The 957,444-nt window shown below is 34.9% G+C and overlaps 1 protein-coding gene and 4 pseudogenes across 1 annotated transcript; 4 read left to right on the forward strand and 1 right to left on the reverse strand.

The window, feature by feature from the left end:
* Positions 1 to 15,507: 15,507 nt before the first annotated feature.
* Positions 15,508 to 940,555, forward strand: LOC143675538 (CUB and sushi domain-containing protein 1-like). The gene is made up of 10 exons (XM_077151715.1): positions 15,508 to 15,596; positions 301,016 to 301,210; positions 327,993 to 328,200; positions 574,865 to 574,977; positions 645,329 to 645,406; positions 745,557 to 745,644; positions 778,399 to 778,523; positions 787,120 to 787,241; positions 912,725 to 912,828; positions 940,330 to 940,555. The coding sequence occupies exons 1-10, from the start codon at positions 15,539 to 15,541 to the stop codon at positions 940,553 to 940,555; spliced, it is 1,317 nt and encodes a 438-aa protein (XP_077007830.1). The 5' UTR covers positions 15,508 to 15,538.
* Positions 537,695 to 539,235, forward strand: LOC143676031 (SWI/SNF-related matrix-associated actin-dependent regulator of chromatin subfamily E member 1 pseudogene; annotated as a pseudogene).
* On the forward strand, positions 627,124 to 635,306 carry LOC143676712 (C-terminal-binding protein 2 pseudogene; annotated as a pseudogene).
* LOC143676713 (small ribosomal subunit protein eS7 pseudogene) lies at positions 675,600 to 678,672 on the forward strand (annotated as a pseudogene).
* Positions 744,200 to 745,268, reverse strand: LOC143676714 (transcription factor Dp-1 pseudogene; annotated as a pseudogene).
* Positions 940,556 to 957,444: the final 16,889 nt, after the last annotated feature.

Consider the following 957,444-nt stretch of genomic DNA (forward strand, 5'->3'; position numbering starts at 1 on the left):
TTTCTTTAAAGGGCCAGATAGTAAATATGTTAAGAGTTTTTGCCAAAAGGTCTCTGTTGCAGCTACTCATTTCTGCCCTTCTAGCATGAGATGGACCAGCACATAAACAAATGGGTATGGCTGTGTTCCAGTAAAACTGTATATGGACAGTAAAATCCAAATTTCATATTTTTCACATCACAAAATCCCTGTCTTCTTTTTCTTTTTTCTCCCCAACCATTAAAAAATGTAAAAATGCTCTTAGTTCATGAGCCATACAAAATTAGGCAGTGAGGCCTGCTGGCAGCTGTTTGGATGTAACCCAGGGCTGCACTTTGCCAACAAATGGCTTCCAGCAAAGGAGATATATTTTCAAAAGTTACATATGATCCACAGTGATATTCATTTGGTACTTAAAATTGCATGATAATTCCTCAGAAGAAATAAATCATCCTTGAATTTGGTAAAGGCCTTCATCATTTCAAATGTCCATAATTCAAAATTTCTCAATATATCTTACATCTATCTGAGTAGACATAGTCTTACGTGTTTAAGGAGAAGGTGGTGAGTGGTGAGTCATGATGGAGACGAGCATCTATGTTTATATGCTAATAGAGTCACCAGTTGTATTTTTTTCAGTAACATTCACTGATTAAATATTCATGACTCTGATTTCCTCTCTGAATTCAAAGCCATATATTATAATTTTAGCTAAGGCAGATGTTTGGTTTCTTTTGTTTCATGCCATTTTGGTTGTTCCACCAGGGAAAAAAATGTCTATTTTAATAGGTCTGAAATAAGCACTTTAATGATTATTAGAATGGTTTTCCAACCCCCCAAAAGGGATTAAACTGTTGAAATGCTCCATCTCCTTATTATTCACTAGTTGGCTGCCTTTGCATATAAAAATCCCATGTCCTATCAGGTAGTTGGTAGAAACATCAGTGACTTCATTATGATAAGCTTTGAAGATCTGCTTGTGGCGAATCTTATAGGGGAGTTAATATTATAGAAACAATGTCATCATGTAGATCACAGAAATAATATACAGATGCATATGGACTGGTAATAAGAGGAGAAAACCTAAGCAATATGGTGAACAGCCATGCAGGTGTTATGGAAAAAAGAGGTAATATATCATCATAGAAGGCTGATGAAGTTCCATAATATACCTCAAATGAACATTGTGTAAAAACAGCTTGCTGAACATGCCTTTTTTCCCTGGCACTGTGGCTGTAAACCAGATGAGCCATAATTAAGCGCAGGTCACTGAGGAGAGAAACAGTGGTTTTAATGATCAAGCCATTTATATACCAACAAATAAAGAAATCAAATGTTCTATGAAGGGCAAAAAACTAAAATAAAAGTAGAAGAAAAACCCTATGAGCTCCTATAAAAAAACATGACTCACATAGAAAATCTTTTCTTTTGCCTTTTTTTGAATATGAATAATTTAAGTCCCTTTTAAAATTAATATTTTATCCAAAAGCAGATTATAGCAAACCTTTCCAAGACTTTGTTATCCTTAACAAGGACTTAACATGCTCCAGTAGAACTTTTAAAAATTTTTACTAGTTCAGCCAAGTTTTCCACTTCTTTTATTTGTTATTTCTGGATTTGAGATCAAGTTTTAACATGTACATCTCTGTAACTCATGAAACATTACATAATGCAGGAGGAAAAAATGCTCAAGACAAATTTTTAAAAACACTCATGTGGGATGATTTTGCATTGACCAAATACTCAGACACCCAGATCCAGCACATCTAACATTTTCCCACATTTACCATACTAGAGTCTATCCATTTATCAGTCCATCTATTTATGTATCAATCCTTCTGTCTGTCTGTCTGTCTGTCTATCTGTCTGTCTATCTATCTATCTATCTATCTATCTATCTATCTATCTATCTATCTATCTATCTATCTATCTATCTATCTATCTATCTATCTATCTATCTATCCATCCATCCATCCATCCATCCATCCATCCATCCATCCATCCATCCATCCATCCATCCATCCATCCATCCATCCATCCATCCATCCATCTATCCATCTTTATTGTATTCATGATGGCCCTTGCTTTCTCCTTGGCCAATTTACATGCTTCAGATTATTCTAATACTTATGATCTGTAATATATCATGGAAAGGTCATATTTTACACCAAGACTTCATAAGCAATAAGTGCATTTGCTCATTGTCAATTAGAGAACCTACAGCAATTAATGCAATATTACTTCCCATAAAAATTAAGTGAAGTTGATGGTACCTGTACTTCAGATGGTTGTATAATCTATTGCTTGAGGTACAATGGCCTTGAAATTCAATTAGTTTCCTTAACTTTGTATTTAAAAAGTTGCTGGTATTCCCCATAGTTTACTCTATGAACATGACAATACAATAAATGTGTGGCCTATTTCTTACTTGGTCCATCTTCTGAAGAATTTATAGTTGACAACCAACCAAAAACAAAAAGAAACAGATACAATATCATTTAAGTCAACCTCATTTGAAACCTTTTTGAAATTGCATGTCTTAACATTTCAGTAAAGTAGATCTGAAATTTTGAAACTAATATTACTTTTACTTCACGCTTCTCATTGAAGTAACTGCTGAATAAGTCCCAGAATTGAAGTATTTTACTTTCATTCTTGAATGTAAAACTTGAAATTTATAAATTGTTGCATATGACTTTTATAGAAAAATGTGTAACTTCCTATCAGTGTCTCTCTGGACAAACAGCATTTCTAAACCTTTATTACTTATATACAAAATGAGGGGATTGGATAGGTGACTTCTGCATTTCTTTTCATGTGGCAAATTATGTTTCTTGAAATTTGAAATTGAAAACAATAAGAAATATATATATATATATAAAAAGAATAGGATATATATATATATATAATTTTTTTATTTTGAAATTATTTTAACCTTACAGGACAGTCGCAAAAATATTATAAACCCCTTGCAAGAACTTGAACATATTCCTACCCACTCAGACACCCAGATCCAGCACATCTAACATTCTCCCACATTTGCCAGACTAGAGTCTATCCATTTATCAGTCCATCTATTCATGCATCAACCCATCTATCTGTCTGTCTTTCCGTCCATCCATCCATCTTTATTGTATTCATGATGGCCCTTGAACACATAATACTTCCATGTACTTTTCCTAAGAACAAAGATATTCTTTTAAGTAATCACGTTAAGTGCAGTCTAGTTCAAGTAGTTTAAAACTGACACAGAGTTAAAGTCTACCTTCCATACTTTCAAATATCTCAGTAATGTCCTTTTGAGTCTTTTCTCCTCTGTTATTAGATTCTGTCAAGGCACATGCATTGTATTTAAGTGTCATTGTGTCTTCAGTTGATTTTTTTGTTTTTAGTGAGGAAACTCATACAACATAATCTTTCCCATCTCCATCACTCCCAAGTGTGCCATTCAGTGGGGTTAATCACATTCACAATGTTGCAATCCCAACACCCCTACCAGAATTTTTCCACCACCCCGAACATAAATCCTACACCCATTAGGCATTGACTCCCTATTCTGCTGGCCACTTGTCTCTGGTAGCCTGTACTACTTTCTGTCTCTAAGAGTTTGCATATTATCCAATATTTTCTTTGTGGTTACATTGGGGGTTAAATTTAACATATTAAATCTATTACAATTTAATATAAACTTAATTTCAAAAGCACATGCTACCAATGTTCCTGTACCACTCAATCCCCTACCTTTCTGTAGTCCTTGTCACAAATTACCTGTTTATGTGAATCCAAAACCCTTTATCAATACTTTTTATACATTTAGATCTCATAGGAAGTAAAGAGTAGAATTACAAACCAACAACACAACAACATTGGTATTTCTATTTATCAATGTCATTATTTTTACAAATAGCTTTATTTTTTTCATGCAGTTTTGCTCTATGGTCTACTATCCTTTCCCTTCAACCTGCAGAATCCTATTTAGCATTTCTTATACAGTCCTTTTGGAGGTGATGAACTCCCTCAGCTTTTGTTTAACTAGGAATGTCAATCTCTCCTTTTTTATGCTGGATATAGAATTCTTGATGGCAGTTTTTGCTTTTAGCACTGTAAATATGGCAACACACTGCCTTCTTGCCTCCATAGTTTCTCATGAGAAAAAGGCACTTTATCTTATTGAGGCTCCCTTGTACATGACCTGTTACTTCTCTTTTGTGGCTTTCAGAATTCTCTCTCTATCTTTGGCATTCAGCAGTTCAATTTTAAAATGCCACGGTGTGGATCTATTTTGGTTTATCATATTTGGAGTTCATTGAGATTCCTGGATGTGTTATATTCAGATCTTTTGGTGAATTTGGGAAGTTTTTATCTATTATTTCTATGGATATGCTTTTTTCACTACTTTCTCTCTCTCTTCTTCTGGGACTCCCACAATGCATGTGTTACCATGGATGATGGTGAACCAGGGTTTCTTCAGGCTCTGTTCAATTTTCTTCATTCTTTCTTTTTTCTGATCCTCAGAATGATGATTTTAATTGCCACATTTGCAAGCTTATTCTTTCTTTTGCCAGATCCAATCTGTATTTAATCCCTGTAGGGAATTTTAACACAATTTAACTGAGATATATTCACATACCATACAAGCCATCCAAGTATACAATCAGTGGCTCACTGTAACATCACATAGTTGTGCATTCATCACTATGATCAATTTAGAATATTACCATTACACCAAAAAAAGGTAAAAATGAAACCAGGTCTCTGGCATGGCAGGTGAGAACTCCACCACTGCACCACCATTGCCCGCCCTTCATTAAATAACTTTTAAAATATTTGTACAATTAATCACAGTCATCATTCATCACAAAATTCATTCTGTTAACACTCCCATGTTTTAACCTCCAGCTTTCCTTCCTGTCGTATACATGACTCTGAACTTCCCCTTTCCATCACATTCACCCACAATTCAGCACCATTTGCTATACTCACAATAATGTGCTACCTTCACCCCTATCCATTCCCAAATGTTTAAGTTCAAACTAGTTAAAAATTATGTACATACTAAGCAACTGTTCCCCATTCTCTAGCCTCATTCTATCTCCTGGTAACCTATATTCTAGACTTTATGTCTATAAGCTTACATATTATAATTAGTTCACCTTAGTGAGATAATATGATATTTCTCCTTTTTTGTCTTAGTTCAACATGATGTCTCTCAAGGTTGTAATTTTTGTTACTGCAGTCTTCAAATCTGTTTGATTCCTTTTCATAATTTCTGTTCTTATTGATATTCTTTTTGTGTTCATCTATCATTTTCCAATGTCCTTTAGTTCTTTGTCCATGAATTCCTCCAGCTCTTTGAGCAAATTTCAACCATTTTTTAAAGACTTTGTCTCAGTTGTGGTCCACTTTTTGATGGTTTCTAATGCTTTAGCTACGATCTTCTATACATGAACCATCAGTCCTGTTTCTTTGTATGCTTGCAATCTTTTGTCGCAACCCAGACATTTTGATATTTTAGTATTTTTATCATTGGAATTTGAATTCTGAGGCTTCTGTTCCTTAAACATGTATCCAGCTAGTATTATGACAGATATCCTTTAATGCCAGGAGCTAACAAAAATGAAAGCAAAAAGGAAAACCTCTATCCCAGACTTTCTGTATTGTCTTGTACAATTATTCTATTTCATAGCTTAGCCATACAATAAGATTATAGAGCATCCCGAGGTAAAAGCTTAAGGGCTCCCCTGTCTCTCTTGTGTTTTTGTCTTGTCCTGAGTGTAGAGTGTGTCCCTAAGAATTCCCCCATTTTACATGTATATGAATGCCCTCATTCCCCTAGGAAACAGGTGTGGCTTTCAGAATTCTTAGTGTTAACCTGATTGTCTCATAGCTGGTACTCTTTTTTTCCAGGCACTTGCAATTTGACTGTTCTCCTATAGTGTTTTGCAGGAGTGCTCTGTGAGCAACCTATTGATGCTGGGCAAGTTCTGGGATGACAGGTCTGCTACATATTTCCTGCTTTGGTCTTTCATGCTTCCTCCACATACATCCTGTACCCTAGTATGTAGACACTCGGCTTCTTCTGGAGCCAAGGCCAGGGACTCACACTGGGAATGCAAACTGTCTCAGTGCCAGACACTGAGGGGATGGGGGAGAAGCCAGCGAGGGTACAAGTGAAATCTTCCTTTTTAAGATGCCTTCTTCAGGGTGATTCAGTGCTCACCCTGCTACTGCAATCCTTAAACAGTTTCCTGGAGCATTGAGACAGGTATTTCCGCCAGTTTTTTGCTGGTTGTCTTCTGTAGGTGGATGGACCCCTGGGACATCTCACTTTGCCCTCTTGATTAGTGTGGGGCTATTTCTTGTTCTTTTAATATATTTTTTAATCGAAAATGTGGCATCCATAGCAGTGTCACTCATGTCCTATGGATCTAGATATATTTGTTGGTATTTATAGATTAACTGTGATAACATTTAAATGACTGAATTCTAATTTTGACTATAGTCTAAAAAAAAATCATTTTCCAAATCATCTGGAAGAGCCCTCATAAGCATGTGAAATGATTTGATTTCCCTGGTTTTGGTGTTCACAATTGCATTAGCTACAGGGGGTGTTGATTTATTTTAACTGTACCATTTTCCTTAAAGTCTTAGAATTAGAGATGGATTTGATAGATAAATGATATCTTTATACCAAATGAAGGACAAATCCCACCTCAATCAGCTGTAAAAAGAAATATATCACAGTATGCAAGAGAGAAGGCTAAGTAAAATTGAGTCATTATGGACCTCGCTGAATCTATATTCTATTAGTCTGTTTCATATTCTTGTATCAATTCATTGACTTCATTTTTGGAAAAATGATCTTTCGTGACATAAAACCATGAAAAAGTATTTTTATGTCGTTGCTTTTATTTTGTGTTTGCATATTACATAGTTTAGGGACTAACTCTGTCAAATGCAAAAACACAGATTCTGGCTGCCTCACTGACCTCAGACTTTTCTCTGCTCCTCCTCAGATCCTGGATTCCAGGCATATCAAATGAGTCACTATTTCATGATTTCTCAAGCTGTCTCACATGGATCTACTCTCCCTGGAATGCCTTTTTTTCTCCCAGGTGTAACTCATTCCTCCCACATTTTCAAAGCTCTTCCTAGGAGACTATCACCCTGGGAAAACTTCCCTATTAATCCCACCCCATCACTGATGGAAAGGGTCTCCATCAGAATTTTCCCACAAAGATATGCATTTAAAGTCAAAGTGACCTGACACCTTCTAATTCTGTGAATTTTGCAATTTATTCAAAATTTCAAAATTTCTTTCCTAATCTCTAAATTAGGAATAGCAGAATCTATGGAGCAGTGTTCTTGAAAGTTGTAGATCACTTCCTAATGCATTTGGTATAACTGGCATATAACAAAGATTATTAAAATGACCTGTGCAGAAGAGAAGGAAGAAACAAGGATAAGAGGATGAGGAGATACATAAATGCTCCATTTAGCATTTAACACTGCTGAGGAAACATTTGCATTGAAAAATACTACCTTACTAGGAAAGGGAATTGTTTCCTTACTGGAAAAAGGTAGGTTGAGAATGAGTGCAGGGTGTCAGGAACTTTTTGGTAAATTTTATTAACTCCTTTTAGATGAAATCATTCATTTGTAGGAAGTAGCCAATACCAAACTTTTGTATCTACTGACTAGTGAGGTGAAAAAGTAAATTTTGAAAGGATGAAGCATAAAATAGATAGCCTAGACAAAGCAAGTATATTACATAAGGGACAGTCTTTTAGCACTACAAATGGAAATTTAGATAGATAAAATCTCCTATTCTGAAGAATTAAAGCTCTGCTAAAATAATTGGATGTTGGAAAATTAGGTATATAACACCTACCAGAAATCAGTACACTATCAATGGATTTTGAGAAGGACAAATGGGAGCCTGGGACAGAAGACATTCCAGGAGAAGAAGATAACCCTGACATTTGCTAATAAATGAGACTACACGTCTGTTATAATAATTAGGAATTATTAGCATAATGATTATATAAATTGCGCTAGATTTAGGGTTCCTTAAAGGCAGTTTAATTTGTCTCTCAATTCTCAGTGCTTAGGTCTGTTTTTTTCCATTAGTACATGCTGAAATATTTGTTGAATAAATGTGGGCTGAAGACATACATTCACATTTCCCCCTACAAGGCTGCGAACTCAAAGTTGCAGAAATCTTACTGTGTAATCTCAGCACAATATCTGGCATATAGTAGCCAATGAGTGCAGAATTATTTTTTGAATCAAGGCTAGAGGAATAAAGTAATTTTAATGTGTTCCATGCTTTATATTTCATTCATAATATTATTTTGATTATTCTTGATGTTTTGCTTTCAAAATTCATGTGCCTTTCATGCGTTTTAAGGTCATTATATCTAAACTGGTCTGACTGCACTGTCATCCATGGCAGGCATCACCTTGAATGAGGTTTCCAGACAATTGATTAATAGACATGTTTTAAGCCGTTTCTTCATCGGGGCTTAATCCAGTATTGCCAATTAGCAGAGGTCTGCCATAGTGCAATAATAATGGGAAGGAGCTTACAGCAAGAAGGAAATGCATTGAATTTGATAAGTGCTAAAATTTAGAATGCATCAAACTGAACATCAAATAGCTGCTCAAATGTTTCGACTCTCAGAGATTCTTATTTGAAATAAGCTAAAAGTAAGCTTCTGTGGTGAAGGAAAAGGCAAGATTCCAGAGCCAAGGGACCAAAGCTATTACTTTAGATCCCTTAAGTCTACAGCATACATTTGTTTTGCTAAAGTTTGTTATGATAAAGGTCATATCTTAACCTTTTCTCTATGTGAGTATTTTGGTTCCCTGACTTCTCTTAAAGGTAACACTCCCTATTTTAAAAATCAACTTAAATACAAAAATAAAATATTACGTCATATAATACTCTAATTTTAAGAAAACGTAGAGAAATGAAATCTTAACATATGAAAGTTGCTTTTGGGTATTTGAGGAATATAAATTATCTTGCAATTAATCAGTTTATTTACAGGTATGCTAGATATTGGGCCTATTTTAAAATTCATTTTTCTTCTCAGTATTATGAGCCTGTGAAACTGTGAAGTTTCAGGGATAAATAATAGTTTGCTAAAACTTTCCATGTCATTTATTAGAGAAAAAGGCTGGGTGCAGTGGAAAGTCTATGAATAGGAAAAAGAAGTAGGTTCTAGTTTTAGCTCACATACTATTTAATCATGTAGTCTTTGGGGATTCACAATTTCTGAATTTGATTTTTCCTTATCAATGAAAAAGTATTCCCACTGTTACTATGAAAAGGTGCTTTAAATATATAAAATAATAACATGCTAAAATCACATCTTATCAAACTGAAGACACTATTTATTCTATGGGGTGCTTAGACTTCTGCCTAAGGGGGTGGGGAAATTAAAAAAAAAAATAAATAAAAAACCAGCTTTCTGCTGCTTGAAATATTGTTTTTGAAAACCATTGGCCTGTAACAAAAATCGTCAAGATGATTAGTAAACAACAACCCTTCATATTGTCTTTCTGATGAAAGTCCTCAATCAGTTCTTTTAGGATGACTTGGTTATCTACAGAAATTACACCAAACAACATATTTGGAAGCTCTCCCCATTTTGCTCCAAAGTGCATTTCACTTATCTTCAAACTCAGTTCATTTCCAGATTTATACAAAATATGAGCATTTCATGATTAATATTAACAGTTCCTAAGGGAATTACCAACAATGTAAGATTTTAGCTGTATAGACGGTTGTTATTTGGCTCTTTCATTTTGTCACATTCTCTGCATTTGGTGTAATCCCACAGTTTTCCGAGGTCACCATCTGGCTAAGGAATGATGACTGTGATATCACATGGAGAAAGGTTTAGGACTTAATTAGAGGAACAGGCGTGTAGATGAGCTAAGGGATCATGTTTTTTCATTAAAAATTGTATTGATTTGACAGTGTCTTGGAAGAATAATTGGGTAGAGGGATGGGAGGAAAATCAAATTAGTAGTGATATCTTTGGTATACTTTTAGTTTATCATGTTACTTAAAATAAAGGTTTATTTGATTTTCCAGATGTGTATTTCACTTGAGGATGTGCATATCACAGATTTATTATCACACACATTTATACTTATTATGAAACTTTATAAATCGTTGCGGATAGGATTGAGGTACTTTTCAGTGGAAAGTTACAACTTGCGATATTTTACCCAGCAAATTATTTAAATAAAGGTCTAATTTCATGATTTTTAATATAGATTCCCTTCAATTTCTGTGATCCAAAGTTTGTTTCATATATTTCTGGACTTGGTGTTTCATTTAAAAATTAAGGTTATAAATAATATCATATATGTGACCAAAAAAATGTGAAGCATAAAATCTCTAGAATTTTATAAAATACTAATAATGAATGCTAAAACTTATAAAATCAAAATTGGAATGGACTTTATTTATAAAATATAAGAATTTTCTTATTTATAAAAATATGACATGCACATTTTTATATCACTCTATAAAACTTCATATCTTGTAGCTTTTGGCAAATTCTTACATGCCTTACAAGGCCCAAATGTATTACTGAACCTTTCCTGAAGCCTTCCTGGCTCTCTCCAAGCTGACCTAATTCTCTTCTTTCGTCACTGTCCTCATAGATAATACATCTCATCATGTAATTATCTACAGTGGATTGAATGGGCTCCTATGTATGACTGTGGCCCCCTCATGAACAGTGAGATACAGCTGCAAAGGCAATTTCTGCTTTCCATTTTTCACATACTGGTTTCTTAACACATATCTAATATAGAGGGTTTCATCAGTAAAACTTTGTGGAATAAAGTTAAGAATTCTCTCTTTTTAATACTTTTAATAGGAAATTAGGCTAAAATTGGCTTTTCTTGAGCTACTGGCTTGTTTTTACAGCATGAACACCAAAACATCTTATGGCTGGTGATTTTTACCTATTTGTGTTAGCTTATAGAAAACTTATAGTAGAATAAGTGGTCCACATTAGCATTGTGTACAGTATTTCAGGTGTATAAATTCATTTGTGCCTCTGTTTTATTAGCGTGCCCTTATTTGATCATTCCTTGATTGTTTTACCTATTTTTATTTTATTTTATCTTCTTATCATACATTAATTTTGGAAATTGACAAATCTGGTTTTTGAACAATTGGGGGTATAACATCCTTCAAAGGTGCTAGCTTCCATTTAAAGTTACTAAAATTCATTTCAATAAGATTGGCAGTAGGTACTCATTAGGCACTCAGAATTGGGGTATGCACTATCAGAAATATGAGGTAAGTTTACTTTAATGAAAGATATTGCATACTGACATGAAAATATACCTGGACACTTTAAACCAGAGGATTAATGTAAATGATTGACCTTTGTGTTCTCTTTATTCTGCTTTAACTATAAAATAAAACTCATGACTGTCCGAATTCCAAAATCATTCATCTTTTTTGAACTGAAGGAAAAGTAACCAAAAAAAACCAAAGAATAATGAGAAAAATTCCCTAAAGTACCCTCTAGTCTAGAAACACAGACATAAATCAAAGTTGATGTACCTGGAGATGGAGTGAGTGTCCTGGACCCCTTGCCTCAACCTCACAATATCCTCCATTCAAATGCAGTTAAATGTCACTTAAGTAAAAATTAAGTAGGTTAATTTTTAAATTTGTACATGAGATAAAGTGAGTTCCAATCAGATTTAATGATTCAGTTAGGATGATATAACTTTTGGAGATATGAAAAAGAATCTGGATCTGTTAACTTAAATACTCTTTGACTCTGTGGGCCACAATTTTCCGACAAAGAGATGCTATCACTGGACAGAGACTGAAAAACTTTTTAGGTTCATTCTAACACTGAAGATGTCAATCGTAATATTTGAAAGGCATTCATACATTATAGCACACAGAGAATTATATAGGCTTTCAGGCATTGCCAAGAATAATCTAGATATGATTATCATATAGAAATAGTATTCTTTCATTGCGAACTAATGGCAATTACATGGATTCTAAGCGGTATCTAATTGATATGAAACACATGTTTTAAAAACACTGAGGCAGAAAAGCTGTTCTGTGTCTTACTCTCTTTTACATACTTTTAATTACCTGTCCTCCATCCATCAATATAAGTAACCTCAGAATACTCATATGTATGCTACTGCTCAGAGTTACTGCCCAGCAAAAGCAGAGACCAATTTTGTGGAAGATTGATCACATATGACCCGTTAGGATTTTCAAGTATCCTCAAATCTTCCCAGAAAAGCATACCCAATTTTCAATACCCATTTCACCTCCAAATATTATAATTCTAGTTATCAATATAGTTTCTTATGTGTGTGTAGCATGTTGGGCTGTTGTTTTCCATTTTTCTACCTCTCAAATCACTAACCAGTTTACTCCTTTAGACTGTTCACCATTTTCTTGTTTTCTTAAGCAAATAATGACTCACCTCACACACTGGCTATGCTTAATCAGAGTGCTGAATCAGCATAGCATCAGACTATGTTAGATGCTACCTAGAAAAAAAAAATAAAATATTGCTAGTGAATTTTTTCTTTACAGTTCATATCTTGCTTTTTGATGTTGGACAGCCAAATAGAGCCATGCAACAACAGTATACCCCATAGTGCATATTCTTTTGCATAAAATTTGCAAATTGTCCTTATCCCTAGGTAAATACTTTAAAAATAGTCACAAAATGTCTTAAAAGATCAGCTAACATATAGCATATGCTATTATATATCTCTGGCTTATAGACATTGTTTCTAAAATCATTAAACATAAATGGTAAATTATTTTAATAATTAATTGTTAGTTTTTCAGTATGATGGAATATATACATTATATTTCATTAAAATATATCTATATATCTTTACATATAACACTTTAATTATTGCTTTCTTAATAAATTTATTTTAATAAATAAAAAATTGCTTTTTTAACAAATTTATTAAATGTATTAAATATTTAGAGGGCCAAGGAATAGTGTAATCAATGCCTTAGTAAGACATTTTTATCTGTGTATACTTCTGGCAATCATTTTGAGAAGAAAAAGTGAAGTATATTGAGAAAAATAGATGAAACGTTGAAAAAGTACAAGACCTTGAGTAGTTCACAATTTAAAAATAAGTTTCCTTCTTTTGTCCAAGAGAAGATAATACTCTTTCAGCTTGAATTCATTGAACTGTTGAGAAATAATGCACCAAATCTGGGAGATTAAAGATTTAAAATTGACTTGGAAACAATGCCTTACATTTTTGTTCAACTGGAACACATGAATGAAAAAAGTGAAGCATATGATCATGGCCAGAGGCGTTCAGAAAACAAAAAGAAGTGCAAAATCTCCATGTAGACAGGGAAACAAAAGTAAATCTGAGAAGATATGAAAAACAGATAAAGGAGATAACTCTCAAATACTGACCTGTGAGTTTTTAATAGACAATTTCTTCAATTACTGCTTTAGCTTGAAAAACCAGGAAGTGTGCATGTATGTATGTGTGTATTTTTTCTTGATTTCGCAATTCTGGTGCTTGCTCTGTTAGCCACAGTTTTAGCATCATCTATTATTATGCATATGAAAAGTACTTGTGAGTTTCTGAACACTTTTTTTGGTGATGTTAAAAAGTAAATGTGCAAAATCAGTTATTGAACTCAACTAGATGCTACAGAAGAAATAGAAGAAAAATAAATTGAAATGGAAAGCTGTTTCCCCTTTTAAAAAACACCTTTATCAGAGTCAACCTTCATAGTCTAAATGTCTCAAACAGTGTTCAGAAAATGTATAATGGAAGAGATTAACCCAAATGTAAACATGTGATTAGAATGATGTTTACTCTACTTTTTTTGCTGGTTTTTGTTTGTTTGTTTGTTTCCTTGTTATTGCCCATTTAAATGGGTAAGGCAAGGGGAAAAGATATTCATTGATTGAGAGTTCAACTTAGAGAAACAAAGTCTAGATCATAGTTTGCAAACAGTGATGCCAATTTATTTATAGGAGATGACTTTTCTTACGTCTTGAATTCATCACGTGTGTTTTCATCTAATTGTGCTCAATCACATTTCTGCAATACAGGAGAGCACTATAACTTCCTTCAGACAGGAAAGCAGATATTGATTATGGGCCTTTCCCTTTTCTGTAAGGTAAACTGATTGAAATTTCACTGGAAGGTTCCACAAGAAATGAAGACAGACAGGCATTTCTCACAGTTGTCCCTGGAGAATAGAAATGGTACTCAAAAAAATATAAAGCAAAATTAAACTTCCATTTTCTCTACTGCCTTCTCTTTAACATACTTGGGAATGTTTTAGTTTAGTATCACATGGATACTTGGACACTGGTACAGTATAGCAACATAGGGAGGGGAATGAGGGAGCAGTGCATGTTTAGGAAACCTGAGAAGAGTCGTGGATAACAACTTTGGAAATACCTCTAATGCTTGTTGTCCACCTATCTGTCCATTTACTCAGAGAGGCTGCTTCTTCAAAGCCACTGTCTCTTGGCATACAATGAACTAGTAAAGTGGTGCAATTGATACATTTGAAGGCACTGCCCCAATAAAACAATATTCTATAGTGGTATAGTGATTGAGTGACATCCGGTACCATACCCATACTTAAACCCAATTTCCGCTTTATACCAAGCGTTTGTATAATTATCAATTATTCAATGATACTAATAATTTAATAATTTAATAAAGGCTTTATGAGAGCAAATTAGGAAGGTAAACTAATTTTTTTCCTGAACACTGGAATAATAATTTATGAAATTTTATAGTGACCTAAAATAATTATAGTTTCTCCAAATGCCAGAAGTACTTCTGAATTAAAAAAAAATTCTTAATGACTTCATTGTATCTTATAACACAGAATAATATATAAGATAAGTCTTCTTGAATCTATTGTATCTTTCTTTTTTTCATGAGTGTTATTTTCACACATTTTTGATAAAGAATTTAAAAAACAATACTTTTCTCCTGTTTCATATATTAGCTAAAGCAAAATCACTACATGAGGTTTTCCTGACTCGAGTTTTTGCATTTAATAAAGTAATTTAGCTATTTATATAAGAATTTTCTTCACTAAAATTGGACATTAGATCTAAAAATTTCTCTATTGAAGAATATTGCAAATACATATTTTAGTGATACTGTCTTATGTCTTCCCCACATAAAAATATTTCAACCATCTTCCTGTATTTGTCAGAAAAGTATAGCTGTGCTGTTTTCTCTATACCAAGTAATATATTTACATGGTTCTGATGGAGCATCATTCCAACACTTATTATTCAAAAGCCTAGTAGGCATTTCAAAAAGCATAGTATTAGTGGAAACAATCACACATGTAGTTGAAGAGAGATTGGTAATATACTTAATAACTATCTCTCAAATAGTTTGGTGAGTCAACCCCTCTATTGACATTAGTGTAAATGCACACAGTCACATTTTTACCTGTACAAACATTTAAGTACTTAGCTGTTCATCACACTGTAGGCTGTCAGGCAGTGGAATAAAGATAATGATCCATCTTTCTAATCCTATAAATTTAAAGCAGTTGGAAAAGTTCTTAAAACATGGTAAGTGCCCTATTTTAACTATTATTGTCATTAGGAAGTAAGCATTAATTGAAGATTATTGATTTTTGTGTGTGTAAAGGAAAACCCAGCAATCATTTTTCCACAGAGATGAGGAAAAGGAGAAAAGTTATTTAATTTCACCTAACCTTAGAACGTTAGAATTAAAATGTACTTAAGGCTCCATCCAGTTCAAGCTTCTCACTGTTTCACAGATGGGAAAATGAGGCCCGCAGTCTCAAAGCAATCTAGCTTTTCTTTTCTATATCCCATATTACTCAGCTACCTTTTGTTACCCTTTCCAATGACTTTATTTTTTTAAAACCTCATTACCGAAATGTTTCTTAAAGGTAAAAAGATTAGGCCGGTGTGATGGTGGCTCAATGACAGAATTCTCGCCTGCCGTGCTGGAGACCCAGGTTCAATTTCCCGGGTTCAATTTGCCTGCCCATGTAAAAAAAAAAAAAAAAAAAATTGGTAGAAAGATTAGCTGTGTGGATATAATATCTGCTTAATGAAAGGGGGTAGACTTCACCTCATCTGCCTTTTTTATCTCGAACATTACCTTTGAAGAAATGAGACTAAGTCTATTCAATACCTATTCTCATTTTTTAAATTGGATTGTCTATCTTTTTGTTGCTGAGTTTCAGGTTTTCTTTAGGTTTAATATTATGGATAGTAAAGCTTTATCATATATCTGTGGTTTCCAAATATTTTCTTCCATTGTGTGTATTGTTTTTTCATGGTTTTGATAATGTAAACTTTAAATGCACACAAGCTTTAAATTTTGACGAAGTCCCATTTACCTGCTTTTTTATTGTTCATGCTTTTCATGTAAAGCCTATGAAACCATTATCTAATTCAAGGTCCTAGAGATGTTTCCCTGTTTTTGTCAAGGAGTTATATAATTTTAGTTCCTAATTTAGGTATTGATTCATTTTAAGTTAACTTTTGAATATGACATGGGATAGGAGACAGCTTTCATTGGAGTAAAAAAACAGGAGATCCAGTTTTATCAGCACCATTTATTGAAGACAAAATTGTTTCCTCATTGGGTTAACATGGAACCTTAGTTAAAAATTAATTGACCAAAGATATGAGAGTTTACTTCCAAACTTTCAATTCTATTCCATTTAGCCTGTCTGCCTTGTACTAGTACTTCACTGTTTTAACTACTATACCTTTGTAATAATGTTAAAATCAGGAGGTGTGAGTCCTCCAAATTCATTCTCAATTTTCCAAGATGGTTTCAGCTATTTGGGGCCCTTTGCTCCTCCATAAGAATTTAATGACTTGCTTTTTCATTTCTTCAAAAAGCTGTTGGAATTTTTATTGGGATTGCATTGAATCTGTAAATCAATTTGGATAGAATTGACACCTTGATAGTCTTCAGTCTTCCAATTCATAAACATGGAATGTCCTTCCATTGATTTGGGCCTTTAGTTTCTTTGAGTAATGTTTTGTAGTATTTCTGTGTACAAGCCTTTTACATCTTTGGTTAAATGTATCCCTAGATACCTGATTCTGTTAACTACAATTGTAAAATAATTTTTTTCTTGATTTCCTCTTCAGATTGTTCATTACCGATATATAGAAACATTGCCAAATTTTGCGTGTTGTTGTTTTAACCTACCACGATGCTGAATTTGTTTATCAACATTTTAGTAGTATTGCTGTAGTTTTTTTTTTGGATTTTATACATGCATGCCATCCACAAATAGGGGAAATTTTACTTCTTCCTTTCCAAATTGGATGCTTTTTATTTCTTAGCCTTGTTTAATTGTACTGACAAGAACTTGAGGACAGGGTACATAACAGTGGTGATAGTGGCCATCCTTCTCTGATTCCTGACTTTGAAGGAGATTTTTCAGTCTTTCATGATTGACTATGTGGATTTCTCGTATATGCCCTTTTCGTGTTGGATAATTAGCTTTCTGTTCCTCGTCATCTGAGTGTTTTCATCAAGATAGGATGTTGGCTTTTGTCAAATGCCTTTTCTGTGTCAATTGAGATAATTATGCTCATTTTTCCCCCTTCATTCTACTGTGCTTGCTACACTACATTGATTCATTTTCTTTTCGAACCATCCTTATATTCCTGGAATAAATCCTACCTGATCATGGCATGGAGCATATTAATGAGCTTTTAGATTTGTTACTGTTTTGTTGATGGCTTTTGCATCTGTATTCATGAAGGATATTGGTTTGTGATTTTCGAGCATATTAATGAGCTTTTGGATTTGTTACCATTTTGTTGATGGCTTTTGCATCTGTATTCATGAAGGATATTGGTTTGTGATTTTTGAGTATATTAATGAGCTTTTGGATTTGTTACCATTTTGTAGATGGCTTTTGCATCTGTATTCATAAGGGATAATGGTTTGTGATTTTCTTTTCTTGTACCTTTATTTCCCATTGTTCTTAGGGTGATGGTGGCCTCATAAAATGAGATTTTCAGAAGAGTTTAAGTAGGGATGGTGTTACTTTCTTTGAATGTTTGTTAAAATTCACTGGTGAACGCAATTTGTCTTAAGCTTTCCTTTGTTGAGAAATTTGTTTATACACAATCTCTTTTTTTGTTGGTCTGTTGATATCTTCTGTTTCTTTTTAATATCTTCTGTTTCTTTCTCAAGTCAGTGTAAGTAATTTGTGTGTGTCTAGAAATTTTACTGTTAAATCTAGGTTATGTAATTGGTTGTAACACAATTATTCATAGTGTCTTCTTACAATGCATTTTATTTCTATGTGTTTGGAAGTAAATCATCCCTTTCAATTCAATGATTTATTTCATTTTATTTTGGGTTCTTTTTTTCCGTAAATCTATTTAGAGTGTTTCAATTTTCTCAGTCTTTTCATAGAAACAATTATTGATTTTGTCGATTCTCTCTATTTTTTTAATTCTTTAATTCATTTATCTCCATTCTAATCTTTGTTATATCCTTCTTTCTACTCACTTTTGGCTTAGTTTGCTACTATTTTTCCTATTCTGACAGGTGTGAGAATTTTCTTCTTTTTTTATATAAGTATCTAGAGGAATAGATTTCCCTCTCTGTGTTGCTTTTACCGCACCCCATAAGTTTTGTTATGTTGTATTTTCATTTTCATTTGCCTTGAGATATTTCCTAATTTTCTTTCTGATTTCTCCATTGATTCATTTTTTTCTGAAGAAAGTATTGTTAATTTTCCACATGTTTATGTATTTTGCAGTTCTCCCTCTCTTATTGATTTATATCTTAATTCACTTGTGGTTGTAGTGTTTACACTGTATGATCTCAATATTTTAAAATTTATTGAGATGTGCTTTTTGACATAACATATGCTCTATCCTAGAGAATGACTCGTATACACTAGAAAAGAATATATATACTGCTGCTGGTGGTAAGGCGTCTCTATATGTTTGTAAGGCATCTCTATAAGACCTAGTTTGTTTATAGTTTGCTCAAGTCCTCTATTTGCTTATTGATCTTCTCTCTAGATGTTCTGTCTGTTATAGAAAATGGTATATTGAAGTTTCCTACTATTGCCATAAAACCGTCTGTTTCTTCCTTCAAATCTGCCAATATTTTCTTCATATATTTTGGAGCTCTGCTGTTATGAACATAAATATTTATTATTGTTATATATTCTTGTTGAATTGACCATATATCAGTATATGTTATCCTTCTTTGTCACTTGTAACAGTTTTTAACTTAAAATCGACATTATCTGTTTATGGTATAGCTACCCCAGCTCTCTCTTGGTTACTATTTGCATGGATTATATTACTATTTGCATGGCAAATACCCTCAGCTTTTGTTTATCTGGGAATGATTTCATCGCTCCCTTATTTTTGAAAGAAAGTTTCACTACATATACAATAATTGGCTGGCAATTATTTTTCAGTACTTTGAATATTTTGTTCATATGCACCTTCATGGTTCTGTTGAGAAATTGTCATTTACCCTTTATCTTCTTGGGACACACTTGTTAATGATATGTTGCTTCTGTCTTCCAGCTTTCAGGATTCTCACTTTGTTTTTGGCATTTAGCAGTTTAGTTTTAACGGGTCTCATATGACTGTCTTCGAGTATAGAGTCTTTGGGGTTTATTGTGGTTCTTGAATATCCATGTTCAAATATTTTGTTAATTTTTTTTATGTTTTCTGACATTATTTATTTTTGTATTACTTCTGCCCCTATTTTTCTGATATTGCTTAGTTCTTTTTCCTTGTTTACTTTAGTTCTTTCAGCTTACTTGTGATTTTAAAAAAAAAAATCTTCATTGTATCTAAAGTCCGATGTTCTTCTTTGATTGCTTATGATATGATGTTTTATCTTGTTTTTATACTTTCTTGGATGAGCCATCATTTCCCTGTTTCTTTGTTTGTCTTGAAATCTTTTATTGCATACTGTACATTTTAGTATTTTAATGTGATATTTCTGGAATTTAGTCCCTGAATCTCTGTTCCTTAAGTTTGTATATAGTTATTGGCATGAAAGATCTTTTTCTTGAATGCCAGTTGGTAACATAAACAAACAAAACATTGTAAAGAATACCATTTGCAGTATTTGCAAATTGCTTCTGTGTTGGCTGATGCTCTCCTTCAAAGTTTCAACCCTCCTACCAAAAATAGCAGCTCAAGGTGAAAGTGCAGGCTCTTCTCTAGAGTTTATTTTTTAAATTGTTGTTCATTTGTTATTGGAGAAGTAATTGGTTAACAGAACAAATCAGCACAAAATACAGAGTTCCCATTTACCCATCCCTATTATTAACATTTTTCTTGGCTTGGTACCTTTGTAGTAATAGATAAGAGAATATTATTGCAATTGTACTATCAACTATAGTCCGTGTTTTCATTTAGGTTAACTGTTTGTGCTGTATAGTCCTATGTTTTGTTTTGTTTTTAGATTTTGTTTAAAATTTAACAAACACTCAGTCCATGGACACTGGGAGGCCTTATGATGTTGGAGGCAAGTTAAAATTGATACAGTCTTAAATATTATGATATGGGTATTTCAATATACCCTACAGCTTGGAAAGCTCTACCTGACATCTGTCTGTCATAGATTCTGTGACCTGCAGATCACATGCTAAATATAAGAACAAACAAACAAACAAAAGTTTATAACACAAAAGAAATCCAAGCCTTTGTTTTGATCTCTATCTATATTACTGTAACATGTACCTAGTTGGCCTCCAATATATTTACAGTGCTTGACTATCTCCTCTTCCTATGCTGTTTTGAGAGGAAAAGAGTCACTTCTATTTCCTTTGCAATTATATCTTCTCTACCAATGTGAAAATATTTCCACAAATGAAACTTTCTCATTGTGCTAATTTTACTTCCATGAAAAGCATTTGCTTCACTGCCAGCTGGCTTGTTCGTTTTTGGTTTCACATGCAGTACAAATAAATAGTGCCTTTATGTTCATAATATTTTAAATCTTTATTTTTTCAATAGATTTATGAGAATGTTGCCATCCAAGAAGATAACCGACTTGCTTAATATCAAATAGCAGGAAATCACCTGAACTAGAATTTGAGCCTAAACTTTTTGTTTAAGTCCCATGCTTTATGCTTTTTCTATAATACCTTGTTTTCTGCCAGTATCTGCTATTTTGATTGCCAGTTTTTAACATTTCAAAAAGTCACTACCACTTTTTATACATGAATAGCAGAATACATTCTTGTCTGAAAGTTATAAAATATATGAGCATATTTTCCTGTGTGTATAATAAATGCATTATACATGTAATTTACACATTTTTCTGAAACTTGACTTATAGCTCAAATGTTGCTTTGCACACAGGCCATCACCCCATGTTTGGAAACAGGTAAGTAAGAATAGGCACAGTTTACCGTTTTAGTTTAGATCTCTAGTCTGTTGTAATTCTCTGGAGTTACCATAGAAACAGGGAGAGATGAGCTTGTGCTACTCAAGTTCTCAGAATCTCCAGGATTTTTAGAATATGTTTATTTCCTGAACAATTCATAAAATTACTATGTTGGAAATGCACCAATTCTATCTGCTAAGACATGGTGATCTGTGTTAGTCCATCAAGGAAACACTGTGTACTAATACCATTTAAAGATAATGAGTATATAGAAAGTTGGAAATTGGGGACACCTAAGGTTAGTTAGGTAGTTAGCAACTATTTCAGTTGGATAAGACATTTCTTTGTGCATATTAAGCCAGGTTAACAGATATGTGAGCACAGCATCAGTCATTCTCCAGAATATTCTCGAATATTAGTAGTCTACCCTTACTGTCTGATCCTAATTTGTTTAAACACCATGTTCACTAGTCCTTATCTGTGCATACTTGTCCTGAAAACATTGCACTCCTTCATTGAAAGATACTTCAAGAACACATTACAGAATTCCCACATACACTATTAGTTTTCTATGATTTTAGGATTTCTTCTCAAAATCATACTGTGGTAAGAAATTATCTCCAGATTTACTTCCCATACACAGACACATTCATGATGTACAGATTATTGCAAAGTTTGATTATAGATGATGTTACTTTCTAAACTTAGTGGTATGTTCTTTTATTTAATCATTTCTCCCTACATTTTGAGTACAAGGTCTTCAGCACCAAATAATTTCCTGCAGTAAGGGCATATGCATCTCAGAATTGAATGTGAAAGACTTTCATCTAGTGATCTGATTGGTTAATGTAATTGAGTCTGAAATATGTCCATATGACATGCAACTTTATTCTAAAAAAACTGGAAAACAGTTATGTAATTGCTAGCACCATGGAAACTTGCCTTCATTGCAGATTTGAATCCCCAAATATAGATGATCAACGCCTACCAATTCAAAATGCTTAGATAGGCCTCGTTACCTAGGCAACAATGTATTAGAAATGAGATGTCTGCATTCTCCCACATTTCTTTCCCAAATTTTAGCTTTTACGTTGCTTTAGGGTATTGATTTTAAAGTTGAATATATAATTTTCTGCAAAATAGGACGATTATGACAATTTTGAAATCCATCAGCTTCAAATAAACCCACAAAATATAGACTAGACCCTTCTAGACCTAAAAAATCACTCCTCTTCAGTTTCCCTTTGAATTGTAGAAAATAGTTAATACCAAATGTGATACAGTCTAATTATGATGTGTTCTCAAGGCTTTAGAAGATAGGATAGAGAATTCTAGTAGGTAGGCAGAATAATGAAATTCCTATCGATAAGCAACTATTATTGTATGTGTAATTTTCCATAGATAAAATGACTTTGGGTAACATAGACAAGTATTGTAATAAGTAGAGCTTATTGTTAAGTCTTTGGTTAATTCTTTCCTAGGACCCATCTCTGATGCTCCAGTTCCTTTATACCACCTAACTTAAATGTTTATAGCTGCTATAACAAATTACCATACATTAGATGGCTTAAAGCACCCCAAATTTAGAAATTCATTGAATTGCAGTTTTAGAAGCTAAAAGTTTAAATCAAACTATCACCAGAGCGCAATTGTCTAGAGACTGCAGGGTTCTGATGGTGGCTTGCTAACAATCCATGCTTTACTCTGCTTCTTTCACATAGTCACCCTCAAGCTCTCTCTATTTCTCTCTGTCTCTGCGTCTGTCTGTCTCTCTCTCTCTCTCACTATGTGTGTGTGTGTGTACATGTCCAATTTTCTTCTCATCAGGACACCAGGCTTACTGGATTAAGGCCCAGCCTAACCTACTTTGCTCTCATCTTAAATAATAACATTTTCAAAGGTCCTACTTCCAAACTGGATGACATGCACAAGACCAGGAATTAAGGCATGAATATATATTTTGGGGTGCACAACTCAAACTATAACTTCACCTTTTTGATGCAACAACAACAGCAAAACAACATAGTGCTCCTAATAAGGAGAATTTGCATGCTCTCTCTTCTTTTCCTCTCAATCAAACATGACAGTCATGCCACTTCTTGAGGCTAGCTGTCTCTGTTCTCAGGCCATTTTCTGCAAAACTCTCATGATTGGCTGTTCCACTAGAATGAGGTATACTGTGCTCTACCACGAAGATCTGGAAAAAAATATTCTTTAATTCACTTTTTTGTTGAACATTGACTAAACAACAAACTCTTCAAATAAGCTGTAAATTACTTGATAGAAAAAATTATGGGTTTCTCTAAGGATCATGAATATTTCATAGTTGAGTCCCTAATGTCATGGCTGAAAGTTCTTAAATTTATGTTGACTTAGTCAATGGAAAAATTGTGCAGGAGTGATTCAAGGGCAAAACTAGCCATGGTGAGTTCTTCGGTTTACTCCTGCTTGGCAGTTCCTATGCTGGCAATGAGGAAAGTGGAGTATGATAATGAATTATTTTAATCTAAAGAGCGGACCGGAAGTATACTTAGAGTTACATTATTAACAAAATTTCAGCATGTTGCAACAAAGTGAGAAATTTTTTCTTTATAAAGCTGGCAGTCACTAAGATGAAATGAGAATGTTAAGAGCATTTTCAATGCAACTCTTAGATTTCTGTATTAAATACTCCTGAAACATATGTGCCCTTACTAAGAATTTAGAAAAATGTCTTCTCCTGTGTATAACTGGTACATTTTTCTCTTCTGGGATCATAAAAATTATATCAGTGATCATGCTTCCCATTTGATTTTGGCCATCTTGAAGGTCAGGTCATATTTGTTGTAAAGTATCTGAAAGTCCTGACCAGAAAATTAGTGTCTTAATTATACTTACCACATTGATTCTCTCCTGGTTCTCTCCATTTTTTCTATGTCATACCTTCATATCTCATTTTATTCTCTCACTTGCTAAAACATAGAAACAGTTTTACCGTCCAAGCATAACATATTGAAGAATCTGATGAATGTTTCCTTATGTGGGCCAAGAAACTGAAGAATGTTTTCTTGTGTGGCCGAGATTTCCCACCTGTCCTCAGTGTTATAAAGTAAACAACCTAAAGTTATTTATGAAATAGCCTTTATTCTTTAAAAAATGTGGGACTAAAACTGAAGTCATATAAATTTAAACCTTTTGTCCCTCAGCTCTAGCATCTCATTTCACTGCAAATTTGTACAGCTGATTCAAGCACCAGGCTCTCATTTACATGAAAGAGAGGCTGGGCTTAGATTGGCACAGGGCATGACAAGATAAAAAATAGATTCATTCTTTGACCAGCTGATGAAGCTGCCAGGATAACTTTCTGAATTTAAATCACACAATGGTAAGAACTGACAAGATTTGAAGTAGTTATCAACTCTCTACTTCTGTGTGTAGGCAAGACTATAACTAAATTATTTTCTATAGGCTATTACCTGTGGAATTCTTGCAGATTTCCTTTATAGGAGACCACAAAGCTAGCTCAGAATTTCACATCTGTGGCTGGTAACATTTACAGCTAGAATGCTTCCATCCTGATAGATGAGCTCTTTAAGCCTTTGGTCTAAAACCTGATAGGTTTGAAATGCTCTGTTTGTAAGTTTAAGTAAGTTTCTTTTACACTTAAATACTGTTTTGAGTATTTTTGTGACCATATCTACATTCTGATATGCGGTCACTGTTACTTGAACTTTATTTCTCATATCACAGTTTTCAATTCAAGAAACCTTTCCACTGGTCTCTTCTAAAACGTCTATAATTTTTCCTTTCAAAAGTATAAAGAAAATTTAGAAGTTCAATGCAATGTAAAACTGCAATAGCATAAACATGGATACAATTTGATGTATTTTGATTTTAAGAGATTTCATAACTGATTATAGATTAGTGTTTTAATTTGCTAAAGCTACATGCAGTATAATGTACCAGAAAAGGATCGGCTTTTGTAAAGGTGATTTATTAAGCTAAAAGTTTACAATCTAAACTAAGGCCTCCAGAGAATGATACCTTGACTCCAAACAAAGGCTGAATGGCCTCCAGGATTTCTTTGTCAGCTGCAAAGGCACATGGCTGGCATCTGAGGTCCTTGCTCCTGGTTCATTGCTTTATGCTTCTGATTCCAGTGGCTTCCTCTCAAAGCTTCTATTTTCAAGCATCTGAGCTCTCACGGATCTTTTCAGTTCCTTCAAGTCTTTCTAGCTTCCCCTGGGGTGTCCTCTCTTTGCATCTTCAAATGTCTGTGTCTGGTTCCCTCTCTCTGGTCTTTGTGTAAGACATCCAGCATATTCAAATGTCTGTGTCTATGTCTGTTCTTTTAAGGACTCCAGTGAACTAATCAAGAGATACCTTAAATGGGTGGGGTCTACACCTCCACAGACATGAACTAATCAAAAGTTCACACCCATAATTGGATGTGTCACAGCTCCATAGAAACAACCAAATCAAGAGGTCCCACCCTAAAGTAGGTCTGTTCCCACAAGATTGGATTAGGATTTAAAGAACATGGTTTTTCTGGGGTGCCTAACAGTTTCAACCCAGCACAAAGAAAGAAATCTATGTTACGAAATATATTGGAACCTACAAGTATCAAATTATGGTTTTAATTCTGCATCTAACACCTATGCATTTATGACATTAGCCAAATTGATTTACCTCATTTAACTTTTATTTAGTTGCTGATCTTCAATCATCAATAGAGCAGATGCCTTATCAATTATTTCTGAGCACAAAATAAATGGAAGTCACAAAATAACTTTGAAGATATAAAAATGGTATACCTAGAGGTATATTATAATGATAATGAAGTTAAGCTTCAAGGCCCCTCACTTGGCCTTGGGAGAGATCTTAACAACGTATACACAAAGTTGCATATTTTGTAATATTTGCAAAATCATGATTTTTTATCATCCTTTTTTAAGAGGCCCCTGAATATACCAAATTTTATAATAAAGTTATAAATAATTTTATTCCATTATTGTATTCCTTTTCTGCAAGGTAAATGTGACTCAATATTGGAAGCCTACAAGAACTATAGAACATATTTAAATTTCTATATTAAGTATTCTGACTTAACCTCTAGCCCTAGAACCTATGTTCTTATGATCATCTAGTGCCATACCTTGGAGTGAAAATTACAGTAACTCTCAAAATTAATTGTATATCCAAATTGCAGCTAGAAATGTATATACTGAAGAAATACACACCCTAGCTAGTTTTTGAAGGTATCGCTTTGGCTGAATTCTCTCATTTAATCGTCAGCATAATTCAGTTTGTATTATGGCATTTTGCAGTTGAGAAAATTGAGATTTAAAGAAGTTAAGAAACAAGAGACAGATGATCAAAAAGCAAATTAATGATAGGATTGTTTTAAGATCAGAGCATGCAACTGCCCTTTATTGCATTTTAAGGTATTTTCTAAAGAGCAGTAAGTTTTGTGATCACCATTCTTCTTTTTCTGATTAAAAATGTATCAGGGTTGTGCCTGGTCTCCAAGAACCTCAGCCTAATGTAAAACCTGTGCTACTCGTCCATTTCTAATTTAGTGTCATATACTTGGATACAGCCTTTCAAAAACAAAAAAGGCCACTGTGCTTGCTTTGGCAGCACACATGTAATAAAAATAAACAAAGGGCATGCCTAAGGAAAAGGTCTCTAAGAATAATTTGCTGTAAGTCATCTGAGTAGTTCACGATTGTACATCTAAAATACTCTATTTACTTTTCATTGTGATTTTAAGTTTGAAGAACTGGCATGCCTCATGTATACCTCATAGCTGAATTTGTTATTTAAAAATTATGTTTGGTTCTGAATATCAAATAAAATTTTCAGTGTACATAAAGATAAAGAAAACCTTAGGCTCTGTTACAGTTGCTGTCAGCAAGAGAATCTAGATTTGAAACAGAAGGCTAAAATAGAAAATCATCCTAAAACCAAATGATCTATTGATCCAAGGAGAGGGGTAAAAATGATTTAGTGAGAATCATGCAGCAATTGTCAGTTGCTGTAGTAGCTGAGATAAAGTTTGATCTTGATGGCAGAGAAAAATGTCAAGGAGAAAATAAGCATTTAGTTGCCATGATTGTTAAGTTTTATCAGCCACTGGAGTTTTCTGCCCTTGTGGGTAAAGGTGATCTAAGTCACCTCTTCTGAGGGGAAGTTGCTCAAGGCAGAGGTATAGTTAGAGTTACAATAAAAGAGATAGATGATAGGTACTCAGTTACAGGCTTAGTTCTACTGCACATGTCCGTGACCCTTGATGGCACTTTGGGATAGTGTGAAACAGGTTTGGAATGCTATAAGTAGATAAAATTTTATTTATAACTGTAGCTTTAGTAAACAGGATAGGTAGTCATGAAAACATGCTAAATTTTAGCAGGGACTTTGTTCAATTTAACCACTAGACATCCTATAGCATGTCTCTATTGTTGTATTTATTATAGAAATCAAGTAATTACATTCACATATATTCTTACTTAATTTGTTGTTAGAAATCCTTCTTAATGTCATTCTAATCCCAACATTCAATTACTCATTTTGCAGAGGCTGCCTTTTTTCAGCCTAGGAATGACACTACCTTAGCAAGGTTCTACCATTGTGGTTCCAGCCACAAAGTTCTTTAAGGAATAATTGTTCCCAAGAAAGAATAAATAGCCTCATTTGGTACTCTGTCTTATGGTGGCATAATTTATATATAGATTCAAGACTGAAATAAAGCATGTGCATACATTTATTCCTTTGTGCTACATAGATTATATATTCTCTATGTGTGTTTAGTCTCTAACTAAAATGAATTTTTTTTTGTTTGATTATTTTTTGCTGTGGCATTTAAAGCCTTCTGGAAAGCTACACATAATGATAATGCTAATTGGTTCATTCAATACATTTATTAAATTTCTATCAGAACATTTGCTAGGTACCATATAATCGTATCAGTGCTTCCACAATTTATAATGCTGATACTATAACTAACAAAAATACTATAAATGACCAATGAGTTTCTTTAGAGCTGCTTCATTAGAGCTGGTCATAGATCATACTTAGGCATAGTTTTCTTGTTATTGTTCAGTTCCTTCTTCTTTGGCCAGTATGGATCCTTCCACAGCCGCTAATTGCAATTAAAAATAAGGTCCCTGCCACAAAGCAACTTCTTTTGTAATTTAAGCAAGATCTTCAGGGATCCTAAACCTTTCCTTCAGAAACACTCATATAATTTGCAGAATTTTAGTTCCATTACTCATTAACTGGTATATTATTTTGTGGGGTTATTAGGACATACTAAGTTATTTAAATGAAGAAATGGAGAGAGGTTGGAGATCTGGGGAGATGTATTCAAGTTAAACCTAGGAGAAAGAATGGGCTGAACGAACAAATTGGGCACTGAATAGGTCAGTCATCTTCAACAAGACAAGACTTCCTTTCCTTCTTTAGTCCCCTCCCTCCTCTCCTAGGCTCAATTTCCTTTCAGTATTTGACTTTTTCATATTTTTTTCTCCAAACAACTGCCATCAATCATATAGTTTCTTCTAGCCTCACTGTTCTTGCTGTTTACATAAGACTGTGTTGCCACATTTAATCATCTAGCAGGAAGTCAAGTGCATGTTGTTTCTTCCCTCACTCACCCCCCAGATTTTCCCAGGGCTTAGATTTCCCAATCTATCCAATTGAAAAGAATGTTGCACCTGCCACATGATATGCTGATATTACTATAATTCTATCTTATGGTAGTGACTTGATCATGATACCATGAGTTTTGACAGGCAATTTATGTTTTTCATCATTTTTGGGTCACAGGTAACACTATAAATGATATATTGTATGTTCCAAACAATTTTTAATTTTCCTAAATGTGTGCATAAATAAACGTAGTAAAGACAAATATGTAGGATTTTAAGAGAAAAGTGGGAACTGATAAATACAGCTAAGGTAGAAGTGTGATAGATGATTATTATTATTACTATTTTGTTTTTTGCACTAAACTAGGTGCTAGGTTTTGATGCTTCCATATGACAGGTACTGCAAGTTATTTTTGCATCTCAGAATACAACTAAATTAATTGATTTCAAGAAGTGAGTTCATTAAGCAGTTTCTGCCATCTTTGCTATGGAGATAGTACTGTGCTTGTGTCATCCGATCACTGTCATCACACTACCTGTGGATGGTCGTCCACGTTGTTGACATTTCTATATAAACAAAAGGTGTGTACAAGGTAGGAATGGACGCTGTAGGCTTTTGGCACTGATTATTCCCCTCATCACGAAAGTATAAAGATGATTAAGTACTGTGAAAGGTTCTTGCTCACTGTCAAATAGAAAAAATATATAATTCAATAGGAAGTTATACTATAATATTATATAAATGCAAATGAAAGAACTATATACTCACTAACAAGGAAGCCCACAGATAGGTGGAGTGACCAGGAAGAAGTGCCTCAGATAAGTAGGAGTTAGGCAGACAAGAGAGTGGGAATAACATCTAGAGAATAACATATAAATATGAAAATATTATTGAAATCAATACTAGTAATAACCACAATTCTATCAATAGAATCTAAAACTTCCCCAGCTCTAAGTATAAGGCCCAGTTCTAAAAGCTCTAAGCATATAGATTATGCCATTTGAGGATATGAACAAAATTCTATTAGAATTCCAGTTTTTCAGGTGGAGAAATTTAGGACTAGCAAGGTATAGGATAATGTTTAAATTTAGTTAGTGTGATGCCAGAGGCTGTCCTCAGAATGAGAGTACCTACACGTGTCCAGCCAGTGGACTAGAGCTTAGAATCTTCGATATGAAGCAGTCTGTACTATAATTTGTTTCTAATTAAATAATACCATTGAATAGCACTCAGAAATTGGTATGTCCTTACTGCGTTCAGATTTAAATCAATAGCCTTAAACCTCTTTGTAACAATCACTACAGCAACGACAGTGACAAAAATAGTAGCTAATGTGCATTGAGTACTCACTATCTGCTGGAAATTGCTTTAATTATTTCACCATTTTTTAGCACATCGTATAATTAAAGTAGTTCCTAACACAGAGTAGTAGCGCCCTGATTTCCCAGATAACAAATCTGAGGTCCAGTGAGATTAAGTAAATTATACGAGCTTAGACAACAAATAAGTGGGGAAGCCAATGTTCAAACCCAGGTAGACTGGACCTGGAGCCTGTGCTCGTTACCTTTTACCATTATTCTTTTCTGTATCTTTTCTCTTCAAACTATATAGCCAACAAAAATGGAGAGATTTCTTTCAGACAGGAACTTAGCTCTGGACTTGGCTTTGACAGAAATGTTGTTGGTGTCACCCGTTAGGGCTTGACTTCTGCTGTGTTCCGAATCATGGTTGAAATGGCACCCTGCCTTGCAAAAGCATTTCTGAAGGAGTTCTTATTTTCAATCACGTGTTATTGGATTTCACCTGCTATTTTCAAGTCTTCTAAACACACTTCTCGCCTGAAAATAGTAATCTTTTTTTTTTTAAGACACTCTATGACATTTAAAGTGGTCGCTGTGTGTGGGATGAGAAATGCATTGTTGTTGCTAGGTTTTTTTCAGTCAAATTCACCTTGAAACCATAGGCATAAAACTTATAGGGTTGTGGGATTTTTGTTCTTTATTTTTTGTTTCAGTACCCAGAAAAATGTGATCAAGTCCTTTTGTCAAGTCACTCTCATGTATTCATCAAAAATATTTTTGTAGGCCTGTTTATGGTTTGGCAAACATCATTTTATCATATAAGTAAGATGTTTCTGAAAATTTCATCTTTCTACACACGTAATTTTGAACTTGAACATTCATCACATCCGTAAACCACATATGCATCTAAGAGGAATAGCTTTCACTAAAACAGTTCTCAATACGTTTACTTCTTTTTCATGCTCAGGCAAATCAAAATTCTTTCAGAGTTACCCCAATAGCAAAAACAATGAGAAACGCTATTTGTGGCTGTGTGGGTCTGAATGTATCTGCATGGGGTCGGATGCATGTGTGCGTTGAATCATGGAAGAAGGATGTTTCTGAGGGTTGGGAGTAGAGGCAGAAAACAAGCACGTATTTTTCCCCAGCCCGGTTGCAGTGACAGTAGGCACTCTGTTTTTAGCTGCTTGATTCTCAACTCACTGGTGCCTGAGAAGAATCCATAATATACACCTGCAGCATGGTAGGAATAATTAATTTGGGTGCAATGCTATTATCTTGCTTCGGTCATTGAGTTATCCTAATATGGAAAAGAACTGAAACGGGGCCTCAGAGAGAGCCTTGGAAGAGAGCCCTTTGGCTCTTCGGTAGTGAGCCATGATTGTGATGGCCAATACCAGGTTTCACACCTGGTCAAAAACAAAACTCCTGATTATTTCTGTCCACTGTTGTATGTGCATCGCTACCCACGCAAAATGCCATTTTCATGACAACTTTGGGGTCGCACGTATTTTGGCAATATTAAAGTCAGATAATCCCGTCCAGCCAAATACTTTTTGTGGGTTTGAATAAATCATTTAACACTTTCATTTTGGATTTGCTATATATAAAAATGAAACAGTGCATTCCAGGGTCATGTCTGTGAAGACTTTCAAAGGTAATTACTACATGGACTTCTAAATAGTTAAAATTTTAAGCCATGTATTTATTTTTAACAAAATGATTCTTATGGAGAGCAAATAATAATTCTCAGCTTGGAAGGAAAATACTGTGAATCAAATTTTAAAGCATCTTCTGGGAAGATTTGCCACATGACTGGAGCTGGATAATATTTAGAAAGGTCATTTTGAAGGCCTTAGGAAAACAACAAGCATTGAAATGACCTAACCTAAGGGATCTGGGGGACAGCTAACTTTCAACTTTATTGATTATGACAGGAGCTTTAATGGCAAGAAAAAGACACACTAACTATTGCAGTTTCCCTTTCCCAATCTAACACCTTCCAGCTTAATTTGAATCTTACCCCAGATTTCCACCACTGGCAGTGAGATGTACCTACACTAAAAATTCCTTGAAACACAGAACACAAAACACAATTGGCATAGCAAATTTCTCCTCACCAGAAACTATGGTGGCTTTACAGGTGTCTGATCGGAAACTACCCCCAATAAAAAGTTGAAGGTATCTTGCAACATTATAATATAAATTATAATAAGTCTCTGGAAAAAAATTCTCAGTCTTAAAAACCATACATCTGCAGGGTGATTTATTTTGCCAGAGCTGCTGTGACAAACAACCCACAATGGGTTGGCTTAAATAAGAATTTATTGGTGCACAGTTTGGAGGCTAGAAGGCCATGATCAAGAAGTGGCAGGTCCTGCTTTCTCCTTGAGTCAGTAGTTCTCTGGTGATGGCAGTCCTCTGTCACATGGTAAACTGCTGGTCTACTCCTGTGGCTTTTTCTGACATCTGGTTTCTCTGCATCCAGATTTCCTTTCTTAGTAATACCTTCAGTCATAGGAATTACGCCCCACCCTCATTTGGTTTGAACACACATAAATGGTATCTGCTAACATCCTGTTCACGACTGAATCCACAGGCTGATTTACCATAACATATTCAAGATGTTTTTTACCAATGGGTTCACACCTGCAGAACAGTAGAATAAGATTAGGAGCAGGTATTTTGGGGAGCTCCATAACTGTCTCTGAGAGTGGTGGCCACAGGTTATTCAAGGTTATCATTAAATCTTAGGACCCATCTCACTGCAGTAATCTTATAAAACTTATAAATGCTTTTGCAGAATGTTTTCTGGTATTGTATTTTCTTAGGGGGTATGGGTTTTCGTGTCATAATAACTTAGTTGGGAAAATGTTAATTTTTGTGTCATCATTATTACACAATTGCATAGTGAATAAAAAAAAAAAACGAGCATGCAGAGCATATGATAAAATAAACCAAGGACCATGCCTCCAAACAATAAATGCAAGGTAACTGCATGTACTATGTGCCTTGCTTCTAGTTATAGAGCTCGCATCTAGTTACAAAGATAAACACATACCTAAGTAAATTTAAGGCAAGGCATTGGGCATTCATAAAGAAAGCTTTATGAGGGAATTTGATGCTCATGTTGACAGGTAGAATCTAGGAAGGTGGGATATAAGGTATGCCTGGAAAGATGAATAGCCCTTCAAATGATGTGTATGGAAGGAAAATAATACTAAGCATAAAGAACTGCCTAATAAAAGTCATGCAAATAGATAAGGCAAAAATTTGGTGTGTTTTCAATCTGTAGCAAATTGAGTGAAATGGTAGGAGTGTAAAGCTTGTAAACAAATAGAAAGTTGAAAAAACAAACAAAATAGTATAAGTTTTATGAATTAGAAAATAATGTCTTACAAAGTTCAAGATTATAACAGAAGCATTATTTAAATTCACGTTATAATGGCCCTTGAAATGGCAGATTTAATGCATTTTATAATATTTTAAATGGCATGTTAGTTTGTAAATGAATGCAACACAAGGTGTTGGATCTTGCTGAATTTTGTTAGGGAGAAATTGTTGATCAGATGACTGCATTCTAACATTTTTATTTCATTTGAAGGAATTTTTTAGATACTATTCTTTGTAAAGTTGTAAAATTTAGCAGCATGATGACTTCAGAGATATTGACTAAAGGTTTTCTGCCTATAAGAATTTAATAAAGAAAGTATTTTCTTTCAAAGCTCTGGTCATGTGAATTTCTCTTTGTGTTACATGCATCTTTCAAATGATAAGGCAAAAATAATTTGTTTCAGAGTCTCAACAATTCTTATCCACCATTAAGCACTTGATGGCAATGCTGCTTTCAAATGTAAGAAATATTTGACAAGCAGGTAGTCTGTAGGCTTGCACCTGACTCGGACTTCCATGCACTGTAATTTTTATCTATTATGTGGTAATTCTTCAGGGACCTGATCAGCAGTCTTCACTTACAAAGGAAGACAGATATCTGAAGCCGAAGAGGAGCAGTAAATATGAAGATAAATACCAGAGCGATACTTGGCTGAATTTGAGAATCTATTTTTTTAAAAAAGGAAACTAAGTATCCCAGAACATTCACAAAGTAAAATAATAAGAGTATATTATGAACTTTAGTTTCATTTATAGTTGTTCTTTCAAAACATGTTTAATCTTTGAAAACCACAGTGGTATTTTAAAAGATGCTTTAAAAGACAGAGAATGCTTTTTTCAGATTTCTCTCTTAAAAGACATTAAATAACTCTGACAAAACAGCATTAGCAAAAGTTGAGCTTCAATATTGCTTATAAAGGAATATCAAATAGAGTAAGCGCATAGAAGGGCCATTCAAACAGGAAATATGATTTTAATCTCAGCCAATGATCTATAGATATTTCTAAACACAGCAACTTTACTTGGAGAAAAAAAGAACCGGAACAACATTTTACTATTTTGTAAGTTTATTAACTTATACTTTATATATGACAACAGAATTTGGCAAAAATTAAGAAATTGTAAGGTTCAAAACTTGTAAAATAGAAAAGTAAAAAGAAATCCTGCTGTTAAGTGGTTTTGAACCCTGAGAAAGAGACAAATCTATGACCTCACTGTTGCCTTTATTGAGGTGTGAGCAAGGGATATTTTATAGATAGGAAGAGAATGTTGTTTCCTGAGAAAAGGCAGTTTTGTTGTAAGCCAGTGTGACATGATAGAAAGTGCAAAGAATTTGGAATCAAATACCAAGTTAGTCACTGTTTTGCAATGTGACCTTTTAAGATCTCTGAGTATTGACATCTTCTTGCATAAAAGCACATGATAACATCCCTTGTGCAGAGTTACTGCTGTATGTTGCAATTGTAGTATAGAGTCTGGCACACAGAGGTTGTTCAGTAATTGCTGGGAAGCAGTTGCTGTTCTCACAGAAGAGGGCAGAGCTTACCAATAAATGTTACAACAATGGTTCTGTTCAGAATCTAGATCACAGCGAGAAAGGATCTGGGTAGATAGAGGGGAGGGAAAAAGTAGAAATACAGAATGAAAAGCAAAGACTCAGAAACACGGTCTTTATAAACTTTTTATTTCAAATAAAATCTAACTGTACTTTGTACTTACAGAAGACATTTTAGTAAGAAGAGAAGTTAAAGTTGGTCTTAAATAATGCATTTAACACTTTCTTTTCTCCTATAGAATTCTTGCCACAAAACTTTCATTTTATACTTTTATTATCTATGTCTAAACCAAAAATACCTTCTGTTTTCTTTTCTTTCTGATTTCATAATGACTCTGCAGTGTGAATGACAGTGATGAGCACTCAATGGTAAAGTTAAACTCATGAAAAGCCTGACACATCACAGAGCAATAAATGCAGACAGCTAAGAAAATCGTTCATTACTAGATACCAACAGGCAGCAACCTGGAGGTTTCAAACAATCTAACTGATTTTGCAAGTGTTCTGTAATTTGCACAATGGAATACGTCAGCAGAGTTATTCCATTTTCATTAACCTTTATTTTAACATCTTCTTAAAAGACAGAAGGAGACAAGACTGTAAAAAAATCTAAAGAATGAATGACTATAAAATGAGAATTTCTATTAAAGCCACTGAAGACTAAGTTTTATATCATTTATTTTGAAGTATATAAATGTGTAATATATAGATTACACATGAAGGAATAATTATGAAATTTTCATAGTACAGCAATGCTGACTGTCAATAACAAGATGTTACAGCTGGATTCTGCCCTCTTTCTGTATAGAAATATCCAGTCTCTTACTTGAATTTTTCGTTTCAATTGATATCCATTGACCTCCTTGTATCTCTCACTTTCTGTCTCAGGTGGATTCACTGGCTCCTTTTTGTCTGCCTGTACTTCAAAAGTAGACTTCCTTAAGGTGTGGCTCATAACTGCCCCCATTTGCAGAGTAAATCTCTCCTGAAGATTCAACTATTGATTTTTTGTAGAGGATTCCCAAAGCCAAACTCTGCCTGTGACTTCTTTTCTGAATCCCATCCCTATATGCTTACCCTTTCATTAAATACTTAGATGCTCATCACCCAATTTGGATCACCCAAACTGAATGTTTCATCTTCTTGGGTCAGTTACATTCTTCTCCTTCAGTCGTCATGCCAAGGTTTAGAAAATTCTTGTTATTTGGTATGCTTTATGGTTTTTTACTGTCTTTTCAGTAAGTGAGACAGACAACTTTAGTGTTGCTTCTAGCCTTTTTTTCGTGCCAATACCCAATTTCTTAATAGAAATTGTCTTTCATATTTTTGTCCTCCTTTCTGTCTCTACTTGCAACTTCCCTGTGAAAGGCATTTATACATTCTTTATCTCTCAAGTCGTAGCATCGTAATTGGTTTTCCTAACTCTATATCTGCCCAGTAAATTCACTTCACTGCCACCTTGGTTATCCTTTCCAGATACAACTCTGATTATGGCACCCACTGAAAATAACAAGTACCTGTATTTTCAAAGGATATTTTTTTGTTCTTTTCCTTTATATCTGTGTCTCCTATGATGCTGTGCTGTTTGCTAGCTGCCAGAATGCAATATACCAGAAATGGAATGGCTTTTAAAAAGGAGAATTTAGTAAGTTTCAAGTTTACAGTTTTTAGGCTGTGGACATTCCCAATTAAGACAAGTCTATAAAAATGTCCTATCTAAGGCATCCATGAAAAAACACCTTGGTTCAAGAAAGCTGATGATGTTCAGTGTTTCTCTCTCAGCTGGAAGGGCACATGTGAAACATGGCAGCATCTACTAGCTTTCTCTCCAGACCTCTTGCTTCAGCAGGCTCCCTGGGAGGCATTTTCCTTCTTCATTTCCATAGGTCGCTAGCTGGTGGCTCTGTGATTTTCTCATCCTTCTGCTGTGGTTCTGTGGCTCTTTTCTTGTTGTCAAAAGGCACTCTCCCCAAAACGTCTCCTTTTTTATAGGATTCCAGTAAACTAAACAAGACTCACATAGAATGGGTAGAGACACATCTCCATCTAGTCAAGTTTAATACCCACAGTTGATTCAGTCACATCTCTGTGGAGATAACCTTATCAAGTTTCCAACCTATAGTACTGAATAGAAATTAAAAGAAACCGTTGCTTCCACAAGATTGATTAGGATTAAAGCATGGCTTTTCTAGGGTACATAAATCCTTTCAACCCTGCACAGATACATTGAGGTTATTTGCAATTTTTTGCGTTCTTAGTCTGGTGGTTGGCAAAGGGTTGTTCCCATCCCAGCAGAATTAGCATCCTCAGGGGGAACTTATTAGAAATGCAAGCTCTCTGGACCAACTCCAAAACCTACTGTATCAGGAACTATAAGGGTGGAGCCCAGAACTCTGGGTTTCAAATGCTCTTCTGGTGATTCTGATGTTTACTAGAGTTTGAGAATCCTAACTTAGATCAGCAAGCTTTGTTCTAAAGCATAGTAGATCAACGATTATATTATTTTATTGTTCTTGCCGGATGAAAGAGATTTCTGTATGATGAATTCAGGTGATCAGGAAAGAAAATGTTTATCTAGGTAAAGCATGTTTGCAAATCTTCTGCATCATATCCAGACTGTATAGGGGCCATATGGCATGCTCTATTACAGCCCCCACCAAATGGACTATTCTTTGCAATGTATGTTCCATCTCCACTTCCTCTGAGTGTTAAATTGACCAAACTCAGTAGTTACGAGGGGTGCAATACGATGAACCTTCAAGTCTTCCTGGTAAAGGATTCTGTCTGTAATAATTGAGATCCATACTGTACCCACTCTTTGGCTTTACAGATTTACATGCTTATTGTTTTGTAATTTTAATTTTATTTGGGAAAACTTCAGTGGTTTCACCTGGCCATTCCTACTATAATAATTCTTTCTTTATGAGAAAAGGTAACAAGAAAGCTTTCTCTCAGATACTAAATATATCCATCCAAGTAACATATAAAAGTAAAAAAAGTGACCTTAATCCCAGGAAAAAAACTAAGGACCTACTATTTCTCATTTGTTATTTATCTTCCTTAATGCCCCTTATAAAACAGATAATAGGGGCATTTTATGTACCTGCAGACTGGTGTTACCTTAGACTAAGTGTCTGAGCTCTTTTGCATAATAACAGAAAAAATCAAAATGTGCTCCGATGATGTTTTATAATCCTTTCCTTTTTTAATAATCTCCTTTCATTTAAGAGACCCTAGAGTTAAAAATTAACTCTGGACTGAGAAGTTCTTGAAGAGCCTGGACTCTGTAACATGTGGGTGTGAGAAGTACACAACTCCTTTTTGTCAAACTTGTGTTCTCTAATGAGATATATTAAGGAAAGTCTTAGTGAACAACCACTCAGTTTTCATTTCTGGTGATAAACTAAAATAAACTGAAACATTTTCACCTATATATTGCTACCTTTTAGGGATATTAGTGAAGGCTGGATTTCCTTTAAATCTCTGCATAATCCAGGCATAGTGCTTTTCTGTTTTTTTTTTTTGTTTTTTTTTTCTTCTACATGTTTCTTAAAGTATGAGACAACTAGCCAGTTTTCCTCTTCTTATGTTCATTAGATCTTGCAAATTGCTCCACAACCATGGGACTCAAGAGCCTGTTCTTGGAGACAGAGGATGAAGACAAAACATAAGTCTTCTTTTCTGGATTATCATCTGTTTCCAAAGACATTCCAAAAAGGAACTTGATTAGTGGTTTGCATTTACAATGATGGACTTTTAGCTTCTCTCTCAGGATAAGGAGTTTCTCTTTGCTTCCCACCCTGCCATGATGCCCCAATCTATGTGGTATTTGCTACTTCCAGTGCCTCCTCATAATGATTCCTATGATGGTATCTAGGTGGTGGAATGTATAGTTAGTAGGGAAGAAGAGAGTATGTTTTCAAATGTCACACTTTCTTGGTTCTAGGAAATCCCTGAAAACTCATCACTCCCATTCTTATGACAGTTCCCTTTGCTATGCTTTTTTCTTCTACTCTCTCCATTTGCCCTCCATATTGTTCAGGATTCTCAGGTGCAGTCTAGTAGTTTAGACAGAATGAGATTTTTTAGGAGATAGTGTTGGGAATCTGTGAGGTATAAAATCTAAGTTGAGCTTCTAGGAAAACTTCATAAAACCATATAGTGGAACTAGTCTCTTAAGGGAATGTTAGAGCTCCCAGAACCGTCATTGAAGGAAGCCACTGCCAACCCAATGAGAGTCAAATGCCTGTTGCTGAAAGATGTGTTTTCTCCAAGTGCATTGCTCATATCTACCCTTCAAGACTCAAATGGTGCTCCTTCTTGAGAGAAGCTAAATCACAAGCAAAACTCTCAGCACATGGTTGTCTTGGAAATGTTGGTTTTAGCTGTCCGTCCTCTGTAGTCTAGAAAGTGAAGTTAGAAGAGGTTAGAGTGGTGGAACAGGTGAGAATTTGAGTGAGCCAATCTGAAATATGTGTATCACTCTTTCTCTATTCCCTTCACCCATACATTTTTGCTTCTTCTTGCTCATACATTCTTTTGCCTTCTATCTTCTGTTTACTGCCTTTCACCTTGTATATTATGGTTTATCCTGTACTTGTAACTCACTCACTATGTATCATGTACTCAAATTCCCTTGAAAGAACATATGGTGGTCCAATATAGATCAATCTGTTGGACAAAATTCTCTAGCTAGGCATCTTCTCAAGCTTTATGTATTGAAAATCCCTGGTCCAATATTTTTCCTATGCTGACTTTTTCATCCATCAAAATCCTGTCCACTCTACTAACTCTAATTAGATGCGGTTCATATAGCCTTCTCTGAACCCTATAACTACAAACATTTTTTCCTAATATAATCCCCAGGAGTAGCTTTTTTGTTTATTTGTTCTTGTTTTTGTTTTTTGTTTGTTTGTTAGGTGCATGGTCTTGGAATCAAATCCATGAGTCCAACATGAAAAGCAAGCATTCTAACCACTGAACCACCTGTACACCCAATAGCTTGTTTTTAACACTATTATGACACTTAAGATATCTTGCTATCTTTTTGCTTTTGGAGGATAAATTATTGGGTACCTGGAGATAAGAGGGACTGAGGGGGAGGGCATAGAGAGAGAACGCTAATTCCTCTTCAAGCTTTGTCAGCAATTAGTGGCAAAACAAGCACTTAGTTAATATAATGGCATGCAATAGAATTTGTCTTACTTTAAATACAATGTGTTTTAAAAGAAAATTACATAGGGATGTACTATCTATATGGAGCCTTATACTGAAAGGAATTTACGCAAGAAAAGAAGAGATGAAAATTTCAGCTTTATGTTGTTAAGAATGTAAATAATATAAAAGAGATGGATCAGAAAATAATTCAATATGCTGTCTTCAGCCTTTATAAATTTTAAGTTGGATGATTCATTGCAGTCCACGATAAAAATAAACTGTTAATTAGGCATATTTTTAAAAGATGTACTAAAGCAATAAGATAATTTTCTGTCCTTCCTTTAGAGGATGATTAAAATTGACAATTTTAATTTTTTTTCATAATGCAATGTGGATAGTATGGGTAAATGTGGAAATAATTTACTTATAATATGTTAAAAGGAAAAGTCCAATAAATCACAAGTAACAAATATAATCTATTCACTATTTCTGAAATAAATTATGCATGAAGACATATAATTGCACTACTGAAAAATATATTCAACAGACTGTAAATATGTTTTGTAAATTGGTTAAGTAAACTTCATGAAAATACTCTTTTCAAAGAGACTTTTTTTGAAAATGTTTTTGTCTGCAAAGGCATTGATTTATTTCAATCATAAGGATTATAGAGACATTGATTTATTGATTTATTTCACTATCTTAAAAAGGATGTTGAACCCCTCTTTCATCTTTATCATGATAAACTATGCAAAGGAAAGAGGAAGGTAAAGAATTTATACCATGTTCATCATATGGCAGGTACATAACATAAAACTGCTTTAAAAGTTAAAACATCTCTTTGGTTTAGATATGTTTATTGTATAGTAAGAAATTAAGAAAGAAAAAGTAAAATTGTCAAGACCACCCAGTCATTCAGTGGTAGAACCTGATTTTGGATAAAAATATTTTTTAATTGCTAAGCCCATGAGCTTTTATTAACGGGCTAAGATGGGAGAGGAACTATATAGCTATTTCAGGAGCTAAAAATAGAGAAGAGACTTAGAAAGCTATGAGTGTATCAACACATGGGGTATGAATAATAAGCAATGAGAAGTTTATAGGAGCATCTTTCATTAATTTATCATGCATTTGACAAACATTTGGAAAATTATGTGCTGATCACTGTACTAAGTGACAGGATACTAAGATGAATATGACATTACTCTTGACTTTGAATGCTTTACACTCAAGTAAGACAAACTTGATATAATGTAAGGGAATATGAAAAACGTTAGTAGAGTTGTATATAAAACAAAATTTAACACATAAAAAATAAATATAGGAAAACAAAAATAAGGAGATTGTATTTCAACTGTACTTTGAAGAATGGCTAGAACCTTGCACTGAGGAGAAGGTAAATGTGAAAGAAAAGGCTTTTTAAACCAAAAATTAGAAAATTGTTAATGCTTTGTAAGGAAAACCAAATATCCTGAAGTTTTCTGACAGAAACTTGTTTATTCTCCTACTCACCATGAGACATATTTTCCTGCTTCTTTGCATGCCTGGTAATTTTTGTTTAAATACCAGGCATTGCTAATTTGCCCAGTAGACATTTGGATAACTTTGGATTTCTTTAAATGTTTAAAGCATTGAACTTTCTTCTGGTGTGCTGTAGTCACTTGTGAGCAGTTTGATCCTTTTGTAACTGCTTTTAAATTTTTTAAATTGGGATCAGAGCAGTCTTTAGTTTAGAAATGATTTTTCTCACTATGGAAACACTGACTTTACAATTGCTTACCCAGTGCTCATGTATTATGAGATTTTTCCCTTTTGTCTGTTAGAACCAAAACACTTGGCCATGAATGAGTAGTGATGACTGTCTTCCTTGTTCCTTTCTTGTACATCATTCTCTATCCCCAGCCTCACTCTTGAGTAGTTTTCTCGGGTACATGCACTGAACAGTTCTCAGTTTCAAGGGATCCTCTATAGGTCTCTCACTGTGTAGTGTTCTCCTTTATTTGCAGGTTTCTTTTTTCTGATACTTTGTCCTGGGTATTTTGGCATACTTGGCCTCCTACAAGTCTCCACTTACCTATTCTAATCAAGAAGTTTGCTGTTCTCTGTTTGGTTTCCCCTTTCTTGCTCTGTTCCCTGTAAACTCTCAACAGGTAACAAATTGGCGGACAATAGTAGAGTCATTTGTTTTTCTTCTCTCAAGAATAAAAGACCTATCTTACCTGTTATTTAGTTGTTTCCTACAGTTTTCGGTGCTTTTTTTTTTTACAGTTGTTTCAGGTGGGAGAGCACACTGCTCCCTGCTATGCCATTAGGCCAGAAACAGATATATATACATATATTTCAGTTTTGGAAAGATGGATTCATTGGTTGGGATTCATAAGGATTGTAGAGACCACAAGGCACAATATTAAAAAAAAGAAAAAAAAAAAACCAACAGATTTAGCAAAGGGTAAAGTGAGACATTTTCATAGGTTAAGACTTTTAGTACATTTATAAGGATTATGGAGACTTCATGAAAATAAATTTAAAGAAAGCAAAATGGAATTAAGGTTGTCATGGTTTTATATAACTTTTTAATCTAAGTCTGTTAATCATCTCACCTTGGAAACTTAACAAACATGTCAATGTAGATCCCATTTCCAGTTATTTTGATTTAATTGATCCTGGGATCTTGTCTAAGCATTAGTAATTTTTAAAACCTCTCCAGTTTATTATCATGTGTAACCCATTATGAGGAACACTTCTCAAACTAAAAGGGGTTTATTCAACCAAACATGCCAGGCCAGGCACTATCATGAACTTAAGTCAAATGTCATCTATGTACTCAAGACACTTACTGTATGGAAAATATAGATGTTATAATTATCATTAGGGTATTATTTTGTTTTAATACACAGAATAATATTCAAATCTCCTTCTGATTATGCCTTACTTTGGTTGAAGAAGTTTCAGAGTTTATACTCACTTTTAACAGAACTCTAACAATATCTTTTCTGTAAATTGTACTTGGATAAGGGTAAATATTGGCTTTTTAGCTGTACTAGTAAGCAAAGTTTCAAAGTACATTGACAATTGACCTGCGTATACAACCAGTACAGGAAAAGCTTTATTTGAGATTTTAAAATACTAATATAAAAAAAATTGAATACATATGTTAAATAGTTAAAATATTAAATCTTTGAGATGAAAAATGGTGGAATAAAGACAGCAGAAGTGAAATTGTCAAATTTAAAATATGTGCCATTTTATTTACTGTATTCAAGAAGGATAATCATTTCAGATCAACTTTTTTTCCTAATTTTTTTTCCTTAAAAGCTCTTGTAAATAACTTTATATCTAATAAGTACTTATCCGAGCTTTCTCTAAATGTAAGTAGGTCCTAAACGTGAAATTTTTATTAATTGAAAATGACTCAATACATGCACCTTTAACATATACATGAAAACTGAAAATGAATGGATGCACAGATAGAAAGATCGGTGTGTGTGTGAGTATAAGTATGTGTGTGTATATAGAAATGGAGAGAGGAACTGACAAGTAATGGCAAAATCTTTGATTTTGTCTCTGGAGATTAGAAGTTTAAATTTTTCTTAGGGTAAAATTTTAAAATCAAAAGTCATTTCCTTCTATATTGAAAAACACCATTCCAAAAGTTGTAAAAATAATCATTGGCATTCAGACTCATACAGGATAATAACAATACCTAGTTGTTTATAGATACAGACATGTAAAATCACCATCAATATAACTGTACAGAAAATTGAAATTGATTATTCTTTATTGATAGGCACCAATAGATTGCATAGTATTCAAAGAAAATTGCCCCCTAATTGTATATATTGGTAAATGAATGAATTCGGCATCCTGATTATAAATCCAAAATATGTATTGAATAACTGTTATAGAATATCAAATATATTAAATCTTGAACAACTAATTATCATTAATTTTCAACCTTTATTTTCCTCTCCAACACTACTGAAGAATAAGGCATAGTTTCATCCCCTAAAATGTTTAATGACATGACCAAAAGTATATTAAACAAATTCAGACATTTTTGCTGTATGAAAGAACACCTCTGGGGAAGTCTGTGGCAGGAATAGAAGTGTGAAAGCATCCTGTCATACAGACATGTCCCCAATGGATATCTCACTTCTTTTACTTTGTCTTTCCTCATCTACAAAGAATGAATTTTCTAAACTTTGGTCTTTAGCAAACAAAATAATCTAACCATCTCCTCCCTCCCTCTCTCTCTCTCTCTCTTTCTCTCTCTCAATTTTCTCTCTCTTTCTTAAGACTCGCCACATAGAAAAAACAGAGAAACAGTCAAGAAAAGCCACTTATGTCAGTAATTGTAATGATTTTACATACATTACTGGGACACCTTATGGAAATGATCTGTTACATTATATGATAGCAGAAATATACTTTCAGATGCTTTTGTTATCTTTTAAATTTTACAGCAGGGTAGAATGGAAAATAAGTTCAGAAAACAAAGATGAGTGTCTATTTCCCTTCACATACCCACACTACCACACTAGTCAAGACAAATGACATAATCCTCTACAGTTCCGTTTTTAAACTATGTATTGTAGAGAAAACATTCTCCTCTATATCTCATTGGATAGCTATGAAAATAAAACATGACACACTCTGAGAGTATTTTATGAAGTGTAAAGTGTCAAATAAATGTAATAAATTTGAGAATTATCATTCAATATTGGATTATTAAAATTTATTTGGTTAATAGGAAATCTGCTCCTTATAATAAATTCTAGCTGATCGATTCCACAGAGTTTTGTACATTTTCAGAGCAAGTCTCTTCGTAGTCTCTCGACTCAAAAGTTTATCGTCGTGCTTGATGAGAGTAAGTGTTATTTAGAAATTTTTCTTTTAATTAACTTAAGAATTTTAGTCTTAATGTGTTTCTTTTAGTTGTAAAATATAATATATATATATATATACAAAGAAAAGAAAGAAAAAAGCAGTAATTTGATGTGCTTTATTTTTTCTGTGTTCAGTCTTTCATATTCTAGATCTTGTTTTTTATTATTTTCTTTGAGAAGAGAGAATCCTCCCCCAACCCTACCCCTACAACCAAGATTTGGTATACAACACAACAATGCCAGTATAGTGATTAATAATTATTTCATAATACTGACTTCTGGGAAAATGAAATATATACATTTATTTCAGGATTTGAAAAAAATATATGACTTTTGGGGACACCTTTATGTTTTCCTCCTCAAAGATGCCATGCAGTGAAACACATTAGAGGGGATCTCCCTTAGTGAAATCTGCAGTAGGGACCTGCATCATGGCATATCCCACCCCTTTTTTCCTTATCATGGCATATCCCACTATGATCATTTCTGGTTCATCTCTATGAAACCTTGGGCTTCCATGGACCATTACTGGAAAAATCACTGCTTTATATCACTCATAATTCAACTACAATCCTATTATGGAAGTATCTTTATTTATAGATGAGGACGCTGACTTAGACAATTAATGTGATTTACTCAGTGTTACACATGATTTAAGTTGTAAGGGTAAGGCTAAGAATTGAGCCTGTGTCTTAACCCAGAATCTCTGGTCATAACACAAGAAACCAGGTGGAGTAAATTACGCAGATGTGTTTATTCTAAAATTTTCCCATGGCAAAACAAAAGATTCAAAGGTAAGAAAAGTGTTGCACGTGGAAGACCAAGCTAATCAAGAAAATATCAGGTTTTTTTGGTCTTGCTATCCCGGAGTCTGAATAACCTCTATAGTTTAGAGGTGCTGTTTGGATTACGCAGGGCTCCTGAATAGTTAATAAAAGGATAAATGGCAGTAAGTGTTCGCTTTCTAAAAAAACATTTTAATATATATTCAAGGATTAACATATTTCTCAGTGTGACATTTCCAAATTTCAAGAATGCTTGAAATTTTAAAGGAGAGATTTTAGGGACAAAATAACCATGCAATTTCCCTTTTGTGTTTTTTAGTTAGGAGGAGGTCGTATTTGATTTTATATATTCTATCATTCTATAGCATTACAAAAATCGTTGGGGTTTTTAACTGCAAATACAGAGTGAGAATAAAATGTGAAATGGATTATTGAAAAATAAAGAAAACAGTCATATTAGTCTATGTAAAATATATTTTAACCCAAAATAACCGATTAATGGCTTCAATTCAATTTTATATACCTACTTTTAATTTATACAATCAATGCGGGCCCCAAGGACCTCATACTAAAATCATCATATATATGTTAGTGTAAATTTGACTCTAAAACAAAATGCTATGCTTGTCTTTGGTAACCAAGATCACCTTTTATTTTTCAAAATATCTGTTGAAGTTTTCTGCATGAATTTGGTGCACATAAAATAATCTATGATTTTTAGTTAATTTCTAAAAGACTAATTTTAAAAGGTATTAATCCACTTTTTTTCTCTTTCATTAATGTGTAGGACATTGTGTTTTTGCTGGTAATAAAATAAAAGAAAATATGGGTCAAATGCATAAATGAAAAAACTCAAAATCTCATTCATATGCATGTTTATATATGTATACTCATATACCCAATTTTCTGTACGGAGTTTTTGACATAACATTTAAGCAGTCGCAGATACTACAAATAATTTGTAGTTTTTTTAGAGAATATATAATGCAATGGATAACACCTGTAAAACGATAATGTCCTTGAGGCTTAGAATCAGCTTTAGTTTCTTGGGAGAATTCCCAAGGCAAATTCAGACCTCTGAGATTCAAGGGATGGATTGAATTGAAATCAACTTCTCTTTTAAGACATTTCTCCCTGTTTCTTAATGTAAAATTTTTATTTCTAATAGTTTGCCTGTAAACTCTAACCCTGCCAAGAAAATATTGGAAAACCTTAGATGGTATCTTAGGTTTTGGTCATTTGCCTGGTGACAATATTTCCTTCATCTGTAAACATACACCTGGTAAACTCACTAAGAGAGTTAGTCTATGCTGTATCCTGTTACATGTGATGCTATGACCACTGTTGCATCACTCACTATTGAGTAATTTTATTGTCGGTCACCATATTTATCTTCTTCCTCTTCTTTCCTAACATGGAGAGGTCACATCAAGAGAGGAAGCAAAGATACCGTATTCATGAATTTCCTTGTTAAGGAAAAATATTTTTTTTTAAAATTTGTTTGCCCTTTGAAGAGAGGGAAACAGGTCTCAACTCTGCTTAGAATTTTTTAAATGGTCAAGGAGAAAGACCTCAGAGGGTTGATAAATTAGTGGAGGATAGACAAATTATTGTATCGATTTACTTTAAGCAGAAATTTAAAATACATTTATTGAACATTTCCTATGACAACGTTGGTTTTAAGAAGTTCTGAATCTTTCATTTGTTAATTAATAAATGCCATGCATTTTTTGTATTATAAAAAGAAAGAGAGAGTCTTTCTGTATCTTTGACCAAAAATTCTGTCAATATAGCAGCGAAAATCCAGCCTCTCTATAACACTTGCAAATGAGTACTTTGCAATTCTCTTTTATTCCAGCACATAGAGGGGCAGGGAGAAGAGGAGAGGAAGAGGTCTGTACTTTTCATTTCAAAGTTCAATTAGTACTCATCTTTCAAGATCCACTTCAAATACTCTCATATGACATCTTATTACTGTGGGCAACTAAAGTCTATCAAACAGCTTGACATTCGAGCATATACTATATTACATTTTACTGCATGGAGTTCATATATGAAAGCTTTATCTACCCAACGAGACAGTAAATTTCTTAAGGAATCCTTTTTTTTTTTAAATTCTCCCACAAATTCACAGTCTGTTGAAGTAGGAAGAATTGACTGACTTTGGCTCAGAAAACTGTTGGAAATCCCAGCTCTAACACTTATATCATATAATTAACCTTGAGTTCCGTTTCTGAAACCGTCTGAGCGCCAGACATTTTCTCTAAATGAAACTTATATCTCACTTCATAGGGGTTGAGGAAGACTGCGATAATGTTTGCAAGGCATCTGCCAGCATATGGCAAATGTCTGAAAGATAATTACAACATTCTTCTCTCCTTCTCATAATAAATATTTACACATTTGTCTGGTACATTATTCTATTATTTTGATCATTCCTCACATATAAGACATTGGAAAGTTCCTTGGGGAGCCAGGGGTTCCTGCATTGCTAAGTTTTTCTGAGTTTATTTAATTATCATCTGGTTCTTATTAGGCATGATCGGTCAAGATGCACTTCTCAAAAGGGCTTGCAAGTGGATTTACAGTGACGGGAGGATTGCTGCAGACATTAGGTGAAGTCTCATCTTGCCTCTACTGAGACTGTTCTTGAATGTCCCATTAGAGATATTTAATGGACCTCATCTCAGTCCCGCTCTAGTGTACCAGAAGAAAAATACTTGAAAAATTGACAAAATATTTTGTTGCAAGATTGTTAAACTTTTCCTTTTATTGCTCTCTCGGTGAAAGGAAATCCATCCAGTAGGAGAAAAATTAATAAACAGTTCCATCTTGTACAGTATCTAAAGGATCGTGAGGATGTTGCATTTCTCCATTACTTACATTGCTATCCTTGGATTATATTCCTTTGTAGTTTCTTCCCTAAAAATTTATGTGAAGTAGACTATGAGAAGTCTCTTCACTGTGGTAGAGTTCATGTCCTGTGATTTCAGCAGAACTAGTCCCTGTCCCAAGAGAGCTGAGCTAAAAAGGGAATACTGTCAGGCAATTTCATAGTAACTCAGACTATGTATGATGGATGTGAGCATGATTTTACTTTGTGTTTGAACCTATGATTTATATTTTACCTTAGAAATTAGACAACAGAAAAATTTATATTTCTTCCCATCTGCTAAACTTGAATTTAAATAGTATTTATATTTTTATTATTGTCTGCGCTATTATATGTAGCTGTCCATGTTTTAGCATTACAATGAAAGCACCGGACTGGCTTCCTTTTATATTTTCAAGCCATTTGTGTCTCTTTTCTAAACAATCAAAACACAATAATAATATTTTTAAGTTTTCCTAAAGACTTTACCATCTCACTAGATAAAATATCATGATAAATAAAAACAGTTATTGCAGCTTAAGAAACTGAATAATTAGTATATGTGTGAAGGAGATACAATGATGGGTCTTGCATTTAACAATAGTATTAAATTGACTTTGAGAACTAAATTTAACCCTTTGAACCCACCCCCACCCCACCAAACACACATATCTCCTCAAAGGATTTTTATTAATTGTTTCATGCAAATATTCCCTGACATAAATTAAAATACTCTTAAAAGGATAAGTCCTCGCAAAAAATGACATAGATAAAAGGATAATATAGGTTTTAGAATGATATAACATGAATAATTGTTTGCTGTTACGCATTTACCTTTTAAATTTTAGGATTTAGTTCAACTCTATGATAGAAGATCACAGATGTATGGCTATAAATGACAGTAAATGGCATTCTTTATAAAACTCAAAGAGGGGTAAAGCAAATCTATGATATTTTCTCATTGTTTTTGGAGATGTTGCTTTCTTCAGATGTACAGTAGTCATAATATGAATTTACAGTGCCATGTCTTTGCTTTCTAAATGAAAGGGACTTAAAAATTTAAAAACTCATTTAAGAAGCACAGTAATATGAATACTCTGCCGTCATCATATTCAAGGAACCGGTCTCAGATTCTATCTTATTTTATATGGGGGCATCTTCAAATAAATTATCCTAATATGTGCACGTGAAATGTGATACATGGCATCAGAAGTTCATGATAGTGTCTCAACCTGGTGTGACATGAGAATCTGGTGGGGAAGAGTGGAGGGGGTATTTTGTTACCTCGTCTAAGCGGATTAGTGTTTATTTGGGGTTATGCAGGGAGTGAGCCTCGAGCTGAATTGTTAATAGTGATAGTAAATAGGAAGGGGGATTAAGCATGAGAGAAAACAGGATCTGCTACAGATTAGGACTAGAAATGAGGAGAATTCTTTGAGTTAAGCTAGTTCTCTAGCTTAACTCTTTCCTGTTGGCCGGAGAGGGAGCTGTAGTGTGAGGGTGGTCACACCCACTGTTCTCATGGGACAGGTGAGAGATAACAAAGGTCTGATCCAAGACTGTGCAAGTAATGGAAAAAAAGAGAATAGATCTGAGAAACACCTGGGGGTAGAATCAAAAGATACTGTATCCTTGGGGTGCGAGGGTAGTTCAGTGTTGAAATTCTCGCTGCCATGAAGGAAACCCGGTTCGATTCCCAGACCATGGACTTCCCGGACAAACAAACAAACAAAAATTCAGCAAATGGTGCTACAGTAAACGAAGGGGATACTCACATGGAAAAAGAATGAAATGAGATCCCTGCAACACAGAATAAAAAAACAAAAAAGATACTGAATCTTAGACTGAAGACTTGAAAGTAAGTTTCAAGGCGATGTAGGAATCAGAGCAGGTTTTGGGAAAGAAGAGCGAAAAATTATGAAATGAGTTTTTATCTGAAGATTAAGGGGATTGATTGTGGGAGTATGAAGAACAGAAGAAAGAAATAAAAAAAGAAGGTCCAATGAAGGAACACTTTCTGGATTTATTCTGAGATTTTCGAGGTCTCTTTAGATTTGCTGCCGATTAAGTAGGGAAGGAATTTTAGAAAGGAAGAACATATTAAATGTGCTATCAGCCACATGTGATCAGTATCTGTGATGCATGAATGAGACTGAAGAGTTTTGGTATCTAGCTAATATGGAAAGAGGTAGGATGACTACTATACAATAAGGCAGAGAGATGGTATTTTGCATAAAGATGACAAATCTAGTTTTGGAGGTGAAAGTTGGACACTATCCTTAAGAGAATTGGGACCGCATACAGAGCCAACCTAATCACACCATGAAGATAATAAAAAATTCTCCATCCTCCAACTTTTTCCAATGAGCTTGTTCAAATTTCTATTCTATTCATTTTTTAAAAGCTTAAGTATTTTAACAGTATTGGTTAAGGGACTAGAAATACAGCGAAAATAAAATAAATCAAAGATTGACAATAAAATAATAGAGATCACACTCTTTTTCTTTCAGAGATCTTCTCTAACTTTCAAAATTGAGAACATCTAATGTTCAAAGTCAGATAGAACACAGGCCCCACCCTGCATTGCTCAGGGCATGGTAGGTAGACCCAACTCTTTTGGAGAAGACTTAAGTATTTTATAACAGATGACCTTTGGGTGGCTGTATATTTGGCCAAATAATGTTATTTCTAGGAATTTACCCTCAAGTATGTAATCAAAAATATCTGTGCAAAGTCATAAGGAATTATAAACAATCTAAATGTTGTGGAATATAAATGATTACGATTATTATAAATATGCTGTATATAATATTTTGAAATAATTAAATTAATATCTATGGACAATATTTAGCAGTAGAAATTGTTATGAAGTGATATATACTTTTAAAAAACCTATAAAATTTTAAGCATTCTGACCATGTTTTAAAACATATGTATACATATGCACATGAAAAAAATGGAAGGGAATTCACAAAATAAGATGGCCATGCAGATATGAGTAGCTATTTCTCAGAATCTGGAACCCTGTATATTATTTTCTTGATGAAATGTTTAAATACAGATCAATATCATTTTCAAGGAGGCTTTTCTCTCTTTCCAGGAGTACTTATTTTCAGTAAATGCATATTCTCTGTGGTTTTAAGATGTCAGTTCATATCTTCATGAGTCCTTCAAATAAAATGGTCTTAAGTGGATTCTGACTTGAAAGGTTAGTTTTTCACTCCTGCCTATTCATTCTTTCCATTCCTCACAGAGAGAATGCCAATATTATGAAGTGTTCTTCAAAACTGTGCTATCCTCAGGGAAACCACTGCCTATAAAAGCACATTAATTTTACAGTGATTACAGATGCCCAGTGGCTTACCTTACTTCAAGTTTAATAAATTATGCCTTTCATTTAATTTGATGAAGTAGCCTGCTAATCTCATACTGTGATTACTGCAGCCGTCTTTAAAGTCGAGCTCTAGTCACACTTCTGTCATGACTTGCTTTGTGCCTGAGAAACCTGTCAGCTGGGCAATAGTTTCAGCTCGGTTCCCAGATATAGGAAATAACCAATTTCACTCAATTCCAATGTTTAGAGGCTCTTTTCCTTCCATTTTTGGAAGAACACTTTATGAAAGTACTTAAAGTTGTTGGATTAAAAACTCTTTTTTGAGATTGATTCAAATGTGTGTGTGCAGGATATTACTTTTCATTTTATCCAGGAGCCACAGAAACCACTGTACCATTTCCATCCTTTAAAACTGCTATGTGCCTGTGTTAGAAATTGGACCTAATATAGGGACGTGTGTATAAACCACGGTTCCTATAAGGACATGAATTGGCAATTTTATTCTGAGTAATTAAAAAATACTGCCACGTGCTAGAAAATATGGTTTCTTGTAATCTTATCATTAAACAAAAATATAATAAAGACTTATGATGTATTTGATGCATTCCATCATGAATGATGGTATAAGGTGAAATAGAGTCTCAAGGCAAAAATTTAAATCGTTTCCTGAATAATAATCAGAACTAGTTGTGATTAGGAGTAAAGTTATTAATCTAATATATACATTTATTGGTGTTTTGTTTCACATACCTTATTTGGGTATAAAAGGCAATTAGTGGGATCTCAATTCTAAGTATAATAAGGAAATTTTATAGTGAGGGAATGTGATATGTATGCAAAATGACTGGAATTAAATGAATAAAATGCAAATTTGAATCAAGACTTAACCACCTACTAACTGAGTGACTTCAAGCCAAGTCATATAACTTTTTGGAACTTATATTCACTACCTATACAATGTAGGCTGCGATGATTAAGTGGGATGTATCTGACAAATCAGATTAATATATAAAATCTGTATCTTACATAATAAACGGTATATTCTACATAGAATATGATATCCATCAATGAAGTATAAAATCCTTGGCCTGCAGAGCCCATGATAATTAGAAGCATTGGCTTTAAATCTAATTTTCACCCGAACCAAACTATTCTCCAAAATTTATATCGATTTATTCCCTGCTTATATAAACTATAAAATTCAAACATTGGCTTTAGCAATAGTGGTTTCCTTTAGGACAAAAGAAGTTGTTGGTCTAAGCATTTCAATGGTGTCAGACTGTTCCCTTGTGATTTTACAGTTCTCTCTCTTCACTCCTCATTTGTACAGGTCCAGACATCACGTCCAAGATTTAGGCAAGAGGAATAGGACAAAGGGAGAGAAAATGCCAGCTAGGGTAACCTTTTCATTAGAAAAGCAAAATATTCCTATTACACTTTAGGAAACTCCTCATATAACATTGTCTAGAACATGCCATACGGTGACCCTTTCTTGCAAGAAAGGCTGAGAAAGAATTTTCCTTTTACAGCCTCCTTAGTGAAATATAAAGTTGTATGAATGTTAAAAATGTTGAGAACCAATCAGACCTATCATGCCGATTGCCTTATTTATCTACATCTACCACAAAATATATTAAAATTATTTATATCATTTAAATGCAAGTATAAATGGAAGATTTATTTGATCTTCCTTCAAAATTTTTACCAAATTATATATAAAATGTGTGTGTCTGTACATAATATGTGTGTGTGTGCACATTTATAATTTTTTATCTCTTCCCTGATATATGTAGATATACTTGTATACACCTATTGATCCATCCATTATAGTATCTATGGTATTGTATCTTGGTTGTTTTCACGTTCATATGAAACCATATAACAACTAAATGAATGTTTAGCCGATGACAGATAAATACTGCAATTATAAACTTAAGATCATTTTTTGTGATTATATATTTGCCTTCTCTACTAAACCATTAGCTCTCTGAGCAAGAAGTGTACTTAATTTTTTAATAACTTTTTTACTGTATAATATCACATATATACAAAACAAAGAAAGAAAAAAGCAATAGTTTTCAAAGCACCCTTCAACAAATAGTTACAGGACAGATCCCAGAGTTTGTCATGGGCTACCATCCGATCCTCTCAGATTTTTCCTTCGAGTTGCTCTAGAATACAGGACACTAGAGGGCTTAAATACTTTTTTATCATCACAATAAGATATTATTCCCTTCTTTTTTTGTAAACAATAACATATATACCAACAAGCAATAAATTTAAAAGCACACCACCACAATTAGTCATAAAACATATTTCTGTATTTATCTTTAAATCCATGAATCTCTTTTCCCACTCACCTTTCAAAAACCAGCTTAGTGCCTCTCCCATAAAAGACGCACTTCAAAATTAGATGAGTATTGTCTACATAAATTCATAAAAAGGGTGACTATTTGCTGCCCCAGCTATGTTTCAGTTTGGAAAATATTAGGGAGAGGAGGTAGTAACTGTTGGAACAAGCTCTGCAATACAGGCTAACTTTGAAGACTTTATCAGGGAAGTAATAGAAAATTTACTACATTTGAACAGCCTTAGCAAACAAGCTTATATAAGGCAATGCAGTAGCATTGAAGAAAGCCCAATGTTCATAAGGCACAGATGTATTATATCAAGTTGATTCTGTTTAAGAAGACAGGTTCTAGTCAAGGCATTTTAGAAAGTTTTCTACCAAAGAAGTAAATAAAGTTATGACTTATTTTTGCAAAAAATGTACAAGGTAGCTCCTTGTGATAGCTACCATAGAATCTGGTAGCTCTGGTCCCAGGCACTATAATTATATCATTTGATGTGATTATTTGTAAAAGTATTATGAGGAATTTAGTCCTTTGCTTTTACAGATACTGATGGGACTCGTGGAGGTAACTTTTTGGTGCAGGTTCTCTTTGCTAGACAGGTATGGAAGAAGAGGGAAACCCAAATTTGACTGGGATACATCCTCACAGCCAGACTCAGGCACTGCATAAAGACCAAAACAAATAGATGAGAGACTTTAAAAATTAAAAAATGAATGCTTTGAAGACTTTCATCGTAGTAAGTTTCTAATTCTTACTGCTTTTTCAAAAAAGTAGGTTAAATACCTCAGTACGACTAAGAAAATGGAGTAATTATTTGAGTTATTTTCCTTTATATTTTAATAGCGTAGAGAATAGAAATCTGAAAGAAGTCATGTCGCTAATCATAGAGGTTATGTTCATTTCTAAGGTAACAATATATATGTCCTATATATTTGTGAGAAAAAGTTTTAAATCCTAGAGAGAAAGAGAATGTCCTACTTTTCTATTTCATTTAAAGAATTCTCATTTTTCAAATGAAATAATCTTTCACACCTACTTCCATTTATGTATTTTTTCTTAAAAATAAAACCACATCTCTTTTTTAAATGTTATTCTTGAATTTTGAATTTATTTGGCATATATAGTGCTGAGCTTCTGGCCGTTTTGCACATGTCAAGAGAAGCAGCTTCTTCTAGAAAGAAATCTGTCTAAAAGGGTTGAATGATGAATCTGTCTGGGACCCAAGTATGGAGCAGGTTACTACAAGAGTGCATCATGGAAACACGAGTTCAGGGAAGAGAAACTTCCAGCAAATGATCCCTCTGTTATACAGAATAAAGAATCCAGAAAAAGCAAATCTCCTGGTTACTTAGTCCACAAAGGCGGTAGAGAAAGTCCCCTCATGTTAGGTCTGGGTCAACCTCTGCAAACCTCACTTCTCCCTGGAGACGAGAGACAAGTCTTTACTGTCTGAGAGTGGTTTTTACCCACCTCAGCAAGAGAGAAGGCTGGCACATGGAATTCCCATTCCTGTGAGGATCTGGAGCTGCTTGTTCCTGGATTCTGTGTTAAGGTCTGACTGAAACTTTTCATCACACTTAAACATCACCACCAGGTGTGGAAAGACATACACGGGAAAAGGAGATGGGGGTACTGGAATGGCCACATAGTGTGCGTTTGTGACTTCCCAGAGAAGGAGGTGGGGTAGGTAAAGTCTGGATGATAGCTACTTGGCAGGTATCTGTGATTTCCCTAACACCAATAATTTAACCACTGAATCTACCATGCCTCCCCGCCCCCCGAAAGCAAAGTATCAAAACAACTGAACCAATTTCTCTTTCTAGCTTGTTATAGATAAGCTGATGATGTCAACTAGGTGTGCAATCAAGATTGTATTTGGTGCTCAACAGGAAACTGCATGGTTTAATAAGAGAAGAGTTTTTAAAAATCTTTTTAAAAATAAGAACATGAACTATCCCAGTAGAGATGGTTCTCAAACATTATAGTATTTACTTTTGACTTTTATGTTTAACAAAACGTAACTGTTACAGACATAATATGACTGACATAGGCAAAAGACTCCTGATGCAATATGATTAAGAGTTTAAAAAAGATAGAGAGAGAGAGGGTATTTGGAGACAGATGGACCTGGATTTAAATCAGACTTCTCAATTACAAACACGCCACACAAATCAACTGACTTTCATTTTCACAGACTCCTATTTTTATCTGCAAAATATGGTTAATAATACCAACTTTATTAGTTATTAAGGTAGTCACTGAAATAAAGCTATTAAAATACTACCAGGAAATAGTAGCTTTTGAATATTTTACCACTATTAATTATTATTATCGTAATTATTATTTCAGTTATCTAAGGAGTGAAGTGAAATAGTTCCAACCAACTCTTTCTTGTATGTGTTTCCCCAAACTGTAACCCACAACACCAATAGGTTTGGGTTTTATTTTTGTTGTTTTCAGCCTTCACTGCTTTCATTCAGAGCTTTTTGGTCAGGTACCACTTGAATTCCACCTGGTGATTGATCCTAAGTACATAAAAAGCTATTTTAGCAACCCAATAGCTTTTTCTATATAATGTACATGATGGACTGTATTCGCCTGTCTGTGTCCATGTATAGCAATGTGTCAGATACAGAAATCCCTGTGGTTAAAAATCACCTTAATATCATTGTCTTTATTGAACATTACAATGCTTCTGTGAGTTAGACAAAAAAGAATTTGCTTTCTGTATTTGTATAAGGCAAACTAGGAGGTCAAGAGCACTTCAGTGATATCATATAATCAATCAGAAAGTACACAAATCAGTATGAAAGCCCTTTATCCCAGCCTGCATCATCTCCAATGCACAGACTTGCGGAAGTATGCTCTGTACAAAAGAAAGCGATTATGTTGGTAATTATCAACAATCAGGTATTTAAGATTTTGGAGAAAGCATATGGAATGTGATATCACGTGAAGATTTTGACCAACATGGGGCATATTTCAAGATGTAGAATTAAGTTCTGTAGGAAGACAGACTTCTTATTTTTCATTGTACTTACATAGGTGCCTGGCACATGGTAGGCACTGTATAAATATCTGTTGAATAAAGGTACCAATACATTTTTTAAAATATAGGAATTCGGGTGGGCCATGGGGGCTCAGCAGGCTGAGTTTTCGCCTGCCATGCCAGAGACCCAGGTTTGATTCCCGGTGCCTGCCCATGCAGAAAAATAAAATAAAATAAAATATAGGAATCCTGCAATCACTTAGTCACAAGTTATTGGTTAAAAAAAAACATTTTTGGGTTTTAAAATATTCCAGGTAGAAACCTCTTTTTGAAAATAATTATTTTTAAAGTGCTTTCTCCTATAGGAAAAAGTACTTTATCTTAGTTAAATGTTGTAAATATAAATATTTTCAATGCTTTTTAAAAATGATGATTCTTATATAACTGGCACTGGCAAAATTTACGTTTTCTATAGATATTCTACAACTTTCATTCTTTTAGATAAGCATGATCTCTTTGGCAAGTTTTAAAAATATCTTACTGTATTCTGTCCCATTCTTCACTTCTTAAATTATCATAAGATAGGAGAACATTGGTGTCTCCAAGGTTTATTCCCTATTATTTTCCTAATCTTTTTTATAAAAGGCAAATTTAGTATCTTTAGATTTGCCTAATATATGGAATTCAAGTCCAATTTGCCCATTACCCCAGTGTTTCTCAAAATATAATAAATTGTGCTATAAACACAGCTTTAAAAATACATTTAATTATTCCAAGACTAGAATATCTTCTTAATATTAATTTCTTAACAGAAAGCAAATACTCAATTTAATTTCCAATAGGCTATGCAATTTATAGGAATGAAATAACTTTTTAGAACTAAATTAAAGTTAAATTTTATTGTTCTCTGACATTACTGTTATGGTTGAGGAGATTAAATGTATGTATGGGGACTGATCTTAATCCCTGCCTAATGATTCTGTCTGTGGCTGATACATATTCCAGTAGCCAAAAGCAGTTCACATGTAATAAATACAAACCGTAAAAGCAAACTTATGTTGTGACATTTATAGAATGAAGAACACAAAGGCTCAAATTTAAGGTATCAAAGATCAATTAGTGTAACTCCTTGCTTTTTAATTTTGGGTATAATTGCAAAATAGGACTCAGATTGGCATTATTCTTGCAGCTTCATTTGATTAAGGTAGATTCCTCAAAATTATGTTTCTTAAGACTTTTTTTTTATACCATTTTATTTTTTATGAGTCCCCAGAGTGTGAATGTGTTCTCTAGTTCTTTGTTTATGGGTTTTTCACAACGGAGAGACTGGATTTATTTTACTAATGCTCTAAAATGTTCTCCATAAAAGCTATTCATTGAAGAGAAGATGGTATTTGATAGATTTCAGCAACTCTTTAATTTCCACAGTCATTCTTCAGGTCCCTAATTGTGTGATTTCTTAATTTCCTTTGCTAATAAATTATTTCAGATTAGATACATATATTTGATACTAAGTAAATGTACATAATATAGATGTAAGACCATTAATAATAATAATTAATCATACAGTGATACATTCAGATGCCAACTTTAGTTAAACATAATTCACGCAAGATTTTTCTGAAACTTAATAGCTCTCACAGCTTGTTGGTTCTTAATAAGACTCATATAATTCAGTGATGTCCTAATACAGAAGGAGCAAGTAAAGTCTTAGTATATCACTAAAACAATAGTAGAAAATGTTCAAATTCTGAAATTTTAGTATGAACTCAGGATAGAACAAGTTAATTCTCGGGCTATCAAAATTCACAAAAATGTGCGTCATCCAAAATTAAAGCGTATCTTTTCCTTCACCATTATGAATTGATTGTTTATGAGTTTTAACTGTTCGGATTGTAAAAAAGTGTCCAAGTATAGTTTTCATTCACTCTGATAAAAAAAAAGTGTGTGAATACTATATAACCTTCTAATCAAGCTTCTCTCAATAACTTAACTAAGTTGCAGAGCTTTTCTTTCATGAGATCTTGATAAATTAAAAAATATATATTTAATAATTATTATTTTTAACATTTTCATAAATTTTACATATTTTAACTTTTTATCTCAAAATAAAAACTAAAGTTCTTATAGTAGCCTCTAATACCCGAGATTTCCCCAAACCCCTTGATTCCTACCCCTTCAACCCTTATTAAATGCACAATTGCTCCTCCCCAGTATTTCTTATCTCTTACTTTCTTTGCAATACTGCTTTATGAACTACCAAATATTTTGATGTCTTATTTATTTAATGTTGGCCATTATCCTGAGCTAGAATATGAGCTCCATGATACCAGAATTTTTCAAAATATGAGGATACAAACTATTCTGGATTTTGGTACATGGTTGGTCCTCAGCAAATATTTTGATTGAATAATTTATGATAATTTTATGCATTTTTACTAGCCTAAAGGTATTTCATAGCATTAAACAAATTCCCACTAGAGCATCTTATCTCCCTTGAGATAGAAACCAACCCTTGTTTGTCTACTGTACTGATTTAAAAAGTGGTAGACAAGAGGTGGACACTGGTTAAAGATGGCTTAGGAATACCTGTTTATATTGCTTATAATTTCTACTTTTTATATGTATAAATTGATATATGATAAAAATGTATTTCTAAATGAGTCTAAAATACATCTTTTAAACTACAGAATCTTGCAATAAAAATCCTTGGGTCAAAATTTGATTTATATATAAACGATCTCTTTCTAAATACATATATGTATGTTCAAACTTCTCTCTATAAATAGTTCTGTTCTAGTTTCAAAGTATTATACACCCTAGAAAAAAAACGTTTTAATCCTGATCCAGTGTTGTGAGGACAGCTGTTTCTTTTAATCTTAATTCAATACTGTAGGTGATAGGCTTTTGAATAGATTATCTCCACAGAGATATGGCATGCCCAATTGTGGGTATCATTTTTTGAGTAGATGGAGACGTGACTCCACCCATTCCAGGTGGGTCTTGTTTAGTTTTCTGAAATCCCTTTAAAGCGGAAACATTTTAGAAATGACAGAAACCTCAGAACTGACAGAAACTTCATAGAAGAGTTGACACAAATGTGAACATGTGGAGAACAGAGACACAGGTGTTTGGAGATGCTTGGAGCCCAGCAGACTTTGCCATGAGTTAAGCAGAGCAGCATCTGGAAAGAGCCAAGGGAATCCAAGAGATGAAAAGCCAGTCCCAGGCAAGCAAAGTGAGGTTCCTCCACAGGAGCAGAATCTGAAAGAAAGGGAGCCCAGGAGCCAGGGACCAGCAGCTGCCAGCCATGTAACTTTCCAGCTGGTAGAGCTATTCTTGAACCATCAGCCCTTTTAAGTGAAGGTAACCACTTGTTGGTGTCTTAATTTGGCTACTTTCATTTCCTTAAAACCGTAAATGTGTTGCTTATTAAATTCCTCTTTTTAAAAGCCATTCCTGTTCTGGTATATCATGTTCTGGCAGCTTGCAAACTAATATAGTTTCTTTGGGATATATAAAATAGTGATGTATCTTACAATAAAAATAAAGTAATCCCTTATTGTCATCCTTCATGGTTAGTGTAAAAAAGAATATTGAAAAAAGAAAAAAGAATATTGAGCTAGACATACAAAGACTAATTTTAGCATGTCTGTAAAATCAATTCATTTTAAACTCTTTTTGACTCTGGTCTTGGTTAATAATAAAGGAGCTAACAGTTTCCCGATATATTTAGATTCTGTTATTAATATGAAATTTCAGCATATTGTGGCCATCATTGTGCTATTTCAATTTCCTGCTCCAAATCTTTTCTTTCTTTTTCTACACTACTCAGTGCCTTTTGAGTACGACCTTTAAGACTGCATCAGTGGACTCTCTTACCCTCTGGTTTCCAGGCGTTTAAACCACTGGGAAAAAAGACAGTATATAGGAGGAAATTTGGGCTGGGGTATTAATCCTCCTAGCAACTTCCCTATTGGGTTGTGCAAATTGAATGCATCCTTCTCCTGGAGTCACAGCACAGTCTTGTCTACTCTCTTCCTCCTTTTCCCCTTCATACCTGACTAAAGAAGCCAGCCCATCTCTTTTAGCTCTGGAGTGCTTTACAGTTCTCTAGCTGTATTTTTGTAAAATTAATTAACTAATTATCTCTTTTTTAAAATTAACTTTTGTAGTGGTTTGAAGCTGAATGTCCCCCCACCCAAAAAACTGATCATAGATTTAATTCAGTCCTGTGACTGACACCCCCCCCCCCCCCTTGGGACTTTTTGATGAGGTTTCTTCAGTTAAGGTATGGACTAAGATAGATCTTAATTACTGGAGCCCTTTATAAGAGAATGAAATTCAGGCAGAAAGAAAGAAAAGCTACAGAGGATGGAGCCAGAAGCTGAAATAAATGGAAGCTGGAAGACAAGGGAGAGACTAGAACATACCACTTTGCCATGTGACAAACTAAGAGGCAAGAACTGGCTGCCAGCCCCAGAGTTCTACTGTCTTCAGGAAGAAAACATTGCCTTGCTGACATATTGATTTGGACTTCTTTTAGCATCAAAACTGTGAGTTAATAGAGTCTCATTGCTTAAGTGGAAACATTTCATGCTATTTACTAATGTAGGCTAGGTAACTAAAATAGATTTTGGTACCAGGAGTGGAGTGCTGCTACTGCAAATACCAAAACTATGGAAATGGCTTTGGATATGGGTAATAGGTAGAGGCTGGAAGATTTGTGAGACGCTTGAAAGAAAATGTCTTGATTGCATTAAATAGACTTTAGAAATACAGATGTTTAAAGTATTTCTGATGAGGTCTTAGAAGGAAATAAAGTACTTTAGTTGAAGTTGTGAGATACTAGAACTATAGAGCAATGAAGTTTGAAGACTACCAGTTCCAAGGGATGATGTGTTTTTCACTTTGCTATACATTTTTCTGTTTTTTAAATTACAAACTATGATTTCCTAGTCCATGTCAAATTGAATTTACAGTATAGAAAGCTTAGACTAAATTAGATATATACAGTTAATAAGCATTTGTCTACATCATGTGCACATTATTTTGTAATTGAAGTTGCTATTTAAACATGGGTTATAAATGTGAATGTTACTCTCTCTAGGAAAACTTTGTAATATATTGTTTGTATCTATTTTTGGCAAGCTGTCTAATCAGTGGGATGCTGTAGAGCTAATAGCAACCGTCTTTAACCTTTTTTTTAAAAAATTTTTCTAAAGCTATGAAATGCATCATTTTACCCCTTTTACATTTGTTACGAGGATGCATTCTTTCCTTCCCACAAATGTATTTGTTTTTATTATGCCTATCATAAGACATCCAAGCTCAAATCTCAAGACAGAGACCTTTATAATCTGGACTCTGTAGATCTTTAGACACATCTCCCCATCTTCAGATGTCATATGTTTCACTGTATAGTGATTCAAACATGCCCAACACTGACCCTTTGATTTGTAATTCTGAGAGCTGAAGTCCAACTTTTCTTTTCACAAACATCATCCACAAGCATGAACGTGGACATTTTTGTGCCCGTGCACAAAATATATTTGCCTAATTCTTCTAAGACTCGATTCTATACCACTTTTCCTGGGAATCCTTTCCCCACCTGATTGTGTTAGATCCTTTTTCTCCAAGTTCCCATTGCAGATTTTCATGCCTCTCTAAGTGCACACTTAAACACTTTAAGTGTTGTATTATGCATATATTGTCCTGATTAAACCATAGCAATGCCAGTGAGTAGAATTCTTTGTACAAAATGTATCCTTTAATAATAGAAGTTGAATGAAAGAATGGAGCCACGTCTTAAGAAGAGGTCATAAAATAATTTACCTATTTACTTATTTAGACTCTGAGTCATTGTTTGATTAATTCATATTTTCAATTCCTTTTTGTAGGAAATAGTGTTTGCACACATATTCTTGGGCAAGCATTAGGTTAGTCGAATGACACGTGATGAACAAATTTAGAAATGTCCTCTTCCCTGTGGAGGTGTTTTAGTCACAGTATAGTAAAGGCTACGGCAAAATGGACTCATAAAGCAAAGCTGAATATTTTGCTCCTGTAATAGGGCATGCAAGTTGGGGAAAGGGAGAAAGGGCTACTCTGTTCTTTTCCTGGCAGGCTTTAAGAGATCTAGACCCCTTGATTTTTGTGGCTATCCCTTCCTTCAATCATGGCATCCATGGTCACTGGATGGGAACAGAGTATGAAGGATCTTGCAAGGGAAACTACAACATCTCAGATCTGGAAGAGTTGCTTGTTGACGTGGACATTACAATGGCCAGAACTCAGTTCCATAGCCCCAACATGACTATTAGGAGCTTTTAAGTGTAATTAACAGAATTCACAGGCAGAAGTGGAGGAAACAGATATTAGCGAATACTAGTGCCATTTGCTTTAGGCAAGCTAGGCATTAATCAGTTGAATGACTTGAGTGTATTTAACATATACGGGAAGATGATACATTTTAAAATGTGAGAGAGTTACATGATAATGTAAGAATGTATAATGAGTGGAATAATGGGGACAAATTGATCTGGGTAGGCTTTTTGAGGAAATGATAGTTAAGTTTCAGTGTGAAGAATGAGTGGGAGTTATCTAGAGAAAGGGAAGGAGGAATATTTGTCCCACAAAGTAATATACAATTGGGCAGTATAAATTTCCCTAGAATGTGTATTAGGAAAATCAGAACTAATTTATTCAATTTGTACTACAAAAAAAAAATTTTGCTGTTATACTAAATATAATTTCACCCCATGTGGAATATTTACATTGTAAGGATAGAAGTTAATTCATAAATGAATACTTGAAAGATAAACTATATTTTAAATTCATTTTTATACATAGTTTGTGCATATTTCTTTATCTGCATACAATCTGTGTTGTTTAATATTATACATGGAGTAGGGGCTCTAAAAATACTTGTTAAAGAGCTAATATTTATATTTAAAATAATTCAGAGCATACTACTGTCCTGATCTGGTACGTCCATGACATAACAGGACTTAACCTTACTCAATGTTGGCTGGAGTGTGAAGCCAACGGTTATAACACTCTGAACTGTATTATAAGACTAAGCATCTGCGGAGATCTCACAACCATAGATTTGACTGAAAACTAGATAGAAAACTTTCTACATCAAGGCTACAGATGGTGGCAGGTGATCCAACTGTATATGCACACAGAACTTATGTTCCATCAGTGAGAAGATATTTGCACTGGTATTTGCTCCTACCTGGAAAACTTAATAGTCATAGTTGGAGTAGCATGTGTCCCCACATCAGCAGAGCAGGACACCGGATTATTTCACAAGATTTCCCGAGCTTGCATATACAAAGCTTGGTCTTTGATAGAAAACTGGCAAGTAATCATTTAGGTCTGCTCAAGAGTAGTGAAAGGGTGAAGGGAGCCCAAAACATAAGTTTTTTTGATGTGAAGTTTGGATGGGAGGCATGAGCAGCAGAGAAAAATGCATTATCCGCATCACAGTACCTTAATGTTCCCAAAGGGTAAGAAATGGTCAGTAGAAAATACCTCATTTGATCATCAAAGTCCATATAATCTTTTTCTGTTGCCTTATTCTTCAGGACTGTATGTGTTTCCATAAAAGATTTCAATAAAATAACTTCTTCAAATGTACTTGACTTGAAAACCCACAAGTTACCTCACACCTGTAAGCTCAGGGTGGACAAACCTATCTAGTGACAGTACCTGTCAGAGAGGAAATTTTTTGCTCCCTAGTCCTTCCTTTCTCACTCGCATCTCCATCCTGGGGGATCCAGAAAGCATCATTAGCAAAATGGGGTGAAATTATGGTACAGTAAAAGAAAAGAAGGACCATATCTCCTTTACTACAGCTTTTAACCTTCATTTGACTCTACTAGGAAAAGAGAGAAGTTTTAACTTTAAATCGAGTCCTAAGTATGATTACAATATGAGCTGGGCACTCTAATATCTGGAGAAAGATGATGTTTGCAACTAAAAATGACCATAGGACATTTAAGGATATTTATCATTTAAGACTGAGCCCCAAATTCCTGAGCCTGTCCTAATTTTCATCAAGACCTGGGAAAGAACACCCCTTACCCCTTGCTCAGTGAATACAATTAGTAAATATTAGAATACATGTCCACAGTCAGTGAAAAGAAGTCATGAGTTGTGCTTGCTCAGCTGACTCATTATACTTCCAGTGACCCTTTATGTGACCCTCACTGACATTCAATTACTTCACTGGCATAAAGGTGTGTGACCCTGCATAATAGTACCTACCTTTCCTGTGATTGAGGAATTAATTAAGTTTATATAAAGTACTTATCCTGGTCCCTGGAAAGTAATGGGAGCTAAAACTTTACTGACCTTCTCTTGATTAGCTAAAACAATAATGTGGAAACTATAGCAAGATTGGTCTAAATATTTAGTGTTGGTTCTAAATGCCTGTAGGTTTGTTAGGAATGCCATTTCTAGTATTACTCATTCAATATTCAGGGTAAGGAATGGTTGTTAGAAAATACCTCATTTGGTCATCGAAGACCATAGAATTGTTTTCTATTGTCTTGTTTTTCAGGACTGTATGTGTTTCCATAACGGGTTTCAGTAAAATAACTTCTTCAAATGTATTTAACTAATTTGAAAATGACGAAATATATAGAAACATTAATTGTTTTCAGGAAAAGTGAAGGAAGAATTTGGTAACTTTCCATGAGATAGACTTAAAATTGAACAATGTAACTAAAACTGTACTTTTCTTTTTCCAAATTATAGAAAACTAGCCTACCAAATTTGCAGACTAGGTGTTGAGTAAATCTGGTCATCTTAATTTATGTGTTAAGGTAGATTGGATTTTTTTTATAAAATTTTTAAACCTTAGTGTATAGCCATTCCCTTACATTTTAAATTTTCAAGTGAGATTCAGTTGTTCATCTTTATTTGGAACTAATGTTAGGGTCAAATAGCAGCCTCTAAGGGACTTTTTGGGGCCCTTAGCAAATAATAAAACTAATCTATTAAATTCTCCTTCTCAACAATGAAATTAAGCATTTCAAGTGTATTCAGTTATATGGTAAGCAACCGGAAAATTAACTTTTGGTTTTCTAGGAAACTTTTCCGGCCTAATAGATTATGGGTAAGAAGACATTTATTGTGTCATATACCAGAGTCTGCACTGTAGGTTTTACATGCATTCTATCATTCATTCCTAACAATAGTCCTATGAAATATGTTTTTTGTTATCCCCATTTCTTAGAGAAGAAGATAACTCAGAGAGGTTAGGTTATTTTCTCAAAGTCACAAAGCTAATAAATGAAGACATCAGGATCTTATCTCAAGTTTACTGATTATAAAGTCCACGCTCTTAATGGTTATCCTACACTGACCTGTAAGGGCATTTTTCTGCCTATGTCACAACTGCCCTATTCAAATAAAGAGACAAAATGAGTAATAAATGCTACAATCAAATAAGTGTAATATCCAATATATTTCTTCGTCACATAATAATTGAAGCTCTTGGTAGAGAATTACTCTTTTGAACTTGTACAAATGGAAAAACATTGTTTCATTGAACATTAGGATTTTTGAAATCACAAAAGCTCTGGGCTGGAAAGACAAACTGCTATTCTCAATGGCAGCAGCCTAGAGGTTGAACACTTAGCAGAGAGGTGTAACAGAGTTTGGGAAGAGAGAAACAGAGAAGGTGAAATCAGGAAAAAAAATCTGACCCCTGCTGATCTGAGTTCATGGGACAGGAAAAACTTAAGAATCTTATGCACTCACTCCAATTATATAGAAAATATCAAGTATTTTCCCAGCAGTCTTTTGGCCTTAAGGACATAACTATGAATTTCCCATCAGCCAAGGTAAAGACTGCCTGATCAAAAACCTACTCCAGGTCAGAGATAAGGATAACCCATTGCACCCGTGCAACTACAGTGTTGTGGATATAGCATAGTCAGTTACGGTGAGGAAAGTCATATACCATTATTTGTGATGATGGTATTTAAATTATTTCAGTTGGATTACTTTTTAGGCTGGAAGAGAGAACAATTAGATTGTTTCTGATTAAAATAGCCAGGTGTATTTTTTCCTTTATGAAACAGACACACTGAGAGCGAGCAGACGTGGCAGATTTTGGCACAACTATTTTGTCCTTCAGAGTCTCCAACAAGAACAAGGAGAATCAGCGGCCTTGACTGTCTTACTAGATCTGGAAACTCAATTCTTCCCATGCCACTGGCATTCAAGAAAACATGGACACTTACCATCTGTGCTGCTCCATTTAGGGAAAAGTTTCAGAAATCAGGCTCTCCAGTTCGTTGATCCAAAATCGGTGTTAAATTATGCCTCATACTCTTCTGATGAGAGAAAGCAAAGTCAGTGCCTAGATAACTGCACAGTAGCTTTGCTTTAATTTTTCGTTTGTTTGGAAAGCCTATTTTCCTATATCAACTTTAACTCTGAATTAATGCCTTTATCAAAGTTGTGCTGATGCTATTTGCTTCATGAACTGTGGTCACAAATCCCCCTGAATTCTATGAGACTGCAAACAGAGACACATGCATTATACATTAAAAGAATGCACAATACTTCAAAGATTGATTTGGCTATTTAAAGAAGAATGAAACTTCATTTAATGTTGCAGTTATCTGCTGTGTAAGGAACTGGATTGGATATAAGTATTCTGGATTTTCTCACAGCCATCCCTTTATGCAGAAGGAAAAAAATTGCACCACCTAAATATGTATAAGTAAAAAGCATATTTCTCATAAGCTGTCATAAGGATAGCTAGTGCTTATTATATTAGACATCATTCTATTATCCCTTTTAATTCTTATAACAATAGTGAGAAGTAGGCACTATTATTATTTCCATTTTATGCTGAGGGAACTGAAGTACAGGGAAGCTAGGTAACTTACCTAAGGTGGATAATTAATTGGTAGAAAACTGGATACAGAAAACTGAAGATTAAAAATCTGAGAGGATCGTATCATAGCCCATGACAAACTATGGGATCTGTCCTGTAACTATTTGTGGTAGAGTGCTTTGAAAACTATTGCTTTTTTATTTCTTTGCTTTGTATATATGTTATACTATACAATAAAAAAGTTAAAAATGAAAAAAAGAAGTATATTTTTAACTAGCATATTCAATACTGTTTCATACATTGAAGTGTATAAAATGTGTGCAGCTAGGAGAAAGAAATAGAAAAGTGGCTGGAGAAGGGAATTTCATATGTAACATTGCAGTTCTCCAAATTTTCAGTCTTGGGAGTCTTTTACACCCTTAAATGTTACTGATTAATAAATGTAGTGTGCTAGCCAAGATTTGATCCTGGGATAGAAAAAAGATATTTGTGAAAAAATGGTGAAATAGAAATAAAATCTGGAGTTTAGTTCATAGTAGCATATCAATGTTGGGCTCTTAGGTTTGAGAAATGTACTATGGTAATGTAAGATGCTAACATCAGGGAAAATTGCTTGAGGGGTATATAGGGAGTTATCTCTGTAACTTTTTTATGGACTTAAAATTATTTCAAAATCAATTTTATTTAAAAATTAATGATGACTTTATATATGGACTGTATCACCATATTATCATATTCTAATTTAAAGGTAAAAATTTAAAAATATCATTTATTTACCTAGAATAAAATAATAAACCAATTACATATTAACACAAATAATATACTTTATTATAAATAACCAAATTTTCTAAAGCACCAATATAACTTGTGAGAACAGTGGCATTGTTTTATATTTTTCCACAGCCCTCACATTTGACTTAATAGAAAAAAACTGTACTCTTATTTATACTTCTATAGTCAGTCTGTTGTGATATAAGAAACCGTATCAGTAAACATTTCATACTCTATTACATTACTCTTTATTGGTGTACTTGTTCTTTGGATTAGTATTTTACTTATGCATGGTTTTTTAATATCACACATTGTTTTTTTGAGACATATTTGTTCCATGAGTTATAGAGTGCCTCCAAAGTTGTAACATTTCACTTTCCAATACCAAATGAAAAATCGCATTCAGTACTATCATTACCAGCCTCATCCAGTGAGTCTTTCACTTTGGGGAATTTATCAAGCTCCTGGTTGTAAATGCAAAGTAAAGCAAATATTATTTTTTTCCTTCAATTCTCAACTTTTATCACTAGGAATAATCACTTGTTTTCCCTGAAGGCATATGTTTATTTTCAAGAAAATGTCTGCCAAATACTCAAATCTTCATGTACTTTCGAGTGAAAATGATGTAATACTACATAAAGCTGTTAGTTCAGATTGCAACTCAAGCAATTACATAAGTGCCCTTTATATATTTTCTATTTCATTACAGCAAAAATGAAAAAAGACGTGAACTAAAGGGTCATCGTTAAGTTCTCTTTAAAAAATGAAACCAGCCCCAACACCACCACCACCTGCCACAAGTAAACAATGAAGCATCTAGTGAATGCTAGAACATTCGTTTACACTGTCCTGATTTTAGCTAAGGAACCAATAATGTCCACAGCTACTTTTGCAGTATCCGTCTAAATGTTCACCAGTGAAAAATGCAAATGCCCTCTTAGCATTATTTTGAAGAAGGTTTTGACCTCCCAGACTTACCAAGTGTCTTGGAGTCCACAGGTCACACTTTAAGAACTGTTCCTGTAGATTTTTCCCTCTTCGCCTAAACTGAGAATGTCAAAGCCTTGGTTAAGGCTGCCAATTGCATGTTGGTTTTGCATGCAAATTATGACTATGGTTACTGGGAATCTTTGTGCTGTGGATGGTCACAATGTACAAAAGCAACCTATGAGAAAGGGACAATAACAAGGTGGCTGCTGGGGAACACTGGGAGTTTCTTTGCAGAAAGACCATGTCTCTCATTAAAGAGGAAGGTATTCTTAAGAATCGTCTCTCTAAACATGCAAAAAATTTAAAAAAATATGTGTAGATTCATTGAGAAAGATCTGGAAGTTAGTACACCAAACTGTTAGTGGTGATTCTGGAGAGGAGTGGAATTTTTAGGGGCGTAAGAATCGAGACTTTCTTTTTATTTTCCTTTTTTTGGTTTATATGTGAAATTTTAACATGATTAAACATTCCCATATTCCTTTTGTAATTAAACAAAATGCGTGTGTCTCAAAAACCTAAGATGACTGCATAAAAATTGGGATGTCCCATATGGTTTCGCAAATTAGTTAGCTATGGGTAAAATACTTGTCCTCCCTAAGCCACAGTTCCCTAACCTATATGTTGAAGATTTTGAACTAGATAGTATGCCTATAGTTTTACAAAATAGTTATCCTTAGGTATGGAAACTGGACAGAAATCCAGGAAAATATTTTTATATAAAATGGGAGGAAAGTGAAAAAATGATTTGCATATGGAAAGCTTGTATCCAAATGAAAGGAATCGGGCTTGATAATTAATTCAGTACATAATATTATCTATACTTTTAGATCACAAAGATGTTTGCTTTTGAAAATGACAAGAATAAAGGATGATTTAACCTTCAAAGGAATCAACAAAATCAGTTTTCGGTCAGATGTGGAGAATTTGCATTACTATTCTCTAAACTGTTTGTAAAGAATAGTGGCACCCTTAAAACTAAATTTAGGAAAAAATTATTTTCAGAAATAATTTAAGTTATTAAATGGCATTTTTAACTTTTAAAAGACTGTCAACATTCTTGCACTAACAATTTAACATTTTCACCCATAATTATTGGTAGCAATTTTAAAAGTCTGCTACAAACAATATATTTCCATTTTTAAAGTTTGTTATTAGTTATCAAGCATCTTGAAAATGTTGATATGGTAAAAAAAAAAAAGGGAATATAGGGAAAAAATGACTACTTTGCAGTAGAAATAGTATGAATGTAAGAGTTTTTGAAACCTGCAAGGCCATATTTGAAATTAAAGTGATTAGACAGCAAACAATGAACTATAGTAAGTAAAATATGATTATGATCTTTAGAAAATGCGAATGCTTCTCAGGTTCTGAGTAATGTTTCTATGAATCTGATACATATCTGACTCCACTATGAAGTGTAATTATGACAAAAAGCTCTCAAAATATTACCATTTAAGCAAATTATCTCTGTAAGTAATTAAAAGTGCTTTCTTGCACGAATTATTAAATGAGTTGTTATGATGCTGTCATATCCAACTCAGTTCCCACAGGGTATTTAAATAAGGGAAACAGAAAAGATGAATACCTATGATACATCGACGTTGCTGCTCAGATTATAATCATTTTTGGTTAATTCATTTAATATAATTTTTTATGGTCCTATACAGTCATAGGCACTAGTTTCTTTACAAAATTCAAAGCAGAGGGATTATTGTATCAAACTAAATAACATTAATTTTGCCTGTACTTTTTAGTTTTTAATATGTCTGCTAGAAAATTATGAGTACATATGGCTCGCACTGCATTTCTGTATGACAGTGATGGTTTACAAAGTTTCAGCTTTTTTGACCTGTTTGCTTCAGATAAAACAGTCTCCCAATTAATCTACAAAGTGGTTACCCATACTCTTAACCTCCAACAGTACCCACTTTTCTAGAGTAATTTACCTGTGCATTTTTATTCCCCCCCCCAAGACATGTAGTGCATAATAAAGAATTGATCTATATATAAGAAATGCGAGTGCTCAAATCAGTGTGTACTTTCAGCTACATTTCCACATGAAAGTTTGATTTCATTTTCAGGTACTTGGGTGCTGCAGAAAAATTGTGTGAGCCACGAATATTCAGTTGGTATCAACTGAAAGCTATTTGCATAGGGTGCAATAATATATTGTATCCACTATCTTAAAGGAATTGTTATTATATTTTAAAATAGTGAAAAATGATGTAATAGTATCAAACATTGTAACATACAAACTAAATACATGCCAAATAGAGAATTGGTCTACTTGTGTTTAAGAGATATCAGCCTATCATCAATTTTTCCTTTAAGCATATTTCTAAATAATGAGGGAAAGTATTAGAGATTAAGTTTTTGGTAAAATAAGGAGAGCATACAGAACAAAGTAATTGATTTTTTAATGCAAACTAATATTCTGCTTTCTAGCTTAGTGGTCATAGTGTTCTAGATGGGATGAGACACATGTGATCGGTCCATATGTGTTGGAATGTAATAATGACATTCTTTGATGTCTTGTGCATCTATATTTTTTTTCTCCCGATTTGTGTCTTTGCTTAATAAAAAATGTACAGGCCTCAAGCTGTTGACGCACTTGGCATCTGTTTCAAATTCATTTTTACTGACAGCAAGCTGCTGCTGGCAAACAGTCAGGTCTTTTTATCCTCAAAAAACGCAGCCTGGCACTCCTGGCCTCTTCTACCTTGAGCTGGAGTTTTTGCTGTTGTTTGTTTGTTTGTTTGTTTCCCAATAGAAAAGCTGCATTGAAATCTGTGATGAATGACAAATAGAATAGAATGCATATTCAAAGTTGCTTAATTGTAATATAAACAGCTTTAAGGTACTTGAACAAATTAGCATGTCCAAAGCTATCCATTTAAGCTTTCAGTTAATTTATTTGTGAGGAGAGTAGAACACTGTGGAATAAGCTTGTGAGAGTATAGCTAGCTAAAATCTCAATTCTTATACCATATTTATACTGAGTAATAAGCCCAACATTCCTGCTTGTGAAGAACTGTTATTAAAAGGACTCTTTAACATTGTAATTCTAGTCAAAAAGAACAATTCTAGTAAGAATTCTGGAGTTTTCCATTTAAAAGTTAAAAGAAAAAAAAAAGAAAACACAGAATAAAATTTGACATTGAGTTAAAATATGTTTGGCCTTTGTATCTTTCTAGTGCCCCATGTCTCTGCACATATTTATTTATGATATGTTTGCAGCAATAGTCTTTTTAGACTAAATTTAAGGAAGTGATTAAAAGTGTGGTTTGTGTGTTTATCGCATTGTGTGCTTAATTTGCGTGCAAGTGTGTGCATATGTGTTGGGAAGGCAGACACAGAGATCTTGGTCATGCCAAATAACTTCTTTTTAATGTCTAAACTGAGCCATTCAAAAGTGTGCTGATGTTTGTTTTTAAAATAATTTATTATGAAAATGTTCAAACATCAAAACGTAGAGAGATATATAAGGAATATGCCCATAAATCAGCCTAAATAACTATAAGTATATTGTGATTTCAATATATAAACCTTATTTATAAACTGGCAGAATTTTAATATGAACTAGAAAATGTGCTTTCAAATTAGTGCTGTCACTTTCAGAGTAGTTGTACATGGGACACTCTTCCAGTTATACTTCAGCTGGGACTTGATCTAAAGTATTTTATCTTATAAATATCTTTAGGGCCAATTTATGAATGAAAAAGAAAATTATTTACCTAATTATTGCACTTTGTCTTTTTGTCCAGTGTCTCATAGCAAATCAATCTGAGATAATAATGCCACAAACTTACTATTTTATTATGAGTTAAGCAGTTTTAAAAGTCTCTTGGGTGTTAAACTGTTCAATAACTTAATAGAAAGCTACCCTAGTCATCTTTGAAGTCATAACTAATTGTTTATTCTCATTTGTGAAAACATTCAGTCTTTTTCTAAAAATAGCCATATGTTTCTGATACAAACTCTTACTGCATGTTTATCGCCAAAATAATGCTGTCATTTCCCTAAAACTTGAATGTTTCATATTCATAGGCTTGTATCTGTTTTAATTCCATTTTATGAGCAAAGATGTATTCTTATTTTATATGCTTTTTAATTTTATAGGTCAATTTATTTATTAATTATGGGTCACATATAAACCATGTTGTAGATAATTAGACAATTATTACTGTCTTTTTAACCTTGAAACTTTGAGCATCATCCATTTAAAATAAAAACAAATTTTAATTTTGTGCATCTAGTGAACACTCTCTAAGCTTAGATTATATTAATAACTGGAACGATACATTAATTATAAAATGCAGCCTGAATTTCAAGAGTAGGTTTAGTCCTTTGGGGAAACCACATTGACATAAAGACAAATCAGAATCCTCAAGGATTACATAAATGTAATATTTTAATTGCAATAAATTAGTAATAGCTGTGGCATAACTAATTATGTTAGCACTTTTAAGAATAGCTTTATTTTTAGCATGTGTTTCAGTTTGCTAAAGCTGCTGAATGCAACATTCCAGAAATGTATTGGCTTTTTAATATTAGGTCTAAGGCCATGAAAATGTCTAAATTAAAGCATCCAGAGAAAGATATGTTGACCCTAAAGAAAGGTCAATGACACCTAGGGTTCCTCTGTCCCCTGGAAAGGCACACGATATCGTCTGTTGGCTTTTCTCTCTTGGTTGGTTTCAAAATGGCTCTCGTCCTGTGGGCCCTTCTGACTTCTCCAAGGGCATTTGATGTCTGAGCTCTCTCTCTTCGCGAGCTCTCTCAAAGGATTTCAGTAAAAGATTAAGACCTACATTGAATTGGGTGGGTCACATCTCTATGGAAACAACCTAATCAAAGGTCCCACTCACAATAAGTCTCCACTCAAAAGAATGAATTAGAAGAACATGGCTTTTCTGGGGTGCATAATAGTTCCAAACCAGCACAGCATGTATACATGTGACAAACTCTTCCAGAGGAAACTTGCAATTCTAAGGTATGAACATATGAAAAAACAGTATGTTTTAACAAATATTGATATGACATTCCCAGTATATAATGTCAAGTGAATTATCTGGCTATAAGAGTAAAGTTTGGCACAAGGAAGAATGGCATAAATATACTTGCTTGTTGAAATCAGGGCATTTAAGCTGGTGATGGAGAAGGTGATTGAAAGCAATGGAAAGTCATTTTTAGGTATGGAGAACAAAACAGGAGAGTATTGACCAAGTCAGACAAGCTCAGATGGAGGGAGTGGAAGCAAGAAAAGAGGAGAAGAATGAAATTCTAAAAACCCAAGGAAAGTCTAAATTCTTTGCAAGATCAAAGTATTTATGTTTACAGTTTGCTCTTTTTCACAATCACTTTTCCCCCTTGGGTTATATATTTATCCAGGACAAAGTCTAATTTCTGAGAAATTCTTGAAAAGTGATATCATTGTATCTATATGTGATATTTATATCTATAAGGATTATAGATATAAGGATTATATCTATAAGAATTATAACCTTATATATATGTATATAAATAATAAAGCTTATAAGCATTTTTTGAGAAGTGCCAATTTACTACAAACAATATTCTAAAATTAGCATTGGTAATTTTTTAAACTTTCTTTGACTTTTAAATTATTTGTAATTTGTTTGCTTTTTAAAAACAGTTTATTCTTCATTTGTTATATGAAAACATCAATGGGTTGCTTTGAAATGAATTTTCTCACCTGATTACCTATTTTTAATTAACCATAGGTTTTAAGGGTTTTAAGTTATTTTCTGATTAGGAAAATAAAACATATTTATGACATTTTTGTAAAAAATGAATTTTAATATTCAGAGAATACCACTGTTCTTTCTTTCTAATAATAATTTTCTTCTGAATTGTTCCCGTACACACAGACAGAAAAATACACATACATTCTTTAAAATTTTTGTCCTACTATTTTTACTTAAAATTATATCAAGAACATGCTCTCATTTTATTTCAAATTTAAAAATCATTTCAGCACACTACTGAAAATTCCGTTTTACTTGAATTGTTTAAATAAGCCTCTAATTGTGTTATTGAATTAATTTGCATTTCCCATTGTAATTTATGCATTGTGGAACAAAATATACAAAATTGTTAGGATCTTAAAAGTGTCAATTGTTATTAAAATTTTAGGGTTCTTGTTTTGCAGTTATTTTCCACAGAGTATGTACAAACATCTACTCTCACTGACGGTGAATGAAATTTTACTGAATATTGCCTTTTGAAAAACCTTTGCAAAGTTAGGCCAAATCATTTATAATTTTGATTCTTAATTTACAGTTTTGGAAAGTCTTGCACATGGTTTTATGCACATTGAGGTTGAAATACAATATTGCTTTCTCATTTAGGCACATTTTAGGAACCTTAAGAAGTTCTGGAAGTTAACTACCATGTAATAATTACTATATTAGTGTAGCTGTTTCTTTTTTCAATATATTCTTCTACAGGATGTACTGTCTGTGACTGTCACTTTAAATGTTAAATAACAGACATTTTATTATACACATAAATCAATATATGCATGCTCTATTATCCTTTCATTTAAAACTTTAAAGAAGATTCCTTTAATCTGGCATATAATTTCTTTAATTTATACTTTAATTTCTCCTATAGTACTTAACAGTTGCATCAATAAAAATTAAAATTGACCATAACTGAATTTTAAACTATAGGAAAAAAATCCAAGAAACACAGCTATGCCATAAAACCTACTCGTTTACTGAATATGATCTGTTGTCTTTCTAAAGCAAAGAAATTTTTCCACTGACTTATGTCTTATGTCACTAATCTCACTGTTTTAGGAAGTGCTGAAGACAGGTATTTTTATGTAACACTATGGTAAAACCTATTTACCAACTATTTACAACTGGCATTCTATACCGCATACACTATTGTTTAACCACAGGCACATTTTCTGATGTTATCAAGAAAATGTGTCTGTAGCCAACATACTAAAATCAGTTTGGGAAATCTGTGATGACACACTTTGTTTACTTTAGTTTGTTAAAGATAAAGGGAGTATGAGAGCTTCAAAATAAGAGAGATATAGACTTTTTTTGTGGCAATATTTTTCAATTGATAAGTTTGAACAAACTTAAACATATTGTTAAGAAGGCAGTTCAGAAGCACAAGCAAGCCATTATGTTATGTGATAACTTCACGTTTCGTGTGCCTCCAAGAAAAATTAATTTAGATTTCAGGTGGATTCAGAGGCAGAAGAGATATTAACATGTGTTCCAGATTAAAGAAAGAGGTGACAATGACAGAAGACCTTCCCCATAAACGCAAAATTGTTAATAGAATTTGGAACTAAACAGACAATGGCTTAGTGACCAGATATTTTCTGGGATGTTTTAGTTAATATTATTAGCATTGCACTCAGAATTGGTCAATAATGAGTGCAATTTGCAGTTCTTGGGCACCACAACAGCTCTGAATATATGAAGAGTTTTAAAAATCCTAACTGTTGCAGTTTGCTAAAACTGCCAGGATACAATTGTCCTGGCCACAAGAGCCTGTCCAGCTGAAAGACCAAAGAAAACACCAGGCACAGACTGGGATATGAATTTTATTGGGGGAATTATGTACAGGAGAAGATATTAAGCAGCTCCAGAGGCAGCCATCTGGGGGTTGAAAGTAGTGTCCCACACTGATTAGAGGGAAAAGCAGGGTTTTATAGTGGGCATAGACAAAGAAGACAAGAGCTAAGAGAGTGCGTGCATGTATAGCTAACAAAGGTTATTGTGAATGTTTGTCTCTCTTGGTGAACTTCCCATGGATTTAACCTTGGGGAAAGATAAGGAAGGCACAGATCTTAGACAGTACGTGAAGGAACGTGCATCATTTTTGACAAAGTTGGAAGAGTTGGGGGATATTGGAAAATGCAAAAACATTATGTTATAATCCACCCCATCCCACAACTCTTACAATCTTTCCAACACCTGTTTCACATAAGTCCTGCGCATGAGAATGCGAGGTTACAGGTTTACTGCCTGCAATGTTGAGAAATGAGGACATAACTACAATATAAACAGCAACAAAATCGGCAAATAATTAATACTGTCAATATGCCAATAAGAAGAGTGTAACTCCAGTTCAAGGGTAGGTGAGCCAAGCAGAAAAGGAGTCTACAAATCCTAACTTGTGTGTGTGTGTGTGTGAAAGCAAGTTGTTTACTTGGAAGGAGATTCCCATAAGGAGTGGCAGTGGAGTAAGGAAGCGAGGCAGAAAAGGGAAGGAAATCAGTAAAGGGTGCATTCATTATTGATAGGTTATTGCTGTGAGCAAGTCTGACTCAATCCCAATAGGGATTTCTAGGAGACAAGATGGAACATATCTCAAACTAATCCCAACTGAGTGATGAGGGACCTCGAGTATTTATCCACCAATTCCAGTTGTCGTCAGTTGGATGCCTTTGGAGGAGACGCATTTAACTCCCTGGCACTTCACATCTGCTCCAAGCACTGACTTGGCCAGGGAAATCCCTCAGGCATAAAAACAAACCCTACCTTTTGGATATGGTTTTCAGACCTTTGTAAGTGTGCTAAGGCATTGGTAATGTTTGTGTGCTCATCAGGTTCATATGAGCAGCAATTGGTAACAGTCAGAGCACAAGTAACAACTTGAACAGCAATAAGCATATCTAAGGACATATGATTTTGTAACACTTTTTTTATTATTCAGTGTCACTGTATAAAAGACATATTCTATTTAGTGTTTTAAGAACATGAGCAGTGAAATGAGTTAAAGCTGTTACTTGTTTTAGGGCATTTAAAACCCCAGCACTAGGGAAAACAATGCTAAGGGCTATTCCCACCATGCTAAGGAGCACTTTACTTTTATATCAAAGCAATTCTGTAAAGCTGGGAAATTCTGTGGTGCACTGGAAAAAACTTTATGAATGCTCTCTGTCAGGAAGGCGCATCCTGGAGAATATCTATTTGTCCAGTAGCAGGGGAGGTATGGCCAAAAGTGTTTTCCATATAAATAGATAGCACCTGGGGAAGGCAAATATGATCTGGCTCGTTCAGAGCTGCTTTGTTTTCCTGTCCATTCAGTCTTACACACTATTATGTCTTGAACACATTCCAATGGGGACCGCCATCCTATCTGTCAGTGTGTAGCTAAGTCAGAAATGTTATGTCTTTCAATACAGAGAGGAGATCGGGTGCTTAGTATGTCATACCCAGCCACCATCCAGATTAAATTGTCCCTGACAGATGCCCCACATGGGCAGGTCGTGTTCAGCTGTTCTCTAACAGTCAGTCTGGTTATGGAACGCTGCGACAGCCACGGCTTAGTGGAGGAAGACAGGATGAATTTACATGAATCAGGACAGAAGCTTAGCGTACTAGAATAGGAAGGTCTTTTCCTGTGAGCAATAGGACTGTAAAACCAGACCCATAGGGTCTAGGATATTTGACACTAACGGACATTAGGAGCAGGTCTTATTGCCTGTTATGCTCCATTAGTTTCTAACTACATCACTCTGGCAATCATTTCCCCAATGAACATCACTTCTGGGCATCCTTCATACTGTAGCACTGTTGGTCCTCTCAAGAATGGAAAGATGGGCTCCAGCCTGCCACCAACCTGTCCCATAGCATCCTCTGGTACAATGCAACAGAACTAGTCGGGAGGCAGTGTCCACTGAAGAACCAAGGTGACAAACCCTTTTACAGCAAGAAGAGCTCCAGGTGTCCATAGTAGTAAGGTGGCCTCATCTACCCTGGGGCCAGATCAGAAGATGTGGCTGATACCTTTATAGTTTGGGTGGGTGGGTGGGGTGGGGCATAGAAACTGGCCATGCCAATAACTCAAATGGCGAGACACAGTACTAGGAGCCTGGTTTAAACATGTAAGCACTTTAGTAAAAACAGAGCTCCCATTTCTTCTTTACAGTTTTACTAGGGTTATGTTAGTTAATGGGCAGAATATAATTTATATACTTGCCTTCCCTTCCTTTAAAGGTCTCTTTCTTTGTTGAAGATGAAGTGCTGATCTGTAGCTGACTACAAGCACTTTCACAAAGTATTAGCATAAATCAATGTAACTGACTAGGAAATTAAGATGCTTTTGTTACATATAACATCTTTAAAATAACTAAAACCATGACTAGCAGTACTATATTTTGTCTAATATTCTGCAGTTGAGTAACCAAAAGAAGATTAGAAGATTTCTTTTAATTTTTATAACATTGTTTAAACATTTCTTATGCAATTTATATCAAATGAACTTAATTATTGTAGCACTTCCTTTTTTACAAGTTGAAAGAACAAATCTGCAATTGTTTGGAATAAGAAGATATCCTTTAGGGTGTGACTTTGAGAAAGCAAAATGTTAAAAGTTGTCAGGTTGGACACAGTATTTGGTTCCATATTTAACTAAAGTTAAGGAAAAGAGTTCTTTTTACAAGTGAGAAAACTTGATATTCTGTTCAGTAACTAGGGACATGATAAAATCAACATAAAGTACAAGAAGTTATTCTGATAGAACACAGACTTTCTGCCTTTTACAGTGAATATTCAGAAAAACTTTTATAACTTTTTACTGAAAACAGACCAATAATCAAAGAAAATTTTCACAAGAGAAAAGCAAATTTTGTATCAGAATATCATTTGACACTAAAGCTTTAAAAAGATTTTATAGAGACTTATTAAATTTTTCCCAACTATGACCACAAGAAATAAATTTCCTTTTCTGTGAAACTTCTGCAAACTACTGTATCTATTCAGTATTATTATATATTTTTTCTTTCTTACTTTGTAACAGCTAATTATTTAGAACAAAATTACTTTCTTTTTTTAAATAAAAAAAACATCCTGTATGTTTTTCTAACTTGTTACCAAAATAACTTTGGAAACTGTCTTCAAACAAACGTTTCATAACATACACTTCCCTCTAACTCCAACCTGTAAGAATAACGCTAAATTCTTAAAATAATATAGTCAATCAATTTTTGAAACAGTAATATAAAATCTTTGGGGCTAGGATTAATGGAACATGTAGATTTTATATTGCTCCCCAACAAAAAAATAACAACTTGATTTTGTTTGACTTTTGAAATCCATGAAAGTATTTTGTCTTCACAGTTTTATTTAATCTTTTAGGGCTCATTAGCTTTATGTATGTCTGTTACTATAGGGGTCCAAATGAGGGCAAGGCTGGGAGCAAATTTCACAATCTTGTATAACAGTTATTGAATCAGAGTATTTTTGAGAGATTTTTAATGCTTTTCCCATTTGCCACCCTGTGGCTGCTTCTTTATGCCCATCCTTTATATATTAATATAATCATAAGGCAGTTTCCTCAGCAGGTGTGGGACCTATTAGGCAGACACAGGCTAAAGCATCATTTTTTAGTTGTTAGGAGAAGAGGATTTTCCCAATTTAATTAATTCCCCAGCAGAACATTTCCTCATAACTATAGTTTTACTTACTGACCAAACAGGACTGTTAAAGAGACTGTGAGGTGTGACAATTTGTACTTTTGCTGTTTTTAAAATTCTGTTAGTTATTTCTTCATGTTCTCCCAAGGATTCTAGGTTTTTGAATCCCAGTTCTTTTCAGATAAGTTCACTTTCATTTTTGGCCATTTATTTTTCCCCTAAGCCTCCTAATTTTAAAAACTGACAAGTCAGTACTTCCATATCATTATTTCTTTTATGTACTTGCTTTGAAAGGCCCTGTTACTACAGCAGAAGTACAACAGAGGTTTGCGTATTTCTTTCCAACTGCCACTCTTCTTTTACCTTGCAGATTTCTCTGTCTTTTTCTAGACAGGCTGCTGTAGCTGGCCATACCACACATAACAACGGCCAACTGACTGCACCAGCGGTGCATTTACCATCACTGTAGTTAAGTAAGGTGACCCCTCCCCACACGAAGGAAGCAGCCCACCCTAGGATGACCCCCACAGATGTGCAGAGTTTAGCTTTAGTGATCAAGTCCTCTTCCGCAGTTGAGTGCCTGGCTCCCAAAAGAGGTCAGGACATAGCTGCCAAGGCCTCTTGGCTTTCTCTTTTCTTAGGAAGCTTCAGTTTTCCTGTGGCCTGCTGCAGGACCACTGTCTATCCAGCCGAGAAGTTATGGATGTCCCCATATTCCCTCAGTGGTCCCCACTCATCCAGGAGGGCAGCTATCAAAGAAAACATCAGGCACAGAGTGAGACATGAGTTATGTTAGGGGAATTATGTACAGGAGAAGAAACTGAGCAGCTCCACAGGTGGCCTTTCAGAGACTGAAAGTAGTGTCCCACATTGATTAGAGGGGAAGGCAGAGTTTTATAGTGGGCATAGACAAAGAAGGCAGAGAGCTGAGACAGTGCAAACATGTGTTGCTAACAAAGTTAATTGTTTCCTAATGTTTGTTTCTCTGGGCACAACTTACCATGGCATAATCTTGGGGGAAGATAAGAAAGGTACAGAGCTGAGATAGCATGTGCAGGAAGGTGCATAATTATTGACAAAGTTGGAAGAGTTGGGGGATATTGAAAAATGCAAAAATATTATTATGTTACAGCGATATATCAGAAATGAATTGGCTTTTACAAAGGGTTACAAGTTATTTAGGTTGCAAATTACAGTTTGAAAGCCATGAAAATGCCCGAATTTCAGGCATCAACAAGAGGATATCTGGACTCTGAAGAAAGGCTGCTGGCACCTGGAATACCTCTGTCAGCTGTGAAGGCGTGTGGCTGGCATCTGCTGGTCCTTGCTCCCAGTTTAGGGCTTTCAACTTCTGATTCCAGTGGCTTTCTATTTGTGTCCAGCAGGTCTTCTCCTCTGCTCTCTCTCTAAGTGTCTGTGGGTCCTCTCTTAGTTCTCCAGGACAAACTTTGGATTTCATCCCTGAATTTCTCTCAGCTCTCTCCAGGTTCTGGGCCCTTCAGGTTCTATGGATCCCTGCTTAGCATCTCCCAAGGTGTTTCTGGCTCCAGGCCTCTGAGCTTTCTCCAAAATGTCTCCCTCTTAAAGGACTCCAGTAAGTGGATTAAGACTCACCTTGAATGGGTGTGGTCACATCTCCATGTAAGCAACCTAATCAAATGTTCCACCCAACAATAGATCTGCCCCCACAAGACTGCTTTAAAAAACATGGTTTTTCTGGGGCACATAATAGTTTCAAATCAGCACACTAACTTTATGTTCAGTCTTCAGAAAACTCAACCATATGAAATCATGTACCACAAATGCTTGTTAGGGACAGTTTTATGATGGATGTTTGACATTAGCAGGTAGATGAATTATGGTACTAATATAATACAGGTTATTTTGGGGCTGTCAGTTTGGAAATCCTCCTAGAATATTTTTTTCTTTGGTTCTCTATTGGCATCAGATATCATGTTCAGAAAAATCTCTAGAAATTTTGAGTAACTCTAGTGCAAAGATGAACTAAGGACTATTTAAAGTTTTTCTGTATGGTAAATAAAGTATATATTAGGATAAAGTTACAGTTTTATATGCAGTTTTCCATTCTACAATTTTTAAATGACATATGAAGTATAATGGCAAAATGCGTTCAGTTATCCCTAACAGGGTTTTATCATTCTAAATATCCCAAGTGTAATTGAAGAACCCTTATATAAAAGCATAACGATGATAAGGACAATAGGCCAACACTTACTGAACACATATGCTGCCAACACCCTACGTGAATTCTGTCAGTTCGTCTAAATGACAACCTTTTGGAGAAGGTACCAATCTTATTTCCATCTGACATGTGAGCAAACAGAAGATAAAGAGAACAGATCCCTCAGCCAAGGTAATTACAGCAGGTGGAGGCAGGATTTGGCCCCAGAAGTCTGGCCCCAGATCTTGCCTCGTAACTGAAATTGTTTTAGCATGTTCTGATGATAAACAATTTCAACGGAATTATCACTCTTTCACCAGGTTGTCAGATAAGTACAGGCTGCCCAGTTTAATTTGAATTAAATTAACAAATTAACAGCAGATAGAACATATTTCTATTAAAAATGTATTCATAGTTCTGAAATTTGAGGTTAGCTGGGTATCCTCTGTTTTTATTTGCTACTTAATTCTTGAAATAACCCATCAGGGAAATATTATTAACTCCCATTTTAGGTCAAGAAATTGAAGATGAAAATGGATAATTGATCTGCCCAGGGTATACAGCTCATCAGTTGGGAAATCTAGAAATTTATCCAGTGCTCGTTTCCCTATTAAGCAATGAAACAGTGCTATTTCTTGACTTTTGATCAAAAAGGGAAAAAAGAACATTTATGTATATATGTATATGATCTCAAGCATTTGTAGAATAACATACAAATATTCTCAGTGCATGATTTTGAACTATCAATTTTTGAGAAAGATTTTTTCAATATTACATCCTTCTTACAAAATGTGTTATTAACATAATTTGTCTTAGATAAAAGTAATTTTTCCTTTAACATTTTCCTGGCAAAATAAAATGATGACCACCATAAGATCACTAATTTTAAAAAAACAATTGATGGTATTTAGAAATTGTAGGGCCAGTCTACTATACAGTAGCTTTGATGGCCTTCTCTTGTTTCTTGCTTTGGAATGAAAAATATCATTGTGCCGTATTTTCATTTTTTACAATATATTTATTTTCATTTGGTCTCCTTTAAGACCTGAGGCCACAATTCCTTAAAAATTTTATATATGCATTTTTGCGTGTGTGTGTGATTCACCATTAACACTGAGGTGAAAAGAAATATGCAATATTATATTTGGGTTAAGCCTATCATATGAATTTAATTTCCTCTACTGAGAATTTATTGGAAAATTTTGAATTGAAAATTTAATTTCACCGGAGTAAATTTTATATGAATCTACGATAGGTATTAATGTACAAGGTGTATATTTGTTCTTACCTGATTTAGTTAAAATACAATAAAGCACTCTGCACCAAAATTATATGCTGTAAGTAAATAATCATAATTAATATTTTGAAACAAATTATTTGTGATGCATATGAATTCTATGTATTATTTAAAAATATAATTGTGATTAGTTAGATCTATGCTTATCTGCTCATAGAAGTCTGCTTTTAGTTATGTGGGTTTCTTCTGGTATATAATATAATATAATATACTACTAGGAGTGGGGTTGGATAAAGGAAGATTCAGAGTATTTAATTATCCCCCACTCACAGAGGAGTACAGATATGTATTGCCTTTGAATTTCAGCTCAGACATTCTATGAAATTTAATCCCCTGCATTGTAAAATTGAATCATACTTTTATTGTACTAGCATTTGATTCTCCTAAACTTGTCCACCTCCTGTAGAAAATAAATAACTTTAGGGCAGAATCCAGCTCTTTTAATTTTTTGTGTATGTCACAAGTATAGCATGATACATTTATTAAAGATTAAATACATTGATAAATTATTTCTTTGTCAAAGATTTTCAAGCAACTTACATTATTTTACCCGTTGATTAATGCTGTATCTTACCTGTATCTATTTTGCTAGGTCATTTGTGCTCATTTTACTTTTATAAGAAGGGCCCAAAGGTGCACGTGCAGTTTAGTGGTTAGAATGGCCACCTTCCATGCGGGATACCTGGGTTCGAATCCTGGACCATGCACCAACCCCCAGCCCCCACCCCCCAATAAAAGAATGGCCCAGTGCCTGAGCTCTGAGAAGCCACACCTGAGACATGCCCTACAGTCTTTGCCCTTCAACTTTGCCATGAAATACCATTAATATATTAATGTCTGTGTACTGTGGTATATAACTTATAATTGAATTATTTTATCGTTTCTTTCTTCCTTTCCTTCCTTCCTCCCTCCCTCCCTTACTTTCTTCTCTTCTTCCTTCCTTTATTGTTCTGAACCTCTGCAAAATACCTAAATTCTTTTTCTTTTTTATGGATTTTTCCCCTTCCTTTTGACACTTTGAGAATGTTTGTATTCATATTTGGAATAAAAATGTGATTCCATTTCTCATAAGCCCATAATTGTGTATATCTTTCTTGAAAGACCTTGGAACATTTCCCCAAGACATTTTTGTTCATCTTTCTCTAAAATGAATGAAGAATGTGAACGGATAGTTTTACAGTGGGGAAATTCAGTCCTAAGTAACTTGCCTGATGCTATCAAGCAAACCAGTTACAGAAATAGGAAAAGAACCCAGGCATTCAACTTTCCACTTTCTATTGACCAGCTCATATTTCCACGGAGAAAATTTCAGAGAAGTTCAATCAAGCAGATGCTGAGCCCACATTCTATTCCGAAAGATTCAGGTAGACCATGTTCACCAAGGTGTGCAAAGCTTTCAGAAAGCAAGGAATGAGTCTGGTCGGGGCATAAAAGGCAATTTTAGATCAAAATACCTAAATTCTGAAGCAGGTGATATTTTCTGCAATTTTTTTCTCTCTTCAAAATGTTAATGTAGTAGTAACATCTTTTTGCTGGTGCTCATTTTGGCTTTCCTGATTTCTATTCAGATTTTTCTATGAAAATTTATTTCATTATACTGATTTTTTTCTCTAATAAAATATAAAAGTATTTTATTTTTATAAATAGTATTTATAAAATACTATTTTATAGTATTTTAAGCATTTTATCATTAATATATCTGAGCAGTTTTTTATTTTTATTCATTTTTTGACATTTTCCAAGCTAGTCTAGTATTTCTTACCAATGTACTGTATCACATCTTTATGGATGGTTTTCCTGAAAAGTCTGGAAAGAGCATATGCCATTTTGTGGTTACCAAACAAATGATACTAGCTGGCTGTCTCCACACAGTGTTGAGAAAGAGCTAAGGGAAGGAGCCAGCAATGGCACCATGACTTTCTCCTAAATTTTTTTATTTGGCATTTGCAACAGATGTTGCAATCCTTGAACTGTTTTCCTATAGTTCTGAGGAAGATGGTTCTGCCAGGTTTTTCTGATTTCTTCAAATATTCTCTGAAGGAACAGCACCCTAGAGTGTCTTAAACAGCTGTCTTGGTTGACCAGCTGACAGAAGTTAGTATGGTTAGAAAGAGTAATGGAAAAAGATTCAAGTTAGCTGATAAACTGACAGTTGTCCTCAAATGTGGAACAGGTTTAATTCTATCAGAGTCAAAACAAGGTTGAAAAGGAAATAGGGTTTAAAAATGTGCAGTGATCAGAGGCAATGTGATACAAGCTGCAATAGTCACAGCTTATATCAAAATAGAGCAGCAAAACTCAGGTAAGCCTGACGATATGTCAAACGGAGGGGGAAAAAAAAAGCTCTGAAGATTCCTTGGATATATTTTACCAGCACCATGAATGTGTATGAGAAGTAAGAAGAGGGTTCAGATAGTAGATAACCAAATGAAAATAGGTTTAGAGAAGATAAGTAGGTGTAGAAGAATTGACACAGAAGATAAAACTGAAACCAAATCTCAAATTATGGTTTAATAATGGGCTTCAGTTGAAGAATGGCAACTACTGATAAATTAAAAATGGGAAAATATTCATAAGAGAAATGGTCAAGAAATGTATGGTTGGCAAGGGTGATAGAAAACAATTTAATTAGTTATGCAACAGGTCAGTTTTCCCTGGTCTCCCTTCATTCTTTTTCCGCACCCCACCTTCTACAATTCAAAGATAGATTTCTGAAACATTGATCTGATCATATGATCTTCCTGCATAGAATTTGTAATAGTTTCTTATTGACAAAATAACCATATCCAAACATATTCTGGAATTTAATGTCAACCAATATTTATTTGGCTCCCAAATCCTTTCCCAGATTTTTCTGTGGTTACCTTTCTCCCTATTTGCTTGAACTTACCTTCTGACATTTAGGCCGTTTGTTGTTCCCTAAATAGGTCAATATACGCGTTCAACAATTTGGTTTATAATGTTTCCATTTCTTGGAATGACCTTTGTCTGCCTCCAACTATAATATAATTTTGTGATATGAACTCCAGTAATGGTGCTTTAATTTTGATGAATTAAAGTATGGATTGACATTACTTACAATTTTAGAGACAGGATTGGACATCATCCACTAATTTTTATTATGACAAACTTTGCAATATCTTAATTAGAATATAAATATTATAGTTTAAAAATCTCCTGGTTAATTGATAAATTCAAAAGAAGCACTTTTGCAAAAGCATCTGATATCATAGCAGGCATTCTGCATTGACAAACAAGTAGACTTCTACTTGTATGATAAGGCCATAAGCATTATTTAGAATGCATTAAGGAAAAAAATAAGGTCAACTATTGTATATGGAACATACTTAACATAGAAGAAAAGAATGAAAAATGCCAGATGACTGAGATATAATTAGATGGGTTTTATCAAAATAGATAAAGCATATTCAAAAATGTCATAGATAAACAAAGGTCATGATACTAATAAACATGCACTATTAAACTTGAAAGTGCAAAGTGAGTATCAAAAGAAACATAATCTAAGGGCTGAATATGAAGAGGACACTTGAGAAGAATATATCTAATTGTATATTTTACATCAATACAGGAAACGCATTAAGAAACTATTTCCTTCCTATACTGAAGGAATTAATGAAGTGAAACTGTAGAATGAGAAATTAAATCTAATTCTCACAAATAGCAAGAATCAAGCTGAAAATATGACATTATGAATTAATATTCTATATGTAAAAGGGTTTTTTATATGTGCATAGCGTTTTTTACAATATTAGAATTGTGATGAGGTTGCTATAAGGTGTTAAACGCTGTTTTTCTATCTACATACTTATACTAGTTTACTAATGCTGCCAGAATGCAATATACCAGAAATGGAATGGCTTTTAAAAAGGGAATTTATTAAGTTGCAAGTTTCAATCCTAAGACCATAAAATGTCAAGCTAAGTCATCCAGAGAAAAATACTTTGACTCAAGAAAGGCAGAAGCTGTTGGGGGCTTCTCTGTCACGTGGGAATGCACATGGCTGTGTCTGCTGGCTTTCTCCCCAGGCTTCTGGTTTCCAATGGCTTCCCCAGGGACATTTTCTTTCTTCATCTCCAAAGGTCTCTGTCTATGTTGACTCTGAGCTCTTTCCAAAATGGTTTAATCTTAAAGGACTCCAGTAAGTGACCCACCTTGAGTGGGTAGAAATACATCGTCATGGAAACCACCCAATCAAAAGGTATCATCCACAATTGGGTGGGCCACATCTCCATGGAAACAACCCACTCCATAAGATCTCCCCAAAACAAAAGTTCTGCCCACACAGGATTAGCATTAAAAGAACATGGCTTTTCTGGGTTATATGATGTTTTCAAACCAGCACAATACTATATAATTTGCAAGCATTTGCTTGTTGGAAACTGAACTGAATAAAGTGTGATCATATGATTATATGACTTGATGATTTATTCAACATCACTTGCGTACCTGACACTAGTTAAGAGAAATCTCTTTGGGCTGTGAGGATAGTTTAAGGTTTTCTGTAAACTTGATGGGCTTGCAGACAGCTACCTTTCAAAACAGAATTAGACTTTTCAATGAGGATAATTTTCTTCAGTCTTTGAAGTAAATTATATACTATTTCAAAAATTATTTTCATAGCACATTTCCCCAAATACTATAAAATATTTACAAACATAAGCATCAATGCAACTTCGGACTACTTCATACCCAATGTGTGGGCTTTGAATCATCATTAGTCATTATTAACAATAATTACTTTCTCTTGAGAAAATTAACAAAGTGTATTGACCTGAGAGGAAAACATTAGCCAGAGAGAATTTAATTAATATTTACTTCAGGTCATAATTGTTTTACACATAGCTGTAGTCATCAAATTGTTCAAACATAGAAACTCAATTAGAAATTCAATGGCATGTTTTGCTCACCCTGTTCTTTATTCTCTTTTAATATAATGCTAATTCCTTTATGATCATTTGATGGGATGCACCCACATTGTTTTGTTGTAGAAAGATATGGTAGAAATGAATATATTTAAATAAGGAAGACATATTTTTTGGATTTGAATATTTTTTTTGATAACAATATTTTCCACTTTTGCATGGACACTGAAATTACATAGTTTTTAAGAATGTGCTCATATCTGTAGTTCATTTCTTTGTTTCTCTCTATTATTTCAAACTTGAAGCTATTCTAGAAGATACGTGAAGAATGTAACTTTAGTATATAGCATGCATGAATAAGTAAATCCTTTTAAATTTAAAACTCTTAAATATTATGTTTTAATATTTAATTTTGAAATTTATAATAACCATAATTATTATCTACTGAAAAAAAGAACAATATATTTTGATAATTTGTTAATGTGAGGTTAAAATCAAGTTCATATCACGTGTTTAATATAATTACAGGGTAAAATCTGTTTATAAACCACTACTTAATAAAAAAGAAATATATATCATGACACTGAGTGACCTCTAACAATCTAAGGTGTCTTCAGAATCTAGGATGATATCATAATGTCAGGTAAGGCAATAAGAAAGGGTAGGGTCTATGATTGAAATTAAAATCTACATACTTAAACATGGAAAGACACATCTTAAATTTTAATATTCAAGCTAAAAATTCATTATGTTGGAATTAACAACGACACTGTTCCTTCCTGTTGCATGATTGTGATTGCTATTTTTGTCACATCTGCAAACCAAGTCACCGGCACCAATATATATATAGGATTTAGAATATGGAAACTCTTTGTAATCCATTAAGATATATTTTCTTTATTTAAATCAGCTATAATTTCAGTTAGAGATTTGTAATATTCTTCACGTAAGTCTTTCAAAAGTTTTGAATTTATTCCTAAATCTTTGATTTAAATCCTTATTGCTATTGAATAAGATTTATTTATCCCTTGTATTTTCTAAATGTTCATTGCTTATAAATGGTAAGTATGATTTATTTTCTGACTAGCAATATTACTTAACTCTCTTCTGTGTAGTAGTTATTTATTCTTCTGGTGAATTTTCTTTGAGGGGGAGTGCTTGTTTTTGAATCATTGGAAATTACTGATTATTTTGTTTTCTCTTTCAAATAACTGTGCTTCTTATTTCATTTCTTTTTTTGTTTGTTTGTTTACATGGGTAGGCACCGGGAATCGAACTAGATCTCCTGCATGGCAGGCAAGAACTCTGCGACTGAGCCACCATTGCCTGCCCCTTATTTTATTTTTTAAATCTAATTGCTTTAAAGAGATCTTTCAGAAAAACAAAAAAACTAAATAATATTAGCAAATGTAGGCAATCTGTTCTTGAGCCTTTAATAAGAATGCTTTCTGTGTTTCAGTATTAAATTCAATGGTAACTTTATTTTGTAAAAATAAAATAAAATATTCTTATGTTCACCAAATTGTTGATTTTAATCAATAATAGATATTACATATATTAGATGTCTTATAACTACTATGTAGTTAATCATTTTGACTTTCCCCTTTGCCATATTAACATCGATTAGAATCAATATGTTTTCAAATATTGAATCAGATTTTCATTTTTGGGTTAAATGTAACTTGATCATGATTTATCATTTTTTCAATTTTATTCTTTGCTAATATTTGAATAATTGAGGAATTTCCATATATTCATAAGAAAAATAGTGTTTTAAGATTTATTTGATATTTTTTGTTATAATACCAATGTCCATTCATAAAAATGATAAAAGTAGACAAATCAAAGCTGGTCAGGTCGTTTTGGGACGCTTAATGGGAGGATGTGTGTCACCATATGTTTGTTCAAAATTTATTTCTTAAGGAAGAATATGAAGCTGAAAATTTTCTACTTTTTACAATTCAGTAGGAATTTATTAAAGTTTTAAATTCCTAATTTTGACTTCTACCTTAACCAATCTTCAATGTAGCGTCTATATATAGAAAAAGTAAAATATAGAGCATAAAGTGAATTATATTGTTATTTAATATTGACTACTTATACTAAATAACAATAGGATGTTAAATTTCTTTCTTTCATTGTCTCCATTTTCCCCAAATATTTCTTTTTTTTTTTTGGAGCTATTTTTGTATTTCAAGGATGAAAAAATACCATGAACATGTCATGTTTACCTTACATGTATGAACAATAAAATTTTCTAGAAAAAATTTACTCTTTTGGTCAGCATTACATTTTAATGTCTATTTTGTGGGCATCTGCTCCCCCTCTATTCATGAAATCTGATTCATGAGCCTTCAATTTGTTGAGTAATACTCTGGATTTTCAGTGCTTTAAGTAACTTACATGAAAGACTGATTCTTTAAATCAGGTATGAATAATTAGTATCAACACACATTGAACAGTTCCAAGGGTGACTTTGGGATAGATACCCACGTGCATACCCAAAATAGATACCATACATAATATAGGTATTAGTACCACACTCTTCCCATCTCACAAGACTGTGGTGAGGGATCTACTACTGCAAATTTTACTTTGAATTTGCATGGGGATCTTTACTTGTGTGGGATTTATGGGTGCAAATGAATAGCTGGCTTTTAAGGGAACCAATGTGGTACATAAAGGGCATGAATTTATACAAATCAATATTTTGCATTAGGAAAACTTTTGAGCATGGACTTACTCTAATGAAAACTTTTAGCCAAATTGCATGGTCCATTAGCTGTTTCCTACTTCTAACATGTCTATACATAATTTCAAGGAGATGGGTATGGGTCAGCTGCTGAAATGCTGACAGAAGCCTTTTTTTTTCTGATAATGTTCAATTTTATCTTCTTATTTCTAATAATTGTTATTATGTATGTTTTATATATTATAATACAGAAGTACATAAAGAAAATGATCCCTAAATAAATGCACATAATTTTTGGATTTGCTATTTTTTACTGATAATAGTGGTGTTAACATTTATTTGGAGACCACTTTCCAGTTTGCACAGAGTTCTCAATGCTGTAATGCTATGATTCTAGATGTCAGCAGTTTTTGATTCAAGCCAAGTTTGTAAAAATACTCTTTGCTTCTGTAATGCAATAAAATGACCTCACTGACATTAAGTTCGTATTTTATTCATCATTGTGCTCTTGACACATAGATAAGCGATAATTGAAAATTAGGTATTGTTTTTAAGTGTTGTCAATTACAATTGTGGGGTTTGTTTTTTTGCTGATTCAGCTTTTTTTTTTTTTTTTTTTTTTTTTGCCATTTCTCAAATTTCTGGTTTAACTAGAGGTTTGAAAATGGGATATATACCCTATTTTGGTATGCATTTGATGTTCTTCATCTTATATGTCACATCGCTTATCCTTTCAAGTTGGAGTTATCCATAATTTATATGAAAGGCTCAGAACAGACAATTAACTTACCCAAGTATATAGAGCAAATGTTGGCCAAAGAAAGTTCTAACTATGACTGAAAATGTTTCCTAATCCTGGGCTACTAGTTGTTGTAAGACATAAGACTCAGGCCACCTTATTTTGGGGGAGTGGCCATGTTGGCAACAATGGCTATCGAGTGTTATGGTGCAAAAGCAGGGAATATAAAATCTTCATTGCCATTTACCCAAGTACTTGAGAGAACCAGTCTTCCAGAGTAAAATTATTGCTAGTCTTTTTAAAGCATAGTATTTTTAAATATTAGAAATGATTGGATTCAGGAGACCCATTAATTTAAGAACTAGTCCAATGGGCATAAAATATCATCCACAAATTCTTGGGCCAATAGTCTGCTGGTTTTTTTTAAAAGACATCAAAAATTTTATGAAAATATAATTACTACTTATGCCAGGGTTTGTCTGTTTAAATTTCACATTAAAGGGGTACTTCAATTGTTTGTAAAATGGATCTTTATAATGGATTATATTTGCTATTTTCCCATGCTTTTTGCCATTACACTGCAAGTCCTTTAGAGCAGAGACCAGGCTTTGCCTTCAGTGGGATTTCCTGATTTTTTAGTGGGTCTAATGATTTTTGAACAGTTTTTAGAAAACATAGGTATTCAGTAAATTACTTTCAAATAATATTTTTTTGAAATAAGAAGATTAGGATAAATAAAACCTGAATGAATGAATATTTTAAATGAAATTTGATATCTCTAGCACTAAAATTAATGTACTCATGAAGAGTAAAAATCTGTTTTAATATTTTGTTACACTTTGTGGCCAAATCAGAATTAGTACTGAGCCAAGAGCCGAGAGACTATGCTTTTAGTTGGAGGACATGTTTTTTTGAATGAGTAGTTCTTCCTCTTGTCCATTATTATTTTTTATGACTACTTCTGTAATTTTAGTTTTAGTGTTTCAAATGTTGTTTGCATTGGATTAAATATAGTCTTGACTAAAACTAAGACTCGGAATATAATGACAGTTTGGTTTCTAGGAATCTGGAAGAATGACTATCCAGTCCTTCTCTGAATTTGCAAGAAAGTAAAAAATTAAAAGCCCTCAGACCCCAAAATGAAGAGGAAGGTAGAAACCGGAGTGGTCAGTTGATCCTAAGTATGGCTGTTCCAGCAGATTTTATCATCTTAGTTTCAAGGAGTTGTATTGTAATTGCTGTTTGGGGATTAAGGTTTTGGGCTATGAAAGTAGTGAGTTGGACTTGAGTTCCCCCCATATGAATTAAGAATCCTCCAAGTACATCAACTTCATGCAAAGGCTGAATTAATTTTTTGGAAAGAAATATGCCTGCAACTGACAACATATAGTAAGGGAAATATGTTGCCTTTCCCTGTACTCTAAATAGGAAAAAATAATGATAATCACCTTATAGCCACAGACTTGCCTACCTTCTGGTTTGGTATTCCTCATATTCTATCTGTGTGTTCTGAGAATCCCAAAATAGAGAAATGAAAAGAAGGAACACCCAGGGCATTAGTACCCTGGAGTATCTGGTAGAAACAAGCAAATAAAATTCTCTCCAGTGTGAAAGAATTATTGCTATGCTTTGTAATTGTATTATAAGTTCATGGCCAAATATGAATCCACATGTCAGAATTCACCCAAGACATTAAATACCACATATGCCTGAACAAGTATCTGCACAAACAAAAACAGTTGAATTAGAACTCCAAATATTCTCTGCATATGAGAGAAATAACACTTAAAATAACTAATGTTGAAGGCTTAAAAAAAACAAGGTAAATCTAAAATATGCACCAATAATTTATATAATAGGAAGGGGATCTCAAGCATTAAGTGTTCTAAGAACTTAACACATTTGGAGAAAATAATGTCAACTTTAAGTTATTTATGCATATTAATTTATAATGTAAGTAGACTGTGACTTCCAAGCCAATAGAGGGTAAAAATGAATTTAAAAAAATCAATCCTAACAAAGACAGACAAGAAAATTATAAAAGACATCATATAGAAGATGTACGATAACTAGAACTGAAAAAAGATTTCAGAAATCCTAAATTCATCATTACAACAGAGGGATTATTATTCCAGACTTTAAAAAAAGAACCAAAAATCTTTATTTCATGAGAGATAAAGGATATTGAACAATTTAAAGCCGAAGAATAGAAAAAAAATTACCAGGTAAATATTAGTATAATATAAAGAAGATTTCCTACAGTAATATCAAACAATACAGATTTTAAAACATGCTTTTTAGAAGAAAACAGTTATTAGGGGCAAAGTCATTATGTAGTTAATAGGTACAATTCTCCAATAAGAGACAACATTTTCAACTTGTATGCCCCTTATAAAGCTATCCTCAATTATTTACATCAAAATTGATAAAATTACAAGACGATATTATACAACTAATGTTAATGCAACAAACTTTAATACACCTCTTTGAAAAACTGATTGAGAACACAGAAAACAATTACAAGTGGATTAAAATCTAAATTTAAGAAAGCAAACATCTAAGATTTGAGAAAAACACAAATGGGTAAATTAATTTCTTCTAGATATGGCAAGATTTCTTAAAGAAAGCACAATCATGCAAACTGTATACAGAAAGATTCATAAATGCCGTATGGGAAAATTTTTAAAAAATGTACATCGAAGAGTTTACAAACACAATTTATCAACAATAGATTACTATTCAAAACATAAAATTATATGCCACTTAGGGACAGGTGAGGAAGGAGTTTGTGGGGTTCTGAGGCTCACTTATTCCCTTCTGCATACCCAGATGTCTACCCTGAATTACAAGGTCAGGCTTCACCAACTGATCCTCATCTTTAACAACTTCAAGAATTAGGGTTCCCAAGTTTTACCAGTTCTGTGAGGAGAACCCAATAGCAAATCATCATGGGGAGTTGGGTCCAAAAAAGAAGAACGTGTTTCTGATTTTCTAGAAGGAGATTAATAAAAAGATAGTCTTTTATATTTTTATATATACTGAGGAGAGGTAGTAGGGGCTTTAGAGTTGAACTTTAGTACAAGAGGGGAGTCTTCCAAACAGCGTAGGGTATAGTAAGATGTAAGACATCGATGAAAAAAGCTGTAATATATTACATTCCTGATGTAATCTTGCTGCCATGCTATGTTATCAATAGCTCAATAATAATAATAAAGACTACCACAAAAAAAAAAAGATAGTCTGATGGCAAAGTGACTTATGGTGTACTGCATTTGATCATATTTAGTGAATCTCTTGGAAACTGAGGTTGCCATTTTGGACCTAATTCAAATGTTCTGGGACTGATAGTGTTCTGAAGAAGACTGTGGATTGGTTTAAATTTATACTGTAGAAAGGCGCATTATAATTTGCAAATTTTATGCTCAAGGGATAATGGAATTAGATATTTATGTGAATGAAATTGTTACACAAATAGACAAAAGTGTACGATCAGCTGTAAGGGATATCTATCTGTCAAAGACCCCAAAGAATATAATGTTGGGGCAGGAACATAAAAGAATTAACCTGTCCTCTTTGAAAAGAAATGAGGAGAGCTATAGTGAAATATAATGGGGGCGAAAAGGGAGCAATATGGTCTCAACTTTTAATTTGAGGTGATGTTGGAAATTTTACTGTATGTGAAACTGAATGTTAATTTTGCTTACCCAATGGCTTTTAATAAAATAGGTAATTAGGGTTGATCTTTTACAAATTATATCCCTGTGATCTCCTAAGTTATGCCTTTATATGGCTAGGTAATTTTGAAAAGCATTTGTTATTTTTTTATTGTATAGAACCCAAAATGTTTGGTATTTTATATATTCCTTGAATATAATATGCCTTTTTTCTGTTGCATGTGCTAATTACTATTTAAAAAATAAAATACATGTTGTCATAAACAATGTGATAACATTTTCTCATTGTTAAAAAAAAACTGCAAGTTATTTGGCTGGTGGGATTTAAAATTGGGCTAGAATGGTTTAGCACTAAGGTTTCTTAGTGTTTTGTTTAGCATTACACTCCCCCTTTCCCAATTAGTAATCTACATAAAACATATTGTATCAGTATATTTCTTCATGTTGGAAAAAATCCAAAATATATCAACAATCCTCAGAAATTGATAATGACTCAATGGAAAATTAAATGATAATATAAATAGGCAAGTCATAGATAAGAAAACAATGCGCAGTGACCAAATTAAAACACTTTAATTTGGCATAATAAAAAGTAATATAATGGACATTCGAGAATAAACTTGAAATATGTCATTGGTAACAGAGTCCAGCAGAAGTTAGAAACAGGGTAAGATAATGGGTAATTGAAGCTGAAGGGATACAGACTGTGCAACAGGACTAGATACAAAAACTCAAAAATGGACAGCACAATAATACCTAATTGTAAAGTAATCATGTTAAAACACTGAATGAAGCTGCATCTGAGCTATAGGGTTTTTTTTTTTTTTTTTTTTACTATTATTACTACTTTTATTTCTTTTCTCTATATTAACATTTTATATCTTTTTCTGTTGTGTTGCTAGTTCTTCTAAACCGATGCAAATGTACTAAGAAACGATGATCATGTATCTATGTGATGATGTTAAGAATTACTGAGTGCATATGTAGAATGGTATGATTTCTAAATGTTGTGTTAATTTCTTTTTTTTTTTTTCTTTCCGTTAATAAAAAAAAAGAGGTACTATCCAACACCAATTCGTTGGGTAAAAGATCAAAAAGTCTAATATTATCAGCTACTTTAAGGAACATAATCCCATAGGAATTTTTATCCACTTCTGGTAGGAGGATGAATTGATGCAAGCAGATTGTTAACATATCTGGTAATATTTAATAATATTGATAATGTGCTTCCGTACAACTCAGCAATTCTGTCTCAAATATGGGTGTCAAGTTTGAATGATGTATGGAAAATTCAGGACAAGTGTATTTTCTGTGGAGGGAATGGCATTGTTTTGCGTGAAGACTTTTAAAACATTTATAAGGTTTGAAGCTTATTTTTAAACAATTCTTGGTTAGTGCTTAAAGTATTCTTTTGTAAAATCCAGTAAAATTCAATGAAAACATTTTTTACTTGGATTTATATTAAAGAAAGGACACATGGAAGACAAACTTTGAAAGGTTAATCTGTAAGCAAAAAGCTTTAGACAATTATGTACATCTGCTAGCATCAGGATGATAGCTGGTAAAATGATCAAATCGTTCTTGCTTGGGGGCTTCTGGTGTCTCCTTTCTTTCATATTCAGTAGAATCTCACTGAGGTGATCTCTTTCCTCATGCATGGATGAAAAACGTTCTTAAATAACTGTACATTTAAAATGTTACCCAGGAATTACAGTTCCAGGTTTAGTTCCAACTAGGGTGCGTTCATAGTTCTCTCTGTACTCTGAAATCTGTCGGTGTCTAACACGTAACTTCAAGGAATGATCATGCTTCACTCCATGGATCGGGCGTATACCTAACTAGCCCTGATAATTTCAATATTAAGTTTCTGAGGAAAAGTGCTCTGCAAGAAACATCAATGTTGGCAAAATTTTTGCACATGCTCCTCTTTAAAGAGAAATGCTTATAATAAATCTATGTTTACCTGGGGAATCTCTTTACAGCTTTGATTAAAGTTTTTATAAACCTTAACATATTAAATATATAAATTATTTTTGTCTTTAACTTAGTGCTAGAGCAAAACAAAGTTTGAAGCACATGGTGAACCAAGAAATTAGAACTTTTTTCAGTCCCTGTCTGTAAAGGTTGATGTTCTTTGTTTTTCTGTTCCCTCTGCTATTAGAGATATCTTTAAATTTTCAGTGGGGTAAAAAAAAAAAAAAAAAAAAAAACTATTATTTTCAAAGTGACTGTTGGTGGTGTTATCCTAGACTCAATAAAGGCAGCAAAAGGATTACTATGTTATAGCTAAATAATATTTATAAATAATATTTATTTCATGCCTACTATGTGCCTGGAATGTCATGTACACTTAATACCAATGAAAATTCCATGAGGTAGACATTATTTTTATCCTCAGTTTAAGAAATGAGAAAGCTGAGGCACAGAGATATACAGCACCTAGTAATGGTGAAATTAAGATTCATTTCTAAGGCTGCTTGGCTCCTTAGCCAATGCTTTAAACTACAGAGCTATATATCCTAAACAATGCAGCAAACTATTATCACCTAATCTTCTTATCCAGCAGGAGCAAGTTTTTATAATTCTTAATTTAGAAAAATATAATTGAAAATAACTTACACATAATTATAGTTAAAAAAGAGAAAGAAATATTATGCATTCCTAATCAATTTAACGAGTGAGAAAGGTCCAAATCCATGAATATACATGAAATGAAGAAAAATAGCATTATTCAATTTTCTAAAGAAGAAAATTATTCAACCCTTTAATGGATGGTTAAAAATAGTTATCATTTAAAATTGTATTGTAAAATAATAAGCCATAACAGAAAGGGTACAGTAGAACCAGTACAATAAAATTAAAATACATGGCAGAATGATATTAGTCCCTTTCAATAAAACTTCTCATGCTTAAAATGGTAGTACCATAATTTATAGCTCAAGGTCAAACTTTTAGTAATTTGCCCTAAGTTGCTAAAGTGTGGGATATGATTCACATATAATATGGGGAACATGGTATTAGAAAAGTTCTAAGAAGAGATGATCAATTTTAAAATGATGACATGGGCAAATTTCCTAGATGGCTTCATACCAATAGCTTACATCATTTAAAAATTACGTACCTCTTCCAGATTGAACACCTATAGCCTGTGATTAGAGATCAGCAGACCAGGGAGGGGAAATGAAAGGCAAATAATTTTCACAAATTCTTTCCTTACTGTTTCATCAAGCAGTGATTGCTCTCTAGTTAGATAACTATGATCCTTATCGTTGTAGATTCCAGTTTTTATAAATACGCTTTATGTAAAGGTCCTAACTTCTCAGCTATATTTTAAGTTCCTTGAGTGCAGAAGCACTTCTCTTTTCTTTGTATATATCCATGTTGGCACCTTATCCTGCATAGAGCCTGGGGTTTTGTCTTACAGGCCCTCCATTTCCTCTGGGGCATAGGACATTCTTCACACTCGGCGTATTAATCCTCAGTGTTGTTTACTCTAAAGTGGGGGTAACATCCTTCCCACAGGATCTTGAAGTTTGAAATAAATGTTTTTCTCATAGTCAACTTATATGTGTACTCCTATTTATATATTTTATAAAAATGAGCACCTGCTATGTGCTGGTACCTGGTTAAGCTGTTTCACTTGTCATCTCCTTTAACCCTAATAATTCCATGTTATTTTCAGGGGAGGAAATGGAGACACAGAGAGGTTAAGCAACTCAAACAAGATCATACAATTAAGGCCTAAAATAGGAGCTAAGATCGGAGGCCAGGCTTTCTGTAAAATGTTGCATATTTCATTCTACAATATCAGTATAGATAAATACTGAACATAAGGCTCAAAGTATAAAGTTGAAGATTGATTTTAGCAATGATGCATTTAATTGGAAAAATGAAATATCAGAAATAAATGAAGTGAAATTTTGCATAAGAAACCCCATGGCCTGTATGTTACTTGTGTTAAATACTGCTGCATAAAAAAATAGCTTTGTAGAAGAGTGATATTGTCCAGAAATCTACTTTGCGTGCCTAAAATCAATGGTAAATATATAATCTTTACACTCAAAAATTAATGTTTTCCCATGCTACATTTATAAAGTATGGCTTCTTACATTGCGTGCATTTCTATATTCAATAAGGCATTATCAGATGTCGTGCTAGGCTGTAGGGATATCGTGATGGAAAAATAACACTGTGACCTCATGAGTGTACATTTAGTGGGGTGGTTAGAAAAGATCTATAAACTGAGCTTGGAGAGATGGTGAAGGGTGAGATTACACAGCACCTTGGGGGCCATGAAAAAGAGTTTGAATTTAATTTAACTAAATGTTTACGTCTAAGTTTATGCTCAGAATTTGTACAAATGACTTACAGTATCCAATACAATTCAACTATCTTACTCTTACTGTCTTTGTTCATGATAATTGCCAAGTGCAAGATAGATGATTCATTGTGATTTTGCTGTTGATAAAATAAAATTAATTTCATAGAAGGGATTCTAAGTGACTCAGAGAGTGAGAATCCTAGAATATAAAAACAGTAGAGACTGATATTTCTAAACAAAATTTAAATTAAAAAAGTGGTATCTTCTGTGATGAGCAAATCTGCATGGAGTAATTTTAATATTACTTCAGATTAAGTGGGAAATGGCCAATTTTCATTTTCTTTCTATTGTGCCCTGTTTAATGCTCTTCCTCACATATGCACTACCCCAAGCTTTTACTAATGAACAATGAACAAGCCAACAGCTCCCTCTTCCTGAGGTTTACCCAAGGAGAGGCCATTGATAAATTAAGAGGATGGTAAGGAGCATATTCAGTGGAATAAAAATTGAGATAATGACTATCCTGAATAAATGTGCTGTCTGTATAAATTAATTGAGCTCTATAGTTCCCCTGCACAGTGAAGAACTGCCTCGGTCAACTCATCTTGGAGAGAGTGGATTAGATAAAGTGACCTGTAAGCACCTTCCAGTGCTGGGGATTTGTTGAAGTTAATGCTTACAGAGGCCAGGACTTAATACACAATATAGAGGCTTAGTTGAGTGTATTTTACCACAAATCTACCTCCCCTTTACATGTTCCTAGGGAAGTAACTTTTGCACAAATATCAGCTGAATTTATTAGACCAGGAAAGGAGAGAAGGCTGAAGAGGTTCTAGGGTGAAATAATATGGCTTAGGGCAGTCTCAGTTTGGATGTCTTCTTATTCACAAGACCAGCAACATACCTATTTTTTACTAATTTAGCAGTAGGATTATTATTATTATTCCAATTACTATTATTATTATTTTGGTGTAGCACATATATGGAATAAAAATTTCCATTTGGTTCTTGTTTGACCTTCAAGCAGATAATTTCATGAACCAGAAAACTGATGCAATTATCCAACAATTGGATGGTAAGTATTACATTGCAGAACCAAAGAATGTTTCAAATAATTTTGTGCCTACTTTGTGGATCTGCCTTGACCCTGTCTACTACGTCATTTTTCTTTTATACCTCACAGTTATAATTCTGATTCTAATTCCAAATTCTATTTCTGTTCTCTTTGCTCCATCTCCACTCAAACTCCACTGAAATGTATTATCTCTTCCACAGAATTTTACAGCCATCTTCCTCTTAAGCTCCCGTTTCCCTGCAAGCATTTCTGATCATGTCATTCGGCTGCTTTGAATGATCCCAAATCAAATGTTTTAAGAGTTTAAATAGCATCACTCTTGCCGTCTTTCCTCTATATGGCACAATTTAGGCTAGCGATTGGTACAAAGTAAGAACTCTTATTCATTCAACAAGTGTTTATTCGGTACTGAATATGGTATGAACACTTTGGCTAGGTAAACTTTGGGAATACAAAGAAACATAAATCTTCATTTATGATTCAAGGAACTAACAAAGGAGACATACATGCAAATGCATAATTATAACATAGAATGGCAAATTCTATAGTAAGAAACCTAGGAGACATAATATGAATACTGAAGAGAGAATGACTAATGCTGCCTGGTGGCACTGAAGACACAAGGTTTTTTAGAGATGTCACTTTATCTGGGTCTTGCAGAATAAGTAGAAATATGCTAGGGAAGACATGCCTAGCAGATGGCACTTTTCCAAATTAGTTTGTTCTTTTAGAAAATATTTATTCACATCTATTAAATTCCAGGCAGGATGCTAGGTTGTCACAAGAATGCCTTTCCTCCCAGGGCTTTCAGTCTCACCATAAGACATGATTGCATGAAAAATAGCATTAACCTGCTGGTGCAAAGGTCTGACCATGGTGACTTAAACGCACGAGGACTTAATTTACTGTAATTGAGAGTGAAGTGTAAGAGTTAGTAGTTGCTGCCATTTGTTCAGCAATTCCAGGAGGTCAGGCCCAAGGTACAAGCAATTTTCTCTGCCTTTCCATTCTTGTCCAAAGATGTCTGGCTGCTTCATCGCTAGTCTTCCTTGATCCATTCTTGGCATGAAGGATGTATAAAGAAAAAAAAGATGTAACTGTAAGATGATGTAGCACTTAAAGCTTTTCCAGAAGTCCCACCAACCAGTGAGATATTCATTAGTATCTCATTGGCTAACACATATACCATGGAAATCTGTTCAATTTTTAAAGTGGGTAGTGCTTCCATATTATGTATGGGTCCTGCTATTTATGAAGACTTTGTGACTGCTATATGGTCAAATTATAAGTGGTATCTTATAGTGTTTGACCAAACAGAGCATACTTCAGGCTTGTCAAAAGCATTGGAATAGTATTAGTGTCTTCTACATTTTCTCATTCTGGTCCCCTAGAGTTTTATGTTCTTTAGTCTCAGCTTTTTTTTTTTTTATATATATATAACTTGGAAGGAAAAAATATAACAAGATTCTATAGAACAAGAGGACCAACATCTGGAATACTCCGTGACAGAAATCCTGTACTGCATAAATGTTTGAGTGTGCATATAGATGCACAACTCAGAAGTAAGATTTATGGATGTCTGAAAGCAAGAAAGAAAAGGGAAAAAATCAGTGTTTGTTTACCTTTGCCCTGTTTTAAGCTTTTTATATCCTCTTCTTTCTATGTAGGCTGAAGGAACAGAATAAAACTAACAGTATAATTTTTGGTTGCCCTCTATTCTCTGGATTGTTCTTATATCCATCCTCTTTACTTTCTCATGATGTTCCTCTAGTTCTTAACACATTTAAAATGCATCTTTTAAATGAATAATTTCTCTGTGACTGCAATCTATTTTCATCTCCATTAAAACTCTCTTTTCCCTTCCTACCTAATACACACACACACACACATACACACAAACACACACACACACACACACGTCAACTCCAAGTCCCAGTAGGACAAGGCATACATATATTTAAACATGCAAATTCTTCTCTCCCTGCAGATTAGATCATTAAATAAGAAAAGTATCATGATTTGCCTACCGATTTCTGATATCTAAACGTTAAAAAAAAAAAAAAAACCTGAATTGATTGCTTTGGAGTTGGATAAAGAATCAATTTTGGATAGTACTCTGAAAAAACAAACAAACAAAAAAGACTTTTATATATCCAGGCAGATGAAGAGGAAAAAATCCCATTTAGATGTTAGATTTCTCATTTCTTTAAACTCATTGACTCTTTTTTCTATTCAATTTCCTTCTCTGTTGGTCTTTTAAACCATTATTCTTCTCTTTCATTTTTTTTCTTAATTGATTTATAGGTGGCCTTCAGAAAATTGGCAGGGAAATTGAGAGTGCAGCTTCTCATAAGCACCTGCATATTACAGGCTTGAATTTGTTTCCAATAGCTAAAAATATGCCTGTCATTAGCTGTCATTTAAGAACTATCAGTGTTTAATCGATTCAGTCACAAACATTTGGGCAAAGATGTCATCTAAAGAAAAAAAGCTGAGCTGTGATTCAGCCCTCATTGTTTAAGAGGCGATCTTTTCATCGGGGTAGTGAGGACAGCCTGTAAATAGTGACAACGTGTTGGCATATTCTAAAAATTTTTCCACCCAGTACAATAAATCATTTTTACGGACAAGAAGAATCTTTCAAACACTGACAAATTTCTATGCATTCACAGTTTTATCTTTTCTTTAGATATTCTCAAGGGAGGGACTTTTGTGGGGAGGGAAATATTTACTGAGCTACAAAATAATAAATGATAAGAATAGTGTAATTAATTTCATACCTCAAATTGGCTAGGTTAGGGCATCCAGGATTAATACTAATACATGATTATTTTTGTGGTTTTATAGATTATAAATCCATATTACATTATTTAAAAAAAATTGGTACTGTAGTCTAAATTCTTATAAGTTTACCTAATACAGGGTAGACGTAATTCACGAAGTAGCCATTGCCTCATACAAAATACTCGGCCATATTGCACCCAAATATAATCTATATATTAACCCTATTTCCTAGGAGATGGCTTCAGTCTTGATCCTCATTCAGCTTCCTTTTATGGGGATTGTATATATGAGGTTATGTTAAGTAAATGTGCATTCTTTCTTGATAGTTTGAACAGGCATCCGAAATTCCATCTGAAGAGCTAAGCTGGATCAGCCCATTTATGTCACTTTAAGAGCCTTTTTGGTCATTTCCCCCTAAAACCTGAACCAAAGCTATTCTACGTTGACACTACATTCTTTATTTCCCTTAATCTCACTATTAATAGACTCCCTACCAAAATCAAGTCTGCCTTCAGGCAGGCTGAGTCCTTGGGCTTCCCCTTGCCTCACCTGCAGGAAGGGAAGAGAACCTAGAGTCCCCAGGCCTAGAGCAGCATTCCCCAAGTGTGTTCAGCAGAGCAATAATCCTTAATACCTTAAAATATGTGTTCAAGATCAAATGGCTATATTGACTAGTTTAGGTCCAATATTACTCTTGGAGTGTCACAGCGCACACAGTATATTGGATATTCATATTAAAGGAAATATTTAACTTTGTTTAGCCCAGCATTTTCCAGAGAGATTTGCTCATTTAAGACCCTTTTTATTAATACATATTATGCATTGTATAAATTGCATTCAAATAATATGCTACAGGAAACTCTTATAGAGCAAGGACAGCTTTATTTCTTTTCCCTTGGCGACAAGTAGATGTTGCAGGCCATCTCATGCATACTATTCACACCATTAGAAATAAAAGGCAGGGACATAAACAGGAAAGTTTGATCTTTTCCAAATCTCTACCAAACCTTCTACCAACTCCTGTGGTGGCCCATCAAGTCTTTGACAGCTCCATCTCTTTCTTGATCCTTTAAAATTCTTTCCTTCCCTCTAAAGTTGGCAGTAACTAAGGTTGATTGAGAACCCTCTAGCAGTTACATTTTGTGCCACACTTCATTATTAATGAAGGTTAATAATAAATCCATTAAGCATTTAGCATATGCCAGACACTGTTTTTAACAACATTGTTTTATGTACAGTATACTAGTAAGGGAATGTAAACAATAAGCAAAGATTCAATAAGTAAATTATATAGTTTATTAGCATCAATAAATGATGCAAAAAAGAAAAACAGAAGAATAAGGGAGCTAGGAGTGCCTAGGATTGAGTTGGGGGGGCAAGTATAGATGGTAGTTGTTGATATAAAATTATATGGTCAGAGTAGGCCTTCGGAAGGAGGTGCTATTTGAGCAATGATTTGAAGGATATGAGGAAGTTTGTCAGAAGGCAAAGAGAATGTATTTATTGAAAAATATGCATGAATAATATCTTATTTTTAACTTGAAAAGTATAGCCAAACTGATTAAATATCATTCTTCTTTAACCATGACATGGATTCATGGGCCAGTCAACACTGAGAGGTGATGATCAATGTATGGATGCTATACATATTCTACTGGGAGGAACTCGTACAAATAGATTGCTTAGTGGTATAAATTCAGTCAATTCCATACAAGGACATTGGGCTAGGGAAAAAGACACATATGTTCTTCTAGTTCTATAACTTATTTCCTATAGGAAATTGGGCACATTGTTTAAGATCCTGGACTTCAATGTCTAAAGCAATATTTTTTCTTGTCTACAAAAATTGTCTTTTATTGTAGAAAATTAAGCAAATACATGAAAATATAGCAACCTTTAAAAAACAAAAGCTTATCATTCTATGATTAACCTCTTCTATTTATTCAACTGATCATTACTGAACCATTTGAGTTACATATCTATACACCAATCCAAAGAATCAGCTAAAACCAAAGATTGATTAAATCAATTTTCAAAGGGAGATTCAAATTTCATGAATATTTTATTAATGTGTATCTGTAGTAAAAACTATGCCAATCAGTATGAAGAATGATGGAGTGGTGTAGTAGCAAGAAAAGTGGACTGTGAATCAGTTATCTATGGGTTTTTATTTTTAGTCTTTGCCACTAATTAGCTTTTTGAGAGCCCTTTCCTCACTTTTCCCAGAATTTTTCCAAGAGATTAGCATTCAAACTCTGTGCTGAGACATAAAATAGTGTGGATGGGAAAGTAGTATTGACTAGCTGATTTATTTATTTTCTCTTTGTTGTTGTTTTTCTCACCAGGTTGTAAGGTCTAGGGGGAAATCAGTCCTTGTCTTCCTTCTGTCTTGTTCACTTCAGTATTCCTAGGCTTAGAATAAGATTTGGCTTATAATTAGCACTCAGGCAATATTTGTTGAATATCATATTAATAATTCTCCATGTAACCAAAGCATTTCTATCTTTTTCAATACTACTTAATGTTTTGACCCATGAGGGTATTTGAAGAACAATTTGTATACTAAAAGGCATTTGAAAATCAGTTTTCTAGATGATTTCTAAAATAGTCCTTAGCTCTAAATTAAACTAATTTTTGTTTAAAAGTCAAATATCGGGTGCACGGGTAGTTCAGTGGTTCACACGCCCGCCTTCCATGCGGGGGACCCGGGTTCGATTTCCGGGCCATGTGTCCCCCCCAAAAAATAAAAGTCAAATATCCTACCTCATGTTTCCTTTACATTGCTGAATTTCTTGACTATTCTTGTTGACCTTATTTCTTTAAGGAAAAATCAGTAATTTTTCCATCAAAAGTATCTTCTTGATTCACATTTAATGTATTGCTAGACTATAACCCTACTCTAATTTCCTGGTTCCCTGTGGTCCATATTAGCGAATTCAGTAACATTTCATATTAAAATCCCTATTCATTTGCTTTACCACATTGTTCATTATTTCCATTCTCCTTTTAAAAACTGGATTATGTTGCTTTTTCTTGTCTCAGCTTTTGTAGGAATTAGTTCCCACTAAAAAAAACTAGATCTGTCATATTCTAAAAGCCAATTCTAAAGAAAGATTTTGAAAAAAAGTCCAAAGACACATTTTATGTGAAAGATGCAGGTTTCAAAATAGTATTTCAATTTTCTTTTAAAAAATTATTTCCATAAACAGTACCAGCTACATAATTTTGAGGCCCTGTGCAAAATGAAAATATAGAGCCTCTTGTTTAAAGCAATTAAGAATTTCAACACCTCAACAGAACAAGCACAGGGCTCTTATAAAACAAGCCTAGCTTATATGCCCTGTCCATAACCATGATGGAGAATATTGTCCAGAAAAAACATTTATTTTAATGGATTGGGAAAAGGCATTCACTAAAGTAGCATGCATGAAAAATATATCTTGTAGCATGCCTTATGTTCAAAGGTCTAATTATACAATTGTAAACACTTAATATTTTGTAAACCCTAATTTTTAAAGAGCCATTGAAGGTATGAAAACAGCAGAAATAAACAACAGAAACTTACTTGATCACTAAGATTAATGTGTTGCAGCAGAATATTTGAAGATATAGTCTCATCATGAAGGATTTGTTGTTCAAAGTAGATGGAATTTGCCTGCACGTTCAAAACTTCTTGAACATGACACTTGCACATTGTTTCTCCCATTGTTAGGGTTTTGACCCAAAGACAAGAGCTAAAGGCTTGTAACACCATAAAACCTCTACCTTCTCACCCTGTAACATTACAACATGGAACGGTCATGAATTGGAAATGGCCCATCTTAATCACTTAATCTCTTTGCAAAGAGCTTCTGTTAGTTTACTAGGGTTTCTGGTGATTGTGGTGGTTACATGTAATTTTCCCTGCCTTTAATCTTGCCAAAGAGGATCAAACCAGAAAAGGTTGACAGTGCCATTTAACAGTCTCTCTCTCTGCATCCCTCCCTTTCCTTCTTTCTCAAGTACACACAAACACACACATCACAATCATCACATTCTTATGTAGTGTTTATTATGCTGACATATGTAGAATTATATTAATTTATTTAACAATGGTGGTACTATGATTAAATCCAATTTAGAGATAATGAACCCAAATTTAAGTAAATTGCTTGAGAGCACACTACTAGCAAGTGGTGGAGTCAGAATTTGAACCCAGGCACTCAAATTTTTGGTTTCATGTGGTGTGTATTTTGGAAAATTGGATTACCTAATATAAAGTATGGTGATACATTTTAACTCTAGATTTGATTTTTTTTAAATCAATTTGTTTTCACTACAGTTTTTTTTTTATTATCTTAAAGCTTGTCTGGTCTTATAAATATTGGCTATGATTTGAAAGTGTTGAATTTTCATATGTGTATCACATCAGCCAGTATTTAGGCAATTTAAGGAACCTACTTAATGATGAACTGAAAAGGAAGTATTGAAACTTCGGTCCAGAACTTTGCATTCCTTGGGAGTGAGTTATAAGTAGAAAAATATGTCTACCTTTATCATTGCCTTTAACTAATAAAGCTTTTCCATTTTAGAAAGGTGTCATTGCGGTAACTGAAAGAAAGAGGTAACAATTGAAAATAAAAAATACAAATTAAACTTGTGATTTTAAAAATCTTAATTCTTAAGGCACATGAGATTTTTAGTAAAGTATTCTAGAAGGGCAATCTATAAATATGTATCGCATTTTCCTGTTAAACCTGAAATGAAAAGAATTATCCTGATTTAGCTTAATTATAAACTATTTTTAGAAATCCAAATCCATATACCCACAAATTTTTCGTTTCTATTTAACAACAATTAGAGGGCCCACTTTTCTACTAGCATCACATATTTGTTAAATGAGTACCTCCCTTCCTAATTGCTTTTAATCTCCTTTGATTTTTTTAATTTATAATTATTTATTTATTTTTGCATGGGCACACACCGGGAATCAAACCCAGGTCTCCAGCATGGGAGGTGAGAACTCTACCTGCTGAGCCACCGTGGCCTTTTTACCCTTCGTAATTCCTATTTTACCTATTGGAATTTCAATTCTTGGAGGCTCCAGTCACCTTGTGCAGCATGATTAATCATTCTTTATACAACCGTTCCCAGAGATGCTGAAGACAATGGTGTTTTCAATGCCTTTGTTCTAGGTTGAACATGTAATACTTACTTGTTAATGTTGTAATCTTTTGGAATATCAAGGCTAAAGTTTAATACCAAATATACTTTGCAAAGAGTAAAATGCTCATCCACGTGACGCCTGGAAGTCATCCCCAGATGTACTGCACAACTACTCCAACTCTTCTTAATCTTTAATGTATATTCAAATAACCTGGGTATCTTGTTAAAATGCAGGTCCTCATTCAGTGGCTCTGGAATGGGACCTGAAATTCTGTATTTCTAAGTTACCAAGGGATACTGATACTGCTAATTAGAAGAAACAACACAGCAAAACCCGCCATGACCATTACGTGTATATGGAGAGAAAACAGGGACCACAAATCAAAACAGTGGCAGAAATCCTATTCTCTTCTTTTATACATCTTTACTAGATTGAAAAAATTATCTTGTTTCGATTTGTTTTGTTTCTTTCCTCCTGAATATGGAATAGAATGATGTGATGGGAAGGACAGATGAGTCATAACATGAGATGAGACTTTAAACAGTTTGTAATGAGGTTGCAATATTACATGAGTGTGTGTTTCAAGGAACTATAATTTACCAGGTTTCCTGTGGTTAAAGAATAACTCTTGGTGTGAGAGAGATATTCAATCCTGAGTATATGTTCCCTTTGTTTTCTCTTATTTCTCTTGTTAAATTGAGTTTGTACATGATACAAACTCAATTTAAAATTCAGAAATTACAGAATTAAGTAGACAGTACTGATTAGCAAGTAAATTTGGAGAAAAATTCTAATGTACAGAGGAGGTCATTGAAATAATATGGTTTAGTAGAACGACTTGCTCTCTGAGTCCCACTTTGTTCCTTGGGCTCCCTCCTAAACAGTACTGTAAAAGGCCAGGGTTTTAAAAGATCTCATTCAGCTGTTTCAATTTCAGCCAATAGTCATCTATACATTGTATTCTTACCTCTTTCATGAGGTCATGTGAGAAAGGGACTTCAATTCGTTCCTATCTCTTTCTCATTTTATTATGGAAGTTGTGATTTTACAAAATAATAATGCATAAAATAGAGTTGGGTTGTTTGTCATGTTATTGTTGAGTTGTAGGATTTTTTTTTATATATTCTGGTTATTAAGTCCTTATAAGATAAGTGGTTTCTAAATCTTTTGTCTTTCTACTTTTTTGACAAAGTCCCTTGAAGGGCAAAAGCTTTTAAGTTTGAAGAGATCCCATTCATCTATTTTTTTTATTTCCTTACTTGTACTTTGGGTGTAAATTCTGCCATAGTGTGCCAGTTTGAAAATACTATATACTCTAGAAAAGCTATGTTTTAAGCCTAATCCAATATTTGGGGGATTCAACACAGTAGTGTGGAACTTTTGGTTGGATTATCTCCACAGAGCTGTGACACGCCCAATTGTGGATGTGACCATTTGGTTAGGAAAATATGTGATTCCTCCCATTCCAGGTGGGTCTTGATTAGTTTAGTGAAATCCTTTAAAAGAGGAAACATTTTGGAGAGAGACAGAAACAACAGAAGCCTCAAAAATGACAGGAACCTCAGAAGTGACAGAATTTTCACAGAAGAGCTGACACAGATGTGGACACATGGAGAACAGAGACATGGATGTTTGGAGATGCTTGGAGCCCAGCTAATATTGCCATGAGATGTTAAGCAAGACAGAATCTGGAGAGAGCCAAAGGAAGTCAAGAGATGAAAACAAGTCCTAGAGAAGTAAAGTGAGGAACCCCTCAGGAACAGAGGCTGAGTGCGATGGAGCCCAAAAGCAAGGGACCAGCAGGTGTCAGCCACGTGACTACCCAGCTGACAGAGGTGTTTCTGATTGTTCCGCCTTTCATAAATGAAGGTTACCTCTTGTAGGTGCCTTAATATAAACATTTGCATTTCCTTAAAACTGTGAACTTGTAATTTATTAAATTCTCTTTTTAAAAAGCTGCTCCTGTTCTTATATTGCATTCCAGCAGCTTGCAAACTAACATGCCCAAGATCTTGAAGATGCTTCTGTACAATTTCTTCAAGGAGTTTTATGGTCCTGCTTCTCATATTAAAGTCTTTCATCCATTTTGATTTAATATTTGCATATGGCGTGAGATAAGAATTCTCTTTCATTCTTTTTGCATATGGATATCCAATTCTCTCAGCACCATTTGTTGAAAGGATATTCTGTCCCATTTGAGTGTACTGGACAGCACCGTCATGTATCAATTGACATAGATTTGAGGGTCTATTTCAGAACTCCAATTCAATTCCACTAGTCGGTATATCAATTTTAATGACAGTTTCATATAGTTTTGAACACAGGAGCTCTGCATATGCTTTAAAGTTAGGAAGTGTGAATCCTCCAACTTCATTCTTACTTTTAAAGATTTTTTTGAATAACTAGGACTCCTTACCCTTCCAAGTAAATTTGATAATTAGTTTTTCCTTTCTACAAAGTAAGCTGTTGGAATTTTGATTGGGATCTGACATTGAATCTGTTAATCATGTTGGGTAGACTTGACATCATAACTATATTTAATCTACCAGCCCAGGAGTACAGAATGTCCTTCAGTTGATTTAGGTTTTCTTTGATTTTCAAGCAATGTTTTATAGTTTTCTAAGTATAAGTCCTTTACGTCCTTGGTTAAATTTTTTCCTGAATATATGATTCTTTTGTTCAGATTGTATTTTTTTTTCTTGATTCCTCCTCAGATTGCTCTTTACTAGTGTATAGAAACACTACTGATTTTTGTGTATTGATCTTGTATCCCACTACTCTGCTGCAAGTAGTGAAAATGTATGTCTTCCATCTGAATTTGGGTGCCTTTTATTTCTTTTTCTTGCCTAACTACTTCAATTCGAGATTCTAACACAATTTTGAATAACAGAAATTCTAACACAATTTTGAATAACAGAGACAATGGGCATCTTTGTCTTGCTCCAAATTTTAAAGGGAAAGATTCATTCTTTCACTATTTATTATAATGCTAGCTGTGGGTTTTTCATATACACCCTTTGTCATATTGGGGAAGTTTCCTTCTATTCCTATTTTCAAATGGTTTTATAAAGACCGCATGCTGGATTTTATCATATGCCTTTTCTACATCAATTAAAATGATCATGCGTTTTTCTTCTGTATTTGTTCAAATAGTACACTATATTATTTTTTTATGTTGTATCACCCTTGCATATCAAGTATAAAATCCACTTGATCATGTCGCATGACTTCTTAAAATCTGTAATTGGATTATTTTTGCAATTATTTTGTTGAAAGTGTTTGTATCTATATTTATTAGATAGATTGGTCTGTAACTTTCCTTTCTTCTAGTATCTTTATCTGGCTTTAGTTATGGGTTATGTTGACCTCATAGAATAATATAGGTTGGGTTCCCTCCTCTTGAATTTTTTGAAAGAGTTTGGACAGAATTGGTATTAATTCTTCTTGGAATGATTGGTAGAATTCACGTGTAAAGCAATCTGGTCCTGGGCTTGACTTTGTTAGGAGGTTTTTGATGACCAATTCAATCTCTTTACTTGTAATTGACTTGCTGAGGCCGTCTAATTCTTCTGTAGACAGTGTAGGTCGTTCATGTTTTACTAGGAAATTGTCTGTATCATCTTGGCTGTCAAATTTGTTGGCATGCAGATATTCATAGTATCCTATAATTATCATTCTTTTTTATTTCTGTAATTGGTAGTAATGCCCCCTCTCATATCTCATTTTCTTTACTTGCATCTTCTTTTCTTTTTCAGTCTACAGTCTAGATAATGGTATGTTTATTTTATTTTTCTTCTCAGAGAACCAACTCTTGGTTTTGCTGCTTTACTCTATTTTATCCTCAATTTAATTTATTTCTACTCTAATGTTTGTTATTTCTTCACTTCTGCTTGTTTTGGGTTTAGTTTTCAGTTCTTTTTTTTCTTTTATTTCCTGTTAGGTCTTTCATTTGAACTCTTTCTTCTTTTTTTTTTTTTTTTGTGTGTGCTGGATGGCAGGGGTCACATTTCATTCTTTTTCCATGTATCACCTTATTGCAGTACTATTTGTTGATTTTTTTTTTGGTTGGTTTTTCATTTATTTGCTTGCTTTGTTTGTTTGTTTGGAAAATGCATGGGCTGGGAATTGAACCCAGGTCTCCCCATAGCAGGCAAGAATTCTACCACTGAACTATCCTTGTGCCCTTTCTTTTTTTTTAATGTAGGTCTTTAGGGCTATAAATTCCATCTCAACACTTCTTCCCTGCATCCCATAAGTTTTGAAATGTTGTGTTCTCATTTTTATTCTTTCCATGATACTTACTGATATAACTTACAGTTATTTTCTTTGACCCATTGATTGTTTAAACATGTGCTGTTTCACATCTATATATTTGTAAATTTTTGAGTTCTCCACCTGTTATTGGTTTCCATCTTCATTCCATTATGGTCAGAAAAAGAAATTTATATAATTCCCATCTCTTTAGATTTATTGGGACTGTTTTGTTGCCTAATATGTAGCCTTTCCTGGAGAATTATCCATGAGCCCTTCAGAAGAATGTACACCCAGCTGCTTGTGGTTGCAGTGTACTGTATATGTCTTTTAGGTCTAGTTCATTTATCATGTTATTCAAGTTCTCTATTTCCATATTGATCCTCTTTCTAGATATTCTATCTATTGATGAGAGTCGTGTATTGTAGCCTCTAATTATTATTGCAGAGATGTCTATTTCTTCTTCCTTCAGCTTGACAGTGTTCACCAGATGTATTTTGGGGTACCAGGGTTAGATGTATATGTATATATGATTGCTATTTCTTCTTGGTGGATTGTCCCTTCTATTAATATATAGTGTCCTTCTTTGCCTTTTATAACAGTTTTGCATTTAAAGTCTATTTTGTCCAAAATTATTGTAGCTACCCCAGTTATTTTTTTGGTTAATGCTTGCATAGAATAACTTTCTCCAACCTTTCAGTTTCAACCTATTTGTGTCCATGGGTGTAAGGTGAATCTCTTGTAGACTGCATATAGATAAATCATGCATTTTTATCCATTCTACCAATCTGAGTCTTTTGGTTGGGAATGTAATCCATCAACATTTAATGTTATATTGGAAAGTATTACTTACTTTGATCATTTTATCATTTGGCTTTTATATGTCATCTCTTTTTTTTTTGGTCTCTCTTTTCCCCCATCATTACCTTTACTGATAATCTTCATTTGTATACTCTCCTCCAAATCTTTCTCCTGTTTTCTTGTTCCAGTTTACATAACTACCTTTTAAGTATTTCTTATACAGCAAATCTCTTGTTGATGAATTCTCTCAGTTTCCATTTATCTGTGAATATTTTAAATGCTCCCTCATTTTTTGAAGGACAGTTTTGCCAGATAAAGAATTCTTTGCTGGTCCCCCTAAGATCAGGAACAAGACAAGGATGTCCATTATCACCACTATTATTCAACATCGTGTTGGAGGTTCTAGCCGGAGCAATTAGACAAGAAAAAGAAATACAAGGCATCAAAACTGGAAAGGAAGAAGTAAAACTATCACTGTTTGCAGATGATATGATACTATACGTCAAAAACCCGGAAAAATCCACAACAAAACTACTAGAACTAATAAATGAGTACAGCAAAGTAGCAGGTTACAAGATCAACATTCAAAAATCTGTAGCATTTCTATACACTAGCAATGAACAAGCTGAGGGGGAAATCAAGAAACGAATTCCATTTACAATTGCAACTAAAAGAATAAAATACTTAGGAATAGATTTAACTAAAGAGACAAAAGACCTATACAAAGAAAACTACAAAAAACTGTTAAAAGAAATCACAGAAGACCTAAATAGATGGAAGGGCATACCGTGTTCATGGATTGGAAGACTAAATATAGTTAAGATATCAATTCTACCTAAATTGATTTACACATTCAATGCAATACCAATCAAAATCCCAAGAACTTATTTTTCAGAAATAGAAAAACCAATAAGCAAATTTATCTGGAAGGGCAGGGTGCCCCGAATTGCTAAAAGTATCTTGAGGAAAAAAAACGAAGCTGTCGTCTCACGCTGCCAGACTTTAAGGCATATTATGAAGCCACAGTGATCAAAACAGCATGGTACTGGCATAAAGATAGATATATCAAGCAATGGAATCGAATAGAGTGCTCAGATATAGACCCTCTCATCTGTGGACATTTGATCTTTGATAAGGCAGTCAAGCCAACTCACCTGGGACAGAACAGTCTCTTCAATAAATGGTGCCTAGAGAACTGGATATCCATATGCAAAAGAATGAAAGGGGACCCGTATCTCACACCCTATACAAAAGTTAACTCAAAGTGGATCAAAGATCTAAACATTAGGTCTAAGACCATAAAACAGTTAGAGGAAAATGTAGGGAGATATCTTATGAAACTTACAATTGGAGGTGGTTTTATGGACCTTAAACCTAAAGCAAGAGCACTGAAGAAGGAAATAAATAAATGGGAGCTCCTCAAAATTAAACACTTTTGTGCATCAAAGAACTTCATCAAGAAAGTAGAGAGACAGCCTACACAATGGGAGACAATATTTGGAAATGACATATCAGATAAAGGTCTAGTATCCAGAATTTATAAAGAGATTGTTCAACTCAACAACAAAAAGACAGCCAACCCAATTACAAAATGGGAAAAAGACTTGAACAGACACCTCTCAGTAGAGGAAATACAAATGGCCAAAAGGCACATTAAGAGATGCTCAATGTCCCTGGCCATTAGAGAAATGCAAATCAAAACCACAATGAGATATCATCTCACACCACCAGAATGGCCATTATCAACAAAACAAAAAATGACAAGTGCTGGAGAGGATGTGGAGAAAGAGGCACACTTATCCACTGCTGGTGGGAATGTCAAATGGTGCAACCACTGTGGAAGGCAGTTTGGCGGTTCCTCAAAAAGCTGAATATAGGATTGCCATACGACCCAGCAATACCATTGCTAGGTATCTACCCAGAGGACTTACGGGCAAAGACACAAACGGACATTTGCACACCAATGTTTATAGCAGCATTATTTACAATTGCAAAGAGATGGAAACAGCCAAAATGTCCATCAACAGATGAGTGGCTAAACAAACTGTGGTATATACATACGATGGAATATTATCCAGCTTTAAGGCAGAATAAACTTATGAAGCATGTAATAACATGGATGGACCTAGAGAACATTATGCTGAGTGAGACTAGCCAAAAACTAAAGGACAAATACTGTATGGTCCCAATGATGTGAACCGACATTAGAGAATAAACTTGGGATATGTCATTGGTAACAGAGACCATCAGGAGTTAGAAGTAGGGTAAGATAATGGGTAATTGGAGCTGAAGGGATACAGACTGTGCAACAGGATTGAATACAAAAACTCAAAAATGGACAGCACAATACTACCTAATTGTAATGTAATTATGTTAAAACACTGAATGAAGCTGCATCTGAGCTATAGTTTTTTTTGTTGTTTGTTTGTTTGTTTTTGTTTTTTGTTTTTTATATATTTTTTATTTTTTAATTTTTTTCTCTATATTATCATTTTATTTCTTTTTCTGTTGTCTTGCTATTTCTTTTTCTAAATCGATGAAAATGTACTAAGAAATGATAATCATACATCTATGTGATGATATTAAGGTCACTGATTGCATATATATAATGGAATGATTTCTAAATGTTGTGTTAGTTAATTTTTTTTAATAAAAAAAAAAAGAATTCTTTGCTGGGAGTTTTTCTCTCTCATTACCTTAAATTTATCACACCACTGCCTTCTTGTCCCATGATTTCTGATGAAAAATTTGCACTTAGTCTTATTGCAGTTCCTTTGTATGTGGAAATCCTGTTTCCCTTGGTTCATTCAGGATTCTCTCTTTATCGCTGACATTTGATGTTCTGATAGGTATGTGTCTCAGGGTGTGTCTATTAGGATTTAATCTGTTTGGAGTATGATGTGCTTCTTGAATATGTAGATTTATGTCTTCCTCAGAATTGGGAAATTTGGGGCCATTTCCTCAAATATTCTTTCTGCCCCTTTTCCCTTCTCTTCTCCTCCTGGGACACTCATAGCTCAACAGTTTTTCATGCGTCATACTATCATTCATAGCCCTGAAACCCTGTTCAATTTTCTTCCATTCTTTCCTCTAAGTGTTCTTCTGTCTGTAAGATTTCAAATTCCCTGTCTTCTAGTTCACTGATCTTTATTGTTCCTATTGAAATATGCTGTTGTATGCCTCTAGTATATTTTTAATATCTTTTTAGTGCCTTTCATTCCCATAATTTATGTTATGTTTCTTTTTATACTTTCAAGTCTCCTTTACACTCACACAGTGTCTTCTTAATGTCCTTTATCTCTTTAGCCAAAAGATTTTCCTTCATTTCCTTGAATTGATTTAGAAGATTTGTTTAAACATCTTTGTTTAGTTCCATATTCTATGTCTCCTCTGAAGTTTTAATTCATGCCTCTTACTGGGCCATATCTTCTTGTTTCTTAATATAGCTTGCAATTTTTTTTACTGATGTTTAGGATGTGGTAATCTTTATAAGTTTACTCTGAAGGTCAGTTTCTTTCTCCTGCCTATAGTCTTATTGTTAATTGTCTTTGTGTTAAGTCTATTTTTTGCCACTTGATTCAACTTAATCTTGAACTTTAGAATAGATTGTGTTTAACTGATCAGATCATATTAACTCTTCATCATCTGATTCTTGCACTGGATATGTGGTACAATTTTGAAGATTACATTATTTGTACAATTGTTTCTCTCAAGAAGAAAGCTTCCTTTATCTTTATTCCTAACGGAATCTTGATCTGTTCCTTTTGTTTTTGTTTTGCTTGCATAGTTCTTCTTCTTCTTCTTCTTTTTTTTTTTTTTTGGCAATTGCAGGGTTTGAATCAAACCCATGTCTGCCACATGGCAGGTGTGCCTCTATAGTTCTTTTTACATTTCTTTCATTGTCTGTAGCTGCTTTTACCTGGAGGGAAAATTCTAGAAGGAGGGTAACTCCAGAGGACTTTCTCAAGTCAGTATTTCCCAATAATACAAGGTCAGGGACAGGGAAATGAGGTACTGATTGGCATGTTTTTAACAATGCCTGATGCAGCTTTTGTCCAGGATGGGTTGGAACAGTAGCTCAGAGCTGGGACCCAGAGATCCAAATTCACTTATCAAACACCTTGTTCAATGTTTGGCCCCCTCTTCCCCACTTTCTTGGGGAATAGGAGTTTTATATTCCTTTCTGACAGCAGTGCTAGTCAGGAACTGGACCCTGAGGTTCACTGGGTGAGTAGAGGATAGGTTTCAGTTCCTGAAACTCCATATTTCTCTATCTTTCCCTGCAAGCCCTGTTATCTCCCTTAATGGTTAAAAAGTTGGGTGTTTCTCATTCAGCCCTGAGAAAAAGCCCCCATGTAAACCCTCTCATTCCTGTTTCATTTCAAATTGCCCAATTTGTCTGTCCCTCACAGTTAACCTATCATGGATCCAATCCTAAAACCTCATTATAAAAGAGAAGAAGTACCCCTGTTCTTTTCACCCAGAGAAAATCTCTTCTATTTTGTTCTTTTTTCCGTATGCATTTTAATGTTATTGATCGTATTGTGTAAACATACATACATATGTATTCTTGTGTGTGTGTGTGTGTGTGTGTGTGTGTGTGTATAATCTTGTATTCTGGCTCAAAAGTACATATTGATCAGTTGTCTGCGCTTTTAGAAATTCTTTAAAATATCATTGTAATGAATCTATAACATTTTATCATAAAGCTATGATTTATATAACGTCTTCACTAATCAAATTTAGATTGTAACTAAAATTTTTGCTTTTATTTCTGATAAAGGTACATATTATCTTCTTTATGGTCAGGGCTGATGCATATGGTTGTACAGACTGGGCTCTGCAGCAGGCAGCATTGACTTCACTCCCCGAGTGGTGAGCCTAGGCTAGAGTCTGTCCACCTGGAGGACAAAGTGTCTATTTCCACTCACACAAAGATGCCATATGGACTAGCAGCAACCTGGTTTACATGGCTTTGCTCACATTTCTGGGAAAGAAGGAGCAATAATTGGCTAAAAATCATTTTTAAAATGTTTGATAAATATTGGAAAGTTGTTCTCCAGAAATCTGTCCTAATTTATTCTCACTACAATTGCCCTATTATAGCCTGAAGCATTATGATAGATTCTATTCTTTGCTCACTTAATAGGGGGATAGGAGTTTTGTTTAATTTACAGCTCTTTAATTACTAGAGAGGTTGCATATTTTTACATTTACTAATTATTTACAATTAAACTATTTGATTTTTCTAATCTGTTCTTCATCCTAAAGCATTCACACATTATGGCATTTATAGGGACTGGCAGCCTTCTCACCTAATTTCCTTGAAAAAAAATCAAAATTCTTTGACAAATATTTTTTAAAATCTATCATATTGACAAGTGGATCTAATGTGGTAGCCATGTTAATAAACATCAATATAATTCTTAAAGCATTCTGAGAATTCACTCAGATGCAAAATTTGGGGTGGTTATGTAAGGTAATTTTCCCTCTTTCATTTCAGATAGAGAGACAGAAGGTATATAAAGAAAGGGCAAATGAATATTCCTTATTTGTTTTAAAGGCCTGTTGTGTGTATCAATCCCTATGACAATGTTAATTGTGTCTAGTCAATAGGTAGGTCAGTGTAATTTAGGGCTGACAAATCTGTTTCATGTATTTTCCTTCTTTCCCTTTTGGAAGAATCACAAATACCACTATTTTAAATCTGGATGTGGAAGAAACACCATTCATTGTAGAATTTGTAGCATTGAATCCTTTCTTTTCTGCGCAACAATTCTCTAAACTTCTGCTTCAAGTATTTATTTAGTGATTGCTATATGCCAACATTTAGGTTAAGCACTAACTGAGACGCTGGTGAGAAAGAGATCCTTACCCATCTGAAGGAGATGTACCTTCAACAGAGAGATCACGATAATGTGAAGATAGCCTTACAGATGGAATTGCCCTGGCCTAAAAGTACAATGTACAATAAGAATGTATAACAAGAAGCATAATTAATTAAAGGTTGCGGGAGAGTTTCTCTGAGGACATAATTTCCAAAGATGAGAACAAAAGAAAAATAAGTTAGGCAAAAGTATGAGCGTAAAGTTTCAAGGTTTAGCTACAGCTAATGGGAAAAACATTGAGATGAGATTATTTAGGGCCCTGCAGTCTCTAACAAAGGTCTTTGAATATAATTTAAAATGCATTGAAAAACCTTAGATCATTTTTCAATAGAGAGTCTGTATCAGGATTTTATTTGTTAAGGAAGACTAGCTTCAGTGCAGGCAGTGAATTCTAGGGGATAAATTGATTAAAAGATCAGTTAGGGGACAGTGATAATCAGCAGATGAGTTTTTTCTTAAATGCTTATGTTAGAAAAATACATAGGCTTAAGATATATGTATAGGGTATAATTGACAAAACCTGGTGATTCTTAAATGATACTATTTGTCATTTTCCTTAACTGTACCACAAACTTGAATGAATAAGTCATTCCATACAAAGCAATGGCTGCAACTTCCCACACTCTGCACATTGATCAAAAGATAACAATATATGAAGATTTTATATTCTAGGAAAAATAAAAAAAAAGTGGTGGGGGTGCAATGATAGCTCAGTGGTAGAATTCTTGCTTGCTGTAGGGGAGACTCAGTTTCAATCCCCAGTCCATGCACTTCCCAACAAACAAACACGCAAAAACAAGCAAAAATTCAACAAATGGTGCTGCAATTATGGGATACTCACATGGAGAAATAATGAAATGTGACCCTGCCATACAGCATACAAAAAAAAGCAGTTCTTACTTTTATAAGATAAAAATTAAATATAAAGTGTGCAGAGAGAAAAAGAAGGGTAAAGTTGGAATAAACATTGTGTTGGTAAATCAGGAATACGTTAAGAGTTGTAAGACAGATGTATAAAGTTAGTAGTTGTTAAAAAGTGCTGAGATTTAATGGCCATTCTCAGTGTTAAGGTAGTTCCATTTTGAGCTAAAAGAAAAAGAACAAAACTAAAAGGAAGCTGAAACTTCTTAAAAAATGCTATAAGTTAGCTGCCCAGATCCTTGTTTCAGGCTTTGTGTCCTTTCTTCTCATTTTAGAATGTCTTCTAAGAGACTGAAGTAAGTCGATAATTTAGTCTTGAAGTCTAAAGGGAAAGGAGTTGGGTAAGGTGCTAAATTTTGATAAATATTTGTTGAGGAACAGGCAAAATGTAGACTTTTTTTTTTTTTTAGCAGAGTTACAGTAATACCGGAGTATACATTGTCCAAGATGTTAAGTGTCAAAACAATTGGAGACTTTCAATGAAAAAAGCTGACAGTACATTATGGAACAATTTTCACAGACTATGTCCCAGAGAAGATTTTTGAGAATCTGGGTACTTCAAACTAACTCCTAATTAATCCTGGGTCGTTACAAAAAGTTAAGTTAAAAAAAAAAAGCATAAATGACAGTTAACTGGATCTAAGTAATTTCATTATATTCTTAGAAATCTTGATTCAAATGGTATTTGTCATAATTTTAACAAGGGAATTAAATAATTGATAAAGCCATATTCTCATAATTATTTAAATAAAATATTTCTTTAATGCTTTATCAAACGGTAAAAGCATTTGATTTTTTTGTTGAAATTTAGTGTTTTATGAAGATTTAGAATATTTAGTTTTCTGAAAAATATTACTACTGGATTAGTAGTTCTTATTAAGAAATCACCATAAAGTTTCTTAGAATTTAAAATATGCATTTTAAGGTTCTTTTTTACTAGCTCAACCCTATTTTACTAATGCAAACAGCGGCTACTGAAAAAGCATAATGTTACATTTTCTTTATTTACTAACAAAGGATAAATAAAACAAATTTAGCAGCAATTCTGTAAATATTGTTACCCTTCCTGTGAATCAAGGACTAATTTAAATACTACAGAATTGTCCTTACTCAGTAGCCATTCTCACTCCCTTAATGCAACAAGTTTTCCAGAAGTAACATAAAGAAATGCTTATGCCACCAATAGACACAACAAGATTCTCCAGGTATGAGCAAAAGTAACTCATTGTAGCTTATGGAAATAGAGGAGAATTACTGGAAAGGTGTGTGCTGGCACCTAATATGCTGAAACAGTGAAGAGTTGGATTTAGAAAGGAATAACCAGCTCTGAGTACCCAAGTGGTAAGTGCAGCTGCTAAGATGAATACATTACAGTCCTCTTCGCACTGTTTTCATAGCTCAAAGTCCTGGGAGAGAAAGTGGGATTGTCCAGAAATGGGTAAATACCCAATCCTTAGGATAGAAAACAGCTTCATTGACAGTTCCACCAAGATAGCATGACAGAGGAAACATTTCATGCATTATCACTGGTACTGTTTCCAAAGGAGAATAGGTGCTGGACAGCTTAAAAAACCAAACCAGTATCCACTGAGTTCAGCAATACATGTTATTCCTGAAAGTAAATTCTATCTCTAAATTTAGAAAATGCTTCACAAACTTTTTCTTGTGAAACTAATTATTTTAATTAGGTAATAATTTTTTGATCCAAATAAAATCCCAGAAGAAATATTACGTGACATAAGCTTAAGTTTTTAACTAATTAAAGTTAATTTATTTAGGGATTTGTGGTCCTTCAGCAAAATCAGATTTCAGAGCCAGTGATCTGCAATATTATCTAATCTTGTTAGCCGTAGGTGTGAGAGGCAGGGAAATGGCACACATGACTGTCTCCATTCTGCAGGGGCAGTTCATAGAGTCAACTATATTTAGGACATTTAATAAATTCAACCTAGAAGCTAAAAAGTGAAAGTGCACTTGTTTGTTATTTGTCTTATTTACTCATCAGTATGACTTTGACTATGGCTTGAAGGATTCATGTCATCTATCGCCTAAGCCTTTACAAAACTGCGAATATAATGAAAATCAGAACGTGGTTGGGACAGAAGAAGAATGCTATTTCATTGCCCAAAACCGTTAACATTTATTGGGGGCTAACAATATTCCAAGCGCTTTTGCATTTATGATATACAAATCCTCTCATTCATGTAATCTTCACCTTCTTAAAAATGGGAAGGCTAACTTCCTTAGGGAGGTCAAATGACATGGTAACAAGCACTTATCTAATGACTGTTACAGCCAGAGAGAAACCAACATTTGGTCGACACTGGTATACATGTTCTTAATGACTAACAAGTACTCCCTAATATCTTAAAACACATGGAAATCATAATCTTTATGTGCCAGATGTGGGCAAGCTGAGAAGCTGCTCATGGTGATTGTTACAGGTCTGTGCCTTAGGCTGCCCCAGGCCTCGCCAGTGCCCTGGGAGACGAGGTAACCATCTCAGCACATCTCACGAATGTCTGTGGCATGCCCCTGTGCCCAGGCACAGTTTGGGAAAGCTGTGATCAGTGCACAGTATAATGTTCTAGAGTATAGGAAGCATAGACCCATCAATTTGGTATTCTCTTAGAAAAAAGCACAGGGTCTGGCACCTAGAAGATACTCAATAGAATTTCTCCGCTAAGAGTGTATTAATATCTCCATGCTTTGTATACTATGAGATCCTTTGAGGTCCGCACTGCTTTTTTTTAGATAACTGCCTTTATTTATTTATTTATGTTTTGCATAGGCAGGCACTGGGAAACAAACCCGGGTCTTGGGAACTGCAAGCGAGAACTCTACCTGCTACTTTGATGATGCAACATAGTGAAAAATAAAATATGTGGTTCCTGACCTGTAACCAGGTTGTAATTTCATCAAGGCAACACACATATCTATGAAGCAGTTGAATAACAATTTAGGACAGTATATTGTATGAGAAAATAATTGCTCTATAGTGTAACTGCTTCATGAGGAAATGGAAATGAACTTGTTTCTGAATTAGTGGCCTAAAATTTTAACTTATATCTTTGAAAATTAGAGGCATTTGAAGTTTAGTTTCACTTATATACAGTGAATTATATATTTGGAAAGCAATACAGACTAAATACTTAAAACTGCCTCTTAGTAAATATCCACCTTAGTAAATATCCACCATAAAAAGTATTATGTTAAATACTTTCAATCCAAAAGGCAAAGAGGGAACAATTATTATTAAAACCTCTCAGATGAGGAAATTAAGCTTGAAGAGTTGTAATAAGCTTATCTAATACATTCACTTATAAATTTTGGTGAATTCTTTATTTAATTAGTCTTAACTCCTAAAATTAAATTTAAAAGGACATTTAGTTTTAGAAATTATCTCTCACATTGAGTTTTAGAAATTATATGTTCACCTTAACTTATTCACCAAATTTTCTCAGACATTTACTCTAGCTCATAAATAGAGCCGATTTTATTTTGCTTTTAAATATCACTAAGATTGCATGGGTGTTAGAGAGGAATTCTTTGGTGGCTATGCAGAGGTAGTTAGTCTATTTCCCCCGACTCTGATCCGTTTAGTTTTCCTGAATAAGGATTTGAACCTAAAATTGTCTGACTTATTTATTAAATTACCATACTCTATTTTAGCCATTCTTGTTTCTATAAGAATTCAGATCATTGTGCCAATTACAATAAAACTCCCAAGGAGAAAAGGTAATGGAATGAATTGTAGAAATATGAATAGCAACACATGTACATCATGTTTTGACCCTGGTGTTGTAGCTCCTGGTGGAATAGCTTACTGCTAACATATGGTGTTTATCATCAATTCACGCCATTTTGGGCTACGTGCTGGTCCTACAAGATACCTGCAAAAAAGAAAAAGGAATTAAAGAAAAAACAATATCCATTAACCTCTTTGCTCAGAGTCATTATCACCAATCAGTTGCTAGGTTGCTTTTCATTTTGCTTTGTATTTGGCAAGCAGGTCAATGCCACTGTAAACACAAATGGCTTGTTGGATGAAAGGTACCGCTGAGCATCTCCGTCTGTCAGGCTGTTTAGCTGGTTGTCAGTTAGAATAACAGGATAGCGGAATTTATTTCCTCTGATTCCTATGGGAGTTTTTATTACAAAAACAAATGCTTCAAGTAAAGGGGGGGGGGTGCATTTTTGTCCCCTATCTTATATGCATCTGAGAATTTAAGTATCACATGAATGATTAAAGTACTTCTTAGGAGAATATTGGAAATAAACATGGTCTAATTTTAAAAGGACATGTCTATGTCATGTCTATTGATTCCAAATGTCCAAAAAAGCTGAGTCTAAATCCATCTAGGAAAGGCTGGATGAACTGTCTTTTTAAAAAATATAAGAAAAATATTATTCTGGGAATTTTGAGTGGATTGGTTTAATTCTCTAAATTACCTTTTCCAGATTTATGTGGAACTGGGCATATTGTATAGGTCTTAGGTGAATTAAGAGTGGTAAGCACACAAAGTACAAAGTGAGTCACATTTTTGAAAATGAGAACCTAAGGCATCAATGAAACTGAATGATTACATAAATAATAATGCATTTTTTAATTTATTACATAAATAAGAATATATTGTTTCCAATAGATTTTTTAGCAGGACAGTTTTATAAAATTGCTATGGGATTTGACAGATAACACAAAAGTTATGTTTTTAGTCCATGGGTTGATTCTAGAACTTGTGCAAGACAATATATGCACTTAAAAGATGAGTCAAACATTTGAAGACAGGAGATAGAATGAGTCAGGCTGGGAATAGAGCAAACTAAATTTTCTGCTCTCATAATACCCCAGATAGAAACAATTCTCAGCCCGGCATGTGAATGAGGTTGTGAGTTTCTAACTCAGCTTACTGTTTAGGTGAGCCTTTGGAAACATGTCCATGGATTTCAACTAAAAGCTGATATGTAAGAGCTTTTCATATTAGGATGCTGGGACGGAGATACTCTCCCTTTATTCCTTTGCAGCACCTGAGCAGTGATATGTAGTGTGTTCCGAGGTCACGAAAGGACATCTCCCAGAGCGCATGGGCTGCCCTTGGCTACTCAACCACTAGGTCTCGATGATTATCTTTGCCCTTTTTAGCACAGATCTTCTGCAGTGATGAGAAGCAGCTCTGAGGCTATTTTAGCAGCAGCAACTCTGCATGGAAGTATAATTAAGCCATTCATTCATTGAACAATTATTGATTTAACACCAGCCAGTATCGAGGACTGCCTTATATCTTATAGAATAAAATGGTGAGATCAAAATGAAAGTCATCAATGTAATACACAAGTCAATAAAAAATCCAATACAGAATTGTTAAAGGTACCCAAAGAATAGCATAGGAATGCTTGCAAGTGGCATTGAGACAGACTGTTGGTGTCAGGGAAGGCTTACATGGGAGATGCAATCTCAGTTTAGACCTCAAGGAAAAGTAGGGCTTACCAGCAGTGCAAAGAGGTTAGTGTCTATGAAAGCTTAGAGTAAAGAACTGAACAAAACAGTTCAGGAACTTTAGCAGCCATAGCAGAGTCTGTGGGTAGCAGACAGAAGCTCCCTCCCTCCTCAGCAGAAGGTGAGTTTTCTGAATTTCTGTGTAAGGTCCCCACTCCCTACAAATCAGTCACATCAGAACACTCCCTCTTCCTTGAAGTCTTGCTGGCTCACATTCTCAGGCTTCAGTACTGCTCCTGCCTCTACTTGGTGGTGTTCTTTCCACTCACTCTTCTTGTCCTAATTCAAGTGTCACCTCCATGGAATCCATGTTCAAACTGATGGAGAATAATCATTGCTTTCATCCAACTCCTAATATGCTCCTTTAGCTTAGTACTTATCTAAGTTGTCTACTAAATTGTCGACATATCTGTTTCTCTGACTAATGCTAAACTCTATCTAGATACTGCAATGTCTCAGAAACAGAGATCATAACTTTTTCAACTCTGGGTCACTATGGGCCTGCAGTGTAATAGATGTTCAGTTTGTTGAATTGGTTCAAATCTGTTCCCATTTGAGACAAAATTAACATTAGGCAAAATTTATGTTTGACAACTTCCCCCTTAAACCTCTTTCCCCTTTAGAGCCCGTTTATTGCCTCCATGGTCTTCTATGAATTAATCTTGTTAAATTAAGTTATTCTAAATTGACAATAGGTTCCTGCCATAATAGGAATGAATATTAAAATATCTTTTTCAACTATTTAAGGACTTTAATAGTAGAACCTCTGGGCTATATAGAAAAGATATAAAAGAGATGCTTTTTAGATTCATATTCAAGATTTGGCTCTTGAGAAATTGGCAGTTCTATCTCTACATAGGCTTATCTTCTCTGTCACAACAGTGTTAACTTTGAAAAGAAAGAGAAAAGATTTGGGGAAAACATTTTGTTTTCCATATGAATGTTACTTTTCCTCTGCAAATGCATGCCATTGTTCTTGAGGATGGAAAATTGTTGATCAGCTATAACATTTTCCAACTGGGTAGTCAAATGCCAGTTCATAAAACAATGAGCTTTAATAAACCTAGTATGACATATTCATATTGTTTTGATCTGCAGGTGCACATAGACATCACACTACTATTCTCCTCTTCCTGATCACACTACTATTCTCCTCTTCCTGCTTCTTTCTTTCTTCTGAATAACTAAATTATGCTTAAGTATAGAAAACTTGGAAAATAAGAATTATTGTGAACTTGAATATCCTCTTCCTCCTTTCATCCTCATGCAAGAATTCTTCACCTTTAAGCAAAAGAAAAAGAATGAAAAATGTTTCTCACTTAGATTTCAAGGCAATGGGTGTTTGATTCAGCCTCAGCCTCAAACAGGGCTTTTTACCTGATAGTGTTAGGTAAGACGATCTTGTTGTAACTATCAACTAATGCTTAAAAGAGCACTCCTCCAATACTTATATGTGTTGATTTTGAACTTAGAACACACTATTACATAATGTCTACTTCAGTTTTAGGTCAGAATTGCAGATAAGGAAGTAAGATTTGGTCAGTAAATATCCTCCAACTCATTTCCATCAAGATATAACTATGGTCAGAAGAATCATTCGGATTTTTTCATTTTCAGATAGAGAAAAGTCAAATCAGTGATCTTTTGTAGATAGTGTATTATTTAGAGGACAAGCATTTCTCATTGTGATCAGATTTGGAAGTGCAGGAAATATGAAGAAAGCAGAGATTAAAACAAAAACCACATGTAAAATAGAAACACTGAATGTATCATAAGTGTGAGTATGATAATGAGAATAATCACCACCACCACCCCTTCCCCAAACATGCACTTTCTTCTACTTCTATATCTTCAAACAACAGGCCAAAATAATATTTCATACCAAGGCATATGTGCATGGCTTTGCTCTATGAAGTCACTACCCTTTGATCATTTATTAAATATATCTATAGATGTACCATGTACTTTTCCTGAACAATCAGTTCCATCAGGTAGAACCCTGTTTATTTGGACTGAGGTTGTTGTCGGGGACCGACAGAGATCAGCTCATTTTGCTAGGATCCTTCGCCACCAGTCGCATTCCCAAGGTTGCACTTGGAATACTATTAGTCAGGGAATGGAGACACCTGGATCCACTCTTACCGGCTGGTTGTGTTCAAATGGACCAGCATGAGATAGACAGGCTGTTAGCCTTCTTCAGTCTTGATTGGGAAGTACAGATGTTTCTCCTGGCTCCTAGTAATTAAAGGGCAAGAGACAGAACTGATACTGTCTAAAATAATACTGTCTCTACACTAGCTCTTGTATGATAATCTTTTTACAATTTTGTAAGTCAAATATTATCTCCTTTGCTGAGATGAAGAAAATCGCCCCGAAGAGTTAAGTGCTTTTCTCATGCTAAATGTGAGGTTGGATTTGGGATTCTGAGTCTCAGGCTCTTTTCCCAACATCATTGCCTCTTGTAAGAAATATCTATTTTTCCCATTATGGTGGGAATATTTTCCATGAGAGGAAAGACAATTTAGTTTGAATTAGATTGCAATGGAAAATTAATAATTATTTGAAACATTTAATGCAAATATACGAATGTCCTGTCAGATTTTGGAACATTTTTCCACAGTTAAAAATATCCTCTTAACAGGGAAATGTTTAATTTAATAGAGGCCTTCACTCAAGGCTTTCCTTTTATTCTTTCATTTCCAGATAATGGATTAGATAGCTGGTGATACTGCATATTGAAACCCAGGCTGCCACATGGCTGAGTGTGTGTGTGTGTGTGTGTGTGTGTGTGTGTGTGTGTATGTGTGTGGTGTATGTGTGAACATGAGAGAGAGAGAGAGAGAGAAGGAGAGAGAGAAATGGATGCTAATAAGGATGTTGAAATTAAAAGATCTAGGCAAGTATAAAATCTAGGCGAGTGCAGTAGTAGGAAATAGAAGATTGATACAATTGTATAATATAATATTAAATTTGGTGGTGGCTTAAATTTATGTCATTAACATTTATAAAATATATTTTTACTAAAAACTGAGAAGAGTAATTGTAAAATAATTTCTGAAAATGCAAAAGTTGCTCAGAGTGAAAATCAAGTGAAAACTGAAAGTGCTAAAATGTATTTTATACTGGCATTTATTTTTTTTGGAGGTGTCATTGAAGTTTTTCAGTATTACTTTATGGATCAAATTATGAACTGTGTGACAATCACAAATTTGGGGATTTAAGAATATCTTGGGACATATACCTTGTGAATGATGTTAAAGACCTTATTATAGTATACACTTAATTATCCAATATGATTGAGCAAAGAGTCTAATCAAATATCTGAAAAGCACACCAACAATTATACCCACTTTGAGCATATTTTAATAATTGTTCTATTAGGAGATAAGATTTAATTAGGAGACAATAAGATTTTAAGTCATAGGTACTAAAATGAGTAAAAGCATGGATTTTAGGCAAGATTTTTTATTTATTAATTATCCATCCATGTGCAGGTGACCTAAATTTACTTAGCTATGCAAGGAGGAGATAAATATCTGTCTGTAGTATGACTTTGAATATTATATGTATTAATAAATATAAACCATTTGTCTAGCAATCAATACATTTATTAGAATCAGAAGGAATTTCTGGATTATAAAATGCTTTTAATACGAATATCAATTCAAAACTACCTAGCATTACAGTTTGTAGTCACTGTCTTAAATATAGGATCTGATTTAAAAAAAAATACACGGGCTCTGCTTTTTTGATTTATTGTTTACTAGAAGAAAAAAATATATATACACACACGAGCACACATATGAGTGCACACACACACACACACACATATATATAATGTTCTAAGGTATGAAATGGTGAATGGCATTAAGGGAATTATATGGACACATCATAGGCTTCAATGTTATTATAATATAGATTTGTGAGATTGGAAAGTTGTTTCCTATGAAAATGTAAAATAGTCATTCAATCAACAAATATTTATTAAGTGCTACTATAAGCTATATACCATTTTAAGTTCTGAGGATATAACACAGAATAAAGAAACACAGTCTTTGCCGACTTGGTATTGGTATTCTGGTGAGGAAAGGAAGAGGAAAATGTATGCAAATACTTAGTAGGTCATAATTTAGTGAGTGCTATATAGAAACAATACAGCAGAGTACAGGATTGGCAGAGCCAGGGGATGTTGTTTGTATTTTATATGAGTTGTAAGAAAATATGTCATGTATAGTTAATGTTTTAGAAGAGAACTGAAAGAGGTGAGGACGTGATCTATTTGGATTTCCAGAGTATGAGCACTCCAGCACAGGGAATGGCATGGGAAATCCTCAGGATACGAGAGTGCTTCACAAGCATGAAACAAAGGAAAGAAAGAAAGAAAGAAACCCCTAGCAGAATGCATAAGATGATGAGGCTTAGGACATGAGGTCAGACAGATTTTTTTCCCATAGTGTGTGCTATTGATCAAAATGAGGAGTCTCTTTGAAATAAGAGACAAGATAATAGAAGTTTCTGAATAGATATGACCTTGTTTATGATTGAAGAGGATCATCTGGCTGCTGTATTGATTATAGAATATAACGGGACAAGGGAGAAACAGAGAGATCAGGCACTAGGCTATTGTACTAATTCAGGTAAAAGATGAGGGTAGAAATGCGGGAGGTGATGAGAAGTAGTCAGACTCGGAATACATTTTGAACACAATGAGCAGAATTTGCTAATACATTGGATTTAGTTTTTAGAGAAAAAGAGGAATAAAAGCTAACTCGAGGCTTTTTTAGCTTATACAATTGAGAAGAGGGAGTTTTGCTTAGTGAGCTTGGAGAGTCTATAGGAAGAAGCAGATCTGAGGAGAGATGAGAAGTTAGGTTTTGGAGATGTTCAATTGGCGATATCTATTAGATACCCAAGAGGTGTTGAGAATGTAATTAGGTACCTGTGAATTCCATTCATGAAATCCAGGTTGGACCTCTATGTTTAGGAGTTACTGACATATCAATGTGACTGCATAATTTTACATAGGAATTGAGTGTATAGAAGAAAGAGATGAGATCCGATGACTGAGTCTTTGAAAAAACAGGACAATAAAAAGTAAAACAGCAAAAGATAATGAAAAGGAGCAGCCATTAAGGTATAGGAGAATGAAGACAGAATGTTTTCTGGAAGACAAGTGAAGTGTTTCAAGAACTTGTGCTCAGCTTTGTTAAGTGCTGCTTATAGATGCAAATAAGATAAGAGAACTGCTCCAAAGGATTTAGTGACATATAGGCATTTGCTGACCTTGATAAGAGCAGGTTCAGGGGAGTGGTGGAGATGAAAATCTGATTGAAATGGGTTGGAAAGAAAAATAGGTGGGCAGAGGGAATTAGAGGCAGAGAATAAAACACCTATTTCCAGGAGTCTCTGCAGGACCATGGACCTGTCATTGGAGTGAGATTTGTAGTGAAAGGATTTGTTTGCTTTGTTTTGTAAGATAGATGAGATGACAGCCTTTTTTTTTTTTTTTTTTTAACAATAATGGGAATGATTCAGTGAGAAGCAAACATTGATGTGCCATTGGTGCACTATGGAAAGTGTGTCCATAGATATGAGTGGCAGAAAATATGACTATGCAGGTATTGATGTTACAAGCCATGAAACTTTTCTTCTGAATACTTGTGTTAGTGAAATAGACAGCAAGGTCATTAACTCAAATTGAGTAGGAAAGGAGGAACTGTCAGCAATTTGGGGATAGTGGGAATTTGAAAGGAATAGGATAATATTGCAAAATGCATTGGCATAACTAATAGCCCACTTGAGTTTTCATGGATGTTAATATAGATTTACATGAGATGGATTAGATGGATTGACGAATGGAAGGATAATCATATTTCTAAGCACATAACAGCCTGGCAATAAAAGCAGAATCGATGTAATATTATAACATTTCTGACAAATTCTCAGACTCCTCCAGGGTTTTTAATCAACACAATATTCCTTGTTCCTAGCAGAATATTTAATCATTGACACTTCTGCTCTGACACTTTGTGGTATTCTGCTGCTGGACTCTAACATCTGTGAAGCCATTATGTGGCTTCAGTAAAGCTCATGTAAAATCATCCCCTAGAAATGCCAACTTGGTCGGCGCTGAACTGAGCTAATGCTCTCGCTCTGTCAAATCCAGTGGTACTACTGAAGCTATAGTCTACGTATACCTCAATGGGCCAAAATTATATGAGTCTCTCCAGAGTTCATAGGGCCTTAATCCATCAAAACTAAATTGTTACTTTTACGGACACAAGAAAATCCCTTTTCCTGAGCTTTGTATCTCACCAAAGCCTCTGAGACCCAAAGTTGTTGACTTATGTTCCCAATATATTTGTAAACTTTATTGAAACAGCCTTAAACTCTTTGAAGCTTCGATTTAGATAGTTCAGTCTGAGCAGCCAAAATAAAATCAAGAACACATTTGTTCATTATTTGAGCCTCTTAAAAGACAATACTGTTGTGTTTCCTTTTTCCTCCTTACTTTTCCCTTTTTAATTCATACTCCCTGGGGTATCCCATATGCTAGCATTTTCTGACTTAACACTCTGTTTTCAACCTCCAGAAGCCCCCACCCAATAACTTTGAAGCCCTCTCATATTACAGGGTCTCATTTATTTCTTCAGTTTATGGATTTACCTTACTCTGAAAACATTACGACATTTTGGCAGAAACAAAGCAAGTAGAGCGAGAAGAGAGGGGGGTGAATGGTGGGAGAGAAACTGAATCATCCACTAGAAAGCCTCAAAGACAGACTGAGAGGGATTGCTAATCAGTACCTCCGCCACCCCACATATCTGTCCTGCTAACACAGTAATTTTTTTCTGGTCACTTCACTCAGCTCTTTCGCTGTGACTTGGGCCTCACTCAGAAACCATAAGGATGGGCAAAGAGACAAACTGAGTGGCAGATATGTTCTGTTTCCTGTGCTTGGGTCAGCCTTGTGTGCCAAGACTCTTTTTAGCTTGGGCTGATTTCTTTCACAGGAGAGATCTCAGTCTCACCAAAATGAATTATTTTACCTGCAGCTACTGTGGGGCAGACGTCTGGTCATACTCAGTCTTAGGGTAAACCAAGATATGTCTTCCTGTGGGGACAATAATATCATCTATACCATATAGTTTTCAGAACTGTTCTACAAACCAAAGTACAACCTCTAAGCCCTATTAAAAAAAAACAAGAAACAAAAAAACAGAACAAAATAATACACAAATTTTAAATTCAAAAAGCTTTTATTTCTTTTCCTCAAAATAGAGTTAGGTGAAGACCTCGTGGATTCCGTATTCCAACAACCCAACATTATTGTTAACACTAGAATACAGAGACTTTTCTAATTCAAATTTTTTATCTCCCATTAAAGCTTAATGCTGTGATAGACGCTCAAAAATTAGTTAAGCCACAAATTTTCTGATTTCCAGGATTATAGCATTATTCTTTTATTTAAGAAGGCAATGGATATAAATGCAGAAAATGAAGCCGTTATTATTACTTTTTCTTTCAATTTATAAGATCAATGATAAAGCAAATATTTTGACCCTATGTAGCTTCTGTTCCTGCAATGCCCTGTAAAATTTCTAGTGACGCATTTAAATTTTCTACTGTGATTGTGTCCTGAATTGATTCTGTATAGTTTTATTTTTCATTCCTGCATATTTTTAGAACAAGATGAGCCATAATCAGCATGACTGTGTTGATGATTCAGAAAAAAAAATTAAACAATTAAATGAGTTACTACTATTTCAAATAAAATTATGGTATGCCTTTGGTTTTCTTCTCTAATATTGGCTCACTTATCTTACAGTGGCTCACCCTGAAATACTATATATCATTTACTAGAAGAATGTGGTTTCTCCGAAATGAACAAATAAAAGTGTTAGGAGGAGATTTTTTTAATCAATAAATATATACTCCTACAGTTTGGAACTTAATTTTCATGCATTTTAAAATTCCAAGTACTTTTGAGTACGATGGGATAATTTTATACATAGAATACACAAATAGCTGGGGAAAAAAGAAGTCATATTAGTAATTCATCCCCATGCATTTGGGAGTGAGCAGTAGGGAATTATATCTAATTATATCCCTATTCACTATGGATGAGTATTCAGTCTAAAGTAATCACCCTTCCAAAATGACGGAGCTACTAAAGTAACAAGAGGGCTTCATTTTTCTCTTGACTATTTAACACAATGACTTGGCCTTCGTAGGCATTCCATGAAACTGATATATAAAGTTTAAAGTGGTTTTACAAAGTAATACCTCAACATGTTCCTTGAAAACAACCTTATAGAGATTAGCTGGGTTTAAGTAAAACTTTCTGAAATTGAATTTGCATTAAAATGTGTGCTAGCATTTACATGAGAGCCTTCATGCAAGGGGTTATGTATGTACCTTTTGTAAAGAGAATCCACTTGGAATTAAAATTGGGGTTTAAAGAATTTTCCTAGAAAGGATCTCAAAGGTGGTTTGATTGGTGTCCTCTGAAACAGTGAGTTAAACATTAATAAGTCTGTTGAGGGAAATAAAAAAATATCTTTATTATATACATTTGTGAAATAATGATTAACATTTTTTTGTCCATACAGGACTCTTAGGGTCCTTTAAAAGTACATTATTAATCTCAACAAGGAGAGAAAGTGAATGGACTTTTACTGACTTTCTTGGCGAAAGAGCCCTTTAATTTGCTTCATACCTAGTAACCTCTGCCAGGAGTGTTCTGTGGAGCTAATCCAATTTTCTAATTTTCTAGAGAAGAAAAATGAGGGCATTTGAAGTTAAGTGACTTGTCAAAGAGCATGCACAGAATGGGAGTTTGTATCAGTGTGGTTGGCATCCTATCAAATGTCCTTCTTATAATCCGTCAATAATATGTCATTGCATTAGTGAATGTTCAAATGACACAAATCCTGCCTCGTAGTTTGCATTTCCTTGATGGTTATTAATTAGCAGTTGTGTCATGGAATGTGTACTATGCAATTATTTTTACCAATTATCTTTCACAGTTCTGCTATGATCTAGGTTAACAATAGGCCTATTTGTCATGTTTCCTTGGCAGTGACCTCTTTTCCCGTTCACCTTCCCAGCGGCTGAATTCACTTCACTGATGGACTACAGATAGGCATTTAAATTATTCTCAAGCACTAGTATTTGTTCAGAGGTCTCATCAATTTGTAAGTGAATTTCAGTATGAACAGCATGGGTACCCAGAGTGTCATTAGATAGAGGAAGGTAAATGTCTGAGGCAAAAATTTCATTTGTGGTTTTTCCTGGGATAAATAGGTGACTTATTGACTCACTGACTCTCCTCTGGCTGGGGTAACTGGGTTCCTTACTGAACGCCTTCACAAACCTGCATGCTACTGGAGATTCTCCTGCCCATGCAGGCAGTTACTGGGGCCAGATGGATGATGTTGTATGTCCAACGAATGGAGGCTGCTGAGAGTGGCTTGTTTATTTCCTTATTTGCTTTCAATTAACTTCAACTCCACAGAGCCAATTGCTTTTCTTGAAAAAAAGGTTTTTTAGAACTGAAATCACAAAACCTTTAAATTTGATTTGTCCATAGTTTTATGACCCTGTCTACTAATCAGAAGGAAGGAAAAATGTCTTCATTATATTATAATACTGTCAGCCTGGCAAAAACATTGTGCCAGTTCAACCAGCCCTTAATTGTGACATGGTAGAGTAAATTACAAACTCCGTTGAGACAAAAAGAATGTCTTGATCTTTTTTTTTAACATGGGCAGGCACAGGGAATCGAATTGATCATCTTTTACAACCTATAGAACTAAGCACAATAGGTGCACAGCCACTAAATAGTTGAGTTGTTGAATTTGGCATCTGCTGTTGCAGTTATTAGGAATTAAAATATCAGATCTTTTTGACTTGTTGAACCAATAGTTATCAGGCACTGGGCAAGAAGATTTTAACTAATGGTCTTTAACTTTTTTCTACATCTCTGTAACTTAAAACTCTTTCTTAGTAATGAAAATATTATTTATTTATTGAGACCTTATTATGGACCAGGTACTAGACAAGGCACAATGAGCATTTTGTTGTTGTGTTTTGTTTTTGCAGAATAAGACTGAGGCTTCCTAAGAGGGAAACAGCAATGCTGGTATTTCTCCCCCAAATTTTGCAAATTGCTTAGAAATTAAAAGCAATACATCTGAAAATCATAACTGGAAAAAGACCAACTAAGTCAACCCATTTTTACTTTCTGTAGTGTTACAGAAATCTTGACCTAATTATCGAATAGTTTGTGAGTATAGACAATGGAGGTTATTTCTTATGATCCAGGAGTCTGGAGAGGTGGTTTTTTAATTGTTGTTGTTTTCTGATTGCTTCTTTGTGTTTGTTTAGTGCCTTGGTCTTTCTCAGTCTTATAGTTTTTCTAATTGATAGCTGATCCTTGGATGACTCATCATTTTTATGAGAGTCTAAAATGTAAGTAGGACTCTGGATATTTATTTCGTGTGGAGATGGGTTGTTGACTAGACAGATTTACCCTAAGAGGCTGTGGTTGAGTACTTTCTTTGGATGTTCTCCAACTATCAGCATCTATAGGCATTTTCTTCACCTGGAGAATTTCCTCAGCAAAGAATTCTCAAATATTCTATGCCCAAGCATATGGTATAAGACTTTCTATAAAAATTCTTAGTGCCAAGGAAGGGAAGAAGATTTAGAGTCTCACCTTTCAGAATGTAGGTATTCTCTACATGTCCTTGTTTTCAGTATTATTTCCAATTCCCAGACTAGATATGCCCAATCCCAGAGTCTAATTCAGTCTGAAGAGAAAGCCTTCTACCTTCTGTGCAATGAGAGTGCGACAGTAGCCTCTCCAGGCAGATAGGGGGTGGTATCTGGGGATGCGTCCTTATTTAGTATTCCCAGACTATGTCCTGGTTTTGGCCCTACTTTCACACTACTTTCAAAGATGTGTAAGCTCTTTCTACCCCCTCCTGAGACCTGCTGGTGCTCTGTGTTACAGATGGGATTGCTTCTGGAATTCCCAAATTGCTTTGGATTTTCATCTTTTTCAAATCCAGTAAGTCAGTTTCACTTGTATGCTAACTTTGTGGCTTTGATATTGTATTGCTTTCAACTCATCACCTTTCCTTTTTGTCCTGTGGAGATTATATATTTTTTACCCCTTTGTAAGCATTTGTGAACAAGAAGCAGTAAAGGAGTATATATATAGTCCATATGCCATGTGTAAATGAAAAATCTGTGGAAATAGTTTCAATAAATTTTGTATATATTGTATTTGGGATATTTATGTAAAATAGAAGTCAACTTGGAATCCAGAAGAATGGGCTGAGCTGCCCTATTACAACTCTGGTCTATGGGTTTCTTTCTGTCCTCTATATTTAAATTGCATTCATTAGTTCTTTAGTTGATTTATGACCTGCCCCAGATTGAAGATTAAATTTCCCCAGTGTGAGGCAATCCTGAACCACAACTGAACAGCCTTCTGGCATGATCCTTGTTAGTATGTGGCATGAAGGAACTGAGGATCATAGAAACTTCTCTAGTAGGAGACTCCCACGATGGAGTCTCCACAATGTTTAAGTAGTAAATACATATATTGCCTAAAGAGTGTTGCATATTGTTTCCCCAGGATTCAGTCTTGAACTTTCTTTCTTTTCATCCCAAACTACATTCTCCTTTTCGTTCTCATATAGCTCCATGGTCTCTTCCTTGAGCTCCACATTCATATAGTCACCCATCCACCCATGCAGCCTCTCCAGTTGAGTATAAAATAGGATCTCTCTAGGGTGGCCCTCTAGTTTCCAATTTGTTTCCAGGTCCTTCTGTCTCATCCCAGTAAATGAGTCACCAGCGACTCAGTAGCTTAGCCAGGAACCTGGGAACCATTCTTGATTTCTTCGTTTCCTTCCCTCTTTAATCCATTTCCACATCCTATTGATTCCATCTCCCCAAACCCCTTCTTTTTTCTCTTCACATTTACTCTCATTAACCTAAGGAAAGCCACTGTGGTTGTTCAGGAATATTAAAATTGCATTATAACTTGTCTCTATGCTTCCATTCTCACCCTGGTACCAGCCAGTTTTTTACATTAAGTAATGCTAAAAATATAAATTAGATTTTGTTACTTTCTTATATTTTAAAGTTTCCCTATTGAGTTGTGACAATCTTAACCTCTTACAATAGTCCAAAATACCTATATGAATTGACTCCTTTTAGCACACTTTACTTCTCACTACACTCTTCCAATTCTCAAACACAGTTAACTCTTTACCATCCCGGGGTCTTGTAGTTCCCAGCCCATGGGGCATTCTTCCTTCCTGCCCTTTTATATGCCAATCTACTTCTCATCCTTCAAAAATCTGCAAACATAATCTTTACATAGAGGCATACTTCAAAAGAGTCTTTCTAAATTATCCTATGAGATATACACTCCATCAGATCTTAATTATATCATTTCTACATGGCAATTATTTGATTTTTTTAAGTTTTAATGTCCTTTTCTCCATTAAAATAAAACTAACTGAAACAGACTTGAATTTCAGTAACTACGTGATAATAAACAAATAAATTTATGAATAGATAATAACTGTCTGGTGACATTAAAGATATAAAATTAGGAAAATGAGTCCCAAAAGGAATCATGATAAATTGCAAAGGCAGTAGCGAGAAAAATTGGTAAATTCTTGACTGTGTGTAGCAGTATTTTCCAAGTGACCTTACTCTTTGGTAGTAAGCAAAGAATTATGTAAAACTATGGAGTATGCTATGACTTCTAGCCAACCATAGCAAGAGAGACCAATATATTTAATTTCAGACTTGACAGAGGCATATACGTTTATGTCAAATTTCCAGTTCTGTTTCCCTAGGATTCAGTCTGGGACTTTCTTTCTTGTCATTCCAAACTGCATTCTCCTTTTAGCTCTCATATAGCTCCATGGTCTCTTCCCTGAGAGAGAAATATCAGGGAAATCCTGATATAAATGTCCAAGAAGCTGATGGAAATACAGGTCTAGAAGTCAGAAGAGAGGTTTGGGCATGACTTGTGCTCAAAGAACCATTATTATACAAGTTCTTGAAATCATTTTACTGAACACCTATTACGTGCCAGACCCTGTGCCAACTTAGAGTTGAAGCCATTAAACTCAGTGAAATTACTGAAATAGAAAATATATTACACAAGGAAAAAAAAGTTACAATTTTGGAACTGAAAGAAATAGTCACATTTAAAAAAAGGGGGGGGGGGGGGTAACAAGTCAGAGAAGGAGTAATGACAAAAGAGAATGAAAAAAATGTCCACAACAGAAATATGTTGAAAATGTCCAATTATTCATTGGATAATATAATTTCCCCTGGGTTTTAAAGGAATAGAAAAAAATCAAGGGATGGAGAATTCCTCTGTAAATTAAGACCCTCAAATGGGAAATTATCCAATAAAATATTGATTGAGGATAATTTATCTAATATCTGTGCATAAGAATTATTTTAAATAAGAATACAGGAGGAAACAGGATCAGCTAAGATAATCATCACACACACAACCACATCCACACACAATTATTCAATTGTTTCTATGAAAATAGAAAGGAAGTGGCATCTCAGGAAAATTTGTAGGGGAAATAAATTCCCAGAGGACTTTTTTAACACTAAGAAGGAAGGAGTTCAGCATGTGTATTATTGTTTTAGAACCAAATCAAGAAACAGATCAAAACAAATCTACCAGTATTGGAACTAGCTGCCACCCTTGTAATGGATGTTATTGTTGAAGGAGTATAGATTCAATTACTAAGCCAGGAAGCCACACTGCTGTCCCACCAAACTTGAGTGTTAAAAATGCTAAGCAGGGAATAAGTTTTTCTATATTAATATGAGCTAAACATTCAATAAGCATAGATAAAGTTATTACGGAAAACATAGTCAACCCTCCTTAACATAAAAGGTGAACAAATTTGTATGTCAATTTAGAGAAATAACAAAATTGAGAAAAGTTCTAAAAAGTGGATATTCAGACTTTCATAGAAAAAATAAAATATTGCACTCTAAAAGCACATATGATATAAATTCCACTTTAGAGTTGAGATAAAGGAAATTATTACAAATGACCAAAAGAACTCTAGAGTTTCGACATTCTGACTTAATTAATAGGTAAGCAATTCAAAGTATACCATGCTTCTAATTTCATATGAAATTCAGGGAACTTGCATGTATTCTGATATTTTCTTTGTGGTTACCATGGGGCTTAAATGTAGCATTTTAAATCGATAACAAACTCATTTGCTTCAATACGAATTTAATTTCAATAGTATATCCACAGGGTATTTCTATGCCCTTCTGTCCTCTCACCTTTAGGTAGTTCTTGTCACAAATTACATTATGAGTCTAAAACCACTGATGTATCATTATATTTTTTTTTTTTTTTTTTTTTTTAGAGAAGGAAGGAAGGAAGGAAGAAAGGGAAACATAGACAGATAGAAGGAAGGAAGGATGGAAGAAAGGGAAACATCTTTAAACATTTTCTTGTTTTATTGTATTTTGTTTTTCCGTTTTTTGTTACATGGGCTGGGGCCGGGAATCGAACCGAGGTCCTCCGGCATAGCAGGCAAGCACTTTGCCCGCTGAGCCACCGCGGCCCATCATTATATTTTGTGCCTTTTCCTCTAAGGTCCTGAAGGAGGAAAATGTGGATTTACAAATCAAATTACAATAGTACTGCCATGATATTTACCCAGGCTATTGTCTTTAATGGAGATATTTATTTCTTCATGTGGCCTCAGTCAATTGTCTGGTGTCCTTTCCTTTCAACTTGCAGAGTTCCCTTTAACATTTCTTATAGAGCTGATCTAGTGGTGACAAAGTGCCTCAGCTTTCGGATATCTGGGAATGTTTTAATTCCTTCCTCATTTTTGAAAGACAGGGTGGTCAGATATAGAACTCTTGGTTGGCAATTGTTTGTTTTGAACACTATAAATATGTCATCCCACTGCCTTCCTGCTCCATGGTTTCTGATGAGCAACTGGCACTTAATCTTATTGAGGGTCCCTTGTATGCAACACATTGCATGTCTTCAGTGGCTTTCAGAATTCCTTATTTTTGGCAACTGACAGTTGGAATATAATGTGGCATAGTGTGAAACTATTTGGGTTTATCTTGTTTGGAGTTTGTTATGCATCTTAGATGTATATATTCATGTCTTTTGTTAAATTTGGGACATTGTCAGTGATTGTTTCTTTAAATAGTTTCTCTGTTCCTTTTCTCTTTCTTTTTATGGGATTCCCACGATGCATACGTTGGGACACTTGAAGGTGTCCAACAGGTTCACTAGGCACTATTCACTTTTCTTTATTTTTATTTCCTCTACTCCTCAGATTGGATGGTTTCAATTTTCTTATCTTCAAGTTCACTGAATCTTTCTTCTGCCAGCTCCAATCTTGTGTTGAAGCCCTCTAGGGAACTGTTAATTTGTGTTACTGCAGTCTTTAGTTCCGTTTGGTTCCTTTCCATAATTTCTACTTTTAAACTGATGTTCTTTTTGTGTTCATCTATCATTTTCCTGATGTTTTACTATTTTGTCCATGTTTTTCTTTTGCTCAGTGAGCATATTTGAGACCTTTTTCCTTTTAAGGCTTTGTCTGGTATATCCCATGTGTGGTGTCCCTCTTGATCCTTTCTAATGCTTTAATCTTTTTCTTTACATGGACCATTATCTGCTATTTGTGTGTGTGTGTGTGTGTATGTTTTATAATCTTTTGTTGAAACCTCAACATTTTGGTATTTTAACATGATATTGCTAAAGATTGGATTTTCTATCACATGGCAATGTACATGGTGGCCTCTCCTGTCTTCTCTCTCCATCTGACTTTCACTTTACCTGTAAACTACTCCAGCAATCTGGATTAAAGCCCAGACTTTATACAGTGGGGACACGCCTTAGCTGAAGTAACATTTTGAAGAGATCTTCTTCAAAATAGGTCCACAGCCACCAAAATGTAGACCATGAACACATTCAAACTGGGATAAACAATTGGATCCAACATAGCTATAGAGACTTTTCATATGACAGTGTTTTTGAACAAAAGATTCCTTGGAGCCTTGTGGTGTTGCAAAGAAGACTCAATCATAAGTGTGGGAGGAATGAAAATGAGATAGTGTCCAAGCTAGTGCTTGTTTTTACCATAAAATTTTTGTTTGCATTGAAATTCCACATATGATTTCCTCTGAAAAGTTTAATTAATTAATTTCTTTTATTGTAAATAATGTTTTCAAAATGTTCTTCAATCAGTCATGACTCTCTGGGATGACTGGGGCTTGTCAGTAAAAGCAAATTTAAGTGGCATTTTCCTTATCTAGTTAACTAATACACAAACTGCAACTCTTAGATCTGTCATTCATTTATTCATCCATTCATTTAATAGTTTGTCACACATAATATATGAAAGACCTCTGTCCATTGCAGGAGTTCCAAGATATGGTCTCTTGTTCTTGGGAGACTTTTTGTTCAAATAGGTAAATAAATTCAGGCTATTCTAAAGATATGTGCATGGAATTCAAAGTGGTAAGCTCAAGGAAGGCCATGTGACATTTGAGATAAACTCTGAAAGATGGGGCTAATCAAGGAAGGCCACGTGACATTTGAGATAAACCCTGAAAGATGGGGCTAATTTACTAGACAAATTGGGGGAAAAGTAGAGGAGATAGGGTAGAAGCATCACTAGTAAATGAGAGAGCATATTCAAGGATAGAGAGGAAAGTAATGACTGAAGTATCTGAGGAAAGAATAAGTGTTACAACCTGTTTGTGTCCGACAAAAAAAAAAAAAAAAAAAAAAAAAATCAGAATTAAGCCGAGAAGGCAGGTGGTGCATAGATTTCAAAGAACCTGGCATGTCAAGGAAGGCCATACATATCTCTCTTCCTTCCTATAGAATATCACTGGTTTATAGCTGAAATAAATTCAGAAAAATAGCTTTACATCCAAAACTGGGCAACACTCTCTGAATCCAGGACTGGATATAAGCCCCCACAAAAGAAACTGGCATGGGTCTACCCTGTACACTTCCTTCAAATTCCCTTCTCTAGCTTCTCTTATTTTTAACTTCAAGGTATTAAATGCCGACACTCCAACATTTTACCCACCTATGCTCCTTGAAACACAAGTCTCCAAAACCAACATAGGTGTGCCAACCAAAAATAAAAAAGAAAGGAAAAAAATGAAAGGAAAAAGGTTTCAGGGAAAAAGAAACAGGCCCTGTTATACCTGAAGATTCGCAAAGTATGTGAACATGCTAAAGACTCTGAAGAGTGCTGTATCAAATCAATTAAAAGTTTGATATTTAAAATTTTGTTTTCAGGGGGGCGGGCCGCGGTGGCTCAGCGGGCAAGAGTGCTTGCCTGCCGTGCCGGAGGACCCCGGTTCGATTCCCGGCCCCAGCCCATGTAAAAAACAAACAAACAAACAAAATATAATAAAACAAGAAAATGTTTAAAAATGTTTCCCTTCCTTCCATCTTTCCTTCCTTTAAAAAAAAAAAAAAAAAAAAAAATTTGTTTTCAGTCCCCAGCATGACCCAAACTCTCTTAAATGCCAAACAGTTCAAAACAAATAGTCAATACAGAAGTTGAAGGGGGGAGGGGCAGCAGGATAGACAATTATAGAAAACTTTGAACTACTTGAAAGAAAATTCTCTTTATATTCATGGAAACTTGCAAACCCTCAAATCCTTTTGTCAGTGCAGAATATTCAAGAAGCATTGATATTTTTTGCTAATAAAAATACCGACCTGTGCCTCTTCCTGAGTTCATCAGTCACATTTAACTATAAAGGTTCAAGAATAATGCCAGCAGTGGATGAAAGAAAGCCAAATGTAAATAGCGGGTGGTAGTGAGGGGTGGAGGATGGGATTATTAAAAGTGTATGATTTGGCCTGTGAGCACTATAAAAATAAATTCTGTGAGAAAGGGGTTCCACCTAGAGGTCACAGCTTGTTAAACCATTATGCTATTGACACAGGGTCCCTGTTAGCTCCTATTTGGAATGCTAGACATCGGCTTAGGTTGGCACCCTGAGAACTGAGCATCTATTCACATGTTAGGAATAGAAGTAGTGTTGTTATTTTGCAGGCTTTATGGCTTTCCCTGAGCAAGCTTGGAAGCAATCCTTAAAAGTGAACCAGAATTGTGCTTGACTTTCTCACTAATCCTGACAGAGTAGATCCCATACACAGTGTCTCATGTAAAATGTTGCTCATTTTTGTTATCTACAAGCAGGCCAAAAATGTTTGTAAAAATTAAAAGCATATTTTAAGAAAATGTAACTTAACCTGGTAGTCATAATTTCTCTTCAAGCATTGCTTGCATTTTTATGCTTCTGTAAAGATTTTGCTACATTTGAAATATATACACATTCATTAATGAAAATGTGGTATGGTTGTGAATATACATATATAACTGTGTCTGTGTCCGATTTTGCATATATATATATATATATATATATGTATATATATAACCCCCTACACACACATGTATGTACTCAAGATGGTAATAAGTTAAAAAATAAGGCTTATTTAATTTTTAGTCCATTCTTTTAATTATCATCTCTTGAGCCACTACCACCTGCAAAATTGAGTTATATATTCAATGAAGTAGAGTACAGGTCTAAGAAGTAGGGACAGATCTTAGAATGAAATGCAGTGTCTACACACTGGATTTGGTGAGCCAGGCATTTTTAGTGAATTTATGATCTTTAGTTTTTTTAATTCATGGGTGTTCATAACAGAATTTTTCCTTTTCCGTCTATATGGTTTATGTGACCCTCTCTGTTGAATATACTTGTGGTTGCATAATCACTTGATACTGTCTAAGTATCATTCATTAATTCATTTGGCAAATACTGAAAGATACATCCTGGAATTTTCTGAAGATATATTGCCTAGTCTATACTCTAAAGGTGCCAAACTGATCGACAAGTATATTAAAAATAAATAGCAGGAAAAAAAAAGTGACACAAAATACCTTTGCTCATTCTAAGAATAGGCAGTTAATTTATTTACTTAGTATATGCTCTTTTAATACTGTCACCTTACTCTTCTCTCTATTCACTCATCTCTCAAATCTTAGACTGGGTAATTCTACACCCTGAAAATCTTCAAACCCCATGACCCAATGTCAGAGCTGCCTATTTAAAATGTGTCCCCGCTAACTCTAGGAAAACAGGTATCAGGTCTATAATGTTGACACTTTCACAGAGCACCTGATTCAGCATTTTGTACATAGTAGATGTGAAAGATAGAATCACTATATAAGACATTGAATACAAGTTTTTTAAAGTTCATGTACAAATAATTAGAGGATAGATAAGCCTTTAGGTTTCTGAATGCAGATGGTTGTTGCTTGTGGATTCATAAGCAAAAGCCTGAAAATTTCAGGGAAGAAAGTTTTGAATAAAAGGTCTACGTCATTAATTTAAGAAATATTAATGAAAATGCTATGAAATGTGATATTGCTCTAAGTATATGATGCTCATAATTTTCGGACTGCATCTACTCATTTAACACACAACTTTTCTGTTCCAAGGATAGCATTTCTGTATTAGATGATTTGTATTGCATATCCATCTAATATGTGGAATATTTTGCAAAAAATGATCAAGTTCAATTGGAATCTAGTGATGGGAGAGCCAGAAAGCTCTGAAGGTAGAAAAGTGATTCCCAGAAAAGCTGGTATTTATTAAGGAGATAAAGGGGAAAAAGAGTAAGTTAGCAGTACCTTATTTCCAGAGTTATGTTTTCTAAATGAAAGCTGAATAAGGCACTATCATGCTTAAAAATATGTCAATGAACCCCATCAACTGCAGGATAATAACGCTCTCCACAAGGTGGCTCCAAACTTACTCATCTTCAATGACAACGTATGCCATGGTGATTCTCAGCTGTCAGTCAGGAACTGAATGCACCATATTCTTTTACAGTCTCTTGGCTGATGCTGTTCCAACCACCTGGCCGGGCTTTCCCCACCCTTTTATATCCTGTTCTCTTCAGTGAACAATAATCTTACAGGAATATAAGCTTTCATATCTCTGATGCTGTCAGAGATAAAAAATGACCTCTTCTGTGCCCTTTCATTTTGTATCTCTAATAATTGACACATAGCAAGTTTATTTTTAACCCAAAACCCTGATGTGGAAGAACAGACATAATCCTTTATTTTCCTCAATCAAATTTAATCTGCAACCGTCTGTCTCCCACTGCCCTGGCTGGAAATTCAATCTCAGCCATTCTGGGGCTTCCACCACTAACTACCCTCCTGAATCGCACAGAAACCTGGGGCTTACGGCTGCCTGGCACGGTCCCATTTCTGTGTTCATCTCCGTTGCTGAGCAACCGTCCTACACGGTATTTCAAAATTCATTAAAAATAGAGAAAGCTGGCATTTGATTTTTCTTCTGAATTGTAAATGGGGAGGCAAAGGTAGTTTTGTTTCTAGATACTGTGTGTACATTGTTCTTACATTAATGGCACAGCAAATTTTATTCAACATGTGCTCTCAGCTAGTAATTAGGCAGTGTCCAGACGTTCATTGTGATATAGGAATCATCATTACCTTAGACCTTTAAACAGCCTAGGAGATGGGTTTGAGCATTTAAGCTCCAGATGAAGAGCTGTGTTACACGTGGTCCTTGAGAAATTGTAAAATCACACCTTGAACTGTAAAACACAGTGTGAGGAGATCTGATGGAGAGACCTGACTGAAATCTGAGTCAATTTGCTGATGGAATTGAGCAACCCATCTGGTTCATAGATACAATATACCCATTAGTAAAATATGATTCACTTTCTAAACTCTGTTCCTTCCCATTTGGCTTATATGCTAGTGAGAGATTTTCCAGATGTTGTTTTTGCGTCTATGCATACCCAACTGAGAGAAGAACTTATATTCTTCCATTGTAGTCATTAGAGAGCTGAAAGTGACCTTAGATTGGGTCTTAAATCAGCAACTTAAGAATAAGAAAACAAAGACTCTGACAAGCAATGTGACTTGGATGTCAACACTAGGTCTTCGGCTGGTTGTAAAGGAAATAACAGAATGCTAGAATAGGAATCAGGAATAAATATATCCTGCTCCTGACTCAGCTAAGCTATGCCCTCAATTATCTGTAATATGAGAGAGTAGGAGAGTAGGAAAAAATGGTGTTTCTCAAACTATAGTCTGTGAGAAATATGAATTAAATGGAGTAAAAATTCCATGATTTTAATAAAGAGTCATATTTTTATTTAAAATCAAGTACTTTGGGTTTTAGGTTTCTTTTCGTTGTTGTTGATTTTTCTTTTCATGGGCAGGCACCGGGAATCGAAGCCAGGTGTCTGGCATGGCAGGTGAATACTCTGCCACTGAGCCACCATGGCCCGCCCCAAGTTGTTGATCTTTTTTGATGAAATGAAATGATGGTGGTAACAGAAGGGATTGCTGTTTAGATAACTACTATCTTCTGACAATGTCAGGCCCTTGTTGATTTTTATATTTTAGTAAAAAATTGCATTCTGAGAGCACCAAATTCTCTAGAATCTTTAATCCAAATGAACTCTAAAAGCCTTCCATCTCCCGTTCTGAAAGGAGTTGAAACCTTCTAATTGTACAAGAAATGCCATGATTTTGTGCATTGATGGCTCATTAATTCAGTGACTTGGAATCAGGTAAAATGATTTTAGACCTATTGTACTACTTCAAAGAAAATCAGGGAGTAAAGGAAAATGAAATGAATTTGAGGTTTTGAGAGGTAAAGAATAAGATTAGCAGAATGACAGATTTAATGATAGTTAAGGAAGGGGACAAAAAAAGAGTGAATCTTTTGAAATTTTGCTTTCAGGTTTATATATAAATCTGATGTGCCTAATTTATGTCAACTAAGAAAGGTGCAACAGTTTTCGTACAACTGATTCAGTGGTTAAGACATAATTCATTAATATACAACAGACAGCAGAGTTTCAGGGTATAATTAAGAATCACATGTGTATAGGTTTTGTTTGCATGTTTGTAGTCTTTATTTCCTATAGAAATTCTCGTTTGGGGAAGGCCAAAATAGGCCTCGACCAATCTATTTATTGCTGTGTCAATCATTCCTTGAACAAAGTATCATCTGGGCTGCAAAGAATGCAATACTATTGATAATAGAGAGGACTGCTGTTTAGATAACTACTCTCTCATTAAATGTATGTGCCTTTGCAAATCTGATAGCAATGATGTTCTTCTTGCCTTTTAATATAAATGGAATTTGAAAAATCTCTAATAATTCATGATGTCAAAGATTCACTGATTTTTAACTGCTTTAAATTGCCCAAATAAATTAAGTTACAAGCAAACAAAATGAAGTACAAATTTGATTTTATGCAAATCAGCTTTTGTCTAGAATACTCAATTGCTAATGGGATAGTATTTAATTATTGATTTGCTGTAGCTCCGTCTTTTAGAATATTGTTCAGGTACTTAGCTTCTTATTTATGGGTACATCAAATTCAAAGGTGAAACTGTATTTACATTAGTAAATACAAAAGAAAAATCTCACTAATTAATTCTTACAGATCAAAGTTAGCATTTTCCTCTTTTCTGTTTAAAATAACTGAGATTCATAAAAGTCGCCTGTGCCCACAATAAAATAATAAGAAGAAAATGAATTTTAATGCCTAAAAGTTGATTTCACACATATTCTTTTATAGTAGAAATCCAAACTTAACATGTAATATGAAAATAAAAAGTTGAGAATAAAACCATTAAACAAATAAACCAACAGGATACCCCAGTCCATCCCATGATAAAGCTCTACTCAGCTTGCTTATTTGGGGAGGATGGTAAAGGAAGAAAATATGGTTGTGGCAGGGCAGCATTGAGTGTTGTAGGAAATAACAGAGGAGATGCTTTCCTAAAGAAGTATAAAAATAACCCAGAATCATGCTGAGATACATACAGTATTGATAATCATGGGATAGGAAATGCAAATGGAAGACTATATATATATGGGCAAAAAGGTGACACCAAGAAAGCTCAAGTTAATTATGTATATAGAGATGGAGCAAGTGAGTAAGGGGAAAGAAAAGAGATTGTAAAAACAGATCAGGGACATTTTAGGAAAGTCCTTGCATGGCTTACTGAGAAGTTTACACTGTACCATGAAACCATAGAGAAACATAAAAAGAAAGCATTAAAAGAAAGGAACCATATTTGCTTTTTAGAATTCTTTCTTGTTGGCAAATTTAAGGGAGGATATCTTGTAGGAGGAAAGAACTGAAGATCAGGGCAAAAGAGTGATGAAAGAGGACTGTCTTAGTTTTCTACAGCTGCTATGACATAACACACAATGGGTTGACTTAACAGGAAAATTATTGACTCAAAGTTTTGGAAGCTGGAAGTCCAAAGTCAAGGTTTTGACAGGCCATGCTACTTCTGGAGTCTAGCATTTTGGTGTAGACTTGCCACAATTCCTGGGGTTCTTTGTTTGCATCTCTGCCCCTGTTCTGTGGCTTCACTTCTGGTCCTACTTTTCCCATCTGGATTTCCTCTCCTCTGAGGAGTTTAGCTGTGTGGGTTGAGGTGCTCCCTGATTGAGTTTGGCATCATCTGAATAAGATCTTTGAAGATCCTATTCACAAATGAATTCACATCTTAATTTATAACACCTTCAAAGGTCCCATTTACAAATGGTCTCACATCCACAGGAATGTGGATTAAAGCTTGAATATATATTTTTTGTGGGGTACATTATGCAGCCCCAAACAGAGATCAATTGAAAAGCCCTTTTAAAATTTTCACTAATTTATCTAACTACTTTTAAAAGTGTTGTATATGTTAGGAAGGTAACAGGTGAAACAGTATCTGGAAGGAAACTTGGCATTAAAGGAAGATTCTTTTGAGATTGAAACCTTGAACATGTAATTTTTCTTTAAGCCATTAGAGGACAAGGTTAGAGAAAGGAGAAAAAAGAAATACTTGAAGAAGTAAGGAGCCAAAGGAGATGGGAGATAGGTTTCGTTTCATCATAGTTCATGATAAAAGTATAAAAATTCTAATCAGAGTTGTTTTTGCTCTCATTGTGTACTGGAGAAGGTAGAATTTTCATCCCTCATATTTCAAATGCATATATGCAAAGAAATTTAAGAAAATTTCAGTCCCTCCCCTCCCATTATTTAAAAGGGATAATTATTAATTATTTCATATTTTTTAGTTATTTCATATTCCTTTTCAAAATTGGTTTTATGCCATTTTACTACATATTTTAGTCTCGATTTTATTGCTGTATTTTCACACTGTTTTTAGTAAGAAAAAGAAAACAGGATACGTTACGCTAATCTTATACTGAAGTTAAAAATGTAGCCTGCTCAAATGAAAATTGTCTAAAATTGAGAGTGATGATTGTATAACCAAGTGAGGAAGCAGTGAAACACTGTTTATTTTGAAAAGATTATGTGCTATCTGAATATATCTCAATGAAATCCTCAGATTCATGATAAATAAATAAGCAGAAAGATTTACAAGCTAGAGAAGATGCGGAGAGGTGTATCTATTGAATGTTGGCAGAGTAGTAGGATGGGGCAGCCCCTCCAGAGAAAAATGTAGTGATTCATAGGAGGCTAAATACAGGGTTGCCGTATGATTAGGAAATCCCATTGCTGGGAGTATACTTGAAAGAACGGAAAGCAGGGGCTCAAATAGACATTTTCACACGTGTTTTTAGCGATATTATTGATACCAATGGATGGCGGTGGCCGAAGGGTATACTAAGGGTACACAGATGATGGAATATTGCATGGCTACAGAAAGGAATGAAGTCATGAGGTATGGAATGAGGTGAATTAACCATGAGGACATTATGCTGAGGAAAATAAGATAGAAACACGAAGACAAATATTGGATGGTCTCTTCTAGAAAATAGTTATAAAGAAATTGGGGCCTTGAATATAGGTTTTTTACAGAAGTCACATTAACTGAGATGCTGTGCTGTACGTGTATCATCTGGTATTCACCTGGAACTTGGGCATCTGTCTGAAACCTAAGACTCAAAGTTGGAGTTCTGCAACTCTGAAAGTCAGCACTACTACATACAGCAACTGTTAAGGAAGCCAAAAAAGAGATCAGGCTTCAGTTAGAGATAAGAATGAAGCCAATCTGGTTGGGATTAAGGTAAATCAGAATACAGGGTAAAGGATGGTATTGTCTGTAGTTTAGAACTTTACCTACTGTATAAGATCAAAGGAAGAGAGCTTTATTTTGTCCGCAACCTAAACTTTCAGTAGCACATGATCTAACTTAGCCTGTCCAGCCAGTTCAGTTAAAAAACCTAAACACATGAGGCCTAGAATTGGGAACAAGGTCTTGTAATTCTGTATACTTTAAATGCAATACCCAATATATATTCCAGAGTGTGTTGGGCAGATAATTAAAAAGTGTTGATGAAGTCCTTGAGGGACTGAAGGAAAAATATGGAACTATTATGGATACTCTCAAACATTAGGACTCCCAAATTAATGGGCCAAGCCCGTGATCTTGAGGCTTGCTCTTATGAAATTTATATCTACTATGAAAAGCTAAACCTACTTATAAATCTTAAGAGTTATTTCCAGAGAACCCCTTTTATTGCTTAGATGTGGCCTCTCTTTCTCTCTAAGTCGAACTCTGCGTATAAAATCATCACCCTCCATTCTATGCAGGACATGATGTCCATGGTTTTAAGTCTCCCTTGCAACATAGGGCATGCCTCCCAGGGATGAGCCTGGCCCTGATAACATGGGAACAACAATGCCTACCTTACCAAAAGGGGGAAAAGAAATATAACAAAATAAAATATCAGTGACTAAGAGATTTCAACAGAGTTGGAAACTATTTTGGAAGTTACCCTTATGCAAGCTTCAGCTAGATATTGTTAATTTTCATGGTATGCCAAGCCCAACCAACAGTATTACTGTAAACCCTAAAGAATACCCAGGGTTCTATCTGAGACTCTATAAATGTTTATTTTTCACTCATTAAGTGTGTTTTTCAAAACCCTATAACCTCCAGATGGTTCCTAGGGCAGAGAAGGCTGAGAAACGCAGTTACCAGTCTCTCTAAGAGTATCAGCAAGTTGCATCTCCCTACCCTATAGGGTAACATGAAGACGTTAGAATGATCAATGCCCAAATATCCCTAATGATTAAGAGAGAATGATTAAACGAGAAGGAGGAGGTGTAACAGAGAAGATAGGGTTTAACAAATAAGGTTAACTACCAAATCATTACGTTGATATTTCTTTTCAGTCTTTGGTGACTTAGAATAGCTAGAAGGAAATATCTGAAATGATGGAAACTGTAACCCATACCCTATTGAAATTTGTTCTAAAACAACTTATTAAAATGCACTTTGAAATGTATCTCTTTTTGGTATATATGTTATATTTCACAAGAAAAATATATATAATCTGCTCAAATAATTCATCTTAGATTAAAAAATTGCAGAAGGCAATTAAATAGAAACATCAATTATCAGCTTTCATATCAATTTCTAAAAGCTATAATAGAGTTTTAATAACTAGGTAATTATAATAGGCCAGCAACTCAATTCCCTGGGGAAACATTTATCTGTTACTTCTGAAAAGAATTCAAGTAGAACCTGATTAACTCTAACTTCCTTCCCTCTCTTTCTTTTCTCCTCCTCTTCTTTCTCTCCCTCTTCTTTGTACATTTGACTGCAAAAGCAATATAATGAAAGCATTTGTCATTAAGAGGAATAGAAAGTATCTACCTTACTGCTGTATCTATTTTCGTTTTTATTGCCTTAAATTCTCCATCCACATGTTTACTAATTTTACATCAATGAAATTATAATATCCATTGTTTTGTGTTCTCACCTTACACTCAGTGGATAATAAACAGGTGCTTATGTTTCTAAGTCTCAACAAAATTCAGTTGCCTTGATGTACTGTGATCTGTCTAGCCATTCCCCTGTTGTTGAGCGTTTAGATATTATGCTTTTCATGCCTAAATCTTCTATGCTACAATAAATGTAATATAATAAATTACTAAGAGTAGAAAATTACACTAATTAAAATGATTGTAGCTATGGTTCTATGCTGAACTATATCAATGTTATATTATCTGATTGATTTTTATATTCATTATGAATATTTTTATTTAAAACTAGCATGTGAATGCTGAAGACTTATGTAGCAGCACATGAACAATCCTCTATTCATAATGAATATGGTGCCAAACCTTTAATTATTTTCAGTTTAAGAAATTCTAATATTTGGTCAACAGTTTTAAATGAATAAGAAAAATCTATTTAACTTTTAGATGCAGCCAGGTTTCCAAAATAACAACAAAATAGTCAGTCAAATAGAAAATACAATTTCCGCTTTAAGATTGTCTTTGAATGTAGAAAAAATCTCTAAGCTTGTAATCTACTTTACTGGCTAACTAGATAGTTGCTGGTTCTAGTCACTGAAATTTAATGTTAACATGGTTTATATGACATAATTTTGTCAGTTTAATTTGTTCATTTGAAATAATTGTAATGCTAGTTATGTTTGTTCATCACATAATTTTTCATATTCATTTTTCCCCTATTTAATTATTAACCAGATTTAATAACTATATAAAAATTATTTTATTTTTACCAATTCCAGGAGTTTAGGATCTTTTCAAAAAATAAAAAAATGCTTCAGTGATCTCAGATTAATAGTGATCTGGAGTTAATAATATATCTCTTCCAAATGTGAAGAAACAGTAATATCTTTATATACTGTAAAAAAGGTATACATGATTATTACCATAAAGCTTTTTTAAAGGAAACTATCTTTATAAATTTGTGATTTGACCAATATTCATATAATAGTGTCATTTATCTTTTCAAAAGATAAGACTAATTAGTTTGACTATAAGACTGTAAAATATTTACGTTTTGAAACATAAGAAAATAATATTGTAAGAAAGCAATTTACTCCTAGAATCACATAGGAAATCACTCAAACTCATAAAAATTGGGAAAAAAATCTAAAAATGTTCAACTATTCTTTTTTTAAAAAATGGCATTTTTCCTTGGAAATATTTTGAAATCCTCATATTTCTGAATATAATCAACTGTCTTATGAATAATAGCAGGGATTAGAAGCTAGTACCATTCCTTCCTTTAGATCAGCATTTCCTTTTAGACCTACTTTCTCACCTTTTTCTGCATCTAATTGGGCAGACTAAGCATGATTCCAGAGAATATGTATGACTGGGTAAGAGAGCATGCTGGTTTGAAGCTGTTATGTACCCATAAGAGGCCATGTTCTCTTAATCCATCCTTGTGGCCCATGCCTACTGTTGAGTGGACCTTATAATTAGATTGCTTTCATAGAGATGTGACTCAGCCCATTCAAGGTGGGTCTTAATCCTTTGTTGGAGGCCATTAAGAGTGCTCATGGAGAGAGAGAGTTCAGGAAGAAAATGCCCTGGGAGAAGCTAAGAAAGAAAGAAATGCCTAGAGACATTTAGTAGAGAAGCAGCAACAGATGTCACCCTGTGCCTTCCCATGTGACAGAGAAACCCCAGATGCCAGCAGTCTTTCCTCCAAGAAGCTATCTTCCTCTTGATTTAATCCTTAATTTGGATATTTTCATACACTTAGGTTAAATTTGTTACCTAATAAATCCCCATTGAAAAACCGAACTATTTCTGGTATATTGTATTCCAGCAGCATTAGCAGACAAACAGAATAGACATTTTTTGAAAATAGAGGGAAAAAAACTAAAAGGAGATGGATCTTCAGAAGGGAAACTTGGAAAAAAGGAAGCAGTACCCAAATTAGGAGTCTTAAAAAGTGGTCTAAAAAAAAATAATTGAACACAAAAAAGTGTTCTGCAAGAAGATTCAGGACTGATTGATTACTTGAAAAGTTGGTCATATTAAGCCTAATTTAGTTTTTGTCTTTGGTCTATTTGTTCATTTGTTTTTATGGGAATGTGGTCTCAGTAAAATTCGTGGATCATATTCCAGAAATGTCTAATGCAGACATTTATTTCTTCCAGGGTCAGAATATGTGGACATATCATAACAATTAATGAATTGAGCTGAAATAAACAATTATTATTTGGGAAAAAGAAGTTTTGTAATAGCTCCCAGGCATGATAGACATTCCACAAGAGACCTTAGTAAGGCGCATAGGTTTTAAATGGGAATTGCCCCAGTTTGAATCATATCTCCATGATTTATTTGCTGTGTTAATTCAATACTCAAACTCTCGAGTCACTTTCTTCATTCATAAAATGGGGATTTTAATAGTTATCTCTATTGGATTCTTCAGAGAGCTATATTTCATTCATGAGTAAATAACCTGGCACATAATAACTGTTTAGTAAATATTAGTTTGACAATGTTGCAAAGATATTAGCTACATGTAGAATTAAAATAATTTTTAACAGAATTTGTCTAATAAAGTGTCTTAATCATTTTATCCTAATTTTAAAATATTTTAGTATATAAAAATAAGACTTGTTCCTATCAAGGAGCTAGCTTAAAAATAAATGAGCACCCAAAAATATTAAATATGGTTGATATTTGACTTTAGATTTGGCCAAATAGAAATGTGAAATGCAATTATTTAAATCAAGCATTTCTTTATCAAATATGTAAGTATGATTTCACTCAGGAGGATTGAGACAAAAAGTCTATATATCACACACGTACCTGTTTTTTAAGGTATATTTCAAGATGTTTGCTAATAAGCTGCATGTATTTTTATGAAAAATTGCTGTTAGAATAAATGGAAAAAGAAATTTTATAAAATAATTGAGTTTAATTTTTGCATTATATCTTTATATTTTATTTTATAAAATAATTTAAGGTTTTTGTGACCTACTTTCCCCATATACAAGTTTATCAAATTTTTAGCATATAAGATTACATTTCTTAGTCTTTTTAAAAATGTCTTCTGCATCATGGAAATAGTATTGGAACATTGAATCTGTTCTATTTTACAATCTAAAATGTACTGACAAACTCAAGTATTCTTGAAAGAATGGTTTTAGAAAGTGATTATAGGAAAGATTCCTATCCTTTCCTATTAATTTCTTTCTTTTTTTTTTTTTTTTTTTTTGGCATGGACAGGCACCGGGAATCGAACCTGGGTCTCCGGCGTGGTAGGCGAGAACTCAAGCCACCATGGCCTGCCGGTCACAATTTATTTTTAGCCCTACTTTATTTTTATTTTTAGCCCTACTTTACAAATGACCAATAAGGAAACTCAACTCCAATGTGTGTAAATGGTCACTCCAAACCACATAAATTATGATTGCCACAACTGCTATTTGATTTCAAGCTCTCTGCTCCCTGCTATACTGACTTTCAGGTTCAGACAGAGCTGTTTAATAACACAGGATACTTTAACTCAGAGAGAATAGGCTAGTCTTCCCTTTGCTCGCTAGAATAGGTATTCTTCATTGTGGAAAAAAGAAAAGTTTTCTATTGCTTCTGTAATAAATTTCCATAAGCTTAAGTTTGAACAACACATTTATTATCTTACTATTCTGAAGATTAGAAATCTGATGCCAACAGGGCTAAAATCAAGGTGTTGGCAGAGCTCCGTCCTTTTCTGAAGGTTACAGGGGGAAACCTGTTTCCTTATTTGCTTGTTTTTGTCTGTTCAGTTTCTAGAGGTAGCTCACATTCCTTTGCTCAGGGTCTCCTTTCTCCATCTCTAAAGCCAGCGAAGTTGCATTTTAATGACCATTTTTCCCTAATCATATCTCTCTGAACACAGCTGGGGAAACATTCTCGGTTTTTAAGGATGCATATGTTTACTTTGGATCCACCTGGATAACCCAGTACTATATCCCTATTTCAAAATCCTTAACATGTACAAAGTTCCATTGCCTATGTATGATCATATATTCAAAGGATCTTGGAATTAGGATATGGACTTAGGTGGAGAATTTGTATGTGTATGATTATTCTGCCTTACACAAGTCCCAAAAGATATACAATGCCTAGCTAGCTCCTACCTCTAAGGCCCCACATAGGCTGTGTTCATTTCCTGGAATATTCTTTCTTCATTCTTTTCCTACCTCTGTTTTATGTTTCAGGTCTCAGCTTAACTGTCACTTTGCCATAGGTATTTCCTGACCCATTGGATCTTCACTTTTGTTCTCTTTTTTAGCATCAATTATTATCTTTGTAGCAGTTATCACAATTATTAACCAAAGGTTTGAGTACGTGTTTGTTTGATACAGCTCTGCCTCACTATTCTGTGAATTACATGAGGGTTGAGGCAAGACCATATCCACTTTATTAAACAAGGCCCTTATAGCACCTCCCATGGTCCTTGATAATAAGTAAATAAAAATATTTTTGAAAGAATGCATAAGTGATTTGCTAAAGACAGTGTTCTAGTTTGCTAGCTGCCAGAAATGGAATGGCTTTTAAAGAGGGGAATTTAATAAGTTACAATTTTAACTTATTAAAACTGTATATTCTATGGCCATGAAAATGATCCAATTAAAGCAAGTCTCTAAAAATATCCAAATTAAGGCACCGATAAGATGTTATCGATAAGATGTAAGGTGAATGAAATTCAGGGTTTCTCTCTTAACTGGAAAAGCACATGGTGAATATGGTGGTGTCTGCTAGCTTTCTCTCCAGGCTTCTTGTTTCATGAAGCTCCCCTGGGATGTTTTCCTTCTTCATCTCCAGAGGTCTCTTGCTGTGTGGGCTCTCCTCATTCTGGTCGCTCTCTCATCATTCTAAAAGGGACTTTCTCCAAAATGCTACCGCCTTTAAGTGATTCCAGTAAACTAATCAAGACCCACCTGAAATGGGTAGAGTCACAACTCCATGGAAGCCATCTATTCAAAAGTTACCAACCACAGTTGGATGGGTCACATTTTCATGGGAACACTCAAAAAGGCGCCTGTCAGCAATATTGAATAAGGATTAAAGGATATGGCTTTTTTGGGGTCCACCACAGATTCAGACCAGCACAATGTGCTAGATAAAACTAGTTTTAAATGTCTTTAAATATAAGAGCAGAAATTTGACTTTGAAAATCTAGCTATGCATATTATATAGATTTCCAAGACCCCTAAACTCCTCCATTCTAGTAAGAACACCTAAGAATGAAATACTATATATACATATGTGTGTGTGTGTGTGTGTATACAGAAAGATAGAGAAAGACATTAAAATTCTGTATTGTAACTGAGCTCTTGAAAAGCAAATAGACAGATACTTCATTTTCCAAAGCATATTCACTAAGATGATTACAGACTTAACTATATTGTGAAGAAAAGACATAATTTATGGTACAGCCACATCCCATTTGGTTGTGTCATTATAAGAATAATAATGCTAAGACATCTGGTCAGCCTACCAGTCTTAGAAATATCTAATTGAAAATGTTTTTTCTAGAGAAAAAAAAGGTGCTTTACACTTAAATTGAAAGAAAAACTTTAAGTGCCATTCAATAGCAGGAGTTGGACATTCATATACCCTCATTACTTCTTTTGCAAATTAAAATCACTGAAATGTAAATACAGGTTTATTCTGTCTCAGGATTTTTATGGTTGGCTTAAATAAATCCTATTGAGCAAGGCAAATGAATGTAGTGTTCTCCCCATAATTTCCATGTATAATGGTCATCACTGACAATTGGGCACAATTGAGAGTCTTTTGTAGGAAACACTCAAAATTTTGAATAACAGCCATGGTGGAGTTTAGGTACATAAATTATCCTGTGGACAAATTGGATAGTTTAGGTGTACAATGATGTTCTACAAATGATTTTTCTTAGAACTTCAATTTTTACATATATATTTTGTTATCATTTGAGAAAATTTTGGAAATAAAATGGATGATCAAGGAGTAATAAAGGATATTTTGTATTTCACTTTCACACTGTAGTCCTTACTTGTTGAAGTTTACATTTATTTGAACACATGGGAAAAAGGGAAACACTAACCAACATTTATTTTGTGCCAGATATTGAGACACATATTCTGTGCATAGAGATTTGATTTAATCCTTAGCCCTGTAATTTCTATTGTGAAAGATGTTAATTTATAGGTAAAATCACTGATGCTCAGAAAGGTTAGGCACTGGCCCGGTGTTAACTAGATAGAAAGCGACAGAGGACTTTGAACTGAATCTCACTTTGTAGTTTATCTTAATTCGTATACACTTAGATATGAAAGGTACAAGGGGAGAAAAATAAGTTAATAAAATCACATCTAAAATTTAGTCATGGGGATTAGAGAAGATATGAATGGAGATATTTCTAATCTAACCTTGCTTTTCTTAGTTATGCCACTATATAATGATAGCACAAGGGAAACTACCTATTAATACAAATTATTATTATTTTTATTTTTACAATTTTTACATGACTGATTTCACTTCTGAGTGAAATGTGCCTCATTCGAAAAATAAGGACACTGGATAGAGGGCTAGGGAGCTAATTTTTATTTCTATTCTGTTTTAACATTTCTGTGCTTCCTTTTTATTATGTGTTTTTAAAATTTAGTGATTTCCTTGTGTGGTACTCTAAGCAAAATGAACAAAAATGATTCAGTGTGATTAGAAGGGAATTGCTATCAATAATGGAGGAGTTACTTTAGAAATCTTGCTAGCATATTGTCATAATCATTATAGTATTAAATTTCATTTTATTCAGGTGGTGAAAGACAGGGATTTGCAATTTCAGACTACAGTAAACAAAAAGCAAATTTCATTGAGATTTTGGGGTCTCAAAATAAATTTTATTAGAACAATTATAAAAGGAACGGTTTTTGGGTGCACAATGTTAATGATTTTTCAGGATTTCATGACAACTCAACACAATTTTCAAGATATCCAGGGCACTTAGCTTTTATTAGTCGCATTTCTCATTTAGCTCATTTTTTTTTCCCATACTGGTAAATATAGGTTGAGAAAATATAGTTTAAAATAGCAATCAGACTTTGTTTCCCAAACATGTCTTACATTGTACTGTGTGCCTAAAATGTTGCCACACTAAATCCATGTATAAGGAGGAAATTATATTTGTATGCCAGTGCAAACCTAGAAGAATCATCCAATTTTCGTTTAATGTGTCATGTATGAGTCTTGAATTTTGGAAAATATTTCAAATGTCTCAAAGTGTTTGATCTACAAGAAATAACGAGCTAACAACATTGGATCTGGGCTACAAAGTGTCTCCAGTGCACTGAGCATGAATTAAACTTTTGACTTATCCAAAGCACAAAACAAGGCTTTCTGGAAGAACAGAAAATGGATTGGATTGCCTGTCCTCCAGTAGGGTGTTATATAGTACAGAATAATATAAGCTATAAGACTTAAGTGCCATGCTTGGAAGCTGCACTTTGTCCTCCTGAGTGATAGGGAGCCACGAGAATTTTAAGATCTGTGTGGTCAGCTTGCAGAGAAACCGTGTTTATGGCTCAGAGAAAAATGGATTTATGCAATAAGAAACACAATTTTTCCCTGCTTTGAAAGATGAAACTTTCAGAAAAGTATGTAAGGAATTTCTCAGCTGCTTAAATTTTAGCATAATGAGTCTCCAAGCTTATGGCTGAATGGAGATAGTCCATGTTATCAATATAGCTTGCCTTTCCCAGGTGGGGTTCAAAGATATCAGTATATTTCAATGTAATTCGTTTTCTTTGCTATCTATCTACCTACCTACCTACCTACCTACATACCTACTTACCTATCCATCAATTATTGTTTATTTCATTCAGAAACATTCTGGGAAAGAGTTCATAGATTTGTTAAAATACCAAAGTTTAAGGTCCACAAAAGTTAAGCAATATGTCTAAATAGATAGCAACAACAATTTCACTTGTTTCCCCTCTTTTTTTTTAATTAAAAGTGTTTTCAGGATGGTGCAACAGTGGCTCAGTGGCAGAATTATCCCCTGCCATGCTGGAGACCCAGGTTCGATTCCCAATGCCTGACCATGTTAAAAAAAAAAAAAAAATACTGAGGTAAAAATCTGTGTTAATTGGCAATTTATCTTGAACAAAGATCCAAAGGCAATTTATCTTATACAGACATTTTGAAGACAAGTGAGACACATATCAGTAACTCAACAATTTATTTCAAGTAAGATAATTATAAATCACATTAATATAATCATATATTTAAGTTCAATTCTAAAGTCAGTCTTGGTTTTCAAAGGTGATTGCATTTGATTTGTAAGGTACATAAAATCAGTAGTATGAAAGCAGGAGAGAAAACATTATGGATAGAACATATGTTTATATTACGTAAGGTTGTTCTCCTCAAAACATGGCCTTCAGGATAAATTTCCTAGACTTAGGCAACATAGGAACACGAGTGTCATTAGCTTAACTGTTCCTACCATTAGGAATAAGTCAATAATTCACTTTTGAGGCTGAAAACAAATGAAAGTCCCTTGAAACTTCAAACAGCAGAAACCATTAAGATGGAAATAAATAAATGATCCCTTATATCCTAGTCATTGGGAAACGATAGGCTTGGCTAGTTTGGTTATGGGATATGAATCTGGTATTGAAATAGCAAACAGATTTAATTCTCTCACTTGGAGCCCTGTGAAAATATTCTCTCGAGTATGGCCCTGCCATGTGCTCATCACAGAGTAAAGTTGCATTCCAGGGGAAGTCATCTCAATGCACAATCACTTTGTGCAGTGCTACCAAAGTTGCTCATACTCACCTACAATCTCAGGGTTCGTAGGGAGCTGTGATTCGGAGGGTGGCCCTCTGATATCCCAGGGATGATGCAGTAAAAACAGTAAGGAAAGATTCCCTAAAAACAGTACCTGGAACTGCCACTATAGCTCCTCTTAAAACTTGATGGGGCAATTTGAGTATAATACACAACCATTTATTAACATTACTATCCAAATAATCATTATTACAATGTATAATAATAACTAGCCACATTTTGTTTACATTCGGCCATCTTTGTTATTTAACTATTATTTTAATGTCTGTTGAGCCTTCAAAATGTATCTACAGATGTACTGGAATAAATCCTTACGGAATTTGAATAGCAAATGATCCTTGTCCCACCAAATCTTTTGTGTGTGTTTTGTTGTTGTTGTTGTTTGTATTGTATTGTTGTATGTCTATGGAGACGAAATTGCAAGTGCTTTTGTTGTAAGAGAACTGGAAACAATTGAAAGGTTGTATATTTTCACCCAAGTCCCTAGGGACATGACCCCGTATGGGTGTTTGGGCTGTTGGTGTATATGATTTAAGGAAGTTGAATTGTGCTAATGTTCCTTTTCTTTGCCCTTCTTTGAATAGCTGCCCAATTTTGATGTTGCTGAGGTCTGGAAACTCACTGTTCATTTTGCTGATTCACATCCCAAATCACTTGATAGAACATGTAATTCAATTCAACCTTAAACACAAAGTGAACTAAACCGGTATTAAAAAAAAATGCCCTTTCCATTTTTTAAGTAGAAGGAGATTATATGTTTTGCCAAGGGACACAGAACTGAATCAACCTGATGAATTTTTCATATAGCTTTTCATTTTCTTTCAATTTACCTTGTAGTTTTCTTCTAACATTATAAAGCTTAAACAGGCAAGGCACATTGATTCATGAATAAAGTACAAGCATTTTCCATTGTAGCTTAGGCCAGAAACATACTTTAGTAAACATTCCCCCAGTGTAACCCAGTTTATTGCAAGCAATAACTACGATATTCTTATTTTTGTCTTGTTAAAGTAGCCAACTCCATTTATTTACTTTTGGAGGTTTTTCTTTAAATGTTTGTTAAAGTTGTAATGACAAAACTTCTTTAATTATAAATTCAAGGCTTTTAGGCTGATTTAGTCACTAATCCATGCCAGTTATTTAACCTCTTTGAGCTTTGGTTCTGAATCAGTAGAAAATACAGGATTATCATTGTGTCCTTTCCAGTTGAAAGCATTTATATCTTTATTTGAGTGATCTTTTAAAATTTTTTTTATAATTGTTTTATTTTACTCAATTCATAAAGTGCTCTATTTCTGTCAGGCACTATTCTAAACAACACACATTAGTGTATAACATATTAAATGTCACAGCCACTTTAGGTGCTGATATTATCCCCATTTTGTAGATGAGGAAAATGAGATCCAGTTAGTTAAATTGTTCAAGGCCAAATAACCACTAAAAATGATGGAACCTAATGCTAGACCAGCCCCACATTCCTTGATTTGAATCACTACACTATGCTTTGTCTTTCTTAGACAAAAAAAATGCAAATATTTCTTGATTGTAGGATTTCAAGACTTTTGAACAAATGTAAGGTTATTTATCATATATCTGGTAAAGTATACTATGTTTAAAATTATGGCAAGTTTTTCTTTATGTGCCCATTTACCTCTTGTACTGGTTTGAAAGGATATATGTCCCCTAGAACAGCCATGTTTTAATCCTAATCCCATTTAGTAAAAGCAGTCATTTCTTCTAATCCCTATTCAGCATTGTATGTTTGACACTGTAATTAGATCATCTCCCTGGAGATGTGATGTAATCAAGAATGGTTGTTAAACTGGATTAGGTGATGACATGTCTCCACCCATTCGGATGGGTCTTGATAAATTCTGGAGTCCTGTAAAAGAAGAAACATTTTGGAGAATGAAAGAGATTCAGAGAGAGCAAAGCAGAACAACATAGCCATGAGAAGCAGAGTCCACCAGCCAGCGACCTTTGGAGATGAAGAAGGAAAATGCCTCTCAGAAAGCTTCATGAAGCAGGAACCCAGGAGAAGAAGCTAGCAGCTGACACTGTGCTCGCCATGTACCCTTCCAGATGAGAGAGAAGCCCTGACTGTGTCTGCCATGTGCCATTCGACTTGAGAGAGAAACCCTGAACTTCATCAGCCTTCTTGAACCAAGGTATCTTTCCCTGGATGCCTTAGATTGGACATTTCTATAGACGTGTTTTAATTGGGACATTTTCTCAGCTTTAGAACTGTAAACTAGCAACTTATTAAATTCCCCTCATTAAAAGCCATTCTGTTTCTGGTATATTGCATTCTGGCAGCTAGCAAACTAGAATACCTCTCAAAATTTATCAATTTTTTTCTTTAATGTGGAAAGTATAAATTAGAGTACAGATGAAAAAATGTTTTAGATACTCCATTATAGTAGACTTGATTATAATTAAGGCTTAAAAACATGAGTAAAATGGTCTTTGCTGGGGGAATACATCAGTTTGCCCCATTAAAAGCATGTTGAAGTCTAATCATGAGCAAATGGACCTTGCTATTTTTCAAAAGTTCTTAACACAGCACTGTGAATAATCAGTTACTTGCTAGAGAATTAATAGCAAACACAATGCGTCCTTAATATAAATCTATATAATCAATACTACTCTCAGAAATACTGTGATTTTCATTTATTTTAAATTATAGAAATATGGCTAGCTAGATCTGCATATTTCCCCTGAGTGTTTTTGGTTTAGTGATTTAGCTAAAGTTAGAGGTAATATTTTTGTTATTATTTTTGTGATTATTATGATTATTATTTCTAACAAACACTTGACAGAGGCTTCATCTTGAGTAATCCAACAATTATTTCTTGAGGTAAAGAGCTACAAAGAGATTCTCTGCAGATAGTCAGAAGTTGTGTCATATTTATATCCCATGCTGGGACATAACCACACCTGTGTCTGAAAGAGTACAGGTACATGTCTGTGTGTATTTCTCTGATCACAGAAAAATGACTTGGAAATTAGAGTTTCAAGGGATTATTCTAGCAAAGTGAAATATTAATACCTTATGAGTTTTCTGTATTAGGCAATTAACACTAACTGATTTAACTAACAAAACTTGAAGTGTCAGAGACTTAACCCAGTAAGAGTTTATATCTATGCATATTATAGTCTCTGGGTTTGGTAGCCTGGCTTCATCATATAGCTATAACAGCTGGGTAAACTATAGGGAAATTTAAGAGTTGCACATTACTCTCGGTTCATCAAATATTATATCAGTAGACAGAGTCTCTGACCTCACTCAGAACTAACAGCAAATGCACAGACATTTCATGTTTCCTGATCTCTCTCTACATTTGCCCCTTCACCCTTTCACTCCAACCCTCATACATGCATCCTGGGGTCCATGCTTTTTCTTTCTAATGGAAATGCATGTTTTTTTTTTTTTTCTCTTTTAGACATTTTTTAGAATCCATTGACTAATTATGTTATTATTCAATTTACCTCTTGTTTCAAAAAGCCAAAAAGTGAAAAAAAAAAAAAAAAAAAACAGAAAACAGACTTTAAAAACTTTTCTTTTCTCTAGTAGATAGTATATACATATGTATTCATCATGCCAGCAATCCTACTCATAGGAATTTAAACTCCCAATGAGCTGTAGAGGAAATTGACTGAGAGCTTCTAATTGCATTACTAAAGTTAGCCTCAAATAAGCTATTTGCAAGTAAACTTTCTGACAGTGTTTAAAATATTTCAAGTACCTCTTACACAATAAAGTCCCTCGAGCTTTATTTCAAAACTCTATTTGCAAAAATTAAGGCCAATACTAATGGTGTACATATTATTGTCCATCATGCACCTGATTTAAGGCTGCTCAATAGGTATCCCTTTTCATTTGCATACAGAAATTATTTGAGGGATAGGAGAATTTTAAGGGATCAACAGAAGTCTAGAGCAATAAGTAGCCCCTCAATGTTTGACTGCCTTTATTCTGTGTCGATAGTGTCAAACATCATATAATTAAAAAGTGTCTCTTACTGCCAAAATCATCTTTAAAAGAATTATGTGTAATTTAAATACTTTAGGATTTACATGGTAATGTTTTAAAACTTAGTTTTAATTAAATGTTGTTCATCCTGCCAGCAATCACATTTCAATATGCTTTAAATCGCCTATGTGACTAGAGAAAGTTTGAACGATTTCATGCAATTTTAAAAATGTTTTGGCTTGAGAGGAGATAATGATATGCACGTGTTGCGTTAGATACCACTTGTAATATAAACTATTTTGCAAACTAATATAAACCAATGAGCAAGAGTAAAATAACATTTCCACTGTGTTGCCATGCACTGAGAGAATAAAAATATATAATTGTCTGTGGAATAGTTTCAACAAATTTTCTAAGACTGTTATTTTGGGGAAAAAAAGTGCCATGCCTACTTATTTGACTTTTTAGTAACTGAATTGTATTTGTCTAAGTGCTAACTGATGATTCCTTAATTTACATTGACTAGAACAAACTTCCTTAAATCTACTTAATGTTAACATATCATATTTATCTCTTAAAAGATATTGCTTCCTAATATTTCCTCCAATAGTTGTAACTGGAGGAATGCAAATATTCCCTAAAAATGACTTTTAAATCTCTAACATAAGCACACATTTGATTAAAGCACAGTAGTAAATTTTCTCTGAGCAATTTTCAAAAACATACCAGAGTTTGTAAACTAACTTATTTTAATGCTACCAGAAGTAAACACATTTAAAATATAAAGGATTATCAGAGTCATCTCTGAGTTTGAAGGGATTTTTGAGATAATTTCATTCAGTTGTGAGCAAACAGTTGCATGAGTGTCAAAAGAGTTATGTTGAGAACTATGGAAGAAAAATATTTATTCTTAGAAAAACGAAAGTTACTTTACTGATTATATTAAATAGTACCATGGTAATGAGTAACTGAAAGGGCAACTTCTTTATCATCAAAAGATTAAGATACTGGCATATTTGAGATTAGCAAACTCATGACCCTCTATAATTTTTCATAATTTGTTATTTTTATTCTGCTGTAGAGTTACCAAACAGATTTCACAATGCATTGCTGTATTTCATCTTCAAACTGTTTCTTCTAGCATACCTAGTTTACAAATGGGAAGCCTGGGCACCACAGAACATAAAGTTCTCCAGAGGCCAATAGCAGTGCCTTAACACTCACTGCCCACTGCATTCAGTGCAGTACTAGAATTAGGCAATGGGTTAGGCTTTGACGATCTGAGATGGATAATCGACCTCTTCACCCAACCTTGAACATGGGTCTCCCTCTCTTTTTCTTTTACAATTTCCTTCCTGTTTTGGCTCAGCTTGATGATCCTGGGCTTCCGGAGTCCCAGATGGCTCTGCCCTGAGGATATCTTGGCTGCTTCTCAAATGCTTTGGTACCTTCTGGAAGCCAAGGCATTAATGAAAGTATTGCACCACCCCTTCGAAGAGGGTGCCACCTCTTAATCACTACCCATCGTATCCCAAACTCCCCATGGCTCCAATATGTGGCTAAGAACTTTTATTTTAAACAAACAGTATCAAATATATAGCTGCAAATTTTCAGTCATTTTTGTATATTCCTTTTTACGCCTAAAGTTAGAAGTGCTGAGGGGCTGCTAATCCAATTTAATTACTTAATATTTTACAAATTTTAAAGCCATGAACTTTAAACTCAAGTCACTTGGCTCACTGGTGGTTATTGGGGACACCCTTGCTTTCTGCCTCCTAGGACTGCACCTCCCATTAATAAGGGAAAAGACGCCAGTTCTTAGATTTCACTGGTGAGGCCAACTTGTCTTCAAATGGCAGCCAAACCAAAGCCATGAGTTCATTTTGCAGACAGGTTTAAGTATACTCTTTCAAATGCGTCATTCATTGGGCCCTTACATTAATGATTATATAACTTTTAACTTTTATGTTGTTAAGTAAATAAAGTAATAAATATTGCAGAATTATAAGCCAGCCATTGACTTATTAAATATTGTACTATTAACTCATTGGTAGAAAGAGTAATTAGCATAGGTGATTCTCTTTATTCCAATTTGAATTAACAAAATGATTGTTTTCTGATTCCCTAATTAATCTTGGGTCCTGAAACTCTATAAGTGTATGATATTTTTAAAAATATTATTTATCAAATGTACAATTTTATAATGCTTACTACTTTAAGGCAACATTCTATGTACTTTAAAAATATAGTGTCATTGATCTTCCATAAACTGTGGCCTTTTATTTACCATTTAAGACCAAAACACAGTTTAAATCATTTTAAAAAATATCCCATAGATTACAAATGTCAGGGCTATGTTGTAGAGTCAAGGAAACTGGTTCCCTAGTCCACGCTTTAAACCATAATGCCATGTGATTTTCATAACTATTATACTGAAATTGTATCTAAATGGCACCTTGGGTTGAGAATATTTTTTAGTCTCTAGTCCACTACCTCCAGATTATTGAGAGTATGGAGAGGTAGATTTTAGTGAGCAGATATTCAAGTTTTATAATTAACTAGTTGGCTAAACTTTACATTTAGAAATCAAACATTATTCTTAAATCACATGGAGCCAACTTGAAATGGGCATTTTAGCTGTGGTGAATACTAAATGAATAGAGTATTTTTGGTTATAATTATAATCTAATGTTCATACTGATAGAGATATAATATCATATAACATTCTTTATGTTTCTATGTTCCTTTTTAATTTTTTTTTTATATTTTAACTTAATGTTAAGATATTCCAGTTACTTAATATTTCCAAAATGTAGTTTTTAGTGGCAAGTTGGCTACTATTACAGTGTGGATAATTATTGAGTCTGCCATCGTTATCATAAACAAACATTAGCTACATGCCCCCCCGTGGGCAAAACACTGTTCTAGGCTCTAGGGATTTTCTTTCCATATCCTCACCTGTGGTTTGTAAAGTTTCACAGGGATCATCCTAAAATTGCCACTCCAAGCTTGTGGACGTATTCTTCATATGACTCATATAAAAAAATAGTTTTTTTAATAATTAATTACTTTTGTTGCTTTAATAATCCTTTAAAATGCATTTAATAGTCCTTTAAAATGCATAATAAGAAGGCTATTCTCAATAATTCAAATTTCTATCCTCACTATTAAATTATTACTTTTGTAATACTGAAAAGGAAATTTAAAAATGTGCTTACTATGCATAATGGAATCTTAGGTTCTAGTGTATATCTATCTTGTAACAAATAAACCACGGCTGCCTACACATGAGAGACCCTGAAAATATTTCTGCCACCAGTTGAAGAACAGGTCTGATCTTTTTTGGACTAAAGGACATTGATGAGCCCTAACACTCAGCATGTCACAGATGTGGGTGTATTTATATGCAATGGATCCATTTTTTTTCCAGTTAATTTACATTAAATTGCTCATTGAAAGAAGAACAATGTAGGCATTTAGATTATTTTATTAACCCTGAATAAATCATTTTAAATCTCTTTATTCTTGATTAACTATTGTAGTATTATTTTCCTTAGATTCATTTCAGGTCTCTATTGCATTTATGTATTCATAAAGAAATTTGAAATGAAATAAAATTATGTTTGCATTTTTAAAGATGAATGTCCGCTGAATATACAGTTGACTGTGATAGGAGGGTGATATAGGTCATACTAGTTTCCTGTAGACACTGTAACAAAGTAGCACAACCTTGGTGACTTATTCTCTGACAGTTCTAGAAGTCCAAAGTTCAACTGTGTCACTGGGGTGAAAGCAGGTGTTAGCAGGGCCAGCTGCCTCTGTTCCCTCCAAGGGCTCTAGGAAGAATCCGTTCCTTGCCTCTTCTAGATTCTAGTGGCTGTCAACATTTGTTTTTGGCCATATCCCGCAAATCTCTTTCTCTGCTTTCAAACCTCCTTTTCTTCATTTGTATCAGTTCCCCCTGCTTCTCTCTGGTAAGGACACATGATGGGATTTAGAACCCACCCAGATAAACCAGTGTAATCTCATATCAAATAGGCACTTTTGATTTATAAGATAACCTTCACAGGATACAGAGATTATGACCTCATGTCTTTGAGCTGCCGTTATTCAGCCTCCCATCCTTGGCAAAGGTTTCCACACGGTTGTAAACCATACCACATAGGAATGGTGCTTTCTGTCTGAAGAAGTTACTGTTCATTTGCTTGCAGTGCTTTGAGCTTTACTTTGCTTGCCCTTTTTTTAATTAGCCATTATCTTCATTTATTAATGAAGATTCTATTAGGTGTCTTCAATTACATGTGCCCATTTTGAACTTATAGTTCAGGACTCTGAATTTGATGCTATTAATTTCTATTTGTTAGGATTCTCTCCACATTTTTGTTCTTTATCTTGATTGTGTTTGTCTCACTTAGTCAAATTTGAGATCATCTTACTGAGGAGATATATCTTGATTTTGTGTTATTAGTATAAATGTTTGGTTTCATTCTAATAGATAACTTCATAGTGATAAGGTATTGACAATTTGAATATTTCAACCATCTATTTAATGTTCACTTCTGAAGAGGGGATAGTTGTGGGAATCACTTTTAACTATGACATTCCATTGGAGTGGAGTGCTTCTTTTTGTAGTCACAAGTGATTAAGTTTAAAATAAGCAAGCAGTTTTGACCATATATCACATGCTAGGCATTGTGCTAATAATTTTATATATTGTTTTAAATTATTACTCTCTTGAGATGCATGCTTTATTAATTCATTATACAGTGAGCGGAGAAGGGGCTCAGCATTTTTTAATTCCTTCAAAAATACATAAAAGTTTATGCTATGGGCCTGGCACTATGTTAGGTGCTTCAGGTATTACAGGAAAGAAAACTTTATAAATTGAGTTCAAGCAAACTACTTTAAGTCTCTTTTTGACAGAAAATGGTAAAAATTCATTATGCTCCTTTTGAATTTTTCTTAGTTATAAACCAGTTTAAAAGTAAATTGAAGGGTGGTGTGGTAGTTAGATTCAGTTTGTCAACTTGGCTGGGTGAAGGCACCTAGTTCTGTTGCTGCAGACATGAGCCAATGGTACGTGAGCAGCTCATCTACTGCTGATTACTTCTGCAGTTGGCTAGGAGGCGTGCCTGCTGCAATGAATGACCTTTGATTTAATTGACTGGTGCTTAAATGAGAGAACTCAACGTAGCACAGCCCAAGTAGCTCAGCAGACCTCATCTCAGCACTCACAGCTCAGCCCAGACCTTTGGAGATGTAGAAAGGAATCACCCCGGGGAAAGTTGTTGAAAACCAGAGGCCTAGAGAGAAGGCCAGCAGAGATCACCCTGTGCCTTCCCACATAAGAAAGAACTTCAGCGGAAAGTGAGCTGCCTTTCCTCTGAAGAACTAATGAAATAAATCCCCTTTTATTATAAGCCAATTCATCTCTGGTGTGTTGCATTCTGGCAGCTAGCAAACTAGAACTGGTGGTACCACAGTGGCTCAGTGGCAGAATTCTTGCCTGCCATGCCAGAGACCTGGCTTGGATTCCCAGAGCATGCCCATGGAAAAAAAAAAAAAAAAATGTAAAATGAAGTTGATATGCATTTCTTATAGATAACTGTATTTCTCTTTCTTTTAATTTTAGTTCTGTCTTGGTTGCATTTCTTGGTGTATTTGAGCTTTAGAATTTTAAAATGATTCAGGCAAGTTGAAATATCTAAGAATTCTATGTCTGTGATTTTATGCATCTCTCTAATTAAATGTGTGTATGAGTGCACATGTACTTATAAATATAAACACCAAAACAAAAGTGAAAACACATACTAAAATACTTATCCTGTGTTTGCGGTTCTATCTTATAAAGCACGACATAAACAGTTGAGGAAAAGGAAAATTGATAATTTTATTTGTACCAATGCAGAGTAAATACTGGACTTTCAGTTGGTTAAATGCTTAACACTCATTATTTCAATGAAGATCACATGATTTACATTGTTTTATGTTTAGAATTATTTTGGAGGAGATTATATTGAAAAGGACTGCGGATGAATTGAGTTGATTTTATTCAAATAATATGCATCTTTTCTTATAGTCATGCTGTATATAGAAATAAACTATAAGCACCCCTTTTAAGTGCTCCAAGTAACAATAAACCATATCATTGCATGAAATTCAACTGCATTTATATATAGCATATAGTTATTATTATTGATTTATAATGAATATCAAATTTGAAGCAGCAGTGGTTCTATTTTATGGTTAATGCATTCTCGTTTATTTTTAATGCAGACATTCCAAAATGAATGTCTTTGTTTTCCAATACTTTGAAATAGCTCGTCCATATGTATTATCGTATTTAATGTGTCTAATATTCTATTTTAGTATTTGGATACTGTCTATGTCTCAGTTTTCTGCTGGTTCTTTTGGTTTTCATTTCATCACAAGAGCTATGGTAAACCATTATCATTGCATTATGTCTTGTTTAATAAAGAATATAGGTTACTTCTAGCAGCTTGAGAACTTAAAAGTAAATGTACAGTGATCACAATAGAAGTCTTATGTCTTTCAAATATTGTAAGAGTGGCTTTTTGTTGTTATTGGTTGGCTGAGGACTTGAAGTCCCTTACCAAAGTCATACAGCAATTAGAATCATATAATTGCACATATAGAAGAGATCCGACTTAGTGCAATAGTTCTCTTTTAATAAGACAGACTACCATGGAAGTCTCATATATTACACAAGGCTATTTCTGTAAGTTGCCGGACTAGAAGTTCTTATTCCCGTGTTCGTTGTACCATAGCACACTGCTCTTACCTGAATGTTGGAGAAATTAATAGGAATCAGAATAGTGATGGAGACATTAAAGGGAAGGTACAGTAAACTAGCAGGTAAGGAATTAAATACTGTGATAAATGTTAAGAATAAAAATGATCATAAATGAAAGAAAGCATATGAGGTCAAAATAATGGTAGCTAAAAGAGAAATACAAATTAGAAAAAGAGGACTACCTAAGTTTGAAAATTGTATTCTTCCCAGTTCAAAAATGTGGTCAGCAAACAATACAGTTAAATGGACTGATATTTGCTAAGAATATAATTATATAAGCTGTATACATTTAGTATAACAGACTGCAAAAACTAAACAAAACAAAACAATAAATGACAACACATTACTCCTCATATTTTGAACATGCCCCTTTGAATATGACTTTGCAGCTTTTCTCATCAAGAAAAAAGTGTTTGTCTTAGTTTGCCAGGGCTTTTAGGACAAATAACACACAATGGGTTGGCTTGGTTTATGCAATATAAATACACTGCCCCATAGTTTTCGAGGTTGGAACTCCAGCATCTTGGAATTGGTAGGATTTGCTTTCTCCAGGATTCTGAGGCTTCCAGCAATCCTCCAGTTTATAGCTCCCTCTCTCTCCTCCTGTCTGTTTCTCTGATTTGGGCTAATCTCTGGTTTCTACTGCCAGATGGTGCTGAATTTCCTCCCTTTATAAATCATACAGATTATGGACTCACCCTCATTCGATTTGACCTTATCTAAATAGGATCTTTGAAGTCAATATTCACAAATGAATAAACTTTAACTGATAACATCATCAAAAGCCCCATTTAAAAATAGGTTCATACCCAAAAGAAGGCAAAGTAAGACTTGGAACCTGTCTTTTGTGAGGTAAGTGATTCAATTTCCAAAGTTTCTCTTGCCCCCTTCTTGAATTTGAGTTGACCCTGTGACTTGGTTTGCTTGAAAGGAGGTGGCAGAAATTTTTCAGTGGGAGTTCTAAACTATACCTGTCTGCTTTTGCTTTCTTGGAACCCTAATATGGCCACATGAAGAAACCTGGGCTAGATTTCTTGAAGATGAGACTACCTGGAGAGGGAAGCCTAGCCAATTTGCAGCACCAAACTCAATACTTCTTGTGGAGTTTATTTGAGATCAGTGGTTCTTGGATGTGAGCATGTGTCAGAATCAAGTGGAGGGCTTGTTGAGACATAATGGGCCATATTCAGGAAGTTTGATGTGGGTTTAGAAATTTTCATTTGTAACAAGTTCCCAGGTGATTCTATTGTTGCTGGTTCAGGAATTACATTTTAAGAACCAGTGGCTTAGACCATTAAGCCCTTGGCGTCACGACAGGTATAAAGTAACCACAAAGAAAAATGGAAATGAATGAAAACAAAACTAACCGGTAGACCCATTACCTTTAGTTAACACTGCCATCTTTCTTTCCAGATGTTTTTTTATTCCCTACACATGTATTTTTTTAACCCAGTTCCATTATCATAATAATCATGGTATAAGTGATTTTACATCCTTCTTCTCTACTTAAAATTATTTCATAATTATTTTTCCATATTATATCATAATTGCTAATAAAATTTTCCCTTGAATACGTGTACTGTGTATTTGAATTACTTTATTTTAAATTTTTATTTCAAATTTTGTCACATAAAATGCTATGATTATCTAATCATTTTATAATATTTATCCTTCTAATACAACTTCCAAACAAATCTGAGCATTTTTGATATAGTACTCATATTTATCTCTAGGGTTTCTATAAGTTGTCTCTTTCTCATAATGTTTTAAACTCTGCATGTATTTACAATTTTGGATACCTTTTGTTCAGTTAAGGTAGGTGTCAATTAATAAAACATATGCCATTGCATAATAAAGACATATTGCAAGTAAGGAAGAAGAAATAAAATTCAAGCTTTAGAATGCTAAAAATAATTAGGAAAAAGAGACTATAACTTTAACACAAACAATAGAAAACCCATTCCCCAAAGGATATAACCGCACTGTGAAGGTAATTAAATATAAATGGCTTTATTTAATTGCCTGACACTGTAATATCACCTTAGTGATTTGCGCTCAATTTTCTTTAGTAAGAAGTAATTAAAAATCACTTTTCAACAGTGATCTTTCTTGATGGTCAAAGTCTTACACTATTCCTCAGATATTATTATTCTTGGCAGAGTTTTGTCTGTGAAAGTGCAAAGCAAAAGTCAGCGAAAGACGTCCAAAGTTCATTCAAAAAGTAATATAATGTACATAAAGAGTTGAAGAGTGAGATAAGTGGTCCCTATTCAATAAATATCTCAAAGAGTCATCAATAATGATTTAGAGGACTTCAATATTAAATTAAGGAATTGACATAAGATCTGTAAAAATGTCACGTGTGACTGAGACATCTAGAGTTCGTTAATATTAGTATTTTATCTGAATTTTTTTCGTGTGGGTAAGATTTGTCAGGCATACAAACTATCCTGCAAAATCCCTGTCTCTCTCTCTTTCTCATAAATGCACCCTTAAACCATGAGCATATTTTATCTGTCTTCAATTTTTCCCTGACATTGATCTGTTCACTGTTCTGGTTTACCCAGTCCATTGATTACATTTACATCGGAATGTTTTCTACCCTTCTTGTATTCTCACTCTTTAGAACTAGTCTTTATTATAAAAGGGACTTCAGAAGTTGTGCTATCCAGCCAGACTGCATGCAATTATTATAAGATTATCTGCATTATTTGTAATTTATTTTATATCAATATCTGTATCTGATAAATACTCTATAGTTTCTTAAGATTTAATGGATAAACTTTTCAAACTACTGCATATGCAATATAGAGAGCATGGTCTTCTGATTTTGAACAAATTTGGTGAAATTTCTGCCCCAAATTTTGAAACTGTGAGACAGACTTTGGACAAGTAACTTAATCTTTCAGAAACTTCATTTCAATCTGCAAAATGGAAATATTAACATATTTAGCACACAGTTGATGAAGTTAAAAAATGACAAACTGTTTACAAACGCTTAATATACATCTGGAATTGCTGAGATTCTTGACTAAGATTTGTTTCAATTCCTTCTGAGCACTATGCTTTCAAGATAGTCTCAGCATAAGCATGATGGCTATATATAGTTGTTTTAGTTTACTAAAGCTGACAGAATGTAATATACCAGAAATATATTGGCTTTTATAAAGGGGGGTTATTAAATTAAAAGTTTATGGATCTGAGGCCATGAAAGTGTCCAAATTAAGGTGTCAACAACAGTATACCTTCACTCTAGAAAGGCTGATCACTTCTGTGGTTTCTCTGTCACATAGAAAGTCACTTGGTGATGTCTGCTAGCCTTTTGCTCCCAGGTTTCACTGCTTTTAGTTCCTGGTTCCAGTGGCCTCCTCTCTGAGCTTTTACACGTCCTCACATAGCTTCTCCAGGGCAAAATCTGAATTTTATCTCTTAGTTTATCATTTACAAACATCTATGTCTTGGTTTCATTTCTCTGCTCTCCATGTCAGTTCTCCAAGCATCTCTAAATATCTGTATCTGAGCTTTCTCCAAAATATCACCTTCTTAAAGGACTCCAATAAACTAATTAAGACCCCCCTTGAATGGGTGGGGACACCCCCACAGAAATAATCTAATCAAAAGGTCACACCCACAATTGGGTGTGTCACATCTCCATGAAAACAACCTAATTAAAAGCTCCCATCCTCCAATAGGTCTTCCTCTACACAATTGAATTAGGATGAAAAGAAAATGACTTTTTTGGGGGTACATAAAAGTTTGAAACCAGCACAATAGTTGTGACCTCTGTAAATGCTATTTTTGCCTGCTTTTCTCACATTGGTTCTCCTACCCTCCCACTGTGTAGCAGCCTTGTCCTTTTGATGGGGTTGGTCTCCAGTCACAGTTTGGCTCCACCCTCATCCTAAACCAAGCGGTATGATCCTGTCTTTCCTAACACTGCCTGGTTCGGTGTTCAGCAGGTGGCCCAGGCCTAAGTCAGTCATCACAGTATTCCCATGGACACAGCGACTGGTTTGGAAATGGACATATAAGTTTCAATGCCTCCACTCAGTATAAAGTTTATATATATTTTTTCATGGTTGAAATAAACTAAGCTCTAATGTGATCTGAACCATGTTCTTTGAGGCCAAGAACTGCAGCTGCCATATCCTCTTGAGAGGAGAGTCCTCATAAAAAAAGAAGAACCAAGAAATCCCATCAGATGGTGCCTGAAACCAATCCTACCAATGAATACTTCAGTTATATTAATGAATGAATTTCACTTTAATGTTTAAGCCCTGTTGGTTTTTTAATTACTCATGTTGAAAAAAAATTCTGATACAACGCTGAGTTATTTGAGTAATTCAAATACAGTTGTCATAGTTTTGAGTCTCAGAAGTGGCATTCCCTTTATCTAACCTACTAGAAAGCAGTGTATTTAATAAGCATTTGGCACGGATTCTCATATTATATAACCTTGTAATAATTTGCTTTTCACCACTTTTGTAAACCACAACAGGATAACATTTCTCTTTATGCATCAAGAACCCTTTCTTAGGCTAATAAATTCAGCTTAGTATCCCTCCTTTTAATAACATCCTCTGCACCTCTGTATCTCAGAACTCACCACATAAATGTATCTCTTTATGCATCTGTCTGTACTTCTGTTAAGACATTCCTCAAGGTCAGAGACTTTGCTTCAAGTACTGAATATTTGCTTAGGTTTGCAGATAAAATATAGTACCCCCAGTTAAATAGTTAAGTACAAATTTCAGATAAGCAGCAAGCACTTTTTTAGTGGAAGAATGCCCCAAATATTGCATGGCATATACTTATGCTTAAAAAGTTATTTACTGTTTATTAGAAATTCAAATGTTCATTAACTGGGCATCCTGTATTTTTGTTTGCTAAACCTAGAGACTCTAGACTTGTAGCACTGAATAGTTACTTCCTTGGCTTCTCTGGATCAGGGTATATTAATGGATTATAATCAAATTATTTACCAGGACCATGATCTAAATTTGTGGCATGGGTTCTTCCACGTTCAAGCAGGTAGTTGCTGGCAGACCTCAGTCCCTTACTACATGGGTCTCTCCAAAGAGTACCTCATGATATGGCAATTCACTTATAATCAGCTCTTGAAAGTGGTATCCTGTCACTTTAGCCATGCTCTATTTAGTAGAAGTGAGTCATTGAGTCCAACTTCAAGGGAGGTTATTATCGAAAGTTATGAATTATCAGGATGATGGGATGATGGCAGACATCTTAGATGCTGTATCCCACAGGTGGAGCTGTGGTTCTGCAGCTCTTCACTTTCCCCTGCAACCACAACAGAAATAAGTTAGAGACTATTGCTGACTGTTAAGACTTTTTATCATATTAATGAGATAGTGTAAAATGTCACAAGGGTGATCTAGACTGTGCTGTCCCATGCAGAAGCCACTAGACATATCTGCTATTTAGATTTATGTTTAAAATAATTAAAATTAAATAAAAATTAAAATCCATTTGCTCAATCACACTAGCCCCATTTCAAGTGCTTAATAGCCACATATGTCTAGTGACTACTGTATCGCACAGTGCAGGCATAGAACATTCCCAGCGTTCTTTTGGGTAGCGCTAATATAAGCCCTGAAAGTTTGATTCAGTGATTTATCCAAGATGGTGCAACATTTTTCTTATAGGAAGCTGTGCTGGTTTGAAAGGATTATGTGCCTTAGAAAAGCCATGTTTTAATCCTGATCCAATCTTGTAGGAGCAACCGTTTATATTAATACCTATTCAGTACTATAGGTTGGAAACTTGCTTAGATTATCTCCACAGATAGGTGACTCACCCATTTATGGGTATTAACCTTTCATTAGAGGGAGATGTGACTCCACCCATTCCAGGTAGGTCTTGATTTGTTTATTAGAGTCTTTTGAAAGAGGAAGCATTTTGGAGAGAGCTACAGAGCCACAGGAGAGCCACATGATCCATGAGAGCTGAGGCAGTCAGAGACCTTTGGAGATGGAGAAGGAAAATGTCCCCGGGAAACAGTAATCCTGGAGAGAAAGCTAGCAGATGTCACTATGTTCACGATGTACCTTTCCAGTTGAGAGAGAAACCCTGAACTTCATTGGTCTTTCTTGAGTGAAGGTAACCTCTTCTTGGTACCTTAATTTGGGCATTTTTATAGACTTATTTTCATTTGGACATTTTCATGGCCTTGTAAACTTGCAGCTTAATAAATTCCCCCTTTGAAAAGCTGTTCTGGGGTAGGCAACGGTGGCTCAGTGGCAGAGTTCTCACCTGCCATGCTGGAAACCCGGGTTTGGTTCCTGGTGCCTGCCCATGTCAAAAAAAAAAAAAAAAAAAGAAAGCCATTCTGTTTCTGGTATATTGCATTCTGACAGCTAGCAAACTAGAACAGAGACACATGCACGTAAATGTGTCCATCTTCTCAAATCTTTAGTAGTCTCTCACTTACTACAATTATTTTGCATAATAAACTATCACTTGATAAACCTGCTCCTAAGTAGAGGTATTTTGAACAATGCACATTGTTTTTCTTTTATTTGAAAATATTATCTACTTCTTTGGTGGTATTAAACTATGATATTTAAATGAAGGATGCTGATTATCACAATACGCAGACAAGAACACAAAATCTAGTGTACTGCAAGAAATATAATTTATGTAAAAACAAGCAGACAATAGCATTCTAGTATTTGATGTAAGCAATGAGAGAATCACACATAATGGGCATTTTTTATTAAACTGAGATTTAGTTCATTTGTTTTATGAATGAAGTTACTCAAACAAATTGGATTGTGAGCCAAAAAAAGAGAAAAGGATAAAATAAAGAGATGGAAATCTCAGAAGCTTGGCTCATAAATATCAGGCTAAACAAATAAACCTAGCTGCAAACATTCTACCAATTTCTCTGCATAGATAAGAATAGGCAGGGTTGATGTTTGGTTTGGTGAAATCAAGCGAGAATCTCCAGTATAGTTAGACATGTAACTATTGGAACTCTATTACTCCATCCCCAATATTTAAGTAATATTTGTTATAGATAAGCTATAGTGACTGTGAGGTGCAAAGGTTGACCAGACATGGATCTGTTCTTATTGATCTCCCAGTTCAAAAGTGCAGCTAAGCCATGCATAAAATTATTATAATACAAAGTAGGTAGGGACTCATATGGTGAAAACCTTTATGTGATATACTGTAGGACATGGGAGGCTATACGAGTTCCAGGAGGACAAGGAGTCCATCTTTTTCACTGCTGTAATCCCTACATCTGCAAAAGAGCTTGTGTTCTAGTTTGCTAGCTGCCAGAATGCAATATACCAGGAACAGAATGGCTTTTAACAGGGGGAATTTAATGAGTTGCTAGTTTACAGTTCTAAGGCCGAGAAAATGTCCCAATTACAAGTCTATAGAAATATCCAATCAAAGGCATCTGGGGAAAGATACCTTGGTTCAAGAAGACTGATGAAGTTCAGGGTTTCTCTCTCATATGGAAAGGCTCATGGCAAATATGGCATCATCATCTGCTAGTTTTCTCTCCTGGCTTTTGGTTTCATGAAGCTTCCTAGGAGGCATTTTCCTTCTTCATCTCCAAAGGTTGCTGGCTCGTGGACTCTCTGCATCTCACGGCTATTTCGTTCTGCTCTCTCTGAATCGCTCATTCTTCAAAATATTTCCTCTTTTATAGGACTCCAGTAAATCAATCAAGACCCACTCAAATGGGTGGAGACATGTCATCCCCTAATTCAGTTTAACATCCATTCTTGACTAAATCACATCAACCAGGGAAATGATCTCATTACAGTTTCAAACATACAGTATTGAATAGAGATTATTCTACCTTTATGAAATGGGATTTATATTAAAACATGGCTTTTCCTAGGGGGCATGTTCCTTTCAAACCAGCACAGCTTGGCATATAATAATACGTTTCCAATAAATGCTGATTGAATGAATGAATTATGAAACCCACATAGAGAAGAGTATTCTTGAGCTGGGCCTTAAAGGGTAGATTTGCCATGTCTGTATGAAAATGAAGGAAATGTGATCCAAGTGGAACCAGCAGCATGAACAAGAGCAAGAAGAGGTAGAGGGTCCTGGCCCTGTATGTTGTCCAACTAGATGTGGCACAGTTGGACTCTAGTTGACAAAGTGCAAAGCAGTGTTATGAAATAAGGATAGAAAAGTGAATGATACGCAAAGACACTTATGTCATGCAACAGAGCCTAACTTAGAAATCTCAGCTCCTCATCTGCAACATTAGAATAATGACGCTGGCTTAAAATAGCTTCTAAATGTACTGAAATGTGGGAATGAGAAAAATGATCTGAAAAAACTTTGGAAAATAGATAAAAATGTTGCAAGAATCCAAACTGATGTTATAAATGAGAAAACATTACAAAGAATCTATGTCATTCTAAAACAGAGTCAAATTCTCAAGTTCCATGGCTACTCTAACTAGAAATTATTAATTTAGAAAAAAACTGTAAACTTGATATATTTATCTACTTTTCCTGAACTCCAGATCCTCTTTGTTATACTACTTTCCTCAACTGGATATGTTAAAACAAATATTTTCCATCAAGAATGTGTGTTTGTGGAAATATCATTGAGAATAGACTCAAGTTTACTATGTAGTATTATTGACCCTATTCCTGTATTCTGAGATTGTGAAGCTCCCTAGATTCAGTGACATTTCTTATTCAAGTAACAACAATGTGGAACTGTCTATAGATTGAGGAAAGAAGGGATTTTTTCAAACTAATTTTTTAATGTGAAGTATGGAAGGATACTGTTTTCTCAGGTTGCATTTGAATTGCATTTATCATAAATTAGCTGGATATACTGAACTGCATGAGTTAAACCTGAGTCTGTTTTTTTTTTTTTGCCTTTCAATAATTGAAATGCAAATTGTGTGGACCCTAGCCAAGGCCAGAGAGTGTTTCAAGACAAAGCAAAGATGATATCTAATACTGCAAAGAGAAGTATTAGTAAAGACTATGAAAGATCATTTTCTTTTAACAATACAGGAATTTTGGTAATAGTGGCAAGAAAAATTTCTTGAGAATGAAACACGTTGGTAAATTTTTCTTAATCTTTAACTCATCTGCAATACCTTGCGTAGATGTTTTCAAAAAACCCAATAATTATGCATGTATCTATTCATTCTACATTCTTAAGGGCACTGACACTCTTCTCAGCACTGAAGATCCAATATGCAGCAACATATACACACACACTTAAACAAAAATCCCATAAAAGTACACATGCCATGAGGAGGAAAAATATGATAATGATTATCACATTATAACTACACTGATAATAATAAATTACATAATATCCTAAATGATGATGTGTGCTATGAAAATAGTCCAGGGAAGGTAGCTAGAAAGTACCTAAGATAGGTTTTCAATTTTAACAGATTTATCATGAAAGTCCTCACTAAGAAGGCATCATCGGGCAGAAATCTTAATGGTGTGAAGGAACAAGCCAACCACAGGGCAGTGAGTGTCCTGAGCAGAGGTATAAGCTATTGCATATGTACTCAGGCAGTACAAATACATGCTTCGAAGTTTATCCTGAGCAAGGGAAGCCTGCTTGCCTGGAGCTGAGTGGGAGTGATGTAAATAAGGTCAAAGGAGTAACAGGGGTCACATGTTTTAGGGTTTTTTTAGTTTTTACTTAGTGGATTAGGAAGAACTGGAGGGTTACAAGTCGAAGGGTGACATAATGTGTCATAATGAAACTACTACGTTTAAATAGTTTCCCTCTAATGGATAGAGAATAGTGGAGTATGAGCAAAAGCAAAAGCTGAGTCAGAAACTACCACTCAGCTAGATGAGAGATAACCGAGAATTGGACCAGGGTGGGGGTGGTAAAGGTAGTGAGATATGAGAGCTGGGATATTTTGAAGGAAGGCAATGGAGTTTGTGGAGGGATTGAAGGTAGGAAGTGAGAAAAAGTATTAATAATGACCCATGATTTCTCAAGTGAGCAACTGAAAATTTATCTAAATGAGAGAAGAGTAAGAGGAAAAGATTTGAAAGAGGAGATCAGGAATTTCACTTTGAGCATAAAAAGTTTGAGGTGCCTCAAGGAGACCCAATACAGATGTTGAGTGTGCAGCTGGAGTCTATGTCGTGGTCAGACATTGTAATATTAGGATTCTACAATGTGTAGATGGTATCATGTCTTGAGACTGAACAAGTTCATCAGGTGGGTTTAAGTCAAAAAGATAAGAAGTTCAAGGACTAAGTCAAGAGCACTCCAACAGTACCAGGCTGGAGAGAAAAGAACTAGCAAAGAAAATTTAGATTCAAGGGCCAATGATGTAGAAAGAAAATGATAGAATATCATAACCTATATCAGAGATGATCATTTGTCCTTGGCATTGGACAATAAAAACTGAAAGAGATCATTGGATAAGCAATAATGAGGACATTGGTTACTTTGACAAAAGAAGTTTTAATGGAATGTTGAAATGAAGAGAGCATAGATGAAGTAAATTTAACTGCAAATGAAAAAAGAGGATTAAAGTTTTGTAAAGGGAAGAACAGAAATGGAGCTTATATGGAGGAGGAAGTAAGGTCAAAATGTATTTTTGTTTGCTTAAATTTTGTTTGAAATGTGATCAATAGAACATTTAAAAAATGATGTAATAATGCACTATGGAGGGGACGGCTAATGATGCAAGATGTGCTTCTTACCCTCAATATTTTGCTTTTTTATATGTCTACCATTCTTCTCTTTTCTCTTTACTGTTCACATTTGCCCATTGTTCTGTTGTGTATCAATAGCTTATTTTCAGTTGGTTTTGCCCATTAAAACCCATTTTATTGCAAATCTAACCATATGACTTAAAAAGCATTATACTTCATTACTGAAATATAAAAATTAGAAAAATAATATAAACTTGATCCATAGAATCAAGATTATTCATTTTAATCCATTTTTAATCTAATGTATATTTTTTCTTTCTTTTGTTTTTTTAAATATATTTTTAACTTGTTTACATTTTCCAAACTGGTTGTTTTTTCTATCTATCCCCATATAGCCCTTTCTCTTCCATTCTCATATCTTCACATAGTGAATATTAGCTGTTAGTTTCTGTTTTAAACAGGCTCATATAAATCTGAGTCATCTAAATACATCTTAGAAAAATGTATATGCTTTGTTACCTACCACAGCTCCTCAAGCAACATTGTTTTTCAATTCCGTATTTCCCTTCTTTCCTACCAGCATTTCCTTAACATTAACCCTTTGGCTTGTGAAGATTTAAGGCAGTTTCTTATTTAAATTGAAGTTACCTGGCAAGCATTACTAAGATTCATTTAGATACTTCTTATTTATGTAAAAGCCTGTTTTCTATAGAAACTAAAGGAGGCATTAAATAGGGATATAGTGACTTAGTGATACTGTGTTTCCAACTGTGATACAAAACCAACTTTATCCCACTCAAAGAAAATCTGTTTCTAAAATCAGCAATTTATATAATCTAAAGCACAAGTATGCTGGAAAATTTTCCCTCTGCCTCTAATTCAGGATTTGGTAAAATACAAAAAGTTACATAAGCAAATGTTTTCTAACAGTTTCCTACTTCCTACCCATGAATAGAAAATGTTGCATAAACACCTATATATAGGGGTAAATGAATGGATACTTCTTCCAGAGCAATGCAATTCAATATAGTAGCCTCTAGTTATATGTGATTATTGAGAACTTGAAATGAGGTTAGTATTAATGGGAAACTAAATTTTAATTAAATTGAATTAAATTTAAAAAGAGGAGAATAAAATATTTTGTCACTAAGCACAACTTCATCACTTTGATAGGACTACAATCCAATTTAATCATTGAAACCATAGCATTCAAATATGATGTACTGTAGGTCCACAATACATATAATATGTCCAAGACAAATTTTTGAAAAATATTATTTTAAATATCTCATTAGCTGTATATTGACTACATGTTGAAATAATATTATTTTGGATATATTGGGTTAAATAAAGTGTCAAATTTTACTTCTTTTATTTTTTGCATTTTCTTTTCAAATTGTAGCCACTATAAATAGAAAATTAAGTATGGAGCTCATATTATATTACGATTAGACAGTGCTGATCTTTGACCTCATCATTAGGAGTTTAACTAATAAAAGATATGAAATACAGTTACCAAAGTATGAATAAATGAATAAGTTAGAGGTATGGTAAAAAGAGATTTGTAGTCATGAAATTGAAAACTTTGCCTCATTTAGTAGTACTAAAATGATAACTTTGTCATAGAAATTATGGTTCATTCATTCAGTAAATACTTGAGTGCCTACCTCTGCATTACATTAGAGACTGTGCTAGGTTCAGGGGCTAAAATTATGAGAACAGTCAGTTGGTCTCTAAACCAAAGGGAACATAGATTTCACAGGCACATATTCTCAGTAAGCTAGCAGGAATGATGAAATGCATCATGATTAAACCTGATAAAGATGACATTCATGTTTTGTACAAATCCAGTTTCTTTTAGTGAAATTTATTTTAATGTTTAAGGGATTTTATGGACACTACATATCTACCTCTCTAAAGCTGGGATAATTGGCATAATGGACTTAAACTAGGCAGATTAACAGGCATGACTTTGGAATCCCAATAGTCTTCTCTGTTCTTTGGAAAGTGGAACTAAAACTGAAAGAGCAAAACTCTTAATCTGTAAAACTCTGCAAACAAGAGGAAGGTGAAGCTTTATGAAATTGAGGCTGAAATGTTGTTGATATCTAAGTGGCTGACTCGCACACCAATTTATGCCCAGGTATTTTTGAACTCAGATAAACTTTCCAGTGCAAAAACTATGCAGACTACATTAATAAGGAAACCTCAAGAGTTGTGACCAAAACTTACAAACATTTTAGAGAGGTCTGTTCATAGCACAGACTACATTATTTACTTTTTGGACCTACTCCATTTTCGCAGCATGATATTTCAACCGCTGTAACTTAATTTTTAAAAAATATTTTCTTACTCAGTTCAAAATTTTTAATGGACTCTCTTTTGCACAAATATTATCATAATGTATTTTTAAAATATCATATTTCCCAAATAATTTTAACATTTGAATCTTTTCTCTGCCTCACCCAAAATTTTAAATTTATGACTAAGAATCAAATTTATAAAAGATGGAAATTGTTACAAATATATAAATCAAAAACAACCTAAAGAAATGACCATTCCAAAAATCTCCAAGATGATTTTCTTTAAGGCTTGGTTGGTTATACACCAGTTTATATATAGTTTTTAGCTTAGGGCTACAGCAAAGATTGGTAGGGTTTCCAGAACCTCAGGTTAGAAGGTCATACTTTGGAAATATTCTTGCCCAGATAGCACCCATTTCACATGCCACCTTCAAATACCTAAGACTAAGGAGCAACCTAAATATGTATGTGTTCTCGTCCGGCATGTGTGATGTGGTTCTATGACAACATATTCAGATTTTCTTCTAACCTTATTATTCATTTTAGATTCTAAAAATGTAGCTTATGTGTAGAATGAATTTTAAATTTTTTCTTTATACCATGTATTTATTGGATGGATATAAACTCTACAACAGGAAAAAAAAAGGGCTATATACATTTATTAACGACTACTATACTTACTTAATTTTACTATTTTCACAATTATTCTTCAATCTTTCATTTGTACCTTAAAAAAAAGCCTAGGAAACTTAAATAACTGCAAGTCCCACATCAATTAAGTAACTGAATCTTGATTCAAATCCAATGTTTCTATTTTCACTGCACCATATTTGGAATAGTGCTTTTTAAATCAATGGAAAACAGGTATAGATACAGAACATTAAAATATAACTACAGTATAGAATAAATCATTACATCCCCAAGACTGATGAGTTTACCATAATTAATTATGCTGCTCATATCTTCCTTAAAATATTTTTAAGTTTTCATTATACTATATGCAGCTTACAATATATAGATATTCACTATCAGGCTTACAAGAAAGCTCATTTTTGAAAAGGCAATTTATCTTGATTTAATTGATGTCAAAACCATGGAAGCTTTAAATAATATTGCACAAAATCTGTATGTGTACCATGATTTGGAAGGAAAACAATCAAACAGAGAGAATAAATTTAAAATAGCCAAATTAAAGGTATGGCAATTTTGTTAATTTTTAAGGATCAAAGCTATTCATCAAACTGAGCAAAATATTTTGTAAAGCTTAAGTTCACTTTAAACTCCATTTATTAATGTCTATTAATGTCTTATCAGTTATGCCAGATCTTGAAAAATTGACCCCCATGATAGCATTGAATACATTTGTGAGTCAAAATGTATTCATTGAAAATAAATAAAATTTTTCTAGCAATGTAAATCCATTAAAATCTTCAGAATTTAATTTCACAAGCTTTATTATGTTAAAAATATGCTACATTTAATCATGGAATGTTTCTTAGATGAATACTGGTAAAAGAAACAATTTAAAAACATGGAATTTTGGAAAGAAAGTTTACTCAAAGCTGGCACTGAGACTAATTATGATGTTCTCACTGGCTTAGTTTATTTAGGTCAATTTAACCATGTATTACTTTAGAGTTAAAATGTTGCCTTAATGTTTACTTGTTTATGAAGGTTGACATTAAAGGAAATTGCTTAGTTGAGCTAAGTTGTATACAAATATATAATGGTTAGTCAAAATGCACAATGCTGTCATAATGAAATTACTTTATGGGCATGTTGGATACTACATTTTGCTCAATATTTAAACAGAAGAGAATAAACTGACAAAGCCTTGACTTTCTGATATAAAATAAAGATCAGAAGATTTTACAGAATTCTACAATAGGGAAAAAGTGCATGCAATGATACATCCCAAAAGAAATATGTAAAAATAAATAAAACATCTCTGCTTAACACAGCTCAAAATGTCTAATTCTATTTCTTGGAACTAATTTCAGAATCAGGAAAAATGCCAACAGTTTTTTTTTTTAAGGTCCTCTGCAGATTTCTCTGCTAAATTGTAATAATTTGTATTGCTATTCATTCCGTTGGAAGAAATATGTTAAACTTTAAGGTTTTAAAGTTGAGTTTCTAAGAGGTACAAATCAAAATGTACTATTTAATGATCCCTACAAGAGACAATCCAAAACACTGGATGAAGGTTATTCAGTTTGAATTTTAGTCATTTTTCTTTTACCTCACCAACTACATGCCTTTTTACAGGCCATTTAACTCTGCTTTCTTTTAAATTTTTTTTTTTGAAAAAATTAAGGAAGAATGACAACATTGCCACTAACATTCCTTCCAATTTTGTGGCTAAAAGTATATGCTTTTATAGTTAAAGAGATCTGGATTTAAGTTCTAATTCTATCACTTATCAATAAGGTGCACTTGGCAGGTTTTAGGTAGCCCTCATCTCTAAATGCAGATAAATAGTGCCTACCTGGTAGGGTTGTTGACAGAGTTAAATGAAATATGTGAAGTAGCACATTGCAAGCCATCTGTTGATTTGAATTTTATAGTTATCTGGTTCAAAAGGTTACCTTCTAAATTATTTACATTACCTTGGAACCTGGAACTATTTGCTTTCCAAAAAGGATGATAATGTGATATAAATGGGAAAATAAAGACAGGATATCGCTTTTTAAAAATGGCAAATACTTTCATTTTCATCATATTTGCAAATAATGATTTATAATATCTTATCAATGCTTTGAGAGTGTAAGTCATAAGATCAATTAATATTAATTTTCTTTTTCAGCAAATTAAACAACTGCAGTATGAACTGTTTTTGAAACTCTATTTTAAGGCAGGATTTGAAATTAAGAGTTCCTGTTTTTCTTCATTTCCACTCTTGCGGTTATACCAAGATCAGAGGGAAAGTTATGCTTACATCAAAAATGACTAATTTGATTCTTTATCATATGGTAGAATATAATTAAAACTCCCAACAAATGGAGGATTAAAAGTTGTGTAGGTGGGGTTGTTTGTACATGTATCTGTGCACGCATGAGCAGAAATACTTTCAGGGAGGCAAAAGCTAAGCTGAAATATGTACAACATAGACCAAGAGTTAATGCTCTTTTCAAAAAAAGAGAAATATATATATTCTCAATATATTGTTTTACTCCTTTAAATATATATATATAAAACAATCCTGTAAACTTGCATAAGCCAACTGCTTTTCTTACTGAAGGGGGCTGTCAGTAATATGGGGTAGGGAGATGGAACTAGCTGATATTCTGGAGAAACTCCTCTAAGTTTCAGGATTTATCTAGTCCAGGGACCCATCTGGAGGTTCTTGGTTTCTGGAAAGTTACCGTAGTGTATGGAAGCTTTATAGAATCTTATATATTGCCCTAGGTGTTCTTTAGGATTTGCTGGAATGATTTGGGTTGGGTTTTGTCAAACTATGGTAGGTAGTAATATGTAACTGAGGCTTGCCTAAGAGTGACCTCCAAGTAGCCTCTCGACTCTATTTGAACTCTCTCAGCCACTGATACCTAATTTGTTACACTTCTTTTCCCCCTTTTGGTTAGGAAGGCATTGTTGATCCTACCGTGCTGGGGTCAGACTCATCTCTGGGAGTCATCTCCCACATCACCAGGTGGACTTTCACCCCTGGATGAATGGTAGAGAATTTGTATTATTACACCTTGAGAAAATGAAAAATTACATTTTTTTTAAATCAGACATCCCAAGTAAAGTGGAGATTCATTCATGAGGTTTTATGCCTCCTGGAGGCAGACTGTCACTGCATCACTTGTTTATCCATCACGATATTTAGTATAATGCCTATGTATAGGAAAATTCTCATAAAAGTTAGTATACATATTATTTCATTTCTTTCTTTCCCAAGAAGTGGGTATAGAAATTTTATGTACTTTCTATTAGTTTTTGTGAATAATTAAGTTTTATTTAGTGGAGAGAGAAGAAATGTTGCAATGCCATTTTGAAGCTTTCATTTGAAAGGAGAAAACATTTTCAAAGCTCATCATACATTTAGTTATAATTTAAGTGTTAGTAAAAAGAAAGGTTTGCTTTCTTATTAGGGTTATAATAGTATACCTAGAAGAGATATGAAACAGGCTGTGCTCCATCCTTGTCACTTCCCCAACAAGTAAATTACCTCTAGTTGGTTTGAGCCAGGGGATATCTTAATATTCAAGTTCATGTGATTATTACACTCTAATAAATTTGAGCCATTCTTGTTTCAGTTCCTTTTGCATAGGATACTCTGAACTCATCCAAGTAACTGGACTACTGAGTCTTTGATGGCATTAGGCTTCTTTGATGAACACAAACAGAATTTGAGGGTTCAATGAATAAACCATTCAATTCCAGAACACCTAGGATGTGCCTTCCTCAAAAGCTCATTCCTGCAGTTGTTGGAAACGAGAGAATTGTAGATCACACTTATTTAGGGGGGTGGTGGTGGCTCATTTTAAGAGGATTCTGTTTACTTTGCAGCCTTACATTTTATCCTTTGTGCCTTTTAATGTACAATTTATTAGAAATATCTGTGTTGGTCATTGGCAAAACCTGACACAAAGGAATATTTTTGTTGTGATATGATAAAGTACCATTTTCTTGATTAGAGATTAGCTTAAGATTCCTCTTTTTAGATTGGATGTATGTTATTAAATTGTCTAGCCAGGAGTGTCTAAAAGTCAAATCTCATCTTTATCTGCAACATGCTTGATATTACAAAGATAAGACCATCTATCATTGCTTAAGATTTAATTTATTTTTCTCCACTGAAGTTTTGCATTTAAAACTGGTAATTTTTTTCCTATTAACTAGAAGAAAATGGATATTAATCATGTTTTCATTCCCTAGCCAGGTTTCCTGACAGTTAGAGGCAAGTTGTAATTAAAAAAATATAAAAGGAGAAAACTCATACTAGATAGAAGATTAGAGGCATTGTGGCTGTTGAATAATGTGGAATCAAATGCAAGATTTAAGCACTGTTCTGGCTATTTGGATCCATAAGCAACACACCACTTTGTCTCTGCTTTTTATCTCTTGCTTGACCCAATCATCAAAGTCCACTATATATTGAACAAGGGAGAACATCTGGCAAATTGTTTAAACACTCAGTGCCTCTGTTTCCTCATTGGTAACTGGGGGTAATAGTAAATTTACTTCATGCAGTCGTTGTGAAGATTAAATGAGCTAATACATGCAAAGCTTATTTGCCTAGGACATAACATTATGGACATAAGCTCTTATTATTATAATTATTTTCACAGAAACTTTCATTAACATTAGTACATTCCTTTTAATTTCCAATATAAAAATATGCATCATCTTAAGTTGACTTTGGAAGTTGGAAAAATATATCATTTCAAATAATGTTTATGAAACATGATAGACCTGACCAGATATCAGTAAATCAGAAACGTTTCACCTGGTAATAATTGTGCCTCTTTGTCCATATTTCAAACTTCTTCTTTTTTCTGTGAAAACAATGATATTGATGTGTTATATTTGTATTATTCTTAGAGTTTCATAAGGTAGATCGATATAGATTCCCTCTTTTACATAGGGAACACTTAGGTTATCAATTATTAAGGATAGCGACAAGATTCAATTACAAGTTTTTTTCTGACTTATTGACAAATGTGGTTATATTTTTCCCTAGATTTCTTATGCCTACCAGAGTGGTTGCCCCTAAAACTAAAACATGAAAAATAAGAAGTATATTGAAATAAATATTTTTCTATTAGGTGGTATCTTTTTTCAACAAATTCCCCTGGTAGTGAGAAAGTGACTAACACTTATCCTTAACTTAAATAGGTCATTGGCAATAAACTTAATTTTTAAGAATACAGAGACTCACAGAAGTTTAAAAATGGGGCTTAAGACATGTTGCAAATGGATGCAAGTGTCAGGAACAGAAAGAGTCCAAGCCAGCAGGTGTTTTTATGTAACATATTTGCCTGCCTGAGAAATAATATAGATATTATTATTATCTAATAATTTAATATTTATTAGCCCTGATACTCAAACAGAGCTGAAAATTTACTGTGGGAAGGAATTCTGTTTTGTTCCTACCATAGCACTTAAATCAGTATAAGACCAGACCGAGCATAAATATTCAGTAAGTACTTAAAATTTTATTATGATGACATCAAAAAGAAAACAACTTTATCTTTGTTCACAAAGTGTTGGGAGTGACAAATTGTAATTTCACTGTCCTGTACAACAAAATTTTCTCTTTAATTATCAGTTTAATCAGTTCAACTCAACAAAAATAAGCATTTGACATTATCAGAAATTCAGAGGATAGTTAACATGTGTCTCAAATATTTCATATATATGCATCAGGTAAAATAAAATATATGGACTTTCTCAGCCCTGGAATGCTATGATGATGTCACATAATATTTGCCAAGACTTTTCCTGCATTACACAGCTAGCAACTTAGATACTTTGTGTTTTACTTTCTTTCAGAAGTAAGTTGAGAGTGTATTCATCAGCAACAAAAACTACGGAGGTCCTTTTGGGCATGTTTTTAACTACTAGTAACTGATTCCCCTTTGATCTGTTTTTCTTTATTTAAGTGCCTTTGAGGCAATAAGCCAGCAGCTGCCAAATGTTTTTTTTTTTTTTTTTTGGCAAAGTTTATACAGTAGACTAGAAAAAAATGCCATTAAGGTAAACCAAACCCAGCATTCTAGCCTTTCAACTTAAATATGAAGTTGAGAGTCGTTAGCAGTCTATATTTTGCTGAGATTCATTACTTTCCAGAGTATTTTATCACTTAATATTTCATTTTGAGCTTATAAGAGCCTTGATATTATTCCCCTAAAGACCCCAATGTCTTGTACCACCAGTGTTAACTTATACATCTCACTCTCAGCAGTAGCAAAATTGAAAGTCAGACTTCTGATTCTTTTTTTATATTTCCAGTGTTACTTCCAATTTAATTATTTTCTGCTTAGGGGGAAAAATCTATAGAAAAGCTGAAAATGTACTTGATATTCAGAAAGGAAAGTCACTATACTCTACTTTCTCAGAAATTTTCTATCAAACGATGCACAGAACCCTCAGAAAACAGTATCAACAGTGTTTCCTCTGCTAGGTTAGAAGATGGAGTTTGAGATGACAGTGTGCTACGATGAGCCAGGAAATCTATATTCCTGTGCTTCATAACTTCTTTCTTATGTTCTGTCATTTCTGGCATCAGAGAGAAGAAGGTAAAAAACAGAGTTTCCCTCCATGAAGGCTTTAATAGTGCAGGGTCGTCAAACTATGCTCAGTACGTAGTTTCTTATGTCGGTGAGACTATTGGACTGATGGGAACTGGAACACCAGGCAATAGCTTTGTGACAAAATAAAGGATGGCAACTGCCTTGCAAGGTGAAGAGAGGAAACAGAACAAGGACGTGCCGGGCACACTGTGAAGCGATGCAGCATGAGCCATGATCGCTTAGAGGCAGATGCTGAAGAGAGGCCAGCTGGTGCTTTGCAATTCAACTATTTTGAGAAAAATGTTACGGAGAACGGGAAGCAGATTTGCAAACCCATAACGACTGGCTCGTCTTGCAAGCACCAGTCACAGCTGACAGGTTGGATGAGTGTAAAGGACCTAAAGCCATGCAGCACCCACAGAATGTTTACTTCCAGAATGAAGAGACAGGTTTATAGAAAAGAGCAATGTTAGGGGTGAGGACAGCCCAGAGATCAACTGCACCAAAGCGTTCACTTCTATTTATGATGAAACCGAAAACCTGGAAACCCATATTGCTTGCCTTAGGGTGAGTTCCCAGCAAAAACAGGAACTGCCGTCAACATACTGAGATTCCAACACTGATTCTCACCTTTGGAATTGAATACAATATATTGCCATCCTTTTCTAGGGCTGTTGATTTTAAATTAAAAATTGGCTTAGAGAGAATCATAAGTTCTCCAGAAAATAACTGTCAGATGTTGATGTCATTCCAAGTGTACTAGGTGTTGCGACTTTTCTAGAGACATGTTTCATTAATTTTATCATATCACTAAAACTGGGAGGCTGTCATTTCTGGAATTGTGAGCATAGGATAAGAAAAGGTTAAGGAGGGTTTTTGAGAACAATTTGAAGTCTAATTTGATGCTAATTATTCTCTTTCTCTCTCTCTACACACATACATGCACACTCTATAGATGGATAATTATATGTAAACAGATGTACAAATATGTTTATATATATATATATATACGAAGTCTTTAAAATTATGAGTGAGGAAGTATTTTTATTTATATGTCTATATGAGTCCTGTGAATAAAGTAAAAATAAAAGCTCATTTATAACTAGACGTAACCTTTTATCCTGACTGTACTATTCATTCATTAATTTCATGTATTCTTTATAAAGGAGTCATAGTAAGTATATGGTGTATCTTATTCCAAAAGAGATAAAAACTCTTTTAGCTGTCACTTTTATAAAGTAACCAATTACAAACAATTATTGCTGAAATTTCTCTAGGAAATTTTCATTTATTCACCATATCATCAATCTGGACCCCTAGACAAGGTGCCCGTAAAGACAAATTTCAAGTAAAGTCTAATGGAGTTACTAAAATGTATCCATTGATTACTTTAAGATGGATACCTGGAAAACTGCAATCACACTGATTCTGATGCTTATATCTGCAATCAGTTTTACTTAGGCAAAACCTATGGTAACCAACAGAAGGATGGGCTTTCCCGATTTATTTTTTTCCTGATTTTTAAATTTTACTGTGTACCTAGGATAAAATAGACATTTGGTGTTATAAAATTGAGTGGTGTTGTATTAAAATAGATATTACCATTTACAATGTTTTTCCTGTATGGAAAGGGGAATATTTGGGGAAAAAGTGAGGTATGATGAACTAGGACACAAAAACCGGGTTTTCAATACAGTTTTGCCACTAATTTAATTACATAAACTTGGACAAATAACTTAGACTTTCTTCACCTGTTAAATACTGGTGATAATAAAAGTGTCACAGTGTCGTGGTAACCATGAAGTGAAACTAAATGTCAGGCTGCATGGGAAACTGAGAAATATATCATACAAGTATAAGGTCATATAATCATTTTCCCCATTAATTTAGTACATGGTGGAACTACAAAATAAATTTCATCTAGCAAGATCTCCCATTTGGCAATACTATGAATAGTAACGTATTTGCTAATCTAGATATAAGAAATTCAATATCTTCTTTCTATTATAAAGGTCTTAAAAATTCTATCTATAGCTTTCAGACTTTCCATTTTGGGCCACAAAATGTAGCAAACTAATAGCACTTAATTTCTCACCATAAATAAGTGATTTGACTCTTCTAGCAACAATTATAGGGTCTCTATAAAGTTAATCGTTTAAAGTATGGTCCAAAATAGTCTGGATATTTAACCTTCTTAGTATTTATATTGAGCATGGTAGGAAAAGGTTAAGATAACAAAGGGGATTTTGAATATAACATTTTTTGCTTTCAAAGGCTAAACTCCTCCATTAGATTTGGGCAAATGGAGGTGCTCATTTGTGCTGTTGAGGCCATTTTCTGTGCTTCCACGTCCTTTTGCCCTTAGCTGTTGGCTCCTTTATCAATTTATTGTTCCCCATGTGGATACAAATTTCTCATCCATCATTTCTTCAAAATAACCTCTTTAATATAGGCCTTTGAGTCTAGAAGACTTTGACCGAAAGTTTGCAGATAGCAAAGCATAATTAAAGCAAAGAAGAGCAAACCATATTAAACAATGTTCTTACTTGAAATTTATTAGGCATTTCTCACCACAGGAAAATTTTCACCCCTTATAAGATATGTTGCTCCAGTTAATTTTATTTTTCTCCTTCACATCTTCTAAACCTCTTCCATGTACATTCCATGGAAATTCGAGTTAATATTCTATATGGAGCAGTTTGGCTTTCCAATCTTCTCCTTAATGCTGGTTTTGAACCTAAATTTACATATACTAACATTGCTAAGTCAAAGGCCAGCCTCTCCATAACTTCATCAGAGCAATTTGAAACATTGAAAAAAGATCGATAGAGCAGTTAATGTTTGTTGGTTTGCTTGCATGCTGGTTTTTACTGTACCCAGGGTACAAATTCTTCAGAAAGATGATGTTTTTCCTTTACCCTTAGGAACAAAAGGAGAAATTCTACCTTCAAAAAAATCCCTTTGTTATGAACGAATTATGTTTGCTGGGTTTCTAAGCCCTGGTAAAAGTCACTCAATTTGTCCAAAGCCTCACATGCAAAGATGAGTGTTCACTTTAATTCCAAAAGCAGATGGGTAGGGAAATCTGCCCAAGGACAGTGACAGAAATGGTCAGAAAGTTGCCAGCTGGAATTTGTAGAGATGTTCTTCCTAACATGACAACTAGGAACCTGGTGACCTCCAGCAAGGGCACACAGTCTGGGTGGAAATGCGAGATGAGGTGGAGAGTGAGGATAGAAACGGTCCTGTATTTCAGGGGGCTGTTTCTGTTACAAAAAGTCAGAGGCCTCAGGACATCCCTGGCTCATCACCCATCCTTATGATAACCATCACAATCTTTTCTTCCTAAGGATACATAATCTCAAATTTATACTCCGTTAAGACAAAACAAACAAACAAACAAAAATGTTACGGTCGTTTACCTTAACTTCTTCACCCACAGCAAAACATGCCTTTTAAATACAGCATTTAAGCATTTTAAACAAATTATTAGGCTCTCTGACTTTTCCTCTCCAATGGAGGTAATACTTTTGTTTACCAGACAGCAGATTTTCCTGTTATGTGCAATTGAGAGTCTTAAAACACCAAGAGATAGATTTCTGATAATTAGAGTAGTCCTAGGTCAACCAAAACAACAACAACAAAAAACAAAAACAAAACAAAACAATGATTACTCTCTTAATTTATAAAGGGAATGAATCAATTAGCATTTTAATATCAAATTCCCAGTTGGTCTTCCCTTAACTAGTTACAAAGCATTCAGCAAGGTCTGGCTGGCGCCATGGGGTCCTCTATCCCTAGGCAATTTGGAGGATATTTTGGTTAAAACTCAGCATCACTGAATGTTGTTTCTACCTTTAGTGTATTGCCTTGTTGCCTCGATTTTCTGGGTCATTATCTGAGATAGTTCTATAGTCTGAAGGACCAATTGCTCATTTTCTCTTGACAAATACCTAATTCAGATTTTGATTCGGTTCTAGAGAGGGTTAAAGAAGGATTTTTGCTACTATTAAAACTGATGCTACCAGAGCATTTTCAGCCAGTATTCCAGGTAGAGTAACCATTTCAAATAGACAATGAAGTTTTTTTCTTTGCACTTTTATAGAAAACCATCTTAACTTTTGCCCAGAGATGTTGAATTCATTACTTAAGTTACATCATTTTTAGTAGATAAAACTGAATGTTTATATGAATGCAAAATGCATTGAAGTTTTTAAAATTCTCAATTAATTTATGAAAGTTTATCTTTCAATTTCCTTTTAAGGGTATTGAAGGCTCATGTTAATACTGCTTTTTCACAAAGGGCAACAACTTAGGTGGTATAAAAAGTTCAAATAACTTTCAATTATATTTAGAAATAGAATAAATTCAAGTTCTTCATACGACCTGACATTTCCCCATGATACAGGCTATAGGTACTATAATTTATTTTAACTTTTTAATCATCCAGTGCATGATTTGAAATGCGAAAATGCTATCAAGGCTACCCTCGCTCTGGTGTCTCCCACTGCTCTGATGGTTCACAAAAAAGTAATGGAAATTTTCACAGAATTTGTGGTTTCAAGACCAATTTCCTATGTATGACTCCATCACATCCTCCACGTATTCATTCCTTCATGCGGTGCACTCTTTTCTTCCCTGAGGAGTAGGGTCAAGACTCAAGGAGCTTCTGAGGCCATAAGAATAGACTGAGCTTCTGATTTTGAGGAGCTGAGTCAAATCTACCACATAGGATAGAAGTTGTTTCATCTTGCATGTAAGTGCTTAGCTTTGGTGTTACCACATTTAAGTTTAGGCCCCAGTTATCATTTAATAAATCCATGACTTGTCCAAGTTATTAACCTGTATGACCTTCAGTTTCCTCATCTGTAAAAGGACAATGTCAATGCTAAATATCTCATAAGATATTGGAGTTTTGAATAAGTTAGAAGCTAGGATAAATTTTATACCCTGCCTGCCATAGAATGCACTGAATTAATTAATTACTATTAGTTGTTGTTGTTGCTCTTATAATTAGTGTAATAATTACTACTGTTTAGTAATAGATTTCGAAAAATTAAAGTTCATGGAGATGAGCACTATAATGGTAATAGTCACAGATTACTATAAAGCACAGGCTCTTTCTAGAAAGAAATGTTCTAGACAGAGAACAGCACAAGAGAAGAGTGCAACGTGAAGAGAGGGCAGAGGGCAGGGCAAAGGCAGAGGTGAGGAGAGAGCATGGATTATTGAGGAATGATGAATGTTTCTCATGGCCAGAGAGGGTGGCAGAAGAGAGGGTGGAAAGAGCCAACTTGATATCATTAATTTATAAAAGGCGCAAAAGTGTTTTAAAATGGTACAATGTGAAGAAAAAAATAGTATATAAAATATAAGCATATCTTTCAGTGGGGCTGAAGCCCAGTGTGGTAAATAGTGTTGAGAGCTACTTTATGGCCATAAAATTTGAACTTAATGTAAACATATCATCATCTTCTTGACTATCTTAAACAGCCTTTTACTATGATCCATCGCCAATCTCCTATGATAAGGCAAATTTACAAAAGATATCTTAGATTTTAGCCAGGCTTCCAGCCAACTCTGCTCTGTAGCAGAAAGAGAAGAGACCATTTATTTTCAACAACCCATGAAGCTCATTTGAAGACCGAGAAATCATAACCAGTACTATAAAGTGAAGCTGCTGCCATGACCCAAAGGAAAAAATTCTAAGGCCAAGTGGAGAAAGGAGACCTAGCCACATATTAGTGGCTTCACTCCCAGCACCAGTATTTTTGAACATACACATTTTCATAATGCATCTATTTCTATATAAAGTGTCCTTTTTTTCTACTCACGTTTACCCAGTTGATGGATGAAGATATTAGAGAACTAAATTTGCTTCAATGTATTCATTTCATTTGTAATTGGGCTGGAATTTAATATTAGTTCCTGATTTGAGAACTCTTTTCAATCTCTTTTTAAATGTTAAAGCATCTGATTTTCCTCTATGATTAAAATGCTTCAATATATGGCCTCAAAATCATTTCTCTTATTACTTTTTATGCTCCATCAGCTGCTAATCATATTAGCAGATGATCAAATAAAAACTATGTCAATTAAAAAATAATTCATTATCCTAACTTAGACATTTTATGATAAATATAAAGCTTTGCTTAAACCTTTTTGGCATCAATCAAGTGATTGACATCCTCAGTGTAATCTTACACAATGCCAGGTCTGACAACTGGGAAAATTTAAACTTCAGCCATCCAATTAAATGTAACAGAGCCATAGCTAGAATCAACTACCATTGCTTCCCTCTCATTTAGATTTAACTGTACTGCCCATGCCTCTAAGATAGCTATTTGCAAAAACATGCTTTTCTACTTTATAATAAAAATAGTAATTTTACTATCTGGAGATGTTGTTAAACTTGAAATCCATATAGAACCACTTTTTTTGCACAAGCTTATTAATTTAGCAAATAACAAGGTAGATTAATCTCAGAGGAAAATGAGAAACTTAGTTCTGTCATGGTAGCAGACAGAAATATTGACCCAAAGAAAACTGTTCTCTCTCTGAGGCTTCTGATATTTGCCTGTAGATGAATACCATAACCTCAGAGAATCAAATTTCAAGATGATTATAAACAGTAAATGCTTCAAAGTCACAAGGCATTGCCTTATATCAAAGGTGGAAGGAAGCCCGTTTCATTAGTTAATTAAATATCACTGTTAAATGACTAATTATGAAAAAACATTTTATTTGATGATTATCTTCATTATTATGATGCCATCAATCACTATCCTTCTTTTACATTTTCTTAACTATCTGATTCTTTGCTAACAAATGTTGCTTCTCCTTAGGGGATGTTCCAAATTGGAGCTATTTTTGTTTTCTGCACCATAAATCTTCGGATATATCACTTGAGATAAGTTTAATGCCCTAATTTGTGAATGAAACACAAAGCTATCATTTTGGATAGTGTACCAAATATCACCCTCTAAAAAGTTCTCATTACCTCTTCTTTCCTATTTGTATGATTGTAATAGTATATATGTGTATATGTGTGTGTGTGTGTGTGTGTGTGTGTGTGCATGAATGATGCTTTTAAATCATGGTAATTCCTGGCATATTTTAAGTTAATCATGGTAAAATAGAGTTCATAATACATTTCATTCATATGTACTGTCAACAAAAGGGTTAAATTGGTTTATCTGTTTTATTTGGAAGATTGAAAATCAGAAATGCCTGCTAGCTAAAGTTTACTTTTAAGTAATTTTTGAAGAAGTTTGGAGATGTGGGAGATTTAAAAGAACTTGTGAAAAAAAGGTAAAAATACAATGGAGAGATAATTTATGCTCTATTCCTCATCTTCTTCGAACACCTGCAAAATATAAACAGTAGCTCACAGGATTATTTTGAAGAGCAAATGGCATGTTGTATACTAAATCACTTTTTAAACTGAAATGTTATGTAAATGAAGGCTATCATCGTACTTTCTTAGTTTTGCCAAATCTTTTCTTATATTCTTAATATTTTTGGAGAATGAGCTTTGTAAGCTTACTACCCCATAAAACAATAATTTTATTTTCTCCCTAAATTTGCACATTCTAAATGGTGGGTTGCCCATTGCCTAGAGACCTGTAGGATTTGGGGATCAAGATTATCTTTCAGTGTCTTATAAACTTGAAGCTTCCCAGTTCTGTTTGACAGGATTACATATGTTTCTGGAGTTAATTTTTAAAACTGTAAGAGACACATCGTATCCCAAAGAGAACTATATTAAAAGAAACATGACTAAGTGATATCTATGTAATCTGTAAATGATGTTTCTCAATTACTGGAGACGTGTCCATTTTTAAGAAATAAATATATGAAAAGGCAATATTTGTAAGGAATATCACATGAATTTCCTTCTGTCTAAATCTTTCCACTTTTATCCAATTTATTGAGATATCAGCATTTTTCATTTCTTTGGTTACACTCAGTCCTACTGAGTATATGTATCAGCCCATTTAGCAAGCCCCCAAATATCCCCTCATATATTATTTGTCAAATGAATTAATAAATAATTACCAAAACCTTACATTTAGTATTCAAAAATGAGAATATTTTAGTTTTGTTAATTTTACAATAGGAAGAATAAGATAATTTCAGATAGTGAAATATAATATGAAATGAAACTCTTTCCAGTAGCCCTCAGAAATTGTACCATCACTTATAGTTGGTGTTAAAACAAGGCCTCTTCCTTCCATATCTAAGATTTTTTGAATCCTGGATTCATAATAGACTTAGCTCAGTCTTAAAAGTTCATGGCAGATGTTTGGGAAGGAAGGGAGAAGGATAGGAAGAAAGGAAAGAAAGAAAGGAAAGGAAGGAAGGAGGGAGGGAAGGACAGACGGATGAGAGGAAGGAAGGGAGATAAGATAAAGGAAGGGAGGAAGGTAGGAGCAACTGAAGGAATGAAAGCAGGAAGAGAAAGGAAAAGAAAGTAAACAAAGGAAAGCAAGAAGGAAGGAGGGAGAGGGAAAGGTTATATGAACTATGCTGAAATCCCAAGTTTAGAGGCAGGACGAAAGGAAGGATATTTAAGGTTTTATATATATATAAAGAATAAAGAAGAATGTGCAATTATACAGGGTCTATACTGCCTTCTGGTTTGATGATTCCTCAGAGGGAGGTTTCTAAGCCTAGAACCCTTCCCCTTGGCCTAGTCATTAGCTAAGTATCAGAGCAGGCAAGATTTGTGAGATGTGAAAAGAAGGTTTTTGGATAGTTTCTACTACTATTCCCATATATTGTAATAGGTTATGAAGAATTGGTATTGGCACCACCAATATAAGTTATATCAAATTTGACCTTCACTGAACTTCTAAGATAGAGCTTTGTGCTTCTTTCTTGTTTTTTTTTTATTTTTTTCCCACAGCATGTTGTTCCTGTCATCATTTTTGTGCACATTTCAATGTGTAGTGCAGTTGTTTTTTTTTTTTTTTTGGCTGCTTACCTCCAATAATAAAATGTCCTATTCACTGCTCTGTCCCATTTCTAATATTGTGCCAGGATCCCAAAGATATGCAAAGCATGAAGTCTGTGAATGAATGTGTGCCTCTCCTAATGTGTTAGGCTGAAGCATGGTCTCACAAAGATGTCCATTCCCTAATCCTTGGAACATGTTGATGTTAATTTAGATAGTCAAAGGGATTTTACAGATGTCATGGGGTTAAGAATCTTGAGATGGAGATGGGGAGATAATCCTGGGTTATCTGAATGGCACCGAGGAAATCACAAGGTCCTTGTAAGAGGAAGCAGGGGGAGATTTGACTACAGAAGTGAAATGTGACAGTGATGCAAAATGAAAAATATTTGACCAGCTATTGCTGATTTTGATGAGGAGGGAAGGGAAGATAAGTCAAGGGGGAAGGTAGAAAAGGAAAGGAAATGATTGTCTCCTGAAGCCTCCAGAAGGAAGGCAGCCCCCACCCAGGCCTTGATTTTAGACTTTTGATATCCAGTCCATAAGCAAATGAATTTGAGTTGTTTAAAGCCACTAAATTTGTAGTAATTTATAACAGCAGCAATAGGAAACTAATGCATCTATTTAGCTTATTATAGAAAGTAGTCTATTTAGTCTGAAGTCTTTCAAATAAAAATCTTTGCTGTGTCTTTTCAAAGCAGCAGTCTTCCCAGGTTGGACACACCTTGAGAGTTTGGGTGAACACATGAGGCTATGGGGAAAAAAGTAATTGCTCTGGGCTTCTGTTTCCCAACTGAAAAGTGGTAGGAGTTTTACCAATTGGTCCTTTTCTGTCTGAACAGTCTATTAATCACTATGCTTCTTAATGTACTCCTAAATGATTTTAAAGACTTTCATGGAAATGTGCTAAAAAATGTTGATAAATCATCATGCTAAAGAAGCATGAATTTTAAACATATTTTATAGCCACTGTTATGTACACATGAAAAGTGGATATAAGAATTACAGATAGAAATGATTAAATTGGGAGAATTTTAAAAGATAATTGGCTTTCAGTTGTACTAACTTACCCAATTCCTGTTTTGACAAATAGACATTTTAAGGCTCTGGTGAAAGAAAGCAGGTGAAATAGAAATAAATATAGTATCAAATACATTGTCCAAACAAATCACTCAATCCTATGATTTTCTCATGTGACGATCTTCGACTTCACTCTTCCACCACCATCACCCTGACCCTGATATTTCTTACCAGATCAGATCATTTTATTTCAGACATGGCAAACTCCAGAACCCTGATCTCTGAGCACAGTCTCCAGCCTTCCCAGCTTTCCCACATTTTCACACCCTTCATCCCTAAGCTTTGACCTCACATAGACCTTACGTGCCTGAGTCCCTCTATTTTCTCCCAGTGATGAGTCCTTCTTGGCCTCACTTTATTCTCTTCCCAGAAGTTGCTCACTTGAACTTGGTGCAGGCATCTCTGTCATTCCTTGCATGCATTTGAGAAACTTCAAACTCTATGTCAACTCTACGGTTTGCTTCTTCTGCTCCAAAGCTGTCTACTGCTGAAAAGTAGGGGAAAATATGTGAAATTGTGCAGTTTTTTATCATTATCAATTCATTGTCCCTAACTTCTATTAATCTGCCATGAGGCCAGATATTTTTAGCTTTTCCTCAACCAGCAATTTATCCCGTTCGGTACCCCCTCCCCCCAAAAAAATCCAGATATTGATATTTGTCTTCAGTTCTCTTAAAGAAACCCCATTCTCCCATTCTTGTTAGTTAACCTTGTTTTCTTTTCTTCCAGGCAAACTGAGGTCAAGGAGAACTACTCTAACTCCTTCCCTTCACCCCTGCCCTCATAACTATATCATCACCTACATGTGCCATTAGCTTCACCTTCTTTCTTCCACCCTCAAATGACATGTTTCTTAGTGTAAAAATGCTTTTCCAACTATATATTTGATGAAGGCAGCCAACAACCTGTCTGAAATTCAATTCTGACCTCATCATCCCTCCACTTAACTTGCTTTTGGATATTTCTCTATTTGTTGGTCCCACGACTTCAAATGCTCTTTCACTGTTTTTTACCTGCTTTGTACCCACTCATGCTTAATACTAAACTCAGTAAGCCATTTGTGACTCCTTATGTAGGATAAGTGTCATTCCTCTGCGATTCCAGAATATCAACTGCAGAAATTATCTATCTATGCCACCACCCCACTAGTCTAGCAAGTCCTAAAATGTAGGCCTCAGGTTTTTAATTTGCTATCTCCAATCTTTAGCACCATAACTTTAACTTAGAAGGCACTCAAAAGTCATTGCAACATTTCCCTACCTACTCAACAAATTACTGTTGCACATAATTATAAAATATAATAGCTAAGAAATATGGTGCTTCAGATGTACCAGACACTATATATATTATAATGGTGCTATTGTTTTCCACCAGGAAATTGAAACAGAGAAGTTAAGTAACTTTCACTATGTCACAGCACGTGTAGGCAATGGGCCCAGTATTATATTCCAGCTATTTTTTTTCATTTGTTGTGTCTTTTGTTTGTTTAATGTCTACCTCATTCACTAGGCTATATGTGTCATGTGTTTCTGGTTCACTACAGTAAAGTCAACAGATACAAAGTGAAAATTACATGATAGACATTAAAATGTATTGGTTGACATTTTAAATAATTGAGGGCTTGTTGGGCTGAATTAAATTGTCTTTATTTATAGTGTGTTCTATTAATTGAATAGAACACATTCCTTTATTAATTTTCCCTCTATCTTACTTGATTCTTGAAAAGAAGAAATAGGGAGTACTTTAGAATTTAGGTTTGGAAGAACACAATATTTAAAAAATTCAACCCTAAAGATTGTTTCTCTTTAATTCCTTAGGAGTCTGGGATCTGTTCCAGGGAAATTCTTACTTAGATAAAATAACCATTGATTTCTTCAAAAGATAGCTCTTAAAATTTCATACATTTTCATAGAATTGAGTGGAAGTGCATGAAGACGTGTTCCTTTAATACTAGTTGATTTAATATAATGCATTTAAAAGACTCAGATAGGAAACTGGATGTGATAAAATGAAAGATCAGGGATCAGGACACTGGTTCTCCACATTACGGTCCGCATTCTGGTCCATATGACTCTCAGCCGTTTACGGCTCCAAAGTCTGCTTGTTGTCATGTGGCTTATAGGAAAGCCAGGAATAGAACACGGGTCCATCCTTCAGGGTTTTAAAAAAATCCATAAGTAACACAAAACGTCCATAAAGGTAGAATTGAAAAGGGAGTTGGTGTCACAGTAAAGGATAATGGAATCTTAATTACAGGGCTTAGACTATCATTGTGAAATTTAGAAATGAAAGTTTTTACATATAATAAAAAGGCATGCAAAATGGGGGAAAAGAAGTGTGATTAATAAAGTGTCAGTAGAAGAGAGAGTTCAAATAGAGTCGAGAGGTTACTCTGGAGGTTGCTCTTAAGCAAGATTCAAGTAGGCCTATCATAATCAGCCAACCTCCTACCAGGACCATTCCAGCCAATCCTAAAGAACACCTAGGGCACTTTATAAGATCCCGCAAGGGTTCCAGGCACTAGTGTAACTTGCCAGAAACCTACAACCTCCAGATGGGTCCCTGGTCCAGATAAGCCCTGAAACCTAGCCCAGCCTCTCCAGAACATCAGATAGTTCCATTTCCCTACCCCATATTAGTGGAAGACCCTTCTAATATGAAAAATTTAGAATTGCCACAGCCCAAACAACCCCAATGAGAGGTATGGAAAGGTCAAAGGTGATGGTGGAATTATACATAGAAGATAGAACTTATGAAACGAATGTGAATGCTGAATCATTAAATTGGTATCTTTTAGTCTCCAGTATTTTAGAGCAGCTAAAAGTAAAAATCTTAAATTTTGAAACTGTAGCCCATGTAAAAGTCTGAAATATGTTTTACAACTTATTATGGTGCTGTGCTTGGAAATTTATAGCTTTTTTGTATATATGTTACTGTTCACACACACACACACAAAAGGTGATTTTGATGATAAAGTATTTAAGCCCTCTAGCCTCCTATATTCTGGAGCAGCTTGAAGGAAAAATATGAAAGAATCATATGGTAACCTAGGACAAACTCTGGGATCTATCCTGTAGACACTTTTTGAAGAGTGCCTTGAAAACGTGCTTTTTTTATTTTTTTGTTTTGTATATATGTTATACTATACAATTAAAAAAGTTTTTTTAAAAATCCCTGCATGTAATATCTTTATCACTGTGATTGATAATCTTACTGATCTACAAGGAGTTACTTTATCCTTTATATGAACCTAAATTGAGGCAACTTAGAAAATGTGTTTTCTTAGTATTTGCCTCCATTCATTTTTATTCTTTACAATCTAACTAGTTCCATGGCCATCCATCCACACATCAAAGTGAAACTAACACAAGTAGAATATGAAACACTACAATAAAACATTTTAAAGGGAAAAAAGTTATATAATTTCCTGATAGTTATCTTTTTACAAATCTGTATTTTGACAATATATTTAATTCTACCATTAAACACAACGGATAACTTCTGATCTCTTTTCTATTCCTCATATTTCTATTTAGCATAAGAACCCTGTCATTTTCTTTTCAACATGCCTGAATTAGCTTGAAAGGTTGGCCCAAGTGTCATTAGCTTGTCTTACTTGCATTAGAATTAGACTATGTATCTTTTACAGTTTCTGATAGCTGGCTTGAATAGGGGCATCACTAAGAATTACTTAAAGAGTGCTCCATCCAGACAAGATTAGACTAACACTATTAGGAAGGAAGAAATGTATAACCTATTTTGTCATCAGTTATGAGCAGTACTATTTTATGTTCCACATTTTCAAAATTCTCTCAAAATAGGTCTTTGGACAACCAAGGGGAATAGCATAACAAATTGAAACCATAAAAGATAGCTGATTATAGTCATAGCATGGTTCAAAAATAATATGGCTGTTTTTCTTGTAATTATAGTTACATAAATTCTTGGCTTATGAAGGTAGTCTTAATGCTGGTTTTGAACCATATTTTTTCCCTAATTCTTAAGGAGAAGGAATGCCTTTGATGATTCTCTCTAACTTTCTCTCTCACCAAATCAATAAATAACCACAAATCTAGGCCAGAGTTTATCAAACTTTTTGATGTCAGGATCTGTTTATATTTTTTAAAATATTGAGAATTGCAAAGAACTTTTGTTTACATGGGCTATATTTATTGATATGTATTGTATTAAGAGTAATTTATGTAAGACAAAACTTCAAAAGCATACAACCCAACAGCCATCAGAGTGATGATCTCACATGCAATGTGGCCTCTGAAAACTCTACTGTACACTTGTAAGAGAATAAGCGTGAAAAGAGCTAATACTGCCTTGACGATTATTATGGAAAAGCATTTGACTTCACAGACGTTTTGACCTTGACATTTTCTGAAACACTAGAAGTTAAAAGTATTGTAAGACTTTTTTATTAGGAATCAGTTTAACACATATTTAATGTTACTGAAATGGATATTACCTTGATATCTATTTATTTGGGTTTCTACTATATTGAAGCACTTTTTAAAGAGGATGCTTGCTGGGAAGCAATTTTATGTGACTGATTTCAAGCAACTGGCTAGTGAATTTATAGTTAGGCAGTTTCATTCCTTCTTGACTGAAAATTCTGTGATCACTAACGGATCAATATTCTGGAAAAATTTGGAAGCTAAGAAATGATCTCTGAGTCTCTGAATTTTATTTTTATATTACAATTTCACAAGTTCTGTTTAATAACTCATTTCTCTTTTTTTTGCCCAATTCATGAATTAACAGCAAAGATTCTATTTATGAATTTCTCATAAGAAAACAGTAGAAATATGATATTTCTTCTTGAGACTTTGGGAAAGTTTCTATTGTGCCTTTGCTAAGGTCGCTCAATGTTTCTACAAAATGCAGCTTAAGATTCTTCTTTGATTTTGATGAAGATTTAAAAGATATGTATTGAAAATGAGTACAATGAAATGGAAATGAAAATGATTATATTCTTCACAATCTTTGATTTAGAAACACTCACTATCAAATCTTGATGCATGGAGAGAAATATGCTTTAAAGTTTTGTTTCAGAACAGTTGAAATAGTTTCAGTTTTGATGAATACCTTCCTTAATAAAAAATAAAAGGATAAGCTAATCTCTGGTTATGAGTATATTGTATAAATTTGGTTATTGACTCTATTTTGATCACTACCATTAGTCAATGTTCTTAATATTGTTCAAATAACAGTCTGATGGGTAGAGGATATTATTATTCTATCCAATAAGCAAAATATTTTTTATTTATTTATTACCAAAAAGATCTCCAAATCATTGCCATCAAAAACTAAATTTATCCCTCAACATTTCAATAGCCCAAACTCATTTCTTCATACTTAACATTTATTTTCAATCTTCAAAATATGGTTAACAAATATTCTTTGGCTTTCCTAAAGTTTAAGTTATAAGATTTGAAAATTTTGTTTCATATATGCCTGTTTTGCTCTTGATAACTTCTCTGCCCCCCCATGCCTGTTTTCCTTCCTCCCTTCCTTCCTTTTCTTTCTCTTTAATCTATTTATTTTGATGATTATTAAGTAAGACATTGAGTATGAAGATAAATATCCCCATGGGAACAGCATTATTTTTGAAAATATTGGCTCAGAAATGATCAACAAGAGCATGTATTCTAAGCATGCATTTCCCTCTAATTATCGTCAATTTTTAGTAGACTTGTGCTAGGGTATGGCAATGGATGTATTTTTGTGTTGCTCTTGCAGCCAAACAAGTTATGCAATGGTTCATTCCACAGTCAAATTCTGGGGTGCACAGTTAGTAAAGTCATTATGATAGGAGTTTAGGAAATGCCCTGTCCTCACAGAAGTTAGCCCCAATAAATTCTAGAATTAAGAGATAACACGGTCATGATGCATTTGTAGAATCTTTAGTATGTGTAGACTAGAATACAAGATATTTGTATTGAAGAATAGATGAAGAAGCAGAAGCCATATCATAAAAGTCTTACATCTTATTTGAGTAACATTGCACTTTATCCTAGGATCAATTGGAAACTATCAAGGAATTTTAAATATTGAGGTATAAGGGTAAAACATACATTTAAAAACTCATTCTGCCATCATGCTCAGAAAGTCTCCGAATGGGTATATTAGAGACATGAGGATCAATAAGGAGTGTCTTATACCAGTATAGGTAAGATACCTTAGTAGCCCAGAAAACCTGGGGTCAAATTGGATGAAAACATAGACTGCTTTTAGATTTATCTTAAAGATAAAATCAGAGAATCAAGTAGCAAATATGTGGGCTTAGCTATTGGAAAGTGATTTTCTTTCAACAATAGAGAAAAATGGAAAGTAATGTATATATATATATATATATAATATATAATATACACACACAATGGGTATGTAAATTTTCTTTAACCATAATGCAGATTGGATAATCTTATATGAGTAATGATGCTAATAATAAACAATAATAATAACCCTTGTTACAATAGTAGTAATTGTCACTTGTTAACAGCTAATCTCTTTAAAATATGTTTAAAAAAACACCCATAAAACTTTATGCTTAGAAATTATTTATTTTATAAAGAAGGAAACTGAAGCTTAGAAAAGTTGGATTCATTTAAATGTATTTAAATTGAATAGATTCTATTCTATTTTTTTGGAGAACTAGTTTGAAAAGATTTCTTACACAATTTTAGCTATTCTTATATATGTTAATCATAAGGGTGATAAATATTTCAACCAATTTTTTAAAAATGTCTTCTAGCAAGTCCTAAAAATGAGCTATGATATTAAACATTATTTAAATATTATACTTAAAATATTGTGATATAACTATCTTTTCACATATTTGCCTCTCTACCACAACTACATATTTTTAAATTTTCGTCTTTACACCCCTAGCACAGTAACTGGTACAATTAATAAATTTATTACATGTATTCTAACTATTTTTTTGCTTCACTGTCAGATTATTCTTTTCTTTTTTTTTTTTTTCCAGAGAGGATAAAGTTCATTGCCATACATGAAGCAGGAGATCAACTGGTCTATCAGCCTAAAAATTTTTTTCCCTAAGTCTAAAGAGTTGAAGGTTTTTATGGATTCATACAAGGGGAGATGGAGTTGTTACCATCTCAATAACAAGTATAAGCAGAAAAACTTCATAAATGTAAAGAAGTGGAGCTATGCTAGAACTAGATTAGCCTTACAAAAAAAACTCTGGTTAGTTTTGAACTGACTAAAGTTCCTCTAGTAACATTAGGGAGTACCTTTCTGATTTTAAGACTCTAAAGTTGAAAAAAAAAGTGAAAAGATTTTTACAACCACAAGTTCACAAGGTCAAGGCTATATGCTTAAACAGTCAGTATTAAAGATTAAGGTAATTGCATTACAGTTCAGCAGTTTAAGGCATTTCCTTCCAGCTATTCTAATACACTAGAAAGTAAAAAGAAATATCTATAAATTGATTCAGTAATCATGATCATTTCCTAAATCCTTAATTCTTGGTTACAACTCCACCCTCTCATGTGACTATTCTCTCAACTTGAAGGCACTCTGGGCTATGACTGTTCTAAGCTCTTCGTGCTGAAAAGGGGCTTCGTCATTATAATATAGAGGAATCAAATTGGCTTTGACCAATTTCAGAGACCAGTAACTCTGGGCTTCAGGGCTTATCTGACATGGGGACAATCTAGAGGCCTTATGTCTCTAAAAACTAAACTAAATACAACTTTTAGAGAGCCCAGGGTATTCTTTAGAATTCTCAGGACAGTGTTGGTTGGGGCTTAGCATACTGTGGCAGTTTGCGATATCTGGTCAAAACTTGCATGAGTAATCTCCAGAACGAACTTTCAACTCAATCTGAATCTCTTAGCCTAAAACTTCTCTTTGTTTTATTTATTTTCCCCCTTTCGGTCAAGAAAGTATTGCCAATCCCATGATGCTGAGACTCATCTCTGGGAGTCTTATTCCACATTGCCCAGGAGACTTCCACTCCTGGAAGTCATGTCCCATGTACGGAGGAAGGTAATGAGTTTATTTTCAGAGTCTATCTTAGAAAGAGAGACTACATTTGAGCAACAAAAGAGGTTCTCTGAGGGTTACTGTTTGGCATTAATTATAAGTAGGTTTAGCTTTGCCATTACAGTAATAAGTTTCATGAGGGAAAGCCTTAAGATTGAGGGCTTGGTTTATTAAATTGGGAGCCCCTATTGCTGAGGAGAATGACAGGAATTCCCCAGATTGGGAAGTTTAATAATTCCATGTTTTTCTTCAGTCCCTCAAGGGACTTTGCAAATGCTTTTTCATTTTCTGCTCAAAATACTCTGGAATGCACCAGAGTATTACATTAACCTGTACAGAATATCAAGATTTCATTCTTTATTCTAGGTCCCATGTCAAATCCAGCTGAATTAGTTTGTTTAAGTAAACTGACCAGATATGTTAAATTAGATAGTGTGCTACAGAAAATTTTAATTTTGGACAAAAATAAGCACTGTTTCCTTTATTCTCACACAGATGTTAAAATCTTAAAATACAGATAATATAATCTTTTACCCGGTTTTCTGATTTACCTTAGTTCTAACCAGATCATCTTCATTCATATCTCTAATTTTTGCTTTCTGATGCTGAATTGTTCTTATAGTAATAATTAATAGGAAGAGGAGATGCTGAATTTTACTAATAGGCCAGGGCAGTTCTTCTGCACCAGCTCATTTTGGGCAAGTAGCTAAGTTGATTGTTCTATAACATTTACATATAATTCATGTTAGGAAAATGTCACAAAGGTGAACATTATATATGCCATAGCATGTTACTTTATTGAATTATATGGAGTGCTTACCATGCTGGCAAGCCTGCCATTATTTGTTCTTATTTCAGTATGAGTTTCCTACTTTGAAGTGAAGTGATTTCTGTAAGAATCTTTTCTTAATAGTGCTCTTTGACATTTACCATGTCCTATGGTTTTAGTGCCCAGAATGTAATATTTCCAGAAATATAATTAGAATATATATTCAGACTTTTATCTATAGATGTAGGTATATACATGTATTTTTATATCACTTCTTTATATTCATACTCAGATTATTTCTGTATCTTTCTGAAACAACTGTTAATAGCATCACAGTTATCTCTGTTAACATTTTAATTCAAAAATGACAGCAGATGCGTATGGAAAGTGCAAGTCTAGTTGGAATGCTCATCTGGTTGTCATGAGTTATAAAAATGAAATATTTATTTGGTTGAACATTGAGTGCCAGCAACTTTGCTAGAATGAATTATGATCCATGAATGATACATTCTACACAGAAAGGCCCTTATTCAGTACACATTTGCATTTGCAAACTACATCTCAAAATGGAAGAATACATAACAAAATGTACTGTACACACATTTCTGTTAAAAGTGAAAAAGAATCATTGGCATTATGCTTATTTAAATAATAGTTTCCATAGATAAACAGCATTTTCAGACACCATACATTAAAATAGGTAAGACTAGAATTATTTTTTAAAAAAATGCAAAAAATGTCATTTATATTCTTTGTGTTTTGTGTACATATGTGTGTGTGTATAATATATACATAGATACATACACATGTATATATATTTTATATGCATATACATACAAATTCGATTATAAAGAAAATAAATAGCTATATAGAAAACCACTGGTTTAAATCGGCTTAAACACTCCCATTTATCTCAACTCCCCCAATCTTACTAAAAAGACGAAGGATTATTTTTAAATCACAAATCTACAAGGACAAATAAAATGGTAGAGGAGAGGAGCAAAATCCAATTTTACAAATTAGATAACAAGGGCAATTTCGATTTAGAAAACATAGGAAATCTTAATCCTAATCTAATAGTTAAGAAAGGCAAGAAGCAAATTAATTTACCCAACAAGAACTCTAAAAAAGGCTTAGGAATTGGCAGAATCAGGAACTCCTGAAAACGAAGATGAGGAGAGGTTTAAAGAAAGTGTTGATTAGTAAACTATTTCAAAAGTAATTCAAACCCAATTCCATTCCCACTCTAAGCAACCATTTCAGAAGAAGGCTGGAGTTTAATTATTGGAGAGGGTAAAAGAGAGAGTTCCTGAACGACATGGCACTAGTCACATTTGGGGGATTATATCTGAATAAAGCTGGGGGAATTAGATGAAAGTTTACATAAACATAGATAGCCCTATGTTCAAACCTTAGACTTTTAAGCAGAATATAAGAGGTTCTGTCCAACTCAAGGAAGAGAACTAAGGGTGTGATGCTGGGCCTTCTCCAATGAAAAGGACTGACTACATCATACAACACTGAATCCCTAGTGATCCCCTTTCCCAGTGCACGCACACATTCAAAAGTTCTGGTCTTCTTTTTAATCTCCCACACTCTCAGCTTTGAGCAGAACGTTAAGGAAATCCACTGATGAGAAAGACAAAAGCAATGGCAAAACAAGCAGAGTAAAGAGACTAGGAAGAAATAAAAACTTGGCAAGAAAAGCACTTAAAATATCATTGTTAATATTTTACTCGAAATAATGGGATATATATCATCCATAAAACAAGAACAGAATTCTATTAGAAAAGGGAAGTGCTTTGAGAACAGAAAAAAATATGTTGGGCATCAAAAACATGATAAATACAAGGATAAGCTCATCAATAAAAAACTTAGAAAATAAAATTGAGAAAAGTGTGAAAATTGACAAAGTAAATAGTTTAGTAGACTTTTCAAAATTGTAAACCAAAGTTTCCAGATAGAGAGATTCCACTGAGTGCTCTAGGAAATGGATGAAAAAGGGCCATAATACAATATATTATTAGAAGATTTCAAAACACTGCTGGTAAAAGAGGATATCTTATAAATTTCCACAGAGAAGGCTAGTCAAAATGAATCAGAAATTAGAAAGGAAGGTAAAATAAAAGAAATGCCTTACCAATTTAGAGAATGATTTCTAAATCAAATTTTTATACCAGACAAATATATATATCTCAAGACTATTTCACCAAAGTTTCAAATAGTATATTTCAGTATACCTTTTTCCAGAAGTCACTGGAAGAATTTAGTTACCAAGAAGACAGAGTAAGCTAAGGAAGAGGTATACTTGGTGTCCGGGAAATATGAAGTTCATCAAGAAAAGTAAAAAACTAGAATTTCCAAGCTCACAGTAAAGGGAGAGCCAAGCTAATAATGCATACCAGTCCTGTTTGGAGCAGATCAGGATGCTGCAGGATAAATCAATCCAACAAGATGAAATTGAGAGAACATATTAAGAGGAGACCTAGAAGATTGGAGAACAGTTTGGGGATGAATTATGGATAAATATGGATAAAAACACAAGAAAAAATATTTGTAGTATATTACATGACTCATACATGCGCATCCATTACATTTGTAGTATGAGTAATAGTTATGTAGTAGTAATAATAGGATCCATATAACAGATTCAATGGAAACTATGAATTTTCCATTGAAGTGGGATGAGTTGCCAGGGAGTGTCCATGTATGAGTACGCGGAGGTAATATGAAAGAATGGAATCATCATTTTCCACAGTGGGAAACTAATGGCGCAATTGGAAAAATCAAGTGGTGGCTCGGTAGCGATGGTCTGGGAGCTTTGGAGGTAAATACTAAAAGAATAAGCTGAAAGAGATGACATTTGTTATCTATGAGAATGGAAAATGGAAGGGATAGTATTTAATTGTGCAAGTTCTGGAGCCAAATTACCTGAATTAAAATCATTTTTCTGCCATTTCCTGAAGGTGCCTCAGCTTCCTCATCTTTTAAGTGAAAATAATAAAATGGTAACCACCACAATAATGATTAGACCTATTTTATAGGGTTGTATGTGGATTAAGTAAGATAATACATGTTACGGCTTGTAGCTCACCCAGAGAAAACACTTACTAAATTTTATTTATTATAACTACCAGCAAAGATTATAGTACTTGTATAGAAATTTATAATACTAAATGTGGGGTTGAAAACTGGAGAAGGTTTGAAATACCTAATGTGGGGAAGTGGAGAAAGCCGAAGAGAAGAATAGAAGGTTTCTAGGCAGAGGTAAGGCTGCAATTTAGTTTAGATATCATTAAATTATAGTGAAACACTGTACTAAGGTTATGCCTTTCTCCAGCAATGCTTGGAAAATTAGGTATAGTTTCAGAAAGGCCTCTGGGATAGTGAATTATTTGATTGATGATAAACAGACACTAAAAATCTAATAAGGAGAGAGAAGAAAATAAAATACAAAATGCCCCAAAGGAACAGTGCAATGTAAGTTGATGCATTATTATAGAAGAAATGAACCCGTTTACCATTCTCGATTCCACACACCTGAAGGACAGGGCACACTTCCTTCAACCGCTCTGATAGTGACCATCCTCAAGTGACCTCATCCTACCAGGGCGGGGAGATCAGAGATGCCTGAGATGGGAGGGGTGCAGGCAGGAGCAGCTGTACAAGTCAAGCTGGCAAAGTCTGTATTTTAGCGCCATCGTCTGTGCCGGAGCTCCACTTCCAAGTACCATTCTGTGAGTTGTAGAATGATACCGGCCCCGTGTGCCATGGCCCCGGGTGGGGTGCGCTCCGTGGAGCCTCTGTATGCCATGACGTTGCACAGGTATCCACGAGGTCCTTCAGCATTCTAGCAGATTTTCTATTTGCAGAGAAGCTTGGGAGCTCTCAGTAATCGTCATCAAGTATTTAACTGCATATTCGCCATTAGAAACAGATTTGATTGTCTTGTGTCTTCTCTACGTAATTCCTCTTTTTTAACATGGGAGAAATATATTTCTATATTCGTATGAAACAAATATTTGTTCTGAATGCAGTTGAATGGAAGATGTACGTGGAATTATTTTCTTAAATCAATAAAATGCGTAATTTGCCAGTCATAGTCCATTGCTTATGAACTCTCTAGCCTCACACTGACCTACTCTGTGAGCACTGCAGCTTCATTCCCAATTGCACTGCTCATTTCTGTTAGTCCGCTGGTGACTTCTTAGAACATCCAGCACTCCACACCTTGCAGGAAATAGTTTTCAAATCTTTTCCCTTTTTTCCTTAGTTGTTCTGTGTATGTAAGTGAATGTGTGTGATATATTGTGCTGACACTAAAGAGAAGAAAAACTGTTAATAATATGTTCATTATTTTAAAAATATTTTTTCTCTAAATAAGAAATTTTAAGAAATCATAAATTATATTTTATTTTCAGGGTTCACATACCATCCACTTATATCTTTAAATGATAAATATGTCTTTGATGATCAGTTGTTTCCAGTTATATTTCATTTCCAGTCCTGACATGTTGAACACCAATATATAAATTAAGAATATAACAGCATAATCATATTTAATTCTCATTATGAAACTCTTACCTTTTTCTAATGAAATTAAAGCAGATAATTTAAGATTGGATTTTCCCAATTTGAAAGTGCTGAAGGTTCTCATTTTAAATGTTAATCACCAAAGTTACAAAAATCCTGAATCTTCTAAAACAGTCAAGTTGCACCAATTCACCAAAAGCAATGATTTCTAGAAAGAAAAGACAAAATATTTTTGGAAAGGTATGAAATATAACAAAATATATAGCACACCCAGAGAATAATAAACAGTAGAGGGATTATAGGTGATGCTTACCATGTCTATACATAGATTTTTGAATCAGAGTTTTACTGAGGCTATTAATTAGGACACCTCAGTTCCAGGTATTTACCTGTACTTACATCTGCAAAATGTTGCCAACTCAGTATCTTCCAAAACCTGCATACATAAAGTAACTTACTACATGTTTTTGTTGTTAAATTTGAACTAATCTCTAAGGAATTTGCAAAACCTTTCTATATGTAGTAGAGTAAGTAATATGTATCAGCCTGTTCTGCTTGAATGTTTTTTTAAGCTATCTATTTTTATTTTGTATACTGACTCATTATTTTCTATTTTCTATTCTTATTGGAATTATCAATATATCAAGGTTATTAATAAACATAGAAAAATATCACTCTCTGATTGTAACCTCTCAAACCTCATACTTCAATGGCAAATCTGGCAATTTTAATTCTATAGTTCTAGCCACAGAGAAGATTTATGCAATACTGGAATGTATTATAGATTTATTTGTTTTTTTGTTTGTTTGTTTTTTGCATAATTAGGCACCAGGAATCGAACCCAGGTCTCCAGCATGGCAGGTGAGAATTCTGCCACTGAGCCACTGTCCCACTTCCTTAGATTTATCTTTTTAAACAGTTTACAGCTATGCCATGTAAACAGTTTACAGCTATGCCATGTAAACAGTAATTGCCTTTGTTTTTGGACCATGTTTCTATTCATTATGAACCTTGTAGTAGAGGTGGGAGGAGCTCTACTTTAAATTATTTGGCTTTTCATAGGAGGGCGCCACCATCACTTAGTCACTTACACCAGCCGGGAACCCTCCCATTTTATGCCAAGTCCCTGGATTGCATAATCGGACAATGCACAGCTGTGGTCGTTCATGCCCCGCCGTGTACACCTCACACGTGTCAGGTTTGGTGGCAGAAGGTCCATTATCCCCAGATATAATGAGGGCCCTGCTTGTGGGAAATGTTAGGTCACTGCAACGCTTGGAAGCAGTACTGCTGACGACATTTGAATCCTGATTCTGCCATTTTCTAGCTTTGTTCTTTAAGAAATTGTTTAATTGACCTGCGTCACAATGTCTTCCTCTATAAATTGGAACTAAGTATGTTATAGAGTTGTTGTGAAAGTTTTACAGGATAATTTATGTAAGAGCCTAGCAAATTGTAAGTACTCAATAAACAGCTATCTCTACTTGCTCTTCCTCCCACTTCTTTTTGGTTTTAAAAATTGCATAAGGCGTGATTATAGAAGTTGTCCTAGGATCAGTAATCTGTAATTAACCAGTTCTCAGCCAATATAAAAAGCCAAAGAAAAACACAGTCCCTTATAAAATAGATATGATTAGATCATTTAAGACAAGATAGTCACACTCATTTGATCCCGCCGATTTTTCAGGAAAATGAGTAAAGTAGCAGTTATTTAACAGAAATCCCTGATATCCTACATTACAAATAATTATATCCATTTCTATATGATATTCATAAAATTATTTTAAAGAGCAAATTAGATCCACAATGAAGTTGACAATCATACATTTTAGATTGTTGTTAAGGATTTAAAAGTATTTCTACAGATGGATAGACATGGACATTATTAAATGACTTTTTAGGGGAACTAACCTTTTTTATTTTTTTTAATGGGGGGCTGCATGGTCTGGGACTTGAACCTGGGCCTCTCACATGAAAGGCGAACCTTCAACCACTGACGACTTTGCACCCCACTCACTAATCTTTTAATGTAAAATTGGCTAGTGTGATTCACGATTTTGAAATTCAGAGCCCACTAATAATCTATATTCCTTAGGCACCAGAAGTATTTCAGGGATATTATATTTTGCTTGCTTGTTTGTTTTCAAATCAATAGAATTAAAGAAGAAGATAATAAATTAAGCATAATATTATCATCTTAATTGTATCCAAACTAATACTGCCGTATCTTTGTCATTTAATTCTAGACCAAAGTATGTCAGAATGGTCAAAATATGTCAGAAATATTCTCCAGCCTCAAACACTGAAAACCATGGCTTAGATTCCTTTAGAATTCTCATTTCTATTAGCTTTTTACATTTTTTTTTACCAAATATTTATGCATGTTATTTAATTCTTTTTGGAAGAAGAATAGGAGATTGATTACATTTTGGGTGTTTGCTTCATTTCTATTAACAAATCTGCCATGGTTGTAATTTTATTTAATATATACTGATAACTAGAAGAGTAACTAATATAGACAAATATAGACAACTGACTCTTGTCCAGTATAGTAGAAGTGTAAATTTTGTAACTAAAACAAATGACACAAAGGCCCAAGTAAAGAATGAAACTCTACTGTGTAATTGGACTGTTACACAAGGGCATTTCAGAAACAGAAAAGTTCACATTTCACAGAAATAACCTCTCATAGAAAATATTATTAATATATATATTTTTGGACAAAGAAGAATGAAGTACTTAATTAAATCCAAATGCCATTTGAAATCTTCATTTTCACCAGTAGTTTGGATCCTCTTTGACCAGAGTGACACTAAATTTGGTAATTTAAAGACTTTCTCTCATTTTTCTTACCTTACCATTTATGGTAATATAATGGGCAGTGAGTGATGAGACTTGAAGAGAGGAATGAGTAAGGGCAAAAAACATGGACAAACCAATGAACTAGCATAAAGTCAACATAGGATAGTTGTATAGAGATATGTTTAATTTTCCAATAGCTAAGTGTTTTATAATAAGTAGTAATTAATACTCAACTATAAAAGGGCATAAAGAACAAAAACGAACATCTCCCTTTCCTCCAAATCCTTTCCCTTCCCCAGAAGTAATCATTATCATCACTTTTTATGGATCCTTCTAAACAGGTGTCTATATGCACAAACAGAACACAGACAGGATTTTTTTAAGTTATAAACTGGATTATATGATGTATGTTATCCCATGATGTACTTTAACTGAAACTATAGGGCATGGAATTTTCATGTTTTATTTTATAGTAAACCAATCTCTTAAAAAATTGGTTACTTAGTTGTTCCTGTTGTGGGTATACCAACATTTTATTAACAGTTTCCCTTCTGGCGTCTATATTTACATGGTTTCCAGTTTTGTATTGTTTTTTTGTTCTATTATTCAGAATGCCCCAGTAAATATCCTTATGCATACACACACACACACATATATATTTCTTCATCTGTGAGCACAGTAATTGCTGGAACAAAATTATGTGTTGCAATTTTGATTTTAAACTAATTATCAATTGTCAGCTTAGATGTACCAGAGTACTACTCAATAGCCCACCAATAGTCTCTAAAGGGTCTGTTACCCCACAATTTTACACGCTCACAGACACAACAGTTCTGTAATATGGCCAATCATAGGGCTATTTCTGTATTGGTGTTTTAACTAGTTTTTCCCTAATTAGTAGTGGAATTGAGCACATTTTAAAAAATGTTCACCACTCTCCTGTGCTATTCTGATCCTTTGCGCATTTCTGTTCACATTGGATTTTGTTGACTTGTTAGTAGCAAAGTTTGTCTTTAATTTTAAATCATCTGTCCCGAATTTATTTGTGATTTTTGGCATGTCTTTGTTCCTGTCATTTTATCTGGAATGTGAGATGTTTAAACTTGTTCTCTAAGATGCTTTCATTTTTTTTTAAAATATATTTTTATCAACAAATCTTCACACACATATAGGCCATACGAGGTGTGCAATCAGTGGCTCACAATACCATCACATAGTTGTGTATTCATTACCATGATCATTTTTGAACATTTGCATCACTCCAGAAGAAGAAATAAAAAGAAAAATAATACTCATACATCACATACCCCTCAACCCTCCCTCTCATTGACCAGCAGTATTTCAATCTACCCAATTAATTTTACCTCTCATGCCCACTATTTATTTTTTTTTAATCCATATTTTTTTACTAATCTGTCCATGCCCTGGATAAAAGGAGCATCAGATACAAGGTTTTCACAATCACACAGTCACATTGTAAAGGCTATACCGTTACATAATCGCGTTCAAGACTTAAGGTTACTGGAACATAGCTCAACAGTGTCAGGTGCTTCCCTCCAGCCACTCCAAGACACCATAAACTAAAAAAGGGATATCTATGTAATGCATGAGAATAACCTCCAGGATAACCTCTCGACTCTGTTTGAAATTTCTCAGCCGCTGAAACTTTATTTTGTTTCATTTTTCTCTTCCATCTTTTGGTCAAATGGGCTTTCTCAATCCCATGATGCTGGGTCAGGGCTCATTCTGGGTGTTCTGTCCCATTTTTCCAGGGAGATTTACATCCCTGGAAGTCATGTTCCTTGTATGACAGAGGGCAGTGAGTTTACTGGCTGTGCTGGTTTAGAGTCAGAGGCCACATCTGAGCAACAAAAGAGCTTTTCTGAGTGTGATTCTTAGGCATAACTATAAGCAGGCTTAGCCTCTCCTTTTCAGGAATAAGTTTCATAGGTGCTAAACCCAAGATTTAGGGCTCAGTCTATTGATTTGGTCATCCCCACTGCTTGTGAGAATATCAGGAATTCTTCAGATGGGGAAGTTGAATATTTGCTTTTTTTCTCCCTAGTCCCCTAGGGACTTTGCCAATAATTCTTTATGCGCTGCCCAAATTACTCTGAGATGTATAGTGGTATCACACTAGACTGAGCAAACCAACAATATCTCATGCCCTATTCAAGATCCCATGTACTTATGGTGTTCAACTAAACTGACCATACAAGTTAAATTAGGTAATGCACTACCCCAAATATAAGTTTTGCACCAAATAGACATCTCTCCATTTGGTCTCACAAAGAGGTTGAAATTTTAAAATATGGACAATATTATCCTTTACCCTGTATTCTGATCTACCCCAGTCCTGTCCAGATCATCTTCATCCATCTCTCTGGTCAATGTCTGATCACTTTTTCAACTTTTTAATCAGTTCCTATATGGGGTACTGCTGACTTTCATAGCTTCAGAGCTCTAACTCTGAGTCTCAGGTGTCACATATATACACGAAGTTTCTGGGAATGACCAGGTTATATACAAACAGCTCAGTATCTCACTATTTAGAAGTAACAGTTTCAACTCTTGAATATATTGACTGCAGTAAGAATTTACAATCTAGGACCCTTTACAATAGGCCCCGATCTGATAATCCATGCTTTTGCCTTCAGTTCAGTGAATTTTTATATTATGGTTAGTTCATATAAGTACATTTGTCTTTTTGTTTCTGACACTTCATTCAACCCACAGTTCTTAAGATTCATTCATCTGGTTGCATGCCTCACAACTTCATTCCTTCTTGTGGCTGCTCATTAGTCTATTGTACCTTTACCCCACAATTCCCCCTTCCAGTCTTCAGTCACTGTACCCTTAGGCCACTCCCATCTATTGTGAATCAGGAATACTGCTACCATAAACACCAGTGTGCAAATGTCCATTTGTGTCCCCACACTCAGTTCCTCCAGGTATATGCTGAGTAATGGGGGTTGCAGGATCATATGGCATCCCCACCCCTAGCCTTTTGTGGAACCACCACACTGCCCTCCAAGGGGACGCACCTCTCAGCTTCCCTACCAATGGTGAATAGGTTTATTTCTTTTTCCACATTTTCTCTAGCACTTGTTTCTCTCTGTTCATTTTTAAACAGTTTTACAATCCACCTGAAGTGTATAGACATGCCTTTACCACCGTAATCTACATGAAGACATTTCCTTTTCTTCTCAGGTGCTTTCTGAGACTCATGTTCTATATATGGGCCTTATCTGTTCCTAAATAAGTATTTGGCATCTGTATTTCATTCTTCAAGAATATATTTTTACAGTTAACTGACTAGATGAGACCCTTGACAAGAAGCATAGGCTGTCTGTTTTGCACAAAGAAATGCAAGGCCTTCAGTACTTTAACACACCTATCCTCTAATGGGAAGTCCTGTGTAAAAAATCATCAACATCATCATTTATTGTGACTGCTATTAGCTGTCACCATCACTGAGTATTATAATAGGCTGCCAAGAGAGTTGGTCAGAGGGAGATGATTTATGACACATCTAGTGCATCATTTATTAAGACTATCATAACACTGAAATTACACCACGCCGTCCCTGCTTTTATTTACCTTGTGGCAGACAGAGGTTCAGTTAGCAAGCTTCTTTGTTTAGTTTCTTAGTGCTATGAAACATGAGAAGGTGACAGTGTGGTTATGGCAGACAATGATTTATAAGGAAGGGTTGTGCTAGGCAACAAAGCATACCATCTAGAATGTTTTCCTTTGGATTACAGAAGTGAAAGGAAGCCATGGAAAACTCTGTGAGGCTGAAGGAGTCCTTTGAAACAACTCTTGAAATAATTTAAATTAATGATACTGAGATATTCAGAGGAAGTTTCTATCTTTTCTTCTCAACTTGAACTTGGTAACAGGAGAAATGAGTTATGATGGGAGGAAGGTGTTAGGAGAGAGCTCAAATTTTATTTCAGATGACTACTGACAATTTCCAAATTGCAGAAGGATGCTGTTTAAGCTCCGTATGCTTTACTAAATGCAGTTACTAAGATAAATTATACTGTCAACCCGATTCATAGATTGCCTTATTCCTAGATTGCCCAAATTGCCATAGTGAGTCTCCTACTCTCCAGCCCACAGTCAGTCCAATGGTAGGAAGGCTGAAGCAATCTGGGAAGGATGGAGAGGAAACACGTTCTCTTTCCCTTATTAACTATTCACCAGCAAGTGTGCACAGAGGGCAAGGAGTGACCAGCCCTTTCAGAATATTTTCTTTGGGGAGAGAACTCTCTAAAAATGTGCAAGAGGAGGCCAAAGGAAGCACTTCAGTCCTTTGTAGACGTTCATAAAAATTATGGAGATTAGAAGTGACTACTAGCATTTCTAAATTTCCAAGTCCCATCATTGGAGGAAAAATCTACATTTGTCACTGTACTTATTGGTGAATTCGGATACTGTGGGAAGGCAATGTCTGTCCCACTGAGGGACCTACTACTGGTTCTTGATAATTATGGCTAAACATTTAAATGATGCTGGCTGTATGATTTTTTTTTTCAAGATACACAGGTTTTCATGGGCCCAAACAATTCCTTTTGTTTTCTTTTCTTTTAAGTGTAGCACTTGAACAAAGTTGTGACTCTTTTCGTTAATGAAAGTAGGCTTTTATTAATTTCTTATTAAGTCAAAAGACTTGTTATAAATGAAATAATGCTACAAAACTACACATACACTATTAAAGAGTTTGAGTTTTGCCTTATCTCAATTCTAATACTAAGTTTCTGTTGATAAACTATCCTCAAAGTCTTTTGCCTTTCCTCTAGAATTAAATGCTTCCTGCAGCCATCAGAGAGATTCTTCTGTTCCAAAACTTTCAACAATCCATACTAAAAGCAAACCAATAAATAAATAAATGAAACAAAACCCTACAGTAAACATCAGCAACAGCAAAATATATCTGTCTGGCTTAAAATAAGTGAACAAAAGAAATCCGAGCAAAGCAAATGTGTAGAAAGAACCACCGAAAACTTTTACCCTAATTAGTCATCTATCATAAAACTAGAGTGGTAGAGATTCTAGAATCCTGCCAATTTGCTCTAAGAGGAGTGAATGTCACTGAGTATGAGTTATCCCATTTTGCAATGAGGCCTGGATTGAGAAATTCTTTTAATGAGCTTGTACCAACTCTATACTCCATTTTTGAAATGAACTATGTAATTCTGAATAATCTGTCAACTGAGTACTTTTACAAGTGTATTGCCTCATTTGTTGTATCTCTTTAACATATTACACAAATATCAATATGCTCTAAGAATATAAAGTTGTCTCTGGTGTCTTTAATAAAGTAAAACTAACCAAGAAGAAGAATTAAAAAAAATATTTTTTAAAGTACTTCATAGATCAGTGTTTCTAAGTACTGAATTCATAGACTGAGGATTAAGGGAGGGAAAAAAAACAGTAACCCTGTAAGTAAAATTTGTGTGTAACTTTATATATATAGTTTTTTAGGGAAAGGTACAAAGCTTACATATAATTCACAAACAATTTTTTCTGCCTAAAAAATAATTTAAAAATAAATACAAATCCAAGGCTTAAAATTGCAAAAGCTGGAGAAAAATGACAGATCTTTGAAAAGCAAACATTTCTTGGGGTAAAAGTTTATGAGAAGACTCAGAATTAGAGAAGTGATCAGAATTTAAATCTCCAAAGTATTTCTGTTATATAGATAAGTTCTCCTATAGATTAAAATAGGTTTTCTATGGACTGAAATTAGGAAATAGAAAAGTTCACAACATCTCTGGAAGTGATGGGTAAAAAAAAAAAAGAAATTGAGAAGTGTTTATGGGATACAGATTATCTAATGATAAAATTTACCATGAGGTGACCTTTCTGTTGTTTCATAGCCCAAATGTTAACCTTGTTTTATTTTATGCTTATTTTCCCTGGATTCTGAATTTCATTCTTTAGCTAAGTGATCCAGAAAAACAAAACAAAACAAAACAAAAAACCCTCAAAACCTCAGCTCTGCATATTTAAACTTTAGTATTCTAAAATAGTTTTCCAACTCCATCATCATTGGTTCACTGTAGCAAACTATATAATTCCATGTGGCCATTGGGTAACATGGGCACCTTTTAACTTAATACAACACAGGCATGATTTTATTTATTCCTTGCTGAGGTTTTCTATTGGGTGTTTTCTTTATTTCTTTTAATTTTCTGTATGGACAGATTAAATGGAAAGGAGTTTTGCAATGGTGATGATGAGGTTGGCAACAAAAATACGATTTTTTTTGCCCTCTCTTTCTTCTTTTCAGTCTACTCTCTTTTTAATATTTACATTAAAACCTGTTTGGTTTAGTCTATCAGACCATGAGCACAAAAATCTACTTGTCATCTGTTACATGATACTTTAAAGATAAAAGGCAGACAATAGCTTTACATTTTTTCATAACACCCTATGCTTGGGAATATCTTGAAAAAAATATCTGATGATAATGGAAATGCAGACACTTAATAATTTGCTAGCAATGCTGTCTAGAGATTTTAATCCTAATAATCTTCAAGTACATATGTCTCCATATAGACATTAATATTGACTAAAGAAACTCTGGTGAACATTGGGTCATCATTGGGTAAAGGGACCACTGTTGACATTTTCACTTAGTCGCATGTATCATGTATAGGATTAGAAGGAAGAGTTGGTGCAGTTAGTTGTACAAGAATAAATTCTCAAATAGATTAAACATTGATCCTGCTATATCTTATTCCTAAATCACAATATAATCTACACAGTAAAACTCAGAAGCAACATTTCATTCATGAAAATTATAGCTCAATCTGTGGAATTTATATAAAAGGGTAAATTATACATAAATGGACAATTTCTAAAGTTGATTCAATCGCTTTAGTCACATTTTTATATGATTTTAGGCTATTTCCATGGAAGCGACAAATTCTTACCAAAGGCTACGGTTCTGTAGAAATAACTTCCTACAGGTCTTTTCTATGCCACTTAGGAGCTCTGTGCTTTGGAAGGCAGACATCCCCAGGCTTAATTAGCTGGCTATTAATAGAAGGTAGCAAAAGTTGCATCATTTCTTTTTTGTGTTCCCTACTTAACTGTTCCAGAGGGAGAAAACTAAATTTGGCAAAAAAAAAAAAAAAAAAAAAAATGTCAGAGGACATTTCAAAGAGCTCCCAAGACTCCAGGTTGAATTTCTGGGCTTTTCCCAGGTAGAAATTTAAAGGAGGGACTCACAAGCAAATGACTAAGTGTGGGAAAACAACTGGATTCTAAATGGATTATCAAATTAAAATTGGATGTATAATAGCAGTTAATTGCTGGTAATTCAGATATTTCTAAAGAAGAATCCTTTCTGTTTAAAGTCACTTTGTCATTATACTTTGAGAAATGGTAAGTTGTTCTAGATAAGAATATCTGAAAGAAAATTTACATATTAAATTATCAAACAAAATCTAATTTTTATAAGCATGAATTCACAGATTTCACAGAGATAATTTAGTGGTATTGAAACAACTGAATATACAAATTTCTATACCGAGAATTTTTAAATGAGTTTAAGTTTTTACCCTAGGATCTCATATAGCCTAATTAAAAACAAAACTTCAGGGCAGGCCACAGTGGCTCAGCAGGCAAGAATGCTTGCCTGCCATGCCAGAGGACCCGAGTTCAATTCCTGGTGCCTGCTCATGTAAAAAATAAAAAAAATAATAAGAAATAAAAATAAAACTTCAATCTCTCTCTCTCTCCATATTTATATATCATCTATATACCTATCTAATCTCATTCTTCCTCCCTTCCTCCTTTTCTCTCTCTACCTCCCTCTCACCCTCCTTTCCTCTTTTACTCCTCTTTTCCTGCCTAAATTCCTCCTTTACCCCTTTCCCCACTCTTTTTTCCCTGATTTTCCTGGCCAATTTTCTTTTGCTACAATTTTCAGTTCCTATGATTGATGAAAACGTTGTACTTTTAAGTTCATCTTTACAAAGACAAAACAGTGAATAATCACTTTCATTTCCATTTGAGAGCATGTGCTCATTGTCTCCTTATTCTTACAAAACATTATCAGATTGCATGTCATTTAGTAACAGCAGGTGGTGGAGAGAGATGTGTAGTCATGTGATAAGGCGACAATGTCCTATCAGTTTAATCGGCAGTGTCTGACGCGGCGTTTGTTTGCTGCATGATTTCGCTGTCGTGTTGGACACATGATGGATTGTTACTTCAAATGAGCTTTTGGTGGGTGATCACTGTACATGCAGTTTGAATCTGTGATCTTAACTATTTTTAAAATCGTTTATAATTCGCAGTCGGCAGGTGCTACTTTGTAGCTTAAAAATGAGCCCAGATATTGGTCAGTTCTGTACACAGGGATTTTTAGGTGTCTGAAATATCTATTTCAATTGTAATCATTATCTGGAGCTTTAAGCAAAATCTTAAAAATAGGTTTTGTATCAAGGCATTTTCCACTGCCTGATGAGTGGTTTTTGTACAGAGAGGCCTTTTTACTCCAAAAGTTGTTTATTTTAGCAAGAAGTATTATTTTGGAAGGGAGGTCATCTTGATTTTAGGAAGTTTTAAGTAAAGTAGTGCAGTATATTGAAAGAATAAGTACCAGATCAGGGTTCTCCTGTTGGTACCAGATATTTTGCAGTTTCAAAACACTGCACAAGATATTTACACTTTTTGTTACATTTGTTGTTGTTTCTTTTTTAATAGGGATAATAATAGGACACTTGTGACAGTTCAATGAGATACTTAGACTTATGCTTGTTTATTAATTCTTTATTTTTATTACCATTATCACTATATTTATATTGTAATCTACATGGACGTTCCCTTTAGAGATGTGTGGATGGTATATTGCAACAGCTATCACAGTTGCTATTTTTGTCATTGTTATATACAAACCATCTGTTGAAACTCTGACCTAGAGTGTTCCATTTACAAGCTGAAAAGCACAACTCAGTTTTATTTTCTGTATTGTTGTAAATTTTGTGAATATTTGAACTGAGGAAATTAAGGATCCCCTTCTAGTCCCCCTCACTTTTCATGGCACATGTTGTTCTAGAACTGAGCTCTCCAATAAGGGAGATCAATACCTGCAGCTATTGATCATCTGACAAGTGGACCGAAGGCTGCTGTCAGCATAAAATGCACAGCAGATTTCAAAGACAGTGTGGAATAAAGACTGTAAAATATCTCAGTAATTCTTATATTGAATTCTTAATAAAATAATAATATCTGGCTATATCGGGGTACATAAAATAAATTTCACCTGTTTGTTTCTACTTTCTTTAATGTGGCTTTTAGAAAATTTGAAATTTCAAATGTGGCCTGCCCTATATTTCTATTGAAACAGGCAAGTTTAGAACACAGTGGAAGACTAAGTAATTGCATTGTTTCTTTGCTAATTCCATTCATTTAAAATTCCCTGGAAATTACTTGTATAATATTCACCAGAGTAATTCTGCTACAACCTAATGTGATTTTTGATTTTTATTCTAAAAATTTTTTGGTGTCATAGATGCCTTCTTTTATAATCCTAGGGATGCTCTAAGACCCTTTTTTTTCCACCGGAAGAAATACATACATTCAGCACCTGTCTTATCATTTTAGGAAATTCATAGATCACTACTCTGAAGCCAGGGCCCCACCTATGGACCCTAAGTGTCCAGGAAGCAAAGGCTAATAATCTCTGCCATAACCTGAGATATAAGTAATGTTACAGGATTCTCACTCTTCCTCAATCCCACAGACAAAGGACTCTGTAAATACCACCTGGTTGCCCTGCAGTTAAGTTGGGCCTTGTGACTACCTAGAATCAGTGGGCCGAAGGCAGAAGTGACGTGTGTCACTTCTGGACCAAAGTATACGGGAAAGCTCAGTCCATGCAGCTGTCTCTTAGCTTGCGATGGTGTGCTTCAGGAGGCTTGCTTTCAAGAAGGCTTATGTTCCACAGAGCCCTTCTCCAAGAAATGGTAGCCTTATCAGACTGCAAGCCTTGTTAACTCTGTGGATGGAGATGCTCGTCAGTGTTTTAATGATGTACCTTGAGTGGGAAGTAAACTTTGGCTTTACCAAGACACTGTGCAGTTTTGGTTGTTTGCTCTCACGTGATAGCCTAACCTAGACTAGCTTGAGAGGTGCACCTGCCATCTAAGTGGAGTTTCCCCTTCCATCTGCGGTCCCAATTGCCCCTGGACTGTTTTATTTCATTGCACTCATTGCTAATATGCAATAAAATGTTCTTATCTTTTTGCATTTCTTTATTATCTGTCAACATCCACTGGAAGTAAACTTCATGAGGGCTAGGACCAGTCGTGGCACAAAGTAATATTCAATAAATGTCTATTGAATGAATGAATAAATAAGTAATGAATTTAAGCAATGCCCATTTCTCTTTTAGAATGATGTTTTGCTATAAAATAGTTTCCATACAAAATTTTAGTTGTGACATGAACATAAAGTCACTATGAGAAAGTATTTTGAAAGTATTGCAGGATTAAAGTCACTAAAGCAATGAAATCAAGTGAAAATTAAAATTCCAACCTTAAAATGGAATATAGACCTTGATGGATACTTATGTTTTCCCTTGACATTAATGTGAGAGTTTTTTGCCTCTGGCATATGACTCAGGATATATATCTTAACCACTGTGATGGACATCTGATTTGTAGTCATGCATTATTAGTGACTGTGCACTATATCTAGGGAGCTAGGAACATATTAAACACTCCCTTGCTGCTTTTGCTTAAGATTTCATTGCCATCCTGAATTGAAATTAGACCCTTAGCATTTCTATAATGTAGTTTTTAATTGAATGGCTTTTTTTTTAAGTGAAAGTGTTCTATTATGATGAAATTGGCAGGATCACAGCAGCTCTGAGCAAACATGTTTAAACTACTGTTCTATAATTCTCACTCAATGGAGACTTGATCTTAATGAATGCAAAAACAAACAAACAAACAGAAAAAAAAATGCTAAAATGTAAGGCTAAGCACTCAGAGGCTCTGATCTAAAGGAAACATTTAAAGACATTCTTTGTAAAGGTCATCAAAAAAGCCAACAGTTCCCAGAAATCTGAAAGCCAGAATTGGGCTTTTCCTGAGGCTCTGACCCAGTTACTCATTGGGATTGCTATTGTGTAAAAAATCACTATAAATGATACTTATTATCCTTTTGCTCATCTCTTTCCTTTACATGGAAACCAGTCAAGTGCCATATACTGTAATACAAAATGCCCTCACGCAATTATCTGATTGATCCATATGTTAACAACTCAAAAGAGAATTGGCTTTTTTTAGAAAAAATGTAAATTCAGGGTAGGGGTGGTAGGAGCAGAAGCCATGAAAGTAACTAGAATTGATTAAAACCAAATACATTCAATCATCATATGATCCGTGTCTGTGTGTGTACAGGCACACGTGTGAGAGTCGGGATCATCCTATAGATGCAGGATGGATTATTACCTAAAATTTGGTTTGAATGTTGAAACTGATGGTCACACACATACACACATACACACACACACACACACACAGACACACATACTAACATATAAGCACACTCGTTGTGAAGAGTTGTGAACATATTTATTATTCACGTAATGATGCTTTCTGCAGAGAGGACAAGCCTCTCCAGTTGGTCTGAAAATAGCTTGAGGGACTCAGAAGAGGAGACTGGCATGAAGTTTTATCATGGTTGGGAGGTAGGACTGAGTGAGGGGGTCTCCTTGAAGGCAAGCACCTGCCTGGGTTGAACCTTCTGAAGAAGCCAAAAGAAGAACTTAGGTTTTGGTTTTGTTTTCTTTTTTTTAAAATAAGCTTGCCCAGTTGTGGGGCAGAAGAAGAAATAGGAAGGATGAAGCTAAAAGCTTTAAAAAAAAAGGTGTAAAAAGGTATTTTGATGTCCTTTTTTACAGAAGAAAGTGAAACTTAGAAAAAATAAAGAATTTGGCTACCAGTTCCTTGATAGTAATTGGGGAACAGGAATTAAAAGCTGAGTCTGTCCTACTATAGAGAGTGTAGGTGCTCAATATAGGTATATAGTTTTTTGAAAAATGTTGTTCTTGATTCTATGTTGACCTAAAAACATATTCTTACCCAGTTTTCAAAAGTATTTGCTATCTGGTATTCTGAGACAAAGGCTACTTTATACCTATATGGAGCTCCGTCCCATTGACATAACCATATATCAGCTGAATTGATTGATAATGCCAAAGGGTAAAAATGTTTAAATATAAATATTTTACAGTTGACCATACACCTGTTGAAACTGTCAGAGAATACTCTTAAAATACTGAGTTAAGGACAGTGGACTTTGAGCTAGGTTCTTTCCTAATGCCAAGTAATAATTCTCAGGGAGAGGGCATGCAGATGTTGAAGGAGAAAAAACCTCCTGTTGTGGGATCATTGGAATTAAAAAATATCTATTTTGCAATATCCTGTTTAAAACCTTTAAGATGCATTTCAGAATAATATATTCAGCAAATGTCTGAATACTTTGCTGTTTAAATTTTTATATCAAGAAGAAAATGGAGAAGATTGGGAGGCGTTTGAGTGAATATGATTTAAGTTGGATTGAATTATTTTAGACCATGAAGTCAGCCTTTCCTGATAAACTGACATTTCAGTGGTCTAAGTCACCCTGCTATCACTGAGTCTTCACAGAATTCTGCCCCTCGACTGATATATTTTATATCTGCCTGCCTGAAATTGACCAAAGAGTTTCTTAAGTGTTTTAAGACAAATATCAGGGAAGGCATTCTCCAGAGGGGGTTACTTCAATGCCAAGTTTTCGTTGGAGGAAAAAGAAAAGAAAAATAAGAAGCATCTTATTTCTATATTTTTGCTTAAAATAAATAGGAAACGCTAAGGCTATAGTGTTGCTGATCTTAATTATAATATGCAAATTATAATGCATCTAAAAATAAAAGATTGTGGGACAAGGAGCATTAGTCCTAAATTAAAAAGAGAGAAATCAGTGATTGAAGATAGACTAAGAAAACCAAGAGACCATGCACGTGATACAAGCTTTTATTTTTTTTTTTTAAGAGTGTTGCTTTAGGAGAATAAAATGCTGTGTGAGTGAAACTTTCTAAGAGATCAGAAGGCTAACTCAGAATTTCTGCTTATTTGGAAAACAGTTATCACCAAGCAAGTGCCAGGGAGACTGATGTCAAAGCCTGATCTTAAGTACCCTATTTGATGAGAAGCAGGGGCCCTCCCACCTATGTTAGAACTGCTAATAGCAGGTTCACTGTGAAAGTGCTGTATATTATTAATAAAGATAGTGACTGTTCACAAGATGATGTGCAATACCAATTGTAATTTTCAGACTGAATTCAAAATATGTGCAGAGAGAGTCATTCTTCCCACACTTCAAACTTACAGACTGCTGTGCTGAGCAATTACTGTCCTTAGCAAAAGCTCTCATTTATCATTAGCCCATGTTGCCTTTCTCCTCTGGATTGCAATTTGATGACTCAGTCATTAGGTTTCCATCGCTTTAAAATATTCAAAGTGGTATTCTGAAAGATTTTTTAAATGATTCAATGTGCTTTAGAAATTCTTCCTGTTTACTGGGCTTGAATATTTTTAAATGTACTTTCATAAAATTAGTAAACTCTAAATTAAGGAAAAAACAGTTGTTTCTTAGTCTGTGTATTTGTTGTTGCAGAACAAGAATTTGAAACGTTATTTCAATGGTGTTGAATGCATTAGAAAGATAACTTTTTGCAGGTAGGAAGTATGCACACACCTAAGAAATCCAAGTAAAATTGTTCTCAGGGAAACAGACTAATTACAGTTTAGGGTAGGTTCCCTGGTTTAGCTGTTCCTTCTTAATTATACAAGTTCCTTTTACGTGGAACTCTGGGGCATGAACAAATGGACAAGTTGAGTAAACCTAAAAAAAAGAAAAGAAAAAGATAAGACTATAAGTATGCAGATGTATAAAGGATGAAATACAAATGAAAGTAGAGTGGTTCTTATATTAACCATCAAGCCATTTAAAATAGAGTATTTCTTGGTAAATAGGACAGGAATAGGCAATTGTTTTGCCTTTACTCCACTCCAGATCTGGGTTCTCATCTCTTATTTATCTACTTCTGCATCATTCTACATTGATAACCTTTTTACTATAAAGAAAACTTCTAGAGTCTTTAAGCTGTTCAGATTTTCATATTGTAGTGATATGGTAATTGCAGAGAATTCATTGAGCTCTTAGACATTTTGTCTTCAGTTATACTAATTTCTATTCTTAATTTGCAAAATTTCTGATAAAAGGGCAAGATTTCTAAATTTCTCTTGCTTTTACTTTAGCAACAAAACACTTGCTCTTAAACAGTTTATATTTGTTGCTGCTCTCTTTGTTTTGCTTTTCGCATCCTACTCTAAATACAAAATCTTAATGACTGTGTCCCAACCGTTCCCTACCCAGGGCAGCAATGGGAGGATTTTGTTTAGGGTAGGAAAGGGTGAAATAGAAGAAAAAATTGTATGCAGGCTGTTGCAGCATTCCAAGTATCCTTGTTCCATCATCATCAAAATAAATAATCACACTTATCACCATCACATTTGTGTTTGTTGAGCATTTACTCTCTGCCAGATACTATGCTACTGTCTTTATATTCTCTCATTTAATTCTTCATCGTTTTTTTTTTTTTTAAAAAAAAGCATTTAAATCTATTTTACAGCTGGTGAAATGAGGCACAGCTAAGTTGCGTAGCGTTCTAATGGTCAAATAACTAGTGATTTTACTGTGTCTACAAAACACAGTATAGCTGACTGTGTGGCAGCATGGAAAGGTAAAATGTGATGGATGGTGAAAGAATGATGCCAAAATATAGAAGTCATTAGGCTTTCCTTCAGCAAATGCTTCCTTTGATAAATAATGCTAAGAAACTACAATCTGCCATATGCCCTCCAAGTTTTGTTAGTATGTTAGGTAATATATATAATTGCATTTAGTCCTCACTATTGGCCCGGGCAATGGTTAATATGACTTATTTTTTACACATAAAAGGACCAAGAGTTGGAAATAATAAGTCATTTTTCCACTGAAAAATCCAGAATGTGGCAGAATCTAGATTAATTCAAATCTCTCTGATTCTGAAGTATAGGCTCATTCTATTACATCCTATCCTATGAAGTCATGAGTTGAAGTGTGATGCCAGAGTTTAAGGAGTGAACACGTGATAAAGGAGGTATGAATAGAGCTCACTTTGGTAGAGATCATAAGAAAGGAGTTGAATATAACATCAGAAAGATGGAAGCAGGAAGAAGGAAGGAATTTTGAGTTGGTACATAGGTGGGCCTGTGTGTGTGTGCATTTAGGTAAATAAGATGAGCAAGTTTGGGGGCTAAAAGAAGGGAGCCAGGGGTGTCAGAAACTGAAGACAAAGAAAGCCCAATGAAATACTATCTAAGAGGAATCAGATGAGCATAAGTCTGTTACATGCGTCATTCTTTGTGTGTGCTATTTCATTTGAGAAGACTGTCTTTCATTCCACTTTGATAACTTGGAAAACTTTACTCATGTTTTGGGTTCTCCTTTTAAGAAATATTCTTTATAGTTGAATTCATAGCTCGGCAACTTCCCTAAAAGCTCAAGCATGGAAACTAGACAACTTTCAAAGCATAGCAAAATCGTGATGCATATGGCATAGTTTATATTATATCACCCTGATTAAATGATAAACCAGTTTATGAAAAATTAAATTTTGTAGAAAAAGAAGTTAATATTGACAATATTGTGAGATAGATTGTCTCTCTGGATGATTCTTTATAAAGAACTTTGTTAATTCACAATTTCTTGCATTTTGTTCTGAAAATGTCATTATATCTGAAACACATTGTATTTATTTTAATATAATTAGTTTCCATTCAAAGGATGTGTATGGAATTGTCTTGAAATTAGTTTCATTCTGAAGCTGTGTAAATTCTTTATTCTAATTTGTAAGGGTTTTATACACAATCTGATTAGTAAGAAAGAATCTTAATTCAGTCTTTGTTATTCAGATCTTTTATGGAACAAGAACTTTCGGTGGGCATTATGTGTGCCTGGAAAAAAATTATATGGCCACATAAGAATCACTGTAGTCCCATGTGATTTACAGGGTGTTAAAAAAATAACTGTGAATGCTCAAATGGCAATTAAATTTTACCTTTAACTTGTGCTTTTGTTTCAAACTTTCAATTGTTGAACTCTCACAGAGTGGGACAAAATTACATTCCAATGTAATAACATATAGTTTGTAAAAAATAATATACAATGTAGATGTGTCCTGACCTCAAGAGTTTTGGTTACTCTGAAACTAAATACTTGTATTTATTCAAAATTTGACAACTACTGTGAATTAAAAATATATCAATCTTAGATTGAATGTGCTTGATTCCCTCCAATGGCCCAAATCCCCTATATTAGATAGAGAGGATATCCTTTAAAATTTCTGGCAGTTGGGTTCTAATATACATGTTACTCTTCCTTAAGAGAAGTTTATCAATCCAGGAGTTACCTTGATAGTATATATCTGTTTTTTCTCTGCATGGGCAGACACCAGGAATTGAACCCGGGTCTCTGGCATGGCAGATGAGAACTCTGCCACTGAGTCAGCATTGACTGCCCACTTGGATAGTATTTTGACTGGATATACTTGTCCAAGTTCCAGTCTTTAAGTCTGAATTTGAGCCCACCAGGAGTGATAAGGAGTCCAAAAGGAATCAATGTTTCTTAATCAGCATAAACTATTAAAAATTGAATCTAATGCTAGTGCTCTATCTAGCCTTTGTACATCTTTCCATGTGTGATATAACTAATTCCTGTAGCAACACTGTGAGGTAAATATTATTCCTTGATAAGCAGATCAACTGAGGCAAATATAAATAAGTGTTCTAGCACAGCATTCTTTAAAAAGGTAGAGCCCTGACTATAGTCCAATTTTATATTGGAATTACTTAGGAATTGTATTTAGGGGGGCCCAAATTCAAGAATTATGCTTCACCAAATTAATTAAGGAAAAAATGGTTGGTGGAACAATAATTGCCTAATATCTCATCTCTGCCCATCCCTATGACTTGATGCCTTGACTCATACATCCAAATTATTTTCTGTGTTGAGACGTTTACACTGCAGTTATTGATAAAATGAGATAACTGAGAAATTTAGAAACTGCAGGTGTTAATATGACTTTGGATGCAACCTGTACGTGAGACACATGCTGATGCTGAATATGTCAAAATATCTGATCACAAGATAATGTCAGATGGAAACCTAGAACTGACTTCTAAATTGGAGAGAGAAACTCTGCCCAATTTTTTCATTATTTCTTTAGAAGATTAAATGGGGGGTAATGAATGACTATTTTTTTCAGAACCTCCTATAGCAAAGTTATATACTTGGCTAAATAAATATCTTGGTGATGATTTTTAAAATCTGTAAAATAAAATTATCAATTTAAACAGTGTAAACCAAAGAGAAGTTATCCTTTCATGGTGTAAATTATCAGCCCTTTAACATAGAATTTTAAAATTCTAGATTTTTTTTTTGATTGAGTTTTCTCAATTTAGGAGCCTACCTGTATTGCTGCAAAGATTCTTACATTTTAAATCGAGGACTTCTGAGATGCTATTTGCGACCTTTTCATTGTGTGTTTGGTCTAGAGCCCACAAGCCCCCCATAGACCAGTCTGGAAACTCCACAAGGGATAGCCAGGCCTTTTTTGTTCCCGGGCTGACCTATTCTGAAGGTGAATGTGTGACTCAGATACAAGGTAATGCTCAAGGGCCTGCTCTGTTGCTCCTCCTATCAGGGAAAGCCTGGGGCTACGTTTTTAGGGTTTCATTTTATTGGTTCAATGTTGATGAGAAAAATTGGTCTCTGAGCCAGCCAGTCTTTACCTATTGCAGCAGAGGCTAAGACCCGAGACATATCTGAGGACCTTCTCAATTATTTTATCATCATTCATTTAATACCTAACAGCCTTCCATTTTTGGTTGAGAAATGTTTTGTTTTTATTTTTTTTGTGCATGACAGTCCAGCAACTACAAATTTTATATTCTTGAAACAAAGAACGTGTTCTTAAAATTTCTAGTCCTATGACAATGCTTTAGATTTTGACACTGTTTCTGAATAGTATCCATTGCAAAACATATACATGTATATACACATGAACACAAATCATGTAATTAAATTCAAATTATAGGACTTGCTCTTCAGGAGTATTTTAAGGAAAAGTCAAAGTTTGAGTATACACTTCATTATAGGTTAGATTACAGTTTAATTTTCAAAGACTGCTTTAATGTTGAATTTAGACTTTATCCCATTCTTAACGTATACATTTTAGTGCATTAATTATTTTTGTTTCTTAGCTTTTCTTTGATTCTCTCTTATTAGTTTCTTCTCAGAATTTTAAAAGATACATTTTTTTCTGATACCTTTACCAAGAAATGAAGCCATTTCTTCATTTTCAAATTTCATAAAAATAAAATATAAATTAAAAAATTTGTAGACTGAGAAAGAGGACAATAATCATTAGCCGTGCTATTGCTTTTTTTTAGCTGTGTTATTTTGATTTTTGTTTTGTTTCATTTTGTTTTACTTTCACCTATGGGGCCACACACAGCCAGACAGTGCATGAGGTATATGCTGTATCATCTTATAACAGAATTGATATAGAAAAATGATATTAATATTACAGGACTAAACTCTGAGGAAGTATAAAAGATAACCATGATTCAAGGGACAAGAAATAGTATGTGACCATATTATCACTTTTCTAGGCACATGTTTGTGTTGAGTGTGGGTCCTTCCCATGTTTATGGTATCATCACATCCTCTCATTCTTCTTTTCTAATACCTTTCACATCTGCCACCATCATCACGTTTCCCCTGCAATTACATAAATCCACAATCTTACTAACTCAAAGTTGAACTATTATAACTTTCTAAAACTTTTTTTTCCTATAGCCACTCTTCTTCCAGTTCATCTCTACACTGCAACATTAACCTTTAAATTTTTATTAATCTCCTCCATACACAGTTTAAAACCTTAGCAATATTTTTGACATTGACAATGCATAATAAAGATTCCATTGAAAAAAATGAATCAATCTGTCAGCCTCTGAATCAGGCCTCATCACTCTTAAAATACATTTATTTCAATAGCATGTGGAAGGTACATGCCTGTGCACACATACGTGGACACACATACACTGAAGTAACTGTAAATAAAAATGATGGACAAACTTGAGGTAGCCAGCCCTGAACACCTTAGAAATAGAAAAAAAAACAGCCACCTGGGAAATAGACAGAAAAATCTGGCTCTAGGTATCTGCTGTGATCAGCTCACAGGGCAACAAGGGGTCTCTCTAAGAAACAAAAAGGAGAAGCCTTTACATGGATACAGTCCTAGAAATTGGCAGGTTCTTGTTTGTGCTTCCTAAGCCAGGCCCTCAATATCAGTTGTACTATTTTTCTATTTTTTCAACTTATTCATATTTTATTTAGGTTGACATATTTTTATTTGTTCCCCCGTTTCTTTTTACATAAAGCACAACCATTTAGTTTATTGATATATAATTTGTATACAATTAAATTTATAGATCTTGAGTTGGAAGCATTTTGACAATTGCAAACACCTGTTGCCTAACCCAAGCAAGATCTAGAACATTTCCATCACCGGAGAAAGTGTCTTCACATCCCTTTCCACTCAATTCTCTGGAACTCCCAGAGGCAACCACGTTGTCACTTTATCACCAGTGACTATCTGTCTGTCCTGGAATGGAATGGATTCTATAAATGGAATCATACAGTAGGCACTCTTTCTACCTAACTTCTTTTGTCCAACTTACTGATTTTTAGATGCAATCATTTTGCACAGATATCAGTAATCAATTCCTTTTTATTGACAACCAGTAGTCCGTAGTATGAATACACAGTCTGTTTATTCATTGACCTGTTGATTGACATATGGGTTGTTTCCAGGTGAGGGCTCATGAGGTAGGCTGCTATGAGCATTTGATACAAGTCCTTCTTACTTTATAATATGAGCTTTGAGATTGTGACTCCCAGGAAAGAGCACGACTGAGTGGAGGATATAGCAACAAAAGCTCCTTTAGAGAAAAGCAGAGCCCCGAGAGTGCTTTCACTTATTCCATCTACAGAAACTTATGGGAAAGTAGGCAATGGGGATAGGAAAGATTTCTCCTCATCCACAGGAGCCATATTAGGTGTGTGCCCCAGAGGCAGACTGAAATTGGGCCAAGGATTGGGCTCTTATCCTTCCTGACAGCTGTGGCCAGGAGAGGAAGAAGTATTGGTACAGTCATGCACTATGATGGGATTCAAGGCCCACCCACACAACAACGAGTTACTATGATACAGACACAGAGATAGACACATTAACATATACACCCTGGAACCTAGAGGCCAAGGATTTGGTACATAAATCAAGAGTATGTCTGTCTGTGAATGGAAAGATGCAAGAAATGCTAAAATATCTCCTGCATAATGGGGAATTTAAAAAAACCACTTCATTATTAATTGAAAATAACCCCATATCTATTCAGTATACTCTTTAATGTGTTATGGCACTTCCTAAAGTATTTCTAAGTATTTATCCCATTTCCAAGTATTCTTCACATTGTGTCCCTACACACATTTGCAAAATATAAGAGCCTCGTTTATCTGGTGTTCATTTTGCATTTCTAGTCAGCGGCTCCCTCATACCATACTCTTGTTGGAAAAAGTAATCTTAGCCCTGTGTTGTCTTTCTAGCCACTAGATTCCTTCTTGTGTGTGTGTATGTGTGTTTTTATGTACATTTATATGTGTTACAGTAAATAATACCAACTACATGACTCGTCATAGAACTCTTCTCTGAAATTCACTCGCCCATCATACTGCTTAGTTGATATTTTCATTTCGACATCTCACAAGGTTCTTCATTTTAAGATATTTAAACTTGAAATTTTGGTCCCTGACCTTCCACTGTTGCTGCAGCCATAATCCAGACATCATCTTGGATACCTTTCTTTGCTTCACTCCCCGGAACAAATCATCAACCCCTTTATACTTTCTTCATAGGTCTCAAACCCACCTACAATCTTCTTGTATTATTTAGGGTTCCCTAGAGAAACAGGATCAACAGGAAATCTCCTTAGACATAAAATTTATAAAAGTGTCTCACATAACCATGGGACCACAGAGTCCAAAATCTGAAGGGCAGGCAGTAAAGCTGACAACTCAGATGGAGGGTCTGGACGAACTCACAGGAGAAGTTCACCGACTGAAACAGGAAGAAAGCCTGTCTCTCCTGAATCCTCCTTAAAAGGCTTCCAGTGATTAGATTAAACATCACTCATTGCAGAAGCCACTCCCCATGGCTGATTACAAATGCAGTCAGCTGCGGATGTAGCTGACGTGATCATGATTTAATCCTGTGAAATGTCCTCATAGCAACAGACAAGCCAGCCCTTGCCCAACCAAACACACAGGTACCACCCACATGAACCTGCCCATGACACTTCTACTTCCCTGGTTCTGAGACTAGTCCAAATACAGTAGTTTCGTGCATAGGTTGTTAGAGTAGGATCTTACATGGTCTCCTTCTTTCACTATTGCCACATACAATGCAGATCTGTTTCATGAAGAGTTGACTTGTCCATTAGTAGTGCAACAGGGATTCAAACCCAAATTTGCCTTGAAAGTTTATATCTATGTCAGGAATTCTTTGCCTACAATCCTTCACACTAGAGGTCTCATTTGTCTTGTTTGTTGCTTTTCTTATAATCTTTCACCATCTCTTTTCAATCATAATTGACTTAGATTTTTTTTATGTAGAAAATTATCCTGCCATATATTTTTTCAATTTGCCTTTCTTATATGCAAAATAAAGCTCTAAGAAAAAATATTAGGAGAAATATTATACTGTATAATCTTATGAATCATAAATTAACATATAAATTTGTGGAGCTTCTAAACAATATCTCAGTTTCAGATTCAAGTGGTGTGCATAAAAATTTTATGCATCTGTCTGCCTTAAATAATGAATCTTTCTAAATGTTGTGTTAAGTATAAAACATAAATTTCATTATCTTTTATATTTGTAATTACTTCATGGAAATTAAAAGCTAGTTCATTTAAATTGTGTAGGATAAATAATGCTTTTTTTCTATGTAAATGTGATTTTAGTTTGATTAGCAAAATGGCATGTAAATATATGCAAATTATGTGTTAAATACTTGCATAATGTAAAATGTTTAATTTTCTGTTTACTTGTTAATATAAACCTGGAAACAGTTAATACAGCTCACATTATTTATGGATGGGGATTTTAGGAACAAGGACATTTGAGTTAATACAGTGGTTAAAATATTCAAGCTAAAATTTGTTCAAAGTATGTAACATCTAGCAAGTTTACATAAATGTGAAATTGCTTGTAGCAACTATATGAATAAAGCTTGCTTTTTCTCTGCAGTTCAACCTACAAAGTGAAGGAAATAAGAGGGAGGGAGTAAAAAGCATGAAAGAAAAATATTTATAAAGAAAACATGTTTTTGAAAGTCCAGAAATAATTACTTAAAGTCCACTTAGAATGTACTTTCCAACCTTCAAACTGCTTTGATCAACAACAAAAAATTGAAAGATGCATTCTACAAGAAATAATAATTTCATGTTAATATAATAATAAGAAAAATAAATTTTTCTTAAGAAACATATGGATGTTTTAAAAACATTGACTATTTTCAAAAATAAGATTAGGAGAAAACATTCTTTTAAAAAGGTATTTGCTAAATTGTTTTGGCCTTTGAAAATTATTTAATATAGTCTATATTATCCAATTCATTCTTGGTTAATGTGTTATGTTAACTACTAATAGTATTAAATAATTCAAAACAATGAATGCATTGTTTTAAAATGATTTTCCAAAATCCCTCTATTTATATATTTAATAGAGTTTCTAAAACCTAAATAAATACTGCTTGTTATTATACCGAAGAGAAGTGTTGACAAAAATCATGAGATTAATTTTTGCTGTGTAATAATCTGGTAAAGCAAATAGTGAATTAAATGAGGGTGGTTAAAACATTGTCTAGCATTGTCTTCGTGATTTCTCCAGGACATCTCAAACTTGATAGGGGGAAACTAAGGCTGGAGCTTTTACCTTAGACTTACCATGTTTAGTTAATTGTAACACATTCATTCCAATTTTACATCTTTTTCCCCTTTTTCTAGAATGACCTTGAATAGTTATCATAAAATGTCTACTAATTTGTAATGGATTTTGAAATTGACCACCTGGTAGAATTTACATAGTGCTCTCCTAAGGAAAAAGTTTTCCTTCTGGGATAACCGGCATCATGTCAATCTTAAGTTTCTAAATACAGCAAGCAGTGAAAGAAAACCGTCCACTGCCTTGAGAAATATGCTGAATTTTATTATGTAATATAGCTTTTTTTAGATGCATGAAATGTCTACCAGAGTTTATATGCATCCTTTTTTCTTGGGTGGCATATTAAATGGAGAACTGGGTTTATTTTAATATCAATACAGCTCTTGCAATGCAGAGTCTAATTTTATTAAAATTCCATTATTTATTTCTCCATTGCCAAATACTCCAATTTGAGAATAAAACTTTTCCAATATTTATGCCCACCTTGTAACTGCAAGTAAAAGCCTCAATAATTAAAAAGAATACATTTATACACATCAGCATACCAGGAGAGGTCCAAACCTTTCTCAGCTATTTAAGTATTTACAGATGTCTATGTGGAAGTAGAGAATTTTAAAGAACTTATCATCAGGCTCATTACTGTGCTTGTCCTCTTACTACTTTAAGTGTAATTTGTACACTGTACAATTATGCTATCAGTTGATAGGGGCCTGTGTTTGCCCATATTGGGAAGATTTAATTCCAGTTTCAGTACATAAACTTCTTTAAATGCCACAGAATATGACCAAATGCTTTTTAAAATCCCTCTTTATTTGCTTTTTTTTTTTTTTTTTTTTTTTTTGTCTCTCTTGTTTTGCTTTGGCAACACGGAGCAAAATTGCAAGTGACTGGAATGAAAATAAAAATTCAAAAGTGCATTTAAATAAATGTATTTAATATTTATTAATTCTGCCTCCTTGAATGCTTTTCAGAAATCAATGGTGGAATTCTTCTAATGAAATACTTATTGAATCAGAAGTTAATTGCAACCTTTCTTAAAACGAATTCCTTTTTTTGCTTTTGTTGTAATTTGCATCTCATGATCTATTCTCCATATTTTCCTCATTATGCTGGGAAATAATGTAGTTAGTATGTTTTAGCATAATAATTATGGCCTGAGTAATAATATAGTTAGTACCTGTTCGCATAATAATTATGGCATCCCACTCCCAAATATTTCTGTTTTATTCTACTTACAGAATATGCACTTTTAACTAATGTTCACCAGGGAATAGTATTGAATTCTAATCTAAAACTTAATGCTTTTTCACATATGTTGGTTTAATTTTTAAAGAAAAATCAATTTAAAATTCTACTAGAAGCCATCAGAGATAAAATAAAGAAATTAATCCACTCTCTTTTTACTCCAGTTCTTAATAGTAACCGTCAAGCTCAGAGACCTTCTTTAAGAGTCTGAGACTCAGTGTATCAGACTTGAAGCTCAACTCTGCAGCCCTAGAGCTTCTAAGATTTATTATAAAGTAAATGTAATCTGAACCCTGAAGAACCTTATGTGACTTTCCATATAGCAATGAATTATTTCTGAGTCTGTTTTCTTTTATATTTTGAAGGCTTATTGTTTTTCCTTAAAAATTAAACACGTACAATCAAAATCTAAGTGTTAATTAAGCAGGAGAAAGGGTGGGAAATCTGACACTTTGCAATTTATTCTTAATGCATAATAGATAATGACTCATGTTTTATGTTCTTCTGTATAAACACGAACCAGTTGTTTTAAGCTTCCCTAATTAAAAGTGAACTGCTTGACAACAGGTTGAAATGATAACTTTTCAAAACAGTTTCTAAAATCTTTTTCAAGGGAGCCAGTCAAATGTGGAGGTTAAACTCAGAATGTATCAATTCTATTATAAATATGCTCTATTAGTAATGAGGTTCCAGAGTTAAACAAATAAAAATGCAGCAAATACATATAAACTTAAATTTCTCTTTGATGATTTAAATTCTCCATTTTCTGCTGTATATCAATACCAAAAGGCATTTCTTCTCAAATGAGGCTAATAGAGTAGGTTAATGTTATAGACCTCATTCATCTTAAATTCAGCAAAGCATTAAATGGTAACTCATGATATTCCTCTAATAAAAGCACAGAAAGTACAGACTGGGTGGCATCACTGAATTTAATAACAATACTCCCAAAATCAATGATTGCTGCAGTGTCCATGGTAATTACTTTAATTATTGAGGTAGCTTCCCTGCTTGAGGGCTTTGCATGTACTAAACCCTTTGTAAACCATTTCTCACTTAATCCTCATGACAAATGAGTAAAGAATTTTTATTTACTTAGATTGCAGTGAAGAAGATGTGGAAATGAATGACAAGAAAATAGTGATCATTGAATGCTTACTATGGGCCACCTATCAATTTAATTTTCACAGATGCTCTGATAAAAAGCATCTCATTAAGCGTTCATGATCTCCATCCATGTTGTACTATCTTCCTTTTTATACATTCAACAAACTTATGAGGAGCATCTACAATTTGCCAGATACCCTACTAATTCCTAGGGGAAATCTACTGCACAGGGGAAGCATGACCCATATCCTTGTTCAGCTGATAGTTAATTGAAAAAGCAAGGAATCAAACAAATTATTACAATAAAGATTGAGGAATGTTATGCAAACCAATTTTGCTTCAAATGAGTTCTGATGACCTGCTGAATTGGAATCATCTGGGAGACTTGTATTAAAATTACATTTCCTGGACCTCACCTCATACCATTTGATCAGAATGTCTGATGGGAAGGGCAGATCATTTTCATTTTTTAGGAAAAATTCCAGTACATCCCGATTCCATTAACGTTTGAGAACCCTATATACAGGGACTCGATTATGCCAAGTGAGCATACAGCTGGGATGCACAACACCATCATAGAAGTCAGGAAAGTCCTTTGGGGGAAAATGATATTTAAGTGACTATAAGGAGGAGTAGAAGAGAGGTTGCTGGCAGAATAGAAGAGTCTCATGGAAGTTTAGGGAACAGCAATTCTAGGAGGGATGAGTCGAGTCTATCAAGAGTTGTTAAGTGTGTGAGGTCTTAGAAGGTAAGAGCTGAAAACTATTTATTGGATTTAATGGCATTGCAAGTTCACTTTGGAGAATGTAGTTTCAATATCATTTTGGGTTGGTAAATTGCAGTGGATTGAGGGATAAGATGAAAGTGAGAAAAAGGACATGCATTTAGGTATTCCTTTCAACATGTTTGACTATAGAGAGTAGAAGAGAGTTAAAGCAGTAGCTATAGAAGATATGATATTAGAGAATTTTATTTTACCTGACAGGTTTAATTCCACTTTTTAGGAAGTAGACATAGGTTGGAGATGTTGGTTAAAGAGAAGGTAGATAATCAGTAGAGAGAAATAATGCCTGAGAAGATAGAGTGAGGGAAGTAAGAGAGGAAAAGAGAAGAATGGCACAGGAAATGAAGATGAGAAAGGCAAATATGAGACTAGGGAAGAGAATATTAAATGAAATATGAGAGAAAATAAGTATCAGAATATAAGAGAATGAAAGGAATTATAATAGAGACAAATGAGAAAATAAGATTGAGAGGATGAGTGGTGGAATATCAGAGAACGTGAAAGAATGAGTCAAGAAATAACAAGGAGAGAAGATGAGAACTAGAGTGATAGAATATGAGAAAGAGCAAGAATTTGAGACTCTTGAAGAATAAGAATGAAAGAATAAGAAAAAAAAAATGCTGAGAAAATGAGGGAGAGAATGGAATCCAGTGTAGAACTACAGAAATTATAGCCAGAGAAAGACACCATGCTTTTTGACAGTAGAGGGAAAGATAATGAGTTTGAATGTAGGTAGGTAAGAAATTAAAGGGTTTGTATTTGACAGTTTCTGCTTTCTTTTCAGTTAAGAGGGCAAGGGCATCTGCTTTAAATGACAAAGAAGCCATATTTCTTGAGTTGTGTTCTTTGAGAAACAGGTTTGAATTGGAGTTGTCTAACAGATAGTGTATTGTGGAGTATGGGTGTTGTCCAGGAAATGCCTATCAGAAAAGAGAAGGAAGGAGAATCAGGAAAAGAGAAGTAAAACTGTGATGCATTTGCAAAGAATGTCTTAGTCAGTTTCACATGGAGCCTGGAGCTAAAGCAAGCTGCCAGGTAGGATGTGCCAAGATGGCCTGAATGGAGAGAAAGATTTGGGCCTTGGTATAATCTCCCATATCATCCAACAATTGGAGGCAGGCTGCCCCAGGAAGGAGGTTGTTCTAGTTTTCAAACTGCCAAAATGTCATATGCTAGAAACAGAACAGCTCTTTAAAAGGGGAATTTATTAAGTTGCATGTTAACAGTTCTACGGCCATGAAAATGTCCAAATTAAGGCACCAACAAGAGGTTACCTTCACTCAAGAAAGGCTAATTCTTGAGTGATTTCTTTCTCAGCCAGGAGGATGCATGGCGACTTCTGCTAATTTTCTCTCACAGCTTCTTGTTTCATGATGCTCCCCCAGGGCCATTTTCCTTCTTCATCTTCAGAGGTCTCTGGTTGTGTGCATTCTGTTGGTTCTGATTGCTTTAAAGCTTTCATGACTCTGTGCTTTTTCCAAAATGGTTCCCTCTTAAAGGCCTCCATTAACAATCCCACCTTGAATGGGTGGAGACACATCTCCGTGGAAAGAATCTTGGCAAGCCAAGGGCCTTTCCTGAGGAGGTCTTGATGAAATACATATCAATATCTCCATTTTATTAATGAAGAATCAGAGTCTCAGATTTATCTGGTTATTTACCCCCAACTACACAGCTAGGAGGTGACTTATAGCTTGAATTCCAATTCTGATTGCTAAGATTCACTTTCATTTTATTTTCTTATGCTATGGGTAGTATGATGGAATTTGGCAAGGATAAATATAAAGTTTTAATAAAATTAATTTGTCACGTAAGTTCAGCAATTCAGCTGAATAAAAAGATCATAGGAATTAATTGGTTACAAGGTCAATATCAGTTAACAATGTGATATAGCTACATGGGTTGAAGAATTTCAGGTTGCTGTTGGCTATGTGTACTCAGTAAATATTTGACGAATGGAAGAGGAAGGTAGTATAATTTCTTGTTGCATTAAGAAAAGAAAAAAAGTTCTATCTTGAAGAACTCCATACTTTTGTGATCTAGTGTGGTACTTTACTCAGGATTATGCTTCACTGATTGAGTATATTGGATTTGACTCTGAAAACCATAGCAGGACAAATTTGAAGATGACCAAGAAGATTGTTGATGAGTCTTAATTCTATGCCAATGCACAGCCAGAAGGAATCAGAGTTTAGTAGTGGTAGCTTCCAGAGAAAGTATTTTTTCCAAAGCGATTGAGAGGTGTTGTTTATATGAAATTTCATTTGCTTTCAAATTTCTAAGCCTTAGGAAAGAATGACTTAATTAATGGAACACTGAAATCCAGCTGTATGACTCTTTCTTTGTGACCTGGTACAAGGTACATCCTATAGGGGGTCTTTGTTAGAGCATCGGTACATAAAAATGCACCAGATAATTGGTATAATACTTAGCAAGTCTAAGGTTTTGTTACTTGGATAAATTACTTAACCTTTTACAGTGATTTCTTCATCTGCTACTTCAAAATGCTAATAATTATAAAATAATAATAATCAGAGGATAATTATTAAGAATAAGTACGATTAAATCTTGAAAGCATTATATGCATTCCCTGGCAGTTGTTTACAATGCATGCTAGCTGCTATTTTTGCTTATTACTGCATAAAAGGTTTATTGGCCTTCGTTTATTTTTTTCTTCTTTAAACTTTTTATTTTGAAATTATTCCAAACTCACCAGAGATTTGCAAAAATAATACAAATCCTATACAGAGAACTCCAACATACACGCAAATGCTTTCTAACCCTAAATACCCAAATCCACCAATTTTAATATTTTGCCATATTTTGAAACAGATTCACTTGCAATTGTAAGGAATAATACAGGCCGGTCCAGTGCACCCTTTACTCAATACTGCAAAACTACAGTACAATATCACAACCAGTATACTAACCAATGTAGTCAAGTTACAGAGCATTACTGTCCCCACAAGGATATCTCATATCCTTTTATAGCCACACCACTTCCTTCCTGCTCCGCTCATACCACTTGATCCTTGTAAACTAAAAATCTGTCCTCCATTTCTATAATTTTGTCATTTTAAAAATGTTATATAAGTGAAATCTGATAGATTGCAAACTGTTTGGGGTTGGATTTTTCTACTCAGTAGAATACCTTTGAGATTCATCTAAGTTCTTCCAGCTGCCAATAGTTCATTTCTTTCCGAGCTTTTTCAGCTTATTAAAAGGCTGCAAAGAATTAATTGGAAAACATTCTATTAAGACAGAACTGGAGTGTCCAAGCAGTTTCAAATGTATCACCAAATATGAGTTAAACAATTCAAAATCTCAAGTTCAGCCTTTTCTTTTTCAGGCACTGAGACTTCATTCAGTTTGCCTTATTCCCAGAAGCTTCATTAAAATTCCTAACTAGCTGAGGAGTTTCTTATTCAACACCGTCACTGTTAGGAATTATTATCTGCCTATACATAGGTTACTTGGGCAGAATTTCTACCAGTTTCCTTAAGCTAACCATTCACTTCAGGCTGGGATAACATTTCCATGAATTGCAACCTCTCAGTGTGTAATGGTGAACTATTCAGTGCAGGCGATATCACAGCTTTAGAATTATTAAGGTAGTTTGATCACTGTTTCCTGGCTTGTAGATATTTTATTTCAATCTGAAATTGATTGCTTATGAAAGATAAATTATATGCACACTTTCCTTAAAGAGAATCTACGTTCCCTATCATTTCTCTGCTGTTGTTCTTCTGTGTTCCAGCTTCTTTTGGCAGATGGTTCATTTCCTTATACTACCAAGTTGTACCTTATTTTATTTTACTATTGAGTTTTTCTTAGGTCATTTTCTTTCTTTTTTTTTTTTTTTTTGTCTTTTTTTTTCTTTCTTTTTTAAAGCTGAAACAAAGCTGTCTTGGGAACAGGGATTCTTGTTCAGCATTGGTTAGAAAAGGTCCAATTACAGCACATACTTAGGAAGGAAGTTGTTTTGGTTATTGTTAATTAACATTTCCTTTACTAGTGCTGGTATTACTGGTTCAGTATTTTTCAGGATTCAAATAATCAAATAATCAGAATTATTGCTGATTCAATAATTACATCAGGAAACGAAGAATTAGCAAACCTTGTAAGTTCACTGTAACTTCAATCTCTCCTGCACTGCATGCCCCCAGGCCCTCCCTGCAAAGGAAGGGAAAATGACAGGAATAAAATGGTTCGGGTTTGGTGTTCTAAACTGATTTAGTGTAAAAGAAAAAATAATTTAAAGGATTGACGTGAAAATTTTTAAACTAGAAACCTAAACATATTTTAATCTTATTTTGTTTAAAAGTTATTGATTCTATCGATGGTAATTTTGTTCTACCAAAGCAGTGATGCTTTGTACATGTGCACACACACACACACACACACACTCAATCCTCAAATTATTTTTTGTTTATTTTTCCCATAAAATTTTAACATATTTAATTTATTCTGCTGGGCAGCCCAAAGCAATATACCAGAAATGGGTTGTCTTCTACAACAGGGATTTATTAGCTTGCAAGCTTACGGTTCTGAGGCTGTGAACGTGTCCAAATCAAGGGATCATCAGGTGAAGGTCTCTCCCTGACTGATTTCTGGTGATCCTGGACTCTTCTGTCACATGGCAGGGCACAGGGTAGTGTAGCTGGTCTCTCCCTTCTCTCCTGAGTTTCCTTATTTTCAGTTTATGACTTCAGTGGTGCTCTCATGGGCGCTCTCTCTCTCACTCTCGCTCTCCCTTTCTCTGTCTTTACCCCTTTTATTAGGGACTCTGATAAAAGGATTAAGACCCATTCTGGGCCTTGTCTTAATTGACGTTACCCAATCAAAAGGTCCCACCCACAACAGCTTCACAGCCACAGGAATGGACAAGCCTTAAAATCATGATTTTCTAGCCTCCATACAGTATCAGACTACTACAGTATTCCAGGTCTTTCGGTTTTTTGCTCTCATTTACTTTGTCTCCAGGGATTGCTGTTTCAGACTGTAAAAGTGGAGAGTTAGGGAAGAGAACAAAATAAAATTTAAAATTTTTTTCCTTTATAAATGTATTTCTCTCTTAAAAATAGAGGTGGTAAAAATAAAAGCAGAAATATAAAGCATAATTATAGTTCTACCCTTTCAGAGTCAAATAATGCTAACGATTTTTTTATGTGGTTGAATTGGATTTGGCAATCTTTAAGGTGTTTCCTTGTATGTTCACAAGGGATATTGACTGTAGTTATGTTTTTTGTTCTTTCTTTTTAAAAATAGTTTTGCAATATCTTTATCAGATTTTGTTGTCAAAGTTATGCAGACCTCAAACACTAGTTGACAGACCTTTTCTCCTATATTTTCTAAAAGTTTTTGAATAAGATTAGTGTTATTTCTTTCTTAAATGTAGATGTAAAACCATATGGCCCTGGCAGTTTCTTTATAAGAAGGATTTTGAATAATGAAATTCATGGATATAGATCTGCTGAGATATTCAGATATTCTATTTCATTTTATATCAGATTTAGTATATTGTATTTTCAATGATACTGGCCAAAATGTTGTTTATGATATATCTTAAAATCATATTATTGTTTGAAAGATCTGTAAAAATGTCCCATTTTATCCCTAATATTGTTAACTTGTATCTCTCTTAGTTATCTTGACCAATCTAGTCAGTCTCACAATTTTATCCATCTTCTCAAAGATATAAACTTATTTTTTTATAATTTTCTCTATTTTTTGCCTGTTGCCTACTTATTTTATTTCTGAACTTATTTCCTAACTTCTCAAGGTAGAATCTTAAATAACTGATTTTTTATACCTTTATTTTCTTAATAAAGTTATTGAAAGCTATGCATTTCCCTCTTAACACTGCTTTAGCTGAATCCCATACATTTTGATATATCTTAATTTTATGATCAATCAGTTTTAAATATTATTGCATTTTCTTTTCTTTTTTTTTTTTTTTTTTTTTTTGCATGGGCAGGCACCAAGAATCAAACCTGGGTCTCCGGCACAGCAGGCGAGAGCTCTGCCACTGTGCCACCATTGTCCACCCCTCTCATTTTCTTCTAATTGCTTCTTTGATCTATGATTTATTTAGTAGTATTCTGCCTAATTTCCAAACTTTGGATCTTTCTCAATATACTGTTTTTGATTCTTAATTGTGGTCAGAGAACATACACTTCAGAATTGTAATTTTTTTTCAGGGGGCGGGGGGGGGGGGACATGATCCGGAAATCAGATCTGGGTCTCCTGCATGGAAGGCAAGCATACTACCTCTAAACCACCTGTGCACCCAAGAATTGTAATGTTCGAAATCACATTGAGTCTTGTTTTATGGCCTGGCATATTGTCCATCTTAGTGGGCATCTCCATTTGCCCTCAAAAAGAATATGAGTTCTGGGCGGGCCGCGGTGGCTCAGCGGGCAAAGTGCTTGCCTGCTATGCCGGAGGACCTCGGTTCGATTCCCGGCCCCAGCCCATGTAACAAAAACAAAGAAACAAAATACAATAAAACAAGAAAATGTTTAAAAATGTTTCCCTTTCTTCCTTCCTTCCTTCCTTCTATCCTTCCTTCCTTCTCTCTGTCTTTCCTTTAAAAAAAAAAAAAAAAAAAAGAATATGAGTTCTGCAGCTAATGGATGTAATGTTCTATAAATGTCAATTAGGTCCATAAAATCAGGCATTGTTCAGAACTTTTAAGCCTATATTAATTATCTGATGCTGCATAAAAACTTAACAGCCTTAAAATAACAATAAATATTTCTCATCTCATGTAGTTTTGAACTCAGGAATGGTTTAATTGGGTGGTTCAGTCTTAGTCTCTTATGAAGTTGCTTGAAAAGGGTTGGCTAGGGCTCTTGTCTTCTAAACCTGAAATGGGTCCCTGAGGATTCACTTACAAGGTGGCTAATTGTTAATATGGTTATTGACAGTAATATTTGATTCCTTGCTTGCTGTTAGCAAGAACAAATCGGGTCCCTTGTCCTATGGATCACCCCATAGGGCTACTTGAGTATCTTCATTACCTGGTGTTCAGGGTGAGGTGGGGTGGGAGCTGGGAATCTGGGTTCCTCAGAAAGAGTGAGAAAGCTGCATTGTCTTTTTTTTTTTTGGCATGGCCAGCCTCCAGGAATAGAACCCAGGTCTCTGGTATAGCAGATGAGAATTCTGCCACTGAGTCATCATCAACTTTTATTGTCTTTTATAATCCAACCTCAGAAATCACACTTATACTCATGCAGTAGCCTGTTATTTTCATGGGTCAGAATACCTGTTGTGGAAAATAAGTATGCAGGAATCACTGGAAATATACTAGAGACTAACTATGACAATGTCCTGACTGGATTTCTGTTTAGTTGTTTTATCAATTATTTAGCAATGGTTGTGGTAACCTACTTTTCAAAGTTGTATTGTGTGATAGCTTGATATCATATATTTTGCATGAAAATGAATCATTTTTTTCCTCTCCCATGGCAGAAATGGAACAGTAGTCTTCATCATGGCAATATCTATTTTTATAGAATCTTTCACTTCTAGTACTTTAGAGTCACTAAAACAGACTCAATAAAACTGAGAAAAGGTAATTCCTAAGCCCTAAGAAGGAATAAAATAATAATGGCATCGTAGAAATGTATGACTTACTATTCATGGTTTACAATTTCTATTTTATCTTCATGAGAAATTTATGAATTAGAACAGGCAAGATTTTATCATGATGTTTTCTATAAGTAAGATAATTGCAGGCTGGAAAGCATAAAGCACTTGATTAAAGTCAAGGAATTAATAAGCCACGGTACGAGATCTAGAGATTGAGATTTCAGACACTCAACTACATCTATTTTATAATACATACCTAAATAAACAGAAGGATATAAACATGGAGGGTAAATATAAGTCAGAAAATGTTTGAAAAGTTTGCCAATTGGGATTGAGGTGTATCATTTCATGAAATAGTTATGATTATTTCTGTCTTTTACCTATTTGTTGATGCCTTTTTATTTAGGAATAAATTCATTGGGGATCTGGGACCTAATAAACAAAACAGGTATCTGTGAGTCATAAACTATATTTAATTGTTAGAGAGAATATATATGGCCTTTTCCTATATATTTTTGTATTCAGAAATTTGAAATTGTCTTTGCAATGAACACACAGAAATTGTGAATTTATCCATTCTGGGTTGTGTCTGTTGATGGGCAGGTCTTTTTTTTTTTTTTCATTTTGAGAAAATAAGAGGTCAGTAGTGTCACACAATTATTAATTCAGGATGGAAAGAACAAATTAATAGACTGCCATGGATTTCATTTTGGAGTTGTAGATTCACTGTACTGAAAACCTTATTTTGCACCTGTCACAAATCATCCCCAAATAGGATAAAGAAATACTCTCTGGAGAAGTTAAAGTAGCATACATCAAGGTTTGAAATGTAGTATTGCTAGCCTACAAGAGGCAAACCTATGACATCCTCTAGCATTTTCTCCCATTACCTATCTGACCTCACAACTCTTTTGAATGTCTGTTGAATAATGAATTCCCAGTGTTTGCCTCTCTGAAGATGATTCCTTTCACCTAGATGAGCTCTTCTATATATAAAAAGCCTATGTTGCGATAAACAGCTGCTGTGATTACCACAGCATACAAACTCTCTTGTCTGTCATGTAACTATGAAGAGAATGAGGCTTACCCATTGCTGATTTCTTTATTTTATTTTATTTTATTTTTATTTTCTTAGACCGTTAGCTTTCTCATATAGATGTGATAAAAAGTGCTTCAGTAAGAGAGGACTTGCAACAAATTAGCTTGTTTGTTGTGAATATGAGACACCATGCTTATTCTGTGAAAGATTCATCTGGAAGTTAAGAACAAGTGTCAAAGTAGATCACATGTGCAGGGTGTATTGTGATTTGAGGTTATGAAATAAAGTCAATTTCTTGTACTTTTATCCAGGACTTGGTGCATTGCCATATATTTGGCACACATTTAAATAGAATTAAACTGATTTTGGCTTTTTTTTATATGAAAACTTTTAAGAACTAATCAAATATCTACTCATTAAAAATACTACAGCTACATGGATTTTAAGGAGAAGTTGCTCAGATTAGTGGCATACAGCCTGGAATTTAAATCACACAGACTCTGTTTTATGAGTGTCAGACCCGACAAATCACTGCTTCATTCTAACTTGCTGTGCCAACATAAGCCAGACATTTAACTAAGCAAAAACTAAACTTTGGCTTAAGAACCATCACATCACTGCTGTTATTAATAAAATACACAAGAGTTTACAGAATATTGAGGTGATTAGCAAATATTATTTAAGTGGTACATTGCAGATCCAGGAAATGTATCCCAAGATTCTCTGGGTTTAAATACTGTACATACTGCCACAGTTTTGTTTATTACTATTTTTATTATTCCCACAAGACATTCCTCACTGTCCTTCCCCAACTTCTGTCATATAAGCATCCGATTCCTTATGGTTCTATTAGAAAATTAGAACAGCTCAAATTTACCTTTGTAATTAACATGTAATTACACATGGAAAGATTATTGTCAAATGGGGACACAAAGGTAGCAAATAAATGTAACAGAGTAAGATAATTCACTAGACTAATTGTACAACAATGTAGAAGATGTTTCATGTTAGTAGAAATGTTAGTTAGTAAAAATAGTTAGTTCCCCATTTTAGAGGAACCTACGCAAACAATTTTTAAGTCGATTTTTGAATTTTCATAGAACTATTACTTCTGGGGGAACAAAAGGTGGGAGCAAAGAAATATTTTGTCAAGATTTCACATATCACTTTCTTTATGGCAAATGTAACATGCTATGGCTTCCTTCTTACCATACCTTTCCAACCTTTCTAAACAGGTGAAAACAGTACCTAATTTCAGCCAATTTCAGCAGAAGACAAAGCTGCAGGGAACATAAAATCTAACATATAAAACCACCAAAGACCAAGGGTCCCCTTGGGAACCAATATTCTGTTGTGCCCTAAACTAGCAGGTGTTCAGCAATAAAACATTGCCTAAGTGAGACAAGTTCACAAGGGAGAGAAGGGTAATAACCATAAGGTTCCTTTTGTTTCTCTTCCTGCAGACAAACTGTTAATATAAGCATTATAAATGATATACAAAATAGAATTGAAAAGTCTATATTTTTCTTTTAATAATGCCAATCGTTTGCAATATTGTTAAAAGTTTAATGATATCTTGCCATTTTGAAAGATAGACATGGATATCTAGTTTTATGGTAGAAGTCAATGTGGGAAATGCAATGAGAATAGAATTTCTTTTGATTGGAAAAATTGTAGACTGCAAATTAAAATTTACATTTTCATGGGTAATGGAAGAAAAAGTTTTCTAATCTATTATAGGTAAATTGCTATTCCCTTTCAACCAATAATGAACCTGAGATACTCTGTAGTTGTAACATTCCAAGGGGGGTACAACAAGAAAATACTATAGCTGGAACTTGATCTTTGGCCTTCCAACTTCGTAGGCAGTGTCATTTCTACTACATGAAGGCAAACAACATATTGGGTAACTGACTTATTAACCATATTGGGTATTATTTAAATTTTGGAATGAAAAAACTCATTATATGTACCATCTCCTTTGTAAAGAATAAAAGCAGGTAGTGGTAAACTTTGGATTTCATAGTATAGAAGTACAGCTGATGTTCAAAATGCTTAGTGAACTGAACTGAACTCATCCAAGGTCAGTTTCAGAGCTCCTTCCTAAACCAAGCTCCTTTATAACAATTTCAAAATAGAGAATGTCTATTCTTGGAGAATAAAAGTGTCAGTCCCTTTGCTTAATATTTGCTGAGAATAATAAGTTTCTGGCCCATCATTCAAGTTGCCTGTAAAATAATTGGAGCACTAAATTTAAAAATAACTAACTTTGGTAAAGAAATAATGTGAAATAAATCCCACAGTATCTGGTTAAGCAAATACTGAAGAAACACAGAGAAATGAGAACTATGTACTGAGTGGCAAACAAGTGACTTGATGAAAGAGACTGAAAGACAAATATAATCATAATTAACTCGATAAAGTCCTGTGATGATAAGTAATCCACAGGGGAAAATGCAAACCTTAGACGTGCTGTGAGGGATCCATCATGAGATGAGAAGACCTTGTCCTAGCTCTGTCATTCACTGATTCTGCCATGGAAACTAAATTACATATACTTGCTATTATATTGGACAGACCCATAATCAACTCAACTCTTCCAATTAAACTTTTGAAGGGACCTGGTCAGTGCAGCACCAAGACCAAAGAACATGCCGGGCATGACTTACACATGAGTTTTATTCGGACTTACAAAAAGGGGAAGATTCTTCCTGATGATGGGGCCATTTGGGAAATGGAGGTCAGCTCTCCACAAAGGTGGTGGCTGCAAGAGCAGCTTATAAGGGCTTAGGACAAGGACATTCCATAGGGTATGAAAACAGAGTTTCAGCAGGGTCTCATGACAGAGGGGTTTGGAGATTCATTATCAACATGTCAGGGGAGAGGAGCTTCAAAGCTTTACAAAATAAGTGGTTTGTGATTCTTTTCACTCTGAGGAGCCCTGTTGACTTTAGACTTCTGTCCAGGTCATGTAGATGGCTATGTGCAGTTCATTAGTTTTAATATGGAGGGGGATCCGGGCACTGTGTCTCCATATGCACCTTTAAACAAATACTGTTTTCTGTGCTTTAAATGTTCTTTCTTCCTTTTTCTTTATTGTAAGTGCTTATTTCTTCCTCAACATACTATTCAAATATCACCTATCCTTAAAAGTTTCCTTTAGACTCCCCCCCCCCAAAAAAAATTGGTTGTTTCCTCCTCTGCATTTTATCAATCTGCAAATAAACTTAACTGCAATTTCTTTGCATTCTTTTGAACAAAAATCTCAGGTGGAAAACACAAGTTTTGAAACAGACTTTGACTTGAATTTGAGGTAATCTACACCCTGACCACATGATCAAAATGAATGCTTCCTAGCCTCTCTCTACTTCTAATACCTTATTTACAAAATTGGGTTCATAAGAAAGCCATATTGAGTCTGTGTGTATGGGTGTTAATATACATTCTGCCGTGATAACTTTCTGATAAAGTTTAGGCATTCATTATAGAGAATGCTGACATTTATTTAGGTATCTCTTCATTTTTAGTTTGTGAAATATTCAAAGGTCTATTCATATTTACATTCTGACATGGAAAAACAAAATTTGTCAAATAGTAGTAGTTGCTTAAAAGTGGAAAGTCATTATGGGTATAGAAAGATTAAGACAGCAATTATTACTGACAGACTAGAGTAAATCAAAGCACAGATACAGGAAAGTTCATAATTTGCAAGATAGTGATTAAACATGTGTGACTAGAGTGCATGGGAAAAGTAAATGTGGAGATATAAAATGAAAGTACATTAGTAGTAAACTCTTAGCAAAGTCTCTGCCACTGACCAGCCTTGTGACATTTGGAAAAACCACAAATGTGTAAACCTAATTTCTTTTTCACCTTTAAATGATTTTTAGTCTATAAAACTCCATAAGCAAAAACCTAGCAAAGGGGTAGCAGCTGGGGAAAACATCTTTCTGTGGAGGTTCTGCTTAGATGGCAACTAAAAAGCTCCATGCTGTGCCTGGCCACCATTTTCCTTCATTGTGTTATTGCTCGCGACTGAATTAGTAGAAGAACATGAGTCATTCACTGCATTAGCTACTTTTCATCATTAAAATAATCCTGTTGGGCTATTAGTACAATGAAAAGCAAGTAAGTTTGTTATAGCAATGCACTAACGCAAACCCATAAGAAAACTGGAACAATTGCCTCTGGGTATCAATTAGCTAATTCCCAATGGCAGAGTGGGGGGGAGCTTTCATGACTTTTCTAATAAAGGGTGTTTAATTTAAAGTAAAATACATCAATAAGCATCTTCAGTGTTTTGCTATCAGTCTTGCAGATGGCTTCATTGTTTAGAGAGCCACAATAATAATTTGCCTATAATTATGGTGATGGAACTCAGAAAATGGAAATGCCTCATGGTTTTCTGCAATCAGTTTTGAGCTGGAGTTAAAATAGACATCACAAAACCAAATAGAATGCTTGGTTACAAAATATAATCATGGAAAAATATATTTAATTCAAGTGATGCTTATTCACATTTCATTTAAAAATTCCTGCATTTTACTCCCTACCGCCCAGACATATACATTCAGTTGTTTTCCACCAATAGTTGAACACATTTCTATAACTTAAATCATCAGCTTAGGTCAAATTAATACTCTACCTTTTGCTATATATATATATGTATATACGTATATGTAATTAATTACATTAGCAATTATCTATAAATACGGTGCTGAATGCAAATTACTTCAACTTCACACTGTTTAAAGTAACCCTGGAAATGAAGTATACACTAGGCTGGATTCTGAATGATTTGCCCAAAGTTATTTACAAAAATGAGTTACATGATGAAAATGGATATAATACTGTCAGTACTATATTTTATGAGAAACTCACATCAAGGTAATGAGGTTTACAACTTATTGCTACAAAGAAATCTAGCAAGTATAAGTAATTTAAAAATATTATCTCTAACCAGGAAGTGTTTCAGTTAATTTCTCAAAAGTATAGTAAGAAGTACATGTGAAATTAAAAAAATACTATATTTCACACAAGATTTTATGTCAAAAATTTAGTATCAAATTCATTATGACAGCATTAGATCTAGATTATCACGTCATGGATCAATTATACAATAAATTGAAATGTGTAAAAGGAAATTAAAAGAAAAATTGAAATATGAATTCAGTTAAATGAGGGTCGAAAATATTACACTGAACTGCCATTGAAAATGTATAAACTGACTTTAAAATCATTATAGTATTTTCTATACAAGTTATTTGAGGATTTCTCTCTTTGCATACAGGCGTTTTTGCACTTTTTTCTTTTTACTCCCTATTGGTGGATACCATTTCTTGAAATAGCACTATTTTTTCCAGCTGAGAGATGAAAGAGGAATCAATAGCCTAGGGACACATATGCAGGGTGACAAATGCTGTGTAAAGATTTTATAAAGATAGCAAGTTCTTGTGAAAAGACATGCTATACTGGGAGGCAATTACCAATCAGAAATGGGCAAGAGGCATACTTAGGCACAATTTAGTTTATGTCTCTGAAAACTCCCATGGAACAAAGGGAGGATACTTTTTTGGAATGAGCTGAAAAGAGTTTTTAGCAAGGTTGCAACCTAGCGAATGGAAAATAAAGGCAAATTTGAAAATCGTAAGAAGCAAGAATTAACTTTGTGAACCTTTTTAGAAAATGAAGGAATGAAAAGATCAAATATTATTCTGTTGTTTCAACAAGTTATCCTGAAGGACTGGCAGTCTGATAAAGATAAGGAGTTTGAGAAGTTTTGTCCAGTTTAGATAGGAAATATTGTTATTTCAACCATGTTGAGTTTGATGTAATGGTGAGAAACCATAATCTAGTGGGAAAGTGAAACTGTAAAATTAACCATATGTTTGTTTGGTATATATATGTTTTGTTAATGTGGGGTATGTATAAATAAAAATAATTTTACAAAAGTAAGTTATTGGTATGATGTGAAGTCTCTCTCCCTCTCTACATATATATGAAAGTAATATTTGAAAATTATAAGTGTAGATTACAAAAAGAGACATGAATTAGATATGTTTACCTATTACTAAACATCAGAAAAAATAAAAGGAAATGGATCGAGATAACATAAAATATAGTGAGAAATATGGGAGGTACAGTATAAGATTTATCAATAGAAAGTTTTATCAGAGAACTGGAATGAGTAGATGAAACCATTAAGGCTATAGTATAAATTTAGAGACTTTTCTCCAGGTGCCAGTTTGTTACCCACAGCATACAATTGAATACATCATTCAGTTTTTCTGGATTTCATTATATTCATTGTTAAAATGAAGTGGTGGCTGAAAAATTGTGTAATTGTAAAATTTTTCTTCTCTTCGAGAAACTTATATTGAGAATAAAAGCTAGAGATCATCTTGAAAAGAGTTATCTTGAGCACCAATATATACTAGTATCAGCTTGGATTGATCCCCTTTTATAATTTTATATTTCAGGTGATACTATAATCCTTGTTTGAGCTTTTTCACTGAATATAGCTAAAAAATAAGGTAACTCTTCAAAATTTTTCATATGCCATGTATTTCAAAATTCGTTAGGTGACAGTTGAGTGGATCTTCAGTCTTGATAAGATAATGGCATAGGAGAGGGGAAAACATTAGTCCATCTTGTATTAGCAAGGGTATGGCATATTTTGTACAACAATGAACATACTGATGTGTATGGAGTTCAGTGTGAGATATATAAAGCCATTCCCTGGGTGGTAGGGCCTTGCAGAAGTAGGATATGGCAAGAGACAGATTAGGGCTAAGTATTTTCAAGGGGTAGTATGAAATAAGCCTTGTGTGGAAATCCAGTCTGTATAATACAGCAAAAGGAAAAATCACATTATTTTAAGAAGAGGAAGGACATGAAGAGATGTTGCATCTTTTCTTTTGAAATTTGTTTTTAGGGGGCTCATTTTAAAACATTAATTCATATATACATGTATTTCTAAGACTCAATTCACTTTGTCACTATTAGAATCACAGTCTTCAACAAGCCAGAGAAAGATCTTTGCCTGTATTTTCATAATGTTTTGGAAATTAAAATAGCCTCAACCCACCCCCCAAAAGGAGAAAACAATGACACATTTTAGAGTGAAAGAACACTAATTTATTTTCTTAGAATACTATATATTGGAAAATAAATAATCCAATTTTAAATTTAAGAATAAGAAAATATAATAACTGGATAATTCACTGAGGTTTACTGGGAATAGCCTTCTTGGTTATTTGTCCTGGTGACAACAAAGGGCCCCTAATGATCACCAAAGTGTACTAAGAAAACTGGACATACCGGAAACGTTCAGAGATTCATACAAAAACTGAGAAAATTCAAAGTATTTCTCCACTGAAGATTTTATACCTCTAAAATAACCTTTAAAATGTCTCACAAGTCAAAGCAATTTCCCTAACACTGTGATTTTTCTATAAAAATATATCAACTTCACTATGTAGAATAAGTAAAAATGAAGTACTGTTTATAATTTTAATAAATACACACACATACACATACTCCAGGGGGTCATGTGAAATTTTTAGTTATCACAGAAATTTCTGTAAGATTTCTGAGTCCATGCATTTTGCATATATGTGATATTTTTGCATGGATCATTTACATTAATAAAAGTTAGTAGTTATAAAACTCATTTTGTTATAAGAAATAATAGAGGATTTTCCTTATTTCAGCATTCATCTATTAAAAAAACCCTGGGGTAAATATTTTATTCGTATATTTATATATACACATGTGTATTAGCAATTTAGCATTATTTTGGGTTGTTATTGTTACACGTATTCATTGTCTTAGATTTGTCTAGATCTTTAAGTTATAAGACCTACAATTAAATATCATTTACATTTCTTTAATATGCTGCAGTGCATGATTTTCAGCTTAGAAAAATTTTATCCCTGCTTATATTCTCATACTTTTGCTATATTTAGAATATACAATTTAGTTGTACGTCAAATAATTCTAGAAGCATTTTGAATTTCTGTAACAGCATTATTCATTCAGCACTCATGCTGGGATTATTATGGTGAGTAAAAGCAGACAATGTTCCCTCTCTCACGGTGTTTGCAGATTAAATTGCCACACAAATAAAAATATAATTAAAAAGTGGATTGTCTTAAAAAGAGAAACTATTGTTGTCATGAGAGCATTTAAAAGGAAAAATGAAAGATCAGAAAATTCTACCTGGAAAAAGAGTAGGGTAGATGATCATATACCATAATAACTAATAGAGAGCTTTCTTGCAAGCAAAGTTCCTTTTTTTTAAATCAATGTAGTTAAATGATCTGGAATCTCATATCTCATTTCACTACAGAATTTTAACCAACCATTAGCAATGAAAAGGATGTTATTATCATATTGAAATTGATTTCTGCTCATAGGTAGAACAGCAATTTGAAATGATCCTTTCAGTTTCTCAGGGGTATATTTATAATGTATATATAATATTACATTTTATAAAGTTACAAATTGCAGTTCTGTATGGTGGGTCATAAACAGATTTGTGGACAAATGTCTTTCAAAAAGGTAAAAGTCATGCACAAAATATGTTCAATCTTTTTGCAATGACCATTGAAAAATTTGCCATGGTCTGCTTGCTAATATCACATTTTATATTCAGATGCTGAATTTTCCTCATCTGTAGTCTCGATTATCTTTTATAGTTTGGAAGACTTAGTTCTATGGCTTTCTTTATAAAATCATTTGTTGTTGCTTTCAGTGATCACAAAAAAGAATGGAAGATTTTCTTAAAGTTGGCATGATTAAATAAATGAATAGGACTTTATATATATATGAACACATATGATATATGTGTATATACAAATATTATCTATGCATGTACATACTACATACATATGATACAAATATATGTATGCCGGATGTAATTTCGGCCCCGTTCCTCTAGCTCTCTGCCTAGCAACATATTCAAGCTATTCCATTGGACCTTTCTGCTCTCAGCTCACCCAATCCCTCGCTGCCACCCCTTAGCCTCCTCACCAATCACGCAGCGCGCCTCCCCTGGCCCCCCCCATTTCCGCCTCGCCACTATATAAAGCTCTGTACTTCCGCTAATAAACGTTCTGGTGTGCACGCCTTGCCAGCTCCTCCAGTTCCTGCGAGTCGTTCTTGGTCTCGCGCGCACTCCAGACCTTCGAGCCCCCGGGACTGGTCGGCTACCGAGTTCCCCCGTCTCGCTGTGAGGAAGACACCAGGTGGGAGCTAGGGAAAGCTCCTGCATATGTACATAATACACATAGTTTAGGAATACATTATATTCCTATATGTATATTGTGGACATGAAAAATTTATGATTCTTTTAAACTGATTTTAGGTATTATAGAATTGTACTAGTACATAATGCTATATACCGTGCCATACTATATTATACCTTAACAATGCTAAATACACAAATTAGAACCTATGAACAAAATTAGAACCTATGAATGTATCTTCCTTTAATGTCTTTAAAGTTTTAAAAGCTAACAGCAAACAATTTACTGTAGTTAGCTACCAAAGGAGACAATCATCAAAAATGTTTCTTATGTGTTGAGGCTTCAAACATTTGTATATGTGCAGATATCATGTTAATATATTATGAATGTGAACTTATTTTAAATACAACTAGTTACAAAATATTTTAAACCAATTCATTCTGAGATAAATAAATTAACAAGTTTTTTTTAACTTGAGATCATTTTAAAATGTATAAATTACTGAAGTGGAAAATAGGTAAGTTGCATAGGCAAATCAATATTCAAGTGTTACCAAGTTACTTACAAATCATTTTGATCTGACTATACTTCAAAGTCTTATTCAGAATAAATTCATTAAATTTCAATTCATTTCACTGAAAAGCAAATATCTACAATGCTCATACTATGTGATGCATAGTGTAGTTATTTTTATGCCAGAAGACATCAGCCAGGACGTCTGAAAGAATATTGGTCAAGGACAACCAAAAAATCAGAATAAAATAGAATCTAAGTAAAAAAGTCACACAGAATAGCAAATAGTTCCCAAAACTTCCCTCAGCTTCTTCTAAATTTCCTTTTTTAGCTTCATTAAGAATGACCTTGCTCTTACATGACTAAGAACTGTCAATTTTCACAACACTCCAGTTTGTATTACTTCAGCCAAATTTCCTGTCTTCTTTCAAGTCTAATTTTGGCCCCCTTTTTTTTTTTTTACATTCTCATTATTGAATATAACTATTCCTTCTATTAAAAATAAACTAACTATATGAGTTTTCATTGAAGTGTTCAATCTCAACTTATTTTTTCTAGAATTGAAAAGACCTTAATATTCACATTTTAACAATTTCCAAAATAATGATCATAAAGGAAATAACAGTTGATACTAAGTGAAAACAAGAGTGAATATTGACTTTACTTTTGTATTACACTTACAGATGCAATTAGCTTAGTATTTGTCTAATGTCACAAATAAAATTGACATGATTCTTCAAGGAATATACCAAGTAACAATGCAGCTGAGTTGGGTTGGTTTGATTTCGTCTCACTATTAATGCATTTGGATTTATTTTCAACTTTCTAAATTGCTGTAATGGAAAATAGGGTTTTCTAAATGTAACTCTATGAGTTGCATACTTGGAGAATTTTCAGGACTGCAGGACTCCATGTCCAGAGAAAGTTCACCAGGAATTGCAGGCAAGGTGAAAGTTTCTAACCCCTGGATTCCATATTCAAGGTATTGAGGTCATTCTAGGAAATCCAGAGGCATGAAAGAAGCCATCTGTAATCATACAGATCATAATCATACAGATTTAATCATGAGAATGTTAAGTTTTCAAAACACGAACACATAAGCCATGAACATATAAATCCACAATACACTTCTTATATTTAAGAAAATATGCATGTGTGAAATAAATCAATTTGAATACTGTTTATAGTTCTCACCAGTTGTCTGGATTACAGTCTCAACTTTCCTGACAATAAATTTGAAATAATAAAACCCACATCCCAAACTTATGAAAATTTAAGTGATACAGTTGCATTTCTTTTCTAGTATACCATATGCAAAACAGGTCGGACACAGTGCACACAGGTACATGCTGAGGGAAAAGCAAAATACTTGTCCTAAAAATGCTGCTTGGAATCACCAAGTAGATCCCTATTGGGCCTGATCCTCTTGCAGATTGTCTGGTAGATGAAATATAAATATAAATAAATAAAAATTGAAAACCTGATGGGACTGGAGATGGACTTAGACAAACTCTGAGAGGGTTAGAATTGGAAAATGAAGAAAAGAAGAGCAAATTGGGAGTTAGTAATTTTTGATGGCTTTTACTGCAAGTATATGGGCGCTCAGTGTTGTGTGAGATTGCCAATGCCCTGACCTAATACCCATGTCTTTCTGCATAAAAGAACCAGAAAGCAGATTTGGTAGGAGGGCCACGGCAGCAACTGGAAGGTGAAAGGGGAATCCCAGAAAGATCGGCCCATAATCGGGAGCCCTAGATTGTTCTTCTAGATTCTGCCTGAGACTTTGACTGACTCCTGAAATATGAACATGTGGATTCAAAACACGCCAACTTAAGTTATAATAACTGAATTGAGATTTGCTCTGCTACAGAAGAGGCTGAGTTTGCAACCTGAGCCCCATCAAGTTGATTGCTTGCAACAATCTAACAAACCAACGAACATCAAAACTCTTTGGAAGTATATAATAGAATTCAGAATCTCCAGAAATTGCCATTCACTATTCCAGATAAAAATGGAAAATCAGCTGACAGTTTTTAGGAATTAAGAAAAGGTGAAATAGTCTTCAGAAATATAAGAAGATCTAAACCAAGTTTGGGATGACCTAGATGTTAGAATAATCACCATTATAACTATCTATACAGAAGTAAAGAAAGCACTTCTCCCAATGGATAACAGTTCAAAATCTCAGCCAAGAAATAGGAACTGTAAAATTAGAATCAAATGAAAATTCCAGAATTGAAAAATGCAGTATCTGAAATAAAAGAAATGAATAAATTCACTTATAGAACTTAACAGCAGAGCGGAGCTCACAGAAGAGTCTGCGAACTTGAAGTTAGACCAACAGAAATGAGCTCAGCAGAAAAACAGAAAGCAAGACTGAAAGATAAAAGCTTGAAGAAGTATCACAATAGTGTGAGGTACTGTCATAACTTCCAACACAAGCTTAATAAAAGTCCCACAAGCAGAGGAGTGAGAGAATGCAGCAGAAAGTTCACCTGAAGGTATATAAGCTGAAATGTTCCAAATTTGGTGAAAGACAAAAATTTAGAGATTAAAGATGGCCAGTGAATTCAAGCAGGAAAACTATGAAGAAACCATACAGGGTGTTTCACAATCAAACAGCTAAAAAAAAAAAAAAAAAAAGAGAGAGAGAGAGAGAAAATCTTGAAAGCAGTCAGAAATTTTCAAACAAATAAATGCCAAATTCCATACAAAACAACAATTTGAATTATCGCTGACTTTACATCAAAACACATGGTTGCCATATATTTGGAACAACATAAACAATGTAGGTGGAATGACATCTGTAAAGTGCCGAAAGCATAATAAACAAAGCAAAACAAAACAGAAATTAATGGTCAATCCAGAGATTTATATCCAGTGAAAACATTCTTCAAGAATGAAGGCAGAACAAAAACATGTTCAGGTATGAAAACATTAAGAGGATTTGTCGCTGACAGGCCTGCCAGTATGTGGAATATTAAAATAAGTTTTTTAGACTTAAAGGAAATGATACGAGGTGGAAATGTGGATCTTCAGGAAAAGGGAAAGATGTTTTTCTTCTTAATTCCTTTATTGCCCCTAAGATTTTTTTGAAGCAAAAATTGTAACATTGCTGTTTGGAATTTGAAATACATGTTGTTGTAATATACATATCATAACCATAGCCAAAAAAAAAAAAAAAGAAAAGAAAAAAAAACCTAGGTAGGGAAATGGGTCTAGATAGTGCATTCTTTACACATTTTAAATATAGTAATTCAATATTACCTACAAGAAGACTGAAAAGTCAAGGATATTTATTGAAACCCCTAGAGTAGATACTAAACAAATAATGCAGTGAAATATAACTAAAAGTCCAATAAATTAATTAAATGGAATTCTAAATACAACATTCAAATAGTCCTGAAGTATTCAGGAAAAGGGAAACCAAAATGGATGGGACAAAAAGAGAACAGATAATATTGCAATGCTATAAGTGGTGGTAGAAAAACTTCACTATTGAAATAGAGGTTGGAAGTTTTTCACAGGCATCTTCATCTCCATACTCATTCAACAAATATTTGTTGAGCACTTAGTCATATAGACAATAGGAACTGAGACTATGAAGATTAATTATTTGGTGTCTCTAACCTCAAGGAATTTATAGTTTAATGATTAGAAACAAAAATAAATATGATTTGACAAAACAATATAAATAAAGTATAAAAGTGCTATGCAGGATGCTGTAGAATCAAATTGGGGGAACAATTAGTCAGGGAATGTTAATTAGACTAGAGCTACTTAAACAAGATAATAACCCAGATGTTTCCTAAGAATGGAAATTGGTAAGAGGTGGACATTCAGAACTAATCAACAACTAGCAGGTGTCAGGCTATGTATACATTTACTTACTTAGGAATTGTTATCAAGTATGGCAGGCTGTCTAAACATTTACTTAATTAGAAATAAGTTTTTGTGAAAAAGAAAACGTTATTTTATAAATTCCATGCAAACACATTATAGAAAATTGGAAAATGTAAAAGTATAAAGTAAAAAATTTCCTGTGGCCCTCCCATCCAGAAGAAAGGATTGACATTTTGTTTGCTTCTTTTCAGTGTTTACAAGTAGTCAGAGAAAAATGACCTACTAAAAGGACATTCAGGTCTGGTTATTTCAGACTCTCCTTCACTTATTTCCATTTTTTTGTTTGTTTTGTTTGTTTGTTTGTTTGTTTGTTTTTTGTATGGGCAAGCACCAGGAATAGAACCCGTTCTCTGGCATGGCACGTGAGAATTCTGCCACTGAGCCACCGTCGTACCACCCTTTTTTTATTTTACCTTGTTTTTTATATCTATTTTTTAAGAGTCTATGTTAACCTTAATTTACCAACATTTTATTTTTTTCTCTTCTATGAGAGATTTTATATTTATTTTTAGTCACAATATTGTTTTTATTCCTACCGATCATAGTATATAATATTTGCACACAGTCTCCTATGTATGATAATGTAATATTCTCCTTGAGCAAGCCAAAATGGAATCCATTACAAACTCTAATGAGATCATGTTTCTAGAAAAACTAAATTGTCCATAAAAGGGAAAAATAAAAATAAGAAAAAATAGGAATCAATATTATCTTTTCAAAGTCATTGAATTATTTGAACAAAGGAGAAAATTATTGTGTAAATCTTGCAACAACAGTTTGTTGGTTTATTGTACATATTTTAGTATACATGAAAATTCAGCACATAAATTTTAGCACAGCATTATGTGAATATTTGTTACAATGAATTTATACCACCATTATTTATCATGTGATATTCTCAAATTTGTACAGGAAACTATTATTTTATAATGAAGATTTATGCAGTGCAGAAATATGTATCTATTTTCACACCAGCTAATTTTAAATAATATTTTGAGATGGGAATATTTCTTCTTTTCTCTCTTTTTTATCTTTATAAACTTAAAATTCCTCTGAACTTATTTCAATTGTACAGAAACGTTTATTCATATGTAAGTCTACATGAACTACTAATGTTTACTAAAATCATTGCAAGTGCCTCCTTTGAGAACTTAAATAACTTTTGGAGGACACATTTTTAAGTCCTATGTTTTTCAAAAAATAAACCTGTTTTACTTCTGTAATAGCATTTGGTGCTGTAATATACCATTCTCCCTAAAATAGAAATCTAATTTTTATAGTCAATACTTTTCATTTCTTTCCTGCCCTGAATCTCCTGTGTGAATAAAAATCAAACTCCATCGACTGACGAATAAGGTCTCCTCATAATAGAACTCTTGCTTTGTTATGGCCCCATAACATTCTCCCTATATCCACTTCCTCAAACTACATGAAGGTATTCCTTACCACTCTCCAAATAAGTCAATTTTTTGCAGCGCTCCATTCATTTCTCCATTTTTGTCTGTTTGGAAGCTTCTTCTGCACTCCTGTCAAGCTTTTCCTAACAAAACCCTATACAAACTTCCATGAATCCACTCTAGATCTCCAAGAAGAGTCAATTCTACATACATTATTAGTAACTCTTCTTTCAGCAAAATGGTCATACAATTAATTGTCAAAACTTTAAGATGAAATGTTTATCAAAATTATAGTCTATGAAATACAGAATTTTTAATATCCCACAAAAATAAATAGTGGTTTTACATTTTATTCCTGCAGAAGACTGCTTTTTGAATAAAAGAATGAATTGTTTAATATATGATGATCTTGTTGAAAAAAAATTCACATGACCTTAGTTGTATATAAAGTACCTGAATAAAAAATAGTTTAAAGTATATTCAATAAATTCACATATTTAAATGAAAAAAAATCATGTTTGCCTATTTTAACAAAGACTAACATAAAACTTTTATACCAGTAAGTTCTCCATGAAATATTAATTTAAAAAACATTTTTTCTACCCCAAATCTACTTTAGTTCAATAATTGATTTCAAATGTCCTAAATTGTATCTAATTTGAAAATCTTAACAAAATTTAATACATACTATGACTTGAAAAAATTCTGTTTCAACAAGAATTCCTAGTTTTTATAACTTTCTTTCCTGTGCATTTTAACTTATGTCACAAAAAATAATAAAAAAGCTAATGCAACATCTAAGGATGGCAGTTCACCCAGACCCCAAGATCCTTGCTTTATCTTCAGCCTCACCTTGGATGATATGACTCTACGGACACATATAAAGGAAAAAGCACCGTCCATAGCTTCATCTATTATTCTAAATCTGGACTCCTAAAACCTAATCCCATGATACTATTTGCATTTTGTCAAGCATGAAATTAAGGCTCATGCTGTCTTACTTTCACAAATGCAGTATAGGCTTGTTTTATTTGGTACTTGAGGTTTCATTCATGAAATATAAATGAAATTTATCACTTGTTTTAAAATACGGTGCTATTATTGTCATTTTTGTTCTTTGAAGCTGCATGTTAAATGAGTAAAAGTTCTATCATGGTGCGTGTGTGTGCGTGTGTGCACGCATGCTTCTCTCTTGAAGCATAGAGATTTAGTAAAGCCTCTGTCTTTTTCTGCAATTTCTTGGATTCTGTGCCACATCATCATTCTCATCCTTCCCCCAATCTAAATATACTATCATCTAATTTCACATTGGAAAGAATGGAAATGTCCTACATTTTATAAGCAATAAATAAATGCACTTGGTTTACTACTGTGGTACCTTTCCCTTCAGGGCAGAATTACATTAAAAAGAAAAAAAGACAATTACTGCCTCATATAGTGACACTTTAGTGCTAGACTTTCAGGAAGCTAAATTAATGAATACATCCAAGATGTTGCCTGTCAAGTCAATGGATTAATTAATGTTTAAATTATTTATTTGACAAATATTATTGGGAATTTACTGTGTTTAAGGTGTAGTCTGTGAAGTTCCGTGGACAGTTCAAGCACTCCCTTCCAAAGTGAGATTTCAAAATAAACATAGAAAATAATAAAATTGGATCGAAACTAGAAAACCATCCGGACAGTATAATACAGTTCAGCAATATACATTAGAATGGACTGTTGAAACACACAAGAACATGGTTGAATCACAAATCAATAAGCTTGAGTTAAAGAAGCTGGACAAAAAAGAGTGCACATTGTATGATTCCATTTTTATAAAATTCTAGACAATGCAAACTAATCTAGTGTGCTGGAAAGCAGATCTGCGGTTGCTTAGGGATGGGTGGTAGGGAGGAAGAAAGTACAAATAAGTGAGATATGGTGGATTTGTCCAGTACATCTATAGTGGTGATAGTTTTATGGCTGTATACATACATTAAAAATCGTTAGGTGTGACACTTTAAATATGTGCAGTTTATTATTCCTAATTATGCCTCAGTGAAGCAGTAAAAAAATTAAAATGTTAAATTGTTTTCTTTAAATATGTGCAGTTAATTGTATGTCAATTGTATTTCAATAAAGCTACAACAAATTTTTTAAAACTCATTGAGAATTGTGCATTTGGTCATATGTCAGTTCATATGACAGCAAATAAAAGTAAAAGAAAAGAAAAAAAAAAAGTCACTGATAATCTGCTCTGGTGGTTCAGAGCCAATGCAATAACTCTCAGGTGCTTTGGGAGGAGCAGACAAGTGAGAAAGAAGGTTTTCTCATGTTTGGCAACTGAGCCAGTTTTTAAGGAGAGATAAGATACAAATGTGCAACAGTACAGGGTTAGCATTCCAGATAGAGAAAATTTGCTTGGGCAAAGACTTGGAAGATGAAAAGCATGGGACGATTTCAGCAGTGTTTTTGTAAATGTGTCAGCTGTTCTGTTTTTCCCGTTGCTTTGTTAAGAATCTTTCTGTCTAGATCCAAAGATATGCCAGAGAAATCATTGAGCAGGAAAGAAGCACACCCTGCCATCTGAACCACCAACACCATGGGAAGGAAATATAATCTGCTTCCCCTATTTTCTTATTTACCTAATTGAAGGACAGAAAATAATGGACTATTCCGTCTGGTTCTTTGGCATTTTGTTTTTCTCTATCTATGTAGTAACATACCATTGAAGACAATGAAGGAAAAACAAATGTTTCTATAATTGAAATAGAGAAGAGAAATCTTCAAGCAATTCAGTTATTTTCTGGGCTATCTATTTATTTTACTTTCTCAGACCTTTAGTGATTCTGTTTTTGTAGAGTACATCTTCTCTCTCAACTTGGAATATGGTTAATCTCAGAGTAGTAAGTGGAACTCTGTTTCCATATTAACTAAATGGACGTTTTTAGGACTTTCATTCTCTGACGGTTCTCTTTCCTGTTATATTTGTAGCTATTTTTTTGCTATAATTGCAGGTGTGCAATAATATATTTATATAAACACAGGATGAAAGTGGTCGTTGTCCTGAAATTCAGCATGCAAAAGCAAGGAGCCCCAGTTAGGTTTCTTCTGTAACGATGTTACAATGAAGTTACAATGATACAAAGATTAACCACCTCTGCACTTGAATTTACATGTGTTTAATTTACCCAGGTTTTCTGGGTGGTCCTGAACACCATCATATGGAAATGCTTCCATTTATAGAATCACGATTTAAAGGAATTATATATCACTTCATGCCCTTCATTGATTATTCCTACCTCACATAGCATTTAAACAAAGTGCATGTTTTGGCAGTGGAAAAAATTGCTGCTATCCTGTATACATTTAGTAGACGTTTAGTATAACTGCACTTTGAAGCAATGCTATGATCTTTGTGTAGATAGTGCACATCTGATACAATTAAAGTGGATTTATTATATTTATTCAATCATTTCCAATGCTTTGCCAAATGAATTTTTTTAACAGTTTAGTAGCATCAGCTCCTTCTAACAGTCTGTGACTTTAATGAACCCTGGCCATATTCTACTTAAGTGTAAAAGCACAATCAACTATTAAGAAGCATGAAGAAATATTTCCAAACAGAGTCAATAGTTCTTGAAATGCTAACTGCACTCTAGTGTATGTGTTTTGGACTATTGCCTTTCATAAGATGTTTTGAATGGTTCATATTGAAATGTTGCATATAAAGAGTCAGTAAAATGTAGCTTTAACAAGAAAAAATGGGAAATAAACTAGGGAATCGCATTTTAAAATATTGAATGTTTTTCTACTTTGGAATAAGATAACTACTAGTTTTCTAATATATTTGAAATGTATTCTTTTTTTTTTTAACTGAGCAAAGTATGTGGATTTGAGGCAAACTGAGCAAATGCATGTGAGTGCATTGCCTGAAGTCTGAAAGCCCAAAATAGGGTGGGGTGAGGTAGGGCAGAAGAGAATGCCTGGGTCCTACTGTCATGGGATTAGCAATTACATGAAAAAACCCACATACTAATATATAGTTACAATACAGTTTTACCTGAATATTAACACTAAAGGCAACTGAAAATAAAGTAAGCCAAATCATAAGATTGCTGGAATTTTTCCCACTAGTGATACTACTTGATTTGAGTCTTCAAAGGCAAATAAGAGCATGCTATATGATAGTGAATTAAAGATGGGGTAGTGCTGGGGTGGAGAATATAGAGAGTATAGGAGGTAGTAGGTACAAAAGCACAGGGTCCTAAAAGACTTCATCATGTTCAGAAATAGCAATTAATAGCAATTACACAATGGTTTAGTAATGGTACATTGAACTGGTTGGGAAGATGGTCTGGACAGATAAACAGGGATGAAACGTTGAAGGTCTTTGCCACGCTAAGTAAATTTATATTTAATTCTGCAGGTACAGTTTCTTCCATTATAGTGAAAAAAAAAAGAGTTTCAGGTATTTACATTAAAAAAGATTCCTTCTGGTGCATGGGTGGTTCAGCGGTAGAATGCTCGCCATTCATGCGGGAGACTCGGGTTCAATTCCCAGACCATGCAGAAAAATAAGATTCTCTCTGAAGTGTACCTATAAAGAGGCTAAATAGCCAAAGAGATTTATTTCAGCATTCCTAATTTTAACTAGGTGAAATTACCAAAAACTTATTTTGTGTTTACATATAATAATATATGATTTGGTATAATATGCAGTCTAATTTTCTTTTACCTTTATTATTTCTCATATGTAGATAGATAGAAATCCTTTCTCATAAAAGACCTTGAGAAATTGGAACTTCCATCACAAACGGAATTTGTTATAGACAATTTAATCCATTATTTGACTTATTAAATGAACTTATTAACCCTTGAGTTAACTGAACGGAATAAATAAAACTGTACCAAGGAAATCATTTCTGCTATTGTTTACTGTCTTTTAGTGTTAATTCAGGTAAGTTCCCTTTCTCTAAGTTTCTTAAGTATCTAAAGGTGAATTTATTTGAAATCAGCGATGACTTAAAGCCTTGAGAACTTTAGTACTTTACAAGGTGGTTATGCTTCCTTTGTCCTGAGCCCCCATACTTTAAAAGTCGATGGTGCTTTCTTTGGCCATGGGCCCCCTACCTACAGGTAGCTCTGTGTGGTCCTAGGTAGGGAGAGTTATGATAAGAGAGCTGTGATGCTGTGATCCACCTTATGGGAAGCTTCACTCTGATGCTATCACTGGCTCACGTTTATACAGACAATTGTCTCTAGCCAACTGCTATTGTGACATGACACATTTTAAAACTTGGGTCAACTTCAGAAATGTATGTTTCATTTTAATTTCCAAATACAAATGAGGACAATAATGATTGCCCTTTCTTACTCCAGCTCCTGAGCTTGTTAGCCATTTTATGAAGTGGTAGATCATGATGAAGACGTTTCTTTTCTTTCTCTTTAATATTTTAAGTATTAGATGATGTTCTAGGGAAATTAATGCACCAATAAATTGGTAAAAAAAAAAAGAGCAGGGGGTCAGCAAGCATCATGGGGGAGCTCAGGAATACCCTCAGTGGAGACTTTTTTTTTTTTTTATTAATTAACGGAAAAAAAGAAATTAACCCAACATTTAGAAATCATACCATTCTACATATGCAATCAGTAATTCTTAACATCATCACATAGATGCATGATCATCGTTTCTTAGTACATTTGCATTGGTTCAGAAGAACTAACAACACAACAGAAAAAGATATAGAATGTTAATATAGAGAAAAAAATAAAAGTAATAATAATAGTAAAAAAAAAAAACAAAAAACCTATAGCTCAGATGCAGCTTCATTCAGTGTTTTAACATAATTACATTACAATTAGGTATTATTGTGCTGTCCAGTTTTGAGTTTTTGTATCTAGTCCTGTTGCACAGTCTGTATCCCTTCAGCTCCAATTACCCATTATCTTACCCTGTTTCTAACTCCTGCTGGACTCTGTTACCAATGACATATTCCAAGTTTATTCTCTAATGTCGGTTCACATCAGTGGGACCATACAGTATTTGTCCTTTAGTTTTTGGCTAGACTCACTCAGCATAATGTTCATTAGGTCCATCCATGTTATTACATGCTTCATAAGTTTAACCTGTCTTAAAGCTGCATAATATTCCATCATATGTATATACCACAGTTTGTTTAGCCACTCATTTGTTGATGGACATTTTGGCTGTTTCCATCTCTTTGCAATTGTAAATAACGTTGCTATAAACATTGGTGTGCAAACGTCCGTTTGTGTCTTTGCCCTTAAGTCCTTTGAGTAGATACCCAGCAATGGTATTGCTGGGTCATATGGCAATTCTATATTCAGCTTTTTGAGGAACCGCCAAACTGCTTTCCATAGTGGTTGCACCATTTGACATTCCCACCAACAGTGGATAAGTGTGCCTCTTTCTCTGCATCCTCTCCAGCACTTGTCATTTTCTGTTTTGTTGATAATGGCCATTCTGGTGGGTGTGAGATGATATCTCATTGTGGTTTTGATTTGCATTTCTCTAATGGCCAGGGACATTGAGCATCTCTTCATGTGCCTTTTGGCCATTTGTATTTCCTCTTCTGGTAGGTGTCTGTTCAAGTCTTTTTCCCATTTTGTAATTGGGTTGGCTGTCTTTTTGTTGTTGAGTTGAACAATCTCTTTATAAATTCTGAATACTAGACCTTTATCTGATATGTCATTTCCCAATATTGTCTCCCATTGTGTAGGCTGTCTTTCTACTTTCTTGATGAAGTTCTTTGATGCACAAAAGTGTTTAATTTTGAGGAGCTCCCATTTATTTATTTTCTTCTTCAGTGCTCTTGCTTTAGGTTTAAGGTCCATAAAACCGCCTCCAATTGTAAGTTTCATAAGATATCTCCCTATATTTTCCTCTAACTGTTTTATGGTCTTAGATCTAATGTTTAGATCTTTGATCCATTTTGAGTTAACTTTTGTATAGGGTGTGAGATATGGGTCTTCTTTCATTCTTTTGCATATGGATATCCAGTTCTCTAGGCACCATTTATTGAAGAGACTGTTCTGTCCCAGGTGAGTTGGCTTGACTGCCTTATCAAAGATCAAATATCCATAGATGATAGGGTCTATATCTGAGCACTCTATTCTATTCCATTGGTCGATATATCTATCTTTATGCCAATACCATGCTGTTTTGACCACTGTGGCTTCATAATATGCCTTAAAGTCAGGCAGCGTGAGACCTCCAGCTTCGTTTTTTTTCCTCAAGATGTTTTTAGCAATTCGGGGCACCCTGCCCTTCCAGATAAATTTGCTTATTGTTTTTTCTATTTCTGAAAAATAAGTTGTTGGGATTTTGATTGGTATTGCATTGAATCTGTAAATCAATTTAGGTAGGACTGACATCTTAACTATATTTAGTCTTCCAATCCATGAACACGGTATGCCCTTCCATCTATTTAGGTCTTCTGTGATTTCTTTTAACAGTTTTTTGTAGTTTTCTTTATATAGGTTTTTTATCTCTTTAGTTAAATTTATTCCTAGGTATTTTATTCTTTTAGTTGCAAGAAATGGGATTCGTTTCTTGATTTCCCCCTCAGCTTGTTCATTACTAGTGTATAGAAATGCTACAGATTTTTGAATGTTGATCTTGTAACCTGCTACTTTGCTGTACTCATTTATTAGCTCTAGCAGTTTTGTTGTGGATTTTTCCGGGTTTTTGACGTATAGTATCATATCGTCTGCAAACAGTGATAGTTTTACTTCTTTCTTTCCAATTTTGATGCCTTATATTTCTTTTTCTTGTCTAATTGCTCTGGCTAGAACCTCCAACACAATGTTGAATAATAGTGGTGATAGTGGACATCCTTTTCTTGTTCCTGATCTTAGGGGGAAAGTTTTCAATATTTCCCCCTCAGTGGAGACTTTGATAGTAAGATTTAAAAGACAGAGCTGAGGTCATTTATCACCATCATAGAATATGCTTCTTGAATATTCTTTAGTACAATAATAAATCTGATTTATTATTGAAACTTTTATCCACTTATTTTTAAATTTTAGCAGTCAAGTTGCTGAACGTCGTAGCAAATGCAGAATGATAATTTCCCATTAGCTGTCAGAGAGCTTCTGAGTATTATGCTTCACATCTGTGATGCTTAACAGAGCTCATTCTCAGCTTATAACAGTGGAGAAAACAGACTTTTTTTTAGGCATCTCATTTTTTTCCAACCATGCTCTTTTTTTGTTTAATACTTTGTGTTTTAATTAAGTCTGGGTCAAAAATGATTGATCACATTTGTGATTGTACTTGTTTGATGTTTCCCTACTTGTGAAATGCTGAGATGAGAAAGTTATATTCTACTTTAGATACATCCTGATAGGATATGAAGTGGTCTTAGATAAGGGTTTTCTCAAAAGATGTATAAGTGGCATGAAATAAATAATTAGCAAATATAGTTTTAAAAAGCACAACTGGATAATTTAGCCTATTTATGATGCCTCCTTTTATATCTGCCTTTCCCTGGCAGAATGTAAGCTCTAGGAAGGCAGGACCTTTTTTGTTCACTGATATAACACTAGAACCAATAAAAGTATGTGGCACTCTGTAAATTCCAGTACACGTTTATTAAATGAGTGGCTAATGCTCTTAAAGTGTATTTAGTTTGGTATTTATGTTGTTACATACAACAGTTTTAATTTGTTTTTATTTAATGAATACTTATTGGTACACAATTTATGCCAGGCTTTGTTCTAAGTACTTTATAAATTTTAACTCTTTTAATTACCATATTTGAATTATGATATGCTATAAGCTATATTGTTCCATGTTTTGGTATTATTTACATTTTAATTAACATTTACTGGCTTAACATAAAACTCCTAAAATTAGCTAGTGCAATCTCTCTTAATGTGTGTACGGAGTTCCCAGTCACCTAGTTCTTCATCGATTTGAATATTCTGTGTATCCTTACAAAAGTCTTTCTAGAGCTTTAATATCAGATCCAGCTTGTGTGATATAAAACTTATAGAGAAACACTCACTAATATTTATGTCAATGCAACAAAGTGATTTACGATACATTTCCCCTTTCAGAATTTCTTCCTGTTGTTCATTTATATGTAGTGTATGTTTCACTGTGGCAAATGACTCTTTTGGACTTCTATAATATTTATTCACAACTAGTTGGCATCCCTGCCCTCTTGTTCTTTAAGAAAATAATTGTCAAATAAATAATTTTCTGCTCTTCCTCACAGTGGAGCACATATTGCAGGGATGTGGCACGTGAGGTTTTGATCACGCCAATTGTGGTTTTGTTGCAGTGTGTATCATTTAGTTACTCTGAGAAATTTAGGCTGCTGTAAACCGCTCCCACAGTGTGGAATGTCTTTCCCTACCCCTATTATTCAGCGAACCCCCTCACATCCTTCTGGTCCTAGCTAACCAGTCTTCCCTGATTTTTTAGGCAGTCTTAGTGCTTCTTCTGCTAGATTGCTGTTCTCCTAGCACATGCCTCTATTATAAGAGTAACTCTTCTGTATTTTAATTATGCTCAGGCTTTCCTCCCCACTAGACCTTGAGCTCCAAGACAAGGCAGCAGGGAGTTTTTGCATGTTCTAAGATGATTAATGATGGAGGAATAATCTTTAGTAATAATCAATGAATAATTAATTTCTTCATTAACTTTATCACACATTAGGAAGTTGTCAAGCAATAGAAAATATGACCTACTAGTATGTATATGCATAATGGCACAAATTGTTACTATATGTAAATATAACTTAAGCACTATTCACAATAAATTTGGCAAGCAGATAATCACCTGCAAAGCAGATAACTCCTTTTCAGGTGTTGGACACTCCTAAGGATAAGTTAATCATCAGCACATTTAGATATCATTAATGTATTAATATATAATTTACTAATGATTAAATAATTAGGTTTCTAATAGCTAATCATTAGAAAATTCATTTGGTTGGGGCCAAAGACTAAGATGATTGAAAATCTCAAAAAGTATTTCACAGTCCAGGAAATAACCTACCGATACTAGTCCCCCATCCAAGAATCTGTTTGGTAAAGAGGTACTAGTTTTCAAAAACAGAACTTTACCAGAGTCTGGAGAACAAAGGTCCTTAGTCTGTATCTGTTTTTTACTCTATTTTATGATACATATTCCCTACATTTCATTTTTCCATTTAATTTACAACCCTTTTTTGATTTATTACACATTTTTAACAAGCTATGTAAACCTTACCAGTTGGAAGAGTGTGGTATAACTGATTAGATTTAATCATGTGTCTACCTCCCCTTCTTCCTTTGCTTTTTGTCCCTTTGGATTTTCAGTGCTTCTCGGTTGAACAATTCCTCATATTTTAAAGGTATGCCTATCGATGAAGTTTATATAATATACTTGTGCATAACTTAAAATCACTGCTCTGTATTCAGCAGTGCTTGGTTCCTAAAAGTGCTTGTAGAGGGAGAATTGCGATTGAGGGATTTTTCATCACATGAGGAAACATTAGGATTGAGAAGATAAAGGCTGTAAATGAGCCTGCACAAGCCCGTCTTCTGTATTTATATTCTCAATAATAAAACAACAAAGAGAATACGGTAAACAAGTAATCTGTAAATAACATTTTGCACATAATAAATTTATCACAATGGGTATGGTGAAAGTAATTTCCGTTTTTACTTCTGCTACTCACTAGAAGCTCATCTTCCCTCTTTCCTCCACACTTCCCAGGAGAAGCTGATATACTGTTTAACTCTATTGCAGATATTAAAAATGCTATGAGAGACTTTTTCTTTCTTTCTCTTTCATCCTCTAACTAAATGATCAATGATCAGTGTGGTTCCGCTGCCCCCACACTGCCTTCTTTATCTCAGGTTTCTGTGTGCTCCCAAAGAAATTTAGAACAATGTGAATGGATGTGATACTTCCTGTAACTTGCGTTTACACTTCCATATGAAGTAGTAGGTATTTCCCAAATTCTCTCGGTACTAAACCCCATTACAAGGGCTTAGTTATAGCTATATCTACTTCATGTACAAGTCCCTGTTTTTCTTTTATCAACTTTCCATGCTATATCCCTACCTCTAAAATATTTATTTAGGGCTGTCTTAAAATCCAGAGTGACATTCTCCTATGTCTATCCCTCTCTCTCAATATACCACTGCAAACACCCTTATACCTCAGCCATCCTCTTGTCGTTTTATTTTAAAGTGTCAGTACTTTCCTTTTCAAATAACCAAAAACAGTAGTGTTCAGCAATTTTGTTACTAAAGATCCTGCATTAGAATTAAACTTTCCTAAAAAGAAATTTGTATAGTCTAGAATTGTGTCTAACACACCCACCCAGCAGGGGAAAATCCAGGTAGAATGAGTATATGTGTTAGGTGTTATTTGCATATTTTTAAAAGTTCAGCTATGAAGGATTTATTCTTCAACTGAATCTAAATGAATAAGTGATTATGTTTATATAAGCTGGCATAGTAATTATATTTAAAAAGTAACACCCTTTTAAAAAAAGTCCTACTGTTTTTCCACTGTGAGTCATTTGAGGTACAAATAACATTTCTTTCCCGTGCTGAAGAGTCTTCTTTATTTAGACATTAAATACATAAGCCAATCTGTTATGCATGACGGTGCATTTTCATCTCCAATTAATAATGGTGATTTTTAAAAATGCAAGTTCATTCTTTTGGTAGCACTATATTCATATTACATTGTGTCTGTTTTAATATTTAATATCATATAGCCACTAAAATTAATGAGATCATTAAATGTGACCTGATTTTAAATTTTGTTTATAAGAATGCCTTATATTTATAATAATTTATTAATAACATTTCTCCTTATAAAGCTAAGTCTATTTTGAAATATTTATTGAGTTTAAAGTATGTCTTGAACCCATTATTTTGCAGGGTTGTAAACCTCATAATTATAAAGTACATTTTAAAAAATCTAGGTAATATTATTGGAGAGAATAATTTGGGGATAATTTTAGAGAACAACAATATTATGAAATATCTTTTACATATTCATTTGAATGAAATAATTCTATTTTCCAAGGGTGTTCTTTTTAAACAACAGAATGATAAAATTGCAGAGCTTTTGCTTCTTGAGGATACATGGAAAATTCATTTTCAAATCATGTTTTTAAAGAAAGTGGGCTACTTTAAAAACTAAACTAAAAAACTAAATCAAAATATATTATTCATATCCTTAAAATTCTTTCATGTTTAGATGTAGTATATTCATTTATATTTGTAAAATAGATGCACACATGCACAATTATAGGCACACATTTATATGACATTCCTTACATGTGGTTAAAAGCATTTCTGAGAGGAAACTTTTGAAATCTCTCTGTACTTTTATTGATATAAAAAAGATATTTCAAAGCTCTGGGTACAGATATACATGTAATTTATATTACAAAATGAATTAAAGTCCTCAATTTCAAACCGTAGCCTGCTAGTAAAGCAAAATAGATGCCATGGCACTTTTATTTACAATATCGTTTTCTGTTTAAAGATAGTTGTCACCTTAAATCTTCAGAGAATGACACATTACAAAACTTCCAAATATTTATTATGCTCTCTGCATATGCCTGAATTAAAGATTTACTAAGACTATTTTGTGCAAAGCACCATGCTAGAATCCATTTGCTACATAATTAATTAGATAAGTAACCTGATCTGTGCTTTGTAGTCTAGTAGGAAAATAAGTTTATGCATTCCAAATTATAGTACATGATGAAAAGAGATGAATATTAGATAATTGCATTAGATAGATTTTAGACTAAGCTAATGTAACAAAAATATTCCAAAATACAGTGGTTCAAGCTAGAAAGAAGCTTACTTTTCCCCAGCACAATTGCATAAGGATAGTAAGTCGTCCCATTTGTGCAGATGGCTCTGTAGATATGGGATATAAATATATATTCCTATCTGTAAATAAAATATATATATATTTATATAAAATAAATTGGCCTTTGCCACTATGAAAAAATTAACTTGCTCATCTACTAACAGCCTTTCATAAATCTGCATACATTCACGCAAAAGTCACTTTGCACTTAGCATTTCTGAGAAAATTTAGAATCTCTGGATGCAGTAACAGATTATCATTTGAATCACTCTTCTCGGTTCATTCAGAATTATATTTTGTGCTATGTCACACAGATACAGAATAACAACTGTGGCACATCCACTTCATATTTCTAGAGGCTTTTGATTCTGCAAAAAAATTTTCAACATTGCAGTCTCATTTAACAAAATTATGCTATGGGATTTGATCAGCCTTCAGATATCATGCCAAAATTTAAAGAAACTGCCTAGTCTGGTGTCATCTTTACCAAGTTTTTTTTTTGAGTCTTCGAAATTTAGATGAGTTTCTTTCTGTTATGCTTTTTAAAACTGTTGAAGAAATCCATGAAGTTTGGCATTATTCCATACAGGCTTTGGTGTCAGGAGGGCTGCTGCTTGCAGCATAAATTCTCAGCAAGCGTTCCGTTGCCCTTTCTTTCTGTTCCTTGTCTTTCATACCCTCCCCTCAAAGACCTATTCTCTCTTTCAGTAAGCAAGCTGTAACTCAGGGCACTGCACTTCAAAACAAAGGAAGAGAGCACTTCTAACATCATATGGGGCAAGGTTTGTGGGTCCAACATACTTTCAAGCTTAGACCAAGTTATCCCTAATATAAGACCTTATCACCGATACAAAGTAAAAGCCACTTTTAATGACATCTATCAATTCAAGATTTATGTAAAGGTAGGTTTATGCTTATTCCTGGAATATTAGACATTCTCTCTGAGATTCAGAATATTTCTTTAAAAATTAAAGAATCAACATTTGAATTAAAGACTTTGAATTCTATTTCTTGGGAATTCAGAAAGCCACCCCCCACCCCCTGCCCATGGCCAGTGAATGCATTCACTCATTCATGAATTAATTAATTTCTTCAACAAATATATGATCAGCACTTCACTATATATTAAGAACTATAATGGGGTTGTCCACAAAGTGGTGAAATGGAGAAATAATCTTTCTTTTTTTCCTTCATTCAGCTTGATTACTGTGAGAGTAGACAGGCATAAACAAGGAAACAGACAAAATAATTTCAAGTAGTTGCAGGGCCATGAAGGAACTAAACAGTGATGTGATAGAGAGTGCTAGAATGCAAGAGTGGAGTTATCTTAGATAAGCCAATCCGGGGAGATCTGTGCAAAATGGTTACTATGGAGCTGAGACAAAAATGGTAAAAAAAAAAAAAAAAAAAAAAAAAAAACATGCAAAGAGCTGGTGGACGGGGGGATATTAGAGGGAGAGGAGTACTCCATGTGCAGGTAAGAGAGCTTACAGAGGCCCTGAGAAGCAAACAGCATTTCTGTGGTCTAGGACCATAAATGTGACCTACATGACTGAAGCATGGTGAATCGTTTTGGAATTAAAGTCAGAGAAGTTGTTAGAGGCTGCCTTAGACCAGAACTTGCAATCCCTGGGATGGATTTGGGTTTTACTCCAAATGCAATAGAACAACACTGGAGGGTTATAAGCAGTGAACTGCCATGTCTTATTTGTGTTCTGTAAAGTTTTCTCCATGCTATGTGGAAAATGGATGGTAAGAAACACAGGAATAGGGGCAGTGCGAAGATCATTTAAGATACTGCTTCAGTGGATTAGGGAAAAATAAGGAATGAAAGAATGTATCCGAAGAGTTGGAAAAAAGGAGATGGCAAGGGTGGGGGGGCAGCCTAGGTAATTTTGGAAATGAATGAAATCTATAAGACTAAAGACAAAAGGAACTGTATATAAGTAATGTGATCTAGCTGATAAAGGTAAATTCCATAGAACTCTCAGTTAATTCTGAAAACAATATACATATATAAAGGAAATGGCAGTTAAATAAGTGGGTGGCTGATAATAGGACCAGGTTTCTCACTGTTGCAGTAGGAGGTTACAGACAGGCAAGGGAAGAAGATTAGAATGATCCGTGTTGTGAAAGACTGCAGCTGAAGATGTCAACGTGAACTTATGTTTAACTTAATGTAGTCACAGATGTGGACCTACATAAATAATTGTGTATATACACATGTCGGTGTGCACCTATTTTTGTGCTTGTTCTGCCAACTGTGAGACCCTAGAAACAGTGACGCCCCAGCAACAATGGGTACCTCTAGCAATAAGATCTAGGTTTCTAATTTTATTCTTCCATAAAAGGCACGAGGGCTCCTGAGAGAAACGGCTGTTTCTAGGATGGGGCAGAAAATATACAACATGAGCCAGGATCCTTTTGTAGGTCAGAAAGGGCTCAGGGAAAAAAACAGAAAACAGCAATAGCAAAAAACAAACAAACAAAAAAGGATGTCGAAGGGACAAATATGCCAACAAAAAGAGCACCCAATGGCCAGATTTAGAACAAATTTAATAACAAAATGAACACAGTAATAGTGGACTATAATCTGAAGTATAATAGAAATATCCATAAATTCATACTGATATAAGTGAACAGTTGGATAAATAAATACATGAGCAAATAGACAAATCCCCTGTACAGAAGAATCCAAACAATTTTTGAAGATACTCTGCTTTCAAGGAGGTGAAGCGTAACTCCCCATTCCTTAAGAGGGGAGCGTACATAGTGATTTCCTTTTAAAAGGTGTAGAAGGAAAAGGGGGAAAAGAGAGTAACTTTACAGTGGAGAAATCTGACAAACGCTGCCTTGATGGTAATCAAGGTTACCGTCAACCGTGATAGGTTATGTTGATAGTATGCACTCTTGCTAAGGTATGAGACAATGGAAATTTACCTCTCTGGCTTTCATGCCCAAAACCCATACAGTTCATCTAAGCATTAGAAAAACATCCATCAAATCCTAATAGAGAATCATTCTATAAACTACTGATCAATAATCTTAAAACTATCAAGGTCATTAAAAGCAAGAGAAGTCTGGAAAACTGTAACAGCCAAGAGGAATCTCAGGAGACTTGACAACTAAATGTGCTATGCTGGATACAATGCTGGAACAGAAGAAGGATATTAGGGAAAGATGAAGGAAACTAAATAAATTATGGACTTGCGTTAATAATGTAGCAATATTTTGTTTATTAATTGTGGTAAATACCATATTAATGTAAGATGTTAATAATGGGGAAATTGGATGGAGAGTACACACGGACATTGTGCTATTTTCACCAACATTTCTGTAGATCTACAACTATTCTAAATTTAAAAGTTTATAAAAAAAGGAAAGATAGATAAAAATTTCTAACTCACATTTGTTCTTAAATAAATACAATCTTATTTCGTATAATTCATAGACTAATAAAATATGATTCCTCTTACTACATCAACTAGTAAGTGAAAATAAAATCTGGAATTCAGGAAAGAGTTTAGGGCTGGAAATAAATATTAAGTAACTCTCAGCCTATGTGTGGTATTTAAAGCAGAGGGGCTGGATTAGATATCCTGGTGCAGTATTTCTTAGCCGATTTTGTACCTGAAAGGACATTTGGCTGTGTGTGGAGTGATTTTTGATTGTCACAACTCAAAGTGACTATATGTTATTGACACCTAATGGGTGAAGGAAAGTGATGTTGCCAAACATCCTTCAATACACAGGGCAGGGCTTCACAAAATAAAATTATCCAGCCCAAAATGTCAATGGTACCAAAGTTGGGAGACCTGTCCTGAGGTAAGGATATATAGAAAAGCAAGAGCTAAGGCAGAATCCATGAATAAGAGACCCATAGACGAAAAAGAAAGAGAAGCTAGTAAGGTAAGGGGGAAAATTATGGTAGTATAGAGTAGAAAAGAAAATGGAACCAGTAACTTCAAGGAATCACAACTTTGACTGTGGTTTGGATGGTTAGTAAGCCTATAGAAAATCAACAAATAATATCTCTTCCCTATATGTACTCTATAAAAACACTAACACATGTATATGGAGATGCATTTATAATTATATTATCTGCATCATTGTTTGAAATTGTGAAAAATTGGGAAATAGAGTATTTTTATATGCAGTGGTCACAAAAAATTAACTTTATCTGTACTGATATAAAAAGATTTCTGAGATGTATTGTTGAGTGAATAAATCTTGTGACTGATATATGCTGCATAACTAATTTTTTCATTGCACAATTGTATATTTTATATAGTTTGATGAGTATACATACATATGTATATATATGCACCACCAACCCCCCCCCCAAAAAATCTGGAGGTATGCATACCAAGCTGATCACACTCTTCTGTGTGAAGTGGAATCACCCTGGAAGTGGTATGCACAAACAAATTAAGATTTACTTTATAATGTGTTTATTTATGAAGACTTTGGTTCCAGACTTCCTTGGTTTAAATCCTGGCCCCACCATTTACTAGGTTTATAACTTGTGGGCTGTCACTTACCCTGTCTACCTCTGCTCACTCATCTAAAAAATGGGGAGAACATTAGTTAATTAAAGCAAAGTATTTGGGGGAGAATAGAGGAATTGTGTAAAACATTTATTCAGTGGTCACTTTACATAAAATTACAATGCCCACAAGACCCAGAGAAATAAAATAATATCATTATTCCTTGCTTTATTTTTTTCCATAGCAATTAAAATAATTTGATCTGTTATTATTATTATTATTTGCATAGACAGGCACCAGGAATCAAGCCTGGGTCTCATGGCAGGTGAGAACTCTGCCTGCTGAGGCACCGTGCCCCACCCTGTTTTATTTATTTTTTATTATTTATCTTCTCTACTTCAACTCCCAATGTAAGCTCCATGAGGACAACTTTGCATTCCCAGGGCCTGGAAAAATGTTGATGAATGACAGGAACCCAAAAAATATATGTTGAATGAATGAACAAAAGTATGAAATGTCTGTTGAATAAATGAATTAAAGAATGAATGGCCATGTCACTATGGTACCTTTACATATTTCAATACTACTATCAATCTGAATCACTATAATTGTTCCTGAGAGTAATTTTCACTTGACTTACATCTATATCTTTTTCAGAATGTTTCTTGAACTTCCAATAATGTCATCCCAACGTCTTTGATAGTTAACTCTTTTTGTATTCAAATCATACTTTTCTTTTGCCTCTCTCATTCCTTCTTTCCCACAACTACTTCCAAATGCACCTATCCACTGTTTGGGTTGCTTTTGATGAGCATTATAAGGAGATTGAAATATAAATAAATTACTACTGAGCAGCAGGCAAGCATGCATAAAATATATTACTGAAATGTGATAATAATATTTATGGGCACAGGCTGCTGTGAATTCAGTAGGGAATTCCCACTGTGATCCAAAGTCATATAATCCATTTTAATACAGTTATTTTTATTCAAAAGCCATATTAAATCCTCTGATTACCTAGGTCCATTGTACAGGATACAACCAACAACTTTTTTTTGTATTTAACATAACTAGAGAGGCAAGTAAAGCCAGTCAGGGAGGTTCTTGGAATAAAGCAAGCATGGGATCTGGAATTAGATAAAGCTGAAGTTAAAGCTCAGTTGCCAAATAAATAAACAAATAAAAGAAAACACTCAGTTGTCATCTTTTCCATAACCTCCTATTTCCTCACCTTTAAAATGGATATGGTATTATCTGATCTGTAGATTCCTGCAAACATTTGGTGAAATAATGCATTAAATGCCTCATACTTAGATATAACAATTTTATTCCACTCCCTTACCCAGACTAAAATAATTGATTATTAAAAAATCATATGAAGAGACTAATGTAATCATTTAAAACCAAGTAAAAATAACTTTTGAAGTATATATTAATTTTATCCATGTAGTGGTTCCTTATTAGCATGAAATTATTGAAAAGCAAGTGTACATCTTCAAAAATTAGAAATATTTGAAGACCTCAAAAAAATATATATGTGATAGTACATGATGAAGAAGTATGCAATACCTCTTCCAAAAGATTCTCTTTTTAATAAAGCTTGAGCTATTTATGTTAGCTCAATAATGGAAAAAGCTTTTAGATCCAAATGGATATGAAAATAATAAATTAGTAATATGCCAACGCCTGGTAAACTGAAAATGCTTATGTCCATAACTTTAATTTGAAATTATTTTTAGAAGATCACTGCTAGCACATTGAAGAAAAAGTAAATCAGTTTAGACTGAGTGACAGCAAAATGTTCATTAATAAGAAATAAAAGGCGATGCTGTACAGTTTTTATAAATCATTAAACTTACTTTATTTTCTATACATATAGGTCACAAAATCAGAATAACTGATTTTAATACCCCCGTGTAAATCTAAATCATATGGCTATATGAAATTATAGAAAGATTGTTTTTAATAATACCCATTTTCCTATATAGGAAACTAATATATTTGGTTTGAATTATCTGAATGTGGGTGGTGTGTCCATGTGGATGAGTATAGACAGTCTAATTTTTAAAAAATCAGTTCAATAATCCCCAGAGCTTTAGGGAAAAGATACTTGCTGAACATGTTATGAAGCCATCTCTTATAATGAACATGCTATGAAACCATCTCTTATAATATATTTGATATTATAAGATCTGCCTAACTTGTATTTAATTTAGTCTTTGTATTTTATAGGCTACTTGTATTCGTGTTTTATTTTAGTCTTTAGAGTTTATGGTTATTACTTTGAGTGCTGGATTATCTATTCAAAATTATTTCTGCTATAATATGCTTCCTACAGGTAATTTACCCATTTCCAAGTTACCAATTACAGCATGAATATTCTTGAGTTAGTTTCATTCTAAAAAAAGTTGGACAGCCTAATGCTTTAGCTGCTAATGGCAGCTGCTTCTTACAGGGTCTCTTGCTGTCACTCAGGCTCAGTGCTTCAGCACAGCATTTTGGCTCAAGAAGCAGTCGTTTGTCAGATCGCTGCAAGCCATTTTTCTTCTACTGGCTGTTACCACTTCCCGTTGATTAGCACTAGTGTAGCACTGTCTTAAATTATAATGTCCTTAAAGCATTTAATCTGCTTATATAATGCACAGTAGATAGTCTTTGCATATGCCTACCTCTTCAAGGATTATTTTCCCTTAGAATATTTGTGAAAGAAAAAAGGGGGGTTATCTGTCTTCTTTCTTGACGTTAGTACAACAAATGTTTACCCACATTCTCTGCTCCTCTGAAACTGGGTGCCCCATCATGCCCCACCATACTACACTGTCAGTGGCCAGGATGGCACTTCTGAACGGGGTATCAGGTAGAGAGGGTCACGTTTCCTTTCTTCTTCTACTTCCTTGTCTGCTTTATCCACACAATACCCTGAACTCGAAGTTTTTTGTTGTAGCATCGTATTTTGTACACCTGAAGATTTAGATTGAGGCATAACTACATGTACTTACAATATAGTAAATAAAAACACTTAAATGAACTAGATGTGAAATATGACTATTCTCAGATTCAAGTATGAAACCTTTCATGGGAAGACGCTGGCACTGGCAGCTCTCAGCTGAGACCCTTTCTGGGAACTAGACCTTGACAGGGAAAGAAGCTGCCTTGTCCTTGGCAATGCTTTCTCCAGACCGTACCCCACCTCCAGTGATTGCGCTATGCTGGGTTGATAAGGCTTTGCCTCTCTCTTTGATGTGGGGCAACTCTGAAGGGCCAACTCGGAACCAGAACTCACTGACTCACTGCATGAAGGCCAGAGGTCTTTGGATAAATGCACTGCTGTTCAAGTTCGTGCTCTGCCCACTTCTTCCCACTCCCTTCCTGGCGATGATGATCCAAAAAACACTCCCCAATAGAATTTCTGCCTACAAGTCTGTGAGAGTCTGCTTTCCGGGCAACACACTATACAGCACTGCTTGTTACACAGAAGACTAAATTGCAACTTAGCTAAATTTATATTTTCAAGTCACTTATCTAGCCAATGGTTAGAATCATGCATGACTTAAATCAAATCCCCTAATCCTATGCAACTTTCTTCCTCCCTCCAGAGTCACTGCCTCAGAGATATGACTGTGCAGTTAGATCAAGTTAGGGCTTTTTTCTGTCAAGAATCTTAAAGTTTGGAACACATGTGAGATTTATTTTAGCTTATATTAAGACAGTGTCCTATTAAGGAATGATACCCTGGAACTGTACTCTGTTTAATTTTAAAATTTTGAATTATTTTTATAGATATTTTCTCTGATTTGCCTTTGCCAATTGTATTTTTCAATTTGGAAGAAAAAAGACACCAGATGTTTAAAAAAAAATCATATGGCAGTTGGTGTGCAAAATCCCAAAATTTTATAATGAATGAATCCACTCTGTCTCTACCCTGGCTCACAAAATTAATAAGGTTGAGTCCAGAAAATATAATATCACATAGAAAGATAAGTGATGGGTAAGTAAAGACAGCTTCTAGGCATCCTAATTCTCCTGTCCTTTTTTTTTCCTATTAAATTATACTCAAGTTATTTCTTTTTAAATTACATCTTGCATTTGAAATATTTTCAATTATATCACACAATTATGGCTGCATACCATGGTGGAAACATCCTGTATTTATACGGTATAAGTTCATCTGAATTACCTTAACCAAGCTACTTAACCTCTCTGATTTCGTTTTCTTTTTATATAAAATTGGAATAATCATGACTCAGTTTGGAGGCTTCTTGTGAGAATTATAGATAACATATATACATTTTTTTATTGTTTGACATCAATGCTAAACAAGTGGTAGATGTTACTTTTAAGATAATTAATTTTGTGATTTGGAACACTGAAATAAATGCATACTGCCACCAGTCGCCGGCCACTGGTAAAATTATGAAACGCATTTGTCCTTTTGTAACTACAGTTTTCCAATTCTGCATTAATTTCACATTTTCAAGATGGGCACCCAACTCCTTTAAAGGCAATTGGCACTTATGTGGCTTTCTCCAAAACACTTTCTTCCAAAGCATTTCATGTCCCCAAGCTTTTGAACATGCTACTTTGTCTGCCCATAGGTTCCTTCCAGTGGTATGTTTGATAATTTTCCCCCTAAAAGACACTTTTTTTGTTCAGGCCTTCACAACTTCTCCTTACTTTCATAGCTCTTTGCACAAGTTTCTGCAACACTTTTTAGCTAGTGTGTTTATAATTACTCATTTATAGTCTATTGCATCTCACACTGTGAGCTATCTACGGGGTAAGATTTGCGGCATCTTCATGTTTTCAGTCCCCAAGTATTGATACCTTGGAATATGGTGAGAATTTGGGGAGCATAAGGGACATGAAAATTATGTGACATTGTTTTTTCAAAAGCCTGAATAGGGAATTCTTTCTTTCTTTGGGCTTCTTTTGATATTCTTTGCTAGTTTCTTACTGTAGAAGCTCAAATGATTTTATTGAGACATTTCTTCTTTTATAAAATAAGCATTATATGTCATACATTTACCGCTTAGCATGGCTTTAGGTATATCCCACAATTTTGACATTTTGTTTTATCATTTTCATCCAGTTCAAAATATTTTTTCTTTTAATTCTTCTTTAATCCTGAATGAATTAGACTTTGTTTGATGAAGTTGTTCAACTCTTCTTTGTTTTTACTGATTTTCTGTATACTTCTATCTCCCACATGAAAAGCTATCTTTCCATTCAAATTTGGCCAAATCTTGTCCCCTTCCATCTTCAAATATATTTACAACTCATTTCCTTTTTTATTTCTTCTCGCCTAGCCCCTGTTACTTTTCAAAATAATGATATTTATGTGGCACTTCTTCCACTGTTACTCCTCACACTGAAATATGGTACTTTGTTAGTGGAAGGTACTAAATAACTACTGCCTACTGAGAAATCCTCACTGCTTTTGACATGTATTTACTATCTCAGCATCTTCTTGTTTTTATCAAATGAACATGATTCAGAGAGTCCATAAAAAGAATAAAGAGTCAGGTGTCAAGAATTAGAAATCTGATTTTTAAGGTTTCCCTGAAAATTATGTAACCAGATTTTTAAAATCTCTCCCAAAGGAGTGGGAAGGAGTGTGGCAGGGGGTGGACTTTTAGCAATCAACAGTTCATAGACGGACATGTCCAGTATTGTTGAGTTGCATTTTTAATGGTTTATGCCAATGGCTGTTTGAAGTTTTATTTCCTTATAGTGTAATGAGCCTACTGGAAAGACAAAGTATAACCCAATAGTCTGACATAAACCTTCTGGGAGCAATTTTGAAATGAATGCACCTAATAAAATTTCATTGATTGCACATATGCTATTAAAAATGCTGCTGCTTCTCTGATGAATTCCACAAATTTCTGTTCACTGGCCTTTTGTCACATTTAGTAATGAATATTAATGCTGTATTTATTTTAGCTTTGTGTTTTTCACTTTCCTTTTTGGAAAGAAGTTTAATATGACATCTATTAATTCATTTAAACAGTTGGGTTAAAGGTTTGATGTGATAGCCTAATTAAGTCACTCAATTGTGACCATGTGCACTTGCCAAATCAAAGTGTTATGGAGAGAATTTCCATGAGCATAATTAGAATGACAGCCTATTTTCAAGCACAGGGTTTACAAACTTGGCTTCTTTAGATCTGATGGAAATCTGCCATCAGAGGAAAGAACAGTGTCCAAAGTTTCTTTCAAGAAATCCTTTCCCATTACCAAATGTCTGCAGTGGGTACAGAATGCCCACTGCAAATTAAGAGTTTATCTCTTGAAGTATCGATGGGAAAAAAGTGCAAATTACTTTGAGGAAGACTTGAAGGGAATTAAAACTAGAATTCAAGTCAATTCAATAAGTATTTACTAAATGCTTAATGTATGCTCATTACTGTGGGAGACAAAAAGGGTTATTCACTATCTTCAGGGAAAGTGCTATAAAAATTGGTTAAAATGAAATAAGATCAAATTGGCAGAATGAGATATTTAAGGGCGCCATGCCCCTACAAAAGCTTTGAGCAACTGCCAGAACCAACAAAAAACATCCTTCTAAAATCTCCAGAAATCAGTTAAAGGATTGCAGTAAACAAGCAAGCACTGAATCAAGAAAAAGGACTGAAAAGTAGAAGTCTTGCATGACACCTGGCTGGCCCCTCCCCATCCCTTCATGGCTGGGTGCAGATCTGGCCCATACTTCCAGTACAGATTCCTGTTCCTGGTTCCAGAGGGAGCAGAGTAACTCTTGCACACAAACTGGGAGCACATATGTCTAGCCCAGTATGTCTGGTGGTGGCCTGAGGAATCACTGTCTCTGAACTTGCCCTGTGTAGAAGGCAGCACACAGCACCCACCCACAGAACATGGTGGGAGAGCAGTTAAGTCATGCTGACTGGGGCAAGAGACTGCTCTCTAAGATATCAGTAGTGTCCTGGACTGTAAGGAAACATTTTTCTAGGGAAGGAGGCACATCCCTATCCATGGAAATGGGGGAATTCCTAGGGCCATAGATGTGTACTCCAAACAATATACATGCACAAAAAGGTTCAGGGGTGCCCCTACACTTTGGCGTGGATCTATTCTCTAAATTCATTGCATGTATAATCCCTGAAGGAGAACATTCATACAAATTGATTTACCGAGGTGCTTTATTTTATCCCTCCTCCTCCTCTTCCTGCTCCTTTATTTTCTTTTCTCTTCTTCTTCTCCTTCTCCTTCTCCTTCTTTGTTAGCTTGTGTCATTCAAGACACACTGCCTAAACACTAGCTGGTTACAAGCTTAAGAATCATGCACCTCCGAGTTTAACTTCCAGTGCTAACACATTGAAATATCACAGTGCCCTTGTTTCAACAAATATTGTAAAACATATGAAAAAACAGAAGCAATGAACCTGGCAAAAGAGAAAATTAAGCCATTATAAACCATCAATAAGGAGTATCCAAACTTGAACATTCCTTTAAACTTTAAAAAATGGTCCCAGATCTGCTAAAAAATTAAAGGAAAACACGGACATATGTCTTAAATCTTTGTGTGTATCTGAAATAACTCCCAGGTACAAGGAAGATGATAAAGGAAAACAAAGGGTATATCAATAAATAGATGGAATTATGAAAAGGAAGAAAACAGAGCAGAAAACCACAGTAACTGAAACAAAAATTTCCCTAGAAGGGTTCAACAGCTGATTGGAATTGACAGAAGAAAGAAGAAGTGAACTTGGAGATAATACAATTAAGATCTTCCAGTCTGAAGAACAGAAAGAGGAAAGAATGAAGATAAAGTGAACAAAGCCTGAGAAAACTATAGCATCAAGCATATGAATTATGAATATATGCATTGTGAAAGACCTAGAAGAAGAAAGAAAGAACTGAGAGGCTACGCAAAGAAATAATGGCTGAAAGCTTCCCAAATGTAATAAAAGACATGAATATATGCATTCAAGATGCCAAGCGAGCTCCAAAAAGGAGAAACCCAATTAGATCCATACCATGCTATGCTATGCTATAATCAAGCTGTCAAATGCCAAAGATAGAGAATCCTGAAAGCCACAAGAGAGAAGCAATGTGTCAGAAGCAAGGGAGCCTCAATAGGAGTAAATGGTGATTTTTCATCAGAACCATGGAGGAAAACAGGCAGTGGAAAGACATATTTGAAGTGCTGAAAGCAAAAAATTGTCAACCAAGAATTCTATATCCATCAAAAGTGACTTTCAAAAGGGAGGGAGGAATTAAGATATCCCCAGATAAAGAAAAGTCAAGGAATTTCATTACCAATAGAATGGCCCTACAAGAAAAGCTAAAGGAGTGCTGCAGGATGAGGGAAGGATAATAGGCAATAGATTGAAGCCACATGAAGAAATAAAGATCTTCAGTACAGATAATGACATGGGTAAATATAATACCAGTACTATCATGGTATTGATTTGAAACACTGCTTTTTAGTTCATATATGATTGAAAAGACAAATGCACAAAATATAATTATAAATCAGTGATTTTGGATGCATAATGTATAATTATGAAGTTTATGATAGAACTACATAAAGGTAGGGGGTACAGAGGAGTAATGAAACATAGTTTATGTATGTTATTGAGGTTGTTACATTTATATGAAAGCAAATGAGTTTTACCGATTTAGGATGTAATATTTAAGCACCATTGTAACCTCGAAGAAAGTATCAGAGAATGTAAACTCACAGAGAAAAATAGAGAGTACAGGTTACAATGGGTAGGAAGCAGGGGGAATGGGAAGTTAATGCAAAATGAGTGTAGAATTTCTGTTGGAGGTGAAGGGAGAGTATAGAAATGAATGTTGATAAGGTTACTTCTACATTGTGAATGTGATTAATTGCACTCAATGGTGTGCTTAGGAGAGGTTGCGATGGGAAGATTTATGTTGTATATGTTTCTATAATGAGTGGGGGGTGTGGGAAGAAGTGAGGGAGAAAGATAAGCTAAAAATATAATGGCAAATGCAACATATGGTATTGGATAGGATTTTAGAATGGAAGTGAAGAGGCTCAAATGTACATTATTGGGCATAAAAATAGAATATAAAATGTAAGCATTATATCGATGTTAATTTTTTAAACTTGATAACTGTATTTAAAATGATTACGTAAATGAATATCAGAAATTAGATGCTAAATAGATAGATGATAGAAAGAAAGAAAAAGAAAGAAAGAAAGAAAGAAAGAAAGAAAGAAAGAAAGAAAGAAAGAAAGAAAGAAAGAAAGAAAGAAAGAAAGAAAGAGTTGGCAAAGTTTTAAAATTGGTAGATTTGGGTACTGGGGGTAGGGTGGGAGTATGGTCGAGTTCTGTGTATGGGTTTTTTTTGTTTTTACAACTAGACTGTAAGTTTGAAATCATTTTTAAAGGAAAATAAATAGGCAAAAATAATAATTGGGTTAAATATCCTTTAAATATCCTTGATTATAAATTAATTTCCCCATTCACTGGATCGTCAGAGTTTTTTTTTTTTTTTTTTTTTTTTTTAACGTATGTCTTTTTTCCAGCATGGTAGGCAATAATTCTGCCACTGCGTCACCGTGGCCTGCCTTACATATGTTTTAAATCTTTGTGTGTATCTGAAATAACTCCCAGCCATTTTTTAATATTTATGGGTATTTTGACATTTTGGAAAATTAAATTTTCAATGATTTTATAAGTATTTTATAGTATCTTTGTTATTTTTTACAACTTGAAGTAAATATTGTAAATCTCAATTATTTTATTTTCTTGTTGACATTGTTCCTATGATAATTTTAACAAAAAAAAATTTCTAACAGAAAATTACTGGAAAATAGAAATACTCGTTTCCTAAATCATAAATTGAAAACATTTTGCCTTTGAACTTTCATCCTTATTTAATCAGTCTTTCACATCTGCTAAGTTATTTTGCTTTAAATTTCTTAAATTCATTTATGCCCCTGAGTCATATTTACATATTCAGTTAAATGCCAAAAACAAAGAGTTAAAGGTATAACTTATGTTCTGATTTACTTTTTTCCAAAATGATATTTTGTCCAATTGACTTTTGAAAAAATCATTTGCTTTTTCCTAGTCTCACAAACCTTATAAGCTATGTACACCTTAGTTATTATATATATAATGTATATATGTGATATATTGTATCTGGAAAGAAAATATATATTTTATATTACTATTAATATTTATCATTTTAATTGAGCACATATTTATTTAGCAAACATGTACCAAAATTAAGCACTATACTAGAAACTGTTGACAAAGATATATAAGATACAAGTCCCAACTCAAGGAAATGAAGGTTTAAAGTAGAGGCAGAATTGCTAACAGCTTTTTACAATGCAATCTGAAAATAAAGTCCTCAAAAGGTATATTTGGAGACTTAGATTAGCTCATTCAATCTTCACACCTTTCCCAGTGAAATAAAAACTAATGAGGAAACATTTTCAGCAAATAAACAGAACCAATAAATGTAAAGTAAGAAACTTAAATCCAGTTCTCCTTCCCATTAAATTACATTGTGAATAGAGAATAGGACCTTGTGAGGAGTCCTTGATATGTGTGCATTTTCTGAATAATGATATTCTTGCATCAAAATATTAAGGTAAGAAAAAAATCCATAGACAATCAAAGGAAGCCGTTAAAGTGGTCTAAGATATTGGGAAGGATTTATGGCAGAAGGGGAGTGTCCATTGCAATGTGCACTGGTTCCACTGCACAAGCCAATATTACATTTTGCTTTTGCTTCACTTTTGTTTAAATATATTAAACAGGCTACAGATATAATTGTTTGAAGTTTATCCATGCAGTGCCAACATCTGTGATCTATTTCATATGTTATTGTACAATTATGTTGATTTTTCTATAAAACAGTCATTTGTATTACTTATGCTAGTTAATTTGTAAAACTAATTTCTTGCTGATTTCACCAGAAAAATATATTAAAAAGTTATGCAGTGTATGTTCAATTTTCAGAATGGCTCATTTGATTTTCCTTCCATATATGAAAGTTGATACCTGTTGCAGTTATCTTTAAAGAGTTTTAAAGTATTTGCTAGATTTAAAGAGATAATGCTTTTCTTTTGGAAACAATTTATTGGGACACATTCTATTAATGAATGCATACCTTATGATAAATTGGATTACTAACCGCTAATGAAAATAATGTAGAAAGATCATAAAAGAAATGAGAAGGAATTGTTAATCCTAAAGATTCTTGAATAAGAAAGAAAAATGTCGAAAAGCATTCTCATTTACATGTTTTCTCTCTCTCTCTCCCTCTCAATGATTCTTCTCTCATCTCCACCCCCTGCAATTTCATGACTGAAATTTTGCTTGTGAGTCTCTGACTGTATGATTCATTAGCTCATAGGAACTGACTAGCAAGCATCCTGAGTCATAAACTCAGGTGTTTCCCCATGCTAGAATTGAAACTTTTTCTAGTTATAAAATTATGCACAGTAATATGCAAATTCTAATCGAATATAAAGCAACATTTTTTTAGCAGACATATTGCCTTGGGGATAGTAAAGGTGGAATTAAATACAGATTTCCTCTCTAAAAAAGATGACAGAAAAGATTGTGGACTGCACTGAACTATTTGCTGTTACGTTGTCAAACGCTTATATTTTGCAGACCAAGTTAACATCTTTTTAAAAGATAGAACTGAAAAAAATTTGACTATGTAAATAAATTGTTCATAACATAGAAGTAATATAAATATATGTGCTAGTTTTTGTTTTCTAAGTGTTTCTACATAGCTTAGTTTGTGCATATTTACATGATATAATAAAAATAATTTGGAAATCTCTGAGATTCTTTCAACTTTCACTATGAAAGTTCTGTACATATTTCAGGCTGATAATGTAAACCAAACAAAAATATTGTACTTTATTATAGCTGCACATAACATACACTCCCTATACTTATACAAAAAAAGGCTACAGACATAAAATAATTTAACCTTGTTCATTCAGAAATCACTTTTTTTAATGTGAAAATCATTTTCTTACAATGGTAAGCACTTGGGTTTAATGAAGACCATAATCGTGACCTTCATTCATTCAATTAATTAAGTTCAAAATTGTGTTCTATAAGTATAAAATCACAACATATTAATTTTCAGGGCCGTTGAATATGATATTGAAGACAGAAAATGGAATCAAAGTGAAAAGTGGTATGGTCAAGATAGAACAGAATCAAAGTCATATTATTGAAGTAGAAATGAGGGCAGGCCAGGTGGCTCAGCTGGGAGAGTTCTTGTCTGCCATGCCGGAGACCCAGGTTCGATTACCGGTACCTGCCCATGCAAAAAAAAAAAAATAGGAAAAATGAATCGAGTTGCTGCATTATGACAGTTAAAACTTCATTCTGATTCAGACACTACAAATATACAGAGTCCAATATAAGGTCTGGAATATGATAATGGTAATTTTTTTTAAGAAATCCTTTTGATTAATGAATGAAATTCTAGATTATTCTTTAATTCATTTATCCAAACATTCATTGAACGTTGATTAGTGATGTGTATCAGGCACAGCCCTGTTCCTGGAGGAAAAAAGGATAATCATGGTATAACTATTCACTCATACTGTTTTTCTCATATGACTTGTTAGAGCTCGATAACCTACTATATTATCTTGTTGTTAACTATATAAGAACATAGACTCTCATAATTAGAAAAATAATCTAGCTATGATCTAGAACACTGAAGGCAAGCAGAACTGTATTTTTCTTTCTTAACAAAATTGCATTTATTTACAACTTTAAAATGATCTGTATAAAAGTATTATATTGCAAGTATTTCTAAAATATGAAGACATTTTCTCAGTTTACTTTCTGTGCATAGCTGGAATAGTTTTATGCTAGAGATCTGCTGATTTTAATAGTTCAAATGCTGTGTCTATTTGAGATATAAGTTGATCTCAGAACATTTTTCTTTAAGTTTTAGTTTTATTTTGTCTCCTTTCTTTTCTCTTTCCCACAGTTTTACCTAGCCACACATGTGGTAATCCTGGGGAAATACTGAAAGGAGTTCTTCACGGAACAAGGTTCAACATAGGAGACAAAATCCGATACAGCTGTCTCTCTGGATATATCTTGGAAGGTCATGCGATTCTCACATGCATAGTTAGCCCTGGGAATGGTGCATCATGGGATTTTCCAGCTCCGTTTTGCAGAGGTACTGTACCATGAATACCTGTGTGGGAACTGACAGCTGTCCTGAGTCCAGGGCTTTGGAGCTATTATTATGAAAGTTTCAATTTAAATGAAAAAAGGACATAACATGTTGGGTGATATCATGCCAGCTTATTCTGTTTCCTGAAGTTATGTTACATAAAAAATCTTGGTTAGAGTCCATAAAGTCAATAATGGGTTTTGATATTTCCCTCAAATTCCAAAATTTGTATTTTACTCCATTTCTCAAACTTCATGGACTTCTTCATATTTTCTCACCTTTTGTCATAGTATTGTAAGATTTGATACAGATGTTTATGTCCTTCTTAATTTGACTTCCCAATTTGAGTTCTTTTATCCTTTTCTCATTTAAAAAATTAAAACATGCTTTGATAATTTAAAATATGAATTTAAATTCTTTCAATTCTTTTAGCTCTTTGAAATAAGATGATTATCAAAGAATGCAGTATTCTAAGTACTCATTTTCATGATTTGCGGCAAGGTTAGATGAACTTTTCCTGAAGACCTGCAATTTTTAGCCTTTCTGATAACATTATTTTACTGATCTAATTAACCGCTTTAGGAAAAGGCACACTTTACCTCTGAGATTTTGACTTTCCCAAGGAAACCTCATCTTATGCATCCAAAACTAAATGTACAGCTAACATTTATTGAGGTTTTAAGTTAATGCCATGAAATATGCCAAATACTTTACTTGGATCATATTCTTTAATTTTCACAATAACTCACTGAAATAGGAATGTACAGTTATTTAAGACATAAAGAAACAAAAGTTTAATTTACAAAAGGCACCAGAAGTAGCATTTGATAAGTTAAGGCTCAAACCCTCATCTGTTTTTTAATCCATGCTCCTAAATACATGCCAATCACAGACTCAATTGCAAATCATTAATATGACATTGCACTGTTTTCAACAATGTGCTTTTAATTTAACCTATACTATTTAATGAATATTTCCCTATTTTTATCACTATTCTTTTAAATGTTGTAGTCTCGTGAGATCTTCCAGATGACAGTAGCTTTAATAATGGAATATTACTACTCGTACTACTACAAATATTGCCAAATAGCACATATCGATGTCTTATTATGAGCCCGACACTACTTTATCATATTTACGCTTTACAAGTAGGTATTTTAGTAGAGATTAATTTTATAGGTAAAGAATATGATGGTTAGATAGGAAAAGTGACTTGCCCAAGATACTCCAGCTAGTAAATGCCAGAATGGGATTTATCATACTCAAATTAACTTCTGTTCTAGAAATTTTCATATTATGAATATTTTCTATTTCAAATTTCCATCACTTTTCCTGAAATGCTCCTTTCCTCTGCATGTTCCTGAGGTTTACTCTATTCTTTTCCTTTTTCTCTAAGTTTTTATAATTAATTATTTTTCCTCTTTACTGTGTTGAGAGGGTGCTAGCCTCAAAATCTAGATCCATGTCCCCTTTTGTTTGCTTTTCTACAGATTTCCTTCAACTAATTGATTCCTCATACAATTAGTCATCCTGAATTAGTTTTGTTTATCCTAAATATAGTCTTCTTATGTTTCCCTATTCCATATTCTATCTTGTTCTAACTTAATATTCCTTATTATATCTTAGGTTCCATTATTTTCCCATTCATTCTGGATCAAAAATTTAAGTTACTTTGGCTTTATTCTCTCCATTATTCTCTGTGTGCCACCTTTTTTTCTTTCAAAATATCTTTCACTTCTTTCCATTCTCACTCTCCCTGTACTATTCCAGATTATTATCCTTTTATCAAGACACTCTTCAAGATTACTAAATGGGCTCCATGTCTAGAATCTCAGCATCCAATCCACATTCTACTCTCAAATTGTTCTCCTCCAAATAAAAATCTTTATCATAACATTTTCCTCTCTCAGCCAAGTTATTTCAGTGAACCCACAAGAAATAATTACAAACTCTTCAATATGACTCCCAATGTAGTCCATAACATGAGTTTACCTCAATAATATAATTTCATATATCTATGTACCCAAACACAAGTTTTATGCTTTGTCAACAACTTTTCTCTCCATCAGTGTTATTCATTGAATTGTATCTCCCAAAAATATATGTTTAAGTCCTTATTCCCAGTCCTATGAATATGAACTCATTTGTAAATGAAATCTTTGAAGATGTTATTTAGTTAAAATTGGGCCGAACTGAATTAGGATGGACCCTTATCTAATACGACCAGTGTCCTTTTAAGGAGAGGAAATTGGGGCACTCTATGGGACAGAAAGACAGAGGGGTGGCCATGTGACAAAGGCAGGGGTTGAGTTACGCCAAAAAACAAAAAATATCATGGATAGCCACTGGCACCCTGCAGACTTCATATAAAGCATGACCTTGCTGACAACTTGATATAGACATTTAGCCTCAGAACTGTGAGACAGTAACTAGTTGTTACAGCTGTCCTGGAAAAGTTAGACAAGTATGCTGTGTTTTGCTGAGGCTGAATATATACCGACTTTCCTGAGAGATGATCATATCATTTCCTGCATTCTATAACTACCATGTTGTTTGCATTACCTGGTTAGCTTGAAATGGTGGAAGTATTTATGCCATGGAAATCAGCACATGGTACAAAGCAGGCCTTTTTTTTTCTTGGCTGTTTTACAAAGAGTTATCCTACTAGCGTACCATCTATGCATAATTCCAAACTTCTGCTCATTTTTATCCTATTTTGCAGTCTACTCTTTCATCTCTCTTCTAACCATAAATCTTACTTATTCAGCAATTCAAACTCAAGCCCAAATTCCAGTCCTTTTTACTATTACAATTCCTTTTATAATTGCTTTCTAAAAAGTCATTTTGTCTATTGTATTTATTTTGTTGCTATATGTTTCAACTTAATGTCCTAACAGTGTTTTCCTAATTAGCTTGCAACTTTCCAGAAGACAATATATAGTTCTTAAAACTTCGTGAATGACTGTATCCTCAGTTCCTCTCTATTTTAAAACTTAGCCTAATCTATAGCTATTCCCCTTAGTGTTGTGCCAAGTTCTCCATTTGCAAACTTAATAGAGGTATAGGAGTCTGCTGATGATCAAATAAGAAGTTATTATAAATTTGAAATGCTACCTCTATATTCAAACGTAAATATTAATAACTATGACAACCTCTTTTTCTTTTTGCTCAAACCTTCCTCAGAAGTTTTCTTCTTAATTGAAGGGTCTCTTGTAATTCCACAATTACATACCTTATAAAACAGTTTTTACAGTAGTCAATAATGTTCCCTATTTTGCCATCATTATATTAAGTCTTAACTAAATTAAGATGCATTTGTTATAATATTTTTTACTGTATTACAGATTATTAAATTTAAACTTAAATTTTGCTTTTTCCAAAATTTGAGGCTAGAAATGTTTCAAAGGGCATTAAGTTTGATATCATATAATGATTTTATGAAACAAATTTCAAAGATGCAACCCAGTTTGTCATTGATTTGGATAGCTGGATCATAAGAAATTAAAGCAAAAATAAACATTGATTTAATTCTCATAAATGTATAGATAAGCATTTAGGACAGACATAAATGAATTTATTTTCTGCTTACCAAAAGTTCTAGTTATTTATTCCCAGGATTTGCATGAGGAGTCTTCTTAACAGTGCTCCTAATAGTAGCACCACCCTTTATTTTCAAGGGCTATTTGCCAGTGTTGGAAAAATTTACATCTCACTCAAAGGAGCAGTATTTAACCTGAACAAAGACACTTAAATTTGTGTATCCTATAGAGCCACGTGAGTCTCTTTAGAGAAAAAAATATATAATTCTATATTAAATATAGACAGTACATGATAAAATGGAAGGTCAGTCACCTTTACTTAAAACTGTATCCCTTAAACAGGAAACCAGCCTCAAAATGATTTCTCCTCAAGGATGAGAATTCAGATTTTCTTTTGCTGGCAGTATAACATTTCACCTCTTCCTCATTTATCTATTCCAACTTAATTTCTTTATCTTCCTTATTTTCATTTCATTTATTTTTCCCATTGTCTCTTCTAGTCTTTAAAAAGATTTAACTCTTTCTCAGTTTGTGGGTATGATGTGTATCTAGAGGAGAGATGTAAAGGAGGGAAAGAAAGAAACAAGATTGATTAAATGAAATCTGCTCCCAGCACAGGACTTAACAACCTTGTTAATTTGCTTTATGATCCTACTACTACATTATCAAGTAAAAAAGAAAAACCCTACAATATCATGTTCTAGACATATCAAAATTTACATTGATTTCCAGGATATTGGAGGGGGGAAGAGTATCAAATTAAAAAGGTAAAGGTATTCTCTTTAAATGGAAAGCATAAAAGGCAGGTCTTAGTGGCCCAATATATGACAAGGTCAGGGAAGAAGGTAGAAAAGAAATAGGAAAGAATCTGTAGTCAGCAAATTCTCCTTCATAAGAAAACCTATACTTGATTAAAAAAAAAAATCCCAAGTAAGAAGCAGTAATTTTTTCATATTAGCTCACAATACTGTTGGAAATTTGCTCTTTAATATGTCCTTTGTATTCTCTTAAATGATTTATTCCATTCTAAATCCCATTACTGGATCTCATTTTGGTTAAGTTATAGTCTGATTTCACATCAGTTGCCTTATTGTACATATATAAAAACAGTGGGAGATACTTGGAGAGACTTGAGGTAATACTGAGGCTGGAAAAGGACCAGGATAGGTCAGGCTTCTGAGAAGGTGATAGGACATCTGACTTAGGCACATGCCATGGGAAACAAACCAGGCTTAACCAAATACCAGCCTGTTCCATCCAGAGACTCATGGAATCTATTACATGAAAAGTACCTTTTTTTACATACCTTTATCTTTTTAATGATTGAGCACTTTGTATTTGCAAATTATGGTTTGGGCGAAATAATTCTAGGCAGCTACTGCAGAGCTGAGATCCCTAAAGTCATAGCTGTGGACATTCCCAATTATAAGCTGTCATAAATAACTTCTTTTTATATAATTTGCACTTCATAGAACAGCTTATTTTAGCATTATATAAATGACTTAGATGATATAATAGAAGGACATCTAAAATCATATTTCTGCAATGTTGGTTTGAAATTATGCTGAAGCACAGAAATGCATTATACCTTTAGTACCTCAAATCATGTTGAGAAGTAGGCAGGAAAAGTATTATTATTTCTGTAATAAAGACAAGGAAATAAACTTTCAAATTGACTTGACATCTGATTAACATTTCTGATTTAGGCATTACAACAATCCCGTTGTATTTTCCTGTATCATCTTAATTTTATTAAAAATAAAATAACTAACTTGTGAATACGCTTCAAAATTTTTTATAATATAGAAGGATTTACTGTGGAAAGCTGCATTCCATTGAAACATCTGTACTATATGCCACAGACTCAGATATCTTTACCCATTTCTGTTTCTGTGTTTTTTGGTCATTTTTTTATATCTAATATATTTATACTATTTTTTTTTTTTGCTTTATCAATGTTAAACTTTTTCAGTTGACATCGTGCTTTGAATATTAATTTATATGCATCATGCCCACTTCCCATTTCTCTTTTTCTCCCAATATAATTTAGATTTCTGCACATGGCTATACAAATTAAAACAATATACCAATTTTATGCCTTATTTCTAAAATGAAAGGCAGCATCTCTTGCTTCTACAATTAAAATATAAATATTATTGTCTCTACCCTCTCCGATATATAGTTTTGCCCTTTCCTTTCTCTATATTTTCTCAACTGTAATAGAATATTTACAGAATCAAATCTGGTAATATTTTATTTCAAAATTATAATTAAGGCCATCTTACGTTGTCTAAAGGCTACTTGCAGAAGCCTGAAATTAATAAATATTTATGTTATCATAACTTATTAATATATGCCACAGTAGTCTGCATATAATTGGACTTCCTGCTCTATGATTCCAGCATTACAATCCCTGTACCGCTCAAAGTAGAGAGTTCAGAGGTCTTTCTTAGTCTCAAACAATTATTCATGATGATGCCATAATCACTTTTCTTCACATATGGAATAAGGCTTTCTTGTTCTTTTTGTTTGGCTAAAGTAACAATAGTGAGTTCAAGTGGAAATATTTTTTGCTCATGTGAAAATCAAAAGGGAGTATACCTGACTGGCAGTTTTCTCTATATTAGTGATGATTTGTGAACTGTCATCTTCTACAACTTACTTTTAAGGTCGTCATCCTTGTCTTTATCCACTTGGCAGAGTGGAAGGAAAGAGCGCAGGAGTTGTTAGGGGCAGCTGCGCATAACCACATATGTATATATATGTAGGCATGCTCAACTGCAAGGGAAACTAAGAATTGGAATCTGTTGAAACCACAGGTAGAGGAAAAAACATATTTGGTAAACAGTTGGTCTACCTATGCCACAAATACTTTTTATTTGTACTAAAACTTTGAGTTATCTCTATTTTTCCCTTGTTGATTAACAAAGCATGCCTTCCTCGCAATAATCCAAATATCTTTTTCATTCTTTTTATTGCAGTGAATGAACTGTTTTCTTCCCCTTTAATTTAAATTTGGTTGCTTAATATTTGGAAATCAATTGCTTTCCATTTTTCCTAATTTTTTAGTTGCTGTATCCCTTCCCCATAATACCATATCGTCATCACCTTTTTAGTATCACTCTTACAGTCTTTTTACCCCAAGCCCACTACTTCAGCTCTAAGAACTCTCTCCAGAGTATTCTAAGTTGGCTTCTAGTCTTGTTACATAGCAGAATTTTTAGGCTTCTTGTTACTGTGCTATTCAATTTGGTCATTCTTTCCTAAATCCTATGTCTTCCTTTCTCTTATTTTCATCATTGAGTATAATCTCAAATAACTTCCTAAGAAAGATTGCTTCAGAAGAAAGCTTTTAGAGTTAGTGTATATTCAGATGACCTTGATCTGTATCCTAACTTGATGGATATTTGGGTTGAGTAAGGAATTCTAGGTGACAAATATTTTTCTTGGAATTTTTAAAGCATTACTTCATTAATTTATGCATTTTATAGGCATCTGCTGCGTTTGTTCTGTTCAGTACATATCCCCTCACTTCCTTGTCTAAGAGCTGAAGCAAGTAAGAAATAATAAAGAAAATAATAAGGCATAGAGTAAACTAATAACTAGTAGACATATAGTAAACTAATATTACTTTCATTACCAATGAATATGCTATTGAAATACATATGTATGTTTATATTCATAAATGGCCTATATAAGCAAGAGGACTTCCTAATATGGGTTTTTAGAATTAGACAGACAAGTCCCAGACAGTACTGGTCTGAAGAGTTTTGCCCAAGGCAATTTAGAGCTTTGAGTAGCATTGATATCATCTGATATCAATCAACCTAAATAAATAAAGACCACGAGAGGAAGCTTTGTCAGTATTCTGAATGAGCATTTGGGTCACCTCGAAGTCAGAGCAGAGAATAAAACTTCCATTGATATCTCAGACCTCAGGGTCATCCATTTCTTTGATTTAGTGCTATCACTAACTTACCCTTACATTTGACATCCATGATTAAAATTATTTGGGTGGTGAGGGATATGGATTTGTGAAATTTCCATGTTACATAGAGAGAAACTATAATAATTAGAGAGAAGTTTTCCAGCCATCTTTTAAAAGAAGAAAGGAACAGATATAGAGGCTTTAAGGAAGCAATTAAAAGTGAAAAATTAAGGGAGGGAAGATATTATATCCATAATCTTCTGGAGTAGGAGGAAAGCACATGGCATTGGAAAATATCTTGTATCAGTCATGTGACCAAAGATGCACGTGTTCAAGATGACCGAGGTTGTACATCAGAATGCCCTCAGTCTACCCAGAGGTGGGGTGGTGGTGGGGGGAGAGAAAAATAACCACCTGCAAGGCAGCAACTCAAGGATCTTGCAGCTTCCACATGCCTAACCAACAAAAGCTATTTTCTTAGCATTTAGAAGAGTGCTGTCCACTAGAAATACAATGTAATCCACGAATGTAAGCCAAAGATGTAATTCAAAATCTTCTAGTATCCATGTTAAAAAAAGGCAGGTGGAATCAATTTTAATTCAGTATTTTCTTAACCTAATATATACAAATTACAATTCCAGCACATAATCTATATAGAAATGTTAGTGGAAATATTTTGCATCCATTTGTTTACACTAGTGTTCAAAATCTGGCACATATTTTACATTTACAGTATATCTCAATCTGCAAGAGCCACATTTCAAAGGTTCAGTAGCTGCATAGTCTAGTGGCTACCATTTTGGAGAGATAGAGTCAGAGGGCAGAAGAATTTTAGGTTCTTTTTTTTTTCTTCCATACTGGTTGTTAATGCAGAAAGCATTTTGATGCTGCTCATGATGACTTTCTCATTCTATTAGTGGGTTTCATTTTCACTTAGGATGTAGGGTTCAAAATCCAGATATAGTTTTTCTTATAAGGACTGATAGGAAAATGAATCTGTAATATATAAACCAATGGCATAGTCTGATTGGAATTCTTCCCTTTAGCTTCTCAGCAATTGCTGAAACATACTTGAGCTGAATAGTATCAGAGAGGAAAGTCTATTTTAAAATCAGTTTAGACACAACATAAGAGTGAGATAGCTCTTGATTAATCCAGCCTGTCTTCTCAAAGTGAATCTCATTTTAGACACTATCTTACTTTTGGAGGGAATAATGTTGAGATCTAAAGAATGAAAATTATGGAAAACTTTGAAGAAAATGCCGATTAGGTAGTGGAGTAAGCAAAGAGATGGAAACAGCTTTCTGTATGTGTGCCTGAAGAAGTATGAAAGAATAAGAATGAGTGACTCTAGGACTCAATATAATTGGAAGGAACTCAGTTTAATTCTGGGATCTAACAGTTATAATCTGTACACATTAGACAGCTTTCTCAGCAGACTTCTTCACTATCTGTAACCTATTACGGTTACTACAGACCTAAGTTGGTCACACAGACTGAAAATGGTAGAGAGGTGTTGTGGACTAAAGTAGCCTGAATTCAGAGACTACACTCTACACTATACTGTCCATAGAAAAGGCAAATTTTTTAAAGAGTTTTAATTTTCAATGCCAGCATGAGGGTTAAATGGAATAAATATACTAAGCATCCTGAGAGTCTTTCATTTATAAAGAAGGCAAAGCACAGATGTTACATGGGCAAGTTTAAGGTGTAAGTTTCTGCAATATTGCCTATGATCTAATACTGGCTCTTCCAATTACATTTTTCTGCATCTTTGGTCAACATATTTAGCCTCAATTTTCTAATCTGCCTATTTCATAGGTCTGTTATAAAGATTAAATTAGATAATCTAGGTAAAATGTCTAGCAAAGCTGGACACAGTAAAATTCCATACATATGAGTAAAACAGTAATTACCATTCCTAGCTCCTCTCCCTTCTAATTTTGAAAACAACTTCATATGTCAGCACTAAGTGAATGGAGACAAATGGCAAACAATTTGCAAGGAAATTCCGGTAAACTGTAGGATCTCAATTGATATTGATAGTTCTAAAACCAAAGGCTTTTTTTTTTTGCATGGGCAGGCACCGGAAATTGAACCCGGGTCTCCGGCATGGCAAGTGAGAACTCTGCCTGCTGAGCCACTGTGGCCCACCCAAAGAAAAGGGTTTTAATGCATTATTGGTATGCTTTGGAATAAAAGAACAATCAGTCTGACTTCTTTCCTAAGGAAAGAAGTTGAATGAAAAGAGGATTTGGTAAAAGATAAAATATATGCCTACCGAAAGATAGGTCTATGTAGGAATTAATAATTTTATTCTACACTCCACTACTTGAACTATGTTAATGAAATAAAAATTACACATGCATACACACACATACACATATATGTTAAAATATGCATATAATTCTCATGACATGTTATAAAAATGCAGATGCAATTTAGCAACAGGCCAGATGTAGATTGTTTCTAAATTCCATTTACTTAAGAGATAATCATTGAACTTCGAAGTATTCTAATGAGTAGCAAATAGAATACCAACTTAAGTGATAAAAATTTCAGTTTAGTCTCTCAAATTTAAGATTTTAAGAATAGAGCATTATGATACTAAAACATTTAGTAATTTCTAAGTCTCGGTCACTATGCTTTGCATATATTCTTGTATTTAATTTTCACAATAACCCTTTATGATATATACATGTCTATATATATGTAATCAGCATTCCTGTTCTATTTTAGAAGAAAACACAAAGGCACAGAGATACTGCCTTTTCCAAAGTCACAAGTTGGAGAGATAGGATGTGAATCCCAGTATTCTGGCTGCAGAGTCCATCTATACCACTGGCCTCTATAATATACTATCAATTTATTTATGAGGAAAACAAATAAATTTAAATGACCTGAATTTTGAATTTGGAAGTAAATATTACATCTTTAATTAAAAAAAATCATTTCTTCTTGACAAATTAAAGTTTGAATGCTGGTATGTCTGGAGAAGATGGCCATCTGATCATCAAGTGTCCAGAAAACTGCTTTTGTGTATAAAGCAGGTGAATTGGTTTTGTCCTAGAGAGGTGATAGAGGCTGTGTTTGAGTTTTCTCCCCTTATCCATGTGCTTTTTATATAGAATACAGGTTAAAATGTGTTGATCGACTTGCAGGATGTGTGCCCAGAATGGAGAAGAATAAAGGCAGCTAGATAACAGAAAGGAAACCGCTGTTCGGCAGCATTTTCTGTGGATGCAAATGGTTTAAACTAAGCACTGGCAAAAATTGCTTTCTGGAGCCTTAGAAATGACTACCAGCAGTTTCACGTTTTCCAAATGAAAAACTATATTTATAAACCTAGCTCTGGAGAGCCTTTCGACCGAAGAGGGCCATTTGACTGTAGGGCCTCTGTATCTTTTATTTAAAGGCAAATGTGTTTTGTTGAAGCTATTTCTTAAGGGAGTAAGTCAATCTTGGAGAAAGCAAAACAAACAAATAGTTTATTTTTCCGGTCATAAAGAATTTTTGCTCCTCTAAGGAAACACTTATTTGGTTTGAGTTAACCCTCAAGCCTCTTTTCTCTTTATCTCTCACAGCCTTAGATCCTTTACTAAATCCTCTGACTTCCTTCTTTGTCCACCAAAGCAACTCTTGTTCCCTGCAGGAGAATGAGATTTGGAGGGTGCCACCAGGGATTGTGCTTAGAGCTGCTACAAGGAGAGCAAATTCCCAGGACCTGGGCCAAGATACTTTGGGAAACCAATTTGAACAAGAGGGGCTTATAACACTTCAGAGAAGTGATGGGCCAATAATTGGTTATTCTCCACTTATCTATTTTCAGCAAATGAAATGTCGGTCAAGTGGAAATCAATATGGGTGTAGAGAAATCATGACTAAACACTGTATTGAGGGCTTGCTCTGTGGCAAGTGTCTTGTTATATACTTTATATATATTATTTCATTTTATCTTATCCCCCCAAAATACATGGTTAACATTAGTACTTAGAGTATGCAGAAAAGAAATCCAATCCTCTTAGAGGCTAAGTATCATATCCAAAACTACAAAGATAATAGGTGGTAAAACCAGTACTGACTTTGCAATTTTCATATTAACCTCAAAAGGTCCCCTTCTGTGGGGAAGTTGGAAGAGGTTGTTTTATTTGTTGGTTTGGTCTTGTGTTTTGCTTGGAAACATGATGTAAAAATCATAGCTAAAATGTCAGCATATGAATCATAATTAGCACTAATTTCACATACTCAGTAAAGTTCTAATATTGTGTGATGGTTAATTTCATTTATACACTTGACTAAGTTATGGTGTCCAGTTGTTTCATCAAGCAAGCCATATCCTGATTGTTACTGTAAAAGCATTTCATGGATTTAAATCATTAGTCAATTGATTGCATCTATGGCTTATAACATCTACAGTCAACAAAAGAGATTGCCTTCAGTGATGAGAGAAATCTCATCCAATCAGCTAAAGTACTTAAAAGGAGACCTGAGGATTTGAGCAGGCAGAAAGAAGAACTTCTGTCTCTGCTGCAGATAGCCAGTTTCTCATGAGGAATTCATCATCATCTTCATTGGAGCTCTCAATTTGTCACTTCTCCTGGGGAATTCAATGTCACCTTATCAAGTTTCCAACTTGTGGTCTGCCTTACAGATTTTGGACTTGCTAAGTTCCATAATCAAATGGAACAGTTCCTAATAGATGTCTTTCCTGTCTAAACACAGGCTTTTATGATAAATATTTACCTAGATGTGGTAAAATACATACATCAAATACATTATTTGATGGTTTTAGAGAATATAGTATGTGGCAGCTGTTTTGATTTTGTTTTAGTTTTGAATGATGTTATCATTTTATGACAGTTGAATTTCCTAGGAAATATGCATGATAGTTAGCAACCAAAGAGACTACTAAATAAAGAACCAGGAGTTATTGCAATAATACCTTTAATAAGGCATAGTAAATATTATATGCACATGGTTCGTTTAGAGCTAACTGTGATTTTTTTAATTGATAAGTATTATATAAAGTGACTGGGAATGATAATATGTCACATGCCAATGTTTTATGAAATGTCAGTCAAGTTTTTTTAATTGCACATGTTCTACTGCTGGTGATGAAGGAGCAGAACAGACTTAGAAAGATATAGCAGGAGGGGAATGAGAAGGGAGAGAGAAATTTTGCTTTTTATGGATGCCTATAAATTTTGTAATATTTAAAACACAGCTGTGTTTTTATCAGTTATGTTACAGAAGTAATATTGTAAAATGAATCTTAAATGATCTGTCAAGATTAAGTAATGTAAATTAAGATAGAATGGAATACCATTCTTAATAAGTAACCTGGCTTTAAATTAAGTTTGAATGCTTTTAAATGATCTAAATTTAAGATTTTTTTTGCATACTGTACAATAAAAAAGTCTAATATAAATCTTACCAACATTTGAAAAACAGTAATATCCGATTATATAAATCCTGACTATATGTGTTGCACCTTCATTATGCTACAGGCATTCTGCTAAGCATATTGTTAAATACAGTTTTGTAGTACATTTTTAAAGTAATTCCAAGTGTCTCTAAGCCAATTATTAGCATTTTTGTGGAATACTTCACAGTATTTTACATAATTATATTCCATGCAGGTATCATGCTCGTTTACAAAACTGTAAAGATAAATATATTATTGGCAAATAAATGCATGAGCAAGTATACGCTATGTTTGTGATAGGCACATATGTGAAGGACTTTGTCATTCAAGTTTCAGCTTTATGACTTACTAGCTATAACACCTTGGGCAAGCTATTTACTTGCAAAGCCTCGGGTTCCAAATCTTTTAAAGTGTTCTAGTACGACTTTTAATCTCACGGAATTGGTAAAGATTAAATGAGATTCTCGAAGTGGTCAATATCAATCCTTGCAATAATTACTGTAATAATTATCAGTGAAGAGCTAGCACAGAGGTAGAATACAAATCAGAGGAAGACAGCCTCTGAAAAGTTTCTCAGACATTAGGACTAGCAGAATTTACAGAGCACATAACATTTGTATTTGACTTTATAAAATTATCGTTATATCAGAAACATTTCAAATTTGATTAAAAGCATTTTGTTCTCTAAAATTAATATTTCTTGCTTTCTCTATAGTTGAACATAGTGAGTGTTTCCAATGTTTTCTTCTATAAATAGTGCTAAATGAGTGTCCCTGTGCTTATAGGTTTGCTTTTGATCTTCTGTTGAATTATTTTCTAGGAATGTTATCACTTAATGCTTTGCAAACTTGCCAAACAAATATTCAATGCCACAAGCAGAATATGCATAAACCAGTGTCACCGCAAATTTTCTCATTTTTGCTGTTAACATAGTTTGTAATTTGTTGAATGTTTATTAGTATTAAAATAATGACCCAACGTTCCTTTAGCCGCCTTTCTATTTCTAATAGAAGTCAATATTTCTCTGTATTTTGGATCACTATTTGTGTTCACTCAATTATTCTTTCAGGAAATATTTGTCAAAGGTCTACATGGTGTGGAATCTAATTATTTATCAGGGATCATTAAACTTTTTCTGTAAAGGGCCAGGTAGGAAATATTTTAGGTTTTTCATGTCATGCAGTCTCTGTTTCTGCTATGCTAGTCTGTATTGTACAGTAAAAGTCTCCATTTATACTACATAAACAAATAAGCCTGGCCTTGTTCTGTTAATATTTTATTTTCAAAAGCAGATATTAGAACATATGAGGCTCATGAGCTCTACTTAGCAGACTTTAATTTCAGGTACTCAGACAATAGAGGAGATTAAACAACAAAAAATGCGATTTTTTTAAAGTAATACTCTAGCGATGGAGATAGACAACAAAAACTAATAAACAAAAACACAAACAAGTAAACAAAAACAAATTTAAAAAATAAAACATATATGCCCAATTGTAATAAGTGCTCAGGAATGCCTTCATTAAAAAATGACATTTGGTTAAGAGCTAGGATGATAAAATGTCCAGTGTGCCCAGAACTATTCCAGATTTATCCACTAAAATTTAAAGTAAATTCCTAGGTTCTTGGCAAACCAGGTTAATCAATCACCCTAATGGAGGTAAGGAATAAGCCGTATGAAAAGACTTGGGAAGAGTGGTTCAGATGGAATAAATAGCCATGGCATATAGGTCCTGAGGCAAAATAATAAAGTGTATGTTTGAAAAATAGTGCAATAACCTATATAGCTGGAGCAGATTAGATGGTAGCAAGTATAGATGAGGAAATAAGAAGATAATATAGGCCATGATGTGGCCTTCAGCTTCTATTTTGAGCAATATAGACTTTAGCTTCAATTCAGCGATATAAGAAGACACAACAGGGCTTGAGAAGAGACGCAGCATCAGCTACCTTCTATTATAAGAGAATTAATCGACAGCTATGGAGCAAGGCAGAAGTAGGAACGCCAGTCAAGAAGTTATTGTAATAGAGGTAGGAGAAGAAGTGGTCTTAGGGATGGTGATTACAGTGGAAGTTGTGGTATGAAATAAGATTCAGAATCCAGATTGAAGAAAGGGCCAATAGAATTTGCTGCCTTCTAGATTGTTAAATATGAATAAAATTGAAGGCTCATGTATGACCCCATTGGTTTTATCCAAAGCAACTGGAAGAATGGAGTTATCATTTATGGAGATGGAGAAGACTGTGACAATTGCAGATTTAGAAGGGGATGGATCAAGGATGTGATTTTTTAATTACACACATTTTAAAATTATTAAAATTATTAAAAATTTAATAATTTTAATTATTAAGGCTGGAATGCTATTTAGGCAATATATATATGTCATGTAACAACTAAATATGTAAAACTAGAATTCAGGAGAAAGCGAGCAAAAATTGAACTAAAATTTTGAGAATTTTTAGGATACTGATGAATTTAAATCTGTGCAGCTGAAATGGCATGAGGTCAGATCACCAAGGAAATGACTGCATCTACAGAAGAAAAGAGGTTCAAAGACTGAGACTTGGACACTCTAGTATGGATTGGGAGGTAAAAAGAAACAAATGAGGGAACTCAGAATAGTTGACCAATAAGAGAAAGCCAAGAGAGTAGTGTATAAAAATACTAGTGAATAAAATGCCACAGAATTTTATATGCACATTGTACCATGTCATTTGTTTTTTGGTCTTAATATTTTGCTGTATTTGTGTAAGATGTAACCATGTGCAGAGGTACACAGGACTGCTCTTTACTATGTTTGATTTTTCATGTGAATTGATAATTATTTGAAAATATAACAGGTCAAAATGTCTAATGAGAAAAGTATTTCAGGGAGAAGGAAATGAATAACTGACAAGTGTTTAGAGCTTGAGTAAAGTGAATGGCAAAAATTGATCATGGGATTTAATAACACTGGTAACTTGATAACAGCAGTTGCCTTGAACCAGTGAGGATAAAACTCTGACTTAAGAAAGGAATCCTGTCTTCAAGAGAGGATGGGAAAAAGGAATTGAAGATTGCAAATATAGACACATTTTTTTGAGGTATATTGATGTGAAAGAGATTTTTTTTTAAATGAAGCTAAAAGTGGATATGGAATTTGAAAGCAAATGCGGAGTTAAGTGAGATATGGTTTTGGTTTTCGTTTTTGAATGAGGAACATGAGAGTATGTTTGCTGAGGGCAAACATAAAGGGAAAATGATCATTTTGAAAGAGATGTGTACTAAGCATTAGCTAAGGAATATGAGCAGGAATAAAAACTAGAAAATAAATGTAGGTGTTAACTTTAGATAATAGCCTGTGCATGCAGTTCATACAGGAAGGAAATATTATGGGCAGAAGTACGGATCTGGTGGTGATAGATTGTAGAATTTGTCTTTTAATTGTGTCTATTTTCTTAGTGAAGTAAGAAAGAACATCATTACATGTGAGTAAGAATGTGGGAGGAGACCCTTGTGGGTTAAGAAAGAACACAATACGAAATGCCTTACCCAAGAAAGGAGGCTACAAAGACATAAGGGAATTAAGTATTACTAAATTCTAAAGTAATACTTAATTACTTTACATTACTAAAGACCACTTTAAGATGATGGTCATAAATTTAAAGTAGGATCTATCAGAATTTTTGCGTTTTCATTTTTTTATTCAGCCACATTTGCTTGCATGGATGAAAATACAGACTAGGACCAGGCTTGAATTTAAACATTTTGTCCTTCTGAAGAATGGGGGACAATGGAGTCATGACATATGCAAGGGAGTTATTTAAATAATGACCATGAATTCTAAGAATGGTAAAGTTAGAAATGAGGACATGAGAAGGCTAAGGGAAGAAAAGTGTAAAGGTAGTAGGACTAGGAGACTCTCAGATTTATGTTGTAAAAGAACATTAAATTGAAGGTATTTAAAAATGGAGGTGATGGCAATGAGGTAATGAGTGACTGTGTTAGAGTGGGAATGTTGGAAGGGAGGGTTGAATGAGCTATGAGTCCAAATGTGAAGGATTACCTACATTAATATTTAAATCCTGAAGGACTAAAACAAAAGTAGAGTTGAAGAGAGTGATGTGAGCCAGAAGTTAAATTGTCAAAGAACAATGGAGAAGTACCCAGGAGTTTGCAGATCACTGCAAAGAATGACAGCCAGTGTTAGATTCTTCAGCCAACCAGCTTTTCCTGGGGAATTCTTCAAAAACCTTCATTGAAGTTCCTAGCTTGCAGCCTGCCCTACGGAATTTGGATTTGCCAATCCCCATAGTCACATGAAACACTTCTAATCAAAATCTCAGATAGATAGGTAGCTAGCTAGCTAGCTAGATTTCCTGTCATTTGTTTCCCTGGAGAATCCTGACTAATACAGCTTTGGTACTGAGAGCCTTTGACAAGAGCTGGAGTATTTTAGTGAAGAAAGAAAATACATGGTCTGAAAGTGTTAGCGAGATGAAGGATATGCAGTCCATTTCTAGACCAGTGGGATATGGCTGTAAAAGAAAAGCATTGTTTATTTGAAGGGACTTCAAGGGATGCAGCATCCTCAGAAGACATCAAGATTTCTATCAGAGAAAGGAGAATGGAGCTACTTCATAAGTAGTTAGGAATTTGCTGATAGTTCACCATGAATTCCAGAGGATCTGATAGAAGGGTTTTGAGAGTGTTGGAGGAGTGTTGTTAATGGGTGAGAAAAATGAGACGTTTGGATCTTTAAGGTGACAAGAATCTGGAAGGATGAGGGATTATTCAGGAGACAGGGCATTTTGTGCTGACTGTCATAAGGATTGACAATAGTCATTCACTTGATGGTCTCAGGTATACAGTAAGTTATGATGAGTCTATAAGAGAGGAGGGATGGGATTCAGGTCACGGTGATGCATGTCTCTGGGATTCATCTCATTTTAGCTTTTGGAGAAGTGGAAGCCAAGGGTAGGGTGGGTGCATCGTGAACACCTAGTTCTTTGGAATTCCCTCCACTGTGCCAGAGCAGTTGTTTCTCTCCTGATAAAAGCAGAGTGGACATTTGAGAAGAAATGTCAAACCCAAAGCAGTAAAACTTTTAGAAGTTATGATAAAAAGCTCAAAATAAAAACAAAAACTCAAAATAATTTAATTCAATAAACCATTCTTGAGTGTCCACTGTTGACAATGTTAGAGAAAATAATAACTAATATTATTGAGGGGTTCATATTTTTCAACCAATGTTCTAATTAGTATACTGTATATCCTAATAATGTTGATTAAAGAAAAATAAGGAGGAAACTATTTAAATTATCAGTTAGATCAGGGTTTCCCAACCTCAAGCACTTCATAATAATTCATTTGTTTAACTTTCACAGCAAGCCTATGAACAGATGTTATTTTATCTCTGTTTTATAAAGAACTAAACTAAGGCACAGAAAAGGTGACAGCTTACAAAAATAAGTGGCAGAATTAGGATTCAAACATAGTCTGACTTCAGAGTCTTCACTGGATCCAATATTCTATACAGTTTTAGGGAAGGTATATTAAATAACATTCATTATTATAGATTTAATATAATATCACAAATGCATGAAATAATGTTGACATTTTGTTGTAGTTATTTCCTAGAAATTATTTTCAAGAATTTTTTTTTAAATAAAATGAGAATATGCATACAGTTATATACTCTGCTTCTTATGAACTTTGCATTATATCTTAGGAATTCACTGAAGCATTATTATTAACTCAAATATGTTGGATGGTTACATGGTATGGATGCGTCTACTTTAATAATTTATCTGGCATTGAACATTTAGGTGGTTTCAGTTTTTCTTTATGATAAATATAGCAAAATGTGTCTCTAAATAATGTTTTAATCTATATTTTGAGTTATGCCCTTAAGACAGATTCCTAGCAATATTTATGCCCAGGCAAGGATATAATAATTTTAGAGTTGAGAATAAAACTTTGAAAAGTTTTGAAATTCCTTGGGAAAATAGTGCACTCTGATTTCTACTTGCATTTAGAATTATTTTCCTCATTCAAAAATCAGTAAATTCAGCAACATCTTTTACGAAAACATCATCTTCATTTTGGAATAACTCAGTAACATTCACATTTCTTTTAGCTGTAGATACTTTTCTTCTAATGCGAGGTTTCATGAAAGTCAAACTATAAAATCCATGTAGAAATAATTGCTTTGATAGAAATTCGCTGTGCAACCCCAAAGCCCACCCATTTGACTTTATCTTCCTACTCGCAATCTGACTCCTTTTTCATTTAAAAATTATTTGTTGTCTGCTAACTTTTACACTCAAATATTTACCTTGGGGTCAATAATGTAACTTCATTTTCTGTTTTGCTTAATGTGCAAAAAGAAAAGGAGAAGGGGAATTTTAAATAAAATTTGCTTAAGCAGATGCTCCTCTTTTTCAGTTGCCAAATAAAAAATTCTTCCAAATAGAGAAAAATTGTGTGCACATTTTGATACATTTTTATTGTTAATAAATATATATGAATTAACAGAAGCCAAAATCATTTAATTGAAACCAAGTAGCTATTTGTTTTACTATATTATCCTTTTAATATGTGGTTTACAACTTTATATCAATTGTTTAAATATGGCACCTGAGATAATTCTTTCAGTAGCCATGAAGTGTGTTTTTGGTTTCCTTTTCTTGTTTACTTTAAGTACTAATCCTCTTTCCATCTGCTTTGACTTGATTTCAACAGGAAATTTTCCTTCTCGTTCTGTTGGATATAAAAAGAATACTCCAGGCTTTTTAATTTAGCTACTTATTGAAGACAAGCATAACAAACCAACAAGCAAACAAAAACTCCTTTAATAGTTTTCATATAATTTTAAAAGTTTCTTCTTGGTAATTAATTTTCTCTAAAATGTCTCTCTATTAATATTGAAGAAATTCTTATAGAATGCTTTTAAAATCTCACATTTGACAAAGCCATGTGTTTCTAAAACTACATTAGATTTCCTACATCTACTCCTAAAAATGGTTTAATGATATGCAGGTCCACAGATAATATGTTTTATTAGAGTTCCAAGCTTTCTAGATTATAACTGATACAATTACAGAAATTTCAGGAATTGGTCATTCGATGAAAAACAGAAGTAGAAGAAGAAAAAGAAAAGAATGTTTACTAAGTGCTAGGCTGCCTTTTAGGAAGAAGGGATACAGCAACGAAAAGACAGTCTCATGAAGCTTGCATTCCAATGTTTTGTACCAAGAAAAGTGCTAAAAGGAAGCTTCGAATAGAGAGACAGGGGATTGATGCTAGGGTAATCTATTTTACATAGGGTGATCAAAGAAGGTTGCATTCAGGAAAGCAACTTATGAAGACACCAGGGAGGCACAGTGCATGCAAGAGGAATGAGTATCCCCAAGATCCTTACTCCTTCACCTTTCTCCTTGGCTTGTTTCTATTTCCTCCGATCTCACCTCAAATGTCCTCTCTTCAGAGAAGCCTTCTATGCACATCCAATTTAAGGAACACGTGTTAAGGTATACTATTTAATAGTTTACTATTTGTTGAATGAATAAATGAATGGACATAAATACAGGGATCCACAAAGTTCAAATGTAAGCAAAGTCCTGTCAAGCTGTACGTTTCAAGGCAGTCATTTAGGACAATGAGCCAAATCGATAGGAACAGTCAAGACTTGATTCATTTAATGTGGCAATGTAGTTAGTTAAGAGACATAAAAGAAAGGTGCTCTCCAAGTGTTACATTTTCCCCATTGAACACTATGGGGTGAGGGTCAGAGGAGATAGAAGGGGAATAATGGGGGAAGATGGTATCACCACCAAGAAGCCCCAAACAAAATCTCCTGCCTTTTTATTGACCTAGGGGACGGGAAGAGGGAGAAGGGAAAGGACTAGGAGAGGAAAAGTACTGTCAGGTTGGAGAAGAGTGCATTAACGACATCCCCTCAATAAGGAGACCATTGACTAGAGGTGCCAGGTTAGGAATGCAGATATGGCATATGCAAATGGCTGGCTGGGGTAAGAGAAGCTGGGGAATAGGAGATTGTAAAGCACTGTTTGTACTCCAAGACTGGGGTGGTGAGGGCAGCTTTTCCCTATGACGCCCCCGGCCAAAAGCCTAGTAATTCCCTTTGATTAAATCTGCAAGATCATATGTGGAATTATGGCCTGGAGCTGGACGTCTCGATCCCCAATGTTTTTTGACAGCCTGCTACTATTCAGAGGATCAGTGAATTAAGAAAAAGTAACTATGCTGACCGCACCATTTCTATCTAATGATTTACAGAAGGTAATTTCCACCTAATGATTTACAGAAGGTAAATAAACATTTCAAGACTTTATTACAAGGTTAATGTTACTTTATATATTTACTTTATATTACATTTGCAGTTAATTTACATTAATTTGCTTTTGTGTATTTAGTTGAAACAAGTCAAATAAGGGATCCCGGGCAGTTTTGATGTTGTTTGAAGCAGGAACACTGAAGCATATAATGATAGCAGCATGAGACACTCATATTCTCTAAGTTAAGAGTGAATTTATGACTTTGGAAAACCCACTAATTCCATTTGGAATGGACTCATATTTTTTTAAAAAAACAACTAGGTCTCATCAATCAAGTGATCTATTCATTCAGAAAGGCAAGTCTTTTACTACGTGATTTACAGCCAAAAATAATTAAATATCCTTTGCCAGATACCATCACGTTGGCACGATAGACTAATCCTTCATAAATCCTCTGTGTCATATATAAATGATAGTAGAGGGCATGTGTACCATCAACTCTTGCTTTTCATTTTCTACAATTAAAATATATGCCTATTGGCTTGAAACTTTGATTAATCAGCTTCCTATTTTTAACAAGGTAATTACATAGAATTTATTGGAACCTAAAATATATTGTAGAACCATATGTTGTGTTTGTTAAAGACGGAAAACCCAAACAAACATGTTTTGTTGTAAGAATGATGGTCACATTGAAATTTCTTGTTGCTATAAATACTATTTCATTTTTCTCTCCTGCATTTTACAAAATATGACAAAAATCCAGGTAGGTCAAAGATAAATTAGGTGATTTATTTTTCCAATACATAATAACTTTCCTTTCCAAAAAGATTCATGGTATAATTTATTTTAAACAACAGCAACAACTCTGGTACATTTAAAATATTTATTTCATTTATCAACATTTTACAAATAAATAAGAAACACTTTAATGCAGTAAAATTGGGTAACTTGCCAAAGCATAAGACAATTTTTATTATCTCACATGTATATTGCTAGATTAGTTGCTAATGATTTATACCAAAATACAGTGATATCAAGAGTATATAATTGTGTCAGTTTTACTGTTGATTATCTTGCATTGTTTTTTACGTTATTTTCAAACTTCTGCTTTTTAATGAATGCTAAATGGCATTCTACTATTATTTTAATCCGAATGCCTCTGATAAAAAAGGCTATACTTTTACTTGTGCTTGTTAATATTAGAATTAATTCTTGTTTCAATTTTATTTTTTATATGTATGTATTTCCACCTTTATCTTAAAAATATAAATCAGGGGGAGTGTGAGGGTAGTTTAGAATTCTCACCTGCCATGCGGGAGACCCGGGTTTGAGTCCAGCCCATGCACTTCCCAAACAAGCAAACAAAGAAACCAACAACAGCCAAAAACAAATCAGCAAATGGTGCTGCAATAACGGGATACTCACATGGAAAAAAGAATGAAATGTGACCCCGCCATACAGCGTACTATCTATATCTATATCTATATCTGTTTATCTATCTATCTATCTATCTATCTATCTATCTATCTATCTATCTAATCTATCTACCTACCTACCTACCTATCTATCTATCTATCTATCTCCCTATCTATATATATACATAATAGGTATAGATAATATCCCTTTGCATATGATTGAAAATACTTGTGCTTGTTTTCTTGCTGTTTTAAATTTTAGTTTTGATCAATTTATTTCAAAAAAAGTAATATTATGTAAGTTGGTATTGCAATTGTTTTGCTGCAATGGCAGTTATAATTTCTCTTTAGTTGAGAAAATATATTATCTGAGATAATACATTGTAGTATGTTTTCTTAATTTGCCCATTATTTTATATTTTTAAGCACTTTAATTCATGTAAATGTATTTTGGGGGGATTTTGTTTGGAGCTTAAAGAATGCATTTAAGTTATTTATCAGCTTTTATTCCGGTCCACTTTTTGAAAGACACTTCTCCCATCATTTGATATGCTTAACTGCCATATACTGAATATTGCTATGCATTTAGATCTTAATAACACCCTCCCTTAGGTGGAGAAGGACCCCCATTTCTGCTCAGCACGGGCTTCATCGTTAAGTGCAGTGTTGGAGGAATATCGTCAGCAGCCCCACTCGAAGTTTTTTTTCCCCTCAAAAGACTAAATCAACCAATAACCAACCAATCAATCAATTATGCATACCAAGGGAAATTTTTTTAATAATACATATTAGTTTTAAAGCACCTTTAGGATTACAGAAAAATTACAAAGAAAGAGAGTTCTCATATACCCCCCCCACATACACATGATTTCTCCTTTTATTAACATCTTACATTTGCTAAGGTACATTTGTTATAATTGATAAATCAATATTCATAAATTATTAGTAACTAAAGTCCATGATTTACATTAGGGTTCATTCTTGCTGTATGTGTTTTTCTTGAGCTTTGACAAATGTGTGATATCATGTATCCGCCATATGATATCATGCCGAATAATTTCACCATCTTAAAATGCCCCATGCTCTACCTGTTGATCACTTTATTTCATCTCACCTTCAACCCATGGCAACCATGAAACTTTTTACTGTCTCTGTGGTAAAAATGTCATTCAGTTGGTATCAAACAATCTGTAGCCCTTTCAGGATGACTTCTTTCACTTAGCAATATGTATTTAAGGTTTCCCATGTTTTTTATTTAAGATTCTTGCACGTTTTCAGGACTTGACAGTTAATTTCTTTTAGCATCGAGTAATAATCCATTTGGTATATGTGCCACTGTTTTTTTTTTTTTAATCCATTTACCTATGAAAGGGAATCTTGATTACTCCCAATTTGGAAAACTGCTATAAACATTCATACACATATTTGTGTGTGGATATATTTTTAACTCCTTTGGGTAATTACCTAGTAGCACAACTGCTGGATCATATTAGGGTAAGCCTATGTTTAGCTTTGGAAGGAGCTGACAAATCATCTTCCAAATTGTCTATACCATATTGTTTTCCCACCCATAGTGAATGAGAGGTCTGGTTGCTGCACATCCTCATTAGCATTTGGTGGTGTCCGTGTTTTGGAATTTAGACTACAAATTTTAATAGGTCTGTGGCAGTATCTCACTGTTACTGTAATTTGCAGTTCCTCAATGAAAAGTAATGAGGAGCATCTTTTCAATGCTTATTTTCCCCAGGAATATATTCTTTTTTGTGAGATGTCTGTTCAACTCTTTTACCCATTTTAAATGGGTTGTTTGTTTTCTTCTTATTACGTTTAAGAATTGTTTTTATATTTTGGATTCAAGTATTTTGTCAGATATATGGTTTGCAAATATTTGCTCCCAGTCTATGGTTTGTCTTTTCATTTTGTTGACAGTCCTTGGCAGAACAGAAGCTTTACTTTAAATGAATCTTTTGCTTTCTTCTTCAGTATTTTGTTGGCTGTTCTAGGATTTTGCATCTTTATAAGCTTTAGAATCAATTTAAGATTCCTCCAGTAGGGTTGCCAAGTCCCCAGATAAGGGAACATTCTAGGTCTAGGGCCTTGATTGTGCAAACCAATCAGGGAGGCAAGTTGCTCATTGAGTGCTTCCCCAACAGTCCCATCCAACCCTCAACCAGCTGCCAGAAAGTTGTAATAGCATGTCACATTTGGCAGCACCCACAACCTCCTCAAATTTGAAGTCAAAGATGGGTCTGATTTGGTTCCAGAATAACATGGATGGCAGTGATTCATTTGTAGAGACTTCCTGCCAGATTGGCACATTTAACCAGGGCGTTTAGGATAGCCACCACAGGAGTATGACCTGGACTCCTTGCAGCAGCCTTCTCAACCAAGAGTCCTAGATGCCTGGGTTAAGCCAGCTAAAAAAGTCAAATGAGTTCAAGGGAGGACTGTCACTATACAACCAACAGTCACCCTGCTTGATCATATATCTTCTCCAGTTTGGTTTCAGCCTTTTCTGAATTGTTTATATAGACACAGAGTGATAGTCTGGCATAACACAGACACTCCCAGTAGGTAATTAAGGGTTATCCAGTTATTCACTGCCACTTTGGCTAGAGAATTTAATGATTCCTCTTATTTGCTCAAGTAGTAGTGTTAGCTGTTTTTGCTGTGGTCAGAGATGATTTGGTTACCATCTGTCGTAGGGCATGCACACCTATGCCTGGTATGAACAGATGGACTGCAGAATGGAACCAGCTGTTCATCTGTCCTGCCAGTAGGGTATCTTAGGCCACAGTATGTTGGGCAAGTACTGTGTGGCCCTTCCAATCCTCTATATAATTGTCCACATGGGCCACGGGTCCTAATATTTCAAGAACACAGGAGCCCTCTCCCGCTTGGAGACACTCCATTGCTCAGTAAGGGCCACGGAGGAAAATATATCCTAGTGGGGCACAGATGACACCTTTAGAAATGTGTTATTATAATATATACTAGTCCAATGTTAAATCTTCTCAGCCTTTGTTTGCCACAAAGTGGCCTTGAGCAAGGGATTAAAAGCACATTGTCTGAAATGCCAATATGAATCAGTGACTCCAGTTCTCATTTGAAAGTCCCTTCCACTCATGTTGTAAGTGATATTAAAGCATGGAATACTGGGGTGAGTCTGCAATGGGACATGCATCAGTAGGGTAAATTGGTGAGTTAACCCATTGATTGTTTGGTGTAAGCCAATGGCATGCATTGGCCAGGTCATGTGATGAATGCTTCCACAATCATCAATATCAGTAATTGTTAAATATATTATCTAGATTTAAAATATCTGATAAAAGAGAGAGGAAAAAAGAGAGTGAGAGAGAAGGAAAGAAATTTTGAGACTTCTCTTAAAACAGATTTATTTGAAATTATTTATCTTGTTTATGCAGTTTACTATGTACATCACAATTTCTAATAGATTTTAAGCTCAAAACTTTTCTGCTTAATATTCTATAGCAAAACTTTTCAAGATCTATTTCTCTTCAGACCAATATTTTATTAAAATGCTGCGGTTTATCTCAAATATATTTTAGTTTTACTTTGATGATTTTATTTGCCACTTTTCTAAAGTGTTCCATTTTACATTTTCATCCAATTATTTTCTTTTCAGAACCTTTTTTTTAATCAATCTGTTTGTTTACAATAGTCAAGAACTTCTCTGAAATTCAGAACCAAATACACATTCTAAATCCTATGGAAAATAAAGTAAGTTCAGTTTGACAGCTTATTTTTAAAATTGCAGTACTTTTCAAAGTCGGTATCAGTGAATTGAGAAAATATAGCTACGCATTTCCAAGGTTCAAAATGTTGCTGACATATTTCTATCTTCCAAGTTTCAGAGGAAAACTTTGAAATGTTAATTAAGCTGTACAAATATCAGATACATGACAACTACACATTCCAGATTTTAGAAAAGCCATGATTTCATTGTTTTCAATAATGGCAATTCAGTTAATAATATAATTTAAATTGTAGAGTTTTGTAAGCTTTTCATAGAACTAAATTATTAAATCAGGATTAATCAATTGTCAGATTGTCTCAGTTTTTGGTTTCAGGAAATATTTGTCAGAGATCAAAACTGACACTTTATAGATATATTTATTATGTGAAAAAGATTCCAAAAAATGATTTTTTTTCCTTTCGCTTCTGTTCTTACTAGCTGAGGGAGCTTGTGGAGGAACTTTGCGTGGAACAAGCAGTACCATTTCCAGCCCTCACTTCCCTTCAGAATATGAAAACAATGCTGACTGTACCTGGACCGTTCTTGCAGAGCCAGGGGACACCATTGCATTAGTCTTCACTGACTTTCAGCTTGAAGAAGGATATGATTTCTTAGAGATCAGTGGAACCGAAGCACCATCCATATGGTAAGTACCTGGAAAGGGATATCATCACATATATACTACTGGGGTTTACCGCTCTTCCCCCAATAGTCTTAATAAAACTTCTTTCATTGAACATTCATTGGAAAACATTGATATTCATTTAGGTCCTGTTATTTTGGCTGCCAAAAGTCATAATATTGTGACTAATTTCATAGTTTCTAAGATATCTTTGTGCTGGCCTTTGGAGTTGGGGAAATTTTGTGGGTCCTGAGGAAGGCACTTGAATATACTGTTGCTTTATTTGAATTTCTTCAAAACTACATAGAAGGTGGACGCTAACTAAGTTAAATTAGCTTTACATTTCGTCTGGAGCTGTCTCAGTGTGAACACATATCTTTGGATGATTGCAGATTTGCTTTTATTCCATGTGGCTTAAGCAGTTAAAGACTCTGCTGCAGTTGAATGATTTTATTTTTCTTCTCCTCCTTGAAGATGGTACACCAAATCATATAGCCACCTATAAAGTTGTGGCTCTGGATAGGTGAATGTCAATTGCATACTAAAGTAACACAAACACTAATCCAATATATCTATAAAGTGAATTAATTGATGATCAATTCTCTGGTGTGTATACTAATGTAGACAGAATCTAATTAATTATATTCTATGTTTGAGTGTTGATTTCAACAGCAGCTTAGCTATTTGCAATTTAAATTATACATGCTTAAATTATAACTAAATTCTATGTATACATATATATAGGTGCACATATATGCATAGGTACACATATATACATATATATATGTGTGTGTATACTTTTCAAGAATCAAACTAAGTTGAGTAGAGAAAAAATTTTGGCCATTTATCCAAGTGAAGAGGAGAATTTAAAATAAGTGATTATTAATATTTATAGGTTTAAGTTTGCATTTCACTACACAAGCTAAACTATTAAAATAAGAAATGCTATCTATATAACCACTTGTTTTAAAACAATTATTGAAATTGAAATTTATTTTGTTTTCCAAAATTCTAGGTTTCAAGTGATGGATTTGTTTTCATGAATAAATGCCTTCCATCTTTAGTTTTCAGTATTTATGCTAAATATTGCCTCAATTAAGAAAAAATATATAGTGTGCTTCTATTATCTTTGCTATAAATTTTATGCATATTGAACAATAACTTTATATTGAGCAAGTTTATCCATTTGCTTATGACATGTTATGCAATTTTAGCTTTAAGCACTGAAGAAATGTGTCGAAATTATTATCAATCTCATATTATGTAACTTGAGAGGTATTGGAAACAAATACTGAACTAAGAGTTGGATGATCCAGATTACACTCCAAGTTCTGCCACTGAAAATTCTTATGACCTTAAGCAAATCACTTGGTTATTTGTAAGTAATAGGGGCCAAACTAAATGATTCATTTTTTTTATTAATTCAATGAACATCTCTTAAGTATATACTTCTGCTAAACATTAGAAGATCTGCATGTCATCCAATGCCTTCCTAGTTTTTAAATTACATTAATTTGGTTTTCAGGAAATCATTTCAATATAAAATATATGGCAGCTGATTCTCAAAAAATATGTGATTAATGTTAAATCACTAATTATGAAAAATTCTATATGTAATGGACATTGATGACTTCGCTGGTAAGGTATAAGATGGGGAGAAAAATGTGAGGTACATTTGTCAGTCACTCTGTAATTGATGATCATGGTCAGTTTTTTCCAAATAAATTTAATTATTTTATAAAGGAAATTTTAAAATGCAGATATCAGTATCAAAACTTGAAATAACAATAGAAGATGATAAAGAGATGCCAATCAAAATGAAAGACATGCATTTGCAAAAAACACAAGAATGGTGTGCCCACACATCATGATTTACTATTGAGAAGATGAAAACTCTTTCATTTATAGTTATTAAAAGTGGGAATCAGGGCTTAGGGTAGTTGGTTTGTTATAGCTTTGTCCATTTCTTCTTTCCTTATCCCTGTTGAATCATCTCATGTCTTCTCCTCTCTATTTAACCTCTATCAGTACCTTCCCCTTAACACATTCCTAAATTTAATGTTGGATTTAGAAAGCTATGTGTGGATGGAAGTCATGAGTTTGTTGAAGAATTTCTTGTGACTAAGATAACAACTGGAACCAATGCAACCTACAGGACCTGATGGCCCCAATTCATAATCATTATTGTATAGAGAGAATTGGCTTAGTTAGCCAGAGAAACTGACCTCTATCTTCTTAGCACCTGGAATCGTACTGGCAGATTTTTCCCAGCATCCTGAAATTTCTGCAAGTGTCTGGTAGGGTTCCAAGACTGAGGACCTTGGAGCAAAGTAGACAAAATGGCGCAAAGTTTCACCTTGTATACCTCCTAATCCAGTAGGATTGTTGCTTGTTAGTTCAATGCGTTCTCTTTTAATAGCCATTATTAGACAGATGTAGAGTTGTATTAAAGTTATATCCTTGTGATGATTTATATCATCCTATTTGCTTGGAACAAAAGTGTAGTTATTTTTATTATCTGCCCTTCATAGATGAAGAATCTGATATATACAAGGGGTAAGAGATGGCAAAACTCATATAGAATTCTTGATATAGCTTGAAATCACCATCACAGTCTCTGACTCCAAATTAATCTTCTTTTCACTATCCTACAGTCCCCTTTAAAGATATAGTCCATGTCTGTGGTTTAGTGTTCTATCATGTATTACCTTTACTCTATTTCAGAATTGCAGGTTGGATCTAAACCCTTGAACAAGTAACTAGCATAGAAGAGATGGGCCAATCAAAGCATAATTTAGCATACATGCAGCATCAATAGAGTGTCAGAAAAGACAGCTTTATTGGGTGACATTTAATGTTTATAATAATTACAAAACTAAATATATTGACATGACAATGAGACTAATTTTAAATGGAACTCCCATCTTTCAATTACTTTTCATTGAAGGTTAAAAAGGGAAAGATAGCTTTCCTAAATAACTATTGAAACATACATGAGCATGTTTAAAATACATACCAGAATCACTTTAAGAACTCTTTTATGATTTATACAATTGCACATATGGCTTCTCTGGAAAAAAAGATTATTATTTTACAGTAATTTTAGAGTGACAGCCTAAAATGCTTAATGGTACAAATTGGTACATTTAAAAGATTTACCCATCCCTGAATTGCAAGAAAAATACGACGTAGCATTGTAGGTGGGTTTGACCTATTCTGAAGCACGAGGCTATGCAACAGACAGAAGTGCAGTGTTAATGGCTGTGAGTAGAACGAATGCACAAACACATATAATTTTCCAATGATCTATTTTTAAAAGACAGATTATACAAGCAAGGGCACTTGAAGATGAAGCTACTTGGAAAATTGTTAAGAACAATAATAGGATTAGCCTTATTTTCATTTAATTTGGAATGAAATTACCAACTCAGCTATGTTTTATGTAAGAGTTGCCATGGTTACACTAGAGGCTGACTAAATGCAGTGAACAATGTAATGTTTCAAAATTATCTGTATATTAAACGTATGGTAGGTTAATAATTTAAACCTGATTGACATATGTATATGAGGTGAGACCGATTTTTTTTTACTAGTTAGATTCTAATTTTATACAGGTGACCTCCCATCAATACCCTACTTTAACATAAAGTGGCCATTTCTAGTTCATTTGGCAACATGGTCTAGTGATTATGATATTTCTTGCAATTAAATAACTGTTTTGCATGAAGTTGGCCATGTGTTTTTCTTTCTGAAATGATTTGAGGATATGATATATAGCTCATAATTCTAGATATCTCAAAGAGAAAGAAAGTAGATGCTATTTCAGAGCTAATCTACTATGGTTTTTAAATTAACACATGAAGCTTGAAAGGATTAGGAATTTACAGTTTTGGCAGGAAACCCTGAGGTAGGATTTACCATCCTTAAGATACCCACACATATAATGAGAATAATGTATCCATCTCTCTAAGACAGGGTATATGTAGGATTGAGAAGGAAAGGAAATGATGAACAATAAATGTATCCTAATAATACATTAAATGTTTAAAATAATACAATAAATATTTACAATGTATCCTAAAAACACACTTGAACATATAAATTCTTTAACTGTCTTCAATAACTGAGCCTCTAGCCATCTGAATAAAATAAAAATGTCTTAACATACCATTCAAGGCTTTCTTAGCATGGCCTCAACATGCTTTTCCATCCAGTCTTCCCGCCCTGCCAGCATCCTTTTCTTTTGTCACACTGAATGCAGCCCTGTCTTCACTCTAGAACATGTTTGCATCACCTTGACTTCAGGTCATATGCTTTTATGTGGAAATCCCATGATTCCCACCTCAACAGCATTGCTGGAAATTAAAACAATGGTTCTAGGGCAGTTTAGTGGTGGCTCAGTGGCAGAATTCTCAGCTGCCATGCTAGAGACCTGGGCTTCATTCCCTGTGCCTGCCCATGCAAAAAAAAAAGAAAGAAAGAGAAACGAAGAATACATTCAGGAAGTAAGTAATAAGAGTAGAATAAACATACATATTATCTGGGAACTCTTCATGATACTGAGGGCTAATAGTCTTCTCGGCTGATTTGAATTAGGCTTGCTTTATTATATCAAAAAAATCTGTTACTTTGTGATTTCTTAGAGCTTAAATTCTATTTTTCACTAATCAGCATAAACTCCACCCCTCTAATTTACCTGGATTATGCAAAATTATACATTAGGGGAAAAATTTTTGTAACTGCGCTTTATTTTGTCCCCATCAAATTGGCACAATTTTACAATTAAGTCAATTTAAGCAATGACTTGCTAAAGTCAAAACAAAACCTCAAAGACACAAGAGGAGCTGAATGAGCCTTAATGAACCCTGGGGGTCAATTAACCCTGACAATGTTTATTCAACTTGTCACTTAATTGATAATTGACTTGGCATGTATTTAATTTCTAATGAGGAGGACTTATAGAGTCATACAGAGAATAATAGTGAAATCAATCCTTCTACTCACCTTCCCAAAGGTGCAAGATAATTATTTTTTGCTGTGAAGTCCATCCCCTCTCTACTCATTTTATTTTTTCTCTATTTATTTTTAAATAATTTTAGAGTTAGAGACAAATTAGAGAAGTCATACAGAGAATTGCTGTATACCCATAGCATAATTATTGAGACCAAGGGATTACTATTGATTCAATGCGATTAAGTAATTTACAGATACTATTTGAATTTCTCTAGCTGTTGCACTAATAACTTTTTTTTTACCCTAGGAGTCAACCTAAGAACACACATTGTATTTAGTTGTCATATATCTTTAGCCTCCTCCTATCTGAGATTGTTTTCATTCTTTCTCTGTTTCCCACAGGAAGGGATCATCTAATCTACCTAAGTGAAAACAAATGTTAGTTGGATGATACATGCTAAAGAAGGTCAGAGATCAGGTTAGAAATTCTCTACTCTGTAGAATTAGTCATTATTGGGGAAATTTCCCTTTACTTCCTTGTTGACTTTTGGGGTGGAAGTAAGAAGGGTCTGAAATAAGCTGGGGCTGGCCGTTATTTTCTCTGACTACCTACAATTAAACCGGTTCAGAGTCGCTCAGACAAGTTTTGCTGTTCACTTTGTTAGGCAATATTTTCGTAATAGGCAGTAAAGTGATCACGGTGTACGATGCGACTGCCCTACGTGCTGAACGAGGCAGATAGACTGTTTTTAAAAGGCTTCAGTTGGGTGTAATTTTACGAGGCACTTACTTCCCTCCCATTTTCTCTGAAACGTACCATTTTTAGAAGGTACAGAAAAAAGGGTCTTTCATGGTGGGTTTATCTGGAGGAGAAAAGAAGAAGGGCTATCTTTGAAGAGGCCAGGAGGAAGCTGCTTCTTTGATTTGACTACCCCCACTTCCCTGCAGATATGGTATGCTCAGTAGAGCTCTGTTGTACAATCCAAACTCCTTTATGATGAGATTGATAAGCTTATCAGCAGGGGCCATGGGAGTTTGATAATCCATTTTACCACTTTATTGCCTGGAATGAAAGCTAGCTTTCATATTTCTTCACAAGTATCTGAAATACTTTCTAGTAGTTCATCTTAGGTAGTTTTCATTTTGAGTAAAATCTATATCCAATATGTCAAATGAATGAGACTGATGAAATTTGAAAAAAAAACCTATTTGAAATAATATATAATTCAATATAGGAAATTCATATAGCTACAGATAAAATGTAATATTTTAATATGGAATTGAAAAATGCCCACACTAAGGGATAACAAGGGACAGAAAACTAAAATCAAGTGTACAATACAATATGCAGAATATTCCTGGTCTCTAAAGATGAGACCAATAGGGGAAATCATTACCCAGGGAGGAAATTCCACATTCATGTCTCTCAGACATGTTTGGGACAGAGATCACATCCCAGAAACTGCAGTTCTGTAGAATCCCTGCTTCTTAAAGTCATTTTATTGAAAAATAAATTTCCTGTAAATTATTTAAGTTGCAGGCAATGGGGATAAATTTGCTATTAGGGATTGGAATTTAACACTGTTAAAGATATTTGCCTTTTAAAAACACACTACCTCAAAAGGAAGCATTATATCAATTCTATTTTAGTGGTTCTCAGATAATGGTTGCTATCTTCCACTTATTCCTGAAATCATCTAATTTGTATGGGGTGTTCCAATTGTACATTTTGACATCTTCATTTAAAGTTTCTCTCGAAAACTGGGATATCTAATTTTTCTCTTTCTTCTAAAAGTTTGCACAATTTCATGGAGGACTGGTTAAGAGAATCAGGTAATTTTGCACAATCCAATACTCTTCCAACAAATGTGATTTTTTTTTTCTTTTTTGCTTGGATTCCTTCCTATCGGTACCTACCATGCCAGCTTGATAAATCCTTTAAATGAGCAGTGGCCCTGAACATTAGCATTTCCCATCTTTTTACTTTAATAACTCAAAGTACCAAAGGCATTCTTATCGGAAACTCTTTAGAAATTCATACTATCATTTCTTAATGCACAATATAACTTGAAGACATTGATTTTCCTGAATTATAAATTTTAGAGTAGTTGGAACCTGAGAATTTTCCTAACCCAGGTCCTTTATTGTTTGTTAGAGAAAAACCATCCTAAAATATTAATCAACTTGCTGTAATGTACAGTGTTAATTTGCTAGGAGACAAGCCTGGTTGGCTGGCTCTGTTGTCAGAGCTGGTTCCCACTGCTATGAAACCTTTCTCATCAACTTGGGCGGTGTCCTCTTTCCTCTTCCTCATTTGCCACCGTAAACAAGCAGTATGGAAAAATAGCTAACCTAATACTACCGATTGAGAGCTCATTGTTAGATTTGGACTCTAATCTTGGTTTTGTGACTTGAGTAAGCTTAATGACCTTGGCCAGGTTACTTTCAGTCCTGGATCCCTGGGTGCAAAATGGAAGAGATAATGAGAGCCTACCTCTGAGGATTGTTAAATGGAGTAACGAGGAAATGCCAGCAAAGCCCTTAAAACAGTGTCTGCAACAGACAGCTATTTCTATAACTACTTGCACTTAATTGCTGTAAGAAATAGTGCCATGAGGGTTCAGATTTCTACCTTAGACCACAGAAGTAATCTTTTGAAATAAAAACATTGTGTTTTTTAAAACACAATTTTGATTTTAACTTGTATTTAGATATAAAAGCCTATTTTCAACAAATAAACTTCTAATTTTTTTTTAAATTATAGAAGCATTGTTTCTTCCATGCTGGGCTTTTGATCTTATCTTTGCTATGAATATATGTATAATTAAAGACAATGGTCCCGGTGCCTGCCCATGCAAAAAAAAAAAAAAAACAAGAATAAAACAATGTTAATGATATTACTTAGAAAGAAAAGTTAGGACCAAGCTGCTGACTTTTATTAGTTTTTGGCAATGTTTAAGTGAACATAATTGTTCTTGTTTGCTAGCTGCCAGAATGCAATATACCAGAAATGGAATGGCTTTTAAAAGGGGGAATTTAATAGGTTGCTAGTGTGCAGTTCTAAGACTGAGAAAATGTCCCAGTTAAACCAAGTCTTTAGAAATGTCCAATCTAAGGCATCCAGGGAAAGATACCTTAATTCAAGAAGGCTGATTGAAGTTCAGGCTTTCTCTTGCAAGTGGAAGGGCACATGCAAACACTGTCAGAGTTTCTCATCTGTAAAAGCACATGGTGAACACAGGGTTCCTCTCTCATCTGGAAGAGCACATGGCGAACATGGAGTCATCTGCTAGCTTCTTCTCCTGGCTTCCTGTTTCATGAAGCTCCCCAGGAGGCATTTTCCTTCTTCATCTCCAAGGGTCGCTGGCTGGTAGACTCTGCTTCTCATGGCTGTGTCGTTCTGTTTCTGCTCTCTCTGAATCTCTCGTTCTCCAAAATGTTTCCTCTTTTATAGGACTTCAGAAACTAATCAAGACCTTCCTGAATGGGTGGAAACATATCATCACCTAATCCAGTTTAACAACCACTCTCGATTACATCACATCTCCAGGGAGATGATCTAATTATAGTTTCAAACATACAATGCTGAATGGGATTAGAAGAAATGGCTGCCTTTACAAAATGGGATTAGGATTAACACATGGCTTTTCTAGGGGACATACATCCTTTCAAACCAGCATAATAAATAATTTTTGGTATTCGGGGATATTATCCACTTAATTTCTTGAATGCAAATCCAAGTGCTATACATGTACAGAACATTAAATAATAAAAAGTATACAATTTAATAAAAAGAAAATATGAGAAAAATATAATTTCTATTGAAGCACATATTAATCCACTTATCAAACATTTTTTAATGTATAAAGTATGTCAATAACTGTGCTCAGTGCTAGTCCAGTGCTTTTCAAACTTTAACATGCATAGGAATCACCTAGATGCCCTTGTTGAAATGCAGAGTCTAATTCAGTAGGTCTGTTGTAGGGCATTTCTGCATTTCTCACAGGCTCCTGATACCTGTGCTGCTACTCTGTGGACCAAACTTTGATCAGTGTTAATAGGTGATATAAATATGTGATGATGAAAATATTAAAATACTTTGATATAACATTATTAGTTATTGTTAATTATATTTTATTTAAATTAATTTATATAACTAATTATTAATTATTATTTTCTTGAGAAGTGAACATCTTACATGAGTTTTCAAAGTTGCCTCAAGCTCTCTAGTATTTGTAAAAAGTATACCATTTTACACTGAGTTGCTGAGGCAAAGGACATGAGCTAAATCTTGCAGATCGTGTTCCTTGCTGAGTATCAAATCTTGGCTTTACATCAGAATCATCTGGGTCTCACTCTTCAGAGATTATGATTAATTACATGAATCTGCTCAGCTGTAGAGCCAACCCCTATTGATAAGAGGTAGGAACCAAAGGGAAAGACAAATGCTGTCTGTGTTTCAATAACTTCTTGGCATTTTCAGGGCTTTTTACCTTTTTGCAGTATGTTAATAATTGTGCGTTGAAAACGAAATTTGTTTGAGCCCTTTTGTGAGGTTAAATATTTAAACAGGTTCCTTTACTGAAGGATTTATCTTTGGCTTTAGCATTTTACTATATAATGTGACTCTAAGATCAGATGGAGGATGTTAGATTGTGCCCGATATATTGGACCATGATATTTTGGGGGGCAGAATGTAGATTAACCTCTGGGATGTGGCTTTGATCAGACTGTGCTCCGTGACACACCACAAAGACTGACAAGACCTGAACCTGGCCAATATTTACATTCCATCTTGCACTTTATGCTGCCAGTGACCCGATCCCAACTTGCTGTTTCTTCCTACCAGACTTTCCGTCCATTGGATCTGGTTGGAAAGTCCTCTCCCCCGCTTCGTCAGCAAAGCCTTTGTCATCCTTTCCAGTTCAGATCAGGGTATTATAAAGCAATCTGCCTTGAAGAAAGAAAGATTAGTTAAAAATTGTGTTCCTCCCCTCTGTAACAGTTAGTTATTCAAACTTCCAGAGTTTTATATTCTTGACTATAAAATGAGATTAATGATATTTACCTTGCTGGAACAAGATTAAAATATAGATGAGAAACCTATCAATCAGCCTGGCAAGGATAGTCAATAAAGTGTACGTGTTAGTGATTATCATGTCCTGTGTGAAAACTAACAAAGTAAAGGTACAGGTAATAGATATTTTCAGAGTTTATAGGAAGGAGAGATAATTTCCCAATAAAGTTACTACAAAAAATTTCCTAGAAAAGTTAGGATTTTACATAGACCATGAGAATGAAAATGATCTAGATCGGGAAAATATGTGTGGGTATTCTAGGCATGTGATACGTAGAAGTAAAAGGACAGATGTGAGAAACACAAGCAATATTTCAGTGATAAGAGAGAAAGCAATCCATTGTTTTCACTGAGCAATAAGAAATAACTAAAATTTTTTGAAAGTAGGCTTTTATGCAAACTCAAATATTTATTTTTCTTGAAAAAAATATTCATTTTGTTCTTAATATTTGTTGCTATAATAAAAATAGTGCTTCAGAGAAATAAAACTAACTTGGGTATCAGATGGGAAAAGAAGAAGTGAGAAATAATAAACAGCTACAAATTTTTATGAGAACACATATAATTTACCAGGACTCTAAGATCATGGAAATAGAAAGGTAAAATGAAAGTGCTACTGATAGCTTGAATCATCTACTGCAAGGTTTATAAGTGACTATGTGGTAATATTTCAACTTTCATCTTAAACTGTGAGTGTGTTAAAACTTCAAATGTCCAGGACCTGTTACTGTGAAGTTTGATTTGGGATGTCTGGACTATGCCCAAGAATCTACATTTTAATCAGCTCTCAAGAGTTTTAACCAGACTTTGAGAAATATCAAGAAGATTTACAAAGAACACATTGATGCTCTTAGCAGGAACAGGGGAAGTTGCAAAGTTCTTTATTGCCTTCCTTTGCTCTGTACCTTCTTTTTACTATAGAAAGAAGTATGGAGACCTTTTAGGCCAGTGGGTCTCAACTGAGCCAATGGATCCTGTTTATTTGAACTTATAGTTTCCAACCATGTGATCCTTGTTTTGGGGTGGAGTCTTTTGTCAGGAAAGAGGGAAAGAAACAGAGCTTTGAAAAATAGTAAAGAGCTAGTTGGTCTGGCTTAATTGGGAGGAAGACTATAACAAGGGAAATATGTATAGGTTAGTTAGTAAATTGAAACAAAAAAATCTAATTTATACAAAATTGTTTGAAATATCCAAACCAACAGAGCTTGATAAATTGGAAAATAAATAATTATCTGAAGGGGTGCAAGGATAGTTCAGTGGTAGAATTCTTGCCTTCATGCGGGAGACCTGGGTTCGATTCCAGGTCCATGCACTTACCAAAAAACAAGCAAACAAGCAAAACACAAAATTTTTTTTCAACAAATAGTGTTGCAATAATGGGGTACTCATGTGGAAAAATAATGAAATGTGACCCTGCCATACAGCATCCAAAAAAAATAAATAAATAAGTTATTTGAAGTCCAGACAGACCCAGGATAAGATCTCAGCATCGAGGAAGTAATTTAACTCTCAGAGGCCATGAAAGGAATCCTATTGTAAAACTACAGATTAGTTATGTAAAGAGTTTTGAATACTACAAGTTGGCCACTGCACAATAAAGGGAAACTGTTATCCAATAGGAGAGCAGTCAGGTAAGTGGATTTATGTGCACATTTTCTGTAAATTTTGAATATTTGTAGTGGAGGGTGTTTAAGCAGTGATTCTATGTGCACATTTTCTTTAAATTTTGGAACATTTGTAGTAGAAGTTTTTTAAGCAGTGACTCAGAAGGAGTGGATGTGTGGTAGGGTAGATGCACTTATCATCAGGATATTTTTTATTAAAACAACAAAAGAGTTTAATATGTAAACCTAATTAATGGAAACCAAAATGGCTACTCAATCATTTATTCTCAGCAAATTTGCCTTGTACATGATGGAGAAATATCCAGAAGCATAAAATGGGGTCTTTATTTATAATATATTATTATTTCATTGGTACCTTTTAATTTATCATAAACTGTGAGAAGGAACAAGGAGGGCCCCATTTACTTACACCATGCTGTATCATGAGGTTTGGAGTGAATGAACCTGAGTGAGCGCAGGTTCTCAGGTTTAATTTTTTCATGACAAATAACTCCTAAGTAACCTAAAAGCTACACAGCTTTTAAAGCCAAGAGCATGAAGATAGTAATAAAATGCTGCTGGGATCCATCCAATGGGATCAGTTTTTATTTTTTCTTTCTCTGACTAAGTCATCTTTCCATTTTCTTTAACAATTTAATCATATTATTTAAAAAGGAATAAATTGATCTAAGTCTGAAATAAAGTATTGATTTTCTAAACGTTTATTGAAGTTTGCACTTCCTTTTGGACCTGCTTCTTGCTCTTCTCTCCCTGTTCTTCCCTTTTGTTCTTTTTTATTGTCATGCTCCATATACTCACAAACACGGCCTCACACACATGCGCATAGATGTGTATATAGAAATGTGTATAATGTAGACTCAGCCCTGGAGCCAAGAAAATATGTATACTTTTTAATCTTAGAATTTTTTTCAATTCAAATCTTTAGCTATACATTTTTTTTCTTAATTTACCTAGCTGAAAAATCAAAATATTGTTGTGCTGGTTTGGAGCTGTTATGTATCCCAGAAAAGGCCACGTTCTTTTAATCCATTCCTGTGGATGCCGATCTAATGTGGGTGGGACCTTTTGATTGGGTTGTTTCCATGGAGATGTGGCCCAACCCATTCCAGGGGGGACGGGGGGGGCGGGTCTTAATACATTATTGGAGTCCTTTATGAGGATAAAAGAGAGAAACTCCCAGAAAGAGAGTTCAGAGAGAGAAACAACCAGAGAGCTTGGAGGAAGGTCCTAGAGGTGCTAACAAAGGACCTACAGAAGCTCAGAGAGGAGACCACTGGAACCAGAAGCCGAAAGCTACCAGTCCGGGAGCAAAGGACCAGCGGACAGCAGCCGTGTGCCTCTGTCATGTTCCTCTGACAGAGCAACCCCAGGTGCCAGCGGTCTTTCTTCAGAGAAGCTTTCTTCTTGTTGATGCTTTAATTGGGATATCTTCATGGCCTTAGAACTATAAAATTGTAAGCTAATAAACCCCCTTTGTAAAAGCCAACCCCTTTCTGGTATATTAGTTTCTAGCAGCTTTAGTAAACTGAAGCAATTGTCTTATTAATGCTGTGATTCAAAATGACCTAATCATTATTTAATGCCAAAGTACCTTATATAAACCATCTATTAATATGTCGCTTTATCTAGGCTGCATCATTTCATAACCAAAGTTATCCCTGCTTTGAAATTACAGATTCTAAATAGGAAAATAACTCTTCATTTGCAGTCTGTATTTTCAGATTGGCAACGAACAGGAATTTGGCTCAGTAAACTGACTACTTTTGTGAACTTTCAGTAAGGACATACATGTGAAATTTGGAGTTAAGCTTGGCACTGATTTTGTTCTGTAGTTCTGTATAAGTCATGTTTCGTAATGTGCAGTTTGATAGCTTCCTCACCAGAATTTTCTATGACTGCTCTGTCCTCTAGAGCTGCAACTGACTATCTCATCAAATGATGCATGGGTTCCCTAAGGGGAAATCTAACAGTATATACACTCTCCATGCTATATACCAGGGCTCAATATGGACTGCTGTTTGAAAAAATACAGTTTCTTGAAAGGAGTGATATGAAATAAAAGAAAAGAGAAGTATTTTTTTATCAATACAAAAATACCCAAAATAGGAATTCATCATTGACAAGATAACGGTATGACATCTATGGGCAGTTTTGTGTTTCAAGGTTTGGGCTTATGATTCTGTAGGTCAGTTTTCAGGGATGGCTTCATACACACACAGGCAAAGGTGTGATGACAAGTATAGAGCATTTTAAATGTGAGAGGAAACAGGAAGATTATCTGAGACCATTTAAATTGCTGGAAATTTCAGAGGAAAGGAGACAGCAGCCCTTGGTTTGAATTCTAGCTCTGCCATTTTCTAAGCTATATTGTCTTGGGCTATTAAGTCCCTGAACCCCTTTTTTTTTTATCTGTGAAGTAGACAAAACTGTACCTATTTTTCTGGGTTGTTGTGAGGATAAGGGAGGAAATGCCTTGACTCTGTACCAATGGCACTGCAAGAGTTGCAGTCATTATAATTATTGACATTATCACTGTCGTAATCATCCAACTGCTTCTTCTTGTTTCTCTTTCCATTTTTCTGTCATCAGCTTTGTGCTGGTTTGAAAGGATATATGCCCCCTAAGAAAGCCATGTTTTAATATAAATCCCATTTCGTAAAGGTAGAATAATCTCTATTCAATACTGTATGTTTGAAACTGTAATGAGATCATCTCCCTGGTTGATGTGATTTAGTTAAGAATGGTTGTTAAACTGAATAAGGGGATGACATGTCTCCACCCATCTGAGTGGGTCTTGATTAGTTTCTGAAGTCCTATAAAAGAGGAAACATTTTGGAGAATGAGAGACTCAGAGAGGGCAGAGAATGCTGCAGCACCACGAAGCAGAGAGTCCACCAGCCAGTGACATTTGGAGATGAAGAAGAAAAATGCCTCCCGGGGAGCTTCATGAAATAGGAAGCCAGGAGAGAAAGCTAGCAGATGACGCTGTATTTGCCATGTGCCCTTCCAGGTGAGAGAGAAGCCCTGACTGTGTTTGCCATGTGCCATCTCACTTGAGAGAGAAACCCTGAACTTCATCGGCCTTCCTGAACCAAGGTATCTTTCCCTGGATGCCTTTGATTGAACATTACTATAGCCTTGTTGTAATTGGGACATTTTCTCGGACTTAGAACTGTAAACTAGCAACTCATTGAATCACCCCTTTTAAAAGCCATTCCGTTTCTGGTATATTGCATTCCGGCAGCTAACAAACTAGAACAAGTTTCTCCTTCATTCAACTTCCTCCGGATGTCTATTGCCTTCCCTCTTGTTTTAGTTTCCTAGCTTTTAAAACAAATAACATACACTCGGTTGACTTAAAAACAGGAATTTATTGGCTCATGGTTTCAGAGCCTAGAAGGCTTACTTCATCTGGGGTCGCTGTCTTCTGGCTGGCCAGCAGTCCTGGGGTTCCTTGACTTCTTGTCGCATAGCAATGCGCACGGTGGCATTTTCTTTCTTCTCTGGTTCTATTGATGCTGAGCTTCTGACTGCCCCCCCCGGCTTCTCTTTCTCTTTCATATTCACTGTGCTTACAAAGGACTTCTGCAATATTGATTAAAGCAAAAACTGATTCAGCTGGGCCACACCTTAACTGAAGTAACATTTTGAAGGGATGTTATTTATAATGGGTCCACAACACCAGAATGTGGACCAAGCCTGAGAAAATGTCCCAACTGGAGTGCCCAGTTCAATGGACCACACCTCTGTTTCCTGATTTCCCGAGACATCCCAATATCCTGTTCCAGTAACTGGCCTCTGGATAGCACCCTGCCCCATATAATTTGAAGTAGTGTTTCTTCTGTAGTATTTCTTAATGATACAGTGAATTTCTAAATGGATATATCATTTCTAAATAATATATGGATAATTGATGATGAATCAGTACTTTCCTCCTTAGGGGATATTTAATGAAAGTAATAGTAATAATAATAATAGAAGCAGCAGCTACAATCTGTATATTGTCTATATGTACCAAGTCCTAATGTAGGTGCTTTACATTTATCAGGTCATTTTATTCCAGCATCAACCCTTGAAATATGTGCAACTATGCCTATTTTACAGATAAGGAAACTAAAGCACAGATGTAAATTGATTAACATCACCCAGTTCATAAAAGCAGAGTCAGGATTTAACTTCACATGCTCCAATTTTAGTATTTAGATGTGATGTAGTTTGTGCTTTATAGAAAAGGATAAAATTAAAGTATCCTTTCCAGTGAGTGCACACAATCCTGCTGACCTACTGAAAAACAAAACTCTAACGACTCCCTCTGTCCTTGACTTTGCAGAGTGCACTATGTGTAGGATTAGAAACACTGCATGTTTATTGAGTGTATGACTGAATGAACTAAGAAATGCTTTTCTTCAGGGTACTGTTAAATTCAAAAAAGAAAATACAACAAAATGCATAACTAAAAAGCAAATGAAAGAAGACATTACTGACCTAATTTAGCAACAGTCATATTTTATGGAAAATGTTTTGAAAGACTTAGGTAATTGTATATTTTTTCCTAAGCGTTCTGTTTTTTTTTTTTTTTTTTTATTCGTGCAGTACATTCTGTGTCCAGCATAACTTCCACAACAGTTGTTTATTTGGTGGTCTCTTGATAGTTCAGCTTGTGTTATACAAACTGTGAGTAACTGGAATAAACCAATAGTCAGCAAGGAAATTTTTGATTATAGGAAAGTCATAGCTCCCCTCTGATAGTTTAAGATGAAAAGGGGCCTGGGTTAGGTAGCCTCGTGGTGCAAGATGAAGGGAGCTAATCTTTTATGGCAATCCCAGTAGGAATTTCAGGGACACTTTAGAGCAGTTGTGGGAATTTAAGCCTGAATAAAAAAGCTTCTCTGCCTTCATCCTAAAGCGTGAAAGGATTTGCAGAGAAGTTACCCACTGAGCAGTTTAGCCATGGGGTAAGTCAGCTAGGAAGCAGTGTCATGGGTTGAAGTATGTCCTCCCCAAAAACTATGTTGAAGTCCTAATTCCCAGGATTTCCAAATGTGAATTTATTTAGAAATAGGGTCATTTTTGGATGGAATTACCTAACTTAAAATGAGCTCATACTGGGGTAAACTGGGCTTTAATCCACTGGGAGTGTTGTCCTTTATGAAAGAGAGAAAAGAGACAGAACAGGGAAGAATGCGATGTGATCTCTGAAACAGAGATTGGAGTTATATTGCCGCAAGCCAAAGAATGTTAGCAATTGCTGAAAAAGCACCCAAAACTTTGATGAGGCAAGGACGGATTCTTTCCTAGAGACTTCAGAGGAATTGTGGCCCTGCTGCCACCTTGATTTCAGCCATCCAGCCTCCAGAACTGAGACAGTAAATTTCTGTTGTTTTAATGCTCCCCCCCCCACCCTGGTTTGTGACAATCTGTAGCCCTAGCAAACTGAGACAACCAACCTGGTCATGTAGCATGTTTCCTTAATCTCCAAGGGAAGCTTACCTGCAGAATAAAGAAGGATTCAAAAACTTACCTGGGTCCCTCACTTCTTGTCATATTACCCTTTTGGGGAAAACTCTAGAGACTGCAGAAGATACAAAACATAATATAAACTCTTGAGATTTTGCTGTACCTGTATCTTTGTGTCCTTTAATATGACTGATGCCATACAATCTGCTGAGGAATCAAGGCATCATATCTAAAGATACAAAGTAAAGCTATTTAATATCACTAGCTGTTGCTCAAATACTGCTCTATACATCTGGAGAGGACCTCTTGTGACCCAGGTGTTACGTGACATTTTTTTTCTTCCTTTTTCCCCCTCATTTTCTAATTGTTGTCAAATGCCAGCTTCTAGGAAGTAGTTTAAAAACAGAGAAACCTGTGACTAGCAATCAAATGCATATTATGACATTAATTCCTTCTGCAGTCACTGTTCCTGTATGGTGTTCCTTTCATTTAAGCTAATGGGAGCACAGGGAAGGAATCAAGAAGATCTCAGACCTCAGTAAATAATAGATGTCTCCAAAAAGGAAAGCAGCTTTGCCTTAAAAGCATTAGCATTGTAATGCACTCATGTAATATACTTGGACAACATCTTTTATACCAATATCAGAGTGTTCAATTAGTGATAATTAGAGCCCAGCGAGGCAAGAGCAATTTCAACACCACTGTGAAAAGTGTGTGATGCAGAGAACACTTCATTCAAATTATTTCTCCAGTTATATGCCTAAATCTATTTATTAGAAATAGGGTGGATCTACAGTTTTTTTTATCTCCTTTGCCAAATTCACGTGTATGTTCCATACTGTATTTTAGAATATATTGAACTATTTAATATTATGTATGCTCTCATGGGTTTCTTATAATGATACCTTTATGGGTTGGTACGTTCCAAGAATATGGATACAGAGAATATGAGTTCAATAAATCTATGTATTTTAAATATTTTATAAATGAGATGTAAAATTTGTGTGCACAGGAAAAAGACTGAAATAATCAGGGGAATGTGGAAATAGTTTTACCCACGGAAAATGGCGTTCACAGGAGATGTAAGATGATGATGTATGAGACAGGCTTTCTGTGCTCAGTGATCACCTGCATTTGTGATTATAACACTGATAATAACATTTATGTTTTAGATGGGCTGTTTTCTACTGGAGAAAAAGGTCTTCTTGAGAGCAGAGTTTACCATTCATTTGTTTTCTCAATTGGGGGTTCTCTATAAATGCTCAGTTATTTGAAGATAGAGCTGGGGTTAGAGATGGAACTGGAGTTAAAACTCAAAATTATAGCCACCTACTTTACCACTTGTTTCAGTACAACTGGCTGTCTGAAATATAAGATAAAGAAATAAGAAGCAATAATACCATATAAGGATGAAATGAAACCAGAGTTCATTTACCATTTTTTCATTTATTCATTTTATTCTTAACCTTTTCTTACAAATTATTTGCAGTGACTTGTTGAAAAAAAAACACATAAGAGATAGTATATTAAAAGACAGAATGAAAATCACGAGGAACAAATTAATTAAATATAAATGGATGCTAAATCGTGGAGACTAAAATTAATATTTAATTTTTAATTCCCATTCGTGGCAAAAGGAAAAAAGTGACAATTTACCTCTCTCAATAGCAGAAATTGGAAAATCCAAATTTCTCAAGAATGGCAAAGATTTTTTTCACACAAAACTTGAAAATAAAATTTAAACTGGGTTATTATGTCAGGGTCACAGTAGATTAGACAAGTTTGATGATTTGAAAAATGGAATGTGAAAACGTGGAGGAAAATTACCTGTGTGTTCTTCTCAAGGTAATTTTCTGTTCAAATCAATCCCATCCCTTTCAAATAAATTCAGAGAAGATATAAAAATATTTTCATATACACTTCTTTCATCAGGAATGTCTATTGGCATCAGGTTGCTATGCTGGGTTTGCATGCTGTCCACAAAATTATGAGTTATGATTCAGGGAACCTGCAGTCTGATTAGAACATGTTGTGGGAAATATCTATAATAGTAGTTAGAATGTGATAAACATCACATGAAATTTAATGAATATTAACTGATTGTAATCTCAGAGGAATTGAGTTCACTTCAGTTTAAGGCATCAGGAAAATTTAATCACCAAAATTTCATTTGAGGATTTTGAAATAAAGAAACTAGGAGAAAGAAAAGAAACAAAATTACAAGAAGAAGAAAAAAAAAATAGAAACGATTGCTGTAACTCCTTGTGCTAGTTTGAAAGGATATATGACCCCTAGAAAAGCCATGTTTTAATCTAAATCCCATTTCATAAAGGCAGATAATCCCTAATCAATACTGTATGTTTGAACTGTAATCAGATCATCTACCTGGAGATGTGATTTAATTAAGTGTGGTTGTTAAACTGGATTAGGTAATGACATGTTTCCACCCATTTGGGTGGGTCTTGATAAGTTTCTGGAGTCCTATAAAAGAGGAAACATTTTGGAGAATGAAAGAGATTCAGAGAAAGCAGAGCAGAACGATATCGCCACGAGAAGCAGAGTCCACCAGCCAGCGACTTTTGGAGATGAAGAAGGAAAATGCCTCCTGGGGAGCTTCATGAAACAGGAAGCCAGGAGAAGAAGCTAGCAGGTGATGCTGTGTTCACCATCTGCCCTTCCAGATGCGAGAGGAACCCTGACGATGTTCACCATGTGCTTTCCGGATGAGAGAGAAACTCTGACCATGTTTGCCATGTACTCTTCTACTTGAGAGAGAAACTCTGAGCTTCATTGTCCTTCCTGAACCAAGGTATCTTTCCCTGGATGCCTGTGATTGGACATTTCTATAGACTTGCTTTAACTGGGTCATTTTCTCAGCCTTAGAACTATGAACTAGCAACCCATTAAATTCCCCTTTTTAAAGGCCATTCTGTTTCTGGTATATTGCATTCTGGCAGCTAGCAGACTAGAACACTCCCTATAATTCTGCCCCCACCCACAGAAACACACACAAACACTCTCAGGCACACATGTATATATGTGTGTATATATAGTCTGGTTCAAACATTGAGGTTTACTTTGCAAAATAACTAAAATATTGGGGCAATGAATACTATAATAGTCTTGCTAAAATGTGAACAATTTTCATACCAATATTGTATTATATTAATCCATATTAAGGAGCTGTATTAAATCTAGTTATGACAGGAATTGCCTATTTAGGGTATCAGGAGGTTTTTATAGTATATAAAGCTATGATATTAAGAGTTACCATTATCTGCTCCCTTCCCTAATGAGAAAGTGCTCTCTTGATTAAGATGATCATTTGTTTAAACAATTTGGAAATGAATGTGCTTTTGTTTGTCTGTTTGCTTGGAAGGATGGGGTTTTAAAGTGTTTTGCACTGATTTCTTGTAAGGCCAAAATCAACTTTCCAGTAAGTCTTACTTTTTTAAGTAAAGTTGATACAGAGGGTATTAAATGCCTTATGAAGATGCAATCGCATAATAAAATATTAATATTGGTTATATAAGTATAACTGGAAACATAATTCATATACATTGACAATTGATCTTTTGCATTTATATTTGACTTTAATTAGTCCAGACTCTTAAAGTAAAACCATTTTCAAACAGTGGTATAAAAATACAAAATCTTTATTTTATGAAACAAAATATAAGGACTGTGGATTCAGAAAAACCCAGGACCAATCCCTAGTTCAACTACTTAGGCAAGATATTATATTTATTTTTTTTCTCTATATTAACATTCTATATCTTTTTCTGTTGTTTTGCTAGTTCTTCTTCTAAATCGATGCAAATGTACTAAGAAATGATGATCATGCATCTATGTGATTATATTAAGAATTACTGATTGCATATGTAGAATGGAATGATTTCTAAATGTTGGGTTAATTTCTTTTTTTTTCTTTAATAAAAAAAAAAAACCTGAAATTAATTCTGTTTTATTTTCTGTCTAGGGAGATCATATACTTCTACCAACTTCATTTAGTAATGCATTTCATTTTTTATATTTACCTACTTTTCTATTATCTTTTCCTTTGCACTGTTTCATGCAGGGATTTTACCGTAATTTATAATGATTGCTTTTTTATGTGTTTAGCCCTTCCCTCTGCCAATAAATTATAAGCTTATGACAACATAACCAGAGTTTAAAATGTTGCAAGTTTATCATCCTCTAAGCTAGAGAAAGAAGATAGAATATCAATTTTTTAGAAAATTAGGAATAAGTATTTACATCATTAGATGATCTACAATATTGATTCTGAGAACTGGTGTTAACATCATATGATCCCATGTTGAAGTGCTCACTCTTCTGGTTACTAGTTGTATAACCCTATCAATTTATTGAATATTTCCTCATCCCAATTTTTCTTAGCTTTAAATGAGGTAGATGATGTACTCATGTACTCACCTGTACCGAACACTGTATTGGGATATAAGCCCCGTTCACACTCTCACCTTTTCTGAGGTCTGAAATCTCCTCACATTGAAGGTGAACAGTGATGCAGTTCCCAACACTAGATATGAGGGCTGAATATAATTTAATATCCCAAAACTATACAATTAACCTAAAATACATGCATGTAAAATAGAGGGGGGAAATTCTCACAGAGGTTCTATAAGATAAATGACCAAGGGTTTAAACACATAAACCCCACAATGTGGTGTGCAAAAATATGTACATAAATATAACCTCATTAGTTACCACACATATTTCAATGAAATTCTAAATTTTTAAGTTCTATATTACCTAATTAGAGTCACCTTTTTCTTTAAAAAAAAAGAGCGAGAGATACTGAAGGCTCAAAAAGATATGATGAGCTAGGAAATCCCCTTTACTGCTGGGAATTAAATTGTTCTACTTAGAGAATAATTGGGTTAGTCAATGACAATTGCTTATGCTCAGTAGACCTAAATATTAGTCTTAGAAATCATCATAAAGTATTAGTTGAAAACACTGAAAAATGCTTTATGGTCAAAACAATGACAATAGTTATAAAATGCAAATGTAAGGAAACAGAAAATATATTTTAAAGGAGTTAAAATTTGGATGTCTTAGTAACAGCTTCTCTTCTGCCAGGAACACTGAGATTTGATGTCTTAGTACCTTCTGCTAGAGAGGGTGTTTCCTGAGACTTTAAAATGACTTGCTGATATAGAGCAGTGCCTCCATTATCTCACATGCAAAGCATTTAATTTCTACAGGACCCTTGGAAGGGGAATGTAGTAGAGTGGGTAAAAGCACAAGTACCAATTACTAGTCATGTGAATTGACCAAGATCTTAAACCTTTTGGGGTTTATTTTATTTAGCCATAATGATGATGATACTTGGGATTACTTCACAGAGTACTTGCAGAGATTAAATTAATGGATAGATTAAATTAATTGATAAAAACTTGAACAGTGGATTCTCAAGAAAGAACGAAGTCACATTTAAAGAAAGCAGTCAGGATAGTAGTAGTAGTAGTACATTATGATGACCTAATTACTGCATGTTCAAATACTTATTTTACTTTCAATAGATTATACTCTACTTAACAGGAGCTTGTTTGTAAAATGTAAAATTTTGGATTTTAACTTCACTCAACAAATGTTTCTTCACTATCATGAGTTAGGCACTCTTCTAAACAACAAAGATAGATGTATGAATAAACAAAGGAAAAAAAGATATTTTTCTCATCCTAATGCTGCTTCATGCTGGTGAAATATTTATGACTTGAAAATACCTTAAGCAGCCTCACCAGCATTGTAACCTATCAATTAAAGTCCTTAAAGCAGCATGATTGCACAGGAAAAATTTAAAAGTTCACTCTGATAGGTAAAAGTAGACTAAAATATATTTCATCTAATGTTAAAAAGCCATATTTAAGGTATTTATCAAACAAATAAATAAGGATTTCTGTCAGTACATTTTTAATAAATCTTCCCCTTTCATTCTCATGGTATTTTTATATTTTAAAAAAACTGGTAAAGCATGCTGGAAAATAACTTTAGGAAACACTTAAGTAGAAATTATATATGGACATTAAATTTTGTGAAAAATTTAAATATATAAGAAGTTTTTAAAATAAACTATCAGAGAATACTTTTGACTACTATTCTAGTTTGCTGGCTGCCGGAATGCAATATACCAGAAACAGAATGGCTTTTAAAAAGGGGAATTTAATAAGTTGCTAGTTTACAGTTCTAAGGCCGAGAAAATGTCCCAATTAAAGCAAATCTATAGAAATGTCCAATCACAGGCATCCAGGTAAAGACACCTTGGTTCAAGAAGGCCTATGAAGTTCAGGTTTTCCCTCTCAAGTGGAAGGGCATGTGGTGAACACAGTCAAGAGTTTCTCTCTCATCTGGAAAGGCACACGGTAAACATGGTCAGGGTTCCTCTCTCAGCTGGAAGGGGACATGGTGAACATGGCGTCATCTGCGAGCTTCTTCTCCTGGCTTCCTGTTTCATGAAGCCCCAGGAGGCATTTTCCTTCTTCATCTCCAAAGGTCGCTGGCTGGTGAACTCTGCTTCTCGTGGCGATATCGTTCTGCTCTGCTTTCTCTGAATCTCTTTCATTCTCCAAAATGTTTCCTCTTTTATAGGACTCTAGAAACTTATCAAGACCCACTCAAAGGGTGGAAACATGTCGTTACCTAATCCAGTTTAACAACCACACTTAATTAAATCACATCTCCAGGGAGATGATCTGATTACAGTTTCAAACATACAATACTGAATAGGGATTAGAAGAAATGGCTGTCTTTACAAAATGGGATTAGGATTAAAACATGGCTTTTCTAGGGTACATGCATCATTTCAAACCAGCACAACTACTTACCCATGATTTCTCCCCTTTTTCTTTAAAGATTGCATGTAATGAAATCGCTGCCAACCGAGGCCTTTAAATCAATCATTTCAGGGACATTTCCTGACTCGGTACTATTAAATACCACTGTGTCACCACAGGCTTTATATTCATAGGAGCCCTCTTTTTAAGTCACATGAGGTTTGCAGACCCTAGCTAACAAATAACATTGCCTATCACCCAACTGGTGGTAGAGCTAATCACAGCAGCGAACTATGGATGAAGTTTTGATGCTACTTTATGGAGTGAGAGTCTTTCTACTGTGATTTATTAGTATGTTTTGTGATTGAATGCTTAGAGAGGGAGTGAACTGGTTCTTTCTACCGGTTAAAAAAATAATACCGAATGCAGCTCATCTCACAAAAAGGCACACAGATCATTGCTGCCTTGCAATTGGTCTCCACAAACATCTAAAACTGACCCCAAATTATATTCTGTAATACACAAAAGGGAAAACAAAGCAAAATAAAATTGCAAGAACCCTTGTCAGTCATACATCTGTTTCTATATGACAGTATTAATAAACAACAAAGAAATTATGGCATTTTAGTTGTATATAAACAAAATTATAACTAGAAGCTGTATGATGCCGTGGGGAGAGGTGCTGAGCAGTGATTGTGCTCGACATGGTGCCTAGTTGCAGGAGAGCCATCCACGTCAACACCCAGACAGGCATCTGCGTAACATTCAGTTTTGGGAGGAAAAAGACATAGTGCAAGACCAGATTTGAATGTACAGACCACTGGACAGCCCTCTCAGATATGTCACTGTTCGTGTTCAGTTGGGTGGTTGGTGCATTTTGCCTGCCTTCTGCCCACCACATGCCCAAAATATATTTCCATCCTGCATTTCATAAGGAACATTGTATGTCCATTATAATATATATATATATATATAAAGACATATAATATATTATTTACTCTTCATAAACACTTTATTAGGCAGGCATTATTCTACAAATAAAATTTTCTGAAGATTTAAACAAACTACTAGATTTTCAAATTTGTAGACGGTCACCTGTCTCCAAGTCCAGGGTTTTTACAAATACAAGATATACTGCACTTTCACTAGAATTTGGAAAATACTCTCTTTGGAAACATGAAAATAATTTAATGAATCAATCATTCCCTGATCTTATGCTACTTTAATTTGGGTCATTTCCTGCTAAATAAGTTTACTTTTATTAATCAATATATTACTGCAAACAATTCTATAATTCAGGGTTTATTGCATAGGCCATGTTTATTGCATATAAATTTACATGATAATTTTCACATCATTAAAACTAATTATTTAAGGTTATGAATAAACCTCAGGGAAAACTAATATTTTCCAATAGCTCTAAAATAATTTAAAAAATTCACTGAATTTTAAAAATCACACAAAAGTCTAGTGAACATCTTTTAGGTGGATAAACTCTTGAGACCTTGACAAATATGGGTGGAGATGTGTGCTAGCCAGTCAAAATAATTTCACTGTAATAGCTAATAAATCTTAATACTATTTTAAACAATCAACTATAATATAATATCTGGTCAATTTTTACATCTGTACCTGGTAATATATGTTCATTATCTCATCAGATATGCTCAATAAATATTTGTTGGTGGATGTCTGAATCACCAACACATTTATAGATATGTCTCATTATTTAAGTAGTTTAAACAGCTGTTTCAGCAAATATCTACTGAAGGTTTACTATGTTCAGGGATCTACTAAGTGTAGAAGTATAGTATATGACATTTTCATTCTTGTGAAGGTAAATATATAATCATTTTGAGGGGCTGAAATTACTAATCATTAATCATTATAAATTCCAGTTTTCCACTTTGTAGTAAGTGGATATGTACCACTATTTGAACATACAACTTTGTTCTGGTCTGAATGAAAATAAAAATATATATTTAATTATCCTCTTTTCTTTGAAAATCTACCCATTTGATTACATTTCTTTCAACTAATCATAAAAATTGCTGCTTGATGAACAAGCCAAATGGAGGACTCAGAGGCTAGTGCTTTGTAATTTGAAATAATGATATATATTTTTATATATTATATATTCCAAATTGCATATTATATGTTTCATGTTATATATTATGTATTATAAATTTTATGAAAGGAAGATTTTCTGACTTTGGACTTTAAGCTAACAAATTTTGTGTTTATATATATATATATATATATATATATATGTACACATGCACAAACATACATGCACAACTATATATAAAATCAAGACTGATTTCTAAGAACTAGCTAATATTTATCAAAGTAGGGCAAACTGAGTATATGAACATAGTATTCACTGATCTTGAAAATACTAAGTACTTCCTATAATCCTCTTGGCTCCAGTGCTAATTATATTTTGGTGTCCTCTCCTTAAGAAACAAACAGAATAAGTAAAGCAGGATATATAATAATGTTTGAAAATTTTCTGTTCTCTTTTTATATTTAAAAGAAAAATTCGGGGGGGGGGGCACAGTGGGTCAACAGGCAGAATTCTCCCCTGCCATGCCAAAGACCCGGGGTTTGATTCCCAGTGTCTGCCCATGCAAACAAACAAACAAATCTGGAATGATGAGAATTCTATAGTTTTGAGAAATACATTATTACTTAAACAGGAATGGCTTTTTGGGGGAATGCACTATTTATTTTTTTAAATATGATAAACCACTCCACGAATATCACAGCTTTGTCAGAGAATTTCTGTATTATGTATACACTTCACTAATAGTGTATGACATTTCACAATTATAGGTAAATATATAAAAGGTACTATTCTTCTATCTAACACCAGAGTATGGACATTCAGCTGATATTCAAATCGTTACACAAATAGGAATGTTTCTTGTTAGGGTTCATAGTTGAGACTCAGACCTCACTCCCACCCTCCTGTGAGCTTCAGTTTTTGCTCAGGGCACAACAATATACAACAACTTTCACTTCAGTAATAGTTTTTGTACGTTTTCAAAATGTGGAAATTTATCAGAATTTTATTTCCATAAGTTCACCCTTGCCAATTCAGACAGTTTGCCAGAATTAGAGCTCCTGTAAAACAAGCAAAACATCCCATTTACCTTTGAAAATGCTGATAAAAAAGACAAATAAATTTAAACCTTGACCACACAGTTAAAAATATTTTAGCCCACTTTTGCCACTTAAGTGTTGCTATTTTTTTTATCATATTTATTTATTTTTATCATAGACTTTTTATTTTATTTCACGAAGTCCTGCTTTTGGTCATTTGGTTTTGCTTCTTTGTATTTTGGTGGTTTTCTCTTTAGTATTATACATAATACTGAAATAAATGTCAAAGGTTATTTGTGAATATCCAAAATTATTTCCATGACATAGATTCATAAAATGTACTGAAGCATTGGATTTATATACATCTTTAAAATATGTTAGTTATCACTGGGTGCGTGTTCCCACAAGTGAGAACCTATGAACCTTTTTTGCAATACCTGTGCCACCATTGCTTATAATCAGTTACTATTTTTACTATCACATGTGAAAAATTTACTATGCTTTAATAATAGATTAAAATGACTTCTTAGCTGCAAGAGTGGTTCAGTGGTAATATGCTTAACTTTTGTGTGGGAGACCCAGGTTCAATTCTTAGCCCATGCAGCTCCCCCTACAAAAAAAAATAAATAAATAGTCCTCTCATAAATATGAATAATGTAAGATAGCCCCTTGTGGGCAATGTGTGATCACACATACTTAGTTTGAGAGCCATATCCCCAAAGAATGACAGAATACAAGATATCATTTCAGTGAGAAAAAGACCGAAGAAGCCAAGAAAGCATTGGATACCAATATATAAAGTTACATTTAAAGTGAAATGTACAATTTGTACTTGTATTTTCAGAAAAACGCTGTAGCAAATATTAAATGAGATTTGAAGAAGAAAGCAAAAGTTTGGGAAATTGGAATTCAAAAGTTGGAAACCCATGCAACCAGTACTTTTGAAAAATATTTGACTGAGACCATTGAAATGAAGTTTGTTTTTTTTCTTCAATGAAAGGATAGAAAAAGACATCTATGAAAATTCAGACAGGGGATGTACAAGTAAGCTAAAAGTTTTGAAGAATTCATACACCCCCCAGGCAACATAATTTGATATTTAATTCAGCTTTAACTTTAATAATTCATATCATTGAATATAAGAAAATTGGAAAACTCAGTAATGTACTTGTTTTTGAGAATTTCATCTCAAGGGTATAAAAGTAGCCTCACTTCTTGCCCTTTCCCTTTCTTTGGGCCTCAGTTTTATTATCTTTAACATGGAATAGGAATTGCCTTAAGACTTACATAAGAAAAAAATAAGCAAAATGTCCTAAAACTCAGAAATGTCATGTAAATTATGGTACCATTTTGTGCTGCCATGGAGTTTGATTGCTTCATATTTAAAATTCAATCATAAAATCGGGGACTCTGATTTACTTAATAGTTTAAAATACTTAACTTGCAACTTGACTAGTCAAATCCCCAATCACATAAAGGAGGGAAACAAAATATTGAAAAGGAGTTGCTGAAAAATTAATGGGCAAACTAATCATTTGTGTTTTCGGCGTGTTACCAGAAACAGAGCCCATCTGAACTGGCAGCTGCTGCATGTAGAAATTCATGAGAGTCCTTCTGGAGGTGAGGAGAATATAAATCACAACTTGAAAGATAGAAGTACAGGCAGAAGCATGAATACTCTAAAGGCTCTTGCGATGTCTCACAACATGAGCAGGCAATTTAGTGTTGTTTCTCTCCATTGTTCCAGGAGGCAGCCTAACTAGAGTGGTTACTATTTTGTGATTTTAGAAACACTTTTGAGTACACAGTTCAAGACCATCAAATGATAGCTGGCTTATTTGCACTAAGATGCAACTTGCTGAGCTGAGATGTACCTCACAGTCATATGTATATAGAAATATATATTTTATTAGGGGTTCCAGATGATGGTTGAGACACTTAAACTAGGAGAATGCTGTTTAATATTAATGTGATTCATAATGCCTTAGAGATCACCCTTGCATTTTGCCCTCCCTCCTTTGCTAGTAGTTCAGTTGTGACTATAGCAACATTTCAATTGCAAAACACTAAAATCTCCCTTCAGGGTCCTTAATTGTGCTTCTGAAGTCCTTACTATCAAAGACTATGCACTTTCTTCTAGCTGCTTCTTGAGTAAGCACAGAGACAAGTGTTTCTCCTTGCCACATCCTTGTGACAGTGAAATCCATTAAAGTGCTGTGCTCCTCCTAATCACCTTTGGCTCGGGTTTCCAATTTGGTTTTAGATGCAAAATGAGCTGCTTGTTAAATTTTGTGTGGATCCTGGATTCTGCCTTATCTACAGTGCCTCCTTACTTAGAAAGAGCATTTCAATGATTTAAGATTTTCTTTATTTCTCTGGTCTTTTTAATTAATTAAATTAGGAGGTGCTTCAGGTCATTTATTTGTGTAAAGAAAACTCACAACTTAGACTCCTAATCAACTATTAAATGTCATGTGAAAGTCATTATTTTAGAGCAGATTCTATCCTTCTAAGACATTTCATGTAAGCACGTATTTAAGTTCAAAGCTGCATCTAACACAGACTGCTTGGTAGTTTAGTAACACAAGATGCTTTGAATGGTAAAATTAAAAAAAGAATTCATTGTCAATTCAATCAAATATCAACTAACAAATATTTTCACAGAGTGACAAAAATGCCGGGTGAGACTGTTTAAGTAAAATGTGCTTTTCGAAAATTACCCAAGGCTCTGCATTCTAATTTGACAGCTTTCCAGAGACTCTTTTGTAGATGAATACTTCATTTCAAGATCCACCCCTCTTCCTCCCAGGGGGATGTTGGATTTCTTCTTCAGTGAATTAAAATGGTAATATATATGTTTCCTCTGCAGCAACTGCAGATGGTTATTTTATTGTCAAAATCATCATCTGATATCTCAACAAGGCCCACCAGTGTCATCATAGCAGAGAATGTTTCAGACTTCTATGATCTGTAGCATTTACCTAAATTTTTATTTAATTTTAGGCCAAGTTAGGTTGGAATGCAGGTTTACTTACTCCATCACTTGTTTTCTGACAAGAATATTTGTCTGATCTGTTCTCAGAACTTTTTCAAAAATAGTTATCTTTTGAATCCATTTTGAGTAATGAGCTGTCATATAACTATTAGCACATCACAGTGCTAGAACCAGCAGTGACCCAAAGAAGCTTATTATGCACTATAGACTTTGTCCATTATAAACGTCATAAGGAGGTAAAATGTAGAGAAGCCTGAGATGTGACTTTATATTTGAGGAAGAGACAAGCAGTTGTCCTCAACCTCATCAGGTTTGTTAAAGAAAAAATATTCTGAGGTCAGAAATGCTTTATCCTGCACCACCAGAAGAAAAAAAATATGTGGGGGTGGGGAGCAGGTATTTGGCTACAAGAGAGAGGGCAGTTAAAAGACAGTGGTAACCAGCAAGGAGTACTGAAAACTTTATTTTATAAATGATGAAATATAAACTTCACTTGGTTTGCTTCTAGGTTCATTGTCTGAAATAAAAATCCTGGACATATTTTGAACCTCAGTTCTAAGCATTGGACTATGCCTGGTTCTAAATGTGATGCAAAAGAGGATTTGTTGCTTAAAGGGATTTGAGATGAGAAAGCATCAACACAAATCTAATTAGATTATTAGGGCAGATTTAAAGGACCTTCAATTATTTAAATAAATTCTTTAAAGATTAAAATAAATTAATTAGGAGCACAGAAATCCCTACATTCTGTTAATGGTGAGAGTAAAAGCTTATGTTTATGGTTCTCTGTTATTTTCAATTGCTACTTTTTCCCTCCTGTGCGTACTAGTATATGCAGCTTCTCAGCCTCAGCGCACATGAGGGAGAGAAGTCCAACCCAGGCCTCGTATATATTTTGAAGGATACATTTAGGTTTCCTCAAGGCTGCAAAACTACTGGACATGCTGAAGTGATATGTGATTTTGTGAGTCTAAATGTGTCTGAATTGAATCAACTTATTAATAGTGATTTAAATTTGACTTCACCCCTCTGGCTTCCATTGATTTACAGTTATTTCCCCATTTTGGAGCTTTTCCCTCTATTGCTACTACCTAAGAAATAATCATAAGGTTCTCAAGGACACTCCCCTCCCAGCACAGAGAAAGCATCTTACAAAAGTATTGTGTTCTCAGATATTCACTCCTCTTATTGTAATAATTACATTTCAAAAGAGAACCTCAGGGCTCTCAATATTATAAGCCATGCCCTTGATCTTGGGGCTTGCTTTTATGAAACTTATTCCCGCCAAGGAGCAGCTCAGCCTGCCTATAATTATACCTACGAGTCATCCCCAGAGAACATCTTTCGTTCCAACTCTGCAAACAAAATCACTGCCCTTCCCCCTACATGGGACATGGCTCCCAGGGGTGTAAATCTCCCTGGAAATGTAGGACATGACTCTTAGGAATGAGCCTGACACTGGCATCATGGGTTTGAGATGCCTTTTTGACCAAAAGGTGGGAAAGAAATGAAACAAAATAAAGTTTCAGTAGCTAAGGGATTTCAAATAAAGGTAAGAGTTCATTCTGGAGGTTATTCTTATGCATTCTGTAGACATTCCTTTATATTTTATAGTGTATTAAAATAGCTAGAAGGAAATACCTGGAAATGTTGAATGGTAATCCATTAGCTTTTTCTTGGTAACTACTTAACTTTTATGGTATGTCTGAGTGATTGTGAAAGCCTTGTGACTGCCATTCTTTTATCCATTACATGGATCCCTGAATAATAAAATAAAGACAAATAAATGAATGAATAAATAATATGCTAAGGGGTGTGGGAGGTTTCGCATGTTCATTTCTATTTTGATTTTTATTTTTTGAGTAATCAAAATGTTCTAAAATTGATTGTGGTGATGAATGGACATGAGCCACTGGTATAGTTTGGGTAATTATATGGTATGTGAATATATCTCAATAAAATTGCTTAGTAAAGAGAACATCAGGAGCAGGGCAGATCTTTGCTAAGAAGAAATGATCTCTAATATATGTGCTCTAAAGCTTTAATAAGAAAGTGAACTGGAAAAAGAGAATATTCGGGGACAGAGTTTCCTGGTATCGCTCCAACCACTCATTTAAGATTTATCCTCTCCCTGGAGCTATCCCAATCTATAAATGTAGGATTGGAATTCATCTAGAAGAGTAGTTTTGCACTGTTCCTCAGAAGTGGCCTGAAACTTTTGCGTGATAATCCATTAGCGTGATTCTTGATAACTACATAGCTTTTTTTATGGTATATCTGAGTGATTGTGAAAGCCTTGTGACGGCCATTCTTTTATTCATTATATGGATCCCTAAATAATAATCTTCACTGATCTTACATGCAATGAATTCTTATTTCCTAATCTCCATGAGTGTAGTTTATTAATATTATCTCTGTCCTATAATTTGGAAACACTGAAATACTGTGGCCAGCAGCATTCACACAATGTGTTCCATGAAGGACTGATGCTTTTTATCTTAAGGTCTCTTATCTCTACCTACATTTCCATTCTTTCAATAGTTTCTGCATTAGTCAGGGTTCTCTAGGGAAACAGAACCAAAAGGAGATAACTGTAAATATGAGATTTTATACAGGTTTCTCATGCAACTGTGGGGATGCATGAGTCTAAATTCCTTAGGGCAGGCCACAAGCTGGCAACAACGATGAAGGTTCATGAATTCCCAGGAGAGGCAGGCTGGCTAAAAAAGAAATAAAAGTTCTCTGTTATGACTGCTGAAATCATCAGCTCTCCCTTAAAAACCTTCAAGGATTTGGATTAGACCTGACTGATTGGATTATCTCCTTCCAGAAGATACTCCCCTTAGTTGATCTTAGATGTAATCAACCACAGATGCAAACTGATTGATGATTTAATAAACCAACCTTCTGGCTTATCAACCAGCCAAGAAATATCCTTGCAGTAATGATTAGGGCAGTGTTTGCCCGACCTGACAACTGGGCATTAGCACCTGGCCAAGTTGACACAAGAATCTAATCCCAGTTTTGTTCATCTTCTTTGAAGTGGTATTTTTCCTTATAATTTCCAAGGTATAGCGTAATAAAAACAATTTCCTTTCATATCTGTAACCACTATTTTATGGCAGAATAATAGATTATCATGACTACTTTGAAACTCCCTGCATGGGAGTATGCAAATTTTTAGAATTTTGTGACTTAGTTTCCCAATTGCATGGGTCATCTTCACCTTCACGATTCTGACTGCATTGCACAAATACAACTTATGAAGTTCTTTGTTTTGCTTATTTTTATTTTCCATGTTTCTTCCACTCATGATTTAGTAGAGTATATCATTGACCCTGGATACAATGTCTAGAAAAATCCTCTTAAATGAGGTTGAGAGAGAATTTGGGGGATGAAGAAATAAGCGATTGATACTTGTCTGTATCTGCATTGTTGCCTTATAAGTTTGGGCAGTCATTCCCAAGTACATTATGTTCAACATACTATGTAGTTATATTGATGATGCTAATGTTTTTCATAAAAATAGATGCATTAAGTTCTCTGAAAAAAAATGCTACCTTTGAATAGCAAATAAATAATTATCTGGGGGTGCCTGCCCATGCTAAAAACAAAAAAGAAATAGTTATCTGGGGGGTGCAAGGGTAGTTCAGTGGTAGAATTCTCACCTGCCATGTGGGAGACCCAGGTTCAAATCCTGGCCCATACACTTCTCAAAAAACAAAGCAAGCAAAACCAAGAAACAAAAGTTCGACAAATGATACTGCATTAACAGGATACTCACATGGAAAACTCTTGAAATGTGACCCTGCCATACAGCATACAAACAAACAATCAAACAAAAAATTACCGGATAAAAATATATAGTTCCTTGAACTGGAAAGTAAACGCTAGCTGTACTGACATGATTTGAGTGTTCTTTTCTATTTTCTTTCCTTTGGTAGTGCATGGTTTAAATACCCTAGTTTGTTTAAGCTTCACAACATCACAGTGAGGCAAGTACCAGTGTTATTCACATTTTACTGAGATTTCCACAGCTTAGATAAATTGTACAAGATTTAAGACAAAGGAAAACTCTAGCTCAAATGCTAGGCTGTTGAACACCACTGGCTGCACTGCCACCGTTTTGTTGCAGGAAAGAGATGATGTGAACTATGGCTAACAGCAATGGTTTTCAATTTCTATGTTAACTGTGCAGTTGTAACTGCGCATTTACATAGAGACCATGAGACTGTGGGGAGACCAGGAGACCAAGAGGGTGGTTTGTCTTTTTCAATCTTATCATCTTCAACCAGAGCAACTTTATTCCTCTCTTTAGTTTTTATAATATTGGTTGGATTTTGAGTAAAGAATAATGGTACAATATTCAAAGCCCTGAAATTTTTAGATAAAATGTCATACGATAAAGTATAACATTTTATAATGCAAATTGCATGCATTCTTACTTGAAAGAAATGATGCTGTTGTGTGACCAAATATAATTAGAAGCTAAATATTGACATGGATCATATCAGTGCATTTCTTTTTCATTTTCCTTGTAATTCCAAACCTTCTACCCATCATCACCCTTTAAGTTGCTGAGAATGTATAAGTTCTATTTACCATTGGGTCACAGACCTGTAATAATAACAGCAAGCATAATCATTAACACTTACTAAGCATTTATTTCCTGAGAATGAATATATAAAAGGTTGCAGTTAAAGTGGTTAAAAAAAAACTGTATTCTACGTAGCTAAGGAAAACTTCTTTAGCAAATATTCCTACTGCAAATGCCTGCTTCCCCTGCAGTTGATAAAACTTTCCTGTGATCAGAAAAAAATGTTCTTAGCAATATGTTTGTTAATTAAGTATGTTGAGTGTATAAGATATACTGAAGAAAAAAAAATTCTTCTAGAAAAAGCACTTTATGGCTCATAAATGTATGTACTTACTGATAGTTAATGGAAAAAGAATGGCGACATTTGGTTTTCACAGTAACAGTTGCTGTGATCAGTACCTTCTGCCAGGGATGGGATATTTAACCTTCTTTCCAGGTAATAACTCTGAAACCTAAAGGGAATAAAATAAATTTAGAAATATTTTCATGTGTTTTTTGAGCAAAGAAAAGGGAGTGATTTTATGATGAATAATTATCTCATATCTAATACCAAAGACAGTATTAATGGAAGTCAGCAACAAATCTATTTCAACAGTTTTCTGCTTGTCCTTTTCTTCCAACAGATGAAAATCTGCAATGAGGAAGTTGGAAACTTAAGTAATGGCAGAATGTATGGGAGTCCAACTTGAGAACAATGAGGTTAAAGTCTAAATTGAGCAGCTGTACAGCCATGGCCAATCATGTGCAAGGGACTGGAACAAAGAGAAAAAGAGTAGTGCAGGGAGAAATAAAAGCAGATAGAATTAGTTTAGAATAAGAAAATGCTTGATTGGAAAAGGCCAAAGACATACAGAGACTCAAGTTAGAAGCTAAAAAGAGAAAAAAAGTTTTAAATAATAGAAAAATGCAAGTAGACAAAAATATTTTGTATTTCTCTATGAATATTATAGTCTTTTATCCTCCCTATAATGATTTACTCATTTCTGACTTTGTACTCTGATGCCTAGTCTAAAACTGTCATTAATAATATTTAATCAATTCACTAGATGACTCTATTCTAAATTTTTGTAGTCTAAGACTTATTCTAAACAAAGATTTATTCTCAACTTTTGGGAGGAAGAACTTGAATTATTTCTTCATCATTAGCGACCAAACCAGCAATCTCTTATGTCCATTGGCATTTACTTCAAGTTAAATAAATAAGATACATTTTGTATGTTCTTTGCAACATGATACAGCTTAAGTCAGTGTCTTGTAGTCTTGATGAAAATAGAAAAATAATGATGTCTTGAGATTCATCCAGATCTATGAGTTAAATTGGGTCTGTACGTGTTTGTGTGTGGCATGTGTGAATTTCTGCAGCCTGCCAGGCACTGTATAAGCTGTGACAGAGAACAAGAAACACAACACATGGTCTTTGCCTTCAAGGACCTTTTGGGCTAATTGGAAAAAAATAATGAATATGAGTAGTGCATGTTAAAAATCTCAAACCAGTGCTCACTGAAGCGAAATCTGCGACACAATAAATCTGACAATAACCAAACCCATTCATTTTCCTTTGGAATTAGCTCCTTCTATTCCAATGCCAATAACAGAAATGGAAAACAGTCAAAATTGTTTCAAAATTTCAACACTTACAGGTTAATACATTTTAGGGGAAAAATGACAGAGAGACCATTTCATTCTCTTTTCTCCATTATTCACAACACTAAAGTTTCTCTACATTTGTTTATATCTTGACAATCTTGATTAAATATAGCACAGTAATTCAGCCAAAGAGCTGACAATCTGGCCTACATTATATTGTGATCTTAGGGTTTTTTTCTTTGCCATCCTATTAACTGAAATAATATAAGCATGTAGGTACCCTTCAACAAGTGGCACAATTGTGCTCTCCCTTTCATTGTACTTATTCACACCTTCATTGAGTTTTATTCTGGAATTATTCTCTGCCCAGTGTCCCCTTTTCTGTCTAACCTTGAATTCCCCCTTCATATTAACATTTTAGTCTCTCCTAAATCCTGCCTCCTCAAAAAAACTCTAACAACTCCTTATTTCTTAGGAAAATAATGATTAACTATAAAACCTGGAATTGAATACTCTGCTCCATGACTTTTTTTATCATGCTCTGTTATTGAACCCAACTGCAATTTTAAAACCTTACTGTTGTCTTGTTATATTCTCTAATTGAATATTAGATAATTCTTCCCTGAAGCATTGTACCTGCTCTTCCAGCACCATCTTAAAAAATCAATTTCTTAAAGGAATATATTTGCATTAAGCTTGTTTACAAAATTCTTAGAAGTATAATCTTATTTAATCTCCAAGTACCTTATCTTCATTTTAGGGTCAAGGAAAGAGAAGTTTAGAGATGCAAGTGGATTTTTCAAGGTAGTAAATCAGGCACTAAGTCTAAAGCTTAGGCCTTTTCTGCTCAGTTTAGGCAACCATGAGTTCTCCCTCTTTTTTCTCCCTTTATAGCTTTTTGTTTAGGATTCTATTACAATTTTTTTTAAATCTACTAAAATAATAATTGTAAGGCTACAACAGTAATAACAGCAAGTTATTTATTCAGCCAGGTACTCTGTAATAAGTGTTTGATGTATTTTGTATCAATTATTACAAGCATGTTAGGTATAAATTATACCATTTTATAAATAGGAAAAGTGACGGTTTAGTGAGTCTGTGATGCCTTACCAAGGGTGATATTATAAAAGCAAATCAAGAAGCAGTTTTAAAATTTTACTTAACTGATTAAAAGAATCAGGTTTTAGTTTCCTTGGTTGCTCGAGCAAATGCTTTGCAACAGGTTGGCCTAAACAATGGTAATTTATTAGTACACAGTTTTCAGTTTTGAGATCAGAAATGTTGAAATCAAGCCTTCATCAGGAAAATGCTTTTTTCCCATAGACTGGCTTTCTGGGACAGGTTGCCAGTGATCCTAGGCCTTGCTCCTCTGTCACATGGCAGCCTGTCCCGGTCTCTCCTGGGCTCTGTTCGTGTTCACCCTCTGGCTGCTTCTTCTTTGTGTGTCTGAATTTCGTTCTGCATAGAAAGGACCCCAGAAATGGGATTAAGATCCATCCTGATTGAGATGGGATCACACCCTAAATGAAGGAACCTCATCAGAATATCCTACTTGCAAGTAGGTTCACACCTGGATTACATTTGGGACATGTTTTTCTGGGGGGCATCACTCCAAACCACCACAGATGGAAAATTCACAATCACATTTTTTTTTTCCTAAAGTAGAAATCCTACTAGAGAATAGCGATGGACTGCTGAATTTGTGAGTTTCAACGTCTCTACAAATATTTGTTGACTATAGTAGTTCTTTCTGAAAAAGCCTGAGTATTTTTCGAGTATACTAACATAAACAGCTTTCTTAAAATGCAACTTCTTTTAAAATGATGGTTGGTTTTTAAATAAAACTATAGGAAAATCACAAATTTGATAATTCAATTTTAATAATAATTATCTTACAACTACGTCAAAAATTACCTTTGGGATTTGAATGGATGGGAAAGTAACTTGGGTGGTTTCTTCATTGTGCTGCTCTCTTTTGGTAGTGCTCATTTCTTTCTAGCTAAGTACTAAGAGCTAAAGAGTGAATGCTCACATGAGCTAAAGCATAACAGCATTTCCCTCTCTTTTTTACTTACTAACAAAACTCTAGTCATAATGAAGGTCCTAATCTAAATAATATGTTGGAATTAAAGCAAATGCATGCAAATTAATTTAGGCAATTAGCCAAATAAGTCACTGTAAGATTTGTTGCTGTGGACTTTCTGCTAAAGCCACTACTGTGCAGCATGGAGCTCTAAGTCTCAAAGAGGGAATATTAGCAAAAGGTCGAGTTTAGGAAATTACTCTGATGGACATAGTTTAAAAAAACATAAACCACTTTAATATTCATTGAATAAGATGAGAATTAGTTGTCCCACTCTTCTTTTCTGAAAGTATATTCTTTTTGCTATTGACAAAAAAGTTATTCAAGCAAGTACCCCATGCTGTGTGTGCTATTGATGAAAATAATTTATGCAAAGCGTGAAGGTTCTTTGTAAGTTCCGGTAATGTTTCAAGTCATTCTGTCTGACTAACTTCCTTTTAAATTCAACAGACTTCTTTCTAAGAGGAAGAAAATTTGGGCAAGAGAGAGTTACAGATTCTTACAGGAGTAAATTAAAACATACACCTTCAGTTTTTAAATTGAAGTTTTAAAATTCTATATAAGTTTATTTAAAACCTAAGTTTGATACAGTTTTGTTTCAAAAACATTCAGTCTGACTTAGGTTTCTAAGCGTATAATAAACTCTTGTAATATGCACACATTTTGTATGCATGTTGTCTTGCAGTATAATTATTGCATTTTGTCTAGTAAGGAAACTAGATATATTCACCTCTGCACACAGAGACACACTCACATGCACACATACATACACACACTCATAAATATAGCTTGTGAATTTTGAAATGAAACAATTACTTATACCATATATCTTACTAAATTTAAATTTCAAATTATTCTTTATTTTTCAATGTATTTAACATACTTAAATTGAGTTTGTGAATTTTATGTCCTAAAATAGGAAACACTAAATTTTCATAGGTGAATCCAAAATATTTCCATTGAACAATTTTAAGTTATGAAGCATTCACCTCATTTTGGGTTATGAGATTAGTTAGATAGTTTCAAGTGAATTAGGAATAGTGGAGTACAGGACATCACAATATTGTTTAAATCAAAAGTAAATATGAAATATTCACTCAAAAATATTTAATTAATTTATCTGTGTGAGAGCCATCTAAGTGGCACATTTGTCCTTCTGTCTTTCCTTCCTTTTTTCCTTCCTTCCTTCCTTCCTTCCTTCCTTCCTTCCTTCCCTCCGTCCATCCATCCATCCATCCTTCTTTCCTTCCTTCCTTCCTTCTTCTCTGCCTTCCTCCCTTCTTTCAATTAAAAATTGTACATAGCTCAAAGTACTATTCAAAATGTTTTGGGAAAAATAAACAAATTTTAGAAACAATCAGTGACTTCAAAAAGTTTGCAGCTGGTACATCTTAAATTCCTAAAATAAGGAACATCGCCTCTGTTTCCACAGCACGTGAAATGGAAAAGAAAATGTATTGCCCTCAAAATGGATATGTAAATTTATCCATAACTTATATAATTATGGATATTGTTGTAATGCAGGTGCCAGTAACTTGAAGTTCCCCAAACCTTTAACTAAATCAGAAGAGAACTTGCTTGGACTTTCATCTGCATCTCTGCCCCTTTCTGTACCCACATATTCTGGTTGACCACCTGTTATTGAAATTGAAAGTCCATGCCCCTTTTCTAAGCCAGTTCCTTCACTTTCACTTTAAATCCTCACTCCCTGTATCATCTACCACAACGTTTTTCTGCTCCCTTTTGATGTAAAATTCTTTTAACAAGTTGCTCAAACTCACAATCTCCAACTCTTTTCCCATTTTCTTTTAAATCCTATCCAATAATCTTTCTCTTTATAGCACTCCACTGAAATTAATCACACCAAAGTACAAGGGATGGCCTTACTACAAAACTCAGTGGTCATTTTAGTTCTCAACTTACTAGAGCAATCAGCAGTATTTGAGACAGCTGATCACTCTCTGCTCCTTTGCATTCTTTCTTCAATTAATTTCCATAAAAAAAAATCTTGGTTTTTTTCCCAGCTCGCTGGCTTTTCAGTGAACAAACATGAGTTCTAATTTAAACTCCATCGCCATGAGCTCTGTGACTTTGTTGAGTTCTTTGTCACTTGCTCTATGTAAATTCCCTATTTGTAATAAAAAGGATAATAATTATACCTATATCAAAGGGTGATATTATATCAATTCAAATTATTACTGTAAAATGATAAACACACTCTGTATATGTATTTAATGTCAGCAAAATCACTGATAATTTAAATTTGTGAATGATACTTTAGATGTCATATGTAACACTGATTTCAGCTCAGCATGTCTATTGAGTTTCTGTTATGTCCTAGGCACTCTTCTAAGGCATTGGGATACATGAGTTGGGCAAAAGAAACAAAAGATACTTATTTCATGACCATCTCCTCAAAATTTATCTTACAGTTCTGAAATAGGTCGGTTATTGTCCAATGTTTCAAGGCCCCAATTCTGGACATTGTTTTCATAGCCATTCATACTTAATTGTATGAATTGTATATGAATACAATTATATATTGTATTTCTTAATGTTACTGAGAAGTTAGACTATATTTTTATCTTTTATTGTTTATGGTTTAGGCTACAATGCTTGGTAAATGTTTTCTAGTTTGCGTTTCCCTAATGCAGACTAGTGGTTTTTCTTTGAGTAAACCTCTAAAAGATCTTCATTATTTCTCATCTGTTATTAGTTTCTACTGAGTTGTAAGTCATTCTACTGTTCCTACCTACCATTTCTAAATAGTTTCAGAAATTGAGCCCAAATTGTTGCCATATTTATTAATCTTTTTGACCACTCTCACTCATTGATTTCTCCATTTTTTGTAGGGGTTTTTGGTCATTATTTTCATTTATCATAGGTGTGATAAAATTGAGCACTACAACATCATTGATTTTTTTTTGGGGGGGGAGCATAGGCCAGTTCTACCTCCTAGCTAGAGTGTATAAGCTCTGAGATTAAAAGTGCCTACAGTAAAATAAATATTCAGTAAACTCTTCTCAATTACTACCAAAAAAAATGTTGATTTTCTTGTACAAACATGATTTATTTTAATTGTTGGAGAATAACTTCAATAAAACCAATTTTGATATGGGTGGTCAAATATTATCAAGCAGCTTTAGAAATAAGCAAGCTTTTAATGCAATTTGGTTGGAATAAAAGTCTTTTTTAAAGATTGGCTATTAAATTATGATCCTTACTCAACTCCCATAAAAATCAGACTCTTACTGCTTGAAGTGCTATTATTATACTTGATATTACAAACAGGAAGCTAACATACTATGATATTAAGTTTTTCACCCCATGTCACATATCTAATGGTGGAGCTACATCTTGAATTCATGTCTGTTTGAGAACAAAGCCTGCAGTGTTAAATATTCTATGCTATGGCAGAGTGAACATGGAATCATCATCTGTGAAGCCTTGAATATTCATGGGAACTACAAAACAGAATAATCTAATAATGACCAGATATGGAGTCAAAAGAGGATTTAAGAAAAATGTGCATGTTCTCATGATGCTGATTTATTTATTTAATAAGTGACTCTAGGAGAAAATACTAAAACCCCCATTCACCATCACTGATATAGATGCCTATATAGTGAAATACAGTGAACCAGATGATTGACCCAAAACATAGGAAATGCTCACACATTTTTATGAAGGTTGGTTGAATTTTATTTATTTATTCTTATTAAGAGATTATTGAAAACAGATTTTTATATTATACGGTTTGAGTGAATTAGTATTACAAAATATTTTTATCAACATCTTTAGTGGAAATTATTTGCTAGAAAAGATCTATTAGGTGTTCTCCCAAAGCAAGAATGCTGTCATCAAAATTAGGGCATATGTGGTTCATCTAGTTTGCTAGCTGCCGGAATGCAATATGCCAGAAATGGAATGGCTTTTAAAAAGGGGAATTTAAAAAGTTGCTAGTTTATAGTTCTAAGGCAGTGAAAATCTCCAAATTAAAGCATGTGTATAAAAAATATCCAAATTAAGTCACTGTCAGAAAGTTGTCTTCACTCAAGAAAGGCTGATGAAGTTCAGTGTTTAACTGGAAAGGTACATGGCAAACATGGTAACATCCGTTAGCTTTCTCTCCAGGTATCTTCTTTAATGAAGCTCCCTCATGGGCATTTTCCTTCTTCATCTCTAAAGGTCTTTGGCTGGGTGGGCTCCTGTGGTCCTCATGCTCTGTCACACTCTCATCCTGAAACGTTCTCCAAAATCCTTCCTCTTTTAAAGGATTCCAGTAAAGTAATCAAGACCCACTTGAAATGGGTAGAGTCATATCACCTTCTAATCTAAGGTTAATACCCACAACTGGGTGAGTGATGTCTCCATGGAGATAACGCAATCAAGTTCTCATCATACAGTACAATAGGGATTAAAAGAAAGGGCTGCTCCCATAAAAGTGGATTAGGATTAAGGCATGGTTTTCCAAGGTACATAAATCCTTTCAAACCAGCTCATTAGAGCATTTAGTATTAGAGCATTATTATTTAATATTATTAGAGCATTTGAGATTAGTTGATAAAAACAAAACATTTTTATCAACATCTTTAGTGAAAATTACTTGCTAGAAGAGATCTATTACATGTTCTCCCAAAGCAAGAGCATTGTCATCAAAATAAGGGTATATGTGGCTAAACTTTTTAAGCGGTAATTTTGATTTGTAGAAAAGTTGACTGTCTAGAAAAATTTGCTATCTGGGGGGAAATATTCTGAATCTATAATGCTGAGGAAGCTAAATATTGTGGAATTAGTTTAGTTCAGCGATTTACCAGGTTAAGTGTTTAGTTTGTTTTGTCTCTGTTTTTTTCTCAGAGGTTGGTTATTACATGTCTAAGCAGAGAGAATGATATGTTGTATTAACAAAGTGTCAAAAATGTTCTCATATGGGTGAGAAGCGTTCAATAAATTAATGAAATCTTTGTAGTTTTTGAATTTATGTTCAGTTTTGCTTAAATTCTAAATTCTATTTTCCTTTTTTGTAAAAGTGAGATTTATACAAAATGTGTAATTGTCATATGGATTAAATACATTTTTTTAAAGAATTTGAATCGTCCGTACCACATCATACAGTTGGCATTATTACTCCTCTGTTACCTACAGAGAATCTAGGGCTGGAGGAGTATTTAAATACTTTGTAATTTGTGCTCTATGCAAACATTAATTATACATTTCTCTTGTATTATTATGATGTTATTATTATGAAGTAGTTATAATCCTGCAAGAAAAGTACGTGATAATTTGGGAGTTTCTATATAGACTGTTATCATAACCTCTTTTTAAAACATATTTTTATTGGGGAATCTTGACACACACACAGTCCATCCATAGTGTTCAGCAATGGCTCATAATATCATCACATAGCTGTGTATTCATCACCATGATCATTTTTACAACATTTGCATCATTCCAGAAAAAGATACAAAAAGAAAAAAACTCATACATCCCACACCCCTTACCCCTCCCTCTCACTGACCAATCACACTTCAGTCTGCCCATTTTTTAAATCTCTTATCCCCTTCTTTTATTTATTTTTTATCCTTATTTTTTATTCATCTGTCCAAACCCTGGATAAATGGAACATCGGATACAATGTTTTCAAAATCACATGGTCACACTGTAAAAGCTTTATAGTTATACAGTCTTCTTCAAGAATCAAGGCTACTGGAACACAGTTCAGTAGTTTCAGGTACTTCCCTCTAACCACTCCAATAATACCATAAACTAAAAAAAGAATATCTATATAATGCATAAGAATAACCTCCAGGTTAAACTCTTGATTCTACTTGTTATCATAACCTCTTGATTTTAAAGCATAATATAATTCAATACATATTATGAACTAGATATAAAATATTTCTTTGCTTTATCAAGAATAAAATCCTTCAAGACAGCAAGCACTTTTAAACTGTGTGGTTAAATGTTAATCTTTAACCTCTCCCCATACTTTACAGGAATTAAAGTCCATAAAGAAACCATTTAAAGTTGCTCCAGATGTTGAAAATTACATTTCTCACTATTATGAAAGCAATGCCTAATGCTGTTTCTGGTGCACATTAGTCCCCCTCTCACTACAGTTGCATGTTGTAGAAAGATCAGAGGAGGGAATGAATTTCATTTTGACAGTCTAACATATTTTCTGGGTTTGAAGAATATCATTTGCTAAACCCCTTAGTCTATTGATGTTCCATGATTCTGAGGAAAGAAAAAAAAAGGTTTGTCTTAGTAATTACATCCTATGACTGAAATAATTCATAAGTAAAGGAAACATGATAAAAGACACTGTGAAAATAAAAATAACCAATAACTGTCAGTTCTTGCAAGGTGTTTCTGTCATTATCATTTTGAGCAGCCAGTACATTTCCCACTATGCTCCAGCACAGTTGTTTAATGAGGTGATATTAGTAAGATGTATTATTGACTGAAGTGCCCACAAGGCACAGTGCATGGGGGTTGGAATATCTTTAAAAACACATTGTCATTAGCAGAGCATTTTACATTTTATAATTGTGCCAATGCCATATGATCAAATGCCTAGCAAAGACTTCGAGGCACACTAGGACATTTAATGACTGATGATAGGAATAAAGACAGAGCATGCATTATACAGATCATAATATAAGAAGTATTTCTTTGCTTTACTTAGTCTGTAGAGAAACTAAGAAGTTTCCTGCAGGCTTTCCTAGAACAAAATCAATCTAAACATGATTCTACCAAAATGTGAATACATTTCCATAATAGAATAAAGCATTCTCTTTTCACCTATGCAATATAAGGAAACTTACTTGTTGCACCTGCATTTAAGTCTAATATGGGAATATTCATCAATAAGAATAATACATAAAAAACACATATTTACTAATTCAGAGTATTTGATCAAATTGTTTTCTAACTGCAAAAAGTAATACTACAGGAAATTTTTTTAACTGTTTGAAGACCATTCACTGCTGTTTCTTAGATTCAAAAAATAGTTTAAAAATTTTTAAAAGGTAATGTATTATAAAATGTAAAACATGACATAACATTTCTTATGAGTTGAATTTGAGAAATAAATGCTAGGTAAATAACTGGGAATTGAAAAACATGGGTTAAACAACCCCAAAGTGAAGGAGGTAAAAGGTACTTTAGAGAACCTGGAACAATAGATTACAAGGAGTTTGTGATTCCTAAAATGTGGTTAGGTGGGAATATAGGTTTGTTGGATGAATGATTATTATAATTTTTATGTTTAGTGGTTATCTGTTGCCTTTGCTATCTACCATCAAATTATCCTTTATCTATTATAACAATTCCATCTGTAAATTCTGCAGGTCTTTCTATTATATACCGTATATAATGCCATAATCACATGACCTACTTGCAATGAGTAAGTTTTTTCTGTGCTTTATAAGCCTAACGATGTTGCTCTTTTTGATAAGGAATATAAAAAATATTTCAGTATCGTCTCTTTGACAAATCACAAATAATTCAGTCATTAGAATTTAAGTGGAATAAAACACCATGATAAACTGTGCTTAAAATATCTAATTTTGTGAAAATCTTACCAACAGTCTGAATGGTAGGTTGTAGGTTCATCGTTTGGAACTCAAGAGCTGCCATGGACAAGCATGTTCAGATTTTCAGTCCTGAGATCATGATAAATCTTTGTGTGCCCATCACATGACACAGTGCCACCAATGTGGCTGACAGTCGCAATAAATATTTCAATAAAAGAAATGATTGAAAAAACTGTTCCTGAAAGGGGAAAACAGTACATTTGCTTCAACTGCAAATATGAGACATATATTTAATTGTCTTTGTCTCATATTTCTTTCTTTCATCCCCTTGTTGGAAATTTTCTGGCTCCTGGGACTAGAGCAGAGGATCTAATAGGACAGAGCATGGACTCAAGGGACAAACAATAGGCAGCTATGCAGGAAGTTAAGAATAAAGAACGTAAAGGGATAGTTTCATGAAAGAACAAATCCCTGAGGGCATATATCAATTCCTCACCAGCATCTCTGTTCCTATTTTTAGTTTGTCCATCCAAAATGAGCCCAACTATTTTCTTTTGTACTTATGCACATACTGCTTTTGACTGGACTTCCATTCCCTTTGCAGCCCGTGGGAAAACAAGATCAGTCTTCTCGTTTCCTTTCCAAACAGAAAAAGCATAGCTCTTTGTAATTTTGGAAGGAATTTTTAGTGCTAACGACAAGCATAGAAATAATCACCTGAACATTTACGTAATTCCAAGAAATGTTTAGTCTGGTGAAACTGCTAAAACTTTCCCTTCCTTTGATAAAAGCCTACTTTCCCTTCCTTTGATAAAGGTGTAGTCTCTCTTCCTTTGATAAAGGCACTTAGTTTTCTGGGGGTTAATTTCCCAGACTTTGGAGTTGGACTGAACCAGTTTCAACAATAGGTTCTACCATATTATTCAGTTACTCAAACTAATGTTTCAATTTTCCAATCCAAAAAATAGGCATAATGATAACATCTCTTAGTTTTGGTATTAGAATTTAATATTTTTTATTTATGTAACACATAAAACACAGTATACCATACATATTAAGAACTTGATAAAAAGTCACCATTATTTTTTTTTAAATTCTCTGTAACCTCTTTATTTTGTCTATATTTCCTTTAGGGATTGGCATCAAATTGGGGCTAGTATTGAATCTCAAGACAGTCAAAGATTTAAAACTATGTAACAGCACAGTGGTTAAAGGGTTGGACTTGGAGCTAAACTTTGGGAGTTCCAATCCTATCCACCATTTCTAGGTGTGACATAAACAAGGGATTAACCTCCCTGTAACTCAGGTTACTCATCTATAAAATGAGTTAACTTCCACCCCTTGCCTATTGTTTTCTGAGGATTAAATTAATCAATAGTGTAAACTGCTTAGGATCGTGACTAGCACATTGTATATTATATATATTTACCTATTATTCATACCCCAAAGCTTGTGCAACCTTCTTAAATTTAAGATGACTATGTTTTGGTCCATGCCTAAAGAATTCAAAACCTTTGAAGTTATTTGGACCCTTAACTGATGATTTGCCAAGAAATCCAATCATTAAGTGTCAAAAAAAATCTCAATAAAAATGTATACTTCTCATCTGTTTTCTTTTTGCTTGTGCTTCCAAGTAAGGGGTGGTGGGGGGTGCAAACTGTAAGTATCTCTCCTTTTTCCCACATAGCTCAAGATATCTAGACATTGTTCTCTACAAAGGATCTCTCCTGGGGACTTTTTTTGTTTTGGCATGGGCAGGCACCGGAAATTGAACCTGGGGTCTCCAGCATGGCAGGTGAGAATTCTCCTGATACTTTTAATTCTCCACTCCCGTAAAAAGGAAGTTCATGAATTATCTGACAAATTTTCCCCAAAATTTAAGCATCCAAACTCGTCACAATAGTCAGGAAAACCAAGGACCCCCAGTGAACAAGACCTGCCTCCCTAGACATTCAGTTTTGGCTGAAACCACAACCTCTTACATGTCCCTCAGTTCCCAACATTAATAAGAGGCTATCTTATTAGTAGCATCTTAATAAGACATGTCCATCCATTGCTCTCTTCAGAAAAAAACCCTAGTGACTATTTTTTTCTCTATTCATAACCACAGACACCTACTTTAGTAGGAAACCATGCTATTTCTCAAATAGTCACACTTCATTAAAGAAATGTATTCCCATTCTTAAGTCAGAGAAACAGAGACCCCTCTGGGTCACACCAGTGGGGGAAGACAGGGTCCAGGACACTGGGGCACAACCAGGGGTGTGTGCACACAGGAGATGGAGGAGCGGCTCATCCTGCCTTTCTTCTCCTCTTCCTTTAGGATGAGAAATGATGACCAAGGTTAGAAGGAACTGTGTAGGGAAGAGGCACTTTTGCTGCCAATGGATCTCCCACCAAGAGGAGGAACAGGGACACAAGGGAGGAAATCCTAAAACCAAAGCAGGACAGGATAATTTTCACAGACAACCAGAGAGACTATTCATTGGTAGGGGACCTGGATGAGCCAAATCTGTGTGTGTGTTTTTGATACTCTGTTCTCATTTTGGGGCGGTTCTTAAAGAGTTGTGCTGCCCATACCCTCCTTGTCTCTCCTCACTCTCTGTGATACCTGTTGACATCAGAGGGAAAGGAGGCTGTAAAGTGTTCATTGGTAAGATATTCAGACTGCCCAGAAGGTAGTAATACAGGTAGCATAGAGGCCATGTGTAATGTCCCTAGCATTTTGTTCAAGCCCCATATCTTCTATTGATTTAGTAAATGTTTGCTGACAGGCTGTCAAAGTAAATAGAGAGAATGACACACTAAGAAAAGATTGAAGTTTATGACTAAGTTTTGGTGTTTTTTGTTTGTTTGCCTGCTTTTGACATGTGTCTCAATTAGAACCTAAACATCAACTTTAGAAAATCTATGAACTGAGACGATGGGACTTTATTGTCTGTATTTCAGTGGATTACAATAGAGGATGGTTTAATAAGCTCAGGTCATTAGTGCAAAGGCTCCTCTCAGACAATTGATTCAATTTAGTAAATTCTTTCTTGCAGTATCTTGACTGAATACTCAATAGACTTTAAATGATAAGCAACTACCTTCACTCTGGGAAATATTTTACTTAAATAATTCTTATGTGATCTCTAAAAATAGAAGTTGTGCTAAAATTACATCTCCCAGATGGCAAAATTGAGACATATGGAGGTGCTATGACCAGCTTGACTCAGTGCATGAGGTTTAGAGATTAATAGCTAAATCCTGTGTTAATGTACATCTAGTGCTGTTTTTATTTTTATTTTTATTTATCTAAAAAGATCTCAGCATGTAATTGATGCTTACTTTATGCAAGGGAATATTTAAATGTTTTTCTCATCTAATCTAATCCTAACCACAATTTCTAGAGTTGGGCGATATGTTTATTCCCATGTTACAGAAAGAGGAAACTGAGAAACAGATATTAAGCCACTTGCTCAAAGTCACACAGCTAGAAAGCAGGGGCTGGGGCAAGGATCCAGAAGACTTGATTCAATAGATGAGATTCTTAATCACCATATTACGTACAGAACAGGCAATTTTCATTCTATCCATCTCTCAACCACTTCTAATTGGTATCAGATGCAAATATCTTTCAACCAGTCTGTTATGGACATTTACTTTGTTTCCAAAGTTTTGTCACTATAACTAATATCACAGCAAATGTACCTCTGTACACTCCCTATGAGAGACAGCCCCACAACTGGGACTGCTTTGCCTCAATGTTTGTATATTTTCAATTTTAATAGTTGACATTGTTTCTGAAAAGTCCTATAGAAATTCACATTTTTCAAGTAATATTTTTCCCCTAAATTTTAACTAGCAATAGATGTTAACATTCTTTTAAAAACTGTTTGTCATTCTGATACACTAAAAAACATACTTCTTTGCTATTTTCTTTTTTGTTTCTTTGTTTTGTTGTCCTTGCATTAATCAAAATTTGAATTTAGTATTTTATTTTTTGTGGATCTTTTAAAATAAACTGATTTTTATTTTTTCTCTTTTTACTATTTTTTTGTCAATTTTTTTATTATTTTATTATTCTTTTTCACTAACTGCTTAATCAATTATTAAGGAAGGTTTGTTTGTTTTTGCATTTCTTTTTCATTAATGTAGTGATTTAAGGCAGTAGCTTTCCCTCTGAATATAGTTTTACTGTCAGAGTGGGCCAGGGATGATTGCATTTTGTTCTTCTTTTTATTGCAATCTAAATAATTTTCAATTAGTCAGATATGAAATATCCTCTCGATTATTCTCCTCACATGTATACAAAGGTGATATGTTTTCTGAATCCTGCTGCTTTGGTTTGCTAAAGCTGCCAGAATGCAAAATACCGAAATGAATTGGCTTTTACAAGGGGATTTATTAAGTTACAGTTTTACACTTTTAAGGACATGAAAATGTCGAAATTAAGGTATCAACAAGATGATACCTGAACTATGAAAAAGGCCGCCAGCATCTGGACCACCTCTTTTCAGCTTTGAAGGCACGTGACTGGCATCCGCTGGTCCTTGCTCCTGGTTTCATGCTCTCAGCTTCCGATTCTCCTGCCTTTCTCTTTGTATCTTAAGGGTCTTCTCTTAGCATCTCTAGGGCATTTTTCTCTGAGTGTCTGGGTGTCCTCTCAGCTTCTCCGGGGCAAACTCTGGTTTTGAGTTCTTAGCTTATCATCTCCTGGGGTATTTTCTGTCTCCAAGCACCTGTGCTTTCTCCAAAATGACTCTTTCTTAAAGGACTACTAGGCATATTAAGGCTCAACTTGAATGGCAGGGTCACATCTCCATGGAAACAACCTAATCAATGGGCCCCACCCAATAATAGGTCTACCCCCACCAGACTGAATTAAAAAAACATGGCTATTCTGGGGTACATAAAAGATTCAAACCAGTACATATTTACTAACATTTTGCTTTCCTTCTAACGTAGATTTTGTCTCAGATCACAGTCTTTTCCTTCAGCAATCTATAAATTAAACCACTGTCTTCTGGGTCCCAATACTGCAACGAATACTGCTGACAGTTTGATTTGTTTTTTTGTTTTTGTTTTTGTTTTTGTCTCACAGAAATCCTCAAACACTTTGCCTCAGGATCCATTTATACTCAGTTTTATTTTTTGAGAGCTCCAAAACGCTTTTGTTTATGAAGATTTTAAAATACTACTGGCTTTAGAAAGTAAAACTGAATTAAAATATATATTTATGAATTCATTTATTAAAATAATAAAAACCATTGCATGTCAGCATAAATAATGCATTTTATTAAAAGTTACTATATTTACGAAAAATTAATAAGATTAGCATAAATCTCTCATATCTAAATCAATAGAAAATAGTTGAAGAATCATATTTGCTTTGGTATTCAATCCATTGCTACAGCATGTTAGGCAACTTCTGGAAAACTTAAATGCATACTTATAAGACAATAGGAGTGGGGAGAAAAAAGCATATATTGTATTAGTAGTATTATTATATAAATTGTTTTGACTTTGTGGGCTCCCTGAAAAGTTTCTCACCTTTCAAGGTTTCCTGAACCATACTTAGAAGACTGTTATGCAAGTAATCTGTTTTTTCTGTCTCAAAATTTGTACTTCTTTTAATTCCAGAAATTCAGGAATTTTCCCATGATGTGCCTCCTATATGGATATCTTTTCATTGATCCTGCCCATAAATGGGTGATCTTTTTCATATGCTATCAGGAAAAGTTTCTTCTTTTTCTTTATAATTATCTCTTCCTGTCAATTCCTTTTTTTTTTCTGGAAAACTTATTGTCTCCTAGACCTTTCATATTTTTAAAATGTACAATTTATAAATTTTTATTTGTGCTCTGAATTTTGAATTTTTTTTTATTTCACTTTATTTTCTAGTCTACTAATTTCTTCTCAATGGGTACCATCCTCATGTTCTATTCATCTGCTACATTTTAAAATCTTAACCCCACAATGTTAATATCAGAAAGTATCACTTAAAGTTTTAATCAAATGACTGTAAAAGTTTTTTTTTAATTTTAATTTTTTACTCAAATATTTTTGTCAACTGTATCCTAGAATAGTTGTAATTACATGGATGTTTTGTGTGATTATTTCTATTTGGGGGCATAAATTTCATTTAGATATATTGTTGTCTTTATATGCTTATCCACTTATTGGTGTTAAAGTGATTATAATCCCACCAGTAGAGAAAAGTATAGCACGCTATCTCCCTATAGAGGTTGGAGTTTAAGCTGCCATCTAAATTTCCCTTCCCATTTATTTACTTAGCACCTATTTGTTGAATTCTGGCCATGTGCACCTCATGAACCTGGGACTGGTGTGAAAGAGAATTAAAGGAGCCAGGTAAGGTGTAAATGACAAGGCAGCCTGAGAATGAGATTCAACACAGTCTTAGTCAATTTTAGAACTGTCCCCACCACCCTTGGAATTCCTCATCAATCATCTCCCAACTTCTTGTTTCAAACAGCTGGGTTTTAGCTTAAGATTTTTCTCTTTTTAGGCAAACAACTTTGAGATTTTGCCTCCTTCCTATAGATTTAGAAATATGCTTTCACATAAATATATGAGATTTCAAGTGTTATTTTCAAATAATTGAAAAAGGTTTAAATAGAAAAAGAATTTCCGTATTTAGTAAACTAGCTTCTGTAGGCCAACCCAAAAGCTTAATTGAATTATATTCTTGCTGTATTTATTATGCAATCATAAAAATATGTATTTTCAGGGGGGCATGATTTCTGTACCTATTGAAAATATTAGATTTCCTTGAGTTTTATTGTTATTATGAAAAACATGTAATGAAAATTAATCTTTATTAAGAAATGTTCTACTTAGCAGAGTATTTTAATAGTATTAACATTATTATGATTGAAAAATGTCTTTATACAGTGCATTGCTTATTAGTAAAGAGTGAAAAATAAAAATATTAAAAACTTTAATTACATTTTGAGAAATAAATTTTATGTAGTGCTCAATAATACAATATTAAAGTGATTAGTAAAAATATAAACTCCTTAACCATAAAGAAAAAAAAGATCAAACATTTTCCTGCTGAGCCACAAGTTAATAGTAGTTCAATATTTTATGTAATATTGCTATAGTCAAGCAAAATGCTTGTGCTGAGCTATGTTCATGACTGAGAAATGCTCAGTCATGCTGAGAAGACTGACATTAAGTGGATGGAGAGTACAGAACTAAAGGCACATGCCATATTTATACATCAGCAGCCAAATCATTAACATCTCAGAAACAGAGAACACCCCCTACTTTTTTTTTTTTTTTGCTACTTACATTGCCTCTTTGGCTGCTTGGAGCTGTGCCAGAGAGCTCTTTGTCCTTTACTGGATTTACTGGCCTTTATTTATAGAGACTCGCTAGAACCAGTTTGCTTTTCTAATTGGAAACCATAGAATGGGAGAAGCAATTCTGTTGTTTGTATAATTGTGTTTAAGCCTCAAGCTGATGCTTTATCAACCTCATTTTTCCACTACATTATGAGTGACTGTACAGTCAATATTTGATTGAGGACCTCTAGGAACTTGCAGAGTTCCTTTCTCTCTTTTTTTTAAAGCAAGCATCAGTTTAAATAAGGGTTAATATTATTTAACCCTTAAATAATATTAAGGGTTATTAACCCTATTAAACTGGGTTAATTATTTATTAACCCAGTTTAATAGGGTGTCTATTATTATTACTACTCTTTAGGAAGATTCCCTTTCATTTCCTAGCAACTCAGCTCTGTCTATGGCTTGACAGCAGATGCCTGTGGTGTCCGTGCTCATGTCCAGCACTCTTGCAGCTATGGTGGGCAGTTTCATGCAAGCTCAGAGTCACCCTCCTCCGCCTGTATCCCATTGGAAGCTGTGTGCCTTGAATGTTTTCTTCACATTCCACCCCATGACCCTGGAGCTAACTATGGGTCTATATGGAAATGCAGGTCCCAAGTTTGGGGAAGTTTATGCCCATAGAGAAACTCTAAGCAATAGAGGATGAATGCCAAAAGATAAATAATTGCCTACAGCTTTTCCATCTGTCAAGGGTACAGTTCTGGTAGCCATTTTGTGCGTTTCCCAGATGGCCTGGTAAAATCAAGCCCAGGTGGAAACATAGCTTTATATTACCTTCCCTGCCTATTTTCCCTTCACTCTCTCACTGTCCCTGATCCCTCAAATTTTTTCCTGAAATCATCTCCCAAATAAACTATCACCTTCATTTTCTTACAAGTGAAACCAAAAAAATGGCAGGCATACTAACATATTGTTAGCTTCTCTCTTTCCTCATGTAAAGTAATATCAGTATTGTAATTTGCATAATAATGCTTAATATTTATTCTTGTCAGAATTTTTAAAGTTTTTATATATGTTAAACATGTAATAATCTAAAAATAGTATTATGCTTATTCAAAAAATTAAGATATTTTAGTTTAGAAGGTTTAATTAATTTTAATCATTAACACACAGAATTTCTTACCCTGGTGATAAATAGTTTCTAATAGTTCAAAATCAAGTATCCTACTACTTCTTTTTATGCCAATCAATTCTCTGAGGAAATCACTCTTTGTGTTAGTTTCTAAATAATGAAACACTGATTGAAATTTGCAGCATTCTTTGATGAAAAAGAGGTATATTTCATCAAAATGACAACTGGAAACTAAAACCTGCTTTGGATTGTCCAAGTCACATTGAAAAAAAATACTAAAGATGCCCCACTGAATTATGTATCTGGAATATTTGCTCACTATTTTTATTCATCATCAGGTTGTTAGGATGATCCCATAAGTCCTTGTGCCATTTCTATAGAAAAGCTGTCCTTTTAAAAAATACGTAACAATCAATGTGTGAAAACAATAAACCAGAGGTGCTACATCATTGATCCAACTAAGAATGGATATAAAGTGGAATTTTTAAAAAATTCAATTAATTCAAAGCAAGGCAGGAAAGGAGGGAAATATGAAAAAAGAATAGAATGAAAATTGGAAACAAAGCACAAAATGTTCTATTTAAATCTAATAATTCAATAAATATATTAATAGTAAATAGTCTAAACTCTCCGATTAAATGGCAGAAACAATCAACGATAAGCCATCTATGTGCCTTCTAGTCAGAAAGCTACGTTAATATAAACGCATCGATAAGATAAAATTGAAAGGATAGAAAAAAGATATGCCATTCAAACACTAAAAAAAAAAATCTAGAATGATTGTATTAAGATCAGATAAAATAATTTTAGCACAAGGAATATTTCAGAAGTGAAGAAGGACATTAGATAATGACAAGGCAACTCATCAAGGGCATTAAATTAGTAAATGTGTATGTATTTAATAATAGAGCTTCAAGATAAATGAAGCAAAAACTAATAGAGTTGAAAGGTGAACTAGACATCCTCCTCCAATAGAATTAGAGATTTTATTTTTTTTTTACCACTAGTATTTCCATCTACCAAATATACTTTAACCTTTGTACCTCCTATTTCCTTCCTATACCCCTCACCACTCCCTTTCATTGATCACTATTATTTCAATCTACTCAAATTATTTTAACATCTGTTCCCCCTATTATTTACTGATTTTTATCCATATTTTTTACTCATCTCCCCATATCACTGATTAAAGGAGCATCAGACACAGATTTTTACACTCACACAGTAACATTGTGAAAGCAATTAGAGATTAGAGAATTAGAGATTTCAACAATCCTCTCTCAATGGTTGATAGGACAATTAGAATAAATTCATAAGGGATATAGAAATTTGAATGAACCTATTAACTAACTTGAGCTAACTGACACTTATTAAACTCTCTACCTTCAACAGCCGAATACACATTCTTTTCAAGTGCACCTGCAACATTGACCATATTCTGAGGCATAAAAGAAGTCTTAGTAATTTAAAAATGTTTGAATTTATACAAATGTATTTTCTAAGCACAAGAGATTTAAACTTGTAATTTATAACAGAATATCTAGGAAAACCTCAAATATTTGGAAAATTAAATAACACATCTAAATTGCATATGAGACAGAATATATCATTAGGAGCATTAGAAAATATTTTGAATTAGATAAAAATGAAAACACAAAATACTTAACAAAATTTTAGATAATCATATTTAGCAATTTGTAAACAGAATGGTATATCACAATCGATTATAGTCCATCCCAGGTTAATATTTGAAAGTCAATCAATCTAATTCATGATATCAAAAGGCTGTAAAAGAAAAGCCATGTGATTATATCATTGGATGCAGAAAAGGCATTAGAAAAATTAAATAAACTCTCAGCTAACTAGGAACTGAAGGAAACTTCCTCAACCCAGTAAAGGACATATATGAAAAAACTATAGCTGATTTTAATATAGCAGGGAAAGATTGAATACATCCTCTGTAAGACCAGACACAAAGCAAAAATGCCTACTTTCCTATTCTAGCTCAGCATTGTAGTAGAGGACCAAACTCTTGCATTAAGGCAAAAACTAAAACAAAACAAAACAAAACTTAAAGGCATAGAGGTTAGAAAGATCAGAAAGAAAGAAATAAACTGTCTTTATTCAGATGATGTGATGACCTTATGGAATTTTGTTCTAGAAATCTAGAAATGCTATTAGAACTAAAAAGTAAGTTAAACAAATATTGCATAGTAGAAGGCAAATCCAAATCAATACCAGAAATAAAGTTACTAAGTGAAATAAAATACCACTTGTAAAAGAGTCAAAATATGAAATACTTAGGAATAAATTTAACAAATATGTTATATCTCAGATACTAGTGAAGATATATTATAAAATACCTAAACAGAAGGAGCTCTAAAGTAGATTATGGATCAGAAGACTCAATATTTTTTAAATGTGAAATTATCCATCTATAAATGGTCTATAGAGTCAACACAATTTCAATCAGGAGCCTGAGAGGCTTTTTGGTAGGTATTAACAATCTAATTTTACAAAATTATATGGAAACAGAAAAGATTTTAAATTGCCAAAGCAATTTTGAAAAAGAAGAACAAATTTGGACGACTTATGACATAATTTGAAGAATTGCTATTGTGATAAAGTAATCGAGGCAGTGTGGATTTGGCCAAAGCATAAACATGTAGCTCAAATGAATGGAAGAGTGGTTCCAGAGGTGGATCAACACAAGTATGGTAAAGTAATTTTTGACAAAAATGCCAAAGTAATTCCAAAAGAAAACGATTGTCTTTTCAGCACCCGCACTAGCAAGATGAAACTATTTCATTGTGTGCTTTAGTGTGGGTTATAGAATAAAAAGATATAGATTCAATCTCAAATGCTATAACTTGTAAGGTAAATTAATTCAGAAAAGTTGCTGAACAGCTCAGATTTACTTTCTGTATTTCGTTGGGTTACCTTGGTATCAAAAAAGATACTGTGGTAAAAAAAAAAAAAAAAAAAAAAAAAAAAAGATACTGTGGGTTGCAAGAGTAATTCAGTAGTAGAATTCTTGCCTGCCACACGGGAGACCCAGGTTTGATTCCCAGCCCATGCAAACAAACGAATGAACAACAACAAAAAAACCCCAGCAAGTGTTGCTGCAATAATGGGATATTCACATGGAAAAAAAATGAAATGTGACCCCACCATACAGCATACAAAAAAAAAAAAAAAGAAAAAGATACTGTGCATGTAAGTACTTAGCATCCAATTATAGGGACTTCTATAGACCTTAATTATTGTTTGTAGTAGTATAGAATTAAATAAACAGCACATCCATTATAAGATTTTGTTAATGTAATTGATATAAAGTGTTTTGAACAATATCTGGAACATTGTAACCCTTCAATTAATCTGAGCTCTTGCCATTAGTGGTTATCATAGTCATGGTAGCAGCTATAACTTGTGTGAATAGTCAGGAAATTCTTATGTTTAGCAACAATTATTTCTGGGATAATTATTGACTAAAATCAATATTTACCTTTAATACTATTTCATATATGAGTTGGTCAGTGAAGTTTAAAATTGCTCCTCATCTACTTTCATATCTCCTGTTCCAGCCCATTTCTTGTTTTTCCATCCCTGAGTCCCCTCCAGGAAAGTTTATTAGCAATAAACGCTGATGAGAGATATAGGCTCTAGCATTTCACCTAAATAAGATAATATATTAGGCCTAGCTAATACTGTGGATTAACTGGTACATTAGTTTGCCTAATGGTGATAATTAACATTGAAATATTTTAATAGATGTTTTTTACCCTGCTGTGTCTCTTAAAGTGCTCTGCAGCACTGGACTTCACTAGTATCAATAAGAGTTTGAAATGTAAGAAATGCTCAGAGAAAGTTGGGTAACTATATGAGTGATTTAAAAGATTCAGCGTTTTAAAATCATTCATATATACTATTTTGCGGCAAAAAATATTTTCATTTTTATGGAATGAATTTGTTATCTTTGGAAAAGTGTTATGGGCGTTACTATATACATATTATTTTTAAATGTAGTTCATTTTATATTAAGCAAGTGATCATTTACCTACGTGATACAGAAGTTAGCTTTCCGATTTTATTCAGCTATAAACACAGCTTTCTAAAGCCAGTAGTTTATGTATGGTCTTTTATCAGAGTCAAATTATTGAAGATTATTATCCAAATTGAGTATCACTTTTAAGGTTGTGTTAAGACTATATTGGGCAAGCCACTTCCTTTTTCTTAGTTGCCAGTTTGTCACTTATAAATTGAGTTATTTTGGACCTCTATGAGCTCCTCCAAATTGAGCCCTTCATATCTGATGTAGTAGTGAACCACAGTAGACCACTGATTTAATGGATCTTTGTTATTACTGGGATGAAAGTGAAAAATCAGGTTATAGGAAAAACTGATTTTGGGTTATAAACTAGAAAAGTACTTCCAGAGAGTCTACTGTCAAAGATGGTTAAATTGTAGAACTAATTGTCTTTGATGAACTTTATAATATAAAAAACAGAACAGATCATCTGAATATTTGCAAGAAGAAGTTTTACAATGTTAAGGCACAAATGCCATGAAGCATCTCCAACAAAAAAAAAACTTTATTTTTCACTCCTTCTGCAGGAAAAAAAAAGAAAAGAACACACCACTTTTAAAAGAGAATTCTGCTAGATGATTTATTGGCATACCTGGTAATTCACAAAAATGTGCTTTCAACAATTTTAACAAATACACTACACCAATGGAAACTGTTAATACTAGGGTAGTTAGGGGTACTTTGTTTTTTTCCCATGATTTTCCAGTCAACCTAATACCTTATCTAGTAAAAAACATTGTAGACATTTTCTATTTGTCTGAATATATGTTTTATGATTAAAATCCAGATTTTCTCTAATGTGAATGTTAACGTGATCTGACAACATCATAAATTACAGGGGGGAATCACATAACATAAATGCTTTCTTCATTAGTTGAATATAAGGAAGAGTCGCCTCTTTTCTAAATTATCAATATTCAGGTGTAGACAGGAAGATGTTTAATTCTGTTATGGAAGCTATGCTTCAATCAATAAGGTATTATGTAAAAAGTTAATTATCCAGAACATGAAAAAATAGTTTTGATAGTTCTCTTTTGCTTTCCCTTTGAAAGGGACTATTAGTTTTTAATGTATGATATAAAGATTTTTATAAACTTCATATTTCAAAATAATTCCAGACTTACAAGAGTTAATAGAACAGTAATACTGTGTACACCTCACCAAGATTCCCACAAATGTTAATATCTTATCATACTTCCTTTATTCTTTCTCTCCATGTATTTTTTTCCTTTGACATTGGAAAGCATGTATTAAGTGAAAATAGGGAGATTTGATAGACTGTTCCTCAATTTTTAAAAATCTTTCATATGATTAAATTCAGACGATATGCTTTTCTATCTCTTTTTTTTTTCTTTTAAGAAATACCCAGAATTAGCATTGTATCCTTCTCAGTTCACCAAATCAGGAGGCACATGATGTTGATTTTTGTCCAATACTGATAAAATTTAATTTGATCACTTCATTAAGTGGTGTTTGCCAAGTATTTCTACTGCAAAGACACTTTTTGTTTTTAGAATGAGCAAGTATTTTATTAGGAGATTCTTTGAATTTATATAAATATCCTATTCCCATAATATTTTTACCCATTTACTTTAGCACCCAGTGATGACTTCTGTCTGGGACAACTATTGAGACATTCTTTAAACAATTTCTAAGACATACTCTCATATAACTTAGTCAAATAGCTGACATTTTCTCTCAACAAAATGGAATTTATTGAATTTCTGAATACCTCTCCCACTTTTAGTTGTGCAGTTTTCTTCCATGTACTTTATTTAGTAAAGCAGAAAAGAAAGCTAAAATCTTCAAATGTTTTAAGTAAAAAGTTAAACAAAATACAAATGTGAAGTTGGTATTTTTATACATATAGCACTAGTTTTTTTAGTATAAATGCATGCACAAATCCCAAAGGTCAAGGGGTGAGTAGGCAGAGGTCAATAGAATATGGCAAGGCAGCAAAGGAATCTTTGCCTACCTTTAGGCAACTGAAACTAAAGCTCCTTTAGTTTAATTTTGAAAAGTACATCTCAAAGACAAGCAGTACATAAAATAAAATAGGGCGGTGTAACAGTGGCTCAGTGGCAGAATTTTCGCCTGCAATGCCAGAGACCTGGGTTCAAATCCTGGTGCCTGCCCATTCAAAAATAATAAAAATAAAATAAAATAGACTTTGTTGTTAGATGCCTAGAATAGTTCAGTTGCCCAGTTGATTAAAGTTTCATATTCTAAATACACCCTATCATGTACTCTACCTTTACACTTTAGTAGCAATTTGTTCTCCTAATCTGAGGGATGTTAGGGTGTGTAGACTTCGAATGGGGCTCAGTTCCTACAAAACATGATATAGAAGTGTGCTATGTGGCCAAATACAGCACTGATCTGACCAGTCTTGCTTATCTATTACCCTCAATTTAACTTTAACCGCTGGATATTACTTCCAGGACTTCTTTACTCAAATACCTTTTTAATTCCTGTGTTCTTAATAAAATGCATATTTTAAATGCCACTGCATATGTGGCACCTTATTTTGGTTTTGGTCTGAATATTTTTCTAAATCAAATAATCAGACATTTATCAATAAATAGATTCCTTCATCATGTTACAAAAAAAGTTGGTTGAGAGAAACATTTAGGGAATACATGATAACAAGGACCTAATTCTGATAAAATAATTTCCCACAAATGAATGTGGTTGTCCAATAAAATCAAATGAAGATGTCATTACAATACATTCTTAATCGCTTAGAAATGCCACTAGCAGGATATTCAGTAATGAATTGAATATATTATGGTAGCTGCACTGATATTTTACTAAGACTAGATCAAAATTATTGTTTTATTTTGGTATATAACAAAATTATGATTTTGAGAGGCTGGAATAAGAGAAATGTAATAAAATTCCTTTTTCACTCCAAATTATGAATGATTTCACTTTGAATTTTATATATCTCATTAAGTAATTTCAATACTTTGTTTAGTATAGTTTGTGATAAATACTAAAAAATGGTAAATAAATGAGAAAACATCTTTGAGGATGTTTGGTGACATTCTCTTACCAACACTCATTGGTCCTTCTTTGTATTAGCAATATAACTCTTTTTGAAAAGCACTTCACTAAATGCATAATGTTAAATTTGCATTCTATTCTTGTTTAAGAGGGGAAAGAGGAGATCCGAATCAGAGTCACATTATGTCCAAACTACTGTAGGCAAGGTTTAGCTATGTATATATTATATGTATGTATGAAAAATAAAAAGTGCTATAAATCACATTCAGAAAATGTATTACATTCTAGTCAAAAATTTGTGTGGGATTGCATTTGAAGGGTGTCTTTTTTTCATTGTCTTATCTTTATGAATTACCATATATTTCTTATCCATAGAAATGTGTAGGTAGTAAACTATCCATGCGAACATACTGCTCAGAGTGAAGGACATTAAAATCCTATACATTTAAATCGAAACACCTTTCAATCAGATACCTCAATTATGCATTTGATAGGAATTATCAGTTCCTTCAGTGTTCAAGGAAATAAAAGATAATTGCAGTTAGATGAACAGAAGTATTTAGAAATTTCAAAAATTTGGTGAATCATAAAATTACCTCCAAAACAGTTATAAATATTCATTGCACAATATGGAAGATGAACTGTCATTGAAATACATTTTCATGACATGGGTAAAATAATAATTTTTGGTCTCAATTGAGGTAATATTTAGTTAAAATGTATGCTACTCTTAAAATGCATGCTATTATGATATTTTAATTATAAAAGGAACATGGCAATGTTGTAAAAATTCCTAAAAATGTAGAAAACAAAAAGAAGAAAATTATATATTGCATTATATGTATATATTATATATAATTATATATTGATTTGCAGTATGGTGATGTATGTTTTTATTATTCATCTTTGTGTGTGTGTATGTATATATGTGTGTGTGTGTGTGTGTATATACATATACACACAAACATACATGCAATCTCCCTTCCCCTATACACATACACTACTGGATGCAAAATTAATATTTTGTAGAATATACTAAAAATTTTGTTTTAAAATGTGCTGTTTCCTCCCTCCTAACCATATACACATTACAAACATTTTTTGTCATTATTTTTCAATGTGACTTTTCAAAATATCTTTATATATTTTCTCATACAAAAAGCATAATGGCTATCATAGAAAAATAGACTTTCAAAAAATATTTAGATTAAATATAATATTAAGCAGAGATGATTATCAATATTTTGAAATCTTTTTGTAATGTTTTCTTCCATATGCAATATTACATTAATATTTTTATTTCTCTATTAAATCATGTGGTAGTACTTCACCAAAATCATGCTCATAAGAGTTTACATGTTTAAAATACAATAAAAATTTTAAAATAAGCTGCAAAGTATCTTATTTTATAAAACAAATGTTGGTATGGCTTATCTTCATTTATGTGATGTTATTTTTATTTTATTCATAAACCGCACATCTCCAGCTTTTATGTTTAAGGCATATTTTAGGAGTCTTTGTTCAAGATGAGTTATTTAAAATCAATGAACATTGTTATATTGGGTTCTATTGCACCATCTATCATACCAAATGAAATCACATTGGTTTATTCTCTAAATTATAAGAACTACTCTTCAGTAAATCAATAAACACTCAATAAATTTATGCATCTGCATTGCATCTTAATCTTACAAGACTGATTTTCTCAGACTGTCAGCTCAATATTAATTGTATTACAATACAAATTATTTCATGATTAATGCAAAGTTCCAGCTCTACCCATTCTACACCCCAGGCCTGATGGCAATCTATTATTTTTAGAAAGGAATAAAAATGTACTGGGCTAAAACTTTGTAGATTGAATATGTAGCTGTACAGTTGTCATATTTAATGATTTACTTGCCCTATGTCTAATTTTATCTTGTTTAACAGTGAAAATACATTAGCTAAATACCCTACAAATGAAAATATTTTAATTTATTTGAAGTGTCATATAAATAGCAAAGAATTCAATTTTGATGCTCTGTTTTCCATAGAGATTACTGAAATGAAAAAATATATATTTTTAGGTTTGTGGTTGTTATAGGGTAACATTTTTGTTGACTACAAAGAAAAACTCTTTAGCTCCTGACATTCCAAATAATCAAAGTAAGCAGGTTGCAAAGAAACCTATTGTGACAACTACGGAGTCCCAGCTTTTGCTGTCCAAGTGGCCACAATATGATTTCCATGCAAAGATTTCAAGAGTAGCCGCACCTTGGTAAAATCAATCATCTCTAATAACTCTCCAACGAGACCGCTCCATTCTGACCAAAAGAATCTGCTTACTCTGCAAATGTACAGGCCACTGAAGCTTCTCTGTTCTTTCAAAACTCAAATCAAAACTAGGCTCCTATTGTTCTTGTTTAACATATTCAATTTTGTCTTTATACTTCATATTGAGTTACATGCTCTTTTTTTCCTCAAAACTGAATGATTTAAGGAACTTTAATATGAGCTGTTTATTTTATTTCTTTGAGCTAGGTAGGGAAGTCCTGTAACTTTAATTTTCACATATAGTACAGCTATATTAAACAGACTCACCATTGATTACAAAAAATTATATCATCTGAAAGTGAAAGGCAATTTCAGTGCCTTACTTTTAGTATTCCAGAGTTAACCAGAAATTAGTTAAATATTTGTCTTCATTTAACATTTTATATGTTTTATATTTCCAAAAAGTTGTATATACATGATCTTATGTAATCCTCAGAATAACATATTAATGAGTTTATTGCTTATTATGATAAGCAGCAACAGTTTAAAGTAATTTTTAGCAACGGCTCTTTTTTTTTTTGCATGCTGTACAGCAGGGTCACATTTCATTATTTCTTCTATGTGAGTATCCTGTTATTGCAGAATAATTTGTTGATTTTTTGTTTGGTTGGCTTTTGTTTGTTTGGTTTGCTTGTTTGTTTGTGTTTTGGGGGTGGGGGAAGTGCACGGACCGGGAATCGAACCCAGGTCTCAAGCATGGCAGGCAAGAATTCTACCACAGAACTTCCCTGGCACCCCCAGCAACTGTTTTAAAGTTAAGGTTTGGGTTTTACTGTTGATAGTTTTAGAGTCTAGTTAGTGTAGCTATAGACTGGAACTGCAATTTAATACAATTCCACAATGCTTTAAACCATACATCATAAAGCTTCCTGTACAAGCGGTAAAACAAGGAATATTCTATGTTAGGTTTTCACATGAACAGAAAATCACATCTTAATTAGCAGCATTTTAATTTGCTTCTGTGAATAAAATATAAGAGAATATAGGTAAAATATCTTCAATTATCAGTATATATTAAATCTATCAAATTTAATAGGATAACATTCTTGTTTCTCAAATTCTTAATTCTGATAGAGAAAAATGCATGAATAGTGACATTATTTTAAGTGCTCATATAGGCATATTACAATTATCAAGTCAGTGCAGTGGAAGATAAATGAGGCTTGTTTTAGAGTTCAAAGCCTGGTTCTAGTTGATAATGTATATCATTGAACTTAGATTTCAGTGCATGGTAAATTTTTAGTAAATAGTACATCCACCTGTCTTCCACTTTCCTAATTATAATGTTTTTCTTGGCAAACCCAATCAAATTAACTCACAGTATCACACCGTCAGTTGTTGCGTATCAAGTATGAAAATGCACATCCGGTGGTTTAGCTCTGTTCCTGTCACAACATAGCAACCCAATATCTGCTACTTTTATAATCATCACTCAGGACTAAAATGCTTTCAAGACTCACTGGTGATGAAGAACTTTCTGCTACAATAATAATTATGCTATGATGACAGAATTGATCTAAACCTGGTTTTATTTATTTCCTTCTGTTTTAAATTGAGGGAAGAGATAACCAGGCATTTTGAAAATTGTGGGGATTATCCTTCTCTAACCACTATATAAGTCCCTAAGTGATTTCAATAAATAGTGAAAATTAGTTGCAAGATTTAATTACATATCTGTTTTATCAACTTTATTTTTATGCTAACCGTTGTTGCAATTATGCACAGCCATGTATGGATAGGAATACTTGGTATGTGTTAAATCAATGAACGCCACTTGATTGACTGTTACAAGCAGTTAAATCAGGAATATATTCAATTACCTCTGTAAAATCATGAAGTCATCTTCATTACGAAGTCTGCAATCCTTTTAAATCTAGACTTAAACTCTCCAAAATATTCTTTAAAAAATAAAGCTAATTTTGTTGATACAGTGCCAGTTAATTATTTATTGAGCAAATAGTAGCCTCCTCTCCTGGTGAATGGAGGTGGGCATTTGTTCATGTAGTGTGGTTTTTGTCTGCAGGTTTTCCCATACAGTAGCCTGTGAGCTCCTTGTAAAAACAGACCAGGCCTAATTTTTCTTGGCATTTTTCACCTGTGCTTGCCAGGTGGCCTACCAAAGGTGTGAGCTAAAGCATGGCTGAATGTAACAAATTGGTTCATAACGCAGCAGTCTGTCCATTTTGGACTAATTGCTTTTAAGTGCAGATCTAAGTTGCAAAAATAAAACCAACATAATAAGGAAATGTATAAAACATGAATAAATCTGGCCACTATCACCTTGCTTTAGGAGTTGTTCAGTATAACAATGCATATAGTAGAAAAACAAATGTGATGCAAAACACTTTGAAAAAATAATTTGTTGCTTAAAATCTCTGAATACAGGAAATTGCAGTATCTTGCAAATAGCAAAATTTTCTAAAAACATCATATAATCATATATTTTCCCAAATCATCACATGGCATGCCAGAACTTCCATCTTTTCTCTTCTCAAAGGACTCCAAAATCTTTTCTACTTCCCCAGGCTTTTTATTCTTTGCTCATAAAAGATAGCAGGTGGAGTGAGGGGTTACAGGGATGCAAGGTGAAAAATACTTGTTTTTCTTTCTCCCACACACATACACAAATCCTGACACACTACTTTTGTTTATTTTAGTAAGAACTAATTTAAATGCCTCCAGAACAGCTTAAACAGTGCAAGTGAATTAATAATACCTTTATTTTTCCGATAGATATTACATTCTAAAAGTTAATAGCACAAAGTCCTTCAGATTAATTAATTTAACAGGTACTCTAAATCTTGTTCCCTCTCTTGCTTTGCTTAACAAGTTTTTTATGGGGTAGGGAAGACAGAGATTAATGAGGTTTTACCATAGAGATATATTTTAGATAAATGTATTAATATACTATGTAAAAATAAAAAAGATGAACCAGATGCATTAGGAGAAAAATAATGCTTTTTTTAACTAGACACTTCACCACAAATTTTCTTTAAATAAAACAATGTTCTTTTTTTAAGCAAACACTTCACAAGTTTTTGTTTGTTTGTTTACTGAAATACTTCTGCTCGATGCATGTCATGCATTTGAAATTTTCAGCATGTGAGAAAGCAAAAAAGTGAAAAAAATGCATATCAAAATTTAAAGATTTGGTTTCTTTGCAAGATGGGGGTGGCTTTTTTAAGGAATTCAGAAGTGTTTTCAACTTCAAAAAATAGTGAATACTAACAAATTAGTGTAAAAGAGAAAATACATGAAATACATACTATCTGCACTTAAAAATAAGATCAAGCATTCCTAACTGCTTGTAATAACAAGTGGTTTATTACATTTCCCTGTTTTGGCACTTAACATTAAAGCCCACCAGAAATGAGTATATTCTCACAAGTTTATTGGACAGACTTTTCGAGGATTCCTTAACAACATGCAAAATGTCAACATAAAAATGTTTTGTGAAATATGATATTGTTTGCAGGCTTTTAACTAGCCACAGTACTGATTAATCTGCAATAAATTGAACTTTAATTGTGCAGTTTGATTGATTTAATAAGGTTAACATCTGCCACTTTCCCTAGACTTAGCATTAAGACTCTACATATCAAGGTCTTATTACACAGCTTGGGCTGGGTTATGAGAACCAAATATCATTAGAAATGTCAATGCAAATGGCATATGTTTCAGGAATAGCAAAATACCTGTGTCTATATTTATTCCGCTAGTAGTAAAATGACTGAGGAAAATTCCATCATAAAGACCACTAGCACATGCTTAGCTGAAGAACAAAACCTCAGAATTCTAAGTATGTTATTAATTTGGGAGGATTTTTTGGTCCCAATTTTAATCCTTTGCATTAAGACAACACGGACCAAGCTAGCTAAAAAAATATGGTTATTGTTGTCTATATTAGTTTCACTCTAATGCTGTACTCAGTCTACATTTCAAAAATGTCACTGTGAATTTGAGTAATCCAATATAAAATTGTTTATATTCCATCACACTCTGATGAAATTAAGGATGAAATAATGCATTTATAATATTCTCATTGCCCTCACTTCTAGATCTAGAATGACACGATCCTAATTCTTAAAAAAGACAAAAAAATAAAACTTCTTTCTAGATCTTACAGCTAGAGTTGGATTCTCTGGTTTGCTTTTTTCTTTTCTTCCTTTAAGAGCTTTGTAAACCAAAAGCACATCTTCCTTTGAACCTCTGCATTAAAGATAATGCAGTCTTCCACTTGAATCACATCAGAGCATTGTCCATTTAATATAATCGACTGATCTTATCCTTTTCTTTCCTATCTTGTTCTTCTCTGTCTTGTGGGTCCAGATTAAAATATTCAAATATCTTTGCTTTCCCGTGTGGCACTTCTTAGTTAAAGAAAAATATCAGCTATACAAGGTGAAAACATATTCTGCAGCACCTTTATCACTAGCCATTTCTTAAATTTGGGGAAAATGTACTATGCCCCTTCATAGCACTCACTTGCTTCTTGACCTCCCTCAAAAAGATGCTGTTAAACAAGGAACTTCTGATTCAATAAAAATAGAATTGAGCATGGTCATCCATAAGTTTTAAAAGAGCCACATCTGATGAATTGCCAGGCTTAAAAACCACAGATTTAAGCAAACATTATATTTCTAGTATACTAGGTGTTCTAGTTTGCTAGCTGCCGGAATGCAATATACCAGAAACAGAACGGCTTTTAAAAAAGAGGAATTTAATAAGTTGCTAGCTCACAATTCTAAGGCTGAGAAAATGTCCCAATTAAAATAAATCTATAGAAATGTCCAATATAAGGCATCCAGGGAAAGATACCTTGGTTCAAGAAGACTGATGAAGTTCAGGGTTTCTCTCTCAAGTGGAAGGGCACATGGCAAACATGGCATCATCTGCTAGCTTCTTCTCCTGGCTTCCTGCTTCATGAAGCTCCCCGGGAGGCATTTTCCTTCTTGGTCTCCAAAGGTCGCTGGCTGGTGGACTTGGCTTCTCGTGGCTATGTCGGTCTGCTTTGCTCTCTCTGAATCTCTTTCTTTCTCCAAAATGTTTTCTCTTTTATAGGACTCCAGAAACTTATCAAGACCCACCCAATTGGGTGGAGACATATCCCCACCTAATCCAGTTTAACAACCACTCTTGATCAAATCACATCTCTAAGGAGATGATCTAATTACAGTTTCAAACATACAGTATTGAATAGGGATTATTATGCCATTGTGAAATGAGATTTAGATTAAAACATGGCTTTTCTAGGGGACATACATCTTTTCAAACCAGCACATCAAGTAAAGCAAATAGGTAAGATAACATCTGATACTCTGAGACAAAGAAATGAAGGGGAGGCTCATCTCGTCTTTACTCCTTCTTCTCAAATCTTTTATTTTTAACACTAAAGAAAATAATTTATTTACAACCCTAAATGCCGAAAATAGCCAAAGCTTAAAAAAAATTATTACTATACTGCCAGTTTTGTAGTGTCTTCTTAAATGCGCGTAGATAAGGTTATGATAGATCCAAAAGAAAATGCCTAAAAATGTTTAGATAAAATTACCTATGGTAAACCTGCAAAAATTTTCTACGCTTTAATAACAAAAAAGAAAATGTGACAAAATATTAAAAACTTTATTCTAGAAACACAAATCACAGATCAGATCAAAGTTAAGATCTTCCCTGTCGTTAGTTAGCATCTATAAATCATAAATTTCACAGTACATTTTTGCCGATATATTTTAGGTTATTAAGTAACTTACCAAGAAATGATTCATTTTATCCATAGGCATTATAACATTCTTCTGTGAAAATTGTTTGTTTTATAAAAGAGAATGTAAATAGGTTTAGCTTTATAAATACTTACTGTTTCTCTTTTAAGTATAAATTGATATTAAATCTTGGCCTTTTGTCTAGAATCTAATACAGTATTTATGACTGGTATTCTCACCCAAAGGGAGCCAAGTCTCTCTCTTTTGGTACTGCTTTTGTAGGTATTTCTAGCACCAAGGAAGGACAATGAACCCAAGAAGACAGACATCTCTAAGTCACACATATTCCACTTGCAGAGACTATTTTCTATAAATCATTGCTTTAATTGTAAATATATATAAATATATATCTTTAATAGAAGAATTTTTATAGTTTTTCACTCACAAATATGCTTTAAAATCTGGCACTTTTCCTTTTAACAACAAAATAATGCATTCAAGTTCTTCTTTCATCTTTTAAAGTAAACTGATCCATCAGAATGGACAGGCAAACCGTTTACAAGTCAACTGATAGTAACATGAAATTTCAACACTTAAATTACAGGGTTCTGTACAGGCAAGGCAACTTTAGCTGATCTTTTAATTCTGTCACCTTAAACTAACTATTGCATCTGCCTCTCACAGCAGGGTGGTTAAAATGATGTGTCAGCCCTGGTTCTGGTTGCAAGGATTTTGAAACTTTTCTAAACAGTATCTAGAATTCAAATGTACTATTTCACCTTTCTTCTCTCTAAATCTTCCTTGCCTGCTTTGTTTTCTCTTTCTTACAGTTTCTCACATCTATAGAAGAAGAATGTTAATTGCCTTATGATTTACAGGAAAACCAAAATCTAATGAATTTTACTATTTAATCACAACAATTACTTTAGTGTACAAAGCCGCACAATGGTGTATGGAAGGAAAGAATATCTTAAATTATTAATGAACAGCTCTGGGGCTTTTTTTTAATGGCATTTCATTTTCAGAGAAGATAGTAATAAATATATTTAGAATTATAGAAGCCATGGAACAAAGTGATGTAAATCGGAACATCAGGAATTTATATGACTGGGGGTAAAATGAGGACATGTTTAGTTCCAAGACAGTTCAAAAATATACAATTTTATTAAAGCCAACATTATAAAATACAAAGAATGCATTTGTTTTAATCCATAGCTTCTTTCAAGCCATTTTATTGCCATTTTTATTCATGTTATTTCCTTTTCCTTCTTACTACTGTAATGAAATTTGTGGATAGCATTTCTGATACAGGTGGACTTAGCACAATATCTGTGCCTATGAATGAACATATGCAAACATATGCAAATCTTTTGATGCAAATGATCATGGTATCCTGTTGCATGTAACTACATTTTTTTATTTTTTTATTTTTAGAAATATGTTTAATTAATTCAGGAGTTCTTGGTTTTTACAGAAGTTAAGACTGCTTTGGCTAATGCCTATTACCACCTATGATTTCTTTTCCTACACTTAAAAAGGGGAAGAAATAATTTGTTTACAATTTAAGTTTGAGGATTAAGAGAAAAAAGAATACACATAAAAGAGGTACAGAAATAAATGTGGCATTTGCTTTACAGTGTATATAATTATCATGCTGATTTATTTCTATCTAGTATTTTGATTTTCCTTTCCGTTTCAGTAACAATTGACTTTGCTCTCAAATGCTTTGCTCAGTACCTTAATTGAAATGTAAATTTATAATCAAGGCAATTAAACCTACAGATGATTTATTTACCTATCTTTTTATTTCTGTTATACTTTCTGTTCTAGTTTGCTAGCTGCCGGAATGCAACACACCAGAGACAGATTGGCTTTTGATAAAAGGGGATTTATTTCATTACTTCTTCAGAGGAAAGGCAGCTAACTTTCAACTGAGGTTCTTTCTTACAGGAAGGCACAGGGTGATCTCTGCTGGCCTTCTCTCCAGGCCTCTGGGTTCCAACAACTTTCTCTGGGGTGATTCCTTTCAGCATCTTTAAAGACCTGGGCTGAGCTGCGAGTGCTGAGATGAGGTATGCTGAGCTGCTTAGGCTGAGCTATGTTGAGCTCTCTCATTTAAGCACCAGCCAATTAAATCAAACATCATTCATTGCAGCAGGCACACCTCCTAGCTGACCGCAGATGTAATGAGCAACAGATGAGGTACACATATCATTAGCTCATGTTCACAGCAACATAACTAGGCACCTTCACCTGGCCAAGTTGACAACTGAATCTAACTACCACACTTTCCTAACCTCAAACCTCCACCAATGAATTAGGATATATTTAAGAAATGTTGGATGCTTTAATTGTTCATCAACCATAAAAAATAGCCTTAAAAAAATCTGATCAGAAATTTGGAAATTGAAATTATCTTAAATAAGTTAAAAATTTGAGCATATAGTGTTACAAATCTGACAGATACAATGTAAGTTTTTGAGTTAAGCTGTAAATGTTATATTATTTAAAATGTTTGTGCTTATGAAAAATTTTCTAATTTTTTTTACTTTTAACTACTCTGTTACTTATCATTCAGAGTAAGTTAGTTAATTGGCAGCCACATTAATATAAATGCATGTGTATATATATGCATATATATGTTTATATATGGATATAATGCACATATGTAAATATATCATTTCTTTTTATATATAATACATGCAATACATTTATGCTGGTTTTGAATAAAATATTTCTTTCTAATAAGTGTGCTTTTTTACCTCTTAAAATTTAAACCTAAAATATTTGGCAGTTTTGGTATTCTCTGTAATACAGTGATGTCCTTCCATTTGTTATATAGTATCTGGATTAGTTTGCACTGAATATTGCCAGGACAATTTTGCTTACTCTCTGATAATTTAATTGGCAGTAGCCTGCTGCTCCAGCTTATTTGCATTTTGCTGGATTATTACAATGAAGTTTCAGTCACCAATTAGAGGTTGATGGAAATGAAGTCCCCAAGGAATGATAATTTCATTATTTTGTGATAAGCTTACTTCTATTTAGAATGATCTCATTGTTCTCAAACAATTTCAAAAGTATAGGAAATCTGAAATATAATGGAAACAAAATCTAAATTATCTCTTACAAAAACAAAACCAAATGAAAACAATTTGAAAAAGAATTTAAAAGACAACTTCGGTTCTCCTTAATTGCATTTATTTTTTCTTTAATATTTTTAGATAAAGATGTCATTCAATTATTTCCAATAATTTATATCTTTGAATTGTTTTCAATAATTGATTTTCAAAATCAATTGCTTTATGTAGGTGATCAAGTTACCCATAAATTAATATGTAACAATATGTATAAAATATTAAATTGAAAGGAAAACATCTGTTTTTAATAAATGACAAAAACAATATTTAATATATAAAATAATGAATATAAACCAGCGTAATGTCTATTCATTCATTCAACAGATATATTTTTAGTAACTACTTTAGACCAGGCACTAAAATGGGTGCTGGGAATATAACAGGGAATAGAACAGAAAAAAAACTCTACCCTAATGGAGTTTCATTCTTTCAAGGTGACAAGAATAAGATAAATAGGTAAAATACATGCATATTAGAGATGGTAAGTGATAAGGAAAAATACTAATCAAGAAAGAAGATCAGAAGCATTGGACAGAAGGGAGGTGTGCTGGTGTGAAAGGAAGCATGCCCCTTAAGAAAAGCCATGTTTTAATCAAAATATCATTTCATAAAGGTAGAATAATCTCTGTTCAATACTGTATGTTTGAAACTGTAATCAGATCATCTCCCTGGATGATGGGATTCAGTCAAGAGTGGTTGTTAAGCTGGATCTTGATTGGTTTATTGGAGTCCTATAAAAGAGGAAACATTTTGGAGAATAAGAGATTCAGAGAGAGCAGAACGATGTAGCCATTAGATGCAGAGAGTCCACTAGCCAGCAACTTTTGGAGATGAAGAAGGAAAATGCCTCCCAGGGAGCTTCATAAAACCAGAAGCCAGGAGAGAAAGCTAGCAGATGACGCCATGTTCACCATGTGCCCTTCCAGCTGAGAGAGAAGCCCTGACTGTGTTTGCCACATGCCTTCTCACTTGAGAGAGAAACCCTGAACTTCATCGGCCTTCTTGAGTCAAGGTATGGTTCCCTGGATGCCTGTGACTGGACATTTCTATAGACTTGTTGTAATTGGGACATTTTTTAGGCCTTAGAACTGTAAACTTGCAACTCATTAAATTCTCCCTTTTAAAAGCCGTTCCGTTTCTGGTATATTGCATTCTGGCAGCTAGCAAACTAGAACAGGAGGGACTGCTGAATTTTACTTTAGGTGGTCAGGGAAGTCTCACTGAGAAAGTAACACAGGACTAGAGGCATGAGGAAGTAAGCCTATTAGATTCCTGGGAGTGGAGCAACAGGAAGAAGTAACAAGAAGCAAGTCCCTAAGGGAGGAGGATTTATGTCATTTAAGGAACAAAAGGAGGTGAATGAAGCAGAATAGGAGGGGATAAGATCAGTGAGGGCAGGGCCACCTAAGGCCTCAAAAGTGACCATGAGGATTTTGGTTTTATTTGAGTCAGATGGGAACTATTAGAGAGTTTTGAAAAAAGTACCATGATCTCACATAGATGACTGGCTCACTCTGCATCACTCTGGTTTCTCTGTGGTAAATAAACTTCAAGCAAATAATAGTTGAACTTGGAGACAAATTAGTAGGCTATTACAATAATCCGTCTGGTAGTTGTGAATAAACACTAATGGTAGTTGTGAATAAACAACACTAATGGTAGTTGTGAATAAACAAGCAGCAGTGGAGTTGGTGAGAACCTGTCTGATTTTGAATCCAGTTAGCCAACAGAGCTAACAAGTCATGCTAATGGAGTTCCATGTGCTCTTAGAAAATGTAGGCAAGTTATAAGCAAAGGTTTTTGACTGAGCAACTAGAAGAAAGAAGCTTTCTTCTAAGCAGAAGATTTTATAGGACTATCAGTTTTTGACCTGCCAAGTTTCACTACATGTTCTAGTGGAGATGTGAGATAGGCAGTTGAATACATTATCTTGACTTAGACTAGATATTAATTTTTGAATCTTCAAACTAAGACAATGAATAACACTATAAGAGAAGAGGTCTAAGCTGAACCTTGTAAAAGTCAGGGAGATGAGGAGGAACCACTAAATAGGACTTAAAAATTACTAGACAGATGGGGAGAAGAATATGGAAGCCAAATAAGGAATGATTCAAGAAGATGAGAGGGATTGTGTCAGATGCCACTGATAGGTCAAATAAATTAAGAGCTGAGAATTTGGTTATCAGATTGAACAATATTGAAGTCATCGGTGACTTAGATAATAAAGTATAAATTTTAGTGGATATTATTTCACCTTTTCATAATCTTTTAAAGGCCCATATCAATAAAGATTTATATTGGTATACATATATGTTTCAAAAGATTGCCATGACATATATTGCCATATAAAAGAGTAAGGATCAGAAGAGATTACATAGTACATTAATCTTTTGCATTGAAACAAAGAAGGAAATAATTCAGTTTATGTAACTTGTGGGGTTTTTTTTGTGTGTGTGTGTGGAGGTGCATGGTTCAGGAATCCAACCCAGGTCTCCCTCATGAAAGGTGAGCATTCTACCACTGAACCACCTGTGCACTCTGTAACTTGTGTTTAAAGGTACAGGTGCGTAAAATATAACTCAAGAAGAAGATACACATGCATACACACAAATAGAAATCTTTGTTGCATGGGAAAGGAAATTGTGTGATGTAGAGTCAAAGTTTTGGAGGGAGGAAAAGCTTTCACTGTATAACCCTTTGTACATTTTACATACTGCAGGTTTTGAAGACAACACATATTTTAAAAATGAATAATGTTTAAAATTAAAATAAAGCAATCAGTATGGTAAATATTTTTCAGGGCCTCTGTACCCTATTTTGAATAGTATCATTGAACAACATTACAGGTTTAAATGAATAGTTTAAATAGTTTTTTTATAGTTTTTGAATATATACTTTATATATATATATATATTCAAAGGAAAAAGTCAAGGTTTTTGATTGAGCAACTAGAAGAAAGCAGTTGACAATTACATGGAGAAAGAAGACACCGTGGATTGCCTATCTTTGAGCTTTTCTAATTAAAATAAGTTAGTGTATAATGCACATGTACTTGGTTTATGACATCGCTTTTACTTCTTTGGTCAAAGAAGCAAAGACTCCAGTATACAATGAAAGAGAGAGAGAGAGATGGAAGCCAAAACTTATTAATATTAATTTAAATTTTATAACTTATTAATATTATTACTTAATAAGTTATTATTTATTAATAACAGTGTTGTGATTAATATTATATTGCTATTATTATTAATATACTCTGCATAATATCTTGTGTAGAACTCTGTTTCCTCCATTAATGTAGTTAACAGTTCAAATTATGAACTCTCTCAATTTCCATTAAATCTGTTCCTAAGAGTTTAACATCAATTTTACTATCTTTAGAGGTTTGAAATTTTAGATATCACCCCAATTAGAAACTTTTTATTCATTTGGAATTAAAGTAGAATTAAACATCAAGTAAATTGTCTGAGTTATTTGAAGCAGAAATACATGAATTTCCTCCAAAATTTAGGTGAGTGAAAAAAAAGCATTTTAATGAGGTTTGTGAGATTGATAAAATGCTTGGGGAATGTCCCTGAAGACAGTAGAAAAATGAGCAACATAATCCTTTTCAAAATATCTGCTCAGGATATGTCTTTGACTCAATGATGTTGCCAAACAAGGTAACATGCCAGTAAATTTCAATGAAGCAAAAAATACTAAATGCTTTATTACTACAAATAACAAAGACAACCACACAATCGTGAAATAGTAGCTTCCAGATGTTGCCAATAAACTTATTTATGCAGGGCAAGAAAACCACATATAACAGGAGTCCTAAAGAATTTCTGTTGAAAAGATCATGATATATACATGGTTTTCAGAATAGCCCTGGGTATTTTTATTGGGAAGATTGTCTTGGATGTCACTCCTTTACTGACACTAGTTAATTCCATGATCAAATAACTATTTCTATAATTGTTTCAGCAAAAAGATACTGATATTAACTATGACCCTTGCATGTAAGAAGTTGTTTGCCCTAGATTTCCTGTTAACGTGGATTAAATTCCCATTTAGGGAACTCAGGTTAAAACGTTGAATAACCAATCATGTGAAATGTCTATTGTGAATATTCACATCATCAGTTTTAGTAGATGAGTGAAATATTGGTTAACTTACAGGCACTCATACAAGGAAACCTGAAACATTCATTACCTGATATAAGCACTGTAGTTTTATTCTGGAATCATCAGAAGGGTAAAAAAAAAAAAGCATAGATAATGACTTGAGCTTCTTCAGTTTCAAAGTGGGGTCAAGGATAGCAGTGGAAGGGTTAAAAGCTATTGGAGATTGGTCAGATGCAGAAGACTTGTGCTGAAGAAAAGTTCCAGCTATTCCTAAATTAAAACTGAAGCATATAATAATGCAGATTAAGCATGGGTCCTCCTTCTCTGATTTTTCTTTTCTGAGCCAAATTGTGAAACACCTCTTTCCTCTGGACTAAACATTTTAAAATATTTTTCTACCAGTTTTTAATGTTGTTTGATCTATTTCCTAAGAAGCCAGGCAGTTACTCAGAAAATCAAAGCTTTCTTCAGAAAAGATTTCTTAAAAAAATGTTCATTTACCTTATAGTTGCAGATAATGATTTGCAAATATTTATTACACACTTCCTGCCTAATAGGTGCTGCTCTGTTTTGGTCCTCGCAAACATCCTGTAAGATCCTGTTGTATTCATGAAGAAACTGAAGTTTTGGGAATAGAAATAATAAACGGTAGAGTCAGGATTTTAAACCCAGGCTGTGTGAGGACAGGGCCCATGGCATTTAACACCACTTCACTGCTTCCCTCCACAGGACTTTGATTTTTAAGGTAACATAAAACACATACATTTTACTGTTACACAACTGATGACTTTTTAAAATAAAAAGATAAAATGTTAAAAGAGAAACAGTGCAAAATAACATCTATTTCCTCAAATGCCTTGTTTTCACAGCGGAAAAAAATTGAAAGTATTTAATATGAAGTTCTGTTTGGTTTTACTTGTAAATAAGTAGTGTGTCTAATTTAATCGACAAACAGTGAGGAGGATAAAATAATGTAAAAATACCAGGTCCAAAGTTGAATGATAAGGAATATAATTACAGTGAAAGATAGGAAATAATAATTTCAGAGAAGAGGGAAAAGTGAGTTGATGTGGTGGGCAGCCTCTAAAATAAGCTCCAAAGTTCCCACCTGTTGCTGTTCATGGGCTTGTGAGATATTTTCCCTGTGAGTGTGCGCTGAACTTGCTGACTCACAAAGAAGAGAACACAGCAGAAGTGAAAGGATGTCACTTATGAGATTAGAGATTAGTTTATTAAAATATTTTGGGTTCCATCTCTTTCTTTTATAATCTCCTGTTTGTGTCTTCTCTGCTAGATTGCAAGCAGCAATCACAACTGTCCAGTTTCTTATTGTAACCCCAGTACCTTGAAGAATGCTTTGAAACTAGTAAAGATCCTCTATTTTTTTTTTTTTGCTGAAGTGCAAATGAATTAGTAAACCCATTATAATTTATTGGAATTTGAAATCTTAATTCTAAATATATTGGCTTTTCCATAATTAGCCACTTTTCCCAATAAATTTGGACCTCTGTAGAAGTGTGTCACGTCAGGCGGTTAAAATAAGATTTCTCTGAAGTTATTGCCAATTCATTAGAAATGTAAAGTTCACATTTCTTCTGATTAAGTAAGAATATAATTCACAACCAAACTACTAATGTACACGCTATTATTTTTATTAACTTAGGCTATGGAAATTCTCAATAAAGTAGGAAAGTTGGTGAAGTAAAATATGCTGTACGTTTCTATAAAGGTGTAGATATATAGATATATGTAGGTAAGTACATGTGAATATATAATGCATAAATGTGTATATGTGATATTACATATATAATATATACAAAGGATAGTGAATGATCCTTTTAACAATTTTGATCAAATTATTAAACGTATATAACTATAAGATAAGATATAGATAGACATATAAGGAAACTTCCTAAAGGAGAATTATTTCAAAAGTAATGATGAAAAAATGGTGATGGAGATAAGAAAATGGGACTTAAATCTATTTCGGTAAACAGCAGAGAAAAAAATCAAAGGTGAGAAAAGTGTTTTGTTTTGGTTGCAACCAAAGTAAATGAGTTTAACTGAACAGAAGTTGCCAGTCACAGAATATTGAGAAATGAGCCTGGTGATGTGTAGTGTATTTGATGGAAGAACCATTAAGATGAAAGGCAAGGATATGGGGTTGAATATAGAAGGCCTTAGCAAGTGCTTGTGGTTACCCAGACAAGCAGACAAGCAATGCAATGCTGAAATGGTAATTGTGAAACACTCTCATTATTTATTCGATTGGGTAAGAGACAACATGGAAATAGAAGGACCAACTGCCATTATGTGGCCCTTTAGAAAACAGAAAGGAGAAAACGAAATCTATGGTGTTAATAGAGACTTCAATTGAACATAAGGAAAATAACCTTAAGAATAATGCAACTTAATTCTGGAATAAGCTTTCAAGAGGAACTTTGACTTCTCATCCCCAGAGACACACTAGAAGCTGACACCTGAAATCATGTGATTTTCTGGGTGCCCCTTGAGTTCTGTGATTGGCATCTTGTCCGGTAAGCCACAGTTGCCAAAGTAATTTGACAGAATGTCCTGGTCATCTCAAATTTCGAGAGCACTAAATGTTCCCAAAGGGCTGGCTAGGCAGCCCCTGAAAATGTAAGACCTGACAGTGTGCCTTGAAATACCCACAAAAACATTTCCAAGAAAATATTATCTATCAAGCTAACAATGGTTTTGTGGAAATATGTGTGGGAAATTCCTATGTTTTCTATTTCTATTGAAGTTCATTTTATTCAAGAAAGGTTGAAATTAGATAGAAATTTAGCTTGTTTTATAACCTCACCAATTGCAACTTAAATGCATAATAGTGTACTCTGGGGGGGAGGGCAGGCACTACACTTACTAAAGCAGGATCATATTTGTCTTGGTGCTTTTATATACCTAATGGGTTGAAAAAACACATCCAAATAACAAAAGATAAAATAAATGATATAATTAGCAATATTTGTCTGTTTTCCTATTAACCATAATAGCTTTATATTAAAATCATCTGTCTTCTGCTGCATTAGAACCCCAACGATAATGCATACAAAATAATATCTGCTCAAATTATTTTGAATGCATCATTTTAATCCTACCTCTTGGTTAGGATCATGTTTCCTGGGTTCACATTTAAAATATATGTATTTTTAAAATCTGTAAACATAAATGTCATGACTTTCTATAGATGTTTATAGGCCTCATGGAAAGAGAGGAAATATCTCAGAAATATAGTTTAATAGTGTACCCTGCGATCACAGTGCTTCTGGTACCACTGCAGTCATTTTGCAGAAAAAGGCAAGGTCTTGATTCTAAAATCTTTTTAAATGTAGTACTAGTGAGATGACTAAGCATCCAGGCATCAGGATGATCTCTGAACTGTTCTGACATTCTCACAAAAATTGTGCTGGACTTCATGAAAATGGTTTTGGATGCATTTTCAAACTCATTTCCTCCTAATGTAACTAATGTATCCAAAATAATTTTCAAAACTCACACACTCTCATTGTCCTTATTTTATGGTTAGTTCTTTTTTTTTCTTTCAGTTTTTTTCAATTAGGCACTTGACTTTTGCTTCAGAGATTTTCTTTTTAAGAGTAAAATGGAGGTAATTATTGGAAAACCATTCCAGTCATTGCCCAGCCTGGTGTTCAGTCAACTCAAAAAGTCATTTTTTCTTTTCCTATCTAATTAGACTGCAAACAGCTCTAATACAGGGATTAGTTCTTTAATTCCTTGCTACTTATCACATCAACTGTTCCCTAACAGGATAAATAGGGCACCTTTATGACAAATACTTTAATAATGTTGATGAAAACTAGTAACTATTTTTCAAATTCGTAGTGTTCATATCAACTCGAGTCCAGAGCCCTTTCCCTGAGTCTGACCTTGTGGTAAAATTAACTTAGTACTGCTTGCCCCCTACTCCCCCAAAATTAGAAAAGGACATTCTGAAGTCGGAATATGGAGATACCCGGATGAACCTCCATCTGTTCCTGTGGTTATAGACGTGCACCTAAGCATGAGAGGACATTCGAACTTGACCCTTTAAGCCATTAAAAGGCCAGTGTCATTGAAGTGCAAACCGTCTGCGGAAGAGGGCAGGGGCGAGCACGCTGCAGCAACGTTCCTGCCCGTGTAACAAAACGCACTGGGGTCGCCTCAGTGCTGCCCAGATGTGGGCTGTAGGGTCGTCCCTTCTACTGTCCCACACTGATCACCTCCTACCTCGCTCTACCTCTGGATTTAGTCTTGATTCCTGTTTTGAGACCATAACTCAGTGCAGGCAATAGTTTTTTACAAAGATCTTTTACAAAGATCTGCATGCAATACCTGATAGGGACGGGGTTGAGAAAATAACATCTTGTCCTGTCATATCAACTAATAGGGACAGGGTTGAAAAAATAATGTTCTGTCTTGTCATATCAACTAATCTTAGCTACAGCCTGACCCAATCTCTGATGATTCAATCAGGATCTACTTTAAGCCTCTCCAAGTATATTTATATATTGCTTTATATGTAGCTATAGATACATATGACTTTAGTTTTTCTAGCCCAGAATTGTGGCCAGAATTCTCTTAAGTCTTTCTCAGATGCTTCCCTTGTTTCACCTTACAACCCAAAGAAGGAAGGACAATCCTACAGAAGTAAAGTTAGCTAAGAACATTTCTCCCTACCAGTCTGGCAGAGCAATATAAATGTAGTAAGAATGATCTTTTTCTTAGGGGAGATATGCTACTGCTTTCATGAGTGATGTTGAGAGGTTTAAATGTTGCTGTTCCTCACATAAGGATCCGTTCTTCAAATAATAGCTAAGAACCAGAATTTTGCCTACTGCCTCTAAATACATTTAGACATTTAGAAGTTATATTAATAACATCTTGGAGGTCTCTGGGCTGCTATTAAATAACTTCCTCAGCTCAGTTGTTTCATGCTGCTATAGTAAGCCCTGCACGGCAGTTTAAAACAAAACAAAACAAAAAAACAATTTTTTAAGGAAATTTTTTATTTTTATTTATTTGTTTTTGCATGAGAGTAATCCATGCTAATCTATACCTGATATCTCCAAGAACACATAGAAGTTCCTTTCTGGCCACAGCAAATTACACTACCACCACCCCTCCCCCCCAGACATAAGGTAAGAATACCTGCAATATTCTCAGTAAGTGATCAGGTTATTTACCTGAACCCCAGACTCAGAGTAGATGATGAGAGGGACTATGGAAGATCTGAGGATGCCTGCTTATTTACAGTGACATAGGATTTGCAGTGGCATAGGATTCTGAGTCTGGGTCAGAGGTCTTTCACATAATCCCTCATGGCAGGTAGCTACAGATATTAATGCTTCTCATGATGTGCTTCTCATCCCCTGAGACTTCCCTAATACAAATTAAAGGGTGGCATTTTGGCTACTTAGCTTTGCTCATGATGTTGGACTAGGTACCAATCGCAGCCATTTGTACCTTGCACTTAGCTGGGGCCTGTCTTTCAAATAAAGCAAAGACCTTACTTAAATGTATTATCTAACAATTTATCATAGAATTAATTTAGAGTATAATATCATGGTATTATCTCTAATAGTCTGTCAGGAGATAAAGGGAATAAAGAGAAATCTAAATGACCATATTTAAATCATTTACCTAAGAAAAAAATTTTTGACATTTTTCTATTATATTTTTTATTGAACACTAAATATGTATTTTATAACATTTACTATTTTAAGGTCTGGAAACATGTATAAGATATGTTGACTTAAAGAATTTATTGATTTTAATGCAATTTTATTGAGATATATTTATACACCATATAATCCATCCAGAGTATAGAATCAGTGGCTCACAGAATTATCATATAGTTGTACATCCATCACCACAATTAATCTTAGAACATTTTCATTACTCAAATAAATAGATAAAGAAAGAAAGAAAGAAAGAAATACCCAAAACAGCCTATTACCTTTATTCCCCCCATAATATATTTATTTTTGCTTATATTTTTTTTACTCATGTGCCTGTGCACTGGATAAAAGGAGTGTCAGTCACAAGGTTTTCACAATCACATGGTCACAAAGTAAAAGCTATATCATTATATAATCATCTTCAAGGATGAAGGCTACTGGATTACAGTTCAATGGTTTCTGGCATTTCCCTCTAGCTATGCCAATATACCAAAAACTGAAAAGAATATCTGCATAATACATAGGAATAACCTCTTGAATGACTTCGTGACTCTACTAAAAATCTCTCAACTGCTGAAACTTAATTTTGTTTCATTTCTCTTCCCCCTTTTGGTCAAGAGGGCTTTCTCAGTCCCACAATGCCAGGGTCAGACTCATCCCCAGGAGTCACGACCCATATTGCCAGAAAGATTTATACCCCTGGGAGTCATGTCCCACATGGTGGGGAGGTAAGTGAGTTTATTTGCAGAGTTGGCTTAGAGAGAGAGGCTACATCTGGGCAATAAAAGAGATTCTCTGGGGTGACTCTTAGGCATAACTATAAATAGGATTTAGCTTCTTCTTTGCAGCAATAAGTTTTATAAGGGTAAGTGCTGATCAAGGGTTTGGCTTATTAAATTGGGAGTACCTAATGCTTGAGAGAATATCAGAAATTCCCCAGGTAGATAAGTTTAACGTTTCAGCCTTTCCCCCAGTCCCTCAAGGGGGTTTTGTGAGTTCTTTCATATTTTCTTTCTAAATTACCTTGGGATGTATCGGAGAATTACCTTACAAATAACTAGGTTCCATGTAAATATGTTGTTTAAATAAACTGACCATGTAGGTTAAATTAGATAGTGTGCTACAGAAAATATTAATTTTATATCAAATAAACATGTCTTCCTTTGTTCTCACAAAGAAGTTGATATTCTCACACAGAAATTGAAGTTTTAAAATACAATGAATATAGGCAAGCCATGGTGGCTCAGCAAGCAAAGTTCTTGCCTGCCATGCTGGATACCTGGGTTCAACTCCCGATGCCTGTCCATGTAAAAAAAAAACAGTGAATATTATCCTTCACCCTGTATTCTGGTTTACCTTAGCCCTTACTGAGTCCATTTCATTCATATCTCCACTTGAAGTCTAATGTCATTTTTAAGATTCCTTAACAGTTGCTGAATGGAATAATGTTGAGTTTCTGAGCTACAGAACTCTAAATCTGAGTCTCAGGTGTCAGGGATCTACCAGGTTTTATACAAGGAGCTCAGCATTTTAGAATTTAGAAATAACAATTAAAACTCAGGAATAGATGTAACTGCTATAAGAGCTAACAACCTGTAAACATTTACAGCAAGCATTCCTGAACATTCTGTTCTCTACTTAATCATCAGTTACCTTATCTCTGTCCATGTTCTGTCCCTGGATAACCTATGCTCTCTAAGTCAATCATCATATTTGTTTCTGGCTTATTTCACTCAGCAGAATGCCCTCAAGGTTCACTCACCTAGTCGCTCGCCTCACAACTTATCCATTCCTGCAACCGCTCAATATTCCATTTTATGTATACACTGCAGTTCACCCTTCCATTCATCAATCAGTTCATTAGGCCGCCTCCATCCATGGAAAATTGTGACAATTTCATGATAAACACCAGTGTGCAAATGTCCATTTGTGTCCCTGATTTCAGTTCTTACAAGACTATACCTAATAGCGGGTTGCAGGATCATATGACAACCCCACCCCTAGCCTCCTGTGGAAACATCATATTGCTTCTCTGCTAACAGTGACTAGGTCCATCACTCTCTGTGTTTTCTACAGCACTTATATCTTTCTGTTTATTTTTTAAACAGTTATTCATATACCATATAATCCATCCTGAGTAAACAATCAGTGGCTCTCTGTATAATCACATAGTTATGCATTCACCACCACAAACCATATGAGAATATTTAAATTTATTCTGCAAAGAAAGAAGAGGAAAATCAATAAGAAAATAAGGAATAAAAAAAATTAAAGGGGAAACAGCAACAATTTAAGAATTCCATACCCTTTCTCTCATATCCTCTTCTTATTGACATTTAGCTTGGCATATTGCTTTTGTTACAATTAGTGGAAGATATTACAATGTTACTGTTAACTGTAGATCCTCATTTACATTGACTGCATTTTTTTCAATATGCCATCCCATTTTCAACACCTTGCAATGATGACATTCATTTGTTCTTCCTCATGTAAAAGTTTTCTTATATTTGTGTGTTTAATCACCACCATCATTGTCCTCTCTAGGTTTTGCTAAATTATGCAGTCCCAGTTTATCCTGTATCTTTCCTTCTGGTGTCACACATGCCCCTAGCCTTCCTCTGTTATGCCAACTCACAATCAGCTTTGTTCATTATACTTACAATGTCATGCTACCATCAAATGGTCTTGTATTATCCATTTCTGGATCTTTACAATTAGTCCTGTTGAACATTCTCTACTCCTTCAGCATCAGATCCCTAATCTCTACCCTCTTTCCATCTCCCAATAATGTGTTTTCTCAATTTTAACTCTCAGAGTTTGCTCATTATAGTTAGCTCATATTAGACAATATAGTATTTGTCCTTTTGTTTCTGGCTTATTTTGCTCAACATAATGCCCTCAAATTTCATCCACATTGTTGCATGCATCATGACTTTATTCCATTTTACAGCTGCCTAATAGTCTGTCATATGTATATCAACAATTTGTTTATCCACTCCTCCTTTGGTGGACCATTTGAATTGTTTCCATCTCTAGACAATCAAGAATAATTCTGCTATAAATATTGGTGTACAAATGTCCATTCATAACCCTGCTTTCAGTTCCTCTGAATATATACCTAATAATGGGAATGCTGGGTCATACTGTAATTCTACACTTAACTTCCTGAGGAACTGCCCAACTGCCTTCCAAATCTCTTGAACCTTTCTACAATCCCACCAACAGTGTTTACATTTGAACCCTAAGTTGTCTGCTATGAGTATAGGTACCCCTAGTCTTTTCTAGTAGTTGTTTGTGTTAAATATCTTTTTCTAACCTTTCATTTTCAACCTATTTTTGTCCTTGGGTCTAAAGGAGCCTCTTGTAGATTGCATATAGATGGGTCCTATTTTTTAATCTGTTCTGCAAGTCTTTGTCTTTTGATTGGGGTGTTTAATCCATTAACATTTAGCATTACTCCTGTAAAGCCAATACTTTCTTCTATCATTTTGTTTTTTGAATTTTATATATCTTATTTTTTTCTCTCTTTTTTACCCCTATCGATAATGTTCATTCCTACACTCTTCTCCAAGCTTCTCTTTCCTGTCTTTTTCTGTCTGCCTTTTGTGCTCCCTTTAATATTTCTTGTAAAGCAGGTCTCTTGTTCACAAATTCTCTCAGTGTCTGTCTGAAAATATTTTAAGCTCTCACTCATTTTTTTGTGTGTAATTTTTTTTTTTTTTTTAACATGGGTAGGCACTTGGAACTGAATCTCACTCATTTTTGAAGGGCAGTTTTGCTGAGAATTAAACTCTTGGTTGGAAGTTTTTCTCTCTCAGTGTCTTAAATATATCATACTATTGCCTTCATGCCTCCATGGTTTCTGCTGAGAAATCTGCATACAGTCTTATCAAGAGTCCCGTGTGTATAATCGATCACTTTTCTCTTGCTACCTTCAAAACTCTCTCTTTGTCTTTGACATCTGACAATCTGATTAGTAAGTGTCTTGGAGTAGATCTGTTCAGTTCTATTCTGTTTGGGTTACAACATGTTTCTTAGATATATAATTTTATGTCATTCATAAGAGTTGGAAAACTTTCAGTGATTATTTCTTCCATTATTCTTTCTGCCCCTTCTCTCTTCTCTTCTTATTTTGGGACACCCATAACATGTATGTTCATGTTTTTCATACTTGTGTTCATTTCCCTGAGACCGTGCTCATATTTTTCTCATTCATCTTCCTATCTTCTTTTGTGTGTAAGATTTCATATGTCCTGTCCCCTAGTTCACTAATCCTTTCTTCTGCCACTTCAAATCTGCTGCTTTTGTCTCCACTGTTTTTCATCTCTTCTATTGTGCCTTTCATTCCAATAAGTTCTGCCATTTTTTTTTAAGTTTTCAAATTCTTTTTATGTTCACCCAGTGTCTTATTTATGTCTTTCATCTCCTTTATCATATTTTCCTTCAACATATTGATTTGATTTAGAAGATATGTATACATTTCTTTAACTAGTTAATTCAATTCTTGTACCTCATTAGAAATGTTAGTTGGTTCATTTGGTTGGTCCATATCTTCATGCTTCCTAGTATGACAGGAACTTTTTGCTGATGTCTAGGCATCTGATTTCCCTGTTTAATTTATTCTGGAGGTCATTTTCTCTCTTTTACCTAGGGTTTTCTTGTTGGTTGGCTTTGTTCTCCATCTGTTCTTTGACATTCATTTCAACTTATTCTAGACCTCCAGCAAAGTAACTGATCAGGATTTTTCAGCTCTTGTTTTTCTGATTCTTACTCTGCCTATACAGAAGATTTTTTGAGGAAGGTCTCCCCAGATAAGATCGACCCTAACTGAGTTATTCCATACAAGACAGGCCCAGGTCTCAGGAAGAGGCAGTAAACAGTACCAAGTTTCCCTGAGAATGAGACCCAGCAGGGTGCCAGTCTTTCCTATAAAGCCTTTTGATTCTTTGCATTTCCAATCCCACCTAGCAGGTGGCAGTAACAGCCTACAGCTCTCCACCATCATAACCTGGTATGATGTCCTAATTCTCAGCAGACCCTGTCCCTGCTAGGGGTGTCGTTGAGACGGTGGTTGAGGAAGAAGTTGGGCTTCAGCTTTTTCTATTTTCAGCCCCAAAGGTCTGAATTCTCTGAATGAGATCTGCCACTTGTGCTGGGTCCTGCCCCACCTTTTCTTTGAGAAGATATGCCCTTCAGGGAATTTTTTCTTCTCCTTGTCTCACTAGTTACCTTGTCTCTAAGACATACCTTAACTCTGCCCTTGCCTGGGGCAGTGATGGCAATTGAAAATGCTTGTGGCTTTCTTTAATGAGCTATTACAGAGTTGAAAAGAAAAGAAAAGCGTGCAAAAAAATCCTTTTCAGAGCTGGTCTCCATTCCCCCCAGGTTTGCCAGTGAAGAGCCAAAATTTGTACCCTGCTCCATGTGTCCCTTTTCTTTGGACATATCCTTTCCCCATATTCTGAGCTCAGCTGGCTCTAAAGTCCCTGTTTCTGTTTGTTTGATTTTATCAGCCTGTACCTCCTCTCTGCCAGGAGAGAGCTCTAGCTTCCTTTCATGCTTGGTTGGGGTTTATTTATCCTCAGAGCTTGTATTCAGCAGCCTTAATTGTTAATTAAATCTACAATTGCTTGAACTTTTCTTCTCTTGCTCCTAATAGAGACTGCTTTTATTTCCTACAGGGATGTAACCCCAAAACAGCCTGCTTTGCCAGTGGAGGAGGGGCTCCACAGTTTGGGAGACTCGACTTACAGTTCTGTGCTCTGATCTTGGTTCTTTTCTCTTGATCCACACTGTTGTGTGTTGTGTGTCTGTTCATGGAAGTCCCAAAACAGTTGTTCCAGACAGCTTCTGGTTGTTTACTAGCTACTCTACGGGATGAACTAACTTCCACATCTCCCAATGCCTCCATCTTGCCCCACTTCCTAGTAAAGCATTTACTTTTTAAAGATTTACAATCAAATTTAATCATTTCCTTTTTCTTTTTTTTTTTTTTTAAACACAAATGCTCAACCTTGCATTTGCTATATAAGAACAGAGCTCCAGTTTCAGATAGCATGCCTTTCTGCTATATAAGGAGGTCATAGAGACAGCATAGCCTGGTGCATAGGAACAAAGGACTTAGATCTAGATTTGAGAATTATTTTGGCTAGTTACTAGCTGATGACATTCAAGAGCTTTTCTTCACCTTTGAAACCAGTTTCTTCATCAGCAAAATGGAAATATTAAGATCTATTTACAAAGAGTTTCAGTAGTTCAGATTGTCTAACACGTATGGCATCTAGTACCACAACTAATATACCACAATGCTCTGATGGGCAGTAATAGTTGAGCATATGTTAAAGCTGTGTATGAGGAATTGAACCTAATATTTACTTACATAATACATAAGCCATCCCTGTCTCCCCCGCTCCCTCTCTCTCTCCTTTTCTTCCTTTCCATCTCCCACTCGATTTCTCCCTCTCCCTCTGGGAACTCTTAATAGTACCAGAGATGGGGAAGATCTACTAGACACTGAGTTAACTGACATTGCTTTCTAAATAAAACAAATTAACTCATACTTTGCTATGGAAACTGTACTTCATAAAAGTAATTTCGCTTCATTTTGATACTGGATTACATAATGAGAACACCTTGTATTTCTGCCTAAATGCCATTTTCCTCAACAGGTGCCAGTAGAAATTCTTGTTTAAGGATAGTCTTTATACAACTCAATGCTCTTCATCATTGACTTTAAAGATAAGATATTTAAAAATATTTTGAGATGGATTTATTTCCTTGCTCTCCAAAGCATACTCCACAAACAGCTTCGGCTTCAGCTGGGAGCTTATTAGAACTGCAGAATTTCAGACCTGACCTCAGGACTTCTGTTTAAAAAGCTGCATTTTAATTAAATTCCATGGAGATTCCTAAGCAGATTCAAGTTTGTTAAGCACTAATTTAGGTCACTGTAATCAAATAATTAGTATGTATTCATCAAACCTTTTCTATCCCTAGGACTAGGCTTGATGATATTGGACTACAGGGGAAAAGAGATCCCTTCCCTAAAGAACTTAAAATCTGATTGGAAAGAGAACACAATATTAATCTACTTTGTAATTTAGCTCCTATTCTGTAAAAGGCAATTCAAAGGAGACACATTTCTGTTTCTCAAGAGGCATATATTAGAGCAAAGTGAACAAAGTATTTATATTAATATAATAAAAGGTAGAGTAAGATTTTGGAATAAAGATAATACATGTATAGAGAAATCTGGGCAGTAAGAAATGACATTTAGGCTCAGCCTTAAAAAACAGGTAGGATGTCAATAAATGGAGAAGTAGCACATCTATATTAATATCAGGTTCATACTAAATGAAAAACTATTTGTAAACTGCAGAGTTATATGATAATGTGCAAATTGTCCTGTGTAGGTGAAAAATGTCAGTGTCCAAGCAATAAACAAGACTGCAGAGCAATTCTAATAGCTTTCAGAAATTACAATTCAGAAATGTAAAAGGGAAGATGAACAAAGAGTCTCAATTATTGACTTAACTGGGGGGTGACAAACTCTATAAACTGAAAGATGACTATTTCTTGTTGACTCACTTTCAGGATCTTGCAACTGATTTAAATTTCTCATCAGCTAGACAGTCAAGGTTAAATTCTATGTAGAAGAACTTCATTTCATGACATATTATTCAAACTTGCTTAACACAGCAGTGAGCCATGCACAGAGAAAAAAAGGCACTCGAACAGAAAATAATTTATCCATCCTAATCTGCAAGTTAAAGTCAGAAATAGGATAAAATGTCAGCAACATCGTATCTTTATGTGAAAAGCACACTTCTCTCTTACCTAAAATATCACTTCAGGCACCCTTGATACTCATATTTTTCATGATTTACATTGAAATATCTCATTAATATTAATAACCTGGCATAAGGAAACTTATAATAACAATACAGTATGATTGTTTTGTTAAACTCTGTGCCCCTCCAGTTTGAGCAGTGTTTCTTAACTTGAGAGGGTTATTTTTATCCTGAATGTTCTAGAAACATAGGGGCTGGAAAAAAGGCAGGGGAAAAACCTTTACTGACCAGACATGATGGGGAACTGGGAGGGAATCACAGAGACTCATAAGGTCATGTTCACAAAGAAGACCCAATGCTCAATATCCAGAGATCCATAGATCTCATATCTTTCTCCTAAAATATCTGTAAAAAGATCTCAATCCAGTTAAACAGACAAGCAGCTGAAAGGAACTAGTGGCATACCATTCTAATAAAAATCATAGAAAGAGCATGCATTGTAGGACTAGAGAGAATAAAATGAGTTTTCAGACTGTCTAATGAAGGGTCTTATAAGTGAAAAGCATATTGTTAGAACACCAGTGAAATCTGTTGGGGTTCATCTTAAGGTTTGGGCCCCAGCTGGATACTCAAGAAAATGGTAGCTGGTTTGAGATAGAGATGATAAATAGATGGTGGATGAACGAATGAAAAGTTGCATAGAGCTACTATTCATTCACTATCCAAAATGGGACAGGCAGTGCATTTGTGTAATGTTAACACTAATAAATTTTGGAAAGTAGATATCCCTACTTTACTGATACGAAAATTAAGTATTAGAGAGATCCAGTAACTTGCCCCAGATCCACATTTGCAAATGAAAAAGTCAAGATTCCAATCTGAACCACCTTTCTGGGTAGTGATTTGAGTGAAGAAAAGTTGACAGTAAGGTGATTAAATTAGCCATCAACTTTGAACTCTGCTTGATGGTCCAGGAGTGTCAGTGACCTGAAAAGCATAGTGAAGAAGATATGAATACTGGAATTGCGATTCTTACCTTATTAGTTATCATGCGGTTACAGTAACTCAGGGTTGTTAAATAACCTCTGTCATATTAAGGTCCTGGCAATGTGATATGCTGGGTTTAGAAATGTAAACAAGTGGATGACAATATGATAAATTTTATAAATAATTGAAGAAATAAAAGAACTAAATATAATAAAAGACATAAAGTAGAAAGTAAAAGAGGTAAAGAATAAGAGAAATAGTCATCCAAAACCATTGCTGGTATTAAAATAAATATATTGTGCTACTGTTTATAGTCATAAATTATCACATAATATCTAAAATAATCCAGAAAAGCATTACAGAATAATTTAAGTATGACATGTAATATTAGGATAAAAACAGTGAATATTTGTGAAGCCCTTGAGAGATTAGGAAATTATAATTTGATGCTGGATAATAATGTTGATTTGCCCACATCATAAGACATTCAGCCTAAGTAAATAAGTAAATTGTAGTTCAAATTATTTGCAATATCAAAACTAATAAAGCTGTTGAACACCAGCATATTCTGTTCCTAAATTAGAGGCACCAGATTATTTTTGTGTGTGCGGCTTTCAGTGAAACTATCAACAGATCTCTGGTACAATGCTCATTAAAAAGGGCATGATATTTTTATGAGCAAATGCAATTGACAAGATCATGTATATTTTCCAAAGGCTGAGTTTCTTGGTTTACAGTTGGCAATATGCTAAATGAGATGTAACCAGTAAAAAACAATTATGTCTTCATAGTAAGACCAAAAATATGCCTTATCATATCTAGAAATGGTGGAGGATTGGGGAAGGATGCTCCTTCACAATTAATTAACAAATTTCGAGAGAAGCTTGAGATTTGGTTGAAACTGACAAGGGAGTTAAATAACAAATTGAGTTACTGATGCAGATTAAAAAAAGAGGGACTCTATTTCGAATGCTGGAAAGTCAAAGAAATCTTACTAACTGTAAAATAACAGTACCAAACATTTGAAATCAGGAAGTTACTGGGCAAGAAGTGACTTCTGCATTGTAAGGATGGAATTTTCTCAAGAATTATCAGCATATTCATGACTCTCCACAAAACTGTTTGCTTTAAGCTTGGACTCCAAATAAGAAATTATATTTTCCCTTAAGTGGTTCTTAAAACTCCTTTCATTATGGAAGTTGTAACTATAAAGAAGACAATGTTAACAAAAGATACCAATAATGAAAAATCGCCGTGCTTCAGGCACCATGCTCTGTACTTCACAGACATTATCCATTTATTCCTCCAATAGTTTTGTAGATGCAAAAGGAGGCTAACACCAGAGAAAGAAAAGAGACACCAGAGCAGACCTTGTGACTTGCGGCAAAGATGAAAATATGAGCAAGGAGATCAAGGACAGAGAGCTGTGGTATAGTGCAGGTACAGGCAACAATTTGACCCGCCAGTGGAGGAAAGCTAATCCACTCTTGGGAATCAAATTATAAAGATTTTTAACTTTAAAACTGTATTTTAAGCAAGTGCATAAGCACAGATTTCATAATAAGGGCACCTAAATAAGAAATGGGCATTCCAACCTAGAAGGCATGGGACAGGATCATCCCGAAATATATAAAATAATTCCATGAGCTACACTGCTGTGTCTTTTTTGTCCTTCACAGAAGAGGAAGAGGAGAGAAATTCACTTTCACGTTCAGATCAGTTCAAGACTGTGCTCCCTTAAAAATTCTTAACACAAAACCTCCATTCTCAGACCCCTCTGCCCACATGTACTGCCACCACAATTGTTTAGAATTCTTTTTAGCCTGATGATCATAAAAGCTACCTTCCCATCTGGTTTCTCAGCCTCCAAAACCTCTTCCTTACAACACACACTTATGTTGGAACTATATTAATCCTAACAAAGCACAAATCTCACTATGTCATCACTGTTACTTCCATTTATCTCCATTCCCTTCATACAGTGTCCTAATGCCTTTACATGGTGTTTAGCCTGACAAGATTTAGCTTCTGCCCACTCCTGTGATCTGATCAAGGGCATACAGTTCTACCACAACATAACTGTTGTTGACATGCTGAGCAAATTGTTATTTTCCGTACAGGTCATGCTCTGTCGCTCTTTGTGCCAGTTCACATGCTATTCTTTGCATTTGCACAGCAGACTGCCACTCTCTCTGAAGCAGCATTTTTTCTGGAAATCCTGCACTGAAGCTCCCCATTTTATAGTGGAGTCAGTCTCCCCTTCTCTGAGCTGCCTCATTTCCCAGTGCAAGCTTTCATTCTGTTTTTCTGCTTTGTCTTCTAGTCATTCATCTGTCTCCCACACGAGGCTGGAAACGCCTTTGTATTTCCATGACTGGTTGCCCCTCTTTGTATCTCCATTACCTAACACTGTGCCCAGTAGTAAATGGTATTTTTTTTTCCTGATGATTAATCTCTATTTATTCTAGGTTTAACTGACCTCATTACTTATCGCTTTCTTTCCCTGGAATTCTCAAGCATTTATAATTTCTAGCACATAGGTTAGTACTGAAATACATACAATTTGGTCCTATTTTTTTTTCTTTTTGTTTTTGTTCCTGTTTTTACAGGAACATTTTGAGTATTAAGATTCTTGAATAGGGTCACCATAGCTTAATGTTACTTTATCGCCATAGTGACCAACATGGTATTGCATACACACTCTATGTTTTGACTAATCAGTAAACACTTGATGATTTATTGATTAGATTTATGGAGGGTTCTAAATATATTAGGGAAAGGCTGCTTGAGATTTTGATATGACAGTTCAATTTGTAGAAAAGTGTTAGGTTATTCTGTCCGTTTTGACTCTGTGAGATAGACAAACTGACAATTTTTGTCACATGATTCATTGGTGCACTTATAAACATTCAGCCTAATTCCAATTTTTTATATCTTCATATTTTAGTGTAATGAAAATTTATGCTTATTATGATAACCTGGTATAGGGTTCCAGAGTACTTTCTGGACCATCAACAATTAAAATATGCTTCATACAGCTCCAATGCTGTCTAAATATTATTCAAAGTAGTTGATGGCGTGTTACACATATTAACTCTTCATAATGATACTTGATAAGTGACATTCCTTCTTCTAAATAATATACTATGCCACATAACGGATAATTTACAACACACATACTAAATCATATATATTGGTTGCATTTGTATTGTTCAAATGATGGGCCATCATTTGTAGTCATTCCTTTTGGCACAGTTTCATCTAAATTCTCAAATTTTTCAATATATAGGCGGCATTTATCCCTGTTTATAAGCTTGTAGCTTGATGGCTTGGGGATATTTATGACTTATAGCTATGCCCCAGCTAATAGAAACTTTGTTATGTTGTGAGAAATAGGGCATTGGGGTGATTGCACCATTTTAACTGGTAAGAAGAGCATTCTCAAACTAGCAATCTGCATACTTATATGTGTTCTTCAGTTTTCTGTGATGAGATTTTTATTTTGCATTTTCATTTTATGATTATGTAACAATATAAAGCCATATGCTCTAGAACCAGCATAACTACCTTATTTGTACTGTGTTTAAGGTTCCGTAGGCTATAAGTAGCATTAATTTAATATCCTCAGGCAAATGAGAAGTAGATGGAAGTGAATGTAGGGTATAAATGACACATTAGGGCTAAAGGAAGGCAAATGATATCACAGGGTGTGTCAAGAAAGATTTTTGCAGCAATGTTAATAAAACTTCATCACAGTAATATTGGTATGATGAATAATATTTATAATGAGATTATGATTATTATTAATGATTACAATAATTTGTGCCACAACAGCCAGTTTTGATAAGCTGTCACTTAAAACTCATTGCAAAAGTAATGTTTTTCTTATTATTGATTTATAGCTTTGTATTTAATTTGTTTATGTATTTTATGGTTGTACACAAGCTAAGATATTACTAGGTGTGTATTTGTATGCTTTAAAGATCACAAATTGAACAAAAAAATATTAATCAGCACAGAGATCCTTGGGAAACTTTGTCTTATGAAAGAGGCCCATACATTATTCAAATATAAGTAGCATTTATTTAGTCTACTGCTGTACTTTATAGTTTTTGTACTTTCAGTGCTACTGCAAATACATTAAACAATGAAAAGTACATTGCAAAACAACCAGTTCAATAATTTAATTTAACTAATAAGGAAAATTAGATCTAGGGAAAGATTTAATTATACAAAATCAGTGGCAAAATAAAATTGTTATCCAGGATTTGATGTTAGGCAGATTTCATTAGTAATATTGATGAAGTTATTTGTGAGATACAGGTTAAATTCTTAGAGAATGAAATATCAAAATGAATTAGACAATAAGCAAGAAAAATTTTCTTTGTTTACACTTGATGACACAATAATCATCCCATCTCATCCTGTATCATCCTACTCTGAAATTACATACTTCCTGCTCCTATCTTATTTCTCTATTTCAAAAAAAGATTCAACACATAAATTGATAGCATGTTATTTAAGTTATTTTCTCACCTTTGTATCCAATGTATCAGAACCATTATCTGTAGGAGTTCCTATGTATAGAGAAATTATTATCTTCAGCCATTTATTGGACAATTAACGTATTGCTCATTCTTAAAAGGCAGTATGTAGACATCTGGAAATTGATTTATACACTTATTCCCAGGGTATGATCATTATGGACAAATGAATGTGACTTTGTCATGGAATTAGTTCTGGAACCAAATATTGTACTTTTTTAATTTTTTCTAAAATGTAGCACACTGACTAAATCAAATTGGGCTTTTTACAAAACACAGCTTCTACTTTATTAATGGTGGTTCATCAGGAAGCCATTAACTGTAACATGCCAAATTATAAAGTAGTTTTTAGCCCACCCTCCTCTTCCAGTAATTTTTCCTTTCTTTTTTTTTTCAGAAAAGAACTGTACTGAATTAAATATTACATACAAGTACAAGAACATGCAATGCAATGTGTCTTATAGGTGTGACCTAAAGTATTTAATTTAGAGCAGTGCTTCTCAAACTTCAGTACGTCTGAGGGAAAGACTTCGATTCTGCATTTCTATAAAGTTCCTGGGTAGTTGCTAAAACTACCTGTCTCAGAATATAATTTGAGTTTTGAAATTTAGGACTTAGTAAATATTTGTTGATGGGATAAATAACGGATGAATAAATAAATGAAAGAAGAAATTGATAAATGGCAAGTTGGGAATTAATACACAGCCCTAAACTATAAATATATGTGTGTGTGTATAAAATATAATGATTTTTTTACTTAACATGGGATTGCTCACCGTTTGAGAATTTACCAGGACAATACCTAAAATTGAGAAATACTTAGGTATTGGAAATATCTTTCCCTGTATATGTCCTTTTATGTCCTTTTTATGTACATTTAGGAACATATTTATTTCACAACTATAGGTACACTTAAATTGATAATGTTCTAATAACGTCGATCTGTTTTCTGTCTGCTATGAGTTAAAACTTGTGAACCATAGTAGTGTCTTAAAAGGGACAAAAATAAACACAACCTCACAATATTCCATTTAATATATTAAGTAAAATATACTTTTAGCATATCTTAAAAAACAGTCTGTTAATAAAATGATACATAAGTTTACTTCATAAACCATAACTTTAATGGCATGAAGCATGCATCCTAACTGTATTGTGGTGAGCCAAATTATCATTAAAAATTCAGTTATTTTAATTAAAGCCCATTTTCATAATATATAGAAACCATGTATTAGTGTCTCTGAATTTTCGTTTTGAGATGAAGCCAATATCTAGGTAATTTGTGTATTAAATTTAAGCAATATGTTGAGAAAACGGTTGAGTAATTATGTTAGCCATTGGTCACATTCCACCTGATCACTATTCAAACTAGTAAAACCTCACAAACGCCCATCAAGCTAGTTTCAAGCCAAATGGGAATTTCATGATAGACTTTGCTAATTACTCTCTTCATCATATTAGAAATTAAATCATCTATACAGAAGAGGTTTGAATACTTCTATCTCACTGTAATTTCTTAGGATTTTGAAGACAGGTGCAAAAGTAATTTTCTCTTTAACATAACCAAAGTAAAACAAATCAGTAAATCTACATCAGGGCACCTAAATATTTTACAGCCATGTACACTTCTAATTGACACACGGAAGTAAGAGACACTTCCTCAGTAATTCTAGTTAATCAAGGAAGTAATTCATATAGTTTGAGGCAGGAATGAATCAATGTACTTTTCTTTTCAATTAGACTCTCTTGTTAACATTAACACTGAACATGTATTTCAGCCTTTCCACTGAACATTTATTTTCCTGTAAAAACACAATGCAGACAACAAATCAGTAGGAAGTAGAAAAACTATTTGCATCGTTTTTTGGGGGGGATGCTGTATGGCAGAGGTCACGTTTCATTCCTTTTCCATGTGAGTACCCTGTTATTACAGTGCCATTTGTTGAAGTTTTTGTTTGTTGTTTTTCTGGAAAGTGCATGGGCTAGGGATTGAACCCGTGTCTCCTGCTTGGCAGGCAGAATTCTACCACTGAACTACCCCTGCACCCCTTAAGTGTACTTTTGAAGACAGTGTCTTAGTATTTTTTTATTCAAGTAAATAAATGCAGTTCTGCATTTGAAGGATTCAGGTAATGCAAATTTGTTTTCTTATTTTTTAATTGGACAGATTTAAATTTATGCTACTGTTTAGGAATGCCAAAGCCATGAGGGATCAACCTAGTATTATAATGTAATATCCAGGTGCTGCCAGGAATAGATGGAAGCCAGGTCAAAGCCTAGAGCAGGAAGGGAAAAGATGGAAGGAAGCCAGAATAGAATGTAGAAGAAGATTGTTTTTCTTAAGCTGTATATTTTTAAATTCAATTTGTAATGAGCGAATTTTTAATAAATGTACTGGCTTTGTTTTTTCTTTATTCTCTGAAACAATATATAAAACTATCAATGAGAGGTTGATCTGGGTTTTCCGAAGGCATCCTCTAAAAACAACAATGCAAAATTTTAAATATCATATTAGGTTTATAAATGAATATTTCCTTAGACTAAGATGAGGAATCACAACAAAATATAAATGTTTAAAAAGATGAAAAATACTATAGCATTATATAATCAGCAAAAGATTTCCTAGTCTCTTTTTCATCTGAATACCTCTGTAGCATATTTTAATTCCCATAACTTTGGCTGAATACTCTCTGATCACCTCTTCAGGTGAGGATGATGCATTCTGGCTTTTCTCCATCATAATAGATCAAACTAAAATAGCATTATTATGCTATTATTGACAGGCTATTTTCAGTGTGACAATTCATTTTTGTAGCACCACGTACATTCTGTATATTCTGTATCTCTTCAGCTTTATGTTCAAATTTGAGAAAACTTCCAATCAATTAATTTCACAGAATAGCATCTGGCTCTGTGCATATCACCCCTTTTTATTCCTCCACTGCCCATGTTCTTTCTATATCTGGTACTTAGAACACATTCCCAGCACATACCAGGTCTGACTGCAGTAAGCATCATAACCCCACCTTAGTCCGCTTAACAGACCACAGGGATTCTCCTGGGATAACCAGAGATAACAGAATAATAGGCAGAAACCATACACACAGACACACAGACACACACACACGCACACACACACACAATCACACTGCACTATGTATGTCATTAACACATGCCTATGGTCATGCCAGTGAAAACCAACAGTTCTGAAGTTTACCAGATTGAAATTTAGAGTAGAGGAAGAAAAGCTTTAACCAATTAGAGATTTTGCAGATTTTCCAGAACATTAATTTATGTGCATACCCTGCTAGGGAGTCTTGCACGGCCTTAGAAAGGGCCCATACAAATGAGGGATCCTGAAGCTTGAGTTTCGTTAGTTTTGAGGGAAATCTACCTCTGAAGAGTTTTGTAGGTGAATGCTAAAATATAAAAAACATAAAATCTTCCCACATACATCTTTTTGTATGAGGTTGAAATCAGTTTTCTTTTTTAGCAACTGGGGATGAGTGATGTGTAGTTTATATGCCAGATTATTGAATATTCAAGCATTTCGGTAAATGCTTGATCTCAACTATTTAGTTTAACCTTATAAAATATAGGTGTACATTTGAAGCAGTCAAAATACACCATAGATTTTGAACTGTTATCTTTTTTTGCTTGCTAATACTGTCTTAGTACCTATATATCTATATTGCTGTAACGTGAAGAAGGGTCGTTTAGCAGAGTCACAGTAAAACCTAATCGAAATGTGACCTAACTAATATATTTTGCTTTCTATATGTCAGTCACATTACCATTAAAATTATAACGGTGATATGCTTTTGAAAAGTAATGGGGAAGTGTTCAAACCTTTAGAGTTTGCCTTTAGGATAGTTTTGTAAATCATATTTAGAAATAACAATAACCAGGATTTACTGAGCACCTTCTAATAAATTTTATAGAGGAGGGAATTAAGGCTTTTAGAAATACTTGTCAGGCTCAATCATATGGTTATAAAATTATACAGCTAAGATCCAAACTCAAGATAGTATTGTGCTCGTTTGAAAGCCAGTATTGAAAGACTGGTATTGTGGAAAGCACACGGTTTTAGACTCAGATGGAACAAGTTTCAAACATCTTCTTACATATGGAGTAGTCTTTATTTCCTTACCTAGAAAATGTTTATGACATCTATTTCATACATTGTCCTTAATTATATGATAGCATCATCCAGACCATATCAGACTCTTAAAAATGTTGCTTTTCCCTCTTCTGAACATACACACTTAGTAGATATGAGCATTTTACCATAAACATCTTTACACTAAATATGACTGCATTTTAGTTCCTGGAAACATCCAAGAACCAAAATTTACATTGGCACGGGCGTCAGACACTCCTGTTAATTTGTATAATGTATTCCAAACATATTCTTTTAAATTCTGCCTCTCCAAGGCCCATCATGCACATAGCAGATTTGAGTGGGGCAAGAATTATTTTGAGTATCAGTTTTTGTTAGTCTTTGGAGCTGGAGACATACTACATTTCTCCAGGACGGGAAAATATGTCACATGCTCTATTTCACGTACTCTTTATGAAAGCCTCATATTAGGTATTATTTTTCCTTTATGAGATAAAAGTTATTTTATACTCACAGGGATTAAGTATCTTTTCACAATTTAATAACTGGATTAATGGATCCAGGAATCAGTTATTCAAATCTAGTCAGACCTAAACTCTAAAGGAATGAGAATTCTTCAACATTGACTAGTCCTGTTGAGTTTAGTGCAATCTGAATGCTGTGTGGAGAGTGAAGTTCAAACTAATGTTTGAGAATAAAAGCAACTGGAATTCTCAACATTCCCAGTTTCTTGTGACAATAGGAGTTCCTTGAGGGTGAGAATAATGTTCCATTTTTATTTGTTTTCCAGAATCTAGCAAAGTATCTGCCATATAGTAAATGCTCAATAGGTGTCTGTTGAATTAATGTGGGCAATTCTTCTCTATTATTAAGAATTTTCAAGTAGATTATATTTGATACATAATAAAATGCCTATTTCTTTATAAATTGAACCAATAATATATCTCATCTTTTTAAAAAATAATATTGTACTATTCTTAGGGAAAGTGATGCTCTAGTTATCAAAAAATTGTGATCCACATAGCCAGTAATAAATTACAAATGGAATATTACCAAATTATCTAATTTGCCCTAAAATCAATCCACCCCACACAATGCAATAATAATTTAGTGATGCAAAAACTATTTTTGGAGTTTCAGTGTTTGTTATAGTCAATAATATTTTTACTTCATGAGTACAAAATAATCAACAGAGAAATAAAGATTTGACAGTAAAAGATCATCAAATAACCTTATGTTTGTTTAGAGCCTTCATATGTTTAAAATATTATAAATTAATGAGACTATTTTCCATAATCCATAACATTGGTTTTTAGATGATAACAATTCATTTTATGGATGATAGGAGGTGAGATTTTCCAACAATTATGCAACCAGGTAGTGACACATTCCAGCCCCCCTCCATCAGCCTATCAGCTGTGCTGATTTATTGTTTAAATTATCATTTATATAGTAACATAAGATTATAATCATATAATTTAATGGATATCTTCTGGGATATGCTATTTAATTTTTCACAGAAATAAAAACAAAAGCATATTTTTCTTAATATCATTAAAGTTGACAGATTATCTTCCCCCCCACCACCCCTTCCTGAAACTAAAGACAGTGGCTTTCTGGAAAACCAATACTTACAGTAGTCTTTCTTCAATTCAATTCATTACTGTTATTTTTCCTTATAAATAAGTTTTGGAAAAATCTGTAGCTTAAATAACAATCTTCATTTTATTATCTAAACTATAATTTTGATTTTTGAATGATTTCAAGTGAAACTTCTAACTTTCAGTCAGGTGAATTAGTGATCAAGCACATAAAGCATAAAGTTAGAATATTAAGCTCCTTTTTTGAATTATTGCATGAAATTGCATTAATTATGTCGGATGGAAAAGGTTTTCTAAACACTTTTAGTCATTAGGAATACAATTTTTATTTAAGTATATTGCAATTAATAATTAAATGTAAATATGTGCTTTTAATTACAGTGATAAAAATCATCATTCGTATTGGATAATATTGAAATAATATGTACTTATAAACATATTCTAGAATAATACGTTACTCAACTTCTAAAAGAGCTATTCATTTTGACACAGAAAGGTCTGCTTACTGTCCCATAGCCTGCTATTTGATATGGTCTCCAGCTAGCAATGCCTTGTCTGTCACAGCAGCTTCTCTCTTTCTCTCTCAGTGAACAATGAGATTAATACTATACATGATGGAGCATTTGACCTTGCTTGTATCACAAAGATCTTGTTAGATTATGCAGCTGGGCCATTATTAGCTCAGCTTTCTCCAGCTGGGTACTTGAAACAAGAGTCATGACAAGGTCGGCATGAGGGAGCTAGCAAAGCACTTTGTGTTTCATTTGAACTAACAGATAATCATCTCCTAAGTGACACTCCTTTTTAATTATGCATTTTGCACATGAACCTCTAGGTAAGACAGAAAAAGGCTTTAGTTTGGAACAAAATAAGCTGCTCTATCAAGCTGGTTTACAATTGAATGGTTACTCATCCAACTGAGTAACCACTATCCCTTGAACATGGATACAAAGTATTGCCTTGAAGATCAAATTAGAAGGCGTGTGTTAACTGGGCTTTGCATTTGGCTGTATTTAACCGATCATCACATTTTCCTTATTACACTAACTTAAATTTTAGGTTTTAATTAGACATTTCCAGATTATATACACATGATTTTTTATAGTTGGCAAATACTTTATGAAAATAATATTAGTTAAAGGTATTATTCCCAATTATTCAAAGAACCATTTGTTTATTTATGTATTTATTTATTTATTTATTGCTTGGGCAGGCACCAGGAATCAAACCCAGGTCTCTGGCTGGCATGGCAGGCAGGAACTCGGCCTGCGAAGCCACCATGGCCTGCCCAAGAACCATTTATTTTTATTTGCATGATATTGCAGAATAATGAGAACTGTAAAGTTTTACTTCTAATCTCTTTTGTGTGCTCAATTAATTCCTCTGCCAAAAGTTAGACTCTTTAGTTAAAGAGATTATAATCCTGATTCTCCTGCCTTTTTACTTTCGGTTTCTTTTAAGAATATCCAACCATTAAAAGCTCCATTTTCATAAATGCAATTTTTGTAAGTATGCTGTCATGCTGTCATTATTTCATTGCTTCCACATAGAAACTAACCAAAAAAGTCTTTAGACATCTAATTGCCTCTTTGTAAACATGAAGGAACTGAGTCTCATAGAAACCATATATCTTGCCTGCTATCACATAGCTATTGTTTTTAATGAGCTATAAGTATAATTTGTCTTCTGACCTGTGGGTCAAACTTCATTCCTCAAAAAAATTGTAACTCCTATCCATTTCAGTTACACAGATATTATCATCTTAACTCTGAGTATAGAATAATATTCTTAGTTCCGTATTCATGATAGAATTACCTGAGGAACTTTAAATATAAAATCTCCTTGGCTCCATTCCCAGAAATTCTGATTGAATTGGCTTGGGAATAAGTTCTGAACATTGATTTTTTAAAAAAACTACCCCAGGTGATTCTAATATATAACCAAGGTTGAGAACTAGGGGTCTAGAACAAAATGAATTCTTACTTTATGGATGTAATACTAAATATATATGCAGATTACAGACAGAATAGGAGATAACTTATACTGGAATACATATAAAAAGAACTGTTGGTCTCTCTTTCTTCTCTTGTTATCTCCAAAGGGCTTAGCAAAGTATCACAAGGGTAGTGGGGCAATGTGCCCTTCTGACCCTCTAGATAGCCTTATTATCATGTGAAATATGATGACATTTATTCCCCATTGTCAAACTATCCCTTTTGGTGCTAAGTACCTTTGGGAGCTTGCATCCTTTCAATGGCTAGAATTCTCTTTACTAAGACCATCAACTTCACTCACTCAGGATAGTTTTGGTAAATGCCCAATCTCAACCTCAGATGCTAAGCTTCAATGGACGTATGTCTCAAAGTGGAGGTAAGAAATTGTATAGGGTTTACTTTGAAATTTTACTAAAGTTAATGCCTGTCTCTAATATCCAAATTTTTCTAAGAATTTCTAAGATTATTGGCTGTGCTTATGCATAGAGAAACAGCATAGTGTACTCACTGAGGCCAGAGAGCTTGAGGTTAGAAATGACTGGATTCATATCTCAGTTATACTCTTAATTTTTACATAAGCTTTGGCATTGTATCTTTACTTTTCTAAATTTCAGACTTCTGAAGAGTTTGGCAAATGTCCAACATACAGTAGCTTTTAATGAGTCAGCAGTCGTAAGAAGACATAGTTCAGGAGTCAGCAAACCACATCTTGTGGGTCAAATTTGGCCTCCACTAGTTTTGTAAATAAAGTTTTATTGGAAGATGGGCACGCTCAATTGTTAATAGATTGTCTATGATTGCTCTTGTGCTTTAGCAGCAGAGTTGAGTAGCTGCGACCCATATCGGATGGCTGGCAGAGCTGAAAATATTTACTGTCTGACCCTGAAAAGAAAAAGGTTGCTGAATAGATAACATTCTAAGTCACTGTTACTACAAAAAGCAGAGAAACATACAAATAATAATAGTTTTCCATTTAAAAAAAGGTAATTTGAATCATATTAATGTAGCCATGTTATGATTTCAGTACATAGCTTGTTCTGTTTTTATACTTTTATACTCAATCACAGTAGCAATGAACAGCAATTACATTTAGAAAAACTCAGGCAAAAGAGAAAATTTTTTCTGTTCATAGTGATTTTGGCCAGGTTAGAAACATTCCAAATCTATGGTTCATAATTTGAGAAAGTCAGTCTTTAGTTCTCATACAACCTTGAATGAGTTTTTCTTCAGTGCAAGAGAGAGAAGCTTTTGTGTATATGTATGCAGGCCAGCTCACAAACTCACATGTGAATTTCTGTGAATTTGAGAAAAATAAAGGGGGATGAGGAAGAATTGACAACAGAAAACAAGAAATGAAAATATAGTTAGTGGACCGTTTGATAAATGACTATGGAGCAGCTGTTCACCATTATAAATCCAGATGCAGGATAATAGTCTATGTAATTACGTTAATAGGTAGAGTAACAATCTTTGTCTTCCTGTGTCCTGTGATGAGAGAACATACCATCTAGAGATATTTTTCAGGAATTTATTTTCATCTTTCGGAGCACTAGAAATTTGTAATTCAGCTCTGTTCAAAAAATGTATAACATCCTATGATCAGATATTGCCCTTGTAACTACTTCATTGGCAACTTCAAGCTTTTATATTTTCATTTAATAACATAAATGTCACTAAGTGTGCCAATAAATACTGACAAACCCCTGAAAAGATCAGATTGGTTCTGTAACTCAAATACTTATTTGATTCTATTGGCTTTCCAGGATTTTCTGTGGACACTATAAAATAAACAACCTCCATTATGGACCCTTCCGTTTTCTTACATGCGTGTGCTTCTGGAAGAAAAGCTAATGCTTCTGCAGTAATTTAATGGGATCTCACTGACACAAGTGCAAAGTCTTGATATATAAATATCACCAACAGGCATATAATGAGGTTTCCTTTAGGAACATGATACAATCATGGGCACACACATATTTTAGAGCTCTGTTAATGTTATATTTTATTTAGAACATTAATATAAATATCTATGGACACTGGTTATAGTCTCTTTCCTAAATCACTATCAAAGACTTTATCTCTTTTCCCAAAGATACTGTTCATACCATTACTGTCTACTTCCACTGCCTTAATTAGAAGTCCAATTTTCTACATCTTCCTGTATTTACAATGTTTTTGCCCTATTTCTATATTCTGAAAAGCATATTCTAGTATATCCATATGTCTGCTCCTTGCTTTCCAAAACTTCTCAGGCTTGAGTTTGAGCTCTCTTCAGTTCCTTCCTGGACTGTGGCAGTTTCTGAAATCATCTTCCTGCCTCCATTCTCTCCACTTCTCCATGGTAGCATTCTATGACCAGATAAATAATCCTAAATGACAGCTCTGATCACATTGCCCCTTGCTCTAATGACATCAATGGCTTCCACTTTCCTAGTTATTAAAGTTCATATTCTGCTGTCTGGCCTTGAAACCATCCTAAATCTAGTTATTTGTTTCCTCTTTTCCAAGTTTATCTTTTGTTATTTATCTTTATGAAAAGTATCCTACATCCAAACTGAACTACCATTTCCTATCAACAGCACACTTTCCCATTTCAGTGTTTCTCCTCACAAAATTCTTTTCATATTTTAGTCCTAGCTCAAATTTATTTCACGTACAAAACCTCTTTGGGGAACTTCCCCTCATATACTGGAAGTATTTTCTTTTTCCTCTGATCTGTAATAGAATGTATTACACTGAACCATAATTGTCTGCTTTCTTGCCTTTACCTTTTATTGAAAGGATGAGAATGATTTCTGTATTGTTCATCTGTTTATTCTCAAAATCTGCATGGTATGTGATACATATTTGATGCCCAATGGAACAGCAAGATAGACAGGGACTCTGTATGACCAATCCCACAGACTACACCCACCATTCAACCTCTAGCTCCCAGAGTATAATATATACCCTATGATTTAAATATTATTCAACATGTTCTTGTGTAGCTAAACACGCACTGCAAGTTTTCAACCTCTTTCATTAAACTCCCAGTAAATTCAAAGACATAAAAGACTATTCTCAAGATCAGTATTTGCTCTTGATGACAAATAATACTGTAAAGTTAAAGCATCCCACAGTTCGTAATGTCAGTTATCAAAAATGGTCATCTATCTATCTATATATATACACACGCACGCGTATATTCATAAGGCGTTTAACAATCAACATTGTTTTCATGGTAGCCATATTCTCAGCTCAAAATTTTGATACACACAAGTGAAGATTAGATAGGGATAAATTTTATTTATAGTCTACACAGATAGAGGGTGGGATGTTGATGGGCTGGAACCATTATTTCCTTAGCGATATTATAAGTCAATCATGGGAGACTTTTTCCCAGTTGAGTTGCTACCTAAATTTTAATCTAAAGGAATATACACAATGTTCTATTCAAAATTAAAGAACACTGTGTATTTGACTCAAACATGAACCAATTAATTCTTAATGTCTTTTTATGTGTATATGTATGTGTGCCCATGTGTGCATGTGGCTGTGCACATACACACACACACAGAGCAGCACACATTTCTAGAATCATGTATATCAAAAAATGGTGAAAGATACCGCTTTATAACCTGTGAATAATAAAATACGGCCAAATGTGAATTCATGCTAATGTGTCAGCCTTCCTCAGTCCTGGTCATTTTGCTTTATATTTTCTGGTATCCTTCCGTGCCCCTTAAACAAAAGTTCAATTGCAGAATATGCTACCTTTGGCAACAACAGTGTCTTTCTCACAGTTCTACTGGGAATGAATTTATAACTTTCTTTATTAATGCAAATTAACATAAGTTCCATCTAGTCTTCTACGTAATGAATGCAACTGTTGGTATTATATATTAAACAGATGAGAGTTTAGACCTCCCATCAGAGGCATATAAAAGGAAAATATGGAGCTTGCTAAATAAATTTACCAATCAAAAAAGCAAATTTTAAGCTGGCTGAGTTTACTGCTCCATAAATACTTTCTTAAAAATATGATAAAATTGGCAAGAAAATTAAATTGACGTTTGTGGATTTCTTTCCTTCTGCTGTTTGCATTTATTGGAAAATAAATGCTTTTGAAAACCTTACATAGAAACTAGTTTTATCTTTGGTATGGGGCCACAAATATTAGTAAATTCTGACTTTCTAACAATGTATGTGTTTATTTCATATGCTAAATTGTTCATATATATGTGTGTGTATGTATAACCAATTATTTCCCTTTTACTGCCACAGATGTTGCATGCATTTATTACATTTCGACAATACCTGTTAAATAGAATTGTATATCTCTCAATTCCCTCTATTAAATATTTTATCAGCAGGCAGTGCGTAAAATGGCAGGAATCACCAGAAAAGAAAAACAGGAAGATTTAAATCTGATGCAAAATATATCATCAGAATTGCAAAATAGATGGCAAAACACCTATCTGTCTTTACTCCCCAATTACTCTGTGGCAATTGAGGATACTAAATAAGGTAATGCCTTTTCTAGGGTACTACAGCTTTTTTTAAGGCTGTAGCTGCCTTAATGAGGCTATAGCTGGAACTTCCAAGGAAGGTGGCAGAGTAGGGAGCTCCAGGGCTCAATCCTCCCCCCACATGGCTGCTGAACAAGCAGGATCAATCTGAAACTGTTCTGGGGTTCCAGAGGACAGAAGAACAGCATCCAGGGGAGAGAAAAGGAAGAGGCTGATGAACTACTGTGGAAAACAGTGACTTGCTCTTTCCATGTAATGACTGCCAACACCCATCACTTACTCTTGAGGCAGGCCACCTTGAGGTCTTTCCATGGCTAGCTTGCTGGGGCCGGGAATGGACATATAAATCCTCTTACCCTAGAACCGGGATGGGCACAGCCAATCTGATCACAGCTTTTGATTAGCAAAGTCAAATTACTGGGCCCTGGCTCTGAGCTACTCTTTCGACCTACACTGACAAATGTGCAGGCAGCCCTTGTTTCAACCCCACCCCAGATAGGGGCCAAGGTGTTCATTATATTTAAAGTTGTTGTACTTCTCTCAAGGCTACAGGGAATAGTTAAAGATCTGCATTTGATGGGAAGGCCAGGAAAGCATATCTCAAGAGCTGTCAAAAGGGCTTCTGCTGTCCTTCCTGATCCCCTTCCCAGGACACCTTGGAGGTGCTCTCTGCCCCTGGCCCTGTTATGACCGTGAAATACTGACTTGGAAAAATCCTCACTCCAGAGCGTAAATTCCTCCCAGAGTTCACGCCCTAGGCAAAAGTAGCTACAGACAATGAAAGGGGTGTAAAAAACTTCAAAGGTAAAACAAAACATTAACAACAGGAACAATGGAGAAGCAGATCAACATTCCAGGAGACAGAAAAGAGGAATGGAAGCTTTCTCCTAGAGGAGAAACAATTTGCACAAAAATTGAAATCTTAGAAATTGTATTGCATGTCTAGGGTAAGAAGCAGAAAACTGAAAAATCTGATCAATGAAACACAGGCTATTCTAAGTGTCTAGAATAAGTTGAACCAAGCATCAAAGAAGAACCTTAATACAAAGCCAATTAGCCATAAAACCATAGGCATAGCTGATCTTCAGAGTAAATGCATCAAGATAATCAGATGCCTAGATATCGGCAAAAAAATTCAAGCCATAATAAGAAAGATATGGCCCAGTCAAGGGAACAAATTAAACTTTAGAGGAGACGCAGAATTTGGAATAACTAATCAAAGATGTTAAAAAAAAATCTCCTAAATCAATTCAAGGAGATGAAGGGAAATGGGGCTAAAGAAATAAATGATATTAAGAAGACAATCTGCAAGCATAAAGGAAAATTTGAAAGAATTTAAAGAAACAAAATAGAAATAATGGGGATGACGGGCACAATAAAGGATATTAAAAATACACTAGAGGCATATAACAGTAGATTTGAATGGGCAGAAGAAACAATTAGTGGACTAGGTGACAGGACAATCAAAATCTTACAGACATAAAAACAGATGGAAAAAATTGAGCAGGGTCTCAGGGATTTAAATGACAGCATAAAGCACACAGACACATCATATGTGTCCCAGAAGAAGAGAAGGGGAAAGGTGCAGAAAGAATATTTGAGGAAATAATGCCCAAAAATTTACCAAATATTTTGAAAAACATAGATATGCTTTTGTAAGACATGCTACAGACTCCAAATAGAATAAATCCTAGTAAACCTACTCCAAGACACATACTAATCAGAATATCAAAGGCCAAAGATAAAGAGAGAATTCTGAAAGCAGCAAGAAAGTTGAATGTCACATACTAGGGTTCTGCAACACAAATAAATACCTATTTCTCATAAAAAAAATATGGAGGCAAAAAGGACATAGTTTGATATATCTAAGGTATGGAAAGAGAAAAACTGCCAGGCAAAAAATTCTTTATCCAACGAAATAGTACCTCAAAAAATGAGGGTTAATTTAGGATACTCACAGATAAACAGAAACTGAGATTTTATCAACAAGAGACCTGCCTTAGAAGAAATAACAAAGGGAATTCTGTGGACAGAAAGGATATGACAGGAGAGAGTAGCTTGAAATAGTGTAAAGAAGTTAAGATTCTTTGTAAAGGGAATGAAAAATATAAAAAGAGAAGCATAAAAATATAACACAAGTTGGGTGGGCCATGGTGGCTCAGCAGGCAGAATTCTCACCTGCCATGCTGGAGACCCAGGTTCATTTCCTGGTGCCTGCCCATGAAAAAAAAAAAAAATACACAACTACTAAAGGATAAAATAGTTGAAGCAAGCCCTGTGTTTACAATAATAACATTGAAAGCCAATGGATTAAACAGTCCAGTTAAAGACACAGATTGGCAGAATGAATTTAAAAAAATCATTATCCAACTAAATACTGTTTATAAGAGACACACCTGAGACACAAAAACACAAATAGGTTGAAAATGAAAGAGTGGAGAAAGATATTCCATGCAAAGAGTAACCAAAAAAGAACTGGGTTAGCTATACTAATATAGACAAGATAGACTTTAAATGCAAAATTGTTATAAGAGACAAGGAAGGACACTATATATTAATAAAAGGGCCAATCCACCAAGAAGAAATAACAATCATAATTACTTATGCATCTAAACAGGGGGCCCCACAATACATGAGGTAAACACTAGCAAAAGTGAAGGGAGAAACAGATATCTCTTGCAATAAGAGTTGGAACCATCAATCCACCACTTTCATCAATAGATAGAACATCTAGACAGAGGATCAATGAAAAAAAAATAGAAATTGAATAATATGATAAATGAGCTAGAACTAACAGATATATACAGAATTTTACACCCCCAAACAGCAAGATATAGATTATTCTCAAGTGTGCAAGGATCATTGTCCAGGATAGACAAATGTTGGGTATCTTGATGAATTTAAAAATATTGAATTATAGAATTTTTTTTTGCCAGTTTGAAAGGATGTATGTACCCTAGAAAAGCCATGTTTTAATGCTAACCCCATTTTGTAAATGGGGCAGCTGTTTCTTCTGATCCCTATTCAGCACTGTGTGTTTGAAACTGTAACTAGATCATGTCCCTGGAGATGTGACTGAATCAAGAATGGTTGTTAAGCTGGTTAAGGTGAAGACCATTCAGGTGGGTCTTGATTAGTTTACAGGAATCCTATAAAAGGAAACATTTTAAAGAATGGGGGAGAATCTGAGAGAGCAGAGGATGCCACAGCACCATGAAGAGAGTCGACCAGCCAGCAACTTTCAGAGATGAAGAAGGAAAATGCCTCCCAAGGAGCTGGAGAGGAAGCTAGCAGATGACGCCGTGTTCGCCATGTGCCCTTCCAGCCGGGAGAGAAACCCTGACTGTGTCCACCATGTGCCTTTCCACTTGAGAGAGAAACCCTGAACTTCGGTGGCCTTCTTGAACCAAGATATCTTTCCCTGGATGCCTTAGGTGAGACATTTATATAGACTTGTTTTAATTGGGGCATTTTCTCGGACTTAGAACTGTAAACTAGCAATTTATTAAATTCCCCTTTTTAAAAGCCATTCCATTTCTGGTATATTGCATTCCGACATCTAGCAAACTAGAACAGTTCTTGATAAAAATTTTAAAAGATTGAAATTAAACAAAGTTCTTTCTCTGATCATAATGGGATGAAACTGGAAATCAATAACACACAGAGAACTGGGAAATTCACAATATATGGAAGTTGAAACAATCTGTGGGGCAAATAAGACCCAATCAATGAGTCAAAGAAGAAATTATAAGGGAAATTAGGAAATATTTTGAGACAAATGAAAACAAGAACATAACACATTAAACTTTTGGGGTTGTAGTGAATGCAGAGCTGAGAGGGAAATTTATAGCTCTAAATGTTTACAATAAAACAGAAGAAATAGCTAAAATCCAAAAACTGCACACCAGGAAGAACTTGTAAAAAGTACAGCTTAAACTAATCCCAAAGCAAGCAGAAGGGAAGAAATAAGAAAGATTAGAGAAGAAACAGATGAAATTTAGAGAAAAAACAACAATAGAGAGAATTTACAAAACCAAAAGTTGGTTCTTTAAGAAGATCAGTAAAATTGGCAAACCTTTAGTTAGACTGATAAAGAAATAAGAGAAAACTTACAAATAAATAAAATCAGAAATAATAAGGCACTAATGCTGACCTCATAGAAATCAAAGAGATCATAAGAGGATACTATGAACAACTGTATGCCAACAAATTAATGAACTTAGATGAAATGGACAATTTCTAGAAACGCCCAAATGACCTGCACTGACTCTAGATGAAATACAAGACCTCGACAGAACAATTAAAACTGAAGGGATTAAATCAGTCATCATGAATGTCCCAACACAGTACATCTCAGGGCTCGTGCAAGTTCTCCAAGAGTTCCTTCGCCATGCTATGATGCTCATGGAAGTTCAAGTTTTTACAAAGAGCTGTGAGTTCAAAGCAGAGGTGACTGAGCCTGAAGTGAAATTTACTTGAGGGGAAGTAAATATTTTTGTGCTATGCCATTGAAATTTTTTTTCCCACCTGGTTTTACCATTGTTATCACAGGAACTAATGTTTACTAGCTGTCAAGTATTTTACATATTTAAGGGTGATATTCCCAACAGTCCTATGAAGAATTGTTATACTCCCCATTTATCAAGTGAAAAAAATGCAGTCAGAATAGTTGAGTGTTCTATCCAAATTCAATCTCAATTCCTTCTTACTCCAGAGTTTGTAATTTTGGGAAGACAACTGAGCATGAATTTTTAAAAGCCTTTAAAAAATGTGACTTCTCTGATTGCCTATGAGTGTTCTCCTTGAGGAGCAAGGAGTTTTATTATAGTACCTAGAAAGAAGACGTTATCTATGATAAAAATATTTTTAAAGAGATAGGGTTCCTGAACACTCACAATTTCATATGCAACATATTGGGAGAAAGTATTGTGATTTCATAAGGGAAAACCTTGTGTAACTGATTCAATGCATTTATTTGCAGGGGAAAGAAGTCTATGGATATGAAAAAAACGAATGTAATTTGTTTCCAGCGGGAAAAATTGGAGGACATTTTATATGATGAAAAAGCACTGGTTTAAATATAGGTAAAAATGGGAGAGAGATTATAGGCTCGTATTGAAAGGGAGAAGCGTAATAAAGTAAATCCAATAATAGATAATGGACAATATTCAACACTAGTATAAGAGATATAAGTATAAGATAAACTGCCCCAGAATCTCATAAACCAAGGTAACTCAGAAAAATAATAGCAGGTGTGTTTCAGTGTTGGCAAGTGTAACATGACTTGAAAACTAGCACTTCCCTGTGGGTTCATTATGATGGGTTTCATTTGATCACTTCCAAACCATAAAACAGATCAACTGAAACATGATACATGGAACTTTATTGGTAAAACTCAATGGGTTGGAGTTTTTTCAGACTGTCCTTGAGGGCATTGGTTTAATACATTTAGTGATTAAAAGGAGTATTAAATATCAGGATCCCATTAGAAGAGCAGTGGCAACAAAACAAAATTCTCTTGAAATAAAACTATGATATATATGTACTTGGAATATGTTATGTTTATTGATTTCTGAAATATTTGAGCATTATGTGTCTTCTATTACTTTATTTGGTGCTCCCAATAAATATAATGAGGTTGGATTTTTTTCCCATTATTTATATGAGGAAAGTGAGGCAGAGAGAATTTGAATGTTACTAAAGGACACATTTAGTAAGTAGCAATTCCTGAATTTGAAGCCAATAATTTGTCTCCAAGGTCTGTGTTTTAACCATGATGCTATATTATTTTCAATTCTTAATATTATTTATTTTAAGGATTTTCATAGAAGATGTACAGTGCATTATACAGAAAGTCACCAGAGTAATTTAATCAGTGGTTCTCAGATAATTTTGGACTTTATATCAATTCAGCAGAATCATGAGCAGAAAATTGTACTAGTATATGTTTCGAGTTCTTTGAATTTTTACAAGAGGAAAGTTTAGGAAACTTCAGTTCTCGGTTGAGAAATAGAATTTTACCAAATATAGAATATTCAAGTACTGTCACTAGGAATATTCTAGTGCATGCCTTTGGTGTATAAATATATACATATCTATTGAGTACATACCTAGGAATGGTATTGTTGAGTGATAGGGTCTGCATGTGTTCAACTTAGACAAAAGTCTAAGTAATTTTTTCCCATATAGTTATACTAATTTACGGTTTCACTAGCAGTCTATGACATTCATTCCACATCCTCACAGACACTTGGAATTTTCAATCCTTTACTTTAAAGCCATTCTGGTGCAGAAAACTGTATCTCATTATCGAAGTTTCTTATGTTTATTGGATTGGCTATTTTAATATCTTCTCTATCAAGTGGCTCCTCAAACTATTGTTGATTTTTTTCATATAGGCTGCTTGATTTTTCTTACTGATTTATGAGAGTACTTCATATATTCTGCATACAAATCTTTCATTGCATGGATCATGCACAATGATCTTTTCTCACTGTTGTTATCTTTTTATTTATTTATTTATTTTACATGAGCAGGCACTAGGAATTGAACCCGGGTCTCCAGCATGGTAGGCGAGAACTCTGCCACTGTGCCACCATTGTCCTGTGTCATATCTTTTGATAAACACAGTTTACTAAATTTGATAAGTCCAAATTATTGATTTTTCCCTTTTATGGTTAATCCTCTTATGTTTGTTTACTCAAGCATCATGAAGATGTTCTCTTCTGTTTTGCTGTAGGAAATTAGTTATTTTAACTTTAAATTTAAGATTTGCAATCTATAAGGAATTGCAATGGATCCAGATATTTTTTTTCATATGGATAGGCAAATGATGCAGCATCATTGATTGAGAAGACTATCCTTTCCCCTCTTCACTAAACTGGGTAGGTTTGTTTCTGAATTCTATCCTATCCATTGGTGGTTTGTATTGTATATATCACTTGCTCTCACAGTAACTTTCTCTTTGTTACATTCCATATAAACCAAAGTCAGGAAATTTTCCTCAACCATCCAAGTGATTAATTTCTTCCACATTTATTGGCTTTTGCTAAATGAGTGGATGTTTTATAGATTATTTTAGATTATTCCAATAAACTTTACAAACTTTTACAAACTTTGAAAAGGGCATGCACATTTTATTTCTTAAAGTTTCAAAGTCCCTGTACCCCAGGCTGTTATAGGTGTTAGTGAAGAAGCCCTGTGTGTTGCAACTTTAGATCACAAATTCTTATCAAAAGCAGAGTTTGGAGAAATCATATGCATGGGAAACTCTTTGAAGAGCTGTCCTTCATTACTTCCTATGACCATTATAGGTTTTATCCTTGGAGCAAGCAGAGTATCCAGAAACCTGAAAACTCAGATTTCATTGCTTGATCTCCCAAAAGTTTCTTTTATAAAATGGCATTGGAGCATGCACACTCAACTTTCATTGAGGATATCCGGCAGCATCGCATGAAATTGTTGCCATGTGAGATAAAGTAGGTCAGGAGGGAAAAAGATATGGGAAGATATGGGAAGGTAAGAGTCATCTCTATGAATATGGGGCACTGGATGGAAGACAGAGGTAAAGGCAGAGTGTCCTGGAGAGAAGGGATAGGTGTCGTTGAGAGGAGGCAGTGAAGGGCAACACAGGAAGCCTACCTATGGCAAGGAGAGGTGGAAAAGCTGCTTAGATGGCAATGCAAAAGAAACCTGTTTCAGCCACCGAGTGCCTATGAAAGAACATAATATACCATTATAGTCCCTGAAACTATAAATTTTCTCTTGACAGAAACCAAACTCAGGTCTATTTGTTTCCAATATCACTGACCATTCCAATCTGCTGCAAGAACTGGCCAACCTCTCTCACCCCCAGCCAAAGCTTTTCTACTAAGCCAGTCTGACATAAAAGACTTCCTGTGTCTTCCTAACATTTAGAACCCACAAATCTCTATAACAGCACTGTTGACACTTTGTGTCCACTGGAAGGAGGAGGCAACTACTGTTGTATTTCTTTAATCTCACTTTTTAACAAATTCCACCCACATTGACGCTGCTTTGCTTGAGATTGCCCTCTTAGTTTTTGTATCCCCAATGACAGCTATACGGTCCAATATATTGTAAGAGGATCTGAAGGTAAAAGGACTGTAGGAATAATCCAAGCAAATAAATGAAGAACAACTGAATAGATGAGGAAATTGAATTATGAAAAGAATGTGTGCTCTCCCACAGCTTATCAGGAAACTCTGAAATAGAAAACTTGATTCTTAAAAGTAAACTTCTGACTAAGTGACCTGGCAAGATATTACCTAGTTAAGGCACCAGAGAACACATTTTACTTGTCTTTTCCCATAACTTTTTTCATTTACAAAGTGGGTTTGGGATCATGCGTTAACCAGGCAATTCGGGGAATGCTGCGATGAATAGTGTGGGAGTAACTGAAGCAGAAACATTTGCCAACAGAGTCTGGCTTTCAGCCAGCAGGAATGTTGGTAGAATTGAAAATGAACACAAAAGCAGTTACTGAGCGACCTGAGATATAACACATTCAATTCACAGCTGGACTCTTTTACTAAAAAAAAAAAAAAAAAAATTGCAGAAAAAAATATAGGACTTCAGAATTACATTAAACATTCTAATTAGCTGAGCATCCATCATGGACAGGAGCACATGCAATGAGGAAGGGCACACCTAAGACTAGAAAGATAAAGGAGACAAAAAAGAATGTGACCTTCAACAAGTTTTATCCTATACAGCAGGATAATCTATTCCAGGATAATGTATTTATACCACCCCAGTGACTGCATGTCACAATGCATAGAAAATAGCTGTTATATAGATTTATAAATAGAAGGGGATAAACTTTAGATTGCGTCTTTTAGAAGATGGCCATATGGCAATTAATTTCATCCATATTTCACAAAGTATATTTGTTGTTTTCTTTGTAAAGGGAGGTTTTGGCTCAACATATTTTACACAAGCTAATGGTAAAATAGGCATCAGAAGCTTCTGAGGACACTTCATATCAACAACTCTTATTTTTAATCTCTACACAATCTTCAAGTAGACCAAAAATCCCAGATCTTTTGGGAAGATTTCAGAAGCAATAACATAAAACAAATTTGTCTACATAAAGATGATTGATTTCTCCATGAAAAAAGATACACAGTTAAAATGACAATCTGAGGGAAATATTTGCATCGTATATATGAATTATAAGATTAATATTCACCGTATATAGAGAGCTTCTACAAATCAATAAAAATAAGCTAATAATCCAAAGAAAATTAAAATCAAGTACTACCAGTAGTGGAATTGTAAATGATTGTTAAGCATATCATAGACATTCAATGTCACTAGGAGTTTTGGGAAATGTAAATTTAAACAAAGCCAAGATGATGTTTTGAACTACTATTTCCAAAAGACATAAATTTGATTAAATCAATTAGAAGGGTTATTTCTCAGACACTTAGAGATATATAAATTGATACAGTGACTTTGGAGGAAATTTGGTATTACCTATTAAATTTAAAATATTTAGAAAAGTTTTTGCACACTCACAGTAGAAAGCAAATAAAAGGATGTTCACTGAAGCATTATTGGTTATAATAAAAAATTGGAAACATTCTAAATTTTTATTAAAAGGACAATTGTGAAATAATCCTGTATATGCCCACACCATAGACTACTACACAGAACAAAGAAAAATATAGATGTATATGTATTGGAATGGAAAAATTCATAAGATATGTTGAATGGAAAAACAAATTTATGTTTAAATATGCAGAACAATATGTTATATGTTATAAATGCAAGCATGGATAAAAAGACCTGGCTAATGAAATTCCGAACTCCTTCTGATTGGGTTTTCTCTACAAAGGATTCTAGAACTTAGAAGGGTGATAATATTGGCAATGTTTTGTTTTCCCCTTCTTGATTTTAGCAATAAGAAATCATTCATACATTACTTGAGTGATTTAAATTAACATATCTTCAAGAATGGTGAAGTAAAAGAAATAGGATAACAGGGAAGGAAATAAAAATAACTGAATTCTTACATAATACTTAACACCTCTAATGATTGAAATAGGCAAATAGATCTAGATACAATTTTAACCAATAAAATTCAAAAAAACAAGAAAAAAATATGTATGTGTATCTGTACCAAAATTTGAAATACGTTTGGGGAAACAGACATTCTCTTACAAGGTGTCAGAAAGAAATTGATGGAACTTTCCTGTAGGGAAATTTGACAGTGCCTATCAAAATTAAAATTCTCCTTAGACATTAACTCAACATTTACAACTCTAAGAATTTATCTTAGATTCAAGATGCCAGGGGGAAAAAAAAGTCAATAATAAGGGACTGGTTATTTTTTGTACATACTGTGGGTTACTACACAACAAATTATAAGATTGACATTGTACTAACAAGGAAGGGCTGATATGTAATGAGTTTAAAAAACTTACTGTATCTTTTGCGTTTCCTATTACTTTTCATGAGAGATGTGTTAGAGAATTTTTATTGATATTCTGGAGGAGAATTGTGCAAAAACATGTCAAGAATAGTCCTATACATATAATCTGTTTATCGAGTATGCACTATTTGGAAGGATAGCAACAGACTGCTGATAGCTATTATACCTCAGAAGTATGCTTACATTTGAGCAATAAAGAAACTCAGACTTGTTAGTTTATAGGCTTCTGAACATTTTTCCCAGTTATGCATTAATATTACAATTTAAAGATATTTGATGTCATATTATGAATAGTCCACTTTCTTTGGCTCATGTTTTATCTGAGATCACCTATTACCTTAAACTAGTGATGAACTTAATGTCTTTCACATCCTACTGATACAGAATTATATTAGTAAATTTAATCCAACTGTAAAAGATAATAATAAACAAGCAGTGGACACAGAAATTTGGCAGATCATCATTTTCTCTTCCCCATGTCAAAAACTTCTGGCCTAATGTTTTGTATTAGTGTTCTGTTTTGTGTTAGCGCTTAGGCAACAATGGAATTCACTTGTCCATTCTTGGCTATCTTTGGCTGCACCTTTCAGCAACTGCCAAACCGAATGCAAAACCTTTCCCCTGTTAGTTTAGTGTTGATAAAGCAGTTTCCTTCTCTCACCATTTAATCTGATATCAGTTTATATCTGATACCTCAGTGAAAAACAACAAGCCAATCATTTCTCCCACTAGGAGAGCAGAAAGGAGAGAGAAACATAAGCAAAATAAGGCTATTATACTGTATATATGTCTAAAAATACTACATAAGTCTACTACATAGTATATAGAATAATGAGAAGATAAATGCTACAGAAAGAAATGAAGTAGCAGAGGAGATTATATGTGTCGTAATTTGAAAAAAAATAACAATTAAGTAAAGAGTTGTAGCATGAAGTAGATCCTCAGAAGGCTAGTAGAGGCAGATCAACACAAGCATAGGAAAAAGCAAGTGTAAAAGTCCTGAGATGGAGGGTATATGGTGTCTTTTGAGAAAACAGAAAGGAGGCAAATGTGGCTGGAGCCCAGAGAGGGCTCATTGTCAGTGAGGCAGTGTGAGGATGTCAGATTAAGAAGGGAAGGCCCTTGTAAATGCTGTTTTGATTTTGAGAGAGATGGGAAAACACTGGAAGGTTCCAAGTAGAAGAGTGATATAACCTGACTTGAGTTTTATCAGGATTCCTATGCTACCATGTTGATAGAAGATGGAGAATGGCACAAGATGGAAGCAGGGACGCAATTAAGATGCTATTGTATTTAGTAGAGTAGAGAGAGAGATCATGGTAGCTTGGAGAAAATGTTATTAAGGAAAGGGTAGAGAATAATCAGAATCCTGAAACAAGTTGAAGGTAGAGAAAATGGGAAATGCTGATGGAATGGATGTGAGTTGTGAGAGAAAAAGGAGAGTCAAAGACGACTCCAAGCCTTTTATCCTGAGATATAGGAGGGGTCTGATTGCATTGATAAGATAAGGAAGACCGCAGAAGTATAGGTTTGGGGAGGAGTATTAGGAATATTTTTTTAATGCACAGGAAGTCTGAGCTCCACATTACATACTTAGAAAGACAAATTTCTGTTAAATATATGAATCTATATTTCAGAAGAATGTTTCAGGATGGAGATACAAATTTAGGAATTGTTAGTGGTATACAAGTAGTCTTTATGCACATTGGTAAAGAATTTCCATTCCTCATGGCTGGCACAGATGACACTTGACAGGTTCATAGTCACCCTTAAGCTTTCTTTCTTCAGAGAAAAATCTGCACAACAGTAACCAGTGACCCTGCACATGGCAGAATTGGAGATTTGAGGAGGGAAAGGAAAGTGTACAATAATTTTCCACGGGTGAAAAGTAGAAGGCAGGGAAACGTAGTGTGATTGTGGGGCGGCAACAAGGGAGCACCTCAGAACAGTAGCCATGAATTGAAATTGAACCACTCACTCTCATTTTGTGTTTTTCTCCAGGCACGTGCAGGTGTAACTGGGAAGGGAGGAGTTAGTTAAAAAGTGGAATTCAACCAGAGTTGTGATTCTGCCAAGTGAGAAAGTGTTAAGAGAACTGAAGAACTATATATACGTATATATCAGGGGATGACGATAGTGATAGACATAGAAATGGACAATAGGGACAGAAAGGTGTACTGTGCCAAATCCAGGTTAGAGTGGGGAGGATGAGGTATGCTCTGAGGACCTTTGCCACTCTATAGTGACATAAACAGTGATAAAAGTCATGAAAAAAATATGTGCCCAGGAGTCTCCAGGCAAAAAGTGGTGCTGATGGAGTTGGGTTGTCGGATGAGATTGGACCCATGTCGCCTCCTGGAAATGAAACCTAGAACCTGGGAGAGTTAGTTATGTTCCACAAATACAGGCTCCCTCTCGACCCTTCCTAGAGGAGGGTTCCTTTTTTCTATATGTATATGCAACTATTGTTATTCACAACTGTGTAAGATAAGTATGTAGTTGCTGAAAGATAAACCAAGACAATGTATCTAAAATACTTTGTGTAGGCCTCAAGTACTTACAAATCTCATTAGTAATATCTCACCAGCCTTACATTTTCTTGGACACATTAAAACATATCTGTTCTAGTCCATCACCATCGAAACATCTTCAGCAGACCCTTGGTATTCTTTGGTTAATTATTTGAACTAGAGCTCAAGAAATGCGCAGAAACACACATACACACATATATCTTATATAAGAACCTTTCAAAGATAGACACTTAGGGAACACAGAATATTACAAAATTCACTGAAAGAAATATCCAATCTACACTCTATGGCTGCCTACCGTCTATGGTAGTTATTATGCCCATCACGGTTTCCCTTACACTCAAGGTATGACTTTGTTGTTTTAAGGGCATCGTCTCCGTTTTCAAGCTACTTAGCTACTTATTAAGCTATGCATTGATTCCTTTCATCTATTTGTCCAACTGGCAGGACATAAGACCACCCAGCAATCCTACCTATTCAGTGAGGTTTGGGGAGGGGAAGGATATATTGATAATAAAGAATTTTAAAGACCAAACTTTAAAAGATTATAATAATTAACTAGAAAACTAGATTGGCAAGTGGAAATGAGTCAACAATTCTACAAATGTATTACTAGAACTGGAAAGCTTGGTTGACAATTCAACTATGAAAACAAAGATTTTCATGAAAAAATTTCCAAGTCTGCATGTGTGCCTAGAGCCCTAATAAGAGCACTATGGCATTACCACGTATTGCATGACAGCCAAACTTTTCCAAGAATCAGAATTAGAGTCCTATCAGACATTTCTGATAACATGGTCATTTTAATTCATGGATACCAAATTGGAGTAATTTTAATTTCAGATGCAATTAGCAGCCATCAAGAAGAGCTGCCCTGTGACTTAACCAGGACCAATGATCAGACCTTGAGAAACGTAAATGTAGGGCTGGCAACTTTCTTTGTCCCCGAGTCCCATTCTAAAATCTGATTTCTGGGTCAAAGGACAAAAAGGAGAGACTACTTGATTTTGTCAATGGCTTGTGCTTTCCCCAGATCTAAAATGGCCATTTACAGATAGAAATATACTCATGAGCACATGTTGCCCGGCCACACCAGGGTACCCAAAAGGAAACTTGGAAAATATTAATATCACACGCACAGTTTAAACAAGTCAGTTAAATCAAATTGAAAATGCGCCCCGTTACTGAGGAACCCTACCAGCTAAACAGTAAAGTGAAATACATGTGTAATTTTGTATTCCATTAAAGGGACAGAAATGTCAATCCCTAGGGTGCAGCCAGCCTTTTCCAACAGTTTCCTTTTAAGATGTTGTTCTAGTTTGCTAGCTGCCAGAATGCAACACACCAGAGATGGATTGGCTTTTAATAAAAGGGGATTTATTTTGTTGGTTCTTCAGAGGAAAGGCAGCTAACTTTCCACTGAGGTTCTTTCTTATGTGGAAGGCAAAGGATGGTCTCTGCTGGTCTTCTCTCCAGGCCCCTGGGTTCCAACAACTTTTCCCGGGGTGACTTCTTTCTGCATCTCCAAGGGCCTGGGCTGAGCTGCGAGTGCTGAGATGAGGAATGCCGAGCTGCTTAGCTGTGCTACATTGCGATCTCTCATTTAAGCACCAGTCAATTAAGTCAAAGGTCACTCATTGCAGCAGACATGCCTCCTAGCTGACTGCAGATGTAATTAGCAACAGATGAGATTCACGTACCATTGGCTTGTGTCCGCAGCAACAGAACTAGGTATGCTCACCTGGCCAAGTTGACAACTGAATCTAACTAACACAGATGTATTCATCAAATATGTTATGTGTAGGTAATTGCAAATTATGTTCAAAAACTGTGGTAAGAGATTTGAATTAGGACTAATGTTTTACTCATTTATGTCTACATTTGCATGCAGTTGTGAGAAAATTGTTAATGTAATATCTTCAGTATATTCATAAATATTTATATGTAGAGTTGCATAACCATTACATGGAGGAAAACTCATGATTTGAAAATTTTTGCTTGTTTTTTGAAAGTATTTCTTGTTATATGAAGGAGATGTGTCTCACTAATGAGACTACAGATTATTTCATTTTTTAACCTTTTAATTATATTTCCAGACTAAGTTAAAATGGGGGCAAACTGAGGAAATAATTAATGTGGTTCTGACATTACTTGTAAATATTGCTATTTACAGTTCAATTATATTGCAATATATTTCTGGCTCAAATCTACAGCTAAGAAAACAGAAGTTACATAAAAAAGGGACTAACATTTTAGGGAAATATGAGGGAGCCCTATTAAAAAGCATCAGTCCATCAGCATGTACACTCCATGAATACAGATTTTTGTCTGTATTATTTGCTGATCTCTCAGTACCTAGAAAAGCGAAGTGGTGCTGGCACACAGTAGTCACTCTTAAATGCTGTTATGAAACATTAACTCACTGTGCCAATGAGTGGCATCAAATTTTTTCCATTTTATGAACCACATTATTCCGTTGTCTCTCCTTTTCTCTTTGCTTTCTTTACATCATTGCCACTCTTTTCTGATTTCCTACATCATCCCTCAAATCTTTGCTAACAAGCATTTATAATTGTGTGTCAGGCGTCACAGTGTCATTCACACTCAGAGCTCAAGTGTGGCACCGACTCCTCTGATATATTTCTATGTTCAGTGTTATACTTGTAAGAATATTTCAGAGTTCATAGAGTTAAAAAAAATTGTGTTCATACGTTATTTTCATGACCACCCTCTGAGTTATGTGTGTCAAGGATTATTAATTGTTCCTATTTGATTAATAAAGAAATTAAGGATGAGTGGTTTTATTTTATTGTATTTCAAGACAAAAAATAGCAGAGGTGCTTCTTGAACCCAAACAACTTAGCTCTTGGAGTGAATAAAAGTGTAATGAATGGCAGGAATATGCAATAGGAATATGTAAAATATATTTACCGAAATATTAATCTTTGATTCCTCCTTTTGTTTATCCATTTAAAAATTGTATCATTAAAAGAAGGGAATCATAGTTCTAATGTACCTGGATTTTTTATTGTGAGTAATTTAGGAGTATAGAAAATAATAAATAACTCATAACCATTAACCCACTTCTGTGTGAAATGTGAGCATTTTTACTAAAAATGGTAACTAAAGTGGACATCCCACCTACAAATTGTGTTGCCAAAAACTGGGCATGGGGAGGTACCACAGCTTCTTGTTCAACCAGAACAAAAGTCCAGACACTGGTATGGTAATTAATTTTCTTGTTTTACTGAGTATACTAAGTAAACCACCTCTTTAATTCTGACAGGCAAAACTAGCATAATTTGTAGTTTAATTTCTGCATAGCACAGACCTTCATAGAAACAGAAGAGATATAAGAGCATCTATTTAGCCACAATAGTGCCGATGCTTTTCTTTCTTAGGAGGGGAGATAGATCTGGAACTGTGAAGATGTTCTTGTCCCGAAACGATATACCTAAACTTAAGGGTAGTTTGTCTCTTTCTTCCCTCTTTGTTCTTCCCTTCCTTGTCCCTTCCCCCTTCCCACTGCTTCCCTCTCCTACCTTCATCTCTTGTGCTTTTGCAGTGGAAATTCATTTAGCTTTCCAGTTGTAGAGTGTTTATGCATTGTCTTTGTTCAACTTCGATTTCCCCTTCCAGAGTAAGTGCTCACCAAATATTTGTTGAGTTATTAAATTATGATTCTCACGAAGTTTGATTTTAAAAGAGCGAGCTATGAACGCTTCAAAAGGAAAACTATTTCCGAATCATCATTTGGCAACATTTCCAAAATAGAAGACATACTCCATAAATGCTAGTAAGATAAGCCAATCAATAGCTTTGAAAAGAAGGAAAAAGTTATATGTGATGATTAATTTAAAAAGGGAGGGGATAACATATGGGCAATTTTCATATTTTCTTACATTGGGTACTTCTAAGACTGGAAACCTATTTTTTTTTTCTGCCGTATGAATGTACTACCAGCCTAAAACAATTGCAGAAAAAAAAGATCAAATTTCTGAAACTCAAGAGGTTATTCTTTCATAAAGGTCAAAATAATATGTCAGTTTTTAAATCATTACATTAATCTCTTAAACTAAAGTTGTGAGGAGAATTAAACTGTGTTTTCCTGATTGAGCTTCTGCTTTCATTTTTTAAAATAGTAAACATCTTTATTAAATATACATGGGTTATGAGAATTTTTAATTTAAAAAATTCTAAGAAACTCTTCTGTGAGAGTTTGACATATCAAACGAGAGATTTCTTCATCTGAGACTAGGCATATCATTCATTTGCTCATTCAGCATATATGAAGTTTCGTGTATGTGGTGTGTGTATGTGTAGTTTGTGGTACGAAAATATGAAAAATAAATACAAGGCTTGATGTCAACCTTAGAGAGCTTGTAAGAGAATGCAGCAGTAATAAAAGTGCAAAATTTATGTCCAAATGTCTTTGATACTAGTGACTTACAGGAAATGCTTTTATAATAGGAGTTAACTTTTCTGGGCCTTATCTAACTAATTTAAAAAAAGGAAACAATATTCTCTCAACATCAGCCTTACTCAGTTGTCTTGAACTCCAGCATGTGAAAGCATTGTAAATGTAAACAAGGTAAGAAACATTACATGGTTTGGCTTATATTTTGAAAACATGTATAGGACCATCTAGAGAATGATTGTAAGTCAATATGCAAGCAAATTCTGGATTAAATAAAGCACACTGCAAATACAGGTGCAGAAAATTTCAAGAGTAAGGCAAATATTATGATGGCAAAAGTTTTGAGCTCCGGAAAGGTGAGATTTGAGATCTGAAGAAAGGCTAACATTTGAATTATGAGAAGCAATGTTTATTCCAGAAGAGAATAATGAATGACAAGTGAGGAAAAATTCAGGGAAAGAAAACTGAAGGACCATGTAAAAGGATAAATTTGAAGCTGCAAAGTGAGGCCAATTGATGGAGGACCTTGAATGGAAGTCATAAGAGTACAAATCGGTTGAGACAGGCATAATAAGTCATCAAAGTTTCTTCAATGGAAGCTGAGTATTAGGTAGGTTAAAGCAGTGACAAGTCATAATTTGGAAAAGACGGCAAAAAACAGCTATCGTATATTATAGGTAAAATGCAATGATAATTAAATTCATATCAGGAGGATTAAAAAATTGAAAAACTAATAGTAAACTTTGATGGCAATGAGAAGGATTAGTGGGAAAGAAATCCTAGTTTTAGGAAGTGGGAGTGGGACATGATTGTATTGATTTTAGATGATGTACCATATTATATAAACACATGCATCACATACATAAAAGTTCCTAACTCAGAATACAGAAGTCAGGAGATTCTTTTCAGTGGGAATCCCTGCAGTAGACAAGAGACCATTCCTTGGACCTCTGAGTGACAGAAACAAGGGAATGAGGTTCATAGGGGTGAATAGGAGGTCACTTCAATTTAGAAATCAGTGCTTGGCACAAACCATTCTCTTGTAACAACCACAAAATAACAATTTTAAATTTCAGAGTCCTCATAAGACACATGCCCAGTTATAAAAGGCACAGAATCATCGTTGTCCAAAGTTCTGACTCCCTGCTAGGTATTTATTATTTATTTACAGTTATGTTGGTTCAAATGCAGTTTACTTTTCAAGACTTTTTTTTAAAATAGCATTGTCTTATAACACCACTGGCATTTTACTTTTATCAAGGCTACAGAGTCTAAAAATTAATCCAATCAAGATAAAATACTCAAGTGGAACAAGATAGGTTTAATTAGTTGTGGTTCATCTGTTTTGGTAGGAAATCCATAATTTTCATCAGAGTCTAAGAGGAGATTCTATAAGAAAATTCAACAACTGACCATCCTTTATAAGATATAGATGAATGCAAGTTTTATATCTTTTAAGTGTATAGTGTTCAGAATATACAAAGAATTCTTATAACTCAACAATACAAAAGCAAGTATCTGAATACATATTTCTCCGAATGCAAATAGCCAGCAGACATCCAAAAGATGATGACTAATGACAAACATCTTCAGTCATCAGGAAATAAAAATCAAAAATATAATAAGGTAACAATTCACATGCACTATTGCCATTGCCATAATCAAAAAGATAACAGATATTGGCATGGGAGAGGAGAAATTGGAACGCTGATAAACTGCTAGGGAGAATAAAATGGTGCAGACACTTTGGTAAGCAGTTTGGCATTTCCACAAAAGGTAACCATAGCATTATCATATCATTCAGCAATTCCATTTTTTGTTAATGAAAATAGGTCCATGAGAAAACTTGTGCACAAATATTTACATAAGCATTATTTATAATAGTCTAAGGTGGAAACAACTTAAATATACATCAACAGATGAATGGATAAACAATTTATTTTATAAACAAACAATGGAATATCATTCATCAATGAAAATGAATGAAGTATTGATACATGTTACAATGTGGGTAAACTTAAGACACATTATCCTCAGTGACAGAAACCAGACATAAAGTGTCATCTATTGTATGATCACATGCATCTGAAATATCCAGAATAGATAAATCCATAGGGATAGAAACAAACTCGTGTTTGTCATGGTCCAGAGGGAGGGGGGAAAGCTTAATGGGTGTGGGGTTTTCTTTTGTATTGATGAAAATGTCTTAGAAGCAGATATAGGTGGTGACTATATAAGGTGAACATACTAAATGCCACTGAATTGTTCACTTTAAAATGGCAACTTTTATGAATGTGGATTTCATTTCAATTTTACAAAAAAGACCAAAAAAAAAGAAGAAATATTGCCAGAGTTATGAATAAACCAAAGAGAATGTGGTAACATTGGGTCATCTGGCATATAATACAGAGCCATGCTATGTTTTTTTTGTTTTCTTCATTTTAAGCTAGGATTAAAACTGATACTTAAAAAGTAGGAAAAAATACAAAGTTGAGAGCACCAGTTAATATTTGGAAAATATGAATAAAAATTATGAGTTTCAGGATTTGCCTTGAATTGACAAAGTCTCATTTCAATTTTGAACAGATCATATCAAATAAAAAATATATGAAGGGCACATGGGTGGTTCAGTGGTAGAATGCTCACCTTTCATGCAGGGGCACCTGGCTTTGATTCCTGAACCATGCACCTCCCAAGAAAAATTGGAACATATTTATAGGCCAATGCAACCGTGGCTCAGTGGCAAGAATTCTTGCCTGCTGGGCTGGAAACCCAGATTCGATTCCCGGAGCCTGCCTATGCCAAAAAAAAAAAGATCTACTAGAGATGACTCTGGATGGGGCAACAGTGGGTGGGTGGAGAATTCTCACCTGCAATACCAGAGACTGGGATCGATTTTCTGTACTTGCCCATTTTATATATTAAATATAAAATGGGCAAGTACAGAAAATCGTTTTATATATTAAATATAAAATAATATTATATATATATATTTATATATAAAATATATATATTATATCAATGCCACATAGAAACTAGATTTCTGGTGCTAACTTGGACTTAATAGTGAACTTTGCCACTTTAATGATTGCATTATCTTTCAAGGATGATTATTATTAATCAAAGAATCAAGTGTTCAATTAAGTGTTATAGTATGAAATGGGCCTGCTGTCTTCATTCAAACTAGTCTAGGTTCAAACTTGAACTTTGATTTTACGAAGAACTTCATTTACGTCAAATTATAAAGTCATGTGATACTTCATTCACGTTTGTAAGAAGGGAAAGAGTCACTACTTTACAGATATCTTATGAAAATCAAAGGAATATAACCCAATGATCAGTTTCTATCCATTAATTCATGTGGTTAGCAATGTATCAAAAATATGCTTGTTTGGGGGGAATTTTGGTAACATTGCTGAATCCAGAGCACCAGAGTATTTTATGTAAAAAGAAAGTTAAATGAAATAATTTCAAGTATATTCTATTTTTTAAATTAATTTTAATTAAATTGAAAATTTAAAATAACAGTTTATCGCTTTTATCTATATATCCATTGATCCGGTTTCAACTTGTAATTTTTCATTTCATAGTATAAAAAATATTTTTATATAACTTTATATTTAATCAATGTGGGGGGGCCAATTTTCAAAGATTCTAGATATTGGCCCAGGGCAAAGAATTTTCAGAACAACTTCAAATGCGCTGGAGAGAACAGCAGAGCAGGAATATGGGGGAAATCACATTGATGTTGTCACTGCTTTATGAAAAGTTTCAGGTTAATCACTTAACCTCTCTACTACTTGATTTGTCAAATGAGAGTTTCTATATGTGTAAAATTCTAAGATTAAAATGGAATAGAAGTCAGTTTTAGAGCATTGCCTAACAATAAAATATGATATTATTATTTCCAAAGATACTTACAACAAATTACTTATTTCCTGGCCAGAAATGTTACAGTGAAAAGGAATAATGAAAATGGTGAGAATGAATGTAGGATGCCATGAATAGATGTTGTAAGTAGGAGTATTTTTTTAACTCTACCACCAAGGTAGAATCAATTACTCTCTCCTGTTCAATTATGATGCTTTGTTCATGAAGCTAGTATAATTATCTCATTATCTTATACTTACTTAATGGACTGAAAAAGATCTTAGTCATTTTCCTTTTTCCAGCATAAAGTGCAGGAAATTATATATATATAATTTATTTAAAAATGAATAGTTTGCCAGTTAAAAGAAAATGTTTAAGGAACCAGCTAAAAAGATATATTATGATACCAATTTTCCAAAAATGAACTTTGTTATTGCTATACAATGCCACAGATTTTAAATGATCACTCTTTCTTGAACATGGTATGTATCACAGCTCTAAAATGTCTGTAAGAATTAGTCTCTTCCTGACTCCCAGGGACAAAGCCAGGACCCAGTTTCATTGGAATGAGAAATCCTTCTTGACCAAAAGAGGGAAGAGAGAAATGAGACAAAATAAAGTCTCAGCGGCTGAGAGATTTCAGAGTGGAGAGGTTATCCTGGAGGCTACTGTCATGCAATATATAGATATCCCTTTTTAGTTTATGGTGTATTGGAGTGGCTAGAGGAATGTACCTGAGACTGTTGGACTGTGTTCCACTAGTCTTAATTGTTGAAGATGATTATATAGCCATAGAGCTTTTACAATGTGACAGTGTGATTGTGAAAACCTTGTGCTGATGTTCATTTTATCCAGAGTGTGGACAGATGAGTAAAAAAACAAAACAAACAAACAAAAAGGATAAACATAAATAAATAATAGGGGGAGATAAAGGGTACAAAATGAGTAGATTGAAAAAGTGTGGGTCAATGAAAGGGAGGTTGAAGGAGTATGAGATGTGTGAGTTCTTTTTTTTTCATTTTATTTCTTTTTCTACAGTAATGCAAATAGTCTACAAAATGATCATGATGAGTAATTATGAGCCATTGATTGTATAATATGGTTGGACTGTACTTGTGTGACTATTTCTGAAAAAAAAATGTTAAAATATATTTTAAAAAGAGAACTGATGCCTTTAAATTTACATATTCAACAGGAAATTCCAACTTTATACTCCACCTACCAAAATCAGAAATAAAAACAAAACATCCACCAATTAACTAAGATTATTTATTTTTGCATTGACATATATATAATACAGTCGATTACTTAGCTGGTGAATTTCTAACTGTATTTCACAAATTATCTCAAGGGATAATTTTCAAAGGAAAATTTTAAAACTGCAGCTGGTTGCTAGGAACCTTTAATTATGTTTAATCAGTTGACCTCTGAAAAGGTCTCTCTTTGGTCTATGAATAGCCATAACCCACTGCAGACTGAACAAGGGGGTATGGTTACTCTACTTGCACTGAACTAACAAATCATCTAACATAAATAAAACTTTATGGGATCATGGAGAAGGAACAGAGTAAAAAGAGAAGGAAAGGAAAAAGAAATAGCAAAAGATAAGGAAATAAAGAGGAGCTAGTGTAAGAGAGAGTATAAGAGAAGTAAAGTGAAGGTTCAAGGGAACAGTCATAGTAAGGATGAAATTTAAGGGTGAGAGACTAAGAAAATAAAGATGGTGAGGGAAAGTGAAAGGCAGAGTGAAAAATACATTGAAAAGTTGGTTGGGTCAATGGATTGGAGGTCCAGATCAAGTCACAGTATTGAGGGGCTGGACATATGAGAGGAAGTGAACTGAAAAGATAGAAGATTAAAGAGAGGATTTCATAAAATTGAGACTATGGAGGGATTGCAGTCATAGGTAAAGACAAATCCTCTGTAAAAGAGAGAGAGAGAGAGAGAGAATAGCCAAGGCAAAGTACAGAATCACTGGAGGAAATGTGTTAAAAAAAACTGAGAGTTAAAGTTATTGAAAACATCATCTGTGTATATATTGAAATCACCAAAACTCAAGTAGAAGTGTAGATAATGTGTCCCTAAACCAGGATTAAATCACAGAAAGGAGGGTAGGGATGGGCCAGGTGTTGGTAACAGAACGGGGGTGAGTGGATGATATAAACTGATGATATGAGAATACAAGATGAGGGTTTTTAGGACAGAGATGGTGGAGAATAGTCTGAGAGAAACAATCTCCACCTGGAGTCCAGCGGTCGCAGTCGTAGGAGATTGCAATAGATGCAGTGTCACCAAGGGTTTCAGCAGGACATAGAAGGAACATATACAGAATAGGTTGGGGATACAAGAGATTTTGCTGACAATTGACAAAAATTTCCTGCAAAGAGTAGACTGCCTCAGGGTTGAAGAGGGGTGGGAATAGGGGAAAGAAGCGAGAGCATACTTAGCGTCATGTGCATTACAGTACACACACGGGAACTGAGCTGCTCCTGCACAATGAAAGTGACTGAAACACCATAAAAGCATGAGATTAATTGGGTGAATTTAGTGGTGGTGAGAGTGGCAGTAATGAGGGTATGAAAGCTGTGTTATTAGGTCTCCCTCTTCATCTTTAAAGAGAGAAACAAAAGGCCTGGAAATGGCATAGATTTGCTCAATCGATCCCCATCCCCTTGGGTTTACTCCGAGTATGTTGCTTCAATATTCTCCCCTCTCTAAACTGTCAGTGTTTCCCTCTCAGCTGGATCATTCCTTTCAGCATCCAAGCATGTTGTCATTTTAAAATATCTTCTCTTTTCCCCACATCCCTTGTAAGATGTTGTTAATTTCTTTATACCTCCTTACAGCAAAACTCCCCAAGAGTTTGCTATACATAGCATCTCCAATTCTTTTTCTCCCACGTACTCTAAAGCCACTCTGTCAGACCTTCTTCCCCACATTCAAACTAAACTCCTCTCAGTGTCATTATTTCCACATTGTTCGATCTGATACTTCAGTGATGATCTTTTGTCCTCATTCTTATCTGGCCTATCAGCAGCATTTGAAACCTATGCTGATGGCTCCTCACTTACCATTGAGTGATCCCCTCTGTCCTGCTTTTCCTCCTTCTTAGGTGGCTGCACATCTTTGGTCGTCTTTGCTGGTTCTTCCTTGTCAGGTTCAGGATTCAGTTGCTCTCTCTTACCCTGCCTTTATCTTTCTCTTTACCTTATACTTGTTACTTTCTACTGTGCTATATAATTTACTTGAAAATACACTTACTGCTTATTTTCTATCTTCTCTCAGTAAATGTAAACTCTTTGAGGGCAGGGATCTTGGTCTATTCACTGATATTTCTCAAGCATCATATTAATGCTCTGTAAATAGATGTTCAATAAACAGTTACTGAAGGAGAAAAACTGATAAAAAAGAAGGCACTCATGAAAAAGAAGGGGTTGGTGGACTACTGTTAAGTACTGCTTTCAAGCACCACTACAGATCGTCTTCTGTCCTGAGAGATTGCAAAGTATGCAGACGTTGAGACTCTGGAAACTCGTTGATATCTTTCTGAAATTTGACCACACTTGAAACTACGTTGTATAATTGAGGAAAAGCTTAAACTTGGCAACATGCTCATTAACATTGAAAAATTACTCCTTTGTACATATGATAGTGGTGATCCAGTTTCATTCAGTGAGAAAGCGATTTGTTTACACTAGAAAAAGAATAAATGATATTTTTATTCATTCTTATTTATTTACTTATTTGCAAAAAAGAAACCTTATCTTTTTCCTGTTTATATCTTCCTTATTATTTTCCCTGTCAAATACCAAGTACTTTTGTGTAATTATTAATAAGCATAAGCAAAACAATGATGCGTCTCTTTCATTAAAAAAGGCAAATTGGAAATAGAGTCAATAGTTATTATCTGAGAACACTAAAAGCACTTGAAACTTTCTAACAAACCAATGACAATAATGTTTTAAATTCTAAAATATTAAACCAATAATCCTTATAAAATAGTTTACGTTCTATCTTAGTAACTGTTCATAGTCTTCTTTGAGAAAAATGTTTTTTTTCTGTTTAACCACCTCAACTCTCTTTAAAATTGCAGATAATGGATTAATTTTGCCTAGTGGTTTTTAACTTTAATATTCAAAAGTATCCAAAGAGTAAAACTACAAAATTTGACACGTTTTATTATTGTATGATTTCTTTAGATAAAAAAGCCATGAATTATAATTTAACTGCACATATTCATGTGTAGTTTTGTCTGTTTACTTAGCTTTTCTATCTCACTCCTCTACAATTCCCAGCCCTAGATTTCTCTATTTGCCTGCCATATTCTCCAACATTATGCTATAGAATCTGGACAATGGAGAAGAGAGGAAGAGGGAGAGAATAAGAACAGGAAGGGCGAGGAAAGGAGAAAGATAAAAGAAAGAGAGGGGTGTAAAGAAATATGTGGGGTGAAATCGATCCGTGATAAAAACCAAAATTCACATTACGTCCGTTCATTGTAACAAAAGAATGAAAACACGGAATTCTTAAATAAGTGCTTATCCTTTGTAACCAAAGATGTTTTATAGCCATTAAAGTTAATTAACAAAACATTTACACCATTGGAAAATGTCAAAAATATGATATTTGGTGCAATAAAGATATCTACAAAAACAACATATACAGTCATATATACTAATACACATTATATACACAATTAAACAAACATACATATATACATAAAGAGTAAGAGAGATGAAAACATTCTAAAATAGGGTGTATTTACCTTTTACCATTTAAACTACTGTTTTTTTTTAATATTCTCTAATTTCAAAATTTTCCTTGCAAACATGAGTACTTTTAATAAGAGAAAATATTATTTTATATAAAGAAATCTAATGGACATGAGAAAGATAGTTCACTTATAAATGAAGAAACAACAATAGATTTTATTATACAAAATACTAAGATTTTTCTTTGGGATTTAAAATTCAGTAACTTTTCAAAATATGCATTCTTTTTTTCCTGAAGAAAATACGCTGAAATCTCAACCATTAATTTCCTAATCTAGAAAAAAAAAAAAAACATACACAAAGAACAAAGGTATAAGAGCTAAAGAAAAAATAAACAAATCACAGAAATGCTACTTTCAAAGAGAAATGTGCTAGTGATGAAGTTTTAGTTTCTTGGGTCTGGAAACTTATTCCTTAATTGCCATTTTCCTACTACAGGGATGAATAAGTTTAATAAAAATACCAGTTAATACTGTTCTTGTTAGCGTAATGCCCGATATTATGTATGCTCATTCTTATGATAGTTTATTGCTTGAAACATGAATTTTCTTGATTTCGTTAACCGTAACTGTTATCTACCTTATAATATAACAGTATCCTTACTCTACTGACAGAATTTCATTTTATTGGATCATATGGTATTCAAATCCAAGGCACTTACTGATTTTCTGAGTAAAAGATTTGAGCTTATTGTGGAATTTTTATTTGTTGGGCTTTAGGTTGACTCTTTGACATAGAGCTCAATTACATTTATTATAGCTTTTTGGAGATGCTATTTTTGTTTGTTGTTGTTTGTTTTTTATTTTCACTGCCAGATGTGTATGACTTTCCTAAATACTGATTCCCACATGTATCTTCTTATGAAGTTGGTTCATAAGCAGAATATTCCAATCCAATCTTTTCTATGTCCTTTGATATTTAGATAAACATTACTGAATTTTCCTCTTGCTATAAATATTCTGTCATGTTGGTTCCTAATTTGTAAGGAAGAAAAGTGTATTAGTGTCAAAATGTAATTTCATTACCATCAATTCAAAAACTGTCCAAATTATGTTGCTCTGAAGTATGAGTATGGTAGATTGTGTTTTAATTTGCCATATATTCCAGTTCTCTCTCTATGGTGCCCCTCTCTACAAGAAGTATAAACATTTGCACCCTGATAAATTCTGGAATGGCTATGTAACTTACTTTGGCCAATGAAATGTGGACAGAAATGACATGTCACTTCCTAGCAAATTAATAAAAGTTAGTGTTTGGTTTGGATTTGCCTTTTCTCCTTTCTCTCTCCTGTGAGGCTGAACATTTTATAGATATAGACTATACCACTAGACTGGGATCCAGAGTGAAGACAAGAAGATTCAAAGTCACAGCTGATCATAGATGGACAGTCTCATGAGTGCACTTTTATAAGCTATTGAGAGGCTCATGTCATTTGTTACTGAATCACAACCCAGCCATTCTGATGGTTACAAAATATCAAGTAATATTTTGAAATATTTTATTTGCACAGAGATTTTTTTGTAATACCATAGCAATGATTAGAATTTTATATTATTACTATATAATTATTATCATTATATGTATAATAATTATATTTTATAATTATTAATAAATTAAGCAGGTAACATTTTTGGCTTTTGCTGTACAATGGAACTATAAAAACCCAGATCCATTATTTGAATGAAAACTCAGAGAAATAGTTAGCCATTGAAATGGTTCCTAAATACTTAAGAAAACATAAACTTTGTCTAAAGAACTTAGAAAAGGCATGAATCTTTTTCTTTTCCTGTTGGCTTTATTTAATGAAAAGTCTTGTCCCTGATTCGGTGAGCTCTTTGGTTAGTGATATTAGTGTGGAATTGGGTAAGGTGTCCTGGCTGAGCCGAGAACTGGCAGACATTATGGGATCTTATCTCTCCTCTGACAGCCCCTGGATCTTTACGCTTGATTTTTGCCAGTAGAAAAATGCTCAGTTGTCTTCTATTGCAAACAGCAATCACAGCAAGAGGAAATTCAGGCTGATATACTAAGGAAGTACATATAGAGAAATACCAGTTGTACGGTAAGGGAATTCAAGAGAAGGAAAAATATGGCAGGAAAGGGATGCTTTTTTTTCAAGAGAAACAGAGCAGTAGAAAAATGATCTTTTGTTGCTTTTATAAAAAAGAAAACATACACTTCCCTTGATTCACAGAGAAAAATGGATAAAGTTTAAAAGTCAAGCTAGCAAAGGAAAGACACAATGAATCAATTCATCAATATCAGTCAGCAACGTTCTGTAATATATGAAGTGGATATGCAAATATTAGTACCCACTTGAATTTTATAATCGCTTATGATAGAAAACAAAATATGAGTCCAAACTATATCATCAGATATTTAGACTTGATATAAGGATATATTCACTACTGGTTTTCTACTGCTAAATAACAAATTGTGCAAATTTAGGGGCTTAAAACAACACACACTTATAACTTCCATATCTGGGGTCAGGAGTCTTGGCAAAACTTAGCTAAGTTCTCCTGGGGAACTCAGATGGCTGTAATTAAGGTGTTAGCCAGGATGATGATATTATTCTGGGGTTCAGGGTCCTCTTCCAAACTCATAACATTGTTGGCAGAATTCAGTTCCTTGTGGTTGTTGCATGGAGGCCCTCAGTTCTTAAAGGTTGCCTGCTGTTCCTCTCCATCTCAAGACATTTTGCTTCTTCAAGGCCAACAGAAGGATGCTCCTTCTGCTTCATTTTCTGACAGAATGTCTTTTAAAGGGCTTGCCCAATTTGGTCAAACTGCACAGATAAACTGCTTTTTGATGAACTTACAGTCAACTGCTTAGCGACTTTACTTACATCTGCAAAATCCTCTTGCCTTTGCCCTACAAAATCGCATGATCTTAGGAATGAGAACCCATTACGTTTGCATGCGCTTTGGTTAGAAGCAAGTTGCAGATCCAGCTCACATTCAAGGGATGAGGGTTATACAAGGCATAGGTCATTTTAGAATTGTGCCAACAGTGCATTCTAACAGGGTTTTTAAACCTTAACTAAATTGTTAATAAAATCATGGGACCTTATTTTTTGGAGTTGGCAAAATAATTAAAAATTAACTTCCTAGTCTATAGTATTTGATCCTTCTAAAGAAATATGACAAGCTAGCAATAATTACAGTTAACTTTTATTGAATATTTATTTGAAATGTCAAGCACTCTGTAAAATTAAGCACCTGATATGCAGTAACCTGATTAATACATACAACAATCCTATGATATGGGTTTTATCATTTTCTAATTTTACAGATAAAGAAACTGAGAAGAGAGGAGCTTAAATAATTTGTCCAAGCACCTAATTGTGAGGTTGGGATTAATCAAAACTTACATATATTTATCTATTTCACATATATCTTTTCCTAATCATACGTGATTCCCAACCCCTAAGAATTACCTCACTGCCCTCAAATCAATGTCTGTAGATTTGCCTGTTCTAGTTTGCTAGCTGCCAGAATGCAACACACCAGAGACAGATTGGCTTTTAATAAAAGGGGATTTATTTTGTTGGTTCTTCAGAGGAATGGCAGCTAACTTTCCACTGAGATTCTTTCTTACGTGGAAGGCACAGGATAGTCTCTGCTGGTCTTCTCTCCAGGGCCCTGGGTTCCAACAATTTTCCCCGGGGTAACTTCTTTCTGCATCTCCAAAGGCCTGGGCTGAGCTGCGAGTGCTGAGATGAGGAATGCTGAGCTGCTTAGGCTGTGCTACATTGCGTTCTCTCATTTAAGCACCAGCCAATTAAGTGAAAAGTCACTCATTGCAGAAGACATGCCTCCTAGCTGACTGCAGATGTAATTAATTGGCAACAGATGAGGTTCACGTACCATTGGCTTATGTCCGCAGCAACAAGATTAGGTATGCTCACCTGGCCAAGTTGACAACTGAATCTAACTAACACATGCCTTAAAATTAACACTTTTAATTTTCAAAGGAAATTACCTGTGCATTTTAAAAATGTATAAAGAAAGAGAATTCTTTTTCAAGTCCTTCATTAAATTTTATTATAAAATTAGATATTGTGAATCTTTGTTTCACTCTTGAAGTTTGTTTTGTACATTATTTATACAAAATTAATTAATTAAAAATGGTACAGAACACAAGGATTTCGATTTTAAAATGCATAGAGAGGTGTTGACAAGAAATGCAGGCAGAGAACCACATGAACTAGTTTTCATATTCAAGACATTTTTTCTTGTTCCCTTTCAAAATCTCTGTTCTGATTATTCTAGAAGGCAGAAGATATTTCACTCAGAGGTCACTAAGCTCAGGCAACCTCACTGTCAGTGAAGATCTGTACTTCAGTCTATTGGAACTAAAATGAGTAAAGCTATAATTCTCCATAGCAATAAATTCAAATGTTGGATCCCTTGATGCTTGTTCAGACAACTAACTCTACCTACTGATATGAGACCTCCGCATGTACCTTTTTAAATGACATTGGTCTCCAGTTCTTACTTTCTTAAAAATCCCATTTTTCCCTGTGAAAATTCTGCTAAAAATATGATAAAGTTACAGTTAGTCACATTACCAAATAGATGGCACTTTCTGAGAACATAAATCAACTCTCTGGAGCCCCTACGATGGATCACAGTGTAGAGTTCTAAAATTATTCTTATTTCATAATTTGTTCGGAGAATGAGGTATGTGTATATCAACCGAATAGAGCCTCTGGGACTTTCTGCAAGTATTTGTCATTCTCTTCCACCAGAGGACTTGAGCTGATCTGCCAAAGTCATTATAAATTTTGCTTTGATTCATTAATGATCACCTCTTCATCCATCATGATGGCAATCTTGCCTGAAGCTTTAGTGACCAGCCAGGCCCCATCTCTAACCAGCTTCTTAAAGAGAAGAATATGTCTTTCCTAAATCGAATGCAAGATTTTTAAAAATTATTATTCCTAAAGGTCTGTGCTTTTATATACTTTTAAAATGGGGTGAAGGAATAAATTTAGTTGACTTATTAAGAATGGGATGGAAATTTAATTTTATTGAAATCATATCATCACAATAACAATAGCTAAATTTCTGGATGCCAAGTATTTGGTTGAACACTTTGAGCATATTTTTTCAATTCATCTTTATGTTTCTCACATAGTCTAGTTATAAATGCAAAGGAAAGCAGTGGCCAGTGTAAGTTTATCCTAATTTCTTTTCAAATATGTGCCCCACTTTATACTTTCCAAAGGCAGATTGTATTTATATTTCTGTAAACAACGCTAGGAAGTGAGGATGATTATTATTCACATTTTACAAATAGTGGCTCTGAGACCCATATTGGTTAAGATATTTCCCCAAGATCAGTTTGTAATAGAGCTGAGATTTTATCCTCATTCTGGCCACTCTGTGTTCTTGTCACTAATTCTGCATTCTGCCATTTGAAAAAATACATACTATAAAATGCTATTTACAGATTGTTTCTAATATTTAATATTTGTTTTCCAATTTCATGTGTTTTTACAGAAGGATTTGTGATTTATAGATGTTCTATAGTTATCCAAAGCCAATAAATCAAAAAGTAATTTGATGCTTTTATAAATATCTTCAACCAGTTTTAATTTTTTTATAGTCATATATTTTTCTCATATCTATTATATGCTTCATGGATACAGAATTTGGGAATAATTTGTCACGTTTATCTTAGACTGGTCATCAGTTTCAATTATACCGAATCTAATAAACAGTGACTTCAACTTTCTTTAAATGCCTTTATTTATAGTTACATATATTAGGCACTGAATAAATATCAATTAAATAAATGAAGCTCTCAAATTATTTCATTCCTGTGAAGTAAAATTTAGGATAAAAATTAATAAGTAGTAAAAGTGTCAGTGAAACAGAGTATAAGCAAATGACTTTGTATTAATTGGAAAAAAGTAGGAAAGTAAGATTTATAAAGAAACTAGAAATTTACAAGCCACCAAAATGGATAATGAGAATTGACATCATTAGGAAGTACAGGTTGATTTACTTATTCAAACCTTATGATAAAAAAAATAGATAAAATGATAAATGACTATAACTTAGAATAGAGTAAGCTAATGTTGACTATTTGTAGTTTCTTTCAATTCTTGGAATACCTTCAGTGCATTTGAGAAACTTTGTATTTTTATTTTTCTCATTGTTTGTAAAACAAATGTTGTTAATATCATATTCCCATTTATGCACTAGCCATATGGTACTGTATTTTTAAAAACTGACTCATTATCATATCTTAAAAGACAATTTTTAAACTTAATTATTTTTTGCTGTTTTCTCAATTTGAATCTTGGCAAGTTTTATTTTTTTTGTAAGTTTCTTGTTCTATTTTAGTTTCAAATTCTCTTTGATGCATAATATAATTTATTGATATTTCAAATAATAGAAATGATAGCTGTCAACATTTTCCTAAAGCAAGCTCCATGCAGGCAAGGGATATGTGTGCTATTTTAACTACTGTGTACATAGCATCTACAATTTCAGGCATAATCCTAGTAATAGAACCCAGATGCTTTCTGAACTAAAGTAAAAAAATTAGTCAATAATGACTCAGCACAATGAGAAAGAGATGGTTTAACAGCTACTTAAACTACAATAATGATAATAGTAACAACAACAACACACACCCAACCAATCCCAGGGATTTTAGTTTAAGTATAAATTAATGGTAGTATTGGTAATGGCTATCTAAAATCTAATGTAGTCCAGTTGCTCTGTGAGATAGCGTGTAGTAGACTGACAAATATAAAAATCTCATCAGAACACTCGAAAATTTTAAATGCCTGCCAGAGACTTTGATTAATGGAATGATTCCACAACAGAGGCTGGGATAATGAGAATACTTAGATCATGTCATTAAGAAAGGTTTAAAGAAACCTGAGATCATTAAACAAGGAGAAAGGTAGATTTGGGGCGGAATGCGCGAGGGAGTTGAGGGCAATGATCTGTGTGCTTTCTAATTATACTTATTCTGTGTTTTATCAGATATCAAAAGTAAGAACAAGAGGTATCAGTTAGAGGGAGAGACTTCTTTAGCTTAGCAAAAAACTTGAGTGTCATAGAAATTGGAACAGCCTGCTTGGAAAAACGGTGTGTTTTCCTTACTTTTGAAGTATAAGCTGATATGGGATAAAGAAGATCCTTTTAGAAATGATTTAGCCTTGGCCAGTGTTTCCAACCTCAGAGCTAAGTCCTTATGAAGAGCTTCTGGCGTTACGCAAACTGTAAGTGCATTGAGTGTAGGCGCAAGAGGGGTTTGCACATATTTACTAATTTTCAATGTACGTAGATGTTGTTACTGGTATGTGATTGGTATAATTTACTTAAAGCCTGATGCTCAATTCTTATAGTTTTTTATCTTATCTTTTCTAACCTATGGATACTAAAATTATAACTACAGTTGTGATTTAAAAAAATAAAAAACCTCGAGTCAAACCTGAAAAATTGTTAACCATCTCTAATATTTGCTCTAATGCTAAGATTTGGTGACTTTTGTGATAAGCGATTTAACTGACATAAGTGTTGCAGGGAAATTTACAAGGTCTAGACACCACCCCAAAACACAGAAAAATAATTTAAAAATGAATTGGTAACAATTTTTGTTCACTACTGTGAAAGAATGTCAAGGTTTTTTTTTTTTTTTTTTTTTTTACTTTTTCCCATCCAGTTCATCAAATAAACTCAGTTTAAGTTGGGAGCCACAAAATGAAAATATGCTTAAATCTGTCAGAAAATTCATTTGATGACATTTTATGTTGTTAATGGATGCATTTTTAATTGTATTTTGAAGGTAGTTCAAAATGAAGCTTATGAGATATTTAAAACTGCAATATGAACTTTTCCAAACAAAAAGTTCATTGAAATTCCATTCTATTTCTTTCTATAATACATATACATTTTATCCATTCTATTGATGCTTCCTCTCAGGGTGACCATCAGTCCTGAGAGGGCTGGGACAGTCCCATTTAATGCCTATTCACATCAACCATCACATCTTAGCATTTGTCCTGGAATTTCACCCTAGCACTTATGAACTGCAGAACTGAGGTTACCTTCTAGTGAATACACACATATGCATACACACACACACACATACATGTATATACACAAATGCTTTAACTGCAAGAATATGACACATTTATATTTTTATTGCAATGTATGAATATGTTTTCTCCACCATTTTATTTTGCATGTGGGCACCTTTTTCAATCTACCAGTAGTTTATTGAATGTTTATTGTTCAAAGTAACATGTATTTTTTTTATTAATTAAAAAAATTAACTAACACAACATTTAGAAATCATTCCATTCTAAAATCAGTAATTCTTAATATCATCACATAGATGCATATTCATACATACATGTATTTTTGGCTCATAAGACAATAAGATAAATCACAACTTTATTTTGCTTATCCTTGAACTACCATTCTTGCTCAGAATATTTGTACACTGCAGTTCTCATAGATATTTCCATTAAAGGGACAGTAAGATGCAATGTAGCATTTTAATCATCTCCTCAAGCATTGCCATTCTGGAACATCTGTTTTACCATTTGACTAATATATGGGGTGTCTTTTTTTTTAAGATTCAAATTTAAAGAAGCATTTAGTTCATGAAGTCCCTTTGATGACTTAGGCATGTTGAAGAAATATTAAATAAAGGGGAAGCAAGCTGTCTATAATAGTTCTTTCTAACAGTTAAGAAAATACCCATAAAATGTATGGAGCACTCTAATATCAAAGAATTGTAGAATTTCTATAAGCTTAGCTTTGAAATGATCATTAAAATGCATTTCTTTCAACCTCCCACCCCATACTTCAATCTCCAAATATGCATGACCGATGATTACCACACTGGTACTTACAGACTCGCTCTAATAAAGCACTGATTGGCTCAAAAGTTTTTTCTGATTCATAGAAACTTCTCCCCATAGATAAGTTGATAACATTGTTTCATTTTATCATAGGTACTGGACTCTAATTTTGCTGCTAAATTCTCTGGGTATAAGTCTAAGCTTTCTTATAAATGGCAGTACTCAGGTGTTTAGGAGCAATGTGTGCCATTCCTCACAACAATTCACAAATGAGACAAAGTAATAGATTTAGAAAGACAGAGTGGTAGTTAACAATTGCTTAACCAAGAAGCTGTGATCTTATGACTTGATGACTTGAGACCATATACAATATTAAACTATTGAGTCTGATTATTTCCTATTGACATATTTACCTAATGTTACTGAATTTTAAAAATGAAAGGGATCCATTCATTCCATAAATTTTTATTCAGTGACTTCTCTGTGTTCTCAGCCTCCACATTACCTTCTAACTGAAGAACAAGCATTCCTGTGCTACCCTATCGTGGTATTACTTTGGGTGACAAAATTAAAAAGAACAAATATACATTTAAGTCTTAGCAAATAGGAAGCTTTCTAGTCACATGTTCTGTTCACTTGCTTTTATTTTCTCACAATCCACAGAGAATTCCATGAATCCTAGAATTTCTATTAAGATTTTAAAACTATCTTTTCAATCATTTCAAACATCTTTTTTTTTTTCTGTTACCTCCAGAGTCTATTATGATGTCTTTTTATAATTTTCCCATATCCTCAGGACCTCACATCTTATTTCTACCATTCACCACCAGGAGCCATGGGGGGCATCTCCTCACTTAGACATGCTTGTCAGCTGGGGCATGGACAGTCATTAGAGATCAAAGTCCAAGCTACTTCAATATGTCCAAGTTCCTACAGTGGCTTCATACAGCTCTAGCCCGGGGCTCAGATGTAGAAAATGAATATTGGTTACATTCTAAATTTCTTCTGCTGTGGAAAAGATTCATCTATTTGAGGAAAAGCTATCTGAAGGGTTAAGTAAATCTGATCTGTGCATATCTGTCATTGATTAATTGGCCAGAGTTTTCTTTGACCATAGACTGTGATAGGAGGAGATTGTTTCCCTCAATGGCCATGCTTTCAATATGTGTATTTAATTCAGAACATGAATCTGCTAAATGCTCACTATCTTCTCATCTGTCCATTTGGAAAATCATCCATGGACATAAATTCATCCCACCTGACTGCCAAGAAGATAATAACCATATCTAAAATGACTAAGGACTTACGCTTTTTCTTAAAATCTTTTTTTTATCAAGTTTAGTACAGTGAGGTTTAGCTAGTATAGTAAATCATGAAAGAAAACTTGAAATATTTCAGTTACATTATGCGAAATGGTTAAGTTTTAAATATTAGTATCTTCAGTGGAGCTGATGAAACTGTCCAAATGGTAAAAAAAAAAAAAAAGAATAAAAAGAGGCTCATGTTGCAGAAAGAAAATATATATTTTTTATTTTTCTGGGGTTTTTTGAACAGAATTTCACTCTCTCAGCAGCTTGCTAATTTGCTTATTCTCTGAATTCTAATTTTAACTCAAACCAAAGATATTAAAGTGAATCATATGTCTCATGTAGTGAATGTGTAACTGGGTTTAGGTAAAATATAAATATAAATTACTTAAACCTTCTGCAAAGACCTAGCTCCAATATCACCTTTTTGAATCATGCCAGCCTAGGTACTTTTCCAAGGGGTGCGGTGTGTACTAAAATTAGTATACAAAGCAACTATCTCCTTCACATCTCCAACATGCTTCTATCACCTATATCAGAGATCAGACGTCTCTGCTTTGGAAAAAAATTATGTCCTCTTAGAAAACGTCTTCATATTTAGGTATGGGGGATTCCCACAAGTATATGCTTGGTTCCCCACAGAGCTTCCTAAAATGAAATTCCCAAGTCAATAAACTATGTTCACACACTATAAGTTTCAGTCAGCTTTTTATTTTTTAACAACATACTGTGAAATAAGAGCAGGAAGTCAAAGATTATAAGGATTGGAGGAATGTCATTTAATATAAAAGTAGATCAAAATAAATAAATGGAAAGAAACCTGTCAAACTGAAAAATGAAAGATATAACACAATTCAAAAAATTCAAAACATTTGAAATGTTTTTGCATAGATAAAACTAGAAAAAGATACTTTTCCCCCATTTTTTGTTTATTATTCTTTCCTACATAATAAACCACCCTAAAAGTTTGTGACTTAAAGCAATAGTTTATTATCGTTTGCTTCTGAGGGTTGACTAGCTTGTAGGGCATTCTTGCTTGAATTTTCTCATGCAGTTAAAATCCTTGGTGAGTTGGGTTACAGTGTTCCAAGGGTTTCTTTGCTAAGCTCTCTGATGCCTGGGATGGGATGTTCAGGACAGCTGGGAGGCGGGCAGTTGTCTCCTCCTCCGTGTGGGCTCTCCACAGAGCTAGAAGTTGGGCTTCTTCATAGTATGATAATCTCAGGTTGTTTAGTTCTTATATGGTGACTGGCTTCCAAGATGTAAGAAGCAGAAGCTCCTAAGCTAGTTAAGAACTGTGTAGGAAGCTGGCAGGGTGACACTTCTGCTGTATTTGATTGGACAGAGCAATTAGAAAGTCCACCCCTAACCAAGAGTATGGACAAATAGATTCTTCCTTATGATATAAGAGTAGCAAGTTTACCTTAGAGTAAAGTATATAGTATGGGAACTATTTGGGGCTACCTTTGGGAAATACAATCTGCTTCTCCTGCTTAGGAAACTCCTAGAAAATGTGTTTCAGCCAAGAGAAAGAAAAAATCAAGGTAGAATATAAGGGATCCAAGAAAAAATGATCCATACCAGGAGAGCCAAGAATCCAGATGGTGATAGAAGGACAAGCAACCTGGGGAAGGAAGAGAGAAGGTGGGTGGGGAGAGACAGAGAGAGAGGGGGAGAGAGAAGAAGGAAACAGCCGACAGAATAGATGCCAAAAAACATAGACAAATATAGACATAGATAGATGACAGATAAAGATATATATAATTGTTAAATCAATAGGAAAAACTAAATGCAGTTACTGAAAGTAACTTAAGATAGACAAAAAAGGGACTCATTAGTATAACACTTTCCTTCGACTATGACCAACATTTACACAGTCTTAATAGCGACCACACGAACAATTAAATACTTAAATTATTAATTTAACTAAAACTGTTGCTGTGACTATATAGCAATTCAAATATAATTCACTGAAAAATATGAGAGCTAAAGCCTGATCTATATTCCTAGGAAGTCAGTGGATAATACTTAAACTTGATATATCACAAAATAGAAGTATAAACATGCTATTTACAACTTTACTTCAAGTTTTCAATAAACTAAAATATTTTACAGTTTCGGAACTATATTTTTTCTCTTTAATGAACCTCTTTTTAACATTTACCAAGGGAAGATAAGCATGTTTTCACATCCTTTAAATTATCTACCTAAATGCCAGCACAAATTTTGTTCGTACTAAGAAAGAAAACTGAATAAAAGCCAAGTACATGTTTCATTTCTGTTAAACATTTTCTCACACCACCACCATCATAAGGAAGATATTTCCTTTGCAATTTGGAGAAAGCATTGCTCAGGTTCTTATTTAATTGATGAAATACATGAAGAATATTGTCACCATTGAGGAAATATAAAAAGTAGTTAATCTATTGAAAATAATTCTAGATACATATAAGGAAAGGTTTTGATAAAGCAGAAAAATAAAATTTATAAATTTTAAAGTTATATTTATGATTCAAAATACAAAATAATAAATATATAAAAGACAATTGAATGTAACAAATTATTTTAAATGGCGATGAAGTGCTCTTCTACATAAAATTGCTCAGGTGCTTAGGACAATAGTTTTAGATATTGAAATCAAAAGCAAGAAATAAGGAGAAATTGGTATTGTAATGACACAATGCAGATATTAGCAATGTATGTTGTAATATCGATATGGATAGGAAAATTTTTTGATAAATTACTGTGATTAAATACTATTCTAAAAAGTTAAAGAAGAGGAATTTGACCATTTTTCATACTACCATCTAGTCTGATGTTTTTAAAACATAAGAAATGTTTGAAGAAATATCATCAAATAGAATGCCCCTATTACTTTATAATATTGACCTAGCAACTGACATCTTTTTAATGGAAATGTAAAGTATTACCTAAGTTTCCCAACCATCAATACCCACTATGATCTTTCAAGAATTTTAATAATTTCAGTAAAAGTAAATTCTTCAAATCCTGTTTGTCTTACTTATTCAATAAGGTCTTTCTTCTTGGATTCTACAAATACATAATTTTGCATTCATCTGTAACAGTACAAATTGATTTTTAGGTTATCTTTAATGAAATAGAGGTATTTCAAACCTGAAACTAATGGAAAATGTGAAACAGGAAACTTTTCCAGAGAGCAGAAGCCTATCAATGTGAATGTTCTATTTTTATACCCTCTCAAAACACAGTCATGAATCTGTAGTGTAGGTCCTTGACTCTCAATCTGCTTACAAGTACTTTCAATCTTTCATTCTTTCAAACTCCCATATAGTTGTTCTGTTGCTATTATTTTCATCTTGGAATGCTTTTGCTTTGGAAGTACAAAATAGGAGGAAAGCATAGGTAAGTAAAGCACAAGTAACATTATGCAACAGAGAAATGTGGATGCACATATGTAATAAGAAACAAAATCCTACCATGTTCTTTAGCTGTTATTTATCAATAAGACAATTCAGAAAAAAGTACTGTATGGTGATTCAATCAAGAAAAATGTAAGCAAAAGAGGATAAATAACTATTTTAAGGGGGGAGTTTTAGAAAAAATGTTTTAAATAAGTAACATTTTGATTTTAAAAATAAGAATTAAGAAATCAATGCAATGTGCTCAAGGATAAGGGAAACCAGAGAAGGAAGCCAGTGAAACCCCAACAGTAGATTTCAGCTGAGCTCTGTACATAAGTTCCCATTTGGTTCATCCTGTATAACTGCATGTGGATTTCGTTAATTTGCAGACGCTGGTTGATAAATAAAATTCACCCTAAATGATTACAGCTTTCCAGTCTTGACACAATTCAGAATTCTTCACATGTCATATTTGCTATCAATAATGATTAGAATGTTGGTGTTAGTAATACAGCGATACGGAGAAGGATAGCTATAAAGAAAGTCATCAGTTAATGTGGGAGATGCAACACAAATTTAAAAAAATTAATAAATTCTGGAAATTCTCCACAGCTGAACTCTAAGAAATATTTTAAGTGTCTTGGTATCTCTGGGTTACTAAATTGCGTAAGTTTAATTGCAAAGAAACTATGCTATATAACAATGGAAGCAGCCTTTCTGAAGTAGAGTAGTATTTCAAATCATCACTCATGAGTAAAAAGATCCTGAATTTGAATGGATTGTGTTATCATTCTGAGAACAATATTTTAAAACTCATTTTTCTTTTTTCAATAGTAAATTCATTAGCGTTCTAGACATATCCTTTGCCCATGGAAACTATAATTTGTCATCTCCTCATTTTGAGAAAAACCCATAAACTGTGCAGTGAAGAGATACAATAATAAAGAGAACATTTGGGCTGTTCCATTACTATAGTGAGCACAGAGGAGGATAAAAATAGCATTTTCTTTTTGCTTGTTGTCTAAAATTAATTCTTAAGCATCTATATTTGTGTTTTAGTGGCTTAATAACATATTTATAAATGATCCCCTGGAACTTTCTTTATGGAAATATAATGTGGTTTTAGTTGTTATTAGGGCAATTCCAAGAATCATTTATCTGTATCATGAAGACAGGCTTGCAAGTGCTGTTAATAATTCCAGAAGGAGACAGATGGAGCCAACTAAAATGTAACATGCTGCAGTGCTCCGGGGTCATCTCCCCTGAGGAACAGAAATAACTAATAACTGTATTCTCCCCAAACTTTTTTCACATTTAACTTTGCAAGTACTTTTGTGAAAAATCTTTCTCCTCGACAAAGAGCATTCTCCAGATAAACTGACTTTTTTCTTCTGAATTGTGAAAGATTTGTGAAATAATGTTTAATTCCTAATTCTAAATGTATCAGATATTCACTATCTGATTACTTTGTTCTCAGTGTTTTCAGCAGCTGGATTCTAATCACATAAAAACTCACTTTAGAGACAACAGTCAGAAGTTCTTTCTGAGGGAAATGCTGCCCATTTTTTGATTGACCTGAAATAAACTTTCCCCCAGGAAGTGTTTAGGGAGCAAATAATTTTATATATAGAGAGAGTATATAGATATGTTTTACTATAGACAATCTCAATGAAAACACACTTAAAATTGTCTTTAGACATGCACTAAAGAGCTTAATTAGCTCTTAATTATTTTATTTCAATTAGCATTTTTTCTGGTGTGCATGTCTATTCATCTTGTGAATAAATGTTTTAAAATTCCTATTTGAATAAATGCAAAATTGAGCATGGCAAAGAGGAATATTTTAAGAGATGAGCATCATTAGTCTTTGTTATATCTTCAGACTATTATTAATCACACTCTGAACTGAACATGAAGTCCTAAGCACTTTGATATTGATTATGGTAGGTAATTCAATTGTTATTTTACATCAAAGTTTTTTTGCAAACTCCATTCATGTCTTACTTCAACCACTACTTATTGAGTGCCTTCTATTCACCAGGAATCCTTTGAAGTACTATGACTATAATAGTCGTCTATATATCACGCTACTCACTTGCATAGAACTCATAACTCAGAGAACATATTAAAAAATCACAAAACTCAATATGTAATTACCAACAGGAAAGGACATCACAAAGAGGAAGTAGAGAACTTAGGAGGATCTGATTCTGTTTGAAGAGGGCCAGATAAGGGTTCTCTGGAAGAAATGACAACTAAACTGAGCTCTAAAGGACTGATGGTATTTACTAGGCAAATGGAGATGGAGACTCAGTATCTCAGCTTGCAAAAAAGACAGGTGCTATTTAATGTGACCATCTGTGCTTATCTTTGTTCATCTTTACTTCAAACATGTATGTGTTTCTACAAAATCTCTCGTTACTTAACCTGAAGCCATTTTTACTACATTTTATCATGAGGTTTAAGTGAGGCTCAAAAACATTTGGAATCAATGAAATAATAGAAATTATCTTAACCTGAATTTAAATAGGAGGCAATGTAAATTAAAGTGATTTCTAAATATCAACATAAATAGCTTTTTTTTCCAGCACAGTTAGACTTGGAATTTAATTATTTGAGTGAAAAACAAACAAGCAAGAAAACATAAGCTAATCATTTTTTTTTCCTTGCATAGAAAAAAGAAGAGAAAATTTGAAAGTTCTCATTAAGTCTGTAGAGATAGAAGTAAACATATTAGTGTTTTCCAAATTGATTAATCTTTACATGCTATGAGAACAATTCCTTAAAAACAAAATATTCTGTGATCAAATAAGTTTTTTAAATCACTCAGTCACCATTTCTAACTTGGAGACATCATAAGATTATATTATTTTAGAAATCCAGAGGAATGTTACATAAAGAAAGCTGATTTTTTTCATTTAACCCAATATTTCTAAAGCCCAGAATATCAGTTTTATAGAACACCTTTAAATCTTCATTCATTCTACACATACTTGTTCAATACTTATGTGCCAGTCATGATTCTAAACAGTTGGGATTGCCGCAAAGAAAAGACTGACGGTTGGTTCCCTGGTTCCCTGACTTGTGTCATTATATTCTAATGCAGGCTGGGGATATGCCAGGCAAGAAAACAAAAACAAACAAACAAACAAAAAAAGAGATTCGCTGCTGAGAATCTGAATACAGAAATGAGAGAGAGATTCACCAGATGGCATTTTAGATCGGATGTTCATGGCAAATCTCTCTGAAAGGATGGCATGTAGACTAAGTTCTGAGAAACAAAGAGAACTTGGCTATGCAAAAATCACCACAGACAGGGGAAACAGCTTGTGTAAAAATTCTATGGAAATGGGCTTGCCACGTTTGAGAACTGAAGGAAGACCAATGTGGTAAAAGTAACGTGCCAGTTAGAGGTTACGGGAGTTGGCATGGGGCTTAGTGATGTGACATGAGGTGAAAGACAGGATGAAATCTCATAGAGTTTTATAGACAAGAATGAGGAATTTGGTTCAAACTTGCTGTGCAGTAAAAAACCATGGAATGATACACTGGAAAGGAGTAACATGCTACCATTTATGCTTACCAAAGACTCTGGCAATTAAGGAGAAAGGATTGCAGGAGAGCAAGAACAGAAGTAGTTAGACCAATAAAAAAAATGCCTTGCAAAAATGACTACAAAACGATGACATTAGCTTAAGGTTTGGATGGGAATAATATAGCTGGGGAAAAATGAGTAGATGTTTTACAGAAAGTCCATAAGACTTTTGGGAAGAGATACAAATCGGTGGAAGGAGAGGAATCAAGGACAACTAGGGTTTGGGAAAACTGAAAAAGATCAAGTTCTTTTTGTTTTCACGGGCAGGCACCGGTAATCGAACCCAGGTTTCCAGCATGGCAGGCAAGAACTCTGCCTGCTGAGCCACTGTGGCCTGCCCAAGATCAAGTTCTTTTTTATACTGAAGGTGTTTTTGTTTTTGTTTTATATTTCAGGTAGGAAGCTGTTGAAGTCTAACAATATGTTAACACAATTTTCTCAAAACTGAATATTCTATGAAAATCCAAACAGTGTCTTAATTATAGATGCATTATAATTAAGTGAAAGCTGTGACAGGTGTTTTAAACTGAAAATAAGTACATTATGAAGTGCCACCAGAAATTACCTAGCAATATAATTTATTTTTCATGAAAGCAAGAGTGTCTTTTCTAGCCAGGAATGTCAAGGATTGTATCCTGGTTAAACTTGGGTTGCCTTTGTAAATGTTAAGTGACTTTTAATTAGGACGTTCTCAGGTACTGCCATATGGGCTATTAGTGTGCTATATAGGATGTAATTAAACTCTTTGTGGCATAACTTTTTCCTTATTGAAGTGAAATACATCACACATGAATTCTGTAGTTGTAAAGTCTTGCCATGCGTGATGATGTTATTCTGTATAGTAGGATACTAATTTGGAAAGCAATGTCAAAATAGATGCTTTATTTTCTCATTTGAAATTGTGCTTACTGTATTGTTCACTTTGAATGAGCTCAGGGGGATGTAACTTCATCAAAACAACTGTTCTGTAACATGCATTGCAAGTAATGAGTGGGCTAATTTTTATAGCCTCCTATTTTTACAACTTGCAACAATTTTATAGGCTAGTCTTTTCCCATTCTGCTATTCATTATTGTATGGTGGAGAAGTAAGAGAATGTTGACAGCATAAATCCTGACAAAATTCATGACCAAGTCAATAAATTGAATTTATCTGCCTTTCAAAATTGATGTTTTATTTGAAGAGGTTTTTATAGAAAGATTAGTTCCATATGAATAGTTCATTTCATTGATGTAATTGAAATTTTATCTTGGGCTTTGATCTAACAGAAAACATTTCAGGAATATGACAGTACCTTGGGGAAATCTAGATGTCACAGAGGCATTACAATTTAAAAATCACTTCATGAAAAACCAGACATATTTTGAACAACAAAAATAACAGCTTAATCACTTGTTTTTTTTTTCAAATTTTTACCATATACAATCTCCAAATACAGGTGCAATTGAAATGAGTTGTCTTATAAAGTATTGTCCTTAATTATTACTGATCGATTATTTCTATTTATTCTGACTTTTTGATGTCAATCACTTATAGTTCAAATACAAATTTGCAAAGGTATATGCACTTAATTTTATCTATAAATAGAAATTTTAATAGGAAAGGCAAGTTTACCCCTAACTCCTCAAAGAAATATTTAATAACTCAAGAATGAAAAGTTTTATATACTGGGATCTAACTATGTCAGCTAATATAGGCTTTCTTTTGTAACTGGTACATCTAACTTAGAGGAGGCATTAAAATATATATTTAAGCTAAAAATTGAGCTCTCCTAATATTAAGCTGAAACTGATAATTTTAAATAAAGTTTTTGTTAAAGACCAATTAGAGATCGTTTACTAAAACCCAGCTATGAGCTGCAGAGAGATGTAGGGCCCCGATGTAAGACTGCAAAGAAGGAAATCCAAGGGAAAAAATGGATCTCAAGGAGAGGTCCAAATCAACCAAGAAGTGTTATGAGCCCCAGGTGAGAAATTTAGAAGACAGAACATTCGATATTTTGGATCTGAAATCATTTCCATGGTCGCCTAGCCAATAAGATTACTTAGAAAGCTCTATCTTCCAGTTAAGTGGTGTCTTGCTTTAAGGGAATGCTCTTAAAGTTTGCTACTTAGACTAATTTCAACTCAGAACAATCTTTTTAGCTCATCTGAAGCCCTAAATTAAATCTGCCTCAACCCCCCTCATTACCTGGTGATTTAGTTGCCTAGGCTGCCATCACAAAATATCACAACAGGATGACTTAAGACAGTAGGAATTTATTGTCTCACAGTTCTGGAGGCTAGTAGTCCAAAATCAGGCTCTCAGCAAGGCCAGGCTTCCCTTGAAATGAGTAGGAAAGTAACTGTCCCATGTGTCTCTCCTGGCTTTTGATGGTTTCTTCCAACAATCCATGACAGTTTGTGCATCATCAGTAGTCACATGAGTTTCCCTCCTCTGTGTCTCTGTCTGTGTTCAAATTTCCTTCTTGTATAAGGACACCAGTCATATTAGATTAAGAGCCCACCCTGCTAAAGTATGCCCTCATTTTAACTTGACTCAATCTGTAATGACTTTATTTCCAAATAAGATCACCTTCTGAGATCCTGGGGAGTCAAACTTCAACATATCTTTGGGGAGGGGGCACAATTCAGTCCATAAAAGCTGCAGTTGTATTGTCTGATACTTGCTGGTACTGATCACACTAGCACCTTAAGCTCTCTAATGACCATGACCACTTGTACCAGCCTAGAAAAGGTTGTAAAATGATGCTCAGCCATCATTATATGGCTACAATCTTTCTTAATGCAAATTCCCAACTGATTTGAGCCCAACTGCCACTATATTCTAGATGTATATATCTTGTATTTTATAAAAGATGTCTATGGGGGCATATATTTGAAAGACAATATGCTTACCTTTTAAAAATGTAGAATAAAGTAGAAAAAATATTATCATGCTTAAAGTCTAGTTAAAACAAAGGCTTCAGTCTTACTCATAATTCATTAAATGAAGGGTACTTGTGTGTCTGATTTTGTCACTTTACCTTGTTGCTAATCTTGCCTTACTGTAATATTCTATAACTATTTGAATTTATTTCATATAAATTGTGTTTGAAGCTTTCAAGCTCTATGTCATCTGGAGTAAGCTTGAAAATATTGAACATTTCAACTGTCCTGGTGACTCCATTTGCTTCCTATCTGTTTCAGAGCTGATTTTTCCCTAACTAGTTCATATATCTTATGAAAATGATGTTGAGTCTCTGGAAAGCAGATATGTTCCTCAGTAGCTTTGAATAGTTTGTGTTTTAATCTCCCAAGTACAAACTGTACTCTCTTTCTACTTTCTCCTTCCTCTTCCAAGTCATAAAACCCCACAGTCAATCTTACAGCCATATACCTGCTGTAGTGCCCCTCTGAGGAATTTTGTTCACAAGGGTTCTTGATGTGACTTTGCTTCACTTAATTTTACTGCTGCCTCAGTGAATAAACACTCTTCAAAGTGAAACTCACTGTTTTTCTTAAGGAGAATTAGATAATTAATATAGAAATAGGTCAAATATTGTTTTCTTTTAAAAAAAATCCTCTAAAAACACATGGCCTGATGAAATAAATCCATGAGCTTTGATCACAAAAGAGTCTCACAAAGGATAAAAAGAGCACTAGCATTTTTAGTGCATCATGAAATATTTAAAGGTCTATTAAAAAAAGTCTTCAGTATTAAATAACAGTTAAGAACTCAAATCCATCAGTGGTGTTGTTTTGAAGTACTAGACTAAGATCTTAAAGCATTAAAATCTTAAAGATTCTGATTTTATTGAAAGTTTGTGCCCAACAGCACTATTGATTCAATTGGTTTTATTCTCAGTTTAGTCTTTAAAGTCGTGCTGCCCAATATACTGTCAGCCACCAATGTGAGCTACATTTGTAATTTTAATTTTTCTAGTAGCCAAATATTTAAAAAGTGAGAAGAAATAGATAAAATTCATTTTAATAATTATATTTAGCCAAAATATATCAAATGTTATTATTTTAAGATGTAATAAATATAAAAACATATTAATGACCTATTGCACATTTTTTTTCTTCCTACTACATGCCCAATATCCAGTCTGTATTTTAAACCTATACTGCATCTCAATTCAAATTTGCCTGATTTTAAGTGTTCAAGGGCACATTTTGGCTAGTGGCTATGATATCAGACAACACAGCTCTAGAGGGAAGAAGAAAGGAATATAAGATTGAAATGTCTATTCATATTTTCTTTTGGAAGGTTTACAACTCTGAGCTTTGGGAGGTAAATTGCTTGCTGTCATTTGAAAAACATTGTATAGAATACCTATGCAACTCTTGGTTTTCATAGACTTTTGTGGTACCAGTGTGCTAAAATGTAATTAAATAAGAGAATCTAAAGGTTTTTGGAATTCCCTTTTTAGATAAATCAATAACTCCATCAGCCTAAATATGACTAAATTAGACATAGGCTCTTCTGGTATGGATATTTCAAATGGAATACTTTATTCTACTGGTAAATAACACATTTCTTTGGATATAAAGTGCAAGAGGAAACCTAAGAGTGCTAGTTCCAAAATCACACTTCCATTCAAATGCCTCACAAATGATCCAATACCAAATTGAAGGGTAGGATTTTAGACCATTTGGAAAAAGGAAAAATTCAGTTACATTTAGAGGACTAAATAACTAGGTTATTTGAAATGTTTGTATAAAATAAGTACAAATTTAAAAATCGATGAAAAAAATTTCTCCACATTCATAGAACTGAAAATTGCAACGGTAAATGATCAAATTCAAGTGAATTTAAATAATTACCACCTCTATGATCAAAGTTTCCTTCAGAATATGTTTACATTTGACCAAGACTGGCAAATTTGCTTCACAGAAATACACATGTAAAAGTAGTTTATATTTTAATTAAAACATAAATTAATTCAAAAAATAATTTAAATGATTCAAAGTACATTAACTGCATAACAGTCAAAAATGTTTTCCATTTACTTTCTGAAAGATTTGTGAAATAAATATCATCCCTCTACTTGAAACATAATGATAGCTGTCCTCTCATTAATATAGCCAGTATTAAAAGTTAGAGCACTGGATTTCTATTACACATATATAAAAGGGAGAATTTCAGAAGAAAGAACTTCTGGATATTTTCAGGTAAAATTGCAACAGTTTGAAGATATCAACATTACCTAAACCAGTAACTTGTATCAATGCTGTAAATTGTAAATTCTCCAATGTAGTAAAAATAAATATAGGGACTTTGAAAATACAAGCAACAGATTACATCTTTAGGATAACTATCATTTGTATGAACAGGTAATAATTTTCACACACTGCTGTGATAGTCCATATGATGTATTCCTCTAAAAGTATCTTCCATGACTGTGGACTCATAGAATATTGATGTGGTATGGCTCAGATGTCATTACCAAAGGAACCTGGTGATAGATTAACAAATTGATTCAAATGTTGCTTATCGAGATGATGTAATATCAACGTCTTTATGTATTAGTTCTCTTAAGTAAAATGATCTGGTTCACATTCAGACATACAAACTTTGAAATGTCAGAGGCATGGTTTATTTCTAGTCAATTAATTCAAGACTAAGTTTATACTTCTTTTTGATTAATCAATCATTCATCTGTTCTTTATTCTCAACAAGCCCATACTCATTCCACATTAGGCACCATACTAAGCCCTAAATTGAACTTGTCTGAATTGGCTGGGGCCAGATCATATTGCATTTTAAACTGTGTATGTTTTCTGAAGATAATGAGGAACCACTGAAAATATAAGGAGGTGTGGTAGGCTGAATTACATATTCCAATGAAAGACATGTTCTTAATTTTAATCTACATTTCTTGGGTGTGAACTCACATGTAAATAGGGCCTTTTGAAGGTGGTAGCTTTACTTAAGGTATGACCCAACTCAATCTGGGTGGGCATTAATCCATATTACCAGAGGTCTTATAGAGGGAATCAGAAAAGACCTCACAGAAGCTAGAAGCTGAAAGTCAGTGGAAAATGTAAGGGTAAACACAAGGTGAAAACAGTCACCATGGCAGTCACGGATGTTGCCATGGGAGACGTGGAGACTGCCATGGGAGACGAAAGTCACAGAGCACTAAAGCTTGCAGAAAGTCGGCACAGGAATGCCACAGACTTGGGGGAGAAAGCATTGTCTGGATGGATTTTGGATTTCTAGTCTCCTAAACTGAGACAATAAGTTCCCATTGTTTAAGCCAATGCAGTGCTTAGTACTTGTCCTAACATTCTGGAAAACTAAGACAGTAGAGAAAAATCATAATCTGATTTTTATATTTTGAAAGATAATTCACATGCCTAAGTAGAAGATTGGTTGAAGGGATGTGACTCTTGACAGCAGTATCAAATAAAATATAATACCAATATTCCAAGCAAGAGGTAATGCCAAATTCAGTCAATTTTGTCCCTATGGTAATTCTAGGTTTGTGTTCCTTTGTTGTGATTCTCTTGTTCAATATCATTGTCATTACTTGAGTTCCAATATTCACTGGAGAGTTCAAAGAGTAGAAGCTTTGGAGTCAGAAGAGTTCTAGTTGTATTTCTAGTTGAATGACCCTACCATATCGAATAAAGATTGTCCTAAACTTTAGTTTCTACAGTAAAAATGGAAGGTGGTTATGATGAAAAAATATGAGTGGTCTAAACCTATCATCCTGTAGCCTCTTAATAACTGCAAGTGACTTTTGAGTTCTTTGAGAGATACTAAGTTCTTCATAATTAAAAGGTGTTGCCTATGCAATCTAAAGAGAATTGGATATTAGCCTAGAAGACATAAAGGGTCACTTTCAATGGAATCATTGTCTGACTGATATCTGATCCCTCCCTACCTCCTCCATCATCAAGTCTCTCCCCAGCCTCTTCCTTCTTCTCCTTATTCTATCTCTAGTTAATAGCTCTGTATTCTTTTCTTTATAGCCAGGATTTCCCTCCCAATCTTCATAGTAAAAAATGGGTGTTAAAATGGGTGATAAATCATTATTACTGTTTTTTGCTCCTCTTCTAAAATTTGAACCCTCAGATTCTAATCAGAAGTGTGTATGTCTTTCTAAGACATCTGTCAGTCCAAGGACAGCTGTTGCTTATTGGCTGATTTGCATACCATGGGTCTTTCAGTTGCTGGGATGACAACCAGTTACTTTTCACCTGTAATACAGAGACATAATTTGTCAGTGAGGCACACATCTAGCAAATTAGCTTGATTCAAGCATGGAGATGAGGTAATGGAAAAGTGCATGGGGTTTCCTGGGCTGTTGTTATTTAAGGTATACATTTTTGCCCATGTGTTATCTCTGAAAGTCCATTCATACACACAAAATCATCCCTCTAGTGTTTACATTATCATCAACATTTGTAGGTTTTAGGACATCATGTTGCGTGAAATATGCCAAGCACAAAAGGACAGACATTGTGTGATCTCATTGAAATAAAATAGCTAGAATAGGCAAATTTGCAGCTTCAGAAACTAGAATACAGGTTACCAGGGGGCTGGGGAAGGAGTGGGGAGGATGGGAAGTTAAATCTTAATTAGAGTTTCTAGTGTGTGTGATAGAAATGTTTTAAGGATAATGAAGGATGGTGATGTTAGCAGAACATTCTGAATGCAATCAACACCATCGAATTGTATACATTAATGTACTTAAAGGCAGAGATCTTAGGTCTGATATGTGTCACAAAAATAAAAATTAAAAAGTTAAATATGCAAGAGGAAGTGTGAGCAATGGCCTCTATTCCTGCTTCTAGCTGAATGGCTCAAAATTTAAAACTTTGCTGTTCTTGGCAAACATGGTTAAGTATACAACTCACACACACACAATTACTTATCTAAACCCAGCTGCTGATCTTTCAGTTACCAGGTCCAAAGTGTACAAGATGGCCTTAAGGTACTGAGTATGAGACTGTGAAGTGCATTAAAGATGAGCTTGTCATGGCCAGATAAGTATTTTTATTAAATAGTTCAAATTCTTTCTAACACCAAGGCTTTTGCAGTTGTCCTGTATTCAAAGATTCTCAACCCTCATTCCCCAACTTTTGATTCTGAACCTCAGAGGAACTTTCAAAAGTAGATCATTGGAAGTGTCCATTAAGGAAGAACTTTAGCTCTTTAACATGGGGGTGCTTTCTTAAAGTGGCTGATGAATCTTGTGACTCTAGATACAATTGGCCCCTGAATCTCGTGGTTACTCGTAGAAGTTGATTATTTGCCATTGAGATATCTACTTAAAGGTCACCTTCCCAGAGAGCCTTAAATCTCAAGGGCTCTTTCTCTTCACCTTGTTTCTCTTTCTTTCTATAGGAACTCTCTAATATTTTATTATACATCACTTTCAAGCATGATTTGAATCTGTGTATTTATTTATTTATCTCTTTCTCAGGTGTGTGCTTAGAGTGGCAAGGGTCAGAGAGAGGTTGGGCTTGAGTAGTAAATGTGAAATAATGTTGAGTTAAAGAGAAATAAATTACCAAGAATTAGGATCGTGTATACTATTTCCTTGCTATATAAGAGATGTTGTTCTTCCAAATCTGGGGATCACAGAAGGAAGATTTTTAAAATTTTATTTCCTTATAGAAGATTTAGCTAGGGGTTGTGCTGGTTTGAAAGGATTATGTGTCCTAGAACAGCCATGCTTTAATCCTGATCTACCTTGACGGGGCAGCCATTTGCTTTTAATCATGATTATATACTATAGGTTTAGGTTGGAATTTTTATTAGATTATCTCCACAGAGACGTGACACACTCAATTGTAGGTATAAACCTTAGATTAGAGGGAGATGTGACTCCACCCATTCTAGGTGGGGCTTGATTAGTTTACTGGAATCCTTTAAAAGAGAAAGACATTTTGAAGAAAGCTTGAGAGTCCCAAGAGTCATGGGAGAGCCACACAGCAAGAGACCTCTGGAAATGAAGAGGCAATATGTCCCCTGGGGAGTTTTATGAAAGAAGCCAAGAGAGAAAGCTAGCAGATATTGCCATATTTGCTATGTGCCTCTCCAGTTGAGAGAGAAACTCTGAACATCATCAGCCTTTTTGAACCAAGGTATCTTTCTTTGGATGCCTTAGATTGGACATTTCCATAGTCTTGCCTTAATTTGTACATTTTTGGCCTTAGAACTGAAAAATAGCAACTAAATAAATTCTCCTTTTTAAAAGCCATTCCGGGATGGGCCACAGTGGCTCAGCAGGCAGAGTTCTTGACTGCTGTGCTGGAGACCCAGGTTCAATTCCTGGTGTCTGCCTATGCAGAAAAAGAAAAAAAGAAAAGCCATTCTGTTTCTGTTATATTGCATTCTGGCAGCTAGCAAACTAGAACAGGTTTTTTATGTCAATGAGCCTGAGAACTAGAGTTGAAAGATTCGACTTCAAGGTGTTCAGTAGGGTTAGAATCTGCAGTTGATATTATTGCTTTATTGTATGCTTAACCATAGTTCATAGGGTCATTGTTTAGAAAGGGTTGCAATGTATTAATTTGTTAATACAAATATTATTTGAAAAATATATAGTTTTTGCTTAATAGTGCTTATTTTTATTTTTGTTTTTTTTTTTTTGAAAATCCCAAAGAGCGAACTAAGATATCTGTTCAAATTCATCACTCTTCAGCCTTTCTTAATCTCAGGGAGGTGGGGTGGGGGGTGGGGGTCCTCCATGACGGATTGCATTCACATTTATATATGTACATGTTATCTGGTTGTGTCACTTCTTTCTTGTTACTAAATAAATGTCTAAATTATATTGCTAGTTTTAAATGAAATTCAAAGGCAGCTGGAAAAACACAACATCAAAGTTGATCAGGAAGGCAAGAATTTTGAGATCTATGAAGGCAGACATTATCTTGAGGCAGTTTATAATTTTTATTCTATAATACTTTTCTCAAGCAAACCTATTGGAGGAATAAATGAAATTTCTAGTCCAATGAATTATTTCTTTTTTTTCCCTCCTTTCCATTTACTTTTGATGATAATTTAGTTTAATAAGTATGGAGTGAAGCTGGCTTTAATTTCACTGCCACATGCTGTGATTCAAAGGCTGGAATTTAGCCTCTTGAGACACTTTCACTGACTCACTCTATAGATCAAAGGAACAATGTGTTTTTATGAGCTTCCATAAAAATGTGTGTGAGAATCTCTAAATTCAAGGAAAGAGACATAGTATTCGATGAATCCAGAATATGAAGAAAGTCATGATCAGTGATATGAGGCTGGGAGTGTGTAATTGAGGTTATTTTATGATAAAACACGATTTCTGAATTATCTAGTGGCTCTAGACCTTTTTAGAATCACATTAATTCTTTATACAATTTCAAATCACTTTTAGTCTTCCTGAAACATAGATCTCCTTTATTTCACTTGATGTCTTGTTTAAACATAATCATGCACATATTATTGAGTTTGCCTTCCATGTTTACATAGAAATCCAACAGACTAGCAAAACATCTGTCAGTATATTATACCATAAATATGATTAATCTTAATTTATTTAATGTTAGCATTTGCAAGTCTTGGTGTAATGCTCTAGCCCCTGTTTGGCTTATAAAACATGTGGCTCCTTACATCCACAAGTAGAATAATACAGAATCATTTTTCATTATTCTGTCTCCTGTCATTTCAGTCCATTCATATGCCCTCAGATCTTTTTTCTCAAATTTCAAGGTAGTCTATGTTCCCATAAAATTGAGTAGTAGAGTAGATTAAGGAACCATACTGGAATCTAACCACAGAATGGTAACCACTCCCCACCCCCCACACCCCCATATACTACGACCAAATATCTGGAAGAAATACCAAGCAAAATGTTTCCTGTTTTAATCATTTTCTTGAAAATATATTGCCCAACTCTCAATGAACATATCTATATCTATATCTCAAATATCTTTGTTTGCATCTTCCACTGATGTTTAATTTAGTCTGCTAAAGACTTCACATAAGCACTTACGTGTTATTTTATTTTATGTTTTTACTTCTTTTCTCTGGAAGACTATATGTGCTTTCAAAGCTTTTTTTTTTGAGGTGTGGCTTCAGAAATAAGGGAAAAAATTAGTATCAATTTGCATAATTGTTATGTGTGTCTTCCTTGTAATGCGTACTTCTTCATACAGTTGACATGAAATAAGCACAAAAATTACAAATAAATAGCAAAAGTGGCTAAATAGGAAATTGGAAATTCAAGTCATGGATTTACATGTAAGATAGAACCACTACTACCAAATTACCAATAACTATAGGGCTAAGCAGGGTATCTCTACCTTGGTACCATTGACCTTTTGGGACAGATCATTGTTTGTCATGAAGGGCTGTCATGTGCATTTTGGGATGCTTAGAAGAATCCCTGACCATGACACTAGACTCCAGTAGCATCCATCCAGTTGCAACAAACAAAATGTCTTCAGACACTGCCAAGTGTACCCCTGGGGGCAAACTCAACTTCGTTGAAAACCACTGGAATTTTATGGAGTGCACAAAGTGACTTTTCCACCCTAATTCTATCATTCTCCAGCAGTTTGAAAGTGTTTACACAGAAGTTTACTCTCTGATATGATTATATAAAAGGAAGAGCTATTTGGAGTTGAAAATGGCCTTGATCAAATAACAGATTCTGGTTTGCAAGAACAACTAGATAGAAAGAACCCATGACTCATTGTTCAGATTTAGAATTTCAGAACTTGGCTTAAGTAAAAATCTCATTTCTATTCATAATGCAAATGAAAAAATGAGTTATGAACTGCGCGTAATGTCCATGCAGTTTCCATATTGCTATAAACTGGCAGTAACTGAAACTGGTTGCTTAAGCCAGTGGATCTTGACTAAAATTGTTCTGATTCTAGCTATGTTTTCAGAGTATTTGCAAACACATTTTACAGGGTAGTGAAGTCAGTTTAATTTTCTAGCTACTTTCATTCTGTTGACTGAACTGTTGTCTTTTTATTTAGGTAGAGGTTACATATTCCAAATTTCCGAAGGATTTGTCACAATTGATTCCAAAAATACATATCTATTGTAAGAATAGCAGTGAAAAAGGGGAGGTGATGACCTTGTCATCATTATCTCCTGTTTTGTTAACTCTAATTGAAAACATACAAACTTCCAAATTTTAAAGATGAATATACTATTTAGTCAAAAACTGAAGATTAGCAAATTGATGGCATAGTCTACTGCCTTGTTCTCTTCTCTTCCCTACCCTCTCTCTCTAAGACATAGAATATTTGGTGAAAGCAGAATGGAAAATGTTTGAATTTTGCAAAGTATGGATTTATTTTTCCACCACCCAAATAAATGTCTCTATTTTACAATTTGTTATCTTTACTCTAGGCCCAGGCAGCTACTGAAATGTGATACATCAGAACCAGAATGGCTTTTAAAAAGGGAATTTAATAAGTTACAAGTTTTCAGTTCTAAGGAAGTAAAAGGGTCCAAATTAAGGCACCAAAAAAAGGTTACTTTCACTCAAGAACGGCTGATGGGTCAGGAACACTCTGTCAGCTGGGAAGTCACATGACTGGCATCTTCTGGCCCATTGGTCCTGGGTTCCATTGAAGTCAGCCTCTGTTCCTGTGGGGGCTCCTCTCTTTACTTCTTTGGGGCTGGCTTTCATCTCTTGGCTTCCCTTGGCTCTCCAGATTCTGGCTTGCTTAACATCTCATGGCGACGTCTGCTGAGCTCTAAGCATCTCCAGCCATCCCGGTCTCTATTCTTCAAGTGTCAGCATCTGTGTCAGTTCTGCTCTGAAGTTTCTGTCAGCTCTGTCGTTTCTGAGATTTTGTCAAAATATTTCGCCTTTTAAAGACTCCAGAAAATGAATCAAGACCCACCTGGAATGGGTGGAGTCCCATGTCCATCTAATCAAAAGGTCACATACAAAATTGGACATGTCATATCCCCTTAGAGATAATCTAATCAAAAGTTTCCGACCAACAGTATTGAATCAGGATTAAAAGAAATGGCTGCCCCCACAGATTGTATCAGGATTAAAACATGGCTTTTCTGGGGTACTTAATACTTTCAAACACTTACAAGCAGTTTTAAGGATTATATCAACAAAACTATCTCCAAATATCTGTTAAATTGAATTGTAGATATCATTATGTTCTATACAATTGGGTGTGTTTTCTCAGCCTAATGCATTGGAAGGTACACATTGAGGAAGATGAAAAAATCTTCACATTGGTCCTGATACATCGGTGAATAAATGCAAAATTTCAAAGCAGATAAGGTTGATTAACACAATACTTATAGAATTAATTAAAATTATTATATATGACTATAAGGCAAATATAACATCTTTAAATCTCTTAGGTTATTTATTTACTTCAATTCAAAGCATTTTCATAACCAAATGCAGTTGTGTTATATTTGATCATATGATATTCTATCACATGCATCAAATTCTGGTGTATTTAAACATATTTGCCTGTATTTACAATTGATCTAGAATATTAAGGATGACAGCATAGCTTCTCCTTCTTTTATATTATTAGGGACCTTAACTTGAAATGAGACTATATCATGAATTCCTTTGAGATATGATTGTGTTACCATTTTAGTGGGAACATACATGAAATCTCCATCCAATAAAATAAAGCTACCTTTGGGCAGACCATGGTGGCTCATTAGGCAGAGTTCTCACCTGCCATGCCGGAGACCTGGGTTCAAATTCCTGATGCTTGCCCATGTAAAAAAATAAATAAATAAATAAAAATAAATTTTAAAAACCTAGCTTAAAATGGGATTTTTCATTTTATACTAGCCTACTTACAACATTCCATTTTTAAGTGCTGGCTGTTATATAACTCTGTTAAGTAACCTAAGAGTTAATTCCAAATTTTCTCCCAAGAAATTGCACTGTCTCTTCCCTTTACAGTGATAGATACCTGACATTATCAAAAAGGACAAAACGCATTATCATGACCACGAAAGTACTGGCATGCCATTAAATTGTTCTCCTTTAGCTAATTTGGGAACTGATTGAATAAATGCTTCAAAACTCTTTGCAACCTCAAAGGACAGACAGTTAATTCAATGGCTACTATTGATTGACCCATAGTTAATTAAAATAGGCAATAATGGGGAGGTGTGGCATTTTGTTGAGTCTACAAGGATAACAAACAACTCATGTTGTCATTTTCATGCTCTGTAATCTCGTCCTCTTTAATTCCTTTTTCTGCTGTGGCCCATAAAGCAATTTGTTTACGTAATTTCCACTTGTGTCCTTTATAGAGTACTTATTCTCTCAGAAGCAAGATTTCAATGTATATTTGAAATTCAGCTTAACTTTTCAACTGTTTTCCATATATTGGTTTTTAGTGCTTTGAAAAAATGACCTATTATGAAGCTAATGTCTCTTATTTTAATCTAGTCACATCATCATAATGCATTTTAATTAATATTTAAGTATGAAAGCTTATTAATTCTTCCATGGATAAAGTATCTTAGCATTTTAGCATGTAGTATACAATGCTCAGGAAAAAAATAGGCATACACACTGCTGTTTGTGAAACACAGCTCAGATATTTACCCTGTAAGATTATAGTTCCCCCAAAGATATAAAATAATTAACTATTTTCACTTTGCTCTATCTTCTGTGTATAAGAAAGACATTTTGTTTGTATGGTTCTCTTGTATCAGAACAATTAATTGCTTGGATTTATATAACTATCAAATGAACAAAACTACAAATAGAAATACACATTCTGCAAGTAGGTCTTTTGTATTCTTTTAAGAAAATTATTATATTGAGTCTCATTAATTCATTCCAGTGACTTATGAATCTATGCCAAAAATGTCTCAAGTAATTGTTTTCCCCAGTAAGTATAAGAACCTCCTAAATCAACGGCAATCAGTGACTTGAGATTAGGTTCTAAGCAACTTAAAGAAATATTAAGAAATATAAAACTGGCTTAAGTTAAAGTTTATTGCATATTTTAACTAAAAACTCTAGGAGTAGGGTGACATTCAAACATAGCTTTATAGGTGCTCATCTACAGGTACAACCTTGCTTCTCCTGTCTCTTGGCTCAGCTTTTGTTCATGATGTTTCCTTCTTTCCTTGCTGTTGTAAAATGGCTGTTGCAGCAATGAAACTGATATATGTTTTGTTTCAAATCTAGTGAGAATGAGAGAAAGTTCTCCATTTTTCTAAGAAAACAAGCAAACATCTTGGTATTGAGAACTGGTTCTTGGCAAATGAAACTCTGGCTGGCCAGGCTTAGGTTATGTGCCCAATCGCAAAGCAGTCACTGTGGGACCCCTGTGCCTTCGTTGTCCCAGTTCTGCTTTGACCTAGGATGTTGTCATGTGCAGCCAACTAAATGTACTGGAAATGTAAAAAGATATGTCTCAAAAGAAAGCCAGGGGATTGCTTTATTGAATGTGTCAACAGACACTCTGTAGGTGGAGAAAAGCAGATGTCCATTATAAATAAAACCAGATGTCCACTATAAATAAGTCTAAAGTAAAGAAAACTGTCCTCTAAAATGCATTAAGGATCTGAACAAGTAAATACCATAGGTACATGCAGAATTGTAAAGGCTTAATTATCTGTAACTAAATGCTAAAGCTTTAACAGATGGCAGTCTTTTATGGCCATAAGTTTGACCCTGCTAATCTCTTCCTATGCTTTATAATTAACTTCAGTGTTTTATACTCACATATCACCCTTCTTCCCTGAAAATAAAAAGAGGAATATAGGAGAGATTTGAACCTCATATTCCAGTAGGTGATCTAACCAACATAGAACAGTATGTCAACACAGATGGATCACCCTAGAAACACCCTTGGTAAAGAACTCAGGAAGGTGGCTCTTTAAAAATCAAGGTTTACCCCCTGCCAATAAGCTAGGAATATCGAATGGATATAACAGCATTCCTTCATAGTTTCAGAGTAACTTTATCTTATAATTTGATCCGCTATATTTATGATGACAACATTGTCCTTAATAGAGGGAGAGTGATATTCCCATTTCACAGAAAAATAAACAAAAAGTTTAAGCAATTTTTTCCCAACATCTCAGGGCTAGAAGGGTTTATATTTAAAGCTGAGCAGGATCCTAAAGATTATCGAGACTTACTTCTTGATTTTACATTTAAGAAAAGTCATCCAAGCCAGGCAATATGACTAACACAATGACACAAAAATATAAAATGCCGTGCTAGTAATGGAATTTAATTTTTCTAATAAGCTGTTCAGTGTTATTTTTTAACAGATAACAATTTATACTTATTCCATTCCAGAGAAGCTTTTGTCACAACTTTTCATAAAGCAAAGCTTCAAATTCTCCAACATCAATGAATCTGTGGCAGTGAGGTATCATGGTTTTGACAAAAGAAAACAGCTCAATGAAGCTTCTTTCTAACCCTCATGTAATCACTCAATAATGCCACATTCCTTGAAGGGTTCTCTCTGAGGCTGTAGTGTGGACACATCTGTTCATGTGTCTTTTTGTTCTGTCTTGCTGTCTTGAGAAATAATAATAACATTTTGATTTGGGGTTTCCTTGTAAATTTCATTATTTCCTAAATCACATTTTGATTTACATCAAAATCAACCCTACTTTATTTATATTTCTGGTTGTTTTGCTTTGAGTTTCTTTTCCTCCTATGAGATACCAGGCACATACGGTAACACTAGAATTCCTCTGAATGTCTTTATGAAAACTTTTTACACTGTCAGAGCACTGGAAACTTCACTGTAACATCCGACATCATTTCAGTGCCCATATTGGCCTGGCAATATAACAGTGGCTTGGAGATACAAAGAGAACATTTAGCAAATCAGAGGAAAACAACTATATTAGTCTCCTAGGACTATGGAAACAAAGTCCACAATTTGGTAGCTTAGAACAACAGATGCATGTAAAAGTTTGGGAACCTCTCATTTGATGCAGTGGAGAGGGATCTTAAATGAACATATAAGTCAATAACATCATTTCTTATATGAAGTAAATCAGCAAGTAGTGTGTTCTAGTCACTATTGATGAAGAAATGAATGACACAGTCCTATTTCCCAAAATTGTACAGTGTAGTGAGAAAAATGGTCATAAATCAGATAATTTCACAAATACTTATCAATGAAAATTTTGAATAAGAGCCATAAATATGCATATGCTCTGATGTAACAGGGTAGTTAACCTAGTCTCAAAGGTTAAAAGAAGACTTTTTATAGGTGAAATTCAGTTGAGACCTGATGGGTAAGAAGAAATTACTTAGACAAAGTGCAATAAAGATAGGCTATTTGGAGGGTAGAAGGGGTACGGGGGAATTATTCAAAAGGGAGGGAAGAATATATGCCAAGTTCTAAGCTAAGCAGTATAGAGTGACCAAGCAATGGAGAAACAGGCAACTGGGATGCTATCAGCTGGTTGAATGGTAAAGATAAGACTGTAAGAGTAGGTTAGACTCTTGGAAATCATGCCAAGTCTTCCAGGTTATCATATGGATATTAGCGTTTATTCTAAAAATGATGGAAAACAACAGAGAGCTTTTAAATGAAAGTAAAAAGATTAGTTTTCATTACAGGACTGATACTGTGCTAATTTGCACATTAAATCTGCTTCATTTTTTTTTTCTTTCCTGCCAAATGCCCCCGGCGACCTGATAGTTCTTAATGTACATATATGTGTGTGTGTGCAAGGATGAAGAGGAGAGTTTGCCTCCTGGTTTTCTCTGAAAGCCAAGAAATTGATCCCCTGAAAGCTTTGTGCACTTGAGAGGACCCTTCTACTCTGCTTTCCTCCAGTCTCAGGCAAATTCATCTCTTTAGTCCAGTGTGCTGTACAATTGTTCTTTTATTTTGCCTTATTCCATGAAGAAAAATTAGATCTCATTTAGAATAGATTTGAGACCAAACTCAGATACACTATTCTGTACAACATAGATGAGTAAATTGAGATGCAGAAAGTTCCCTCAAATTACATATGGCAATTACTAACTAGTGTAAAGGTAAGATTCAAACTCAGGTCAATTTGGTTTTCAAGAATAGATTCTTTCCCCACTGTCGCTGTCCCTTGGTACACAGTAGGCCCTAAAGCTTGGCTATTCTGGAAGCAGGATGGAGAAGATGATCGAGTTTTTTCTTTGTCAAATTCAATAGCCACATAGTCAAAACATTTGTACATCACCATATTGCACTTCTTCCAACTCAGATTAAGAGAGGTCATCATATTTCTTGTATAAACCTTGAAGAGTTACCTTGACTTTTTGGAGCATATCTATAGAACTCAATCTCCAGTGATTTACATATTGCTTGGGCTACTGCCATGTGGGATAGATGACCTAATGATGCCCTAAATCACTTGGACCCTTTACTGACTAGCCATTTTCCTTATCCAGAGATTTCAAGAGTACACAGAAATCATGCCATGTAAAGGTACATTGAGTCCATCTTGTTAACTAATGGACACAACCTGGCCTAGAGATCAGATTGTCATACATGATGTAAATTTCTCTATTCCTCAGGGACCATTTGGAAGTTGAGCATAGCTCATCATACTTTCCCACAGCATTTAATCATCCAACTCTTATTCAGTATTATTTCATGGTCATCATATTATCTATTCTTATGCATGATCATACATAAGGTGTTCTACTACCAAGGACTCACATGGAAGTTGCCCTAGAAAGCTGAAAGTCTACAATTCCTGATTACTTCAGAATTCTCATCAGTGCAGAAGGGCCAGGCTTTTGCTTTGGGAATAGATCAGATAAACTTGCCCTGTTCTACAGCAAACTGTCCCCCCAGATTTCCCACTTTATCTTACACAAATTATAAATGACATAAAACCAATTCACAAGTTCTTACCATTTTAAGCCTGGAAAGAAAGAGTGTTTAAGGTTTAAACAGCTGAGTAAACTTCTCAAGGGCAAAAACCAAAAAGCTACTAAGAAGAAAATCTAAGTGTCATTGGTTTGTAATTACTTCTGAAACAATCAAATTTCATAAGAGAATAATGAAGGGATGAGATAATTGTTGCCAAACATGAAGATACTGGCTGTCATAATTAGAGATGTACCGAGAATGTAAATGAACCAATATAGTGTATTCTGAAATGTTATTCATAGTGGACAAAATAATGTTCATTTTAAATGGCTTAAGGAAAGGAACACAGTTTGTTTGAAGCATCAAATTCCAGTAAGTTTTTTTTGAGTAAATAAAACTTTCCTATGATAATAGTTTTAGATAGAACAGTCAACGTCCGATTATACCAAAATTTCAGTTTTCCAAAATTGTTCGTTGCTTAAGAGAGTCCTCAGTTAACACAGGAACAAAATAAATCCTTTATTTTCAATAGCAAATGTGACCATAAAGGCCATTATTGTGTGTTTCAGATTATTTCATGGTTAAGATACCTTTACAGAAAAAATTAATAGATTACATACTTTTTTTTTATTTCAAAGAAAAATTAGACTGTTTCAGAGAGACACATTCCTGAGTGGCTGTTGCCTAACAAGTCTACCATAATCAAACCAAATTCTTCAAAAATTGCTGTAACTTCTGTAGAAAAGGCAATTTAAAAATAGAGCTTTAGTTTTTGATTACATTAAAGCATTTCTAAATAATAGGAAAAAGGCTGCATATCTTGTTTGACAACTAACACAAGGTACATAGCCTCAAATAATTATAATTTTTTTTCTATATAATTACTTGGCAAAAGAGGGATTACTTTTGAGCTTTGCAATGCCCAGGAGAAAAATGCAATTCCATTTGTAATGCACCAGCATCTCAGCAAGGGTTTGTCCATCTTTCTATGAGCTTGAATGACTATCTAGTATCTCAGAGATGGGACAAAAATAGATTGCTCAAGATGATTCCTGTTTAATAAAGACATTAAGATCAATTATAGCTCAGGGAGGAAAAGCTAAAGCTTAATTATGTAGAGATGTGTAGGTGAATGAAAACATTCCGGTGTTTACTGAAAGCACAACTGACACACCATTATGTTATTTAAACATTAAGAAATTGTGGCTTTGTAAGTCTGTTATTAAAATGTGCAATTAACCAATTACCATATGATTAGTATCTATTTAAGCCCTTCACTAGTAACTTTGCATTCATGCTTCAAAGATAACTTGGCATTTGTGACTAAATGATCTTTGCCTTTCATTACACATATTAAAAAACAAACAAACAAAAAACAAACAAGAAAACATCCCCTGCTAAACAATATTGAATTACTGTAAAGGGCTTGGTAGTATTCCCAGCTTAATCACTTTCTATTACTTTTCTTTCTGTCAACTACAGAGCAGAATATTTTATTTCATTGGCTTGTTTTACAAAATGGTTGAATTTCTGTTGATATAAGAAGGGAAATTACTATGGTATTGCAATGTGATTTTATCAGTGTCCTGACTTTTGCATGAAAAATTTTCAGTTTAGAAAGTCACAGTAGAAAAGTAAAGACTGTGAATAAATGCTAAGTCTTCCCTTTGGAATATATCCTATTCAAGTCAATTCAACATTACACTGATGTCTGCGGAAGGCAATGGAGAGTAGTGTTGGGTATTTTGTGCCCTACAAAAGACATGTTCGAGTCTTAATCCATTTTCCTGTGAGTGTAAACCTATTTGTGAATAGGATCTTTGAGGACGGTGTTATTAATCAAGGTAGGGTCTCTTTCATGAATAGGATCTTCAAAGATTCTAATTTAGATGAGGTCAAATTGAATCAGGGTAGATTTAACCATATGGGCTGGGAATCTATTGTATGCCCTAGAAAAGCCAAGTTCTTTAATCCCCATGCAATATTGTAGGTGAGAGCTTTTTTCTTGTTTTCGTGGAGATGTGACCCACCCATTCAAGGTGGGGTTGCTTGCAGGAACCCTTTAGGAGGGAAGTATTTTGGAAAAAACTACAGAACCTACAGGGTCCACAAAGGCAACAGAGGCTACACAGCCAGAGCCCACTGGAGATACAAAAAGAAAATATCACCAGAAAAGTGGTTGAAGAAGCCTGGAGGAAAAGCTAGCAGATGTCACCATGTACCTTTCCAATTGAGAGGGAAACTGCAAATGTCATCAGCCTTCTTGAGCCAAGAAATCTTTCCCTGGATGCCATAATTTGGACATTTTTATAGCCTTGGCTTAGTTTTGACATTTTCACAGCCTTAGAAGTATGAACGTGCAACTTAATAAATTCCCTTTAAAAAAAAAAAAGCTGTTCCATTTCTGGTATATTGCGTTCCAGCAGCTTACAAACTAAAACAGATTTTGGTACTAGAAAATTGGGATGTGGCAATTTGTAAATACTAAACATGTTAGGACAGCTTTTTAAATGGATAAGGAGAAGTTTCTGGAAGTTGTGAGCAGTTTGATAGAGAAAGTCTAGAGTGCTTTGAAAAGACTATTGGTAGAAATGTGGACCCTAAAGATGCCTCTCTCAAGGTTTTAGACAGAAATGAGGATGTGTCATTGCAAACTGGAAGGAAGGCAAACCTTGCTTTAAAAAGGCAGATAATTTGGTCAAATTGAGTACTGCTATTGGATGGGAGTTAAAAATTTAAAGGTGACAACACTGGATACTTAGCTGAGGAAGTTTACAAATAAAATGTGGAAAAAACAGCTTGTCTTCTCCTTGCAGCCTGTAGTAAAATGAAACAGGAAAGAGATAAGCTGAGAACAAAACCCTTGGGTACAAAGAAATCAGAAATTGATTGTCTAGAAATTTCTGGGCTTCCAGAAAGGGAGACCTCAGAAAATAGTGAACCATGTGAAGATTTAACCAAACATGGAAGCAATCAGCCATTGCTGCTTACTGCATAGATAACCAACAAAAGTGTTGTGGGATCTGTATAAACAGAACCACTGCCAAACTGTACTAAAAGGGAACTGAAGGAAAAGTAACTTCAAAGGCAGAACCATGGAAGCTAATGTCTGAAGCCAAGAAAGCTTGGGCCAGGACAGCGAACCCACCCAAGCACTTGGAGAGGGTGAGTTTTCCCCGAAGGCTAAGGGTGGGCTTTCCACCTCAATGTTCTGGAAGGCTGTGCCCTAGGCCTTAGAGAGGGTTAAGCACATTCCTTGGGGATTGGGAAAAGCCTGGCTGCCACCCTATTGTTCTAAAGGATTGAGCATGTGCCCCAGAGATGGCAAGGAGCCCTGGTGCTGCCCCAATGCTTGGAGAGGGTGGAGCTGAGAAAAAGGTGTTCTCCTCAATGTCCTTGCGAACTCCTTGTCAGCATTTGGAGAGAGCAGGGCCACTGAGAAGGCCCTGGGAAAGGGTGAGACTGCCATTTTCTAAAACCCTGAGGATAAATGACTCTCAGACTTTGAAATCTAATGTTTGCCCTGCAAGTTTTCTGAAGTACTTGGGTCCAGTGATCTCTGTATTCCTTCCAATCTCTCCCTATAGAAATGGTAACATCTATCCTAAGATTGTTCCTCCTTTATATGTTGGCAGTGGATATTTTATTCTGAGCTTAAAGGTCCAGAGCCAGAGGCGAATTTTGTCTTAGGACATGCCTGTAGCTGACTTTATTGAGATTTTGTACTGTTTCTGATTTTTTATTGTATTTGTATCATTGCTGAAATAGTTTAAGGCTCTGTGACATTGTGATGGAATGAATGTATTTTGGACTTTGAAAGAATATGTGTCCTTGAGGGCTAAAGGGCAGAATATGTCTGTTTGAATCTATTGTGTACCCCAGAAAAACTATGTTCTTTAATCCTCATTCAATATTGCTGGGTGGGATCTTTTTTATTGTTTCCATGGAGATGTGACCTATTCAGTTGTGGGAGGTAACTATTGATTAGATGGTTCCCACAGAAATATGTCTCCACCCATTCAAGGTGGGGTTGCTTACTGGAAGTTTAAGAGAGAAAAATTTTGAAAAAAGATACAGAGCCAACAAAACCCACAGAGCCACCAGAGGCCACACAGTCAGAGAACATTGGTGATCCACACTGAAAATGTTCCTGTGGAAGCAGTTGAAGAAACCTGGAGGGAAAGCTAGCAGATGTCACCATGTGCCTTTCTAATTGAGAGAGAAACCCCAAATGCCATTGGCCTACTTGAGCCAAGGTATCTTTTCCTAGATGTCTTAGTTTGGACATTTTTATAGCCTTGCCTTGGTTTGGACATTTTCATAGCCTTCAAACTTCAACTTGTGACTTAATGAATTCCCTTTTTTAAAAATGAAATTCCACTTCTGATATATTGCATACCAACAGCTTACAAATTAAAAACCATGACTAGAAGCCTTATCAAAAGAGGAAACTCAAGTGTCATCAGTCAGAAACCAGAAGCCAAAAGTCAGAGAGAGCCATATAAAGACATCAAGGACAGAGACTGCCTCTGATCGAGGCAGAGAGGAGAAGCAAGTATCCCTGAGGATTACTACAAAGCAGCATCAGAATGCTAAAGATTTTGGGAGAAAATATATGATATTTTGGGACCTAGGTTTTGTATTTCAACTTCCCAAACTTTGAGCAAATAAATTACTTTATTTCTTTTCTTTTCTTTCTTTTTTAACTTTTTTATTATATAGTATAACACATATACAAACCAACAAAGTAAAAAAACAATACTTTTCAAAGCACTCTTCAACAAGACAGGTCCCAGAGTTTGTCATAGGCTACCATATGATCCTCCCAGATTTTTCCTTCTAACTGCTCCAGAACATAGGCAGCTAGAACACTTAAATACTTTTTTTATTATCACTATCTACTTTCCCCCCTTTATTTGTGAAAAATAAATATGCAAAAACAAACAAGCAAGCAATAAATTTAAAAATCTCAGCACCACAATTAGTTGTAGAACATATTTTAGAGTTTGACATGGGTTACAGTTCCACAATTCAGGTTTTACTTATAGTTGCTCTAAGATACTGGAGACTAAAAGAGATAATTAATTTAATGATTCATCATTCACATTCATTTGTTAAATCCTATCTTCAGTGTATAACTCCACCATCACTTTTGATAATCTTTCCATCCCTCCCTTTGGGGATGTTTGGGCTATGGCCATTCTAAATTTTTCGTATTGTAAGGGTCTGTCACTAATATAGGGTAGGGAAATGGAACTATCTGATTATCTGGAGAGGCTGGGCCCTCTAGCTTTCAGGACTTATCTGGACCAGGGACCCATCTGGAGGTTGTAGGTTTTTGGAAAGTTAGTCTAGTGCATGAAACCCTTGTGGAATCTTATGTATTGCCCTTGGTGTTCTTTAGGATTGGCTGGAATGGTCCTGATTGGGGATTGGTAGGTTATGATAGGTAGCAAGGTCTAGCTAAGGCTTATGTGAGAGTAACCTCCAGAGTAGCCTCTCTACTCTGTTTGAACTCTTTCTGCTGATGATACTTTATTAGTTATACTCCTTTTCCCAATTTTGGTCAGTGTGGAATTGTTGATCCCATGATGCCAAGGCTGGATTCATCCCTGGAAATTATTTCCCACATTGCTGGGGAGACTTTAACCCCTGGATGTCATGTCCCAAGTAGGGGGGAGGGCAATGATTTCTTACAGGATTGGGCTTAGAGAGATAAGGCCACATCTGAGCAACAAAAGAGGTCCTCAAGAAGTAACTCATAGGCATATCTGTAGATAGTCTAAGCTTTTCTGCTACCTACATAAGCTTCACAAGAGTAAGCCTCAGGATCAAGGGCATGGCCTATTGATTTAGGTGTCCCTAAAATTTGATACAGTATCAGGGGATTCCCTGATGGTAAAATTTAATAGTTCCATGTTCTTTCTCCCATTTCTCAAGGGATTTTGCCACTGCTTAATATACTCTAGGATGTATCCAGGCATTACAATAATCTGTACAGGATTAAATGACCTCTTTCTTATTCTGGGCTGCCTGTGTTTCAATTGTTCAAATAAGCTATACAGATACATTGAGTTAGATTATGTACTACAGAAATTTTCAGTTCTAGACCAAATAAACCTTTCTTCCTTTGGTCTCAAAGAGTATATGTGATTCTAAAATATAGACACTGTCTTCCTTAACCCTCTGTTCTGAATTTCTTTAACCCCAACCTGATTGGCTTCTTTCTTATCTCTAAATATCAGGTTATATATATATATATAACAGCCTCTCGAAATTTAAATACAACAATCACCACTCTGGACTTAGTGTGTCTACTCTAACAGCTTACAATCTAGGCCCCCCCTTTTTCCTTATAAGCACTTTCTCAAGATGACCATACCATTGTTATTCTTTTGTTTCTGGCTTATTTTTCCTTTCCAAATGTCACACATGTTCATTAACATCTTTGCATGGCTCATGACTTTGATCTTTTTTGTAGCAGCACAACCTTCGTTCCTAAATATACACCATAATTCGCCAATCTATTTCTCAGTCAGTGCATCCTTCAGCCATCTGCATTCATCAGGCATCATGTATAGTGCCCAAAGTCCACAGTCCATCAACGTTCTAAATTTTTGATAATTTCTTTGCTCCCAAGAGAAAGAAAACCAATAAACACACCCTCGCCAAATAGGAAATCTAAACCTCTTCTTAAATCTTGTTCCTCTCCCCATTGCTTAGCTCTGTTGTTGCTGTGCTAGTGCTGATATTCTTTGTGTTAAACATAGCCCATAGCATGCAATAGAAGTTTTCCCCCTGTACCCTGAACTTATACACCCTTTGTACATGAATCATATCTTTGAAGTAATTCTTGCAAGAACTCCTTCATATTTCTAGGGTTAATTGGTGGGACACACAGGTCTATACAACTCCTTTCAATCTTGTTCATCTTCAATATGGTAATATTAATTATAGACCCATTTGAGAACCACCTTAACTTCTATCTATTCCCTTACATTGTAGTTCAACCTCATTAGCTAATGGCTCACCCATCTCTAGCTTTTATGTATCTCTAAGTTCCTTATATTCTGTGTTATGAGACTCTGATTTTACCTTTCTGCTGGTCATAAAAGTGGAATCATACTTTTATGTATCTATTAAGTATCTATTCATACTTTTACTAATCATACTAATCATACTTTTATGTATCCATTAATTTATACTCATCATACTTTTATGTATCTATTAAGTATCTATTCTTTTGTGTCTGGCTTATTTCCCTCAGCATTATGTCCTGAAGACTTATCCATCTTGTCATGTGCTTCAGGATGTCATTTTGTCTTACTGCTGCATAACATTCCATGGTATTATATACCACCTTTTGTTGATCCACTCATCTGTTAATGGGCATTTGGTGTGTTTCCATCTTTTGGAAATTGTGAATAATGCTGCTATGAATATCAGTGTGCAAATGTCTGTTTATGTCATTGCTTTCAGCTCTTCTGGGTTTATATCAAGTAGTTCTTTTGCTGGGTCATAGGGCAACTTGATATTTTGTTTCCTAAGGAACCACCAGTCTTCCATAGTGGCTGCACCATTACACAGTCCCACCAGCAGTGCATAAGTGTCCCAATTTCTCCACATCCTCTCCAACATATATAGTTTCTTATTTGTTTAATAGCAGCCATCCTTATATGTGTGAAGTGGTATCTCATTGTAGTCTTGATCTGCATTTCCTTTATAGCCAATGAAAATGAGCATCTCTTCATGTGCTTTTGAGCCATCTGTATTTGCTCTTCAGAAAAATGCCTATTCATATCTTTAGCCCATTTTATAATTGGGTTGTTTCTTCTTTTGTTGTTGAGTTGTATGATTTCTTTGTATATACAGAAAATCAAACCTTTTTCCAATATGTGATTTCCAAATACTCTCTCCCCTTGAGATGGCTGCCTCTTCACCTTTTTGACAAAGTCTTTTGAGGTACAGAAGCATTTGATTTTGAGGAGTTTTCATTTATCTATTTTTTCTTTTGCTGCTTGTGCTTTGGGTGTAAAATTTAGGAAGCTACCTCCTATTACTAGATCTTGAAGATATTTCCCTACATTTTCTTCTTGAAGCTGTATGGTGCTAGTTCTTATATTTAGGTGTTTGATCCACTTTGAGTTTATTTTTGAGTAGGGTGTAAGATAGGGTGTTCTTCCATTCTTTTAGTTATTGATATCCAGTTCTTCCAGGCCCAATTATTGAAAAGACTGTTTTGTCCCAGTTCAGGGGATTTGGGGGCCTTGTCAAAAATCAATTGACCATAGATTTGGTGGTCTATGTCTACACTCTTGATTCAATTTCAAGGTCAATGCTCCTATCTTTGTGCTAGTACCATGCTGATTTGACCACTGTAGCTTTATAATAGGTTTTAAAGTCAGGGATTATTAATCCTCCCACCTCATTCTTCTTTTTTAGGGTGCTTTTTGCTATTTGGGGTCTCTTTCCCTTCTGGATGAATTTGGTAATTAGCTTTTCCAAGTCTTCAAAGTAGATTGTTGGTGGGCAGGCCACAGTGGCTCAGCAGGCAGGAATGCTTGCCTGTGATGCCAGAGGACCTGGGTTCGATTCCTGGTGCCTCCCCATTTAAAAAAAAAGTAGATTGTTGGAATTGTGATTGGTACTGTGTTGAATCTGTAGATCAATTTGGGAAGAATTGACTTTTTTTTTTAATTATTTATTTATTTATTTATTTTTTTATTAACGGAAAGAAAGAAAAAAAGAAAAAAAAAGGAAATTAACACAACATTTAGGAATCATACCGTTCTACATATGCACTCAGTAATTCTTAACATCATCACATAGATGCATGATCATCGTTTCTTAGTACATTTGCATCGGTTTAGAGGAACTAGCAACACAACAGAAAAAGATATAAAATGTTAATATAGAGAAAAGAAATAAAAGTAGTAATAATAGTAAAAAACAACAAAAAAAAAAACCCTATAGCTCAGATGCAGCTTCATTCAGTGTTTTAACATGATTACTTTACAATTAGGTATTATTGTGCTGTCCATTTTTGAGATTTTGTATCTAGTCCTGTTGCACAGTCTGTATCCCTTCCGCTCCAATTACCCATTATCTTACCCTGTTTCTAACTCCTGCTGGACTCTGTTACCAATGACATATTTCAAGTTTATTCTCGAATGTCCATTCACATCAGTGGGACCATACAGTATTTGTCCTTTAGTTTTTGGCTGGACTCACTCAGCATAATATTCTCTAGGTCCATCCATGTTATTACATGCTTCATAAGTTTATCTTGTCTTAAAGCTGCATAATATTCCATCGTATGTATATACCACAGTTTATTTAGCCATTCTTCTGTTGATAGACATTTTGGCTGTTTCCATCTCTTTGCAATTGTAAATAACGCTGCTATAAACATTGGTGTGCAAATGTCCGTTTGTGTCTTTGCTCTTAAGTCCTTTGAGTAGATACCTAGCAATGGTATTGCTGGGTCGTATGGCAATTCTATATTCAGCTTTTTGAGGAACCGCCAAACTGCCTTCCACAGTGGTTGCACCCTTTGACATTCCCACCAACAGTGGATAAGTGTGCCTCTTTCTCCGCATCCTCTCCAGCACTTGTCATTTTCTGTTTTGTTGATAATGGCCATTCTGGTGGGTGTGAAGAATTGACATTTTAACTATATTTAGCCTTCCTAACCATGAACAGGGAATGTCTTTCCACCTAATTGGATCTCCTTTGATTTCTTTCAGCAATGTTATATAGTTTTCAGTGTACAAATCCATTAAGTCCCTAGTTAAGTTCTCTCCTAAGTACTTGATTCCTTTAGTTGCTATTTCAAATGGTATTTTTTCCATAACTGACTCCTCAGCTAGGTCATTCCTTGTGTATAGAAATGTTACTGATTTTTGGACATTAATTTTATATCCTGCCACCATGCTGAATTTGTTTATTAGCTCAAGTAACTTTGCTGTAGATTTCTCAGGATCTTCCAGGTATAGTATCATGTCATCTGCAAATACTGAAAGTTTTACTTTCTGCTTTCTTTTGGTTATTAATTTGCATGGAAAATATTTTTCCGTCTTTTCACTTTCAATCTATTTGTATCTTTGTGTCTAAGATGAGTCTCTTGTAAGCTGGATTATATTTCTTAGTCCATTCTGCCAATCTTTATCTTTTAATTGGCATATTTAGTCCATTAGCATTCAAAGTTATTACTGAAAAGGTGATTCTTGAATCCATCATCTTATCTTTTTTATTTTATTTGTCAGATCTATATATTCTTTTCCCTCTTTGTCTTTGTATTCTTTAAATTACTATTAGTGGTACTCTTCAATTCTGTGTCCTCCTCCAGAACTCCCTCTCCTGTCTTTTTTTTTTTTTTTTTCATCCTGCAGATCTCTTTAGTTTTTTTATAGGGCCAGTCTCTTATTGAAAAATTCTTTCAGGACTTGTTTGTCTGTGAAAACCTTAATCTCTCCCTCAGTTTTGAAGGGCAATTTGGCTGGTTACAGAATTATTGGCTGGAAGTTTTTCTCTTTCAAGATTTTGAGTAGATCATACCACTGCTTTCTCACCTCCAGGGTGCTAGTTGCGTAGTCTGAACTCAGCCTTATCTGGTTTCCCTTGTATGTAATAGAATGTTTTTTTTGTGCCACTTTCAAAAATTTTTTGCTTTTCTTTAACATTTGACAAACTGATCAATATGTGTCTTGGGAAAGGCCTATTTGGATTTATTCTGTTTGGAGTTTGTTGGGCTTCTTTGACTTGTGTATTTATATCCTTTATAAGGGTTGGGAAGTTTCCCTCCCATTATATCCTCAACTACACTTCCTAGCCCTTTACTCCTCTCTTCTTCTTCTGGGACACCAATAATTCTGATATTTGTGTGCTCTGTTTTGCCTATCATTTCCTTGAGATTCAATTCAAAAATTTCTATCTTTTTTGCCATTTGCTTTTTTGAGACTTTGAAGTCAGTTATCCTGTCCTCTGTATTGCTTATTCTTTCTTCTGTCTCTTTAAATTTGGTATTGTGTGCCCCTAGCATGTTTTTTATTTGGCCAAACAGTCCTTAATCTCTGTGATATCCGCTATGTTTCTATTTATTCTTTCAAATTCCTCTTTATGCTCTTCTACTGTCTTCTTGATTCCTTTATGTCATTTGCTGTCCCATCTATTTTATTAAGTAGAGTTATACAAACATCTTTGATTAGTTGTTCCAGCATCTATGTCTCCTCTGGTGTTTTAATTTGGTCATTAGGCAGGGCTATATCTGTCTACATTGTGAAATGTTGTGTTCATTGCATGTAAATATCTTCGTTGATATACTTTGGGAGTTGATTTCTTTCAGGAGTCCAAGGCCTTGTGTTTGAGGGATGGATGTGCAGTGATGAGCAGGGTACAGGGTGGGCACAACAGTGCAGTGATGCATTGCAGGGCAGGTATAGGTGCAGGTTGGGGATGTTACACTGGTGCTGGTGAACATGGGCACCCATCAGCCAGGTAGGATGTAGCTGTGCAAGTTCACTGGTCTGGGGGGCATAGCCCTGGTGTGCACTGGTCTAGGGTGCAGGGCCCTTTGGTCATGTGTAGAGCTGTGGCAGGTTGGTGTTATGCCTTCATGTGTCAGGGGCAGATGTGACCCAGTCGCACAGGTCAGTGCTTTCTCAGAGCTGAGAAGTATGACTAAGGGCCGTGTGCATGCACGGTTCTAGAACTGCCTTAAACTGATGTTTCCAGAGCTGAATGTAGTGATTGGGGCATGTGTGAATGCCAAGGTATAGGAGTGATGTAAACTAAAGTTCCTATAGCTGAAGGATGTGACTGAGGGGGCCCCTTTGAGCATGCAAAAGACTAGGAGTACCATAAATCGATACGCAATCTCAGGGTAGGTGGTGGGATAAGGGTGTGTGATACTATGGGGGGTCGCGGGGGTTAGCACCTGTATCCTTTATTCACTGGCAACAGCCTTCAGGGAGCATGGAGTGGGAGGTAGTGCTCGGGAGGGTTACAGGAGAGCTGTGTTGGTCTGCACTTGGGGTGGGGGTATGGGGTAGATACGTGTGCTGGGGGCTGGTGGAGTGGGATGTTTGGAGCGTGGGGATTGGAGCAGGTGATGGGGTTCAGGTATGTGGTGTGGGGAGAGTCACTGGCCATGGGACTGCGCTCAAGGAACATGGGGTGTCTTATTCCTAGTCCCCCGCTCCTGTCTGTGCACTCCCATGGGCTCTTTGCCTCCATGCCAAGGTCCAGCTTTCTGCTTCTCACATCCTTGGCCTCTGCAACCAGGGCTGCCTTATGTGGTACAGAAGGCTCCCCCAGGTCAACTGCACTCTTAAATATCCATCTCATTCACCTTCCCATCCCTTCTCTAATTTTTCCATAGATCAGGGCTGAACATGAGCTACTCTAATTTAGCCATCTTCCTTCCCTGAAGTCCTCCCAATACATTTTTGAGGTTAAACTAGCTGGTATTTGGTATTTGTTATCACAGCCATGTCAAACTAAGATGATCAAGTAATTCTCTAGTATGTTACTAGAGAACTTTAAGTTTCAGTATTTAGAATAAATAACTAACACTTTGCCAGTTTCTTAACCTTATCAGTAAACCTCAATTTCCCCATCTGTAAAATAGTAATCACCTACTAGAAGTTGCTCCTATGCAAGCTTCATTTAGACCTTGTTACCTATCATAACCTGCCAAACCCTAATCAAGACCATTCCAGCCAAACCTAAAGAACACCTAGGGCAATATATAAGATTCCACATGGATTCCATGCACTAGAGTAACTTTCCAGAAACCTACAACCTCCAGATGTTCCCTGGTCCAGAAAAATCTTGAAACCTAGCCCAGCCTCTCCAGAACATCAGATAGTTCCATCTCCCTACTGCATATCAGTGACAGACCCTTCCAATATGAAAAATTTAGAATGGTCATAGCCCAAACACCCCTAAAGAGAGAGATGGAAAGATCAAAGGTGATGGTGGAGTTATACAGAGATGATAAAATTTAACAAATGAATATGAATGCTGAATCATGAAATTGATATCTCTTTAGTCTCCAGTATTTTAGAACAGCTAGAAGTAAAAACCTAAAATTGTGAAATTGTAACCCATGTCAAACTCTGAAATAAGTTCTACAACTACTAATTGTGGTGCTGTGCTTTGAAATTTATAGCCTTTTTGTATATATATTATCTTTCACAAAAAAAGAAGGAAAAAAAGCTGATTGTGATGATAAAAAAATATTTAAGCCTTCTAGCCTCCTGTATTAGTTAGGGTTCTCTAGAGAAACAGAATCAACAGGGAACACTTACAAATATAAAATTTATGAAAGTGTGTCACGTAACCGTAGGAACGCAGAGTCCAAAATCCACAGGGCAGGCTGCGAAGCCGATGACTCCAATGGATGGCCTGGATGAACTCCACAGGAGAGGCTCACCAGCCAAAGCAGGAATGGAACCTGTCTCTTCTGAGTCCTCCTTAAAAGGCTTCCCATGATTGCATTTAGCATCACTTAATGCAGAAGACACTCCCCCTTGGCTGATTACAAATGGAATCAGCTGTGGATGTAGCTGATGTGATCATGACCTAATCCTATGAAATGTCCTCATTGCAAACAGACAGGCCAGTGCTTGCCCAATCAGATGAACAGGTACCACAACTTGGCCAAGTTGACACCTGTCCCTAACCATGACACTTCCTATATTCTTGGAGCAGGTAGAAGGAAAAATATGAGAGGATCATTTGGTAGCCCATGACAAACTCTGGGATCTCTCTTGTACCTACTTGTTGAAGAGTGCTTTGAAAACTACTGCTTTTTTATTTCGTTGCTTTATATATGTGTCATACTATACAATAAAAAATGTTAAAAAATATAGTAATTGCCTATCACATTGGATTGTTGTGTAGATTAAATAAGATTGCTAATGTACTTAGACTATTACCTGATAAACATCAAAGCTGAATCAAATTTAGCTATTATTATTGTTATTGGTATTACAATTTTTACAAGAAGTTCACAAATGTTTACATTTCCATGATGTGTTCGTGTTAGTATATCTAGACATACAATGCCCAGCATCTCAAACTGTATTTTGACTCCTTTAGAGTAACCAATTACAGAAACTGATGTCTTCAAGTTGTATTAATATCTTTGAGGCCATGACTTTATTAAAATATTTTAGGGTTTCACACAATAATTTGGTGGCACATAACCACAGTTTCAGGGACGAATTGTTTAGAAACATTTCCAAACTTTGCCCCCACAAAGCCATTACTAAAGAAATTAAAGTCAGAGATAAATTGGAGAGCATACAAATGAGGGCCCTTACTTCACAATTAAATCAACCTCTATTTACATCATGATCTGAAAAAAATCAAAGGACTCTGTCCCAGATTGTAAAACCCAACTATTTTCATTTTAACTGATTGCATCAGTTAGAATTATGTTGGTTAACTGTCCTCAGAAACAAATACTGGAACTGAAAGGAGCATTAAAAATCACTAAAACTACTGATTGTTTTTTCTAATTCAAATTAATATCTATTAAACCAATTTATGTGTAATAATGCTCATCAATATCTCTTCCAATCTGTCCAAACAAAATTCCTGCCCAGAATCAGAGATGGAAGAAAAAGTGATCATTTCTCCAGCAGATCTCTGGGAACTTGCTGTAGAACATCCACCTATGGAGAGATATTTAGTTTGCACCAAAATAATCAACCCAGGAAATCAAGGTATAGGGAAATTTGTTCATACAAAAAGAGACCTTGCAGTTGAACAGGCTGAATGCTAATCTTGTACATAGTGAATGAGACCGACCACAAATCCTGGAGGACAGGAACATACACACACCCAAACAAACACACGTGAACAGTACAATTAAATACCTAGTTCCTTTCATCTCATTCCCACCCCAAGATGGTTGCCTTGCTAAAGCAATGACTCTCCTCTGGGAAACTGATTAAAAACTTTGCACTTGTTTCTTACAAACAAACAACAAATACTTTCCACTGAAGAAGTATGTTCTGAAACTCAGAATCATCTCAGAAAGGTTCAGGTTCCAGAATGGAGTCCAAATGAATGGAACTGGATCAACATGACTATTCTCATTACTGCCCCAAGAAAGTACTACTTCATCCCTTGAGATGCCAGTGTTCTAGGGGAAATTATGGTGCCCTAGGAACTTTTCCTTCTGTGACAGTGAGCCCTGTGTCTCATATACCCTTCATTCAAATGTTCTCACTCCACTGTGAATGTGAGCCAATTCTTTGATGCCAGGAGAGGCAAATTGTGAGAAAAGAAGATGACTCCCTTGGCCACAGGGGTGGAGAAGCCAGGCATCTTTATACTATTATCCTGAAACCCTGAATATTAATTCATGGCCCTTTTCTATAAACATGAGTTTTAGATGATGGGAAAAGCAAAATCTGCTCCTTCTTAACAATCCGATGTTCATCATTACCAGATATTAAGAATTAGTTGACCAAATGTCATTTCTTCGTTTTGGGGGCTCTTATGAAATTAAAAGGTAAAGTTTTTATATATTCTCCTTCCTAATCACTTTCCTCTTAATTTTCCTTTCATTTCTACTTTGAAATATTGTATATTTATTGTAAAGCAATTTTTTATGAAAGGTTATAAAAAAATAAGAAATGAATAATTGAACCTGTCACTATGTTTATATCCAAATGGTGCATAATTGTTTTATAACAATTGAAATGAATAAGGTGATCAAATCTACCTTCCTTGAACCATTATATTCTGTTACTTGGATTTATGAAAAGAATAGTATGGTCTGGAGAAAACACAACTGATGTCTTCTTTACCCTTTATTTTTGGCCAGTTGATTGATAACCATGCATTTTTTATTTTAACACTTTTTTTATTATGCACTAGAATTTCAGTTGGCTAAGAATTCAAAAAAAAAAAAAGTTGAGTATTTTATACCTTGTATTAGTCAGGTTTCTCTTAGGGAAACAGAACCAAAGGGATATATTTGCATATTATGTAAGTATCAATAGAAATTGACTCATGCAACTCTGGAGATGGAAAAGTCCAAATTCTGTAGGGCATGTCACTAGTTAGGAACTCCAATGACAGTTTTTGCTTCATTGAGAAGCATGCCTCGTTGAAGAAGAGTTGGAAATTCTCCCTTCTGACTGCTGAAACCATCACTTCATCTTTTAAGGCCTTCAAGTGATTGGCTGAGACTTCTCTCATTGCTGATGGCGACCTCCTCAGTTGACTGTAGATGTAATCAGCCAGAGATACACTCAACTTACTGAATATTTAAACTCATGAAATATCCTTATAGTAATAATCAGGCCATTGCTTGCTTAAACAAACAACTGGACACCATAACCTGGCCAAGTTGACACACAACTATTTTGTAAACATTTTGAAGTTATATTTCATGGTTGCTGTATAATTTTTTTTCTGTCCTTTCTTTCTCTCCTGTTCCACTGTTACCATCCAGGCAAAATCCCCATTCTCAGTAATTTCTTAACTGGTTACCAAGTAAATTGCAGGGGCTTTAGTGACTCATTCTCAGTAAAGTAGATACAATGATGCTATCAAATCAGATCATGTCTCTCCATCAGTAATAACTTGTCAGTGGCTTCCAATTTGACATTGAATAAAATCAAAACCCTTTTCCTTATTAAAAACCATAACAAAGGTGGGTAATGGTGGCTCAGTGGTAGAGTTCTCACCTGCCATGCTGGAATCCCATGGTCACATCCCAGTGCCTGCCCATGCCAAAACAAACAAACAAACAAACAAAAAACTAAGAAAAACAAAACAAACAACTCTAAGTGATTCTGTACTTATACCCCTCTAACCTCATCTGACAGCAGACTCCAATTTCCTGCATCCACTGCAGCTACACTGACCTTCCTGTTTTGTGAAAATTGTTCCTAAGGGATTCTGGCCAGCATTCTCTTCTGCCAGTGCCCTCTGAGTTTTCTGTGCCTAGTACTTGTGTATTGCTCAGACACTGATGTAATAATTTTCGGTTCACTGCTGTCTTCTCTGACAGGCCTCCTTGACCACACCTTTTATATTAGCCACGTCTCACACTCTAGATGAATTTTCATTTTGGCTTAGTATTTAACACTTTTCTCTTTTATCCAAGTACTTGATTAGTATCAGTATCTCTTCTTAAGCCCTGCTGAATAAAAAACTTTCTATGAAGAAGGTCCTTATACCCCACTCTACACCAAGCACCTAGAATAGGAATGGGCACATAGAAAGTATCAAATTATTTCTGAAAGAATAAAATTTACATTGCTTTACACCTGATTGCATCACAATTTTTAGAACAGAGTTCTTCTGTAAAGAGGCACCATGGTGAAAAAAACAGAGCATGAGATAGGGATGGATTCAAATGAAGCTTCCACCATTTTCTTAATCTAAAATATTCATTTTTACTTTTCTGGATTTCATTTTTCTCATCATTATGAAAAATTATAGGGACTTCACAGCACAATATTATCATCAGTATATATGTGTATTTTACTATTTTTACATCTCCCTTTGATAGACCCTTCTAAAATTCCTGTTTTCCTTGGTCAGATTGACTATTTTGTAAAAACTGCATCATGTAAGGATTCCCAAAAGTGCCCTTAACTTGATAGAGAAACGATGAACACCTCTTTAGTTGTAGCAAAGGGAAAAGAGCTTTCAACTTTCAAGAATTACTATTGCCCTCTTGGGGTAACTTTTAATTAAAATAAATTAAAGAAAATTTTCAAGAGCTAGATTTTATTGAGTTTTGAATGTTGTGGTTAAAGTAATAAAATGACAAACTACTGACTGCTTTATTACTAAGGGCTTAAAATTATATAAGTAGTTGGTGAATTATCACTTGTATCAAGTATATATTTCTCTCCTTAACTAGAATGTTGTCAAACCTGAATTGCTAAATATATTCCCCATTGTGCCTGACAACTGAACTCACATCAACTTCACATGAATAAAATAGATAATCATTGTGCTAGTTTGAAGATGTTATGTACCCCAGAAAGAACATGTTCTTCTAATCCAATCTTGTGGGGGCAGACCTTCTATTGGGTGAGAGCTTTTGATTAGGTCGTTCCATGGATATGTGACCTGCCCTATTCAGGGTGGGTCTTGCTCCTTTTACTAGAGTCCTTTATGAAGGGAATAAAAGGTAGAAAACAGAGAGAGAGCTCAGGGCTGGCACAAAGAGCAGAGAGATGAAACCAAGGCAAAGACGTTTGGAGATGCTAAGCTAAGAGATGAAATCCAGAGTTTGCCTGGAGACACAAGTGAGGACCCACAGAAGCTCAAAGAGTCATTTGAAATCAGAAGCCAGGAGAGTGAGAGCAGATGTTGTCATATACCTTCCCATGTGACAGAGAAACCTCGGAAGCCATCGGCCTTTCTTCAGAAAGGTATCTCTCTCTGGATGCCTTAGCTTGGACATCATTATGGGCTTAGAACTGTATACTTGTAACTTAATAAATCCCCTTTATATAAAAAGCCAATCCTCTTCTAGTATATTGCATTCTGGCAGCTTTAGCAAACTGAAACACTTATGTTTAAGGCAACCAATTTTAATGGAAAAATGAATTTTAAATATGATAATATTACATTTTTTGAAAATTCTTCCTAGGTAATTTTCAACACCCCATCTTTTCATTAAACATATCTACACACACACTCTTAGATATATAAAACAATGAAAAAACATTATAATGCCTGGTAATGGTACTTTAAAGTGGAAAAGCAGGCCGAGCCGAGCCGCCCGCCCTCCTCCTCCCCTCTCTTTCTCCGCCGGCCCGCCGAGCCGAGCCGAGCCGCCCGCCCTCCTCCTCCCCTCTCTTTCTCTGCCGGCCCGCCGAGCCGAGCCGAGCCGCCCGCCCTCCTCCTCCCCTCTCTTTCTCCGCCGGCCCGCCGAGCCGAGCCGAGCCGCCCGCCCTCCTCCTCCCCTCTCTTTCTCCGCCAGCCCGCCGAGCCGAGCCGAGCCGCCCGCCCTCCTCCTCCCCTCTCTTTCTCCGCCGGCCCGCCGAGCCGAGCCGCCCGCCCTCCTCCTCCCCTCTCCTCCCCCTCCTGCTCCGGCTGCTCTCCAACCACCACGGTGCCTTCTTCCCCTGCCTTCACCGTGCTCCTCCGCCACCAGCCTCGACAGCCTTGCCGCCCTCACCTTTCCTCCTCCAGAACAGCTACTGGGGGAGTGGAGATAATACAGAGCAGCTCCCGGAACCACGAGGGAGATCAAAGGGACAGCGTACCCCATCCTGGAACGGCTGACTATCTGGGAGAACCAGCTCCGGTGAGATCACCAAGGGGCACGGGCTTTCCTGGGTGGGTCGGCAAGCGACCGGAGTCCCTCCCTTTCACCTTCCTGGGCCAGCTGGTAGAATTGGACAGGCGGTCCCCTTAGGCCGCAGCGGCTGGTGCCCCCACCACACGAGGCCCCCCGGAACAACTGAGATAGTTGGGCCGGAAATCCCCAGACTGCGGAGAACAGTGACCGGGGGATCCCTTCCAAACACGTGACTCCCCCGTCGGCTGGGAACAGTATACTCTCCCGGGCTGTGACAGCTGGTGCCCTCCCGCCACGCTTGGTGCCCCGGGCCGACTGGCTAATTTGGCCGGACGCTCTCCTGTGCTGCGACGGCCGGCGACCCTCCCCGCGTTTGGAACCCCGGGCCGGCTGGCATTCTTCCAAGACGCTTCGATTACCGAGCCTCCCCTACGGCGAGAGGTTCCCAGAGTTGAGGGACCCACAGCAACTTTCGCTGGTGGAACCCACAGACAGGCGTGTGCCACGAGCGCCACCTACTGGGCAGGATAGGAAGAACAGAACCCAGAGATTGCACAGAAAAATCTTTCAACCTGTGGGATCGAACACCCGGGGAAATCTGACTAAATGCCCAGACGCCAGCAGAAGATAACGGATCACGCTCAGAAAATTGAACACATGGCCCAGTCAAACGAAGAAACCAATAGTTCAAATGAGATACAGGAGCTGAAACAACTAATGCTGAATATACGAACAGAAATGGAAAACCTCTTCAAAAACGAAATCGATAAATTGAGGGAGGACATGAAGAAGACATGGGCTGAACATAAAGAAGAAATAGAAAAACTGAAAAAACAAATCACAGAACTTATGGAAGTGAAAGATAAAGTAGAAAAGATGGAAAAAACAATGGATACCTACAATGACAGATTTAAAGAAACAGAAGATAGAATTAGTGATTTGGAGGATGAAACATCTGAATTCCAAAAAGAAACAGAAACTATCCGGAAAAGAATGGAAAAATTTGAACAAGGTATCAGGGAACTCAAGGACAATGTGAACCGTACAAATATACGTGTAGTGGGTATCCCAGAAGGAGAAGAGAAGGGAAAAGGAGGAGAAAAACTAATGGAAGAAATTATCACTGAAAATTTCCCAACTCTTATGAAAGACCTAAAATTACAGATCCAAGAAGTGCAGCGCACCCCAAAGAGATTAGACACAAATAGGCGTTCCCCAAGACACTTACTAGTTAGAATGTCAGAGGTCAAAGAGAAAGAGAGGATCTTGAAGGCAGCGAGAGAAAAACAATCCGTCACATACAAGGGAAACCCAATAAGACTATGTGTAGATTTCTCAGCAGAAACCATGGAAGTTAGAAGACAGTGGGATGATATATTTAAGTTACTAAAAGAGAAAAACTGCCAGCCAAGACTCCTATACCCAGCAAAATTGTCCTTCAAAAATGAGGGAGAAATTAAAACATTCTCAGACAAAAAGTCACTGAAAGAATTTGTGACCAAGAGACCAGCTCTGCAAGAAATAATAAAGGAAGCACTAGAGTCAGATACAAAAAGACAGAAGAGAGAGACATGGAGAAAAGTGTAGAAAGAAGGAAAGTCAGATATGATATATATAATACAAAAGGCAAAATGGTAGAGGAAAATATTATCCAAACAGTAATAACTCTAAATGTCAATGGACTGAATTCCCCAATTAAAAGACATAGACTGGCAGAATGGATTAAAAAACAGGATCCTTCTATATGCTGTCTACAGGAAACACATCTTAGACCCAAAGATAAATATAGGTTGAAAGTGAAAGGTTGGGAAAAGATATTTCATGCAAACAACAACCAGAAAAGGGCAGGAGTGGCTATACTAATATCCAACAAATTAGACTTCAAATGTAAAACAGTTAAAAGAGACAAAGAAGGACACTATATACTATTAAAAGGAACAATTAAACAAGAAGACATAACAATCATAAATATTTACGCACCGAACCAGAATGCCCCAAAATACGTGAGGAATACACTGCAAACACTGAAGAGGGAAATAGACACATATACCATAATAGTTGGAGACTTCAATTCACCACTCTCATCAATGGACAGAACATCTACACAGAGGATCAATAAAGAAATAGAGAACCTGAATATTACTATAAATGAACTTGACTTAACAGACATTTATAGGACATTACATCCCACAACAGCAGGATACACCTTTTTTTCAAGTGCTCATGGATCATTCTCAAAGATAGACCATATGCTGGGTCACAAAGCAAGTCTTAACAAATTTAAAAATATTGAAATCATACACAACACTTTCTCGGATCATAAAGCAATGAAGTTGGAAATCAATAATAGGCGGAGGGCCAGAAAATTCATAAATACATGGAGGCTCAACAACACACTCTTAAACAACAAGTGGGTCAAAGAAGAAATTGCAAGAGAAATTAGTAAATACCTAGAGGCAAATGAAAATGAAGACACAACATATCAAAACTTATGGGACGCAGCAAAGGCAGTGCTAAGAGGGAAATTTATTGCCCTAAATGCCTTTATCAGAAAAGAAGAAAAGGCAAAAATGCAGGAATTAACTGTCCACTTGGAAGAACTGGAGAAAGAACAGCAAACTAATCCCAAAGCAAGCAAAAGGAAAGAAATAACAAAGATTAGAGCAGAAATAAATGAAATTGAAAACATGAAAACAATAGAGAAAATCAATAAGACCAGAAGTTGGTTCTATGAGAAAATCAACAAGATTGATGGGCCCTTAGCAAGATTGACAAAAAGAAGAAGAGAGACGATGCAAATAAATAAGATTAGAAATGAAAGAGGAGACATAACTACTGACCTCACAGAAATAAAGGAGGTAATAACAGGATACTATGAACAACTTTACGCTAATAAATACAACAATTTAGAAGAAATGGACAGGTTCCTGGAAAGACATGAACAACCAACTTTGACTCAAGAAGAAATAGACGACCTCAACAAACCAATCACAAGTAAAGAGATTGAATTAGTTATTCAAAAGCTCCCTAAAAAGAAAAGTCCAGGACCAGACGGCTTCACATGTGAATTCTATCAAACATTCCAGAAAGAATTAGTACCTACTCTCCTCAAACTCTTCAACATAATCGAAGTGGAGGGAAAACTACCTAATTCATTCTATGAAGCCAACATCACCCTCATACCAAAACCAGGCAAAGATAATACAAAAAAAGAAAACTACAGACCAATCTCTCTAATGAATACAGATGCAAAAATCCTCAATAAAATTCTAGCAAATCGAATCCAGCAACACATTAAAAGATTTATACATCATGACCAAGTAGGATTCATCCCAGGTATGCAAGGATGGTTCAACATAAGAAAATCAATTAATGTAATACACCATATCAACAAATCAAAGCAGAAAAATCACATGATCATCTCAATTGATGCAGAGAAGGCATTTGACAAGATTCAACATCCTTTCCTGCTGAAAACACTTCAAAAGATAGGAATACAAGGGAACTTCCTTAAAATGATAGAGGGAATATATGAAAAACCCACAGCTAATATCATCCTCAATGGGGAAAAATTGAAAACTTCCCCCTAAGATCAGGAACAAGACAAGGATGTCCACTATCACCACTATTATTCAACATTGTGTTGGAAGTTCTAGCCAGAGCAATTAGGCAAGAAAAAGAAATACAAGGCATCAAAATTGGAAAGGAAGAAGTAAAACTATCACTGTTTGCAGACGATATGATAATATATGTAGAAAACCCAGAAAAATCCACAACAAAATTACTAGAGCTAATAAATGAGTACAGCAAAGTAGCAGGCTACAAGATCAACATTCAAAAATCTGTAGCTTTTCTATACACTAGTAATGAACAAGCTGAGGCGGAAATCAAGAAACGGATCCCATTTACAATCGCAACTAAAAGAATAAAATACCTAGGAATAAATTTAACCAAAGAGACAAAAAACCTATATAAAGAAAACTACAAAAAACTGTTAAAAGAAATCACAGAAGACCTAAATAGATGGAAGGGCATACCGTGTTCATGGATTGGAAGACTAAATATAGTTAAGATGTCAATCCTACCTAAATTGATTTACAGATTCAATGCAATACCAATCAAAATCCCAACAACTTATTTTTCAGAAATAGAAAAACCAATAAGCAAATTTATCTGGAAGGGCAGGGTGCCCCGAATTGCTAAAAACATCTTGAGGAAAAAAAACGAAGCTGGAGGTCTCGCGCTGCCTGACTTTAAGGCATACTATGAAGCCACAGTGGTCAAAACAGCATGGTATTGGCATAAAGATAGATATATCGACCAATGGAATCGAATAGAGTGCTCAGATATAGACCCTCTCATCTATGGACATTTGATCTTTGATAAGGCAGTCAAGCCAACTCACCTGGGACAGAGCAGTCTCTTCAATAAATGGTGCCTAGAGAACTGGATATCCATATGCAAAAGAATGAAAAAAGACCCATCTCTCACACCCTATACAAAAGTTAACTCAAAATGGATCAAAGATCTAAACATTAGGTCTAAGACCATAAAACAGATAGAGGAAAATGTTGGGAGATATCTTATGGATCTTACAACTGGAGGTGGTTTTATGGACCTTAAACCTAAAGCAAGAGCACTGAAGAAGGAAATAAATAAATGGGAGCTCCTCAAAATTAAACACTTTTGTGCATCAGAGAACTTCATCAAGAAAGTAGAAAGACAGCCTACACAATGGGAGACAATATTTGGAAACGACATATCAGATAAAGGTCTAGTATCCAGAATTTATAAAGAGATTATTCAACTCAACAACAAAAAGACAGCCAACCCAATTACAAAATGGGAAAAAGACTTAAACAGACACCTACCAGAAGAAGAAATACGGATGGCCAAGAGGCACATGAAGAGATGCTCAATGTCCCTGGCCATTAGAGAAATGCAAATCAAAACCACAATGAGATATCATCTCACACCCACCAGAATGGCCATTATCAACAAAACAGAAAATGACAAGTGCTGGAGAGGATGCGGAGAAAGAGGCACACTTATCCACTGTTGGTGGGAATGTCAAAGGGTGCAACCACTGTGGAAGGCAGTTTGGCGGTTCCTCAAAAAGCTGAATATAGAATTGCCATACGACCCAGCAATACCATTGCTGGGTATCTACTCAAAGGACTTAAGGGCAAAGACACAAACGGACATTTGCACACCAATGTTTATAGCAGCGTTATTTACAATTGCAAAGAGATGGAAACAGCCAAAATCTCCATCAACAGAAGAGTGGCTAAACAAACTGTGGTATATACATACGATGGAATATTATGCAGCTTTAAGACAAGATAAACTTATGAACCATGTAATAACATGGATGGACCTAGAGAATATTATGCTGAGTGAATCTAGCCAAAAACTAAAGGACAAATACTGTATGGTCCCACTGATGTGAACGGACATTCGAGAATAAACTTGAAATATGTCATTGGTAACAGAGTTCAGCAGGAGTTAGAAACAGGGTAAGACAATGGGTAATTGAAGCTGAAGGGATACAGACTGTGCAACAGGACTAGATACAAAAACTCAAAAATGGACAGCACAATAATACCTAATTGTAAAGTAATCATGTTAAAATACTGAATGAAGCTGCATCTGAGCTATAGGGTTTTTTTTTGTTTTTGTTTGCTTGTTGGTTTGTTTGTTGTTGTTGTTTTTTACTATTACTACTACTTTTATTTCTTTTCTTTATATTAACATTTTATATCTTTTTCTGTTGTGTTGCTAGTTCCTCTAAACCAATGCAAATGTACTAAGAAACAATGATCATGCATCTATGTGATGATGTTAAGAATTACTGAGTGCATATGTAGAATGGTATGATTTCTAAATGTTGTGTTAATTTCTTTTTTTTTTCTTTCCGTTAATAAAAAAAATAAAAAAATTTAATAAAAAAAAAATAAAGTGGAAAAGCATGGAAAAAATCTTTGATATGTAGATTTTCAAACTTATTTTATGCCTTCACTATTTGTATCATTATAGATTTACAGTGCATTATGAGGTTAATACAAGTTAGCCTTTAATACCTTCTTTAGTTATGATAGTAATATTTTGACTACTGCAACAAATAAGCACATTTTATTTTACCTTTTTAACAGCTTTATTTAGATATAATTTACATAAAGTTCATACATTTAAAGTATAGAATTCACTGATTTTTCATATAATTATAGTGTTGTGCCACCATCACCATATTCTAATTTGAGAATATTTTCATCACCTCAAAAATAAAACTTGTACTCGTTACCATTCCTTTCTCTCCTAAGCCGTAAGGCAAACATTAATAATTTTCTGTGTCTATAGATTTGCCTAGTCTGAACATGGAATCATACACATATGTGATCTTTTGTGACTGTCTTCTTTCACTTGTTTTTTACTGTTCATGCATATTGCAGCATATGTCAGCATTTCGTTCTTTTTCATAGCTGAACAATATTCAATGGTGTGGATATGACACAATGTGTTTATCCATTCAATTGTTGGATATTTCATTTGTTTCTACCTTCTGGCAATTGCAAATAGTACAACTGTGAATATTCATGTCCTAGTTTTCGTGTAGACAGTTTTAGTTATCAAGGGTAGATAAATAGGAGTGGAGTTGTTGGTTCAAATGATGACACTATGTTTAAGATTTTGAGGAAATGCCAGTTTTCCAAGTGCTACTTCAATTTATATGCCAACCGGCAATGCATGAAAGTTTCGATTTCTCTACAACCTGGATTGTTATCTGTGTTTTTGATTATACCCATTCTAGTGGATATAAAAGGGCTTCTCATTGTGGTTTAAATATTCATTTTCCTAATGATTGATGATCATAAACTTCTTTTCATGTGCTTATGGTCCATTTTTATGTCTTTTTGGAGAAATGTCTATTCAAATGTTATGTCCTTTTAATTGGGTTATTTGTGTTTTTATGATTTTATGATAATATAGTTTCAAGTTCAACAGATATATGATTTACAAACATTTTTGCCACATTTGTGAGTGGTATTTCCACTTCCTTGATGATCTCCTTTGTAGAACAAAAGTTTTGTTTTGTTTTGTTTTTTATTAAGTCCAATTTATTCTTCTCTTTTATTGCTTATACTCTGGGTATTGTATCTAGTAAATCATTGCCTGAATTAATGTCATGAAAATTTGCACCAATGTTTTCATCTAAGAAAACTCGGTCCAATGTTTTCATCTAAGTGATTCATACTTTCACCTCTTACATTTAAGTCTCTGATCTACTTTGTGCTGATATTCTTTTTTGTATGCTGTACGGCAGGGTTCACGTCATTCTTTTTGCATGTGTGTATCCCCTTATTACAGCACCATTTGCTCAATTTTTGTTTATTTGGTTTTTCATTTGTTTGTTTGCTTATTGGCTTGTTTGGGAAATACATGGGCTGGGAATTGAACCTGGGTCTCCCTCATGGCAGGCGATAATTCTAACACTGAACTACCCTTGCAGCCCTGTATTAATTTTTTTATATAGTGTTAGGAAGGAATTCAAATTCATTCTTTTGTAAGTGGATATCTAGCTTCCCTAACAACTGGTGAAATGACAGTAATTTCTCAATATTTAATATAGGCCTAATATTGTATTGAATTTATTGTGTATTATCTCATTTGTTTACCAACACGCTGACTGTTATTTTGAGATATTAAAAAAATGGATTATTTGTACAGTGTCATTCCTGATGACATTAAATTTCTTATTTTCACAATATTATTTTGTTATTCCAATCACTTGTCATCGTAATTATTGTATATATGTTGAATTCCCTTCTCTGTGCTGGATTTTTATATTCAACATTTTGCTACTTTTTCTACATAAAAGCAACTCTTATAACCCAATATATCACTATGGATATTCACACAGTGCCTAAGATCTCCAGGTACTTTTTTTTTTTCTCATGGGCAGGCATCAGGAAATGAACCCCAGTCTCCAGTATGGCAGGCGAGAATTCTGTCCCTGAGCCACCATTACACTGCCCTTTTTTCTCGGCTCCCCTGGAACTTTTTTCTATATTTCATAGATTAGAGAATTGGAAGTCAAAAGCCAAGTGACTTTTCTCCATGAAAAAATTTCAGTAAACACTGATAATAACACAGATTTTCTCCATTTTTTATCATTGATGGGGAAACCTGGGATATAGAAAGGATATATGAGTTTTCTCAACTTATACAGCAAATAAGTAGCTTAGATTGGATACAGAACAAAGGTCATCTAAACCCTGCTATTGTATCTTTTAAGTTAGAGAACTGTCATTGAAACTGTGGGATTGTATGGATCTGATTATTTGATTCAGCAATGAACAAAGGTTTACACAATTTCTTACATGAAAATGCACAGAAAAATAGACATTCATCACTGGAAGGGATATATATATATATATATATATATATATTTAGTCCATATCTCCCCTATTATTTATTTATTTTTACCCCTATTTTTTTACCCGTCTTTCCATACCTTGGATAAAAAGAGCATCAGACACAAGGTTTTCACAATCACACAGTCACATTGTGAAAGCTCTATCATTATTACACAATCATCTTCAAGAATCAAGGCTACTGGAACACAGCTCAACACTTTCCGATATCTCTCAAGTCACTCCAATACACCATAAACTAAAAAGGGATATCTATATAATGCATAAGAACAACCTCCAGGATAACCTCTCAACTGTGTTTGAAATCTCTCAGCCATTGAAATTTTATTTTATTTTATTCCTCTCTTCCCCTTTTCAGTCAAGAAGACTTTCTCAATCCCCGATGCCAGATCCTGGCTCATGCCAAGAGTTCTGTCCCATGTTGCCAGGGAGATTCACATCCCTGGGAGTCATGTCCCATGTAACAGGTGAGGGCAGTGAGTTCACTTGCCGAGTCAGCTTAGAGAGAGAGGCCATATCTGAGCAACAAAAGAGGTTCTCTGGGGGATAGCTCTTAGGTATAATTATAAGTAGGCTTAGCTTCTCCTTTTCAGGAATAAGTTTCATAGCAGTAAACCCAAATATTGAGAGCTCGGCCTATTGATCTGATCATCCTCACTGCTTGCAACAATATCAGAAATTCCCCAGATGGGGAAGTTGAGTATTTCCCTCCTTTCTCTCCAGTCCCCCAAGAGGACTTTGCAAATACTTTTTTATTCACTGCACTGGAAGTGATCTTAACTTTAAGATGAGGAAGGGAAATTTGTCCAAAGTACATATCTATTTTGTGGCAGTGTTTATAAGAATATGCCAGTTTAGGTCTCTTTTTGATGTATCAATGAGAAATCAATTCATGTAATTTCAAATTACAGGGTTTTATTAATCACACATTTCAAAAGTTGTATTTCACAATACATCAACTTCGAGTTTAACTTTCTCAAAGCCTGTAAAAGGAATTTTCCTTCTTTCTGCATGTGGTTTTCAAATGAATACATTATATACATTTTTATTAGAATATTAAATAAAACTATTAAGCAGCATGTAGCAAATTGAGAGCTATAAAATTTGATGTTTTGGAGTTTTTCCATATCCTACTTATTTAGTGCATACCATATTTAGGGCTTTAATCTTTTGTTTAGTGCTAAAAGAGGTTTATTATATTACATTACATAATATTGTACCCTTTTATGTCCTCTTTTTAATTCACACAATATATATAGAACAACTTAATACACTAAATAATATTTTGCATAAAGATAATCTGTTTAGGTTAGTTCTTTCCAGTTTTTTCAAACGCACATGTAAATTTGATTATTTCTATAAAAACAAAAGAAGTATGAAGAAATATGAAAAGGTAAAGTTTGCTGAGTTTAAATCAACTATCACAATTTTATATACAAGCATCTCAAATTAAATAAACATTTACTCAAAAATATTTAATTGCTGGAATTGTGATATCTAGTTACCTTTCTCTACATGTATCTGTGCATATTTATATATGTATATATATTTTGTGTGTGTTATATACACATACATACTTGTTTGTGTATTTATATAAATCCATATGAGCATATTTATGCACTAATACAAATAGATTCATTTGAATTTGAGTTTCATGGCATTAGAGTTTATAGTTCACCTGCAATTGTCTTTTAACTGTAATCACTTTTCACATCTCTAGAAAAGTGTTCATAAATTACCCTTGCTGTGTTTCCTTATCTCTAACCTGTTAATCTTTTACAGTATAACCACAAGAGAATGGATTCAGTCGAACCTGTAAATGAAATTCTATTCTTACTTCATCCCACCCACAAAATAATTATTTACATATATATTATGCCTAAATATAAGTGATAATACTAAAACTTCTAGAAAATAACATGAATATAACTTCACAACCATGGAATAGATTCAGATATCTTAGGATAAATAAAGCATTAACTATAAAATGAAGCAAAACTGATATATTAGACTTCATTAAAATACCCCATTAAGAAAATTTAAAGGTAAGCTACAGACTAGGAGAAAATATTCCTAATGCTTGTATCAGATAAAGAATTGTACACCATACATTATCAAAGTATATAAAGAATTCCTACAAATCAATGACAAAAAGACAACCAATGACAATTGGGCATACATCTTAAATAAAAAATTGACAAAATAAGGTATATGAATAGTCAAAAAAATACATGAAAAATCTCAACATCAGTGATCATCTGGGAAATGCAAATTAAAACCACAAGATAGCACTACATAACCATTGGAATATCTAAAATTATAAAGTTTGACGCCATTCAGTGTTGACGTGGAACAACTTGAACTATCATGAACTGGTGGGAATACACAATAGTATGCCCACCTTGGAAAATTCTTTGGCAGCTTTTTGTAAGCTAGGAATTCCATTCTTTGATATTTCCCCATGTGTAGAAAACATGTGCACAAGATACTGTGTACAAGAAAGTATATAACATTCTCTTTTATAATAACCAAAGCTGGAGACATCTCAAACATCCATCAATGAGAAAATGGATAAAGAAATAGCAACGAATTCATATAATGGAATGCTACCCCAAAATTAAAAAGAATGAATTACTGATACATGCCACAACAGTAATAAATCTTAAAAACATTATATGACAAAAAACAGATACAATGTATCATTCTATTTGCATGAAGTTAAATGCTGAGGGAATTTAATTTTGATAATAAAACTCAGAAGAATGGCACCTGTGTGGGTTGGGGATAGTAATTGAATGGAAGGCGGCACAAACAAACCTTTAATAATGATGGAAATGTTCAATATCTTGAACAGGGTGTTAATTATATTTGTCCAGATATGTACATTTGTCAAAAATCATTTTAATTATACAAGTAAAATATGGGTTTTTCACTGTTGGTTTATTTTACCTCAATTTTAAAAACAACTAGTCTACAACAGGTTGGCTTTGAGAATGAAAAGGATTGAAGTACATGGACATTTGAGATGGAAGGGTCTTTGGATTTCGATTATATTATTATATTTAACTGCATTTTTTTTTTGTATGGCAAGGTCACATTTCATTATCTTTCCATGTGAGTATCCCGTTATTGCATCACGTTTCTTGAATTTTTATTTCTTTGTTTGTGTTTTGTTCTGCTTGCGTGTTTTACTTTGGGGGGAAGTGCATGAAACAGGAATCGAATCCAGGTCTCCTGCATGACAGGTGACAATTCTACCACTGAACTACCTTTGCACCCCCAACTGCATTTTATTAGTATATTTTACTCAAAGTATGTTTCATATTTTCTCCATCTAAAGAACACTGTCTTATTAGAGGACAAGTTATCATCCAAACTATGTTTTAATTCATAACAAATGTTTATATTAATAGTGTTATTAATTCACTATTAGCTGGAATAAGCAACATGTGTATCCATGGAAAATTATTAATAGCCATCTGTTTTATAAACTAAACCTAATAAATCTTCATTTTAAGTTTCTATAAAGATCTATCCACTTTGTAGTAGTAATTCCATTAACCTTATGGAATTACCATTTTTGTAGGTAAAATCAATAGAACGTTGGCAATCTCATAGGTTTCAACCAAAGTTGCTTTATGGATGTTATGAAAATAAATGGAAGGAGTTTCACGAACTTGCAGATCAGAAAGTCTCATATATATGTAACCAAATGTGACAAGGGGTAACATCTTGTAGAAAGTTAGGTGAAATAAGAACAGGTAGAAGTCTACTCTCTGTTGTAATCTTATCACTAATAATCTTCAATAAATCTCACTCAGGAGATTTGTAGAAGGAAAGTTGAATTGAGGAAGGATAAGAAAAGAATGTGTTTCTATGACAATTACACTTTCAACATTAAGGTGGAGTGAAGTTAGATATCTCTTTAGAGATTTTTTACCTTGATTTTGGTGTGACAGATATACCAGATGGATTTTGCTCTGTTTATAGTCAAGCATTAAAAGTTTCCTGTTGGATAAGTAATTGAAATAATCAAGAATTTCTACTCTCCCAATTTGCAAGTTAAAAAAGGAAAACTCTTTACTAAAATGTCAAGTTTAAAAAATAAATAAGTGTATTCAAGCCCTTGGAAGTCAGGGAAGATGTATTACATATTTTATTATTTATTGTAATAAATATCTCATGAAACAATATAATACCATGCACAAAGTAAAATATGAAAAGTTATTTGTTGATTAAATGGTTTATACATACTGATTCAATGGTCTCCATCAGTGTGTTATAGTACAAGCATATCAAACAAGTGACTTAGGGAACGACATTGATGAAATTTTATGATCCATAAGAATTTTATTTAGTACACATATAATTACTCAGCATGAAATTTGTCCAGACATAATAGTTGAGGTCTCTACAAGTGGGGATACTAAAAGCAGCAGCTTTAGGTCATTAACATCCCAGCAATATAGGGCAGGATTTTCCAGTGGACAAGAAAATCTCTCCCCTTGAACCTATCTGCTTTAAGCTTTAAGGTGCAAAAATCACCTTGTGGGAAAAATCTGAAAACACAAATACTGATTCAGTAGGTCTGGTGTGGAACCTAAGATTCCGTGTTTGAAACAAGGCATAAGGAGAATACTGATGCTTCTGGAACATGATAGATCATTTGAGTAGCAAGTCCTTAGACTGCGTGGGGTGAGTAGAAACCCAGAAAAAAGGAAAGAGGAAAAACCACTATGCATCATAACATTTATCCTGATACAGGGAGAGATATCAAGAGAATAGCAACATTTCCAAAGGGCAGACAATCTGCAATTTGCAAAGCGGACCATCACTGTCAATCAGTATTTATTGAGGGATTCCTCTATGCAAATCCTGATATTTAGTGCCCTCCAGAGTAATGAAGGAGACAGGAGACATGGTCTCTGACCTCAAAACACTAACTCTATTTCCAGAGAGCAGATTTAACTAAAATAAAAAAATACACAAGAACACCAATAAAAAGGAAATAAGCATATTAACCTGTCCTAAATAATGATTCATAAATGGTTTACAAATGCTGAGAGATCACCAGAGCAATTGAGGTGAATGACTCTGGATGGCATTTGGTAAGGTTTGTTACAAGATATGCATTTTAAACGATGCAGACTGAGGTTGAAATCTTTAAGGAAGAGAAGAGCCTTATGTCAAAGTTCAGAGCTGGAAACAAGGGAATTCAATTAGAGAGAGGTAACATGAGTCGACCTGCTAACTGGAGAGGAGGGATGAGGTGGATGTGATGAGAAATGAAAGTTATTACAGACATGGGCAAAATTCTTGAAAGTTGATAAGTAAAAAAATATATTGGTTTTCTGAACAGGAAATAATGACATGATTTAAGTGACAGTCATGTACATTCTTTCTGGACGGAATATATTGGAATGAAGAGCCTAAAAATAGAAAAATAGCCTACGAGACTATTAGAGTTGCTTGAGACTGATGACAGGTAAGGCATGGAATAAGGCTCAGGCCATAGGGGTTGAGAGAAATATTGCTAAGGAGAAAATGTAAAAATATACTTGGCCCCATACAATAGTGAATCATATAGGTGATTTCAAGTTTCCCTTTCAACCTCTTTTAGGATGCTTTCTTCTATTTTCAGTACACTCCCATTCTCAGGGCTTCATTACTGCTCCATGTTTCTTTCAGTTAAAGGAAGGTCAAATGATAACTCATATATACTGTAGAATGAATTGCTTTAAGATTACGTTTCTGAATCATAGGTCATGTTTGAAAGCACTGGAGAGATAAGTTTCTAATACTGCAGTCTCAGATATTTCAAAAGTTCTTGAGGGAAATAATTGGGAAGATTAGAAATTTCATCACGTGCTGCAGGCTGAATAAACATAGGAGTTGTTTCCATCTATTTAACAAAATGTGTCTTTAATTGTGAGAGGCAGTATGAAAAAGCAGCGTTAAAAGTCAGGAAAAAAGTCAGTTGCAACTTACCCAATAGTTGTGCCAATTTTAGAAAATAGTTAATGATTGCAGGTCTCAGTTTCCTTTTCAGTAAAGTGGTAAATGACAACTAACCTACTGCCAACCATTGCTGTGAAGGCCAAACATGGAGGAAGGTGGATGGGAAATAACAGAAGAGGAGTCAATATTAGACTAGAAAAAGATCAACCGTGATATGAGTGAAAATAGTTCTGACTTTGCAAAAATGCTTAGGCTTTTGAGAGAAAATGGTCTTCTTTTCTAACCTTATCCTGGGGTGTGTGTGTGTGTTTACAGATCCATAGAAGTTAAGGTTAAAAGTAAGGCCATTTATTTCTCAAGTGACTACCTTGATTATCATCATATAGATGTGGATTTGGGAATTACTTTCGATTATTAATTGTACCTTGGGATCACATATCTGCAAGGGAGCCAGTCTTTATGAAGGATTTCAGAAAGCTAAGGCTAAATTCTGGAGATCTCCCAAGCTAATGAAATTGTAGAAAATAAGAAGTAAACAAAGGGATTAGAAAGCAGTGAACAAGAAAGTGATGGTATGCCGGAAAGGATAATGAACGAAAAAGAGTTTCCAAAAGTTAACTTTTAAATTGACCATTCTCAACAGTAGAAATGAAATTCCAATTTATTCAATTATATATTTGAATATATCTGTACCTGCTACATACCAGCAGAGTGCTAGGATGCTATGAGAAACTTATATATGAACAAAAACTCTTACCCTTAGGATCTTTTGATAGATTTTCTGTATCAAATTTATTTTTTCTATGTTTTAATTGGTTTTTTGGTTGTTGAATTTCAGATGTTATTTACATGTTCTGGATAATAAATCCTTATTAGAAATTAAAAAAATTATTTTTTCTTAGCTTAGTTGGTGCTTTCATATGAAATTTTGCTATACTTAAATTCAAGTGCATAAATTTACATTCATTAAAACTACTTTATAGTATAAATTTTGAAAACAATTCTACTATTTTTGTTTTACCACTACTTTTTGTTTGTTTTGCTTAGCAAGCAAACACAATTAAATACTTCTAAAATATAAGTAACACTTTAGAAGAATATGTTTGCTATAAACTCCATATTTTGAAGTAACAATATTTGTGATCAAACTGACTTTATGAAATTAATTTCATTCTAAATCATAATAAATCTTTGAAAGTGATCATGATTTTAGCAGAGCCTCCATTCCTTTCCATTATAATTCTAAAATATTTTTGACCATCTTTCCTGTGAGTTAAAATGACAAGAGTTATCTGTTGCTCTCATGACTGGACAGTTTTGACACATCCATTTTTTAATGACAGGTTCTGCCTCAAAACCTGCTTGCCTGGAAGAGTAGCTATTACTCAAATCTTTGTCATTCCTGAGTCCAGACTGTCTTGTTCTAAAACCCCAATCTTACTTCACCCCGTAGTTATTTCTGGTGGCTGAGGTCCTTGAAATGGAGAAATTCAGGTGTTTTTTTTATCAACTATACTTAGATATCAAAAGACTAAAACCAACTCAAATGACAAAAAAAAAATCACAAGTATGACCTTTATTTCTAATATCTAATATTAGAAATATTCCTATTTCTAATATGTTGATATAGTCATCTGTGATTATGCTAAGTCAAAACAGCAAAATGAAAACAAAATACATTGTCTTTACCTAGTTGTCCATTCATTATCATCCTCATCGCTACCATCACTGTATATTTGAAGCTGCAGCCAGGACTATATAGGAGTTGCCTTTGGCTTGGTGATGTTTAGTTTTAGTTAAACAGATACGCATTCCACCCCCAGAGGGTTTTGTGTAAGCAGCATTGATTTACAAGGCACAAGAGAGTTCCAAACATGGATATGGATTTGTAACAAGGCAAGGCAGATAAGCCCAGGCAGTTTAATTTTTACATTTTGAAATATCAGCAATCACTACCGGATGAGTGTCACATTATTCCCTTATTTCAGGAATTATGTAACATAGTAAAAATAATCTGGGATTTGGAAAAAGAAGACCAGGGTTTACATTCTAGAATGATGTCTACTAACAATGCTTGCATAGTCAAGTTACTTAACCTCTTGAACCTCTGATTTCTCATATTAAAATGGCGTGATACTACTATCACAGAAAGATACAGTGAAGCTTACATGAAGTACTATTGTTCATATATTGCTTGCAAGTATGTATTTATCAAGTATCCCTTATACAAATATTTGGAAGTAGGAATAATTTTATGAATGTGAAAGTACTTTATAAACTCTAAATTGCTACCTATAACTTTTTATCTGTAGATATTGCTGCATATGTGACTATATATATATATAAAACAAGAGTTACCTATCATGTATTTATATATATATATATATATATATTTCACAGGGTTCAAATGGAATTTAATTTATTTATATAAGCTCATTGTTTCAGTTGGCTAGAGCTGCCAGAATGCAATATGCCAGAAATGGGTTGGGATTTATTAAGTTACAAATTTATAGTTCTAAGATCATGAAAATTTATACTTCTAAAGACCATGAAAATATCCAAATTAAGGCATCAAGAGTGAAATATCTTCTCTGAGGACATGTTGCTGGCATCCAGCACTCCTCTGTCACCTGGGAAGGCACACTGCAATGTCTGCTGGCCCCTCTCTCCTGGTTCCGGTTTCACCATGGCTCTCAGTGTTTGTGATCCTTCTTGCTTCTTCTGGGGTGTTTTCTTTTCCTGAGCTGTCTCCAAAATGTCTCTGCCTTTTATTCTCTCCTAAAAGACTAAAACAAGAGGATGAAGACTCACTTTGAATGGGTTAGGTCACATCTCCATGGAAATAACCTAAGCAAAATGTCCTACCCACAAAAGGTCTGCAGCTCAGTTCTTCTGATATGTACCCTCAAACCAGCATCCATTCTTGAGTTTCACACCAACCTTTGTGGTTACTAGGGAATAAAGGATTCCCACTGCTCAGGGACTCACAGGTCACATTCCTTAACCTCCTGTGTTGTGCAAATTGCTAAGGTGAAATTTCTCAAGAAGGCAATCTGCTGTTTTAGACAACCACGTTTAAATCCAGGATGACCTTTATGCTTTAAAATAATGATCCAAATATCTGTAATTCATAATCATATAATGTCATGATTCCCTCTTCTTATAATTGATTTTGTATCCAGATCTCAGGATAATTTTAAAGAAAATTTTAGAACAATGCACTAGAAGGGACCTAAGAATCTATCCAATGAACACTCTCACCTGTAAACAATTTGGTTGAGTGTGAAGAGCTGAAACTTCAACCCAGGACTCACTTTCTTTATTGATCTAAAAGCCATACTGCATGTTGCAATAGTATTATAATTCCATGTAAAGACTTTCTTGTTTTAATTTATGGGTTTTGTGTTAGTTAGATTCAGTTCTCAACTTGGCCAGGTGAGCATACCTAGTTTTGTTGCTGCGGACATAAGCCAATAGTACGTGAACCTCATCTGTTGCTGATTTACATCTGCAGTCGGCTAGGAGGCGTGTCTGCTGCAATGAGTGACGTTTGACTTAATTGGCTGGTGCTTAAATGAGAGAGCGCAAGGTAGCACAGCTAAAGCAGCTCAGCATTCCTCATCTCAGCACTCTCAGCTCAGCCCAGGCCTTTGGAGATGCAGAAGTCACCCCGGGGAAAGTTGTTGGAACCCAAGGGCCTGTGAGAGAAGACAGCAGAGACTATCCTGTGCCTTCCACGTAAGAAAGAACCTCAGTGGAAGGTTAGCTGCCCTTCCTCTGAAGAACTAACAAAATAAATCCCCTTTAATTAAAAGCCAATCCATTTCTGGTGTGTTGCAATCCGGCAGCTAGCAAACTAGAACAGGTTTCCTCCCTTTTCTCACAATTATAATGCTTTGATTTGTGTAAAGTAGGTTAATAATATCACATTCTAATACAAATTTGAGTAAAATAGGATAGTACTATCATGTTCTAGCACATTCAAAGTAACAAATAATGCTAGCTCGATGCTTGCATCATAATACTCCTTTGCTCTCTCATAGAAGGTCCATTTTTGCCTTGCAAATATAATAAAGATATCTAGCTGTCTGCAAGAGTATAACAATTTGTAAAGCAGCACAAAATTGCAATTATCAGGGTGTCTTATTTTTTCTTGAAATAAAAATAATTGCACAGCTTTAATTGTTGTAGCAATTACATCTTTAATTAAAGTACCTGGAAAATCTGCATTTTCTCATACATTCATGGATAATATTATTTATCTTAATTGCTATTAAGCTCTTTTGATAAGCTGCTATTCTATTTATTAATCATAATTTTGTTTTTTACACGAACACTTACAATCATTTAGGAAATAAATGAAAAGCATAGACAATCTACACATGCAAAAATCTTGGTTGGCTGCTTACTTAATTGATTTTTGAAAATAAAGCAGCATCAACACGGATCTGTTGCCTCTAAAGTTTTCAGTTTAAAATATCTATAAACCTTATTTCTCTTGTAAAAATTGTAATGTTCTTTTTACAACTCACAACTTCTTTAAAATTCTTTTCTTTTCTTTTCCTCCAGAGGCATAACAAATTCATAGTTCCTTTTTTTAGAATTTGGTACCATCTGATTACATGTTTGGTATATATTTCTGGTTATCTTTCCTCTTGAACACTGCTGTTATAATAAAGTATGGTTCTATATTTCAATAAAGACTCTGGACTCAGGATCAATAGAGAAATTTGAATATAGAAGGTTAATAAGTATTTGTGGACTTAAAAACAGGCTTCTGATTTAAATCCTCATCTCCCACACACTCCTTTCACCTGATTTTGTCTGCTTACTAGACCGAGACAGCTCCTGTCACTCAATTCAGCATCATTTTTTGAGTCATTGGTCTATATCACTACTCAAGAACTTTGATATTTTTTACTAACCTCTTATTTTTGGCATCTGTGATGGAATATCTTGGCATTCCTACTACTTCTTCTCTTCAACTCTTTAATGGTACATTTTTGTAAACCTTCCAGTTTTCCAAACTCAGTCATAGTTATTATTTTCTTTCCACTCTGCAGTCTCCCCTGTGAGGTCATTCAAGACCACGACCGCAGGAATTCCTCTGTACAATGACAGGGGTGCAAGGGTAGTTCAGTGGTAGAATTGACGTTTGCCATATGGGACACCTGGGTTTGATTCCCAGTCCATGTACTTCCTAAAAAACAAAAAAAAAAAACAAGCAAACAAAAATTCAACAAAATGGTGCTGTAATAACAGGATACTCACATGAAAAAAGAATGAAATGTGACACCCGCCATACAGCATACAAAAAAAAAATGAATCCTAAAGTTTTATCTCCATCCCACAACATTCCTCTGATCTCCATGTCCCTATGCCCGATGTTGACTAGACATCTCCCTTTGGATGGCTCAGAAATAATCTCAATCTCTACATGTCCCAAATCACACAACCTCACATCTTAACCCGTGATGTGAGCCAAAATCAGAGTAGGCTCTTTATTGTTATCTGTAGAACGAAAACAAAATGATTCCACTGGTGACCATCATGGCCTTTCTCATGTAACTTGACTTCTCTCATCCTGAGTTTTTTTATCATTTTATTTATTTCACAAGCACTTCTACAGTCCCATCTTTGAACCAGGTGCCCTTCTAAGCACTTTGCAAATTCTAATTCATTCAGTCCTCATAACAAACCTTTGATATAGTACTCTTATTATCTCCATTTTGCAGATAGGTGCCAGAGCAAAGAGATGTTAACTTGTTCAAGGTTACGTGGCTAATACAATTAGAATGGCAATTCAAACTCAGGTGATCTATATCCAGACTCTGCACATGAACCACTGTGCTATGCTTTCTCTCTGATCATTTAAGGAATGAGATTGGGCCAGGTCATCTGTCTCTGTTAGCTCACTCTATAATCATTTATGTAGAGAATATGAAAAAAGGGAGCTAGTCTACCAGGGCGATAAAATTAAATTTTACTGCATTATATTTTGAATTTGTCTTAGCTTGACCACAAAACAATGAAGTACAAAAGGGAAGCCTAGCCAGAGCTGCGGGCGCTCCTTCTGCCCACGGTGTCTCATATTCATTCTTAAGGAACTGAGAACTTAATCTTCCAAAATGTCAAAAAGACCATCTTATGCCCCACCTCCCACCCCAGCTCCTGCAACACAAATGCCCAGCACACCAGGGTTTGTGGGATACAATCCATACAGTCATCTCGCCTACAACAACTACAGGCTGGGAGGGAACCCGGGCACCAACAGCCAGGTCACGGCATCCTCTGGTATTACGATTCCAAAACCCCCAAAGCCACCAGATAAGCCACTGATGCCCTACATGAGGTACAGCAGAAAGGTCTGGGACCAAGTAAAGGCTTCCAACCCTGACCTAAAGTTGTGGGAAATTGGCAAGATGATTGGTGGCATGTGGCGAGATCTCACTGATGAAGAGAAACAAGAGTATTTAAACGAATACGAAGCAGAAAAGATAGAATACAATGAATCTATGAAAGCCTATCATAATTCCCCTGCATACGTTGCTTACATAAATGCAAAAAGTCATGCAGAAGCTGCTTTAGAGGAAGAAAGTCGTCAGAGACAGTCTCGCATGGAGAAAGGAGAACCTTACATGAGCATTCAGCCTGCTGAAGATCCAGATGATTATGATGATGGCTTTTCAATGACGCATACAGCCACCGCCCGTTTCCAGAGAAACCACCGCCTCATCAGTGAAAGCCTTAGTGAGAGTGTGGTGCCAGACGTCCAGTCAGTTGTCACAACAGCCAGAATGCAGGTCCTCAAACGACAGGTCCAGTCCTTAATGGTTCATCAGCGAAAACTAGAAGCTGAACTTCTTCAGGTAGAGGAGCGACACCAGGAAAAGAAGAGGAAGTTCCTGGGAAGCACAGATTCATTTAACAATGAGCTTAAAAGGTTATGCGGTTTGAAGGTAGAAGTGGATATGGAGAAAATTGCAGCTGAAATTGCACAGGCAGAGGAACAGGCCCGCAAAAGGCAGGAGGAAAGGGAGAAGGAGGCAGCAGAACAAGCTGAACGTAGTCAGAGCAGCATTGTTCCTGAGGAAGAGCAAGCAGCTAATAAAATTGAAGAAAAGAAGGAAGATGAGAGCATTCCAATGGAGACAGAGGAGACACACCTTGAAGAAACAACAGAAGGCCAACAGAATGGTGAAGAAGGCACGTCTACTGAGGACAAGGAGAGTGGGCAAGAGGGGGTTGACAGTCTGGCAGAGGAAGGAACCAGTGATAGCAACACTGGCTCAGAGAGCAACAGTGCAACAGTGGAGGAGCCACCCACAGATCCCATACCAGAAGAGGAGAAAAAAAGAATAAGTGTTGCCTTGTTTTATGTGTTCTAAATACTTTTTTAAATGAAATGATGTTTTTTGGAGTTTTAATGGTGTTACGTGGTTTGTGTATTAATTTTTTTCTTGTCCATATTACACTACCAAAGGCTTTTGGACCGACCACACAGCATCATGGGCCTAATGGCACAGTCGCCTTTTCCTAAGCAGTTGTGAAGATGGCTCTTTTCTCTGGATCTCATTTCTAGCTCTCAGCTGCTGAAATGCTTCAGAATCTAGTTTGAGAAAACGCCCACCTCTTTGGGGAATTATCCTTTGATGCTGTAGAATCTACTCGGTTCTCACCATTGCCTTTCTACAGCTCACTCGGGTGCCTACCAAAGCCATAGCTTTAAACCTTTCCAGTCCCATCAATAGCATCCTGAAAGTCCCCTCTCCTGTTTACTTCTGCAAAGAGTAGCTTCTTGAAAATGTAATCATGTGTAAGAATTTGTTCACTTCCCCTTTTCTGTTTTTAATCAGTGTGTCAGGTACCAAGAATTGTGTTAAGAAATTGAGTGTAGCCCTCAACTACACTTGGATTGGACTGATCTATAATTGTGGCTCTCTCCATAGTTAGAGTTGTTACTAGTTCATGAAACTAGTGCTCATTAAAGTGAGCACAGCACATACATGTTATCTATACTGTTTTTTTGTTATAATTAATATAGGGTACATTCTGATAAATTTATCTTATTTTACAGGAAAAAAAATACTTTTTTACCAAATTTTCCAAAGACAGAATAGATCACAAAACTTAAGGAATTGAATAACCTTGTAATGGAATAAATAACTTCCAAATGTTTCGTGCATTCCAGAAAAACAGCTGGGAATTAAGTTCATCCACTTAGAATTGTTTTACAGTAATCAAAACATTCAAAACCTCAAGGCTCGAACTTGGAGGAGAGCCAGCCTTTTTGATAAACTGTTAGTAAAGTTTTGGAGATTAGAAGCAAGACAGTTTGTGACATGTATGCTTCACAAAAACTAGAGTAGATTTTTACTGAAAAGTGGTACATCTAATGGTCTATGTTTTTAAATGTCCAAATGTAATAAAAAAATGAAAAAAGTCTCAGTCTTTTTAATGCAATAAATATTTGTGCGCAAGCAAGCAAAAAAAAATGAAGTACATAATGCACATATTTAAAGAAATGTTTATTTGATGAATGGAAAATTAGCACAAATGATGCAAACACTTGTGATATTTAAGATAACATAAACACCTTATACTGTTTGCTAATTATTTCAGTTACGCATTTGTGTCTCAAATCAGGCTCTACTTTCATGTAGAATGACACCATATTTCCACGAGCTTTTGAAAATGTGCTGATAATAACCTTCTTTCCCAAGCCTAAGCTGATTTCTATTCATCAATTCATTTATTCTTTTATTATGTAATGAAATATTTATTGAAGTACTTAAATAAAAATATAAATATACATTTTATACCTACAGCTTACCAATTGGTGTGTTAGAAGCTAAAAATATGACCATGCCCATAATAAGGAGTTTACATTACAAAGAAAAAAAAAAGAAGAAAGAAAGATTTTATATTTCCATAAGAAATTGGAAGTCCAAGTGGAAATATGTTAATAGTGGTTATTTCTGGGGGGATAAAATTACATGTGATTTCTCATTGCTTTTCAAAATTTTAAATAAAATATGTTTGCTTTTAGGATTAGAAAAAGCGATTATGAAATTCATTTTAAACATCAGAATTTCTTTGAGGACTTTGATAATTTAATGGGATTCTGTCCTGGCATATTTGTTTACAAATACTTTAAAGAATTATTTCTCTTTTATCAGTTGCCCTCTCCTGGAGCATGGTATGTAGTAAATACTCAGTGATTTCTTATTGAATATGTGTGGGCATTTAGTACAGAGAGAGGAAAGCAGGGAAGAAGATGGAGAAGTTGAGAGAAAAACCATAATTACGGTTAAAACTAAGGACAGAACCTTCTGCCAGATGCCTTTCTAAGCACTTTAAATGAATTTACCTTCCATTTTCTAAACAGCCCCATGAGGCATGGGCTATGATTACAAATTGTGATTTACAAATACAGAAAGGCACTGAAAGTTTAAGTAATATGCCCAAAGGCAATTAACTCGTAAATAGCAGAGCTGGGATTCGAACCGAGGCAGTCCGACTCCAGAACCTGCACACATAACCACTGTCAGGGTCCATTACATGTGTTCTCAGGTGAAAAATCACCTCAGTATTAATCGGTAAGTAGGGTAGTGTTGACAGTATAATGCAGAAGTTTTACTGTGTTTATGTGACTTTTTTCATAAACAAATGAAATCTGAACGGCAGGAGTAAGAAGTAACTTTCAGGACAAATTGTGGTGGGGGAACATCAGTCTGACTGCTGATCTAGCAGCAGGAGCTCTTTGGGCCATATTTAAAGGCAATTTAAAATAACATATTGTGTCCAGGGCTCCATATCCAGAATTGCATCCGTGGCTTGGTACACTCTCAGCTGTGGCAGGTCACATTGCTTCCTTTGCCCTCTTTTAAGACTGCCCCATGGGCTGCAAAAGTTAAATCCGTGTACCTTTTTAGCATGTCAGAGCTGCTCTGGAGTGTGACCAGCATCTCCGATCTATTGCTTTTGGGCATTTGTATTGCCTACTGCGTCAGCCCTCGGGCCACTCTGAGCTGTCCAAATTATCACCTCAGATACAAATTATTGTTTTGTTTGTTTACTAAGTTGTATAGGATTTAAATAATCACCCACTAACTCTTTTTACCCTATAAGCCCCGTTATTTATTTATTTATTTATTTTTTATTAGAGAAGTTGTGGGTTAGGAGAGAAAACATGCATACTCTACAGGGTTCCCCTATGCCACCCTACTATTAACACCTTGCATTAGTGTTTTACACTTGTTATTATTGATGAAAAAATTCCTATAATTGCATTATTAACCATAGTACATGGCTTACCTTAGTGTTCACAGATTGTGTTGTACCACCTCACAAATTTTTCTTTTTTTTAATTTTTCTTCTGGGAACATGTACACAATTGAAAATTTTACCTCTTAATCACATTCAATTATATAAATCTGTGCTGTTAGTTACATTTACACTGTGGTGCTACCATCACCACTATCCAGTACCAAAACTTTACCATTATCCCAAAGTGAAATTCTGTAAAATTAAGCACTGATTCCCTACTCCCTACCTCCATTCTGTCTCCTGTAATTTATAATCTAGATCCTGAATCTGTATGCTTATTCTAAATATTTCCTATCAGTGACAGCATACAGTATAACATACAGTGTAATCACTGTGTTTCTATTTCATTCTACTCAATATGTCTTTGAGGTTCATCCAAGCTGTTGCGTGCATCAGAACTTCATTCTTTTTTATGGCTGAATAAGATTCCATTGTGTGTACATACACAATTTTCTGTATTCATCAGATGGTGGACAGTTAGGTTGTTTTCATCTTTTGGCAAGGATGAATAATGCCATAATAAACATTAGTGTGGAAATATCTGTTCAAGTCCCTGCTTTCAGTTCTTCGGGATATATATACCTAAAAGTGAGATTGCTGGGTCATATAGTTATTATATACTTAGCTTTCTGTAGAACCACCAAATTATCTTCCATAGCAGCTGCATTTTGCATTAACACCAATAATGAGTAAGTGTTCCTATTTCTCTGCATCCTCCTTAACATTTATAATTTTCTGGGTTTTTAAAATAATAGCCATTCTAGAAGATGTGAAAGAATATCTCATTGTGTTTTTTATGAGCATTTCCCTAAGAGCTAATGCTATTTAAGTATCTTTTCATGTGCTTTTTTGGCCATTTCTTGATCTTTGAAGAAAAGTCTATTCAAGTCTTTTGCCCATATTTTAATTGCATTATTTTTCTTTTTTTTGTTGAATTGTATCATATGTTTATGTCTTCTGGATATTAAACCCTTATCAGATACGTGGTTTACAAATATGTTCTCTCATTTTGGAGACTATTTTAATTTAATGATAAACTATACAATCAATATACAGCTTTGCAGAATGCAAGATTTTTTCAGAAACCATATATTTTATCAAATACCTCTCTACCACTATCATAGTGTACTCCCTCTTTAGTCTGTCAGATTATTTGTCTTCAGCTGACCATGGGCTACTATCCATAAATGAGGTAGAGCAATAGATAAATTAAGTGGGGAAATGTTAACACTAGTAATCATCTGCATGCATGGCATCTTCTTTACATATTACAGTCATTATTTAGTAGGCCTAAAATAATGTCTTTGGGTAAGAGTACACTATTTGTAGGGTAGATATTTGTTTATAATGTTCTTTTATATAAAAAATGGGCTTATTGAATTTTTCTTTTTCAGCACTTCCCTTTCCATAAGTCAACAGTGTTACAAAAGGTTTATATAAATAAATTTTATAAACGTTACATTATATATTATATATGCTATGCATTAATATATATTATATAGAACATAACATAAAGTTATATATAATATATAGCATAGCAGAATATATATAATATCTTATATATATTAACATAACAAAATGTAAAAGCATATTATTAATATATAATATTAGTTAATAGTAATAGTAACAGCAAGTTCATAGTAGAATTAAGATACATAATGGCAGAGTTAATATTAACATGCATAAGCAGTAAATAATTATTGTCTGTTTTAAAATGAGCACAGAATTAGAATTCAGGTTACTTAAAATATATTCTCTGCTGTACTATGTATTTGCTTTTCGTGTAATGTGAACCTCTTTGGATTCATATTCTTCCTCATTTAAATGAGGAGAATGAACTATATGACCCTTAAATTCCTTATGGCCCTCTACTTTATCTCATTTGTATCTCCTAACAAAACTTATTGATGGACAGAAATATAGATTAATAGATACTCAAATTATAACTTAAAAAATCAAAAGTGTCATCTCATTGCTTCCTCCTTTTACCACTTACCCCTTCTTTAATAGAATTAACATCCAAGAGTATAGTTCTCGCTAGTTAAATCTACTAAAATTAGAGACTGAAGTTCTATGGGTATTCCTAAAGTAAAAAATACCATGAAACGATGCCTTCTTTCTCACACACACAGGTGCACAGAATGCACATATGCACATGCACCCACCCAAACTATATAAAGTAGATGGATAGATTAGATTGTTAAATGGATAGATAGATGAATAGATATATTTTTCATATGATAGATGGGTAGATGTATGGATGTATGGATAGATGGATGGGTGAAAGGTTGGTTGGGTTAGACATTGTTTTTATAATTAAGTATAATTGTGTCACAGCAAAATTATACAGTCACAAACTTTTGAATTAGGAGCATATATTCACCATTTCTGAGTCCTCCCTTATCTCCATCAGGTAGTCCGCTCCAACACTGACGCTGGCTCCCCAGGCACACTACTCATACTATGACTTCCATATGCTGAAGTTTCAAAAACAGAAATGGCAGTTAGAGACACTGGTTCTCCCAAAGTGCCTGTAGTTCATGCCATATGGACAGCTATTTGTATGCAGAGTTTTCTAATTGTGTGTAAGGCTGTGGGGAAAGTTTGCATATATTTGAAGCATTCTTTCTGTAAGTGAGTAGTACAAATTGATTGACAGCAACATCCTATAACAGTTCTACAATCACAGACCTTAACTCAGGCCACCATATTGCTGAACTCTAGACAGCTTCCTTTACCCAAAGTCCCTGTAAGTGGGACTTCATGGATTGTGCAGGTCACAAGCTATATGACAACACAAGACAAGCTGACATTAGCTCTAAAGAATACACGCTATTGAATAAAATAATATAGTGCAGAGACAGAGACATGGTACACATTCAATATTAAAATCTGGGTTAAATGAATAAACTAAAATAAATAAACATATGGATATTTTATTTGTATTACATATTCTCATTCACAGGATTTAACAGTTGTAATATCTGAAAAAAAATGCTGCTTTAATTATTAACCTTAGCTAAAGAATCATAATCCTTAGCTTAGTTTACGAACATAGGTTGTAACTCCAGGCAGCTAAGGTTGGGTTTACTGCTTCTCCGTGCACTCCACAGTGTCAAGCTTTTAATAGGATATTAACAATTTGCTGCTTTGTTTTGATTTCATTTTATTTCAATTTCCCTTATGAAATTCTTTAAAAGAAGCCAAACAAAATGCCATGGATATGTCAGGGATAAGCAGACAAATATCTTTAAAGTTTCCTTTTTACATTCAGAAAATTATGATCTTATCTTTATTCTCTAGCATTCCCTAATCTCTTTCACACTCTGGAAATTTCAAAATATCCAATAAACACAAAAATTATTGAGAAAACCTCTTTGTGGGGGGCAGCTGATTAAATTAATTTCTTTTAGATTGATCTGTCTATAAGAATGCCACCAAAGTGATTAAATCTGCTTCATGTGGGAAGCATACTTCACCAGGTTGTATTCTTTCTGTTGTCAACTGAAATGGTAGATAACATGTAAGATGCTTTATTGAAATTCCCAGGAGCTGGAAAAAGGTTCAGTTTGTCTTTGGTCTAAGTGAATTATTAGATACATTTTGTATTTGTGAATTTGGTAATAGTAGTTTATGAGTGTTCATTACCTATACAACTCAATATTACCACAAAAATTGCCTTAAGAGAACGGTTTCTGATATTGGCTTCGGGATGTAATTTTGAACCATTAAAGTTGTGAAATCCACTTTTACTAGTGAGTCAGCAGTGTTTATAATGTGTACTTAAAAGGAGATAATTAAGGACCAGGCAGCCTCTTGATTGTTTGCAGTGCTTCCAAAATTTTATTCTAATGAACAACTGTTATTTCAGTCTACTCATTTGTGGAATACAAACTAATTGCTTAGCTTCATCTGCAGTGTTTCTGAATATGAAAGGACTGCACAATACTGATTTGATTAATCCTGGTATACTTATATAGGGAGATAAAGGATGCTATTAACTTTGAACTTTTGATATTTGATTTGTGCATATAATTTTTATCCAGATGGCACAGGTTTATGTCAGACCAACCCTAATAACTTAATTCTGAGTGGCAAGGCAAAAGAATTTTAAAAGATACAAAGAATGTCTTTCACAAAAGTAGAAATGAGGAACATGTTTACATTTAGATAAAGGAACATGAAAGTTCATATTCTTTTGCTAAAAAAAATGAAGATATCTAAATTTTCAATTGTGTAAAGTTTTTGACAAACATAAAATTCTCAAAATACTCAATAACACCCTGAGAAACTACTTTTCTTGTTCCCTACTAAATATATCTCAAAATATGACCACCCAATATTTCTGGACATTAATATTTCTTCTAGAGTAAGCATGAAGACTTAGCTCAGTATAACTTTTCAAACAACTTCAATGTAGTCCTATAGTATGAATTTATATACATTTGATAATCATATTGTGTTTGTTTTTCCATATTTGAAATATCATAACATATTTGTCACCTAGAATATTAACCCTGTGATCATCCATATTTATTAAAATACTAATTAACCAGCATAGTTGATTTTAGATATTTGAGCCAAAATTCAATGCTAATTTACATGGCTCATATAATGTGGTGATTTTATATCAAGTATAGAATGAAATCAGTAAGTAAGATAAAAAGATCATTTTAAAGATTATAAAGTCTTTAAAAAAAAACACGTCAACTTAAACCATCTTTCCCTATGTTCCTAATTAGTATTCATCCATTACATGGTTTCTGATGCCCCTTCCCTATATGGGTCATTACAATTTATACCTATGCTGCTATTTTTAAATAATGAACACATTTAAAAATCAATAGAAAATTTAAAGCCTACTTATATAAAACTTCAAGCAGATAGATATTGTACTTGCTTTGCCTAATATGTTAGAAGAGTCAGCTCTGATTGAAGCACCTTCTCAAATACTTTATTCAAATAATGTAATGAAAATATTTCTCATAAAATTAGATTAAGAGTATTTTAGCATACACTACATGTAGAGGAGAATAGGAAGGTGGCTTATTATAAAAGTGTTGCTCACGTAAGCATTCTGGTATCTCTGGGTTTGTATAAGCCTAAAAACTGTGCTGCCAATCAAAAGGATACAAGCAAGCCTGAGTGTCCTCCCAGAAACAGCATTTTTTTAAAGAAATGATTATTGATCAAGGAACTCTTGCCCTACTTTTTATACAAATGCCTGCAAGCACCATGTATTCTCAACCTTGTAACAACTAAAAATAATGAACTTACACAGCAGTCACGATAAATGTGTTTAGAGTACAAAGCAGGGCACCATGATATCCAATCACAAGCAATTATATTTACCCGGATTTTCAAAGATCCTGCAACTCAAAAGGGAAGAACCTGTGACATGATCAGAGAACATTTCTGTCTCCAGGAAGTAGTGAAGAAAGCTGGAGACCAGAAATAACTTTGGAGAAAGGATTAGGTAAAATGTGAGGGGAAAATTCAGGGAGCAAGATAGATTGGTAAAGCTCTTTTCTGTTATATATTCTAAGGAGATGATCTATAGAATGAGTGTATATCCCTGGCATTAAGATAGTAACTGGGAGGGGGAGTGTTATTGGAAAGAACATAAGAGAAGAACTGGTAAGGATACCTTGTAAAGGAGTGGAAATGGAAAGACATCATTTAATTTTCTGTTCATTTTACTTGTTTGTTTCTTCCCCTATGATATTATAAAATGATTAAGGCAGTTAGTGTTTATATGGTACCTAATTGGAGAAATAATAAGAGAAAAATAAGCTTTCAAATGCTAATCTGCTTAAAGTCAAAATATAAGGTGACTATATATGTCAAAGTAAGAAATAGAGTAAGGCTTACAAATAGGACCCATTGGCCACCATCCCCTTCTCTAGTATCCGCTGCTGATTTTTCTAATTGATCCCAAAACACTTTCCCACTGGTGCCAAATATTCACAAAGTTTTTCTCTAGATAATGCTTAGGTAGTGGTTTTCAAATGTTAGTTTTTATGGGAATTACCTAAAGGGCTCTTTAAAGCACAGATTGCTGGACTGTGTGACCAGAGTTTCTGATGCAATAGGTCTGGGGCAGGGCCAGAAAATTTGCAATTCAAGAAAATGCGTACATGCATATGGATATATGTATACACACACACACACACACACACACACACACACACACACACACATATACATGTATATACTTACATACATACATATATATAAATACACACATGCATGTAAGGTAGTGATATATACCTTGGAGAAAAAAACTCTGCATTAATAAATGAATACTGGTTCAATTGAAACTGCATAGCCTATATTGAATTTTTTAAAATAGTAAATGCAAGTCTGAGATTCCAAAACTTGATTCTAATTGACAGAAATCAAGTTGTTATTCCTTTTACCATTAACATTGGTCAAATTGATATTTCCAATAGTACCCAGCTATTTATTTCATAGTTCAAAAGGCACAGTGAAAATTTGAAATAGTTCCAGAACTGCAGAAGATTAACTTGGGAGAAAACTGGCTTTCTGAAATTCAAAGAAAATGAAAATTTAATATATTACTTCATTTGTTCAAACTTCCATGTCTTATGAACAGTGGAACCAAGCACCATATTAGGCACCATGAAGATACCATAAGGTAAAGAAAGCAATAGCAACTGCTTTCTAAATTTTACATTTTGGACTTCCAGCTGACCAAGATAGAAGGTATGACAAACCACAGTGGTGTTCCTCTAAAAAAATCTTTGAACGATTAGCAAAAATTTGCAGAGAAAATTCCTCATAACTCCAGAAAACAATAGAAGGTTTTCAGTAAATGAGCAAGTGCCAAATCAAGAAAATGCAGCTTTATAAAATGGTAAAAGAAGCTTATGGGGCTCTTGCTAACCCCTCTCCTACCCCCTCCACAGCACAGTGTGGAGACAACCTACACTCCCATGGTGGGTCTCTGACCCTATTCCAAGGGTGCATGTTGATGCCACTCTATTGGGCAGCAGCCTGAAGGACTGAACCAGGAATTTCTCTGGTTTACCCTCCCAGAAATTGCCCTGTAGGCAGATGGAATTTGATGACAGCCTAAAGGAATATAAAAAACACTTCACTCAATGCTGCCTGGGGCAAGGGATTAGTAGCTTTGAGTCATAACAATAGAGCACTAAGAAGAAAGTCTACTTTATAGTGATTTCAAGGAGCATTCAAATACTTCTAAATGGAGGAATTCCTAAACCCACAAACAAGCCAAATTCCAGGTCAAGTTTCAGGTTTAGAAAAGACTGAGATTCCCTCTTCATTTACCATTCCCTTCAGGCTGCTGATTTTGTTGATAGGCTGAATAAACACTGATGAGGGCACTAGCTAACACAGAGTCAATTTGAAAGGAGGATATTTGTTTTTTTGCATTTCTTTGTTTCTGTTAGCTCCTGATATTCAAGGGAATCTCTGTCACATCATTAGCTGAATACAAATTTAAGGAATAGACAGTCAAGGACTCAATCCCAGAATTAATGCTTTAAAATATTAAAATGTACTTTGTGCAACAAAAGATAAAAAGAAAATCAAAGAAACAGGAAATGATGACCCACCCAAAAGAACTAGATACATTCAGAAATCAACAACAAAGAAAAACAGACTTTGTACATGCCAGACAAAAGCTTTAAAAACATGATCTTCATGACCAAACAATGTCAAGGAGACAAAGGATAACAAGGCAAAAGAATGAAAGGATATCAAGTAAACAACGAATGAACAATCTGAGAATCACAATTAAGAAACATACATTTTGTAAAAGGAACAGAATTACTGGAGTTGTATAAAACAATAACTAAAAGGAAAAATTCCCTAGGGTTTCAACAGCAGATTTGAGTTGCAAACAAAGAAAAAGACATCACCATAAAGCAAGTCCCAGATGGAGAAGGAAAAAGAGAATGACGCAGAAGAAATATTCAAATAAATAATGGCAGAAAACTTCAGAAACTCAATAAAAGACATTGGTATGCATATTTGAGAATCACATGGGAGTTCAAATAAGATAAACTCAAAGAGAACCATGCGCAGACACCTAAGAGTCAAACTGACAAATGTCAGTGACAAGGAGAGAGTCTGAAAGCTGCAAAAGAAAAGCAAAGGGAAGTCCTGAAAAGTTTAAGTTCTGATATCTCATCAGAAACCATGTGAAAGGCCAAGTCAGCAAATTCACCAGGAATGAGGTGGGACAAAGTAGTTCAGCAAAGGCTTTATTTCAGGGAGAAACAGAGGCGCCCAGGCACCTGTTTCAAGAGAGAGAGAAATGGCTGCCATGAGGTAGTGGGAGATAAGGGTTCTTTGGCTTGGGTTTAGGGAGTTGGTGGCAAAGGTTAGGCATGTTCTTATTGGCTAGTTTTCAAAACAGGGGGCTGAGTTAGGTGTTGGTTTCCATTGGTAAAGTTTAAAATTTAAATGCTGCCTTTGTTATGCAGAGTTGTAACTGTTGGAGGACAGATATTGAGTAAGGAGAGTTTACTGCAAGAATACAGCTACTGGAGGGTGGAGGTTGGGTAAGGAGATTTACTGCAAGAATGCATCTGCCTGAGGGTGGAGATTGAGTAAGGGAGTTTATCACAGGAGGACAACTACTGGAAGGTGAAGGAGATGCAGGGTGATGTGGATTGAGGTGGGAGAGGCATTCTGGAATATTTGTCAGAAGTAGGTCACATCCTGAGGGGAAGAGGTCCTGCTCTCCAGGCCTAATACCATGGAGACAAGAAGATAGTGAGACAAAATATTTGAAGTGAGAAAAGTGTTTTGTATGCACTATGATATTGTCTTTCAAAGATGAGAAAAAGATTGAAATAAATAAAAGCTGAGGGAGTTGTCACTAAAATCTATGCCCTACGCAATGCCCTCTGCAAAGGATATTAGGAAACATCTGAGGCAAACGAAAATCTATGCCCTACACAATGCCAGAGGAAGTTATTCAGACTGAAAGGGAAGGCCACTAGATAAGTGGATGCCATAGAGAAATAAAGACATCTGGCAAAGGTAACAATATGGGTAATATTAAATGCGATACTGTTGTAATGTATTTTTTGGTATGTAATTCACTTGTTTTTTTTTTCTTATATGTTCTAAAATGCAAATAAATAAAAAGTAATGATAAAAACCTGGCTTTGAACAAACAGTGTATACAGATATAATTTGTCACATGTAGAATAAAAAGGTGAGAAGACAGGAGGGTGTAGAAGACAGAAGTACATGTGTACAATATTTCTGCTAAGTTGCAATCAAAACAAACATGCTTGTTATAGAACTAGGTTGTTAAATTTAAGACCTATGTTAACCACAAAGAAAATATATGAAAAACATATACAGAAATAAATGAGATTGGACTCAGAAATGGTACATTACAAAAAAAAATAAGTATGGAAGTTGGCATTAACAATTCAATTAAAAGAAAACATTTAGGGTCAAAAAATAAATAAGATTTAAAAAGACAAAATAGCAACAGGGCAGAAGAAATTCCAGCATTAAAAGTAGTAACTTTAAATGGATTAAAATTTTCAGTCAAAAGACAGCATTTAGCACAATGGATGAAAAAGCATGACCCAAATCTATCCTGTTTACAAGGAACTCACCTTGAATTCAAAGACACAAGTAAGTTGAGAATGAAAGGATGGAAAAATATTTTCCATGAAAATAGTAACCAAAAGAGAGTTAGAATAGTTATACTAGTATTAGAATAGATAGACTTAAAATAAAAAATATATATATTATGAGGGAAAAAGAATATCACTATATACTAATAAAGTAGTAAATTCAGCAAGAAGACAAAACAATGATAAATGTATATGCATCTAATGGCAGGACCCCAAAATACATGAAGCAAATGTTGACAGATCAGAAGGGACAAATAAATGATTCTACACTGATACTAGGAAACGTTAATATACCACTTTCAATAATGGATAGACCATCTATACAAAAGATCAAGAAGGAGATAAAACTTGAATGACACTCTAAACCAAAGAGATATAACAGACATATAGAGAACACTTCATCCAAGAGGAGCATAATACAAACTCTTCTCTAGTGCACAAGGATCATTATTTAGGATTGACAAAATACAAGACACAAAAGTCACAACAAATTTTTAAAAATACTGAAATCATATGTTAAATACCTTTCAACTGCCATGGGATAAAGCTAGAAATCTAAAACTGAGAGAGAACTTGGAAATTTGCAAATATGTGGATATTAGACGAGTCACTCTTAAACAACCAATGAGACAGAGAATAATTCATAAAAGATATTAGGAGACATCTGAGGCAAATGAAAATAAAAATGCAATATACCAAAATATGGATGCAGCAAAGGTAGTGCTGAGAGGGAAATTTATAGCTTTAAATGCTTACAGAACAAAAGAAGAAAGTTCTCAATTAGCAACCTAACATCACTAAACCGAAAATGAGCAGTAGGAAGGAATAACAAAGATTAGAGCAGAGATAAATAAAATACAGCATCATTAAAAAAAAAAATGAGAATCAACACAACCAAAATTTAATTCTTAAAAAACAGTAAATAAAATTGAGATTACTTTAGCTAGTCTGAGAAAGAAAAAAAGAGAGAGGACAAATAACTCAGAAATTAAAGGGAGTTCTTCAAATTTAGAAATAAAAATTATTCTGGATGAGCCACAATGGCTCAGTGGCAGAGTTCTCACCTGTCATGCCTAAGACCCAGTTTTGATTTCTGATGCCTGCCCTTGCAAAAAAAAAAAAAAAAAAAAAAAAGTGTATATATATATATATATTCTAAGAGGATACTATAAGCAATAACGTTCCAACAAATTAAATTACCTAGATGAAATAGAAAAATTCCTAGAAACATAGAAACTGTCTTTACTGACTCAAGAAGAAAAAGAAGACCTCAACAGACTAGTAACAAGTAAAGGAATTGAATATGTAGCCTCCCAACAAGGAAAAGTTCAGGACAAACTAGACTGACAGGTGAATTATACCCACATTAAAAAAAAAAAATTAATCCCAATCCTGCTTAGCTCTTTCCAAAAAATGATGATGAAGGAAAACTCTCAAACTCATTCAATGTGGCCAATATTGTCCTAATGCCAACAGGACAGATAAAGATGTCATAAGAAAAAATATTACCGATCAGTATCCCTTATGATTATAGATGCAAAATCCTCAACAAAGTACTAGGAAACAAAATCTAACAGCACAATAAAAGAACTATACACCATGATTAAGTGGGGTTTATCCCAGTTATGCACGGGCGGTTCAATGTAAGAAAATCAATTAACATAATGTCACATTAACAGAATGAAGGGGGGAAACAATAAGCCTTGAAGATATCATGTTGAGTAACATAAGCCAGGCATAGAAGACAAGTTATAGTAAGAATATTTTATGAATTATAACAAATGTCCCTCACTAATGCAAAGTATTATAATAGTGAAAACTCTGTGTGGGAAGCGGGTATATGGGTGCTTTTATTTTCTGTATGATCTTTTTGGAAACTTATAATCTCTCTAACAGAAGTAATTTTTAGAAAAGAAATTTAAAAAAATAATAAAGTTCACAATTTGCATCCAGAGAAGCAGGTGTTCAAACAATTAGCCATGTAAAAAAGTCCAGTGAATTTTGTGTTCTAAAATTCACATGCTGTCATAATGCTTAAGGAATCAATTCGGCTTGAGGTAATCTGTAAGGGTGGCATTTGAGTCAAATCTTAATGGATATGAAATAGATAAAGATAAGGATGAGAGTTCAGATAGGGTCAGGTCATGAAAGGATTTAGATGATGTCTAAGTGGAGTAAAATTATTCTCAAGGTTTTAGAGGAGATGTACTGTGAATATTTTTAGACTAGAAATGGCATGACTCAATCACTATTTTAGGAAAATAGTCAAAGCACTAGAATTAGAGATAGTTTGGTAGATAAGCAACTGTGTAGTTGCTAAAAGCTAAGAGCAAACAGATGTGAGTTTAATCTGGGCAAAGACTCTTACTAGCTTTGTAACACTGAAGAAATTACTTAATCCTACAGAGCATCAGTTTCTTCATATGTAAAATTAAAATAATTACTATATGAAATAGTTGTAATGATTAAGTTGTGAGAAATCATGTATAAAAAGCCTGGCACTTGGAAATAGTGCTATTTTCCATTATCATCATCATCACTGCCACCATCATCCTAACTTTTAGAGACTTGCAAATCAATCAAAACCCTTGTGCCTTAATCCAGCAAGGAGATAATAAGGCCAAAATTCTAACAAGAACTATGAAAAGAATTTACATTGCACTTATTTTGCCTTTGTTAAAAAATTATAAGTAATATTCAATGCCCATATTACACATAAAGAATCTGAAGTTCAAGCTAATCACACGTTAGTGACAAATTAGGTAGGGTTGTGATGTGGAGGAGGGAGACGGGGATTCTCTAAGGTGCTTCAAGCACACAAATGGGTTAAATGAACCTCACTGTGATTAGTGATTATCACAGGAGTTTAAGTTCCAGATGTTCATTTGATATTTATTGAATGAATTGATAGCCTATGAATCTCTTTTCTGGAGGTGGAAAAAGAGAAATGAAAGTTCATTTACAGTTGAGGAGAATCACGTAAAACTGACTAGATTGTTATTACCTTGACACAGTTGCAGGTACAAAACACCCCTCTTCAGATCTGTTTTAAAATGGTAAAATCTTTGGCAGTCTAGAATTGAATAAATGCTGTAATAGCTAAATACCAGTAGCTATTATATAGATGTTGAGTTGCCTTTTGGCTATGTTTATCCCATTCCTATCTGAGTCAGATCAATGTTAGGTCAGATTCAAAAGTGGATAAAAAGAAAAGGAATAGAGAGTGAATAAATGAGAATACACAGAATTAATCCCTTTACCTCTTAGCAAAGCATTCCCATAGTAATTCCTGAAATTCCAAGTGATGCAACAATTTTAATACATTTTATCCATTGCCACTGAAACCAATGTCCATGTTTGGTTTTGTATTTACCTCGTGTAATTCAAGGCAGCTGTGTTCTTTGAGGGATTTCAGTTCTAGCTATTCTGCCTCACTTGAATATGGTGTTGTCTGAGTTCCTGCCTCTCCAGCTCTCTAGGGCTTTGGGGACTGGGTATTTCTGCCCTGGCAGTGCTATTCAGTCATCCAAATTAAAAGAAATACGTTGAAAGTTTGTGAATTGACATGGCACTACTTACCTCCTCCAGAAGTGCGTCTGTCCTCTGAAAAGCATTTTGAATGAAAATCCTCTTTTTCAGGTTGCTTTTGCTAAGTCTGAAGTAGTGCTTCTTGAATTTCAAAGTGTTCTTCTTTGTCTGCGATCTCTGTTAGTAGCCTCAGACTACGAAGTATATTTTGCAGTTGGGCTTCCAGCAGCTCAGGTAAAGCCCCTAGACCTAAGTTAAAAGAAAAGAGTGGCACAAGGGAACCAAAGTTGATATTACCCAGAAGAAACTGGACTTGAATCAATTGGAAATTTTATTTTTTCAATATGGACAAAGTCATAATTCTCCCATATTGATTTTGTTTCATGATTCAGATAGGCTTTTTCATAATCCCCCAAATCCAGTGTACTAGCAAACCTGTGCTACATAGAAACACACACAAAATACGCAGAAACTCCCCAAATTAAAAACCACAAGAGAAATTTCCAAAAAAAATGAGATTCAACACTATTTCCTAGTAAAATAGGAAATTCTCCAAATAATTGGACAAAGATTAATTTAGTCCTGGAAAATATTTTCAGATAAAAAAATGAGTTAGACCACAATACGATTCTTTTTTTTTTAAAGATGTACCATTTCATATGTACTTTTTGAGAGAATATTAAGAAAAAAATAACTAAATATGGGTTTAGTGGAGATGGAAAAGGATATGTGTCACTGTTACAGTGACAATAAGTTAGAATTTTATGAAATATTGATTATAAAGAATTAAAGATGATTAATCAGTCATGACTGGAAAAAACTTTGAAAGCATTTTTCCTGTCAGACCCTTCTTTGAAGCCTAAGAGTTTTAAAAGCTTCTTGATGCTTCCTACTATATTTTTCTTTTGTATCAAGGAAAAGACTCAATATGTAGATCTATTTTAATAGGGAGTCATAACAGAGGGGATTCATACTAATATGCCATAAACTATAGTGTCAGGTAGCTTTTAAGCTAGTGGTTGAAACAAATGTGGTAGCACCTCTGATATGGGAAAGAATGCAATGTACCAAAATACAGATACAAACAATACGTGTTCTACGTTATCAAAAGGATGGTATGCTGAAGCTGTCCATAAGTTGTTGACTTTGATTAAGGAGTTATAGACTACATTGGAAGCTTTGACTTTTGACAAAGGTGGGAAATTGAGACAACATTATGATCTAATAAACTTTATTTAAAAAAAAAAAAGGATGGTAGCTGAGCTGGACTAAAACAAAATAGCTAAACTTTGAATCAGTCATGGAGTAACTTTGAAGGGCTTCTTTCAAAAGTTGTTAGTATTTTCCCCCTTAAAGAATTTTTGAATGTGTATAAAAAGGTTTTTAAGAAGTACATCCATTTCAACCCATCACTTTTACTTCTGATAATTAACTCTAGGGGAATAAACACACTGATTCAAGACATACTCATTACGATATGGTTTATTCTAAATCTCATCAAAATTTAAGAAATGATACCAAGTTACAACACTAGGACTTTGGTTACGTAAGTAATGGTACATTCATTCGATAGGATAATACACAGAATTCACAAATTATACATGTTGATGTAGAGAGAGTTAAACTGTTCTCTCTGTATTTAGAGAAGTTGTAGATTTACAGGAAAATTGTTGAGTGAAATGGATAGTTTCCATATAACGTCCTATTATTAGCACCTTGAGTTAGTGTAGTACATTTGCTATAATTCATGAAAGAATATTTTAATAATTGTGCTGTTAACTATAGTCTATCATTTACAATAGGGTTCAATACTTGTGTTGTCTTGTATTATGCTTTTTGCTTTGTTTTGTTTTTAAATCTTATTCTAGTAACATGTATATAAACTAAAATTCCCCCTTGTAAACACATTCAAATATAGACTTAGTGCTGTTAATTGCATTCACAGTGTTGTTCTACCATCACGACTGTTCATTACAAAAAATTTCCATCATCCCAAATAGAAATTCTGTACAATTTCAGCACCGTCTCCCCATTCTCTCCCACCTCATCCCATGGTAATCTCAATTTGAGTTTCTAACTTCATGAATTTGCTTCTTCTAATTATTTCATATCAGTGAACTCACACAATAGTTGTCCTTTTGTGTCTGGCTTATTTCACTCAACATGACCCTCAATTCTTCCATTAATGCCTAGCTCCATATTTTGTTATTTGTATTGTAACATTTTGAGCCCTTTTTAATTTCTTTCTGACTATACTTTTCATGTATTTTCTTTGTGGTTACCATGGGGTTAAAATTTAGCATCCTAAATCTGTAACAATCATATTAGCTTTGATACCAGTTTATTTTCACTAGCGTACACCAATGCTCTTCCTGTACCCCACCATTCCCCGACATTTTTTTCTAAGTTTACAGGTTATATCTTTATACATTGTATGTCCAAAACCATTGATTTACCATTACTTTTGATGCATTTGCATTTTAGAGAAGTTAAGAATAAGAAATAAGAAATAAAAAGTTGAGTTGCATAGCAATACAGTATAATAGTACTGGCACTAAAATTACTCTTATGGTGCCTTTACCAGAGTCTTAATTTCTTTATACTGCTTTGATACACTGTCTAGTGTCCTTTTCTTTCAGTCTGAAGATTTCCATTTAGTATCGCTTGTAGGGCAGGTCTAGTATTAATGAACTCCCTCAGCTTTGTCTTTTGGGAATATCTTAATCTCTCTTTAATTTTTCAAAGAAAAGTCCTGCTGGATATAAAATTCTTGGTTGCTGTTTTAGTTCGCTAAATTGTTGAAATGCAATATACCAGCAATGGGTTGGCTTTTAGCAATGATGATTCATTAGCTTACAAGCTTACAGTTCTGAGGTCATGAAAAGGTCCAAATCTAGGAATCATCAAGATAATACCTTCTTCCCGAAGACAGGCTGCTGGCAATCCAGGATTCCCCTGCCATGGCTACGTACGTGGAGGTGGCTGCCCATCTCTTCCTTCTCTCCTGGATTCCACTGCTTCCAACTTCTGGCTTCAGTGACTTCCTCTCTGTTTCTGTGGCCTGTCTCTCAAATTCTTAATGTGTGTCCTTCTCATGCAGCATCTGTGTGCTTTTCTTTGTCTTCTGTCTCTCTTAGCTTCTGTGTGTTTCTCTGAATTTCACCCTTTTATAAACACCCCAGGATTAAGACCCACCTGGTCCACACCTCAACTGAAATAACCTAATCAAAATTCCCACCCACAATATGTTTACACCCACATGAATGGATCGGATTTAAGAACATAATCTAACCTGGAGTCCATACGACCTTCAAACCATCATAGTTGGCAATTGTTTTCTTTCAGCACTTTAGATGTTTCTAATTTTAGAAATTAGATACTTTAGAAATTTCTAAATTTAGAAATTTCTTACATCCTTGGTTTCTGGTGAGATGTCAGCACATAATCTCATTGGGATTCCCTTGTACATAACTGATTGCTTTTCTTCTTGTAGCTTACAGAATTTTCTCCTTGTCTTTGGCATTGGACAATTTGATGACTAAGAGCCTAGGAGTTATTCTTTTTGAGTTTATCCTGTTTGGGGTTCCTTCATTGGGATTCTTATATGCACATATTCATGTTTTTCATTAAGTCTGGGAAATTTTTTGCTACTATTTCTTTGAGTATTCCTTCTACCTCATTATCTCTTTCTTCTTCTGGGATTCACTTAATGCATATATTGATACACTTGATGGTGTCCCATAGGTCTCTTAGACTCTGTTCATTTTTTTTTGTGTGTGTGTGTGTGTGTGAGCAGGCACCAGGAATTGAACCCGGGTCTCCAGCGTGGCAGGCAAGAACTCTGCCACTGAGCCACCATGGCCCACCCTGTTCATTCTTCTGTATTGTTCCTTTCTTTCTCTTTCTCAGCCTGAATCCTTTCAATTGTATTGTCTTCCTAATACAATTACTATCTCCAACTTAACATTTGAAATCACCTAGGGATTTTTTCATTTCCATTATTGTATTTTTTAACTCCTATATTTCCTGGAGAGATGCCCATATTTTTCATTCATTGTTTTCCTCATATACCTTGGTTCTTTCTCTGTGTTTTCCTTTATTACCTTAAGCATGTTGAGAATATTATTTTAAAGAACTCTGATCTTCTTCATGGATGGATTCTGGATATTTTACTTATTTCTTTGGATGGGTCATCATTATCTCTTTGTCTTCTAATCTTTGGTTGCATGCTATGTGTTTTAATATTTTAAAATGTTAACTCTGGGATTTAGTCCCTGAGTTATTTTTCCATTATGTTTATATCCAGCTAGTCATATGACTGAGATTTTCTTGAATGCCAGGAGCTAATCAAAATGAACAAACCAAGACAAAAAGAATTCCATTGTCTTTTTAAATTGGCTCTGTTTTTACTGGTAGTCTCTTTCAGAACTCATCCCTCCTACCAGGAAGATCAGCCTGAGTCAAAAGGGAAGTCCAGGGTCCTCTTTGTTTTTCTGAGACTGTGTGTGCCTGGATCTTGGGAGTCTGCTTTTTTTCTGGGCACATACTTGCTAGAGGCCTTAGGAATTCCCTAGTTATAGTTCATAGGAGTTCCAGTGAATGCCTCCTCTTTTTCCTTTGGGTGCTCTTCCCCATCCTGGGTGCTGTCTCCTGAGTGACTAAATGCAGGTAGTCCTTTGCCCTGGGCCACTTCAACTAAATTCTTTCTCATTCTTTTCCAGCCATTTGCAAGTAGCTTTTCTGCCCTAGATAAACTCTGGGAGTGTGAGCACATTCCCTGCTAAGTCTCCCAGCCTTTCACTGGATAGATTGGTCACTGGACAGACATACACCCTAGTATGCACACAGGGACTATTCTGCTCCCTCTGGAAAAGGGCCAAGGACCAACAATGGGGGTGCAAGTTGGCTCTATGCTGCACTGTGCCTGAGGAGAGTTGAAACAATAGCCACCCTCAAAACCTGCTCAGCAATCTGATGCAGCTTACTAAAGGCAGAGATCTGAGACCAGACCACGCACCCCTGCAGTTTGGAGACTAGGTACTTTATGTTTCACTCTGGTATCAGCATCCTGAGCCAGAGTCCAAGCTACAGTCCCCACTAGGGTAGCCTGTCACTAGGCTTGGGGACAGGGAATGTAGCCACTTACAGGTATAATGAAACGTACAGGTACTTATCACAATTTACCAGCCTCTTCCTCCTGTTCCTCCCTGGATGAGGCACAGTGTTCCCCTAGACTCTGGAATTTTAAGGGAGTGAATTCAGAGAGTTCCTGCCAATTCAATAATTGTTTTGGTAGAGGAACTGATTCCTGGAGCTTCCTAATTTGTCATCTTTCCAAAATCCTTTTTTATAATGTTCTCTTGAGGCGAAAAAACATATTTTAAGTTCTATGTATAGAGAAACACCATTTGTATAAATATTTTATGCAGACACATACACATCTGCACAGGAAAATACTTAGCATATAAGGTGTAGTATATAATTAATTTTAATTATTTTATATCCATTTTGTTACCTTTTGTTTTGTTTTGCTTGACTACTATTTACTCATTAAACACGGAGAAAAAAAATTGAGGATGTCACTTTGAACTGGATTATGAACAATTTCTGTGTCAGTAATTTCTTAGTAATATAATATTTAACGGGTATTTTTATCCAGTTTGGGATTTTTTTTTAACAAATTTTTAATTTTTATCAAGATTATTGTAACTAAAGACAACTATTTGATTATAGCTTTTATTGTTGCTGATTTGCAGGAAAAATCACAGTGAAGAGGCAGGTTGATTGGAGGAATGCGTCTTCAAATGGTTTCAGTTCCATCAGCATCTCTGTGAAGATTAAACGTTCATAGAGAAATAGCGGGGGTGGGGTGGGTGGGTAGTTTAAGTGATTAATTGTTTTTAATTGATTAACTATATAGCAATTTAAAAAGAAAAGTCATCTCTTTAATTACTTCCCTCTGACTAATCCAGCCTGACTCTCTAACACACACACACACACACGTTCAGCCAATCTGCAGGCAACTCTCATCTCGGAATGTGCTCTGAGGATGCTTTGTTGGAAGTACCCTATCCTCTTTACTTGTGGTATATCCTCTATCAATACTTAATAGATTCATGAAAAGAAATTCATATTAAATGTGCTCTTCTTATAACAAACTGTTCTTTATGTTGTACATTTCCTAAAGTCTGTGTGATTTTTTCTAGAAAAAAATTCAACAAAATTATTTATTAAAAAATTATGAGTGAAGCTTAAGACAAGCCTTAACTATTTTGAAAAGTGTGAAATACTGATTTGGCTTACATAATAAGAACATTATAGTGCTTTGCTAGAATGGCTTGGTGGGGGCACTAACACTCCACTAAGAACTCATGGTAGAAGTGAAATAAAAATACAATTAATTACTATTTCTATCACAATGTACATGGAATGTAAAGTACTTTTGTACTTTTTCATCAGCTCACCATGTGTTCTGAGGTGTTTGGATTTTCATTGAAATTTTCTCATGCTCTCTTATATTCTTTTTTATTTCATAACTTGGAAACTTTCAGAAAGAATCTGTTGAAACTGTAATTCCTAAGTGTAATATATAACCAATGAGAGAAATTTCTAGCATAAGTTGGCCTAAAAGCATGTTTCCTCCTAAAATTTGGATATTTGAGATTTCCCAGTCATGTTTAATATGAACTGCTGCGTGTATTAGAAGAGCTTTATTCACTGTGAGGGGATCTTAAAGCAACTGCTCTCTTAACTCATCATGGTTTTTCCCAGTGCCAAAGCTAAAAGACACATTTTTTTTCCTTTTTTTAAAAATTTTTTTATTAGAGAAATCATGAGTTTACAGAAAAACCATGCATAAAATGCAGAATTCCCATATACCACCGCAAACACTTGCATTGGTGTAGAAAATTTGGCACAATGGATGAAAACACCTTTTTTGGGGGGGAGGGAGAGGGACAAGGGATGTAATATTTTTCTACTTTTTTTTAACAGTAGTTACATTGATGAAAGACTATTAAAATATCACTGTAATAATGTCCATAGTTTTTGTGGGGGTATTTTCCCCCATATTTTAGACCTATTTTATTTTCACACATCTTTATTTTTTTACTCATCTGGCCATACCCTGGATACAGGGAGTAGAGCACATTTTTGCCTTATTATAATTGATGCTCTGCAGTTCTCAATACTAACAACAGTTCTTTCTTCATTAAAATTCTTTTAGCCTTTAATTTATGGGCCATTGATTCTCCTACCTCTGTTTATTCCTTCTCAGCCATTTTGAGGATGCTTTTTTATCTGCTAGGTTATACTAAGTCTCCCAGTTCTTCCCAGTCAATCTATTTTTCCTTAGCATTTCTGCATCATGTCTGCAGGAAGCTTTCCCTGCCATGGTGACCCCACAGTCGGATGAGATGTACCTACTGGGCAATCACAGCTTTCTGTGTACACCTTCATCACAGCATTTCTCAGCACAGTAATCAGTTGATTTATGTGACTCCTCAACTAGATTGACTGTCAACCACTTGAAGTTAGGGATGCAAGTTTATTCAACTTTGTATTCCTTGGTTCATTGCATAATATTTGGCATATAAATGGCACTCAGTGCATTTGAAAAATTAGAGTACAGCATTCAAGAGACAATATTCTGATCATCAATGTAAAGTGAGAAATGCTAATTTTTGGAAACTTCTACGAATGTTTTATATATACATGTTATATAATATACACAAATATTATATTATACATATATCTTAGTTCGTAAGTATAGATGCCTACTGTTTTAGTTTGCTAAAGCTGACGAAATGCAATATGCCAGAAATGGGTTGGCTTTTACAATGGGAATTTATTAACTTACAAGTTTAAAGTTCTCAGGCCATAAAAAAATGTCCAAATCAAGGTGTTAATAAGCATTGCTTTCCACCCAAAGACTATCTACCAGGATCCTCAACTTCTCTGTCACGTGGCCAGCCAGGCACATGGCTTCTTTCCTGGATTTCACTGCTTCCAGATTTGGTTGCTTCTATCACAACTTCTCTGTCTTTTCTCTCTCAACTTCACTGGCTTTCCTCACTCAGCTTCACTGGCTTTCTTCTTTCAGTTTCCCTGGCTTCTTTCTCTTTGCATCTCTGTGGCTTTTTCTGTGTCTTTTCTCTGTCTTTTATCCTCTCATATAGGACTCCAGTAAGAGGATTAAGACCCACCCTGAATGAGGTGGGTCATATCTCAAGTTAAGATCCTACTCACTGAAAGATTCAATTTACAGTGGGTCCACACCCATGGAAATGGATTAGCCTTAAGAACATGATATTTCTCAGGTACATACATCTCAAAACCATCACACACACTATATAGGTAGATGATTGGCAGACAGAGAAAGACAGAGTGAGTGAGTGTGTGTGTGTGTGTATGTGTGTGTGTGTGAGTGGATAAGATCAGCAATTAACTTTCCCTAAATCACATGGGATGCTAGGAGTTGAAGTAGATTCAGAGTACGATTGAAATCTGCTGGGATAGGAAGAGTAGAAAATGGATGTTTGAAAGGCAATCAATAATATCTTCAGCAGTATTTACAATTATTTACCTTTGATGAAACTTTTGAGGTTCAGGAGATTTGAGTAATGCCTGAGTCTCCCAGGTGGAAAGGGGCATAACTGGATTTTAATCCATATAATTTTGACTCCAAAGTGCATGTTTGCAATGACTATATTATAGTAGAGGTTTGCTAGTAAGTGGGAAAACTAGAAGTTTGCCTCCCATAAAAGAACTGTAGTGGCTCCTTGTAGTTACTCCAGAGTCCTGTATGCAGATGAATCTTGCTTCCTATAATGTTGTTGTGATATTAAGATTCATAATCTTAAATCACAATTTGAGAAAATAGCAGCTACAGCCTCAGACCCAAAGATGGTTGAATTCGATTTGCAATTGTCAGACAGTGAGACATAGGCTGCTGAGGAAATTCAGATTCCTAAGAGGGTATCAAAGTCTACTAGTCTTTACACCTCAGGTCCCATATGATAGCAATAGAGATAGCTTCAACTCCTAACAACTCTGGGAATAGTGTTGTGGAGTATCTCTCAAGCTGGCTGAATCAGGCAAGTGGCAGTATACCAGGCATTTTAAGAATATTTCTAAAAAATAACACACTCATTTAGGATCCTTGAAATAGGTCAGAAAAAGGCTTGATGTTACCCCAAGATTAAGAAAAGAAAATAAGATTTTTCACAACATGTTAAAGAATATGTATTGGGAAAAAACATCAAAGAGGAAAATTGTCACATTCAGAAATTCAATATCATCTTGAAGTTTGTTCATTCCTTTACTGTGAGTCCTGGAGTTTTGGCTATGTGTGCATTTAGTATAGAAATCTGTGTGTATATAAAAAATACCATTTTTTTTAAATAACAAAAAATAATCTAATGTTGATATTCATCCATGTCTACTGCCAACTATTAGTTGTTTTGAACTGCCAAATGTTGTAGGAGGCTAAGAACGTGTTTTCCCATTGGCAACCCTCAGACACCTGGCTTCTCGGATAATAGTAAAACAACATGTTGGAGAATTGAATAGAACAGAGGGTCAGGTACAAGAAATAGAGGTAGTTTGGTTTTCCTAGTCACTGACTTAGATCCAGCCTAGGTTTTTGGAATCAAGATTTGTAAAACTACAATATGATCCTGTGTCACATATGAAACAGTTCCTTCCCACATTAACTTCATACCTAAAATGGCCTGGGGGAATTTCTGGGTTAGTTGTGACAGTTCTTTAGTCTAAGAGAAGGGAAAGTGTACCAAGTGGCTGAAGCCACTTTCAGAGTTGTCCTCATTCCTCTTATTGCTTGAATGAAGCAGGAGGTAAAGCTGAGATGCTGAAAATTACTTCCCCACAGAGAAAATACTGTCACAGTCAGTTGTGTCCTGACTGTTTTACCATACTGCTTGCTTGTCTGAACCATTTGCTAGGCTTGATTTCTGAGCAATTCCCTGATATTTAATCCTTCAGTTTCAGAGGACAGGCTTTGTCACACTGTCTCCCAAATGATCCTCTCTGCTTGACCTTTGGGTTAATCCCTGATGCCTGGTTTGCTGAAATCTTGGACATTTTTGTAAATTTCTCAAAATTTGGACTGGACTCTTGCTTCCTCTCTAACAAGGTCTATTGTCTGGCTCTTGCTCCTTCTCTGATAGAGAGCAAACTTCTTCACTGTCCTACCTGAATCCTAAATTATCTCTTTGATCTTTATGGATATTCTGGGCATAACAGTAAGAAGATGTCAGATTTGACCCATTTAGGTGATTCCACATATGGGAAACTATGATACTATTGGGAATTCACTGTGTGAGAAGATAAGAACAGCATCCTCTTAATACTCTTGAGTTTTTATAATCTGAGGCTTGTGGTTTGAAAGTCCACTTTTTTTTTTTTTGTAGCTTACACCATGTGCAACAATAAAGGTATAATAATCATTTGAGCTGAATTATTTAGACTCTAATGTAGGCAAAATACTGTAAGGATTAGAAAAATAGATAAAGATGCCAGCTATATCCCCCAGGGACTTGGGGCTTAGCGTTCAGGTGGGAAAGCAAACATATCCATAATCACCAAACATATGACAGGCTTATAAAATGTTCATAAAAATATATCATTCAAATGCTAAAGGACCATGAAGGCAAGGATGTTTAATTCCATCTAAAAAAAAAAAAAAACAATAATAAGGGAAAGAGTTTTTGAGGAATATCTTTCACAAAACATTTAAAATTTCAGAATGTAAGCATAGAGTAAAATGGCTTTGGATGGAAGGAGCTGCAAAGGCACAAAAGCATAAAGATATACACAATTGCATGCATGAAACTATTTAGACAGTAATCCATAGTTTTGTGTGGACATGACACAGTTTTATGAAAGTGCATAATTAAAGACAAGGCAGGAAATGCACATAATGGAGAGTTTTCAATTCCATGCTCAGAAATGGAATTTCTTTCTCAGAATAATTCAGAACTAATGAAATGTCTCAAAAAGGAAAGTGATGAGATTTAAATTGGGTTTTACCACAAGTCTTCACTTTAGTAATTGCTGATTTCAAACATGATTTTCTAACCCCCCCCATCTAAATACCCAACTAACAAGTCACAACTCAGATGTCACAACATCTGAGATGTCTTCCCCCTACTGTTGATGCCTATAGAAACCTGTGTTCCCCTTTCGGTGACACTCATATATCCCATCACTCATCCAACGTCACTCTTCTCTGACAGATTTCATATGTGTTGAGATCAGGAGACAAGTCTAGCTTGCTCACAGCCCTATCCTTGGCATCTAACATGGTATCTGGCTCAGACAGGTTGTTTTTTAAAGATTTGTTGAATTATGTGTATGAAATTCATGTCAGAGTTGCACAGAGTAACTCAATGTAAGTATGGAGGAGCAGGTAGCAATTAGGAGACAATTTCAATAGCACAGTAGAGGTAATAGGAATTTAAGGTAGAATACAGGCAGTGTTTAGTTAAAGGAAATAAAAGGCATCAACTGCAGGTGTTGAATCCACACATCTTAGCAACTGAATAGATATGGCCCAGAAACTAAAGGTTAAGAAGTATCTATGAAGAGAAAGTCATCATGCATGCATTCTAACCCCTCTGGGATCCTTCCAGTCATGACTGTTTTGGTACAGTCAGACTTACTCATTGGGGAGGTTGATGGTGCCATAAATCTATGGATTATGGAATGGCCATGGTCCAGACATCCTCTGATGAGCTTAATAACAACTAAAGGCAAGCCTGAGGACAGTGGATATTGAGAAACTTTCTGGGACAGACAAATCATGGCCTCCGAATTTACTTAGGGATTGTTAAAGTAAGGAGACACTGTATGTCCAGTCAGAGTTTCCGGGTCATAGACCCTCAGGGGACTCCATTCAGTTGCATTCTGTGTGAAGAACTGCAGCCTTGGAGCTGCGCATGAATGAATGGATGCTAAGCCTTTGATTCCAGGGCATACACAAAGCGACTGTTCCTTTCCTACTGCCATTTCACTATTCTTTTTTTTATTTTTTAACTTTTTTTGTTGTATACTATAACACATACACCAAGCAAAGAAATAAAAAAACAATAGATTTCAAAGCACTCTTTCACAAGTAGTTATAGGACAGATTCCAGAGCTTGTCATGGACTACCATGCGATCCTCTCTGACTCTTCTTTCTAGCTGCTCCAGAATATAGGAGACTAGGGGGCTTAATTTTTTTTTTATCATCACAATTGATTTTTTTCCTTCTTTTTTTGTGAAAGATAACATACACACAAAAAAGCAATAAATTTCAAAGCACAGCACCACAATTAGTTGTAGAACATATTTCAGAGTTTTACATGGGTTACAATTTCACAATTAGGTTTTTACTTCTAGCTGCTCAAAAATACTGGAGACTAAAAAAGACATCAATTTAATGATTCAGCATTCATGTTCCATTTGTTACATCCTATCTTCTCTGTATAACTCCATCATCACCTTTGATCTTTCCATCCCTCTCTTTAGGGGTGTTTGGGCTTTGGTGATTCTAAATTTTTCATATTGGAAGGGTCTGTCACTAATATAGGGTAGGGAGATGGAACTATCTGATGTTCTGGAGAGGCTTGGCTAGGTTTCAGGACTTATCTGGACCAGGGACCAATCTGGAAGTTGTAGGTTTCTGAAAAGTTACTCTAGTGCGTGGAACCCTTGTGGAATCTTATAAATTGCCCTAGGTGCTCTTTAGGATTGGCTGAAATGGTCCTGATTGGGAGTTGGCAGGTTATTATAGGTAGCAAGGTCTAGCTGAAGCTTGTGTAAGACCAACCTCGAGACTAGCCTCTCGATTCTATTTGAACACTCTCTGCCACTGATACTTTATTAAGTATACTTCTTTTCCCCCTTTTGATCAGGATGGAATTGTTGATCCCATGGTGCAGGTCTGGATTCATCCCTGGGAGTCCTCTCTGCTATCATCAGGGAGACTTTTACCCCTGGATGTCGCGTCTCACTTGGAGGGGAGGGCAATGACTCCCCTTGCAGAGTTGGGCTTAGAGAGACTGAAAAAGACCATTTTACTATTCTCAATACTACAAAGATATATAATGCATCCAATAAAGTTATTGTTTAGCCTTAAACTCACTGCAGCCTCACCTCAGGCTGTGAATGGCTTTAAATAGTAATTTTTGTTTTTTGAAATGGGACCTGAGTTGGACCATTTGCTGTGTGTTTGAAGTTGCCTATTCTATTTATTCATTCAATTTGTATTGCATACCTATTACAATTCCTATTGCATACCTCTTAGAAGCAAGGCACTATGCTAAGTGCTAGAAAGACAGTGAGGATAAGACTGCCTTCAAGTCTCCTAAGAAAATCTAACATTAAACAAATAATTCCACAAATAATTCATCACTATTTTGAAAATGACTTCAAAGGAAAAGTATAGGTTCCCGTGAGAGAGCATACCAAGGGAAGCAACTTCATCTTGGAGGTTATGTCAGGCTTCCCTGAGAATGCAACACACAATCTGAAATCTAAGGGGTGACCAAGAATTGCTTGGCAGATGAAGAGGAAGTGGATGATGGGGTAGGGAGTGTGCTGATATTCAATCGATGGAACAACCTGTGCCAAGACTCCTAGCAATAAAAGGAGCATGGTTTACATGGAGGACTAAACATAGCCAACTGCATCTGAGTGCAGAGCGCAAGGAAGATGTACTGGGTCAAGCTGGAGAGATGAGCAAACCAGATTGGAATAAAGAAGAAGAGCTTGAGAGATTTGAAAATTTAGGGGGTAAACATAGAACATATGATGGCATACAGAGAAAGCTAAAGGCGATGGCTAAAATCATAAGCATGGATAAAACTTCTAAGAAGTAAGAGTATAGCTATGGGTATGGACTAATTATGAATCCTTGAAAGTGGCTGGAGGAAAGAAAGACTGTAGGGAAGAGAGAAATTGAGGTCAAGGAGAAAGCAGGCAACCCTAGGTTAGGGTAAAATCACGAATGCCATACCCAAAGAAAGACAAGCCTAATACAAATGACTAGTTTTGATTAAAATCAGAACTGATTAAAATAAGAACTGTGTAAACAGAAATCTTCTATAATATGCTTTTAGATATGTTATAGTTCTTTTTTTTTTTATTTGCTTATTTGGGAGTTTTCATTTTGTCAAAGTGCCTGTATATGTGCATAAAACTTTTAGATTTCATTTCCAAAAATATTTGTATTTAACTATGTAAATATGTATATATGTATACACACTTATATATGTGTATGTTTATATGTGGATAGATAGATGGATGGATGATAGATAGATAGATGTACACACAAACATATAACTCTCCTTGTTATTTTTTTTTATAGTCTTCTAATGTAACTTGAAAACTATTTTTTACTTCCTTAGTAACTTTCCTCAATGACCAAAATAAGGTTTGGAATGCTAATCTACACTCTTTCATAAGACAGTATACTGTAAATAGTAATTAGTAATAGGACTTTTCAGGAACTCTTTCCTTGATCAGATTATCCTGTTTAATTTTGATGAAAGAGACATAAATGAAACACCATACCATGAATCATCTTGATCACCTGTCCACAAGAACACAGGAAAAGATAACACAACTTCTATATGACTTTCTCCCCTAATTGACAATCACTCAGGCTCTTTGAGGTAATAGATTTATTAAACTCTTTTGTCTCCTTAGGGAGGCTGGATAATTTAAAGTCTTTCTTGATGATATTAATGCTTTCCAGTTTCCTAGTCATCATAGTTAAAGAGGTTTAACTACACAGGACCTCCCAGAGATTTACATGATGATTTCCTAAAGACTTAAGAAATCTGGCTTAATATCAGAGAGGTATTCAAACAAAGCTACTTAAAAAAATCTTTAACATTCTCAAATGCATTTTAGAAAATTATGTTAATAATTTAACTCTCTTTTTCAAAGTATGTGAGTAAAATACATGAGTCACAGATACAGGGCTGTAAGGTTAGAAGAATAATTCCCTCAAATCTTATAAATTATGTGTGAGAAGAGTGAGGCTAAGGGAGGGTAAGTGAAAAAAAAAAAGTTATGAATTATTATAAATAGAATCCTAAAATTTATGGCAAAGCTCTTTGGAGAAAGTGGAACAGACTTAGCCTGTCCTATTTTGGCTCAAAAGAGATTGTCATAACTTTAAGTATTCACAAGTCCTAAATTTATTTTCATAGCTAGCAGAAGCAGACACCTTGTTGAGACTTTTGAAAAACATGAATTTGCCAGCAAGCTAAGTTGCTTAATTTGGCATTCTTGGGGTAGGGAGTGGGGGGAAGTAAGAAATACCAATTCCTTTAGTCATTTCTAAAGCAGCTCTTCAGTATTTGCACTATACAGCTTTATGGACTCTCTAACTATTTGAAATGCTCCAAAGATGAAACTAGTCAACTGTTTCCCTAGGATGACCTTTTCATGGCCTATTACTTTGGAGTATTCTCCTCCCCCTTCTCCTTTTTTTTTTTTTTTTTTTTTTTTTTTTTTTTTTTTAAAACGGGCAGGCTCTGGAAATTGAGCCTGGGTCTCCAGCATGGCAGGCGAGATTTCTGCCACTGAGCCACCGTTGCCTGCCTCTCTCGCTTGTATTTTATACTTAAATTTCCTTGGCTCATCACTTGACTGTACCAGGTAATTATCCTTTAATTTTATATGTACACACAAGGTCTTTTTACATGTACACTAAATATGTATATGTACACACTTTTGCTGTTAACTACTATTATTTACTTTAAAATGAATCTGCATCATACCATGTCAATCACCCCTGCCCCTCCCATTTTTCCCATTTATCCATCTCTCACTTCCAAAGTTTGTTTATTAAAAAACCAAATCCAGCAGACTTAATTATATTGCTAATGACTTTAGAGGACTTGCAGGAAATCTCAAACAATTTTCGCATCACATAATCCATGCAAAAGTATATAACCGGTGGCTCACAGTAACATCACATAGTTCTGCATTCATCACCACATTCAATTTTACAATATTTTCATTGTGGGTTTTTATGTACTGAACTTCTAAGATTATATATAGATACAGAGCAATGACCTACTCTACCACATTTACTTTCTCACGTGGCTGTTTTAGAAGTAAAAATAAGATATATTTATCAAAAGATTGTATTGGTTTTCTATTGCTGCTATAACACACACGAACTTGGTAACTTGAAACGACACAAATTTATAATTTTGCATTTATGTTGGCTAGAAGTCCAACACTGGTCTCACGGAATGAAAATCTAGGTGTTGAAAGGGACATTTTCCCTTCTGGAGGCTCTTGTGCAGAATCTCCAACTTCAAGAGGCTATCCACTTCATGTAGTTCATGGTCTCCATTCTCATTTTCAGTGTTAGCACAGATTCTGCCATCCTTCCCACATGAATTATTTGACATTCGTAGTTAAATTGTCTCTCTGATTCTTTTCTTCTGTCTCCCTTTTACACTTTTAAAGACCCTTGTAATTACATTACCCCCTACCCTAAAATCTGGGATAATTCCCCCCTCTCGCCATAACTGTTACATTGCAAAACCCTTGCAATGTAAGGTTGCCGCAGAAGGTTATATATTCACAGGTTCTGAGGATAGAACATCAAGACAGATATTTGGAGGGACATTATTCTGCCAACCACAATGGTATTGAGTTGAGTTCTTAACCTATAAATCGTATCTAACTCTCCCAATCCTTAGTAAATTCACAATAACATCTGCTACTTTGTATATTAATAAATTTTATTTAAATTAGTTTGTAATAAAGATGTGTGTTAGATGGAATTCTCTAGAGAAACAGAACCAACAGGAGGGATCTGTAAATATGAGATTTATAAAGATGTCTCTTGCTACCATAGAAACGGAAGAGTCCAGAATCCTTAGGGCAGGCTGTGAAGCTCACAGCTCCAATGAAGGGTCTCTCTTCTTCCTTAAAAGCCTTCAACTGATTGGATTATCTTATTTGAGGGGGCACGCCTTAGTTGATTACAGATATAATCAACCCCAGATTGGCTTTATAACCTTATCTTTTTGTTGAATTATAATTCACTGTAAGATCAGCCCCTAGCCTTCTGCAAGGTGACAGGAAAACATAAATCTAAGGATAAGTTTTAATAGAACAAAGACAGAATGAAAGAGAAAAAGAGATGTGAATATTTATTTAATTTGCATGGTCAAATCATGCATATAAATTCACTTTGGAGGGTGACTCATCTGTATGGCTTAGCTATAACCAGGGAAATGAATTCTATAATTGTCACAATGCCTTCCCACTTGGTTCTGTAAAAACAGAAAAAAAGGCTTCTGTGCAGGATTAATGGAATTTTGAAACTGTATTGACACAAGTTGATATATGTCTTCTAACCTTCTTCCTGCTCAATATTTTTACAAATTACCTTATATATATATTAAAGCAGAGGTCAACAGACTTAATCTGTCTATGAACTACAAGACTTTTTTTTTTTTTAAGATTTTTAAGTGGTTGAAAAGATATTAAAAGGAGAATAATATTTTATGGTGCATAAAAGTCCTAGGAACTCCAAATTTCAGTGTCAATGAATAAAATGTTACTGAAACACAGCCACACCTTTCATTTATGCATTGTCTTCTGCTGCTTGAACTACCAGCAGAGCGGAATAATTTCTGCAGAGACCATATGTCCCACAAAGCCTCAAATATTTACGTATCTGTCTTCTTGCACTAAAACTTTGCCAACTTCCATACTAAAGCAAAACTGAAATTTTTATGGGTAGATATTTGTAAAATGTGGGGGAAAGAAAGGATTTGTTTATGAGTATTGCTTTTGCTAGTTTGCAACTAAAATGCAATTTTACCTAGTTTATAAGATAAGAACCCCTGGAAATAATCTAATTAAGAAAAATGTGTATTTTAAAAGTAAAGACAAAATAAACTTGGATTTCTGTTTTAAAAATTCCAGTAAGGAAATGTAGGTGAGTTGGGTACATGGTGGATTTTAGAATGCAGAATTTACTTTTCCCTTAGACATTCTTATATTTGGCAAAAAAGTTATGTGACCTATTTTAAAGAGAATGTGTAATGAAACCTTGCCAGGGAAACAAAAGCCTTAAAATGAAATATTAGAATGATTAAATGCTTCTTGGCGTCAGCTGTGTCAGACAGTCACCAGTCAGTGCTCCATAAATCCAAGCAAATAGGCAGATCATAGTAGTGTATTTTCTCTTACAGAAGATTATTTCAAAAAGAGACATAAACACTGTTGCGAGTTGTTCCCTTCAAGGTTTGACTTTTAACTTTAAATGGATACTGTACATTTTTAAACTGGATAGTTGAAATTGAACACCCTGACATCAGAAAGCTTAGCTGCATATATAATATGTTGCTGGCTTTCCTTCCGCTAATCTAAGTAGCAAAGCACTCATGTAGCCAAGTGTACCTAGCAAATCCTGTGCATGCAAATAAGATTTCCAGGTTTGACTGGGAACAGCTCTGGTGCTCCTAGGCAAGTCCACAAAGGGCATTATAGTTCCCTAGAGTTTCAGCTAAAAGAAAACCAGTTAAGCCTTACAGATCATCTACATTAATAAGCTTCTTTTTAAAATTAGATTTGGCGACTGAGATGCAAAATCATTATGAAATGTATAACCATATTTTGTTACCTAAATAAAATGTGCTTTAGGACTATTTATATTGGTGTGTGTATATAATCATATAATCTCTTTCAACCCTTTGAGTTGGTATTTTCATGTCTATTATACAAACCGGTAAACTGAGGTTTAGAAAAGATGATCTGACTGTGGTACCACAGCTAGTAAAAAGCACAGCCAGCAGCTGAAGATACATTTGAAGATTCTCAATCCAGTGATACTTATACCGCTAGCCAAAATGTAACTTATCCATTGTACTTCTAACTGCCAGGATTTTACTATCTGAGAAGGCATTTCTCTTCAGAAGGACACAAAGTTTTCAATCATCATAGTAAGAATTTAATTACTCTATAGTTTCTGACTACTAAAAACATTTTAAAGTGGACTGGCAAATCTAAATCAGAGATGGACTGTATCTTATTTTTAAAAGATTTAATTGACTTTAATGTAGTACTTTACTAAACATAATTATATTCCATTTCAAATCTCTTTGGTAGTACTCATCAGCAATTTCATACAGACTTCTCTCTTTTACCTTGTTAAGAAAGGCCCATGCTGTGAATTCTGCACATAAATGAGACAGGAACTATGTTATGCTGTCATATAAATTAAAGCATTTATTTGCCTCCACTTCAGGTTAGACAGAATTGTGGAGGGTTCTAAACCTAAAAAGCAGAATTTTTTGTTTCACTATTTCTTTTCCTTATATGTGGTTCCTTGTGAACTCTTAGTAGGAAGATTAAGGTCCTCATGAAAAGAAATGAGATCAAAAGAATATCTTTTCCTTTATCCATCATTAATAAAGAGGAATCAAAATGTCAAATACTTGTGAAAGCCTTCATTCCATCCAGGATAAATATGGCACTTTTACTTGGGCAAAGATAAAATTATCCAAAATCATTTTATCTTAAATGCTAGCTAATAAGTGACCTGTGTTTAAGCAACTCAAGAATGAAAAGTGTCAGTAGCTCAATTTTAGAAGCAGGTGTGATATAGAACATTTGCTCTGTTGGTTTACAAGGGAGATTTTTTTTTTCATCTTTCTCTCTTCCAGGCTGACGGGCATGAACCTCCCTTCTCCTGTTATCAGTAGCAAGAATTGGTTACGACTCCATTTCACATCTGACAGTAACCATCGACGCAAGGGATTTAATGCTCAGTTTCAAGGTAAGAATGGACTACCTTATTAGAAAAAGAAAAATAGCATAAGTAGCATTCTACTCCTTTCGAACCCTAACAATTTAGGATTCTCTTGTTAAGAATATCTTATTAAGATATATATAGTTGAAAATTACCTTCTATCTCTTATATGAGCAGGTAGCTTTGGAAATTATATATGCTATAAATAACGACTTCCTATTAAAGCTTTATTACCATCACAATGTACAATATATATTTTTGGTTTTTTGGGGGGCAATGGTTGCTAAGTTTTACTCTCTCAGTATGTATATAGAGAGAGATTAATGTTAATTACTCTACACCCAACCAATAAATATCCAAAGTGGCCTTGTTATTTTCTTTACTTTACAAGCTAAGAATTGTATAGCATATAAGGTACCTGGAAATGCATAAATTCATCATAATATCACCTTTAGTCCTAAAACATCATTGTACTACATAAATCCAATTACCTGATGTAGTTATTTAGATACAAGTGAACCTCAAAAGAAAGGTGCTAGACTTTTTTTCAGTTTCTGAGCAAAAAATAGAATGTTTAGTTCATTAATATGTAGGTTTGATTCTGAAATTTTCCTTGTATCTATTTCCTAAAGTTTATGTCCAGATAGTATAGCATCATTTCCTATACCTTTTTCATCAGTAATCTCTATTCCTAGAGGGAAAAGCATTCAGTCTGTTTAGGAGTTCATTAAAATCAGTTTGTTTGTGTTAGCAGATAAAAATAATATCCGTGTACCAGGAAGGAGTCCTACTTTCTAAAGCAAGATGGTTTCTTTAACAAACTTCCCAAACTTTTCCCAAATCATGACTATGATTATGTCAGTCCAATTAAGGCAGCAGCCACTGAGCCCTGCAACACACGAGTCAAGCACTGCAGTTTGACCCCCAAACAGGGAAATTAGAACAACTCCTGTGCACCAGAAATTAGTAAGTCATAAAGTCAGTATGTAAATAATTCTCATGAAAGTTTGAACACCGGGGGAAATCATTATAGCTGCTTAACAAGACTTTAATAATTTTACAAGTTGGCTTAAACATCACTTATCCTAAACACACTTTAAAATCCATAGCACTTTCAGTGTATCTTTTTGGACAGCAAGCAGAAATCAAGAACTTAAATATAGACTCTGCTGAGGAAAAACACACTGGTAATGGGACTTTTTTATTTTTTATTTTTTGTATTTATATCCATTTCCTAGGGCATGTGACACAGGATGCACCTGCCTCAGAATACAGGGGCATTTTTTTCCCATTGAAATATATTTTATATATTATCAAGAGCACTGTCCAATTCATATTGACTCTGATGTTGCCAGAAAGCTCTCACCTCTCTCTGCTTTGATAGGGTAATGGCCTGAAGTTTCACTTTCTTTATAGAATTCACACCAATGAGTTTCACTTATCCTGTGACCTAGACAAAGCTGATCTTTTCTTTTTTCCATACCTCCCTTTATCTGCCTTCACCGTTTAAAATCATATATGTCCTAACTGAAGTTACAATTGAATAAGTGTAGTGAGGACAACTTGGTGGGTGTCACACAAAGACAGAGTGGTGTGAGAAAGACTTTGTCTGGTGGGAGGTTCTGACATTTCTCTATACTAAATCGTATCTATGGCTTTATCTACTCCTGTTTTAAAATAATCATAAATCAGTATTTAGGATGTCAATTGTCTGATCATACAGCATGTTAGGTAGATGTCTATACCTGTTTCTAAACAATTACTTGATCTTATCTAAGAACCATCATTCAATGATAAGCATTGTGCTACAGAAAAATTTCTAAGCATCGTCCGTCAAATCCAGTCACTAGCATTTGTATTAGAAACTGGGAAGAAAAACGGGAAAACTAGAAGATCAAATTTGTTGATGTTCCAAGTTGGTAGACACAAGAAAAATACAGGTTGCCAGAAAACCAGAAAACTGCAAAAGCTTAGTCATACTGACCTGTGATTAAAATATAAATAGATAATTAAAGAAAGGTGAATGTAAACTTTTGTACATAGTTCCAAAGAGATAAATGTGGTGCAAAAACAAAAGAGTTTTGCTTAACAGTAATACATTAGAAACAGTAATATATTATGAAATCTCTTCATGCTGACTTTCAACTTCACTCCAAGAAAAAATGGCATGAGATGCACATAGGGCTCGTTTAATAAGAAGAACATGTCTCGGGGCGCAGGTAGGCAGCCCATTGACGTAAGGAAGTTTGGGCTCAGTTCTTGATTTCACCCTTTTAAGAAAGAAATTGACCAAATGGAGAGCAACCAAGATGATGACCAAAAACATTCAAAATAGAAGTTAAGGAAACTTAAAAGGTGCATGATAAATGTCATGCAAAAAGGCATTACATTTATTTTTCAGGTCCCAAAGGACAGAACTCTAACCAGTGGAGAGACGCTATAGAATGCTGCTCCTGCAGATTCTAGGGTAATGGCCAGTTCAGCCAGGATAACTCTAAATCTATCAGAAGGCAGAAGACAAAGCAATGGCTTAGGATGAGATGAGGTTCCCTATTTGTGTCCCCTATCAGCTATTCCCCTGATGATTAAAAACTACCTGACTTTTAGCTCTCTGTAAGATTCTGTATTGACTTTAAAACTAGGCGGCCTCAATGCAGTTCATTCTGAGGGAATTGAGAAATGTTTCTGTCATATAGGACGGTTTTTCCTTTTTTCTGTGCCTAGATTAAATACCAGGAAGCCCCAATTTGTATTGTATTTTTATTTTAACTATCCAAAAATTTTATTTCAACTACCCAAAAAAATTTTTTTAAATAAATAAATATTAAAAAAAAAAACTATCATTAGTACCAACACAATTGCAAATAAACAAAACACAGTAGATGAATACTCTGTAAAACCAACAAGAAAAGCAATGCAGTAGTAGTGGACACTTACATAGTGATTACCAAATGATACTTTTCTATTTTCTAAAATATCCTATCAAAGAACCTGACTCAGGTTATTTGGTGGAGGAAGAAATATTTTTAAAAATTTCTATGCTTACTGCCATTCTGACATTAGTGTGATCATTTTATCATTTGTGGTCAATCTTAGGAAAAATCCCACCAGTGTTAATTGCAATAAATATAGTTATAAATTATTTATAATTACTCTGAAAACCCTTTGTGGTTCCTAAGCTGCTAATGCAGCCTGCTGATTATATCTCTCAATAAGAAACACTGCTTCTTTATCCAAGAGTCTCACGCTTGGATAGAATTTTTATGACTTCTAAAAACAAAGAATACATTCTTTTTAACTTGGTGCTTTTCTTGGTTAAATAAACAATCACCACCACATAAAATATTCTATCTTTTCTTTCCTTATGTGTTTAACTTTTTTCTGAAATTCTTTCTTTTCTGAATCTGACTCTTTCTTCTTCAGCTTTTACTTCTTCGGTTGGGTTATCAAGCTGTGCCAAAATTAGCAGTAAGATTTTTATTGACAAGTAAAATGCTCTATAGTTGCTCCTACTAAAATACATTCACTTTTAAAATAGCATTGTGAGCAAAAGAAGTGCAAATGCAATAAAAGCCACTTGATATATTCGCAGTAACTGCTATATATATATGTATATATGGAGTTTTCATTGAATTGATAGATTTATGTAGGACACATTATTACTTCGAATCAGCTGAAAATTGAGTCCATTCTTTATGTTGCCTCCAACATTAATTATAATTAAATAACTGCCTTGTTAACACAATCCATCATCTAGACATCATCGATGCCGACCAGATGAATTCTTAAAAATATGTTAATCTTGAACCACAAAGGCCTCTTTACTACTAAATAACCATATAAGTGCTAGACTCCAGTTTTACATGTATTTACCTGGCTATTTATAATAATACGACTTTCACAAAATGAAAATCCAATTGATTTTTGTAACTGATAAATCATTTTGAAAGAATGTGTTCGTAGTAAATTTCCAGTTTATATAGAGAACACTCCATCTCATAAATCAAGGGAAAACTCAACTATAGCTTTAAAGCTTGTGATGACCCAAATAATTATCTTACTTTTTAGGTTATAGTTTTACGCAACTCTTGATTTTCCTTTTTACTTAAAATGAAAACGATTGTATAAAATGAAGACTTTTATATTATTAAAAATGTGTTTTGGATAATTGAAAGCCTCAGCTTCCTCTCTTCAGAATAATTTAAATTTAGATAAAATGCACATATTCTCCATTGTCACACCTTTCCTGCCACCTGAGGTACAATTGGCAAAGCTCTATCTAAGAGGTAAGTTCTAGTCCCGGGGCAGGTGCCAGTCTCTCCCTTTAAAGTAGTAGCTCTGTAAGATAGCAAGGGCCATTATCTAGCACCCAACTAATATTTATTGAAGAAATGAAGGAAATTAACCTCTCATACTATCTCAGACCCTAAAGACCAGGGTTTGCAGGACTGATGGGAAAACCCTTAGGTGGCACTGTTGCTCATTTTTTGACAGAACTTGACATTTACTCTCTTCTATCAAGAGGACCTTTTGCAGAGATGCAAATATGCAAAGTTTGTTTTTTTTTTCATTCATAATAACTTAACAAAATGCACTAACATTTTTTCTTAGTAACTAATTCTTGAAAACTTTAACCTTTACAGGAAAAATTTGTTTTCATAGATTATATCTTTCACTCAAATCAGAAAAACAACCACCTTCCCTAAAAATATGTTTAGTTTAAAGCCTCAGAACCAAAGCTTCCTGTGAGGTGTCAACTGTAGTTAATATTTCAAGAAAAATCTCATCTGTGTGTTCCAAGCTGCTCACTCTTGGCAATACCTTTTTCATTAAGTACATACTGGTAGACAACGCCCTTTCTGTCTTGTGAGTATTGCTGTCTTACCATATAAAATAAGAATAATAATATCTACCTCACAAAATTGTTATGGATATCTAATAAAATGGAGAAGAAATGTGGCAAGTTGTTTGTAAACTGCAAACTGAATTGTAAAAGCATTCATTATTCATTGGTAAGCCTTCTCATGCTAATATCTTCCTCATCCACATTAACTAGAATGAAGAGCTTGGCAATCCAAGTTAGAAGGCATATAAAGAACTCATACATGAACAGAACTGAATATTCCCTTATACTTCTGTCAGTAGTCTGAATTGATACAACCCCTTGAGAAAACTGTTTACTGGAAAGCTGAACAGCATTCTCTAGAACCCAACTGTATTAGTTAAGGTTCTCTGGAGAAACAGAATCAACAGGGAACACTTGCAAATATAAAATTTATAAAAGTGTCTCACGTGACCACAGGAACGCAGAGTCCAAAATCCGCAGGGCAGACTGTGAAGCTGACGATTCTGAAGGAGGGTCTGGATGAACTCCACAGGAGAGGCTCACCAGCTGAAACAGGGAGAGCCTGTCTCTTCTGAATCCTCCTTAAAAGGCTTCCCATGATTAGATTAAGCATCACTCATTGCGGAAGATACTCCCCTTTGGCTGATTACAAATGAAATCAGCTGTGGATGCAGCTGATGTGATCATGATCTAATTCTATGAATGTCCTCATTACAACAGACAGGCCAGCACTTGCCCAACCAGACAAACAGGTACCACAACTTGCCCAAGTTGACACATGAACCTGACAATGACAGTCCATCCCTTGTCAACTTGGCAGCTATATATATCACCTTAAACCATACTCAATTTCCAAATAAAAACAATAAAACACATATTTTTTTTATTTTACCTAACAATACTTAACTGTCCTGCATATAACTGGGAACACATTAAATCTCTCCAGAATTGGGCGCAAATCCTTGGGCAGCATTCATTCTTAAACTTGATATCTTACAACTTAAATAATATAACACAAACAAAACAGCATTACAGTCCTCGTTTCTGTAACTGATCACGTGGTCGAAGTTCATATTTATCACTACCTTCTTCCACTACCCATTTCATGTTCCCTTTACCCTCAGCAAGCACTTCAGCTGGCTGTGGTTCTTTGCCTGGTGGGGTGACCCAAACCTTCATTCCTGAAGTTTCAGGGCCATTGGTAGTTCTGCCTGGATTGGGTTGTTGCAATTTTCCATTGATTTTAATCACAGGGCATGGTGGTACTAAAAGACGCCCTAAGGGATCTCCTATATTCCAAGAAACTCTTCTTTACCTCCATTATGTAGTTGCAGTCCTACTTCCCCCTGATAGTCAGGGTCAATTACCCCAGACAATAATGTAATCCCCTTGTTGGCTTGTTGATCGAGTGGCATAAGTAGCCCAAAGTGACCAGGTGGCAGTTTTAGATTCCAGTTCGATGGAATCATTGTTATTTCTCCTGGTGGAAGCACTCCCCATTTTGGAACTAAAACTTGTAGATGAGCAGAGCTCATGGTCGCAGGGACAAGAAGCAAAAATTTTCCTAGTGGATTACTAGGGTTAATAGTGAGTGGTACTTCTCCCATTTCCACCCCTTGGTTCCTGGACCCATGAATCCTGGCTATGGGAGAAACAGCACCATACAGCAGATGCTGATTCAGAGCATACACAGCTTCCTGGAGAACATTACCCCAGCCTTTCAAGATATTGCCACCTAGTTGGCACCGTAATTGAGTTTTCAAAAGGCCGTTCCACCATTCTATCAATCCAGCTGCTTCTGGATGATAGGGAACATGGTAAGACCAGAGAATTCCATAAGCATGTGCACATTCTTGCACTTCATTTGCTGTAAAGTGTGTTCCTTGATCAGAAGCAATGCTATGCAGAATATCATGACTATGGATAAGGCATTCTGTAAGCCCACGGATGGTAGTTTTGGCAGAAGCATTGCATGCAGGGAAAGCAAACCCATATCAGAGTATGTGTCTATTCCAGTTAGAACAAATCTCTGTCCCTTCCATGAAGGGAATGGTCCAATGTAATCAACCTGCCACCATGTAACTGACTGGTTACCTTGAGAAATGGTGCCATATTGGGGGTGTAGGTCTCTGGTGCTGGCAGATTGAGCACTCAGCAGTGGCTGTAGCCAAATCAGCCTTGGTGAGTGGGAATCCATGTTGCTGAGCCCATGCATAACCTCCATCCCTACCATCATGACCACTTTGTTCATGAGCCTATTGGGCAATGACAGGAGTTGCTGGGGAAAGAAGCTGACTGGTATCCACAGAATGGGTCATCTTATGTACTTGATGATTAAAAGCTTCCTCTGCCGAAGTCACCCTCTGGTGTGCATTCACATGGGACACAAATATGTTCATGTTTTTAGCCCACTCAGAAAGGTCTATCCACATACTTCTTTCCCAGACCTCTTTGTCACCAATTTTCCAATTATGGTCTTTCCAAGTCCCTGACCATCCAGCCAAACCATTAGCAATAGCCCATGAGTCAGTATACAAACACACCTCTGGTCAGTTTTCTTTCCAAGAAAAATGAACAACCAAGTATACTGCTTGAAGTTCTGCCCACTGGGAGGATTTCTCCTCACCACTGTCTTTCAAGGACACCCCAGAAAGGGGTTGTAATGCTGCAGCTGTCCACTTTTGACTGGTACCTGCACATCGTGCTGAACCTCTGTAAACCTGGCCCGAGTTTTCTCTTCCTCAGTCAATTCGCAGTAAGGAACTCCCCAAGAGGCCATAGCTCTGGTCTGGAAAAGAGAAGGCAATGTGGCAGGAGTGGAGACCATGGACATTTGTGCCACTTCTTCATGTAACTTACTTGAGCCTTCAGGACCTACTCTGGCCCGACACCAACTATCCCTCTTCTGGGTATGTAGTCAACAGAAAATGAGTGGATATGTGTGACAAAACACATGTACAAAGAATGCCCATAGAAGTCTTATTCATAATATCCAAAAACCTGAAATAACCTAAATGTCTATCTATAGTAGAACAAGTAAAGAACTTATGTATATTCACATGATGGAATAGTAAACAGAAATTGAAAAGGGCAAACTTATTCTAATGCGACAACATTGGTGACTCTCATAGACATAATATTGAGTGAAAGAAGCCAGACAAGAAAATGTGTGTACCATATAGTCCATTTACACAAAATTCAAAAATCAGCAAAACTAAATGATTACATGGGTGTTCATGAGGAAAAAGAACACCAGTATATAACAAAGTCAAATAAAATTTACTCTTCTAATATAATATACATATACTATACTTTTATTTTTTCTACCAAAAATATGGGTAAAATAATCCCCTTTTCAAGTTTTTTGAGAAGTTTTCTTATAAACAGTGCCAGACAAAAACATTCATAGAGTCCCCACCAAGTATCATAGTGTTGCTGAATGTTAAAATTAGAAGAAAGCTCACAATCAAAGAAAGGGAGACAGTCATTGATAGACCCTACATCACACAACTTGTAAATGGCAGAAGCGGAACATTAATGACATTCTCTGTCCTCTCTGTTCAGTGCCATCCATTCCAACTCTTCTCTACTGACTTGTAGTGCTCAAACTATGTTTAATCAGAACATCTGCTGGGGGGAGGATAGAGATTTTTTTGTGTGATATAGAAATCCCCATGAAATGAGAAACACTTTAAGCTAGCTATAATTCAGCCTAAATTTCATCCACTTTCTCAGACTGGCCTATTCCAATCAGAAAACTGACAGACCAATGGGAGGACAGGAATTATAATAATGATGGGAAGGGGCAAGAGTAAGCAATTAGGAACATGACCCATTGAATAATAGAATAAATAGATGTATTAGTAAATCAAGGGCAATGTGAAGACAGAAGGAAGCGCTGAAGAGAAAGTAAGGAAATGTATACATGAATCTGAAGCAGAAAGACAATTACCAAAAGGAAGAGGAAGGGAAATGCTTGACAGCAAAGCTAAGGGATGTCCTTAATTAACAGATTTGAAGGTGATCCTTGCATGTGGTCATATTCATGTGACACTCACATTGAGAATTATGGAGGCCTTTAAGCAGAGTACCTTGCCATGGTGTTAATCCTATCACCTTTCATTCAATCATTACAGCTTACACTAGGTGATGTAAAAGAGAGAATGGGGATTGGAGGTAGAATATGTTGGTTCAATCCAAGCAATACGTGGTTAACCAAGAGCTCCTAATCTTGGATTTAAGCCCCAGTCCTGTTATAGCTAAACCTGCTCTATAAAACAGGAGTGATAATAATGATCACTTATGGACAGTCAGGTAGTTAAAGAGAAAATATCTGTTAAGCATCTAGCCTAGTGCCCAGGATGGAATTCCCTTGCATCTCATAAAGTCAGTTTTATAATCTCAATTTAAGGAAAATACCTGCACTGCCCTGCTTATCTGTCTCACAGCGTGAAAAATCGTATGAGTACTTTGCAGGGTTTTATTATATTTAGAAATTTCCTGGAAATCCTCAGAGTGCTATCTTTCCTCAATTGCCGTAGGTATGCTTTGTCATTTCTGACCTCCTCTGCTTATATTCTCTTACCCTATTTCAGTGGTCCAAGTAGAATGGTCATTCATTATAAATCACCTTAAGCCTCATGTTGGAATTGAATTCTGTTCAATTTCCTTATTGAATATCTTAAATGTGCCCTATAATGTGCTTGGGAATGTGGAGCTAAAATTGATGAGTAGCATCCTTGCCCTGGGTGTCAAGTGAAGAAGACAGATAGACACATAAACCGGAAATGTCAATACAGTGGGAGAGAGGTTATTCACAGAATGTGATAGAATGAGAAAGATGCACCTAAATCAGCATAGAAGGGCGCACACCTGATATTTGGTTCAAGATAACCTGCAAAGCAGGAGGAAATGGAGGTTCAGGATAAAGAGAAAAATTTACACAAAACTAAAGACTCTTGATACACAAAGGTATGTGCTGGGGTAACTGCACATTACAGTTCATTATTAGAGTGCAAAGTGAGATATATACAGTGATGAGAAATAAAGCTGGAAAGGGTTGACTCTTCCAAGACATTTTATGGCATCTTTAAAAACTTGGACTTGATGTTGGATAAACAATAAGGATCACTGAAGTGTTTTCGAAGAAAGGAAAAGACCAACACACAATTTTATTGCAAATGCATCTGATCGTTTCCACTTTCTTAGCTCACTGGTATTGCCTAGAAGTTTGAGAAGTAGGGCAAGAGAGGAACACAGAAAGGAGGGGTATGGAGTGGAACATTCTAAGAAGCTAAAAATAGGGATTCAGACTACCCCCAGGTGATATTTTAAAAAGACTAATAAAACATTGCTGATGATGTAAATTCACCCTAAAGGGATTGAATGCTCTTTAATTTAAAGATAGTCATAATTCAATTTAATGCATTAGTATATTTAAGAAAGAATGTGCCAGTCAGGAGTGTGTACGTATTTGTATGTTTGGTGTCACTGGTAGTGATAGAAACCTCAAAGAAGAAAAAAATTCTAAGAGAAAATAATGGCAATGTGTCTTCTTCAGAGCCAGCTAAGCAGGTGTAAGACAGGAGAAGGACATGGATTGTCCAAGATCACCAAACAGTATTCTGGTTATAATCCAGCTTGCTGTAGGGATGGAGGGAGATTGTGCTAATTATCACACTTAGCAAATATTAGAGGCATGCCCACTGTGTGCACACAACTAATCTACAAATGATAGTGAACAAAGACAAGGTTCATTCTCTCATGGAGTTTACCTTCCATTGGGGGAGAGAAAATGTATCAATGGAATCAGCAAAGAAAGTAACTACAAGGGTGGGGGCAACATTAAATAGGATGACTGGGAAAGGCCCTCCTGAGGAGGTAACATTGGAGCTGAAATTCAAGTGCCTTATGAAGGTCAAGAAGAAGGGCAAAGTGGGCAGAAAAAAAAAAAGAATCATCTGGAGGAAGAACCATGGAAGACTGAATTGCAGTGAGTGAGCCACATCAGGGAGGAATTCTGGAAAGCCTTGTGGAAAACCAGTAGTAGTCGTGGAAATTTTGGGAGTGTTTGAAATGAGGGAGCATGTTTAATCTGATTTACATTTGAACATACCATTTGAGCTGCTTGTAAAGAAAGCTATTCTATAAACTAATAACCTGTCCTCTTGATGAATTATTGCATTCATTGTAAATTAATAAATGTTGATTCTCATTTTTATACCGATCTCTCCTGGTCTACAAGGTTGAGGACGGCCCTTGAGCTGGAGTGAATCAGCTAGGTTAATATAAGGCTGTTGACCTGGCTTAGGTGACAGGAAGTTCCAGGGGTCCCTTTTGTTCAAACTACAATTTGTCCAAATAATCTTTAACTCCCCCATCATGTTATCTTGGGATGGCTGTGCAATGGCTATTTCTTACACCTACCCTATTTGTCATTGTAAAAGAGGGTGAAAGCAGGTATGTTTTGTGTGTTTGTGTTTCTCAATATATTAAGACACCAAAAAAGGTTAAAATTCTGTTCTGTCTACTAAGGCTAGGATAAAGAATGTGTTTAAATCTCAGCAGTAACTATTTTACCTAGACATGAGGGGTAATTTTTTACTAATGTTGAAACAAGAGAATATATTTCTTAAGAAAAGTGTACAATATTATTCATTAGGGATGTTAAATTAAAGGATAGAAGTCTCACCTAGAGGCAGAGTAAGTGAACTTTTGAGTTCATTCCAGACTTTTAATTTAAGCCAATGCATTCTCATGTATTGATTTATTTAAAGTTGAGTGTTTGAAATATTAATACATGACAAATTTTAATAATTACATATAAAACCACTCAAACTAAAGCCTCCCTTTCCCTGAACTTCTAAATGCAGCTGACATTGGAAGATTGGGAGCCAACAATGTTATTAAGTAATTCACAACGATTTAAAATAGATTAATATTTGGCAACAGCAGGTAGATGATGAGTTCTTATGCTTGAAAAATATGAAAGCTTAGGGGGGTTATTATTCCCTTGGTAAATTGTCTTTCTACAATTTATATTTATGCAATGTTAAGGCAGAAAATTATTCTGGTTTTCAGTTTATCAATCCTTAACTGTACTCATTCTTCATGTCCTCTCTTTCTCTTGCTGGCAGGGTGATCAGCCAAATCTGCAGACTATGTTTAGTGTTTATTTGCTAAATGTTCATATTCACCTCTTGCAGTTAGCGTGAGCTTTGGAGCTTAAATCATCACAGTGTACACTGTACGTGTTAGGAGGTTATCAGCCAAAGTGGTCGGCATTAACATTCAGAAAGTAATAAACAAAGTATGGCATTTCCTTTCACAGCCTGCAGCTGTTAGGTCAAGGAGTTGTTGCTATGCTATCATTCTCCCAGAGTAGTTTCCAACATTAAGCTATAGGGAAATCACAGCTCAATCAAAGCTGTATGGAACCCAGTAAGATACTAAATGCACAAGTCACATTGCTTGTTCTCTTAATTACCTGGGTCTGCTTACTCAAATTGAACAGTGAAGTGGTTGCTTAATGTAATAACTGATCCAGGATGGAGCAGTTAGCTTCCTTATTCCAGTATATGCCTCACTTAACTACAGCTTCATGTCATTTATGAAATGACAATATAAATGCTTCAAAGTGTGAATGGAACACTCAAAATGAATCCAGATTTGAGTTTAAGAAAGGGTTTGTAAGCAAAATGTAGCAAAGGAATGGATGTATTAAACACTGAAAATTGTGATTATTAAATTGTTGGAAAGCTTATTTTTGTCACACTTGCAGAGCCTGGTTCACTCATATTGCTCCAGATTGTTTCAAGTTGGCATTGTTACTCATTAGAAAGTCTTTTCTTCACCATGACACTTTCCAAGAAATGCGTGAGTCTTTCCTTTTGGTAAATTCATTCTGGTTGGTGACATCTAAAGCCTCAAAAGATTCCAACTAGGTACTTTGCACATATATATTTTTTCAATTCTAAAGGATAATTACCTCCACAGTAAACCAGTAGTTAACTTTTGACCACTACATTGTGCACAATTTACTAATTCAAGAATATAACATGGTGAGGATATAATTCAAAAGGTTTTCCTGTAGATACTTGAAATTTGTATTGAAGAAAAACATGCACTTTATTTTCTCCAGACATATATATCCACAGCTGTGATTCAACTTGTATGTCCACATCGGTTGTTAAAATATTGAATTGTTTGCATTGGATGATAAACAGCCACTACCCATGAGCGCTCCACCCTGGTTGTTCTGGGTTGTCCCATGGAACGTCTCACATATCTTCCTGCAAAATCCTCTAGAGATTTAAGGCCTCAAACAACAACCAGCTGCAGACCTACCCCACTATAGGACATTTAAGAGCTTCTGCTCTGATTGATTAGTTCCCGTACCGGTTACTAAATATATTTTTCATATCATCTCTGGATATATTCATGAGTGCACTGTACCGCTAACATTTATTGAACATAACATTAAGTTCTAGCGATACATGTAATAAAACAAACACAAGCGTCCTTCTTTCTAGAGAAATATACACCAAGCTTCTGGAATATGATATGTTAGCCTATATGTTGTAAACTATATGTTAGATAGTTTGTAAATCACCAACTCATCATTTCTTTGTCCAAATATAATTTTCCATGGCTCTTTTCCTTCGAATTCCTCCAAAAGGCTTAAGACTTTTTTCTAGTTAAATCTTCTTCTGTCTTTAAAACCCTTTATATTTCATAAAACTGAGGCCCAGTCATGCTTTCTCTGAAATCTATGTAACCCCATGTATGTTCAACATCCAAAGTGGACAACAAAGCTCTCCAGGATATGTCTTCAGTCTTCTTTCTCAAACACTTCTTTTAATCCACAATTCTAAAGCTTCTATGCACCTCTGTATTAAAGGCTTGTTGTAATTTGGTCACATTATTCATTTCCCAAAAATCTCCCACCCCTTACAGCCATTTGAGAGCAACCACCCTGCTTCAGCTGCTCAGTGACTTTCAGTTCTTCTTTGAAGAAATCTTTCCCAGTCTCACAAGTCAGTCTCACTCACTCACCCATCTATACTCCCACAACACATTTTTCTTATGGCATTTTAATATCAGTTGATTCCTTGCGATATAACTATTTGTGTGGAAAGTAAACCATCATTATTTGTGAAGAGCAAAGCGAGTTATTTGCAGCTTCTGGCATCCAGCAGAGAGTTTTTCACCAATGGCAGGACTCATTTAATGTAAAGAAGAGTGCAATGTCTATGCGAACTAAAACTACATAATAGGACGTAATATTCTGTATTCATTGAAATGGTATTATGGCGTAGAGAAAAGGCTTTGATATTTGGAGTCTGAAGACTTTCAAGCCCTTGAGCAAGGCTTGAGGATTCTTTAAATATCTGTGTCTTCATCAATGAATTAGAGCTGACAATAGCTGTCTTACAGGAATATCATACAGCTGAGTGTAGGTTTGGAAGACAGATGCTCATCTATATCGTCATAACAAGTAGAAGCAAGGAATGGGGACTGCGGACATTTTAGGGGGTAGCCCTATTGGCCTTAGTACAATGTGTCATCAACTGTGTTCCCATAAAATGTGTAGATATTGGTTTCCTTATCAAATAATCTTCCTGGTCCTTTCTTACCTTAAATAATTTAAATTCCAAATAGAAGCTAGGCAAATATAGACCAAGCGATATTTTTCTAATATTACATAATTGTATTCCTTCTCATTATAAGCCAATTGTGCTTACATACTTTGTTTAGTCACCATCATGGAAAAACTGCCCTGATAGGCAGATCAGTTTTTCTAATTCATTAAAAATGCACTATTAACAACTGCTTGTTTCAAAGGCCGTGGATTGATTTTTTCACTGGTGATTGTTGGAATCACTTGCAACAGCAGAACAGAAGTAAACCAGTTTAGTAATGTCAAATGGAATTTTATTTTTATATATTTATATGCTTTTAATTGTTTTAACCAATTGGAATCCTATTCATGATATCATCTGTGTTTTTAACTTTCAATGTGGACACAAGTCCATGAATAAAACTTGTCATATTAAAAAATAATAATAATAAAATGCACTATTAAATGGGTATCTACATGGCCAAAATATTTTTTTTCCATTTCTTATTATATTTTTCGGAAAATTGAAATGTTTTTCTAAAATAGTTAGAAAATAGTTCTTCAGAAAAGAAGTATATATTCCTGGCAATTAGATAATTGGCTCAGGTTAAAAATCTGAACCAAGTCAAAACTGGAAGTTTATGTTACTTCTTATTGTCTTAATGTCAAAACTTTTGCGAAGTCCAATGTTCCTTAGCATCTCGGGACTCAGGCATTTTCTGCCCTGAGTATACAATAGTACCAACTGGGCTACTTTTATGAAGTACTCAGAAATTACGATTTAATCTGGGCTGAGGACCAGTCATGATTATTTTTTTAAAGCTTCCCAGAGTATACTAATGTATAGTCAAGGTTAAGTAAAGGCTTTATGTTATAATTAGTTCTACTAATTATAGCCAAATTATGATATCATCAGCATCAGGAAACTTCATCTTGAATGGTTAAAAGTGATGGTTGTTGTATAATTTTTTTAACAGATACAGAATTTTGGGTTGACAATATTTTGCTTTGAATAATTTAAATGCCTTTCCATTGTCTTCTTGCCTGCATGCCATGGCTTCTTTTCCTTAAACTTGTATCTAGCTAATATTAAGAGAGAATATCTTTGAATACCAGGAGCTAACTAAAAAACAAACAAACAAAACAGAAAAAGGACAAAATGAAAGCACCTTTTCCAGTTTTGCAGATTGTCCTATACAAGAGCTGTCCTTCAGAGATCATCCATACAATGAATTTTGAGAATAGCTCAAGGCCATTTGTCTTCTATGCCATTTGTCTTGTCTTGTGTATGGATGTGTGGCACTAAGAATTCCCCTGTTCTAATAGTTCCAAATATCCCATTTTTCCTAAGAGACAGTTTCCTCATGGTCCCAGGCCCTACAATTTATTCTTACAGCCAGCAGTCCCTTTCCCCAGGCAGCCCAACTTGGCTTCTTTCCCCCACTGTTCTACAGGAGAGCTGGTTGAGCTGTCTTCTATGCAGGGGAGTTCTGTGATGGCAATTTCTTCAGGCCACCACCAAACAGGTTGGATCATACATACATGCTTCCAGTATGTACAAGAGAGTTACACTGCTCACTCCAACATTGGGACCAGTGATCGTAGTGCAAGTGCCGGCCAACTCTGAATTGACAGTGGGGTTTGGGGCAAAGGCCAGCCAAGGCTCCATGAGATCCTAACTCGTTTTCTTGATGTGGCATTTCATGTTACTGCAGTCATTTAACTATGTTCTGGAACCTTGAGAAAGATGTTTCTCCACTTTTTGCTAGTTATTCAGAGCTTCTGTGGGAGTTAGGGTCCTAAATCATCTCACTCCACCATTTTTATTGGGGTGGGGCCTAAAATAATATTTTGAAATTAAAAATTAACTTCTATTTCAATTGGCTATTGAAGAACTATCATAGATAAGATAGATCTTATCTATACTTTGCTATAGATTGGAATTAATGGAAAAATAACAAAACTACTATAATAACATAAAAGGAAACAGGCTTCTCATAATGTCTCTTCTTTTACTTAAATTATAGGAATGATAGGCACAAAAGTATGCAATTTATTTATGGTCATATTTAATTGATACCTTCTTAATGTTTGGAAACTGTTCAATATAACCCTATAAACTCTCCATTATGTTCATTATCATATATATATATTTTTAATTTTTAGAAAGATTTTAAACATAATAAAATATATTTGTTAATTCAAAATTTAATTCAAAAATACCAAAATTGGTCTTTTTCTCAAAGTATATTTGAGACTTTTCTGTGTTCTAAGTAATTTCTCTTTTTTGCTCTAAGCAATTTTTAGTCTTTTCCAAACTTAGAGGCTAAAATTTCTAATGTGTATTACATCGATGAATGCCAGTGTTAATTTTAAGATATATTAATTCTATCATAGCTCTCAATAGACATGATTTCTTAATAATAATATGCATTCATTTAAAATCTAATACAAATTGATAAATAGAATTTAATATGCATTATAAAATTCTTATTTGGTTATTTATACTCAATTATATTAATCTGAGATTTATTGAACATCTTCTATGAGCAAGTCATTGCATCAGATGTTATGAAAGTGATATAAAAACATATTTATATTGTCTCATCACTTTATGATCTAGTGAGAAAGATCAGACTTACTGTTGTCACTGTGTTTTTTGTTTATTTTTGATCTGCCTTACTAGTTTGTTATCTTTGCCCTTGGAATTAGATAGATATGGATTCAAATCTCAAATATCAAACTTTTCAATTTCTTAATTTCAATAAAAGTAAATAATGTTAACTTTTCTCTTTATTTTTTATTGTTTTTTAGATTAGAGATAATTTATGTAGAAATAAGTAACAGTAGATAGGAGGTTACTACATAAAGCCTATTTTTTCAATACAGTCCCAAACAGCAATGTTAAATACTTATTAAGAGTAGATATATAGACAGATAGATGGTAGATGGTGTCATGGTTAGGGACAGGTGTCAACTTGGCCAAGTTGTGGTACCTGTTCATCTGATTGGGCAAGCACTGGCCTGTCTGTTGCAATGAGGACATTTCATAGGATTAGGTCATGAGCACGTCAGCTACATCCACAGCTGATTCCATTTGTAATCAGCCAAAGGGGAGTGTCTTCTGCAATTAGTGATGCTAAATGCAATCATGGGAAGCCTTTTAAGGAGGACTCAGAGGAGACAGGTTGCATTCCTGCTTTGGCTGGTGAGCCTCTCCTGTGGAGTTCGTCCAGGCCATCCATTGGAGTCATTGGCTTCGCAGCCTGCCCTGTGGATTTTGGACTCTGCGTTCCTACGGTCACATGAGACACTTTCATAAATTTTATATTTGCAAGTGTTCCCTGTTGATTCTGTTTCTCTAGAGAACCCTGACTAATACATCTTGGTACCAGGAGTGGTTCTTAAGGAACAGAATCTTAAAAATGGGTTTTTATGAATGGTTTTCTACTCTGACTGGGCTCAGAGACACTAAGGACTCTGATTCCCGTAATCAGAATGACACTCCCAATCCATGGACTGAGTTGGCAAAGGAGATAGTCAAAATATCATCATTCGATTCTCCTAATGCTTCGCTTGTACGAATCCAGACTCTTGGGGATAATGTTTTTGACACCTTTACAGAGTTTTGTAGAAATAAGAGTTATAGAGATGTTGGTTGGTTGTTGTTAGATACACTGTCTACATTAAAGGGTGAAAGGGATGGACTTAAGGCTTCAAACAAAAAGCTTAAGTGCCGTCTGAAAGATGTAGAGGTTTCTATGAGTATCCTGAAGGAAAATTTTATTTCCTGTAGCCGTAGACTTGAGATCTCTAAAAATCAGACTCAGATCTTATTGTTAGAGTAGCAACTTTACAACGTAAACTGAAATCTCAGTCTTGCATGGTGTCTGCCGTTAAAGTGAGGGCATTGATTGGAAAGGAGTGGGACCCTGAAAAATGGGATGGTGACATATGGATTGATAATGATGTTGGGGGTGAGGTTGAAACCATAGACCATGCTGAGCCTTCTCTAGATAACCCTGTAATAGTCTGCCCTGAGGACATAGCCGCCCCACCTCCAGCCTGCCTTGAGGAATTGGCCACCCAACCTCCTCCTGAAGGGATTAGCCCTAGAGTTATTAATCCTGTTTCACCAGATGAAACTGCAAATGAAAGCCCTGAAGCAAATGGCTTGGAAGATATTTCTAATTCTTTTCATGACCCACCCCCACCACCCCTCATTTCTTCTAGACCTATAACTAGACTAAAGTCCCAACAGGCCCCTAAACGTGAGGTACAAAGTATCACACATGAGGAGGTATGTTATACTCCAAAAGAACTGTGTGAGTTTTCCAATTTATATAGACAGAAATCAGGGGAATATGTGTGGCAATGGATTTTAAGAGTGTGGGATAATGGTGGGAGGAATATAAGGCTGGATCAGTCTGAATTTATTGATATGGGCCCACTAAGCAGAGATTCTGCATTCAATGTTATAGCTCGAGCAGTTAGAAAAGGTGTTAACAGCTTGTTTGGGTGGTTGGTTGAAACATGGATCAAAAGGTGGCCAACATTACCTGAGGTTGAAATGCCAGAACTGCCCTGGTATAATGTAGATGAGGGGATCCAGAGGCTTAGAGAGATTGGGATGTTAGAGTGGATTTATCATGCAAAGCCTGCTCTTACACCCCAGGAATGTCCACAGGATGGGAGATAAATCCAACAAAAATACAGGGGCCTTCCACCTCAGTAAAATTTCTAGGTGTCCAGTGGTGTGGGGCATGTCGAGATATCCCTTCTATGGTGAAGGATAAATTGCTGCATCTGGCCCCTCCCACAACCAAAAAAGAGGCACAACGCCTAGTGGGTCTTTTTGGATTTTGGCGACAACATATTCCTCATTTGGGTGTGCTACTCAGGCCCATTTATCGAGTGACCAGAAAAGCTGCTAATTTTGAGTGGGGACCTGAACAAGAGGAGGCTCTGCGACAGGTCCAGGCTGCTGTGCAAGCTGCTCTGCCACTTGGGCCATATGATCCAGCAGATCCAATTGTGCTGGAAGTGTCAGTGGCAAATAGAGATGCTGTCTGGAGCCTTTGGCAGGCCCCTATAGGAGAATCACAACGCAGACCCTTAGGATTTTGGAGCAAAGTCTTACCATCTGCTGCAGATAACTACTCTCCTTTTGAGAAACAGCTTTTGGCCTGCTACTGGGCCTTGGTAGAGACTGAACACTTAACCATGGGCCACCAAGTTACCATGAGACCTGAGTTGCCTATCATGAGTTGGGTGTTGTCTGACCCACCAAACCATAAAGTTGGGCGTGCACAGCAGCACTCTATTGTAAAGTGAAAATGGTATATACGAGATAGAGCCAGAGCAGGTCCTGAAGGCACAAGTAAGTTACATGAAGAAGTGGCACAAATGCCCATGGTCTCCACTCCTGCTGCCACATTGCCTTCTCTTTCCCAGACCAGATCTATGGCCTCTTGGGGAGTTCCTTACAGTGAATTGACTGAGGAAGAGAAAACTCGGGCGTGGTTTACAGATGGTTCAGCACGATATGCAGGTACCACTCGAAAGTGGACAGCTGCAGCATTACAACCCCTTTCTGGGATGTCCTTGAAGGACAGTGGTGAGGGGAAATCCTCCCAGTGGGCAGAACTTCGAGCAGTGCACCTGGTTGTTCATTTTGCTTGGAAGGAAAACTGGCCAGAGGTGTGTTTGTATACTGACTCATAGGCTATTGCTAATGGTTTGGCTGGATGGTCAGGGACTTGGAAAGACCATAATTGGAAAATTGGTGACAAAGAGGTCTGGGGAAGAAGTATGTGGATAGACCTTTCTGAGTGGGCTAAAAACATGAAGATATTTGTGTCCCATGTGAATGCACACCAGAGGGTGACTTCAGCAGAGGAAGCTTTTAATCATCAAGTACATAAGATGACCCATTCTATGGATACCAGTCAGCCTCTTTCCCCAGCAACTCCTGTTATTGCCCGATGGGCTCATGAACAAAGTGGTCATGGTGGTAGGGATGGAGGTTATGCATGGGCTCAGCAACATGGACTTCCACTCACCAAGGCTGACCTGGCTACAGCCACTGCTGAGTGCCCAATCGGCCAGCAGCAGAGACCCACACTCAGCCCCCGATATGGCACCATTCCCCGAGGTGACCAGCCAGCTACATGGTGGCAGGTTTATTACATTGGACCACTCCCTTCATGGAAGGGGCAGCGATTTGTTCTAACTGGAATAGACACATACTCTGGATATGGGTTTGCTTTCCCTGCATGCAGTGCTTCTGCCAAAACTACTATCCGTGGGCTTACAGAATGCCTTATTCATCGTCATGGTATTCCACATAGCATTGCTTCGGATCAAGGAACACACTTCACAGCAAATGAAGTGCGGGAATGGGCACATGCTCATGGAATTCTCTGGTCTTACCATGTTCCCCATCATCCAGAAGCAGCTGGATTGATAGAACGGTGGAATGGCCTTTTGAAAACTCAATTACGGTGCCAACTAGGTGGCAAAAACTTGAAAGGCTGGGGTAATGTTCTCCAGGAAGCTGTGTATGCTCTGAATCAGCGTCCGCTGTATGGTGCTGTTTCTCCCATAGCCAGGATCCATGGGTCCAGGAACCAAGGGGTGGAAATGGGTGTGGTGCCACTCACTATTACTCCTAGTAATCCACTAGGAAAATTTTTGCTTCCTGTCCCTGCTACCCTGAGTTCTGCTGGTCTACAGGTTTTAGTTCCAAAATGGGGTGTGCTTTCTCCAGGAGAAACAACAGTGATACCACTGAACTGGAAGTTAAGATTGCCACCTGGCCACTTTGGGCTACTTATGCCTCTGGATCAACACACCAAGAAGGGGATTACATTATCTTCTGGGGTAATTGACTCTGACTATCAGAAGGAAGTAGGACTGCAACTACATAATGGAGGTAAAGAAGAGTTTTCTTGGAATATAGGAGATCCCCTGGGGCGTCTATTAGTACTACCATGCCCTGTGATTAAAATCAATGGAAAACTGCAACAACACAATCCAGGCAGGACCACTAATGGCTCTGAGACTTCAGGAATGAAGGTTTGGGTCACCCCACCAGGCAAAGAACCACGGCCAGCTGAAGTGCTTGCTGAGGGGAAAGGGAACATGGAATGGGTAGTGGAAGAAGGTAGTGATAAATATGAACTTCGACCACGTGATCAGTTACAGAAACGAGGACTGTAATGCTGTTTTGTTCGTGTTATACTATTTAAGTTGTAAGATATCAAGTTTAAGAATGAATGTTGCCCAAGGATTTGCACCCTATTCTGGAGAGATTTACTGTGTTTCCAGTTATATGCAGGACAGTTGAGTATTGTCAGGTAAAAGAAAAAATGTGTGCTTATTTGTTTTCATTTGGAAATTGAGTATGGTCTAAGGTGATATATATATATATATATATATATATAGGTGCCAAGTTGACAAGGGGTGGACTGTCATGGTTAGGGACAGGTATCAACTTGGCCAAGTTGTGGTACCTGTTCATCTGATTGGGCAAGCGCTGGCCTGTCTGTTGCAATGAGGACATTTCATAGGATTAGGTCATGATCACGTCAGCTACATCCACAGCTGATTCCATTTGTAATCAGCCAAAGGGGAGTGTCTTCTGCAATTAGTGATGCTAAATGCAATCATGGGAAGCCTTTTAAGGAGGACTCAGAGGAGACAGGTTGCATTCCTGCTTTCGCTGGTGAGCCTCTCCTGTGGAGTTCATCCAGGCCATCCATTGGAGTCATCGGCTTTGCAGCCTGCCCTGTGGATTTTGGACTCTGCATTCCTACGGTCACGTGAGACACTTTCATAAATTTTATATTTGCAAGTGTTCCCTGTTGATTCTGTTTCTCTAGAGAACCCTAACTAATACAGATGGATAGGTAGTATAAGGCAAGCATATTCGAAGCCTTGAATATTGAAAAACAATAATTTACAGTACCTGTATTTTGGGGTCAGATTCCCCATTGAAAATCTAGTAAAAGTTACATATTCTCTCCCCACAGAAAGACCATATATACTAGATTTCACAACCGTTTTTATCCACTTGATGATTGCCTGAAATCCTGGAGTTCTAAATTATGTCAGGTGAAAGAAAATGCAAAGGAGAAATGGTTACTTCTAGTTATTGATGAACTACGGAAGATTTCTTTCCAAAAAGGTAATAGATACAGAGAGATGCATTAACAGATATAGACAAAGAGATGGACAGTCAGAATTTTTTTTTTTTTTCTGTAACATGGGCAGACACCAGAAATTGAACCTGGGTCTCTGGCATGGCAGGCGAGAACTCTGCCACTGAGCCACCATCTCACTGCCTGGCAGTCAGAACTTTTGACAGACAGATACGATGGATTGGATAAGGGTCTGAAGTGGTAAGGATGTGGAGCAGTGTGAAGCTAGAGGAAACGCAGGGAGGGAATGCTGGTCTCAGACAACAATTTTAAAGGTTGAGAAAATAACAGTGTTGGGACAAGTTAAAAAATTGGGGACATTTGTGGAAGATAAATACAGAACACAGATGTTTTTTTTTTTCCTGAATGTGACTGATATGACAGAGAATTTGAACTTTCGTCATTGAACAGCAAGCAGTAGTTGAATGTGACCCAAGCAGGGTTTGGTCTTAGAAAGAGAGACCAAAGGAGGGGAACAGGGTAGGTCAATGGGAAATAATGCTTTGTTATCACACACATACCACAAAAACAGTCAACTATAGTAATGTAATTTGCAATAATTTATTCTTTCTGAATATAACTGTCCATTTAGAGAACAGAAATTTAACATATCATCTTTGTTTTTATTATGCCAGAATTGATCTTTGTCTACACTAACTTGCCTGCCCTGATTCAAGTCTTAACACATCCAGAAGTCAAACAATGCATGTAATAGATGTGCAGAATAAATCTGCCTATTGGAAACCGTAAAACAAACTTGAAATATGAAACAGGCTTAATTGTTGAGATACAGTGTAAACTGTTATCTGTCACAAAATGTGTACAGTAAAATGATTGACCTGAGAATATGGATCAGAAAACCTAGTTATCTGTACCCTCTTGTGATACCACTGTCCCTCTTCCTTTCACTGTCAAGCTTCTTGAAAGAATATTCTGCCAAACTTCTGTAACCCTTTGCATCCTAGTTTGCCACCCGTGACCTTGAACTACCAAACCCAATCTCATTGACCTTTGCTAATTCCACTTTTTCCTCCCAACCCCTAAAAAAAAAACCTGACTAAAGTTTTGCCCTCATCCTCTCCCTCTCTGAGCAATTATCTTAAGACAATGCTCGAGTTAGAACATTATAGTAATCTTTTCTTCTTTTTCTCCCTAGCTTGTGTGTGTCTTTGTTTGTGTGTGTCTGGTTACCAATTCTTTTAGAGCCTTCCTTGAAAATTATTTCATTTGCTTTGTCCCCACTTCCCCATTAAGCTCTTTATGGAATCTTCATCCCAATTTGCTAAACTTGTCTCTGCCTCAGTCTCAAATCCTAATACTTTAGCTCCCTTTCTTCTTGACCTTACCATATAATTTTCCCTCCTGCAGAAATCCTTCCCTCTCCTCTCCATCTATGAATCACATTCAACTGTAAATGTGTATATCTATAAATGAGAATTCTGCCTCAAAATGATGTCTTCTATTTCTGAGCTCTCAAAAAATCAACTTCTTTTTCTGTACCACTATATGTGGCTATTGAGCACTTAAAATGTGCTGGTTCAAACTTACATATGCTTGAAGTGTAAAATGCACCAGATTTCAAAGGCGGCATTAAACATATTGCATATTGAAATTGTATTATTAATATCAATTTTAATTTTTTTAGACTTTTAATTGTGGCCACTAGAAAATTTTAAATTATATATGTGGCTTGCTTTGTACTTCTATTGGACAGCACTGCTTTAAATCTTTTTAGGGTCACACTAGATTGGGAATACTTTTCCAATGAGACCATAGGAAATGATTCTGGGATATTGGGTAAAACCTTGCCTTGTCCCAAAAAGTACTTCCCCTACCAATTGTTAATATCTGAAATTTCTCATACTAAGAGCTGAGTCCTTTGGTTTAACATTTTAGTTTAAAGGCAGAATTCCTGCAAGAGTTAACAGTATGGACTTTATTATAATTTATTCTTCAGTCTGAATGAGTTTTGTTTCTTTTTTTTTTTGCCTACTTTCTTGAAGTAAATGGAGGAGAAGTATTATATGTAATTTTCCAGTGACTAAAATAGAAATGAATTATACTACTAAAGAGAGGAAAGACTGAATAAATATGAGCTAAAATTTCTTTAATTCACATATTGCTTAGGACTAGTTTTTGATATCTGTATAAAAACCAGAGTGTAAGCTACTACCAGGCCTGAATGCTACTAAGCATTTTGTAGAACTGTGCCAATTTACTTAATATCTTCAACTTTCCAAGTGAGACTATTATAAACAATTGCCACTTGCAGTCCCACTACCACTCTAAAAGGAAAGCAAATTGTTTGCAGCAGTGTTGAAAGTAATTCAAAATCAATTATTTTAAAACCAAAATTTTTCTCTCATTTTTATAAAAGTTGATTAGCTTCAGCACAAACAATTTATACAACTCATGGCTATGATAAAAATGAGGGGTTTTTATTACTAAGGAATGGATCTCCTTCCAATTATGATCTTCCTGTGGAGAATACAAATTCAGCTAATGTTTCGCACAAATTCATTCCTCAACACATGGTAAATAATTTGATTATTATTCTTATTATGATGATAAATATATTTTAAAAAAACCTCCTGGCTATATATTTCTTAGCAATCCCCACTTGAATTTTGTAATTTTCTTAATTGAAAATAAATCTCACAATCTGGAGGTGAAGGAAGTACTCGATTGAGGCCCTTTGAAATAATTACCTACAACTTTTGAAAAGCAATTGCCATAGAGAACCAAAATAATATAAAATTTAAATTCTGTGAAATTAATACCTTTGTTGCATTTTTCACTCTGTTTGAAAAAGGAATATGCCAAAAGTAATTATACATTCTTGCAAATTCCTTTGTATTTAATTGATTCATTCAGTAATATCCAGTAGAGCCCAGGGGAATTTTAATTATAAGTATACTGAAGATTAAGCAGAGTTGTGACATTAATTTTTCTCTATTTTTTAGAAAAGATGGCATTCTTTCTTGAAGACTGCAGTCAGCATTTTTTTCCCTCCTAAGATGTTTCAGCTTATTTCCCTGAATTACTGCTAATGTAAAATGTCTGCATTCTTTGTTACTAACAAAATTAAAAATATTTTGACATTTTATTTTTGATTCTAACTGATCATAAAACCTAATGCTATTTTCTTCAAAAGTATGGAACAATAGTTTAATACTTAATAATACCCAATGTACCATTCAGAGTATTTCCAATGTCGCTTATTCAAAATCTTTTATATAGTTTGCAGTTTTCTTCACTCAGGAAGCTGTACATTCAAATTCTTTATTTGTGAGATGAACTTATAACTCAGACAATTCTTTAGAGATTCCTCTCTAGTTTTTATTTCTTTGGCTAATTTTAATCTCACTAGCTCTAGGCAGGAGGCCTATAACTTTGTATGTTCATATAATTGTCATAACAATAAGTATTCATGGAAAATGTTGATGAAGTCCATTGTGCCATTTGACTAATTAGGATTTATTCAAAATTAAAAAAAAAAAAACTCAGGAAATATTCATGAAACTTCCTTTGTGTAGACATTTTGAGAGATTTATATTGCATTTGTTTCTCTAGAAATTGAGCCATGCTTTATAGCGAATAGACAGGAACTTTATTCATAGCAACTTAAAGTCATGCTCAAAAAAGATTTGCTTAAAATATAGCTCTGAAAAAGTGTATATGTACAATAAATCCCGTTTCAAATAACATCAATAAAAACATTTCTGGGGGTGCAAGGGTAGTTCACTGGTAAAATTCCCGCCTGCCATGCAGGAGACCCAGGTTTGATTCCAAATCCATGTACTTCCTCAAAACAAAGAAAAAAACAGGCAAAACAAACAAAAAAATAATTCAACAAATGGTGCTTCAATAGTGGGTTACTCACATGGAAAGATAATGAAATGTGATTCCATGCAGCATACCAAAAAAAGAAAAATTCTGAGCAATAAACACAAGTCCTTTTTCCTTTTTCATCAAGCACTAAATTATTACACTGTATACAAGATGTCCATGTTTTCATATTTTAATATCTCCAAAAGGAGGGTCATTATTTGGCAATGTTTTGTCTTTGTCCAGTCTTTGTGGTACATAAAATTATCGTGCATCTTTGTGGTATATATTACATGTAAATGTGATACATTTATCCATTCTGAGATTAAACATATATGCCTGGTGAAGCATTAAAAAATAAGGAGACATAAAATTAGATTATAATAAGATATATCTGTGGAATTTGTCAGTCTTAAAAAGTTTGAATAGGCCTTCTAGTTGAGTATCCATGCTCATTAGTCAAAACACAAACGGAAGATTACCAAGGTCTTATGGAATTTTAGAACATGAAATAGTATGGTGGGAGTCTTCAGAACAGAAACATCTTTTATATTCATTTTTAAAAAAGGGAAACATGGCATAGTGTTTTAGAACATACACACCATTCACATATATTTTCTAATTGAAATTAACTCTGTGAATTCCTCTTTGGAATTGGGTTGATGATCACACTGACAGATCTTTTATATGGTCATTTCAATTCAGTAATAAGACAACCAAGCCACAGCCTCTCTATCCAAGACTTGTGTAGTAGTTAGCTTCAGGTGTCAACTTGGCTTTCATGATATTGTGATGAAATGAATTTTTGCATATGGAAAGAATTAGTGCATTGTATACAGGACAAATCACCATTGTTAGGTGGAAAAAATGTCTGTTATTGTTTTCTACTTAGAGATTGTGAAAAATATGTCTGTTATTGCTTTGTATTTATGGATAAAGTATGGTTTAAGGTGGTGTTACAGTTGCCAAGGTGACAGGGAGTGGACCTTGTAGTAGTTATGTTCAGTTGTCAAGTTGGCCAGTTGGTGGTGCCCAGCTGTTCTGTTGCTGTGGACTTAAATCATCAGCATGTGTAATTCATCTATGCCCGATTATATTTGCGGCCAACTAAATGGAGTACCTTCTACAATTTGTGATACATTTTTTTTCTTTCGAAAGCTTTTTTTTTAAATACCAAAAAACACCAAACAAACGCAAACATTCTTAATGTTTGATCATTCCGTTCTACATATATAATCAATAATTCACAATATCATTACATAGTTGCATATTCATCATCATGATCATTTCTCAGAACATTTGTATCTATTCAGCAAAAGAAATAAAAAGAAAACAGAAAAAGTTTATACATACCATACCCCTCACCCCTCCCCCTCATCTATCACCAGCATTTCAAACTAAATTTATTTTGACATTTTTTCCCCCTATCATTTATTTTTTATTTTTCTTTTTTAATTAAAAAAAATTAACAACAAACAAAACATTAAGATATCATTCCATTCTACATATATAATCAGTAATTCTTAATATCATCACATAGTTGCATATTCATCATTTCTTAGAACATTTGCATCGATTTAGAAAAAGAAATAAAAAGACAACAGAAGAAGAAATAAAATGATAACAGAGAAAAAAAAAAGATTATACATACCATACCCCTTACCCTTCACTTTCATTTATCACTAGCATTTCAAATTAAATTTAACATTTGTTCCCCCTATTATTTATTTTATTCCATATGTTCTACTCTTCTGTTGATATGGTAGATAAAAGGAGCATGAGACACAAGGTTTTCACATTCACAGAGTCACATTGTGAAAGCTATATCATTATTCAATCATCATCAAGAAACATGGCTACTGGAACACAGCTCTACATTTTCAGGCAGTTCCCTCCAGTCTCTCCATTACATCTTGAACAACAAGGTGATATCTACTTAATGCATAAGAATAACCTCCAGGATAACCTCTCGACTCTGTTTGTAATCTCTCAGCCATTGACAGTCTCATTTCACTCTTCCCCCTTTTGGTCAAGAAGTTTCTCTCAATCCCTTGATGTTAATTCTCAGCTCATTCTAGGGTTTTTCTCGGTCCCTTGATGCTGAGTCTCAGCTCATTCCAGGATCTCTGTCCCATGTTGCCAGGAAGGTCCACACCCCTGGGAGTCATGTCCCATGCAGAGAGGGGGAGGGTGGAGAGACTGCTCGTCGTGTTGATGATCTGGGACACTTGGCTGGTGAAATTTGCAGGATTAATGTGGAGCATACAGCCTGGTTTCTCCTTGCTGCTGATAGAATAATGTGACAAAAAAGGGACAGGCTGAGAACTGAATTTTTGGGTGCAAAGAGACCACGAAATTGATGGTCTGGAAAATGCTGAGCTTTCAGAAATGAGATTCCAGAGAATAGTGCCCCACGTGAGGATTCAACCAAACATTGAACCAGTAAACTATTACAAGACAAGCTGGAATTGGAGATGGAGTTACCCACGAGGCATTGGTGGAAGGTTCTATTGTCTGTTGGCTTTCATCCTGTATGCTACATGCCAGGTCAACAAATTTATTGTGAGGCCTGTGCAAACGAAATCACTGCAGTCTGGACTGGAAAGGTCAGAAAATGGACAAATAGAAGGTAGCATAATATCAGAGGCAGAACCATGGATGCTAAGGTCTGAAGTCAAGAAACCTCAGGCCATGGGAGTGGATCCATCTATGCATGTGGAAAGGGTGAGTTTGCCCCAGAGGCAGAGGGTGGGCCTTCTACCTCCACATTCAGGAAGAGTTCTGGTGCCTCAAGTCTTAAAGAGGGTGGACCACGTTCCCTGGGGATTGAGAGGGGCTAAGTGTGTTCCCCAGAGATGTCAGAGAACCCAGGTGCCCCCCAGATGCTTGAGGAGGGTGGGGCCAAGAAAAAGGTGGTCTCCCCAATGTTCCCCAATGTTGAACCCTCATCCCAGCATTTGGAGAGAACAGGGCTGCTGTGTAGGCCTTTAAAAGGTTAGGACTACCACTTTCTAAAGTCCGGAGAATGAATGATTCTCAGACTTTGAAATCTAATGGCATTTGCCCTGCAGGTTTTCAGAATTGTTTGGGTCTGGTGACCCCTGTTTTCCTTTCAACTTTTCCCTATTACAATAGGATCATTTATCCTATGACTGTTTCTTCTTTGTATATTGGAAACAGATAACTTGCTCCAAAGTCACAGTTCCACAAGCAGAGGAGAATTTTGATTTATGACAGACCATGCTTGTAACTAACTTTGATGAAATTGTGTATTATTTTTGAGTTAGTATTGCATTTTTATTGTTACTGAAGTGATTTAAGGCTTTTGTGATATTGTGACGAAATGAATGTATATTTGGGAAGATTTAGTGCATTGTATGTAGGACAAATGAGCATGGTTAGGTGGGAAAAATGTCTTATTGTTTTCTATTTAGGAATTATGAAAAATAGGTCTGTTATTGTTTTCTATTTAGAGAATAAGGATGGTTTAACATGATATGTTTAATTGCCAAGTTGAAAAGGGGTGGACACTGTAGTAGTTAGGCTCAGGTGTCAAATTGGCCAGGTGGTGCTGTCCAGTTGTTCTGTGGGTGTAGACTTCAATCATCAGCGTATGAAATTCGTCTGTCTGATTACATCTGTGGTCAACTAAAGGAAGTCATGTCCACAATGAGTGACATTTAATTTAATTAGCTGGAGGCTTAAAAGCAGAGCTCACAGCCCAGCAGAGCTCAGCAGCAGCCCAGCATACCTCATCTCAGAGCCAACTCAGGCCCAGATGTTAGGAGATGCAGAAAGAAACCATTTGAACCAGAAAGCCAGGAGAGAAGCCCAGCACACATTGCCTTGTGCCTTCCCAAATTTGTAACTAAATAAATCCCCTTTATAAAAGCCAGTTATTTCTGGTGAATTGAATTTCAGTAGGATTAGCAAAAACAGCTTGTTTTTTCTTATTCAGTCCATTGTGCCTCTGCCATTTGGAGAATATGTTACCATATACATGTGACTTGAACAAATAACCTCTGGGTGTTATTTATTTATCTTTAGAAGAGGCACCCATACTTACATTTCTAATCATCTTGTTCAAAACTGAAACTTAAATAATGTATTAGCTACTATTCAAATATAATTTCAACCAAAGTTTGAAAGAAATAAAATTTGTGATAGCTACCACAAGTCAAATAAAAATTTGATATTTTTAATCAAAGCCCAGACCCCAATGTACATATATATTGTTAAATATGTTGCATTATATAAAATATATGTAAAACAATATAGACTGTTCTCTTGCTGAACATATGGCATTCATTTTTCCTGTTAAGGCTGACTTGTTTTCTAAGCAGCATAAAACTCATAGCTAATTTCTTTCTATATTTATTGGTACGTGGAGACAAAAAAGGTAAATACTGTCATATACATATTTCTAAAGTTCCCTCAGGATTATTTGGAGACTGTATTTAATAAGCAAATGCATATGTTATAGCTGAAATAATGATAGTAAAGAAGACTGCAGTTATCATTTACTTTAATGTCTGGCTCATGTAAACGTGAGAGGAAGACATGGTTCATTCCCAGTTCATCAGTTTGTCACTGGATTCTTCAGCAAACTCTTCCGGTAACTTAGTTCTTGTCTTACAAAAATTTCCCTTGATCATCATTCACCTTTAGTTTTAAAAAACAAGTGAAGATTCAAGGAAATTCTTTCTTTGCAAAGGTTAACCAAGGACTGACAACATGAAATGGATTATGTATCTATAGTTTTAAATATGACCATTAGCTATTTTGGTTTCAAATGAGTTCATGCAAATACAGGCACTCCTCTGAATGCTGGCAGAGCAACTGGAATTAAATATCACTGCCTAAATTTGCAAGTCAGAGACCTGAAGAGAAGAAACAGTTATTGATTTTCCTGGACAGGGTAAGAGATTGTTGGGGCATCTAGAGTAGCTTAAGAAAAGCTTAGTAACTGACAGAGTGATTTCTGTTGGTAGCATTTTGGATTGACTTAAGAGGAAATATATTACTCTATGCAAGGAAGTTTAAAAAGAAACTAATATCACAATAAGTAAAAGATGTCAAATCAGTAGATGGCGCTTGGTACAGATAGAATAAAGATAACATTTACGAATTTACTTTTGCATAGCCCTTTAACTCCAAAATATTTCCCACTTCTTTGATATATTAAAGTGATTCTAGAAATAAAAAAAAAAAAAAGAATTCCACAAATTCAAAGAGGAAGGTCAAATTAAAATAATTGGTTTTATAAGAAAGTGATAACTTTTCCTCCTGAAAGCAAAGTCACACTGTTCTATTTTAGCAAGATTAACATATTGGTCATTACTGTAAATCTGCTTATCCCTAGAAAGTAAAAAAATCAATGATCACATCCTTAGATAACAGTGTTGGTGATAAAGTTGGAAACACACAAGGTGAACAAAATGTTATTTTGTTAATGCAACAGTCCCTATTTACCTCTAATTTGAGGTAAAAATATGAGATGACTAATGCAATTAACTATTTTGCATATATCAACACTTAAAGTAGTTTACAGTCACACCCAATTATTTAAAAAAAAATAACAAGTGCTGAATGCCCTCTGTATATCAGATCCTGAGAGGAAAGGTCTATATTGTTTATCTCACACAAACAGCTTCACAGAAAACACCCCAAAATTCTACAGAGCACTTACTATGTGCCAGATACTGTTTTAAGCCATTTATGTAAAGAAAGATATGCAATTCTCTCAACAGTCTTAAAAATAAAAAAAAACACTTGTTGTTGTTTTTACCACTTTTTAGGTGAGGAACTATCTGAGACAAAGTCAAAAGTTGAGTCATTTGCCAAAGATTACATAGATAAAAGTGACAAGGTGACTTTGAAACCAGGGAGTTTGCTCCAGCCGATGTCCATGTCCAAGTACATTCCTGACAAGCAGCTTAAAGAAGGTTTTTAAAAATGCTGCCATATCTAGGGACATGTTCGTTGGGTGTGGGGTGATGGGAGCAAAGGGCTAGAGAGAAGTGATTGGGTGGTGAATGGACACATTATACACAGACCTTAAATAAGTCGTATTTCTACTTTATTACTTTTAACTCCTGAGTGATGTTCTATGGTTTGAATAAAACATGCTTCCTATTTTTTGTTACCTCAAAATGTTAGGTGAAAAAAAAGCTGTTTTAATAAGCATACACTACAATACAGTTCATATAAACTGTTAAAACTATATTTTATATGTGCATCTACATAGTCATTTGTAGGCGGTTATGAGTACTAAAATGATTTAATATATGTAAAATGCATAAAAGAATGCGTATACTACTGAAATGATTCACACCAGCTTCAAAGTAATACTTTATATTTCCCTTCCCTCTCTACTTCTTTAAGTTTCTTTTTTCCCTTTTATTAGAGAAGCTGTGGGTTTAGAGAAAAATTATGCCTAATATACATGGCTTCCATATACACCCCCACCATCAAAGACTTTCATTTGTGTGGAACATTTGTTACAACTGATAATAGAACATTTTTCTAATCGTACTATTAATTAAATCCCATGGTTTAACTTAAGGTTCACTCTTTTTATGATGTAGCTCCGTGGATTTTTAAAAATTCTGTTATTATATTTACAATCTAACATTTCCCCTTCTGGTCGTATTCAGATATACAATTATATAGCAGTGTTGTTAATTGCATTCACAATGTTGTACTATGATCGTCATTCTCCATCACCAAAACATTTCCATTATTCCAAATAGGAACACATATGTCATAGGATCACATCATCAGCAGATAGAGTTTACTTCTGGATGCCTTTACCAATTCAGATACCTTTTATTTTTTTTCTTGACTAATTGCTCTGACAAGAACCCTCAGTGCAATGTTGAATAACAAGTGGTGAAAGTGGGCATCCTTGTCTATTGGATTAAGTTTGCTAGTATTCTGATGAGGATTTTTGCAACTGTATTCATAAGAGATACTGGTCTGTATTTTTCTTTACTTGTGCTGTGGTATGAGGATGATGCTGGCCTCACAGAATTAGTTAGGGAGTACGCCCTCCTCTCTGATTTTCTGGAAGAGTTTGAGCAGAATTGAAGTCTCCTTGGAATGTTTGGTGGAATTCCCCTGTGAAACCATATGATCCTGTGCTCTTCTTTGTTGGGAGGTTTTGATTACTGATTCAGTCTTTTTACTAGTAATTGGTTTGCTGAGATCTATTTCTTCTTGAATCAGTGTAGGTAGTTTTTGTGTTTATAAAAACACAACACTGTCTATTTCATCTAGGTTATCTAATTTATTGTCAATACTTGTTCATAGTATCCACTTTATTATCAATACCTATTCATAGTATTCACTTATAATTGTTTTTATCTCAGCAGGGTTGGTAGCAATGTCCCCCTTTTCATGTATGATTTTCATTACTTATATCCTCTCTATTTTTTTTTTTTTTCTTTATCAGCCTAGTTAAAGGTTAGTTGATTTTGTTGATCTTTTCAAAGAAATAACTGGTTTTGTTGATTCCCTCTACTTTTTTTTTTATTTTCTATTCCATTTATCTCCACTCTAATCTTTGTTATTTAGTTTACACTTCTTTTTCTAGTCCTTCAAGTTTTGTGGTTAGATCTCTGATTTGAAGCCTTTCTTAATTTTTAAGGTAAGCAATTATGGCTATAAATTTCACTCTCAGTACTGCCTTTGCTGCATCCCATATGTTTTAGTATGTTGCACTTTATTTTAATGCACTTAAAGACATTTCTAATGTTGCTTCCAATTTCCTTCTTATCCCACTTGTTGTTCAAGAATATATTGTTTAATTTCCACATATTTGCAAATTTTGTCTTTCTTCCTCTGTTATTAATTTCTAGTTTCATTCTGTTGTGATCAAATAACAGACATTGTATGATATCATTATTTTTTAAATTTTCTAGATTTATTTTATGACCAAGAAATGGTTTATCCTGGAGAATGATTCATGTGTACAAAAGAAGTATGTGTATTTTGTTTTCATTTGGATGCAATGTTCTATATATGTTTTAGGTCTAGTTGGTATAGTGTATCATTCAAGTCCTGTACTTTATTGGTCATCTGAGTTCTATCTGTTATAGAGGGTGGTGTGTTAAAGTCTCCTACTATTAATGTAGAATCATCAATTTTTCCCTTCTAATCTGTCAGTATTTGCTTCATATCTTTGGGGCTTCTGCTATTAAGTTCATATATTTTACAACTGATACTTCTTCTTGTTAAATTATACCCTTTATCCCTTTATCCATGTGCACTGACTATCTCTGCCCCTTGTAATTGTTTTTTACTTTAAGTGTATTTTATCCTGTAAACACTCCAGTTCTTTTGATTACTTCCATGTTATATTTTTTCCATCCTTTCACCATCTGCATTCTTGTATCTTTGACTTTGAGGTAAGTTTCTTGCAGACAATATATAGTTAGGTCATCCTTTGTTATTCATTCTGTCAGTTTCTGCCTTTTGACTGGAGAGTGTATTCTGTTTACATTTAAAATCACTACTGATAATATAGGTCTTCCTTCTGCCATTTTTCTATTTAGAAAATAAGTCTTATGTCTATTTTGTCCCTCAATTCTATTAAAATCTATTTTTATATTTATTTTCTTTCTTGTGCTGTACTATATTGAGTGCCTTCTCATTTCCATCTGGATATATTTTCCATCTCTTTTCCTTGTGGTTACCATGAGGTTGAAATTTATCATCTACAATATATAATCACATTTGCTTTGTTACCAAAGTAACATAATAGCGTGTACTTTTCCTATGACCCTCCGTCCACCCACCACTTGTGGTAGTCGTTACCACTTTCTACATTGTATGTACAGAAACCCAGATTTATCATTTCTCTTTATACATTGCATTTTAGCACTGTAGGAGGTAAAAAGTGGAGTTACATACCAAATAATACAATATAATAATACTGAAATTCATAATTACTGAAATGGTTACCTTTATTGCAAGTCTTTATTTCTTTATGCTGCTTCCTTCCAGTATGATGAATTTCCTTTAGCATTACTTGTACAGCAGGTCTGTGGTGAGGTATTCCCCAGCTTTCGTTTATCTGAGAATGACTTAATCTCTCCCTCATTTTTGAAAGAGACTCTCACTGAATATAAAATCCTTGGCTGGCAGTTGTTTCCTTTCAGCATTAAGTATTTCACCTCCCACCGCCTTCTTGCCTCCATGGTTTCTGATGAGCAATCAGAATCAATCATATTAGGCTTCCCTTATACATAACATCTTATTTTTCTCTTGCAACTTTGAGCTCTCTCCTTCTCTTTTGTATTTGATAGTTGTGCTGGTTTAAATCTACCACAGAAAAGCCATGTTTTAATCTTGATTCAATCTGGGGGAGGGGCAAACATTTCTTTTAATCCTGATTCAATACTGTAGGCCAGAAACTTTTGATTAGGTTATCTCTACAGAAATGTGACACATCTAATTGTGGGTGTGATATTTGGATAAATGTATGTGGGACTACACCCATTCAAAATGGATCTTGATTAGTTTACTGGAGTCTTTTACCAGAATCCTTTAAAAAGGGAAACACTTTGAAGAAACCTCAGAGCAGATCCAGAGACTTGGGAAGCAGCTGCTTTTAGAACTGACAGAGCCAATGTAGACTTTTGGAGATTGAGACAGAGATAGCCCAGGTGCTAAGCAAGGACTCACAGAAATAGCCAGAACCTGAAGAGAAGAAACCTCTGGCCCTTGCAGATGCTAAGCTAAGAGATGAAACCAAGATGTTTAAAGAGGAAACTGCTGGCAAGAGAAACTGGAAACAATGGAACCAGGAACAAAGTCCAGCAGACACCAGCCATGTGCCTTCCTAGATCACCCTTCCTTGAGCCAAGGTATCCTTGTCTAGATGCCTTAGTTCAGACATATTTAAGGTCTTAGAACTGCAAACTTATACCTTATTAAATCCCCTTTTTTAAGCCATTCCATTTCTGATATATTACATTCCAGCAGCTTAACCAACTAATACACAATAGTGTAATCAATATGTGATGGGGTGTATTTTTCTTCATGTTTATCCTGTTTGATGTTCTCTTAGCTTCTCGGACATGCATATCCGCATCTTTTCATAAGTTTAGGAAGTTCTCTATCACTATCACTTTGACTATTCTTTCTATCCTTTTCCTTCTTCTCCTTTTGGAACTCCCATTATGGGTATATTGGTATGCTTGATGGTGTCACAGAGGTTTTTTAGACTATTTTGGCTTTTTATAATTCCTTTTACTTTCTGCCTCTCAGCCTGACTCATATCAAGTGTCTTGTATTCAAGTTTACCATTTCTTTCTTCTGCCAGTTCCATTTTGTTTTTGAAACCCTCCTGGACATTTTTCATTTCAGTTATCATGGTCTTCAACTCCAGTCATACTGTTTTGCCCCTTTTAAAACTTTCTGTCTCTTTTCACAAACCTTTATATCATTCATTCATTGTTTTCCTCATACCATGTAGTTCCTTCTCTGTACTTTCCTTCATTTCCTTAAGTATTTCTAAGATAACTTTTTATAGGCTTTGTTTGGTATTTCCACATTCTCATCTTCCTCTTTGATATTTTCTGTATCTTTATCCTCTTTCTTTGAAGGGGCCATTATTTCCTATTTCTTTGCCTTATACTCTTCTGCTGCACACTGTATCTTTTAATATTTTAAAATGTTAACTCTGACGAATTCTCACCTGCCATGCCAAAGACCTAGGTTCGATTCCTGTTGCCTGCCCATGCAAGAAAAAAACAAACAAACAAACAAAAAACAAAAACAAAAGAATAGTAGAAGAAAAAAAGAGTTAACTCTGGGATTTACTCCATGAGATTTCTGTTTCCTGGTTTTGGAACCAGCTGGTGATAAGACAGGGATTTTCTTGAGATTCAATCCTCCTATCATGAAAGTTTGCTCAAGGCAAATGCACTGTACAGGGTTCTCCTATCTTACTGACCCTCTGTCTTGTGCTGGGTTTTTGCTTATTAGTTGTTTTGGAGTTCCCCATTTTACAGGAGTTTGTTAAAAATCCCATCTTGCCGGTATAGGAACAGGCCTTTGCAACAGTCCACCTCTACTGGAGGGCGAATTCTTAGAGGATGGTCACCTCGGGGCAGACTTTTCCAATTCAGTCTTTCCCAGTCAAAACAAAGCCAAGGAACCATGAAGGGGGCACAGATTTATTCCAAAGTGCCCTGTGGAGGAGTCAGGAATGGCACCAAAAAATTCTCTAATGACTCCCCAAAGTTGAGTTTTCCTGGCCTGCTCAGCAAATGCAGCCCTTCAGCTACCTGTATCCTATAGCCCTAAAGAGGCACTGTGTCATTAAATCTTTACCCCCTCCACCCCATCTGGGAGCTTTGAAACAATGGCTGCCACTGCCTTTGTCCTGGGGAGGCTGAAATAATCATGGGCCACGAAGCCAAGACTTCACCATCCGAATTCATTAATCCAAAACCATGATGATCAGCCATGTACACCCCTGTTCTTGGGAAAGAGGATTTTTACCTACGTTTTTGACAGTAGCAGCTGGCCTGTGACTGGACCCTGCAGTGGCCTATTGTGAGAATGTGGAATGTGTACCTGCAGCCACCAGATAGAAAGAGCAATTTATAGTTCTTTATCAGAATTTACAATCCTTTTCCTCCAGTTCTTCTCTGGATGCGGTACAGTGTTCTTCTGGCCTCTGGAGTTTCAAAATAGTTATTTCAGACAGTTCCTGCCTGTTGAATAGTTGCTATGGTGGAATGACTGAGTTCTGGAGCTCCCTACTCTGCCATCTTTCCTGGACATTCCCCTTTGTATGTTTTATCCTAAAGGCTTAATACCCCTGAACTCTGTATTTTACTCACTTAATCAATTGCTGCTTGAGAAGGATGCTATGTGAGGGGAGGTATTTTGTCTATTTTATATTTACAACTGTGTTACCAGCCTTTACAACAATGCCAGGTCCAGAGTAGGCAGTCAGTATATACATTTTCAAAATGGATAGGGATGGAAAATACACTTGGTCACATTAGCAAGGAGTTTGCATGTTCTCTGTGATAATATTATGGGAGCTAACTATGATAATAGCCTTTGTTCTAAAAGCTTTTCAGTTATCCATGTATTTAATCCTGACAAGCCTATTCATATGGTAACACGTTTTACAACTGAGTAATCACAGCACCTACAGGTTAAAATTTGGCGATGGTGGGAGGCAATAAGTAGTTAAGTCAGAAACTGAAAACAGGTCATTCTGACTCATGTTTTTAAAGAAAGGTAGAAAAAAATTCTGTGATTTTAAAAATGCACAACTTGGTTATTGTTACATAGCTCTATGATAAATAGTTACTGCACACATAAACATACATAGACTCAGATCTTTTCAAAAGCATTATGTATAACATTAGTGTTTACTAGATACATGAGAATCACCTAAGAATTTGTGAATAATACAAATGCTTTTGTTGTATAAGCCACGTGTGGAAATCTTACTGACTAGTAACATCCAATATCCAATCAGGCAAAAAATGTTAAGAAGTCTTAGTAATTAGTCAATTTACATGCGCCCTACATTTAAGGGAAATCTGATTTGTGAAGTGTTTCAACAGAAGTGATGCCATAAACAGAAAAAGTTATCCAAGTGTGTTGTGCAACCAAGGGGCCATAATTACTAGATCTTTTCCTTATTTCCTTTTATGTTCACACCCAAACCACCAATTCTAAGTAATAAAAACATAGCTTTCCTTCTACACCTCAATATTACCCCCCACTGGGGGGCTATTGTTTTTCCTTTGAACAGGAACAGAGGTCATTATGGGGGACTCACTAAAGTAATTGAAAAGTTGTCTCCATCTGGAAAGGTAAAATTCTGAACATGATCTCATTGTTATTGGATCAACAATAACAATTTTCATCTAGGAACCAGAAGCAATGTATCTTTGAAATCATTGCCTCCCCACACAATTGTAAAGGCTGGGATATCTGATTACAAAATAGAAGCTGCAATGCCATGCAAGTGACTATAGAAAATACTTTTACATTGAGCAGTATGACCCATATTTCTAGTCAGAAGTAAGCCCATTCTTATGCTGTCAAATAGTTTTCATCCATTTGTTGTGTGACAGTACTAATCAGAATAAAATGTAGCAGGAAACCTGTGTAAACACAAGGGTAATACTGGCAGATGAAATATGGAATTGTGTGTGCTGAATGTAAAATTGAAGACTCCAATTCTCATCATGAAATGCAGCCCTCCAATTATGTGCATCAGTTAAATGTTTTCAGTAGTAGATTAGTAAAATAATAACATTCAATAGTTAAATGTATTTCTTAAATACTAATTTAATACATTAAACTCGATAGCTAGTTCACTTTTAAATTCTTCATATTTTTAAACAGTTTTATGTTTATCTCTGAGTTTACACACTGTCAAATTCATGTATATGCAGGTGTTTATAAATGCACATGTACAAATACAGACACTCACTCATGTACACACACACTTGCACTTACAGAATCAAAAATATGCTTACACTCCTCTCTGCTACCTGATCCATGTGCATTATAATATAAAGTTTATCATAAATTTCCAAGTTTTTCAAATAATTTTAAAACAACATTGAATCACTTTATTGATAAATGTGAGGTATTGTCTTGAGTATGTGGCATCTCTTAAAAATCACAGGAACATACATAGAATTTGGCCATAATAGTTAATCATTTGGTTTATCAGATTTCTTTCTTGACAGTTCAGTTAGTCTGGGAGTTTTTGTCTTTTCTTTCTTCCTTTTTTAAAAATCAATTTAAGATTGAACTTTGCTCAAATAAACAAACAAAATGGTCTAAAAATGAGGATAGCTGAAACGATTTTCATAGTGATTTGCCAGAATATAAAGTCGGCTTCCTTAACGGAATGCTGTAAGGAGTTGCACAGATTTTCAGTTTATATTTTCCATTTATCGCTATTGGGTGCATTTATATTGTTTACTTACATTGTTATTACTGGAAAATAGTATAGTATGATTTGCTCGCTTTTAATTTCATAGAAAGTTACAGCTGGTAAAGTCCTTGAAAATACAAACTCATAGATTTATTGACAATGAGACTTGACTCCACAAAGGTTAAATGATTTGCACAAGGTTATTTCTGAAAGAAAGAGTTTATGTTTTCCTTAAAAAGTGCAACTTTCTATCAAGTTTTGCCCTGCAATGTGGCTCCAGGCAAAATTGCTGAACTAATAGATTTAGTCTTCTCTAAAAGCCTCTTTGTTCCCAAGGCAACCACCCTTAGTGACCCTTACTCACCCTTTGCCTAGGGCTTCCACCAGGGGCTTTCTCTCCTCTGCGGCCCTCCTTTCTGATGAGGTGTAGCCATTTTCCTTAAGCTCTTCTGGTCACAGGAATGGAAACTCACTCAACCACCTTAGGAAAAAAGAGGGTTCTATGTGAACTGGTGTGATTTGTCCATCTTACTCTCTCTTAATGGTGATGCTGCTTTTTAAATAAAAACTGCAAGCTGTTTAGAGGCAATTGCCTGTTTTTACAGTTGAGCTGTGCCACTTAGTAGCTGAAAACCTTTGGACAAATTATTTAACCAATCTGATAAAAGAAAAACGTTCCAACAATGTGAAATTTAAGACTTACAGTTTTATTGAGGATTCCATTCAGAAAGTAAAAGGAAGCTCCACTAAGGAGGTAGAAAAGAGAAGTTTATATAAGGCAAACTTGGAAGCCAGGGAGGAAATGCTCTGTTTGGCTGATGTTAAGTTTCTGTTTCACATAGGGGAATCTTACAAATGGGGAGCAGATATTCATCAATTAACAACATGGTTGGCCTACCCAACTCCTGGGGTTGGTGTGCCAGCAGGTGTTGCTTATCCACAGTTCTTCGGGGTGTATTCCATTTTTTCTCAGAAAGTGCTTGAAAGTCAATTGTTTTGTTTTCTAGAAAAGACATTCTTAGAAAGGGGTCCCTTCCAGCAATACTCAATACAGGTTACCTATTATTTAACATAACAACCCCTAACCTTAGTTTCCTCATTTAGAAAATAATGATAATGGAAACTTGTTCATATCTTGTGAGAAATAAATGAAACATTGCATGACTAAAAGATAGCATTCAATGCATTTTTATTATAGTAATAATTTATTATTATTATTACTGCTAAACTTATTTTCTATCTCTACCTAGTCTATGTAAATGATCTGCTTCATAACTCTTCCCCATTCACAATTTCTCCTTCTCCAGTCTTTGCTGAACTCATGGTCCAAATTCTAACTCTTAACATCTTTCAATGAATCTTTTCAACTTTAGTCCTTGTTCCTCAAGTTCTAATCCTTTTAATAATCCTATTTTAAATTCTCAAAAGCAGGAATCACATTGACACAATCATGCTGGCTGCTTTGGGTCAAGTGATTTCCCCTGATTTATTCAAATGTGGCAAGGTAATAATATATAATAATCTATAGAAAGCAAATCAGTTTCCTTATAAGTGACTAACTTATACATGCTATTATTATTTCTAGCAGAAAAATCCCATATTTTTCCTCAGATGCCCAACAGTTTGCCCTACCCTACACTGTTTCCACTGACATTTACTAGTTGTGTCGGTTTGAAAGTGTTGAAAAGCCATGTCCTTTCATCCTGAGTCAATATTCCAGGGTGGAAACCTTTGATTAGGTTGTTTCTATGGAGATTGGCCCACTCAATTATGAGTATGACATTTTGATTAGATTAATTCCATGGAGACCTGGCAAATCCAATTGTGGGTGTGTCCTTTGATTAGATGGAGATGTGACCCCACCCATTCAAGATGGGCCTTGATTAGTTTACTGGAGTCCTTTAAAAGGGGAAACATTTTGGAGGAAGCTCAGATGCTTAAGAACAGTTGCTTTAGAACCAACAGAGACAGACATTTGGAAATGCTCGGTGTGCCAACAGACAGAGAAGATTCTAGACCTGGACATTTGGAGATGCATTGCCCAGCAAATGTTGCCATGTGCTTTCCCATGAGATGCTAAGCAAGCCGAAAACCCACAGTTGTGTCCCAGAGGAACGAAGTGAAGGCCCACAGACACTTAGAGAGGAAACCACTAGCGTTAGAGGCTGGAAGAAATGGAACCGGGAATAAGGACTAGCATACGCCAGCCACATGCTTTTCCATGTGACAGACATTGACCTTTCTTGAGTCAAGGTATCTGTCTCTAGATGTCTTAGTTTAGGCATTTTTATGGCCTTAGAACTGGAAACTTACAACTTAATAAATTCCCTTCTTTAAAAGCCATTCCATTTCTGGTATATTGCATTCCAGCAGCATTTAACAAATGAATACACTAGTCTTTCATCTCCTCACTTCAAAGACAGGCGCCCAGTAAAACTCTATTTTTGATATGACAAGAGGATTAAGAAAGACCCTTTCATACCTTCTCACAAGGAAAAACTCTTCTTCTAAGTGAAATTATGTACCCAAATTAATAGAAAGCTGTGATAAATAAGCTGTACCAAAATTCATCATATCTAAGCTTTATTTAATATTTCTTATATGCCAGGAATGATGTGGAATACTTTATGTACATACATATGATATTGTTGGTGCCCCACCCATTATTCCCTTATCCTACTCCAAACTTTCTTGCTCAGCATAGAGCAGCCTGAAAGTTCTGGGGATGTAATGTCCCCAGGAGCAGCGCTCAACCAACCAGAGACAGGAGTTGATGCGTGAATCTCTCAACCTTTGATCCCCTCAGAGATGCAGCCATCAGTTGTCAGAGGATCCCCCTTAGAAGGATTGAGTCCCTATTGCCCAAAGCAGTTACTTAGGCATCAATTAATATTTATTGCTTTTTCCCCTTTCTTGTTTCAGTTTTCCACGCCTTTTCCTATCCCTTGACTTCTGCTTCCCATGATCATTCCCAAATAAATGTCAAGCATCCAAATTCCTATTTCAGGGTCAACTTCAGACTTTAAAAGAACAAAAATTAAGCCAATGTATTATAATATAATCTTCACAATAATCTTTGGAAGTCAATACTTATACCATTTGCTCTTAAAATATTGAGATTAATAGAAAGCTTACGTGATTTGCGCAAGAACCCACAGTTATTAAATAGCAGTACCCCCAATTAATATTGATCTAGCTTCCAGATTCATACACATAAACACAACACTGCATTTTACATAAATGAATCTAGTTGTGATAATATACAACCTGGGAGGGATAAAAATATCACCATTTTATTTCTATAATGAAATAATGGATCTAGAGAATTGTCATTAATAGGTGATAAAAAGAAAAGGAAAGACAAATCATACATTCTGCACTTCCTAATAGAAGTACAGAACATATCTCCAAAGTATTCTTGCTAGAAAACCAAATCTGAATCTGATCAAGACTTTATATCCAACTGACAATTTGCAGGACACTTAGGACAGAGAAACACATTAAAGAATTGCACAGTAATTTAAATAGGAAAACACAAGTGTAGAAATGCTTATATGATACATAGCCCATTTTGTTCAACAAATAATTGTAGAGGAAGGAAGAAAAAGAAAGAGAACCTTTAGATTTTTAGAATAGACATGAGACATATCCCAATATAATACCTAGATTTCATTTGGATTCTGAATTGAATATTAGATTATTTTAACAGTGAGACATGTAGGGAATTTAAATACTGACTGGATATTTGATGATATTAAGGGATTTTGCATGTTTACATATGATAATGGTGGATGGTTATTCATTGTAAAAGAGTATTAATGTCTTAGAGAGACACACTGAAATATTTACGGATTTATGGTCTGAGGCTTGCTGTTTGCTTCACGATAACTAAGGTTTGGGTAGGAAGAGGCACGGATAAAGATAAAGATAGTTTGGTACTAGCACAACAATGGACGAAAATTGTTTTAGTTTCTTGGGCTGCTCAAGCAAATGCCATGAAATGGGATGGGTTAAACAGCAGGAATTTACATGCTCACCATTGTGAGACTAAGATAGAAGTCCAAATCAAGCCCCCACCCCCCCCAAGATGATGCTTTCTTCCCAAAGGCTGTGGCGATTCCGGGGCTGGCTGACAACTCTCCTCTGTCCTTCACTTGTCACATGACAAAGCATATGGCAGCATTTCCTGGGCTCTCCCTTACTTCTGGTTCTAATGATGCTCAATTTATGGCTGCTCCCTCTGTGGCTTTCCTGTTTGAATTTCATTCTGCTTATAAAGGACTCTAGTGATAGTCCTTTAAGGACCATCCTGACTGAGCTGGGCAAACCTTAACCATAGTAACCTCATAAAAAGATCCTACTTACAATGAGTTCACTTCCTGTGGGATTAAGTTCAAAAACATGTTTTCCTGAGGTATGTAAAGCTCCCAACCATCACAAATGGATGAGAAATGAAAGTCCAGAGATAGACCCACACATTTATGACCAATTGGCTTTTGAAAGAGGACTAAGTATATGCATAATGGGGAAAGAATGATCTCTTTCAACAAATGGTCTTGGGAAAACTGTATATCCACAGGCAGAGAAACAAAGTTAGACTCCTACCTCACATTACATAGAAAAATTAAACTCAAATCTACATGTAAGAGTTAAACTATAAAACTCTTAAAGATAACATAGCAACAGATCTTCATAATCTGGGATTCAGCAATGGATTCTTAGATATAACACCAAAAGCTTGAGCAATAAATGAAGGAATCAATAAGTTTATTTTTTCCATATTAAAAACATTTGGGGTTGAATGAAATTATCAAGAAAGTAAAAAAGAAAACCTACAGACTAGAAGAAAACAGTTTCAAATCTCATGTCACATAAGTATTTAATATCCAGAATTTATAAAGAAATTTTACCATGCAACAACAACAAAAAGACTTTATTTAAAAATAGGCAAAGGACTTGAATAGACATTTCTCCAAAGAAGATATACGAATGACCAGTAAATACATGAAAAGATCCTCAACATAATTAGATATTAGGGAAATGCAATTTAATGCCAAAATGAGATACCACTTCACACCTACAAAGATGCTATTATTAATTAAAAAGAAGAAAATGAAAGTAAGTGTTGGAGAGCATATGGAAAAATTACTGCCAACACCTGATCGAATGTGGGGGCCACCAAATGAGAAGTCAGTTTGACTGACACTTTAAGTGTGAGATCTGAGTCAGAGAACCTAGTTGGGCTGTACCTGGATTTTTGACCTGTAAGAGAGTAATTGTCATTTTAAGCTTCTAAATGGGTGGGTATTTGTTATATAATAACAATAAAAACAATACTACTTTGACTACTAAAAAAACTAGTATAGTTCGCTAGTCGTTCCTTCAACTAAAAATGGTGTTCCATGAAAAAGCAACTAGTTCATCTCTGAAATGAAAGAATTGCACAAGTGCTTTCCCCAAAGACGAGTGCTATACTTTGTTATGTAGCAGAAGTATTTTATGAATACTTCTCATTTCATCAAGCAGAATATTAAAAAGACATGTACTCAAGGGTTGAGATTTAATGAAATTAATAATTTTTATTGCTCCATCCTTAGCATTCTTAAGTGAACTTAAGTAGCAGTGAAGAGCTACTGGTGTGCTTTAGTGCCACTGCCTTGATTTATGCTGATACACCAGAAGTTTTATCCCCCATAACTTTTGTGCCCAGTGAAACAAACAAATAATATATGAGTAACATTGTGAAAACAGTTTTGACCTAATAGACCCCCAGGGAAGATATGTGGGAACCCCAGGCAATATGTATCACTTTTTAAGAACTACTAGTCTATTTGATCTTTTCTAGCCTACTACCTTAAGTGGCATCTGTATTATAAATATTCCCCAATTTCTTTCTCTAGCCCAGACTTTCCCTTCAGTCTCATGCAACCAATTCCTTAGTTCCCATATCGGATTTGCAGATCAAACACACAAAATTCAAATCCAAGCCTTGATTTCCCTATGCAAATTTAGTTATTCTCTCTATCCTTTCATGTCTCAATATATGTTATATTTTTCTTCCAGTTCACAACAAAGCTGAAAGTCAAAAATTTTATAATATGCATAATGATCTAACTAGAAAATTTAAACTGAAAGAATTTTAGTTCACAGTCTAGAATGCATAAAATGCTATTCTAGGGAAATTTACAGAACACTGTGCAGCAAAGTACACATATCATACCTGGACTGAAGTGTTTTACTAATGAGAACTTCTCCCATTGTGGTCCTTTCTAGGGTGTGCTAATCATGGTGATATTTGGGGAGTATTAGTAAGAGGTGAGAAGGCTTATAGATCATAGAGAGGTTTAAAGATAAATGAGCATATTCTCTTTATAGTTGCAAAGATTTTTAGGATTGGGTAAATATAATTTAATAAAGATTAGTGGTTTAAATGATATGTTGATTCTTTAACTACTGTGGCTTCAAACTATTAAAGTCACTTTCAAGTTTATCTTAACTTTTAGGGAAGCTCAATGCTATTATATTTAAAGTTGTTTGCCTTCAAATGCTTGCCTCTCCAAAGTGGAAGTATCTTCATTCTCATCTCTTACAACTGTTTGCTTAAATTTTGAAAAATTCCTGCATGTACAAAATACACTAATGTCTCATTCTTTATACTGGCATTTTGGAGGGATGAGATGATAGAAGAGGAATGAGAAAGATGTCTATGCTTCTGAGGTATTTTTATTTATATCAGTGCTCTCTGTCATAGATTGTCGGCTACAGGGTTCATATAATACCTAACAAAATGTGCCTTGTAATTAATTGCTCAAAACTGGCATCGTCCATGGTGGTTGTTCATTCAAAGAGAAATTTTATTATTAGCATGCAAGGAATTTACACCTTTGTCTTTTTCTTTACCACATTAAGTTTGATTTAATACACTGTTTAAAGAAATTAATGAGGCTTTTCCTAAAGCATTGGGAGAAAACAGCAAAATAACAGTACTTACAAAATAAGAATAATTAAAAAAAGGTGGAAAATGAGGAAACAAGTTTAAATTGAAAAACAACATTAGAGTATTTGGTATGTGATTTCTCAATATGAAAAAACAACATTAGATTATAGAAGCCAAAAAAATTCTTAAAAATATACTCTCTTGTCTCATATACTAAATGTTCTAAGTTGTCTTGTTAACCATGGCTGAAGCCAAAATGATGAAATCAACCCCCTATGGACCAGCTAACTTTTGGATGTTCCGCGGTTTAATCCTGGTCAATCATTTTACAGAACTGATTATAAAAAGCTGGGCTAGAGATATGATTGAAACAATTCTCATTCATCCTCACTACTGAAAATCTACAAATCAGACTCTCCACATAGACTCACAAAAGGACGCACTGGTGGACTTATTCCTGTTTACAATATGATGTACAAGATTTTTAGAGAAAAACTATTTGAAACGGAAAAAAAATGATTGGGCTTACAAATTTCACAAATGAAATAGCATTTGTTTGAAAATCGTGAAGAGACGAGAGAAAGAAATCGATGTTCTAGTACACCCAGTTTTCCCGTTATTCATAAGGCACAACTGTCAGAAATTCACATCGTGTAGAGCTACCTTGAACAAAGTGTCTGCTTCTGAAGGCTTTACGACTTTGCCTCTTGAAATAAACCTCCCAGGGTTTAGTTTATGTACCTACCACTTGGTATCTTTTGAGCTTCCCCATGAGTCATGGAAGAGAAATATGCTTTTATTCTTTTCATGAAAGAATAAAGGCTTCTGCCCCAAGTACTGTGAGTTCTCTTTTACTGTGAAATGCCATCACTTTCTGCATGCCAGCCCAGTGACTAGGGTGCACTGGTTAAAGACACTGAGAGGTTTATGGTAGCAGAAAAAATATGGTTGTCTTTGAATTTATTGTTAATAGGTCCTTACCCATTCTGAAAAGGCATGCATATTTTATTAAAGTGTTTATTAAATAGTTAACATTAAGGTTGGTGTGAGTGAATAGCTTGTACCAATCCTAGGGTAAGACATGGATAGAAGAGGCAGGTGTGATACCAGGCATTGCTGAAATGACTTTCAGGTACCTTCCCTCCTTTCCTCTTTCCATCCCTCTCTTTTAATTCTTCTATAATCATTATCAGTTTATTGAATGGCAAGTACATGTCAAATTCTCTGTAGAAAATAAAGATGAGAGGAATCGTAATTCCTGGAGGACTTCACTCAGGAAATTCATAGTTTCTTCCCAGCTTCCTGTATGCTATAAAAGTTAAGGGAAGAGAGAAAAACAACAACTCTTTATAATTAATGTAATAATGAACTGAAAAGTTCTTCCTCATATACAAAAAATTTCTCAAGCTTCTATAAGCCAAACAATGCAGTGAGGTGTTTATATTTATATCATTTGTACTTTACAACCCCTCGAGAAGAATGATATCATCTTTATAAAATAGATGAGGAATCCAAAATTAGAAACATCAATTAATTGTGTCATGGTGATATCTCTAATGATCTTCAAAACAATGGTTAGATTCCACATCTAAATGCCAAAATTCATGTTGTGTAAGTGTAAAGGCTTTTTTTATTAGAAGACCAATGAGTTAGACAAATGTCAGACTGGAAATGCTCTCCGTATAGATGGAAATGAAAGGAAGTCTCTATGTTTAATGGCAACTATATGCCCAATAAGAGACCACAATGTATGTTTTGTGAATCATGCCCCCTAGAGTTGCTCAACCTTACCTGACAGGCTTGCCCAGTACTGTTTTCCATTATGCATATATCATCTTGTTCATTTATAATAATATTCTCCTTACAAGATATGTATTGTCTTCACATTCAGGAGAACGATCTGAATTCATTTCTCAAAAATCTATCTTCTAATTAAAAGTAGAGGGAAGAATGGGACTCTTTTTATTAAATACTATATACTTTCCTCTATTCTATGTTATCTGTCTAGAACATAAATGAGAAAATGGGGCATTAGAGTTCTTAAAATCAGATCCCTCATCTAGTTAATGAGAAAAACCAAGTCATGGCTAATGATCACATAAAATGTAGGAAATGAAACTGGAATTCAGATCTCTAGACTTCTAGGATTCGGTTCTTTCTGCTGAATGTGACTTTATGTGAGATGATCACACACCTTACAAGGAAACTGGTTTTTGGTAGCCTAAATGGGAAATTATAGTAGAAAATCTTCCCAAGCAATGAAATATATACAAGAAGAATGTCAAGGAAAAAAGACACAAAATTATTATTGAAATGTGTGGATTTTCTGAGATAATTCTGTTTACAGTCCTCTGAACATTTTCTCCATCTAAGTACACTCAAGTAGAAAAGTTGGTTTTCAGAGCACATCATCATCCCATCTCCACCATTGTTCCCATTAATCAGTGTCGTAATTCAGGTGTTCTGCCTTCTTTTTTCTACTTTCTTTCTCCTATTTCTCTTCATTTCCCATTTAGTTTTTGGGAAACAGGCCTGAAACATCTTCCATGCAGTATATGAATAAATAGCTACAAGATTTAGTAAAAAAATAACTTAATTCCAATTTGTTCCAAGTTCCTGAAATGTTCTGATCTCTAACTACTTAAGTCAGAGGAAAATATATTCTTTAATTGGAGTACATGATTTGTTAAGCACATACAGGATAAATAAAGTTAATTGTTTTCGTTCCAATAAAACATACTGTAATTACCCTGTAAGTTAGTAAATGATGCAATAACCAAGTGTTTGTATTTCCACACTAATCCTTTAGAGTACCCAGAAATGATTACTTGTAAAATAATATACTTCTCATAAAAAAGAAATAGTCTTTTATTTAATACTGCTAAGTAGCATTAGACTAAAAGATTCTGATAATTAAGCAACAAGAAATATAAAGAATGAAAATGTTAACCTTGGGAAACATAATAAGTACATATCCCTAAATTAGATGTAAGGTATTGCATTTAACATGGAACCTAAAGAGAATGAATTCCTTGACCAAAGAAAGGATACTGGTTGATTTGAGAATTAAAATGAAATTTGATAGTTTTTAAAACTCGTTTGTCAGATTTTTCCAAGGGCCCATGTTCAAAGAAATCATAAAATTCAGAAACAATATGTATGAATGCCTGCATTTTGGGTAACTTTAGAAGGGAGTTGTTGAACAGAAAACCTAATAAAGAAAAGACAACAATTTCTTAAAGAAATACATTAGAGGAACAATTCAATCCCCCATAAAACAAAGTAAATATCATACAACAGTAGTAGTAAGATTTCTCAAAGCATAAATCAGTAAGAACATTATATTAAATGCACAAAAAATGCCAACTACCAAGTTAGTAAACATTTTCTTCAACATTCCAAAACCGAATATTGGCAAAGATGCAATAATCCTGATAATCTTATATACAACTGGTAAGGTGAACTGATACACATTTCTAGAAATCAGTTTAGTACTATAGATTAAGAGAGTCTTTGACCAGAAAAGACTAATACTAGCAATTTATCCTACTAAACAAATCAGAATCTGATGATGTGGTCAAATGGTGTTCAATGTTATATGCAGTAGCAAGAAGTAAGAAAAAATAAAAGCTAAAAATTTAATACAAATAATAATTATGATATACATGGTGACCAGTCCACTAGAAATAATTTTCAAAAGTATTTAAGGATAGCAATAAACATGATTTTTTAAAAATGGGAATATGTAATGACATGGAAAAGTACTCAAAGCAGTCATAAGAGCAGAATAAAAAATACATTTACATTTTTATTTTATTCTATTAATATCACATGCATGGCTCTATCTCTATATCCCTATTAACATATATACTTGCTTACATGGGATATTAAATAAATACATTAAAAATGATAATATTGATCTCTAGGTCATAGATTTATTCAGTTAGTTTGTATATTCTTCTTGACAATTTTTAGGTTTTCTCAAATTTTCTGCCATGTCTATGTATTACCCTAATTGGAAATAATAGCATTTTATAGAAAGGGTGAAGAAACAATGTTATGTGCCTGAGTATATATTTTTTTGAATAGGATTGCTGTCAATAGACATTTAACTCATTATCGAGCAACTAAAATATGAGTTAATTAAATAATCTTACATAATTGTGTAAAAAGCCAATTAAATTCTGATTTTGCACCATTTAGCATTAAAGTAAAATGTGTTTATTATACATAATTAGCTAAGAATTGCACTGTAGAATGTTATAATAAACGTTTTATAAAAAGAAAAATTAAAAAAAATAAACTATGGTTAAAATAAGTGGTATAATTTATAAAGGAGGCAGTGCTGCCTTCTGGTAAAGCAGGACTCAAATAAAGGTTCTTCAACTTCAAACTCTTATCCAGGACAAATTATTTAACCTCTCTGTACCTCAATTGTTCTCTGTATAGATGGCAGTAATAGCCTATACCTTATAAAGTTGTGCTTAGGATTCAGTGGGACGTATGTAAAGCACATTTCATAGTATCTAATGCCTAGCTATTTTTAAAATTACCACTCTTGTTGGTGATGTTCATATTATTTTATTAGGCAATTACAATATTTTTATTGGTAAGTGACCCTGGAAGTAACGGGAAGTTTAAATATATGGCAATAAGTACCAGATCATTATATGGGAACTCTGAGCTTTGTAGAGAGTGTGGAGATCTGCAAGCCATGGGCTGTCAGTGTTTAAAGTGGAAGTAATAGATTGTACCAATTAAGATAGGGAAAACTGACCAAAATATTTAACAGGGAGGTTACAGCTGACCTTGATAATGGCTGTTTTCAGCAGCTTTAAAGAATCCAAGAGAGAATGTAGCTTTTGTGCCCGGCCCACCTGCCTGGATGCGGGAAGGAGACCGCGCGGGACGCAGAAATCGGTCGGAATCCGCCGACCAGGCTCAGCAAAACTAGGGTTTCATCGCCTGAAATGGTTTGGAACCAATGAAGCTGTATTCCGTTAAAAAAGACGGATAGCTATTCGTGTGAATATAAAGTTTGTGGACAGATGTATGATGTATTATATATATATATATATATATATATATATATATATATATATATATAGGCACGCCCAGCAAACAAATCAATTCTCAGCAGTGCACTGTTTAAAAGAAACAGTGGGGCTTGTAAGTGGCATAATGCACACAGACTCCTGCGAGCTCCCCTAAGTTCTCAGAGGACTGCTTTGCCTTTTGAATCAATTAGTTGCCAAGGCCAATAAAGAATGGCCCTTTGGATAAGCACAAAGTCGAGTGACAGCGATGCGATGAAATTTGTGAAAGTTTCTGCCCCCAAGTCATGAACGGCCCCTTGCCCCCACCCCCGCACCCCCAACCCCCATCCCCCACCACCTGGCCAGGCTGCTTGACCGCAGGGACAGCGCCCAGGACATGCAGACCCCAAAGGCCCTCGCCAAATGGCCTTCTGTGAGGCGCAGTCCCCACCGGAAATCTACCAGACATTTGAAACGAGGCGGTCAGCCCCGGGATGTACCCTGCCGGATGTCAGCTTCGCCAGGGGAAGCCCAGGGCTTCGAGAGTGAACGTTTGGATAGGCAGCAGTTCCAGCAACCCGGACCTCAAGGCTTCTGGCGAGCTTGGCATTGCGGCGTGCGGCATCCCCTTAGCCCCGGTAGAAGACACGGCGCATTCCACCAACGGCCCCGTCCTTGACCTGTACAGGTGCAACACGTGACTGTACCAGGCACTGCGGAAAGGCACGTGAGTCCAAAAGAGTCTATTAGATCCGCGAGGTGGCCTCCCGCGCAGCCGGCATCCCTGGAAGCCGTAGGGTCTCCCTGGGTTTGGTCGCGTGAGGCAGGCTTTTGCCGTGCAAGCCAAGAGCCTTTGGATTCACTTCCTTTATGACCTCTACCTGCAGGACGACCCTATAGAGAATGTACGTGCTGTGGGACTTGCTGTCTCAGAGCAACTGCATCTCCTTGCACTGTAATTTCAGTGAACATAACCATCACCTCATCTGTGATGTTGCTGTCAAGCAGATGAGGTAAGGGGTATTCCTAATGAATGGGGCTGTCAGTGGACTGGTGGAGGAGAAAGCCTTAGCCCAAGCCCTTAAGGAAGGAAGGATCCGAGGGGCTGCCCTTCACGACTATGAATCAGAGCGTTGTAGCTTTGTTCAGCGCCCACTGAAAGATGCGCCAGATCTAATCTGTACACCCCACACTGCTTGGTGTGGTGAGCATACATCCTAGAGGGGAGGGAGGCAGCTGCAACTTAGATCCACCCAGAAATCACAGGTCACTTCCCAGAAGGTTTAAAAAACTGTCCCAACAAGGAATTCTTTGTTACAACAGCTCCTTGATCAATAATAGATGGGTGGGCGGCCAAGATGGCGGCTTGGTAAGGTGCGCGGTTTTAGTTCATCCTCCAGAGCAACTACTAAATAACCAGAAACAATACAGAGCAGCTCCCGGAGCCACGACAGAGACCAGACATGCAGCGTGCCCCAGTCTGGACCAGCTGGACCAGCTGCGAGTCTCCGTGGCAGAGAGTTCCCTGAGCCACTCGCACTTCCCCAAGCCGCATGGGCTGGTGGCCGGCACCCCTCCCCCACAGGTGGCTTCCCAGAGGGAAAGGAGGGAGTCTCCAACAGTAGCAGGGACTCAGTCCGACTGAACACCAATAGTGGCATTAATGAACAAATTCTGACTACTGAAAATAGGCCCCCCTCTCAGGTGAAACTGATCGGGGCGGAAGTCACCTATTGGGCTGGCTGGAAGGGAGGAAAGGGGATGAAACAGAGCCTTCTGCAGCTGTTTCTATGGAGGCTTGGTTGCCTCTAGACTCAGCGCCAGGATTACACAGGCTGCAACTGTCCCAAACACAGAAACAGGCTGCTTTCAGGGCTGTCTACCACCTGAACCTTCCCCACAGGAGGGGTGAAACGCAACTCAGGTGGAATCCCTCTCTCAAGGAATTCAGATTCCAGGACTTCACAATTTGAAGCCATTAAAACCAGCCTACAACCTTTTCTCTGTCTCCACCATGCCCCCAGCAGGGAGAGCCTTCCAAAGTTAAAGGACCCACAACATATTTTGCTGGTGGGACCCACAGACAGACAAGTGCCACATACTGGGCAGGATAAGAAAAACAGAGCCCAGAGACTTCACAGGAAAGTCTTTCAACCTGCTGGGTCTCACACTCAGGGAAAACTGACACAGGTGATTCCTTCCCCCCGAAAGGAGGCCAGCTTAGTCCGGGAAAACCTGGCTGGAGTCTGTAATACCTATGTAGACCCTCCTAAGGGTAGGGAGGGAAAAGGCACCTTACAAGTAGGACAAGAAATAAGAAAATAAGAACTGAAAATTTACCCTCTGTTAAACAAAACTTAAGCTAGAGGCCCAGAAAAAGCTGAACTGAAGGTCAATGAACAGATAGACAACAAACTCATCTAGCAAGAAAACCCTAGGTAAGATAAGTGAAAGCAATCTCCAGAATAAACTAATTAAGGTAATTAAATGTCCAGATGCCAGCAAAAAATAACAAATCACAGCAGGAAAATTGAAGATATGGCCCAGTCAATGGAACAAACCAATAGTTCAAATGAGATACAGGAGCTGAGACAACTAATTCTGAATATATGAACAGAAATGGAAAACCTCTTCAAAAACCAAATCAATAAATTGAGGGAGGACATGAAGAAGGCAAGGAATGAACAAAAAGAAGAAATGGAAAGTCTGAAAAAACAAATCACAGAACTTATGGGAATGAAAGATACAGTAGAAGAGATAAAAAAAAACAGTGGAAGCCTCCAATGGTAGATTTCAAGAGACAGAAGTTAGAATTAGTGAACTGGAGGATGGAACATCTGAAATCCAAAAAGAAACAGAAACTATAGGGAAAAGAGTGGAAAAATTTGAGCAGGGGCTCAGGGAATTGAATGATAATATGAAGCACACAAATATATGTGTTGTGGGTGTCCCAGAAGGAGAAGAGAAGGGAAAATGAGGAGAAAAACTAATGGAAGAAATTATCACTGAAAATTTCCCAACTCTTATGAAAGACCTAAAATTATAGATCCAAGAAGTGCAGCACACCCCAAAGAGAATAGATCCAAATAGGCATTCTCCAAGACTCTTACTAGTTAGAATGTCAGAGGTCAAAGAGAAAGAGAGGATCTTGAAAGCAGCAAGAGAAAAACAATCCATCACATACAAGGGAAACCCAATAAGACTATGTGTAGATTTCTCAGCAGAAACCATGTAGGCAAGAAGACAGTGGGATGATATATTTAAATAACTAAAAGAGAAAAACTGCCAACCAAGACTTCTATATCCAGCAAAATTGTCCTTCAAAAATGAGGGAGAAATTAAAACATTTTCAGACAAAAAGTCACTGAGAGAATTTGTGACCAAGAGACCAGCTCTGCAAGAAATACTAAAGGTAGCACTAGAGACAGATACAAAAAGACAGAAGAGAGAGGTGTGGAGAAGAGTGTAGAAAGAAGTAAAATTGGATATGATATATATAATACAAAAGGCAAAATAGTAGAGGAAAGTATTACCCAAACAGTAATAACACTAAATGTTAATGGACTGAATTCCCGAATCAAAAGACATAGACTGGCAGAATGGATTAAAAAACAGGATCCTTCTATATGCTGTCTACAGGAAACACATCTTAGACCCAAAGATAAACATAGGTTGAAAGTGAAAGGTTGGGAAAAGATATTTCATGCAAATAACAACCAGAAAAGAGCAGGAGTAGCTATACTAATATCCAACAAAGGAGACTTCAAATGTAAAACAGTTAAAAGAGATAAAGAAGGATACTATCTACTAATAAAAGGAACCATTCAACAAGAAGACATAACAATCATAAATATTTATGCACTGAACTAGAATGCCCCAAAATATGTCAGGAATACACTGCAAATACTGAAAAGGGAAATAGACACATCTACCATAATAGTTGGAGACTTCAATTCCCCACTCTCATCAATGGACAGATCATCTAGGCAGAGGATCAATAAAGAAACAGAGAATTTGAATATTACAATAAATGAGCTAGACTTAACAGACATTTATAGGACATTACCCTCCACAACAGCAGGATACACCTTTTTCTCAAGTGCTCATGGATCATTCTCAAAGATAGACCATATGCTGGGTCACAAAGCAAGTCTCAACAAATTTAAAAAGATTGAAATCATACACAACACTTTCTCAGATCATAAAGGAATGAAGTTGGAAATCAATAATAGGCAAAGTGCCAGAAAATTCACGAATACGTGGAGGCTCAACAACACACTCTTAAACAACCAGTGGGTCAAGGAAGAAATTACAAGAGAAGTTAGTAAATATCTTGAGGCGAATGAAAATGAAAATACAACATACCAAAACTTATGGGATGCGGTAAAGGCAGTGCTAAGAGGGAAATTTATTGCCCTAAATGCCTATATCAAAAAAGAAGAAAGGGCAAAAATTCGGGAATTAACTGTCCACTTGGAAGAACGGCAGAAAGAACAGAAAACTAACCCCAAAGCAAGCAAAAGGAAAGAAATAACAAAGATTAGAGCAGAAATAAATGAAATTGAGAACATGAAAGCAATAGAGAAAATCAATAAGACCAGAAGTTGGTTTTATGAGAAAATCAACAAGATTGATGGGCCCTTAGCAAGACTGACAAAAAGAAGAAGAGAGAGGACGCAAATAAATAAGATCAGAAATGGAAGAGGAGACATAACCACTGACCTCACAGAAATAAAGGAGGTAATAGCAGGATACTATGAACAACTTTATGCTAATAAATACAACAATGTAGATGAAATGGACAAGTTCCTAGAAAGGCATGAACAACCAACTTTGACCCAAGAAGAAATAGATGACCTCAACAAACCAATCACAAGTAAAGAAATTGAATCAGTCATTCAAAAGCTTCCCAAAAAGAAAAGTCCAGGACCAGATGGCTTCACATGTGAATTCTACCAAACATTCCAGAAAGAATTAGTACCAACTCTCCTCAAACTCTTCAAAAAAATCAAAGTGGAGGGAAAACTACCTAATTCATTCTATGAAGCCAACATCACCCTCATACCAAAACCAGACAAAGATATTACAAAAAAAGAAAACTACAGACCAATCTCTCTAATGAATATAGATGCAAAAATCCTCAACAAAATTCTAGCAAATCGAATCCAGCAACACATTAAAAGAATTATACATCATGACCAAGTAGGATTCATCCCTGGTATGCAACGATGGTCCAACATAAGAAAATCAATTAATGCAATACACCATATCAACAAATCAAAGCAGAAAAATCACATGATCATCTCAATTGATGCAGAGAAGGCATTTGACAAGATTCAACATCCTTTCCTGTTGAAAACACTTCAAAGGATAGGAATACAAGGGAACTTCCTTAAAATGATAAAGGGAATATATGAAAAACCCACAGCTAATATCATCCTAATGGGGAAAACTTGAAAACGTTCCCCCTAAGATCAGGAACAAGACAAGGATGTCCACTGTTATTCAGCATCGTGTTGGAAGTTCTAGCCAGACCAATTAGACAAGAAAAAGAAATACAAGGCATCAAAATTGGAAAGGAAGAAGTAAAACTCTTACTGTTTGCAGATGATATGATACTATACGTCGAAAACCCTGAAAAATCCACAGCAAAACTACTAGAGCTAATAAACGAGTACAGCAAAGTAGCAGGTCACAAGATCAACATTCAAAAACCTGTAGTGTTTCTATACACTAGCAATGAACAAGCGGAGGGGGAAATCAAGAAACGAATTCCATTTACAATTGCAACTAAAAGAATAAAATACTTAGGAATAAATTTAACTAAAGAGAGAAAAGACCTATACAAAGAAAACTACAAGAAACTGTTAAGAGAAATCACAGAAGACCTAAATAGATGGAAGGGCATACCACATTCATGGATTGGAAGACTAAATATAGTTAAGATGTCAATTCTACCTAAATTGATTTACAGATTTAACGCAATACCAATCAAAATCCCAACAACTTATTTTTCAGAAATAGAAAAAACAATAAGCAAATTTATCTGGAAGGGCAAGGGTGCCCCGAATTGCTAAAAGTATCTTGAGGAAAGAAAATTAAGCTGGAGGTCTCACACTGCCTGACTTTAAGGCATATTATGAAGTCACATGGTCAAAACAGCATGGTACTGGCATAAAGATAGATATATCGACCAATGGAATCGAATAGAATGCTCAGATATAGACCCTCTCATCTATGGACATTTGATCTTTGATAAGGCAGTCAAGCTAACTCACCTGGGACAGAACAGTCTCTTCAATAAATGGTGCCTAGAGAACTGGATATCCATATGCAAAAGAATGAAAGAGGACCTGTATCTCACACCCTATACAAAAGTTAACTCAAAATGGATCAAAGATCTAAACATTAGGTCTAAGACCATAAAATAGTTAGAGGAAAATGTAGGGAGATATCTTATGAATCTTATAACTGGAGGCGGTTTTATGGACCTTACACCTAAAGCAAGAGCACTGAAGAAAGAAAGAAAGAAATGGGAGCTCCTCAAAATTAAACACTTTTGTGCATCAAAGAACTTCATCAAGAAAGTAAAAAGACAGCCTACACAATGGGAGACAATATTTGGAAACGACATAACAGATAAAGGTCTAGTATCCAGAATTAATAAAGAGATTGTTCATCTCAACAACAAAAAGACAGCCAACCCAATTTCAAAATGGGAAAAAGACTTGAACAGACACCTCTCAGAAGAGGAAATACAAATGGCCAAAAAGCACATGAAGAGATGCTCAATGTCCCTGGCCATTAGAGAAATGCAAATCAAAACCACAATGAGATATCATCTCACACCCACCAGAATGGCCATTATCAACAAAACAGAAAATGACAAGTGCTGGAGAGGATGTGGAGAAAGAGGCACACTTATCCACTGTTGGTGGGAATGTCAAATGGTGCAACCACTGTGGAAGGCAGTTTGGCGGTTCCTCAGAAAGCTGAATATAGAATTGCCATATGAACCAGCAATACCATTGCTGGGAATATACTCAAAGGACTTAAGGGCAAAGACACAAACAGACATTTGCACTCCAATGTTTATAGCAGCATTATTTACAATTGCAAAGAGATGGAAACAGCCAAAATGTCCATCAACAGACGAGTGGCTAAACAACCTGTCGTATATACATACGATGGAATATTATGCAGCTGTAAGACAGAATAAACTTATGAAGCATGTAATAACATGGATGGACCTAGAGAACATTATGCTGAGTGAGACTAGCCAAAAACTAAAGGACAAATACTGTATGGTCTCACTGATATGAACCGACATTAGTGAATAAACTTGGAATATGTCATTGGTAACAGAGACCATCAGGAGATAGAAATAGGGTAAGATAATGGGTAATTGGAGCTGAAGGGATACTGTGCAACAGGACTGGATACAAAAACTCAGAAATGGACAGCACAATACTACTTAATTGTAATGTAATTATGTTAAAACATTGAATGAAGCTGCATGTGAGGTATAGTTTTTTTCTCTCTATTATCGTTTTATTTCTTTTCCTGTTGTCTTTTTATTTCTTTTTCTAAATCGATGCAAAGGTACTAAGAAATGATGAATATGCAACTATGTGATGATATTAAGAATTACTGATTGTATATGTAGAATGGAATGATTTCTAAATGTTTTGTTAGTTAATTTTTTTAATTAATAAAAAATAATAATGATAATAATAGATGGGCAGGCAATTCACCCAGAGCTCAATGGTGCCTCATTCAGATACCCACCAGGCATCATGGGCATAGTCCTGGGTGGCCTTCCTGCACCCATGGAAAGGATCATTTCCAGAGACCCACCAACTGCCCTCACTGGCACACCCTTCCCAAGTTCCTTGTCCCAACCAGCTCACAAAACACAGAGGGAATCGAGAGCACGCAACAAATAATAGCAGGGAAATTTGAAAGGTATTCATTCAGATACACCTGGGGCCAAGAGACAGTGAAAATTTGAACTTGGAGAAAAGGAATTTGACGTGGTCTTAACTGACTCTGAACATCATCCATCATTGATGTTGCAGTGTTAGAACTACAAAGAGTTAGAAGCCGAAGAGTAGGAAAACTGAAGTCATCTGCTGTTCTAGTTTGCTAGCTGCTGGAATGCAATATATCAGAAATGGATGGGTTTTTTAAAAGAGGAATTAAGTCGCCTAGTTTACAGTTCTAAGGCCATGAAAATGTCCCAATTAAAGCAAATCTATAAAAATGTCCAAATAAAGGTAACAACAAGAGGTTACCTTCATTCAAGAAAGGTCGAAGAAGTTCAGGGTTTCTCTATCAACTTAGGGAAGACACATGGCGAACGTGGCCATGTCTGCTAGCTTTCTCTCCAGGCTTCTTGTTTCATGAAGCTCCTCAGGGGGCATTCTCCTTCTTCATCTGCAATGGTGGACTCTGCAATTCTCTTGGTTCTGTTGTGGCTCTAAAAATAGGGATTCTCAAAATAAATAACTAAATAGTAAAAAAAAAATTAAAATAAATAAAGGACTCTCTCCAAAATATTTCCTCTTTTAAAAGACTCCAGTCCAGGCCCACCTGGAATGGGTGGAGTCACATCTCCCTCTAATCAAAAGTTAATACCCACAATCAGGTGAGTCACATCTCCATGGGAACAATCAAAAAGCTCCCAGGCAGCAATATTGAATCAGGATTAAAGAACAAGAGTTTTCTGGGGTCCACCACAGATTCAAATTGGCACATCTGCTAAATGCAGAAAGATGCAGACATGATTTATTAAGGACCAACTTCTGTTACTGAAGTTGTTTTTCATCTGTGCATCAAATAATGAATAAATAGATCTTTTCCCCTTATCAGTCCCTTGGGCAGAGCAGGTCCTGAACACCTTGCTTAGAATGTTGCATCAGGAGTTCCAAACATCAAAATAAAAAATATAATAGAGGATACCCTCATCGCATGACCTTAGCTCCTTCCGTCTATGGGGCTCGTTAATTCTCTTTTGCTCAAAGGAAGATTAAATTATTACAAAATGGAGAGAAAACAGTTTGTCTGTATTAGAGGATGGAATAGGCTCCTCTACAGAGGAATGCTTAAATGCTTATCTCACATCTGAACTGTGTACTTAAGCCATTAATTTGGCTTAAGTTCAGTAATACACACTGATGATACAAAAAAATAAAAGTATTAAATTGCACGAGCTGTTTTTTTCTCAGTTTCAGATCCCCAACTATTTTGAGTGGAAAGGCTTGAACTTAAAAGGATTCAAGAAGAATTATGTTACATTTCCTTATGTAATATAATTAGAAACACTTTTTTGTGGTAACTTGTCAGATTGTCTATGAACAAACCCATATTTTTAGACACTGATACAGTTTTCTTTCCTTCACATTATTTTATACAAGAACACTTCAGATATGTTATTAGATGTGATTGATTTTAAACAAATCCTATTAGATTTGATGCAACTACTTACAGGTTATATCCATACTTTTGTTGTGAATCTCATCCATTTCTTTAAAAAGATGGCCAATTTTGAGCCTTCATATAGGCAGATTCCTGTTTTTGTGACCAAAAAAATGAAAAAAAATTTAAAACTGTCTCAAACAAAAAAATAATGGCTGCTAGAAATGTGTTTTTTTTTTTTTAGTGTGAGTTACCATTGCTTTATTAGTTTATTGTAAAGGTAAACATTTGGTTTTCAGTGTAGTTTTCTATAAAATGCAGTAAAAATGTCTAAGTTCTGAAATTCAAAAAAATACAGAGAGAGAATGTGAAGATATACAAACAGACTCAATTTATTTGAAGAGTTCCCTTCTCTACTTTCCCTGGAAGAGCAGGGGAAAGGACCAGTAACCATTGGAAAAATGTGGACATGAAAGAGTCATGTTTGCTTGTTTGCATGCTCTGTCTTGCTTTTTATAAAGATAGGAAATAAAAGTTTATATAATAATGGGATTAATCCAGCAGAGAGGAAAAAATTGATTATGCAAGAGAAGGAGGAATTATGTTTTTGGGTTGATGGACAGATATGGAAAATGTGGTGTTAAATGGGAAAATGTCTATATCATCCATAATAATAGCCATAAAAAGAACATATGATTATACTGATTTTTACTATGCATCAATATAAGCTGTACATTACTTACTAAGACAGAATGGAAAATGGAGTCAATATTTAGATATTTAATGTTTTGTAGGTTGTTTAACTATGAAATTACTTTGATAGATAGTAAACATTTTAAAAGTGTGTGCTTACAATGAAAAGTAATCTGAATTTTGATACTCTTGCTCAACATAAAACCATGAAAATCTAATCAAGAACAATTAATTTTGGAGGGAGATTATATAATTGGATCTTTTAATGATTGAATTCATTATTTTGAAAACCATTCTAAAGAATTATGGTGCAAATGCTCTCAGAAGAAAAAGTGAGCTCCCATAGTTGAAAGAATTTGAATAATGAAATTACTCAATGTATATTATTTTTCAAAATATTTATGTTCCTCTTCAAGATGAAAAATGTTGACAAGATTTCTAAGACAACCCTAAAGACATCTAGTTTTTCAATAAGAAATAGAAACCTAAATTGTTTCCAAACAACCCATGAAACAAAAAAAAATTTGATTTGAAAATTGCTCCTTTCTCCAAATTCAAGGCTAAGTTAATATAAATAGAGGAATTTTAAATACATCAGATTTTCAAGTGATAATATAAAAGGACAATGTAATGCAACTGCTTACTCACAAAATTTAATGCAAAGCTACTGGTTAAATCATTGTAATACAAATTAAGTTAGAAACCAAGAATATTTCTAACACTTAGGATGCTCATATTCATTAAAGTAGATATAGATATTAAGATGTCTATTATATATATAAAATGTAAGTCCTTCCAGTCTCAAGGATTTCCAAATAAGTAAACCACACCTATTGTTCTCTCTAGTAGTACTATTATTCTGGCATAGTACTTAAATGAATGTTTTTAATCTTGAGAGACTTATTGAAATTATGATAATCCTCTCAGTTAATAATAAATCCAATAAACTGAATTTATATTTTCGACTCATTTATTCCAAAATCTGTTTTCTTCAAAGGTATCAATAGTTGATGAAAGGATTTCCTGTGTAGTTTATGAGGTTTTAAATAGCTTCTGTGCAACTTTACTGAATTTAGTAAATGCAATTTGTTTGAAACAATTTTGCATTATATTTTCTCATTTGAAATTATCTGAGCTCCACCCATCATAGATAAACAGCTATTTTAGATATTGAACTTCATAATCTGGTCCAGGAAGTTACAGGGCTATCATAGAAGAATTTAGGATATGATTCCCTAAGAGAGGTTCAGTAAACAAAGTGGGACTGAAATGAAAATCAGGTGGGGGTAGGGAAGAGTGTGAGCGGAGGAGGGGAATCTGGGAAGGATTCCTGAAGTAGTCAGAGCTTCAACTAGGACCCTGGGACCTTCTCATGAGGGATGGGAAGGGCATTCCCACTGGAAAGGATAGAGAAACAAATTGCATCAAGTAGAAGCAGTAAGATTTACCTCTTACTTTATTGGCACATTATAAACAATAATGAAAAATTTGTTGGACCAGTATAGCAATTGTTTCCTCACCTTTTCAAATAAAATGTATTTTAACCTAACCATTGAGAGATCCCAGTAAAACCATCTGATGTAGGAAAAAAATAAAGAAAAAGTGAATGAAGCAAAGACATGTATTGTTACTGTTGTTTTTTTTCCAATCTTTTCTACCCTTACATTGCAATTCTGCTCCCTAAATTTTTATCTTCTTAAATGTCATTATTAGATAGAGAATGGTTCATTGTATCTACTTGAAGTTACCAGATCTGAATTACTGAGACATCATCTCAGGCAAAATAAACCAGTAAATCTCAAATCTTGACTTCAACATGTATTGAAAGTCATCCCCCACCCCTCAAATGCAACCTAACAAACAGAAAGCAAAAACAAATAAAGAATAACCATTTTTAAAACTGGGTGGCTGTGCTAAAAACAAAACAAAACATGAAGCTTCAAAGCAAAGCCGAGCTCCAGTTTCTGATTTAGTAGAGCTCAGACTCAAGAATTAGCATTTTTATCAATCACTAGAGAGTGATTTTTTTTTTAAATCAGTAATTCCAAGATTTAAAAATGAATGCATCAAACATTTTATTCACAGAAAACAGCACACTGTGGGATGAATTTGCTAGGGTGATTTAAACTTCAGGGTGTGCTTCTTTCAGCCCTCTGTCTGCCCTACTCTCTTGCAATGTCTTTCCTCCCAGTGGAAATCTCTCTGCCAAGGCCTGAGGGAAGTTGGAGGGAAAAGCTGGAGTAAGCTGGATGGATGATGGTAAAAGAGGGGCCTCAAGGGACATGATGAGAGGGAAGATTCAGACAGTTAGCAGACCGAGGATACAAGAGTCAACTTCTCTTTCTTTACAATTTTGCTGAGAACCAGCGCTGTCCAATAAGAGAGCACAGTGATGTGAAACAAATTAGAACTCAGTGGAGCGGAGAGCCTACAGCACTATAGCACAATCTTGAGGGGCATGGCGAAACAAAGAGCCAAAATAAGACAAAAACAACTGGAAATTTAGCTTCATGAAGCTACATATATGTATTTGTAAAATTAAGGAATTTATTAGCTCATCAGACTCCCAGATAGGTCATGTATATTTAGGTGCCTTTATCACACCCTGAAGGCTACATGTTGTTTCTTTTTATTTTCTGTGAATTGATTTCTGTTTGTTTTATCTGTTTATTTTTGGTGACATTTGCTTTGAATTTTATGCTCTTTATTATCTTCCACTGATTCTCCTTTTCATTATTCATTGTGCATTCATCTTATCTCTCCTGGGTAACTTTAAGATAAAGTTATTTCAGCACAGGGAATTGGGCATGATGGGAACTGCATGTCAAGGCGTTTGTCATTTCAAATTAAGACATTATTCTGGGGAGATCTTAATGTGCCATCCAAAGAACTATGGCAAGCAAGAGCAGATTCTGTATCTCATTTTCTCTTCACTCTGTTGTTTATCTCCACAACACAGGGATAAGGATGAAGAAAACACAGATGATAGTCCATGCAGAGGAGAATTATCTCTGATGTCCAAGGTTGGGTCCTCTGGGAACCAGACTCCAAATGGACTTTAGAGTGCAGGATGTTTATTAGGGGGACCCTTTAAGCTCAACACCATAGAAGGGAAGGAAAGGAAGCAGTGGCGGGCAGAGGGAACAGTGGGGTTGTGATGGAGGCCTAATAACAGCATCAGCCCACCCACAGGTGCTTGGAGCTGAAATCACATGTCAGAGTTGCCTCCCTTTGGGCTTTAATACCCTCACTTGATTAGTCATTGGATATTATCCACCTCTGGAAGGTTTTGACTGCTGGCAAGGCAACTGTCTGTAGCTGAGCATTCCTTGTGGGGGTGAAAATCTGTAGGCTACCCACTGGCATGTCCTTCCTTGAAGTAAGGTCTGAGTTGCTTATCTCCAAGTCTGCCCAACTGCCCTCAGCATCATAGTCTCATAGTCTGGTTATGGCTCTTACAATAATTATCTGTTTGAGCCACATAACCACACTGGGCTGCCTTGCTCACTTCTAAGCCATATTAATGTGAACTCTTCAAAGTTCATAAGCCCCTTCACCTCTCATTTTTCTCCCATTAATCTAGAGAAATACATAGGAAAGTTATTGTCATACCCATTTTAAAAGATTTGAAAACTGACATTCAAAGTATTTAAGTGGTTTGTCTCAGGTTACTTGACTACATTATTGGGCAGGATTCTAAATCAATGTCCTTACTTCTTTCATTAAGCCAAGAGTAGAGAATAATTATAACTTCCTGTTTTAGTTTGCTAGGGTTGCTATGACCAATACCACACAGTAGGTTGATTTACACAACAGGAATTTATTGTCTCACAGTTTGGGAGCCTAGACATTCAACATCAAAGTGATGGCAAGGCTTACTTTCTCTTGGAATCTATAGCTTCCAGCAATCTTCAGTCATATGACAACATTTCTTTCTCCTCGTGTCAACTCTTCTGGTTTCCAGTGACTCTGGCTTCTGGACTGACTGCTCTGAACTGCATATGCTTATAAGGACTCCAGTCACATGGATTAAGGCCCACATTGATTCAAGGGGGTCTCCTCTAAAGGATCTTCAAAGACCCTATTCACAAATAAGTTCCCACCGTAACGAATAATAAAATACTCAAAGATCCTGTTTATGAATGGGTTCATACTTGCAAGAGTGGGGAATAGGACTTGACACATCTTTATGGGGGACATGATTCAATCCCCAACATCCCCATAGGCCACTAAACTAAGAGTGTGGGATCATGAAAACAAAGAATATCTTTCAAGGATGAAAATATTCTGTAATTAATCATGATGTTGAAGTCACAACTCTGTGAATGTACTGAAGGCACTGATTATACACTTTAGATGGATTGTATGGTATATGACTTTATCTCAATAAAACTGCTTTAAAATAAACCAAAAAGGAGATCATGTGAACAAGAGCATTTTGAAAAAGCAAAAAAAGTCCTTTAGGTAGAAGTAATGCCAATCTACATTATATTTTTGTAATGGTTACAAATTTGCTCCAAAGCAAAAATCAATAGCTCTATTTCTTTATGTATGTCAAATTATATCTGACATAAGTCTCAGCCCATCTAGCTACTGGATGTCCAATGTCAGCTACTATCTGTGCTCATTACCTTCCCTACCTTGCAAAAGCCCCCCACCCAGCCCCATCTTTCTTCCTTGCCACAGCATCCATAAGGCTTTTGAGCCCATGGGAAGCTCTGGGGCTTGTCCCTTAGTGTGTGCTGTTTTCCATCATTGCCTTCTTGACCAATCCCCAAACATCCAGATGTCCTGCATGAAAAATCACCCTACAGTGACAGACATGTCTGTCACTGTTGAATCCTCACACCCCTCTGGCACATTCTTTACTTGATGGCAGCTTTGTCTAGACTACTCTATAATCTACCCAAATACCAGCCCCTCCCCTTCCAAAGCAAATTTCTATTACTTCCACCCTCAGGGAATTTTTCTTCGATGGAGCCTTAGAAACATTAAGGAACTGCAAATTCCAGTTTGTGGGACTGGCTCCTTTTTATGAATTTAAAAGCTTACCTTTTTTTTTTTATGGGAGAAGAATGAATTGGAGGAGAAATAGCTTTTATTCTCTTACTGAAGAATGAAAAAAAGAATGCATCCATAGATTATCCTTAAACTTTAACTTTAGTACCTATTACATGATTTTGCAGTTGTGTCATCTTGCTTATATAAAGACAGTCCATAGATTCTATCTGACCATTGCCAAAAATAGTGTTTCCTGTCCAAGTGCCATTCTGAGTTCTGATTTGCAATTCCCAAAGCTCATCTTCCCTCTGGGTAGCCCAAGCAGGAAGGGAGGCTGGAAGCCTCTGGTTCTGAGCCCATGGAAGGGGCTCTGGGCTTTGAGGTCGGTCTTTCCCTCAGCCAGGTGTAAGTGTGCATCAGAGGCCCTGATGGGAACTCTTCTGGAGCTGAGGAGAAGGGGGGCAGAGGCTCTTCATCTATAGGGCCCGGGCAGAAACTGATGGCATATTTCGGCCATGATACCCATTTTTCTGCACTAAAAGAATTCATTATATTCAGACACAGAGCAATCACTGAATGCATAGAGACAATCTTACCACATACTCTCCCCAACCAGCCTCCTATCTGAAAACAAACTGGGAAACAAAAACCTAGACTCAAAAAAGGGGACAGGATTGGAAGGAAGGTAAGGAAATCTGAAAGGAAAAGAGCAGAAGGAGAGAAGGAAATAAAGAGGAAAAGAGAAATATTGTAATAGTTTCTCCCTAGACTCCCCTACCCTCTTTTAAAAAAAAACGAAGAAACAGAAACGTTTCTCCTCTCCTCCACAAAGTTTTCTCAGAGGCTTGGGTACTAGGAATGGGCAGGATGTTAATAGAACACGGTTGTTCCTACCCCTCTTTCCACCTCTTCCCGCAGGGAGAGGTGGGATGTCTAAAAGAGTATAATGATGGCACACTACTTTGGTTTGCTCCCACCTTCTAAGAGTGGCACAGTGAAAAGAACAGGAGTTTGTAATAAAAAAAATTACTAATTAAAATCTTCATCCTGCCTAAGAGGTGCTGTGCAAGTTTTAGCAAATCACTTGTTTCTGCATCTATAACTGGGACAGAGGAATCCTTACTTTGCTGGGTTATTGTGAAGGCTAAAATAGGAAATGCTTGTTGAACACTTAGCTCATGCCCGCATCATGGGAGGTTTATAAGTATTTGTTTTCTCACCCACTGCCTGGATTTGTGTAGATGTGGTCAGACCTTGGAACTGAGAAAAAAAAAAAAAAAAAGCCAAGAGAGTGCCACATAGTTTTTCAGCTTCCTTCATTTCCAGCAGTGTAGCTGCTGCAGGTTCTTCCTGTACTGGAGCAACCAGACCATGAGAGAAAAGTTTGGATTTGGAGCTAGAAGGGAAATTCCACATCTCACTCCCTATGAGCCATCAACAAATCTTTGGACTTTTATTTCTTTATAGGTAAGGGGCGTAATAATACCTACCCAGAGGGTTGTTGTGAGAATTAAAGGCCATAATGTATTTGAGCATGTGTTTTAAAATTTAAAACATTATACAAATGTTGCTGTGAAGAGGCAAGATCAGTAGGATCAGGAACCCTGAGAGGTTTTATGAAGGAGGGACTGGTCCCCAAAAGTGGGAGAGTATCCATGAAAGGAGGAAAAGGAGAGTGAAGAGGAAACAAATGATCCCTCGCAGGACAATTCCTAAGAGCAATTCCTGTGGCCACCTCTAAGGCAGTTGTGTGCATGTGAAATGAAATGAAAATGAAAATGACAGCTATCATTTGTTAAGCCTTCTATGCTGATGTGAATGTGCTAGACTGTACTCGCATTTTCTCTACACCTTACACAACCTGAATTAGATAACAGCATCATTATTTTGCAGTTAAATAAACAGACTTAGAGTTAAGTAATATACTCAGGGCAAGTCTAGGACAAAGACTTGAACCCATATCTGCATGTTTTCAGCTATTCTAGGTTCCACTTGATATATGTAAAGCTGAAATGTTTAAATTAGGCACTTAATAAAGCCAAGTGCAGGTTTTCTTATTTTCTTATTTCTACCTATAAAATGTCTCCTCTCTTCTTTTCCCTAGAAAATGACTAGAAATGTGACTTAAAATGTTTTAAACACAACCTAGAAAATCAAAAAACATAAATGTAACTGTGACGTTAGAAATCAGCATCATTTATGTTTTTTGCATTGCCTATAAGTTGTAAGAATCCAGAACGACAAGTGCTCTTTTATTTAACATTTTATCCTTAGCATTTAGAGAGTTCTTTTTCCATCCAAGTTCCAAACCAATAACTATTTGCTTAATTTTGAGTGATTAAATTAATATACGAGGGCGGAAAATGGTGGCTCAGTGGCAGAATTCTCGCCTGCCATGCTAGAGACCCAGGGATTCCCAAAGCCTGCCCATGCCAAAGAAAAAAAAAATAAATTAGTATATGAAAAAATGAATGTGTAATTGTATATTAATTTTTCACAAATTTTATAGCCACTGCAAATAAATTTAGAAAGCCATCTGGTTGAGTACTTTGGCAATATGAAAATGATCTATGGCATTTGCCATTCTTACTAGTAAATAGGTTTGGATATATAAGGTAAACTGCACCATATTTTATTTTTAACTTCTGACACTGCTATTATAAGAGAGATCTCGCTGCTTGATAGCCTTGCATTAATTATTCATAAGCTCTTATACTTCATTTCTTGCATCATTAACCTCTTGGAAAATGCTCCATTTTCCAAAGGTTGGCAAAAAAAAGCAGTAGTGACTAACAGTATTGTGAAGATAAGATGTTGTTTTATGATCTCTCTTCAAGGCTTATCTAATAACGATTTTATTTTGTTTCTTCCAGTGAAAAAGGCAATTGAATTGAAGTCAAGAGGAGTCAAGATGCTGCCCAGCAAGGACAGTAGCCATAAAAACTCCGTCTGTAAGTCCTCTTATTCTTTCTATATGAGGATTGATATTCAGTTGAAGGGAAAAGGAAAGGAGAGTATGGAACAGTTAAGGAGAAGTAATTCTGTAAATTGATTTTCCCATTTTATCTCTTTCTACTTTTCTACTTTCAAGAGTATTTCCTGGGAGAAAGAATGTGCACTAACTTCACATTGTTGGAGAAAAAGTATCATGTTGCTCCTACCCCCTAAATGTATCTCAAATCTGTCTTTACCTCTCCACCATTGTGGGTCATTGTCTGAGTCTGAACCTCTCACATTTCTCACTTGAGTAAATCATGAAACTGTCAGATGTTTTGCTCCCAGTCTCTGTCCATTATGGAATTCCCACCCACACACCCACTTATATCCACACTATGGTATCAGACTAATCTTTTCAAAGGAGAAATTTTGTCTTATCATTTTCCATCAATTAAAGTTGTTTTAATTGTCGATTGCCTGAATAAAATACTTTTAACCAATGTCCACACCTTTCAAAGAGAAAATAGATCATGAAGACAATATCCATATTGACCATATTTTTATATGTCTGTAACATAGTAGTCACTCAATAAATAGTTGTTGTATAGATGAATGTATCTTTTACCTTCTACTTTACTTATCCCTTCTCCTTGGCATGGCCCTCCTTATTACTTAGTCCTTAAAGCCATCTTACCATTCCTTGAACAGATCATTTTGCTTCTCTTTTAGCCATGCCCACTCTACTTTTGTTGAATGCAGAAATGCTGTGTTCTTTCTAGAGCTTCTCCATTTAGAGCCTTTTCTGACTTTTCCAGGCATGGTTAGCTGTTCACTGGATTTACTCCTCTAGTGCTGTGTTCTTACCTTTATTGTAGCATTTATTGTGTCACAGTTTAATTTTTTATTTACCAGTCACCAGTAGATGGAAATCAGCACGCTCCACTGAGACACCAGGTGTATTTATTTACAGTTCAGTCCTTCTCAATGACATTACGCACTTTTTAAGGTTTTCAACCTGTTTTATGGGCTTTTCTTTCCATTCTAGTTACTTTTTCTTTTGGCGTTCCTAGTTATCTCTTCTCTTGTTATTGCTTACCCTGCTGTTTGGATCTATATATTTTACTTCTTTTCCCATTACCTTGCAGTTTATAGAGGTGATGAGCTTGAGATAAACATCTGAGGCTTCCTCAATTCAATCAACTCTACTTTTATGTGCTTCAATTTTAGGCTTCTGCATGAAATTTTATTTCAGTCAGATTTCCCACTGAAATTAATAAATAAACAAAACAAATAACAATAAGAATATTTTAAAAATCCCATCATATATTAACCTCCTTCTGCTTTCTCAGTATCCCTATTTTGTGGTTTCTTGCGGATTATCTGGATAATCCATCAATTCCCTGCAACGGCTCTACCCTGTGGAACTTGGTAAGGACATGGGGGAAGACATGTAAAGCTTCTAGCTTCTGCTTAACTGTCACACTAGCAGATATATTAGATGTCTAATTTATTTATCTGATCTGATATCTATTTGATATAAGTGCTTCCCTGACTTGTGGTGCTATATGAATATAGAAACTTTGGATAATTTCTTCAGGGTTGTTAACCATCAAAAATGGAATTTCAAATTGCTATAGATATTACATTTTCCACTCTGTAGTGGAAACTGTAGATTGTGGGCTTCAGACACAGGGTGCTGCTCCCCAAATCTGATAGCAACACAGGGCCTTAGGTCCCACATTAAAAAAAAAATCAATTTGTGCTTTAGTTTGTTGAGAATGCTAGAATGCAAATATGCCAGAAATAGACCTTTTACAAAGGAAATTTATTAAATTGCAATATTAAAGCTATGAAAATGTCCAAACCAAGGCAACAATAAGAGGCTACCTCTTCTCAAGAAAGGCTGATACCATCCAGAATACCTCTGTCAACCATGAAGGTACCTGGATGGCATCTGCTGGGGTCTCTGGCTTCTGGATACCTCTCTTGGCTGGGAAGGAGGATGGCAACATCTGCTAGCTTTCTCTCCTCATTTCATAAGGCTTCCCTAGTAGTGTTTTCCTTCTGCATCTCCAGTAATCTCTGACTGTGTGGGCTCTGTTGATACTGAAGCTTTTTCCAAAATGGTTTCCTCTTAAAGGGCTCTAGTTAGCAACCCCACCTTGAATGGGTGGAGACACACCTCCATGGAAACCACCTAATCAGAAGTTACTGCCCACCATTGAGTGGGTCACATCTCCATGGAAACAATAAAAAAAGATCCTACACAGAAATATTGAATGAAGATTAAGGAACATAGCTTTTCTGGGGTACATAATGGTTTATACTGACACAATTTGTAAATGTTTTTATCAATCTTTGTTTAATGATCAGAGCTAGTGTCATTTAAATTAAATTTGACTCAAAAAGGATGGAAAACTAAACAGAAGGATGCAACTGAAGGCAGAGCAAATAAAGAGGAATATTTTTTAAAGTAAAGTTTTAATGTTATTGTTAGCTTTTAGTTCATTGGGTTCAATAGAGTGGAAAATGTAATATCTATAACAATTTGAAATTCAATTTTTGATGGTTAACAACCCTGAATAAATTATCCAAAGTTTCTATATTCATATAGCACCACAAGTCAGTGAAGCACTTATATCAAATAGATATCAGATCAGATAAATAAATTAGACATCTAATATATCTGCTAGTGTGACAGTTAAGCAGAAGCTAGAAGCTTTACGTGTCTTCCCCCATGTCCTTATGTAGATGTGAACTGACAAATGCATAATTACCTATTTGGTCTTAGAAAAAGTCCTCTGCTTTTAAACCTTCTTTTTTCTCATCAAACAAAAAAATAAACCATTAGAGAAAATGGGTAATTGAAGTCACTTTTGGTCTTCAAAGACCCACTATATTATAAGTGCTAATGTGTTATTTCTATGGAAAACATAACTGAGAAAACTAAATTAAGTGTTCATAAAGGAAAGAACATATGCTTTGGAGCAAGACCAATATGAAATAACTATTAAAGATTTTATCCTACTCTAGTTAAAGTTTCATCATTTATAAAATTAAAATAGTAACAATTTTAATAGATTGTACAGATTAACCAAGATATCCATAGCATGTACTGCCGTATATAGCTCATTGTGGGCAGTCAATAAATTATGGCCATTATGAGCTTTCCATTTATAAATTTTAAAATTAAAGGATATTGATTAATAAATTAACCAAATTTTTAATGGTATGGGACCTTACTTTCCAGAGGAGGAGGTGGGACCCAGTCTTCTGGAGTTACTGTCTCAGATACACAGCTGATTATGATGGGTGGGTCCAGAACTCAGGCCACCTGATGCCCAGTCCAGGGCTGTTCTGCACAAAGGGAGTCTTGATGCAGTGCACCAGTTTCCTCTTTCAGTTTCTCATAGATGCTTCCCCATCTTTGTCATACTGCACCATGACATACAGAGGGATGATGCTTATTTGATTACACAACTAGTACTATGTGATATGTACATACTAGGAATAAGCAAAGATTTTGCAAGTTGAATGTGTTTAAAAAATTGTATACAAATAGACAGTGGTCCATACATAGATTAAAAAACAAATGCCCCTTCATTCATTTGGAAGATAAACAGTGCCTATATCAAGCTATATCACACAGTACCTGATTTTAGCCTCTTCTATGCACCTTTTTCCTGCTGGGAAATGCTTTACATGTCTTCCCCCATGTCCTTATTTTTTAAATTAAAGTTTTTCTTCCTTGATGTGCCTTGATTATGCCTTTGGTCCAAGATGAGTTTTTTTACAGCTGTGACCTCTTGTGGGGAAGTTCAGTCCTCATCTCATCTGACGGCTTCCTTCTGAATTACCACTATGCTACCTCACGGTCTGGCAGTCAAAACTGCAAGGATATGCACCTAATAAGTACTTAGGAGAGTATTTATTGATTAAATCAATGAATGAATTGAAAAAACACATGAAAGAATGACTTTCTGTATCATGAAACAAAATCCCTAAACAGTTCTTCTTCTATGCCTCTCAATCTGATTTTTCTTTTTTTTATTATTAAGTTAATTATTTTATTCCTTCAGCCCTGATTTCATAACCCTCTGTAAGTATAACCCTTTGTAATTCACTTTAGTCATTAACATGTATACAGATAAGCACATAGCATGGATTGATGGAAAGTCGTGGTCATATTTCTACTCCCCTATGCAATGGAGACAATTTCCTACATTAGCCCTCAGAATGAGATGATTTAGACATTTTTTTCATCATGTTGTAATTGTTTTTTTTTTTTTCATTAAAATCCAAAGATAATTAAAATATTTACTCTGGAATTTCAAATTATTTTAAACTTTTAAAAGCTTACAAATAAACGTACTCAACATTATGCAACAGACAAAATATCTGGAATAAACTTAGGAAACGACTCCTAGTCACAATCTTCTTTGCCCTCACTGGGTGATATTGGCCAGGTCTTTATTCTGAGATTAGATCCTTTCAATTTTGAGGGATTACTAAAGTGTCAAGATCTATTTTTAAATGGTGGTAACAGTAAACGTAGGTGTTTTCTTCCTCTTCATTTTCTTGACAGTGTTGTTGACAGAATACAATTTTCCCCATCTTAAGTGTGAGACTCACCAGGCTCGATAAACAGTTAGTGCACATCTAACTCCAAAATACAAAAATCTGAAGGGGAGATAGTAAAAAATTTTGGTTTGTTATTTTGAGCTACCGATTTTTTTTTCTCTCACGTAAAGTGAAATGACTTCACAAATTCAGTATGGATTTGTTGTAACTCACTTAGATAAATTGATAGGTGTATGATGTGTATGGAGAATTTGCAGTTATAACAATTTAAACCCCAGCAGGATAGTACAGCTGGTTGAGAATCATTATTTAATATGGAACTAAATAAATTATGGAAAAATTGAACAATATAATCTGTTGTCTTATAAACCCACGGGAAAAATAACAATAGGTTATTATGAAATAAATATCCCTGGAATTCTTCTATATTAAACTATAAACTGTTCATTTCATTGCTATTTGTTACCACAATCAATTTTTTTCTACCTTAAAAAACTAAAGCAAAAGCAGAATGATATTCATTTCATTGTTGAATAGACAATAATGTTAATGAAAGGCGATTAATCTAATATTAATATTGTCTTTTATAATGATACTCAGTGGTTCCATTTTTAACTATAGAATGTTTGAGTTATCTTTTTCAAAGGGCATGACCATTTCATCAAATAAAAGATGTTCTCATCTGCCTTGAGTTATATCGCTGTTGTTTTTTTAATCACTGTAAGTGTTATATTCAGTTTTCATTTTCTTAAGCTTTGAATAATTTAAGAACAAATAAAATACACCAGCAGATTATCTTTTCTTTTCCTTAAATTCCCAACTACTAAAAGTGAAAGAATGAAAGAGAAAGAGAGAGAGAGAAAGGAAGGAAGGAATAAAGAAAGAAAGAAAAAGAAAGAAAGGAGGGAGGGAGGAAGGAAAAGCTTTAATTGTATGCCTTACCTAATTTCTTGCCATCTTGCCAGCCCACTAAGCCTGAAAGTATAATCACCAGCAATGGGCTCAGTCCAAAATATCTCTATTATCAATTCTTTCTCTTCAAATAGGGATCTATGGAGACTTATGGAAAGGAAAAAAATAAGACATTAATTCTCATCAATATTAAAATGAGAGACAAAAATGAAGCAAATGAACTCATTATGTTTTTTTCTTTTTTTGATTAGTTGAAAAGTTGGTCCTATCTGTTCCATTTACAGAATGAAATGGACATCAGAAATAGATTAGGCAAATTGGATATGCTATATTGGATTTCTTTCCTGAATTCCTGGCTTTTATATCTGCCTGCATGCTCAAGATTTTTATGGATGTTTAACAGGCCTTGCCTGTATTCTTATCCATCTCAAAAATTAAAAAAAAACACCTTTTGTTCCACTGTTCAGAGTCTAGATCTCAGCATCCTGCCTCTCTCCAGTCCACAAGTAAACTTGTTGTCTTGCTCTTTAACATATATCCAAAGACCAGCCATTTCTCTGTACTGCCCATCCATTTCTTCCCACTTGTATTACTGCATCCACCTCAGCTGGTTACCCTCTCTCTGCCCTTCCTTCCTTACAGTCTATTCCCTCACAACAGTCAGTGTGATTTTGTCAAAATATCAGTGGAATCATATCATTCCTCTACTGAAAAACACTTGAATGCTTCCCAGCCCAGGCAAATAAATCCAAATTCCTTACAAAGATCGCAGGACAATGCTTCCTTACCTCCTCCCTTTCATCTCTTTCCTCTCACTTTTATCCACTAGTGTCTAAAAGGACTCCTAACTCAGGTTCTTGGCTCTTGCTACTCCTTTGGCCTGAAATATCCTCCCCAACAAGCTACATCCTCCCTTCCTTCAGATCATTTCCCCAAATTCATCTTCTCTATATGTTTCTCTCTAGTTGTGCCCTACCCACCTTTGCTCCCTGCCCAACTCCTATCCTCTCCCATCTCCTCCTCTATTTTTTTCACATACAGTATATATGTATCTGTGTATAGTCTGTAAACATATAGATATACACATATATTTATCTTTAATATAATCTTTCTTTTTATTTTCTAACTTTTCCTCCCCACACTGGACTGTAACTTCATGAGAACAGATATTTTTGTCTGTTTTGTTCAGTGGCACCTACCAACTTCCTAGTAGAGTCAAAAGCACACAATAAGACATTCAATAAACATTTGTCGATTGAATGATTGAGTTTCATGGGCATGGGGAGAAGGAGTTTAACAAGGTGATACTCATTTCTTTTTTCCAACTGGGTTTTGTAATCACATCTTCATCATGCATTCAACAGTCATACATTGAAGAAGGGAACTGGGCCTGTCATGAAGATGATTAAAATGTATTCCTTCCCTAGGGGAACATGTAGTCTACTGGTGGTCTAATTTGCTAGCTGCCAGAATGTAATATACCAGAAATGGAATGGCTTTTAAAAAGGGGATTTATTAAGTTGCTAGTTTACAGTTCTAAGGCTGAGAAAATGCCCCAATTAAAGCAAGTCTATAAAAATATCCAAATGAAGGCCCAAAAAGAGGTTACCTTTAGTCAAGATAAGGCCGATGAAGTTCAGAGTTTCTCTCTCAACTAGAAAGGCACATGGTGAACATGGCAGGAAATTCTAGCTTCCTCTCCAGGCTTCTTGCTGCATGACGCTCTCCCAAGGGTATTCTTCATCTCCAGAGGTCACTGGCTGGTGGACTCTGTAGTTCTCGTGCCTCTGCTGCTCTTGTCATTCTCCAAAGGGGCTCTCTCCAAAATGCTTCCTCTTTTAAAGGATTCCAGTAAAGCAATCAAGACCCACCTGGTAAGGGTGGATGCACATCTCCATGGAGATAACCTAGTCAAGTTTCCAACCCATAGTACTGAATAGGGATTAGAAGAAATGGTTGCTCCCACAAGATTGATTAGGATGAAAAGTTGGTTTTTCTAGGGTACATAAATCTTGTCAAACCTGCACACCTGGTGTTTCCAGATGTAAATATTTAGCAAAGATTGCTATAAAAAAATAACAAAATATACTAAAGATTGAGCAAAAATGGAAACATTATCTTTCAAAATATAAGTAGAGCAGCTCATAAAATAAAATAATCTACAAAAATAGAAGACTCAAATAATATTAAAATAGGTACCATGCAAACAAAATCACTGTATTTTTCTTATTATACTTCCTCAATTACGGAGTAGGCTTAAGATCTCATTTATAAACATTTGCTAAGCATTGTTAAGAGAAAAGCTTGCCTATTATCAAAATCATATGTATTATATGAAAGGAAAATATAATTAAATCATTCCTTAAAATAAAATGGAGTTTTAGAATCATCACTGCACAGAAAAAAAAAAAAAACATTAAATTATGAGAAGTTAATTATTCTTCCCTCAAGTTTCTGTAATAAGGTAATTGCAGTCAGTAGTAAATCTCATTGTCAATCTAAATTCTATGCTCTACTAGACTAGAAAATATTCTCTAATATACTAATTTCTCTCCAGACCATTATTGGACTAGTCCATTTGTTACTGAATCAATGACTCAGACATGCTTGGTTTTACAAAGGTCATTTGAAGAATTGTGTTAAATGCAACCCTAGTACTTTACACAGTGTTCAACAAATGCAGAGATTGAAGTGGAATATGGGTGTGAGGAGGATGGGATGAAAGGGAAAGGAGAATGGAGTAAGGCTATTAATAAACTTGAATGACTTATTTAATAAGACTTCTAAACCAAGGCTACTGGGGGAACAGAAGTAATTCCACATCCTCTAATCTTATCAAGTGTAAATGATTCTGTAGTTTCAAGCTCTGAAGCTTTATTGCAGAAATAATTTCCAACTGGCATTTTCATCAGGCCATAATTTCCCAGGTAACTAGATATTTTTATTGTTCTGTTCATCTCCATGTATATAGTCTTTAATAATTAACATGATTTTCTTAGCCTGTCTGCAAATAACATGTTTTGTTTTATAATAATTTTGTTGAAGTTGCTAAGCTTCTTTTTAAATTGACAGAAATGCTTCCCAACATCAGTTTGTTTGATTTTTTTAGGGGATATTATTGCTGTATTATTAATGTGTGATTTCTTTGAATTGTAGCAGACAACGATTTGTAATACTTCCAATAGGGTGCATGCCTGCTTTTCTCTGTACTGGATTTCTGGTGCTGAGTGCTCTAGATCTTGCTCTGAAGCAGATTCTGACAGTAGGAAAAATAATAGCCCCATTAACCTCTAACAGTTGTATAAAGGTTTAATAAAACAAGAGGGATAATTGCCCCAATCTACTCTGTTCCATCATAAAATGTAATAATATGGAGTTTTGCAAATGTTAAAGATCCTTATTTTCCTAACAAAGATTCATCCGTATATAACATGAATATACTCAATTGTATAAATTGCTTCATAAATCAGGTAAGTAAATTATGCTTGCAGTTTCTAAATAGGCCTTTGTCACTGCAGGAGCTGAAATATCTTTTAAAATGCCATGAAAAATCTTGCTGTGAAGGGAACTGCTGTCTAGATACATTTGGGAAGAATAGCATCACTGGTAACTAGAAGTAAAACTAGGTGGTTCATCAATTATTTAACACAGCATTTACAAATATAATGTCTCAATCAGAAAAAAATAATCTATTAAAACACATAAAACAAGATAGAACCTGATTGGATTATAGATGGGTAAACTGAATTGTTAACAATAGGAGGAAGTAAAATGCTTTTCAATAGTCTCAGATACAATTATAGAGCACAATTGATTAACTAAATGGAGCAACTCAATTTGCAAACTGAGCAGACACTACATTCTTTTCTTTCGAAAAGAGAATATAGATAACCTAGAGATTATGGCAGATATAAAATAGCAGTGTAAATTTAGCATCTTCATCACTTAATTTTTTAGAAGTGCGACATATCTCTCATGTTTATATCAAATTTTATAAACTAAAATAGCTTAATCTTCCCATACAATTGGAGGAGAAAAACCCTGAAGATCTGGATGGTTAAGGAATTATAGGTATTTGGGGGTCAAGACAGTAAAAGTAATTCCAGTTACAAAAGCAGGAATAGCTATTTGGGGAGTAATTAAATTATCTCATGTAATCAAATGTTTGTTAGTGAGTAGCTTTAGTCAGAAACTCTAAAAATCAAAGTAATTAATTTTTGTAGCTCCTTTGTTAATTAAATTAAAGCCTTCCATTTTATACATAAGAAAACTAAGTTTTTAAGTTAAATTAATTAACCCCTCTACAGCACTATAGATAGGACAACTAGAATTAAAACCCAAAAGTTGCTCAGATCAAGGAGAATTCAGAAAAATGCTTATACCTTAAATCATAATTTTATAAGATAATCTTATTTAAAACACATTTGAGAGGTGTACAGAGGAAACTAATATTTTCAGATCAGTTCCTTTCTTTGGAGAGCTTACAGAATTATAGAATCATAAAATTGACACTGTCTGCCAGTTTTCAGGAAAAAATTAGTTTGCCCAGACTTGATAACTGTTCTAGTTTGCTAGCTGCTGGAATGCAATATATCAGAAACAAAATGGCTTTTAAAAAGGGGAATCTAATAAGTTGCTAGTTTACAGTTCTAAGGCTGAGAAAATGTCCCAATTAAAACAAGTCTATAGAAATGCCCAATTTAAGGCATCCAGGGAAAGATACCTTGGCCCAAGAACGCGGATGATGTCCAATGTTTCTCTCTCAGCTGGAAGGGCACATGGCGAACATGGCAGCATCTGCTGGCTTTCTCCCGGCTCTACCAAAAGAGACTCTCTCTTTTGTTTCTTCCAAAATGTTTCCTCTTTTAAAGGATTCCAGTAAGCAACTCCACCTTCAATGGGTGGAGACACACCTCCATATAAATCATCTAATCAAAAGTTATCACATACAATTAGGTAGATCACACTTCCATGGAAACAATCAAAATGCTCCCACCCAGCAATATTGAATGAGGATTAAAGGACATGGCTTTTCTGGGGTCCACCACAGATTCAAATTGGCACAATAGCCATCTCACAAACATTGAACAAATGTTGATTATGCTGATTATTTTCATCGATCTAAAGAAAGCATTCAGTGTGTTCTGTAATAGGAAAGTCTAAGGAGAGTCATAGGTGCTGCATGTCTGTTTAAATTGAGGGAGAAAAGGACTCCCATCTTTCTTCCAGTTTCTCAGGGAAAGGCTTAACAAGAAGACACTTTTTGAATAGACTCAAGGAAGGATTCAGGTAGAGGCTGGTGAACTCGCTCCCTCTTCCCTCCTTTCAAGGTTATACTCTGAAGACTTGGATGTTGCCTACAGAGTGTCTTTAACACCTTCATTAATTGCTAACTTCTCTTTTAAACATTTTATTTTGAAATAATTGTAGGTTCACAGAAAAGTGCAAAAAAAAAAGTGGTCTTATACCTTAAACCCAGCTTTTCTTAATGGTAATATCTTGCATATCCATAGTAAAATATCAAACCAGAAAAATAACATTGGAGCAGTCTATAGTTTATTTAGATTTCACCAGTTTTACATGCACACACATATGTGAATGTATGTGTGTTAGTTCTGTGCAATTTCATCACATATGTAGATTTACATAACCATTATCACAAACAAGATAGTGAATTGTCCCAACACAGAACAACTCTCTATCTTTCCCTCTTTAAAGTTACCACCTTCTGCCACCCAGACCCTAGCAATCTCTAACTCTTTTCCATCTCGATAATTTTATTTCAAGAATATTATTGCTGTGGTTTACTAAAGCTGACAAAATATAATATACCAGAAATGGGTTGACTTTTATGATAGGGACTTATTAACTTACAAACTTAGAATTCTTACACCATGAAAAATGACCACGCAAAGGCATAAACAAGATGATACAATCTCTGAAAAGTGGCTACTGGTGAGCGTGGGCTCCTCTATCATATAGCCAGGTACATGGTGACGTCTGCTGGTCCTTCTCACCTGGGTGTCATTTCTTCCAACTTCTGGCTTCAGGGGCTTCTTCTCAGCTTCCCTGGGGCTTTTTCTGTGAGCTTTTCTTAATTTCATCTCTTAGCTTCTGTATGTGTTTTATCCTCTTGTAAAGGAATCCAGTAAGAGGATTAATCCCATCTTGAATAGGGCAGGTCACATCTTAATGGAAATAACCTAATCAAAAGGTCCCTACCCACAATGGTCTATACCTACAGGGATGGATTAAAAGAACATGACCTTTTCTTAGTGTACATACAACTTCAAATTGCCAGAGTTAAATAAATGAAATCATACAATATGTAACATTTTGTAATGTTTTTTACATTTAAAACAATTCCCTTCATATCCATCCAAGTTGTTGCTTGCATCAATATTCTTTTCATTTTTATAGCTGCATAGTGTGCTATGTCATGGATGAATCTGAGATTTTAACTACAGACTCACTGAAGTTTTGGGTTACTTTCAAGTGTTTGGCTAATGTGAATAAAAGTGCTATGAACATCTGCATACAGGTTATTACATGAGCATGGGTTTTCATTTCTCTGGGATAAATGTCCAAGAGTGAAATTGCTGGGTCAAATGATCAGTGCATGTTTCATTTTATAAGAAACTGCCAAACTGTTTGCCTGAGTAGCTGTACCATTTTACATTCCTACGAGCAATATCTGAGTGATCTAGTTATTCCACATTCTCACCAGCACTTGGTGTTGTCACTGTTTTTTGCTTTATATTTTAACCATTCTGCTTGGTGTGTGATGACATCTCATTTTGGCCTTAATGTGCATTTCATTGATAGATAATAATGTTGAATGTCTTTTAATGTGCTCATTTGCCATTTGTAAATTGTCTTTGGTGAAATGTCTATTCATGGCTTTTGCCCACTTTCTATTTATGCTATTGGTATCTTTGTATATTTGTTTTCACTGTTGAATTTTAAAAGTTCTTTATATATTCTGAATCCAAGCCCTTTGTTGGATATGTGGTTTGCAAATATTTTCTCCCATTCTGTAGTTTGTCTTTTTGTCCTCTTCAAAGGGTCTTTGAAGAATGAATATCTCTTTTTTTAAATTGTGCTAACAAATATAAAACTCAAAATTTTGCATCTTACCATATTCAAGTTGCAATAATTACATGTACAGTGTTGTGAGACCATTGCCACTATCTATAACCAAAACCTTCTTATCATCCAGAATAGAAACTCTGTACCTATTAAACATTAACTCCCTAGTCCCCTAATCAGGCATATGGTTTTCAACTATTTCCTCCCGTTCTGTCAATTATCTAATATGTAAGAAATATATTTTACCATTTTCATTGTAAATTGATCTTTCATTTCTAATTTGACTGTAAACTTGGAGGCTTAAGGTGGACAATTTGTTTACCTTACGGATTCTGTTTCTTATCTGCAAAATGGAAAAGATTGTATATAATCACCATGGATGTACTGTAATGATATTTTAATATTCTAATGTTCACTAATTTTTTTTTTACTAAATTGTCCAAATTAGGTACCACCCTAATTGGATTAAATGAAATAATTTAATGACAGCAAATGATTATATTTATCTGGTATAGCACATGCTTATTTATATCCCTTGAGCTCAATACATTTACATTAATTTCAGAAAAAAGAGAACAGATGGAGAGAAAGACTAAGTGGTAGTTTATGCCACGGAAGAAAAAGTCATGTTGTAAGTTATGTGAAAATGTATGGCAAGTCAAGGAGATAAGCTAAGATTAACAAATTAGATAACTAGCAAAGTGCTTTGGAGATAGAAAGTACCATATTTTGCAAGCACAGCATATTGTAATTATTAGCAGTATACTTGCAGGGATTTCAATTTGCTTGTTTAAATTGTCTATTTCATAGTCAGAACTGTCAGTTAGAAGGCATGTAGAATAGTACAAATCATGTGACATGTAAATAAGGAACTTTCATTATGTATGTAGGAAAATTATAGCCTTAAGTTAAAATTCAAGTTTAGTGATTAAATGTGAGAAATTTTCCATTTCCCCCTCAAGAAAAATTTCTATATTTGATTTGTGCAAATGCACATATTGTAGAATATGATATGATAAATATTCTACAAGTCTCTGGAGGTTTCTAACATTGGGAAAAATGATCCCATATATTTACATTTAGCTTTTGAAAGGACTATTTTGTGCGTTATTCTTTAAAAGATAGAAAAGATTTAGAAGATTATCAAATTAATTAGGTGAATGTGTCATGTAAATAAATTGTGACAATTTCTATGAAATGAGCTAACAAATATCCTCTTATAATGTTGAGTGTTTGCTGAATGGTGTGTAATCTAAATTCAATTTATCATTTATTATTAAGTTCAAAACAGGGTTTATATAAAGTCTATCCTTCCAACCTAACAGAGTACCACATTGCTTACTTTCAAACACAATCTTCTAGAATCCATATATATAATATTTAGAATATTTTGTCTTTATTTTAATTTTACATTACATGTTATTTACATCACAATAGCATATTTTTATTTGCTCTAGTTGAATGAAAGCTCACTTTTCTCTCTTTCACTTTCCTTAGCAATCAAAACGACAAACTAATTTCTCTTCTCTGGGTATTTTTATAAAATACATGAACATTTTCCTCCAGTATTACCATCCTTCTAAATAATGATTTTCTTTTACCTGCCAGAAAATAAATGAACAAATATTATGTTAATATTCTCTTCTGTACTTGTGATAAACTTTAATTATCATGAGATAAACCAGACTTGCATTTCTCATGATTTTAAACTGATATTCAATATGTTAAGAGAATTAATTGATATGTACTATTAAAATGAGGCTTAGTATGCAAGAAAGTTTGAACAATTCCTTTTTATTTTTTGTTACTCAGTATTTCTTATGCAGAGTTAAGTGTTTTTGGTAAATGACATCGGCTTACAAATTCTGCATTACGACATTATAATTTTAATTGGATTAATATATTTTAGCTCCAAGATTAAAAGATATTGAGGGTGGGCCTCGGTGGCTCAGCAGGCAGAGTTCTTGCTTGCTGTGCCAGAGACCCGGTTTCGATTCCTGGTGCCTGCCCGTGCAAAAAAAATAAAAATAAAGATTTTGGGAACATCTTGCGAAGGATGTGTTCTGAAGGATCTACTTCCCTCTCTCTATTCATCTATTTACTCATCTTTGCCCATGTTTCAAAGCGTTCAAGGTTTATTAAACCTATAAGATAAATCTGATTTTCTTTAAGTATCTTAAAGGCTTTCTATGATTAGGGCCAATGTTATCTCCCTACACTTCAGCAACACCCCCCCCCCCCCCAACACACACACACATACACACACGCAGAAATGAAAACAAAGCCAATGGCTTCCCTAACGCTGAAGCTCCATTGTGAATGCCCTTCTCAGCCTCCTTTCCTTCCCAGACTCCCCTTTTATCACTGCGTAATTCCCTAATCCTCTTTTAAAACTCAAGTAACACAAGAGCCTTCACAACTTCTCTGGACACATTCCAAGCTGCCTTAGGTAGATATGGTGTCTAAATACCTATCATTTCTCCTAAAATAAAATGCAACATATTTTATGGCTTGAAAAGTCGTCAGGATCTAGGCTCTTTTTCTTCTGCTTTCTCCTCTGTTCCCTAAACAACAAATGCACTTAACTTTTCTTGCTCCCTTGACTGTGCTAGGCTTAGAAAATCCATGTGCCACTCTTTCTGCTTGGACCATTCTTTTCCAACCTCTCTCATCCCTTATGTAGCAAACTGTTACCTGCTGTCTCCAATTTCTCCCCTTGCATTCTCTCTTGAACCCATTCCAGTTAGGCTTTGGCCCCAAATACTCCACTGTAAATGGAATAATATTGTAAGGTCAGTCACTGACATTTCTGTTGCTGAGCTCAGTTAGCTACTCCTTCTCAGTCCCATCTGCTGGTTCCTGCTTTTGCTCTGGAGAGATTCAGGTCTCAGCCCTTGAAACTATTCCCTTTCCAGCCTACATTCATTCCTTTGGTGATCCCCTCCAGTCTCATGGTTTTAAATACTGTCTCAAAGCTTGTGATTCCCTAGATTCTATTCTCTGTCTGGACCTATTTTCTGACACCTAGACTTATGTATGTAACTGTCAATCTGCCATCTCTTCTTGGATATGCAATAAGCAGGGCTGATAACTAGTCATTCTGGTTGTTAAATTTTTTAAAAGCCTACAGTTCTGCTTATTAGATTTCAAAAAGACCTGAGCATTTGAGTGAGTCCTCTCTGCCACCTCAGACATCTCAGTCCTTGCTCTTGACAGCCCATAATCTAAAAATGGATGTATTAATCCCTGGATATAGCAAAGACACTCTGCTGGACTTCGTCTCCAGCTCTCTGACCCTTTTCTGATCTTATTTAATGCCTATGCCTTACCTAGGTAATATTTACCTTCTCAGGTAGGCCTTTCCTGAGTTCTCAACTGCAGCCATTCTCCAGTACCCATGTACACACATATACACACACATATTTTCTAATCTTCCTAAATGTGTAATTTTTCTCTTTGTCATCTCTCATGTAGTAGCTAAATATTTTATTTATCTTGTTTGTTGTATCCTAGAAGCAAGAGGGTGGGAATTATGCTTTGTGTGCTGCTTAGGAGTTAGTAAGTACTCAATAAATATATCTTTGTGAATGAATGAAAGAATGAATCCTCATGTAGCTGTCTCCTTCTCCTCATTCAGCTAACAATTCCAATATCAAGTCCTAGATGAAATATTCCCTAACCATCCTAGATAAGGCAGCTAACCGCCAAGTCATTTCTGCCACATTACCCAGTTTATCAATTATACGGCATATGCCAAAAACTGAAAATCCTTATTTATCCATTTATATGGTTATTTTTGTTGTTTTATCCTAGAACATAAACTTCTTGCTAAGGCAAACTGTCTTGTACTTGATTGCATACCCAGAATATTTGTTTGTCATCAAATAAGCATTTAATAGATATTTTTTATTTATTAAGTGCCTGACCAGTTTTATGGACCATATTTTTAGATGTCTGCTTCATTAATGATGGAGACCCTGATTTTTGTTCACCAATGTTAAGCAAAGTACCTGGGCCAGAGAAGATATAGATATAGCTGTAGATATACGTATAGGTATAGGTATACGTATACGTACACGCATACCTATACATATACATATAGTTTGCAGTTTGAAGATGTATGCACCCCAGCAAAACAAGTTCTTAAATTTAATTCATTCCTATGGGTGTAAACCCCATTGTAGGTAGGATCTTTTGATGAGTTTACTTCAGTTAAGGTGTGTCCCATATCAATCAATATGGGTCTTAATCCCATTACTTGGGGTTCTTAATAAAAGAATGAAATTCAGACACAGAGGAGAAAGTCACAGAAGCAAGAACCTGAAATCAACAAAACCCAGAAGAGAATGGGGAGCCCAGCAGATGCCACTAAGTACCTTCCCTTGTTACAGAGGAGCCAAGGATTGCTGGCAGCTGGTCTCACAGTGCCATGGTCTTTGGAGAGAAACCATTGCCTTGTGAATGCCTTAATTTGGACTTCTGTTTAGCCTCAAAACCATAAGGTAATAAATTCATATTGTTTAAACCAATCCATTTCATGGTATTTTCTTGAGCAACTTAGGGAACTAAAACAGATTTTGGTACCAGGAGAGTGGGGTGCTGCTATTCCAAGTACTAAAAATGTGGAAATGGCTTTGGAATTGCGTAATGGGTATGGGCTGGAAGAATTGTGAGGTTCTTGATAGAAAAAGCCTAGATTTCCTTGAAGAGACTGTTGGTAGAAATATGAGTGCTAAAGGAACTTTCAATGAGAATTTAGAAGAAAATGACAGACGTGTCATTGGAAACTGGAGGAAAGGCAATCCTGGTTTTAAAGTGGAAGAGAACTCGGCAAAATTGAGTTCTGATGTGAGATGAAAGACAGAACATGAAAGTGATAGGTTTGGATATTCAACTGCAAAGATTTTCAAGCTAAATATGGAGAGTGCAGCCTGATTGCTCTTTGAAGCTTATAGTAAAATGCTAGAGGAAAGGCATACTGCTGAGAACTAAACTCCTGGACACAAAGAAACAGAAATTTAAGGTGTGGAAAATTCTGAGCCTCTGTAAAGTGAGTCCCCAGAGAATAGTGCTCCATGTGAGGGTTTAATTGAGAATGGAACCAGTATTTACCTGATATGTGTGTGTATGTTTATTTATTAAGCACATCAGCATAACAAAGTTTTATAAATATTATAAAGCATACATTTTATAAGCCTGATAAGCAGGAATTATTATTCCCATTTTACAGATAAGGAAATTGAGGATGCTAAATGTTGGGTCATTTTCCCATGTTCACTTAGCTAGGAGATGACAGATTCAGGGTCCAATATTTGAATACAAAGTACTTCTCATTCATTCTTTATAACTATCACTAGATAATTAAACTTTCCCCCTGCATTTATATGAAAGTATTTTAAGAATTAACACATTTAAAATAGGTGCTTATACTTCTAATATGTCCCATTTCAAAAGAAAAGAGACAATACTTATAGTTTTGGATAAAATTATACTATTGTGTTGAATATCTAATTCATGCCAGGAACTATTGTATATAAATATAGAATATTACAGTTACTCAAAATGGAGAAATAAATTAAGTTTTAAATGGCGCAGGCATAATGAACTTTTTTATAATAAAAAAAATAGATTCAGTGAACAGGGAAATTCATTTGGGTAATACTAAAAATATACAGATTAAAAGGGAAAAGCCTTAATATTTAGATAAGCAAAAGGAATTGACATAAAAGGAAGAATGATTGAGGAAGATGGAGAAGGGAGTTTACTGAATGCTGTTCTCCCATCACCACGTAGTAGAGTGGGTGGAGAATGAGTATGGACCAGGGGTGCTAAGGTCTCATTATCTTTTTCCCTCTTGAGAGACTTAACTGTTGCAAAGATCAAGTGTTTTCAGAGGCTGGGCTTTGCCATCACTCAAAGCCCTGCTGTTTGCAAGATAGCTTGTGTTTACAAACGCCATCAGCCATTCATTAGAGTGACAGGGCTCAGGGAAATACAGACCCATGTGTGTGGCTTTCAGGACAAGCTAACAGGTAAATAATGCTTGGTTCTACTGGCTGAAATCTTTACTCATAACTAAGAGACCAGTTCATTTAAACTGGAAGAAAAACAGCAGTTACAGAGAGTAAAAACTATGGAAGGAAAGTAGAGAGAATAAAAACTGAGAGTTGCTTATTGTAAAAAGTTCTTTTTTTTTTAATAGCTTTTTCAATAATGGCACATCTTTCATAATTAATTCTACAGTTATACTCCATACCCCTAAATTAGAACTAGAGAGTGTTATAGATTGAATCATGCCCCCCACAAAGACACTTTCAATTCTTAATGCCAGGTCCTGTGCATGTGAACCAATATCTGAATGAGAGATGCTATTTATAAATAGGATCTCTGAAGATGCAATTACTTAAGTGAGGTCAAACTGAATCAGGGCAGATCTTAATCCAGTATGTCTGGAGTCCTCACAAACAGGAAATATGGACACAGTCAGAAGGAGATAGATGAGGAGAGAGAGGGCCATGTGACGAAGATGGAGATTGAATTATGAATTGGCAGCAAGCTACCAGCAAAATGCTACAGCATTCAGGAAAAGCATGATGCTGCCGACACTTTGATTTAGGGATTGAATAATGTTCCCCACAAAATGCATGCTCAGGTCCCAATCCCTGGTCCTGGACACATTATAAACTCTCAAAGATGTTAACTCAGAGTGGGACCTAACTGAAACAGTTTAGACTTTAATCCCAATTACTAAAGACCTTTATAAATAGAATGAAATTCATCGAGAAAAGAAGCCACATGGAGGAACCAGAGCTGGAGGCCAATGGGTTCCAGAAAAGAAAGGGGAAGACAGCACCATGTCCATTGCCCAGTGAAGGAACAGCCAAGAAACTCCAGAGACTGCCATCCAGCCAGAAGCTACTGTTCTGGAAGAAGACTTCTAGCCTCTGAAACTAGGAGTCAGTAAAGTCCTGTTAAGCCAATCCATTGAATGATATTTGTTTTAGAAATTTGAAAACTAAAACAGATTTTGTATGTGTGTGTGACTTCTACCCTCCCAAATTGTGAGACAATAGATTTCCTATTTAAGCTAACCAGTCTGTGGTGCCTTGTTACAGAGGCCCTGGAAAACTAAGATACAGCATTAAATTTCCTTTTGATTATGGTTGCCCATTCACCATATATTGTAATAAAAAAGAAACTGGTGTCTGCCTTCTGCAATCATCTACTGCTGATATCTTACCCAACCTATGAACAGATGGTACATAGATTTTTTTTTTTTAAGCAGAATATACAATATATTTCAGAGCCAAATATTTTTGCACTGTTTCTATCCAGTTACATCCATGTCCCTATTCTTATTCATGAGGGTAAATAATTTAGAAACATTGCATTTAGAATTTCGCACATATAATTTCCATAGGTAAAAGAACTGACTCTTAAACCAGGAGAAAAAACAAAAATATGGAAATAAAGAATCAAATTCCTAGACAATCTTTAAATATGCATTCAATGGCAGTAATCTCTTCCCCCCAAACTTTTGTGCAGATGAAATCTGAAAATATTTTAAATTCTTACTTAAATATATATTTAAAACCATGAAAAAATTTCCAGAGCAGTTGTACCATTTTGTATTCCCACCGACAGTGGATAGGTGTGCATGTTTCTCCACATCCTCTCCAGAACTTGTAATTTTCTGTTTTTTATGGTGGCCATTCTAGTGCATATGAGATGATATCACCATGTGATTTTGCTTTATATTTCCCTAATAGCCGGTGAAGTTGAGCATCTTTGCATGTGCCTTTTGCCATTTGTGTTTCCTCTTCTGGGCAGTCACTGCTCGTGTCTTTTGCCCATTTAAAAAAAAAATTGTCTTTTTGTATTTAAGTTGAAGAATCTCTTTATATATACTGGATACTAAACTTTTGTTTGATATATGGTTCCAAATATTTTTTTCCCAGTGCGTAGGCTGCCTTTTTACTTTCCTGACAAAGTTCTTTGATGCACAAAAGTGACTAGTTTGAGGAGATCCTATTTATTTATGTCTTTTCAATGCTAGTGCTTTGGGTGTAAAGCCTAGGAAACTGCCTCATTTTACAAGATTTATAAGATAGTTCCCTCAATTTTCTTCTAAAAGTTTTGTGGTCTTAGCTATAATGTTTGGGTCTTTGATCCATTTTGAGTTAATTTTTGTATAGATTGTGAGATATAGATACTCTTTCATTCTTTTGAGTATGGATATCCTGTTCTCCAAACACCATTTATTGAAAAGACTGCTCTGTCCCAGATGGGTTGGCTTGACTGCATTATCAAAGATCAATTTCATCAGTTGGTGAAATGGTCTATTTCTGAGCCCTCATTTTCATTTCATTGGTCAGTATATCTATCCTTATGCCAGTACCATGCTGTTTTGACCACTGTAGCCCTGTAATAGGCTCAGTAGTGTGAGACTTCCCACTTCATCTTTCTCTCTCAAGATGTTTTTGGCTATTTGGAGCACCCTGCCCTTCCAAATAAATTTGGTTATTGTTTTTTCTATTTCTGAAAAGTATGTTGTTAGGATTTTAATTGGTGTTGCATTGAATCCAGAAATCAGTTTGGACAGAATTGACATTTAGCTATATTTAGTCTTCCAATCCATGAACATGAAATGGAAGTATGCCCTTCCATTTACTTAGGTCTTCCATTATTTCTTTTAGCAATTATAGATTTCGGTGTATAGGTCTTTTGTATCTTTAGTTAAATTTATTTCTAAATATTTTATTCTTTAGGTTGCTATTATAAATGAAATTTGTTTTCATGATTTCCTCCTCAGATTGCTCATCACTAGTGTATAGAAACACTACTGATTTTTGGGTGTTGATCTTGAACCCTGCCACTTTGCCATACTCACTTATTAACTCTAGTAGTTTTACTGTAGATTCTTTGAGGTTTTTGATATGTAGTATCATGTCATCTGCAAACAGTGAGAGTTTTACTTCTTCCTTTCCAATTTGTACACATTTTATCTCTTTTTCTTGTCTAATTACTCTGACTAGCACTTCCAGCACAATGCTGAATAACAGTGGAGACAGTAGGAATCCCTGTCTTGTTCCTGATCTTAGAGGGAAAGCTTTCAGTTTTTCCCTATTGAGGATGATATTAGTTGTGGGTTTTTCATATATTCCCTTTATCATGTTGAGGAAGTTCCCTTCTATTCCCATCCTTTGGAATGTTTTCATCAAGAAAGGATGTTGAATTTTGTCAGATGTGTTTTCTGTATCAATCAAGATGAGCATGTTTTTTTCTGCTTTGACTTATTGATATGCTGTATTACAACCATTGATTTTCTTATGTTGAACTGGCCTTCTATAACTGGAATAAATCCCACTTGGTCATGGTGTATAATTCTTTTCATGTACTGCTAGATTTGGTTTGCAAGTATTTTATTGAGCATTTTGCCCATATATTCATTAAAGAGATTGGTTTGTGTTCTAGTTTGCTAGCTGCCAGAATGCATCACACCAGAGATGGATTGGCTTTTTAAAAAGGGGAATTTAATGAGTTCCTAGTTTACAGTTCTAAGGCTGAGAAAATGTCCCAATTACAACAAGTCTATAGAAATGTCCAATCAAAGGCATCCAGGGAAAGATACCTTCGTTCAAGAAGGCCGAAAAAGTTCAGGGCTTCTCTCTCGGCTGCAAGGGATCATGGTGAATATGGCGTCATCTGCTAGCATCTTCTCCTGGCTTCCTGTTTCATTAAGCTCCCTGGGAGGCATTTTCCTTCTTCATCTCCAAAGGTTGCTGGCTCGTGGACTCTCTGCATCTCATGGCTACATCGTTCTGCTCTCTGAATCTCTCTGAATCCCTCATTCTCCAAAATATTTCCTCTTTTATAGGACTCCAATAAACCAATCAAGATCCACCCAAATGGGTGGAGACATGTCGTCCCCTAATCCAGTTTAAAAAACATTCTTGACTAAATCACATCAACCAGGGAGATGATCTCATTAGTTTCAAACATACAGCATTGAGTAGAAATTATTCTACCTTTATGAAATGGGATTTATATTAAAACATGGCTTTTCTTAGGGGGCATACTTCCTTTCAAACCAGCACAGGGAATTTAATAAGTTGCTAGTTTACAGTTCTAAGGCTGAGAAAATGTCCCAATTAGAACAAGTCTATAGAAATGTCCAATCAAAGGCATCCATCCAGGGAAAGATACCTTGGTTCAAGAAGGCCAATGAAGTTCCGGGTTTCTCTCTCATGTGAGAAGGGCACATGGCCAACACAGTCAGCATTTCTCTCTCATCTGGAAAGGCACATGGTGAACACAATCAGGGTTCCTTTCTCATCTGGAGGGGCACATGGCAAACGCAGCATCATCTGCTATCTTCTTCTCCTGGCTTCCTGTTTCATGAAGCTCCCCAGGAGCCATTTTCCTTCTTTATCTCCAAAAGTCGCTGCCTGGCGGACTCTGCTTCTCGTGGCTATGTCGTTCTGCTCTGCTCGCTGTGAATCTCTCATTCTCCAAAATATTTCCTCTTTTATAGGAAACCGGAAACTTATCAAGACCCACTCAAATGGATGGAGAGATGCCTCCGGCTAACCCAGTTTAAGAACCACTCTTGATTATATCTCATCTACAGGGAGATGATCTAATTACAGTTTCAAACATACAGTATTGAACAGGGATTATTCCACTTTATGAAATGGAATTTAGATTAAAACATGGCTTTTCTAGGGGACATACATCCTTTCAAACCAGCACAGTCTGTAATTTTATTTCTTCTAGTATATTTGTCTGGCTTTACTATTAGAGTGATGTTGGCTTTATAGGATGGGTTGGTAGCTTTCTCTCCTCTTCAAATTTTTGAAAGGTTTGAGCAAGATTGGTACTAATTTTTCTTGCATGTTTGCTATAATTCACATATGAACCCTTCTGGTCCTGGACTTTTCTATTTTTGGAGCTTCTTGATGACTAATTCAATCCCTTTACTTGTGATTGGTTTGTTGAGTTCATCTGTTTCCTATTTCTTCTCAAGTCAGTGCTGGTTGCTCATTCCTTTCTGGGAATTAGTCCATTTCATCTGCATTATCTAGCTTATTAGCATATAGTTATTCATAGTATCCTGTCATTACATCCTTTATTTCTGCAGGGTCAGTGGTTATGTCTGCTTTTCCATTTATATTTTATTTTTTTGCATCATCTCTCTTTTTTTTAGTCAAACTAGCTGAGTTCCATTGATTTTATTGATTTTCTCAGAAACCAACTCCTGGTTTTGTTGATTTTCTCTATTGTTTCCATATTCTCAATTTCATTTGTTTCAGCTCTAATCTTCATTATTTTCTTTGTTTGCTTTGGGATTAGTTTGTTGTTTTATTCTAGTTCTTCCAAGTGAACAGTTAACTCCTTGATTTTTGTTCTTTCTTCATTTTAATTAGGTATTTAAGACAGTAATTTCCCTCTCAGTACTGCCTTTGTTGCATCCCATAAATTTTGATATGTTGTATTTTCATTTTCATTTGCCTTGAGTTATTTACTGATTTCTCTTGTGAATTCTTCCTTGGCCCACTGGTTGTTTAAGACTGTGTGGTTTAGCCTCCATATATTTGTGAATTTTCTGGTCCTCTGCCTGTTATTGATTTCCAGCTTCATTCCATTATGATCCTAGAAAGTGTTGTGTATGGTATCAATTTTTTAAAAATTTATTGAGACTTGTTTTGTGACCCAGCGTATGCTCTGTCGTTGAGAATGATCCTTGAGTACACACTACTATTGTAGGTTGTAATGTTCTGTAAATGTCTGTTAAGTCTAGTTCATTGATAGCATTCTTCAAAATCTTGGTTTCTTTATTGTGCTCTACCTGGATATTCCAACCATTGGTGAAAGCAGGAAATTGAAGTTTAACTATTATGGTAGAGGTGTCTACTTCTCCCTTCAGTGTTGTCATCATTTGCCTCATATATTTGGAATACCCTGGCTCAGTGTAAAAATATTTATGATTATTATGTCTTCTGTTGAATTGTTATTTTTATTAATACATAGTGTCCTTCCTTGACTCTTTTAATTGTTTTATATTTGAAGTCTAATTTGTTGAATATTAAAATAGCTACCCCAGGTTAGCTATTTTCTGGTTGGTTGTACAAAATATCTTTTTCCAACCTTTAACTTTCTGTCTATTTTTGTCCTTGGGTCTAAAGTGAGTCTCCCGTAGACAGCATATAGATGGGCCCTGTTTTTTTTTTTTTTTTTTTTTTATATGAAAAGATATTTTATTACCATTTTACTATATAACATATTAGTAAATACACCAGATCATATTTTCTCAAATGGCAAATAAGGCAAAATATAACATTTCTCTGAGTCCTAAAGAGAACTTGGGAATCATCTCTCTTTGGGGGGATTCAGTTTCCAAAGCCTTCTTTATATCCTCCTTGAACTCATTGATTTGATTTTTGATGAGATTTTGCATGAACATCCTGAATTATTTGTTTCAACTCCTGTGTCTCATTTGAAGCGTTGGTTTGTTCCTTTGACTGGGCCATATCTTCAATTTTCCTGGTATGACTTGTTATTTTTTTGCTTATATCTAGTCATTTGATTTCCTTAATTAGTTTATTCTGGAGGTTGTTTTCACTCTTTTACCCAGGGTTTTCTTGCTGGATGGCTTTGTCCTCTATCTGTTCTTTGACATCCAGTTCAACTTTATTCTGGAGGTTGTTTTCACTCTTTTACCCAGGGTTTTCTTGCTGGATGGCTTTGTCCTCTATCTGTTCTTTGACATCCAGTTCAACTTAGTCTAGATCTCTAGCACAGGTTCTATTTAACTAGATAGAAATTTTCAGTTCTTGCTTTTCTGTTTCTTGCCATGCCTATATGGAACCTTTTTTTATGAGGAGGGTCTCCTCAGAAACTGTTGCACTCAGTCAGATTTCCCAGACAGAGCAGGATCATGTCTCAGAAGGAAAGAGTAGCCAGCGTCAGTTTTCCCTGAGGATGAGACCCAGCAGTTTGTCAGACTTTATTATGAAACCTCTAGCTTCTGTACTTTTTCTATCCTGTTTGTCATGTGGTACTTTTCTGCCCACAGCTTCTGGCCAGTGTAAAGTGATGCAATGCCTTTAATTTTAGCAGGCTCTCCCTGTCAGAAGCATGGTTGAGACAGAGGCGGCAGTAGCAGGCAGACTTTGATTACTTCTGTTTTCCAGCCCCTGGGGCCTGAATTCCCTGCAAGAGAGCCTCCCTTGAGCTGGGTCCTTCCCACCTTTTCTTGGGGAAGTATACCCTTTATGGAATTAACCACTTTCATCTGACTAGGTACTTTGTCTCTCAGACATGCCTTAGTTCTGTCCTTGCCTGAAGCAGTGCTGAAGCCTGAGAAGCTTGTGGTTCTATATAATGATCTATTAAGAGGTTAAAAAAGGAAGCAAAATCCTTTTCAGAGCTGGACCTCCCCCCTTCTCAGGTCAGGCATCAAGAGCTTGACTTGGGATGTGACTCTATATATCCTGAAGCTCTATGTGTCTCCTTTTCTTGTTGCTCAGCCCATTTCCAGTATTTCATGCTGGAAAAAAAAGCCTTTATTGTTGTTGTTGTTGTTTTCCATCAGCCCCACTCCATCACTGCTAGATTGAAAACTCTTGGTTTCTTTAGTGCTTATTCCGAGTTTATCTGTGCTCTGGTCCTGTTTTCAGTAGTTAGAATTTATTAATTCCACAATTGGAGCTTTGCTGAGCTAAGTGTTTGCTACTACTGAAGTCTGTTTCCTTTCCTATTGGGGAACCAGCCCACTGTGTCATGGAGGAGGGGCACCAGCCTCTGTGGCTTGTGAGACTTACAGCTCTGTGTGGGATCTCAGCCATTTTACCCCTTCCAGACTTGTGTATACTGTGTGCCCAGTCACTGATGTCCTCCAATTCCTGAATATTTACTAGCTGTTCTGAAGGATGAGCTATATTCCATGTCTCACTATGCCACCATCTTGCCTTATCTTGCATAGCTTTTTTAATCCATCATACAGAGGGTGACCATATAATTAACTGTCCAGTAGAGAACCCTATTTGGGGGCAGAACAAATGCTAAGGTAGATGCAACAGTAAGAAATCTAAAGTAGGGCTATCCTGGGCAAATTAAAATATAAAGTCACCTTACCATGCAATGTCATAACTATACACTCAAAAGGAGAAGCATGCTTAAGTCACATTTATAGTTATGGTTTTAAATTTGCATTTGATACTGTATTTTATTGGATGCTGTATTGGTTATTTTGCACTAGATACTATAATTTCTTCAACATAATTCTCTGTATACCTCCCTTCCTGTTTCAGTAATCACATCCCTCTTCATGCTTTTAAATATTTGAATGAACTTCTGTTATTTGGACATGTAAATGACACTGTCTCCAGAAATTTCTGGTTAGACCACATAATACAAGGAATTAAGATGGATGCAGGTCTTAAAATTCAGAAGTCATACTTTCTTATTTTATTAAAGTGAAAACAAGTTTAGAAACATCAAGTTCTTCCCTAAGGTCACACTGCTACCTAATTAATGGCAAATCCTTTTTTTTTCAACTGTTTATTTAGCAACATATAGACAGCAAAAAATTTCCCATTGTCACTACTTTCATGTGTGTAAATTACTGATATTTATTACATTTGCAATATTGTTGCACCAACACCACCATCTAGTACCAAAACCTTTTTGTCAACCCAAAATGAAATGCTGTACTCATTAAGTAATAGCTTCTAATTCCACCACCCTCTAATCCCAGGTAATTTATAATCTACTTTCTATCTATGAATTTTATTTTTCTAAGTATTTCATGTAAATAAAATGCATTATTACTTGTTCTTTTGTGTCTGATTTATTTAACTCAACATGATGTCTTCAAAGTTCATCCATTTCTTTCAACTTTTTAAATTTTTTTATAGTATAACATATATACAAAATGAATAAATAAAAAAGCAATAGTTTTCAAAGCACTCTTCAAAAAGTAGTTACAGAACAGTTGCCAGAGTTTGTCATGGGTTGTCATATGATCTTCTCATATTTTTTTCCTTCTAGCTGCTCCAGAATATAGGAGACTAGAGGACTTAAATATATTTTTTTATCATCACAATCAACTTTTTTTCTTTCTTTTTTTTTGTGAAAAATAACATATATACAAAAAGCCTATAAATTTCAAAGCACAGCACTACTATTAGTTGTAGAAAATATTTTAGAGTTTCACATGGGTTACAATTTCACAATTTTAGGTTTTTACTTCTAGCTGCTCTAAGATACTGGAGATTAAAAAATATATCAATTTAAAGATTCAGCATTCTTATTCATGTGTTAAATCTGATCTTCACTGTAAAACTCCATCATCACCTTTGATCTTTCCATCCCATTCTTTAGGGGTATTTGGGCTATGGACATTCTAAATTTTTTATATTGGAAGGGTCTGTCACTAATATGGGGCGGGGAGATGGAACTATCTGATGTTCTGGAGAGGCTGGACTAGGTTTCAGGACTTATCTGAACCAGGGACCCATATGGAGGTTGTAGGTTTTTGGAAAGTTACTCTAAGCATGGGACCCTTGTGGAATCTTCTATATTGCCCTTGCTGTTCTTTAGGATTGGCTGGGTTGGTCCTGATTGGGGGTTGGCACGCTATGATAGGCAGCAAGGTCAAACTGAAGCTTGCATAAGTGCAACTCCAGAGTAGCCTCTCAACTCTATCTGAACTCTCTCTGCCACTATTAATTACACTTCTCTTCCCCCTTTTGGTTAGGATGGAATTGTTGATTCTGCAGTTCCAGGTCTGGATTCATCCCTGGGATTCATCTCCCACATCACAAGGGTGACTTTCAGCCCTGGACAACATGTACCAAGTAGGAAGGAAGACAATGATTTCACCTGCAGAGTTGGGCTTAGAGAGATTGAGGTCTCAATAGAGCAACAAAAGAAGTCCTCCAGAAGTAACTCTTAGGCATTCCTATAGGTAGTATAAGCTTCTCTGCTACCTGCATAAGCTTCACAAGGTAAGCCTCATGATCAAGAGCACGGCCTATTGATTTGGGCATCCCTAAAGTTTGACACAGTATCAGGGAATTCCCTGATGGTAAGGGAATCCCAACAAACTCCAAACAGAATGTATCCAAATAGGCCTTCCCCAAGGCACGTAACAAACAGTCTGACAAATGTTGAAGAAAAGCAGAAAATCCTGAAAGCAGCAAGAGAAATACAATCTACTACATACAAGGGAAACCAAATAAGACTGAGTTCAGACTACTCAACTAGCATCCTGAAGGTGAAAAGCCAGTGGTTGGACATATTCAACATCTTGAAAGAGAAAGATGTCCAGCCAAAAATTCTGTACCCAGACAAATTGTCCTTCAAAATTGAGGGAGAGATTCTGGCTTCTTTGACTTGTATATTTATGTCCTTTTTGAGGTTGAGAAGTTTTCCCCTATTATATCCTCAACTATCCTTCAGAGCCCTTCACTCCTCTCTTCTCCTTCTGGGACATCAGTGATTCTTATATTTATATGCTTTGTTTTGTCTATCATTTCCTGGAGATCCAATTCAATTTTTTCTTTTTTTTTTTTTTTTGCCATTTTCTGTTTGAGTCTTCAAAATCAGTTATCCTCTATATCACTTATTCTTTCTTCTGTCTATTCAAATCTTGTGTTGTGTGCCTCTAGTATGTTTTTTATTTGGCCAACAGAGTCTTCAATCTCTGCTATTTTTCTATTTATTCTTTCAAATTCCTCTTTATGCTCTTCTACTGTTTTCTTGATCTTCTTTATGCCATTTGCTATCCTACTTATTTTATTGAGGAGAGTTGTATAAATATCTTTGATTAGTTGTTCCAATGTCTGTGTCTCCCCTGGTGTTTTAATTTGGTCATTAGGTAGGGCTATGTCTGTCTGCATTGTGATATGTTTAGTGATCTTCTGCTGTCTTTGTGGCATGTAAATATCTTGATTGATTTACTTTGGGATTTGATTTCTTTCAGTAGTCTAAGGCCTTGTGTTTGTGGGATGGTTGTACAGTAGGGAGTAGGGCACAGGGTGGCACACTCAGCGAGGTGATTTGTCTTAGGGCAGGTTTAAGTTCAGGTTGGGGATGTTATGCTAATGCTTGTGAAGGTGGGCACCCAGTAGCCAGGGAGGATGTAGCTGTATGGTGTACTGGTCTGGGCAGCATAACCCTGGTCTAAGGCAGAGGGCCCTTTGTGCGCATGCATACAGCTGTGGTAGCAGGTTAGCATTATGCGTTCATGGATTAGGGGCAGATGTGACTCAGCTGTGCAGATCACCCCGTTCTCAGAGCTGGGAATTGTGGCTGAGGGCCGTGCACATGCACAGTTTTAGGCCTGCTGTAAAGTACTGTTCCCAGAGCTGAATGATGTGATTGGGGGCCTGCACATATGCGTGGGCATAGGAGTGCCATAAACTGGTGTGCAGAGCTCAGGGGAGTGGGGTGAGGCTGTGTGACAATATGGGCAGAGGAGCAGGGATGGCCTAGGTATGGAGGTTAGTTAGTGCCTGCATCCTTTATGCACTGGCAACAGCCTGCAGGGAACAGGAAGAGGGAAGTAGTATTCTGGAGGGGTGTAGGAGAAGTGGGTTGGGCTACACTTAGAGTGGGAGCATGGGGCAGGTACGTGCAGTGGTGGATGATGGGGTGGGAGTGTCTGGAGTGCAAGAAATGGGAGCAGGTGACAGGGTTTGGGTGTGTGAGTCGCTAGTCACAGGGCTGCACTGGTGAGCATAGTGTGCCCAAGGAATGCGGTCTGTCTTATTTCCTAGTCCCCCATTCCCGTCCATGTACTCCTGTGGGTTCCTTGCCTCCATGCCAGGCTCCAGCTTTCTACTGCTCATTTCCTCAGCCTCTGCAATCAGGTCTGCCCCATGTGGTGCAGAAGGCTCTCCCAGGTCAGCTGCACTCCTGAATCACCACCTCAGTCACCCTCCTGTCCCTTTCCTAACTTTTCTTTGGAGCAGGGCTAATCTCGAGCTACTCCATTCAGCCTTCTTCCTGGAAGTCTTCCAAGTTTATCCATTTTTGACAGTGTCTTTACTAGAGAGTTTTCTAAACTACTATCATTGATACATGAAGTCAAGAGCTCAAATGGATGAACCACACTTTGATTTTACAGAAATGCACCCAAGTTAAGCTTCAAATTATCATTTTTGATGTAGAATAAATTTTTCAAGGAATTTGTTCAGTGGAAAAGACAATTAGACTGCTGAGCTATTGTGGGTGAAATTTGTCCTGAAGCAACATTATTTTGTAGCTACTCATTTGATAATAAAATAAAAAGGTTTTTGCCATTACATCAAGGGATCAGATGTTTACATTAATTTAAATGTTCCTGAAACAATAATATTAAAATAGTGGCCCAAAATCTAGCAACACATTTTCTATAATGAAAATCAAAACATGATTTATAATGAACATCTATTTTTACTTCAAATAGTCAGCTAGAATAATTTTGATCCTTCTTAGTACTTTGTCTAACTCTTGAAACGGTTCTAAAATTACCTTGCTCTAACACACTTTATTTCAAACATAGTTAATGGTGAAGTTTAGCCAAATTCTCCACGTTGTTGCAGATTTCAAATAGAAAATTTAGAATGACAATAAAATGCAGGAATGAGAAATGATAGACAACTTGGAAAATAAGGCCAGTGTGGAATATGATCTGTAACTTTCAGAATGAAGATGAATTTTCCTAAAGGCAGTAATGTTATGGTTCCTTTTGACCGCTTATAGCATTATCTGAAATGGCAAGAGTACAGTGCAATTTTTATAGTCTTTGTTATGATTACTCATATACAACATAACATGTCTGATTTTATCTACTTTCAAATATATAATTTTGTGATGTTAATTACATTCACAATATTGTGCTACCATCACTATCTTCTATTGGCAGAACTTTCCCATTACCTCAAAAGAAACTCTGTACCAAATAATCACTCCTCTTTCCCCATCCCCACCCCTGCCCCTGGTAGTTGGCAGTCTAATTTGTGACCCCCTAAATTTGTGTATTCCAATTATTTATATAAATGAGATCATACAGTATTTGTTCTTTTGTGTCTAGCTCATTTCACTCAGCATGATGTCTTCAAGGTTATCCATGTTATAGCATGTATCAGAACTTCATTCCCTCTTACAAGTAAATATATTACATTGTATATATGTATATAAATAGCATATTTTGTTTATTTTCATTCATTGAGGGACTTGGGTTGCTTCCCCTTTAGACCATTGTGAATAATGTTGCTATGAATATTTATATCTGTTGGAGTCCCTGCTTTGAATTATCTGGGGTATAAACCTCAGAAATGGGATAGCCAGATCATATGGTAATTCTATGCTTAACTCTCTGAGGAACCACCAGTGCTTTCTACAGCAGCTACACATTTTACATTCCCCACGACAATGTGTAAGGGTTCCTATTCATCTGCTTCCTCACCAACATTTCTTATTTTCCATTTTTAAAATAGCAACCATTTTGGTGGGTGTGAAATGTTATTAAACCATGGCTTTGATTTGCAATTTCTATTAGCTAAGATGTTAAGCATCTTTTCAAGTGTTTAATGGCCTTTTGTATATCTTTGTTGGAGAAATTCTTATTTGAGTCCTTCACCCAGTTTTTAGCGGGATTGTTTGTCTTTTTGTTGTTGAGTTATAGGAGTTTTTCACATATTTTGGACATTTAACCCTTATCAGATATTTGCTTTCCAAGAATAGCTCTATGAATCTGTAAGTTGTCTTTTCACCTTCTTGACATACACAAAAAAAGGTTTTAATTTTGATAAGCTCCAATTTATCTTTTTTCTTTGTTGCTTGTGATTTTTTGGTAAAGTCTAAGACTTATTACCTAATATAAAGTCTTGACGATATCCCCCTATGTTTTCTTCTAGAAATTTTATTTTTTAGTTTGTGTGTTTAAATCTTTGATCCGTTTTTAGTTAATTTTGCATAAGGTGTGAGGTAGGAGTCCACTTTCATTCTTTTGCATGTGAGTATCCAGCTTTGCCTTTGTTGAAGGGTCTATTTTTACCCCCAGTGTGTGGTCTTGGCACCATTAGTCAAAATCAATTGGCACTCTTCCTAGGTGCTCAGCAAGAAAAAGTTTCCTTTTCAGTCCAGGGTAAGGATTGTGAAACTCAGAGGTGAACAGCCAGATGAATTCCATCTGGCCTTTCTCAGGCTTATGTTGAGCTACAGATGAAATCTGATAGTTAAGGAAGCTGTATATAACAACAGCCAAGAAAATTGAAGTTGATGGTGATCAGAAAGCTATTATAATCTTTGATTCCATTCCTCAACTGAAATCTTTCCAGAAAATCTATGCCTGGCTAGTAGATGAAGACAAGAAAAAGTTCAGCAGAAAGCATGCTATCTTTATTGGTCAGAAACAAATTCTACCTAAACGAACTTGAAAAAGCCAACTTGATAAAGCTATGCAAAACATAAACAAAAGCATTCCAGAAGTCATATTCTGATAGTTGAATGTGATGCATTCCTTGACGATTTGGTCTTCCCAAGAGAAATTGTGGGAGGAGAATCCCACATAAACCTGGATTGTAGCCAGCTTATAAAGGTTCATTTGAACAAAGCACAGCAAAACGGTGGGCTTTTTCCTATGTGGATAAGAAGCAAAGATGTTAATTGTGAATTTCCAGTTTCAAATGTAAGCAAAAATGACTAAAGTATCATTCTAAAAAAAAAAAAAATCAATTGGTCATTGGTATGGGTGTTTATTTATGAAATCTCATTTCTATTCCATTGGTCTATATGTCTGTCCTTGTGCCAGTATCATACTGTTTTGATTACATTAACTTTTAACAAACTTTGAAACCAGGAAGTGTGTGTCCTTCACCTTTTTTTTTTTTTTTTTAGATGTTTTTGACATTCAGAGTCCCTGTGCTTCCATGTGAATCGAATATTTGAATTTTCCACTTCTGTGAAGAAGGCTGTTGGGATTTTGATTGGGGGTCCATTGAATTGATATATAGTTTTGGGTAGTATAGACTAAGGTTTTAGGATAATGGGCTGCTCAAGCAAATATTATGAAATGGATCAAGTTAATAATAAAAATTATTTACTTAGAGTTTGAGGCTTGGAAAAAGTCCAAATCAAGCTGTTATAGAGGCAATGCTTTTTCTCTGAAGACTGGTTTTCTGGACCTGGTTCTTGGAGATCCTTGGTCCTTAGCTTGCACAGAGCAAGGCACATGGTTGTATCTCCTGGTCTCTCCCTTCTCTTCCAGCTTTCATTGATGTTCAGCTTCTTGCTCCTTGTGGCTTTCTCTATGTCTAAATTTTATTCTGCTCCTATAGAACTCCAGTCATAGCACTAAGACCCATCCTGACTGAAGTGGGCAACAACTTATCGGAAGTAATCTCATCAAAAGGTCCTGCTTTGGTACACATCCACAGAAATGGATGAGGTTTAAGAACATATTTCTTCTGTGGTGCATGCATCTTCAATATTTAACAATATTTAATCTTCCAATTCATGAATGTGTTATGTCTTTCCTTTTATTTTTCTTCCTTGTTTTCGTTCAACAATCTTTTATAGTTTTCTGTATACAAGTCTGTCCTAGTTTGCTAGCTGTCAAAGTGCAATATACCAGAAACGAATGGCTTTTAAAAAGGGGAATTTAATAAGTGTCTAGCATACAGTTCTAAGGCCGAGAAATTGTCCCAATGAAACAAGTCTATAGAAATGTCCAATCACAGACATCCAGTGAAAGATACCTTGATTCAAGAAGGCTGATGAAGTTCAGGGTTTCTCTCTCAAGCGAGAAGGCAATGGTGAACATGGTCAGGGTTTCTCTCTCGGCTGAAAGGGTACATGGCAAACATGGTATCATCTGCTAGCTTTCTATCCTGCCTTCTGGTTTTATGAAGCTCCCAGGAGGTGTTTTCCTTCTTCATCTCCAAAGCACTGGCTAGTGGACACTCTGCTTCGTGGTTCTTCAGCATCTTCTGCTCTCTCTGAATCTCCTTCATTCTCCAAAATGTTTCCTCTTTTATACGACTACAGAAACTTATCAAAACCCACCCAAATGGGTGGAGACATGTTGTCACCTAGTCCAGTTTAACAACCACTCTTGATTAAATCACATCTCTAGGGAGATGATATAACTACAGATTCAAACATACAGTATTGAATAGGGATTATTCTACCTTTACGAAATGGGATTTATATTAAAACATGGCTTTTCCAGGGGACGTGCATCCTTTCAAACCAGCACAAAATCCTTTAGATCTTTGGTTAAAAATAATCCTAAATATTTGTGATCCTTTTAGTTGTTATTGTAAATGCAACTTTTTTCTTTTCTTTTCTTTTACATGGGCAGGCACTGGGAATCGAACCTGGGTCCCCTGGCATGGCAGGCAAGCATTCTTGCTGCTGAGCCACCATGGCCCATCCACAACTGTTTTCTTGATGTCCTTATTGGATTGATCATTGGTGGTATATGGAGACACCACTGATCTTTTGGTGTACCCTGCCACTGCTGAATTCCATCTTTAACTCTAGTAGCTTTCTTGTAGATTTTTTTTATTTTGTATTTAGGATCATGTCATCTGTGAGAAGCGAAAGTTTTATTTCTTCCTATCTAATTCAGATGTTTGTTTCTTTTATTTGCTTAATTAATTAGGCTAGAACTTCCAGTACATTGTTGAACAGCAGTGGTTAAAAGCATACTTTTATAGTTCCTAATACTGGGATGAAAATGTGCAGTCTTTCATCATTAAGTATGATATTAGTTGTGGGTATTTCATATGTACCCTTTATCATATTGGGGAAATTTCATTATATTTCTAGTTTTCTGTGTGTGTGTGTGTTTAATCAAGAAGAGGTGTTGGATGTTGTCAAATTCCTTTGATGTGTCAAATGAGATGATCATATATTTTATTTTTTCTTTATTTACTAATGTGGTATATTGTACTAATAGATTTTCTTATGTAAACCCACCCTTGCATTCCTGGGAGAAGTATCACTTGGTTGTGGTGTAGAATCCTTTAATGTGCGGTTGGATTTGGTTTGCTTGTATTTTGGTGAGGATTTTCACATCTATATTTATAAGAAATATTTATCTGTGATTTTCTTTTCTTCTGACATCTTTATCTGGCTTTGGCATTAGAGTGATTTTGTCCTCATAGTATGAATTGAAACGTATTCCTTCATCTTCAGTTTTTTTGGAAGAATTTGAGCAGGATTGGTTTTAATTCTTGTTTTTAAACATTTGGTAAAAATTTACTTGTGAAACCATCTGGCACTGGACTTTTCTTTGTTGGAGGTTGCAGATTCAATCTCTTTATTTATTGTTGGTCTGTTGAGGTATTGCATTTCTTCTTGATTCAGTTTCCGTAAATTATTTCTAGGAATTCAAATTTTGTTTATGTTTTTACCTAATATGCTAGCTTACAATTGTTCATAGTATCTTCTTTGTTTTACTCAGGGTTATACAGAGAAACAGAACTGACAGTATATGTGTGTATGTATATATTATCTAGTTAGCTAGCTATCTAATAATCTGTTCGTCTATACAGAGGGATATATTTATTATGGGAATTGGTTTATGACTATGGGAATTCACGAGTTTGAATTCCCCAGGGAAAGTTGTAAGCTGGACACTGCAAAATACATGATTCTGAAATCTGGTGTATCCAAACTCTGTAGAGCAGATCACATGTTGGAAATTCTGTTGAAGGTGAAGTTGTATTCTCCAGTAGTAGGTGGCTATCTGAATAAGTGGCAGAAATTCTTCTACCTTCTGAATTCCTCAGTTATGCCTTGTGACCTCTAATTTATGGAATAAGGACACTCCTTATTACTAATGGCAATCTACTTTTGACTATAGATGCAATCAGTGGCAGATGCAATAAACTGACTTTGAGTGCTAATCCATCTATGAAATACCTTTGAGTAACAATCGAGCAGTGCTTTCTTGATCAAACAACTGAACACCATAATCTGGCCAAAATGACACATGTAATTAACCATGACACTTTTATCATCTTTTTTATTGCTTTCAGGACTGTTATAACAACTCCCTTTCATTTCTTATTGTTTTTATTTGCATCCTCTCTTTTTTTCTTTGTCAGACTAGCTAAATAATTGTTAATTTTATTGGTCCTTTAAAGTACCAAATTTTTTTTAAAATTCTTTCTGTTGTTTTCTTTTTTTATTTTATTTAAACCCACTGTAATCTTTTTTTATTTCTTTCCTTCAGCTCACTTTGAGCTTTGTTTGTTCTTCTCTTTCTAGTTCCTCTGTGTGTGATGTTACGTTCCTGATTTGAAAACCTTCTTATTTTTAAAACATTTATAGCTATATATTTTCCCTCTAAGCACATTTGCTACATCTTGTAAGTTTTGTTATGTTGTGCTTTCATTTTGTCTCAATATATTTCCAAATTGCAATTTATTTTAAAGTGGTGTGTAATGAAGATAAAATGTATGCACATCGTTTGTCAAGCAAAAATAAATTCTAAAGTCTACATCTAAATAGTAATGTTGAATACTAAAAATTCATTCAAATGAAAAATATATTTATTTAAAGTTATTTTCCACATTTAAAAGAAACCGATATAAAATCAGTAGAAAAGTTTATGGCGTTGTTGTTCATTTAGGGCATGCTTTTCCCTTCCCATGAAACAAAAATTTTATGTTTTTCAAAATTTGCAAAAATGTAGTACTCTAAGACAGTCACTTTTTTAATTGTGAAAACATATTTTATATATATATATGTATATATAAACACAAAATTTTCCACTCTAGCCATTTTTAATTGTCCATGTCAGTGGTATTAAAAGACTGTAATAATTTTGAATCAGTAAATAATGCTGAACAAAAATAAGCAAACTTCTAACTTAAAAATTCATAAATATCTTTTACATCTTAATACTATTGGCTAAGTATATTGATATCAACCTAAAGAAAAGCAGGTGCAGTTTGACTGAAAATAAATTAAATTTGATGTAGACTCACTAGTTTTAGGGGTTTTGTTAGGAAAACAGGTTGTTTCCTGGGTCTCAGTTTCCTCACGTGGAAGAGGGATGACAACCTAACAAGATAATTATAAGTATTAAATTAAAATTATATGTAAATGTTTTCAGCAGAAGACATGACACAAGATAACATTCAAAAAGTATTTTTTAAATATTTGATTTTTCTTTCAATTTAAAAGAATCCTATAACACAGTGCTAAAGAGTCCTCCAATTTAAAAGAATGCTGACAAACACAAGTGAGCACTGCTACAGGAATGGCAGTATTATAATTCTGAATTCCCTTTAGGCAGATAGTTTCACACCATTATGTGTAATTGCTTTAGAAAAGAAGTGGTAAGGATGTGGTGCCCAAAATAAATAGCTCACTTTTGATTTTGTGAAAGAATAGTAAGAGAACAAAATGAAATAATTGTCTTTGCTATCCGTTCTTCTTCTGGGTCCATAAGCTAGTACCAGAGATAACCTTCATTAACCAATTATAGAACATTTTGAAGATAGGGATAAACCCAATGGAGATTGTTATTTAGTATATTAAGCCAACTTTTATGTTTCTCAAGTGCATTTCCCTCTTTTCTCTGATCAATAGAGTTTTGGGGGGAAAATATTTGATGATGGAAGAAAAAAGAGGAATGGAGAGAGCAAGGCTGTTCTGAGACGAATAATTTAATTGAAATAGTGAATTTTATATAACCCACTAGTTTAAAAATGTACGTAAATGTTTTGGATAGTTTATATTTCAGTTTTGTAACTGTACATGTGTTCTGAATAGAAGTTCACCTTTCATTTTTACAACTTTATATTAGTTTTACACATACTTTTTCTTAAAGGTGGACTGAATTCCTCCAGTCATGGCCGAAATGGTTCTGTTAGAATTAACTTTGGTTAAAAAACTGGAATTTCTGCTCAGAACAGTGGTTCTAAGCAGAGATGGCCAATAAATCTCATGATCACTTTAACCTGTGGCATACCCAAACACTTCTTTCTGCTGTTTCTTGAGTCTGATCACCTTGGTGACCCCAAGGAATTACATTATGGTACCTTCTGCTATGTTTTCATCAGTGCTAGGGTCAGTGCACTGAACCATAGCATTTTATTAGCAATACATATTATCAAGTCATTGATGGCTTTATTTTTCTCTTTTAAATTGCTTTGGACTGGATAGCTTTTCTTTTATGGCATATAAATTCCTTATCTCTTCAAGAATTACTTTCAAATAGTCAATGATTGTTATCTTTTTTTAAACATGAAAATTAGTTTGAATGACAACTTTCCTGAAATAAAAAATTTAGATGCCCACTTTAATCTTATACTTAAAAAAAAATTATTTTATTAGTATATAATGTAACATTTCCCATTTAAACCACTTTCACACATACAATTCAATAGTGTTAATCTCATTCACAATTTTGTGCTATTATCACCAACAACCATTATTCATCTTATTCTTTGAATAATTAATTTTATGATGTTTATTTGTTTGGCTTTATATACCCATTTAGGTTATCTAATGGTTGACAGAAAGGCACAGAAACCCTGAAAATATATCACTATATCAGCAAGTACATTTGTGAGGTCAACATACTCAGAAAGTGGATTCTTACCTAAAAGTGTTAACTAAGTGGTCTTAGAAGGCATATATGCTGTCAGGATGTATTTAAACCCTATGTGCTCCCAAAATTCAAAAACTTTTCAGATTATTTGCATTTTAAAAACAATATAAAACAAAATATGTTTGTGCACGTCTAGCAGTGAGCAGTTATTGAGTGCCTATGATAGTGCCAAGCCTAGAAATTGGAGAAAGATTTTCACCTATTGTCCTGACAGGAGTCCTACCACATAGGCTTTACCATGTCTACTTTTCAGGAAAAAATACTTCTGTTCAATAACTTGCTCCAGGATCACATGGCTGGTAATGCTTGGGCCTAGAAATCAGACCTATGCCATTAGGGTTATGTCTATTTAAACATATAATGAATGCAGTTATGGATAGAAGAGGACAAAGACTACAAAATCGAGAGAAAGAAATTAACTATTTCAGGTGCAATTAAGACAAAGAAAAAAACAATGTGTGCTATAGTTATAAAGGTCTAGGAAAAAAACATTCAAAATCATTCTTAGAAAAAAAATTTTTCTGGAACTCAACCTGTATTACTCTGACTTCTTGTTAAGATACATCAGAAAGCATATATTTCTTTTAAATAGACAAAGTGCTAATCCACCGATTTCTCTCATGTATGTACTTGTCATAAATAATATGATTCTAAGGCAGGAACATTAATCTAGTAGTCTATTTCACAGCAAAGACTGTAGGCAGGGGAGCTGAGACACAAATGCCCAGGTATTTTACTTTCTAGTAATCTAGATAGACTGAGAGAGCTCGACAAAAAAGAATTAATGAGAGTATTAGATTGATAAGTTTACATAAGGTAAAACACTATCTCCGCAAGATTTCTGACCTTTCCACTTAATAGTCTTCATTTGTTCACAAATAAACAAACAAAACAAAGTAGCATCCCCTCCCCAATCTCCCTATCTATTGAGTACTTATTATAGGTGCTACATGCAAGAATAATATGATATATATGTTATATATCTATCTATATATAGAGAGAGAGAGAGAACTAAGAAAAAAAGATGCCAAAAACACTGCCATTTCCCCCAGAAGTAGTTCAGTAAAATACATAAGCAAATAAGTTCAGTGAAGAGCTTTAGGTGCTGCACTGAAAAGAGGCCATGTCCAGTCATTTCTCAGCAGGCCTAAGGATAGGGAGGAGAAAATGTGCTATTAGAAAAGCTGAGTAAGTAACATGATTGACAACAGTAGGCAGTAAAGAAGAGGAGAGTTTGTTGCTAATGACATTAGCAAAGGATGTTTTAGAGGAGAAGGTATTTATCAAGTTTCAGAAAGGCAAATATTAAGGCATCCTCTTACATTCCCAGATTTGTGTGGATCAGTGTGCCTGTCTTCCAGGAAGACTGATTATATTAGTTAGGGTTCTCTAGAGAAACAGAATCAACAGGGAGCACTTGCAAATATAAAATTTATAAAAGTGTCTCACGTGACCACAGAAACACAGAGTCCAAAATCCGCAGGTCAGGCTGTGAAGCCGACGACTCCGATGGAGGGTCTGGATGAACTCCACAGGAGAGGCTCACCAGCCGAAGCAGGAATGGAACCTGTCTCCTCTGAGTCCTCCTTAAAAGGCTTCCCATGATTAGATTAAGCATCACTCATTGTAGAAGACACTCCCCTTTGGCTGATTACAAATGGAACCAGCTGCGGATGCAGCTGACATGATCATGATCTAATCCTATGAAATGTCCTCATTGCAACAGACAGGCCAGCACTTGCCCAATCAGATAAATAGGTACCACAACTTGGCCAAGTTGACACATGTCCCTAACCATGACACTGATGTTAAATCTTTACCTATCTGTCTATCTCTCTGTCTGTCTGTCTATCTATATATATTTTGTCCATTTATGTTTTCTGCCTGTGTAACTTTAAAAAGCAATGTGTTACATATGTTATATCTCCTAAGATGTAAAAATTATTCTTTCAATTTGTCTGAAAACAATCTTTTAAGATTGTTTAACTTTAAATGATGATCCTAAGTATGAATTGTCCTAGTAATTTCAATGTATCCTCATTTTGAAGTTCTTTCACTTCTTGGAAAACCTTAGTTACCTCTTACTTTCTGAAGTGTAAATTTGGAATGAAAGGCAAGGGTTTTGGAGTCAACAGAACTGAGGTTCTCATCTCATCTATCTGCTACTGCTAGCTGTATCATGATTGCACAATCAAATCTTCTTGATTCAATTTCCTTATCTCTAAATGGGATAATAATATCTAACTCCTGTGAGTTTTCTGCATATTAAATGAGATACTATATTGAAGGTATGTAACATAATGCCTATCTCATACACACATTTAATTAGTAACATTATTTCATTAAGTAGTGAATCATGGTAAACTTGCCCAATAATTTCATTTGAGTAGCTGTAATTTTGCTTTATTTATAATAATAATAACTATGATGGCATTTTCTATCAAAAATCCCTGAGTTCAATGAGATTTGTTTAGAAAATGATTTCTATTCAGCTAGTATTAATCCATTCATCTAGTCAAAATACAGGATATTCTTTCATATAATAGGTTCATAGAAGATGAATTTTGGGGTGAATTACCAATTTGAAATAAATTATTATAGGTTCCATACAACTAACAAAATGAAATTCACCATAATATAATCTGCTATGGATAATTTCGAAGACACCTCAGCATGTTTTGTTGTCTCAAGATCTCTACTGTGAAATTCAGTTCACACTGTCAAAAAAGTAAGTTCATAGGAAGTTCTTAATGATGGATGCTCCAAACCAGTGCTTACAGTACATGCTGTTAGTGCATTTACTCTCTTGAGAATAACTCCACTCTCCTTGTGGGCTTAAATCCCATACACATTTTATGCAGCAAGATGGCTGATTGAATACAAGTTAAAATTAACTCACACCACAGGTGTTTTATATGTAAGTTGACAGTGCCCCTGCAGCCAAAACAACAACAACAACAAAATATATTCAAGTTCAATTTAACTTCTGAATCAAGTATGTACATACTGAGAGGCTCTTTGTGAAATATTGAACATATGAATGCTTTTCCCTGTAAAATGTTTATGAGGTTCACAGTTGATCGGTTGCCAAACAAGTTCTTGCTCATCATAAGGCATGGGTTGATTTGTACTTAGACTCTAAGAAGGGATGATGCTATTTCTTCAAATGTTTTCATTCTCATGTTCTTGCTAATAATTCTCTTAAACTAAATGAGGACATTTTGTCTATACTGTTCAGCATTCACATAATTCTCAAGTCATGTATTATGCTGAACTTTAGAGATATGAAGTTGGGAAGGATGGATTGGAGAACAGATATTCAATAGGAATACATACAGAAACCTTTATTCAGGTCAAAATACACATGGCATAAAAAATTAAATGAATTTTTCTTTCTATATGTTCCTTTCCAGGCAAAGCATTCTGAATCCCATTAGTTTATTACTCCAAGAATTTCCTTAAATCTCTCCCTCTCTATGTTAATTAATTAACTAATTAATTCAATAATTATTTGTTGAAAGTCTACAGTATAATAATATACTTATGTATAAATTAATAAATATTCATATATATTATGGTAATGTCCAATTAGTGGAACCTCACTTTCTAGAGGGAAAAAGATGAAAATATTAAATAAATAAGTAACTCACAACATAATATGTGTTACGTAACAGAAATACTGACAAGAGGCATAAGAATGAAAGGGAGAAATCATTTGCTCTCCTTAGAATGGAATGGTTGATGAAAAATGAAAAGGAAATTTTCAAAAATGAAAGCTGTGGATTGGGGCATGGGAGGATGAGTTTGAGGTGTCTCTAATGATGTCATACTCATTGGTGTGCTAGTAAAAGATTAATGACCAGTTCTCTGGGGGAAAAGCCTGATTTTACCATTTTTCAATTCTAAATACTTCCGCCACTGCCAATTTGAAGCTACCAACACAATGCCATTAGACGTAGCATTGGGAAGAGCTGGGCAGAGTAGGAAATTATATAGTATTTCCATTAGACAGAGGTAGTAGAAGCCAATAACCTCGAGAGCAATAGATAACAGCAAAATGTAATAAAATAATTAGGAATTGATGACTTTTGCGTAATTACCACTGTCTTTACTTTAATTGTTTTATTTGCAAGTTCATATAATTTAATCTTTAATAATACCTGTGGTTCACAACCAGCTTGCAAATTTTCTGAAAATTGACCATCAGCTCTCAAACCTTCATTACAATGTGGCTCCAGCACACTGCCAAATTTTTGGCATCCTTTCTGAGAAGGGGTAGCTGGAAAAATAGGCTTATAGTCTTAATGTTGGACACACTACAGTTTACAAAGGATAAGATAGTGCCTTGTCAATTCTTTGGGGTCAAGAACCATGAGGAATATTTAAAAGTCTCAGTTTTAAAGCCTTTTAAAAAAATATATGAAGTTAAGTTTTTTATTCTTCTAAGAACACAGTGGGTTATTTTATGTCACTCTGCACACATTCATAATTGTAAGAACTATCTCTTGCCCTTAGAGAAGTCTCACTTTAGATCACAGGAGTAAAAGGGAAAAGGATGAAGGCAACACTAAAAAAAGCCTTTAAAATATCAGTAGTATTTCAGTGGAAATTAATGAAAGTAAAAAATTTAGCTTGCTTTCTTTATTTCTGCAGGTTTTATTTCACCTATTGTATTTTGTTTTTGAATTATTTGTTTTTTTTAATATTGCAAAAACAATGAAACTCAGAAAAGTATGGTCATAAAATTTTTGGTATGATTGATACTATATAGAAAAGTGTACAAATGAAACTGTTTATACAGGTTGAAAACCTTGTTGAGTATAAATAAAATTAAGAAAATAGATATGATTATAAATACAGAATCTAGAAAAAAATATTTGCAATGTTTTATAAATGACAAAGGCCAAAACAAGGCATGCAGATACAAATTAAATATGTTTGTAGCACCATTTAAAATGGTAAGATATGCCTTCTGGAATGTGGAAAGTGTGGTATAAAATACAATACCAAATTATTTAGATGAAGTTGTCTGTATGGTAAGATTTGAAAGAAACTTGCTACATAGCAAATAGTATCCCCATTTACATTTTCTTATTTTATTTAAATCATGGCTTAAAATTCTGTCCTTCATGTAAAGCAATTCATTTTCCCATGTCCCATCTTAATTAATTTGAATTTATTAGCATTGTTTCTTTCTTGGCAAGAAGGGCTATACTTTTCAAAGAAATGAGAATATCCTAAAATGAGATAATGTATAAAAAGGCTAGGGCACAGAGTGACTGAAGCTGTTTTCACCTACTTCAACAATGACCTGATTGTAATGTGTTTCTTGTATAAGAAGCATTGATATGATTTTGGTAAAATTTGTGCATATATCAATCTATGTTTCCCCAAATAAAATAAGAACCTTAGTCTGCTTTGGAGAAAAATGCTGAGTATACTTAAAGGATTATAAAATTTGAGTTTTAAGGAAATCTGAATTTTTCTATCTGACGAAATAAAAATCCTGAGGCATTTAAAAACTGTCAATGATTACTGCCAAGGATGAGGCCAATAAATCTTTGTAAAAATAACTGTTTTGCACTCCAGATTTTACAAAGAGCTTCCATGCGCATAATTCCTTGGTGGCATAAAAATTCTGCCTTATTGACAAGGTGGTATTGTTATTTCCATCTTACCCAGGAGAAGCTGAAGTTTTGGGATTTTAAGTAAATTCATTCATGTGTACAATAACTCATTCATTCAGCAGATATTTATTGGGTGTCTTCTATATTTTTCTTATAGTCCTAAAATCTGTAGCTAACAGCCCTGATCTTACAAAGCTTGCATTCTGGTGGGATGAGACTGAAGGTAAACAGATATGACACAGACCAACCGATAAAGAAGAATATAGTGGTTAGAGGATATAAAATGATAGTACGATTTTGTTATGTTCATATTCCTTGTTCAGGAGAAGGCTTCTCCAATAAGGTGACACTTGAGAAAAGACGGGAAGACAGTAAGGAACTGAGCCATGAAGAGAAGAGAATTTCAGCCAAAGGCTATACGTGTGTTGGGCTTATTCTGATGACAATCAGTAGACCAGTGTAGATAGAGAAAAAAAAGATAGACAGTGCCAGGAAATAAGAAGAGAAGGGAGATAGTGGGAGCAGACCAATAGGGTCTTATTGTTAATGATTTCATTATGAGTGAGATAGGAAGTCATTGAGCTATTTTCCTTAGGGAAGAAGACTGCCTGGTCTTACGTATGTTTCAGATACGTGAGTTTAATAACATAAGTTTGCTGCATCCCAGAAAGTAAATTAATCAGAGAAAGCAATGGAAGCAGAGAGACCATTTAGGAGGCTACTCTGCTCGTCTGGGTTAGAGATGATTGTGGGGTGAACTGAGGTATTAGTGACCAAGATCATGAAAAGTGAATAAGGCAGCTTTTCAATCATGGATCAAGGACTGAGGTCTTTAGCTTCAAGTCTAGAGCTGTACTTTTCTAGTTCAACAGTAACTGGGTAAGAGGTCCGTTCTATTTTCTGTGCAACCTGTCACACTCTGTATACACAGAGCTGGATAAGATGGATTCACTCCCCTAGAAGCACATTAAAAGGGGAATTTTTGAACTGTAATTAAAAAGTGAGGTACCAGGAAAATTTTCACTGCCTTTGGTATAAATTACTAAGAAAATATATGCAGTTGGTCACAGAAGTTTAAGAGAATAACACAGAAAATATGTCCTTGGGTAAGTTTTTTAACATTTTAAAATATTCACTCCTCAAATATTAAGGTAGGAGAAAGAAAATGGTATTTGGTCACCCAAACTCCTCCCATCACAAATGATCTAATGTTACTTGCCTGTGTCTCTTTTCCAAATTGACCTGTTAAAAGTTGCAGCTCAAAGCGCTGTGATCTATCAAAGGGGATGGCCTGGTCAAATAAGAGACTGAAATGTGTAAGCATCGCACTTCAAGAGCATAGGCTTTGTCTGTCTTAATTTCCTATTTATTCCCAATTCCTAGTGTATTGCCTCACACATAACAGGTACTCAATTGCTGTTAAATGACTATAGACAGAACAAATCAGTGAGTCATTGGATAACTACTTGTCTATGTCATGCTTTTCAGTTCACTGAAAAGTCCCATTCATTCCATTTATATTCCCCTCTGCCTGCGAAACTCTGAAATTCCTCCATTCACATTCATTAATTTGAGACTTAAAATTTCAATATTTAGTAGGTGATAGATAACTATTGGTCAAATGAATGGACAGAAGATGGATAAAGTCTTTTATCAAAATGAAACCACCAACCTTCCATCACTGCCCAACCCAAAAGGAGAAAAGTCTGAATCTGTTGTCAACCAACCCTAGAAAAGCACTGAAGCATGGGGCCTGGATTATTAGTGCCAAAGAGAGACAAAGAGATAGTAAAGTGGGAGATAAGAGAAGAGAAAACATATCCATACCTCAAATCTGTATACCATTCTTATACAGTATCTCTTTAAAAGTTTTTACACTCAGCATAAAAGATAATTTCACTGATTCATATGTATTTTCCTTTTTTCTAACCTGTTTGACTTTGAGGGAAATTTAATCAATTTTTCTGTGCATAGCCATTATGCACATTTACATGAGCCTATTTCTGGTAGGATAAACCCTTAATCATTGAAGAGAGATTAAGGCCAACTCAAAAAATTATAAACTCAGTTTAAGTTACTCTTTAGACAAATGTAAATGCTATTTTGTTTAATTATTGTTCATATCTCTTCAACTACTTCATCATGCTTTTTGAAGAGCTATGGTAGAGAAACTTTATGGTTTACTTTAAAGCCAGGATTAAGATTTATAACAATCAGAGAATTAAACTATATAACTCAAATTCCCTCCTCTGCTTTTTTTGAACAGTAAATAATGTAGAACAACAATTATGCAAGTACATATGGAAAGTTTAGCATGGGTCAACTCCAGCCTAGGCCACCACTGAGCTGCAAAGTCATCCATCTGTCTCCTGGACATCATCACCTGGTTGTCCTCTTGAAACTTTAAACTCAACTTATAAAGGAGTATTAAGCCTCCTCCTCTCCTCTCCCATGTACTTGGTCTTTTTTGTATATTACGTATTGCCATGAATAGAAATAATGTTCACACTGTCAAATCAAGCAGAGAGTTGTTTCTTTTTCTCTTACTCTATAACAAGCCTTCTCCAAATCCTGCCATCCCTGTGACTACCCATTCATTCCTTCAGTTTATACTCTGGTTTACCTGAGTTATCTTAAATACAAAAAAATCTGAATTTGATGAATTCATCCATCACCCACAGCATCAAGAGCCACGTCCTATCCATTGCTCAACTTTGCCATCTTCTTACTTTGGTTTTTGTCTTCCTATCACACATCATCAGAGGTAGGATTCATCGTGGGCCACGTGAAAATATTGAAAGCAAGAAGAAAGATATTTTCTTCCTTACGTTTCTTTATTAGCAAGGACAATATTCTCACCTACTCCCTTCAGAGATTGCCTTTTGTCATCATCCAGAATTGTGTCATATGCTCATTCCCAATCACTCACTGGCAAGGGACATGCTATTGCAAAATGATGGCCTGAGACTGCAATTGGGGAGCAGCCCACTCTGACCTAAAACATATGGACCACCTATGCTGATCAGAATCTGAGCACCGTTGGAAGGAAGAATAGGAGAAATGGGAAGCCGGGTAGGCAACCAACAGTGTTGGCTCCAGCCTACAAGGCCTTGCCACTGACTTCGACTACCAACTTTTCTGGTTTCACCATGAACTCTTCAGGGGAACCACAGTAATTGCAATCCATGAGTTTGCCATGCATTTTCTGTTTCAGGAAATCTGTGTAATTTATTTGCTCTGACTGGAATACTTTTCATGACTCCTTTCACTTTCTAATTAATAGCTACTTATCAGTTCAGATATCGCCTCATCTTGAAAGTTTTCTCTTACCCCTAGTGCTGGGCTATGGACTTTGGTTTGCATACCAACCCAAATAACTTAAATTGCTTCTTCTCTCCCTCTCTCACTGAAATTAAAACCTCATGTTCTTACAATAGCCTAGGCTTTTCATGAGCCAGTCCCTCATCCTCTGGGACATCACCCCCAACATCCCCCTCTTCCCTTCACTTTGATCCAGCCACACTGGCCACCCACATCATCTCACCAAGAAGACACCTATCTCAGGGCTTTTAAGTTTGATGCTCTGGAACTTTTTTCTCTAAGTTCTTCACATGGCTAGATTTTCACTTCTTCTAAGGCACAACTAAAATGTCATCCCAGTGCCAGGACGTACATATATCATACATAAGAGCCCCCTGACCTCCACCATCACTCTGTTCTCACCCCTGCATAATTTTTTTCTCCATAGAATATATCATCTGACCAATTATGTATTTATATATGAAGTAGGAACTAAATACATAAAACATAGAATTATGTAATGTACATATGCTGTTTATTTGTCTGTCTCCTTGCTAGAATGTGAACTCAATAAGAATTTTTAGATAGTAGGGATTCAGTAGATTAGGTTGTGCATCAACCCACACCCTAATCTAGTGAATTCCTAATATGTAAAAATTTCCTAGCATGCAGTAGGCACTCGAAAACTATTTACAGAATGAAGAAATGAACGATCTGAACATACTTGCATCCTGGCACATTTAGGACCTTATAATATGTATTTGTTCAGTAAAATTTGAGCTTTTATACTCAGGCTATAATATTTTATCTTCATATCTCTAGTCCTGGTAGAACACTTGGAATACAGCAGGCATTTCAAGAAATGCTTGTTGAATGAATAGATGTATCATATCTCCTGATAATACATATAGATGCTAATAGCAAGAATCATGATTTAAAATCTCTATCAAATTATATTAGCAATAATACATTTTAAAGCTTATATCAGTCATTTCAAACGTATCAAATGCGTACTTTTAAATAGCTGGATGTTTATATTTGTATCTTTTAAGTTGTTTCTAAAGCATATGTTTTGTGTCACTTATCATGAGTTAAAAAGAGAATGGGAAATGAATTGATGCAAAAGAAAGTATGAGGAAGAGAAACTAGAAGTTTTTCTTTTCAGTGTGTTGACTAAAAGAGAAAAAAAAAGACCAAAAATAAATAAATAAATGTATTGAAAAGCTGATACTGAATTTGTAAATGAGGGAGCAGTTGAATCTCTAGCTTTAATCATTCAAAACATTTCTGGGATTGCTCTGAGGAATAGTTCTTTTGTCAAGCTGCTGCATTCGATAAGTATATACCTATATATTGGTGACTATTTTAGTTCATTTTAGATAAGATCTATAACTTTGGTTTTATAAACTCTGATATTTGTCTTTGCATTTACTCATTTAAGTGAAAATTTTCAGTATTTTTCACAGAGGTTTATTTAGGACCCCAGTGAGTTGATTACTTGATTACAATTAAATTGGTGGACAAGGAATCAAGATATTGATTGCTCCCCTGAAAAATTACATTTTATTTGGTCCAGAAAATATAGGAGTAAAAGATACAAAAAACTAATATTGTACCAGTAATTTTATCTGTATTGATTAATATTCAGGAAATAAAATACCTAATCAAATAGAAAACTTGAGTTGTAAGGATTGTTTACCCCTCAGGTTATGTACCTTCTTTGAATATCATGCAAACTGCAGTCAAAAGGGTAGTTTTAAAATATATGTATATGTGTATGTGTATATATATCAAATATACATGCAAAATTGGGAAAGGAATCTTTAAAAATATGTTGGAGTCTTTGATGTAAAGGGTGACAAATAAAACCCTGTGGAAATGTAATATCTTTCATAGAATTTTTGTCATTGAAATTCAAGCTGAATAGTTTATAATATGTTGTCTTAATGATAAATAAGCTCTCACCTATTTTTATCCTGACTCTCTTGATAAACTGTGTGGATAGTTTTAACAATGTTAGTATGTTGTGCATATTATAAATGTTATTCTGGACACGTAATTAGAACTTTTTGTACTCAACAACTTAATGAGTTGCTGGGTCTGCCATTGAAGTTTCCTGAGATAATAGGAATGAGAGAATATTGTTCCTCATTTTCCTTAAGAGTAGTGAAATAGTATAATAGTGTGGTGACAAACATGGTAATATAAGACATACAAAAATCAAATTTCTATATGCATTTTCTTATGGGAAAAAAATGATGCCACTGACTCACTATCAGTATGAAATTCCTATATTGGTTCCTTACCTGTTTCCATTCTGTCCTAAAACAAATTAAAAACAAAACAAAATATGGTTTCGAAAAGAACCAATTCAGATGATTAAGTGGCACTGGAGCATAAAATCCTTCTTTAAAGCCAAACATTTTAATTTTATGATACAATTTTTGATGTACCTAATCCCTGTAATGGTTGGTGATTTACAATAAGTTTTAGTGAAATTTGAACAAAGCCTTTGTACTGATAACCATCAAATATATGTCCAAATCCCATATTCTCTTTTGAGTCTTATCCACATTTTTCAGAAGTGAACAGAAAACTTCTGCTTAAATACCTCCTTATAAATTCAAAATTGTCATGTCTCAAACTGAATATATGACCCACCTCAGACAAATGTGATCTCTTCTCTACTTTTCTTTTGTCTGTCAATAACATCAGCACTTTCATACTCTTGCAAAGAAGGCACTCTGCATTCTTCTTTTAAAGTATCTTTGTACCCATCCTTTCCTCTGTGTTCAACAACAACAAGAAAACATCAAACATTGTTCTCCGTCCCCTGTATTGTATCTCCTCCTTCTTTCCTAAGGTTACTTCTAGTTCTGGCCGTCAACACCGACGTTTCTGTTTGACTCTGGTCCTGCTAATGTCTACTTTTTCCTTTATTATTGCTTCCAGAAAATGGAGTGCAGTCTTGCTATTCCTGTTTTTAAGTCTGAATGAGACAGAGGATATTTAAATAATGCAGGCATTTTACTTCCTTGTATTTATCCTAGTAAAAATGAGATGGAAAATAAGAATCTCCCATGCTCTCGGCTGATCATAGCTAGTCATGTAGTGAATATTTCACTTACCACACTGTTGATTTAAAACTGATTTTGACTACACAATGTTTACTTTATGATGTATCTTTAAATCCTAATCTTGATATGTAAGATAATACTATTTATTCCATACATATTACTTTAAGCATGTCACTTCCTAGCTTAAACATAACTGTAAAGCAAGTGTCTTTCAATATTTTCTACCACGTTAAATAAAAAAGCAATCTGACTGTTTCTATCAAGGACTGCCTCCACGGCTACTCTCTCCTATATCCCATGAATGCATCACTTTCCTTTTACCTCTGTTCTCCCAGTTGTGTTGCTATTCCTTGCCACAAATGTGCTCTTTTCTCCCTAAGAGAATTTGATACCCTAAGAGAAGTTTGTGCTCTTCTCCCTGAGGATATAAACTTGATGTGTTCTTCAAGACCTATCTAAAGTACCATTAATATTATGAAACCCATTAAAATTCTAGCCTTTGTTTTCCCCTTCTATAAGCACCTCTAGTTTTGGTGCTGGCATGAGGTACAGGCATGCCCACGTTGATGACCATGTTGAATTATCATGTTCACCTCTCCTCCACTGCTCACATCTGCTTCACACCCATTTATCTTGCCTGCGTTACCTGGAGGAACTCTTGTAAATCAGAACTTACATTTTGTACAAAAAGTTTGTCCTAGTCCTAAGAAATGAATTCAAGATACGTATTAACAAGAAAAGGCCACTCAACTCTAGCCTCAGTTTATACATGAATTCTAATTTATGTGAGATGATTTAACAACAATAATAATAAATCATAACAATATTAGCCAATATTTATGGATCACTTAATCTGTGCCAGGCTCTGAACTAGTATTTCCAGTCTTCTCAAAAATCTTATGTGGGAGACACAAGAACTAAGCCCATTTTACAGCAGAGGTAATGGGGAAACATAGAAGTAAAGGAACTTATGCAATATCACACCACTAGTAAGTAGCTTTTTTAATAGTTAAAGCTTTTAGAAGTTTAGTCAAATTTTTAAATAAAATGACAATTTTAAATTATTGCCTATAACTTTAAGGACTTCACCCCAGTATCTAGAAACTTAGATACCGTGACTCCAGGGCCCGTGTTTTAAACCACTCGTGTATACTTGTCTCTCCTTATCAAATGAAATAATGTAAGTGAAAGTATTTTACAGACTATAAATTGTCAAGCATATACATTATATTATATTCCATAGTGCCTTGCTAACCACAGAGTCACTAAATAAAACTTGGTGATCAGAGAAGTATTGTTCAAAATGAGCAGTGTATGAGTTGGTTTTATTCTTAGAAGTTTGGAATTACTGCTACTCTTTTAGTTTATGTAATCAGGATATGATCTTCCTCGGAAATTTCATTTTCATATTTTAGATTTATATGGTATTATTTCTCTACAGAAGTTAACATTTTATAGTCCATTCGGGAATGTTATTTTATGCTTTGTGATTTTACTCCTTAGTTCTATTGCATAATGGGAGTTCAAAATATTTACTAATATTTTTCTTCAGGGTGTTAAGGAAATTAATATAATAGAGTTTGAAATTGATTTTAGCATGTTTGAAAAGCCCAGGTGATTAATAAAAATAGCACTATTTTCTTGTTATCTGCTTTACTGTATCACTAGCAGCTTTCTCTTAGAGAAGAAGATCCCAAAGGGACCAACTTATGGTTTCTGTAAAGGAGAAAAAATATTTAGGGTTACCCAAGCAATAGATGATAGAGAGAACAACTGCTTGACTTGGGTTAACAGAAAAACTTTTGTTTGCATGTTTCAATGATTTCAAAACTAAATGGAGTTTCAAATAATTACCAAATGATTCAGAATACTTAGACAAAGTACCTGTATCCTGAAATAAAAATTTCTTGAAGTGAGTACTTTCCTAGAGCAGAGAGTTCCAAATCATTTTTTTTCCAACAAAAATTACATAATTTATCAATAAGGAAGGTGATCATCTCTCTAATTTAGCAGTTTTTATTATCAATGTCTTAACAAACTTTAGGAATAAATATGCATAATATCACTCCCCTTAACTTCCTTGTCATGACACAGCATATAATTTAGTTTTTTATTATTAATTTCCTAGATGTATAATGTTATACTGTATTTCAAGGATTTGTGTGCTATTTACATAAACTATTCTGAGACAATTAGGATAGTATTTAAGAAAGTAGAACTGATTTCAAGCAGATAAGAAAATACATTTAGAGTTAATGTTCTAAAATCCCAAAATTATTTGAAGAGAAAATGATTATTAATATTAAGCCATTTGCTAGAATATGAAAGTTACACTTTTAATGTACATTATTGGATAGGTAAATAATGGAATTATTAATTCAAAGAGCATAAAAAAGAGTTACACAAATGATCCTCTGGAATTGGGATGAAGACCTTAAAGTTATAGACAATAATTTAAAGTTCTTTTATTTAAAAATTTAACTAAGCATTTAAAAGCTTTGATTATTAAAAGAAACTATAATAAATGCATATTCAAGCATTATCAAATTTACTTTTAAGAATGGTGTAAAATGAAAACAGAAATTATTTTTAAAGATATACATGTAAATTGAGTAGACATTGAAAGTAATTCTATATGTAAAATCAACTTTATAAAAAAAATCAACTTTAAAAAGGCAAACATTGATAAGAAAATAAATGTACTCACTTCTATATTTTATATATTTCTCACTTATTTCTAATTAAATGAGTTATAGTTAGATTATGTTTACATAAAATAACTTTTGATGATAAACTCTAGGAGATATTCTGTTGAATTCCTTGAATACCATTTTACATTATTAAAAGCATTTGCGCTTGTCTCTTTGTTAGGCTCTGAGTTTTCAAGACAGAAAGCCATTGTCCCTGTTCCTAATCCAAAATTTCTCTTTACAGAGTGTATTTAACTGTAATTGACAGTTGAATGTTGTTCCCAAAAGAAAAAAGTCCAAAGAAAATACAGGTTAATTTTAAGGAGGATTTTTGTTTGCTTGTTCTGTTTTTTTTATTTAGTGTCTTTCTAAATTCTAGTTAATCAATCTTACACATTTTAGCATATCTGAGTCACCTATTCCTTTTGATGTGAGTTAAATAATGTCATTCTGGTCTCATCAAGATAATTTGTTGTATTTCCTAAAAAATATAATACAGAATGTTTCCTTTAAAGCTTTTTAAATGCGTCTGGCCTTTGGACCCTCAGAACTCATCCTTTCTGTCTCACCATTCAGGTCTCAGTGTAGATTTGGGAAACTCTACGTTTCTATACCTGATTGCTAGATGTCCTTTCCCTATGTACCATGTGACTCTTTGGTCTACCTTGGACCCTTACTCTCCAAGTCCTTATTATGTTTAGTTTCCGAATTCCTCACTAAATTTTAACCTTACATCTAGCAAAGTGCTTGACATGCAATAGGAACTCAGGTAACATAAAAATGTGTTTTTGATATGTTACTTACTCACACCCTTACTGCATTCATTCATTCACCTACCCTAAAATCCTTTTACTTGGACTGTTGCAGTTTCTGAAATCCCCTATCTTTAGAATTTATTTGTTTATTTTTTATTAGAACAGTTGTAGGCTTACAGAAAAATCATGCAAAAAGTGCAGAGTTCCTGTATACTACCCCCCAGAGTTTCCTATATACTGGGGGGTAGTACAGAGGAAATAATGTAATATTTTACATTAGCATGGTAACTTTGTTACAGTTGATGAACTAATATATATTATCATAATTATATCATTAAGATACACCATGGTTTACATTAGGGTTCACTCTTTGTATTGTACAGAGTTCTATAAAAATCCTAGAAGGCAACAGAGGGGAACATTTTCTGCACCTTGTTTTAGACCATGGATTTTTACACTTTATGCCAAAAGCACAAGCAAAAAAAGAAGAAATGGATAAACGGGACTCCACCAAAATTTTAAAACTTTTGTGCATCAGAGAACATTATCAAAAAACTAAAAATACAACCTATAGAATGGGAGGAAATGTTTGGAAGCCATATATCTGATATAAGTTTAGAATTTAGGATATATATATGCGACTGAACTACAACAACAAAAAGACAAGTCAATTTTAAAATAGCCAAGAACTTGAATAGACCTTTCTCCAAAGAATGTATACAAATAACCAATAAGTGCATGAAAAGATGCTAAACGTCATTAGTTATTAGGAAAATGCAAATCAAAACCACAGTGTGATAGCACTTCACACCCACTAGAATGGCTATTATTTTAGTAATGGAAAATAACAAGTTTTGGCAAGGATCTGGAGAAACAGGAACCCTCATACATTATTTGTGGGAATGTATAATGGTGCAACCACTGTGGAAAGCAGTTTGGTGGTTCCTCTGAAAGTTAAGCATAGAATTACCATATGAACTAGTAATCCCAGTTTCAGGCATATATCCAAAAGAATTGAAATCAGGCTAGAACAAGATATTTGCACACTAATGATCATAGCCGTATTATTCACCATTGCCAAAATGTAGAAGCAAGGCAAGTGTCCATCAAGTGATGAATGCATAAACAAAATGTGGTATATACACATCGGTGTATATTTATGGAATATTATTCAGCCATAAAAATATAAATTTTCCAATATTCATTGTGTTGAAAAATATTTTTAAAGGCAAGGGGAAATATATGTAGCTCAGAAGTGAGTTCAGAGATTGAGATGAAATATTTGGAATATTAACATATCATTTGGAAATAATTGTGAATGATATCGTCAGGGAGGGGGATGGTAAAGAAAAGAGAAAAAGATTGAGGAACAAATTTTGAAGTTTATCAAAATTTACAAAATGGACAGATAAAAATTCTAGAAATAAACATAGGGGATGGAAAGAAAAAGAAGGATGAAAGGAAAAGAAAAAGAAACAGTTGAGATGCAAAATAATAATAATAATAATAATATCAACAAATCAAGTAAGGAGAGAGAGAGGTAACAAGGAAAGTGTTAAAAGTGCCATTTGCTAGAGGGTCAATTATTTTGATGATTGAAAAAGAGGCCAAAAGATTTGGTGAAAATGAGAAAAAAATAAATTTAAATTTTGAGCCAACGTAACATTTTTCTTTTTAAAATATCTCTTTGACACTTTTTAATGTTCCTTTGAGGCTCCTCCCTGGAAAAAAGTACTTCTTGATGTTCCAAAGTTTCTTCCACTTCTTCCAAGTGTATTTATGTTATATCTCATTTCTTCAGGGCTTAGCAGTAATAATTTCAAGCTAGTAGGTTCCCATTTAATATGTCAGTTCTCCAAATTAACTATTGAAGGGAATGTCCTATTTTCATAAGGTCCTGATTTCTGTTTATAAAAGGATATTACACGTGAAGTATTTAAATATTTACCGAAATGGTCCAAATTTGTTGGTTTTATTGCTGTTGATGGCCATTCAAATGTTTAGCCTGTGTAGCACGTTCCGGGTGTCAGTGCGGTTTCCATTTGTGATCAATTTTAACATAGCCGTTGTAAGCAAGAGTGTAAAAGAAAAACTCAATTAATTAAAACAGGATCTCGAAGTGATAGCGTTATAATCTGCCAGCAACTCCACCAGTGTGGAAAATGGGTTATATGCAAGTTACCTCAAGGCAAATTATTGTATAGTAAGAAGTAGACTGCTAATTCAGAGCACATTTTATGGCCAAATTGAAAAGAAAGATGCTGTTTTATAGGGACATTTTGTCCTCGGGGCTTGAGAGCGGTGTGCACTCCCCAACTGCGTATGAATTGGGCTGCCATGATTCCTTGACCTACTTAAATATTTTTTTTTCCTTTTTTTTATTAGTTAAATGTCCCAAGGCATAATGAAACTGATATGCCCAAAGCAGGCTCTTCCTGTAACTTTTTAATGGCTAAATACTGAGGTCAAGAGTGTCTGTTTATATAAAATCAAATCTTCATGAAGATTTTATAAAAGCCCAAAGGCAAAATTTTCTCATCAGTGCACCAACATCTGATGGCTTTATTCTTGCCTGCGGCAAAGACTTCTGTTTATTTTACTACCATTACTTCTTTTTCTTTGAATAGGAAGGTTTATTTATTTACAATGTGTAGCTTCAAACGATCTGACTTTCAAAGAGTCCATAAGAATGATTCAAAAATCCTACAAAACTAGGATGCATATTCAGGCATTTTATCTAAAAGTTATCATTGTAGCCTCTGCCACTTGGAGAAGACTAACTGCCTTCTCGGATTTTGCTTCTTTCCCTTTCAGAATGGTCTTGTTCATTGTGGAAGGTTAGCCACAGGAGACATTACCCAGAACACAACCCACAAGGCCATTCCTTTCTGTCTCCCGCCTAATTCTGGGGTCTCTTCTAACAGAATGTCTCCTGCACCCCCAAATGCTCACAGTTTAATATTCCTTGAATCTGTGTGCCCTCTGCACAAATCGTTTTCTCAATCTGTGTCCTCTGCAGAAATCATATTTTACCCACACTTTTCCTAGGTAATAACAGTATATTCATTTTTAAATAGTTTGTTTTCAAATACCATAAAATGAAGATGAGAGTGTAATGAATTCACGTGTACCCACCACCGAGTTTCAACATTTTACTGATCTCATTACATTTGCCTGCCAGCTTTTTTTTTTAAGATAGAGTATTTCGAGACAGATTACAGATATATTATTCCACCCACAACTATTCTAACAGAAGCCTCTAAACAAGTAAAGACTTTTTAAAAAAAAAAAAACAAAACCCTAACTACAAGGTCATCATGGCAGTAAACCGAAACAACAGCAACTCCTCAACATTGCATAATCTCCCAATTCCATACGCGTTTGGGCTGTTTACCTCATCCCTGCCTTATTTGGGTTCTCTGTAAGATCATAATAATTACCCCCTGGGGATGTTATGAGTATTATGGGAGTTAATATTTGTAAAGCATGTAGAACGCTGCCTGACACAGCCGGCACTTTATCTGAAGAGATGGAGAAAAGCAGTCGAGGAGGAAGCAAGTGCACACAGAAGGTGAGGGGGGCAGGGTTAATACATTTTTTAAAAGAACTGAGCAATAACTCTTTGTTGGTTTTCATTAGAGGAAGGAAAAACTAACCTTCCACTGAAGAGAAAGAAGTCCCGGGAATACAAATCTAAACCTCTCTCTTCCAAGATCTGGCTCTTTCTCTTCTCTGAACCCTTAGGGTGGTGCCCCTTCCTCTCATAAACTGTGTCGCTTCTCTTTAAAGCTTCAGCTAACCTCATGGACTAGGAAGGCATTTTCATCTCTCACTCTTCTGAGTTTCCTATAAGGGGAATAAAAAAAAGCAATATTAATGTATTAATAATATATCTATCTATACCATCCCACTGGTAATCTTTGAACCCAGCTAATAAATCTCATTCTGTTTCTTAGTGAACCATCCTCCCTCCCCTCCCAGAGGTCTGGGCAGTAGGTGTCCTTAGACTGGGTACCTGCGAGTGTTTTTGGAGTTGGGTTCTCTGAGCATAATCGCCAAAAGCAATGCCTCAGGGCATGTACCTGTTACTTCTGGCCCTATGGTGGCTTCTTTACACTTCAGGCACAATGCCCCGGGTCAGTCTTGTGAATATTTAAGGACCTCTACAAGGCACACAACTATTTTTGGCCACTGGCTTGCATTAGGCTCCAACCTCAGTTTTCAGGATTGCAATGACCAGTCTCCACCCTGTAAACACCCTAGCCTCCATACCTAGATTTTTTTTGTTTTTCGTAGCACTTAGGTTCTCACACATTGTACATTAACATGTTTATCTGCTTATTGCCTGTCATTCTCTAGTAGAATATAAACTCCAAGAACCCAGGGATATTGTCTCCATTGTTCACTAAGGCATCAACCAGCCCTCCAGATCAGGGCCCAGATTTGTGGTAGCCATCCAGGAAATATTTGCTGAATAAATGGATGCATCTGCTAAGAGTTATGGTTTTGCAATCTAAAACTCCTTTGTAGGGACTTTTGTTTTGTGCTTGAGCCTTATAAAAACAGAGATTTTTTTTTTCACTAACCTTCTGGGGAGTGTTTGAGAAGCTGACTTGTTCATACTCTCTGATTTTCAATATATTTAAAAGCTGAATCACTCCTTATCATTTAGGTATTATTCATGAGAAAAACACACATTTTTTGAAGTGGTAGCAGTGAAATCCTCATAGACTTTTGACATAGACATATTGTTTACCTGATATTCTCTTATTCCTAATGCAAGAAAAATGCTAGGAGTAAGATAAAACATGAACAAAAAATGCATCCAAATAGTATTTTACCATTTCCTTATTATATTCACATATTTCTTCAGGAATATGCATTGCAGCACACTTTATCTCCCTTTATAAAAGCCAGCATTACTTTATAATCACATAAGTTTATAGAATGATTATGGAAACAATCTGTACTTTATTGTATTTTCTAAGAAATTAACTGAAACATGTTTCTACTCTTTCATTTTATCATCTATATTAAATGTTTTATTTCTCACATTCTTTATTAAATGTGACATAAAAGGTCATAAATTCTTGCTTTATTTGTAGAATTCAAAATCTGGACATTTTAGATGGTAGTTTATGGGTTGTTGTTTTCTGTACTTTTCGTTTGTGGTTTTCTATTCTTTTTCTTTGTGGACCAGTACTCAAGAGAAAGGGTCTTTGCTCTACAGCTAAAATTTGGAAAATTAATATACATTTATGTTTCAAATTAAAATTAAATGAGTTAAAGATGCACAACCATTTTTGTATCATTTCTCCTTTTAAACATATCTTTAAGAACAACACAGTTAAGAGAGGTTTTCCTGAATCACTCTACCCTTAATGGCATTGGCAATTTAATAGATGTATCAAGACAAATAAGACAGTGAATGACTGACACTATGATGTGTCCTTCCCTGTGCTCAGAGTGTAGGTGGGAGGTGGCTGAGATGTTAAATACACTCGTACTCTATGAATACTAGCAACTATGGCAGCTATGGGTTAACTGGTCAACCCAGTGGTTCTGTTCAGCTCATGGCTGAGAGTAGTAATAGACAAGCCTTATGTCTTTATGTTCACCGTGACCTGAGACTGAGCCAGTCACTCAAGTTTCCCAAATAGATCTTTAAAACTCAACCACTCAAAGGCTGAGCTTGTTTTGAAAAAGATGCATGAATTCTTTGAACTTTTGTAGAAATTTAGTTACTCTTCTTAAGTTCCCATATGATCATTATTAATTCCCATTTTAATTAATTCCTCTAAAGGTTGCAGATATAGTGCTTTTCTCTTGATTTCAGAAAATTCTGTGTACCCTATTTCTTATAAGTTTTCCCTGAACATATACACTTATATATATATATACATATATATATACATACATATGTATCAATACATGTCTGATATTTTCACTCAAAGACAAAATATATCAACTTTACACAAAATATTTAAATTTCAAAACCTATGTTAAAGTGATAATACTGATATTTTAATGTTTTTAGATTTCTATTATATATCTGAATTTTGGCAAATGTTATTTCAAATCCTTTCTCACAAAATACAGTTTACAGTTCAAACTGATGGTAAACACTAAAATATAATTGAGCATGATGCTATTTTCAGGACTGTGTATGTGTTTGTGCATGTATATGTGTGGCGATTTAAAGATGAAAGGCGGACCACATTGTTTCCTGATAATACCAACTGCTCCAATGAAGGGGAGATATGATGGTAGCAATCTCTGCCTAACTCAATATTATTTACTTGGCTCCTTCATGCAGTGACATTGGCTTTTCACATCAGTGTTACAACTTCAAATCATATTTTTTATGTGACAACTATAGGCTGTCATGAGTGAAATGAAACTTGTCAGTCTCAGACACAAGATTAAGTGCTGATTTTTAAAGCTGATGCTGTTAGAATTGAACCTGTCATATTTGGACAATGAGAATGAAAATAAATATATAATTAAATCTGTGAAATATGTATTATATTAAATTTGTTTTGTTACTTAAGGATATGTCATTTTCAAGACCTTTTATTGGTAGCAACAATAAAATGTGCCCAGGCCTTCACTGGAGTCTTTATTACTCAAACTAAGCTTCTGAAAGTGCTGCCACATTGACTGTGAAAAGTTGACCATTACCAAACTGGGCAGTCCAAAATAGAAAAGAATGACAACACATTATCTTCTCTAGCTCTTTACATTCAAGAGACCTAGAATCAGTATTATTTCAGTCTTATTAAACTACCACTAACTCCCCTACTTTAAACTTATAAGATTACATGAAAACAAGCTCTAGAAATGGACTAGAATTTTTAAAATAAATATGTCCTGAGACTTTGAAAAATATACAATGTTTTCAATTGGTGAAATATGCATTTGAAAAATTGAAGCTTGGCCCTGATGAATGTCTTAATTATTTGCTGTTTTCTGGAGGAAAGTATTTTTAAAGTATCTTTTATTGGGTTTTAATAAAATTTGAGTGTCATTAATAGTGTCAAGCGCTAATTATGCTTACAAGTTGTTAAGAAAGGGCTTCAGTCTTCAGTGGTGCTCATGTATTTATTCAACAAGTAAGCAGTGCATGCCAACTACCTACTGGCACTGCTCTAGACATTGAATATACAGCCATGGACAAGACAGACAAAGTCCCTGTCCTCACGGAGTTTATATGCCAGCATATGTGAGGTAGACAGAAAATAAGTAAACAAACGAGTAAATATATAGAATATCAGATAGCAGTAAATTCTCTGAACTAAAATAAAGATGGGTGAAAGAGAAAGGGGGTGCCAGGTTTGTGGTATTGTAGTTGATGTGCTATACATGTGGTCATCAAAGACCGCAGTAGTAAGGTGATATTAATGGAGAGACTTAAAAGAAGTGAAGGAACTTGCTATACAGAGAAGTGGAGTAAGAGTGTACCCCAAAGAGGGTACAGAATGTGTAAAGGCCCTGAGACATTGTGTGCTTGGCAAATGCAAGATACATCAAAAAGTGGTTGAATGGGGGTGTGGGGGTGGTGCTGGCAGGACACAAGGCCAAAGTGGTTTGTGTTGGGGATAATGAGGAGTGGGACTACATCATGAAGAATCTTGAGGGAAATGTAAAGATTTTGCCTATTACTTAAGGTGGTAGGAGAGTCTTTTGAAGAGTTTTAACAAAGGAGTGACATAATCTATCTTGTTTTTGAATGATCACACAAGCCATAGGGAGACAAATACATAGGGAAAAGGATAAGGCAAGACAAACATAGAAAGACCAGCAAGGATATTATTGCAGTAATCCAGAGAAGATGACTTGGAGTGTGATGGTAATGGAGATGATGAGAAATGGTCATATTAGGTATATACTTTGCAGGGAGAACCAAGAGAATTTTTCAGACAACTAAGATGTGGAATGAGAAGTTCATTCCAATGTCCTAAGAAACTGAAGGGCAAATATATTTGCTGTATAGGAACATAGTGAGTGGAATATGCTTCAAGGGTAGAAATGGGGAAGACAAGAAAGGCTATTATATATTAGAAGATATACTGAGTAGGCAGATGGATAGATGATTTTCAAGTTCAAGAGAGATTGGGACTGGAGATGATATAACTGATGTTTGAAGCCACGAGGATGGAGTGATGGTATGATGATCTCTACAGAGTAACTCACATTTAAATATTTGAAATGTTGGAGTAGTCTTTTGATTGAGTCTTTAATATCCTTTTTATGTGTTTTAGTTTCCTAGGCTGTTCAAAGCAGGTAACATGAAATGCATTGACTTAAATAATGGGAATTTATTAACTTACAGTTTTGAAGCCATTTGAAAATGTGCAAATCAAAGCATCATCAAGGCAATGCTTTCTTCCCAGGAACTGGCTGCTAGCGATTCATGGCTTCTCTGCCACATGGCAAGGATATGACAGCATCTGCTCTTCTCTCTCCTCTCTTCCAGTTTTACCTGCTTTCAGCTTCTTGTTTCTGTGGTGCTTTCTCTGTCTCTCTGTCTCTCTCTCTCCATTCCATTTATAAAGGATTTCAGTAAGACTATTAAGTTGTAAACCTGAAGCAGCCCCTTCAAAAGGTCCTCCTTACAATGGATCCACATCCACGGGAGTGGACTGGATTTAAGTACATAAAGCAAAGTGACAGTATACAAGATAAATGCACAAAAATCAGTTGTGTTTTGAAACAGCAGTAATGTACAATCTGAGGAGGAAATCAAGAAAAAAAATCCATTTACAATAGCAACTAAAGAATCAAATATTTAGGAATAAATTTAACCAGGGAAATAAAAGATCTATACGCAGAAAACCACAAAACAGTGCTAAAAGAAATCAAGGAAAGTCTAAATAAGTGGAAGGACACACTAACTTCACAGACTGGAAGACAAAATATAGTTAAGATTTCAATTCTGCCCAAATTGATGTATAGAGTCAATGCAACACTAATTAAAATCCCAAGAACTTACATTGCAATAATAGAAAAACCAGTAATCAAACTTCTTTGTAAAGGCAGGTTGCCCCACATAGCTAAAAAATGTCTTAAGAAAGAAAAATGAAGTTGGAGGTTTTGTACTACCTGCCTTCGAAGCATATTACAAAGCTAAAGTGTTCAAAACAGCATGGTACTGGCCTAAAGATAGACCTACTGACCAGTGAAACTGAATGGAGTGTGCAGAGGTAGACCCTCTCAGGTATTGCTGATTGATCTTTGATAAGGCAATTCAACTAACTCAACTGGGACAGAGCACCTCCTCAAAAAATGGTGCTTGGAAAACTGGATGTCCATTCCAAAAGAATGAAAGAGGACCCCTCTCTCAAACCTTATATAAAAACTAACTCAATATGGATCAAATACCTAAACACTAAAGCTAAGACCATAAAACATTTAGAAGAAAATGTAGGGAAATATCTTAAGGATCTTGTGATAGGAGGTGGTTTCCTAGACCCTAGATCCAAAGCATAAGCAATGAAAGAAGAAATAGATAACGAGATCTCCTCAAAGCTGAACACTTTTGAGCATCAAAGGAAAAGCTGTGCCAGGAAATAAAAAGGCAGCCTATGCAATGTGTGCTGGTTTGAAATGATGTACGTATCCTAGAAAAGCCATGTTTTAATCCAGTTCCATTTTGTAAAGGCAGCCATTTCTTCTAAACCCTATTCAGTATTGTATGTTTGAAACTGCAATTAGATCATCTCCCTGGAGATGTGATTTAATCAAGAGTGGTTGTCAAGCTGGGTTAGGTAGAGGCGTGTCTCCACCCATTTGGGTGAGTCTTGATTAGTTTCTGAAGTCCTATAAAAGAGGAAACATTTTGGAGAATGAGAGATTCAGAGAGAGCAGAGAGTGCTGCAGCACCATGAAACAGTCCATCAGCCAGTGCTTTGGAGATGAAGAAGAAAAATGCCTTCCAGGGAGCTTCATGAAACAGGAAGCCAGAAGAGAAAGCTAGCAGGTGACACAGTGTTCACCATGTGCCTTTCCAGATGAGAGGGAAACCCTAACTGTGTTTGCCATGTACCTTTCGATTTGATAGAGAAACTCTGAACTTCATTGGCCTTCTTGAATGAAGGTATCTTTCCCTGGATGCCTTAGATTGGACATTTCTATAGACTTGTTTTATTTGGGACTTCTTCTAGGCCTTAGAACTGTAAACTTGCAACTTATTAAATTCTTTTTAAAAGTCGTTCTGTTTCTGGTATATTGCCTTCCAGCAGCTAGCAAACTAGAACACAATGGGAAATCATTTACAAATTTTAGGTACCTTTTCATTTTGCAACAAAACTGCAACAGTCATTGCATTATTTAAAACCAGCCTGTCTCTCAGAAAGGTAGTATTCAAATAGTTAAATCTTAGTTTGAAATATTCCCTGTCATACTCAAAAAAGTGTTTTAACATTACAATAATCAATATTAGACAAAGACAATTTTCAAGAGAAATTTGAATTATAGTATTCTAGAGAAAGGATGATTTGGGAAACTATGAAATATAAGGAAGATCACTTCTCTACCATAGCATATATATATATAGAGAGACATACATTTTAGTTTATAAGCTGTTGGAATGTAATATACCAGACAAATGGTCTTTAAAAAGGGAATTTATTAAGTTTCAAGTTTACAGTTCTAAGGCTGTGAAAATATCTAAATTAAGGCATCCAGAGAAAGATACCTTAACTTCAAAAAAGGGTCAATGAAGTTTGGGGTTTTTCTCTCAGCTGGGAGGGCACAATTGCAACAAAGTGTCTAGCTTTCTCTCTTCATTTCATAAGGCTTTCTGGGGGTGTTTTCCTTTTGGATCTCCACTGGTCTCTGACTGTGTGGGCTCTGGTGGCTCTGTAGCTTTTTCCAAAATGCTTCCCTCTTAAGGACTCCAGTAAGAAACCCCACTTTAAATGGGAGAGACTCATCTCCCTGGAAACCATCTAATCAAAAAGTTACCACTCAAAATTGGTTGGGTCACATCTCCATGGAAACAATCAAAAAGATCCCACTCAGCAATATTGAATGAAGATTCAAGGACAAGTTTTTTCTGGGATATAAAATAGCTTCAAACCAGCCTAACATATTATATACACACATATGGACACATACACATGCACATATATATATATGCCTCTTATTTCTATATGACAAAAATCACTGTTGGTTTGCCTTACTTTACTCATGTGTTCTAAAATATTTCAAGGACCAATCCCCACCATTTTACAAAAATATTAATCAATGAAGAAAGTGGCTATGTACATGTTAATTCATTAAAAAGTAACATGCCAGGGGGTGCAAGGGTTTGTTAGTGGTATAATTCTTGCTTGCTATGCAGGAAATCCGGGTTTGATTCCTGGTCTATACACATCCTCAAAAACAAGCAAACAAAAAATTCGATAAATGGTTGTGCAATAACAGGATATTCACAGGAGAAAAAAGAAAAGAAAAGAAATGTGACCCTGCCATACAGCACACACACACACACACACACACACACAAGTAGCATGCCATATTGACAAATACCTATAGGATGATAATAGTGAAAATAACTATCCTTCCTTAGTAGTGGGCATATTCTTCGTACAAGATTGCCTACAATCTTTCTTTAGGAATAAATTTTTCCAAAATAAATGAATCTGCATATTTCCCCCTTCAGATCTCTTTATAAATATTTGTACTGTTGATTTTCTAATAAATGCAAATATAAATATCCTAAATACGAAAAATTATCAAAAACCTTTGCTTTGGGCGGGCCACGGTGGCTCAGCAGGTAAGAGTGCTTTCCTGCCATGCCCAAGGACTCAGGTTCGATTCCCGGTGCCTGCCCATGTTAAAAAAAAAAAAAAGCCTTTGCTTTTATAATAGTAAGTGAACAACATTGAATCTCATCTTCAAGGTTTATAGATATTTAAAAAGTAAGAGAATATGGTGAGCGATGGTGGCTCAGTGGCAGAATTCTCTCCTCCCATATCGGAGACCTGGGTTTGATTGTTGGTGCCTGCCCATGTGAAAAAAAAAAGACTAGGAGAATAATTTAGTTGAATGTGAAGACAAAAGTTGAACATGCATATTGCTAATGAAGAAAGGGGGTTTATTTGCAGAACCAGTTTTTCTCCCCCACATCTCTATTTGTCATTCGAACCATACCATTGACCACTTTGTTAAACAAGCAAACAAAATGCATAATGTCTGTGCACATCCCCCAATTAATTTATGTACAATCAAAGAAAGGGTAAAGGAAAAATGAGACAATAAAGAAAACAACATTGTAGTAGTCAGAATGTTGTGAAATCAAATCACAATTTTATAATTGAATCTGTTCTTATTTGTGGGAATAGAGTACCAGAATAAAGTAACATGTTTCCTTCCCAGTAGACACCTTCTGTCTACTGTTGGAACACATCAATTGTCTCTTTTTTTTATTTCATTGATTGATTGTACAACAAGCAGGAATCTGAGCTGCCTCATTGGCAATCCCTGCTGGTTCAGTTGACTTCGATTGTTTATTAAGTGGTATATGCTTCCTAAAAATGAAATCAGTTTATTCTGAAATAATTTTAAATTTATAGAATAGCTTCAAGAATAATATACAGTAACTTTCATCTTCACTCAGATACACCAACGTTAAATTTTTGCCACATTTTCTCTGTCTCACCTCTCTGTCTCTCTTTCCCAAACCAATACTTCAATGTTTGTTTCCTAAAAGCAAAACAAAACAAAATAAAACCTGACATCAATCACAGTGGAGATTTTAAATTCAGGAAATGTAACTCAATACTCATCAAATAGTATCATACCAAATTTCAAAAATTTTGTCAATGGTCCCAATAATAAGCTTTATGATATTTTTCCCCTCCTAAACAAGGTCCCAATTCAGGTACACACATTGCTCTTGTTTTTAGTGTCACCTTGGTTTCCTTTAATCTAGAATAGTCCCTTAGCCTTTCTTTACCTTTCATAGCATGGATAATTAGGGAGAGTACAGGGTATCATGTATGCCTCTTCAACTTAAACAGCAGCACAGAACAATCCTGTCCTACGACCTTAAATTGGTATCACTATTCTCAGTCTTAACTCCTCCCCTGGATGTTTTTGTTGCCATGGCAAGAGCTGGGCTCTCAGCTTCCAACTCACACACAAAAAATACTAGATTTGCAACTCATGGGCACAGTAACAACAGCAGAAGTGGCAGGAGAGAGAGGTTGCATCTTTAAAAAAAGCCATCACTATTTAGTCCTTGAATTTTGGAATAATTTTCGAGGACAAGGTATAACTGTTGACTTTTAATATTTTTCTATCTGCTCTACCCACCCACCCCTCAAGGTGGTGGGGAGAGGCCTCACACACTCAACTGAGCTATGCAGGAATGTGGCCAGTCTAGCAGAACTGATGGAGGATGGCAGAGTGAGAAGGATGAAGGGCAGACTGATATGGGTGGTTGTTATCCATAGAAAACAGCCTCTCCAGAACTTAGAGGAAGCAAAAGGTGCCAGGTTGACAGCATGGTGTAAAAGGAATGCTAATGAGTTGGGAAAACAGGCAAATTGTGGCCCTTTGAGTATACCTTTGGCACAAATTGAGAAAATTACTCAATTTTAGTGGTTTCATAACTGCCATTTGGGGCAGTTTATTGAGTATTACGGAAACAAATTCATACATTATGAAAAGTTAGTTCTCCCCCAAATCCCAACGATAGAACCACCAGATTTTTATTTACATTTCAAAAGTAAATGATTATTATCTTAATAGATGCAGTTTCCCCTTCTATTCAAACAAGTTTCTTACTGTTTTGAATTAAAATAGATTTTTGTTTTATTTTCTTATTACAAAGCAAGGCAGGCATAGAAAGAAATTTTAAAAATGCAAGCAAGTAAAAACATTTAACATCTATGTTTCTACAACTCAGAAATATTTTGCAATTAATGCTGGGCATATAACTTTGCTTCTTCTATGTATATATGCACAACATATATTTTCTTCAAATGTGACCATGCTATATAACTTTTTGTTTCTTGCTCTTTTCATTTCATATATTGTGAATATTGTTCTATGTTGATAAATATTCTTCAAAATACTCTTTACTGAATGAAAACTTTTCCAAGTGAAGCTATGCTGTGATTAATTGAATCCATTTAATCCCATTGGGCATTTATGAAATTTCTAATTTTTTTCATATTATTACTTTACTGAAAATTGCAATAAATATCATTGTAGCTAGTATTTTTTTAAACAAATATTCTTAATTATATCCTTGGGGAAAATGTTGATACCTAGCTAAATGTCAAAGGAAGACATATTTTGAAGATCATAGTGTTTATAACAAAATTTTAAACATGTGCTAAACATTGGAGTTAATCTTCTTTTATAGTAATATCACTTTAATGGACATTTTTCTTTTAGAATGTTCTTAGTTCTTCAATTTTCTTTTTATTTTTTCTTAAAATAGCCAACCTTTCTTCTCTGTAATCCAGTTGCCAGAGGAAGCCTGTATGTTCTTTGCATGGCTAGATAAAGGTCTCTCAAAACTGCAATCACACCACCAATGGCTATCTTAAGGTCTCCCTGTGATTTTTGCAAATTCATAAGACTTCCTTCTTTAATGTTCCCCTCTGTTTCTGACTCCTGTAACAGCACAGTCTCACACATTTCTCCCACCATCAATACAAGCAGTAAATAAAGTTGTCCCTTTCTCTCTTGTTGAGTATTTGTTCCTTTTCTCTGACATGCAGGAGGCACATAGACCTTGAGATACAAAGCTAAGCAAACATTTTCCTTGATAAGAATGTCTTTCCTTTTGAAGTTTTCATTCCAGCTGCTAAGAGAAATAAATTTATGTTCCTTGTGTTGCAACTTTCTGAAATGAACGTATCAACATGCATTGCATTGCTGGGCTGAAGAGGTCTTTATTCAACTATTTATTGATTTCCTGTGCAGTCCATGCCTAAATGGACTAAGGGAATTAATTCTGGTAACTTGATTCTGTTTACTGATCTAATGACTTGGAGTCAACCTTTATCAACACGTGTGCACGGCATTAAGGAGGCTTTAAGGCATACATTTTACAAGTCAAGATTGTAAATGAATTGCTGGATTTTCTTGAGTCAGTTGAAGAGCAGTAAGGAGCAAGAAGGAATAGAGCAGATTATCAAATAGTTTTCCTTTGCATCCTCTCTTCATTCTCTTCTTTTTTGCTAAAAAGAGCAAAAAGCATTGTTGTGCAAAAAGCATTACATAGTTTATTTCTCCTGTTCTTTTTGCCTATATTTTAAGATGAAGAAACTGCTCCTGAAAGGGAGAACTTGGTTTGTCCAAGTTCTCATACTTGTATGTTTTAGAACTAAATATACCACAAGGTAAACTTGGTCCCAAACCAAACTTCCAGTGAAACTGATTACAGTCAAATGGTTTTGTTGTATAAACTTCCTAAGGGCGATGGTTCTCAAACTTTAGTGTGCATATAAAAAACATAAAACATAGACTTTCTGATTCAGCAGGTCTGGGATGGAGCTAAAAATGTGAAATTTGTATTTTCAGTGAGTACCCAGGTGATGCTGGTGCGGCTGGCTTAAAAATTCTTCCTTGCAGCACTTTCTTAGAGACAAAATCAGATGCTTTGATTCTCCTTGTTTCACATGTTTGTTTGCAGTGATTTTTTAAATGATGGTGATTGCCTCATGCTATTTTCCTCTGGCAGTAACGTCATTGTTACCCCATTCCATTTAACGAAAGATCCACGAATCCCTTTGGATCTTCCTGACTGCTTCCCCAAATTTTCTCAGACTATGTCAAATCAAGCTTATTAACTCACTGCCTGTGCTTCCATTCCCCCTGCCCCAGATGAGCAGTGACTCAATGATGTAACTGGAAAAGGCGAAGTTGGTGGTTCTGTTAAAAACAACCCCAAGAATCTAGAGCATTATTATCCACTTATATACCACATTTCTCCAGTTGTCCTGTTCTCTTTTTCTCTCACTCTCTCCATCCTCTCCATATCTCCCTGTCTTTCATCTCTCCCTTACCCCTGCTATTTTAATTGATTTTAAGATCTTTTTTGATTTTGGTGTCCTGCCCTTTCATGGTATGCATTCCTTTATGTTTATCCTGGTTGGTGTTCACTGAGTTTCCTGGATCTGAATGTCACGTACAATGTCTTTAAACATTGCTTCTTCCCTATTCTTAAATGTTCTTCTGAAACTTGATAGTCATAAGCTATACTTTTTCAGTCTATCACTCATATCCACCATTTTGTCTCTGTGCTACATTCTGAATAATTCATTCAAAACTACAGTCAACTTTGTTTGATGTTCTGCCTTTCTTATTTCCTAAACTATTTTTTTAAATTAGACTATGTCACTTTTTTATCTCTAGAAACTTGATTTTTTAAATTTATATTGTTCTTCTCTAGAGGCTCTACTAGTTTAGCTTACAAATCCGTTTGAAAGTTTTTTTTATTACTCTTTTGTTCTATGCTCGTATTTTCTCATCTCTCTATATAAATCAATATTGAACATATTGATTTTGTATTCCATTTCTCTGTTATTTCTGTTGGCTCTCACCCATGCTAGCTTGTTTCCTTGTTGATTTGTTAATTGCTTTTCTATTCTACTGTGAACTCATATTCCTTGGAACTTTATCATTGGAAGCACTTTGAAAGCTAGAATAAAGCTGTGTTCTTCCAGGGAGGATTTGGGTTTGTTTTTGCCAGTTACCTAGGGCCACTACTTAAGTATATTCTTTGAATTCTCTTAGACTCAACTTCAGGTTTTTAAGATCATAGACGTTCCATGAAATAGGGTTACAAACCTATTTCATGGAGGGCTGACTGAGGGTACAAATTCCAGAAGGGATTTCTTTTACCTCCACATAGCACCAAGTTTAAAATGGGCACTACATTTAAAATTTATTTTTGCCAAGCTCTCTATCATGGTAAGTTTATTTACTGTTTACCCTTTCACTGTGTGTGTGTGACTTTTTGGACTGTCATCATTATAAATATGAAAGTTTAGACTGCTCATTTTCTGTAGCTCTAGATTTTATCTACTGTATCCTATACCTTCAGTATTGCCATCAAAAAGGATGTTCAAGGTGGCCAGTTGTGTTCGTTTGCAAGCTGCCAGAATGCAATACCAGAACTGGTATGGCTCTTATAAAGGGATTTAATAAGTTACAAATTTACAGCTCTAAGGAAGTGAAAGCATCCAAATTAAGGCACCACCAAGAGGCTACCTTTCCTCAAAAAAAGGCCAATGGGTCTAGAAGACCTTTGTCAGCTGGGAAGTCATGTGGCTGGCATCTGCTTGTCCCTTGCTCCTGGGCACCATTGCTGTCAGCCTCTATTCCTGTGCGGGCTCCTCACTTTGCTTCACTGGGGCTGGCTTTCATCTCTTGGCTTCCCTTGGCTCTCTTCAGGTTCTGACTTGCTTAACATTTCATGTCAACAACTGCTGGGTTGCAAGCATCTCTTAAACATTTGTGTCTCTGTTTTCCAAGTGTTGGCATCTGTGTCAGCTCTGCTCTGAAGTTTCTGTCGGCTTTCTCTTCGTAGTCTCTCCCCAAAATATTTCCTCTTTTAAAGGATTCCAGTAAATCAATGAAGACCCACCTGAAATAGGTGGAGGCGTATCTCCGTCTAATCAAAAGGTCACTTCCATAATTGCGTGTGTCACATCTCCATGGGGAATCTAATAAAAAAATTCCAACCCACAGTATTGAATCAGGATTACAAGAAACAGCTGGTCCCACAAGATTGGCTCAGGATTAAAACATGGCTTTTGGGGGGATACATAATGCTTTAACCAGCACACCAGTGTTTACAGATATTTTCAGGGAGAAACCTATCTTATGTACTGGTTTTTCTCTTGAGATTTCTGTCCTCACCTCATTTTTATCAAGAAGTCATTTAGTAATTGTTTTTCTTACTTATAGAATTTAAGTGAATTAATATATGTATAATTTACACCCTGAAAACTGTTTGAAGTTAACTCTACCAAGAATAGAAAAACTATGATACATTTGAAAGAAGAGATTGTCATAGACACGTCTGAGTGGAATGTCGTGACAGACATATTTTTAATTCAAGAAGTAGTAATAAATGGTTGCAATACTGACTGGAAGGAGAGAAAATACTGATCTCACATTTTTCAACTGAGCCTGTATCCTGTTTAGAATGCCTACTTTTCTTTGTAAAAGTAAAGGGCACATTTGAAATTTTTATGTGAATATAAATACTGGTATTATCTCAGATATCTTAAGAGGGAAGAATTTATAAGAAAGGTATAAATCATGACTTTTAAAAAAGATTTTCTCGGTTTTATACTTTTCTTTTTGTTCTTAAATATAATAATTTTACTCAAATGACTAAATTATGTTTTACTATAATGAGTGTTTACATACCCTGTCTGATAAAAGTCACAGAAGCCACTTAATACTAAAAATCTGTGGGTTTTGCAAAGAGCTAGATTTTTATCACAGCATATAAAATCTACTCAGTTTGAAGTTGGTACATGAGGTAGTGAATGAAATGCTCCCATTGGGGATTTTTCATCCTATTATTAGAGGCTCATTGTTTCTCCATCTGTAGGAGAGTGCTAGTAATTGCTGCCAGCTACTACCCTGGATTTGCGTAGGGATTAATGAGTCACATAGAAGATGCCAAATGGAGAGTCTGAAAGAGGCAATTTGCTCTGAGTAAAATGATTACCCATTTCATGGTAAATGTGCGTTTCCAGAGAACCAGTCTTCAGAGAGTCTTCTGCAGCAACTTTCTCAGTGGTCCAGAAAGTCTGCTCAGCTATAACTTTTGAGGCCACTATGCACACACACACAGAAAAAACTGAAGATATATGAAAAAACAATAGGAAACTGTAAAAAGATGATATAAAATTTACCAAATTTATCTAACATAAGATTATCTGGCCTTTCTTTTTCCTTTACAAATAAAGATAAATTTTGCAGAACCATGATCAATGTCAAGCATTAATATTGACTTTAAAAAAAAAAAAAATTAGCAACAGAAGACTTCCTTGGGTTAGTGCTCATCTCCGTTCCTTCCTTCATCCCACTCCTCCCCAAAGATCTCCTCCTCGCCACCACTGGTCTGTGAATTCTTTGCTTCATGTACAGTGGACATTTTTCAGAAATAACATAATTTCTACAAAATTTTTAATTAGTTTATAGCTAAGAACTAGATTCATTTATTTAGGAAAAATGAAATAGGCATTCCTTTATTTAGGAAAAAGACTGAATCGCTCAGAGACTATCTTTTTTTTTTTTCAGTGGTTTATGGAAATTTATATTTTCTATTGTTTTCTGGTTCAGGGGAGAAAAAAGTTGAGTCTGAATAACCTTGGACTTTTTCTCAGAGACTCTACATAATTTTCCATTAATCAATTATGCAAAATAGGATCAACTATTTCTGCAGTTGGTTAGGAGTTAGAAGAAGTATAAAACATGGTATCTGTTTTCTAGCAGAAAACTTTGTTTGGAGAATTTATTAAGAGTTTATACCCAGACGCCGTGTTAGTCAGGGTTCTCTAGAGAAATAGAATCATCAGGGCAGATCTGTAAATCTGAGGTTTATAAAGTTGTCTCATGCAACTGCGGGAATGGAAGCGTCCAAAACCCTTAGGTCAGGCTGTGAGGTTGGTGGCTCTGGTAAAGAGTCTGGACGAACTCCACAGGAGAGACTCGCTGCTGAAGAAACACTGAAAGAGTCTCTCTTCTCCCTTAAAAGCCTTCCACTGATTGGATTATCTCATTGAGGGGGCACACACTTTACTTGATTGCAGATGTAATCAGCCACAGAGGCAATCAACTGACTGATGTTTTAATCAAATAGCCACAAAATATCCTTGTAGCAAGTCAGGCCAGTACTTGCCTGACCAGACAACTGGGCATAATCATTTGGCCAAGTTAACACCAGAAACTAACCATCACAGATGCTTTGGGCTACAAATAGCTAAGCACTTGACCGACAGAGCCTTAAATAAAGTACAAACTTTATTTATTAGAAGAAATGTTTAATTATTTCATATAATCCCATTTTTTTAACCATAAAGAAGTCTGGAGACAGGACATTCCAGGATTGGTTCCTCAGTTTGATAAAGTCTTCAGACCGTAGACTATTTCAGTCCTTTCATTCTGTAGTCTTCAGCATAGTGATATCTGATATATTGGTACAGCTGCAATATGCTGTGTTAGCCTCCAGCATTAGATCCTCTCAGAGCAAAGCTCTTGGCAAGAAGTAAGGGAAAGGTAGAAGTTTTGCTCAGTTGTCTTGATTTTCACCTAGCAGCTTGATAGGTCACCTATGTGTCCCTAGAATAGTCACTGATAATGGGAAATAAACTACAGTTTATTGGCTTACACTGATTGTGATTCAGTTCCTGAAGGTTGGCATATTATTACCCCTCAAAATTTTGAGGTTCGTCTACAGTAAGAGGAGGAGATGTTGGGTGAGCTCCCCAAACTCTGCTAACATACATACATGAAAATATCAAACAGCCTTAATACGTGATAATGTATGAGCAAATGTGGAAGGAGTGGCATAAATAATTAAGATAACTGTTCAAGGGAAGAGGGAAACAGTATAGGTTGAAGATTGTCCTTAAAAGACGCTTGTCATAGGACTGGGAGATTAAACAGACCCAGGTGGCAGAAGAAAGCAGATAATCACACTTAAAAGAAAAAGATACAAATAAAGGCATAGAGACAAGAATGTTCATTATATTTTCAGGGGGTGGTAAGTTAATTTGGATGAAACAGAGGGTTTTTCTTCTGAAAATGATGGGAAAGTTATAGAGGCTAGAAGACTCTGAATTCCAGCTGACCATAGATTTGAAACTATGAAGATACTTTGAACAGGAAACTTAAGTGAGGAAAATTATTTTAGGAAGAGTAACATGCCAGTAGAGTACCTAGTATGTGTCAGGGGATAAAATGGAAAGCAATACAAGATATAAAGGAGCTCCATGTCAGTAAAACAGATAGAAATTAATTGAGGAATCACACAAATGAGTATATATTGGTACGAAGACAAGCACTGTGCCATAAAGGAGCTCAGTTCTATGGGTGAACTTGGCAGAAGACTCTAAAGAGTAAGGGAAAGCTTCCTTGAAGAAGCAACACTTAAGCTATGATGAGAGAGATAGGTCTGAGTTGACAATGTGGTTAGATTTGAAAAATGAAGAACCTGAAGAGCTTCATTTAAGACAAAAGACCCACAGCAAAGCCTGTTAGGAGAAATAAAAGATCAGTTTGGCTGATGGGCAGACAGCAAAAGGACAACATGAAATAAAATTAATTGATTCCCTGAGATATAACATAAATTTTAAACAAAATTGAAGTTGTATTTTTAAGTTAATTCTGTTTCAAAAAAAGGAAAGGAGGACAATTGTACCATATCATTTCTGTTTGTTTTCTAATTCTCTATTTATACATAGGCTTATAAACAAACTTGTCTTTAGCTATTTCTATTGGATAAGTAGATGTATCAGTCAATGTCCCATAAAGAAAACAGAAACCATATTAGTTGCTTTAACAAAGAAATTTTAATATACGGATGTCATTTAACAGAGGTCAGATGATTGAAAAGGCACTGTTGCCTCAGGGGTAGTAACCATAAGAATGAAGGAAAAGAACCAGGGTTGAATGAACAATGGATTGGAGAGTGGGAAATGTTCTGAAAATTGGAACCAATTGCTTCTGGAAACATTTCAGCTTAGAGTGAAGAAATATTGCTGAGGTGACACAGAAAGAGGAAGCCAACAAAAAGAAGCAACTTTCTTCTCCCTTTTCCCACCTTCCAGTCTCCCTCTGGTGCTCTTTAGCATTAAAGAGCAGCGATAGAAGGGATCATTTAGAGTTGAGAGACAACAGCATAATAAGCAGCAGTGTCAACTTCTTTGCCTCTTCAGCATTCACGTCCTCCCTTTGGCTGTTAGAATTAGGCATCCAACGACACTCCTACCCTACAATTCCAATAGCATCTTCATGCTTTCATTTAACAAGATGTGACTATCTTCTATATAGCGGGAGATACTCACTCTTTCCCCTAAAAGTGTAAACATCGAGTGCTAGTATAATTGGATCATCACTGGGACAAGTAATTGGATCATCACTGGGACACAGTCACAATTTCCATCACTGGGAAATGTTAATTTCTTCTCAAGCCATTGTCAGTCCTATCTAAATATTATTTAACCTAATGACTAAATTATAAGTTATTCACCACCAACAATCTTTACATAAAATAAAAAGGGGGAAAAAGGACAGAGGGGGTGTGTCTTAGTTTCCTAGGGCTGTCATAACAAGGTATCACAAACTGGGTGACTTAAAAGAACAAAAGTGCATTGTCTCACAGTTCTAGAGGCTAGATGACTGAAATCAAGGCATTGGCAGGTACTCCCTCTGAAGTATGTTGGGAAGACTCTGTATTATGCCTCTCTCCTGGCGTCTGGTGGTGTCTTGCCAGCAATCCATGGTGTTCACTGCCTCAGTCATTCCATGGTCATCTCCCCTCTCTTTCTCCAATTCTCCCCTGCTTATAAGATCAGCAAGTTGTATTGGACTAGGGCTTCGTGTACTATAGTTGGTCTCATCTTAACTAGTAACAACTTCAAAGACACTATTTCTAGATGATATCACATTCGTGGGACCTGTGGTTAGGACATGAGCATATCTTTTGGCGAGGGACACAATCTAACCCCTAACAGAGGGAAAAGTGATTAGTTGATAAACTTGCAACTTTTCAATTGACAATTATTTTATTTTTCTAAAATAAATACTTCTAGGAAGACATGGGAAAAGAGGTATTACAGTACAGGTTTTTATTATAGTCGTGATTGTGATTGGATATCCCCAAATCCTCATGTCATTTATGATATCATAGCTTATGAAAATAATTCTCATTTGCCAACTGAAAGAGGTCCCAATGGCCAAAGGGTAGAACTATTTGAGCCACAAAGTAAAGTCATCTTAGATTATAACCCAAAGTGTAGAACTAAACCCATGAGGCTATATTATATACACAAATGATTGAATAAATACATAAATGAGGAATACGCAAATCTCATTCAGAAACATTCCAAATAATTTATGTGGACGTTTTGCCCGCAAGAAGGCAGAATATAACTCCTTCCTCCTTAATTCTGGGCTTCACGTTGCCTTTCTTCCAAAGAGGACATTATGGAAAGGGGGAAAAAAGATTAAGTTTACAGAGGAGAAACCTGACAAACAGTATCACAGCCAGGTAATCACAGCTAACATTAATATCATGATGTGATGAAAATGGTAAATTACCTCTGTGGTACATCTTCACAAAACCCATAACCCCAGTATAATAATGAAAAGAATACCAGACAAATCCCAATTGAGAAGCATTTTCAAAATATCTGAGCTGTGTTCCTCAAAACAATCAAAGTCATCGGAAGCAAGGAAGTCTAGGAAACTGTCACAACCAAGAGAAGTCTGAAGAAACATGGCAAATAAATAAATAATGTGGGATCCTGGAAGAGAAGCAGGACATTAGAGAAAAGCTGAAACAATCTGCATAAACTAAAATATACTAAAGACATTGGACTTTAGTTAATAATGTATCTATATGGATTCATTAATTTTAGTAAATTTTCAATGCTAATATAAGATGTTAATAATAGAGGAAATGGTTGTGGAGTGTATGGGAACTTTCTGTACTATTGTCACAATTTTTCTGAAAACCTCAATCAGTTCTAAAGTGAAAATTATATTGAAAAAAATCTCTATTTGTAAGACATACTCTAAAATGTAGTTTTGATTTATTTAATTATGTGACATTATAAGGTTCGATTTATAAAAGTGAGTGAGATAGGGTGGGCAATGGTGGCTCAGTGGCAGAATTCTAGCCTGCCATGCTGGAGACCTCGGTTTGATTCCTGGTGCCTGCCCATGCAAAAAAATAATAATAAATAAATAAATAAATAAATAAATAAATAGATAGATAAATTGGGGGAAATAGTGATGTCTTAGGCTTGTCTTTTGTAAGTCGTGTTGGGAATTGTTATTGATTGCTTTATGCGTATAAGGGAGATGCTGCCAAAGGTATGCGCATGCAAGTTTTGTTCTCACACATTTGCTGACCACAGTGTTTTGTTTGGTATTTTACATTTTAAGAGTTATAAATGATATATCTCTATTGATAGAGACTTCAAAACCATAACCGAATAATAGAACTGCAGAGATGAGCCTGGCCTGAATATGAAATCTACTGAAGGTCCTTTCACCTCTCCTTTCAGTGGCCCCAGCTCTCTAGATGCATTCTCTCTCATTCTTGCAGAACACTGAAACTGGGTGATACCTGCAAGAGGTCCTGATTCTAGCATCTCTGTCATTCAGAAGGAGAGATACCTAAAGAGATGTCAGCCCACCCCAACACAGATGTTCTAGTTTGCTAGCTGCCAGAATGCGATATACCAGAAACAGAATGGCTTTTAAAAAGGGTAATTTAATAAGTTGCTAGTTTACAGTTCTAAGGCCAAGAAAATGTCCCAATTAAAACAAGTCTATAGAAATGTCCAATCAAAGGCATCCAGGGAAAGATACCTTGGTTCAGGAAGGCCGATGAAGTTTAGGGTTTCTCTCTCATGTGAGAAGGGCACATGGCCAACACAGTCAGAGTTTCTCTCTCATCTGGAAAGGCACATGGTGAACATAGTGTCATCTGCTAGCTTCTTCTCCTGGCTTCCTGTTTCATGAAGCTCCCCGGGAGGCAATTTCCTTCTTCATCTTCAAAGGTCACTGGCTGGTGGATTCTGCGTCTCGTGGCTCTGTCATTCTGCTGTGCTTTCTCTGAATCTCTTTCATTCTCTAAAATCTTTCTTCTTTTATTGGACTCCAGAAACTTACCAAGACCCACCCAAATGGGTGGAGACATGTTGTCACCTATTCCAGCTTAACAACCACTGTTGATTAAATCACATCTCCAGGGAGATGATTTCATTATAGATTCAAACATACAGTATTAAATAAGGATTATTCTGCCTTCACGAAATGGGATTTAGATTAAAACATGGCTTTTCTGGGGGACATTCATCCTTTCAAACCAGCACAACAGGTATTGGGACCATCAACAAAACACAAACATCATAGACTCTGATAGAAAGACATTTTACTCACTTAGAGAAGATACAGTACAATATCAGCTTCACTTTTGAGCATATGTTCTGCATAGCCAGGGAGTCGCAATCTGTGGACAGGGAGAAGTTTTATGTGCTGTACCCCTCTCTTGAGTTCATGTGCTGCCGTTGTGGGGGAGCCCCCTTCCAGGGTGTGAACTAACTGCTGTAATACGTGGCCTCCAGGGTCAGACTGTGTTCCAGTGACTGTTTACATATGTTGGGGTTAACAGAGAAAGAAATGCATGGTCAGTCCCCTTATATACTAAGGGAATGTGTTCCCTTCTGGTCGACACCTTTTTCCTGAGTCCAGAATGTATTTGCGAGCCCCACGGAAAAGTGGCAGGACTGCCCTTCCACAGTCCCACCTGAGCATATCCTCTTTTTCATTGCTCCTTTTTCCAAATTATCCTGCCTCTTCTACAACTTAATTTAAATTCAAAATTTTGATTTCATCAGTAAACTCAGCTTCATTTCTCCTTGAAGAAAGAACAAAATAGGTTCTACAACTTATTTCAGCAGCTAGCTTGCATTTTTTTTTTATCTGTTATGGTATTTGTGCTTCTTGTTATTTTAGACAAAGTTGTTAAGGTGGGTTCAGACTCAGCTCTGGAGAGACCTGAATTCATTAATAAACTGGTCCTTATTATCCATGAAATAATATTCATTTATACAAAAAATATTTATTATGCACCTACTATATCCCAGTCACTATTTGATGCTATTTAATGGTGAACAAAATAAACATATTTTCTTTCCTCCTATAGTTTCTGATTGTGGAGAATAGAAACTAAGCACATAATCAAATTATCATTTGTAGATATTGAAAGGGTTTGAGGTAAAAAATAATATGATTAAATCTTTCCTGAGAATATGAAGGATAACTTAGAGATGATGAAAATAAGGTATGTAGATTAGTGAAATCAACATAGATCCAAAAGCATTAGGGGATTTGAAAATTGACATCAATCTAGTGCCTTAGAGAGTACATACATTATTCTACTTACGTTTTAAAGCATTTGGTAAGTCAGAAAATTGCGATTCTCCACTACATTTTGATTTCTGTGCATTTGTCTTTGACTTCTGAATTGGGGAAAGACTTGCATTTACATATGTCAGATTTATTTGCATTATTATATAAGGAAGTGACATTCATTCACTGTCAAGTCTCACATAATTTACAAACATGTCAATCTGAAAGAAAATATGCCACTCTTGATATATCGTATGCAATACATTTTTGGATTTTCTACTTCCTAAACCTCCAGGCTATATATTATGAGCATACTTTGAGGTGGTTCTTTTCACTGTTATTGTAATTTATATTACAGTCAATATAAACATCTTAAGTTATACTTTGAATTTTACAAGAACATGGGTATTTCTTATATTATTTTAAAGGATTTACTAGTAGTTTCTTCTGTAATAGAAAATTAGAGGAAACACTGAGAAAGTATGTTTAGCAACTATCAAATAAATTATTGATCGATACAATAGAACATAGAGTTTAACCAAAAGTACAGTCAATAGGATATTCAATAAAGAAAGATGTCTTAAGTTTGAAAGCACCCACTTTTCTTTTTAAAGTGGAATTTTTAATGCAATTTCATTGAGATGTATTTACACACCATATAATCATCTGTTCTAGTTTGCTAGCTGCCCGAATGCAATATACTGGAAATGGAATGGCTTTTAAAAGGGGAATTTAGTAAGTTGAAAGTTTACAGTTTTTAGGCCATGGAAATGTCCCGATTAAAGCAAGTCTATAGAAATGTCTGATCTAAGGCATTTAGGGAAAGATACCCTATTTTAAGAAGGCTGATAGAAGTTCAGGGTTTCCCTCTCAAGTGGAAAGGAGAATGTTGTTCAAACATTCTGCTTCCTAACTGATATAAACTGTATATGTTCTATTAATTATGAAGGTTGGTGGATTGAATCTTCCATAATTAATGCAGAACAATCTACTTCTTTCAATTCTGTCAATATTTGCTTCATTATTGGAGTTCTTTAGGTGTGTAGTGGTTTATAATTGTTATATTTCTCCTTGGTAGATAGATCCTTTTAAAAGATATTTAGTGTCTTTCTTTGTCTCCTTTAATAAGTTTGTCTCAAAGTCTATGTTTTCACGATATTAGTTAAGCCGCTCCAGTTGTCTTTTGGTTACTCTTTCTATGGCATATTTTTTCATCTACTCACTTTCCACCTACTGGTGTCTTTGAGTCTGAAGTGAGTCTGTTGTAACAATGTGTAATTGGGTCAAGTTTTTCTTGAAGTTGATTCTGCTAATTTCTGCCTTTGGTTGGAGAATTCAATCCATTTACATTTATATTAAAGTAATTACCAATAAAACAGAACTTTGGCCATTTTGCATTTCTTTTCTACATGTCTTTGCTGACCTTCATTACCTCTGTGGCTACCTTGATTTTTGCATAGTTGACCTTCTGTAGTGAAACTATAGAATTTCCTCCTCATTTCCCTTCCTGTCTAATGTTTAGAAATATTCTTTGGGTTTACCATGGGATTTACATTAAAACCCTAAAATAGAAAATCCAATTTGAACTGATATCAAGTTATGTCCAACAAAATTCATAGTCTCTGCTCTTATACCCTGTTTCTCCCCATCTTTATGTTGTTGTTGTCACAGATAACATCTTTATACTTTGTGAGCACTGTAACATAAAAAATACGTTATCTGAGAGCTCCTTGATTTCTCCCTCTATGTATGTATGTATGTATGTATGCATGCATGCATGTATGTATGTATGTATGTATGTATTCTCTCTCTCCTTCTCTTTTGAAGGATAATTTTGCCAGATTTAGAAGTCTTATCTGATTTTTTTTTTCATTTCAGCATTTTAAATATGTTATCCCAGTGCTTTCTGGTCTCTGTGGCTCCTGATGGCAAATTTGTACATAACCTTATCGATGATCCTTTGTATGTGACAAGTCTCTGGTCTCTTCATAGGTTCCTTAGACTCTGTTCCATTTTTTCATTCTATTTTTTTTTCTGCTCATCAAAATGAGTTATTTCAAATACTCAGCCTCAGGTTCATAGATTATTTCTTTTGCCTGTTCAAATCTGCTGTTTCTTTATTTGTTATTGTGCTTTTCAGCTCCAGAATTTCTGTTTGGTTCTTTTGCAAATGTTCTAATTCTAACTTTTGCTTATGCATTATTTTCCTGATTTTCTTTATTTCTTTCCTGCATTTTTCTTTAGTTCATTGAACTTATTTACTAAGAATGATTAACATTCATGATTAGTTTTTCCTGTGTCTGGACTTCCTCAGAGACAGTTTCTGGCACTTTATTTTTGTTCTTTTGAATGGAAATGGGCTGATTTTTTTTTTGGTTGAAGCCTGGATATTTGAATATTTTGATGTGTTCGTTCTATAAGTCAAATTGTCACCTTTCTTCAGGGTTTGCTGGAATTTTTTTTTGTTGGTGTCTGTATTATATGTTGTCCCTATGTTAAGGCGCTCCTTAAATGCTCAGTTCAGTTTATACTAACCTATAATTCCATCTGTAGGTTGGTTCTCCTCATGACTTTCTGAACATGCATCTTACTGGTAAATCAAAGAATTTCTCTAATAAGAATGTTCCTGCTGATCCTATTTGACCTCCAAAAAAAGAGATTTCCACCACAGCTTCTTCTCCTAGGCTCCAGACACGGTGTTTTATGAATCAACTGTCTTTTCCCTAGGTGGCTGTGGTTTGCTTCATTCTGTTCCACCTCTCTGCACTGCTTCTGCACCCCAGGTATACTCCAGGTTAGGTGAACGAAACAAGTGCCTTGTGTCCATCTTCCATGAAGCAGTTTGAAGTAGGCATAGAAACACACCAAATTTACACAATATTGTGCTAATAATAGACAGGAGGTTCCCACACAGGGAATGTGAAATGCCATAGTAAGGACATGAGCTTCTAAGTCACCATCAGTCCCACAGCATGCTGTACAAAGCCAGGAAATAGAGCCCAATGCATGTAAAAGTATCTCACAGGTTTCCTACCACTTTTAGGTTGTTTTTCTCTTGGTTACCTACTCACTCAAATGTTGTCTAACCTCAATCATTTCTTATCATTTTGGGAAAATTGGTTCTGCCACAATTAGCTTGTTTTTTGTTGTTTTTGAGAGGAATTGTTCACCAAGAGCATTTACTAAGCCGTGTAGCTGGTGTCATTCCTCATCTGCCTATTCTTAAACTCAAAATGTTCAAAAGCCACTCCAGAATCAGTTGTCTTTTGACTTCTTTTGTTCTTCTTGTCAGTCATTTGGTTAATACATACTGGTTTTTGCTGTGCACCTATTCTGTCTCAGGATAAGAGAATGAATAGAACAGAAGAATCTTTGCCATCAAAGAGTTGCATTATAGTAGGATGTGTCAAAATAGATAAATTCTATCACTTCTGAGAAAGTTAAGTGCTGTGTAGGAAATAAAATAGAGCACATGGATAGAGATAGTGAGGTAAGTTTGCTAAGTTAGCTATGGTGATCAATGAAGGCCTCTCTTCTATTTGCTGAGAAAACATTCATTTGTAGATTAGCCTGAAGGGTATTTCAGGCAAATGAATAGCACATGCCAAGAAGCATGTTTGAGATGTTCAAGGGTGAAACAAAGGACAGTGTGACTGAGTCCTTGAATTTCATTCTAGATGATATTAATCATTCCCATGGTTTTAAATATTATCTATAAGATAATATTCCCACCTTTAAATAAGTGATATAGATCATTTTCCCTGATCCAGACACATATATAAAATGAACTAGTTTACATGTCCACTTATACGTCTATTTGACATCTGAAATTTAACAAATTACAAATGAACTCTTTCCCTTCCGATCTTAATCTGTTCTTCTATTGCTTATCCTACCACATTGAATGGTACCTCCTTTTACTCAGTTGCTTGAGGCAAATAACTCTATTTTCCTCAATGCTTATAATAACCACAGTATCACAACATCTTTTCCATTTTATCCCTAACACAATAAAAATCTTTTGGCTGTTCTCTATCAAGTCATCACCCCCATCCAAGCCATACCATCTTTTGTCTGAACTATTTTGACAGTTTCTTTTCTGGTCTACCTGCTTATCTATTTGACTTTCTTCAGCCCAATTCCTTGGCCAGAATGAGGTAATTAACAAATACATTGAATCTTTTCACTGAAGAGTTTTCAATAGTTTCTCATTGGTTCCCACTTCTTCTCACGCTCCAATGGAATGGGCAACTTAGTTCTTCATACTTTTATGTATTTTGGTTCTATAAATGCTCTAGTCTCTTTCCTTCTTGGGTAAATAGACTTTTGGTGTTCAGTTGCCAAAGGGGCTTAATATGCTCAATCTCCCCTTAGCCAGCACCTATTCATCTTTGAGGTTTCAGCTCAACTGCCATTTCTCCTCAGAGGCTGACCCTGACCTCCTTCCTAAATCTGCTGCTCTGTCTATCCTAGTTGTTATTCTCTTGAATAGTGTTCTGTTCTTTTCCTTAGACACATTCATCCCAGTTTGTAACAGTGCATATTTATTGGAGCATTCAGTTCTTGAGTATTTTCTAAACGAGGTCATCTTGTTAAACCCTGGGAAGACTAACACCTCCCAGAAGCGAACCCAGATCCTCTCTGTACTTGACATTCAACCAATGTTTTGCTTAATATTGTTGAATAGCTAAATGAAATCGGCCACAATTAATTTTCTATTTCTGTTTTCAAGTGTCATTTCCAAGATGATTTTGATTACTTTAACATATCAGGTAAATAATCACTTGAATTGTTGGCTCCTTATGAATAAAAATGCAGTTTTTTCTAATGACTGTGCCAACATTTCTTACTGGCTTTTAAAGATAATAAAATAGTACAATAAGAAACAAAGAAAAATGCTTTGCAAACCAAATTTCAGATTCATTTTTTTTCTAAGTCTAGGCGTCCGATTTAATATGCAGCTAGTTTTATTTGAGCTATCGACACTAAGCAAGTTTGTGAATGATAATTCCAAAGTTATAGTGCTAAGTCTTTGCTTATACTGTGCAAGTAATCTTACACTTTCTTTTAAATAGAAAACTGTATGTTACTTTTAAGTTATATTATTTTACTTGTATTTTTTCTGGGTCTACCAAGTCATATTTTCTATCTACCTAGTCTTTTATAAAGTAAACGTCTGTATAATAACATCCCTCAGTGACATTTCCCTGTGGGTGGGAATCATAGGAAGAGAATTACAAAATATTAGAGTTGAAAGAAAACATGGGTATAATTTAGCCTAAGCTATTTGCAGAAGTACAATGAGCATAACTAACATTTGCAGTAATATTCTCTTTATGGAGAAGCTGGGTTCATTGCATACACGATGCCATTAAATCCTCAAAATAATTTTGCACGGTAGATATTTCAGATGAGAAAATGAAAATGGAGGCTCATAAAAGTGTACTTATCCATGATTTCATATCCAGAAAAAGCATTCCCTGCTTTAATCCTCGTTCTCCCACCCTCCATACTTTGAATGTTGCCAAACCTTCTCAACCTCAGCCTCCCCAACAACAGCGACAAACAAACAAAAGAGCCAAGATTTGGGCTCTATTTTTAATTCTTTTATCACTAACTTTCTGGGAATTTGTATTCCTTCTATTTTATATTTCAGTTTATATCCCCTAATAATGTTATCTAATTACTTTCCCCAGTTTCTTAGGAATCAATGTGCCGTATTAAAGGGTTAACTGAACTAGCCAAGTGCTATTTTTCTTCATCTACCAAAGTTTTGTGTTTTTTTTTTGTAAGGAAATGGACAAAAATGTCAATCAGTTATGCTCTGTGTTCTGTGAAAATCCCATACCCATTCTGCCCTCCATGCCTGCACTCATTCAGTTTCCATGCCTGGCATCCTCCATCTCTACCAGCCCCCTACTCCTCTCTACATATCTAGATTTATCTGTCCCTCAAGGCATTTAATTCCTAGAAGCAAAAGTTAGAATTCATTTTTCCCCCTTTCATTTTCCGGTCCTTTTCTCTTCCCCACCCTCTTTGCTCTAAGTTTTTCTCTCTTCCTTCTATTCTGTCCTCCATTTCTTCTTTTTTCTCCCTTTAATTGTATCATTGCATGCCAATGCTTATTTCTCCCAAGTATCTTGTAGCTGTCTATCTTCAAAATGGCTATCAAAATTCTGATAAGAATGTATATTATAACAAGAATAAACAGAAATTTTTTGGCAAATCATCTGGATAACATGCAGAGTAAATCACAAATACAAATATTCTAAGAACGAATTTTGAGTGACAAAGTCAATTTGATTTATTGATGTTAAGTATAATGTCAATCTATGTGTCGCAAAAAGTCTAAATCAGAGAATTTAACCATTACTATCCTTCTAATATGCATGCAAAAGTTCTGAATATTCTCTTATTATATATTGTACTATAAAATATTAATAAACTTCATATAATTTATTATAAACTCATACACAAAAGAAAGAACACTGATATTAAATAGTATTGATTTACTAATGTTTATTTTATATATTTAGATCTCATAAATAAGTGCACAATTATTTATTTAATATTTATTTGCTTGAATACTTATATCTATTGAATATAAACTTAAATAAAGGTTACTTAAGAATTTATCATTCTGAATGCCTACATAATATACATAAATGTAATAAAATAAACATATCCATATATTATATGGTGTATGTTTATATAATTTATTTTTACTGAATTGGTCAGAATGTACTTAACTATGAGATTTTGAAATTACTTATGGACTACCAGCAGAAAAAAACATTTTATGAGTACTCATGAATGACTCAAATAATATGTTCTGTTTTTTAAATCTAAGAACCTGCTATAGAGTATTTAGGATTGAAAATATATTACATTTAATATAAAACATGTAGATATTTAATATTTAAGTATAAATATAAAATGGAGCTATGTATATATATATATGTATATATATATATTCCTGAAATCAATTATATTTTACATTGCCTTCAAGTTTTTTTTTTTTATGCTTTTCTTATATTTCAAGCTTATTGACTGATATTTTAGATCCTATCTAAAGTAATATAAATCAGCCTTCTCAAATTCTATCTTCACTTTTAGAAAACCACGAATAATTATGCATTCTCTAAGATATCTCTCAGTGGGGCCTGAAAATTATTCATAAATTGCAAGTCTAGAATACTTAACTGTGCAAAGAGACGTGAGCAGAAATGACAGAGTGTAAGACCTCAAGCTAAGCCTGCCTACTCTTAAGGTAACAGTCACTCTGCATTTGTGTGAGCCAGTGGAGTGCACAGAGACATCTTTCTTTGGTGCTGCCAGAATATATTCAAATAAACATCCTAGAAGGTGAAATGGAATCTGACAGTGAAGAGAAAAATTCTCAAGGTTCTAGTAACAATTCCAGAGTCATTAATTTTGTTGATATTACATGTACTGATTTTACGCTGGGATATTCTTATTTTTATTTTACTTGAATTATAAATGAACATAACAGTTTAATTTGAAGAGATGAGAAGAAATATTCCCCCTTTGAGCATTTGCTGCTATAGCGATTTTCTTCTATTGGAAGGATAACTATTAATGACCATAGCTCTCATAATAAAATCTTGTTTTCCTTTCTGGCTGAAAAAAAACAATCTAGGAGATAAAATGTTTGGAAAAGAGAGAAAGAGACAGAAAAGACTTAGAAATGAGAGAAGTTGGAGAATATGTAGGGAATATTCAAAATTGTCTGCACCGTAGGATGCCTGAAGGGAATGCTTGGAATAGTGTTGGAAAGTTAGAAGGTTTTAAGGTGTTGAATACCAAATACTGGGTTCTTTATTAGTTGTGCAATAGAGTCATTAATTTTTTTGAGCTTTTCAAGAATGTAATTGAAGTTTCAGATATTAGAAGTCAAAGTATATATTTAAAAAATCAGTTACTGTAAACTAAGAGTTCAATTAAGGACATGCTGGTAGAAATGGAGATAAGAGAACATGGGTGAAATTCAGATGTCAAGTTAAAATAGGCATTTAATTATTAGGGTCTTTTACAAGTCAGCAAATAAAGGTATGTAGTGAGAGAAGAAAAGATGGGGCCAAACAAAAATGTCCTTACCAGCACAGTAATAAATTAAACACTTAGAAAATTCAACCACTGACTTTCATACAAGAGTAGCCAGTTCTGCAAATCCAGTTGGTCATGAGGTATTGCACTGCCAATCCATTAATGTAAAATCCAAATTAACACATATCAAAGCAATGAGCTTTGACAATTTATTTCTGTTCAAACTGCCCATTTAAAGCCTCTAGCATTACATTGATAATAATAATTTGCCATCCAAATATTACTTAGTTTTTGTTTTACATATTTCTAAAGAGTATGGAGATATTTATTTCCTACACTGGTATCCAAATGAACTACTAGTAGAGACTATAAATATTCAATTGAATGAGATAAGAATAAAAATTACATAATGCATGTATAAGCATGTTATATAAAATAATCCTAGTATAGCTAAATGAAAGAAATTATTATAATAGCAAAATGTGGCCATTGAAATTATTATTTAGTCTAGTTATTTGTTTTTGAGAAAGAGGTAATAAGGATAGCTTCCATTCTTGCTGAAATACAATCTCTTGCAAATCAAAAGTAGATATTGCATTTCATTTCATTGAGGAAGTATTGAGTCTACTAAATGTTGAAAGAAAAAAAATGTCAGTGTTGACTTAAACTGATGACTACAGGAAGTTCACACTTGTCCCTACAACACGTTTACCCAGACAGGGTTGTCTATCAAGTAAAGGTCACTGATAGAACAGGGGTATTGCTACTTGGAATTTCAACCAGAATGTGCTCTGTATAACAATACACGCCTAATTGTTATATAACTAGAAACATGTCACCCCTCTGAAGGTTTAAAATGGTTAGCGCCCATCTCAGAATTAATCAAGCTTAAACAGGTTTTGGAGTTACTAAAGAAATATCAACAATAAAATACTCAGTGACATTAAATTACAAGAGCAAGTACTTTAAAACGTGAATTTATACTAATTGTTCTTATTGTGGACCATTTATTCCAAAGTTAATCAAATCAAACTTCAGCACATATAACTCACATAGTGAAGTCCTACATTTAGATTTAATATTTTAGCCAATCTACAGCTCTAGTTCTCTAGAGGTGGCTTATGTCCTCATGTGGAAAGCTAGTGAAGATGGTCTTTTTATTGCAGGAAAATTGCTACCAGATGGTGTTTGAACTAGAGCCTCATGGTTCAAACCATATGGTTTCCCTTGTGTATGTTTGCATACACAATGAAAACACTTTTTACTCTGGTTTTTGGTACTCAGTATCTTTTCTTATTAAAGATATTTTATCAAATAAATTTTATTTTGAGAGTAATAAAAATGTCATTATTTCTTTATAAAGCCTCAGTTTAGTTTATAAAGCAGTTTCACAAACAATGTCATATTAGCTCATTTCAGCATAGGGCAGGAAAATATGTCTGTGTTTTTATAAGTTAATTAGGTTATGACCCTGGCCTCAATCTTCTGTCCTGTAAAATGCAATGTTATCACCTTATGGCATAATTTAAAAACAAAATATAAATGATACTTGATGTTTCTAGCAAATAGTATAAGTTAATTTTATATCATCCACATTGTAATTATATCATTCTTATTTAACATTTCATTTCTAAGTGTTTCCTAGTATTTCACCAGTATAAATCTTATCTCCACAAATGCGCCTGTAATCTCCTTTAGCACAGAAGTTGCTGTGCTACATTTGTACACTTTCTTGCTTCCTCCATTATAGCATCTAGTCTAGCTGTATAACTCATTCCAAATAAATATATATTGAATATAAATTGGCAATCATATGACATATCCTCAAGCAGCAAGATAATTTGATTGGGGAAGCATATTTCTTCCCGCCCTGCATACCTAATAGATATCTTGTAAAGATCTAATGAGATGTTATAAATCAACATGTTTTGAAAAAAGTCATTTAAAATATAACATTAATGTAATTTACACATTTCAAATCAAAATCTATTCAAAGTCTTTTATAGACTATCTAATTTGTATCTGATCAGCCACTTGGATAATTTTACATCTTGCTCTAGTATTAGTAAATGATGTGTGATGAATCTATCTATTGAATTTTTTCAGTTTTGAATTTTAGCTGCAAGGTTTTGACTAAAATTTAATTTATTTATTAATATCATGGCATGTGCCCTATGGTATTTGAAAAGAACACTTCAAAAAATAAATAGAGTTAAAATGATTCTAAGCCCAGTAATTCCTTTCTTTTGAAAATATTTCTCTGACACACTGGGGAGGGCTTGAAGTAGATTGACTTCCATGACTCTTTCTCCTTTTAAAGTTTCAGTTTTCAGTGAAATTAATTACTCATAATCCTGATAGATTACGTAGTTGGGATTTATGGAGTTTGCTGTTGATTAGGATGCTTGTTACTAGTCTTTTTTCTTTCCCCTTATACTGTTAACTGCCTATCTCTGTTTCAGAAAGCCAGCCATATTTTACATTTAATTTCTCATCACTTTCCTGTTATCTTCTACCATTTACAATCTACTCAGGCATATTTTATTCATTCTGTGCTTCCACAGCATTCCAACTAAGTACCATTTCTTTGGTCGGGAAGCTACTTTGGCTTTATCTTTTAAGAGATGGAGTGCTGTTTTGATATGGCTTGCACGGGAAATTCCAATTTCTCCCATTTCTTTTTATTGCCATTCCATGAGAGAAAAAAATTAGAAAAAAAAAAAAAGAAGAAGTTGAAGTAGACCTAAAGTCTCTGGTGTTTTATAAGAATTACACTTAAGTTATATCATTTCTGACGAAAACAGCCATAGCCATTCCCCTTGATAGATCTGTCTTCATATGACACAGAAATAAGAATTTTGTTTGAGGGATTATAAGGAACATTTAGCTGGTGATGGCAGTAAAAATTCGGTCGAAGTACTATTTTGCATTGGGGTTTGAAATTATTAAAACTAGATATATTTAGTACATAAATCTTGAATATTATGAGTAGACCATTGTAAACTGATTAGGAAACTTGCCCTAGCACATAATACACACTATAAAGCCATCAGGATTGGACAGAAAAATAGTAGAATCATCATAAGATGATAGTCAATATGCTGGTAGGCCATAAAGTTATGACTTGCTGGATTATTTTTAGATGAAATTTGAAAATTATTTAGAATTCAATCCATTCTTCATACCATATAGCAAAATAATTTATATGATAGAAAAAATCAATGAAAAATAAATAAAAATCTATTAAAATATAGATGACAGATCAGCTACTAAGGAAGTAGAAACGATACAGAACAGCTCCCGGAGCCACGACAGAGACCAAGAAGACAGCGTACCCCATTCTGGAATGGCTAACTGGCTGGGAGAACCCACCGTGGTGAGATCGCCGAGGGGGGCGCGCTTCCCTGGGCCGGGGCGGCAGGCGGCTGGAGTCCCTCCCTCCCTCCTTCCTGGGCCGGCTGGGAGATTTGGATTGGCACTCCCCCAAGCTGCTTCGGCTGGCGACCCTCCCCTACAGCGAGAGTTTTCCAAAGTTAAAGGAGCCACAGCATCTTTTATTGGTGGGACCCACAGACAGACGAGTGCCACGAGCGCCACCTACTGGGCAGGATAAGAAAAACAGAGCCCAGAGATTTCACAGAAAAATCTTTCAACCTGCTGGGTCCCACACCCAGGGAAATCTGATTAAATGCCCAGACGCCAGCAGAAGATAACGGATCACACTCAGAAAATTGAAGATATGGCCCAGTCAAAGGAACAAACCAATAGTTCAAATGAGATTCAGGAGCTGAGATAACTAATGCTGAATATACGAACAGAAATGGAAAACCTCTTCAAAAACCAAATCAATAAATTGAGGGAGGACATGAAGAAGACATGGGCTGAACAAAAAGAAGAAACAGAAAAACTGAAAAAACAAATCACAGAACTTATGGGAGTGAAGGACAAAGTAGAAAAGATGGAAAAAACAGTGGATACCTACAATGGTAGATTTAAAGAGACAGAAGCTAGAATTAGTGAATTGGAGGATGGAACATCTGAATTCCAAAAAAAAACCAGAAACTATAGGGAAAAGAATGGAAAAATTTGAACAGGGGCTCAGGGAACTGAATGACAATATGAAGCGCACAAATATACGTGTTGTGGGTGTCCCAGAAGGAGAAGAGAAGGGAAATGGAGGAGAAAAACTAATGGAAGAAATTATCACTGAAAATTTCCCAACTCTTATGAAAGACCTAAAATTACAGATCCAAGAAGTGCAGCGCACCCCAAAGAGATTAGACCCAAATAGGCATTCTCCAAGACACTTATTAGTTAGAATGTCAGAGGTCAAAGAGAAAGAGAGGATCTTGAAAGCAGCAAGAGAAAAACAATCCATCACATACAAGGGAAACCCAATAAGACTATGTGTAGATTTCTCAGCAGAAACCATGGAAGCTAGAAGACAGTGGGATGATATATTTAAGTTACTAAAAGAGAAAAACTGCCAACCAAGACTCCTATATCCAGCAAAATTGTCCTTCAAAAATGAGGGAGAAATTAAAACATTCTCAGACAAAAAGTCACTGAGAGAATTTGTGACCAAGAGACCAGCTCTGCAAGAAATACTAAAGGGAGCACTAGCATCAGATATAAAAAGACAAAAGAGAGAGGTATGGAGAAGAGTGTAGAAAGAAGGAAAATCAGATATGATATATATATATAATACAAAAGGCAAAATGGTAGAGGAAAATATTATCCAAACAGTAATAACACTAAATGTTAATGGACTGAATTCCCCAATCAAAAGACATAGACTGACAGAATGGATTAAAAAACAGGATCCTTCTATATGCTGTCTACAGGAAACACATCTTAGACCCAAAGATAAACATAGGTTGAAAGTGAAAGGTTGGGAAAAGATATTTCATGCAAATAACAACCAGAAAAGAGCAGGAGTGGCTATACTAATATCCAACAAATTAGACTTCAAATGTAAAACTGTTAAAAGAGACAAAGAAGGACACTATCTACTAATAAAAGGAACAATTAAACAAGAAGACATAACAATCATAAATATTTACGCACCGAACCAGAATGCCCCAAAATACGTCAGGAATACACTGCAAATACTGAAAAGGGAAATAGACACATCTACCATAATAGTTGGAGACTTCAATTCCCCACTCTCATCAATGGACAGAACATCTAGACAGAGGATCAATAAAGAAATAGAGAAAAAAATATATATATATAGATGAGCCCATTTAGAATTGTGAAGTGCTTTTTAAATAATAGAAATATTTATATATTCTAGTAAGATTTGTATTTAATATAAAAGTTATATCCATACCCCAATTTCATCCTAATTCAGCAATAGAAATTAAATCTTGATATAACTATGGGTGCTTTCTATTTTTCTATGCACGGTTTCAATCAAGTGCTTTAGGTGTTCAACGTCTTCCCAGAAATTTATTTTTTCATCTTATGAAGTCAAGTCATTTAAAAGAGATGCAAAACATGTATATCTGCAAGTGTGGTGTGCTTTCCAATGTCAGTTAATAACATCTCTAATTTAAACTGGCTTAGACTTTAAGAAATATAGGAATCACCAACATAATAGTCAGAGGTAGGGCAAGGTCTGAAGTTGGTCAATGTTTTGTCTCAAAAATGTTAATCAGGGTCCTTGTTCTTGCATCTTTTCTGTTCTGTCCACAGTGTTGCCTCTATCTTCTTACTATACAGGATGGTTCCAACAGTTTCACATTCTTCAATCAGAAGCAATAAGGTTTAGAGGAAAAGAGATGTGGTCTCTATTAGGAGACAGGAGCATCTTCCCAGAAAGACTCCTACTGACTTCCTCTCATGTCTTCTTGACCTGAATTAGGTCACAAGTCCACTGTTGAGCCAATTAATGTAAAGAAAGAGGGACTACAAAGATTGGCTTAGAAAAAAATCATATAAGGTGGTATGGATGTTGTTTTAGTTTCCTAGGCTGCCCAAAGCAGATACCATGAAATGTATTGGCTTTGTGTGTGTGTGTGTGTGTGTGTATGTGTGTGTGCATGGTCCGGGAATTGAACCCGAGTTTCCCACATAGAAGGTAAGTATTCTACCACTGAACCATGAAATGTATTGGCTTTTAACAGTGGAAATTTATTAGCTTATACTTGGAGGCTGTGAGAATGTCCACATGAAGGTATCATCAAGGAGATGCTTTTTTCCCAAAGACTTGATGTCAGTAGTCTTTCGTCTTACTGACACATGGCAAGACATATGGTGGCATATGCTTGTCTCTTCCTTTTCTGTTTGGTTTTGTTGCTTTCAGTTTCTTGCTTCCAATAATCTCACTCTCTCTCTCTCTCTCTCTCTCTCTATATATATATATATATATATATATATATATCTTCATCTTCATATTCAATATATATATGTATATACACACACACACACACACACACACACACACACACACACACACATATATATATTCACCTGTTGATAAAGGACTTTGATCATAGGATTAAGACCCACCGTGGGACATGCCTTAAGTGAATTAAGTCATCAAAAGGTCCTGCTTAAAATAGGTTACAACCACAGGAATGGACTAGCTTTAGTGCACAATCTTCTGAAGTACATACAGTTCCAAACCACTACAGATGTTGAAGTAGCAATGACTCTACTTAATAATGAAATGACTCCTAAGGAAATTATTCTCTGATGGTGCAACACCCTAATAGGAAAAGGATTCTTTGTGGAACAGATTCAAGAAATACAACATACAGTAGTACAAAGAGACCATTACTTTTTTTTTTAGTTCAATGATTAGCATGTTCATTTAAAATTTAGGTAGTTTTATCTAAAATAACTCTTGAATAGATCTTAATATATTTTAACATCTCCTTTGCAATCCGTGAGGAATGACTAAAGGCTTTCTTCTGTATAAATTTAGGTGTTATATAAATTTTCCCATCACGCAATTAATTGCACCCTGGCATAAAAGTTGTCGTACTGAATAAATGAGTTTTTCATTAAATGTAGACCTGTTTAATAGAAGAGAGGGCTCAGACTACAGAATGTTAGCATCCTTTTACTGTGTAAGAATTCTTTGATTTTGAGATACAAGAATAAAGATTTATTTTAATATAAGTAAACTGTGTTAATTTTTTTATTACAGAAAAGTTTATTAGTGTTTCAATAAAAAAGACTATCATTTTAGAACAGGCAGCTAACAGCAACTGTGCATTTCATTGTTTTGTGAATAAATTTTAAGAGACTGCTGCCTGTCCTGAAACTCCATTTTCTTTTTACTTAAAAAAGAACTATTTTGAACAATTCAAAAAAGATTGAAATGATGCCTTAGAGTCATCCCCAGAGAACCTCTTTTATTGCTTAGATGTGGCTTCTCGCTCTCTCTCTCTAAGCCAACTCACCAGGTGAACTCACTGCCCTCCCCACTTCATGGGACCTGACTTCCAGGTGTTGAAATCTCCCTGGCAATGTGGGACATGACTCCGTGGTTGAACCCGTACCTGGCACCCATGGGAATGACAAAGCCTTCTTGACCTAAACGGGAAGAGAAAAATGAGACAAAACAAAGTTTCAGGGGTTTTGAGATTTCAAATAGAGTCGAGAGGTTATTCTGGACACTGTTCTTATGCATAATAGACACCCCTTCTTAGTTTTTAGCATATTAGAATAGCTAGAAGGAAAGTCCTGAAATTGCTGAACTGTATGTTTGATTCTTAAAGATAACTGTATAACTATATAGCTTTTATAATGTAACCATGTGATTGTGAAAACCTTGCGGCTGATGCTTCCTTTATCCTGAGTATGGTCAGATGAGTAAAAGAATAAGGACAAAAAATAAATAATAGGGAGGCATAAGGGGTGAAAAAAACTGGGGAGAGAGCAATATCAGTGGTCAATGAGAGGAAAGAGTAAAAGTTATGGGATGTATGGGATTTTTCCTTTTTTCTTTTTACTTCTTTTTCTGAGTGATGTAAATATTCTAAAAATGATCATGCAATGAATTTACAACTATGTGATGACATTGTTAGCCAATGATTATATACTTTGGATGGACTGTATGGTGTTTGAAAATATCTCAAAAAAGAAAAAAAAATGATTGACATATTTTTAGTTAAAAAACTATTAAAACATTCACTCTATTTAATTTCAATTTACAATAGAGTACAGGAAGATGCTTACGAAACAAATACATTTGTTCATATACATGTCTTTAAATGATAGACTTATAAATATGTAAACAACAATATAATAAAATTTCCAAACATTGCCTGTAAGAAATCAGGCAAATTTTCCCATAAACTATAAACCTTTCCAAGCCTTCAAGATAGATTATATAGCTGCACAAACATGGTAATAAACTTTTAACAAACAAACCAACTAAAGAAACACTTTGTAATCTGTCTTCTGCAAAATAGAGCCAAAAAAAAAAGTATAATCTTGATGTAATCACAACAGTTAATATAATTTAAGGGAAAATAAAGGCATAATAAAACTTATGGTGTTTAATGTTTAAAAAGATAGAGCTTAGCTATTTTGCTTGGTTCCTTGGACACTACATGATTTAACAAAATAAAACTTGCTGTTATCTTGCTGTCCATCGGTTGGTAGTGCCATTCAAACCACGCTGCAAATAAATAGCCATTCAATGTACCACTTTCCATGACAAGATAGCATTTTATTTTCATTTATGTGGATGAAGTGCGATTTCTTCAGCAAACTCAGCAAGAATTAAGGGGGCAAAAATGAACTCTGAATTTTTTTAAAAATTAGAAAATGAAAACACAAAGTCCTAAGAAGTAAACGAAGACTCTGCATTAGCATGCTGGTGTCAAAACACACATCCATGCCACATTTTAAAAAATCCCACAAGCCGTTCTTGCTTGCTAATTGGAGGCGCATATCTAAATTCAATAGTTTACCAATATCTTTTTGGAAGCAGGCCAAAAAGAAACAGTAAAATCCATGTTATAAAAAAAAAAAAACAGAAAAAGTTTCTCTTCTGTGCTGGTTTGAAAGGATGTATATCCCCTAGAAAAGCCATGTTTTTATCTAAATCCCATTTTGTAAAGGCAGAATAATCCCTATTCAATACTGTATGTTTGAATCTGTAATTAGATCATCTCCCTGGAGATGTTACCCAGTCAAGAGTGGTTGTTAGACTGGATTAGGTGACGACATGCCTCCACCCATTTGGACTTGAGAAGTTTCTGGAGTCCTAGAAAAGAGGAAACATCTTGAAGAATGAGAGATTCAGAGAGAGCAGAGTAGGACAACATAGCCACGAGAAGCAGAGTCCACCAGCCAGCGACCTTCAGAGATGAAGAAAGAAAATGTCTTCCAGGGAGCTTCATGAAACAGGAAGCCAGGAGAAGAAGCTAGCAGATGATGCCATGTCCGCTATGTGCCCTTCCAGATGAAAGAGGAACCCTGACAGTGTTCACCGTAAACCCTTCCAGATGAGAGAGAAACTGTGACTGTGTTCACCATGTGCCTTCTCACTTGAGAGAGAAACCCTGAACTTCATTGGCCTTGTTGAACTAAGGTATCTTTCCCTGGATGCCGACATTTCTATAGACTGTTGCAACTGGGACATTTTCTTGGCATTAGAACTGTAATCTAGCAATTTATTAATTTTTCTTTTTAAAAGCCATTCTGTTTCTGGTATATTGCATTCCGGCAGCTAGCAAACTAGAACATCTTCCCTAACAATTTTTTCCGGAAGCTGAATTTGAAGAGGAAGGGGGACTCTACAGGCTAAGAAAATCAGTTTATCAGTTTTCATTGTCATTGTCATTTTCATTGAAGTCAGCATCAGCAGCATCATCATTATACCATCAACATCATCTTCCTGACATAAGACGTGGGTGTCTCCACCCTGGAGCCACTTAACTGAGACCCAGTAAAGTAACTTAGAGCCAATATCTAAGAGCCAGTGTCCCATCAAGTCACTGGCAGGAAGTGCCATTTGAAGTTGAACCTGATGATGTGGCAAATACACTGCTGATTGATCCCTGAGCCATTTCTGTCCCATAAGGTTTAGGTACCAAACTTCTTGCCATTTTAAGGTCTTCAGCCCAACAGCTTCCTGATTCTAGTCCACAAGCCATTCCCATTCATTTTAATACTTCTATGTCATCGTGGATTTCAAACATGCTGTCAAAATTAAACAGACTCTCAAATATGTCATTAGAAATACTACAGTGGATCTCTGTCTTCTTGCTGAGGTTCATGATGATGAAATAGAGGTAGATGACGAGGTGAGGGAGACAGTAGGTTAACATGCTGCCCTGCTTCGAGGTTTCCCTGCCCCAAATTCTTGAAGGCAGTTTTCTGTAGAATAAGTTCTTGAAGTTGAGACTCTTTCTGTTTCATTCTTTCAGGGCTTCTCTGATTCTGTACCTCTAAATTCTGACATTCCTGAGCTGAGTTAGTAGGCAGAACAATCCTTTTGATTTCTTTCTTCTTTGTGGAGATAGTGTTCATGGCCATTGGGACATTTAAGGCATCATGGACTCATCGTCTGATTTTCTTCTGGTCCTAAGTTGATTCATTTGGTAAGATAATGATTATCAGCAGCACTCAAGTCAGGGACCAATTCTTCTGCCACTTCATTATATGAAGTGATTCCTTTCCTGTGAACCTTCTCACAAACCTTCATTGAAAAATGCCTCAGGCACTTGCCATTCTTCTCTCCTTTTCTGTTGCGTTTCTCAGTGGATAAGGTGAGGAATCTGAAGCCTGTTCTGTGATACAAAGTGTGTGTTAGAGGTGTGTGGACTTCTACAGGAGAGCATTTGGTGCTGCTGGTCTCTGAGGTGTACCAATTACCACTTGCAGTGCAATGTTGGCATTAGACTGTTCAAAGGTTTTAGGAAAGAGTTGCTTTCCAAGGGTATTTTCTGTAGAAGGATGAGCAGCTACTAATGATACCACAATTTTTCCAGGATTAAGATTCTAATCTATAAAGACTTTGAGTTCTCCATTGGCTTCACTTAGAATGGCATCTTTTGCCATGTTGCCAGATCTCTGAAATCAATTCTATATATGTTCACCCTCCAGAGAAGAAAGAATGATTTTTACTTTGTACCAGGAGTGTCCAGCAGGAATGATGTGCCTGAAGCACGGTAACCCACCCAGAATGTCAGTTTCACCCCTTGCATGCACCTTTCTGTGTTAATTCTCAAAGGAAACACATTTTAAGCCATGATACTTTAAGAATGAAATTTGCCTAATATATATTTATTTTCTAGGTATTTTCCTAACAGTTACATGACATTATAACAATGTTTCTCTCTGTTACAGTGAGTCAAGGAGGTGTTGCTTTGGTCTCTGATATGTGTCCAGACCCTGGAATTCCAGAAAATGGTAGAAGAACAGGCTCTGACTTCAGGTAGGAGATTAAAGAATGGTTTGCAAAGCACGATATTTTCCAGCACATATAACTTTCAGCTTATCATTTTTTGACTGGTTTGACCTTTCTATTTAAAATACAACTTCTCAATTCTTATTAAGCTATAAATTTCAGAGTTGATGATTTTCACTCTATGAACCAATATTAAAAACTTAACACTGAAGGCATACATTTATCTGTACATATATTCACACACACATACACATGATTTGTCTTAAGGTTTTTTCCTGTCTTTAACCTATTTTCATTTACATATTCTATTGCATTTTTAATTAATGTCTAAATGAAATAAGTGGACCAAAATTTTACTATAGCCTTATAATTATTTCATTAAATAAACTTTTAAAATGATGACTGTTGGTGGCAGCTAGTGTGATTTATTTCAGAAAATATTATGATTCATTTTGGATTATGATGAACTAAAGACTGCTTTTCAGTTATGTTATGAATGCAGTAGTGATTATGATAGTACAGTTACTTTGGTTGTTTTCATTTCTTTCAATTATTTAAAAGGGCTTAACACATGCCACCTTACAAAATGGACACCAGCATTAGGAGTTAGCTGAAAAATCAAAGAGTATAGAAGAGCAAAAAAGTGTGTCTTTCCTTATTGTGATTGCAACATTTCTGAGAGAGTTTAAAAAAATGTGTAAAGAATGAATTTAGACTACTGAAGCAACTGAGACATGACAGTAGGTAGTGATAAGGAGGAATGGTATTCAGTCAAATGGAAGCAACAATGGCATTTTAAAAATGGATAAAGAATCAAATATGTCTGTCGTAAAAAATCAGAGCAGTTATTACAAAGTTGCTATTTTATAAATGAAGTTTTTGTGAAAAGAAAAAAGTACAGATGTGATAATGAAATGCTTTTTATGTCACAGTAGCTGTCTGTCATATTTTGAAGGGAATAGCCTGTTCAAATAGGGATAGGTTAAAAAGCAAAAAATTTGAATATTACATGAAGAAGTCAGTGTTTCCATTCAAGTTTGCTAGAAGCAGAGCGTGAGATGAGGATTCTTATTTAAGCATTGTATTGGGGATCGGCTCTCTGGAGAAGGGCTGTAGAGGAAGCAAGATAGGGCTAAAGTGAAAAGCTCTGCAGGAACTAGTTTTAATTGGAGAAGTCTTCAGTCCAACCCTATAGGAGGTTCTGGAGCACAGATCACACCAACATGCTCCTCCCACCTTTTATAACCACTCCCCTGCCTGTTAATTGTTGGCTCTTTCCATTTGGCCCCAGGCCAGTCCTCCAGAGATAGTTGTTAGTAATTATTAGCACTGAAAGTAGGTGTGATTCAGTGGGTGCATCAGCTGCCAACAGGGATCTGGGAGACATATACAGTATCATTCCAGCCAGCACTGACCAAGTAAAGTGGTTAATGAAGAAGGATGACAGTTTCAAATATCACATAAACCAGCAGCCATTTGACTGCATCAAGCAATTTTATCTCTTCTGAAAACAAAGCAAACAGATGAAATTACAAATCCTTGCTAGAACTCAGAGTTTTTTCTCCTAACTATTCCTTCCTCCTCTCAAAAGTCACTTCCTCCATGGCCCTCTCAGGAAAAAAAATTGTTCTTCAGTCTCACCTTCAAAAGAAATTTATGCATGCCTCTATTAACGTTTACATCAATGAATTATGCCTTTACATATGTATTTCCCCCACCTGACTAAAACTTCTCCAAGACAAGGATATCCTCCTCAGTAACGGCAGCAGTACCTGGTATAAAATACTCAGCATATAGTTGTCAAATGTACTCTGTGGATTGGAGGGATTGCCCATACAGTACTCTGCCATCCCTGAAATTCTTCCCAGGAATTTAGAAACTTCCTTGGTCCATTTTGTAGACCGTGACCAATCTTAGGCTATAACTCTGTTTTAAAACAAAGTCAATCCCAATATATCTGACACTGCTAAAATATTCAAATTACATCTCATGATAAAGATAGCCACATAAATCACTTAATCTTCAAAAGGAAATGTGGAAGTCAGAAACATTCAGAGCCAGTATCTAATTAGCACCAGGGCAATCATGAAAATTTGTTTTAGTATCTTAGGTGAATGACCTGGACTTTACTTCATCTCACTCCATAGCAGCCTTATTTCAGACGAAGAGATGTAACTTCATGATAAATGTAGCTCTTAGGGCTGTGTTGACCTAGACAGGGACTAAAGCCAGACTGGGTGGGACCATTACCAGCCAAGAAAGAAATGTAGAACCATATTGAAGGTAGAACTTAAGTCAATCATTTTCTCAGTTTTCTGAAATTGCTACCTTGTTTACATATCTACAAATTCATGGCAGTCAAATAATATACAAGCTAGAACAATTATTTGAAAGGTTGAATTTCCTATTAAATGAAATATGCATGCATATAATTAATTTGCCATAGATATCTGTGTATGTGTGCATGTATGTATAAATATACAACTGTGATAAGCTAAATGTAGGAACTTTTATGTGGATTTCACAAGGCTTTTTTTCATAGATTGCCCTGTTATCTGCAAAGAAAGACAGCTTTTCTTTATTCTTTCCAGTCTACCTGTCTTCTATATCTTTTTAGTGGCTGAATGAACTGGATAGGATCAAAATATTATAAACTTAAAGGAAGTAGTGAGAAATGGTGAGACATCCTTGCCTTATTCCTGATCTTAGGTGGGCAATATTCTGTTTCTTTTTATTAGGTATGATATTATCTGTTAGTTTTTCATATATGTCCTTATCTGGTTGAGAAAGTGATCTTCTATTATTAGTTTGTTGGGAGTTTATATCTGAAATAGACATTGGATTTTGTCAAATAATTTTCTGCACCATTGAGATGATCTTTTTGTTGTTGCTAAAATGAAGAATTGCGCTGATTTTTAAAATTAAAGCAACCTTATATTTCTGGGATAAACTTCATTTGACCATGATGTATCATCTTTCAATATATTGTTGGATTTAGTTTGCTGTTTTGTGGAGGTTTGTTTTTTTTTTTGCATCTATGTTCATGAGAGATATTGTTCTGTAGTCTTGTAATGACTGTCAGGTTATGATATGAGTGTAATACAGGCCTCACAAAATTGATTGGAGGTTGTAGTAGTTAGGTTCAGGTGTCAACTTGGCCAGGTGCTGGCGTCCAACTTGTTCTGCTGCTGTGGACTTAAATCATCAGCATGTGAAATTCATCTATGGCTGATTGCATCTGCATTTGGCTAAGGGGAGTGCCTTCTGCAATGAGGGAGGCTTAAAAAGAGAGGTCAGAAGAAAGAGAAATAGCTCAGCTTAGCACAGCTGAGCACAGCAAGCTCAGAGCTCAGAGCTCAGAGCTCAGAGCTGGCTTAGACCCAGATGTTTGGAGATGCAGAAAGGAAACACCCCTGAGAAAGCCATTTGAACCTAGAAGCCGGGAGAGAGGGCCAGCAGATATCACCCTGTGCTTCCCAAATTAATGAAGTTTTAACTAAATAAATCCCCTTTATAAAAGCCAGTCCATCTCTGGTGCATTGCATTATAGCAGCCTTAGCAAACTGAAACAGAAATATTCTCTCTTGACTTTTCTGAAGGAGTTTCTGTAAAAATGGCTGCATATGTCTTAAAAGTTTGGGAGTATTTACCAGTAAAATCATCTAGACCTGGAGTTTCTTGTGAGAAGGATTTTAACTACAAATTCAACTTCTTGATGTCCTATAGCCTATTGAGGTTATCAATTTATACTTGAGTGAGCTTTGATAGTTTGTATCTTTCAAGGCATTTGTCAGTTCAAATTGTTATCAAATTAATTGGCATAATTTATTCATAACATTCTCATCATCTTTTATAATGTATAATGATGCTATGGCTCTAATTCCTGATATTGGTCATTTTTGTTTCCCTTTTACCTGACCCATCTCAGTGGAAATAAATCAATATTATTGATCTTCTCATAAAACCACCTTTAATTCCACTGATTTTTCTCTATTTCTGTTTGTCTACTAATTCATTGTTCTCTGTTCTGATCATTATTACTTCTTTCTCCTACTTTCTATGAGTTTCATTTGCTCTTCTTTTTTTTAGTTTCTGAAGGCTGAAGTTGAGGTCTGTGATTTAAGACCTTTCTTTTTTAATATAAGGCAAGGTAGATTTTGGAGCAAAAAATATTACCAAGAATAAAGAGAGTCATTTCATAAAGTCACTAAGAAGATATAGACATTTCAACCTTTCTTTTTTAATGTAGCTGTTTAATTCTATAAATTTTCTACTAAGAACTACTTTAACTGTATCCCATAATTTTTCTGTGTTAAGTTTTTATTTTCATACTTCCTATTTCCTTGTGTCTACCTCTATGATCCATGGCTTATTCAGAAGTGTGCTGTATAGTTTCCAAATATTTGGACATTTTCCAAGGATCCTTTTAGTCACAGAATATACTCAGGATGACTTGAATCCTTTTGAATTTATTGAAAACTATATGTTCTAGAATATGGCCTTTCTTGGAAAGTGTTCCATGTGCACTTGAAATTAATATATATTCTGTTGTTCAGTGAGTGATAAATGCCAATTAGGTCAAGATAACTGAGTGTTGCTCAAGTACTTGAAACCCTTATTGATTTTCTGACCATTTACATCTTTAACTGAGAGAGGAGTATTTAAATCTCTTACTGCAGTGATGACTAGGCTTATTTCTCATGGAAATTTTATCTGTTCTGCTTCATGTAATTTGAAATTCTGTTAGTAGATACATAAATGTTTGAAATGTCTATATCTTCTTAGTGACTTTATGAAATGACTCTCTTTATTCTTGGTAATATTTTTTGCTCCAAAATCTACCTTGCCTTATATTAGTATAGCCACAAAACCAACCTTGCTTTATATTAGTACAGCTTTCTTTTGATTATTGTTTTTCTGGTAATAATACATATGGTTTCTTATATCTGTTTCCAAATTTAATCTATTGCAATATGTTGTTTTGGTTAGTATGAAAAAGCCTAGCCTCACATCAAAAAATGGAGGAGTATTTAATAATCTTTTCAAATAATTGTGCATATAATTATCGTGTTATTTTCTTAAAGATTAGTTGCCAGGTGGAATAGAAAGACATAATAAACATTTTATTCTCTGTCACAGTCAAATCCATTGGCCTATCTTCCATTTTGAATGATCATTTTATACATGAATTATTTTGTACCATCAGCACTGGTTATTTGGCAAATATCATTTCAGTAAGTTCTTTCTTCCAACTGTTGAAACAATTCGTTATACAATATCAAAATATCACATTTGTTAAAGCACCACTTAACTCATCAGGAAAAAAAAAATCTATTGTTAAGCACTCAAGCTCATGGAGGGACATCCAATTTCCCAAACTTCTAGTTTTTATTATGAAAGCAGGAATTTTATCATTAATAAGAAACTTTGGCAATTATTTTCCTTGAAGAGAAATGTTCATCTGTTCATTTTTAAGAAAATGTTGGGCAAATACCTGAATATTAACAATCATTTTTTGTCACAGTTTCTTTCAAGCTAAAATGTGTTCCATAAAAGAAAAGGCAGCTAGTTCAACTTACAGCTCAAATAATTGCATGAATGTCTATCCTCAAGACAACTCTAATGCTTCTGTACGCATGACGGATACTTTATGTATTCAAGGTCAAGATTTGTTAAAATTAACAATCTTTACTGATCTTTCCTGTTTTATTAAGAGTGTTTTTAAGTAGCACTGGCTCTTGTTTCCTGCAAGCACATGGTGCCATTGCTTTGATTTGTTCTAAGACACCATCATTTTGCCCACCATTTCAATCCCACCATCAGTGGAAATGGCAAAATAGTGAAAAATGCATATGACAGCTTAGTATTCATATTATATAAATAGTTATGACCTTAAAGATGCTATGAAAGGGTCTCACTAACCTCCTCCAGAGATCTGTGATTCCTACCTTAAAAAGAGGTGTATTAAGTATACAAGTTGGTTCTATCTAGTGTGAACATATATTGTGGGAGTTATGAGAAGAAACAACATATAAAGAAGCATGCTACTTAGATATGTGCTGCATTATAAGTAAATTTATATTAAATGTCATCAATGTGATTGTTCAGTATTGTGCAGCAATCATGGGCATCAGATGTGCAAGACCTGTGTTTGTTTTTTGACTGCCTACACTATTAACTATCCATGTGATGGTAGAACTCAAGTGTATATTCTTCTATAAACTAGTGGAATACAGCCATGTAAAAATACCTTGTGACTGTTAAATTAAATGACATGTGAATTTGCCTAGGATATACATTCACAATGAATGTCAATGTTTTAAAGATAGGGAGGATATTCTTAATTGTATAAAGTATTTTTGAGACTGTTTTTAATGAAAGGATATTCAGTTCTTTTCTAAATTCTGATAATCAAAACTAACGGCCAACCTTGTCAAGACGAGTAGATGGAATTCATTTTCAGTTGGCACTGTATTTGTAATTTGGGGCTGATTCTGTTTGAAAAAAGTTTACTTTATTATGTTGGCATAATATTGCTTAGTTGATTTTATTTTTGTTATTATTCCTTTGGAACCCTTTTTCCAGCATTATCTATAAAGACTTCCAAATAAATGGAGAACAAAATACAAAGCTTTCTTATTTGAATCTGAGTTAGTTCTGGGACAATTTTCTCCACCATGGACCACTATCTAAAAGCAAAGTACATTTATTAGAAATGAACATTTATAAATAAGATTGATGGGACAGTTCAGATACAATATGTATAGGAGGGAGTTGTGATAGTGGTGGAGAGTTTACAGATGAATATTGACATTTTTTGTTCACCTGTTTCTTATGCTAGATTGGATATCTAGCATAGAATATCCAGTCTAGCATAGGAAACAGATGAACAAATCCAGGAGGATACAATGATCTTGATTTTTATAAATATGACTGTTTTAGTTTTCTCATTGCCAAAGCAAATAGCATGCAATGAGTTGACTTAACATGGATTTATTGGCACATAGCTTTGAAGGATGGAGAAGTTTGAAATCAAGGTGTCGTTAAGGCAATGCTTTCTCCCAGAAGGGAGGGCTCTGGTGCTTGCAGTCCTTGGTCCTTGGCTTTTCTGGTACATGGCAAGGCACGTGGTCACATCTGCTTACTTCTCTGGGTTCAGTTCTGGTTGTTCGCTCTGCTGTGACCATCCTGGTTCAGCTGGGCCACACCTTACTTGAAGTAACCTTATTACAAGGTCCAGTTTATAAGAGTTTGTACCTACCCAGAATGGATTAAGTTGAAGAACATGTTTTTCTGGGCTATCTAGCTCCAAGGCACCACAATGAGTATCAAGATTCAGGATGTTAACATAACTAGAAACCGTGTTTAGTCAGAGCCAGAGCAGGGATTTGAAACTTGGTCTTATTTACTTTGAACCCCCTATTGACTTCAACACTTTGTAATAAGAATAATTACAATGACTGATTTTTTCGCATTTACCATGCAGGACCACTGGATAGGGCTGTGTACTTTGTGGATTTTACAAAGTAGCCAGATTACAATTCAAGATATGCTTGAAATCCAACGTTGAGCCAGCATTCTAAGTCTTTTACCTAACCATGGGGTTGCATATACTCAGCCAAAGGGCCTTTAATTGATTCTAATTATTCTAAATAATTCCTGAGAGAGGCGTGTCATTTTCTAGTTTACACAAGAGAGCCACATAGACTAGCAGCAGCCATGCTACACACTGCTAGATGTTATTAATTCTAATCCTAAACCTATCCTTTAAAGCATTCTTTATCACATTTCATAGACACTGTCACTGAATGTAGGAGTCTCCCCGATTATCTAAAACTTGGGCTCCTCCTACGCTTCTTTGTTCCTCTCTCCTTTTCTTATACATTGTCCCTTCTGCTGACTTCATATCAACTCTACCAACAATCCTGATTTTATAAAAGCTGCTAAATCGATTTTAAAACTCTCTCTTCTTCAGAATGACAACTGCTACTTCAGTCTTCCCTTTCTTTTTGAAATCTTAATCATAGTATTAATCAGGTATGTGTTTCCTGCTTACCACCCTACACCTCCCGTGACAAGTGTTCTTAGTTGGCAGTTCTCTTAAAAGGACAGTGGAACAGTGTAATATAGAAAGAGAGGAGTAGCTCAGATAAGCAAAATCGGGAAGCACTGACAAACATGCCATAATTTTCTCTAGGACTCGGGCTTTCTGGTAAGATGAAATATATCTTACTACATCTCTGCCTCCCTTGTCCACACAAATGGTTTATATTTGTATGACAAGATGCTTTTTGCTACCACCTCACTCTATCCCATTATTTCAACCTTTCCCAGTAGGCTTTGTGTTCACAGCACATATTTATGTTTCTGTCACCTCGTTAGTGGTAAAGTCCTGATGGAAAGGGGACAGACCTTATTGATTTTATTTCTTATTACTGTGCCCAATGCATGGTAGATACTTTTCTGTTGAATTGACTTAAATTGAAGCTAACAAGCCTGTCCCGAGGGATATATGATCACAGTCCCATTAGTACCCTGTTAAACCAATTAAATAACCACTGTTGGTCAGAGAACAGATTAACAACTTTCTTAAAACATAACCTATCCTCAAAAAGGAATTTGAGGGGGTGCAAGGGTAGTTCAGTGGTAGAATTTTCGCCTGACATTAGGGAGACATGTGTTCGATTCCTGGCCCATGCACCTCCCAAATAAACAAACAAGCCAACAAACTAATGGAAAACCACACAAACAAATAGCGCTGCAATCAGGGGATACTAACATGGAAAAAGAATGAAGTGTGACCTCTGCCTTACAGCATACCAAAAAAAAAAGGGAAATTCAGTTTGAGAGATTGAAGACTGGTAGTTATGATTTAAAAACTAAATATTTACTTGTCACTATTGATATTTGTATGTCACCATTCACATGAATAACTTTTGCTCTTTTATCTTAGCACTTTTTCCTGCAAAGACGCTCACATTTATTTTTCATTTTATTTTATAAATATACTGTAAGGATTTAAGGGGTGTCTCATGGAATTATTTCTCATCAATGGAAGGAGAAACTGAGGTACATAATGGATTAATTGTGTAGTGAATGTAAAGCAGAAACAAATTCATAACACAAGTCCCTTTATAAACTACCGTTCATTTCTACTGAAGTCCACAATTAGTTCTCTTCTATTTCTTGGAGCACATTAGTATCTTTATTCATTGCTTTAAATGATTTGTAGTCAGCTTTCTTTTTCTCCATTATAGGTCAGCTTCAGGGACAATAAAGCCACCTGTCTCTTATGACAAGGAAATATAAAGGATCAGACTTGCAAATAGTGTATAAAACAGGAAATAAATTTGATAGGTATTTTTTCCTTTAAAACTTTTCCTTAAAATTTGCTTCAAGTCATGTTATTAAATTATTTTTTAAATTATGGAGGAATCAGAGAAACAGGGATAAATCATAAGCTATTTCGCGTTGTATTGTTTGTTGCCTTCAAGAATATTGCTGTGATGATTTGTCTTCTCAATTGATGGGGAGAATGTTGGTGAGATATCTAGGGGACTCTGGCTGTCTTCATCCTGCATGTCAACCTGCTTTTTTGCTCTTTTTGATTCTTTTCCTTACTTCCTATTTTTTTCTTTCATTATAATGAAAAATTCTATTAACCACATAAACCATAATCTTTGCATCATATTGTTTCTCCCCTTTAGCTCATCTTTTATTTCTATGATTTTACTTATTTATATTTTCCTTGAAATATTTATGCATGCATATCTTCTATCCTATCTACATTGCTAAGAGCTATTCTGTTACATATTCAGCACAGATAGTCATATAGTATCATAATTCAAACTTTCATCTTTTAGTTTTCTACTCAAATGTCACTTCCTGACCATGCTGTCTAAAATAAGACTTTCATTCATACCTCATCACTCCTCTCTGCCTAGCTTACTTTACTTCCACTTCCTAACACTACTTAAAATATGTTTTATTTGCATTTATGTTCATAATTTTATTTTAGTAAATCTAATACATATTTATTATCCCTCTTCCCCACAAAGGTATAAGATTTGTAAAGGATGAGAGTTTGTCTTATTTACTACTACATTCCCAAAGTCTAACATGCATTTGGCTCAAAATGGTGTTCAGTAAATACTTGCCAAATAGTTTATTTTTTACTTTTACATTAGGAATGTATTTCCATTTACATATTGGAAGGCAATGATAACTTTGATTGGCTATGCAGAATTTTGATTTACATATAAATGTTCAAGAATACAAGTATTCCTAATAGGATAGGTACTCTTTATTTACTACATACTCTGTCCTACTACTGGGTCCCTACTATTTGCTAGATGGTTTGCATATATGATTGCTAATCATAATAATAATAAGAAAATATATTATTGTAGCTATTATCATATTAAGAGATTATTTAATTAATCAGCCTGTTCTTTTTCATCAATAAAAACTCAGTTTACTAATAATAGAAACCTTTTTTTGTAAGTTAGAATTAAGTCATTATTTGAGCTTTTTTAAGTAAAATTTGGGAGTATGTGTTAGATTCAGTTGTCAACTTGGCCAGGTGAGCATACCTAGTCTTGTTGCTGCAGACATAAGCCAATGGTACGTGAACCTCATCTGTTGCTAATTACATCTGCAGTCAGCTAGGAGGCGAGTCTGCTGCAATGAGTGACGTTTGACTTATTGGCTGGTGCTTAAATGAGAGAGCGCAATGTTGCACAGTTAAGCAGCTTGGCATTCCTCATCTCAGCACTTGCAGCTCAGCCCAGGCCTTTGGAGATGCAGAAAGAAGTCACCCCGGGGAAAGTTGTTGGAACCCAGGGGCCTGGCGAGAAGACCAGCAGAGACCATCCTGTGCCTTCCACGTAAGAAAGAACCTCAGTGGAAAGTTAGCTGCCTCTCCTCTGAAGAACTAACAAAATAAATCCCCTTTTATTAAAAGCCAATCTGTCTCTGGTGTGTTGCATTCCGGCAGCTAGCAAACTAGAACAGATTTGGTACCAGAGAGTGGGGTGCTGCTGCGGTTTGCAAATACCAGATCTGTTGGAACGATGTTTTGGATGGCTAAGGGGAAGACTTTGGAGGAACTGTGAAGAGATTGATGAAGAAGTCCTGGAGTGTTTGAAGAGACTGTTGGTGTAAATGGAACCACTGCCAATCTTGACAAAGGAGGACACAAAAGGGAGAGATTGGAGTTTGCAGAGTGAGGACCATGGAAGCTCAGGTCTGAAGCCAAGAAACCTCGGCCAGGAGAGTGGACCCACCCATATACATGGAGAAGGTGAGTTTACCCTGACGAATGAGGATGAGCCTCTCATCTTGTTGCAGCGGAAGAGTTGTGCAGCCTCACGCCCTGGAGAAGGTAGAGCATGCGCCTTGAGGAACTGGGAGAGCCTGGCTGCCACCACATGGATGGGTTGAGCGTGTGCCCCAGAAATGGCAGAGAGCCCAGGGGTGGCCCTGATGCCTGGAGAGAGTGGAGCCCAGAGGTGGTCTCCTCGATGTTCCCCGAGGTTGATTTGGAAAGAGGTGGGCCACTGCATAGGCCCTTGGAAAGGGTGGGATTGCCACTTTCTACAGCCGAAGGATAAATGACTTTCAGACTTTGAAATCCAATGGTGTTTGCCTGCAGGTTTTCCTTCCAGTTTCTCCCTATGGATCCTGTGTTTATCCTTCTTTGCATATTGGCATCAGATAACTTGTTTTGAGATTCACAGGTCCACAGCAAGAAGAGAATTTTTGCACCTGCTTAAGGTGATGCTTGAAGTTGCCAAGTTGACAAGGAGTGGACATGTGTTAGTTAGATTCAATTGTCAACTTGGCCAGGTGAGCATACCTAGTCTTGTTGCTGCGGACATAAGTCAATGGTAGGTGAACCTCATCTGTTGCTAATTACATCTGCATTTAGCTAGGAGGCGTGTCTGCTGCAATGAAGGACATTTGACTTAATTGGCTGGTGCTTAAATGAGAGAGCACAATGTAGCACAGCCTAAGCAGCTCGGCATTCCTCATCTCAGCACTCCCAGCTCAGCCCAGGCCTTTGGAGATGCAGAAAGAAGTCACCCCGGGGAAAGTTGTTGGAACCCAGGGGCCTGGAGAGAAGACCAGCAGAGACCATCCTGTGCCTTCCACATAAGAAAGAACCTCAGTGGAAAGTTAGCTGCCTTTTCTCTGAAGAACTAACAAAATAAATCCCCTTTTATTAAAAGCCAATCCGTCTCTGGTGTGTTGCATTCTGGCAGCTAGCAAACTAGAACAGAGTAGTAATAGAAGCAATAGGAATTTTTAAAAGCATCCTAACTTGGTTTCTTGTTGAAAAATTTTCCCCTCCTTATGACACAATCACTTTTCACTTAGTATTCCTAAGCAAAAATCAAAGAACTATTTTATTTTCTGTAACCCAGATCTTATGCAATTTTTTAACCAGTGTTCTATTTTATAAATTATTTCTTTGCTACTCAATTCCACTATGGGGAAAAAAAAAACTGGGTTAAACAGGATAAAATGGGAATAAGCATTATTTCTAGCTTTTCATGTAAGTAAAGTAAGTTAATGGATATAAATTTTTCTCAACATCCTGTATTTGAATTTGCAGCACCCAAGTCTTCTGACAGGCTTCAGAGTGTTTTTAAAATTTGAAAAACTTATAGAGACATAACACTTTTCTATGCCCTTTACTGAATGCAGGCATGTAGCTGTCTATAGAAATTCCAGTTACCAGGAAACTGAAGTAATCTAGAAAAAATATTTGCCAATGACTATTTCTCTTTCAAAGGGCACTGACTGTATTTTTAAGAACTACTTAAAGAAATACCACAACCAATATTTTCCTGTTCACAGTAGTTTGAAACCTTAAGTCCCTTTGCAAAAGGGCACACTGAAATTTTTTCAGATAACCTTTATGTGGTTAAAGCTGTTTCCTATAAATAATCCAGGAATACACTGAAGGGTATTTTGTGGAATTCTCTCTCTCTTCTACATTCTTTTCAATCTCTGCAATGATACAATAATTTTTGCCCAACTGAAAATTCATTTAGATTTCTAGGACTAAAGATTATTGTTATTTAAACATATATTTGTTAGTTTCAAAGCACAAAAGATATTGCTGAATTGATTAGCTAACCCACTTTATTGTAATCATCAGATATAGCATTTACAGGACCATCTGAATGCTAACACTCTTTCTGTATTATTAATTTGTCTGGTTCTTGGCTTCCTCATCTTAAAAAAGGGGAGTGATCAAAATAGGTTTTGGTGATTGCTATGGTACAGTAGAGGTTTAAAACTCTGTGTTATCAGTCATGTTTTTGCCACAGTCTAGTTTAGAATAAGACCCTACAAAACTTCCATGGCACTATCCAGGTAACACTAATAAGTTTTGAAGCTTACCAAGAATATGTAAGCAATCATTAGTGATATCCAAAGAGTTGCCAACTCTAAGAACAACTTTAAAGCAGTGAATATTAATTGGTCAGCCAGTACACTTATTTTGGAATCCTTCTCCCTGCTGCCTGAAGCTCCCAATTCCATTCAGAAATTTTCAGGATCTCAAACTATCCATTTCCTTTTTCTCTATACTTCTACCATAAATGTGTGGAAGGAAATAATGTCTGATGGTCTTAGCTAGAGAGAAAGCAGTCTGATTATCCTAGTGGCTCTCAACCTTGCCACCAGGCACACTCTATCTCCCAATGATTTTGATTTAATTGTTCTGGAGTATGGTCTTGGCATTGGGGTTTTTAAAATCTCCTTATGTGATTCTAATTTACAAGCAAAATTGACAGTTTTTGGACTACCTGGTTTATATCATCCCTGATAAGATATTAGTGACTGGAGAATATAATCTACTCAGAAGTCCTTGCATTTGAAAATGGAGGTTTGATTTTACAAAAATCCTCTGATGAAATAGACTTCATCATTAGAAGGCCCCTCCAGTATCTTCTGTCTTTTCTATCTTGTACATGTCACCAGAAGCCAGAAGAAACAAACATTGCCAATTTGATCCCCTCCTGCAAAAATGTTGCCAACTCTTGGCCTCCCTTTAAAGTTCTAGTAAAACTAATAAAGAAAGCGCTGTCTGAGCACTTCCTTGAGCAAATCCAGAGTCACCATGATGGAATACTAATGGGAATCAGAAACCAGGAACAAGCATGAATCTAGAAGCAAATACACACTGCCTTTGAGTTTTCTAGGATTTGTGACCTATTATCGAGATTGCTGTCACAAATACCAGCACTTTAACACTAGCAGTGTCCCAAGGCATGTCAGGCAAGAAATTTGACCTCAGGCTTAGTTTCTCTGTCCACCATCTGCTGCTGGCCCAGAGGGACAGAGCTGTCAGGCACCCACTGATGACAAAGCCAAATGTACCACACAAAATCAATCCTAGGGCAGCGGCGGGGGTGGGGGTGGGAGTTGAGTGCCAGAAGATTTTCCATGGGAAAAAAGCAACCCTGAAGAGTTTCATATATAATTAATATAAAACCAAATTTTATATCACTAACCATAACATGTTAGCCTGTACTTAAAATGTGACTCCAATATCATTGTGTTTCAGTATCCTGAGAGCTCAATATAAAATAGTAAGTTAGCCAAGCAGCCTATCAAGTGTTTCTTAAGTCCTGAAACTTCAAAGTTAACATATATAAATATGAAGGGTTAATGCAGAAAACTTTATTTCAAGAGGTTTTTTTAAAAATCATGAACTCGTTTAAATTTAAAATTATGAAAATACAAAAAATTAAAAACTAAGATTGCTACCACAAGGTCATAGGAGGATTAGTGAAAAATATCTACTCTTGGCTGTTTTAAGGACATTGGATAGAAAGATCAGTAGAACATTCAAATGGATATATATCTTATTATTATAAGCCTATTATTATTATTTACTCACATTTAAATTTTTTTGTTTATTTATTTCCTTATTTACTCACATTTTTAAATCAGATAACACATCCACTTTTTTTTTACTATATTGTAATCATTAACTGATAAAAACATATTTTTACAAAGATCTGGTGGAATGCTGTTTATGCTAGATGTATGTGATGGAATGGAGATTGGAGTGGGTGCTGTGGATCACTCTTTATAAGTACCGCTCTTTCAGACTTTTGGTTTAGACTGGGGCAATGGTTGTCTATTTCCCTCCCAGCTTGTCTGAGTGACATGTCCCACCACCATCAGCAATAATTGTTTAATGTTGCAGAAGACACAGCGGCGAGCTGGGAAGAGTAAACAGGAAAGGCACCACTGCTAGGACTGCATTTTAGAGACTTTGGACGGAGGCTTTTGAGGTTTGAAAACATCCCTTTCTCAGCCTACTCTTAGGTGATACTGAAGCACTTGATGCTTGCCTGAGAATTGCTGGTTTGACTCTGGTTTCTGTATCTATATTTGAGTGGAAATACAGTAGCTAGTTAGGTGGGTTTTAGATTTAACTGTGACGGATGTAGATTCAAACTTCCATGTTTCCTTTTCAATTTATTAAACACTCTCTTTGGCCTCAATTCCAGAATATGATTATGAAAGTTGGTGAGAAGGAGAAAAAGTGAAAGATCAGGAGCAGGCGAGTTTTAAAAATTAGGAAAAACAATTTGTCAGTTTTGAACTTACTGATACCAGTTGCAGTTATTTGATTTTTTTTAATTCCTCAACTATTTTTTAGTACCAGAATTTTGATAGGTGTTCAGAGAGTACTGGAAACCACTGTAGACATCAGCAATAAGCAGAGAAGGTGACACCTTGTGGTAGTACTACATTCTTTTGCCCTCAAAAGGAAGCAGTCATTGGCTTGTTATTGAGAGATTTTAGAAACTGATGCCTTTGCTTTTGAAACATCTTGTTTACTGAAAGGCAATCAACTCTGGGATGGGATAATACAGTTAACCATCTCATCCCATTCATGCCTTCTAGTGTATCAATCAGTTTTTCAAGTCTTTGGTTCAGAGCAGATTTTAATAATGGGCAAGAGAAAAGAATAAAGAGTCTCTTGGCCTGGTAAGAAGAACCACCAGGTAGAAAAGAGAAATGTGCAAAATGGGACAACCTGATGCAACTTAATCTGGGTATTAATTGAAGCAGAGCAGTAAGCTATTGCTTTATTCATCCAACACTGGTTTTCCTTTGCTTTGTGTTCATTTTTCCCAAAGTAAAGGAGAAGAGAAAGCACAAAATACTACTTGGGGCAATGTCTGGAAACATTCATGAACCAAGGCAATCTCTTCATCTATTTACTAATCCATTCATTTCCTTGAGAAAAATGAACCAACCCCCTTGGAAACGGTGCCAGTGCCTTGGGATATAATGACAAACAAATCAACAAATAACTGGAAAAAGATCTGTATGTTTTACACAGAGTGTCAGAGGGAAAGTCCCTCTGGTAAGATAACATCAAAGCTGGAGCCTGAAGGATGAAAATGAAAAACTCTAGCTGCATTTAAAAAGTGAGAGTAGAGACAGTCCAGGAAAAAGGAAGAGCATGTGCAACCATCCCAAGGCAGGAAGCTCCTTCTTTGCCTCCTTTCCCCAGAGGTTGAAATAAATGTTAAAGGTTTATAAGTAAAAAGTATAAATAAATGTCAGACAAACAAAGCAGCAAGTATGTAACTGCATGAAGGAAATGGGATGGAAGGAAGCCAGGCACATCTATTTTTTCTCATGACATTTACGGTTTGGTTTTATATATCTATGTAGGATGGTACGATCTTGGCATCAACTGCTCAGGTATATTTTCTTTTCTTTTATTTACAATATCCTGATTGATTGCACTCTTCTCAGATTTGCTTAGTCCTACTTCCATTGTTAAATGTATGAGACAATATAAGACTTCATTTTTTTAGGAATTACCTATAATTAATACGATAAAGAAGAAGAGACACTTCTAAGAGGACATTATTTTGTTGTGCTAAAGTAGTGCACATGGTAGAGAGGAGGTATTCAAGTAAATAGAAAAAGCATATTTAGAGATATAAGTGTGGCCATCATTACTGGTCCCAGGATTTTAGAATGTGTAATATATAAGAAATAACACTGAACTAATGTTTTAGCTGAGTTGCATTGCATTTACAGCTATTTAAGTGGCTGGGTTACTTCGGTGAAGTTGCTTAGCTTTCCTAGGTCCTGGAGCTTGCACTGGAAGTTCTCTCCTTTGTTCCAGGTTCCCTAGAAATTATTGGGAGGCAAAAATTTTCATTGGAGTGCCATCCCCAAAACAGGAAAGAGTGAAAAAAGGGAAGAAGAGATAGCACACAGGAGAAAAAATAGCTATGCACAATTTCATAACCTATCTAGCAGATTGCTCAGCCTCACAGGATGCTTTTACACAGGGTGAATTACTGGGATTTGGGTATTCATCCAAAAGCTCCATCTCAGCCCCTGTGTCCTGCTGGTCAAAGTATGCCCTACAGGCGTTTACTTCCCCACATTTCTGGGTTGTAGTCTTCACCTTTTCAGGCAGCAAATCCACATATCCCCCAGGCTCAAACCAGGCCGTGCTTGTGTGAGGTAGGTTTTTTTTGTCCATTCATACCTTGCAGGGTTGGCAGCAGCAGCTGTCATCTGGCTTCATAACCACAGGAACAGGGAGCCATTACCTGGTTCCTCTTGCCAGAAAGGAAGGCAGGTGAACTGACGGGGTGAATGAGAGGGGATGCAGGTAAACTGAGTCCAGTACACTCCTGTTTGCTGAATCTTTGTCATAAGCTAGATTGTGTTCCAGGAAGGCTATGCTCATTTTATCTTCAGATGACTTCTAAGTTTACTTCTGATAAGCATGTGTGTGTATTTGTGTATGTGTATGCTTAGTTACGATAATATCTACACTGATAATTATAATTTTCAATACTGAATGATACCAGTGTTCTGTTCTCTTTCTCCCTATCCCCAACCCCTGATGTTGTTATTATTATACCTGGCTTGGGTTTTCCTTGCCAGGCCTGGGTTTTTTTTTTTTTTTTTTTTTTTAATTAATTAAAAAGAGAATTAACAAAACAATTAGAAATCATTCCAATCTACATGTACAATCAGTAATTCTTAATAACATCATAGTTGCATATTCATCATTTCTTAGTACATTTGCATCGATTTAGAAAAAGAAATAAAAAGACAACAGAATAAGAATTAAAACAATAATAGAAAGAAAAAAAACAAAAAAAACAAAAACAAAAAACCTATACCTCACATGCAGCTTCATTCAGTGTTTTAACATAATTGCATTACAATTGGGTAGTATTGTGCTGTCCATTTCTGAGTTTTTATATCCAGTCCCGTTGTACAGTCTGTATCCCTTCATCTCCAATTATCCCTTCTCTTTTTTTTTTTTTTTTTTAATTAACGGAAAAAAAGAAATTAACCCAACATTTAGAGATCATACCATTCTACACATGCAATCATTAATTCTTAACATCATCACATAGATGCATGATCATCATTTCTTAGTACATTTGCATTGGTTTAGAAGAACTAGCAACATAACCGAAAAAGATATAGAATGTTAATATAGAGAAAAAAATAAAAGTAATAATAGCAAAATCAAAACAAAACAACACAAAACAAAACAAAAACCTATAGCTCAGATGCAGCTTCATTCAGTGTTTTAACATGATTACTTTACAATTAGGTATTATTGTGCTGTCCATTTTTGAGTTTTTGTATCTAGTCTTGTTGCACAGTCTGTATCCCTTCAGCTTCAATTACCCATTGTCTTACCCTGTTTCTAACTCCTGCTGAACTCTGTTACCAATGACATATTTCAAGTTTATTCTCGAATGTCCATTCACATCAGTGGGACCATACAGTATTTGTCCTTTAGTTTTTGGCTGGATTCACTCAGCATAATATTCTCTAGGTCCATCCATGTTATTACATGGTTCATAAGTTTATCTTGTCTTAAAGCTGCATAATATTCCATCGTATGTATATACCACAGTTTGTTTAGCCACTCTTCTGTTGATGGAGATTTTGGCTGTTTCCATCTCTTTGCAATTGTAAATAATGCTGCTATAAACATTGGTGTGCAAATGTCCGTTTGTGTCTTTGCCCTTAAGTCCTTTGAGTAGATACCTAGCAATGGTATTGCTGGGTCGTATGGCAGTTCTATATTCAGCTTTTTGAGGAACCGCCAAACTGCCTTCCACAGTGGTTGCACCCTTTGACATTCCCACCAACAGTGGATAAGTGTGCCTCTTTCTCCGCATCCTCTCCAGCACTTGTCATTTTCTGTTTTGTTGATAATGGCCATTCTGGTGGGTGTGAGATGATATCTCATTGTGGTTTTGATTTGCATTTCTCTAATGGCCAGGGACATTGAGCATCTCTTCATGTGCCTCTTGGCCATCCGTATTTCCTCTTCTGAGAGGTGTCTGTTCAAGTCTTTTTCCCATTTTGTAATTGGGTTGGCTGTCTTTTTGTTGTTGAGATGAACAATCTCTTTATAAATTCTGGATACTAGACCTTTATCTGATATATCATTTCCAAATATTGTCTCCCATTGTGAAGGCTGTCTTTCTACTTTCTTGATGAAGTTCTTTGATGCACAAAAGTGTTTAATTTTGAGGAGTTCCCATTTATTTATTTCCTTCTTCAGTGCTCTTGCTTTAGGTTTAAGGTCCATAAAACCGCCTCCAGCTGTAAGATCCATAAGATATCTCCCAACATTTTCCTCTAACTGTTTTATGGTCTTAGACCTAATGTTTAGATCTTTGATCCATTTTGAGTTAACTTTTGTATAGGGTGTGAGAGATGGGTCTTCTTTCATTCTTTTGCATATGGATATCCAGTTCTCTAGGCACCATTTATTGAAGAGACTGCTCTGTCCCAGGTGAGTTGGCTTGACTGCCTTATCAAAGATCAAATGTCCATAGATGAGAGGGTCTATATCTGAGCACTCTATTCGATTCCATTGGTCGATATATCTATCTTTATGCCAATACCATGCTGTTTTGACCACTGTGGCTTCATAATATGCCTTAAAGTCAGGCAGCACGAGACCTCCAGCTTCGTTTTTTTTCCTCAAGATGTTTTTAGCAATTCGAGGCACCCTGCCCTTCCAGATAAATTTGCTTATTGGTTTTTCTATTTCTGAAAAATAAGTTGTTGGGATTTTGATTGGTATTGCATTGAATCTGTAAATCAATTTAGGTAGGATTGACATCTTAACTATATTTAGTCTTCCAATCCATGAACACGGTATGCCCTTCCATCTATTTAGGTCTTCTGTGATTTCTTTTAGCAGTTTTTTGTAGTTTTCTTTATATAGGTTTTTTGTCTCTTTAGTTAAATTTATTCCTAGGTATTTTATTCTTTTAGTTGCAATTGTAAATGGGATTCGTTTCTTGATTTCCCCCTCAGCTTGTTCATTACTAGTGTATAGAAATGCTACAGATTTTTGAATGTTGATCTTGTAACCTGCTACTTTGCTGTACTCATTTATTAGCTCTAGTAATTTTGTTGTGGATTTTTCCGGGTTTTCGACGTATAGTATCATATCGTCTGCAAACAGTGATAGTTTTACTTCTTCCTTTCCAATTTTGATGCCTTGTATTTCTTTTTCTTGTCTAATTGCTCTGGCTAGAACCTCCAACACAATGTTGAATAATAGTGGTGATAGTGGACATCCTTGTCTTGTTCCTGATCTTAGGGGGAAAGTTTTCAATTTTTCCCCATTGAGGATGATATTAGCTGTGGGTTTTTCATATATTCCCTCTATCATTTTAAGGAAGTTCCCTTGTATTCCTATCTTTTGAAGTGTTTTCAACAGGAAAGGATGTTGAATCTTGTCGAATGCCTTCTCTGCATCAATTGAGATGATCATGTGATTTTTCTGCTTTGATTTGTTGATATGGTGTATTACATTAATTGATTTTCTTATGTTGAACCATCCTTGCATACCTGGGATGAATCCTACTTGGTCATGATGTATAATTCTTTTAATGTGCTGTTGGATACGATTTGCTAGAATTTTATTGAGGATTTTTGCATCTGTATTCATTAGAGAGATTGGTCTGTAGTTTTCTTTTTTTGTAATATCTTTGCCTGGTTTTGGTATGAGGGTGATGTTGGCTTCATAGAATGAATTGGGTAGTTTTCCCTCCACTTCAATTTTTTTGAAGAGTTTGAAGAGAATTGGTACTAATTCTTTCTGGAACGTTTGGTAGAATTCACATGTGAAGCCATCTGGTCCTGGACTTTTCTTTTTAGGAAGCTTTTGAATGACTAATTCAATTTCTTTACTTGTGATTGGTTTGTTGAGGTCATCTATGTCTTCTTGAGTCAAAGTTGGTTGTTCATGTCTTTCCAGGAACCCGTCCATTTCCTCTAAATTGTTGTATTTATTAGCGTAAAGTTGTTCATAGTATCCTGTTATTACCTCCTTTATTTCTGTGAGGTCAGTAGTTATGTCTCCTCTTCCATTTCTGATCTTATTTATTTGCATTCTCTCTCTTCTTCTTTTTGTCAATCTTGCTAAGGGCCCATCAATCTTATTGATTTTCTCATAGAACCAACTTCTGGCCTTATTGATATTCTCTATTGTTTTCATGTTTTCAATTTCATTTATTTCTGCTCTAATCTTTGTTATTTCTTTCCTTTTGCTTGCTTTGGGGTTAGCTTGCTGTTCTTTCTCCAGTTCTTCCAAATGGATAGTTAATTCCTGAATTTTTGCCTTTTCTTCTTTTCTGATATAGGCATTTAGAGCAATAAATTTCCCTCTTAGCACTGCCTTTGCTGCGTCCCATAAGTTTTGATATGTTGTGTTTTCATTTTCATTCGCCTCGAGGTATTTGCTAATTTCCCTTGCAATTTCTTCTTTGACCCAGTCGTTGTTTAGGAGTGTGTTGTTGAGCCTCCACGTATTTGTGAATTTTCTGGCACTCTGCCTATTATTGATTTCCAACATCATTCCTTTATGGTCCGAGAAAGTGTTGTGTAAGATTTCAATCTTTTTAAATTTGTTAAGACTTGCTTTGTGACCCAGCATATGGTCTATCTTTGAGAATGATCCATGAGCACTTGAGAAAAAGGTGTATCCTGCTGTTGTGGGATGTAATGTCCTATAAATGTCTATTAAGTCTAGTTCATTTATAGTTATATTCAGATTCTCTATTTCTTTGTTGATCCTCTGTCTAGATGTTCTGTCCCTTGATGAGAGTGGTGAGTTGAAGTCTCCAACTATTATGGTATATGAGTCTATTTCCCTTTTCAATGTTTGCAGTATATTCCTCACGTATTTTGGGGCATTCTGATTCGGTGCGTAAATATTTATGATTGTTATGTCTTCTTGTTTAACTGTTCCTTTTATTAGTATATAGTGTCCTTCTTTGTCTCTTTTAACTGTTTTACATTTGAAGTCTAATTTGTTGGATATTAGTATAGCCACTCCTGCTCTTTTCTGGTTGTTATTTGCATGAAATATCTTTTCCCAACCTTTCACTTTCAACCTATGTTTATCTTTGGGTCTAAGATGTGTTTCCTGTAGACAGCATATAGAAGGATCCTGTTTTTTAATCCATTCTGCCAATCTATGTCTTTTGATTGGGGAATTCAGTCCATTGACATTTAGTGTTATTACTGTTTGGATAATATTTTCCTCTAACATTTTGCCTTTTGTATTATATATATCATATCTGATTTTCCTTCTTTCTACACTCTTTTCCATATCTCTCTCTTCTGTCTTTTTGTATCTGACTCTAGTGCTCCCTTTAGTATTTCTTGCAGAGCTGGTCTCTTGGTCACAAATTCTTTCAGTGACTTTTTGTCTGAGAATGTTTTAATTTCTCCCTCATTTTTGAAGGATAATTTTGCTGGATATAGGAGTCTTGGTTGGCAGTTTTTCTCTTTTAGTATTTTAAATATATCATCCCACTGTCTTCTAGCTTCCATGGTTTCTGCTGAGAAATCTACACATAGTCTTATTGGGTTTCCCTTGTATGTAATGGATTGTTTTTCTCTTGCTGCTTTCAAGATCTTCTCTTTCTCTTTGACCTCTGACATTCTAACTAGTAAGTGTCTTGGAGAACGCCTATTTGGGTCTAATCTCTTTGGGGTGCGCTGCACTTCTTGGATCTGTAATTTTAGGTCTTTCATAAGAGTTGGGAAATTTTCAGTGATAATTTCTTCCATTAGTTTTTCTCCTCCTTTTCCCTTCTCTTCTCCTTCTGGGACACCCACAACACGTATATTTGTGCGGTTCATATTGTCCTTGAGTTCCCTGATACCCTGTTCAAATTTTTCCATTCTTTTCCCTATAGTTTCTGTTTCTTTTTGGAATTCAGATGTTCCATCCTCCAAATCACTAATTCTATCTTCTGTCTCTTTAAATCTATCATTGTAGCTATCCATTATTTTTTCTATGTTTGCTACTTTATCCTTCACTTCCATAAGTTCTGCAATTTGTTTTTTCAGTTTTTCTATTTCTTCTTTATGTTCAGCCCATGTCCTCTTCATGTCCTCCCTCAATTTATCGATTTCATTTTTGAAGAGGTTTTCCATTTCTGTTCGTATATTCAGCATTAGTTGTCTCAGCTCTTGTGACTCATTTGAGCTATTGGTTTGTTCCTTTGACTGAGCCATATTCTCAATCTTTTGAGCGTGGACAGTTATCTTCTGCTGCTGGCGTCTGGGCATTTATTCAGATTTCTCTTGGTGTTGGACCCAGCAAGGTTGTAATATTTTTCTGTGAAATCTCTGGGTTCTGTTTTTCTTATCCTGCCCAGTAGGTGGCGCTCGTGGCACCCGTTTGTCTGCGGGTCCCACCAGTAAAAGGTGCTGTGGGACCTTAAACTTTGGAAAACTCTCGCCGTCCTGGGGGTTCGCTAGCCGAAACGGCTTGAGCTGGCCCGGGGTCCGAACGCAGGGAGGGTTGCTGGTCGCCTCAGCCAGGGAAAGAGCCCGTCCGAATTTCCTAGTCGGCCCTGGGCAACAAGCGTGGCGGGAGGGCGCCAGCGGCAGCGGCCCGCCCAAGAGAGTGCACGTTCCCCGGGAGTCACGGGTTTGGAAGGGGCCTCCCCCACCCGTCACCGTTCTCCGCGGCCTGGGGGTTTCCGATCCAATTCTCTCAGTTGGTCCGGGGGCTGCGCGTGGTGTGGGCGCCAGCCGTCTTTGTTTCAGGGGACCGCCTCTCCAATTCTCCCAGCCGGCCCGGGAAGGGGGAAGGGAGTAACTCCGGCCGCTTGCCACCCCGCCCGGTAAGGCCCGCGCGCCTCGGCGATCTCACCCGAGCTGCTTCTCTCAGCCAGCCAGCCGTTTCAGGATGGGGTACGCTGTCTTTTTTATCTCTGTTGTGGCTTTGGGCGCTTTCTGTATCGTTTCTACTCCCCTAGTAGGTGTCCTGGAGAAGAAACTAAGATCCACGCGTCTTACTAAGCCGCCATCTTCCAGGAAGTCTCTCCAGGCCTGGGTTTTGTGATTGTCAGTCAGTTAGTTGAAGTTATGAGGAATGAAGGATAGATCAGCATATTGGAAATTTAGATATAAGTTCAGGAGAAAATGTTTTTAAATCAGCCTCTGTATATTTACATCATTATGGCAGATCGATCATGGGTGCCAGCTATAAGTTTCAGGGTAAGAGAAATTTTAAATCTATACATTGTATGATCTTGAGCCGGTGACCCTGTGAGTCTCATTTTTCTGATCTGTGAAATGGGGATAAGATAACTCTGGTGTTGAGTTATCATGGGGTTTACTTGCTGAGTGCCTATAACAGTGTTAAGTGATTAATATTATTTGTTCCTTTGCCTGCTTCCCATACCTTGTTAGCATCTTGTCACTGATTTTGCCTGCTCATAAAATAAAACAAAGAAATTTCTGTTGCTGTTTTTGGTCCTACACTCTAGCATATGCACACTACACAGGCAAGAGCTGCAAGGTGTAGCACATTCTCCTGGTGTCCTCTTTCCTTTCCTCTGATTCTGACATACTGTTCCTTGTTTTTCCCACTCAGGCTGCATAGGAAAGAGAAGATCCAATAAATCATCTCATGCCCCAGAGTCCGAAGGGTTCCTTTGGTTTTCTCACCCTAAGTAGAAAAAAGCATAGAGACTGCTATACTCTGGGCACTAGAATATTGTTAGCAAAGGAGAGAAGAGGTGTCTTCAGCCTCTGATCTCATCAGAAGATTCAAATGAGATGGGAAAAGGGACTGTCAGGAAAGCTTTACCCACAGTGGTCACCATCTCTCAGAGAGTGCTAATTCCCCCCAATTCCTGCTACATGCAAATCCCTATTATCTGCTTGCCTGTTCCTTACAGAAATGTGTTATTTTAATATTGTGGAAATGACTTTCTCCTCTTTATAAGGAGGTGGGGAGGGGGGGTTATGAACATGAGGATTGATTTTTCTCCTTTGCTTCATGAAGTTCCCTTGTTTGGTAAATAGCAGGTTCCTATGAACTTATAATAAACTTGAAAGATTTTAATTAAATTTCTTCACAGGAAAATTCACACATTTTTCTAAATGCAGTGCTTTTAAGTACTGGTCTTAGATGAAAAATCACTAGTCATTTGAAAACCCTTTCAAAGCATTATCATTGCTTACATCCTTGAAACACCTTGTATTTTGATCACTGTTAGGGATTTTTATTGTGCTATTAATAACATCCAGTATTTTAAAATAATATAAAGTATTAGTTTCTTCTCTTTCCTTAGGCTAGAAAGAGCCATCTACTTTCTATTACATTCTTAGCAGTGCTAAATTGCCTTAAGGCTTGAGGAGAATTAAAAATTGTTACTATAAAAGGAAAAATGACCCAGAAATGGCACATTATGTGAGAAAATCAAAAAGGTAATAAAAAAGGTAATAAAAAGCATTCCAGTATCTAGAACAGCTGCATATTTATCTATTTGATGATGGTATTGTCTGGAATACTATTTAAGCTGTACAGTCTGACAGTCAGTTTACTTGCATGTTCACTTTACTTGCAAATTATCTTTATAACCTTATTGGTCTCATTTATTGGTAACCAAACTTTCAGTTAATAGAGATGAACCAATTAAGTATCTAAGTTTCTTTCCAAGTGGTATAATGGCTATTTTTTTTTTTTTCTTTTTAGGAATCGGTGAGGTTTTCTAAAACAATTTGTTTTGAAGTAGAGGCAAATAGTCAGAAAGATACCCTTGCAAGATTGATTTGGAGGTGGGATTTTACCCTCATGCCATATCAGGATTTTGCTCCCTAAAACCTTCCACTTCAGTGGTTCGTTGTACATTTGGGAAGATGATCTCTGAATTTATGCTTTTGTCTCGTGGTCTGTCCTGTCCATTCATTTCACAAATGTTTACTGCAGCAATATCATCTGCTTATAAACTGCATTAGAGCCTGTAAGAGATTCCAAGGTGAATGAAGCACAATGAATTTCCTTGGGGAGTAACTCTCCTGGAACCTGCTATTGCTAAGTGGTCTCTTTTCCCAGCTGGCTACTTGTGTGATATCTATTAATATTTCTCAAATCGAACATGCAGTGGAGCAGTGAAAGCACTAAGCCACGTGTCTCAAAACTAGAGAAAGTAGGAGGATGGGCAGTGAGGAAATAAACCTAAGTCTTTGTGATTAAAGAAGAAAGGTAGAGATGGGGAACTCTGAGACTTGAAGTGGTGCAACACCTTCCCTGGCGTTTAGATTAACAACTGGAAAATATTATTCTGCACAAGCTAGGCTACTCCCCATTCTCTGAATAAACCACCAAGTTTGATACCAGCAGGGCTTGGCTACAGTGGCATTTCAGTCTGAGAATATATGTACTCATTTTATTTAAAAAATCATCTTGCAAGGCCACCCCAAATTTCAGTTGCTGTATGTAGCCTTTTCATACCTCTTCACTAAAGGCAAAATCAGTTGTTTTTCTATTGGTGTTCCCACAACAATTTATATTTATTTAGCACATTGCCCATACCCATCTGACAAAATGTCTCTTGCCTCTAATGGTTCATCATTGCATCCTCATAACTTGCATTGTGACTTGGGCATAAAAAGCTCAACATAATCATCAAACAATTGTGGTTAAGGAAAAGAAAGACTGATGTACAAGGGTGAAGAGTAGAGGGATTTGGATGTTACCATTATTTCTTAATCCTATTTTACTGTTAGATTGGCATATATGGCTTCAGGAAAATGACTTTCTTTTATTCATTCATTCAACGAATATTTATTTGAGTACCTAGGATGAACCAAGCACTGTGCAAGGCAGTTGGGATATTTTCTATGTAGGATTATGACTTGAATCTAAATTCTCTACAAATTTTGAAGAGCATTAGAAGTGTTCTAAAAGTTTTTCTTCTCTCGTTTCCTTTCCTGGATCCAATGTCATTTCTCTTTTTCTAAAGTTAGAAGCACGCCTTCACATTCTTCCTAATACAATTTTCAACACTTTTTTTTTTGACTTTCCTCAAGAAACTGTTTATTTCCATTTATGGAAGGAAACTGTATAACTAATTCTATTTATGGGAGGAAGCTGTATAACCATATTTATGGGAGGAAAATATTTTTTAAGGGAATTATATATCAAGGAGGTAGAAAAGAAGAGACAAAAATGGAACAGAAAGAGTAGGAGAGGGGCATGGGGAGAAGCAGAAAAGGTGAAGGTAAGAGAGTGACCTGTATGCAATCAGAAGAGTAATATTATTTGTAGAATAAGTGAATATGCCTAACTGATATTGAATTAGAGACCCATTAACACAAATGTATAAAAATGTAACTATTTTTACTGTCACTGTAATTAATTTCTTTTTCAAAAACCTCATTTTGCCTGAGTCAGACAATTTTAGTAATTCACTCTTAAGGAGTTAAAATGAGTGAATTCTCAATTAGGTTTTAAAACAATTATTCATTTCCCCTTTTCTCCTCTTTATGACGCTGAATGACAGTGCCTTTGGAAAGGCCATCACCACAACGGTGGGGAGTCACCATCTACCTCTATATCTTCTCCTTCTGTCCTACGCTGGTCTCCAGCCACACTTAGTTCATAAGTGTGCCCCTCTTCCATGTGAGCAACTTCCGAGAAAAATGTGTGACCCACTCTGATACCTGTCCCATCCTCGGTGCTTCTCGTGTAGTGCACGCATCATCTTGCCTGGGAGTTGTATTCCAGGTTGGATGTTTTCAATCAGTTCATCTCAAGTGGCATCCCGGGAAGTGTGAACACTTTGGAATAACCAAACATGCCACTCCAGGGCCTTAGGGAACTGGGACTTCTCACTCAGATGCCCCTTTCCCACTGCACACTTGCTTTACCATGTGGCACAGAAACTACTCTATGAAGTATTATCTGGGAAATAAGGACTAGTTCTATCTTACCCTTGAATTCCCATACATAGTACTAGGGAGAGTTCTATCATATCCGTCTCTTCTCAACCAAGTTGGCTCTTGGTCCAAGGTGTGGTGAGGAAAACGAGGGCACTCAATATTCGCAACACCCATACCACTTTCACTCACATCTCTACTTCCTTTCCACATTTGTCTTAACTGCTCCAATATGGAGTTTTGCTTGTTTGTTTTGATTTTGGTTTTATTTTCTAGTGAATTCTAAGGAATGGGGAAAAAATGTCCCATCACATCCACTTTAAAAATATTTCTTAGCTTGCACCTGAATTACACTTTCTGATTTTAGAAGCCTGTAATTTTAACTTGTGCCACCCCAATCAAATGTTTTCAAAGTGTAGGTAAAACAGAAGAAAAACATCACAAGTATGTGTACTCACATACACATGACATCCTTTAAAACTCCATATGTCATCATCCCACATGCCCCTTGTTCTCCTCCAGATAATAGTTCAGCTACGCAAAATTTACAATCTTGAGGGAAATTGTGATCGCCTATCTTTCTGCTATTTCATCTATTTTCATTTTACCAGGACAATTATGGCTTGACAAATATGACTTGTCTTTAGTTCTAAAGAAAAAATTGGCTCAAATTTTTGTGTGTTCTTTTGGTTGAGTGTAAAATCAGTATAATTTCATGTGTTTCTCCATTTACTTTTTTAGAGAGGCAAATTTTTAAATGTTCACCTTTGGTGCCTAAAATAAAATCTATCCATTTTCCTTTATGAATCTTTAATTTTGCATTGCGTATACACATACACCCATAACTATAGAGGCAAATACACACACACACACACACACACACACACACAATTTGAAAATTCTAAATGGGAAAATTGGTTGCATAAATAGAACTGAACAGTCTGGAGTGGTTTGAAATTAGACACATGGGTTGATGGAAGAGGCAGCACACATCTTTTTGCTTAGGCCGATGAGTGACATCACAGCTAAATCAATCCACATTCTATTTTGGGCTCTAGTTTAGTTTTAAATAACTTCATGCTGTTTCAGAAATAGTCATGGGGTCACTCTTCAATAAATCCACAAATATCCATTCTCTAGGCAAACCATATTTAGGAATCATAAAGACTCTTTAAATTAAGGTAGGTAAAGTGAGGTAAAAGGTGATGAATGAAATGTCTTTAGAATTCAAATTTGTAATGAACTTTTCAGAAGTGATAAATATTGAAAAAAATGGAAAATGTACTTTTCCCTATTCTATTTAAAGGGAAAATTATATTGCTTTAACTGTTTAATTTAAGTTTTGCTACTTGAGTGGTTTTTATGTATACACTATATTCTTGATCTTGTATGTAATCTTTTTAGCCATTTCCAACTAGTAATAATTGTTAAAATTGTATAAAATAATTGTTCTAAAATATTTGCAAATTTATTCACCAACTGAAAGGCACAATTTTTTCCCTAGAATTTTTTTCTGAGTACCTTCCAGAAAATCAAGTTAGGTGATTTGATATTATGTCTAATATTATATAATTTCAAACATAGTAATTACAAATCACTGAAATTTTATTATGAAAATGGAGTTGAAAGAGCACATGGATTTTAAATTGAGTTAATCCATGTCCTAGATAAAACCAAACCAAAGATTGAATAAATTGTTTCAACCTTGACTTGATTCATTAGAGTATTATTCCTCATTGTACCTTCTTAGAATGGGTATATATACCTTAGTGGCTCTGTTTTATATCCTGCAATCAAACTAAAAAGTTGCTTTTGTTAATAACTTTAATGCTTTGAAATTCAAGAAATTTCATTATTTTATCAGTTTCCAGTTCCAAAAGCTTCATAACAGTCAAAAAGCTTCATGACAATAATTAAAGAATGAGTTCTACCTTGTACTCTAAATGTGCTGAAGAAGGGAGATGTCTCCTAATAAGAGATTAATCTGGAGTAGATTATTTGTGATGATCAATGATGATTGGGTGTATTAATAAGAATTCTCCACTCTGTGTTAGAATAGGTTTCTTTAATTTCTGTCTTATTGAAATTTGACAAGTGCATGAACTGTAATAGAAAGCAGAGAGAGGACCCATAGCTACCTCATTGAGTGGAAGTGAAGAGGCAATCTAATAGTAGAATTTTTACAAAGTATAAACGAATGAAACTAAGAATAATTAATAAAGTATAAAGCTAATGAAACTAAGAATAAGAAAGGTAACACAATTATTGAAATACAGAAATAAAATGTGTTTAGGATAATATTGCAGGTATGAGTTCAATTAGTCAAAGAGCAATTGTTTGGTTAAAGTTCTTGATACATATTTCCAAATTGTATTTGTCAAAACAGAATACCCAAGATATCTAGAAGAACATTGATATCATGCGTGAAAAAACTTGCAGTTTTATTGGATTGGAGTGAAATGAGATACTAATGAGTGATAGGCTGTTGTAATTCAAAAATAGTGATTGCCAAATGGAAGCAATAAATCCACTTTTCTTCCTTTCTGCTTGACCACACCTGGAATATTATATAAGATATGAGTACCTCATTTTAAATGGGTTGTAAGAATGAAATATTATATAGGATATGAGTACCTCGTTTTAAGAGGGTCATAAAAATGTGGACACATTCTCAAATTCCAATTCTCTCTACCCATTTACTATCATATAATTTCATTTCTTTCAAAGCACTTATGACTCTTTCATTTTCTTCTTCTCCGATTTATTTACTTGTTTATTTTTTCCCATTGACTAGAATGTTATCTTCATGAGATTGGAGGCTTTTTTTTTTTTTATTCACTTTTACATCCTTGATACATACAATAGTTTGCAAGAATGGTAGATGTTCTATGAAATGTACTGAAAGAATGATGAAAACACAAAAATTCTGACAAATTAAGTAAAAGAAAAGGAACTAAAGATTGGGGCTTGGAAAACAGGTATAATGGTCATTTTCAAAATAACATGTTTAGATTTATTTTATTTATTCAGTGTGGCTCCTGAGGTTTAAACAAAGACCCATGAACAGAAATTATGGAGGGACATATCTAAAAATTATAGATAAATAAATATGAATAAATTTATGATAAATCAATCAATGAAAATGGTAATCATGTCTAGATTTTAGTCTTTATACTTTTGGACATTCAAATTCATCAAAAATGCAGTGTTTCTCAAAATGGGTTCCATAGAACTCTAGTTGCCTGATATACTTGGTGAAGAGGGGCTTTTCAGACAGATAAATTGGAAAATTCCACATATTCTATTGTCTCTCGAAGTCACAATAAATTTTTATACATTAAATTATAGTAAACTGAAAGATACTTAATTTTGTTTAACCTAAAATTTTCCAAATTAACTTGGAAAATGCTCAGTAAAGAAAGATGCTTCATTTTGTTTAAAATTTCCAAATTGACTTGATCTTGATTTGACAACTTTTGCAGGACACTTACTATCATCCCCAAAGTTAATGTCACACTGAAGACCATGTGGGAAATTTTGATCTAATGTTACTTTAATGAAATTCACTCCAGCATTGTAGATAAACACTTGTTTTAGTTAGCAGGAAAGCATTTGTTGTTTTGTCTTCTGTCTTTTATCTATTATTAAGTATACCCATACCCAGCCCAGAACCTCTCTCTTTCACTTCTATTTCCTTAACAAGAACCTCTGGGGTTTGTCAAATGGAAAACACAAGTAGAATTTCTTCTTATAACAATAGGCTTGTCAGATAGTAAAATAACACTACTCTCAACTCAGTGCTAGACATCAGGCCCAGGAGAAGTAATTGGGTGAGTTCAAACCTGATTTCTTCCTCTCACATTTTCTTACGCACCTGTCAAATTGTTATTCTGCAACTGCGTTTTGTTAATGCTTACAACCTTAAAGCTTCATGTTCTCAGATGCAGCTCTGGAGCCAAAGCAATTCTTCATTTACCTCTAGACTGTATGGATTGCTTTTTAAAAAAAAAAAACAGATGATTTTTTTTCCTGAAAGATGTATTTCTAAAATATAATATCACTGGCCTTCTTTTGAATATGATTAATCTTTGCGAGAGTAACATAGATTCTTTACTGAGACATTTGCTTAACCTGGACTTTTTCAACCCTTGCTTTTGTACAATATTTACTCACATGAAATGACATCCAAATTTGGTTTATTTGTAGTGTTCAAAATTCTTTCACATACTTTTTCTCATTTGTGCCTCAAGACTCGCTAAGGTTACCTTTATTGTTAACTTTATTTTAAAGATTAGAAGGTCAGTTTCATATGCTAATTTAGCCACGAAGGTGGTAGAACAGAAATCTGAACCCAGATTTTTTGATGCCTCATCCTTTGCTAAATTATATATTTGTATGTACAAATAATCTCTAAATAGATTGTCTGATGTTAATATCATTTTGATTGCATAACACAGTAGCAGTCAGTATTGATTGTTTTAAAAGAACACTTCAATGAATAATTTAGTTTATTTTTGTTCTGCAATTGATTAGGGTTGGTGCAAATGTCCAGTTCTCCTGTGAGGACAATTATGTGCTCCAGGGCTCCAAAAGCATCACCTGTCAGAGGGTCACTGAGACACTTGCTGCTTGGAGTGACCATCGGCCCATCTGCAGAGGTAAGAGGAGTGCTGTGGGATCATGGCCAAGAACACTTTTACTTCTGTATCATAAGGGAGGGATCCAGAAACTGACACATGTGTTTTCACTCAATCTTATTGGTCAAAATGTAGGCAGATAACCTTAATTTGCTGTGAGATTTCAAAAGAGAGTTGGCTTTTCTTTAGAAAGACAGATATATAGCAAACAATTATATTTCTCTGGAAGAAAGGGAGGGTAGATATGAAGGGACGAAAAGCAATCTCTGCCAAGGGGGTATACTTCTGTAAAAAAGGAACGACAGCATGAATCTGATTAAAACCTCCCATTGATTGAAGCTTCCTTATGTCAGTGGCAGGTTTCTATGAGAGGAGTGGGCACAGACGGGATACAGTCATTCAAGTCTTTCTGAATTCCATAGGAATTTTGTATCAGTTTATTTCTACGGTTGGATGTTTCATTTATAAGGAATATGGATTAGCATATAATGTGTAAATATGAAATCTGTCCTCCATCTCAACAACCCATTCCTTTCTGTACCCTGTACTCATATCTAAGCAGCATTGATTTGAAAAACAGAGAAGCTATTTCTTGAAATCCAGCAAGAAATCGTCCTCCTTTCATCTGCTAGATAGAGTCTTCTATAAGACAACATCATTGTCATGTAACATAACCTAATAAAGGTATTGTATTCACAGATCCCACTCAGATTCTAAGGAAGAAGATTGTACAGAAATCTTGGAGAGCTAACTTAGCAATTTGCCACTGGTTACCAATGTTTCAGAGACTTCTCACATATAAAATACCCTCATCCTCTTCCAGGGTTCCAAAGTGTCTCATCCCAATATGTCATCTTTACAAAATCCTGCATTGCATCATCTGAATCTTTTAAATCAAGTGAATAGTAGGCTCTGGGTGTAAGCTATTAAGTACAGTCCCTAGGACTCAATTCTTCTCCATATTTGGATGTGTAAAACTAAAAAGACAAGTTATTTGCCCCAAACCTGCTAGCATCTAAATGTGGGACTGGCATTTGATAACAGTTTTATACATATTGGTTCAAAAATTGGTAGAATGAAAGGTAGTAAGGAATAACTGTCCATAATATTTATCAATCCAGCTGGGAAAATTCTGGATCTTTCTTGATGAGCCCTGAGAAAGAATCCCATTGGCTTTGGGCTCCACACCCTGAGTTACCGGTTCTATGCTTCCTTTTTCTTGGAACTTAGTGTGTATTTGTAGATGAGTGATTTTATCAGCCTGCTTCCTGTCATGGAATTTTAGACATCTGATAGCCTCTTTTCATTTTGTACCATTCTAATACAAGATAGCAGTGTTTCTGCTGGTATAATCTTCTCAAGAAACTTCTGAGTATTTCACTGACATTTACTCCATCATGCAAAAGCAACACCCACCACATTTATGAGATAATCCTTTTTTATCTTGAACTTCTGTTGATATGCCTGAGAGCCAATGTTCTTACTTAAGCTTCTTTGAGGTCTTCTGATTTGATTGAGAAGATCAGAGAGCCAAATCCTCACAGATTTTCAAAGGGTCCCTTTTCTGAGGTTTTAGCGAAAGATTATACAATTACACTCAGCCCTTTCCTCTATGTCACATTTTTGGTAGTCTGTTCTAATTTTTAACATCTCTTGCTATCTGGAGAGGCTGAGAAATTTCAAAAATCATCCAGTCCTTGTTCCTTTTTTGTTAAGTAATTCCTCTGTTGATTTGTCTCTCCTCACGTTTTATGATAAGTAGCAAGAGAAAAACCAAGTAGCATCTTCAGTATTTTGCTTGGAAATCTCTTTAGGTATATATACCTAAATTTGTCACTTAAAAGTTCTGCTTTCCACCTAACTAGAGGATGCAATGTTACTAAACTTTCTGCTATTATATAGCAAGGAATTCCTCCTTTCAGTTTCCAATGGCATGCCCCTCACTTCCTTCTGAACCCTCATCAGTTAATATCCTTAAAATCCAGATTTCTACCAGCAACCTCATCAAGGCAATTTAGCCTTTTCCTAGTATGCCTCAGAATTCTTCCAGCCTCCACCCACTATTGTTATAAAGCCCCTCTCAGATTCGATATGTCAACACCCCACTTTCAGATGCCAAAATCTAAATGAGTTAGTGTTCAACCAGAGATGCAGAACTAGCATGAAGATGGAGATGTATGTTTGGATTTATTACAAGGTATTGGCTTACACGATTGTGGTAGCTGGCTACAGAAGTCTGAAGTTTGCAGGCAGGCAGTCAGGAAGTGAAAATCACGATCACATTAGACCCTCATGGGCACAGGTCAGAACTGATGCCCATGAGCAAGAGTCTCCCTCTTTTTACAGGAAAGGTCTAAGCTCTCTGTTAAGGCTCTCCAGCTGATTGTATCATGTCCACCAAGGATAATCCCCACCTTCCCTCCAACTGATTAAGTCAGTTTCATACATGGTAATCTCCCTAATTAAAGGCCAATTTATTAAGGACTTTAATCACATCTGCAAAATCCCTTCACAGAAACACTCCAATTAGTGTTTGATTGAATAACTGGATGTATATTCCACATATTTCTTGTTGTCTACTCTGTTAGAAGTCCACTTGAGGAGAAAGGGAATTTGGGGAATGCAATTTTCCCTAGCCAATTTGACACACACAACCATCAAAAATCATCATCCTGTGTGAGGTTAAAGTCACTCTGGGTGGTCCTATTCTCATATACCATAACTCTGTAAGGTCAGAAGAACCAAAACTTTTAAATAAAGCACCAGTGTACAAATGCTACGCAGTACTTTCACAATGAAGGGCCAAATGCCTTACTGAAGCTGTATGCTGATCCTATGGAGGGATTGCTTTAGGGAAGGTCTAGTGTAGAAACAAAATACAAGCTACACAGGCAATTTAAATATATCCAGTAACAATGTATAAAAAAGGTAAAATGATACAAATGAAATTAATTTTAATAATTTATTTTATTTAATATATGGAAAATATTATCATAGCCAATATGAAATTATAATGAGATTGTTTACATTCTTTCTGTGGGATGCTAAATCTTGGAAATCCAGCGTACATTTAACACAGTACATCTCAGTTTGGATAAGCCATATTTCTCAATGTCCAATACCACATGTGGCTAGTAGCTACCAAGTTGGCAGTATGACTCTAGATATTTAGTTCAGGCCACAGTCCTACTTTTCCTCCTAACTGTGGTAAGCAACCAACACCTTTGTAGGTGTGAAGGTGACAAATGAGCTTAGTGGGTCATAACTAAGCTATGGCAACATTTACTGTAGACCACACTTTCTTCAATTGAAATCCATGACTTTCTCAAGTTGGTAACTTTTAGGAATCTTGAGTATATCATCATTTCCTCCTTTAAAATGGTGTCTGCATTTACTTTTGATAACTGATTGGTGACGAGCTGAAAAAATTTTTTTTCGAAAGTGAAGCCTTTATACTATTTCAACAAAGAGATAATTTTAGATACTAAAATGTAGGGTAAGTTAGACACCATGAAACAGCATTTCAAAGCGCCACCAAGCTGCCTATTGGAATCCCTACTTAGCTATTGATAGATTCCCTACAATAAATGCAATTTCATGTTCATTTTCCTCTCTGTGCTTTTCACCAGAATAAATAGTATTCAAGAACAGAATACATCATGGTTTAGGTTTCCTTACTTCACTTTTAAGTGAAGTTTTAAAGTGAATTAGGGTTTCCTCAATTCATCTTCAAAAGATCACTTATATTGGTAAACCCAGCCACATATTCTAAATTGGATCATCTGTCAATATATAAAATACCTCTGGTCTGAACACTGTGCATATAATAAACATAAAGATATTTCAGATCTGTGAATTAAGGAATGTCTGATTTCTCAACGTTCTCATCTTTATGAAGGGTCTCTAACTCTTAAGTTGTTATCATGCCTTCTCTACAAAAGGAATATCTGATCGAAGTGTTTGATAAATTGCAGTGAGTCAGAAGCAATCTTTCACATCTGGACACTGGTGTCCTTAGCCAATACTTATATTAGCTAATTAGCTTTAAGAACTAGGGAACATTACCTCTTCTGCCTATTACCAGACAGATAAACAGTTGTCATAGCTCAGTAATTATACAGGTGATTTTGTTTTATATTGTGCTAACTTCATTGAGGGATAGGAAAACAACTATTATTCCTTTTCACAGAGTGAAACCTTATGAACTGTTTAAAACTGTATGAATATTTAACTGACATTAGACTTCTAAAGTAAGCAAACAGAAAAGAGGAGAAAATATAATTATATTTCTTAAGCATCCAGGTTGGCATTTCATTCCATAAATATGTACTTGAATTTACGTAGATAATTTTTTTTTTTACTGCTAATGCACTTTGGTCTGTGGAATTAATAATTTTAGTTGCTCTCTGAGTTAAAAGGACATATATGAAAAGCAAAGTATTATTTGCCATTATAACTTTGGTTACACAGAAGCTAATTAGAGCCAACAAAGGTCACAGAATAAAGTTATTATTATCTCAGGACTCCGGATTAGGTTAGCTAAGAAGTACCTTTAATTTATTAACTTGTCATTTACAAGATATTTCAAAGCTCATTCTTTTCTACCCATGTTTTCTATCCATACAGAAACTACTTTTCAAATAGCAATGAACAGATACATTTATATCTGGATATTGACTCAGTTAATTCTACCAGATTAAAAGACCAGAGGCAATTTTCTAACTATCTTTCATGCACTGATTATTTTACCAGGTAGCTGTTGTCTCAGACATTTAAAGAAATGAAATACACACAACTTAACTTTTATTTCAATTCCAGTGAGTGTTTAGAAAATTTCTGCCTTTGCTTCTAGAATCCTGAAGCTTTATACTCATCAGTTGCTAGTGAGAAAAAAAATGCTTTTTTCCTTTTTTAAATTTTTTTAATTAAAAGCCATTGACCATAGTAAAACTTGGTATTTTTATACTAGCCTCAATTTCTATTCACATAAAATAATCTTAAAAACTAATGTTTATTGAATGCTAATTATGTTCCTAGAACATGAAACAAGGGACTTTCTGACTTACGACTTTGCATTTGTGTCCTTCTACCTGGAAAACTCTTCCTCTAGGTATCCACCTAGTTTTCCAGCTTGCATCTTTCATCAAATGTAGTATCATCAAAAGCCTTCCATAACCACCACCTTCTATGGCAAGCTCCATTTCAGACACTCTCTAAACACTCACTGTGATTTTCCTCTAAGCTGCTATCTCCTCCTCACATTATAGGTTGATGTGTTTACTTGTTGATTGCCTGATGAATGCAAGGGACTTGCTTTTTCACTCTCTACTAAATCCCCAATGCCTAAAACTGTGCTCACTCATTATAAGCATTAAATACATATTTCCTTAATTGATAATTGCATATGCTGCAATGTAAATGTGTGAAATGCTTTACTTACTTTCTTTCCTTTAATCCTCTCAGCAGTGCATATGATATGGTTATGGTTATTATACTAACTGAATAAATCAAGATCCTTAAATGACTTGGTAATTTGTTCAAGATTAGGTAGCTATTTACCTTGAACTGGAATTCAGATCTGATTAAGAAAAGCAAACTTATAAACTTTATGACATGCTATCTCCTTTTTGGTTGATGATCTGTATATTAGAGTATAAAACCTTAGGTTAATAAAAATCCTTTCTCCCAAAAACATAGCATGAATAGACTAACCAATACAATGTTTTATTTCTTTTAAAGAAAGCATCAGATATGTCTCTATGTCCTATCAAATTTAGTCAATTAGAATATTCCTTCTTCAAATAATTTGATAAATTGAATCATTACTCTAGAATAGCAAAGATTCCTGGAACTGAATTTAAATAAACAAATATCACTTCAAATTTAATGAGATGAACTGTGCGAAACAAATACATTTAAATAATCAATATAAATAGATTAAATAAATAAATGGCATATATTGCATTAAAAAATGGTTAATTTTTTTCTCCCAGTCCACTTTCCATCTTGGTAAATTACATTTTCAATTTATTATTTCCTGAATTCTAATTTCAAGCTGCAGGCATATAGGAGATAAGTGAAATTTTATTTTTACGAGCTTAGAACAGTCAAATAAGTAACATTGTACATTAGATTATGGTTATGATGAAAAGACATTTATTAAGGATTTAAATGTGCCTTTCTCTGTACTAGTAGTGTATTTTGAAGAATATCCTAACAAAGGATACCTTAGCAGAAGCTGAAAGCGGTATTCAATTTTCATATTGCAAATATGCATATATAAAATTCAGTTCTAAGAACATATTTAACTCTTCCTATAAAAACCTGCTTAGCGCTGTTACATTGTCTGAGAAGCTATGTGATTTGTTCGTAGCTTTGATGGAAGGAGGAACTGGCAAAAAATCCATGAATAGAAAGATATAGGCAAGGTGATGCAGCATTGGATTTCTAAACCTTCTGAGTCAGATTAAATGGCTTCATTTTATGAACTCCCAAACCATAGTTGAGTTTATGTAAATTATGGTACAAAAATAGCTGGCAAGGCAAAGGAGATATTTATAGATAAACTCATTCCAACCGTTCTCCTTCTTCAGAGGAGCCTTCACGCATGGCCTCACCACCCGTCCATTCTTCACTAGCTCATATTCTGGCTTTTCCCTCACCATTATGACTGGTATGTCTAATGTAGGTCAGCAGAAGCATCCTAACTGATAATTCCCATAGCTCCTTGGCGTCTGTATAGGAACCCTTTTCGTATTGGCAGTTACCTAATGTGTACAATTCAATGGAACACTCAGTCCTGTGTCATCTTTTATCTCAGGACTGTTCTGTTTGCTTCTGTAGCCCTTCTTCACAAGAGTAGGGTTCTTATTTTTATTTGACATATAGCAGATATGAAAAAAATTAATCCTCCTATTCCCAAAGCTGATGAAGGAGCAAGGAGATAGTGAGTGTGAGTAAGGAAGCAATGTGGCTTAGCTCTAATATCTTTACTCTAAAATTTAGAGAAAAGCAAAGGCTAAAATAATATGTCCTACCACAAAATTGCAGATCAAAAATGAAATTCCAAATAATAGACTTGGGCAGGAAAACTCAAGACAATGTGTAGTCTGAACTCAACCTATATGTGGATCTCATTATTAGTTGGTAAAAAAAAAAGCATGATAATTCAAGACCTACATTATCAATTGATAAAGGCTCTACATATAAATGATTGAAAGTTAGTAGTTGCCAGTGAAAAAACAAACTTAATGATTGTATATGATACAAGAAAGCAGTAACTATGAATCATATTTTATGTGATGAAGGTAAGAATCATCAGATGATGAAGCAGATGATTAGGGTGAAGATGATTTAAAGGGACAGGACTGAGATACTAGCCAAAGATTTCAACCATTTTCTAAATAGGAGAATTATAATTAATTGAAGAAATTTTGATCATATTATTTATGGTTGCTATTCCTATTCAAAAATTGCAACAAATATTTATTGAGGAAACATTCGAGTGCCAGGAATGGTTCTAGTTGTTGAGGATATATAAGTGGGGAAAAAAAAAACAGACAAAGCTCCCTGCCCTGAATTATAAACCATATACTGCATTTCAGCTGGTTGTTTGAATAGCTTGATAAAATAGTATGGGTAAGAATACATCTATCAAAATTTTAAATTTATTTTTAACATTTTGCAAAAAAATAGATGTATATTTCTAAAGAAATAAAGAGAAAAATCCTTTTCTGAATTAATTTGACAACTTTCCGTGAGGAATCTCTCTGAAGGAATGGGATCCATTACTTGCTTTATGTGAAGTTCAAAACTGCATATTCTTGAAAATGTGGAATATTTGTTCGATTTCTATAAATATTTTACAATTAGTTATCTCACTAAAATCTATATAATCACTATAAATTATATTTCCCTGAGCAATAGGTAAGATGAATTTCATGGAGGGCTGGTAACCAGATTAATAAATCAAGTTAGGATTTAAGCATCAAAGAAGGAAGCTGGAATACAAACTCACTGACAGGGTGTCAGATTTAGTGAACTTTTCCATCAGCGTGGCAACTGAGCTAATGTCAGATGATTCCAAATTGTAAAAGGGAATGTAGCAACTTAGTAGCCTGCTGCACAGACCCTTCAGATGTATTTTTCAAACTTCAGAATACTTAGAATGGTGATTTAATTATATTGATTCAAATTTAAATGAATAAATATTTATTAAGTAACATTATATTTTGCTTATATCAACTACTAATTAAAATACAACATATATATATATATATATATTTGGCATGAGTAGGTACCGGGAATCGAACCCGGGTCTCCCACATGGCAGGCGAGAATTCTGCCACTGAGCTACCCTAGCTCAGCCCAACACAAATAATTTATAACTCATATTGATCATTTTTCTTCTAAGGTTTTCTAATGAACATTGTTACTATTAGAGTGCTTTTGGAAAATTTCACAGTGAGTTTCTTCATCCTCTTTGAGAACATGTTCCTAAAAATGGACTCATTGGAGAGTAAAATATCAGCATGTAGGAGGAGTCTAGGTTAATACTATGTCTTTACCACACCGATGAAATTCTCAAGGAAAGCACTATGTTTCTGTATATTTCTAGCTAGAACATGTGGCTCAAATCTGCGTGGACCCAGTGGCATCATCACTTCCCCCAATTACCCAGTTCAGTATGAAGACAACGCGCACTGTGTGTGGGTGATCACCACAACGGATCCAGACAAGGTAGGGTCTTCCCTTCCCACCTCTCTATAGTTCATAGGCATTCTAGCTCTGCCAAAGGTTGGAGCCAAACAACCTGGCAAATGCCTGTCTCCTCACGTTTTATTGTTTGAATTAATAATGCACATTCTATCCACATTTATTGGAAAACAGTTCTGTGATATGAATATGAATTGAGTATTTTGAGTAATTGAGTAACATAAATATCAATTTAGTGGTCCTGTCTTGATGATTCTGGAAATTTCTCTTGTTCTTCCTTCATGAATTAGGTATTGTGCTATATTTTCATATATTTTACATCTTTTGTAAATTTTGCATCTTTCTCAACTCAGGTCTCCTTTCCTAAATCTAAAGCTTACTAATACCATACGATTTCGGGATGATGCTACACAATGTTAGAAATGCTCTAAATATACCTCTCATGTAAAGAATACTGTCTTTTAAATAATATTTTCCAAATCACATGTTTTTTTCTCTAAAGATGTATATAAGCATTCTGAAAAAAATACTCTTCCCTTTCAACAATTTCCTATCTTAAAATATTAAATAGAATAAAAGTTTTCTCCAGAAGGTAAAAGCTGGTGATACTATGTTATTTCTCCATAAGAAATTGCCTTCTTTATTTACTGGTGGTTTATTTGAAAATTCATTAAAATGTGAAGTTCTACAGAATTTGCACCATTTTGTATGTGTGTTGTGTGAGGATAGACAATCTATTGTCAGTAATTCCAAAGGGGAAATACATGTGTATGTGTTTGTATGTAAAAAAGAAATAACTCTGAATATTTTGGATCCTATGCACCTCTCTCTCTCTCTCTCTCAATATATACATATATAGTTATATACAGATAAAAAACTATTATTCGAATTTTTCCATTTAAATTTTACTTATGAATTTCTTTTAAAATCATGCATTTTTACCAATATAAAATATAGTCTTTTTAAATGTTTAAACACAATACATATACACAGTACAAATTCATCTTAATAATTAACTAATTAAATGACAGCAAGTAATAAAATTGCACATTAGAAATAAACCAGTAGGATTTGGAATGTAAGCCTTGAAAAAATTTTGCGTTAAAATGCCCAGCTCTCCTATCAATAATTTCCACTTACATGTTCTGCTATCAAAACTTTTGCCTTATATAATGAGTTTCCTACTGAGCTATATGTACAACAAATTATTTAAATAAAAATATTTACCAACAGTCCCAGCTTGACTTTAAAAGGAAAGTGTTTAGGGTAATTGTTTTTTTTTCCCCTGCATTTTGAGAGACTTTTAAATTTTAAATAGGAAATTATTTAAATATTTTGTATTCAACCCTGATTATTATGCATGATTAGTCTGGGTTATAATACTGATTTTTTAAATGTACTGCTATATAAATTGAGATTATGCTGCTACATATTAAATCATAGAGTAAAGAAACCACGTTCATAATCTTGATTCATTTGCTATGAAATGAATTTTATTTCATTTGCTTTAAGTTGCATATGAATGATGCCTACCTGTGGGGGAAAAAAAGACAAAAGGTGAGAGTATTTTGGTATTGATTTGTTTTCTAAAAGAAAAAAAAACCTGTCACAGAAAAGAAAACCAAGGAAAACAATCTGATTTAAAAATGTAAAGGACTTGTATAGACATTTCTCCAAAGGAGATACATAAAAGACTAATAAATATATTAAAAATTCTCAGTTTCATTATCCATTAGGGGAATGCAAACCAAAGCCACGTCAGATACTACTTCACTTCTACTAGAATGACTAATATTAACAAAAATGGAAAATACCAATGCTGGTAAGGATGCAGAAAAATAGAAACCCTTATGTATTATTGATGGGAATATTAAATGGTGCAGACCCTGTGGAAAAACTGTGGTTCCTCAAAAAATTAAGCATAGGACTATTTACTATATGACCCAGAAATCCTACTTCTAGGTAAATACCCAAAATAATTGAAAGGAGGGTCATGAAACGATATTTGTATACTAGTATTCATAGAGAATTATTCACAATAGGCAAAAGGTAGAAACAACCCACATGTCCATCAACAGATGAACGGGTAGACAAAATGTAGTATGTACATACTATGGAATATTACTCAAACTTATATTTGTAAATATAAGTTGCAAGCCTTTGTGTTAGGTTCTGCTTTTGGAGGGAAACCCATGGTAAGATAAGCATTAACACTGGCAATCATTGTAAATTTTCATATATGTCCCCCTTGTTGAGGATAAAATGCATCATAACTTTTTAGAAGAAGAAGAAGAGGAATCTACTACAATATTCTAAATGTGAGATGGTGAAGTCTGAAACAGAGCAGGCAGAGAGCAAGTGGTAAAGATGAAATTAGTACCAGACTTGTCACAGTTTCAGACTCAGCAAAGCTTGGTGACCAGTTGAATATGGGAAGGAGAAGGAGGAACAAGCAGTGAGCAGCGGTTCTTGTTTCACTTGCTTAACATTCTATCCCATGGAACTTTGTCCTATACCTTATATCTTGTAGGTACTGTGAGGGAGGAGAAAGAGGAGGAATTAAAAATGCCTTTGAAAGTGAATGATAAAACTCTTCCTAGACTGAACTAGAGTTTCAGCCTTCCCAAGATGTTCCCAACTCACATATGTTATCCCTGAGCATATATATATACACACACACACATATATATATGAGTTTTCTGCCTTTCCTGTATATTATAGAATAATTGGAATTTCTATCCAAAAAGAAGCTTAGAGTTCCTGTGACTAAACTCTTACTAGACAGATGAGGCAACAGAGACACAGGGAAGTTAACTACTTGTCTAAGATTTCACAGCAATTTCTCTCCTATTTCAGGTTAAGAGAATAAGTTTCATTCCATTGCACAGTGCTAACACTTCATTAGCTTTCTTGCCTCCTAGATGAAGTGTTATTTCTTTTTGTAGTTATCTTGGCTCTTATCACTTGGGAGTATCATAAGGAAATGAAATACTAGGTTATTCCACATGTCAATGGGATGGTTTTGGCTGCAGGTGACAAAAGAGCAGATGAAAAGCCAAACATATTTAGGGAAACAAATTTCATTTCACATAACAAAAGGGCAGTTGCAGGGGGAGTCCAGATTTAATTCAGTAACTCACAACCTCTCAGATGCTTTCCGTTCTTCCCTAATCCATATTCACAACAGGGACAACTCCTGCAGTACTCCCAGGCTTTAATACAGACACAATCACTTTCAATGAAGAAATGAGACTTTTTTCCCTTATTAAATGGAGGAAACATTCTAAAAATTTCCCATCAGACTTCCCTCTAAGTCCCACTGAGTCAAATATCCATGCTCCAGTTGACAGAGAATCTGAGAAATAAAACGTCTGGAAACTAGGATGAAGGGTCTGATGCTGTTGTGTAGATAACTGGCAGTGTCTACTACATATAGACAGGCAAAGATGTGAAGGAAACAGGTAAAAAGTTTGAAAGATGAGAATTATCATTAGATTCATCTTATGAGGTATTTCAAACTCCATTAGCTTCCTGTTTTATCAGACTCCAGGAATATAAAAAATTATAACCCATGAGGTATGTTCTTTGACATTTTAAAGTTTATTTTCAAACCCACCCAAATTGCAAAATATCAAAATAAGATGTGTATGTAGGTTTGGCGTAAATATTTCTCTTCCCTCATTTTAGGAATTTGAATTTTCTCTTTGTCCTCTGTTTACATATATAGATTCTGTAGGTTTTGTCAAAATTCTAACACTTAATAATTGGCAAGCTAAATTTAAAGAACCATGTTTTGTATTGCTATGAAAAGTATTTGCCTTTAGTCATGTATTTTGGTGAAATATTCAGAGAAGAAAAAAGCTATTACAGGTTGATGCACTCAAACTTACAAATACTGTTGGTTGAACATCACTTAGACACCTGAAGGCATCTCAATTAAGCAGAATTACCATCCAAATTGAGCAGCAGTCATTGCCATTAAGTATAATTAGGCTTAATTTGATTCCTTGGGAGACATTCCAAATAAGCGGGTTTCCCGATTAAGCACATGGAGATGAAGGGATATTATGAGCATGAGAGAAAAGAGCAGTTACATAAAGCTTTCCAGACAATAACTCCTACCAGGAGATGGACTGAGACTATAGATAGGAAGGGCTATACTTCAATATGTATGTTCAATTTGATCTGCAAGTTTTTAAGAAATAAGATGGGAAAGAAAATAAAAATAAAGTTCCAACGTGAATTGGAGAGGCATTAATAAACTCTCTTTCTTTTTTAATACTAACCCGCTCTTGATGATTTATACTCTTTCCTGGTCTTATTTCTGCTTTGATTGTTCTATTACCAGGTGACTTGTGAGAATTTATGTCAAATATTGATGTAAATTTCACATACAAAATAATATATGATGCTTGGGGCTTCTCTTGGTAATGCATATTACATATCACAATATTGTGAAATATCAAGTTAAAAGGAATACAAGAAATCCATTCTTTTTATCTTCTTTTAAGAAAGTTTTTATGAGAACTTACTATATAGTTGGACTATGCAAGAAACTTAAAAAAATTAGTTTTTCAAAGGATTGAACTTAGTGGAGAAGCAGATTTATAAATATCAGTTGCAACTGCCCCTCGTATACAATTCTAAGAGGAAATCAAGAAAAATTAACACAGTAATAACATATTTATTAATTTATTTCATGATGAACATACTCAACAATCAAGTTTTTCTCACATGAAACACTTGAGTGCTGGGATTACATTTTGAGGAGTCATATATAGTTGCTGAGATACAGATTTTGGTAGTTAGAAAATGATGTCTAAGTTTTATTCCTGGGGTTTTTATTGAAAAGTCTGAACACATGATGAAAGATCAGCCTTTTCCTGAATCTCTCTATGAGGATTGTCCTGTATCAGATATCATAGGACTTACACAGACGTACCTCATTTTATCATGCTTCACAGATACTGAGAAGGTTTGTGGCCAACTTACATCTAGCAAGCCGGTTGGTGCCATTTTTCTCCAGCAGTACATGCTCTCTTCATGTCTATCTATCACATTTTGGTAATTCTCTCAATATCTCAAACTTTTTCATTGGTATTATATTTATTATAGTGATCTGTGATCGGTTATGTGTGATGTTACTACTGTAATTGTTTTGGGGCACCACAAACAATTCCCATACAAGGCTACGAAATTGGTAAAGGTTTTGCATGTTCTGACTACATCACCAACAGGCCACTCACCCTCTTTCCCTCTCCTCAGGCATCCCTATACCCTGACACACAACAATATTGAAATCATGCCAAAAACAGCCATACGATGATCTCTAAGTAGTCAAGTGAAAGGAAGTGTCACCTGTCTCTCACTTTAAATCAAAAGCTGGAAATGTTTAAACTTAGTAAGGAAGGCATATTGAAAGTCGAGACAAGCTGAAATTGAAGCCTCTAGCACCAGTCAAGTTGTGAAAGCAAAAGAAAATTTCTTTAAGGAAATTTAAAGTGCTACTCCAGTGAACACATGAATGCAGAGAATGCATTCACATTTATATATTTTTTTCTTTTGGTCATTGTGCATTGGGTGTAAAGTCTAAGAAACCTTTACCTAGCACAAGATCCTGAAGATGCTTCTCCACATTTTCTTCTAAGAGTTTTATAGTGCTGTCTCTTATATTTAGGTCTTTGAGCCATTTTGAGTGAATTTTTGTATAGAGTGTGAGATAAGAGCCCTCATTCATTCTTTTGCAAATGGATATCCAGTTCATACAGCATTTGTTGATGAGATTAACCAATTGACTGGCCTTGCAGTCTTGTCAATAATCAATTTGCCATAAGTGTGAGAACCTATTTCTTAATTCTCGACTCAGTTCCATTTGTCTATTTTCCTATCCTTGTGCTACATTGTAGCTTTGTGATAAGCTTCAAAGTCAGAAAGTATGAGTTCTCTAATTTCGTTCTTCTTTTTGAAGATGGTTTTAGATATTCAGGTCCCTTTACCTTGCCAAATAAATTTTATAATTGGCTTTTCCATTTCAGCGTTGTAGGCTGTTGCAGTTTTAATTGGGGTTGCCTTGAATCTGTAAATCACTTTGAGTAGAAATGACATCTTAACAATTTTTAATCTTCCAATCCATGAACATGATTGTCCTTCCATTTATTGAGATCTTTTAAAATTTCTTTTGGAAATGTTTTATAGTTGTATGTGCATGAGTCCTTTATATTTTTGGTGAAATTTATTTCTAGATAGCTGATTCTTGTAGTTGATTTTGTAAATGGAATTTTATTCTTGATTTCCTCTTCACATTGATCATTACTAGTGAATGAAAACATTACTGATTTTTTTCATACTGATGTTGTACCCTGCTATTTTGCTGAACTCACTTATTATCTCTGGTAGATTTTTCAGGATTTTCTATATAAAGAGTCATGTTATCTGAAAATAGTGGAAGTATTACTTCTTCCTTTCCAATTTGGGTGTCTTTTTTTTTTTCCTTTTTCTTGCCTAACTTTTCTGGTTAGAACTTCCAGTGCAATCTTGAATAACAGTGGTGACAGTGGACATCCTTATTTTGTTTCAGTACTTAGAGGGAAAGCTTTCAATCTTTCACCATTGAGTATAATGTAAGTATGGGTTTTTCATATATGCTCCTTAAAATGCTGAGAAAGTTTCCTTCTATTCCTGGTTTTTAAAGTGTTTTTATCAAGAAAGGATGCTGAATTTTGTCAAACATATTTTTTTGCATCAATTGAGATGATCATGTTTTATTCCTTCTGATTTTATTGATGTGATATATTACCTTAATTGATTTTCTTCTATTAAACCACCCTTGCAAACCTAGAATAAAATCCACTTGCTCATGGTGTATAATTCTGAATGCTGTTGGATTCGATTTCCAAGTTGCAAAATTTTGCATCTATATTCATAAGAGAAATTGGTCTGTAATTCTGTTTTCTTGTAGTGTCTTTATTTGGCTTTGGTATTAGGGTGGGTGTTAGGGTGATGGCCTCATAGAATGCACTAGGTAGTGTTATCTCTTCTTCAGTTTTTTGGAAGAGTTTGAGCAGAATTGGTATTAATTCTTCTTGGAATGTTTGGTAAAATTCATCTGTGAAGACATCTGATCCTGGGTTTTTCTTTATTGATGACTGAGTCAGTCTCTTTATTTGTAATTGTTTTGTGGAGAGCTTCTATTTCTTGTACAGTCAGTGTATGTCATTCATGTATTTCTAAGAAGTAGTCCATTTCATTTGGGTTGTCTAATTTGTTGGCATACAGTTGTTCATAGAATCTTTTTATGATCTTTTTTTTCTTTCTGTGGAGCCAGTAGTAACGCTTCTTCTCATTTCTGATTTTATTTATTTACATCTTCTCTTTTTTTCCTTCATCGTATACTCAAGGATTTGCCAATTTTATTGATAGTTTTGAAGAACCAGGTTTTGGTTTGTGAATGCTCTCTATTTTTCATACTCTATTTCAGTTATTTCCACTCTAATAGTTGTTATTTTTTTTCCTTCTGCTTACTTTTGGTTTAGTTTGCTGTTCTTTTTCTATTTCCTCCAGGTATGCATTTCAGTCTTTGATTTTAGCTCTTCCTTCTATTTTAGTGGAAGCAATTAGGGCTATAACTTTCCTTCTCAGCACTGCCTTTGCAGCATTCCATATGTTTTGATATGTTGTGTTCTTGTTTTTATTTGTCTCATGATATTTACTGATTTCTTTTAAATTTCTTCTGATTGTTAAAGACTGTATTATTTAAGTTGCATATATTTGTGGTTCTTTCACTTCATTGCCTGTTACTGATTTACAGTATGGTCGAAGTCATTCCTTTATGATAAGAGAGCTGCTATCTATAATTCCAATTTTTTTAAATTTATTGAGACTAGTTTTGGAATTCGGCATGTGGTCTATCCTAAGGAATGACCCAGGTGCACTTGAGAAGAATGTTTATCTTGATGTTTTGTGGTATAATGTTCTGTACACATTGTTAGGTCTAGTTCATTTATCATATTGTTTAAGTTCTCCTTTTCCTTATTGTTCCTCTGTCTAGATGGTCTACCTAATGATGAAAGCAGTAATTGGAGTCTCCAACTATTATTATTCATACATCTGTTTTTCCCTCCAATTTTGCCATTGTTTGCCTCATGTATTTTTAAGCACTATGGTTAGGTACATAAATATTTATAATTGTCATTTCTTCTTGGTTTCCTTCTTTTATTAATATATAGTGTTCTTCTTTGTTTCTTATAAAAGCTTTTGACTTGAGGTCTATTTTGTCTGATATTAGTATAGTTACCTCACCTTTTTTCTGTTTACTATTTGCATGTAATATATTATTCCCTCCTTTCACTTTCAACCCATTTGTGTCTTTGGGTCTAAAGTGAGTCTTTTGAGAACAAGCTATAATTGGATGATGGATTTTTATCCATACTGCCAATCTATGTCTTTTGATTGAGGAATTAATCCATTAACATTCAATGTTATTACTATAAAGGCAATACTTCAAACATTTTGTTTTTTGGTTTTTACGTCATATCTTTTTTGTTTTTTTGCTGGGGGTGTGGGAGAGGGATCTCCCTGTTCCATTATTGCAACCCCCTTTTCTGTATAATTTATCTTCTCTGATACGTCTGACAGATCCCTATTTTATTTTATTTCTGTACATTTTTAAAATACTTTCTTTGGAGCTACCCTGAGTTTTACATTATCCAGTCTACATCTATAACCTGCTAATTTGAAAAGGTACCAATTTGGCTTCAATAGCATACACATTCTCTGCTTCCGTATCCCTGTCTGTTCCATATTACTTCTAAATATTTTGCAGACCCATTATCAGGAAATGTATCTTTTTCCTGTTTGATTGTATTCTGACTCTTTTAGTATTTAAAGAGTAGAGTCGTATATTGAAGATACCATACAAAAATGGTTTTGTATTTACCCCTTTTGTTACCTTTACTCAAGATCTTCTCTTCTTCATGCTACTCCAAGCCTCTTTCTCCTGTTTTTTCCTTTTAAGCTTCAGAACTCCCTTTAGTAATTCTTGTAGGGCAAACCTTTTGTTGATAGACTCTCTTAGTTTCTATCTGTGAAGATTTTAAATTCTTCATTTTTGAAGAACAGTTTTGCCAGCTACAGAACTTTTAGATGGCAATTTTTATCTTTCAATACCTTCAGTATATCATATCGCTGTCTTCTAGTCTCCATGGTTTCTGATGAAAATTTGGCATTTAGGCTTATTAAAGAGCTCTTGCTGCTTTCAGAATTATCTCTTTCTTTGGCATTTGACATTCTGATTAGTATGTGTTTCACAGTAGGTCTATTAGGATTTATTCTGTTTAAAGTGTGTTGCACTTCTTGGACCTGTTTATGTCTTTTATAAGAGTTGGAAAAGTTTGGCCCATTTTTCCTCAAATATTGTTTCCACTTTTTTTGTCCTCTCTTCTCCTTCTGGGACACCTATAGTGCATATGTTTGCATTCTTCATGCTGTCACTTAAATCCCTGAGGCACCATTCAATTTTTCTTACTCTTTTCCCTATCCATTCTTCTGACTGTATAAGTTTAGTTTTTTGTCTTCTAGTTCACTGATTCCTTCTTCTCCCTAATAAAATCTGCTGGTGTATGCCTCTAATGTGTTTTAATTTCTCCTATTGTGACTCTCATCTCCATATCTGATATGTCCCTTTTAAAACATAAATTTATTTTAAAACAAAATAATTTTTTATGCTCATACAGTATCGTAATATCCTTTAGCTCTTTATCCATGTTTTCCTTCCACTCCTTGAATTGATTTAGGACATTTGTTTGACCTCCTTCTTTCATTGTTCAAATTCTCTGTCTCCTCTGCAGTTTTAATTTGTTCTTTTGACTAAGCCATTTCTTCATCTTTCTTAGTATAGCTTGTAACTTTTTCTGATGTCTGATTATTTGGGTACGTTATTTTGATATGTTAGCTCTGAAAGTCCATTTCTACCCCTTGTCTAGGATTTCACTGTTGATTGGCTGTGTGTTAATTCTCTTTTTTGACACTTGGCCCAACTTATTCTGGAACTTTAAGGTAGCTTGTGTTTGACCATTCATATTTTCTTAGCTCTTCTTTATCTGATTCTTGCTGTGGATATGCAGTAAAATTTTAAGGTTGCATCTTTTTTTTCAATTATTTCACCTCCATGAGAAAGCTTCCTTTCCTCTGTTTCTTCTCTGGAGAAATGATCAGTTCTGTTTGTTTTTGTGTAGAATTTTCTCCCCCAGCTCCTATGATTTGCTTAAATTCTCTTTCTCATTCACTGCTCCTTTTCCTTACACTTTTCATTTCTGGGACTTGTCTTGTCTTATAGAAGTTCATTTTAAACCACCACCACCACCACAATTTATTTTTTCTGTGATGCTTTTCTGCCTCTGGTTTCTTCCCTGTTAGGATAACCCACCTAAGGGATCCAGGTGGGATCAATCCAGAAAGGTGGGTCAGTCCAGAAAGGTCCATTTTGCTATTAGGTTTATCCACCAATAGAGACTAGATAGAGTGTGTATGCCTCTTGTCAACTGGTTTGCACTGTTCTCTCTCTCTTTCCCTGCCCTTCCCTTTGGGAGTCACACTTGTATGTGATGCACCTCAGCTGCTTGTGTTGTTCCCTGTGTTTCTGCAGACTGTGTTCCTGTGCCTGGATATGTGTGGTGTTCTAAGTCACTGCTGTGAGTAGCTCTATTGTCTGTACCCATGGCATGAGAGATGTAGGCCATCAGTAATGACTTTTAATTTGGGCTCCTCAGAGAATATTTTCATTGGTATTGAGCTTTTGAAATACTCTTTAATCTACTTAAAACACTTTGGATTAAATAAATAAATGATCAAAAAATGAAAAAAATGTTTTCAGTAAGTAATGAATATTAGAACTACATGACGCTTATAGATACCTGATGTGACTCCCAAGACCTATTATACATTATACATAATATAAAGTATAAAAATGAAGTTAAAATACATTAAGCAAATGAATGCTCAGGAACTGGAATAATTTTACATCTCCTGACCTGTTTCAACTTATTGGTGTCAACTTTTTTAAAAGAATAGGTACGTTCCCCCCACCGCCCAATTCTTATATGCTTGCACGTTAATAAGCATATTAAATCTCTTGTCTTCCTGTTTGGAAACATACCTAACATTACAAAAGTTTGGTGAATTCAGAGAAATAGAAGGGTATTGGAAATGTTGAAACACAATTCTATAAGGGGATATTAGGATCACATAAATAGGAAAAAGTTAAAAATATGAAAATACTTTTCGAAGAAAAGGACAAGTATAGAAGGAAATGAAGAGAAGAGGCATGAAGGAATGAGGGAACAAAGTAAAAGAAGATGAGTAGTTCATGAATAGGGTAGAAAATTAGATATAACAATTTATGTAGCAGTATAATGCTACAGAGTAAGCTGCTTGGAAATATTGCCGATAAAAAAGATTGAAAATTTGAGCTAATGCCAGATAAGTAAGGCATTATGGATATTTTCAATAAATTCTCAAATCCTTTGTAGAATAATGGAGATGGGGTGGGGTGGGGTGGAGATAACCAGAAGTGAATAAATGAAAATCACAAAGAGAATATGGATGATTGACTGAGGCGCCACAGAACAACATAAGGAAGAGTCTCTAAAACTTGACGATGAGAGGTGACCCACAGTGGCTCACCTGTTAGAGTTCTCACCTGCCATGCCAGAGTTCTATTCCTGGTGCCTGCCCATGTAATAAAACAAAACAAGCAATTAAAGGTAAAGAAAAACAACAACAACAACAACAACAAAAAACCCTTGAAGATGGGTATGAATTCTCTTCACCACCTACCAGCTATGTAATGCAAGTAAATTATTTAACTTCTTTCAGCTCATGTTGTTGTTCATACTCCCTTTAGGTATTGCTAGTAGCCACATTTTAAGATTGTCACGAGGAATATCTGAATATTGTCATATATTGTTCATATTGTTCAATATCTGATCTGAAACATTGTCTGCCATATGCCAAGTACTTGATACAAGAAAGTTAGTGTCTCCTTTCCCTTCTCTTCCTTTCCTGTCTTTTCCTCATCCTTCTTCTCAATAATTAGATAAAACAAGCAAGCAAAAAGAGATAAATGGAACTCTGAATAACAGGTAAAGAGCTTGAATTTTGTCCTAAAGATATGGGGTATCAGTGAAGGATTTTAGGGGTTTACTCATACTATCTGCATGCTTTAGAAAGACCACTCAACAGCAGTGGGATGAACAGATTTAAAAAGGGCACCGATAAGAAGCAAGAAAAATTAGGGCTTTGTTATAATTAAGAAAGATAGTAGCCTAAACTAATGCAATGCATCAGGTTTGGCAGAAGAAAATGGATTTGAGAGACATTTAATTTGTCATAAATTATGATGAATTTGGTAATTAATTATAAAATTTTATACATTTAGATGAAAACTTTTATTTAATTAACATGGTTTTAATATTGAAAATAAACTAAGAAAAGTTATTTTAAATCTAGTTCCTTGTAAGAAAATAAAATTTTTTATCTGATTCCTTTTTTTGGGGGGAAGGAGCATTAACTTCTTCAATGATACATAGTTTTACAAAATTTGAAGTAGGAAATGCATACAGGTGTAGATAAGGCATCCATTTGCATTCAAATTGTTTAAAATTTAAGATAGCACTAAATATTATGTACAAGAGTTTAAGGCATTTTGAAATGCAGTTTGAATATAAAGAGTTCAATAGATTTCATTAACCCTAAGAGAATTCACAGATTGGTGGGCAAGTAGAAATTAGATACATGATTACCTCCTATAACCTTGTATTAAACATGCTTGTCATTTCTATCAGAGACATTTTTCCCATCCCAAAAGCCATGATGGAATCTATTTAACTGCCCCATTCACTTTTCTTATGTGTCACTGAATGACAGTGGAAAAAGTCAGAGCCCATGCCAACTTTCTTTCATTGCATATTAACAGTACTCCCTGAGTGCCTCTTGGCCATCATCATTAATTTTGTGTTATTGATTCGTTATTTCGTCCTTGTCAACTATCCAATATATTCATCTCTATGTGCCAGAGTTTTTATTGTAAAAGTCTTCCCCATTATCACTGCTTAATATTTTGCAGATTTTTTCAGGAGCTGATTTTGGCTCTTGTGACTGTTCCTTCTCCAAACTCTGTAGTTACCCTTCCCAATACCCTTTCCTTTCTGTCACACAGGAACCCGCATGCTCTTCTTTCCACTAAAGTGATTTTCTCATAACACTCTGATGCTTTAATTGATTTACTTTTATTGTCTCTTCTTGATAGTAAGAAATAAGAGAGAAAATAAAAGTCCATGCTTTTGATTTGCTTAAATGTCAAGCTAAAATAAAAAATGTGCTTGTGATTTATGTGTATATACACTCACACATACACGTATAATTTATATACAAATACATGCATACATATGTCTGTATACATAAAGATATGCATATACATATATTTATGTATATGTATACAGTATGGTGGTTGGCACTTTGGTGCTGAATGATGGTTTCAACTATCTCCTCTCTTTCATTTACTCATTATTAGGTAATTCAGATATGATAAAATCACTAGAAAATTATTTGAAAGCCATCTACATGCAAAATAATAAAAATATGATAAAAGTTAGTTATATTTCAAGTGCTGAAAATAATGTTGCATTGAGATTACCCATCAAAATAAAAATTTTGAAGTGAAAATGAATACTGAACTAGGAGAAGACATTTGAGTAGTTGAAAGAGTAGTCTGATTTAAGAATTATAGTAACTATATTGTACATTCCAATGACTTGATATTTTCAAAAGTTTCCAAATAGTGTGATGCTATTTAATTAATGTTCTTCCCTAAAAAAATCTGTACAGTGTGCATGTAGGTAGGATTTTGGAAAGAAAGATTCAAGAGATTGGTCATACTGGAGCAGATAGGCTATGTTTTAGAAAAGCAGAAGATGAAGTTAGATGAGAAAAGTAGAAATAGTTACTTGAACATCTTAAATGTTTGGTTTCTTTGCAAAGTTCCCTAAAAAGTAAAATAACATGATGAGGACAATATTTTTAGAAAATCTAGTGTTTTAGTTTGTTGAGGTTGCTGGAATGCTATATACCAGAAATGGAGTGACTTTTAAAAACAAAATTTATGAAATTGCAAGTTTACAGTTCTAAGGCCATGGAAATGTCCAAACTAAGGCATCCAGAGGAAGATAGCTTAACTCCAAAGAAAGGCCAATGATGTCCAGGGTTTCTCTTTCAACTGGGAAGGTACATGGCAATATCTGCTAGCTTTCTCTATTAATTTCATAAGGCTTCCTTGGGGGTGTTTTCCTCCTGCATCTCCAAAGATCTCTGACTATTTGGGCTCTGTTGGTTCTGAGCTCTTTCCAAAATGGTTCCCTTTTAAAGGGCTCCAGTAAGCTACCCCACCTTAAATGGGTGGAGACACATCTCCATGGAAACCATCTAATTAACAGTTACCATCCACAATTGGGTGGGTCACATCTCCATGGAAAGAATCAAAAAGATACCACTCAGCAATACTGAATGAGGATTAAAGAGCCTGGCTTTAATGAGGTACACGACAGTTTCAACCCAGCACAACTAGTTTTGGGTAATGTCCAGAGTGGAGAATGAAGTGAAAAATGACTTCAGGGATGTAGATAGGAGATACAGCAAACATTTACTTGGTGTGAGTAAATGAAGATCTAGGCTTGGGTAGTGGTTATTTACAGAAATGGAGATGAGTGAAGAATCCAAGAAACACTTCTAGGAGAAAGTTCTACAGGATTTATTGAGCTGTTTTGTTTTATTTAAATAAAAAGTAGCTTGAGAAACTTCAAAGATTGTATATATGAAATATGCCCCAAGGAATCTTGTTATATTTGACAAAAAATGGAAAAGTTATTTTCGTTATGTTTTGTTTTCTGTGTGTGTGTGTATGTGTGTGTGTGTGTGTGTGTGTGAGAGAGAGAGAGAGAGAGAGAGAGAGAGAGAGAGAGGGGGATTTATGATAAAGGGAAATAGAAATGCCTTTAGTTTTTGGAGCCCCAAAGATTCCCTTGTTCCCAGTAAGCTTTTAGAGGTCTTAGAAGTGATCACCTGTTCTTTGCCTTTTAATATTTATCTTCTTATTTTATCTGTTTAAACATTTTAAACCCCTATTGTTAAGCATCAGCCTTTAAAAATTTAAAAATTACATTTCACTTTGTAATTTTTCTTTTTAGTACTTTTCCCTATTTAAAAATAATAATAATTGTATGAGTAGCAAAAAAAAACTTACTCATTTAGCAAATTTCTGAGCCACACTATAGGATAATTGGGAAAGAGGATGGACAAAACAGCTAAAATCTCTGCTTGCCTGGAGATGCCATTTAGAAGAAAGAGATAGAAGATTAACCAATCACCCAATTAAATAAAACATATTAAAATGGTGACAAATAATTTGATGATAATGAAACACTGAGAAAATAATTTATTGAGAATATATAGAAATGTGTATCAATTAAAGGAGAAAATTTTAAAACTGTGCATAATCCCTACCACCCAGAGATGAGCACTATCTTAATTTTCATATATGGCTTCCTGTTTTTATGTACAAAGATATCGATTTTAGTCAAAAATGGGATAACATTCTAAAAGTTTTTTTAACTTGTGTTTTTTTACTTAACAGTATGTTTGAAATATCCCTCTGTCCTACAGTTCAAAATATTTTAATAAGTATTTATCTGGATGGATTCATCATAATTTATTTAACAATCACTTATTGGTGTGATTGTTTAAATAGCATATAGGTGTTTTTATTTTTTAAATTATAGATCATAGATGGTGGCCAAGATGGCAGCTTAGTGAGGTGTGGAATAGAACAGAATAGAACACAAAGTACATGAATATATGTGTTGTGGGTGTCCCAGAAGGAGAAGAAAAGGGAAAAGGAGGGAAAGACTAATGGAGGAAATTTTCACTGAAAATTTCCCAATTCTTATGAATGACTTAAAATTACAGATCCAAGAAGGGCGGCTTACCCCGAACAGAAGAGATCCAAATAGACGCACTCCAAGACACTTACTACTCAGAATGTCAGATGTGAAAGAGAAAGAGTGAAGTTTGAGAGCAGCAAGAGAAAAGCAATCCATCATGTACAAAGGAAGCCCAATAAGACTATGCCTAGATTTCTCAACAGAAACCGTGGGGGTGAGAAGACAGTGGTATGATATATTTAAGATTCTAAAAGAGAAAAACTGCCAAGCAAGAATTCTATATCCAGCAAAATTGTCCTTCAAAAATGGGGAAATTAAAATATTTCAGACACAAAATCACTGAGAGAAATTTTGACCAAGAGACCGGCTCTGCAAGAAATACTGAACGGAGCACTAGAGACAGATAAAATTAAAGATCATAGTGTATTAAGCATACTTCTTAGTGAAACATGTCACAGGTCCAGTATTTTCACCTTCAGATACATTTTTAGATGTAAAACTATGCTTAGTCAAAGAATAAGCATCTTTTGGGGGAGGTAAATGGGGTGGGATGGAATGTGTTTTAGTTATATTGCCAAACTGAAGTAACTAACTTGTGTATTGTCATGGCACCCATCTCTATCTTCCTCGGACTGATTATTATGTAGGTTTGCGTGTATGTGTGTGCGTTGTGTGTCCATCCAATTAATAATATGTGGCAAGATGTAAGGGGAGGAAGACTTTCCTGGTTTCTCAAGAGTCTAATATTAAATAATGAATAACTAATATTTTGTACTTTCCATGTCACTGAGCTTCCTTTAGTAATTATGATACCAAATTCTTTAATGTTAAATAATTGTTCTAACATCTCATTCTCATTTACTCCACCTATCATATTATTTATAGTGTTTTCCCATCTGGGGCTTATTTTTTCTTTTCCATCGTATTGTTATGCCAATCCTAAATATTTACTGAATATTTTCTGTGAACTTTGTATTATTTTTATGAGATGTATGATAGAAAAGGTGTATAAATTGAGGCTCTTCTTTCTTGAAGTTTATGACCTACAAGTGGAAGCAAAGCCATATATATGTTTATGAATGGAATCCCCCTATCAACTTTTTCTTTCCAGAGTATGACAGCTGTCAACATACTGGACACTCCATACCTTATTCTTTTCTCTGTTCACAGCATCTAGTGTCATAAATATTTTTTAAACCACGAATGATGAGTATAATTTGTACTTTCCATTGGCGTGTTCTGTGAATCCAGACTCCACATTCCGTATAAAACATCTAAAATATGAAAGTAAATATTAATCAGAAGGCTCCAATAAATAAATTGGTGATAAAATCCTATTAAAGAGCACCTTCCCTAGGCTATCATCTTATAGAAGAATAAAATGAAATGCATTTTACTAACTAGAGAAAGTTAAATAAAGGAAACACATCTTAGTTCACTAAGGTTGCCAAAATGTAATACACCAGGAACAGGCTGCTGTTCAACAATGGGGATTTATTAACTTATAAGCTTACTATCTGAGACCATGAAAATGGCCAAATCAAGGCATGAAGAGGTGTCTTTCTCACCAAAGACCAGCTACTGGCAATTGTGGACTCCTTTATCACAGGGTAAGGCTCCTGGTGGCATCTGTTGGTCTCTTCCTTCTCTCTTGGGTTTTCTTTGCTTCCCGCTTCTGGCCTCCACAACTTCCTCATGAGCTTCTGTATCTTCCTCTCTCTCTTCTGTGTCTTTCTCTGTTTTTTGCCTCTCATAAAGGACTCCAGTAAAAGAATTACGATCTATCTGGAACACCCCTCAACTGAAATATCCTAATCAAAAAACACCCACAAGAATGGATTTGCATTGAGAACGTGACCTTTTCTGAGATCCATAAAGCCTTTAAATCATTACAGAGAAACAGCAAAAAGCCAAACGCTCTTTTGAAGGGATACGAGGGATAATTTTGACCCACTAATTTCCAACAAAATACACTGTAAGAGAAATTCACAGTTGTCATGAAGATACTGAAGGATAAGAAAAGAATCTATCTTAATTTTTAGTGTCGTCCACATCTTCTTTTTCTCTAGCATCAACTCCTCCTCCTTTCCCTCTCCCACCCACAGCCAATCAGAATATTAGGGATCATCTTTTCTCCAAATATTTGCTTTTAGAGATTGGATGTTTTCTCCTAAGGCAGTGATGTACTGTGAAGAGAACCAAACTTGGAATGCAAAGACCTGAATTCTGGACTTGACTCTACCCATTTCCTAGCTGTGTGATCTTAGGAAAGACATTAAATTTCTCTGATTCGTGGTTCCTTCACTTGCCAGAGAATCATAGTAGTGATAATACGTATACATAAACTAGTGGTATTTCTGTGGTTATTAGATGAAACTGTATATTTGAAAATACTTCTAAGTTGTTATTATTATTGCTACCTTGTGTTTTTCTCTTTTTTACTTTGAATTTCTTTGCATCCCATTACTTTAAGGTCCTTTTCCTATTCTTTACAGGATCAATTATCTAATTACTTTATCTGATCTCAGTTCTAATATGTTAAACAGTCCTGGGCATCCAGGGATGTCATCCTATTAAGGGACAAAGAGAAAAATATCCCCAAGTAAAAGGAGTTGTTTTATTTTACTACTGAGTTAATTATAGAAAATATTACCTTCACTCCAAGCAATTCTTCTGAAGGCTGGAGAAATGGTGAGATCTTTCAAAAGAGATTTTAAAAATTCCAAGGCATTAAGAGCTAGTGTGACTATTCATGACTTGCTTAGGGCCAAAATTAAGTATCCTGTCTTTATTTTTATTTTGGAAGTTTCTGTTTGGTTTTTAGTTGCATCTAACATAATGGTGCAATCTTAGGCAGCTTCAATTTGAATGAAATATGTTATTTCAGTTATCTTTTGAAGTCAAGCCTGTGTCTAAAATATCTTTGAATTTCCAGTCCCATTATAGTGGATAGCATATAGTGAGGGCCAATAAATGATCCTAAATAAATGACTGTAATAATAACTAGGCATATATTGTTTTATACCACGAGGGTGTCAGAGGAGGTAATGCCATAATTTAAATTTTAAATATATATATATATAGTTAACTCCAGTCCACCAATCTCACAAATCTACATATTATGTGGGTCCTGAAGCACTAATGTGCTTCCAGATAAACACATTATTTTTATAGAAACATATTGCATGTAGCACAGATGATACATTTGCCACTATTAAGCTCAGTTGGGGTTAATATTTTAAATGCAGTTAGCTTCACCATAGTGTGTTGCTTTGCATTTGGTTGTTCTGTATTTTTCACAATGCCTCATTACTCTGTGATTTCCACCAATATACAGATTTACAAAGAGAGTATTAGAAAGGCCTGGAGACTATATTCTGCTTGTTTTAACAAGTCTCTAAGTGTTGCTTTGATGTTTGCATTTGAAGGACTGTGTTAATGACCTGATAATTGTTTTGTTTTGTATTTTTTTTTTTTTTTTTGGTTTTCCACCAAAGTGTGAAGTGTGCTGACAGCTGTCAACAGGGCCTAAGTAGGCCCTGGGACAGTGCAGGGAGAGAAGGAAGCCTCAAAGATTTTTACCCCTTTGTTGATCCTTCTGTAGTCCAAAGGCATACTTGAAGCTGATAAACCTCAGAGGTAGTAAAATTCAGCATTGCCATACTTTTCTTTTTAAAGTGATTTCAGTGGAGTAAATGTAATCATTATTGTCATTAATAAGAGACATATGCAGCACTCACTTAAATATTTTTATGGTGACCCTACTATCAGTAGAGTGATTTCGAATTTTTCTATTTGTAACAAGAACATCTTTTTGAGAAAATGGTTTGCATTTCATTTGACAATTTTTGCTCAAGGACTGAGCCAATTGTATATCATCCCACAGGATAACTTCGAAATTCTGGCATGGCAAACAAAGTGAATGTACTTAACTAAATACTTCTTGCTTATGAAATCTGTTTTAGAATATTTATGGTTCTGGATATTTCCAATGTCTTTTGCATTGAATACTTGAGGCGTCTTACAATAATAACTGTGTATTTGGAATAATGCAGAGTTTTAAATTTCTATAGCATAATTTTACTCTTAGCCATATTTTCATCTTACTTCATTTGTCTGTAGTCAGGATTCAAATCAGTAGTTTTGACACTGTTATTGTGGGTGGACATGATCCATTCTTCAAATATTGGCTTTATGAAAGCTGTTTTAGTATCATGTTGACTGATTTGTGGAATTCTATACAGAATGATGATTAAAGTGCTCAACTTTTTTATTTAAAAAAGAATATCTGAAACTAAAATTTGCATGGCACTTGATAAAATTTAATGAATGGAGAATAAAGAGAAAATTAAAATAATGATTGGTACAGATTTGGCATAAGAAAATCATGTCACAATTGAATTAAAGCCATTAAAAGCAAGTATAATATTTGCTTAAATATATTTTTATATCTACAAGTGAAACAGATTTATCTTGATGCAGAATTACAGAAAATGAGCCACAATTACATAAAATATCAGCGAAGCAAATTTTAAATAAGTTCACTCAGATGTAGAATTTTTAGAAATGAACTGATGCTTTTGCCTCCATCTTCCTGCCTTGTCCCCAATCTCCTTGGTAGAGATGGTTGGAAGCACCAAGGGAAGTCCTTGGAGATAGCATTTAGAATGTGATTTTCAACTTCCACACTAGGAATACCCTATGTTTCAAGAATAGAATAAAAGTTTCTGTGCAGCTCTGGATTGTAATTTTTATCAAATTCCCTCCCTCGCTTTTGGACTCCCGACTATATACCCTTACCCCAGTTCAACAAATACTACTCACTAAAACTTTTATTTTCCCCTAAACTTGTTTAAAAGTTTTTCCCTAAGGGTCTACTTGTTCCCTGGCTGAGGTTTTGTTCACGATTTAATAATGCTTGCCACTGGTTTGTCTCCCACGGGTCCTACTACTGTACCTGCTGATGGCTCTCCCAGTGAGTCTTTTATGAGAGTTGCACAGCCTGTAAATTGCTTCGGCACAATATTCCTCCACTTCCAGGTGGGACTGGAGCAAAGTTTTCGTACTTCTGATGATAGCACAGGTGCTCGCGGGTATTTTCCCCAGTAGTCCTGGCCTTAATTGTTCTGTACACCAACTTGTCAGGTTATTTTTAGAGTTTTTTAGAGTTTCTCCTGAAGTTATTTATCCCTGTTGGTTGGTGGCTTTTTTTTTTTTTTTTTTTTTTTTTGGTTGCTCACATACAGTACTTTTAGCCTTCCGATACTGGGCTCTCTGGATAGGTACTTACAATTCCTCTGCTCACTCTGTCAATTTATCCCCCATCCCTATCCCCATACCCCCCCACCCCCCCAATTTTCTATCTGTGGAAGTTCTAAGCTTTCAACATTGTGGTTAATATAACCAGTTTAAGTAACAACTCTGACAAACGCAGGAAAACCTAGATGCAACCATCCATTGGCTCTTTTTCCTTACTGGTCAGTTACTCTTTTGACTGGCCTTGCATCCTGAAGTTGTTATAGGAATCATAGCTTCTGCTTTCCATCATTGCATGAACTGCGGGTTTGGCTGGTCCTACCCTATGGACCTATGGACCTGTGCTTTACCTTCCATTCTTCTCCCTTTTCATTTCAACATTGGATTGCTGCAGTAACATTCTCTCTGACCTTCCCAGTCCCGTTCCCCATCCCACACTCCAGGCAAGTTTGCTTTCAGTATCTATCTTCCATAAACTCAAACTTTGTTTATATCACTCTCTGGTCAGGATGAGTTTCATGGTTATTTTATCTGTTTTAACTTTATATTATTAAAACAACTTTGATTAGTTTTTAAGTTTTTTTTTCTCCCAATACTTTCAAATATGTATCTTTCTTTTCATCAGACATTTGTTTTCATTGTTTTGCATAATAAAATATATAGCTTATTCCTTTCTCAAGATGTTAGTCATAAAGAAAACTTCCTGTCCATTCCTGTCTTTTTAAATTTTATTTATTATATAGAAACACTGATCTAGACATGAAAGAGATACTGTAAAAACGACTTATAATCCTAAGAGTATACATGATTGCTGTCATTTTAAATGATGAATTTATACTTACATTCTTCTTTGAAAATAAAAGAAAGCATACTTCATCTATAATTCTATACTCAATAATATACAAATAAATTAAATTCTGTTCTCTGCTTCTCTACATAGGCCTCTGAATTTTTATACCTATGACAACGTGGATGCTATAGTTATGTGTGTGTATACACATTTATATGTATTTTATATATATATATCTATATAATTTTTTTAAATGAAGACATAAATATCACAAATGTGGTTTTGCAGTTGTTTGTTTAGTTAATGAAATATGAACATCTTTCTAGATGAATTTATTTGTATGTCTACTTCATTCATTTTAATGACTTCAGAATATTTGTAACTATGGATTTACTACATTTTTTTAACCAACCATGGATATTTAAGTTGTTTCCAAATGTTATCATAAGCAATGCCTCAATGGTCCTCATTTTTGTTGTTATCATTTTGTTAAAGGAAGAGCCATAATTATTGAAAATTCAAAATCTGTATACAATTTGCTTTCCTCATTCTTCTTCTCGACTCAATTGTCATGGATATAATTGTATCTATAATATTGTTAAAAGGTATCTAGACTCTCACAAGTTTTCTACATAATAATATGGAGCCATTAAATAGATAAAGGAATAGATAATGCACAAGCCCTCTTATAAAACCTTTTCTTTTATAAAGAGGTTAATCTGAAAAAGTCATTAATGACCTCTTAAATTATCACAAAAATCTCTGAAAGGAAATTGCTAGTACATCTGTATTTTAGCATGCTTGTGATGGTGGTTTACCTGTAGATTTGAACTTCTAGTGCAGTTCTATTTTTAAGTATATTATCATGGATGGATCCATAAACTAATATTTACATTGCATTTATTCCAACCTTAAACTGAAAGGAGATGTTCAAAGTAGGTCTTTTTCCTGTCCTGCTATAATTTGTTGGCTGGCTGATTTTTAAGAATAATGTTTTTAGGAGTTGCATACATTCAATTTTTCAGTGTTCCTCTTAAAAATCACCATGAAATTACAGGCAATATGTGACATGGCTTTAACATTTTGTAAACTACTTCCAGAATGTTAATCTTCTATGCTATCTGAAAAACTTATAATAGATTTCCTACCTTCATTAATTATCAAGAAATAAACATCATTTACTTCTATTTAAAATGAGTAAATTTTTAATAACTTTGTTAATTTTAAATAAGTTTTCTTTAAAAGTTAATGAGGAAATCACTCTTACTTTTCTGTGTTAATTTTTATGCAAGTCAAATTCATATAAACAGAAAACACAGCCATGTAGGTCATTTCATGCTCTAAAACAGTGGACACATACGGGCAATGTGAAGAAAGTATGTTAATGTAAATCTTCTTGCAATATAAAAGATCTCTGTAGAGCATGTATTAGATTTGAATTCTCTTAATTTATGAAAATATCTTATATTTCAACATCCTTTTTTATTTCCTCCAGACTTACCCACTTCAAAAGAGGTTTAGACTCTAGCAAAGTTTTCTGATATGCAAAGAAAGGTTATCACAGTTCAGAGGAAATTTTATATCCACTAACAGTGTATTTAAAAATATACATAAATTTTGAAAGCGACTCCATTCAACTTTTACCACTTGCTTCAAAGTATAATGGTGAACTATTTTTTTATATTTACAAATGTGTTAAGAAGTAATTATAGATAATTAGATCAGTTTTCAAATTTTCTGCATCACAGTTTTTTATTTATTTGTTTATTTTAGGTTTTCATGAATTCCATTTAGTCTTTTTCCAGATCATTTTTTTTTCTCACAGATAGCACTACCCTTAAATGAGTAATCACATATTTATTTTACCATCAGCACCACCACAAACTGCAGAATTTAGCATGGATTTGGAGACGTTCCTTCATGTAAAGAAGTTCTTTGCCACTCATTGCTCCATTTGGATATTCCTTTTAGTACTTCAGAACAAAGTGGGTGTGAACATTTACTGTGAACTTTCTTTACCCTTCTAGACTTGGTATGTCGCTGCCATGCAGAATTCAGAAAATCTGTGTTCGAATCTAACAACTATTAACTTCATCTTTTAGTATCTGATCCAAATATGGAGTCACAACATAGACGGACATGAGGGATCTGTTTCACAATTGACATGATCTTACAATAAAGAACATTCAATTTTAAATCCTTGTCACCAATTTTTAGCACAAAAGTGAAGTGATACAATAAAGTGAATACTTCTTTTCATCAGTCATGTCTTTATTAGTATAGAATAATAAACCATACTGTGGTTTAATACCAAGCCTGTACTATAAATGGTATAGTTTAATTTCAGGAAAAGCTTTTATATCTTAGAGGAGAAAAGGAAATCTGCAAACAAAGCTTTACCAATACAGGGACAATGATGAGGAAAGTAAAAGATCCTGCTGAACATGGCTGGAATGAAAATGATATATTCAATAAAATCTATTCTTTGTTCTCCTTGGCTCCCAGTGGGTAGATTTTCAGTATGGTAAATGATCATTGGCTTCAACTTAAAATCACTGGCTGCATTAGCTTCTAAGAAGAGAATCTGCCTTTTGAAACTTTGAAGTCAGGCATTGACTTCTCTTTAGCTTTGAAAGTCAGAAATGGCATCTTCTTCCACTAGAAGACTGTCTCATCTGACAACGTATTGTTTAATATAGCAACCTTTATCCATGATCTTAGCTAGATCTTCTGGATCACTTCTACATCAGCACTTGCTGCTTCATCCTGCACTTTTATGTTTTAGAGGTGTCTTCTTTCTTTAAACCTTAGGAACCAATCCCTACGAGCATCAGACTTTTCTTCTGCAACATCCTCGCATCCCTTAATCTTCATAGAATTGATGAGAGTTAGGGCCTTGTTCCCTGTTAGGTTTTGGTTTAAGATCAAACTGTGGCTAGTTTGATCTTCTATAAAGACCACTAAAACGTTCTCCATTTAGGCAATTAGGCTGTTTTCTTATTGTTTGTATATTCACTGGAGTTATCACTGTTCGTTTCCCTGAAGAACTTTTCCTTTGCTTTCACAATTTGGCTAACTGTTTTGCTTAAGAGGTCTCATTTTTTGCTTTAGACGTGCCTCACGAAGCTTAATCATTTCTAGTTTTTGATTTAAAGTGAGAGATGTGATTCTTCTTTTCAATTGAATACTCAGAGGCTATTTTAGGGTGAATCACTGAGTTAATTTCAGTATTGTCGTGTTTCTGGTATAGGGAGGTCTAATGAGAGGCAGTGAGATGGTTAGTAGCCTGTTGTTGGAGCAGTCAGAGCAAACAAAACATTTATCAATCAATTCTCCATTGTATATGTGTGCAATTCATCGCATGCCAAAATAATTACAATAAATCACTGGATCACAGATCACCATAGCAGATAGGATAAAAATGAAAAAGTCTGAAATCTTGTGAGAATTACCGAACTGTGACACCAAGATATGAAGTCAGCATATGTTGTTGGCAAAAATGGTACCAATAGATTTGTTTGAGGCAGGTTTGCTGAAAACTTTCGATTTGTGAAAAAATCAATACCTGTGAAGTGAAATAGAGCAAAGTACAATAAAAGGAGGTGTGCCTGTATATTTATTATGCTTGAACAATGTGACAGACCTAGGTATAATAAGGCCGAATTCTAGGACAAATCTCAGGGACCCACACGGCCTAGAATAGAAGTTCGCAGTCTTTACCTGTAACAAACCAGACAGTAAATATTTTTGGCTATGTGGCCATCATCTGTACTTTTTTTCACATATGCCTTTGCGTTTTTTCAGAAATTTTAAAAAACTGGAAATCATTCCTGTGAGGGCCTTGCAAAAATAGGTTGCAGGCCTATTTTTTCCACCTATTTGATCCACCTGCTCTAATTTGTCTAGAAGCAAAGGCAAACTTGCAGTGTGGTGTGTTGCTTTCTGACAAGACATGCAAAAGGCAGAACACAGAGAGAGGTCAACTCTGCCAGTTAGATATTAGAGAGGGGCTGCAAAGAGCAGGTCTTCTCTGAAACAAGCATTGAAGTACGAGGAAGAGTTAGCCAGATACACGGGTAAGTGCATCTGTAAGCCCACAGAGGCAAACAGGACACATTCAGGAAAATACTAATAATTTGGCGTGTATAAACATGTAGTATGAAGGTACGGTGAGAGATGGACTTGGAATACTAAGCTGGGACCTGATCTCAAAGCCCCATATCTGCTATCTTAACAACTGTGGAGTGTATGCTGAAGGGCTTAGGAATCTCTTTCTTAACATAGAAGAATGTTAAGTCTGGGAAGAATTTGATCCCGTTTTCATTTTAGAGATATTATTTTGTTTTTTTTTTTTTTTTCTAGGAACAGTACACAGGTTGGGAAAAGACATGACATTCTTATTCTTTTTTTTTTAAGTCTTGGAGGAAGCCATGAAATAATTTTTAGGTTTCAGGTAATCCTGCATAAAATTATTCTATCTACAGCTCACAGTATGGTAGCATGATCAGTCATTGTGAACATTGTTATTCAATGAAAAATTTTCAAAGTTCTTTTGCATCCAGAATAATATTTTTCTCTTTGGGTCTGTTTATTTTGGCCAACCTATTGGCCTACTTTTTCCCCTCCCCCCATTGAATATAAACTTTTTCTATATTTCTTTTTTTAAATATATTTCTATTTTTGTTTTACCATAACTAAATAGACCAAAGTCTTTTTCAAATTTTTACTATACATGGTGCTAACAAGATGTGGTATATGACATATAATATTTTAAGCTATTTTTTCCATATTTAAAAACAAAAAATGATATGTGAGCCAAACATTCTATAATAAAATTAAAAAGTAAAGTTTGTTGATTCTTCTTAACTTAAACTTTGTCTTTTTTTTTTTCATAAATTTTGATGACCTGTAAGATAAACATAATACATTTCTGTTAAACTCCTGCCTTTAGCCAGAATGGCCTATTTTCATGGTGGTTGGCTTGGTAGAATTAATCAGGATGGCCTATTTTCATAGCAGTAAGCTTGGTACACTTAACTCAAATAAAGTTTGGAAATAGATTTAAATAATATTATTTACAAATCCAATTTTTTAACAATGTGATATAATAAAAATAGTAAATCAGTGTGAATAAAAGTTTCATATAAGATTTGAAAAAATATTGTATTATTGAGTGCCATGACCAGGCATAAATATATGCCTAGCAATTGAAAAATGCACATGATTCTTGGCTTCTTTATCTCTTTTATAAACTTACATACACCTATAGATACTTAAGTGTAGTGTTTTTCAAACTACAGATTAAAACTCATATATACCTCTTTAATGTAAAAATTGTGCTTTTTCTTTTAAAGCTCTACAAATACTCAATTCTCAACTTAAAATTAAGAGAAGCATACATGAATTTAATTTTCTGCTGAAATGAGAGACTTTCTATCCTTGCTCTCAGTGCTTCTGAAAGAAGGAACTTGCTCACATATATAAGAATTTGAAAATGTTAGCAAAATGGCACTACTTTATGTCAGGCAGGGTACTTGTCTTTCACAGAAACCCAGCACTTGTCCAGGAGCAGAGCAGTTAACACTCGTGAAGAGCGTATGATCAGAATGCAGCTAATAAAGTGCTGCTGCTTCTATCAAAGCCAATTCTCCAGCTGAACTGGAGATTCAGAGAAAGAATCCTTCACCAAGTCTTATGCATCTATTAAAACGGGGGGAAATACTATTTGTGTTCTCTAAGTTCTTCCAGGAGATTTTCAAAAAAACTCAAGACTTGCCATCTCCTTCCTCACTTTAAATACAAAGTAGCAGTGGAGAAATTTCAACATTCCTTTTGGCAACATTAGTTTTCAAATACTTTAATTTCTTTTTAAATTCAATACTTTTTTATCACTTGAAGTCAAATTATTTTCTCCAGTGCACTGAAGAACCTTTTCAACTGGTTCATGTGATGAAAAATGACTGCTAAATCTAATTTCTGCAACTCCTTTCATCTTCAATAATGTCCTTTGTCCAGGTTTTCACAAAGTCTTTTAAACATCCCCAAGTGAAGTTGTGTTTGCTTTAGAAAGTTAATCATCTGTAGCATCATCTAAAAGTTTTTAACAACAGCATATTTCTGTGAAGAGAACACTGTAGTGTCACATCAGGATATTTTTTTAAAGAGGCAGAATTTCTCATGAGGTCAACAATTGATGGGACACCAGCTATACAGAAGAATACAGTTTCTCTAAGATAAAGTTTTTGTTTCCACATAAGAAGACAAATTCTTATTTACAGCAGAAAATGTTTTTGAATTTTTCTATCATTTTACAATTATTAGGGAAATTGGTTGACTATAGAGAAACTATTGTTTTAGTTAATTACACCAAACTTCTTCAGTACTGTGTGACATATCGTCAATACGTTGACTTGTGCTGTTTGACAGCAGAAAAGCTTTCCAATTTCTCATATTACATCTTGTCCTAGCATTTTAGTGACTATAATTTTACATGCTGCATTACTAGGTTTTATCAATTGTTTGACATTTTCGTCTCAAGTCAATCCATTCTCCTACTAAATAACTTGCTTCCTGAACCTTTTCATGGAATGTGATTTTTTTTAGCAAAAATTTCACTATATTTATGATTCCAATAGCTGTTTAAAATAATCAGCACCATTACTTGTCAAATGATTGTGATTTGTAGTTAACTGTCTTTTCAATTTTTCTGAAGTTAGTGCTGCATTTGAAAATTGTTTGCTACTGACAGCGCACAATGAAATAGGGCAATCTGGTTTGCTTCCCCATGAAAAACCCAACCGTAAGTCTTTCATTGTGAAGACGAAATTCTTTTGTACCCCATGTTGCACTGGGGCAGTGAAATGATTCAAAAGAATTGCAATTCTTTATCACTAGCAAATTCCTCTTCCATTTCAGACCTTATCTTCAAAAATTGCCACATGGGACTATCAGACATGTTTGTATAAAATAAATACTAACAAAATGTGAAACAAGAGGTCATACTGATTAACCAAATGAGTAAATCACAAAAATACAAAGGCTTCGTGATACAATTTATCCGGAAACCTACACAGTCCACATTTTGCAACATATACAACAGCAAAGTGGCAGGAGGGCAGCAGAGTTTTGAAAATCCCCTCTTTAAAATGAAAACTCCTTTAAAAATGTTTTATTGCGATGTAGAGCTTATTTAGTTTTGGAAGCCTTTCCACCACACGATTAAGGAAGTTTGGGGAAGTAATGTAAGAAGAAAGATGGCACCATCGATACAGATCTCAGCATTTATCAACGGCCTCCCCAGTGTGATGTCAAAAAGAGAATGGACCCAAACAAATGAACATGAGGTTCTGAGAGACCCCTAAAAAAATGTTAACAGAACTTCTCAAGTCACTGTCCATCACGATTAGCATTTTTATCACATGGTGAGTGAAGTTCAAAAGACGATACTTTTTTTTAATCACAATCTTCACAGAAGCTCTAGCCACCTCTTGTGGAAACCCAGTTTAAGAAACCTGGGTATAAGATTACTGCAAACAAGACATGTAGATAATTGAGATGAATTGAGTGAGAATAAAAAGAAAAATAGAGATTTCAGAGGTCTTCAGAAGGTAAATTTCATGTTGAAGGAGAGAGTAAGGGAGGGGAAGAATTTCTATAGAAATTTCTTTTACCATATTTACTTTTTAAAAGATGAAAATCAGATAATCTGAGAAATACTTATGCTCTAGCAGAAGAACTAGTATTCCTACCACCTTTCCTAAATTTCCTGCTGGGACACAGCACCTATTTTGGTAACCAGAAAATAGTAATCCTGCTCCTCTCCCCGAAAGCTGAAGAGGGGTATGCCCTTCAAAAGCTTCTCCTTTTCTGTCACAAATCCAGAGCTTCACTGATATCTTGTTTTACAATCTACTGGACCCCTTGATAAAATAAATGTGAACAAGTGCATAAGAGGAAATGTTTAGGGAAGTTTTGGTTCACATATTAGTTGAGATTGCTTGAGGCATTTCCAATTACTAACTGGGAAATATGTTCTCCAAAAGAAACAAGCACATATAAAAAGCATGGTGAAAGTTTTTAGTTTTTTTTTTGTTGTGTAGTATAACAAATATGCAAAGCAAAGAAACAAAAAGCAATAGTTTTCAAAGCACTCTTCAACAAGTAGTTACAGGACAGAACCCAGAGTTTGTCATGGGCTACCATAAGATCCTCTCATAGTTTTCCTTCCAGAATATAAGAGGCTGGAGGGCTTAAATATTTTTTTATCATCACAATCAACATTTTTTTCCTTCTTTTTTACATGAAAAATAACATATATACATAAAAGCTATAAATTTCATAGCATAGAAGCACAATTAGTTGTAAACATATTTCAGACTTTGACATGGGTTACAATTTCACAATTTTAGGTTTTTCCTTCTAGCTGCTCTAAAATATGGGAGACTAAATTTAAAAGGGATATCAATTTAATGATTCAGCATTCATATTCATTTTTAAATACTATCTTCTCTGTATAATTCCACTATCATCTTTCATCTTTCTATCCCTCTCTTTAGGGTGTTTGGGCTATGAAAATTCTAAATTTTTCATATTAGAAGGGTCTGTCACTAATATAGGGTGGGGAGATGGAACTATCTGATGATATGGAGAGGCTGGGTCTTCTAGATTTCAGGACTTACCTTGTCCAGGGATCCATCTGGAGGCTGTAGGTTTCTGAAAAGTTACTCTAGTGCATAGAATCCTTGTGGAATCTTATATATTGCCCTAGGTATTCCCTGAGATTGGCTGGAATGGCCCTCATTGGAGATTGGCAGGATATGATACGAATCAAGGTCTAACTGAAGCTTGTGTAAGAGCAAACTTCAGAGTAGCCTCTCGACTCTATTTGAACTCTCTCTGTCACTGATACTTTATTAATTACACTTCTTTTCCCACTTTTGGTCAGGATAGAATTATTAACCCCCTGGTGCCCAGTCTGGATTCATCCCTGGGAGTCATCTCCCATGTTGCCAGAGAGACTTTCACCCCTGGATGTCATGTTCCGTGTAGGAGGAAAGACAATGATTTCACTTGCAGAATTGGGTTTAGAGGGACTAAGGCACATCTGAGCAACAAAAGAGGTCCTCCAGAAGTAACTCGGAGGCATGCCTATAGATAGTCTAAGCTTCTCTGCTACCTATATAAGCTTCACAAGAGTAAACCTCATGATCGAGGGCATGGCCTATTGATTTGGGTGTCTGTAAAGATTGACACAGTTTCATGGGATTCCCTGTTGGTAAGGTTTGATGGTTTCATATTCTTTCTCCCATCCTTCAGGGGACTTTGCTAATACTTTTTGATTATATGTTTAATATACTCTAGGATGTATCCTGGCATTATAATAATTTATACAGGATTAAAGGACCTCTTTCTTATTCTGTGGTTCCTGTGTTTCAATTGCTCAAATGAACTATACAGATAGGTTGAATTAGATTATGCGCTACAGAAAATCTCATTTCCAGAACATATGGACTCAAAGAGTATGTGTCGCTCTAAAATATAGACACTCATTCTTACCCCTACATTCTGATTTACTTTCACCCCAGCCTGTTTGGAATATTGTAATAGACCCACTAGAGAACCATCTTCAGTCCTATCTATTCCTTTACATTGGTGTTCAACCTCATCAGCTAATGGTTCATCCATCTCTATCTTCTATTTATCTCCAAGTCCCCTATATCCTATATTATAAGCCTCCGATTATACCTTTATGCTGGTCATAAAAGTGGAATCATACAGTATCTCTCCTTTTGTGTCTAGCTAATTTCACTCAGCATTATGTCCCCAAGTCTCATACATCTTGACATGTGCTTCAGGACATCATTTTGTCTTACTGCTGCACAATATTCCATCATGTGTATGTATGTGTGTCTGTATATATATATATATATGCACATTTTGTTGATCTACTCGTCTATTGATGGGCATTTCATTTGTTTCTATCTTTCGGCAATTGTGAATAATGCTGCTTTGAACATAGGTGTGCAAGTATGTTTGTGTCGTTGCTTTCAGCTCTTCTGGATATATGTCAAGTAGTGCTATAGCTGGGTCATAGGGCAACTCAATATTTAGTTTCCTAAGGAATCAACAAACAGTCTTCCATAGTGACTGCACCATAATACATTCCCACCAGCAGTGCGTAAGTGTCCCAGTCTCTCCACATCCTCTTGAAGATTTAGAGTTTCCTGTTTATGTAATAGCAACCATTGTTATAGGTATGATGTGGTATCTCATTGTAGTTGTGATCTGCATTTCCTTTATAGCCAGTGAAAATGAGCACCTCTTCATGTGCTTTTGAGCCATCTGTATTTGGTCTTCAGAAAAATGCCTATTCGTATCTTTAGCCCATTTTATAATTGGGTTGTTTGTTATTTTGTTGCTAAGTTGTTTGATTACTTTTTATATACAGGAAATTGAACCTTTGTCCGATATGTGATTCTCAAATATTTTCTCCCATTGAGTTGGCTGCCTCTTCACATTTTTGACAACATCTTTTGAGGTGCAGAAACATTTTATTTTGAGGAGTTCCCATTTATCTATTTTTTTCTTTTGTTGCTTATGCTTTGGGTGTAAAGCTTAAGAAGCTACCTCCTGTTTGTTATTAGGTCTTGAAGATGTTTCCCTTCATTTTCTTCTAGAAGCTTCATGGTGCTAATTCTTGTATTTGGGTGTTTGATCCACTGAGTTAATTTTTGTGTAGGGTGCAAGAAAGGGGTCCTTTTTTATTCTTTTGGCTATTGATATCCAGTTCTTACATGCCCAATTATTAAAAAGACTATTTTGTCCAAGTTCAGAGGATTTGGGGGCCTTGCCAAAAATCAATTGACCACAGATTTGGTGGTCAATTTCTGAACTCTAGATTCAATTCCATTGGCCAATGTTTCTATTTTTGTGCTAGTACCATGCTGTTTTGACCACTGTGACTTTATAATGGGTTTTAAAGTCAGGGAGTGTTAATCCTCTCACTCTATTCTTCTTTTTTAGGATACTTTTAGCTATTCAAGGTGTCTTTCCTTCCAGATGAATTTGGTAATTAATTTTTCCAAATCTTCAAAGTAAGTTGTTGGAATTTTGTTTGGTACTGCATTAAATCTGCAGATCAGCTTTGGGAGAATTGACATCTTAACTATATTTAACCTTCCTATCCATGAGCAGGGGATGTCTTACCACCTATTTATATCTCCTTTGATTTCTTTTAGCAATGTTATGTGGTTTTCTGTGTACAAATCCTTTATGTTCCTAGTTAATTTCAGTCCTAAGTACTTGATTCTTTTGGTTGCTATTTTGAATGAAATTTTTCTCCTTAACTGACTCCTCATCTAGGTCATTGCTTGTGTACAGAAATGATTTTTCCAGATTAATTTTATATCCCACCACCCTGCTGGATTTGTTTATTAGCTCCAGTAACTTTGCTGTAGATTTGTCCGGATCTTCCAAGTATAGTATCAGATCATCTACAGATAATGCAAGTTTTGCTTCTTTCTTTCCAATTTGTATACCTTATATTTCTTTGTCCTGCCTGATTGCTCTAGCTAGAACTTCTAGCACAATGTTGAATAATAGTGGTGACAGTGGGTATCCTTGTCTTGTTCCTGATATTAGGGGGAAAGCTTTCAGTTTCTCTTCATTGAGTACAATGCTATCAGTTTTTCATATATTCCTTTTGTCATATTGTGGTAGTTACCTTTGATTCTTATTATTTGGAGTGTTTTTATCAGAAAAGGGTGCTGAATTTTGTTGAATGCTTTTTCAGCATCAATCAAGATGATCATGTGATTTTTCCCTTTCAATTTGTTAATGTGCTGTATTACATTAATTGATTTTCTTGTGTTGAACCATCCTTGCGTTCCTGGTATAAACCCCACTTGGCTATGGTTTATGATTTTTTTAATGTGTTGTTGGATTTGATTTACTTATATTTTGTTGAGAATTTTTGCATGTACGTGCATTAAGGAGATTGTTTGGTTTTTTGTTGTTTGCTTGTTTGATTGATTGTTTTTCCCCTGAAGGGGACTTTACAAATACTTTTCCACTCACTGATCAAATCACTCTGGGTTTTATCAGGGCATCACTCTGAACAAACCAGCAAAATCTCATGTCCTACCCAAGGTTCCATGTACTTATAGTGTTCAATTAAGCTGTCTACATAAGTTATTTTAGGAGATGCAGATTGGCCTGTAATTTACCTTTCCCCTGTGAAGCCATCTGGCCCTGGGCTTTTCTTTGTAGGAAGATTTTGATGACTGATTGAATCTCCTTACTTGTCATTGGTTTGTTGAGATCTTCTATTTCTTCCTGAGTCAGTATAGCTTTTTTGTGTGTCTCCAGGAATTTGTCCATTTCATCTAAGTTGTCTAATATGTTGGCATTTTATTGCTCATAGTATCCTCTTATGATTTCTTTTATTTCTTCAGGGTCTGTGGTCATGCACCCCTCCTCATTTCTGATTTTGTTTATTTGCATCCTTTCTCTTTTTTATTTGTAAGTCTTGCTAGTGGCCCGTTAATTTTATTGATTTTCTCAAAGAACCAACTTTTGGTTTTATTGATTCTTTCTACTGTTCTTTTGTTCTCCCATTATTTATCTCTGCTTAAACTTTATTATTTCTCTTCTTCCATTTGCTTTAGGGTCAGTTTGCTGTTCTTTCTAAAGTTCCTCCAAGTGTGCTGTTAAGTTCTCAATTTTTGCTCTTTCTTGTTTTTTAATATAGGCATTTAGGGCAATAAATTTCTCTCTCAGCACAGCCTTTGCTGCATCACATAAGTTCTGATAAGTTGTATTCTCATTTTCATTCATCTCTAGATAGCTCCTGATTTCTCTTGTGATTTCTCCTTTGATCCACTGGTTGTTTAAGAGTGTGTTATTTAATCTCCATATATTTGTGAATGTTCTCATTCCTTGGTGGTTTTTGAGATACAGCTTCATTCTATTGTGATCAGAGAAAATGATTTGAATAATTTCAATGTTTTAAATTTTATAAAGACCTGTTTTGTACCCAGTATATGATCTATCCTCAAGAATGTTCCATGAGCACTAGAGAAGAATGTATATCCTCATGCTTTGGGGTGCAATGGCCAATATATGTCTATTAGGTCTGATTCATTTATAAAGTTGTTTAACTTCTCTATTTCCTTGTTGATCTTCTGTCTGGTTGTTCTGTCTATGGAGGTGAGTGGTGCATTGAAGTCTCCTATTATTTTTGGTGAAATATCTATCATTTCCTTCAGTTTTGCCATTGTCTGTCTCATGTATTTTGGAGTTCCTTGATTGGGATCATAAACATTTATGATTGTTATATCTTCTTGGTGAATTGACCATTTAATTAGTATATAGTGCCCTTCTTTGTCTGTTATGATATCTTTACAGTTAAAGTCTATTTTGTCCAATGTTAGCATAGCTAATCCTGCTTTCTTTTGGTTACAACTTGCATGGATAATCTTTTTCCATCCTTTAACTTTCAATTTATTTGTATCCTTTTATCTATGATGAGTCTCTTCTAAGCAGTATATAGCTGGTTATATTTCTTAATCTATTCTGCCAATCTGTATCTTTTAAATGGTAAGTTTAGTCTGTTAACATTCAAAGTTATTACTGAAAACCCATTTCTTGAATCCACCCACTTATTTATTTTACTTTATTTGTCAGATCTATATATTGTTTTCCCTCTTTCTGTTTGTATTCTTTAAATTACCCTTAGTGGTACTCTTCAATTCTGTGCCCTCCTCCAAACCTCCCTCTCCTGTCTTTTTTTTTTTTTTTTTTTTTTTTCCAGCCAGCAGAACTTCTTTTAGTATTTCTTGTAGGGCCGGTCTCTTGTTGACAAATTCTTTCAGGACTTCTTTGTCTCTGAAAACTTGAATTTCTCCCTCAGTTTTGAAGGGCAATTTGGCTGGGTACAGAATTCTTGGCTGGAAGTCTTTCTCTTTCAGGATCTTGAAAATATCATACTACTGCCTTCTTACCTCCAGAGAGATAGTTGAGTAGTCTGAACTCAGTCTTATCTGGTTTCCCTTGTATTTAGTAGAATGTTTTTCTCTTACCTCTTTCAGAATTTTCTGCTTCTCTTCAACATTTGACAGACTGATTAGTATGTGTCTTGGGGAAGGCCTATTTGGATTTATTCTGTTTGGAGTTCATTGAGCTTCTTTGACTTGTATATTTATGTCCTTTATGAGGGCTGGGAAATTTTCCTCCATTGTATCTTCAACTACTCTTCCTAGCCCTTTTCTCCTCTCTTCTCCTTTCCAGGACACCAATGGTTCTTATATTTCTTTTGTCTGTTATTTCAATTCAATAGACAAAGAGATTCAATTCAATTTTTTCATCATTTTTGCCATTTGCTGTTTTGAGTGTTTGGAGTCAGTTATCCTGTCTTCTATATCACTTATTCTTTCTTCTGTTTCTTCAAATTTGGTGTTGTGTGCCTCTAGTATGTTCTTTATTTGGTCAACAGAGTCTTTAATCTCTATGATATCTGTTATTTTTCTATTTATTCTTTCAAATTCCTCTTTATTGGTCTTGTACTGTCTTCTTGATCTCCTTTATGTCATTTTGTATCCCACTTATTTTATTTTAATAAGTAGAGTTGTATGAACATCTTTGATTACTTGTTTCAACATCTGTGTCTCCCCTGGTGTCTTAATTTGGTCATTAGTCATGGCTATATCTGTCTCCATTGTGATATGCTTCATGGCTTCTGCTATCTTCATGGCATGTAAGTGCCTTGATTGATGTACATTGGGATTTTATTTCTTTCAGTAGTCTAAGTTGTGGGATGGTTGTACCGAGAGAGCAGGGTATGGGGCAGGACACTCAGTGTGGTGATTTGTTTCAGGACAGGTGTAGGTGCAGGTTGGGGATGTTACACAGATGCTTATAAACATGGGTGCCCAGTGGACAGGGAGAATGTATTTGTATGGGCTCACCAGTCTTAGGGTCTTAACACTGGTGTACACTGGTCTAAGGCATGGGGCCCATAGTGCACATGCATACAGCTTTGGCAGCAGGTCAGTGTTATGCCTCTTTGACTGAGGGCAGATGTGACCCAGCTGTGCAGGTCAGCACTTTCTCAGAGGTGGTAAGTGTGGCTGAGGCCCCTGCACATGCATGGTTCTAGGACTACTGTAATGTGCTTTCTCCAGAGCTGAATAATATGATTGGGGGCCAATGCACATGCGTGGGCCTAGGAGTGCTGTAAACTGATGCATAGAGCTGTGCAGCACTATGGGCATGAGAGCAGAGGTAGCCTGGGTATGGAGGTTAGTGCTTTCAGCCTTTAGGTATTGGGAACAGCCTGCAGGGAACAGGGAGGGATAGTTAGTGCTTGGGAGGGGTGCAGGAGAGGTGGGTTGGGCTGCACTTGGGGTGGAGGTGTGAGGCAGGTACGTGCACTGGTGGCTGATGGGGTGGGAGCATCTGGAGTATGGGGAATGGGAGCTGGTGATGGGGTTCGGTTGTGTGCAGTGTGGGGTGAGTCACCAATTATGGTGCTGCACTGGTGAGGGTAACATACCCAAAGAATGTGGCCTGGCTTACTTCCTAGTCCCTGGCTCCCATCCATGCACTCCCATGGGCTCTGCACTTCCGTGCCATGCTCCGGTTTTCTACCTCTCAGTTTCTCAGCCTTTGCAACCAGGGTGCCTTCTGAGGTGCAGAAAGCTCTGCTAGGTCAACTGCACTCCTGAATCTCCGCCTCAGTCGCCCTCCTGTCCCTTCTCTAACTTTTCATGGAACAGGTCTAATCTAAAGCTTCTCTATTCATTCATCTTCCCAGAAGTTCCCTGGTGAAGGCTATTATACTTTTGTTGTGTATTAATTAAAATGCCGTACTAATATTAGCATGGCAACTAGCCATGGTTTTCTGATACTATAGCAAAAATGGATTCCAAATTTCAAGAAGCCAATTTACAGTCACATAATAAATTTCAAAGATTCAAATCTGAGGATATCTATATTTTTGTCAGAAAACTTTATCAAATATATGGAAAATTTTTATTCAACTGCATAAGCTTATAGATTATTGAAATGATAAATTGTACTGGTATATATAATAATCTCTTTCTCATCGACCTATCAATCATCTTTCCATCATTCTGTATTACTTTCCACTATTGAAAAGTTAGATTGTTTGTAAAACTAGGACATATAGTCTCTATGTAACAATATAGTCTATACTACCAAAAGAATGTAAATAGTGTATGATTTATAAATTTGTGGGGATATTTTCTTTCAGATAAAAGTGAATGGTTTTGTTTTGCAATTTATTCTTTGTAAAATAATATGTTAACTATTCAAATAATATTACCATTTTATTTAATACATTATAGAATTCTAGGAAAGAGCGCTTGGAAATCATTAAGACTGCTTTCCTCATTTGCGAGTGCACAAATATACAAAGCATATATATTTTTACCTCCCACTATGTGCTAAGCATGGATTCATTACAATAATAAACTTTTAGTAATAATAGAGATATAATGTATACTTCATCACCTGTTTTATAGTTTTCCTACATTGAGATCATGGGCAAAGTTTTTTTAGATAATAACATACTATATATTTTTATTTATTTATTTTTTTTACATGGGTAGGCACTGTGAAATGAACTTGGGTCTCTGGCATGGCAGATGAGAATTCTGCCACTGAACCACCATCACACTGCCTGCAGTAGCATACTTTTAAATTAACTCTATAATGTCCTGATAAATTTACCTAAAATTGGGGAGAAAAAGCAAAGAAGGATCAGTGATAGAGAAGAACAGAGACATCTAGGGAAATACTATAAGACCAAATATAAGTTGATATTAATTCTTAGAATTACTGTATTTAGTTTTTACTAAATACAGATACAAGACATCTTGAACTAGTAAAGCTCCTTCCATCTCATTCTAGCAATGCCTTCCATCTCATTCTAGCAATGATCTCTTTTCTCTCTAGAAAAAAATCTTTTAAAAGTTGGGCATACGTATTGTCTTGAAACCTTCTTCTAGTTCCTCTGGAACCCAGCCTAATCAAGCTTTTCCCAATACAACCCCACCAAAATAGTTTGAGATAGATCTGCAGTGGTACCATGTTGCTAAATCTAATGGTCCATTCTTAATCTTCCTCTATCTTAATTTGTTGTTAGCATTTGACACAACTGATCACATCCCTGTCCCTGGAACACTTCCTTCAGTTGTCTCCTGGGACATGCTTTGTGGTTCCTTATGTACGATTCTCATCTTCTTAGTCCTTTGCTGACACACTTAGAAACCTTCACCTGTACATACTGGGCAGCAAAAAGGGTCTTCTTGTACCATCTTTTCTCCTTTTGTACTCATTCTTGTCCTGTGTCTATAAATACAGTCCATATGCTGATGACTTGCCAAGTTTTCTCTAATCAGACTTCTCCCCTGAACTGCAGACACATAGCTAACCCTACTTGATATCTCTATTATATTCTCAATAGACATCTCAAACTTAATATGCCTACAAAACCTGCTTCTTCCATGGTCTTTTACTCCTTAGAAAATGGCAATTTCTTTCCATCATCAGCTTAGACTAAATTAACTTACTGTCATTTTTAACACCTCCTTTTCCCTCATACTGCATATCCATCAGCAAATCCCATATGGTTTATCCATCATCTGCCTAATCCAACCATTTCCACCATTTCTACTGTTAATCACTGGTCTCAGCAATTATTATCCCTTGCCTCGATTGTTTGAAATATCTCCCAATCTTCATTAGTTCTTCTTTTGCCCTTCTACAGTCTATTTTCCATGGAGAGACTAGTGATTCTTTTAAAAGTCAGTTTGCATCATTTGTCATCTTAAAACCCCTCCAACAGCTTTTCATCTCAATTAGTAAAAGGTCAAAGGTCCTAATGAGGTTCTACAAGGCCTTCTATAAACAAGCTTCCTGCTATCTTTGATATAACATCCTATTTTCCCATCTCTCATTCTGTTCCAAGCACACTACTTTTCCTGCAGTTTTTGTACATATGCATGCTTCAATGTCAGGGCTTTGGCTTTTGCCCTCCCTTCTGTCTGAAATTATCTTCTCTTAGATATACACAGGCTTGCTTCCTTATGACCAATGGATCTCCACTGAAGAGCAGTTCTCTTAAAGGTCTTGCTTGCTCATAGGAAACAATCCCCATTCCCTGTCTATTACCCTGTTACGTGTTTCTCTACAGTATGCCATTATGTGACGTACTCTGTATTCATCAATTTGTTTATTGCCTCTCTCCCTGCACTAGAACATAAGTGAGGGTAGAAACTGTTTTGTTCGTTACTGTATATGTAGATCCTAGAATTGTCCCTGGAACATAGCAGATTCTCAAAAATATGTATGGAATGAAATCATAAATGAATACTTATCTTCAGAGCATGAGGACCAAGTGAGGAAAAATAATAAAGAACTTAGAGCAGTACTTCATACATATTAATTGATTAATAAAGGGTAGATTTTAATATTCAGCTCAATCAGGACACTTATTATTGAAATGTTTCATAACAATGCGACTATAAATGATTTTCCATAGGCATGAGAGTCTGCATTTATTGTTTTAAGGATTTGGGAAAAATAAAATAAATAATATGTGTGAGTATATATGGAAGTACATGATTAGGAACAAATTTCAGGTTTTGAATGAAGGTGTTAAATTATATTTGAAAGCATTTAGGTTTTATGGAGATTGTGTTTCTAGCACTAGTGTGATGCAAAAGCTCCAGGCATTTATAACAAAAACTAATGTTAGCACCTAATTTAATGACCTCTCTTTGCTATGTTGCCAAATGAGAACATTGCTTTGCATGTAAGTTAAGTCAGGATGTGTTGGTTAAATTCAGAGTTCAGTAAGACTGTGACTTTGAAATAAGGCTTTTTGATTTCCAATATTAAACTGGCATTGTACTACCTAAATGTAATTTAATTTCCAAGTGTGAAAACTCTGTCTGTGCCCAAACAAGTCAACAAACAACTTAATCCAGAGAAAAGCCCACTTGCAAAATGAAAATTAAATCATACTGTGCACTGCATACAACAGCAATTATTGCAGCACAAACATCGTCTTATTTGAAATCCTCACATAAAAATGATTTAAAATATTGTTTCTTAATCTGTGAGCAATTTAATGGGAAACAGAAATGTTGGAGTCTACGCATAACAAAATTGTGTCTGAATTAAAGAAAATCTTTTTCTAAGTTTGTTTGGGGAAAATTATGCACTGTATTTCCATGGTAACTTAACACACCTTGAATTTCCCTCCAATATTTTTCAAATATTCTTTCCTTCCCTTTTTTTTCTCTCTTTGTAATAAAGAAATGCATAGAGGGTCTTATTTTCTATGTTAAATGGCTTCAATTTTAATTGCTGCTATTCTAGACTTTGATTTATAGAAGTGTGACAAGATCAATCATCAGTGATGTACAGTGGAAAGAGTAGGTTTGAAGTTTTGGGGCGAGGACAGCTGGGTTTGAATTCAAACTCATTAGCTGTGATTTGTATAATATGGGTTTCACTTATATTTGAATGTATAAGTTGAGATCTTTGTGGTTTTCATTCATGTTAATGGCTATGTACAGCATGCCTACTATATGCCCAGCATGTACTAGGCATAGGGGCAGACACCAAAATACTCTCCCATCAAAATTTATACAACAGTGGATGAAGACATCAACCTGAAATCACATAATATCATCACTCTTGAATAGGAATAATTACTACCAAGAAGGTAATAAAACTAGGCATAGTTAATTCGTTGAAATTCATCAAAGTTAGTCAAAGAAATTTTCATTGAGAAAGTGAGCTGAAGTGTAAATTATGCAGAGGAGGTATCCTTGTGAAGGTCATTTCAGGCAGATAATGCATATTCCAGGAAGAAATGATAGCAAATGCAAAGGCCCTGTGGCCAGAAGTGCTGGACATGTTAGAGGACAAGAAAGATAGCCCATTATCATCTACCAGTTTAGTGTACTGAATCTTGGGGAAAACCATGGTACAAGAGGGTCAGTGATGGAGAAACAAGTTCTTGTAGGCTCTTTAGGCTATAATAAGGTATTTGGCTTTTATTGTAATTGCAATGAGACGCTATTATATGACTTTTTTAGAAGGTGAGGGTGTTGTTACTTTGATTAGTTTTGACTTTAAAAATAGAATTACTGTCACTGCTGTGCAGACAGTGGTTTACAGATTAGTCAACCATGCAAACAGGGAGAATAATTAGAAAGGCTATTGTAGCATTTCAGGTGAAAGGTGATGCTGAGATCAGACAGGATCTCATTGTAGATGAAGACAAGTAGTTGATTTTGTGAATGTCATAAATATAGAACTAGCAAGACTGCTGTTAAATTGACGTGTGGTGTGATGGATAGAGAGCAATCAAAATGATAGACTACCATGTTGCTAAAGGAGGCAAGGACCAGGCTGGTAACACAAACAGTGAAGTCACATACATTTGCTGGGTGGTAGGATAATGACAATCTTGAGGGTATCTGCCATCTCAGGTGAGCAGTTGCTACTCAATTCCAGCTGATGGCTCTTTTGTGTGAATGGAAAGTGGTTTCAGTGTTATCAGATCACCTGAATCTTTCAAGGGAACTTGTAAACTAGAAATTATGTGAAATTTTAATTTCTAAGTATTGGTTTACAAACTTTTGAAACACTGCTATTCAAACTGCATGAGAAGCATTTTTCCATCTGGCCACTAGTTTGCGCACACATTGCCTTAAAAAGTGAAAGTTTTTCATTTTTTAATGAAAAAAGGGCACAGTCTTATGTGAAAGTTCAATTTCTTTTCCTTACCAAGGTTATAATAAATGGAAGACTAAATCATTAGCTTTAATGAATAAAGAACTTTAATAGAAGAAATTCTCAGTATTCTATATCTGAGAAAAATGGAAAGAACACTGGATGTAAAATTTGGAAGAGGAGGTTGTTGAATTAAATTTTTTTTAATTTGTGGAATCAATACTATTTGATCATGTTTATGCCAGGTGCTAAATGATGAGATATCTCATTGACTCATTGACTAGTTTTGTTCTTTATTTATCTCACTAAATTCCCAGCTAGTATTAAGTAATTAAACATTTTTTTGATTCTTGATAATGTGAAAAGTAATGTAAATTTATGCAAATATAGTATTGCAAATTAACCTGGAATCTGCCTGAAACAAAAGATGGTACATAAATGTCATCAATGGAAATGCAGCTCTCATTATTACATCCTTGTAGATGTATAGCTTCCTCGAAAACATGCAAATATCAAGATTTTTAAAGATTAATAAGTAGGGGTTAGATCACACATTTATGAATCAAAGTCCTATATTCCTGATAAAATAATTGTAGATGTTTGTAACTATATCCTAATTAACTAACATGTTAGATGTGGTCAACTTCTGGAATGTGTTGGGTCCAATGTTTGTTATTGCATGCCTTACATGGTGTAAAACAAGCACCCTGAACAAAAAACAAAATTTCACATAGATATTATATGAATATAAGATATATGTGATAGAAAGAGTTAGACTTCTTTTTCCACAATCCTGTCTGTGAAGGTTCTCAATAAATACTGACTATTGTTGAATTAGATTTCATTTTCTCAACTGTGGAATTCTCATTCGAACCACAGAACATAATAATGACTATTTTCTCAACTCCCCTAAGGATGATACATAGCTAATGTCATTTTAGATGTTGAGGAGAGATGGCAATTCATTATATGCAGAGGATGCCTTAGGACATTGGGCTAAATTCTCATGTGAAATTCTGCATGAGAAAGCCTACTCTGGGGGTAAACATTTCCTTTTGATCATTATATGACTACATTTCCAGTCACTATCACTGCATGGTACTGACCATTCACACTTCCAGCTTATAATTTGGATGATACACTGAGTCATGAGAACTCCTAGCCAACTTGCTTTGTGCTACCCCTAGATATTTCAGTAATTTCACAATGACAAGACCCAACTTTCATATCTTATTTTTGAACCACATTTACCATATAATAGCAAAATTTCAATAGTCTATGTTATATTTGCAGATTCTGTAATGAAAGTACATCTAAACAAGTATAAATTTGAATGACAGTTCCTATGTTTTACTATCTGAGATGTTTGCAGGATAATACTATTGTGGGGTAGTTATTATGAATAATGCACTAGGATAGATGCTACAGAGGATACAAAGATGATTAAGACAGTTCCTGGACTCATTGAGCTTATTTTATTAGAAGAGAGAAGACACATGCATAAATTAGTTTAATGTAAGTTAGAAATAGTAAGCATCATGACGTTATCACAGTAGTCTTAACTGATGCCTGAAGTTAGAGCAAGGATACGGAAGATAATAAAAATTATATTTCAAGCATATTTAGAAAGTGGATTAAAATATACACGATTCCTGGTGTCTGTCCATGCAAAATATATATATATATATATATATATATATATATATATATATATATATATATATATGCATGATTGGTGTAGGTATCAAACTTTTGCCTTAAGCTGTGTTCTTTATAAGCACCACAAATATGTTCCTTCATTTAATATTTTCAACAAATGTATCAGTTACATAATGAGATTCTCTACCCCTACACTCCTACTGTCCACATTTTTATGGAGAAAGAGTTGGGCTTAAAAAGACACTATCTCTTCTCAGACCATGCACCCCAAAATAATTAAATAAATAAATAAAAATAAAAAATGAAAAAAAGAAAGGCACTATGTCAAGATCCCATAGTTGTAAATGATGAAGCCAATATCCAAATCCATATCTGGATGAATATTCTCATGAGCACAAAGTTATGCTGTTTCCCACAGAAAATTAATGTTCATGAATATATCCTGCATGTCATTATTTTATTTGGTGGGAGGTAGAAGAGGAAAGAGTCTATGCCATTGACAAAATGACAGCTCTATGATGGCAGCAGTTTTGTTGTGAAATTGATTTTTATATTTTAAATCTTGGAATGAAAAACATCCCAGTAAGGTGAGAGAAGCCTTGAAAAATAAAGAAAGGGTGAGCACTAGTATCTTACTAGACTCTCCAAATAGAGGAGTAAAACATTTACTGAGGACTCTCAAACTCACACTTAAAGAGGATTCTTTGTTAGCATTCTTGAAATAGAAAAAGAATAAATATTTTTGGTAAATGAAGGCCTTATAAAATTAGGGGAATAGCATAAAGTAATTATGGGCATCTCTAGTTAGAATCATCTCAAGAAATCACTCATTTTTTTTAAACAAAAAACAAAATTGCACGTAATGGAAAGGTATTAAGTCTCTATCTCAAGTCTTCCCTAGTGTGAGGAAAGGAAAGAGAGTAACTCCTTGAGCCTGTCATCATTGTAAAATCCTTCTTTCCAAGACTGATTCAATAAGGTTGTGAATATACATTGCCTAGTGTATTACCTGACATGTAGTAAATACTTACACACACACAAAAACATGAAACAATGTGAGTTCCCCTGGTATATTACAGTTATGTAGGTCTAGCTCTGGGCAATTCAAACACACTCTATCTCACCCTTTACAGGAGTTCATGTCTCTTGGAGCAGTCCCATCCACCAACATGGTTCACGCTGCATTGCCTTCTTTCCAAAAGAACATGTTTGCAATTATGAGTGGGTTAATGAAGTATTCTGAACAACTGGCATCCCCCCCCCCCCCCCCCCGCCTTTTGACAACTCGTGAACTAAGAGTCAGAAGATGTGTATTCTTTCCCTGGCTCTGCTATTACATCATGAGGTTATAATTTATTTGCTGGGTTAAAAATTCCTCATCTATACCATTAACATCCATATGACAGAATTCATAATTTTTCCTCTAACCCAAATCTAATTTTATATTTTGTAAAAATGTCTGATGGATTCTTCAGTTACTGGAGAATTTTTTTTTTCCTTTAGTATAAAGATTCAACTGCTTCAAGAGTGAACAATTGAATTTTCTTAAATTAATTTGGTATAATTGGTTAGTCTTCCGAACTTGTAACTCACATGCAGTTTGAAAACTACTTATTTTGCATTCTTATAATTAGTGCCAAAAACCATGAAAAATATCTTGCATTGAAATGTGAGCTAGTGCAAGTTCACATTTTAATAATGAAAATTTTGACTTCAATAGTTTGATTCAAGTGAGAAAATCAGAATCAATATTTTATGTGTTCTCTTAACTACATAATTTAACATTTTAATGAAATAATGATATTTCTGGTTGTCAAAGAAATCAGTAGTTTCTACTGAATGTGTCTAGGTTACAGTTTCTATTAAAGTAAGTATCATCAAAAAGCTTTGCTGCCTTTCAGAAGTAATATTTTGGTCTGACTTAAAATTTTCATAGTTATAATATCTTTCATATTTGTTAATAAATGCAAATCAAATGCACAATTAAATACATAAATGGTATTAAAATTTCAATTAGTCAGCATCCTTATATTTACATTCAGAACTATTTCTAGAACTAATTTTATCCAAGGGTTTTCTATCCATCAACTTCCAGTTTTTATTGGGAAGAAATATTCTCCATAACTTTACATAAACTATCAATCCATTAAGCTTTCAAACCATATTGAGCTTTGGTTTAGTGTGCATTTCTACTAATGCTCTGTTATGCCATTCTGTTCCAGATATCAAGAAAGATGTCAAGATATTAGTGTTAGTTTGCTGATGTTGCTAAGTGCAATATACCAGAAATGGGTTGGCTTTTATAATTGGGATTTATTCACTACAAGCTTACAATTCTGAGGCTGTAAAAATGTCCAAATCAAGACATCAACAGGTGATCTGGAGATACTGTCAGATGGCAAGGCACATGGTATCTACTGGTCTTTTCCTTCTGTCCCAGGTTTTCTTGCTTCCAGCTTCTGGCTTAAGTGGCTTCCTCTCTGAGCTTCTGTGTGTATCCTTCTCTCTCAGCTTCTGGCCTTTTATTCACAGCTTCTTTGAATTTTGCCTCTTATAAAGGACTTCAGTAAAAGGATTAAGACCCCCCATGGGCATGGCTCAATTGAAATAACCTCCACAAAAGGTCCCACCCACAATAGATCTACACCCACAAGAATGGATTAGATTTAAGAACATGATCTTTTCTGAAGTCCATTTGTCTTCAAATCACCACAACATTTAACTAGTCAATTGATATAAATTTGTATTTATACAAATTTGTTACGAAACAAACCGAAAGTGTTGTTTGATAAACTTTAGAGAATGGTATACATATTGTAAGCAAAAGGGTCCCAAAGAATGGCTTAGGAAATGTCTGGTTTCTCAAGCTTTGAAGGCCTGATATGGGAGAAATGGGTCTTGACTGTACTTCATGCGCAGAACTAGTTCCTTTCCTCCTATGAACTCTATGGGCCAACTACTCTTAGACATTTTAGATTCTCCTTCCATTCTCACCTTTCATTTGGTAAAAATAAAGAGAGGAGATACATTTTGCCACTGAGATTTAGCAAAATACCTCAATGGTACATGAGAGCCTGGTCATTTAAAATGTGTTTGTGTGTATCATGGTTCACAGTATGTATTTCAGAATTCAGTGCTTAATTTGAATGTTTGTGCAACAAATTTTAATCCAATTAGGGGAATTAACCATGCAATAGAGACTTCTACATCAATTCCTTTTGTAAAATGAATAATCATTTCCCATTATTCCCAACTCTTCCTTACATCAGTGGATTAACACCCAGAGCACATGTGGCAATGTCTGAAGACATTGTTGATTGCCACAACTGGGGGAGGGCTGTTGCATCTAATGGGGAATGGCCAGGAATGCTGCTAAACATCTCACAATATACAAGGCAGCCTCCAACAGTAACGAAGTATTCTGTGCAGAATGTTATTAGTGCGGAGGTTGAGAAACCCTGCCTTAAATATAGCTGCTTGTTAAGATAATACATTTCAGTTTCTAATCAAATAGAATGTTTTAAGAAAATGTATAATTTAGAAATAACTAAAAATTCACAGGAAGTTACAAAGATAGTACAATGAAGTTCTATCTTTCACCCAGTTTTCCCCACTGATAACTCTTTCATACTTGTAGCATAAAATCAAAATCAGAAAATTAGTACAGTCTGCGGGCTTTAATACACCCAATTCATTAGGTTTTACATATATTCGCTTGTAAGTGTGTGTGTATAGTTCTATGAAATTTTGTGTTGTCAATTCATGTAACCATTATCACAATCAAGAAAAAGAACTGTTCCATCACCACAAAAGGTTTCCTCTAGAGTCACACTCATCATCACACACCACCCCTTTTTCATATCAGGTCTAATCCCTATAACCTATAATCTCCAATTTTTTTCATTTCAAGCACGTTATAAAAACAAAATCATGCTGTAGGCACTCTTTTGAAACTGGCTTTCTAAAAGGGCATGGATGCCTTTAAAAATAAGAAATGGTTATCATGTCAAATGCTTTACCTGAATTTTTCCATTTAAATTTCACAAGAGGCCCCCCCTTAACAATCAGGAATTGCATTTGTCTCTGAGTTATGGAAAGCAAAAAAAAAGAGTTGCTTTATTTTTCCAACTAATGAAAAATGTGGAGATATCTTAGAATCAATATGTTGGCTTTGCTTTGCAAGAGACCCAAAAGTTTTCTAACATATTGTCTGCTATCCTTTCTTTGTGGCTTTCAAGCTTGTGTGCACAAGATAGCTGCCATAAATTCTAGTTAGGGAAGAGAGGATAGGAGAATGATAGAGTCTTTCTCCCTATAGAGGGTTTTTCTGGAATTCTCACCCAAAACCTTGCACTTATACTTCATTGGCAAGAATTTTTGCACCTGGATATCCATAGTTGGAAAAATGACAGTAAATGTGGATTTGAGGGCAGTTGCTACTTCAAAGAAATTTGAGGCTTGGGATAAGAAGCAACAAAGAATAGATATTATATACACAGCTAGCATTTCTGCTACAAATATTATGAACTTTATGAGTAAATAAATTGAGTTTTAAAAAAGTTAAGTGACTTTGGAAGGTGAAACACCATGGGACAATTTTGGCTTTAAAACCGATCATTCTTGTTTCAAAACCCATACTTTCAATCACTCTGCTACATGGCCTTCCAGAGTGCCTAGTGGATTCCTTGTGTGATTAGAAAGCAGCAAATGGAGAATAATCAGCGAATGTCCTGGTTCCATCAAGAAGTCTTGTTTGAGGAGTGCTTGGGCCTGAGATCTCATGAAGAAGAACAGGATGCAAGAGGCATTAGAAATGCAAGTGTCATCATACTCAGCCTAGATGAGGTTAAATATATATGCATAATTTACTACTGGGGGCAAGACCTCTTTTTTCATCCCTTTTGGATGAGGATAGCCAAGGGACTGTATGTGTTCAAAACATACTGCCTTGACTAGGGAAGAGTATCTATTGTCCTTTCGGGAAAAAAGAGGCTCATGGGGACAAACTGAGCCTTGTATCAGGGCAAGTGAAACAAATATTTTATGGAAGCTACAATGGCAGAAAAAATACTATTACTTATAGGATGACAGTACCTTAGAATGAATACTAGACAGAAGTTCATTGTCAGCTCTCCAGGGCCATTCCCATTCACAGGAACTTAGTTTGAGTGTTTTATGTATGATACTTGGGTCCAGAGAGCAAATTCCACACAATAACCAATAAGTAGTAATATATTTACTATGTCTAAACTGTGTAGGAACTTTAAATATTTAAAATTTAAAATATGCTTAACATTGGTAAAAAAAATTTTTAAATTTATATACATATACACTTAGCGTTGGAGAGTGCTTTATTTCTCTTGAATCATACAGAGGGATTTGCGAGTATTTATTTATGCAAAAAATATATTAAAACATTTTCCTTATCTAAAAGAATATGACCCTTTCTATTTTCTTTCACCATAATGGCTTTATATTTCAAGAAAATTTATATTCCATAGAGAATTTAGAAAGTGATAATGATTTGTTCTTATAATTGATAGAGAAATGTCAGAAATACTACATGCTTAAGACTACTATCTAGTAATATAACTAAATACCAACTTACAATTTTTCATTTCTAGAGTAAGAAAATTGGATTTATTTTAATCTGAATTGGAAACTTAGCTTTCTGATGATTTTTTGAAGCTAGATATGGTGTCTTCAAAGGTGGAGCTAGATATGGTGGCCTCATATCTACAAGGTGGCTTGTTAGATATGAAGAAAATTATTAATCTGTTACATTTTCTCTCATGTATAGAGAAGGGCTGATTTGAATTGTTGCATTCACAATGTATGAGAAATGACTGGTAGGTGGTTAAGAGCCCAAAAAGGTTTATTATGGAGACCAAATGAATGACACTTTCTAATGGTGTTTCTGGTAACCTAAGGCACTATTGATTTAATTTATGCCTTAACTTAGTGGTAAGCAGCAAGTATCATATAAGAAATTCCTGTAGTGTGTTGTTCCCATTCATTTTCTCTAAATACTTTTTAAAACATATAGGCATTACAGTCTGAATAGGTCATAGCAAACTGCGTGTATCGAGTAGCATTTAATTCCATTGATTGTTGTCATGATGGGATTGATAGAATGTCATGAAAGAGGCTTTGGAGATACAATGGCACCCTAGTGACAAGCTTATTCCTCTGCTGCCTGACCTGCCAAGGAAGGCAGTAGCTTCCACCAGTATTTTCAGAGTAAAATCAATAGCATTATACTGAGTTTCTTATCAAAGAAGATAGTTTTCCATGTCCTGCTGTCACTTATAATATAGCTCAGCTTGTAAATTTTTGTGAACTCAGTGCCTGGGATATTACTATGATTACCTTGAAATTAAATCCCCCATAGAATCTTGATCCTTATCTTACTTCTCAGAGTGCTTTTGAAATATTTCCCTTTGCACTGAGGACGCTAATTCCTTTTTAACCTGGTCTACTGCTTTGAAGTTTCCTATAGTGTTCTTAAGGACCCTCACAGCACACAGTGATGCCATCTTGTCTGAGGAAGGTCAAATCCTGAATGAGCTCTGACTGGTGGACTCTCCATCAGACTAGGGAACTGCTAAATTCAGAACCGGCATCTCTGTATATACCACTTGTATCTTGCATGTTTGTAGCAAATTTGAACCTAAAAATGAGATATTCACTTTAGTTAACTTTTTAGATAGAATTCTATTTGGCATGACCATGAACAAATGCTTAGGGTTTAAGAGCGGAAAGCAAAGGTCAAGGCCATGTCTTGAAATTGTTATTTTCCCTACAGCAAGTATACAGCTGAGTCCTTTACAGAAGCTTTTTAATATATTAAGTGATAAATATACCAATTGGTAAAAATACCAACTTTACTACTTCACTTTTTAAAACTCTATTAAACATTGTTTTATAAATGGCAACAAAAAAAAAGAAATTTGCAAAAAATGTATCTGAATGCTGTTGTTTAGTCATTTTCACTTTAGAAAGTGTGCATTTTATATGTGTATGCATGTTACACTGTCTTTTTGATTTCAGAATGCGACAATTGTGTGATTTGAACTAAGTGGCTTATCCTCTCTGGGGGCTTGTGTCTGAATCTATGTATCTGTGATGCTGATCTATAATCACAAGTATCTCTTTCACATCCAAAGTCCTATCTCAAGTAGTCTTTAAATGAGAATGCAAAACCACAATAGAACGAAACAATTTCAGTAAAACAAAAATAATCACAGGAATAGGTTACTAGTAATTATTATTTATTTTAAATACTATAGCATAGATATCTTAGATCTTATTCAGAGCTATAATATGCAGGGAAATTATGGACCTAATAACATTAGCTTAAGACTTACTGAGTAGCCCAGTTCTTCCTTGACAACAACCAAGAAGAGCAATTCACTATGTGTTTTGGAAAGAATTTATATAGGTAATTGTAACATCAAAATAGAGTCAGAGAATTGAATTCCATTTTCAGCTCATTATTAAAATCAAACACTATTTTATTCAAAAGAGTGTAACAAAAATTAAATGATATCATGCACTTGAAGAACGTGTGAAGGATAAACAATATGATGCAAATATAAAGTGTTCATCAAACCAAACTTCTTGTGTGTCCTAGGAGAGTTTTCTGGGGGACTGTTGGATTCACTGTGCCATCTCTGTAGACTGAGGGTTGTTATGTACGATTAGGCTTTGTTAGTTAAATGTGGAAATATCAAACATGCAGTACTCCTGAATGCAAATATCCAAAAAAACGAAATATGTTTAGATTCCTGAAACTTTTAAAGTTTTTTTCACTCTTTAAGGCATATAATTAATTTCATAAGTTATTCTGAAAGTGAAATAAAACACTTCTGAGTTATTTTTTTAAATATTTGAAGGCATTCATGTTCATTATTTAGTTGAGACAAGAGGTCATTATCTTATACAATATTGGTGAATATTGGTTACCTATATATGTGTATATAAACATATATATAAGTATACATGTATGTCATTTTACCATTAAAGAACTAACTAGGGCATCAGCTTATTCAAGGAGAGAGTGACTAAAATAAAGATAATATTTTCATCCATCTACTCACCTATGTGTACCATATAACTCAGACACATACAGCACAGACATTTTTTAAGGAATTCTGCCTATTTTAAACTTCCAATACTCTTTTTGTTTACTACTTTCTGTAAGGTGCTCCTATTTTCCTTAGCATTGTCAAAGCTATGATTAATAATCTTTGAAGACTAGTGGCATGGCTTTAAAGGATTTGATGGGATATCATGAGAACATTAAACTAGATTCCAGCTTCTCAACATCTTTTCTGCAAATTTTGTCACACTAAAACGGATGAAACTTTGGAATTTAAGACAGACTTTCCCTTTATCCTTTCCATGTTTTCTGTCTCACTGCATTTTCACAGGCTTACATATTTTAATTTTCAGTGAATCAGATGGACATTATAATAGCTTATAAAATTTATTGTGTACTAACAAAATGTTACAGAGATAAAACATTTTCTTAAGGTAAGGAGTTCAAATAATTTAGGACAGTATTTAACTTGCAAAAGTTAAAAGAGAAATAGATGGAAGATAATTATTTTGTGTTGAGTACCTGGTATGTGTTTTATGTGTCATATAATCTCATTGCATCTTTGTAAAAATACTACAATTTTTACAGAACTTGAAGTTTAGCGCTCTTTAAATTATTCTTCTACCTCAGCCTAACAGATTCTAGAAAATCCCAAGAATATACATTAATGAAGCACTAAATTTGACAGCCTGAAAATACTTAGTAACTACTAGTTGAATCTTTTGGCAATCAATTAGGGCAATTAATCCAATGATTTCTCTTTATAGGTCCCATGATAAAAACAAAGTGCCAATCCCGCTTCCTTATCATTCCATTAATCATAATTATATTTAATGGAATATACAAATTTGACAGTGTCCTTCTGAACCAGCTAGTTTGGTACTGAAAGAAGGTAGCCAGATTCTGATATCAAGAAATATCCCATGATGGGGAAGGCCATTGATATTGATTGCTGGGAGAATAAAAATTTTAAGACACCACATTTCAATCATACTGTTTCATAATCTTCTCTCATACTACATTACCCACCAACTCTCATCTCAACATATTACCTTAAGGAAAGGCATACTTGCCAACTTTTCTGTATTGTTTAAATGCAATGTGATGGGAAAGCTTTGGTATTGGGTGGTGGTGATGGAGGCACAATATTGTGAATGTAAGTAACTCCCCTGATTGCATAATTGAATATGAATAAAATAGGAAAATTTAGGTTGTGTATATGTAATTAGAATTAAAACAAACAAACCATTAGATAGATAGTACAACACAAAGGGTGAACCTTAATATAAACTATGGACCATAGCTAAGAGTATAATTATAATAATAGTGTTTTATGAATTGTGATAAAGATAACACACTAATGCAAAGCGTTAATAAAAGGGAAAACTACAAGTGTTATGGGGTTAGAATGGGAACTCTGTACTATCTGCATGATTTTTCTATAAATCCACAACTGCTTTAAATTAAACAAACAAACAACACCCACATCCCTCCCCAAAAGACATAGCTTTTCAAGTATGTGCTCAGGAACATTTGCTTCCCTGTTACTTCTCTACTCACATTCAGAAAGCTGGCCCAGAAAGTTTAAGCAACTTAAGTGACAAGTCAAGAGAGAACCCAAAGTTTTGGATGTTTAATTGTTTCCTATATGCTAAAGCAAGAGCTGATCTTATAAAATATAGATTATTTTGGAGTTTTAAATCTACCAGTTATTTACAGTTTTATGCAAATTAAATGAGTTGGATAGCTTTTGGAAATATCTTGTCGAGGTAAGCCACTGAGGAAATGAGAACTTTGGGGTAAGAAGAAAGAAGGATGTGAGATATTTGTTTTTATCTAAACTCCACATGTGCCAAGAACTTCATATAATGTCATATTTGGACCTTGGAACAGCCCCATGAGATAAGTATCGCCACTTGCTAGAAAAGAGAATGAATACTGAGAGAATTTATGTAAGTTGCTCAAAGTTGCAGAGCTAATATGTGGATGAGTTTGAATACTTTTTGTGCCTGGGAAAATATGAAGAATTATTGGGTCTGCTGAGGCTTTATGGTGGAGCACTTTATATCATTTGAAGGCCGAATGTGAAGTGCAGAGAGACTGCAGGAAAGGGGCTGTCCATGGACTTGAAGGCAATAGAGCCGCTATTCACTGAAAATCATCTATCACAATGTCTGTAGTAAAAGTACTGCTGTAGTCTCTGCATTTCAGCACATGCCAAATATGGACATTTTTTCCCCTTCTCCTTTGGAGTTAGTCAACTTTTATTGCCAGACATATTCCCTCCTATAAAAGCTTCTTCAACTTCTCCCTGAATTAGCCCTTTCCACGTGAATCCCAGAGCTCTTTGCTATATTTTTACTATAGTACCACAATATGATGTGCCTATTTGTTTAATCATTAACCTATTCTTCTTACGCTGATTTCTCTGAAATAGAACTAGTTTTCCCATTCCTTTTTATGTTCCAAGTGATAAGCAAAATACATAGAACACAAGGGAATCTAAATTTTCAAAATATTTTATAAGTTATTATGGCATATAAAAATAAATACTGCTGGCTTACTATCTCAGGAATTTGAGATTAACAAGTTGATGCAAAACTCAATTTATGATAATACCCTGGTCGGGAACAATATGCTTTTATACTTGTTCATGATGTGCATTTCTTTAAACTTGAGGTTAAAAAAATCCTTCAGAATTTTTCTGTCATCTTTTCTCCCCATTTCATGATGTCCAATAAAAAAGCCAGGGCTTAATGAAAATTAATGCTTTCAACAAGACAGATAATAATGTATGTAAGATAATGTACACAATCAAAAATTTGCTGAATAATTTTCACATTGTTGCACACTTTATATAATTTGAATTTGTGATCACAAAATAATTGAAAGAATAGAGAATTGAAGAAAAAAGACTATGTAACTTTATATACACATGCCAAATATCCACAAGGAGAAAATTATTCACTAGAACTAAAGGGATGTTGTGTTAACTGCATTTTACTTTATTTGTTTATTTTTTTATTTATTTTTAGCACAGGCAGGCTTCAAGAATCAAATCCGGATCTCTGGCATGGCAGTTGAGAATTCTTGCCACTGAGCGAGCCACTGTTGCCAGCCCTAATTGCATTTTTTCATACTTTAAAATATGTGGGGAATATGAACTTTATGGATTTTGTCTCCACTCCTATTAACAACACAAAATATGACACCAAACTATTTCCTGATTTCATAATATATATTATAATATATAGTTTTAAACTAAGAAGTTTATATGAAACAACATTTAATCTCTGAGATTGGACCATTATTGGTTTTTCTATGTAGTAGTAATGCAATAAGTAACAATTTACTTAACTTCTCTGAGTTTCACTAAGAACATTTCTGGTTGAAGTGGACAATCTTCAATACCCCTTCCAGTGATACTATGTATTCACTAATCTATCTGTAAGTATGTTGTGCCGATTTGAAACTGTTATGTGCCTTAGAAAAGCCATGTTCTCATCCTGATCCAAACTTGTGGGGTCAGGCCTATAGTTTAAGGTGGGAAATTTTGACTGAATTTCTTCCATGGGGATGCGACACACCCAGTTAGGGGGGTAGCCTTTTGGTTGAATGGGGATATGACCCCACCTATTTGAGACGGGTCTTGATTATATTTCCTGGAGTCTTTTAAAAGGAGAAAACATTTTGGAGAAATCACAGATGCAGATGCTTGGAGGGCAGTTGCTTTACAGCCAACAGAGATGTTCAAGTGCTGGAAAGAGCAGATGCCTAGACAGAGACATCTAGAGCCCAGCAGACATTGCCATGTGCCTTCCCATGAGATGCTAAGTAAGCCAGAACCCAGAATTGGATCCTGGAGGAGCTAAGTGAAGGCCCATGGACACTTAGGGAGGAAACTACTGGCATCAGAAGGTGGAAGCAACAGAACTGGGAACAAGGACCACCAAACACTAGCCACATGCCTTGCCATGTGACAGATATCAGACTTTCTTTGGAGTTCAAGTGTCTTTCTCTGGGTGTCTTGGTTTGGACATGTCTATGGCCTTAGAACTGTAAACTTGTAGTATAATAAATTATCTTTTTAAAAGCCATTCCATTGCTGATATATTACATTACAGAAGTTTAACAAATCAACACTTATGCATTGCTTTATGTATAAGGAATTTTACTAAGCACTGGAGAAAAAAAAAATAATGCGTCACATCCACCCTTAGCTATAGTCTAATTGGTGAAATAAGGTGCACATGCAGATAAGTTATATAATGTAATGAGTGAGAAAGATTATAATATGTGAATAATAATACAGGCCAGTTAAATTAAAGGAAAGTGAGTTTCTTCCTCAGTCAAGGAATTCTTCATAGAAATGATGCTGCAGAATTAATGTTAAGATTGGGTGGTTGAAGATGCTAAGATTGAAGTTCTAGGAGAAGGAAACACATGAGCAAAGAAACAGAGATGAAAAGTACCTGTGTTTAGCAGAGAAATGAGTAGTTAAATTTAATTAAACACTGGGAACAGGGTAAGGAATATGAAAGATAAGATTGGAAAAGTAGGCTGGAATCAAATCTCCAAGGTAAGTAGTGGCAATGGGAAAACAGTGAAGTTGTTTAAACAAGCGTAGTGGGTGTGCAATGATATAATTTATTCACTTTAATGAATTAGTTTATTTGTAATATAGAAGGAAACAGAAACAGCAAGTGGTTGAAAGTGGGAAGATTTGTTTGGAGATCACGGTACTCAAAGTTTGAGGTAATGGGTAACCAAAGGCACAGTGTCATGGCGGGGATGGGAAGAGGAGACGGAAGAGGTTTTCTAGATCCGTATTTCACTTTGACTAACAAGTTATTTTCTGTGGAGCACAGAGGGAAGGAATCAAAGATGACCAGGAGTTGTGATGCATTAGCAAGCAATGATGAAGTCCGAGAGGATGATTCAAGTTGGGGAAGGTTGAATTTGAGATGCTGGAGATCTCTCTTTCATTGAGTCTTGCAAGATAATGGGTTATTGGTTCAGGGGAAAGGCTGGTGTTGGTAATCAGCACAAGTGGTTGTGGGAACAAAATCAGTACTAGAAGATAAGCAGAGAGGAGACTGACAGCAATGCAGTATACAGAAGGTAGATAGGAGATTATTTTTAAAGACCCAGAGAAGTAAGAGAACCAGGAAACAGTAAAGGAATGAGTAAACAGTAAATAAGGCTGCATATTATTTTAAAATGAAAAATGTATGCCTACTCTAGAAATGGTGAAATCTGACAAGACAAAAACATGATCTGAAATAGTCTTGATAAAGGATGTATTACTTTGTTGAATATAATACAGTGATAGTAGCTTGACATTTTAAGTTTGTATACATATTTTCCTCCTGTCCTTTGAAGAGATTCTCTTTTAAGTTGAGGATCTTTTAATTGAGGTTCAAAATTATTATTACTCTTAAAATCTTCTGCAGTTTATGTTGATATAAGTATAAATGTATATAGATATACATTTTGTAAAGGTGCCAGTTATAATCTAACACTACTTGAGATGCTCCTTCTTTCGCTTTCCTATAATCAGCTTCTCTGCATACCACTGTTATGAAATAGTCAAATGATTGCAATTTAAATGAAATTATTTTATTCATCTGTTCTACGTTCATGTTAGTAATTATTAAAAAGTAACTTCTATACTAGTACAGATTCTTGGAAATCAAATTTAATGTAAGCATAAAGCATATAATTGTTCTATTATTATTGTAGAGCGTATTCCCACAGCTATAGACATATTTATAGAGAGAGAGAGAGAGAAAGAAATTATAAATAAAAGGGTACCTGCCTCTCAAAAAAATTTTTATTAGTTTTGAGTTATAATGGTGAACTATTATAGAAAACAACCATAAATGTAATAAAAGAGTCATAAAAACACTGTTTTGATTGGAGGAGTGGTGAGAGTGGGCAATATGATGGTGGGAGAGGTACAATAAGGTAGGAGAGAGTTAATTTCACTTAAAAAATATGATGCAAACTGTTCCATTCAGCCAATTGGCTATTTTTATCGATATCAGAGCATAACCTGATTTTGTAGAGGATAAATTGCCTTATTAAACACAATTCATTAATGAATAATGTGTGAGCCTACATTGTGCTTTGTAAGTTTCACTAGTAATTCTGCAATGGAGATAATTGTGAGTGGTACATTGTATGATGCTTTTAAGGTTTTTCTGTAATCTCTACCGATGTGCTCATTGTATATTCATTGTGGGTAAGACAATGAGTTTCTGACACTATACTGTTTACCAAGTCAACCCTGCTGGAGTTTGCATTAGGTCTCAGTATCAGACTGTTTGCTCTCATGTGATCTGAAAGCTTCATATATAACATAAATCAGCAAATAATATCCAAAACATTCAACAGATAGGCATAGTCTTTACTGTTTCAATATGGACTTTTTCCATTTTGGCAGATGATTTTTAGTTATTAACACAAGCAGGAAAGCAGTACTTTAATTACTTGGCAGACGCCAAACCACATTTTTAAGGTGAAAAGTGGAGACTGTTTTGAAAACATGTACAAATTTCACAGCTTTAAGAGATCACTTCTCCAAGAGAACAAATAATGAGAATGGATATCATGACAGATTTTTTATAATGAATAATTGAACAATAGGGTTCAGAATTTTATCTTCAATGTAATAATATCTCTGCCTATTTGAATGCTATGTTTGTGTTCCAAATTTAAGGCCAAAGTCACTTCTTTCTTTAACATATTACTGCATGTCTCTTTTTCTGACAATAAGGAGCTATTCATTTGTTAAGCAAACATTTATATGAGAATAGCAAAAACGTTATTGGACAAGAAGGAAATCTGCTCTATAAAATATCAAAATGTATTTTATGCAAATTTTTATTTAATGATAATTGATATAGGAATAGACAAACAGATCAAGCATGGGATTCAGGAATAGACTTAGATATGCAAACACATATTTTGATTGTTACTGTTATGACAAATTTGACTTTGTTAATCAGTGGGGAAGGGATAGACAATCCTTTAATGGATGCTTAGATATTTGGTTAGGGTTAAATATATAAATATAAATCTCTCTCTATATATAAATATATTATATAATACACAGGAATAAAATTCAGGTTTATATATGGCATTAAAATGCTATAAATATGGACATTTGTAAAATATTGGGAAGATTACATAAGAGAATATTTGTGTAACCTTAGGATAAGGAATGATTTCTATCTATTTATTATATATAGATAAAATACATACTAAACATATATATAATTTGTAAATGTAAAGCTGATAGGTTCATTTTACTAAAAGTAAACTGGCCTACAAAAGATATAACTAAATTAAAAGAGAATTGACAGATAGAAAGAAACTTTTGAAACACAATATTTTAATATCTAGAATGCAAAAAATTTCAATAAATCAATTAACAAGAGACAAAACAAACACTTATTATTTTGATCATAGAAAAAAATTAGTTATGGCCAATAAAACTATGAGAAGATACTAACCTCACTAGGAATTGAGGAAATGCAAATTAAACCATTGCATTATTTCACCGATTTCAGCCCAGCATATGTTGACATGACCATGTATTAGGAAGCAGGTATACAGTAGAGTATAATTTGACAAAATCTAGTAAAATTGACAATGCTTAAGCCCTCAGAAAAAAAAAGAAAAATATAAGATGCAATGTTTCTTGGAAACTGTACAAGTAAGTTTGGTCAGGGGTAATGTGCTTGGAGGAAAAACAAAACAGAAAAGAAAACAGGGAGAAGTTTAGTGATCTAGAAGGCAAATCAGGAAAATTCAAGTTCACAGAATCCAAGATAGGATAAGGATTTCCAAATGTGAAGAGTCAGGTGGACAAGCAGAGACTGACTGTGGAAAATTTTTTGAGAAAAACAAAAGCAGACAATGTTACAGATCATGACTTTTCAAGCAAGTATCAGAAATTACTCTTGTTGAAAACTGAAGCTATATGTCATAACTTGAGCTTAATAAATTTGGTTCAAACTAATCTTCGCTGGACTATTGCTTTGAAATGCTTTTTGCATCCTGTGCATTTCTCAACTACTGAATTATCATAGACATTGTCATAACCTTTCTGAACTCTACTCACAATCTGAATGCTTTCAATTCATCCTCTTGGTAAAGATTTAAGCATGGTAGAAAGTAAAGGGGATGGCTAGTAGCAAATTTTAGGGGTGAAAGCAAATGATCAGACAATATCTAAGAAGAGATAAAGGAAGTTGAGGAAGTTTGAATGTCCTTGATGATCATGTTATGTGCTGAAATTAAGGATGAGTTATGTTCTAGTTTGCAAGCTGCCAGAATGTATCAGAAATGGAACACCTTCTTAAGAAGGGGCATTTATTAAGTTGTGTTTATAGTTCTAAGGCCATGAAAATGTCCCAATTAAAGCAAGTCAATAAAAATGTCCAAATTAAGGCACCAACAAGAGATTATCTTCACTCAAGAGAGGCCATTGAAGTTCAGGGATTCTCTCTCAACTGGAAAGGCACATGGCAAACATGGTGACATCTACCAGCTTTCTCTCCAGGCTTCTTGTTTCATGAAGCTCCCCTGGGAGCATTTTCCTTCTTCATCTCCAAAGGTCTCTGGCTGCATGGGCTTTTGTGGTTCTCATGACTCTCGAGCTTTTCCCAAAATGTTTGCTCTTTTTAAGGAGCCCAGTTAACTAATCAAGCCCCACCTGGAATGTGTGGAGTCACATCTCCTCCTAATCAAAGGTTAATACCATAATTAGCTGAGTCACATCTCCAAAGAGATAATCTAATCAAGTTTCCAGCCTCCATTACTGGATAGGGATTAAAAGAAACAGCTGCCTCCAAGGATGGATCAGGATTAAAACATGGCTTCTCTAGGGTACATAATCCCTTCAAACTGGCACAAGGTAGTAGTGTTCACAGTCTGAATAAAATTTAGAAGATTTTGAGAATTTAAAAATGTATTAAATGAGCAAGATACAAATATTCACCAGTGTAGGTAATTAAGCAGTTTGCTTTGTTTCAGATTTTTTCCCCAGTGGTTTCTGAAAATAGGAGTGAAACAAACAAACAGCAGAAGATGCCTTTGAATGAGAAGAACTTAGCTGATTTTAGAAAAATAACATCATTGTTGTCTTAGTTTTCTAGGCTGCTATGACACATACCACACAACTGATTGGCTTAGCTAGGAGAAGTCCAAAATCAAAATGTCAGCCACGCCATTCTTTCTCCCCCAGACTGGTGTTCTCAGGCTAGCTGCTGAGCATCCGTGGTTTTTTTCATTTTCACTGGTACATGGCAAATGCCATGTTTGTGGCCCTCCCCATTGCTTTCTCTCACTATGTCTAAATCTCAGTATATCTAAATCTCTTCTGCTTGTAGAGGACCCCAGCAATCTTGATTAAGACCCAGCTTCCTTCATGTGGGGCACACCTGGACTTGAAATAACACCTTCAAAAGGCCCTATTTACAATAGCTTCACACCAGTAGGCATATATAAACCAAGACCAAGAAGGTATCTAAATTGAGGTGTATAATTTAATCCCCCAGACTTGTAGAATATAATTTCCATATGTAGGAGAAGAAAATAGTTGATAATTCTCCCTATCATGTATACTTAGTTGTATTAAGATTAAGAAATTATTAGCTTGTTAAATATATATTTTCTTTCTACTTTGTGAATTATGCAAATTTTGCACAGGGGACAGTAAAGCACAAATGTCAAATTAATTAACTTTGGTTTTAAAAGCATTTTTAAAATGTTACCGATAGAAACAAAAGTTAACTTGCAAGTTGTTCAAGAAAGATAATTTATCCTTCTATTTTTAAAATGTTACATAATACATTCATTTTGAAACAATTTAAGGAGACAATATGAGAAAATTCAGTAGCTCTCAGAATAAGTGTTTTATGGATTCATTGTAAATATTACAGCTGAATTGTTACTAGTATGACTAAAGATACAAATGATATTTATTAGGTCAATTTATCTAAAATGCACAGGGTGTCTGGTTCCATCAAGTAATTAATTTAAAAAAAAAAAAAAACATAATGAAGTGTCCAGTTCCACAGCCCTTACAGGATTTTGAAAATCACACCAACAACTTATGTAAATTATTCTTTAGGTCATGTTTAGTTGTTTCTCATTTTTCTTATTTGTTTCTTTCTTTCATTTTTGATATCCTACATTAGCCCCAATCCTGCATTATTAAATACGGAATTATTTCCCTAATTATCGAAATATGTATTGTCCCATTCTAATTTATTCTTACATAGAGTATACTGCATTTTATTTTAGAGATATTATTGTTTCTTATCTGTTAGCCACTTTTCTGAGTTCTGTCTTGAGTCCATCGATGACATTTAACAATAACAATATTGTTTTTCTATGTTGCAACTTAAAAAAAAATACCTGTGTTTCTTTCATCTACTGCCGAATTGGATCTGAAATGTCTCCAATTAAATGGTCATTTCCTATATGATGTTGACATGTGGCTTCACATTCCAAGCTCTCAGAAATTTGCAGCTGTTAGTTAAATTAAATAGCTGTATTTTATATGCTTTTGTTTTATTTGAAAACCGTGTATTCATTAAGGGAAGTTGGGAGAATATTAAAAACACACAAAAGGAATCAATAATTAGTCCAAATCCCACTGATGAACATTCCACATTTTGTTGTACTTATATTATTTTTTTCTAGAAAAGATGTAAATATTGTTTTATAGCAATAATCACATTTCTAAACTAGTGGTAAAACTTGTTGAGATAGACAGCTTTCCAGAATTATTCCATATCTTTATCTACATGATTATTTGATAATGAGGGCTAATAATTCATGAATTAATTTCTGTATACTTTATTTAGAAGCTATTGTGTAAGGAGGCACCCATCTCTTTACATTATTTTATATTTGTTAATGATATTCTTTGAGGCTACTAATTAATATCTCTGGGATGAATGTTTTGGTGTCCTTTTGATACTTCCACAGGGAATTCCACTAGTTTTTTTTTTTTTCTATTAGAAATTTCTACTCTTGAATCCTTAATTTTGATTAATTGTTCAATCTTGAGTTACATCATTAAAAAGTTGTTTGTAAACCAATTTTTGTAAACTTTTCCATTGAACTTTTACACAAGTGAGAAAGCCTTTCTTTGCCTTCATAAGTGAGAAAGCATCACAACTAGATTTTGAATTTTTCCATAAAACGTTTTCCCATCAATAGATTGTGTTTAGTATTTCAGATTACAGCAATACTGAATGAGACTTCCCCCCATTGAGATACTTTGTAACATTGACATTTGAGACTTTCTATATATTATAATTCAAGCTTTCTTTAACTGAAAGCTCATTAAATGATTTTAAATGAATAAGCATCTCCAGATGTGAGTTCCTGATTCTGTTTCCTGCCTACCCTATTTATTCTCTTTCTTCCCTCTTTTTTTTTTTTTAATTTGCAGTGCTTTGTCTTCTCAAGTTTTCTCTCTAATCCCAGACTTCATTTACCATGCTTTGTACTTTCAATTCTACAAAGTGATGGAAAGAAAGTTGAATAATATGATATGGAGAGCAAAAAAGGACAGACATAAACAAAATTAACCTTGGAGAGGTAAACTGGGTTAGGTCAATAGCCAACCCCCTGCTGAGGTGGTAATGACGTAACCGGATTTCCTAAAACTGCATCGGTTCTGTGTGAACCTTCCCTAACTCAAATATCTACTTGAAAATACACCAGGTTCTGTTCTTCCCATAAGACCTGGACACAGCATCCAGTTTCCTGTGTTTCACCTTTACCTCAAGGAACATCATCTCATACTTTAAATGTGTCTGCTACTACTGAAAGAGATTCAGGCAGGAATTACCCCATTGGGATTGATTCAGGTTATGGTGGCATAGAACAGATACTCTCAGTTTCACAGACAGGGAAATGGTAACTTAAATAATTGAAATAACTCCCTCAACTGGACCTTCCTAAAATATTTTGAAAGCCAAGACTCAAATCCAGGTCTTCTGACACCTTCCAATATTTATTACAAATTCTATAATTTGTTAGCATAACTGCACATGTTGTACTTCATACCCCTAAGCTGTCTTGGAACTTTGAAGAAAACTTTCTGTCTGACATGTTGATGTTATAAAAATTATTTATAATCCCAGGGTCTTGCATTCAATAAAACTTAATAAATATTATATGACTGGTAAAGAGATATTTTCCTTTGCAATGGCTGTGGTATTTGTGAATACTTTATCTAGAAGCTATTGTGTAAGGAGGCACCCATCTCTCTACATTATTTTATATTTACCTTGTTGGCACCTTGATTTTGGACTTCTCTCAGCCTCGAAACTTTTCCCATTGTTTAAGCCAATCCATTCCTTGGTATTTGATTTAACAACCAGGCAACTAAAATACATGCAATTATCATGCTATGTATGGAGTGTAGAGTTCTTAAACTGTTTTATTCCTGTCCTTACTACCTGCTCTTTGATCATGATGCAAATTTTTTTTATATTATTTTATAATGAATTTGTACATAACTGCAAACTACATTGCCGAGAGTGATTATATGCTTAAAAATCTCAGAATGACTATAGACGTGATATTTCTGGCATCAGAGCACAGTGGCATATCATTATAGTTGAAGCCATCAGCTTTTGCACTTCTCACATTGATAAAGTTGACTATAATAAAAATTACTAAATTCTTCAGTTTCTGGTATAGATTATTGAAAACCTTTGGTCTGGTGTGAATTCCTGAAAAATTATTTTTACATGTTGACTATGTTTTATAAAATTGATGCTAAAGGATACAATAAAATCCTTGATATACTGTTATTACTCATACTCCTATTTTCATTGATGATGGTATGATTATCAATACAGATTATTCTTTGGAGATATCAGTGAGCTGACAATTTAAGGCTAGGTAGGCATACACTAAATTGGCTCAATGTCATAGGCTCCTTCATAAAGACTGTACAATTAAGCAACTGATCTAGTCCGTGCGAGAGATCATACATCTAGCCAAAAGTAGCAGCAGCAATGCACTGAGAAGTGTATACATTATACCATTTATATTGGTTTGTGAAGAAATAGAGTATTTAAGAAAGTCATTCCTGTTCAGGGTCTTTCAGATAAGAAAATATCCTCATGAAGGACAGGGAATTGACAATAAAATTTCCTGAGGCAGAGAGGTGGTTAAAGGGGAATTGAGTTGAGTCTATTACGTACAAGGAATAAACCAAATGATCTTCAGAGCAAAAGAAGGAGTGTACTTAGGAAGAATGTATACTATTATAAAAATTTTCTTTTTCTGCATCATAAAAGGAAGGCATGGAGGATGGTGCAATGGTGGCTCACTGGCAGAATTCTCGCCTGTCATACTGGAGACCCGGGTTCGATTCCTGGTGCCTGCCCATGTGAAAAATAAAAAGGAAGACATGGATTATAATGTTTCCTTACTAACCTTACTAATATTATTTTCACCATCTAATTTTCTCTTCTTTCCTTTTTCTGCCTGAATAGTGTTGTGGTTATAGCCTTTTTGTTTTTGTCTATCTTTCTATCATTTCATATCCCAGGATCACTTCCCAGGTCTGTGATGCTGATGTTTTATTTTATAATATATTAGCACAATTGTGTATGTTATACTTCATATCCCTGATGTCCTTGATGAAATGATGCTGTCCCATACATGAAATGGGCAGGGAGTTGACTAAGATGTCCAAGTATCCATATTTCATGGGCATCATGGTTTATTATTGAGTACATTATCTATTTTAGATTATGATAGTAAACGAGTATGTGTTATCATAGTTTTTCAGGGGCAACAGATATGATCAAGGAGTTCAATTCTGGCCCCAAGTTGCATTCATTGTCTGGTTAGGCAATCATTTTTTAAGGGACTTTATTAAGTCATTGCCCCACATGATACATTTAAGTAGTAGATCCTGTATTTAAAAAGTTGGTCTGATTTCGAAGACAATTTGGTATATACTACATTATTCCGTTCTTTCCCTGTCTCTAGATACATATCCCATTTCCATGACTAGGGTATGGAGAGGGGGCCAAAAGGAGTAATGCGTATGGAAAAAGGGGCATGGGGCAGAAGAGGATGAAAACAGAAAGCAGAAATCTCCTGCTTCTCTGTTCAAACTAGTGAGCCAGACTCACGAGTTAAACAGACACTACTTGCCTTAAGGCTTTTCAGGAAAAATAACTATATGTGTATGTATTCCCTATTGAATAGTCTTCTCTTTTAGGTGGGAATTATTCTTTTTTCTCTTAATTAATTCATTTTCCCAATCCTCACCAGTGTTTCAATCATTTAAAGGGAGAAAAATAGCTGATTTACTAAATAATTGCATTTATAATTCTTTTTCACACACTTGAAAGAGAAAAGAATTGAATGTGAGAGAGTGTGAAATGCCAACCAAGTTAAGCTTTGCTTTTAAAACAGCACTATTCTGTGGCCATAGCTACAGGGACCTTGAATGGCTTAGTGCTGTCTCCTGACCTAGTAACCTAACACCTGACCTTTGGACAGACCAATCTTTGTCTAGTCTTGGAAGTGGGGCAGCAGGTCAACCCCTTAGTTTACAGAACAACAGACTCACTCTGACTATTGTATTTAGTTCTCAGAAAGCTAATGCACTTAAAAACAATTAAGCATCATTCTTTATTTTCAGTTAAATTGTAGCTCTCTACTTTTGAATAATATATCCTGTAAACTAGTTCTGCAAAATCTACCAACTATGTCAATTAAGATAGAAGCAGAATTATAAAAATTTAGAGCAGGATGAAAATTTAGAGACAATCTAGTCTAACCTCTTCATTTTAAGGATGAGGAAACTGACAAGGAACATAGTTCAACTACTTGTCAAAGGCAATGTATCTAAGAAGGTCCGAATTGTCTTGGATATTGTACAATAGCAATAGATTTTATTTTACGATAAAATTAACTTAGTTAAAGAAACTTAATCACAGATTATAAAGCCCTTTACTTTAACTCTAGTGGGGAGTGAGGGAAGTTTACACAATGATTTGTGGTCGTTGACCATGTTTTAATCTCCTTTAATTTCTATAGTTATTTCTGAGTGCAAATTCAGATTACATTTTTCACATAATTCTCCATCTTTCTTTGCCAATCACTTTTTCTTGGGGTAGAAATTTTTCAGATTAGTTTTTCTACTGAACCTTTACATTATATTTTCATTAGAATCTCATTATGTAAGAATGAGTAAACTAAGACATGGAGAGGTGAAGAAATAACTTTTTCATGATTAAACAGCTAATAGGAGGGAGCGCTCCTATTAACACCTAGACATTCTCACTCAAATCTGAACTCATAAATATTTGAAAATTACTATTTTGAGTTCAAAGAAATCCTTCTTTCTTTTTCCTAAAAAAGTGCCCATGGATCATTCACTAATGATTGTAATATGTGGAGTTCACACCAAAAGAGAATAACGATCCATGTGTCTACTTTCCTTAGTGGCAGAAGTTTTAGTGGGAAACAGTTTGTAGAGATTTACAGAGAACTTTTAGTTTCTATTTGGTCTTGATAAAATAGTCATTTGATTTGTTTTTTAATAAGTGGAAAGAAATATAACATAATCAACCTTGCAGAAATGTTTGCATTATAGATTAGCTGGAAATGCAGAAAAACTTATTGAATAAAAGAGGAAATAAATTAATGAATTAAAAATGTTCCCAAACATCATACAATATATTTCTGTCATATTCATTGATCTAAACCTTTTAATTCCTAGTTTTAACTTTACTGTGTTTTTTTACAATTTATCTTAGCAATGAAATGAATAAGGATAGAAAGAAATATTCTTTTTAACTTGCAAGAAATGATAAATTAGATAGGTTTTATAATATTTCCCAGATTTTTCAAATAGATTCAATGGTGCTACATTGGGTTTGTTTCTAATCATCTTAGTTTCCCATTAGTCAACTCTGTAAGTTTCTGTTTATTTTATTTGCATGATTTCCAGAATAATAACAGTGAATATCACTTATGGGTCTTTAAATATGTGCCAAACTCTGTGTTATGCACTTGGCATACCTTATGTTATTGTTAAATCCCTACAAGATCCTAAGATTAAAGAATTTATTATTATATTTATTGTTATGGGTAAGCAGAGTAACCCAAATTAATTAAGTGTGGATGTCAACACATTTAGTAAGTGAGGATGCTAAAAGTAAATTCAAATTGTCTTCAAATAGTTTCATTACTCCTTTCTACTTATTTTTGTTTTTTGTATTTGTTATAAAATATATGACATACAATGTTATAAAGAAAAATATAAAAATCTAATTCTAAAAATAAGAATTAAACCTCTGCTAAATGTTACTAATTAGTTGCATTTCCTTGTATTCTCCTTCGTAATTACTACCTCTGTCCCCTTCCTCTAAAGATATCCTGTCATGGTTAGGGACAGGTGTCAATTTGGCCAAGTTGTGGTACCCGTTCAACTGATTGGGCAAGCACTGACCTGTCTGTTGTAATGAGGACATTTCATAGGATTAGGTCATGATCACGTCAGCTACATCCACAACTGATTCCATTTGTAATCAGCCAAAGGGGAGTGTCTTCTGCAATTAGTGATGCTAAATGTAATCATAGGAAGCCTTTTAAGGAGGACTCAGAGGAGACAGGTTCCATTCCTGCTTTGGCTGGTGAGCCTCTCCTGTGGAGTTCATCCAGGCCATCCATCAGAGTCATCGGCTTCACAGCCTACCCTGTGGATTTTGGACTCTGCGTTCCTACGGTCACGTGAGACACTTTCATAAATTCTATATTTGCAAGTGTTCCCTGTTGATTCTGTTTCTCTAGAGAACCCTAACTAATACATCTTGGTACCAGGAGTGGTTCTTAAGGAACAGAATCTTAAAAATGGGTTTTTATGAATGGTTTTCTACTCTGACTGGGCTCAGAGACACTAAGGACTCTGATTCCCATAATCAGAATGACACTCCCAATCCATGGACTGAGTTGGCAAAGGAGATAGTCAAAATATCATCATTCGACTCTCCTAATGCTTCACTTGTATGAAGCCAGACTCTGGGGGATAATGTTTTTGACACCTTTACAGAGTTTTGTAGAAATAAGAGTTATAGAGATGTTGGTTGGTTGTTGTTAGATACACTGTCTACATTAAGGGGTGAAAGGGATGGGCTTAAGGCTTCAAACGAGAAGCTTAAGCACCGTCTGAAAGATGTAGAGGTTTCTATGAGTATCCTGAAGGAAAATCTTACTTCCTGTAGCCATAGAATTGAAATCTCTGAAAATAAGACTCAGAATCTTATTGTTAAAGTAGCAACTTTACAACGTAAACTGAAATCTCAGTCTTGCATGGTGTCTGCCGTTAAAGTGAAGGCATTGATTGGAAAGGAGTGAGACCCTGGAAAATGGGATGGTGACATATGGATTGATAATGATGTTGGGGGTGAGGTTGAAACCCTAGACCATGCTGAGCCTTCTTTAGATAACCCTATAATAGTCTGCCCTGAGGACATAGCCACCCCACCTCCAGCCTGCCTTGAGGAATTGGCCACCCAACCTCCTCCTGAAGGGATTAGCCCTAGAGTTATTAATCCTGTTTCACCAGATGAAACTGCAAATGAAAGCCCTGAAGCAAATGGCTTGGAAGATATTTCTAATTCTTTTCATGACCCACCCCCACCACCCCTCATTTCTTCTAGACCTATAACTAGACTAAAGTCCCAACAGGCCCCTAAAGGTGAGGTACAAAGTATCACATATGAGGAGCTACGTTATACTCCAAAAGAACTGTGTGAGTTTTCCAATTTATATAGACAGAAATCAGGGGAATATGTGTGGCAATGGATTTTAAGAGTGTGGGATAATGGTGGGAGGAATATAAGGCTGGATCAGGCTGAATTTATTGATATGGGCCCACTAAGCAGAGATTCTGCATTCAATGTTATAGCTAGAGCAGTTAGAAAAGGTGTTAACAGCTTGTTTGGATGGTTGGTTGAAACATGGATCAAAAGGTGGCCAACATTACCTGAGGTTGAAATGCCAGAACTGCCCTGGTATAATGTAGATGAGGGGATCCAGAGGCTTAGAGAGATTGGGATGTTAGAGTGGGTTTATCATGCAAAGCCTGCTCTTACACCCCAGGAATGTCCAGAGGATGCACCTTTTACCAGAACAGTGAGAAATAAGTTTGGGAGACTAGCATCATCATCCCTCAAGAGCTCTATGGTTGCACTTCTCTGTAGGTCAGATATTACTGTAGGAACTGCTGTCACTGAGCTGGAATCCTTAAACACAATGGGGTTGACAGGATCCCGAGTTGGCAGAAGCCAGGTGGCAGCACTTAATCACCAAAGACAGGGTAGACGCGGGTATTATAATAGACAACAAACTCAAAGGAGGCATCAAAATTATATGACACGCAGAGATTTGTGGCATTGGCTAGTAAATCATGGGGTGCCTAGAAATACAATAGAAGGGCAGTCTACTAAATTCTTGTTGGAGCTGTATAAACAAAAGAGTTCTAGGTCAAGGGAACAGAAGTCTAACCTGAATTACAAAAACACAGAGTCACGGCCCCTTAACCAATTTCCAGACTTGAAACAGTTTACAGACCCTGAGCCCCTTGAATGAAGGGGAGGCCAGGTCCCTATGGGGGAGAAACCTGTTACACTGCCACAAATTTATACTGTTAACCTTCCTCTAAGTCTTCCCCAAGGAGACCGATGGCCTTTTACCAGGGTGACTGTGCATTGGGGAAAAGGAAATGGTCAGATATTTCAGGGATAATTAGATACTGGTTCAGAAGTGACATTAATTCCAGGGGACCCAAAACGTCACTCTGGACCACCAGTCAGAGTGGGGGCTTATGGAGGCCAGGTGATCAATGGAGTTTTAGCTCAGGTCCGTCTCACAGTGGGTCCAGTGGGCCCCCAGGCACATCCTGTAGCTATTTCCCCAGTTCCGGAATGTATAATTGGCATAGACATACTGAGCAACTGGCAGAATCCCCACATTGGTTCTCTAACTCATGCAATGAGGGCTATTATGGTGGGAAAGGCCAAGTGGAAGCCACTAGAACTGCCCCTACCAAGCAAAATAGTAAATCAAAAGCAATACCGTATCCCTGGAGGGATTGCAGAGATTACTGCCACTCTTAAGGACTTGAAAGATGCAGGGGTTGTGATTCCCACCACATTCCCATTCAGCTCTCCTATTTGGCCTGTGCAGAAAATAGATGGGTCTTGGAGAATGACAGTGGATTATCGTAAACTCAACCAGGTGGTAATTCCAATTGCAGCTGCTGTTCCAGATGTAGTATCATTGCTTGAGCAAATCAGTACATCCCCTGGTACCTGGTATGCAGCTATTGATCTGGCAAATGCTTTTTTCTCAATAGCTATTAGTAAGGACCACCAGAAACAGTTTGCTTTCAGCTGGCAAGGTCAGCAATATACGTTCACTGTCCTACCCCAGGGGTATATCAACTCTCCACCCCTATGTCATAATCTTGTTCGCAGAGAACTTGATCATTTCTGCCTCCCACAAGACATCACACTGGTCCATTATATTGATGATATCATGTTGATTGGACCTAGTGAGCAAGAAGTAGCAAGTACTCTAGATTTACTGGTAAGGCATTTGCGTGTCAGAGGATGGGAGATAAATCCAACAAAAATACAGGGGCCTTCCACCTCAGTAAAATTTCTAGGTGTCCAGTGGTATGGAGCATGTCGAGATATCCCTTCTAAGGTGAAGGATAAATTGCTGCATCTGGCCCCTCCCGCAACCAAAAAAGAGGCACAATGCCTAGTTGGTCTTTTTGGATTTTGGCGACAACATATTCCTCATTTGGGTGTGCTACTCTGGCCCATTTATCGAGTGACCAGAAAAGCTGCTAATTTTGAGTGGGGACCTGAACAAGAGGAGGCTCTGTGACAGGTCTAGGCTGCTGTGCAAGCTGCTCTGCCACTTGGGCCATATGATCCAGCAGATCCAATGGTGCTGGAAGTGTCAGTGGCAAATAGAGATGCTGTCTGGAGCCTTTGGCAGGCCCCTATAGGAGAATCACAATGCAGACCCTTAGGATTTTGGAGCAAAGCCTTACCATCTGCTGCAGATAACTACTCTCCTTTTGAGAAACAGATTTCGGCCTGCTACTGAGCCTTAGTAGAGACTGAACGCTTAACCATGGGCCACCAAGTTACCATGAGACCTGAGTTGCCTATCATGAGTTGGGTGTTGTCTGACCCACCAAGCCATAAAGTTGGGCATGCACAGCAGCACTCTATTGTAAAGTGGAAATGGTATATACGAGATAGAGCCAGAGCAGGTCCTGAAGGCACAAGTAAGTTACATGAAGAAGTGGCACAGATGCCCATGGTTTCCACTCCTGCTGCCACATTACCTTCTCTTTCCCAGACCAGAGCTATGGCTTCTTGGGGAGTTCCTTACTGTGAATTGACTGAGGAAGAGAAAACTCGGGCCTGGTTTACAGATGGTTCAGCACGATATGCAGGTACCACCCGAAAGTGGACAGCTGCAGCATTACAACCCCTTTCTGGGGTGTCCTTGAAGGATAGTGGTGAGGGGAAATCCTCCCAGTGGGTAGAACTTCAAGCAGTGCACCTGGTTGTTCATTTTGCTTGGAAGGAAAACTGGCCAGAGCTGCGTTTGTATACTGACTCATGGGCTGTTGCTAAAGGTTTGGCTGAATGGTCAGGGACTTGGAAAGACCATAATTGGAAAATTGGTGACAAAGAGGTCTGGGGAAGAAGTATGTGGATAGACCTTTCTGAGTGGGCTAAAAACATGAAGATATTTGTGTCCCATGTGAATGCACACCAGAGGGTGACTTCAGCAGAGGAAGATTTTAATAATCAAGTGGATAAGATGACCCGTTCTATGGATACTAGTCAGCCTCTTTCCCCAGCAACTCCTGTTATTGCCCAATGGGCTCATGAACAAAGTGGATATGGTGGTAGGGATGGAGGTTATGCATGGGCTCAGCAACACGGACTTCCACTCACCAAGGCTGACCTGGCTACAGCCACTGCTGAGTGCCCAATCTGCCAGCAGCAGAGACCCACACTCAGCCCCCGATATGGCACCATTCCCCGAGGTGACCAGCCAGCTACATGGTGGCAGGTTGATTACATTGGACCACTCCCTTCATGGAAGGGGCAGCGATTTGTTCTAACTGGAATAGACACATACTCTGGATATGGGTTTGCTTTCCCTGCACGCAATGCTTCTGCCAAAACTACTATCCGTGGGCTTACAGAATGCCTTATCCATCGTCATGGTATTCCACATAGCATTGCTTCGGATCAAGGAACACACTTCACAGCAAATGAAGTGTGGGAATGGGCACATGCTCATGGAATTCTCTGGTCTTACCATGTTCCCCATCATCCAGAAGCAGCTGGATTGATAGAACGGTGGAATGGCCTTTTGAAAACTCAATTACGGTGCCAACTAGGTGGCAAAAACTTGAAAGGCTGGGGTAATGTTCTCCAGGAAGCTGTGTATGCTCTGAATCAGCATCCGCTGTATGGTGCTGTTTCTCCCATAGCCAGGATCCATGGGTCCAGGAACCAAGGGGTGGAAATGGGTGTGGTGCCACTCACTATTACTCCTAGTGATCCACTAGGAAAATTTTTGCTTCCTGTCCCTGCTACCCTGAGTTCTGCTGGTCTACAGGTTTTAGTTCCAAAACGGGGTGTGCTTTCTCCAGGAGAAACAACAGTGATACCACTGAACTGGAAGTTAAGATTGCCACCTGCTCACTTTGGGCTACTTATGCCTCTGGATCAACACACCAAGAAGGGGATTACATTATTTTCTGGGGTAATTGGCCCTGACTATCAGAAGAAAGTAGGACTGCAACTACATAATGGAGGTAAAGAAGAGTTTTCTTGGAATATAGGAGATCCCCTGGGGTGTCTATTAGTACTACCATGCCGTTTGATTAAAATCAATGGAAAACTGCAACAACACAATCCAGGCAGGACCACTAATGGCTCTGAGACTTCAGGAATGAAGGTTTGGGTCACCCCACCAGGCAAAGAACCACGGCCAGCTGAAGTGCTTGCTGAGGGGAAAGGGAACATGGAATGAGCAGTGGAAGAAGGTAGTGATAAATATGAACTTCGACCACGTGATCAGTTACAGAAACGAGGACTGTAATGCTGTTTTGTTTGTGTTATACTATTTAAGTTGTAAGATATCAAGTTTAAGAATGAATGTTGCCCGAGGATTTGCACCCTATTCTGGAGAGATTTAATGTGTTTCCAGTTATATGCAGGACAGTTGAGTATTGTCAGGTAAAAGAAAAAATGTTTGCTTATTTGTTTTCATTTGGAAATTAAGTATGGTCTAAGGTGATATATATATATATATATATATGCCAAGTTCACCTGGGGTGGACTGTCATGGTTAGGGACAGGTGTCAACTTGGCCAAGTTGTGGTACCTGTTCATCTGATTGGGCAAGCGCTGACCTGTCTGTTGTAATGAGGACATTTCATAGGATTAGGTCATGATCACGCCAGCTACATCCACAGCTGATTCCATTTGTAATCAGCCAAAGGGGAGTGTCTTCTGCAATTAGTGATGCTAAATGCAATCATGGGAAGCCTTTTAAGGAGGACTCAGAGGAGACAGGTTCCATTCCTGCTTTGGCTGGTGAGCCTCTCCTGTGGAGTTCATCCAGGCCATCCATTGGAGTCATCGGCTTCACAGCCTGCCCTGTGGATTTTGGACTCTGCGTTCCTACGGTCACGTGCGACACTTTCATAAATTCTATATTTGCAAGTGTTCCCTGTTGATTCTGTTTCTCTATTGAACCCTAACTAATCCATATCCTAAATTTGGAAGAGACTATTTTCTCCTTTACTTCATGTGTCTGTTTCCTAAGCAAAATATGAGTATGGTTCTACATGTTTTATTGGGTACACCTTTAAGAAATGGGTAGTGAGAAGTGTTAAGAAGTGATAGAATCTTTGATGCTTTAGAGGGTAGAAATCAGGTAGAAGAAAATGTTAGAATGAAAGAAAACAGAAGTAAAATCACATAAAGTATTAAGCATAAGGATATATATACCGTCTTTCTTCCTTACTTCCCCCCTTTCCATTTTTACCTCCCTCCTTCTCTCTCTCTCTCTCTCTCTATATATATATATGTGTGTGTGTGTGTGTGTGTGTGTGTGTGTGTGTATATATGTGTATCTTGATTAAAGGAATTTGCTGTTTTAAATTACAACTAACCTAGTTCACCAATGTCAATATACTGATGTCAAAACAATACATCCATGTGTGGCATGCAACAGTACAGAAGGGATACCAGAATTGGGCTGCAGAAATCAGGGGAGCCCCATGTGGCACCCCCACATTCTCATTGAGATGCTTACACTACTAATCCAGATATTATGTTCATTGCCTAAGTATATGCACATCTAATACCAAAAATATAGTTGTTCTCAAGAACCTTTACCTCTTCCCTCCCTCATTTTCACCTCTTCATTTTTGTTTTGTTTTTCACTCATTTTTCTTATTCTCTTTCCCTCTTCCTTCTTTATTTTTGCCTCCCTTATTTTTCCTCCTTCCTTCCCTTACCTTCCACCTTTCCCTTTCTTCCTGATATGATGAACCAACACTTACTTTTTTTCTTTCAACATTAAATGATCACCCAGTCTATATTCATACAGAAAATTTCCTGTTCAGTAGGCCTCAAAAATCATTTTAAAGGCCCAATTTGGCAGAGATTTATCACACAGACAGGTACAAACCTATAATTGCATTAACCTTCAATCCCTGATGCTTTTGGCTATTCTTTTCTTCATGATAACAGTTGCTTTGTAACAAGCTTGTGTGGCAAGGAGCTCTATAACCACGGTGCAGTGAGAGGTCCTTAGGGCCCAGAATGGGTGAGGCACCCTGTGTGGTCAGCCAGGGGTCCCAGATAGTGAAGGGTTTTCATGTCAGTCTAAGGCAGATCTCAGACTTCATGCAAAAGAATCATCCAGGAAGCATGTAAAATGCATTTTTCATGGGTTCCATCCAGCCTGAATTCTGGCATAGTAGATATTTGGCAGTGCCCAAAAATTTGTATCTTTAATTATTACTCAGAAGCCTGAGATACACAGCTGGTCTGTGTAATACATTTTGAGAAGTACTCTATTAAAGGACTCAGACATAAAAAAAAAAATTCAGAGTTTATATAGATTATACTGAGTGATATAGTTCAGATTTTCAATGAAGAAGTTATGTGTTATGATATGCTATAAAGAGATAATTCTAATGGATTGTTAAGGGTAAATTGAAGGGGTGAAAATTGAAGAGTATGAACATTTAATTATAGGCATCTGCCGTAGCCAGCCAAAGGCAAAAATCTAAACTAGGATAATAAAAGCTACTATATGTCATGTACTATTCTAAAGGCTTTATATGTATTCAGTTTTTATTCCTTACAAAAATTCCTTGAGGTAAGTGGCATTATTGTACACACTTTACAGGTGAAGCAATGGAAGCTGTTGGGAATTGAATCACATCCCCCAGTGAAGGCATGTTCAGGTCTCAATTCCTCTACCTATGTGTGTAAGCCCATTTTTAAATAGGAATTTTGAAGATGTTGTTAGTTAAGGTTTGCCCAAACTAAATAAGTATGGGCCTTAATCAGATATGTCAGAAGTTCTCATAAGTAAAGGAAATTGGACAAAAGGAAGAGAAGGCTCAGGGAGCAGCCAGCTGTTGGAAGTCAATGGAACTCAAGAGAACAGAGAAGATGCTACTGCATGCATTGCCAGGTGACAGAAAAGCCAAGGAACCCCGAAGAATATTGCCAGTCAGAAATTACTGACCCCAGGAGAAAGCAAGCGTTCTAGCCTCTGAAACCACGAACCAATAAATTTCTGTTAGGCCAACCCATTTCATAATATTTGTTTTAGCAGCTAGGAAGCTAAAAGAGAAGCATAAGGAATTAAATGAATTTATGAAAAAGCTTATAACTAGTAAGTAGCAAAGCCAAAATTTAAAGTCAGACAGCCTAGGTCCAGAGACTCCAGGTTTAATCAATGTTATGCTTCCTACTACAACAGTACTAACAATACCTAGAATATATTATCTGGTAGAATCTCAATAAAATATTGTTAACATATTATCACAGGAAGAAAGTTTATAGTTCTCTATTAGCTCCCAATTGTATGTATAGCCACAAGTCAAGTGTAGTATTGTTCAAACATATTTTCAAATAAATACGTATGACCAAGAACATTAGAAGAGAGTTGTAATGTACTTAATATTTTTGCAGATTTTGTAATTATATACACATTTCTGCCCAATTATTACAAAAGAATATAAAGACAAAAGTAATTCTTTGATATCAAAATTGAGAGTCTACTACTTGTAAAAAAATTACATAATAAGAACTCCTTTTATGTATTTTCAGGTAAAACAGAAAAGTCGAGCTACTAAAAAATGTTCATAAGCTTGATTCCTGGTAAAATGGTTTGCTTTTTTACAGTTCCTTTAGATATGTAATGGTAAAGTCAAGTGGAGCCAGAAAAATAATCTATTTAATCTAATAAATGATAAATTCAATAGATGAAAAGAAAATGGATCTTCTATAATCCTCAAATGGTATGCAGGAGCATTACAAGATATTCATGACTGTAAATTTATCTTTAATTATAAAGACCATCAACTTCACTTTGCTGTGCAATTAGTGCTGATTTAATTTTTAATAAGGTAAGGCCATCAACTTTTTTTTTTTTGACCATCAAAAGATGTCCATATGATAGTATACATATAATGATCCCAGTTTCCTTAGGTTAAATGTTACCAGTGAAGAAGTGAAAGTTAAGAGTATTACTTAAAAAAATAATTTACTGAGCATTTAATATATGGCACATTACTGGAGTGAGCTCAGTAATGAGAACAAATTTTTATAAAAAATCTGTTTTCATAGAATTTACATGCTACGGGGAAAGATAGAAAAGAAAATATGCAAGTAAATAAATAAATAGCTTATGTTTTGGGTTTCTTTGACTGCTCAAGCAAATACCCTGCAATAGGTTGGCTTAAACTACAGGTCTTCAGGTTTTGAGAACAGGAAAAAGTCCAAATCAAGGTGTTATCAAGGCAATACTCTCTTCTCAGTCAGCCCTTCTTGGGCTGGCTACCGGTCATCCTTGGTCCTGCGCTCTCTGTCACATGGTAATGCACATAGTAGCCTCTCCTCCTCTCTCCTTTCTCCTCAGGGTTCAGTTGATGGTCAGCTTCTGGCCTTCTGGCTATTCCCTTCTGTGGTTTTCTCTCTTTGTGTGTGACTTTCATTCTGCTTATAAAGGACTCCAGTAATTGGCTCAAGACCCATCCTATTTGAATTGGGCCATACCTTCACTGAAGCAACTTTATCAAAACACCCTACTTACCATGGGTTCACATCCACGGGAATAGATTAAGTTTAAGAACAGTTTTTTTTTTTTTTTCCTGCAGCATATACAACTCCAAACCAATGCAGCTACTTAGGTAAAATAATCGCAGATAATATTAAGAGGTTTAGGGAAAAATAAATAACACAGTGCAATGACCATGCCTGCCGATGGGTAGAGTAAGGGTGAAATAGCACAGAGAGGTCAGAAGCAGTTCCATGGGAAAACAGGATCTCCAGAGTAGGAACATATTGGAAAAGGCAGCTTTGCTGAAGGCTGGGGAAAGAAATTTCTGGATAGCTGAAAATTAAGTAGAGCACTGGAGCTTAAAAATGAATAATTAGAGACAAAGCACAAAAGGAGGAGGATTGTGCATTCCTTTCATCAAGGCATATTTGATTAAATATCATCCTAGTCTTGAAAGATGTTTCTTATTATAGAATAATACAGTGAATTGAGGCATGTGGTAATATTCACCATCGTTTACTGATAGTTATAGGATTTTTGGTAGAAATTAAGATATTTTTAGGCATAATCAGAGAGGAATAAAACATATAAAAATCACTATGTCTGCTGGTTGATAGAGGTTAGATTGAAGAAGGACCATAAATAATTTATATCCCCCTTCCAACCAGCAACAAACAGTAGTGAAAATGGTAATATTTTCCCATCTGCACATTCTCCTCTCAACACATATAAGATCCTCATTATTTGCAAATTCACTAACTGTAACATTTATTTGTTAACACCCAAATCAATACTTACAACAGTTTTCTGAGTATTTGCAGACGTGCAGAGCAGCAAAAACATTTGCCATCAACATGCACATTCTCGGCTAAGGTTAAACAAGTTAGTCTACCTTCTTGTTTCAACTCTCAAACTGTAAATAGCTGTCCTTTTCACAGTATATTTAGTGCCTTTAATTGCTTTTTTTTTTTGCATTTTTATGCTTTTAATTGGTGATTTTGCTGTTTAAAATGCCCCTCCAAGTGAAGTGCTTAAGTGCTGTATACTGTTACCAAGTGCCAAGAAGCTGTAATATGCTGTTATGGTTAATTTCATGTGTCATCTTGGTCAGGTAATGGTGTTCAGTTATTTGGTAAAAGGAAGCACTAGTCTTTTGTGACTGTGAGGGCATTTCATGGATTGAAATCATTAGTCAGTTGATTGCAATTATGGCTGATTACATCTACAGTCAATGAAGATCACTTTCAGCAATGAAAGAATTCTCATCCAATCAGCTGGTGACTTTAAATGGAGAACTGATGATTTCAGCATGTCAGAAGGAAGAATTTCTATCTCTACTTCAGTCAGCCAGCTTCTTTGGAGGAATTCATCATCACCTTCATCAGAGTTCCCAACTGTGGCTTCTTCTGTGATATATTACATCACCATCAAATTCCCAACCTGTGGCCTACTTTATAGAATTAGGATTGGCCAATCTCCATCGTCATGTTACACCTGCATCAACTCCTTTAACGTGTGCTTTCACTTTAATAAATCTTGCTGTTTGCCCTTCCCTGTATTTTTGCATCCTTGAATTCCTTCTGGCAGCAAAACTATAAACCTGAAAAGGGGCTCTGCCAGGACCAGTGCAGAGCCCCTGGAACATCCTTTTAGCAAGCCAACCAAGAGATACTTCTCGACTAGTAAATCATGACTACTGACCAGGAAGCTTAGCAGCGTGCTTTCACTTTTTCTTCTCACATGGTTTCTTGCTATCCTCTCCTATGTCCTTGGGTAACTCTCTCTTTCTTTTTCTCTCTTTCCTTGACTTTTTGAGACTATACCACTCACTAGTTTATTTGTCTCTAAGAATCTGGGAACTCTGGTCTGGGGGAGTGAAAGCCAAATCAAGTCCCCCATTTTCTCTTTCTCTCCCTCTCTCTCCATCTTCAGTTCTCTGAGAAATCAATCTGCCTGCTTATTCTTAGTGCTGTGACCTTGAATTCTTTCTCATGGCATGAGCAAGAACCTGGAAACTAAAATCCAGTTACAATGTGAGCCAATTTCTATAATACATCTCTTAATAGTTACATATATTAAATGCTGGTTCTGTTTCTCTGGAGAATGCTGACTGATTCAGATTTGGTACTAAGAGTGGTTTTTGAGAAATGGAATCTTAAGGAAAGATTGCTGAGTTCTGGGATTTTGGGAATTGGCACATTAATTTGATTAGTTTAAAATGCACTAATGACTCTATTTCCAATGATTAAAAAGGCACTCATAGTCCATGGCATGAATTGGCAATAGAAATATGCAAAATATCACCATTGGATGCTGCTCTTCAACTGCATATAAAAGGCAGGGCTCTGGGTAATAGTGTATTTAATACCTTAACAGAGTATTATAGAGTTAAAAGGTATAATGATGTTGGCTGGTTTCTCTTTAATATGTTAACATAAAGAATGCACTCAGGGCTTTAAATTCCTTCCTTTAAATTCTTCAAGTGTTACATAAAGGGCATGAAAGCTTTTAGGTCCCAATTTATGCTTTCTGCTGGAGAATTAAATATCACCATTAAGATCCAAACTTGCAACCTACACAATGGAATTTGGATTTGCCTATCCCCACGGTCATGTTTCTCTGGAGAACCCTGCCTAATGCATGTACGTTGCAGAGAAAATATGTATTTGATAAGTGTTCTGGTTTGAAACTGTTGTGTACTCCAGAAAAGCAATGTTTTTTTGATCCTGATCCAATCTTGTGGGGGCAGCCATGTTCCTTTAACTCTCATTCAGTATTAAAGGGTGGGACATCTTGATTAGGTTGTTTCCATGGAGATGTGTCACCACCCCACTGTGGGTTGGACCTTTTGAATAGATGGAGATGTGACTCTACCCATTCCAGGTAGATCTTAATTAGTTTACTGGAATCTTTAAAGGAACTCACAAAAAGGGAAAGAACTCAGAGCCAACACAGATGCAGACATTTGGAGTTACTTGGAGTGCTGACAGAGCTTCTTGGATGGCCAATATACAGAAAACCTAGACACAGACGTTTGGAGATGCAGTGCCCAGTAGACGTCGCCATGCACCTTCCCATGAGATACTGAGCAAGGATCCACAGTACTGAAAAGCCACAAGCTGGAGAGAGCCAAGAGAAGCTAAGTGAAGAAATCCAGTGTTTGCTCCAGAGAAGCTAAGAAGGACCAGCAGACGCCGGCCACATACCTTCCCATGTGATAGAGGAGACTGGGATGCCATTCAGCCTTTTCTTTGGAGCCAAGGTATCTTTCTCTGGATGCCTTACTTTGGGCATTCTTATGGCTTTGGAACTGTGAACTTATAACTTAATAAATCCCCTTTATAAAAGCTGATCCATTTCTGGTATTTTGTATTCCAGCAGTATTAGCAAACTAAAACAATAAGCTTTTTCTTCAGAAATGAGTTACAGTGCTGTTTGTCATCAGTTCAATGTGATAATTCAATAAAGTATATTAACTAAGGTATCTTTAGAGAGAAACATACATAAAAAAAGGTTATGGGTGTGTGGGAGAGGAAACAGTATTACCCAGCCTGTAAGGTGCTGTTATCAACATGGCGACATAAGACATCCCCTAAAAAAGCCTCCCCAGAGATTTAGTGAATAATAGGACACATGTCACTTGCTTAGAACTCTAGAAGAAAGTAGGAACTGGAGAAGGACTCCACAAATGTTGAATGGAAGAAACAGAAATATATCAGGCAGGAAAATTCCATTCCAGACTGCTGGCAGTTTCCATTCCCCTCCCCATCACTTAGTCCCACAAGGCTTGGGAGCTGCACAGAGACAGCATGGCCCTGGTCCCTTCCACTGCAGACAGAGACTGTAAAACTCCTGGCACATCAAGGCACAGGACCCTCAGTCTGTGGAGGTTAGGGATGAAACACAAGCCACTGAGGAGTGCTGCATACAAAAAGGCCTCCAGAGGGGAGAGTACAATAGAAATGCTTGCAGTATCCAGTTTCAGCTTACTGGACCACCAAAAGGAAAACAGACTTTTTTCTGAAGTGATCTATCTTTCTGGATTGAAGAACTGGAGGCAAAAATGCCTCTCAGGATAAAAGAAAAAGTGGGGTTAAATGGAATGATTCTTTCTGCCTCTTTTCCCTTCTCTTCTCCTTCTGGACCACTCATGATGAGTGTGTTTGTACACTGGGTGCTGTTACTGAAATCCCAGAGACATGATTTAATTTTTTTCTATGATTTTCTCTATCTGTTGAATACAATCCCAAACAATATTCCAACAGCCTTCTTTGCAGATATAAAAAAGGCAATCATCAAATTTATTTGGAAGGATAAATGTCCCTGAATGGCAAAAAAAATCTTGAAAAATGAAAAATATTGGAAGATTCTCACTTCCTGACTTCAAAGCATATTACAAGGCTACAGTGGTCAAAACAATATGATACTAGAATAAGGAATATTGACCAATGGAATCTAATTGAGAGTTCAGAAATAGAACTTTACACACATAGCCAGTTGATTTTTGTCAAGGCTCCCATCTCCATGCAGTTGTGAAAGAATAGTTTCTTCAACAGATAGTGCTGGGAAAATTATCTATATGCAAAAGAATGAAGGAGGATGCCCTATCTCAAACCATATATAAAAATTAACTCAAAATGGATCATTTACCTAAATACAAGAACCAGGGCTAAAAATCCGAGAAGAAAATGTAGGGAAACATCTTCAGGATCATGTGTTATGCAAGACCTCATTTCTTAGATCTTATACCCAAAGCACAAACCATGAAAGACAAAAATAGATAAATTGGTCCTCTTCAAATTTGAAAACTTTTGTGCTTCAAAGGACTGCCATGAACATGGCTATGCAGCCCACCCAATGGGAGGAAATATTTGGAAACCATGTATCCAATAAGGGTTTCATACCCAGAATATAAAAAGAAATCTTGCAACTCATTGATAAATAGACAAACAACTCAATTTAAAAATTGAGCACTTTGGATGGATTGTTTAGTATGTGAATGAAACTTTTTTTTATTAAATGGGCAAAAGATGAATAGATATTCTTCCAAAGAAGATATATTAGTTTGCTAAAGCTGCCGGAATGCAATATACCAGAAATGGAATGGCTTTTAAAAAGAGAATTAAGTTACAAGTTTACAGTACTAAGGCCATAGAAATGTTCAATCTAAGGCATCTAGGGAAAGATACCTTAACTCCAAAGAAAGGCCAGTGGGTTCAGAACACCTCTGTCATTTGGGAAGGTACATGGCTGGCATCTGCTGAGAACCATCATTTCAAACAGCTTTCCTGGGGGCATTTGCTTTCTTCATCTCCATAGGTCTCTGGCTGTGTGGGCTCTAAAGCTTTTTCCAAAATGGTTCCCTCTTAAAAGACTCCAGTAAGCAACCCCACCTTGAATGGGTGGAGACGCATCTCAATGGAAACCACCTAATCAACAGGTCACACATAACTGGATGGGTCACATCTCTACGGAAACAACTTAGTCCAAAGATCCCACCCAGAAATACAGAAACAAGGTTAAAACATATGCCTTTTCTGGGAACACAACAATTCACAACAGCACAGAGGATATACAAAGACATATTAAAAGTTGCTCAACATCACTACCTGTTAGGGAAATGCAAATTAAAACCACAATGTGATAACATTTCATACTGACTAGAACAGCTACTATTAAAAACAAAAAAATAGTGGTAAAATTGAAGTATTAATTTCCTGCTGGTGGGAATATGAAATGGTACAGCTGCTGTGGAAGACAGTTTGGTAGTTCCTCAGGAATCTATGTATAGAATTACCACATGACCTGACAATCCCACTACCAGATACATACCCAGAAAATCAAAAGCAAGGACTCAAATAGATATTTTCGCATTGATGTTCATAATGGTATAATTCACACTTGTCAAAAATGGAAGCAACCCAAGTATCCATCAGCCAATGAATGGATAAAGAAAATGTGGTTTCTGTAAGCTAATGAAGTTCTGATACATGCGACAACATGGATAAACCTTGAGGACCTTATGTTGAGTGAAATAAAACAGACACAAAAGGAAAAATATTGTGTGATCTCACTGATATGAATGAATTATAATAAGCAAACTCAGAGTTAGAATCTGTAACCTAGACTATAGGTTACCAGGGGATAGATTGGTGCAGTGAATGGTGAGAAGCTGATGCTTAATTCATACAGAACTTCTGTTTAGGTTGAATGCAAATGTTTGGAAGTGGACAGTAGTGATGGCAGCCCATTATTGTGACTGTAATTAGTAGTGCTGAACGATGTATATGAATATTGTTGAAAGGGGAAGTTTGGGGTCGTGTATGCTGCTAGAACATATGTTAGAAGGTAAAGCATGGGGATGTATAACCTAGTGAACCCTGTTGTGGACAATGGACTGTGGTTGATAGTAAAAATATAAGAATGCTCTTTCATGAATTATAACAAATGCATGACACCAGTACAAGGTGTTAATAATAGGGTGCTATATGGGGAAAATACACCTAATATAAACTGTGGATGATAGTTAATAGTACTATTTGAATATTCTTTACCAATTGAAACAATGTAAAACATCAATGCAAAGTGTTGACAATAGAGGGATACAGGGGAATGCTGCATTTTTCATGTGGCAAGTAAAAGTTTTACTTAAAATACAAGTAAAAAAGTTGATATATTGATCAGTTGTAACCAGAGGCTCACAGGAACCTGACTCTGGATTTCCTCTAGGAGCCATGGTTAAGCATTAGCTAATTCAGTATTTACAATGATTTTATCCAATGTAGCTAATGTGAGTAATGAGAACCAACTATCTATACTCTTTCACCTCGGGTATAATTTCTAGAACCAAAGCTGTCTTAAGTTTCCTTTTGATCTCCATGAAAATGGACATGAATGGACAGTGAGCCTAAGGGACTATTAATCTCAGAACAACACCTTGTGCTAGCAACCATAATAGACAGCGTGTGACACTTTGGCTCATTGATATTCAGATAGCAGCATCTCCCTGACAGCTTGTCATTGCGGGCTGGCCATATTAGTTGGGTCTGTCTGCCTCATTGCCACCACATGTGTCTAGCATCACATCCTATCACACTTGACTGGAATGAGCCACTTCCTGCGGCAGAACTACTTGAAAAGGCTCCAGGGCTGAACTCCAGGAATGAGTATGTCATCCATTCTTTATCTGTTTAAGTTTTAAAATAATTATATATTTTTTCACATTTATTAACTCAACTTTTTTTTTCCTGGTTCACATATTTTCACTATAGATAATTCTTTATTATGATTAACAGAATCCCCTGTAGGTAACTCTTTTTAAAATTAATCCTGTTTGAAATATATGTTCAACCAAGTGATAAGAGCTTGTTTAGAATACCCAAGACATTTAAAAATCCATGCAAGTTTTTCTTTTCCTTCTCAAATAAAATAACCTCTTCACTGAATAAACATGCTGAAAGGAACATACTTTTTTGTTTTTATCTAAGACTGTTGGTCTTGTTGGTCCAGTGTCTCCAGGGTTTTATTGTTTTACTGAAAAAAAAACTAACTTTTGTTGTATTTCTTCAAATATAAGCCACATATTCTTCTAGGTTTGTATATAGAATGATTTCGAATTTTTTAAAAGTTCTGTAAAGTGATGCAGTCCTGTTGATTTCTTTTATTTTCTTTTGTGTTTAAATAGGGCCAAAATAAGCTGTATTTAAGTTGTATTTTCAGTTCTTTGATTAGTTTTAAAAATGTGAAGCCATTTATTAAATTATTGATTCTGTACTCTGTTCCAGTTATTTTTGACAAACTTCAATATCTTCAGCTTAATCTGTAAACCCATAATTTCCTATTATAATCCTTTCGTCTATTAGTCATTAGAAGTAAATTTCAGCTAAGTTGCTCCAATATCTTCTCTTACTTGATTCAGTGTTCTCAAAATGTTAATCAATTCTGTATTTCACCACATCTAATAATATTCTAATTTATTCTTTAACAGTGATTGCATTGTACATTTTAAAACTACTAGTTGCTCTTTTTGAATAAATGTGCTAGCATTTTTTATACTTATGAGAATATATTAAATAATTTCCTAAGTTTTGTTTATTATTCCTTAGTTGCTTTATTTAAGGGGTTAATGAAATTCTCTTGCAGTTCTCACTGCTATATCCTTTCATTTAATGCTGCAAAACTTGTCCATTGTTCCCCTATTATTGCTTTTAGTTTACTTATTTTCCTTTGTAACTTGCTTAATCTTTGTTTTGTACCCAAGACATGTTTTATACCAAAAAATTTATTGACATTTTGATGATTTTTGCTTGAGGAAATTTCTTTGTAGTGTTAGTCACTATCTATCATCTTCATACAAGCACCAACTGGCTACCTCCCTGTGATTTCGTAGAGCATATATATCTCCTTAAGATGCTAGACTTTTCATGTCCAAATATTTTGCCAAGACAATTCCTCTTAAAAGAAGTAAACTACTATTTAATAGATTAGGAAGGGTGTCAAAGGAAATTTTTATCTATAAATCAAAGGAAGAAGCTCATTTCAGGATAAAATTGGTGTTAGGAATTTCTGAGTCAGAGAGTTAGAGGCAGGTATTTCCTTGGTTGTAAGACATCTGAAGTTTGAAATAAGAGAACCAGCAGAATTCTTCACATTCTATGACACAATGTGCTCTGGGCTGACAGCCACAACTAGTTTTTCCAGGAATGATAGGAACTTAAATAGCATCCAAAAGAATAAAATATTTGGAAATTAATTTAATGAAAGACATAAAGGACCTATACACAGAAAATGACAAAACATTGCTAAAAGAAGTCAAGTAAGACCTAAATAAATGGAAGGACATGCCATCTCCATGGATTAGAAGGTTAAAATAGTTAAGATGTCAATTCTACCCATATTGATTTACAGATTCAATGCAATACCAATTAAAATCCCAACAGCTGGGCAGGTCATAGTGGCTCAGCAGGCAGAGTTCTCACCTACCATGCCAGAGACTTGGGTTCGATTCCTGGTGCCTGCTCATGCAAAAAATAAAATAAAATAAAATCCCAACAACATACTTTGAAGGAATAGAAAAACCAAAAATCAAATGTATTTAGAAGAGGACAATGCCCTGAAAAGGTAAAAATATCTTGAGAAAGAAAAGTGATGTGGGTGGTCTCATACTACCTGACTTTAAAGAATACTACAAATCTACAGTGGTCAAATAGCATGGTACTGGCATAAAGATTGATATACTGACCAACAGAATCAAACCGAGAGTCCAGAAACAGATTCTCTCATGTACAGAAAATTTATTTTTGATAAGGCCATGACTCAACTGGGACAGCTGAGTCTTCAAAAAATGGTGCTTGAAGCACTGGATATCAGTATCCAAAAGAATGAAGGAGACCCCTATTTTACACCTTATACCAAAATGAACTCAAAATGGATTGAAAATCTAAATATTAGAACTAAGAACATACAATTTTTTTAATAAAATATGGGGAAATATCTTAAAAATCTTGTAGCAAGAGGTGGTTTCTTAGATCTTACACCAAAAGTACAAGTAATGAAAGAAGAAATAGATAAATGGGATCACCTCAAAATTGAATACTATTGCCCATAAAAGGATTTCTCAGAAAAGTAAAAAGGCAATTGTGTCCCAAAGGTTTATATAATGGGAGATAGTATTTGAAAACCATGTATTGGATGGGAGTTTAAAAACCAGAATATTTAAGGAGATCCTGCAATGAACAACAAAAAAAGACAAACAACTCAATTAAAAAATGGGGAAGAGACATGGATAGATTATTTTCCAATGAGGAAATAGAAATGACCCAGAAGTAATTGAAAAGATGCTCAACTTTACTAGCTATTAGAGAAATGCAAATCAAAACCACAATGAGAAAAAAGAAGTACAATGAGACATCATGTCACACCTACTACAATAGCCATTATCCAAAAACCAGAAATCTAAAGTGCAGAGAGAATGTGGAGAAATAGGTACACTTATTCACTGTTGGTGGCAGTGTACAATTGTACAGCCACTCTGGAAAGCAGTGTAGTAATTCCTCAGAAAGCCAAGTACAGAATTGCCTTATGATCCAGCAATACCATTACTAGGTATATACTTGGAAGAACTGAAAGCAGGGACATGAATGGACATTTGCAATCCTTTGTTTATGGCAGCATTATTCATAAATGTTAAGAGATGGAAACACCCAAATGTCCATTAGCAGGTGAATGGATAAACACATTGTGGCATGTGTTGTATGTGTATATATATTTATGATATACATACACACACACATATATATATATGATGGAATATTATTCAGCTGTAAGACAGAATAAAGTCATTATGCATGCAAAATGTAGATTAACCTTGAGGACATTATGTTGAGTGAAATAAGCCAGAAACAAATGGACAATATCCTATGGTCTCACTAATATGAACTAACTATAATAAGCAAAATCTGAACATTAAACTGTAGAACACAGGTTATCAAGAGATCAAAAGAGGCAAGACGTTGGCATTTGAGGCTGCAGGAGTATAGAATGTTCAACAGGACTGAATGTAAAGATTCAGAAATGGATTGCATAATACTGTGTGATGGTAGCACACTGTTGTAAGCATAATGAAAAAGCTGAGTGCAAGTATAGATGAAAGAGGAAGGCTAGGGTCATGTATGGCACCAGAAGGAAAGACAGAAGATAAAAACTGGGTCTGTATAACTCAGCATAACCTAGAGTGGACAATTACAGTGATTAAATGTATAAATAGAAGAAAGTTTTAACATGGGGGAGAACAAATGAATGTCACCTTTGCAAGGTGTTAGAAATGGGATGATGTGCTGCTTTGATACTTGCATGTATCATAGAAAATTCATGTTCTTTAATTATGCTTCAGTATTGCAGGATAGGATCATTTTGGTTTTCATGGAGATGTGACCCATCCAATTGCAGATGGTGGTTTCCATGGAGATGTGTCTTGTCTTCACCTATTCAAAGTGGTGATGTTTACTGGAGTCCTTTAAGAGGGAATCATTTTGGGAAAAGCTTTGGAGCCAACACAGAGAGAAACCTTTGGAGATGTAGAAGGAAATTGCCCCCATGGAAGCCATTTTGAAAAGATAAGCCAGGAGAGAAAGCTAGCAGGCATCACCATGTGCCTCCCCAGCTGACAAAGAAATCCTAAGCATCATTGGCCTTTCCTGGGTCAAGGTCCCTTTTCTGGATGCCTTAGTTTGGACATGTTTTAGGGCCTTAGAACTGTGAACTTGCAACTTAATAAATTCCTTTTATGAAAACCGACCCATTTCTGGTATATTGCATTCAGGCAGCATTAACAAACCCAAAAACATGGTATATGGGAAAAATACAATGAATGCAAAATAGGGTCTATAGTTAACAGTATCACTGTAATGTTTTTTCATTAATTTTAGCAAAGGCAATGTTTCAAAGCTAAATGTCATAGGGGTGATATAGGGAGGCAGTACGGGATTCTTATTGCTATTATTTCTCCTTTCCCCCACTCCTTTTTTTGTGGAAGAAGTTGAAATGTTCTCATATAGATTGTGTGGTGAATGCATAACTATATGATTATACCAGGAGCCATTGATTGTACACTCTGGATGAACTCTACAGTATGTGAATAAAACTGTTAGAAAACAAAAAGAAAGAAAGAAAAATACAAGGGCCAGAGAAGATGTGGAGAGAGAGATGTGCCTATTAACTGTTGGTAGGGAAGTAGAATGATGCAGCTCCTATGGAGGGCAGTGTGGTGGTTCCACAGGAGTCTAAGTATAGGGTTGTCATATATTCCTGCAATCCGATTGCTAGATATATACATGAAAGAACTGAAAGCAGGGACATCAATAGACATTTGCAACAGGTGCTTAGGATGGCATTATTCATGATTTGTGGTGGATGGAGGTGGCCTAGGAGTATATTGATTGATGAATAGAAGGGTGAACTGTGGTATGTACATACAGTGAAATATTAAGTGACTGTAGGAAGGAATGATGTTGTGAGGCTTGCAACTGAGTGAACGAAACTTAAGGACAATCTGTTGTGTGAAATAAACCAGAAACAAAAGGACAAATATTGTATGGTCTTACTTATATAAACTAATAAAAAGAGCAAATTCGGAGAATTGAATTTGAAAGCATAGATTACCAGGGGATAGAAAATGGGCAGAGACTGGGTAATCAATGATTAATGAGTACAGAATGATCAGTAAGGCTCATTGTAAAGGTTTCTAAACTGTAAGCTCCTACAGCGGTCACATCTAGTCCTGAGTTTTAACTATTATTTCTAAGTTCTGAGATGCTATTTTTGCATATAACTCGGGAGTTTCCTGGAACTTAGGGTATCTGTGTGACACCTGAGACTCAGAGTTAGATCTCTATGTCTCTGAAAGTCAGTATTACTCCATACAGCAACTGTTAAAGAAAATGAAAAAGAGATCAGACTCCAATTACAGATATGAATGAAATGGACCTGGTTAGGAATAAGGTAAATCAGAATGCATGGTGTTTTAGTTTGCTAGCTTGGTTCAAAAAGGCCAGTGACGTTCAGTGTTTCTCTCTCAACAGGAAGGGCACTTGGCAAACATGGCAGCATCTGCTGGCTTTCTCTCCATGCCTCTTGTTTCATGAAGCTCCCATGGTGGTGTTTTCCTTCTTCATCTCCAAAAGTTGCTGGCTAGTGGACTCTCTGTTTCGTGATTCTGAGGCATTCTCCAAAATACTTCTTTTATAGAATTCTGGTAAACTAATCAAGACCCACATAGAATGGGTGAGGATATAGCTCCATCTAATCAGATTTAATTCCCATAATTGATCGAGTCATATCTCCATGGAGATAACCTACTCAAGGTTCCACCATATAGTACTGAATAGGGATTAGAAGAAACCGTTGCTCCCACAAGATTGATTAGGCTTAAAACATGGCTTTTCTAAGGTACATAAATCCTTTCAAACTGGCACACATCATATGATATTGTCTATATTTTAAAACCTCAACTTCTGTGTGAGAGCAAAGGAAGAGATCCTTATTTGGTCCAAAATTTAAGTCTTCTGTAGCACACTAGCATGCTATCTAAATTAACCTATGTGGTCAGTTCATTCAAATAACAATTATATCTAGAATAGATAATAAGATCTTATTGTTCTGCGTAAGTTAATGTAATACCCTGATAATTCCAGGGTATTTGGGGCAGAAAATATAAACGTATTCACAAAGTCCCATTGAAGGACCATGTTAAAATGTGGAACTATTAAACTTTCTACCATGGGAAATTCCTGATATTCTCTCAAGCATTAGGGTCTCCCAATTTAATAAGCCAAGTCATCCATCTTGAGGCTTGTCCTTATGAAACTTATTTCTGCAATGACAAAGTTAAGCCTACTTATAATTATGTCTATGAGTCACCCCAGAGAAACTCTTTTGTTGCTTAGATGTGGCCTCTCTCTCTAAGCCAACTCTGCAAATAAACTTACAACCCTAGGTGGGATGTGACTCCCAGGGGTGTAAGTCTTCCTGGCAATATAAGACATGATTCCCAGGGATGAGCCTGACTTTGGCATTATGGAAATGACAATGGCTTTTAACCAAAAAAGGGAAGAGAAATGAAACAAAATAAAATTTCTGTGGCTAAGAGATTTCAAACACAGTCAAGAAGTCAATCTGGAGGTTTTACTCTTCTGCAAGTTCAGCCAGATATTGTAAATTGCCACAGTATTCCAAGCCCCAACAACAGTATTTCTGAAAGTCCAAAAGAATATCCTGGGCTATACCTAAGCCTCTATAGAAGTTTTTCTTGGTAAGCTTAATTTTGCAGAAGGTAAGCCCTCCAGATTTTTCCTATGCCAGATAAACCCTGAAAAACAGGGGTACTAGTCTCTCCAAGATCAACCAGTTTCATTCCACAACCATTTAAGGTCAACACCCCTTTCCAGAATGGAGAAGTTAAACTAAATTGGTCATTGCCCAGATGTCCCTGAAGATTGAGATAATAATCAAATGAGAGGGAGGATATGTAGATGATAAATTAGGATTTAACAAATGATTACCATTACTGTCTCATTATATAGATGTTTCTTTTTATCTTCTAGTATGTTAGAATAGCCAGAAGAAAATACCTGAAATTGTTGAACTATAATCCAGTAGCCTTGACCTTTGATAATGATTGTATATCTACATAGCTTTTATTGTGTTACTGTGTGATTGTGAAAACCTTGTGACTCACATTCCCTTTCCAGTATATGGGTAGATGAGTAATAAAATAAAGATTAGATAATAATAATTATAATAGGGATAGAGAAGGGGTATGGGATGTTTGGGTTTACTTTTATCTTTTTCTTTTTTTCTTTTTGGAGTAATAAAATGTTCTAAAATTGATTGTTGTGATGAATGCACAAATATATGATGATACTGTGAACCACTAATTCTACACTTTGGATGGAGTATATGGTGTGTAAATATATCCCAATAAAATTGCATTAAAAAGCAAATTGAGATAAAGACAAGAAATAATGTTATCAAAAATGACTTAAAGTACACCAAATACATGCTGAATTTAGTCAAAAGATTAAAAGTCTTACTTGCTCTCAATTTACAAAACTATTATGTGCATGGGGAGGTGACCATTATTTTGCAAATGCCATTTGTTTTCTTTTTAACGCAATCTGGTCTTCAGATGCGTTATGAATCTGAATGAATATGTCTTGCTCATAACTAGCAAAGTAATAAATGCTAAAAAAAGAAAATAAAAGAAAAAAACAACACTGTTGGCTGAAAAGGGGGAAGTTGAAAACAAAGCTGTGTTATGGGAGTAGGCCATTGTCAGCGTCTTGCACATGGGATACACCCAGATTCTATGGAAGTTTGGTCTTGGAGACTAAAAGTCTGTGTAAGGGGCAGTACAGACCTAGTTAACGTAATTTATCCATCACTAAAAGTTTACAGGAAGGGCTTGGCAGAGACCCTTTAAATGAAGGGTGTCAATAATATTTAAAATTCTAGAGAATTCACTGTAGATTTCAGGATGAGGATAACAAATTCTCATTTTCTTGCTGTCTGATTGTATCACCAGATTGGTGTGGTATGAAGAAACTACAGCTTACTCTGCTTGTTTGAATGCTTCAATTTTCCTTCTCTGAATCACTAGTTATTTTGACTTTTTGAGGCACAGGTTAATAGTAAAATAGTTCACATTTAGAATAATATCTGGGGCGGGCCACGGTGACTAAGCAGGCAAGAATGCTTGCCTGCCATGCCTAGAGGACCAGGGTTCGATTCCCAGTGCCTACCCATGTATAAAAAAAAAAGAAGAAGAATATATGATCCATCTTTTTATTGACGGTACATTGACTTGTAATTTGAAGAGGCAACTTTGTTTATATGCTAGCTTAAAGATGGCTCAATAAAGTGAGGATATACCAGAAATCATAATAAATATTTCCTAAGTCTCTTTCTTTTCCTTTGAGCATTCAAAGTACCCTTCATTCTAGACTAGAATCAACACATGTGTATAACTTCACACTATATATTGTCGGCCATTGGCATGTATTACCAGCAGTTGTAAAAGCCTACGCTTGTTTTCTCTTGGAAATAGAGATTTATATTTATTTATACAGTCTCTATGGTACATTAATTTGGACAGGCCTGTCTCTTTATAATTAATTATGCTTTTTGCAGTTGTTTTATGGTTGGTCCTTAGAAATTTATGCTAAAATACTAGCATTTATCAGAAATTACTTGACAATTTTCACTTTGTAAGAAAGTGTGAACTTTCCCCTAAATGAGTAATGAATTGCTTTTTGCAACTATGTCAAGATTTTCTGGATATGGCCTCATTATCATGCTCTTTATCAGGAATTTAACTGTTTGAAAGGTCATTCTGATCAATAACTCGAAATCTAATGAAACAAAATAATTTATTTTTGTCAGTGTTCTTTGTGTTCTCATTCCATATCCTCTGGATTTCAAATCCACATTTAGTAGTTATAGGCATTTAAGAATCATCTAATACTAAATGCAGGGGCTTTCTACTTATTTATTTCATGCTTTCTGTTACCCATTCATTCTCTTATTCCTTATCTTTTCCACTCATTGCAATTTCTAGTATAGTCAGGTTTTCCAAAAAAGCACATGTAGTTTAAAGACAACATCCAAACCGAGACAAAAGAGGAAATAAAGCCAGTAATGAAGAAACACAAAAGCTTGATGTTTCCGCATTTACCTAGGGGGAGGGGACAAAAAAGATCAATTAACTGACACTTTTAGATGTGTTTCACTTAATTGAATCAGAAGCAACAGACTTGTTATTTAAATGCACCAATAATGAGTGGCTTTTTTTCCCCTAATAAATCACAACTATATCCTGCACGTTCTCATTTTGATTTTCAGAACTATGTTTTCACTCTTGTTTTTAAATGAATATTTAAAAATTCAATATTACATGAGTCCTATGACTCCAGTTATAATATATTCCTATTTTCTCCATTTTGAATATTAACAGTAGGGAGTAACAAAACAAAATCTTATTTAAAAAATTCAATTCATTTAAAAAATTCACAGTAAACATATATAATGACCATGGCTCTTATCCTTTTACTCAATCTCCACTGGAACCTAAATTCTGTTTTATCCTTTTTCTTCAATAAAACATGCCCTAATTTCTCAAACTTTTTCTCTCATTTAAAATTTATTATGGATTTAAAAAAAATATTTATGACTTTCAAAAATTAGCATCTTTATTTCTTTAAAACACTTTGGAGAAGCAATTCTACCAATTTGTACCGGCAATCGAGAAGTAAAGAACTGAGCTGTAAAGCCACAAAAACATTTATTTGAGATCTTAGAATTGCAATGCAGGGTGCGAAGATTCAGGTAGCAACTTAAGTTGTTTCCCAAGTTGGGGCTGTCAGCAAGCACTTTTAAAAGGAAATGGAGGAAAACGATAAAGGGCAAGGGTCTTAGAAATGTTTCATTTTTTTCAGCAATGGAATGGTTTTGTTAAGTGAAACTGCTTAAGTTTCACTTATAACATCAAGTTTTGGGGTTTCAGGGGAGACATAACGGCTTTTCTGTACACACAACTCTTGAACTCTATTTTAAGTTTCTCAGCTTTTTGTTTTATTTCTTTTCATAATACCACATTTATTTTAAGCAAAATTACTTTTATTTGTGCGGGGGGAGGGGGATGGGGAGAGGCTACATGCTATTATTCTAGGATAACAGTCAAAGATATTTGGGTGAAACTCTGAGGAGTGGATGTTTTAATATCTATTAAAAAAAAACCATCATGAATAGAGCAAACCTATTGTGGGCAGACTGAGATGAGATATTTGACTAGCTATAGTATTTGTGCTGTTCATTTTCTGGGAAACTACAATAGCCAGCTCTCTCTTGAGGTATCACTAGGGCAAAAGGTGCCCTCAACAACAGGTTGGTATAAGACCGCTGTATGATTTTCTTCAGCAATCAGATGACACATCCTCCAGAAAATCATCTCTGACTTCTCCACCTCAGAAATTCTCTGTATTTCCGTCACACTCTGAAAATAAATAGCTCTGCTCCTGCAGCTCTCTAACCTGGTTATGCTTCTATGTCGTCCACAAGACTGTCAATATTTTCACAGGGGATACTTTTTAACAATGTTTAATTATCAGAAATTAGAATCTCCCATATAGGGTATGATAGACAAATTTTGAATGTATTAAATCAAATCTAATTGGGATAAAAAAGCTAAAAAGAATTGCAGCAGGCTGACAATGTTAAGTAAAAACTCTAAAAGATATTTTATACTTATTTCCACTAATAACTGCGAAACCTCAGAAGAATTCTCTTTATCTTTCCTTGTTCTCATTTTCCTCTTCTGTAAAATGGAAGGTGTCAGATGGATCAAGTTAGATCCCCTTGCTCTATCACAATCAGTTGCTCATTTGTTTCATGCTCTATTCATTATGTGTAAATATAAATTGACTCCATCATTTTCCTGCCACCATCATTCATGAATCTACCTATACTTTACTTATACTCTTTGTCTTATTTTCCTTTCATATTTCATCAAAGGAAACCACTTCTATTTGCATTTTCGTCTAAGTAGAAATAAATTTTCACTACCAAAAAATCAGCTGTATTTCACATATTGAATCCTTCTCATCAGGGTACAATAGACTAGTGTTTTCCATCTTTGAAAAAAAAATATTTTCTTGATGACACATCCTCATTTCTCTGCAACCATAGTTAATTTTCTCCACTTCCTTACCTCTTATTCTCTCCTCAGTACACTCTTTTAAGTCTTTCATCCTTATAACTCTTGATTTTCTTTTCCTGCCATGATAACCAGTTACCTCTGTCAAGTCATTTCTGGAGGTTCATGTTTGCTGTTATCTAATTCGAATTTTCAGTGGCGTTCAATGAATTGGATCACACTTTCCTTCTTAAGATTTTGATTCTTGGAGCTTCTACAAAACAAAATTTTCTTGGTGCACCTTCTAGCACTCTTTGTGTTCTTCCTCAATTCCTCGGTGTTTGTATTCTAGAAATTCCAAGAGAAGGCGTGGGAGACAGCTGTTTTTAGAATAAGCAGCACATCTTATCTGTTCAGCTATGTTCTCTAAATCTGTGTACCATTAATATTTTGAAGAATATTGGGAATTTTGATCAGCTGTTTTTCCCTCTTTCAATTTTTAAGGTGATTTTTTCTAATGAATGATTCATTTTGTACCTATATTCATAGTCAGTTTTTCTAGTCCTGTCAGTGTCATGAACTAAATTATATTAAACTGGTCCCTTAATTCTCAAAGAAAAGTTAAAATTTTGAAATTGCAACATATTTGGAATAGGGTTTTGTTTTGTTTTAGGACCCAATGGAAAATCTCATAAAAGAACAAGAGGAATGTTAGATTTTAATAATGAAAGTGATAGGCACTTGCTATGGTATTCATATATTTTGCAAGTATCTGTTTAAACATGTATACAGAGTTTTTCCATGCCAGTTATTTATTGAATACAGGCGTATTTTCCTAACCTAAATAAGTATAATAATAAACCATATATATATTCCCATATTGTTACACAGTGATGTGGATTTTTAATATTTTTATTGTAGAATGGAAAGGGAAGTGAAATGTATCTTTAGGTTTTTATGAGTATTGTATGATGATTTCACTTAATTCATTAAATTATTATGGTAAATAGCAATAATAACAACAATAGAAATAATTGATGACAAAACACCGTGCCAAGAAGACAGCATTGATACACATGGCAAAACAGTTAATTCCATTGGCCTTCAGCTACAGATGGATGCCCAGAATTGTATAATCATTCACTGATAATGAACATAATTTTTCCAAGTAGAATAATGTTTCTGGAATAACTCCTTCCCAAAACATAGGTGGCAAAGTGAAAATTATTGATGAGACAGATTAATAGTCAAAGAAGTTATATCTGATTTATCTATTCTGTTACAAAGCCTATATATCCACCAAACTAAAACTCAGCCTTGTTATCTATCATCAAAGTGACATGGAGATCTGTTTGAGGTGTGTTCTAAAATACTTTGTCTCAGCTTTCCCATGCCACCAACTATTGTGAAGTTCTTTGACCTTTTGAAATTCTTCTTTAGAAACTACTATCTCAACTGAGAAATCATGAGCCTTTTTTGGAAATATATTAGGGATATGCCATGTTTAAAACCACAAAATGGATTCTATTGTGCTTATTAACATGATTATTATGTGCTACAGACTTGATATTAATTTAGAAGAGTACTAAAGCACTTTTACTGCATTTATTTCAAAATATTATGTGTATGTACATGTGTATTTATGCGTTTGCACATGTCCATGAGTACTTGCAAAGTGGGTTTGAAAGAGCTGTTCTTTTGAATAGAGCCAAGGCCCAATTTTAAGCAATGAGATTTTCAAAAATGTTTTGTGTAAAACCAACAAATGAGAAGTGATTATTCATAGCAATCATCCCATCAAAAACATATGTGGAAAATGGTAGAGAAAGGCTTACCTCAAACAAGATTTTGAGAAAGAAGTATTATTTCTTGGCCAGGAGGTGTGAACTTCTAGAGAGGATAAGGGAAGAATTGATGAGAACTATTTGCCTTACCCTCCTTTTTGCCCAAGTGGCTGCAGGCAATGTGGAAAATGAAGACCTCAAAATTGACACATTTATCTTTCTGAATGTGTCAACTTCAGCTTCTATTTGGAGGATCAAGTCATATCTTTCTCCTTTGTATAATATCTGAGAGCCCTTCAAGGAGCCATATTTCTTTTTAAAAAAACAGAGTTATGAGCATAACTGAACATGGCAAGCAAATCTTAAGCAGTCAAAACAGTGCATTTTTATCTGAGCATGACTGGAATATTTTAGCTATAGTTCATGCTGCTGTTCTTAATAAGTTCCTTCAGTTTGGACTGTAAGATAACTGTGTACTAATCCTGGCGACAAGGTGGCACTAGAGAGATGTGAAATGTTTGGCAGTAAGCTTATGCTAGCTTTAACAAATCCATTGTTTGTGCTATAGATTCATAAGAATGAAATTTAGTGCAATCTTTTTCCATATAATAACACATACTAGAGTCATAGATGCATCTATTACTATTGATAGAAGAACTGAAAATTTTAATTCCATTTTTCTCTATGTAAATCCCTCCCTCATTGCTTTAGTAAGAAAACTTAAGAACATGTAGGTAGAAAAGTAGTGCGTAGTACCTCTTAGGAGAATTCAGGCAAGGGAGTTGTAGAAAAAAGAAAATTATATACAGGTTTTATCGGTTTGAAAAGTTTGAAAAAGGAGAATTGACTTCCAGTTAATCATATAAAATAAATTATTCAGGAACTGATAGCAAAATATCATTCTATTAGAAGAAATCCATGACTCCTTATGTTTTTCTAACAAACCAGGGTGCTATGCATTCTTCAGAAAAATCTGTCTTAATTAATATTTTTCTTTTTATTATGCTTTGGAGAAAACAATATATAATCACATTATGTTCAAAGTATGGCAGTCTAGCAAATTTTTCTTTCCATGTCTTACTAGCAAAGTAAAAAAAAAAAGAAAATAGGGATATAATAGATTGATTTAACCATAATTTGCCATTTCTGTTTTACTTTTAATTTAGAAGAAAGCTTTCACATGAAAGCAAATAATTCATTTCTACAACTTGTGAGAAATCACAAGTCATTGTTATAGACAAAGTACAGATATAGTCATTGTCATGCCTTACCTTTTGTCATAGAAAAGGTAACTCGATATTAACAAGTCATTCTGAGAGGTGCTACTATCTATTTCTAGGTTAGGATTAGAAAGAGAAATATTCTAAATCATAACAGGAAACAGAACGTCTTTCAAATCTTCTCTCCACCATCGCTTTTAATATTTAACTGTATAACAATAGCACCAGTTGTACAATTCAAATGGTTTTTGCACTGACAAACCTTATCATTTAGGGAAAATTGAATTCATAACTTTGTCTTTTAACAAGACACCCATAAATACATAAATACATCACTAGTATGAAAGGTAGTAATCAGTGTGTTTAAAACATTCTTAAAATTATGGAGAGGTTTTCACAAGGCCTGTACATTCACTTGACTATATGAAGGAATAAAGCATGAATTAAATGAAGACAAAGATAAGGACAAGTATGGAAAAATCATATAGAAAATTAGCATTGAAATAGATTTTTAATTTTTCCCATAAGATGAATACGTTGGTATGTGCTCAAGCCCAGAACATATTATTTTATATGATGGAGTAATTCCACATTTCTCCTAAAAGTGCTTGGGCTACATGTCTACAATATATTTTTAGAAATGCTTGAAAATATTTAAACAGAGGGGTAGATAATGTCCTCTCTCATAAATTCTGTAGTTTTATAACAGGTTGAAAATTGAAAAGGAAGTTGGTAAAGTGGGCTTGCTCAGACAGCCTTTGAAACTACCCTGAAATTCTGAGAAAAGGCAAAAACAGAGAGAAAACATAATAAGACACCAAAAATACATTTAATCTATCCTTTTCTGTCTGGCTTACTTCACTCAGCATTAAATCCCTACGGCTCATCCATCTTGTCCTGTGCTTCAGGACATCATTTCATTTTACTGCTTCATAATATTCCATCATATGTATATACCTCATCTTGTTGATCCACTGGACTCTTGATGGGCATTTTGTTTGTTTTCATCTTCTGGTGATTGTGAATAATGCTGCTTTGAACACAGATGTGCAATCACAAACAGATATCTGTTTGTGTCATTGCTTTCAGCTCTTCTGGGTATATACCAAGTAGTGCTTTTGCTGAGCCATAAGGCAACTCGATATTTAGCTTCCTAAGGAGCCGCCAAACAGTCCTCCATAGTGGCTGCACTATACATATCCACCAGTAGTGCATAAGTGTCCCAATTTCTCTGCATCCTTTCCAGCATTTATAGTTTCCTGTTGTTTAATAGCAGCCATTCTTATATGTGTGAGGTGGTATCTGCATTTCCCTTATAGCCAGTGAAAATGAACATCTCTTCATGTGCTTTTGAGCCATCTATATTTGCTCTTCAGAAAAATGCCTATTCATATCTTTAGCCCATTTTTAATTGGGTTGTTTGTTCTTTTGTTGTTGAGTTGCATGATTTTTTTGTGTGTACAGCATATCAAACCTTTGTCCAATATGTGATTTCCAAATATTTTCTCGCATTGAGTTGGCTGACTCTTCACCTTTTTGACAAACTCTTTTGAGGTGAAGAAGCATTTGATTTTGAGGAGTTCCAAAATAGTAAAAATAGGTGAAAATTTATCTATTTTTACCTTCATTGCTTGTGCTTTGGGTGTAATGTTTAGGAAGATATCTCCTGTTACTAGGTCTTGAAGATGCTTCCCTAAATTTTATTCTAGAAGCCTTATGGTGCTAGTTCTTATATTGAAGTGTTTGATCCACTTTGAGTTAATTTTTGTGTAGGGTGTAAGATAGGGGTCCTCTTTCATTCTCTTGGCTATTGGTATCCAGTTCTTATATGCCCAGTTATTAAAAAAGACTATTTTGTCCCACTTCAAAGGATTTAGGGGCCTTGTCAAAAATCAGTTGATCATAGATTTGGTGGTTTCTTTCTGCACTCTCAATTCAATTCTATTGGTCAATGCTTTTGTCTTTGTGCCAATATCATGCTGTTTTGACCACCGTGGCTATTTAATAGGTTCTTAATCAGGGAGTGTTAATCCTCCCACCATTTTCTTCCTTTTTAAGGATGCTTTTAGCTATTTGGGGTCTCTTTCTCTTCCAGATGTATTTGGTAACTAGCTTTTCCAAGTCTTTAAAGTATGTTATTGGAATTTTAATTGATACTGTGTTGAACCTGTAGATCAATTTGGGTAGAATTGACATCTTAACTATATTTAACCTTCCTATCCACGAGCAGGGAATGCCTTTCTACCTATTTATATCTTTGATTTCTTTTAACAATGTTATGTAGTTTTCTGTGTACAAGTCCCTTACATCCCTAGTTAGGTTCATTCCTAAGGACTTGATTATTTTAGTTGCTATTTTGAATGGAATTTTTCATTAACTGACTCCTCAGTTAAGTCATTGCTTGTGTATTGAAACGTTACTGATTTTTGCACATTGATTTTATATCCCACCACCTTGCTGAATTTGTTTATTAGCTCAAGTAACTTTGCTGTAGATTTCTTAGGATCTTCCAAGTATAGTATCATTCATTTGCAAATGATGAAAGTTTTATTTCTTCCTTTCCAATTTGGATACTTTTTATTTCTTTGTCCTGCCTGATTGCTCTAGCTAGAACTTCTTACAATGTTGAATAATAGTGGTGACAGTAGGCATTTTGTCTCATTCCTGATGTTAAGAGAAAAGCTTTCTGTCTCTCTCCATTGAGTACGATGCTGGCTATCAGTTTTTCATATATTCCCTTTATCATATTGAAGTAGTTACCTTTGATTCCTATCTTTTGGAGTGTTTTTATCAGAAAAAGATGTTGAATACTGTTGAATACTTTTTCAGCAGCAACTGAGATGATCATGTGATTTTTCCTTTTCAATCTGTTGATGTACCCCATTACATTAATTGATTTTCTTGTGTTGAACCATCCTTGCATTCCTGGTATAAACCCCACTTGGTCATAGTGTATAATTCTTTTAATGTGCTAATGGGTTCAATTTGCTAATATTTTGTTGAGAATATTTACATCTATATTCAATAGGGAGATTGGCCTGTTGTTTTCCTTTCTTATAGCATCCTTACCCAGTTTTAGTTTTAAAATGATATTAGCTTCATAGAATGAGTTAGGTAGAGTTCCTTTTTCTTCAATTTTTTGGAAAATTTTGAATAGGTTTGGTGTTAATTCTTTTTGGAATGTTTGATAAAATTCCCCATGAAGCCATCTGGCCCTGGGCTTTTCTTTGTAGGCATATTTTTGATGACTGATTGAATCTTTTATTTATGATTGGTTTGAAGAGCTTCTATTTCTTCCTGAGTTCGTGTAGCTTGTTTGCCCGTGTGATAGTTTGAAAGGACCTATGTACCCTAGAAAAGCCATGTTTTAATCAAAATCCCATTTCATAAAGGCAGAATAATCCCGATTCAATACTGTATGTTTGATTCTGTAATTAGATCATATCCCTAGAGATGTAACCCTATCAAGAGTGGTTGTTAAACTGGATTAGATGGAGATGTTTCTCCACCCAGTTGGGTGAGTCTTGATTAGTTTACTCGAATCCGATAAAAGAGGAAACATTTTGGAGAATGCAAGAGATTCTGAGAGAACAGAATGATATAGCCATGAGAAGTAGAGACTACAGCCAGTGACCTTTGAAGGTGAAGAAGGAAAATACCTCCTGTGGAGCTTCATGAAAGGAAGCCAGGAGAGAAAGCTAGCAGAAGGTGCCATATTTGCCACATGTCTTTCCTAATGAGGGAGAAACCCTGACCCTGTTTGCCATGTGCCTTCTCACTTGAGAGAGAGATCCTCAACTTCAGTGGCCTTCTTAAACCAAGGTATCTTTCCATGGGTGCCTTTGATTGGACAGTTCTATAGATTTGCTTTAATTGGGACATCATCTTGGTCTTACAACTTAAACTAGTAACTTATTAAATTCTCCTTTTTAAAGCCATTCCATTTCTGGTATATTGCATTCCAGCTGCTAGCAAACTAGAACAGGGTGTTGCCAGGAATTTGTCCATTCCAACTAAGTTGTCTAGTTTGTTGGCATATAGTTATTCATAGTATCCTCTCATGATTTCTTTTATTTCTTCAGGGTCTGTGGTTTTGCACCCCTTCTCATTTCTGATTTTGTTTATTTGCATCCTCTCTCTTTTCTTCTTTGTCTTGCTAGTGGCCCAACAATTTATTGATTTTTTCAAAGAACAGATTTTTGGTTTTATTGATTCTTTCTATTGTTCTCCCATTCATTTAACTCTGCTTTTATCCTTGTTATTTCTCTTCTTCTAATTGCTTTGGGGTTAGTTTTCTGTTCTTCCTAGAGTTCCTCCAGATGAGCAGTTAAGTCCTTGATTTGTGCTCTTTCTTGTTTTATAATATGGGCATTTAGGGCAATAAATTTCCTTTTCAGCACAGCCTTTGCCACATCCCATAAGCTCTGATAAGTTGTATTCTCATTTCATTCATTTCCAGATAGCTACTGACTTCTCTAGCAATTTCTTCTTTGACTCACTGGTTCTTTAAGAGTGTGTTATTTAATCTCCAACTTGATTAAATTGCCTCCAAGGGGATGTGACATGTCCAATTGTGAATATTAACCTTGAATTAGGGGGAGATATGACTCCACCCATTCCAGGTAGGTCTTGTTTACTTTACTGGAATACTTTAAAAGAGGAAATGTTTTTGGGAAATCTTCAGAGCCATGAGCACCATGAGAGCCCACATAACCAGAGACCTTTGGAAATCATAAAAGAAAACACCCCCAGGGGAGGTTTATGAAACAAGGAGCCGGAAGAGAAAGCTAGCAGACATTGCCATTTTTGCCAGGTGCCTTTCCAGTTGAGAGAGAAACCCTGAACTTCATCAACCTTCTTGAACCAAGGTATCTTTCCCTGGATGCTTTAGTCTATAGTCTATAGTCTTGTTTTAATTTGAACATTTTCACAGTCTTAGAATTGTAAACTTGCAACTTTCTAGAAGTTGATCCCTTTTTTAAAAGTTGTTCTGTTTCTGATATATCACATTCTGGCAGCTTACAAACTAGAACAACACCCAAATGCCAAAATTAGATAAAGATATCACAAGGAAAGAAAAATATCTCTTATGAATAAATGCAAAAATCCCCAACAAAATCCTATCAAACTCAACCCAAAAGCATATCAAAAGGAATATATCATGATCAAGTGGGATTATCCCTGGTATTCAAGGGTGTGTCAATAATAAGAAAATCAATTAACATAATATGCCAGGTTAACAGAATGAAGTAAAAAACAAACATCATCATTTTATTTGATGCAGAAAAAGCATCTGACAAAATCCTGCACCAGGTTGTAATAAACAATGCTTAGAAAACTAGGACTAGAAGGAAATTTACTCAACATGATAAAGGACATATATAAAAAACTCACCCCTGGGGGTGCGAGGCTAGTTCAGTGGTAGAATTTTCACCTGCCATGTGGGAAACCCAGGATCAATTCCCAGTCCATGTACTTCCCCCCAAAACAAGCAACCAAAACAAACAAACAAAAATTATACAAAAATTCAACAAATTGTACTGCAATAATGGGATACTCATATGGAAAAATAATGAAATGTGACCCCGCCATACAGCATACAAAAAACAAAACAAATCAAAACAAACAAAAAAAAACTCACTCCTAATATCCTACCTAAGGGTGAATGACTGAAAGTTTATCTTCTAAGATCAGGAATAAGACAAGGATGCCACCGCCATCAATATATAAGTTGCTGCATTGATGCTCTTGCCAGAGAGCTTCCAGTTAAAGAAAAAAGCTCCTTGAGCAAATCAATGAGCTCATCAAAATGGCACAGAACAAGATTAACAGCCCAAAATGTAGTGTTTTTATATATAAGCAATCAGCAATTGGAAGAAGAATTAAAAAACAATATTCCATTCATAATAGCAACTAAAATAATCTTGGAATAAACTTAATGAAGGATGTAAAAGACTTGTACACAGAGAACTATAAAACATTGCTAAAATAAATCAAAGAAGACCTATATAAGTGGAAGGACATTCCATATCCATGGATTAGGACTCTAAATACTGTTAAGATGCCAATTCTGTCCAAAGGGATTTACAAATTCAGTGCAATCCCAATCACGATTCAAATAACCTTCTTTAAATTTAAATAAATGGAAAACACTATTCATCAAATTTATATTGAGGTAAGAGGCCCTGAATAGCCAAAATCATCTTGAAAGTGACACTGAAGTTAGAGGACTCACCCTTACCAATCATAAAACTTATCCCAAAGCCACATTAATCAAAGCAACATGTTACCGGTAAAGGAGATACATATAGACTAATGGAATCAAATTGACAGCACAGAAATCAGCCCTCACATTTACAGCCAATTGATTTTTCACAAGGTGGAAACACCAATCAATTGGGAAAGAAGTGTCTTCAACAGTGGTGCTGGGAAAGAGTTTCTCCATTTGTAGAGAATGAAAGAGGACCCCTACCTCACACATTATATAAAAATGGTGGAATAGGATGGACTGAGTTCATCCCTGCTCCAAGAAACAATGAGACAAGTGACAGCAAAACAACTAGGAAAACAATTTCAGGTTGCAAGTGACCTGAGAGGGTCTTCTACACTATATAGGTAATTTCTAGATGAAGAAGCTGAGGAATTGAGGTGCAGAGAAAGGGATGGGTGGGCTGTGTCATGACATCACTGGGACAAGAGGCCATACCCAGCAAAATACTTATCTTCACAGCTAGCTTGGGAGGTCATCCCACTCAGCACCATTGCTTGGTGATCTATTGGAAAACCTGGAAACCAGTAAACTTGCTTTTCCTGCTTATAGAGACCATCTAGCTAGTAACCAGAGCCTACTGCTCCCTTTCCATATGGAGGCCTGGAATACTCAGGAGTACATAAATAAGGAGGCAGAGATAATGTAACAAGCCATGCTGTCCCACTAACCCTCGCATCCCATGCCCCAGCCCCATCATGCCTCATGCCTCCACCCCACCCATGCACACATTTCCAAGTGGCCCACACACATGCCCTGCTCCACTGTGAACCATGCACCCATACACACATGTGCCTTTCCCCTTGCACCCTGTGTACCCACACACCTCACACTGTTAGCTGCATGCCTCACCCCACCCCATCCTATGCCGTGACTAGCTGATAAGTATTTCCAGGTTGGCTGTGGACAGGGGCAGCTGACGTTCCAAGTCCCACAACCCAAATCATTCCAAGTGGGAGCCTGGGGGCCACCAGTCCCATCAGGTCCACAACTAGAATCTTGGCTGAGGTGCACACGGCCCATTCTCCAGTCCTGGGGTTGGATGTTTTCCAAGCAGACATGGCTCAGTTTCACAGAGCCTTCATCCAGCTCATTGAGTTTGGACTACTCAACAGACACCATGGAGGTAAGAAGACAGGGGTGTGACATATTTAGGATCCTGAAAGATTTCCAGCCAAAAATTTTTTATCCAGCCAAATTGCCTTTCAAAAGTGAAGGAGAGGGCAGGCCACTGTGGCTCAGCAAGCAGGGTTCTTGCTCGCCATGCTGAACACCTGGGTTCAGTTTCCAGTGCCTGCCCATGACAAAAAAAAGTGAGGGAAAGGGGATCCATATCTCACACCCTATACAAAAATTAACTCAAAATGGATCAAATACCTAAACATTAGAGCTAAGAGCATAAAACTTTGAGAAGAAAATATAAGGAAATATATTATAAATCATGTAATAGGAAGTGTTTTCTCAGACCACATACCCAAAGCATGAACATAGAAATAGAAATGGATAAATGGTATCTTCTCAAAATTAAATACTTTTGTGGATCAAAGAACTTTGTTAGGAAAGTAAAAAGACAGCCTACACGATGGGAGACAACATTGGGAAACCAAATATCAAATAAGCATTTAGTATCTATAATACATAAAGAGATTTCTCAACTCAACAACAGAAAAACAAGCAACCCAATTACAAAATGGACAAAAGATATGGACAGATCCTTCTCAGAAGAGGAAATACAAATGACTAAAAGGCTCATGAAAAGATGCTCAATTTCACTGACTATTAGGGAAATGCAAATCAAAACTACAATGAGATATCATCTCATACCTGTTAAAATGGTGACTATCAAAAAAAAAAAAAAAAAGAAACCCAGAAAATGACAAGTGCTTGGGAGGATGTGGAGAAAGAGACACACTTATTCATTGTTCGTGGGAATGTAAAATGACACAACCACTCTAGAAGGCAGTTTGGCAGTTCTTTAGGAAGCTAAGTATAGAATTGCCATATATTCCAGCAATTCCGTTATTAGGTATATATTCAGAGGAACTGAAGGCAAGGACACAAATGGACATAGCATACATTTATGCATTATTTATGATTGCGAAGAGATGGAACAGCCCAAATGTCCATCAATGGATGAGTGGCTAAACAAGCTGTGGTATATATATAACTATGAAATACTACTCATCTGTGAGACAGAATAGAGTCGTGAAGTATGTAACAATGTGAATGAACCTTGAGGACATTATGCTAAGTGAAATTAGCCAGAAACAAGAGGCAAATACTGTATGATCTCACTGATATGAAATAACATTAATGAGTGAACTTTGAGAGTTAATGGTAAGAACACAGGTTATCAGGAGATAGAAATAGGGCAGAGATTGGGCATTTGGTGATGAAGAAATACAGATTGTGCAGCAGATCTGATTGTAAAAATTCAGAAATGTATAGCACAATACTACCTGAAGTATTCTTTTGTAGCACAAAAATATAAGTTCACTGAATGAAGCTGAATGTGAGCATGACTGAGGGAGAATGGTTGGGGACACGTATGAAACCAGAAGGAAAGATAGAGGATAAAGACTAAGGCAGTAAAGTTTAGGAATGCCTAGAGCAGGCAATGATGGTGATTACATGTACAAATATAAAAAAAACTTTTTGTGTGAGGGATAACAAATGAATGTCAACATTGCAAGGAGTTGAAAATGGATGGTATACAGGAAAAAGTACAATCAGTGCAAGCTAAGATCTATAGCCAACAATAACATTGTAATATGCTTCCACTGAATGTAAATGCATTATGCCAAAATTAAATGTCAACAAGTTGGTGGTATGTGAGAGGGATATGGATTCTTTGCAGAAATAAAGGAAATGTCTTCACATAGATTATGGTGGTGAAGGTATGTCTGTGTACTTAGGTTGGATTGTATGACATGCAAATAAAACTTTAAAAATGAAAAAAAGCAAGTGGTATAGAAAATGCAGAGAAAGAAATGTACCTATTCACTGCTGGTAGGGAAGCTGAGAGGTGCAGCCGCTTTGGAGAGCAGAATGATGTTTCCACAAGAGGCTAGGGGTAGGGTTGCCATATGTGCTCTTTTGAAATGAGGTATGTACCCTAGAAAAGACATGTTTTAATCCTAATCCCATTTTGTAAAGGCAGCATTTTTTTCTAATCCCTATTCAGCATTGTATGCTTGAATCTGTAATTAGATCATCTCCCTGGAGATGTGGTGTAATCAAGAGTGGTTATTAAACTGGGTTAAGTGGAGGCATGTCTCCATTTATTTGGGTGGGTCTTGATTAGTTTCTGAAGTCCTATAAAAGAGGAAACATTTTGGAGAATGAGAGAGATTTCTGAGAGAGCAGAGAATGATAGCTATGAGAAGCAGAGTCCATTAGCCAGTGACCTTTGGAGATGAAGAAGGAAAATCCCTCCTGGGGAGCTTCATGAAACAGGAAGCCAGGAGAAGGTAACAGATGACACTGTGCTTACCATGTGCCCTTCCAGATGATAGAGAAACTCTGTGTTCACCATGTGCCCTTCCAATTCAGAGAGAAACCCTAAACTTCATCAGTCTTCTTGAATCAAGGTATCTTTCCCTGGATGCCTGTGATTGGACATTTCTATAGACTTGTTTAAATTGGTTCATTTTCTTGGCCTTAGAACTGTACACTAGCAACTTCTTAAATTCCCCTTTTTAAAAGCCATTTGTTTCTGGTATATTGCATTCCAGCAGCTAGCAAACTAAAATACCATATGATACTGCAACCCTGTTACTCTGTATTTATCTGGAAGAACTGAGCATGGGAACAAAAATGGATATTTTCACACTGGTGTTTATGGCATCAGTGTTTTGCAATTTATAATGGATGGAGGTGGTCTAAAGGTACAATGATTGAGACAAGGAAGGGGTGGATGTGGTGTACACATACATTGGACTCCTGAGTAGCTGCAAGAAGGAATGAAGTTATGAGACATGTGACTAGGTGAATGAATCTTAAGGACTGTATGTTGAGTGAAATGGAAGAAACAAAAAGACGAATATTATTATGCCTCAATCATACGGACTAACTATAATGTACAAACTTGGTGAATTGAAATTGAGAGCATCAGGTATCAGATTGGGGCCTAGTATAAAGGGTCCTAGATTGTAAGCTCTTATAGCAGTCACATATATTTAGGAGTTGTAACTGTTATTTCTAAATTCTGTGATACTGAGCTGTTTATATATAACCTGGTCATTCCCAGAAACTTAAGGTATTTATGTGACACCTGAGCCTCAGACTTTGGGGTCTGAAGCTATAAAATCAGCAGTACCCCATACAAGAACTATTTAAAAAGTTGAAAAAGTGATCAGGTTTTGACTAGAGATATAAATGAAGCTGATCTGGATAGGATTTAGGTAATTTAGAATACAGTGTAAAGGAGGATATGGTCCATATGTTAAAACTTCAACTTTAATGTGACACCAAAGGGAGAGATGTTCATTTGGTGCAAGATTTATATTTTGGGTAGTGCATTACCTAATTTAACCTGTATGGTCATTTCAGTTGAACGCCATGAATACATGGAATCTTGAATAGGGCGTGAGATTTTGTTGGTTTGTGCAGGTTAGTGTGATGACCTTATATATCCCAGAGTAATTTGGGCAGTAAATAAAATTATTTGCAAAATCCCCTTGGGGGACTGGGAAGAATGGAGAAAATATTCAACCTCCCTATGTGGGGAATTCCTGATATTCTCACAAGTAGTGGAGACAACCAAATAAATCGTCAAAGCCCACGATCTTGGGGTTTGCCCCTATTAAACTTATTCCGCCAAGGAGAAGCTAAGCCTACTTATAATTATTTCAAAGTGCCACCTCCAGAGGCCCTCTTTTGTTGCTCAGATGTGGTCTCTGTCTCTCAGCTGGTGAACTCACGGTCCTCCCCCTACATGGGACATGACTCCCAGGGTATAAATCTCTCTGGCTATGGGGACAGAACTCCCAAGATGAGCCAGGACATGGCATCATGGGATTGAGAAAGCCTTCTTGACCAAAGGAGAGAGAAATGAGACAAAATAAAGTTTCATTGGTTGAGAGATTTCAAAGGGTCGAGAGGTTATCTTGGAGGTTATTCTTGTGCATTATATAGATATCCCTTTTTAGTTTATGGTGTATTGAAGGGGTTGGAGGGAAATACCTGAGACTGTTGAGCTGCATTCTAGTAGTCTTGCTTCTTGAAGATGATTGTAAAGTGATATAGCTTTTACAGTATCACTGTGTGATTGTGAAAACCTTGTGTCTGATGCTCCTTTTATCCAGGGTATGAACAGATGAGTAAAAAAGTATGGAAAAAAAATAAATAATGAGGGAGAGGGCAAAAAATTGGATAGATTGAAATACTGGTGGCCAATGAGAGGGAAGGGTAATGGGTATTGGGATGTATGAGTTTTGAGTTTTTCTTTTTCTGGAGTGGTGCAAATGTTCTAAAAATGATCATGTTGATGAATACACAATTATGTGATGATATCGTGAGTCATTGGTTGTACAATATGTATGGAAATAAAAAATCTTTGAGTGAAAAAAAAGAGGGAGATGTTAGAATTTTCACAGACAAAGGCTGAAAGAATTTGTTAAAAAGAGACAGGTCCTACAAGAAATCCTAAAGGAAGTTCTTTTGGCTGAAAGAAAAGCAGGAGAAGGAGCTTTTTAGAGGAGGGCACAGAATTGAACAGTACCAGTAAGGGTATCTTAAAGGATGAAAGCAGAACGAGGGAAAACAATATATAGATCTGAAATATAAAACCAAACAATAGGATGGAATATTTGAGAAATGTTTTTAAGGTAATAACTTTGAATGTTAATGGAATAAACTCACCACTTAAAAGATACGGATAGGCAGAATGGATTAACAAGTATGAGACATTTGTGTATTGCTTACAAGAGACTTATCTTAGACTAAAGCATACGAATAGTTTGAAAGAGAAAGGATAGAAAAAGATGTCTCATGCAAGCTATAACTAAAAGAAAGCAGGGGTAGCTATACTAGTATCAGACAATATAGACTTTAAATGTGAGGACACCATGAGAAACAAAGAAGGACATTACATATTAATAAAAAGAACAATTCACCAAGAAGAAATAGCAATCATAAATATGTATGCTCCCATTGAAGTAGCTCCAAAGTGCATGAGGCAAATATAGGCAAAAACTGAAGGGAATAATAGACATTTCAGCAATAATAGTGGGAGACCTCAATATATCACTCTTCTCTATAGATAGAACACTCAGACAGAGGATCAATGTTCTAGTTTGCTAGCTGCTGGAATGCAATACACCAGAAATGGAATGGCTTTTAAAAGGGAGAATTTAATGAGTTGTAAGTTTACAGATCTAAGGCCGAGAAAATGTCCCAATTAAAACAAGTCTATAGAAATGTCCAATCAAAGGCATCCAGGGAAAGATACCTTGGTTCAAGAAGGCCGATGAAGTTCAGGGTCTCTCTCTCAAGTGAGACGGCACATGGCAAACACAGTCAGGGCTTCTCTCTTGGCTGGAAGGGCACATGGCGAATACGGTGTCATTTGCCAGCTTTGTCTCCTGGCTTCCTGTTTCATGAAGCTCGCTGGGAGGCGTTTTCCTTCTTCATCTCCAAAGGTCACTGGCTGGTGGACACTCTGCTTCGTGGTGCTGCAGCATTCTCTGCTCTCTCTGAATCTCTCATTCTCCAAAATATTTCCTCTTTTATAGGACTTCAGAAACTAATCAAGACCCACTCAAATGTGTGGAGACATGTCATCACCTAATCCAGCTTAACAACCACTCCTGACTAAATCACATCAACCAGGGAGATGATCTCATTACAGTTTCAAATATACAGCATTGAATAGGGATTATTCTACCTTTATGAAATGAGATTTATATTGAAACATGGCTTTTTTTAGGGGACATGCTTCTTTTCAAACCAGCACAATCAACAAGGAACTAGAGAACTTAATGTGATAAATGAATTAGACCTAAAAGACATATATAGATTGTTTCACCCCAAAACACCAGATACACATTTTTCTTAGAGTTCATGGAACATTCTTCAGAATAGGTCATGTACTGGGGCACAAACCAGATCTTTATAAATTTAAAAATACTAAAATTATTGAAAATACTTTCTCTGATCATAACAGAATGAAGCTGGATATCAATAACTCGAAGAACCAGAACTTTCAACATATATAGAGATCAAATAACACACTCTTAAACAATCAATAGGTCAAAGAAGAAACTGCTAAAGAAATAGGTAAATATCTGGAGATGAATAAAACTGAGAATATGACATATCTGAACTTATGGCATGTGGCAAAGGCAGTACTGGAAGGGAAATTTAATGCCCTAAATGCCTATATTAAAAAAGAAGAAATAGCAAAAATGAAGGACATAACTGCTCACCTGGAGGAAAGAGAGAACAAACAGCAAATTAGCCCCATAGCAAATAGAAGAATAGAAATAACAAATATTAAAACATAAATAAATGAATTGGAGGACAAATAAAAGAAGTAGAAAGAATCAATAAAAGCAAAAGTTGGTTCTTTGAGAAAATCAATCAAATCGATGGATTCTTAGATAAGCCGACAAAGGACAAAAGAGAGAGGATGCAAATAAAATCAGAAATGAGAGTGTGAGCTCATTACCATGGGCCCTGAAGGAGTAAAATAATAATAATAATAATGATAATAATAATAATAATAAGAGCATACTATGAACAACTATACATCAACTAGATAACTTAGATGAAGTAAACAAAATCTTCAAAACACACAGTCTACACTGACATGATTAGAAATAGAAGATCTCAACAAGTCAATCACAAGTAAAGAGATTCAATCAGTCATCAAAAATATTCCTAACAAAAAACTGTTAAAAGAAATCACAGAAGACCTAAATAGATGGAAGGGCATACCGTGTTCATGGATTGGAAGACTAAATATAGTTAAGATGTCAATCCTACCTAAATTGATTTACAGATTCAATGCAATACCAATCAAAATCCCAACAACTTATCTTTCAGAAATAGAAAAACCAATAAGCAAATTTGTCTGGAAGGGCAGGGTGCCCCGAATTGCTAAAAGTATCTTGAGGAAAAAAAACGAAGCTGGAGGTCTCACACTGCTGGACTTTAAGGCATATTATGAAGCCACAGTGGTCAAAACAGCATGGTATTGGCGTAAAGATAGATATATCGACCAATGGAATCGAATAGAGTGCTCAGATATAGACCCTCTCATCTATGGACATTTGATCTTTGATAAGGCAGTCAAGCCAATTCACCTGGGACAGAACAGTCTCTTCAATAAATGGTGCCTAGAGAACTGGATATCCATATGCAAAAGAATGAAAAAGGACCTGTATCTCACACCCTATACAACAGTTAACTCAAAATGGATCAAAGATCTAAACATTAGGTCTAAGACCATAAAACAGTTAGAGGAAAATGTAGGGAGATATCTTATGAAACTTACAATTGGAGGCGGTTTTATGGACCTTAAACCTAAAGCAAGAGCACTGAAGAAATAAATAAATAAATGGGAGCTCCTCAAAATTAAACACTTTTGTGCATCAAAGAACTTCATCAAGAAAGTAGAAAGACAGCCTACACAATGGGAGACAATATTTGGAAATGACATATCTGATAAAGGTCTAGTATCCAGAATTTATAAAGAGATTGTTCAACTCAACAACAAAAAGGCAGCCAACCCAATTACAAAATGGGAAAAAGACTTGAACAGACACCTCTCAGAAGAGGAAATACAAATGGCCAAAAGGCACATGAAGAGATGCTCAATGTCCCTGGCCATTAGAGAAATGCAAATCAAAACCACAATGAGATATCATCTCACACCCACCAGAATGGCCATTATCAACAAAACAGAAAATGACAAGTGCTGGAGAGGATGTGGAGAAAGAGGCACACTTATCCACTGTTGGTGGGAATGTCAAACGGTGCAACCACTGTGGAAAGCAGTTTGGCGGTTCCTCAAAAAACTGAATATAGAATTGCCATACGACCCAGCAATACCATTGCTAGGTATCTACTCAAAGGACTGAAGGGCAAAGACACAAACGGACATTTGCACACCAATGTTTATAGCAGCATTATTTACAATTGCAAAGAGATGGAAACAGCCAAAATGTCCATCAACAGACAAGTGGCTAAATAAACTATGGTATATACATACGATGGAATATTATCCAGCTTTAAGACAGAATAAACTTATGAAGCATGTAATAACATGGATGGACCTAGAGAACACTATGCTGAGTGAGACTAGCCAAAAACTAAAGGACAAATACTGTATGGTCCCACTGATGTGAACCGACATTGGAGAATAAACTTGGAATATGTCATTGGTAACAGAGATCATCAGGAGTTAGAAATAGGGTAAGATAATGGGTAATTGGAGCTGAAGGGATATAGACTGTGCAACAGGACTAGATACAAAAACTCAAAAATGGACAGCACAATACTACCTAATTGTAATGTAATTATGTTAAAACACTGAATGAAGCTGCATCTGAGCTATAGTTTTTTGTTTGTTTGTTTGTTTTGTTTTTTTATATATATTTTTTGTATTTTTTATTTTTATTTTTCTCTATATTATCATTTTATTTCTTTTTCTGTTGTCTTGCTATTTCTTTTTCTTAATCGATGCAAATGTACTAAGAAATGATGATCATACATCTATGTGATGATATTAAGAATTACTGATTGCATATGTAGAATGGAATGATTTCTAAATGTTGTGTTAGTTAATTTTTTTTTAATTAATAAAAAATAAAAAAAAAATGTTTAAAAAAATATATATATATTCCTACAAAGAAACCCCTAGGGCCAGGTGGCTTCACAGGGGCATTTTATTGATCATTCCAAAAAAGGACTAACACCACTCTGCTCAAACTCTTGAAAAAAAATGAGGATAAAGGACACTAAGTCATTTTATAAGCTAATATAACTCTAACATCAAAACGGGGTAAAGATATTACAAGAAAGGAAAACTACAGGTCAGTCTCTCTAATGTATATACATATGCCAAAAATCCTCAACAAAATACTAAGCAAACTGAATGCAATGACACATTAAAAGAATGAAACGTCATGACCAAGTGAGGTTTATACCAGGAATGCAAAAGTGGTTCAATACAAGAAAATCAATCAGATGATTGATTTTTAAAGGAAAAAAATCAGATGATCATTTCAATTGATGCTGAAAAATAATTCAACAAAATTCAGCATCCTTTTTTGATAAGAACACTTCAAAAGGTAGGAAGCAAAGGAAACTTCCTCAGTATGATAAAGGGCATATATGAAAAACCCATAGCCAGCATTGTACTCAAAGGAAAGAGACTGAAAGCCTCCCGGCTAAGACTGAGAATGAGACAAGAATGCCCTCTGTCACACTATTATTCAACATTGTACTAGAAGTTCCAGCTAGAGCAGTCAGGCAGGAAAAACAAATTAAAGGCATCCAAATCAGAAAGGAAGAAGGAAAATTTTTGTAATTTGCAGATGAGATGATGCCATGCATGGAAAATCCCAAGACATCTATGACAAAGCTGCTTGAGCTAATATACAAATTCAGCAAAGAGGTGGGATACAAGATTAATGTGCAAGAATCAGTAATGTTTCTAAATGCAAATGATGACCTAACTGTGCAGACAATTAAGGAAACAAATTCCACTCAAAATAGCTACTAAAGGAATCAATTATCAAGGAATAACTTAACCCACATAAAGGACTTGCACACGGAAAACTATATAACATTGCTAAAAAAAAATCAATGAAGACCTAAGTAGGTGGAAAGATATTCCTGGCTCATGGATACGAGGGTTAAATGTAGTTAAGATGTCAGTTCAACCCAAATTGATCTACAGATTCAATGTGATACCAATCAAAATTCCAACAACCTACATGGAAGACTTGGAAAAGCTAGTTATCAAATTCATTTGGAAGAGAAAGAGATCTTGAATAGCTAAAAATATCCTAAAAAAAAAAAAAAAAATGAAGTGGGCAGATTAGCACTTCCTGATTTTAAACCTTTTTACAAAACCACAGTGGTCAATACAGAATGGTACTTGCACAAAGATAGAAGTATTGGCCAATGGAATTAAATCAAGAGTGAGGAAATAGACCACCAAATCTATGGTCATTGCTCTTTGAAAAGGTCCCCACATACACTGAACTGTGACAGAATAATCTTTTCAATAAATGGGCATGGGAAAGCTGAATATCCAAAGGAGTGAAATTTTTTACCCTATACAAAAATTAAGTCAAAGCGGATCAAAGAACTAAATGTAAGGGTCAATACCATAAAACTTCTAGGAGAAAATATTAGGGAAATATCTTCAAGACTTAGTAATAGGAGGTGGCTTCCTAAACTTTACATCGAAAGCACAAGCAGGGAAAGAAAAAATAGATAAATGGGAACTCCTCAAAATCAAATGCTTTTGTGCCTCAAAAACTTTGTCAAAAAGGTGAAGAGGCAGCCAACTCAATGGGAGAAAATATTTGAATATCACATTTCAGATAAAGGTTTGATATACTGTATACGTAAAGAAATCACACAACTCAACTACAAAAGAACAAGCAACCCAATTGTAAAGTGGACTAAAGATATGAATCGTCATTTTTTCTGAAGTGCAAATACAGATGGCTCCAAAGCACATGAAGAGACACTCATTTTCACTAGTTATAAGGGAAATGGAGATCAAGACTGTAATAAGATAGTACCTCACATCTACAAGAATGGCTGCTATTAAACAAATATTGGAGAGAATGTGGAGAAATTGGAACATTTATGCACTGCTAGTGGTAATGTAAAATGGTACAGCCACTATGGAAGACAGTTTGGTGTATCCTTAGAAAACTAAATATCAAGTTGCCCTTGAACTGGCAATACCACTACTTGGTACATACCAAGAAGAGCTGAAAGCATTGACACAAACAGACATTTGCATGCTGAAGTTCATAGCAGCATTACTCACAATTGCCAAAAGAAGGAAACAATCCAAATGTCCATCAATAGACGAGTGGTTAAACAAAATGTGATACACACATATGATGGAATATTATGTAGCAGTAAACAGAATGAGGTCCTGAAGCATATGACAACATGGGGACATAATGTTGAGTGAAATAAGCCAGAAACAAAAGGATAAATACTATGTGGTTTCGCTGCTATAACCTTCATTAAGGTAAACTCAGAGGCTTATCATATAGAATATAGGGGATCTAGAGACACACAGAAGCTAAAGCTGGGTGAATAGTCAGCTATTAAGATTGACTTACATGTAAGAAAATAGACGTGCCTATAATAAGTAATATTACCTTATAGACCCAAAATATTGAAGGTGATTATGATTAAAAGGGGTTATATAGAGTCATGTATCCCACCAATTAACACTACAAATATAAATAAGTTCTTACATGAACTATTTCAAAGGTACGAAGCTGGTACAAGCAGTCAATAATATTGTGGTATAAGAGGAAAACCACTATTGTAGGATATGACCTGTATGTAACGGGAGGACATCATTAGCACCACTGCAGTACCAAGGGTAAATAAGTGGGGGTGGGAGAGGACAGGAGTTAAGTGGAGGTTTGGATTTTCTATTTAGTGAAGGTGAGTTTATCAATTATTTTTCTTTAGGAGCAATGAAAATTGTCCAAAATTGAGAGTGCTGATGATTGTACAATTAAATGAGGATAATGTGAGACACTGTCGACTGTGGACATTATACATGATGCCCACTGAAGGAGGTGGCTGAAAAATACATTGAATGAAAAGTAGAATGGCAAACTGTGGTGTGTACATATCATGCAATGTCATTAGCAGCCATAGAAAAGAATGAAGTCATGAGGCATGCAATGAGGTGAATGAACCTTTTAGACATTATGTGATTCAAAATGAGCCAGAAACAAAAGAACAAATATTTAATGGTCTCTTCAAAAATACTTAGAAGGAAATTGGAGCCTAGATTGTAGGCTCTTAGAGCAGTCACATTTGGTCCGAAGCTGTAAATGTTACTTCTAGATTTTGGAATGCTGTGTTATATATGCATAGCCTGGTGTCTCCCTGAAACTTTGTTTACCTGTGTGACAGCTAATACTCAGAGTTGGAATTCTGTAGCTCTGAAAGTCAGCATCGCTAAATACAACAAGTGTTAAAGAAACAGGAAGGCCAGGCTTCAGTTAGAGATAAGAATGAAGCCAGTTGGGCCAGAACTAAGTTAAATCAGAATGCAGTGATAAAAATGACATTGTCAGTATTTTAGAACTTCAGCTACTATATGAGCCAAAGGGAGAAAGCTTTAGGTTGTCCAAAACCTAAATTTTCTGTAGCACATAATCTAACTCATTCTAGACAGATAGCTCATTTAAACAACCCAAACACACAGAGTTCAGCATGGGAATGAAAGCTTGTGATTCTGTATAGGTTAATGTAATACCTGGATACATTCCAAAGAATGTTGAACAGATAATTAAAAACTATGGACAAATTGCCTTGATGGATGGGAGAAAAAGATATGAAACTATTAAGCTTTACCACCCCAATGCTTTCTCAAACATTAGGGACTCCCACGTCAGTAGACCAAGCCCTTGATCCTGAGGCTTCCTCTTGAGAAGCCTATTTCTGTAATGGAGAGGCTAAGTCTGTCTATAGTGATGCCTAATAATTACTTCAAGAAACCTCTTTTGCTGCTCAGATATGGCCTTTCTTTCTCTAAGCGCATCTCTGCAAGTAAAATTATTGCATGAGACATGACATCCAGGGGTAAAAGTCTCCCTTGCAATGTGGGACATGACTCCCAGGGTGAGGCTGGCCCTGGCACTGTGGAATCGATAATGCTTTCCTGGCTGAAAGAGGACAAAGAAGTGTAACAAAGTAATGTATCAATGCCTAAGAGAGTTGAAATAGAGTTGAGAGACTATTTTCGAGGCTACTCTTATGCTGGCTTCAGATAGATATCGATAATTACCAGGGTTTGCCAAACCCCAACCAAAACCATTCCTGTCAACCCTGAAGAACAGCTAGGGTTTTTTCTAAGATTCTACAATGTTTCGTACACTAGGATTACTTTTCAGAAACCTACAGCCTCCAGATGGGTTTCTAGGTCAGGTAAGTCCTAAAATTCAGAGGGACCATCCTCTCTAAGAATATCAACTAGTTCTACCCCCAATCCCTTATTATCAATACCCCTTTCCAATATGAAACAGTCAGAATGGTCATAGACCTAATATCCCTAAAGATTGGGAGAAGAATCAAAGGAGAAGGAGGAGTTATAATAGAGAAGATAGTATTTAACAAATGAGTATGACTGCTGAATCATAATATCGATATTTTAGTTTTCAGTGTTTTGGAGCAGTTAGAAGGAAAAGCCTCAAATTACAGAATTGTAACCCATACCAAATTTTGAACTGTTCTATAACTACTTGTTACAATGTACTTTGAAATGCTTTGCCTTTTTGTACATATGTTATATATCACAATAAAAATGTTATAAAAATAAACTCAGAATGGATCAAATAATTAAATATTAGATCCAAAACTATCAAATTTCAAGAAGAAAACATAGGGAAGCATTATCAGGACCTGGCATTAGGCAGTGGTTTCTTAGATTTTGTACCTAAAGCACAAGTAGCAAAACAAAAAAGATAGATAAATGTGACCTCATTAAAAATTAAAACATTTTGCACTTAATTGTCCTTTTCATGAAAAGAAAATGGCAACCTATACAATGGGAGAAAGTATTTGGAAACCATATATTTTGTAAATGTTTAACATACAGAATATATTAAGAAATCCTTCAACTTAACAACAAAAAGGACAAGCAACCAATTAAAATTGGCAAAATCTTGGATAAACATTTCTGCGAAGATGATATACAAATGAACAAAAAGCAATTGAAAAGTTAGTCAACATCATTAGCCATCAGGGAAATACAAATCAAAACCACCAGGAGATACCATTTCACAACCTCTAGAATGGCCACTATGAGAATGAAAGAAAGCAAAAACCAATATATATATATATATATACAATAATTATAATTATTGTATAATTATAATTACAAGTTTTGGAGAGCATCAGGAGAAACAGGAATACTCATTCCTTGCTGGTGGGAAGCCACTGTGGAAAGTTGGGTGGTTCCTTAGAAAGCTAAGTGTAGAATTACCACATGATCTGGCAATTCCCTGGCAATTTGGGTATATACCCCAAAGAATTGAAAGCAGGGACTTAAATAGATATTTGCATTCTGATATCTGATATCCATAGCGGCATTATTCACAATTTCCAAAATATGGAAGCAACCAAAGTATCCATCAACTGGTAAATGGATAAATAAAAAGTGTTATATGCATACAAGGGAATATTATTCAGCATTTAAAAGGAGTGAAGTCCTGATACATGTGACAATATGAATGAACCTTGAAGACAATGCATTGAGTGAAATAAGACAGACAAAAGTGGAGGAATATCCACTTGTATGAAATAGTCAGTATAAGCAAACTAATCAGGTCAGAATTGAGCATATAACTTGCCAGGGATTGGGGAGGAGGGTAGAGGATAGAGAATGGGGAGCTAAGGCTTAAAATGTACAGAGTTTCTAATTTTAATGATGGAAATACTTTGGTAATAGATGGTGGTGATAGTAATACAACATTGTGAACACAATTATCAGCACTGCAATATATGTCTGAATGTAGTTAAAAAGGAAAATGTTAGGTTGCATAAATGACAACAGAATAAATATTTTTATAAAATCCATGGAAACTGCAGTACACAAACAATGAACTCTTAGTTAAACCATGAACTATACAATTATAAAAATGTGCTTTCATCTATCATAACAAGTGTTCCACACCAATGCAAGGTGTTAATAATAGGATGGTAATATGGGAATCCTACATTTGATTCATAATTGTTCTGTAAACCCACAATTTTTTTTTTTGAAAAAAAAAAGTACATTAAGGAAAAGCATTGATCACCAAAGAAGGGGCATAGACTAGAAACGTGAAAAATGTGGAGCAGCCCTTTGTAGGAGCAGATGAAAGGAATCAGTTTAGGGCAGAGGGAAATATATGAATGTATTAAAGGAACCTAAACCATTTTGTTAAGTGTAACTGAACTAGTCACAGACTTAGAGATTTATTACTCCACAAGCTTCCCCTTTCCTTTGCATCTCTGGCTATCTCTGAGAAATGTTACAAATTCAATATTAAAAATATTTTTCTATCATATATATTTATAGAATATTATATTTTCTGGAAAACTAGAGGTTCCATACACAGGATCCCTGTTTTATTTTCTTACTGAACCTCAAAATCATGGATAAAGATTTTCATTTGATGACAGTCCCTGCTGATTGTTGAGACTAAACAGTGACAAAAAACATTCTCTGTCAACCTTTGCCCTGACTTGAAAGAATTACGAAACAGCATTTCTTTCACTCCTGATGAAAGTCCATTTATGTAGTGTGACCCCTATTTGTGACTCATTACGAATCAGCCAGTCATGACCCTCAGTCTTTCATGCATTATTGCTCTAGGTCTGTTAAACAAATCGAGCCTGAGTAAACGTGTCAAAAGGTGATGGGAAACCTCCAGGTCTCAATAACGATCTTTAATTCTTTTATTGTCTAATCGCTGGATCATGGTCATTTATAAATTGAACTATGAGAAAGAGAAAAAAATGGAGATAAAACCATCATCAGGCGCTAGGCTTAATATGCAATATTTACAGTTGACTTTCAACAGCTATCAAAATCTACACCTGTATCAAATCAGATTGCTAAAATAATGTATTCCTACAAATGCTGCAATTTGAAATAGTTTTTTTTTCATTATAATGGCTATATCACTAATTTTAGTAAGAGTTTCAAATAGCAAATTAATATATTCCATATTAGCATTGGCAGACGAGCACCTGTTTAGAGCCTGTCCAAAATTATGCACTTTAAATTGGATATTAATGGAAAGCCTTCATTCCCCCAGCACCCAGTTACTCCTTTCTTTCAAGTTTAGCAAATAGGCATTTGATACCTTCCTATAAGATTCCAGAGTTTTAAGACTTACTCTGAAATTTATCCCTTGGTAAAGTCTTTTCCCAATCTGGCTGCTGTTTCTTCTCCTTCTCCTCCCCCTCCTCCTCCTCCTCCTCCTCCTCCTTCTGTCTTTTCTCTCTCTCTCTGTCTCTTTCCCTGCAGCCCCCCCCCCCCCATCCATTCCTCCCCATTTGTTTATTCTCTGGTCTCCCTGTGGTCTAACCTAACTTCAGGACATTTCTGATTCCCTTTTCCCTCCTGAACACAATATCAATCCTCAAAACCTTTCTTCCTTCTTTAGAGCTTGGGCTCCTTTTCTTCTCCTTTCCTGGCTACTATCCCAATTCATGATTTTATCTTCTTTCTTAGATGATTACAACAGCTTCTTAAGATTTCTATCTTCAGCCTCTTCTGCTTTTCTACCAATCACTGCACCCTATTTTTTTTTCATAAAACATCACCTGATTGTGCTTGGTTTCCTAAAAAATTTCATCATTTTCACCAGCAGCATTACCTCACACCCACATGCACACCTACACAGACATTACGACCTAAACCGGATCTCCAAAGTCTCTAATCTCACACACAAAATCATTTAATACCTGACGGGAAGGCGATCCAGCTTCTCAACTTTATAATTTGCCATTATGGATATTCTGATATTGACAGATATTTCTACGCTTATGTTTTCTCTTCTTTTGCCAAATATAATCAAATGTTCACAAGTCAAAATTTTCTCCACCATTTCCCCAGTCTGAACAACATACTCTCTTTTCCCTTGTTCTGCCAAAATACTTCTGGTCTTTGCCCTATCTCTCTTTCTCTTCTCATATGTAGAGCATTTATTGGTACTTTATCATGCACCGTTTTGTTTTGCTAGATAATTTTTTCTGTGTTCGCCTTTTACCTGGCACCTGAGTGTCACTGGAAGGTGGCCCAAAATACTTCTTTTTAATTTCTTTTTATGTTAACTGCTGTGGTTACATAAATAGGTGCTTTTACATAATCAGTAAATATTTAATGTATTTACCAAATTAATAATTAATTTTTCATTTAGAAATATAAGCTTATTATTCACATGGGACCATTGAAGCACAATATTGACAAAATGTGAAAAATTTCCTGAGTTATAACTGAAGTATATGATCAAGTTAAGCTTTGGGCATTTTTCCCAATCTATTTTTTAAAAGCAAAAAATAAATATAGTTGGGAAAAATTAACCAAATCTAAATTAACCACATCTAATTTAAATTATTAAGAAATTTAAAAATTGTAAACGGCCAAAAAGGTTAGACTAAGTACCAAATTAGGTCTCCAAATTAGCTCATCTTGGAGAACTTCTCTGTCTTTGGCTTTTCTATTGTATGTAAAATCTGATGTTTATAGAATCTTATAGTCTTGCATTAGACATAAATCAGTCTTCCTTATATGTCACAATATCAATCATGCCAAAGTGTTATTTATGAGAAAAGGTTTTGTAAGCCTAAATATAGAGAATGACTTCAAGCTTCAGAAGTTCTATTTTGTATGTTAATATGAATCATTACATGAAATATGCATATATAATTTTAAAAATATTTATTGCAGGGTGTTTCATTTACTGGATGTCCTGAAAATGTCTCACTAACTGTAATCAACACTTGCTTAAATTGAGTTATCAATTTAATTTATCAATGATCATCATAAATATTCAATGATAAATATTTGATAGATGTTTGACTTAAAGTGTAATAACTGTTCAATTTCATTTTAAAGCTGATAATAAATATCTTGAAGTGAGTAATGACAATTCTGAATTCCATAAAATTCAATGAGTAACGGCTCTCAAATTATCCATAAGCTAGCTGCTTAACACAGCTGATATAATCTTGATGGCTATTTGAATACTCTGCAATTTAAGAGAAAAATTAATACTACAAGTGAATGTTTGCATCATTTAAAATCATGGAAATTTCCTATCATGTTAACTAAGTTTTCTGTTCCTTTCCTTAGGTCATTAAACTTGCCTTTGAAGAGTTTGAACTCGAACGAGGGTATGACACACTTACGGTAGGAGATGCTGGGAAAGTGGGAGACACCAGAACAGTCTTATATGTGTAAGTATATAAGTTAACTTATTTTCTGTTCTAAAACATTCAATGAAATTCACAAAAAAATGGATATTGACTTGATATTCTGGTGTAGGCCTTCAATTCTGACTCAATTATTTAATATATGTCTCTAACAATAATTTAGTGCCTTCCAAATCTGATTTCAAATGAGAACTAATTTAGGATTGTGTTTTGTCTATATCAACAGTTTGGCCCAAATTGTTAAAAAAAAAAAAATAGAACATATAGAAGAGCATAAAGTGGAAATAATGATTCTCAACTTAATAATTCCTCTTTAGCCCCTCTCTTCCTGCTTCCTTGTTGTATTACATTATCAGTATTTTTGGAAGTATAGGTATTTCCTAAAATAATGCCGTATGTCTTCCTACATTCCTTGAGTTCTGCAAAAACTGCATACTAAAATTGACAGAGATTGTGGGAAAAATTATGTTCCATACTTCTATGGATCTTTGTATCCAGAGTCTTAGCTAAACCAATAGCCCTTAATATGAATATTCACATGTTTTTCCCTCCACTGGCATTTGCAACTAGAATCATAGCCCGTCCATCCCCTGCAGTATTTTACCTGCTTCAGCTATTTTAGGATATCCACTTTTGTCTGTGTATTAGTTAGGATTCTCTAGAGAAACAGAACCAACAGGGAACACTTGCAAATATAAAATTTATGAAAGTGTCTCACGTGACCGTAGGAACGCAGAGTCCAAAATCCACAGGGCAGGCTGCGAAGTCAATGACTCCAATGGATGGCCTGGATGAACTCCACAGGAGAGGCTCACCAGCCAAAGCAGGAATGCAACCTGTCTCCTCTGAGTCCTTCTTAAAAGGCTTCCCATGATTGCATTTAGCATCACTAATTGCAGAAGACACTCCCCTTTGGCTGATTACAAATGGAATCAGCTGTGGATGTAGCTAACGTGATCATGACCTAATCCTATGAAATGTCCTCATTGCAACAGACAGGCCAACGCTTGCCCAATCAGATGAACAGGTACCACAACTTGGCCAAGTTGACACCTGTCCCTAACCATGACAGTCCACCCCTTGTCAACTTGGCACCTATATATATACATATATATATATATATATATATATATATATATATATCACCTTAGACCATACTTAATTTCCAAATGAAAACAAATAAGCACACATTTTTTCTTTTACCTGACAATACTCAACTGTCCTGCATATAACTGGAAACACATTAAATCTCTCCAGAATAGGGTGCAAATCCTTAGGCAACATTCATTCTTAAACTTGATATCTTACAACATAAATAGTATAACACAAACAAAACAGCATTACAGTCCTCGTTTCTGTAACTGATCACGTGGTCGAAGTTCATATTTATCACTACCTTCTTCCACTACCCATTCCATGTTCCCTTTCCCCTCAGCAAGCACTTCAGCTGGCCGTGGTTCTTTGCCTGGTGGGGTGACCCAAACCTTCATTCCTGAGGTCTCAGAGCCATTAGTGGTCCTGCCTGGATTGTGTTGTTGCAGTTTTCCATTGATTTTAATCACAGGGCATGGTAGTACTAATAGACGCCCCAGGGGATCTCCTATATTCCAAGAAAACTCTTCCTTACCTCCATTATGTAGTTGCAGTCCTACTTCCTTCTGATAGTCAGGGTCAATTACCCCAGAAAATAATGTAATCCCCTTCTTGGTGTGTTGATCCAGAGGCATAAGTAGCCCAAAGTGGCCAGGTGGCAATCTTAACTTCCAGTTCAGTGGTATCACGGTTGTTTCTCCTGGAGAAAGCACACCCCATTTTGGAACTAAAACCTGTAGACCAGCAGAACTCAGGGTAGCAGGGACAGGAAGCAAAAATTTTCCTAGTGGATCACTAGGAGTAATAGTGAGTGGCACCACACCCATTTCCACCCCTTGGTTCCTGGACCCATGGATCCTGGCTACGGGAGAAACAGCACCATACAGCGGACGCTGATTCAGAGCATACACAGCTTCCTGGAGAACATTACCCCAGCCTTTCAAGTTTTTGCCACCTAGTTGGCACCGTAATTGAGTTTTCAAAAGGCCATTCCACCGTTCTATCAATCCAGCTGCTTCTGGATGATGGGGAACATGGTAAGACCAGAGAATTCCATGAGCATGTGCCCATTCCCACGCTTCATTTGCTGTGAAGTGTGTTCCTTGATCCGAAGCAATGCTATGTGGAATACCATGACGATGGATAAGGCATTCTGTAAGCCCACAGATAGTAGTTTTGGCAGAAGCATTGCGTGCAGGGAAAGCAAACCCATATCCAGAGTATGTGTCTATTCCAGTTAGAACAAATCACTGCCCCTTCCATGAAGGGAGTGGTCCAATGTAATCAACCTGCCACCATGTAGCTGGCTGGTCACCTCGGGGAATGGTGCCATATCGAGGGCTGAGTGTGGGTCTCTGCCGCTGGCAGATTGGGCACTCAGCAGTGGCTGTAGCCAGGTCAGCCTTGGTGAGTGGAAGTCCGTGTTGCTGAGCCCATGCATAACCTCCATCCCTACCACCATGACCACTTTGTTCATGAGCCCATTGGGCAATAACAGGAGTTGCTGGGGAAACAGGCTGACTGGTATCCATAGAAAGGGTCATCTTATCCACTTGATTATTAAAATCTTCCTCTGCTGAAGTCACCCTCTGGTGTGCATTCACATGGGACACAAATATCTTCATGTTTTTAGCCCACTCAGAAAGATCTATCCACATACTTCTTCCCCAGACCTCTTTGTCACCAATTTTCCAATTATGGTCTTTCCAAGTCCCTGACCATCCAGCCAAACCATTAGCAACAGCCCATGAGTCAGTATACAAACGCACCTCTGGCCAGTTTTCCTTCCAAGCAAAATTAACAACCAGGAGCACTGCTCGAAGTTCTACCCACTGGGAGGATTTCCCTCACCACTATCCTTCAAGGACACCCCAGAAAGGGGTTGTAATGCTGCAGCTGTCCACTTTCGGGAGGTACCTGCATATCGTGGTGAACCATCTGTAAACCAGGCCAGAGTTTTCTCTTCCTCAGTCAATTCACTGTAAGGAACTCCCCAAGAGGCCATAGGTCTGGTCTGGAAAAGAGAAGGTAATGTGGCAGCAGGAGTGGAAACCATGGGCATCTGTGCCACTTCTTCATGTAACTTACTTGTGCCTTCAGGACCTGCTCTGGCTCTATCTCATATATACCATTTCCACTTTACAATAGAGTGCTGCTGTGCATGCCCAACTTTATGGCTTGGTGGGTCAGACAACACTCAACTCATGATAGGCAACTCAGGTCTCATGGTAACTTGGTGGCCCATGGTTAAGCGTTCAGTCTCTACCAAGGCCCAGTAGCAGGCCAAAAGCTGTTTCTCAAAAGGAGAGTAGTTATCTGCAGCAGATGGTAAGGCTTTGCTCCAAAATCCTAAGGATCTGCATTGTGATTCTCCTACTGGGGCCTTCCAAAGAGTCCAGACAGCATCTCTATTTGCCACTGACACTTCCAGCACCATTCGATCTGCTGGATCATATGGCCCAAGTGGCAGAGCAGCTTGCACAGCAGCCTGGACCTGTCGCAGAGCCTCCTCTTGTTCAGGTCCCCACTCAAAATTAGCAGCTTTTCTGGTCACTCGATAAATGGGCCTGAGTAGCACACCCAAATGAGGAATATGTTGTCGCCAAAATCCAAAAAGACCAACTAGGCACTGTGCCTCTTTTTTGGTTGTGGGAGGGGCCAGATGCAGCAATTTATCCTTCACCTTAGAAGGGATATCTTGACATGCCCCACACCACTGGACACCTAGAAATTTTACTGAGGTGGAAGGCCCCTGTATTTTTGTTGGATTTATCTCCCATCCTCTGACATGCAAATGCCTTACCAGTAAATCTAGAGTAGTTGCTACTTCTTGCTCACTAGGTCCAATCAACATGATATCATCAATATAATGGACCAGTGTGATGTCTTGTGGGAGGCAGAAACGATCAAGGTCTCTGCGAACAAGATTATGACATAGGGCTGGAGAGTTGATATACCCCTGAGGTAGGACAGTGAAAGTATATTGCTAACCTTGCCAGCTGAAAGCAAACTGTTTCTGGTGGTCCTTACTAATAGCTATTGAGAAAAAAGCATTTGCTAGATCAATAGCTGCATACCAGGTACCACGGGATGTATTGATTTGCTCAAGCAATGATACTACATCTGGAACAGAAGCTTCATTTGGAGTTACCACCTGGTTGAGTTTACGATAATCCACTGTCATTCTCCAAGACCCATCTGTTTTCTGCACAGGCCAAATAGGAGAGTTGAATGGGGATGTGGTGGGAATCACCATCCCTGCATCTTTCAAGTCCTTAAGAGTGGCAGTAATCTCTGTAATCCCTCCAGGAATACGGTATTGCTTTTGATTTACTATTTTGCTTGGTATGGGCAGTTCTAGTGGCTTCCACTTGGCCTTTCCCACCATAATAGCCCTCACTGCACGAGTTAGAGAACCAACGTGGGGATTCTGCCAGTTGCTCAGTATGTCTATGCCAAAAATACATTCCGGAACTGGGGAAATAACTACAGGATGGGTCTGGGGGCCCACTGGACCCACTGTGAGACGGACCTGAGCTAAAACTCCATTGATCACCTGGCCTCCATAAGCCCCCACTCTGACTGGTGGTCCAGAGTGATGTTTTGGGTCCCCTGGAATTAATGTCACTTCTGAACCAGTGTCTAATAATCCCCGAAATATCTGATCATTTCCTTTTCCCCAATGCACAGTTACCCTGGTAAAAGGCTGTCAGTCTCCTTGGGGAAGACTTAGAGGAAGGTTAACAGTATAAATTTGTGGCAGTGTAACAGGTTTCTCCCCCATAGGGACCTGGCCTCCCCTTCATTCAAGGGGCTCAGAGTCTGTAAACTGTTTCAAGTCTGGACTTGAAACAGGTTAGACTTCTGTTCCCTTGACCTAGAACTCTTTTGTTTATACAGCTCCAACAAGAATTTAGTAGACTGCCCTTCTATTGTATTTCTAGGCACCCCATGATTTACTAGCCAATGCCACAAATCTCTGCGTGTCATATAATTTTGATGCCTCCTTTGAGTTTGTTGTCTATTATAATACCCACGTCTACCCTGTCTTTGGTGATCAAGTGCTGCCACCTGGCTTCTGCCAACTCGGGATCCTGTCATCCCCATTGTGTTTAAGGATTCCAGCTCAGTGACAGCAGTTCCTACAGTAATATCTGACCTACAGAGAAGTGCAACCACAGAGCTCTTGAGGGATGATGGTGCTAGTCTCACAAACTTATTTCTCACTGTTCTGGTAAAAGGTGCATCTTCTGGACATTCCTGAGGTGTAAGAGCAGGCTTTGCATGATAAATCCACTCTAACATCCCAATCTCTCTAAGCCTCTGGATCCCCTCATCTACATTATACCAGGGCAGTTCTGGCATTTCAACCTCAGGTAATGTTGGCCACCTTTTGATCCATGTTTCAACCAACCACCCAAACAAGCTGTTAACACCTTTTCTAACTGCTCTAGCTATAACATTGAATGCAGAATCTCTGCTTAGTGGGCCCATATCAATAAATTCAGCCTGATCCAGCCTTATATTCCTCCCACCATTATCCCACACTCTTAAAATCCATTGCCACACATATTCCCCTGATTTCTGTCTATATAAATTGGAAAACTCACACAGTTCTTTTGGAGTATAACGTAGCTCCTCATGTGTGATACTTTGTACCTCACCTTTAGGGGCCTGTTGGGACTTTAGTCTAGTTATAGGTCTAGAAGAAATGAGGGGTGATGGGGGTGGGTCATGAAAAGAATTAGAAATATCTTCCAAGCCATTTGCTTCAGGGCTTTCATTTGCAGTTTCATCTGGTGAAACAGGATTAATAACTCTAGGGCTAATCCCTTCAGGAGGAGGTTGGGTGGCCAATTCCTCAAGGCAGGCTGGAGGTGGGGCGCCTATGTCTTCAGGGCAGACTATTACAGGGTTATCTAAAGAAGGCTCAGCATGGTCTAGGGTTTCAACCTCACCCCCAACATCATTATCAATCCATATGTCACCATCCCATTTTTCAGGGTCCCACTCCTTTCCAATCAATGCCCTCACTTTAACGGCAGACACCATGCAAGACTGAGATTTCAGTTTACGTTGTAAAGTTGCTACTCTAACAATAAGTTTCTGAGTCTGATTTTCAGAGATCTCAATCTATGGCTACAGGAAATAAAATTTTCCTTCAGGATACTCATAGAAACCTCTTCATCTTTCAGACGGCACTTAAGCTTCTTGTTTGAAGCCTTAAGCCCATCCCTTTCACCCTTTAATGTAGACAGTGTATCTAACAACAACCAACCAACATCTCTATAACTCTTATTTCTACAAAACTCTGTAAAGGTGTCAAAAACATTATCCCCCAGAGTCTGGCTTCGTACAAGTGAAGCATTAGGAGAATTGAATGATGATATTTTGACTATCTCCTTTGCCAACTCAGTCCATGGATTGGGAGTGTCATTCTGATTACGGGAATCAGAGTCCTTAGTGTCTCTGAGCCCAGTCAGAGTAGAAAACCATTCATAAAAACCCATATTTAAGATTCTGTTCCTTAAGAGCCACTCCTGGTACCAAGATGTATTAGTTAGGGTTCTCTAGAGAAACAGAATCAACAGGGAACACTTGCAAATATAAAATTTATGAAAGTGCCTCACGTGACCGTAGGAACGCAGAGTCCAAAATCCACAGGGCAGGCTGCGAAGTCGATGACTCCAATGGATGGCCTGGATGAACTCCACAGGAGAGGCTCACCAGCCAAAGCAGGAATGCAACCTGTCTCCTCTGAGTCCTCCTTAAAAGGCTTCCCATGATTGCATTTAGCATCACTAATTGCAGAAGACACTCCCCTTTGGCTGATTACAAATGGAATCAGCTGTGGATGTAGCTAACGTGATCATGACCTAATCCTATGAAATGTCCTCATTGCAACAGACAGGCCAGCGCTTGCCCAATCAGATGAACAGGTACCACAACTTGGCCAAGTTGACACCTGTCCCTAACCATGACAATCTGTTTTATCAGATGTATTTTACCAAGATTAAAAATATGAACCAATGACGTACTTACTTATGAATCAATGCTCTTAGCACAGAGGGAATAGCCCTTAGTATTTCTTCATCTGTATTTGCATCTTTCCAGATAATTAGTATAGCAGATCTTGAAACTATTAAACCAAAAAACTTTTTGCATTAATGGAAGGTATTCTGCAGGATTCTCATCTTTTTTTCCTTTGTGTCTTTGTGCATTACTAAGGTCTTCTCTTTATTTGTGAGAAAGCTTATTGTAGATAACTTCAAATAGTACTATGCTAAAAACATCAGTACTTTCTATTATCCTCACATCCTTCTTTCATTTTCCAATTACTTAGTAGGTAATTCACAGCTTTAAAAAGGGTTGCAGCTGACCCTACTGTACATGTCTTTAAAAAAGCAACAGGCTCATCCTATGACTACTTTGGTGACATGCTTTTTTCATGTATATCTTATATATCTCTCCATATCAGAACAAATAGATCCATTTCATTTATTTACTGACTGATTACTACCACAAATAATAATTAAAATAATGTTACTGGCTCCCTATTTATGTTAATAAATACAATAATGTCACTAGTTATATCATAGCTAATGTATACTAATCCTCATGCAACATGTACTGTGCTAAATACATACCATCTTATTTAGTTCTCATTACAATCATATGAATTAGGGGTTAGTAATATCCTCATTTCATACCTGATAAAACTGAGGATTATATAGATTAAAGTAATTATCCAAATGCACAGACCATGTATGTGGTGGAGCAGATATTCAAATTCAGTAATTCTGCTCCAATGTTTATACTTGTAATCATTACATGTGGATGTGACATATTTTAAAACTGATTCTTATGGATAGTACTTTGCACCCCATCTCTATATTATTTTGCTTTCATCAGAAGTTCTTCAGTAGACATCTTTGAATATATAATTACCATAGTTGTTGCATGTGTGTTAAGGAAAATTTCCAGTAAAGAAATTAACAGGGGTAAGGGTTATCTTCATTTAGATTGTTATGCTTTTCCAATTATTCTTCAAAAAATTTATATCAATTTACTATTCCACAAGAGTAATCACCAAGTGATTATTCTTTTTTGCTAAAAGAGTGAAAATTAAATTATTTAGTTTTGCATACTTTAGAAACTTTCTAAAACTATAGATTCTTATAGGATGGAGCCTAGAAATCTCTATTTTGGGCAAGTTGTCCGCACAAACTTCTTGTGTGAGTCTCAAGCAGTTTGTGAACATTAATGTATGGGTAGAGAATAAAGTTAGGGAGCAGAAGAGGGAATTTCCAGGTCCTGCTCTGCTATTTACTATCTCTTTGACCCTTAGGGAGGCCACTTTCCCCCATTGTATCTCTGTTTTCATGGCTATAAAATATGTATAATAAAGGTTTCCTGTGTTTGGGAAGTAATAGAATGAAATAAAGCATCAGAAGAAAGTAGTTGGAGAGCTAAGAAATGTTACCCACCCGTGGAGAACTTTATTATTACTATAACATCTAATTTAAGAAAATATAGCACTAAAATAAATGAAAAAAATGTTTAAATAAATGCAAAATTTAAAATATAAATGCAGCAGAGTCGTGCTGGGTAAAATCCCTTAGGTTAGTATTTAATAATTAAAGTCATGAACCCATTTTTTAATGTTATTTGTTGTACAGAGAGCAATCGTAAACTATGTATTACTTTGACATGAGTGTTATTAGAACCTCTTCTCAATAGCTCACATCCATAAATGAAAAACTAAATAACCAACTGAATCAAACTGAGATGTCCTTTGGGAAGCATAATGTAACAAAGATCAGTTGGGCATTTAATCAGCTACAGTGGAGGAAAGGAAAAGCTATTGATATATTTTCTTAGTATACAAAATTACATAAAAAGAAAAGAACACAGAATCACAGCTGGTCTCTTCGAATAAACAAATAATTTTAGAGAATAAATTAACAACTACATTTTAATACTTATATGCCAGACATTAGTCTCAGCATGGAGTTTATATTCTAATTGGTTAAATGGTAGGTACACTGGGATAGTTTAAATATCAAGCAATATAGAGAGTCATGGAATCTCTTGACTGAAATATGAGTTAAGATACGTCTTTATCAAAGGTTGGCATTTACTAACTCAGGCTAAACATTTTATAGGTTTCCTTTCCTTGGGGAGGGGGTTGGGGATGGGGGATGGGACTATGAACTTCTAATCAGACCTTGATTTTCAAGAAAAATTTAAAAAATGAGAAAACCTAACAGGATCATCTTAAATAGAATCTCAAAAATTCTCATTTTAGTTAATGGCTTTTAATTTTCTTAACTTTCATGGTGGAGGAAAAAAGAGAACACCATAACCTTAGGGAACTCTTAATAATTCAACAATCCCAAGAAATGGATGAATTTACTCAGGTTATAGTTCCAGAACGACAGACTTGAAAGGCAATTAAATCATTTACTTAGCAATTCTCTATTGCGCTTTCTCCAAGAACACAGATTATTGTGCTCAAATTTAATTTGCAGAAGAACTTCAAGAGATGTCACCTTATATGACTTCTTCCTCTATCCTGCTCAGTGATTATTGTTGGTGATTGGGGAATTGCATTAGGATGAGAATATCCTGTAGATTGCAGATATAGGTAACAATTTTTAAGTCTCCTCCTCTGCTGGTGTGAATATTCAGAATCAGAGAAGTTTGTGTGGTATCTATATACCACCTATATAGATTTCTGGATAGGATGCTTTTATTTTCTCATGGCCTGTTAACTCATTAGTGTTGGAACTACTTCTTGCTCCCAGATGCTGTTCCAGCCCCTTTTATGGTCGTGAATCTACCTCTTCCTGCCGGTGATCTGTAGGGCTTGAGTCGACGCATATCATTCCCTTTGTATTAAGGCTGCTGAACAACCATAAAAATTTAGACATTACAAATTGATGTGGGTGTATGTTTCTCTGTCTGATCTTTTCAGAAGAGTCTAACACTAAACATTTCAGTGCTTTGGAAAAGTTTATTATAGGAATAAATACACAGGGGGATGTGAGGGTAGTTCAGTAGTAGAATTCTTGCCTTCCATGCGGAAAACCCGGGTTTGATTCCCATGCACCTCCCAAAACAAACAAAGAAACCAACAAAAACAAACAAAGAAAAAAAAATTCACAAATGGTGCTGCAATAATGGGATGCTCAGATGGAAAAAGAATGAATGTTTCTCTGCCACAGAGCATACCAAAAAAAAAGAAAAAAAGAATAAATACACAAATATATCTCATCAAAGCCTCCTCCACCCTGCTTTTTTTTTTTTTTTTCATGATTAGAGGTCACATATAATCATTAGGTACTTAGAAGTCTGGAATCACATGACCAAAACTACATTATACCTATCAGACTGAAATTTTATAGCTCTGTTCTTGATTTAAAGTTTAGCCATTACTACTTTTCTTCCTATGTCATTTTATCTGAAATCTTGTTTGAGTCCTTGAAGAAATATTTACTTTATATCAGGCATTGTGGTAGAACTCAGGGACAAAGGGATAGAGGAGATATAACTGATGGTCTTAGCTTTGAGGCATTCATAGCCTAATGATAATAGATATCACCAGTAAGCAAAAAACATATAAATTATTAATAGTAAAGGTGATGATATGGATTTAAAGTTCATATAATATTTTATACTAGGGAAAGACATTATCTTCTTGATACATTTATCTACCTGTTCCAACCAAAATTACTAATAAAAGTGGAGAAAAAAGAAAGAAATGCAAAGAAGTTCTGAACATATGCAAGAGGCCAAAATAATTATTTAGGTTTCTAAACATGTATTTGCATTAGTTTTAAGAGAAAAGCTAGCTCTTCTAATTATATTTTGGTTGAATTTGTGGAGTGGAATTTTTTATATTACTATTAGAATAGTATTAGAATTAGATGAGGTTTTACAATGCTTTGAAGATTAAATAATTTTAAGAGAATTAATAATAAATCCACAGAGTGTTTTCTATAACTTAGCACAATTTATATGCTCCCAGAAACTCTTTACAAACAATTAACAAGTAATTTTAGCATTAGAAAGAGTCCCTGGCTCTGCAAATCCCCTACCCCAGGTCCCAGGAATTCCCAAATACAGAAGCCTCCCTTTTCTTGTGTTCATAAGTACTTCACTTGAAAATTTGATCTGATGTTTACATCATTATATGTGAATAAACATTAGAATTTTAAATGTTTGCAAACTATATTCACTTAGATATTTTGAGTGATGTAAAATATCCTCTCTGTGATTAGACCATGTCTACTTGTACATGGTGCTTCTGAAATATGGCTTGAACTTTTATCAGTAATAAATTAATCAATGTTGCTTGAACTGAACAGTCAATGGTTGGAACAGAGAACACAGACTACATGTGGTATCGAGAGAGAAACCTTGACAGTAAAAGCAGAAAACTCCATTCAAATGGCAATCAAAAGGTTAGTTTAGAATAATTATGCAAAGCGGGTTCTTTTGAATCACCACAAGGTATGTAACAGAGTTCAGAACCAATTCCACAACGTCACACAGTATTGATTGACAATAAATTTTCTGAAGGGTAGCTAACAAACCCATGGTCAATGAGAAGAGAAGACAGGGGATGCCCAGATTTCATTATCATCTGGAGAGGTTTGGCAGAGACAGGCTCCTCTTTGGTCACCATATGTAATCTGTGTCATCTGTTCTAAGAACCATAGCAGTGGAGGAATAAACAGACTCTTGGCTAGGGCACTTTAGATTTCAGATGACAGCTGTTACAGAGGTGTCTGGGAAAGCAAGCTGACCAAAGGATCTTTGGGAGCTATGGAAAGTCCCCTTCAGTTGCAGTCTTTTCTATAGAAGATAAGACTCAAGGGCAGTCTGGTCCAGGGGCAGCACAGGACAAGAGGATGGAAAGAATTTTGTTCTACCTATTTTGGAGTCCAGAGAATCTAAGTTCCCCAAGTCATTTTTCGGCTTATCTCACTTCTTTTTAAATCACAATTATCTACTCCATATTGTTTTTTTCTTTAAGGAGCCAAAATAATATATATATTTTCATTATATGTTGCCAACCTAAGGAGCTAAAGATCTCTTTTCCACAGTTCATCAGTCAAAAGCATTTATAAGTTACTATTTGGGGTTTTGACATTAAATTAGCTTCAAAATTAAAGTTGCTTTTTATGGGGATAGATGTATTTTAACAAGAATAAATGTCATGTAGTCAGCATATAACAACTCTGAATCCACATCTTATATCTTTCAACCTCAAAGTATTGCTGTAGGTATAAAATGGAAAATTAAAGGAAAAATAATTTTACGAAGGTTGAGATTATAGGGCAAAGAGAAGATATCATATTACTATAGCTATTATGTCTGCTTAATATAATAAAACATACAGAATTTTGCAGTGTTTGGAATCATCTTTGCAAATGTATGTACTGAAAGGAAAGAGGAGCTGGAACTGTCACAGGAAACTTGTGACAAAAGTATTTCCATTCTATGGATGAAGGCAAAGAGAGGTCTAACTTATGGATGCTTCAATAGTAGGCTGACTATCTGAATTTTGAACCCATGGCTCTCCTATGCTATTCTAAAGAAAAGATGTTTCACTTGGAATCCAGAATTTATGTTTCAGTTACTGGCTTTTTGTCACTCACCTTACAAAAGCTGTGACCTTATGAACAATACTTTATTGCTTATGAGAGAAATCACTTTGATATCTAAAAAAGAGAGTTGCTTTAAATTATAACTGCCATGATATAATGATCTAAACATTTTACCTCCAAACTATGCAAAAATTCAGATATTAAACTCTTTAAGAGTGATTGAGCTAGTTCATTATGTGAAGCTGACATTTGCTAGCATTTTTGCAGTCTTATTTTAGAGGCTTTCTTTGGAATGCTGCTGTTTTCCCTTATCATATAAACTACTGTCAAGCTGTATGGCCATATCCAGGGCACCTAGTTATTTTGTCTCCAAAAACACCTTCTGGTACTTACTTTGTTTTATCCAATTTAAAAGTAAAAGCATTTCTTCTTTCTCTCCTTATTGATTTCTCTCCCTTCTCTCTCTCTCTCTCTCTCTCTCTCTCTCTCTCTCTCCCCCACCTCACTTCCCACATATATACACACACATGTAAACACGGATCCTCATTCTAATAATTATTCCATCTGTTCTATATAATTTTTAAAATTGAAATTTTATTGATATACCTGTAGATTCACATGCAGTTGTAAATAAAACCACAGAGAAATCCTTTGTAAAGCTTGTCTCATCTGCTCCAATGGTAACACTTGGCAAAACTCTAGAAAATTATCACAACTAGGAGGTTGGCATTGATAGAATCCACCTATCTTAGATTTCCCCAGTTTTGCCTGTGGTCAATTATTTGCATTTGTTAAGTTCTACAAAATTTAACCATATTTTTAAGTTCATGTATCCACCACTATGGCAGAGATACAGATCATTTCTTTTACCAGGAGAATCCCCCAAGTTCCCCCCTGAAAATTGCATCCCCCTCCCTCTCCCCACCCCTTTGCTTCCATAAACTCTGACAACTATAATCTCTTCTCCATCTCCATAATTTTGTTATTTCAAAAATGTTGCATAGTTAAGATCCTAAAATATTAACCTTTCTGTGATTGGCTTTTTTTTCATTCAGCATTATTCCCTAGAGATTGCATGTGTAAATAATTTGTTCCTTTATATTGCTAAGTAGTGTTTCATGGTTTAGATGGACCAAAATTTGTTTAACCATTCTCCTGCTTAAAGACATCTAGGCTGATTCTTATTTTGGCCAGTTACAAATAAAGTTACTATGAACATCTATATACAGGTTTTTGTGTGGGCAAGATTCTTCATTCCTCTAAGATAAATGCCCAGGAGAGTAATTGTTGGGTTCTATGTTAGTTGCATGTTTACTTTTGAAAGAAAACGCTAAACTTTTCCCCAGAGTGACTCTTTCTCCATATTCTCACCAACATTTGTTGTTCTCCCTCATTTCTATTTCAGCCATTTGATAGGTGTGTAGTGATATTACATTGTGCTTTAACTAGCATTTCTCTGACAGCAAATCATGTTGCACACCTTTTCACATGCCTATTTGCATCCTTGTTTGGGAAAAATGTCTGTCCATGTCTTTTCCAATTTTCTAACTGGGTTTTTAAGAAATGCTAGATTCTGAGAGTTCTTCATATGTTCTGGATATTAGTCATTGCTGTGTGGGTGGGGAAGGTGAGCCTGAGTCTCAGATGCATAAAAAGTCTCCTGGACTAGGCCACTTGCTATAATTGGGTCTAAGTTGCAGGTTCCACTATCCCAGTATCTTTTCTCAGAAAGATCTAGTAGGGAAGGCAAATGCTTCCCCTGGCCACTTCTTGCGGGTGCTGCTTCTTGTTGGTGCTGCTTTTTGTTGATAGGGCTCACTGGTGATGTCAGGTGACCTGGTGATGTCAGTGGGGACTCTGTTCAATCCAGAAGAGAAATGAGCTTACCAGGGTGACTTTCTGTTGCGAGGTCAAGGGTTGAGGAAATACCAGGTCGGTGGTCTACTGTTTGTGGGAGGAGGCAAGAAAGACATCCTGCCTGTGTCATATTTCTTTGGTCCTAGGTGTCAAACCAGCTCACCTTCTTATTCCCATTCAGAGTTCTCTTTGGTTGTCTCTTGTGCCATTTCCAGTATTTATACTTGAGTTTGGTGGAGAGAACAAAGGGAGAAAAATTAGTCAAGCCATCTCCTCAGGACTGGATGTTTATATACTTATAAATTATCTAAGCTGCCTTCAATAGCAGAAGTCTATAAAATAACTTCACTTTGGGCCATAGTCAATTCGTTTTTTGTTTTTGTTTTTTTTTTTTTTTAATCTGCAAGATCTGGAGGTTTGAATTAGTTGTTTTCCATAAGGTTCCACATATAAATACTTTACAATACTGATGCTGTTTAGGGAACTTCAAATAAAGATCGTGTGTGATTGATAAAACTCACATCATCACCTGTGCTGGCTTGCTAGACCTGATATTGAACACTGTAAGTAAAGTCTGCCATATTTAAAAGAAATGTTTGCATTAATTAACCAAATCAAACCAAAAGCCTGCTCTAATTTTATTTAGATACCAATTGAGAACATTGTAACAATATATCTCCAGTTTTAATGTCACACATTCTATTATTTTATGATAATGCTTTCTCCAAAACCACTCACATGACTTATGTTTCAGAGTCAATGTGATTCATAATAAGAATCCTGATCCTCTCTATCTGTCTTTGCTCTCTGTACTGCTACATATCAGGTAATATACATTTGACCAGTAATTACAATGTGGAAGGAAAGCAACCCAGGTGCCAGGCTGAACATGAACTTTTAACTCTCTTCAGCACTGCCTTCTAGACTGATTTGCTTAGGGTGCCTGGTTAATGCTGCAATTGAAGATGTGCAGAATCTAAGATTACAATTATGGTCTTTCAGAAGACCAGAATGTAAATTCCTTCTGCCTTGATCTTTTTAATGACCAAATTGATTTCTGATTCTGACTCTGGTAGCATTTTGTCTGCCAGTTTACACTGAGGACTTATATCAGGACAGCTCCCACTCTTATTAAAGTTCTTTTACCCCATGCCTGACAGTAATGATTCTGTCCAGGTGCCTGAGTGGATTACATCCAGTCTTACCTCATCCCATTAACCTCCAGATCACACTGCATCAACCCAAGTCAAATGGCCAATTAAAACATAAGTTTTCAATAACTATACATCTTCTATACTTTCTGCAGATTTTATAAAATTTATGAATATTAAAGAACTTTAAAGACCATAAAATACATTAAGTTTAGACTAGTTTTTATCTTAGGGATCACAATTACTTTTCAAATGCCAACTTTACAATTAAGATGAGGTTTTTTTTTTTTTTTTTTTTAAGTTTAGTACACTTCCCCTTCAGGTATCTGCCAGTAAAATGCAGGTGTAACTTATTCCAGGTGCAAATTACACCAATTTCATATTTTGATAACTTTTGTGGCATGCTTGGAGTTAGTTTTCCTTGTATTTTTTTTTTTTTCTTTTTGGTCCAGGTTTCCAGGCTTTAGCAAATTAAATTTTTCATTAGCATACTGTTAAATATACTTTTTGCAGACATATAAAGAAATATCAATACATGTATAGATTTGTGAAACCTTCACAATAATCAGAGTAAAGAACAGTTTCCTCATCCTTCCTACCCTTAAACTCTGAACTACTATTCTGTTCTCCATCATTGTACTTTGGTCTTTTTCAGAATAACATTTAAATGCAATTATGCTGCATGTAAACTTTGAGACTGGAAGTGGAAATGAAAATGGTAGAACCGTTCTGTAAAATAGTTTATTAGTTTCTTTCTTGTAAATCCAAATGTACACTTACCATATGGTTTATTCATATCACACTTAGGTATTTATCCTAGAGGAAAAAAATTTATCCTACATGAAAGTTTACAGTAACTCTACGCACAGTTGCTCCCCATTGGAAACAACACAAATGTTTTTCAACAGGTGACTGGATAAACACATTGTGAAATTATTATATCAGGGAATTCTACAGCAATAAAAAGGAACAAACTATCAATACATACAACATATGCGTATATCTCAAAGGCATTATGCTGAGTGAAATAAGTTAGAGCTAATTTTATCTATCCCTTTCTAGCAACTACATTTCACAAAGGTTAGGAATGAACTATTGAACCTTTTACCAAGGACGGAAGGGAAGACTTGTTCAGAAACACGATTGCTCATTTACAATCACACGGATGCAAATAAGCTTTAAATAATGTCGACCCATTTTCATGTGAAAAGGGCTAGATGTACTCTCAGCTCAATGTACCCTGGTTGTAGGAAAGCAACAATCACATAATCAGGTCACTTCATTGTGGGATTGATCATTGAATATACTGGAAACTATAGCCATAGATACGAGTGATTTTAGTTCAACATTGATAACTGATTGCAACGAGAACTATCAAACCACTGCATGCACGACAGCACTTTGTTCAGTGAAATCTACAGAAAATATGATAAACTTTTAGATCTGAAAGATTCCTATAAGATAACTTGTTGCAGATCTCTTGTTTCAAAGATGAAGGGACTGACAGAGGTAAAATGATTTGTCTGAAATCATGGGATAAATAAGGAATAACTGTAATTAGAACCCCAAGTATTAAACTCTTGGTGCTGCATTTTCTAATACTTTATGTTGCCTAAGCAAAAACAAATATTCATATCATTTGGAAATATTTCAATGGAAGTTAAACAAGTAGATATTTAATTAACTTTAGTACGAATCAATTTACATTTTCATTTTATGCATTCATTCATTAAAACATTTTGCATGTTGCCTACTGGACTTTGGGAATAAAAAGACCAAGAGATGTAAAACCGCACTCAGGAAAGTTTAGAATGTGTTAAGATATGAAAAATAAGTAGATGCCTGTAATGCATCTGTCTTAGCCGAAGTATCTGCGGGATAGTCCATAACCTGGTGGTGGTAGTGGAATAGGGGACCCTCATCTAGATAACCCACAAAGGCTTTAAGAACCCTTAGCTCTTCACAAACAGTAGGCATTCCAGGCAGCAAGTTAGTGTTTATCAAAATCTTGGAGGCCAAAAGACACGAGACTGTTAAGTTTGAGAAATGCTAATATGTTCAATACAATTAGACCATATAGGAGGGGGGCGAGTTGGGGATTCTGACATAGAGGGAGAAACAGGCAGCTTGCATATGACAGATTGAAAAGGATATAGTTCTCTAACAGATATTAAATTCATTTGATGCTTACTCAGAATGAATTTATTTTTTTTTAAATCATATCATTATGTGCCATAAAGTAGATCAGGGTGAAAAGTGGAGCTGTTTTAATGAAAATATGTGGCAGTGATAGTTGAAGTATTTTTTTTTCAAAACCAGCATCTATTGTATTTTAATCCCAAATTATTATTTTTTTAATTCTGCATCAAATAGATAAATGATTGGAAAGAATAATAGTATCATTTGCTTCTTGATCTTAAACAAATTGTCTGGCAGTGCTAGCACACTAAAATAAATCTGGAGGCATGAAAGAGGAGCAAAAAGGAAATTTTTGTTTAAAAATAATTAGCCATAACAAACCATGCTTACAACCTTTTCATAAAATAGTGTTCAATATATGTAGCAGTCTTAAAATGATTCCTGAAACAAGAAAGATACATCCGAGCTTGATATTTATTTGCTTGTCTGAACTTTATGAGTGCTGTAGCAATGAACTTACTTATTCAATTTTATGTGAATCAACAAAAAAGCACAACAATTGAATTAAAATAAAGTCTGGTGGAGAGCTCAAATAATTCAAAAAGAACACTTAGAGTTATGCCTAAAATAGCTAACTTGGCAGTATAAATCTTCAGTGTGTGAGAACTTACTACAAAATAAGTTTATAAGACCTTAAAATTAAATCAGACGTCTAAAAAAGAAGTAATACTAGAATCAGGAGGTTGAGTTCGGAGGCTATTTCAGTGATCCTGCTCTAAGATAATTCATGCCAAAACTAAGAAAGTAGAGATGGAGAGAAGAAAATGCTGTAAGAACTATTGAAGGAGTAAAACTAAGATGACTTGCTGACAATGGATTGGTGAGGTGAGGGAGGAAAAGAATAAGGAACTGCTCTGTGAGCCTGAGTTCTAATGAACAGGGTAGCAGTAGAGGAATTAAGGAGAGGGAAGATAAGTGATTAAAGTTTTGATTGCCTTAAATACTTTCTTCATGTATGCATAAATTAAATTATCTGCTGAGAGCAGGGTAAATAAGAATTGGGAAAGGGTGTGGAATGAAAAAAGTGATGATTTGGAAGCATACATAGTAGAGTTGGGAAATAGAGGCTGACTATGGCCCAGGGGGAAAAACATGTTGAGTACCTAGCGGGAGTCTAGAAACAATACAAATATTTTAGTATAAATAAACACAATTATTTAACAAGTTTCACCTGCACAGGTATAGGATGTTGAAGACTAGATTGTTGGATTGATCTCGAGTTGGGATTTTTTTTTTTTTTTGACTTGGGCAGGCTCCAGGAATCGAATCTGGGTCTCTGGCATGGCAAGCGAGAACTCTGCCACTGAGCCATCATTGTCCGCCTGTGAGTTGGGATTTAATCAGATGGAGGATATGTTTAAAATTTTAATGAAATTGAGAGAGCTGACTGAACTGATATCAGTCCCAAGTTTTGATACTGTACTATAGTTATCTGCAATTAGGGAAACTAAGTGACAGATACACAAAACCTCTCTGTATTATTGTTACAGCTTCCTATGTATCTATAGTCATTTCAAAACAAAAAGTAAAAAAATAAATAAATAAACAAAATAACTTAAAGAAAACTGAAAAAAAAAATTGTCAAAAGAGCTTCCATAAAAGAACTGTTAGGGAAGGAAGGAAAATTATCCCAGATGTAAGCACGGAAAAACAGGAAGCAATGACAATTTCTGGAAAGGATATAGTAAGCCTACATCAAAATGGATACTAGCTATTTGAAAAAGAAATTATATTTCGTGGAGTTTTAAATAAATGCAGACTCGGAAGACATGAAAACATAGCATAACACATGAGAATGGGAAAGGTAAAAGGGTAAAAGTTCTAAAGACCCTGTGTTACTGGGAAGTAGTAACAGTGTCAGTGAATGGTAAACTCTTAAAAGCCAAGACAGAGATGCATGCTGGAAAACTATTGAGTTACTAGTTCCAATATAGTAGTCGCTAACCATATTCAAATTCAAATTAAAATAAATAAAATTACGAACTAGCTCCTCAGTTGCACTAGCAACATTCCATATGTGACGAGTGACCATGATATTGGAGAACACAAAGGTATTTTCATCACTGAAGATATTTTTTGAAGGAAGAGTGCACTAGGATAAGCACACACACACTTGCCAATTAAGAAGTTAATAGGTAAAGAGAATATTTTTTAAAAATTAACCTATCCCAGAGGAGCATAAAGAAATAAAACATAACATTAATAAACACATTCTAAATAAAAGGCAAAGATTTCCTGTTTGGATATACATTTAAAACACAGCTATATGATGCTTATTAGAGAGACATATGAAATATGCATAGATGGAAAGGTGGAAAATAAAAGGATAGAAAAAGATATTCCTTGTAAGGACTAGCCAAACAATAAAAGCAAAGTAGGCAGTCCAGTAGGAAGATATAACAATGCTAGATTTGTAAGTTCTTAATGATAATCTCCAAGTGATCACACAGAAGTTGATAAAACTACAAGGACAAATAGAAAAAAATTAATAATCATTATTGGGGGGTCTAGCATAGGTCTCTAAAAATTGACAGAGGAAACAAATCAACAAAATCAGTAGAGATTTAAAGATTTGAAAAATCGGAGTATGAACTTGACATGACTGACCTATACAACACTCTGCAATCAATATCCTCTGAATAATGTATTTTTTAAGTTCATAGAAACTTTACCAAAATGTTACTGTATACTAAATAATAAAGCAAATTTTAATACATTTTATGAGATTAAAATTATACAGAGAATTTGTTTCTGAAAATCATTAAAAAAGAAAAACCCTAAATGTTAAAATTATGTGAGAAAAAAATCATCATTCAAATTAGGATATGTTTAGAACTAAGTGATGATAAAAAAAAATAGAACAGGTAAAGACGTTCTTAGAAGGAAATCTGTATCATTTAATGTCTGCATTAGAAAGCAGAGAATTTAAATCAGTGATTTAAGCTTCCATCTCATGAGGAAAACAAAGGCAAGGTTCTTTATCTTGAAATTAGAAAAAGAAAAGCAAATTAAATCTGAAGATATTATAATTTTCCTTTCTGCAGAAGAAAGAAAATAGAAAAGTAAAAAGCTTAATCCATGAAATACAGATAAAACAAAATAATAAATTCAAAGAACTTAAAAGTTGATTCTTTGATAAGACTAATAAAATTGATAAATCTGCACCAAAATTGAATTGTATTTCTTTGTACTAACAATGAGCATGTTTTTACATCTAAACAGTCTAAAACACAAGATGTTTTAAAATTGTTCCAAAGGAACTAAGCACATAACAAAACATACCCAGGATATATGTGCTGAAGATTTTAAAATGCTAATGAAAGAAATCAAGAAAGATCTAATTAAATGGAGAGAGATACTGTATCCAAAGATTGGTAGATTCAATATAGTAAAGTTGTTAATTCTCCCTAAATTGATGTATAGGTTTAATATAACTCCAATCAAAATGCTAGCAAAATGTTTATATATATAAACAATATTATTCTAAAATGTACGTGGAATGAAACAGACCCTAGGATACCTAATACAATCTTGACAAAGAATAAATTGAGAGCAATCACTCTATCTGATAACTTATATTTACCATATACCTACAGTAATCAAGACACTATGGCACATAGATCAATGGAGCATACAGAAAACCTAGGCATTGATCCACTTAAATGTGCTTAATGGATTTTTGAGAAAGAGAAAGACAGAAAAACAATTTTATAATGGAAGAATAGCCTTTTCAACATGTGATGCTGGAGGAATTTACCATACATAGGCAAAAAATAAAAATAACAATAAACTTTAACCTAAATTGCACAGCTTATCAAAAATTAACTCAAAATAGGGCAAAGACACAATTGCCTAAGATCCATTAGACAATTGATCTACTATAAACAATTGATCTACTATAAACAATTGATCTACTATAAATTATAAAACTATAAAAAATTTTAGAAAAAAATGGGAGAGAATCTTTGGTATCTATGATTAGACAAAGAGTACTTGGGCTTGACCTAGAAAGTAAAATGGATACATTAAACCCAGCACAATTTAAAAGAGTTTCTCTGTGAAAGACCATAAAAAAATGATGAAAAGACAAAAGTTACATACTGGGAGAAAACATTTGCCAATCACATTTCTGGCAAAAGACTACTTACTATTCGAATGTATAAAGAGGCCTCAAAGTTCAACAGTTAAAACAAAACAGAACAACCCAACTAGAAAAGGATGAAAGACATAAATATCTCTGGACAAGTTTGACAGTTTTTTAATAGCACTAAATATGCACTTGTTATATTACATAACAAATAATAAATGAAAGCTTTTGTTCACAAAAATATCTATATTCAAATTATTTGTGATCACATCAAATTGGGACCATCCCAGATGCCCCTAAACAGGAGAATGGCTAAACAAACTGTGGTACATACATACCATGGAAAACTATTATCAATAAAATGGAACAACTTATTGATACCTGGTACAGTTTGGAACAATCTCCAGGGAATTTGTTGAGTGGGGAAAAAGGCAATCCTAAAAAGTTAAACACTGTGTTATTCCATTTATACACTGAAATTCTGAAATGAAAGTATTTATAAATGGAGAACAGATTAATAGTTGCCAGAGATAGGTTGTGGAAGTGAGTATAGGGAAAGGAAGGTAGATGTATAAAAGAGGTCTTTGTGGTATGGCACTCTTCTGTATCTTGATTGTAATGATGGATTCATGAACCCACACAGGTTATAAAATTAGAGTTAAACACCTACACATTTACCTATTTAAACACAAATCAATACAAATAAAACTGGGGATATCTGAATAAGATAGATGGATTGATGTTTGTGATAATACACTGTAGTTTTCCAAAATGTTATCATTGAGCGAAACAGGATCTCACTGTAATTTTTCTTACAACTGAACATGTAGCCATTATTATCTCAGTAAAAATTCGAATTATAAAATTAATTATCATCCCCAAGATCTATTGACAAACGAAATCAGGAAAAGGCACATATTACCAATATCGGGAATGAAAAAGGAGATATAATTACAGCTCTTATAGATATCAAAAGTAAAATAAGTGGATATCATAAAAATTATTTCAATAAATTTGAAATGCATAAATAATGGGTGATGTTTTGAAAAACACAATTCACCAACCAAAACTGAACAGGAATAAGAGAACATCTTTTTTCTATTAAAGAAATTGATTCTGATTTTAAAATCTTCCCAGAAAAAGTTTTAGACCCATATAACTCTATAAGTAGATTTTTCTAATTATTTCAGATAGAAATAATACCAGTATTTAAAGTGTTTTCCACAAAATAAAAAGAGAAAGAATATTTATTAACTGATTTTATGAAGCTTTTATATTAAACTGAATTCTAAATCTTAGCAAGTACATTATAAGAAGAAATATTATAGGTCAATCTCTCTATAAACATAGATGTAAAAATGTTAAATAAAATAGTAGTAAATTGTATCCTGTACTATATTAAAAAATAATAATTTTCACCAACTATTGGTTTAATATCATCACATTAACAAAATAGCACAGACAATTTATATCATATTCTCAACAGATAAAGATTAATTATACCAGTTTTCACTGTCTCTTTTCAACCTAGTCCTGGAAGTCCTAGTTAGGTAAATAAGTAAATTTCATAGAATTGGAAAGGAAGAAATAAAATAGGCATTAATTATGGTTAACATGTCTGTGTATATAGAACATTCAAACAAGGCTACAGATAAATCCAGGATTAACAAGTATATTTATCAAATCAACATGCAAAATTAAGTATTTTGCAACACGTGATTAGAAAATATCAAATGCATAAGACTAACTTGACAGAAAAATGCAGCAGATCTCCAAATAAAAACTTGCAAAAAATTGAATCTGTATTAAATACTTTCCTGCAAAAGTAACTCTGGGCCCAAGTAAATTCACTGTGTAACACTTCACATCATTTAAAATTGGAATAGCAGATGGTGTGACAGTGGATCAGGGGCACAGTTCTCACCTGCCATGCCAGAGACCCAGGTTTGACTCCTGGTGCCTGCGCATGCAAAAAAAAATAAGAGAGAGATTAGTTAGAATAGCACCATATGGCATGACCATCTTTCAGAGAACAGAAAGATCAAAACAAAACAAAACATTTTCCAATTAATTTTATGGGCTTTAAACTAAATCCTGATAAAGACATTATAAGAAAGGAAACTGAGAGACCAATAGCAAAATATTAATGAATGATATAAAGAAGACCTAAATGAGTGGTATACCATTTTCATGGATTCGAAGATCAGACTTAAATATTTTAGTTCTCAACCAATCCACAGATTCCTTGTGCTTCTAATTAGAAACCCAGGGAGATGAGGGTGGGGAGAGGCATGAATGAATTTGTAGCTGATTGTAAAGATTTATCTCTAAATGCAATGGATCGAGATTTTGAGGAAAAATAATATAAATTTGAAGATTTGTATGAGCAAGTATCAAGTTTCATTATACACCAACATTAATGGTACCTATGCAGTATTTGCGCAAAGATAGACAAAAAAAGATAAATAGATCAATGCAAAAGATAGAAAGTGCATGAACAGACAGTCACTTATATGGTCACTTGATTTATAATAAAGTTGCCACTGTAATACAGTATGAAAAGGATGTTCATTTCAATAAAAGGTGAGGATCAATTGGATGTTCTTACAGAAAAGAATGAATCTCAATATCAATCTCATACTTAACATAAAAGTCAATTTCAGATGAATTATGGATTAATTTTAAAGGTAAAATAGTAAGTTTTAGAAAACAATTTGGTAACATCTTTATAATGTTAAGGTTGACAAACAGTTTTAATCTGCATACAAAAATATCAACCATAGAAATTAAAATAGAAAGAATAGTAAAATCTTTGTTAATCTAAAGATGCCAATAAAAGAGTGAAAAAGGCAAATAAGAGAAAATATTTGTAATGCATATATCTAATAAAGAACTGATATCCAAAATGCATAAAAAAGAGCTAGTATCTGGAAGGCATAAAAAAGCCCTAAATACCATTAGAAAGTTATAAATAGCTTTTTTAGTCATTGATTGCTGCATAAAAATTACCACAAATCTTAGCAACTTAAAACAACAGTTTTCTGAGGGTCAGTTTCAGAGGGGCAGGAATTTGGCAGTGGATAAATTGGTGGGTTCTCGGTCTTCAACTCTTGTGAGGTTATTGTCAAGATTTTAGTCAGCACTTCAGTCATCTGAAGTCTTGAGTGGGGCTGAAGGGTTGACTTCCACGTTGGATGGTTCACTTACTTAGCTGTTGCCAGGTTGCCACAATTTCTTACTGGTTGTTGGAAGGCCTCAGTTTCTCGTAACATGAAAGCTGGCTTATCCCAGAGCAAGAGAGAATGAAGGGGAAGCCCCAGTGTCTTTTATGAACAGTCTCCAAAGTCATAGGCCATGATTTCCAATTTATTCTATTCATTAGAAGTAAGTCATTAAGTCAGGCCAACACTCAATGGGAGGGGAATTAAGCAATATCTCTCGAAGGGAGATGTGTGGAAAACTTTGTGGGATATATTTTACAACCACCATACAACCTGATTTAAAAATGAAGAAAAAGGAATGCCCCAAATGAATATATCTAACTTTTCAATAGCCATATGAAGAGGTGTTTGACATATTAGCCATCTACAAAGCACTATTTATAACCATACAGTATGGTGCAACCCATCTACCAGAGTGGTGTAACAAAACCTGTCAATGCCAAGCCTTGCTAATCTTGAGAGGCAACTGAGACACTCATAAACTATCTGTGGGAACATAAAATAGAATAACCACTTTGGAAATATTTTTGTCAGAATTTGCTAGTTACTCATATAGGTGATCTCTTTTCCACAGTTCTACTCTGAGATAAATGCCCAAAAATGTATCCATAAATTCACCAAATCACATGTAAAAAGTGGTCAAAACAGCACTAATCCTAATACCCCAAATTAGAAACAAGGCAAAAATCTACTAATGATATAATGTAAGTAAACATTATAAGTACAGCGTAAATTCTACATAAAAAATAAAAGAAATGAAACATAACCACAAACAGTAGCACGGATCTATTTCACAAATGCAATGTTGAACAAAAGATTATAGATAAGGTGGTCTCATTTATATAAAGTTAAAATAGAAGCAAAACAAATCTTTGTTTTAGCAAGGGAGAGAAGTGGGTTGTGACTGGTGGAGGCACAAGGAAGGTGTCTGGGGATCTGGCACTATTCTACAAGCTGAGCTGTGTGGTGGTTCACAGATGTATTCACTTTGTAGAAATCCATAGGCCTAGCCATTTATGACCCATCCACTTTTTGGTACATTACACTTCAATAAAATGTAGGCAAAAGGAAGGAAAAAAATCTCTTCTTCAAATAAAAAAAGCAGGCCAAACAAACATAAAAAAGAATAATATTGCAAACTGAGGCAACTCTTCAGAAAGAAATACGTATTTAGTTTCTGCACATCGTTCACTGAAATATTTTATTTTTTCAAATTGTGTGTAACTTTGCATGAGTTGCTTCATACGTAATGACCGTTGTACATTTTCTTTTGAAGAATCAGGTATTTTCTGTTTTCTAAGGTGAGACTTTTGGGTTGACAGACAAATGGTATGATTGATGGGGCAAATCATCTGTTCACATTCCTGAAACTATTTTGCTGAAAGCAAACCTTCCTATTTGATTAGAGACATTTGTTTTGGCTGAATTGATTTTTTTTTCTTATACTTTTTCTACTTCAGCATGCTCCTCTGTCAGCATATTGAGTTCAGTCAATGGATTTAGTGTTTCTTTTTGCTGGCTGACAGGAGCCCCTATGTGACTGTTTTGTTAAAATATAATGCTTCATTGAAATTTTTGTTTGGGGTGATGTGGATATTAATATGCAGAGGAAATTTCAGTTACTGTTGCCAAATTGATTTCAACAATGCATGCTATTTTCTTTCCAATAGTCTTTTAATGTATAGTTAAACATAATATATTCTGAAAAGAGATTTTGAGGTAAAGGTACATGAAAAATATGGACTAGACAATTGAAGCATTTTGTTAATAAACAGGTACAGTTTCGTAGCTTAGAGATGCTTTCACTTTGATGGAGTGATAATACATACCTATGCATCAATAGGTTTTATGTTCAGTCAGACAGAATAACCAGCTATCCCAGTTTTCTCAGGGTTATTCCAGTTCTAGCTCTGAAAATCCTGCATCCCCAAAGACCCCTTGGTCCCAGCCAAAGTAGGACTAGGTTAATTTTTAAGTACTTTGATTTTTAAACTGAAAGATGCAAACTTGCAATTATAGAATAGAAAAAAAAAACTGTAGACTGCCAGGAATATTGAAGTTTAAATATTAATATAATAAAAATAGTTTTAGATGCTTTGAAAGGGATCTTCCTTTTTTAAGCAAAGGTAATGATTACCTATTATAACCATATATGTATGGTGGCTCATTGGTAATCAGAGAAAATATTATTTAAGTGTAACACTTTCTTAATTCTAATTTAACTTGAGCAGTACTAACACGCTTTAAATGATGTGTGAATGTGTTGCCTTAAATAATGGTTTAAACCTTTCTTTTACCCACAGACTCACTGGATCCAGTGTTCCTGATCTTATCGTGAGTATGAGCAACCAGATGTGGTTACATTTACAGTCTGATGACAGCATTGGCTCACCTGGATTTAAAGCTGTTTATCAAGGTATGGCTGGAACACATTTATCAGTATTTAAAACTTGCATTCCTACAGAAGCAAAGGCCATTCTGGATGTGTTAGACATAAATGCAATCAACAAGTCAAACCAATATTTATAAGTAGAAACAAGCTATTAGCAATTCCTTTAAAGTAGTGCTTATAGTTCTTTTTGCAAATGAGAATATTTAACTTCTTGAAAGTTAGGCTTGCCATGGTGTGTGCTATCACTGTGCTAAAATGGTTAAGACTGCTTATAAGATGAAAACTATGAAATCTATGCATACCTGGGGATCTTGGCACTTTGTCTCTTACTGGCAGGTAGTAGTTACAATCATGACTAAGGAAAAAAATGTTTGGTTTCTTTTTTTTTAATAACAAGGTATACATGTAATTGGTATCAATTCGATTATGCTCTCTTATATACTTATTCATGTACAATTGTCATTTTCTTATGGAAGATAGGGAATTCTATATAAAATTTGAAAGAAAACACTACTTAAGTACTTGTGTAGAGAAAATGAGATCTTGTTTCTGGAGTTATAAAATATAATTACTGTGGAGGAGGGAATGATCCTTTGGAGAAGTTGGCTTCATCTCTTAGCTATTATAGAGTAGCGAGTGTGTCATCCCTGTGAACGGTTTGCCATCGTTGGGTATAGCTATATGTGCTCAAGAGATTGGATGACAATTCTCATAAAGCAGTGTCTCAGTTTTATTGCAGTGCATCTTTGAAAATAATCTCTCCAAATTCCTAATATTCTCACAAGCAGTGGGGACAATCAAATCAATAGGCCAATCCCTAAATCTTGGGGTTTGTTTATATGAAACTTGTCCCCACAAAGGATAGGCTAAACCTACTTAAAATTAGGCCTAAGAGTCACCCCCAGATATGGCCTAACTCTCTCTCAGCCAACAAGGCAAGCAAACCCCTGCCTCGCACTCTCTGTGTGGGGTGTGGTTCCCAGGGTGTAAACCTCCCTGGTAACGTGGGGCAGAAATCCTGGAATGAGCTGGGACTTGGTATCAGGGGATTGGGAAAATCTTCTCAACCAAAAGGCAGAAGAGAGAAATGAGGCAAAATAAAGTGTCAGTGGCTGAGACATTTTTAATAAAGTTGAGAGGTTGTCCTGGAGGTTGTTCTTGCTCATTGTGTGGCTATCCCCTTTTGGGTTTGGGGTATGTTGGAGAGGCTGGGGGTGGGGGGTCCCTGGGGCTGTGGAGCTGTGTTCCGGTGGCCGTGTTTCTTGAAGATGATTGTGTGGTGGTGTGGCTTTCATGGTATGACTGTGTGATTGTGAAAAAAAAAATAGTTTTCAGATCCCAAGGAGGAGGCAGAAAAATCCAGAAAGTTAGCATGTATTGGTTGCTCCTTATAGCTTTCAGCAAATCATTATAAAAACAAATGATGGACTATTATCTCCCTGCATCTATTCCCACTTCTTCCTTTTAGGAATACCGCACTACAATACTTCGGCAATATATTTTGTTTGCATATGTTACTACTCTACTTCCCAACTTCTCTTGATGCTAGGTGTGGCTATAGGACTAGGCTTTGTCAATGGTATAACAACATAAGTGATGTTGGAGAATTTTGTTTTCATGCTTTTAAAACTTACATTGATAATCCTCCATACCCTTTAGCCCTTCCCACAAAAAGACCACGTTTGGTCTGAGGCTGTTGTTTCACATGTTGAATATAGCAGCACTGCTTTAAAACTTAGGACAACAGAGACCTAGTGGAAATGAATTGATACAGTCACCCTGCATTGTTGCAGGAGAGGAAAATAAACACCCCGGTACTAACTTATTGAACCTGTTAGGTCTTATTCCGGACTCTGTTTCATTCGGATTTTCTATTTGTGCTTTTGTCTTAATTATTATAGCTATATAATGACTCTTAAAATCTGGTTGTGGAAATCTTCTGATTTTGTTTCTCTTTTTCAGATTAACCTTGCTTACACTTGAGTCTTTGAATTTCCACTTAAACTTTACTATAAGCCTTTCAATTTGCACACACAAACAGCCCCCCATCTCCCTGCCACCCCTCCCCCCATGACACACACACAGACCCTAGCTTGGGTTTTGATTAGGGTTGCATTAAAGCTAGACAGCAATTTGGTGAAAACTGATGTCGTAGTGATTCTTCCAATCCAGGAACATGGCATATACCCCCATTTATTTGGGTTTTTATGTTGTCTACATACATTTCATACTTTTCTATGTAAAGGTTTTGCACAGTGTTCAGTGCATTAATTCTTGGTATTCTATATGTTTTTGTAAAATGTGATTACAAATAATATCTTTTAAAATTTTACTTTCTACTTATTTGTTACTATCAGTAAAATTGGTTTTGCAAATTGAAAAATAAAAAATCTCTCCATATTGCCTTGTTTAAACCTGTTTAACCATGGAGGAAATTCGTAAGGAGAGTGTACTTTTTCACCATAGCACATCGATCATTAAATGTAGGCAAAAATAGAAAGGACAGGATAGTTAACTTGAAATAACTTATACTTGTGAATTTCTGTAAGTAACTTCCAAATCTTCTGTTGTCATTTTATAAATACATGAAACACTAATGCCTGACCAATATGCTCTTTACATTGTCAATCTCAGCTTAACTCTTCCTTTTCTCAAGTATCCTACACATTTTTTGGGGAATCAAATGTACTTCCTCCCACTACAAATTTCCAAGCAATTCAAAACTAAGATGCAAATACTTATTCAATGGCTAGCACTTTAAAAAGTAGACTTTTCTCCCCTCATTCCCACCACAAAGAGACCCTTGTCCCAGTATACCCCAAATAATCAAATAAACACACATGAACATGTAATCTTCTTACTTAAGGCCTTCAGAGCTCTACTTGATATAATCCTAACTTTTGTAATTCCATTTTGAAGATGAATTTAAGCTCAGACATTCAGAGCACAGTCCAGTCCCTTAGATGATCTTAATTTTTAAAGTCAGCAAAGAACGAATGGTAAAGCTAAGTGGAGGGGAAATCTTTGTCTAGAATAAAAAGGAAGAAGATAATCATAATTCTGTGACCTAAGGTTTTCACAATCACACAGTCACAATGTAAAAACTATGTAGTTATACAGTTTTCAAGAATCAAAGCAACCGGAGCACAGTTCAATTTGGTATGTCTTTTTACAGGATCATTCTTAGGCTATCATAGAAATGCTAATGGACTGATATTTATCATAATACCCAGGAAATTACATTTTAAACCATGTAGATATTTGTACTGATTCAAAAATCAATTATTAATAACAAGCTACTATTTATAAACTATAATCTAAGGAAATGTACAATTACTTTTCAGAATAAAACATAAACATAGGTGCCACATAATCACTGAAGTTTTCAAAATTTTAGATCTTTTCAGTAACTGAAACTTCGAAATTCTTAGGAACTAATAAAATACTAAAAATTGTGAAAGACTGATCTAGACAAAAATTTTTGGTAAAGGAATACTAATATCCTCTGTCCCCCTTCTAGGGTAACAGATTCTGTAGGAGTCTGTGCTTTTCATTGTTTCTGAGCTATTTTAAAGCTTTGTAAATTATAGAAAAATGATAGTGATGCAAATTATCTTGTCAATTGAGATGTAAATGAATTTTGTCTGAAGGAAATTGAATTGATTATTGCTCTGTGGATATTGAATGTTTGCATCTATCAGTAAATTCACCCAGCATTCCTGATGACCTATATACATGTGAATGTTTTGGATTATCTTTTGAAATAGTTTTTTAAATATCTTGCTAGTTCCCTCAGTGATTGCACTAAATAAAGTCTATGATGTATTCATTTTCACAAGTGTTCATAATGTGCCCATGTTCATAAAAGTCATGAAATTACCATTATAAAGTTCTTTAACTATGAATCATGACTTGGATCATGAAATTTATACCAAAATCTTATCAAATATCTGTCCATTTATTATTTACTTAGACATACCCAGTTTTAATCACTTAATATGTGTGTAGGTGTGTGTATGTTCACTTTAAGATAGAGATTTTGTAGTTTAACTGATTGAACAAAGGGAAAAGAATTGGAGAATTCCATTAAAGAGTTAAAGAAAAAACTCTTGCAGAGCAAAATGTGTGAAATTAAAAAATATATATATATTTTTTGAAAATGTGTATAAAATTACATGTATGTATGTATATGTTTATCCTTTATTAAGAACCAGTATTTTTTTTCCAATTTTTAATCTCAAGACTGGTAAATGTATTTAACTTATATATTAAGCAATCAGTTCCAATATTATCCATTTTTTGCTACATATTAAAATGGTCTGATTTCCTAAGGCATAATTTTATCAAATAATTTTGCTAAAATGAGTTGAAAGAGAAAAGAACTTGTTTTTTTCATATTAAAGGCATATGCAACTTTTTTTTCCTTCTACTCATTTAAAAAGGTATCTGGATGGACCACATAGTCCCTTCAAATTTTATTATTTGAATTTGACTTTTTGGAGTTTGTCAAAACAGTCAAATCAGAGTTACTAATTTTTCAAAGACTGGGTTAATCAAAATGATAAAATTGCTCATCCAGCTGAAAAATATGCATATAAATATAAATAAATAAATAATGTGAATGATAAATAAGTATTCATCAATTTAAAAATAGTTATAAGCTGTATTAATAAAAATATTAAATTTTTCCTGAACAATTTAATTTTGAGATCTGTGTTCTTTTAAAAATGTCATATTATCCTACTTCTCTTACCTATGATAGTTATCTTACTGTCTCAACCAGTTCAATAACTATTAGCCAGTATAAATTAAAGTTGTGGGTATGTGCATTTCATGAAGATTTAAAATATAATTTAGGGCAGGCCACAGTGGCTTAGCAAGAAGAGTTCTCGCCTGAGACCTGGGTTCGATTCCCGGTGCCTACCCATGCAAAAAAATAAAAATAATAATAATAAAATATATATATTATATAATTCAGTAAATTAAAATAAAACCTGCATTAGTAACATAAAGAATATAAAAGAAAATGAATTAAGCTGTAAATGCAACTTATTTGGAAACTATGCTATAGGTGAAAATGTGAAGTATTAATTTGCTGAATTGGAATTGAATTTATATTGTGAATTTGAGTTAAGAAGCATATGTTCTAATTTACAAATGTATACTATTAAGAGTAATTTCAGGACCTGAGAAAATATAATAAGAAGTTAATGCATATCAAACCAATAAGGGAGATAATTTAAGAAACTACCCTCAAACATTAAATAGATGATATTTTCATGAGTCCAGGAGAGTGGACATGTGGTATGGTTGTATTCGTCCTAATGAGTTGAAATAGTTGCAGTATCCTCCTATGGTGAGGATAGGGCACAACTCTGGATATCCTTACCTCTAAAGTTTAAAATATAATTCTCCTTGCTAAAAACATGATAGTGAGGTAGGGACTTAATGACACATTTTAATAAGGAATACTACAACAAAAGATGATATTTGCATCTCATTCAAAGGTTAGGGCCAGAATGCAGAGATAATTGCTGAGTACTTCCTGACATTTGGATTATTAGACTTGACCTTTAATTGAACTTCTACATGACTATTCAATTATTCAAGAAAGCATGGTAGAGGTATAATACTTTCCACATGACCTACACTTGCTACCGCCTTTGGTAGAATCTAAAAGTATCAGTGAAATACCAAACGCTTCCCATCAAGGCAAATTGCAGTAAATTAATTCCAACAGTACTGAGACACACATCATAAGGTTTAGAGTACAAAGAATAGTCAGACTAACGTCATCCCAAAGGGTGGCTCCTTAACTAATAGGTATAAGTATTCTCAATTAAAATGTAAATATCCTTCCAAATGTAATACTTCCAGTTTGTATGACCATGCTGCATTAATTATAATTATATTTATACCTAATTAGTACTCTGTGCTATAACATTCAGTAGACTTTGACTAACTATAACTTGAGAGGTCATGGAAACAAGGATGGCCATTAGTCCTTAAGAGATTGCCAGTTCAAGGTTATATATTATCTTCTGACAAAACATATTTCAAAGTTAAAGAGATAATTAAAACAGAAAAATGATGTGAGTCGAGTATTAGAAAATTGAGAGAATATAATATATCCAAAAACAATATTGTCAAAATTGCTATTTCCTAAGTACTCTATTAAGCTAACTAACAGAGATAAGAATTAAATCAATTGTGAGGGTATTCTGAAATACATAAATAATTGCTTATTATTTGATTTAAAACATAATTTTCATGACTCATATAATCAGGAAATAGAAACACTGATAATTCCAAATGATTTAATTTTCTAAGTTTGATATTATATCATTTTAACTAACATGTTTAGTGGTAAGAATATAGACTCAGGAGCCAGCCTACTTTGGGGTGAAATACTGCCTGTGCATTACTTAGCTGTTTAGTTTAGGGCAAGGAACTTAAATTCTCCATGTGGTAAATTCTTCATTAAATAAGGGGAGGGGAGCAACGTTAATTGCAACTGCTTCATAAGTTTCTTGTAAAAATTAAATGCATTAACATGAAAAGAACATAACATATAGAGGAAGGACACAGTAAACTGTAGTTACTTTTTTACATATGCATTTTCCTTTTTATTTTAATTTTGAGATTTTACCACAATAAGTATTTTTTCATTAAATAAGTGATACTTGCTTATGCTAACACATTTAAACCCAGCAAAGGGCTATTAGATAAATTCTAAGCGTCCCTTCTCTTCACCTTTGATCCTGAGGCAATGACTGTCAACATTTTCTTATATATCCTTCTAGAAACTTTCAGTCTATATGGTCTTCAGTCTATGCAAACTTTGATATGCGAAAAAGGAAACATCATATTATCATTTTCAAATCAATTTGAATTCATTTTGTAAACCCCATTCTAACAAAGTGGCAGTAATTTAATCTGCCATTATTTGAGCTTCCTCACATCCATTCCCATCTTACCAAAATTTTGGGAATACCTTGAGTTTATTAAGGGGTACAAAATATTTTGCAGTTGCAGAAATCTTTAGATCACCCTCGTTACCCCTGAGACTTCTCTAGCCTGCTCCCTGAGGCACTGTAATTTCTGCCAGAAACTCCCTAAAACATCTTTTTTCTGGCCACCCTTTTCTCTTCCCCAAGCAAAGTAAAGATGAGCAGTGAACCTTGAGTCACATTACCCACCAGGGTCTTAGGCTTGATTCTCTTTTGGAACATCTGCATTTTCGGTATTTGCTACCATCTCTGAATTCCCAAAGACAGCCACCCCAAGGTAACCAGATAATATCCTCAATTAACAGTCTTTTTTTTTTTTTTGGCATGGGCAGTTACTGGGAATTGAACCTGGGTCTCTGGCATGGCAGGAAAGAACTCTGCCTGCTGAGCCACCATGGTCCGCCCTCAATTGAGTCTTTTACAGCAGGGTTTGTCTTAAAGCATCTGAAGCTAGGAAACACAAAGGAGGGTCTGGCCATCCTCTTGCAATGACGGGTTGGAAGGAGACGGCTAGGAAAGACAAAGAGATTAAAATACAAATAGTTGCTTTTAGGGATGATTTAACAGCAATGAAAATAAAACATAATACAATGTCAATTGATAATTTACGCCAATAAAACTATTGGAAAGCAGTATTTTTCAAAGCTTGGAAAAGGAGAACTTAACATTGTGGTAGGTAATTGAGAAACTCCTGGGAGAAAAATGAGCTTTGTTTAAATTAAACTCTAGTATAGCCATATAATAAATTATTGTCTATTTTAGTTTGCTAATGCTGCCAGAATGGGCTGTCTTTTATAAAGGGGTTTATTTAGTTATAAATTTGCAGTTCTTTGGAGGGAAGACAGCTGACTCTGGCTTTCTCTGTCACCTGAAAAGGCACACAGTGACATCTGCTGAACTTCTTTCTTGGCTTCTGGGTTCAAATGGCTTTCACCTGTGTCATTCCTTTCTGCTTCTCCAACATAGGGGTCTGAGCTGCTGAGCTCTCTCCTTTCGAGTCTCACTCACTGAAGAAGGCATGCTCCTTAGCCAACCTCAGATATATTCAGCCATAGATAAAATTCACATGCTGATGATTTATGTCCACAGCAACAGAACAACTGGGCACAATCACCTGGCCAGTTTGACACCTGAACCTAACTACTACACTGGCCATTTATTTAAAAACGCTATATGACCTAATATATATTATAAACGTATATGTATATATCATATATATATAATTTATGTATTGTGTGTATACACAAATGCACACACATGGTCTTAGAACAGTATGTATGGAAAGCTAAAATAGTTCTAGTGCAAGTTTCCCCACTCTGTATTTTAAAATTCTTATAAGATACAAAAGGAGCAAACAAACAAAAAAACCTTCTTTTTGAACCAATCTTACATTTAATAACACCATAATTCTTGTTAAAATATCATAATATTAAAATGGGATTTGGGACCGTATATATTTAAAATAAAGCATGTATCATATATTGTAGCAGATCTTTGCTAGCCACTAGAAACAAAAGGGAGCAGAGCAACAACAAAAACCTGCTCTGAATTTCTAAATTCAAGGAAAATCTCCCTCATAACCACTGTCACTCCAGCACTGAGGAAATTTGAAAAGAAGACCTTAACACCTGGCTGTTTGTTGAAAGAATTACAAATTTGCAGTTTTGGTGGCCCACATTTTTACGACTCCACTGTCTTTAGTGAGGTGGGTTAAAACTGAAGCATTTTTTCTTAGAAAAATAATGTTCAGTTAGGGTTCATCACACATGTTGATGAATTACATTTCTACAAATCATGCTTTACGTTATTTGCCATACCTATTTAAATTTTAGCAGGGGGTAAATTAAAGGAAATGTTCCTTGAGATGTGCTGCTGTGTAGTAAGAGCAAAATCTATTTTATGCTCATGCTAAGAATTATATCAGTGAAATTATTGGAGTTCAGCGTTTATTTCACATCAGAAAAATTGTCTTCTATGCCTGGTGAAAACATTTATAATGTGAGTGAATGAAAATTAGATTAATTCACCTACATTAATGTGTTTCCAAGGGTCTCTGTGTTTATTAATGGGAAGGTTAAACTCAATGTTGCACTGAGTAGCGGAAAATATTATATAATTCAAATGGTAGATCTGTCAGATGACACTTGAAAGATGAACCTTTTGATGCAGCATCAATATTGTATAATCTCTGAGTTACTTCTCTACTTGTATGGTTGGATTTTTTCTAGTCATCTAGCACCGTTTCTTCCTAGTCCTCTGTGTATATACTAATTGCACACATCCAAAAAAAGGTCCAAGTGAAATTAGAGGTACAGTGTGTGGCTATTGAACAGTGAAAGCTCAATGGTCCAGATAGAAAGTAAGCTCATAACCCTGGGGCAAGCCACCATGGCTCAGCAGGCAGAGTTCTCACCTGCCATGTTAGAGACCTGGGTTTGATTTCAGGTGCCTGCCCATGAAAAAAAAAAAAAGTAAGCTCATGACCCTGGCTTGTTAACATGAGGTTAATAGGCTTTTCAAACAAAGTCAGGTAATAAATTCCTGTCAGTATAATGCTAAAATCAAAGTAAAGCTGTGTGATATATCTTCAATTAATCACTTGTTTTAATTTTGTAGTGATTCTCAATCAAGTGTTACAAAGCACATAATGTATGCATCCTTTTTCACAATAGATATGGTCCTGTATCTAAAGTGAATTTAAAGAAGCTAACGCATGATTTAAATCTATTAGAAATTACCCTTTGTCCTGGATGGAGGCTTCAAGATGGAGATTTGCTTAAAGGAAATTTATCATGAGTATGTTCAGAAACAACACCTGTAAGAAAGAGAAGGAAACAGAATTTGGCAGTGGAAGAAGTTGAAGAGTATATGGTTAAAACTAGTGCCTTAGTCTATCCTAATGGTGGCCCTTCAGCATCTTCCCAAATTGAGGCAATGGGAGTGGGCTTTGAATAATTGACCACTGATATGGGGTGCCCCCAGGGAAGCATCATTACTTTGGGTGAGGCATTTCCTAGAGAGAAAAGCAGCTGTAAGCTCCCAGCAGCTGGCAGTCAGTGTGTATATCTTGGTTGTGAAAAGGCAATTTGGACAATATGTCCAGCCTCCACTACAGAACTTCTGCATCACTCAGATCCCCTTGCTTTGCTTGGTAAGTTCTTCCCATCTGAGAATGGTTCTCTAGGAAAATAATTGACATATTTTCCAGTGAAACTTTCAAGATAAAATGTAGTAGGATGAACTATAGCCCCTGCCTATAGAACTCTCCCATTATGCATTAGATTTTCATTGCAACTCTCCTCTCCTACTATTCTAGACACCCCTCTCCTTTTGCTTGCCCTGCTACTGCTCTAAGTGACATTTATGACAGGGTGAACAAGAACCAAATTCCTGAGGGGGCTAAGTTTATGATCACTTTGTTTCTCAGTCTATTGCTGCTGCACCTTTCCATATATTTTTTATCATAAATAGACCAAGAAATGTCAAGAGATTACCCTGTGGATCACTCAAGTCCACATATCTTCTTCTCTTCTCTCATTATGTATAACAGCAGCCCTAACTTTTTCTCATGGTCAGGGCACTCAACTTTGCAACTATGGTGACGCCATTGCTTGCTAGCTAGTTGCTTAGTGTGTGGATCTTGAAGTGACTAGAGGGCAATCTTAGCTTAAAGTTTCATAGAATCCTTACTACTTTCATTGGTGGAAACATCTCCGTTCTGAAAACCAGAAATTTGGAAACATGAAGTTGCCCAAGTCCATCACTGGGAATGGTGTTTAGGCAGGGAGCTACTGCTATTCTGACTCCTCGTGGGCCCATATATTCTTCCAATTTAGGCTAACAACATATGATTGTTATTGAATTTAAGATGTATAGGAGGTCCTAGAGAATCATATCCCATCCTACAGATATCTCCAAGCTGCCTCCTCAGCAGGTCTTCAAAAGTCCATTCTATCAATCTATCAGGAGAAAATCATTTTTGGTTTGTGATAAGTGATAGGACAAGTGGATTCCATGAATATATACCCACTGTAGATCTTTCTTTCCTGTAAAGTGAGTCCTTTGGTCTGAGAGCAATTCCCAGAGAGGTTTGAAGCTTTGAGTTTTTTGCAGCCATACACTAAGCCTCAGTCATGCAGGAGCGATTAGGGTGGCATATAGCAGTTTATCGTACTGTCTTCAATATACCCTTTTGTAAGGGACAGTATCCTGCCACATCAACTCATGTGTTGCTTAATTGTCTATCTATGATATAATATGACATATATATAAAGCAAAGAAATTTAAAAAAAATAGTTCTCAAAACACTTCTCAATAAGTGGTTACAGGACAGATTCCATACTTTGTCATGGGCTACCATACGATCCTCTCAGATTTTTCCTTCTAGCTATTCCAGAATATAGGAGGCTAGAAGTCATAAATATTTTTTTATCATCACAATCGACTGTTTTTTCTTTTTTTGTGAAAAATAACATGTATACAAAAAGGCAATACATTTCAAAACACAGCACCACAATTAATTGTAGAACATATGTCAGAGTTTGACATGGGTTACAATTCCACAATTTTAGGTTTTTACTTCTAGCTGCTCTAAGATACTGGAGACTAAAAGAGATATCAATTTAATGATTCAGCATTTATATTCATTTGTTAAATCCTACCTCTCTGTATAACTCCACCATCACCTTTGATCTTTCTATCCCTCTCTTTAGGGGTGTTTGGGCTATGGTGAGTCTAACTTTTCATGTTGGAAGGGTCTGTCAGTAGCATGAGGTAGGGAGATGGAACTATCTGATATTCTGGAGAGGCTGGGTCCTCTAGGTTTCAAGACTTATCTGGTCCAGGGATCCATCTAGAGGTTGTAGGTTTCCAGACAGTTACTCTAGTTCATGGAACCCTTGTTTGCCCTAGGTGTTCTTTAGGATTGGCTGGAATGGTTCTGATTGGAGTTTGGCAGGTTATGATAGGTAGCAGTATCTAACTGAAGCTTGCATAAGGACAATCTCCAGAGTAGCCTCTCGACTCTATTTGAACTCTCTCTGCTAATGATACCTTATTAGATACACTTCTTTTCCCCCTTTTGGTCAGGATGGAATTGTTGATCCCATGGTGTCAGGGCCGGATTCATCCCTGGGAGTCATCTCCCACACCACTAGGAAGACTTTCACCCCTGGATGGCATGTCCTATGTAGGGGGGGGCAATGATTTCACTTGCAATGTTGGGCTTAGAGAGAGTAAGGCCATATCTGAGCAACAAAAGAGGTCCTTCAGAAGTAACTCTTAGGCATACCTGTAGGTAGGCTAAGCTTCTCCGCTAGCTACATAAGCTTCACAAGAATAAGCCTCATGATCAAGGGCACGGCCTATTGATTCATGTGTTCCTAAAGTTTGATACAGTATCAGGGGATTTCCTGATGGTAAAGTTTAATAAAGTTTAATTTTCTAAGAATATTTTAACAAAATTTAAAAATATATATGCCTTATTATAATATATATATTTAGAAAAAAAGCTGCAATAATTTGGCTACACATTTTAACTTAAGCCACTTAATAGGCAAACCTACTTATAACTGCTTTAGTATTTGAGACTGAACCCAGTTAGATATATGTTTTTCAGTGTTGATGTTGTCTTCTTATAAGTTGCAAGATGACCCAATCAGTGTTCAGTGGTCCTACCTAGACACTAAAGATTAACATTTGATATTACTAAAGCAAAATCAAAGAAAGGAACAACAAAATTTACATACTAGAATGTTACTGAGTTTAAAGTAATGGCTCATAGTTTATTGTTACAATAAAAATTGTTATAGTGAGTTGAATAATTTGCATTAATATATGCTAATATTCATATTGGATTCCCTTTCAGAAAAACATTATATATCAGACGCACCATTTATTTCAAATTTCTATTTTTCTCTGAGTCACATTTTATGAGTAGATTATGAAAATGGCCTTCTCCTAATAATGTGATATAAGCCATTATTAAATATTTAGATGTATCAGCATGCCCACACAATGAGAGCAGGTAGTATAGTGCTAGAGAGTGTTAAATTTAAATGCAGAAATTTGACTTTTGAATTTTAGGTTTAGTGGCCCATTATTCTGAGCTACATCCCACTCTCCCATCTTAACTTTATCCTAACAGATTACATTTCAGTCTCAAAGTAAACTGAGATAAGATGAAGTGGAAATTATATAGGGACTAAGGGCTAGCCTGCTGGCATCATGGCACATTTGGTTGGGAGACATCTTCCACTCTGTATCTTAGTTCTGGATAGGACTGAAATTATTGTAAATGATATTTTTTGAGTTTGTAGAATAACTGAAACTAGAAATGCATACTTGCTAGGTTATATTTTGGGCTTTATAAGTGGAATGATTTTCCTATTTTTCTAGCCAAATTGCTGTCTTCCTCCCCTTTTTATGCATCATGAGTGTTTGAGTGTAAAATATTCCCAATTTCTTCACTACTTGGATCCTCGAGATAATTATAATAGAGGATCCACTTTAAGTTTTTGCCCCTTGTTGTTCTTAAATTTGCCCACAATCTGTATTTTTTTTTCTTCTATGTGTCTGCTTCATTTAGAATTTAATAACCTCAATCAGAGTCTTTGTTGGAATTACCAGATGTTGTGAATTTAAAAACAGAAACCTTTTATATTACCAATTTAAAAAGTTACAAACGGAATCACTGCATTTCCTGAGACACAGGCTGCACTTGCTAATCAGTCACATTTACTCATGCTTCAAAGCCTGGAATGTCCTTCCACCACTTACTGGTTCTTTAAGACTGTGGTCCAACGGAGTGTTCATTTAAACATGTTCCGTTAACTTATCAGTATAAGCAGCTTCTTTTACCCCTTCCCCCCTATTTTTCTATAGAGAGATAAGAAAGAGAAGAAAGCTTAGGACAATGTGAGACTGAGCAAAAGGAAAACTATGGAGAGAAGACAGGCTGTTCAATACTTGGGTCAGAAGTGTCAGGAGGTGGGGCAGGCAACAGGACAAGAAAGTGCAGTCGTGGGGGTCATTAAACCAGAGTCCAGAACTTGAGTTTTAGTTTTGTTTCCAATTTTGCTCTGAATTTCTCTGGCCTTTAATATCCTTGTTGATAATGAGGGATGTGAATGGATCAACTGCAAAATTTTTTCCTAGATCTAGAGAAGATAAAAATGTTCAGTTCTATGAGCATTTAGTTGCTCTGAGAAGTTGATTCTAGAGGTGATTAACAAGCAAAATGAGATGTGACTGCTAATTTTATAATTACAACCATCCACTAGTATTATTTTATGAACAATCAGGTAGGGGAAAAAAAACCCTAGATTTTCATAATAATAAGAAACAATGCAATAATGCAAAGTATAAAACTATGCCAAAATAGACAACTACAAGAGCATTTGACAACATGTTAAACAAGTCCTCAAATGCTGAGTGTGGCCTATGTTTTATCTAAAGAATAGAAAAGACTTGCCTGCAAACATATACATGGGTAAAAAATAGTTTTGAATGGTCATGAGGTGTCATATTCAGGAAGGCAATGAAGGGGTAAGGTACCAGAAACTGGAGGCAGGCTGAGGACAAAGGAGCTGCCAAGTCATTGTCTCTCATTGGAGTAAATTCTGGCTGTGAAAAGAGTGGATGACAAGTGTGAAAGTCAATAAATCAGGTGATTTCTAAATGTCATATATTCCATAGCAAGGGCATGTTATGCACCTGAAGATTGAATAGTTAATGAAAAATGAATACCCACCCTTCACCACTCCTGGCCCGCCACCCCCCGCCCCCAATTTTTCTACTTCTATTGGATCTCTTGCTTGTAGTGGATACTAATAGTCTTGAGCCTAGGGTTACAGGGTTTCTTAAATGTTCAATTGTTCAAAATAACTTGAAACTGAATTCAGTGTCTCAAACATTTTTCAAAATAAGTCCATTAGAGCCTAGAATTGGGAATGCACCCTTGTTATTCTATATAGCTTAATGTAATATCTGGATATGTTCCAGAGTATATTGGTAGGATAATTAAAAAATATTGGGCTGTGCAACAGTGACTCAGTGGCAGATTTCTTGCTTGCCATGTCGGAAACCTATCAATATATATATTGATATGTCCCTTTAAGGGACTGGGGGAATAAAATGAAGCTATTCAACTTTCCAACCTAGGAAATCCCTGATTATCTCTTAAATATTAGGGACCCCCAAATTAATAAAACAAGTCCTAGATCTTGAGGATTGCTTTTATTAAATTTTCCTTCTGTAGTGGAAAGGTAAGCCTACCTATACTATAGTGATGCCAAAGAGTTACTTTCAGAGAACCTCTTTTGTTGCTCAGATATGGCCTCTCTCTAGGCTTAACTCTCCATGTAAATTCATTACCCTCTCCACTATGTGGGACATGATGACGAAGAGTGTAAATATCACCAGTAACATGGGAAATGACTCCCAGTGATGAACTTGATCCTGGCACCATGGGACCGACAAGACCTTTCTGACCGAAAGGGGAAAAGAAATGTAACAAAATAAAATATCAATGGCTAAAAGATTTCAAAGAGAGTCAAGAGGCTATTCTAGAGGCTGTTCTTTTGCATGCTTCAGTTAGATATTGCTAATTACCATGATGCCAAGCTCCAACCAAATGCATTCCTGCAAACCCTAAAGAATACCCAGAGCTCTATCTGAGACTAGACAAAAATCTCACTAAGTCTATTTTACAGAAAGCTATAATGTCCAGATGATTCCTAGGCCATGTAAGCCCTGAAGTCCAGAGTAACCAATGTCTTCAAGAGCATCAACCAGTTGCATCTCCTACCCCACGCTGTTGATACCCCTTTTCAACATGAAGAAGTTAGAATTGTCATTGCTCAACTATCCCTAAAGATTGGGGGAAGGATCAAAAGAGAAGGAGGAATTGTAACAGAGAAGATAGGATTTAACAAATGAAAAGTATTACTACTGAATCATTTTTAGTCTCCATTGTCTTAGAGCAGCTAAAAGGAAATAACCAAAATGGTGGAACTGTAACCCATACCATACTTTGAAATTTGTTCTAAAACTATTTGTTAAAATGTACTTTGAAATTTATCACTTTTTTTGTATATATGTTATATTTCATAATAAAAAAGATAAAAATAAACCAGTTAAATTTCAACTCCCTTCTATAAGTCTTCAAATTTTTATAATGCTGATAATAAAAAAAACCTGATTTTTTCTTATTTCTTGAAGAAATCCCAAAGGTTCATTGCATTGCAAGAGTCTCAAATGATGTTTTATATATTGTAGACCTGGAGTACTAAAGAGGGGGAGGGTATGAGTAGATGCAAACTTCTTCGTCATTCTTTCCCATTCCAGTAGAAAGTAAACGCTTTCTACTCTCCTATTATATCTTTGACATTTGTTTACATAGAATTGTTAACATTCAATGAGATTTTTTTACCACCTAGTTTCCAGCATTTTCTCTTTGGGAGGTGGCTTATTAATATCAGTAGAGGGTCTTTTGTTGGGAGTAGAAATGTGCCTGGGTGATTTTTCCACAAACAGTGAACAGTTGAGGAAGTTACTCGTGAAACTGTATCTTTTAAAAATATGACTGAGCCAAAGTTAGTAATGATTGCCTGAAGAATCTTAATATAATCTCTGTAGTGACTCATTTTGCTTAAGGACACATAGCTAGGTCTTTATTTCGGAGACCTCTGGTTGCAGTAGCCATTGAAGATCACGTGTGATACTAACTGGGTCAATTGCTATCCTTCACCAAACTCTCACCATTGTTTCATACTTAACCCTTTTATTAGAAGTTATGAATTTATAACAACTCCTAAAAACTTTTACTTTTCTTCAACCTTCATCCTCAAACCTACCACCAAGAATTTTCCCCTAAATTTCAAAAACAATGCTCCCTGTTTTATAGAACTACTCCAGATTTCCACCTCCACAGATCTCTTCATCTGCACATGCCCTTCCTTCCTTTCTACCACACTCAGAGAAGAGAAGTCAGCAACTCTTGTTCAAGGATTTCCTGT

Source organism: Tamandua tetradactyla, chromosome 3 (assembly GCF_023851605.1).
Source record: "Tamandua tetradactyla isolate mTamTet1 chromosome 3, mTamTet1.pri, whole genome shotgun sequence".
NCBI lineage: Eukaryota > Metazoa > Chordata > Mammalia > Pilosa > Myrmecophagidae > Tamandua > Tamandua tetradactyla.

Bases quoted from the DNA above. Each gene is read 5' to 3' on its own strand.
- LOC143675538 (XM_077151715.1), top strand. From the start codon at position 15,539: ATGATCCATCTTTCTAATCCTATAAATTTAAAGCAGTTGGAAAAGTTC. The intron at 574,978-645,328 runs GTAAGAATGGAC...TGTTTCTTCCAG, and splicing joins ATTTAATGCTCAGTTTCAAG to TGAAAAAGGCAATTGAATTG. The intron at 745,645-778,398 runs GTAGGAGATTAA...GCAATTGATTAG, and splicing joins AGAACAGGCTCTGACTTCAG to GGTTGGTGCAAATGTCCAGT.